This window comes from Lissotriton helveticus, chromosome 3_1 (assembly GCF_964261635.1).
Source record: "Lissotriton helveticus chromosome 3_1, aLisHel1.1, whole genome shotgun sequence".
Taxonomy (NCBI): Eukaryota; Metazoa; Chordata; class Amphibia; order Caudata; family Salamandridae; genus Lissotriton; species Lissotriton helveticus.
The window spans coordinates 355,054,943-356,208,375 of NC_136061.1; the positions used below are offsets into that span (position 1 = coordinate 355,054,943).

At 46.2% G+C, this 1,153,433-nt stretch overlaps 2 protein-coding genes and 2 long non-coding RNA genes across 9 annotated transcripts; 1 reads left to right on the top strand and 3 right to left on the bottom strand.

The window, feature by feature from the left end:
* Positions 1 to 19,890: 19,890 nt before the first annotated feature.
* On the top strand, positions 19,891 to 447,370 carry CORO6 (coronin 6). Of its 2 annotated transcripts, none has more exons than XM_078680034.1 (11): positions 19,891 to 20,289; positions 158,380 to 158,587; positions 286,710 to 286,832; positions 362,642 to 362,771; positions 394,012 to 394,193; positions 397,792 to 397,911; positions 406,065 to 406,169; positions 407,750 to 407,895; positions 425,553 to 425,610; positions 444,503 to 444,733; positions 446,437 to 447,370. In XM_078680034.1, exons 2-11 carry the CDS (start codon positions 158,390 to 158,392, stop codon positions 446,560 to 446,562), a joined length of 1,419 nt encoding a protein of 472 aa, XP_078536160.1. In that variant the 5' UTR covers positions 19,891 to 20,289; positions 158,380 to 158,389; the 3' UTR covers positions 446,563 to 447,370. The 2 variants fall into 2 exon arrangements, with proteins under 2 accessions (XP_078536160.1, XP_078536161.1); XM_078680035.1 differs by lacking the exon at positions 397,792 to 397,911 and adding an exon at positions 399,899 to 400,018 and having other exon boundaries at positions 20,024 to 20,289.
* Positions 96,208 to 97,963, bottom strand: LOC144824543 (uncharacterized). Its single transcript, XR_013609007.1, has 5 exons — positions 97,891 to 97,963; positions 97,501 to 97,577; positions 96,909 to 97,022; positions 96,723 to 96,818; positions 96,208 to 96,303 (listed from the first exon to the last, which is right to left on the bottom strand). It is a non-coding gene; the product is annotated as an uncharacterized LOC144824543 (long non-coding RNA).
* Positions 447,371 to 460,893: 13,523 nt separating the features above from the next.
* On the bottom strand, positions 460,894 to 467,392 carry LOC144822464 (uncharacterized). The gene is made up of 2 exons (XR_013608624.1): positions 464,690 to 467,392; positions 460,894 to 464,579 (listed from the first exon to the last, which is right to left on the bottom strand). It is a non-coding gene; the product is annotated as an uncharacterized LOC144822464 (long non-coding RNA).
* Positions 467,393 to 470,164: 2,772 nt separating this feature from the next.
* ANKRD13B (ankyrin repeat domain 13B) lies at positions 470,165 to 948,250 on the bottom strand. 5 transcript variants are annotated; one of them, XM_078680038.1, is made up of 15 exons: positions 947,445 to 948,250; positions 641,625 to 641,760; positions 628,778 to 628,902; positions 589,390 to 589,435; positions 586,137 to 586,280; positions 579,540 to 579,729; positions 578,436 to 578,502; positions 577,589 to 577,670; positions 575,671 to 575,735; positions 571,089 to 571,219; positions 549,249 to 549,406; positions 547,641 to 547,793; positions 543,817 to 543,977; positions 526,253 to 526,329; positions 470,165 to 473,506 (listed from the first exon to the last, which is right to left on the bottom strand). In XM_078680038.1, exons 1-15 carry the CDS (start codon positions 947,550 to 947,552, stop codon positions 473,302 to 473,304), a joined length of 1,848 nt encoding a protein of 615 aa, XP_078536164.1. In that variant the 5' UTR covers positions 947,553 to 948,250; the 3' UTR covers positions 470,165 to 473,301. The 5 variants fall into 5 exon arrangements, with proteins under 5 accessions (XP_078536164.1, XP_078536163.1, XP_078536162.1 ...); XM_078680037.1 differs by having other exon boundaries at positions 526,191 to 526,329; positions 947,445 to 947,690; XM_078680036.1 differs by having other exon boundaries at positions 526,176 to 526,329; positions 947,445 to 947,690.
* Positions 948,251 to 1,153,433: the final 205,183 nt, after the last annotated feature.

Consider the following 1,153,433-nt stretch of genomic DNA (forward strand, 5'->3'; position numbering starts at 1 on the left):
GGCATACCTAAGAAGAAGTTTCAGGAGGAAACGAAACATGTTGGTCTAAATGCCGCTTCTGCTTGAAATAAAAATCTGCAAGGCAAGTTCGTGTGCGACTCGTTGATCCCCTGAGGGGGATAATTGTTTGACATATGCATCGGCTTGGTTCTGCCGAAGAGAAACGCACAGCCAAGCTTGTAGCGCCACGCATCCCCGCAAGAACCATGTGGTGGGAACCGGCAACGGACTGAAGGGGAATGCGGTGCTCCCGGGGACTGGACTCCGGTAACTGGCCCTCTGTCAGCTTTCAAAGTCGGCTGACCGGGAGGGAACTCGCAGCAGCAACAAGCAGCAAAAAATAATACCCACTGGAGGGTTTCAAATATTGACATTCGCTGGAGAAACCACAGGGCCCATCAGGCACTTCGAACTGGGAGAGATTCCAAATTGGGCGGAGCCTCCGGAGTGAGGCGGTTAAAAAACATTGAAACTCACCTGTGGCAGACCTAGCGTCTATAATTGGAGAGGCATACCTAAGAAGAAGTTTCAGGAGGAAACGAAACATGTTGGTCTAAATGCCGCTTCTGCTTGAAATAAAAATCTGCAAGGCAAGTTCGTGTGCGACTCGTTGATCCCCTGAGGGGGATAATTGTTTGACATATGCATCGGCTTGGTTCTGCCGAAGAGAAACGCACAGCCAAGCTTGTAGCGCCACGCATCCCCGCAAGAACCATGTGGTGGGAACCGGCAACGGACTGAAGGGGAATGCGGTGCTCCCGGGGACTGGTCTCCGGTAACTGGCCCTCTGTCAGCTTTCAAAGTCGGCTGACCGGGAGGGAACTCGCAGCAGCAACAAGCAGCAAAAAATAATACCCACTGGAGGGTTTCAAATATTGACATTCGCTGGAGAAACCACAGGGCCCATCAGGCACTTCGAACTGGGAGAGATTCCAAATTGGGCGGAGCCTCCGGAGTGAGGCGGTTAAAAAACATTGAAACTCACCTGTGGCAGACCTAGCGTCTATAATTGGAGGGGCATACCTAAGAAGAAGTTTCAGGAGGAAACGAAACATGTTGGTCTAAATGCCGCTTCTGCTTGAAATAAAAATCTGCAAGGCAAGTTCGTGTGCGACTCGTTGATCCCCTGAGGGGGATAATTGTTTGACATATGCATCGGCTTGGTTCTGCCGAAGAGAAACGCACAGCCAAGCTTGTAGCGCCACGCATCCCCGCAAGAACCATGTGGTGGGAACCGGCAACGGACTGAAGGGGAATGCGGTGCTCCCGGGGACTGGACTCCGGTAACTGGCCCTCTGTCAGCTTTCAAAGTCGGCTGACCGGGAGGGAACTCGCAGCAGCAACAAGCAGCAAAAAATAATACCCACTGGAGGGTTTCAAATATTGACATTCGCTGGAGAAACCACAGGGCCCATCAGGCACTTCGAACTGGGAGAGATTCCAAATTGGGCGGAGCCTCCGGAGTGAGGCGGTTAAAAAACATTGAAACTCACCTGTGGCAGACCTAGCGTCTATAATTGGAGGGGCATACCTAAGAAGAAGTTTCAGGAGGAAACGAAACATGTTGGTCTAAATGCCGCTTCTGCTTGAAATAAAAATCTGCAAGGCAAGTTCGTGTGCGACTCGTTGATCCCCTGAGGGGGATCATTGTTTGACATATGCATCGGCTTGGTTCTGCCGAAGAGAAACGCACAGCCAAGCTTGTAGCGCCACGCATCCCCGCAAGAACCATGTGGTGGGAACCGGCAACGGACTGAAGGGGAATGCGGTGCTCCCGGGGACTGGACTCCGGTAACTGGCCCTCTGTCAGCTTTCAAAGTCGGCTGACCGGGAGGGAACTCGCAGCAGCAACAAGCAGCAAAAAATAATACCCACTGGAGGGTTTCAAATATTGACATTCGCTGGAGAAACCACAGGGCCCATCAGGCACTTCGAACTGGGAGAGATTCCAAATTGGGCGGAGCCTCCGGAGTGAGGCGGTTAAAAAACATTGAAACTCACCTGTGGCAGACCTAGCGTCTATAATTGGAGGGGCATACCTAAGAAGAAGTTTCAGGAGGAAACGAAACATGTTGGTCTAAATGCCGCTTCTGCTTGAAATAAAAATCTGCAAGGCAAGTTCGTGTGCGACTCGTTGATCCCCTGAGGGGGATAATTGTTTGACATATGCATCGGCTTGGTTCTGCCGAAGAGAAACGCACAGCCAAGCTTGTAGCGCCACGCATCCCCGCAAGAACCATGTGGTGGGAACCGGCAACGGACTGAAGGGGAATGCGGTGCTCCCGGGGACTGGACTCCGGTAACTGGCCCTCTGTCAGCTTTCAAAGTCGGCTGACCGGGAGGGAACTCGCAGCAGCAACAAGCAGCAAAAAATAATACCCACTGGAGGGTTTCAAATATTGACATTCGCTGGAGAAACCACAGGGCCCATCAGGCACTTCGAACTGGGAGAGATTCCAAATTGGGCGGAGCCTCCGGAGTGAGGCGGTTAAAAAACATTGAAACTCACCTGTGGCAGACCTAGCGTCTATAATTGGAGGGGCATACCTAAGAAGAAGTTTCAGGAGGAAACGAAACATGTTGGTCTAAATGCCGCTTCTGCTTGAAATAAAAATCTGCAAGGCAAGTTCGTGTGCGACTCGTTGATCCCCTGAGGGGGATAATTGTTTGACATATGCATCGGCTTGGTTCTGCCGAAGAGAAACGCACAGCCAAGCTTGTAGCGCCACGCATCCCCGCAAGAACCATGTGGTGGGAACCGGCAACGGACTGAAGGGGAATGCGGTGCTCCCGGGGACTGGACTCCGGTAACTGGCCCTCTGTCAGCTTTCAAAGTCGGCTGACCGGGAGGGAACTCGCAGCAGCAACAAGCAGCAAAAAATAATACCCACTGGAGGGTTTCAAATATTGACATTCGCTGGAGAAACCACAGGGCCCATCAGGCACTTCGAACTGGGAGAGATTCCAAATTGGGCGGAGCCTCCGGAGTGAGGCGGTTAAAAAACATTGAAACTCACCTGTGGCAGACCTAGCGTCTATAATTGGAGGGGCATACCTAAGAAGAAGTTTCAGGAGGAAACAAAACATGTTGGTCTAAATGCCGCTTCTGCTTGAAATAAAAATCTGCAAGGCAAGTTCGTGTGCGACTCGTTGATCCCCTGAGGGGGATAATTGTTTGACATATGCATCGGCTTGGTTCTGCCGAAGAGAAACGCACAGCCAAGCTTGTAGCGCCACGCATCCCCGCAAGAACCATGTGGTGGGAACCGGCAACGGACTGAAGGGGAATGCGGTGCTCCCAGGGACTGGACTCCGGTAACTGGCCCTCTGTCAGCTTTCAAAGTCGGCTGACCGGGAGGGAACTCGCAGCAGCAACAAGCAGCAAAAAATAATACCCACTGGAGGGTTTCAAATATTGACATTCGCTGGAGAAACCACAGGGCCATCAGGCACTTCGAACTGGGAGAGATTCCAAATTGGGCGGAGCCTCCGGAGTGAGGCGGTTAAAAAACATTGAAACTCACCTGTGGCAGACCTAGCGTCTATAATTGGAGGGGCATACCTAAGAAGAAGTTTCAGGAGGAAACGAAACATGTTGGTCTAAATGCCGCTTCTGCTTGAAATAAAAATCTGCAAGGCAAGTTCGTGTGCGACTCGTTGATCCCCTGAGGGGGATAATTGTTTGACATATGCATCGGCTTGGTTCTGCCGAAGAGAAACGCACAGCCAAGCTTGTAGCGCCACGCATCCCCGCAAGAACCATGTGGTGGGAACCGGCAACGGACTGAAGGGGAATGCGGTGCTCCCGGGGACTGGACTCCGGTAACTGGCCCTCTGTCAGCTTTCAAAGTCGGCTGACCGGGAGGGAACTCGCAGCAGCAACAAGCAGCAAAAAATAATACCCACTGGAGGGTTTCAAATATAGACATTCGCTGGAGAAACCACAGGGCCCATCAGGCACTTCGAACTGGGAGAGATTCCAAATTGGGCGGAGCCTCCGGAGTGAGGCGGTTAAAAAACATTGAAACTCACCTGTGGCAGACCTAGCGTCTATAATTGGAGGGGCATACCTAAGAAGAAGTTTCAGGAGGAAACGAAACATGTTGGTCTAAATGCCGCTTCTGCTTGAAATAAAAATCTGCAAGGCAAGTTCGTGTGCGACTCGTTGATCCCCTGAGGGGGATAATTGTTTGACATATGCATCGGCTTGGTTCTGCCGAAGAGAAACGCACAGCCAAGCTTGTAGCGCCACGCATCCCCGCAAGAACCATGTGGTGGGAACCGGCAACGGACTGAAGGGGAATGCGGTGCTCCCGGGGACTGGACTCCGGTAACTGGCCCTCTGTCAGCTTTCAAAGTCGGCTGACCGGGAGGGAACTCGCAGCAGCAACAAGCAGCAAAAAATAATACCCACTGGAGGGTTTCAAATATTGACATTCGCTGGAGAAACCACAGGGCCCATCAGGCACTTCGAACTGGGAGAGATTCCAAATTGGGCGGAGTCTCCGGAGTGAGGCGGTTAAAAAACATTGAAACTCACCTGTGGCAGACCTAGCGTCTATAATTGGAGGGGCATACCTAAGAAGAAGTTTCAGGAGGAAACGAAACATGTTGGTCTAAATGCCGCTTCTGCTTGAAATAAAAATCTGCAAGGCAAGTTCGTGTGCGACTCGTTGATCCCCTGAGGGGGATAATTGTTTGACATATGCATCGGCTTGGTTCTGCCGAAGAGAAACGCACAGCCAAGCTTGTAGCGCCACGCATCCCCGCAAGAACCATGTGGTGGGAACCGGCAACGGACTGAAGGGGAATGCGGTGCTCCCGGGGACTGGACTCCGGTAACTGGCCCTCTGTCAGCTTTCAAAGTCGGCTGACCGGGAGGGAACTCGCAGCAGCAACAAGCAGCAAAAAATAATACCCACTGGAGGGTTTCAAATATTGACATTCGCTGGAGAAAACACAGGGCCCATCAGGCACTTCGAACTGGGAGAGATTCCAAATTGGGCGGAGCCTCCGGAGTGAGGCGGTTAAAAAACATTGAAACTCACCTGTGGCAGACCTAGCGTCTATAATTGGAGGGGCATACCTAAGAAGAAGTTTCAGGAGGAAACGAAACATGTTGGTCTAAATGCCGCTTCTGCTTGAAATAAAAATCTGCAAGGCAAGTTCGTGTGCGACTCGTTGATCCCCTGAGGGGGATAATTGTTTGACATATGCATCGGCTTGGTTCTGCCGAAGTGAAACGCACAGCCAAGCTTGTAGCGCCACGCATCCCCGCAAGAACCATGTGGTGGGAACCGGCAACGGACTGAAGGGGAATGCGGTGCTTCCGGGGACTGGACTCCGGTAACTGGCCCTCTGTCAGCTTTCAAAGTCGGCTGACCGGGAGGGAACTCGCAGCAGCAACAAGCAGCAAAAAATAATACCCACTGGAGGGTTTCAAATATTGACATTCGCTGGAGAAACCACAGGGCCCATCAGGCACTTCGAACTGGGAGAGATTCCAAATTGGGCGGAGCCTCCGGAGTGAGGCGGTTAAAAAACATTGAAACTCACCTGTGGCAGACCTAGCGTCTATAATTGGAGGGGCATACCTAAGAAGAAGTTTCAGGAGGAAACGAAACATGTTGGTCTAAATGCCGCTTCTGCTTGAAATAAAAATCTGCAAGGCAAGTTCGTGTGCGACTCGTTGATCCCCTGAGGGGGATAATTGTTTGACATATGCATCGGCTTGGTTCTGCCGAAGAGAAACGCACAGCCAAGCTTGTAGCGCCACGCATCCCCGCAAGAACCATGTGGTGGGAACCGGCAACGGACTGAAGGGGAATGCGGTGCTCCCGGGGACTGGACTCCGGTAACTGGCCCTCTGTCAGCTTTCAAAGTCGGCTGACCGGGAGGGAACTCGCAGCAGCAACAAGCAGCAAAAAATAATACCCACTGGAGGGTTTCAAATATTGACATTCGCTGGAGAAACCACAGGGCCCATCAGGCACTTCGAACTGGGAGAGATTCCAAATTGGGCGGAGCCTCCGGAGTGAGGCGGTTAAAAAACATTGAAACTCACCTGTGGCAGACCTAGCGTCTATAATTGGAGGGGCATACCTAAGAAGAAGTTTCAGGAGGAAACGAAACATGTTGGTCTAAATGCCGCTTCTGCTTGAAATAAAAATCTGCAAGGCAAGTTCGTGTGCGACTCGTTGTTTGACATATGCATCGGCTTGGTTCTGCCGAAGAGAAACGCACAGCCAAGCTTGTAGCGCCACGCATCCCCGCAAGAACCATGTGGTGGGAACCGGCAACGGACTGAAGGGGAATGGGGTGCTCCCGGGGACTGGACTCCGGTAACTGGCCCTCTGTCAGCTTTCAAAGTCGGCTGACCGGGAGGGAACTCGCAGCAGCAACAAGCAGCAAAAAATAATACCCACTGGAGGGTTTCAAATATTGACATTCGCTGGAGAAACCACAGGGCCCATCAGGCACTTCGAACTGGGAGAGATTCCAAATTGGGCGGAGCCTCCGGAGTGAGGCGGTTAAAAAACATTGAAACTCACCTGTGGCAGACCTAGCGTCTATAATTGGAGGGGCATACCTAAGAAGAAGTTTCAGGAGGAAACGAAACATGTTGGTCTAAATGCCGCTTCTGCTTGAAATAAAAATCTGCAAGGCAAGTTCGTGTGCGACTCGTTGATCCCCTGAGGGGGATAATTGTTTGACATATGCATCGGCTTGGTTCTGCCGAAGAGAAACGCACAGCCAAGCTTGTAGCGCCACGCATCCCCGCAAGAACCATGTGGTGGGAACCGGCAACGGACTGAAGGGGAATGCGGTGCTCCCGGGGACTGGACTCCGGTAACTGGCCCTCTGTCAGCTTTCAAAGTCGGCTGACCGGGAGGGAACTCGCAGCAGCAACAAGCAGCAAAAAATAATACCCACTGGAGGGTTTCAAATATTGACATTCGCTGGAGAAACCACAGGGCCATCAGGCACTTCGAACTGGGAGAGATTCCAAATTGGGCGGAGCCTCCGGAGTGAGGCGGTTAAAAAACATTGAAACTCACCTGTGGCAGACCTAGCGTCTATAATTGGAGGGGCATACCTAAGAAGAAGTTTCAGGAGGAAACGAAACATGTTGGTCTAAATGCCGCTTCTGCTTGAAATAAAAATCTGCAAGGCAAGTTCGTGTGCGACTCGTTGATCCCCTGAGGGGGATAATTGTTTGACATATGCATCGGCTTGGTTCTGCCGAAGAGAAACGCACAGCCAAGCTTGTAGCGCCACGCATCCCCGCAAGAACCATGTGGTGGGAACCGGCAACGGACTGAAGGGGAATGCGGTGCTCCCGGGGACTGGACTCCGGTAACTGGCCCTCTGTCAGCTTTCAAAGTCGGCTGACCGGGAGGGAACTCGCAGCAGCAACAAGCAGCAAAAAATAATACCCACTGGAGGGTTTCAAATATAGACATTCGCTGGAGAAACCACAGGGCCCATCAGGCACTTCGAACTGGGAGAGATTCCAAATTGGGCGGAGCCTCCGGAGTGAGGCGGTTAAAAAACATTGAAACTCACCTGTGGCAGACCTAGCGTCTATAATTGGAGGGGCATACCTAAGAAGAAGTTTCAGGAGGAAACGAAACATGTTGGTCTAAATGCCGCTTCTGCTTGAAATAAAAATCTGCAAGGCAAGTTCGTGTGCGACTCGTTGATCCCCTGAGGGGGATAATTGTTTGACATATGCATCGGCTTGGTTCTGCCGAAGAGAAACGCACAGCCAAGCTTGTAGCGCCACGCATCCCCGCAAGAACCATGTGGTGGGAACCGGCAACGGACTGAAGGGGAATGCGGTGCTCCCGGGGACTGGACTCCGGTAACTGGCCCTCTGTCAGCTTTCAAAGTCGGCTGACCGGGAGGGAACTCGCAGCAGCAACAAGCAGCAAAAAATAATACCCACTGGAGGGTTTCAAATATTGACATTCGCTGGAGAAACCACAGGGCCATCAGGCACTTCGAACTGGGAGAGATTCCAAATTGGGCGGAGCCTCCGGAGTGAGGCGGCTAAAAAACATTGAAACTCACCTGTGGCAGACCTAGCGTCTATAATTGGAGGGGCATACCTAAGAAGAAGTTTCAGGAGGAAACGAAACATGTTGGTCTAAATGCCGCTTCTGCTTGAAATAAAAATCTGCAAGGCAAGTTCGTGTGCGACTCGTTGATCCCCTGAGGGGGATAATTGTTTGACATATGCATCGGCTTGGTTCTGCCGAAGAGAAACGCACAGCCAAGCTTGTAGCGCCACGCATCCCCGCAAGAACCATGTGGTGGGAACCGGCAACGGACTGAAGGGGAATGCGGTGCTCCCGGGGACTGGACTCCGGTAACTGGCCCTCTGTCAGCTTTCAAAGTCGGCTGACCGGGAGGGAACTCGCAGCAGCAACAAGCAGCAAAAAATAATACCCACTGGAGGGTTTCAAATATTGGCATTCGCTGGAGAAACCACAGGGCCCATCAGGCACTTCGAACTGGGAGAGATTCCAAATTGTGCGGAGCCTCCGGAGTGAGGCGGTTAAAAAACATTGAAACTCACCTGTGGCAGACCTAGCGTCTATAATTGGAGGGGCATACCTAAGAAGAAGTTTCAGGAGGAAACGAAACATGTTGGTCTAAATGCCGCTTCTGCTTGAAATAAAAATCTGCAAGGCAAGTTCGTGTGCGACTCGTTGATCCCCTGAGGGGGATAATTGTTTGACATATGCATCGGCTTGGTTCTGCCGAAGAGAAATGCACAGCCAAGCTTGTAGCGCCACGCATCCCCGCAAGAACCATGTGGTGGGAACCGGCAACGGACTGAAGGGGAATGCGGTGCTCCCGGGGACTGGACTCCGGTAACTGGCCCTCTTTCAGCTTTCAAAGTCGGCTGACCGGGAGGGAACTCGCAGCAGCAACAAGCAGCAAAAAATAATACCCACTGGAGGGTTTCAAATATTGACATTCGCTGGAGAAACCACAGGGCCCATCAGGCACTTCGAACTGGGAGAGATTCCAAATTGGGCGGAGCCTCCGGAGTGAGGCGGTTAAAAAACATTGAAACTCACCTGTGGCAGACCTAGCGTCTATAATTGGAGGGGCATACCTAAGAAGAAGTTTCAGGAGGAAACGAAACATGTTGGTCTAAATGCCGCTTCTGCTTGAAATAAAAATCTGCAAGGCAAGTTCGTGTGCGACTCGTTGATCCCCTGAGGGGGATAATTGTTTGACATATGCATCGGCTTGGTTCTGCCGAAGAGAAACGCACAGCCAAGCTTGTAGCGCCACGCATCCCCGCAAGAACCATGTGGTGGGAACCGGCAACGGACTGAAGGGGAATGCGGTGCTCCCGGGGACTGGACTCCGGTAACTGGCCCTCTGTCAGCTTTCAAAGTCGGCTGACCGGGAGGGAACTCGCAGCAGCAACAAGCAGCAAAAAATAATACCCACTGGAGGGTTTCAAATATTGACATTCGCTGGAGAAACCACAGGGCCCATCAGGCACTTCGAACTGGGAGAGATTCCAAATTGGGCGGAGCCTCCGGAGTGAGGCGGTTAAAAAACATTGAAACTCACCTGTGGCAGACCTAGCGTCTATAATTGGAGGGGCATACCTAAGAAGAAGTTTCAGGAGGAAACGAAACATGTTGGTCTAAATGCCGCTTCTGCTTGAAATAAAAATCTGCAAGGCAAGTTCGTGTGCGACTCGTTGATCCCCTGAGGGGGATAATTGTTTGACATATTTTGTCATTGATAGCATCCCAAGAAATGTAAGAGGCGGCAATCGCAAGCTTGCGTTACGCCGTCTGGAATCCAGATATATCATTCTGTTGAATTCCAAGATCCCCGCAGGGCTAAACGCAGATGAAGCCCTGAGTGTGCACATCTAAATAGCCTACCCCTACTGTACCTTAGTACCTTTTAACTAAGACCCAGATGGCGCCATCATTAAACGATTTCCAATTGCAGTCACATGTAATCCACACCCACTATCCACACCAAACACTTCATATCGTTAGTTAAGTCAATCCCGGTAAAATATGTGTTAATGGTTGAACCACAACACAGCAGGATCTGCCCAAAACTTAACAAATAGGGTGCGCACTAGCGCGGAATCTGTCGCTTATATAGGCTAACGTGAGTATGTGCCCTAAAAATAAGAACGTGAAAGTTAATAATCATACGCTTCACTTACCAGACACACGAGGAGGGACTGGGTAGGCTGTAACATGTTCTGACTCTGCCACCAGGCCAGCAAACCGATCTCCGGTGTTACCGAGCCCCTTTGTAGTTCTCCGCACACAAACCAATCACCGGCCTGGGCAGCGACACACACCCCCCCGTCAATCACGCCCAAGCGCTATGACGTAAACAAACTAATTTAACGTAGGGCGCAACATTGTATACCTTAACCAATGTGGTTAATTAAATCGTTTTAACACGGGATTTTGATGAAATAAAATAACGAAGTAACGTCAGCATATTGTTTAAACATGACGATAATGTTTAGTCAAACATGATTTTATGTATGATGTTTTGTATTAGTAATGTTGCATTCATGGTAGTGGTCACGTAGGCATGTGGGTGTAACTAGAATCACCATGGCGACACTAGAGCCAATTAGAAAATTACAATTATGACTCATGTGATTGTGCAACATGTGTATGTATATATAGCGCAGATTCAATGGGTCTGATGTTAGTGAGCAAGGCGGGAAGAGCCGCCGAAACGCGTCTGAGCAGAAGCTGATGTAAGAAATAAAACCCTTGAACTGAGATACACGGAGTCAGCGCCTCTTTTGATGATGAAAGTTTGGTTGGTGATAATATAGAGGGCTGGAGTCCTGGAAGCCCAACGCTGACCCTCCTCGTTCTGGCAGCACTGTGTCGTAAAGGACAATTCTATGGGAAGCTTTTGGAGAAAAAAGACACACAGTGCCCCCCTAAAGATCGAAATGCGAAGAGTCCCGAGGAACCTGTGAAAACATCTGAGACTGGCGACCTGGAGATCGACGATCGCTGGAGAGCAGTCGGGAATTTCTGGTAAGCCGTGACTCGATGCGAGTAACGGGAACGGGCGCAAGGCAAGGATCTAGTGGGAGAGTGAGCCCAAGTGTGGAGGGAACTCAAAACCACACGGGCTGTGTATCTGTACAAGCGTTAATATTGTTTACAAATTGATCAGCATGGCTGCTGAATGGGAAAAGGGAAGAGAGGAGGCTGCAAAAGACATATTTACTGACACAGACACGGGGAAAGGCGACAAGACCAAACAAAGTGCTCAAACCCAACCCAAAGAGAAAGATGAAACCAAAATACTTTTGAATGAGTTGGAAAAATTACGAAAAAAAGAAGTCGCAAAGTGGTGGGAAGTGAAATCCCTTTCTAGATACCTGGATGTGAACAGAATCCCCAGAGGGCTTAGAGTATTAGTAGCACCCACCTATGAGGACCCCGATCCGGCAATGCTGCAAATGTGGGCTGAAAATAGTGCAAAATCATCTGAAAATATGCTCAAAATACTGATCCAATTTGCAGCAAGTGACAGAGTGAAATTGATCACACGGATTGAGGATATATTAAAAGAACTAGACGCAAAAGAGAACAAGGAAGAAATTGCAGAAAGAATGAAAGAAATCCAAACAAGATTAGACAAACATGAAGCAGAAATCAAGGAAAGAAAAGCCATCAAATTTCAGAGGGACAGAAATGATTATTTAAACGGAAGGATCTATACGTTTGCGAGAAAATTTGATCAAATAAGGAAACAACCCCTACAAAACGCACAGGGTAATCAACCCGGGGCCCCTGAACAAAGTGAGAATGAGATAAGCTCAGAATATGACACAGATAATGACAGCAATCAAAGTGCACAAATGCTTGGACCAGCACCAACTCCGGCACAGGAATTTGCTTTTTTACGCCAACAGCGCCTCAGAACATTGCGTCCACGAAGGGCGTCAAATCAAGGAGAAGGGCCAGGCAGGAGCAATCAGAGCCAAAAACAAAAACAACAAGCAGGAGAAGAAAAGACAGGAGGTGGGGGACAACAAGCGCAAAAAGAAGAAAAACAAAAGAAAAAACAACAATACAGATACAACAGACGCCGATGATGGAGACAAACAAAGATAACACAGTCATAAACTTAACAAACATGGAGCTATCGAAGGAAGAATTAGAAATTTTATCATTAGGCTTGACTTTCTGCAGTAACACAAATTTTGATTACACCCAAACAAGGATTGATTTGTTCCTATATGTGAGAAAATTAAAACTGCAAAAATATTTCTACAACGTTAAAACGAGTACTGTGGCTGCAATGCCCAATAATGATATGACCGAAATGCTAAATGTGGAACATATGGACGCACTACAAGACCTTATAGATCTGGAAATGGAAATTGAAAATGGTACTGAAGAAATCACACCGAGTGGGGCGGCCCTTAATTCAGACATCAATATTTGGCAAACGGTGAAAACAGGTTTCAAGCCCAAATCAATATTTGTGCCAATAATGCCAAAAGATGGGTTGGATTTGTTCGCAGAGTATGTGATTAAAGACCTCAAAGAGCTTTCCATTATGAGTACTAAACTACGTTATAAACAAAATGAAGACCACACTAGAAAATACAATGCACTGATGGAGAAAATTAAAGCCAGGTCGGACATCGTGGTGAGATGGTCCGACAAAGGGGGAAACATAGTTCTCTGGCCGCTGGAAATGTATAACACTGAGGCACTGAGTCAACTACAGGACAGGGAGTGTTACATGAGAATCAGTCCTACGTACCTGGTAGGCATTCAAGAAAGGTACCATAACGAACTGTATAAATGGAGAGGCAAAGGCCTAATTAGTAAAAGTGAATTTGAATTCCTAAAGACTGATTACCCGGTCACAGCGCAACTATATCTGATCCCCAAGATACACAAGAATGAAAACATACCACCCGGAAGACCAATAATTTCGGCAATAGGGAGCCTATTCGAGAACACAAGTGTGTTCATTGATCATTTCCTTCAACCAGAGGTCAGAAAATTACCGGCGTACATTAAGGACACAGGAGACTTCCTGAGAAATATCTATGACATAAAGTGGAAAGAGAACTACATTTTTGTGACTCTTGATGTCCAAGCTCTTTACACCAGCATTAGGCATAAGGACGGTCTAAATGCCATAAAACATTTCTTGGGAAAAAGACCTATCAACCAATATGAACACACTAAAATGCTGCTGGAGATGTGTGAGTGGTGCCTTACGAATAACACATTTATATTCGACAAACTGTTTTACAAACAAATCCAAGGTTCGGCGATGGGCACTTGCTTCTCTCCCAGCTATGCGAATCTGCATATGGGCTGGTGGGAGGAGCAGGTGCTACAGAAACTATATGGACAAACAATGAACCACAATGTTGTTATCTATAAACGTTTCATTGATGACATCTTTATTTTGTGGGAGGGGAATGAGGAGAGTGCGAGGAGCTTCACTGAACAGTTGAATGAAAATTCATTGAATCTCAAACTTACCTGTAATGTGAACAAAGAAAGTATACAATTCCTGGATGTAGAATTGTTTATTATGAATGACACAATACAGACACGCACCTACAGAAAGCCCACTGCGGGCAATACAATCCTCCACGCTAACAGTTTCCACCCGACACCTCTAAAACAGTCTATCCCATACGCAGAATGTCTTAGGATGACTCGCAACTGCAGCACCAAGGAAGGGTTAGCTGAAGCAAAAACCAATCTCTTTACGAGATTAAAGCACAGAGGTTACACTGACAAAACATGCAAAACTGCGGAAGTAAAATGTAGCGCCAAAAACAGACGGGAGCTACTATTCCCTGATGTGGAAAAAACTGGACCCAAACAACAGGAAAGGCAACCCCCGAGGCTAATTACGGGTTACAATCGCCACCATGCCAACCTTCGAAAAATACTCAGAAGGCATTGGCCATTGATCCGTAATGACGCAATCATAGGTGATAAAGTGGGTGACAAACCACTGGTATCCTTCAGGAAGGCCCGATCAATGCGTCAACAATTGGTCAACAATGCCCCAGCCATCCAAAAACAGAAAAATTGGTTCCAGTCACAAAAGGGTTTCAAAAAATGTCCTAAATGTAAAGCCTGTACCCATGGGAAAAACACTACGAGTGTCACAGTACCCTTTCGCAAACAACCCTATGCCATCAGGCAACACTTCACATGCAAAACGGAATACGCCGTTTATGTGCTTGTATGTGAATGTGGTAAACAATATGTAGGGTCAACGATACACCAAGTGCATGTAAGAATCTTACAACACCTGAGAGCTATCACCAACAAGGACCCATCCTACCCAGTAGCGAGACATATCCATGAAATGCATGGAGGGGACGCAAAAGGTCTGACATATTTTGTCATTGATAGCATCCCAAGAAATGTAAGAGGCGGCAATCGCAAGCTTGCGTTACGCCGTCTGGAATCCAGATATATCATTCTGTTGAATTCCAAGATCCCCGCAGGGCTAAACGCAGATGAAGCCCTGAGTGTGCACATCTAAATAGCCTACCCCTACTGTACCTTAGTACCTTTTAACTAAGACCCAGATGGCGCCATCATTAAACGATTTCCAATTGCAGTCACATGTAATCCACACCCACTATCCACACCAAACACTTCATATCGTTAGTTAAGTCAATCCCGGTAAAATATGTGTTAATGGTTGAACCACAACACAGCAGGATCTGCCCAAAACTTAACAAATAGGGTGCGCACTAGCGCGGAATCTGTCGCTTATATAGGCTAACGTGAGTATGTGCCCTAAAAATGAGAACGTGAAAGTTAATAATCATACGCTTCACTTACCAGACACACGAGGAGGGACTGGGTAGGCTGTAACATGTTCTGACTCTGCCACCAGGCCAGCAAACCGATCTCCGGTGTTACCGAGCCCCTTTGTAGTTCTCCGCACACAAACCAATCACCGGCCTGGGCAGCGACACACACCCCCCCGTCAATCACGCCCAAGCGCTATGACGTAAACAAACTAATTTAACGTAGGGCGCAACATTGTATACCTTAACCAATGTGGTTAATTAAATCGTTTTAACACGGGATTTTGATGAAATAAAATAACGAAGTAACGTCAGCATATTGTTTAAACATGACGATAATGTTTAGTCAAACATGATTTTATGTATGATGTTTTGTATTAGTAATGTTGCATTCATGGTAGTGGTCACGTAGGCATGTGGGTGTAACTAGAATCACCATGGCGACACTAGAGCCAATTAGAAAATTACAATTATGACTCATGTGATTGTGCAACATGTGTATGTATATATAGCGCAGATTCAATGGGTCTGATGTTAGTGAGCAAGGCGGGAAGAGCCGCCGAAACGCGTCTGAGCAGAAGCTGATGTAAGAAATAAAACCCTTGAACTGAGATACACGGAGTCAGCGCCTCTTTTGATGATGAAAGTTTGGTTGGTGATAATATATATATATATATATATATATATATATATATATATATATATATATATATACGCTCGTTTTCCAGCTCCATGTGAAGCACTCTCAGGCGGGTGCTTGTATGCGGCGGTGGATTCCACAATTTATTATCGCTCCTTTTTCTTTTCTTTAAGGAAATTCAGCACTCGCTGGGGCGTTTGAAGAGCTTTATTTCTCCAGCAACAAGCAACAAACGCGTTTCAACAATCTGCCTTCTTCGGTGTTACTGACACACCGGAAGAGACCATGTTTAAAACCATTTCATTACGTGCAAAACAATTGAAAAGGGACAAGCGCTAATGCTCCAAAATGAGCGCCATTTTGTAATGTCTTATATACATACAATTTTCGTATCACGTCTCAATTCATCATGTATATATTTTATTTTTAACCACAATGTTGCACATTTTTGATAATCACAATCAATTATTGCAGTTGTCATTAATGTGTTGCTCCAAATTCATACTGTAACATATTACCTCAGCACTTGTAGCCGTGTATCGGCCCAAGCAAAAGTGTGACACAGTGGTATATTATTATCTTGCCACGGATCGGCTAAGGTCCCTTACTTTCAACATCTTGTTAACAATGAAGAAGGCAGATCGCCGAACCGCGTTTGTTGCTTGTTGCAGGCGATCTCAGTTGTTGAAATAAAAATTCTAAAGACTTCCCCGAGTGGAGTGCCATCATTCCTATGGACTTTGTGTGAAAATATTCAACGGGATACTGCCTTGATCCCGACGATGGCACCAGCACGATAGTGCTCCCACTGTGACGAGGCAAGTTGCGAGGGATATATATATATATATATATATACAAATATTATAATATGAACTTATGTATCTAAATATTTATTACTTTATTCCTACTGTAAAATAATAAACCTTTGACACTCCCCAATGCACTATCCTGTAGTTCACCCTATACCTCTCTCGATGTATCCTCAACCTCCACTCTCTAACTCATCCCAAACCTCATTCTACTACTATGATCTCCAAAATAACCATTTCTAGACTCCTACCTCCTCTATCCCTCGCTGGATCATCCCAAACCTCATTGTAATACTATGATCTCCTAAACAACCCTTCTAAATTCTTCCCTCACCTATCCCTCCTCTAACTAATTTTACTACTATGATCTCCCTAATCCATTTCTGGAGATTCTTCTCTCCCCCATCTCTCCTTATACTCATCCCAAACCTCATCTTACTGCTATGATCTCCCAATAAACACTTTCTAGACACTTTCCTCTTCTATCCCCTATTATCCTTTTCAATCCAACTAACAAACTCACATGTCTACCGCTCGAATTAACTATAAATTTCATTATACTTATCCACCACTAACCCTTTTTGGGTTCTAGAGTAGCATGCTACTCGCCGAAAAACGCATTGACACCTCATCAGAAGTAGTAAGCGCTCTATAAATTCAATTTCAATAAAAAAGCACAGAGTACTAAGAGAACCATCTATGACCACTACTCTACATTTCTTGTCTCGCAGGGAGCTGTGCCTTTTTTTTTACTCCCGTGGATCTTCCACTGAAAAACAAATCTGTATTTTCGTCCTTTTTTAGGTATTTGTCTGGTCTGAAATTAAGAAGTGCATATGTTATTGTTCTATTTGAGCTTATGATAATTTATTTTAACTGTATTTATAGTATAGTAATGTTATAATCTTGCCACTCTCTAGAGAGGAGCTTCAATTCTCGGGCCCATTCTACCAATGTGAGGATGGCAGAATGGCACTGAATGGCATCTTAAGCGCCAACAAGTGGGCAAGAAATAAATAAGGTGCGTGTATTGGGTACTTAATTGAACTGTCTGGAACTCGCCACTGGCTAATGAAATCTGGCCTTGATGCTAGGCTTTTTGCAATACATTGCAAAGCCTTCCTAAGACTAGTGTCACTGGAAAAGAAGAAATCCCCAAAAGTCCACAGACTTGGGTAGTGCAAAATGTAAACTGACCATTAGGTGCTTCCCGACTGAACGGCACTTGGCGTGATGTTTTTTGTCTGAGGCCTGGCAGCTGGCATTCAGTCCATTTATAGGACTACCCTTCCACACAAATGTTGGAAAATAAAGAAATGAGACACAGAGGAGAAAAGGTATGTGCTCAGGGTCACAAAATGTTGGTCAAGTGAGGAAGCTGATATCAGAACTCAGCTATCTTCGGTCATCAGTTTTATAAGACATTCACCTGCCGCAAAGCAACATCCCACTAAGGGCTTGAGTCGAGGGTAGACATGGGTAGGTGCAGTCTACCCAATATTTTCAGAGGGTAGACACCGTCTATGTTGGGCCCCACAGAAATATGCTGAACTCGCCCTGTTAATTAATTAATTAATTGTGGGTTTCTAAAGCGCTAGAATCAACTCCCGAAGGAGTATCTCTGCACTGTAGACCGCTGGGGAACCCGTCCTGGCTTTCCCTATGAGATGGTCCCTACTGGGTATCTCCAAGGTGAAACCAGGCATCCCCGGCGTATGTGGGGGGCCGTTGTGGAGATGAGGCAAGCTAATGCCCAGAGTTGCCAAGTGTGATCCCTGGTTAGAGTAGGCACCGAGGCGAGAATTATCGAGTCCGCTGACCCTGATCCTCGACCCTGCCGCGTCGGGAATAGAACCCTGGTCCCGGGCCGTCCTCTGCTTCCGGGTCTGCCGCCTCTAACCAGTGAGCCACACCACTATTTTCTGACACCGGTACACTTTCAGTTGCGCTTGCAGTTGTTCTGAGCAACAAGTGCAGGAGGGGAGGGGGGTTATAAAATGCAAACTGGGCCCATAACAAAGCCTGAAGTTCAGGGCCTAATAGGGCTGTGTTTGCTGTAGTGCCCTGGCCAGTAGCTGTTCTGAGCCTCACGCCTAGATACAATGGAGGGGAAACAAAGGCTCACATCTTATCACTTCACAGGTACTTAAGAGAGAAATGCTTTTGACTTTGTTCAGTCCCTGTATGTAAGAGATATATATGCATGCACTGTAAGAATGTCAGATGTGTTGGTCGCCCCTGTATTTATTCAGATAACAATTTAAATGCCACTGTTTTCTTTTCTTTCTTTCATAGAGCTTAACGACTACATTAGTGCTAAAGCGCTGTAAAAGAAATAAAACAAACTAGCGTTTTACATCACACGTACAGATTATACATTAACAATAAATCATATGTGTGTACATCAATATAAAGGGTGTGATACATAAGACAGTGAGGGTTACAAGGGGTGAGTGCAACATGTCCTTCCTACCTCACTGTGCTATATCAGAAGGATTACAATTTATGAACTGCAAGTTACAAAAGGACATCAGTCTTAAAAGCAGTAACCCACTTACCCATTTACATATAATAAAAATCTGTCATCTGCGTGTTACATAATGTACTTTTCAAAAGACATATTAACCCTCAATTCTACTTTGATTCAAAACTAGGACTGGGCAAAACATAGATCTCTTCATTAAATACATTCTTCTCCAAAGTTATTTTACCACTATCATTATTCCCTGAGATTTATCTGGCACACAAAGATCTCTGCAGCAGGTGTCTTATCCCTATAAGATATTTTAAACTACAGATAAAACAACCATTTAAGTAGAATAAATGTACTGCTGCATTTCACCTTTTTGTCAATTTCTTTATGGCAGGGTTAAAACAAAATAAATGTATACGTTGAGACCCAGATTGTGCGCCTGAGTTGTGTCAATATTTTGGCACAACCCCCAATACAAAATCGAATTTGTTTATTTTTGTAATGCACTTAACTGTACTCATGCTAGACCTGCTAAACATATGCAAGGTTTTATGATCTGATGTCACTTTCTGTAAGGTCATGGGTCGTGATGCCACTTCCTGTGATGCCACAAGTGATGTCATACGCAGTGAAGGCACTTCTTGTGATGTCAGCCACGGTGATGTCACACGCATTCTGCCTAACTTGCTGAGTCCCCCACTTCTTTTTTTGAGCCCTGATCCCACGGTTTGTTTTTCTTACAAGGTTTTGACCTTGGTGAATGTGGCTATCCTGCGCCTCGAGGAGCCACCACCAGGTCTGAAACCTACTTTGACTTGGCGGAGAAGCTTTTCAGGGTGTGCATTGGTCACTTCACTGATTCTCTCTGGACTGCAGGAAGCAGGTTCCCAACCAGAGCATCGGTTATGTTTTTCACTTCTGGTAAGCAGGAGTGCGTGCCCATAGCTTTTGGTTTCAATGACGTAGCCAAGGACCGCATGCCCTTCATCAATACAGGGGAAGTGCATTTGACCCACAGATGCCCGTTGTGTTTTATTTCTGCAGACAGGTTCCTGCGTGACACGGCTCTGCCGTATCTGTGCTGAAACGCCCTTCAGCGCCCGCACTGGAGCCCGTGAATAGCCCCTCGATGCTGCATTCCAGCTCGGCGCTCGCGCGGGCTGGGTGTCTCCAAGTTGGGCTCGGTTTTGCGCACATGCGATGACGGGAACGAAGCGTGTTCTGTGTGTCTCCGGCTCTCAGCTGTCGGCGCTTGAGTTATTTGGCCTGCAAAGTTGAAGGCAGCAGCTGTCACTGCAGCACAGCCTCCTCCACGGCTGTTGACACCGGTCCATTTCCGCCAGTGGAGCGGCGCAGAGCGTCTCCTGCAGCCGGGCAGAGCCAGCGCCGCCAGCCGAGCCAGGGAAGGCGCCACCGGACAGCCGAGCCGCGCCACCCCGAGGTGGGGGAGCCCCCCAGGAGGTAGCAGGACCGGAGCCGGCGCCGGGCCACCAGGGAACGAGGCCAGCAGACCCCACGGGAGGTGAGCACCGGGTCGTGATATGTCGGTGAGATAGCTCGGCGGGTTGAGCGCTCTTGATGAAGCGAGGTGTATGCAGATATAGGATCACATGGACAGGACTGGTTCTGCCTTTCATTTTACGTGAAGTCTGTACACGGAATACTATTGATTTGAGTAAAAATGACAGATACTTCGAAGGTATAACACCACTGCTGTAATAGACTGAAACAGACACCCGCCGATGCCTGTCCCCGCTCACCACACACGTGGCCCAGGAATCCGGCAAAGACACGGGGCGCTTTCCTATTATTTATTTTGGAATAACAATTGTTATGTAATCAGACAGGTATCCTTGTGTTTCAGCGAAAAACTTTCTCGACAGCAAATATAGGTACAGACAAGATGATTTTTATGTGGCCGCTATAAATCACTTCAACTAATTAGAATAATTGACTATTAGGGAGCTTGATCAGGGTGTGCCACCGCAGAAGGGAGATTAATAAAGGTTATACGGTAGGTGTCGACCCGCTCTGCATTCCTATACTGAGTTGTGCAGTTGCTATTTCTGCGGTGAGGCATTTCTGCCCCACCCCCCCTCCCAGGGTTACGAAGCGTCTGAATCGGAAAAAGGGGCGTGTTGGCGCTATATACAAACCTCAGGCTAAAACGCACAAAGAGATGAATGAATAAACGGACCTCTAGGTGGATGCATAGAAATGCCGCTGAGGGTGTGCGGGGCGGCCTCCCCCTGGTGCCCCCCCGCCCTTCCCTCGGTCACAGGACCCGCCGGCAGCATGGCATGATACTTCTATATTAGGAAGGTGACCTCGCCGTGTGACTCCGCGCCGGAGGGAGGGAGGCCTGTCTCCCTCTTTAGTTCCTGCAGAAATTTCAGTTTATAGACGTCATTTCTAGCTGGCCTCAGCCCGGGCCCCTTTGCGCCCCTTGCAGGTTCGAAGGGTGTAGAAAGCAATAATGGGGTACGCCCCTCGTTTCATAGCGAGATTGTATGTGGAATGTGTGTGTCATAGAAACGCTGAATTGACCATCATCCGGCGAGAACCTCCTGTGGAGAATTGAATGCTACAGAACCCCCAGCCTCCCTTTCAATGTGATATTATGATATCTGCCTCCTCAGCGTGGCCTCTCTACCTCTCCTTAGAGGCCCTTACTGCTCTGCCTCTTACTGTGATCTCTTCCTGTGGCACCCTTCACTTGTCTGATATCACCCTCTTTAATACTTAAGAGGCCCTCTCCCTCCTGTCTCACACCGTGACCTCTCACCCCTAAGCCACACACTCTATTCTTACACGGTATAATACACCCCTCTCCCTTCAGTTTCATCGTATGACTTCTTACTTCTTAACCCTTCTAATATCTCACTGTGTATTTACAATTTATTCCAAACCAACCCTCTTGTGTCAGGTTAGGGCGCCTTACTCTTGAGATGCCTACTCCAGCCTTACATTGTAGATTGTTTTTCCTGTGTTCAGCCTCTAGTTGTTGTGAATCCGAATGGTTTTTATCAGCGTTTTCCAATATTTCCCAAAATTTTAAAAATTAGTCATCAGTGTTAGCTCTTTTTCACCACGTAAAAAAACCTGGTGTTGTGTTCCGGTGCATAGGAAGAACTGTCTTTTTGTTTCCTTTCTTCTGGTGTTTATTTTCATGATTAATTCTTCCTTTCTTCTTTCCTGCTCCTATTCTTCTTCTTTATATTTTCCGTTACATTTGCTCTCCCAAGCAACTTCTCATTATTTCCCACACTTTCCTGCCTGTCTCATTTTCCAGAGCTTGAACACCTCTTTGCAGCAGTCCAGTTCTGCACTATATACAGGATGCACATGTATGGGGATATCTTTGCACCTATTAAGATTTGATTCTAGATAAAAGTTTATGTGGAAGTTTAATACACCTCCCTGCTGTGCTAATCAGATTTGCCAAAACGCTTTCACTTGCAGGAATAAATCATCTCGGCATTGGCCTCTTGAGTGCCCGTCTTGTTCTTTGTAGGTGCTGTTCTAATACAGCACAGAGATGAGTGAAGAAGAATGTGCTGCCAGAGAGCAGGACGCTCTGCAACTATTTAATGAAAGTAATCCTGACTGTATTACGAAGGAATTACTAGTATTCCAATCACAAATGATTTGGGGAGAAATCTGAACCTTTTGGAGAAATTAAAAAAGAGGGAAATATTGCCCTAGTGGGAGAGTGCATCTCTCAAACAATATGTCCAGGTGGGACGTGTCCCGAGAGGCTCGTGCATCATGATAACACCAACATATGAGAAGCCTCACCCAGATCTCCTTAAAGAATGGGCAGAACAAAATGCACAAAGTTCTATGGGAATGTCCCACATGCTGATAAAATATGCTGAAATAGAACGAGCTGAGGTTGTTGAGAAAATCAAAGAGCTCAATGTTAAACTAGACCAAGATAGCGGTCAAGAAAGAATAAAAAAATTCCAAGGAGAACTTGAAGAACGATCGTATAAGTATGAATTGAGAATTAAGGAAAGAAAAGCCACCATGTTTTTACGCGATCGCTTCGACTACCAGAGAGGGCAAATACACACATTTGCCAAACACTTTGATAATTTGTGACGTCAAGGATACAATACACTAATAAATTGTGCCAAGAACATTCTGGGAGTTAAATCCGCTCTGACACGGGATCCAAAGTTGAAGTGGATGACCCAACAAGAAAAGAAGGTGGAATGGTTGAATTCTCCACATCGGATGGGCTACGCTTTTTACAGGAAGATCAACTCAAGGAATTCAATACGGGAAGAGGGCGAGGAAGACCCAGAGGAGGCGGAAACAAAGGAGGGGTGTCTAAGGGTGAAGAAGGAACACGAGAAGACTCTGCAGAGAGGAGTACGCGCAATGAAAAGAAGAAGATCAAATAAATAATGACAATGCTACGGTCATAGATATAGTCTCTGTCGCTTTGACCAACAAAGACGTAACAACATTGGAGTTGGGACTCTCTTACTGCTGCAAAAATCGTTTTCATTACTCAAGTACCAGAATCAATGTGTATAAATTTACAAGAAAACTCAAATTAACCAAAGCACAATCAGCAGCTGGAATTATTTTTTAAAATTCTATAGTCAGCTCATTACCGTCTTATATTAGGGACACCGCTGACTTTTTAAAGCGAATCTATGATGTTTAGTGGCAGAGTGATAACCCTTGATGTCTCGTCCCTATACACAAGTATACACTACAAAGATGGATTAAGTGCAGTACAACATTTCTTAAGTATGAGACCTTTAGCAATTGCCATGCACAAGAATATGCTTCTAGAAATGATTGAATGGTGCCTTACTAATAACATCTTTATTTTTGGTAAACAATTGTACCAACAACATAGAGGGGCTGCCATGGGCATCTGCTTCGCCCCCAGCTATGCAAATCTTCACATGGGCTGGTGTGTGGAGCAGGTGCTCGCTGGAAAGGACATGGAACATTGGATGCAGCATACCACCTTGTGGCCGAGGTCTATAGATGACCTCTTTGTGTTGCGGCAGGGCACAGAGGGGTAGGTGAAACAGTTTGTGAGGGAGTTAAATGAAAATAACCTCAAATTCACTGCTACAATCAGTCCCACATCTGTAGATTGCCTGAATGTCAATATTTTAATTGGCAAAAATGGTTTGGAAATTACGATAATCAAAAAACCTATTGCAGGAAATACTATCCTCCATGCGAAAAGCTTTCATCCAGCAACCCTTATTAGAAGCATCCCCTTTGGGAAACTGTATAGAGCTAAAAGAACATGCAGTAGCCTAGAGTCCTTTGCCAAAACTGAAAAAGAAATTCTTGAGCGATTCAAACAAAGAGGGTACTCCAATCGTATCTTAAATGCTGCTTGCAAGAGAGCCAGAGAAGTGGATAGAGAAAAGTCGATTTCAATCCCTCTAGAACTAGTGTAAAGAAAAGAGAAACCATTCAGACACATAGGTTTGTAACTAGATACAACCAGGAATATCGGAAAGTGCAACAAGCCATATCTAAACACTGGCATCTTTTGAGGGAGGATCCTATTATTGACTCATTGGTTCCTAAGCGTCCAATGATAAGCTATAGGAAATATAAGTCGATGAGAGATCATTTGGTTAAGAGTGATTTTGACACTAGTACGAGACCTCAAACCTGGCTAACCCAATATGATGGCTTCAGAAAGTGCTTTAAGTGCAAAGTATGTAAAAATGGAGAGAATCATACGTTCATTGAGACGCCCTTTAAAAAAAAATTAAAGATACGGGGTAACCTTACATGCAAATCTAAATTTGTAGTATATATCCTCACATGTCCCTGCAGAAGAACATATGTGGGGAGCACCACATTGCCGGTTCATCAGAGGATATTACAACATATACATGCCATCATTCACAGGGACCGTAAGTTACCCTGTTATCCGTCACTTTGAAAAACAACATCAAGGTGATCCCTCAGTTTTGAAATACAGCTGTGTGGCACAAGTTGCAAAAAGAAAAAGAGGGGGCGACAGAGAGAAAGAACGGCACAAACTAGAAACTTGGTATATCCTAGAATTCGTTATTTTGGAACCCATGGCTCTCAGTATGGATGAAGAACTGTATACCTGTCCTCTCTAATTATTTCCATCAATGCTGATATAACTAGCATTTATTTCTGTGTCTATCCACTCTCATTAAGATATTCTTGAACTGTAATAGACTTGTGTTTCATATGTATCTCCTGTCTTAAAAACCTTATGGATGTGTGTTTTTATAGATGTTTTGTCTCATGGGCCTATGAGAAAACAATACATATAATCTTTAGATTTTAGAAAACAAACAAATCATTTTTGTGGTTGGCCGTGTGCAGTAGCCTATTACTTTGAATTCAAGTATTCTTACTTCATGAAATATTGAACACTTTATCTGTATTACTATTAATTTGGCTAATGAAGAGCTTCCTATCCTCCGTTTGATGGAGAATTTTTTATGGCACTTTGCACTTTATTGAAGTGATTAGAGGGGGGAAATGTGTAGATAGACATCAGGCACTTGCCTAGAAAATTGATTGCTCTTTTCAAACATGATGTGATGATGTGATGATAATGGGTATTACACTCCTGCAATTGTTTTCATGTTTTTACCTGCTTTTTATATGTACAATTCCTAATGAAATAATTTTTTATGGGGCTGACCATTGTTCATAATCTAAATATTTAGAAAGTTGCATTGTTTTAAACTTGAACTGAAATTTAAATGAATGGCCCATTGTAGATATACAGCAGGAGTTTCTTAATGTGCCATATATGTTCTTTTGTGTTTCATATTGAAAAAATGAATTACATGTCTTTGTAAGTGAGTATCATTCCTTTTGTTGGGATATTTTTGGCGTTTTCCTTGCCGGAGGAAGTATTACAAGCAGGTGCCTGAACCCGCACAGCACTCCCCCCTCTGCAAGCTGGACATCTATTCCAGCATTTTTGATGGAATATATATATATATATATATATATATATATATATATATATATATATATATATATATATATATATATATATATATATAATTGGTGCCTTGTCATCACTAACCAGTGTAACACTGTCCTGTTTTTTGTCTCCTTGATAGTTGATAAATGTGGCTGTACTGCCTGATCCAGGCATATTTCTGCTCGGCATAATCATGCCTATGGTATTTTGTGTTTATTTGAAAGCCACCACAAGGTGAGCTGAGAACTGATTTTGACCAATCTTGTTGGCCTTTGTTTATTTCAGAGCAGTATGGGGACTGTGCGAGAGTTGCCCAAGGCTCTTTACATTATTGTTCTATGCAGCAATCATTTTACTAGTTATTATCTGTCTTGGGGAAAAGAATGAGCACGGCTCAAAATGATTCCATTAAACAGGTCACTGTAGTTTGTACTGGTTATATTGTTAAGCACTAGGTGTACTTTCAGTATAGGTTCTAAGCTTCATTTTGACACAGTGGCAATCGGAATGAAAATTGAACTTGATGATTCGGGGTCTGTTTCATGAACGTGTTCTAATGCAGTATGCAGGCTCAGAAGGGGTCCATGCACCTATTTTTGCTCAAATTGTGCTGGCTACAGTACAAACTTGGAGACAGAGCAATGGCTGGCTCTTCATGTTTTTAAGCTGCAATGTCTGCAATCAATACACTAACTCATAGATTTTCTGAGTTAGTGTATTGATTGCAGACTGTACCATAGATTGTACCATAGGCAGCTCAGTTTCAGCAAAAACTGGCGCATGGAACTTTTCTGAGCCTGTTTTTTTGCTGAAGATGTTCATGAAATTATACTTGTCCTGCTGTATGAGTGGGTGACGCTTCTATTGGAAGTTTTTCAGACCACTGCCATATAAATCTCTGAACATCAGTGTTGGGTACAGTGCGGTACAGTACTCCAGATGAGGACGTTCATTCTAGAGGCAATGTGTTCAGTGATCTTTATTGCTACAAAGCTCTGTTCCGCTCTACGTGAAGGAGCATGTCTCTTCTCCTGGACTGAGACCCTGCTCATAGTTCAGCTGTCATTCTGCTGGTTACCATATAGCAATATGCAGTGAATAGGGAGCTGAATCCATATAGGGCGAGCCATGTGCCCAAAGTGAGGGCGGAAGAAGGTCCAGGACGACCTGAGACTTTGCAAATGAGCCTATTGATTGCTTTACCATGGCCCAAAAAGGGTCATAGTGGGAGCATCAGTCACAGAAAAGCGTTAGGGGTAGAGATTGCACTTTTACTGCTTTGATACTAGAGGGCACCGGAGCAGTAAAATTCAGCAAAATCCAATGAGTCTCAGTTTTAAGTGAAAAACAAATATTCCATTTGGTGGTGTTTTATCAGGTAAAATCAGTTTTAATGAAGACCGGAAACCCTAATTGTAAATTACAATTTACTCCAAACTCCAAATTTACTCCAAACTACCCCTCTCTTGTGGGGCATACTTTAGTCTTATATTGTATATTGCAACTTACTACAAACGATCCTTCTCTGCAGTGTCAGCAAGGGCAGCTCCTCCGTTAAGGCGGAGGAGCGTCTCCCCACTGCTTCAAAGCAGTGAAAAGTAAAAATAAATTGATAATAACAGCCATCCATTATTATCATGTTATTTTTTACTATTTTAGTTGCATCTCAGTGCATCCACGCTGATAGGGCGGGGTGGGGGGAGGCGGGAGGAGGAGTGGTGGCTGCAACTAAAGTGCGCATGAAGGTTTGGTTGCCCGTCTCGGCCAGCCAAACCATCATGCGCACTGTGCATGTTCTTCACAGGCTGTATTATACAGCTTTAGTGGAGAACATGCCCAGCCTCCAAGCCTCTGTCTGAGCGCAGAACTACGGTGCTCAGACCAATCACAATGCTGCTTAAGGCAGCATTGTGATTGGTTAAGGGATTCTGGGAGGCTGGGTGCTTCCTATTTAAGAAGACGCGGCAACTGCGACGGCAACCGCGACTTCCAGGTAAGTTTTCTTTTCTTTGTTTATTATTCTTTCCCTCCCCCCCAATCCACTCCCTGACTCCCTCCCCGCCCCCCCCCGGCCCGTTCGGCTGTAGCCGCTACTGAGTTTCAGTGTATGGTTGCTTACTCCTGAGTCCCCTCTAGTCTCTTACTCACGAGCACCAATCAGTCTCCTTTTAGTATGAGGTTGTGACCTCTTGCTTCATAGATCCCCACTCTCTCTTACGGGGAGATTCTTACTTCTGAGAGTCCTTATTTTCGCATATAATGAGCTCGTACTTTTCAGCACCAGTCACATGCTGTTGAGGTTGGGTGTCCATATATTGTTATGCATCGTAACATTTGTATAGTGGGTCATAGCCTGACAAAGCTCTGGAATGCTTCAGGGATGAGTGGTTGGTGGAGTGTGGGTTTATAGAGTTGTCTACGAGGGAAGAATTTGCTGTGGGTGAGGTCGGTGGAGTGCTCCATTGTGTGCAGTAAACTTGTTGCTTCACTTACCAAAAAGAGGTCAACAAAGAACAAAGAGGTCAGAGAGAGAGGACGAGACACTTAACATCTGCTAATCTCTTCAGTGTTTGTGGTTGGAATGCTAGGGTGTGGTTTAGAGAGTTTCCTTTGTTGGACGAATTTCTGGTGGGGAACTTCAAATATGCTGCTACTGTTTCTGCGCTAGAGCATGGTGTGTTAAGGAGAGATGGAAAAGAGGTGGGCAGTGTTTTGCGTACACTTCTAAATTCCAATGGATGGGCGAGTTGGTAGCTCCAAGCAGGTATTTGTTTGGTGGAATGAGGATCTGAAGTCTGGAAGAGGTGGGAAGAGTTATAAATCTTGCATGCTGTACAAAGGACTCCAGTCGTCATGTGATGTTGTAGCTGACTCTATGCCACTAATGCAGTACGGCATAGGGTGGGCCATTTGGAACCAGCCATTCTTTATAGCCTTTTCAAATATCGGGGACATCATGGATGGTTCTGATACTTGAAGTTAGCGAGTTCCAGAGCTTAGCATAGAGAAGGAAGAACGACCAATGTGCAACTTCTCGGAAGGCAGAGTAGCCCGAAGGGAGACCAGTCTGGAACAGAGTATATTTGTTTGGGTGGAGAAAGGTGGGATCAGTGCCGTGGATGGCCTGTGGGTGATGAAGAGTGCCTGAAAGAGCACAGGTAACCAGTGGATGATCCTTAAGGCATAGAGGCTGCAGCCATTTGGCAGCAAAATATGTCTTTGGAGTTAATAGAGCAATTCTCCATGTTATAGATTGTCGGTGTGGTGTAGACATGAAAGGATTGAGGTGATGGTGGCCTGGACCCTGCAAGAGAAGTCTAGACAAGGGAATGTGCAGCGTAGCGATTGCATAATGCAGAAGTAGCTTTTGATTAATTAATTTATTTGAGAATGGATTCCGGGATTACTCCCTCCTTACTCTTGTGAAGATGATTGTGAAGATGATTGTTTCAGTTGTCCTCATTTTGTTGTACCCTATGTCCACAGTTTGGTTTAAGATGCGCCATGTATGAAACGTTTACAAGATATCCCGTGGTCAGATTTTTTTAACACCGGTATGCCATCTCTACAGGCGCTGTCCTGAGGCTCCTCTTAGTCTCAGTTGAACAACTCATTTGTCTCTTTTCTCTTACGGACTGGTTCTGGATAATGTAAAATTTGCAAGTAACTATCCATGGCATATATACATTATTCTGGTCGTATGCTCAAAATATGAAAAGTGTTATTAAAAAGATTTAAACACTCTTGTGAAGATGATTGTTGATGGCCCTCCCTGCCGGATGGTGATCGGCTGATGCATTGCCCAGCTTCCAAATGTGAGAATCTCTGCTTTTTTGGAGTTGAGTTTGAGGAGGTTAACTCGCCCCCATGACTCCACTGCTTTGAGGCACTATTTTAGACCAGAGGGGCCAAGGTCTGCTGGGCTTTGGAGCTTGAGGATGATCTGAGTATCAACACCATGGCTAATCCAGGTGACATGAACTAATGTAATGTGTGCCAGGACAGGACTAAAGAAAAGTGAAGAAAGGATGAGACTTTAAGGGGTGTGGGTGTTAGAGTAGAAAGGAGCTTGGACCAGGAGCAAGGTGATGTTCGCTCTTTCAGAGCGGTCCAGCCCATGACGGTACCTTGAATAGCGAGAACCTCCATGCTCTGACATGTCATGACATGAGCTTGCACTCCCAAGTGTCCATCCCAGCTGATACCATGGCCTCTTGCTCCTGAACCTCCTCCTGTTTTACTCTCTGGCATCTTTTCTCTAATCATCTCTCTTCTTCCCCGCTCATGTTTTGATCTCTTACGTCTGCTCCCCCCTCTAGTCTCTTTTTGAGACCCTTTGCTCATAACACCCCCATCCAATGCTTACAGGGAGTTCCTTCAGTGTCTACAATGAGCTAGTGCTCATGAGTAGCCCCCCCCCCCCCCCAGATTCCTACTGGCACCCCTTACTGCTACGCCTCCTCCTTCCCGCTCATATGACCTTTTACACTTGAACCTTCTCCCCCTGACCTCAGATCACTATTACTCGTGAGCCCCCAACCCTCTCCAGTCTCACACTCTCACTTTTGACACCCACCCCACCCCGTGGCACGGCCATTAATGCAGTGCTTACTCAGTTTATGTAAACTCGTCCTACAGGAGTCACATGAAAGATCCCTCTGTAAGTGGTATCAGACCTTTTTTGGACAGCAGTGGATGCTCATCGCACTGATGTGGCTGTAATTCTGCACTACAGGATCTGCACACTAACTTTATAGATGCACTGAGAGAACTCGAGCACGACGAAATTACATTTTTTTTAGATTGGAGCATTTATTCTGGGAGGTATTTGATAACCCTTCCAGCAGACGAAATCTTGAATTGGAGATTAGCAGCTCTGGCATCCACTTTATGGCTCATCCTGAACGCACGTTGTGATCTTCGACAAGTCACATGATCCTGTCCTATCCCACTGCAGCCCCAAATAACTCATTCAGTAGTCAGTTGTATTATATGCCGTTCCGCTTTGCTTTCATAAGGCAGTTTATGCCGCTCTCCTCTACTGTATTTGTCTGAAGCATAAAAGTTGCACCAGATACATTTGCAGTGCTAGGGGCACAGACATGACAATTAACAATAACAATAACAGTGTGAGGGTTGCTAGGACACACGCTGGCTGTAATTCGCGCCGTCTTCCAGTGATGGGGTGGAAATGTTTTTGTGCTATTCCGAGGCGCCGAGTGGTCTGACCGCTAGGGAATTGGGCAGATTTCATAGCAGGCTAAAGCCTCTAGTCAGTTGTGTCAAGTGCATGGCCCTCGGCCAACTTTACTACCTTTTCGACCTATTAATCTTCCTAATTTGCCTTGGATCCACCTGCAGGACAAGAATAATTTTCTTTTGTTCATTTATAGTTTTAACAATAGTTTCCTTAGTATGCTGTCGTTTAAATAGCAGACCGAATAGCTTGCTCTCTTGAAATTTTGCACCGCCAAGTATGATTTATTTACATAGATTGCACTGGTGCGATTTCACAGAAGTTCACATTTTTACAAGTACGCTTGCATTATATACTTGTATCGTTATAGTGCAGTTACATTTGGAGTTTGGAATTTTGCACTGACATTTACGGGTTACCACATTGCAATTTTCACAAATATTTTCTGTTGCAGTTCTGAATTGACATCTATGGATTAGACATATTACCCATTTGAAAACTTTTATTGATATCTACGGCTGACCAGGTTGCATAGATGGCACTGAATTTGAGGTGCTGTCATTTTAGAACATTTGCAGAGAAAAGACTGGTAGAAAAGCCATTTTCACACTGAGCACTGTCCTCCCACGCATTACATCCTGCCCAGTCAGGGTTCAGAGCGACCTACAGTACCGAGACAGCATTAGTTGAGGTCTCGGAGGCAGTTCGAGAGTGCTTGGACGGGGGTGGCAGAGCGGTCCTGATTTTATTGGACCTCTCTGCCGCCTTCGACACGGTGCCTCATGCCCTACTTATCGCTAGATTGCGAGCCGTTGGCATCTCTGGGCTGGCCCTTGACTGGCTGTCATCGTTTTTGAGCGATAGAACTCAGCAGGTCTGGATGCCCCCTTACTCTTCGGCCCCGAAGAGACTGTCAACTGGAGTTCCGCAGGGTTCTACGTTAAGCCCTTTATTGTTTAACGTTTATATGACCCCCCTACTATATCTGGCGGAACAGCTGGGAGCCAAGATAACAGCTTACGCTGACGATACACAGCTGTTATTCACCTGGCCTAAGGGTGCGTCTGACCCATCAGCAGTCCAACATTGTCTGTCGGAAGTATTCAGGTGGCTTGCACAAGTTCAACTTAAGTGCAACGAAGATAAGTCCGAGATTTTATTCTTCGGCGCCTTCCCTGACAACTTCAAGGATCAGATTTGGCCCCCGGACCTGCCCTGTCCCAGTGCGACGGGAGGCCCAGCTAAGAACTTGGGGGTCTGGTTCAGTCAAGATTTGAAGTTTGCTGATCACATAAAAAAACTGACCGGTACCTGCTTTGGCACTCTGCGAGCCCTGAGGAAATTCTTCCCTCTTTTGCCCAGGGTAGCCAAGGAGGCTGTTCTTCGAGCCCTGATTTTATCTCGGCTCGATTATGCTAATGCCTTATTCTGTGGTCTACCCGCGTATCTGGTTCATCGGTTACAGGTGATTCAAAACGCTGCAGTACGCTTGCTCTTCTCTCTCCCTAGGAGGTCGAGTGTGCGGAGTCATCTACGAAGCTTGCACTGGCTACCTGTACCGCATCGAATCTTGTTTAAAATTCTTGTGTTGGCATTTAGAGCAGTCCATGGTCAGGGACCGTCGTATCTGCAGAAACGGTTCTCATTTTATACTCCCAACCGTGTCCTTCGATCGGCCAATCAATGCCTACTGGTCACTCCCAAATTCAAACATGCTCGGTTGGGAGGACAATCTATTTCAGTTAGGGCAGCCTCTGCTTGGAATGCTCTCCCCCTGTTCCTTAGAGCTGCGCCGACCATCACTGTTTTTAAGAAGGAACTCAAGACTCATCTGTTCAATGCCCCCCTCTAACAGCTTGTTCAGGCCCGGATCCCTCACTCTTGCTGTCCAATCACTCACCGCGCCAGGATACCCCGTGGTATTTGAGCGCGCTATAAAAGTTTTAATAAACATAAACACTTGATCAAATGCCATTTTGAATTTGTCAAATGATAGGGTATAAGGTGGTAAGAGTAACAAACTTTGGCATAGCCAATAGGTCTTGCTTTTGGAACCTTATAAGTATTTAGTTATGCAGCACAATATCCTTAGTGCAACAACATCAACTGTTGCATAGCTAAACACTTATAAGGTCCCAAAGGCGAGACCTATTGGCTATGCCAATCCTTGTTAATCTTTCCTATGCTGCAACCCAACATTAACTAGTCGTGTATTTTCTCCTCCAACAAGCCTTCACACTTGCAAGTAACACCCAACTTACACAAGGTTGTGACGTAAGACTCAATGGATTCCTGTGTCCTTTGCATACGTCTACCGAAATGGTAGTGCTCCAAGATCATAATCACTTTTGGTAGATAGTCCCTAAACCAATTTAGCCAATCATATCTCAAACTCATTAAGATTGTCTGTATCACTTCCACTTAGGTCAGGTAAATGTTCGAGAACCTCTTGACCTTCGGGTCCATAGCAGTGCAGCAACAAAGAAGTCTTTCTCCCAGCACTTAGTGAGACACTACACACAAATGCGTAATTCATAAAGACCATTTTACACATAGACCACCTAATGGGTGGTTTTCCTGGATTAGACAAAAAAAAGGGTGGGCGCATAACATTTTGCATCTTTAAGAGGAATACAGTAAATAGATACCAGAAGCAAAGCCCAGGACCTAAATATCACACCCTAGACAATAAACATACCCATCACCCCGGAGTGCAGTTCACACCCGAAAATGACCTAAAGAATTTCAGCTTACTGTCCTACCACTAAGAGACAAAAGAACATGCTTATTAACTAGGTATTTTTGAAGCTAAGTAATTATGAAAAATTAGCCACTCAAACATTAAGCAATTAAAAATGATTTAAAAGAAATGGTGCGCGCATCACCGTTGTAAATCCACCAGCAGACACGCAGTAAGAAAGATCACGTAATATCACCATTCACCATAGTTCATAAAAAAGACCAAAATGATATGCAGTAATACGCCTTGAAGAATCAGTTTACATTTCCCTGCATCCAGTCTGAGTACAGAGATGGCAGGGGGAAGAGGATAGACACCTAGCAAGATCAAAGGAAGAGAGAAAGTGGGAGGGGAAGAGGAGGTGCCGTGCAGAGAGAGGAAGAGTAGGTGCAAGAAGAGGCAACGATAGGCCGAGGTAGGCGCCGAAGTCGAGAACATGGACTAAGTAGGCAAGAGATATCTAGGAAGAGGAAAGTAGTAGCAGAAGGAGAACAGTCAGGCGGTGGAGGGATGCTGGGAGAGAGTAGTAGTAGATTTAAGGTGGGGACAGGTGGTAGAGAGCATGAAGCGGGAATGAAGCACAGATGAGAACACAGGAGAGGGCAGAAAGAAGGCAGGTAAGTTAGGGCTCAGAAACGGAAGGGGGTGTCAGTGGATGAGCCAGGAGGAGGTTGTGAGATGGGAGAGAGGGGGAGACAAGACAGGGAGAGTGAAGGAGAGAGGCAGGGAGTGACTTGTTGCTCACAAAGCTCAGAAAGACACTGATCCGCTCCTACCTGTGGTGGGGTAGGGGGAGGAGGAGGAACGTTGAAGGCGAGCAAGACGGAGAGGCGGAGGCGGAGCGTGGCGCGTGCGCTTGTGCGCGTAACCACACGCTCTATGCCTCACTAAAAGCTGTGGTCGAGCTTTTTGAAGCCCACTAACTAAAAGTCTTGCCAGAGCAGGGCATGCGCTGGCTCAGGCGAGACCTAATTAAAAAAGTGGAGGGGTTGGCAGGTTTCCCCCCAATTAAGAAAAATGTGAATTTATATTCTTTTTTAAAGGAAAAGAAAAATGAAAAAATGAAGGTTAGAGTAACGTTATATTTAGGTGAGAATTTCAGTGACAACGTAACATTTTAATTGTACCAAAATACTGAAATCCACCCGTTATAGTTAGCTCTTGCATCTCGTACTCAGGCTCTAAGGTAACTGTAACTTGCGCCCCTGCTAGCACAGATTTTTCATCAAGAATTTCAATTCAAATGTTGCAGTGATTTTATCAATGATGTCATAGAAGATATCATGAGTGATGTAATATGTGGGGTCATTAGCAGTGCATGGCAAAGGTGCAAGGTATAGTTACCTTAGGGCACAAGTTATTTTTACCTGAGCTAACTATAACTAGTGAATTTCAGTGGTTTTGTAAGTTTAATTGTTACGATGTCACTGACATTCTAACCTAACTGTAACAATACATTGACATTACATTAACGTTTGGTTTTCTGTGAATTTCTTGTGTTTTATAACATAAAAATAATATTTTGTTACCATACGTAACGACAACCCCAGTGCGTTCAAGCCCCCCCCCCACAGGCAGCCAACCTTCGGGCATGCACAGCAATGTTGGCCACAGGGCCTGGTCAACCCACCCTGTGGTAGCCAGCCCCACATCACACACAGCTTTTGGTCCTGGTCCGCCCTACTTCTAACCCCTGCAGATAGCCAACCCCACGCCGCGGCCATCCTTTGGCATGCATGGTGTAGGGTTGGCGGTCGGTCCGCAGGGACCCCATCCTTCGGGTATTTTCTTTTTAAAGGGTAGGAAGTGCATGGCCCCCCTCAATGGCACCTCCTCTTCCCCCCCACTTTCTCTCAATGAGCCACTTTGGGCCCAGGGGACCATATCCATCAGGGTCAAATGATATAATATTTGTAAAGTGGAGGTGACCTCTGCCTGAACCTGAAGGCCCCAGGGACCCATCTGCTGGGGTCTTTAAATGGAGGGGTCGCATGCCCTCCCTCCCTGAGCCAATAGATGGGAATCTTGTTCACAGCAGATCGATCAGGCACTATTGTCATGGATCCCCCTTCCATATACCATCTGGCTATCGGTGGCGAGGCATCTGGGGTTCTACTTCGACAACTCGAACTTAGCTACTATAAAAAAAAACTACTTTTAGTGCCTAAAAGCAGCTTGGAAAGTCTGGATCAAGGTCGGTAGATTGTTGAAGATCCCGAGATATAGCAGGTATACGCCTCTGTGGCGCTCGGCGCTTTTTACAGATATGTTCTATGGCGTAATAGGCAGGTATTGGGATCAATCTGGGATTATTAGGATGGCAGACTTGTATAATGCATCAGAATTCTTATGATGTTATTAGGTTATGATAGCCAAGCTGAACTGGATGCGACACAAATGAATTTCCTATTTATTTCAGTCGCAGTAGTCCGCTCGCTGATTGCAACTGCATGGAAAGATGCAGATCCCCCTAACTATCAGGCTTGATATAGTCGCCTCTTGGGTATTTATGTGCAAGAAACATCTTTGTATAAGTGTAAGGACCAACGGGCAAAGAGTAGGGTCAGCAAGATGTGGGCACCACTGACGGGGTGGCTTACGAGTAGGCGGAGATAAAGGGGCAGATTTTTCTCAAGGCATTATGGGACTGAGGGCCTTGGTATATGCTCTTTTTAAACTGTTTTAAACCAGCTCTTGAGGGGAAATGTAGCCCCGTCTTCCCTTGATTAAGTAATCTTGTATTTACTGTGATGATGTATGCTGCATCCTGTTTGTAGCTGTTTATCCTGTTAGACCTGTCAGAACCCATTACAAGCCGAATGATGGGAATCTAGAGTGTATTACGCTGTTGTCTTAACCTTTTCCTTTTAGCTATCTTCTGGTGCCTTTTTTATTGTTCAGCTGACCAATTAATGAATTGATGGTGTAATATTTACTATATATTCTCGAGTTCAGCTATGTATGCTATTTATTCTTTTTTTCTCTCTGGACAATACAAACATATTTTTTTTAAAGAAATCTGTGGGGTGAGAGAAAGGTCAGAGTCCAGCAGATCACCCAGGCTGTTGTTGACAGAGCCGGAGTTTGCTTGTGTTCACAGAGCGGGAGGTCACCGCCAAAGGCACCAGGTGCTTCTAGTGACGATTTACCTACAGGCGCTAGAATCTAGATGTTATTTAGTGACAATTTACTACAGGCAAGATTTCAGTTGTGCACCGGAATGCAAAGCAGACACGTGGTGCCTTCACTTCAGCCAAGTTTAAAAAACAGACTTGTAATAGATGTATCATATTCGCAGATGGGAGGCAGTGACTGTTAAATGGCAGTGGTGGCTCATTGGACCATGCATTCACTCCAGGGATCTGTGTTTGACCTCTCGATCACCGCTTCGTATCCCAGTGGGTCCAGAAAGGCTTTCATTCTTCTGAAGTCGCTAAAATGAGTGTCACTGAGCTGGGTTAATAGCGCCAAGAGGTTTCTCAGGGGTGAACGGCGCTGCACAGATACACTTGTAATCATAGAGCAGAGCAATATGACCCTCTAACTGTGATTGGTAGAGCGAAGGAATCACACTGTGCCAACGTGGATGTTACCCCGCAGTGCAGTTACGACGCGTCTTTTACAACGCAAGTCGTAACCACAACTTGCGCTGGAGGGCGCTCTAGGATAAGGAATAGTAGATTTACTATTCCAACACCTTCCCTACTGTACGTAGGCTGGTGTTGGAATAGTAAATTTAACTATTCCTAAGTCCAGCACCCCTACAGCGCAAGTCATGGTCACAACTTGCGTTGTAAAAGACGCGTTGTAAAGTACCGCGATGTAATACATCGCCTGGTAACAACGTACATCTTCCCGTGGGTGTAAAAGAATGATTTAGTACTGTTGAGGATGCTGTCTGTGTGGACTCCTGGTTGCCTGGTCTGAGAAATATTTGGACAGTACAGAATGATATTTTGAGGTTCAAAATAACAAGGGTCCGAAACTAACAGGATTTAACATCAATCTTACCATATCAAACGCAGCCACCAGACCCGACTTACTTCAACAAATTTCCTAAATTATTTGTTCAGCTGGTTTACTTGGTTTTAACCCCTTCGCTGCTAGGCCTTTTCCCCTCCTGTGCTAGGCCTTTTTTTGGCGTTTTGGAGTAGTGCGCGCTTAGGCCCTTGTAACTTTTTGACCACATAAGGTATCCGCGCCAAATTTGCGTCCTTTTCTTCCAACATCATGGGGATTCTAAAGGCGCCAAGGGTTTGTGGATTCCCTTGGAGGGGTCCCAGAAATTAACCAAAATATAGTGATTTTTTTGTTTTTTTCAGAAAAATGGGAAAAACGGGCTGCAAATGAAAGCCTCTGGGTTTTTCCCTGAAAATGTTATCACAAAAGGGTTTGTGGGGCTGAAATCTCCATTTTCTCAGCTTTCAGGGAATGACAGACTTTTGTCAGAGAACCGAAATTTTTCACTCAGTTTTGGCATTTTTCTGGGACATAGCCTATTTTTGCTATTTTTAGAGCTTTCCACCTCCTTCCAGTTAATGGTAGAAATGAGTTTGAAAGCAATAATGGATCCTGGAAAGCTTTACATTTTCGAAAAGTAGACAAAATTCTGAATTCAGAAAGGGGTCATTTGTCTAAATCCATGAAGGTTTCGTTATAGAAACTAACAGTTAAATATTGGAATATTTGAAATTTTGTTGAAAAAAACAGCCTTTTGTCTTAACGTTTTCACCTATAACTTTTTCTAATTTTGACAGCTCTTGGAAAGCAATATACCGTTACATTTGTTAGACCTTCCTGGTTGTGGGGACATATAGGACTTGTAGTTTCACCAAGAACCCGACGAACCCAGATCCAAAAACTGAGCAGCAACTTGCAATGGTATTTTTTCATTTACTGGGTATAGTGCACTTTGTCTTGGAAAATGTATACATGGAATAATCTGTATGAAAGACACCTATGTATTTCTGAATTGGGTACAAATTATAGAGTTCAGAAACAGTATATAATTGCACATTTTCAAAGTTGGGAATACTCATACTAGCATGAGAATTATTGGTCATTTTTCATAAAGATTTTTTTTTACACAATGTCTTTCATTGAAAGGGAGAAATGCATGAAAGCTCAATTGGTAATAACAGTTGATTTACAAATCTGAATTACCCCAAGTGTCCCGATAAAAACGGTACCTCACTTGTGTGGGTCGGCCTTGTGCCTGCGACAGGAAACGGCGCAAAATGCAACGTGGTCACACCTAAATTTAGCAGTTACAAATTGACCCTTTTTTGGCAAAGTGCCTACCTGTAGTTTTTGCACCCTAGCTCTGCCGGCACCTAGGAAAACCTAGCAAACCTATACATTTTTGAAAAGTAGACACCCAGGGGAATTCAGGATGGGGTGACTCGACTGCCTACCACCAGGTTTTGTTACCCAGAATCCCTTGCAAAGCTAAGATGTTGACAAAATAAACACATTTTCCTCACATTTCTGTGGTGGAAAGTTCTGGAATCTGCGTGGATCAACAAATTTCCACCCACCCAGCGTTCCCCCAGGTCTCCCGATAAAAACAGTACCTCACTTGTGTGGGTCGGCCTTGTGCCTGCGACAGGAAACGGCACAAAATGCAACGTGGTCGCACCTCAATTTCCCAGTGAAATTTTACGTTCTTTGGACAAAGAGACTACCTTTTGTTTTTGAGCCGTAGCTCTGCCAGCACCTAGGGAAACCTAGCAAACCTATACATTTTTGAAAACTAGACACCCAGGGGAATTCAGGATGGGGTGACTCGTCTGCCTATCCCCAGGTTTTGTTACCCAGAATCCCTTGCAAACATAAAAATGTGACCAAAAAAACACATTTTCCTCACATTTCTGTGGTGGAAAGTTCTGGAATTTGCGTGGATCAACAAATTTCCACCCACCCAGCGTGCCCCCAGGTCTCCCGAAAAAAATGGTACCTCACTTGCGTGGGTAGGCATAGTGGCTGCGACATGAAACAGCGCAAAACGCAGCATGGTCGCACCTCAATTTCCCAGTGAAATTTAGCACGATTCGGACAAAAAGACTACCTTTTGTTTTTGCGCCGTAGCTCTGCCAGCACCTAGGGAAACCTAGCAAACCTATACATTTTTGAAAACTAGACACCCAGGGCAATTCAGGATGGGGTGACTCGTCTGCCTACCCCCAGGTTTTGTTACCCAGAATCCCTTGCAAACATAATAATGTGACCAAAAAAACACATTTTCCTCACATTTCTGTGGTGGAAAGTTCTGGAATTTGCGTGGATCAACAAATTTCCACCCACCCAGCGTGCCCCCAGGTCTCCCGAAAAAAATGGTACCTCACTTGCGTGGGTAGGCATAGTGGCTGCGACATGAAACAGCGCAAAACGCAGCATGGTCGCACCTCAATTTCCCAGTGAAATTTAGCACGATTCGGACAAAAAGACTACCTTTTGTTTTTGCGCCGTAGCTCTGCCAGCACCTAGGGAAACCTAGCAAACCTATACATTTTTGAAAACTAGACACCCAGGGCAATTCAGGATGGGGTGACTCGTCTGCCTACCCCCAGGTTTTGTTACCCAGAATCCCTTGCAAACATAATAATGTGACCAAAAAAACACATTTTCCTCACATTTCTGTGGTGGAAAGTTGTGGAATCTGCGTGGATCAACAAATTTCCACCCACTCAGTGTGCCCCCAGGTCTCCCAAAAACAATGGTACCTCACTTGCGTGGGTAGGCATAGTGGCTGCGACATGAAACAGCGCAAAACGCAGCATGGTCGCACCTCAATTTCCCAGTGAAATTTAGCACGATTCGGACAAAAAGACTACCTTTTGTTTTTGCGCCGTAGCTCTGCCAGCACCTAGGGAAACCTAGCAAACCTATACATTTTTGAAAACTAGACACCCAGGGAAATTCAGGATGGGGTGACTCGTCTGCCTAACCCCAGGTTTTGTTACCCAGAATCCCTTGAAAGCATAAACATTTGACCAAAAAAACACATTTTCCTCACATTTCTGTGGTGGAAAGTTCTGGAATCTGCGTGGATCAACAAATTTCCACTCACCCAGCGTGCCCCCAGGTCTCCCGAGAAAAATGGTACCTCACTTGCGTGGGTAGGCAAAGTGGCTGCGACATGAAACAGCGCAAAACGCAGCATGGTCGCACCTCAATTTCCCAGTGAAATTTAGCACGATTCGGACAAAAAGACTACCTTTTGTTTTTGCGCCGTAGCTCTGCCAGCACCTAGGGAAACCTAGCAAACCTATACATTTTTGAAAACTAGACACCCAGGGCAATTCAGGACGGGGTGACTCGTCTGCCTACCCCCAGGTTTTATTACCCAGAATCCCTTGAAAACATAAACATTTGACCAAAAAAACACATTTTCCTCACATTTCTGTGGTGGAAAGTTCTGGAATCTGCGTGGATCAACAAATTTCCACTCACCCAGCGTGCCCCCAGGTCTCCCGAAAAAAATGGTACCTCACTTGCGTGGGTAGGCATAGTGGCTGCGACATGAAACAGCGCAAAACGCAGCATGGTCGCACCTCAATTTCCCAGTGAAATTTAGCACGATTCGGACAAAAAGACTACCTTTTGTTTTTGCGCCGTAGCTCTGCCAGCACCTAGGGAAACCTAGCAAACCTATACATTTTTGAAAACTAGACACCCAGGGCAATTCAGGATGGGGTGACTCGTCTGCCTACCCCCAGGTTTTGTTACCCAGAATCCCTTGAAAACATAAAAATGTGACCAAAAAACACATTTTCCTCACATTTCTGTGGTGGAAAGTTCTGGAATCTGCGTGGATCAACAAATTTCCACTCACCCAGCGTGCCCCCAGGTCTCCCAAAAAAAATGGTACTTCACTTGCGTGGGTAGGCATAGTGGCTGCGACATGAAACAGCGCAAAACGCAGCATGGTCGCACCTCAATTTCCCAGTGAAATTTAGCACGATTCGGACAAAAAGACTACCTTTTGTTTTTGCGCCGTAGCTCTGCCAGCACCTAGGGAAACCTAGCAAACCTATACATTTTTGAAAACTAGACACCCAGGGCAATTCAGGATGGGGTGACTCGTCTGCCTACCCCCAGGTTTTGTTACCCAGAATCCCTTGCAAACATAAAAATTTGACCCCAAAAAAATTTCCTCACATTTCTGTGGTGGAAAGTTCTGGAATCTGCGTGGATCAACAAATTTCCACTCACGCAGCGTGCCCCCAGGTCTCCCGAAAAAAATGGTACCTCACTTGTGTGGGTAGGCATAGTGGCTGCGACATGAAACAGCGCAAAACGCAGCATGGTCGCACCTCAATTTCCCAGTGAAATTTAGCACGATTCGGACAAAAAGACTACCTTTTGTTTTTGCGCCGTAGCTCTGCCAGCACCTAGGGAAACCTAGCAAACCTATACATTTTTGAAAACTAGACACCCAGGGCAATTCAGGATGGGGTGACTCGTCTGCCTACCCCCAGATTTTGTTACCCAGAATCCCTTGAAAACATAACAATTTGACCAAAAAAACACATTTTCCTCACATTTCTGTGGTGGAAAGTTCTGGAATCTGCGTGGATCAACAAATTTCCACTCACCCAGCGTGCCCCCAGGTCTCCCGAAAAAAATGGTACCTCACTTGCGTGGGTAGGCATAGTGGCTGCGACATGAAACAGCGCAAAATGCAGCATGGTCGCACCTCAATTTCCCAGTGAAATTTAGCACGATTCGGACAAAAAGACTACCTTTTGTTTTTGCGCCGTAGCTCTGCCAGCACCTAGGGAAACCTAGCAAACCTATACATTTTTGAAAACTAGACACCCAGGGCAATTCAGGATGGGGTGACTCGTCTGCCTACCCCCAGGTTTTGTTACCCAGAATCCCTTGAAAACATAAAAATTTGACCAAAAAAACACATTTTCCTCACATTTCTGTGGTGGAAAGTTCTGGAATCTGCGTGGATCAACAAATTTCTACCCACCCAGCGTGCCCCCAGGTCTCCCAAAAAAAATGGTACCTCACTTGCGTGGATAGACATAGTGGCTGCAACAGGAAACGGTTCAAATCGTACGGTGGTGAATTTACATTACCTTGTTGCAAAACTACCTTGATTTTGGGGGGGGGCATCTGAGTTTGTGGCCCGGGGCTCGGTGGTATTCTTTGCAAAGTAGCAAACCCAAACAGTTCTGAAAACTAGACACCCGGGAGAGTCCAGGGAGGTATGGCATGTGTGGGTCCCCCAATGTTTTCCTACCCAGAACTCTTTGCAAACCTTAAAAATAGGTAAAAATAGCACTTTTCCAAACATTTTGGCGTGGGATCGCCGTGCCGGCAAAAAAGTCCTACCACCCTGCGTTCCCCTTGTTCTCCCGAGTAAAAGGATACCTCACTTGTGTGGGCGCCCCAAAGCAGAACACGCCAAAAATGAATTTTGAAAAAAGTACTTTTTAGTCAGATTTAAGTTTTACAAACTAAGCACCCCAGCCTGAGTCACATGCCTTTGGCCCACCCACACAAGTGAGGTATCTTTTTACTCGGGAGAACAAGGGAAACGCTGGGTGGTAGGACATTTGTTCCGGCAGCGAGATCCCACCCAAAAAAGTATGGAAAAGTGGGTTTTTGGACCAAAATTTCAGGTTTGCAGGGGTTTCTGGGTAGGAAAACATTGGGGGACCCACGCATGCCATACCTCCCTGGACTCCCCCGGGTTTCTAGTTCTCAGAACTGTTTGGGTTTGGTAGTTTCCAAAGATGCCTGCCAAGCCCCGGGCCAAAAGCTCAGGTGACCCCCTCAAAAAATAAGATTATTTGGCTAAAGGTAATGTTTTGGTCTCCACAGTATGAATTGGGCCTTTTCCTAAAGCAGCCGCTATGCCTACCCACGCAAGTGAGGTACCATTTTTATCGGGAGACCTTGGGGAACGCTGGGTGGGAGGTAATTTGTGTGAGCCCAGTGATGCCACGCTTTCCCACACTAAAACGTGTGAAAAAACTGATTTTTTCCAAGCAAAAAATGAGGTTTGCAAGGGATTCTGGGAAAGGAACGTTGGAGGATCCATGCAAGCCATACCTCCTTGGAAGCCCCCGGGTGTCTACTTTTCAGAAATGTGTGGGATTGGTAGGTTTCCCTAGATGGCTGTCTCGCACGGGGCCAAAAACCCAGGTAACCCCTCTTGCAAAAGCTGGTGGACTTAACATTTTCACCATTGTGAAATTCACCAGCTTTTGCAAGAGGGGTTACCTGGGTTTCTGGCCCCGTGCGAGACAGCCATCTATGGAAACCTACCAAACCCACACATTTCTGAAAAGTAGACACCCGGGGGCTTCCAAGGAGGCATGGCTTGCGTGGATTCTCCAACGTTCCTTTACCCAGAATCCCTTGCAAACCTCAATTTTAGCAGAAAAAAATCATTTTTTTCACACGTTGTAGTCTGGGAAAGCGTGGCATCACTGGTCGCACACAAATTACCTCCCACCCAGCGTTCCCCCAGGTCTCCCGATAAAAACGGTACCTCACTTGCGTGGGTAGCCATAGTGGCTGCAACAGGAAAAGGTCCAAATCTAACGGTGGAGAATGTAAAATACCCTGAAGCAATATAACGTTGATTTTGGGGGGGGGCACCTGAGTTTTTGGCCCGGGGCTGGGTGGTATTCTTTGGAAAGTAGCAAACCCAAACAGTTCTGAAAACTAGACACCCGGGAGAGTCCAGGGAGGTATGGCATGTGTGGGTCCCCCAATGTTTTCCTACCCAGAACTCTTTGCAAACCTTAAAAATAGGTACAAATAGCACTTTTCCAAACTTTTTGGCGTGGGATCGCCGTGCCGGCAAAAAAGTCCTACCACCCTGCGTTCCCCTTGTTCTCCCGAGTAAAAGGATACCTCACTTGTGTGGGTGCCCCAAAGCAGAACACGCCAAAAATGAATTTTGAAAAAAGTATTTTTTAGTCAGATTTAAGTTTTACAAATTAAGCACCCCAGCCTGAGTCACATGCCTTTGGCCCACCCACACAAGTGAGGTATCATTTTACTCGGGAGAACAAGGGAAACGCTGGGTGGTAGGACATTTGTTCCGGCAGCGAGATCCCACCCAAAAAAGTATGGAAAAGTGGGTTTTTGGACCAAATTGTCAGGTTTGCAGGGGTTTCTGGGTAGGAAAACATTGGGGGACCCACGCATGCCATACCTCCCTGGACTCCCCCGGGTGTCTAGTTCTCAGAACTGTTTGGGTTTGGTAGTTTCCAAAGAGGCCTGCCAAGCCCCGGGCCAAAAGCTCAGCTGACCCCCTCAAAAAATAAGATTATTTGGCTAAAGGTAATGTTTTGGTCTCCACAGTATGAATTGGGCCTTTTCCTAAAGCAGCCGCTATGCCTACCCACGCAAGTGAGGTACCATTTTTATCGGGAGACCTTGGGGAACGCTGGGTGGGAGGTAATTTGTGTGAGCCCAGTGATGCCACGCTTTCCCACACTAAAACGTGTGAAAAAACTGATTTTTTCCAAGCAAAAAATGAGGTTTGCAAGGGATTCTGGGTAAAGGAACGTTGGAGGATCCACGCAAGCCATACCTCCTTGGAAGCCCCCGGGTGTCTACTTTTCAGAAATGTGTGGGATTGGTAGGTTTCCCTAGATGGCTGTCTCGCACGGGGCCAAAAACCCAGGTAACCCCTCTTGCAAAAGCTGGTGGACTTAACATTCTCTAATAAAAGAGAGAGGGACCCAAACCAAAGGGATAGGGTACCAACAAAGGACTTTATGTCAAGAATAAGATTCCCTTTGGGCAAATAGAATTTACGAACATCCACTTCTCAGTGACATAGAAGAAAGACAAATATTATGAACATAAACACAATTATAACTATGGCGACTGAAAAGCTAAGAGCAATGCATAAGGTTTAAAAACATAAGATAACAGTGAGTTCAAAGTAAGCACAATTTATTCATACATAAAATTAATAAAAATTACATAAAATCACAATAGATTTGGGAACACAGAAAATATAACAGGGGGATGAATCAAAGCATAAATTCATCTAGTCAAATTCATACACCTAAAACAAGGAAATACACAAAAAAAATCTTAAATACAATATCGATAGTATTATTCCCTTCAATTCAACGCGTTTCGACGGACATTTAGCCTATCGCCGTCTTCATCAGGAAATATAGTCTGTATTCCCAAGCAATCTGCAATAACATAAAATATGTCTTAGTACTAAGACCATGGCATAATTAAAACTATCCTGTACATTAACTCAAACCATAGTATCATTTGAAATAAACCCAGCAATTGCTCATAGTATCCTAGCAGCGTGTCCATAGTATTATGTACAGATTATCACATAAGTCAGTTATTAACACACAAAACACAAATTACAACAAAACATTTTTTCTACTTAAATGTAAGTATAAGCGACATAGTGTTGCTTTTTTAGCTATTTCACCAGTAGAACATAGATCTCGGTGGAATGCAATGTATATACATCATTTCATCTAACATTTTTGATTCAGAATGGTTCATCCTAGAGGATACCTGGTGGTATAAGCACCACAATATGTACACAAACCGGCTAACACCCGGGGCCAAAACCCTCTAATCATTTAGCTACCGAGAGTGCCCGTGCACCCACCTTATATATCAATCCCGTCACCTACGTGAGGTCATCAATAGCTCTTAGCACGGACTGTGTGTCCTCTATACGTAAGGCGGCAGGCAAATGACTCCGCAGCTGCAGAGAAAACGAGAAAGCGAAACCACAGTGTGGGTAATAGCGTCTAACTCCCTTTCTCTCGGTTGACCAAACAAGCCTGAACACAGTATCCTGACCCCTTGTCATCACTGTTCTAATATTGTGCGCAAGCAGACTTACATTCTAGGTAGTGGATTTGAAGCCAACTTCCAATGTAGATAGGTAGTGATAAGGCGGATAATCTATCTGTGGAGTGACATAAAGGACTGCTTGTAAATACAATCTAGTCTGTTTTGAATGTCAAATGTCAATTCATCTCCATCAATAATACTTACATAAAAAGTATTAAAAATCCAAAAGGCTCGCGGTACAAGTCTTGGATCACAGCTGGTTTAACCTTATTCATTTGGCTCCAGCACGGTTGTGTTACTAGAAAACGAGAGGTATAACTATTTACATTCAGTTCATCAGAGATACATGCATCCACGCTCCCTCTCGTCCAAAATGACTTACATGTTTCTTTAAATTGCAGCGCGCAAATATCGTCCCTGCACACCGACGTTAACGTGCCTCTCGTAGGGTAATGATAATACCTCAGAGAGCCTCTATAGGGAAAGATAAGAAGCTACACTTAATTTTCCATGTGCGCAAAACGGGGCAAGTGTCCCTATCTCCCACCGTGCAATAACATACCGTAAACCCAGGAGCTTCTGTCGTCCCGCGAGTAAGTCCGCTCGTCTCCGACTACAAACCAAATTGAGTGCGGACTGTTAGGTTTAAATACCTACAAGCGCGCCATTTCCAATAAAGGGAGTGGCGTTCTCTCTAAGTACGTCCCCGGCGGCATTCGTTTAAACATAAACATGAAGGGAGGACAACTGGTAGTCCTCCGATTCACCCATGACTACACTCAGCATGAACACAGAAATGGGTGTGCCTAGCACCATTGAACCGGCAGCGCGCTCAGCCGGCTCTGCATGGAAGGATCGGATTTATGCACAACAACAAATATAGTTGTGTCGAAACTAGTCTGATGAAAAAAAAAAAAAAAAAAGAATTTTTTACAAAATTTGAAGTACTTTAACCAAATTTAATGTACAAAGATATCCCTATTTTTTAAGTGAATTCAATCTCCTAATCAGATAGATGTCTTCCACACTACAGATGTGGCAATGTTACGAGTCCATGATGGAGAGGACATTCCTCTCACCATATCAATGAAACAACTGCGCTTCAGAAACCTGAACTCGGCAAGACTTGACATTATTCATTTGAGTCCTATATTACAGATAGGACCCCATCAGTTGTGCTTTTAGGTGGTCCAAATAATTTCTGTAAACAGTGGGGAGAAAATAGGGTTAAGGGTCAGCTCAATGTAATAAGTCAATCCACAAGGATTTGACAGTTAAGTGATACACATAGCTATTGCTAACAACCAAAAATAAATGAACATAAACATGAGGTTCTAAAAAGAGAGAAGGGACAAAGAGCCTATTTGCCACCAATAATAATACGCTCCCATTCCTCACGGGAATTAAGTCCCTGTCTCACTGTGTTTAAATAAGATAACAATAACATTTTCACCATTGTGAAATTCACCAGCTTTTGCAAGAGGGGTTACCTGGGTTTCTGGCCCCGTGCGAGACAGCCATCTATGGAAACCTACCAAACCCACACATTTCTGAAAAGTAGACACCCGGGGGCTTCCAAGGAGGCATGGCTTGCGTGGATCCTCCAACGTTCCTTTACCCAGAATCCCTTGCAAACCTCAATTTTAGCAGAAAAAAATCAATTTTTTCACACGTTGTAGTCTGGGAAAGCGTGGCATCACTGGTCTCACACAAATTACCTCCCACCCAGCGTTCCCCCAGGTCTCCCGATAAAAACGGTACCTCACTTGCGTGGGTAGCCATAGTGGCTGCAACAGGAAAAGGTCCAAATCTAACGGTGGAGAATATAAAATACCCTGAAGCAATATAACTTTGATTTTGGGGGCGGGGGCACCTGAGTTTTTGGCCCGGGGCTGGGTGGTATTCTTTGGAAAGTAGCAAACCCAAACAGTTCTGAAAACTAGACACCCGGGAGAGTCCAGGGAGGTATGGCATGTGTGGGTCCCCCAAAGTTTTCCTACCCAGAACTCCTTGCAAACCTTAAAAATAGGTAAAAATAGCACTTTTCCAAACTTTTTGGCGTGGGATCGCCATGCCGGCAAAAAAGTCCAACCACCCTGCGTTCCCCTTGTTCTCCCGAGTAAAAGGATACCACACCTCAACAGAGTAACTCAAAAGTCAAACATTCAAGCACGGCTATCTATTCCTCAAAGACACACACACATTGGCACGAGGGCGAGTGATGGTTCAGTAAATAAATTTTTATTAACAAGATATTTCAAAAAAATGAAATGCTCTGTCAATAAATAAATGCATAAAAACTGAACCAGTGACTCGCAACTCGTGAGCTGTAAAGCCACGACAAGGCACCAACCGTTTTACAGGCCATTCACGCACCTTTCATACCTGATACAAACCAGACCATTGACACCATCCGAATGGAAAAGCAACACATAACAACAATCACAATAAGGGGCACGGTACACCCTACTGCAGAAAGAGAAAAAAAACAATTATTACTGCACACCCATCTAATCCGCAAGCACACACACATACTGGTTGGATTTGGCACGAGGGTGAGTGATGATTCAGTACATACAATTGTATACGCAAGTAATTTCACAAAAATGAAATACACTGTGTATAATTGAAAGTATGATAAACTGAACCACGGACTCACAGCTCGTGAGCTGTAAAGCCACGTCAAGGCACCAACCTCTTTACAGGCCATTCATACACCTTTCGTACGCGTGACACATACAAAACATTCACACCGCCAGCCGCGGACCCATCACATTCCAACACTCACACCAGCAAACAGCGCCATTCAAGGGCCCATCACTTTCACACGCCCACATTTCGGACACTGCAACTACACAAAATGATGGACTGTGTGGAGTGTCACTCAACTAGCAGTGTGTGTAGTGACCAACAGAAAGTAACTACTCACACACCGCCTGCCGAGTGCCAGTCCACCCACACCACCATCCAAGCACCAGACCATGCACACCGCCAGCCAAACACCACTCAGCGCACACCGACAGCCAAGTACCACTCCACACACAACACCAGCCAAGCATCACTCCACGCACACCACCAGCCAAGCGCCACTCCACACACACCGCCAGCCAAGCACCACTCCGTGCACAGACAGCCAAGTACCACTCCATGCACACCACCAGCCAAGCGCCCCTCCACACACACCACCAGCCAAGCGCCACTCCACAAACACAACACCAGCCAAGCACCACTCCGTGCACAGACAGCCAAGTACCACTCCACGCACACCGTCCAGCCAAGCGCCACTCCACACACACAGCCAGCCAAGCACCACTCCACACACACCGCCAGCCAAGCACCACTCCGTGCACAGACAGCCAAGTACCACTCCATGCACACCACCAGCCAAGCACCCCTCCACACACACCACCAGCCAAGCGCCACTCCACAAACACAACACCAGCCAAGCACCACTCCGTGCACAGACAGCCAAGTACCACTCCACGCACACCGTCCAGCCAAGCGCCACTCCACACACACCGCCAGCCAAGCACCACTCCACACACACCGCCAGCCAAGCACCACTCCGTGCACAGACAGCCAAGTACCACTCCATGCACACCACCAGCCAAGCGCCCCTCCACACACACCACCAGTCAAGCACCACTCCACGAACACCACCAGCCAAAGACAAATCCAAACACAACATCAGGCAAGCAGCAAACCATGCACACAGTCAGACAATGGACACTACACTCAAACCAACATCATACTTTAGTTTTTTTTTTTAAATAAAAGAGAAACAAAAACAAATTGCAAATTGATACAAATCTGCTAACTCGACAACTAAATCTAAAAAGACTACACAAATACAAACTTTGAAACTGAACAATAACTATCACAGAATAAAGACCAACCAGTTCACTTTACCACTCATTGATACTCCCAAAAATTCTTTTGCGTGTGGTACAATCTAAAACAAGCAGGTACACACAGCCCGGGGTTTGAAGGGCAGTCGGGGCAGTACATGCGAACCTCCTTCCGCAAACCTCTTCGCCAACAGACTCTACATCTCCGACTGGGAAAGTCTTTTGAGGTTGTAGGAGGAATTGTATCAGGAAAGTGGCGATCTTTCAATCTGGCAACATCCTCCACCACTCCAACTCTAGGAACACTTGCCTGTTCCACTAAAACAAGGCTGCCTATTACAGACTCCTGAAACTTTACAAAAGTCAACTTTGACTGGGGACAAGATTTCTGGAACACAATAAAAGCATTAAAGGTTGCCAAGTGGAAAAGATGGATAGCCAACTTCTTGTACCAAATGTAAGCCTTACGAAGAGCAGCATACGGTTCCAACCTCTGATCAACTCTGTCAACACCACCCATGTACTTATTGTAGTCCAGTATGCACACAGGTTTGCGCACTTCTGCAACCTGACCCCAAACATTCCGCGGTTCAGTGCTTTCATCATGTATTGTAGTCAACATGTAGACATCTCTCCTGTCTGTAAACTTCACAGCTAGAAGCTCCTCACAACGCAAAGCACTGCACTGTCCCCGAGCAAGCTTTCGACAAACAAGTTCTTTTGGGAAACCTTTACGGTTTGAGCGGATTGTGCCACAAGCAACAGTGTCCACTTTGGCCAATTCCCTGAACAACCGCACACCAGTGTAGAAGTCATCGACATACAAATGATGGCCTTTGTTAAAAAATTCACGACCAAGTTCCCACACAATTTTCTCAGTCACTCCAAAAGTCGACGGACAACCAGGGGGGTTAATCCTGGATTCCTTACCAGTGTACACCCTGAAATTAGAGACATATCCAGTCTCACTGTCACACAGCATATACAGTTTGATTCCATAGCGTGCCCTCTTACTAGGAATGTATTGCCGAAATACCAAGCGGCCCTTGAACAACAGCAAAGACTCATCCACTGCAATTTCTTTCCCAGGATAAAAGATCTCAGAAAATCGATCAACCAAATGATCAATGACAGGCCGAATCTTGAAAAGACGGTCACAATCAGGGTGATCTCGTGGCAAAGCAAGACTATTGTCAACAAAATGCATCATCCGCAGCAGAAGCAAATACCTATCACGAGTCATGACTGCCAGAAATATAGCTGTTGCCATCAAGGGACTAGTAGACCAATATGAAGCCATTGATGGTTTCCTAAGCAAGCCCATCAAAAGAGTTAAACCCAAAAACTTTTTCATCTCCTCCAAATGGGTGGGAGTCCACCGGGTAGCTCTAGCGTGGGGCTTACGGCTGGCACTGTTCACCCTCAAAAAAATGTCAGCATACAAATTAGTCTGCTCTACAATCTCTGCCAAAAACTCATCATCCATAAACAACTTGAAAAAATCAATAGGCAAAAAGTTTTCAGTGTTCACCCTACACCCTGGAACAGCAGTAAATTCAGGCAATGCCGGCTGCACCATGCCTGGTGCAACCCAGAGGTCAGAGCTTTCATCGTCAAGTCTTGCAGCCGCAGGCCGCCGCCCAGCTAACTCTTGTCTCACAACACCAACTGGAAGTCTAGCAGCCCCAGGCTGCAGCCCAGATGTCTCTTGCCGCACAATTGGCACATCACTGTCCTCCGCAACCACAGGCACAACCATGTCCTCCAAAACTGTAAACACAGCAATGTCCTCCCCAACCACAGGCACATCATCCACACCAAAAGTAGCTTCATCAGCACTCAAAGTGTCTTCATCATCAGATGAAGCCATGTGTAGAGAAAACTCACTACCTGAATCTTCACCTCCCACCTCTGGCTCAGAATCAGAGTCAGACTCAGACCATGGTCAGAGGAAGAATCAAAAAGCATTCCAACAACTTGCTGAGCAGTAATCCGGCGGCTAGCCATTATCCTTACAAATAAAGGAGTCTGCACAAACAACTCAACAACCCCAACACTGCGCAAAGTAAGATAAAAATGTAAGACTTTTTCACCAAAAAATATATTTAGAAAAAATATACAATTCACTTACAAGACACAACTACACTCACCAGCACCTACTCTGCAAAGACACAGCAAATAGGCAACGAAATCCCACTAGAAAGAAGAAAAAAAAAACTTACATCTACAGAAGGACACATCAAAAACAAATGCAAAACATGTTTTACAATCACAACAAACAGCAACAACACATACTCGTATTACTACACACTTTGCAAAATAAACAATTACATTACAATTGAACAAAAAAAAGGTCTCTTACCAAACACATGCAACTACAGAAACAGCAGAACAACAGAACCACCAGTAACAGAACCGCACACTGCAACAATCTAAAGAGAAAAGAAAACAATACACATTAGAAGAAACAAAAACAACACACATTACAACAGGCTATGTCACAGGGTATGTCACAAATGGGGTGTCTGCCCCCAAGGGGGGAAGATTATAAATCATTATAAACGTGGGCCCCCTGGAAGCAACCCTACGGAGAGCAGAGAGGCCAAATAAAGACACGGCAGAACATACTGAAAACAAATGGGCCCAAGGAAGCAACCCTTGGCCAAGGGGTCGCTCCCTATAAAAAAAATAACCCTGGAGTCTAGTGGGCTTTTCTATTCCCCCCCAGAAAAGTCTACAAAAATATTAGGGCCACTAGGAAGTGACCCTTCCCCAAGGGGTCGCTTCCTTTTCAAATAAAAAACAAATCCCTGGAGACTAGTGGGCTTTTCTGCTCCCCCTGGGTGCAGATCGGCTGAAAAAACGGCCTATCTGCCCCAGGGGGGGCAGAAAAGTCTGAAAAATATTTTATCCCCCTAAGGAAGCGACCCTTGCCCAAGGGGTCGCTTCCTTTATAAATAACAAACAATCCCTGGTGTCTAGTGGGCTTTTCTGCCCCCCCTGGGTGCAGATCGGCCAAACAAAACGGCCGATCTGCCCCAGGGGGGGCAGAAAATTCTAAAACATTATTTGACCCCCTAAGGAAGCGACCCTTACCCAAGGGGTCGCTTCCTTTATCAATAACAAACAATCCCTGGTGTCTAGTGGGCTTTTCTGCCCCCCCTGGGTGCAGATCGGCCAAACAAAACGGCCAATCTGCCCCAGGGGGGGCAGAAAATTCTAAAACATTATTTGACCCCCTAAGGAAGCGACCCTTGCCCAAGGGGTCGCTTCCTTTATCAATAACAAACAATCCCTGGTGTCTAGTGGGCTTTTCTGCCCCCCCTGGGTGCAGATCGGCCAAACAAAACGGCCGATCTGCCCCAGGGGGGGCAGAAAAGTCTAAAACATTATTAGGCCCCCTAAGGAAGCGACCCTTGCCCAAGGGGTCGCTTCCTTTATCAATAACAACCAATCCCTGGTGTCTAGTGGGCTTTTCTGCCCCCCCTGGGTGCAGATCAGCCAAACAAAACGGCCGATCTGCCCCAGGGGGGGCAGAAAAGTCTAAAAAATGATGTGGCCCCCTAAGGAAGCGACCCTTGCGCAAGGGGTCGCTTCCTGCACAGATAAACATTGGCAAACACAATCCCTGGTGTCTAGTGGGCTTTTCTGCCCCCCCTGGGGGCAGATCGGCCAAACAAAACGGCCGATCTGCCCCAGGGGGGGCAGAAAAGTCTAAAAAATGATGTGGCCCCCAAAGGAAGCGACCCTTGCCCAAGGGGTCGCTTCCTGCACAGATAAACATTGGCAAACACAATCCCTGGTGTCTAGTGGGGCATTCCTGGTGCACGATCGCGACGCTGTGCGCGATCGTGCACCAGGAATGCCGTGCATTGGGACATCAGGGGAGAGGAAACACAGTTTCCTCCCCCCCGATGCCTCAAGGCACCGAAAAACGCCCCCCCCGCCCCACCGCAGCACCAAACACCGACCTTGTTCCTGGACGCGCTGGAAAGAAATGGCTTCCAGCGCGTCCAGCGCTTCCTGATGACGTCGGCGCGCGTCTTCCGCTGCCACCCCAGCTAAAATCCGCACGATCGATGCCCCAGGGGGGGAGCGCCAGCGCTCCCCCCCAGGGCTGTACTGATGACGGAGCGGTTCCGTCATCAGCACAGCCCAACCGATGCTGATGACGGAACCGCTCCGTCATCAGCATCGAAGGGGTTAAAGTGAAGCCTGTGCCTTGTCAATATCTCCATAAGTTGTTTACAAGCCTTTGTTTATGAATCTAGTGGCTGAAACACTGTAAACCGGATGTACTAAAATGATGTTTGAAAAAGGACTCAAAGAAGCACAGAAGTGGCAAACTGAATCACCATATGTGCCAAATCTGTAAAGGTGTGATGCCATTGCCGACACTGTAGTGCATTACGAAGCAGCATAGCTTTGAGATTTCTCTTATGCAAATGCACCACCATGTTACAATGGGAAATATTGCTGGAACTTACTCCCTCCTCCTAAATTGGATGCATAGGGATGGGTCCATTATCTCTCTGGGGTCATTGCTGGGCTAAATATGGTCACTGATGACAGATGCAAGTGACTAAGTGAGCTCTATAGAAGTTCCAGTGTGCAGGCAGCCTCAAGTGTGTGAGCCTCTAAGCGGGATGATCTGGGTTGAGGAGTCTGAAGAAGCTTGACTTCAGGGAGCGATACCAAGAACATCGAGTGGTGTGTGAAGCACCTTGAATGGTCAGTCCAAAACCAGAACTCTAAGCAACACAAGCACAACCACACCATCACACATCAAACAGTCACACCAATGCACACACTAATGTGCCATACACATCATCACTCATCACTCAAACTTCTTGGACTCCATCCCACAGCACCAACAGCTTGAAGCAGACTTCTTGAGTTTCTGCTGCAGAGGAATAAAAAGTAACCTTTTCTACGTCACCTACAGGTCCAGTGTCCCTGCTATGACAATGCTATACCCTACATAACAGAGCAACACCAACCTTCCCAAACGAGACAGATGCCGTGAACTGCATGTACGTGAACCATACATGCGCTCCGACCAGGGAAAGTCGTCGTTCTTTCTTCAAAGCTTCACCAACTCTTTCACCTACTGCACATAATGACCTTCAGTAGACTGGGCAACCTTACCACCCAGTCTACATAGCTGGTTACTAGCATTTATCATTTATCGTATTGTCTGTGAGCTCTGCATGCCACTTTTGCCTCAGTGTTGGATAAGGCTAGGTAAACCGATGATTGCCCATGTGTGCTGCTGGGGGTTAAGGAATAAGATGTCTTGAGCAAGCCTGGCTTGGAGAAAGATTATCTCCACAATCTGATCTTCTGAAACAGCCACTGAGATGGGAGGATGGCACAGGTTTGGTAGCAGAGATCCGGTGGTGCCTGAGTGCCAAGAACCTGCCAAAGGCACCTGGCCAGTAAAGCAGGCCGAATAAAAAGGGAGGGCTCTCTACAGAAGGCATGGCTGGTGAGTATTGTACTGTATTGTTTTGGCAAAAGCATGGTGCTTCCATACCTCTTTCGAGGGCCAAAACACTGGCGACATAGACGAGCACGTTTGTTACGCATGGGTAGGAGAAAGGAAGAGGTGAGTCTTTAGGATGTACTTGAACTTCAAAAGGTTTTTTAAAAGTCGGAGATGTGGCTGTAGGGCTTTCGAGAATGTTGATGATTCATATAAAGACTTACCTCCACATTTTGTGCATTCGGCCAGGCTGGTGGGGAGCTGATTCTGTGTGGGTGATTAGTCTTAAGCCATTTGCTTATGGGACGAAGCTGTAAGCCCTTGGAGAAAAAGCTGTGAAATGCAGCGCCTTGTCCCTTACGTACAGGATCTTGAATTTAGATGTCTCATCTATTGGAAGCAGTAGATGAGAAGATATTGTCCTGTACTTTCAGACCGAATGTTAAAAGTCTTGCATGATTCTAGAACGATTGAAATATGCAGAGAGCTATTTTTGTAAGACCAATGTATAGGACAATACAGTAATACAACCATGGTATGACCATAGCAAGCATCAGTACCATTGTCTGAGGGAGTCGAAGGAGGAGGAGGACACTCAGGCTGGCAGAGTTGGTGGCATACATATTTGGATACTGCATTTGGTTGTGGAGTGAAGGAAAGGGGGTGACGAACAGCAGCCCTAAGTCTCAAACGTTATGCACTGGCTTAAAGGTGCCTCTTTAAAGCTAGATTCAGGGAGGGGGGAGATGAATTATCTGTGGGCCCATAAGCAGGATCTGACTCAGCAGGTCCTGTTTGCCAACTATTTAACTATTCTATCCCGTGTTCCTTGCTTTAATTTCCTAAACATTTTGTAGCATCTGAAAACCGATGTTTGGCATGTAAAAAAACTGTACTTAAGTAAATGAATATATTCCCAATCATTTAATTCACTCGGCATTGGGGGAAGAACCTATCCTCTCAACTCTCCTTAATAACCCACCCCTCTCTCAGCGAAGCATCTCCTTTGAGATGAGTCAGGCAGCAGTACTCGACTGCACAGGCGCCAGTAGGGCCTGCGGCTCTCCAAAGAGCTCTGTCTGCTAATGCACTGGAGGCCCATCAGCCTACACTAGAAACGTCCCGTGGCCCTTTATGGCTCCTTTTGTCTTATGAGCCCTCAACTCCTCTCCCAAAGATGCCCCAGTCATCGGGAGACCCATAAGTGAAATAATGTTTTCCCTTACCGAGGCTCCCCGAAGCATTGACCCTCATAGTTTCTCTGGTGCCCGACCCCACTTAACACACCAGCTTCTGGGACAAGCCTGTGCAGATATCCTTGTACTCGGGGGATCTGGAAAAGTCGTCTGAAACTGATCAGTTTCAAGATGCTGGTTCCTTTTGTTTACCTGCTAACCTCAACTGGTCACCAAGAGCCGAGGGGTACTCTGGGTTATTGAAAGAAATGCTGACTGTTACCCCTCCAAAAGCCATATCTCCCAACGAAGTTATCTTTCATGGTTGCTCGACTTTCTGGACCGTTTGGCCACACTCAGAAGCAGAATCTAAATATATTGATCTACTCTGAACTCTTCCAGGCTCTCATGCTGGCTGTGGCTAGCACCTTGAGCGCTTTCCATCTATCCAGTGACCGAAAGTAAACAGTGTAGTAACCCGCAGCATCAACAGTGCTTACAACAGATGGAGGTCCATTTAGTGGTGTTTTAGCTCCTTAAAGTACCATTGGGTTATATTTGGCAATCCTATCTCTTTCCGCTATATGTATCAAGCTATTTAGCATTCGCAAAGGCCGAAATTCTGCGAATTTCGGCCTTTGCGAATGCTAAATAGACAAATGGAATGTATCAAACAAGTTTGATGCAAAATAAGGATTAGCAAAATTTGCTAATCCTTATTTTGCGATTGCACTTAAGGAATTGCAAATTTTGCGATTCCTTAAATGCAATGTATCAAACAAATAAAATGCAAAAAATGCCATTAAGGAGTAGCAAATTACCACCAACTTCTAGTTGGTGGTAATTTGCGAATTCTTATCAAAAATCTTTTTTGATAAAAACCAAAGGTGCCATATGACGCCCATACATGCCCTTAGGGCATGTATGTGCGCCATATGCCCCCAAATGTCTTTTACAGGGGTGCAGCAGGGTGTTCTTGAGACACCCCTGCACCCTTGGAAACATCCCTAATTTGCGATCAGCAAAGTGCTAATTGCAAATTGCACTTTCATTCCTATGGGCCTCCTGGCCCATGGAAATGAAGGGGTAATTTGCGATTGACAATTTGCTAATCTCAAATTAAGGAATGCTAAGGAATCGCTATTGGAAAGCGATTTTGTACATACATACCGTTTTGCATTTCCTAAATAGCGATTCCTTAAAATTCGCTATTTAGGACATGCAAAATGGTTTGTTGATACATATAGCGGTTAATCCTTAAATACCAACCATATCAAGCTGTCATTACTGTTTTTTAACTCTTTGCTTTTCTGTGGGTGTATTAAAGACGCAGTCCTTTTCAAAGAAGTACCTCTGATTGGCTAGTGATGTTTAGTATACATTACCATACTGATAACCGCCTCGTGCAGTGAACCTTGACTACTCGATGGCCTAAACCTGTGCGGCATCAGTTATACCTAGCGGTTGTGGTAATATAGGAAGTGGGTTTATGATACTCGCTACCTGCGTTTCATTTCAGTGCATTTTTCAAGCACTGACAGCGCATGCGTCTTCTGCAATATGTTCCAAGGGCCTTATGAGTAGAGGTCTGTAATGGCACCCTCCTTGAATCTATGGGTGTCTACTCTTTAGAAGTTCCTGATCTTAATTAGTGTTGCTTTTTGCTAAAGGCAAGAAAGGCCGATAAAGGAAGTGGTGAAATCTGAGTGACAGAGTTTGAAGTATGGGGATTCTGCAGTTTATCCCTTCCATCACCCTCTGATGTTTGTTAAGAATGTTTGCTGGAGACCACTGAGGACACAGCATGGTAATGCATGTTTAGGTCATTTCAGAGCCTGGTCAGAAGTTTTCAGGTATAAACATACAGAAACATTTCTGTACACAGCTGTTGTCTTTTGGTGGTTCTGGGATATGAAGGGCAGTTAAGTATTCTTGGCCAATGGAAATCTCCCCGCCTGGGTTTCTTCGTGGTGCCTGCGATTTGAAGTGCACAGTGCTGCTGGCTTTTCCAAAGTGCTTGACCGCACATGTGGGAAACTGTGAGCAAGTGACTCCAGGAATCTGGATCAGAAATATGATGAGGACCTTTTGTCCTCCCCAATCTATTTCCCGATAGTGCCTAATCCCTGCTGGTTTGCTCTAGGTTTCCAGGCGCTCATAAAAAGCGTGTGCACAAAAACACAGCGGTAGCATGTGAAAACATAGACTGAAAAAGTGTGGGATTAAAAAAAGACATACTCTCAAAAACCCGTAGTGCTACAATATCTATCTTATTTCGTCTCCCAACTTAACCCACTATCAAGCCCTTGCCCCCAAAGTGCTAGCATTGGAGAATTGTAAATCAATCGAGGCCCGCAATAGAAATGACATGAGTATGTCCGTATTTGGTATTTTAAGAAGGTTGGCATGTTGCAGGGAGATATTTATGTATTGTAGATATTTTTGCAGTACATGGTTTGAAGTTTGTGTTTTTGTAGTCTGTGACCTTCATTGTCATTGGGCCGATGATCCCAATTGAAACCCAAAAGGGAGTTTGCACCCACATAGATTCCAAATAGCCATAACATGTTTTACTTTTATCTACACAAATCTTTCAAATAAAGCCTGGCGGAATTTGTGTGGGGAAAGACTGCTACATTCTGGGTTTCACAGGTCGGAAGGGGGAAAATATGTCTATGTTACTGCTATCCAGAAGTGTGGAGCTCCGAGTGGGGAGATAGCACCACACACGGCGGGATTGAAATGTACTGGTGTGGTATTACCTTCCAAAATACTGGAGCACCCAGACTGAGGCCATCTTTGCTAGGCTAGGATATCGTTCATGTGTTCATCCATTTTCTTGCCACTTCTGCGTGCTTTTCTACAGAATAGGAATGTTTTGCTAATGAATGCACATGGGTTCAGACATACCATGACTGGCATGGCAATAGTCTGTGCACTAAAGGTAAGGTTCAGTACTTGACTTCGGGTACGGCATGAGGTGGGTTGTTCATTTTGAGGCATTTGCAAAGATTACTAAGGAAGAGAGGGAAGGAGTGTGTCTTATTGTACTGCATTGCATTGATATAGCGCTTTCCAACCTCTTGTGAGGCTGAAAGTGCTTTCTGGATCCTTGTGTAATGAGCCACGGCCTGTGTATCATGTATGTAGAACCTCATTGCCCTGGCGAGGTCATGTAGCGCTCCCATTTGGTTCTGGTTCCTGGGTGCTAGTTGAGTGTGTGATTGCAACAGGGTTGGTGGCAGTTTGACCTATGTGGAAACAGTTGTGTGCAGTGCTTATGGTTTGATTGAGTGGCTGGGCGTATAAGTGGGCGTGTTGTGAAGAGGGTGAGAATAGACGAGGGAGGGCCCCATTCTGCGGAAACCCCCCAAAATAGGACTACCCACGGGGTAATACTGGTCGTTCTCAAAGACACATGTCCCACACCAGAAAAAACACACAGCCCTGAGGAGGACCTTTTTTAAATCAATAGGCCCACCGAGAAGGTCGAAACGTGTTGGCATAGAGGAGTATGGTTTAAGGGCAGAAACACTTACCCATGGCTAAAGTTAGCCACAGGACGGTCACGAAGACCATTCACACCTCCCAGATTCTCAAACAAACTGAAAAACCAATGTGCCCCGACCACACAGGGCCTCATAGTATTTGTAGAACCACAAACTTAGAGGAAAACATTATACCCACAGTGATAAACATGTATCCTTTTCACTTTTTTGTTGGAGATTCTCAAAAAAAACACAAAAATACCCCTTTCTTGTAACAGCATTATGTGACTAAATACGTTGGACACTTATTTTTGTGGATATAAAAAGTATTGTGTAAAAACAGTCAATTAATGTATTGTAAAGTAATGTCAATTCGCTGAATGTTTAAGTCTTCATTTTGGTAAAAATTGTAATTTATGGGATTTTTCTTTACATTATCTGTAAATGTCTAGTATTTGTAAAACGCAAATAATTACCCGAGGGCGTCAATGCACTGGGGGCCGTCGGGAAGATTAAGTGAGCTATTGCCCACAATCACATAGTGCCCACACCATCAGTGCTTGCTTCGCCCATGCGCTCATTACACTTACATACCAAGGAAACCATGAGACATATTTGTGGGAAACCAGTGGTGCAGGTTTATTTGCGTACAACACAGGTACTGATAGGTGGGTCATCTTACAGGCGATCCAATGCAGCAGCCTCTCGCTGACCCGCATGCCCAAGGAGCCATCTTGCACGGCGAGTCGATGCTCTGACGGTGCAGTACATTATCACTTATTTCGTTAGACTCCCGCCCCCCCTGTCAGGGCGGGAGATGAGGCACACCCCCGGTCGGTTCAGGCCCCCCGACCGCCCGAAGGACTAACGGGGCGCCGACGCTGTTTCCTGGAACCCCCTCGGCTCCAGGTTCCTGGCTCGGGCACCCTACTGTGCCAGGCAGAGGTATTTAGACTGTATCCTTCTGCCGCAGAGGTACCCCTACTGTCCATCTGCTTCCAGATCGCCCTGTGACTCCGCCTGCAACATAAAACAAGATCATTAATGTATTAAAAAAACTGTGCCCGCCGCTCTGCAGCTGGGTCAGGGTTCAGGGTGGGTTCAGCGCAGAGCAGCCTCGGACTAGGCGCGGGAACTAAAGGCCGAGCTTAGCTGCTGGCCCGGTCATATAACCTTGGACACGCCTCCCCGACCCCAGGGGAGCCCTCCCCATTGGCTGTTGGCCGGGGGGGCGTCTCAGGGGGGGCGCGCTGCAGGCTACGCTCGCCAGACGTGTGGGACTAGGGCGCTGTCCCCCCATACTCCCCTTCGTGTCGTGGTGCCAGCGGCATAGTGCCCACACCATCAGTGCTTGCTTCGCCCATGCGCTCATTACACTTACATACCAAGGAAACCATGAGACATATTTGTGGGAAACCAGTGGTGCAGGTTTATTTGCGTACAACACAGGTACTGATAGGTGGGTCATCTTACAGGCGATCCAATGCAGCAGCCTCTCGCTGACCCGCATGCCCAAGGAGCCATCTTGCACGGCGAGTCGATGCTCTGACGGTGCAGTACATTATCACTTATTTCGTTAGACTCCCGCCCCCCCTGTCAGGGCGGGAGATGAGGCACACCCCCGGTCGGTTCAGGCCCCCCGACCGCCCGAAGGACTAACGGGGCGCCGACGCTGTTTCCTGGAACCCCCTCGGCTCCAGGTTCCTGGCTCGGGCACCCTACTGTGCCAGGCAGAGGTATTTAGACTGTATCCTTCTGCCGCAGAGGTACCCCTACTGTCCATCTGCTTCCAGATCGCCCTGTACTCCGCCACAGCTCTGGAGGAGGCCTCCGTCGATGACAGAGCCCCCCACCCACCTATCTGTTTCATGCACCTCTATCATCTTCCCCTTTTGTTTCATGCACCTCTATCCAGTCCCCTTTGCCACACCACTATGGAGTGGACACGCCCTTAGTTCCTTGGCCGCACCTCTACTGAGGATTGCGTAGACACGCCCTTAGTTACAGAAGCCGCACCTCATATGGGGATGCGTATGTACAGGTAGAACAGACACCTTTGTACACAGGGTGCTGTACTTGTTTGAGCCTCAAGTGCTTTATACATACTGGATACCCAGTTGTCGCATGGTAACGCCCCATCTGAACCTGCGTGCACTGGATTATGCTACAAGGGTAGGTCCCACTCACACGGGACTGGATACCACAACATTGCTCTCGCCACCTTGGGACCTGCATAACCCATAATTCACTGACTCAGGGCGCCCGCTTAATATGTACCTGGCCCAGGGCCCTCCACCTCTTGTGAATCCCGCAGTTTGAATTAAGCTGTTTGGCATTAGCTGTCAATCTCTACAAGAGGGGCCGCATGTCCTCGCTTGGTCCCTGCTTCTCTGTTGCATTCTGCATGTTATTTGCAAGATTTGCCGGATGCTAATGAAAGACCTGAATTGAGCTTCTCTGTTGCATTCTGCCTGTTATTTGCAAGATTTTATCGGATGCTAATGAAGACCGGTATTGATCCCAGGACCAAAAGGGATGGGTATGGTAGTCATAACGTTAATGCCTGCAGTGAAAAGCCATCATGTATCAACAGGTGACTGCTTAAATTCGTGTTTGTTATAGCTTTACTTGCAGCTCATCACTAGAATCCTTCTAACGTACCACCGTGGACTGTGAAGGATATGGGACTCCTGTACCTTGTGACCCTCGCCGTCACATGAACACTATGTATACTGCTGTGATTACCCACTTCGCAATGTATTGTACCTGTATAATGTGCATGTTACTAAAAGCGCTCTACCATCCTGAATGAGCAGAGTAGTGCTGTGATGAATGAATAGTGCTTTATCAAACGTATTTGGGTAAGTACAATGACAGAGAAAGACATCTGGCAATCTTCAGTGCCTGTACTTATATGTAGGATGAACCAGTCACGGCATGACTATCCTAAGTCACTGCCATTTGGCTGCAGTATTATCCTTGTACTTGTGTTTAGTACTCTTTTGTAACATGTAACCGTAATACGGGCACGGCATAGTAGTCATTATGACCATGGATTTCCAGCAATCCTCCTTCCCGTGTTATGCTGTAACGGTATCGTTGCTAGAGGCCTTCCAAGTGCCATGACCTCGCCTTCATGCTCCATCCTTCCCCTCAGGGAACTAAAGGGTGTTATTTCAAGATGTCATAGTAGTACACCTTCGTACTATCTGCTTGATGAACAAGCGTCGGCAGTTTTCGGCCAGTGCCTATTTGCCTTACTGTATCTGGTGCTGGAAAACCCGTGATATGTGACCAAGCAGGCGAAGGCATTATGGAAGTCACCCTGTGATCAGGATTAATTGCTTGCTGCTGAACGCAGTAGCCGAAACAATTATGACAGTGCATGTCCTAGCTAAACACTGCAAGGTCATTACCTGATGGCTATAGCAGATACACCTAACAGGTGGTGGTACTCCTATCCCTTGTAACCCTCGCCGTCTCATGTAAGCAGTCCCTGTGAAGTATTTGCCATTGTTTGCAATATTATCCTTGCACCTGTGCGTGGTACTCTTTTGTATTAGGCGTGATCTGAAAGAACAAAATGACTCGTTGTGCACACTTTGGTTTGTGCTCCACTGCCTCGCACGTTCCTCAAACTACCCCTGCTGTTTTCCCTTCGTCTGTTTCAAAGACCAACCATACATAAATTTGTGTCATTTACAATGCCCATTGCTCTAAATTTTGCAAAGGCGAGACCGTTGCATTGTAATGCGTGTTATCTCTTCTCATACTTGGAAGATATCAAATTTGTCACTGTTGGGTAAATCCCCCCTGATCCGCCATCCTTGCCTGAAGATGCTTCAACAGAAAGGATGGCAGTTAAAACCCTTTCCTTTCCCACGAGTGGTTTATGCTCCGGAAACTTGGGCGGGACTAAGGCAAGACATGATGATGTTTCATGACTGCTGTATTACTTGCAGCACACACCAAAACACATGGGAATGTGTTTATATAAACACAGCAAGTTAACTCATTGCACGAAATGGCAGAGAAATGCTGTAATTATGTTAACATTTCCTTTTCTTGCAATAGTTAACATTTACTTTTGTTGCAATAGATGCACCGTCTTACTGCCATACCAATAATTCAATCTCCCCTTGCCCAATTCCACGTGACCGCATGCAATGCAACTGTCCCTCCCTCTCTAGTTTTCCGTTGCATGCAACATTGTATAAAACATCTGACACCTGGCTTATGCTATACAGAACTGTAAAACCGCGGTTTATTTATCTCACTGTTCTATTTCCATGTTGCATTATAAGGTGCGCCAGTGTAGGTTTACTCTACATCAATTATCTATGTAGGTACGTTAAACAAGCTCGTGATTTGTTTTCTGTTGCTTCTGATTAAAATTTACCAATATACATATATAAGGCTGTCATTGCTGTAGATTGCAGAAATAATCACGATTTTAGAAACAACACGTTATGTATTGCCATTTTTCAGACAGGAAAACTTTGAACAAGAAACCCAAATTGTCAAAACAGCGACATTAATAGGCCTGTGGGTCTTAATTTACCTAATGACCAGTAGATTTCCTAATAGAAAGCAAAAGAGTTGACAGTGAACATAATTAGAATCTTACAATTCCTTCTCTGAGCCATTCTGCTGTAACCAGCATCCATGTGACACTAACCATAGCCCACGGGTGTAGCCAGGCCGGGGTTTCCGGTATCATTTTCCTTTGTCATGCAGCAATACTGGGTAAACATGGAGCACAAAACGCAGTTTTACCTGTACCCAGCATTCCTCTCTGTTTGCAATGCTCAGCTTTAAGCGATTAAATTGCATTCTGTGTGGCTCAGTGTGGGAAGAACATACGGGAACGAGTGCGTATGCTGCTAGAAACTTACCGATAAACACTCACGTATCACAGCTGTGTATCTTAAAATTCAATGTGTAATACTATAGACCTAATGCTTCATTTGGAACGTTTTAATTTACGTATACCATGTCTGCAAAGGCCCCAAAAACAGCTCAGAGACCACCCCGGTAGGCACGGGGAACCGAAACCACCGTATGAAACGATCATGCTCCCCAATTGGACCTGCGAAACACGCACGTTAAACTGCCCCCTGCCTCTGCGAGCACGCCCAAATTGCTGCGTCCCACTCTGCTTCTGGCGCACCCCTCATCCTGGAGGAGAAGCCAGAACTTAACACCTCGTTACTCCCTTTTAACAGCGGTAACAAACTCTGCGCTATCCCTTTGTTCATACATTGCTGTATGAACCCTGCAAAATAAACACATTCGCGTCATAGTGTACCCGCTGTTGCAGATCCGCGCAGGACACGATGCGGGAAGCCTTTGAATTAGAAATGCACATGCCTGAAATTGTTCGCTTCCTATGGACTCCCTTCCCGCCCCAACACAGATTTGCAACCCTACGTGATCCCCCGATCGGGTCCGTACCTGCCGTAAATCCGTTGTGGGGATGCCGGGTGAACTTAGCCCAGGCCTTTAATAATTATTATGTGCAATGTCCATCTTGTGAACCACTTTTAAATGTTACCAGACTAAAATCTAACCATCTTCACTCTATGGCCTGCTACTTTTGCCTGAGTCGGAGGCTGCTGAAATAACAACTCTGATTGGTAAAATTTCCGGTTGATAATCCTGCTTCCCTCCCAAATCGGCCCAATCGCAAATCGGGAAGAAATGTTCCCTAAGTGACATGAAAACTGCCCAGCTGTCGTGGTGTTTTAAATTGCTGCATTAAATAACATCCAGTAGTGAAGCCAGTTCCGAGACCCCATGGTGGGCCCAGTGATACGGGTTACTGACCTGTGACTAACAAAAGGACAGATTAATCCAGTCCTGCGAAACTAGCGTCGTAAGGTACACAAAGTCACGCCTAGCTCATGAACGTTCTCCCCTGGAGGGAGCAATGCAGCAGAGGGGCAGGGGACCTAGGGAAGGAAATGGGTAGAGAGCCTTACGGCAGAAGCTACCCCTGCTACCCTCACCGCTCCACTGACCACATCCTATCAGAAATGACCACCTTGCTCCATCTACGTGCTCATACTGTGTGCGCCTCCTCTAAACCAGTACAACTGTGTCCCGAAAACCTGTTCTTTCCCCAGTGCGGTCCAGAGGCGATATTCCAGGCCCACCCCCTTCAATGTCCGTATTAGAAGCCCCCTTGGAGTCGACATCATCCCCCTTCATTGCTGCCTACTGCCCTACGCACGTGATAAATGCCCCCTACTGCTGGCGATGCCAACTCCGAGGATTGGGGCACCGGAAGCACCCCGTCTCTGATTGATAATGGGAGCCTCCGAGCGCTTCAAAATAGCTCTAATTGTGTTATAGAAGTGCTCACGCCCTGCTGGCATTAAGTGAGCATGGCAGTAACCTTATTGAACCCATGTTTATTTCTGGAAATGACATTTGACATTACAAGCAGCATTCTATTCCTGTTGTATGTAATTCGTACTAGCGAATAGAATTCCACGTAAAAAACATACTTAATCTGGGACCGCTCCATTCCCTTTCCCACCCAGAAAGAGGAGTTAAGCCCGCCCTTGTTTGGTGGTAAATCACTGATCATCAAAGGAGCGAACTGCTAACGCTGACACATCGCACAGCCTATATGAATTCAACTTGCTCGCTTTCAGGAACCAGCCCCAAAGCGGATTCCAAGAACACACCACATTTACGCTCGCATGTCGGTGAAACTGCAAGGAGAACAAATTAAAAACTGTCTTCATAAATTGGGCTGCCATTGTTTACCAATTTTAAATAAAATAAAGTGGAACAAGGCACTCCAAAGCGACCTATACCGAGCACCACATGCATGCTGTGCAGCCCACAGCAGTATTAGCTTGCCCGCGCTCGCCGTCTGCTCTGTATCACAGTACGACTTAGGGCCTTAACCATTACTTAAGGCCTGACCCGACATCTATCAAGCCTCGCCCCATCGGGACACTGGCGAAGCGCGAGCTATAACCTATAAACCTAACTTTACGCTCCACCCGGCACTCTCAATTAGCGCCCTGTACCGAGAGCACGACGTGCATGTTGTGCAGCCCACCGCAGTATTAATTTTCTTAGTGCCATACGCTTGATATGAACAACCGTGCATTTACTTAGGGCCTGGGCAGACCTCTATCCTGCAACGCCTCCTTCATCTACAGTCCCCCCCCCAGTTTTTTAACAACGGAAGCAGTACCCGACCTGTTTTGAATACCTCCCAACTCGATCCCTGTATCCGGCGCACCACGTAAGCGAGTATTTCCAGTAACCGCCCCAAAACACCACAGCGAATTCTACCATTAACACAAAGCGGCCTCTTTCAGTCAATATTGTGTACAATTAGCAATTGCCGCCATCTGAATGGAACGCTGTGTGAAATTACTGTGTGTGTTCAATAGTGAATGTAACTCTCCTTGTTCACATATACCATATACCACATATACCAATGTTCTGCTTCGCAGGAGAGTGCCCCTCGACACTAATGCCAAATTGGAGGTCCGCAACCGCTTCCAGCCACGCAACTCTCTGCAGCCGCCACCTCTCCTGGAGCAACATGAAGACTCGCACTTCGAAGGCACCCTGAATCCCCCGGTGCTGAGCCGACCCGAGGCTTGCCCCGGGCTGGCGCTGCACATACAATGCCCTAGCAATTACCTACGTCGACTCTCCCCCCGCTCTGTGCCCCTCCAACGCCGCCCCCGCAAGCTGAACACAGGACCCCCGAACTAGCACTCACCGCAGACCCGACGAGGGAATACCCGACGCAAGACCCGCGATGCCGGCAAGCGCACGATGGGCACACGAGGAACATCAGCGCAGAGCAGCCTCGGACTAGGCGCGGGAAGCGCAGAGCAGCCTCGGACTAGGCGCGGGAACTAAAGGCCGAGCCTAGCTGCTGGCCCGGTCATATAACCTTGGACACGCCTCCCCCGACCCCAGGGGAGCCCTCCCCATTGGCTGTTGGCCGGGGGGGCGTCTCAGGGGGGGCGCGCTGCAGGCTACGCTCGCCAGACGTGTGGGACTAGGGCGCTGTCCCCCCATACTCCCCTTCGTGTCGTGGTGCCAGCGGCATTGTACTGGCCTGTTCTGCCACCGGCACTGGGATCGAACCATGAGCCCCCGCATTCCGGAGTCAGCCTCCCAAGCCGCTGCGCCACACCTCTTCCCATATCGGATGAATACACTGTGTGGACTGACTAAAAAAGATCCACAATAACGAGTTTGGGACATGTATTATTTGTTTACACTTGTTTTTGTTTGTCACATGTTTGCCAGTATGTCTTGCTATACATGTATATCATGTAAGCTTCAAAAGCATAGACGTGTGGGAGACACATGAAGAATATCATATGTAAATAACCAGCCAAAGTTGGCAAAAGAGGTACGGAACAATTACGTAGCCTATAAATTCGGATGTATGATGTTACAACGCATACTTTTACAACGCTTACCTTTACAACGCATTTTTTACAACGCAACATCCATTACAACGCACTCCATTACAACGCATGCCATTACAACAAATTTTTATAAACTACCTTTACAACGCATTCCATTACAACGCATACTACCTTTACAACGCATACCATTACAACGCATAACATTACACTGCATGTATGGTAAGTATTGAATAGTGTAGAGGTAAAAATTACTATTCTAACTCCAGGGAGTGCAACAGTAGGGTAAGTGTTGGATAGTGTAGGGGTAAAAATTACTATTCTAACTCCAGGGGGTGCAACAGTAGGGTAAGTGTTGGATGGTAATGTTATGCGTTGTAATGGTATGCGTTGTAATGACTGCGTTGTAATGGCATGCGTTGTAGTGGTATGCGTGGTAGTGTCATGCGTTGTAATGGTTGCGTGTAATGGCATGCGATGTAATGGATGTTGCGTTGTAAAAGTTTCGTTGTAATGGTAGTGCGTTGTAAAAGTTGCGTTGTAAAAGTTGCGTTGTAAAGGTTGTTTCCCTTTAAATTAACCTATCCGAGGAGGAACAGTTAATAAAAGATAAATAAAAAAATAGTAGCACCAAAGGACTTTTTAAAGGGGGGCGGGCCTCAAAAGCTTGGTGCTTTCCTCCCCCACAAAAAGACTGTGGGCTTGGGGGTAACGAGGAGTGGGTTGGGGGTGAGAGGAAGCAATAGGCAGTGGATCTGGGAGGTGAAAAGCAGCACATGAGGGAGAACAACACACGTGGGGGAGCTGAAAAAACATGAGTGAGAATGCAACACGGAGCGCATGGAAGGCAGGGACATTGGTGGGAGGAAGAAGCACACAAGAAGCACATGAGAGAGCTTGCAAAACGAGGCAGACAGCAACATGGAGTTCACATGTTGGGTATTTGGAGAGGAAATACACAGAAGGGACAAAGCCGGAAATCAAAAAGCAAAAAGAAGAAAGTGGTTCTCTAAAAGTGGGCAGTAGAAGGATAAAAGCCAGCTAATCTGAGAGATAGTAATGAGGCTATGCTGCAGGAATGGAAAAACAGATGATGGACAAGGTGGGACAAGAAAAGACATGGAATAAGAAGCAAACAAATGAGAGCGACAATAAAGCCATCCAGTGATAAGAAATTTCTGAGCTGTAAGCTCCTGCACCTTCTTAGTGAGCGCACAATATAGGTCTTTTGCAACCAGACAGCTTGTGCTGACTGGTAGGGTAGATCTAAAAAAAAGAAGCTCTATGCACAGCTTATTACATCACATCACCTCCCTCAGGATCTGCCAGTTGCACATGTATATTTGTGTCCCAGGATAGGCCTGAGCCAGCACTTCTGCTTTATGAAGGACAATTCTTGACTTTTAAAAAAGTCCTGCAGAGGCAGGAAGCATCCCAGGAAAAATAATACCTTGGTGTGAAAAATAGGGAAAAATGGGCAAGACCAGGAGCTAGAAGAGGTTACATTTTTAATCCCTCACCCTCATCCTGCAATGGTGTAGAAGGGCGGAAAGATAAAACGTGTACCAAAGTATGGTAGCAACATCTTACCCAGAGAAAAACAAAACAGACAGAGCAGTTATTGCCGAAGCAAAGGCAGAGGCGCATTGAACATGGACGTCAGTTAGGGTTGGTCTTGGGTCAGAATTGCTGCCCCTAGCTCGACCTTTGGCCCCCTAGGCACTGCCCTTGTTATTCCTAGTGTCAGGGAACACGAAGGTGGTGTCTGCAAAAGAAATTCAATCAACAGAAATAGAAGGCTGTTGAGAACTAAAGGCCTGGATATGGTGCCGGTTGGACTGCATTCCGTAGCCCTGTTGGAGGCGGTTGACCGTCGAAGGTCTCTTCGGAAGCAGTAGGTCTGCCGGACTCCGATGCATGCATTGTGTACTCCAACCAACTGCTGGAAAACCACTGACTCCAACACACTGCATTCTTAGAGCCGTACAGGGATCTCCGACCGCTGTCCAGATTACGATGTTTGTTTCTGACGACGCGACCGTGGTGGTCTGACCGGCTCCCTCGTGTCATCGGAAACGAAGGTAATGCATGGTGCACAAGGCAAGTCCCCACATCAGAGTCAAAGGGTTTGTGATGTCACTTCTGATGCTCTTAGCATTTATTGTGAATCAACACCAATTACAAAGAATATAAGGGAAAGCTGCAGCCCAATCAAGGGGTAGAAGAGCAAAACCAAACGTGACGAAATTAATGTAATGACAAAGATTCAAAGGAGAAAACAATGACACGAAAAAAGGCAATGCTAATGCTGGTACAGGTGAAATCCCACATGAGAAAATTATACAAATAATTGAATGTGGATTATAATACTGCTGGATGGTTTGCTGTGGCCAAAACCTTCTGCAGTCACTTCCTGTAGAGGTAAAGACAACAATTACTAATTCAGCTCAGAGGGCACAAATCAACCACCCATTTCCTTGAGAGGAACTGCAGGGATTTCAGGAGGATGCTATGAAACTAAGACTTAAGACATTTCTGAATCCAGTTGACTCACAGTCGTGAGCCGAATAAGACCATGAGTTCAATTTAGATTACATGTACTTTTAACCTATTTCAGGTTCAGAATTGTCTTGTGCCTTGTTTTCTCCAAGACACTACAATCGACACTGGCAGTGATAATTTAGTGTGCAAAATCAGGGAATCAGTTTAGTAAAGTCTGATAAACACTTTGCAAAATGTAGTCCTTAACCTGGGAGTAGTTCAACATATATGGCAGACTAGTTCACAGTTGAGCATTCTCTCCCCTTGTCAATCGTTCTGAGCATGGTCCTCCACTCTCGGTTACAAAATAAAATGACCATCTGCATTCTTGTCCAACTATCACCTTGAACTTTCAACTATGTGCATGCAGGGCCACGACTTCTCAGAGCCCGCCCGCAACCCTTTCACCCTTTCAATGGGTTACCAACATGCCATTGGTGACTGCTACTTCTCCAAAGCTACTACAACACTACGCGCCTCAACAACACAAAATGTGATTATGTCTAAGGGGACTGTGCCAGAGGCATCGCTGACCAAACAGGACTCTCATTTGGGACATACTGTGAAATGTAATGAAGCCCGCCTATTGGTCATAGTCTTCAATGTCTTCTTCACTTAAGTCTGAGAGAAAGATGCTTCTCTGTACTATCTGCCTAGGATCTGCTAATAATCTTGCAACAGCATCCCCTTCTTGAACATAATCCTTCCCAGGCCAAATAAAGGTGTTTAGGCGTTAGCTGTGTGACTTAAATGAGAGTGCCAGTTGAGTGACTTAATGAGAGTACTAGCTGCATGACTTAAATGAGAGTACTAGCTGTGTGACTTAAATGAGAGTACTAGCTGAGTGACTTAAGAGAGTGCTAGGTGTGTGACATAAATGAGAGTGCCAGTTGAGTGACTTAATGAGAGTACTAGCTGCATGACTTAAATGAGAGTACTTGCTGTGTGACTTAAATGAGAGTACTAGCTGAATGACTTAAGAGAGTGCTAGCTGTGTGACATAAATGAGAGTGCCAGCTGAGTGACTTAAAATGAGAGTTCTAGCTGAGGGAGTTAAATGAGAGTCCTAGCAGATTGAGAGTACTAGCAGAGTGACTTAAGTGAGAGTGCTAGCAGAGTGACTTAAGTGAGAGTGCTAGCACAGTGATTTAAATTAGAGTGCTAGCAGGGTGACTTAAGTGAGAGTGCTAGCAGAGTGACTTAAGTGAGAGTGCTAGCACAGTGATTTAAATTAGAGTGCTAGCAGGGTGACTTAAGTGAGAGTGCTAGCAGAGTGACTTAAGTGAGAGTGCTAGCACAGTGATTTAAATTAGAGTGCTAGCAGGGTGACTTAAATGAGGGTGTTTATCAAATATTTAGTATGAGCCATTCCAGTGTGCTCTCAAGAAGATTTGTAATCATATTCTCACTAATATGTGAGCACTGTGTAGCATGCGGAGTTTGAATACTTATAATGTTGCCCTAACTACTGTTGTTTGCTTGAATTCTAAGTTCAGTGACGGTATAAAGCAGGGACATAGAGCAAGCAGGTCAGCTGGGCTGTCTGCCCTACTGTCGAGATTAGGGTCCTGGCACTAATAGTCTTATTCCCTACACGCAATCATATGTCCATAGATGTTAATGTCCCTTTGTTGTGTGAGGCGATTCCCATAAATGACGCTTTACAAGGTTCTCCGTAGAGATTTTTATGTATGCTGCACGTAAACAGGAAACAGGTCGACCCAGCTCTACTGCATCAGCCCTCCACAGAAGGAATGCTGTACAGTGGAATCTTGCCCATGGAATCCATAATAACATTCCATGACTCCTGCCAAACATATAAGGAATTTGCAACCACAACACCCCCCCCCCTCTTTATAATCAAAAAATATTACAACATTGAGAAAGATTCAAAAAACAAAAAGGAAACTTAACTAACCATAATGCAACACAACATAACTACTACATAACATACTCCTTTAACCATCCAGGCAACACTCTATTCCTCTTAACTGTTAAGTAGTCAATCAGTCGGATTACTTAAATTCTTTTATTTAGTAATATAAATATATAAGAACAGGTAGTGCCAGGAAGCACAACCGAACAGATGTTCAGCCAGGCTCTAACTGCCTTCTTCACACTAGAACATAGATTACATACATACATTCTAAAGTTCTCATACACGAGCCTTAAAGCAATAAGGGGGAAAGGGGTTGGCCTAACGGCTAAGGCGCTCGACCTCGGACCTGGGGATCTGGGTTCGAGTCTCGGTAGCGACGCCAAAAAACCCCTGTGATTCTGGGCAAATCACTTAATCTCCCCGTGCCTATAATGAAAGTGTGTCCTCATGTAACGTAACTGGTGCTATGTAAAGCGCGCTGATAACTGATTCGGTTCGGTTCTAGTTCGCGCTATATAAAACTCTGCAAAAAAAAAAAAAATAACAATTAATTAATCAAGTACAATATAACACATCCCCCCTCCTTATAATAAAATAAACCTGTACAAGAAAGCAAAATGTTAACAAAAGAAATAAATAGATAAAATAAGAATACAAAAACAACTAATAAAACAGTAACATATTCCTTAAGCCAAACAGGCAAAATTCTTTTCCTCTTAATGCATTCAGCACCTTCAATGGAAGACTCTGTATTTCTGTCTGTACCAGTGTTACTAGCATTTTGACTCCTGTTTCTTTCCTCTCCATTACCTTGATCTGACAAAGATCTACCAACCTCCTTATCCACCGCAGAATTAATCACCATCCCTTCTCCTCCTCTTAATTGAGAAGGCAAACCACTATCACTACCACTACTTTGAGGCTGTGAACTCTGTTATTTTCCCAAAGCTAACTGGGACTGTAACTCACTATTTTCAAAATAATCCTCCACCCAATCGAAATCTCTTGATCTTTCACTCACAATCACTGCTTCACCATGATCTTGACATATATCAAAAGCAACATCCTTAAGATTCCAAATTTTTCCATCACTCAGCTTAACAGAGTTCCTAAAAACTTCAATCACTTGCTTTGCCAGATCAAACTTATTCTCACCTTTTTGGACTCTAAAAGGCTTCCTGATTCGAACCCAATCCCCGATTTTAACATGAGTATCTTTTGTATTATGACGATTATCATAGTAGTCCTTGCTTTTCAAATGGACCAATTCCAAATTCCTTTTCACTTCCTCAGGTGACCATTCTTGTACACTCCTCCTGAATAACCAACCTGGATTAAATTTACACCTGGGTAATCTACCTCTCATCATTACGAAAGATGACAAACCAGTACAATTATGCAAAGTGACTTTAAAAGACCACACCGCTTTCTGAATTTCTACTTTCCAATCCAATTTTTTGTTAATGGCTGCCTGCAAGATGCCTTTAATCACCCTATTAAACCGTTCTACTGTTCCGTTCCCACTTGGATTATATAAAGCCGTTGTTTTATGCTTAATTCCACACTTCACAAAGTATTCTTTAGCTGACTTCGATAAAAATTGCACTCCATTATCCGTCAAAATATTCACAGGTAACCCTTCCATCATAAAGATCTTATCCAAAAATTTCAGAACCGTTTGAGTATCAACCTTCTCTACAAACTTAACCACCGGCCATATAGTGAACAGATCGATAGCAACTAAACCATATTCCTTTACATCCCCAACTGGACCAAAAATATCTACAGCAATAGTCTCCCAAGGAAGACTTGGACTTAGAGATTCACTCATTCTCGGTCTCAACGTCCTCAGAGATTTATCAGCCGAATTACCAACCAAACAAGCTCTTACAAAAAATTCTATCTCTTTGTCAACTCTCGGCCACCAAAACAGACCCTTGACTGCCAACTTAGTTCTCACTATTCCAAAATGTCCCTCATGGCACATTTGTAAAATCCTTTCCCGTAACCCTACAGGAGGAATAATCCTGTCTCCTCTCATTAAAACTTCTTTTTCAAAGGATAATTCGGAACGTACTTCCCAAAATGGTCTTATATTGTTGGTAATAAATTTTTCTTTAGGCCATCCTTTACAAATATATTTAGAAACATCCAGTAATTCTCTATCCTTCTCATGCTCACTAGACCATTCTTCTTTGCTAATGGCAGGAACCCCAGAATCCTGTATCAAAGCCACACTGAAGTTCCCCCATGGGTCATCAACACACTCCTCTAAAGGGGGAGGTAATCTGGACAAACAGTCCGCCACTATATTGTCTCTTCCAGGTACAAAACTAATCTTGTAAATGTATTCCTTCATACGCATTGAAATCCTCGCCAATCTAGCTGATGCTGTTGCAGTTCCTTCTGTAGATAAAATGTGCACCAACAGCTTGTGATCCGTCCGGATGTTTACCATTTTTCCCCACACAAATGCACGAAAATGCTCTAGCACCCACGCGCATGCCAAAGCCTCCCTTTCTATTATTGGATATCTACTTTCAGCAGGTGACAAGGCTCTGGACGCAAACAAAATGATCCTTTCTTTCCCATCATCTCCTACTTGCGACAGTACCGCACCTAAACCTTTATCACTTGCGTCCGTAGTAAATAGGCAATCCAGATTGGGGTCAAAACTCTTCCATTTCTCCCAATAATTTGTGCATCAACCATTGAAAAACAGCCGCGGCTGATGCAAGCCCAAAACAACCGAACGGCGTGATAAAAGCCGTTAAATGCCTCGACTCTGGCTACAAAACCACCCGGTGATAGGTGGCAGAAATGTCTATTGTGGAGAACCAAGTTGCTCCTCTCAAAGAAGAAACCCTCTCATTAATCTTTGGTAACAGGAACCTTTCAATGACAATATTTTTATTGAGATGGCGCAAATCTATGCACAAACGAATTTTCTCGTTGGATTTCCTCGCGACTACTACTGGACTAATCCACTCTGATGAATCTACCTCTTCAATAACACCTTTAGCTAACTAGCCTTGTATTTCTTTCTTTACCTCATCCCTTATCAACATTGGAATAGGTCTGACCTTATGTACCTTGGGCTGCGCATCACTTTTGAGCATGATCCTATGCTCAAAACCTCTCAGCCTCCCCAACTTTTCTCCCACTACATTCGTAAACTTGTCTTTCACTATATCCTCTATTTTGCACCTTCTCTTTGCTGTTTGGGTCTAAGATGATATGTACATTTTTCTGGTCATGCCATCCTAATACAGATGGTCCGGTTTTGGCTGTGTATAACTTTCCCCTTGTCAATCTCCCTTTAAAAAGAAAAGTAAGCCATCTATACCCTAACAAACCTATTTTCTCGCCCGTGTAACTCACCGGGTTAACATCAGAGACATTTAATTTATCTCCAATTTTGTGCGCAAACTTCTTTTTCCAAATCTCCTCATTAATAATAGTGTATGGAGATCCAGAATCTGCATACACCTTCACTTTTATACCTCCCAAGGACAAATCACATATAGGTTTACCTTCCATTGCCTCGTCGGTGATATTAAGCATATAATTCCCCCTTACATTTTTCACACAAATTTCATCATCCTCGCCACTCTCATTTGCACTCAACTCCTCATTCCAAATACATTTTACATTGCTACGTCTACGGCACATTTTGCTAAAATGTCCCATTAATCCACACACGCCATATTTTTTTCTTAGAGCTGGACACATCTTGCTGTAAGCCATATGTTCTTTGCTGTCGCAGCGATAACACCTTCTTTCCTCTATACTCCTTTCCTTCCCCTGACTCTTGAATTGTTGGCTTGGCCCTTTACTTTGAAATTGTCTATATGAGTTTTTTGCCGTCCCTTGTATCTTGAAAACTGCCGATGATGCTTTCTCATATTCCTTTTCTGCATTCTTGACTAGATTGGCACATCTTCCTCATAATAGCAAGCACATCATCCAAGGGTGCGTCACCATTTACCCAAAGTCTGTCCTGTATTGGCGAGTTATCATTGTGCATGACCAGCTGGTCTCGAATGAGATCATCATGCAAACCACCGAATTTACAATCGATTGCCAACTTTTTAAAATCATCCAACCATTCATCAACCAACTCTTCTTTTCTTTGTTTTCTCTGAAAGAATTTATGTCTCACTACACCAATACAAACTTTTGGTGCGAAAAACCTGTCCATGTCTCCTATGGCATTATCAAACTCGTTCAAATCTGTATTAATTACCTTCTGCATGCGCGAGTAAGTCTTCAAACCTTTTGGTCCCAAAGAGTGTAACAATATTCTCTTTTTTTGTTCTGCTTTCATTTTCCCACTTTCATCAATAGCACAAATGTAATTAATGAAATATTCTTTCCATTCTACCCACTTTATATCTGGCTGTGAGCCTGTGGCCCAAAAAGGTTGTGGAGGGCTGATCGTGAAACTTTGTTGAGCTATTTCCTCCTCTGATATGGGTTCTAAGTTCTAACTGATCACCTCTTTCCATATAACACAATCAAATTCGTGGATGTCCAAATAACAAACACAAAGAAGAAAAAAATAAAAATAAATAACATCCAAATTGATCTCTAATAGTGCCCCGACAGTCTACCTGTTCTTCTCTAAGAATCCGTTTAATTTTTAAAATTAAATCCTCTTACGTTGTCTGCTCCGTGCCCCCCTTCGTGTGAAGCTCTTCCGATGCTTTAGTTGATAACCATAAAAAAAATGGCTGCCACGTAAGGTCACACTAAGTGACCCTGCGCACCGTTGTCATCGCGCACACTCCGCACTGCACGGTATTGAAGCTGATGTCAAGGCGTTCGATGCGATGACATGGAAAGTTCTAATGCCAGCAGGGAGACCGCGCTTCGAACTGTGCCGCTACTTGAAAGATGCAAGTTAAGGCGTCCTTCAACCGCAATGCTACAAGGTATATCCAAATCACCTTTCTCCTACCTTGTGCGCGATGGTGTCAGTTCTTACAGCATTCTGCCCCGCAAGCTCAGTCACGTAATGCTTGTATATAAATCCCTTTTTTTAGTCTTCTTCGAATTTCTGCAGCTTCATCCACGACGTGAAAACGCACAAAAAAAAAATAAAAATATCTCGAGCAGACTCTTTGTTTCTTCCGTTTCCTCCTCGTCGCCAATTGTTAAGTAATCAATCTGTCGGATTACTTAAATTCTTTTATTTAGTAATATAAATATATAAGAACAGGTAGTGCCAGGAAGCACAACCGCACAGATGTTCAGCCAGGCTCTAACTGCCTTCTTCACACTAGAACATAGATTACATAAATACTTTCTAAAGTTCTCATACACGCGCCTTAAAGCAACAACAATTAATTAATCAAGTACAATATAACATTAACATTGCCCAAAACTTTAGGCACCATCTCCATACCCTTGGATGCCTGAGCCACAGCCTCATCGACACCGTCCCCCTCCACGCCATAATCAACAACAGCATTCTCAACATTCACAACACCCTTCTCAACATTCACAATCCTTTCAACATCTACAACTTCCTCTCCTCTACCAACCAACCAATCGGTTTCAGGTGCTGATTGTACTCCACTCTGTTAAAAAATATCCTCTCCCATTCCGAATCACTATTTTTGTCCTCCTCTTGTCTTTTTTTAACGTCCTCCTCAGCACTTCGACCTGCTTCTACCGCCACATGTTTAAGATTCCACACATTTCCCTTCTTCAACCGAAGAGCCTTTTTCAACACCCTACCACCGCCTGAGGTGCAAAAACCTGGCTGTCTCCTTTGGGAACCCTCCTTGGTTTTCTCACCCGCACCCAATCACCAACCTCCACTCGATCTTCCTTTACGCCATGAACTTTGTCTTAGTGAGATTTCTTTTTCTCATGTGCATCATTCAACTTGCCCTTAACTGCCATGAGTGTCCAATGCTCCACCGCCCCATCCTTTAACCATGACTGAGGAAACTTGCACCTTGGTTTTCTTCCTCTCATTATTTCTATGGAGGTAGACTAGTGGAGTCATGAATGGTTACCGTATATGCCCAATCACCTTCTTCACTGCCAACCCCCAATCCTTCTGCTTGCTCACTGCATGTTGTACAGCTCCTTTCAACACTTAGTTAAACCTTTCCACAGTACCAGTACCACTAGTATTATATCAATCAATCAATCAGAGCATTTGTAGAGCGAGCTACTCACCTGTGAGGGTATCAAAGCGCTGGGGCGGGGGGTGATGCTGCTACTGCTCGAACCTGCCAGGTCTTGAGTAGTCTTCTGATGGTTAGCAGTGATGTAGTCCTGTGTTTCACACCAACCCTCTCAAAATAATTGTTTGCAGCATTAGAGGTAAATTGCAGTCCATTGTCACTCAAAACCACCGCACGCATGACTTCAGATACAAAGGTTTTGTAAAAAAACTACAATACCATGGTCGTCTCGTATTAATTCTTTATACAATCTCCACTACTGGCCACTTTGAAAAAAGATCTATCATCACCACAACTTACTTCTTTTAAATCCCCACTGGACCAACCAAATCCACCACAACACACTCCCATGGTTGTTCAGGAATTAAACCCTCAATCATTAGTGTCCTTAAGGTTTGTAACAACTTGTCTGCAGAAGAAAACATAGTGCACGTTCTTACGAACCTTTCCTCTGCTTTATCCTCTCCTGGCCACCAGAACACTCCCTTGACCACTGCTTTGGTTCTGGCCACATCGAAATGCCGTTCATGGCACAGTTCCACAATACTATTCCTTCAGGTGGCACAGTCTTGTCAACACTCAAAAGCACATCCTTGTTCACTGATAACTCCACTCTAACTTCCCAAATATGTATAAACATTTCTGTCGAATGTTCCTTTCTGGGCCAATCCATGTACAAATACTCCACAACAGACTATAACACCACATCCATCATTTGTTCCGCCCCCACTCCATTCTCTTGATTGCTGGTTCCCCTGAATCATGGACCAAAGCAATTTTGAAATGCCCCCACGGATCACCCACACATTCTTCCATTGGTACAGGCATTATCAATATGCAGTCTGACACCACATTCTCCCAGCCAGGTACATACACCTTTTTTTATACATAAGTTTTCATTCGCATAGAAAAATTTAGCTAATCTGACAGAAGCAGACACACTCCCTTCCACAGTCAACATCTTCATTAGAGGCCTATGATCGCTCCGGATGGTCACTGACTTGCCCCAGACAAAAGCACAAAAATGCTTTAATGCCCAATCACAAGCCAATGGCTGCTTCTCTATTATTGGATATTTCTCTTCTGCAGGTGATAGCAATTTGGACGCAAACAGGATAATTTTCTCTTTACCCATGGAGTCCCTGTGAGATAACACTGCTCCCAGTCCTTCATTACTGGCAGGGTCAAAACTGGTCAAAGCTGGTACCTTCGCCAAGTCATTCCTGACTTGACCAAACTCCGCTTCACATTGCATGTTCCATACAAATTTTACATTCTTTTTTATCAACATGCAGATATTGCATACTATACTCGCAAAATTTAGAATTAACTTTTCACAATATTCTGCCATTCCCAAGATTGACCTTAGCTCATCCTTGTTCCCCGGAGCAGAAGCACCAATGATGGCATTCACTAGCGCCAGCGTCGCCCCACTGCCTTTCAGCATGGCAAAAAAATGAAAAATAAAATGATAATAACGCAATGTTATTATCATTTTATTTTTCCATGCTGAGGCCGTTTTGTGGGGGGGGGGGCTGGGCAGTACAGGGGGAGGAGTGGTGGCACCCTCCTAAGTGCGCACCTTGCATGTTCTCCTCCTCGGCTGCATTATAGCCTGGGTGGAGAACATGCCCAGGCACCCATCCCCATCTGAGTGCCGAATCACAGCGCGAAGACCAATCACAACGCTGCGCTTCCTGCTTCTTGTTGCAACCTGAAGAAGACGGAGAGGATGGAAGAGAGGGGGCGGCCAGCCAGCCCGCCGGCCGATGTGTAATCTTTAAAAAAAAAGTTTAATCCCCCCTCACCCATTCCCCCTTCCTTTCCCTACTACTGCCTCCTGTGGTGAGTAGCCGCGACTGACTAGTGCTGGTTTAGGTCTCACTCCTTCCTCACTGATCACATGACCAAGATATGTCACCCTACTCTCCGCTAACCTACATTTTCTCAACTCTACAATCAAATGTACACTTTCCACAAAACTCAGAACTTTCCTCAACCTCTCATCATGTCTCTCCCTGTTGGCTGCAAACACCAAAATATCGTCCTGAAAGAACTTCACTCCCCACTCCTTTCCAAACAATCTATGCATCAGCATTTGAAATATAGCAGCTGCCGATGCAAGACCAAACGGCATCCGCTTAAATTGATAGCACCCAAACAGCGTGATGAATGCCTTGTGTTTCCTTGATTCAGGCGTGAGGACCGCCTGATCATGATGATACACTGTTGATCTATAGTGGAAAACCAAGCTGCCCCTTTAAGGGATGATACAATCTCATTGATCTTTGATAGGGGAACCGTTCAATACCAATATTGTTATTCACATGGCACAAGTCAATACAAAGGCTGATCTTGCCAATGCTCTAGTGCGCCACTCCTACTGGCGAAACTTATTCTGAGCTTTCAACCTCCTCAATTACATCTTTCTCAATCAGACTTTCCAACTCCTTTGCTACCTCTACTCTTATCATTATTGGAATCCAACTCACTTTGTGCACCTTTGAAGTGGCATTACTCTTGAGCACAATAATATGCTCAAACCCCTTCAATACCACAATGTGTTTTCTGCACACTTTCAGAAACTCAACCGCCATTGCCTTGACCATTACATTTCGATCATCCACAATTAAAACTTTATCCTCACTGTTTGGATCAAGAATAATATGTAGCTTCTTCTGGTTTACCCATCCCAAAACTGATGGTCCCTGTTTGGCAACATAAAGATTTCCCAGGGAGAGTCTATTCTTGAATGAGAAAGTTAACCACCTGAACCCCAACATATTGATTGTCTCGCCCATAAAAATTTCTGGATTAATATCCATAGGTGTCTAGTTCCATAGGTGTCTAGTACGATCCGACTTTGTTTGCAAATTCATCCTTCCATATCTCTTCATTCACAATTGTAATTGGTGATCCTGAATCCGCATACATTTTTATTGGGACCCCACCTATCAACATATCACACACCTGCTTGCTTTTAGCTGTGCCCTCGGTGATGTTAAGGACAACATTTCCATGTAAACTCCTGACACTGACCATTTTTAAATTGTCCTCCTCTGCATCACTACCCTCTGGACTGTCACCTTCCAAATCACAGTTCACGTTTTCCTTATGCAGACCTCTGAAAAATGTCCTGTTATTCCACAGTTACTACATTTTTCTCTTGCAGCAGGACAATGTTTACTAAATGCCAGATGATCCCTACTATCACAACGATAACACCTTCTATCATCCATCCGTTTCTCCTTTGAAGCATCCCTCTACCCTTTGCCTTGTGCTTGAAACATAGCTTTTTATAGACATTTTCTTGGTCCATGTCCGAATGTTTAAGCTCCATCGCGCATCTTCACGAAAGTTCTGCCTTACCCACAATTGCCAACACACCCTTGAGTAGCACATCACCATAAACCCACAATCGTTCTTGAACTGCAGTATTATTCATGTACATGACCAACTGATCTATTATAAGGTTGTCATGTTAATTTCCAAATTTACAGCCTATGGGACATTTTTTCAATTCTACCACATAATCGTCAGCAGACTCTCCTTTGTTTTGCTTCCATTGAAAACATTTATAGCGTATGATACCCATGCACACCTTTGGTATGAAAGAATTATTCAAATTTTTCAATGCTGCCTCAAAAACATGAATGTCCCCACTTATAATGGCGTTGGGCATGCTTGTGTAAGTTTTCGTCCCTACAGGCACTAATGAGTGTAATAGAATCTTCTTCGGTTGCTCTGCTTTCATTTTTCCAGCCTCATTCACAGCAGTTATATAGTTAACAAAATAATCCTTCCACTCAACCCATTTCATAGCTGGTTCAGCTCCTGAAGCCCAAAATTCTTGAGGTGGGCTAATGGTAAAATTCTGTTGAGCATGTTCTATACAGAATCTCCTTGTTCCAAAAATTAATGTCCCTTTAAGACTCAAAGTGCACCCACACCCCAGTCTCGTAATTGCCACAACCTCCATAGGGTACTAGAAACATGCTTACCTGTTTCCTGTTAAATGCAAAGCCAAATGGAATGAAAATCACTCCACGATATTCCACCAGTTTAAGTCCTGAAGTGCATTTCCCTCGGGGTACGTGTGCAAATATTGCATCCCTAGTGGCACGCAGCAAATGATTCAACTTCTTGTGTTGAAAGCAATGCTTCCAAAATGGCCACCACGCTAGGCCACGTTATGTGACCTGGTATCGTGACCAATGATGTTGGCCAAACAATTCCGCAGGACAGAACACCATTGACACTCGAAAAATATGGCCGGCCCGGCAGTTGATTTTTAACAGATGTTATGTTATGTTATGTTAATTGGTTCTTATATAGCGCTGGTTCACCATCAGGTCTCTTCGCGCTTCTAGAGGAGGAAATTACAACAGATAGTGCATGTGAGCTAGTGTGGGCAGGCTTATTTCGTGGTCAGTGCCTCCAAAAACAAAATAGTCTTAAGTTTTTTCCTAGACAAAAGGAGGACAGGTTCCTTGCGCAGATTTCCAGGTAGAATGTTCCAGAGCTGTGGAATCAAAGTGGAAAAGGCTATACCGCCTTTGCGGGCCGAGTGAAACCGGGGGATGACCAAATGGCAGGCTGCAGAGGAACGGAGAGTCCGAGCAGGAATATAGCTCATCAGGCGATCCTTGATATATGCTGGGGCCTGACCATAGATGGCCTTGTGGGCAATGCAAAGGCCCTTGAATGATGCTCACTGCCTGATAGGTAGCCAATGAAATTTGGAAAGCAGTGGGGAGGCATGAGTCCGTCTAGGTAGATCGAAAATGAGGCGCGCCGCATCGTTCTGCACAACCTGTAATCTTCTTATTAATTTCCAAGGGAGGCCGATGTAAAGGGCATTCCCATAGTCCAACCTGGACAATATTGTGGCAGAAACGATGACCTGGAGGGAGGTAGTAGTGAGGAGAGGGACAAGATTCCGCAAGCACCTCAATATCCCTGTACAGGTACCAACCACTGCCGACACTTGATTGTTCATAGAGAGGTTGGCGCCGATTTTGATGCCCAGACTTCTAACCACTGGGACTGGGGTAGGGATGACTCCTAATTCCCGCGGCCAAAACAGGTCTCACCAGGGGCTGTTGGTGTATGGGACAGCCAAGATTTCCGTCTTATCTGGATTTATTTTAAGTGAATTGTCAGTCATCCAGCTCGCTGTGAATGAAGGATGAATTACCCTCACATTAAGGCAATGCAGGGCTGCCCCGGGCCCTCCTAAGAGGGCGGCCCCACTTAGTGACACAGGATGGTACACTGTTAGCCTCCCAGTGTTGGGGGGATCCTCGAGGGTCCCCCAGGCCTACGTCACTTCTGGGCAGGAGAGGGCGGGGGGAGGTACTTATACCTCTCCCGCCAACTGAGCACCCTCTTTCTCTTGCTGCCCTGACGCTGTTTGGCCGAGGTCCCTCGTCGTCTACCGTGTTGTTGGTCGGGTCCAGGAGCTGCACCTCATGGTTAGTCCACTCCGCCCTCCCCCTCTCTCCTAAACATGCAGCGCGGCCACTGCCCGGTCTTTGCCTGGGTTGGTGTCCGCCAGGGAGGGGTGCAGCTCCCCGGTCCTTTGTTTAAGGGCCTAGTTAAGGCAGCAGTCAGAAAGCGATCGGGTTACTTTGAGAACCGATGTTGCGGTGAATCGGTGAACTCCGCCCCCCCTATATTACATAGGCATGCCATCCAGTGCATGTCCTTCGCCGCGGCTGCGGATCGCCAGGGGGGGTTTGGTACAGCTCCACAGGTCCATGTGTGGCATCCCCGGGCGTGGGTTGTGTCTCGTGTTGTGTCTCACGGGGTTCGAGGTCTCCTTTGCCCGGTACTACGCGCAGGGTTTCAAAACTGCTATGGGCTAGGGAGCTCTTTGCTTATGGTGGGGGCGGAGCTAGCTGGCAACGGAGATGGCTGCTTGATTCGTCGGCTCCTCCGTTTTCACCACTATTCATCAAATTATCCTGCCCTTGCTGATGCCAGACTGGTGCCAAACAACAGTTGAGCACCGTCGACTGCACTCGGAATGTGACCAGCGCCCTGGGTCCGAGATCGCTGCAGGGAACTGCCGGGGCGCTCTGGCTCGCGTGCACGACCGGAGCTGATACCAACTGTGCTCCCCGGCTTCATCGCTGCCGGCAGGGCCTGTGCGGAGCTTTGCGGCGTAGCGGAGCGCCTGGGGCCGCCTCTTGGCCAGCTGTGCGGCTCCGGAGTCACCCAGGTGGAAGTCGCGGACACGGAGGCGGATCGGCGGACTGTGGCTCCGGTTCGCCCGCTTCCCTGCCGCGGTGCAGCCCAGTGTGGGGAAGAGTGCAACTTTAGGCCCCGGCTCGAGCTCGGCCTAGGGTGCGGCGTTGCGAGTCTGTGGGGACCCGTAGAGACTCTGGTGCTCACCTGCCTACCGGACGGCACACGCCGGGACGGGGGGCTCCCATCTGACCGCTTGAGGACCCGGATTGGATCCGCTGCTGTGTTGGGCCGCCGCGACGTGCTGGGCCATGCTACCGCCTGAGGCAGCCATCTACGAGATCCCTACGAGAAGGCCTGCATCGCCACTGGCTGCGGGTTTCGCCGGACATTAGCCCTCAAGGTACCAGGGGTACTGCGGTGAGTTAACCCAGAGTCTAGCTATTTACACATCCAGGTGGGAAGCAACGTGCTACACCACCGGACTTGGGGATCTCAGGTTTATCAAAGCTCCGGCCTCAGCTAGGCCTTCGCTGCACCATAGTACGGAGGTGGGGGGGCGTGGGCCCCTGACATCTGTAGGCGACGCTGTGGCTTGCGGAAGGTTCGATGGCCTGACACTGGTGGCCCTGACGATCCCTGTAGACACCGCGAGGGTTGGGGAGTGCGGCGACCATCCCCACCTGGAGGCCCTTAAACCCTGAAACTGGGAATACTGCAAAGTGTGGAAGGTGCAGAGCTGGATATTGGTGAGGTACTGCGGGCGTAATAGTGGCTGCAGGAGAACGGTGTAACCCCACGGAGCGTTCGTGATCTTGATAGCCCTGCACAGCCGTGGTGGGGACTGCTGCCCTGGCTTGGGGCCTTACTCCGTGAGCACTGACGCGGACTGGCTGCGCCGTCTGTGGTGAATCGCAATTGAGGACCTCTGCTCACACATAGCTCGCAATTCACCGCACCCGCATACTGAATCTACCACCGGACACTGCATTGTGGCTAACTGAGACCTGCGGCACCTGGGGTTTGGCGAGTTGACACCTGCACTGCACGGGACACAATCCAGGCCCTCGAACTACTACGGTGGTGCTGACCGCGATGTGATACCTAGCCTGTTGTCCCCTGTGACCATCATGGGGCTCCCGGACAGAACACAACCGAAGCTCTCCTTCGATACCAACAGCAACAGAAAGTCCAGGGTCCCGGACCCACCCCTCCGTGACGCGGACAAGAGGACAGAGGAACAAGGTGGGGATGACGTCAACGATCCTGACATCCGTGGTATCCTCATGGCTATGGACAAGAATCTCCAAAGTGGAATCGCCTCCCTGGGTACGCAAATGGATGCCCTTACTTATCGGATGGACAGGATGGCAGAGCGACTTGATAAACACGGAGAGCGTATTGATATGTCAGAGAGTCGCATAGGGGAAGTAGAGGAGGCACAGACGACACTGGACTCGGAGCATAAGCAACTTGGCAAGGTACTCCAAATTCTACAAGATAAAGCCAAAGAATTAGAAGAGAGTTCTCATAGATGTAACATACGAATCACGGGTCTTACGTAGACCACCCAAACGGGCAACATGGAACTGTTCGTTGAAGCACTACTCCGACGGCTGCTTGGTGAGGATGCCTTCTCGGGCATGTTTGTTGTGGAGCACGCACAACGGACGCTCGGCCCGAGACCTAGACCTGGAGCGCCGCCTCGGCCCATAGTGGCTAAACTACTCAACTACAGGGACCGGGACACAGCACTACGGTTGGCACGCGAAAAACAACCGCTCAACTACGAGGGAAGCACTTTATCCATCATCCCGGATTTCACCGCCAAGGTCCAAGAAGCGAGGAAACAGTTTGTCCCCATGAAGAGGCAGCTATGTGACCTAGGAGTTGACTACGCGATGCTGTATCCTGCCAAGCTGAGGGTCAACAGGCAGGGCGAGTCCACCATCTTCACGGATCCTAAGGCCCTACAAAAAGCAATGAAAGGCTGGCGCAGGCGCACGACTGCTACGGAAGAAGATGGAGGCCTGAATGAAGCTGCTGGGGGGTCCATGGACGATCAGGACTAATGCAGATCACCGCGAAAGTGTAAGGTATTTGTATGATGTAACCGATAGACATGCTTGAGGCGACGCAGTACTGTGGCTGACGTTAGCTTAGCTCAAGATGGAACTGCCACGAGGATTGAGACACATGCAGAGCCCTTAGTTGGGTGTAGGGACTGAGGTGGATGGCACTCCTGCACAGACAGTTGCTCTTAGGGGGCATGCTGCTCTGGCTTTCTTCTTAACTGTATTGTGTACACTCGGATTGCACTAATAGCAGGGATTACAGATCTGATGTAAATGCAGTGGCATAACAACTAGTTTCCTGTCACATTAACTTTGTAAGGATAGGAGGTGGGACACACCCCACCTTGGAAGTGCAAAGGAAGGTCAGTTGCCGATTAGTGGATGACTGCATGCAAGTCCTGATGACATACACAGTTAATGACCACTGTTATTATTATCTTTGATTCCTTTTTAGGTTTTGCCTACGCAATGCGTACGAAGTACGCATGCGCTAGCAAAATCTAATGATATCTCTATGTGGGGTCGGGTATCCGCCCCCTCCTCCCATTGGCTAGCTCCATAAATGGAGGCTAGCCATTGGGAGAGGGCTCTGTCCGTCAATGCCGGACCAGATTCGGGGGCGTTCCCGAGAATTTTTCCAATTTGGTGACGTCAGCCTGTTCTCGGGAACACCCCCGAATCTGTTCTAGCATTGACGGCACCCCTTCCACGAGTCCTAGGCTGCATGTCAGGCCACCTCTTCCTGCGTCCCGCCGCCTCCGACCGTCCCGCCGCAGCGGGGCCCTGCAGCAGCCTCGGCCACCAGCACTACCATGGCGGGCGCTCTGCCAGGCTCCCGTGAGCTGCGGGAAACTTCGCCGCCCGCCTGCCTGAGCTAGAGACGGTCCGCCGCGCTGCCCGCGGCGACCCGGAAGTGACTAGCCGGCCGGCCAATCCTAGCGCGGCCGGCCGGAAGTGCCCGCCCCCCCCCCCCCCCCCCCCCCGCAGCCCGGGGGAAGAAGGAAGACGGCAGCAGAAGAAGTATGGCGGCCCACGCGGGGCTCCCGTGGCCTGCCTGGAGGGAGCCCCGGGAGAAGCGGAGGACGTTGCCGGTCTCCCATGCTGAAGAGGGAGACCGGAGAAGTGCTCGCAGCCCACCGCCTATGTCCGCCCTTTGTATGGGGTCGTCACAGTCCTCTTTTTCACATCCCCCTCCTCTACACTCCCCCCTCTCGTTTCTCCTCTTTATTCTTTTCCTCTCCCCTCTTTGCTTCCGTTATTCTTGCCATTTCTTTCCTTCCGCCTTCACATCCTTTCATCTCCTTCACATCCTATTTTCTCTCCTCGTCCTTCTCCCCCTGTCTACCCCCCCCCCCCTGTCCAAACAGGTTCTGCCAGGCTGGCTGGAGCTGGCATGGGAGGGTCAGTGGCTTGTGACCCTCCCTCTGCTTTTGTGCCCTTTAGCCCCGCCCCCGGTCTCAGCAGATATTGCCCGGCTCCGCGGCCTCCGTGGACTCCACTCTCTCACCCTCGCCATGAAGATGCTCGCCCTCCTGTGCCTCGTGGCGGTCGCTGGTCTGGCCTCGGCGGTGCCCATCTCATCGTGAGTACTTTTACAATCACTTGCTTCTGGGATGGAAAGGGTCAGGCAGCCCGCTCGCTACTGGTAGTAGTCATTGAGTGGGCACGTGGGCCTATAAGTGAAATGCACCATGGTGGACCTGGGCGGCTGCCCCAGGAGACACCTCTGCGAGCCCCTGCCGCCCTGCTCTGCTGGGCCCTGCTACTGCTCTGCGCCCCGGAGAGGTTCGCGCTGGTTTGTTCTTTCTCTCAATTTTTTTTATTTTGCTGTTGTACGTTGTAGTAAACCTTCTTTCTTCCTTCTTATTCCCTCTTTTTTCACCATTCTATCCTCCCCATCCTTGTATTTCCTTGCTTTCATATTTTCCTATCTTTTAATTGTTCATATCCCTCCTTTTCTTCCTTCATCGCCTCCCTCTTTACAGTCACTCTAATACTTCACTCTTTCCATCCTTATCTCTTTACTCATCCACTTTGTTCCTTCTCCTATGTCCGACGTCATCCAGCAAACGTAGGTATTGGCTCTCATCTGGAGAATGTGCTAGCCTGGAAATCACCCCGGGGACGCAAGAGGGGCGGGGGAGCAGCAGAACAAAACCTGTGATTTTGCTCATGTTCGCTTTTGCAGTAGGAAAGATGCTCTTTGCTTCAAACTGCCCCTTCCCTATTTCAGCCTGAAAAAGAATATGAATCTAAAAAATTTGACCTTTTCTATTTTCTTTTCTATCCCGCCCCCTCCCGCCCCCTGCTCCTTTCCCCGCCGGCACCAAGACACCAAGGTGACTTAAACTTGGTAGAGTTGGAGAAGGGAAACTACGTTTTAAATATTGTTTGCAGACAAATTCTGGTTTTATTGTCCCGATGTCTAATGTGGCAACCCCGAGCCCAGTGACACTCCTCCAGGGCCGGCGGCGGCGACCAGTGCCGAGTGCTCAGCTTAGTGCGTTTTAATGACAACGGAGCTGGTTAATGGCCGAGGGCGGCTAGTTAGTAACTTGTGGTATTTAATGGCGCTGGAATCGCTGAACGTGGATGGTCTGTGAATTAACAGGAAGGCCTGGTATGTGGATGAATATGGATTCGAGAATCATACGTTATAGGATTATTTAAGGCAGGGTCCTGCGTGAGAAGGGACATGAATGAGGGGGTGCATGCAATAAGGATTGTTTTGTGCAGTGCCACAGGGGCACCCTGGAGCCACTCCGGTTCACCATTACTAGAGGTATTCTGCACATGGCCTGGGGGGGTTGCCAATGTGTACGTGTCTTTGGCTTTTTAAAAAAAAAAAAATAAGATGACTATTTCTGTCTATTAGCAGGCATGTCTAGCCAAAAATAGTGCTGCAAACATTCCAATCCGCGATCCATTCCCGAATGTCTTCGTTTTAGAGGTTCCTGCTGAGAAGTATTATTAGCCTCCAAAGGCACGCTGTCTTGTAAGTGATCAGCTGTCGGATACATGCTTGCATGCTCGCTTTCTGAGATTTATAGATATAAAGGTATTTGTTTGAAATGTTAAGATTCATGATTCTCTCTCCCCTGCACAATGGCCTCTTTACTATCCTAACAGATTATGTTTTCGACGCCGAGACTCGACCCTGGCCCCCCAGCTCCATAATGTCCGTGTTCCCGTTCCTTCCCGCACCCCCCCCCCCCTCCCACCCCCCCCTCCCGGTGTCCGTGTCTCCGGCCGTCTGTCCCACCTCATTTACATTAGAACATCTTCAGTCCTGCTCTTTAATAACCAGCTCCCGCAACAACTCCCCGTGCCAAGTCCTCGCACACACTCTTTACATAAAACACCTCTCTGTTGCCTGCGTGTGCCTCCGTGTGCCCCTGTTGCCTGCTTGTACCTCCGTGTGCCCCTGTTGCCTGCTTGTGCCTCCGTGTGCCCCTGTTGCCTGCTTGTGCCTCCGTGTGCCCCTGTTGCCTGCTTGTGCCTCCGTGTGCCCCTGTTGCCTGCTTGTGCCTCCGTGTGCCCCTGTTGCCTGCTTGTGCCTCTGTGTGCCCCATTTTGCTTGCTTGTGCCCCTGTTGCCTGCTTGTGCCTCCGTTTTCGTGCCCCTGTTGCCTGCTTGTGCCTCCATGTGCCCCTGTTGCCTGCTTGTGCCTCCATGTGCCCCTGTTGCCTGCTTGTGCCTCCGTGTGCCCCTGTTGCCTGCTTGTGCCTCCGTGTGCCCCTGTTGCCTGCTTGTGCCTCCGTGTGCCCCTGTTGCCTGCTTGTGCCTCCGTGTGCCCCTGTTGCCTGCTTGTGCCTCCGTGTGCCCCTGTTGCCTGCTTGTGCTGTGTGGGTGTGTGTGGAGGGCTCTGTGTGGCTGTGTGTGTGGGGGGCTCTGTGTGGGTGGGTGTGGGGGGGCTTTGTGTGTGTCATTTGCGAGAGATAAAGCTACTGGCATTGTAAATAACAATGCCATTTATTTATGTTAAAAAAAAACATAAATAAAAATAATGTCAAGAGCAATGCCAATAGCTCTAACTTTAACAAAGGCAAAACCATTGCATTGTAAATGCTTGTTATTAACATGTTTGGCTGTGGGCACTTGCGAGGGCATACTTTTCTTTTTCTTTGTGGAGGCGGAGGGGTAGAGCAGGAAGGCCAAAGTACTGAACTGACATTACGATAGACTCACTGTGAGTGAGCTACCTGCGCCCCTGTGTGTTTACCACTTTTCCTTTAGTAGGAGTGTATTTTGGTTTTTTGTGATGATGTTTTTGATCTTGTTGCTTGGGGTGCTAATTGTTGGGGGTGGGAGGGAGGTGTGGGTGAATGGCTCTCAGGGACTGGGTGCTTTGGGGGGTAGGGAGTGGGACTGGTCAGATGCAAACAAGGGCAGGGATGTAGAAATATTGCATTGGTGAGGACAGAGGGGGAGATTGAACAGGGAGAGGGAGGGACAGTAAGGGTGGGAGTGCGGGTCACGGCCAGGTTGAGGGTAGGCATGCGTGGGTGGGGGGGCTGGGTATGGGCACGAGTTGTTTCATTTAAGTTATACATGCAATTGTTTGTAATTTGTTTCGTGTTTGATGGGACAGACAGTTTTATTGGCGGAAGCACAGGCATCCACACATTATGTTTTCACACAGTGGTTAGGGCACTTTTGCATATTCTATCACACTTCTTTACTCATGGCACAGCGCGCAAACACAGCTGAGATTAACCCTCCCAGTCCCCCACTCCTCACCAGGACTCCACAAACGCACGACACACTCTCCCTCACTTCGCTGACTTGGAATGTCCGTGGGCTTAACGACCACAGGAAGGTTCGGCGGGTGATACAATATCTCACGAGACACAATATTGATATTGCATTATTGCAAGAGACTCACCTTCGCCCTGACAGCCCGACACTACGATATAGGGGGTTACACAACCATGTCCATGCAGCAGGTTTTACGTCAAGTGCGAGGGGGGTACTTACATGGTTCAACCCGAGGTCCGCGCTGACCTTTACTCCCATTGACGCAGATTCAGACGGACGATACGCTATTACGAAGTGTACTGGTAGAGGTATGACCTTATACATCGTTAACACGTATGGTCCCAACTACGAATGTCCCTCATTCTATGAGCAGCTGGCCTGCAAAATCAGAACTTTAGGCGACGTCCTGGTCATGTGGGGTGGCGACCTCAATCTTGTAAGACACCCGGCTCTTGATAGGTCGATGGGTCCAGCAGGCGACCCTCTGCCTCCTCACGTGCTCTGGATACCGAGATGACTCGGATGGGCATACACGACGTGTGGCGCACTAAACACCCCGAGGCCGGGGGATACACGCATTATTCATCGCAATACGACATTCACACTCGTATCGATTATTGGCTAGTCTCTGAGAGTCTCCTTTCCAGCATACAGGCTTGCAGGATACTGCCACGTACATATTCTGATCATTCCCCGGTGCTGATCACTCTCAGTACCCCGGCGTGACGTCCTCCCCCTTTTATGTGGAGGCTCCCTCCTTACTCATTGCTGGACGATGCCTTTCGAGAAGAACTTGCCGTTGATATCGAGGACTTCTTTAGTAGGAACGAGGGCATGGTAGACTCCTTTCTCACGGTGTGGGAGTCCTTCAAGGCGTACGTTCGCGGGGTAATCATCTCCAAACATGCTGGTGTCCTCAAATCTATACGGGGGCGTCTGGCGCTCTTGGAGACCAAGCTGAGGGAACTCGAGGCACGACATTTGAGTGCGCCCAATACTGACGTGGCGCAGGAGCTAGCTAGAACGCTCAGAGAATATCATGAGGAGGCAGATGCAGAGGTGAAGCATCTCGGAAAATACGCCGTGGCCAGATCCTATGGCGAAGGCGAACGACCGGATATGATACAAGCCAGGATGGCCAAACAACACAGGCAGGCAACGACGCTCCCTGCCATTCAGTCACCTGACTCGGATGGAGAGCTGGATGAGTTCCAGATAGTGGCACGGTTTCGTGACTACTACGCTGCTCTTTATGCCTCAAGGGGGCAGATGTCGGAGGAGCGCATCGTGGATTATTTAGCCGATATACAGCTCCCCTGGCTCACAAACACTCACCGTGAGTTCCTAGCGCGTCCGTTTGAACGCAAGGAAATAGTTTGGGCACTGTCATCAATGAGAGCAGGCAGTGCGCCGGGTAGCGATGGCTTCCCGGCCTCTTTTTACAAGGCTTTTCCGGATCTGCTCATTCCCAGGCTCTTGCGGCTGGTAAAGGAAATTGCGGAGGTTGGACGGATGCCTCCTACAATGCGAGAAGCTGTCATAATAGCACTTCTCAAACCAGGCAAGCCCCCTGAGGACTGTGCCTCCTACCGTCCGTTATCGCTCATCAACGTAGATGCAAAAATGTTTGCGAAAATCATAGCCAACCGTATTAGTCCTTTAATACCGACACTGGTGGCCCCTGAGCAGGCGGGTTTTGTCCCAAATCGCACCTTGACCTATAACTTGCGCACGGTGTTTGCCGCATTCCAGCACACGCGACAGGACGTACCTGCAGTTGCGGTTTTCCTCGACATGGAAAAGGCGTTCGACTCGGTCGAATTGCCTTTTCTGCGGGCGGTACTATCTCGTATGGGCGTAGGAGAACTTTTTCTACAATTGTTAAACACCCTTTACAATACCCCAACAGCCGTGTCCGTGTAGGTGTGTTCACAACGGAGCCCTTCAATATCGGGCGTGGGACGAGACAAGGGTGTCCCCTCTCCCCCCTACTATACGCCTTAGTCGCAGAACCCCTTGCGTGCGCTTTGAGGAAATATCACGGACTTCGCGGCGTTCGCTTCCTGGGTTACAATCTGATAGTGTCTACGTACGAGGATGACACGCTCCTCTATGTGCGTGACCCTGAGGCCAACCTTGCGCGAGTACTGAGAGAAGTTGTACTCTTTGGCTCGCTCTCTGGCATTAGAGTGAACTGGAACAAAACGGTAATGTTTCCTCTTACTCCGGCCACGAAACGGATTGACTCGGAATACCCTATTCAATGGACCACAGACTCGGTCAGATACCTCAGCATACGGCTCCACACGGACGCGGAGGTGGTGCTGCGCGAAAATTATGGGGTAGCCATCACCAAACTCGAGGAAAATATAGAAAAATGGATCACCCTCCCCCTCTCAATTATGGGGCGCATATCGCTCCTGAAAATGATTGTGCTTCCCCGTTTTCTGTTCTTGTTCTGTAATATTCCTATGGTACTGTCCAGCGCGTTCTTCAAACAAATACACACGCTGATGTTGAAATTGGTATGGGCTGGAAAGCAGCCAAGAGTGGCGTGGAATATTCTTATAAGACCCTACGAAGATGGGGCCTCCAAGCTCCGGATCTTGAGATATACTACCGCGCCGCTCAGGGAGCACATGTGTACGGATGGATACATGGCCCTCCCAATACCCCACATATACTTATAGAAGGTATCGTTGCGGATCCTACCCCATTACCGGCACTCATGGCCAGACCCCGAGATAGACGCACTGGACTCCTAGACTCACTGAACACGGTTACGCACGCCTGGCACCATCTGAAAGATGCACAAGCTTGCCCGCTGCTGTATATGTCGGAGGCCAGACTGGAGTGGTGTACGTGGCTGGGACCCTGCACGGACAAAAGCGTCTTCTCATCGCTTGCGAAAATCAGTGTCAAAACTATGGGTGATCTATTCCTTGCCGGCACAGCCCGCACATGGGACGACGTGGTCACTGCAGACAGCCAAAACGTAACCCCACTAGCTAGATATCAGTTCCACCGGGTTCGATTGGCCCTCAGAGCATTACTGGGGGAAGACTTGGCAGAACCACCTTCGGTACTAGCATACCAATACGTGGTCACGGCTAAGACTCCTGCTCGCTTAATAGCGCGATTATATCATATCACCCTAGGTGAGAAAACTACACATTACGCTAAACCTAGATTGGAATGGCAAACAGACATTGGGACAGAGCTGACCGAGGATCATTGGAAATACTGTTGCGCTAACGTTAGGAGAGTCTCTCTTAACGGTCGTCACCGTCTCCTGCATTTTAAATTCCTAAACCGGGTGTATTATACACCTGAGCGACTGTTCCGATATGGGCTTCGTGACTCCCCAAACTGCGACAGATGCCCGGAACAAATGGCAAATTTTTTGCATCTGGCTTGGCTTTGCCCGAAGATCGCAGACTTCTGGCACGCAGTATATGAGGAGGTGAATAGGGTCACGGAATTGTTTTGAGAAAAAAACAGGTTAATCAGGCACACCCCAAGTATGACATCAATTCAACATTGGTCATTATATCTCATCAGTTGTAGAAACAAATGGAGTGCAATATAATTATTTCAATCACTAAGGAAATACTGTCCATTCTAAAATAACATTTGAGATACAAAAGTATGGATCCAGAAACAAATGTCGTTCTTCATATTCTTTATTTCATACACGTTAAAAGTTATTCCAGCTCACACCGCCGACACGTGTTTCGTCTCAACATGAGACTTTTTCAAGGCTGGAAGTATATAAAAAAACTACAATGAATATACATACAACAATAAGTTGTACCAAAACATAAAAACAACCTTATTTAAAAGGACGTACACAATCATTTTATAGAAAAAAACACAAAAGAAAAAACAATGTGCACGTCATATTGTAAATAGTACTAATTTAAGTCAGTAGACCACAAGTCATTGTAATTATGCTTTCATACATAGTAGTTCATCATCAATTTGAACAATGATCCAAACTGGGTAAATAGTGTAAGGCAGAACACTGAAACAGCTTAATTGTAATGCGCAATTTATCATTGCTAGTAAAGTTCACGGGACCAAAGCTGTAAAGACATAGTGCGATCCTATAGTACACTTGCTGTGAACCTGTTATAATGTTCTGCATAAACAACCCAACAAGAATACAACAAAAACATACCTAAAAGGTGTTGGTGTAGAGATCTTACTATTCCAGATCTTGCCTCAAAATATGGGATCAATATGCAATATAGATGTACGTACTAGATATAATTTCCTGAAAAAACAAAGGCATATGAATATCTAGAAACCACCCAAACACGATAAACGTCCGTGTAAATATACCCGTGGCATCCAAAACACATACCAAATAAGGATGAACAGATTAGAAGCACTCTTTGAAGTCCTAGTAATTAAACCGTAGGTAGTCTTGGAGCATGAATAACGGCCCCTGGTCTTATCAGACGTTGAGATGTGGTTCCTAAAGATATATAGAGTGAAAAATAGGAAAACCACATATTCTCCTAATTGTCATTTATCATACCATTCCTTACAATCTATTTTACACAGAGGGTGTATTGAATAGCACATGGGATCAAGCAATAGTGTACGCGAAAGACCTCACCTAAAGATAATTTTTAATTTTTGTATTTGCAAAGATATATATCTCTAACAGAGTGGCCAGTTTGACACATTCAATTAAAAATGCGGGATTTAGGGCTCAAGACATAAAAAACGACAATTAGGGTTAAACCATCTGGAATATGTCATATGCTAGGCTATTATAGAAAAAATATATACAGTTCTCATTGGTATAGAGTAATTTATATGATTCATCCGAATCAACAGTGCCACAACACTAGAAATGCATATTTCAATCATTGTAGAGATATATGCCATACACGTTTACACCTCATTAAAGTGGAGCGTTTTTATAATTATATTACATGCAGACTCACTTCATAAATAGAGAAGTGTTGCCACGTGGAGGTTGCGTTCAACAGTAAAAGAGGTAGTGAATGACCATGATACGTCACTGTAGGGAAAAGAATGCACATATGAAAAATGGGACGATAAATTGCATATTCTGTGTTATGACGAAAAAGGCATAGCTCGCAATAGTAATTTAGCAATGACTCAAGCGGATGGAGAAAAAACCCCATATGGCACACTATGTATAAATACCATATAATGACTGATACTGAGGTACTGCTCAATAAAGTCACGTACCGACCACGGTAAAAAGGAGTATTGCGTAATGACCCCAGTAGTTATAAACATGGGTCCTGGCCACGTACTCGAAACACCGATCTATCTGTCCGTGTCTAAGGGGAATGCGCAAGTCTTACCTCCGTGTTATAATAATAAGCGCGGGAACCTCCACTGCTACCGAGTAACCGGAGTGTTCCTTCGCGCTAATATTTAAAGGGAAGAGGGGAGTGGCTCCGTACCAGAAACCCGGTGACTGTCATCTGACCTACACGTACCTAATCAGTATCGTATAATGCTGGCGGCCATCTTAGGGTCACGGAATTGTGCTGAGTTGAGAGGGGGAAGAGGGCGGAGGAGGGGGACACACTATTTATGTACGAGATAACTTTCTTGTGTGATTTGTGCCTATGGGTGCTTATGATTTATGCCTTTTAAACACTGTTACGTGACACTGCGAACTGTATATGACTGTCAAGTTGTATCTTTGTTGCTTTACGACATGGGGCCGGACTTTCGGCCATTGTATGTTTATGTCTGAAAATGCCCCAAAAAATTGTTTAAAAAAAAAAAAAAGGTCTTTGCTTATGGTCCCTGGTTGGTGTTGGTTTTGTCTGCAGGCCCCCGGTTTCATGAGCGGTGGGGACAATTGCGCAGCATGTGGGTCACCCGCCACCTCCCTCCGGGGTCTTGCTGTAGCGTAAGGGATTCTGCGCGGTTTATAGACCCTTTGTGAGCCACCTCGTGTCTTGTCCAGGCTTAGTGCAAATGAAGTTGTGGTATCAAAGCCTCGCCCGAGACTTACTTCAGGGCGGAAGCAATCGCTGTGCGTGTGGGCTACAGAGCGAGGGCCGACTGTAAGGCCCCTGAGCCGGGAGCTGGTATCCGCATCTGAAACTGCCTGCGATCCTGGGTAGGTTGTGTGATCCCCTGTGCCTGGGTGGCGCTGGTGTGAATGGGTGGGCCGACCAGGCCCGGACTGGCCATTGCGGGCACCGGGCAATTCCCCGGTCGGCCGCAAGGGTGGGGGCCGTTTTTGTGACAGGCCGTTTTTGCAGCAAAGCTGCAAAATCGGCCCTGTAACAAATTCGGCGGAAAAGCGGCCCTGGTAAAGAGCTTGGTGGCATCCCCCCTCCCCCAGGGGGAGGAGGGGGGGGCGGCCGAGCACTCTGCCAGAGCCGGTTTTGGTTCCCAGTCCGGCCCTGGGGCCGACATGCATGTGGCCTAAATTGAGCTGCAGGCTATGCCGGTTGGTGTCCACTACCAGAAGCGTATATCGAGTCCCAGGTTAAACTTTGCTGCGGGATCCTGCCCACCCTTGCCAGTGCGGCCTGTGCTGAGGGCCCGTCTAGCGGAGGGGAATTTTAAGGGATTAAGGTGCTTATTTTGCTAAACCTTGTAAGTGAACTGAGCTGCGGCTCGGGGTTGGTTGGAGACGATCGGTCTAGTCCTGGGCACCGCTTGGCTTGTTTTGTCGCCTGGGTGGATGGGCGTTGGTGGAGTGCGCTCCGAACAGTTTTGTATTGACATGCTGGTTGCCGGCTCGCCCCTGCAGTTATACTAGTGATACTCCCTTTACTCGGACAGTCTGCTTACAGTGGTACCGGGGCTTACAAGGATTGTTGCAGGCACATATTACTGCGAAATTCATTTTCGAAATTTCAGTACCAAATGATACTTTTTTCCTATGTATAAATGTTGGGCTCAGTCGCGGTTGTCGGGAGGCTCCGCACGGGGTCTAACATTTTGGAGTGTAAGCGCCTTCCGCGGGCGGAGATAGTTCATTTATTCCAGAAAGGACGGAACAACTTGCACCAAGTCTCTGATCGGGTAAAGGATGTGAAAAGCGTGCCGGGAATGCGTTCCGCACTCGCGTTTTTCTTCTAAGAGGCAGGTTTCGGCTCCCTGATCACAAAAAGATGCCAGGGTTCAATTAATTTGATTATTGGGATCGACAGTGGCTTTGGCTGGTGCGTTTGCTGAGGGAACTTTTCCACTGTTAATTTGTGTGTTGGATGCAACCAAGGGGGCTCTCCGCTGGACCAATCATTGCAGCCCCGACTCATGTTCTCACGGTGACTCGTGGGGGGAGAGGTAGATTGGTTTTATTTCATGGCGGAGTGGACTTGGCTCGTCAGTAGTTGATGGGTGAGCACTGACATGGCGGCTCAGACTTTGTGTCACGGGTCAGTGTACTCGATTGCAGGAACTTACGGGCAGTAAGAACCCTAAGCATATATTCAGCTATCCTCAGGGGGTGTTTTGGGGTGCAGGCGCCTAGTTATCACAGCGCTTGGCTTTTACAAGGTACTGCCTCGTGCAGTGGGACTCGCTGGGTTTGCTCGATGGCAGCTTAGCCTCTTTCATAGCGCCATCAGTCAGGCTCATTGTCCCTGCTGTTAAGAACTGGTTCAGTTCTCCCACTAGGCTAATGCTGTGAGTAAGGCTGTAAGGAGCAGTATAATGCATAGGGGTAGCTGCAGTAATTATCTGTTTGTATGTGCCAGTCTCCTGCACCTAATTAGGCTGTTCAGACTGACTGTATAAGTATGACATTGGCTCAACGGGAGCGACCTCTAGTCATACCATACCCGGGACTTTGCCGACTAATGTGTCTCATACACGCATACTTGCTAATATCACACATGGGCACACTACTAGCGCCAAATGTTGGCGAGGTTGAATCGTGTTAGGTCTGAGGTTGTGACGCATTGTCCACTTCAGTGTTGATGCCGGGCCGCACTGTAGTATTCAAGGCGTCAGGTGTGTGCAGATTCTCCCTCCTTTGGTAGGAGAAGTGGGGGGCCCATGGCCAGGATGGGTCGCCAGCCTTCGGTAAGGGCTTATCCTTCACTGCCCTCCTTCCCCCACTTGGACCTGCACAGTGGACAGACTCAGTCTTCGGGTAGTGGTTTGTGGGTCTAAGATTCAGGGCACAGAGGCAGGCAGTCCGGTTCTTGTGTGCCATTAAATTATGCCTGCTGTAAAGAATGTGAGTCATGCAACCCATGAAGTGATCATAACATAAATAGGTCAGGGGGTTACTGCTTTCATAAGAGACTTCGTTTTGTTACTTGTAGTTTGTAAGTTAAAATACTAATAAGAAATAGTGAGCGGTTAACTGTCATCAAAGAACTGAAATGCAGAGCAGTATAGATTAGAGCGTATTGATTTTCCCCCCAGACTTTCAGAATCCTAAGGTTGTACAAACTGTGGATGGGGGTAGAAATAAATTCCAATTATTAGAGATAATACCTTACCATGGTCTTACGTTTTAAAGTCGGCGTTTGGCTTTTCCAGACCAATCCCCCCTAAACTTTACTGCCTACCAGAATGGATGACATATAAATTCCACCACTCTGGCTGATGTTACGTTTTCTGTATTTTGATTTACACATTATTAAGTAATGTGTGTGTAATGTACAGTGCTCCGACACCCTTCACTTGTATGAGTGACACTATAAACTGATTCGATGCATCGGAGTGAGAGTGGTTATGGTGACATAAGGGGTATTTGGTAGTGCGGGGAATTCGTCGAGCAGGTGGTCACGGGGGGAGCCCCAAAAACATTGTCGCACAGGGCATCACCCATGCTTTAGCTGGCCCTGCTGTTAGGGTTCACCTTTCGTTCCTGATGATGCTGGCCGTTGAGCGCGTTCCTTGTGGCACTGGTAGAGTGCAATGATCTTCTGTGTCCTTATTTAGCTTGCATGGAAGATGCCTGAGATCACTGGGAGTTTGTGCACAGCATACAGAGGTGATTGGCGACAGGGATAGTGTGCCGCCCCCACCCCGGCCTGTGGCAACCTCAGTTGGCAAGCTTCTTAACCATTCGGTAAGGACGGGGAACATGGAGAGCCAATGGTTTGGATCTTGCACAGCAGTACTATGGAACTACATTTACTTTTGACTGGCCTGAGTGCACACAACTGCCAACTAAGCTCATCACGATTTTCAAAGGATAAGGGGGTTACCTCTCTAGGGATAAGCATATGTTAAACTGTTGTGCTTAGTGAGGTTCCTTAAAGTGAAGCTGGTGTGGTATCTTTCCAAGGTTATCTTTTCTTTTTCATGTAGATCAGCATACGTGACACACAATTGGTTTTGCATACAGCAGGGGGGGCTACCTTTGTCGCTCCATCTAGTTAGTCATGGGATACGCACTTGTCAATTTTGTATCTTGTTTTCACCCACACGGTGAGAAAGTCAAGTCTGGAATCCCGTAAGTGCGGCATTGGCGCACCACTGTGATCTTCAGCATCAAGTTCACCTTAAATCTGCCTGGGTGGTTTTCTGGTGCAATAGGCACCGTCAGTTAATTGTCACCACCGGCGCCTCTGACAGTCTGCCACTAGGTGGCACTGTCTGGCTTGGAGAGAGGACCACTACAACAGACACCGAGTAAGTCAAGTCATTGTTGACTATTGCCTTCTGCCCAAGCCATTCCGTTGGCCTTGGGGGCCTGGATTGCCTCATTTGTCACACTTCGAGTTCGAGTTATATAGAGGCTTGTCAGTTCTGTCATTTCGATTGCCAAGTTTGCTGTGCCTCTAGGATAGAGGTTGAATGTCTCCTGACAAGTTTGGCTTGCAATTTTGGTTACATTGGGTTTGGTGATTACATTATCCTTTAACTTGCGGTCAGAGAAAGTAGATAAGCTGTTTGGTTATAGCAGTGCATGATCTGAGACACTTAGCAGTAAGCCAGCAAACATAAATCACATAGATAGTCTTCCGGAAGAAAAATGCAGAGGTGTCAGTTCTGTTTGGACAAATGCTCCGGTAGTAGGAGAGCTCCGTGGGTTAAGGTGTGCACGGCAAGGATCTGTGGCTCAGTAAATGTGACACACAATTGGTTTTACACACAGCAGGGGAGGGGCCCTTGCATTTCCTACCCATCCAGGTAGTCACGGGGTAGTAGATAACTGGTTGGATATAGCAGTGCAAGATCTGGAACAACAAGCAGTATAGCAGGCATACATGCATAGATCGTAATCCGGAAGTGAGATACAGATGTGCAAGTTCTGTTTGGATAATGCTACGTTAGTAAGAGCTCCGTAGGTTAAGGTGTGCACGGCAGGGACCTGGGGGTAACCAGTACGGATTTGCTTCCTGGGTTTGTAAAGTTGAGGTGATGGGCCAATTAGTGCGGCACCATGCATAAGCCAGATGTCACAGTTGTATTACTAGCGCATGTTGTGCATATTCAATATATCACCGTTTTGAATACTAGCACATGCCCTATGCACAGTTACTATTAGGTTCTGATTCCTCAACTCTGGCACAACACCACATATATGGTACTTTCAGGACACATGTACACGTTCCACCGACCCCAGTGAGAGGTAACCACACATCTTCAGGGGTGTGAATCATTAAGGGTCAAGAAGGGCGAGTAGGGGTTGCAACAAGACTCCTGCAGCAGGGAGTGCCGCCAGGCGGCAAGGAGTTGGTGAAAAATAGGACTGTAAGGTACCGCTGGGTGCCTGCTGCCTGGCCACTGCAGGGGTTTATGGTGATCTCAAAGGGCTTAGGAGGGTTCATGGCATAGTAAACCCGGGCTGATTCACATGCGCGGCATGGTGGGGGTGGTCCTTACCTCCTTTCACAGGAAAACTCCCTGTCCGGTCTATCTAACAATCATCTCAGTTGACTTCAAATTTACAGCCTCTCGTTTTGCCATCTGTGAATAGGTCAGCTACAAACATAAATAAAGCGATGCATGGGCCCACTTATGATATAGTACAGCATCTAGTTTACCGGTTCTATATGGGACCATCATTAGCAACAGCAGCTGCGCACATGGGTAGCAGTAAAGCTTCTTTTATTTCGCCCAGGGTTGGGGCTGGCAAGGTCATCATCTTGGCGGACAGAAACAGAATAAGCAAAGACATATCTGTGATTGTGCAATGTGCACTCAGCAGTAAAGCAAGCTAAGTTTCAGCAGAACCCTGGTATACTGTCGGGAATAAATGCAAGGTTATGGGCTACACATAAATAGGCCTTTCTGTCAGCGGGGGCGTAAGTGAGCCATTCCCAAGAGGGTGCAGTTTGCCTTGATAGTGCTGAAATGGAGGTGATGGAGCACTAATACGGACAACTACCAGAGCACAGTTTGCAGTCATAGTTGAGAGGGTACAGGGGCATTACTCATATGTTTACTCCATGTCCCCTGATCAAAAAGGATTGCATGTTACCAGTCGGTTCAGTTAAGCGAAGTGTCCTTGGGAGTTGTCAGCCAACATTGGGACTGCATTTTGGTGGTCAACCGGCTGGCAGGCCTTTTATATGTGGGGTTATAGCTCAAGTATGTCCAAGTAAGGGTTAGGAGGCCAGAAGCCAAACCAGGGATACACTTTCACTGGCCTGTAGAGCGGCAGAACTGATGAAGGCTTTTGGTTGCTGGTCAGCACAGCTGTCCAGAATGGGAAAGGACCTGTCCGTGCTTGATCTGAGGGAGGCCTTGGAATCAGCAGGGTGTAGGTAACTAGGTCTTTAGTGGGGGGGGGGGGGGCCGGGGTGATGATGGCCACACCCAGTGCTGTGGCGAAGTGACAGGGCAATCCAGAGGCTGGAAGGTACAGTAAGGGTACTCGCTGCAGGAGCACAGTAAGGGTGCAAAAGCCAAAAATCCCCAGGGAGGTCCTCACGTTGGACCCTGGAGGAGCAACGGCACCCCGTTAGTCCTTCGGGCGGTTGTGGACCTGAGCAACCAGGGGTTGCCTGCAACACTCCGCCCCCCTGAGCTGGGAGCACGTGAGTAAGGGGTGGACTTGCGGTCCGCCGGTGGGAGGGGCTATACCCTCCCCCAAATCGACAAACACCGGTTGGCGAGGGCCACCGGGTAGGTTGGCTCATCAGGTGGGCAGGCGGCGAGGGGCTGCCTGCCCTGGGATCGCCCGTAAGATAACCCACCATGTTGGCTTATTTGTTTTGCAAATAAACCTGCAGCAATTTTCTCCACTAAAAATGTGTTGTGTCTGATTATTTCTCTGAAGTATTGCTGTGGGAGGGATGGGGAGTGTTGCCGATATTGGAATTATGTAGGGCTGTCCCGGGCCCACGAAGGGGGCCCTCCTAAGTGGGCAGCCCCACTTAGTGCCACAGGATGGCACACTGTTAGCCTCCCAGTGTTGGGGGGAACCTCGAGGGTCCCCCAGGCCTACGTCACTTCCGGGCAGGAGAGGGCAGGCGGAGAGGTACTTATACCTCTCCCGCCCAATGAGCACCCTCTTTCTCTTGCTGCCCTGACGTTGTTTCCCTCCCCACTGCGTACCCTGCATACAGGCAGGTGGGGGTGTGTTTTACTAACTTATTATTTTGTGTTGCAGGCGGAGTTACAGGGCGATCCAGAGGCTGTAAGGTACAGTAAGGGTACCCTCTGCAGGAGCACAGTAAGGGTGCGAAAGCCAAAAAACCCCAGGGAGCTCCTCACGTTGGACCCCGGAGGAGCGACGGCGCCCCGTTAGTCCTTCGGGCGGTTGAGGACCTGAGCAACCGGGGGTTGCCTGCAACGCTCCGCCCCCCTGAGCTGGGAGGGCGTGAGTAAGGGGTGGACTGGCGGGCTGCCGGTGGGAGGGTCTATACACTCCCCCAAATCGACAAACACTGGTTGGCGAGGGTCACCAGGTAGGTTGGCTCATCAGGTGGGCATGTGGCGAGGGGCTGCCTGCCCTGGGATCACCCGTAAGATAACTCACCATGTTGGCATATTTGTTATGCAAATAAACCTGCAGCAATTTTCTCCACTAAAAATGTGTTGTGTCTGATTATTTCTCTGAAGTATTGCTGTGGGAGGGATGAAGAGTGTTGCCGATATATGCACTATGTACTTTAATTTTCCATCGCTGTTCACTCCGTGGCGTGCCTGGCACGGTATGAAATTGCCGATCTACAGCCCCTGTGATACCAAAGCGGCACTTCCCACAATGTCCTCCAGAGTTCTTCTGGTGGCACTGCACACGTGAGATTCTGCCACAGGTATAAACCAGATCATTGGCAATTGCTGTGTGAGGCGATTCCCATAAATGATGCTTCACAAGGATCTCTGTAGATATCTTTATTTATGCTCCATGCAAAGAGGACAGGTCGGCTCATCTCCACTGCCCATTGCACAAGGAATGCTGGACAGTGAAACCCTGCCCATGGAATTCATAATAACATTCCATGTCTCCTGCCAAACACATTTGCATAAAGAATATACAGCCACAACACCCTTACACTTAAAATGCGCCCTTGCTTTCAGCTGATCCCATAATTTTCGGAGTGGGAAACTAACAGCAGTTAACACCCTCTGCAGAGGGCATTAATAAAGCATGTTAGCCCACTATTCACAGCATTAACAGCAGTTAACACCCCTGGCAGAGGCTATTAACGTATGTTAATTGCTTAGCCTAAAATTATAGAACTGAGCCGAAGGCACATAATGAGGGAAAGGGCAATTCACAACTGTTAACTCCAAACAGCATGAATGCTGGACGCTTTTGACCACTTAAGATCACTGGCATTGACCTGGGTTACTTTGTATTTTTGCTCACTGTGTAATTACAACAAGCATTGAAAACGCAATAGGTTTTGGCTTTGATTAAGTTAAAGCCATTTGCTTTGCTAATGGTAATGTATAGCAAAGCAAATGGCTTTAACTTAATGAAAGGCGAGACCTATTGTGTAACCTAACACTATTGCTATTGCCCCTGAAACCCTGCCCCTACAATCCTGCTCCTGCCCCTGCAGTCCTGTCCCTGCCCCTGCAACCCTGTTATTACCCCTGCAATCCGGCCCCTACAATCCTGCTCCTGTCCCTGCCCCTGTAACCCTGTTATTACCCCTGCAATCCGGCCCCTACAATCCTGCCCCATGAAGCCCTGCAACCCTGCTATTGCCCAAAAAACCCCGCCCCTCTAACCCCCTGCATAGCGAGGGGCTTTATGGGGGCTGAGGGCCATATTTTTACTAAAGTAGAGAATGCAGCTCTCTCGTCTGGTGATCCAGGCCTGGGAGCCTTTTCAACACAGTAATAACACTACGAATAATAATACTCAGAATAATAATATTAATAGTGGTGTTACTAGTGTAATTATCACAAATAATAGTAACATTAATAACGCCTGTAATTAAAATAATAATAATAAAAACAATATATAACACATTATTATTGTGGTTATTACCAGTGTTAATGACAGCTGTAATATTAATAATGATTATTCAGAGTATGCCTAATAATAATATTTCATGAGAATGAAAATGACTACAATAATAATGGTAATAATTATTATTGTTATTAATGATGGTAATCGTTTGCATTGTTGCCCATACTCCTACTCTTACTAATAATAACAAAATAGGCTTTATTGTCTAGTTAGTCAGCATCATGTCATACTGATCATAATTATAATGATGATGACTGTGAGTTATTCCACAGGCAGAATTGTTTTTAGGTCTTAAACTTTAGTTGTTGTTTATCAGACTCAGTGATATTCATTATATCAACCTTGGAAGGATGAACAACTCAGCTGGCCTGGTCATGATCCAGATCTGAGATATGCATGTCTCTGGGGGGCGACCAGCTCACTGAGCTATCTTGTGGGGTGATCTGTGCGGGCGCCCAGCTTTCTGGGCTATCTTATGGGGTGATCTGGGTGGGCGCCCAGCTCGCTGGGCTATCATATGGGGTGATCGGGACAAGATGTTCCTGAAGTCCTGAGTAAACACCTATATTTTAGGCCGTAAGCTGGGAATTATATTGGTATTTCCTGGGGCGCCAAGGGAACATACTGTGGTGTGTAGACCCTCCGGTTCACCCACTTGAGCGAGACACAGGACCAGTTGTCATGGCTAGTTAGTGATAGGAACAGTGCAAGATTTTTTAAGCACTTTAGGCAAAATGCTATTCTGCCTCTGGGATGCTCCCCATATGCTGGGAAAAGATAGTTTTCAGCCCTTTGTTTTTACTTGGCACCACCATTACGTGGCTAAGCTCAGGAAGCCACCTGCACTTAGCCAATGGGAGCATGGCCTAAGTTAGCTGGCACTGTTGTTGGTACCCCCGACCCTCAATTGTGATAGAAGCTGTTTTTTTTGTTGCATATATACATAGCGCAAACTCGACCCGAAGGTATTGGAGCGCTTTACACAAGCACCGTATTTGCATTACACATTCAGGCACGGGGAGATTAAGTGATTTGCCTAGAATCACAGGACGTGGACGCGACCCCGAGGCTTGAACCCTGGTTTCCAGCACCAATGTCGGCATTCTAGCCGACGGACCACGTTCCCTCCAGACTCCTGTAGGGAGCCATTTGCCAGGTACTAAACTCTCACCTGTCCCTACAGCTTTGGTGGACTTTATTGGAGGCATTTACGTAGAAAAATGGATCGCTCCACCAAGTTTGTAGCCTTGAGGCAAAGGTGGGCCACAATTTCCCGGGTGCTGAGGGTGAAGGGAACGCCTCCAAAATTGGTTGGGAGTGTAGGGGAAGGACTTATTTCACAGGATAAAATATTTTTCCCTTGCGGGAAAGAAAATATTTTTGGAAAGCGTTCCTGCAGGCGGAGTTGTATATTACATGCAAATATGCTATCGTAATTACAGCTGGATCTGAACAAAATTGCGTTTACAGAAGTTTCCCAGAGCGCTCCGCAAACTGATTGGTGCAAATTTCTAGGTGTGCCCACGAGAGTCCTTCGAAACCTTTTTAAAATCAAAAACGCCAGAAATATGCACCAGGTCGAGTTAAGAAACCTGAGCCAGGGGTGGATTTACGCCCTTTTCGCTGACTCACATGCAATGCGGAATGTTTACACTGACAAGTAGTCGTGAAGCATGCCCCTGTCCCAACCGGGGTGCTTTCGAGGAGCTGCAGCCGTTTCCTCGCGCCGTCTGTATTGATTAAATCACCACTGATATCCCCTCTGGTCCGGCCCTAAACTGCGAGGTCAAGAGCGCAGTCACCGGAACCCTCCCAGAGATCAGGGTGCACTTCAAAGAGCGCTGGCTCTGATGAGTGATGGGTTTCTCCAATCACTTCCCCACACTCCTGCCTTTATTCAGCAATTAGTGTTCTTCACCTTTGACCTTGTGAAAGCCCGGGCAGACAGCAGTCTCTTCCTCGAAGACATTCCTAATACGCTGCAGCATTTGTGTATTTCATCGAAAGTCAAGTGTCTTCTGGGACTGCAAGCAAGGACCTGGGTTTCCTAAGAGGGGGCAGCAGAAGCAGCGGTGCCCACTGTCCAAGGGAAAAAGTCACCTTTGTACTGTCTGAGCCAGTTAGATGGTATTCACCCATTCGCCTTACTATGTGCAGGGGTTAACAAACGCGGTCCTGAAAGCGAAAGAGGACCACGCTGCAGCCGATCTCTTGTCTTTATGGGGCCATGTGTTTGAAACACATGGCCCCAGAAAGATAAGAAACCTTTCATGACGCGCGGGAGGCAGACGAGCCCGTCCAAGTGGGCAGTCTCAAAAAGAGAAAAGTATACGTCACAAAAAACTCTTTTCCAATAGCTGGCCACCGTTTAGCATAAACGGTGACACCAGCCAATGGGAAAGAGGGACGGGGCTTGAAGCCCTTTACTGAAAGTCCTCCAAAACCTTAAAACCTGACGCGCGAGCTGCGCATGTGTGCAGCAACGCTAGCCGAGACCTAAATACGGTCCAGCGATGTGTGGATCTGTCTTGGCCAACACCAACATTGTGAGTCCAGATAGTTTTGCTCAGCCACAGCTTGTTTGGGAAATAAAAGTATGAAAGCACAGTCCTTTACTGAAACATTCAACACTTTTTTTCCTGTCTATGGAGTCAATGAAGCCACCAGTATAGGGTAATTAGTTATGTAGTTTATGTAGAAAACGGCAAAGCAAATAACACTTCTTTAAACCTTTATCATATTTGTAGGTTGAGAGGAATGACGAAACACATTTTCATACATAGCAATTGCTTTAGGAGCTATGACACACAGTGTCGCATTAAGGATTATAGGGGCCCGGGGCACAACATTATTGGGGCCCCTGTTGAAGACAATTTTGAATGTATTACCCATCTTTTGCTAATTGAAGAACATATAATGTCCAAAATATGAAAGTATAGCTTTTGGAAAAGGTATCACACAAACACAGCTGAAATATGTCTTGCAGAGGGTCCCAAAAATCCTCAAGATGACAGCAGAGAAGGAGAGAGGCTGAGAAAAAGAAATAAACAGAGGTGAGATAGGGAAAGAGCGAGAAACATCTTTTTTTTCAGGGGGCCCAGAGCAATTGTACACTTTTCCCATGCCTTAAAACGTCTCTGATGGCGCATCTCATGAATTCCGCAACCTCAACATTAACCCATATTTTTCAAGGTTAGCTTAAAGTTGGTTTTCACAACCATGACATGTTATCATTCTATCAATGATCTTTGAAACATATCACCTAAAAAAGGTTGACAGAAGCATTTGTGGTTTTCCAGTATATTTTGAATTGTACTTATTTGTTCAATTCATTAAACTCATCACAATATGCTTATCATTACAACATACTATGGAGAAGGAGAAAGAAGGAAAAGTTAAAAAACTCAAAGAGTATGCTTAAAACTAAGGAAAAATCATTAAAAACAATTGTCCAAGCTGGAATCAAAGTGCTGGTGCGTGGAGATTGCTCCTGCATCGGGTGGCCCAGTTTGTGCATCTTTTTAGGTAGGCCCTGTGTCCGATAATGTTAACATTTATTTTGGTTACTAGCCATTTAAAACAACTTTATATTCCTTGTTTCGGTGCCAGGTACCTAGATTAGCTTATAGTCCCCGGGTCTTGATCTTTTTTTTTGTTTGTTCCCTTATGTACCTGGGATTTATAATGATTGTAATCCGAGGCAGGACTCTGAATATGTTGTGGTCACAGACTCATATTTTGTTTTAAGAAATGTTTAGTCATAGTCACTCTTGCTTGGTGGCTGAGTGGTTACATCTTGTGTCTTAATGGTTTGTGTCAGTGCAGCCTGGATTGCGTCTATGAATTTCCCTAGTCGGGTAACAGTTTGAGCTGTATTGGCGGAGAAACACAGGTCTGAAACTTCTCTGCATCATCCAGGGCAGTGAGACATGCAAATTGGGAGTACCAGGCAGTGCCGCTCTCTAGCTAACTTTGGGCAGCAACACAGCAGACGAAGCCAAGATTCACGGTGGTAACTACAAAGACGACAGGTCGGGCCCAGGATGGATTGTAGTCCACAATGGGCAGAGCGAGAAGTCTCATGTAGGCGATTCTTTCCTAGGACAGGACTGTCAAGGCTTGCTCAAAACAGGGCTGAGGTTTATCCCAGAATATAGGAGGCATCCTGTGTGGAAAGATTGGGTTGGTGGCGTAGAGATTCCAGGCCTCTTTCGGAGGATATTCTCTTGATCTGTGTGTTCACTGTCTTTTTCCAGGCTGTTGCCGGTATATCCAAATTGTGCAGATTTTTGGCTTCTATTTCGAGTAGACTTGTAGCTGCTACCAACTGGGCCTGTCATGGAGAGCCACCCTCTTCAAAGATTGTTTTGATTTGAGCTTTCAGTGAGAATGCATTGGCACACAAGGTACTAATGTAGTATTTTAATATGTCCCCTGAGCAAGTGATAGCCGGGCAGATGAGTCCCAGCTCCAGCCTTACTCTGGTTTTCCTGGCCAGTCATGGGATAGCTAGAACCTTCTTGTAGGCAGAAATTTGGAGGTTCATGAGGAGCTGGTCTTCCAGAATATATTGTTCAATAAATGTAGGAGTGCTACCTAACAAATTATTTTTTTATTTTTTATTGTTTTCTGAATGAACCTCAATAAATGATGATCATAAAGTAATATAGGATAACCACACATTAGTACCCACTTTTGCTTCTGTAAAACTAATATCAAAACTGCAGCTTTACCGTACCACCCCCTCCTCAACACCAGCATTGCAGAGCCATAAAGAGAGTTGTCTTCAATATCTTCAAAGGTGCGTCGAAGTCCACACATAACCCTATTTTTCTAATATTTTAAGTTAGAGGGGAAAACATTGAGAGGATAACATTGAGAGATGGCTGGGTCTCTTCTGGTTTAAATTCCTTTGTTATCACATTCTCTAGATACTGTTCATAGATTTAGATATTTATTATATTCTTTTCTCAATGTCTATGTTTCTGTCCATAGCAATAGAGAAACAATTTCCCTCATCAATATTATATACCTGGGCATTTAGGGTAATGTCCCATTTCACAATGGTGTCTCAGTGTGGTGGTGGTACTCCAAAGCGCTAGAATGGTTTGGTAGGACACCCCCAGGGTTATGCTAATATTATGCCACCTGCATGATGTGAGTGGATAAGTGGAATATGTCTCTTTACCCCGCAGTCTTTCTCCCCGCAGGGAATCACAACGCGGTCGTTACCACGACCGCGTTGTGATTCCGCATACCATTACTCCACAAGTCGGAACGGATGTTGGAATAGTATAATTTACTATTCCAACTCCAGTCAGTGAGGACACTAGGGAAGGTGTTGGATTTTAAATCCAACACCTCCCCGCCCCTCCGCAAGTCGTTGTTCCGACTTGCGGAGTAATGGTATGCGGAATCACAACGCGGTCGTGGTAAACTTTGTTTACCGGATAAGTGAGAGCATTGGGTAATCCTAGCAGGGTATATGAAGGGAACCTGGGGAGCGGGGTATGGAAGTGGTTTTTGATATCATCGAGGATAGAATCCCAGGATGAGGTTACCTTTGGGCAGTCCTAGAGGATGTGAGTGCACAATACTCGCTACGAGTCGGGTTACCCTTGTGGAGCCTAACGGGGTTAAATACCAGCAGTTGGCAATCTTCACCGCCGTTTCAATGCTAGATGCATTATATGCAGTGTGTCTTGCTCTGTAAAAGATATCATGGCAATCCTTTTAGGAAAACTGCTGTTCCAATTCTGTCTCCCAGCGCTGCTGGGCGGGCGATTTATTCTCAGCCTGTGCCTGCTGAAGCAAGGCGTACAGTTTAGTGACAAGGCATTTGTCCAACCTTTTGGCAGGAAGCCATTTTGTGTATGCCATTAGTGGCCTCTTGGCTTCGTCTCTTACTGATGGGTATAGGAGCCAGTGTCTGATCTGAAGATAACAGAACCTTTTATCCTCAGGGGTGAAATAGTCCCTTTTGAGAGTGTCAAAGGGAATGGGACCTGCCTGATTGGAAAAGTGCCCTGCTGCCTGGCAGACTGCTTCGCATCAGGCTCGAAAGGTGGGCCCCACTCTGGGTACAAAGGCTGGATTATTGAGCATCAAGAGAGAGGGAAAAGGGGTTAGATTCCCCTAAAGGTGCACAAGTCCCATACCTTCAGCAGGGAGCTCGTGACTGGGGATATGTAGAGGCTGGGCGCACAATGCGCGTGCTGAAGAAACGCCATGATTTTTTAACTCTGCTCTAGACCACTCAACCAGGTACCTAGCTGGGTTGCTTGATAATAATGAAGTAGGCATGGCACTCCAAGCCCCCCTCAGCTGGTGGGCGCCAGCTCGGTTCCCTAGGAGGATAGTCATCTTCAGGCCGCAGTGCAGCCCAACATAAACAGTGGGTAATGCCACCAGCGACCCAATTCGCCCTGCACTTGCTTCACTTGTTCACGATAGTTTAGGTTTTTCATTTTCTCAGGAGTCGAGGCCAGTTATACTCCCAGATATGGGATGGAGTCCGTTGTCCAGTGTAACGGATAGGCCTGCTTTAAAGAGGCAAGTGCGGCAGGCGGGACTAAGATATTAAGAGCTTGCGACTTGTTGAAGTTCATACGGAACCCCAATGCCTCCCTGTACTCCCTCAGCTCCTCCAAGAAATGGGGTAGAGTCTCTTGGGGATCATCTAGTATCAACAAAACTTTGTCTGCATATAGACTGATCAAGTGTCCATCCCCGCCAAAGGGAACTCCCCAAATTCCTGGGTGATCTCGCACTCTTTGTGCGAAAGGCTCCATATATAGTGCGAAGAAGAAGAGTGACAGGGGGCAACCCTGCTGCATGCCCCGGAATATCGGAAAAAGCTCGGACCCCCGCCCATTCACCCGCCCGAGGCGACTGGGGTCCCATAGTTGCTGAGGACCCAAGAGCAGAATTGCTCCCCCATGCCAAAGTGGGTCAACGTCGCCTCCAGGTAGGGCCGGTGAATGCTATCAAATGCCTTTTATGACCAAGAGCAACATAATTGCGCCCTCCATGCGGTTGACTTTGTCTATGATGTAGAGGAGTAGCTTTGTATTATCGGCACACTACCTCTGCGGGATAAAGCCAGCCTTATCAGGGGCTACAAGGCCCTGCATGAAGGGGTAGAGAGGGGCAGCCAAAATCCCAGTAAATAATTTCACGTCCACATTCAACAGTGAAATGGGCAATAATTTGCGCATAGTCTGCTGTCTTTTCCAGGCTTGCGGATGACTACAATGGTTGCCTCCTGCATCAAGGGTGGAAGGGTAGCCGCATTTGAGATGGATTTGAAGAGGCTCATTAGGACAGGAGCTAGTTCAGGGCCAAAGGTTTTATAAAAGCTTGATGAGAAGCCATTGGGGCCCAGGTTTCTTTCTGGATAGGATGGTTATGACCTCCTCTATGTGAATCAGACTGTCGAGAGAGGCTGCATGCGTGTCAGTCAGTCGGGTTGTAGTCACAGAATGGAGGTAGCGAGTCGTATTCTCGGGTGAAGGGACTGCTCCGAGTATAGGGTTTCGTGATAATCTCTGAACTGGGCTGCTATCAGAGTGTCCCCTTCAACCTCGAGGACTGCCTTTGGGCTCAGAGCTTGTTAGCCAGGAGCCTTCCGTATTAAATTTCCACCCACGTAGAAGGAATGTTTCAGTCGCAAGAGGCAATACATGGCCCTGTCTAAGTCCAACACCGCCAGCTGTTTCCTTGTGGCTTCTAGCTGGATCCAAATCCTCTGAGCCCCTGTACGGTGATGGATATGTTCCAGTTTGCGGACCTGTCCCTGAAGTTCTGCCCTCTTGGCCTTCCACAGCTTGTTCTCTGCCACATTGAGTGCTAGAAGCTCCCCCTGATAACTGCCTTCAGGGAATCCGAAAGAATGGACACAGGTGTGTTGTGGTATCTTTAAGAATAAGATAATCAGTGATAGCTCTTTGGATCTGTCTCACCACCTCTGGTCTCTGTAGCAGCGTCTCCCTAAGACTCCTTTGCCAGGGTGAGTCCCTCAGCAGGGGGGTTTGCAGCTCAAGAAGGAGCACAGAGTGGTCAATGAGGGATCTTAGTTCAATCTCCATCGACTAGAGCACCCACTGGAGTTCCTTGGAACCCAGGAAGTAATCCATGTGGGCATAAGATTTGTGCACATGTGAGTAGAAGTTGTAGTCGTGGGTATGAGGATGCAGTACCCTACACAAATCCAACAGACCCATCTCCCACAATTAGGCTATGCTCTTGTCCGTGAATGCCCCTGCGCCTCTCTCCCTGTGGGCTGAGTGATCCATATCGTTATTGAACACCAAGTTGAAGTCGCTCTCTATGAAGACTAATCAGTCCTGTGAGGTGAGGATATCCTTTATGGCCGTCCGAAGGAAATGTTCCTGGCCCTCGTTAGGGGCGTAAACGAGAGCCTAAGGTGACTGTCTGTGTGCCCAGCCATATGCTATATACCAGTAGACTTCCCTTGAGTTCCAACAGTTTGGTACCAATCAATCACTGGAATTTACAGGAAATCAACATGGCCAAACCTGCTGCCTTTCGGCCCATTGAGGAAAAACATTGGTGCGGGCAGGCCCTGGATTTTAGCCTGTGCCAATCCCCTGTGAGCAGATGGGTCTCCTGGAGAAGGCAGATGTCTGCCCCGGTACGCTTCAGATATGAGAGGACGGCTCGCCTCTTGACAGGATTGTTAAGTCCTTTCACATTCAGGGAGATCACTTTCAAGGAGTCACCTATCGTCTGAGGGTGAATGAGTGTCTAAGCTAGAGTCGCACACCCAGACCTATCGCACCCCACGCTGTAAGTTAGTGTGGAAGGAACCCTCTGGGTGTGGAAGCATCAACATGCACAGCATTAGAATCACAGGCTCTGGTACCCCTCTACAACCCCAACGTAAAACAGAACTAAAACAAAAAGTTGAGGAAAGAACAAGAAAGAGTCTCTGGAAGGGGCAAGACATCCGGCGATGCCAGTACCACTCCAGGAAGTAAACAAAAATTGAGGTCCGTGGTTGGCAAGTCATTTCAATGTAGGTCACCCCTCTCACTGCCCTGTCTAAAATGCACATTAACAGTGATAGTGGAGCTGCCCCAGCACCTCAAATGGCATCCTGCGGCGCTAAGTCCCTAGCAAGACCCTTCAGGCCCGCCTTCCTCTCTTGGGCAATCGTAGCTTGGTCAGGCCTCGTGAGACACTAGCCCCGAGATTCCCTCTGCCAACAGGACCGCTGATCGGCCCCAGTGCCTGGTGCCACATCGCCACGTGAGGGGCCCTCAGGGCCCTCGATCTGTAGCAAGTCACAGGCCTCTTTGATGGAGTGAAGTTGCTTAAGTTTCCGTTCCCAGGTGAAAATTAAGCAGAAGGATGACCCCAGCAGTATGCGATGTTATTATTTCAAAGAAAAGTTGTCACCAGGTGAAATTCCCATCTTTTCTGTAGCGTGATTGACGAGAGACCTTGGAACAATTGAAGCGGGTGGCCATGAAATTGCACTGGGTTGGTGTCCATGACCCTGGGAAGGACCCGTTTATTTAAGGTGAAAGCTGTTGACACACACCAGAATGTCCTGGGGCAGAGAATTTGCAGATCTAGGGAGACCAACTCAGTGGACCCTGTCTAGCCGGATATTTGATGTCTGCGTGTCTCCCAGGATCTGGGCAAAAAGGGCTGTGACATATTCCTCTATGTTCTCAGTCTCCGTCGCTCAATTCCTGTGCCAGCCGCTCTCTGCTATTCTCCCATCTTGTAGGGCCAGGCTTCGGCCCCCGATCTGGGGCCCGCAATGGCTTCAGCGCCGTCAATATTTGCGCAGTGCTAGCCCACGGCTCGAGCTGCCACAGGCCGTGAGGTGTGGCATCTCCCTCTGTTCTGGTGTCCAGGAGCCTCCGCCATTACAACTGGGTCCAGGGGACTCCCAGTGGGCTCCCTGGAGTCCGCCTCACCCTCGTATGCGTTCAGGTACTGAGGCAGCAGCGATTTAAGTCTGGAGTGGAGGGACCGTAGACACATACTCTCACTCCCCCATTTAGGCCACGCCCCCAACCATGGGTCTTTAGACCTTCCTATCTAATGATCTTTCTCTTATTCATAGGCAAAATGTTTGTGACCTACAACAGCCATAAATTCACAAGGCTCTCATTTATTAGGCTGCCTTGTCCAGCATCAATATGCTCCAGCTCTGCTGGTACCCAGCGTCAGGTTCTGGCTTAATGGATGTGGCCGCATCTCATCATTCTCTTCTGACCACTCTCTGAGCATGGTCCATCCGAACACAGAGCGCTTCTGTTATCCGGCATCCCAGACATCCAATGCCTCTCCAGACATCCAAACGTTCTCTGTGAAAGACACTCTCTTCCTGCAGGCCACTTCTAACTTGGAGCTCCCAGAGCCAATTCTCTTTCACCACAGCTGCTCCTTCCCACAACCAGGCTCTGTCCTCTTATGTGTCACAGTGTCTCTGCTACGAACCTGGACTTCTCACTGCTCGCAATGGATATCAATCCACTTCCCTACTCTCTACCTGTTGTCGGTAAAAAGTGAACTCTAGGATCAGGGCGGTGACCAGAATCGTCCTGGTTGTTTCTATTGTTCCCAGTTGGTGCTCATTCTGGGATGTTAGTTTTGCTATGAAAGGAAATTAGTTTATACAAATCTAATGGTATTTCATATTTTAGAACCATTGAGGACCCTATAAATAACAATAACACAGCAAGATTTAGCTTAGTGAAGTTGCTTTTGCAGGGGGAGCCTCAAATAAAGCATCTGGATGCTGATTTTAGGGGGATGTATGGGAGTCGGCATTAGAAACAGCACAATGCAAGTTATGCATTAAGACATCCCCTTTTAATTATGGACATTAGGGGACTTTTTACGATCTTGGCAGATGGGATACCCCTTAACAAACATGAAGGATATCCCGTCTGCCGTATCATAAGTTTCATAGGATATAATGGAATTGTAATACCGTGGACAGGATATGTGTTTTGTTTGTGACGGAATAACCCAGTCCGCCAAGATTGTAATCCGGCCCTAAGTCTTAATTGTAGTCTTCGACTCATCTCCTTCCTTAACCCTAACCAGGCTTTAAGTGTCATGTAGATCAGGTTTAGAGAGAACACTCTCCCTGGTCTCCATGTACTATTGCAGTTGTATGTCATGACTGGTAATGTAATTTAAGCTTGTCTTCTCTGGGAACAACATCACTAGTCTTTTTTCGTAAAAACAGTGGCTGTGCTACTTGCGGTATGGATGGTTAACTAACACATTTTATGGGCTCTCCTCAGTATGCTGTTTCAAAACTTCTGTATCCTTCCTTGCTCCTTTCCAGCTGATGCAAACTTCTTGTCCTGTGGAGATGATCTCCAGGCATGAAGCCAATTTCACAGTCATGCATACTGTCTGTGGGATGATAATACTCTGCCTCCTTAGAGCTAAAGATAGCTGCAAATTCACCACTTCAGCTCGTATCTGCACTGTTGACACTCACTGTTTACTTTCTTCCACATACCTCTAGGTCTTATGATTACAATGCAACATTCACTTTCCATTACATATATTTGAAAACATTCCAGTAAGTCTATTAATTATGCACATATCAATTAAATGGATAGAATGATTTGTTTGAAAAAAGCCTAGTAATTTATGCAGCCTAGTTTTGCCTTCAACAGCAGTGAAGTACTTTGCAGAGAACATTTGTGTTTGGAGAAGAAGCATCTCCAACATGAGGTGCTGCACATAGAAGAGTGTAGTATTCCAGGAATCCAGGAGACAGGAGAATAGGTTTAAGTGTGGTTTATTTGATGAAATCTACACAGCTCGTCATCTGCCAGCATCTTCAGTTTCTGCAGTTTCTCAAGTGTTGAATCATAACATTCCACCATGTACAAGATGTAGATGACATCACAAACTGAGTGCTGAGCAAGACCATCAATTTAAAGTGATACAGTACAATTAAAGTGACACGGTACAATTTAACAGAATATAGAATATAACATACATCCCTTTCTTCTAGAGGAAAGAAATAAATGAACAGAGAAAAGAGAAAATAAATAATTAAACAACAGTATAACAAAAGAGTCTTCTCTCACTCCATGTTTTGCGAAACAGCTACTCGCGAAACCTATGAGGTAAAATGATAGATCTAGTACTTTTTCTACAAGAAGAATTCATATTGTTGACATGCATATCACATTTCTGAGAAACAACAAGATTTTCTTTGACTTTTACAACTTTTGAAATGTTCCACCAACACCCTCCTCAACTTGAACAGCATTTCCACCAATCCTCATAATCTTAATAGGTTCACTGTACTTACTTCTTCCTTTCTTTGTATGTGTAGAGTTCTTTATTCTAATGAAATCCCCTACACACAAAGTGACCATTTTTGCATTTTTCTTTTGATTAAACCAACTTTTCTCCTTATCCTGCGCAACAGTAGAATTAGACGTGACTGTTTCTAAAACAGATTCAAGGTTAACTACAGGACAAGACCATTTCGACATCCAACTGGGTCTAAAACTGGTATTGGCTTTTCTCCCTCTTAAAACTTCAAAAGGGGAGACTTTTGTGGAAGAGTGAGGTGTTGTTCTATAAAACCATATCATACTTTCAAGGGAATCAAGAACACCATGCCTCCCCTCAACTGCCCACTTGATGCAATCACCCACAACACGATTCATCCTTTCAACAAGACCATTCGTTTGTGGATAATAAAGTGAACTCCTAAGATGTTTAATTCCACAAGACTTAAGAAACGATTGAAACTCAAAACTAACAAATTGAGTTCCATTGTCTGAGACAATTGATTCAGGAAACCCTTCTCTCAAGAATACTTCCTTGAGAAATTTGACTATAGTAGAAGTACTAACTTCCTTTACAACCTTGAACTCAGGCCACTTCGATGTATAGTCTTTTAAAACAATAATGAATCTCAAGTTCAACGGTAAAACTTCAAAAGGACCCATAATGTCAATCCCAACTTTAACCCAGGGACTGCTGGGACACTCAATGGGAGATAAATGTGGAACAACAATTTTGAGTGACTTTTCAGACACAGAGCACACTGTACAGTTCTCAACAAAAGTACGAATCTCATTGTCCATGCTTGGCCACCAAAAATCTTGTCGCACTCGACGTATAGTTAGAGAAATTCCCAAATGCCCCTCATGAGCCTCCCTCATGATAGTAGGTCTGAGACTATGAGGTGGAATAAGTTTGTCACATCTTACTAATAGACCATCCTCAATTGAAATTTCGGATTCAACCTTCCAATACGGTTGTAATACAGAGGATAGGGACTTCTCCTTGGGCCACCCATTCTTGACAAAATCGAACACATCTTGTAACACCTTGTCCCTTGACAAAGAGTCTCTCCAATCTTCCTCAGACCCTACAGCTAAGACAGGCACATCTATTGAAGCCACAAAACAATCTTCCTCATCTTCATCATTCAAATCATGAAATCCTGTACCTTCATTTACACCGTCACTCTGAGGAAAACGTGACAAAAAATCTGCACGTGTGTTTTTGCCACCAGAAATGTGCGTGATATCAAACTGATATTGAAGTAATTTAGTCACCATTCTTGTGATCCTAGGTGTACAACATTTGCTTGGACCAGCAGACAAAATAGACACCAATGGCTTGTGGTCAGTGATCAAATTAAAATGTCTACCCCAAACATAAGGTCGATATTTGTCAATAGCCCACACACAGGCTAGCAACTCTTTCTCTATAACAGAGTACTGAACTTCAGCACTCCTAAGTACCCTGGAAGCAAAAGCAATTGTAAATTCTCTTTCACCAGAACGTTGAGTGAGAATGGCTCCCAAACCCACTTTGCTCGCATCAACAGTTATATAACAAGGCAAGTCTGGGTGGAAAGGAGTAAGTGCATCACCCTTCTTTAAAATGTCTTTAACTTCCATAAAAGCACGATCACAATCGCCTGTCCATGAGAACTTCGTGGAAAATTTGAGTAAATTACTAATGGGTCTAACAATAGACGCATACCCAGGTACAAATTTCGAATAATATTCCAAAAGCCCCAATAAAGACTTAACTCCAGACCTGTCTTTTGGTACTGGTGCTTTCATAATGGCATCAATTAAACCTTGTCTAGGTTTGATCCCTTCAAATGACAGTAAATGACCTTGGGGCCCGATGTAGGTCGGTCGGTAACGGCCGAAAATCGGTATTTTCGGCCGTTACCGATCGGAATAGAGACAACGGGATGTAGGAGGCCGAAATCCGGCGAAATCGGCGATTTTACCGATTCGGAAAGTCACCGAGTCGGTAGAATTCCGAATCGGAAAAAAGTAGGAATCGGAAAAATCTCCGAATCGGTAGAATACCTAATCGGAGATTTTTCCGATTCCTACTATTTTCCGATTCGGAATTCTACCGACTCGGTGACTTTCCGAATCGGTAAAATCGCCGATTTGGTATAAATTCCGAATCGGTGAAAATCCGAATCGATGCGAAAAGCTGAAGATTGAGATGTAGGTAAGCACTGAAATACCGAATTTGCTTCAAATTCGGTATTTCAGAGTCGGAAATTACCATGGATTGGAATCAGGTGGTAACCAGGTGCAACCTATAAAAAAGGACCCAAAATGCAGTTCTACTTGCAACATGGCAGCTTTCTATGTCATAGCAAGACGGCTACAGCTACAGCAGGAAGGAGAGAGGGAATGGCAGAGAGAGGAGCAGGTCTATAGACAGCGGATCACCCTGTGCATGCTGACAGATCCAGAGATCCTACAGAGGTACAGGCTGGAGGCAGAGACCATCAGAGACCTCATTAGGGACCTCCAACCCCTGTTGCAGCACCCCACCCCAAGGGCACACGCAATCCCTGTGCAGGTGCAGGTGCTATGCTGCCTACACCTGCTGGCGTCTGGCAGCTATCAAAGTGTAGTTGCTGTGGCAGGAGGGGTGACCCAGAGCAGCCTGTCAAGGTTCTTCTACAAGTTCCTTGATGCCATGATCCAGAGGATGGACCACTACATTTCCTTCCCTTCCACCCATGCAGAACTGGCACAGACAAAAGCTGAATTCTATCAGATGGCAAGATTCCCCCACATCATTGGCTGCATAGATAGCACACACATTCCGATTTGCCCCCCTGCTGACACGGAATACGTATACCGCAATCGGAAGTCACGGCACACCATAAATGTGCAGGTGATATGCAATGCTAAGTGTGTCATCACTGACCTGGTTGCAAAGTTTCTGGGGAGTACCCACGACTCCTATATCTTCCAGAGTAGCGGCATTTATGCACGGCTGATGGCAGGGGAATTTGGTGAAGGATACCTCCTAGGTAAGACACAGTGTCAGACCCCCATAACCAAAATTGCAGTGTGAAGTACATGTATGCATGTGAGTAATGTTACCCCTTCTCCTTCTAGGCGACAGTGCATATGCCCTACGCTCGTTCATTCTCACCCCCTACCTCAACCCCTCAACACCCAGCCAAAGGAGGTACAACCGTGCCCACAAAAGCACGAGGAATGTAGTGGAAAGGACCTTTGGCATCTGGAAGAGCAGGTTCAGATGTCTGCACAAGAGCGGAGGTGCAAGGCAATATACCCCCATCACCTGCTGCAAGATTATTGCTGTCTGTGCAATGTTGCACAACCTTGCAGTCAGGAAAGGCACTGAGGTTGAGTTATCCGACTACGAGGACCCTGATGATGACAATGCTGTGCCACTACCACAACCTGCTGGACTCCCTGCACCAACTGACGGCAGATACAGGCGTCAGGAGATAACAGACAACTATTTCTGAGTGAGTACAGATGCACAAACAGGTCAATGTATGTTTTCAGAAATTAAATTTAATAATGTTGCATCAACGTTACTGCACTGATGTGCAACAAAAGAAAAGTTAAACAAGAAGGGGTAGAAATGTCCATTGTCCGGGTTGCCTCACCCGCACTGGCAGTCTTATTTTTTGCTGCGCTTAGCAGGCCCACTAGGATGAGCCTCACCCCCTTCTGAATGCCCTGCAGCCTCAGCTGAGCGCCTGCTGCTCCGGCGCGGCTCTGACACTGCGCTGGCCGGGCTGCTGCGGCTGCTGCTGTCCCCAGCCTCGCCCAGGACGGGATTCACTACGGTGTTGGAGATCAGTAGTGTCTCCATGGCGGTGGTAATACGGCCCATGCCCCTAGTGACCTCGGACATGTTCTGTGTGAGGCTGGCCTCCATGTTTGCCCCACGTTGGCATAGCTGGGCAGTCGCAGCTGCAAGGCGGTTGAGTGACCTGTTCTGTATTCGTGCATCCCTGCGACGACATAGCTCATGGTCATCCAATCTGTTGCAGAGCTGGGTGATGGCAGTGGTCATTCGGCCAATAGATGTAGCTATCTCCTTGTTGCTGTCAACAAAGGTCTTGAAGCCCTGTGTCATTTCACCCATCTGCAGGTTGTGCAGGCGCAACTGGCGATGGCAGGCCAGGATGGATTTTGCCTGCATCCTCTGTATCGTAACCATACTGGTCTCCAGCCCTGCGAAGACGCTGCCTCCCGGAGCTTGTATTGGGCTGCTGGTTGCACGTGGCCTCCGTGGATTTCTGCTGCCCTGCTGTGTGTGCTGGGGTGATGCTGGTGTCACAGGGTCTTGTGCAGGAGCCTGACCCGCTGCCCCTTCCATGATGACTAATGGAGCAACAATTCTCCTCCGGGCCGGGGATGTGGCAGGTGCAGGGTGGCTCTGTGGTGGTGTGTTCTCCGGGGAGAATAGCAATGTGGGCGACTGAGACAGAGACAGTCGGGGTGAATGTGGATTAGTGAGGGAATGTCCAGTGTCTTCCTCACTGCCCAGGGCACAGCTGTTGTCCTCCTCCTGTGCTGCTGCACTGGTGCTTGCCACCGCCACCGCACTGGCTGTTGGTGCTGGAGCTGGTGCTGGAGCTGGTGCTGGAGCTGATGCTGCTCCCCCGCCTGATGGTGCCCCTAGGTATAAAGAAGCATTTGTCAACTGGGTGCTAATGTGTTCCAGTCACTACTATTAAAGCATTGCACATCTCATTACAAACACGTTGATGCTGTATTACTGTTATTTTTCTTATGCTTCTGCTGTGGCATTTTTGGGTACTTTTGCTGACTACATTTAGCAAGATGCATTGCTCATGTCTGTTGCTAGCAGTACTGGCCTGGGGTTTGGCTGTGCATTGGGTCTATTGGGGAGGTGTCTGGTATGGTGTGTCAAGTTGCGCATGCTTCTTACCTGTAGCTGTAGCTCGGAATGAGCTATCCAGGTCCCCAATTCCCACGACACTGGCCCTCTCGATGGTGGTCGCCACTAGTTCCTCCAGCTGAGTGAGGGGTGGCGCACGGTTTGTTCCTCCTCCAGTGAGTCCAGCCTGCTTGTGCAGGTCAGCCAGTTTGCGCTTGGTCACGCCACGGATGTCGTAAAACCTCTTCTTGAGGTCGTCTAGGCTCCTGTGGGTGACACCAACGGCATTGACTTTCTTCCCGATGTCGATCCACAGCCTCCTCTTGGTGCTCTCCGGAACAGTGAGGGACAGCCTTCCATAAAGCTGCGTGTGCACCCTCACCACCTCCTCCACCAAAGTTTGCAGCTCCATGGTGCTGAATTTTGGATTCCTCTTACGCGCTGCCTTCTGGCTCTCAGTGCTGTTTGCCATGTCTCACAGGGATCCTGCTAACACTGCTGCTCACTGTGTTTGCTCAGCTCAGGCAGCTTTCCAGAAAGTTCTGATGAGTTGCACCTGCCTGGGTTGCCACTCCCTGTGGGGGAGGGTGCTTCCAGCTCATTGGCTGATGTGTTCAGTGTCACTCAACCTGCTCGACAAATCGGCATTTTCCGAATCGGTATTTTCCGATTCGGTAATTTCCGAATATGTTCGGTAAATACCGATTCGGTATGTATAATGCGTTCCTATTAGCCTTTCGGCCCATGGGGCGTATTTCTATTTCCGATTCGGCGTTTACCGAATCGGTTGGATCCGCATTTTTAATTACCGATTCGGACGTGTCCGACCCGGCCTATACCGAATCGGTACTTGGCGAATCGGTACGTATCGACTCTCGATACCGATTGCTACCGATTCGGTATTTTTCCGACTTATTTTTCCTACATATCATTTTCCGATTTTGAAATACCGAATCGGTACGGATCGGTATTTTAAAATCGGTAAATGCCTTTTACCTACATCGGGGCCCAAGGTACTCAATCTCACTGCAGCTAAATTTGCACTTTTCTGTCTTCAAAACAACACCACTCTTCTTAAAAATTCCCAAGACTCTCCTGATAATGTTATCATGTGTCATATTATCTTTGGCATAGATTAATACATCATCTTGAAAAACAAGAACACCCTCAACATTTTTCAATAAGTTCTGCATTACCCTCTGAAAAACAGAGGCTGCAGAGGCCAATCCAAAGGGCATCCTTTTGTAACGGAATGTACCAAGTGGTGAGACAAAAGCTGTTAAAGGTCGTGATTCATGATGAAGTTCTATTTGATGGTAGGCATTAGCTAAATCTAACTTCGAAAAGATCTTAGCACCTTTGATACTGGTAAAAAGATCTGTAATTTTGGGTAGAGGATGGGAGTCAACCCAGATCTCCTTGTTTAAGGATCTAAGATCCACACAAACTCTGAGTTTTCCATCTCTTTTTCGTGCGACCACAAGAGGGGACAACCATAGTGAAGATTCTGTGGGTTCTATGATTCCCTTTTCACAAAGCATGGTGATTTCTTTATTAAGGTCCTCCTTGATGCTAAAAGGAACACTTCTGAGTTTGTGCTTAACGGGAGTAGCACCATCTTTAATGATTATTTTGTGTTTGAAACCTGTGATCTTCCCTAGTTGATCATTAAACACAGAAGGAAATTCATTAACTCACCTTGTATTTTCCTCTTCACAAGAAACAAGTAAAACTTGCTCTTTCATCCCTGGTCTAAGTTGCATACCAAAAAGCCCTTGATGAAACCATCCTAAAATGTTAAGTCCCTCAACAGCTACATAGACTTTACCTCTGATTCTCCTACCCTTAAATTCTAAATAATCCTCGAAAAATCCTGACAGGGCAATTTTACGTTTTTGATAGGAAATGGGTTTTCTGTCAGGAGGAAAAAGAACTCTCTCACCCCATGTTTCACGAAACAACTCATTGGTAATTATGGTAATTCTAGCACCAGAATCCACTAAAAGATTAAGTTTCTTATCACCAACAAGAATTTCAACAATAGGGTCTATACAGGTGGAGGGATCACCAGTGAGAGGTATTGATGTGTCATCAGCCCCCACGTTGTCAGTAACAATAGAAATGGTTTCTGTGTCTGAGTCATCATCTGATTCTAAGACACAAGCTACAGTTTTCTTTTGAAATCTTTTCTTTAAACAAACAGTAGCATAATGTCCTATTTTTTTGCAATAATTGCATGTAGAATTTATGGCCGGACATTTCGAACCTTTGTTGTGAATAGAGCCTCCCCAACGCAAACACACATTGCTTGGTACAGACACACCATCTTTGAATTTTGTAGAAGAACTATCTTTGAGTTTGGGAGAAAAATTGTTAACAGTCTTAAAAGATCTATTTTTGTGTTTTTTTGAACTCCCAACAAAATTGACACTGTCTACTGGTTTATCTTCTAACTCTTTGAGAGAAATATACGAAGTTTCAATACTTTTTGCAATTTTGATAGTTTCATCAAGAGTAGGATTGTCCATTGTGAGTAACTTTTGTCTAGTTTGTTTGTCTTTACAATGACCAACAAACTGATCACGAATCAACTGTTCAGTAAAGTTTTCAAACAAACAGACAGAAGCTAATTTCCTAAGGGTGGAGAAATAAGAATCAACATCTTCACATTCGGACTGTTTCCTCATAAAGAATTTGTGCCTAAGTACAATTAAATTAGGCTTCTTATCAAACCTCAATTTAAGTTTAGTGATAGTGGTTTGATACTCATCAATAACTACATAATCTAAAGGAGGTTCAGGTAAGTGTTTGAAAATAGATCTGCCTTCAAAACCAAGAGAATGCAATAAAATAATTTTTTTTCGTTCAGGACGATACCTTGAAGCTCCAATAGCACCTAAGTAGGTTTCAAAAGCATCAAACCAAATATCCCATTTCACAGGAGGATCTCCTGGAGTATCAAGAAAAGCAGGAGGAGCGTTAATAGATTGTAACGTAGACATTTTGAAGGTAATGCAATGGGAACAATGAAAACTTGTAAAGTGAAAATAAATGAATAAATTAGAGAAATTACAAAATGATAGCAGAACAACAATTCTACTTTGAATAAAATGTCTTTTGAAGAGAGAAAAAGAGTTCTTCTCAAATGTATTTCTGTACTGCCCCACTGTAGAAGTAGATAGAAAATAAAATGATGTCACAGTCCTTTTCTGAATGAAAATAGTGGGAAAAGAACACTTAAAAAATTTGATGAAGAAAAAGAATCCGTTTTGGAGTGTTTGATTGTTCAGCAACAAGTGATTGTCAAAAGAAGAGGAGAATGTTCAAAACAGAGAACACCGTGGCAAGAACACGTTGCTAGGCGATGGAACTTCTTTGTGTTGTCAACAGGTTGCTAGGCGAGGAAAAGGAATGAATTCGCGTTCATCAGGTTGCTAGGAGATGAAATAAAATGGAGTCGGATCATTTTCCTTCCGAGTAGGTGACGTAGTAGCCTCGCGCGTGTGCTCATGCAAAGCATATGTTTGAATGTCAATAAAGGAGGAACGAGGCTGCCGCTCGAGAAGATCAAGGCTCGCTCACAAAGCGTTAATTCTCATGAGACAAAGAGACTTTAAAAGTAAACAAAGGTAAACGAGGGTACTGTTCGTGTTACAAAGCGCTTGCCAACATTCACTTAATTGTTTAAATAGAAAACGTGTATGGAAGTTCTCAGTGTTTAAATCATTAAAAATGAAAAAAAACACTTCCAAATGTTTCTACGCTGTGGGCATGTGCGCTAATGTAATGTCGTTGTAGGATAAATTAACTTCCTCGCTCTTGTCAGATAAGGATCTTGTCTCATAGAAAATAAAAGCGGTTCCAAATGCTTTTACGCTGTGAGTATATGCGCTGATGTAATGTTGTTTTAGAAACGATTAGTCTCTTCGCTCTTGACAGGTAAGAATCTTGCCTCATTGAAAATAAAAGCGGGTCCAAATGCTTTTACGCTGTGAGCATATGTGTTAATGAAATGTTGTTTTAGGAACGATTAGCTTCCTCACTCTTGCCAGGTAAGTATCATTAATCTTGCTCTTGTCAATAGACACAGCTTAATGAAGAAGATAAAGTCAAGTAGCAAAGCGCTGCAAGCTTATTGAAAGCAGAGATTAGAACAAATTTAAAAGAGTCACTTATCTGCAGCTGAGTGTCCGGAGCTGGAGTTGAGAATTCATCTTGAAGTAAAAATGATGAATGTTGAAGTAGGCAATGAGGTTCCTTTGAAAAGTTGAGAAGGGTAGATGGCAGATGGTTTGAAATAAGTTTGAGGGTGGTTGCGTGGCTTCAGCTGTGTAGAACCGCGTCGACAAAAATATGTAGTATTCCAGGAATCCAGGAGACAGGAGAATAGGTTTAAGTGTGGTTTATTTGATGAAATCTACACAGCTCGTCATCTGCCAGCATCTTCAGTTTCTGCAGTTTCTCAAGTGTTGAATCATCACATTCCACCATGTACAAGATGTAGATGACATCACAAACTGAGTGCTGAGCAAGACCATCAATTTAAAGTGATACAGTACAATTAAAGTGACACGGTACAATTTAACAGAATATAGAATATAACATAGAGTGAAGTGTGTGTGGGAGGTCCACATGGATTAGATTAGATGGGCCAGGATGTCATGAAATCACATAGGAGCAACAGTATTAGATTGCACATTGGTTAGTTGTTACATATTTTCAATAATTAATGTTGAAATTTGAGGACGTAAGAGATAAATTGTTTTATATAGAAACACCTTTTAGTGAAATTTTGAAGTTCTTCAAAGAATGTTAGCCAAAACATCATATCCTTTCTTACTTATGAGTATCAGTATTCACATTCTAGCCTGGTGGATCCCTGATTCCTTTCAGTTTTAATCTGTACCTGTTCCCTAACCCGGATCCGTGAGATCTCAGAGAGGCCCATGAAGCAGATGACGGCGGACACCTCCTGAGACAACGATCTCCCCGAGAGGAGTCTTAATCACCGAGTTTCCTCCACAAAGGAGCCGCGAGGACGAGTTGCTGCCCCGGAGCACAAAATGGCGTCCATCCATAACGCGCCCATAAGCGGCCCCAGCGGTTCTGGCGCCTTTGGATATCAGGTGGGATCACTATTGCATGGATCCTTGAGAGGCTGCCCCCCGCTGTGTGCCTGCGGACACCAGGACGGGTATAGTGACACTGTTATGCTAGGTGTATAAAGATATTGGAGCATCATCGTGTTGCCTGACCCTGCAATGTTTGCCACCCCGAGGCTTACATCACTCTTGATCTCCCTGGTCACCTGTTGCTTCTGCTAGAGGCAACATATCTCCTGTCTCAGAGCTCCTGAATCTAAGAAGAGGTTAGTCCATCTATGCACTGAATTGCGATATATTGTGATACCTTTGTTCCAAGATTCCACTAAACACTCTGCCTGACTTTGCCTGACCCTAAGATAGCCACCTTGTATCATAACCGTGCCATAAAGGACTTTTATGTGACTTAAATTATCACTCCACCTACAGAGAGTGAGCCAAAACGCCATAAAGCGAAAAGTCTTTTTCATTCTCCTCAGATGACAATTACGTCGCAGCTGGCCTAAAACAAACAAATCACCCACGACACTTTGCAGTGCTCCTGGCTTATCTACCTGTATCTACTCTTAACCCTGTCACTAGTATCTTTGACAACTGTAAAATCTCTGGTCTCTCTGATAGCTGCGCCTTTGGTCGCCTATTGACAAGACCCTGCAAACAGGATTCAGCCACCTATATCCATCCCCCTGGGTCCTCCATTACCTGACCTCAGCATGCCATCTCTGGTCAGCTCATCTGTGCAGTGAAGAATAGTATAAAGGTACACACTGGCACACTCCCAGCTTCGGCTTGCCCCAGGGAAAATCATGTCAGAAAAAGAGACTAAATCAGGGAATAAACATACCAAAGTGGAACTCCCACTACCTGACTCACCAATTAAGAGTAAAAATGAAAGTACCGGAATGATGGACAAAATACTCAAAAAACTGGAAATGGTCCCTGACCTAGCGAAATCTACCAAGCTTAACACAAATGTTATGTAGCAGGATTTATATTCCATCAAATCCAAACTCAGCTTCACCAATAATAGAATTCCGGAAGCGGAATGCAGCATTAGTACTTTGGAGGACAAATCCCATACCTCACTTAGGGCCAGATGTAGGTAGGCGTTTACCGGCCGGTAACGGCCGAAAACCGGTAAAATCGGCCGTTACCGACCGGAATCCAGGAAATGAGATGTAGGAGGCCTTTAATTACCGATTATTGAAAATCCGAGTCGGAAACATACCGACTCGGTAATAAAGACCCGGTAAAAATACCGTGTCGGAATTTACCGTATACATAAATACCGAGTTCGTATTTTCCGACTCGGAAAATAAGAAACGGTAATAATTGCCCATGGAGATGTAGGTAAGCCCAAAAATACCGAATCTGCAGAAAAACTGTATTTTTTAGTCGGTATTTACCATGGATTGAAAGCTGGTGGTAACCAAGGGAGGGCTATAAAAAGAGTCCCAAAATGCACCTCAGGACCCATGATGGCGGCTTTTTACATCATAGCAAGACGGCAGAGACTACAGGCAGCAGGAGAGAGAGAATGGCAAAGGGAGGAACAAGTGTACAGGCAGAGGATAACACTGTTCCAACTGACAGAGCCTGAAATACTGCAGAGGTACAGGCTACACCCAGACACCATCAAGCAATTGATCAGGGACCTACACCCACTCCTGGACCACCCAACACCCAGGGCCCATGCCATCCCACCTCATGTCCAGGTGCTATGTAGCTTACACCTGCTGGCCTCAGGGAGCTACCAGAGTGTGATAGCTGTAGTGGGTGGCGTGTCCCAGGGCTGCCTGTCCCGCTTCTTCAGGAGGTTTCTTGACGCCATGATGCAGAGGATGGGGCATTATATTTCATTCCCTGTTACACCGGCTGAATTAGCAAAAACCAAGACAGACTTTTATCAACTGGCACACTTCCCTCACGTGATAGGCTGCATCGATGGCACCCACGTCCCACTCTGTCCACCTGCAGCCACAGAGCACATATACAGGAATCGCAAATCGACGCACTCCATCAACGTCCAGGTCATATGTAATGCAGGGAACCTCATCACTGACATCGTAGCCAAGTTCCCCGGAAGTACCCATGATTCTTACATATTCCAGAATAGTGGAATATACACACGCCTACTTGCCGGAGAATTTGGAAATGGATACCTGCTAGGTAAATCACAATGACACACCCTGACACTCACATCAGATCTACGTCTCATGTACTTGCAATTAATGTCTATCTTTCTCCCCCTAGGCGACAGTGCATATGCCCTGCGGTCCTTTGTGCTCACTCCCTACCTCAACCCATCCACCAGGAGTGAAAGGCGATACAACGTGGCTCACAGATCCACACGAAACGTAGTTGAGCGCACATTTGGACTCCTTAAGAGCAGGTTTCGCTGCCTCCACAAGAGTGGAGGTGCACGGCAGTACACCCCAATCATCTGCTGCAAAATAATAGCGACCTGTGCAATGTTGCATAATCTCGCCACCAAGCAAGGCACTGAGGTGGAGCTCACATATCATGAGGACATTGATGACGACCCAGAGGTGGCAGAGCCCCAAGCTACAGTGGCAGCAGCAGCTACAGATGGGAGACTGAGACGGGAAGAGGTTACACAACAATATTTCTGAGTGAGTAAAGAGACACAGGCATGAATGTAACTTTGTGTAAGTAGTTTAATATTCACTACGCCACAGCATTGTTAGCTCACATTGGGCTCACTATATCAAACACTCCATGAGTGTGTTGTCACGGTTAACACCACCGTGACTACAGCCTTGGGTGGAGGGCAAAGTCATTGTTTGTGGCCACGGGCCACAGGGCGGGGCTGCTGTGGCTGTGAATCAATGTTCTCACTCTGGCCTGTCACACTTCCCCGACGCCTGCCACTCCTCCGTAAGTCATGCACAGGAGTGCTTGCACCACTCCTGCTGGTGGACCCCTCGCTTTCGGCAGCACAAGTGTCGCCTCCAGTGCCAGTCTGATGCGCGAGCACGAGCTCCATAGCAGAGGTCATCCTGGCCATACCTTCAGTTAAATTGTTCCAGCACTGCACTATGGCATCCTGCATCGTCACTGACCGTCTGCACAGCACAGTGGTAGCAGTGGCAAACCTGTTCAGGGCCTTGGTTTGCTGTCGCACATCCACACGGGCCTTGCGTCTCTCTAAATGGTCCCTGTCCAATTTGTCACACAGGACAGTCATGCACTGTGTAATATCAGATATTCCTGACGCCATGGATTGCATGCTTTCTGCCATTTCCCCTATGCCCTTGCCTACTGCTTCCAGTTTATTATTTGTTGTGCGTGCCTGCCTCTGAACCCCCATCATCGCTTTTGCCTGCAGGCGCTGCACCTTCACCATGGTGGCCTCCAGTCCGCAGAAGACACCCTGGACTTGACGCACATCCTCTACCTCCCGTGGCCGTCGCCCTCGGACACTGGCCCGCGTGACTCTGGGACTGGGCTGCTGCTCGGTGTTGCCTCTGTCCTGTGTGTCACCCTCCACCTCCTCCTCCGATGATGTTTGCAGTATTCTGCGAGGGGGCACATCATGGCTCCTTACTCTTCCCAGCACTGGGGATGGTGATGTGGGGGTGGGTGATTGTTCTGCCGCTCCTGTGTCCTGACTACCGAATAGGAGAGGGGATTGTGGATTTTCTGCAGTTGCCTCCTCAGGTATCGGGGCTGCCTGCTCTTGGTCCTTCCCTCCGTGAGATGTGCTAGGTCCGGCTCCTTCCCTCCTCTTCTCTCTGACCTCTGCTGTGCTGCGCTTTGACTCTCCTGTGGACAGACATGGACATTGTGTCAGTAATGTTGTTCACCTGTGTCATGAGATAAAATACACTTCTATTGCACTTTTGCCTGTCTCTCATTTGCCTATGCTAGTTGTCTGTTGCTCCCCTTGCTGCAATGCACGCTGACTGCTCTGAGGTATCTACACATGACTACATTTCCCAGGATGCATTGCAGGACATTAGTTAAACCTGTTGTGGAGTCTGATTTGTCCTGTGAGGGGAATAGGTAAATGGGTAAATGATAATGTTCTTGCATCTTACCTGGTTTCTTTGCTCCTCTTGCTGAGCTGTCAGCGTCTCCAATTCCGTGAATACATTCCTTCTCAAGGGTGGATGCCACCATCTCCTCGATGTCCGTGAGTCTGGGGGCTCTGTTTCTTCCTCCCCCTGTAGCAGCACTTTCCTTGCGCTGGGCAGCAAGTTTTTTCTTGGTGATTATGCGGATGTCATACCACCGTTTTTTAGGTCTTCAAGGTCACGGTGGGTGACACCAATGGCATTTACCTTGCCTTGTATGTCCAACCAGGTGCTGCGTTTGATTGATTCTGCAACATGCAGAGTTTGCTTTCCAAATATTTTGCCATAATGTCTGACAATCTCCGAAATTAGCACCTGCAGTTCCTCCTGGCTGAACTTCTGCTTCCTTTTGCGCTCTGCAGCATCTCTCTGTGCCTCCTGGCTCTCCATCTTGCAGTGTTGTTTGTCTCAGGAAAGGCTGCTCCACACTCTGTCCTCCTGCTCTCCTGACTGTTGGTTTCTGCACCTGCATGGGCGTGGCCTGTCCCAGGTACTGGGGTGTGGTGCTTGGATCTGATTGGTTAGTTCCCCTGTGGCTTTGGATTTGGGTGTGGTTGGAGTACCTGATTGGTTCACAGGCACACATGTTTGTCAGTTTCAAATCTTCGACGGATATTACCGACACGGTAAATACCGGGTCGGATTTTACCGACTCTGTATTTTCCGGGTCGGGAGTTGCCATTCATTCCTATGGGCCATGGCACCGGTGGATCAGTTTGGGTTTTTCCGTCTCGGATTTTACGGTGTAGGTATATTCCGAGTCGGTAAATACCGATTCCGATTACCGACAGATTCCGAGTCGGTATTTGTTACCGGTATTTTTACCTACATCTCATTTTCCTACTCGGTAATACCGAGTCGGTGTGAAACGGTATTTAAGAGGTGGTAAATATTTTATTACCTACATCTGGCCCTAAGAGACATCCCAAACCTACAAATAACTAAAGATACACTGAAGAAAGATGTCACTGAATTGGAGGATCGTAATCCGCAGAGGGAACCTCCGCATCTTTGGTCTACAGGAAGGTTCAGAAGATGCATCTTCCTCGTGCTTAGAGTTCCTAGAAAAATGGCTTCCCCAAACACCAGGCCTCTCCTTTAAAAAAGACTTTGAACTCGAAAGGGCTCATTGAGTTCCCTTCTTCAGATCTACGAACACCACCAGACAGATCGTATGCCGTCCCCTGTGATTCCAACATGCAATAATGATCCTCAATTATGTACTTAAAAACAATCATATCCTTTGGTGAGGACGGAAAATCTACGTTTCCCAGGACTACTCCAGACCTACATTAGAGACAAGGAAGGGCTTCCTAGCTCTCAGACCCAGTCTTAAGTCTTCAAACCTTCAATTCTCATTCATCGGTCCAGTGAAATTTAAAGTCATCACAACAGAAGAAACCATTCTTCACCAACCCAAAAGACCTACGGTCATTTCTAGATTAAAAGAGTTCTATCTCAATGGACACAGGACAAGTCCCACCATCTGCTCTTGCTTCCTCTGGAAACTCGTGATACAGGCCACTGCAGAGTTCCCTGCTCTGTATCCTTTTCTATCTTCATATCAGACTTCTATTGGTCTCGCTTATAGTCACCAGAGATTCCTCTATTACTGCATGATTATACTCTTGCTTCAATACTGATGTACCCTCTCACGGGCTGACACGATGCAAAGCATTTTCTCAGCAAAGATACACTACCAACTAACACCTGTCCCACAGACTCTCTGAGGCTCAAGAGAGCCTTAATCGCAAATCTTTACTCTAACAGCAACTCACTCACACTTCATACATTAACGTATACAAAATCATATATCATATCAAAACACAACTCATAACACATGCCACACAGCATAACATAAAATATAACATAACATATTTCATACCGTATCACACCACACGGAGAGGTGTGGCGCCGCGGCCAGGGCGACTGACGCTGGAATCTGGGGACCACTGTTCGATCCCCGGCTCCGGCGGCAGGTTAGCTCAGCACCATGTGACTCTGGGCAATAGCTCGCTTAATCTTCCCGACGGCCCCCAGCGCCTAGAGACCCTTACGGGTGATTGTGCGCTTTACAAATTTGGACTTTACTTTACTTTTACACCACACTATACCTTACCCTGTCAATAATTCTTCGTTGAAGTTCTTGTAATTCATTATGTGAAGTGTGATTCAATAGGATAGATGGGGCCCAAACTAGGATATATCCACCCAAGATGGGATATGATATCCGGTGTCCATTCACTGATGTTCTAGTGCTTTAGGTATGTACGTAGAGGGGTTTGTAGAGTACAATCCTTTCTGGGAAGCATCAGAGCTCTATACAAGGGTGAGGGCCCAAGAGTTTGATTCATATTGTTTGCAAGAGTTCCATAATGGGTTGGGTTATTGTATGGGTGTTATTGTTCTTTGAAGAGATGCATCTTCAGTTGTTTCCTTAATCCCCAGATGGTTTAGAGCCTTTTTGATGGTTTTGGGCATGCTGTTTTGGGGAGTTTAGATGTCGAAATTCTCCCCTTATAGTTTGTTTTTCTTGTACCTGCCATTCTCCATTTGTGTGACGTCCAGAGTTAACCAACTTCTTGGTCTGATACGAAGAGGTGTTGTTTCTGAGGGCCTTGTGGATTATGCAGTTAGTCTCAATGATTATCTGGGATTGAAGTTTAAACCAATGAGCTCCTTTGAATGTCATAGAATCGTAGTCGAATGTCTGACTTTATGCCATGTTCCCTGCCCCGATCACCATACATACTGCCTCTCAGTCCCAGCGTGTGCAAAGGCAGTATGAAGATACCAAACATTTTTATGTATTTATTTACTTGATTTTCTGAATATAATCAAAAACACAAAATACAATACAGTTGCATTTTCATTTTGGCTGGATACTGTGCAGCACAGCTTCTATTATACATAGTCTATGGCACACATTATTATCATGGTTATCATAATTACAGGGTTCGGAATTGATTAGTGAGTACACTTAAGGTTAACAATTCCAACCATGGGTTTGAAAAGCATGTATGCACGCCCTTCCGGACCATGCCCTTATAGCCAGCCGACCTGGTGTCTTCAACCATGCCTGCACTTTAATTACCCGTATTACCACCTTCTGGTTCCCCTGTCTCTTTTCCCGCCAAGTACTGCTGGTATAACCCTCAAAACACATTAGGGCGGTTCTGCGGGGGTAGTAACTCATTGTATGTGTCTGATTGTGTGTTACAATAGAGCATATCTTCAGCCCAATCGTCTATTAATGGTACTGGGCCTTTAGCCCAACGCATAGCTACTCTGCGTTTAGCTAGTAGTAAACCCATCGCTCCTAGTTTCCTCATACTTTTATCCACCGCCACATCGTAACCCAGCAGGGTGAGCAATGGGTTAGGCTCGAGAGTGAATCCTGTGATCTCACTTACAGATACCACACATTTACGTGCTGAATTCCATGGCCATTTGCTACTCTGACCTCCACCTTGTAGCTGGAGCTGTCATGTCAGTCTTTGACACCTTGAGTCGCGCCAGAGAGGCGTCAAATGTAAAGACTGAATTTCAAACTCAGATAGAATGTTTTCAAGGGGAAAGCAAAAGCTCCATTTCGTTTTATCACTTCCAAAGTGGCACCCATAATTGTCATTTGAGGGCAGGAAGATAGCCCCAGAGACGCCTTTTGAAAGACTGGGCAAAGTAAAAGCAGGGCTCGAGTTGGGGGTACACGCAGGTATACGGCTTGCCCCCACTCTTTTCACGGGGTGGACGCCGTCCCCTCTGCCAAGAAGCTGGGCCCCACTGAAATATGCTGAACGTGTCCCTGTGTGATTTTCAGACACCGGGACACGTTCAGCACGTGACGTCATGAGGTCATTTGCATATTGTCATTCCCCCCACTTCTTTTTGTAGGACTTGTGCCCTGAATAAAAGGGCTGGTGGTGTTGATTGGCCACGTATTTGCAAAAGGTTTGTTTGGTCCCACAGACCTCAGTGTTGGAGAGAAACTGCAAAAACTCAAGTAGAGGTCTTATCATGGGATAACCTGGCACTATGCCCATGTCCTTGCACTGTGTCTTCAGTTGTTGTCATGCAAAATGCGAGAGTCACAAGCCGCTGATGTTGACATAATCCGGTTTCGACAACGCCAGCGCTCTATTTCCTATACTCTATGTAATCATAGGACAGAAAAGGATATAACCTTTCACTGGGACGAATGAAAAGCTCTGTGCATCTTTCCTGGCTTTGCGTTACTATGGCACATGTTTTGAGAACACAATGCACACTGGGGTGATGCTAAAATAGAGATGTGATGGGACCAGAGAGGCATGGCCAGTTTATCATTCCACACATCCTACCTCAGGGGCATCTGTGGAGCACCAGAGGCCTCTCTGCCGTGGTCCTTTGGACAACCTGCGTTTGCATCGCACAGCTGAAGAGCTGAGGTTCAGGAGCCGCTGTGCGATAGTGGGGAGCCGGTAAGACAAACTCCAGAACTGGGGGTGAATCCTGGAGCCAGCTCTGGAGCCAGACGGGCCTACAGAGAAACTAGGAAATGTACCCACACTCCTGAGACTCTGGTAGAGTCTGGCACATCTCAGGCAGTGCCAACCCTGCCAAGTTGTACTTCGCACTGGGTGTTCAGGACCAATCAGACTGTGAGTCAGGTTTCTAATCAGGTCTGGGGTAGCTTATCCTTTCATCTTTCTGAAGCTGATAAAATGAGTTCTGTAATAAGAAAATCTAGCAGTAACCAACTAGAATCAATTGATTTTAAGGTGTGTGCTGTGTAATTAAATCCTATTATTGCATATTCTAGTAGCACAGTGTAGGTCAAACCAGCATTAAAAGCATGATCTCCAGAAGATATAAAGTGATATCCTAAATGTAAGAAAATTGAGGCTGTTTTTCAATACGTATTCAGTTCAATTCCAGCTAGTATGAGATATTTGTCCGAGTACTGTTTTTTATTTTGATGTTGCTGTTCCAAAGTGAAACGTTAAAATCAGTGACTGCTTATGACTTGAAGTTCCACATGTATTTGCCATATATAGGCAACTGGCCCTGCATTACCTTTTAAATAGTTTATGCTCCATCATGATGGCTGCATTTTATAAGATTTGATGTAATGGTAGTCCATTTTGCTTCTATTTTCTGTTGTTGGTATTTGAAAATATAAACTGCTGAACATGATATTCTTTAAACCATGACTCACATAAAAAGTACACTTTAAACTGAAATGAAACGATTTCTTACTGACTGTTGGTTGGTTCTTGTGTTGATGCATTTAATGTACAAACTGAGGGGATTTAAAATAAGGACTACAAGCAGAACAGGTTGCACATAGCGCATGCTCTTAGTGTTACATCTTTAAAATGTGCTTATCTGACCTGGAACTGTAGCGTGACACGAAGGAAAGGTTTAGCTCTATATTCTGTTTCGGCTGCAACACTTGCTCGGTTCTTGGGCATTGGCTCAAACACTGTATTAGAATATTGCTTTTATGAGAGTTCAAATAAATACAATGCAGTGGCTCAGGGCCCCTACTGGCTAGTGCAGGCCTTCAGCCTCAACATTCCTAGGTTTGTCTTTCTGGCTCTCCGTTTTTAATTTGGTATATTTTACCCTTAGTGGGTAGAAGGTTCTAATAGCTTTTCAGTCCCTCTGCCTCCAGCTACATTGGTTGTTAAATTCGCTCTATCCCGTTACAGGCTCTTGCATGGGACTCAAGTTTATAACTTTAGGAGAGGGCATTTAACAACCCTTATAGCCCTCAGAAGTGGGCTATAATGCTACATTAGGACATTGGACTGTTGGGTGTTGCACTGAAAAAATGTGAAGGCAGACGGGCCTTCAATGGCTGTGGTAGACCTTTTCCTCCAAAATCCCAATGTTTATGTTGTTTTTTCCCCCCATTAATTTAGAACCTTCTTCCTTCATTGAGTTGAGGGTTCTAAAAGTATATTGCCCTTTTGACTTGGGTTTTTGCAGTCATTAAATCCGCTATTCCTTGTAGCTCAGGCCTATAATTCAAGTAGAGTGCCATTGCCCATGGCCATAATTCTACAGTAGAACATTGAAATATTAGGAACTACAATAAAGGCAATGGAGTAGACATAGGTCAGTAATCCATTAATGGCTGGTATAGAACATCAGCTTCAACATTACTATACTACTATAATTTAGCATTCTTATGTTAAGACGTAATTCTTTGTCGCCTTTAATAACAGTGTTTTGTCCGTCACGCCGGTCCTAATGTTTACATGCACATGAATGTTGTTCTCTGACATTTTCTTTAATGTATATTGTTAAATGAATGAAAATAAGTTTATAAAGCTCTCGAATGCTGTGGCGTTTTGGCGCTGAAAGCAGTGACTCAGTGATGTTCTGCAAGTTAATGTAGCTCAATTAGGAGGGAACAACCAGGATTTAAGTAGTTTCCTGAAAAGCTACAAGTTAGGTTGCAGCCTCATAACAGTTGGCATCTTGTTCAACAGAGTGGCCGCACGGTCGGAGAAACTCCTGCCTCCCTATCTAACTCTGCAAAATTTGGGAATTTGAACAAGACCCATATTAGTTGATTTTAGGTTCCTCATAGGCGAGTGCCTTAGGAATAGTTTTTGAATATCAGCAGCTCCGCCACCATATAATGCCTTGTGGACCTGACAGAGGGCCTTAAACTCTACTCGTTGCTTAATAAGGAGCCAATGTAATGCTCTCATTCCAGCTGAGGTAGAATCGCCTTTGGGGATATTTAAAAGCAGGCCAGCGGCTGCATTTTGTAAAGACTGTAGTTTGGACAACTGAGCTTTGTCAATGCCCACAAAAAGTGCATTACAGTAGTCGATTCTAGACAGAATAAGAGCTACCACCACCGCTCTCCTGAGTCCCTAAGGAATAAAAATAAAAATCTTACGTAGGATCTTTAGTAAAAAAAAAAACAGGAGGACGTAAGGCGGTTTATCTGGCCTGCAAAATGTAATTGTCCAAGATTATTCCTAGATTCCTGACCTTAGATGTTGGACAGGGACACTCACCCGCCTCTGTTGGCCACCAAGTTTTCTCTGTATTAATCTTAAAAAAGTTTTGACTCGGGCGTGGCCAAGATGGCGTCGGAGTAGGACGCTTCTTCGGGTCTCTCCGGCGCCGATCCGAAAAAAGCTACTAACAGCGCGGTCCTGGTGTAGCTGCCCGGGTCCAGAGGGGTGGCGGAAGGGCCCCCAGCGCAGCGGAGTGCAGCGGTGCCGTCTGAGGAGCGGAGTGACCCTTGAACGTCCGCAGGGATACCTCGCCTCTGGGGCCTGTGAAGCACCGGCCTCGCGTAGTCGGGGAGCCGACGTGGTGACTTGCTGCGCTCGCGGCACTTGGGGAAGTGCCGCCTGTGTTTATTCAGCGCCTGCCGGAGGTGGGGGCAGGGGTCCTGCCGGCAGGGACACGAGCCTGGGCTTCAGAGCCCTGTTGCGGAGGACGGCGGGGACAGCAAGAAGGTGGAGGTGCCTCCGGCGGCCGGACAGTAGAGGTGCGGTGAGCACGCCACGGAGCGTCCAGAACCGGCAGACTACCGGCGGGCTGCGCAGACCGGGGCCACTGGAGGAGCGTGGTATCACGCGGGGCCCAGTGCTGATGTGAACAGGCGGTGCAGGGTCGGAGTAAGGGCCCGGCTGCGGTGCCGACCCGAGCGAGGGCTGTCGGCAGGGTGAGTGCCTCCCCAGGAGGGGGCGTGAGCGGCCGTGACACCTGGGGCAGCGGGACCTGGAGCTCTCTACAACTGCTTTGGCTTATAGGCGGGGGCTGGCTGGACGATTGCAGTTGCCACGTGGTGCCAGGGCGACCGGCGTCGTGATCCACGGCCTCGAGTGAGCAGTGCAGAACCGTTTGGATCACAGACCCCGTTAGGGGACCGGATTGCTGGGGCCGGACTGCTGCACCCTTGCCCCCTGGGTCCGCATCTCATCTGCATCTGACGCAGTTCCGGTTCAGTTACTTCCCGGAGGCCACGGCGTGGACAGCGCTACCCTTGGAGTGGACTGTGACTGCCTTGCCCTGAAGAGCCCTGCCTCCTGCTCGCACCTAGTTGGTGGTAGGGTCCCCTGACCCCCAGCATGTGGCTCGCCTGCTTCAGATCTGCCTTCCGGTGATCCCTGGATAGTGAGGGGGTTCCATTTGAGCTGCCTGGTAAGAAGCGTTGCGATCCTCGGGCTCCACGAGCTCCCATAGCGCCTGTATCCTGTCTGACTGGGGGGGTCTGTTCCCCCGGTCTGCGTGTCACCAGCCAAGATGACCACCGTGTCACGCAAGGGGGGTCGACAGGGTAAGGATGGAGCTTCCAAGTCCTCTCAGCAGCCGGCGTCCCCGGGGGCCAGTGGCTCGCAGAAGGTGTCGGATGACGAGGCGCCTGCTACTAAGGCCTTCATGTCTGAACTATTTGCATCCATTAAGGAGGATATTTCTGAGCTCAAGGCTCAGTTGGCCTCTGACCTGAGGGAAGTGCGCAGAGACGTGGACGGCATTGGCGAGAGAGTGGCGACCCTGGAGGACCATGATTTGAGCATGGCTAACGATGTGCACTTGCTGCAACAAGATATCATCCGCCTCACCGAACAGAATCTGGACCTACAGTTGCACACGGAGGACCTGGAAAACCGTTCCAGGAGGAACAACATCCGCATTCGGGCGGTGCCGTGGGATGGTGAGGCGGGAGACCTGCGTGGTTACGTCCGGGACTTGTTTTTACAGATCTTGGACGAGGAGGAGGTGAGGGAAATCGAGATGGATAGAGTACACAGAGTGGGTCTGCCTAGGCGAGGAAGGGGTCCCCCTCCTGACATCCTCGTCTGTGTTCATGATTTCCAAATCAAAGAACGCATTCTCCGCAAAGCCAGGGCCATCACGTCACTGCAATTCAGGGGCCATGCCCCTCAGCTGTTCCAGGACTTGGCAGCCTCCACGCTGCGGAAGAGAAGGGAGTTTCGCCCGGTGACTACCTTCTTGAGAGAACGTAACATCTCCTACTCATGGGGCCACCCCTTCAGGATCATCTTCCGATGGCAGAATCGGCTGGCACAGATTAATTCTCTTCAAGCAGCAAAAGACCTCTTGGGTCTACAGGATGTCCCTTCTTCACAGGAGGCGAGTGCTTCGCCATCTAGGAGACGCCACCGCTCGTCCTCATGGCATAGGGTTGGGGCTTCCCCAGACCGGCGGCGGCCGGATCGTGCCTCTGGTTTGCAGGAAAGGGCCGAAGCAGTGGCTTCGGTGGCCTCAGCCACTCTGGCGGATACGCAAGAAAGCTCTGGAGCGGCATGACCACCACGGATTTGATCTGACCAGGATCGGCGCTGGGGGGGCTTCGTTGCCTTGGTCTGGGTATGGATGTACTTTTTGGGAAGACACCTCAGACCATGGCCGCGGGGGTTGACCAACTGGCACCCCTGCTCCACTTCCAGTTAGGAAGGCCCCTCACGAACTTTGGACTACTGGACCTGATGAGTATTCTCTTTATCCTTTATGATTTCCACTTCTTTTGTTTGTTGTTTCTTTCTCTACGGGTAGGGTTGGGTGTTGGGGAGTTTGGGGGCTCGGGGTTGGGGGGGCTCTGTGACTTGTGCTATGCTTGGATTGCTTATCTACTGGGGTGGGGTGGGGATGGGGGTTGTTGGGGACGGTGGGGAGGGACCCGTGACGGAGGGCCGAAGGGGATGTTTGTTGTGTGTCTGCTGCTGAGTACGTACTTTACTGCTGGCACCTTAGTGCCACGTACGTTCTGGAAGCTACTGGTTGTCTGCTGCCTGATGGCGGGGCTGAATGCGGGGTGGGTGGCACTTGGCATGCTGAGAGCGATTTTTGGGTTTTCTTTCCGCTATGCCGCTTAGTGTAGGGACGTGGAATGTTAAGGGCTTGAATTCGCCACAGAAGCGGCAGAGAGTACTGAAGTATGTGATGGATCATCAACTTGATGTAGTTGGATTGCAAGAAACCCACTTGGCACGAAAGGATGAGGCGAGGCTTCGCCATAGGGCATACCCCATTGTTTACAGGTCCTCTGCTGTTACGAAGCATCGGGGGGTGGCGCTTCTGTTCAGGGCTACGTTGCATTTTCAGCCGGTGGAGGTCCGACATGACAAGGAGGGTCGATGGCTGATGGTTAAGGGGCACATTCAGGGCAGGTTGTGTACGTTTGTGGTAGTATATTTGCCCACTGCGGGTCAGAACAAGTATTTGCAAGAATTGCTGGAGAAGATTGGGGACTTTGCGGAGGGGCTCTTGCTCCTGTTGGGAGATTTTAACTTGGTGTGGGACAGGGACTTGGACAGCTCGGGGGGGCGTAGGGCGGACACAGGGGTCTTTTCGGATTCCACGCAGCAAGGGGTGGGGGAGTTGGGTCTAGTAGACGGATGGCGAATTTTCCACCCTGCCATGAAAGACTACACATTCTTTTCACATGTGCACCACTCCTACTCTCGCTTGGATCACATTTTTCTTAGCCGGTCCCTCAGAGGGAACATTTTAGATGCCGCCATTCTTCCGATTTCGGTATCGGACCACAGTCTCTTGGTGCTCACTCTCCGTTGGGCGCCACCCGACTCCGCGAGCCGGAAGTGGTACTTCCCGGCGTCAGTGGTCAGGGATGAGGTTTCCAATCAAGCCTTACGCCTGGCCATCCGTGAATTTTTCGAGTGCAATCCACCGTCGGATACTTCTCTGACGACTACATGGGACGCCTTTAAGGCGACGATCAGAGGGACGTGCTTGGGCCTCAACTCGCAACTTAACACCCTGCGTAGAAAGGAGCGGGACGCACTGGAAGCCGAGGTGCTTGAACTCGAGAGGGCTCATAAGCTCAATCCCTCGAGGGTGACCCTGCGTCCGCTTACGGCGGTTAGGGGCAAATTGAAGGCTCACTATGCAAATAGAGCCGAGCTTACTCTCTTGCGATTGGGGCGACATTCATACTCTAGTGGCAATAAGATTGGCAGACACTTGGCCCGGCAATTGCGGGACAAGAGGGAACGAGAATATATAGGAGGGATCAGAGACCCCGCAGGAGTTCTCCATCATCGAGACGGGGCGAAGGCGGACATATTTGGCCGCTTTTATGCCGATTTGTATACGGGCGAGGAGTTGGATGCGACGGCGCAGCGGGAGTTCCTGCAGCGCTTACCGCTCCCACAGGTCTCCAAGGCGTGGAACGATCTGTTAGAGGCTCCGATCTCGAGGGAGGAAGTCCTCTCCGCCATTAAAAACTTGAAATTACATAAAGCCCCCGGCCCGGATGGGTACACTGCTGTCTTCTATAAAACCTACGCAACTGAGGTGTGCGACTTTCTAGTTGCCCTCTTTAATGACATGGCTACGTCCGGAGTGAATACCGGGACTCTGGCGGAAGCGGTGATTACGGTCCTGCCGAAACCGGGGAAGGATCCTGAGCTCTGTCCCTCCTTCCGCCCCATAGCCTTGCTTAATATTGACGCGAAGCTGTATTCGGCGATACTAGCGAGCCGCCTCCAGGACTTGTTACCGGCGATTGTACATCCGGATCAATCCGGTTGTATCAAAGGCCGCCAAACGCACGACAATACGCGCAGGGTGATTCATCTCATTGAGAAGGCGAACAGGTTCCACATTCCGGCGGTATTGGTAGGCCTAGATGCGGAGAAGGCCTTCGACCGCGTGGACTGGAGCTTTCTATTCCACACGTTGCAGGCGTTTGGGTTCTCCGACCGGTTCATCACCATGGTGAGGGCTAATTTCTGTAGCCCGCGCTCGAGGGTGGCGGTGAACGGCCACCTATCGGCCTTCTTCCAGCACTCGCGAGGTACCAGACAAGGATGCCCCCTCTCTCCCTTATTGTTTGCGCTTAGCATTGAACCCTTGGCGATGGCGGTCCGGGAGCATGAGGGGGTGAAGGGCATTCCATTCACAGGGGAGCAGCACAAAATCTCTCTCTTTGCGGATGATGTTCTGCTATCAGTGGCTGACCCCGCTAACTCTCTCCCATGCGTGCGGGATCTTTTGCTGGAATTCGAGGGAGTGGCTGGCTTCAAGGTAAACTACGGCAAGTCTTATGTCCTGAATTTAACCTTATCACAAGCCGACGTTGCTCGGGTAGGCACTTCGACGCCGCTACCCTGGGCTTCGGGCTCGATACTTTACTTAGGAGTCCACCTCACCCCCACGGTGGGTGGCTTATTTGCAGCCAACTTCCCGCCCTTGGTGGCTAAGACGCGGGCCGAACTGGAGAAGTGGAAGCCCAAATTCCTGTCATGGTTGGGTAGGGTGCATGCCATTAAAATGGTCCTTCTCCCTAAATACTTGTATCTCTTTCAGGCCCTACCGATTCCACTGAGCACTTCATTTTTTGGACAGCTCAGAACATTGATCTTAAAATTTGTCTGGCAGGGAGGTAGGGCTCGGCTTTCGTTTGCACTCTTGCGACGGTTGCGGGCTGACGGAGGGGTCGGCCTCCCGGACCTACACCTCTATTATAAAGCTGCCCAACTAAGAGTCATGGTGGAATGGTCACAGCAATTTTCCGACAAACACTGGTTGCATATGGACCGGAGCGTGACTGGCCGGTCCATCTGGGATTTGGCCTGGAAGCCCAAGCGTGATCGACCGTTGAACGCGTACATTAGTACGCCCACAGGGACTACACTGAAAGTGTGGGACACCCTGGCGGGGGATGAGCGATGGACGACCTTCCCGTCTCCATTCACTCCATTGCATTTCAACCCGGCGTTCCAGCCGGCACTCGCCGAGGGTCCCTTTGATACTTGGAGGGAGGGAGGATGCCGCGCATTGCTCCATCTGTTCCATGGCTCTGATCCCCTGACTTTTGAGAATTGCATGCGGGATTACCATGTGCAGCCAACTGAAAAATACAGGCATATGCAACTGCTCCACTGGGCCACGTCACCAGGAGTTCGGGAGGCTGCCACGAGGCCTCTCTCCGAGTTTGAGGCCTTTCTGCTGAAAACATCTGCCATGAAGGGGGCCATCTCCTTTCTATACCAACTGTTGCTTCGTTCTGCCCTTTCTCCTAGACCGCGTTACATGGAACAGTGGGAGGAGATGGTGGGGAGGGACATCGCCGATGGAGAATGGTCGGCGTTGTGGAGGGACATGACGCAATTTAACCACTCAATTCTACTGAGGGAGGCTCATTTGAAGACTCTCACACAATGGTACATGGTCCCCGCCCGACTTCACCGTATTTACCCGGTAGTTTCGGATAGATGTTGGAGGGGCTGTGGCCTACTGGGGGACTTCCGCCACATCTGGTGGGATTGCCCGGTCATCAGACCCTTCTGGGACGAGATTCTATCCCATATTAAAGATATTTTGCAGTATCCCATTGATGACTCTTTGGCATCCGTGGTCCTGGGCCTGCGGGATCCTGGCCTTGAGCACCAGACGCGCGCAGACAAGAAGATTCTATGGCTCTGCCTCGGCGCTGCCAAGCTCACGCTGGCGGCCGCATGGAAGCGGAAAGAGGCACCGGCGATCTCACTTTGGCACGCTAGGCTGTGGAGGCTTCTGAGTCTTGAGAGAATGGCGGACATCTTCCTAGGCAACTACAAAAACTTTAAGCACACATGGGGCCCCCTGGTGTCCTTTCTCTCTACTGGTTTACCCTCGGCAGTTTGCCCGGCATCGCTGAGGACCCTACATCTGTTTCAGTTCTAAGTGTGTGTGATGGATGAATGAGGAATGGATGAGGCGCCGTCACGGGAGGGGGGGGGGTTGGGATGGGGGAAGTTAAGTTTGTGTTCCGCTATTGGGGCATATGTGCCGCTGGGACGAGGCTTAGTTTGATGGCTTTGTGACTCTGAACTTCTACCGGCTGGACTAGACGTATTCCCCAACTGGGGTTACATTCGAGACTACATCTTTTCTGCGGATGTTGGAGCCTGGCATCTACTCGCTTCTCTTGCACTGCATTATTGCCTCGTCTTGCATTATTGCTTTCCCACTGTATGGGACCATCTATGCACCCGATGCGGTGACTTTTGTTTACTGTTTTATCTCTGTGTTTTGCAAAATAAAAAAATTTTACAAAAAAAAAAAAAAAGTTTTGACTCATCCAGCTCATGATTTCGGTCAGACAGGAATGGAAGCTAACAGCAGTAGCTTCTGGATTTTTTGATACGGATATGATAAATTGGAAATCATCTGCATAGGAGACCAAGGTGAAACCATGCTTTCTAATGATTAATGCCAGAGGAGTAACATAGATGTTAAAGAGGGTGAGTGATAGGGCCGGGCCCTGCGGCACCCTGCAAGGAATATGAAAAGTGTCAGATTGCAAATGGTCCCAGACTATGCTCTGCTCTCTACAGGCTAGGAAGGAGGTGAGGAGGGCCAGGGCCATTCCCATAATCCCTAGAGCCTTCAGCCGCCATACTAACACAGTGTGATTCACGGTGTCAAATGCTGCCGATAGGTGTAAAAGGATGAGGATGGCCCGGGCCCCCCCTGTCAACCTGTCTGCGAATCCCTTCTCTAGCCATTATCAGCGCTGACTCGATAGAGTGGCAAGATCGAAAAACATGCTGACTAGGATCTAACAAATTATTAGATTTGAGGAATTGGATTAATTCCATATCCATCGATTTTTCCAAAATTTTGGCAGGTAATGGCAAGCAGTAGTTTTTAACCTCAGTCAGGTCCAGGGCAGGTTTTTTAAGGATCGGCCTAATACAAGCTTTTTTCCAGGCACATGGAAAGATCCCTGATTCCACTACTTTATTAAGGAGGGGAGTTAAATAGGTGCTGATTGTATCTGAAACTAGATGTAAAATGTCGGGGGGACAAGGATCATTGGGTGAGCCTGACTTAGTAGTTAGAAGGAGGTGATTTACCTTCTCCTGTGAGAAGCTTAGAAAACTCGTAAGTTGGCTCTGAGAGATATTCTCCTCCACGGGTGACTTACTAGATGTAGTTGCAGTACTTACTGTGAGGAGGAGATCATCATAAATAACTTGCACCTTCGTTTGAAAAAACTAGCTAACTTATTACAGAAGGCTTGGTCAGGCCTAAACTGATTGGACTAATAAATGTATATTTTTGCTTGTAAAATATGTAAGGTATGTGACCCCAGTAAACTGTGAACTGTTTTTTGATGTCAGTGTTCTTCTTGACTGTAGTATAGCAGTGCCTCTAATAATGATTGGACTTTATTCAACTGAATATGCAGAATTTAATCTTAAAGCTTGTTTCAGTCCCATTGAGGTTACAAATAATAAGTCTACCTCTTTTTGCAATTTTTTATGTACCTATCCTGCTAGAGCTACTTCACATTTGTTCCTTTTGCCTTGCTCCGTGATTTCAGGACACCAGGCTTCCAGTCCTCAACTTTTCTGTTGTATAGTATTGTTATCAGTTGTGTCTGTTCACTGGTTAGATAGAAGGCAACGAAGGCGACAGCTGACAGCACACATTAGGTTGTCAAATGAAGGCATGGAGCTGGAAACTTGCACAATCATTTAGTGTTTGCAGAACCCTCGTCTTCACCCCAAGGCAGGGATCTCTTTGCTGATAGTCAAATAAATAATTGATTTTCCCTCATGGTCGTATCTCGAAATACCCCCTCACTTGGCCCCACCGGCCCACCACTCTTACCTGCAGCGGCCCAAGTTTATCCATGGATGTGGCAGGTACAATTGCAGAAAAGTAAAAATGCATGTTAGTGCAGCCCTCTTTGCTTTCAATTTCTTTTTAGACGTAAACCCCCAGTGTGACTGTTTTCCCTGCACACTGTCGGATCACTATTTATTTTGCTTCTTTGGGTCCACGTGTATGGTAGACCCCGTTAAATAGGGCCCACCTCAGGATGCATGAAAGGCTGCAGCCCCTCTGGCCGATGGGCCTCCATTTTTGAGTCCATTGGAGTCAGTCGGGGTGCAAGGGCTGTATAACTCGAACTGAGCAGCCAACTAGAGCTGCCACCGCATTCCATTTCCAGAGAACACCACTTTTCTAGTTCTGTCCTTTTAATTGACATAATGTGTTCTGGTACTTGTATTCCTGGTTTGCTTACATTTGTTCTGATGGACTGACACACTCTCCATTGAGTAGTGTATGTGACATGCTTCTTTTGTTATTGTAACATTGTTTCCACCTCATAGACGGACGCTAAACCCTGAATCATGCTTTCAAAATGATTTTTAAAATACATGCCCTTTACAGGAAGGGGCTAAAGAACGGTGATGGATTAAACCCAGATCTTTTGACTGGGTGTGAGTGTTTGATTGGTTTGGATGCTCCGTCCATCACCACCCCCTTTTGTACCGCTTTTGGCCGCCATAAGTGTGGCAGGGTATGCTCAGACGTGAGTCCCTTGCTCACTTTGCCACTGGATTCAAGCAAGCCGGGCAGAAGACGGCTGTAATGCCAGAAACCGGTCCTCGGAAGCTTGTTTCCGGTCCAGGGAAGGCATGGCTTGGCAGTTCGGGCTGGACTGTTCCCATGAGGCACAGGGCCAGACTGATTTGCATATAGCCATGTCTGATCTGGGGTGGCAGAGTGGGCTAAAGAACGGTGATGGATTAAACCCAGATCTTTTGACTGGGTGTGAGTGTTTGATTGGTTCGGATGCTCCGTCCATCACCACCCCCTTTTGTACCGCTTTTGGTCACCACTTTGCCACTGGATTCAAGCAAGCCGGGCTGAAGACGGCTGTAATGCCAGAAACCGGTCCTTGGAAGCTTGTTTCCGGTCCAGGGAAGGCCTGGCTTGGCAGTTCGGGCTGGACTGCTCCCATGAGGCACAGGGTCAGACTGATTTGCATATAGCCATGTTTGATCTGGGGTGGCAGATTGGGCTAAAGAACGGTGATGGATTAAACCCAGATCTTTTGACTGGGTGTGAGTGTTTGATTGGTTCGGATGCTCCGTCCATCACCACCCCCTTTTGTACCGCTTTTGGCCACCATAAGTGTGGCAGGGTATGCTCAGACGTAAAGTCCCTTGCTCACTTTGCCACTGGATTCAAGCAAGCCGGGCTGAAGACGGCTGTAATGCCAGAAACCGGTCCTCGGAAGCTTGTTTCCTGTCCAGGGAAGGCATGGCTTGGCAGTTCGGGCTGGACTGTTCCCATGAGGCACAGGGCCAGACTGATTTGCATATAGCCATGTCTGATCTGGGGTGGCAGAGTGGGCTAAAGAACGGTGATGGATTAAACCCAGATCTTTTGACTGGGTGTGAGTGTTTGATTGGTTTGGATGCTCCGTCCATCACCACCCCCTTTTGTACCGCTTTTGGTCACCACTTTGCCACTGGATTCAAGCAAGCCGGGCTGAAGATGGCTGTAATGCCAGAAACCGGTCCTTGGAAGCTTGTTTCCGGTCCAGGGAAGGCATGGCTTGGCAGTTCGGGCTGGACTGTTCCCATGAGGCACAGGGTCAGACTGATTTGCATATAGCCATGTCTGATCTGGGGTGGCAGATTGGGCTAAAGAACGGTGATGGATTAAACCCAGATCTTTTGACTGGGTGTGAGTGTTTGATTGGTTCGGATGCTCCGTCCATCACCACCCCCTTTTGTACCGCTTTTGGCCGCCATAAGTGTGGCAGGGTATGCTCAGACGTGAGTCCCTTGCTCACTTTGCCACTGGATTCAAGCAAGCCGGGCTGAAGACGGCTGTAATGCCAGAAACCGGTCCTGGAAGCTTGTTTCCGGTCCAGGGAAGGCATGGCTTTACAGTTCGGGCTGGACTGTTCCCATGAGGCACAGGGTCAGACTGATTTGCATATAGCCATGTCTGATCTAGGGTGGCAGAGTGGGCTAAAGAACGGTGATGGATTAAACCCAGATCTTTTGACTGGGTGTGAGTGTTTGATTGGTTCGGATGCTCCGTCCATCACCACCCCCCTTTTGTACCGGTTTTGGCTGCCATAAGTGTGGCAGGGTATGCTCAGACGTAAAGTCCCTTGCTCACTTTGCCACTGGATTCAAGCAAGCCGGGCTGAAGACGGCTGTAATGCCAGAAACCGGTCCTCGGAAGCTTGTTTCCTGTCCAGGGAAGGCATGGCTTGGCAGTTCGGGCTGGACTGTTCCCATGAGGCACAGGGCCAGACTGATTTGCATATAGCCATGTCTGATCTGGGGTGGCAGAGTGGGCTAAAGAACGGTGATGGATTAAACCCAGATGTTTTGACTGGGTGTGAGTGTTTGATTGGTTCGGATGCTCCGTCCATCACCACCCCCTTTTGTACCGCTTTTGGTCACCACTTTGCCACTGGATTCAAGCAAGCCGGGCTGAAGACGGCTGTAATGCCAGAAACCGGTCCTTGGAAGCTTGTTTCCGGTCCAGGGAAGGTATGGCTTGGCAGTTCGGGCTGGACTGTTCCCATGAGGCACAGGGTCAGACTGATTTGCATATAGCCATGTCTGATCTGGGGTGGCAGATTGGGCTAAAGAACGGTGATGGATTAAACCCAGATCTTTTGACTGGGTGTGAGTGTTTGATTGGTTCGGATGCTCCGTCCATCACCACCCCCTTTTGTACTGCTTTTGGCCGCCATAAGTGTGGCAGGGTATGCTCAGACATGAGTCCCTTGCTCACTTTGCCACTGGATTCAAGCAAGCCGGGTTGAAGACGGCTGTAATGCCAGAAACCGGTCCTCGGAAGCTTGTTTCCGGTCCAGGGAAGGCATGGCTTGGCAGTTCAGGCTGGACTGTTCCCATGAGGCACAGGGTCAGACTGATTTGCATATAGCCATGTCTGATCTGGGGTGGCAGAGTGGGCTAAAGAACGGTGATGGATTAAACCCAGATCTTTTGACTGGGTGTGAGTGTTTGATTGGTTTCGGATGCTCCGTCCATCACCACCCCCTTTTGTACCGCTTTTGGCCGCCATAAGTGTGGCAGGGTATGCTCAGACATGAGTCCCTTGCTCACTTTGCCACTGGATTCAAGCAAGCCGGGCTGAAGACGGCTGCAATGCCAGAAACCGGTCCTCGGAAGCTTGTTTCCGGTCCAGGGAAGGCATGGCTTGGCAGTTCGGGCTGGACTGTTCCCATGAGGCACAGGGTCAGACTGATTTGCATATAGCCATGTCTGATCTGGGGTGGCAGAGTGGGCTAAAGAACGGTGATGGATTAAACCCAGATATTTTGACTGGGTGTGAGTGTTTGATTGGTTCGGATGCTCCGTCCATCACCACCGCCTTTTATACCGCTTTTGGCCGCCATAAGTGTGGCAGGGTATGCTCAGACGTGAGTCCCTTGCTCACTTTGCCACTGGATTCAAGCAAGCCGGGCTGAAGACGGCTGTAATGCCAGAAACCGGTCCTGGAAGCTTGTTTCCGGTCCAGGGAAGGCATGGCTTTACAGTTCGGGCTGGACTGTTCCCATGAGGCACAGGGTCAGACTGATTTGCATATAGCCATGTCTGATCTGGGGTGGCAGAGTGGGCTAAAGAACGGTGATGGATTAAACCCAGATCTTTTGACTGGGTGTGAGTGTTTGATTGGTTCGGATGCTCCGTCCATCACCACCCCCCTTTTGTACCGGTTTTGGCCGCCATAAGTGTGGCAGGGTATGCTCAGACGTAAAGTCCCTTGCTCACTTTGCCACTGGATTCAAGCAAGCCGGGCTGAAGACGGCTGTAATGCCAGAAACCAGTCCTCGGAAGCTTGTTTCCGGTCCAGGGAAGGCATGGCTTGGCAGTTCGGGCTGGACTGTTCCCATGAGGCACAGGGCCAGACTGATTTGCATATAGCCATGTCTGATCTGGGGTGGCAGAGTGGGCTAAAGAACGGTGATGGATTAAACCCAGATCTTTTGACTGGGTGTGAGTGTTTGATTGGTTCGGATGCTCCGTCCATCACCACCCCCTTTTGTACCGCTTTTGGCCGCCATAAGTGTGGCAGGGTATGCTCAGACATGAGTCCCTTGCTCACTTTGCCACTGGATTCAAGCAAGCCGGGTTGAAGACGGCTGTAATGCCAGAAACCAGTCCTCGGAAGCTTGTTTCCGGTCCAGGGAAGGCATGGCTTGGCAGTTCGGGCTGGACTGTTCCCATGAGGCACAGGGTCAGACTGATTTGCATATAGCCATGTCTGATCTGGGGTGGCAGAGTGGGCTAAAGAACGGTGATGGATTAAACCCAGATCTTTTGACTGGGTGTGAGTGTTTGATTGGTTCGGATGCTCCGTCCATCACCACCCCCTTTTGTACCGCTTTTGGCCGCCATAAGTGTGGCAGGGTATGCTCAGACGTGAGTCCCTTGCTCACTTTGCCACTGGATTCAAGCAAGCCGGGCTGAAGACGGCTGCAATGCCAGAAACCGGTCCTCGGAAACTTGTTTCCGGTCCAGGGAAGGCATGGCTTGGCAGTTCGGGCTGGACTGTTCCCATGAGGCACAGGGTCAGACTGATTTACATATAGCCATGTCTGATCTGGGGTGGCAGAGTGGGCTAAAGAACGGTGATGGATTAAACCCAGATATTTTGACTGGGTGTGAGTGTTTGATTGGTTCGGATGCTCCGTCCATCACCACCGCCTTTTATACCGCTTTTGGCCGCCATAAGTGTGGCAGGGTATGCTCAGACGTGAGTCCCTTGCTCACTTTGCCACTGGATTCAAGCAAGCCGGGCTGAAGACGGCTGTAATGCCAGAAACCGGTCCTGGAAGCTTGTTTCCGGTCCAGGGAAGGCATGGCTTTACAGTTCGGGCTGGACTGTTCCCATGAGGCACAGGGTCAGACTGATTTGCATATAGCCATGTCTGATCTGGGGTGGCAGAGTGGGCTAAAGAACGGTGATGGATTAAACCCAGATCTTTTGACTGGGTGTGAGTGTTTGATTGGTTCGGATGCTCCGTCCATCACCACCCCCTTTTGTACTGCTTTTGGCCGCCATAAGTGTGGCAGGGTATGCTCAGACGTGAGTCCCTTGCTCACTTTGCCACTGGATTCAAGCAAGCCGGGCTGAAGACGGCTGCAATGCCAGAAACCGGTCCTGGAAGCTTGTTTCCGGTCCAGGGAAGGCATGGCTTTACAGTTCGGGCTGGACTGTTCCCATGAGGCACAGGGTCAGACTGATTTGCATATAGCCATGTCTGATCTGGGGTGGCAGAGTGGGCTAAAGAACGGTGATGGATTAAACCCAGATCTTTTGACTGGGTGTGAGTGTTTGATTGGTTTGGATGCTCCGTCCATCACCACCCCCCTTTTGTACCGGTTTTGGCCGCCATAAGTGTGGCAGGGTATGCTCAGACGTAAAGTCCCTTGCTCACTTTGCCACTGGATTCAAGCAAGCCGGGCTGAAGACGGCTGTAATGCCAGAAACCGGTCCTCGGAAGCTTGTTTCCGGTCCAGGGAAGGCATGGCTTGGCAGTTCGGGCTGGACTGTTCCCATGAGGCACAGGGCCAGACTGATTTGCATATAGCCATGTCTGATCTGGGGTGGCAGAGTGGGCTAAAGAACGGTGATGGATTAAACCCAGATCTTTTGACTGGGTGTGAGTGTTTGATTGGTTCGGATGCTCCGTCCATCACCACCCCCTTTTGTACCGCTTTTGGCCGCCATAAGTGTGGCAGGGTATGCTCAGACATGAGTCCCTTGCTCACTTTGCCACTGGATTCAAGCAAGCCGGGTTGAAGACGGCTGTAATGCCAGAAACCAGTCCTCGGAAGCTTGTTTCCAGTCCAGGGAAGGCATGGCTTGGCAGTTCGGGCTGGACTGTTCCCATGAGGCACAGGGTCAGACTGATTTGCATATAGCCATGTCTGATCTGGGGTGGCAGAGTGGGCTAAAGAACGGTGATGGATTAAACCCAGATCTTTTGACTGGGTGTGAGTGTTTGATTGGTTCGGATGCTCCGTCCATCACCACCCCCTTTTGTACCGCTTTTGGCCGCCATAAGTGTGGCAGGGTATGCTCAGACGTGAGTCCCTTGCTCACTTTGCCACTGGATTCAAGCAAGCCGGGCTGAAGACGGCTGCAATGCCAGAAACCGGTCCTCGGAAGCTTGTTTCCGGTCCAGGGAAGGCATGGCTTGGCAGTTCGGGCTGGACTGTTCCCATGAGGCACAGGGTCAGACTGATTTGCATATAGCCATGTCTGATCTGGGGTGGCAGAGTGGGCTAAAGAACGGTGATGGATTAAACCCAGATATTTTGACTGGGTGTGAGTGTTTGATTGGTTCGGATGCTCCGTCCATCACCACCGCCTTTTATACCGCTTTTGGCCGCCATAAGTGTGGCAGGGTATGCTCAGACGTGAGTCCCTTGCTCACTTTGCCACTGGATTCAAGCAAGCCGGGCTGAAGACGGCTGTAATGCCAGAAACCGGTCCTGGAAGCTTGTTTCCGGTCCAGGGAAGGCATGGCTTTACAGTTCGGGCTGGACTGTTCCCATGAGGCACAGGGTCAGACTGATTTGCATATAGCCATGTCTGATCTGGGGTGGCAGAGTGGGCTAAAGAACGGTGATGGATTAAACCCAGATCTTTTGACTGGGTGTGAGTGTTTGATTGGTTCGGATGCTCCGTCCATCACCACCCCCCTTTTGTACCGGTTTTGGCCGCCATAAGTGTGGCAGGGTATGCTCAGACGTAAAGTCCCTTGCTCACTTTGCCACTGGATTCAAGCAAGCCGGGCTGAAGACGGCTGTAATGCCAGAAACCGGTCCTCGGAAGCTTGTTTCCTGTCCAGGGAAGGCATGGCTTGGCAGTTCGGGCTGGACTGTTCCCATGAGGCACAGGGCCAGACTGATTTGCATATAGCCATGTCTGATCTGGGGTGGCAGAGTGGGCTAAAGAACGGTGATGGATTAAACCCAGATCTTTTGACTGGGTGTGAGTGTTTGATTGGTTCGGATGCTCCGTCCATCACCACCCCCTTTTGTACCGCTTTTGGCCGCCATAAGTGTGGCAGGGTATGCTCAGATGTGAGTCCCTTGCTCACTTTGCCACTGGATTCAAGCAAGCCGGGCTGAAGACGGCTGTAATGCCAGAAACCGGTCCTCGGAAGCTTGTTTCCGGTCCAGGGAAGGCATGGCTTGGCAGCTCGGGCTGGACTGTTCCCATGAGGCACAGGGTCAGACTGATTTGCATATAGCCATGTCTGATCTGGGGTGGCAGAGTGGGCTAAAGAACGGTGATGGATTAAACCCAGATCTTTTGACTGGGTGTGAGTGTTTGATTGGTTTGGATGCTCCGTCCATCACCACCCCCTTTTGTACCGCTTTACAGGAAGGTGGCATAGCCCGGTGCATCTTCCACAGCGCAGGTAGACCCCCAACGTAGAAGACACCCCAGCCCAGCCTAAGAACTTTGTATATCTGTTGAACCTCAAGGGGCCTTATCAGATTTTTCTGGGGTGCCCAGGGACGTGGCAAGGGTGCCATGGCACCAAAGCAAGCTAGGAAAATGCCCCTGCAGTTGTATAATGAAATACAGTCATGGCATTGACGTGGGCCCGTCACACACAGGTGCTACTGTACCTGATGCGCAAATCGCCACTCCATACTGTGCCTGGCGGATGTATGACGTTACAACGCATGCTATTACCACGCATGCTGTTACAACGCAAGTATTACAACGAAAACCATTACAACGCATTACACTTGGGGGTGCTGGATAGTGAATAGTTTAATTTACTATTCCAACTCCAGTCACCGTGGACACTAGGGAAGGTGTTGGATAGTAAATTAAAACTATTCCCTATCCTAGAGCGCCCCCCAGTGTAATGCGTTGTAATGGTTTTCGTTGTAATACATGCGTTGTAACAGCACTGCGTGGTAAAAGTTGCGTTGTAAAGGTTGCATACCGTGCCTGGCACCACCGCACCCGTACTACCTTCCTACCCCTGGTAATTTTCATTTGCCATCAGCTCTGTGTTCGCCACACATGTTTACTAGGTATGCCACGCATGTCCTAGAACCGTCCTGGTGTTCCCGTTTATAAATGAATTAATAGTGCAACTCACAGACTACATGGTTCTGTCACAGGTGGGGCAGGACTGGAAACACAGCATCGTAGACCTAATGGCATCACCGTCCCCAGCCCCCACTCAGAGCTACACTTCCGCTCTCTTGTGGGCCACGTGACCTCGATCACCCATACTGTACCTCTAGGACCTCCCATTAGACCAGTGTCCTCCTGCAGCTGTTTTACGTGTTCCTTGTTAATGCCCCTGTCCCATCCATTTAGTATGGGTTTTGCAAATGTTAAGTCATGGAATGAGAAGACAGAATATGGGAGGTAAATTGCATGAGAATAGAGTGAGGAGGGATAACTGCTAAATCAGCCTGGAGAGGGAGATGTGAGGCATCCGTGGTGAACCAATAGCTGCTTGTTCTACTGTGTGTGCCTCATTAGATGCAACACAGGCATGTGTGTTCAGCACAGTCTCCATCTGTCAGAGGGAACAGAGACCCACCTCCACCTCCTGCCTCTGGGCTTGTTCTATCTGGAAGAATGTCATAACTCTAACGCTACAGGGCGTCTTTCACTTCATCCGATGAGACTCGGAAACAGGTGGTAATTTTGTCCTATGGTATAAAACAAGGTGCAGTATTGAAATGACTATGAGGCAATTTACCTCTAGGCAATTCTTGCTGCTTGTAATGAGGGCTCCACCTTTGGACGCTTCCTTTTGCGGGCATTGCCTCTAAGAATAGAAGTGTAATTCAGTCCAAGTGAACTTAACGGGTATTGAAAAGTCGTACTCTAGTCACTTTGTGCCTTTGTGAATTGTCCTCTAAAATTAGAAAGAAAGAGGAATATTCAAGGAGATGAACGTTCTGGGGCCCAATCACAGACATGTAAGAGTATGGGAAGGAGTACTACTGTAGCACTACTCTCCATAAATGCTTTTTTTAATCACCCTTTTATTTGTGTTTTTTTCCATCGAAGGCCCGAGTCTCAGTGTGAACATCGAGCCAGGTCTTTTTGTTCCATCGTTTTTAGGACCCTCTCCTACTGGACTTCCCCAGGTGAAACCAAGTCCAGTGTCCAAGCTCAATCTTGCCTTGCACCTCCCTGGTTGGTGGGAGAGAGAGTCCACCACTGCCTTTTAATTCTTTCTTTTTCATGAAAATTCTATGTTGTCCACCCTGTAAGTGAATTGCCATTCTCACTTCTTGCCTATACTTCTTGTTGTTGCAGAGCTACCATCATGAGCCGAAGGGTGGTTCGCCAGAGCAAGTTTCGGCACATTTTCGGACAGCCTTTAAAAGCTGACCAAATGTATGAAGATATTCGTGTGTCCAAGGTGACGTGGGACAGCTCCTTCTGCGCCGTCAACCCCAAATTTGTGGCCATCATTGTGGAGTCCAGTGGTGGAGGGGCATTCATGGTCCTACCTCTACACAAGGTGAGCCCAATGCTGCTTAGAGTCTTGCAATGGAGAGAGGACCGAGGTGACTGGAAGGTCTACTGCCACTCAATGTATTCAATTGTGTCTCAGCTGATCTGCTGTGCTGGAGTCACTCGGTGCTCTGTACCTCCCTTTTTTTGCTGTTTGAAAGGCTGTGGGTCTTGTTCGTAAACTGCGTTAGAGAGAGTATATGTGCTAATTGTAAAAAACATACGAATTCTATGCTTTGTTTATGTTGTGATATTCTCTGTACCCCTATTTGACTCCAAAGAGGTATTTTCTTACCAACAAATTGTGCTTGAGTCAAAGAAATGTATGTGAAAAGTCCGTTTTTACACGTCCAAGCAAGGCAGACTGGATCACACTGGAACTACACAAGGTCAAATATCCTTTGAAAGGCATATGAACTTTAAACAGAATCAAGGGGCCATATGAAGTTTGGTGGACAGTGTACCCCACACCAAAATTGGCGGAGTACTCTGTCTCGGCCCACCTTTCCTACTCTAAGTTGGTTAGACGTCATCTTTCCAAAATGGTGGTGTCCACACATGCTGCGCCGTCTGAAAGCTTACCCCAATGGTCAGACAGGTTAGGGCCGGTAGGAATAAGGGCTTCAGACCTCCCACCCTATATAGAGCAGATGATCTGATGTATTTTTTTGTGTCCGTCACTTTCAGGAAAACAGTGGAAAACAAAATTATTCATACAACTTGTTTTTTAAAAACAAAGATAATCTAAAAGATGACGGTCACACACAAAACATGCAGTGCCTTCAGAAGAACTGCAGTGATAGCAGTTCATCTGAAGGCACAGAGATCACTGATGGGCCAGTGGTGATCTCTGCAATGGTGGGTGGTAGCCTGACAAACTCTGAATCAATGCCAAAAGTTCCCATATATCTTCACCCCCAACAATAATTTGCCTCTGGCCACGGAGCCCTGTTCTTGACCACATCGAACCAGTATAAGAATGTCAAAAAGAGGGTTATCACACCAGTAAAACGTTATCATTCGGAAAGTAAGACTTAAAATATGGTTATTTTAAGCAATGAAAAGTGTAAAAAAAAAAAAGACAAAAAATGCTACTTTCTTACCTCTGTTACGGCGTTCTCAACTTTTTTCATTCTGAGCTAAGCTGCAACAAAATTACCACTGCTCCTAGTGTATTTGGGCATATAAAACTTGTGTAATAGCTACTCAGATAGTCCGTTAGAGGCTTCAAGATGGTACTGAATTTGCTCCTCTCATTCATTATGTTTTAAATGGTTATTTTAATGCCTATGATATTTTTTATTTTTTTATTTTTTAAATATTTCTTTTTATTAAAATGGAAAACATATAAACATAAAGAAACAATACAAGGCAGTACATTCACAAAGGTGTCACATCAATGCGAGGGATGATGACCTACAAATGCAATACAATCAGCAGAATCACGGGAGAGGCAGGGGAGAGCGGCTCCGGAACAGGAGAAATACTTAAATGGTTGCGGAGGAAACATCAGGTTGGGAGGGATGTAGTTCAGACTCTAGATCTGCGAGGGGGGGGAGCACATATCTCACCACGGTATGAGTTCCATTGGTTCCAGATCTTCCCCCATTTACGAGGTCTGCCACGGGCAACGTACACTGTCTTCTCTCTGAACATGCACCAATCCCTGTTTTGTTTCCATGCCAGAACCGTGGGCGGCCTCTGGGCGCCCCACAATTGGGCTATGTCTCTCTTGGCAATCATATTACCCAGGGTCACCCACCGAAGCTGCGCCACATCATAATCATTCGGCTCCCATACATTCAACAAGCACCGTCTAGCCTCAGGCATCGACATCACACCCATGACCTCATTCATAACCTCATGCACACGATTCCAGTAGCGCACCACCGCAGGACATTTCCAGATTATATGGGGAAAGGTACCCACGAGACCACATCCACGCCTACACAGCACATCCAGAGAAAATCCCATGTGCACCAGACGTGGACCAGTCACATAGACCCTGTGGAGAATTTTGAGTTGAACAAACCGAAGGCGCGCCGGGATTGCCACCTCCCTAGCGGAAGACACTGCCGCCTGCCAATCCTCGTCATCTAGCTCTAAGCCATCACTGGTCCAGACCTCTCGGAGGCGACATAGAAGGTCAACCCTGTTATTTATCAACTTTTTATATATTAGCGAAATCGTGCTGTCCGGGACATACCCGTCCAGTATTCGGTCTTCAAGCGGGGACGCCTCCGGAATATCCACACCCGATGGAAAAACAGATAATACCGCATGTCGAACTTGCGCGTAACGAAAAAATTCTGTAATATGCAGATCATACTCTACCTTCAGCTCCTCAAACGTCTTGACCCTACCTTTGGTCCACACATCATTCACCCTGCTGATACCAATTACGTCCCACTTATCGAATCCCTTCGTTTTCCATAGGGACCCCAGTCTCTCAGACGCATAAAGTGGGGTCGCTCGGGTCAATTTATCCGTCCAACCCAGGGCGGCTGTGGCGCGATACCATACCTGTACCGCTATCATGGTGGGGCCCGTGAGTGCCCTCCCAACGGATCTCGCGTACAGGGCCCTGTTGTAGTCTCCGCCGGGTAACAACCACTTATCCATCTCAAACGCAGGATTCGGCGTGGGACCATAAGTACAATGGTTAATCGCCCCCATCTGAGAGGCCCAGTAATAACGACGAATGTCAGGAAGTGCGATTCCGCCATCGTACCACGGGAGTGTCATCTTAGCAAGGGCAATACGGGGGACGTCCCCCCCATAACAATTGCCTCTGTAGACTTTCAACCTCCCGAAAATAGCTAGCAGGCACAGTGTCGAAAGTATTCTGCAACGCATATAAGAACCGGGGCAGCGACATCATCTTGAACAACGCCGCCCGTCCTAGAGGGGATAGAGGGAGCCTACGCCATGCAGCAACGTCAGACCTCAGGCGCTGAAGCGGGGGCAACAAATTACGTTCATAACGGAGTACGGGGTCCAAGGTGATGAAGATCCCCAAATACTTGAATCCCTCCCGCACCACCTGAATAGGACAGCCACGAGGCAAAAGGGGAGCGTCTCCCGAGAGAACATAGATACAAGACTTAGACCAGTTAATGACAAGACCGGAGTTTCTACGGAAGGAGTTCAAGACGTCGAAGAGAACTACCAATGACTTCCGAGGTGACGTGAGATACAACAGGATATCATTCGCATACAAGGACACACGATCTTCAAAGTCCGAAGTCCATCGAATGCCCTTCAGAGACGGCTCCCACCGCAGCCAGGCCGCCAGGGGTTCCAAGGCGAGAGCGAAAAGAAGCGGGGACAGGGGGCAGCCCTGGCGCGTCCCCCTGCCAAGGGCAAACGGAGCGGAAACTCGACCATTTACAACCACTTGAGCTAAAGGGTCAGTTTAGAGTAGCTTCACCCAGCTGATGAATACAGGGCCGAAACCGAACTTTGCGAGGGCCGCCCAAAGATATGGCCATTCCAGCGTATCAAACGCCATTGTGGCGTCCAAAGAAGCCAAAATGGCCGGCTCACGTAACGTCGCCGCCCTCGCGAGGGCGCCATGCAGGCGCCGGAGGTTCAATGCCGTATTGCGGTGTGGTATAAAGCCGGATTGATCAGGGTGCACCAAGTCGCCTATGACGGTTATTAAGCGGTTAGCAAGCAGTTTGGCCAGAATCTTAGGCTCGGCGTTTAAGAGAGATATGGGTCTATAAGAGGTGCAGCGGTCGCGCGGCTTCCCCTCCTTATGTATTACAACAATAGACGCCAGTCTTTGATCAGGGGGGAGGGAACCCGCTTCCAACGATTCCAAAAACATCGACCTAAGATGAGGGGCTATCGTATCCGGGCGAAGCTTGTAGAGCTCAATGGGGAGTCCATTCGGGCCCATGGCCTTTCCCGACCGAACCGAGCGGATAGCAATCGCCACCTCCTCGACAGTAGGTGTGGCATCGAGGAGCTCTCTTTCAGCGTCAGACAAACAGGGCAACACGATATCCCGCAAAAGCAGCCGAGAATCCTGCTCAGGTCTATCTGACACCGGGGAGTATGCCTATGATATTTAATAGATGCCTCTTCCAATCAGAGGCCAACTAGAGATAGATCTATACCAACTGTATACAAACGCAGCCTGTCACTAAGGGCAGAGGGGCCCTGCCCCCCACCATTTTACAGACATAAAGAGTGTCTATCAGGCTGAGTAACGGTCAGCCTGACAGATAGTCTTCATGTTGAGGTCAGGCACCCAGGCTCTATACATGTACTAAATGCGCAGGCGCCTGGATGCCTGAGTGGAACTTTGCAGGCTGACAATTTCACACGGCTGTGAGTGTGACATCCTCAGCCAAGGTCTTCCCCTTTATGATGAGGGAGCATGTCATTGATAGCCTCAGACCTAGGCAATACTAAGTGACACTCAAGCCTGGGCAGGCTGGGATCAGCAACTCTCATTGACCTTATGCCACTCTGTAACTAGTAAGGGTGTGCCACCTCCTATCATTGGCTGACCTTAGGAGGAGACAGTCTCAAACATCCAGGAATCTTGGAGGCTTCCCTTCCTCCACTCAAATTCACCTTAGCAGCCTAGTACATTTAAAAACAATATTTTAATGCCTACATGTGTGTGTGTGTGTGTATGTGTGAACATATGTGTATTAGCTCATGTGTGCTTGGAATGGGTGTATGCATGTGTATGTGCTTGTGAATGGTGGGTGTTTCTGTGTTTCTGTGCATGCTTGTGAATGTATGGGTGTGAGTAAGTGTGCCTGTAGGTGGGTTAGTGTGAATATGTATGTGTGTGCATGTGTGGCCTGCCTGCTCAAATTACCAGCTGCCACTGACTGTACGTCAATATATATTGTGTTTCCCTCAACTTCCATCTCGACAACCAACTAAACTCCAACACCACATCCCTCCTGGACAACCTCCACAACATTGGACTCCGCCAGATCGTGCCTGAACCAACGCACTCAGCCGGACACACCCTCGACCCCCTCTTCACAACAGGAAACTCCATCACTTTCAGCCACAGCACCGAACTCCCGTGGACAGACCATTGATGCGTCCACTTCTCCTTCAGAACACCCACCATCCACAGACCCCAGCACCTGCTCCCACGAAGAAACTGGACCAAAATCACCAATGACCAGCTCACCCCCTCACTCAACAACTCCACCCCAACCATCACGGAAGACGACAACCCCTACACTGCAGCCTGAACTCTGCACAGATGGATCTCCGACAGCGCCAACACCATAGCCCTCCTCAAGATGAACAACAACACACGCGCCAAGAAAGCCAGATGGTTTACCACCGAATTTTGAGAGTCCAGACGCACCTGTTGCTGCCTCGAAAAGACCAGGGGAACTCCAAATCAACAGAAGCCTACAACAACTTCAGAGCCGCCACCCACGCCCACCAGCTATCAAAGACAGAATCTCCACACACTCGCACAACAGCAAAGAACTCTTTAGCATCATCAAGGAGTTCGCCCAACCCACCAGCGAGTCTACAGACATGTCTCCCTCTCAAGAACTCTGCGACAAACTCAGCACCTTCTTCCACCACAAGATCAGAAACATTTACGACACCTTCGACGAAGACAGCCAATACACTGAACCCTCACCATCCACCCGACACCCTGCAGCCAACGATTGACAGCTGGACAGCCCCCACCACCAAAGACACGTTAAAGATGATGAAGTCAATCCACTCCAGGGCCCCCACGGACCCCTGCCCCCACCACATCTTCAACAGAGCCGGCAACACCATCGCATCCATGCTTTGCCACACCATTAAGCGCTCCCTCGCAAACGCCTCCTTCCACAATGACTGGAAGCAGGCCGAGATCAATCCCCTTCTGAAGAAACCCTCAGCGGACCCAACCGACCTCAAAAACTACAGACCCATCGCCCTGCTCCCGTTCCCAGCGATAGTCATTGAGAAAAGCCATCAACAGCCAACTCGCCACCTTTGTCGAAGAGCACAACATCCTCGACCCCTCCAAATCCGGCTTCAGAAAAAATCGCAGCACAGAAACTGCCCTCCTCGCCGCTACAGACGACGTCCCCTCCCTCCTGTACAGAGGAGAGACAGTAGCCCTCATCCTCCTCGACCTCTCAGCGACCTTCAACACAGTCTCTCACTGCACCCTAACACATAGATTTTATGACGCAGGGATCTGGGGCAAGGCTGGATCCACTCTTTTCTGTCCGGCAGAACGCAGCGGGTCAGACTCCCTCCTTTCGTCTCAGACCCTACACCAACCACCTGCGGAGTCCCCCAGGGATCCTCACTCAGCCCCATGCTGTTCAACACCTACATTGCTCTGCTCGCCCCCATCGTCAGAACACACAGACTCAACATTGTCTCATACGCAGACGACACCCAACTCATCCTCTCCCTATCCAACAAACCCAACGCAGCCAAGCACAACTTTCAAGAAGGCATGGAAGCAGTCGCTAAATCGATGAAAAGCAGCTGCATACAACTCAACACTAGCAAAACAGAAGTACTCATCATGGGCCCACACCTGATGCCTGGTACGACACCTGGGGGCATTCGGAAATCCGCCCACCCCCAGGGACCATGCACACAACCTCGGAATCATCCTGGACTCTAAACTCAAAATGGACCGCCAGATCAACTTCGTTGCATCTTCCTGCTTCCACACCCTCCGACTCCTATGCAAGACTTTCAAATTGATACCCCTCGGGCACAAAAAGACCATCACTCACGCCCTCGTCACCCGCAGACTTGACTACGGTAACGCACTCTACGCTGGAATAAACAAAAAACTCACCGCAATCTACAAAACATCCAGAACGCTGCAGCAAGACTGGTCCTCAACCTGCCAAGACACTGCCACATCTCACAGCACTTGCACACACTCCATTGGCCCCCCATCGAGGCTAGAATCACCGTCATGATTCTCACCCACACACACAAAGCCCTCCACAACACCGGACCTGCATACCTGAACAGCTGACTCGAATTCCACGCACCCCAAAGGACCCTACGATCAGCCCAGCTCTCCTACGTTGTGGTGCCCCACACCAGGAAGTCCAGACCGGGAGGCCGCACCTTCTCCTTCCTCCCAGCCAGAGACTGGAACACCCTACCACTCCACCTCAGACAGATTACATCACTCCCCATCTTCACCAAAAAACTCAAAACATGGCTCTTCGACAGACCTCCTTGATGGACTGGAACCTGCACCTCCCCACCTTCCCAGTGCCTTGAGACCCTCACGGGTGAGTGGTCGCGCTCAACAAACACATGATTGATTGATTGATTGATTGATTCTGGACACTACTCAAGGGTTTCAACATGGTCTGCCATAATTTGTGCCATTACTCTTCTGTTATTTGCCTACTTAGTGTGGGCTTCCATGTAAATTGCATATTTCATTGTTGTATCTGTGTGAATAGCTCCGTAGGGTAACTGTTGGAAGTAAAGAGTTTTTTGGAAAGGAGTTAGTTCTTGCACTTCTACCTCTCTATTAATCAGATATAGGGCCTTATATTCAAAGCTATTTTGCAGGCGCAAGGCCTCGGATTTGCAATATCTGTACCTTTGTAACCACAAATAGCTTTTGCATATGCATAAAACCCATATCAAAATACAGTAACTTATTACAGAATTACAAAATAGGTTTGTGACTGGATACCGAATCGCTAATTGAATGTTTCCAATTTGCGATTTCTTTTGGTATGTATCAATGGTTTGAGACCACAATTGCGATTGCAAATCATTGATAGGTTAATGACACGTCAAAGGAGGTGGTAACCCACACACAATTGGGAAGGAGGCCCCGTAGGAACCACTTCCCATTTGTCAATGCCGTTAAAACTTTTTTAAGAGTAGGCAGTGGTCCATGGGGCTACTCCTTACTCATTAAAAAAAAGTTTTTGAACCTTTTTTTTAAACGCATACTGCTTCCCTTTGAGGAAAACAGGATGCATAAAAAAGACTTTATTTTAAAGCAATCACAGACATCCATGTGATGGCAGCGATTCATAGAGGGTCACAGTTTATGATCTACCTCATGTACATGAATGATGTAGGTCGAATTCGCCCCCTACTAATCGGAATTTTGACAACCAACATGTTTGAACATATGTCATTTTGCAAAAAAACAATGCATTTGGTAACATTTCTGTGTTAATTGCTACTATTTGTACCCAATCCATTTTATGAACATTATGCATTATTAACAGTATGCAGACTAGTAATCTACACTTGGATTCATGTGTACACCTAAATGATGTTATTGCCTTTAAAATGATTTTCCCATGAACTTTTAAAGTGCGTCTTCTTGGCTTATACTAACAGCCTCTGCCAGGACTTAGCACGATCTTGTTCAAAATGGATGACTCATCCTGGTCGTTCTCAGTTTATTATTTCTGCTACAGAGTTTAGCTGTCCAAAATGTAAGTTTTTATAATAAAAGAACACATTCAAATCAATTGTTCTGGTAGGGAAAGCACTCTACTATTTATCAATAATTGTAGGTCTAATCAAAGTCCAACATATACTCAGTATGGTCAGTCTCAATCTCCAAAGACATCAAATGTATTCATATTCAGTAGATGCGTGCATAGGTAAATCACCCTAAGTTGGGTATCCCAAACTACATCACAACCAATGAACTTGAACACTTCCCCAAACTCGGTGTGTGGTACTGACACCTTGAACAGATTCTGTGTGAATGAAACATGTTGTTGGCTGAAGGATGGGTTTTGTTTGAAGAAAGGAACAATAAGGTTTTTGTAACTTGAAGCCATATATGTGTGGTGGACATTTTTCCCTGAGGATTCTGGACCACAACTATATGAACTGGCTGAGGAATATAACTTACGTACTACAATCATTTATGAATATTAGAGTCCTTTCCCAATCAGAAGAATTGATTTAAATCTGTTTTTTAATTGTATAAAAATAGGAGTTTTGGCCCGTTAAACTCGGAGGAAATAACACCTAATGTGTGATAATAAAGTGACACTTATTAGACAACTTCTGTTGAGAAGTAGAGTTTATATAAAGCAAGTCATGTTTGTTTATTTCCGAATGACACTGTTCACTTTAGCATGTGCTCACTGTGGTTTCATTTCTTCAAGGATTCTTTTGCCTGCTTGTAATATTGAATTCATTCACAAAAATTCACTGTTGTTTTGTATCTAGTTTGTTCTGACATCTCCGGTTGACATTAACATAGAAGGGGCTGAATCAATATTCATGTAGTGAGATAGTGCTTAGGTGGTAAGTTGCTCGTTGATTCAATGCTGACTTGCCGAGAAAGTATTTCTTTTGCTCACACCATGATAATTTTGCACTCTCCATTCTGTTCAATAGAAGATTTCCTATATAAACCCTCAAATTTGGGGGTGAGCCTGAACTCAGATGAGACCTTCCCTAAGTTACTAGGAATGCCGTCTGAATTCTTACTAATGTGCTGCTCATTTGGGACTTAGCATTTTGCGCTTGATTTATTGTTTTCCTGAACTGATGACCGTTATGGATGGCAATTGATTGTCTATTTTTGGATATCCCCATTGAGATGCATGTAGTTACTTTAAAAATCTGGCATGGATCCGGCCCTCCAGGACCGGTTTGGAGACCCCTGGTCTATGTAATCCATCACTTTCTGCATTTAATTATTCTGTGTAATATCCTTACATGTTTGTGATAAACCTTTATGAATTTTCTAATTTCCGTGCTAGTCTGTCCTTCATAATGTGACTGTATTTTTCCATATATCGATTTGCACTTTATCTCGGGACACATTGCCTCATGAAATTGAGATTTAAAACCATCCACGATTCACTGAACCATGGGTGTGCACTTGAGGCGTCTTTTGGGGTGTAAGATTTTATGGGTACACTGTGCCTACAATACATACAGGTTGGGTGGAGAGGTCGTGAATGATGATCGCTCTCTCGATGAAACCCAAAATAAAGTGGATGCTAACCTCAGCTCTCCTTGAATATTTCCTTCCACCCTCATGTGGGGTAGATGTGCTATATCAGGAGAACAACGGACATACTCATGGATGGTTCACTCGTGGTATAAATAAATCTTGTCACAACGTGGAAGATTGCCAGGAAATCGTTGTGTGAAGTGGAATCTGCTCATGCACCAGCCACTTAACAAGTGTTTAGTTTCTGAGCACGGGAAGGATGTCGGAGCCCAGAGGAGGAAGATTAAAGAAGTGAAACTGTAGAGGTCATCAAAAGAATTCTAGGAAAGTGATTGGAGACAAGGGATGCCAAACTACCTGCTCAGCATGTGCGCATTGAGAGCACGGTATGTCGTCCCGCTTGTCAGGGCTTAGACAGGGTGGATGAGCTTTTGCTCTATCTATCTGAAGGTTTGGTATTTAAGTGGGAAATTCATACTTTCAACACATGGTTAACTGGATATTGTTCCGCCTGTTATTATAGTCCTGCAACCCATATAGAGCTCTTTTAAAGTATCACCGTTCTGACCTATTCTGTCCTTTTTCCCCAGAGAAAAAATCCATTCACTTTTTAGTTTGAGCCTAGCGCAGCGCGCACGCGCTGCTCTATGGGAGGCTTCTTGTGAGCACTCCAAACTTCCCGAAACTTCTCCATGTGGGTGTGACTCCTCCACACATTTGATTGGCCTTTGTGTGTGGCTTTCAATAATGAAAGCACGCAAATGGCCAAAGGCAGGTGCATGTCCCACCACTTCTCCAAAGGTTCACTCCCACGGCGTTTTGCTCTCAGGAGCAAGCAACGGCGTGCAGGGTGGCAGCTGCATTTCTCCCTCGTCGTGGATCAGGTGACTAATTAAACACAGTACAGTCGCTTTCACTTTTGCAGCTGCGCTTGTTATGGCAAATTGCTTTTTTGTGTTAAAAGCACTCACTCGCCATGAGCTTGTTCTCATGGTGATTGCTTATGTTTAGTTTCGTTGGCCGTGATTTCTCTGCCCACCTCAAGTTAATAATGCTGTGGTGGAAAGAGTTAATTTCTTCTTCGTTCAAAATATAAATATGAGAGGAGCCTTTTTTCATACTGTGTAATTTACCTCACCATGTATATATAGCATTATTAACTGAGGTGGGCAGAGAAATCACGGCTTGTTTGCTGTTGGCTTTTTTTTGTGTTCCTCTGCTTAACATTCTGTGATTATGGGCAAATCACTGAGGCACGTGGATAGCCGATGCCGAGACTCGAACCCGGGTCCCCACTTCCATAGTCAGCAATGCTGTATGTTACATAAAATTTAGGTGCTCTGTCCAGAAAAGCATACGGTTTATACATGACTCTAAAACAATGCTTATGTAGTCCATGAGCCTTCTCTTTTTAACCTGCGGCATCAGTTATGTTGTATGAAGGAACCCAGATAAATACTTTTGCAGCTTGCACTAATGTTACTTCGTTTCATCATTTGAGTGCACGATAATACAACAGCTGCTAATTATAGAATGTAGGAACGGCAGGAGTTCGGTATTGGGTGCTGTAAAATCAGTTGTATCATTAACAAAGCAGATCGAGCTTCTTTCGCTCCCTTCTAGGCACTGATAATGCACATGTATGCTGCAGGATTACAAATGGCCACGAAAAAGGTAAAATGCACTAACCATCTATATAAAAGCACTTTTGCACTACTTAAAAAAAATATATAGCATTTTGCCATGCTGCCCACCTTTATCAAGGAACCAGCTTCAAGGTAGCCGCACAAAGAATACTATAGTGCTGTTGACTTGGAACGAGGCACTTGTATTTCTGTGTGTTAAAAAAAGTCTTGGAATGTGACCATACATGTTTCCTAAGGCAACCTTGTATTCCTGAATAAGACTGCATGACCCAATGTGTAGCAATTGTATAGCTCTTCATTCCCTTGTGGCATAGCACCCAGGATAATGTGCTGCATGACTAAACTCTTATAAGGGCCCAAAGGCGAGACCTGTTGGCTATGCCAATGCTTGTTTAAATTCTGCAAAAGCGTGGTCATGATACTTTAATAGAACTTTACATAAAATGATTTACTTTAATTATCAGTCAGGGGTCATTAGGGCAGCTGTAGAACACATTTGAAAGTATTTGCTTCTAATATTTACTGACCAATGTGTGCCCAAGTTTTGACAATTCTGGAAGTAGTCTACACACGCTAATGTTACATCATATTTTCTTCCAAACAGCCATAAGGGGCATGTGAAGTGGTGCTTTTTCTGTGGCCTCTTCTTTTGTGACTGGGAGGGTCTAACGTGATGTTTTGGGGGGGGGATGGCCCACCTGGCCCACCCACTAGAACTGGGCCTGTTTAAAAGTATGTACTGATAAGGGGAAAATCCTGCTTTAGGTGTCTCTTCTAATTTCTGTATCAGCCAGGACATTAAAATACCAGTCATGCTGGTTATAAAACCGTCCAGGTGACAACCTTTATTCTGACCTGTAGCATCCGCTGCTTTTCCAACACAAGGGACTCCACACAGCTCTACACTTGAACACCAGGTCTAACCTGTGTTGCTGCCTGCTGTTCTAGTATTCTAGTGGTAGATACCCAGTTAGGCTTTGCTAGTGTGTTTAGTCCAAACTTTGGTTACTCTAGTACTGGGACAGCAGTCAGCTTTGTCAGTGAAGCTCAGATGTGGCATCAGAGCATCCTCTCCTTCCTACTCCTGCACTGGCACTAATGAACAAGGCTACTTGTACACTCTAGGTCTGACCTCTGGCACCACTGGTTATTCCATTACTGGAGGCTAGACACACCTCTGCCGAACCATCACAGCCCTGATAGGCAGATACACACGCCTGCTATTCACACACACAGCTTTACCAGAATTAATAGCCCAGATCCATTTACTCAGCACTCTTGTTAGCCAACACTGAAGCTTACACACAGCCTTGTCAGTGCATCTGGAGTTATTCGCTGCAGGAACATCTTAAGGATTTTGGGGACCCTGGAAAAAACGTCTTTTGGGGGACCCTATTTGGAACAGCTTTGAATTTATGATCCAGTTTCAGCTTTTTCATGCCCTCTTTAGCCAGGCCACTGACAGTGCATAGGACACTGAACCACATTTTAAATGTGTTTACACATATTCAGAGATAGTTACGTGTGTTTTCCACATTGTAACCCAGAAGCAGCTCACTACCATTATTGAAAATAATTTCTGTGACAACCTCCCATTTGTCATACTTGAGGTTCTATTTTGATCTAATAAAACATGTTTTGTGGATGTTGCATGAAACACAACATTTCTCTGCAAAATGTCTGTAATAGACTCTCAAACATCTGCCACATTAAAAATAAATTACAAGTAAAGGGTATTTAAAACAATCTGTTTAAGAATTACTCAATGTCATTAGGGCAAGATTCTGGAGAACAGAGCTGGTTCTATCATGGGCCCCCTAAAGAACTGGGGCACAGGGCCAGGTCCTCTTTGACCATGCCTTAAAACGTCTTAAATCCGCTGCAATGCTATCACAATTGCATTCTTGACTGACTGCACTCTCTGCTCTTCCAGTGCTGGGTCCCACACAAAGCTCTGCTTGTGTACCCCAATCTCTGCCTGATGCACCATCGGTGCCCTTGTTCTGGGATCCACACACAGGTCTTCCAATGCACCTCATTCCAGCTGTGCATCAATCAGGATTTGTGTTCCACTGTAGATCCTCAGCAGTGCTGCCTTGCAGCACTGTTGATGCTCTGGTGTTGGGACAACGCATGTATGGGTGTGTCACCGCCAGACACACCACACAAACTCTCTATCAATGCATCTCATTTGTTATTTTCAGCCTGCTATCAGGGTCAGACTGGGACAGAAAAAAGGCCAGGGCACCAAAATAAAAGTGGCCCCACTAGCGAGTCAGATAGCTAAAAGCGTGGCCCACATTTGCAGACCAGGGCTTTTTTTAACCTGTAAAAATCCGCTGTACAGGTGCTTTGTAAGGTATGGTAGACTGCGTGCATTTGTGTTTGCTGCACGCAGTTTGTGATAATATCAGGGAAATCACGTGTCAAAAGTGGACCACAAGGCCATAAACAAGCTCACTAACAGGCAAAAGCTCTGAGACTCACCGTGTGAAATGCACCATGATCCTGGCCCACGGCAGCACCTTCGGTTTCACTACAGAGGCACCCCAGAACTCCTGCTCCCTCCAGTTTGCCCCTCCTCTCTCCTAGCTTGACTGATGGCAACACCACTCGATAAACAACAACCAACAGCTTGCTGTTGTCTATGAACTTTAGAGTCCCTGGTATTTCAGCTGTAGTGTGAGAAAAACCCAAGAGCAGCCGTCTGGGACCAATAACTGTATTTCTTGGCCCATCCCATAGGAGAAACAAATAATGGGATGGGGCTGCTTGACCCCGGGCCCCTCAGGGACTAGTCTTCCTGTGCCCTCAGAGGGAACAGTACATATATGCCTCCGAGGCATCATGCCATCAATTTGAATTCATCCCTCCCAAAGAAGTAGTTGCCACCCTCGCTTCATACTATATTTTGATCACAGGAAGCACTACAACCTGTTTAGAAAATCTGATATTTTTGTTTGTTTGTTTGTTTATTGATTTTCATAGTATAACAACCATAAGTACATCATTATTTTCACATGGTTACAGAATACAGTGTATTATGTGGATACAATGCAGCAGTGATAGCGAAACACAGACCATAGCTGAAACAAACAGTGCGTAGATTGATGTCATACAGAACGCCATTAGTCCTCTTTTCTAGTCATCATATGCGCAGGGAATGGACCCCAATTTTCACGTGGCCTTGATGTGCTGGGCAGTTTTTCAGCATAATATGTAAGTTGGTCACTGTAGCATCCTGCTACAATAAATACAGACACTTCTTGTTATATAACTCAGAGCTTTATTCACTGCTTCTTGCTCCTGCCCTGTCCCTACTCTAACTGCCCTCATCCTGTACTGACTCCTCCTCTTCCCCTCAGCCCACCTAGCTCCGCCCACCCCAGCTACTAGACTGTCGACTATATTACATCTCCCCCTTTCTTAACAAAATGAGCTTAATGTCTTCAGTGTTCGCAATTCTTTAATCCACCACACTGGTCGGCGGACAGTCGGTTCTTCAAACCTCAGTAGTGTCGAATCAGTGGTGGGCTTGGCTTTGGTCAGTCTTTCTGTTGTCTGGATCAGGGTATTCCTGACCACGTTGCGTTTGAACTGTTTACTCTCACCCTCCGCAGTCATCATGTTTCCTTCCGGTGGTGTAGCTACTGTTAGTTCAGATGCTCGATCTCTTTCATGAGTGAATAATGTTCTGGTCCTCTTCCGAGTACCCGCATCTGCTTTTACTTCCGTTTGTCTTGCCCGGTTGAGGGCAACACTGTCCTCCAATTCAGGGTCATGTATATCAGACAGTATGGTGCTATCTGATGAGACTGTCTTGGATTGATTCGATGACTCATTCACAGCCTCGGGTTGTCTGGCAGACTCGTGAGCTGTCTGTGCATAGGCATGTTTCTCTCTCATCTGATGATCACTCTCTACTGACGCGTCCGGTTTTCCTTGCGGAGTGACTGGCTGGTCCCTTCCCGTCCGGTGACCAGGGTCCACTGTCTGCGTTTTCCCTCGGTAGGTCCTTTGAGTCAGCCTCGCGGACCCCTTCAGGGGTGACGGTGTCTGATCTGTGTCCAGATATACTTGTGGCTGACATGACAGGTTGTCTTGTGGCATGACTGAGTGGTCAGAGTCCTTAGTGTGTGACATGTTGCTTTTGACGTGAAGGATGTCCTTTGGTTCCATGGTGCGTTTGGGTGGTTGACGCCATGCCTGTTGTCGGGACCATGACTCGGTCAATTCACGGGATTGAACAGACGAATCCTCTGGGTCAGAGAAGTCTCTTGTCGACTTCCAGGATCGGACAGACGTGCTCTCTGAACCAGAGGAGTTCCTGGCCATAAACGTGTTTTCTAGGTCAGAGAAGTCTTTTGTCGACTTCCAGGATCGAACGGACGCGCTCTCTGAATCAGAGGAGTTCCTGGCCATACTCCTTTTGAAGCGTTCCTTCGAGGGTGTATCGGGTGCTGGATGTCTGAAATAAGTGGGCCGTGATGCGTTGTTCGGTGACTCAGGGTTGTCTTTGAAACGATTCTCCGGGCGCCTTCGTCGACTTGTCTTTGGCATTGTTTCATCCGAGAAGTTGTTCAGCAACCACGTGCTTGTTCTTTGTGTTTGCTCTTGAGATTTTCCATCTTTGTCTTTCTCACATGTAAACGACGTTTTCTCAGTTTCTTCGTTGTCCCCGGTGTCATTGATGCATTGGTCTTTTCCTGTTCGTTGTTGGGGAGGGTCGGTTCGTCTTATGCGACCTATTTCTTCTTCCCACTTGTTTGGTGCTCGGATGCCCATGATGTGGGTGTGATGTGTTCTCCTGCTGGATGATGTTCCTTCAGACTCATCTTCACAACTTGACGAAGAGTGTTCCTGCGCCGACTTCCAGTTTTGACCATTTTGAGCTTTCCTTCTATAGTTTGTCTTCCTTACTCTCTTGTTGTGTAAGTTGCCATCTTGTCCAGGGGTGCGATCTGTCCCACTTGACGCTCCCTCCTCGTCATACTTTGAATGGCATCTTGAGGGTGACGAACTCCTTGAGGTTGTCCTTTGACTGATTGACTCGGAGTATTTCTTGTCACTGTGTCTCTCCCGTTGGCCAGACTTTGGATGATACCCTGAGAGTGAAGAACTCCTTGAGGTTGTCCTTTGACTAATTGACTCAGAGTACTCCTTGTCATTGTGTCTTTCCCGTTGTCTTTTCATTGGTCTGCCTTCCCTCTCTTTTTTTTTTGATTTGTCTGTTTTCCGAGTTTCATCTGTCCGGGCGACTTGATAATTTGCCTTCAGATTCGGGTCCCTTGATTTGTCTCTTGCCTTGACGTGCATTCCAATTTCAGCCTTCCTGATTATTTCTTCTAGCGACCACTTTCCTCGCAAGATCTTGAGCTTTGTGTCGGGGTTTGCGCAGCCTTCAATTATCCGGAGTCGAACTGCGTCCTCGTTCGTAAAGGTGTTGAAGTGGCAGCCTTGCACCAGGTTTTGCAACCGAGAGATGAAGGTTGGCAATGGTTCACCTGGTTCCTGCCGAGCTGTGTTGAAAGCGATGCGCTCTTGATCCACTTCCGCTTGTGCGGAGAGACCGGCACATAGCTTTTCTTGGAGTCTTTTATAGATTTCTGTGTCTTCTTTGGAAAATGTTTCGATTGGGCATCGGCCCTCTGGACCCACCAAATGGAGGAGCAACATTAGACATTTCCTCTCTCTTTGTTCACCATTGGCGTCCAGGAAGTCACCCAATGCCGCCAGCCATCGGTTCTGTTCAAGACACAGACTCCAGGTATCATACTGCATTCCTGGGGGTGGTGCTCTGAAGCAAGGGTTGCGTCGTTGTGCTACTTCTTCCTTCGCCATGAGAAGAGGGTTCTGATTGATTGTATTCAGGCGGGTTGCTCACTTGGCTTCTCGTAGTTGTTTTTAGCTAATCCTCTTTGGTCAAAGCCTTGGGTCTGGTCATCTGCTGGGGCGTTACTAATCCTTGCAACCACCACCGTATGCGCCAGTGACTAGAACTTGGATTTCCTGCGTTCCGAGATGTCCACTACCCAGCCGCACTGTGCCAGTCGCAGGGCTCCTTCTCCGCGGTGAGGCTAGTGCAAGTCCTTTAGTCACCTCCGTGTATGTTGTGCTTGTTTCCGGGACCGTCCTTCGCAGTCTTGCCTTCCTCTGAACCTCGTGCGGTTCTGTCCAGCAGCTCCTCCCCTTTACGCTCTTCGGTATGTGTTCACCATCACCTCTGGAGGTGCTCGTGCCGGTTCGCTGTTTCTCGCTAATGTGTGTTTATTTGCTTTTCCAGTGCTTGTTGGTTTCTACTCGCCACTGCTTGTTTGTTGGTTCTTGACAGTGCTTGTTTCCTTCGATTGGCCAATGCTTGTTTATATGTTCTTATCAAGGCTTGGTTGTTCTTCGCCAATGTTCGTTTGGTTTCTGCCAATGCTTGTTTGGTCTTCGCCAACGCTTGTTTGGTCTTCCGGTGTCAATGCTTGTTTGTTTGCCAGTGCTTGTTTTATTGCTATCACCAATGCTTGTTTTATTTCTATCGCCAAGCTTGTTTTATTTCTATCGCCAATGCTTGTTTGTTACCAATGCTTGTTTCCTTCTGCTGCACTTCTATCGCCAATGCTTGTTTTATTATGGGCGCCAATGCTTGTTGCTTGTCTTTATCAATGCTCGTTTCCAAGCTCTGCTTGCCTGACTTAAAGATGGCCGCCTGGATCTCTAACGGGATGGGAGCAAAACTGCCTGACTCTAAGATGGCCGCTGTAGTGGAAATCACGTTGCTGCCGAGATTTGGCTCTGTTTGCTGCTTCCACGCCGATGTTTACTCACCGGGCCGATGGCAGGCACACAGGACGCTCGCGGAGGCCAGGACCACTGCTCCTCATCGCAGCTGAGTCTCCAGGCGCTTCTTGGGGCACAGGTAGGACCGGGGTGGGCTCCCGTCCTCGGTGTCTTTTCTCTTCAGTCTTGTGCCAGTCCCTGGAGGAGGCAGGGCTTTGTCGAGGCCGCACACGCTTCTGGGCCGTCAGCACACACCGGTGAGGTCGGGGTAGGCTCCCGACTTCATTTCTTTCCACGCGTGCCGTGTCTCACGCATCGGGGGTAAGTGTCTGGTTTCAGCGCATGCCGGCGCTCTTTCCCCAGCACTTCTTCACGGCTTCCACAATGTCTCACACGCTCCTCAAATACCGGAGCAGCAGGGTAGGATCGGGGTAGGCTCCCGATCTCTGTCTCCGCAGCGCACCACTGATTGCATGCCCCGGGATAAGCTCCTGGTTTTGGCGCCACACAGCGCTTCCTTTCAAATCTTTCTTTAGCGCTCGACCACGCTTCTTCGCCACTGGCCGCTTCACTCTCGGCGGCGGTTTCACTTTCTTGGGCACTCGAGTTTCAGCGCTCACAGCGCTACCACGCTTCTGCTCCACACGGCGGACCAGCCGCGGAGCTGCACACACTCACCACGAGCCTCTGCAATCTCGGGGGCGGCGTGACTCGAGACACACATGTCGCGACGGCGACTTCTTCCACGTGCTCCACGGGACAGGACGTTTCTCTTTATTGATGCAGGGATTGCAGGTTGCAGCATCCCACCTTCGTCGCCAGTTGTAGCATCCTGCTACAATAAATACAGACACTTCTTGTTATATAACTCAGAGCTTTATTCACTGCTTCTTGCTCCTGCCCTGTCCCTACTCTAACTGCCCTCATCCCGTACTGACTCCTCCTCTTCCCCTCAGCCCACCTAGCTCCGCCCACCCCAGCTACTAGACTGTCAACTATATTACAGTCACAACAATATGTTATATCTTTCAATCAATGTTCATGCTCGGGTGCAGGTCTGCCACCCCAGTGAATGGAGACTCCACGTTTCGCTAAGAGTAAAGCTATGGCCACCAGTTTTCGAACGCACAGCTTTGATTTTGAGCACATTGCCTAATAAACATATTTTCATATTACGTTCTATCTGTAACTTTTTCCCAAAATTCATGCACCTTTGGACAACTCCATGCCAAATGCCTGAAGTCAGCATTTTCCTCTCCATATCTTATACAACAATGTGAGTCCCTCAGACCATATTTACGAAGTTGTGCAGGCGTATAATACACTTTGTGTATATATTTGTAATGAATAAGCCTGAGATTCCCATTGGCAGTCAGTTGACCCGTCAGCTTACAACACGCTAATCATTCATCCTCCGCTAATGACTGAGATAGAATACTATTCCATTTCTCCCTGGGGCTCATCTCAACATTCATCTCATCTGTCTTTGACATTCTATATAATCTAGTAACAAGTTTGACCCGTGTCTGTATTGTGTATATTAGTTGCAGTGCTCCTAATGCTGGGGGCTCCTCTGGAAAACAGGTGTACGCCCGCAAGGCCACTCGCAGTCTACCATATATGAACGTGGGCATGACAGAGCTCTCCTTGTCACCCGCTAAACGGGAGAGCTCAATAAATTTCCCTTCAGGGTATATATCTCCCATTGTGTGTATTCCTGCGTCCTGCATGACCCTTAGTGAGCCCGTATCGCCAGTCACAGATAGCGCCGTATGATGCACCAGCGGCATTGCCGGAGCATACAGCGGCAACTGTCGCGCCCTCGTCCCCAGCTCATTCCATGCATTTTCTGTACAGCCCACCGTATCTATTTCATCCTTTTCAAAGATGGTGGTGGTGTTAACAATCACTGCTTTGAGTGGTATTGTGTGTACCGCGCCAGCCTCTACCCTCACATGTGGCGTGTATTGTGGTGCATGTTGCCAGTAGTAGGCACACTGTGCTTGCGCACAAAGATAGTATAATTGTAAATCAGGTACTGTAAATCCACCCTTGGTATGGTATGGTATGGTAACGTTAGCACCTCTCATTTAACTCTCGGCTTTTTACCTCCCCAAGCTAGTGTAATTAATAAGGCGTGAAGTGTGGTAAAGAAATGCTGTGTTAACTTTATGGGAATATGTACAAATAAATATAAGAACTTAGGAAGTACGATCATTTTGATTAATGCTATTCTATCCGTGAACGTTAACGGTAGTTTGATCCATCTGGCTATTTGTTCTGTAAGTCGTGTGATTGCCATTCCATAGTTAGGCCGTATGATTACCTGTGGGTCTCTATGAATCCAAATACCTAAGTATTTTACTGGGTCTGTCCCCCATTCTAACGGATACCCCAAGTCCACTCGCGTCGTGCATTCCGCCAAGGAGAGTGCGACAGATTTATTCCAATTAATTCAGAGACCTGAGTGCCATTTAAAGCAAATATACTGTCGAATTATCCGCTCTAGATACACTGCAGGTTCGCGCACATATAGCACCATGTCATCTGCATACGTGGATACTGCAAGCGGACTCTGGTAGAAATGCAGCGCCGCTTGCGTATATTGTTGACGCAATATACAGGCCAATGGCTCCAGTACTACTGCAAATAATAAAGGCGATAGGGGGCAGCCCTGCCTCATATCGCGCCGGATTGTGAATGTATCAGATGTCTGCCCATTAACACACACACGTGCCACTAGATCCGTGTACAACAGCTTGGTCCAGTTTGTATAAATGTATGGCACCCCCATGCGATGCAACACCGCAAACATATACCTCCAGGACATAGAATCAAATGCCTTAGCGGCGTCAAGTAGGACCGCCGCAGCAGGCGATGTAGGTTTGAGGAGGTTGCAGTATCGCGAATAGCGTCCTCAGATTGTGTGCCGTGGATCTGGTAGGGATGAACCCTGACTGGTCAGGTAGCACCATAGCAGGAAGCAGTAACCACAGTCGATTCGCTAGGAACTTCGCTAAAATCTTTACATCCATATTCATAAGTGAAAGAGGTCTATAGGATTCGCAGCTATCCAGTGTCTTCCCCGGTTTCAATAGAGCAGTGATTAGCACTTCACGGAGTGTGTCCGGAAGTCGTTGCTGCTCATATGCCTCTTCGTAGATCTTGTGAAGGTAAGGCACCAGTAAGTCTATCTACTCCTTATAAAATTCTGCCAGCAGTCCATCTGTGCCTGTGGCCTTTCGATTGGGTAGTGCAGTTATAGCTTCCCAATTTCATCTACCGTTGGTGGGTGCATTAAAAAATCCTGCTGCCCTCACGACAACCATACCAAGGCTATGTCCTCTAAGTATTGTGCTATGTCGTCTTCTGTTGCTGTTTGCCTACTGTTATACATAGCTTGGTAGTATTGCACAAAGGAATTAAGAATGCCCGGAGTGTCACAGCTAACAGTGCCATCTGCTGCAATATTTTTCACTAAATGGTTATTAGTCCGTGGTTCAGCAATTCTGGTGGCTAAAGCTCTCCCAGGTCTGCCGCCCTGCCCATAATACCTGGCTGTCCACCGTCGCGACATGTGCCTCACCTCCTGATCTGCTAGGTCGTTATATTCAGTGATCTTCGCTGTAATCCTAGCTGGCGTGGTTTGATCCGGTGTGTTTTCATAGCTTTGTTCGAGGAGCACCTGCTCCCCTTCTAATTGCTTCATGGACCCCCTTAAAGATTTAAGCACTCCTGCCTGCAGCCCTATGCACACTCTGCGTATTGTCACCTTGAACGCCTCCCACATTGTGCCTAGACTTTGTACCGACCACACATTAGTAGTAAAATGGGAGACAGCCATGACAACGCGGACTTTACACCGCGCTGCCATTACGACGCTGCCATCACAATGCAAGTCGTTACAACGACTTGCGCTGGATGGTACTAGATACTAAGGAATAGTAGATTTACTATTCCAACACCTTCCCTACTGTTTCGTAGGCTGGAGTTGGAATAGTAAATCATACTATTCCGAAATCCAGCGCCTACAACGCAAGTCGTTGTAACGACTTGCGTTGTAATGGATGCGTCGTAATGGCAGCGCGGTGTAAAAGCCCGCGTTGTCATGACGTACATCCAGTAAAATAGTTTTCTATGGCTTCCCACACCCCCTCACAGAACACCTGATCTTTTAGTGCAGAAGATTGCAACCTCCATTGAAATTGTGGTGGTGTATGCGTGGGTATGACCATGGTAAGCAATACTGGAGAGTGATCTGACAATGTGTGAGGCAACTGTTTAACAGTGGTGGTCCACGAGTGCACATCACTTGTGGTCAGCCAGTAATCAAGGCGCGGCCACGACTGATGAATATATGAGTGGCATGTACCCTCCAGCACCTCTGGATGCCTCAACCTCCAAGTGTCTGACAAATACAGATCTTGCATGCCATCCCTAATAGCTTGTGCGGCCTTCTTTACTGTGTACTCTGCAGTGGATCTGTGGTCGAGCGAAGGGTCTAATACAACATTATAGTTGCCTCCGCAGATAATCGCAGCTGGCGGCAATCTATGTACTTTACTCCATAATGCTTCATAGAAACCAGGGTCATCTATATTAGGCCCATATATATTGACAATAGTCAACGATGTACCGCATAATTTTCCCTGTACCACTATATAGCGGCTGTGCTCATCTTCATCCACATGCAAACTTTCAAACTGAATATTTTTCTTGATTAAGATCATAATACCTCTCACATACGAGGAGTAGGAGGACATCAAACGTACCCCAGCCCATCTTGTGGCCACCGCTGCCGCTGTATGTCGAGTAAGGTGAGTTTCCTGCAATAATGCCACTTGGACATTATGATGGTCCATGTAGGCCAGCATCTGCTTTGTTTTCTTTGGGGTATTCAGACCTCTGACATTCCATGTTACCCACGTTGTTTTGCCATAACTAGTGTCCGCCATTTCCGTTTCTCAACGTCGTGTCTGCTACGTAACCGTCATCCTTTATGTTTATGCGCTTTTTCAGTACCCTTAGTATTCTCAACTTCATGCTTATGCCTATGAAACACACCCCAACAAAATGCCCCTCCCACTTCAGCTAAGGATACCCAAAATAAGTAACAAAAAATACACAATAAACCATCCTCCCTGCAGTAAGCAGCACTATGTTCACCCTTAACCATGAACTATGTGGGGTGTACCCACTCGGAGGTCGCCAGCTGCCCACCAACCCCCTAGATGTAGTAAGGCGGGGTCAGGGCATTTATAGTGATTTCTCCCAACCAGCATCAGAATAATATGCCAGAGAACAGCATCCACAGGCTTATCAGCATTTTCAACAGAGGAGTAGAACAATGAACATTAATTACTGGAAATCTTGATGTGAGCCCCAGTACTTTACCTTGGTTCCTAGTATTCACAACATTTCCATAACATTGGCTGGGCAATCATAGTTCAACTGTGTGACCTTAACAGCATACCCCAATCTTACATCCCGTATATGTTACCATCTATCAATCATCCGAGTGTCTGGTGCCCAGAATCCCACCAGCACCGAACATCAACAACACCCTCCTTTACAGTTTCATCTAGGGATAATCAACAATACCAGTATAAATGTGGTCTTCAACATAGATGCTCAATCTTAATTATCCGCTTCATCGCCAGCTGTTCTTGAAGACTCTTGGCGCTCCAGCTGCCGCACGAATTGCATAGCGTCTTTGGGAGATGTGAAGATCCTGGCTTTACCCCTGTTTTGTCTTCTAAGCCACGCTGGGTACATCATGGCATACTGTAGTTTCATCGTTTGCAGCTTTTTCTTTACCTGCTGGAACTCACGACGAGCCTGCTGCACCGCCTTCATGAAAACAGGGAACAGCGCAACTTCCACCCCTTGGTACACAGTGGTTCCCTTTTCCCTGGCCAGCCGTAGTACAGTATCCCTGTCCCGATAGTTTAGCAGTCTGGCTATTATAGGGCGTGGCGGCACTCCTGGGATTGGCTTAGGTGCAAGAGAGCGATGTGCTCTTTCCACAACAGGCATGTTCGAAAAATGCTCTGCTCCCAGCATGGTTTTAAGCATCTCCTCCATATACAACTCCATCTTGCCTGTATTGGTGGACTCCTGCACCCCCGTGATGCGAAGATTATTATGCCGGGATCTGGCTTCCAGGTCTTTGTTCTTTGCCTGGATCACCGCTAAAAGTTTTTCCATTTGAGTGCAGGATTTAGTGATGTTTTCAACCTTCTCCTCCATGTTAGAGATGCGCTGCTCCGCCTCAGTGATCTGCGAACTGTGCTTGTCAAGTTTTGCCGTCATATTATACATACGTAGGTTCAAGTTATCTATTTTACTATCAATGGAGTGGGGACTTTGCTGCATTGCAAGCATCATGCGTTCAAGTTTGCTACTGCTGCTAGTTTCCAGGTCAGTCTCTGTGTCCGAAGCAGCCCGTTGCTGCGATTTCGTTAGATCTTTGAATTCGAATGAATGCTTGGATTGTTGCTGCTTTTCCGATTTACCCATCGTTGCTCACTCTGATCGCAACATGGCTCGACACTACACCACAACTTCTTGGCTCCAGGGGGGTCTCCGCTGGTGATCAGTGCGTTACTCCCACAGTTGTTAGCAGTCCAAAGGGATCCGTTACTGGGTTATCTGGCTCGCAGTACCCACGTTATAATACAGCCGTACCACACCACTTATCCACAGTACGTTAATTTTACAGGCCAAGTCAACTCTTTAGGGGGTTGCAGCACACCATCACACTATTCAAGCCTTCCAGCGTCCCGCTCTGCATCAGGAGGGTAGGGTCCGCCTTGACTCTGCCAACAGCCGCCGTCGTTCGCGCCCCGATGGCCAAAGCGCCACTTTCAGCTGTAGAGTGACCAGGAATTCCACTCCGGAGGGGGAATCACTGCCGCCGACTCACTCAACCGGCGTCCACACCGGTCACAATTTCCAGAGGTGATGGGGCCCGCAGCGGGGCTATCAGCGTTTAGTATGTGATTCTCACGGTGTAACTGCTGCTTAGCTTCTGTCGCCCACTTTCACACTTTTACTGTAGTGGCGCACTATCAGCACTCACCAAAGAGGGTGATGATGCGGGCACAAAATGGCGGGCACGATCACTTCACTGATTCATCAGGTGGCAGCCCGACAGTGAGCCTCATTCATTACCAGTGCACAGTATCTTCTAGATGCGCGGTCAGCGTCTCTAGAGCTTACGCCGGCGGTGTCCCAGTCAACCAAGTCTGCTCCAAAGCCAGACTCTTTTATTAAAAAAAGGGGGAGTGCAGGCCGTCAGCACTTCCTCGCAACCAACGCACTCGTTAGCGGGACTGCAGGTGTGCGCATCCAGTCACTGTCAGCTGCATACGTGCTCAGTAGCTCATTGCTGTGCTTCTGTCTTACATCAGGGGGTACACGGCACGTTGTACCTTCGCCGCTGGTCCCACAGCCGTCTCGCTGCCGGTCCCGCTGTGTACTCCAAGCCCCACGCACTCAATACATTGCTTGCATCATATCGCTCACCTTCCTGGTATTTTGACAAGGCACCGCTGCCGCCCTTATCCGCCTGCAGCAGCCAGTTTCAGTGGTTTGTCTGCAGTTCCGCTCCTCGTTGCGGCCAGCGGTCACCACAGCGAGTCAGCAACCAGCAGGAACTGCCATTTTGGAGCCAGCCTGACAAGTCCTGAAAACAGGGCTTGAAATATCGCCAATCACTTACACGCTTACATCATCTTGATCAGCACAGGTAGGGGATCCAGAGTCGCAGTTTCTCGTCATTAGTTGATTTGGAGAAATGCAGGATATTATGCAGATTGTAGCCCCGACCAGCAGAGCTGCACTAACGTGCGGCCATTTTGCTTCGGGTTCACTAGCGCCCCCCGAAAATCAGAAACTTTGTTAGTTGGATCTGGAGCATTCAGATGTGTGGTAACACATCATGGCTAGGGCAAAAGATGTCTGTGACAATCTCAGAGCAAGATTCACCGGCCACTGGGACTTCAGAACGTTAAAAAGGTGTGCTTTTGTTTCACACCACTTTGTGATTGCTGCTTGACACAGACCAAAAATGCCTCAGGGAACTGAGGCCAGACATCTACCCTTAAGAGGGGTGACCAGACTGATTTACCTAGGATTGTACATCTGTTGCAATGAGATGAATAGAGGACGCAAGCCAACATAATAACGCAGAGAGCTGAACTAGAGCCGAGTCAAAGGTCGACTCTGACTCTAAGAGCCCATGCATGAGCTGAGGCTTGAAACTATTTGGCATGTAAATCATGCATCAAACAACATTTAAAGGTATGATAAAGTCTCATTAACATTTAAAAAGTGTATTTTTTCGCACATGGAAGCGTTTAACCTCAGAATATTTGAAAAAGCAGGTATTGAAAGAGTTTTTAAACATGCACTGAGAAACAATACTGCCCCTGCCCTGATGACAATGCTATTAGTGAACGAAGAGGCAAGTCAGTGGTCGAGCACCTATATGTGGCCTAGATTCTTGCTATGGATGAAGCAACATTATAGGCTATTAAATCAAGCAGAAAGATGTTTTTGTACAGTGCACATCCTTTGAAGTGTTCCGAAAATGAAAAAAAAACCTGTGAAATAATGTATTTGCATAGGATCACACAATTTGATCAAGGAGGGCAGCCAAGATGGATCTGAGACTTTCCAGTTTAACACTGCAATTCAGGGACTAGTGGGTAATTTCTTTCTGACATCAAAGGTTAATGCTTTGTCTTTAATTCTAGAAGAATGAAATTAGACCTTTAAGTAACTGGTAGAATCCAGATTTTAATTTTGTCAGTTTTACAGCTTTCATTTTGGCAGAGGTTGATTTGCCAGGATTCACAGGATGATGAGCCGAAGCTGGGATTCAATCCTGGCTCCTCATAATGCATGGTGGGCAGCAGTAGCCACTTCGCCACATCACCTCTGTAAAAGCTTGGATGGCTTTACAAAGAGGACCTCGAGCTGAGCCAGAGCCAAGCTTCTGGCTCAAGCCTGGCTCCAGCTTTCAATGGCTCGCCCCCCTCAAGAGACAAACATGCTAAAAACGATGAGATGTCCCTCAAAATTAGCTAAACAAATAGACCTAGAGAGCTAAGAAGTATTGCCTCAATCTTTGCGTCCATTGTTTGTTATGGGACATGCCAGATTCAAAGTGATGTGACTGCAGCCCCGCATCTCTAGATTTGCATTCCCATCCCAGGCATCAGAGAGGGATGTCCCAGGTGCCACTCGCTCACAGTCGTGTCTGCCAGTTTCCTTTTGTTTGATCTCAGAATGCTGGCACCTCTAATTGAGCCAGAGAACTGGGGAAGGGTTTCCTGCTTGCTTCCTCCATAGGGACAAAAAGACAATGGAGGCTATGAATCAGTCCACGACCAGAGGCGCAAAACAAAAAGTGTGTGGTGCCATGTGTATTCAAGCTGGAAAGACCGGTATGGGCTGGCATGTTTCTCATTCTCTTGTGTTACTGTCAATAGATTAGGTGGGATGACTTCTGCTGCACAACCCATACTTTTAGTAGAATCTTAACTTCATTTTCTTAATAGAAACCTTCATCTGAAAAGACAGCACATCTCCTGTTTCCTATTTACTCAAATATTAGTAAACCACAAAGGTCTCTGCATGGTCCCTAAAAGGCTGAGCCTGAAAAGCTGTGAGAAGAGGAGGTGGGTAAGGGGATGGGGCGGGGAGAAAACTTTCATTGAGGTGCTGCCCAACTTTACTTCCTCTTCCATGTGCCCTTGGACAACCCCTAGAGTGGGCTGTGGTGACGGAAGAACATGGGGCTCCGGAGACAGGCAGCTACTTCTTCTTGCCCCTACACCATGTTTCCCTGTCGTTACCTGGAGTGGGCGATAGGGCCAGCAGTAGAACAGCAGACTGGTAACGAAGTGAGGGATGTGGAATATAAGAGGGTGATTTTGTGCGCGTGTGTGGTGTCTGCAATTGGGGTGTGTGGGTGTGTGTGGGCATGTATTATAGTGGGCATGTATTACCCACCGGCTCGGTCCTCATAGCGTGGGTGAACTTTGTCAGAACCAGACAAACACCGTCTATGTGAGGACCGGTGCGTTGTGAGGACCCGTCCCCGTAGTGTGTTTAGGTACTTTTGAGCAAATGTATAAAAAACATAAGAGCGCAGTTTGAGTTGCCTCGGTCCGCTTTATAACCTAACCTACTTTCAAAGCGCGTGGAGTTAGAATAGTAATTACACACTTCATTACGGTTAATAGCCGGCCATCATAATACTAGCTATGTTATGTTGTGTGTGTGTGTGACTATAAGTATGTGAATGTGTGCATTTGTATATGTTGTGTAGGTGTGTGTGATAGGGTACTCTAGTAGGGTGCAAGCACAGACAGACAAACGGAGAAATGGGGGATACTGGGTCACATAGCATGGACTGGTACCTGGAGGTTAGAGGGGCACATGGTGGCAATCACTGGCATATGGTGGTGTCACAGCACATTGTGGCTTTTGCTTTGGACACCCATAGATATTGTGCAATGGATTGGCACAGAATAGGCACATACTGGCATTGACAGGCAGATGAAGGTACCTAAACACATGATGACTTAGGATGAAGTTTTATGATGCTATTTGGGGCTGTATGTCCGAATATCATTAACAATAATATCATCTGACAGAAACATTTTGTCCTAAATATTGGTTGCACAAAAATCGTCCCATTGGGTGTAGAATTTCTTTTATTAACTCCAGAAGGACGACATTTTTGTAAATGATTTTAGCACCCAACATTTGTGTAGGATGATATCATAATTCTCATATTCTGTTATGTCGCTGTCTGGACATATGATGGTACTGACTAGCATACAGTGGATAACACTGCACAGTGCAGCACTGACTGAGACATGATAGTGACTACAAGACGTGACTAACATGCATTTAGTTGGAGATCTCTGACTACATCATAAAATTGACTGTAAGTTAGTGCATCTGGGCGCAAGATGGTATTGCCTGGCATATGATGGAGATGCCTGGTGCATAGCTGCATTAGCTAGAGTATGTGAAATAGATAACACCATAGTGGCACTGAGAGTCATATGGGGACAACTGAACACAGAATGACATTCAATTCCATAAGAAGGATACCTGGATGCACCATAGTATTGACTGTCTAATGATGGAGTTACTTGGGCATAAGGTGCCATTAGCTGACGTGAGTGTAACTGGGACATCTGGCACATTATTTATTAATATTGTTGCGTATGACGGCGATAACTGGATATATGGTGACAGCGGCTGGCAGATGAATGGGGATACCTGGAAACACAATGATATTGATTGGTGGGGAGTGGATACCTGAACACCATCATCATCAAAAGTCTTTATTTCGTTTTTACAGTACCATAAAAGAAGTAAGCACATGAATCTTATATGACAATAAACAGGATAAAAGGTACTATAAAATACTCCCTATACAGACTCTTGGAAATTTAGGAAAAATGAATAAACATTGGCAAAACACTTGACACAAAAATATAAATACATAAGAGATGCAAAGCTAGACGAATTTCAGCATATAATGATTTGTCATATCAAAACAAAGCTAAAGTGCTAGTACCTGAACACATTATGGCCTTGTTTTGAATATATTGTGGATGTAAGGTGACAGCCTAAGGTACCAGACATGCTCCTACCATTGCTTGCTCGCCTAACAACAAAAAAAGTAATCAACATTAAATTAGATGAAAATAGACTGAGTCGTATGCACAGAATAAAGGGCCATACCAGGGAGAGGAGGAAAAGAGATGAAGAACTAACAGAAAGAAAGAGGGGAGTGGAAGATGCAGCAAGAAAGACACATTTTCCCTGATTGACCACTAAGGAAGCAACTGACTGGAGCCCCCAGATGAAGCCTGGGACAAGGAGGAGGAAGCTACCTCCTGGTGAACATCAGAGGGAGGAAGATGAAGAAGGCTTCTGTCCCCCGGGTGAAACCAAATTCCCAAGGGAAAAAGAGGTTTTACAGAGAACTTTGAAACCACAGATCCCATTGCAGCGGAGAACAAGAATCCGGAGAACTGGTCCAAAGAGAGGTGGTCCCCAGTCGCGCACTAGTGATGCGCATACTGTCACCTCGGTTCGGGGAGTGGAAGGGAACACTGGAACTCGGAGGGAGGGACAACTCAAGAGGTCTAAGAATGAGGATGTTAATTGATTGAATTTCCTTTCAATTTTACCTCCTCACTATTTCTCTGACCATTATTTACCTGTTTTTCCCCTCTTTTACCTTGTCTCTCTTTGTAGGAATAGGTGATTTGGACAATGGAGGTACTGTTTCGATAGGCCTGCAAGGGCCTACAATACATTTACCTACAAATAAAACCCTTAAAGTGGTGTGTGAACGAGGTGCGTGGTGTGTGAACGAGGTGCTTAAAAACACAACACCAATGATAGAGAAAGAGATAGAGAAGAACACAACGAGAGCATTGAGACCAGAGACAACTGTTTCTTTAGTTTGTCTTTATTCTTGATTCAGCCACCCCTAATATTTAGCTAATCTTTTTAAATTGTTGTTTATTGATTTTATTGCAGTTCGCATGATATACATCAACAAAAAGTTCAATAATCATGTTATCCAAACTACATGCACTTAGTTATCAGCAGAGTCAACATAACTGCCCCCATCTTCTGCCCCCAACTCACTCTCACCGTCATTTATTCTTGTTATGACCCTTCCTTCCAGATACATGAGACTTTTCAATCTCCATCTACTAATTATCTATACCCAGTACCTCCTGGTCTTGAAAATCTGCATGTATAAGGGATGCCAGGTCATCTTTCCAATCCCCAATAGCACAGCCTTAAGCACACGCAAAATGTAAATGACTGAACTGGGGGAAGTTGGGTGAATCTTCCCCCTTTTGAGAGTACCACAGCTTATGACTTGATCTGGTTAGATATTGTGTTACGGTCAGTGTACGTATCATTCACCCATTTGTGAGGATCTTTCTGATCCCCTCACATCTTTCACCCCAATCTAGCAACCCACCTCCTTAGGGCTCAAGGTGGCAATTCTTCATTCTTGGCTGAATCGCAGCTTCGGCTCACTGCCAAGAAACCCTCCCAGTTTGGTATCACTGCTAGTTCAGCAATCGTTCACTAATGTACATCAGTCAACCCCTGCGCATATGATGGTTGCATTCCTGCCTTTCCGTCCCCCTGATATGTTCCATTTTGCTATAGTAATTGCCAAGTCTATACAGTGATATTTAAGTTTAGCTGCCGTGGTTTGTTTTATAATGCCTTACAGCCACATGGTGGGTTCTGTGACTATTGTATTTCCAACAATATCTTCCACTGTCTTGCCCACTGCCGACCAGTAGGTCTGAATCTTCCCACAGGCCCAGACCATGTGGTAGAAATCCACATGGGGTTGTCTGCACCTAGGATAAATGTCTTTTTTTTTTGTCCTCATACGCCAAAGATATTCTCGAAGTTCGTTCAACCATTGCCATCCACTGATAGCAATTGTACCCCGGAGAGCTTACGAACCTCGAAGATCTTATTGGAAGCACTTTTTGTAGATACTCAACTGACATAATAATCAATTCAGTTCATCTAACTGACCACCATGGAACTGATCTTAGGGTACGTCAATCCACAAAAAGGCATAATCATTGGACCTTGTTCTTAAAGTTTATCCAGCCAGGAAATGCACGGTGTCCAGAAATGTTTTTTGCTCTTCCAATTTGTGCTATCTAATACCAGGGTGTACTTAATTGAATTAATCCAGTCTAAATATGTTGGTGCGGTATCTTTTATCCACCATTTACAGATTTATCTTCGAGCTAAGATAATTAAGTAGAACAACAATTTATTAACATCTCGAGAGAGTGATTCAAAGTTCAAGGAAATACCAAAAAATATAAGTAAAGTACTGACCTGTATGTTTAGCTTCAACATACTTCCCATACCTTCAGATACCGCACACCAGTAATTATGCAAGACCGGACATGTTAAAAACATATGAATATCATCTGCCTTTTCCATCTTACATTTTGGGCAGCAGGGAATACTGTTCTTCGAAAATTTAGCAAGCTTAGCAGGGGACCAATAGACTCTGTGAAGAGTAAAGAAGTGATTGCGTTTTAAATTGGCGGGAGAAACTGTAGTATGTAGTATGTCAAAAGATACTTGCCATGACTTCTCAAAATCGGCGTCTGAAACCTGTTCTCCCCACAGATGAGCTGGCAAGGTGAAGTCGCCGTCTTCTGCTTCTAAAATGGCCCAGTAAAGAATTGCTGTCTTAATCTTCCTGTTCTTCCCTTGAAGCAAATCTTCTAAGACGCTGGTTGTTCCTACTTGTGATCCTACCGCCTGGCTCCAGCTCCATATTTGAAAGTATTTAAAGTTAGATAAGCTATTTTTAGTCGCATTAGAAATCTCTTCCCAAGATATAATCGACCCTTCAGGCATTAACTGATCCCAGTACTTAATATCCGCGTCTGCCAGTGGCTTTGCGAGACTGTCTTTAGTCCACTCCGGAGAACCAGGAGAATCCCATATAGGAGACTTGGCTGTACAATATGTGAGTTTCAGGGCCCTCCTTACCTTAGCCCAAGTAAGAGCCGTCTCTCAGCATCTTCAATCGCACTTTTTTAAAGAAGCGTGGGTCCCCATATTTATATAGGAAACCACTAGATCCCCCTTGGATTCCTACCAGCATTTCCTTAAACATTATGCCTACTTCTGATCTGTCTGGGCAATTAAAAAGCAGAATCCCTGCTTTAAGTAGAAGAGCCCCTGCATAGATCTTCATATCCGGCGCGCACAAGCCACCTTTGCTTTTTTTCCTGCTCAATTTCCTACACGAAATCCTAATTCCCTTTGAAGCCCATACAAAGGAGTTAAATTTAGCTTGAATTTGTCTAAGCTTCGCTTCATTAAAGGCTAGGGGTATATTCTGAAACAGAAAAATCAATTTGGGGAGAAGCATCATCTTTATAATGTTCACTCTTCCAACTAGTGTAAGGGGAAGCAGAGACCAACCCTTTAATGACTCGGTGATTTCTTTATTCACTTTATCTAGATTTCTATCCGTTAATTTTGCGATATCCTGGGTGACTTGAACTCCTAGATATCTTATCTCGTGATTTGATATAGGGAGCTGAGCTTCCACATTCCAGAGCATACATTCTGTTTTAGTCTGGTTAATCTGATATCCAGAGAGCTGCCCAAACTGAATTGCTGCAGTGTATATTAACGGAATTGCCCGTACTGGATCTGATGTGTATATCATCATATTGTCCGCATATAATGACACTTTTTTTACCCAGTTCCTAAATTTAAAAGGCGCAATGCTCATATCTTGCCTGATCTTCTCGGCCAGGGACTCAATGTGTAAATTAAAAAGCATGGGAGAAAGAGGACATCCCTGTCTTGTCCCTCTCTTAATACAAATGGGTGCTGATAGATTCCCGTTAATCAATACTCTGGCTGTGGGGTGCTGGAATATTGAAGATATGGCTCTACAGAAATGTTTTCCCAAATTACACTTTTCCAGTACTCTACTCAGATAGACCCAATTAAGTCAGTCAAATGTGGAAACATCCTTTACAACGAAACTTTTACAACGCAGTGCTATTACAACGCAGGTTTTATAACAAAAACCATTACAACGCATTGCACTGGGGGGCGCTCTAGGATAGGGAATAGATTTAATTTACTATCCAACACCTTCCCTACTATCCACGGGGACTGGAGTTGGAATAGTAAATTAAACTATTCACTATCCAGCACCCCAAAGCGCTATGCGTTGTAACAGCATGCGCTGTAAAAACTGCGTTGTAACAGCATGCGTGGTAAAAGCATGCGTTGTAATGTCATACATCCAGTCAAATGCCTTGGCGGCATCGAGCGTGATAATAACCAAGGGCAATTTATATATAGATTCTGTATCTATAGCTCCCACTAATGCTTGGATCAGATTCTGAATAGGACGGCCTCTAACAAACCTGTTTTTTGATCCCCATGCACCAATTTATCCGCAACACCATTCAGTCTCTCTGCTAAATTCCCGGCGAAGATTTTGTAATCGAGATTCAGCAGAGAGACTGGCCTATAAGATTCGCATAGTGCCCTAGGTTGACGATTTAAGAATTAACGCCACAGTTGCCTCATTCCATGACGAGGGGATATTTCCTCCCTCGTCATAGATAGAGGAAAACAGTCTGCAGAGGATTGGAGCGAAGACTGGGGACAGAACTTTATGAATCTCTGCTGGCAGCCCATCAGGACCTGGAGCCTTACCCTTCTTTCTTGTATTAACTGCAGCAACTACTTCCCTCAGCTCTATCTTACCATCTAGATTTTTAGCTGCTTCATCCTTAATTCTCCGAACTGCATACTTCTCCAACCACGCTTGAATTGAGGCATCATGAGGAAACAGATCCTCACGATACACTTGTTCAAAGAGGTTAAAAAAAGCTTCTTCTATGTCAGAAGCGTTTTCTGTGATCTGGCCCGTAATATCTGACAGCACCTTTTTAATTTTATTCCTAGATTGATCTTCTTTTGTTTTCGAAGCCAACAGCTTCCCACTCGCTTCCCCATATTCGAAATGGGCCAGAGAGCTAGCTTGCCACCGCTTCCTGAGCCTAGCATCCAAAACTTCTTCCAATTGAGATTGACATAGTGCTAATTTTTGTATAAAAGATGATTCGGACTTATGTTTCTGAGCTAGTAGATCTTGTTCTAACCTGGCTATTTCTACTTCTATTTCAAATACTTTAGCACTAAATCTTTTTTGCCTCGTAGATTGAATAGCCAGGATCACCCCCCTCAAGAAGGCCTTATAAGCGTCCCAAACAACTTCAATTGGGGCGGTGCCTACATTCAGCTCAAAGAAGCTCTCTGACTCCTCTATCAATTTTTTTGTCACATCGTCCTCTAACATGATAGTTCGGTCCAAAGTCCACCTCTTCCTATGTTGCTGTCCCGAGAGCTTTAACACTAAAGAGACAGCAGAATGGTCTGAGAGGTGGCCACTTAGATGCTTAACCTCCTTGACCTTATCCTCGAGCTCCTCTGCAATTAGGAAAAAGCCTAGTCTTGATTTGTGGCCTAACCTCTTGTTATGAAATGTATACTCCTTTTTTGATCCCCATTTTTTTCTCCAGATATCTATCCATCCTAGCTGACGCATAGCGTCTACCAAAAAATTCTTCGTTTTGGAGTTGTACATAAAACTATCTCTGTATGTTCTATCCGTTTGGGGATCCAGGACCAGATTGAAGTCTCCCGCTAAAATTAGGGGATCCTTGAACTCTAGCAGCTCTTCCAACATTTCTCTAAGTGAGTGAGGGTCGTCTGAATTCGGGCCGTAGTACCCCGCAACAGTAAATTTATGGGAATGGAATTTGATCATAGCTATAGCCCATCTACCCCTTTTGTCGACTCTAGTTTTCTCAACTGCTATGACTTGGTTCGCTTTGACCAGGATAGCTACCCCTCTTATGGTTAGTTGCTGAGAGGTACAAACCACCTCTTGGATCCCTTTTTTCTTGCTACAGACTTCCCTCAACTCTTCCTCTGTGAGATGGGTTTCCTGGAGTATAAAGACCTGCTCTGGTGCATCTTTCAGATATTGAAAGATCCTCTCTCGTCTATGAACTACCCGTAAACCATTTATATTCCACGTTAAAACCTTTAACTATGTATCCTGGGTTAGCTTAGACGGTGCCATTTCTTCTTTCGAGATGGAAATTGTGATATAATGCAACAATTAGGCGAATCGGACATTTGTTTGTGTTTTTTTTCCCATATGCTCCCCACCCAGTGCATACCTTCCCCCCAACCCTCCCCTTTACCCTCCCTAGTGCTCCCCTGGAGAACCCCCTTCTTCTTCTTGGCCCTACTCTGGCCTTGAGGCTCCCCTCCTGACTTCAGATGACTATTTATATATTTATATAATATATAGTGTCTCTCTTATATATGATTTAATTTCCCTTCTCTTATCCACCTGTATACCTATATGACATCTACGCTTCAGCTGCAGGGAAAATAGAGTGAAAGAGTTATTTAGGCTCTCAGGAACTCCAAAACAAACTGATGTTTCAAACCACACCAGAATCCTGAGCAGAATCTGAGATTAGTTGGAGAAAATGTTCTGCTTCCTCCACTCTTTTGAATACTCTCATCTTATTTTTATGCATAATCTTTAAAGATGCCGGGAACTGCAACTGTGCCGTTGCGCCCTGCTGTCTAAATGGGTCAAGTAACTTCCCTAGCTCCCACTGTCTGAACGCCGTGATTGAGGAGACTTCTGATCTAATTTGAAAAGTGATCCCCTCTGCAGAAAGGGAATTGCTCATTAAAGCCCTGTTGAGAATCTCATCTTTCAGAGAGTTTGTTAGAAAATGAATCAGAATCTTTCTTGGCCTCGTTTTCTTTGGTTTTAATCTGTATGGGTCTCTGTGTACTCTCTGTATGTCTTTGATTATATCCTGCTCTGACATTTCAATTGCTGTGGCTTGTTTGATTAATTTAGCTACAAACTATGCAATGTTTTCCCCCTCTGCCCCTTCTGGTACTTTTAGCAAACGAAGATTATTTCTCCTTTGAGCATTTTCTATTGATTCCAGTTTTTCCTGGTATCCCTGCTCTCCTTGTCTAATATCGTCTATTTTATTTGTGTGTTGCAAGGTTAACTTTTTCAGGTCTGTGACTGTGGCTTCTAGGTCAGTCGTTCTAGCGGCTAATGTCTCAAATTTGTCCTCAAATTTTTCGCAATAGGTTTTAATTTCTTGTTGATTTTTCTGAGAGACCTTGAACCCATTCCTCATTTCTTGACTTAATGACTGCAGAATTAGCAACACCGACTGATCATTCGGGATCTTATCACCTTCATCTTCTTCCGATAATTCAACACCCATGCTATCCGGCATTAAATCTGGACAGACCTGGATCTTATTTTCCATGATTAACAGGGAGTCCTTGTTTTCCTTAGAAAATAAGTCTTCATCGCTAGCTGCTACTGAGCCACTTTGTGTACTAGGGAGGTTGTCACTTATCCCTGCGCTCTGCATATCCATTATGTCTTCCTGGACCACTAAGGGCTGATATCTGTTCAGGCTCAGAAAGCCTTCTAGGAAATTAGAGTCCGCGCTAGTAAGACCCTCGGTTAATGGTTTTAGCTCCAGAATAGGAGGTATTACCTTAAAGTACTGTTTGAGTGACGGAGGGGGCTTTATTTTATTTTTAACAACTTCAAGGGGTGAATTTTTTAAACCATCTTTCCTCTTCTTCGATTTTCCCCTAGCTTTAGTGGAGAGGGGTGGTTTATTTATGGAGAGCGGCACCTTATTTTTTGGGAGTGTTATATCCTTCTTCACCGGAGCTGAAAATTTTGAGCGTTGGGGAACCGCCGCGTCTTGCTTCCTGCTTCTTAAACAATATCTTAAACCGTGTGGACCTTGTAAATCACTTCTTAAATCAAGTGTTTCCTCTGTTGCTCCAGTCGGTGAAGTACTATCAAGCTGATTTTGTTTTTGACTCTCTACCCTGGTGAATTCTGGGGTTTGTAGTCCATATTTGTAATTTACCCCTCTGCCTCTACCTGCATGTGAGATTCTAGAAACTGCACTACGCCCTCTCCTGACCTCTACCGCGGCTCTAAACCATTGGGTCCCCCCGCCTTCCACACTAAAATCTTGAAGCCTCCTCACCTCTTTTTCTGCGTGCAGGGCTGGTGGACCCTCGCCGAGAATGGCGACCTCTGCCCCGGTGTTGCTGCCTGCTCCAGCCAGGTCCTCCTATCCACCAGGAACTTTCCCCGGGAGCTTGCCGAATCCAAGAAGAAACGAGAAACACAAAAAACTCCAATGAGTGTGTAACTTGACCTGGGGAGCGCCGCGGAGCCCCACGTACTGCCGGAGGCTGCCGAGGAACAGGCTGTCAGATCTTTCCCATGGGGGGCTTGGGGGGGGGCAGCCGACCGTAGGGAGGTCCCCACCCCCGGGCTGATTGGGAGGGGCTAGTGGGGGGGGGTTGCATCAGAGCACCGGCCTTGGGCTGTTTTTGGGCTGGTTTTGGGCTCCCTCGGTTCCTACTGGGGGAGCCCAGTTATATAGCCCTGTAGCCCCTCCTCCCGGCCACCATTTTAGGTTGAATGACCTGGTGGCCGGGAGCTCATTAGTTTTTGGAAATTTTATTGATTACTGTGAGATTTTTGTGGTGTTATTCGACATGTCTGGGGAGGATTATAGAGTTCTTGAGGCGATCCGCCTTCTCAGTGAGGCTGGACGCCTGGACCTGGTCCTAGGTGATGTGCCTGGCGCGGCGCGTCCTCGGCGACAGGCCTCGGCGCGTGTGGCAGCGGTGGTCGCGGCGTGTGTATCGCCGAAGAAGTCGCGGAGGGAGTCGGTGAGTGAGAGGGGCCGCCCGCGCTCTAGGAGAGCGGCCCCGGGTTCTGTGTCGCGTGAGGGGGTGGAGACAGTCGCGCTGCGCGAGGCGGCAATGGGGGATGTTGTGAGGCCGGCTCCCCTGGTCTCTGTGGGGCTGCCGGTGCGGTCGCTTTCGGTCCCCGCTGCCAGTGGCAAGCGGGCCGGTAAGCGCGGAGGCAGGAAGCGTTCGGCTTCTGCCTCCGTGTCGCATGACGCGGACATGCTGAGGGGGGAGTTGGCGGTTGACGCGCATGCGCACGTTGTTTTACCCGGGCCTCGCGCTGGCGGTGTGGATGTGTTGCCGGCTGTTGGGCCTAGTATACAGTTTATTGACCCGGTAGCTTTGGGGGCTCGGGGGGGGGGACTGGCGGTGACTCCTCTTATATGCGCAGGGGCTGGTGGTGATCGCTTCTCGACGCCAGTCCGTTTCTCTGGGGAGGTTGTACATGTCAGTGATGTGGGTGGTGATACAGTACAGACGGCTTTTGTGCCTTATAGCCCCCTGTTGTTTTCTCCCTCTGCTTCAACTCGGGGGGAGGTATTTTCTGTGCTCAGTGGTTCCGTGGGGGAGGGGGAGTGGGCACAAATGGAGAGGAGGGCAGGGGCAGGTTTGTTAGGTGAACGGTCTGTGTTGGGTGATGCACAGGAGGCTGGCGTGGGGCTTGTTGGGCCTTCTGGGGGTGGTGCTGCTGATGTTTATTTGCAGGTGAGTGGTGATGGGCAGGTGGGTGTTAGATCTTGGGAGGGTTTGGATGTTTTTCCTTCCTGGGCGGAGGGGATTCGTGACGCGGGCAGGGCTGCTCCTGTCCAGGGCACTGATATGCTGAGTGGTTTTGGGGGCACTTTGAGTTTTCCGGGTTTGCCTGTTGGGGGCAGATCGCTTGGGAGGTTGGAGCAGCCCCGCGCTGATATCCAGCAGACAGGGCAGGGTGGACTGGCATCGGGCCCTGCGTCTAAGATTGTTCAAGGGTTGCTGGACTGGAGTAGTGGAGATGAGGTGGTGGAGCCCTCCCCTCCTCGGGGGGGCTTACCGGTTCAATCTAAGGGGTTTGCTGCTAGGGAGGTTGGTAGGGTACAGTTTCAGGATTCTGGTTTTTGTATGGCTAGTGGTGTTGATAGCTTTGGCCGTTCTGGTAGTAAGGGTCCCGGCACATCAGTTCAGCCTTTTGCTTTGCAGGTCAGGGAGCGTCGTGGAGAGGCAGACTTGGTAGGGTGGAGTGCGGCCCAGTTGCACCGAGGAGAAGGGAGGGTGGAGCCTGGCGCGGCATACCCCGTACCGGCGAGGGACCCCGGCGCGGTCAACATAAGCAGGTCAGGCGCGACCTCGTTGGCCCCAACGTCTTCATTACAGGATCTCGGCGCGGTCAGCAGAAGCAGGTCGGGCGCGGCCTCGCTGGCCCCAACTTCTCTTTCTGCAGGTATCAGCGGGGTCGGCAGAAGCGGACCCGGCGCGTCCTCGCTGGCCCCATTGTCAGGCTCTTTGGATATCGGCGGGGTTGGCAGAAGCAGGACCGGCGCGTCCTCGCTGGCCCCACATGTTTCTTTTCATCAGCAAAGGGATTCATCGTTGGTTCAGTTGCACAAATCTGGTCAACGTTTGGGGGAGTACAGACGGGTCCAGTCGGCTCCCCCGCCTCAGATGTCAGTACGGGCTGGTAAGACCCGGGTTGGTTTCAGAAGCCCGTCAAAGGAGTTGGCCCCTCCGAGGTTGGAAGAATCTTTGGTTTTAGATTATGATGAGGAGAGCCCCGAGGAGGGCGAGATACCTGATAAGGGTGCAAGGGGGGGGCTTTTTCACGCTTCTGATGATGTTTTACAGGCACCGGTGGTGGTGCGTCCGAGAGCTACAGTTTCCAGACCAACTCGAGAGAGCGGCCCCGTGGTGAGGGTTCCTCGGTCAGGTGTTGAAGTTGAACAGATGGCATGGAGAGAGAGGCCGGCCCAACTGCCTTTACTGAATCCAGGTGAGCTTGCTGGGCCGCGGAACAAGCCTTTGATGGTTTCTGTTGGAACGGGGGGGGATCCTCCTTCAGAGGGCGTGGATTTTAAACTCCACAAGGGTCGTTATGTTAAGGATCAAGGAGTGGGTACGAGTGACGGGGGGGTGGGTTCTAAGGTGGATTCCGGGACTGTTACGGAGCCCATGGAGGTAGGTAAGGACCCCCCACACAGCAAGGAGCTTAAAATAAAGAAATTGCCTTACATGGGCGTCACAAAACCTTTGGGCGCTCATTTAATGCTGTCTACTAAGGAAAGGATTTGGAAAGGGGAGTACGTTGAATTATTGAAGCTTTTACACAGGGAGGTTAGGTCTAAGGAGGGGTCTAAGGAGGAAGAGTATGAGTTGGCCAAGCGCCCAAAGGTTCCTTTGACCATAGAAAACTGGACAGCGGCATTTCTTATATACGCTAGTGTGTATTGTGAGAAATTCCCTGAGCGCTGTGTGGCACTTTTTAAATATATGGACGTGATCAGGAAAGCGCAGATTACTGGTAGTGGTTATGCCTGGTCACAGTATGATGAGGAATTCCGGGCTCGGATGGCTTGGGATCCTGAGGCGAAATGGGGGGAGTTGGATAATGACTTGTGGCAACACACTATGGGTGCCTCGGCGGGTGGTAAGACAATTTTCACAGCTAGTGGGTATCCTTTGCCTTCACGGCCCTTTCAGGGTAGGCCCACTCGGGGAGGGGTGGGGGCAGCTGTGTCAGTACAATCAGCCAATGGGACATGTTGGGATTTTAACAGAGGATATTGCCCAAGAGACTATTGCAAATTTCGACACGAATGCTCCCAATGTGGTAAACCGCACCCACTGTCCAAGTGTTGGGGGCCTCGGGTTACAGGGGGTAGACAGTGGTCACAACAGGCAGCCAATGCCCCTGCTCCTGCACAGCAGCCTCAATCTTACAGGGGGGGGAAAAACACTTCTGGAACTGGGGCCAAAGGCTCATACGCCAGTTAATCCTTTTCACTTGGCTGTGGCTCTGAGGGGCTACGGGAATGTCGAGGCTGCTAAGTTGTTGTTAGATGGTTTTCAGGAAGGTTTTCGTTTGGGTTACACAGGGCCGCGGTTGCGGCGTTGGTCTAAGAATCTAATGTCGGCCAATGAACATCCAGAGGTGGTGCAAGACAAATTGGATAAGGAAGTGCGGGAGGGAAGGATGGCGGGTCCTTTTGCTGATTGGCCCTTGGAAAATCTTATTGTCTCCCCAATTGGTGTGGTGCCTAAGAAAGAGCCTGGGCAATTTCGTTTGATTCAACATTTGTCATGGCCGGAGGGCTCATCAGTTAACGATTTCATTGATGGTGAGGCTGCTTCAGTGTTTTATTCTTCAGTGGATGTGGCCATGGCCCTGGTTGTATCTGCCGGCACTGGTGCGGCAATGGCGAAATGTGACATCAAATCAGCATTCCGTTTGTTGCCTGTACATCCTGAAGATTGGGATCTTTTGGGGATTCAATTTCAAGGGAAGTGGTATGTGGATAAGGCGCTACCAATGGGTTGTTCCATATCCTGTGCGTTATTTGAGACCTTTAGCACATTTCTCCAATGGTTTTTCACCAACACGTCAGGACATCAGCTTGTGACTCACTACCTGGATGATTTCTTTTTTGTAGGTGCTCCCAATTCCTCAGTATGCCAGAATGCTTTGCGAACATTCCAAACTCTGATGGACTTTTTAGGTGTGCCGTTGGCACCGGAAAAGACAATGGGCCCCTGCGCGACCATGTCTTTTTTGGGAATCGAGATTGATTCTAATGTTATGGAGGCACGTTTACCTGTGGATAAAAAAGAAAAAATGTTGGACCTTTTACATGTTATGTTGAACAAGGCGAAGGTCACAGTGAAGGAAGTTCAGGTGCTGTTGGGCCATCTTAACTTTGCTTGTAGGGTGGTCAGGGCAGGTAGAACTTTTTGCAGGCGTTTGGGTAGAGCTCTGTCTGGTCAGTTTTTACCTCACCATCACGTTCGCTTGTCAGCAGGTGTTAAGGAGGATCTGCGGATGTGGGTAGCCTTTCTGCACTCTTTCAATGGCATTCCTCTGTACAGAGAAGAGAATTGGATTTGGGACGTCCAAATTTTTTCAGATGCGGCAGGCAGTGATGGTTTCGGTCTTTACTGGCAGGGCAGATGGTGTGCTGAACAGTGGCCTGCTGCGTGGAAGAACGGGGGCAGGAGTATTGCCTTCCTGGAGCTTTTCCCTGTGGTGGTGGCGTTGACTTTGTGGGGTCAGGAGCTTTCTCACAAAAAAGTGCTGTTTCGAATTGATAATAAGGCTGTAGTGGACATTATCAATCGGCAGTCGGCCAGGGATGCTCACATCTTGAAGCTCTTGCGAGTCTTTGTGTTGGGGTGCTTGACGTATGACATCAGTTTTAAGGCCTTACACATTCCTGGGGTGGACAATGACATTGCGGATGCTTTGTCTCGTTCACAGTGGGAGAGATTCCATGGGCTAGCCTCGGAGGCGGACAGGATGCCGACCCGCATGCCGGAACATCTGTGGACTGTAGGCGAGACAGGGTTTTGCAGCTGGTGGTAGGTTCGCTTGCAGTTTCTACTAGGACGGCGTATGAATTGGCCTGGAAAGAGTTTTTAGAATCTGGGGCCGGCTGGCGCGCTCCGGGCTGGAGACGATCTGAAGATGTGGTACAGTTCATTCTTCACTTGATAGACAGGGGGTTGACACGTGTGACGATTGCTGGAAAATTGGCTGGTATTGCGTTCATGGGCAAATTACTGTGGGGCTATTCTCCTTCTGCTGGGGAGGTGGGTAAGCGTATGCTAGAGGGTTGGAGTAGGGAGAGGGGTAGGGAACATATGGTTCGCCGACCTTTGTCCTGGCAGACGTTAGCCCGAGTTTTGCAGGTTTTGCCCTCTGTTTGTCTTAATGGGTTTGAGGTTTGTCTGTTTTCTACTCTTATGGTTTGGATGTTTTTTGGTGCGTTCAGAGTTTCTGAGTTATTGGGGTCGAAAGTTACGTTTGGGGTGGGGTGGGAGAATGTTCGATTTTTGGAAGCGGGGTTGCACATTTGGTTGGCTCGAGCAAAAACTGATCAACACAGCAAGGGGAGGGGCATCTGGCTGGAAGCTTCTTTCCCCCCTGAGACGTGTCCTTTGGGGTGGGCCAGGCGTCTGTGGGACTGTTCGGGGGCCGCTTTGGAGGGCCCTGTTTTTCGACATGTGGATGGTTCTAGGGTGACGGAGTACCAACTGCGCATGGTTTTGCGTAAAGCGCTGCGCTTCATGGGCTTGGATGAGACTCAGTATGGTACACATTCTTTCAGGATTGGGGCAGCTACAGAAGCACATAACAGGGGTTGGTCGCAGCAAGACATTATGTCTCTGGGGCGTTGGTCCTCCAACTGTTTTAGGCGCTATGTGCGTACTGATCCTGTTATGGCGCCTGCGGATGATAGTTTTTCTTGAGTTTGATGCTGCTTTTCTTTTTCAGGTTCAGTGGCCGGCCCCCGTTCTACTGTCATGACGATCTGGATAGTGGGACATTCCTTCATTAGGCGCGCGGAAGATCAAGCTATAAGAAGCTATTTTGGTTCCACACTTGGTTTTAATTCTCGTCTTTTTCATGTTGTATGGAAGGGGAAGGGAGGTATGATCTGGAGGGAGCTTATCCCGGCCTTGAATTCTTGGTTGGTGGGAGGTGTTTGTCCTGACGTGCTGCTCTTACACCTTGGGGAGAATGACCTTTGTGGGGTGAAAGGGGTGGTTTTATTAAGAGCAATGAAGAAGGATCTTTCTCTTATTCGTCAACAATGGGCGGGTTGCCATGTTTTATGGACAGAATTGGTCCCTAGAAGAACCTGGAGGGGTGCGATCAAGCCTAGGGCGATTGACAAGGCGCGAAGGAAGTTGAATCTGGAGGTTTCCCGTTTTTGTAGAGATCTGGGTTTTGGGCGGGTGTCCCATAAGGACATCCGTTATGACAATGTGGAATTCTTTCGCGGCGATGGTGTTCACTTATCTCGTATAGGGATGGATTTATATCTATTGGAATTGCGAGAGGTGCTCTCCAGGTGTTTGAAGATTCAACATTTCTTGGGTTGAGATTCTAGTTCCTTGGTTGGTCGGTTTTGGGGGGCAGAAAGAGAGGAGGGTAATTCCTTCCCCCTCTTTTCTGGGTGGCGGAAATTGGGCGTTCTTGGTCAGCAGGGACATGAAGCTTGTTGGGTTTTTGCTAAAGTTGGGCTATTGGCTGGAAAAGTTTAAAGAGTTGTTTCGCGGGGTGGTTACAAGGTTTTGGGTAATGTAAGTTGTTGGTGGGTAAGTTTTGCAATGTGATGTTTTGCCGTGGGTTGGGATGATATTTAAATGATTATCAGGTTTTGGTATTGTTTGAATTGTAATTATGTTGTGCTGGGTGGGGGCGGGGTTTGTGACGTGGTAGGGGCGGGCCTGACGTTTGGGGTTGTAAGGTAACATCTTATTTAGTGAGGACTAGTTTTGTGAGGCGGTTGCCAGGTTGGTATTTTTGTAAATATGCACCTGTTTCAATAAAAGCGGCCTTTTGCACACTTTCAAATTGTCTGGTGTCTGCTCACCCCCCCTCACCCCTCCCTCCCAAGGGGGGCTTGGGGGGGGGCAGCCGACCGTAGGGAGGTCCCCACCCCCGGGCTGATTGGGAGGGGCTAGTGGGGGGGGGTTGCATCAGAGCACCGGCCTTGGGCTGTTTTTGGGCTGGTTTTGGGCTCCCTCGGTTCCTACTGGGGGAGCCCAGTTATATAGCCCTGTAGCCCCTCCTCCCGGCCACCATTTTAGGTTGAATGACCTGGTGGCCGGGAGCTCATTAGTTTTTGGAAATTTTCCCTCCCTCCCTCCCTATTCTCAGTTAGGGTTTTTCTCTTACTTTCCCCGGGTCTTTTACTTATTCATTTATTTATTTATTTTCATTATTTATTTGTTTACCTTCCATAATTTTAGGGTCTTTTGTCGGAACAGGTGGATATGGGGTGACAAAACATGTTGTTCATTGTCGCTTGGAACAGGTGCCGTGCGGAAATTGGGCGTTCTTGGTCAGCAGGGACATGAAGCTTGTTGGGTTTTTGCTAAAGTTGGGCTATTGGCTGGAAAAGTTTAAAGAGTTGTTTCGCGGGGTGGTTACAAGGTTTTGGGTAATGTAAGTTGTTGGTGGGTAAGTTTTGCAATGTGATGTTTTGCCGTGGGTTGGGATGATATTTAAATGATTATCAGGTTTTGGTATTGTTTGAATTGTAATTATGTTGTGCTGGGTGGGGGCGGGGTTTGTGACGTGGTAGGGGCGGGCCTGACGTTTGGGGTTGTAAGGTAACATCTTATTTAGTGAGGACTAGTTTTGTGAGGCGGTTGCCAGGTTGGTATTTTTGTAAATATGCACCTGTTTCAATAAAAGCGGCCTTTTGCACACTTTCAAATTGTCTGGTGTCTGCTCACCCCCCCTCACCCCTCCCTCCCAATACCGTGCGGTGTACCAAACGCCATATCAAAACGGCGTTGCACCGGTAAAAATCCTCGTTTTTACAAAGCAAATGTCCGAATTGTTTTAAACATTATCCGTCGCTCGGGGAAATGTTCTGCCGCAGGACGCTGAGAGACGCTGCAAGAAATGCCGTCAGAGTCGCAGAGCCTCCCGACTAGCTACTGCTGCTAGCCGCCATGTTCTCCCGCCGCTGCCCCCTTAGGACAAATGTCTTACCCTCCTGGAAATATCCTGGTTACCCAGTGTGACGAATGGTATCTATGATATAGGGAGTTTTTCTGCGTGAATTTAAACCTTTGGTTCCTGCTGACTGTCTTACGGTAGCAAAGGGCAGAATTCCAAATCTTGTTCCAAAGTCTCCCTGTCCAGCTCCTGCTCCCACTTAGCTTAGGCATGGGAAAGGTCAGTGTAGAATGCTGGGGCACAGGTCAGATGCAATGCAATCAATGCATGTCTACAGTTCTCAAGTGTAAGAATTTGATCTAGCAATGGAGACCACTCCAGCTCAGGGTCTTTATTTAACCATGTACGTTGCACTGCCATCATCAATGCCATGTACGGTATAAATTTACCAGCAGCCATTCCAGTCTCTCCACTCCTCATTGCAAACCCGGCCAGTGTGCCACTCTGGTATTTTCACAAAAGCAGTCGTGCTTAACTAAGAGGCAATGTTTACAGTGTTTATGCAGCAAAAAATAGTAAAAAAGTGAAAACACAACACAAGAAAAATGTGTTCTGGTCAGTTCTTCCCCTTCCCTTGGATTTGGCTCCAAACTGTCTTGGGGGCCAAAAGGCAGGGCAGGCCTGATATCAGGTTCCTTTGTGTGTGCTACAGGCAGAGGTATTTGAAGTGTAATCAGGGCAAAGGACCACTCCTCCTCAGCCATCCTGTCAGGAAGTTCTACTCCCCATATCTGGAAGCAATACAAAAACCCCGACAGCAGAACTATTCACAGTCATCGGACCCAGGACACTGGCAGAAAGGGGTTAGGCCTGGCAAATGTTTTATTTTGTAATGTCATAATGGTTTAAACCACATTACAGGCTACAGTGGCAGGCCTGAAACATGTTTTACAATGTTACTTTACTGGGCGGCACAATGAGTGCTGCGGCTACTAGTTACATTTAATTTACAGGACTTAAGTACAGGTAGTACCATTTATTAGGGGCTTACAAGAAAATTAAAAGTGTCAGTTAGGTTTAGGCACAAGCACTTTAGCTCTGGTTAGCAGGGCTAAAGTGCACAATGTCCTAATGCCAGCAAAAATTGCTTCAGCAAGGTAAGGGAGTGAAATCAAAGATTTTGGAGGAATACCATGCCAAGAAATCAGGTCTAAAAGGTACTGCTCCAAAGTCCAACACTTTTCCATCCTGTTGTTTACATTGGATTGGTAATAGTAAATCTAAGCCCTCCAAAATCCAACACGTTTGTGGATTTTGCGTATGTTGGAGAGGGAATAATAAATGTAACCCCTCCAAAGTCCAATATTTGCCCTACTGCTGCACAGATTAGAGTCAAAATAGAATATCTAGTCACTTCAAAGTGTAACACTTTCCCCAATTTTGTTTAGCTTTGAGTGGGACTAGTAACAATAACCTCTCCAAAGTCCAACAGTTTCCCCACAGTTGCTTACATTGGAGTATAAAGGGTAAATCTGACTGCTCTAGAGTCCAACACTTTCCCTATTACTGCTTAGATTGGAGAAGCAATAGTAAATCTATCCCTTTCAAAGTACAACAATTTTCCTATTTTTGCTTAAGTTGGAGCAGAAATAGTAAATCTAACATCTACAATGCCCGACACTTTCCCTGATTTTGCTTCAGTTGGTGTGGGAATAGTAAATCTATTGAGGGGGTGCGCAAAATTTGCATAATTATGGGTAATTACACACAATCTGTCGATTAGCACTATATTTTGGCTTGAAATCTGCTCATGTTTTGTCATTTGCTTGCATTCAGCAAACTGTTAATATTTTACCACAAATGGCACGTAATTACGCAACTTGGCGGAATAGCCACATTTTGGAAATTTCGCATAACAAGCGTAATGAGAGTTTCCCAAAATTATGTAAAATACAGCAGGGAAATATAAATTTGATCCAGGCATACATCTAGCCGCTCCAAAGGCCAACACTTTCACTACTTTTGCTTAAACTGTAGTGAGAATAGTAAGTGAGATTTATGTTTTGTTAATATATGTTTGGTAGTTTTAATTTTTATGATATTGATAAGTATACATTGTTATGTTATTCATATGTTTAGTTCACATTATTAATTTAAACTGTTTTTTGTATTACATTTAATTTTTACATTAAATTTATTTATTTTTTACTTATATATGTGTTTGTTAATTTTTACTTTTAACGTATGGTTCATATTTTTAATATAATGTTTTTAAAAAAATGTGATTATTGTTTTTATATTTTTAGAATATATGTATATACTTATATAACTATATGCACTATATATATTTGTATATTCAAGTATGTGTTTACAGTACTTAAAGATATTTATTTGTAATTATAATTTTATGTTGTATTTTAATATGTTGAATAAAATACAATGATATATGTACGAATATTCCGATTTAATTTCCTTTTTTTTGTCTATATTCTTTTCCACAAAATCTTTTTTTTTTTTTTAAACTTTATTTGTCATTTTCAGAAGCATCGCACTTAGACCATCAGCCATGGAAAACATACACACCATCTTGCAGTACAAATTACTCAAATTGACAGCTCTCGGCTCAAAAAAACAAATGCAGAGTCCAAAAAGAATGGTGTCATCTTCAGCAATTGTACATATCCAACAAATAGCCCCAGAGTCTATAACATTTCCACCCGGCCCATACAAGCAGTGTACAGTAGCAGCGCAGTAGCAGCGCAGAAGGCGTAACATCAACATAGGTTAGCCCACTCCTTCTTTTCCACAAAATCTTTGACTCAATATTTTGGTAGTTTAAAAACAAAGCATGCAACACAATAATGTTGCCACAGTCTATTACTGTGAATATGTGAAAAATGATCACACTACTTTGCTCTGCAAGTGTGATAATTCCTCACATGCCATGATGTCAAAACTTACTAACAACAAAAAAGAGTAAAACGAAACAAAAACATAGTTCATATATAATGTTATGCAGATTTTTAGACCGCACTACCACCTGGGAGAATAACGTAGCGGTGAGCAGGTGTGAGTCTAGCCAAACCTAGGGCCTAGAGGGACTACTCGAAAAGCTAAGTCTTTAGCTTCTTGCGGAATTCAAGAAGTGAGGAGGATGCTCTTATGTGTAGCGGCAGGTCACTCATGCCTTAGAAGCGATGTAGGAGAAGGCCTGACTGTCGGATTTTGTTTTCTGTATATTTGAGATGTATGCAAATATGACTCTGGATGAGCAGAGGTATCTGGAAGGTTTATGAAAGCAGATTCATTATTTATCTATTTCCAGAGTTTTACCTTATGTAAAGCGCTCTGATACCTTCGGGTCTAGCCAGCGCTATATAAAACTCTTTAAATAAATAAAGCGCAAACATGACCTTGCAGGGTGTCGGAGCACTGTACATGTTGCAGACAGATTGTTAGATTAGGCCTGTTAATGCTTGCGTAGTGCCCTGTATAAATTAGCATTCGCTGCACCATTTTATGTTTAGACACCGTTTTAAAGACATTCAAAACTAATCTTTGCTATTTCTTTGAAATGCCCTTTGCTGAGTTTCATTTCTGCAATGAAGAACTGTTCATGCCAGTGAATAGTTTTCCCACTAGATAGAGGCCCTTACTCACTTGTCTGATAGCCTTATTGCAGTAACGGGTGCAAAGGCCTAGGACTGTGCTGGGTTTCGAGAGCAGAAGCCTTTTTTTTGTATTTTATTGTCCCGCTGCATTTGCTTGGAAAATTCTACTATGGGCGTGTTTTTAACTAATCATGAAATGTGCATAATGTATCTCTATGCGTGCTGATCGTCAGTTCCCTCTGTACCACTCCCAGAGACTGTGCAGACGGGGCTCCGCTCTGAGTGTATATGAATAAACAGTTATTGGTGTATATTCTCCACTGTCCCTCACTCTTCATTTGTTATGGAAGGCTGAGAGGTGGTCTACTCGTGACCCCAAGCGGGTCACTTCCTTCAAGATCATACCTAAAAGAGAAGATGTAGGAGGGACAGAGCAGGGTCCAAAAACCACAAATAAAGACAGATACAGTGTATCAAAATAATTTGGAGAATCATGTTCTTGTAGAGTCTACAAGGAAAAGATATATATTTATATTTTTTATTTTAAAAAGTTTTATATAGCGCTGGCTAGACCCGGAGGTATCAGAGCGCTTTACATGAGCATCAGATCATAGTTACAGGTTACATTGTTACAAAGGTTACACAGTTCTTAGAGCATTGCAACATAGTTACTTGCAAGGTCGAGACAAACAATACTCACAAATACGTAAGGGGAAAAGCAGGCAAGGTGTGAGATTCAGGGGAGGGAGGGTTGGAGCAGGGGAAGTAGGCAGATAATGAAGGCAGGAAAGAGGAGGGGAGGGTGAGAAACACAACATGGGGAGAGGAGGGGAAGGGTGACGGGGACACAAATCGGTAGACGAGTCAAGGCAACGTCCAAAGTGCAGTAAGCTGTGATCCCAGGGGAAGTGGTATCCCTTCCCTATCTCTATTGCAAGAGGCTCCCTTTACGCAGTGGACTCTCTCAGAGGGGTCTCTGAGACTCCAAGGCCTACATACTAGATCCTTCCCCAAAAAGGGGAGAGGGAGTGCTCTGGCAAGGGGTGCCATACCATACCACAAGTGTGAGTGGCTCCCTTGGCGCAGTGGACTCACTCAGCGGGTTCGCTGAGACTCAAGAGTATAAATATTGGATCGTTCTCCAACAAGGGGAGAAGGAGTGCTTAGTCAAAGGGCACAAAGGACAGGGGTAGGCAGAGTAGCAGGCAAGGGGAGAGATTCAGGGGAGAGAGGATAGGAGCTAGGGAAGAGACAATAAGGAGAGACGAAAAAAAGTCTGCCTAAAGACCGACTGGGCAGCTGACGACCAAGGAGGGAATCCACAGCCCATCTCCCCTATAGCTAAACCAAGTAGCTCCATCGGGCATCAGACAAAATAGTTCAGTCTCAATAAATTGAGAGAGGAGGGAGAGACATAAATAGAGGGAGGAAGCGGTAGGAGACGACAGGAGTCACAAAAGGATGCAACAATGTGGTTCAACAATATACCAGAAAAAGATCAACAAGTAAACATTATATCAAACAATCAGCAATACAATTAGGGGAGGAGAGAAAGGAGAGAGAAAGTAGTGGGGCATAGGGGAGGAGGGAAAGTGAGGATAAGGGAAGAGACAACCGTAGAGACTAAAGGAAATCTGTCTAAAGACCGACTGGGTAGGTGACGACCAAGGAGGGAATCCACGGCCCACCTCCCCTATAGCTAAACCAGGTAGCTCCATCGGGTATCAGACAAAATAGTTTGGTCTCAATACATTGAGAGAGGAGGGAAGGAGAGACATAAATAGAGGGAGGATGCGGGAGGAGACGACAGGAGAGACGAAAGGAAGTGCAACAATGTGGTTCAACAATACCAGAAAAAGAACAACAAGTATACATTAAATCAAACAGTCAGCAATACATTAGGGGAGGAGAGAAAGGAGAGATAAAGTAGTGGGGGGGTAGGGGAGGGGAGAGAGTGAGGATAAGGGAATAGACAACCGTAAAGATGAAAGGAAGTCTGTCTAAAGACCGACTGGGTAGGTGACGACCAAGGAGGGAATCCACGGCCCATCTCCCCTATAGCTAAACCAGGTAGCTCCATCGGGCATCAGACAAAAAAGATCAGTCTCAAGTGGCGAGGGAAGAGATTCACAGAAAAACAGGGTGGGGACAAAGGGCAAGGGCATGTGAGGGCAGAGGACAGAAGCTGGAAAGAGTAGGAGCGGAGAGGGGGAGGGTTGGGGGAGAGGGAAGGTAAGGTCAGGAGAGACGCGGGCGCGTTACACCGAAGTCCGGCTGGGTAGGTGATAGTCAAAGGAGGGAGCCCAAAGTCAATCTCCCCCATAGCTAGCGAGGTAGCTCCACAGGGCATCATACAAAGAGTATGCAGTTGGCTCCTCAATTCGTATGCCCCAAGTTCAACAGTAGAGCTCCAGTCTGCACTCATACACTACTCGCGGTCAGCACAATACCAGGGCATCAATATTGCATAGGGGGAAGGGCACGAGTCACGCAGTACAGCGCGCCTTGCAGACTGCTCATCACCCCACCTCCGTGCTCTTACAATGATGCCAGTGTCCCATCAAGAGCTCCTCTTCCAGTCGGCAGCTTCCAGGTGCAATCCCCACAGTCTCGCAGCACCTCAGCCTACCGTTTTTTTTGCATCCGACTGCGTGTCTCTTTGAGCCTTCCAATGCACACGCCATCCGCTAGTTGCTCGTGGGTCCGAGCAGTCGGCCTCTCAGTTTGTGCGCCCTAGCACCAGTGGCATCTCCCAGACTGCACGCCTTCACTGTTCGCGGTCTCCACACTTCCAGGGCCCCAGCATTGCATGGAGGGATGGGCGCAAAGCCAGTTGGTGCAGGAAGCCCCCAAGCCGTTATCGCCCTCTTTCATTCTGCTGCGGACTCGAGTGTGGGGCGCCTTCTTAGGGTCAGGCGCGGGGTCTTTTAGAGCTGAGAGTCCTTTGGAAGCCACAAGAATCACTGCCCCTGTGTACGTGTGCATAGTGGATGCCCTGATGATCATCAGTTGAGGTGTACAGCTCCCAGTAATTAGTGGAGCTGCCCCAGCGGATTCGCCCACGCTGCTCGCGGGACTCACGAGCATCGGCTGTGGTCATTAGCAGCAATTGCACTCTCGCTGTCCCCACGGCGGGGGAGATTGGACACCCGGTGCACCACAGACAGGATTGCGGGGATAGGGACAGTCCCCCCGTGATGCTGCCCCCTCCGTCGGTCACCGCCGCTAGTATCTGCTTGCGGCCGCCATTTTGTCTCTCTAGGCTCGGCTGCCTGGCAGCTGCCAGCAGCCCTCTACATTTCCAGACGGCAAAATAATGTTTACTTCCATTTTGAAGAAGGTAGAGGAGGGATTTGTCCTGTATTCAGACTGTAGTGAGTTCCATTCTCTAGGAGCTAGACCAGAGAAGGAGCGGTAGTACGGCATCTTCTTTTTGAACTTCTGTGGCTTTAACATTAGGGAGTTTGAGCTTCTTAAGGAGCGACTACTTCTGGAAAGTTCAAGTGTATTGATTTTGAGGTATGGTTGCCAGTGCCTTGAAAGTGTGGGTGAGGAGTTTAACTTGTGCTTGTTTGTGATGGGGAACAGTAGATCTCCTTTAGGTGTGGTGTGTTAAATACGAGGCTTGTGAGCTTCAGAGTGACCATGGTCATCGAGTTCTGAGTGATCTGCAGGCCTTCAGGTGGGATTTTTCTTCATCCTGACATAGAGGGTATTCCCGTAGTCCACTTTGCTTATAACATGGCCATGTGTGATGGTTTTCCAGGTGCTGATTGGGAGCCATTTAAAAATCTTCCATTGCACCTTCAGGGTATGGAAGTAAGAGGCGGTGACGGCATGAGTTGGGCGGACATATCGAGATTGCTGTTGATGATGATCCTGAGGTTCTTGCCATGGGTGTTGGTCCTAGCTCTGTTGCCCACCAGGTGGAGTCCCACAGTGAAATGCTGTCCCCCAAAATCCTGATTTCAGTCTTGTTGGTGTTCAGCTTTAGGCAGTTGATCTTCAGTCAGTGGGCGATTTCAGTCTTGCAGGCATGGAACTTGTCTTTGAGGGAGACAATGACCTGAGTGTCATCTGTGTAGAAGAGGACGTTGATGCCTGGAGAGTGGATGATGGTGGTTGAGGGATCATGTAAGCGTTGAAGAAGAATGGACTGGGAGGATCCTTGCGGAACTCTGCAGATGAGGTTGTGGATGTCCGCGGCTTACAGCGCGAAGCTAACTGACTGGGTCTTTCCAGACTGAAGGAGCAAAGACATCAGAGTGCATGTCCTTGCACTCCGATGTCATGTAAGCATTAGATTGAAAATGGGGAGGAAGACCATTTCAAATGCTGCAGGGAGGTCCAGAGGATGAGGGTCACCGTGTCTCCTCGGTCCAGAGTCATGCTTATGTCATTTATCGCGGCAATGCGGGTAGTATGCAATTTTTAGTCCCTATGAATTAGTACTGAGGGGCCTGACCACCTATGAATTATTTTAAATCTCTTTTTTGTGTATGCGCCCGTAATTTGGCTATGTGTTTTCTCTTTGAGGTATACTGTCAGTTAGCTGTCAATTATTATGATTTCATAAGTATAAAGATCTTGAGGCATCATTTCTTGGAAGTCAGGGTAAAACATCTCATGATGTCACTTTCTGTGTCGTCATTGTGTTAAAAAAGAGTGTGTGAGGTCACTTCTGCTACACCTGGCATTTTGGTGAATCAACGTTCATGGTGACCACCTCCTTCTAGGTCATTACTCACAATCTTATCACCTGGACTTTTGTGTGATAGCGAAATGTATTGTGGTTGTTGAAGTCTTGGGTTGAGGGTCTGGAAAGTTTCAGCGCTCCGTCCATCATCTCCCTGTGTTTGCTTTGTTGAAGTCTTGTTTCACTTTCATTGAACTCATTAGATTAACACACCATTGAAGTCAGTGATATGTAGGTGAAAAATTCAGGATTGGAGACAGCTTCTTTAATGGTGCTGAGTGAGGTAGTCCCCTGCAACCTGCCATGTAAGCACTGTGCACAGGAATCCTCTGGAAATGCTGAGGCTCAGGGAGTGAGACACTGTACATGGATAATCACTCGCCTTCCATTACTACGGGGTCTACAGGACTATAAAATTCAGTGCATTTCCTCCTGCACAGCCACACCTGAAACAGCAGTGTAGGTTTTGCGAGGTCTTGAGAAATGCCCACATATGCTAATTACAATTATATAGGGCGACAGCCCCAGTTTCTCCATATGAGGGCTTTGTTTTTTCTTATAAGTATATGCAATGTAAACCCTCTCCAATGGCCTTACCCTCTCCAAAATTAGGAGGTAAATCTGCTGATGTCTATGGTTGGGCAGAGGTGCATTAGAGATGTGGATGGGGCAAAGTTTCCAACCATGCCTGATTGTAGTTCAATGCTCTACTGGTATTTTGCATGTTTGGGTGGGGGGAGGAGGACACTTCCTTGCTGACTTGATGGTTATTTCTTGAATTTTATGTCTCTCATGAAGGCATTTATTTCATGGTCTACGTTGATGGCTTTTGATGACATTATTATTATTATGTATTACATTTGTCTGGGTCCAAAGGTTGAAAATCCCATGATGGACATTGGCTGTGCAGAGCTTCCTGCAATGACCCGGAAACCCACTATGTGCATAGGCTTCCAGCTCGTCTCGTGCACCCCATGTGGTATTGACTCTTTATTTGGGGCCCTTGTTAAAAGAGCAGGTATCCTGTGACATAAGGTTGCACCGTGTGAGTTGGCAGGTCTGTTTTCATCCTTCAGGGGTTGCTACAATGAGTGACTATGATCTGGGTAGAAATGACTCCCACTTTTTGCTGTAAGGGTAATTCGTTTTTGTTCGTGCGTTATGTGTCTAAATGATCATTTCCTAAAACTGTTCTCGCTTTCTCATGAAGTGTCACACCCTGAGCTGGTACACGTCAGTCTGGCTGGGGAAGGGAGACACTGGACGATGGAGGGGTGATAGTCGGAGGAGGGTCGGCTGAGGTAGTCTGCTGTGGTCATTTAATCTCGGGGCCTGATAGACAGCAGCAGTTGCGTTAGGATTTGTTTCATACAATAACCATGATCTCATAGTGCCAAACAATGGCCCTGAATCCAGGCCAAGGAAAGCGTTGCTACAGAGGTACATTTTTCCTTCTTGGTTTTCCTGTTTTGTCCATGCCAGGGTTTGATCTTCTGACCCCCTGCATGCTCATACAGTAGGTCCCTCTCACGCTACCCGGCCCATACTCACTGCAGCCCAGGAGCTCAGAGCTATGCATTGTTATTTGTCTTTGTTGCACCCGGCCATAGTCAAGTGGGACATCAGAGTGTTGTACATAAGTTATGCAACAGGCCTCACTCCTTTAGACATTCGGTTATCACTCGATAGCTGGGCTGCGAGGAGGAAGGAGTACTGCTGAGGCAACAGAACTGGTTTTGCTTTTTTCTGACAGGTTACGATCAAAATGCCGCGAGATACAGGCAGGCAGTGCCATAGTGTGCCTTGATGTGGTGTACGAAGGTGGTGTACATTGCTGTCTCTGAAGAGGCGGGGTAGAGATTCAGGATGGTAAGTAAGTACAAATGCAACTCTTACATCTCTCTGCTTCACTCCATGCTTAAGTACAGCAGCACGTTCACTGTGATGTATTTAGAACACTCTCCGAATTTTATGCACAGCACCCAAACTCACCCTTCAAACCAGACTCAGCCTACGAACCTCATGCACAGCACCTAAACTCCCTCTTCAAACCTGATGCACAACACTCAAACTCAACGTCCCAAATCTCATGTACAACACCCAATCTCGCGCTCCGAAACTCATGCACAACAATCGAATTCAGCCTTCGTACCTCATGCACAACACCCAGGGCTTTAAGTGGGGGGGCCTCGAAGGGGGCTCTAGGGGGCTCTATTTTCGGGCCTCAAAGGTAGGGTGACCAGACGTCCCGGTTTTTGTTTGGTGTTACTAGTGTGGGTAACCTGTCTTGATAGTGAAATTCTGCCAATTTCGTTTTTCACTATTGAAAGGCTATCTTGCCCATAGGATAACATAGGGAATGCTGTGTGACATGTTTACCTGCATATCTTCCCATAACGGCAAGATAGACATATGGAATCTGGTATCCCTGAACTCAGAATTTAATAACCACATCCTTTAGTGAAGATGGTTTTTAAATCTAAGTTTGGAAATAGCACTTTTAGAAAGTGGCTATTTTCCTGTTCGACCTTTCTGTGCGCCTCTGCCTGGTTGTGTATTGACTGTCTGGTTTGTGAGTGACAGGGGCTGGGGGCGGCTCCAGGAGGCTGGCTGAGTCAGCACAAGGCTGAATAGACCCATCTGCATGTAGAGTGGTAGGAGGAGTAGCACCTGGGTCTCAATAGGGCTGTGCCTGCCTGCCACAATGCTGGCTCCACCTCCTGCGGTGTGTCTGATGGCCCTGGCCCACACTCACAAAAGAAGAAGAGGTGCACTGGCAGAGTGCACCCAGAACTAGTTTAGATTGGGTCCAGGGCCCCTCACACAAGAAGAACAAAGACTTTTGGGGTATAAAAGTAGCACTTGAGCCAGAAAAAATAGAAAAGGAAACTTTATGATCATGAAGAAATCCGTACTGAGTGTCTGGGAGCTGACCTACAGTTGCTGGGATTGCTGAGGAAGGGACTGTCTGCTGTGTGCTGTGTCCCCCTAACTTGAAGAGGAGCTGTGCTGTGTGCTTTGCCCCTCTGAAGCCTGCATGTCTCCAAGGGCCTAAGAAGAGCTGGGAACTCAGGGATACAAAGGTTCTCCAGCACCCACCCTTCCAGCTGCTGTGTGGGTCTCTGTGCTGTGCCTTCGCAAAGCTGCCCCCCTGTGAAATCTGTCTCGGAGTGCTCATTGGCACACTGCTGGGGCATAAGGTCGTGAGGCCTGCTCTGCCTCAAATGTGATCTGTCCCAGGATCGAGTCCCTCGTGCTCTGTGTGTGCCGATTAACGCATCGCTGAGGAACTTTGGAGCGCCTGCCTTGTCCCCGAGCACTGTGTCCGCATTGACTCCACCGCCGCCCCCTGAGCTGTGTTGTGTGCCCAAGGCCGGGTTCGCCGCTCTGAGAAGGAGCCTTGAAAACACCGTAACAATATTCATCACCACCGGCCCGGGATCATCATTTCCGAGCCACGCTCGGATTGGTCACAGCAACGAGGATTTCCCCCAGCAACGCAGAGGTTCGTCAGGCGGAGCTATGTTGCGTCTGGAGAGGCGCAAGGCGTCCCCTAGCAACCGGGGCTCCCTCGCGCTCATCATCAAGGAACAGAGCTGCCTGAACCTGAGGCCGAGGCGCGTCCCACCGACAAAAGCGGCTTCACCGGAGATCAGCGTGGACCGCAGAGCCCCCTTCACATCCTAAGGTAACCAGTAACTGGAGTTTGCACAGGGGGGGATATGATCACACACGCTACCGGCGGGCCTGCCTTCTCTTTACAGGTTGCCCTGTTGCTACTTACGTGTCAGTGGCGTAAAAAAAACTTGAGGGGGCCCCCCTGCAAAGTACCTGGAGGGGGCCCCATCTGACCACACTCAGGAACTTGGGGAGCCCCGCATTGTGGAGGGTGCGGGGGGCCTTTGTTACACCACTGGGGGGAGATCCATATACAAGACTTCTTCTGGACTTTAGCCCAATAGCTGCCCTCGCTTTCCAGTTTATAATTCAGGTCACATCTGGTTGGCAGCCCTCGTAGTTGCTTATTGTCGCCTTCTCTATTTCTGGGGTCACCGTTAGCACCTCTCCTGCCATGCCCCTTTGTAGTGCTGCTTCCTGCCTACTTTGTTTGGTGGGTCAAACAAGTGTGTTTGCAGCAGTGCGCCGGGTCCTTCAGTCAGATTCCTGGCACGCCCCCGGATCACTGTTGTACCACTCACTGCTGATACCTGTACGGCTTGTTACATAAGGAATCTATTCCTTGTTATATGCCCAGTATTATCTGTGCAGCACATGCCCTCAATCCAACAGCCAGTCAGCTTTCCTCCCCTTGTAACACCAAGACAGGGGATGCTGTCTCTTGAAACAGAGCTGTGCAAAGGAGGTGGGCTCCAGTTCGCCATTGCTCTTCTGCTCCCATTCCCTTGTTCTCTAAAGACAGAGGGATTCTCTTTCTCACCTGATTTTTAGGCCTGTTGGCACTTTCCATACTGTGCACCTGTTGGCACTTTCCATCCTGTACATAAGTGCAGAGATTGAGGGATGGCATGGGCTTTCAGTGGATTCATGAGTCCGAAACTTGACAGCAATTCATGTTACAATTATTCCCATCACTTTGTTGGTTGTTGCAGCTGACTCCCTAAATGCAGCAGCTGCGCCCAGTTGTGGGTACCACGCTCAATCGTCATAGGAACTAAGCTATACCTCTCTGATGAGACCTAAGTACGTTCTGCTGACCCCATCCCTAGCTACACATTAGTTGTCCCAACTAATCATTTGTACTATAATAAGAAGGTGTTTTACGTTTGTGATATATGGGAAAATGCTACTTTGGGTGATTCTGTGACTGCGACTTCATGATTTTCTTAAGCACACAATGCTAGTTATCTTGATTTAGACCACGCCCCTACTCGGATAGGCAACACCCCTTTAAGAAATATGCCACGCCCCTTTTAGAGCCCCTCCCCCAGTTTCTTTCCCACTTAAAGCCCTGACAACACCCAAACTCACCCTCAGCACCTCATGCACAACACCCAAACTGCCCTCCACACCTCATGCACAACACTCAAACTCACCCTTCAAACCTCATGCACAACACCCAAACTCACTCTTCACACCTCATGCACAACACCCAAACTCAGCCTCCGAACCTCATGCATAACACTCAAACTCACCCTCCCCACCTCATGCACAACAGGCCCGGTTCTAGCGGGTGGGCCCACCCAAACATGAGCCTGGCCCACCCAAACAGGATCTTTGGCCCTCAGAAGTAAGGGCTGGAAGGCAGGCGTGCAACACACAGGTCGTGTGTCAGCCCGGCCGAGACAGCTTCCTGGGCGGCGCACACACAGACAGACAGTTTTAGAGATGATCGCAGCCCCGCACCCGAGTACTTCACAGGTCTTTAAAGACCATTAACATGTTAACAAGGCTTTGTTTATTTTTTCACCTCTTCAATCTCTGCATGGTGAAAGGCAACAAATCCTTTCTTTGACAATGGTAACCTTTGCCTACTGTCCTGCTGCATTGATATTTCTTTTTCTACGCAGCCAGGAGAAAATAAGTTTGTTTATTCCTGGTCACCTTTCCTAACCCCTTATCACATCAGGCTGTGACACAAAGTTTGACTAATGCAGTAGGTAAGAAAATATGTTACTACATTTTTTTCTTTTTAAAATCTGCACAGGCCCAGCAGGACACATACTTCGTGTGTGCTACATTTAAACAGTTTTTATCATTATCATAGCCAATGCAGGACAACAATAAGACAATACAAAATACCCAGATAACGCTGGTGATTAATGATCCTGCTGGAGAGCAATCATTTGTCTGTTAGTAGATTTTAAATGCAGTTGAACTGTATTTTATGTGGATAGCTCAGTGGGTTACTGCCTTTGTCACTGAGATCCTTGTGTTACTTGCAGTCCAGAAGTTACAATCGTATCATAGAACAGTGACCTATGAACTGTCATCGAAGAGCTGCCTATAAACATGAATGGTACAGTTAGAACTTTGCTTTTTTGTTTTGTGATACAGTTAGAACTTCTCCAGTCTTTCATTATTCTAATATTGCTAAAATGAGTATGTTTGGGCAGATATACATTTTTATCAGTAAAGCTGACCCCCATGGAATACTCTTTAAATCCTAAGGTTGTGTTTCCCCATACCAAACCCCGTTTTAAATATACTGCCCACCAGCATGGATGACATGTGATTCATATACCTTGTAATCCTCATTGGCTTATGTGACATTCCCTATAGTCTGATTTACATACTTGTATGATTCATTCTCTCTGTATAATGTGTGTGTGGTGTAAAGTACTGACACACACTACACTGATATGAGTAGCGCTATACAACAAATGAAATGCATATGAGAGAGGGGCTACGTAAAGATGAGGGGCACTGTTGGAGTTTGGCAGTGAGGGAATCCGAGGAGGAGGTAGTGGGAGGGTCTATGGAGCTATGAGGGGCACTGGTAGAGGGTGACAGTGAGGGAATCCGAGGAAGAGGTCATGGGGTGGAGGGGGAGCTAAGGATAGATGAGGGGCACTGGTGGAGGGTGGTAGTGAGGGAGTCAGACGAGGGGGCAGGGCTACAGCGAGATAAGGGGTACTGGTCTCCGAGGAGGAGGTCATGAGGGGGAGGGGCTATGGGGATATGAGGGGCACTTGTGGCATGAGGCAGTGAGGAAATCCGAGGAGGAGGTCAATAGGGGGGTCATGGAGAGATGAGGGGCACTGTTGGAAGGTGGTAGTAAAGGTATTTACGGAGAAAGAGGTATTGGTGTGGCGCCAAAAAAGACTTTAGCATCAGCGCTAAAGCCAGCCCTGTCATGGCCTTTCTGTTTTTGCTTATTTAATTGGCAGTCGGGTCATAAGGGCTACTGTTGAACATACATTAAAGTGTGTGCTAATTATATTTACTGCTATATTCAATGTTTTAAAGTTTGAAGGTGATTTCTCTAATGTTTTACCAGGAAAAATGAAAGTGGAGCCCGATGGTGCCTGATAGGGGGCTGGGGCCCAAGGTCAGCTGTGAGAAAAGGTGCACTGGAGTCGAGTAGTGGATATTCAAGCCTGTAAGTGAGTGCGTTGCAGAGTCTGGGGTCAGGTGGAGGTAGTAATGAAGAGGGATTCTTCATGAAGGCTCGCACAGAGAGAGCCCAAGAAGTGTCACTTGCCTGATTCTCTCACCTCAGAAACCTCCTCTTCCCATCAAAGGAACATTACATGGAAAAAACACTTTTTGAGAGTGATAACATTTAGAAAGAGATTTGGAAAAGAGTGCGCTTTACTGGGCCTTGTAAGACTAAGAAGATATAAAAACCTTTATTTTAACTTTGCTCTCCCCTGAGGCGGAAGCCGGGGGACCCTCTCTCTATCCCTGTTGTTTTTAAAACTTTTAAAATTCGTATTTTGCACTAAATTGTGGTTATTGTCCGTGCATAGGGCCATAACTTTGCAGATGTATTTTTAAATACATTGTTGGTGGCTAAATCCTGTGATTACCTTCTGGAAATCATCGCGCGCTGCATTGCGCGACTGCAGCTTCATTTACATCAGCGCTGCCCTTTCGGTCGCGGTCACGTGACTACTCCTGACTCACCCGCCATCTTGAGCAGGGAAGGGCTGCGCTCCAGTCTATCGAGCGCTCCCGCCCTCTGTGTGTACTTAAGGGGCGTTTTTCCTTTACTTCGGCAAAACCTTTATTTTAACTTTGCTCTCCCCTGAGGCGGAAGCCGGGGGACCCTCTCTCTATCCCTGTTGTTTTTAAAACTTTTAAAATTCGTATTTTGCACTAAATTGTGGTTATTGTCCGTGCATAGGGCCATAACTTTGCAGATGTATTTTTAAATACATTGTTGGTGGCTAAATCCTGTGATTACCTTCTGGAAATCATCGCGCGCTGCATTGCGCGACTGCAGCTTCATTTACATCAGCGCTGCCCTTTCGGTCGCGGTCACGTGACTACTCCTGACTCACCCGCCATCTTGAGCAGGGAAGGGCTGCGCTCCAGTCTATCGAGCGCTCCTCCCCTTCCCGCCCCTTTGATGCACAAAAGTAAAGGTACTCCCCGTCCGCGCAGCGGGCGGGCGCAGCGGGCGCGCCGGCGGCGCGCCAGAGGCAAGCCCGTCTGCGCCCGTCCGCGCCGGGACCGGGCCCAGGGCCATAACCCCTGTCCAAAATCTACCAGGGGATGTTATAACTTACGCCAGCCATTATCTACATGCCCTTCGTCCATTCAATATGCCCAATTGCCTAAAAATCAAATCTTCAGAGATCGATAAGGACACGGCAACTATTTGCCCTCATTGTCATCAAATAATTCCTCTAATATATCCCCAACAAAACAATGGTTCTCCAATCAAACAGGATGTAGGTGCTTTCAATTCCATAGCCCTTATAAATGCTCGCTCACTCGGCAAGCATAGGCAGGAAATATCTGATCTTATAACTGACTACTCTCTTGATATACTGTTTATCACCGAAACTTGGACAGATGATACTTCACAGCCAGATTTGGTCATCGCTGTGCCTCAGGGATTCAAAGCCTACTGTCAGGATAGGCCCAAACAAAGAGGGGGCGGGCTGGCTATAATTGCCAGAGACTCTTACCCCGTTAGAACGATCCCTATTCCTTCCACCTCCTGTGAGGCCATGCAATTTGCTATCAACATCTCCCCTCTGTTTAATTTCAAGGGTATATTAATATATCGTCCTCCGGGATCAAAAACGTCCTTCTTGTCTAATATAAATACCATGATGGAATCCGTAGCCACGGAAAGCAGTTTCACGGTTTTAGGTGACCTGAACTTTCACTTAGATCTAGATCACCTAGCCGATTCTGCCGCCCTTATCTCTGATTTAGGTAATCTAGGGCTAAAGCAACTTGTCACATCCTCCACTCATCAAGCAGGTCACATTTTAGACTCTATTTTCTCCAACTTAGGAGGACTGCGAATCACCAATATTCTGCCCATGCCTTGGACAGACCACTTTGCAATCTTTGCTAATATTCCCACCAACAATCATTGTAATAACAATCCTCAACCTGCACCTAAACTAACTTTTAAAGATTGGAAAAATTTAAATTTAGAAAACTTGAAGCTCATACTGGAACAAACTTGCCCAGTGCTCGCTTCAGACCCCAATCTGGCTCTCCAGCAACTATACGACTGGATTGGCCAGGCAACACATCAATCAGCCCCCTCCAAGGAGCATTCCAGTAATAGAGCTAAACCCACCGCACCTTGGTATAATGATAAATTAAGGACACAAAAACAGATAAACCGGAGCAAGGAAAGAACCTGGAGAAAAGACTACGATGCCAGTAGTAAGTCTGCCTACAAGGAATCCTTAGCACTATATAAAAACATGATAGCAGAAGCAAAAAGAGAATACTACAGTGACCAAATTGAAAACGCCAAGAACTCCAGCAAACAATTATTTTTAATTACCAAAGTTTTATCAGGCAACTCCCCTGACCTCACGCCCCCCCCGTCACAATCTCTATGCGACTCTCTTGCCTCCTTTTTCTACTCTAAAGTAGACGACATCTACCAAGTATTCTCCTCTAAATCACCTCCGGGCTTAATTTCATCCGCCACTTCCCCTCCAGCCAATGCCTTCCCTTGTTTCCAACCAGTCACCCAGGATCAAATAAAAAACACACTTCTGACCATCAAATCAGGTTCACCCCTGGACCCTTGTCCTCTATCTGTCCTCAGACCAGTCATGGATGTCATCATACCGACACTCACACAGGTCTGTAATTTAATACTGCAGTCGGGCAATTATCCGGATCCTCTCAAAAATACATTATTAAAACCTCTGTTAAAAAAACCCTCACTCGACAAAAGTGAGTTAAAAAACTACCGACCAATTGCTAGTCTACCTTTCATGGCAAAGACAATTGAGAAAATCATGAATACCCAGATTTCCGAGTTTATCGAAGAACACCAGCTTCTTGATAACACCCAGTTTGGGTTCCGAAAATATCACGGGACCGAGACAGCCTTGATCAAAGCCGCTGATGATATCAGGGTTATCAGGGACCAGGGTGGCACGGCCATACTTGTTCTGTTAGATTTATCAGCGGCTTTCGACACGGTCGACCACAACATCTTGGTCGACCGTGTCCAAGGACTTGGCATCTGCCATACTGCCAAAAGCCTAATAGCTTCTTTTCTTGACAAAAGAACGCAGGCTGTCATCCTGGGACCCTTCCAATCAACCCAACTCTCTGCCCCCTGTGGAGTTCCTCAAGGCTCATCCCTTAGTCCGACACTTTTTAACATCTACGTGTCGGACCTAGCTAAAACCATCAAAGCACATGGGATGAGCCTTACCTCGTACGCTGACGACACCCAACTAGTGTTGGCGATTAAAGGCGACGGAGAGCAAGTAGCTGAAAAATTTAAGAAAGGGCTCCTAGACATAGGAGATTGGATGGCGACAAATTGCTTAAAGCTGAACTCAGAAAAAACTGAGGTTCTCATCTTTGGTCCACTCTCCCCAGCCTGGTCCACCTGCTGGTGGCCAAAGACCTTCGGTACTCCTCCTACGCCGACCTTGAAGGTCAGGAATCTGGGAGTTACCTTCGATGATGGACTTAATTTCATGAATCATGCCAATAAAACAGCATCTGCAGCACACTTGAAGCTAAAAATGATCCCTGACTCTGCCATCAAGACCCTGGTTTCTGCCCTTGTCCTCTCGTCCTTGGATTACTGTAACGGGCTATTTCTCAATGCCCAAACCAGAGTAATTGCCAAACTTCAAACTATACAAAACGCAGCAGCTCGCCTCCTCACCGGCAAAACAAAGTTCGAACCCATTTCCAAAAACATAAAAGATCTTCATTGGCTGACTGTACAAAAGAGAATTCATTTCAAAGCACTCTGTATAGTTTTCAAATCAATTAATAATCAAGGACCTCATTTTCTAAGAGAACAACTTCAAAGCTACAAACCCACAAGAGCCCTACTATCAGCCACGCTCAGCCAATTGGTTGTCCCTCGTACCAAAACAGTCTCTTGGGGTGACCGACGCTTTTTGGTGGCTGCCCCCAGACTTTGGAACACCGTGCCTCTCAATATCAGACAAAGTGTCACACTGCTTCAGTTCCGCAAACTCTTGAAAACTTGGCTGTTCTCTCAGTAATCTCTTTCCATTTCGTCCTATCTGATTCCTTCACTCATGCCTCTATACTTCTTTTGTTAATAATGGTTTAGCACCTTGACGCCCAAGGGTATAAGCAGCGCTTTATAAATATTAAAAATAAATAAATAAATAAATAAAGGGGGGCCTGGAAGCAGGCCTGCCCAGAAATATATGCGACAAATCGAGCCCCAGTGGCCCACCCAAATGTACCCATGGCCCACCCAAATAAAAATTCCTGGAGCTGGGCCTGATGCACAACACCCAGACTCAGCCTCTGAACCTCATGCACAACACCCAAACTCACTCTTCGAACCTCATGCACAATACCCAAACTCAGCTTTGAACCTCATGCACAACACCCAAACTCACCCTTCGAACCTCGTGCACCACACCCAAACTCACCCTCCGCACCTCATGCCCAACACCCAAACTCACCCTCCGCACTTCATGCACAACACCCAACCTGCCCTCCGGACCTCATGCACAACAACCAAACTTAGCCTTTGAACCTCATGCACAACACCCAAACTCACCCTTCAAACTAGACTCAGCCTTCGTACCTCATGCACAACACCCAGACTCAGCCTCCGAACCTCATGCCCAACACCCAAACTCAACCTCTGAACCTCATGCACAAATCCCAAACTCACCCTCCAAACCTCATGCCCGACTCCCAAACTCACCAACCGAACCTCATGCACAACTCCCAAACTCACCCCCCAAACCTCCTGCACAACACCCAAACTCACCCTCAGCACCTCATGCACAACACCCAAACTGCCCTCCTCACCTCATGCACAACACCCAAACTCACCGTACAAACCTCATGCACAAGACCCAAACTCTCTCTTCGAACCTCATGCACAACACCCAAACTCACCGTCCAAACCTCATGCACAACACTCAGACTCAGCCTTCGAACCTCATGCACAACACCCAAACTCACTCTTCGAACCTCATGCACAACACCCAACTTCAGCCTCTGAACCTCATGCATAACACTCAAACGCACCCTCCGCACCTCATGCACAACACCCAGACTCAGCCTTTGAACCTCATGCACAACACCCAAACTCAGCCTCTGAACCTCATGCAATACACACAAATTCACCCTCCAAAGCACCTGCACAAAACCCAAACTGTCCTCCAAACCTCAGGCAGAACACCCAAACTCACTCTTCTGAACCTCATGCACAACTCACAAACTCACCATCCGAACCTCATGCACAACACACAAACTCACCCTCCGAACCTCATGCACAACACACAAACTCACCCTCCAAACCTCCTGCACAACCCACAAACTCACCCTCCAAACCTCATGCCCAACACCCAAACTCACCCTCCGCACCTCATGCACAACACCCAAACTGCCCTCCGAACCTCATGCACACCACCCAAACTCACCCTTCGAACCTCATGCACAACACCCAAACTCACCCTCCGCACCTCATAAACAACACCCTAACTGCCCTCGGGACCTCATGCGCAACACCCAAACTCACCCTTCAAACTAGACTCAGTCTTCAAACCTCATGCACAACACCCAGACTCAGCTTCTGAACCTCATGTACAACACCCAAACTCAGCCGCCGAACCTCATGTACAACTCCCAAACTCAGCCTCCGAACCTCATGCACAACTCCCAAACTCACCCTCCAAATCGCATGCCCGACACCCAAACTCACCCTGCGAACCTCATGCCAACACCCAGACTCACCCTCCAAACCTCCTGCACAACACCCAAACTCACTCTTCGAACCTCATAAACAACACCCAAACTGCCCTCCGGACCTCATGCGCAAACACCCAAACTCACCCTTCAAACTAGACTCAGCCTTTGAACCTCATGCACAACACCCAGACTCAGCTTCTGAACCTCATGCACAACACCCAACTCAGCCGCTGAACCTCATGTACAACTCCCAAACTCAGCCTCCGAACCTCATGCACAACTCCCAAACTCACCCGCCAAACCTCATGCACAACACCCAAACTCACCCTCAGCACCTCATGCACAACACTCAAACTGCCCTCCGTACCTCATGCACAACACCCAAACTCATCGTACAAACCTCATGCACAAGACCCAAACTCACTCTTCGAACCTCATGCACAACACCCAAACTCACCGTCCAAACCTCATCACAACACTCAGACTCAGCCTTTGAACCTCCTGTATAACACCCAAACTCACTCTTCGAACCTCATGCACAACACCCAAACTCAGCCTCCGAACCTCATGCATAACACTCAATCGCACCCTCCGCACCTCATGCACAACACCCAGACTCAGCCTTTGAACCTCATGCACAACACCTAAACTCAGCCTCCGAACCTCATGCACTACACACAAATTCACCCTCCAAACCACCTGCACAAAACCCAAACTGTACTCCGAACCTCAGGCAGAACACCCAAACTCACCCTCTGAACCTCATGCACAACTCACAAACTCACCATCCGAACCTCATGCACAACACACAAACTCACCCTCCGAACCTCATGCACAACACACAAACTCACCCTCCGAACCTCATGCACAACACACAAACTCACCCTCCAAACCTTCTACACAACACACAAACTCACCCTCCAAACCTCCTGCACAACACACAAACTCACCCTCCAAACCTCATGCCCAACACCCAAACTCACCCTCCGCACCTCATGCACAACACCCAAACTCACCCTTCGAACCTCATGCAAAACACCCAAACTCACCCTCCGCATCTCATAAACAACACCCAAACTGCCCTCAGGACCTCATGCGCAACACCCAAACTCACCCTTCAAACTAGACTCAGTCTTCGAACCTCATGCACAACACCCAGACTCAGCTTCTGAACCTCATGCACAACACCCAAACTCAGCCGCCAAATCTCATGTACAACTCCCAAACTCAGCCTCCGAACCTCATGCACAACTCCCAAACTCACCCTCGAAATCGCATGCCCGACACCCAAACTCACCCTGCGAACCTCATGCCAACACCCAGACTCACCCTCCATACCTCCTGCACAACACCCAAACTCACTCTTCGAACCGCATAAACAACACCCAAACTGCCCTCCGGACCTCATGCGCAACACCCAAACTCACCCTTCAAACTAGACTCAGCCTTCGAACCTCATGCACAACACCCAGACTCAGCTTCTGAACCTCATGCACAACACCCAAACTCAGCCGCTGAACCTCATGTACAACTCCCAAACTCAGCCTCCGAACCTCATGCACAACTCCCAAACTCACCCTCCAAACCTCATGCCCGACACCCAGATCCACCCTGCGAACCTCATGCCAACACACAGACTCACCCTTCGAACCTCCTGCATAACACCCAAAGTCACTCTTCGAACCTCATGCACAGCACCCAAACTCAGCCTCCGAACCACATGCACAACACAAACTCACCCTCCAAACCTCCTGCACAACACACAAACTCACCCTCCAAACCTCCTGCACAACAGACAAACTCACCCTCAAAACCTCATGCACAACACCCAAATTGCCCCCGAACCTCATGCACAAACCTAAGCTCTTTCCACCAGCGGTGGCCGGCTCAGGTAAGCGTGGTGAGGCGGGTCAGGGCACGGCAGGGGGGGGAAAACCAGAAGGTATTATTTATTTAATTAATTATACCTATTCCGTCATCTGTCGACCCCCCCTCCCCTCCCACCCTGCCTCACCACGTTTACCTGTGCTGGCTGCCGCTGCTTTCCACATTGGCCACATTATAACCCCAGATGCAGCCAACTGTTCACATCAGAAAGAGTATCCCCTTATTGGGCTACTCAAAAAGGCATCAGTGCCTCATCAAAAGTATGACGTGCTATTCAAAAATCTTCAGTATCTCCAGTGATAGGCCACAATACAGCCATCACAGGGTACTGACAGACCATAAGCAGGAGTTAGATGACTGTATGACTCCCTGTCACCAATGGTGCAGTGCTCTCGTCAGGCGTCTTCCTTTTAGCCGAGGAATGCTTTTTCTCGCGCCTCAGCAAGCCGGTCACTGTTATAGTAATGACCAGTAGTCGAGAAGGGAAGCCAACAGATGGTTATTGTAGAGTGCAAAGATTATATTGAGACTTGTTGGCCTCACAATGACCGGATTTGGGACAGAGGTCACCTGATCATAAAAGGTTGAGCTTCCTGTTATGGCTGTGAACCTTTGGGTGCTATTTGTTTAAGTCAATCCATCTCTATTCGGTCATATATGGCCATAAAAGACAAAAACAATACAGATAAATAACCCAATGACCATAAAACATAATAGCTGATACTCAACAAGATAAAAAATATAGCATATAAATCTTTAAACTAATTTACATATAAAGTGCATACTGCAGCTTTAAAATGTAAGCTAATCAAGAACAATAAACAGCCGTGGCCAGTGCAGGTAAGAGCGGGGGGTTGGAGGTGCGCGGGGTGGGGGTGTAAGTCAGCAGACGACAAGCAGGTGAAAAAAAGAAAGGAAAGAAAACCACTTACCTTGCGCTTGCCTCATCGCCGAGTCGACGATGCCGCGAGCGCAAAGTAACGTTTTTTTTTTTTGCTTGTCGACTTCTCCCCCTTCCTGCCTCCCCCCCTGCCGCACGGTCCCACCGCTCCTACCTGCACCAGCCGGGACTCACAATAAAACCAGCTGTCTAGATTTAAACATAAGATGGACACGTGGTGGAGAAGCTGTCAGAAGGAAGTTCTTGGATGATGATCATTGAGCAGAGAGGTTGTGAGCAAGAAAACCCAGAGAAGATGATCATAAGCAGGTAGACCATGAAAAGTAAAGTCAAAATATGGGGATCATCAGCCAGATAGGTTGTGAGGAGGAACGTGCAATAATGTTACATCTGTGACAAAACTCATGTCAAAATCTTAGCAAAAGTTTATGTGTTCAAGGGTTGAAGGAGCACTTCTTGTGCTGCAGGCCAACTTTTTCCAGGAGTATCATGCTCAGGAGCATGCTGAGTGTTCTCACTGCATAGACGGCTCTTGTGTCTTGGTGCTCATGGTCACCAGGACTGGTGTGCTACGAGTTTCCTGGAGCTTCAGACGGGAAAGGTGGCCAGTACTTGTTTTCTGGTTTGTTCAGTAGGGGAAGCCATGGTCAGCAGGATTGGCTGGAAGTTTCACGCTGTTAGTGGGCATGCATAAATTAACTATTTTACTATTTCCTGTTGTCACACAGTGTTTTCGCTGTGCAAAGTTCTGCTGCGACAAGATGGGTAAATTTTCTGCCTCGGATTTCAAAGAATGATAAGGGGTGTCCCCGTAGAGTTGGCAAGCTGTCTGGAAGACTGATTGTTCTTCAACAGATAGCCAGTTGATTGATAATTAGATAAATACTGTCAGGGTTCATAGTTTTATTGTATGAATTGCTGTAGTGCACAATATTTGTAGATCTTAGGCATGCCACAGAGAAATGTGGTAAAGTGGTGTTTGAAATGCGGTTGAGGAAGTGCGAATAGAGTGGAAAGTGGCTCCCTGAAGATCACAAGGCGTCTCTAGGGTGATTTCAGATGCCAAACCATACCTCCTGATTCCAAAATCAATTGTCTCTCCTTGAGTTGAGTGACTCCAGAGGCAGTGGGCTCTTTTCGGTCAAAGATGGGTGGGCTTGAGATTCTCTAAGGACCGGCACACCGAATGTGTGAATGAAGGAGTGTATGAGTTTTCTTGCAGTGTGCATTGTGATTTTAATCATGTCGAGGTACTTGGGAAATGTTTGAATTGAATTTAGTTCCAGATGAAAGATGCCTGTGTCATGGGCGCTGGAGATTACATTGGTCCACAGCAGTACGCGTTCTCATACAGCCAATCAATTTTTCTTAAAGCTGTTTGAGGCAGATGGGTGTGGAGTTCAGACTCAGGGCTCACTCCATCCCTCCCTTCTCAGCAGGCGTTGCTAACACTTCTGACATGTCTGTGAGAGTAGTAATTCTGATTATGTGAAGAAAGGAATGGGAAGAGTGGCATGTGTGAGCAAATTCGCCCTCCAGTACTGTATTTGTTTATTTTATGTTTCTGAAAGGAGTAATTGGCATCTGTAAGAGCTCCTCAGTCTCAGACTACACTTCCGTAAGCGGAGCGCCGGGCTAGCAGTCTAGTTGCTGGGCTCGACGTCACTTCCCTCCGCTTCAAAGGCGCGAGAGACCCGTGGGATCCGAGACTAATTCGGACCGGAGGCGGACCACTCATTTGCACAGAGTGAGTCTCCTTTCGCTTTCTTTTTAAAAACTATGGAGAATCCTTTTTTAAAAAACCTCTTTTAATTGATTGTATTGTGTATTGTGTTTTACTGTGGGGGCAGAGCTGTGTTCAATGCTTTGGGGCGCATAGAAGGCACAAACACTTCCGTAAGCGGAGCGCCGGGTCAGCAGTCTAGTTGCTGGGCCCGGCGTCACTTCCCTCCGCTTCAAAGGCGCGAGAGACCCGTGGGATCCGAGACTAATTCGGACCGGAGGCAGACCACTCATTTGCACAGAGTGAGTCTCCGGGTCGCTTTCTTTTTAAAAACTACGGAGAATCGGCATTTATGGCCATATGTGGGAGCAGCGACAGGGATTTGAGGGATCTGCCCGGGCTCACTGGGGAGACCATTTAGCCCTCGCGATCACTAATGAGCAGTGGTTTTACTGCTGTAACATTACGGCCAGAATCTCTGCTAGCGGCAGACTCAAGATTATTCATTACAGATTCTTGCAGCGAGGAAATTTAGATTCCAATTGTCGGATAACAATAGATGCGAGCGCTGTCATGCGGAAGGTGCTGGATTTCTCCATTTGTCTTGGGAGTGCCCTGCTGTCAGCGATTATTGGACGCAAGTACACGATGCCCTGGAGGCCATGGTGGGAGAACCTCTGGATGCTAACCCCCTGTTCATGTTGGTGGGGTATACATTGCCTGTGCCTAAGTCTTACAGAAAATTCCTTGATATTACTCTTTTGCTAGCTAAGAGAAGAGTGGCCTGTCGATGGGGACGGGGGAGAGCACCGAAATTCAAGGAATGGCTTAATGATGTAATTTATTGTCAGGAGCAGAATGCCATTTTTGCTGAAACACTGCCAATGTCTAGGAGACCTAAGGATATATGGGGGCCGTTGACCACCTATCTTATTTCTCAAGGTGCGGCAGATGGGGACTCAACGTGCGATGAGATGCCTGGCACTTGAGGTGGGGATCTGGCAATTGAATACTGTGCTAAAGTGTGCTATCTGCTATTGGACACCCTATTGCAGCTTGATGTCTCACTAACATGCTCAAATGTTTCCTTCCCTGCAGTATATTTCTCTATGATAATTGGCCATTCCTAATTGCCGCTGGTTGTAACTGTATGTTTTATGCACTGACCCACGTTACTTGTAATCATGACTGCCCTAATATGACTTACTGCTGTTGTGTCCCTATATTGACAACTGTTACCTGATTTACCTCTTGCTATTGAATTGCCTTATGTTATGCTTACTCATGCTCTTGATGAAACACATGCCGCGATACCCATGTATGATTGTTTTTTTTTTTTTTTTTACTGAAATACTGAAAAATAAAGTTTTTTTTAAAAAACTACGGAGAATCCTTTTTTAAAAAACAATTGATTGTATTGTGTATTGTGTTTTACTGTGGGGGCAGAGCTGTGTTCAATGCTCTGGGGCGCATAGAGGGCACAAACACTTCCGTAAGCGGAGCGTCGGGTCAGCAGTCTAGTTGCTGGGCCCGGCGTCACTTCCCTCCGCTTCAAAGGCGCGAGAGACCCGTGGGATCCGAGACTAATTCGGACCGGAGGCGAACCACTCATTTGCACAGAGTGAGTCTCCTGGTCGCTTTCTTTTTAAAACTGCGGAGAATCCTTTTTTTAAAAAACTCTTTTAATTGACTGTATTGTGTATTGTGTTTTACTGTGGGGGCAGAGCTGTGTTCAATGCTCTGGGGCGCATAGAGGGCACAAACACTTCCGTAAGCGGAGTGCCGGGTCAGCAGTCTAGTTGCTGGGCCCGACGTAATTTCCCTCCGCTTTAAAGGCGCGTAATGACGCAACCGCGCAGCGGCGCGCCAAAGGCGCGCCTAAGGCAAGCCCGTCCGCGCCCGATCGGGCCCAGGGGCCAGAACCCCTGCTTCTCCTACACCCGAGCAGCATCAGTATTCAAACACACAGCTTAAACAGCTTAATAAATCAAGTGGAACCTCCTGCTCCCATTCCTTTACCCCATAAAACCTCCTAGATCAATGCCCTCACTGTCTGCATAAATTTATCCCCTATAGCCTTGGGCCCTCCACCCCCTCAAAACATTTTAGACTGCTGTTGTTAAACTGTAGATCTCACACAAGACATACCACGGAAATATGGATGCTTCTTAAAGACGTAGACCCGTATGTACTATTTCTTACGGAAACTTGGTTAAACCCCTGCTCAGAACCAGTCATTGTACAATCGCTGCCTTATGGCTTCGTGATACAAAGGGCGGATCATCCTACAAATAGAGGGGGCGGGATTGCTATAATTCACAAGGAGCAATACACATGCCGTTTACTTGGGAATCCAGTTATGGATTGTGAGAATGCCCTCTTTAACCTAGAATTTACCCCCCTCCTCTCACTTACAGGCATCCTCATTTATCGCCCCCCGGGAGCACTAGGATCCTTCAAGGAGTCACTTCTTGAGTCAGTGGTTAACCTGGCAAGCCCAGCACCCAATTTTACGCTTCTTGGAGATTTTAATCTCCATCTCGAGGACCTTCAAGCAGCCCAGGCGGCTGATCTAACAAGAGACCTAGCAGCTCTCCAATTGACCCAAACAATTTTGCAGGCTACTCACATGAAAGGTCACCTTTTGGACCGAGTATTCTCCAGTTTAGAGGACCTAAAAGGGTCAGATCCCTACCCCTCTCCCATGGACAGATCATTTCTTGATTACCTGCTCATGGGCTCCTTCGACCTCCAAACCCACCACCCTCCCCACCTGGACTCAAGGACGCCCCTGGTCCAAGCTTCCTTTAGAAAAGTGGATTAAAGAATTAGAAAGGACCAAACCAAGCCCGGACCCCTGCCCAATCATAGCTAGTGAAGACTTTGCTAATTGGATACAGGATTCGCTTGATTCGGTCCTCCCTAAGACCAAAATAAGAAAAAACGGCGGACCTCATAACTCACCCTGGTTCTTCCCTAATCTGCGGCTATTAAAACAACAATGTAAAATTAAAGAAAGACAGTGGAGGAAACAGTTCCTACCCTCAAAAGAAGTTGAATACAGAATAGCGATCCGCAATTAGAAAGCAGAAGCTAAAAAGGCCCAGGCCTCCTACTATGAGGGCAGGATCCTATCAGCCGCCAACTCACCCAGAGAAACGTTTAATATCATTAACAAACTCTTGAAAACGCCCGTCCCTTGTATTGCAAGTTTTTTCACCACTAAGGTCCAATCAATTCTGGAATCCCTGCCTCCAACAGACAAAAAATGGGAAACTCCGACTAATCAGGATCCTATTATCCCTGAGTACATCTTAGAGACTTTCCCACCTTTGTCTCAGGAAACTCTGCTCACCCTGCTTTCCTCAGTCAAAAGCGGATCTCCTAATGATCCAGCACCTTTTAACATCCTGAAAACAAGCAGCAGCCACAATAGCTCCCAATTTAACAGATCTGATTAACGCCTCACTTACTTCAGGAACAGTCCCCACTAGCTGGAAAAGGGCCATGGTTAAGGCTCTACTTAAGAAGCACAACCTAGACCAAACTGAGCTAGGCAACTTTCGTCCTATATCTCCTCTGCCAGGAATAAGCAAAGTAGCAGAGAAATATGTTAATCATATCCTCTCGGGCTTCCTCGAAACACATCATTTGCTTCATTCATCCCAAACCGGGTTTCGACCTCGCCAGAGCACCGAGACGGCTCCTTTAGCAGTGGTTGAGGAAAGCAGAAAAATTCTGGACTCAGGAGGATCCACAGCTATTATCCTCCTAGACCTCAGTGCAGCGTTCGATACGGTGAGCCATAAGACCTTAATATACCGTCTGAGTAACATAGGAGTGAAAGGGATTGTACTTCAATGGCTCGCTCCTTCTTGGAAGGAAGATCCTTTCAGGTTTTTGAGGATAATATCCTTTCTAAACCCACCCCTTTGACAAGTGGGGTCCCCCAGGGCTCCTCTCTTAGTCCTACCCTTTTTAATGTTTATTTGTCCCCTCTTGCAGCTATTGTCGCCCCTTCCGGAATCAGCATAGTGACATACGCCGATGACACTCAATTGGTGGTCGCAGTTAAACAAGCGGATAATAATTTGAACGGTCTGTAGACCTGCCTTGAAAATATATCACACTGGATGAACCTGTCCCAGCTTAAGCTCAATGGTGATAAAACAGAGATCATGATACTGGGAAACCCCCTCAGCTTTAATCCCAGTCTCATGTGGCCACCCTGTATGGGTCCTTCACCAGCTCCTAAGACCGAGATGAAGAGTCTGGGTATTTGGCTGGACCAGGATCTGAATTTCAGGACGCAAGCCAGAAGAATCACTGCAACTTGTTTTGGCCTTCTTAAAATGGCACGTAAAATCCTTCCTCTTCTCCCTCCCCTGGCCAAAAAAGTTATGATTCAATCTCTTATACTCTCGAGGCTGGACTACGGGAACGCACTGTACCTAGGTTCCCCCGCCTCACTCATTTCTAAACTCCAAGTAGTCCAAAACAGTGCGGCAAGACTGCTGTCAGGACTACCAAACAGACAATCTGCAAAACCTACAATACGGTCCCTGCACTGGCTCCCAGTTCAAGAACGAATCAAATTCAAGGCCCTGTGCATCACCCATAAAACTTTGCAAGGGTCCGGCGCCCCTATTAACTCGGCCTTGATTCGCCCCTACAAGGCCAAGAGGGAACTCCGTTCAGATAAACTGTGTTTGGCAGACGTCCCCAGAATAGAAAAAACTAGATGTGGGGGACGGCTCTTTTCCTATAATGCTGCCAAACTCTGGAATTCGCTTCCATTGTACCTACGTACTATCCCCAGCCCCCAGCTCTTCCGAAAACAACGTAAGACTTTTCTGTTCGGCTGAGCCTCTGCTCCCTTCCGTGTTGGTTTGAGCGCTGGGATGCTTCCGGGTAGCCATGCGCTCTATAAATGCCTTTTCATTCATTCATTCATTCAGAATAGACTTACGGGAACTGCATTTGTGCTGACAGCGTGTGGTATCCTGTGTATTGTGGGTACCTCAGCAGAAAAGCAATGAAGAGGCATGAATATATGCACCCAGCAACTTGGCCATGGAGAGTGGTGTTTGTTCTGCTGCCCACATCTCTCGTTGGGTACTTTTTTTCTTCCCTAGATCCAGAGTTTTGATACTTTGAGCGAATTACTTGACTTGTGTGTGCAGGACGGCAGTCTCCACCCGGAGACCTCCCTACCCTAATCAAAGTCATTCCCCTTTAGTAATGGTCTTTCCAATCTGGTAGCAGTTCTTAGCCGGTCAACCTAGGGTGTGCTCTCGGTGGGTAAAACTAATCTAATGCACAGACCCGTTAGGAGGTCATATGTTCTCTGAAGGTGTGTGGAGAGGTATAACCCCCAAGCTGCGTTCAGTCCTGGGCCATGGAAGGAGTTTTCAGTGGTCTAGCGAAAAATAATGGGCCCTACTGTAAAAAATGGAGCTGGCCACCCAAAATTCTCCTAGGCTGGTTGTGTCATTGATTCCCTTAGGGGAGTTGGGACACTTTGCAGTGCAGGGGGTACATTGTGCCCATGAGGGCTTCCCTTCTCACTTTTTATTACCAGTATTGTTGGCATTGAGCCACTGAGCGGAAGAAGGAAGTGAAGCCCACAACTATCCTCTTGGTTTGGTGGGATAAGAAGCAGCAGTCGATCAAGAAGCAGGAATGTCCACCATCTAACGTAAGGTTAAGCAATTTGGAGTCTCAGAGCCCCATAGAGCTGAGGGAAATCTGGCAAGAGTTCTAAATTAAATATAACGAAAATTATGCTTTCTTCTGTGGATTCCAGGATCACTGAGGATCCCGATTCCAACTAGCCTCATGACATGAAAAAAAATCTTCAAAGGAAAAAAATCCTATCTATCAGTGCCTACCTGTGCTGAGCTACAACTCCAGGAAGCCATTGTGTCACAGACAAGTCAACTGAATCCATCAAGTCTTTGTGTTCTGACATTTGTTGAAAGTGCTGAGGATGATGTTAGCTGTCAGCCATTACCTTAAGCTCTATGGGAATCTTGCCCAAAGTGCGGAGGCTAACTTTTCGTGGTGGCCACTCACCTTATCTGCACCCATGAATGGAATCATATGGAACAAGATCTCAGGCACAATGCCCTTGCAATGAGAAGTCAATCGAAAACAGCACTCACATTCCCCTAGGTAACCAATGAGATTCCAAGAGCAGAAAGATCTTTCTTGAGTGAACTCTGAGGACTGTTCGATCTGTAGATCATTCGATTACCCGTTCGATGCTTATGGGAGACCATTTCCAGAAATCACACAAAAAGTCATGGTTTTCCTAAGGGCACCCCAGAACATCAGTAGTGTACACTTTACTGCCCTGGCCCCAACTTCAAAGACTTCAGCTAGAATGAATGAGGCAACGTCCTAACTGTGCACTGTCATACCTTGCTCTCAAATCAAGTGAAGCTCTTTCAGAGTGGCCTAAAAACAGAGTCCTAGTCAATCTCTTACTTTATTTAATTTCTGCCCCTTCTCCTTCAGTCTTACCACCAAACACTCGTACTCACCCTGGGGTTACAGTCTAATCCATTAAATTTGCACCATAATGCAATGAAATACATAAATGTCCATCAACTAAAAAGCATGGAATGTCACCAAATCAATGGCTAATAAGATGTGGACCCAGTGGCGTGGCTAGACCTTTTGCCGCCCGTGGAGGTCACTGCTTTTGCCGCCCGGCAGCGGTAAAAGTGGGGTGTGGCATTGGCAATTCCTGCGTTTGCCGCCCCGCGACGGCTGCAAGTAAGATGGAGGAGGCCGCCCCCTTTCCCCCCCCTTGCTACGCCACTGTGTGGACCTTGAAAATCTTTTAGTGGTGGGTTTATCTATCTTCTTTAGCCACATCCCACTCATCTTAAACTTTTGTGGCATGTGGTAGTATCAATTCTTCTCCTCTTCTTTAGTTAATTTTGTTCTATTAGTATCTCGATTAGTATTTTAATGCTTTGTATGCTAAGGTCTGAATGAGCAAAGGTGTAATAAAGCACGGTGGAATGTGGTTTTACTGGCATTTAAAAAGGCACAAACTAATTGAGGACATTGAGGAAATGCACATTATTGTGGCTTTCCTGACTCCATTGTACCCGTTGAAAACATACAATGAAGAGGCACAGCATACCACACCCACAGGCTGGATGCAAGTTTCATCTACAGGGATTTGCAGCATGTGATTTTGAGTTTTCTATTTTCATATTGACGGGTTTGTGGTGCATGGGACAGTTAGGAAAAAACAACAGAAAAAGAAAAAGTAAGAAAAAAATGTAATGTACACAAAGAGGCACTGGAATCTCCTGTAGAATGCTATTTTTGGCTCACAGTAGAGTAGTGCAGTTGAGGTTCACAGTGCATAAAATCATTCCAATAGACACTGAAACTCAAGAGAATATTGGCATTTAGGATATTTGCACCAATCGGCTTTGCATCTCACTGTTTGAATTAAATGTTTAACCAAACCTTCTTCTATGTCTTAGCTAGGCTGCAAACATTTTGCAGAGTCATTTGACTTGAAAATTTAGTGCAATAGATCCAATTAACCTAACAACATTTATGTAGCAAGTAATCACAAATATGGTTGTCTCTGTGAAGAGCCGGGATAGCCTTCAGGGTGATTTGTGCGGTATACAAATTAACATCACATAACATAAGATGAGTGTTACCTGAAAAATCTATTTAAGATAAATTCTGAGATTGTGTGTAGAAAGAAGAAGTTAGGATCCTGCCATGGAGCATTACGATGGGCATTCCATAGCCAGCAATCGATATAAATAAATAGTGACCTCCAAGATTCAACTGTCATAAACAGAATTTCTCCTGACCTTAACTTTTTCCAGCGCACAATACACAAAAATTGGAGGGTAATAATTCGTTGATCCTTGCCTGGCCGCCAAACCGTATAATTTCCCATTTAGCTGTGGATCTTCTGATACTGATGGGCTTAATAAAGTTGACGAGGTTGTCAAATTGAGGTTAGAATCCATTATTCTCCACCAGAATCTGAGTATCCTTTGTGTAAAAGTGGTAAAAAAGTGCATGCTTAGCAACAAAATCCATTGGGTTTTCATATAATTGTTAACATGTAAGGGGAGAGAACATTGAGGCACGTCACATGTAAGATCAACGGGTGGGGAAAATCATGGTTCTAGCTTTACACTTTTCTTCCCTCAGTCAAGAAGGAGGAGAACCATCTGAGCACGTTCCACCCACTTCATCCAACACCATCAAGATAGGAAAACTTGGTGTCCTAAACAACGGCCAAATACACATTTGTGAGAATGAGCCATTGGCCTGATTCACAGTGTAAAGAGGCTGCACTCTGGGTGTATGCCCCAAAGCTAGTGCTGTTTGGGACGATCGATTTTTAAAAGCCCTTTGGCAGTGAGTACCAAATCCAATTTCCATATATTTAATTGTTCTCTTAAGTTGGTCAGGAGGAGTTATGTTGATTAATATATAAGGCTTCCCGTTTTCTGTTTTTACTGATTTTTACACATAAACACAGACAGTAAATAGTGTGTTTTCTGTCTGTGTTTATTTTTAAAAGTGGAAAAAGACAGATAATTGGGCTTCTTTTGAGTGACTCGCTATGCTATCATTCCTATATTCCAGGCGTATAGCTGTGTAGATTGACAGCACAGGGAGTCTAAAAATAGGATTAGAGTTCCTTAAGTAGAATGAGATGTCCTTAAATAATTCTATGCCTAAACATTTGTGTTATAACACTAATATTTTCATTTGAATATATTGTTTTATTATCTTTGGCTTTGCAAAGCCTGGAACAAGATAGATGTGGCCATGCTTCAGACCCATCTGGATATGTTTCGGCCTACATTAAGTGCAAATGTATATTTGGCAGCCAGCGAATATACAGACTTGCTTAATGAAGCTTTTAAGGATACAGTACCTATTTGTAACAATTCAGGTAATCGCAAACTACCCTCCGCTCCTTGGTTTACAGAGGCACTGCGACAGGACAACCAAAAATGCTGTAGATTAGAAAGACGCTGGAGAGCACAATATGATAAACTAGAAAAAAGCAATTATAAAACCTTGCTGATTACAGAAAAAGGGACCTTTTTTACCAGGCAGATTGAGAGTGCTAAGAATTCGACTAAAGAATTGTTTGGGGTAGTAGAGAAGCTCACCTCGCTGCCTAATAAAAAGACCACAGAAAGCAATCAAAGCTTCTAGGATAATATTGCTAACACCTTTAGAAATAAAATTAATGATATCTATGACTCCTTTGAGGCCGCCCTCACACATGAGTTAGCTGAGGAAAGCCCTAATATTGATCATGGAAAAAATATGCTTCGGGGCTTCTCCCAAGTATCGAGTTAGTTAGTGGGAAAACTGATTAAGGAAATTAAATCTGGGTCCCCTTTGGACTCTGGTCCCCCCGCAGCCCCGCAGTACTGAGAGACATAGCTAAGGAGGTGAGTCCTCTTCTCACGGAGATTTTTAATACCATGTTCACCTCTGGAATTTTCTCTGCTTTATGGAAGAATGCGGCGATCCTTCCATTGATTAAAAAAAAAAAAAATCTGTACGCATCTAACCCTAGCAATTACTGTACTATCGCCAGGCTGCCTTTTCTGGCTAAGATGGTGGAGAAATCATGAATTAATAGCTCATTATGCCAAACAACATGATTTACTTGATTCCTCCCAATTCGACTTTCATCCAGAGCACAGTACGGACACTGCCTTGATCAAGGCTACCGAGGAGATTAGGACAGTGATGGATAGAGGTGGTGCCGCTGCCCTGATCCTCCTTGATCTGTCAGCAGCTTTTGATACTGTTGGTCATAATTTGCTGCAACTGCATTTGGAAAAATTAGGGGTTAGGGGCTTAGCACTGTCCTTGCTATCCTCTTTTCTGAAGGAAGAAGACAAACTGTCACCCTGGATCAGTATAAATTGACCACTTATGTTTTACCTTATGGGGTTCCACAGGGTTTGTCGCTTAGCCCATCCCTTTTTAATATCTATGTGTCGGAACTGGCACCTCTGATCCGGCATTTCGGCTTCAGTTTAACTTTGTATGCCAATGACACACAGATTGTGGTAGCTGCGTATAAAGACCAAGCTTCCACTGCCTTGCAATTTCAAAATTGTATGCTGGAAATTAACAGGTGGATGGGCAAGTATTGTCTTAAACTTAATTTGCAGAACACCAAAATAGTGATCTTTGGGAAGGCTTTTGGTGGCCTGTTGAGATGGGAGGATTGCCAAAACCAGTAGAAAAGGCAAAAAATCTCGTGGTACTGACTGATAACAAACTTGCATACTCTCAACAAACTAATGCTACTGTTTCTGCCACCTTTTATTTGATTAAAAAACTGATGAAAGGTTCTTCTTTATATCCCCATTGATTCTTGGAAGACGGTTGTCACTGCACTGGTGCTATCAAAAATAGATTACTGCAACTGACTATATAAGAATATGCAGAAACAACATCAGAAAAACCTACAGATGGTAAAAAATGCAGCTGCAAGACTCCTATTAAATCTGCCTAAGCAGTCAGTTTCTAAGGAAATCCGGAGACTTCACTGGGTTCCTGCAGCAAGTCCCGTCAAGTTTAGGACGCTATGCCTAGCCTATAAGGCCTAGAACAATACGGGATGGTGTTCTTAAAAAATATTTTCTCCTGGTATCATCCTGGCAGACAGTTACACTCTACTGGTGCCAGACTTATGAGGGTTCCCAGGAAACGCAGCTCTAGCTGGGGAGGGGGGGGGGGGGGGGGTCTGGGGGACAAGGGGCGAAGCATTGGTTACGGCACGGCCAAATTATGGAATACCCTTCCAATGCATATCAGGTCTGCGAGTTCACTAGCCTCATTTAGAAAGGGTGTTAAAACATGTTTATTCCAGAACTATGTTCCTGAGCTTAGATCTTCCTTTAGTTTTTAGCCCCAAGACACCTCCGGGTATTGTGCGCTCAATAAGTTATATTAACATAACATAACATAACAGCAATGTGCTAAAGCCAGAAAGGTGCCAAAGTATGTGTTGCATGTTTATCAGTTAAATAAGTGTGGAAATATACAAGTTACAACTTCATTTATTCACAAACCACGAAATAAATATGGATAAAACTGATAACGTGGCAAAAAATAAATATTTGTAACTACAGACGGAAATGTAAACAAAAAAAGATTGTGAACCCTAATTATATATGATTTGGGTTGGGTTCTAGCCTCAAGGGTGAGCACACCATGAAGGGATATGCGCACAATATGCAGTTGTATATCTGTATCATTTAAAATAATGCCAAGATGAAAGGTATAATCTTCATCACTGTGTTTAAACTAAGAAATTTGAAGGGACAGATAAATGCACTTCATAAAAAAAATATATATATATATATATATTATCAGATGAACAGGTTTATTTATTACGAGAAGTGAAACATATGTTCACATTATGTGAATAAATACATGAAATTACGTAATGTTGTAAATAGGATAAACAACAATTTGGATTTAATTTGGTAATATCGTAAAAAAAATTGTGGTGGCACAGTGTTTTTATTTTCTGCCTGTGTTATGCAGAAGTTGATTTGTGAGTAGAACTGCCTTTATGGTTAACACTTCCACATGCACGGACAGGAAAACAAAATGTGGTAAGAAAGCATGGCTTCTCCTTGTGATAAACATATTGCTGAGAGAGTCCCAGCATACATAGCTCCTGGTGGAGAGGCAATGCCAGAGCTACTGTCAAGGACTCAAGAAGTACTGTATCAGAAAACTGAGCACTGAGTTTTATACAAGGTGCCATGGGCGGAAAGCTCCTATTAGGTTATTGTTACTGTTCGAGAACTGTCTTCTGCATTAAGGAACTTTTTGAGGAAAATTAAGTGATCAACTCCTGGTAGATGCAAAGAATAGAAATGTCATGGGGACCATTGAGCCTCTGATGATCAGGTTTTGGAAAAGGCTAACAACATTACAAAAGCTTTAGCACAGATGATTGTTTGCGCCATGGGTATGCATGAGAAATGCAAAGTGTATGGTAAAAAAGCAAAAACAGTCAAAATTGTAGTTTGGCTGCTTGTTATTATTGTGGAGATTTCACACATTTAGAATGGTAGAAGGGATGGCCATCATTTGCTAAGGAATATAGCAGGAGAGGTAAACCAGGAAATTGAAACGTATGTGCAAAAGCATGAAGTAGGAGGATGGGGTGAGCAGTGTGAGGGTATGCAGCATATCATGTTATTGGTAGAAAGGAAGAAAGGCACAGTGAGTGTTTAAATGAGGTATGTAAAGAAGGTCTAGTGAAATCGTGGGTAAATGCTGCTCTTTGCTACAAAACTCAAACGTAAATGGGTGAGTGAACTTTGCTGTTTTAGTATTTTTATTTGTATATCAGGTATAAAATTAAGCTGATAAAAGAAAGTAGCAAGAAATCAAATATCCATTCTAAATCTTTCAGCTGAAATCTAGGTGCAAAGCCCAGGTCGCAAATCTGTTGGTGTAATGTTGACGCTGACTAGTGAATTTGCTTCATTTTAAGCCGTGGCTGACGTTTTAATCAGTCACACCTCAAAATGCACATTTATAGAAGGTCACAAATCCTCCTACTACATTAATAGTTATGAGGCAGAGTGCATTTTTGACTAGTGTGAAAGCCTGCAACTGCAGTGATGGAGACCTGCGAGGCACTGCAGACCTGCATCCCAGTATTTCCATCCCCCTAGTGCCATAATTTCTGTCACATACCGCTGATGCATTCCATCCCGACTCACAACGGAGAAGGGGTTACCTTGACATGCCCGCTTTTCTTTTCGGTTGATATCGGTGTAAATTGTTAGCTGGAAAATCGTTTTCAAAGCACAGAGTGGTAGGTTTGTACGTTGCAAAAAGCTATTTTTCAGTTGCAGAACCTGTGAGTTTGCGAATTGCAAACATTGTGACCGCATATTTTTTTCGTATGTTAGGCCCAAGGTACTTACTACAAGTTGAACATGAAGCATCTGAAAATAAAATAAAGGAGCAATTTCCAGAATTGATCATACACATCTTGGGAAGGTTACATTAATGTGAGAACAGCATCACATTGAAACAGGTTACTACTTTAGTTAATTACAGATTAAGATGGATGCTATTCACAGCATGGGAAAGACTGGATGAAATATTGTAAACATTCTGCAAGGAGAAAATTGCAGGATGAATACAACCATCAGAATGGCTTGTACAATTATAGTGATATGGAAAAGTAATGGGATTGTAAGGGCGTGTGCAGACCACAGGACACTTAGAGCCAAACCTCAATTTGATTGCAAACTGCTACAAAAGGTGTTGCCATGAAGTCAGTGCTGATTCATGTAGCGCTCCATTCAGAGATGTGCTGTTTGACGGCATATGTTACTGTGGATGGTTGCTTCCGTTTAAAAGGGATGCTGTTTGGCCTCTTTTTCAGATTTTATGTTTCAATTGTTTGTGAACCATATCTTTAGGAAAATTGCAAAAAATTATTGAAGGTGACTTTTTAAAGCCAAACAGTCATTTGAAAATGTTTGTTCTGTGCTGTACAATAATGTGCTGGGCACTTTAGAAAAATGAGTAAAATGGTCTTACCATTTTGGAGGTCATGATTAATTGAAGAATATTTAACGGAAGCAATTGAAACATATATGCAGCCAGTTCATATTGATATATGGGAGGTGTATTATCCCACAAATATTAATCACTTTGCTGATCAGATATTGCCATGTCGAAGGAAATCAAAAGAGAGCTGCATATGTGTGGGGATTCGTTCAGACGAAGTATTCAAGTATAGAGGCAATGTGTCATCCCTGAATTTCCAAACCTTTACTACTATATGCATGAATGTCTTCAGAGTTGGTATACGAATGTGTACTTAATACAATATTACGGTTGGTCAAGCGGAAAAACTTGCTGTGAACAAATCAGTGATTGAACAGGAAATGCTTCCATGTGTGTATGCTGTTGATTATTTTGCCAATAATTTTTTGGCATTTCTTTTGTGTTACTAATGGACCGCAAATGTTTAATGATGTAACCACCATGCACAGCACAAACAGAACAATGACTAGGATAGCCATTTAAGTTTGAAAATTCAGCAGTGTAATCATAAATCCAGTTATGCAGCATATTCAAAGTCTCAATATTTTCAGGCCTACCAACCTCAAAGTAAAGTGCTTGCATGACAAACAATAGTGGATAATAGCTGGTTGAAGTGTCGACAAGTTGTTTTTTTTGCAGAGTTTTATATAGCGCGACTTGACCCGAATCGGGTATCCGAGCGCCTTACATAGCACCAGTTACATTACATGAGGACTCACATTCATTTTGGTTAGGCACAGGGAGATTAAGTGATTTGCCCAGAATCACAGGATGTTCACCGTTATTGCCGAGACTCAAACCCAGTTCCCCAGATTCGAGGTCGACCGCTCTAACTGTTCAGCCAACTCCTCTCCCTAGTTAAGGCATCTTCCCTGTTTTGTCCTCATGGGACTTGGAAATGTCCAGGGACCAGAGCCAATGCCCTATTTTCACTGAACCAATTGCCTTCCTCCCACAGATGTTTCCCAGACCGCAGCACTGCCATTTGCAGCACCTACCCGAAGTTTATAAAAACCAAGAGTTATACAATGACACATAAACCTAATGTGCTAGATCTTATATAGTATTTCTGATGGCTCCACAGTGCCTCCATGGGCTGGGTTATCAATGCCCCAGGGTGGATACAATTCATTATGTACTACTAGTTTAACATTGCTGTCAGAGCTGAGGTCTGAGCCACCCCTCTTTGGTCTCCATGTGGTAACGTGCTGGTGGCTTAGCAGTTCTGTCAGGGCTGGACTGATTCCCTCCAGATTTTACTAGCGACTTAACGGATTGTTTGGAATGTTGCTATGTTCTAATTGAAGTGCTATAGAAACACGGGTTAACCCAATAAGTCGCTGGGACCTGGGTGAGTTAGTGATGCAGACAAAGTGGTCCCAGATACTAAAGCAAATAAACTAAAATAAAATAATATCTCAACTAAATTCAAGGAGAGTATCACAGCATTGTTTTTAATCACAACGTGTACAAAATATTCAATAAAACGCTGTTCATAAAATACATCAGAATTTAATCATAAATGGTGCCCCTAACAGAAGGGAAAGGGAGGGGTAGTGATGTGGAAGGTGAGGAAACTGTACAAGTGACAAAGCAGTGGTCAATTTGACCTCAGTGAAAAATTACTAACAATTAATTAACAAAGGGTAATGATCACAATTCATAAATCAATATACCGAACTCATGCCTATCAAAACAAATCCACAAATGATAAATGGGGAAGAAGGCTGAGGATGGAGAAAGTGTCGACGTTTCGACCCAAATTGATGCAGGCGTAGGATAAAACCTTGCTAGAGGGTCTTCATCAGGACAGGGATGCAGGAGGGGCAATAAATCTGCACAGAAAATTAATAATTTTATATTAATTACGGTCAAAATGATCCATATTACTCATAAAAAAGTACACTATTGCTGGTCGAGGAGGGAAACATTACCAGCGGGACACAAAGGTTGAGACCAAGGTAATGTGAGGAATACTTATATGGTGAAAATCACCAAATTTGAAGGACTGCAGGTTAAACAAAAGACATTGCATTGGAACGGTGCCATTCCCAAGTTGTAGACAACAACCGACAGAAATACTACCATAGTTACTTACATTAATGAGTGTGGTATAAGGCAGTAATTTCGAAGGATAAGGGAATGAACGGGTCCTGAAAAGATGACAAAATGGTGGCCCCATACAATTTGTTTGAAAAATGAGACAACATTCTCAAAACGTAAGATCAAAGATGAATTTGTTTAGAGTCACTAGATGGTGAATTTCGCAGAGTAAACAGCAACCAGATATGATGGATGTCCACCGTTCAATATATCTGTCAAGCACACTGGAGTATACCAGAAAAGAAAGGCGGAGAATGATTAGTGAGGGGGAATATACCAGGTTAGTAAAAAGAACCCTCACTCACCGACCTGGTCGGTGACATGCTTCATCACGGGGTTCCCACCGGGTAGACCGAATGTCTGCCCAGTGTGCTTCAATGCCTGATGTTACAGCGGAGCTGGTTTCTTGTGATTTTGAGCGGTGCTCAAAAGAAAAGTGGTTGAGTGAAGTTAAAAGAAAACAGCCAGTGTCTCGAAAAAACTTTATTCAGAGACTAGGCTGCCCTCATTAAAAAAGGTGTTGCGGACGTCAAAGTCTGAACCATTAGTGTCCTTGAGAGTTGGTCGACATGTTTCTGCTCAAAAAATGGCTTAGGTCAGCCGAGCTTTCATCAGGACCAGTGTGTACCCCTGGCGGTATACACGCACTAAGGTGTATCCTAACCTCGGGGTAGGTAAAATTAGTGTTCCAAAACTTACGGTTATGATGGACCGTCCTGGATTTTCCCAGCGTCCAACAACCCCTGTGAAGATAATTAAGGGAAAAAGAATAGGCATACAGCAACATCATGACCATGTAATATGATACATTCTAAGGAACATGTAAATAGATGCCTTAAGTGCTGTAGAAGGTTATCGTGTCATTCACCACCTTTAGATACCACAGAGTGAAATTCAATTGTCTATGGTGAGGATTTCTGTGCCCAATTACCAAAGTTCTTCGCATCAGAAAACAGTATGTTGAAGTGGCATGCACAGAAAACTCATTGTGCATGCAGTTATATAAAACACTTGCTTTAGTGGATGCTAGACTTGTATACAACAATATTATCTGGATACATAGTCGCTAGAAGGTGGTCTACCAAGTGGAGTGCCTGCAGTACCCTTGCCCGGTGCAGCCACCGTTGTAAGGAGAAAAAAGTATTACTCGTGAGGGACTTGCTTTAGAAGTAAATGCTTAATACATTCTTACGTGTCAGAGCGTTAAATCCCGCTCCCGTGGGCTCACGGCGGGGATATATTTCTTCACGCCAAGTGAAGAGCTGTAGTTGAATGGAAAATTAATCACACACAGAAGTATGTACATATATTCGTTAGACTTGAGTGACAAGTGCCTTATCAACTGCTGGGGAGAAAAAGCATGCCTGTTCTTAATCCTCTCATTTCGGGTGTTTAGCAAACCTAAACTGTAAAATTGAATATATATATAAAAGTATATTATGTATATATATATATATATATATATGTATATATATATATATATATTTTTTTTTTAGCTCAAAAAATTCGCAGCACTCAGGAATCAACAAAATGACTGATTTATTTAGCAAACTCCCACAATCAGTCTGTCACACCGACGCGTTTCGGGCATGCGCCCTTTCTTCGCATGCCCGAAACGCGTCGGTGTGACAGACTGATTGTGGGAGTTTGCTAAATAAATCAGTCATTTTGTTGATTCCTGAGTGCTGCGAATTTTTTGAGCTAAAAAAGAATTTGGATCTGCGGTTGATCCCTCGCATGCACCCGCTGTGGAGCGCTCCAGGTGTTACCGTCATTGTATACATATATATATATATATATATATATATGTATATATATATATATATATATATATATATATATATATATATATATATATATATATATATATATATATATATACCCCAGGTCGAGGTAGTCATGCGTGTAATGCTCTTAAGATGCTGGTGTCCCTCGTTTGATCTAATGTAAACGCGCGGCACGGTCAACCCGTGTAGTGGCGGTGTATCTGTGCGAGCTTGTTTGAAAGGCAGTGTGAAATAAAGTTGAGGGCGACCTGAAACCCAGTCCCGTACCCAATGTTTTAAGTGCTTCCAAAAGTTTACACGCGAAAGTCGCGGTGTATAGTGCGGCCATGGGCGGGAGAAAGGAAAGACAAGAGCATGATTAATGGGGAGTCCATAAAGCAAACCCTGCCTCTCGTTGTCCCAGATTTTTTAGCTTGAAATGGTGGCCATCTATGCAAGAATCTCAACTACGTTTTTTAATGCGGCATTTGCAGGTGAAGAGTTTCCGGCCAATCAGTAAATGGAAGGGTGCTAAGGAAATAGTGCACTCAAGGTGCTACGAGGCTCGCAGCAGGAGAAGCCAAAATCTTACAAAAAGGGAGGCCATTATATGTAGGGAACCGAAGGAAGTGAACACTTATCCTTCGTGAGGTGCCAGCAAATTAGAATTAAATAAGCCGCCAAGTACAAAACAGTCACGCGCACCTACAGGGCATAGGTTTTGGGAAAAGGCTAAACATGCTCGACAAACAATGCGGAACTTACTAGCTACTTGGCGGCTCTCCTCATGTTCACCTATGTCCGGCTGTGTCCATGGCCCGAATGTTGTCTGTTTCGGGAAAACACGGAAGTATTCAAGTTTTTGCTTAGTCATGTGACTAGTGCGTCATGAAGATCCCGAACGCGCGTCCTTAAAGGGGAATTGTCCTCTTTTGTGAATGCTTTATTAGCACAGGGTGCGAGAACAGGATTATTTTAAACGCAATTATCAGGCGGATTAAACGTTGGGGGGTTTTACTGAATAGGTAAAGCAGTCACAGCAGCACTGTTTGGTAATTTAACACAAAACTCTGTTCATATATGATGAACTCATTAGAGTTAACAATTCTAATGATTCATACCAGGGTAGGTGAAATAGGGGATATGCGCGGGGGTCAGAACCTGTTATCTGGACATATAGTTACAGAGGTTAAAAAGGAGTAACTAGTGGGGTTAGTACTAGCCATTAATTTCCTATCTTCTTAATGCTGAGCCCCACGGTATATTATCGTTTAGCCCATCTCGGTGTGTCCCCAAGCGGTAAATCCACTGTTGTTCTTTTTCAAAAAGACGGTCTTGTATATCTTCATGGTTTTCCAGTTGTTTTAACACCGTCCAGTGTACATCATCCGGGGTATGCTTCATCTGGATGTAGTGAGCTGTAAGTTGGTTGTGTTCCTCTGGCAGCGGATACTGCTACGATGTTCCCCGACCCGCTGCTTGACTTTCCTTGTGGTCATGCCCATCGAGCCACAGCGGCAAGTGATTAGATACACCACATTTTGGGAATTACAGTTAGTATGTTTTCGTTGGGTCCATATTTCTCCTTGTTTGAGTTGCAGAGATTTAGTTGCCGTAGTCAGGTGGCATACACTACATCCCCCGCATGGGAAATGTCCTAGGACGGGTGGGAGCCCCCATGCATTCAGGACTGTTTGATCATTAGAAGTTTTGAAATTGCTGGGCCGTGTATGCACCAGGGAATCCTTCAAACTTCGTGCCCGTTTGTAGGAAAATAAAGGTTTTTCCCACTCGTGGTTGTTACTGGTGAGGATTTTCCAATGCTTATTGATAGCCTGGCTGACCTGGTTAGAAATGGAATTAAAGGTAGTCACGCAGGTCAAAGGTATGTTATTCGTTGTTTCCTTGGGTACATCTTCCAATAAGGCGTCCCGATTTTGGTTCCTGGCTCTTTTCCTGCTTTATTCGAGGATCTTTCTTGGATAACCTATCAAAAACCCACTTTGAAAAACAACCTCTTGCATTTTACAAGTTTTCATCCGCGCCCACTCAGAGAAAATCTTCTGTTTGGGCAATATTTACGGTTGAAACGCAACTGCAGTGAGCTCTCAGATTTCAAGATCCAAGCACAAGAGTTGACAGGGAAACTCCAGGAAAGAGATAGAATTGCTGTTATGACCATGACTGGTAGGCCCCTGGGCATCATTCCTCCCTCTACACGAGACTTGGCCGCATATACCGCAAAAAACATGCCGACCGCCATCGACCCACCCTTTTTGATTGCTTCCTCTGGAAGGCCCATCGCTGCTGCTGTGGTGGCCGCCCCTATGCGGAATGAATGGGAGCTAAACTGCGTTGAATCCTTGCCCAGGTAGGCCAGCGCCTCCCTACACACCTGAGTGAACTGGTATCGCGTCATTAGTACCGGGGAACATCCTTTACAACGCAACTTTTACCACGCAATGCTTTTACAACGCAGGCTTTACAACGAAAGCCATTACAACGCATTGCACTGGGGGGCACTCTAGGATAGGGAATGGTTTAATTTACTATCCAACACCTTCCCTAGTGTACACGAGGACTGGAGTTGGAATAGTAAATTAAACTTTTCACTATCCAGCACCCCACAAAGCAATGCGTTGTAAAGGCTTGCGATGTAAAACTTGCGTTGTAACAGCATGCGTGGTAAAAGAATGCGTTGTAACAACGTACATCCATTAGTACCCCATCCCTGTGTACTAGAAGCCTGGTTGAGACCACCAAGGGGCGTCCCCTGAGGTAATACCTTGCCAATGCCACTGGACAGTATGCAGTGTCTTGCGCAGCGTGCAATTTCACCCATGCACCTTTCCCTAGCGAGTCTGTTTTTGACCTCCTGATCCTGAGGTGGATCGCCCCTACCTCCAGGAGGATATCCACCACGTCTAGCCCCCTTCACCTTTCTTTGACGTTGCTACCAGCTCTGAGATGCGCAAGGCCCCAGAAAAGGCCGTCACGTACGCGAGGCTGAATAGCTCTACCTCATACTGGGACCCGCAAACCTGCTGCAAGACCCCCAAAATCCTCCCCAGCCTCTCCACATTTATAGGTCACCTATTGTCCTATACACCCGGTACCATGCGTTCCCAACCCCTGATGGGCTTTCGTACCCTAAAGTCCTTGGTGGGATCCCTGACTCCGGCAAAGAAGGCAATGGTGGACAATTGCGGGCCAATAGCAACAACGATTTTCTCCCGTCCCTCTGACCCACCAGAAAACCCAGTACTCCTTTCGGGGTGAACCTCTCTGCTTCATCGCCTGCTCTAAACGCTGCTTTGTACACCCCCCAAGCCTTCTCCTACATATGTTTTCTCTTGGGTGCCAGCACTGCTGCAATTAGGTCTGTGGCAATGGGGCCCCAAACATCCACAACTCCTCTGGGAACTCTGCCATCACTTCGTCCGCATGTGGCCACCGTGCCCTGAACACTGTCAACTTAGATCGAGACAAAGCGTCAGCCACTGTATTATCCACACCCGGTACATATTTGGCAGAAAAATGCATGTTATGCAAGAGACATAGGAGAATAAGAGTCTTGAGCAACCGCAGCACCCAAATGCATTTCGCACATTGAATATTGATTGCCATGACCGCTGACATACTGTCTGACCAAAAAATGATCCTGGTGTTTGCTATTGATGCCCCTCAAATGTATAAGGCGACAATGATGGGAAACAATACTAGAAAGGTAACGTTGCGTGTGATCCCAGAGGCAATCCATTTACCTGGCCAATGCTGCAGGCACCATCTAAAGACCAACACTGCCCCAAATCCCATGCTGCCCACCGCATCTGTGTAGATGGCTATCTCCTTGCTGTTCTGTGCGCTGCCACAAAAGTGTTCCATTGAAATTATATAGGAATCCCTCCACGTCTCTAAGTCCTCTCTGACCTCTGCAGACAATCTCGTGTGGTGGTGCTTTGCCCGTAGGCCGGTCAAGTAGAAGTTTAATTGCCCTACCAAGACCTGCAACTGATGTAGCATAACCTTCTTGGCAGTTATACAGGTGTTAACTGCATTCCTGAACGCCCTCACCTTCTCCTGGGGCAACCTACACTCCTCTACCACCGAGTCTATCTCAATACCCAGGAAGCACAAACATGTTGAGGGGCCCTCTGTCTTGTCCTCAGCCAATGGAACCCCCAATGCCTGTGCCAGCTACCGAAAGCCCTGCAGCACCCTTCCACATGCCCGGTCACCTGGCGGACCCATGAACAGGAAATCATCTAGGTAATGCACCACATCGTCTGATGACACCAAATCCCTCACTGCCCATTCCAGGAATCTTCTGAATGTCTCAAACACTGAACAAGCTATGGAACACCCCATGGGCATGCACAAGTCAAGGAAGTTCTGACCCTCAAAAATGATCCCTAGCAAGTGAGTTTCCTTGGGGGAATGAGTAGAAGGCAGAAGGCCGCCTCTATGTCTGATTTGGCCATCATAGCCCCCCTGCCTAATCTCTGCAGTTTTGCAATGGCTTCATCAAAAGTGGCATATCGCACTGCGCATAGTGTCTGGTCTTATCCAATCTTTGCGGAAAACCCAGTGGGGTAAGAGAGGTTGTGACTCAAGCGGAATTTGCCTGGCTCTTTCTTTGGAACCAGCCACAGGGGCGAACAAACCAAGGATGCGCACGGTGGAGAACTAAAGAGACCCGCCAACCTACCCGCACGCACTTCCTCCATAATCTTGTCCCGGACCAACTCATGCTGTCGCAGAACTGACAATTGATTCTTGATTGGAACTGATGTAGGGGGTGCGTGGGAAGGAATGTGGAACCCGCCCTTGAAACCGTAGTACAGCATGTGTCCATCCTTGCTGTTTTTATATTTGCTGAAGAGATGCGTGAGAACGTGAAGGAAGATTGGGGAAGGAAGCTTCACAGTATTAATTGAGCTGTCGACTCTTAGGGGTTGTTTGCTCTCTCTGCTTCCCCTGCTTTTTAAAACACGTAAACTCTGGGTGGCCTTGCCCCCCTGCAGAAGGCACAAATATGTTTAAACTTACATGCTGCCCACTTGCTACATTCCTTCTTGTTGTATTGCCAGCAGGCCAGTTTTTTGTCTCCCAAGCTTCTGTTGAAACGAAAGGACTGAGCCGCCCTCCCCGTTACTTGAGATATATTGAACTCTGCGTGCCAAATATTGATCTCCCTCGTGTTCCATTCTATTTCAGGCCTGACCGCTTTCATCTGTCTAAACTTTGTCGTACTGCATCCACGCTGACCCTTGGAACTCGGAGGCCGCCCCATGTATGAGGGACATATAACCAAAGAATTGTAGGGCTAACAATGGTGATTTCTCAGTCACAATCGCCACATAAATGGAAAACCCTGTCAGCCAGTTCCTTAAGGACCACTCTACGCACATCGTTGTTGGCTTTGCTCGCTCTCCTTTCCTGCTGTGGGGCTACTTGGGACCACCCCTGCATTGATCAAGTCAAAAACGTTCACAAATTCTCCCTTGTGAATCCTTTCTCGTGTCTCCGCCGGTACGTGTGATGCAATTGCTGAAGGAGATGCCAGCACTAATGAGGTAGACCCAAATATAATTGGGGTCACTACAGGATGAGAGTGTACTACGCTTGCCCCCACCTTCGCCACTGTGGGAGAAGGATGCACTACTCCGGATCCCAACGTGGCCAGCGTCCCCCCGGCTGTGCCCACACTTGCACTGTCAACCCCCTTCCACTCCTGTCACCGCAACTGGTCCGGGTGGTGGTGTCACCGGCACTCCCACATCATTACCGTGCACTGGTGGGCGGCAGCGCTCCCTGCCGCTTACAACCCCCCTTGTGCTCCTGATGCTGTCACGGCCCGGGTAGAGGCGGCACATCCACCCCACAATCATTACAGGGGACTGATGGGCCGCAGCGTTCCCTGCCGCTTGTGTCACTGCTTGTACTCCCCCTAGCTGTGGTGAACACACAGATGCCGCTGTCGTTGAGCTCGCCATTATGCTCTGCCCCACCGCACCCACACTCATGTTAAGTACTGGCCCCTGCATCGCCTGGTCCGAGCTGCGAGAGGCCATGCCCTTAGCAATTGACTCACCCACCACTGTGGCTACTGATTCAGGCTGTGCGCTGGGCTTGTCCTGCTGCCCCTCCCTATGGCGAGCCGGGACCTTCCTCTTCCGTTTTGGTGCCCTATCGTCTTGCTGTTGCTCTGGCCCGCCTGCCAACTTCTGCAGCACTGCCACGCTGCTTTGCCGCCTTCCAAAGCTCGCTCAGGGCATGCAAATCCTCCTGCGTCGCCGACTACCCAGGGTTTGAGCCTGCGCGCTTTGGCACCATGTCTCATAAACCTACTACCCGGAAACAAAAGACATTACATGTTCAACACCTACTCTGTTCTGTGATTACCCTGCGAACTCTGTGCCATATACCTCCTAACCAAATAATTATTATTGCTATCCGAGCCAGCAAGCCCCAGACTGATTGTAAAATGATTGATCATGAGGGATCACACTCAAGCAACCCACTCCATTTGTCTCTGGCACTACACTGCTGTGCTCTAGTGAGAAGAAAGTGAGCAATTCTTTTTTTTAAACTGATGATGCTGAAGCATTCTTCAGCGTCCGGCAACCCAGGAACGCCACACAAAGGAGACAGAACATGGAGCTAGAGGACACCTACTGCTTCAACTAGTGCTGAAGGAAGATTGAGACCTAGTATTAACGGAGATAACTCCTAGGAAACCTGCCGGGAATACAACGGGTTGACTAGACCGCAACACCATTAACTTAGAAGTTCCCGAGGGATACTCTGGCAGGAAATCATAGGGGTGGTCTGCTGGTAAAAGCAACCAGAGGAATTACTTATCGCTGCATATTGCAGCACCTCTTTACCCTCAAAATTGCTGCCATGCCCCCAACATATTTTTAAAGATGATCCAGGCCACCATTACCGTGCCAATAAACACAGAAACCATACTCGCACCTCATACGGGTGCGGGCTCATTCCAGCGCGTTAATCCATTAATGTCCTATTAACTTTTTCAAAGTTTTAGCAGCGAATCACCATTGCTGCCGCCCCATATACGGGTGCGGCCCCCACATGTTGCAGCTGGCTCATCCATCAAATTAATGATCCCGGCAATGTTCCATTAACATTTTTTTATTTTTTTTTAAATTTAGCAGCGAGCCACCATTACCGCCTCCCTCGCATACGAGTGCCGTCCCCGCATATTGCGGCGGCTTCATTCCTCAAATTAGCTAATCCGGCAATGTTCTATTAAATTTTTTCAAAATTTTGCAGCGAGCCACCATTACCGCCACCCTCCCACACAGGTACAGCCCCCACATATTGCAGCGGCCTCAACACCCTGGGGCGCAGTCCTGATTATGTATATTACTAGAATATGTGATTTTACTACGAATTCCGTTGCAACGCATGCCTTTACCACGCATGCGTTACAACGGAATGCTTTTTCTTCGCATAGGCTTTTCCTCTAATCCTTTGTGGTGACGTCGTACGTCGTTAAGAGGAAACGGAAGATTCTTTCCGTTTCCTCTTAAAAGACGCCGTTTTCCTGCACAACTCGACGTTTTTTTAAGGTGAGTTTCTTTTTTGGGGTGGAGAACCCCCCAAACCCCCCTTTTTTTGTTACCCTTTACCACACATACCTTTACTACGTACCTCGTAGTAATGGTATGCGTGGTAAAGGCTTTCGTGGTAACCACGCATGCGTTGTAATGCATGCGTGGTTAACGTTTCTGTGGAAACGGCCGCGTTGTAGTGGGTGTTTCCCATATTACTACTAGCCTTCTTATACAGGTAACACAATGCAACGGACTATGCCAAGGCCCCCCACACCTACCGTGCCACACGCCGCCAGCCGCTGACCGGAAGCCTCGCTCCACGACGATGTGCCCATGCAGCTTGCCTTAGGTCCAAGGGGACAAAGAGGATGAAACCACTGGGGCGCAGCCTTAAATATCCAACCAGGTTTTCCTACTCATTACGATTATGTCACCTGACCCCTTCTTCATCCAGCCCCCTTCTTGGCCTCGAAGGAAGCTCAGTCTGGGGGCGCTACTAAGAGCACCCCTCCCCTAGGCACAGGGTGCGCCTGTTCAGTTCACTCCTTGTAGGGTGACCAACTGGCATGGGTGCAAATTCAGGACGGTGAGTGTAAAAATTCAGGACAAAGGGTCAAAATTCAGGACAAAAATTCAGGACAGGGGATCAAAATTCAGGACAAAACTTTGGGACAAAAGCACGTTTTACAGGCAGATCAGACGAGGTCGTGCAATAGTATATAAGTAATCCCATCTATATCCAAACATATTCATCCAGTTGCAAACCTATCTATCATGTATTCTTACATCCATCATTTCACTCATCCATCCCTCCATCCACACTTTCACTCATCCATCCACCCTTTCACCCTATCCATCCGTACACTCATCCATCCACTCTTCCACCCATCCATCCACTCATCCATCCAGCCATTTACCCTTTCACCCATCCAGCCATCTTTTCACTTACTCATCCATCCACCCAGTCACTCATCCTTCCACCCATTCACCTTTTCAGTCATCCATTCATTCTCCCTTTCCCTCTCCATCGACCCTTTCACTTAGCCATCCTTCCTTCCATCCATCCACCCATCCTTCTACTCATCCACTCATGAATCCATTCAGTGACCCTATCACTCATCCATCTACCCATTCAATCGCCAATCATCCACTTTTTCACTCATCCATCCATCCTTTCGCTCATTATCCTTCTATTCATCCTTTCATTTATCCATTCACCCTTTCAATAACCATTCAGCCATCCACCCATCCCTTCACTTGCTCACTCACTCACCTTTTCATATTAATAATGAGCTGAGCCTCTGTCTGCAGAGTTGCAGACAGAAGAGGCCTATCAAGAATTTCATCCTGCTGTAGTTCCCGAAGCAAGGGATGGGGTGGGCAGGGTTCACTATCCCCCTGTACATAGGCAGTCTGAAAAAGTGGAAGTCATGAATCATGCATGATGCACAGAGCCATGCTATGAGGTGACTGTGACATGGTGTTTTCCAGGGCTTTAAGCAGGATGAAAAAAGGGGGGGGGGTCCTCTCTAAAGGGGGCGTTTGATGTAATTAAGGGCATGGCTTAAAACACCTAAGAGAAAAATCTCTGCTTAGCATAGTGTTCCGCCCGACTGGTATTATGTTGTTTCTGTCATTGCATCCAGATATATAATACAGCAAGTATCATTACACCAACAACAAGCCAGGACTATTGGCTTTGGCAATGGTTGTTAGTTGCATAAAATGAAAATGCATCAACTATGGCTTCGTTGAATATAATATTGAAAGTGCACGTTTCTAAAATAATGAGACTGAAAGTACTCCAGCCCCTTTTTATTATCAACTTCTTTCACCAGCTTCTTTGAACAAACTGGTTTCTTACATAGCAGCACTGGCGTGTTTGCACATTTCTTCTGCCTGACAGAATGCACTGCCCTAAACTGTGGCAAGAAGAGGCCACCACATGATTTACCAGCCCAGACTGTTCCGTTGTCATTCTGTACGTGGCAATCAGCTACATACAGAATGACAATGGGCGGGTGAGGCTGCTCTTGTGCTCCAGGAGGAGTGCTCGGCGGCCATCAGGGAGAAGAGGCCTCTCACAGGGGAGCAGCGCTGGCCAAAATTACGGACAAAGGGCGTCCGTAAAAGAAATTACGGACGGTCCGTGAAATTTACGGATGGTTGGTCACCCTAACTCCTTGGTAGGTCAACAGTGCCCTCAGTGGGCTGCTCATATTTTGATTCTGGGCATACTCCATCTTATCCACTTAATACTCTTTAGTTGTTTAACAGTGACAAGAAGGTTGCTCTTCTCTCTCACCTGGGTAAATCCCATTTAATGACTTAACAGTGCCTCCAATGGACTGCGAAACCGTTGCTCCTAGTTTAGACTCAATTTAATTCTCCTTGGTGGTTTGTCACTGCCTACAATAGGCTGCTCATCTTTTGCTCCTGAACAATGCTTAATTTGAACCAGTGGTTTCCGGTGCTCAGCACTGGCACTTAATGACCAACACCAGAGCTTTTCATGATCACCAGTTAAAGAATCATTAATTTATGGTAGGCCTGGGGAGTTTAAAGGATTTGCCCAGTATCACAGGATGTTGAGCCGAAACCAAGGCTCGGACCTGGTTCCCCAGGTCAGAAGTCAGCAGCTCTGCCCATTATATCACTCTCTCCTGACTTTCATGGTTAGTAGTTGGTTCTGTTTTAGGCGTTGCCCACAGGAGAAATGGTCTGGTGCAAGCTTCCTCTTGACGGGAGCCCCGGTACTTAGTAGACTCCATGTAATCCCTTTAATACTCCTTGATGGTCTAACAGTGCCTCCAAGGACCGCTCATCTGTTCTAACTAGGTAGATCGTATCTAATACCCCTGGCGGCCTAACACTGACCAATAGGTTGCTTTTCTTTTGCTCTTCTGTAAATTCCATTTAAAACCCTTGTCTCTTGATTTTGATGTCTCCAAATGGCTTCTAACCTATTACACCTGGTTAGACTTAATTTAATATTCTTTTGTGGTTTAACTGTACTTTCATTGGACTGTTCATCTCATGTTACTGGGTCGACCTTATTTACTACCATTGGTGCTCTCACAGTGTCTAATTATGTTACCAAGCTGTCACTCCTGGGTACAACCCCCTTTAATACTCCTACTGTACATCAACAGCGGTACCAAATTGTAATACTGCCCATCCAGGCTAAAGTAAGTACTTATATGCATTCTTGCATCTATTTTCACACTTTTATGCAACACTCGTCTTTATCTATAGTGACATTCAATGCATGGTGCACCCACCACACATTTAAAACCTCATACACCGCACTTAACATATCCCACACAGAGCAACTTTACAACTATGCACTCTGAAGCACACTAAGGATCCAATGAATATTGGAGCTTTACATAAAGCCACAAGGGCTATGAAGCGCTATATAAATAATGTGGACCATTCATCAAAACGAGCTAGGTCTCACACCGGGTATGGAACGTGTTATATTAACAACCGTACAATACAATACAATTTTTAATGTTCACTTCTAACAACAAAATGAAAGGCGAAGCAGCCAATCGGATTTGTAGGAGCCTTAACCCGGGCAAAGAGGGTTGAGGGAACACTGCGGAAGCAATCTAAGTAAAAAATAGATTTGGTGAAGAATAACTCTGACGCTGCAAATGTGGAACTCATATGTATAGATCAATTCTGTTTCTTGATTTTTTTATAAACTTATACAGAGTCAGCTCCGATAATCCGGATGCAGGTGGGAACTAAAAGTGAGAAAGACAGCAACCAGGAGAGGGAGAAGACAAAGAAAGCAACACAGTGAAGGGGTGAAAGTAACCTTTAAACGCCCCAGAACTCGTATTTAAACACATTGCAATCTATGGAAGTCTTCTTCCTAAGGAAGTCTCCTGGCTTGTATTTTTGGGGTTTAGATTTTTTTATTTTTAGCTTTTTCAGTATTTAAGAATGTCAAGAATGGGCTAACACAAAGTACAGAGTGTATCACAAAATGGAGTATGTGCTGGTATAGTCAAATGCAACTACACATTGGGTAGTGGAGGTGCTGCTTTGTAAATGAGAAGTAAAGAATAGTGAGGTTGAAAAGGAAGATGCAGTAAGTGGCAGTGTGTTCAACATGTCATTGTGGTCTTATTGGGTACTTTTATTGAAGGTGCGAAGCCAAACGCAAAGGAAGAGGATGTGGCCTAACTGCCAGAGCTGCCGGCTTCGGAGCTGGGGGTTGAATCTCGGCGTCGGCTCCACATCCTGTGATTCTGGGCAAATCACTTAATCTCCCCGTGCCTACCAAAAAAGGAATGTGTCCTTGTGTAACGTAACTGGTGCTCAGGTAAAGTGCTCCAATACCTTTGGGTCGAATTCTCGCTATATAAAACTGCATAAATAAAAAAAAGAGTTGCTGTAGGTGAACAAATGTGTGAGATTGGAAGGGCATAGGATGACTCCCACTGCCTAGGAGATCACATTGAACTGGTGAAGTGATAGAAAGTTAATAATGGCGACTGACAGGTTTCTATGGAGGTAGTTCTTGTCTGAAGATGATTTTTGAAAGGTCATTCTAGTGAATTGTGAATGCCCGGGATTGAACCATGAACTTGAAATAACACAGCAACTAGTCTCCCTTACTTCGAGGTAAGAAACAGGACTGTGATTGGGCAGAAAGTTTAGATGACAAAAATACACCTAAATTCAACACACTGTGGAAGACTATGGCAGATTTCAAGCGAAGGTGGTCACATATGAGTTTCCCATAGAAAAGATTCTTTTTTAGAAAGGAGAATTTAAAATGTAGCGGAATGTAACTCAATAAACTTCTTAGGTATCAACCAGAAGACTGCAGTGGGTTTAGGCTGCTGTTATGTGGTTCGATGTCCATTCTGCCCTTTTAAGTAATTCAGTAATGCTTCATACATAATATTGGAAGACTTGCTATAGAGTTTAGTAATTTGGCATAAGCTGTGGAGAATTTAGAAACTCTAGGTGCATGATTTGTTAAATGTTTCAACAAAAATTAGAAAGCATCGGCTCTGCATTTAGTAGCTATTCTACAGAGGGTAATTAGCTCTACCCCAAAATTTGTTTCAAAAGCTAGTAAAGCTTGCCATGGGGTTTGTTAAGTCTTCTCACATAATCTGGAAGCTTTGCGTTAATTTGGCAGTCTTTATCAAGAAATCTAGTTAAGCTTAGTATAAAATGTATTACTATTTGCCATAAGCAAGGTATGCCCTAAGATTTTGTCAGATTTGTCACAGAATTTCAAAGCTTTCTCAGAGAATTTGGTAAACCTTGCCACAAAATGTTGTCACAGAAGTTGCCAAACCCTATCACTTTATTTGGTACTTGCAGCCCGTCCCGACGTTTTCCGGGTATGAAATAGAATGTGTGTAATGTGTGTATTTGGCAAGGGCAATTTATTTTAAAATCTCGAGGTAGAAAACATTTTTTGTTTCATTAGAATAGGGACGGAGAAGGGCCAGCTGCAGCACTGGTTGATGTTAGCAGGCGCGTGTAATTGGTGTAGTGATCCGCCGCCTGAGCCCGGTTACAGCCCTGGTTGATGTTAGCAGGCGCGTGTAATGTCGTTGAATGAGAGAGTTATCAGCCGCAGGTAAATCCGTTTAATGAGAGAGTTCAGTAACAGCGAGTAGGAGAGGCTGCAGTAATTGTCCCCGCAGACACGCTCATTTGCGTGTTCCCCCGATTGAGGCCAGATGCAGGCCTGTTTGATGTTAGCAGGCGAGTGTTCCCCAGCTTGAGGCCCAGCTGCAGCCCTGGTTGATGTTATCAGGTGCGTGTAATTAGTGTACTGAGCCGCCGCCTGAGCCCGGCTAGAGCCCTGGTTGATGGTAGCAGGCGCGTCTACTTTAGTTGAATGAGAGAGTTCAGTAACAGCGCGCAGGAGAGGCTGCATACTCGCGTTTGTCATGCCCCCAGCACACGGCCACAGCAGACGATCTTCTGATTAATGTACGACCCACATGGCATGAAGGGCGGAACGTAGCACATGCCCCCAGCGTTTCTCACACCCCCAGCGTGCCCCTTGATGCGGCGCAATTGAGCTCACATGGCATGAAGGCCGGACACACGCCCCCAGCGTTTCTCACGCCCCCAGCGTGCCCCTTGATGCTGCAAAGCAACGTAATTGGCGCTTGTATGTAAGACTCGCATGGCATGAAGGGCGGACACATGCCGCCAGCGTTTGTCACGCCCTCAGCGTTTGTCACGCCCCCAGCACACGCCCACAGCCCACGATGTGATGGCCGTACCACACGCCCCCAGCGTTAGTCACGCCCCCAGCCCACGCCCACAGCACAACGCAGACACGCCCACAAGGGACTACTTTGCTGGTACAGTTCTTTTACTTTTTAAATGTATATGGTGTCCTACGGTACAATTGTATGTCTTGCACTGTATGATTGTGATGAACACCACTGTTTCTTGAAAAGTTAATAAAAACAATGTAAAAAAAAATGTATATGGTGGCCGTCTGCATAGCCTATGTCCTTCTGCTGCAACTGCCCTTTCCAACGCTGTATTGGATGTTGTGATTGGTGCTGTGGTTACTGAGATTACCCGCCTCAAAGTTTTGGGCTCTCTCTTTATAATATTAGTATGGATTGTCTGTGACATAATTTTAGAAACAGTGTCACAGAAATGAAGAAACCTTGTGATTTAGTACAACTTGCTAAAACGTTAGCAAGATTTACCATTAAAATTAAGTTATGCCTTAAAAGTTTCTAAACCTTGTAACCGAGCTTCATATGGTGTCACATCATTTAGTTATTCTTGTCACATAATTTAATACAGTGTACCACATAATTTAGATTTCATACTACCAAGACTCATGAAATGCCATACTGGAATTTTTCCCTTGTTCTGTTTGGTGTGTACTATTACTGTGTGCTCTTATTCACAATGTTTCTTGTAGGTCAGTGTCATGCTCATGGAGCCTAGTCTTGCACTTTTATATAAAATAAAATAATAACCTCCTGCAGGCATGCGATATACATGTCTATGAGATCGAATTCTGGTTTACATGTGGCTTGCTGTCAATCTGAGTGGTGTAGGACATTATGCCACCCTGATGAACTTCCACCTGTCAAATTTAGAGATTACTACCGGATGAATGGTGATATCAGCCCCTTCAGGCGAACACCAATGACGTTAGCTGTTCTGAAGGCACTACAAACTTGTTGGGCCGCTTCTGTCTGTTATGTGGCCTTTCACCAATCTGTTTTGAATTTCAGAAACAAACTCTCAAACAGGGCCGGACTGGGAACCAAAACCGGCCCTGGCAAAGTGCTCGGCGGCCGGCCCCCCTCCCCACTCGGGGGTTAGAGGTGCCGCCGAGCACTTTGCTAGGGCCGATTTTCGGCCGATTTTGTTGCAGGGCCGATTTTGCAGCTATGCTGCAAAAACGGCCCTGTAACAAAATCGGCCCCCAGGGGCTCAAAACCGGCCCGTCCCTTGCGGCGCACCGGGGGATTGCCCGATGCCCGCTATGGCCAGTCCGGGCCTGCTCTCAAACCAGGAGTTTATTGCTGATAGATGAAACATTAATGATCCCTATAACCTGTGAGTCTTCTCCCAAGAGGTGGGGGTCATATTTTTTTTTCTCTCCATGACCACCAGGTTTTTCTTGGTGGGAACAGACAGAAAAAAAATCAGACCATCTGCTTTAAATAGGGCGGGTGGTCTGATGTCCTTAACTTGACAACCCCTTTTGTGTTGGGCAGTGAGAGTTAATTGCCTGATGGCAGAGCCAGTGGTTTGTATAATACAACCATGCATGCCTAAATCACGCATGCCTAAACAACGCAGTCTGAACCACAAACCCTGTCTTTACCATGCATGCCTTTGCAATTAATTTTGTTGTAAAGGCATGATTGCTGAAGGGATATGCGCGGTACATTGCACAACCCTGCCTCTTCACCCTGTGCCCTAATAACCAATCCCCTGACCTGCAATCTACCCACCGCAACCCTTATAACTACCCCACTCTTCACCTGAGCCTTAACACTCAGCCCCTGCCCAAAAAAGTACCTCGACCCAGCCCACCTGTCCTAAGCCCTAAAACTGACCCTTGACCCTGAAAACTGTGCTTATCCCTCCCCCGCCCTGACGGCTAAAACTCTGCCAAAAAACTACCCTGACTCCAGCCCCAACGCCCTGAGCCCTAAAACCTGGCCCAAGACCTGAAAACAACCCTGACTACCACCAGCCCTGAGCCCTATAACCGACATCCACCCTTGAAAACTACTCCCCCAAACCCGAACCCAGCCCCACTTACCTGGCCGTGTCCCCAAGCTTCCTGTTCCTCTCCCCGCCCATCCGCACATCTAAACCACTAACTTCCTGCATCGTAAAGGTCGTTTCCCGAGCCAGCGTGGGCAGCCCTGTTGGAAAACTGATGGTCGGTCACTCAGAACAGATTAGACAGACTGAGGGTTTGGATAACAGAATACTCTGTCAAATTTATAGTGGAGTACCCTGTCCGCCTAACTCTGAATCAGGCTCTTAGTCTTGTCACTTTTGTCAAAAAATGTAGTAAGCTTTGCCATTGAATGTGATAAGCTATATCAGGTTATCTGTTAAACGTTGCTAAATAATTTGGTTAACCTTTCGAGGCCCTATAATTTGGTGAAGTATTGGGTATGCCATGTGGGAGCTTGATCCACGGTTATGGAGCGATTGGTCTCCCCACGTTAACTGTTGTACTATTGTGGGTAAGACACCGGGAATATGCAGTTTAAACATGTCAAGACCTTGGAACCGATATACACATACCTGTGAACACAATTGATATGCGAATGCTACTGTTGAAATTGAGGACTGAGCACGTAGGGAGGGTGGGGGCAATCGTTTTTTTGTTAGGATGTTATAACTGTACCGAATATTGATTGCTTTGATGGACAGCCGTCTGCGCAACTGTACTCCTGATACAGGCGAGACCACTGAGAGAACTTGGTGCTGACATACCATTGGAGACTTATGGTAAAATCCTGGACCACTATGTAATGCATACAAGGACACTTACAGAAGCCTGTCATAGTTACGGATATCAGTCTGCACTGGATGTAAACATGCCATACTATATCATATGCTTGTATGTCGTAGTGCCTCTTTATGATGTATGGTTCATTGTTCTATAAAATCAATAAAAAAAATAATAATAATAATAATAATTTGGTGAAGTATGCCACAGAATGTTCTTTTATAGGGCACAGAATGTAGTGACTCTTGCCATAGACTTTGAAAATATCCATTGAAGTTGGTAATCCGTGCCATGGAATTTGGTGGAGGAAGCTACAGAATACAGCGCAGGCCTAAACCTAGAGCTTTGGTAGTATAGAGTGCATTAATAGTATTCACTTACACAGTATCATGTGTCGTGCAGCATCAATCAGAACACAAACACTGGCTCTGATGGGCCCCAGGCGCAAATAAAGGAGTAAAGGAGGCACATTTCACACAGTCATTGGCAAAGCAATAGGTCTGGCCTAGTAGAGCTAATGGCTTTGTCAACGTTTTATAGCCATGTTGTAAAGCAGTGTGGCTGCTGTGTATTATGGCTAAAAGTAACTTTAAAAAGTGCTATGACTCTGTTGTATCATAGTGCTGTTTTTTAATCCCCCCTACCCCAAGACAATACTGAGGGAGGGAGGACGGGAGACAACGACTTAGGTTCGGGGAGGAATAAAAACAAGCGCTGCGAGGTGGCAAGTGCTGACTGCATCATAGGACTTTTTTTTAATTACTTCCCTGAGGCAACATGAAGGGAGGTAAGATTGAGTGAGGGAGGGAGGGCAGGGGACAACATGGAGGGAGGCAACACAGAGGGAGGGAGAGGCTTGGGCAAGCAGATGCGCAATAGAGGGTGGGAAGAAGGGGTAGGGGTGAATAGACAGTCTGCAGAGGGTGGGAGACTCTGAGGGCAAGCTGATGAACTGAGACTGAGGGAGGAACACGAAGGGTGGATCAATAGACGAAGGCGAGTGCTTAAACAAAAATAAAAAAGTATCACTTGCAAAAATGAGCAGTGGAAGGGCACAAGTAATGCTTCCATGAATTTTGAAGGAACTCAGCCAAAAGTCAGAGCGGAAAACGGCAGTTGAGTCTATTGACTGTAACACCTTCCAGTCCTCCTTCCTGCAGAAGGTCAGGGACATCCTCTCTGAGATAGACAACACTCCTGTCAATCATAGCTCCCCACTCCTGCCCCAAGACACTTCCCCCTGTCAGCTGCTTACCACTTTTCTTAAATTTTACTTTGCTTCCCTAGCATCACTGATGAGTCACATCAAATCAGGTTCTCCCGCAGATCCCGTCCCCGTAGGTTCTTTTAAATGGCTCTTCCTGGTTTGGAAAGACAGATCATCACCATGCTAAACCACTTCTGGAGACCGGTACCTGCCATCTAACCTAAAGGAGGCTAGTGTCATACCCCTACTAAAGAAGCCAGGGGCAGACGCGGCCAACCCTAAAAACTATAGGCCTATCTCCCATCTACCCTTCCTGGCCAAAGTTTTGGAACAACATGTCCTCAAAACACTCTCATTTTTCCTGAAGGAATACCAGCTACTCCAGGGGTGCCAGGCCGGTTTTAGGGCCCATCACAGTACTAAGCTGGTAATGCTGTCAGTACTTGACGAGCTCAGAGTTATGTCTGACAGTAAAAAAAACAGCTCCCTGATTTTATTAGATCTATCAGCGGCATTCGATACTGTCAGCCATGCACAACTGCTGGCCAGACTCACTGCTCTGGGCATCCGTGGATTGGCATACCAATGGCTTGAATCCTTTTTATCAGGTCGGTCCCAGAGAATCCAGTTGGGTGAGCTGGTATCGGACAAGGGTATGCTTAGCTGTGGCGTCCCGCAAGGCTCGGCCCTGTCCCCACTTCTTTTTAATATATATTTGCAGCCGCTGGTAGAGGCTTTAGCCGACTTGGATTGTAGAATTTTTACCTATGCGGATGATACCCAACTCATCCTCAGTATTGACAATTCCCCCCATTCACAGGACTTAGCACCAAACATTCTCAGATTTACAGTGAGTTGGATGACAGCCAATTCACTGAAAATCAACCCGGACAAGCCAGAAGTCCTTGTTATCTCCACCAAAAGCTCCCCTTGGAACTATCATTTTTGGCCCCAAGAGCTAGGTTCCACCCCCCTACCTGTGCCAGTCGTGAAGAGCCTTGGTATAAAAGTAGATTCCGAGCTCTCCATTGCCAACCAGGTCACCTCTGTGGTTGGCACTTGCACAGGCCTGATACCGCAGCTGCGGAAACTTGTCCCCCTCCTTTCCACTACCTCACTTCAGATGATAGTGTCAGCCACTATCATCTCGAGGTTGCTCTATGGTAATGCCTTATATATTGGCCTTCCGCAGAAACTTACTAACAGACTGCAGGTGGGGCTGAATGATGCAGCCAGGCTGATTTTCAGGCTCCCTATAAGGTCTCATGCTACTCCACTGCTGTGCAAGTTGCATTGGCTCCCTATTAGGCAAAGAGCAAAATTCAAGGGCCTATGTATTACCCATAAAGCGATCTATGGCCAAACTCCAACCTATATTAAAGAACGCCTTGAGACCTATGTTCCAGGCCGTACACTGCGGTCCTCGTAGGTACAATACTGCATCAAAAGGGGGCAGAGCCTTCTCCGTCCTGGTCCCACAGCTATGGAACCAATTACCTGAAGACCTCCAAAAGGAACCCACTCTCCTCCTGTTTAGAAAGCAGCTCAAAACGCTCCTGTTCAGAGAGGCCCTAAATATGGTCTAGTTCCTGTTTCACACATTGTTCCTAACTCCATTTAGTAGCTCTGCCCACTCTCCTCTAAGCTCTAAGAGACCTGTCGGTGATTTGGCGCAATATAAATACCAGTTAACATTAACATTAGGGAAGGGACAAACACACTAAGAGGAAGGAAGCTTACGAAAGCTGACCAATAAGAAGTAAGCAATGAGAATGACAATGATGCCAACAAATGGTAAGCAATGGGTGGCTTCTAAACACCCTATAATATAACAAAAGGTCTCAAAAGAGTGGGTCCATGCCTTGTCTTAGGCGAGACCTAAAAGTGGCACTGCTGATTGTTTTGTTTTGTTACTATGGTGATCCCTGTTACCACGTGTGGGGAGCATAGAGACACAGATACACACCAGACATTTCTTGTTTAACTTTCGTTACTCCATTTAGGGTGGTTTCAGCCTTTTTCAGAAATAGTTTACATTCCCACCTTTCACTTGCCTACATCATGCGTGAATTATCAGCTGCCTTGGGCCTGGGTTTGGGGCAGGGGTGTCCTGATAGCAGGGTGACTAGAATTTAAAGCCAAAAACCGGGACATTTCACAAAAATCGAAGAAGGACTACAATTTTACTTCAAGCGAGCGCACAGAATGACAGCACTCCTCAGTAGAGAATTACAGATCAGGCAGTTAGAACATACATAAAATGCTATTTTTAAACCCAGCAGCTTGCCTGTTAATTAAATGTCTTTCTGGAAACAACTATTAACCATCCCTACTTTGTTAAACATAATCCCTCTCTAAAAACTGGGACATGAGCTCAATTTTCTGAACTCTGCCGGGACTGCTGGTGAAAAACCAGGACCGTCCTGGCAAATCCGGGATGCCTACTCAGGAAACCTTGCTGCATTTGAGAGAAGAGCAGCAGACACTCCCCACAAGAAATGCGCTTTTACAACAAGTCACAGAGTTGATGCTATCCGCTTTAATAGAGGACACACACTTCTGGGGGTGCCCAATTAAATTAGGGGAGATTTTGAAGGTTACGATTGGACCATGCGTTTCACAGAACACTGTGTGGCTCTCTGTACCGTAATGATTGATGGCATGGAAGATCAGGGTGCTTTAACGGAGCTGCGTCCTGTCGTCTATACACTGGCCTGGAAACTGGATAGGGAGCAGATAGCTGGGGGCCCTCATCTCTAGCCCTGCCCCTTCATATCACATGTCAGTGCATTGTGGGGTTTGCAGTCTGGTGTAGTTCAGTCGAACCCACTGGACTGTGAGGACTGAAAAACAATGATTTGTTAGAGGAAGGTTAGGGAGTGGAAATTATGTATCCTTCGGCCACATGCATCAACCTATTTAGGAAGTGCAAACGGTGCGAATCGGTAAATTCGGCCGTTTGCGCTTCCTAAATAAGTTTTTGGGATGCATGAAACAATTTTTGAAAATCCGCATTTTTTTGCAATTCCTAAAAATGCGAATGCATTTAAGGAATCGCATTTGTGCGATTCCTTAAATGCAATGCATGAATTTGTAAAAAAATGCGAATTTTGAAATAGGAAGTGCAATTAACACGAGGTTGACCCTCGTGGTAATTTGCGAAATTCTTTAAAAAAGCACAAAAATGCATTTTGGAAAGTGTCATGTTACACAGGACATGTGTGTGTGAAACTTGCACTAAAACAAACATTTCAAGGGTGCAGGGGGGGGTCCTTTGGACCCCCCTCAGCACCCTTGCAATGCATCAACAAAATGTCATTGGCAAAAAAAAAATTCACAAAAAGGCATTGATTCCTATGGGCTTCTAGGCCCATAGGAATCAATGTAATGCCATTCCTTAATTGCGATTCGCAATTAAGGAATCGCAATTTCCGAAAATTAAGAAATCCTAAAAATGCATAGGATTTTGCAATTCCTAAATTGCGATTCCTTAATGTTCGCAATTTAGGAATTGCAAAATCCTACAATGATGCATGTGTCCGCTTGTGTCTTGGAATCAGGCTTACAGTAAGTGATGGGTGGGACATGAACATCAATTTAACAAAATATCGGGGGTAGCGGAAGTGATATCACACATTTACACATACACACAATCTCTCACATAAACACACTCTCACCCACAAGCATGCATGCACACAATATACATTTGAAAGCATTTTATACTTACCTCAGCTGCCAGAGGGAGTCATAGTCCTGCTAATTCTACTCCGTTCTTTATTACACTATAGTGAATCATATAATATTAAATAACAAAATATATGATTCACTATTAGTGTAATAACAAAAAAGTACTAAAACAAGGAGACTGGAGCCTCAAACAACGTCCATAAGTACAAGTTTCCCCTGTCTTCCTGACACTGATTTTGCCAACTCTGAAGCCAGGGGTCGCAAAGGCAGTGACAGAGGTCACAAGGGGCAATTCAGCGGTCGCAACTACAACCCCTGGTGACCCCTAAATGACATCCATGGGGTTGGGTGAATTTAGCAACGCAGTGTTTGATGCTAGACTACTGTTTTGGTACAGCGGGGGTGCACCCGGTCCAGAAGGGGGTGCCTTGACCAATGTGGATGGATTGTGGCTCTGCTGGCAGAGGCAGAGGAAAGAAGAGGCAGGGAAGGGGCTGGGGAACATTTACTGTATAACTTTGTGCCAAGAGCGTTCACTGTCGTTCTGTAGCAGGAAAGGAAAGAGCTTCTTGGAATTGGAACACGTGACCTATGGCTACGTTCAGGTCTCTGCACGAGGTGTAATATTAGCTCACTCAGAGTTCTCTTTGTGGCTGGCTCGTGTTACCTACCCGATACACAGAATGGTCAATAACCCATTGAGCTGTGCCACTGAGTTTGGAAACAGTGACCTACAGAGTTACTTACTACACACACATGCCCTACACTGCACACCTTTGCAGTTTGTGCAGTCACACACTGAGCTTTCTGTCTAGGATTAGGACTTGTGGTCTCTCAATCAACCAATCAATCAAGCATTTGTAAAGTGCACTACGTACCCGCAAGGGTCTCAAGGTGCTGGGGGGGGGGGGGGGCAGGGGGGAGCTGCAACTGTTCGAAGAGCCAGGTCTTGAGATGTTTTCTGACGGTCAGGAGGTCTTTGGTCTGCCGTAGGCAGATAAGGAGGGTGTTCCATGTCATGGCGGCGAGGTGGGAGAATGATCTGCCACCTGTGGTCACTCTTTGGATACGGGGGATGGTGGCGAGGGCATGGTCTGCAGAGCTGGCGGGTGGAGATGTAGAGGCTGAGTCAGTTGTTGAGGTATGCTGGTCCGGTGTTGTGGAGTGCCTTGTGTGCGTGGGTGAGGAGTTTGAAGGTTATCCTCTTGTTGACAGGGAGCCGGTGCAGGTCTCTCAGGTGGGGTGTGATGTGGCTGTGGCAAGGGATGTCGAGGATCAGGCGCGCGGAGGTGTTCTGGATGTGTTGGAGCTGTCTTTGGAATTTGGCCGACGCTCCTGCATAGAGGGCGTTCCCGTAGTCCAGTCTACTGCTGACGAGGGCCTGGGTGACCGTCTTTCTTGTTTCAGTGGGGATCCACTTAAAGATCCTGCGGAGTGAGGTTCTGTGATTACCGAACCGGACTCCATTTTGTTTGAGTTGTTCCTGACGCCATTTTGTGATGCCCTCACGTAGGCCCTGGAGGTAACCAAACGAACAAAGTTGCATGGGCTTCGTTGTTCATGTACAAATTAACTAGGCCTTTTCCGACTTGCGAGTGACTGCAAGACGCTGACCCCGTAACCTGAAACTGACCCTTTTGCGAGGCCAATTTCTCTAGCTGATCGTTGTCTGAGATTGCCAATCACTGTTCAGGATATCGTTAACTTTAAGTTCCTTGCACATATCTTATCCTATTCAGCATCTGAATTGTTTCTTTCCTTACGACTTTTCATTACATGGGTAGTGCTTTCAATTATGGGTTTGTCCGGCTTGTGGAAATCGAATTTGGGATATTCCTAATAATTAACTTGTGGGTTGGTACAATGTAAATTGAGCTTTTTGCAATGTGATAATGTGTGGCAAAATGTATTTCATTTGTCAGTATTTGCCGCAGTGGGTGTGCATTCATAATGAGTAAAATGTGGATAAAAAGTGATGTCTTGCTCTACGAAAATTGAGCAGTCTCCTGAGTTGTACACCGTGTTGTATTGCTGGGATTACTGTTACTAGCTGCAGCTAATAAATTTGATCTCTGACGCCACCTAGAAGTATTCCGTGTCTCTGTATACCAAGACAGGGGAATCCGAAGACTTTCGGCGTGTCCCTGGCGCCGCTGGGTTCTGAAAACCCGGTTCTTCAGTTGGCACCCAGCGTGGGGCGACTTCAGCGGTACCGGTCCAAGCCCGAGGATCGTGAGGAGCCACGTGAAGAAATTCTGGAGGAAGGCCGCCACTTCATCGACCCCTGCATATCGACGTGGACGGAAGGTTTTTTCTGCGAGGCTTCCCGCTTTCCGACGGCTACGAAGGACTGCTGCCCTGACTGTCGCCCTGTCTTGGACCCTCGATTAATCCTTTGTAGAGCGAGACGATAGACGGTCTTCTGGTGGCGTGACAGATATTTTGGTTAAGTATAAGTGGGTCGCTCCTACAACTTTGTTTTGTTTCTTGGTTTTGATTCGGTTTTTGCAATATTCGAAGCCGAGGGGCTCGTATATTTACGAGTGTATCGATAGTTGATAACCCCTTGAAGTTTGAAGCTAGATTAGTGAGCTATAAGATGCCTGGTCTTAGCAAAATTAGGAAATGGTTTAGTTGTGGTTGCAACAGGGATTCCCGATTGGAGGATTCGTGTCCGATACCTCCGGTTGGAACTCCGACTTATGAGCTCTATTCAAAACACGAAGTGGGTCCTATCACTTATAATGAAGTGTGGGTCCGCTATACGAAGAAAGATGGTGTTTTACGATGGCCCCAACATGGTAGTTTTGAATTAAATATTTTAGATAATCTGGAAGTTGCGCTATTTAAGAAGAAAGCCCGGCCGGCGATGTTTGACTCTTTCTGCCTTTGGCGAAAGGAAGCCAAACAGCGAGAAATTAAGCAAGCAAAGAGAGATAGGAAAGATAAGAATATGTCAGAACTACAAGCTGCTAGGCAATTTAAGGAAGATGGAGAAGAGCGTGCGAGTGAAGTCTCAGATAGACAACGTTGCATGGCCATCGATAAATGTTATCCGGCCTTGCCACCTTCTCCTCCAAAAGTGAATGAAGACCCCGAAAAAGATCCTTTGATCTCTCATTTACTGAGATTGCCACCCCCTTATGTGCAGGGTGCTACTGCACCTCCATTACCCCCGGTTGTTGCACCCTTTGTTGTTCAGCCCCCTGCTGTTGTTCAACCACCCGTTGCTCCACAGATGGTTCTTCCTCCTACGGTGCAGCCCCCTCTAGGGCTGCCAGCTTTGCTACCAGCTTTGCCTCAAACTCCTTTGCCTTCCATTCCTGTATCTCCGACTCCCGCTATTCTTGTCCCTACACCTCTATTGCCTCAAAATATTTATTCTCCTGTCTTCATGTCTACTTCTTCTCCTTCTGCTCGAAAACGAATGACTGAGACTGTTGCTAATCTTTTGTCTCCATTGTTTGGGGCTCTGAATATGACCCCTGTTTCGGAACATAAGCAGAGTCGTAGTCAGTTTCCTGGTCCCGAAGAGCGGGCAGTGTTGGATCTTTTGGCTCGTAGATGGGTTTTAAATGCTTCTAGGTACGATCTGCAAGCGGTTATGGATGTTTTCTTTCAGTGGGATCCACCTAAGCAAAGGTATGTTTTTGATGTGATGTGTACTTTTCTTCGTCAGGAATGGGAAGGTAATGAGTTGGGTCCGATTCTGCAGGAAGTGCTTGATTTCCAGTCAGAATTTGCTAAAGGGACGATAGTGGAGTCTGATGTTGTAGACGCTGTAGAGACGATACTTGCTTTCAGATCTAGACTTCCGCCTCAGACATTGCAAGAACCTGATTCCTCTGTTAGGAGAAAAGTGAAGCAGTATCCTATGAGAGAGGTTCCCCCTGTATGGAGAGACGCAGTTGCGGCTGATGCCGCTCATAATATTGTGGCCGTAGAGGCTCATTTTCAGCGAGTTTGGGTACATGTTCCTTGGAAGAGAGCAGAGGTCTTGGCTCTTAAGCAGACCTTACCTGACCCCCCTAAGATTCCTGCTGGTTATTACAAGGAGTTGTCTCAGACAGTTGATGCGTGTATTCGGAATTTAGCTGACATAGATATGTTGATGGGTAATGTAGTTCCTCAACCTTTGTGGGCGAAGATCCGTCATGAGGATCATGCGCCAGAGTTAGGAGATACGTGGGTGAATATTACTGCTGCAGATGGTCGGCAGGTAGGAAGTGCCAAACCTGAATCCTTAGTTGCAGAATTACCTGGTAGGATTATTAATTTAATGAAAACTATGATGTCTTCTTTACGAGTGAATTGGGATAAGTTAGCAGCGTGCAAACAAAAGAAAGACGAGAGTGTGTCTGATTTCTTTACTAGGTTTGAGGAGACGTTTATCGATCGTAGTGGTCAGGACATGAGCACTGAAGGTGGTCAAAGGTTGTTCGTGGACAAATTTGTATTTAATTTGCTTCCCAAACTTTCTAATAAGTTAAAGGACTCTGAGAGTTCATGGGCTGTTTCTTCGTCGGCCCAGATATTGGCTACTGCACAATATTACGGGAATAGGGATAAAGATGAGAAGGATAAAGTAGAGAAGAAGAATAGAGACCTAAAGACGAAAGTTCTTTTGCAGCAAGCTTATCCGCCTCGTCCGAATCAGCCTCAGTTTCAGCAACCCCCACAGTTTCAGAGATTGTTACGGAAGCCCGAGTCTTACGCTCCGCGATTCTTTCCAGGACCTAATCAGTGTGCTTACTGCAGAGAGGAAGGTCATTTTAAGAATAGTTGTCCGGCTTTGCTACAGCGTGCGAATGGTGTATCTGGTCAAAGAGGTCGTGGTGGTTTCCAACAAGCTCCTAGGGGTAGGGGACGTGGTGTGTTTCCCCAGAATGAGCGTTCCTTTCCCCCTCAGAATTCTACGAATTATTTTGACAGACAGAATGTTCCGACTGTTCAGTCTGCCCAGTACTACGCTGATGACTATTGTGTCGAGAGTGAGAGTGCTGGTTATAATGACAGTTAGGACAGCCATGGACACAGTGAGGGAGTAGTGTCAGTTCCAGTAGACCAGAGTGGGCCTTATGTTGAAGTGATTACAATAGGTGTGGTAGAACCTTTTCTTTTGGATACTGGTGCGACGAAGAGTTCTATTATGCACTCTAAACTTCCTGGCGCACCTTTGTCTGGCTTGACCAATGTTTCAGTAGGATTTTCTGGCGCCCCAGTTCGTAATCCGGTTTCTAGTCCTTTGTCCCTTTCTATTGGTCCTTGTGAATTGGAAGCTCCCCTTATTCTAACGACTGGTTGTGGTGAGAATCTGTTGGGTTTGGACTTGCTGAAAAGATTGTATGTGACATTACATTGTTCTCCTTCGGGAGTACATCTTACAGTGGGTAAGAAAGTGATTTCTCCGATGTATTTGTCTAAAGATTGCCTTCCACTGGAATTGCGTTTGCTTCCTGATACACTTTGGGCTACAGGTCCCAATGATGTTGGCCTTTTGCAGATTCCACCGTATGTTGTTACCCGTAAGTCAAATGCTAGGCTACCTCGTATTCCGCAATATAAAATATCTAGTGATGGTGAGAGAGCTCTTTTAGCGATTATCTATGATCTGGTTGAGAAGGGTGTAGTTGAAGAAACGACAGGTAATGTGTGTAACAGTCCTGTTCTGCCTGTCCTTAAGCGTACTGATGCTTCTCAGCCACCTGTGTATCGGTTTGTGATCGACCTTCGAGAGGTCAACAAAATTGTCGTGCCACAGTTTCCTGTTGTCCCGGACATCACTGCTTTGTTGACTTTGATCCCTGCTTCAGCTGCTTGGTTTTCAGTTATCGACTTGAAGAATGCTTTCTTTAGTATTCCGATCGCTGAGGAAAGTAGAGATATTTTCGGCTTCTCTTTAGGAGGTCGAAGCTTCCGGTTTAAGCACGCACCTCAAGGTTATTGTGAAACTCCCTCCATCTATAGTCAAGCATTGAAAACTCAGCTTGATGATTTTGTATTGCCTTCTGGTGCTACTCTTATCCAGTATGTTGATGATCTGTTGGTTGCTGCTGATGACGAAGAGATTTGTAAAGAGGCTACTCTTTCTTTGTTACGACATTTGTCTGACCTTCATCATAAGGTGTCACCTTCAAAGTTACAGTATTGCTGCCAAGAAGTAACCTACTTAGGTCATCTCTTGTCGAAGGAGGGAAGACGATTGACCCCAGAGCGAATTCAAGTGATTGCCCAAATGAGTGTGCCATCCACACAGAGAGAAGTGCGTGCCTTTCTTAGGTATTACTTCGTATTGTAGACAGTGGATTCCAAATTTTTCCTTGTTAGCAAAGCCTCTGTTAGCGCTGACTCTTAAAGATACTCCGTATCCTCTCCCTTGGTCTGACGAATGTCAGAAAAGTTTTTCTGCATTACGTGATGCATTGTGTTCTGCTCCGGTGTTGGGTACCCCGGACTACAGTAAACCTTTTACACTGTATGTTCACGAGAGAGAAGGTTGTGCATTGTTGGTGTTGACGCAACAATTTGGAGACAAGCAGCGTCCATGCGTGTTTTTTTCAGCTACGTTAGATCCGGTAGCTAGGACGTTGCCGAGTTGTTTGAGAGCTACAGCGGCAGCGGCTGTTTCTATTCGACAGTCTGCTGGTTTGGTATTGGATAATACGCTGATTGTGATGGTCCTACATGCAGTGGATACCTTATTGAATAGGACAAAGACACAGCACCTTACTAGTGCACGTTTGTCAGGTTATGAGTTGACGCTTTTGGCTAGCCATGTGCACATTAAAAGATGCAATGTGTTGAATCCAGCTTCGCTGTTGCCGATTTCTGTAGAGACAGATGTTCAGGAACAGCATGATTGTTTTCTCCGGACAGAGGAGGAAACGAAGGCTAGAGTTGATTTAAAAGATACTCCTCTTTCGAATGTTGATGGTACCCTATGGGTAGATGGTTCGTGTTTTAAGCTTCCGAATGGAGAGACGACTGCAGCATATGCTGTCACAACTTTACATACAGTTATTGAAACAGCACGTATAGCACAGAATTCAGCACAGGCAGCAGAGTTAATAGCATTGACTAGAGCGTGTGTGTTGTCAGAAGGAAAGCGAGTGAATGTTTATACTGATAGCCAGTATGCGTTTGGTGTTGCCCATAGTTTTGGCCGTTTGTGGAGACAGAGAGGATTTCTTACTTCCCATGGTACGAAAACTCAGCATGGGCAATTAGTGAATGAACTTCTGGAATCGCTTACTCTCCCAAAACAGATTGCAATTGTGAAGTGTAGTGCACATAAGAAAGTTGTGGATGATGTGGGCCGAGGAAATGCATTTGCGGATGAAGTTGCGAAAGAAACGGCGAAAGATATCATGAGTCGAATGTATGTTGCGGGCCCTGCTAACTGGGTTATGGCTGGTGGAATGTGTGAAGACACAATAGAAAGTGTGAAGTTGATTCAGGCTGAAGCTATGGAAAAAGAAGTGAGTGTGTGGAGAGAAACTACGGGTATGTTGGATTCGACAGGTTGTTGGGTTGAGTTGTCGGAGCACCAGCGATGGTTGTTGCCTGATGCATATGTGCTCCCAGTGGTTACTATGGCTCATGAATGGCTCACATTAGTTCGAAGGAAATATGCAAGTTGTTGGCAGAATGCTGGAATGTCTAAATGTGCTGAGAATGTGGTGAAGCATTGTATGATTTGTCTGATGTATAATCCTGGAAAGGGAACTCCAAATCCAGCTGGTCATTTTGCCCCTCCAACGTATCCGTTTGAAGTGATACAGCTAGATAACATTCACATGGAGAGATGTAACAATTTGAAACAATTTGAAGTATGTCCTTGTGGTTGTTTGCGCCTTTTCCAGATGGATAGAGGCCTACCCCCTAAAGGATAATACTGCCTTGTCTACAAGGTTTTGCTCAAAGAGTACTTCCCTAGGTATGGTTTGCCGAGAATTGTATGGAGCGACAATGGGAGTGAATTTGTGGGTCAAATCATGAAGAAAGTGTGTGCGGGTTTGGGTATTAATCAGAAATTCCATGCTGCGAATCACCCCCAGTCCGCTGGACTTGTCGAGTGCTATAATGGCACTCTGAAACTGAAGTTAGCTAAAATACAAGCGAGCTCTGGTCTTACATGGCCAGATGCATTGCCGTTGGCCCTTTTGTCAACAAGGACGACACAACATTCTCGTGTGGGAAAGGCCTAAAAATGTTCAGTCACAATGAGTACCCTATGTTGGTGGATTACTTACATGGATGGATGGATGGATGGATGGGTTTTTATATAGTGCAATATCACCGCCAGGTCTCAAAGCGCTTTGCATTGGGAACCCGTCCTGGTTTTTCCCTGTGAGATAGCCCCTACTGGGTTCCCCAAGGTGAAAGCCAGGCATCCCGCCGCGGGGGGCCGTAGTGGAGATTAAGCAAGCTATTGCCCAGAGTTGCAGAGTGTGAACCTGTGATTTGAGTAGGCACCGAAGCAAGAATTACCGAGTCCGTGGACATTTTGGGCTCAAGACCCTGCCGCGTCGGGAATTGAACCCTGGTCCCGGGTCTGATCTCGGCTTCCGGGTCTGCCTCCTCTAACCAGTGAGCCACACTTCTCCACTGACTCGACTGCTAAATTACGTGTTCTCCACCAACAGGTCTATGACAGTTTGCCGACAGCGATTGCGGATCCAGGCCACACGATTCAACCTGGAGATTATATCCTCACGAAGAATTTTCAACGAACTAAGAACTTGGAACCGAGGTGGACTGGACCGCATTTAGTTTTGTTAGCAACTTGAACTTCTGTTAGAGTAGCTGGTAAAAAGAATTGGGTACATGGTACCCATTGTAAAAAGGTTCCGTTGCCCTTACCGTATGACAAGTGGGTGAGGGAAGGTATAGCTGATTCTGAATGTGAGAAAATTCCTAGATTCGTACCTTTTAGTGATGCGCATTTGATATGGACTCAGTCAGAACGTGCGGATGATGAAATTCTGCAAGCTGCTGTGCCGCCGCATCTAAGACTTGACACGACTAATCCGGAAACACTTTTTCAAGAGCAAACTGTGCCTGGCAAAGAGCGTTACAATCTGAGACCGAGAAAGGACAAATAAATGGACAAATAAAGTTTGAATTTTTTATGTTGTGAATTACACCTTGTCAGATAAAGAGACTTTTTTACTTTTTCTTTTTCGAGTCACCATCCGGACTCTGCTGCAGGGTCGCGGTACAGCCTTAAGGGGTGAGCCGCGAATTGACGAAAGGTCTGTGGTTCATGGTCGTTAGTACGATCTTGACGCACACTTAAGTGAAGAAGGTAATAGCTGTGAGCAGCACGTTAGAGGATGGAGTCTTTTAAATCTGATAAGGGTGTTAAGAGAATTGATTCTAAAGTAAAAATGTGTACATTGGTCCGTAGCAAATGTTTTTTGATAGTGTGTTTCTTGATGCTTTTAAATATTATATTGGCTTGTGTGGGTTGGATTGTCTATGTTACACAACAGACGCTTGCATCTACGCCCCAACCTACTCTTTCTTTTTCTACTGTTTCTCCGCATGAATTTCATACGTTGCCTGAACATGAACAGACACAAAGATCAGAATTTGTTAACAATTCATTTATACAAATGTTGCATCAGCATCAGCTAGTAGTAAATACCACGAATTGTTGGGTTTGTGGTCTTATGCCGCATACGACAGATAAGGGAATGCCATATCTAGTTTTGCCTTTTTCGCCTAATGGGTCAGTGTGAGCACTCCAAGCAATGTTTATTTATGCAAATGAAGCATCTCCTGTACGTTCCGTCAAAGATAATGCGAGTAATAATGCCTTGATACAGGGAATAGTAGATATGATCAGAGATATTGATGCGTATAATGCTATCCCTAAGGATGAGGTACTCGCATATATTGGTTGGAACAAGACCGGATATAGCATTAGCCTGACAGAGAAGGAGAGACAAAAAAGGTCTCCCCCTATTTGGATTGTACCCCGCCGAGGTCATTTTTGTCTGCAAGGTAATGGTCAGAATCCGAAAGCTCAGCTTGGTAAGAGTGTGTGTGTTCACACCTATGTTTATACATCCCAGAAATCTCCACCGTTCGTGCCAGCTAAAGGCACTTATTTTGTTTGCTACGACAGAGCTTATACATGGTTGCCTACTGATTTTTCAAGCACATGTTATGTGGCATTTTTGCTTCCCCCTACATACACCGCTGCTTTTAATTACCATAAGACAAGATATGGTAGAGGTGTTATCGATGCGAAAGATACTGTCGCACAAGAAGTTGGAGACTTCTTTAAGGGTTTTGTGCCCTTTTGGGGTCCTATGGCCAATAGTAGGAGTATTCGTCAGCTTGCGAGAGTGGTTGAGGCCACTATAAATGAGACTGCTGGTGCCCTTAGCAATATTACAGCTGAGCTTCAAGCGGATCTTCTTATGACGTTACAAAACCGTATTGTTTTAGATATCATACTTGCAGATAGAGGTGGGGTATGTAAATTGATCGGGTCTAGTTGCTGTGTTTTCATACCAGATAACGCCACGACAGTGTACCAAGCCATCTTGAAGTTACATAAGTCTGCTGAGTCTATACATGTAGAGGAAGGGAACTGGTCGTTGATAGGATGGTTTTGGGGACTGCTGTCCAGATGGGGATGGAAGATTCTGATGTTCCTTGGTATGGCTTTAGCTATCCTTTTCTCGTGTTGTCTATGCATCCAGTGTGGTCCCGCCATTTGTAGTCTTTGTGCTACGATCTGTGTGAGAAGACCCGTCCCGAGAGAAGCGAAGTATAATAAGATGATGTTACAGCAACACCTTGATGACCTGATGAGAATAGACATAGACCTGGATTCAGACTGATATGAGTTTAGGTTATTGCCTACGTAATGGCAAAAGGAGAGTCTGAGGTCCTGTGATTTCCGAACCGGACTCCATTTTGTTTGAGTTGTTCGTGACGCCATTTTGTGTTGCCGTCACGTAGGCCGTGGAGGTAACCGAACGAACAAAGTTGCATGGGCTTCGTTGTTCATGTACGCATTAACTAGGCCTTTTCCGACTTGCGAGTGAACTGCAAGACGCTGACCCCGTCACCTGAAACTGACCCTTTTGCGAGGCCAATTTCTCTAGCTGAACGTTGTCTGAGATTGCCAATCAATGTTCAGGATATCGTTAACTTTAAGTTCCTTGCACATATCTTATCCTATTCAGCATCTGAATTGTTTCTTTCCTTACGACTTTTCATTACATGGGTAGTGCTTTCAATTATGGGTTTGTCCGGCTTGTGGAAATCGAATTTGGGACATTCCTAATAGTTAACTTGTGGGTTGGTACAATGTAAATTGAGTTTTTTGCAATGTGATAATGTGTGGGAAAATGTATTTCATTCGTCAGTATTTGCTGCAGTGGGTGTGCATTCATAATGAGTAAAATGTGGATAAAAAGTGATGTCTTGCTCTACGAAAATTGAGCAGTCTCCTGAGTTGTACACCGTGTTGTATTGCTGGGATTACTGTTACTAGCTGCAGCTAATAATTTGATCTCTGACGCCACCTAGAAGTATTCCGTGTCTCTGTATACCAAGACAGGGAAATCCGAAGACTTTGGGCGTGTCCCTGGAGCCGCTGGGTTCTGAAAACCTGGTTCTTCAGGAGCATGACGAGGGTGTTGAAGCAGGAGGAGGAGACTGCGTTGACCTGCTTCGTCATGGAGAGGGTAGAGTCGAGGATGATTCCTAGGTTGCATGCGTGGTTGGTGGTTGTTGGAGGTGTTCCTAGTGCAGTCAGCCACCAGGAGTCGTCCCAGGCCGAGGAGGTGGAGCCGAGGATGAGGACCTCCATCTTGTCCGAGTTTAGCTTCAGTCGGCTGCTCCTCATCCAGTCGGCGACGGCCTTCATTCCTTCGTGGAGGTTGGTTTTGGCGGTATGGGAGTCCTTGTTGAGGGAGAGCATCAGTTGGGCTGAGGGATGAGCCTTGGGATACGCTGCAGATGATCTTGGTGGCTTCGGAGCGGAAGGGAGGGAGGCGAACGCTCTCGGTTCTGCCGAAGAGTAAGGAGGATGTCCAGTCTAGGGCTCTCTCTTGGATTCGCAACAATCTGCAGTAGGTATATTACCCAGCTAAGCTATCTCGCTGGGCCATTCTTCTACGCCTATTCGTTGTCCTTCTTCTCTTGCTATGTCTTCCTTGGCATGTTTTTTCTCTCCTTCCACGTTATATGTTCTCTATGAACAGTTACTCATGAGACTGCACATGCTGTGAAAGTATAGGTATGAGTTTCACGGGAGTGGTTCATTGCGTTCTTGTTAAGAGTAATACATAGTGCTGTAATGTGCGCAGGTCTAGAGAAGGAGAAGAACACAGGGGTCAGGCAGTACTTCATTCTGTATATCCTTATCTCGGTTCACATAAAACCATAAAAGATGCAACATAAAATTAGCATACAATTTTGTTTGGATATTAATGTGCAAAAATAGCAGCTTCTGGTGTGATAAATAACACATCATTAAATTAAGGGCTATCGTTGAAAAGACTAAATTTCATTTCCTCACACCAATAGAAACAGATATATAATTAGTTAAAACTAGACATAAACATAAACATTTCAAATTTGTTGTGTAGTGAGTAAAAGGAGTCAGTGCTCTCATAAGGCTCACATTAAACAAGAATCTGCTAACACTAAAAACAACCGTTTGAGATGTATTGGTTTCCAATATTCTTCCTGCCTCTAGGCAATGTCTAATATTCATATTTTATTTTTACAAATGGGTTTGATCCATTTGTTCCTTGGTTTTACATACGCTGGGCAAGAGAATAAGATATGTGAATCATTTTCCTTAGACATATTTTGACATAATTCACAATATTCTTTACTCTTTCTGTCTTGATTTGCGGCCCAGTTTAACGTATTCGTATTAGTTCGTAGCACTCCATATCTGAACTTCAAATCTAACGATTTGGCCAATTGTGGACGAACTTCCTCTAGAATAGACTCCAAACTGGCTACCTCCTTGAAAAGAAGGAACTAGGTTGTTAATGAACCGTTATCTGTGCCGTGAAACACATTATTTTGGATGTAAGCCCAGAATGTTGATTTTAGCAGTTCCCTAGATGTTCGTGTCAGCTGTGTCAGATGTTCCCAAAAATGGTGCAGGCCTAATTTCTCAAACCAGGAACAAACGTGTTTGAACCAGAGGATATTCTTGCTCTGGTCAATACTTACAATCTCCTCAAGACCGTCCTTATAGTCTAATAGTTCTTGAGTTAACCAGAGCCGCACCCAATATAATAGGGGTCTTAATATTGCGTGATAGTCAGTTTGCTTAACATTTAAATCCATGACAATCGGGATTAGGGGTGTTCGCACTGGTATGCTTAACAATCTTCTAAAAAATGTGTACTCTCCTGGTTCAAAACTCTTTTTACAATTAGGCCCCCATATTTCTGCCCTGTAAAGACAAGCTGATTGAGCTCTGTGTTTAAAGACCTCTAGGGCGGGAGACACTGCCTTCGAGATACTGGTCCCATGCATCTTTATTATAGGCAGTGTGTTTTGAAGCAGGGTAATTTTCTTTTTTTCTTTTTGTGGCTTCCAGGACAGCTGGGTATCCATAGTTATACCCAAATAGTTAAAGGATTGGACATAATCTAATTTTTGGTTGTTGATTGCAAGGTTCTTTTTAAAAGTATTGTGTGGGTTTATTTCCATATATTTCGTTTTGCTGGCATTTATTTTAAGGTCCTTAGTAGTGCAATATATATTAAAAAGAATCCAATAAGCGCTGTAGGCCTTTGGGGGTTTCTGACATTAGTATTGTATCGTCAACAAATACTGGCATCAAATTCCCCCCCACCCAACTTTGGCGAGTCATGGGTGCACCCAAGCAAGTAACTTGGGATATCGTTGACATATAAAGAAAATAGGGTGGGCGTGAGTACGCACCACTGGCACACACCCCTTTGACCATGATTGCATTAGTGAGTTCACCCCTCTGACCCCATCTCACTTTAGCGAAGTTGTCCTCATGTAACCTTATTATTTGAGCGAGTAATTCCTTAGGCAATCCCTGGGAGTTCAATGATTCCCAAAATAGGTTCCGTGGAATGAGATCGAAAGTGGCTCTGAGATCTACAAATGCGATATACAGGTGGGCCTTTTTTAAATTAATGTATTTCCTGCATAAGCAAATTAATCTAAAAACCTGATCAAATTTGCAAATTTGCTATTTAAATCCTGCCTGGAATTTGGAGAGCACACTATTCTCTTCAAGCCAACCATTTACTCTCATTAAAATATGCCTAGCGAAGATTTTTTGTAATATATCAATTAAACTTAATTTGAGGCGGTGGTTTCCTGTGCTGTGCACCGACATTTAAATGTTCAACACTAACTCTTGTGACAGTCTGCCACAAGGTGGCGCTGTCTGGCTAATTTAGAGATGGCCACAACAACAGGTAATTATTAATTCAATATACATTAAAAATGGCTATTACTTGCTGCCCAAGCCATTCTTATGGCTTTGGAGGCCTGAAATAGCCTGAACTGTTCCACTTCTAGGAATGCGATGGTTAGTGATTGTCTTGTTACAATCATTAACAGCATGGCAGGGCAATGTGTGGTGCAAGCTGCAGTGGCTTCCTTACTAAAGCATTGGCACTATTTTTTTTTTTTTTTTTACAAATTAAGCACTGGGGCCAGGACAGGGGCCATAATAGCACCAGGCTAGGAGGCTATGTTGCATTTGATGGTCTTGTCTTTGTCTGAAATTGTTTTCTACTTGCTAGACCTTCTTACGCCGGGGCACATATGATATGATGTGTGCAAATGTTGCACACAGCATGGATATGGATTTGCAACTCATTTCTTAACTGAAGTACAATAGTGTTCAAAAGTTGCCTAGGCTAAGAATCACGGTTTTCTGCAGACCAGAAATGACCTGCAGTTGCTATTTAAATGTGGAGTAGCGAATGTTCAGTATCCAATTTGTAAAACAGTCGCAATTGAGCCAAATCGCGAATCTGATGACAAAAGTGACTCTTCTGTGAGACACAATTCGGCAAGAATAAGATTACTTGAAACTTGTTGCACGTCGTTTTAATGAAGTTCAAAATGGAGCAGAATTGAGCATTGAGCTTTCTGAATGGGATTACGACTTGTGACCTCTAGGTGTGGAAACATTTCCGCAACATGTGCCAACATTTGCGCACATGATATAAAACTGGTCCTTGCTGTACAAATCTGTGTCAGTGAAGTTTTGGCTTTTTGTGAAAACGAGGGGTCTGTTAGGCCAGTGCCACAGCAAGGCCAGTAAGGCTGCTAAAGAGTTAATCTCACCTCTGAAATGCTTGGTAGTTTTTGGAGCAGTATGTGCGACGCACCATCGCCAGGCCGGTGTGCACGTTGTACCAGTAAGTAATTCAAAAGTGTAAAACACAATAGTCACGCGAGTTACATATTGCAGCGCCGCCATCCCAGGTGGAAAAGAAGCAACACAATCCCACTGATATCCACATCACACCTATAAGAATGTAAAGAAACCTAGATTGTCTTATTCTGTTTTCGACCAGCATGTAATGCACCATTATACGACAAGCATGCAGACTGGTGGGCTACTAAGTGAGAGAAAATACCCAACATTGTTGAAGACTTTCAAAACAGAGTGGGAAAAGTGTGTGCGCGTTTTTGTCTGTGTGTAGGTAAAAATTCATGTTGAAATCCGACAGGCATCTCACCATACCGAACTGAAAGTATCTGTACCCAACTATTTAGCAGAAATACATTTATTAGAAGCATGTAGCATTCTGCCCGTAGCTAAGCCCTTGAACTAGAGTTTTTGAAGCATTCATGCCCCAATAAACATACATCTGACAGAAAATCTCCATAATTCAACGTTTCTTTCCAGTACTCACTCAATCTTCAAGATAATAAACTGCAGCCATTTTGGGTCTACAGACTTCAAACCACCAGTTCTCATTTAGTAAATTATTGCTTCATTTTGTGGCTGTTTCCACCCCATCTTACCTACATGAGTGCTGCAGGAATCAGGCAATTCCTGATCGACCATTTCCTCTCCGCAACCTCAGTCATGGTCGAGTCAATTGGGGGACTCTTCCAACATGGAAGTGCCACATAGACCTACTTGTGCAATTGTACTCATCACACCATGTTCTTCTCAGTGACCCTCGACCTGCAATCGTAGAATTCTAGAATGATGGCTGCACATCGCCTTGAGCTACTTCCTAACTCAGTTATGGGTGGAGGCAATTGTCACAGCTCAAAGACCTAGTAAGACAGCCATTTATTGCCAGGTATGTATTTGAGAAGCCCATTAGGCCCAGGATGGAGTTTTGATGTTTTATGTATCCTAGTTTGATGTATTTGTCTTGTGTATGGTTCGATTGATGCGTGTGGGTATGTGTGGAACTAGTAGGACTTGAATTACTTCTATGTATATATTCTTGTTTGGGGCCTTTCGTAAATATTTAGGATGTATAGAAAGCAAAGTTGTAAATGTTATAAATAGCGTGATGAAACCTATGATTCAATAAAAGGAAATGATGTTTATATAATTCTGGTTTGGGACAATTGATGTTCACTTAATGAATGAGGTAACACCCATGTATTAAATTATTGCTAGGGAGAGGCAGGTATTGTGTTTATGTACTTGTTGTTTCCTCTCCCCCTCCCTGAATTCTGGTATTCAGGGACCCTCTTCTGTACAATTGGAGTTTGTCATATGTCAGACTTTTGACATACATCTACAAGTCCTTTCAGAGGGAGGCACAGTTCACTTGACAGACGTGTTATCAGACTGAAGCACGTCCCTTCATAAGACACAATCCTATTAAAATATTTTTTTAATGTTTTTCATGAACAGAGGAAACAGCAGGTCCTACATCTGGTTCCATTTAATGGCATTTGCCATGTTTACATCCGCTTCATTAAGAATAACGGCAAATGGGCTTAAAATCAAGTACTAAAATGCCCCAGCATGAGTGCAGGGTCCAGAAAAGGCGCTGGGCCTGACGTGAGGTTTGTATGGGCGGGCTGTCCTAGGATCAAACTGCTGCATATGCCCTCTGTGCGTGAGACCTCAGTGTTATAAAGCTCATTCATCGACCCGTTCTCTCATAACCTTTCCTTCTCCCCTACAGACCGGGCGCGTGGATAAGAATTACCCCATGGTCAGCGGGCACACGGCTCCGGTGCTCGACATCGACTGGTGCCCGCACAATGACAACGTCATCGCCAGCGCCTCGGACGACACGACAGTCATGGTAGGCGCTGCTACTGTGGTTCAAGGTTATGGCACTCTGTATGACTCTCTTTGCTGTTTGTGTCGCTTAGCTATGCTACATTATGTAATACGTTGTGCAATGTTTTGAATACTATGCCATGTTACGTTACTCTGTACTGTAGTTCAAGATAACACAACGTAACAACAGGCGCGAATATACACGACACGTTACACTTGAGAAAGGGGTGAGGGGCTTTGGCGCCATTAACCAACACGATGTTTATTGTTACCTAAGTCAATAGTACTCCTTTCATCGAACTTGATAAGATGAAAAAGTTTGAAAAGCTCCTAGAATTCGAATCTCTAAACATGTATGGGGTCAGACACAAATACTATGCAATTTGATGTCATTTTACGTTGCAATATGACGTAGAGCATTACGCTCTAACGTCACATCACGTCTTGATACTGGGCAGCGCTTGAGGAGAAGCGAAGGTTAATGTAAGCGTTCGAAAGAGGGAGGGCGACCCGAGTCTGCCAAGAAGGATGCTAGGTTTCCAGGCAGGATGTGCCTGAGTGGGCCTTTCGGCAGCAGGGGAAAGCCAGGCTATCTTTAGCACGAGGTGACGTGCCAGTGCTTGAGTCGGTCTCTCCGGGCATGAGACAACACTTTGTGCTAAATATACAAAGTAAGGGGATGGCGAAATGGCTAAGTGAGGGCTATGAATAGGCCCCGCTGTGCATGATGGGAGCGAGCGTGCAACCAATGGCATGGAAGCTGCTCTTCCCCGGGCCTCATGGGAACCAGAGCTGGCCACGAGACACGCATGCACGCAAAGGTGCACGCGAGCAGAAGGTCCTGAAAAAGAAAATGTATATAACCTGTCTCATCAGTGTGGCATGACAGCCAGGGGTGTAACCAAACTTGAGGACCTCCCCCTGCAAAGTACATTAAGGGGCCCCACACTCTGGACCCAGTCAGAAGTTCTCAGGCCAAGTGCACAGTGCAGGAGGGGGGCCCCTGGAGCACGCCCCCTCCCTTGTCACCGTGGGAGCTATTGTTACTCCACTGATGGCAGCATCAGTTTTAAAGAATTTCAAAGTGATGTTAACTTTGTAATTTTATTTGGAATATTAGCGGGCTTGGTTTATTGAAATTAGGCATGGGAATTTTTTTTATTATGGCAGAGTAATCTGAGTAATTTGATTATTTTACACATTATTCTTGGGATGCAAAACTTATCGTAATTATATGATTACGTCAATTTCAGTAATCAAGAGTAATTTGGGCCAAAATCCTATCGCAGGAGCCCTGGCACAGCAAATTAAGAGAGAGGGAGTGGGTGCTGGCTACTGCTGTTCGTTTCTTGTAGGGTTTAATAATATTTGCTTAGCACAAAATGTATTTTCGGGCCTATTTTGGACGCGAGGATGCATTTTGCCCCAAGAAAATTGTGCTAAATGCTTTATTACTCTTCTCACATAATTACGAGTAGTTTTGTGGTAATTACAAGTAATTACGCTGGAAAGAAATTATGCCAGGTACAGCCACCCCTTATTGAAGTATTCTTATGTTCCTCTCAGCAGTTATGGATACATTTATTTTCACTTTCTCTATTTCCATTCAATTTCAAGTTGCGTTTTATGAGAGACACAGGTGAAGCTCTGCTCTGAAGGCCTTGACAATCACATACACAACACACACGCATTTGAACTCAAGCACAACACAGATTCATGCAACTTAGACATAACTGAAATAAGAACGAAATTGAGATGTGAAGCAATATGGCCACTTGACAAAAGTTTATGTACAAAAAACAAGTTTTCGCTTTTACCGTTGGAAAATACTCAAATATAGTGGCTTCATAAAAGAGTGCTCCTCACTGGTTTTTATGAGATCATTAGGAGAGGAATATATTTTGTTATTGTCCTGAAGAAGGTAGTTTTATTCTACACAACCCACCGAAACGCATCAACGCTTTGTATTTGTTAAATTTGTGGAACATAGAATGACATTTTGATAAGAAATTAGTTTCTGTAATGTTGTGTTCTTATGTATTCTCACAAATTAACTTAATTTTATGACAAATGTGATTGTCTTAAGTGTTGTCTCTCCCATTTTTATATTGCATTTTTATAAGACTTTATGTCTATGTTTTTACATTGAATATTGTGCTTAATTGTAATAGATACAATAACAAACTGAATATTTTTATTACAAGTGGAGATACAAGTATTTTGGTATTCCGTGTAGTTCTCAGCTTTTTCAAGACTGAGGCCCACATGCATCAAGCATTTTTGTAGTCGCAAACGGTGCGATTCCTTAAAATCGGCCGTTTGCGAATGCAAAAGTGCTTTTTGGGATGCATGAAGCAATTTTAGAATTCGTAACATTTTTGCGAGTTCTAAAATTGCGGGTGCTTTTAAGAAGTCGCAGATGTGCGATTTCTTAAAAGCAATGCATCATTACTTTTAAAAGTGTAAATTCGCAATTAGGGTGCCAAATTTACCGAGTGGTTGAACCACTCGGTAAATTTGGAAAAAGTGTTTAAAATGCTGAAAATGTTTTTTTTTCAACATTCATGTTTCACACACACATGTCCTTAGGACATGTGTGTGTGAAACATGATGCGAAAAATACATTTCAGGGGTGCATGGGGGGGTCCTTTGGACCCCCCCCCTGCACCCATGAAATTTTCAAAGTGCCACTCGCAATTTGCTAATGCCTTCCCATTGACTCCTATGGGCCTTTTGGCCCATAGGAATCAATGGGAATTGCGAAAATTTACTTAAGAATTCGGTATTCATTTGGGATTCGGTAAAAATTGCGATTTTTACCGAATCACAAATGAATACCGAAAATAATGATGCATAGCATTTTGCACTTCTTAATTTGCGATTCCTTATTTTTCGCAAATTAGGAAGTGCAAAATGTAACAATGATGCATGTGGGCCTGAGTCACTGTTTGTGAACAGATTGCATGCTGAGCGGTTGATTTGAGTGATAAGTGAACCCCAAGGCAATTATAATTTTGACTGTTAAGGCAGGCATGGTAGCTCCCACAATAATAATATTTTGTAAAACCGTGACCAAAGAAACAAGCATTGACAAAGCCAAAAGACTGGCAACCATTGCAAACTAATTGGCTTCACCAATGTTTGTTTTCCCCCTAAAAATTACTTTACTTAGATTAACTTGTGACCTTAATGATCTAAGTAGAATTCTTGTCAATATTATCAATATAAAATACTCAGGAGAGTGTAATTGATATTTAAAGTTATGCAGTTATTTTCTTTTTTAAACAAAAGCAAATAGCATTGTGACAGTGGGTGTGATACAGTGTGCACACACAACCTTACAAGGATAGATGAGGTGAGAATAACAGAGGGATAGCAACTCAGGTGCTGCCGATCAGAGGGATCCACTGTCGGGCGCTTTGTTTTAACAAATTATTTACTTTTTATACGTGTTTTAATATTGGAACTCACTCATGATAAAAGCATAATGGCCTAAGTAGCATTTGATGTCTTAATCCAGCAACTGATGAGGCTGCAAGGGGACTGCAGGACGCAGGCATGTCTGTCACAATACTTCATCAGCCTTCTATCTATTCTCAGAAAGTTAAAGTGGAGAGGATGTAGTCTTACGGCTAGAGCAGTCGACCTCTAAGCTGGGGAACCGGATTCGAGTCTCGGCAACGACGCTCAACATCCTGTGATTCTGGGCAAATCACTTAATCTCCCTGTGCCTAACAAAAATGAATGTGTCCATCTGCAATGAAAGTGGTTATGTTAAGTGCTTTGATACTCGATTTCTCAGGTCTAGTTCGTGCTATATAAAACCGTGAAAAAAACCAAGCATTTGCAATGCAATTGGTATCCCCTTTGGGACCTTATATGTATTTAGCTATGCAGCACATTAGCCTGGGTGCAGAAACATCTACTGTACTTTAACATGGAGAAAAAGTAAGCACCAAACTGCGTGACACACCAGGTATGGGAACACATGGAGAGAAATATTGCCTTTCAGCTGGAAATGGTATAGACCAAAGCTCTGTTTTTAATATAAAATCAGGGCCTTCGGAGGTCATATCACTGAAAATACAAGATTTGAAAAAAATATTATTGTCTTCGGGTGCTCGTAGAAGACAATTTCTATGGGCTGGAATCTAGAGAATGCTAAAGTGATTCTGGTATTTTACTGACCTCTGCTGATCGTTTTCTAACAAGAAAGTTAGAGGCAGTTGCCAGAAAAATTCAAAAAAGAAAGTCCCTCAGCAGAAAGCAATTCTGATATTTTACTGACCTCTATTTGTCATTTTCTATCAAGACAGTTAAATAGAGACAGTTGAACTAGCAGAAAGCAATTCTTGTATTTTACTGACCTCTACGGTTTGTTTTCTATCAAGCCAGTTAAATAGAAAAAGTTGAACAGGAAAAAAGTCCCAGTAGAAGGACACAAGTCCTAGGGGCTGATCTCCAGAGCCCACAAAGTAAATACACATAGAAGTATATACTAAAGTTCATGCAAGAGGTCTCGAATGCTCGACCTAAAAAAGTGAGATGACAGACAAACTTGCCGAGCACTCCTTTAAAAAAAAATGTTTTTAGACTTATCTAGTAGTTTTAGCTACAATTTCCTTTCTGAAAAAAGCTGCAAACATTATTGCCTTATATCTGTATCTGCAGTTGTCCTGTAGCATTCAATCTAACACGATACACTTCAAATTGTTAAACAATATTGTTAAATGGTATTGGAACCAAATCATATTGAATCCAACAGGCATAGAAAATTGCAATCCTTGTAAACTCTGCCCATGAAAACACAGCATGGCATAAACCATACCTGCAGATCCTCTGAGCGTAATATGCTATTTATCACCATGGTTGAAAGAGGGAAGGGACAGCTTGAGTAACCTGGGGGTTCCTATCTCATGAGTCATGGCCACTGCCCACTCTCAACAACGGTAATGAAGTTCAAATTACACTCTGCATATCAAAGGTTACAGGACCGTTATAGTTAGGCTCATATTTTACACACACAAAACTCAGTTCAACAGTTATAGTTATCTCAAGTAACTATAACTCGTGCCCTAAGGTAACTATAACTGAAGACCTCACCATGCACTTCTAATTACCCCACATATTACATCACTCACAACATCTTCTATGACATCATCGATATCGCTGCAACATTTGCATTGAAATTATTGTTAAGAGAACTGTGCATAGCAGGGGCGCGAGTTATAGTTACCCTAGGGTAAGAGTTATAGTTACTTGATCATCCCGCCCAATTAGTAGAGGTGGCCACGCAGCCCCCCTTCCCTGAGTCAATTTTGGCCCTGGGGACCTTATCAGGGGCGGCTCCTCCATGTGGGTGGAGGGGCGTCACCCCACTGCTTTCTCGCAATGTGAAAAGCTGAAACATAAAATGGTATTATAAATACCATTTTATGTTTCTGCTTCATGCACTGTGAGATAGCAGAAGGGTTTGGTTGGGGGTGGGCGGTCCTGCTCTAGGACAGGGGAGGAGTGAGGACGCTGACTGTTTGGTTGGCCCCAGGGCCGACTAAACCAGTCATACACACTCTGCCTTTCACCATGTAGGCTGCATGCAGCCTACATGGAGAAAATGTCCTACCTATAGATGCCTGTGTGGTTGGCGTCTCAAACAATCACAATGCTTCTATTGCAGCGTTGTGATTGGTTTAGAGGAGGGGGAGGGAGGCTGCCTGCTTCATGTGAGGAGCAGGGAAGCAGAGACGGCGTGAGTCCGTACCGGCAAAGGTAAGGTAACTTTTTTTAATTATCCCCCTGCGCGACCCATTCCCCCTTGACCCCACGTCCCCTCACCCGTAAGTCATACCGGCTGCATCTGAATCATATCCCCCAGGACCAGTGCCAACAGAGGATGGGTGCCCTGTTGCCCACCCAGGGCACCCACCATATACTAGTTGGAGGTACTAGGGGAGACACAAGCCTCAAGCCGCTCCCCGCATCCTATGGGAGCCTTCATTGATCCCTTCTGCAGGGAGCAGCAAAAAATGTGGGCGGGAGCAACATTCAGATTTGTTTCCCTTCTCACATCACCATGGACAGGGAAACAGATCTTGAAGTCCTCTCCCAGCTGGCGGGAGCATTTTTAAAGCTCCCACCAGCTGGGGTGGACTTTGTGTTTGCTCTTGCCTGGCGGGAGCTTTGAAACTGCTCTTGCGAAGCAAGAGAAAACACTTGTTCACTGCCAGTGTGAGCAGAGAAACTACTATGTCCCGGGGGTGTACAGCCCGTGACATAGCAGGAGCCAGCCCTGGGCGATGGGCTTCCCATTATCTATAACTAAGGGCTTCCCATTATCTATAACTCTGTTATTTTCATTGATATAGGTGTGTACTGGAAAAAACAAAGGTTAGTGTAACGTTACAGTTAGGTGAAAATTTCAGTGACAACATAACATTTCAAAGTTTAAAAAAAACAGTGAAATTTACCAGTTATAGTTATCCCTAAAAATTGACACGCTATAGTTATCTCTAGTAGCTATAACTTATGCTCTAAACTAACTATATGTGGGGTAATGAGCAGTGCATAACTAGGATGCAAGTTACAATTAATTTAGGGCATGAGTTATAGTTACTAGAGTTAACAATAGCTTGTCAATTTCAGTATTTATTAAGCTTAAAACGTTCCGGTGTCACTAAAAGTTTCACCTAACTATAACATTACTTTAACCTTTGTTTTTTTCTGTGGATTTCTAAGGTTATTTTAATGTAAAGTAAGATATAATTACAATTCCTAAATATAAAGTCACTTTAACGTTTGCTTTTTTTCAGTGAATTGCTAGTTTTTTTGAAAGAAAAAGTTATATTTTAAAATGGTACGTAACACCAACTCCGCGCATATGGCTAAAGGACATGTGCAGCACAGAGTCAGGCCCTGCTTCCAATCCCTTGTCAGCAGCCAACCCCACACTGGGCCTATTGGCTTTCTCAAGGGTCGAGCATATTAGTATATATAAAGCAGATCTTTCATCCTTCTCCAAAAATCACCAATATTTTTAATTAAATGTATTTTTCAGTAATTGACACGATGCAATGTTAATTAATAGTGATTATTATAAAAATGTTGTTGAATGATTCTTTTAACATTTTCCATCCCATAAATCACAATCATAATAACAACCACAACAGGCACTTACACTCCAGCTTAAAAGCATAGAACTCCAGCGAAGAGTGTTTTTGAAAAAATATGGTAAGTTCTCCAGGGGTCATGGATTCAGTGACCCAGGAGACTTACTGTTTTTTTAAATTTTATTTGGGGGCTGCTGCACTCTCTGCACATCCCCCGCAACATTAAACAATGTTTGGTGGTGGTCCAGCTCCTTCCATGGACTTCACCAATCTAAATGAATACAATTAAATAGCCCTTGAAGGGCAATATGTCGGTATTCTTCAAGGATCAGGGAATAATAAGATGTATTAGTCATTTGTTTGATTTTGGATGTCCCAATGCCCACCTGGGACACCCCTTTTAATATATATTAGGGTTGGGACACACTATCTGCCTCCCTGAGCCTGGACATGCCCCAGAGACCTCATCCTCTAGGGTCTTACTCATTTATCAAAGGGAGGTGGCATGTGGCCCTCCACCCCAAGCCTCTATGGACCGCAGGGCTGTTTCCCTTTTCATCGAGGGGGGCACCTAGCCCCCCTTCCCGAGCCTCTACAGGCCCGAGGACCCCAACCCCTTGAGCCTTTTTATTTTCTAAGGTGGAGGAAAGTGCAGTCCAGCCCCCCTCCCCTGTCCCTTGGCCCCTTTTTTAGGGGAGGGAGCATGCAGCCTCCCTCACCAAGCCTTTACGATCCTGGGGACCCCATCCCCTGTGGCCTAATGTGGGAGACGTTGCCCACTCATACCACCCACAAGACACACCATTGGAGCCCGGGGGGAGACCCAGTGCCCCTGTGATACCGCTGACTTTTGTATGCACCCATCCTGGGTTCAGCAGGAGCTGAAATTGCATCCACCTCACGGGAGCCGGTATTTTTCACATCTTCCGCTGGGTGGTAGAAATCGGACTATAGTGCCGGCACTCTTGCAGGCAGGGAAAATGTGTACCTGTTGTGGGCTTCTTGGGACACCACAGGGAAGCCGGTTCTGGAGGATGAGGTCCCTGGGACCTCAAGAGGCTCGGGGAGGTGGGCTGCACTTCCACCTCCCCGTTAATGATTAAGCCAGTCCCCGGATGATGGGATCTTCTGGGGCCGTAATGAGCTCGGGGAGGGTGGCCGCTCCCCCTTCCGTTTCAATAGTTTTCCAGGCCTTAAGGGTGGTGTTGCCGGGGTTGTAATTGCCTCGGGGAGTGGGGGGGTTGCACGCTCAGCTCCTCTATGAATATTATGCCAGGCCTCGGTGGATGGGGTCCGGGGGCCGTAACAGCTCAGGGAGGGAGGCAGCGTGGGGGGGTACACACGGCTCCCTCCCCATCATGTATTTTTATTGACCTTCTGCTCTGTCCCACCCTGGGGGTTAATTTACTTAAAAAAATGTAATGGCTACAATTGTTTTCCTCCGGATTCTGCAGGAGCACCGCAGGATTGTGTAAAAAACAAACAAACAGGGGCTTTTGGGGGTGGGGGATCCCTCCCCTCTGCTCTCATAGTGTTCTGGTCCCTTGATATACCTCCATAAAAAAATTGTTGTTCCGAGATATTCATTTTTAATATGTGTTTTTGTATCATTAGAAAAGTAATTTAGCTTGGGTTGATATTGCAAATCCGGGCCAAATTTTTCTGGACGACATTTTTAAAAATGAGGGCTGTGTTGCAGTGATGATGTAATATTTCAGGAACCATGAGACCTATATACTTAATTTTGGTGACAAAACATAGGTTTTGGGGATCAAGTAGTCTTATAGAGACAACCCTTTCAAAACTTTCCAAAATGGCGGCTCTATAATGATGTGTTTTAGCCATCATATTGATAATTTATTTTAATATTGGTTTTGTTTCAGGTTTTCTGTTGATTCAAATTCGTAAACATGAGCGAAGCAGGTGGTATCAGAGTATGGTAGCTGAGTAGCTTACCTCCCGACAAAGTGTTGCTAACTACAAAATCTACTGCAACAAATAAAAATGAGTCATATGCAAATCTAATCGAAAGAAAAGCTAACATCAACTGCTGCTGGACAGAAGAGAGTTTGTAGTGCTGCAGAAATACGGCAAGACAAAGTTCTCAAAGGATTGAAACTGATGGGTGAAGAGGATCACATATTTTATCATTGTAACAATAAGTGCTTCAAGTTGTAAACAATGGAAAAAAGCATGGAAAATTATCAAAAAACAACAGAAACCAGTGAATTACAAGAATCCGAGTTTTCTGAGAAAGTGACGACAACCAAACCCAATGCCCATCCACTGAGAAGATCGATGGTTACCACTCATCTACCTCCAACAACTGATCCAAAAGCAGAGGATTTTCAAAATGTTATCTGTGGTTTAGCCAAAACAAGAGCTAAGGGATTAATGAAAGAACAGAGTACAGAGTATGTGAGTCTAAAAGGGCCAGCATGTTTTTTTTATCTGCAGCTAGTTTTTTCCAAGATGAAGTTTTCAGCCGAGTAGCCGATCTAAAGAGCAAGGTGGATGTATTTGCAGCAGATTTGTATGCCGACCCGAACTGCATGCGTGCATGCATTTGAGAATATGAGTGTACAATGAGCTCCCAGCAGCAACATAACCACCAGCCTTCAATTAAGTTAGTAATCTTTGAAAAAGCAAATGAAGTTTTAAAGCCACTCTTGAGTGCTGGCTATGGGTTCACACTCAGTGAGATCACAGCAGGGCGGACGGCATGGATAGTGGGCTGCGGGGCGGGAGGGTTGGGGGAGCGGGAGGAGGGGGAATGTAAATGTTTTGTTAAAAACTCACCTTATTGACGCCCCGTCGCTCCTCCGCATCAGGAATCAGAAAGCAGCCAGGCTCCTCTGACCAATCACAACTCTGCAATGCAGGGTTGTGACTGGTAAGCACCCTGGCTCCCCTGACCAATCAGAATGCTGCAATGCAGCATAGTGATTGGTCTGAGCTTCGTGGTTCGACGCTCAGCCAGGTACAGGAAGCCTGGGCATGTTCTCACGCTGGCTGTAATGTTGTCTTACATTTGTTTTACATAATTATTTATTATAAGCAAAGCAAAACTGTTACAAACTAAAGTTCTTGAGTTCATAAGAGAAGGCGAAGATGTCTTTGAAGATATAAGCGAAGAAGTGGAAGACAATCCCATGAATTGACAGGCTTATGCTGTATAAATGTACTGTCTTTTCCAAATCATGTTTTATGAATTACATCATGGCAAAAAGAAAACTCAGCTGCACATGATGACTGACCACGCAATCTATGACAAGTGCAAAAGTAGAGAACTAATCACTGCAATGAATAGGATTGGTGTATCAATGAGTAATAATCACATATTACAGAGCAGGAACTTGTTACCAGCTCATGCTGTAAAATCTAGTGAATCCTACAGCACACCACTTCCAAGTTACTTTATCAGGAAAGGATTTATAATTGCTGCTCATAATAATTTTAATCTTCTTTGCCTGGAACATTGAGCATACGTGATACTACCATGGTACTTTTTCAAGACGGTACCAATGAAGTAGCTGCTGGAAAACAAGCTGCATCAGCTGTGGGCATAAACAAGTGAAGCTGCAAACTTATAACCCAACTGCCTTGCCAACGTGTTCAAAATCACTACACGTCATCAACACGTCCGAGTCTACCAGAAAGTTTCCTTGCCAACGTGTTCAAAATCACTACAAGTGATCAACACGTTCCAGTCTACCAGACAGTTTCTAAGTGGCAGACGACATGGATCTTCTTCTACCTGACGCTGCGGTCTGCAAAGCTGACTTAACTGAATTTATCATATTGCTTATTCGGTGCGGACTGTAGGATGAAGAAAAGCCAGTTCCTCCGTGGGCTGGAATTCATGCTCTGATCTCCCAGAACACCGTCCCACTGAAAAAAGTTGGGTTTTTATCAGTAATAGCATCTCCAGTCACAAACTATGCAACAGGATACACAAGTCCAAAGTGTGCATGCTCAGCTTGAAGACCAGCCAATCCTGCCAATTGTCTGCGAAGAAGGTGTTTTCTGTTTTGTAGCTGACATTTGTAGGAGCAATCCAGTAGAGTTTGATGCACTTTATCCAATGATGGGCGATTTCCACATGACAAAAGTTCTGTTGCCATGTACAGGAAGTTATCTCAGTGGATGTGGCATAGACGATGCACTTATTGAGGCTGAAATCTCTAGAAGCAAAACTGCCCAGTCCGTCTTGAGCGGAACTCATTATGTTTGTTCATTACAAGGTATGCTCATCATATCTGAGGGTATAGAAACATTGCGTTGGAAAACTTTCTGGAACAAAAATGACAAATTAGGTTTTGCATATCTTATTTCAGAAGTGAACAAGGCACAGGATGCACTTCATTCAAAAGACTTAGTGCCAGATGTACGACCCTTTATTGTGGCCGCAAATGGGAGATCCACCCATTTGCAACCGCAAAAAAGGTTCCAGGCATGTACAAATGCTATTTTGCGAGTTACTGATTGGTAAAATAGCATTTGCGACTCTCACTATTAGAAAGGGGTGTCCCTTCGTAATAGCGAGTCACCGTGCCATGTACTGTTGTTTTGTGACCACATTTGCGGTCGCAAAACACTTGCACTTTACCACCTACTTCAAGTAGAGGACCCCTTCCCCTTTTTTAAATGCATCCTGTTTTCCTTGAAGGAAGACGTGCTGCATTTACAAAAAGAAAACTTTTTTATTGAAAAGCAGTCACAGACATGGTGGTCTGCTGACCTCAGCATGCCACCATCCCAATGGGGTCGCAAATTGCTCATAATGCAAAGCCAGACAATGTTCAATAAACTCAGTTCAAAATCAGAAAAACTGAAAACCAAGTTTGTAGAGTTTGTCAAACAATGTGAAGAAAACTTGAAACTTTGCAAATGTTTTACACATGATAGCTCTAGTGAAAAACGGTATGTGCTGATTGGGAAGGTGATTGAGAGCTGCACATGAAGACTGTGGAGTCACAGAATACTTTTCTTTCATGAATTTGATTTCATAAACTACCTGAGATATAGGTCCTGGTATTTCGAAACAGTGAAGAAGCTGGAGGTCGAAAACAATATCTCTATAGAAAATTAATCCAAAGACATTTTGTGGTGAAAGACAGAGATGGAAGGTTCAATGCTGTAGCTCCAGATATAAAACTAGAACAGGCGATCCAGAGATCACAAAAAAGTTCCAAGGGAATTGTTGGTCAGACACGTAAAAGGGAATATGTTGCTCAATGGCATCTAGTTTATCATGAAGTCCTTTCTATTTGCAATGTTTTCAGAAAGGTGACAAATGCAAAACTAATGGACCATCATGAAACTGTTCCTCACCATTAAGCTGTGGGAAAGAGAGGGAAATGTTTTAATAAACATTTTGACAGCTTTCTTCATTTCATGCAGCAGCAACAAAACCCCTTTAAAATGACTGAGCCCGTGTGACTATACAACTTCGTGACTAAACGATATGTGGATAACGATATAAAGATACGTCTACTGGATGTCCTAGAACATGGATCGAAACTATATGCAGAACTGAATGAGGAGAGATTTGTATTGAAAAAGAAAAAGCTATTTGACATAATCACTAAAGCTAGACTTCCACACTTTAATTGCCATAGTTAGAGTTTCTTCCAACTAGCCACTACAAAACAGGTTACAAAAAAACAACTTTTGCAAGCATGTATGACTGCAGCAAAAGAAAGGGGTGGATTTATCAAGGACATTCTGTTGCATGATCTTCTTCTAACAAACACATTATTTGATTGAGATCCTACAACCAAACCAGTGAAGTACAAACTCATATAAAACAATGGGCAACTATCCCCCCAACAGTCTGGCCTGACGTATTCGGAGAAATTCCCTCCCCGAAGCGTGAAATCAAAACCCTTGGAGTATGGCTCGAACCGGAGCTCACCATGAAGACGCAAGCGGCCAAAACTGCTGGCACCTGCTTTGGGCTCATGCGCACCACCCGTAAGATCCTCCCATTACTACCACCTGCCTCTAGGAAACTTCTTATCCAGGGGCTAGTATTGTCCCGTCTTGAATACAGCAATATGATCTACCTGGGTGCTCCAGAGGCCACCCTGACCAGACTACAGCGGACACAGAACGCTGCGGCCCGTCTGCTCACGAACCTTCCTTCGAGAGTGTCAGCAAAACCAGCCCTCAAGGCCTTGCACTGGCTCCCTGTTCGCCAAAGGGTGGAATTCAAAGCCATGTGTACAACTCACAAACTTATCAACGGATCTGGCCCTACTATCCTCAGCAGCCTGGTCACCCCCTACAAAGCATCCAGATCCCTCCGTTCAGACAGTGAGCACCTGGCCAACGTCCCCAAATTCAAAAGGACCCCCACCGGAGGCCGACGATTCTCGGTGCAAGCGGCCGTGAGATGGAATTCCCTCCCACGCACCCTCAGACTGGAAGCCAGCTACCTGACCTTTCGCAAAAAACTGAAAACGCACCTATTCCCGAAATAATCGTTCCTCCTTCCTCCCTCTCCTTACAGGATAAACAATCTCCTTACAGCGCGGGGATGCCCTTGGGTCACCAGGCGCTATACAAATCGCTAAAATAAAAAAATAAAATAAAAAATAAGAGCTCGAAAAAAACTTTCGCCTGAAGAATTTCAAATTCTTAGGTGTGCTCATTGAAAATTGATGTTGTTGTGGACTATATGTCACAATTGCAAATGGTCAATTTTTCATCCATGCAAAGCTTTGAAGAGGTCATACACAGATATCAAAGTCAGTGTGCACCTTGCAAGAACTGCACATTGTCTTTGACAGTTATCTTGAACTATCTGTCAAAGAACGTGAAAGAATCAGACAAATGTCTACAAGTGGAACAATTAACCTTACCTGAATCAAAAATTCGACACCTATACCTGTGCAACTTGATAAATTATGGTCATCCACATCGAACAAGATAAACTTGGAGATGTTAACTCATCAAAACATTGCTGAAGCTTCAGTAAACACTGAATTTCCAATTATTATAAGGGGAATGATTGTCAATAAGGAGTTGGTACCTGTAGAGATGTATTCAAAAGGTACGGGCCACAGTGTTCAAGAACTTAACAGCAAATTGGAGGAAGCTGACCTTCGTGATGTGCCACGTGTTGAATGAGCTGTTCAAAATGGTATCAATCGAGTCATTGTACTGTCAATGACACATATGCTATTATTGTTCCACTTAGATTTACTGCAAAATTTATATGTCAAGGATTGTCAGAGTTATGGATACGTTATGGAAAAGGTGAGAAAAGACACTTAATCCCACTTCATATTCTGTACAAGAAAATTGATCCAGAGATGCCCTGTGTTCTTATTGAGGCACATATTCTCACTGTGATGACGCTATGAGCAAAATTGGAACGAAGCTTGGAACATTAACTGACAAACCTGTGAAGTTTCTAAAAAGATTTGCTGAGACAGAAGAAGAATGTGACTTTAAAGACATAGAAAAATACATTATGGGTGTGTGGAAAACAAGTTCTGACTGTCAAACATTTGTCGATCTTTGTTACAGTGAGTTCAAGAGATCAGTCCCGCTAAGTGACCTTCCATCAATGTCATATTCTGTGCGTGGACACATTAAAAGAGTTTTCTACTTGATCAGAAGTTATGCAAATGTTTTTGATCACACATATATAGAGAAAGATCCGTGTGAATTTGGTTGTGAAGATACTGATGGGGTTCTAAACCTACAAAATTTCTAAAGCCTCTTCCCACAGAACTTACACGTATATGTACTTGCAAAGCCTGTGCTACAAAAAGATGCACCTGTAGATATGCTCTTTTCAAATATTAAACATTCTGCAAATGTACCACGAGCGATTGCATAAACAAATAAATGAAGTAAACTATGAAAATGTGTTAAAAACAGGAGTGATAAACATGTTTCTTTTCATATTCAGATCATAAACATTGGTGTATACATAAAGGAAAAAAATACTACTATTTTTTTCATTTCTATATATGTCTCTTCTTCCTCTATTATAGCCGTCATTTTAGAAAATGGTAAAAGGATTGTTATGAGGAGTTATTTCTTTGTCTCTATAAGTCTACTTGACAACCCCAAAGCCTATGTTTTGACAACAATAAGAGGTATATAGGTCTCATGGTTCCTGAAATATTACATCATAACTACAACACATTTGCCATTCTTACAAATGTCGTCCCCAAAAAATTTGGCCTGTATCAGCAATGTCTACCCAAGCTAAATTGATTCTCTAATGATCCAGAAAACAAATCAAAAATTGAAATCTCTGAACAACAGTTTTTTTACAAAGGTATATCAGGGGTCCGGTATATAAATATATGTGAAGGATTTCTCGTATTCTGCCCCAATGACAAAAAAAAGAAGATGCGGCACCCAGAAGAAGCACAAAAATGTATTGTGCACCAACAAAAGGGCGACACGTTTCGGCGTTAAGCAATTTCCTGTACCTCGATTGCCTATAGAAATACGCTGAACAGTTAAACGACATAGAAGAAATACTTCTTTAGTACGTACCACACTCCTTATTATTTGACATATTACCTACACATCAACCGAAATTTTAAATTTCAAATGATAAATTTCAGCATTACATAGTGTATTCGTTAGCTTCCAAAATTGCAGTTTTATAATTTAAGTCTCAATTGCAGTTAATAAAGTTTTCTGTACAAAACATCAATATAGTGGTCGGCTGTATTCGACTCATTTCACCATACGCTTCAATAGTGATCAAAGTGATAATCAGAATTGCAGTTATATGATTAAGTAACAAATGCAATTAATAAAGTTTTCTATTCAAAACATCGGAATTGCAGTCGGCGGAATTCGACTCATTTCACCATACCATTCAACCCGAATAACAAACAATAAAGTTTTGTTCAAGGTTCAGGCATTCTGGTAAACGAAGTTGAATACAATCCTCCATATTTACGAGACATCTTGCAAAAGGTGATGGTTGGATTAATGTACTTTACCAATCATTGTACCCTTTCTCGCAATTCATCTTGATACTGGCACGCCATATTATGACACAGAGCTTATGGGTGATGATTACAAATGTTTAAAGTGTGCGTCACCATAAAGCGGTGTTTATCACATGTGGTCTCTGCTTCGGCGGATTCCTATAATATCCTTGCAATTTAGGGCAAGTGCCCTTGGTCCAGATATCCTATGCCTTGACATATATTTTATCAATATAATGTGGATACTGTATTATGGTGTAATATGTATCTTGGTACATTCTATAGAATTCAGGACAGGAAATTTTAACTTATGTGAGGTGCAGACAGACAAATGGGAATGTGTTGGTCAAAACGTGTAAGGGCATGCTTGAAATGCTAATCAAGTATGCACAAATTGATTTGGATTCTACCAGGAAAGAATTGTGTGCCTTAAGAGCTGAACTTGAGAAAATTAAAACGGGCCCATTAGTAGTCGAATTTTTGAAAACACTGCCCAACAAATTAAAAGAATACGAGGACGCAGTAAAGACCAAAAAACAGCGCACATTTCTTAGAGAAAAGAGAGACTATGCTGAAGGGCGAATTCTTACATACATAGAGAAGGTAAAAAGAAGGCAGCACTCACCAATATTTTGAGTTTGCTTGTGTTCTGCTGAAGACTCGTTTTCTTTGTGAAGCTGTTTTTACACATCCCAGGGTCGTCGGCTCATTGAACTATGTCATCCGACCTCTGGTAGGATTTATATTTTTTGATTTTGGGTTTCCTATGCCTCTTCACTACACTCGGTTATTGTTTACTAATTGTTCGGGGGGCTTCGAGGCCAACTCAAGTCCAGGGATCACCACCCTCCGGGGCTTTACTTAAATATGCAGTCCCTGAAGCCTCGGTGGCCCTTGGCAGTGCCTTATTGGTTCTGAAATCACACAGGCAGTACTCATGGTGTTATAAAGTGATACACTCATAGAACCCTTGCAGTTGTAGAATTACGCAGGCTTCATTTATGTGATGGCCTGTTGGTTTATATTTGGTAGGTGTACCTCAAAATTACAAATGTTTTCCCTCATAAACTCCTATAAACAACCAATTTTGACAATAAATTACAAGTGTTGTCAGAAAAAGAAGACCCATACACACTTATTTATTGGTAAAATAAACAACCTTTATTAAAACAAAACAAATAAATGGAAACGCAACTTTATTCGAACAAACAACAGTATAACATGAAATAAGTGGGTGGGACTCCTCCGGAAGCAGTGTACAAAATGTGCAAGACAAAAAAGAAACACTGTCCAAGAGAAAAAGAAAGGTAGTCAGAATGAAAGGAAGATAGTGAGAAAGGGGTAGAGGGTGTGTGGGTGGAAGGGAGAAGGGAGGGAGAGTCAAAAGAACAGAGGGAAGAGGAGACAGAGCATCGGCTTACTACACCCAGCCCTCACTGTTTACCTCCCGTCACCCGTGTATCTAGGATGCTGGGGTCCACGAGAAAGAGTGCGGTCCAGCAAGTCCTTAAAATGAAACAGATATGAATGAGACCAGAGATTACATTATTATCTACGGCAACATCGCTTGCCTGCACCTGTGCACCCAGGCTGCTGCACGCCAGACCCATTCCCCACACTGTGCTAAATTGCAGCTCCTGCGCACCGAGGCTTCACTGCTCACCTGCCACCACCGGTGTGTCCAATGACGTGCCGGTGCAAGCTCTGACTCCGGGGTGCCTCTCTCGGTGGCACAGCAGGTCTACGGTCGGGGATGGTGTCTTGATACCACGATGGAAGGCGTCAGAATGCCCAGGGCATCGTCACGAGGTGAGCACCCGCTCCACCCATTTTGGAGCAAGCAACTCAGTGTCTGAAAAGGAAGAAATAATATAATGCTGGAAACGTCTTGAGGTAAATGTACGTTTATTTCAAGCTTAATGGAGAACACCAGTTGAGTGCATCCTTCCTTCTAGAAGTGCGATCTACCAACTGTTCATGGCAATCACGGTTCAAAGAGGAGTTGGAGTGCACGAGAATTCACAAGGTTAAATAGTAAAATGTTATGCCAACGTTTACATACAAAGGAACAGAGCGCATGCTAGAAGCATAATGTGCGCTTGTAATGCAGTGGCGCAAGCCTGTGTGCATGTACACTTAGTAATTAGCTCACTACAGTGTTCCAAAAGCCAACGCCACGTGTCTGTAGGGCAGCGGTGCCCGCTGGCTCAGGCCTACAGTACGGTCCAGCAGGTCCTTAAAAGGAGACAGAGATGTGACTGAATGAGGTCAAAGATCACATCATTACGCATGGCAACATCGCTTGTTCGCTCCTGCGCACCCATGCTGATGCACCCCATCCCTCCCACAGCACCACGCTCAATTGCAGCCCCTCTGCACCCAGGACCAACTGCTCACATGCAGTCATTGTTGCGTGTCCAAACACAACGGGCTACAGTGTTCACAATTCATGTGCAGTGTTGATTGCCAGGATGGTGTACACCTCATGGACCCCTTTCCAAACACAACGGCCAGTAGGGTTCATAATTCATATCCAGTGTTGATTGCCAAGATGGTGTACACCTCATGGATCCCTTTTTTTTATTGCAATTGCGCATTGTGATGTGCGAGGTGGATGAGGCCATATCACCTGAGGCAGTGTGGAAGAACTGGGACATGTGGTGTCGTCGTTATCCTATTTATAAGTACACAAAGTGGTCTGGGCTTGCGTACGCCAGGCCAGCGTAGGGTTGTGAATAATTATTCCGGGGGCCTGGGCGCTGTTCAGTTCCTGCCTTGTCAGGAAGTGTACTTATGTGTGTTTCTGTTGCAGTTTTGACGTCTCAGAATGCTCAATTTACATTAATTTAGCATGTACCGGGAGGGCGGCAACTATCGCTAATGAATGAATTAAAACAAATTTATAAAGGGCTACTAAGCCCAAAGGGCATCAAGGCGCCTAACCCAAGACTAGCTGGAACAAATATGCTCTATTACTGGTAGGCCTTGATGAAAAACCAAGTTTTTAGCGCTTTTTTAAAAAGGGACAGGGATGGTTGGGCTTTAATCTCCAATGGGAGTGAGTTCCACAACCTAGGGGCAACGATAGAGAATGCTCTGCTGCCCCAGCGTAACTTCCTAACCCGAGGAACCATCAACAGATTCATCTCCGATGATCTGAGGGTTCTGCTGGGCACATGTCGGGTTAGCAGAGGGCCAGGGGGCTTGGAGAATCAGCCGCGAGAGCTCTAAAGGCAGGCACAAGATCTTAAAAGAAATCCTCTGTTGTATAGGAAGCCAATGCAGGCTCTTTCTGGCCAATGTAGCGGAGAATGCATTGGGTAGGGCTAGAACAAAACGCGCGGCCGCGTTCTGGATAACCTGAAGGCGCTGAATGAGTCCCTTGTTGGAGTCTGCATAAAGAGCATTGCAGCAATCCAACCTGGAACCCACTAATGCAACCACTGTCTGCTTACGTGCTTGGGGAGAGAGATAGTGCACTATTCTTTTAAGAATCTTAATAACTCCCCAGCAAGTGGCCACTGTTCGATTGACCTGTAGAGTCATGGACAGAGATGTGTCAAATATAACGCCAAGGTTTCTGGCCGATTGGGAGGGAGATGGACACGTTCCCAAAGATGAAGGCCACCACTCACTAGACCAGATATCCTGGTCCTTGCCAAAGACCAGGATCTCAGTTTTATCGCCGTTCAACTTTAGGGAGTTTTGTATCATCCAGTCCGAGACTGTCTGCATACAGGTCCTAAAGTTGACGGCAGAAGTGGTAGCAGAATGGGCCAGGGACACCATGATTTGAGTGTCATCGGCGTATGACACAACCTCCATCCCCTGCGATTTTACTAGCCTGGCCAGGGGAGCCACATAGATGTTAAATAGGGTCAGACTCAAGGCCGACCCTGTGGCACCCATACTGCAAGGATGTAGCAGGGGAGAGGAACTCTCCGAGCATGACTCTCTGCCTCTTCAGATGTAAAAAAGAGTGCAGAAGGCTCAAGGCCGAGCCCGCAATCCCTGCCTCCCTCAAACGCGATGTTAGCGTAGAGGGAGACAGGGTATCAAACGCTGCTGTGAGTTCCAAAGTAACCTACACAAATAAAAAAAAAATAAAAAAAAAAATACATAAAAAAAAAAAAAACAAAAAAAAAAACAAAATAAAAAACAAAAAAAAAAAAAACAAAAAAATAAAAAAAAATCAAAAAAAAAAAAATCAAAACTAAAAAAAAAAAAAAATAAATAAAAAAAAAAAAAAATAAAAAAAAAAAAAAAAAAAACAAAAATAAAAAAAATAACAAAAAAAAAAAAAAAAAAAAAATAACAAACAATAAAAAAACAAAAAAAAAAACTAAACATAAAAATAAAAAAAAAAAAATCAAAAAAAAAAATAATAAAAAAAAAAAAAAAAACAAATACAAAAAAAAAAACTAAAAAAAAAAAAAAAAAAAAAAAAAAAAAAAAAAAAAAAAAACAAATAAAAACAAAATTAACAAAAAAAAACAAAACAAAAATAAAAATAAAAAAAAACAAAATAAAAAACAAAAAAATAAAAAAAAATAAAAAAAAAAAAAAAAAAAAAAAAACAAAAAAAACAAAAAAAAAAAAAATACAACCACAGTAGTTCCAAGGCAACATATATATCCTCAATCTTTTTATGAAAAAACTCGGAGATATTGTTGCACAGCTCCTGCGAGCCCACCACCGGATCAGGCATTTGGAGGGAACAAAGAGAGTCCACGATTTTGAAAAGTTCTCTGGACGAGGTTAACGAGGTAGTAAGGTTTGAAAAGAACTCCTGTTTTTCCTTGATTACACTGGCCTTATATTCCCTCAGCAGGCGCTTATGTGCATCTCTTTCTATGGGGTCCCATGCCTTCCTCCATCTTCTCTCCTGTCTTCTACACCTCTGTCTCAAAAGTCTCAACGGCTCTGAGAACCAGGGGGCAGAAGGTTTACGCCGTGCTGAGTATCGATAAGATGCAGGGGCTAGTTCGTCGACAGCTTTGGCGATGGAGTGTGCAAGTTCTTGGGCGGCTTCGTCAGCTTCTCTCAACAGAGAGTGATCACTGATCTTTATATATGGAGCAAGAGCTTCGTTGGTAATGTTCTTATAACACCTTTTTGGGCCTCTAGTTGCAGCCGTCAGAACCTGCGGCTCTGCCAGGCCAGATGCCAGTTCAAGAGGTACTGCCAAGTGGTCTGACCAGACTAAAGGCACCGGAAGACCAACTGAAAGTCTCGGGTCATTAGTGAAAACAGCATCTCAGATGTGACCCGCCCGATGAGTGGGACTATTAACCAATTGGGTACACCCACAAGCTCCGAGTGAGTCCACCAGCATAGCAGTGTCAGTGTCCCCCAGCTTATCCAGATGGAAATTCAAGTCCCCCAATATAGTTAGGTGGGGCTTGCCAAAATAAGGTTCAAGAATCCTCAGCAAATCACTGCTAAAATTGGCTCTCGGGCCGGGCGGCCGGTAGATAAGAATACCCGCAAAGGAGACCGAGGGAGCACATAGAATGGAAAAATACAATGCCTCAAAAGGATCAGAGGCCTCAGACAGAGCTTTAATAGTACAGGGCAGAGAGACTTTACATAAAATAGCTAGCCCCCCCCCTCTGCGTTTAAATCTATCCTGCCTCAACAGTTTAAAGCCCTCAGGAATAGCCAGAAGTAGATCATGGCCTGACGACTCAGAAGCCCACGTTTCCGTTACAAACATCCAATCAGGTTGTCTGTTCGACACGAACTCGTGGAAGGCAATATTATTTTTAACGAGAGACCTAGCATTGATCAAAAAACCCTTCCTGGAAGGAATGGCCCCAGGTAATGCTGGCAGGTTCTGAGAACTACTCACACGGGTAGCTGGTTGCAAAAGAGCCGATTTACAGGTGTGGCAAAAAGAAGAGTGTGACATACCCTCCGGAGAGAATCTATGCTGGCAAGGCAGAGAAGCTGGTTTAAGAGCCAATAACTCCCGGAAGGTATAACTACAGGTTACCTGTGAAAGATGACAAGGGGGTCCGGAGTCCAGCCCGTCCTCAGCACGGACGGGCGCAGACGGGCTGGACTCTGGCGTGACTCCGGCAGTGATCTGGCGTTCCCACTGCGCGAAACCGCTGCGCGTCAACATGACTTCCTTAAGAGGAGGTCGAGCGTCCTTGGGCGCTAGAGCGTGTACTACACGCCCGGCGTCCTTCCCTCACCTAAAATGGCCACCAAACTGCACAACTGCCGAGAGGCAGAAACAAAAGGACCCAGGACCCGCAAAACGCGGTGAATTAACAATTATAATGCAGGTATGAGGAGCGGCGGTTAAAAACAGGGGAAAGAGAAATAAAATAGCAACACAAATAAAAAACGAAGGATTTTTAAAACTGCTTGGAAATCAAGCAAATTGCCTCCCCTAAGCGAGCAATGCGGTGTGACCGCTCTGCTCAGGTCAGATGTTCAAAATCATTCGTCCAGCAAGACAGAGCCCTAAGCTTACCTTCCTTAAGAGGAGGTCGAGCGTCCTTGGGCGCTAGAGCGTGTACTACACGCCCGGCGTCCTTCCCTCACCTAAAATGGCCGCCAAACTGCACAACTGCAGAGAGGCAGAAACAAAAGGACCCAGGACCTGCAAAACGTGGTGAATTAACAATTATAATGCAGGTATGAGGAGCGGCGGTTAAAAACAGGGGAAAGAGAAATAAAAAAGCAACACAAATAAAAAACGAAGGATTTTTAAAACTGCTTGGAAATCAAGCAAATTGCCTCCCCTAAGCGAGCAATGCGGTGTGACCGCTCTGCTCAGGTCAGATGTACAAAATCATTCGTCCAGCATTTTGAGATGCTGTTCAAAAACATTGAATGGCCAACATCACATGTCGTTGTCAATCTTGTGGATATGCGTAGACACGCATGTCAGTGGTGTGCGGTATTATTGAAAGTGGTGCTATCGCGAAGAGCACACATGTGAATGTGCTCGGATGGAGGGAGGATCAGCAGTGAGGCTACGTCATACATAGTGATAACGCTCATTACATTAAAGCAATGCTTGTCAACCGTGAATCTGAAAGTCTCACATATGACACACTACTATACTGGTAAAGCCTGACAACAGAGAATACTGCAACACACATTTACACATTACTCGTTACTGTTAGTCACATGTGATCTAGGTTGTGCACTCTGCCTGTGGCTGATGATACCCCTTCGAGGCATCAATACCCAGGCTGAAAGCCATCACAATAATTTGCACACACACACACACCAGGGGCATCGTGTAACACACATTTGTTTTTTGATGTAACGTTTCAGATGCATTGCCATCACACGTGGAAGGCTAATGTACAGACCATGAATATTGATCAAGATCATCGTTGTATGTTGTGTGTAGTATAAGATATGTGTACACAGCAAAAAAAAAAAAAATCTCTCTAAGCAGAAGGGGTGTGTCTCATCAAACGCTGTAGAGAGAATGACTAAAATGGGTGGGGTCCTTCAACTGGTATAATGGGAAATGTTATGAACTAATCAAATGCTTTTTTTGTTAAGGTCACATGCCAATCGCGCATCGAGCGCGCAAGGAGTCCGCACCCAACGCGATTTAGAGAATATATATTTATCATAATATAAGTTTATTACAGTTAGAAATATATAAATGTTTAAAATATTTTAAATTATTGCTTGCTCTCATATACACTTTAAACTTATTTAGATATAGTTTTGAGACATAAAAAAAAATGAGGGAATGGCGTACCCAGCGTGACACTATACGTCTATGATGTAACACAGGGCCTGGCAGCGTGCACTCATCACATACGCAACGCGCAGTAGGTGCGACCCCATATATACATGACGTAATGCGTGGCTTGGTACTGCATACCTGTTGGATGCAAAAGTAGCAGCTGGCGGGCTACCTCATACGTATATGATGTTATGCGGGATTCGGTGCCACAAACCCATCGGTTATGAAATGCGCATCATTTACAAGTTTAGCAATATGGCGGATAGGATTCGTGTGGTGATGGAGCTTGGTACAGTACCGGTATAGGACTGCAGTTTTCTCAAAAAAAAAAAAAAAAGATATACAAATTTTTGGGGGGAAGATATAACACATTAACATAACATAATTTTTAAAGAAAAAAAAAGGATAATAGAGTTCCAAAATATTACAAAAACAAATAGAAAAAATAAAGGTTTTATAAATATTAAAATATGAAATTAACATTTAAAAAACCTTTGAAATTCACTGACAAAACCATAGGTATTACAAACGTTATAGTTAGGAATTAGCATTTAAAAAATCTTTGAAACTCACTAAAAAACCATAGGTTTCAGGAATGTTATAGTTAGTTGGGCATTTGACTCATATACAACCATAGAAATTCGCCTGTTATAGTTAGTTGAGTTAACTATAACTTGCGCGCCCGCAATGCACTGCTGATGATATCACATATTACACCACTCATGACTTGGTCAGTGACATCTCAAATGACATCAGTGATGACATCACTGTTGACATCATCCACGTGATAATCTGATGAACATACTGATGCTCTAATATAAACTTTGATACACCCACTCTAAAATACATACTACTATTTTTGAAACCATACATCCAACAATGCCAGATACTACATACCACCGACTATATCCTACGTCTATACACACATCCAGTCACTTATACATACAGTTACTCATCAATACAATACTTTAATATGCACACATGCACCTATACATACTTTCACACTCTACCACTCATCCATAGAGTTACTCACACACCTAGTCAGTCATGCAAAGAATGAAGCACATACCCATTTACTCATGTATACAGTTATACATACCAACTCAGTTATTTATACACACACCACATCACTTATTTATGCAGATGCTAACAAATACTTACTGTCTTATACAATCACTGATACAAGCAGACACTCATTTATACACCCACTCTTCAAATAACTATAGTCATTTATATACTCCAACACTCACATATATGGCTTTAAAACATATGTAGATACTCACACATATACAATTGACACATTCATGCACTCACCAACATACCCATACACACACTAACTCACCCATAGAGCCCTTCCCAGATGCACTTTTGAATCCATACAACCAGTGAATCACCCACTCAGGCATCTGTGCACAGTCACACACCCCCATACCCACCCATACAGACAATTAAGCACTCATACAGATACTCAGACAACAAATCAATAACCCATATACACAGTCATGTAGCTACTCACCAACCCATGCAGCCTTTTATTCACCAACTGAGAGACTAATACAGACTTTCACACAGTTTAGTCACTAACCCATGCATTCAGTAAAACAAGTTCAATTACTCACTTATACAGTCAGTCATGCACCAACTAAATAATCCATTCAGGCACTTGTAAATCCACTCATTCTTCAATACACCTTGGCATAGATATATATGAAAAATATTTAAACTTTACAGAAACACACATTCACTGGATGATGTCATCAGTGATGTCATTTGAGATGTCATCGGTGATGTCATCAGTGATGTCACTGACCATGTCATGAGCGACATAATATGTGACGTCAACAGCAATGCATTGCGGGCGCGCAAGTTCTAATTAGCTCAACTAACTATAATGGTTTTATATGAGTCAAATGTCCAACTAACTATAATATCCCTGAAACCTATGTGTTTTTAGTGAATTTCAAAGATTTTTTAAATGCTAATTCCTAACTATAACGTATACATATATATTCACTGAAAAAACCATAAGATTCACACATGTTATAGTTAGCTGGACATTTCACTCATACAAAACCTTTGAAATTCCCCCGCTATAGTTAGTTCAGCTAACTATAACTCGCGCGCCCGCAATGCACTGCTGATGACGTCACATATTACATCACTCATGACATGGTCAGTGACATCACTCATGACATCACTGATGACATCTCAAATGATATCACTGATGACATCTCAAATGATATCACTGATGACATCACTGATGACATCATCCTTGTGACAGAGTGGCAGACCTTCTCAGGTCCGCTCCACAGGATCCGAGTGATGAATATAAAGCCCACCTCCAAACGTCACAAACACTCTGACTTTGAGTTAACAGAGGATTTGAGCCATTAGGTGAGGGGAAAAGTAAAATAACAAACAGGGAAGGGAAGGAAGGGGACAGCTGGGAAGGGAGGTACCTGTAACGACAGAACACATAAAGGTAAGGCCACCTGTCATACAACACCGTAACATCTAAGGTATAGATAGGTAGTCTGAATACCTGTGAGGAAAAAGGCAAGTCTTTCCCACTGGTTGTTTTTTGGCTGTTCTCTTTGTAGACATATATGAACATGAAACCTATAAGGAACACACATAGATTAGACACATTGCATTTCCCATACACTAACACGCTTGTCGCCCAAACAGAACCCTCCTCTATACCTTGAACACAGCCTATGCCTGTAGAATACGGGATTCCGTGGAAGTTTCGCCACCATAAAAGAAAACCAACGAAATGAAATTGCACTAGGCAGCTGTGTACACGTCTCAATCCAGGACACGGTAGTGCGTGGGAAGCAATAACCACTGCACTCCGCTCCCTCGAGAAAAGCACCCTCTGAACACCAGGCAGTCCCCAGATACCAAGGAAAAGAGAGCAAAGTAAATAAGCAAGGGGCTTGGGAAGAAAGCGGAAATGTTCCAGTATGACACCACACACAATCCCAAGAGGACTGATCCTATGGCAACGCGCAGTTGCGACCACTACAGCGCTCCTTAAGTACTGAGCATACTGATTGTTCCATAAACCATAAGTAATCACACAAGCGCTTGCACTGGTTGCCTGAAGCTGCGACCACCTCAGTGCACCGCCTCCTTCAGGAGTATCACCCAGGTCGAAAGTAAACACAAGAAAGAAGACACGGCAACGTGTGGCTTCCTACCACTCCGCTCCGCTCCTCGGAATAGTCCCAAAGCAAAAGGCAACAAACGCAGCAGTTACTTCACTGCGCGCTCCTAGCAACAAACGGCAACGCGTGGAATCCCCACAGCGCTCCGCTTAATGACGGAGAAGACACCGGCGAGGGGCCGTTCCTACCTGACCAGCTGAACCACAGCAATCGTCCAGGACGAGCCCCTCCGCCAGCAGCAAGACGCGACTCCTTCCTCCAAAAACCGGATACCAGGAAACGGAATAACACGCAACAGGATGCGTGTCGCCCTGACTGATGTAGCCTCAGCTAGGGCATCTGGGTAATGTAGTTCTTACCCCGTATTGAGTCTGAAAAGGCATCCGTCTCGCGGTGCGCTACACTGCAGGCGCCCCGACGAGACCTGACAGTATGCCCTCCCCTCTAGCGCCTCCTAGGACCAGGGCGCAGAGGGAACCTCCTGTGGAAGGAACGGATAGCCGCTGGAGCGTGGATGTTGGACTCAGGCTCCCAGGAATCGTCCTCTGCTGAATACCCCTTCCACGACACCAGGTACCAAAGCACCCCTCTCCTGTACTTGGAGTCCTTGATGCTCCGCACGACATACTCGAAACCCCCATCACACAAAACTGGAGGAGGCGCCCTGCGCCTATCCGAGAACGCTGGCTTCAGCAGATTGCAGTGGAATACTGGGTGGATACGAAGCGACCCCGGCAGTTTCAGTCTGTACGCCACCGAGCTGAGTTTTTTTACCACCACATACGGCCCTATGTACTTAGGGTGAAAAATGCTGCGGAGTTTGAACCTGATGTTCCTGGTCGACAGCCACACCCTGTCACCCACTGCGTACGTTGGGCCTTGTCTTCGGTGTTGATCTTCGTATTTTTTGTATTCCTTCTTTGCCTTAATCAGATGGGATCTGATCTTCTTGTGCATTGTCTGGATCTTCTGCATCTGACTCAAAACCGAAGGTTGATCCGCTATACCACTAGGAAGGGTAAGCGGAAGGACCTTGGCATCGTACCCATACGTTGCACAGAACGGAGACACTCCCAAAGAACAATGCCAGGCGTTATTATAGGCTACCTCAGCCATCCATAATAACGAGACCCATGAGTCATGTGCGTCAGCAGCATAACACCGGAGATATTGTTTAAGGGTTTGGTTCAATCTCTCCGTTTGACCATCTGTTTGCGGATGGAAGCTGGTGGACAGAGAGGAACGGATACCCAGGGCCTGACACCAAAACCTCCAAAACCTGGCGATAAACTGCGGACCTCGGTCTGATACAATGACTTCGGGTATCCCATGTAGCCTGATGATGTTCGTCATCAGTAGCTGGGCTGTCTGTCCCGCTGTAGGCAAATTTACACAAGGGATGAAATGTCCTAGTTTGGAGAGGCTGTCTACCACCACTAGGATGGCGGTCATACCCTGATCCGGAGGTAGACCTGTTACAAAGTCTATGCTGATGTGTTGCCATGGTCTGTTGGGGGTAGGAAGCGGACACAACAACCCTTTCTTTTTTCCAGTCTCTGTTTTTGCCATAGCACAGACACTGCACGCTCTTATCCAATCAACGACGTCTTTTTTGATCGTGTCCCACCAAAAGTACCTTTGTAACAACTGGACCGTCTTACACACCCCTTGGTGTCCCACCAAGTGGGAATCGTGGCACCATCCAAAGGCAGTCTTTTTGAGCGCTTCACTTGGGAGGAACAGCTTAGCATTTTGGAAAGGGAGGCCTTTCTTAAGGGTACGTCCGCTCCCCTGTGTAGCCCACACGACCCATTCCCCTGGGGTCTTTGCTTTCCCAACTCGATCCAAGAACGTATCAGCCTGGACAACACACAACACCTTTCCGGGGTCTACGATGGGTTCCAACCTTGCAGTCTCTGTTGACACCCCCCTTTGTTGTTGTCGTGATAGGGTATCGGCTTTTCTGTTGTCAGCCCCAGGACGAAAAGTGATCACAAAATCGTATTCCGAAAAATAGAGCATCCACCTCATCTGTCTCTGTGTGAGGTTGCGAGCAGTCTTCATATACTGCAGATTTCGGTGGTCGGAATACACAGTAACAGGAAACGCAGCCCCCCACAGGTGCTGACGCCATTCCTGAAACGCCTTTTTGATGGCTAGCAGTTCTTTCTCAGCAATAGTGTAGTTCCTTTCTGCCATGCTGAGCTTTTTAGAAAGATATGCCACTGGATGTAACTGGCCCGTGAGGTGATTCCTTTGAGACAATATGGCCCCTACTGCGTCATCCGAAGCGTCGGCTTCAACGATGAAAGGATGTTCAGGTTTGGGGTGGGCCAAGATTGGAGCAGAAGTAAACGCGTCTTTCAGGGTCTGAAAGGCTCTGTCGGTGTCCTCTGTCCATCGAAAAGGAACCCCTTTTCGTAACGATCTAGACAGCGGAGCAGCCACCTGAGAGAACTGTGCTATGAATCGGCGGTAGTAATTAGAGAACCCTAAGAAGCTCTGTACCTCCTTTATGCTCGTTGGAATCGGCCAATCCTGCACTGCCTTTACTTTCCTGTCTGACATCTGTAAACCTTCATGACTCAACACCACTCCCAAGAACTCCACTTCAAGCACACTGAACTCGCACTTAGACAGTTTGCAGTATAACTTGTTCTCACCCAGTCTCTGCAAAACTTGGGACACATGGGCGTGATGTTGTATGGTGTTGTCCGAATAGATGAGGATATCGTCTATGTACACAACAGCACAGACATCCACGAATTCCTTCAAAACGTCGTTTAGGAAATACTGGAATGCCGCCGGGGCGTTGCACAGCCCAAACGGCATTACAGTATACTCATATAGTCCATAACGGGTTTTGAATGCGGTCTTCCACTCGTCGCCTTCTCTTACCCGGACCAGGTGATAGGCCCCCCTTAAATCAAGCCGTGTATATATTCGAGCATCCTTCACCTGATCCAGAAGTACGGTAATGAGGGGTAAGGGGTATCTATTCCTGACGGTGTTCTTGTTTAATACCCTATAATCGACACACGCTCTTAACTCGCCATTCGCTTTTTTAATGAAAAACATGGGGGAGGCCGCCGGGGATCTGGAGGGACGGATGAACCCGATATCCACATAGTGGTCGAGATACGCCTTCAAGTGAGCGGTCTCAGGAACCGAGAGGGCATACACACGACAAGAAGGCAAAGTGGCCCCATCCACTAAATCTATCCGGCAATCATAAGGCCGATGGGGAGGTAGTTGTTCTGCCATGCTTTCGCTGAACACCTCCGCATAAGCCTCATACTGCGAAGGCAAAACCACCAGTTTCTCCGCAGCAGTGGCAACCACCAAAGGCAGATAGGATACTGCTGCGGACGTCAAACATACGGGAACCAGATGCTCCCTGCATTCCTCGGATGCAAACCAGACCTCTTTGGACCTCCAATTGATAGTGGGATTGTGCAAGCTTAACCAGGGCATACCTAAAATGACCTCATATTGGGGAGCCTCGATGATATTCAATGTTACCTCTTCCCTGTGAGCACCACCCGGGATATCGACTGACAACACCAAAGAGTCGGTTTGTTCGGTGATCTTTCCTGACTTCAGCGGCTTTCCGTCCACTGCCAATACGTCCTCTGGGACGTCTCTCGGCACCCTCTCCAAGGCCAGTGCGGTTACCAATCCACTATCTATGAAGTTCCCCGTAGCTCCGGAATCTATCATGACCCTCACTTGGTGACTCTGACACTGGCTCTCTAAACACATGGGCAAGAGTATATGCGTTTCGGTTTCCAACAGGGACATGACCGTTAACGAAGGGATCTGATGATGGGGAGTACTGACATCTAGGGATGAGTCCGCCCTACCTCCCTTGTCCCCTGCCCCCAACGCCGTGACGGCCAACCGTTTGCTGCGGTTCCACACGCCACCGGTTTTGGGTTTGGTAGGGCAGTCCCTAACATAGTGGCCTTTTTTACCACAATAGAGGCAGAGGCCCAAGGCCCGCCTGTGTTCCTTTTCTTCTTTGGATAACGGGGCCTTGACTGCCCCTATCTCCATGGGTTCTGTACCAGATTCTGGAGCCGTAATTGCTCTCCGGGGGCTAACCCCAGACCCAAGAAACCCCCTATCCCATCTTCTCCTATCGCTACCTCTATCGCTCATTCTGCTGTCCAGACGTAGGGTCAAATTTATCATGTCTGTGCAGGTGGTGGGCTGGGGATCTATTTGGGCAATAACATCCTTGAGGCCATCCCTCAACCCCTGGTAGAATAGAGACATTCTTTTCTCTTCTGGCCAAGCAGTTTCTGCTATCAGCCGATTGAAGTCTGTCATATACGATATCAGATCTCTCTTACCCTGTCTCAATGTTAGCAACTCTCGATCTGCGCTGAAGGTTGTAGCCCGGCGATCGAACACTCGCTCGAATTCGGTCCTAAAGGCCGACCAATTGTTCAACATAGGGTCATCGTTACGCACCAATGGTACAGCCCAATTAGCCGCATCCCCAATCAAATATGAAATGGCAAAAGCCACTCTGGAGTGGTTGGTCGGAAAAGAGGCCGGTTTGCACGAAAAATGCATCATGATTTGTGTCAGGAATATTTGGGTCTTTGTCGGATCCCCTGAGTACCTCTCTGGGCTGGCAAGGGGTATTGGAGGAGGCACCGTAACCTGAATCTGTGAGGGAGAGGCATCAAAAGGGTTCCTACTCATTCTGTCCACCTTGTCTCTCAGGGCAGCGGCCTCAGTCTTGGAAGCAGCGAGTTCTTGCTGCACCAACACCAGTGCCTGAAGCACATCCTCTAAGGTAGCCATATAGTCCCCACTCGGATCGGGTGTAGCTATATTCGTGGGCGTGTTATTCTGTCAGGTCCGCTCCACAGGATCCGAGTGATGAATATAAAGCCCACCTCCAAACATCACAAACACTCTGACTTTGAGTTAACAGAGGATTTGAGCCATTAGGTGAGGGGAAAAGTAAAATAACAAACAGGGAAGGGAAGGAAGGGGACAGCTGGGAAGGGAGGTACCTGTAACGACAGAACACATAAAGGTAAGGCCACCTGTCGTACAACACCGTAACATCTAAGGTATAGATAGGTAGTCTGAATACCTGTGAGGAAAAAGGCAAGTCTTTCCCACTGGTTGTTTTTTGGCTGTTCTCTTTGTAGACATATATGAACATGAAACCTATAAGGAACACACATAGATTAGACACATTGCATTTCCCATACACTAACACGCTTGTCGCCCAAACAGAACCCTCCTCTATACCTTGAACACAGCCTATGCCTGTAGAATACGGGATTCCGTGGAAGTTTCGCCACCATAAAAGAAAACCAACGAAATGAAATTGCACTAGGCAGCTGTGTACACGTCTCAATCCAGGACACGGTAGTGCGTGGGAAGCAATAACCACTGCACTCCGCTCCCTCGAGAAAAGCACCCTCTGAACACCAGGCAGTCCCCAGATACCAAGGAAAAGAGAGCAAAGTAAATAAGCAAGGGGCTTGGGAAGAAAGCGGAAATGTTCCAGTATGACACCACACACAATCCCAAGAGGACTGATCCTATGGCAACGCGCAGTTGCGACCACTACAGCGCTCCTTAAGTACTGAGCATACTGATTGTTCCATAAACCATAAGTAATCACACAAGCGCTTGCACTGGTTGCCTGAAGCTGCGACCACCTCAGTGCACCGCCTCCTTCAGGAGTATCACCCAGGTCGAAAGTAAACACAAGAAAGAAGACACGGCAACGTGTGGCTTCCTACCACTCCGCTCCGCTCCTCGGAATAGTCCCAAAGCAAAAGGCAACAAACGCAGCAGTTACTTCACTGCGCGCTCCTAGCAACAAACGGCAACGCGTGGAATCCCCACAGCGCTCCGCTTAATGACGGAGAAGACACCGGCGAGGGGCCGTTCCTACCTGACCAGCTGAACCACAGCAATCGTCCAGGACGAGCCCCTCCGCCAGCAGCAAGACGCGACTCCTTCCTCCAAAAACCGGATACCAGGAAACGGAATAACACGCAACAGGATGCGTGTCGCCCTGACTGATGTAGCCTCAGCTAGGGCATCTGGGTAATGTAGTTCTTACCCCGTATTGAGTCTGAAAAGGCATCCGTCTCGCGGTGCGCTACACTGCAGGCGCCCCGACGAGACCTGACAGACCTGCTCTCAGCGTAATATAACCGTTGATACACACATTCAAAAGTGGAAACTGGTCAACCCAGAACAACTTAGATTACCTCAAGTAAGGTGGATAACAAGAGCACTCTTTCGTTATAGTCTTACACCAGTCCAAAACAAGCAGTAAATAAAGACACGTGCAAGTTTGAAATGTTTATTTTTAACTCCGTAATCTCATGCACGGTACCTTAGATAATACAAGCACACATATTATCAGAAACAAGGTTGTCAGCATTGTTACTATTCCATAAAATACAAAAGGAGAAATCATCTTATAATGCTAAAGGGAAAGAGATTTAAAATATACCTAGATTTCACACTCCCTACCTAGCAGGTTAGTTTATAACTACAGAAGGTCTCATATGATTACATGGGCGAACCCATACCTCTGGTACTCAGCAGTAGTGGATCGCATTGAGTTCTGCACAAACTGTCAGGATACGAATGTCCTCCAACTGTGGGTACTCATGCCTGCACAGTGCATTATTAAACGCACCAGTATAAGAGGCGGCCTCAGCTGCATATGTGCTGTGGCTCTAATGTGCGAGGATCATTCCGAATAACAGACACAGTCTCCAAGATAACCTTGTTGTTCCATGCTCTCACTATACACACTAAACTAGCGAGGCACTCTACAAATGTGGCATAACAAATTATTCTCATTTGAATCAAAATACTCAGCCTTCTCTAAACAATATTGCAAGTGCATGTCGTGTGCAAAGCAGAGCAGGAAAGCAAAAATGGCGTTTAAGCTTCTAATAAACCCATGCTAACTTAACACTGTGTGAGTGCAAGGCTCAGCCCACGACACCCTTCCTTGATTGAAGCACGTGATATAAACGTGGTCTAATTACGAACGCAGAGTCCAAGCCTGAAAAGCACAGTCAAGTTCATATTTGCAAAGAAAATGATTCGCTGTTTCATAGAAAGCAGTAACTAAATAATAAAGAATAGGAAGAAAAATCAAAGAGTCTTACTCCAACAGCGTATAAGCACAGTATGTACCAACAGCCTCCAAGAGGAAGTCATTGTTCTCATCTGAAAACATTTCAGCCATCAAATTCAATAGTGGGAATGAACATACATGTTCCTCAACGACCGGAGCCTCTATCACCATCGGAGGAAAACTCGGGTCATCTTCAAACTAACTGCGTGCCAAGAAGTCATGCGCCGCTGCAAAAACATTCCAACGTCCCATTATTCCATGTATCGCTGCTAAAGCCATAATCCCGCCGCCAGTACAGAGCAAGTCATTAACCACTAAGGGGCTCATCAGCTGGTCATAATCCGCGTTGGGAGACACCGTACTGTAGAGACACGAAACTAGGGCCCAGTCGAAATTGCAGCTCAGGCAATGGAAGACAGATTGAACGCATGTGAAAAGGAAAATCTAAATGATAATCCATAAACTGCACTCAATGTAGCCAGAGGCAGCGCTCCGTAATAAGTAAGCATTCGGTTGCTCACCAGCAACAACCGAGAAATATTGTCGTGTGCTCCAGGATGTGCAACCATATTTAAGTAAACAAATTAATAGAAGCACACCGGTAACTAATGCGAGTATTAAGGGGAATCCATCAACGATGCTGGAAAAAATCGAATGGAAAATTGCTGACAAGACACCAAATATAGTTTGAAAAGAAGTCACAATGCCACTGCTTATAACTTTAAAAAAGTAAAGTAACTCCGTAGTCAAGGACGCATTAAAGATAGTCTAAATTAACTCCCCAAAATACAAGGACAGGTCAGTATTTAATAATGCATGCTCTTCAATGCGTGTATTTGCCACGTGAAGGACAAATGTTTCTCTACCAGATGTAAGAGTGACCTCTTTTTGAGACAATAGCGCTCTTATACGGCTCATTTTGTTGACTCTGCTTTCAAGGTCGGAATCGATGGCCAGATAGAAACATCTAGCTTCCCATGCAGAGGAGTAAACACAACTTTTTATAGCAAACCACACGCTCAGTTACCGTAATCATGTAACCGATGCCTGCTAACGTTGCACAACAATCTACATTATTTCAAATTAAATAACTCACGTTTCCAGTAAACTGAACGTTGGTATGATAGCAGGTGTCGGAGTGCCTTTCAAAACTCAGGCCAAGTTAGGCGCATCTTGTTTACAAGAGCCATGCAATAGTATGTGTCTACAAATTAAGGAGTGATCTGGTGCTTTTGTGCAATCCTCGCCATTCGGATAGACTTCTTTTCCCTCCCTCATGCACCTATATGTAAATGATAATAACCAACCTTCATGGAGATAGGCGCTGCCTAAAGATCCATATCTGCCTATAGCATACTATTTCATGTAAACCTCAAACTTAAACAGGCTAAAAAGTAACGTTGTGATACTGTGGATAAGCCAAATATGGAGCGACACGTGAAGAACTTACACCCCAACAACCTTGCTCGAGCTGCAACACAGAGGTTGAAGGATAACCCACCTGCTACTGCACCAAACACATCCACTGCTGCAGCAGCATTTTCAGCAAGCACACCACACCCACAAATTAATCCTGATTTTGGTGAAGTTAAAATTCTATGCATTTATTGCAATAAACTTGTGTGTTATGGGAAACAGTCTATTGACCTGATAAAATGGAGGAAGCAGGAGCATCGCTGTCCTCGACATTAGTTTTTCTTTTCATTCTTTTGTTCCTCTTGGACACTTCCAAGCCCGCCATTATAGAAAAAAATTGCCCCTGAGAGCTAATTAAGAATAAAACAAACTTCTACTTTTTTTTTCCTTTTCCAACGCGTACGAGTACAATACGCGTACCACGCGGTTTTTAATTAAAAATTTTTTTTTTTAATTGCGCCTAAACATCCATGTGGGACCCCCTGAGCAGGCCTAGAGGATCAACATGTTTCTACCCTGCCCCTTTTCCTTATTTTTCAACTTTCTTTTACTGTTTTCTTGTGACTCGGTGCTACCGAGGCACAAGATGGCTGCCAACACTTCCTGGTTTGGAGTGTTGACAGACAGTTGACATCCAATCAGCATGCAGCTCGTGCTCGTAATTGTACGGATTTCGGTACGTGTTCTGTACTTCGTCTCTAGATATCGCTATGATTTTACTTTTAATTTTCTCAGGAACTACTGAACGGATTTACACCATTTAACAAACAGCACAATCTGCGAACCTAACTCTACCTCTCTGCCAGATTTGGTGTAATTCGGTTCAGCCGTTCGGGCTGTAGCCCTGGCTAAAAGTCCCTATGGAAAATTGCATGGGGAAAACAAGTTTTGGGACCCCCTTTTTTCTCGGCCCCCACTTGACAAATCACCCACAAACTTTCACGGAAGGAGCGGAGCTGAGCAAGCCATTTTCTTGGAGAAAGTTGCGAAGATTCGTCCACCAGCGCCAAAGTTATTCCAAATAGAATGTTGTGGATTTCCTATGGAAACTAGGTCCTAACTATAACTACCTACTGACGACCGCCGTCACCAGTGGATAGTTATAGTTAGGACCTAGTTACCATAGGAAATTCGCAACATTCTATTCCCAATAACTTTGGCGCCGATTGACGAATCTTTACGAAATTTTCAAAACTTATGGCCCGCTCCTATCTTGAAAGTTTTGGGGTGATTTATCAAGGGGCGGGGGGGAAAGGTGAGTCCCAAAATGTGTTTTCCCCATGCAATTTTCCATAGGAAACTTTAGACACGGCTACAGCCCGAACTGCTGAACGGAATTACACCAAATTTGGCAAAAAAGGTAGACTTTGGTTCAGAAGGAGCCCTTTTTTGTTAAATGGTGTAAATCCGTTCCATAGTTGCTGAGAAAATAAAAATGTTAAAAATGTATATATCTAGAGGCGCGCAGGATCTGCTCATCCTCCCGATCACTAGCTGCATGCTAATTGGCTGTCAACACTGCAAACCAGGAAGTGTTGGCAGCCATCTTGTGCCTCGGTAAAACCACGGAGGATCTGCGGATCTGTCAGCAAAAAAAAAAAGAAGCGCAGGCTCCAGAGGTTCATTAGTATTTCGCCCCCGGCTGCCCCAAGTCCCGGGGGCAATCTTTATATTGTAACGGGGGCCCAAAGGGGCCCTCCAGCCCCAGGGACCGCCACCCGCTGGGGCATTTCAAAAATATGTGTGGGGGGTTCACAGCCCCCCCGGGGCTTGTAAATTAAATAGGTGGGGGGCTCAAAGGCCCCCCAAACCCCCAGGGACCGCCACCTCTGGGGCTTTTTGAAAATATTTGTGGGGGGCTCATGGCCCCCCCGCAGCCCCGAGGACCTCCACCCCCTGGGGCTTGTTATTTAAAAAAATAAACAAACCTAACCTGTGGGGGGGCTCGGGCCCCCCCCACATGCCCTGGGGACCGCCACCTCCCTGGGGCACTAAGTATACAAATTGGGGGTCCGTTACGGACCCCTCAGCCCCGGGGACCACCACCTCCCCGGGGCTTTGCTAATGTTGGGAGGGGGCCTCGCGGCCCCCCTCCTGGAGCCCTGTCAGGCCCCCCAGGACCAGCTCCTGCAGTGTCCCGGGGTGCCCACCCCGGGACACTACAGTTTGCTATGGCAGGGTGGGAGCCTTGCGGCTCCCGGCCTTCCATAGCAAACTCTGCTTTGGTTTTTGGAAGAGAGAGCAGGAAACCTGCTCTCTCTTCCAACAATCAAAGCAGACTGCTTTTCCACACGGGGAGCTGCATCTTAGCAGCTCCCCGTGTGGAAAAGCAATGCTGGCTCCCGCAGGACGCAGGGAGCCGGCGGGACCATGGGGGGATTAGGGACCCCCCACGGTCCCCAACGGATAGGGCCGGACCCTGGCCCAGGAGGGGGGCCACGTGGGCCCCCCCCTCCATTATAACATTTAAAAAAATAAAAAACCACTGAAAGGCCGGCCTCGGGGATGGGGTCCCCGGGGCCATAAATGGCCTGAGGAGGGGTCCACACAGCCCCCCTTCAATAATTAAATAAAAAATTTAACAAGGCCATGCCCCGGGGGATGAAGTCCCCGGGGCCGATTATGGCCTCGGGAGGGGGGCCTCGTGACTCCCTTCCAATTTTTTAATAAAAATAAATAAAATAGGGGTCAGGCCCTGGGGGATGGGGTCCGATACAAAAGGAAAAGAAGGGGGGGGCACACAGTCCCCCTTCTGAAAAAATGAAATAAAAAAAAGACTGGCATCACGCCGGAGGCCCCGCCCCCTCCCTGCAGCACTCTGCAAATGTGCTCCCCTGGCGTGTTTGCAGATGGGGAACTAATTCCCCTTGAATACTGGGGGTCCCTGGGGGCTGACTAGCCCACCAGGAACCTCCAGTATGCGCCTGGGAGCTGCGTTGCAGAGAGGTGTTCAGAGGCCACACCCGTTTTTACACCTATCTGCAACTAAACTCTGTGGTGCTTAATGGAGGTACCTGGTAGGCTAGTTGCACCCCAGGGACCCTTAGGATTCAAGGGGACTTAATCCCCCAACTTAAAACATGCCACGGGCGCGTTTGCACAGAGGTGAAGGGAGGGGGCGGGCCTGAGGTGACATGTGTGCAAACACGCCCTGTGGCACGTTTTAAGTTGGAGGAATGTATTCCTCTACAATCCTGAGGTCCCCTGGGAGCCAACTAGCCCACCAGGTACCTCCAATGAGCGCCACAGAGCTGCGTTGCAGATTGTTGTCAAAAGGGTCGTGGCCTATGAACACCTCTCTGCAACACAGCTCCCTGGTGCATACTGGAGGTACCTGGTGGGCTAGTTGTCCCCCAGGGACCCTCAGAATTGAAGAGGAATTAATTCCTCAACTTAAAACATGCCACAGGGCGTGTTTGCATACATGTCACCTCAGGCCCTGCCCCCTTCCTTCACCACTGTGCAACCGCGCCCCCTGGAGAGTTGTAAGTTGGGGAATGAATTCCCTTTCAATACTGAGGGTCCCTGGGGGCCAACTAGCCCACCAAGAACCTCCAGTATGCGCCAGGGAGCTGCGTTGCAGAGAGGTGTTCATAGGCCACTCCCCTTTTTACACCTCTCTGCAACGCAGCTCTGTGGTGCTTACTGGAGGTACCTAGTGGGCTAGTTGGACCCTAGGGACACTCAGGATTTAAGGGGTCTTAATCGCCCAACTTAAAACGGCCACAGGGTGTGTTTACACAGTGGTGAAGGGAGGGGACTTGCCTGAGATGACGTGTGCAAACACGTCTTGTGGCAAGTTTTCAGTTAGGGAAATAATTCCCCTGCAATCCTGAGGGTCCCTGGGGGCTTACTAGCCCACCAGGTGCTTCCAGTAAGCGCCACTGCGCTGCGTTGCAGAGAGGTGGTCTAGATGTGCCCCTTTTTACACTTCTCTGCAACGCAGCTCTGTGGCGCTTACTGGAGTTACCTAGTGGGCTAGTTGGACCCTAGGGACACTCAGGATTCAAGGGGACTTAATTTCCCAACTTAAAACGGCCACAGGGCGTGTTTACACAGGGGTGAAGGGAGGGGACGGGGTGTGAGGTGACGTGTGCAAACACTCCCTGTGGCGCGTTTTAAGTTGGGGAAATAATTCCCCTTCAATCCTGAGGGCCCCTGGCGGCAACTAGCCCACCAGGTGCTTCCAGTGAGCGCCACTGCGCTGCGTTGCATAGAGGTGGTCTAGGCCGTTCCCCTTTTTACACCTCTCTGCAACGCAGCTCTGTGGCGCTTACTGGAGGTACCTAGTGGGCTAGTTGGACCCTAGGGACACTCGGGATTCAAGGGGACTTAATCTTCCAACTTAAAACTTCCACAGGGCATGTTTACACAGGGGTGAAGGGAGGGGACGGGGCTTGAGGTGACACGTGCAAACACGCTCTGTGGTGCATTATAAGTTAGGGAAATAATTCCCCTTCAATCCTGAGGTCCCCTGGGGGACAACTAGCCCACCAGGTACCTCCAATGAGCGCCACAGAGCTGTGTTGCAGATTGTTGTCAAAAGGGTTGTGGCCTATGAACACGTCTCTGCAACACAGCTCCCTGGTGGATACTGGAGGTACCTGGTGGGCTAGTTGGCCCCCAGGGACCCTCAGAATTGAAGAGGAAATAATTCCTCAACTTAAAACGTGCCACAGGGCGTGTTTGCATACATGTCACCTCAGGCCCTGCCCCCTTCCTTCACCACTGTGCAAACGCGCCCCCTGGCGAGTTGTAAGTTGGGAAATGAATTCCCCTTCAATACTGAGGGTCCCTGGGGGCCAACTAGGCCACCAAATACCTCCAGTATGCACCAGGGAGCTGCGTTGCAGAGAGGTGTTCAGAGGCCACTCCCCTTTTTACACCTCTCTGCAACGCAGCTCTGTGGCGCTTACTGGAGGTACCTAGTGGGCTAGTTGGACCCTAGGGACACTCAGGATTCAAAGGGTCTTAATCGGCCAACTTAAAACGGCCACAGGGCTTGTTTACACAGCGGTGAAGGGAGGGGACTTGCCTGAGATGATTTGTGCAAACACGTCCTGTGGCACGTTTTCAGTTAGGGAAATAATTCCCCTGCAATCCTGAGGGTCCCTTGGGGCTTACTAGCCCACCAGGTGCTTCCAGTAAGCGCCACTGCACTGCGTTGCAGAGAGGTGGTCTAGGTGTGCCCCTTTGTACACTTATCTGCAACGCAGCTCTGTGGCGCTTACTGCAGTTACCTAGTGGGCTAGTTGGACCCTAGGGACTCTCAGGATTCAAGGGGACTTAATTTCCCAACTTAAAACGGCCACAGGGCGTGTTTACACAGTGGTGAAGGGAGGGGACGGGGCCTGAGGTGACGTGTGCAAACACTCCCTGTGGCGCGTTTTAAGTTGGGGAAATAATTCCCCTTCAATCCTGAGGACCCCTGGGGGCAACTAGCCCACCAGGTGCTTCCAGTGAGCGCCACTGCGCTGAGTTGCATAGAAGTGGTCCAGGTGTGCCCCTTTTTACACCTCTCTTGCAACGCAGCTCTGTGGCGCTAACTGGAGATACCTGGTGGGCTAGATGGACCCAAGGGGTACTCAGGATTCAGGGGGACTTTATCCCCCAAATTAAAACGGCCACAGGGCTTGTTTGCACACGTCAGCTCAGGCCCCCTTCCCTTCACCAGTGTGCAAATGCGCCCTGTGGCGCATATTAAGAGGTAGTTTTAATCCGCCTGCCCTATTATGTACTAGGGTCTTACAGAGGAGGCCATGGTAATCACAGGGGTACCCCAAAGCATAGTGTTCCCTAGTGTATATGGATGTTTTCACTGTATTCTAAGTGTCTTTTAGCATAGCACTGGCTGTAGGACTGGTTAGTCAGAGGCAGTTACCACCAGTACCCATCTGAAAAAGTTGAGGGTACAGGATGATTTTGCAACAAGGCCTCTTTCTGCTTCTCTGTTTGTTCTTTCTGCATGTCTTGCTTCTTCATGTACTTTTCTTCGTCTTTGAGGACTTCTCTTGCTTCTTTCTGCATTCCTTTTTTTTCTTTCTGTGCGTTTTTTCTTCTTTCTTTATATGTCCTACCTCTGTAGGCATAGTTAGAAACTAGCAGTTAAAGAACCTTAGAAGTTCACCTAAAAAACCATAGATTTCAGGCACGTTATAGTTAGAAATTAGCATTTTTAAAACTTTTGAAATTCACTGAAAAAACCATAGGTTTCAGGCAAGTTATAGTTAGAAATTAGCATTTAATAAACCTTTGAAATTCACTGAAAAAACCATAGGTTTCAGGAACGTTATAGTTAGAATTTAGCGTTTAAAAAGCATTAGAAATTCACTGAAAAAACCATAGATTTCAGGGGCATTATCGTTAGTTGGACATTTCACTCGAACAAAACCATAGAAATTCCCCCATTATAGTTAGTTCAGCTAACTATAACTTGCGCGCCTGCAATGTACTGCTGTTGACGTCACATCTTACATCACTCATGACATGGTCAGTGGCATCACTCATGACATGGAGCCATGGCAGATAAATAAATATGAATGCACTTGGCCACTATGGTGATAATGGTAGTATTAATTGATTTGCATGGGCTGGACTGGGCGTAGCGGGCACTGGGGATTTTCCCCGGTGGGACACCAGGGTGGGGGCTGATTTCGGACCCTTGGGGCCTGTTTTGCAGCAGAGCTGTCATATTGGCCCCCTGTAACAAAATCAGCTGAAACTGGCCCTGCCAAAGAGCTCGGCTGCACCATCAAACAATATGATAAGGATGGAAATATGATATTATGGCTGAATAAAATGTCAGTGGAAGAGGCACTTCGGCAGCTACCAAAGACTACATTTTATGAAGTGATCACTAAGGAAAGATGCATTGATTCTCTTACAGAATTTGTAAAAAAATTTGATTAAATGGTTATAACAGGGATTATTATCTTAGTCACAATTCCTGTTTTTTTAAAGAATGGCCATCCAATTATTCCTGTATTATATTTACTTCCAAAAGGACACAAAAATCCAATCAATTTACCTGGCTAACCTAGCATCTCGGCCAGAGGAAGCTTTTCTCACTCTGGCCCACTTAGTCCCTCTGTGACTCTCTTAGTCTCATTGACTTGTACAGTCTCACTGATTCTCTCTCTGACCCACTCAGACCCACTCTGACCCACTTAGTCTTAATGGATTATGCAGTTTCACTCATTCCCACAGTGGCCCACTCAGTTCCACTCTGACCCACTCAGTCTCACTCTGACCAACTCAGTCTCACTGAATTAAGCAGTCTGACACATTCCTATCCTGACCCACTTAACCCCTCTCTGAACCACTCAGTCTCACTGACTTACACTGTATCTCTCATTCCTACTCTGACCCACTAAATCTCACTGTGACTGCTTAATCCCACTGATTTATGCAATTGCACTCATTTCTGCTTTGACACTGACACACTTTTTCCGATTCTAACCCATTCAATTTCACTCTCACTCATCCCCACTCTGTCTCACTGTCGTAAGCAGGCCCACTCAGTCCCACTCCAAACCATTCAGTCCCACTCTAACTAACTCAGTCTCACTCAAGTACGCAGTCTTATTCAACGCCACAATTAGTCTCACTGACTTATGCAGTCTCACGCAGTCTCACTGGGGCCCACTCGGTCCCACAGACTTACGCAGTCCCACTCAGTCTGACTCAGCCAATTTCACTGATGTTCACTCCAACTCCCTTGGTCTCGCTCATTCTCTGACTCAGTCTCACTCAGACTCACACATTCTCACACCCTGCAACACTTGGTTAGACTGTCATCCACCCTCGCTCACTCTCATTCATTCTCACTCACTCTGACTCACTTCTTCAGTGACCCTCTCACCCACAGATACACAAACAAGCTCACACATTCATATGCTCTCTCACAGACACCCACTTTCACCTATACCCACACCCAAGTCAAATATTTTTACTTACCTTGCTGCCTGCACAGGTCCCAGTTGGGCTCCAGCTCCTTTCTGCTTCTAGCGCTGTGAGGATGATACTGTAACATCGAACCTGAGGTTTCCGTCTCTACTCATTCGCCCCACTGTTTCCCAACTCTCTGACGATATCGGAAAGGGTGAGGTGACAGACTGATTGGCGTGTAGCCACGAACACTACAAGGCTCAAGCATGCATTGCCCATGGCAACCTTTGGGCATGATGCTTCAGCACGTCATAGACAGGAGCAGGGCCGGACTGGGAACCAAAACCGGCCCTGGCAAAGTGCTCGGCCAGACCCCCAGAGGGAGTTTGGGGGTGCGACCGAGCTCTTTGCCGGGGCCGGTTTTCGGCCGATTTTGTTACAGGGCCGATTTTGCAGCTATCTTCCAAAAACGGCACAGTAACAAAAACGGCCCCCAGGGTCCCAAAACCGGCCCCCACCCTTGTGACGCACCGGGGGATTGTCCGGTGCCCACAACGGCCAGTCCGGCCCTGGACAGGAGACACGAAAGTGTGCCAGGCCCCCTGGCCAGCACTGGGACTTTACCCAGCCCTGGATCATCTCTCTGAGTGGGCAGGCGCCTGTGCCAGCCATCAGACTGCATCACCAATTTTATTAGGCTGCTGCTGGGGACATTAAAAAAATAATAATAATAGAAATGGGCCAGAAAACAAGTTGCCTTAGCCCTGGAACTTTTAAGGGAGAACGGCCACTACCCTCAAAGATGTATGTTTGGCCTCACGGCCGGGCCAAAGACCATTTGCCCAAATCCCACTGAGCACGGTCGAAGGCTATGCCCAGTTGTGATGAGAAGGAGAGACACAGAGCCAAGCCTTCAGTCGGGCCCTGCACCCAATCCCTGCATGCCACCTTGAATTTTTTTTTTATTTTTTTTAGGCTTACCATATAATGCCATCAAAGCCAGCCTGGAACAAGCAAAAGCCGCGCACCAGGATCAAAGATTGATCCTGGAAATGTTCTTGCAGAATGGCGAAGAAAATTGATGCGTTGGGTGTTTTTAGCGAGGAGGGGGGCTGGGAGTTCTACTTCCCTTTCAAATGTGTATAGGATATTTTGCTCTCTGCTAGAGCAAGTATCACTGGGCAGAGTTCATTTAAAGGAACAGTAAGGTAGAGTTTGGTTCATCCTAGCCATGTAGATTGCTTTGGGGCCAATCGGTTCACTAAAGTTTAAAATAAATGGTATTTTATTACATTCTGATTCATCCTTAAGTACGTGCCAAGTTTCCTTAGCAGTTCCCTGCATCTTCCCCTTGAAACTGCCTCTCCCTGTCTTTCACCAGGGTTAGACCTGCCCATGTGTTCCAGCCTCATGATTGCGCCAGTTTTCAGCTGTCAGCAGAGCCGCTGATCGATAGGAGGCGCTGTGCGTCTGTAGAGTCTTCTCTGCAGGACATCTCTGGTGCTGAGCGAGTGCAATCAATGCACCACCTATATCTTGTAATTACAAATATGCTCCAGGCTAATCACTCTGGCTAAATAATGTATGGATTTTTACTTTATGAGTTGATCACAGTTGTCGCTCACTTGATGTGTAAATCTCGGTGGGGAAGGCGGGTAGTGGCCCCCGTGGAAGTGGCGGGGGTCCCCCTCGTCGGCCAGGGGGTGCGCGTGAAGGTGTTTGAACGGCTTATATTGGCGGACACATAATCGTCTTCTTGACGTTGATGTATGCTGGGACGTCGCAATATTTCAACAACGTGTGTCTGCATGGGCGCCGCAGACCTGAATCTGTCCTCACTGAGATGATACGTTTCTTACGTGCAGGGAGAGGCCGTGCTGTTCTTTTTAAATGAAGGCAGATGTGAGTGTGTGCCTTTGGTTTGCATACTTTGCGCCTTCTGCGGCCTCAGCTTTCATCATTATTTACCATTTATAGAACTGGACCTGGACTTGGATTCATGACTTAAAATCGTGTATTTCCACTGACGATGCATCTGTTGTGGCAAATCTAAACAGTGCACCATATTACTATGGGCCCACAGCCTCAGTTTTTTTTTAGTTTTAAATAGCACAAGCTTGGCCCAGGGGCATCAAGCTCTTTACATGAGAACAATACTTCGCACATTTGTATTTGTTTTTCTATTTTTTGCACCTGTTTGTATAGTGTAGGCAAAGTGTCTTCGGACTAGTTATATTTTACATTGTACCTTCCGTGCAAGCAAAGCGTGGATATTTGGTTTAAACTTTAAAGCGTGTTTGCAGTGCAATTGCACTGTTGCTACAGCGTAGTTATTGTATAATCTGAACTGTAGTTACAGTGCAATTGGATACACGGAGTGTCTGATGTGTAACATAGGTCTGGACTGAGCTCGCAGAGTTATACTCCGTGGAATTCCACAGAGTTACAGGAAAAACTCCACCATATTCCACGGAATACCGAGAGCAGTCGGAGTTACCGGCTCGTAGCGCCCGCAATCTGGTAGGAAAGGGCGTCCACTGGCATCTCTCAAGCTACCACCAGCAGAGAAGTGGTTCACAATCAATAAAGACATTTCAATGAATGTGTAGTGCAGATGCATACATCCTGTCGTGCAAGCAATCATTTGTAAGCGGTAACTGGCAATTAGTGTCACCGTGATTCACGATGATGAGAATGAATGCACGGCGCTACGCAAAGAGGGCGAACACCAAACACTTACAAATATATTAACAAATTCAAACCATGAGAAGGTGACTCACGTGCCAGAAAAGGAACAATCACATCCCAACAACATTACCCCAAAAACCTCTGAAAACGACATGACCTCGAAACAAAAACACACTAAACACTTTTGGGTCTCTCTTACCGTCATGTGCTTCTTCTGCCGGGAGCCAGACCACCGCTTCAGCTCCCCAGCACTTTGACCTACATCATGCCCCCGTGCCCTGCTTCTTCCTCGCCATCCGTAAAGTGGCCAGGCAAATAAGCAAGGCTTGTGGGCACTGCAATCCACTTCGATGGCCGTCTTCCGGTCCCACTGCCTGCCGGAACGACCTCTCTCTAGCACCATGGGATGCACCATGGACATGCCATCCAGAAGAATGGCCCGGGAAGCAAGCAGCGAATATGCCCAGTCTCTCTCTGCCCCCTTTCCGAGAGCAGATCCAGGTGAGGGAGCACATGTGCAAGGAGGGCAGCTACACCAGTCTCTATAGAGAAATGTATTTACATTTTACACCAGCCACAGCAGCTCAAACTCGGATGCCTTAAAAAAGCTGGAGCACTGTCAAGCGCCCTTTTCTTTCTGGTGCTGGCTCACCAGCCAGCAAGATCCACTTTCAGAGCACTCGCTCGAATTGGACAGGCACGCACAGCGGATCTTAGCGCTGCCGCGCAGCCTCCCACAACACTCCCCCTGACGCCATTACCGGCCACGAGAGAGGCCACGCCCCTTTTTAGGCCACGCCCATTGACCCCCCCACCCCCCCTCCGGCATAAAACATGTGCATCCACCGGAAGCGCAGCGGACGAGCGCAGCGGGAGCGCCGTTTGCGCGCCGAAGTCGCGCCTAAGGCAAGCCCGTCTGCACCCGTCCGCGCCAGACCGAGCCCAGAGCCCATGACCCCTGCATTTGCTCCATCCCCTCGGAGGTACACCCGGGAAACTCTCCTCCACTTAAGAGGTGCAACTGCCCCCTGTCACAGTACTATATCATTAAAGGAAGGACAGTCCTGCTGTGTACACTGCCCATACAAACTCTCTCCACGTCTCCCTCTGAAACCTCGTAGGCTTAGTATGGCTCTACTTAACTGTAGATCCCTCCCAAAACACCAAGTGGAAATCAACATGCTCTTACAGTCCTCAGAGATCGAGATTCTCTTTCTCACTGAGACGTGGCTTAACGCCAACTCGGATCCAGACATCATCCAAGCACTCCCCCCAGGCTACCTTATAAAACATCAGGATAGACCATCCGGGACCGGAGGAGGGATAGCAATCATTTATCATGATCACCTGTCCTGTATTCTTAAGGACAGCCCAATCCAGGACTGTGAAAACGTCCACTTCTCGATCCATTTACCACCAGATACAACCCTCTCAGGGATATTAGTCTATTGCCCCCCAGGACACCAACGACTTTTTTGCGACTCCCTAGTGGAAACCATCACTTCGCTGGCCTGCCTAACCCCCAATTTTACGGTTCTAGGAGACTTAAACCTCCACTTCGACGATCTAAGCAACAAAATAGCCGTAGTCTCAAGAACGACCTAGCCTCCTTCAGTCTTCACTTAAAAAGTTGCCATTCAACCCACACCCTGGGCCATATGCTAGACCCTATATTCACAAACCTCCCGAGGCTAGCAGTTAATACCCCTATCCCTGTCCCTTGGTCAGACCATTTCCTAATACCTTTTAATCTCAAGCTATCGGCAGAAATACCTGAGAGTCCCCCGGGGCAAGCACCATCTCGCCCCTGGCAGAAACTGGACACAGCTGCATGGGCCCAAACACTCGCCTCGACTCTGCCAACGTTGGACCCTGACCCATCTCGGGCAGACGCGCAACTACATGATTGGATAGATCAATCTCTGGATACTATCATTCCCGTCAAACCCCTCCCCAGTAAAAGAAGAAGCCTTAAATCTCCATGGTTCACCCAAGAACTACAACTGCTCAGGAAACAGTGTAAAAAACTGGAACGCCTCTGGAGAAGGAACTGGGCAACTGAAAGCAAAAACGCATACAGATCCGCGATAAAACACTATAAATCCTGTATAAAAAACGCCCAGGTAACCTTCTTCGAGAAAATAATACAGACAGCCTCAAATTCCTCAAAAGAAACTTATCGCATCGTGCGCCTCCTTACAAAAACCCCAGACCCGGTGCCCGTACCAGACCACTCTGGTACTAGATGCAATCAACTAGCGGAATTCTTCGCCACAAAAATTAGCAATATCTTGAAATCCCTCCCACCTTTCATCCCCGCTCAACCCCCTCATCACTTCTTCTCCTTGTGCAGAAGCCCCTTGCCTCCAAGTTTTCTCCCTGGTCACTACTGAACTCTTTCTGACTACCCTACAATCTGTGAAAAGTGGGGCTCCATCAGATCCTGCTCCTATGAGCAAATTAAAACTGGTCGCCGACATCATCGCCCCCTCTTTTACCCAACTGATCAACGACTCTCTGTCATTAGGCACTGTTCCAGATAATTGGAAAAAAGCGACAGTCAGGCCACTGCTAAAAAAACCTCACCTGGACCCTATGGATTTATCCAGCTTTAGACCCATCTCTCTCCTCCCGGCCATCGGAAAAATCGCCGAACGAATTGTTAACTCCCAACTGTCCCTTTTTTTAGAGACTAACAATCTTCTGCGCCAATCTCAGACAGGGTTTAGACCTGGACAGGCCACTGATACCGCACTTCTAGCCGTGGTCGAAGAGGCACGAACCATCATAGACGCAGGAGGATCAGTGGCAGTGATCCTCCTCGACTTAAGTGCCGCCTTCGACACTGTGGATCACTCCATTCTTATCCACCGGCTCAGTTCGGCAGGAGTGTCTGGTACTGCCCTGTCCTGGATCAAATCCTTCCTGGAAGGCAGAACCTTTCAGGTGTCCGACGGCCCTGTGTTGTCCAAGGCTCTTCCCTTACAGTGTGGGGTTCCCCAGGGCTCCTCCCTGAGCCCCACGCTTTTTAATATCTACATGTCCACCCTAGAGGACATCATTGCCCCATTCGGCATAAAAACAGTCATGTATGCCGATGACACCCAATTGGTGGTGTCTTTAAACCATTCAAGTAAAAGCCCGGACAACTTGGCAGATTGCCTAAATAACATCTACCACTGGATGTGTGAATCTCGCCTAAAATTAAACGGAGAGAAATCCGAAATCCTTCTGATAGGTAACCCACGCAAACTCCCCCCGTCCCTCTGTTGGCCACCATGCATGGGCTTACCCCCCACCCCCAAAGCAGAAGTCAAGAGCCTGGGTATCTGGCTGGACCAGGAGCTCAATTTTAAAGCCCAGGCTAGGAAAACCTCTGGCATCTGTTTCGGCCTCATCCAAAAAGCGCAAAAGATCAATCACCTACTCCCCTTCCAATCTAGGAAACTGCTTATTCAGGGTCTGGTGAACTCCAGATTAGACTATGGAAATGCCCTATACCTGGGAGCCCCTGCTTCAGTAATAAAAAAACTACAATACGCCCAAAACGCAGCCGCCAGACTCCTTACAGGAACCAAGTCCAGATGCTCGGCCAAACCGGCCCTTAAAAGTCTCCACTGGCTCCCGATCAAGGAAAGGGTCACTTTTAAGACCCTATGCATCACACATAAGTTAATGCACGGCAGAGGCCTGCCAATCTTGAAATCCCTCATCAAACCCTACCACCCGAACAGACAACTCAGGTCAGACTCTCTCTCCCTTGCCTGTATTCCAAGAATAAACAGAGCCCGATCGGGGGGGAGATTGTTTTCCTACAATGCCCCTAAATTGTGAAACTCTCTTCCACTGTCCATTCGAAGAGAACACAATTTACTCGCTTTCTGCAGGCAATTAAAAACTTGGCTCTTTCCATAAATGTCTACACCTTCCCCTCCCCCCTCTGGAACAATAGATTCCATGTCAGCGCTGGGACGCCCTAGGGTAGCTACGCGCTTTAGAAATCCGATTTCAATTCAATTCAATTCGAGCAGTAGAAGCATGTTGTGTGCGTCAACTTCACCCGAGTATGACTGATTTTGCAGCTGGGTTGAACTAGCATGTGCCCTTTTGCTTTATGGTTCCGCGCCGTTCTCTATGTCCTTACAACAATTCCAACTCAATTGAATTGAGTCACTAGCGCCGCTGGTGAACGCCGCTACGCGGCAGAGGTTTTGCAAAACCTCGCACTTCAAGCGGAGCGCGGAGTAGCAAAACTCTGTGAATTCCGCCCACGGAGCGGAGGTTACCGCTCAGTCTCAATAAATTCCCTCTTCTTCTGTGGAACTGCAGTGCGCTCACTAGCGATCCATTTGAAATAAGTCCCCAGGAAACCATTGTTTTAAATAATGCTTTATGAATGAATGAATGAATGAAAACCAACTTGTACTGCATGCAGCGAGAACAAGGAGTGAAAAAAATGAAAAATTCTTATTGTATAGTTGATTAAAACCAAAACCATGTTCCAATACATAAAATTAGTTGAACCGTCATGTTAAAACACCACCTTTTGTGTTCAGTACATTAAACTTTGGTTAGTTTCTATTTACAATATTATTGTTGTTAAAAGGCAGGGGAGGTCCGCTGAACGACGTTGTGACCAGTTTCATTGTGTCACTTCTTTCTTATAACAGATTATAATTTTTATCAAGTAGTAGATTAGTTGCAGGTCGTTTGAGTCCAGGCTTTTTAGTATAGCAGATCTGCAGGTGAAGATGCCTCTTTCATTAAACTGTCTCCTCAACAGATGATGGCGGTGAGAACCTAAGGCCGGGCAAATACATATTAGATGTATAAAGTCCTGTATGGGTGACGCACATTGGCTGCATGCTTTTGAACCCTGGTACTTCCAGCTGGGAAGGTCTGTATTGGAGGGAGCTTCCACCGTAGCTCTATAAACATGTTTTTTAGGTGAGGGAAGAAGGCAAGACCCAGTTATGCCGCAGGCTCATGGTTAGTGTAGGAATGTAATACCATCCAAGTAATAAGCTGGAATGAGGCCAGGGGTCATTTCTGGTGCCAGAGGTTAGCCGTCCTGGTTATTTGTAGCAAAGCTTCTAAATACTTTGCGTAGGCGGACTGAGGGTCACCTTGCAAGGCATCCCTGAGCGCCTTATTGATCTCAAGACCACGATTAAACCAAATTTTATACCAGGTTTTGATTGCCTCATACCTTCAGTATAGTTGTTGTTGGTGCAGCCCAAACTCTAATTGAACCTGGGCTGACAAGGAGTCATGTGGCAGAGAAAATACCCTTTTGTACACTCGTGTTTGAATGTTTTCCAGGATTGCTGAGTTGTTTCCATGGTGAACAACACTTCCATATGTAATGGTTGGAAGCAATTTTGCTTTGATGACTACCAATAATTGGGTAAAGAGTGGGCCTTTTAAGGTTTTTGATAAGCTACAAAATGCAAATATTAGAGTGTTGCCCTTTTTTTGTATGGCTTCGTTCTGCATTGAAAACGAGAACCTTCGATCCAGATATATCCCAAGATATTTGTAGCTGTTCACCACTTATTACCTCGCGTTGTTGATTGTGACCGTCGTTTGGTTATGCAAACTATGTGTTATGATCATGACCTTTATTTTTGTTGTTTTTATTTCCATCAAGTTTGTTTTAGCGTAGTTAGCTAACTTGTGAATTGCTCTTTGCAAGCCAATTCGCGTGTGGCTTAGGAGGCCGCGTAGGATAGGTGTGTTAGTGGCAGTGTGCCCAGCCGCCGTGGGTGCGAATTAACCCCATCTAGCCTTGGTGTTAAGTCGGCCATGAATAGGTTGAACAAGTGTGGGGCCAAGACACAGCCTTGCTTTGAACCCTCCTTGGTGTAGATCTTCCTGGTAAGCTTCTGGCCATCAGCGATTTTGACCTGCATCCAGGTATCAGTATAGAGATCCATTATTGGTTTCAAGATTGAATCTGGTAAACCCTGCTGCTTCAATTTGCCCCACAACGTGCGTATACTGACACAGTCAAACGCCGCCTTGAAATCCACAAAACATAGATGAAGTTTTTGTCGCTGTTGTAGGCCTTTATCAGCAATTAGCCCTAATGCTAGTGCGTTTGTGATTGTGCCTGTACCCCGCCGAAAGCCTAACTGGTTAATGTGGATTTTTTTGTTCGCGACGGACCAACTTGTCAGGTCTGCTAAGATCAAGGATGCGTAGTATTTGACCTCGGCGTCTATTAACGCGACCAGACAATAATTAGCGGGGTCTGTACGCTCTCCTCCTTTAAATATTGGATTAATTATTGTGCCTCTCCAGGTCTCCGGGATGCGACTTGATGTGCCTATCAGTTGAAACAGGCAATACATCTTTCTTGCCCAAAAGTTGGGATCTTGTTTATAAATTGCTTGGGGTACTCCATTCGGGCCTTTGCCCCATCGAGCCGGCTTTTTAATATTACTTGTGAAATTTATACTACAGAATAGGGAGGATGTGGCTGTAGTGTTTCCTCATTCTGCTGTATGCCATTCTCTGTTGTTTTAGTGATTATGGGGAACTTGTCCTTCTTAGTACTGTGCTTGTTTGGAGTCACCGAAGCTGTTTGCTCTCCCTTTAGAATGGTTACAGTGGAGTTTATCCCCCTCGTTTGCTACTGAAAATGTGATGATTAGGTGTTGTACCCAAGCAGGCTCTGTAACACAAGTCGCGTTTATGACTTTCGAAGTTCTGGTCAAGGATTTCACTTGGTCCCAAAAAGTCTGGCGTTTGATTTCTTTGCGTTGTATAGTAGCTTTGTACAAAAGGTATTATGTTGTGTTTTTTTGTCGTCCCAAATTTGTTTTTTGTATTTTTTCATTAATTGACGTACTTGCTCCCATGTGGTTGGTGATGGGCTTTGTTGCTGTGTCATCCTAAGTGCCCTTCATAGTTGTTTCCTTAAAGATAGGGCAGTTTGACTAAGGTGACTGTTGTAATTTGTCCTCTTATCAGTTTACTGTTTTGTAGATGCCCCTGATTGTGGAGGACTTGCCAGGAAAGTAGTCCATGTTTCAGTCGTCAAGTTTTTTTGTGACTCAAGGGTCGCCATCAGATCTTTTGCCCTTGAAGCTACATGCGGTAGTGTGTTGTTTGTCCATTGTAGTCATTTCAGGTTTATTGTCCATGTGGACCCCTCCACTGCTGGGGCTTCTATATGTCTTCGAAATGTCATTTTTAGTTCAATGTGCTGACCCGAGTGATCACTCTTGGTGGAGCATTTGATCAGGAAGATTTCTATTTACCCCAAGAGCGGGAGAGTTACTATTGTATAATCCAACACTGAGCTAGAGTGAGAGCCAATGTATGTACATGCATCGGGTCTATCTTGTTTTGTTCTACCATTTAGTACACGCAACCCTAGATGTTCGAGGTCTATTACGAGTTGCTGTCCTACATTGTCTGCTCATTTTGGAATGGGATAAGATTGTGTTTGTACTGCTCAGATTGCATTTGCTGCAGTGATGTTATCGTCTTCTTCTTGAGTATATAATAGATTTGATTAGAAGTCTCTCGTTAGAATGATTTCCCAGGTTGGTTGTTCAAACTGGAATTCTGCAATAGTGGCGATGAGATTTTTAAATAGTTTTTTAAAAATCTTTTGTTTCGGGTGTGCGTTCATGTTGATAAGAATGATGGTGCTGACCCCCCAGAGAGTGAGCCCCGCTCCATTTTTATAATTTGCATAGTGGATGTTGTTGTTAACAGCTGGACTGAAGACATGTTTAGTGCCTTTGAAATGTAGACGGCTAAGCCGCTTTTAGGTCTACCGTATTGCTGCGTTCATGTGGTGGAGGATCCTTCCTGGAACCTCCACTGGGGCTGTCAGCCATGTTTCTTGGAGGGCAATGATTTTGTAGTTATCCCAGTTCTGAGGAGGCCCTTTTCCCTGCAGGCTTCTCTTTGCTCCTGCTATGTTCCAGGACATGATTTTGATTGGGGGGCTCTGATGTGCATGGTGTAGTTGTGCGTCATTCTCCTTTCTGGTCGGGTCTGTTTAGACTTTGATATGGTGTTTTTTGGAACTTCTGTTGTTGTGGATTTATACCATCTGTGCCTTTTGCACCTCACAGGACCGAGGGGGCTGTGTTTATGCTTGGATTATTATTTGAGGGTGTAATTGATGATAGAAAAGGTGATGGATAACGTTGTTTCAAAGGCGTAGAGAGATATACCCCAATCTTCAAACTTTGTGGCCTCTTTTAAGATGCCTGACACCATTTCTTCTGTCTTCCAATTGCTAAGGTTTTTTCCTTTCTTGTGTTATTTGCTAGGCTGATGAATTCTATTGCCAATAAGTCTGTGGTTGTCAGATGTTTTAATGTTGGAATAACTGCCATGAGGCGCATGATGTTCCCTCTGTTTAAATAATCTTGTGGTCCTTGTGACGAATAGTGTGGTGTGAAAAATATCCTGTTTTTTAAGTTTGGTTTAGGCTCCTTTTTTGCAAGTGAGTAGTTGATACTTGCCTGAAGCTTTGATTTCTTACCAGTTGTTCTGGTTCATTTCAGTTCGCATTTTCACATTGCGATTTTATGTTTATCTGTATCTAGTCTGATTGGATGGTTGTTGGATCACTTAAGTTTGTGAAGCGCGAATCTGATTTGCAGGATGTAATGCGGGAGAATCTACAATGGATAGCTCATCACTTAATTCCACATCTTTTGTACTGTTTCCTATTGGCAAAAGGGTTAGCTGGTAAGACAATATTTTGGGAACTTGTTTCCTCACTCGGTGGTTCCTTGCCATTTGTTTTGTTTGTTTCAGGAGGATGATTTGCCTGTTTGCATCCACGAAGAATACTTGTTAATATTGTTGGTAGGTACCTTAGTTTTTCTAAAATGGGACAGCTAGCACAGTTAAGAGCTTGCACCTATGTACCTTTTGCATTTTTATTGATGAATGGTAATTGGCCCATCATAGAGTCAAGTTTGGTTTTCATACCGTAGATGTATTCCGCTATCACGTTCATTACATTGATTTGGATGTCAAGTTTATCTGACTGCATGTTAAGGGTACTGATTAAAGTTTGCAGTGCTTTAACTAGGTAAGCATGTAGATTTGAAAGAGCTACCAGGTTATTTTCTGATTCTTGTTTCAGCTCCATTAGGTGTTCGGTGATGTTATAATGCACCTGATGGTTCCACTCCATAGCATTACTGGGTAAGTAGCCAGTGCTGTTTTTGTCTTCTGCGTTATCCGTGTGGGTCCACTGTTCACTGATGAATTTGTTTTTGTCATGAGCTGTGATGGTTGGGGCAGAGGTTTTTTTTCCTGACTGCTCAGATGCTCTAGATATATCGATTATTGTTTGCTGTTTATCTATTAGTAACTGCGTCAATTTTTTCCATAGGTGACCCTCTGTTGGGCTCTTTTCAGATGGTCCCTTTCCTTTTACTAAATTGACATGTATTGACTTTGTAAACTGGGCCTTGGCTTCTTCCTCTGATTTCATCACTTTGTTGCTAGCTTTATTGTTATATATTTGTTCTATGTTATTGTTTATTTGATTTGCTGTGCTCAATTTTGCTTGTACTGGGGAACTTGAATGTTTCTACTGTTGTTAAATATTCTCCTGGTTGGGCCATTGATATATTACAAATTTGTTTCGGAGTTTTGGATGTTGTGCTTATAGCCTGCAGTATCTCCTTGTTGTTTTGTATTGATTGGGACTCCATCCAGGAGTCACTGAATTAATCTGTGTTATAGTTGTCCTCGTTTTTGTTGTTTTGCTTTGACTGTTATCTCGTTGTAGATTGATTTTTGGTTTTTTCTGCATCGCTGGTAGCGATCAATCTATTGCCGGGTCTTGCATCAATCCCGTACATTGAGTCCTGATTGGTATGCGAATGAACATGCGCTTGTGTTGGTTGCATCAAGCTACTTTGGCAAAGTGGTGTAGTAGCATCTTCTTCAGTGTTCGCAGTCCCCAGGGTGGCGTCTGTTCTCCTGCAATGCGTTAAAGTTTCATCCTTGGAATGTACTTCGTTTTTGTATGTACTTGTGCTTGGATGACTTGTCAATTGTACGATCCTTTAACCTCTTGTTCAGTACGTTCAATCACTTGAAGGGCTTCTTTATTCCTGGTAATGTGTGGGGCAACATTCGTGACTGTTGCCGTCGTCTTATGTGTCGCGTTATTTTTCTTGTCCTCCATCTGGGTAAAAGGTGATTTATATGGCGTCAGTAGTTTTAAGAGGCCAATTACCTTTACCGGCGTTGAGTAAATAGCTGCAGTTGGGTCCTTTAGGAAGGTACATTTCCCAGTTAGATTCTTTGAACCAAAAATGGAGTAGGTGGATGATATAAGTGCGGCTCCTTGATTTTGTGATGATTTTAGTGAACCGCCCTGGGGGATGCAGTTCCTTTGGAGTTTTGTTTAGGCTTACAATTTCGCTTTGTAGGTTGTGGTGGGTTCTTCCTTGGCTTGCCTGACCTGATTGCACTGCCTAGTATGGTGGTTTCCGGGTGGCAGTGATAGCCTTGACTATTAGACAGTGAGTTAGATGGTGAGTATCAACCCTTGCTGATTTGTCTGGTTTAACAATCTGTGCTTGTGGCGTCTCCTGCTTTGGGGGAAGGCTATCGCGTTCTGTCTAGGGGAAGTTTGACTGGCTCCGGGCGCTCTGGGATGGAGGAGAAGCTGTCAAGCTGGGCACATACGACAGGGCAGCAAGCCGCACCCCAACCTGGCGGAGCCGCTTCTGCCACCCCGCCTGGGCACACACTCAGCCGCTGCCTTCTTACGGCAGCAGCACTCACAGCCTGCTCCGGCTCCCGCCGACCGCCCACCGATCCCTCTGGCACAGCTTACCAGTTTCAGAATGCTGTTGCTGCTAGAATGTTGGCTGTTGATTGTTGATGTTGTTGGTATCACGGGGACCTGGTTGCTGGTTGCACCCCTCCCTGAATGCCGCTGCGATATGGGGTGGGTGCCTCCAAGGCTACTGCTCCTGTGGCTGGAGACGGTTGGTGGTGATGGATCTAAGAGGGCCTGAGTGAGCTGGGCGCTCTGGGAGGGCCGCTTCAACCGCTTCACCCAATCCCACACTTGGCTCACACATGGCGCTCACTAGACACGCCTCTCTCCTGTTGCCAAACAGTGCTCATCGTCCGGCTGGGCATAGGCACGCAATGTTTCCTCCAGTACCAGTGGTGTTTTGACCTCTCTCTCGCTGCATGGGGGGTTGGTGACACACAGAGGATACCCCCAGGATGCCCCCCGGGGTAGAGACAACAGGAGGCACTCAGTCGTGCACAGGAGCGTTTGGCCACGGCCCCACGGCCCGCGGGAGATTGGTCAGTCATTGGTCAATCTGCCAAACTGTCATCGGATGCTGTGTGCTGTGAGCAGCGGGGCAATCAGCTGGAGCCGGTACCACTAGCAGTTCGGCAAGCGATTTGGCAGCGTTTTTCAGCGTCCTCCTGCTCCTGCTTCTGCACCCACGCTGCTCCTGCTTGACTGCGACCTACGATCCAAGGAGAGTCCCTGTGCTGAGCTCAAAGTTACAGTGTGTTGTATGATCGTGTTGTCTATTCCTGCATGAAAAGCCAGATTTTCAACCTTTTTTTAACACTGAGATAGAGATAGCGTCCACTGCTCGAAGCTCCAAGGGCAGCTCATTCCATGCCGCTGGTCCTAGATAGGAGAGCCACCATTCCCCAGCTCTAGAGCGGCACATTCTGGGAAGCTAAGCAAGAAGGCTGTTAGCAGACTGCAAATTTCTTGTAGGGGAGTAGAAGCTGAGCCTTGTTCTGAGGTAACCCGCACCTGGCTGGTAGAGTGCCCCATGAACCAACACTAATACCTTATGCATGATTCTTTTCCTTATTGGGAGCCAGTGGAGGGCTCGTAGGTGCAGGGACATATGCGTTCATGCAGGTAGATTAAAAAGAAAGCGGGCTGCCGCGTTTAGACCACCTGAAGTCAGTCCAAGACAGAGGGCATTAGCATCGCCCAGTCCTAAGGTTACCAGTGCCTGGAGGACTGTTTTTCTTGCTGTGAATGAGAGGTACTGCAAGAACTTTTAATCAGTGCCTACCACTGATTAAATTTGTCGTTTGCAGGCCAGTAATTATCAAATTCGACACCCAAGTTCCTCGCTGTAACCCCCTGTGGGACTGGACAGAGGAATGTTTCAGGCCAAAAGTTCTTCCATGTTTCTGGGAAGTGTTACCGAAGAATAGAATTTCGGGTTTGCCTGCGTTACACTTTAGTTGGTGTATGGCCATCCAGTTGAATACCACTGTCAAGCAGGCTTTAATATACAGGATTCCCAGGTTCCAATGTCCACATTGGGTAGCTCTTGTATTATTTGTATAATTGATACTGAACGCTGGTGGCAGAGGTTATGGAAAACTGGTGAACTCACGAACAATTACTACAACACACCATTAGTGACCTGACATACAATGAAATTGAAAGGAGGAGTACTGAGCGGAATAGAGATAAGTGAGGTGTGAGGAGCAGTGGAGTTGAAAGAAGAGAGCTTCAGGACTCAGTGACTTGTGATTAGAGTATTGGGTGGCCCTCTCATAACCCATTAGGGTCACCCATGGTCTTTTTCGATGGTCTGCTCCTCCACCATTGTACAACATACATACATGCTTACAGGTGCAGCCAGCATACAGGAAATCTGCTCACACGCCAATCAAAGTCTGAAAGGGTTTATTAACAAAGGGAAAATGTTAAGTCACAGATTCGCAGAGTGTCCCCCTGGAAAACTGGGATGGAGAATGCTGGTCAAGCAACGGCTATGCATACATTTATAAAAGAGTACACTCGGATTCGCAATCGGGAAACATGATAGATTGAAATAAAAGGAGCACTCAGGTGTTTGTAGACGGAGATCATGAGAAAAAAAGAAGACAACTACAGAGTGGAACTAATATGTGAACATTTCATACTTTCAGTGACTGCATTTACAAATCTCCCTCAGTGTCCCACATGATGCCTCTATGTCTGCTACATTTACTATATTTCTCCCTTCTTTTCTTGAGGTACATTTTGTCATGTGTGAACAGTCATATTTATTTTATATAGCTTCATCCGTCCCTTTAGCAGAATGCCAGTAGTGAAACAAACAGAGAAAGGACAACATCAATGAATGGAGTAAAGTCCATCGGGAAGAAAGGGAGCATCACAAAACCCTTGAACATCAGTCTTTCCCTCTGGTGTAGATGTTGCTAGAGGACCTTTTCCAGGATAATCCCAGTGTATTCATATCTTTTTAACATATGGCATTGAAGATACAGATTGCTCTGCGCAGAAGGTAACTGCACTAGAGTTAGAGTATACAAATGTTAACAATACTAATGTAATCGTTTGCTATATTGACATTCCGCCATATAGTTAATTCAGTGTGCATTATGAAATGCTGGTGATAATCTCATTCCAGAATTGGGAGAATTGGAGACCCTTTGAACACCTGTGCCCGTCAATGCAGCGGGAATGCCACGTGCTAGAGTGTAATTTAATGTGCCCCCATTGAAGGAACCGAAGGTGGCACAATTTGTGCTGACTAAAGGCAGTAGAGTTCCGGTGACTGTGTGTAGGTGATACAAGTGTGCTGTGCCCTATTTACATTGCATGGCCTGTAGGTCTATTTTGAGAAGCTATCCCACTCCATCTCATCTCTTAGGAAATAACTACATGGCAGGTCTGCCTTGCATCAAATATGCTAGCATCTACTAGGCCGACATCTTTCATGCTATGGAGACTAGGGGCAGAATGCGCCCAAGAATAGATGAGGAGCTGCCTATGCCTAAATCTTCCCACGGGGCTGGTGACCATTCATGCTGCCCTACTTATTGCTTTTCATCCAACGTTTGAGGTGCAATGTGCCAACAAGTCTGAACCACTACATCATTCAGAATGGTCCAGAACTACACAAGGCCAACCGGTGGTACTGCAACACACTCCCATAAAAAGTAATAGTGGTAGGGATTTAAAATGAAACCTCAAAGGATATATTATTAAATTCAATTATTTAAAATAGTTAAAAGTATAAATAAATATACTTTAACTAAAAAAAATTGTAAAAATACATTATTGTTATATATTATTTTAAGTTAATTATATATGTAGAACAAAATAAAAAAATGCTACAACCCTATTAACGTACTTTTGAATTAAATCCTTAATTTATTTAAATATATACAGTTAAATAAAAAATATTTTTGGGAGTTTTACTTAAAACATAATTTCCCCGCTAAAGTAAAAAGAAAATATTTTTTTATTGCACAGTAAACATTATTAAAAATGATGCATAGAATTAATTACAATGAATAGGTGTATGGTTAAGACCACTGACCCATAGGGAGAGCACCATTTTGATTGCTAACAGCACTTAACAAATGTATATGAGATCTGGCAACCAAGAGGATTTCTATGATATTGCTTAACATGCTTTTTAGGCTCTGAAGCCATAGAGTTTTAGTACTGGGCAAGGTATGTGGCTAAAGCCTACTAAGCACAGGTGAAGAGGGTGATCAAAGGCATATACTCGTAGAGAAACCATAAGTCCACACCCAGCAACCTTTGCCTACTGAGCACAGAAACAGGTCCTGCCCTCAGTCTCTGTGTTAGCGGTCCGGGTGGTGGGGTCAGGGTGTGGTCAAACTTCACATCTTGTGCCCGATAATTGCTAGGCACAGCTGAAGGTTCTGCTCTGCTGGATCTGTGTGCGGGGCAATTGAAGTGGTGCACAACCACTTGCAGAATGAATCAATTACAAATGGCCAACGTCTAAATTAACAGGCTCTGTAAGAACAAGAATTGCCACAGGTTATGGCTGAAGATCACAACCAGAGACACCCTTGCATATGGCTAAATGGATAGCAGACAGGACAACTGGGTTTAGGGTATTGACAAATGTCCTGTCCGGTACTGGAATTCGTTGGTCATGCCTTGCAGGCTATTGCGGTACAGCGAGTTGCTGCAGAGGGTAGTTAAAGGCAAAGCATTTCACCCAGGCCCACTCAGCACGTCTTTCAGTCATACTCGTCAGGCACTATGGGCAGTGGCCAGACCAGACATTGCCAAAGTCCATGCCCCATGCAAAGAGTTCCTTGTACATGGAAGAATCCTCAACCCACCAGGACCGAGGGCGGGGAGACTGGGAGAAGGGTGTACATCTGCTGGGCAAGAATAAGAACTTTGGTGCTGAGCTATACTTAACATTAGTTCTCCTACAATTACCTCATCACCTCAGACAATTACCTCTCTCATTATTATCTTTTCCTACTATGACCTTGACAACTTACCTTCTCTTACATTACCTTGTCATCCTATATTTATCTTTAAACCTTTTCATCATTATGACCTATACGTGATCACTAATGCTTAAACCTATTCCTCACCAACAATCATATTTTAGTATTACTATAGTAGTAAGTACTTTATTTATTATTAATTTGGAATCGAATATATATGTACGATTATTCTAACCCTGTCACTACCCTTAGCAAATTTTAAATGTAATAAATATAATAATTGAATGTCATTTTATTTTGTTTATTTCCCTAAATTAAACAACTCTCAAAATAATTTTCTTTCTGAAGTCAAAATGCAATTTTTTACCAGTAAAATATTACATTATTTGTTATTGATTAAATTAAATTAAAATTGTTAAAGTGACACATATACTAATCCTAATACAAATGATAACCCACACCAATCGTAAGTCTTTAATTATTTATATTAAATTAAAATCATTCAAAGTATTTTAGGTAGTATGGTATGATAACTATAATGCTAAAAGAATCCCAAGCACAGATCATTATTTAATATATATATGGGCTAAAGTACCCTCCTACCATACATTACAAGGATATTGCAAGTCAAATATGAGTTTTATGGCATATGGAGGCATGTAGTGGCACAAGACCACACACCGAGTGCCTTTATAAGGTTATGGAACTCCGAGTAGATGTGCAATATCATTGAGTGGTATACAATTTGTTTGTGCTTTTTGGGGTGTTTCAGACTGAGGCCTTTCAATTCATGTCAGTAAGGAGTAGTTACTTTTCCTTTAAATAGGAGCATGCTTTTTGTGATGCAGTCTTTAATACAATCTGTACTGAGGTCTACGGTGAGGGTGAAGGCAGCGTTTCAGAAAAGAGTTTTGCACAATGGCGGCTCCTCCTATAAGGCGGAGGAGCGTCACCCCACTGATTCACAGCAGTAAAGTAAAGGAAACATAAAATTATAACTCACGTTATTATCATTTTATGTTTCCTTCTACTGCAGCTTTGCATTTGGGGTGGGGCTGCTCCTACGACAGAGGAGTAGGCGAGGAGTTGTTTGGCCCTCTTGGGCCAGTCAAATGTTCATGCGCACTTGGCATCTACTCCATGCAGGCTACATTACAGCCTGCGTGGAGAACATGCTCAGGCCCCCATTCCTTGGCTGAGCACCAATCCACGGCGCTCAAACCAATCACAACGCTGCATTGTAGCAATGTGATTGGCTATCGGGAGGCTGGGAACCGGGTGCTTGGAGCTGCTTCCTGCATCCTGCTGCGGGACCGGAGTCAGGAAGACGAGGTTGGGGGAGAGGCAGCGGACGGTCGGCCGTCACAGGTAAGGGTTTTTTTTAACTGTTTTCGTCCCCCCCTGCACTCCCATCCCCCTACCCACCAACCGGGTCTGGTAGCAGCCACTACTGGTTTTGTAAGAGGTCTTTTAGATGTTTTTCACTGTAAGCAATGCAGCGTCTGCAATCAATGTGGCTCTGAGTGAGGCATTTTCTGTTGTAATAGGCACAGCACTGAAGGACTCTTCATAAGGTATGTTTTCAGTCAGCTGCTTCGGAGATGACTTTCTGCTCCCACCCCTTCGGGCGTTCTTTTGATTTTCCAATACACACCGAGGCTTGCATTTGAATCAAAACAGGTTTTTCTTGTTTCTAAGGCCTGGTATATATTTTTACAGGTCAAGAAGAAACATCTGAATGGCACCATGTGTGTGCATAGTGAGGTCAGAGGTCGCCTACAATGAGTTATTATAAGCGACCTGTGACTTTTTTCTTTTTGCAAGCGTATACGCATCCTTAATAAAGATTTAAAGCATTTATATTTATAAGGATATTCCAAGATCCATAGCATTATATTAGGGATAAAGTACCCCCTCCCATATATGATAAGGATATTGCAAGTCACAGTGGGGTTCCAAAACGATATAGTAGAACGAGGCCGAAGACCGAGTTCCTTTATAAGGTTATGGAACTCGGAGGTGACTTGCAATATCTTTATTGTGCACACCGGGGGGTACTTTATCCTATATACTACATGATCACACCATCACCTTTCCCACAAACCATTTAAAACCTTGGTGCATAGCTCTTTCATATGAAAGAGCGAGCATGGTTGCAAACATGAAGAATAAAAATAAAACCTCTAGTGCAAAATTAGACACGTCAAAAACCAGTTAGATATTTGTTGCAAACAGTTATTTTAAACAGTTCACTGCAAGCCTTATAAAAACAAGCCGCATTATCTCAGAACGTGTAGAAAAATGCATGAAGGATTCTAGCTTCTCTCTATCGGAGAAGTGCAGAAAATAAACATATTATCCTCTCTGTTTTTTATTGTAAGCTATTGCAATAGAGGCGAAGAAAGAAAATCAATGTTCTGTTTGTTGCTTTAAACAGCTGTACAATTATGCTCCATGACCTGACCTGCCTTTCATCTGGGCTGCTGGCTCTGACAGCAGGTATTGTAACATCAGAACTCGACTGTAATAACTTAAAATAGTCATGTTCTGAGGGCTTTTTGTTTTATAATTGGTGACTTGGTGCATCACAAGACGCCAATTATAGAGAAGTTAGAGACTGCCATTTGTGCAAGGATTACAGAATCCCATATATTACATTGCATTAATTCAAATTATATCATTATGTTACATTAATTTTTACTTTGAAGGGATGTCATGGAAATGATCCAAGATATTAAACAATTCTGCTGTTCATTAATCATGATGCTCCCACCTCTGCTCAGCTCATGACTTAACACATGTCATAGATGAAATCACAAATTACATCATCAAATGTATGGCACCAGGCTTCACAAAACCAATAACCTTACATGACTGAATTGGCATTATAGTGTTTAGAATATAAATACATACCTAGAAAAAAAGAAAACAATATTTCAGAGATATTGTGATGCTTGCATGGGATTCCTTAATAGATTTTGAGCACATCTTAGAAAGGATAATGAACCATGGCAGACCTATATTTCTCTTGAAGACATTTCAGTACTGCTTCGGAGCAGAGTAGTAAAACGAAAAATATATGAAGATATTTAAGGCACAATCAATATCGATTTCTGCCTTTTAGTGGAATCATAAGTACACTTACAGACCTAATGCAATCATTTGCATGGCATAGGATTTCATTTTGGAACCACGTGTGGGCCATTCAAAGAAGTAAGAAAACAGCAACTTTCATTGTAGGGAACTGGCTTCAGATCTTCAGAATTATTTAATTGAGAACAAAGTATAGCACATTAGATGTATCAAAAACATTGTTTCATTATTTGATATGCATTATGGGCTGGTTGCTGATATGTTCTGCACATAGTTTAAGTGAATAGTATTACCTTTTTCACATACACTGCCACTTCTAGCCGATAAAAAAATACACACAGTCACTTAGAAAGTCCTCCCTGATACTCTCACTCACTCACATGCTCACGCATGTACTTATTCTATAACTCACTAATTCTTTTTTGTCACTCTTTCAATAACTTTTACACATACTCACCCACAAACAGACCCCCACATAAATATACAAATGCTTCTCACTTATCTACAGAACTGTGTTCATAACCACAAAGAGTCTAGTAATTAGGACATATTTAAAGCGCTGTATTGGGAATTATTTGTGAAATATTTTGTCAAATAAATCTACTCTTTATATTCATCAGTGTTGGAATCGATATTCAAAACATTCTGGTTTTGGCTGGATCCTCCCCCAAATGCTTCTCCAACCTAAGGATGGAACCCAAGACTCCCACAGAGATCCCAATTAGTCACTCTTCCTATAAGTTTATCACTTCCCACTTGTTTCAATGTATTCTCCTCAACTGCATATTAGTAGTCAAAAACCATGATCTTTTACATGCACCGAAACCAATGATCCTGATGAAAACGTGGTCCAATGAGGCATCTCAGCCTATCTTGGATCTACCTTTTTTTGCCATATTACTGCTTTGTGTGCCTTGATATAGGAGATACAATTGGGAGTGGAGCATTGGTGATCTACAGGAATTCTATTCCCAGCCTTGTGATTATGTGTGAACCCCTTCCAGACCTCATTGCTCAATTCCTCTTTATGGAACTCTAGTCCATCACCTACAATCCTTCTGGAATTCATACAGTTTACAATTTGCCAGATGACAACAACTTCTTTGTCGAACAGTGCTTAGATTCTATAACTTCTCAACTCATCTGTCAAACAATACAAATACAATAATCTGTTGAAAGTTATTCATAATTTTGTTCCTAATACTAAATCACATGTGTTCTGACCTACTGCATTATACTTTCGTCTAAACCAGCAGCAGTTTGCACTCATAATTATGCAGACTCGCTCCAAATTCACAATTCACATGGCTCCGACTGTGTATCTCTGCCTGTCTGTGCCAAGAGCTGAGCCTCCTAGCCCCCCCCCACATCCTGCTGCCTGTGCTCTGCGAACCCATTGGAATGCTCTTATCACACCAAGGTCACATCTGCTCTGCTCTGCATCTATTTTCCCTTTTCTAATTAACCCTTCCAGAACGGAATAAAAATTCACACACTGTTATTCTAAACCTTACCAGACCAGAGCTCTACAACCCTTTTTTATGATTGTGGACTGAAACACATCCACTCAAGAGGTCATGTTTAAAACTAACTAAACAACTCCTGCTCTCCACCCCCTTTTGAGGCCCGCTTTTGCCGTTCAAAAATGCATTTCACTCTCACAGTTTTCCAAGAGCTAAGAATTATGGGCTGCTAGCCAGCCTTCCAGCCTTTCTGGACCTCACCACCTTACAGACCTCAAGGCCAAAATCTGCCTCGCGCTCTGCGCTCCTCGTTCTGGAGCTGACAAAGCCAATAAGCCTTCCTAACTCCTTCTAACATGCAATAATTAACCCTATTTTAAAAAATACAGTTCTCTTTTTTTTCACTTCTTTCTAACTTTACACTCTTTTTACATTCTATTAATATACATTCTAATTACTGGTAATCAAATCCTTATTCTTTTCTTCATCTTCTACTGTTCACAAATTAAGGGGATGAAAGAAACCAAATTAAATAAGTTCCAAACACATTTTATTTTTTTCAAAAGGCCACAGTGTTTTTATTTCTCATTCTTTTCTTTTCTGAGAGCCAGGCACAACCATCTCAGGTAGCTCACAAGGACCAGACAATCTAACTCATGCAACAAGACGCACACACTTCATTCAAACAAACATTTACACAAACAAAAGGCAGCCCACAGACTGCTCTCAAACCAAACCAATTATAACCAAATCAAACATATTACATGAAATACATACCCCATGCTCTTAATCACTGCTCACATTGGCTCACCTAGCCATTAAAAGCAACTTTAAATGGGAACAACCTGCAAATTCCAAATGTACACATTTTCTCTTCTTTTAAAACTAAACTTTTGATCTGTCCATATTCTGGGCTATCCTCTCATCTGTCTTTGCTGAACCTCTTTCTGCCACAACCTTATGGAATCAAACATGCTCTGACAGCTGTGCCTAGCAAACAATCTCTCCTGCAAGTAATCTATCTTAGCTGCATCAAAAATATTAAACAAAATCGGGATAAATCCATATTCACATACATCTCAAAATTCAAAGAGTCTTCTACAAGAGCGGGTTGGCTCTCGGCCAATCTGACATCAGTTGAACTGCAGCAACACCCAAAACATCGCAACTTACTGAAACGCGGCATCTTGCACACTCAATCAAACACCACCAAACTCACTCAATCAGACACCGCCAAAGAACCCACACATACCCAGGCACAAAAGAACCAAGCAACTATCTCCACACACAACCACTTACAACCGCACACGCACACGCACGTTCTATGCATTGAGTCCCTGCCAAACACGTGTTACCATAATGGGACAAGGCCCGTCGACCAAGTCCTGGGGAACCTGGACCCTACCGCTGGCCGTACAGTACACTAACTGTTCTGAGGTTGGAGGACACATCCGCCACCCGGGCGGCACTACAGACCGTTGCGCACTTTACCCCGGAAGATCTGGGACTCTTCATCAAACCACTCACACTAGGGGTTTGGGTCCTTTCCCAGTATTCAACCGTGATGAGCCACACTCCAGTCTCAGTACCACCCGGTCGGATGCTCTTAAACAGACATCCACCCGAAACCCTCATCACCAATAGTCTGTCAGAGCGCCACTTGCACTCTGAGTTCCCCGGAGCACACTAGCCCCAGGAGCACACTAGCTCCTTTAACCACTGGGGACCCACTAGTCCCGGAGCACACTAGCTCCCTTAACCACTGGGGACACACTAGTCCCTGGAGCACCCGAGCTCCTTCAATCACCAGTCCGACCACTCACCTCCTGCTCGCAGAACCGACATCCACCGTTCTCCACCGCCGGCTGCTGGGACCAACACGGTCAGCTCCAAAGTCCCGCCTTCCGGACCCCGGCGCAGGATCATGAACCGGGACCTCTCCCGATTAGCAGGGTGGGGCAGCGCTGCGAGAACCAAGCACGGCATCAAAGTGGGTACCCAGACCCACCGTGCCGACCAGAGGGTCCCCGGCCTTCTGCTACCCACTTACGGGTGAGAAAGATCCTTATCGCGGAGTCCCTGTTCGGGCGCCATCTGATAAGCGTGGCTCAAATCCACCTGAGCGACTTACCTCACTCATCTATCATTCTCATATAAAAAGGCAGCCGAACAGTGGAGAAGAATTAGAAATATATTTATTAGGCCATAATATTCATCTGCAGATGGGCCCCGTCAGGTCTACACCCCAGGGAGTGCACCGAGAGGACTGACCCATCCCATCAGGACAATACATTATAACATAGCATGGCAGGGTAAAGACACGCCCAGACTGGAAAAGTACTGGGCTCAGCAGAGGGCGAACAATAGCCTCATACAAGAGGCATCTGCACCTGCAATAACAACATTTGGTTATCTCTGCCCAAGGCCACGGAGCCAGGCCTCGGCTTCTCCAGAGCATGGAAACATTTCTGCAAGAAAAATACCCAAGGCGAGAGATGCTGAAACCAGGGATTTTCTGATCATAAGGGATGGGGGAAAACTGTACCATTAGACATTGGAGCTGCAGAGCAAATGTCAGCATCAGAAGTCTCTCTGCCATAGACAAGCCTCTCTCTCGTATGAGAGAAGTTGAATCTTGCATATTACAAAAATAGCTCAGTGGGTTGCAGCGCATGAATAATAAGCTGTAACTGCATATTGGTTAGACACATTAGGCTAACATATTCATAACATCATTAGAACATTCTGCAACAGGAAAATTACTATCTATCAGTTGGAGATGTCATCCTACTCTGGGCCAGCCTTAATGATGAATCATCCTCACTATTTTCATCCTTATTGTACGAGAATGACTTGATCCAGCATTGCCTCATAGTCGCAAATGGGAAAAAAGTCATCCTGGATCTCATTATAGCAACAAAAGGATTGAGTACGAGTTGCCGATTAATCGCTGTAAACAATCATATTTACTTGTCCTTCACTAAAGCTAATAGCCAAGGACAACATAAGGAACAGAACATCTGGACTTACTGCTTCCTTTGGTACCTGTCTCTCTTCCTTTCCTGAAAATCATACATCACTAATAACTGCAATGAGACTATGACTGGGAGTGGTAATGACTTCACTCAGGGAGGAAAGAATTAAGAGTAAGAGTAAGAAGTCTGTTCTCGACACACCAAGACACTTAATGGTGAAAAAACGACTTCACATGATTGATCACTCTAGGTGCCAAATACATGAAACCATGAAAAGCAACATGTTTTGAAGCAAAATCCATAGCCATCAAATCGCCAATCAAATTATATGATAATCTACCAAGGAAAACATCAGTGTAGTTCCAGGCAAAACGTCTCTGCACCGTTTACAAGCTCAACCTCTCCTGCTGACCCTTTATTGCTATGTGTATAGTGAAGAAATTACTAAAGACTATGCAAATTTAGGGAGAGAAGAAGCACATCTCCCACTGCTGGCCAGCGTGATCACAGGCACCGCTCTCAACACCTGGCTAAGTGTCTGCGTTGCTCAGATGGCTTTGACTTTTCTTTGCTTACCATCAAACTCAGAGGGGTGTTTTTAGAGCTAATTGAAACACTAGACATAAAGAGCAGTAGCAGGACTATTGAATCCACTGTGGAACAAAGGATATCAATCTTTGGCCTCTTCTTTTACAAAATGAACACTATAACTTTCTGAAAAGGGATGTGGGCAAGCTTTTTAACAAGACCTTCCTAGTTGATGGTCTGTCCATAGGATGTTATTCAAAGTTCCTCATGTAAGATAAAGTAGAGCCTTTTCTTGTGATGTCAGTTCCTTTTTACATCATACCCAAAGGAGGTGATCTTGAGAGGAAGATGCATCACAGTGCAATTGTTCCACAAGGCATTTGTTCCCTTATTTTCCATTGCATTCTTCAACTTCATGCTGCTATTCCTTTCCAGATGTTTGTTTCAAACAGTTCAGATCTTCATTTGGATTCTACGCTTTAATTCTTGCTTGGCTCTTTTCTCCTTCCTGATGCCAAGTGGAGTTTGGTCCCTTACTGATTTCTTCAGTGTTCATCTTCATCATCAATCAAGAGATACAAGATTACCATGGAGGTTTTCTCCACTTTGTGTTTTTTTTTCTCAAAATGGTGACTCTCTTCAGGAGATGCTTGACTCCTTTCACACATACTACTCTGTGCAGGTTGGCACAGTGGCTACATTGACCTTTCCTCTGGCAATTAAGTAGAGGACTCAACAGACCTTGTCGGAGTTCAATCCATGGCACTGTCTTGAGGAGTTTAAGGATTGTTTTAAAATAAGTCAAGCGATGTCTTGCTTAAAAACAATCTGTGCTGACCTAAGTTAACTTAATAATTATTGCCCAGTCCCTGGTCTATCCTTTCTCAAGGTTGCATGAACAGCCAGTTAAACAACTTGTAAATGATAACTGTTACACTTGACATCTTTGGTGTGGTTTCCCCTGACTTTTTGCCTTTACCTCTGTATTTTTGATGCTGTGCTGGATTTTGTTTTTGGCTGGCTTAGATGCTTTGGGCACTTTGCTACTGCTGATCAGTGTCAAAGTGCAAGTGCTCCCTGTATAAATTGTTATTATGATTGATTCTCCCTGATTGGCATATTTGATTTATTGTCAGTCCCTAGTAGAGTGTACTGAGTGTGGCAGGGCTGGTAAATCAAATACTACTAGTAGGCCTGCAGCACTGATTGTGCCACATACACGAGTAGTCCTGAAACGGTAACTCAGACTTGCCACAGCGGTGTGTGTGCGCAGTCGTTAGTTGCCATGTCAACTTGGCAAGTGCAACCACTTGCCAGGCCCTAACCTTCCCTTTTCTTACATGTCAGTCACTCCTAAAGTAGGCTCAAGGTACCCGTGTGGGCAGGGCGCGATGTATGTGAAAGTTAGGACATGCCCTGATGTGTGTGGCATGTCCTGATAGTGAAATACTGCCAATTTCGTTTTTCTCAATTGTAAGGCTATCTGTCCCCATAGGAAAGCATGGGAGTACATTTATAACATCTTATAAATATAACTTATAACTTATAACTTACCATTGGGACCAGATAGGAAAAAAGTTTAGTATGCCTGAACTAAGAATCTAAAGATGCATCTTTTAGAAAAGGTAATTTTTACATTCTGAGTTTGAAAATACCACTTTTAGAAAGTGGCTATTTTCTTGTTCAACCACCCTGTGTGCCTCTGCCTGTTTGTGGGTTGACTGTCTGGTTTTGGAGTGACAGGGGCTGGGGAAGTGCAGTGGCTCCAGGAGTCTGGATGAGTCAGCACTAGGTTGAATAGGCCTGATCTGCATTTGGAGTGGGGGGAGGAGTAGCACCTGTACCTGAAGTGCCTGCCTTCCACAATGCTGGCTTCACCCCCCTGTGGTGTGTCTGGGACCAAAGCCCACACTAACAAAGGATGTTGTTGTGCACTGACAGAGTGCCCCCAGAACTCGTTTTAATTGGGCCCAGAACCCCTTGCACAAAGAGAACAAAGACATTATGGGGTATAAGCATCAGACCCAAAACCCCAGACCTTAGACTACTTCTAGAATCAAGAGGAGCCTTTGCTGAGGGGAAGAGCTGGAGAAATTAAGGAGAAGTACTGCCCTTGCTGTGTGTTGGGGGTTGGCCTGCAGTTTCTGTTTCTGCCAAAGAAGGGAGAAAGACGTTGCTGTGTGCTCTGTCCCCTGCTTGAGGAAAGTCTCCAAGGGCTTGAGTAAAGCTTGCCTCCTGTTTTGAAGTCTCAGGAACACAAAGACGTCACCCCAAGCTCCCATGAACTTCCTTGCTGGAAGTTCTGATCTGCCAGGAGTCCATGTGACTGTGTGTGGCCTCTGGAGGTTGTTTCTGCTGATGAGAGCTGGAAAGCAACGCAACATCAAGAAAAATTACGCATCGCTCTTCTAGCAATAGTTTTTAGGACGCAACGCCGTGGTGCAAGACGAATCTCGCTGCACCGCTGCTGCCGAAACTGACGCAGTGCCTGTCGCCGCTGCAAGAATTGACGCATCGATGGATCAAGGCTGAAGAAATTGACGCATCACCGCTCGAAGCTGACGCATCATTCGCCAATGCATCCCAGATTTCCACGCATCATCCTTGTGCGGCAAGTTTTCCCTGACGCATCACCCGCGGATAGGAGTCATCTCAGAATCGACATATCGCTTACCCCTGTGTCCAGCAGAACTGTCGCTTTGCATCCACGAAGGTCTCAGGAATCGACGCATCTCTTTGTTTTTGTTTTTTGACGCTTCCATTCGCTGTTTGGTATGGTGAATTTTGTCACAACGACAGGTACATTGTAAGAAATCACGCATCCATCGTTTTCTATGGACTCAGTTGGTTAAACCTTTTGAAAGTCATTTTACTTAATACTTGTATGTTGGATTTTTGTCATTTTGGTCTTCTTAAAGTTTAGATAAAGATACTTTATTTTTCTAAACCGGTGTGGTGTCCATTTGTGGTGTTATCACTGTGTTACTGTGAGTGTTGGCACAAATACTTTACATAATGCCTTTGGGATAAGCCTGTCTGTTCGTGCCAAGCTAACAAGGGGGTGAGCAGGGGTTATCTAGAGTGTGTATCACCCTTACCCTGACAATAAGCAAGGGTCCCTATTTGGACAAAGGTACCTCCCTCTGCCAACAAGAGACCCGCATTTCTAACAATAACTATTTCCTTGACTATTTCCAGATGTCCGAATGATTGATAACACACTGCAAAACCTAGACAATGGACACTCATGCTCACAGGTACTACTAGACATTTCAGTGGTGTTTGACACTGTCAAATATGATATTTTCATTCAAACATTAAAGGAAGGCATGTGTTGTGAATGCAAGATACTGAATTGGTTTCAATTCTAATCAAGCATAGCAGCTAATCAACATTGACAGCTGCAATGGTGGCTTCACTGAAGCACATATATCCCTGAATGCCTGGTGGCGATCTCTAAATGTTCCGCCAGTCCTCCGCTAGGGTACCTGGGGGCGATCTCTAAATGTTACGTCAGTCCTCCACTAGAAGTATGCAAAAACTGTAGTATACAAAAAGACATTTGCCATGTCTGTACTTGGTAGTCCCGTGGGCCGCCCACCAAGACCTTATGAGACCTTGACTTTTTGCATATTTTGCACCAGTCTTGCCTCTTTGAAGATTCTATCAACATCTTACACTCTAATATGGCCAATAATGAAAGTGCCAAATAATTGGAATTTACTCTTGGTAATTGGTTAACAGTGTCATATTCCATCTTGACAATGTCAGGGACAATGACGCACCCCTGTTGGCAGGCAGGAGGGTACCGGCTATCATGTTTGCCGATGATACCCTCCTGCTTTCCAAAATCCCCGATGGGGATCCAACGGATATTAGATGGGTTTGGCATTTTCTGCAGGCAACTTGGTCTGGAGATCAATACAGAGAAAACCAAATTCATGATATTCAACCAATCCTTTACAACTACGCCTGATCCAACACTGGGTTCTGCAAGGCTGGAAAGGGTAAAAACATTTCAGTATCTGGGGGTAACTCTACACGAGAATTTATCATGGGGCCCTCAGATAGCCAGATCCCGGTTAAAGCTGTCCCAGATGTCGGGGGCAATTTTGAAGGTCGCAAATACATCAACCTTTAAACCCATCAGTCCAGCTGTGGAGATGTATAAAACCCAAGCCAAAGCGGCCGCATCCTATGGCAGTGAGTTGTGGGGTCATAAAGCGGGGACAGAACTTATCAGAGTAGAAAACAACTTCCTCAGACGCCTTTTGGCCCTTCTCCAAGGCACACCCTTGCTACCCCTAAGATTAGATCTGGGGCTCCCTTCAATAGGGGACGATTTGGAACTAAAACCGCTGAGGTTCTGGCATAGGCAATGGACCACTGGCGAACTTGCATACTACAGGGAAGACCTCAAGCATGTAATGAATCTCAACCAGCGTGACAGAATCCCGTGGTTGGCCTTTATCAAGAGAGAACTACATCGTCTGGGACTCCCCGAGTTATGGGAGGTTCCTAAAAGAGGCTGTCAAAGGGTCCCTCGCAAAAGGCTGGTCGAAATTCTCAAGGAGAAAAGTCTAGTCTCTCTCGTGTGTGCACCCAATATCGGCACCCTGACTGAACAATTCCTGGATTCCAAAAATTCTTATTGTTTCGAAGGTTTTATGGACATTATATTTCCTATTTCTGCAAGGAAATTGTTCATTCAATGGAGGCTAGGCACCCTGCCCTTGAAAACCTTCACCTGCAAATGGACAATGCGGGACAATAACATTTGTCCTGGGTGCAATAACTATGATGAGGAAGAAATTCACGTTCTGTTTTTTTGCCCGGCCTACACTAGACCAAGGAAATACTGGCTAGTGCCATTGTGTAGGAATTTGGGTATAAGAAACTATTTGCATTCATATAGAATACTGAAGACAAGTACCCTGCCCCACATAGTCTTTGCAGTTGCTAAGTTTATAATGGCCATGTGGCAGATAAGCGGAAAAATGCCAAAAGACTGAAAAGCGATACGAACTGTAATGTAATCGTTCCTCATGTCCAGACTCTCCATGGAAATGAACCACCTATGAAATGTATTATGTCATGTTTTTATTGTATGCGGATTAGCTTTAAAATGTTTTACGTTTTTTATGAATCTTTTATGGTCTCAAATGGCCGAAATAAAGAATTTTTGGATTGGATTGGATTGGTAATTGACATAGGGCCTGATTTATAGTTTGGTTGTCTTTTACAAATGTAACGGATAGCCCGTCCATCTTATTACAAGTGGTTTATATCCTATGGCACTTGTAATGAGGCAGACGGTATATCAGTCACATTTGGGACGCAGTATCTGTGTGCCAAACTCTAAGCCAGACCCTCAGTCTCCACAAACACAATAACAACACACCAAGCGGTGCCATACATGTGCATTCATTTTATACTATGAATATCTCAGGAGGAATAAACCAGTTTTTCTTTAGATGTGTTTTAAAAACATGGAACTCAATTCATCTATCTGCTCATTCCCTTCTTTATCTGCTTTCAAAAGAAAACTGAAACCTTTTCTTTCTGATTACCACTTCTCTCCATTCTCTCCTCAGATATCTGCAGTTTATTGAAATCTCCTGAAGTTTCTTCTCGAATGTCACTGTATTTTACTTGGAGTGTAGTCTTGCTTTGTATTATGCATAAGATGCTCTCTGAGCTGATCATATATTTCTTGTACATAATAGTATGTACTGCTGTTGCTTCTAGCTGTCCACACTTATTAACATACTGTATGGTTTTTTTTAAACCAGCAATAGTAGGAATAATGATGATATTTGTCGCTGCTACCGTTAGAACTACACTTACCCTTACTTCCACTATATCCACTACAACATCTTATCGTAGTACTACTACTACTACTAATAATAATAATAATATTAATAATAAGAAGAAGTAGAATGTTGCCCATGTTTTACATGACATGTAACAAAGCGGATTGTATCTAGGTGCATAAAGAATAATTGTTATTGATATCCAGTGAAAATGTATTAATGTTATCAAACATTAGGTGGATAAATATCTGACATGGACATGAACCTGAGCCCTTCAAGTTACTCACAGATCCCTTCCGCAGGCGCAGAGTCTGCAGGATATTTAACCAGACTTCTTTCTTAAAGTCCCCAAAATACAACAGCATGACATAAAACACCTAAGTAGGGAGAAGGCTACCAATCCTCACAGCTAAACCTACTCTGCCGGATGAAGAATCCTGGGCTACATCAACTGTACTATTTACTTAATTAATCTGTTGTAGCCAAAGATTTGAGGGGTGATTTGTAAGATTCTTGATATTTTATGGGAATAACAAGCAGAAATGTTTTAGGGATATGAGTCATAGAGGCAACTCAGTATTTTCTCTAATGCTGTACGTTTGACCTTTTCTGATTGTCCTTACAGGTGTGGCAGATCCCTGATTATACACCAATAAGATCAATCACAGAACCTATTGTGACGCTAGAAGGACACTCCAAACGCGTGGGCATCGTCCTCTGGCACCCGACGGCCCGCAACATTCTACTCAGTGCAGGTATGGCACAACTTAAAGATGACGTATAAGGATAGTACATGAGGGCACATGGCTGAGTAATAAATCAAATATTTTTAGAACGCTATGAATGGAAAATTGTTGCATCAGAGTTCTTAATTGCTTTGCTAAGTAGCATTTCCTTACTCTGATATCCAGGGTCTTTCACATTCACAACTTTTGCCAGATGTTTACCAAGTATAAGGCTTGTTATGTTCTGTAACTGGTACCCAAAGAGTAATGCTTAGAGAATGTTTGCAAAGAAGCACATGTGGCTGTCTTGATGAGCCACAGATGCTGCTATACCTCTCCTCGAATAGACAGTGACAGCATTTGGAATGCTTTCCTCATTTCTCATAGCAGTAGGAGGTGCAAGATAATGCCTTGAAAGTGTTGGACCCATTATGGTGTGTCTGCTAGTACCTCCTCTGCAATAAGTGACAAAAACCTAAAAGATAAGCTAAACTTCCCAATAACAGCATATGTTATGTGTGTGAATGTTTCAGAAATATGACACCTTTCTGACATCCTCATTGTTGATGTTTCTTGCAACAGTTTGAAATGAAGCCTGGGAAAAGGTGAACACATTTCTAGTTTGATGTGGAAATCTTACAGTGATATTGATAGTGAAGTATGATTGGTGAAGGGGAGGAGAAAAGTTGGCCACATTCAAATTCGTCACTTCTTGAGTGAGCTCAGGCGGAGTACCTCTAAATCCTGCTATAATCCTTATCATCCAGGAGTGTACACCTAACATGAAGCCTCCATGCTTCTGCTTTGCAGGACCCAGCTGCACTAGTTGTGGTTCTGGCTGGATTGTCCCCCATGATGCGGCCTATCAGGTTCTGATGACTTCCGGGGAGTAGACCTCCCTGGCTGCACGGCAAGGGGTTGGGAAGCAGCATGCTCTGCTGTTCCCCGGTGTGGGCACCGAAGGAGCCAGCGCTGGTGCAGAAGTTGTCTCACTCAGCAGAGGCTGCCATAGAAATTTGAGAATGGTGGCCTGATACACACACATATGACCCAGTCCGCTGCATGAAGTAGAATGTAATAGAGCGTAACTCTCCAGAACCAGAATAGGTTGGTGCAGGCTTACCTGGACAGGCAACATGCGAAGGTGGCCCTACTGCAAGAATTGGATTTTGTGATGGCATGTCAGCATTGTTTGATGATTTTTTTTAACATGTACTAGCCCTTCAGTGCATTAAAGGATACGACATTCAAAATGAAGGTGGCAAATGCCATTAGGAAATACTTACAACTTACAAAAATTCATTGGACACCTACGCTACTCTATGGGAAGGCTTAGATTCTGTTATCAGATAGTAAAGCTGGCTGGCTCAGTTATGGTCCTGAGAGGTCATCTGAACATCTACAAAACAAGCTCAAGATGTTTAGCTTAAACTCGTTACAGCGGATAAAGTAGATCTGCAAATTGAACTAAACCTGACATTGGTATCAGCTCGAGATACTGTGGACAGGGAATCCAACTTGCTACATTGAGAGGCTAGGGCTAGACAATATGGAGAGAGGGAACACGCAAGCAAAACACTAGCCTGGCGGAGAGATCACTCCAAGAATAAGATCATATTGAATATAACAGACTAGGGCAGAGCACATAGACTCGCCGTCTATGAAATATTAGCGACATTTACTAGATACTATATGCATTTATACCAATTGAAGTGTCTTTGGCAACATTCAAATTGCAGAATACATGTAAGATATAGCCATGCCCTGCCAAGAGCAAACAGTCAGGCAACCTTTACACAAACTGATATCCCCTGTGGAAATACTCCTTCATCAAATGTATGACAAATGGTAAAGCAACTAGATCCGGTAGATTCACTACAGTATTCAATAAAGACTACACAGACCTGCAAACCCCACACCTGCCACATGTATACAATGAAGGTCTTGTAATGGGCAGACTCTCAGTTTATCCACACAGGCAAAGATCCCTTTTTTAACTAAGTCATGCCATCCCATGTCCCTCTTAAACATAAATAGTAAAATAGTTTCTATAGTAATTGTTAAGGACTTGTTGCATGTTATAAACATTTTTGTCCTCCCTGATCTGGCAGGATTCATCCCTGTAAGAGCTACTGCCCTAAATATTTGCCTGTTATTCACAATTATGTATCAGATAAACCCAAAATTGCCTGTGATAAGTGTTTCTAGATGCTGAAAAGGCATTTGATTAATTAGAATGGCCATTCATAATTATAGCTCTGCAAAGAATAGGCCTGTGTGCATACATACTTAAAAACATAGGACTGCTCTATGCATCTGTGCTGCTTGACTGTGCCAAGTCCACTGATGAAGCCTGTTCCTTGCGGACCTAGCACCTTCATTGTAATTAGGATCCCAGGCTTGCAATTCTGTCGTACTCCTCTTCCTGGTATTTTCCTTTTTCTCTTTTGTTCTGCACTCTCTCTGCTTCTTTGAATTTTATCTTCTTACTCTTGCTCTCTTTCTCTCACCCTCTGCGTTCCTGTCTCTTTTGACCTCTTTTCATCTCCTATTGCTCCTCCCACTCTTTTTTCCTGGGTATTTCTGACTCCTTTTTTCCCACTCCTCCTTCTCCTTTTCCACCCTCCCCCCTCAGCAGAATTCATGTCTCTTCTCCCATGCTGTGCACTCTCACCTGCTGCTCACCTAAGCCCCACCTCTGGAACTCCTGCCAGTCCACTTCCTAGGTAATGATGCTGGCGAACAAATGCATGCAATGGGTGTACCACTGGCAGACCGAAGGCAATCCCGTCTGTACCCTTCTGGGCCTTGACTGCACCCAGCTCTAGTAAGCCCTGATCGTCCACTCACTCACTGCACCTATAGACGCCACTCTTTTGTAGCAAGTCATTGTAACAACTTGCGTTGTAATGGAACGCGTTGTAACAATGTGTTTGTTGTAAAGCTCATGTTGTAAAGGAATGCATTGTAAACGCAAGCGTGGCCTATTCCGTCTGCAGACACCAGCAACAACGTGGAACTCATCTACCGACCTCCTCGACCGGAAACCAACTTCGGTGAACTCCATTGCAGAGCTCATGGCCCTCCTAGTACTCGCCTTCACCTCCTTCCCCCACGGTAACTTCAATTACCACCTGGAGGACCTCACCAACCCCAACACAAATTACCTTTGAGAGGACCTGTCCACTCTCAGACTCAGCCGGGGAGTGAACGACCCATCCACGCCTCCGGCAACCCATTTTCACTACCCTCAACAACATCATGGTAGACAAACCTACACCTCCCACTTGGACAGCTACGCCCCATTCATTCCAAATCAATCCCTCCCTATCACTGAACTGCGCCCGCCAAATCAACCAGCTGCAACTGGAAGAGGATCTCAAAAGAAACACGAATCTCAGAATTCTTAGCCCACCAACCCCAACATGACGATAACCTCTCATGATCCATCGCCAACTTTGAAGCCTAGATCACCTCCTGCACAGACATCTTGTCCTCACTCAAAGCCACCATTGCCAACAGGACCTGGTCACACGTAGGCTGATTCACAGAGGAACGCACAAACACCATTATAAACAACGCGAAAGCAGAGGGAGACAGTCCCACGACGACATGGATAAGCGCAACTACAATTCCTCAAGTTCTACATTCAGCAAATCATGTCCACCAAGACATCAGCACTCACAGAACGTAGGAAAACAGCTCCTACAGTGCCAAAGAAATCTTGGTCATTGCACAAGCCACAAACTCCACAACCATCACCCACTCACAGGCCCTCTGCACCCAGCTCTCCAACATCTTCGCAGCAATATCGGCAATATCTACAACAACTTTGAGCCCCAGCCAGGACCATCCACTCTTGCAGCTCTCCTAACCTTCAAGACGAGCACTCAGAAACCCACCATGACAAACTGGCACACCCTCACCACTATCGAAACTACTCTGGAGCTCATAGGCATTACTGTCCTCATCACAACTTCTCCAAAGGTTTGGCTCCTAACAGCTCAGCTCTAACCCCAGACTGAACGGTCACCTTTCTGTACTCCTGGAAGCATGCCACAATACCCCCCTTCTTAAGAAAACCTTCAGTTGACCCGAATACTCTGACAACTATCACGTAATTGCCGTGCTGTCCTACCCTGCAAAAGTGCTGGAAAAAACCATCAACAAGCTTCTAGCCAACCAATCAAATGACAACCAACTCCTCGACCCCACTCAATCTGGATTCTGGCCCAATCATAGCACCAAAAATGCAATCATCTGACTTATCATGGACCAAGGAGACACCGCAGACTTCATTCTACTTGACTTATCCGACGCCTTTGGCACAATCTCACACCCATCCTCATCTGATGCTGCCACAAAGCCAACATACAAGGACCTGAGCTCTTCTGGACCAGCTCCTTAATTACAAGCTGTACGCAGTCAGTCAAGCTAGGTCACCAACCTCATCTGCGGGCAAAAGTAAGGATCATCCCTTAGCCCTACCCGGTTCAACGCCTATATTTGTCCCACTTTCCAACATCATCTGGACCCATGGAATGTATATCTTCCCTGTCAGAAGGAGCCAGATGGATGAAGACCAGCTTTCTGAAACTTCATGTGGACAAAACAGAAGTGGCACTTTTTTTCAGCGGCTTGAAGAAAAAAATGAAGACTTGACTCTTTATATAGACCCCAGACCTGGTCTGTTCAGTCTCTGCTTAACAGCACCAGGATACCCTCCTGGGTGAGTCGTATGTTCTACAAATAATTATAACATAAAATAACATTTGCCATAGCAATGAAGCCCTTAGCATGCAAACTCAGGCAGCATCATCCACCAGGAAGTTGGTAACCTCCCTTTACCTTTAACAAAGGCTATAGGTGTAGTGGATTTTCAGGCAGAAAGAACAGTTTTGGTGCCTAAAGAGAGGAGGAGCTCTGAAGGTAAGGAGGGAGATGAGCCAAATTTCTATGCGGAGGTTGGCCTGCAAACCTAAGGTCATTGTTAGGAAGTCTATTTCTATTGGGACATTAGTAATTCGGTATAGTATGTCTTGATTTTTTGTCACTAGTGGGCATGTCATCTTAAAAGTAAAAAAACATATGTTGAATGTCCCCAAGGCCCTCCCCACATCGCCAGAATGTGAATGAGTCCCTCAGTCCAAGTTTGTGTAGTCTCGTTGGGGTCCAATACGTTTTGTGAATAGACCAGAAACTGAATTGTGCAAAGGAGACGTGATTTGACCTCAAAGAGGGAGATTCAGATCCTACGCCATGTCATTTTGTCCAAAGGGTGAGTACCCATTGCCTGAGAGTAGGGTTCCCATTTCCTGCTAGATCATTTCAAAGCTTGTTAGTTATATGTTTATATAGGTGGGAGGCACTGTGACCTCTACTTATGAGGGCTTCTAAAAGAACAGGAAGGTCTGGTGTTTGGGGCGGGGTGTTCAGTTTGTTTAATACGGTTTTGAGTTGTAGAAATTCAATATTAGGTAGGTCGAAGTTCTTTTGTTTGTGTAGTCCTAGGCTAAGAATGGTGTTTATTCCTTTTTGAGCCCATGTATCCCAATAAAGTGTTTTTGCATCTAGTTTAATGGAGCGGTTGTACCACAGGGAGGCTAAGGTTGAGGTCTGTATTTGATGGTCTAAGCATCTTTCTAGGAGGAGAAATGATATTGAAGTATCCATTATAATTTGACTTGAGTGTTCAAGAGGGAGTGTCAAGATGTCGTGGACTGTGAGAGTGGAGCTAAGGGGAATGGTGCAGTGAGGTTGGCTCTTAGGTATAGAGCACCGGAAGCATGCTGGATATGAAGTTAATCAGTGGGGCTATCATCATCTTCACTGTTCGAACACAGCCCCACCAGGTTATGTTTTTAGGTGACCATGTGGTAAGAAGTTCTTTAATTGGCTCAATGTTTTTTACTCATTAAGTGCGACGGAGTGTTTAAGATCGAGACAGAACCACATGCCCAGGTATTTGAATGCTGTCGGTTGCCACTTCAGGCAAAATTTGTCAATAGCATCAGCTGTGCAGTTTTCATTTAAAGGGAATATCTCTGTTTTGTCTATATTTAGGGAATAGCCCGTGTCCTGTGTATATCTGTTTATTTCATAATTGGCATGGCCAGCGGGGCATCTTCAGTAAACAGTAGTACATCATCTGCATAAGCGGCAACTATTGTCTGTCTGAAGCAAATTTGATACCTGGGATTCTTAGGTTGTTACTGAAGGTGGCAATGAGTGGTTGAATAACCAGAAGGAAGAGCAGGGAAGAGCGAGGGCACCCCTGGCAAGTATTCTGTGAGAAGTTGAAGGACTGGGAGAGGTGGTCTTTAACTCTCACCCTTGCTGTCGGGCCTGAGTAGAGGAGCATGGTCATGCGTATAAATTCCTCACCCAGATTGTATTTATGTAAAATGGAATGTAGAAAACGCTACAAGACCTTATCAAAGGCCTTTTCTGTGTCAAGGGCTAGTGCTGCAGTTGGGGAGAGAGAGATTTTCTCTTTCAAGGACTTGGCAGAAAGTCCTAATATTATCTGCCGCAAGTCTGCCTATGAGGAAACCTGTTTGTGAATTAGGGATAGGTTTTTGAATGACGATTCCAGTCTATGAGCCACAATTTTATCATATATCTTGTAATGGATGTTAATCAAGGAGATCGGCCTATAATATTTTACATTCAGGTAGTCTTACCCCTCCTTCGGTATCACTACAATGATCACTACTGTTGCTGAGCCTGTGATACTACACTTGTTGTTGTTGCATAGCTAATCTCCTTTGATTACGCCAATCCATTTTTGGGCTCTCCTACTCAGGATTTTACTATATCTGCATGCAGTTTGGAAAGGAGGGATGAGCCCTTTGAGTGTGTAACTTGGGGGCTTAGATTTTGGATACAGCATTCCAATTCCTTAAGGCGAGTGGAGATGGCCGTACTTTTAGTAGATGCAATATTTATCAGTATCTCCCTTAATGTGGCCTTAAGAGCATCCCAGCATGCTATATGTGAGGTAAAATTAGCAGCGTTTTCTATGAGAAAGTTTGTATTGGCCATCTTTATCTGGGCTTTAGTGTCGGGGTTGTCCAAGAGGTCATCGTTCAAACGTCAATGATGGGGTGGAGGTGTGGAATTATTAAGTGTTATTTGAATTGAGATACATGCCTGATCAGAGAATACTGTGGGCTCAATCTTTGGGGACTGAGCGTTGTGGAGTAGGGAGTTGCTTACCATGATATAGTCTATGTGTGTGAAAGAATGGCAATGAATAAAAGCTGTAGTCAATGCCTGTGGGATTATGGGGGCGCCAGATGCCTACAAGATTGTTAATTTTACAGGAGATTCTCATTTGTTTGTGCGCTTTGTTGCCTATAAATTTGTGGGCTGATATCCTGTCTAGATTGCCATCCATGCGGAGATTAAAGTCCCCTTCCAAAATAATGTCTATGTTGTCCAGGAGGACCAAGATCTGTTTGTCTAGGCCCTTCCAGAAGTCTGAGGCATTACGATTAGGTGTATAGATATTTACTATGAAGAATTCTAGATCCCTTTTTTTTTCATTTGGAGATGAGCCACCTTCCCGCTTGATCATGGGTGTGTGATACAATGGATATTTAGAGATTAGTGTTACTACCCCATTCTTTTTGTTTGGGGTCCGGGAAATGCCCACATTGGCAATACAGGGGCTATAGGATTTAGCGTCATCGGTGGATTTAAGTGGATCTCTAGTAGGAGAATGATATTGTCCTTCGGTTTATGACAGTAGTCTGCCACTACTGGTCATCCAGTATCGACTCACCGGATATGTAAGATAAGCTAAATATCTTATTTTTAACTAGATACCGTGGTATTGGTTTATCCATATGTTTGTTATACTTCCTAATATGGGCTGTGTCATAGCCACTACTATACGTTGAATATCCCCTATCTGACTCACCTTGCAATAGGTGTTCTCCATCTCAACTGCTCAAAGGAACTACTGCTATTGATGGAGTTATGACTTTTCATAACGTAACAGTCTCTACACGGTGATAATGTTCTGTACAATTTACACAGCCACACAGTACAACAGATTGACCACATGAAGGCATGTAAGTTCGGGATACTTCCTCTTTACGGATCCACTTAGAGCCTATATTATGAGAACATTGTGCTCTGTGGTCACCCTGAGGTATGGAAAGCTACGGCTGTAAGTGGACTATCACCTATCTGCCTTGCGATAAGAGCTCTCCTCTACTGCTCAAAGGAACTCCTACCATTGATGGAGTTATGTCTTTTCATAAGATAAACCACTTCTCCATGGTTAAAATGTACTGTACTACCTACACACTCACACAGTATAGGAGTATGACCAAATGAAGTCATATAAAATCCTGGCACTGCCACCTTACTGTGCTACTTAGAGACTGCAGTGTAAGAGCACTGTTCTCCTTGCTCTCTCTGAGGTTATCTAAGTCTCGCTACTGGTTAAAACAATAATATGCTTACTGGCCTATGCAGTGACTGTACTGTTTATGATACAAGATTTGATTTTTTATTGTTGATGAGTGTTATACATTTACCTGAGATTATATGTTAAGAGTACATACACAATTGTAACACTGTTCAATTGTTTTGCTTTACACTCCCAAATTAAAGAAGTTCAGCACTCCCTAGCAGGGGCATTCGGTAAGGCAAGAAAACACCCGGAAAGGGACTTCACCCTCACCAAATGAGGCACATCAAGAGACAGTTTCAGAATAAAGCATGGGGTTTTATTAGTGCAACACTCTCTAACAGAAAGGCATTCCCAGATTTCAAATGAAAACAACATGAAAATATATATATGTACCACAAGTTCAAATGCATGAGATAAAACACAAGCAGATAATAAAACACGCAAATAATGAGCACTTATAAATCAAATATTAATAATGCTGCAAACCATAAGCAGGTTATAATAAGGAAATACTCATAATTCAAATGCACAAGAGCAAATATAACAATAATTGGGCGTCCAATGCACGAAACAAGCACTGTCAAATGCAAGTAATGAAATACAAAAAATAATACTATCAAATAAAAGTCTCAAATATAAAGAGCATGTATACACAGAATGGAAGCATATACAATAATGAAATGAATGAAATGAAAATTGCACTTATATAGCGCGTAACTACCCGGAGGCCTCGCATATATATTCACAGAATACATCAGATGGTGCCAATGATCAAGAACCAATGAATACAAATACTTCACAGGTTGGTCACTCAGCACACAGACAAAAACATGCAGAAATAAATTTATATCCATACATATATCTCAATAGCAATGATCAGAGAAAATACCTCACGGGCTGCAATATCTTCATCTTAGCCTACACAATTCCAAATCACAGTCCTAGGGTCAAGAGACACCTCAAGCTGGGAAATGCAGCACTGATTAGACACGTTCATCTCTCAGGAGAAATCCGTCTTCCGAGCCAAGAAACTACAGTTTTATAATATTCTGAAGGCATGAGAAGACATCCTCTATAGCAGGGAAACTTACTGGTGCTGGCTGATATCCATGCAAGCTTTCCAAGGCAAAGGAGTTCTCATGTATTCTCCTGCGCTCCCATACGTTCCAGCACCTTTTCTTAGTTTTTTTATTTTTATTTTTATTTTTATTTTATTTTTTTATTGCAAGACATCGATTTGAAACAAATGCAACTGAAGATTCACACTGCGTCACGCCAACAACCCGGAGGCAGGCCGCTATCAATAAGGGCATACAAAAATCACAAAGAAAGCTAACCCGAGGCCGACATCCGACCGGGTTAATCATGCAGAAATAAACAGGAAATACAATAAAATCTGTTGCGTGTGCAGTGCGACTTCAGCGAGGGAACGGTCTTGCTTTTCTCACAGTGTCGCAGACAATTGAAAGATATAGAAGATCAGTGAGGCCGCCCCTAAAGAAGCAACGGTCAACTAACCGCTGCAGCAGCCTATGGGAAGGATATGTCTATCAGCACTGCTTTTCTTCCCAACAGGACCCCCCAACAAGCTAACCCAAAAAGAAACATCAAAACATAGGTGCAAGTACATATAAACAGCAGTCATACAGCACTTCAGGCCACAACAGAGTTGCGCGGTCTCGCCATGGAGCACTCAGATAGAAGGCAAGCCATAGTCTGGGCAGGCGTGCAATGGCAACGCATCTGTGCCCGTATATGCTGAGGGGCGTTTGGGGGAGGGGGGGGGGGGCAAGCAATAGGCCACATGAGGGCCAGCGGGAGGGAGACGCCAGGGACAAGAACAGGGTCAGTGGGGGCAGCAACTGCAGAGCGCGCTTCAGGGCAGGGCTTGTACTCGACAGCGCCACTACGCAGGACTTCAATCAGTAACCTACGCAGCGCACATCCTCAGCCCATATCATCTGAAACGCTCGTAGCACGTGATGTACCTGGGGTGTCTGAACTCGCGCGCGCCGCAGTCCACTGTACAAACGGGCCCCAGATGTCAGTGGGTTTGGAAGCGGAGGGCATGGTCTCCCAATAGTGTGTCAGTTGTGTGTGGCCATAAGTCACATCCCTAATCCAGCCCTCGAAAGAGGGGAGAGCCGATCTGCCCCAGTGCAGTGCGATCTGGCGTTTGGCGTATAGAAGGAGCAACGCATGCAATTTCCTGTCGCAGGGTGTAGTGTCTTTAACATACCCCAGCAGACCAAGCAGTGGGGACGGTGAGTCAGTTCTTTGTATGATGTGATTGATGGCAGTGAAGATCTCCGACCAGTATGTGCTCAATCGAGGGCAGCTCCAAGCCATATGAATAAAGGTCGCATCCACACCCCCACACCTCCAGCAAGAGGCGTCCTCACGGAGACCCATACGGTGTAGTAGTGTCGGAGTGCGGTAATACCGGTGTAGGAATTTGAAGTGGATAAGCCTCAACCTATAATTAGGGGATAGGGCTGTCAGTTGAGCACAGCAATATTCCCATGTGTCGTCCGGCAGCTGATTCTCTAGGTCAGCAGCCCAAGCGTGTTTGGCCACGGCCTCCGTCACCGGGGCCTGTTCCTGCATGCAGTTATACAGTCTAGACACCAGCTTTTTGGGGGAAGGTCGTGACAGCAAGTTTTGGAGAGCAGCCAGTGCGCGGGGTTCCTCCGGGAAGCTCGGTCCCATCTTCTTGCAAGATTCCCTAAGGGAATGATATAGCAACGTGTCAGCAAACGAGCAGGGCTGGCTGTCCCCATCAGCGGACATCTCAAAAAAAGTGCCTTCCGGATATAAGTCAGCGAATGTGAAAAGGCGATTGCCACGGATGGTGAGGACGCCACCCCTTGCTGTCAAACAAGGCAGCATCGGGTTACCTCTCAGGGGGACGGCTGGCGCATAAAGTAAGGAGAGACCGGCTCTCTTCTGGAGTTCGCGCCAGGACCAGCGGACCATTTCCACCGTGTCCACCTCCCGTGACGGGCATGTGACTTTGCCATATAGTGCTACTCGTAAAGGCAAGGGGGCGACCACTGCTAGTTCCACCGCAGTATGTGGCTGGTATGGGGTGGGGTAGGCCCAGAAATGCAGGAACTGAGCTTGCGCACAGAGGGAATAGAGCTTTAAGTCCGGGGCACCCAGACCTCCTTGACGGAGTGGAAGCGTGAGTAAGTCCCAGGAGACTCTGGCTTGACCGCCGGCCCACACCAACTTCAGCAGCAGGGAGCGCACACGAGCATGGAAGGGCGCTGTCATAGGCAGTGGTACGTTGACGAACAAATACAAGAATTTGGGGAGAACCACCATCTTAGCCAGTGCAATTCTCGCGACCAGAGACAGCGGCAGTTTGTTCCAGACCTCGACCTTCCCCTCCAACCAGTCTACCGCCCTCCCGAAATTCAGCGACCACAACTCCTGCACATCTCGGCTGATCCAGATACCCAAATATTTGACAGCCCCCGTCTCCCATCTGAGGGGGTAGTCAGGAGCAGGGCGAACAGTGCTCTCCGTCAGTGGGAACGCCACCGACTTTGTCCAGTTAATGGATATCCCCGCCAGGCCCTCAAATCGTACAAATTCACGGAGCATCGGACTCAGGTTATCTTTTGGATTAAGGACATATAGGGTGACATCATCCGCGTATAGCGAAATCAGTAAGCTTCTAGCACTAAACCCAATGCCCCTGGCGGTGTGATGTTGCCGTATGCGAGCCGCAAGCGGCTCCATCGCTATCGCGAAGAGTAGCGGCGATAGAGGACAACCTTGCCTAGTTCCTCTCGATACACGAAATGGTGGGGAGATGAGGCCATTAACGCTCACCCGGGCTCTGGGTGCCGTGTAAAGGAGCTTGATCAGGGTCATGAAGTTCTGGCTGAATCCCATCCGCCCTAGGACACTGAATAGGTAGGGCCATTCCAAGGAGTCGAAGGCCTTGGTGGCGTCAAGGAACACCACCGCCGCCTGTACAGATGGGTGTAAATAGTGAAGGACAGAGAAGATAGTCCTGAGATTATGCGATGTCGCGCGTCCAGGGATGAATCCCGATTGATCTGGAAGCGCAATCATAGGCAACATCGGTTGTAACCGATCCGCAATAACCTTCGCGTAAATTTTAGCATCCACGTTGATAAGAGACAGGGGTCTGTAGGAGTCTAACTGTTGTTCATCTTTATCCGGTTTGAGTAGTGTGATTATTAGAGCCTCACGCATGGAATCTGGAAGTGTATTCGACTCGAGCGCCTCGACAAAGACAGAGTGTAGTCTCGGCGCCAGTTCAGCTACATAGGTTTTATAGAAGGAGGTAGTCAGACCATCTGGGCCAGGGGCTTTATCAGCCGGCATGCTCTTAATCACCTGGGCAATGTCTTGTATCGTGACCGAGAGGTCCATGTACTGTCTGTGGTTATCGTTGAACCATACTAGTGCAATGGAGTCAAGAAAGTCGCACAGTGAAGGCGGTGCTGTGGGTTGCCTTGAGGTGTACAGAGTAGCATAGAAGTCTGCGAAGGCGCCTAACACTGCCTCTTGGCCCATCACTAAGTGTCCAGATGTATCATAAATAGTGTGTATGTAGTTCGAGTGTGTGCGAGGAGTAGTCAGCCTGGCAAGGGTCCTGCTTGGTCTATCCCCCTCTCCATATCTGCGCGCCTCAGCCTGTTTCCCCAGAAATTTCACCTCCCGCTCCGCTTCCTCATTAAAGGCCAGCAATGTGGTTTTTAGAGCGCCAGCAATCTCCAACGACGGATCAGAGCTAAAAGCAGCATCAAGATCTTTCAGTTCCCCCTCAAGTTTAGCCAGCGTGTCCCTAATGGAGCGTAGGACCCCTGCTTTTCGCGCTATACACTGACCCCTGATTACAGCTTTAAAGGCATCCCATACAATAGCCTCGGATGTGGCAGAACCAGAATTTTCTTCAAAATATGTAGTGATGTCCTCTCTAATCTCTTCTACAAACACTGGGTCTGTGAGCACGTGGGGGGGAAGGCGCCATTGGAACGCCCTGTGTACAGTGTCTGGGGGGCTCAATTCTAACATACACGGAGCATGGTCCGACAGAGATCTAGCCATAATATCAACATTCGACACCCATGTCGCAACTTCAGGAGATACCAACCAGAAGTCTAGCCGTGACCAGGCAGCTTTATGGCAGGTGTAGCAGGTCCCCACCTTGACTCCCGGATGCCTAGCTCTCCACACATCGGAAAGCAGACCTTCATTCATGACATCAAATATCGCTTGACGTGCTCTAGCATGCTGTGGTCTGCTCACACCCCTACGATCCATGTCATCATTCAATGCAATGTTGAAATCTCCCCCCAGCACAATCGTCTGGCAGTTCAGCAACTCAATCCTCGCCCAAACACTTCTAAAAAAATCAGGATCGTCCACATTGGGGCCATAGATTGCAGCCAGGACAATGGGTCGCCCCTGTAAAGACCCATGGAGTAAGACATACCTTCCCTCCACATCTCGTACCTGGGAGAACTCCCTCCAATCCAACCCTCTACGAATGAGTATGGCAACGCCCCTCGCATAACTGGAGTATATGGAGGAATAGATATGAGCCCATCTGGAATTTTTCAATCGGGCCGAGGGGATCACGTTTAAATGAGTTTCTTGTAGGAAGCAAATATCAACGTTGTGTCTGGACAACATGCCATGCAGTAACCGGGCCTTCTTGTAGTCCCCAAGGCCTCTAATGTTCCAAGTCCAGAGTTTGATACCCCCCATCAGAGTGCAGTCCAGCACAGCAATCTCCCCACACAACTCCGTCCCCGGAGGCTAGACAAGTGCTCAGGCACAACATCTGCAGACCAAGCGTGCAAAAATAGAGGCATTTGTAGTAGTACAGTGCACCAGATACGGACGAAAACTCTCAACTTGTGAAATCCCCCCTTCCACCCCCCTCCCTCAGCAACCCCCCAATTAGGTCGTGACATACCCCAGAAACTCGCACGCATAGCGTGGAAATACCCCAACATCAACAACAAAGGGAGGCACCCCATGAGGCGTGGTGCGCTCGGCAAACACCCCCGTATACTCGGGGTGGCTACAGTCAAACTTTAGCGTTCCTGAGCTCTAGCAGTTCCCCCAACTCCCGGTCCACAAAGTCCGCAAGCAATCAATGTCACATTGGAGGCATGGTGACGGCAGCAAAAGTCTGTGCACAAAAGTGACTCCAAGACTTACCCTCAAGGAGACAATGCGAGTGTAACAGACCTGTGTGCTGGGCGCTAACAGGCCCCCATCCTCGAGGCAAAGAGGAAAGGTGCAGCCATTCAGGGTAGGCTTTGTAGAGACCTCAGTCATTGTCACTGAGGGGATCCGAAGCTTCCTCAAGTCTTGGCGATTTTCTCCTGGCACGGTGGCAGTAGCAAAGTTCCGTGCACAAAAGTGACTCCAAGACTTACCCCCAATGAGACAACGCGGGTGTAACAGACCTGTGTACAAGGCGTGTTCAAGCTCCCAACCTCAAGGCAACGAGGACAGCTGCAGCCGCGCAGGGTGTGCGTAGCAGAGACCTCAGTCATTGTCACTAAGTGGGTCCGAAGCTTCCTCTAGTCTTGGCGATTTTCTCCTGGCTCCAGCACAAATGTGTTTGGCGAACTTGAGGGCTGATTTGGCGTCTGTGAAGAAGTGAGAAGTGTTGTCGTGTTGAACCTTTAATTTTGCCGGGTATAGGAGAGAGTAGGGCACGCCAGCTTGCAGCAGAATTTTCTTAGCGGGTAGGAATTCCTTGCGGGCCGCCTGCACCAGGGGGGTGAAATCCGGGTAAAAGGAGATGTGATTGCCCTGGTGCGTGATCTTACCCCTCTCTCTCGCCAAGCGCAGAACGACGTCTCTATCCTGGTAGTTGAGCAGTTTAGCCAGAATTGGACGCGGAGGGGCGCCCACCGGGGGCTTTTTTCCAAGGGATCTGTGCGCCCTTTCCACCGCGAAGACCGGGGATAGATCCGGATCGAACAGGTCATGTAGGAGGCACGACACGAACGATTCCATCTTCCCTGTGTTGGTTGTCTCCGGAATGCCTGTAATGCGGATGTTCGATCTTCTGGAGCGCGCTTCCAAATCGTCCGACTTCGCGCGCAAATTTTCAAGTTCCCGCTCCAGTGTAGTTATGTGCTGCTTGGCCTGCTGCTGAAATTCGCAACATTCAGTCTGCCTATTTTCAAGAGAGTCCAACCTCGTCTCGTGAGCGTCCACCTTCTTTTTCACTGAGTCGAGTTGCGCAGCCATGTTATCAAGCTTGGCATCAATGCTCTTCAAGCTGGTTCTCACCTCCATGATGAGGGCCCCAAAATCAATGTCCGGGGTAGCACCTTGCGATGACGATGCGCCAGTATCTGACTCCATTGACTTGTTTTTGGTCGGCTTTCTATTTTCAAAGCTTAGTTTCCCTTGCTTGGCGTCGTTTTTTCCCATCACCACAGTCCGATGAGGGCCACCCGCCACGCAGCGGGGAAGCACCTACCCTGCGTCCCAGCCAGCAAGTGCCTAGTTTGCTCGTTACTATCCCGGTGGGGCCAGGGCGCGCCAGGCGTGATGAAGTGAACGCGGTAGTGTGGGCCAGCCGCGGCAAATACAGTCACAGGCGTCCGGTGGGGTCACCAAACCACCGCGCGCCCAGCAGGTCTCTCCAGGCCCCAAAATGGCGGGCGCACGGAGCGCAATGGGGAATCCACCCGCTAGGTATATATACACGTGGCGCAGGGGCTCCAAGGGGGTCAGGGCCGCCGCTGTCGAGAGCCGCCGGGGGGTCCGGGTTCAGCCGTGCAGCGGGAGGAACTCCCAGGGTGGCCCGGCTCTCCGCAACCCCCGCTCACCTCCTTACCGGCTGCCGCCGCGGTGTAGGTGGAGCAGACGCGATTCCGTTTCTCCTCGCGGGGCCTCTCACTTGAAAGCTCCGTCTCTGTCGGACTCAGGATCCCTCCTCCACAGCGGCCAGTCCCTCAGAGGAGATCTTCGTCAGCCCCAGCCGGGGTGCAATAGTGAAGCGCCCCCGCTGGTAACAAGGCAGGCGCCAGCTCACCACGACGTCCAGGCAGGTTGTAGGGCCTCCGCAGCCGCGGCCCACAGTATAACGCGGCTCTCAGCGAGAATCGCTTCCGGTGGGGCGCAAGAGAAGCACAGCGGCCGCTGGAGACTTAGACCGTCACCGCTTCCAGGAGAAAACGCCTCCGCGTTCCAAACTCGGGCCGAGGGATCACCAGGGTGTACTTAGCGGAACCCGGGAGGGTCGGGGGTCTGCAGGCGCCAGGAACAGGATAGCTTTAAAGGATTAATTGAAGTAGCCGGCGGAGCTCACTCAGAGAGCGGCCATCTCGCTGCTCTGCTAGCCACGCCCCGCACCTTTTCTTAGTTGAGCTTGCGAAAGTAGAAGACATCTCCAAAAGGACAGAAACACCCTCAAAAAGGAAAACAATCTTAAACGTGAATAACTTAAATAACCATGAGTAACCTTGGGTCCTGCTTGTGTGTGCAGAGCTCAAACTAGACATGGTCAGAATTCAAGATGGAGTTAGAACACGTTAAAGCCAGTAGGTAAAACTCAATTTCTCAATGTATGACATAATGCACATTTGCGCACCACTGCCTACAGCACTATACTATGAGATAGGGAAGTACAATCCACACATTTCTCTCTCTCTCATGCTTTCAAAAGCACATTCCATATGTTCTATTTCTGGCAAGGCTAAGGCTGTCCTGTCCTACTCTGTGAAAAACTCCCGCTCTGAAGCTACAAGGAGGCACAAAATGAAATCACAAATCAAAATGCAAGTGCAGAGTGAAATAAAACACATAAAGTCAATTAAAACAATGGTAGTCCAAGGTCATCACATGGTCCCAATACATAGGAGTGCATGTAGAACTACACCAATACACTGCTAAAAGTTTGGACTAACTGGAGGGCCTAGTGGACACTCTATCCCGCCCATCTGACATATATCTAAACAATCCTTGCCACACAAAGGATCTCTCAAACTTAACCTGGAAGATGGTCCGCAATCCCTTACTGATTCACTCACATGTCAGCTGACCCCTCTCATCTCTTCAGTCGGATGTAACACCCTATTCATAGCACCCTCCTGAAACATGCCCACCCCAAACGCAGCTACATAAATACTGTATTGCAATATCTACCCTTGCACAGAACCAGGACTCAGTCAACCCCCTATTTACCCTCACTTCTCTTCATCTCCCATCCTCATGATAAAATCCCTATTGAGTGGAGTGGAGTGGAGTGGAGAAGTGTGGCTCACTGGTTAGAGGAGGCAGACCCTGAAGCAGAGGTCAGACCCGGGACCAGGGTTCAATTCCTGACACGGCAGGGTCTTGAGCCCAAATGTCCACTGACTCGATAATTCTCGCTTCGGTGCCTACTTGAATCACGGGTTCACACTCTGCAACTCTGGGCAATAGCTTGCTTAATCTCCACTATGGCCCCCCTGCGGCGGGATGCCTGGCTTTCACCTTGGGGATGCCCAGTACGGGTTATTTCACAGGGAAAAAGCCAGGATGGGTTCCCAAAGCAAGCGCCTTGAGACCTTGCGGTGATAAGGCGCTATATAAGAACATTTGACATTTGACATGACATTTGACATTGACCCTTTATCTAGAATCCTATTACCAAACTGCAGGGCTGGGAAACCACCTGGCCGGATTTGGGAACTAGCCAGCTCGTGCCCCAAATACCTCACATAGAACATGGGTGGAGGAATGTGTCCAGCATGCATTCCAGGGGTAGGGTGGTGGGAGGGCGGGGCTTGGTTGGGGTTTGCTGTTTTTGTTGCAGTCTCAACTGTAGTTTGTGTTCCTCTGCCTCTTCTTTTCTTCGCTATCTTCTCCACTTCCAGAGAGAGAGAGCACACAATTAATACAATTCCATAAACAAGGCTACTCTCAAATAGTCTCACTAACGTGCTTTGTACCTTGAGCCAGGTTAACCCAATTTCGATGTTTCTTCTCAACCAAGAAGAGATACTTCTTTCTCACTGGAAAACACAACTCCTACAACAACAAAACACTATCATGTTAGACCACCATTCGTACCAATTGGCTATAAATGTATTCACCAAACATATATTCTACATACCCTCTTCTATCATTCCCTCACAAGATGATAGATGGAGATGCCGGTAAGAATACAATGTATAATCCATTTGGTATTTGGTAACCCTGGGCGAAGTACTACGCTACGCTCGCGTAGTTTGCGAAGTTTGCGCTACTTCGCACTCACGAATTACACATAGCACAGTGCAAACATGCTTAGCGTAGCGGTCATTTTTTGCTTGCCCGAGCGTGGAAAATAAACCTCCCGGCAAGATTCTCAATGCGGGTCAGGTTTCTCATTGCGAGTGGTCGCGTATGCTCGTGTCTGCTCGTGATGAGAAACTACCAGTCCGCGTTGGGAAAGCTGCAGCTCGAGTAGAAATCTACTCGAGTGGCAGAAAACGACCGCTTGCACTGTGCAAGATGAGGTTTGCACTGATTGCACAGTGCGGACAAGCATCCGGCACTGTGCAATCAGTGCGAACAGCATTTTGCACAGTGCACTAGGCAGTTCGCGTAGCTACACGTAGCTCGCGTAGTGCAAAGTGCACTTCGCGTAGCTACGCGTAGCGCTACTATGCAAACTATGCCCAGGGTTAGTATTTGGTTATAATCCTGTGAGACTGCACCAATCCAAGTTGAGCAATCCTAAAGTCAGAGGGATTGTTCCAGTGTTATGAGAGCAAAGAAAACACTGCTGTTGCGAATATACTTTCACTGGATGCTTTGTCAAAGTAAAGGCTAAATGTTACATAACTACCCAGGTTATATCTGGACAAAAAACAAGAATACCAAATACTTCTTTGGAAAGTAATTAACAAATGAGAACCCAAAGTACCGGAGCAGAAAGATGACTTCCTTCCTTGCTCCTTAATAGACTGTTGTCTCAAACCTTGGATATTCCAAGACACCACCCGAGCCCGAGTAGCGCAGTGAAAGGAGAGGCTACTTTCCGCTCTCCTAGATGAGCCAACAACGACCTGCAGCATTGCAGGTATCCAAGTACCTTGTGAGCACAGACAGCCGTCTGCCGCGAGGAAAGGCCTTGCAGGATACAGAAGCCCAGACCACAGAAAAGGATCCCAGCTGATCACAGAACTCGAAATCCAGCCAGATCCATCAACAATGCTAGAATCCCAACAAGACAAGACGAGTGCAGTCGCACAGCCTAACGTCTGTCTTCTGCAGCATAAATTACGCATGCCACTCGGCGTGCGTCGTCAACTTAAATACGCCCCGTCTCTCCTTTCCATCTCTTGTATTCTGGGGCCTGTAGTCACTCCTCATCCTTCCGATAAGGATGGGTGAAGTAGGCACTTCCGATTCAGCTCCTGACATAGAGCATCACACTTGACCCGGATCAGGTGTGAGTGTTGGCATCAGGGTGCTCTTTTAATTTGAGATTTCATATCTAGTGGTGAATTTAAGAGGGTGCATTTCAGGACAAGTGAATGAGAGCATGGCTGAAGGGTGAAGTGTAGAGGTGGACTGAATGTAGTGAAGATGATTTGAGAAGAAGATGAGATCCTAATGACTTCCACCTAAAAGGTGAGAGTGATGATGAATGATCGGAGTCGAGTTGAGAAAATTAATTATTTAATTTATTTATTTATATAGTGCCTGAATCACCCCCGAAGGGGATCTCTGCACTTGTGGACAGGCGTTAAAGCGCTGGTGCTATATGAGGCGTCTAAAACAAGAAAGTTTTCAGGGATTTTCTAAAGTACAGATGATCCGGGCACTGCCTCAGTGGGATCCTATGGTATGCACTCATGGCTCCCCATATTAGTTTCATCCATGTCTGTTTTCGACTGTAACATACATTCAGCTCTGCCTGAGCACAAATGATTGAGTTAAAGTGTGTTGACAATGTGGGCAGATCATCCTGCAGATCTGCCTGGAGATAGCTTGCTATTACTCAGGATGCCTGGTTTCTCTGCAAAGCAATCAACATCCCATGGGCATCTGTGGTTTCATAGTTTGTGCTCTACTAAGGACCATCTACAAATTACAGACACTGCACTACAGGGGTCTGCCCTACCTCTTTGGGAATACACATTTCCTTGAACAGTTATTGCATGCTATTCCTCGCCTTTGTGAAAGCCTATGACGAGGCTCCCTTCTTTGGTTGAGAGGGGGGTATTCATTTTTTAACTTGAAATCCCTGGCTTGATTGCCCCTGGATTCCTGACAGTGCCCCCAGGTTTAGTTAAGCGCTTCTTCACTAGATTAGTGGCCATTAGATTGTACTTGTTCGGACAAAGAAACTCTGAAAGAGTGACGTTGACCAGTACCCCAAAAGCTTCAGTTTTTGCAGGAACTGGAACACGCCTAGGTCTCTGGTAGAATGCCTGCTGCTGTAATCTGCCCTAGAATAGGAGGGAGCTCTTGTGCCCAGTGAATGTGAAGGAACTGACCTCTGTCCAGGAAAACAAGAGTGATGAATAAAGCAATATAGGAGTGCTTACTCCACCGTCATCTAAAATCATGTGTAGGTCTTTGAGCTTCAAGGTGATCACCAACATGGCCAAACATTTGACAGGAAAGTATCAAGAATTGTATTTGTCTCCCCAAAGCAGCAGGGACGAATTATAGTCCCTTGATCCAATGGTTTGGATGCGAACAGCCACAGCTGTACTCAAGCAGTTTTAGTTCCTCTAGCACAACACCCATGTGAGTGGAATAATTCAACAAGTGCAGCACGAGATGCAGAAAGATCTAAGGGGCATATTAACAAGGGACAGGGAAAATTAACGCTAACGGCGCTTAGCGTTAATTTTGTTAACGCCCGCTATCGCTGGATAATATCGCCTGGTTATCTCGTTAACAATGCTAACCGACTAGGCGATAATAAATCCAGGGATAGCGGCCTTTTGGGAGGTTATCGCTGGTAATGCAGCAATAAAACTCCAAGGATAGGGATATCCTTGTTGATAGCCTATGGTGGACTTAGCCATGTAATCCACCTCCCATTGGATTACATGGCTAAATCTGAAAATTAGCAGACGTAAAAAAGCAGCATTAACCGCGGTTAGCGCTGATTTTTTGGTCTCTAACAGGGTTAGAGTGAAGCTTGTTAATAGGAGAAATATCGCTGGAACGCCCACTTTGCATCTCATTAGAGATGCAAAGGAAAGCGTAGTGAAAAAGGGTGCTAACATGCGATTTTGCATGTTAGCACCCGGTTGATGATAGGGCGATATTTTTATCTCCGCTTCTTTGGCTTTTAAAGCCAAAAAAGCAGAGATAAAGCCCTTGTTAATATGCCCCTAAATGCGGTTCATTAAGAAAATCGATGATATCACTAGCTACACCTGTGAGTTTCACCTTTTATCTCAACTTCGTGATTCTGGGCAAAGCATTTAATCTCCCAGTGCCTAAAAAAAGAAAATAGTAATTAACGTGTCTTTATGTAATGTAACTGGTTTTCAGGTAGCGCATTCCAATACCTTCAGGTCACATTTGCGCTATATTAAGCTACAAAAAAATAAAATGATGAATCTGAGATATGGTGTTGGATCTGCAGCCTTCACATATCCTTGACGCTAGTACCCGTCCGGGGCGGCCTCCCTCTCCGTATGCTCTGGCTGTGGGGCGTTTATTAAGATATTTAATCTCGTCTTGCGCAAATGATTGGTGTTCCGTTAATGTTTGCCTGATTTCGCCGAGTACGGCAGGACTCTGTGTATTCTCATATTCGTGTTCCAATGAGCTAAGCTTAGTCTCTAATTGTTGCAATTGCGCTCTAATGTCCCGCAGGATTCCTACAGTCGTGCTCATGCAGACTCCACGTATTGTGGCTTTAAATGCCTCCCATAAAATACCCGCATCTTCCGTGGATTGTACATTGAATTGAAAATATTCAATAATTGCCTTCTCTACGGTGTCTGCATAGACAGAGTCTGTTAGGGCCGTGGCATTGAATCTCCAGCTATAGGGTGGCGGATTGTAATGAGGGACTTGAAGGGACTTGTGGTCTGATAGAGTTTTGGGCATGTGTGCGACGCTTCGAGTCCACAATAGCCTTTCCTGTGAGCCTAGCCAATAGTCAATGCGTGACCAGCTGCCGTGCGCTGCTGATGTATGCGTTGCTTCACTTATGCCCAGGTTGCGTCCCCTCCATATGTCCTGGAGTCGCAATTCAAGCATTATATCCTGCAGTTTCGCTCGTCCTTTTTTATGCTGCTCAGTTGTAATGCCTGATCTATCCAGCCGATCATCTAAGGCAAGATTCATGTCACCGCCCCAGAGTAGTATCCGGTCTGTGTCTGCGTGTAAATGTTGCCAGATCTCGTGGAAGAAATTCGGCGCATCTATGTTGGGGCCGTAAGTGTTAACAATGGTCAGTCGCTGACCACGTATTGTCCCTTTGAGTATGACATATCGGCCGTGCGTGTCTAGTGTTGTTGTGTCAATTTTAAAATTTGTCCCTTTCTTCACCAATATTGAGACCCCCCTGGAGTAAGAAGAGTATTTAGAGCAATGAATATATTCCGCCCAGCGCCTACCCACCTGAGTGTGCGAGTGAGGAGCGGCGTGCGTCTCCTGTAACAGTACAATATCGATGTGCCATCTGTCTAGACATGTGAATATTTGTCGTATCCTCTTCGGATTAGTGTAACCCCTTATGTTCCACGTGAGAAAGTTCAACGTCTGTTTAGTCAGTGTATGCGTCACCATGAGGACTGAAAGCGTGATCTGTAGACGATCCCTGTCTGATCCAGTTGACAATTTCTCGTAAGGTACGAATTACAGTACATGTAGGCACAGAATATATAAAAGTTAGCATTTTTGGTTTGGATGTCAGCAATGCATCTCAAGCAGTTTGATCCATTAACTAAAACAGTTCCCCTTTTGACCCACCCCCCTCCCACAACAGCAGCCCAATCCTGCTGATGCCATACCCCAGTTAAACAACTGCATGGAACTTACGTGGGGATCACCCATGATGGGGGTCCGCCTGGACTGCACATCTCCATCCAAACAAATGGATGTGGACGGACTAAGCTGTCTAACAACAACTTGCGTATTATACTAGTATATACGGCTCTAGTAACCTTTAGTACATGACGTGCGAATCATCAAACAACATTACAGCTTGCAATGGCACCTATCCCAAACGGTTATAAAGGGCAATTCCCATGTGTCAGGTCCACCATGTTTTTACCAATGTTTGCCTGAGAAGTAGTGCCGCTAGTGTCCAGGCTAGTCACGACTATGGTAGCTGTATTACACCAATAGACATCAGGAAGGCCTCTTGCAAAGCTTGCATGTACATGCACAGTTCACCCCACTCATTTTCTGTACACACATCAAGGCCCAATGTCCATAAATGTTGGATGTTACCTCCCAGTACCTTCCCGGTTGATGCATTTGTGAGCTGTGTCATGGATAATTCTCGTCCGTAGCTATAGTTGCCTACCATGACAGGGCAGAGGTGACCAGATTCTCCTGCCCAGGAGTTGGCACTGCACATACTGTGTACACAAATAGTTTGACAGCATCAGGGACAGTGAAGCCACGTATGCGTTTGATGAGTGATAGTGTACATGGTAGACTTACCGCCTCCAAAGTGGTCACTGCAATATAGCACATGGTACTGGGTCCAGTCAGAGATACAGCACCTGGTGAACAGCAGCCTCTCGCGGCTGGCAGTCGCGGTGTCGCAGAGTCTCCACAAAAAGGCGTTCATTCCGCATCTTGTTCTTGATCTTGGCGTCTGCGCTCTTTACGGTGGTTGGCAATCTTTTTGATGAATTAATTTGCGGCTTTCGGTGTGGAGAGCATCGTCGATTGTCCATTCCAAGTGACCTTCAGACGTGCCGGATACAGCATGGCATACTCTATCTGTAGGTCGCGCAGCTTTGCCTTTGCGCTAGTATATTCTTTGCGGGCCTGTTGCACGGAGAGTGTGTAGTCGGGGTAGAACTCGAGCCGGTTGCTTTGGTAATTGTGATCCTTCTGCTCGCGCGCCATCCTCAATATGGCATCCCGATCTCGATAGTTTAAGATGCGGGCCACTATTGGTCTGGGCGGAGTGCCCGGTGGTGGATGTGGTACCAATGAGCGATGGGCCCTCTCTACTATAAATATTGGCGATAGCTTCTCTTTGCCGAACAAGGTGAGACAGAGTTCCTTCACATACGCTTCCATTTTGCCAATATTCGTAGATTCTGGCACGCCTGCGATTCGTATGTTATTACGGCGGGACCTGGCTCCCATATCCTCCGCCTTGGACTTGATCACTTCTAATATCTTTTCAAAGCCAGTACATTTGGACGTGCTGATGTGTGCTTCGTCTTCTACTGCCGAGATCCAGGTTTCAGCTTCGTCTAATCGCTCACCATGTTGGTCAACTTTCGCTGTCATAGAATCCATGCGGTTGGTAAGGTGGTCTAGCTTGCCATTGATGTCTTGGAGGCTTGTCTGGATGGCCTTCAGAATGGATTCCATACCTTGGGTCGGGGTGCTCTCCGCGTCTGTATCTGTATCCGAGTGGGAAGTGAGACCTCGGGTCGGTCTACGTTGTTCAAACGTGAGCTTCGGCTGTTGTTTATCCAGTTTCCCCATTTTGAGGCAGTGGGACTACGTTAGGTTCGCGAGTCAGTGATGTAGAACTGTCGGCTGCGCAACTAAGAGTGTTGCTTTACTGTCGTTCAGGGTGGGAATGTACGCTGACCCAGTACCTAGGTTGGGTTGTTGCTTCCTGATGGCAGTGAGTTGTCACCTTGCTCAAGTGCTACGTAACGGGACTGTCGACCATGCATTCAAGGGAGAGTAGGTAGAGGCAGTCATCTAGGATATGGCAGTTGCATTTGTTTTACTCACAGTGCTTTCTTCACCTCTAGTCGGTGTTGGTTGGGAGACACAGCATGATGTAGAACCAATAGCCTGACCTCTGGTAGACAGCCTTCCCAGCAGCGCTGACACTTCACACCGAATGGTACAGGAGTTTACGCTATTGATGCATTCAGTGGGGACCGTTGAGTTGCAGCACAGTGCATGTCGACATAAGATCACCTGCTCGATTCGCGAGGGCGCCCAAACAGTGCTTGGCAGCAACACACGCAGGAGTGGTTACCGCGCTGCTCAGTGCTAGAAGGGCATGGTGATTTATTTCCGATGTATCGGACGTTAATTGGTTCGCAGTCGAATCTTACATGAAGTGTGCTTCTGGCCAAGATCTATTGTCAATTGTCCTGAGGCATCTCCGCTATCAGCATCGTGATGATTCGAGGTCTGCACGGGTCGTTCCGGTGCTCCGTGTAAGGGCCACACGCCTTTTAGTGTTCGTCTGTCCCCTGCATACACCATGCACAGCGCTGTCCAACCGAAGCCTCTTGGCACCAGTCACCTCTCAGTCCGTGACAATCACGCAATGTATTTCATGGGCGCCGCCATCTTGTATCTTGATTTCGCGCCGCTCCCGTATTGCAGCCCTGTTCAAACCTACATTAGAGGCTTATAATGTTAAAGGCAAATATAAATGTCCTGATGATGGTCCCCATGACTAAGCAGTGGGACCGAAACGCCGTCGACTCATTGTACACCATATACAAATGCTTGATTTATATGTTATATGTAATGGTGTTTAACTGATATTTCTGTACACCCAATACTTTACAGAAATCGCTGCTTTTGCCTTGAAAAGCCCTGCTCTTTTCCTCTGTTTACCTTTTGTACTGATCTGACTGTGTTTGGGTACAGGCTTGTGCCCCACACTGGTGATTTGTTGAAGGTATTCCTGTGTATGAAAAATTTCAATTGAGTAAAAAATTGAAGACCTCTGTCCGGCTGGACATGTCGCCCCAAATATAGAACTGATTCAGTTTATATTCATTGCTTTGCATATAATTCTTTTGCATGGACCGTTGTTGTTTCACAAAAAAAAAACTGTTCAAACCTGCAGCGCATATTCAGACTGATTTAGCAGTGAAGCAGCAGATGATCCAGCGTCGGGTACAATCTAATTTGGAGCCCACGCTGTGTACCGGCTTGGTCTTTAGCGCCCTTTGGGATCGCTGATCATTCGGTCGTTCCTTACATGAGGGGCCGCCATCTTGTCGTGCCGTGAGTAAGGATACTTTCCTACTTTGCAAATATATGCCAGTTTCGCGGGTATACGCTATATAACTTCTCCGCAATATCAGCAGGTTTTGCTCTCGGGGCTGGGACGACACATTTGGGAGCTCCGACTATGCGACGTTCAGTGTTTACATACCAGATGAGTTGCGGGCGCCATCTTACCTAGTCTGTGCAGGCCCCCGCATAGATCTTCCAAGGCGATTTGTTCCTCGAATGTTATCAGGACTGCCACCAAATAGCTCCCGCTAGAGGCCCCGCACATACCGCTTGCAGATCATGGCTGGCAGTGGTGGTTTTGGTTGGTGTGAATGGGGTAAATCCCGTGATTCGAAGTCCGTCCGGCGGAGCTGCCTTTTCAGCCAGCCATCCCACAGTGCGCCCTCTAGCGCCCCCCTTGTGTGGTACTTAAAAGGTTGTGGACAACATGGCAGAGGTTGTTATAAGTATAGTTTCAGGGCTGTTCCCGGATCTCAAGACATAACACAGTGTCTTCATGGGAGGCCATCACCAACTCCTTCACAACCCCCTGAGTGTCTATCAGCTCCCATCGCAACCTCAGACTGCTGCACCTAGCCACCCATTGCACGAAAGTGTCAAAAATCTTTGCATCCGAATCGTGCAGCAAAAGAGTCAATGTAAGCAGGTTGTGATCAGGGTGAATAGTAGGAATTATAGAATGATCCTGTATGGAAGTCATCAGAACCCAGAAAACGAAAATACATTTAATGATACTGGTGCACCCTCTAGTAGAAAAACATCGAAATTAATGGGACAGATTCTGACTCATTAGACTCATTAAGACTCATAAAACTCACATGGTTTCATTTTGCAACAAGATCTAGCACACCCCCCTTTCCCCCCCTCACCGGCTCTCTCCCTTGTGCGACTGCTGAACATCATCTCCGACCACATGGCCACAACCGGTGTCCTCATAGGAATGGTTAAAGGTGCCAAATTTGATGTTGTCCACAGTGGCGGCTGGTGACATTTGAAATTGGTAGAGCGTAAAATTGGCGGTGGAGGGCACCTCGGCGAGCGAGCCGAAGGAACACCGCCTCCATAACTATATACTATTGTATACTGACAAATATAGTTTACAGCAAGCGGGTATTTGCACTGACTAGCGTCAGTTACTACAGTGGTTAATTTATTTGACCAAAGAGTTGTGGCACTCTTCATTACCAACCCTGATATGCACTAGTTTCTGCCAACATTTCTCTTTACAACAGTCTCATTTGGGCAGTGCACCAACCCTTGATTTCAGGGCATCTACTGCCACCAATATTAATCATCATTTCGCTTCCTATTGCTGTCAAAGTCTGTACCATCGCTAAAATGTCAACATTGCAAGAGAGGGCTAGTATGTCTAGGAATGAATAATGCCCCAGTCTTCCTTCCTTGCCACAGACTGAGAATTCCACTATAATTTTTCATTGCAGACACATTTTGCTTCGTGTTTCTTTACCACCACCACAAATCAGTTCCGTTCTTCATTACTGCCATCAAGCACTGCTCCATTCATTACTCTAACTAAATACTGTTTGACTGCGCATCGCTAAAGTCCAATATTGTGAGGTTTCTCATTGCCACATTAAAGACTGCCCCATCTCTCATATGACTGTCCGCAAGGCGATCTTTATTCCTCCTCCTACGACCATCAAAAACTGATGCATTCCTCACAAATCAGAACCACCAAATTCTCCTCCATTCTTCCTTATTGCTCGCCAACAACCTTCCCTTACTTCACATCACTCGCAATAAATAATAGTTCATTCGATTGCATCTATAGCATGATTCCCAGTCGCAGCCTGCATTAGGGGCGGGGGGATGGGGGGTGGAAATGGGGTTGTTGCGGCGAAGTGGATGGGGGGGGATGGGAGGTGGGATACTTAAATATTAACAAGCTTACCTTAGTTAATGGCTACCCGCTTTTCTTTCCTGACTGAGGCTCCAGACTTCCGACTCCCGCCGTCGCTGTATTTGAATTCCGATCTCTGGGCTGAGCTCGTCATCAGAAGGCGGCAGGCAGCCTCCCTCCCCTCCACAGCAGCCAGCACTGTGATTGGTTCGGCCGGATGCCCTACCCACGTCATTTCTCTCTGTATGCTGCAGCATACAGAGAGCAGTGAGAGTGGGAGGTGTTACTCGAGGGCAGGGGGGAGCGGCTTGCCCACTATTCTTAATACAGTTAATACTGTCTGTTTGGACAGCCTCTCAGGCTGCCCAAACAGACAGTATTAACAAAAGTGGTCATGCCACTCCCCCCTGCCCTCGAGTAACACCGCCCACACAGGAACTTCTGCTTTCTCGCCGTGCGAGAAGGCAAGGCAGAAACAAATGGTAGTTATTATAGTAATAATAACTACCTTTGTTTGCCTTCTCGCACGGCGAGAAAGCAGGGGAGGTGGTGCCCAAACGCCCCCATGGACGAGCCGCCACTGGTTGTCCACCAAAATAATAGAAACAACTACGGACACTTCCAGAGTTATGAATAGTTAGTGCTTTAGCTATAAAGTGTGACATCCTATCGAAGTAATAGATTGAGAGGGAAATAATTTATCATTATAAAAATGACTCAAAAACACCCTTTATCTGTTCCTGAAGCTAACTATAAGAGACTGTGTATTAAAGCGACCAGTAGATAAAACTCTGACATAACCAAAAGATGCTGCTAACCTATAGAGGTGATATAGGCATCCATTTGGTGTTCTGGAATAGCCCAAGTTTCCTGGAACGAATTAATATTACACTGCTTAGTAAAACGAACCCAGTACTCATTGACCATTTGGAACGTACAATATTCTGGGAAAGGAGTTCTACCGTCCCCCTAAAATCAGGTTCTACAAACCCCTGTTATATCCGCAACAGGACTCTTGACAGATGTGTAGATGTTAATAGACCTGTGGACAGGAGCACTACAGTGGACAGACAGTCACTGGAGTCATGCAATTCCAAGGGAGTTGAGCAAGAAACAAATGCAAGGGCATGAGTAGCATGCGGTGTATTTTTATGAGCTATTTATAAAAATAGCAAGTGGTATAACTTTAACCCGAGGTCGGCGTCTGCTCCCACGGTCAATAAAATCAAACAATTGGTGCAACAGAGCATGAATTCTAAAATGAATCGCCACGCAATCACCTTGAGTCATTTTGAGTGAGGAACTCACCTAAAAAACGCGCCTCAGCATGTTTATTTCATCAAACCTTATGGGTCTACCCCGCAAATTTGATTGTTTCCAAATCATTGTTTTATTTTTTAGCTAATCATAACTTCCCTTTGTGGCTAAGTCAAAGAGGGCACATCAACAAGCACCATAACATAGGTAGTAGCTTGAGGGGGAGCTTTACTTTGTTTGAAATATTAGTAGAAATATTACTATCTGGCACAAGATCCATACAGCAATTCAGAGGCCCATTTTGATTGTGTGGATTTTTTTGGGTTGGTGATGTTTGAAAGGATAATACATGTTTAATACCAGGATTAGTATCCATATGACCCTTGGTAGAGGATACTTCATGCCCTATATATTCCTTTGAAACCAGGTACCACAGTTTTGCCGCTTTTGGCAGTTTTGCTGTTTTTCATGTTAAACATTTGTGTTCAAGCCCCACTGATGCTACCAAGGGCCTCATTTAGATTATAGCAGGCAGCCCTCCTTCTGTCAAGGTTGTGGTAGTCATTTCTTCATCACCGTAGCTGTATTATCTCTTGCCATATTTTGAGATATCCGCCTGCCCTGAGGAGATCTCTGTACCTTCAGAGAAGCCGCCTTCACAGTGGCACAAATGTTTGACGAGCGAATTCCATGTTTCAGACATCCCCATATCATATATTTTTGTTTTTATTAAAAAACAAACTCCAAAATTGGGAATTTGGTTTTGATAATAATAAAAACCTAATGATCATGACACCCTTAAAGTTTTCTCCGAGAATGATGGGGTCATTTCGATTTTTTTGCTCTTTGGGAACACTAGGCGTTTCCCTAGCGGCCTGACCAGAAAAATGAATATATTATACCTTCTGCTCTAAATAGGGCAGAAGGTCTGATATGGTACACCGATGGCCGCAGCATTTGGTGTAGGCTTCCTGCTGGAGGTAACGAGTTTATTAGTGAATGAAATTGGTATAGTAGCCATACCCATCCCAACTATTATTTTAATCATACCTGGGCTGGGGTACCTGTGAATAAGATTATTTCCTTTAGCTTTACTCCAAGGTATTCTTAGATATCTGGATCACAGTTCTATCCAGCTGAAGCTTTATTAAGAACTCCCTCCAAATGCTACTGAGTCCGCCCTGGTAGCACTATCTTACGAAGTGGGGTGAGATTACTGATGATAAAGCATACCTCAAACTGTTTGTGAGGACTTTTCATCCAGTCTGATTGGATTAGACTATGAGCATACGGGATATGACAAATTGATCAAACTGATAGTACCTATATGGTTACACCACCGTACTGTAGTGTTTGTGTGCACCTTGCGAAGCACACCTGCTGTATGTTACCTCGAAACTCAATAAACAAAAAAAAATAGCTTGGAACAGTCAAGCTCAAAAAAGATGGAATGGAATGCACAGCAAGTAATTAGCAGTGTTTCAGATTAATTTTCTTCCATGTTGCCTGGGGCGCAGTCATATGAAGCCCTCTCTAACCATCTCTTATCGGCTCTTCTCCTCCCACCACTCCAGGAAGTGATAATCTGATCAATATTTGGAACGTGGGGACGGGCGAGGCGCTCATCACCCTGGACGACATGCACCCCGACCTCATCTACAACGTGTGCTGGAACCACAACGGGAGCCTCATCTGCACGACCTGCAAGGACAAGAAGATCCGGATCATCGACCCCAGGAAGCAGGAAGCGGTGGCTGTGAGTAACTGCAGCCGTCTCTGTCACTGTCGTCACTTCCTCTCCCGGTCACTGGCTGTTATTCCCCTCTCTCCTGTCACTGCCACGCTTTCTGGCTCTCTCTTATTAGCACTGGTAATCTTTCTTTGCTATCACCCCTTATGCCACTTTTGCGCATTAACTTCCTCTTTTTCTCACTGTCTCCCTCTCTCTGTCTGACATTCAACTATCCGCCAATATTAGACGTACCGGGGCAGATTTACGTTTCCTGGCGCATCCCTGCAAATCAGCAGGGATGCGCCAGGAAGGATGCATGGCGCAAGTTTACCCTTGCGCCACCACAGATGCTCCACATTTACAAAGTGGCACATCATGGCGCAAGGATAAACAGATGCGTGTCGCATCTGCCGCGTAAGGTTGGCGCAGTGCTGGAATTGTGTCGCGGGCGCAACACAACTCCAGTACTGTTCCAACCTGGCCTATCGTCAACATGGTGCGTCACACCTTAGGCCTGTTTCAAGCAGGCGCAAGGTTTTGACGCAGCGGCGTCGGAAAAGTGACTGAGTGAAATCTTGTAGGTTTCACTCAGGCACTTTTCCGAGGCATTCCTGCGCCGGAACACCCCCCTTGCGCCGGAACACCCACATGAAACCTGACGCAGGTTTCATGTGGCGCAGGGCTTTACAACTTTACCCATCTCCCTAGATGCGTCACGTTGTAAATAGGGCGCAACGTGGCCCATGGTTTACGCCACTGCTGCGTCACAGAAGTGACGCAATGGCGGTGCAAATGTGGCGCAGGGGGCTCGTAAATCTGCCACACCGTCTCTATCAAGGGTTCTTTCTCTTTGTCTCTCCCTCTTATTATCTTTGTCCCTTCCACACTTCCTGTTTCTGTCTGCGCCAGTCCCTCTATGCCGCTCACCCACTCTCTCTCCTCTTCCTCTTTAGCTGTCTTTCTCTCGGCAGCTCTCCCTTTCCACACAAACCTCTTAATCCCGTCTCACTTTCCGTCTCCCCTTTTCTTCCCCTTTCACCCCCATTCATGTTGCTGTTACCTTCTTTGTCTTGTCTTTTCTCTGTGTCTATGTTTTGTACCGTCACCCTGAATCCCTCTTACTCGGATACCTTCTGTTGCTGCCTCTGTCTAAGCAATCTCATCCTCTCTCTCTTCTCTCTCTTTATTTCTCTAGTCTTCTCCTTTCGTTCTGCTATGATCTCTCTGGTTGACTTTATCTTTCTATACCTTTCATATCTATGGCTTTCTCTTACATGCCTCGAGGCCCTCCCTAAAGGTGGGCGAACCAACAAATGAACAGGGAGAGCCGAGCCAGAGCCAGCCTTGGGTCGGGCTTGGCTTTAAGAGCCCAGGCACAAGTCGAGCTCTGGAAATATTTGCCATGTAAACAAAACATGATAAAGTCTCTACAACATTTTTTAAAAAGCCACATTTCTTTAATATGCAGCAGTGCTGACATTATTAAGTCACATTATAGATTCGTTGAGTGATAATGAAGAAAAAGGGGATTGATGATACAAACTATTTGCCTAAGATCAGAGTTTGGTTAAGCAGAGAAGCTGGAATTAATTCTAGGTGTTCTGGTTTCACTTTGTACAAATCAGCCAGTAAATGGGCATCTATTTGTCTATCTTTTTCACCTCAAAGGTTGATACTTTGTTTTTAACTTGTGCACAAGAGTAGATCGAGGGCGTCAGGCAGAAGCCACATGACATTTCGGCTGGTTTTGGGCTCAAGGTTCCAGGAGGACCGCGAGCTGAGCCAGAACCCAGCATCTGGCTCGACCTTTAAGTGGCTCACCCACCTCTAGCCTTCTCTTTGCATATCTACCATCTCTTTCTTTGTCTCGCACTTTCTCTTTCTTGACTTCACTCTGTTCTTTCTTTCCCTTCCTTTCTCTCCTCGTCTATTCTTTTACTCGCTGTTAGACATTGTATCTCTCTCTTGATTATTCCTCTTTCTTTCGGTCTCTGTCACTTTCTCTTTCTTTGTCTCTCTCCTACTTGGTCTTGTCTCAATTTTGTTTCGATATATAGAAAACCCATACATTGTGTATTGAATGCATGCTGTGCATGGTGAGCCAATGAACAGGTCTTGTTTGGAAATCAGAGCCTGTGTTAGGAAGGTGAAGCAGATATGACCTTGTTACTGCTTTTCATGAAGCTCTGCAAGGCCCATCGATCCAGGGGAGGAAGGCATGTCTATGATGTGAGTCCCATCTCTCTTTCGCCTTTCAGGCATCCATAGAAAGGAAACCATGTCTATACTTCCAGGCCCATTGATCTATCCCCTTCCAGGCATCTGCCCAAAAAGGACATGTCACCAAAGACCCATGAGGCATTCTCTCCCAGGAATCCATAGAAGAACGTCATTTCTCCAAAGGCCCTAGATTTGCCCCTCCCAGGCATCTGCACAAGGACATGCCATAATGCAAGGCACCTTCAGGTATCCCCTCTCAAGCATTCACAGCAAGAAACCATGTGCACAAAGCATGGCCCTTTGATGTATCCAGTCCCACTACCTAGCATTGCCCCATCACTCCATCGCCTTCAATACACCACGGAAGAGCATCATGACCGTATACCACACAGGTTGTGCCCCCCTGTATACATCCGCATGGCACAAAGGCACTGATGGCACTGTATGGACCCCTTTGATTCCTCTCTGCCAGGGATTACACTGAGGAGGAACCGCCATGAAAACCCTGGCGGAAAGGAAACTCTTAATGTGCTTGGTGGGACTGTGGCTGTCCCACCAGGCATATAGATGCCTCTACACTCCTGCAACAGTTCCCTGGCAGCTGCGACGGGGCTGTTGCAGTCCAACCACCTGAATCATAATAAGGCAGTCGGGAGACCACCACCACTGTGCACCGTGAGTCTGGCAGTCCGTTGACTCGTAATCGGGCCACAGTGCTCAATGTGCGTCAAAGTTACACTTCGGAAGGCTTCTGATGGGCCTTTGCACCATCTCTGCCACTTTGAGCACCCGTTTATGAGCAGGAACATCCTTTGGTTGGAGTTAGTTATTCTTACTTTAGATGCGGCTTCTGGCTCCTTTCCTCTGGTGGTGTCTCCCGCATGACACCACCACATAGACCGCTTCTCTTCCTCTGGAGTCAGCACTAGCATTGGCCTCCGGTACACTGCATCCCAACATCTAGTACCCAGTATTACCCCATCTATGGTGTAGGGTTCCCTTATTCTGCTGTAGAGACCAACATTACCAACTCCCAACATTATCCTCTCTTTGGTTTGTATATTTATGCTGAGACACATACCTCCCTCAAGACACACATGCACACACACTGGATCTCTCATCTTGAAAAGCCAGCTAATGTGACTCTCCTTAAGTTTTGTGGTTTTATTACCCAGAATCTATTTGCCTTCATGCCTATAGTTGTTGTCAGAGTAGGACTGCGGTAATCTGATCTGTCATTTCATCGCCATACCTCCAAAGTCAAGGAAATCGCATGATGGTCCTACGAGCCACTTCGGCTCTGGTGCTGTGTCACTGATCGCATACTAACGTGATATGTGTCTGTGTCTCTGTCTGTGTTTACCTGTTGTGGTGCCACTAATCTGCTAACCAATCGCATTAGGAGAAAGAGAGGCCACATGAAGGAGCTCGTCCGGTCAGGGCCGTCTTTATATCCGATGGCAAAATCTTCACCACCGGTTTCAGCAGGATGAGCGAACGCCAACTTGCTCTGTGGGATCCGGTATGACAAGGTGTTTTCTACGCTCTTATCTATTAATATTCATGGGTGTTGTGTATGTCAAAAGGTTCCACAAGCAGAGAACTTAAGGCGAAACCAGATGCCGCGTGCCATGTGCCTCCATCACTCCCTTCCAGTAATTCTATTCTTCCCAGCAGCCCAGGGCCCTCTTGATCTGTGATTGGTGGAACAGCCATCTTAAAGACCCCTGATGCCATGGGGGCGGCACAATCAAAATGCCAAAGGTCTACAACTGAGTGCAGTGCACATGCTGTGCACATCCCTCTGCCTGGTCTGCCAACAAAAAAACTGTTGGTTTGTTGCTTCACTTTTCATAAAGTTAAAAAAAACATAAATTTGAATCCTCAAAACATTACTGTGGTATTAAAATGTGCACCAGTGTAATCATAAAATAGTTACTCTTTCTTATCACAAATTCACCATTCAACCACTCCATGGCACAGCTTAATTAGTTGATGAACAAGAGGAAAAATCATACCCGCCATCTTGGTTTCCTCATAGCGTTGTCTGCTTGCGGATCCTTGCCACAGAGTTTAAGAATGCCCCTGTTGCATCGCCATGTCCAGGTAACAGGAAAAGGATATGTTTATCAAAGTCGATACTGAATGTAGGTGGTAAATTTGGGCAAGTGGTCCAGTGGAATGCATTGTTGACCTCAACAATCGGGTGTGATTCATACATCTGCAAACTGTTAACTTATCTCCTTTCCCAATCTTCAGTTTGTTGGGGTGGCTATTAAATTACCCCATGGGCAATCAGCTGAAACCCCTTAACCTTCCTCAAATTGTTCAATCTTCTTTTACAGAAATGGCTGGGAACATTGGTCTTCATATAACTCATTTGGGCCCCTGAATCTGGTGGCGATAGCAGAAGAGTGCACGAGTGTCCCTTTTGTAGGACGGCTCCCCTCACCTGCCAATAGGTGGCGTACTTCATCATAGAGTATCCTCCTTGCAATGTGAACCTGGTCAAAAACCTGGCTACAACCCCCCCCCCCCCCCCCCCCTCCTCCCCTCTGAGAGGCAGGAGCTCAGGGATGTTGTAATGTAGAATTAGAGGTATAATAAAACCTATAGATGAGCAGGGTGTGGTGAAGGGTGTGCAAGGTTTGGCGGGAAGTGTTTGTTAAATAAAACTAGCTCCGAGGACACCATAGACTTTATTGTGGCATCCCAGGGTTAGGAATTAGAGCAAAATCTACAGCAGGAGTGTATTAAACCTGTCATAGTACTGTGATGATCGACATGTTTCAGCTTAATACCTTCTGTGGAGATATGTCATCTAGGACAATGCATAGACATACACATTCATAAAAAGATATACTAGACCAGTGGTTGGAGTGGACATTGGTCTTCAGTCAGAGTCATGAGCTCAACAGGAGACATATTTTGCTCTGTTTTTCATTAGAAATACAGTCCCCTATTTTGAATTGTGAAATTATACAAATTGCTTTTAAAATGCTTAGGTAATTTTCCCATTTCAGTCCTCGTCCCACAACCAGAGCACACTCTCCAACACATGGCTCTAAACACTGCTGCACATGGTCACATTTATATAAATATCTTGTTACAAGGGCTTGACCTAGTTAGCCCTTCTGACTAAGGATGGGGTGATTTGCTGTTACATTTATGAGTATATTGTTCCTACATGTACATTGTAATCTACAGCATAATTGGAGGAAGGGCTTCTCCCCTGATCGATGTTGTGTCTTCATAGTCGCAGGTAGCACACCGGGCACCACGGAAAAAGAGGGGTGGGAGTCCATGCTACAATTCACTGGAGTGAGCCCCCCTGACCAATGGAATGCTGGGATTGACAGATGATAACATTAACACGCATGCATTCTGGACTTCCTGTGACCTGGGACGCGGTGCAGCACGTGGCCAATTCTGCCCCGGACGCCTGAGTGGGGCATCTCTGTGTTTTCCTCGTATTTTGTAACTGCAAATAACTCGTCTTCCTCCCCTAGGAGAAGTTTGCCCCCCACGACGGGATGCGGCCGATGAGGGCTATCTTCACCCGAGATGGAAACATCTTTACCACAGGCTTCAGTCGAATGAGTCAGAGGGAGCTGGGCCTCTGGGACCCGGTAAAAGGGCGGGGCACGGCAGGGGGTGTGCGCGCCATTGTCACCTTCAGGGCCCTGCAGTGTCAGCCCCCCAGAGGGCTCTGTTGTAGGATCTTGCTTGTTCTTGTTTTATGGATACATAATAAGTGCAAACCACACACTTCAAAATATAACATACAGTCAATCATACTATAATTTGATTATTACATTATTATCGCTGCAGTGAAGGATGTTGAAAGGATAGCAAGGAAACAGAACTAAACAATGTATTGAAACCATAAAACCTCTGTGGATAACACATATCAATTAGAACAGGGCAGCTCCTAAAATTCACCCCAGAGTCTATCAAATGTAGCAATTCCACCCAGGGAATGATGATACAGATTTTATTTCAAAGTTATTAGAACCATCACTTGACTTCATTAACTGTCCATTTGATTTCTATCTTTTCGATAACCTAGAATCAGTCTTTCACCAATCGGGCCCACTGTAGCTACTTTACGTCTTTACATGGGAGATCCAGGCGAATGGTGTTGGTACAACGCCCACAGTGTAAATGCTATGACCCGGTAAAATAGAGTTTACGGAAATGTTCCATATCATAATGACCCAATTTTAAATTTACTAAGGGGTGCCGGATGTTCCATAATCTTTTTTTGTCTTACACTTCTATATCTGTCCCTGTGGATGAAGATCTGTCCAAAATAGCTCTCAGTGTATCCCAGTGCCTGTCAATGGGGTGAACCACTGTCCCAACCACTCCTCATCCCCATCCAGTACTGATTACTGCCACTAATAATAAGGTCCTAACAATTCTCGTCTCTCCCAAGTACCTGTCACTAGGGTAAATGTCTGTCTCTTGACACTCCTTATCTCCACCAAGAGTGTAGCCTTGGGAGGGATATTCTTCTTTCTTTTTTTTTGCAGTTTCATATAGTGCGAACTTGACCCGAATGTACATGCGCGCTTTGCATGAGCACCAGCTACATTACAGATGGACACATTCAATACAAGCACACATTAATTTTTGGTAGGCAGATTATGTGATTTGCCCAGAATCACAGGATGTTGAGCCTCAGTTTCAAGGTCGCCAGCTTTGGTCGTTACGACACATCCTCTCCCCTATTATTTGTGATCCTTTCTCAATGGCTATCATTGAGGAGGCACTTCTGCTCCGTGCTTGTGTCTGGGGGCCATCATCTGTCCCAAACACACTTTATCAATATCACCTCTTGGTTTTCCCCGCTAGGGGTAAAGACGGATCCTGCACACTCCGTATCTTCTTCCAGTGCTTGCTACTCAGGATGAAACTCTGTTCCTGGCCTTACTCATGCTCTGCTAGTGTCAGTCACTGAGCTGTAAACTCTTGCTGCTTAGATCCCTCGCCAACACCTGGCAGTGGGGTATGAAGGCATATTCCTCACAATAGCATCGGAATATTACATAATACAATCATTTGAATAACAGAAACTTGAAAACATTTGCAATTATTGAAACTATTTTTTAAGGCTTCAAAACTGCCCTACCTTGGCTACAAACGCATAACGTTTTAATTTTGGTGCTGAACAATGAGGTTGGTAATTTGCACTGGAAGTGGAAATGCACTAAGATATTGGTGAAGTGCCAGTAGGTAAAAAACGAATGAATACCGTAGTTAAACATGTAGCAAACATTTGCAAAGCCAGTGCAGCAGTTTTTTTTCTAAGCAAGAGAGTTGGATTCTAGTGAGGCAACTTTATCTGTGTTGCAACCAGCTGTCTCAGAAATAAAGTCCTATACTCAAGTAACATCTAGGACTATAACAATATGGAAGCTGGGGTAGGAGCTCTATCCTAAACAGCCTGCATTGCCAGAGTTAAGCTGTAGCCTCAAAGAAAACCATTATAAAAGAGAGTCAGATGATGAAGTTTGCGTTGGAAGGTAACAACCTAAAGGACATACATTGCGCAATGTTGTGTAGTAGATACTTTTAGCAAAGGCAAAGTATTTTCGTTGCTTCCTTAGAAAAGACCAACTGTGTGCACCTTTTTTTTGTAAAGGAAACACAACATAAATGTGACATGTTATTGTGACAGCAAAGTGAACCAAATGGATGTGTGAGGACATCTTAAGAAGTGCACTGTTCCTTAATGATAGGGTACAGAATGCAAACAGCAAGTATTTTGTAAGCAACAAAGCCACAAATCAGCAATTATAAAGCTGTTATGTTATTGAAGTGGATGCATCAAAGAAAAACGCTATGTCTCAAGCTACATGTCACTTCTGAAGTCTAAAATAAGGACCACTTGATGGACCCATCACTAAAGCTTACTGGCAACAACGATGGGACAATGGAACCATCCTCAAAATGCCATGGTCTTTATGGTAGCCCATTTAAGCAACAGCAAAGCATGAAATACACATGGAAACAATGGGTATGGGGGCCTGACCCAAAGCCCACTTTCTCTCTGTACATATTTTTATTACATATTTTTGAAGGAATTATAAAATGAGATTGCCAAGATTCAAAAACTGAATAGCATTGGCAAAGACAAAAGTCTTGAGTGGAATGTGCTGATGTGTGCAGTGCAGGAAAGGCTGATTGAGAGGACCATAGTTGTAAAGTAGTCCCTCATGCAGTTCAGCATGAGCAATGGAGTGTAGGTAGAAGGACACATCCAAACAAAAATAACATTAAGTGACAAACATATAATCCTGTGGGCTGAGCCCAAACGTTATTGTCAAAGTCTCAAGCAAAGGGCCCAAAGAGGCTGATTGAAGTAAGTCAGTGGTTGAAAGGTGGAGACTCAAAGCCCACTATCCATATGTTGTTAGTAATATGTCTGACAGCTGTGCTATCAAAATTCAAACTAAAAAAGAAAAGGAGGAGCATTGTGGAAGGGAGTTTCTCCCTGTCATTCAAAGAAATGGCACATGAATAAAGAAAACACTGACCGCTCTCCTCCCAAAAATCACAAAACAGTAATTTACATTGCTACATTTTCATAATAATTTCATGATTAATGTAACAACACAAGAATGTCTATATACAATGTCCTTATTATGGTGCTGGCTTGATCTTTGCATGTTCTGGGGCAAAATACTTGTCCTGAATTGTAGTGAGCGGGTACGTCCAACCTTTTCTAAGGAGTTTCTCTCCCATATTCTTTCCCATAAACAATAGTGAAAAGAACAGGATGTAATAGAGCATTGAAGCACAACATTTCACATAAATATGCTAAAATGCCATAGGTTTGAAAGAAAATTAGTTAAATATTCAAATTCTGTCATGATGTGTCAAACCACCGAAACCTGATGCTCCCTGGGAGTTGACCCCATTTTCCAAATGTGCTATTTGTGCCCTCATATGTCAAAATTAACCTCCAATGTGCCGAGGTACACATTTTGCCATGCGGGCCCCATGTGCCAAGGGTGCCCCCAATGTGCCAAACCAGAAATGTGCCATTAATATTGTGCATGCCATAGGTGACCATTATTTAAAAAAATACCTCTGTATGCCAGGGTCTGAATTTGTCGTAGTTGCCACCCTCACATATGTCAGGTTGTACTCGGTTATGCCAGGAATCACTTCCAATGTGGTAGCACCAACATTTTGCCACAGGTGCGCCCATGCTAAGAATTTCTTCAAGTATGGCATAATTTTTCCATGAGCATCCAATACGTAATATGTACATCTAGTGTGCCAGTGAAAGTATTTTTACCATGGATGCTATTATGCCAAGAATTGATGCCAGTGTCTGTATTTTGCCACAGATGTCTGTAATGTTAAGAATTGCCTCCAGTATGGCAGTGCCAGTACTTTGCCAGGGGTGTTTCAAGAATTATTTTCACCATGCCAAGCCAATGACAGACTCACACGCACAACACCACATTATCAGTCATATTCATTCACACTCTCTAACAATCTCTTACACAAATTATTTCTTACTTGCTGTCCCTCTTAATCTCACCAACTCAATGTCGCTCACTTTGACTCACTCATACTTACTGACACTCAATATTACACACTCTCACTCGCTATCTACCTATGCCTGTCACTTTCACTCATTCACACATGCTTTCACATAGATACACAGGCTCACATATACACACACATGCTCCCAAATACACATGCTCTCTCACACACAAATACACTCTCACTTGCAGCCATGCGCACAACATTCATTCAAAGGCAGTTTTTTACTTACCTAAGCTGGCACCAAAGTCACGTTCCTCCTAATTGTGCACCAGTTTTTATTACACCAATAGTGAATCATATGTTAACACCCATTCAATATGGAAACGAAGCACTGTGTCTCCAAGAGTCCAGAGCCTATTCATCTGCTGACAATTACTCTGTGACATTACCTCCTCATGCATGGTGGCTAAATATGGACATAATGGTGCGTCCAATGACGTAATCTTGCTACATTATCTATTTCCATGCCCCATCACGAAGAGGTGCACTCAGCGATCAATAAAAGTATGCAAATCAATTGAGACTTCTGACAATGATGTCATGTACCCTGATGGTTGAGAGCTGGGTGTCTGTATGTAGGAATCATTCCCACAACTGGACAACATCCAGCTGCTCGATCAGAATCCCTGGTCGTTCGTCTGCCTAGCGGGCTGGCGCGGTGAAGTAGCAGCATAACCGACACTGCCCTAATGTAGAAAACAAGCAAGGTAAACAAATACATGCATAAATAAACGAATAAACATCGTACCAAAGGCCTACCAAACAAGTGAACGTCCATCCCTTACTACCACATCCAACAGGTCACTCTGCTGACAATGGCGCCACACCCTGTCTCCTGGTTGCAGTGCTGTGTGTTTGCATGGGTGGGAAGCGCTGGCTTGAGAACAGTGCATGATGGGAGTGAAGGTGGGTCACTGATGGTAAATTTATTGTAATGCAATTGACCTCTAAACTCAGTATATCATGATTAATAAAGACCATCAGTATGTATTTGCTCTAGTAATTCTCATTAAGGCTACCAGGTGACCGCATTTCAACAGAATACCATCAACATCCCAGGTGTATCAAAAACAAACTACTATAATAACCACAATGCAGGACTTCATACTTTTTTATGTGATGACAAAATAGGAGGTGACGTATACATAGTACATAAACTGTGTGAATCACATACACTGTCAGACTTGGAAAGCCTATGCATTATATTACACTAGTTTTATGCTTTTATTAGCCTAATAAAAGAGTTTCAGGACCTAGAGAGGGTAAAAGTAAGGCTAGTAAAAGAGAAGCATAACTCTAGACATTCACTGCAGTATTCAGCAGAAAAACCCATGTAATGAAATTACCATCCAGTGCGAATACAAGGGGGTATCATGTGTGGTATTGTGCTAGTTGTTATTTTCTCTCCTTTTGGCTTTTTAGGGCTGATATTGAATTTATGTTGAATGTGCAACAGGGTTCCTAATGTCAGAAGATGAATTGTTCTCTTCTTTGCTACATCTCATCGGAACCAGCTAATAACAAGAGTAAAGGCATAGTTTGTGGCTTATCAACCCAATTCTGTAATGCTTGCACAAAAGCTGCCACACTGACAAAAGCCATTCAAGGGAGAAGTCAGTGGGACAATTTGCAACGTTTCTTTCTATTGAACATTGAGGAGTAGTTGCCACATAAGAAAGGACTAAGTCACACCTTCTTGGACAAAAGCCTTTGTGAATAGCTAGTGAAAGAAAGGGGAATCACTGAAACCCTCACCAATCGTCTTCTGTATCTAATGATTTTAAATTAGTGCAAATCCGCTAGGATATTAGGACCGCTTGTTGACGGTGCCCTATGCTGTCTGTTGAATAGTAGACCTATCAGACACTGTACTCAAGTCTGCAAGTCAGAGAAAGCCAGTGCTTTAGGGTGGAGTGGGTGTCTGGTATGCAAAGGGTATGCAGTTACCTTGCTTTGCTTTTGTGCAGAGCAATCCCTTAACTTAGTATTCACTGCAGACACTAAAAGAGACTCAAGAATTCATTTGCTACTAACAGATGTCTTTGATGTGGGATCAGCACTGGTTTCTAAAATGCTACTGTTGTCCTTTTTTTTTCTTTTTGAGCATAGACTAACTTTGAAGAGCCTATCGCCCTGCAAGAAATGGATACCAGCAATGGCATCCTACTGCCATTCTATGATGCAGATTCCAATATAGTCTACTTGTGTGGAAAGGTAAAGCATGGCCATGACAAAGCAGTGCAGAAGTGCTTATAGGGAAATAATGCATCTGAAAAGAGAGCTTGAAATTCAAATATATGTATCTGTGTGCAATTGGGTGCACTTATAGGGAGGTTTCTTTCTATCAAAACTGTTTTTACAGTGGAAGTTTTGCATGGAGTTTGAAGCATATTGTTGGGCAAATCAGGTCAGATTGTCAGTATGCACAGGTTTTTGATAGGCAGTGAAAGATAATTCCGCCTTTATTCTGCCTGTGGAATGTAAATGTAAATGTATTGTATTTATATAGCGCACTTCTACCCGGAGGCCTCATAGCGCTGTGGAACCCATCCTGGCTTTCCTGTGAAATGTCCACTCCTGGGCACCCCCAAGGTGAAGCCAGGCATCCAAGTGCTGCTGGGGCTGTTGTGGAGATTAAGCAAGCTATTGCCCAGAGTCACAGAGTGGGACCCATGATTAGACTAGGCACCGAGGCGAGAATGATCAGGTCTGGTGAAATTGAGTCCAAGACCCGCTGAGGCGGGGAATTGAACCCTGGTCCCGGGCCAGACCTCTGCATCAGGGTCTGCCGCTCTAACCATTGAGCCACGCTTCTCCAATGAATAGAGGTCAGTGTATTAACCCCTTAATTGCTGCCGTCGGCCAACGGTCGTCACGGCCACTACCTCCCCAGTGCTGCGCACGACCGTTGGACGTCCATTCAGCACTAGTTCCAATGGACAGCGCAGCACTGGGGAGGTTTATTTACAAGCTCTAAAGGGGTTAATGAAGGCACATGAAGTACATCATAGGGAGAGAGGATCAAAAGACATGTAGGTGTGATAATTTACCATTTATTCTGTACATGCCATAGGTGATCATTATTTAAATTGAAATACAAGAGGTCAGTTTGTTGAAGCAAGGAGGAGAAATTGTGTGGGGGGCAGCACTTCAATTTGTGGTTTGAGGTTGGGCTGTTTTGTGTGTATCTAGAGAAGAGTTCACAGACAGTGGAGGGTGGAGAAAGGCTTGGAAGGATGATGGATACAAATCTGCATAGAGTGGAGGGAACATCAATGTGTGTAGGGGAGATATATCACTATAATCATAGAGGGAACGATTAGTGGGTGTATGATGTGGAGAAGCAGATGTGCGGAGGAGAGAGAGGTTGGTATGTCCATAGAGATGAACATCTCATTGTGTACATGGCGGAGGAGGTAGAGTGGAAGGAAGGTAACTGTTTTGAGGGGTTTCAGTGTGGGAAGAGAGGAAAGAGAAATGTGAGGCAGGAAGGTCAGTCTCTGGAGGAAGGAGGGGAATATGCATTTCAGAGCTACCATAGAACTAGAAGGAAACAGAAACAGGCATCTTGTATTTCAAAGGCAATGAACACTCACGTTTTCAGCATTTGTAGGGCTTTACACTGTTGAAAAAAGGTGGAGCACAAGACCTTGGAGGACATTCTCCATCGTAAGAGGGGGATGAGTGGTACAAATAAAGCTTGTCAATGGCAAATTAATTTATTTTTCAAAACTGGTCAATGATCTCTTGTCCTATCAGAAGCATCACACAAACATCTTGTCTTCTTTCCGCAGGGTGACAGCAGCATCCGGTATTTTGAGATCACAGATGAGGCGCCTTATGTGCATTATTTGAGCACATATAGCAGTAAGGAACCCCAAAGAGGGATGGGATTCATGCCAAAGCGGGGTCTGGATGTCAGCAAATGTGAGATTGCAAGGTCAGCCAGCCCATACTGTGAGAGCTTTGCAACACAATCCACATCAACAAGTTCTGCATATTTTAAGTGGTGCATAGAAGATACAAAACTAGGCCCACAGAAGAAATGAAGGTTTTTACACTTTTGGGATATTGCATTCTCTTTTATTTTAATATTGAAGGATACACTTAGGGCAGGCAAAAAAGTCAGCAGTGTAGTAGCAGGAAAATACACAGGAACACCCGTGGAACCTGTAGTTGTGGAATATGAGACCTTATTTGAAATAAATTATAGAAAATAACATCATCATCAAACTCAAAATTGACAGGTGGCCATGGCTTCTTGTCTACACTGTACAGCCTGACAGAGGCCCAACCTCCATTACCACACCTCTTCTGGGCCCTGGCCTTCTCTCGGTTCACATCCCATTGGAATATTCTCTTGCCATCATGACTGCCACTTCTGACGATTTCACAGCCAAAACTGACACCACCAAATAGCACGACTCTGCAACACAATCCGTGTAAGATTTTTTGGATGAGTCAACGCTCTGCCTCAATATGTTTGTTTTATGGAGTCTGCATTCCTCTAGGACTATGCGTTTATTAAAGAGTACACGCTCAGATTTTTACAGTTGTAGTAATCCTAACCCTAATATGGCAACATGTTATGTTATCTTAAAATTTTTCCAAAGCGCTCGAATACCCACAGGTGCCTTGACTCTGTTTGAGTGGCAGTCAGGTGAGGGTATTATGTGCTGTGAGTAATTATGCACCTAAGAATTGAAAAGCCAGGTTTTTATTAGCTTCCTGAAGCCCAACAGTGTTGGAGCTACCTTGATGTTTATAGGTAGACTGTTCCACAGGGCAGGGGCTTCGGTGGTAAAACAACTGCCTCCCCATTTTAGTCTCTTTTACCTGGAACAGAGCATTGTCATGGTATTTTTAGAGCAAAGTTCTCTATATGGAACATACCATAAAAGGGATTTTTTTAAATAACAAGGACCTACATCGTGCAGGGCTTTGAAAGTAAGGCATAATAATGCCTTAAATTTGATATGGTTTGCAACCGTCAGCCAATTCAATTCCTTAATGGCCGATGAAACTGGGTGGAATTTGGGCCGGTCGAAGACAAGCCTGGCAGTGGCATTCTGCATACTCTGAAGTTTCTTCATATGTTGTTTTCGAAGTTTGGCAAGAAGACCATTACAGTAGTCCAATTTCGATAAGATTAATAAAGAGACAGCAGTTTTTCTGGTGGTTAGAGGGATAAATGGAAGAATCTTTTTTAATGATCCTTAGGGTATTAAAGCTGGCTTAGACAACCAAGCTGATGTGTTCATTAAAACTTAAATTGTCGTCTATTATTACGCCCAGATTACATGCTTTTTGTACAGGAGTGGGAAGAGTTTCCATCTCTGTTGGCCAGCAAGTCGGGTTCCAAAAAGAGGGTTTATTGCCAAAGAGTATAACCTCAGTTTTCTCAGCATTTAGTTTGAGACAGTGCGTTTCCATCCAGCCACTGACTGCTCTCATACAGTTGTGGAACTGAGAGGAAGTTGCATCTGTGTTGTTCGAGGCTGCCACCACAATTTGGGTGTTGTCTGCATAAGACGTAGGGGAAAAACCAAAAGATATAATCAGAGGGGCTAGTTCTGAAACATAAACATTAAAAAGCAGAGGACTCAATGATGATCCCTGTGGAACCCCACAAGGGAATAAAACGGAATCAGAAGAAAAATTCTCCAACATAACTGAATGGTTTCTGTTAGTCAGGAAAGATTGGAGTAGAGCCAATGCTTTGTCGACAATACCCAATTTACTGAGACGGTTGACCAGAGTGACATGGTCAACCGTATCAAAGGCCGCTGACAAATCCAAAAGGATAAGTGCTACAGAGCCCCCTTTATCCAGGATGGTTCTTAGCTCATCTGTTGTTTTTATTGGAGCCATCTCGGTGCTGTGTTCGGCCCTAAAGCCGAACTGAGAAGGATCCAACAGATGATTATCCAGAATAATAAACTTTGATAGTTGTATGTTTATCAGTTTTTCCACCAGTTTGGTAACCTGGAGATGCGATGGTAATTAGCTGAGTTATCCGGGTCTAAGTTTGTCTTCTTTAAGAGCGGTAGGATGGAAGCCCTTTTCCAAAGATCAGGAAAGATACCTGTGCTGAACATCCCATTAAAGATGTCGGCTAAAGGTGTAGCATTGAGAACTGGAATTTGTTTTAATACCAAAGGAGGGCATGGGTCAAATGGTGATCCTGACTTAATGGAATTGTTTAGCTTTAGGACTTCATCCGAAGTGTTGACTGTGAATTGTTTAAGTTTGGCAGAACAACTGTTGTTATCTACATCAAGGGCATTTATGTAGCCTTTGCTAATCGGAAGGTCACTGGAGATAGAAAATTTGATATATATTAATTCCACTTTATGACAAAAATGTGAGGCAATTTCTTTACAAAAAGATTGACTGATGTTATTACTTTTAATCTCAGGGAGCTTAGTCAATTTATTCATGACCATGAAGAGTTCTTCAGCCCAATGTTTCGAAGCTTCTATTTGCTGAGTGAAAAAAGATGATTTGTTTTAGATAATGGCTACTTTGTAGTCGGCCAGGGTGTATTGTACAACCCACTGGCATCATAACTCATTTCACGTCCCTGTGAATTGCACTCTCATTTTCCAATGGAACTACTTAATGCATATTCTCTCCAACCTCCACATGATGACATCACAATCCAGAGACCATCTTAAATTACTTTAAAGCATGATGTGTGGAAGGGGGGTCTCCGTCTTCACACCACTCTTAATAACACTATTTGGATAAGAGGGATTTTGTTAGGTTTACAATCTAATGAATGTACAGTACATTGTCACAATGTAAGCCAAGTTTAAGCTTCAGTCTACATTGTATTGGATTAGACTATATTTCAGACCAAATGTTAAAATAAACAATTATGTTTCATTGATTTTATATTTCTCACTTACAAATGTTTAATATTTTCAGATTTCTATCATGACGCCCATTATATTCTTGTTGTTCATTTCTTTGTTATGATAACTTTTCTTCCCTAGAGGTATGTGATGTGCTTTTTCACCAACCAACAAGTGTTTCATCCTCTTGTGGTGCACAGACTTAAGGCTTTCTCAATGCTATTGGTAAATTTATGGGCATGAAAATTTAGGGTCACATGAAGCAAAAGTATCTTTATCCTCAATACGCTGATTTACCCAGGCACAACTTATTGGGTTTTGGTGAATCACTGTAAATCAGGGCGCACTGCACACCAGGAACAGATTTGTGTGATGTGCTATAGTGATATAGAGCATCAAGGAAGCGGATAATGTTAGGCATAGCCAAGAATTGAAAAGATGGAGAGCAATACTAGTATAGATAAAGGAAATAAGGGCTTGTGATTTTCAGAGAAGTTTCATAGTTGCATGAGGGGAAGGTAGAAAATTGCAGAAAGAGCTATATCAAATAGTGGGAACCATTTATGTTTCATAATTATAGAGGGAGAGTTTATATGTTACTCTTTCCTGAATCAAAGATTGAGGTAAATTGGGGAATGTTACTTTAGTATTTTCACAACTTTAATAGTCTGGGAATAAAAGAAACTTTGGCAAGGGAGGAGTGAGAAAAAAAGGTTGTCTGATTGTACGTGTTTGTTGCTGATGACTGATTTACCACATTGCTTATAGCCAGGCCCGGACTGGCCGTTGCAGGCACCGGGCAATCCCCCGGTCGGCCGCATGGGTGGGGGCCGGTTTTGGGCCCCAAGGGGCCGTTTTTGTAACAGGGCCGTTTTTTGCAGCATAGCTGCAAAAACGGCCCTGTAACAAAATCGAACGAAAACCGGCCCTGGCAAAGAGTGCGGTCGCACCCCCAGGGTAGAGGGGGGGCCGGCTGAGCACTTTGCCAGGGCCGATTTCGGTTCCCAGTCCGGCCCTGCTTATAGCGTTTGGTTGCTCCACATAATATTCAAGACAGTAGTGTTCCTGTATGGTGGTGCCTTCCGACTAAATATTCAAGCATTTATGGACTTACTACTATGTCTAGGCCCGGCCCCCAGAGGAAGAGTCAGCACAAGTCGTGCTGTACACACGGTCTCCATTACCATTTTTTCATTCTAGGTCCTGAAGAAAGCCCACTTAATACTGAATGTAATCTACATTCATTTGGCACATATGAATTTTACAAACGATTGATAACTTAATGCTTTTGTTTTGCTGTAATTGGAAATCCTTGGACACTAAAAAAGATTACACCTATTCTCCGACAGAAATGGCCCACATTTATCCTGAACTACTGCAGACATGCGTATGTATCTATCTATATAAGCAGAAATAATAGATGTAATATTTACAGTTGCTTGTTAGAAGTTAAACATATAGTCATATGACATAAATTTGATGACAAACAACAACTATGAAACCTAAAATAAATGTTTAGTGGGTGTTACATGAATCCACAACATTCTACAATATGCTGTGAACAGATATAATTGTATTACAGTTGGTAATAAAGGAAGTATATAACCAGGACATTTTCTAGATGAATAACCTGAAAAGTGACTAGCTTGTTAAACATTGGTGAAGCCATCTTATTTCCTTTCATATCACACACTGAAATGAAATTAAATTAAATAGGGATTTATAAAGCGCATGGCTGCCCTTGAGCGTCCCAGCGCTAATGACAAGGTAGTGGCAGAGGAGGAAAGATCAGGGAAAGAGACAAGTTTTTAGACCCTTGCGGAACGTGAGATGATTGGGTTCCGCTCGCAGGGTAAGGGGGAGAGAGTTCCACAGTTTGGGAGCGATGAAGGAGAAAAGACGACCTCCCGAGCGGGCCTTTTTGATCCTAGGTACATGTGCCAGATGGAGATGAGTGGAGCGCAGGTTTCTTTTAGTAACATGATGTCGGATGAAATGTTTGAGAATGGGTGGGCCGTTGTTATGCAGGATTTTATGGGTCAGACAGAGCGTTTTGAGGTTGACCCGCTCCTGCACCGGGAGCCAGTGGAGAAGCCTTAGGGCTGGTTTTGCCAAGCTCCTACGGGTGGTGCCTGTTAGCAGCCTGGCTGCCGAGTTCTGTACGCCCTGAAGTTTGGCAATTACTTTCTTTGGGGCGCTGAGATACAGGGCATTACCGTAGTCGAGTCTGGATATTAAAATACTCTGGATGATGAGTTTCCTAGTGTCTTGAGGAAGCAAAGGCAGGATTTTGCGAGTAGTCCTAAGGATACCGTAGCATGCTCCGGCAGATTTCCTAGCTTGGGTTGTGAACGTGAGGTCCTGGTCTAGCCATAAGCCCAGACTTTTAATAGAAGATTTAGGGGTCGGAGCTGGACCCATACAGGAAGGCCACAAAGAGTTTGGATTAAAGTGGGCTGGGTTACCTAGTACCATGATCTCCGTTTTCTTGCCGTTAAGCCTAAGGTGGGATCGGTCCATCCAGCGTGAGATGTCGCAAAGGCATGAATAGAGATTGTCGGGGGAGCAGTCATGTTGGTTAAGAGATACTACAAGCTGCGTGTCGTCCGCATACGTCACTAGCTTGAGTCCATGAGGGGACACAATTTCCTGGAGGGGTGATATGTAAGCATTAAAAAGGGTAGGGCTCAAAGAGGAGCCCTGGGGAACGCCACAGGGTAAGGGAGTGGAGTGAGATTTAGAGGATCCCTCCCAAATTTAAAAGGATCGGTTGTGGAGGAAGGATTCCAACCAGGCTAGAGCCGGCCCTGAGATACCTAATGCCCTTAGCCTATGGATCAGGATGTGATGGTTCACGGTGTCGAACGCCGCGCTTATATCCAGGAGGATCACTGCCACTGATCCTCCTGAGTCCAAGATTTTAGCCTTTCTTCAACGACACTGAACCATGAACCCCAAATTATGTTTTTCTCAATACGATTGCCTTAGTATTCTCTCAAATATGCTGTTAAAGTATAAAGGTGGTTATGGATATGATTACGATAAGTGACTAGAATTGTGTCTGTTTGTACGTATATGGGTTTTATGATTAGGTTCTATACTTCTGTATTTTTAAAAGTGGATGTTATGCTATAGGTATCTATTGTTTACTTTGTGACTCTATAGCTGATAAATAGTAAACCAGCCTTGGAATCCTCATCTGTTACTCTTGGAATAATCCTTATAACATATAATAAGGAATGGTCGTATAATGCCATTGCTATGGGTCGATTGGAGTCACACTTAGCTGGACCTTCCCGACTAACCTAAAAGGAAATGGATTCTGGATCTGCCTACATTCATATAAACACCACCCCTGGGAGTAAAGTGTAAATTGCTAAATGGCAATTTCCAGATCTAGGGGTTTATCTGTGCTAAACCTAGGAAATCCTATTAAAACGTTCACCCTTTCTGGCCCACAGTATTGGTACTATGTTTCACTCGGTGATACACATCAGAGCATACACATGGGTTTCTCCTTGGCCGCTTTTGAATAGACTTCCAAAAGCATATACTACAGTTGGTCGTACGATGCACATTCACAGGAGCGGCACCTCTGACACTCTTGGGCATACTGCTAGAACATTGAGTACAGCTAGTGCATAATGCCTATTCACATGAGTTGCTCCTCTGCCACTCCTGTGTGCAATTCGGGAACTTACACTGAAGTAATCGGAAGCATGCACCACCAAAGAGGGGTAATAATCAATGTGGTTTAAACTGGTTGTTAGAGACCACTCTAAAATGCTAAATATCTGCATGTGCCCTAACTGAAATTGACTAGGGCTGGGCGGTGAACTCCGCTCTGTTCGTAGAGTTTTTTGTTACTTCGCGTAGTTCCGCGTAGCAAAACTCAGCGAACTAGGCCGAGGCTTGCAATTGACCCAGTAGTACGTTAAAGTAACTGTATTAACTATATATTTACATTAATCTAGACAGTAGGCCACAAGACAATTCAAGTTCAGTTCATCAGAAACATGAATTTAATTCTTCAATCCAGTATTCAATAAATGCTCTTACAATTCAGAGTATTCATATAAATCCGTGTGGTATCTGCATAGTTTCATTATGTACAGTATAATACAGTGCTCTCAGTGCAGAAAGAGAGAAAGGTTTTGAGGGAATTAGGGGTGGTTGGGTCAGTGAGGGCCAGGGTAAAGGTTATGTGACATAAACACAATTCAATTATGTACAGTGAAGTGTACCTTTTAAAGATCGGACATTCGGAGCTGATTTCCTAAGTAGGTACACTCCAGGTTATTAATTACTAGTAAGCCACTTTTTGTAGACATGCACTGAATCATTTCTATGTTTTCAGGTGCTTTATTACACCATCCTATTCTGAGGAAGAACCCAGAATGAGGAACCAATAACCCTTATCTACCAGGGGTCGAACCGTAGACAACCATACAACCACCAAGCATAAACCATAGGATGTGAAGAAAACAATTTATTTGCCCATTGAGTAATGCATTAAAAAGGGAACTATAGACCTAAATTAGGCTGTAAAGGTCCCATTGTACATAATTGAATTGTGTTTATGTCACATCACATTTAATGTACTACTGATATGACCCAGGTCGGGTAGTTTTAAGGGCTCTCCCCGTTAAAACTTAACACATTTGCAATTGACCCAGACACTACCTTATACTTGTAGAAACATGGGTTAAGCTTTTTCTGCCATCATACTTGAGTAACTCAAAGCACTTCCCCCATAGGTCACCACGTACTCACATACTCTTTACCATGCATTGACCTGCTTTAATGCTTAGATGTCATACTTCACATAAGCCTCTTACCTAAATACAGTGATCAATCATGAAGAGAGCACAACTCTGGTTTCACGCATGACATGAAAGCATTCCCTTTTACCACACTTGACACTCTTCATAAATGCAACAACAATACAATCTTGTAGAATATTTAAGATGTTACTGCTTGTATAATCAGAGATTATTCTAAAAATTACAGAGATTTCAAGTTCTGTGTTGGATTTTCACAGTTTGCAGTGTTGTGAAATCTGTGTCATTGTAGTTAGAATCGTACTAGGGAAGTTCTGGTAGAAAATGCAAAAGAGTGAGTTATATGTTAAAAGCACAGGGAAGGGATCTGATAACCAAGCACTGTGGGTAGAGGTACTTGAATTCAATAGAGAGTGATAAACACTTTCTGAGTAGGGAAGTTGGATTTAGGCCTCTGAAGATTAAGATTTGAAATACTATTTTAATTTATTCTGGTAATAGTAAGTGTAGACTCAGAGACATAGTGATTAAATGCTAGGCATATACTGTCTTGTACTTTATTAAACAAAGTAAAATCATTTTAAGTGTGTTTTTAAGATTTGTTTATATATGGTACTGAGTGTCAAGGGTAGCACTGGAAAGGATTACAGCTGTTCTGTACAATAAGTTTTAGACCTGCTTATGTCTCAGATGTGTACATTTAGAAGGGTTTCTAGAGATCAGATTGTGTCTGCAGGCTTATGTGCAGGGGAATGCGATGAATAGGTAGAGAGCTAAGTGCAGGCAGAATGTTTGTGCAACAGCATTTATAAAGGAAGCTGGACTATATGGCAGCTCATTTGTTAAATTAGGTAAATACTGTGGCTGCTGATATTTTCAGTTTAGAGGGGTTAAGCCTAAACATTAAAAAATATATTAACTCTAAAAACAATACTTTTAACACTCGTTTATTGCATAGTAAAATATAAATTAAATCAAATGTCGTTCATACCAACTTTAATTAAAATATTTTTAAAACCTACATTTAGGTCAATAAATAGATTTTTTTTTAAATTGCCCTCAAAAAGGCTATGTAATTGATGTTAAATTTTACATTGCGAAAGATGTATACGGAAACATATATAATTAATGTATTGGATCGTTACAATGTTAAAGTAATAATTCATTAAATATCAATGTTTACTTTTTAGTTCTAGCAACAGTAATAAAACACACACGTAAGAATGTAAAAACTCAAAATACAACAATATACAAACAAAGTGAAAAATGTGTGCTTTACATTGAAATTTAGAGTTGTCTAAATAATTCAAAGAAAACGTGTGGGTGGTGAGATGTGAAAGTGCATGAATTAAAGGAGGTTCAGATTTATTATTCTAACTACAGGCAAAGAAACATTGAGGGAAGTGTATATATTTTGGAGGTAACATATTTACTATTCTATTTTCAGTCATACTTACACTGGGAAAAGTGCATACATCGTGAGGCGGTCAGAATTAAACACAGGTCTGTGCATAGTGTGCTCTTGCACAATTACGGGGGTGGAGTAAAACGTATTTGGTTGATGTTAGTGAGATTAAACCTTTAAGGATTGGTTGGTTACAGTGTTCACAAATGACCGTATATTCAGCATATTGATCAACAAGAGTTTACCCGTGGGAAGCAGATACATTAAATTGTTGCACAAAGACACCACCAAGCTAGTTTTATATCTGTACTGCACTTTCTTTCAGTGATCACAAAGCATATTGAGATTTCACTTCTTTTTTAAGTGTGTATTGTCCTCCCCTTCCTTATGCTCCACCCCAGGCGTTGGTCTGCGCAGTGGTGTATTGTAAGCAAGCCCAAAGAAGAATGTCACAACTTTGTGAGTGAGGGCAGTATTTTCTTACAGAGCATGTGCCACTTTTTCAACACTGATCGTTACTCCTCCTGATGTGTTAGTGCTAAATGATTGGGGAGACTGGAGTAGAGAGATTTGCCTATCACCCCTTCATAGTGTGTGAAACTACTTAATAGTAAGACAAATACTGGCAAGTAAAGGGGACATATTGGAACCACCGGATTACAAAATGTTATATACTAAGGAGTGGTTGGATTTAGGATCTCCGTGGCCCCTTACATTCTGTGATGTCATCTGGTTTATGCTAGAATTTCTGCAGAAGCAATTCACTTATAGCTCTTTCAGCCCTCTCACCTTGAAAGATACATAGAAGTTTTGGAAGCTACATAAGAGTTATTCTCCTCAGGGGGGGCACCTCAGTAATGGAACTTGACAAAGGGCCCCATGCTCTTTGAGTTCCTGCCCCACCTTGTCTATGGGATTGCAGAGACTCCTGTGGAGCTGTGACTGGGAATAGGACTCAAATCCCTGCAAAATATTGCATTACACTAATGCCACACTCTTGTATTGTGAAGACATCTGTCTTGTGCATGCTCCTATAAACTAAGTGCTTGTATACAACTCAAGCTACACAGCGGGGCATATTTTCATTCAGAGTATAGACTCCCCCAATACTGCAGAGATGGAGAATGATGTAGACTCCTTCAAAACAGCTTAGTCATAGCTGGCACCATGAAATAGCTTCTGCTGTTTGCTGTGCAGATTAACCCTAAATAATGGTGCCTGTGTGGGGTATGGGCACCCCACAACAGTGGTGACAAGCAGTTGAGGTCATACACAAGAATGGGTTTTGGACCAATAATGGGCAATGATGTAAAAGGAGAATGGACCTTGACTGGTCCATGGTATGGAAAGAGCATGGCCAGGATATGGGGATATCTTATAGTGGCAGAGCTGGAGCCAGAAGTGGGGAAGGTCTTGTAGCACTTATGCATTTAATGGATGATGCATTTTCACCTACTGAGCTATTTAACAACATCAACCATTGTTTGATTAGAGTCTGAATATGTAGAGATTGAGTAAGTGTTGTCCATTTTATATAAGGGCACTCACAGCAACATATTACATAGAAATTAGAGCATATTCCAAGGCACAGCCACTAAATATCTATCAGCATCTTTAAAGCAATGCAATAAATAGAGATACATTACTGAACTCTCACATATTAGAGAAGGAGTTTGCACATCTTATCAGTGAACAGCAAACCATTAGAGATAAGATATTTTCTCTCGGGGTAGACATTATTTTTCAGATGCTTAATTCAGACTTGATTAGCAGTTCTTTGCAGTAGAAAACGTTTCCATGACACAATACTTTTATTCTCTCTTCTAATTATTAGCTCTGATTATCATACCTCCTGGGCTTTTCTGATTCCCAATGCCTGTGTACCAAACAGGATTGAAAACTACTTGTCAATTTTGTTTAATTCTGAGTTTTGCCCAACCAGTGCCTGCCATATGTAATAACATGCACAACTATGGACAAGTACATGTGTCACAATGTACTCATGACTGCACTAACTACTCCTTCACTGATGTACAAGCTCACCTTTCCACTTTTTTACACTGATCAATGTAGCCTGGAATTTTCTTTTCATGAGCTTGGTAAATACATACTGCAGTACCCTACCCCATATTTTTTAGCATCAGGCCACACACAGTTTTAGCTGTTGATGCAAGCACTCGTGCTTAATATATGGGCCACTGCATTTCATGGATGGTAAAACTGTGCCATTGAAGGCCCACAACCCTCTAATTGCACTCGCCCCGCCCCCTAAAACAGACATAGGTTCTCCCTGCATTACTCTCCACAGACCTATTCATACAATGGCCAGCTGGCCTTGTCAATGCTTGTTCTTTGATTTCTAGTTGCCCTCTTTTTCATTTAATGCATATTTGCCTCAACACACTGGTTTAGAGATATATGCAAAAAGGTACAAGCAGCTGCAGTAGTTGAACAAGGCGTCTACTCCATGTCCTGTCGGAGAACCTACTGTAGGGTCTTGCCTGCGCTCTGAGTGACTGTTGTACTGAAAGTTCTCAAATGCAGAGTCCCATCCATTCAGAGGAAAGGAGGCATTGAACTTCAAATTTAAAGAAGACATGGGTACAAGAGGACCATGGAATAGTACACAACACATCTTCCATCAGTGAGAAAGTGACCTGTCGTGCCCCATGTTCCTTCTTCCTATGTGGAGGTCATCCTTAGAGGAGAAATGGAAAAAAGGCTAATGATCCATTGGAAGATGAAAACACATGGCCAATTCCCAAGTCCCCAATCCCACTATATATAACAACTTATTCAAATTATAGATCAGTTAACAGTCCAGAGTATATATCATCCAGGAGAAGAAGGCCTTTTGGAGATTACACCTTTCTAACCAGTGCAGTATTGGGTCAAGTCCACCTTCATTCTGAGGTGCCAGACAACCACTCATATGGGGAATTGAGGTATTTCATGTGTGGTGCAATTTGAAAGAATAAGGGCCTGATTTAGAGTTCGGTGGGTGGGTTACTCCATCATAAATGTGACAGATATTCTGTCCGCTGTAAGTCCCATAGTCTATATTGCACTCATAGTACAGTTAACGTGATATCTGTAACATTTGTGGCAGAGTAACTTGTCCATCAAACTCTAAATCAGGCCCTAAATTGAAACACACTCTGGGTTACAGCTGCCATGTTCCTGGCTTACACCAGAACATACAGCCACTGTCCTGCTGTGGAGACCCATCTTTTGAATTCCTCAATGGTCAGTGTGTGGGTGGGGCTAGACTGAAACAGGGAGTCCAGCAAGTCATTTTGGGGGGAATAGCTACATGTTAAGTCCCAGGGTTCAAAGATCCATGCTGCTCTTCCTCCTATCCAGTGGTCAACTTGTACTGACCTTCTTTGTAGAAGGTAGGGAAGAGGCAAGAGGCTAGCTACTGGGAGAGAGACTATTGTGTCTCTGTGAACTATTCCAGTCTGTTCAAAGTACCTGTGGTGGCCTACTACCACACCAATGCTTCCTCTTCCAGGACAATGAGGCCAAATGGCATGATAACAACAGAAAGAAAATATATCAATTCAGTGATCATTAATTGAGAGAATCTAATATCTACTGCATCAATAAAATCTATATTTACCAGTTTTGGTATGATTTCAATTGGTATGCCTCCATCTTGAGTAAGGAGAGGGCAAAGCTAAAACTACTGTTGTCCTGGTACCTGATAGACAGATCTTCAAGGGTCATGAACTTTGGTTGTTCTATGCTCAGGCAGCGAAGTTGAAGTCTGTGGACTTAATAAGGAACTCTAAGATACTGATTTGCTCTACAGTGGGGTACGTCAATGGAGCCCTCAATTAGATCAGGGTGAACCGAAATGCCATAAACCTAAAACACCTGAATTGTCCTGTAAGTCAAGCTCCATCAAAACAAACACTATTTCAAAGTTTAAAGATTTGATATGCAGGTAGCAGTTACCTATCTTTTGATGCCCTGCTGGCACAAAAGAGCATGAAAAGTGCATCTTGTTGGATCCCGCTTCCTTTGAAAGGCCACATTTGCATGATGGGACACGGTTGTTAACAGAAGCAGGGAATCACAAATGTAATGGTCCCCTTCCTAAACAAACATTAACAAGCATTTACAATGCAACGGTTTCGCCTTTGGAAAAGTTTGAGCTATTGGCATTGTGAATGACAAACTTTTTATTTATGTGTTGGTTTTGAAAACAGATAAATAAATGGCATTGTCATTTACAATGGCAATAGCTTAATCTCTCGCAAATGCGATTTGTATTGCAACTATTTCAGTTAGCATTTTGCAATACGATGAAAACTGCCTAAAGATAGATACAAAAAACAAGTCTTAGCTAGGAGGTAATACTCACCAGACAGAGACACCCGGCAAAAATGACTTCACTTAAACTATCATATGTACAGCACTAAACATTGCACATCCTTCGTTGAATAACTGTTTGTTTACTGCACTAAAGATTGAAGATTACTCTAGTGTTATTTCTATAGTGCTCACATGCTTCAGAGCAGAGAGGACTCTAGGAAAAACACTTGTAAACAAATAATCATCGTGGGGTGAATTATAGTCAGGCATTGTAGAATTACAGTTCGTTTTGGAGCATGTAAATGCTATAGACGGGAAATGGTTAAAGGTGCTGGTTCAGAATTTGTAGCTGTGGTTCTGTGCATTTGCAACGGGTGCATTTAGTCGCAAAGTTTCAAACTAGAAGACATGGAATTCATTCCTAGCCTAATAAACTGATCAAATTGTGTGATCCTGTGTAAATCATGTTTTGCCACTATGCTCTATTTCACTTTCGAGTTTGTGTTGGGCATGAAAATACATTATTTTTTTAGAGGGGCCGGGCAAAGCTCCCACTCAGCCTGAACAAGGCTGCATGTCTCTTTCACAATAACTCCTCACTGCTCCAATATCTACAATCTCAGCCTTTCACCGAAAGTGCAGCAGACTCGGGTGAAATGTCGGTCCGATTACAGCTAGACGCGCCCCCGCGTATTCTTCCTGTGGCCCAGTCCGCTGGCACACACTCTTATTATATAGCTCCTCACTAACTCTGTTGTGGGAATTAACAGGTGGGAGTGTAAGGAAGCAGCTGTATTTTAAATAACTAAACGGAATCTCCAGCGCTATAATACCGAAACTCAATTGCTTTTGGGAAAACGAAACACAGAATAAAATTTCTTTTAATGTAGCATTGTTACGGGACATCCACTAAATTGTCTCTGATTATTACAATTCGCTCTTCAATGGAAGGGCGTCACCGAAGTTAGGCCCAAGCAACGTTTTGTAAAGCGCTCGCCTATGAGAGGACGAGATGTAGCAATTTCGTTGAACTGAATATTGTTAAGCAGACTAAACAACTTAACTAAAGAAGACGAGTATTCATTCCACTCAGATCATGTTTGGACATGTAGGATTGTAAATAAGATTTGGGCATACGTGTCTATAAACGATATTTCAGCTATCAAGTGGAAATATTACTCATTTAACACTGGCACTCGTACAGCAATGCAAGGCATTGAAGATCATACAGACACACATAACGATCATGTGACGTTCACAAGTATATACACACACACACACGTATGTATGTTTGTAAATAATAACCATGGGGCCTCCAACGAGAACTACTGCATTATCAGAAACATGTCATGATTGGCACTGAAGACGAACACTTGACATCTCAATTCATCTGCCTCAAAATCAATCACAGTTAGTGAATCGTGTAGATATATTTGGAGTAAATACCGTATTTAATGTGACCTGGATTTAGATAATACGTTGATTCGCGAGGAGGCGCGCCTATGTTTCAGAAAACTTAAAAAACAGAAGGTGCCCCTCAATCCAAGCCAACGTTTTCAGAGCACAATGCTGCTTCCGCCGCCTACCTATCGCCTACGCAGTACCTGACAGAATAAATGCCTTCGATCAGTGTCCAGTGAACAAACATACCCCAAGAGGAGGAGGGGATCAGAGCACAGAGGCAACAGAGGAGAAGAGATCACAGGAGCGCAGATCAGGGCACAGAGGCAACAGAGGAGAAAAGATCAGAGCACAGAGGCAACAGAGGAGAAAAGATGAGAGCACAGAGGCAGCAGAGGAGAAGAGATCAGAGCACAGAGGCAACAGAGGGGAAGAGATGAGAGCACAGAGGCAGCAGAGGAGAAGAGATCAGAGCACAGAGGCAACAGAGAAGAGATCAGAGCACAGAGGCAACAGAGGAGAAGAGATCAGAGCACAGAGGCAACAGAGGAGAAGAGATCAGAGCACAGAGGCAACAGAGGAGAAGAGACGAGAGCACAGAGGCAACAGAGGAGAAGGGACGAGAGCACAGAGGCAACAGAGGAGAAGAGATGAGAGCACAGAGGCAACAGAGGAGACGAGGTCAGAGCACAGAAGCAACAGAGGAGTAGGGAGCAGAGATCAGAGGAGCATAGATCAGAGGAGCAGAGAACAGAGGGGCGCAGACCAGAGCCGCAGCCAGCAGACCAGCGCTGGGAGTCCAGATGAGGCGTTCAGAGCGCGGGGGTCGCCTCAGCCCTCAGCAGCAGCAGCGTCGGCTCAGCAGCAGCGGAGGGAAAGTTTTCCGAAGCGGCTGCAGGGGATCCAGAGCCACCAGACCCGGGGCTCGGGCTGGGATCCAGCCAGGAAGGGATCCGGCCGAGGATGCACCCGGGGACCCACCGCCCGCACTGCCTCCAGCCGAGCCCAGCCACCGACCCAGCCAGCAGCTCCCGGCGAGGGAGAGAGAGGGAGGGAGGAGGGAGGAGAGAGGAGAAGAGGCAGAGGGAGGGCCAGGGGGAGGAGGAAACACCGACATGGAGGGGGAGACGGGAGGGTGCGGGGGGCACAAGAGGTCAAAAATGCCATGGGAGACAGAGAGGAAGGAGGGAGCAGCGGGAGGAGAAAGGAGAAGGGACCGAGGGGACACACGGAGATAAAATCAGGAGCAAGAGAGGAGAAGAGGCAGAGGGAGGGCCAGGGGGAGGAGGAAACACGGACATGGAGGGGGAGAGGGAGGGGAGACGGGAGGGTGCGGGGGGCACAAGAGGGCAACAGTGCCATGCGAGACAGAAAGAGGAAGGAGTAGCAGCGGGAGAAGAAAGGAGAAGGGACCAAGGGGACACACGGGGATAAAATCAGGAGCGGGTGAGGGAAAGGGGAGGAGAAAGAGGCGGGGGAAAGAGAGCATTGAGAGGAAATGAGTCGGGACGAGGGGAGGGGGGGGAGAAGAGAGAGAGATACGTACTGAAGAGAAAGAAACATATGAGGCAGGTAATCAGTGGAGAAGACGCCTGAAGCAGGAGGGTGAAGAAGAGAGGAAACAGAAAGAGAACGGAGGAAGAAAAGGAAAGACAACAAGAACGGGGGGCGTGGCCGGGGGTCAGCGCAGGACGGACGGGGAGCAGCCACCCCCCGCCGCCGCCTGCAGCTCCAGACAGGGGCACGAGTCTGTGATGGGAAAGTCCGGGGGTTGCATAGTGTGGGGGGGGGGGGCGATCAGAACCATGGGCAGAACTGGGGAACTCCACAGTACGTGGGCAATGCTCTCGGGCAGAACTGGGGGCGTCCATCATGTGTATGCATTAGGGGTGCATAAATTATGAACTAGCACTCACCTGGGCTTCCTCCGGCGGCCGTGGTCGGCATGGAATAACAAAAACAAAGCCAGAAAAAAAAAACGAAACTCCGCCCACCGCCGCAATGATGTTCTTAAAGGGGCGGGATGAGTACAAATCCCCGGAACGCCCACGAATCTGGTCCGGCCATGACGGACAGATCTCTGTTCCAATGGCTAGCCTCCATTTATGGAGCTAGCCAATGGAACAGAGGGCGGGACTAAGCCCTACACTGTAGGGACATAAGATTTCTCCTGGGCGGAGCTAGGAGCTCCGACGCCAGGCGAAACCTAAAAACGGCTTCACCTCATTCAAAGGACTTGAGACAAAAATACACAAATTGTGGTGGTTGTCCTTGAAGATCCAACTTGCTGTGACGATGTGTGACTTGAAGGCTGAAACTTTGATGAGATCCACCAAATCAAGTGAATCTTTTGCATCTCCTTGAAAGATTTGAAAGTTCCCACAGATTGACTTTAAATTATTCTGACCAGTCCTACCTTCAGCGAATTAGGTGCTTCAGTAGTACTAGACTGTCTCAATACCTTTCTCCAGCTGTGCAAAGTTTTGTTGGTTTTGAACCCGAGCCCTAGGTCAGCACACCCTTTTCCACTGACAAAAGCCCTTCGTACAGGAGGAGGTACTTCAATGGGAACATACCATTAAGATGAGGTGAGAATGAGATATCAAATTCAATAGACAAAGTACTCAGAGAGGAAAAATATAATTCAAAATATAGAAAAATGCAAACAACAGGTTAGTTAAAGAAATCCTTATTTGCTAACTTCAGCAGTCCACTCTCTAGAGTAATTAGAAGCACCCTGAAATTGTCTCATTCTTGATATGTAGGACTGTACAAAATATAAATGACATAGCCACCTTGTACTTTTAATGATGATGTCCAATGTTTTACACAGATTCTTCAAATTGCACGAGCGGAAATGCGAGCCCATTGCCATGACGGTACCACGGAAGGTGAGCTATATGTGAAGGTGGTTGGAGAAAACTAAGGCTAATTTGATGTCACCAAAGTTATGGGAAGTTGTTGCCTTATACCATTATGTGAATGTTAACCCTGATTTCTATATCTACCACTGGGTTAGAACTGAGTTATCAGTAATGCTGTATATGAACACTGTCCATGAGACTTGACTTTCAGAGCAATAAACAGACTGTTCAATGTATACAAGTAACATTGTGTTAGAACTTTAATTGAACAAGTCATATTGCCCTTTAATAGTAAGCTGCAGGCCGAGCAGACTAATTTCTGATTTTTTATGTATTTGCTTTGGCCCTGCAAGCAACCATGATGCATGTGTCATGAAGTTAAGACCAGAGACAGATTGGCCTATTGGATTGGAAGATCTGATGGATCCAGTAGCGGGGGGCAGAGAATGAGGGTGGAGAGTGGGGGACAAAAAAAACATACCTGTTCCACCGGCCGCGTCTCTCCTCCGCTTCTTGAGTCCCAGAACCAGAAAACACCCAGGCTCCCCATAGCCAATCATAATGCTGCAATGTAGCATTGTGATTTGGCTCTGTGGCACTTTGCATTGCATTGGCGTACATGGGCTGCATGCCGCCCATGACAACCCTGCATTTGCCACCCACGGTGGGTGAATGGAAGAGTGGGGGGTGCTGGTGATTCCTGCCGCCCCTTGACGGCCGCGGGTAAGAGCGGGGGAGGTTACAGCCCCCAAAACGTGTGCTGCCCGGGGCGGACTGCCCCCCCCCCCTTGCTACGCAACTGGTGGATCAGCGCTCAGATGGGAAATGGGGGCTTGGGCATGTTCCCCTCCAGGCTGTGTAAAGCTGCCAGGTGGGGAACATGCAAAGTATGCATGACTGCAGTCATGGGCACTTGTAGTGTGCAAACCACTCCTCCCTTTGTGACTCCAGCACCGCCCCGTCCTAACCCAGCCCCAAAGAGCAGTGGGGCGACACTCCTCCACCTTAGCAGAGGATGGATCAGTTGATTTGAAAAGCCACCACTACTGGGGCAGGTTCAATCCCATGTCATGCCAGAACAAGAAGACATAGCTCTGCTGACTCTCAAAAAGCATTGACTCACTGCGAGTCTTTAGATTTTCTAATAATCTGGTCGACTTGTGTATACACCAGGGGCGGTGGGTGACATTTGATGGTGGTGGGGCGCAAAGTGATTTGCATACAGCACTGTAGCGAGCGAGCGCAGCGAGCGAGCCCGAACCCAAAAGCGGGGTTTGGGGGGGTTACCCCCCTAAGAACATTTTGAAAAAAAAGAAGAAAAATCATGCATTTTCAAGCAAATTTGAGAAAGCAGGAAGGTTAATAAAGCAATTGTGAAAGTGCAGTTATTACATTAATAGATGGCATAACATAGGTAGCTGCTTATTCAGTATAACCACAGAGCTTCATACATTCTGTCCTATTACGCTCAGGTGCGGAATTCAGACTATAAGACTTTCATGAAAATCTCAGCTTTAAGGCCATATATAGGCCAACAACTGATTTTTCTATTTTTTGTTTTAAATAGCGAACTAGACCAGAGACGTCGGATGTCAGAGCGCTTTACATGAGCACCAGTTTCGTTACATATAAAATGTCCTAAATAAAACATATAAAACATATAAAGCAATCAACGCCCAAAAAAAGTATCATTAACAAAGTCACAATTTATTATCTAAGGAGTCATGATATTGTTAGAACAAGGTTGAACGGCCTGTGAAAACACTGAAATATTTGGCCGCACAAATGAAATGGTCCATGTTAATTTCTTCTCCAGCTTTGGCAACCGCCTCTGACTAAGTCTCTTGATCCTATCTAAATGCCACACTTCAGACGTTGACTCTTAAGGACCACTTCATTTATTTATTTATTTATTTAGCGATTTATAGAGCGCCTGGTGACCCGGAGGCATCCCCGCGCTCTAGCATTTGTGGAGACCAGAGGGGAGAGGGGACTTTATTTTGGGAACAGCAGCGTTTTCAATTTTTTCCGGAAAAGGAGATGGCTGGGTTCCTGCCTCAGGGGGCGAGGAAGTGAGTTCCATCCTGAGGATGCTTTTACAGAAAAGCGTCTACCGCCGGTGCGTGCCTTCCTGTATCTGGGGACGTTGGCCAGACGCTCATTGTTCGAGCGTAGGGATCTGGGGGCCTTGTAGGGGGTAACCAGGTCTCTCAGGATAGCAGGGCCGAGACCGTTGAGAAGTTTGTGTGCGGTGCACAGGGTCTTGAATTCTACCCTTTGTCGTTTTGGAAGCTAGTGGAGGGCCTTGATCGCTGGTCTGGCTGAGACTCTGGAAGGGAGATTCATAAGGAGCCGGGCAGCTGCGTTTTGCGTACGCTGAAGTTTAGCCATAGTGGCTTCAGGAGCTCCTAGATAGACCGTGTTACTGTAGTCTAGCCGCGCAAGGATCAGGCCTTGGACCAAGAGTTTCCTAGATAGGGGCGGAAGTAGTGGGAGGATCCTGCGGATGGAGCGCATGAGACCAAAACAGGTGCCTGCTGTTTTGGTTGCTTGGGTTTTCAGAGACAGCTCGGGTTCCAGCCAGACTCCTAAGGTCTTAATTACTTGTTTCGGGGTGGGTACTTCCCCGAAGACGTCTGGCCAGACCGAAGAGGGGATGGTGGTCCATTGCTTGCCCAAAAGCATGACTTCTGTCTTTGATCCGTTTAGCTTGAGCGATGACTCGCACATCCAGTGGTGAATTTGTTGGAGGCAGTTCGGCAGATTGTCTGGGTGATTGTCCAGATGTGAGAGTGAGACGACCAATTGCGTGTCGTCCGCATAGCTCACTATCTTAATCCCGAAAGGGGCGACGACATCCTCGAGGGGGGCCATGTAGGCGTTGAATAAAGTGGGGCTTAGGGATGACCCCTGGGGGACTCCGCTCGCAAGGGGGAGGGAGGCAGAGTGGGAGTTGCCATCCCATACCTGGAACGAGCGCCCTGAAAGGAAGGATTCTATCCATGTGAGCGCCGAACCTGCGAGCCCTGCCACGGCCAGCCGATGGAGTAGGACACGGTGGTTAACCGTGTCGAAGGCTGCGCTGAGGTCCAGGAGGATCACTGCCACTGACCCTCCTGAATCCAGGATGCACCTTGCACTTCATGAGAATGATTATGTGCTTTAGGCATGATGGTTCACAAGAAATAGAACTGATGAGATGTCTTCCACCTTGATCAAGGCAACCGCAAAACCTGTCCTCTTTCACAGCTATTATTTCTTTTAGCTATCGACCAACGTCTACAATACATCAATAACCACCCAGATATTACTGCCTTTAACTATAAATCACACACTCTCAAAGTGGCAGCATATGTGGATGATATTTTATTTTGTTGTGCCTATGAAGCAAAATCTATTCTAGTCCTTCTAGACATTATCCAAGAACAGTTACTCTCTGAACAGAGATAAAACAGACATTTTCCACTTAACATGTTATGCCTCCAAGGCTTCATAAATAAGGTGTGCATCCACTAGCAACCTAAATTCATTAAGTGCTTGCGCATTTGGTTCTCCAGTGGCCTACTTAAGTCGGTAAGGTAGAAAGAGAAGATCCTATCCAATATTGAAGACCACTTGAAGTACTGGTCTCCAAAGTATATATCTTGGTGGGGGAGAATGGAAACTGAAAATTATAATCACACCAACTGTACTTTTCCTCTCCAAAATGATGCCGAACAGACATCTAATTTCTTTCCCAATCTGGATAAAAAGTGCTGTTCCTTTCTTTTGCATGGGAATAGAACAAGAATCTCAATAAAAAGCTCTGCTTCAGGGTAGAAGTCTAGAGGATATAGACTACCCAACTGGGACAACTGTAAGCCACCTTTCCTGATAAGGTGGGTCTCTCTACGGTTTTCTGAACCCTCAACTACCCACCCTATTTGGGTAGATATCAAGATGGACTTGATACTCCCGACTCCCATCATCCTCACTCTTAAAATGAGACCGCTCAGATCAGTTCAGACAATTCACATCCTACTTGATACAGTTACTGCTCTACTCGATACAGCTACTGCTCTACTCCAAACAGACAAAAAAATACCATTAACAAATCAAGCTTACAAGCATTCTTGCACAATAAGAGAATTAAAAATAATAAAATCATTTTATGGCGCTTCTGGATATAGAATGGCATTATGTTCATGAAAGATCTAGAAGTTTCAAAACACATCTCACCTTTGCAGAACTCCAAGCCAAAACATGCTCTCTCCAACATAGAATTCAACAACTTTCTGCCACTCAAAGAAATAATTCACCAGACAATTTGCTATGCAATAGGTCTCGCATTTACACAAGTTCAAGCTATTGGCATTGTAAATGGCAATGCTTTTTATTTATATTTTAAAAACCAAAACATAAATAAAAGGCATTGTCTTTTTCAATGCCAATAGCTCAAACTCGCATAAATGCAAGACCTAGTGCATTGCAAATGCTTGTTTTAAGTGCACTCACCCTTTGTGCATACTGCTCCTCCCGCTGTTTTACTAGGCCCATTTTGTTTACCCAGGATTCTTACGTCGGGGTGGGGGAGTAGATTTCTATCCTTTCAGCGTTAATAACTTAGCAACCAACAATCCAATAAATAAGTAGTGTTGTTGTCTTCATGTTAAAATGATGGTTGTTGGTTGAAATTCTGAATAATGCCACTTGTAGGTCAGGCTCAATTTGGACTTTTAGTTTTGCGCTGATTGAGGTGAAGATCTTGTCCCAGAAAGTACGAAGTATGTGGCTCAAGAGCATGACAGAACAGTCCCCTCGTTGATGCCCACATCAAAATCATAGAGCTGATGTTGCAAGCCGTGCAGGGTATAACAAGGTCCATTTGGAACAAAATGCCATTCTTTTAAAGTTCGCTCCTCGGATAGCTTTACGGGCCATAAGATTAGAACAACCCACAACAGCCTACGGTGAAATTAGAGCCAGTGCTGCAGCGTGACGCAAATAAAGATAAAGTACCTGGTACCAGCTGCCCAAACATAAGCTAAAGTCGAAATAATGTGATAATTTTGCCTTCTCGATGCATAAGCATTCCCTTCACTCTTATTCAACGTGATCCCAGGAGAGGCGCGCAGGCTACCGTTTCACCTGCTCACAGCCTCTACCCAAACAAGAAGAGGTCATACGACACGGGGTTGAAAATCAAGGAATATTGCTTCCCTTCACATGTACCTTGCATATCCTACCCGCCCCAGGAAACAGCGCACCCTTTGAAGCCACATAGCGGTTTGCAAGACAATTAAACTCAACCACATACAGAAACGTTTCCGTCATAACAAGGAACAGTTGTTCTGGGGAGAGAACGGTTCTCGACCCACCTTTACTTCATTTAAGTTTTGATGTTTACCTTCCGGCCTCCACCTCCATGCGTAAATAAATGGTTTACTCCGCCTCACGCTGGGAGCACCCATTAATGTAAACCAGCCTGAGTGGCACTAACCATGAGCAGCCTGAAGATTCCTGGGAGCAGCACCCGCCCTGCAGGGATAGCTTAGACTAGAGTCCGAGTCCCCGCTGCAGCCTTTGCGACCTCCGAGTGTTTGCACAACCACGTTTGATGCTTTGCACTGCTACCTCACGCTCCTACTGCTACATGGTTAAGGTGCGGGTCGGCGAGCTGTACATTTTGAAAAGTAGTCGACTCGCCACTACACCACATGTTTTGTCCCCTCACTCTACACCTGCGCGCTTACCTCAATTTACGTCAGGGCAATTTCCTCTCCCTCAGGTGCGAGTGTTACCGTCGTGACTCTGTTGCCTGGGGACAGTGGACCGTCGGACGTCTGCTGGCTGCTGCTACGACGACGACTCGAGCCGGCCGCTGCCCTACACTACAAAGAAACAGAAACTACTAGTAGTGAAACTAAAGAACGTCACGGCGCGCGTCCCGAATGGCCAATCACTGCATGGCTTCATGCTGAGTCACACAGTGACTGGCCATGATATGCAGGTAGCCAATCCTGGCGCTGCATGCAGCGCCAGGATTGGCTAGGGGGGCATACTGAGTACTCGCCCTGGTGCCCTATGTAAACCCCGGGCCCGGCTAAAGCAGCACCCCCGGTCCTCCCTCAGTTGTGGACCTTCACTGGTGTTTGGCGTGCATGCTCGGGCAAGTCACAGCCCTAACTTCCTCATGCGCACAGTGCTGCTGGTCTGCTTCAGACTGTCACTCAAGCTGCAGCAGACCAGCAGCCCCGCCCCCTGCACTCCGCATTTCATCATCGCCGTGTCAGGATTGAAGCGCTGCGCTGCGGCGCTTTATTATTGTTTGGGAATTTCTTCTAACTGTCTCAGTGTGCTTGCCACGGTGCGTCCAGGCTTAGTGGGGCTACGCCCCTACGCCCCAATGGACGCACCGCGGCTGGTATACACGGTATTATAACCTCATAAGGCTCATGCATTATTAAACATAAATACTTGATGGACTTGGCAGAGGCCTTAGGCACACAGAAGTATCTGGAATACCCAATCGCTCCCTGCAAGGTAAGGTGCTGACCTAAGATGAAGTCCAGATAATTGCTTGTAAAAATGTCTAGCTGTGGGGGTGTGGGTGGGTATATGAGAGAATGCGAGGGGTTGATCTGAGCCTACCCAGTTCCAAGATGGCAGTGTTTTCTGTGTGTTCCTAATCAATGCCCGATCTCAAATCTGCTATTTCTTCCGAGGATGTCCTGAGACCATTGGAATTGTAGAGGTAGTGGGGGAAGCTGTGTTTCCGGAAATGTGAGGGCTCTGACACTATTGATGGCAGGGACCTCTCTAGCCCCCATGTCCACCCAGTCCATAGAGATATCAGGAGGTGGTGGTGGCACCAGATAATGGGCCATCATTTGGAGTCGGTTTCAATGGCATCCTGGGAGTACAGATTTGTTTGGAGCCGCCAGGTGCAGAAAGGTTGAGGGGGTGGAGCCTGGAGCGCTGTGCAGTGACAATGGCATCCAGAGTGCTAAGTGGAGGGAACATTTCAACTGAGGAGACAGCGTTGTAACTCCTAAAATTATTAGTGCTGCAAGACCTGACCATTATTACAAATGCTGTTACATTTGTGCCAGAAAAGCACGAGGGCTTGTGATGTACAGAACATGTATGGAGTGGGAGAATAAAAAGGTAAGAAACAGACTTCAGATTTTAGAATGCGAAACAAAGGCTGTTCTGGATTTTCTATGGGTTAAGGCATGTGAGACAAAGGGAATCACGTTGTTGGACTCAAAAATGAGTGACTTGACAACCTGTGTAAGGTGACTCATTTGAGGGTTCTCATTCTCCAGAGATCCAAGTTAAGTCATTAATAAAGGAAATATGAAAAATAGTTGACGCTGTAACCGACACTCACATCTGTGGCAGCAAAATAACAGTGAGGAACACCTTTGGGCTGCCCAGTGGCCTCTCATTTCAATTCCGAACAATTCAGAAGGAGATGACGCGATGATGGTCATTTTGATGTCTGCAGAAAGAAGGGACAAAGTACTTGGGCTCCAGAATCGGGAGATACTTGAGCCATGCTTCTCCAGGAAGTCCCAGAAAGATAACACACAAGGTAGTTTGGTTTCTGTAAATTCCCACTGTCTTATCGGTTCACACAGATGGACTCATCCAAGAACGTTTTGGGAAAACGTATCTACTGATGTTACGTGGTGGATATTCATTACTCTGGGAATGTTGTGGTAGAGCCATTAACTATGGCCATACCACAACAGAGCTAGGGTGGAGGTAGTGTGGTGGGTGGAGGAGGGCATATGTTGCTCTGAGTACCACCAAGGTTTTAGTCGTCTTTGCTTTGTTTCTTTTCTTTCTCATCCACATTCTTTGAGGCCCATAGAGAGTTCTTAATATCATTGAATGGGTGCATGTCGGTCAATACTTCTATCATTTGAATGTGTATTAAGTTATTCCCTTTTTGAATTGGTAATGTGAGGGAGTTAGGTGTTCCTGACATCTGATATACTTTTCATGAGCAGATTTTGTTTGCTCTGTTTAATGAAAAGATTGAGACCGAATGAAACCTCTTGCTGTAATATTACAGAACCTACAATTACTTCTCCCACAGTACCACATATATAACTCTAATAATGTGCTCTAACGAAGAAAGAGAATTTGCGTATGAGATGGGAATTTAGTTCCTCCTACTCTTGTCACCGTTTCATACCCTAATTTTACTTTATTTTGGCTGAGGAATAGGAAGTTGGAGATGGGTCTGGAATTAGTCAGGATTTTAGGGTCTGCATCTTCTCTTTTAGGAGTGAAATGACAGTAACATGCTTCAGAGGGTCAGGCCTGCTCCAGATAAGAGGGAGACATGTATCAGGTTTTCTGGGCAGTTTTAGCATTTCATCGGTCTCAAGGGGCTTGAGAGAAATGAAAGTGGGTATGAGCTTAAGTAGTCCACTGATTTGGTAGGTGCATGGTTTGGATATGTTGGTGAGAGGATAATGGTTGTTGCCAAATTCGGGTTTGAATAACTCAAATTCGTTTTCACAGTGTTGTTGAGCGGCACATGACTTGACAATAGGAAAAGAAAGGCAGTATAATGCAGGGATCGATACAGCAACATGGGTAGCACACAACCTTGCTATGTATTCAGCGCCAGAAACCATGAGCACAAGGGAAATCTTGCTGTACCAACCAAATTGTATGACCACCTGTGGTATTCAAGTATTTACTGAGAATCTAAAGTCAAATGTAAAGAAATACCATCCTGTTGAAAGACCTAGACAACTCATAGGAATTTTAAAGAGATTTAAATCTGAGAGTGCAGCAGTACCTAATGGAATACTAAATGCTTTATTCAAAGATGTAGTCTACTGGGCACAATATTTGACCACAATATTCAACGATCTTTATCACTCAAATTGGTTACCTGAGTCTTAGAAAGGCAACGTCTTCCATCCTATTTTAAAAAAAATTGAAATTCTGTGTCACCTCTAAATTATAGGCTCATAGCATTAATCGATGTTGAGGCAAAATGCTAAGCATCCTGTCTTCTTCAACATTTAAAATTATGGGTAGAAGAAGAGAAACTAATACCAATAGTTCAGACAGGATTCAGAATAGGCATGGGGACATTAACACATTAAGCCTAGGAGATGGCGGACAAGCAACAAACAAAATTGCCTCAAAGAACGGCCTCAAAAAAGGATGTGTTTTGCCTCCAAGTCTATTTAATTTATATCTTGCAATTTAGTTGCCACTTAGATTCGGACAACAGCCATCTGCCAACCTTTGCTGCAGAGAATTTGGGTTGCTTTCCAATATGCGGACACTATCGTCCTATTGAGTAATACACTGATAGGCCTGCAATGGAGCACGGATGCTCTAAAAAACCATATGGTCAAGCAAGGGCTTGAGTTACATCTGAACAAAACCAAAGTGATTCAGTTGGTCAATTTTTTATTAAAAACTCACTCTTGGTTTTTGAAAGGGAAAAAAGCGGAGGAAGTGCGCTCATATAAATATCTGTGATTCATGGTGGACCAGCAAATGACCGGAAAACCCCATTTTGCAGCCATCCAGACTAAAGCACAATCGCTAACCTATGAATTAAAAACATTAAAACAGAAACTGAGCTGCCAGTGATAAATTCATCTACTACAGGTAATGGCAGCTCGGCTACTGCCATCGTTGTCTTATGGCACAGAAATTATGCAGGGGCAGGAAATAGCCACGCTGAACAAGAGCCGAAAGAAATCTACTGATCGGTACTCAATATCCAAAAGTCAGCGTCATCAGCCCAAGTTCGCATAGGTGTTTGGCTTCAAGCATGTCAATGCAAAAGTGCATTTATAAAATCGTGCTTGAGATTGCGAGCTTCTGAAAGGGGATCCATTAATAATTTATGCTGGCGGGAAATCGAGGAACAGCAAATCAGCAACATAAAAGGCTCTTGGGGAAGTCACTTAAAGCAGGCAATTAAGGATTTAGGTATTCAAGAAGCATGGGTAGCAAACATGGGAAATGCATAATTTAATCAAGTACTAAATGCCTCAACTCGAATTGCATCTACTCTAACAGATAAGAAGGCACTCGTGCAAAGGAGACATGCCTGGATAGTGATAAACTCTTATTCTAACTTACGCCTTCAGGGGTAGCTGGCAGAGCATTTTTTAATTAGCACTAAAGCATCTATCATGTTATTCTATTTTGGTAATATGGAGTCATAGGATTTTATTCCCTCTTGGAAAAATCTGTCACAGAATCTAACCTGCAGACTTTGTGGATACAAACAAGAGACTCTGGCCCACATCTTATGTATCTGTCCAGTACCCTTGACGCAAAGGAAACTCCTTTTGAAAGCACTTTTGAGGAACATGGGAATACGATCATGTAGGTGAGCTGTTATTATCTGGCTAAGTGGAATGTCAGTCCCCCTTGCTTGTAGGGGTGTAGAGTTTTTAATGCAATTATTAAAAGAAATGTCCAAAAAGAAGGAGCAAGGATAGACTTAGAACTGTACTTCTTAATTGCACAACGCATTGGCACTTTAAACAGCGATACTTTGTTTTATGAACATCTTGGCCCTTGAAAGCAGTTTCTCATGTTCAGTACATGGCGGATTGGGTTCTAAGGGCATTTAATGGTCGTAAGAACCGTTGGTGAAGAATTTTTACACTTTTTGAAGGTGCTTAACTAAGTTTAACAGTATGGAAGGGTAAATCAGCTAGACCGAAAATTCAACGTGAGCGGAAGGATGACATTGCCTAAAGATACAGCCCTAAACATTGTTTTTGTGAACCTTACCCTTCTGCTATATAAAGGAAGCATAGCATGGTGAACAACTGACTGCTATATCCACACATATGCCCCTTTTTTAAATTGTTAAATGTAAACATATTGTCTATATCTAAGTTTATGTGGGAGTATTTGTAAAGCGCACTGTTAATCCAAAGTTTCCTGGCGCTGACTGACCAGTAGCAACACAGTACAGCAAGCTTAGGGGCAGGAAAACAGCCATGTTTTCAGCTTTTTCCGAAACAGGAGAATGGATTCAATGCGTCTTAGATGAAGTGGCATTTTATTCCAACATTGCTGCTAGACCTGGAAGTATATAGATTAGGCATATTTGTGGTTTCTTACAGCTTGCTCTTTACTATTTCAGTTTATTTTTAATATGGATTGCTGCCTTGTGGAAAGAACAACCAGCGGCTATATTTATATTCTGCACCATTTTTAGATCCCGTTAAACGTAATTACAAAGTTGCTGGTTCTTAGAGGTATATGAAGAATCATAGGTTTTTCAAGTATTTATCCACAAATAATTTCTAACTCACTCGTGACCTGTGTATTTATAACAATGAAGAAGAAACAGCTGCTATAATCACGGTTCTGCCCTCTTTTTAGATCCCATTAAATGTAGTAAGAATGCTGCTTGGTCCCTGAGGTATTTGAAGGATTGTTGATGTTTTATCTATATTCTCATAAATTGTTCTCATGTCATTTCATAATTATGATTGTTTTATTTGTTCTTTTTGTACTTTGTAAAGGTTTTAAATAACCATATACAATAAAGTTCACAAGTGGCACGAGTTGCTTTTCAAAACATCAGGGTTAACTATCTCATGATAGATATTTAAGAACTCTTTTAATTTGTTAAGTGCCTCATTTATACATTTAGTGAGGTAGGCATTTTTGTCTCTTCTTTTTGTTCGGCGGTAGCCTTTGCTGTGTGGTTTGCAGCAATATTGTTCTTTTTGGCTTTCTAGGTTGTGGTTGTTGCCCTTCAGTTCGACAAGTTCTTTATTGAAACACATATTAAGTGCTTTCATGGTAACCCTAAATTTGATGACAAATCTACCTGAAGTAGGACGAAACCTGTTCATATCTCTAGATATGTGTGCATGTATGTGCACCACTCCTAAGTTCTCTCCTGGTTCATCCGCTGTCACATCTTGTATAGAACACTAGCCAAAAACAGCTGTTGCTTCTAATTGCTACTGTAATGCACCGTAGCATTGTATGTTATTTGTACTCAATTCACGACATAGCATGTTTATTGCTCTCCTTTTTTAAAGGTATTATCCATTTGACTTCTATATGTAGCGCATGTATTGTATGCTCCACTTTTTGTTTTTGTTGAAAAAAATTAAAAATACATTTTAATAAAATTAAGAATTTCTAGAGCACTTGATATCTTGATGTAAACAGCGTTCAGCAAGTAGATAGGGTTGGTTGAGTAAAATTCCAAGGATTTAACGTTGCTATACATTATGTGAAGCTTTTGTAATTTGAAGTGTCTATACTGGCTGACAGCAGTGTTGTAACATAAGTCCCCTAAGCCCCCGCAGTGTGGGGGAGCCATGAGCTCCAGGGGGCTCCCTCAGCACAGTTCCTTGGCCTGAGAGCTCCTGACTCAGTCCTACGGGGGCCCCCTCCATGTACTTTGCAGGGCGATCCTTCAAATTTTGGCTACTGGTTGTCGTGGTGTGTTAGATTTGTGGGTGATGGGTGTTTATGTAAGATTAGTCTAGCTGGTGGAGGTAAAATATCAGCCTGACCACATTTGTGGCAGTACCGCTAAATGAGAGGTTTTGGTGTTATACGTGATTAGATATATATAGGGCGTGTGGAGTACTGTGTGCTGGGATGCTATCTGTTGGAAGCCGAGAGTTGAATGTTTACAAGAGGTCTGTAGAAGGTATGAAATCAAGCCTATCTACCCATACGTTGAAACCACTCATGATCACAACGGTATTGCCTTCATTTGTAGTTGTGGTGTCCTTCCCAACTATGTATTCAGAAAATTAGGATAGTGTCCAGGTGAGAGATTTAGTACCAGTGTGATGAGAGAACAGTTGGGATAAACTAAAAGGATGTTAGCGACTAATAGGTAGCACCAGGAATGGCATTTCATGTTGGTTCAATGGCTTAGGGTACGACTATCCTTCCACCACGTTTGCCCTCTCTGTTCTGTAAAAAGATTTTTTGACCTAGGAGGAGAAGTTTATCCAGGGCGGTTGTAGTATTGTCAACACGCAATATCTTAGTACGGCTGACAGTGGAAAGTTGGGGTCAAACAAGACTTTCACTGCTCCCACTTGAAGACTCCACCACCGTGTTGTCCCATAAATATGCCAAATATTAAACTGACCCACATGTCTGTTCCCTAGAGGAACACTACAGGGGATCACAGATTCCCTCCTGCATGGTCACTGAACTAGGACCTTACTTCACAACTCTGTGTGTTATTCTGCCATTTAACTGGCAACCAATGTTCTGTAACTTTCTCAAATGATGGCAATTACACTTGGCTCCTCACAGGTGCCAACCAACATACCCAGATTACTGCAGTTTGCGGATGTTTGCACCTTCTATTTGCATCAAGAAACACCTGACGCACGTTGTGGATAGAAATTGCAGATATGTGCTGTTTGCATATGCAGGAATGGTAAAGAGCACCCACTATTTGAATGTTGATCCCCATTCCTGGTTAGAAGGTCACCAATTACTCACCCATTCATTTATGAACCTTGTAATATCGCAGCCACAGAATGAAGGCCAGTGCTTATCGGGCTATAAGCATTCTCTTCGATCATTTAGGATGTTTTTATACACTTTAAGGGGCCATAATCTCCACTGACTTCATATTCGAAATGTTGCTGGAGTGAGCTCTCTTCGTAATCTGTCTGCCCAGCTTTATGAAACGTTTGACGACCTAAGTAGACTGAACAGCTAGACTTGATAGGATTTGGCAACTTGGGTAAATAGAAGTATGGGTGTGCAAAGCTGGGAAGACTTTAGTCTCATGGCTTTACCCAATTACTTTTAAAATATGCAAACTTTACAAAGAGCAAAACTTGCAAAATTAAAAAGAGGGAAAAAAGAAGTAAGTTCAATGGGCAGGCGTAGTCATGAGGAAATGTTCCCACTGTGAGGAGCAGCAGGTACTTCTCCACTACTAGCAGCCATGCAGTGCAGTTCCCCACTACCTTTGTGTGGCTGGTAAGTAGCGGCTGCTTACCCACTACCACTAAGGGATACGTGCAGGACTGGGGGTAGCACGTGAACTGCTGTTGCTTGGCATCTGGAATAGAGAGCTGCATACCAGCCATTTCCATGCCATTGGTAGGCTCGTCCCTCGGGCATGGGATTTTCAACTACAGGAACTGGTTTGTTTTGTAGTTGAAGCCATGCACCAAATGGACCTCCTGCAAGCCAGCCAGCTTAACCCCTTCGATGCTCATGACGGAACGGTTCCGTCATGAGCGTCGGTTGAGCTGTGCTCATGACGGAACCGTTCCGTCATGAGCCCGTTGGCTCATTAGAACGTTCAGCACAGCGCAGGAATCTGCGCCGCGCTGAAGGTGTTAAATTCCACCTTGCGTATAGTTAGGCAATATTGGAAAATTTCACTCTCCTAGGCTGCAGGCAAAGTTTTCTGACTTTGCAGATCACATTTTTATGCAGTCCACCTCTAACGATATGTTTGCGAGCAGGGCGTGGGTCCATGGTCTGTGGGCCACTAAGTAGAGTTCCATGGTGAGGCATTCTTCCCAAAGACTACCACCTCAGTCTTCTTCATATTAATTTTGTGGCTATTGGATTTCATCCAGGTGGCTACTTATGCATGTGGTGAACTAGTCCCTGGTGTTGGGTATTTTGTCCGAGGCAGACAGTATAACTTTGTGTGTTTGGCAGAAGACCTGAAATGTTGAGGTCTTGGATACCAACATATGTAGTGTAAATATGTCTTATGTCCCCTAACGCCTGAATTTTTTGTTTTGCTTAATGTTAATATCTTAGAGCTCCATACCTTTTTTTTTATAGTCTATATATTGGTTTCTTCATACAAACATCTTGAACATCATATCATTACATATGTAACATCAGTCATGTATACCATATCATAAAATATTCAGCCCAGTCAATATAGATATGTATAGATTACAATATACCATATGCCCGTTTGGACCATTAATTTGCAGTTGTGGTTTCATTGAAATACAGCGTAAGTGGTGCCCATAAATTCTTGGGCTCAACGCCGCAGGCAAGTCCTCCACTTATATAGCTGGTCTCTACAATATGCCATGCCTACCAGCCATTGGTTGGATTTAGGTGTTGCTTTTTTCCCCCCAGCTTAGCGATACTCTCCTTTTCGCCAATCGCCAGGTTATCGCAACTAGTTTCTGGTTTGGAGGTTGTAAAGCATTAACAAGCGCCAGTAGTCAAAGATGTGGAGTGCAATGTACTGTCTCCATCATTATAGCAGAGACGGCCTGTGTTTCTTGTATCCAAAACAATTGTATCTTATCACAGTTCCAGGCCATGTGCATGAAATCTGCATCAGGTGTACCACATCTCTGGCATTGGGCGGACTCTATCAGTCTGAATTTCCGTTACTGTAATGGTGTGTAGTATAGTTGTTGTAGATATTTAAAGTTTATGATCCTTAAATTGCATTTAACCCTTAATATGCCCATGAGAGTGCATCAAAAAGCCCAGTCCTCTATTGACAGTGATACAGTCAGCACCGAATTCTATTTATCTAGCAGTTTAACCTGCGTGGAAAGGGTTTCTCTTTGTTCCGCAAAACATAACCTAGTTATCAGCCGTTTGCGTGAGCTGTTAGTGAGCACACTTTATAGAGTCCCTAGTGTAGGTGGTACGTCCAGAAATTGAGGATATAATGTTTTCAGAGCTTCCCCTAGTTGGTTGTATGTGAACTCTAGTAGTGGAGTGCTGTGGTGCATTGATAATATTGGGTCCAGCGATATAAACCTACCCTCTGGGATAGTGTCTCCCATTGTCACTAAACGTGCTTCTACAAATATAGTAAGTGATTTAGGTGCTTGCGTTACGGAGATAGCTGGATGGTGGAGTAGAGGCATCGCCACAGCATATAGAGGAAGCTTCCCTGCTCTCCTGCTCAGTTCCTGCCAGGCCTTTGTGGAACCAATTATTGTGTCTATTTCTTCGGGCCTCACATCTGGTGATATGGCCTTAAGCGGTATTGAACACACGTTGTCGCTATATGTGGCAGGTAGACTGGTGGGAAATTACAGTAATGAGTGAAATGTGCCTGCGCACATAAGTAAAGCAGGTGCATATGCAAGGCGTCAAATTCCCCCGGTTCATAGGGCTTGATGACTGTATCCCAGCTACACCGAGGCTGCTAACCCGCCAAGCAAGTGTTATTAAATGGGATCTCAGTATCTTGAAATAGGCCTTGGGCGGGGTTATAGGGATATTAATAAAAAGATACAGGAGGTGCAGCAATGTGACCATTTTAATCACTGCCACTCGGTCTGCCAGTGACAGAGGGAGTCTTATCCTTGTTTTCACCTGGTCTTCAAGTCTAGTTATTGCTTGGCCATAATCCTGTGTAATAACAACATCCGGATCTCTGTAGACCCATACTCCAAGATATCTGACTGGGTCCATGCTCCATTCAAGAGGGAAATCCAGTGTGTGTGTCTCATTGTATTGTGTGAGCGGAAATATGGTTTATTTGTCACAATTGATAGTGAGACCAGAGTACCTTTCATATTCAACATACTCCCATATGAGAGCGGCTAGCCTCTCGGCTGGGTCCTGAACGTATTGCACCATACCATCCGCATAGAGGGACATGAAAAGGTGGTGTCTGCGGAATGGCAGTGCTGCATCTGCGTGTTTTTGATGTATCATACATGCCAGAGGTTCTAGCGCCATAGCAAAAAGTATCCACAACAATGGGCATCCCTGCTGTGTTCCCCTGCAGATCTTCATCAATTCTGAGGTATGACCATTAAACCGCAGTCTAGCCACTGGGTCCATATAGAACAGTCATATCCATTGCAAGAAGGCTTTGGGTAGTCCAGCTTGATGCAGTACAGTGAACATTTACTTCCAATGGATAGAATCAAAGGCTTTAGCAGCATCTAGTAAAACAGCTGTTGCCTTCACCTTGGGGTCCAACTGATGAAGGACCACAAATAGTGCTCTTAGATTGTGTGTGGTTGAGCGGTCTGGCAAAAAAACTGATTGATCCAGCAGCACTAAAGCTGGGAGTAAAGGTTGTAGCCTAGTGCCAATATTTTTCGGTAATATTTTGGTGTCAATACTTAGCAACGATAGTGGTCTGTAAGAACCACATTGTGTGGGTGTCTTGCCCAACTTTAAGAGAGTTATTATGAGTGCTTCACGTACGGTTTGGGGCAACAACTGTTTCTAATACGCCTCTATATATACTGCACGTTGTTGCGGGCTAGTAGGTCCGCATAGTCTTCAAAGAATTCACTATGACTCCAGTCACTGCCCGATGCCTTACAATTTGTCAGAGCAGCTATAGCTTCCCGTACTTCATCTGGGGTAATGGGCTGCGCTGAGAATTCCCTCTGACCCCGGGAGAGCCATGCCATTGTTATTTCATCAAAGCATGTTGCATTTTCTGCTGCAGTCGCAGCACCCTGTGGGCTATATAGATGAGAGTAGTACTTCATAAACTGTACTATAATATCTGGAGTGTTGTGGTTCAACACCCCCTCTTGAGATTCTATTCCCACTATATAAGTCTGCGCCCGCTGTTCATTGATTTCAATGGTTAAACTACGGCCTGGTTGTCCATCCTCCCCATATGACCATGCCACCCAACTTCTGTACACCTCCTGTGCGGCAGTGTCATTATATTCAGCAACCTGTACTCTTATTTCTGCAAAAGTACTGGTTGAGGGGTTCACTTCATAGTGTCTCTCTAAGTCATTAAGCTTATTCTCAACTGTTGTCATCCTGGAGCAGAGAGCTTTTAGCACTCCCACCTGTGCTAGTGCTTTCGACTGAGCCTGTATTCTCAGCAAAATAGTGTATAATTGCCTGCCTTATGCTGGTTCTGACAACCAGGTCTAATAGAGAGGAGGCCTGAAGTCTCCAGTCTGTGGAGGGCAATGCGCGAGGATGCTGACCTCACAGCACAGGGGAATGATCTGACAATGTCTTGGGTAAATGGGATACATACTTGATCCATGTGTTGGTTTCTGTCATTACCAACCAATAGTCCAATCTTGATGATGTTTTATGGGCTGATGAAAGGTATATCCCCTCTCTAACAGATGGGTGTCCTATCCTTCACATACCAATCAAATTATGTACTTTATTATTTCCCGTATCACCTGAGCGATGTGTCTGCCTAGAGCTCCATACTTATCTATGACCTTATAGATTTGAGTTCCCTTTCTTTGGGTTCCCCTCACTATATTGTCCAATGCCTTCAAACAGTGGAGAATTCTTCCTAGTATTAAGGTTTCCAGAACAGGGGATAGAGTCTTTTCCTTTCGAGCTGCCAAGCACAGGAACTTGCTTCCAGTTAATATCACCACTGCCCCTACCCTGCCAGCCTTTCATAACAAGCTGAAAAGATGCCACTTCTAAGTCCCCCAGTCCGGGCTCTCTTACTTTTCAAGTCTTAGTGCCAGGAAACCTCTGGTAACAGGGCGCTTTATACATTCTGGTGATTTGCATTGCATTGTATTGTAGATCTCAAAATAGTCTTAGTGTTCCTGCACTAGGGATGAAAAATGGGAGGCAGACCTCTTGCTCTTATTCAGGGAGGCACTCATATAAAAATAAGGTTTATAAAAAAAACGGAATTCCCTACAAACTGCTGTCTTGGGGGTCTTCAGCTACAAGGGATGAGAGACTTTTTACTTCATGTAGTCTCGTTGAAGATGAGTTCTGGTCGAGTGGCTATGCTAAAACTTTGGAACTAAGGTATGGCCTGGGTTATAATTCTGGCATCCTCGCACGACCAAATTGTGCAGAACTATTCAAATTTCTCGATCCACTGTGGCTCAGTTTCTTTCTGCCCCAAAATTGAGTAACTCTAGAGATGATTCAGTTAATAGCTTATGCTGCACAAGAAGACTTGTTTGCACATTACAATGCCTAATGCATCTTCTCGCTCTGTTTCCCACAGTCCGATCTATTCCAGGATGACTTGTACCCAGACACTCCTGGCCCTGAGCCAGCCCTGGAGGCAGAAGAGTGGATTTCAGGAAAAGATGCAGACCCCATTCTGGTCTCGTTAAGGGATGGGTATGTTCCTGTTAAGAATAGGGAGCTTAAAGTCACCAAGAAAAACATATTGGACAACAAACCCCCAACAGCACCACGCCGCAGCTTCTCTTCCAGTGACGCCAACTTCAACGTAAGTTTTTCAATTTAAAACCTTCCTCTCTGCCCCGGTATCTCTGTTCTTACCTTTCTGTGGTCCATTGGGTATCCTCCAATCCCCAAAAATGAACTACAGAAGATGAGGCCACCACCATATTTCAACGAGTGTTTCAGTAAAAGTCACTTTTCACCTTCATGATAACTGTGACCATTGACACAAGAACGGTGCACCACAAACTAAGTCGTCTATGGATGCTTCGAGTTTTAGTACTACCCAACCTAATGGAACTGATTTTATTAATCTGTGATTGATAAAAGGCTGGGCGGATTCCAGGTCATGGTAGTCACATGCAGGTCTTGGTAGCATGTATTCCACCACACGAGCGTCCTTGTTGGTGTTACGTTCAGGTTTCTTCTCCAGGAGATGCTTCCCCATGTGTGTGTGTGTGTTTGTATTTTATATAGCGCCTTCTAGCCTGAGGTCTCGTAGCGCTGTATTCATACCGCTGTGGAACCCTTCCTGGCTTTCCTGTGAAGTGTCCACTCCTGGGCACCCCCAAGGTGAAGACAGGCATCCAAGCGCTGTTGGGGCCGTTGTGGAGATTAAGCAAGCTATTGCCCAGAGTCACAGAGTGGGACCCATGATTAGACTAGGCACCGAGGCGAGAATTATCAGGTCCAGGGAGAATGAGTCCAAGAGCCGCCGAGGAGGGAATTGAACCCTGGTCCCGGGCCAGACCTCTGCATCAGGGTCTGCCGCTCTAACCATTGAGCCACATGTAGGAGTGGTTAGAGCTGCTGTCTTCCAAACCCAAATTTAAGTTTTAACTTCTTAGGAGACCTGAAGCCGTTGCCTTCTATGTGCAACTGCAAGCAAGAATACTCCCTTAAAAGGGATGCAGAGTCTCCCTGCATGTAAGGACTAGGCTGGGTGTTTCCCTCATGGTAAAGCTAGTTAGTGCTGCAGAGGTCACAAAGCAATTCACGCAGATGAGCGTAGTATTGAATAACGCCTGCACCATAAATAGGGTAAACAAATTGACCTTGCATTGTGGACCCTGTCTGTATTAACCTAAAAAATAGTCTGCCCCAGCAGGTTGGTGTGAAGAGACTAAATACAGGATGAGACTCACATCTTTCTGTATCCTATAGGTACTGTTCAAGCCAGTAAGCGAAGTCGTGTTTAACATTACGTGTTCCGTGGATATTATGATAAAGAAAAAAAGTATAAACTAATCTCTTTTTTTAATCAATCAATGTTGCATTTTATTTCTAAGTATAATTATAGTGCACGTTGAAATATGAGCCGTCCAATGAAAAAAGGGTATAGAATGCCTCACCCAGGTGCATTCATAATCAGGAAAAGGTCGTTTATTAGGTTTTTGCTCAAAGCATACTTTCACCAACACTTTATATTTATACATAAAATGCAGAATTGGTTAACGTAATGGATCTGAGAATGTCTCTCTGAAAACATATTATTTGAAATAAAGTTCTATAAGATAGGCTTGGCAACGGGAGGTGTGTGCATCTATCTGGAGTTCTGCACTGAGAATAAGTTTCCACTCTTAAAACCCTTGGGTTACTGAGACAAGTGCTCACCCACACTACACATAAGGCCTGAGCCCTGCATAGGCCAGCTTTGCATTGTGGACTGTGGCACTTTAGAGTGTGAAGTACAGCAGGAAGAGGTGTTTGGAAGTAACGGATCCTTTTGGTTTTCTTTCCTGTCAATAGCAAAAGGTATCCTTGGAAGACTTGGTGGAGGAAATGCGAATGCTGCAGGTGACTGTGCGGGTCCAGGGGAAACGCATTTCAGAACTGGAGAACAAGCTTTCCCAACTCACCAATGGCACGGACTAGAGCAAAGACCTTTGTTCCCGCCATCCAAGAAGGCACTGCAGAAGCTTGATCAAGAACTCCCAACATCCAAGATGGCCTCCTGCAGAACAGAGTGGTGGAAATGAGGCTCATAGGATGTCCAAGTCAGGTTGCTCTCTCCTCAGCCCTTCATTCATGACAGCCAACCATAAAAATACATGCTTTGCCACCGTTCAAGGAGAGACTTCAGCGGTTCGCTCGGTCATGCAAAGTCCAACTCCATATGGGGTTTCCTTGATTCCATTGAGCTGCATTTGTTGCATAGAGCAACCTTCTGCTTTAGTACCCAGACCCAGGGGAAGTTCTGGATGGGCTGGTTTTGTTTCACAGGCGTGGCTGGGAAGACTCATTGTTTAGATGGTGTTGAGCTTACCCATATCGCTCAGTTATTCCTCAGGTGTGCTATGGGGGCAGAAGGAAAGCACGAACCATCAACGGACGCCTCCAGCCCACTGATGAGTGAGGAAGTCTTCTGTCCCTTCACTAACTACAAACTGACCCGCACTGTTTTCTCATACTAATGTGTTAAATGGAGAATGCTTGAGGCCTCAGGGGTAGGAATGAAATGTCTTTAATTTCTAAGCTAGGTAGACGTTAAATTGTCTAAAATGCATCAGCTGTGACAAGTCACAAAATCACCCTATGAGCTGAAAGACATTGCCCCTCTGTGCCCTCCAAATGTCTACCATATTTGAAATCCCCTCATACTGCTGTGGTAAGGTTTGAGGTATTTATTGAAATAATTTCTTTTAAGAAGAGATCATTTTTAATTTCAATAAAATTAGAAAATGGAACTTTTGGTGAGTGGTGCATGTGCAACACCTAGAGATGTCTTAAATATAATGCAAGAGCAAAGGTGACTTGTGAGCATCAATGGAGTATGTAAGAATAGTACAGTGTTGGAAAGTGGGTCATTGGTAGGGGTAAGTATGCACCTACCCACCAACGCAGTGTAAGGTCCAGTAAGGTCTCAATAAATTAGTCCCTTGCTCAACCCTTGGTAGTTGGCAGCGAGCACTCAGGCCTGACTTAGGATACAGGAGTGTAAGCATTCAAAAACACCAATATACCAAATAAGCAACACACCAAGAACAAAGAAAATTCCACACCAATGTATAACAATAGGTCAGATTTGTATGAACAATTAGACACCCAAACAATAAAAATCCAATGCAGAGGGCTGGAGATATAAATGTGTAAAGAATTAACATTTTCTTGTGCTTATAAGCTTATAGCTCTACCTGGAAACATCTGGTTGCGCTTGACCGGGACAAAATCAAATTTTAAGGCCGATCATGATGGAGCCCTGGCCAGATACATTAAGTGGGAGACCTCGGTTAAAACTTTACCTTCACTCTTAGGAACCTTTCCACAGCTTTTTCTTCCAATGTCGATCAACCCTCCACAGTAGGCCAGATTCGATGAGGGTTTGCCGGTTTGACTTTCTGCATTGGTGTGGGATTTTCTTTGTTCTTGGTGTGTTGCTTATTTGCAAGAGCCAAGGTGACTTGTGAGCATCAATGGAGTATGTAAGAATAGTACAGTGTTGGAAAGTGGGTTGCGTACGCGTGGGCGTCATAAGTAAGGAGCCGGGAGGTGCCCATGCCACCAAAGTCGAATTTGCATACAATTTACTTTTAAAGACAGTCTTCAAAGCAAGGCTGCCTTTTAAATGACGCGATACCAAAGGGAGAATCCCGTCCCAGGATGCTTGTTTCTGGTCCAGGGAAGACATGGCTTGGCAGTTCGGGCTGGACTGTTCCCATGAGGCACAGGGTCAGACTGATTTGCTTATGGCCATGTCTGAAGTGGGGTGGTGGAGTGAGCTTAAGAATGATGATGGATTAAACCCAGATCAGTTGACTGGGTGGGGTGAGTGTTTGATTTGCTCAAACGCTCCGTCTATCATCCCCCTTTGGTATCGCCTTTTAAACGACAGCAGGCACTCAGCAGTGGACACAAGCAAGTGCAGGAAATCTGTTGGGCCTCTAAACTTCCATGCTCTATATATGCTAAGGACTTATAGGGTCTGCCTATACCCATTGTGAGAATTCATATTTAAAGACAGGCTGTAAGGCTGGGCTGCCTTTAAAAGGACAGCAAGCACACAGCAGTGCACATATACAATTGCAGAAAATATGCCGGTGCCTCTAAACTTCCATGTCCTATAATCTACTAGGGACTCATAGGTAGATTGAATCTGCTCTGGCCCTAATATATACTAGGGACTTAGAGCGGTCTGTCATTGCCAATGGTAAGTGTACCCAATTACATGTACTTTGTTTAATCAGTGCACTGGCCCTGGGCTTGGTTAGGAGAGCCCAGGGCACAGTCAGAGTCAGTTACCATCAATACCAGCCAGCAGTAAATGGGAGTGAACAGGGCAAAAGGAGGAATTTCTAATATATAGTATAATACGTCAAGTAGGATTTACCAAATGTGTGCTGACATTGTATAAACCATATGCTATCTGAGTCCTACTGACTTCATTTTTCCAATGGCATTAAACAAAATCATTATTGCAAGACCAACATAATGACTAGAATACCCACTGTATTTCGAGGAGGGTCGCAGTATGGCACTGTCACCAAAATGTTTAACATGTCTATATTTCATCAAGGTGCACAACCGTATGCCAGGCTCTCTGACAAGCGAAGGGGTTTGGATGGCAACCGGCTGCTAAAGGTGGCAGGCACCCTATGTATAGGGTGGATGCCACCAGATAACTGGTGGCAGCCACCAGATTACAGCTATTGACAGACAACAGTTACCATGTGTTTCGAGGACAAGGGGATAGCCATCAAGTGCCAAGGATGGCCACTTGATTGGTTTGAGTGAATTGTAGTGGTAGTAGGGTTGCATTGGGGGGGTAAATAAGGATTTGTGATGTGTTACTTTGTTGCATTGTTTGTCACTGTATAATGTTGATGTGTATGTTAATCTCTTTCTAGATTCTGATTTTTTGTAGGTTAGGTGTCTCGAGTGGTATGCATCTGGATTTTTGTTTTTGTGAGTGTGAATCTGCCTGTGCTATGATCTAATGTGTTTTTTTTGTTATCATTGAGGTGCTTGTGACTGTGTCAAGCCAGGGCTGTGCCATTGTCTCTGGTTGATAAGCTATGTTTGTAGAGGTGGTCAGCATACACATTCCAGTTTCAAATGGCCGAGGCTGGGCATTAGAACTGTATGTGAACTGATTTCTGTCTGATGATCCAGGGGCTGTGTAGTTGTTTGCCTTTGGTTGTTTCTGATGGATGTCTGTTATTGAGTGCTTTACGTTGTGTGGGTGCAAACATGCGGAGTGCTGAGTGAAGAATATGTTATGATGTGCTCAACAGGGTGAGGAGATCTTGGACATTGCGTTGAGTAGGTGTCGTTTGTAGGGTATGTTTGTGGTGGCATCTTGGTGGTGGTTTGTCTAAGTATTTGGTTTTATGAGTTGCATAATAGGGTTTGGGTGTTCTGCTGAGGGGATGATCCATCCGTTGCGTAAAGATACATGTTTTGAATCCCATGAAAGCTATGTGATCTTATTTTGAAAGGATTTTGTTCCTCAGTTGTGTCAAGAGAACTGTGTAACTCTTCCCTCTGGTTTGCTTTTATTTAACCCGTTCGGTGGTGATGACGGCTCCCCGCCGTCATGAGTTACGGTGGGCGTGTGCTGATGACGGCCGGGAGCCGTCATGAGCACGTCCGTGATCGGAATGTGCCGCACAGGCACGGAATTCCGGCCGCAGCTAGGGGGTTAATATGGTTATGGTAACTCTGATCACTTGCCTTTATGTAAGTAAAGCAGAAGTATTTAAACAGTAGTCCAGGAGGAGTTCAGAGACTTTTTCTTTACAATTCACTGATTCAGCAAGTCCTGAATGGTACTCATTGGGCTACTGGGAAACAGTGCTTAATTTAAATATGAATAAGTGCCGGCACCCAGAGATCTGCTCAGAAGCTCGCGACCGGTGCAATTAAATGTCGGACCTAATACCAAAGCTGCATGGTCTTATTTCTAGCTCATACCTCTTTAGTCCAACACCTCTTTACTCCTGCCCTTTATCTTACTCTTGCAGGCTCCTGCTTTCTCCCTTCGTGACAGATTTTCCCACCTTATATTCCTCCTTCTTTTTGCTTTGTGTGTTTTTCTTGCGATTGTTAAATGTCTAATGCAAAAAAAATAAGCGCTGGTCCTCAAAAATGAGTGGCAGGGACTAGTGGCAGCCCCATTGATGGCCGAGGAGCTCCACCCCTGCTGCTAGTGCAGCAAAAGTGGTAAATAAAGTGGTAATAAAATGAATTACCATTTAATGTTTCACTGCTCACAGCCCAAGCAGTGTTTGGGGGTGGGGCATTGCTGCTCACTGGCAGCAGGGGAGTGGTGTTCACTCCACCAGTTTACACTACGCATGTCACTTTGGCCGGGTGTCATCCGACAGTCAGCCTGACATGGGTAATGTAAACCTCTCCACCTAGCTGTCTTAGACAGCTGGGTGGAGAGCAGTTGCAGACCCCCTGTTCCTGCTAGAGTGTAGAGGCAGCCCACTCCATCCTGGTGCTTCTCTCATGCTGCTCATCTGCAGCATTAGAGCAGTGTCAATATTTAGAGAGGGTTGGCTGAGGGTTCAGGAGGATTTGAGCTGACTGCCGAGGAAGCATGGGTAAGTATGCTTTATTTGTGGTCCACTGAAACTCGCATTACATTCAGCTTTAATTCCAGAGCTCTCAGTCACTGCCCGTTATAAAATCTGCTAATGAGGCATGATCGAGTGCTTTGGAATGTGAGCTTAAAGGCATTGTGATGTATCACACTGTCTGCCACTGGCTTTAGCACTCAGCCCAACGACCCTCCACTGTAGAGGGCCACCGCCAACCACTGGCAGAGACCCCTACCGGCAAACGCCTGCTCAAATTAGGCACTGCTGTGAACCAGAGCAAGCTTTGCGAGACCGGCAAGAATTGCACTATCTGGCAAATGTGAAAGAGCATTATCTCTGCTGTTGTTTGCATGCATGACTTTGCAGAGGGGTTTGCCAGGATTCCCAAGAAGAGTGCATGAGTGTATTCCAGACCATAGAGGATTCTGTTCCAGTGAGAGTTTGCAGTCAATTGTTAACCCCAGGCAATCCCTGGCAAAACCCTAAAACAAATATTTCTAATGCCAGTACTTCTAATATGAAAATATCTCAATGCCAGTCGTTCTAATAGCAATGCGTCTCAATAGGACCGAGGTTTACATGCACTGATGACTTTAGTAGAAGTTGAAAAATGTAGGACTCAGAAAGTTAAAGCAATAGAAGTAGGGAAAATAGCAGTAAGAAAAAGGTAATAAAAACACACAGGTTGGATGCAACCTACATGAGGAGCGTGACCCTTGTAACCCTCTCTCTACAGGTGAATGCAAGAACACAAAAATGACCTCAGTGTTCGGGAGACTCCATAAACCCTCTTCGTTGCCCCGCCCCCCCATTGGTCCACCTCCTCTCGACCCATGACGTGTTGAGTGTCTGCAGCAGTGTCATTCTACAGTCTATCAGTGGAGGGTCACAGGAGGCTAATTTTATTATAATGCAATTTATTTTCCATGTATTCTCTGTTTTTTACTCGCATGGAAATACATGTGCTGTTATCTACAAATTCCCATTTTCTATTCATACATCATGCATCTAAAACTATCTTGTGATTGGATGGATAAGGGGAAGGGTTTTTAAACCATATACCTTTGTACTAGAAGTTTTGCAAGCAGAGGGCAGGGTGAGGCTTGTCTGCTATTGCCTGGGCTTTGCTATATTTTACAGGCCTTACTTATCTAGTACACAGTTGACAAGTGTATTATGTGTATTAACCACATGCCTACAATAATGTCTTTTTTTACATACCCGTAAACAACAAACATTACTATTAGTCTACTAAGTGCTACTAATGTTATCAGCCTTGCGAAGAAGAAAGGCTGGGTTTAAACCTGTGACCTGTAGACTAAGCACAGATCTTATAATCAAGTGCCCCATATCCCCAAGGAGGATATGCGGAGAAGTCAAAGACTCTGCACAGTGAGTACTGAGGACACTGGGACTGGTGCAGCCTTGTGTCCAAGGGTAGTAGTGCAAGGCCAAAAGCTCTGCCTAGCCATAGAGGATAGCCATGAGTCAGTTGTAACACAGCGTGCTTCTATTTTTGAGGTATGAGTAGTTTTTCTCTGCTCCGTGGAACTATATGATAAGTCAACCCTCTTCCGTGTTAAAAGAATTGGCTCACTGAAGAGTCTTCACAGTCTTCTTCCAACAGTAAAACTTACTGCAGAGTATGGCCGTGTTTTTGGTTCCTCTGAAGCTTTGATAAATATCCATTCAGCATGACACTACTTGTGGAATCCCTTGGGAGGGGAGGTGCTGTCTTCATTATGGTTCTTTAAGTTCTTTATTCCTACTCTTCTCTTTATATCATATTTATCCTTTTGATGACCGAGAAAATAGTCAACCAAAAACGCTGCATCTTGTAACCAGTTTGGTCTCTGTCCAAAAAAGAGCCTTTGAAAGAGTAGGATGCTGATTCCCCATACGTTCAGCTCCAACGAGTGAGGAAGAAAACCTACACCCTTTAGGAAGGAATCTTGACTCTACTATCCTAGTATTTGTGTTTTGTGGGATAGGGCTTGTTGCTCCCTTTCCTTTTTTTACTTGTGGGCAGAAAGAGGGCATGACAACATTGATAACATTTATGCGTGATAAAAATATAATAATATTTTTACTTTAGGTGGGAATTTATTTTATAACGTAAACTTCAAATAAATATTTTTTTATTTAATATATCTAAATTAGTTAAAGATTATTTCATTTAAAGATAAATTCACAAATAAGTTAAAAGTGCTGTGGCATTTTTTGGTCTACTTTTACAACAACAAATGAAAAAGGACATACCACCCTTGTTTTTTTGGTCTAGCACTCTCATATATCATTTCTTTTAACAAGTAAATTCCAACACATATCATAATTACCCTAAATCATCATTTTGTATCCAGGCTGTTGGCCCTCTGAATTTGTGAATCAAAATACCTGTTTTCTAGATCCATGAATGATTACTGAATACTGTTGACAATGAGCTGAGTAGGGTTGCCACCTTCTGCTCTCTCCCTGATTACCAGCACCCAAACGTTATTGCTCTGCTGCCAACTTTCAATATCCTCTAGTTTCCACTTCCTTATTGCTTCTTATTTTTTACCTAACTTGTCCATCAGCCTTGATATAGCAACCTCCATTTCGAAAGTTCATTTCCTAACTTCTGTTATACAGGCAGACATCCTATTATTTGCTTCTGCAATCCTCTGATCGGATGCCTGAGTTTTCAGATTCTCTGTTTTAATTTGATAATGTGAATATAGGTCCTTCCACTTGTGTCACCCAGGTTGGGTTCTCCTGACATACAACTTATATTGAGAGAAGCTGCTGTTTTCCCAAGGGTTCCCATCTTTGCAACTGATATATTTAAAAAGGAGAGATTGACCTTTCCGAGTCATTAGATTCCCTGTCCTTTAGATTGTGAGAGAACGTTGTCCTCCTTGTGATCTCATGTTAATCTGGGTAGGACTTATGTCTGCACTAAGTATAACATCCTCGTTCTTTCCTGTCCTGATAACCTCATCCTTCCTCATCAGTTAAATGGCAGAGAATGAACCATTGTGAACCTGAGTGTCCTTGACCACCCTAACACCTGTATTTGAATCAACAGCCTCTCCAGATAAGCTAAAGATATGGCACTGTACAGTTTTCTTGCCCTGTGCCTCATTCCTTGATATACCAGCTGACCTTTTCGATATATAGTGGTTTTTTTTGGCAAGCACCAAGTTTCCAGATATTTCCTTTGATATCCCTCACTGGAACAGGTACATGTATTTTTAATTGCTTTTAATTGTAAGTCTCAGACCAGGAGATTTTATTTTCAGTTATGCTTAATGATGAATTAAGCAACCTAAATGTGTTTGCAGCTTGTGTCGATTTAGAGTTCACCCACCCCAATGCTCACCCCATCTGAATCCTTAGATATGTCTTCATCTTGGTAAAATCCTGCCCCCTGTTGTTCTGCTCACCCACCAGATGGCTGTTGAGCAGTCTTTTTTCTCCACTCCCAAAGGCTTCTCCAAAATCTATGGGCCTACTGTTGCAGCATTAACAGATCTCTCCACTTGTTCCTCCTGCTCAGACAGTAGCTGCCTCACTCGTTGCCCTATGTTTCAATGTGGAGGCTCCCTGTTTTGCCTGTGCTGCCCCTGCCACCAAGGAGCTATTCCAGGTTGTGCTGAGAAAGGGAAGTTTTGGAAGATCTCGCCCTTTCTTCTCCAGCCACAATCCATAGGACACCAATAAGACATGAAGTCCTAACCATTTTAGGTATCTCATCCTTTGGTGGCACCCCATTTGCAGAGCCAAAATCCCGGGCAGATGTTAAATCAATGTTCAAGAGAGCACTATTGCCATAGTCGCTATTCCACCAGGAACACTTCCAAGCAGTTCAGAACTGGGTCTTCTTGTTTGTCTTGGGTGTTTTTTTAAGCTATTGCCTCCTGAACCAACTCTGTATTTATATCTGGCTCTGGATGTTTGACCTGTGTTCCCACATTCGTTGACCCTGCTGACTGCCACCATACTGCCAGAAATGCAAGCAGACCCACCAACCTCTGTGAGCGGTGCCAATCTCTGCTGTAGACATCAAAACCAGGGCCAGGTGGAGGATAATGTATCAGCCCATTATTATTCTTGACATGCTCTAAAAGTTACTGCCATTTGTAATGCTTGTGGTGAAGCCAGTGGTAAAGAGGCTTATGCAAGTCAACCGATAGCCACATCTCAGCCGGCCACCATCTTTTTTTCACCCGCAGAGTTTAGTTTAAAATTGCAAAATTGGGATCAGTAAGGCTCTTCTACCATTCTCATTCTCTCCTACACTGCTTTTCATGTATATATGTGTGTTTGTGTGTGGCATTTGATAGCATGAAGCTGCCTAAAGGCTAGCGGAGCTCAGTACAGGATCAAAGGCAACAATAGAGTGAACGATTTTTGGGTATGTGGGTTCCACAAGTGGAAGTCGATTGCTACAGCTGGAAACCTCTAGCAAATGGAGAAATGTACTCCATCTTTTAGGCAGGCAGCATTCCTAGCACCTCTTTCAAACACTGCACAGAAATATTCAGGCTCAACCTGCAGGATGTATTTCTATAGGAAGGAAGAGGTCATGTAAAGATGTTGGGATGAAACTGGGCCACTGTTATGGAGCTGGTCAGCTGGCTTACTGCTTCCTGATGCTTTTTGTATGTAGTGAGTTGTACAGCTCTCTTTACCTGTAATGCTTTCTGAAACATTTGATGCTCTGCCTATGCCTGTTGTTTCCTATTCGACACATGGCTTGATCGTGGGGGGGCCTTCTTTCACTTTCTGGTTCAGATTTTCCATAATGTGGAATCTGAGATCACATTTTCGACATAAATATATAACTTCTAAACTAGAAGCACAAAGTAGTGTGGTTCACTCATGTTTATTTACAGAGCTTACTGTTATGAGATACTAGAGGTTGCATGTCCAGTAGAGGTTCATAGGTGGTCCTGGAAAAACCGAACTGCCATAGACTTGACTCACCCGCATTTTCAGGTGATTCGTGGTTCAATAAACCCTCAAACCTTTTCAAAGTTTGAGGTGTAAGAACCCCATCACTACTAATGTGGGTATGTAGTGCTTAGAGGCCTGGACTCACAATGCATGTTTAGGCAGGAGGAGTGCAGTTTCATGGATGTGTAACCTGGGGGTGCTGTAGTGAACATGCATGGGATCCTTGTGATTGACAGTGCATCCGCGTGACTGAGCACCTGTGTGGGTGTCTCTATGTGTGTCTCAAATGTGAACTGTCTTGGTGATTCTGTGAATACTGTGGGTGAGAAGACTGTTAAACAGGTTAGAGCTCAAAAGCTCGACTTTGTTCATGTCTCGCTAGGGGAAGGGGGTGGGGGTTGTGGTGATCCTGAGGTATGATCCTAATCAGGTATACACCCTCGAAGGACTCAGGTCTGGACAGGTTGACATAAATGTGTTTTAGAGACTCATACTGGCAGTGTCTCCTCAGCAGATTCCTGTTCTGATCCATCTCCAGCTTCATCCTTTTCTATTTCCAGTATTACTAAGGGTGTGGGTGTACCTTTTTATCCTCGACACACTGGGGACACAAATAAAATTAAGGGACTGCCAGGAGATAGTTTTTCCCTCTGCAAATATTCAGTTATGCATCCACAACACTTCCCATAGAGGATCCACTCCTGAAATGTTTACGCTCCAAAAGCTTCCCTTTCCGGAGTGCAGTAGTCCACAACAGCACCACACGTGGATTTGTGTGAGGAGGGGACCTCTCATGAAGCATGCCACTCTTGGGCGGATGAGAACCTTGGTCCTTAAATTCAATGGAACCCACAGATCTCAGACATGTATTTTAAAACCTGACAGCCTACTAGGAGTATTCTTTGTTGTGTTATTAAGATTACGAGTGCATGCTCCTTGGCCTTTTCTTCCTCCTTATTCCCTTGGTTTATGATGTCACACCAACCCATTTTCAGGCTTTTAGCCTTCCCAGAAAGAGTATGACCCAAGTACTAAGGGGCCCATTAGGATGTAGGGCGGATCTACATCCTAGCCTGCCCGCCACCCATTCCCCCCCCCCCCTGGCCATATTAGTATGGCGGGGGGACCGCGGCAGACGGGAAGACCGTCCACCGCTTTTCCGCCCGTCGACAAGTCGACCGGGCGGAAAAGGGTTTCATATGGTGGTCGTGTCTGCTATATCATATCAGGATGCAGGCGGGAGTGAGTCTTTCCAGGAGCCTTTCCGAGAGGGAGTCTTTCCGTGAGGGAGCAATGCCGCCACGGAAAGGCATGCGGTTTTTGAGTTTGGGGGACCGTTGCGGGCCCCCAGGATGTTGGGGGGTTGGGCGGGTACATGGGGGGTACCTATGGTACCCCCCTTCATGTGCATGCCCAACATGGCAGGCACCGCACGGTGCCTGCCACGTTGTGCATGCACATGCACGACATGCATTTTTGGCATTGGGGCGGGCGGTGACCGCCGCAATGTTAAAAATGCAGGATGCGTCCGCCAGTGTGGTGGGCACATCCTAATGTCACTCACGAGACCCCCGCACCTATGGCGGGTGGTCCCTTTTACCGTGAGATGGCGGGTGGACAAAGTCCGCCCGCCACCCTAATGATGCCCTAAGTGTCTCATAACATGGACTTATCTCTCTCTTTTCATAGAATTAGCCCAGCTTTAGCAAGCCTCTACAACACAGCAACTAAGGCGTCTTTATACTCTTCCTCATTCCACTCAAACACTAAAATTTCATCTTGGAAGTATAATATATCTTTCAGCTCCATAAACAAATTACGCTTCAAATGCTGAATTACAGATACCACAGATTCAAAACTAAAAAGCCAATCAATTGCATTGAAAAGTCACTCCCATGGGGATAGGGCTGTTTATGTGTTAGACTCTGGATAAATATGATGGTAAGCAGATATTACATAGAATATGTTGACAAATATTGCCCCTTGCAACATCAACAGCATTTAATTCAAACAATATTATATTTGACCAGGATTCTCAAATCCGTGCAGAATCTTAATCTGCTATGCTTTTTTTTAGTGATCACACTGTTGACAACGATCCCTAGATGTTACTGGTCATTTATTGTTTTCTTTGAACATGGTCATTATCTCAGTGAGGAGGAATTTCTCAACAAATTGATATGGTTCATATACTTCTTTAGCTATCCAGCTTTTTCCCAAGTAACTCTTCTACTGTTGCTCATTTAATCAATCCTCACTCACAACCAGTACTTGATTTGTCACAGCTGGTTTTAAAATCGTACTCAGGTCAAACTCCTATAGCCACACTGAAATGGTTCAATCAATGGCTTGTAAAGAGTGACTACACCCCATAAGGGTCTCAAGGTGCTGGAGGTTGGGGGAGAGCTATTGGTCCGTCAAAGGTGCTTTGGTTCAGTTGAAGAGCCAGGTCTTGAGGTCCTTCCTGAATTGAAGCAGTGATGGCGATTCCCTGAGGTGGAGAGGCAGGGTGTCCCTGGTCTTTGCTGCGAGGTAGGAGAAGGATCTTCCTCCATCTGTGGTCTTGCAGATACGTGGGACGGTAGCCAGGGCCATTTGGGTGGAGCAGAGGTCTCTTGTGGGTATGTGAAATGCGAGGTGGTGGTTGAGGTACGCAGGTCCTGTGTTGTGTAGGGCTTTGTAGGTGTGTCTGAAGAGCTTGAAGGCGATTCTTTTGTTGACTGGGAGCCAGTGGATATCTCTGAGTTGGCTGCAGTGATCTGGCTGGGGGGGGGGGGGGGGGTGTTGAGGATCCAGCTGCAGATATTTACTCCTTCATGAGGCGTCATAAAAAAAAAAAAGACCACAACATAGCGGGTGCTTGCCCTCTATCCTACTCTCCTGGGTTTCACAGCTGTTTTAAATTGAACTCCCTGGCCTACTGTGGTTTGGCATCCCTCTGTGGCTCTTAATTAAAACAATGGTACACTGTTCTATAAGGGTCAACATACCCTACAGGGCTTGAACAAAAATTAGAAACAACACCTTGCCCTGAGTAGACCCATCCCTCCCCACCCAATGCTTGGGCAAACACATATTCTGGCAGGTCATACCGTTCATCACATGAAATACCTTCCAAATCAGTGGCACCCTTTAAATGTTCTCCAAATATTAGACTGGTCCAGCAGGTCAATTTGAAATTATTTGTTCTAGGTCTATTCATCAGTTGTGTGGTTTTTCCAGTAGCAAATGGTTAATTTTTATCGAACATTTTTTTATTAGATTTCATGCAAAGCAGTACTGCAGTTTGTAGTTATAAAGAAGTTGTTCCACATTGGTCAAAGAAGTGCTTAAAAGTACAAATAACCAACCTGTAATGAATACAATAAGCCAATCTCCCTGAAAAAGAGCGAAACATTGAGAACTATAAATTAACCCCTTCGCTGCTGGCGGGATTCCCCCGCTGTGCTGGGGGCGGGGGCGCGTACAGCGCCCCCATGCTCATGACGAGGTCAGCTCGTCATGAGCCTCGGCGCTCCGGTGCTCATTACGCGCTGAGCTCGTCATGACCGCGCCGTTCCAATGGAACGTTCAGCACAGCAGGGGAATCAGCCCAGCGTGCGAGCGTTCCATCTAGCGGGCGCGGTCATGACGAGCTCAGCTCGTCATGAGCACCGGAGCGCCGTGGCTCATTACAAGCTGACCTCGTCATGAGCGCTCAAGAGGTTAAGGCCCAGAGTTACTGATACTTTGCACTTGGTTTGCGTTACAAAACTGTTGTAGTGGTATTTACTTTCCAATGCAAATTAGAATTTGCTTTTTAAAGTTGGCTACTTTGTGTCAAGAAGGAGATCCATGAATGGCACATGGGCATTTCCATGCAACCAACCATGGGTTTGTACACAAATCCATATCTACAAACAAAATTAGCCAAGGGTTTTCACCAAAACCTTACGCCTCCCCAAGGAAGGTACTACGAAGGAGAAATGTTCTTATTTCCTCATACTTTTCACACTTTGCAGTGTGCTGCATTGTACAGAACAAATATAAAGTTAGCAAAATAGTTAAGCAGCCAATGCTTGACGGAAGGCACAGACACTTGCACTATGGTGCTAAAACTTTATAAATAACTAAATAAATAAATAAGGGTGTGTGTGTTGACTCATCGCAGGCTGACCTGCACTAGCATGGGTAAGAGAGAAAAACAACTCCATATCTTACCAGATATAGCACTTTTTTCACTCTCCCTTTGACGCAAAGCAGCACAGCGAATTTGGTTGCTGCGCTGCTTCGCATCACGTTAGTAAACTTCTATTGAAACGACCAGTCAGTCAACTGTCATTAGAACATATTGATGGCATAAAAAGACCATAATAACAGGTGTGTATGCGATCTTGTGTAATCAGTTGGTGGTCCCACAAATAAGTACGAGACCTCTCCTCAGGATGGCGATACTCAGAAACTCTTCTGACCTCAAAGTTTGGAGGGTAACAACAAATACAAAGTCTGTAGTTTCAAATCAAACATGATGATTAAGACATGCTAATATGAGAATAATGGTGCTCCGTTAAATGAACTACTCCTCCAATAGGAATGATTTAGGGTGGAAGATACATAGTATCCACTATCCAAAAGCCGATTGTGCAATAAGCTGTGGTTGGTGTAAATTTTTCTTGCTCTGTGTTTCTTCTCATGCACATCCAGATTTAAGACCCTCCACTTCAAAATATCAGTCAAACTCCTACTGTGCCTTTGTCGGTTTGTTTTTATTTGTAGCCTTCAGCTTTTGAACGTAAGCAAACACAATGCCACTAAACCTGCTGTCCACTTCCATCGCCACAAAGAAGAAGAGCATCAATAATTCCTATTATGCATATCTTTTTTTTGCTTTTATGCTTACATTAAGAAATAATCCTTTGTGAAAACAAAAAGGTGACAACATCACACATGAAAACTTCAGATGGCTGATGCACATACAGTGTGTTCCCCTCTCATCCCTGTCATGATTGGCATTCAAGTGGATTTTTATAGATTTTGAAAAATGTTTATTTTGTAACCATGGGTGAATAAAAGTAAAGACTTTGTAAAAACATGAAACAGTACCTTTAAGACTTCTCTTTTTTTGTTTTATATATATATATTCTTTGTTTGCATTCACAGAAGTATGTGTTTCTTTAACAATAAATACATGAAAGATTCCATGTTTTAAAGTGTTAGTCCAGCCTTGTTCAAGTTTTCAAATGTGTTTCACAGCAGTCTCTCAATGCGCCTTGAGAGCACCGCATAGAATGTGCTATTCAAATGCTATCATTATCATCACCACCAATGGGTTTTGAGAATGGTTTTTTTTGTAAATGCTAACTTTTTTTTTGCTCTGGTGGGCTTCTTCAGGTTCCCTTATTGATTCAAGCGTCTAGTCTCTAGATGTAACTTCACTGCAGATGCCTAAACCTGGTCCCTCCTGAGTAGTCACATCCATCTAAATTCAGGTTAAATTAGGACAGAAAATAATTACATTTTAAAATCCAACTTCTTCATTTCATAGAAATCTAAGGAAGTCAAGCACAACTTTAACTGCAAATAAAAAATAGAATCATCATAAAACAAATTTTAATCTAAGCCTAAACTGATCATTTATATTATTCTTGACTGATAGGTAGTGTTAACAATGTTTTTATATTTTTGAAGCAGATGGATATGGTCTTTAAAAGTATTATAATGAAAACTTTCATTGTGCAATTTTTTTATTGGTATATTTATATTTTTTTTAAAACCTGTTCTTGCTTATGTCCAATAAATGAAAAAACTAAGACAAAAAACAAAATCACTGCGAAACAACTAAAAAATGGTAAAAGGAAGACTCAATGGGTAAAACAAAACCTAAAACCAGTGAGCTTTGGTCAAATTAGGCTGTTGGGCAGATTTGGATATGGAAGAGTCAAACAAATTTCTAATTTTTGTTGGTTCGTTCTGCATTCATTATGACAAACCCGAAGGGTACCAATAATGTGATCAGAACACTGAAATATTTTTATTTATTGGTGTAAGGAAACATGTTAGTTTTTAATTCCATGCAAAATGAAATAATATTGCCTTTTCTTAGGCATTCCAAATATGCTTGTGAAAGTCAAAATCTACAAAGTGTTACGGATTTTATGTGGGGTTTGTGGAATGTTGGCATCCATTGAGCTTTTAAACTTCTACCTCTGGCCTGTCCACATAAATTGTGTTTTACTTTACTTTTAACTGACATCATGGCACAGTCCCTTGACCTAGTGTGTCACATGCCATAAAAAATAATCAGAAAAACTGCAATCCATATTTATATCAGGAAATTGTTTTGAAAAGTCTTTAAGAGAGAATCTGTTAAAGAGAGATGCATTTATAATCTTTCAGATTAGGTATACTACATGATTGGTCTTTTTCTTCATCTGGAATGTGAGATGTCCAGCATACACCCTCATTCTCTATGCGCTTAATTCCTGCAACTACCATCCTGCAACTGGTACACAGTCAACATGTGTCCTTTATTCTTCGTCCTGTTATTGTTGCATCTGCATTTGTTCCGTATGGAGCTGTTTTTTCCAATTAAAAAGAGGGCTCTGCAACAACATCCTAAATGAGATTAGATTTCCAACGGTTGAGGACTTCTTGATGAGTGAGAAAATATTGACCGGACATTTAATAGGAAACCCATCCAAACTCCCTTTTGTACCTTAAACAAATATGGTTCTCAAGTGAAACAGGATTCTTCTAAAAAATATGTGAAAGCAAGAAGGGCACAGTTGCGCGTACTTAAGCTATAGCTATTTGTGTTTCAACTAGTTGATGGGCGAATGATGGTGTGATGTGTGATTGTTTATGTATTTAGTCAAACGTTTTATGGATGGTAAAATGGGCCCATTAGGCATACAAGTGATACACAAAATAACAGGCATAATAATAGTGTACTTATACTATGTAGCGAGTTATCTGCTTAGAAAAGGGAAGTCGTCTCCGTACTAAGCAAGACTGCAATTCTGATCTGTGAGGCTGCCGCAAGTGAATATCAGCAATTTCCCAGACCAACTGTGAAGCAAAAAAGGCTACCTTATTCATAAAGGGCAACTTAATTATGTCAAAGTTACTTATAAGAGCAGGGCCACACTTTTCCAATAATAAGGGTTGTGGCCACAGCCACTTTTTAGCAACCCTACGACCAAGGCGGCATTACTGGGATAAGAGCAGATGCGGCAGAAAACTAAATTATTTCCTTTAATTGCAGGACATAAATAAACTGTAGATGTTGATGATGTAGATTTAATTCCTCCAGCTCCCGCCTTAGTGAGGTCCCCCGAGAAATAGATTGAAAAACTGTCCCAGATATTTTAAAATATCAGTTTTCAGAGGAGAAACTATGGCTGAGCTAACATATTTGATACTCAAAACTATGAATACCACAAAGTCCGTGCACCAGGCTACGGCGGCTGTAAAAGAGATGTAATCCCAGGCCAGGAAAAGAGAGTTTGGATTTCCCCCTAGATCTCTTTAAGTTGAGCAAAAAGATGTTGAGCCAAAATATGTTAATGTAAGCAGTTTCACATAGGGTATATTGATGGAACCTTTTTTAACAGTGGAGGCTCGCTCTTGCCATTTTAGTGCTTGTAACTGTCCTCCTTGCGGTCTGTATTAATGCAGCTACAGGGGCTGGACTAAAACAATCAGCCAGATTCATGAAAGAAAAATCGGCTCGCAAAAATCTGGCCCTTTGCGAGCGCAATTTTTGCATTTGGGATTCATCATCCCAAATGCAAAAATCGCTATTTGCGAAATCGCATATTTGCGAGGAATTGCATTTAAGGAATCTCTATTTGAGATTCCTTATATGCAATTCATTAACCAAATTTAAATAGCGAATTCCCAATATTTGGTCGCTATTTACCACGAAGTCTGACTTCGTGGTAAATAGCGAAAAAATAGAAAAAAGCACTTTAGTACATTTTTCTCAATTGCATGTTACACACACACATGTCCTTTGGACATGTGTGTGCGCAACATCTGTGTAAATTTGCATTTCAGGGTTGCTACAGGGTGTCCTTTGGACACCCCTGGCACTCTTGAATTCGCATCCTTATTTGCGATTAGCTAATTGCTAATCGCAAATAAGGAATAACTCCCCATTCATTCCTATGGGCCTTTACGCCATCTTCTCTAATGCCTGGTATTTATTTGAAAATTAAAGAGTTTGCCAATTCAAAAATTCTGCAAATGGTGTCTTGCGGAATGGGAAAGAGGGCCACAAGACAATCAGCCCGGTACACTTGAATGGGTTATTCAACGGATCACTCGAAAGTCAGTACTAAGATCCAGAGAATGCACATGTTGACATGCGAGGGGAAGGCAAGGTTGATTCGCCTCATTGTGTGTTAAAACATCACACTCAGCTAGAAATGCCTTTATTATTATATATTGGATTGCTGTTTATTTTGTATTTTGATTATACTGTATGTTTTCGGGTTGCAATCTTTTCTTGAAATAAACTTCCTTTTAAACTAAAGAAATGCCTGGGACTTTTGTGTCATGTACTGCGAAGCATGATCATGATTTGCTTTCAATGCAAGACCAGTCCAGCTGGCACGAACATATAGAAAAGGCAAAATACGAATTCATTATTTTAACTTCTGTCTTTTAGAAAAGTTTAAAAAATGGCTATTGTTTTCTCCCCAAAAATGCACTGATGTTTACAGAGTACTGTAGCTGTCCCGAGCTTGTCCCTTCTGTTGCTTTAAGGAAAACAAAAAAAGACTTGTAGCTGGGAAACTGTTCACTAATAGCGTTAAATATATGGTATCGTTTTATCATGTTACCATTTCAGAACCTAAAACTTCTGATGTCACTTAAGTTCTGTGGGGAATTATACGTCTACCTGGCTCTAAAAAATCTTACACTTTGGACACCAGGAAGATCATGTTTTTTGTGCACTAGAGTTAAACGTCCAGGATCTGGGCAGGTGACCCACAGCATGACTATCGGACAGCACATTCGTCGATTTTCAGGGCACACAAGAGATCCGGTGGAATATCATGTAAAGGGGGCAGTTTATCACACAAATGCAGGTTAGCTGGCTAACGCCAAACAGTATTGTCCTAAACACATTTCTATCTGTAGACATCCTTAGAAGAAGAAAATCTCTTCCAGAACATGCTGCGCCTACTTAAACCTGAAACGCTGGTTGTTGTTTCTTAATAACGAGAAACGGATGCTGCGCTCCCCTGCCAGGTAGGATTGGTAAGGTGGGCACTCGGACAATAGCCGAGGGGCCGGTGTCCAAGTTCCTGCGTTGGGCTGGTTCTTTGGGCAGCCTTGGGGGGCCGATTTGGGCTATGACACACCAGACATCTGAACACATGCCACCAGCGGCCCATTGGGTCCCTGAGTAGCCTTTCTGGAGGCAGATGGACGTCCATTACCTCCCTTTTGTCAATGGGCAGAGGTGTCACTCCCTTTCTCTCGCTGGGCCGCCTAATTAATGTATGCATTTTGGGGAGGAGGGGCCAGATGCCTGAGCAGAAATGGGCTCACTTGTTACAGGTGTGTTTTTTTATCTAAGTAAACTTAAGAAAACAGCCTCTGTCAGAGATCCCCCCTTCTTTTTATAAAACTTCAGCGAAGCAGTGTTTTACAGAAAGTAGGTCATTTTTTTTAGCATGCCCGGGCCGATTTTTTATCCCAATCCAACCCCTGCTGCCAGTTGATGATACTAAAATATGTCAAGATGCATATGGATGTATTCTAGGATAACATTCATAAAAGAAGTTCAATTTGTTCAATACTTTGTTGTAACGCCAGGGCACTGGAGGTGTGTAGTAACAAGTGGCTGCCATCTTGGTAGTATAAAAGCACACACCTCCTGCCCGCCGCGGCCGCGACACGTAGCAGCAGCTGCTCCATCACACAACAAAAGATGATGGATGTAAAAAAGAAGTTCTATCATCTCTTATATGAACACGCTGCCACTTTTCAGGATGTAATATATGCACGGGTACAGCTGTGGGTTGAACCTAGGGAAGATCTGTCCCTAATCTAGAAACCCAACTGTCGTGATCGGTATACGGCAATACGTTGACAATGTTTGTCCAAATCCTGTAGCTAGTAGGACCATGGGGCAGCCTAAGATGTACTATGAAAGTGATAGTAGATCTGTCTGCGTGACAAATTGGTGTGGACTGTATGCATGTTATATGGGGGGCTACACATTTTTGATTGGATTTCAGTGAGAGATGCACCAACTCGTGCCATCATTGCCTGGAATACTACCCTATTCTCAGCCAGAGAGGTCAGTTTGTATTGGCACAACAAGTTTACCGGAAAGGTGTGGGTTTCAATAAAATGGGAGTGGGTATCCAAAATGCTAGATTAAAGGCACTAACATACAATTTTAGAAAGCTCAAATTACCAGAAAATCTACCACCAAAATGTGCTCTTCCTTCTACTGGAGAGCAACGGAAAGGCTTTCTGGACCTCATAAATGAAAGGCCATAAGGGTCTAAGGCCTACTTAATTTAATTAATGGGATTTCTATGTAAGACTGTGTCATCATGTGGCTGCTTCAGAGTGTTTAGGGATGTTACTGCATCATTAATATTGCAGATGGAACAGGGCGATTAATAAAAAGGGGGCACAAATGTTTTGTCCTTTTATTAAAATAATTGATGAGTAGCGCCTTCAGCTCTGCCATGGCTCTGCACACCTTGAAAGGATCATGGTTTTACTCTGCTCAATAAAGGCTCACTCAATCCATTGCAGCATGCCAATCTCTGCCCAATTCCCAATATCCCTTTCCTGCCTAAAGTAATTGTCAGATTAAGTATGTACTATTGCAAGGTCACCTGGAATGGCAGTGCTCTGCTTATACTATTAGATGCTCTAGGGGGCTGTGAGGAGCTCTGGATTAATGAGAGGTGGCTGGACTAATCCTGTGGGACCGGTTCATTGACTTTAACTCCTACAATCTCAGAGTGCTAATTGGACGATGGTCTTTTGCAAACTGTTTTTCTCCTTTCTCCCAAGATGTGTGAGTTGTGTCACACTATGTGGGTTTTTATATTTTTGAACGCCTCTTGTATGGGGCCCCAGGGCTCCTGTCATTTGGTGTTCCTGTTTACCATGAGTACATGTTGCTTCTGCATGATTTACTACCAATGTGTGACGCGTCTTTCCATACTTAGGCCAACTATAGTCAGCTCACCGTAAAACTATGACCTAGGTCACTTTTACCCCATTTCCAGGAATATAAGATAAAGGTTAACTGCTTCACCTGAAATAATAGAGGGGCATATTTACAAGAACCTCGTTAAAATTATCGCGGCGATAATAGGCTTGCTAATATGCGTTAGAGAATTCCAATACAAGCCCAGATTAGATGTCCTGCACAGCAAGCCCATTATCGCCGTTTTAGCGGCAGTTTCCTGCCGCTAAAACTGCGATAATTTTAACGAGGTTCTTGCTAATATGCCCCAGAGTTTTTAGCTGTGTACTACCATTCATTATTTGATTGCTACTCAGGAGTAGTATCTCTCATCTATTCAAAATATTATCCCAACGACTTCTAAAATGCAAAGTTTCCAGGATGCAAAGTTTAGGAGTTTATCATTGGACTCACCCTGCCCATATGGCACAAGTGGCTCAAGTGGTTGGATCCGCTTCCTATCTTAAGCTTTTCCTGTGAATCAGCTCTTTCCTCTATAAAACGGGTGCCCAGCATAGGTCCAGGTACATAACATATTTTCAGGATTGGCACCCAAAATAAATTTGTGAACAATCAATCTAAAGGGCACTTATTTATACAGGAAAGGGTTATTTTAAAAATCTAGTATAGATTCGCCCCTCCTGGACCTATGCTGGATACGTGGCACAGACTGGGATCAAGTTGGAATTCTGTGTTGACGTAAGTATAGTTATATCAACTTCAAAAGATTCATAATCAGGCAGCACACGTTGTACCTGGATGTCCATGGATAATTCATACGTGCCCTTTTCTCCACCGCCCGCACTGGCTCGGAGTGAGGTCTTGTATCACCTTGGAGGAACTAATTCTCACTGACAGCACACTATTTATAAAACCTCTGCAGAATTTAAAGAGATTGGATTCTTTCAATGAGCCAATGAGAATCTTATGCTCCTTGGATAGAGGTCTTATGGTGGTTCCTATGTGTACGTGCGTTAGAGCTGCTGGAGCAAGGGCTGCCTTCACTGTGGCTCTGGCATGGAGCAAAGTCCCAGGTGGTGTTCAAGGCATTAAGATTGATAGAGTTCCATCGCTATGTCAAGAACCATTTATTCTGATTAGCCCTGTTTTAAAAAAAACTTTTTTAGGGTGCTTGGATGCCTTTTAGTGCTTTAAATGTGCAATTGGAATGGAAGGGGTTAATTAAAAAAGAATGTGTAATGGTTGACACATCATCTACAGAGCTAAACAAAACGTAGGTGGCAATGTTTAGCCCCCCTCTGCAAGGGTAATCATCATAATTCATTGAAGGTCAAACTGTTGCATCTTATTAAGTGCTGAATGCAGTTCCACTACTTAGCTTGATTGTGAGAGAATAATTCTCTGGTGTTATACAGTTCCTTGAACAATTATTCTCACAGGTGTGACCATGGAGGGCATTGACTGTGACCAAATGGCAACATAAAAGACAGTGTGGTAAGGGTAGTACCACGTCTAAGTAGAAACTCATATTATCTGAGACTATCTTTTGGTCGCTGGGGTTGGCACCTCGGACAGTCCCATCAAATCAAAAAAGAACCACATTTAACGGTAGGGAAGGGATGAGGAGACGTAACAGTTTAGTCTTTAAACATAAGTTAAGGTAGGAAAACAAAATAAACTGCAGTCTCCTTTCTTTGAAACAAGGCATTCCTATAAAAGACATGGGGGATTGTTAAGGGGTGGTTTTTATGTTCTTTGTCTTTAATCAAGATTTCCTCACATTGAGGGCAACCGTAAGCACAATCTACAAGCAAGTAGTATAATGTATGTATGTATGTATGTATCGCATACTTTTATAGCGCAGACTGTCACCCAAAGGGTATCCTGGCGCTTTGACTCTACCTGACTATGCACAGTCACGGAAATTTACACCGCCCTTGGGAAAAGACCAATGACCCTTGCTAGTAAATGTGCACAGTCCCTTCAGCTTCCCTACTTTGGGCTGCTGCCAGATAATCTCTTGGGCAAGAAAAAAAAAAGTAGACAAAACGTTGATGCAAACTAAAGATCTCAATATAAAAAGCACTTGAAAAACTCAAACCCGAGAAGACTGATGTGAAAAGGGGTTCAAATAAAAAAGTAGATATGTAAAAGGTTCAGGCTTGCCTCATGGTGCAAAAGTACATTATAGAATGTCAGTCACGTCCCAGTTGATATTCCAGGAGATTAAAAAAAGGGAATGGATTATGGGCTGGATGGGCCATACTAGATGGAATGCTCCATGTGAATAAAGTAATATTTCTTGGCCAAAAATGTAAGATTATTTCCAATCAGAGCTGCAAGTGCACAAAACGTTTTAATTCGGGTGAGATAAGCTTGTTACCCCTATACATTTACAAATTCAACATGGTATAGTTTCAGATGGAATTGGGCAAGACATGACCACTTCAAAGTGCTCTCGGTCACTGTTAAGATTCATGCTATTGAGATTGGTGTCATCAGAATTCCAAAGGTAGCCTTTTCAGGGATGATCAGAAGGACTGCAACAACTTTCCAAGGAACCTGAGAAAGCAGCAAACAAATAAATAACTCAAGATGGTGATCACACTTGTTCAGCACAGTCTGGACTTCAAATCAAAATGTTAATTGATTTTCAGATTCTTTTGATGATTAAACACAATTCTGAAGCTTTTAAATATGAAATTTTGCAGATTGAGGTATTAGTTTTCAGCATGTTTATGTTTTCAGCATTTCTATGTTGAAACGTTTATCATAATGGGTAGCTATTTCACATTTTTTGAATTTCAATAAAAATGTACGAGTGAAGGGGTGATGTGTGGAGTAAGAGGATCGTTTTTCTTTATTACTGTTGATGATAATAGCACCATTTAATAAAGGTTTTTTCAGAGTTTCTTCTTTGAGAATCGATCCAATTCCGGAATTGTCGGTTCCTATGGTGTATCCAATCCATGTTGAATTGTCGGTTTCTATGGTGTATCTACTCCATGTTGAATTGTTAGTTTCAATGGTGTTTAAGTAATCCTACCGTAAAGCCTAATTTTGATGTTTCACTCTTAAATCTCTTTTGTGTCCTACCTGTTTAAGGTTTGTTTTGGTGACCCTCCGCTTCAAGGTTTGTTTTGAAGTCCCTCCTCTTGAATGTTTTATTAGGGTCCTAAGGTGTGTTTTGGTGTGCTAGAACTCCAAAGTGCCATCAGATGGGCCTGTCCCAAGATGGGTGTTATGGATTCTCGCAATTACTTTTTTGTGTCCTAGTTCTCAAAGGTATTGTTTGGTGCACCAATGCCTAAAATTCTTCTTTTCGGGCTCCTGCTCTCTAACCCGGTGTTTGGTATCCTTGCCTTCAAGTGCCCGAAGTCTTCTATTGGTACCCTACCCTTACCGCACAAGAATATATTTGGTATTGCTGCTCTTCAGAAACTCGCTTTCTGTCTCTAAATAGTAAGGTACTATGTACCACACCACCCATAAAATCCTGTGGTGAAATAATGTTATCAATAAATAAAAGCTTTTATGAAAGCCAATATTTTCCTCGCCGGCTCCAGCAATATAGCGCGCTTCTCGATGCAGGCCATGAGCCCATTATGCCAAAGCCAGCTCAGGGCAGTTTGAGTATCCTGATTGACTATAACAGGCGAGTGTCAGTGCACATTCAGAACATGTACCTGGCATATTTGAAGCTATTATCCTAAGTCATCCTATGGCTTGTGCTTGTCACTGAGCCAGAAATCATATTCTCTGATTGGTTTAAACAATCGTCAAATTATGCGCCAATGTATCAAGCAAACTTACACTGGTGTATTGCCATCCCATTGGAAAGTAATCAAGACCGGATACGCTTTCACAGCTCTGGATGACGGGTATGTGTAGAGACATAATGGTTGAAGACCTGTTTGCAGTGAAAAATGTACAAAATACACTCAAATGGGGTGCATAACATATACTATGTAGTGAGTGCAGAGTATACACTAGTGGTGGCCCAGCTTTCAGTGTATACCCTAGAGGTGACAGCAAGTAGTGAGAGAAGAGTATGTCCTATTGGTCGAAAGTAAATATGGCTAATAAAAACAGATGACACTGTGCTAGCTAGAAGCGAGTGCATTCCAATGGTAAGTCAGAGATCAGAGTATTCTCTGGTGGTCAGTGAAGCGTAAATCCAAATGGTAGCAGGTGCTGACTTCAGAGATTACCTTTTTGGGAGGTTATTGGTCATACCCGAATGGTGGTTGCATAGTATAGCCTAGTGCCAATTACAGAGAATATCCATGTAATAAGAGCAGGTATAGTCTGATAGTAAGTGCTGGATATAAACTAACAATGAGTGTTTCATGTACCTTACTCTTAGTTCTAGAGTACTCTAATCTAGTATGGGCATATTGTATTTGAGTACAGTGTACCCTAGTAAAAAGTGTAGGCCAGCGTACACTCCAGTAGTGTGGGCATATTACACCCTAGAACTAGGTACAGGGTTCATACTTTCATGATGAATTTAATCTAATGGTGAATACACCGCATAATATAGTGGCAAATGCGGGGTATAACATATAAATAAGAGAATGGTGTACCCTTTAAGTAAAAGGAGATTGTCCCCAGTGGTCACTCCAATGTATGCACTCGTGGTAAATGCAGGGTTTTCCCTAGTGGTAAAAAAAAAAAAGAGTATGGTGAGTTTAGCACACAGTCTAGTGGTGGGTACAGGGAACGGTAAAGGAGATTCTCCAGGATGGTGCTTGTAGAGTGGCGTCACTGCATTTGGTCTGCTCTTCGTCATTGGCCTGATCTTGTGATAATGTTTAGTTGTGAAAGTATCGACAGGAAGCCCTCTGTGACTCAGCTGCAGGAGATCCACATATTTGTTTTCAAATTCTCACTTACAGCAAGATGTTATCCAGTCTTTCTATAAAAAATTACTTAAAACAGATTTCATGCTTTTTACAACACTCAGCATCAGAACTAAGAGACAGCCATTAAACAGACCCCTTTTATGCTTCGTCTGCGGTTTTCGCAGCAGAGGGATGATTCACCGAGGTTTTGGGCACATTCAAGTCACCTTGCACGCCGCTCTACTGAACTCGGAGAATGAATAAACAATTTGTGCATTACATAGTAAATCAGGGTCCACCAACTATGTAGAGGAACACAACTGCTGTGAGCCACAATGGCACTGCCACACTAAAGTCAAAGTCGGACAAAGCTGTCTCACCATAAACAGAAAGCTGGTCTTCCCAAACACCAGCAGTGCCAATGAATGAATATATGCCTATAGTGTCAAGTGATACCAGAAGACAGTATATAGGAGCTACCATTTTACAGTGACAAAATCAGGCACAGGGTGCACAAGAGAGGTTCCTGAGATTGGCAACCTCTGAGTGGAAAAAGAGATACCTTATCTGTCCATATGTAGTGACACTCACCACGACTGGCTCATACCAAGATCACATAGGCCACATGGTGTTCAGCCACAATCTAATTGCCTAAATTAAATTTTTGGTGCTCAGTTCTCCCATGTATCAACATATAGTAAGGCGAATGATCAGATGGCTCTTGTGCAAGGAATGAGGCCTAAGTCCTCCATGTCCATGTGCTGAGATGTGGAAAGGGAGAGCTCACCCAGGATGCACTTCCACAACCTTCTTCTGCTATGATGAAGAGTGCATTATTATAGGAAACTGACTCCCAAATCTTGAAATGCGCTCAACTGGATTGATGTGTAGATTTGCTGAGCCTTCCTACTGGTTAGTCTTCCAATTGTTTCCATGCCTGGAGATTAGCCATACCCTGTGAGTGAGGTGTCAGTAAGTCCTGTGCCATGTTGAGCCATTGTAAACCCTTTGGAGCCCACTTCCTGGGCCCTTACTAGTCCAGTGGCCACACTCCTGGACTGCCCTTTAATGCTGGAAGTGATGGCGGGAATCCCCCATATGGTCCAGTTGGGTTGATCAAGTGCTATTTCTCAGTCAGGGAGATGTGAAGGATGTGCTGAAACTCCTCCTCTTCCTGTCGTTTCCTGCGCTCTGCCTCCTCCTGCTCCTTGGCAGAGAGCTCCATGGCCAAGCGTAGCTGCTCATCGTAAGAGACAAATAGCTGGCTGGTACCGTTGGGCAAGGGGCTGCGAGGCTGTGGGGGCAGTGGTGGTGTGTGCTGAGGTGTCCTGCAGACAAAAGGAACCACAAGTTAGCAAGTGGCAAAGCTTTCGGATGCACAATGCTGAGTCACAAGTCATCTATGCCCAACTCACAATCCTTGAAAATTACAACATGCAATTGATGCAAAACAATATTAGTTCAATAGTCAGACCCCCCAGGATATTGTGGCATGGATTAGCAGATTTAGTGGCACAAATAAGGAAATTTAGCAGCACAAATATGGAAATTTAGCAGCACTTTATTTTACTCATAATCATTCATTTTCAGCCTGAAATCAATGAAAACTGTTTTATCAGAGTATTCCACTTTGAAATAGGCATGTTTAGTAGGGCTAATAAATGCCAAAGACAGAAACTGATACAAAGTATCCCTCAAGAGCACTATTGAGCCAGTTCCTGCCTTCCCCAATAAGGACGGCTCTTGGGCTCCTTACGAGACCAGCCATCTTGAGGCCAAGCAATTGTCTCAGTGTGTTTCCGAAAAAAGGGGACAAACATAAAATTCGCACCACTAAAGCAGTTGCTAGGACACATAATTTAATTTCAAAATTGCGCTGTACTTTGCTGGCTTTGCGAGAGGGTCCCGGGGGGGTCGCAGTTCTGATACACCGTCGGGTGTCTTATACGCATGAGACGCAATGGATAGATACCCATGGCAGATTTGCTTTCATTAAGGGAATGGTGGGAGATGAGCCCATGGTGTTTGGCAGTGTGTATGCTCCACCCCCGCTGTTCGATATTTGGGTTGAAGTCCCAAGTGTGTTGACGGTAGTGGGCGGTGACTGGAATGACGCGATGAATGGGCGGTTGGAGCGCTGTAGGCCTGGAGGGGGTCTGGTTGCGGACACTCCTACTAAATTGAGCAGCTTGGTGCAGGGGATGGGTTGGATAGACGCATGGCGATACCAACATACTCATAGCCGTGAATTCACTTATGTCTCTGCAGTCCACAAATCCTTCTCTAGACTCGATTACCTGTTCATCCCTCAACCCTGGATTGGGAGGGTGGACTCTACGTCCATACTTCCGCGTGGCCTGTCGGATCATTCCCCGATAACAATGGACTTGCTCTTAGATAGGAGGCGGCAGCCTTTTCGATGGCGCCTTTCCACGTGGCATTTACAACAAGACGACTACCAGTCGCATATGAGAGAGGCCATAGCACACTACTGGGACGACAACGATAGGCCAGACACCGATGCCATGACCTTGTGGGAGGCCCTGAAACCTGTGCTCAGTGGCGTAGACATCGCTTGGTGTGCAGCGAACCGTAGGACCCGTAGGGTGGCCATTGAGGAGGCAGTGAATCAGGTTCGCAGCCTAGAGGCGGAGTGTGCTTCAGGGGGGAGTGTTGATGCGGTGGGGCAGCTGATCTGCCTTCAGCGGTCGTACACATCCTTATTACTAGATGAGGCCCGTCAGCTATGGCTGGCTACGCAGAGTAGGATATACCAATGGGGTGACAAATCCAGTACGATGTTGTATAGGCTCTGCCAAGGTGATTTCCAGGCACAGTCCCTGCCGGGACTCCGGGATGAGGCGGGAGACCCTGTGACTGCCCCTGAGGTCCTGGCCGCTACCTTTGCGCATTACTATGCGGCTCAGTACACCCCCCGGGAGGCACTCCCGGAAGAGGAGGTCGATAAATTCCTTGCGGACCTTCCACCCAGGGCACTTTCGGATGAAGGTCGTGCTCGGCTTGAACTCCCGCTGTCGGCGGAGGAGTTGGGAATGGCGCTGGGGGAACTGAATGCTGGTAAGGCCCCTGGGCCCAACGGCTTCCCGTGCGAATTTATGAAAATGTTTCATCTCCAGCTGGGGATGCGCTACAGGAAGGCGCTGGAGGCGGCCAGAGACTGTGGGTGCCTACCGGCGGACTGGCGACATGCGGAGGTTGTGGTTTTCTGTAAACCTGGGAGGCCCCCGGGACGCCCTGAATCATACCGACCGATCTCGCTACTTAATGTTGAGGCGAAAATCCTGGCGAAGGCCTTGGCTAATTGCCTCCTCCCCTATATCACAGACTTGGTCCACCCGGATCAGGCCGGGTTTATGCCCCACAGGGCGACAAGACACAACATCAGACGAGCGCAGTTAGTGGTGGAGGCGGCGCGGGCGGCGGGGATTCCAGCGGCACTTCTACTTGCCGATATTGATAGAGCTTTCGATTCGCTGAGCTGGACATATCTCCGAGCGCTCCTACTTCGCCTCAATTTGGGTCCGCATTTCCTGTCATATATACAGCTATTGTATACAGACCTGACGGCGTCTGTGAGAGTGGCGGGGGCAGTCTCCAGCCCCTTCCCTATAGGCCGCGGCACCCGGCAGGGTTGCCTCCTTTCACCTTATTTATTTGCCCTGGCCATGGAGCCGCTGGCGGCATGGGTGCGGATGGACGCACAGCTGCGCGGTGTTGAGTGAGAGGCGGGGCCGTCTGATAGAATCGCGCTCTATGCCGATGATGTTCTTTTCTTCCTAACGGACCTGAATAGATCAGGGCCCAGGGTCCTTGAAATAATGCGAATATTTGGCGAAGTGTCTGGTCTCCATTTGAATGTACAGAAATCGAAGCTGTGGGTGCTGGGGAGGCGTGGTGGCATGGGTTCCTGGGCATCGGCCCTACAAGAGGCAGCGGGTGGCATTAAGTACCTGGGCGTTTTCCTGACAGATGTGCCCGGAGTCTCCTGGTCACGCAATGTACTGCCTGTTTGGGACAAAATACGGTCTGATATGAAAATATGGTCTAGGATGCCTTTGAATATTTATGGCCGCTCGGCCATATTCAAGATGGTAGCTCTCCCCCGTATTTTATATCAATTACAAAACCATCCGTATCCTATCTCGCCGCAGTGGTTTCGGCAGGTAAACTCGGCGCTAAGCCAGTTCTTGTGGGCCGGGGGGGCGGCAAGAGTAGCGCTCCGCACCTGCTTCCTCTCTACCTATTGTGGGGGGCTGGCAGGGTCCGACGTCCTGTCTTACTACCAAGCATCGCATCTTTTGGTCCTCAACGAGTGGTGGTATGGGGACCGGGGTGACCCGGCCTATGCCCTGGAAAGATACCTGATGGATCCAGACACGCTACACACTATCTTGTACTCGGCAGCCATCAGAAAGAGGCTCCCGATGGTCACCCAGGTGGTCTTTAAGGTGTGGCGTGGAGCTCTCCGCCGCATGGGGTGGTGGAACACGCTGACAAGGGAAACCCCGCTATGGCACAATGGGAGGATTCCGGCACTGGTGTCCTTACGGGGATTCAGTGGCTGGGATGCGATTGGTATTTCGGCGCTGGGCCACGTCATGAATGGCACGACCCTTATGTCCTTTCAGGCACTACGAGAAGAATATGATATGCCCCATACTCAATTCTTCAGATATCTGCAGCTCCGACACGCCCTGTCCCCCGCATTGGCTGGCTTGGACTCTTTGCCAGAGTTCAGCCCTCTGGAGGCAAAGGTATTCATGGGGGGAATTAGAAACTAAGAAAATATCTAATATATATCAAACACTCGTTACTCACTGCTCCTCTTCCCTCGATAAGTTGCGGTCTGCATGGGAGGGAGATGTAGGAGGCCTGGAAGAGGAGGACTGGAGAGAAGCCCTGGAGGCCCCAAGGGGGGCAGCAATAGCAGTGCGCTTGCGCTTTATTCAATTTAAATACTTGCATAGGGCATTCTATACTAGGGAACGCCTGTGGCGGCGGGTCTGATAGCCTCCCCTGACTGCTTGCGGTGTGGCTGTTCAGTTGGCTCCTTTCCACATACGGTGTGGGCGTGTGCGGGGTTGCGGGGGTTCTGGACCGGTGTGTGGGATTGTCTGACAGAGGTGTTGGGCTGGGACCTCCCCCGCTCGTCGAAGCTGGGCCTTCTCCATGTCATGGAACAAGTGGGAGGAAATTTATATAAACGTCATCTGCTGCTGCTGGGCCTTACGGTGGCTAAAAGAGACATTGCTCGGGCTTGGAAGGACCCTAGGGCCCCCTTGGTGGAGGTGTGGAAGAGGGGCATGGACTTTAACATGGGGTTGGAACGCCCGGTATTTGAGGCCAGGGGCTGCCCCAGAAAACATTTTCAAATCTGGAAAAGATGGGCGGACTACAGAGGGCTGTTGCTGGACCCTCCGGCGCCACAAGACACTGATGCAGAACGTTTCCTTGTTGACTCTGGGTGAAACGATACACACATAGATACTGATTTCAATATGCTCTGTACCATGGACCATGTAGGCACTGTGCGGAGATGGGGATGGGCACCGGGCGGGGAGTTCTGAGGGGGGGAGCTTAGGGGCAGGGGGTTCGGGGTAAGGCAGTAATATCGAAATGTTGATTGAATAACTGGTCTGTGATGATAATGAGAGAGCGCAAACTGACTTAAATGTATGAGTACATCACACTTGCCAGTAGTAAGCACAAATCATGAGGAGAAATGCCATGAGTGCTAATAGTATCTGCAATTATATTCTAAATGTGTAGCTAATATAGAGATTTAAGTAGAAGTGGAACTAATACAGAAATGTGTGGCATTATATGATTTTAGTAGATGTGATTATTTCTGAATCCATGTCGTGTAGCTGTTAAAACATAAGATGGTATGCGGTTAAACGCAGAATGTGGTAGGCCTCAGGGCCAGAGCTGGAGCTAAAAGGGAAGGTGTTTCTTTTCACGACACAGATTGTATTAATGTTTTGGTCATCGCATTAAATGGGCCATGATTTATAGAGATGTTTACTGAATAATAGAATAAGAATATTAACATGCTAATTAATGAAGAAGTTGAATGCTATAGTCATAATGAGAAATATTGTAGGCCTGAAATGTTTTAACGTTGATTTATACGTACATGTCTGGGCTGAGAAATGTTGCAAGCCTTTTTAGAAGTCTATGAGAGTTGGGTTCTTGGCTGCAGATATCTGTCTGCACAGGAAAAGGGGGGATCCAATTATAAATGAATGAATAGAGGTCTGTTCAGTAGACGGCCCAGACATGGAGGAGGGTTCTGGAATGTTTGAGGGGTATCAGCGGGCCGGAGAAGAGTCTGAGAAGCAAGGTCAACTCTAACGTACGAGGCCCAATACAAAGCATCATGGAAAAACCCAGAAGCTACACCACGTGAGGGGCGTCTCGCAAGGGGCGTCTCAAATGTTGTTGACTGTTTTGTATTAGGGACAGCACCCCTGGGTGGAGTTAGAGCAGTTACCTGAGGACCCTTTAGAGAGCGGATGGGTAGGCAGAGAGGGGTCATGACTGGAGAACTATAGGTTTTCACCAAGAGACTTAGAGTGGGTGACTTCCCTTGGGGGTCATTCACTGCTGACACCTTTGTTAGGTTGGGACTTGGTTAAGTAGGGATACCATCTAGAGCAGGGTAGGGACAGCCTAACCTGTGCGTTTTCCTCCAACCTAAATGAAGGAGAGATATGCGTCTATGCTGATAGCTTTATTATTCTTAGAACTTGTGTTAGTGATTTCCGTTGCTCGTTTGAGGGCTTTCCGAGAGCACATGTATGTAATTGGACCTGTGTATCTCGTGAATCTCATTCTGAGATGCCTGTATTTGCAGCTTATTATATCTTTACAATAAACTTTTGAAAGCTAGAAGTTGTTTGTGATCTTTGGGAGCAGAGTCCTTTATTGGGTGAACTAATTTGGAAATAGGTGCACTTTCTTTCCTCACAGACAGGCAACAAAGGTTCAGTCGACCAGAACGAGGTTTGGATCAATAGATATAAGGTATCGATCAAAATCTCGCCCTTTCAGTTGGTAGCTATAGAGGATGGTTGCCTTCTTGAGGACGGTGACCTAGGCCAGGTTAGCTTACCCCAAGGCCCCTAGAGATCGATGATCGGAAGAACAGCCCGCTGAAGAAGATCCGGATGACGTGAGACAGAAAAAGCAGCAGTATCGGTCGAGAGTGAGTATAAAGGGTTATGCGTGTTAGATTGCGGTGTTTTGTATTGTATCTATGTTGTAATGTCTGGCGGAGTTGAATGTCTGTAGAGTGACTGTGGAACAGGTTGTGAGCGCGCGCAACCGGTGGAAATCTTAAGTTCAAGGAGAGCTTAAGTGGTTCGGGTGTATCGGACACCCAGAGTAATTGTCAACTAGTGTGAAGGGGGTCATGAGGTACCATTGATCACCCGAAGGACCGAGATAGGGGGACCGTAAGAGTGAGTGCGTGAGTAACGGACGCTGGTCGGAAGTTACTGTGTGTGTAAGCAACCTATCAGAGAGACGATAGACATTTCGTCAGTTGTGTTGACAATTACAGATAGACTGTGGACGTACAGTCGAGAGAAGTGACCGCTTGGTCGGAAGTAGTCATTTTTCGGTGTATGAATGGGACGCATGCATAACCGGGAGACGAGTTGAGAAAGGAGGGGTGCTGCTGCGAAGCGGACAAAAGTGACGTCAGAAAGTGTCGCGCAGTGATTGGCCGACCGGAGAAAGACCGCGCTGTGATAGGCCAGCTAGCAAAGACGTCAGACAGGGTCGCGACGTGATTGGCCGACCGGAGAAAGACCGCGCTGCGATAGGCCAAGCTAGCAAAGCCGCGACAGGATTGGTGGATTGTCATCAGGAAGTAAACAGAGTAGCGAGGCTGGATATTGTGCGCATAATTATGAAGTGTTTTAAATGGCTGAAAGCGGTGTTAAAAAAAGAGAAGCGGGGATCGTATGAAGGGGAAGAAGCCCCGCCGGAGGGTACGCCAGCTCGTTATATGGCAGTGAATGTTGGGCTGCATACGATCCTTTGGATATCAGAGTGGAGTAAGATTACTGAAGGAAATGAGGAACTGACGTTCCCGAAGTACGGGACGTTCAGATTAGAGGTGTTACATCGATTAAAATCAGTCATGACCTCAATGAGACCCTTGCCTAGACCAACCCAGTTTGAAGCTCTTGATGCATGGATTAGGGCAGCGCATGAAAAGAATATGAACAGACGACAAGAAAGGGTGAAACGATCGGTAAGGGCAGTACAGGATGCCAGGTGGGATGCGGATGCTAAAAGATGGAGAGTGCATAACATGGAAGTAAATAAACTGTACCCAGTGTTAGAGGCGCCAGTAAATAAAAGTCCCCTGGAAGAAGATGATGAGAGCGAAACAGAGGATAGCCTGATAAACAGATTATTGACAGACAGGCCACCCCCGTATAATAGAGCAGGGGGAGAGGTCGAGAATAGTGAAGGAGAAAAGGGGGGCAATGCAGGAGAGCATAGACCGCTTCCCAGTTCAGAGTGGGATCCTGAGGCAAAGAAAGAGCTGTCCCAGCCTAGTCAGGTGCAACAGGTAGTCGGGAGGTTTGTGGTACAAAGAGCGCCGGAAACGGAAAGCGCCACATCCTACCCATTACCAGATGCACTACAGGTACCTGTTACCATAGGTCCTATAATATCGATATATGACCAAGAGAGAGCAAGAGGGGAAGAACGGGTACGGAAGGACAGAGAAAGAGCAGAGAAGGCAAGGAGGAACGATACGATTAATTCCCCAAGTCAGATGCCGATACCCAGAGAGTGGAGCACCCCGATGCACACAGCAGGGGACCCAGGAGGAGATCCTGGGGGCCCTAGATGGCCAATGGATCTGAGGGGATCTGGACGAAAATCCTTTCAAGAGCTAAATGAGTACATGAAGCAGTGGGATGAGGCAGTGAAGGCTCAAAAGTGCATCATAGCTGCGGAAGCTGAAAGGGAAAGTCAGGACAGCCGAGCTCGGACTCACTGCGGGGCTGGGGAGAGCAGCCCGGAGTGGGACTGTAGAGAGAGAGAGAGTAGGGGAGTCACCCATTGGGCCCGGAGAGGAGATAGAATAGACCTGGAAAACGGGGGCCCCGGGAGTGGAGGGGTGGCGCGCCCAATACTCAGTGAAGGGGAGAGGAGAGCGCAAGAGTACAGAAACAGCTTTAAGTGTCCACACTGTGTGCCCGGCACCAGAGAACAGAATGGGAGTTGTGAGAGGTCGCACCATAGTCCCTGTGATGACGGGAATGAGCGCAGCCCAGGGAATATGGGGAACCAGGAAGGATCGTATCGGATACTGAGCGATACGAGGCAAAGGGAGAGTAGCGACCAGAGGGAAAATAACAGAGAGGCGCACGGTGAAAGGAGGGAAGAAGAAGAGAGTGGGCAGAGAAAGAGTGGGGGTAACAGGCCCGTGTTCCATCACCTTCCAAGATCGGATGGCCGAGCATGGGACCTGGAGAGATGGGAGCAAGGGAGGGCACCCATTAACTCTCCCGAGCCCAAACGTAGAGCTCGAAGTTGGGATGGTAGGGAGACCAGTGAGCCCCCTTCGAAAGACATATTGCGAGCTGAGATAAAAGCCAAGAGACTCGATGTCACCAGTTTAAGGTCAGACCTGGATGACATGGTAGATGGTACCCTGCCTTTGGAAAGAATGGAAATGTATGAACAGGATGAAATACTGTATATGGCAAAGGACATTACTCGAAAAGCGAGAGCAGTCCATGAGAAGTTAGTCGAACTAGCAGGCAAATATATGGTGGACTTGTCAAGAACCAAAGCATTACAGGGTAACCACAGGCTACATTATACAGATCGAGACCTAGATGAGAGGAGAACGATTGGGCTGAAAACACACATAAGGGAACTGATCGCTGGAATAAGGACATGGAGGGCACTAGATAAGTGGGAAGAGAGGTGGTCCAAGAAAGGGACCGGCAGGAGAAGCACGCTTGGTATGACACCAGGACAGCAGGGAATAGAAGCTTACCCTTTGCGTGAAGTTGCAAATGGGAACTATGTCCATGTCCCTTGGAGTAGGGGAGATTTAGCTGCTTTTACCACCTCCTTCCCCAAATTGCGGGAAAACCCTGTGGAGTGGTACAAGCAAGTCGAGAGGTTTGTAAAAATCTCAAAAGTCTTATGGATAGATCTGAACACGCTGTTTGACATTGTAGTACCAGGAGATCTGTGGACAGCATGCAAGGTTAGCGCTGAGTGGCCCACAACGGAGCCAGAGAGAGATGCTAAGACTAATGGGCCGTCCGAGATTGTGATGGCAAAATTCGAGAGGGTGATGACTTGGCTGAAAGAGAAAGTGCCAATGCAAGACATAGATTGGGTCAGAATAGACCGAACAAGACAGGAACCCAAAGAGACAGTTCACGAATATTACGAGAGATTGCTGAAGGCGTTTAAACAGTATAGCGGCTTGGATGTAATGGATCCAAAAGACATAGGGCAATTCGTGTCCAAGTTCGTCCTGGGACTGAGACCGGATATTAGTTTAATGATTCAGCAACACTCGATTTGTTGGCAAACTAAACCCCTAGATGAAATACTGAGATATGCCAGGTACTGCTGTGATGAGATAGACTCTAAGGCTAAGAAACTAAAAGAAAAGTTGATGGTGGTACAGATGCAGGCAGCAGGGAAGGGGGGACAACAGCAACAGCAGCAAGGAACAGGTACAGGAGGAAAGAAGCAGTACAGTCAGAACAAGGGCAATGAGGAGAGTTCCACCTTTAGACCCAGAATAGATATAGCTGCCTTGAAGAAAACGACTAGGTGCCACCAGTGCAACGAGGTGGGGCATTGGAAACGCGAGTGCCCCTACAATGTAGAAATAGGAGAGCAAGAGATAGAGGAAGAAGAGGTCCAAAGCGCGCCTACAAGAGGGGTAACGCCATACCAAGGAAAGGTGCTCAAAGGGGGGGGGGCTCCTCCCCGAGCCCAGTTCCCGCAACCACCTCGAGTAGGGACTATGGGTAAGACCTATAGACAAATGCCACTGTTTGTGGAAGGTGAAGAGTGCTATTATGTGGACCCATTAACCGGACAGAGAGTGGAAAGAGAAGACTGCACCCTCGGGGCAGCCTTGGAGGTGGACCAAAGGGGACCCTATGTGGAAGCAGAAGTAGCAGGGTGCCCTACGACATTTCTGGTGGACACAGGAGCCACTAGATCCACGATCAGATCAGCTGCAGTTCCAGACCTGCCCATGTCTGGAGAGACCATACAGGTGGTAGGGGTCGCAAACAGGAGAATAACCAGCCAATTGACAGAACCGGTACAGGTGAAAATAGGGAAGTACAGCGATGAGCACCAGTTTGTGGTTTGCGATTCAAGTCCTGTGTGTCTGCTAGGGAGAGACCTGTTGTGTAAATTGAATTGTACTATATATTGTACACCTCAGGGAGTGGAGGTATTGACCAATGATGATGACGCCGATTTCAAAGTTGCAAACTCAAGAATATGCGTGGAGCTGTACCCTACTTTAACAGTAGATGAGCTCCCCTGGGACTTGAGAGAGACAGTGGCACCAGAAGTATGGGATTTCACTGGGGAAGAGATTGGATTGGTCAAAGGGGTGGACCCAGTGAAAATTGTAGTGAAACCGCATGCTGAGTTCCCAAGAACACCCCAATATAAATTGACTCCAGAAACGATTGCAGGCATAAAACCCGTGATCGAGTCCATGATTAAACAGGGAATACTGAAAGAAATCGTGGGTAGTCCATGCAACTCCCCGATTATGGGTCTCCAGAAACCAAATGGGAAATTTCGGATAGTGCAGGACCTTCGAAAGATTAATAACATAGTCGTTTCGTGTTGTCCAGTGGTACCGAATCCATCAGTGATACTGTTTCAGATTCCATTCCAAGCTGAGTGGTTCACTGTGATCGATCTTTGTCAGGCTTTCTTTTCGATCCCTCTGGACGAAGAAAGCCATTTTCTTTTCGCATTTAAGCTGGAAAATCGCGTCCTAACATGGTGTCGTATCCCTCAGGGGTATACAGAGAGCCCATCGATCTTTAACCAGCTTTTGAAGAAAAATCTTGAAAGTCTAGTGCTGCCCCAGAAGTCAGTTCTGGTCCAGTACATAGACGACCTCCTTGTGGCGTCAGAAACAGAAGAAGCGTGCAGGGAGGACTCCATTGCTTTGTTAAATCACCTAGCTGCCAATGGGCACAAGGTGTCCCCGGGAAAATTGCAGTACTGCTTGACAGAGGTGCAGTACTTGGGACACAGAATAGAGAAAGGCAAACGAAAGGTGTCACCAGACAGGATAGAGGCGATCATGAAAATGAATGCGCCTAAAACACAGAGAGAGGTCAGGATGTTCCTAGGGATGGTGGGTTATTGCCGACAGTGGATCGTGAACTTTTCACTGAAAGCAAAGCCCTTGCAAAAACTGACGCACAAAGAGGTGAGTGATCCGGTACCATGGGACAAAGACTGTTTGATGGCGTTCTTACAGCTGCGAGAGGACCTGTGTCGTGCTCCGGCATTGGGAATGCCTGATTACAATAAACAATTTTTTCTTTACTGTTGTGAGAGAGAAGGGTGCGCGTTGTCTGTGTTAGTCCAAATCCATGGGAATGCCCGTAGACCAGTTGCTTATTTCTCGGCTACTCTAGACCCAGTAGCCGCAGCGTTGCCCGGATGTCTCAAATCCGTTGCTGCAACGGGTGTCAGCATTGAGAGATGTGAAAATATCGTCATGGGGCACCCGTTAGAGGTGTGCGTGCCCCATTCTGTTGAACTGTTGATGACCAGGACCAAAACACAGCATCTGACCAACAGCAGGCTCACGCGCTATGAGCAAGTTATTCTTGCTGCAGAGAATGTGACCCTCAAGAGATGCTCTGTTTTGAACCCTGCCACCTTGATGCCACTTCCAAATGATATCGAAGATGATGATGAATATACAGACCATGACTGTCTCGATGTGACTGAACTATGCACCAAACCCAGACCCGACATCGTAGATGAGCCACTGACTGACCCAGATGAAATTTTCTTTGTCGATGGCTCATGTGTAAGAGACGAAGTTGGGCAATTGAGAGCAGCTTATGCTGTTTGTACAATTACTGGAGTTGTGGAAGCTGGGTGCCTGGAAGGAGTACACTCCGCTCAGGTAGCCGAGATTATTGCCCTGACACGTGCTTGCTTGGCAAGCAATCAAATTCGAGTCACCATATACACCGACAGCCAATATGGGTATGGGGTAGTTCATGATTACGGGCAGTTATGGTCTCAAAGAGGCTTCATGACCTCTTCAGGCTCTCCCATTCGCAATGGAGAGTTTGTGCGCCTGTTGTTAGAGGCATTGCAATGCCCAGCAGGTATCGCAGTTGTAAAGTGCACCGCACATACCAGAAATGAGGACTTTGTTTCAAAAGGCAACAGATATGCAGATGAAGTTGCGCGGTATTGCGCGGAACAAGGTTACTCTTTCACAGAGGTGGAAGTGGGTGGAATAAATGTAAGAACTGAATTAGCCATGATACTGGAAACTGTTGATACTTGGGATGAACTGTCAACCATGCAAGAAAACGCTCCTGATTCTGAAAAAGAAACATGGGAAAAGGCAGGATGTGTAATGGGTGAGACCCATTTTTGGGTCTCAGCAGACGGCAGAGCAGTGTTGCCCAATGAGATGGTGAGTCCAATGGCTAGACTCATACATGGTCCCGTACACTTAGGGAGAGATGCTATGCTGAGAGTGTTTAGACAAACTTGGTACAATCCTAAGTTTCGAATAGCAGCAGAAGCAGTGTGCCAGCGTTGTGTGACCTGCCAGCAGCTGAACGTAGGGAAAAGAACACCAGTTGCACTAAGTCACATAGGAAGGTCTGGAGGTCCATTCAATCGAATGCAGATAGATTTCATTGAAATGCCAAGGTGCAACCGCCTCCGCTATGTCCTGGTGGTTGTTTGTGTGTTCTCCAGATGGGTTGAGGCATACCCTACACGTAGGTGCGACACCCTCACAGTGGCCAAGTTACTGCTTAGGGAAATCATTCCGCGCTTCGGGGTGCCGGCCTTTTTGGAATCAGATAGGGGAACACATTTTAACAGCGAGCTTGTGAAGATGGTTTGTGTAGCGCTAAATATTGACCAGAAGTTGCATTGCAGTTACCGACCAGAAGCCTCAGGAATTGTGGAGCAGATCAATGGCACGATCAAGGCCAGAATAGCCAAAGTTTGTTCCTCAACGACCCTGAGTTGGCCTGACGCCCTGCCATTGGTTCTCATGAGCCTTCGTAGTACCCCAGACAGAAGGACAGGGTTGTCACCACATGAGGTGTTAATGGGGAGAGCAATGAGGCTGCCATCCGTCCCAGCTACTGCACTGTTAAATATCACAGATGATATGATCCTGGACTATTGTAAGGGGCTGTCTGACGCCATTCGTTCTGTGTCCCTTCAGGTGCAGGCTGCCGAGGTTCCAGCGTGCCAGGGCCCGTGCCATGACCTGTACCCTGGGGACTGGGTCCTGGTGAAAAAACATGTGAGAAGAAGCTGCTTGGATATTCGTTGGCGTGGGCCCTTCCAGATCATCCTGATCACGAACACAGCTGTGAAGGTGGGAGGCCTGCCCAATTGGATCCACGCGTCACATACGCGAAGGGTTCCAGCACCTCTGGAAGAAACAGCTCCTCTCTCGGATAGACGTCCAGCAGAGGACCGAGAAGCCATAGAGGGGGCTAGCCAAGCTGTAGAGGTGCCAGCGGAAGCAGGGAACGAGTCTGACCAAGCTGAGGACGGTCAGTACAACAGCGAAACAGAAGACGCTACAGAAGGAGAAAGTAGCTGGGAGTACGAGTCAGACCCTGACAGGTCTGAGAGAGAGCGAGAACAGACAAGAAGGAGAAGGAGTAGAAGGGCACGTGGAGAAGCTAATTGGCCGCAAAGAAGGAGCTCTAGCCTGAGGTCAACTCCAGAGTTAACCCTTCCTCCGATATCCGAAGACTCAGACCCAGAAGAAGGTGCTCAGGGCGCTGAAGCACCGGACCGAAGAAGGTCAAGAAGAGTGCGTGTGCCTAACAGAAGATACTCCACTCCTGAGTGGACATATCTGGCGACAAATGTCTGTGAAACCGGAGACAGGGAGGATCCGAGCGGTGGTGGTGTCCAGTTCTGAGCCCATTATCACCGTGGAAATACGACTGTTGGTACCCGGTGTCGAACAAGAAGGGTCACTAACATTCATGCTCCCCAGACCTCCCCGCCTCAGCAAGTTAAAACACATGTTCCTTTCAGAATTGCAATTCCCCGACTTTGGTACAACGATAACAGCACATGAAGAGCACAATCTTCGCTTGGAAATATTGAACTATGCTATTGAAGCTGCAACAACAAATCTGATAGTAGACTGTTAAAGGACTTTGTAAATAGAGCAAGCAGAGAAAGAAGATTACCTAGCGCCCAGGAAGCAGAGAATTTTAGGGAATTTCCCTTGAGTTGATGGAGAAGGGCTAGGGTTGTCTTTATTGAACTGTTAAAGGACTTTTGCGAAGAAGGTTGTCAGCCTCCAGTTGTGTGGATTCGAAAGACAAAAGGATTAAAAGAGACTGTAAAGGAACGAGAGGAAAAGAACTTTTTGCTAAGATAAGAGAGAGCCATATTGTCTGACGAAATGGAGGCCGGCACCCAGAACCGCAGAGCTAAATGTATGATAGGTACACTAATAGTAGGAGTGATAATATTAATAGCTTTAGTGGTAACAATTTCTTATGTAAAGGGACATGAGGAAGAGGCAAAGGTAACTGATGTGAAATCTGTAGAAACGCTTACACCTACTGTTGCTGGTGAGAAAAGGGAAAACACTCAAGAGAAAGCGTTATTAGCTGCAGAAGCCCGCAGGTTACACGTAGATGAGTCCCAAGGAGACTTTAGGTCAAATGCTTATGCTAAACTCTTATATGAATACGTGGATGCCATGGAGGTTAAGGATTGCTATGTCTGCATGCAGTTGCCGGCATCTGTAGATGAGGGAATTCGATATCATCACCTCCCTTTGACATATGGCATTACATGTAGCTTATTGCTTAGTATATTTTATGAGAGAGATAGTTTTGAATACTATTTCTCTAATTATGATTCAGTGTTGCCAGAAGTCCCAAATTATAAGCAGATGAACAAATGGGATTACTGGAAGAGTGAAGACAGATTGGCCAAGTTCTTCATTCCTTGGATTACCTTAGATACTTCACATGCCCGTAGAAATAACCTGACATGTAAGGTGTCAGAAGTCGAGAAGAAGTTCATAGGGCAGGTGGATGATCGTTACAGGAGACAAAAGATTTTGAAAAAATCAGGACAATGGAAAACAGATTGGACCGAGGAAGAGAAGGCACACAAGAGAAAGGGTAGTAGTGGTCCAATAGCTTTAGATAAGACGCAGAGAGGAAAGCTATGTCTTCACCGAGCCAAAACGTATTATGAAAATGTATACGTGGGTGAAGTTGACTGTGAACATGCTTTCAATCTAGAGTACTATACTAAGGATTTCCTGAAGGGAATGCAAGTGATTCCAAATGTGTATTTTGTATGTGGAAGAAATGCTTACGTGAGACTACCTGACAACTGGTATGGATCATGTTACCTAGCAATTGTCTTCCCCAAAATATATCATGCACAAGACTTAGTGATCATTGAGGGCAAGACATCTTCGAGGGGAAGGAGAGATGTAGGAGATGCAGAAATGGTTGGAGATGTCTTTGGAGCTATGTTCCCTCTTTTGGGAGTAATCCTTAATGATGTTAAAATTAGACGACTGGCAACAGTTGTCGACAGGTTGTCTGCCAGCACTGCTCAGTCCTTAATGCTGGTAGAAGGAGAGATGCAATCGATAAGGGCTATGGTTCTTCAAAACCGTCTTGCGTTAGATGTCCTATTAGCAAAAGAGGGCGGAGTCTGTAAGGCTTTGAAGGTCCAGGAATGCTGCACTTACATTCCAGACAATTCGAAGCCCCTTGAGAAAGTTATTAGGAACATAACTAATATTCACAAGGAGATCGAAGACTTGAGTAGAGAAAATGTCTGGGAAAAGGTGGGCCACGGAATGAGTACAGTTGGAGGGTGGTTTTCCACCTTAGGCAAAAGCTTTGTTTGGTATATCCTAAAGCCTATCATCATAATATTGATCTGTGGGATTATATTGTGGGGATTGGTGAGGGTATTCAAATGGTACAGAGCAAGAAGGTCAGAAAGGGCCCAAAGAGAACAGCTGCAGAGATTGGCTGCCATACAAGATAATCAGTACCGGAGCCTGAGGGCTCTGGAAGCGCAGAGAATGCCAGCAATAACTGCAGTCTAAATGTTAGTGATGACCCCGAGAGGTCATCAAAGGGGGGAACTGAGAGAGCGCAAACTGACTTAAATGTATGAGTACATCACACTTGCCAGTAGTAAGCACAAATCATGAGGAGAAATGCCATGAGTGCTAATAGTATCTGCAATTATATTCTAAATGTGTAGCTAATATAGAGATTTAAGTAGAAGTGGAACTAATACAGAAATGTGTGGCATTATATGATTTTAGTAGATGTGATTATTTCTGAATCCATGTCGTGTAGCTGTTAAAACATAAGATGGTATGCGGTTAAACGCAGAATGTGGTAGGCCTCAGGGCCAGAGCTGGAGCTAAAAGGGAAGGTGTTTCTTTTCACGACACAGATTGTATTAATGTTTTGGTCATCGCATTAAATGGGCCATGATTTATAGAGATGTTTACTGAATAATAGAATAAGAATATTAACATGCTAATTAATGAAGAAGTTGAATGCTATAGTCATAATGAGAAATATTGTAGGCCTGAAATGTTTTAACGTTGATTTATACGTACATGTCTGGGCTGAGAAATGTTGCAAGCCTTTTTAGAAGTCTATGAGAGTTGGGTTCTTGGCTGCAGATATCTGTCTGCACAGGAAAAGGGGGGATCCAATTATAAATGAATGAATAGAGGTCTGTTCAGTAGACGGCCCAGACATGGAGGAGGGTTCTGGAATGTTTGAGGGGTATCAGCGGGCCGGAGAAGAGTCTGAGAAGCAAGGTCAACTCTAACGTACGAGGCCCAATACAAAGCATCATGGAAAAACCCAGAAGCTACACCACGTGAGGGGCGTCTCGCAAGGGGCGTCTCAAATGTTGTTGACTGTTTTGTATTAGGGACAGCACCCCTGGGTGGAGTTAGAGCAGTTACCTGAGGACCCTTTAGAGAGCGGATGGGTAGGCAGAGAGGGGTCATGACTGGAGAACTATAGGTTTTCACCAAGAGACTTAGAGTGGGTGACTTCCCTTGGGGGTCATTCACTGCTGACACCTTTGTTAGGTTGGGACTTGGTTAAGTAGGGATACCATCTAGAGCAGGGTAGGGACAGCCTAACCTGTGCGTTTTCCTCCAACCTAAATGAAGGAGAGATATGCGTCTATGCTGATAGCTTTATTATTCTTAGAACTTGTGTTAGTGATTTCCGTTGCTCGTTTGAGGGCTTTCCGAGAGCACATGTATGTAATTGGACCTGTGTATCTCGTGAATCTCATTCTGAGATGCCTGTATTTGCAGCTTATTATATCTTTACAATAAACTTTTGAAAGCTAGAAGTTGTTTGTGATCTTTGGGAGCAGAGTCCTTTATTGGGTGAACTAATTTGGAAATAGGTGCACTTTCTTTCCTCACAGACAGGCAACAAAGGTTCAGTCGACCAGAACGAGGTTTGGATCAATAGATATAAGGTATCGATCAAAATCTCGCCCTTTCAATAACTATATGCACACTGTCTTTCTGGCTTATAGAGAGCAGTGCCTTATTGTATTCTGTCAACAGCAAAACTCCAATAAAATGTTGTTCTGAAAATAAATAATTGCGCTGTACTTCAATGATGCCGAGTGCCAGAAATCACGGGCTCAAATTAAGCACCTGGGTAGACTATCCACCAGAAAGCACTTGAGCAAAGGTAAGGTAAGGTAAGTAGTGTATGAATACCAGTGGATGGACTATTTGAAAGCATTCCTCCCATCACCTTTTCTGCGTTTGTTTACTAAGTCTCTACCTCCATTATTTGCTAGGGAAAGGTGCAGTACCAGTGGTTGAAGTGTGTGATGCTGGACTTACTATTGTTTCAATCGTTTTTGCCTTATTTACTTTAAAAGTTCAATTGGAAAGGGCTTAGCTCTTTTTGTGGCCGAGTGCATGTCCCTCCCTCAGTCGAGGCAGAGAATTCAGCAGTCAGGCTACAGATCTCCAAGCACAAGATAAAAGAGGCGGAGCCCTCTGAAGCCTTTTGTAGTACATGAGTGGACCTACTGTAGTACCACTAAACGTACTACAAGAGGTGGTGTGGGAACAGGCCTAACGTGTGCACCAGTTGCTTCCTCCTCCTGGCCTACCAGACACCACCTACCCTCTCCCACACACCTCACCTCTAAAAAAAAAAGTCGCTCTACAAGATGCCACCAAAATAATGGCAAACTTGCCCCAACTGAACCTTCTTGCGGCAACAGTTTAGCACCCACAAGACTCAAGCGAGAACAACAGAGGATACGCCACACCACCAGAGTGGTGATGCCCTTGCAGCAGCAGAGATTAAGGTCAGAACCTGACAAAGGCAGGGACCACCAAGAGAGATTAAGGAAAAAGATGATTCATGATCGGGTCAAAGAACTGTATCTTTTTGTGTTTTTATGTGTTTTGCACAGCAGAATATGTTTTTATTGCCTGATTCAGTGCTCTAGTGCCAGAGTCAAACCTATTGGCTTTGACAAGGCTTGTTCATCGTAGCCTCCAAATTAAGATAACAAAAGGCTATTCATGTGTATACTCTCCTCCTCCCGTTGTGAGCCCGAAACACGGCACTAGTCTTTTCCCGGAGAGGTTGTCTTTTAGCAAGTTGTTCACATCACTTCCTACCAATCGAGTCTCCTGTAATGTTACATCACTTCCTGTTGTCCTAGCTCGAAGAGGACCCCTGAGAATGACTTAAACTAGTGGAGTAAGAAAGTCTGTCTAACTACAGCATTAAAAGACAGGGTCAAACTATTTGCTCCAATTTAAACACGCTTCCAAGCCTAGTCCAGGGGCGTAACAAACACCCCCGCAGCCCCCGCAGTGCGGGGGGGGGGGCAGTTTTCAGTAAATGAAGGGGGCCCCCTCAGCTCGGTGATAGATGTGAGAGAGAGACTTGCTTTGCTCTTAAAGCAAACCTCTCTCCCGCTAAAGCAGCCTGCTCTGAGCTGCTCCCGGTGACCCAGGACTGAAGAGAAACAAAGTATCAACCGACATTGTTTCTCTTTGGTCAGAGCCACAAGCCAGGCCGCAAAAAGGATGGGGTGGGGGACCCAGAGACAGCACTCTCCACAGAGCTCAGCTCCTCTGAGGCAGCACAGAGCTGACAGAAGCAGGAGAAGGATTGCAGCTCCCCTCCAGGAACAGGATCGGCTGAGACCCATTGGAAGGTAATCAATCATTTGCAATATATGGTTTTGCAATATAAGCATTTGCATATATACAAGTCATATATGGTTTGGGTTAGAATTGTTGTGAATTTGTGTTGTGTGGATTGGATCTGTGTAGTACAATAATGTGGCATGGTGTGCAGTGTAATTATGTGGATAGTAATTGTGTGGTAATGAGTGTACTGGAATTATGTGGAGTGGGATTGTGTGTCATGGAGTGGGATTGTGTGTCTTGGAGTGAGATTATCTGGAATGGTATTTTGTGTTGTGGAGTGGTATGTAGTGGAGTTGACTTATGTGGTGTGCTGTTAAATATTGTAGCATGATGTGGAATTTTGTGGTGTATATTGGATGTATGTTGTGTAATTGTGTTGTTGGTTTGAATTATGTAGTATGTTGTTGAATTATGTGGTGTGGAATGGAAATGTGTAGAGTTGAATTTGTGTAATGTGGAAGTGTACGCTGTTGAGTGAAAATTGTGTTGAGTGGTATTATGAGGCATGGTGTGAAGTGTAGTTATGTGGAATGTTGCTACGTGGCATAGATTGGATTTATGTGGAGTGCATTTATGCAATATGGAGTGAAGAATAATTATGTGGAGGTAAATTATGTAGTGCTGAGTGGTATTATGTGGAGTGTAATTATGTTGTGTGATAAATTGTGTGGGGATGAATTTTGAAATTGTGTGACGTGTGGAATTATGTAACATGGTGTGGTGTATAATTGTGCGAAGTGGTATTATGCAGCATGTTAGAGTTGTATTTTGTGGAAAGTAAATATGTCTTTTGCAGCTAAGTGTAAATATGTTGTGTGAACAGTGGCGGCTGCTGAGTTTTGACAGTGGGAGGGCATAAAAGTTGGGGGATGAGTGTTATATCGCGAGTGAGAAAACAAACAAGCCCAACTGAGAACATTTGGGATGAGAGGTAATAGAGAGATGGGAGGAAAGGATAGAGTGTTAAGGGGGCATTCTGCCGAGAGAAGGTGCGGGCACAGGAAGGAGGAGGTGTTAGAAGGAGGGGAATATAAAGGGGAGATAAAGATGGGAGAAAACACAAGTGTAATTAGGAGAGGGGTGAGCAAGAAGGGGGGAGTAGTGTAAAAAGGTTGAAGTATGTAATAGAAAGAGACCTGGTAGAGTGGGAAATTGGAAAAGGGTTAGGAAGGAGGGAGAAAGCAAGTGCATAAGATGTATGGAAGATTTGGTGGAGAGAGAGACAGGCAGGTCTAATGACCAGTCAGAGAGATAGGAGAATGGACAGCCGAGAAGAAGCAGAGAGATGGAGAGAAGATAGGGCAAATGTGTCAGAAAGAAGAGGAGTTATAGGCAAGTGAAGGAGCAGTGAAGAAATGAAATGAAATGAAAATAAAATTTATAGAGCGCTACAGTTGCCCTCAGGCGTCCAGGCGCTATGACTCTGAGATGCCCTCAAGAGAACAGGAAGCTTTAGGTTACTGAAAGAAAAAGGTTTTGAGTTGTTTTCGGAACCACGTTAGGTTTGGATTGCTTCTCATGTGGAGGGGGAGGGAGTTCCACAGTTTAGACACGTTGAAGGAGAAGGAGCGTCCCCCTGCTCTGGCTCTAGAGATTTTAGGGACTTTGGCCAGAAAAGCAGAGGAGGATCGAAGCACCTTGTTGGGCAGGTAGGGAGAGATGAGGGAGGAGTTCATTTCTGGGCCCATTTTCCAGAAAGCCTGGTGAGCAATGCACAGGGCTTTGAACTTTACTCTGCTCCTAACAGGCAGCCAGTGCAGCGCTCTTAGGCCAGCAGTTATTGAGGTCCTACGTGGGACTCCAAGTAGCGCACGTGCAGCACAATTTTGGGCGCGCTGAAGTTTCTGTAGGGTGTAGTCCGGTTCTCCAAGATACAGTGCGTTATTAAAATCCAGGCGGGATTGGACAAGGCCCTGTATAATTATCTGCCTGGCCTCAAACGGGAGAAGGGGGAGGATTTTTTTGATTACCCTGAGGAGGCCAAAACAGGTGGCCGCCACCTTCGTGGCCTGGGTATTGAAGCTCAACGACTTATCTAGCCATACCCCCAGACTTTTGATGTTGTCGCTGGGGGCAGGGGCCGCCCCCATGCTCACTGGCCATAGTAGCTCTAGAGTGGAGGGGGCCGCCGGGCCTAGGAGCATGAGCTCGGTCTTATCGTCGTTGAGCTTCAAGCATGAATCCATCATCCAGCTCCTCACTTCCTCCAGGCACGCCGATAGATTGGGCGGCGATTGGAGGCCGCTCTTCTGCACAAGGGAGACCACCAGCTGGGTGTCGTCCGCATATGAAATGATGTCAATACCATGCGGACGAACAATCCCAGCCAGCGGCCTCATGTACACATTGAAGAGCGTGGGGCTCAGAGACGAACCCTGGGGGACTCCACATCCCAGAGGCCTGCTCGATGAGACGGAAGTGCCGTCAAAGACCTGGAAGGTTCTATCTGATAGAAAGGATTTGATCCAAGCCAGGGCTTCTCCGGACACTCCTAGGTCGGCGAGACGGTTCATCAGAATAGTATGATGTACCGTGTCAAAGGCGGCACTCAGATCGAGGAGGATCACTGCCACTGATCCCCCTTGATCCAAGATCCGCCTCGCTTCCTCGGTCACGGCCAGTAGAGCAGTCTCCGTCCCGTGGTTTGGGCGGAAACCCGTCTGGGAAACGTCGAGGAGGTGGTTTTCCTCAAGAAACTTTGTTAAGATGGTATTAACATGTTTCTCCATGATTTTTGACGCCCATGGGAGCAGAGAGATCGGGCGGTAGTTTCTGGGGTTGGCTGGGTCAAGGGCAGGTTTTTTTAGCAAGGCCAGTACCATCGCCTGCTTCCATGTCATTGGTACCGTCCCACTGATGATGGAGGAGTTCAGTAACTCCATCAAAGTAGGAGAGATGGTCTTGCCAGCCAGCCTCAACGAGCCCGGGGGGGCCGGGTCACATGGTGAGCCGGACTTGATTTGCTGTGCTAAAGATTCCAGCGTTTCCAGGTTCAGCAGTGGAAAGGACTCTAGTTTATTATGAGAGAGAGTTACCATCTCCAAGGCTGAGTCGGAGTGTCGAGTGGATGATTCAGTAGCTGGATCAGGGAAGGAGAGGTAGATTTTATTAACTTTGTTAAAAAAGAAGTCAGCCAACTCATTGCATTTAGAGGGGGAGCTGCTATTCTCTCCGGCGGGCGGGGGTGGTTTTATCAGGGAGCTCACTATCTGGTATATTTCTTTCGGTTTGGATTTTGCCATTGTGATTTTGTCATTGTAATATGCTGCTTGTGAGGTTTTTATTGCTAATTTGTAGTCCCTGATCGCGTCCCTGTAGGTGGTTTTATCAGTAGGGTTATACGTCATGCGCCATTTCCTTTCTAGTCTCTTGCAGAACCGTTTTTTCTCTCTAAGGTCTTCTGTGTACCAAGGTGCAGATTTGGTATGTCTCTTTGACCCAGATGGATAAGAGGGAAGGACTTGATCGAGGGAGGCCGTGATCCAGTCGTTATATTTCTTATTGTTTACCATTGGGTCCTGGGAGAGTGAAGGACGAGTGGTGTTTAGAGCCTTGGTCCAGTCATCTACGGAGATTTTGGACCAGTTACGAGTTTTTCGAGATGTGAATAAAGATGGGGGGGGGTTTGCTTGTGGTCCAGGTGAAAGCTATCAAGAAGTGATCTGACCATGGTAGGCTGCTAATGGTGCCTTCTTTAAGTTGGTTGCAATTACTAAAGATGGGATCTAGGAGGTGACCTTTTTCATGTGTGGGAGAGGGGACTAGTTGTTCTAACTGGATGGCGGCTAAGCTTGACAACATCTCTCGTGCCATGTGTTCTGACAGGCAATCGAAGTGGACATTAAAATCTCCGAGTAGAGTAAAATTTGAGGGGGAGATAACCGATTGAGAGACCATCGACAGAAGAGAGGTATCAAATTGTCCGATGGGTCCCGGAGGGCGATAAATGAGAGTGCCAGAGAAGCTGGAATTAGCAGAGAACTCGATCACAAAGGGGAGACTTTCGCAATCCTCAATTCTCTCCGTCAAGCAGCGGCAGACATAGCTCTCTTTATGAATGATTGCAAGGCCCCCACCTCTGCCCTGCGGTCGGTCAGCCCGCGCTATCTGGTATCCCGGAATGATAGCCTGTGCCAGATCCGGCTGGGAGTCCTGGTTTAGCCAGGTCTCAGTAAGAAAGATTACATCAGGCGTGTGTTCATCTAGGAGCAAGGAAATTTCTAAACAGTGCTACACTAGAGATCTGCAGTTGAGCAGAAACATGAAGAGTGAGTGAAAGCTTGGAGAGCATGAGTGAGGTTGTAGCGGTAGAGAGTAGGGATGAGCGGGATGGAGAGAGTGGAGGCAGAGGGGGATGGGATTCAGCAGTTCTTGGTAAAGCACGATTGGCGGTTAGTCAAGAAGCAGATGAGCGGCCCCTCTTACTGAACCTCTGTGCATTACTAAATATTAACTGCCATTGTCTGGCACTGTGTGCCCTGCCAACTCTGGTACAGCACTGTGCACACGATCAGCCTCTATGCAGCTGTGTGCACACAGTCAACGTTTGTAAAAAATAGTGCCTCTGAGTTAGTTAATATCTGTACCAAGTTATGAAGCTCTTAAGTGTCTGTGTGTGTATCCCTGCATGTGCTGAGGTTGAAAGGGTGCAGCAAACACTGTGCCACTTCATCATGGTGGGGAATAAAGTCTAGATTTTACATTAAACAACTATATATTGTATTTCGATCACCAAAACCCTTCTATTTTGAGCACTCTAAGGATCACACATCAAAAAAGATTGGCCTTTAGTATGCTTCTGGCAGTGACGTACTGTATGTAAGAGGCACATTTTCACAATTGGACAGTTTACTGCCGGGAAGAGCAGGGAGTAACTGTTCGGAGTGATGGGTGGGGGTGGGCGGGGGGGATAAAGGAGGTGCTGTGCTTGGATAAATGACCCTAACACTATACTCACAGCCACGAAGGCTAGGTGTGGTAGACAACAAATCTCTCTTCTTTTAAAAAAGATTATATGAAGAACCACTTCTCAACAGTTTCCATTTGGCAACCATTTCACTCATGAGTAACTTTCACCATCAAACTATGTCCTGCGTACATTTGAATTCAGCATAGTTCTTAGGCCGGCTGATCATTAGTTTTCGCCTATGTCTTCGCCTACTGTCTGTAAAATGCTCCAGTGGACTAATGGCACCCAGTGTAGAGATCTGTGTGAAATCTGCAGACTACAGCTTCACATCTTGCAGTGCCTATTAAACGTTGCATCCTTCCAAGGTCAATTCAGAGTTAGTTAACAATAATATTACTATTAGAGCCTAAAGATGGAACAAATTGTGAAGTGTGCCTTTGTGACTGTACTATTTATTCCGCACATTGGTGCCCTGGCATGTAGGTTTGAACTCTATAAAAACCCTGACTAAATGAAATAAATAACAGTGTGATGAATCTGCCAGACGAGTCACAGAATCACAGTTGGCACAGCGTGCCCTGAATTCATTCCAGTGGATTGGACATTATCTAAATAGTATTCTATCCATTTATTTTGGCCTTTTAAACATCAATACAAAAATATTTTACTGGAAAAAGAGCTGGTATGGACGCGATGCTCTGAAATCTTTTAACTTTTAAAAATAATTAAACACAGTCGCGGTTCGCAATACTCGTGGGGGGGGTCAAGCGGGGGGGGGGGAGTTGAAAATTAAAATAAAAACGTACCCAATCGTGTCCGCACCGCCTCTGCTCCTGGGCCGGGGTCCAGCATTGGCGCTCTTCAACAGGAACAGCCACGTCACTGGCAACCCCTCTCAGCCAATACTGACGCTGCTTCAGCAGTGCCAGGATTGGCTTAGCAGGATTACTCGCTGCCCTGCCGCCCATTAGGAGACCTAGGGTTGCGGTGTTGATCAACCCTTACTCTCCTAATGTGCAGCCGCCAGCCCCAGCTAACACTAGTGCTCATGACTGGGCTGGTCGAAAAAATTCTCCGACCTAAACTCAACATGCGCACTTGTGCTGCTGCCTGCTGTGCGCTCCGCGCCACCCCCTGGTCAGTCAGCATGACGCCGGACCGCCCATCCCCTTCAGACTCTGAAGGGGGTGGACAGTCCAGCGTCATGCTAAATTGGGCACTTCAGAGCTGTGTTGTCGTTGTGTTGGAATCTTAGATCCCGGCTTCTCCATGCAGAGTGTCCGTTTTTGCACATCGATCCCCGCAGGGAGGCAGAGTTTATGCTGGGTCACAACATCACCCACTTCAGAGCTCCGGTGCCCATCTCAAGCCCCTAATGCTAGTCAGAAACCAGTTCTTCAGATGTCGCACTCGAAGAGGTTGACATCGAAGGGCTGCTGGTGCATGGTGTGCGCGCGCCTGCAACAAATCCTTGAGAGACCTAACTTTGTGGATACACTACGGAAATATGGCAAAATGTTGTGGCCCTAGAAAAGGGCCATTTATTACAGGGCTACCACACAGGCAGCTGCATAATGAAAATTACTGCATCGCGCTTAGGAGACCGGGGAAGCACCAGAAAACAGACGGCGGCCACATGGAAGTAATACTACACCAGCATTGATTAGCAGCACTGGTACTCGAGGAGGCGCGATGCCTGTTATGCGTGATTTCGCATTTCAGTGCGGTGATGCGGATCACCACACTGAAATGCGTTAGTCTAACACCAGATGCGTGGTACTTGGCAGGGCTGAATTAGGTGGCATGGATTTGGACAAACTGTGCATGCAAATGTCATGGGGTATAAAGTGGACGTTCTTTGTAAAAATAATATGGGCTGTTTCTTTACCTTCCGGTACATTTCTGAACAATTTGTTAAGTTAAATTGTATTGTTGCAATGTGCGCGCATGCAGGGAAGAAAGAGTGTCTGGCACACATGCAAAAAATCATCCTATGTCTCAGTCCTATGAATCAGCTTTCAAGAATCGACTCGACAACAACGCACATAACAGCAAGAAACTATTCAACATCGTCAAAGAATTCACCAACCCCACCGCAGCCTCAAACGACATCACTCCCTCCCAAGACCTCTGCGACTCGTTATCCTCCTTCTTCTACAACAAAATCGCCGACATACATAACAGCTTCGAAAACAGTTCCAACGAACAATCCTCTCCACCCCCTTCTGACCCTAAACCGCCCTCTAACAACCTCAGCACCTGGAACCCAATCACCACTGAAGACACCATCCGCCTCATGAATTCCATCCACTCTGGCTCGCCAACCGACCCATGTCCCCACCACATCTTCAACAAAGCAGACTCCATCATCGCACCCCATCTCCGTGATGTCATCAACTGCTCCTTCGACTCTGCTACCTTCCCAGAAAGCTGGAAACATGCCGAAGTCAGCGCCCTCCTGAAGAAACCCACAGCAGACCCATCCAAACTTAAAAACTACCGCCCTATATCCCTCCTCTCATTCCCGGCCAAAGTCATTGAGAAAGCCGTTAATAGCCAACTCGCCGCCTTCCTCGAATCCAACAATTCCCTCGATCCCTCACAGTCCGGATTTAGAGCCAAACACAGCACCGAGACCGCCCTCATCGCAGCAACATACGACATCCGTACACTACTGGACAACGGAGAAACAGTGGCCCTCATTCTACTCGACCTCTCCGCCGCCTTTGACACTGTCTGCCACAACACCCTCATACAACGACTCAGCAACATCGGCATAAAAGGAAAAGCCTTGGACTGGATCATCTCGTTCCTAGCTGGAAGAACTCAGAGAGTCCGACTTCCCCCTTTCAAATCAGAGGCCACCGAAGTCATCTGCGGTGTACCACAAGGTTCATCACTCAGTCCCACCCTCTTCAACGTTTACATGAGTCCACTCGCCTCCATCGCGCGTCAACACAACCTTAACATCATCTCCTACGCTGACGACACACAGTTGATCCTCTCCCTCACCAAAGACCCCAAGACCGCCAAAACCAATCTTCACGAAGGCATGAAAGAGGTAGCCGTATGGATGAAACACAGCCGCCTAAAACTTAACTCAGACAAAACGGAAGTGCTCATCCTAGGATCATCCCCCTCTGCCTGGGACGACTCATGGTGGCCCTCGGATCTGGGCTCAGCACCCATACCCACAGACCACGCACGCAACCTTGGCTTTATCCTCGACTCCTCACTCTCGATGACCAGACAAGTCAACGCCGTATCATCCTCCTGCTTCAACGTACTCCGTATGCTCAAAAAAATCTTCCACTGGATCCCCACCGAGACAAGAAAGACCGTCACCCACGCACTGGTTACGAGTCGACTAGACTACGGAAACACCCTCTACGCAGGAATGACAGCCAAATTACAGAAAAAACTCCAACGCATCCAAAACGCATCAGCGAGACTCATTTTGAACATCCCTCGCCAAGATCACATTACCGGACACCTGAAAGACCTCCACTGGCTTCCCGTCAACAAAAGAATTACATTCCGTCTCCTCACCCACGCACACAAGGCCCTCTACAAACTAGGGCCCGAATGCCTCAACACTCGTCTAACCTTCTACACACCCACCCGCCAACTAAGATCCTCCAGTCAAGGCCTCGCAGCAGTTCCGCGTATCCAAAGATCCACCATGGGAGGTAGATCCTTCTCCTACCTGGCAGCCAAGACCTGGAACTCTCTCCCCACTCACCTCCGCCTTACACAGAACCACATCTCCTTCAGAAAAGAACTTAAAACCTGGATATTTGATAAATAATGACCCCCCTCCCCAAGCGCCTTGAGACCCTATGGGTGAGTAGTTGCCCAATATAAATTCTTGAACTTGAACTTGAACTAGTACTAACTTCCACACTTCTAAACCGTAATTCCAATCCTAGAATGAGTTACCTGTTTGCTTTAAAATGACAGTTAGTAAAATAAGTAAGTGCTTGTATAAGTAGCAGAGGTTTTAAAGGGACTTGTTTTTGTGATTGTGAGGTATTGCTTTTCCCAGTTCACGGAAGGGATAAAAAACATCTCCAGATAATAATAGGGTTGACTGGATGGTGCGATAGCAGAATATTGATATGTGTGGATCTCGTGAGGACTGTGGGCAGCAAGTGCTTGATACTTTATTTGCATAAAAAATAATATATATTTTTTGTTATCCTCCATTAGTTATTAGTAAAGAAGGGGGAAGAGAAGCGCTCATCGACAGCATTCAGTTAGTTTTAGGGAGACAAAGAATGCTGTGGTCTGTGGTAAATGCCGCCCAGAAGGCATAGGTATATGTATCAGGATCAGAAGCTGCCATTGAAAGGAAGTGGAAATGCGCTTTATATGTTGCTGGTATTGATGGCTACTTTGCGGATTTAGACTTCGGTGGGCTGACAGTGGGTGGGGAAATGCTACGTTGTCACTGTAGATTTAATTACATGAATCACACATTCTCTCTGGTGTTTGTCCTTGGGGTACTTGTTGACTGGTGTTAGGCATAGGATCAGGTTTGCCTTTGACAGGAGATATGGTTTAGTGGGGAACATAGTGTAAACTAATGTTGGCTTGAAGAAACAAAAATTGGACCATTTCTACATTTAATATTATTGTGTGCATCATGCAGAGGATGAAAAGTAGCAGGAACGGATTTGATGCCGTAGAGGCTAGCAGGAAGAACTCTTTTGGCGTGGTCAGTTGAAGAAATTGTTTAACATGTTTTAAACTACTACAGTGGCATTGGGGAGGGCAGCAGTTGAAAGGCTCTTTCTTTACTGGTAGGCAGTGGTTAGATGGGGACCGGCCATCAGTCTTTCTGTCGGTGGTGGACAGAGGAGCAGTGGGCGGAAGTCACAGGTTCACAGTGACATCCTTGGGGTGGTTTTAAAGGCGAGCGGAAAAGCATGACTGGGGGTTTCGTAGGGGTGAGAGTATACTTAGTGGATGTTTTAGTAGCAGACATGAATTAAGTGGTCTGTGTTTGGAGGTGGTCAACTGAGGGGGCTTCGCTTGAAGGTGGGTCATCAAGTAGGAGGATGTGTTTGGTGGGCCGGCTGGAGGCAGTGTTATGTAACTTTGCTGGACGGCGCAGCAGCAGTATTTACTGATGTATGTAAATCGCCTGATGAAAGGGCAGATGTGACCAGTGTAGGAACCAGAATCCTATTTTATGGGTGGTGTGAGCCCCTGTAGTATGGCTGATCGCTGGCCTGAGAGTTCTTGACTGGCATGGAGAATGGGGGGCCCCCCTCCATGTACTTTTCAGGGGGGCCCCCTCAAGTTTCGTTACGCCACTGAGTCCAGGCCCCTAAACGAAAACTAATAGCATTTGTTTGCGTTGCAGTTTCTAAATGTTCGCAGTCACAAGAGCACACCCGGCTCCACCTAAGGGACGCGGGTATCTCACTGCAGTTAAAGTCACGTTTCAGACTCCAGTCTTGTGACTCAAGAGCAGACACCAGTGCATAATTTGTAAAAAACATAAATAAATAAGGGCCAGGGCCCTAATCAGAAGGCTGCTGCAGCTTGAACCAACCATTGCATTGCTCCGGATATCGCTGCCAATGACAGTTCGTATTTTTTTTTATCATATTTTCCAAATTTGCGGGCAGTTTTATAAAAATCGCAGCATTTTTACAAAACTACCGATTTCGCAATTACTTTGCAAATCACGAAATCCTGGAGGGTCTGAATAGTGCTTTACAATTGTAATGTACGATGGAACTAATATGAGAAAACATATATGGAATTATAGATGCCACCACTGAAAACAAGAAATATATGGTCCAATTAAATCAACACATTTAAATCATCCATTGAATTTCAAAGTGTTCCTCATAGATGTTGGAAACACATATGGAATTATAATTGACCCTCAAATAAACATTATGTGACCCCTATGTATCAAGGGAGAAACTACCACCAAAGAGGCATTGGAAAATTATACATAAATTAGGTGCACTTTCTGAACATAGAAACATGTAGACATATGATTCCATATTTGCACACTTTTTGATTAGTTTCAATTAATTGAATTCTCACAAACTGGCAATTTTTCAAAATCCTCTAAGTGCTCCACTCAAACATAAAACCTTACTCAAAAATGTTTCGTAAACTGTTATTTAGAGGCAATTTTCACAATTTTTTAAAATTCTAAACAGTGTTTCTCATATTTGAACAATTGTAGCACACAAGGGGTTGAGCCCACCTGGCACTGTAAAAACGTACCAGGTGAGGACTCGATGATGAAGCATGCCACAAAGAAATATGTGGGTGAGAGTCTGCTAAAGAAACAGGAGTTCTGTCCTCTGGATACCACGGCCCTTTTATTGTATTGAGTTTACCTCTCTTGTGATATTTGAGATATGAGGTGTTTAGCCTAGACCTGGGGTCGCCACCAAGTAGCTCTGGAGCTACTGGTGGCTCAACAGATCCCTGGAAGCGGTTTGTGAAATGGTAGCCCAGTCCAGTAGGTCATAGAGAGGGTCTATTGAAGGAGTTGGTGAAGCAAATTTTAGATCTCTTGAGTCGCAGACAACCAAACCAATGGCAGGTCTCCATGCTAACTGATAAAAACACTGTCTGGCAGCCTGTGGGAGTGGGACAGTCTACATCATGAACATCTATCTCTGCTTGCAGTGAAGCAAGGTCGCATAAAAACTAGTGATGTTGCAAATTCCGGTGTATCAAACATATTGTGTGAATGAACACTTGACCATCAAAGAATGACAGCAGGAGCAAGAGTACAGTTACTTGAGTGAATGGCTGCAGCGGTGGTCATTATGGGTAATTCTAAATGAGGTGTACAGAACTAGAATCTTATTGAACATGGCTAAATTGTAAAGGTTGGAGACCACTGACCTGAGAAGTGCTTCCATTACAATGCATGGGCAATGAATTGCCCATGCTCTGCAACAGAAGTGCATTGTACTTATTTTTCTGTTGAAACAGTGATGGTTCACCAACAAGGATGCAAGCACAATCTAGCACAGCTGTTATTCAAGATTTATTAATGAATGTCTGAGACTACCAAGTGTTATTAGGAAAGAGTAGTGGGAAGTGAACTACAAACAGAGCTGTATAGAACAATCTCCTACTTCAAGGATGCATTCAGAGCATGATGTAGTGTTAAATTGGGAGCAGTATGGGTGTGTTGCCATGACAACGGCTAAAGTCTGCAATGTAATCGGTTCCCATGGTCCATCTCTGCACCTTTGGGTGGGTCGATGCTGGAATAGAAAAGTTGCTGGCTGTATTCAGGACCATAGGTAGTATTTTATCCTGTTATGAATATAATTACTTCTGTCTCTCAGTAAGAGTAAAAGGAGTGGGTGAATACAAGAATGAGTTAGTGGATGGGCGAATGGATGGATGAGTGAGTGCATAGATGAGTGATTAATTAGACGAATGGATGAGTGCTTGAATGAGCAAATGAAGAACAATGGTGGGAGCAGAGAGGATCCTCCTTGTAATAGGGGAGTTCGAATACCTCAGCAAATGAATCCGCTGTAGAGGAGGGTTAGCGGTCTAGTGTTGGGACTGGCTGTGGATGACTGAAGGAGGAAAGCTGAAACTGAATTTAAAGGGGTGATCACTCAACAGAGGAGGTCGATGAGAAGGAAGGAGCAGAAGAGGAGTGTCTGGGGAAGGTGATGGAGAAATCTGCCATGGAGCAAAGTGAGGGAGAGCAGTACGCAGAGGAGCAGGAACATGATCCTAGAGGGGAGAAGGAGGTGGCCCAGCCGACTGAGGAAGCTGCAGGAAGACACCAGTGCTTCGGCAACCCAAAAGAGGGAGTCGCTGTGGAAGCGGAAGCTGCAACCCTAATCAGGGTAGTGGCTGCAGGCAAGTGGCTTGTATGTGGTTTTGAGGGTAGTTTGATTGGTGGGGAATAACTGAGGATAACAGAAGCCCCATGAGTGATGAGAACCGAGGGCCTGAGTGAATTAAAGCCACAGATAACCACCGAAGAGGTGGAGGTCTGACAACCACACATACTGACCAACATGGTGATGGTACCACCGGATGATATGGCTTTGGGGAGGAATTTAGAAACAGATCTTGCTTATTTTGTTTGCCCCGAGGTACACACCCTTTTGAGGAACTGGAGACCCAATGCCAGTTAAGTCAACTATAAAAGGAAGATGAGGGAATTAAGATAAAACATAAAAGATGTAGCTCACCCGGACAAGCCCTGCTACATAAAAACCTGATTTTGTTTTGTCTTCACTTTGAGATCAATAAACGACCTTAAAACTAGTCAAATAAGACTAGAGTGGTGTTTGTTGCCCATTTACAATGGTGCCAGAAGTGAGATACTTTTTTACTGAAAAACATTGTCACAGTCAGTTACCGTAGAGGACATGATTTAACAACTAGCAGAAGAGCAAGGACACCTACAGCTGGTAGAAAAACAGCAGACATAATCCGCTCTGCAGAACAGGGAGACTTTATTGACTGCGCTCAAAGATCAGGCCACCTTAATCACTAATAACCAACAGGTGCAAGACACTGTTACATTGTGCCTCACAGATGGTATCCTCAACACTTAGGTCCACCTTAATGTCCCCAGTACAGTCTTATAGAGCTACTAAGCTGGTGATGATCCAGATTTCTTTCTTATGAACTTTGGTGAGGATGTCGACCACCGCCACTGGGCCCACAGAATGCTGGGGAAATATGTGGCCCCTTTTCTGTTTGAGGCGTTGCAAACAGCCAATCAGGCTGCCAGTCACTCTGGAAATATCCCATACCCTGAAGTTAAAAAGGCCATATTGGAAAGGCTCGGATATGATGTGGAGTATTACTGGGGAAAGTTCAGGAAAGAAAAGTAGGCCCAATGGGACAATCCTGGGGTGTTATACTATTGCATTTAGGATCTAGGGAATAGGCTGTTACAACCTACTACATACACCATGGAAAAAGAGGTAAAAAAAGTACTTCTAAAACAATTTCTGGATGCCTTACCCTCTTGCACACGAGTGTGGATTTGACAACATCTGTATCCCACAGTTATCGTGGCCACTGAGTTAGCGTGTGCATACCACAGATCTCCTGAATTTAAAACGTATCTGTCCATGGGACAGGGCACCTCTCACTCTAAGATTAAACATTTACCAAAACCAGAGTTATGCCCCATAAACAAACAGCCAATGAATCCACTGGGGAATAGCTGCACTCAAGGTCCAATGTTTTAATTGAGCAGAGTGGGAAATTGCCCACAACAATACAGGGCCCTGAGCATATGAAAGTAGGGTGCAGTAGGGAGAATGTGCTATGCATTACAGAACCGTACAAAGTATATAGGAAATCTGTGGAAGTTAATGGTATTACAATTAAAGCATTGGCTGATTCTGGATGTAATTTTTCAATTCTACACCCGATTTGGGCAAACCCCCAAAAAAGAGACGAAAAGGCAGGTGGCCATAACATGTGTACACGGAGATAGAAAAATCTATCAGAGAACAACTGTATCCCTAGATATAGATGGGGCAGAAAGAAAAATAAAAGAAGGAATTATCCCTGACTTGGTGGGGAATATGATCCAGGGAACAGGCCATCCTAATGTTCATCATTGTATTGTATCCTATGGATCTAAAAGCAAGGAAACTGACTGGTTGAAGACCGCTCCATTCTAAAGTGCAGAAATTGAGACTGGTAAGAAGTGAGAGAGGAAGTAAAAGCAATATACAGAAGGAGATAAAGTTGTTTGCAAAAGGCCTTCACAGCAAACCAATAAATGTGCCTCTGTCTAGGGATGCCAGCTGGGAACACAGCTGGAGTTTCTGGACAGCCCAGAGGAAGGATAGCAACCTAGAATCCACCTGGAAACAAGCCAGCCATGAAGAGATAGACTAAGTAGGGCCTTACTTCATGAAGAGAGGTTGTATTAAGTAACATAACAGGATGAGAGCACAAAATGTAGTTAATAGTACCCCATCCATTTCATACCCAGGTATTGCATTTGGCCCATTGTCAGGTGGGAGAAAAAAATTATGAAAGAAGGAAAATGGAGGAATATCTGTTGGGAAGGTTTTTTGGGCCCGGGGCATAAGTGACATAAAGAAATTCTGCGCCTGCTGTGAGCAGTGTCAATTGATTAATTCATCGGGAGTCATCAAAGCCTCCCTCCAACCCCTATCTGTTATCGATGATCCATTTCATAGAGTAGGCATGGATCTGGTGGGGCTCTTATTACCATTAACGTGGGGACATCAATATGTATTAGTATTATTATTAGACTATGTGACCCGTTATCCTGAGGCCAAACCATTAATGAGCATGACCACCACTGTGATAGCCCAAGCCATGATCACTTTCTTGTCTGGGTTGACTTCCTAAAGAGCTTTTGACAGACCAGGGGCACCTTTTATGCCAAAACATAATGGCCCCCTTTATGTCAAAACTAATGGCTCATGTTTGTAAAGTATCATGGGTACAACAAATAAGGACGTCAGTATATGATCCCCAGACGAATGGTCTGGTAGAATTATATAACCCTACCATTAAGACTATATTGAGAAAGATGATTTACAAAACTGGGAAAGACTGAGATAATAAATTGGCACTGGTTCTTGATTCTGTTTGATGCCATACAGAGAAATCAACTGGTTTTTCCCCCACTGAATTGGTATTTGGACATCAGACTCTCAGATATGGCAGCAGACAATGTGGTGAGGAGACATACAAGTGTAGAGAGTTGCTAGAGTATGTGACAACCCTGAGAAAGAATGTCACTTCTTTCTGGAATCAAGTCCTAAAGAACTTGGGAAAAGCACAGGAACATTAGTGGTCTGCCTATGATAAGTGGTCTCGCCTACGGGAATTCAGACAAGGAGATCGAGTCCATGTTTAACTTCCATCTACTGATAACAAGTTAGTAGCTAAGTGGCAGGGCCCTTATACTGTTATGGAAAAATTATTTTGGTCATATACAGAGTAACTGTCACCCATAAACCTTGAGGGGGTTGGATTTACCATGTGAATTTATTAAAGGAATGGAAAGCATCAGAAGTAGTAACTCCACGAGAGACTGCCAACTCTTTGTGTTCTGGGATTTTGATCCATTATACATTTCTTTCAGTCAGGTTGGTGTACAAGAAGGGGTATCCTCAGTAAAGGTAGGCCAACCAATATGTCCAGACCAGGAAAAGGAACTGAGAACCCTTATTCAGAAATACTGTCCTTTATTCTCTAGAAATCCAGCGAGAACCGATCTGGTCCATCATGATATAATTATGAATAACACGCAGGTAGTAACATTTCACCCTTATCGGATCCCAGAAGTCAGGCGGGAAGTGGTAAAAAGAAAGGTTGAGGAGATGTTAAAAGAAGACAACACTGAGTGCCACAGAGCACCTGGTATTCCTCAATAGTATTGGTCCCCAAACCCGATGGAAGCCTGAGATTTTGTGTGGATTCTAGGAAGTTCAATAGTATCTCAACTTTTGATAGCTATCCCATGCCTCAGATTGATGAGTTATTAGACTATCTAGGGCCCGCTAAAGTTATGTCTACACTGGACTTAAGAAAGGGGTATTGGCAAATTCCCCTAACAAGGGAGGTCATGGAAAAGACAGTATTTGTGACTTCCTCTGAACTATATCAATTCAAAGTTCTTCCCTTTGACTTACACAGGGCTACCGCCACATTCCTGTGCTAAATGGGTGAAGTATTAAGACCACATTGCCAATATTTGCCTGCCTACTAGATGAAATTGTAATATTTAGCCCATTGTGGGAATTACATATGAAACACCTTAATCAGATATTTTCTGCCCTACACAAGTCAGCCCTTGGAAGAGTGTGCTAGCACTGATTCCATCCAACACGTGGGGCATATGATTCAATCCGGAGCCGTACGGCCCCAGGCAAATAAGGTTGGGGCAATTTGTTGAATTCCTCAACTTCAAACAAAATGAGACATTCGGTCTTTTCTGGGCTTGGTGGGGTATTATCTGAAATGCATTCCAAACTTCTCCACTCTGGCTAGTCCCTTAAAGGATATGCTCCGCTCTGGTCATCCTACCACACTGCCAGCCTGTTCAAAGGACCAAATACGCAGTTTTGAAATGTTTGAAAGAAATATTATGCTAGGAACCTTTATTACAATGCCCAGATTTCATAAAACCTTTTGTTGTACAAACTGAGGCTTCAGGATACGGAGTTGGGGCTGTTTTATCACAATGAGATAGCCGGATGAGGCTGAGGACTGACATCCAGTAGTGAATATTAGTAGAAAACTCTTGCCCCGGGAACTCCATTATTCAACCATTGGAAAATAATGTTTAACTATTAAATGGGCAGTTAAGGCTTTGCAATGTTATTTGTTGGGAATTTACTTTTTGCTGCTTACTGACCCTGCTCCCCTTGTTTGGGTGGCTCAGAATAAGGATTCCAATCCTCGTATTTTGAGATGGTTCTAAGGCCTTCAGCCTCTTTCCATCCTCAGTCTTTGCACTCATTTAGTTATCTAATGCACAAAATCATCTATTCATTCATCCATGCACTCACTCACCTATTCGTTTATCCATGCCCTCACTAATCCATCCATCACCTCCCATTTCCATTTTGTGTAGATGCACTTTTAATTTTAAAAATTCCGACCTATTGCTTTTGTCATTGCTTGTTCAATATAGGACTATGCCCATCCAAATAAGGTTTTACATTTCAGAGCCATACCATTAATGCTCCAATCATTTTAGGCTTACTTTTGTTCATTTGTTTTGCACTTCAATATAATTTTGAATTCAATACTTGTAGAATCCTCAATCCTTCATATGTGTTAAACCTTTTTCTATGTAAATATTTTTTCAGCATAAAGATAACTTTGTTTTTGTTATAGCATAGTTTGTGACGTAGGCATAAAATGCCCCTCCCCCTTCCAAGCAGAATGTAGTGAGGGGCAATATCTCAAAGATATTCATAAGTGCTGGCCTGAACTGGGAGTAGGGGTGGTTGCCCCCTGCATCACAGAGGTTGCTGGGGCAAGCGATACACCCATAAGCAAAATCTTTGCCACTTTGTAAACTGTTATAAGCAGGAGACCACCTTCATCCTTGCTCTGTTCATCTTCACTTGCTTTTCTGACAAGTGCCTTTTATTGGGGGGAATCCGTCATCCACAAAACTATTATCTCTTTTTTATTTATTTATTTTATTTTATTTTAAAGGTTTTATATAGCACTGGCTAGACCCGGAGGTATCAGAGCGCTTTACATGAGTATCAGACCATAGTTGCAGGTTACATCGTTACAAAGGTTTCACAGTTATTAGAGCTTGGCAAACATAGTTACATGTAAGGTCGAGACAAACAACAAGCATTTGCAATTTAATAGGTCCGCATTAATTAAGTTTGAGCTATTGGCATTGCTAAATATTGCAACACCAATTGCAACAAAAGTCTATAAATTGTAGACCAACAAAATGTGTATTTATTTTTGTAGCAATAGTGGCATGCTGCACTTTAGATGAATATGTTTAAAAGTAAAGTGCGCCATACTGCGATTGCTACAATAGTTAATTGTGGATGCATTAACAATTGGTGTGTGCACTGACGGCTGGTGGAGTTTGTACCTGGTGAAAGCGTGCACTGATGACTGGTGGTGTTTGTGCACGGTGAAAGCGTGCATTGACGACTGATGGTGTTTGTGCCTGGTGAAAGTGTGCACTGACGGTGTGTTTGTGTGTGTGTGGTTGTGTGTGTGTGGTTGTGTGTGTGGTTGTGTGTGCAGTTGTGTGTGTGGTTGTGTGTGCGGTTGTGTGTGCAGTTGTGTGTGCAGTTGTGTGTGGTTGTGTAGTTGTGTGGGGTTGTGTGTAGGGTTGTGCGTGCGTGTGTCCTCCCATTTGCTGCTTTAACAAAACTGTCTTCCTATTGGCTGCTCTGGTTACTAAACTTAGTGAGGAGAAATTCGAAGAGTTCGGGCTGGTCCCTTTTGAAAACAAGAGACAATGGGATGACCTTTCACACAGTAGCAGCAGGAGACTGCCATTAGCTGAAAGGGGAGCCAATAGCCTATGGCAATGCTTCAGCACAGAACACAATACCATGGACCAGCTATTGTTAATATGCGGGAAGCCAGAGTCCATTCACGATAAATTAAAGTAATAGTTGGGAAAGAGAATACAAAACAAAATCCTCCAACCATCATTCACGCAGGCCTCATTCTGCTGCCGCTACCGACAGCAAACATAAGCCGTCAATACTCAAGGCCCCCAATTTCGTGAGTTACAATTTTATTTATTTAGTGTATTTTTTATAAAGCCCGGACATTACCCGAAGGTGTCAGAGCACTGTAAATCGGAAGTCAACGAGGCAAAAATGCACCCCTCCCCCCATGAATTTATGTTCAAAATACTTTCTCAAAGTCTCCCTCTGGCCTGCTTTCACATAGTGCATGTGCGTTTTAGTGGTGTAAGAGACAGACCCTTCACTGTCGAGTCATCGCACTGCACCAAGCATCCCCCCACACACCCCATCCCTAGGTGCGGTACTAGCCACTTGGGGAGGATTAATGATCCCATCCATGGCAGTGAAGTCTACAGCTGTGTGTGGGGGTGTAATACTGTATTACACCACCACACACAGCTGTAGACTTCACTGCCATGCTAATACACGGGGTGTTTAATGATGCCCATTGCATTCAATGGGCAAGTCCTGATGATTGTCACTGTAGTGAAAGGTCAGCCCGAATTACTCACAGGAAGTGCGGTAATTAGCACCCGGCATCGAAGTGAATGGAGTGGGAACTCTGTCCCTGCCTGTCGGTGCATTGCGGGAAGAGGGGGATGGGGGGGGTTAATCTGTCAGGTCATTAGAGGAAGTACTTCAGGGTGTGATGGGGGTTGGGGGTGATGCAATCACTCTGGCGTAAACGGATTGCCTTTCCGGGTGTCTCACGGCGAGTCAGTGTTAATGTTGTGAAGGGTTGGGGGTGCGGGCTGGCAGGTGCGCTACTCAAGTCAGGACGGCGGTTCCTGCGTAAAAAGCATTGTGACCCGATGGGTTAGCCATGGACATGCGAGGCAGTGCAAGAGTCAAAGTGTCGGCCCCAGTGCCACTGCGCTTGCTGCACTCTTGACAGCACCTTCTCCGGCTCACACCTCACTCGATTTGTCAGGGCTGGGCGCATGCGCAGGGACTTACCTTACTAAAGGGTTTCAGGACGAGGTGGGCGCAGGATCAGGATTCCCTAAAGATGTCCAGGGCGCGCGCACACGAAGATCAGTCACTGGGGTGGGGTGGGGTGAACAGACAGGGAGCGCAGAGAGGGCCCATCCTCACCCTTCCAGGCACTCTGCTCATGGCAACTCCCAACATGCCAATTCACATGTCATTCAAAAGAAAGAACAAGTGCGTTCCAAACAGCAAAATACAAATTGGGCGGCACACTATGCTAAACAGATTTTTGGCTTAGGTGTTTTTTATGCCACAACCTTAATTACATTGGCTACACCCCTTTGAGAGACCCCCTAGTTTTTTCATCCCACTTAAAGCCCTGCAAGGGAGACACTTGGAACCCAGCCTGCTTCAGCTTCTAGCGTGTGCTCTGTGGTGGTCTTAAACACTTTCATGTGTCACATCTTTATTCGTGCGGTTATTAAAAACCATTGGAATTACAGAACAAGTGTGTTCGTATTACCATGGCGACCAACTCCTGAGTCATGCTGCGAGCTACGCATGGGCACTAGTGATGACTTTAAGAACTAATCCCATCTCCCCACCACCCGCCCGAAAGTGCCGTACCTCGGATGTAGGCGCACTTGCTCTCGTCCAGCTAGCTGCATGATGACCCGCCCATAGTGCCTCCGGGACGGGGTGCTCGCGGGTGCCCGGGTCAGAGCGGTCAGTGGCCGGCGTTGGCTGTTCAGGGAGGGACTCCACGTGGATGCTGCTCCCAGCTCCTCTGTGCGAGCTCCCGTGCCCGTGTTCAGTAAAAATTAAAACTTCCTGCCAGAGGCCGTGATGTCGGGATGTGCAGCCGTGAGCGTGCACATCCCGAAACCGGAAGTTCGGGTGCGTCACGCCTGTCGTCGGGCGGGACTTCCGTCTTCTATGGGAAGCCCGCGCCCACGAAGTGGCTGGCCCAGAGAAGCAGTACTGATGCAGGGCTCCCATGCCTGAGGGAGAGCCCCACGTTGGCGGCAGAAGTCAGGAGTGGCAGCTGAGGCCGCTGATGCGGTGAGTGGGGTGAGGTGGGCGTGGTGGGTTGGGGGGCAATGCGTGTGCGTGTATGTGTGCGCTTGTGTGTATGTGTGTGTGTGTGCGCGTGTGTGGGCCTGCGTGTCTGTGTGTGTGTGTGTGTGCGTGTTTGTGTGTGTGTTCAAGGAAGGGGGGGGCTGGCTGTGTGTGTGTGTGTGCACCGTTAGTGCATGCTCTCCAAGCGAAAGCAGGGGCTGTGTGTGTATATGGAAGTGCGTCTGCGCAAGCGTGACTCTTTAGAAGCGAGTCCACAGACATCAATCGGCGCCTGCCCCAGTCTGTACCACTTGGCAGGCAAGACGAGCACAATAGATCTCGCTGGCGACAGCGCTTTCGCGCTGCATCACCAGCGAGACCTAAAAAGGACATATACGTAAGGGAAAAAGCAGGCAAGGGGAGAGATTCAGGGAAGGGGGGGTCGGAGCAGGGGAAGTAGACAGAGAATGGAGGAGGGGAGAGTGAGAGACACAGCATGGAAAGAGGAGAGGAGGGTGACGGGGACACAATCACTCATCTTGCATCTGACCTTCCTCCAAAGTGGGTGTACACACTCAATGAAGAGTGCTTCTTTTTCAAAAACCTGGAGAAATACAATACTCTCTGATCCCTGAAAAGTTATATTGCTTACCTGGGATGGTATTACACAAAGTGCCCCAGGGGTTAAATGGGTGTGCTGACCTGGTTTCTGTGCCTATTGGGCACTTTGGTATTCCAGAAGGGCCACAGATGCTTGAGCTGACCCTTATGTTGTATAGGACACCCTGGTGCACACATAACGCCAGCACGTTCTTCAGGGTGCGCTCCCTAATTTGCATTGGGGTGGCCCGATCGAATAAAGAGAAGACTTTGTCTGTGGACCTTCAGTGTACCGTAGACGGGGTTTGCAGAGTCAAAGAGGCTGTCAGAAGGTGCACTGACTGTGCAACACAAAAAGGTGCAGAATCAGTGTGCTTCCCTGAGGTCTTCCCTTGAATAAGGGGGCAAGCGGATCCCTTAGCCCCTCTAGTCATTCCCCTGCACGCAGGCGCAGTCCCACACAGCACACATCTGTAGGAGACTCTCTATCCCGGTTCAAACAGTCTTTATTTCTAATAGTTTTCTTTGGTTTATGCCTTTAACATGACTACTCTATTTTTCTTCCCTTATTTCAATAGTAGGGATGTAGGAGCCTTCTCAATTTGTTTTGTAAGCTTTTTCTTTGTCAAACTCTCCTACTAAATCTTCATTTTTGTATGGGGAGCAGATGACTTACTTTAGCATCGATCTACGGTCTTTGGAGGTTTAGTCTTTGTAGTATTGTCATTGGTGGTAGCGGCTTAGTTGAGTGATTGTTGGAGGTTAAACATATTCATTAAGGTGGTGAGCACGGTGTAGGATCTAGTGATGTCTGATGCCATTCATGTCATTACCACGATGAGGATGTAAATTTTACTCTCAATGATGTTAAGATCTGGGACAATCTTGAGATTCGATTGTGTCTGCATTGCTAGGGTTAATCGGTATGGAAGTCCGGAATTTGGAGGCCTAATATTGTTTTGAGGAAGCACTATGTGTGGGAGAATGAGGATGGATTAATGGTAGAGGAGTCCTGGTTTTGGAAGCACGGTCATGTATATCAGATATAAGTAAATGAGTAGGAGAATGTATTGTTGCTAGGTAACAATGAGCTGTGTTGCTCAAATCTGAGCACTGGAGTCAGGAGGGCGATTGTGTTCTTTGGAGCATTGGTGGAGTGTGTGAAGGAGAGGTTCCCTATTATAATAGTTTTCTTCATGTTAAGGAAAATCTGAAAATATGTGTCAAGAATTCTCAGATCACGATTTTGTCATAAGTGAGGTGGCTATTCCAAACTTAAATTTGGTGACAAGTTGAAATATAAATATTTGTCCTTTATCTAGAGATGCTTTGTAATATTTATTATTTTGGTTCTTAGGCAAAGTTTTTAAAAAATACTTTAGCTGATTGTTACTTGGCTTCAGTTATTATTGATTTGATTGTTTCTTGACTTTAAGACAAAGATCCCAAAAACAAATGAAAATTGTTAAAGTATCTGCACACGGATACAGTCATGTTGAAAGGTGACGATACCCATAGAGAGCTGATTTTGATCATCTAATCATGGACAGGAGTTACCTAGACGGAGTCTCAGAAATAAAGACTCTGCAGCAGAGCGGTACACAACATAGAAAACTAGGGCGTGGCCTTGGATCTGTGAAGACATTGACCGGCATCAGCAAATCATCAAAGCGTGTGAGTAAGAGGTTGATTCATAACAGAAGAGCTTCTTGTTGAACGTTGGCTTTTTACTGGGGCTCAGACCTCAAAATCATCAGTGCAGTTTGGTCAACAGTACCTCATGGTTCACCATCAGTGGACATGGGAATTTGAAAACTATCAAGGTATTCATGAAAGAATTTGAAAAGTGTGATGCAGGACTACACGTTTTTATCACATCATCAGATTCATGCTGGTAAACATTCGTATTTCCCTCTTCAAATTTCCAAGGTTGAACAAAAAGTGAAGAAAAAAGTATTCAAGGAAATATCGGAATTATCCCATTAAACGTAATTCAGTGCAGTCAACAGTGCTAGTACTGCTCAATTCAATGTGCGGGAGTACGGAGAGGTCATTAATGCCATTGATTTAAAAAAGACCGCTATGATTTAAAGGACTGTTGGCTAAGACAGCCAATATAGCCAGAAGAAGTCCAGTTCTGTCCATATGGTTCTCCTTTAACAAGCAGTGGGGTTTCTGTACAGTTGGAGCCATTTGACAATGGCCTATGGTGCACCCAGCGAGCATGAGGCTATCGTAGTACATCCCAATTAATCATGCATTTGATTGCCTGCCTGTCACCCCTAGCTCTTCATTCCAACACAAATGCACTGTGTGGGCTGCTTTGCAGGATGCACATCTACTGTGTGTAGAATGCCTTGCACATGGTACGGCTAAGCTGTGATCATGGTAGCCTGGGCATTCCTTTCCACTCTTACCGCCTTGCACTGCAAGCATGTCTGCTATCTTACTTTGAATTTATTTCTCTTTTGATCTGCTGTTAGTTTGTGCCACTTTGCTTAGTTTCCCAAAGGCCTTCATTGTTAGTTTTTGTCAGCGGCTCATGTGTTATCCAGTGCCCGATGGGATAGGTGATTTCAAATCCTCCAATTCAGTTGGCCTGTTATTTTGTGAAAATGCTTTTGTTCCTTTTCTACAAGCCTGTATGATTACCTTGTTTCACTTTCATGTGTTTTATCCGATCTTTGCTGTTAGGTATTGTCTCTTTCTCTTGCCTTCCAAGGACAAAATTGAGAAAATATTGTGTCTCTCACAACAACAAGGCACAAGAAAGGAGGTGCTAGGAAAGTTGGCATTCAGTGGGTTATATGTGAATAATGGTGCACCTACTATCACTTTCGATAGGATTGGACTTTGGGACACGTCTATAGATGTTATTGGGATTGAACAGTCACAGATCTGTGTATTCATCCTTCCTCATCAGTTGGACTATAATACAGGGTAATTTTGAAGCTTCTATCGCATTGCATTTGAGTAGTCGGCCTATAATAACACTGTGAAGAGATGGATTTAAAAATACCAAAACAACTGGTATTTGAAGCACTGTACAAACACACATTTTTATGACAGTTTGCATTTTTTATGTTCCACAATTAGTAATCGAATCTCGGCATGCTTATAGAGACACAAAATGGGCTGAAATGACCAAAAAAATGCTACTTTAAGAGCCAAGTCACAAAAGGTAAAATAACACGAGTATATCAACACATGTAAATTACTCTTACATTTTGTATTAAATATACTACTTTTGGATAGTCACCAAATCCAAGTGTAAATTTACTACAAAATGTAGATTTACAGGTGACCCATCCCCTGAAACCAGAGAGTGGAGCCAAATTTTCAAGTTTAAAGTAACTATTAGTACGTTTTCACACATAGGCAGAGGTCCGTCACCAGGAAAAAGATCTCCCTATGGTAAAGTGTAAGGACATTTTAAAAAGTTCAATAAACAAAAATAAATTAAAAATAATTGTATAGTACATTTTTATTTAAATTATTTTTATATTTATTTTAAATGTAAAGCAAAATAAAAAAATGTTGCAGCACAATTAACTTATTTTCAAGTAAAATTAAACAATTTAAATATCTTAAATTATAATTATTTTTTGAAGTTATAATTTAAAAATCCCCACCAAAAGTAAATGATTTATATAATGCAGAAAAAAATACTGAACATTACCTGGTAGGGTCAAGAGAACCTTGACCCTACTAGGTAGGTCGCTCCTCCCCCCCCCCCGCTGCAGCTCCACCAGTGCTCTTGCCGTCTGGTCTGTGCCCACTGACCACTGCTGTCTCACTCCCCTCTTGTGTCCCTTTGTGTTTTTTGTGCTCTTAGTTCCTTTTGCCTCTTACCATTTTGTGTACTTGTGTCCCTTTTGCCACTTTGCGTCCCATGTGCCGTTGTATCCGTTTCGCCTTCCCCGTGCCCATTCCCCTTCCCCGCAGTTCTCGCCGCTGCTGCCTCTGCGGCCCCGCCCCCAAGCCCATTCCTGCCACTGCCACCCGCCTCCAGCCTCCCAGCTGCTCCTCCCTCCCACCCACCTTCTAATGGCGGCTGCTGCGCGGCCGCGTGCAGCGGGCGCGCCTAAGGCAAGCCCGTCTGCGCCCATCCGTGCCTGGACCGCGCCAGCGTCAGAACCCCTGGACCCCGCAATCGCCACAACACCAGACTCCACTACGACGCCAGCAGCCTGCATGCACTCAACGCCGGTCGAAACCACACCAGATTCCAGGCCGCCCCGAAAAGGACCCACAGACTCTTCTCCTGCCACACCTGCAGCTTCACCTGCGACAGAACCACCAAACCTCCAAGGACTGGACCCAACCACCTCTGCTGCATACTTCTCAACACCCGCTCTGCACGCAAACACGCCGCCGAGCTCTGGGATCTGCTCCACACCTCCGCCCAAGACGTGGCCTCCCTGACCGAGACCTGGTGGAACGACTCCTCGGCGCCCGACATCGCCATAGCCATCCCGGACAGCTACAAGATCACCCGCAGGGATCGCGCCAACGGAATCGGAGGAGGAATAGCCATCGTCCACAAGTCCACCCTCAAGGTTGCCACCCACGTGGACGACACCCTCAACACCGCTGAACACCTGCACTTCCGGATCCACACCGACCCCAACACCACCCTCAGAGGAACACTCATCTACAGACCCCCTGGACCCCAGGCTCAGTTCAGCGACTCCATCGCCGACCTCGCCAGCACCCACGCACTCGCCTCCATGGACTACATCCTCCTCAGGGACCTGAATTTGCACCTCGAGAACAACAACAACGCCAAGTCCGCCACCCTGATCGACAACCTCGGCCTCAGACAACTCGTCACCACTCCCACCCACGCTGCCGGCCACACGCTGGACCCCGTCTTCTCCACAGGCCCCCAGGTCGCCTTCGACCACTCCACCGAACTCCACTGGACCGACCACTGCTGCATCCACTTCACCTTCAAGAAACCAACCACGCACCACCGCACCTAACAGCTGCCTTGCCGCTGCTGGAGCAAAGTCACAGAAGACCAGCTGATCACCACCCTCGCCCAGAACCCACCCACCAACCCCACCAACCCAGGTGCCGCAGCCCGCAACCTCAGACAGTGGATCGACAACTACGCCAACACCCTCGCCCCGCTCAAGAAACCCTCAAACAGCCACACCAGCAAGAGAGCCACCTGGTTCACTGACGAGCTACAGACCTCCAAACCGCATGCCGGAAACTGGAGAAGATATGGCTCCACAAACGCACACCGGACAACCACGCAGCCCACAAGGACACAACCCGCAGACATCACCACCTCATCAGACTAGCCAAGAGATCCTCCTTCAAAGACCGCTTGGATAACAACGCACACAACAGCAAAGAGCTCTTCAGCATCGTTAAGGAACTCTCCAACCCCAGCGCCAACAACATCCCGCCCTCACAAGAACTATGCGACTCACTAGCCACCTTCTTCCACCGCAAGATCGGCGACATCCACGACAGCTTCAACACCACGACCGCCCCGACTACGCCAGACCCCAACCCCCTGTGAACACCACCAGCGTCAACCGCCTGACCACCTGGTCCAACGTCAACAACGACGAGACATGCAAGGTCATGAACTGCATCCACTCAGGATCTCCGTCAGACCTGTGCCCACACCACGTATTCAACAAAGCTGACGCAGCCATTGCACCCCAACTATGGAAGGTCATCAACATCTCCTTTGAAACAGCGACATTCCCGGAAAGCTGGAAGCACGCCGAAATCAACGCCCTCCTAAGGAAGCCCAAAATGGACCCAAGGGACCTCAAGAACTTCCGGCCCATATCCCTGCTCTCGTTCCCGGCAAAGGTCATCGAGAAAATCGTCAACCTGCAATTGACCCACCACCTGGAAGACAACAACATCTTGGACCCATCCCAGTCCGGATTCAAACGTAACCACAGCACTGAGATGGCCCTCATCGCCGCCACAGACGACATCAGGCGCCAACTAGACAACAGCGAAACATCAGACCTCATCCTCCTGGACCTGTCAGCCGCCTTCGACGCGGTCTGCCATCGCACCCTAAAGACACGCCTCCTAGAAGCCGGGATCCAAGAGAAGGCCCTTGACTGGACCACGTCCTTCCTCTCCGGCAGAACCCAGAGCGTCCGACTCCCACCCTTCCGATCCGAAGCAACAGACATCATCTGTGGTGCCCCCCAGGGCTCATCCCTCAGCCCGACGCTGTTCAACATCTACATGGCCCACCTCGCACAAGTGGCCCGCCATCACGACCTCAACATCATCTCCTACGCCGACACCCAGCTCATCCTCTCCCTCACCAAGGACCCACACACCGCCAAAACCAACCTCCACGAGGGAATGAAAGCCGTCACTCACTGGATGAGGAGCAGCCGTCTGAAGCTGAACTCGGACAAGACGGAGATCCTCATCCTCGGACCCACCCCCTCAGCCTGGAACGACTCCTAGTGGCCGACCACACTGGGAACAGCTCCAACACCCACCAACCATGCACGCAACCTAGGATTCATCCTCGACTCCTCCCTCTCCATGTCTAAACAGGTCAACGCCGTCTCCTCCTCCTGCTACAACACCCTCCGCATGCTGAAGAACGGTGACACAGGCCCTCATCAGCAGCAGACTGGACTACGGCAACGCACTCTACGCAGGAATTCCAGCCACACACCTACCACAACTACAGCGCATCCAAAACGTCTCCGCCCGACTGATCGTCAACGTCCCCCGCCGCAGCCACATCACCTCCCACCTGAGAAACCTACACTGGCTCCCCGTCGACAAGAGGATCACCTTAAAGCTCCTCACCCACGCACACAAAGCACTCCACAACGCCGGACCAGCCTACCTGAACAGCAGACTCAGCTTCCACACCTCCACCCGCCAGCTCCGCTCCGCCAGCCTCGCCCTCGCAACCTTCCCCCGCATCCAACGAATGACCTCCGGTGGCAGATCCTTCTCCTACCTCGCCGCCAAGACCTGGAACACCCTCCCTACCCACATACCGCAGACCCAAGACCTACTCGCCTTCAGAATACTCCTCAAGACCAGGCTCTTCGAACAGTAGCAGCACCCCTCGACTCCCCTCCCCTCAGCGCCTTGAGACCCTCGCGGGTAAGTAGCGCGCTTTACAAGTTCTATGATTGATGATTGATTGATTGATATAACACTACCAACTCTTAAACTTTTTTAAAATTAGATTTCTTTCCTTAATTGCAGACCTATTTCCTTTAAAAAAAAATGGGGCACATTTAAAAAAAGAAATTACTTTATTGAAATGCAAAATGAAAAGCAGGGTTGAGTAAAAAGAAAAGGCAAATTAAACGGCGTAATTGGGCACATGTTATGTAATTATTTACACTTCTTAACACTGTATTGGCATTGGTTACACCTCATTAGTTCCAGTTTAACACTAAAATATAGCAATAAGCAACACAATGGTGTCCAGTTAAGCTTTACAAAGGGCATTCCACTACGCAGAAACATGTGACACTGCACTTTTAGTGACTTTTGTACTGTTTGAGCTAGAGACATTATATTTTTGTTTAAATCTTAACATTATGTAGCAGATGGTGGATTATGTGGCAAATGCAGTAAAACTTAAATTATGTGAAAAATGTTGACACCGCACAGTCACTTGATTCCAGCGGCCCTGGCAATAGGCATTTCCTAACAGTGTTGTCAAAGTTTATGTCAGTAACATCACATAGGGGCTGTATAATGGTTTCCCAGTAGGGTGTCAGATGAATGGAACACTTGATCATGTGCAGAAAATCTGCACCTCCCACCCTGCATCTTGGGCAACTATCCAGTCTTGGTGGGTATATTGTACTGATAGAGCGTCATGTTATTCTGAAAATTGTAGGGGTGCATAATAATCACCGATAGTCAGCACCCGCATATCTAAAGGATTGTATTAACTTGTAGTCATTAGAAATGTAGTATTAATGCAACGTATATTATTGCGAATAGAAATGTAGTCATTTCATTTATGAAGACTAATGTAGTGTTTGTTTGAAATGTACTTTAAATGATGCATAATGAATTAGTTTGCGTATAAAGTGATGCATTAGATTTAAATGTGCACCATATTAAAGTCTGCACATGTAGGTATGCTCATTCATTTAGAAAATGAAATGTAGGGGGATATCATCAACGATCAGCGATAAATATCGCAGAGCGCGCTTAGTGCGATTTTGTTTAACGCCGGCTATCACCGGATTTGATCTCCGAGATATCGCATTATTTACAGCGCTTATCTCCACGGCGATGAAAAATCCGGCGATAGCGGTGAAATGCAGGTTTATCGCTGTCAATCCAGCGATAAACCTGCATCGATAGGGGAATCCTTGGTGATAGGGAGATGTGGATTTAGCCGTACAATCCACCTACCTTGTAAAAGATACTCAAGTCAGGATTTTCACAGACGTAAAATACCGGCGATAACCGCGGTTTTTAATATCGCTATATGTGTCCTGGGCGGGCTTGTAAATACTGCGAAGGACAGATAGCGATATTGTTAATGTTGTTTTTCTAGGGTACGCCTACTATGCATCTCATTAGAGATGCGATGCAAGGCGTAAGGAAAACCGGTGCTAAGAGAAGGAAACACGCGCTAGAGTTTCCTTGCTAATACTGCGATGCCATTATCGCCGCTTTTCAGCCGAAAACGGCCGCTAAAGGGGCAATTATAGGCTTGATAATATGCCCCGTAATGTTTTTTATGTTTATGAATGTAATACTATTAATCCGTGATTTAGATGTGTAAAGGCCTAATCACATATACGTTTAGGAGAAGGACTGTTTGTGATTTCTTATGTTAGCTGAATTTTCGTAGGCCTGACATGTATTTTACTTGGGAAGGCTCACATTCGAAGGTATCCAGCAGATTTGTGTGCGTACGAGGCTATACTGTTCACATGGTTCTTGTTGCAGGTGCAAGGACACACGTCTCGTTAGATGGAATAACCCATTGTTTTAGGAGTTAGGATGGTAAGAGAAGCCGTCATGGGAGTGTACATGAATGCAGATATATATGATACTTTCGGCTGAAAAGGTGCCTGGGACCCACGGACATCCAAACCGTTGCTGGACGAAGTCAGAGTTTCGATGGAAAAGTACGAGAAGAAGATGTCTCTGAAGGGGCATGTCAAGGGTGTGTGCTACTGTTTTGGGATTTTGTATTAGGGACAGTGCCCCAAGGGAAGAGAGGCAGAACTAGAGAGAGCTAGAGAATGAGATAACGGGAGAAGGCAGGTTAGGAGAAGGAGCATCTTAAAACAAGCTCAAGTGAGTGTACTTCTGAGGAAGTCCTCACAACTGACACCTTTTCTCATCCCTTGCCTGGGAATGATGCTATGTAGGGATGTTACTTTAGTGATAGCGTGGGGACAGACTAATCAATTTTCCCTTTAGGTTAATGAATAATCGGATAGAAGTTGGAGCAGTTATCGCATGCCTGATGCTCTTGGAGTTAACTCTCATTTTTATTCTGAGTCGAATGAGACTCTTGTGCAGGATTATGTTCGTATCAGTGCCCATTTACTTTCTTAACCTCATGCTGAGGTGCTTGTATGTTCAGTTATTTTCGGCTTTGTAATAAATCCCTTAACCTTCGATTCGGAGTCTGTGGTCCTTTGTATCTACATGATTGAACTGCTTAAATTATGTGGTAAATTGAGTTGCTCCCCTTTACACTTCTTAGCAGGTAAAAATCGGAGGATTCTTAAGATTGGAAAAGGTAAGATAAAAGATTAGATAAGAATCCGGTGTTATCAGTATGCAGTCTCGCCGGTCAGGGATGTAGAACATAGAAATTGCTAACTTGAAGCTAGCATTTCATTAGACTCACTGTACAAGCTCTATGCCATTCCCTGTCTTCGAGTAGTGGTGTATGGTCTCCGTCCCACATTTGTCATGCTGGCAGCGTAACTATAGGTTTGTCTTGTTTCAGTGCCAAGTATGCCAGGATAATAGCCTACGAGGTGTCCCCAATTCTAGCAGCACCTGTATGTGAGTGGTATGGGGCTTGTGGGAAGCATGTAACATTTTGTTGGGACTAAAGGGGTTAATAAGAGTGTTGTGGTGCAGGAGCCCCACCAAAAATTGGGCTGGCGTTCAGATGCATTATTCATCTGACCAGGACCAGGACCGCCATTCGTGGTATGATAGTTCTGGGTAGGAAAAATAGACTGTGGCCCCTCTTCCCAGGAGAAAACTTGCTGCGTGTCAGGAGAATTGATTTGCAGAAAAAAGGCCTGTTTTCGAGAAGGTTTATACCAAACAGAAATAAAGCCAACTGGCCGCCATCATATGGGCACCAGCCTGCACTTCACTTTTGTCAGAAGTGCTTCTGCTACACCAGAAAGCACTTCCATTAAAGTAAGCCTTGCTGACATGGCAGGGGTCTCCGAGTATGATGAGTATGCCCGGAGAGTGCAGGCAAGAGCCTCTATCGACTCGGCCAGTGAACACGCCACACACAAAACTTTAAATGATCTAAGTTTTGTAGTTATCAAATGAAGCTATTACACCATGTATTGGTATTCTTTTCATAGCCTTAGAAGGGTGAACTGCTAAGTGGGCCTTACCTTGTGACCTGTGGATCACAGCAGATGTCATGCAGGCATCAACGTCTGGAGCCATTCCTTCTCAGATATCTGACACCATCTAATGATACTGCTTCACAGTCTCTTGGGAATGCTGCAGGCATTGGGACCAGGTGCCATAGCCAGGGGCGTAGCTTAGTCAGTAAGATTGAGGTGGGTATGAGCTTCAGATTTTCCAACTATCACGCTGGCACATAATGTTAAAATACACCATATGACAAGCATGGTGCATGAAAGGGGCTAAAGGGGCAGTGCAAAGGGAGATGAATGTGGATTGATAGGGGGGCTAATCTACACTAATACAAACATATTTTCTAAAACAAACCACATGTTTTTGGAGACTTTCAAAACAGACGGGGAGAGCGTGTGTGTGATTTTTTTGTGTGTGTGCTGTAAAAAATTAGGGGTGAAATCCGACAGATACCTCACCATACACGAGTGAAAGCACCTGTACCCAACTATTAACCAGAACATACATTTATTAGGGGGGTGGTGTGTGCGGTAGACTGTGTGAACTGTATGCAGAATATACTTTCATTTACAAGAAATCTATGCCCTACAGCCAGGGGCAGTCTTTCTTCCATCTCAATGGAGCCTGCCTGCCTGTGATTCCCAGAATCGCCAGAGGCTGAGCTCTCTCCGTTCAGGCTGCAAACTATAGATTGCTTTACCCATAAATGGGCATTTAGCGTTCTGTCGCTCTCTTAAGATCGACTTCTTCCCAGCACACTGATGATGTCATTAGCGGTGGTTCCCCTCTCAAGGGGCAACCCCAGAGGGGTATGCTCCATATTTAGAAATCCCAACTGCAGAATATATACAGAACACAACATCAAAACAGGAGTTAAATAGAAATGTAAACACGCATTATTAGAGTCTTAAAAATAGTTCGAATTTTTAGTAACTCTCAGTTTTGGCAGAGGAAAGAACCGTGGCACTGGACCAAACAGTTTTCCCGGGATCACAGAGTAGATCAAGTGAGCCAGCCAGAATTAGACGTATGGCCCGGCTAGACACCCTCCAATAACATAAACAGCGAGAACACATCTCCAGTCTGAGAATCCCACAGAGACATGCTCGCCCTAAACCAGCGAGACTGCAAAGACCACCACCGTCACCCCCTGCCATAGTAAGAAATAGAAGGCAAACCTAAAACACATTGACCTCGTGCACTGTCGTCTGGTCCGGGGCCCGGCCTGCATGGCGCCTCTGCAGGCCTTACTAACCTTTCTCCTCTCCGGCTCTCGTGGGGCAGCGGGTGAGTTCCCGGTTTGCTATTGGTCAGAGCTTCCCAGATGGTCACCTACAGAGGAAAATGGCGGAGAATAGGTGAGGAAAAAGGAACGATGACGTCACTCTGGAACGCGTGCTGGTGCGCAGCTGCACTTGGTGGCCTTTCACACCCTGGCTGCTTTTACGCGAGCACTGACAGAGCACAAAGGGTGTAGAATTTAGCTTTAACTTTTTGTCTGCAGTACTTAAACTTTATTGAGTTGCAATACCGTCCCCCCCCCCCCCCGCCACGTAACAATAAATATGTGGCTCACTGGCTGGGTGCTATTGACGTGAAGTGAATATATCTTTAGCTTAACCTGAACTAAGGATTTTTAGTTACCACAAAAGCAAACATTTTCACCTCACATTACTATACACACTAATGCATATAATAGCGGTGACCCCACTTATACCTGGAGCCCCTTCTTTTAACCCTAATTGAAAACAAATGTTAATACTTTATCGGATTTGTGGAGCAGCGTTCACACCAACCAAACTTGCTGCACATGGGGAAGATAGCAGCGCAGGGCCATATTTACAATCGCCAAGCACTACAGACACACCTTTGCACCATTTGCGATCTGTTTGGAGAAATAAATATATTTCTCCAACATTGTGCTTGTCTCAAAAAGGCATTATTTGTTTTACATTGAGCCCCTTCTAACATTTTTAGTAGACAGGGCTTTCTGACGGAATCTCACATATGCAATTTCCCTTGATGCAAAGTGGCGCAAAGTGCTATTACCCTAAAAAAAAAAGGTTACTTTACCACCCCACCAAAAAATGGTGTTGGAAAGTAAATACACAGCTCAGCACAGATTGCCCCAGGGCCTGTGAGTTTTCCCTTCCCTGTGACGACGCCAACAAAAATAAAAAGAACTTACCTGCAGCGCGCTGCATTGCCGGTCGTCTGCTCCGCTCCTCACTCCACTGCAGGCACAGGTTCCCAGCCTCCCTGCAGCCAATCCTGAAGCTGCTCTCATGCGTGAGAGCAGCTTCAGGATAGGTTGGAGCGCCAAGGATTTGTGCTCCCAGGGAGACTGGAAGCCTGTGCTTTGCTGTCTCCAACCCAAGCTTCAGTGCGCATGACGGTTTGGTCGGCCTGAGATGCCTGGCCAAACCGCCGTGCGCACTGATAGCAGTGCCCGGGCACTCTCCGTCGATGCCTATCATCCCCCTAGCCTCACCCCCAAGACTCGGCCTGGAAACAAAATAAACGATAATAAACCTGTTTTTATTATCGTTTTATTTTTTTATTTTATTAACGCTGGTGGCAGGGGGAGGGCGGTAACGTGCCTCCGCCATATGCGAGGTGCAACCACTGTGCCCCTCTTCTTACAATTGTAAGGTATTCTCTGGTGTGAAGTGGTAGGTACAGCTAGTGGCCAACTGCTGGATAAGGGCCTCAGGATGATGTGGCCGATTTACCTACGCGGTGCACCTGGTGGGAGGCCGAACCAAGTCCACAGGCACAATCTCACCTGCTGCGCGAGAGACAAATGGCAGGAGATCAAGGGATACCCGCGAGGCTCTTATTAAGTCATGTGTTATTCAGCTCATTCAGTAGAGCTGGCTGGAAACCAGGTAAGCCACAACCCTGTCGCAGCAGCAAAGAGATTTACCAGACTCTGCAGGACACCTACTGCTGACAGAGCCGAGCACCGCGCGCATGTGCCGTCTGTCCATGAAGTCATCACTTCTATGACAATAAACCTTGGCAAAGCTAGTAGATTGGGCGCTGGATACCATCCTTTTGGCTTTTTTAATACTTGTTTTGTTTTGTCAAGGTTTTTGCTTAACTTTACTGCTGGGGAAACTGTCTTCTCATTCTAAAAAAAATGGCTAAAATAAAAAAAACATTTATCTCAAAATGCATGCATTGCCATAGTTGTTCCTGGGGCCGAAACAAAAAGTACTTTGTGTGTGGATGTGCTCCTTGTGAAAGGTCATAATGTTGTCATCACAATGAAGTTAGCCAATGGCTAAAGTGGGGCTCACCCGCTGCCCCTTGCTGTATGCGGAAATGGACAGAAGAAAACTTTGAGTGACAAAATAACAGACCAATGGACTAAGTGCGCGAGCTGGAAGCCCATATGCATAAGTATATTATGCCAAATTTTAGAAAAATCAAAAAGACTTGGCTAATGCCTGACCTAACAAAAAGCTGTGCTTTTGTAATGGGCCAGTAGTGTATGATACAGTCATTGTATCACAGGGGGCGCGAGGGGGTAGGGAGAGAGGAAAAAGAGGGCTGGCATTGTGCCCCAGCTTCCCAGGGGCCTGCTCTCCTTCAGCATTATTTATTTATAGATTGTTAATTGCAACACGCCTAACGTCTTTTTTAATATCAGGTTGTGTGGTGACACCACTAGATGGTGCCAGAAGCTAATTTTTCTCTTTCTCTGAAGTAGTGTTTTTTTAACCCTTAGAAAGAGGTACTGCTTATCACACCTGACCAAATCAGAAGAACCTGCCTGAGGGCCCGCATTAAGTTTTGACCCATTAGCTTCTGACAAGCCTGGCTGTGGTCCAGAATTGCTAGAGCTCTGTGGATAGTTCAGTGCTGTAAAGGTGTTTGCGGTGTTGCTACAGACATGGACACACTTGCTATACTTCAGTCTGGGATGTTTCTACATTGGTGTAGCATTGCACAGTGGAGGTATAACGCGTTTCTAAAAGCCTATATTTTGTCTAACAAATAATATTGAGTATTAATGATTTATATGTTAGATCCAATATGCAAACGATGAATTATAATGTTTACAGTTTAATTGAGTTAAATATGAGATTTAGAAGTGTGTTTATTAACATGATTTAGTTATTCACATATACACGATTTATTTATACACATTTTGGTGAAACCTACATTTTGGATAAAATGAATGCTGCAGCATCAGTCATTCACTCCTGCATTTACCCCCTCCCATCAGATTCCCCCGCACATCTTGTCACCCCACAGGCTCTGCAAGAGTAAATACAGATGATGTTATGCTTTTCTAATTGTTATTAGTACAAGGCTTATTAGCGAAGCTTGATACATCCAAAGTCTCAACCACTGCAGTTCCGTTGCTCAGCTCAGTCTTATTAATTTGTGAATCACCAATGTTAAATGTTGCATATTTTACTCGAACATCTCTGGATGTCAGTGAACAGAAAAGCAAGTTACTTTCTTAGAAATTAGATAGTGCTAACGTATAATGTGAATTATTCTGATTTGCTAATGACGCGATATATGGTACCATGCCATACAAAATATGTGGTGTTAGCTAATTTTCTATGCAATACTTGTGTGTAAGAATCCCTTGATTTTAGGGGTGAGCCAGATTATTCCTTCAGACATTTCTGTTCTTTTAGGGTTGCTGTTCAACCTTTTTATGATTTTGCTGCTCATTTGAGACTTAGAAAAATGTCTGAATTTTGCATTTTGAGCCTTCATGGCATTTATGCTGTATCACTAGATTTTGATATTTCTGTAATAAAACATTTTGAACTTTTCTCCTGATCTAGAACTCAGTTATTGAGTGGCCCCAGTTACTTACTTTTGATACTCTGCTAAGTGATGTCTGAGAGGGTGACTTTATATGCAACTATTTTCCGTGGGAGAACCGTCTGAGGTAACATTTTAGGGTTTACAATTTTTTGGGTGTCCTAAAATATTAGGGTATGGGTTTTGCTCCCACAGAGGTTAGGAGAGAGGTCCATTGTGAGAGCTGACTGTGGGTGTCTTACGACAAGGAAAACTGCTTGGCACAGTTCAGGGTAGAGAAACATTGTGAGCCACACATGGCTTTTCAATGAACCTCAACTCTGATGGGCTGTGCTCCCTCTTTCACACAGCTCTGTCAATGTTTTTATTCGTATTGTCTATATGGTGACCTTTGCTTGATACATGTTGTCGATATATGATGGATATAACAAATTAAACGATTGCTTCATACAACGAATAAGTATTTATGAAGCGAGTCATTTTCATTTAAAATATTCAAGTGCATCCACAATATGAACTTTGGTAACACTCCGGGCCAAGATGGGTTCCCCATGGAGCATTATAAATACTTTCTGGCCCAATTGATGCCTCCTCTTCTTGGACTCTACCAAGAGGCTGTTGGCAAGGCACATTTGACCCCTGAGCTTGATTTAGCGATTATAGTGGATCTCCCTAAGCCGGGTCGGCCTTTGGATTATCAATTCTGAGGTGAAAATAGTGTGAAGGTGTTAGTGAACTGGTTGCTTATGATCCTCCTACAGCTGGTGCATCCAGATCAGTGTGGGTTTATGCCCCATAGGGCACTGTCTTTGCAGAGTCCATATGGCACTTCCTCTGCTTTCTCAACTGGGGATCTTACGGCCCTTCTTCTGCTCAACTTTGGCAAGACTTTCAAGTCGATGGGTTGGGCCTTCTTGGAGGAAGTGCTGTTCAAGGTGGGGTGGGGTACTTGATTACGCGCATTTGTGCAGTTGCTGTACTCTAACCCTAAGGCTCAAGTGCAGGTCAGTTGTACCTTATTTGCCCCATTATCGATTGGTCGGACGCACGCCAGCAATGCCCACCTATCACCACTTTTGTTCACTCTTACGATTGAGCCAATGACAGTGTGGATTCACTGTGATGCTCAGGTGTGGGACTTTGAATGGGAGGTGACGATGGAAGACCGCATAGCACTCTACGCGGATGATGTGCCTCTTCTTATTTCGCCCCCATTGCTCACGATTCCTCCGGTGTTGCAGATTCTTGGTCTTTATGGGGATGCTTTAGGGCTTATTGTCAACTGGCCCAAACTGGTTTTGGTTCCCCTGTGGGTGCTGAGATTTGAGCCAGCGGTTTGAAGTGTGCAGACTGAGATTTTGGTACCTGGGCATGTATGTGATTTTGAAGCCTGGTCTCACCATGAGCTTGAATGCCCACCTTTGTTCTCCTGCTTAACATCAGACCCCAGTTGGAGGGCGAAGCTACCTCTTACTATCTAGGGATGCACCACGTTGTTTAACATGATCACCCTCCCCTGTCTGGTTTATGTCTTAAAAAAGGATCCCTTGTGCTTGCCGCAGGTTTGGTAGCGACAGCTACAGGCCAAAATCCGGGCCTTCTTGTGGCATGATCAATCTTCCGATATAGAGTATAGGAAATGTATTCAACCCCCATGGGATGGGGCTAGGTATGGCGGATGTGTGTCTTTATTATTGGGTGGCCCAACTGCTGGTGGTCAACAAGGTGGCCAGGATGGGTCCAAGCAAAATGGAGGGGCTACTGCATAGCACTCCTATTCCATCTTCCCTTCCTGATCCCACCAGGGTGGTTCTTGAGACTAAGCGTATGGCACTGCGGTGGGTTGGACGGCACTGGAAGGTTATTCAGGTGACCCCCCATTTGGGTTGCTAGGTGGTTGCAGCAGACAACCTCCCTAGAAGGGTTTGATGGGTGTGACAAGATTGATATTTCCAGGGTGGGGGCCATATGGCAGGGTGAATACCTTAGGTTTAAAGTATTTTATTGGTGTAATACACATAAACAAACATACAAAGCGTATGAGGTGTAAGGTCACCGCAGCTAGGGCCATGTTCTCGACATTGCATCTACAAAAGGATAGTCCGGCTGCAGACCAGTCCGCAGCGAGGCTAAGAGCATGGAACGTTGCTAAATTAGGACAACTTTCACCTCCCAAACTCCCCCCCCCAACCCCAACTCCCGGATCCCCCTTCCCCTCCCTCCCCCCCCTTCGTCCAGTGCACAGGTCTGATCCCCGTCTTCCACCCCGGGCACCGCCAGCCAAAGAGATTAATCTTGTGTCTGTTCAAGTGGCCGGTTCTGCAGGTGCCGTGAGCCTCAGGAGGCGGAGGTACTTGGTCAGGTGAGTTCCCTGAATTCAGTGACCAACAGGGACTGAAACGGCTGCCAGAGATCTTCAAATTGCTCTATATCCCCGCCACTGTGAGCGACAGATTCTCCATGCCCAGGATATGCCACAGTCGATGGAGCCAGCCCGTGATAGAGGGAGGTGTAGTAGTGCGCCAGAGTTGCAAAATTTTTGGACCGCTGAACCTAGAGCTATGGCTATCTGTCTGCCTCTGCGGGATTTGAGTGGGTACATCAATCTGTTCGGGAGCCCCAATAGGATGTACGCTGGGAAGCGCTGCAATTCAGTGTCGAAATGGGAGTCCACCTCATCCAGTACTTCCTTCCAATAAGATGCCAGCAGTGGACAATCCCATAGAATGTGTGTCAGTGTGCCCACTTGCTTGCATCCCCTCCAACAATCGCTATCCTTACTCCGGTCCATTTCATGCACCCGTTCTGGCGTATAGTACCAGTAGGTAGAGACCTTTGTCAGTGTTTCAGTGAGTCCCATGTGGTAAGCCGAGTGTCGTGCCCTGTAATGTATCTGCTCCCATTCTTTATGGCTCAACGTCCTGCATAGCTCCCGTTCCCACCGCTCCCTCCCCGGAGTATAAAAATGAGAAGAAGGTGGTTGTAGTAGTTTATAGAGGTCCGTGATTAATTTCGCATCAGTCTTGCGCGTCATAAGCCACCTTTCATACGGGAGTAGCTGCCTGTCGGCCGCGTCCCGCACCTGTGGGTGTAATGCCCTGTGGCGAACCTGCATGTAGCGGAGTCTTTCAGACTCTGGGAACGAGTGTTCCTGTCGAAACTGCGGAAAGGAAATGACCCCCTCCGGGCCATTCAAATGGCATAGGGCCCGACACCCCGCCGCTCGCCAGTGGGTAAAGGCTCCCCTCTCCATCCCCGGAGTAAAGTCCGGGTTGTCCACCAGTGGCGTAAGCGGGGACGGGAACGTGGTAAGGTTGTGAACGGTGTTGGTAGCGTCCCAGACCCGCAGGGGTACCCTGGTGACGAAAGAGGCGTATAAATTCGCAGGGCGATGAGGTCGGCGTAGGAACGGTACCTCCTGCAGGGGGCGGCCCGCCACCGCCTGGTCCTGGAAAAGCCAGTGCTTATCCGATTCCCACCTGCTCCACTCCACGAGATATCGCAATTGAGCCGCTTGAAAATATTTGCGAAGGTCCGGGATCCCAAGCCCCCCAGCCTCAGGAGCCAGCATAGAAAGCGTCCTACGCATCCTGGGCTTCCTGCCCTGCCAGATAAAACGCGAAAGATCTGCCTGTGTCTGTTGGATCCACCTAGTGGGGGGTTGAAGTGGTAAAGCCCTTAACAGGTACAGAACCTGGGGCAGGATCGTCATTTTAACCGCCGCTATTCTGCCCAACCAGGAAAGGGTGCCACGATTCCACCTCCCCAGCTCCTCTCGTATCTTCTTGCCTAGCGCGTTGTAGTTGGCCGTCACCATGGCCGGCAGGGTGGGAGCCAGCTGGATCCCCAAGTAGGGTACCAAATCCGATGACAAGAGCAATGGGAACATGTCTAGCAGGTAAGAACTATTGGCCGGTGCAAGGGTAACGTCCAGGGCTACCGATTTCCCCATGTTCATTCTAAAGCCCGCAACAGCAGCAAAGGAGTCCAGCTCCTCAATGCACGCCGGGAGAGCAGACCGGGGCTCATCCAACGACAAAATAATATCGTCCGCGTAGAGGCTTATGGTGTGAGTCTCACCCCCGTCGCCGCCTGGTTGGTACGTATCCGTTGGGCGAAGGGCTCCATATAGAGGGCGAAGAGCAGGGGTGAAAGTGGGCACCCCTGCCTAGTACCTCTCTCAATGGCGAAGCTCCGTGAATTGTAACCATTCACTCGTACCACTGCGGTCGGGAATTTATAACAGTTGAGGATCATGGATCAGAATTTCTCTCCTATACCCACCTTCATTAGAACTTGTTCTAGATAGGGCCAGTGGACTCGGTCAAACGCCTTTTCGGCGTCAACCGCTAGCATCATCCTCTCGCCAGGGATACGGGAGGCCTTCTGTAGTATTCTGGTATCCTGTTAATGCATTACATGTTATTTCCCTCTCTACCTCAGCTTATGGAATGTTGCAGCTATGATGCATTGTAGAATGTTGGGGCTCTGTGGACTGAGGAGTTCAGTTGGCATTGGGCTGAGCATCATGCTAGATGTTCCTGGTGGGGTGTTATTACCATCTTGACTACTTGACTACTAATAAACATCTCTTCATCATCTTCTGTGTGGACCTGATCACTACACCTTCTCTATGAGGTGGACAATCCTCTTGGTGTTATCCACCGTCTGCCACCCAGGGACAAACCCCGCCTGGTCTGGGTCTATCAGACCCGGTAGGTGAGGGGCCAATCGGGCCGCAAGGATCCTGGTGTACAGCTTAAGGTCGACATTCAAGTGAGAGATCGGTCTGTAGGAGCCGCAGTGCGATCGGTCCTTGGGAATGACCGTGAGAGAGGCCCTCAAAAGGTCAGGCGGGATGGCCCCCGGAGCGGCGAACGAGTTAAATAGGCAGGTGAGGTGCGGAGCCAGCGACGCGCAGAACGTTTTATAAAAGAGAGATGTATAGCCGTCCGGTCCCGGAGCCTTGCCATGCTTAAGTTTGGCGATGGCGGAGATCACCTCCTCAATTCGAATGTCCCTTTCCATGTGTCTCGCCTGCGGAGGGGTAATGGACGGGAGGGTGACCGAATCTAGATATGCTGATGTCGCGGCCCCATCCGGGGGGTTCCCGGTGTAGAGATCCGCATAGAACCTGCAAAAAGTTTCGGCAATATGGGCATCTTCCGTGACCATTGACACTGTAGGGTCAGAGATCTCCTTCACCATCTGACTCTGGTGCGCCACTCGGAGCCTGTTGGCCAGTAGCCGGCCACAGCGGTCCCCCCCAGTGTAGTAGGTATGGCGTAAACGAAGTGCAGCATATTCCGCTCGGTCCATGTCCAGGGCCGTTAGAAGTTTCCTCGCCTCCTTAAGCTGCTTCCAAATCCGGGGGGCTCGAGCTCGCGGACCCGTTGAGTGAGTTCCTCCCTCTTATCCTGTCGCTCTTTATTTTCGGCCGAGGAGATGGCCAAAAACTCTCCCCTGAGGACAGCCTTCAGAGCCGCCCACTGTGTCACCAGGGAAGTGTCGGGGTTATCATTGTGTGATAGATAATCCCGGATCGCATCTTCTATACGCTTAACCACCACTTTCTTGTGCAGTAGGGTATCTCTAAGACGCCAAACTCTGGGAGGGCAGGACACCGGCGGCAGACTGAGCGTGGCGATGACCGGGCATGGTCCGACAAGTATATCACTCCCATTTCGGATGAAGAGACCAGGGAACGTACCGGGGTTGTGACCAGAAGGTGGTCTAGCCTCGCGTATGTTTTGTGCGCGTGGGAGTAGTCAGAATATCCCCGATGAGCGGGGTGCATTCAACGCCAGAGATCGTGGAGGTCCACCTCCAACAATAGCGCCCGACTCCCGGCTGAGAACTCCCCGACCTGCGGGGAGCGTTGGGCGGATCTATCTAGGGCCGAGTCGAAGACCATGTTAAAATCTCCCCCAATAATAATGTGCCTATCTTGTGAGGCGGTAACGTCTACCATAGCTGAACGTAAGAAGCGGTCCTGCTGGTCATTAGGGCTGTACAAGGACCCAATCGTAAAAGTAACCCCCCCAACCCTAACTCTATAGACTGTAGTGTGTTTATCTAGGTACCTATATTGATACTCCTATTTCTGACCCTTGTCCGGTTATTAATTCACTAATGTCCGTACACCGGCACAGAAACCCGTTTTCAGATTAGGTCATAGCACATGCTGTCACATTAAGCAAGAACTATCACTCCAGCCCCCTAGAAAGCACAACGAGTTCTCAAAACAAATCAAACCTCCAGCAGACCTGGGAAATCCCCGCAGCCATTGTTTTGATTTCGCTCGAGAACTCCTGCAAAGAATGTAAGAACGACCAGTCCTTATGACATTCTTGCTGACGTCTTATGTCCATCCTTACGTCAAACACGGCACCTTTCAGGTATAAATATACCGATGCTGCCCTAAGCTAAGACACGGTGGTGACGAGCTTGGAGCAGCGCTACTTGCCGGAGAGCCCAGCTGATGCAGAAAAGCCCACGGACGCTGCCCCTCCCTTTTGACGCGCTGAGAACGACGCTGCCTTTTCTCCTGCCGAGAAATCCAGCCTCCGGCGTTTCCAGCCGCCCTCGCGGGTAACTGGGATATCGAGTCCTGAGACAGAGATACCAACCCTCCAGCCTTCTAAATCCCAGGTACTGAACTGACTAACCCCTTACAGAGAATTCTTGAGTCAGATCCTTGGCACAACGAACTTAACTTAAACTGCTACTTATTTACTCCCGCCCAAGTATTAGGCTTAGGTCAGGTACACCGGGGTAGGCGTAGTTAGAAGCACCAGTTGAGTACGATTAGTCAATGTATATATGTATGTATATCTTTTATCCATTTTAAGTATCATATGGCTAAGAAACCATATAAATGCTTTTACAGTATTATTTTATAATTCTGTTTTTACTGTATGCACTTTAATTAACTATAAGTATTGCAATAATAGCGATTCATTTCTCTTGTATGAGAAAAGAGACTGATCAATAAATAACATCTTTTTATTGAAGCACGCCCATCTCTTATTTCTCTACAAACTGGTGAAACTAAGAATGCACGTACTGACTGAGTAAAATAGTTGTCTTTTGTTTTCACACGACTCTAGAGATATACTCTTGATTAGGGGAGAGCAAAGTTGTCATGTTCTATGGTTGTCAGAAACTAAATCCCTTCTTGTCTATCCAGGGAGGTTAAACTCCTCCTTGCCTATTCGAGAAAGTTTCTAGTGAACTCTGAGCTAGCTGGCACACATAACTTTAAGTCTAACATCGTCAGTAGAAGACCTAGTTAACCACAGTCCTACGTCTATACTATTGAAGATATTATTCCAATGCGCAGAGCCTATTGGGATAATAGGAACTACACTACAAGACTAAGAGCCTGCCTTTGTGTTCTGCAGGTTTGTGAAGGACTTCTCCCCTGAAGTGTCGGGCCACTAGGATTGCCACCCCCGCTGTCTTAGTAGTGCTAGAGGAAAATAATTGTGCCAGGAATTTATGGGAGCGCAGCCTATGGGAGTCGCGGGCCAGCAAGTGGGTCTCTTGAAGTAGACAGATATCCGCGCGGGTGCTCTCTAGGAGAGACAACACCGCCCGCCTCTTGACCGGGTTGTTTAGGCCCCTGACATTGAGGGTTACCACCTTAAGAGTTGTAGGAGGCATGAGACATAGTGAAAGTGAAGGCGCAGAATCTCCACCAGAGTGGGGCGAGGTGCTTAAACGCCGCTGGAATGAGTAAAGCCTGCATGGTGCACTGGACGACCCACCCTCCCCTCCCGGTTCCCCACTCCCAACCAGAACTCCCTGCACCCCCCCCTTCAACCACCCCCCCTCAACCCAAATCCGAAACCACCCCAACTGCCCCCCTCCCCTCCATCCCGTCCCACCAACTGTTCCCAAAACCCCATTGTCCCAGTCCAGTCCTCAGTGGACAAGTCTGTGGAAAGTTACTTAAGTGGACGTCCAGCCACTATACACCCACCCGCCGCCCCCCCTCCCTCTGGACCCCCGAACCTGCATTGTTGAGGAAGCTGTGTCGATCTCCCCCCGGAGTTCTCTTAGGCCGTCAGTGCAATATCACTAGGTGCCGTGTCTCTGGCCATCTGCCGCACCGCGTTGTCCATTTCCGCTCGGATAGTGGGTGAGTCTGGTCGTGCGGAAGATGTAGAGGATCGCCGTTCAGGGACCGTCTGCCAGCCGTCTCTGTTAGTGCGTCTTCGGCGAGGAGTGGGCGCATCTTCGTCCGTCGCGGTGATTCCCAGCACTGCGCAGGTGTCTTGGAGGGAGCGAAGCTGGTGCAGAGTCCTGTTCCACCGGAAGATGAGGCGGAAAGGGTGGCCCCAGGAGTACTGCGTGTCGTGTTCTCTCAGCAAGTCTGTTGCTATTTTGAATGCTTTGCGTTTCTGGAGCGTGATTGCCGATAGATCCTGAAAGAGAGCCACCTGGTGCCCCCGGAAACGTAAGGATTGCTGTTTTCGCGCCTCGCGGAGGATCCGCTCCTTCAAAGGGAAGTCCGGCAGGAAGGCCAGGATATCGGGGGTGGTGCTGAGGCTCGGCATGCCAGGCCCACTCTATGTGCCCTGTCAATTCTGATGGGGAAATCATCCGATTCACCCAGTATCTCCCTGAACAGGTCTCTCAGGTACCCAGCAACGTCCTCACCCTCCTCTTTGGATGGAATTCCCCAGACCCGGATGTTGTTTCGTCGAGACCGGTTCTCGAGGTCTTCATTGTGCGCCTAAAGGTCAAGGTGTTGATCCCTTAATCGTATCATCTCCTGTTGCAGCTGCGCGATCTCCTCGTCCCGGGTGTGCCCTGCTTCCTCCACAGTAGCCACCCTCCCTCCAAGGCTATCGACCTCTCTTCGCACCTCCCGAACCTCTCCGGCCACTTCCTGCTTCAGCGCTTGGAAATCCTCCCTAAGTGAACTGAAAAGAGACTCCAGGAAGGATCTGGTGACTGGAGGCTCCCCCCCGTTCACCCCCTGGGAGCTGCTCGACGGGCCCGGGGAGTGCTGTCCCTTATCTTGTTTCGTGGGGCCTCTACTCAGCATTTCCGGCAATGTCCGCTCTCCTTTCTTGCCCCCTCTGTTGCCAGCCATTCTAGAAGCGGTGGCTTACCGCGCCGTTGGTCAGCCGCGATGATCAGTACAGTTCTGAGGCTACCACCGAACCGGGGGTTCGACCCCCTATGGAGCCCAGATCCGGCGCAACACTCCCAAGGGGCCCAGTGGTCCGCTCACCTCTGCTTCTGGGCCCTCTGTGCGCTCCTGGTTCCCAGACGTAGGGACGCGGTTGGCGCCAGCGCCAGGGCGGCCACAACAGGAGTCCGAGCGCACCCACGCCCCCCGCCATCTTTGCCGTTGCGATCGGCCATCCCTAGGCCAGTTGTGGAGGGGCTGAGGTCGCCCAGTGCCGCCGGTCCGGGCCCGATGCGTCCGCCCGGAGGCGTACCGGATGTTGAGCCCAGGGCCTGTCCGCCCTCTGTAGGCTTCCACGTCCCAGCTGTGTGCCCTCACTTACACCCCCTGCGGGGTTCGCTGCCTTCCCGCCACGGTCTGGGGCCGGGGCTGCTCTGCCGGTAGGCCCCGACCTCGGCCCTATATGTAGGCCCAGCGCTGGTTCCCGTGCTTGGGCCGGCCGTTCCTCGCCCTCAGCCGTCCGCTCCCCGTAGAGGCCACTGGGGCAAGCGGCAAGGGCACGTTCTTGCTGCAGGGCGATCCGCCCCGCCCCAGGCCTCGATCACCGCTCCCTGCTAAATCGCGGCCTCACCCGGTGCTTCCACCACCTTCAGCTGCTCTTTCGGAGCTCCGTCACTGCGAGTCAGGGGTCCCCAGGTGTGCCAGGCGATCCGGCCAGTGCTTCTACACCCCCGCCGGCGAACAGCCGCAGGCGGGGGGAGGTTCGCAGAGCTGGAGGCCCACTGCTAGGCCGCAGCCCCGGTCTTGCGTAGCGGCCCACGCCGAGGCCCTTGCTCCGGTTCCGCCGCTCCCGGACACCGGGTGCTCCAAACCGCTGGGCCGCGCTGGATAGCCGGGCAGGACTCGACCTCTGTTGCTGGGCGGGCCGCACCGCCCCAAGACGTTTCGGCTCGGTGCTTCGTCTCCAAGACCCACGCGCCTCGGTTCCCGGCTGTCTCACCGTGCCATCACCGCCTCCGGCCGCTCTTCCGAGGCCCCACCGCTGCAGCAACGGGGTCCGTCGGTGCTCCGGGCATTGTTGCTGGATGCTCCCCAACTTCCGATGCAGATCCCCAGCGGTTTGGGGGGAGATCTGCAGAGATTAGCGATTCAGGGGCCCAGGCTTACGGGAGCTCGCGGAGAGTGCGACCGCTTACCCCGCCATCTTGGCCACGCCCCCCAGGCTGAATACCTTAAATCTTATCCGGCTCTGCAGGAAGAGATTGGTTTCCATGGATTTCAGTTTTATAGATACCTGCAACTATGCCATGCTCTGGAGCAACACCGTGGCTTATTGGAGAACATTCCTGAAGGTAGCCCCCTTGAGTTCCAGACCCTTATGGGATGTATCATCGAGAAAGGAATTTCACGTATCTACTGATCCCTTATAATATGCTCCCCTGACCAGGGGCGGAGCTTCAGGAGAGGTGTTACACCCTCTAATAAATGTATTTTCTTGTAAATAGTTGGGGACAGGTGCTTTCAATCAGTTATGGTGAGGTGTATGTCAGATTTCATCTGGGATTTTTACATGCACACACAGACAAATAAATAAATACATATACTCTTTCTCTCCTCTGTTTAGAAGTTGTAATTTTTTTTGTTATTTCACAAAATATTGTGTTTGAAGTACCTCTAACAATCCACACTGCTCTCCATTTTCACTACTTCTTGAGCTCCCTCATGCCCTGCTTCTCATGTATGTATTTTGCCATGATATGCCAGAGTGATTGTTTAGAAAACCTGAAGCTCACCCCCCGTTTTACTGACCAAGATGGCCCCTGCCCCTGACTTGTTTGCACCCCTCCGGTCCCAGTGGGAACAATGGGAGGGGCCCCTGGAAGACTCAAGACTGGAGAAACGCGTGCATGGTGCCCAGAGTTCAGGTTATATCCAGAAGCTTTGGCTTAGATTGATTAATTATTTGCACATGACCTACAATACACCTGAGCGTCTTTGGCGCACAGGCACACTACAGTCGCAAAAGTGTTGGCACTGCTTTCGGACACCTGCACATTTTTATCATATGGTCTTTGACTGTCTGGTGATTGCGAGATACCAGGGCCAGATCACTGAGGCACTATCCAGAGTGGTGGGGGTTATTCAGAGTGGTGGGGGCCCTTTGACACCTCACCCATGCCCATTCTGTTGGGAGCCCTGGAACGGGTGTGTGATGACAGTGGAGGCAAGAACCTGGTGGGATTGGAGTGGCACTGCCAAAGACAGCTATTGCTAAAGGGTGGCGGCTGCCTTCTTCTCCTCCGCTAGATCCATGGAAACAGGAGATGGACTTGTGCTCAACTAAAGAGAGGACTGTATATGAGGCCATGGGATGCCCCAAAAACATACAAAGGTTGGTGTACTGTGGACTACTATGATGTATATGGGATTTACTGCCATACATAATAAGCCCTTCCAGTATTAGGCAGTTGTGCTGGGGGACGTAATGTGTTGTTTCTTGCTTCCAAAAACAATAAAAATCAGTTTATTTAAAAATAAGTATTCCAGTGCAATTAATGTTGCAGTAAAATATGAGATAGATATTACTGAATTGCATTAAATTTAACCTGCAGGCCTTGGTATGGGGACACGAAAGGCCAGATCTAAACAATACTTAGTTGCAGGTCTTCTATTGTAGTACTATTTATTTTGCACCTTACCTACTCCTTGCGAGGCATGAAAGCCCTTGTATCTCTCTAAACAACTAGGCCCCATCTGCTGCCCAACAGTCCTAATGGCTTACCTGCTCCGACTGTGCCAACCTCGCCAGACCTAAACCATTGCGATTGTTACCCTTACCAAGGGCCGTCTTAACAGCATTATAGGCCCCCGGGCAAACGGGAGACAGCCATGACAACGCGGGTTTGACACCCAGCTGCCATTACGACGCTGCCATCACAATGCAAGTCGTTACAACGACTTGCGCTGGAGGGCGCTCTTGGTAAAGGAATAGTTTTATTTTCTATTCCAACACCTTCCCTACTGTTACGTGGGCTGGAGTTGGATTAGAAAATTAAACTATTCCACAATCCAGCGCCTACAGCGCAAGTCGTTGTAACGACTTGCGTTGTAATGGATGCGTCGTAATGGCAGCGCGGGGTAAAGCCTGCGTTGTCATGACATACATCCGGGCAAAGCAGTGAACTGGGCCCTGCCTACACAAACACTCCCATGAATGAAAATGTTTAACCCCTTGTGTGCTCATTACGGAACAACGCCGTCATAAATCACGGGCGGCGTGTGCTCATGACGGTGTGGTTCTGTCATCCTGCTGCTGCTGCCGCCGCTCCGCCCACGCGGCACTAATTCCCTGCCTGTGCGGTTGAATTAATGAGCGGGCAGGGTCATGATGGAACAACGCCGTCATGAGCACACGCCGCCCGTGACTCATGACGGCCTGGTTCCATCATGAGCACCGCAGCGCCGCGCTCACCCCTTACCCCCCCGCGCCGCAGCGGAATTCGCGGCGCAGGGAAGGGGTTAACAGAAAATTAATGTTAAATTCTGGTCTGCATACAGCCCCTACACTTGTGGGCCCCCAAGCAACTACCCAGCGTTCCCATGTGTTAAGATGGCACTACCCTTAACCTCTCTCCCCTGCCGTCCATTCAACATGTGGGCAAAATATATCCTGTGTGTCTTTTACCAAAAGCTCTGTTCCATCGAAGAGGGCTTACACATTTATCGTCCAATGGGATATCTGTCTAGAGCTCAGGCCACGTTTATGACATCACAATCGATGTGGGCAAAGACTGGAACTTCTCACTTAGGTACTGCATGTAAAGGGGGCATATTTTAAAGACTGGAACAATTCTTGCTCCTGGCTACTGTTTCTATGCTGACATGCTTTAAAGACTGAATGACTTCCAGCTCTTAACTACTGCATGTGTGGAAAAACATTTTTAAGACTGGCACATTTCGAATGCTGTAGAAATGGGGACATATTTTAAGGAGTAGAAGAGCTACCACTCTTAGTCACTCACTGCCTTTGGCAGAGGAACTCCCCCCTTAAGCAGGGAAAGCATGGGCCGGCCCCAGGCCCGGTGGGACAGCAGACTGGGTCAGTGAGTAAGTATAATTACTGCGTAATGAACCCGCTCTGTCTGTTATTGATAAGCAGAGCCACTGGAATTGTGCAGCACGGTTGGATCAAATTATTTGTCAGAGTTGACTAAATTATGCAGCTGGCAGATTATGCGGTACATAGTATTATTATCTAATTATATGGTCTAATTATGATAGTATTACTTCACGATTTTGACATTTTGACTTGTTAATATTGTCTGGGCAAAGGATTCACCTACTTAGAACTTTTTTGTGGTTCAAATGCTTAGGCTGGGGTCCCCGGCTTCCAGTAATGGCTCAGTAGGGGGGTCCCAGGATTCCAATAACGATTCTGGGGCGTCCTCGGGTTCCAGTAATGATTAAGTGGGGGTCTAATGAAGTCAAAAGGTTAAGAACTACTGCCTTGGAGGTATAGCCAAAGTAAAGGTGTTTTCATTTTCTGCCTAATGCTTCTATGGGGACATGCTTTAAAGAGAGAAACTGTTCCTACCCTTAGCTACTACAGCTATGGCAAAAGGTTTTTCACTGCATACTGGGAATAACTTTCAGAACACTAAATGTTCATGTTTTTTTAGGTTGTTTTTTTTTTTAGCTCTGGTGGACCTCTGCTACAAAACACATATTAATTACGAAGTTATACATGTTAACCTGGTTGCCTCTTTTTAAGCTCAAAGGAATAGACAAGGGTTCGAAGGGTTTGAGTGGCCGCTGTTCTAATATGGCATTATTGCTAGCTTGGGGTCGGTTCCATGCAGTACCCAGCAGAGGGCGGTGCAGGCTACCTGGTCATATTCGCTGCCGGCCTCCAGCAGGCTTTGTTGGATGGCGAACTGCAGGAGATCCTCCTCCTCCTCCCGGCTGCTGTCCCGGTGGTTGCCCACCACGCTGTACCCACGCGGGGCTTCGAACAAGGCCGGGTCTATCTCACACCCTCGACAGGAAGCTGTAAAGACACAGAGGCAGGCACAGCAATCACGACAGGTAATTCCATCAGGGCACAAGTCCTAAAAAAAGAAGTGGTGGAACTAACCTAGTTAGGCAGAATTCAAGTGACATCACGGTCGCAACATCACGGTGAGCAATATCCCGGCCCAGGGCATCACGGAGCATGACATCATAGAAAGTGGCATCACAGGCCACGACTTTACAAGAAGCGGCATCACAAGAAGTGACATCTGAACTAAAGCCCTCACATATATGTTTAGCAGGTCTATCATGTGTACGTTTGGCCGCATTGCGAGGATAACAGCACAGTGAGCTATGGAAGATATGTGACTTCTACACCTTGCAATCCCCCAGTTTATGTAACATATCCTGTACATTCATTTACAAACATAATTTTTGGGACATGTAATATGCACGTGTTGATGTAAAGCGCATTTGAATGAATAGGGCTATACGAGAAAAAAATGGTACCTAAATTATTTCAACACCCCCTCAAGGGAAGTAGGCTCTATATAAATGCAATTGCTTTGTGTAAATACTGGGAAAGACCAACACATTGGATATTCTTACAGTGCATGCATATCTCCTAAACAGGGACTGAACAAAGTGAAAAGCTGCCTCTCTTAAGTAAGTGTGAAGAGCTAACAAGGTGTGAGCCTTTGTTTCCCCTTCGCTTCATTTGCATCATGTGTGAGGCTCCTGACTGCGCCCAGCCAAGAGACTGGAACAAAAGGAGATGCAATGACCCCTCAGATTCCGCCTTTGTTATCGGCCCAGCAGGAGTCTGAAACAAGAAAGCCCCCTCTGCACCTGCCCGTTGTTGCTTGTTGCAGAAGGAAAGCAGACAAAGTGCAGGTGCTGCTGAAAGTGTCGGACGAGTTCAGCACATTATTCAGTGGGGCTCAAATTCTTGGCAGGGTGGGCAGCATTCACCCTGTGTAAGGAGTGGGTGGACGCCGTCCACCCGCGTGTGCCCCCAACTAATGCCCTGCATTCCATAGAGTACACCGGAAGTTCATGAATGTTTGGCTTTGCCTTGCATTGAGGGCCTCTTACTGTAGAGCGGAGTGTGCAGCAGGCTCTGTCTTGGCCTCCCCAGCAGCCAGTGTCACTGCCCTCCATTCATAAGTCCATTCACTCATCCATCCATCCATCCACCCACCCATCCACCCATTCATTCACACACTCACTTTCCTCTCTGTTCATTCATTAAGAGTGTCAGCTATCCCTCAGTCAGTCCACACAACTACCTTCCATACATCTGCCAATCCATCTCTTCAAAAACTCACCTTCCAGATATTTGTCCAATTGTTCTTTCAGTGCACCCCAGTGGGGTCATGATGCAAAGTGCACTGAAATGTCCTCTAATGCTAAAGCTCGCCCTACCCTCCGCCCCCATTCTCACTCCATTTTCATGTCTACACCGTCCCCCGATGATTGCTGGGCAAGTTGTGCAGAACCTCCTTTACTCTTCCAATCTCGCTTCAAAACATAGCCACAGAAGGACAGAGGAATTGTGTGCCTGCAGTCTACAAACATCTGCTGCTTTGTCTTGTGACACAAAGTACTTGATTTTGCGGGTCTGTGTGAGTCTAGAGAGAGTAGAGTTGTTCGCCTGTGTGGCTGCAGGGTGAGTCTTGTGCCTCAATGCTGGGTGAGCACTGTGCCTGTGTGAGTTCAGGGAGTACGGTGTGCCTATTGAGTAGAAGAAAATGTGCCTGTGTGTGTGTACGGTGAGGAGAGTGACTGTGTGGCTGCTGGGCGAGCACTGGGCCTGTGTGAGTGCAAGTGGAGGAGTGTGACTGTGTGGCTGCAGGGTGAGTCTTGTGCCGGAGTGCTGGGCGTGGGAGTGTACGGTGAAGAGTCTGACTGTGTCAGTGGAGAGTCAGACTTGTGCCTGTGTGTAAGCAGGATGAGGGAAGTTCTTGTGTGAGTGCAGGGTTGCCCGAGTCAGTGAGAGTGTGCTTGTTTGCATGCAGAGTTATAGGTGTGCCAGTGTGCGTGCCAAGGGTTATGTGTATCTGAGTGCGTGCAGGGTGATGGCGCTCCGGAGTGAAAGGTGTGTGTAGATTTAAATGGTGTGCCTGTGAGTGAGCTGAGCCTGTGTACATGCAGGTTGAGTCTTGTGGCACTGCATGTTCAGGGTGAGTTTTGTGACACCGCACGTGCAGGGTGAGTCTTGTGCCTCTGAGCATGCAGTGTGAGTCTTGCACCTCTGCACATCCAGGGTGAGTTTTTTGTCTCTGAACGTGCAGGGTGAGTCTTGTGCCTCTGCGCGTGCAGGGTGAGTCTTGTGCCTCTGCGCGTGCAGGGTGAGTGTTGTGCCTCTGAGCGTGCAGGGTGAGTCTTGTGCCTCTGCGCATGCAGTGTGAGTATTGTGCCTCTGCACATGAAGGGTGATCCTTGTGCCAGAAACCTTCACGGGAGTGTACTGAACAACTTTTAACAATTTTTTTTTATTTTTTTAGCCAGAATCCTTCGCGGAAGTGTACTCAACAACTTCCCATAGTTTCATGCCGATGGGATGAATGGTGTAGTAATGCATAAAGGACAAACTTACATACTTTGGTATTTATATATATAGATAGCTCATTAGCCATGCTAATGGTATTTTTGATATGCATTTGTTTTCCAATTGTGGCACGAATACTGCATTTTAGGACATGATAGTTTGAATAAATATTCTAAACATCCTTCATGTTTTTTATTTTATTGTTGACGAGTACGAATGAGTGAGCAAAAGGGTGTGTCCTGTTATCGCGATCCCTAAACGGGTCAAAAGTGTTCAGTTCTGGGGTGCCAAATCACTTGTTTCTCTGGTAAGGGTAGGAGGGCAAGTGAGGCACTATAACTAGTCTGACTCAGGCTCACAGGTACTGAGGTGGTATGGTGACTAAGTCCTAACATGCCTATGTTATATGGTTCCAAGCATAGTTCTGTTTTTGAGCTGAATCCCTACAACAGAGTGGGATGCCCTCAATGGGCCAGTTTCAGGTCTACAACAGATCTTTAGGAAGTGTCCAGCAGGCAACTCTGTCAAGAGGCCGGAGTGGGGCCAGGTATTTTATGGATGTAAATCATGGGAATGACATGGAAATAGGCACAGAACTTAAGTGGAACTAGACTCAATGGTGGCCAAAACGACCAGCTTTTCTGCATATTGACTTGCCAATGCAGGTGTGCACCACCTTTTATCATCATAGAAGGACAACATGAGTTGTTAATAAAAATATAGATAGCGTTATGTGATATTGCCTACTTTATGACAACAAATAAGCACCAACAGTCGCCTCAAGTTCTTCTCACTTCATTGTGATCAGAATATGTCAACCATCTTGGACTATGAGCCAAAAGACACAATACACTAAAGAACTTCACTGCACCTCAAACAGTATGACTGTCAAGACTCACAATATACATTGTTTAAGGAGAAGAAGAGACCACATGCCGAAGACGAAGAGTTGAATATCAGGAAAGTCGGTGAAAATCTACTAAAAGAGTAAACACACTTCAAAGAAGCCTAAATTCATTTGGTCAGATGACATTAGTGGGTTTGTGGAGGAAAGTAGTAAAATACAGATGCAAATCACACCACACAACACAAGAGTTGAGAACTTTACAGGTGAAATAAGTCAGCGCTGGTAATTATGTGGATACATACTCATAGAGCTGGAACTGCTGACGCTGGAGGAGTCGCTGCTGGGGGATGGTGCCTCGCTGCCCGGACTCTGACGCACCGAACTCACGCGCTCTTCACAACCATTCAGGTTCCCAAAAGTGATGCGGGCATTCAGGATGTGGAAGATTGGAATTTCTGTTTGAAAACATATACTTAGATATTATATGATGCACTGATGAAACCCCTAGTCCAAATAAGGTGATAATATGGCTCAGTAAGGGATAACAGTGAGTCCTGACGGGCACCTGTGAGAGAACCTATAGACCAGTCCAGGGGGATATAAAAGGGTTCCTCACAAGAGTAGCAGGGCACTGGGAGTGGATCTGAAGTATAAACCTCTCAACATAGGGTATGTAACATACATTACCCACTTTTGTACAGAACTGCTTCTGTCACTTACCTGATCTCTTGCTGCTCCTGGGTAACTTGATTTGCAGACTGTTGTTTGCTACCTTTGAATTTTCCCACCGGGTGTGAGTGTATTCAATTCCTGTGTACTTTTCCCAGTCCCTGAGGCGGGTGCTACACTGTCGCAGGGCCAGAGCATTGCCTGTCTCTGTATTCACTTTATTCCCTGGCCCACTGCCTCACTCCCATTGCTTGATTCTCCTGGTCCCACTGGTGTGTGTCTATGCCTTAGTGTGAAGAGATTTGCTGTCCCAGTGTTAGTGTATTTCCTGTCCCAGTGGCAGTGTATGTCCTGTTCCAATTTGAGTGAATGTTCTGTACATTTTGATGTATTCCATGTCCTGCTGTCATAGATGGTGTTATCTTTGTCAACTGGCCCTATCCTATGCCTTGGTTAGTTATATGCCTGAGAGTGAACAGGGAGCTGAGCACAGTCCCAAAAACAGAAATCCTCTATAGGCGCTGATAAAGAAGTTTGAGGTAAACAACTAAGGAAATCAGGGGAGAGAATTGAGCAAGAGTGGGTAGGTATTTTGTCTGGTACTTTCTCTACAACCCTCCTGCTGTCCTGGCTTGCTCTGCCGCTGCTGGCTGATAATAGGGGCAGTAACTGAGACATAGTTGACATTAAGCAACTACTGCAAATACGTAGGGATGTGTTTGGGGAGGGATAAGATGGTTCCACATACAATGCATCAAATGTAACCTACAAATAACCACAAAAATCACTCACAGTGGATAATGGATTGGCTGCCATTACGGAAACTTTTTTCCCCATTGTGGAAGTTTAGTGTCAAAGAAAAAGCAGGATATCTTAGTGCTTTATCCCTTGGAGCAAAATGTGACACCTTGGCCACATTGCTTCTTTTCTCTATGCCTTGGTTCCCTTGCATACTCTAATTTGAAATTCTTGGAAATAGGGTCATGGCCATTATGAAGTGTTTTATAAACAGCAGGACATGTGCATTTACTCTCTTGTTTTTTGGCAAAAGGGGTTGGGGATTATTTTAGAAATTGGTAATCTTTCACCTTCAGAACTTGAATAACTTCTATGCCCATTGAGTATCAACCGACCAGATCCAGATATCCATCAAACCCCTAAGGAATCATGCTTTGCTATTTTTCCAGAGACAGCCATACCGAGAACCTTTAGACAATTTCACACACATATTGGTCACAAACCTATTTTAACAGGAAAGCCCGGAGGTAGTCTGAGTGTGATGAAATCTCGCAGTTTTGCAAACAGTGCATTGCTGATGGCCATGAGGTCAATGATGGGGGCGACTTGTTCTGCCAGGGATAAAGGGTGGTCCTCACAGAGCCAGAGCTTTGCCTTGAACCTGCACAGGGGGAGATTAAGAAGGGAAATGAAATGAACCTGGGTGATTAAAACACCATCACATTTTATTGCCATTGACCTGCTTTACCTTCAAAATATAATTGAACAAGGAAAGGATAGAAGTGATCCACCATAAAATAATCAGAATCACACAAAACATAACCATATAATGTTCCAAAGTCTTTAGAAATCGTACGTTTGGAAATTTCAAGGGTAGCTGCATCACCCACCATCTTCAAATGATAGACCAGTTGAGTTCATACCTACACAAAAACAAGCATTGGCATAGCCAATAGGTCTTGCGTTTGGGACCTTATAAGTGTTTAGCCATGCAACAGTTGGTGGTGTTGCACCAAGGATATTCTGCTGCATAACTAAATACTTATAGGGTCCTAAAAGCGAGACCTATTGGCTATGCCAATGCTTGTTGGCTTTTTGTTGTTGTTTTGTTTAAGTTGCCAGATCTACAATAGTTGGACATGGTTTTTTGTTAATAGTTCTTTGCATCAAATGAACTTGTTTTCATTGCTCTGAATGTTGTTTCCATTCTGGTTGTAGAAAGCAGTCATTCCCGGGGGCGTTGGGGCTGCCTAGCTGTGTACATGCGCCAAACTTTGCAAATGAGAAAAAACCTGGTGCAGGCGTAATTTACAAGTGTGGAGTGAGTGAGCCGCAAGGAGCATGGCTCACTCAAGCACCAACAAGAAGGAGCCAAGAGGGATTTTGAAGGGTATAAGGGATCGCCCTCCACTCTAGACAATCAATCAACAACAAGATCCCTATACCTGGGGTGATTATTAAATTACACAGACATGAGTACACATTACTCAGGTTGTATTCTTTTTTTACACATACCGAGGTAAACCCCTGCTATCTTGCGCAGTGCGGTTTCACTCCTCTAATGTCTGATAATCCCCACACATTATATTGTTCCACACAATTAATAAAATACTGCAGTCTCAATTCAAAAAATGTCCGGCAGTGATGTTCAACGGATGTCTGCTTTCTAAACTGAAAGAACATCTATCCACACTTCACCACATGTGTACAATCTTACAGAGGAAAAAATGTGTGGTGGAAAGGAAGGCACCTCACGGGCGAACACCCTCGGGGATGTTGGCTGATGTTACCAACTCAATGCCCCTTTCTCATCATCGGTTGCCTTCCAATCCGGAAAAAAAAAAAAAAAAAAGAATAGGTACAACACATAAACTGAAATACGTGTAAAGGTGCAACATAGAGAGTATCGACGTTAACTCAAAAAGGACAGAGTGACATAAAATCAACAGCCACACCCACTCAATCACTTTATTCTTCGTTTCAGTGTGAGCTGAAGAGTTAAAACAAAGGATGGTAGCTTAGTATCGCCTACCAGTGCCTGATACCGACATGTTTCACTGCCCCATTGTTTTCGGCAGATTCATCAGGGTATTGAACACTCGGTCACTGCACCAATGTTTTGAACATCCTTTCTGGACACTGTTGAATTGAGACAAAAATAAAAACCAGAGACATGCCCAGTAGTCAATATCAATTCATCGGTTTCCACACCGGGGTAATGGTTGAAAAAATATGATTATACAATTATAATTATAATTACCCCTGACCAGCATGGACAACTCATACCGGCTGGCCAAATCACGCTTTGATTCGTTTAAAAACGATTGAAGTAGCAATCTGTAGGGAATGTAAAAGAGACATTCTAAAGCTGTCAGGCCCAGGACCCCAACAGTGAACCTCAACGTCATCTTCTATCGTCTTAGGGCAAGAGAGCTGTGACTACCCTACTCGCGCATTCAGACAACCTGGGAAATAGCACGTGTCAACTTGGAGCATAACCAACTCCCAACTTTTATAGTAAACACGTGCACAACACACAATGTCAAACCTTAGACACCCACAGTGGACATCGGTGTCAGCTTCAAACGTCTTAGGACAGGAGAGTTATTACACCCCTACTCACGCATTTAAAGAAATTCGAGATGGCGCGTGTCGGCTGAGAACATGCAACACTCCCAAGTTTTATGCTACACACATGTGCACCAATATCGATTTTGATCATTACCAGGGTGTATGGGCCATAGTAACACATTTAGGCAAAAATACGGGGGCAGTGTAACCCCTCGCCCACACATAACATAATGCCTAAAACACCATTATAGGTATACGGGGAACCGCACCACTAAAGCACAGTATACATCATTATGACTACTTCCCCCTCGCTACATAATAGCGTATGGCTCTCACTGGCTGCTCGGTACTGAGGCTAAAAACCTCCAAAGGCTACCTACTCGCACCCACTCCTCACCGTACGGTTGGAAACCAGGGCGGTGTCTCATCCCAGGAACACGTAACTCACTCCGGCGTTTGTTTTTCAAACCCGGCGAGGTCCGGTCAGCTGATCTGGCGCGCATGCGCACATGCTGGCGCTCCAAAGGGGAACGGTGGCGCCATATTGGAACGGCACAAGCCCAGAGTCTGATGCTAGAATTCAGTTGGTGGCCTGTCGTGCACAGCCTCCCAAAAGCCGGGGATTAATTTTACTCAGTCGCTATATTGACTGGCATGTTTATACATGTTAGCAATCTATTATAATTTAGAAACAATTGTTTACTTTATTAATTTATTTCTTGCATAGGATGCCTCAAAAAGGTTCTCTGGGGAACCCGTAGGTGGTCATAGTGGCACAACCATATACTTGCACGCAGATATAGTTTTATATTTGTACACTAGCATGTTAAACTATATCAATACCACATCTCCAGGATAGCACTGATTAAATCCGCATCCGCGGTCGAACCTGGCGCTAGGCACATCACACACAACTCATCAAGCATCTGATCAAAAAATTGGGATCTGTAGAAATACTGTGCCAAGTGACACAAGTGTCCCCCCTGGATGTTTCTCCAAGCCCATGAAGGCATATCTATTAGCCAATCATTTTGGATTTTAGATGTTTTAACTGATCCAGTGAGGGGTATCATGGAGGACAGTTACGATGGTATCCTACTGTATATCAAGGCCCCTCGACATAAACAAGTGCCGTGCCGGTGTATCCCTGGCAGGGCAAACTCAAACGGCAGCAAGAGTGACCGTTGTTCACCAAGAAGCACTTACAAAAAAAGGGGAAACCGATTACAGATAGCTCACCCTTGAGTGTCTATTTCACCCGGTTCCACTCCAGGATTTCATTCAGGCCTACACAGTCGCTGCGTTCGCTGTATATCCATCTGGCTTCTTTACTCAGCAGCGCTGTTTCCATGTTCTGTGGATTGCCTTTTATTACTTCCAACACAGTCCACGTAAAATCATGTTTTTCTTTGTGGCAATGTTGTACCAGCTTCGTAGTTAGTTTACCCGCCTTGATGGTACTCAGGTGTTCCTGAATGCGCACCTTGATTTTTCGTGTCGTAAGACCGAAGTATTGAAGGCCACAGCAGCACAGCAGTCTATATACCACGTGCGTGGTGTTGCAGTTGCTAAAATGGTTCAAAAACCAGACTCTTCCTGTACTCAAAGTCACACTATTGCTTTTTCTAGTGAGAGAACACACCGAACATGTCCCACAGGGAAAATGTCCTTTGGGCAAAGTGGACAGGTCTCTTTTGTGTGGTGCAGGGGTGCGAGTGTGGACTAGTTTGTCTTTCAAGTTGGTTGCTCTCTTAAAAGCAAACCTTGGCGGTGGCATCCGGAAATCTTTGGTAGATAGTAGGTCCCAGTGTTTTCTAATAGACTGCCTGATTTTTGTAGCCATAGGGTCGAATGTCATAACCACCGGAATGCAGTCTCTTTTTTCTTTCCTTGTGTGTTCCAGTAGGGCACTCCTGGGTGTGTTAAGCGCCCTTTTCCTAGCATTCTTCACGACTCTGCTCGGATAATTACGTTGCACGAGTTTTTTAGTGAGTTCTTGTGATTGCTCCAAGAAACCACTCGTACTGGAGCAGTTCCTCCTGTACCTCAAAAATTGGCCCACAGGAAGGTTGTCACGAAGGGCTCTGGGATGATACGAATTGTACAGTAGGAGTGAATTCCTGTCGGTTGCCTTTTGATGTACTCTGGTGCTCAGGCCACCCTCCAGTCCGACCTCAATGTCAAGGTCCAAATAGACAGCACTGGTGCGACTGTAGGTCCACGTGAATTTGAGGCTCTCATCTTGCTGATTGAGCCATTCCAGAAACTCACCAAGGGATTCTTCAGTGCCCGCCCAGATGCAGAGCACATCGTCTATATAACGCTTCCAGAGGCAAATGTGTCGCTGGAAGGGGTTGGTATCAGGATAGACGATGTGCTCCTCAAATCTACCCACTGAAGGCTGGTGGTGTGTGTGCCTGGTGGAAGAGTGCACTGATGGCTGGTGGTGTGTGGGCCTGGTGGAAGAGTGCACTGACGGCTGGTGGTGTGTGTGCCTGGTGAAAGCATGCACCGACGGCTGGTGGTGTGTGTGCCTGGTATTAGCATGCACTGATGGCTGGTGGTGTGTGCCTGGTGGAAGCGAGCACTGACGGCTGGTAGTGTGTGACAGCTGGTAGTGTGTGTGCCTGGTGAAAGTGTGCACTGACGGCTGGTGGTGTGTGTGCCTAGTGGAAGCGTGTACTGACGGCTGGTGGTGTGTGTGCCTGGTGGAAGCGTGCACTGATGGCTGGTGGTGTGTGTTCCTGGTGAAAGCGTGCACTGAAGGCTGGTGGTGTGTACCTGTTGGAAGCATGCACCGACAGCTGGTAGTGTGTGACTGCTGGTAGTGCGTGTGCCTGGTGAAAGTGTGCACTGACGGCTGGTGGTGTGTGTGCCTGGTTGAAGAGTTCACTGATGGCTAGTGGTGTGTGTGCCTGGTGGAATTGTGCACTGACGGCTGGTCGTGTGTGTGCCCGGTGACAGCGTGCACTGACGGCTGGTGGTGTGTGTGCCCGGTGAAAGCGTGCACTGACGGCTGGTGGTGTGTGTGCCTGGTGAAAGCATGCACTGAGGGCTGGTGGTGTGTGTGCTTTGTGGAAGCGTGCAATGACGGCTGGTGGTATGTGCCTGCTGGAAGCCTGAACTGACGGCTGGTCGGTTGTGACGGCTGCTGTTGTGTGTGCCTGGTGTGTGTGCCTGGTGGAAGCATGCTCTGATGGCTGGTGGTGTGTGTGCCTGGTGGAAGCGTGCACTGATGGCTGGTGGTGTGTGTGCCTGGTGGAAGCGTACACTGACGGCTGGTTGTGTGTGTGCTAATGGAAGCATGCACTGAAGGCTGATGGTGTGTGTGCCTGGTGAAAGCGTGCACTGACGGCTGGTGGTGTGTGTGCCAAGTGTGCACTGACAGCTGGTGGTGTGTGTGCCTGGTGGAAGCGTGCACAGATGGCTGGTGGTGTGTGTGCTTGGTGGAAGCGTGCACCAACAGCTGGTGGTGTTTGTGCCTGGTAAAAGCGTGCACCGATGGCTGGTGGTGTGTGTGTGCCTGGTAATAGCGTGCACTGATGGCTGATGGTGTGTGCCTGGTGGAAGCGAGCACCGACGGCTGGTAGTGTGTGATGGCTGGTGGTGTGTGTGCCTGGTGGAAGTGTGCACTGACAGCTGGTGGTGTGTGTGCCTGGTGGAAGCGTGCACTGATGGCTGGTGGTGTGTGTGCCTGGTGGAAGAGTGCACTGATGGCTGGTGGTGTGTGGGCCTGGTGGAAGCGTGCACTGACGGCTGGTGGTGTGTGTGCCTGGTGAAAGCATGCACCGACGGCTGGTGGTGTGTGTGCCCGGTGAAAGCATGCACCGACGGCTGGTGGTGTGTGTGCCTGGTGAAAGTGTGCACTGACGGCTAGTGGTGTGTGTGCCTGGTGGAAGCAGGAGCATTCAGAGTGATAGAAGACACAAATGAAACTGACTAAGAGGAGGGGGAGAAGGGAGGGGGAGTGCGAGCAGAGAAGAATGATTCAGAGCTAGGAGACACAAATGAAGCTGACCAGGAGGGAGGGGGAAAAGGGAGGGGGTAGTGCAAGCAGAGGAGCCTGATTACAGCAATAAAAACTCAGATGGCATCTGTGCACGTGCACAAACTCGTGAACACAAGCTGTAGGCCAGCAAAAGCCTCTGGCGGCACTTTTAAAAGCCACTTACTAAATGTCTCGAAGAGACAGCGCATGCGGTGTCTCAGGCGAGACCTAAAAACCTTCATACCGTCAGCGCAGCATTGATAAAACAAAAAGACAAGCTTGTTGCAGAAAGCAAGTTGGAAATGTGTGACGCCACAGGAAATACATGGTTTTAAAAGAAAAGGCTGAATAATAGAAACATTTAATTTTTACAGAAATACGTTAAGGGAGTGGGGCAAAGTTTTCTTATGCTGATGATGTTGCTAAATGCACAGGTTTGCTGAGTACCATAGCTACCAAGTCTTGATTCCATTTCATGCCTTTTTTCCACCAACCAACACTTTATCTCAATGTTGTAGATCCTTTCTCATCCCTACTTCATCCCTTCTTCACTGCTTTCTATTTTTCTCTTCGTTCCCCTTTTTCTACCGTTCCATCCCTTGTTCTGGATATCAGTCTGGTGCTAAAAAAATATGTTCCAGTGCTAAATAAAATGCCAACGCTTGCCACCTGCAATCACCAGTAGAAATTAAATACTGGTAGAAAAGAAACGGAGGGAGCCATATGCACAATAATACAGGATTCCTCATTGTGAAGAACCATGTTATATGAGTAACTGTGGCTGGCACACTGGGATCCCTCTAAACCAGCTGCAGTTCCCCATTCGACTCACCTTTATAAAAATCCAAGCCGTGTTACTGCTAATAGGTACTGCAACCCACCGGGTGCAGACGTGCGTCAGTAAAGAGTGTACTGACAAGGCTGAGTGCATTCCCTTACTACGCTCAAAATGTTCATTTATTTGCCCTTTTTATAAAACAGAACTCAGCCCCTGAAGGTGTAAATGCACGTTGCAAATAACAACTTTAGAGACTGGGTCTTCATACATTTTAAGGTGTGGAAACCAAAGGGAAGGGAGAAGAAGAAACACAGGTGTATGATAAAACATGGCAATCAACATTTCTTTAAAGCCAAACTGAGGAAAGGAGAGGAGATGAGTGGGGGGATGGAGTGAAATAGAGAGGCGGAAACAAGAGCATTATGGGATATTGGACTACAAGAACAGCTCTAGGTTTAAAAACATTCTTTCAAGTTTTCCGGAAGAGGAGTCATTTTTCATGGCATTTTATAGCTAGACAGAAATTTACTAACAAGCTCTACCCAGTCTTTAATACCTAGGGCCTTATTTATGAAGGCCTTGCGCCGCCGGTGCGCCACTTTTAAAATGGGAAAAAGTGACGCACCGGCGGCGCAAGGCCTTCATAAATAAGGCCCCTAATTTATTTGACAGACCTGCTACATTCCAGAAAAGACTGCCATGTGTGATTGAGTAGGGCAAATATTACTAGGTTGACAACATAATGACTAATTCCCTTATGTACATGCACAATGCTGCACTTATAATTATAATTTGTGAGATTAATTGTTCTACGAAAAATCATGAATTGAATTTCAATGGAGAATCCATTGAGAAGTTAGACTCTTTTATATCCCCTGGGTGCCAGCAGTCTAAATTGGAGAAATGGGATGCTCATCTAAAAAAAATATGCTAGTGACACGTCACCATCCTTTATTTGCGCTTAATGATAAGTTAACAAGTAACACGCATAACCATTATTTGCAGTTATGCACAAATTATCATATGCATTATTTTACATTTAGATTTAGAGAAACAAGTGATTTATGTGTTTTTAATTTATTAAAGTTAGAATATGTGCATCCTAAAATTGACATGAGTGGGCCTAGGTGCCTGACTCCATATTAAAGTGAACGCTGCATTTCTGATTGATGTGCATAACTCTCTTTCTGTTTTGGGTATCGGAGTCATCATGTTCTTGTTAAAAATGTTATTCTGTGTTAGCTTATAGTTGAAGGTAGTAGTGTAGAAATTAACAGGTTTGGACGATGATCTGAGCACCTTCACGGGATGAGAGACAGAGGAGGTGAATACTTCTTTTTTTTTAAACTTATTTTTATTAAAACCGCTTCCACAGCATCAGGGACCAAGGACATACATATGCAGTTTAGGATCTTATAAGCTATACATACAGTCAGTGATGTCCACATATCGTATCATGTTTACATACAATCTCACTATTTCATTAGCAGTACTACTCATCCATTATAACAGTGTAAGTTCAGTTTATATTCTTATATTATAAGACCAATCAATATCCTAAGTAACAAATGAACAACAATAATCATCACAACCAGAGATCTAGAGTCCCTCCTCCAATTCAACCTGTACACCCCTCCCCCACCCTCATGACAGCGACAGATAGGTCAGGTGGCACAACATGGCTAACCTAAGTAGAGAACTGGTGGTGCACTCATAGCTTGTACATGACTCATGCGTTCAAGGTGTGGGAGGGAGCATGGAACAGTGGCGCTTCAGGACGTATTGGAGTGGGCCTGGTGCTCTGCGTGCCATGCGCGCTCTCAGTCTCACTCTGCGAATACTCCTTTATGAGATATTGTGAAGGCTGTGATGATAGAAGAATCTGGCAATCTGCCAAGTACATCAGGAACACTGCTTCTGAATAGTTCTTACTCAGTGAGAACCTGTAGAATGGTATCTCTTTGACATATTTTCGTGTTTACCTGTGTGAACTGAGTTAGTCAGAAGACTTGCCCTTGTCCACTTTTGCAGGAGAACATCCTCTCTCTCCTTTGAGACCCAAAGCTCCTAATATGTTTGTTTATAGACTTACATCCTAGAGCAAGTGAATTTCTCCTTTTCTCGATTGGAACCTTCATTTGGTTCTCTGTGAGATTCTGTGCCCGCTGAGACCTGCTGCTTATGACTTCCCCGACTTTAAGTTCCACTTTAGATTAGCTTAGGGTATTTCCCTTAAGGGGAACTGACTCTTCATGTGCCTTTAAATAATTGAACTTTGTATTGCCTATTTGACTTGCCTGGCTGATTTACGCTATGCTGTAACCCGGTGATTATTGATATAGTATTGAACTAACTGATTTAAAATTTTAACTTTACTAACTTGTTAATAAACCTTTATGGTTTGTAAATGTACTGATTTCTGTCTTTACTGTGGAGCAAAATATGCTCCACTGCAATTGAATTGTTCAAATAGATCACTGTAAGCCTCAGAAAGGGATTACGATCCATCTGATTAAGTGCAGTGTGGTCTGGAGACTGCACATATCAATCAATCAATCATACCATTTGTATAGCGCGCTACTCACCCGGAAGGGTCTCAAGGCGCTTTGGGGAGGGGTCCGCTACTGCTCGAACAGCCAGGTCTTGAGTTGTTTCCTGAAGGCGAGATGATCTTGTGTCAGCCGGAGGTGGATGGGGAGGGAGTTCCATGTCTTGGCTGCCAGGTAGGAGAAGGATCTTCCTCCGGCGGTGGCTCTTCGGATGCGTGGTACGGCGGCGAGGGCGAGGCTTGTAGAACGTAGCTGACGGGTGGGCGTGTAGAAGGTCAGGCGGTCGTGAGGTACTTGGGGCCCAGGTCGTGGAGAGACTTGTGTGCGTGGGTAAGGAGCCTGAACGTGATCCTTTTGCTGATGGGGAGCCAGTGCAGGTCCCTCGGGTGGCCGGAGATGTGGCTGCGTCGGGGGATGTCCAGGATGAGTCGGGCGGAGGCGTTTTGTATGCGCTGGAGTCTTTTCTGTAGTTTGGCTGTGGTTCCCGCATAGAGGGTGTTCCCGTAGTCCAGTCGGCTGGTGACGAGGGCCTGGGTGACCGTCTTTCTGGTTTCGGTCGGGATCCATCGGAAGATCTTTCGGAGCATACGCAGGGTGTTGAAACACGATGAGGAGACGGCGTTGACTTGTCTGGTCATCGAGAGGGAAGAGTCCAGGATGAAGCCCAGGTTGCGTGCGTGATCGGTTGGCTTGGGAGCGGTGCCCAGGGCAGGGGGCCACCAGGAGTCGTCCCAGGCGGAGGGCGATGGTCCCAGGATGGGGACTTCCGTCTTGTCTGAGTTCAGTTTCAGGCGGCTGTTCTTCATCCATTCGGCGACGTTTTTCATCCCTTCGTGCAGGCTCGTTCTGGCGGTGGCGGGGTCTCTGGTGAGGGAGAGGATCAGTTGGGTGTCGTCGGCGTAGGAGATGATGTTGAGGTTGTGCTGATGTGCGATGGATGCAAGTGGTCTCATGTAGACGTTGAAGAGGGTGGGGCTGAGTGATGATCCTTGTGGTACGCCGCAGATGACTTCGGTGGCCTCGGATCGGAACGGGGGGAGGCGGACTCTCTGTGTTAATCCGGCGAGGAACGAGATAATCCACTCCAGTGCCTTCTCTTGGATCCCGATGTTGTTGACGTGTTGGACTAGAGTGCGGTGGCAGACGGTGTCGAACGCTGCAGAGAGGTCCAGGAGGATGAGGGCTGCTGTTTCCCCGTTGTCGAGCAGGGTTCTGATGTCGTCGGTGGCTGCGATGAGGGCGGTCTCGGTGCTGTGGTTGGCTCGGAAACCAGACTGCGAGGGGTCGAGGGATCCGTTCGTCTCGAGGAAGGCTGCAAGCTGTCTGTTGACGGTCTTCTCGATGACTTTGGCAGGAAAAGGGAGGAGCGAGATGGGGCGGAAGTTCTTGAGGTCGGTGGGGTCCGCTGTTGGTTTCTTCAGTAGGGCGTTGAGCTCGGCATGCTTCCAGCTCTCCGGGAAGGTGGCGGTGTTGAAGGAGGTGTTGATGACGTCCCGGAGTTGGGGTGCGATGATGGAGTCGGCCTTGTTGAAGATGTGGTGGGGGCAGGGGTCGGTTGGAGATCCGGAGTGGATGGTGTTCATCGTGCGGGCTGTGTCTTCGGTGGTCACCGTGGTCCAGGTGCGGAGGGTGGCGGTGGGGGCGTTGGTTCGACGGTTGGGTGCGTGGGTGGGGTGTCAAAGCTGTTGTGGATGTCGGCGATCTTGCGGTGGAAGAACGAGGCGAGAGAGTCGCAGAGATCCTGTGAAGGAGTGATGTCGTTGTTGCCGTTGCTGGGGTTGGAGAACTCCTTGACGATGCTGAAGAGCTCCTTGCTGTCGTGGGCGTTGTTGTCCAATCGTTCTTTCAGTGATTTCTTCTTGGTTGTGCGGATGAGCTGGTGGTGCTTGCGGGTGGCGTTTTTGAGGGCGGTCATGTTGTCTGTGGTCTGGTCGAGGAGCCAGGCTTTCTCGAGGGTGCGGCAGTTCTTCTTGGAATCCTTGAGTTCTTCGGTGAACCAGGAGGCCTTCTTGCTTCTGGGTCTGCTAGGAGGGTTCTTCAGTGGTGCCAGGTCGTCGCGCAGGTGGTCAGCCACTGCGTGAAGTTGCGGGCTGATTCGTTGGGGTCCGTTGTGCTGGCGGGTGGGTTCTGGCTGAGGGAGGTGGTGAGCTGGTCGGCGGTGATCTTGCTCCAACTCCTGTGAGGAACCTGTTGCGGGTGGCGGTTGGTCGTGGTTCTTCTGAAGCTGAAGTGGACGCAGCTGTGGTCGGTCCAGTGAAGTCCGGTGGAGTGGCTGAAGGTGATGTGCTTGCTGGATGAGAAGACGGGGTCAAGCGTGTGGCCAGCATAGTGGGTGGGGGTGTTGACCAGTTGCTTGAGTCCGAGGTTGGCGAGGTTGTCCAGCAGGGTGGCGGTGTTGCGGTCCTTGTTGTTCTCCAGGTGGAAGTTGAGGTCACCTAGGAGGATGTAGTCAGCGGAGCGGAGGGCGTGCGGGCTGATGAAGTCTGTGATGTCGTCGCTGAATTGTGTACGTGGTCCAGGGGGCCTGTAGACGAGGGTGCCTCTGAGGGTCGTCTATGGGTCGGTGTGTATCTGGAAGTGGAGATACTCGGCGGCGTGAAGGTGTCGTTGGAGTCGGTTGTGATGCGGATGGTGTTCTTGTGTACGATGGCGATGCCTCCTCCAGTCTGGTTGACGCGGTCTCTCCGGATGATCTTGTATCCGTTTGGGATGGCGATGGCGGGCGCTGAGGAGGCGTTCATCCAGGTTTCCGTGAGGAAGGCGACGTCCGGTGAGGTTGTGTCGAGCAGGTCCCAAAGTTCGATGGCGTGTCTGTGGATGGAGCGGGTGTTGAGCAGGATGCACTTGAGGTGGCTGTTGTTGGTGCTAGGCTTGGTGGCTGCGGTGCAGGTCCGGAGGCAGGTGAACTTGCAGGCTTGACAGGTGAAGGGTCCGTGGGTGCGTCTCGGGGTCGCTCGGTGGCAGGCTCTTGGTCGGTCGGGTTTGAGTGCGATGAGGGTGACGGCGTCGTAGGTCCGTCGGGGGCCAGGGGTCCTGGTGCTGGGCGCGGTCCAGGCGCGGACGGGCGCAGACGGGCTTGCCTTTGTCGCGCCTTCGGCGCACAATCGGCGCGCCCGCTGCGCGTCAACGCTGCGCGTGCGTGGGGGCGTCATAAGAAGGGAGCCGGGAGGGAGGGTCCGCTGGGTGGCGGGAGAGTGGGAGCTAATCGGCTGGCGGGGGGGGCGGGGCCGCAGGGAGGCAGCGGCGGGAAAATCGAGTGCGGGCTGGCGGGCGGCTCAGCGGCGGCTGGGGCGCCTGTAGGAAGATGCGGTCGGCGTAGGAGAAGTCAGCGGCAAACCAGGTAGCAGGAGGCAGGAGGAGCGTGGGCGACCAGGCCTATGAAGGCGCACCTAGTTTACACAGTGCAAATACCATCCTTATCGTCCTGCTCTATCAATGCTACTCTGGAATTTTGGCAGTGATACAACAGCCTTCACACAGGCTTTCCTAACAAATCAATCTCCAAACACCAGGGGGACTAGAACCATGCTACTTGTCTTCTGTTTAGTTGGAATCACTTTGATCATATTTCACCTCTACTGCAATCCCTCCACTGTTCCCAGTAAAAGAAAGATCAAATTTCAAATCCATATACTTCAATCATAAAGCTCTGCATGCTCAGTCTCCACCTACAAGCAAGGATAATGTCAGCAGCTCACAACCTATTGTCTATGAGCAGTGCCACAGTAAGATGTTTAAAGGTAGAATCCTTCATGTGCAAATATCTTCCGTAAGGAACGCCTACCCACTGCATCACAAACTGAAATCAGACTTCTTAAGATTCCAAAGACTGCTAAAAATGTATTTAGATATGGTTATAGTTAACTTTGCCTGCACCTGCCTTATCTGTGTGTGGCTTCGGATCTGGTAGTTAGACACCCAAAATCCGCTAATGAAATCTTCTGCAATCAACTCCATCACTATAATCTCTTTCCAGGATTAAATTATTTGTGTCGGAAATTAGGTTATTCACTTGGGAGATGGTGACCCTCACCGACTTAATAAACACAATCTGGTCTGGCCAGAGCACAGTACTTGGAGAATCTCTGCTCAACCCCTGGTAGCTATGCCACAAGCAGAGGCAAATCCCCAAAGAAGTGTGCATTAAATTCAAGCAGTATCAGCAATTTCAAAGTCAAGCAAAACACAGAACACAGAAATTCCCTAAGCAATTTAGAAAAAACAAAATGAGTATTAAAATCATAAAAATTGGATAGGATGATCTGTTCTTTTCAAGTTTTAAGATAAAAGTGGTTAAAAATGTTGAAGCACCATTGAAAAAACAAGTTTTCTGTTGACCAGGACCTATGCATGATTTGAGGCTGTGCGCAGTAGAGTGGGTCATGGCGGTCAAACACTTTACCTTCTGACTTAGTTTCTGAAATAAAAGCCAGAATCCTTCAGGTAGGCATGAAGCAAGGCCAATGCTGACAAGAGTTCCTTGATGTCAGATGCATTGTTGTTGAGCTATCTCTGAAGCCATTAATTTGGCACCAATGTCACAAAGTGGGACAAAGCTGGAGCTCCTAGTGACTGAGCTTACTTCACGTAGCAGATCGTTTTCCCCCTCACCTTGGACCACAGTTTTACCTTCATACTTAGTCACATTTTTGGTTCGCAAAATCCTCCAACAAAGCAAGACTGGAAGCTCTAATTGGGAAGAGCTCTACAAGGCCAGATACCTTCAAGGAAAGGTCCCAGGGAAATGTATGCAAGGTACTCCTGGCACCTAGCATACATTTATATATGGGTGGTGCAAATACATACTGCAGCCCGCATTTGACATTTAACTGCCATGCCATTGTGCATTTTCTGTGCCATCTCCCATGGCTGTAGAAGAAAGTTAAATAGAGCAATGAATTGAAACCAATTTTGCCAATACCATTTTTGGGCCAGGGGGTCCTGAATAACAGTGTCAGGGGGCATAGATTCCTATTGCCAACAAAACATAGGTAGAGAAAAAGGCAAACAATCTGTGGTGACCATGCAGAAAAGACAAATTTGCTAAAATTGGTTATCAGGTCACATGGTTACTGGTTCTCCTTGATACCTGTCTCATCTGCCGGTGCACCACCTAACCATTGTAACTGATCCTAAAGAGCTCCTACACCGTTGGGGGTTAGTAATACTTTACAAGAACATGAATAAATAAATAAATGATATTTTGCCACCAAAATCAAATAACATTATAGATTCCACCAACGCTCTTCCCTTGTCTTGGAGACACCCTACTTAAAGTCAAAGCCTTGTGTAAAACTCTTCTTAGGTAACACTTGTAGAGTCTGGTTGACAAATCTTAATGACATCAACACAATCCTACATTTTTTCGTCTACAAAGGAAAGGTGCAGTTATCTTTAAACAAGTTAAATCATAAATCTACATAAACGCTAAAGAGTACTGCATTTACTCTCAAACTACAAACCTATTTCTATGCTGTATTTACTCCATAAAGATATGGAATGCATTATAAAATGTCAGCAAACACATTCCCTAGAAGAAAGCGCAAACATTGTACTGTATTTACCACAATGCTAAGGGACGAACTGTGTTGTGATGTGAGGCGGTGTGGTCCCATTCCCCTTCTGTTTAACAAGGCTCTCTTGAGCCAGTGAGCTTACGGGCTTTTGAAGATGCACCTGTGCGCCAGTGAGAGGTACTGAGACCTTGAAGAATTGGGGCAGCTTCCTCAGCAACCACTGTTGTGATCAGTTTTTTTTAATCTCTACTGATGAAAGAAAAAAATCAAGAAACATGTCTAGAAATTTACATTACTATCTGCACCAACTCTGGTGAAAAATTACAGCTAATCTTCAAGTAAGCGCAAACATTCTACTGCATTTACCACAATGCTAAGGGCAAACTATGGTGTGATGTGAGGCAGTGTGCTCCCATTCAACACATGCCCTCCCTTACAAGAATTACCTCTAGTAAGTCAGACCACAAGGACCTCCATAAGCTAAGAATGACCTTGTGTATGCCATGGCCAGCGGAATACTCGCAAGCATAACACACAATCACCCACACACACACTTGCTCACTCACACTCGTTCACTCATTCTAACTCACTCATATTCACACTCCCTCACCCTCACTCTCTCATTCTAACTCATATGTCCACCCACTCACTGAAATGCAGTCACAGACACTTACTCTCACTGTCTCTTACACTCTCACTTTCACTCGTTGATTCTCATGATCACCCTTTTTCACACACTCACAAAGGCTTACTCTCACACTTTCACTCTTTCTCCCCCACTGCCCCTCACTTACTCATTCTAATTCACTCATACTCACTCACCCCTTTCAATCACTCCTCCGCCTTCCTCTCTCACTCACTGATTGTGACACATTTTCACACACTATCTTTCATTCTCAGTTACAATAACTCACAAGCACAGGTACTCTCACTGGTTCTAATTCACTCTCACTAATTCTCACTCAATCTCATTCAAGCGCAATCACACACACAATACTGCTCTCAAACACTCACTCTCACACACTCACTCTTATTGATTCTCACTTCCCCTCTCACACACACACACACTCACTGTCTTTCTTACTCTAATGCACACTCACAGACACTCAAACACTAACTCACTCTCACTCGTTCATACTTTCACTGCCAAAGGCTACTCTACCAACCCTATCAGGCAACACATTAGAGGACACTCGTCGCTTTAATACATGGATAATAGTGACCAGTAACGAATGAGTTCCTATAAAGCAAGCTACAAACCAACAGACAGTTAAAACTTCAGCACCCTGGTATACGACTACACTAGCAGTACTCCACCTCCAGTGTAAACCACTAGAACGAAGATGGAGAAAAGCATACAGAGCAGAAGAACTGAACCTCTTCGGATTAAGTAGAAAAAAATATCACTCACAACTCAAGCTTGCAAAAAAGGAGTATTTCTCTAATAGAATCTTAAAGGCTCATAATGATCAAAAAATTATCCTGTCAGTGGTAAAATCCCTTACTGCCCCAAAAGTGCTAGTTAAGGATATTCCACCATCAGATATGCTATGTGATCAAATCTTGGTCTTCCTCGATGAGCAAATTTGTAACATTCAAAAAGAATGTAATACTCTACACACACAGTCGATAGATTTAAAACCCAACCCCACTTTTACTGGACTGTCTTTCCAGGCCTTTGAGTACGTCTCTTTGGAACAGTCACGCCAAACTGTCATGGCCTGTAAATCAGGATCCTCTTTTGACGCATGACCCCCTGCGGTTCTCCATAAGATGATAGACATTGTTAATCCAGTAATAAACAATATAGTTAATTCATCCCTAACTACAGCTACAATCCCCGCAGAATGGAAACAAGCAGCTCTCTAACCACTACAAAAAACCCAGAACTTAGATCCCTCTACTCTTTCCAATCTTCGCCTTATATCACTACTAGCCGTTCTTGGCAAAATTACCGAAAGACCGGTTAATAGACAGCTCACTGACTTCCTGGAGAAAGCCAAGATACTACACCCCAGCCAATCTGGTTTTCATACCAAACACTCAACTGAGTCTGCATTGTTGGAAATCCTACACACACTGAAATTAACTCTAAACAAGGGAAAAATGTGGTACTGATCCTACTGGATCTGTCTGCCGCGTTTGATACCATCTCGCATGACACCCTTCTATCAAGAATCAAACAAAGCAGTAGATCCTCAACCGCTCTGGCCTGGCTAAAATCCTTCCTTACCAACTGTAGACAAACAGTGACCCTAGGACATTTCCTCTCAACCAAAAGCCCGATTACCTCAGGCTCCCCACAGGGCTCCTCTCTCAGCCTGCTCTTATTTAATATTAATATGGCTCCACTGATCTTGTTTAATATCCTCCTTCAATATTGATACAACCTCATACGCGTATGATACACAACTTATCCTGGCTCTGGATAAAGATACTACCAAAACAGAGCTTCATTTTCAGCAATGTATGACAGAGATCATCCACTGGATGAGACTAAACAATCTTAAATGTAACACAGATAAAATCAAGATACTATTGATAGGGAAAGAGAATCCCATCGACTCGATCCTATGGTGACCAGAAGACGCACCTGCCCCACCTAACACAGTTGAAATTGCCAAGAATCTGGGAGTAAAATTTTACGCTTCTCTTTCATTTCGTCCACAAGCTCTTGCAGTGGTAGGAATGTGCTTCAACCTTATAAAAACCCTGAACAAGTTATTCGACTATATTCCCTACTCTGAAAAGAAGACAGTGGCAGTATCACTGGTCCTTTCTAGATTAGATTATCGCAATAGCCTTTTTGCAGGAACAAATAAACTAGTAGTAAAAAAAAGCTACAAATTGTACAGACGGTAGCGGCTTGCTTGGTGCTGAAAATGCCTTGTCGATCATCGACCGCCTCAGTTTTTATTACTCTGCATTGGCTGCCCAACCAAAAAAAAAGAGTAATTAAGATCTTGACAATCACCTTTAGAGCCTTTAGAGACTCTGGTCCCAAATACCTGGCAGCTAAATGTACTCATTACATCATGGCTAGGACTCTCAGATCTTCCACATCGACCTTTCATAAGCCTCCCACCTTTAGATACAAAACCAAAGGAGGGACGTTACTTGAGGTCTTAGGAACAAAAGCATGGAACCTCATGACCACACATCTTAGGGCAATAGAATCAGCGTCCCTATTCAGAAAAGTACTGAAACCCTGGATATTTGGGGTCACAGATGCATTCTGTTCCTCACTTGTATAAACAGGATAATTTCTCATACCTACCCTTCACCTTTGCCTCTTCCGCATAGCGCCAGGATGCTCCCTCCGGAGTGACAGCTGGCCTTTACAAATATTTAAATCAAATCTTTTTCTCACCCCTGGCAATCAATTTTTCATACTCAACCTATCTCGCTCACACTCACCACCTGTTACTCACTCCCTCTACCTCTCACTAACTCAACTCATTCAAACTCACTTTCACTCACCCTTAGGGGCATATTTACAACGAAGTGGAGGAGCGCAACGTTAGCCTTCTTGGCTTAACACTGCAATCTGCCCCTTCAGAAACGCAGGGCTGCACCATATTTACAACAATATGGTGCAGCCCTGATTTCCCCCTGCACTGGCGCTAAATGTAGCAGCCTGGCGCTAACGCAGGCACCCTTGCACCATAGTGCAAGGGTGTTTGCGTTGAGGGGAAGATTTTTTATGTGCAGGAATGTCTTGCTTCCTGCACATAAACAATCTTTACATGGCATTTTGTAACTTTTGTGTGTGCTGCTTAATGCAGCACACATAAAAGTTACAAAACGTAATTTGTTGTTTGGATTGTTTATGTGCAGGAAGGGAGACCTTCGTGCACATAAGCAACCAATGGCCTTTTGCTGTTCTATGTGTGCTGAACAACACAGCACACAATAATACAGCAATAATACATCATAATACAGTAATACAGCAAAGACGAGGAGACATAATGCATGTCTCCTCGTTTCACCTGTTTAAGACCAGGTTTTTCCTGGTCTTTATTTTAGTGCTGTCTCCTCTTTACGCCACCCTTGTAAATAGGGGGCAGCGTCAATGGGTGTTGCGATAGAACGCCCACCACAACACCCACTGCACACCTCTTTCACGCTAAGTACAGCGTGAAAAGGTGCCTTATTTACAAGGCAGCGTTAAGCCACGTTAAGTGGCTTAACGCTGCCTTGTAAATAAGGCAATGCTCCTATTGCCAACACAACGTCATTAAAAGCAACATTGTGGCGACAGGGGCTTGTAAATATGCCCCTTAGTTTCATAAACTCACTCACAAACACACTCACTTATACTCTCACTCTCTCACCTCTTTTCATTCATTCTCACCAACAAATGCACAGAATAACACTTTGGAGTTTTTTTTGTTGCTTACCCTGCCTCTGCTGATTACTCCAGCATGCAGGCATCCAACACTGGAAATGGGATCAAGGAAGGCATGATTCAAACAAGGAGCCAGACAAAGCCACAGAGGCCTGAGGAAGATCCACCTCAAGTCCTCTCTGAGCTTCTGCCGGTGCTCACATCCATGCCCCATCAGAAGCTAGGGCTGGGGTTTCCACCCCTGCTGCTCTGGGTAGATTCTCGTTGGTCTCAAGAATGCACTGCTGTGTGCCCTAACAGCACTTTTTTTTATCAGATATAGGATACTTCCTGAGGCATGTGCAGTGTGTCTCCCAAATAAAATAGGTTGTACCTGTGTGAGGGCACAGTAGGTAAAGTATGTTCCTCACACATGTGTAATTTTAAACACCCACCAATAGAGTGTTGTGCTCTTAAATAACACCCTGTAGATGGACCGTGACTCAACCCACTCCTCCTTTTGCTCCTGTCATCAGAGCCTGGAGAGGCCTTGAGGGCTGACATGCTTACTGGAGGGATTCATGGACACACACAAGTTGTGTTTTCATGGATACTACTAAATTGAATAAAGAGCCGTGTGGACAGAGACAAGGGGCAGTATGTATAGGCTCACATGTGGCAGGGCTGAGCCATGACGCCCTTGTTGATGAGTCTGGATTGTTTGAAAAATCCTTTACAAAGTCGTAACAAAATTCTGAAGACCTCATTATGACACAAACTGCTATTTAAAATTGGATTCTGGTGCTTTTAAGATGGAGCAAATACTTTGTAAAGCAACCAGGTGACAGTTCTGAATACACGCTGCTCGTTTCCTACTGTTCTCATTCCTTGCACAACCCATACACACATTCTCACCATACATTCGAAGCTATATTGAAAATTCTTATTCCCACACTCCTCAGCACAAAACACCACTTTCCCAGCATTCTGCCATTCACTTCCACACACCATACAAGCGCTTCTGGGTACAGTATATGGGCTAAAGTGCAAATGCCTAGGTGATAATTTGGAGCCCACTCATCAGGCCAGCATTTCCCAGGTTTTAAACGATGATGCAATGCTAGCTCGAGAAGTAATAGATGTAGGTCCCTGCTCCACCTTTTGTACACAACACAATGTACCAGTTATACCTACCATTTCATAGCCCTTGTAGAGATCCGGCAATTGGGAATGACAGAGAAGCTTGAACATTTGCTGTCAGTGGCTACCCAATCACACATTGGCACAAACACAAATAACGAGGCACAACCCAAGACAAGTAAGTATTTTGTTCAGGCGTACAGCCCTAATTGAAAAAAAATACTATCAGAAAGACAAGACAGAAAGTGGATGAATTCCCTACAGAATGGCACACATTTGTGCTCAGGAGAAGGTGCTAAAACACTTCTCTTGTTGATGCTGTGAGCATCTGCACACATCACCTACTGCGAAAAACACACCCAGTCACATTTTTAACTCTTAGAAAACTCTTAGGTTCAGTCATACTAGCAGAAATATGCATGCAATAGTTCCTGGTAATGTTAATTTGACAAAGACTAGCGCATTCTGCATTTAACCATACATCTATGTACTAAGAAGAGGTCAGTGCATGTTTAGAGGCTTGGACAGATCCTTTAGACATACTTAAGTGACTGACTCCTTTGATCTAGATACCAATGAAAATGTCTATCAGGGAATACGTTTACTTCTTAAGATGCAGAAGATGAACTAAGCTCTATGACTGACAAAATAGCATCTCATTTGAAATAATTTCCTCCAAACAGCATGTAGTATGCTATTTAAGGTGAACGTGGTCCCACTTTGAAGAGAGAAACTGATTCATTCTGATGTTCAGAAAAGGAGCCTGAGACAGAAGGACATTGCCAGAGCGAGCCAGGCTCCTTGGCAGACTCTTTCTCGTTAAGCTCTTCGGCCTATTCTATAGTGTTAATAGTAGCATCATTCACCTTCGTCGCCATTTGTTGAATGCAGAATCAATGGTGACACTATGTAGGTTCAGCGAGAGAGAGCAGCACAGCACTGAGTAGATAGGATAAACGTTCCTGCAGGCTTTCCAGAATATAGGTTGGCCAATGTCAGGATTAATTCTCAGCCTGGCCCAGCCATACTCTAGAAAAAACAGTTTATTGTGTGAGATGAACAACGTGATGGGCTCATGGGAGGACATACCGGCATGGCTCTTCTAGAAGAAGCCTACATTTTAAGCCATGGTTTCTTAAAAATATTATAACTATGGCCATCCCAAAAAAGTAGGGCCTGGGAGGAGTACACCGATGAGGAGAAATATACATTAACTTAGTACTTCTTTTGTTGGTCAAACACACACATACATCTGTCAAACACCCTTGTGTGGTATTGAAAGCTACCAAGTGTGTACATTTAGATTGGTTCAATGAGAGACATCTCAGCCCATAGCCAATCCTTCCTTGGACTTGCCTGGTGATGCACAACTTTTATTGGCCATGGAAAGGAAATGGAATGAGACAATATAATCTTATCGTCAGTGTGGTCCAATTTACAATGATGATACAGCGTAGTGGACCTTATAACTCACTTCTGTGTCTTGGTTGTGAGCTCCATCGGCCGACCCATATCCCTATTTCCCAGGTCAAAGTCGGGGTCAAAGTACTCTTCGGGTGTGATGGCTGTGGGGTTGGTATCTGTGAGCGTCTGGGTGATAAGAGTCTAAACAGATAAAGGACAGCGGTCAACAGCCAACACTTTTGAAGAGAGCTTATAACAATCAATGCAAATTGGTAAATATCTACTCCATTCTATTCAGTGACAAAAGAATTAATATTATAAGATAATTATGAACATAGAAAAGTCATAGAATACTTGCCCGTCTAGATAGAAATAATATTCAGATAGAGAAGTGTTGGAAGCTTAAGATGTTTCACCTTCTGAGGATTTCAAATAATAAAAATGCCCTCACCATGATCACACACCCACCATACACAGAGTTCACCTACGTAAGTCACCCGCGGATCAAGACACAGAACGAAGAATATATACTTTGTAACTGCACTGATTCAATAGTTTCAAAATAAGGTAAAAATCTCAAGGGATGCCACTTTACACGTGGTGTTGTCAGCCAAAGCCGGCCCTCTCTCAGAGATGTTCAACAATCACTGTGGTGTGTTCTTCTGATTAGGACTCGTCAGTATGCTGCAGTGGAAGGAGTCGTAAATCCAGGAGACATTCAATGTTCCGAAATGATATCTATTTAGTAAGGATTTTCACCCCAGAATGAAAACAGTAGCAGGTGGCCTCAGAACACACATTCAAAATGAGTAACACCCAATGTTAAACGTTAACGGGATGCTTTCTCTTAATGATTAGTTTTTGCTTGGAATCTTTGAAAGTAAAAGTGGGTCTTGCCCAGTGGAACTCTTCAGAATGTTGGCAGGGACGTCAATTCACCAAATGCCTGGGGTAGGGGAAGTGACATCACAAAACCGACCGCAACGACATCACATGAAGGGACATCATTGGACCTTTGTCCTGAAGCAAATCCTTGGAAATTAATTCACCAGAATGCACAACCTTGAAATAAGTGCAGTGTCTATTTTTTTATAAAATAAAAAGGCCTACAATTCCCAAGCACACCTGTTGTATGCTCTGGCATTCATCATCACTGCTCTACTGTTCGTCATCATGCTAGAGTGCCCGATGTATTTGCTACAGAAAATGACTGCTTTCCTTGCCCCTGTCTCCCTCTTTTATCTCTCCCCGTCTCTCATTTCAAATCTCTCTTTCCCTCGTCAAATTACTCTGTTACGTATTTCTCTTCAGTCCTTCACATCTCTCTTGTCTTGTTCTGTCACTGCCTTCTCTCTTGTGTCATCTCTTATATCACAACTCTCCCCGGCCCATCTCTTTCTCTCTATTGACATCTTTTTTTCCTGTTTATCCATGTTGTCATCTGCCTACTCTCCCTTTCTATATCATTTGACTCTATTGCACCTGTATCCCTCTCGCATCTATCCCTTTTTTTACCTGTCTCCTCCATTAGCCATCTCGTTGCCACCTGCCAGTCTCTTTATCATCTCTGGTATGTCTCCTCTGCTCTCTCAGCAAAATGTCCCATCAATCTCTTACTTTTTACTCTCACCTCTTTTTTGTCTTTCCCATATATCTTTCATGTGGCCTACTTTCCGACTAGCCTAATGAAACTTGAAGGGGGCTCCCTGCAAACTAGACGAAGGGCCCCCTCCTCCGGACTCAGTCAGGAGCAGTCACACCAGGCTACCGTGCTGAGGCCCCCCCTGGCGCTCGGGGGTCCCGCACCGCAGGGGCTGTGGGGACTTTTGCTACGCCACTGTACCTTCCCACTCCCCTTTCTCAGCTGTCTGTTTATAACCCGTCTGCTTCTCTTTCTACACACATACCTGTCACCTGTCTATCCCCCTTTGTCTGTCTTTCAGCTGTCTCTAACCTGTCTGCTTCTTTAACGCCTCTCTCTAAAATATCTTCACTTTTCTCTCATCAGTCTATTATCTGTTTTCCACCTGTCTATCCTCCTGAAGCCTCTCAGATGTCTCTCCAGAGTCGGTCTCTTTATCATGTGTCTCTTTCTCTCTTCTGTCGCCCTGACTCGCTCTGAACTGTCTCGCACCAGCCAGCTTGTTTATCACACCTCTTACACTGGCCGCCTTCCACTCTCACCTGTCTTGCCCTCTCACTTGCTTTCTCCTTTCATTTTCCTGTCTCCTTCCTTCGCTAACCTCTCACCTTCTGTAATGCATATCTCTCTCACAGCTGTTTTCCATGTCTCCCAGCTCTGTATTCTCTTTCTCTCTCATATACGTGCACACACACTGCATCTATTACATTTCTCTGTAGTGTCCTCTTTTTTATCTTCCATTCTTTCAGCTTTCCCTGGGCTCTATGTCTTGCCTCTTCTATGTTTCCCTTTCCCTCCAGGGGCAGCTAGAGACATCGAAACACCTTTTTCCAAGTGTGTTATTTTTTGTGTTTTTTTATAGTTTGTTTTCATGCCTTTATGCACCAGTTGCAGCTAATCTTGCAGCACCTCACAAAAGAGCCACACGTTACACATGTTTAATATAGTAGCATTTTATACTGAATGTGCTGCTATACACAGTTACGTCCCCTCGAGGCGACAGAGAGTAAACAAAGCTCAGAGAGTCCCGTGTCATTTCTATTCCTTGCACTGCCTTGGCTACCTTTGATGCTGGGGGTCCTAACGGCAGTGGCAGGGGTCCCAAGGGACAAGCATGAAGTCACAACTGCGACCCCTGGCGACCCCTAAATGACGTCCATTAATGTTGGCTTCTGCTATGATTACGTACGGTAATCCCCATTACTCTTAGTCCTACTGGTCCTCGACCCAGTCATCACTCATGAAGTATGACTGGGTCGAGGACGAGGGACGTAGAGGTAATGCTATGATTACGTACGGTAATCCCCATTACTCTTAGTCATACTCGTCCTCGACCCAGTCATCACTCATGAAGTATGACTGGGTCGAGGACGAGGGACGTAGAGGTAATGCTATGATTACGTACGGTAATCCCCATTACTCTTAGTCCTACTCGTACTCGACCCAGTCATACTTCATGAGTGATGACTGGGTCGAGGACGAGGGACGTAGAGGTAATAGCTGTGTCTTGAGTCTGGGGTGGAAATCTTACCCAAATGAAGTGTAAGGTACGCAGGCAATAATGAGAATTGTTTGTCTCCAGGTCACTATTCATGTGGCATCGCCACGTTTCTTACCAACACAATTTTTTTTACTGTAGGCTCATAGTTTAACTGGATCAAAAACGAATTGTCCGCATAAAGGTTTTTTTCGATTGAAGTGGTTGAAGAGGCTCGGGGACTAAGGGTTTAGTCCTGTGGGTAGCCACGGGTCATCATTATAAGGTGCCCAGTCCATTGTTTTCTTTATAGAGACACACACCCACACACACACACACACGTGCTTCACTTACTTAGGCAGTATGGAAACAATACAAAACTTGCAGGAAAACCACAGGACATAAGCAATTGAAAATGTTTCCACAGAGTGAGAAGTTTGAGGTTACTATAAAATACCAACTCTAAATATATCTATGAGATAGCCTATAAGATGGGGCACTCCAAAACATGTTGGAACCTACACCGCTGAGCTCTACAAACTACCTTCAGCAATTCATCAGCAGAAAAGTAGGGTGCAGGCCCATTTATTGATCACTTTCTAAATGTTCCAAGCTGATCACAAATCAGAGCCTGATCTCACGTGCTTCAGAAATCTCTGACCCTATGATTGTTAAGTCTTCTTATGCATCTGTCTGTATGTGTGCAGTGCTCCTTTGAGTTCATTGATCAATAAGAGGATTTAAAGCCTCTGCCTATTACTGTGGAAGGTATCTATGTATGGCTTTCACTGAGCGCCACTAAAGTGAATACCAGATTCTAAAACTGATTACTCACTACAATCACATAACAACAGTGGGGCTCAAAAGGTGTTACCCTCTATTGATACATCATAAAGGAATCCCAGGTTGCTTTGAGAATGCTCTGAGAGCCTTTCAAAGCAGGATTAACTCTCTGCTCAGATGAAGAGTGCAGAGTACAGCTTTGGGATGGGAGGAAAATGGAAAACACAGACGGTGGTGGGCGAATGGCAGCTCATTGCTTTACTTCTGCCCCTGTGTAGTAGGTGAAAACAGGGGCATAATGATTGGCGACCCACATGTAACATAAAATCATAGATAGGTAAAAAGTGAACAACAGGAATGTTTTTTTATCTCAGGGTTTTTAGTGACACCGCAGTCAACTCGAACTTTGCTCTTATGATGCATCCAGACATTCTCAGTGAAAAAAACATACTGATAGTCATAGTCACCAATCTATAATTCTATATATACAGTCAAGTAAACCGTTTATGTTTGTTTGTGTGTGACGACAGTAGGAAATGATTGAGTGGAGTTTCTGAAAAACTTGTGAATATTTCTTTACTTAACATCATTGCCATTGGATTGTTTGTCTATGTTTTTGTTTCTGTATGTCTATCTGTTGCTGTAGATCGCACATCTGCCTGTGTGACCAGTTTGGCTATATATCTCTGAAAATGTTCTTTACGTTTCTCACTGGTCCAAGAATGATTCTATAAAGCATTATTTACTTACCCCATTGTTAGGCCCAACGTGCTGCTCAGCAATTCCCAGAAAGGACTGGAGAGGTGTTTTACTGCCTGCATAAAAAACAGGAAACCACAATGTCTGTCAAAGCGGGAAGCAGCGTTTCAGTTAACTTATTGGAAGAGGAACCAACTTGAAGTCAAAATATTTCCACGCTTTAAGATATCAGATTGACTTCCATAATTTAATTTTTTGTAAACGATTAGTAAGCAATCTTAAATGGAAGATAGAGTGGGAAATGGGATTTGTAAGACTGTCAGTCCTGACGTGTAATAGGGGTAACTCTTATACACAAAAAAACGGTCTATGAGATCGCACTTCTAAGGTTCTATAGCTGGAAGTAACATTAAACACATACGGCCTGATTCATCAACGGGCCGTTTTGCAAGCCCCTAATAGCGATTCATAGCGAATCGCTATTGAGGACTCGCAAAACGGTATTCATGTAGGAATCGCTAAATAAATAGCGATTCCTACACATTCCTTATTTGCGAGTAACAATTTGCTACTCGCAAATAAGGAATAACTCCCCATTCATTCCTATGGGCCAAAAGGCCCATAGGAATGAATGGGGAGTATCCCTTATTTGCGAGTAGCAATTTGCTACTCGCAAATAAGATAGCGATTTTAAGGGTGCCAGGGGTGTCCAAAGGACACCCTGTAGCACCCCTTAAATGCACATTTGAACAGGTGTTGCGCACACACATGTCCAAAGGACATGTGTGTGTGTGTAACATGCAAAAGAAAAAAATGCACTAAAGTGCTTTTTACACTATTTTCGCAATTTACCACCAAGTCAGACTTGGTGGTAAATTGAGACCAAATATTGCGATTTCGCTATTTCTAATTGGTTGATGAATTGCATTTAAGGAATCTCTATTAGAGATTCCTTAAATCCAATGCCTCGCAAATATGCGATTTCGGTAATAGTGATTTTTGCATTTGGGATGATGAATCCCAAATGCAAAAATCGCACTCGCAAAGGGCCAGATTCTCAGAATCTGGCCCTTTGCGAGCGCAAATCAGCTTGATGAATCAGGCTGCAAGTAGTCTATGGCGAAATCACTCCAATGACCGATGCTAAATGTAGTGACGGACCACTAAAATTTTACTCAGTCGTGGTACCAGCCAGAAACACAAAGTCTCTCGGCTGAGCAGGGCCCCCTAAAGGATGCAACCCCTCTTAACGTCAGGGCCCTGCATTGTGTTTCTGATCTAGGGAAGCCACTGACTTCTAGGCTATTGTTTTCAGAATTTTTATTGTTCTATTTCTGGCCGTCAAAATACCCAAAATAACTTTATGTGAAACCTGGAATTAAGCAGTGAGATGCCGGCCTGATGGTAAAGACAGAATAAAACATATAAAGGGAAAATAAAGAGAAAAAAAATGAATGTGGGTCAAAGCGAGGATCTGGGCAGAAAGGAGCTCCTCGGTGAAAGTGATTGTGTGAAGCAGAGTTGTTAGTAGAGCTTCCCCCAATCACAATGTAGCTATGAAACATCTCTATCTGTAAACGTGTACAATGGTTTCTGGTAGAAAAATTTCTTAAGGGGAGACATGTGCTCCAGTGTTGGTTTGACCAACTTAGGTCAAGGAAGGATAAATCCAGTCCAGCTTTTCGGTCTATCCACATAAGATATATTTAAGTATAATTATTTAAATGTAAATAATGTACACACTAAGTGGTTCTCATACCAATCTGCCCATATTAAATACCCTCACTCTTGTGCTGAAGCACCAGATCTAAATTATAATCTGGGTTTAATAGTTTGGCCAACTGGTGCTATCTTTTGGGAAACATGTTTCTTTCACTATGTTTCTACCTTATATGGAAACATGGATAATAGCTAGAAACTAGTGAATCTCTGTAGTGAACAATTATACATACCCGCTGCTTATATTTACCTTTGCTTTTCCCTTTGTGCTGGTCTGAAAGGTGCTCTGTCCGCGTTCTGGTCACTAACTCTACGTTGGAAGCGCTATAGACCTGTGCCAAGGGAAATAGTGGTTATTGTCAGGCGCAGTAACATTAACTTCGATTTCACTTGGAAGCTCTGCCCAGATAAAGACCAAACAGTATGGAAAGGAAAGTGCCACCTAAACATGGCTTGCTTACCAGGAGGTCTCCACTATCAACCCCAACATGCATAGATCCGATATTCACACGTTGGCCTACTTCCAATTCACCATACAACCCTTTGTGGTACTACACAGCCACCGATTAGCCTGCTGGTCCGCATCACCCAAAGGCTGCCTGAGCAGTGCACAACACATTCTAAGCTGGGGACTTACGTTCCTTCTTTTAAAACCCAAGCATCCCGCTGGGACGGCTCCCTGTGGGCTAAGCCCAATTCAATTCTGAATGATGCCTGGAGCAGTGGTGCTTCCTTCAACAGGTTGCCAACTCTCATGCAAAGAGTGATTAACCTATCTGATTGATGCAACACCCTCCAAAAGGCAAGGACTTAACTGGTGTCGCCCCATGGCCATGATGGTGTGCTCCAACTACTTAGAGCAATGTGATGGTCACATGTTGGCTAGTGCTGGAGTAGCTACATCCTTGTGGGTTGTGTGTCCAAGTACAGCCCTCTATGCCTGTAGGAGTGCCTCTAGTATCCTGTAGTGTTCTACTGCCCCAGCCATCTTACAGTGCCAGGTGGTCTTGGTACAACCTGACACTGACATTAAACATGTTAGCTGGCCTCACCTTTGGTGGTCAAGGCCTGGACCAATGATGGTGAGAGAGCCTTACCTTGGCCTCATAGCCGTTCACAGTCTCTGTTCGTTCACTTCTCCAGCCCAGTATACCAGATTTGTTTCTGCCACAGAAAATCAATGAATAAAACAAAGAATGAAATGGGCCTTGGCCCTCTCAAAAATCACTAATTTCCCACAGCACTAGCTCACACACATCTATAGAGTTTCAGCCATCAAATATTATAGTTGTGTACACTTCTATACAGTATACGTTTTTTACACTTCTACACAGTATGATTTACTCTGTACATTACTGACATGTTACCATTTTATGGAGTTTCACTCATTCCTGTTACACTCTAACGTTGTTATTGGTGGATGAACATACTTGAATTAAACTAAACCCCTGATAATAAATCCACATTCCATTCCATTGGTAGGAGCTTGTCTGTATCACTACATATGATAACCAATCATATGCAAACCAGCATTAGCCTGGCTTGTGAAGGGAGAGTCCAGCCCATCTCCTTGTGACTCACCTCTGGACATACCCACATGACATGAAGTACCTCCTTTACACAGCACAAAAGCAATAAGTGGAAATTGTGAATCCATCTGAATCATTTATAATTATTCTGAGCACATTCCATCACTTTTAGTTTTCTCCAACATATTGTCACTAACTTGAGTCATACTCTTTAGTTAACTGTCCCTCAGTCCTCTCTTCAACAATCAAATACTGGTATACTACCTGAATATTGTGTGAGAAATATTAATGTGCCAAAATTGTGCAGCCTAAATACTGAGAACCAATACATGGTGAAGGTAAGTAAATATTTACAGAATTTGACTCCACTTATATGTATCTTGTCAATTATATATATAGAAATATCTTCAAGATTTGAGGATGTGGAGTTAAGAATAGTAAATCTATTCTGGTCTATGTATTCTTACTTTCTCGATATTTTGGTCCTCGATATTTAGGCTACAATATTTAGACGCACTGATAGTACCCATGCGATAGTCTTGCATACCACCTATACTCTTCCAGAGCCAATCATTCCACCCAGTACTAGGCTCCTAGGCACCTAGGGATACACAGCTTATCTCATTCCCAGTTTTTCTCATTAAAGGCTTGTGTGTCGAGGTCTTCCTGTACCTTTCGAAGGCGATGTTCTTGGTGTCGAGCTGGGTGGTGACTACGGGTGCGGTGAGGCGGCTCATGGCCTGCTCCTCAGAGGGCTGCACAGCAGCCAGAAGGACCTCCCGGTCCTGAGACACCAGCGTCAGTGTTTCAGAATAGACCACTCTGCGGTCATGATCGATCTCCATCACCACTGCACATGTGTCTGTGGGGGAAACAGAAAGACATTAAGATGAACAGCTTGGCCAACCTTGTGTTCTTTGCTTTAACCAATCATCATGCCTCCCTCCTTGAGGACACTTTACGCAAACCTGTGCACATCATTCACTTTCCAGAGTTTTTACACGTCCCACCAATGAGGTGGTCTGTCTCAATCTTTAGGACAGGACCTGTGATTAAGCTATAACCACTTGAATTGTCTGTAAGACTGAGGCACCGGAAGGTTAAATGATAAGCAGTAAAAGCTTGACACCATGCGGCATTCCGGTGTTCAGATCGTTATGCCGTAACAACCACAGCTTTGATGTGTAAATGTTATTTTACACCAATCTTGCCTACTCAAGACAATTTTGCACAACCTGAACTCATTTTGTCCAGTGCCCTATCATGGCTGCCTTTGAGCGCTCACCAAAGGGTTGTACATCTACTTTGGTTTTGCAAGCTGCTTTTAAGGTTTAAAACATGGCAAAGCACACCAGGGTTTACTTTGTCTGACAATTCAGTTTTTGTTTAACGCTCAAAGAGGTGGTAATATCTAGGAAACAGCCCTGTGGATGTGTAACAATGCCTTTTTAGAATGATGCATGGATAATGGCATCAGGTAAGAATCCCCAGGCACATCTAGTTTGCTAGTTCTTCTGCCAACCGAAGCAGTGCAGTAACTGACCTGCCACCTATCACGGTGAGGAGCCGATATCACACAGTAGCAGTGAAGATGAGTTGGAAGCCCCGGCTGGACGGGGCTTCCAGCTGTATTTGGAGGCTCTGAAGAGCCGATATCCATTAAGAGATGTGAAACACACCAGGACATTGACAGTGAATTTTTTTTTTTTTAAGTTTGTAGGTCTGCCGTAGTAAAAGGAATGGAACTCAAAGGACAATATTTTTCCAAGCAATATCTAGGACACAATATTTATGTCAGAAGAATTTCTGAGTAGGAAATTCAGACAAACAACTGCTTGCCTACCTCTACCTCAAGCTTTCTTCCTCACTATGTCTGGTTACTTCCATGTGTCACCGTCAACCCTTGGTATCTATTTGTGCCAGCTGCTAATGAAAAGAGTTTTGTAGCGCTGATAACCCTCTCTGTGCAGAACAAGTTGTACAAAGGTGCCTTTGCTTGATTCTATTTCGGGTGCTCACTTCTCTGCTGTATTCGAACTCTGGAGCTATCTCAATGTGTCGGTCGTATCTGCCCTCTCATCTCTTCCGCAGGATGCTGACATTAAATCCTGGCAATCTCTTCCTATCCTTTCTGATACTGACACTGCACCATCTATCTAACGCTCCTCTGCACTGTTGGTTTCCCTTCACGATTTCTCAAAAGCAGTCTCCAGAACTGGACACGAGTCTGTTACAGTGGTAAAACAACTTGCTTTTTTTGCGTGATACACTTCTCAAGAACCCCTATACATTTTCAGGCCCTTCTCATCTCCATCTCAAACAGTTCTCAAATACCTAGGTGCTTGTGCAAAATAATCCAAAGATCACTTGTCGGTTTCCAGTAGCCGCTCATCTGTCTTGTGGGATCATAACTTAAACCCATGTGTGCACGGGTTGACAACCTGAGCAAATCTTTGTGGTTGCCTGATGGGCCCATCGTTGAATGGAAAGGATGAACAGGATGTCCTGAAACTAACAGATGATTGTGTGGGTGGATTTTGCCCCCTTCATAAGTAGGTGCCCCCTTGAGTGTATCCTACTTTAGGGACAGGATGTATAAGGTTAGCTTGCATGCCCGACATCCGGCCATGGAAGTGATTGTCCGTGGACCAGTGGGTGCACAGTGAACACTGCACAGGTCCAGCTCCACTGGCAATTGTCAAGCTCTATTTAATCTTGATCCCTTTTTAGAACACTAGTCCTTGCTCACAAAGCACTGCAGGACACCAGTGCAGGCAATGTCAGGGAAAGTATTCTAGAGTATGCTCCTTCTAGAAGTCTCGTTCTTCTACCGGATGGTTGGCTAAGATCCCCAAGATTCATCGAGTGAGAATTGGAGGCAGGATTTTCTCCTTTCTTGGGTAGGTTGCCTGAAATAAACTTACCTTGGAGTTACGTACAACAGCTGAGGCATCAATGTTCAAGAAAAAAACTAAAAATTAATGTTTCAACTGAAATAGTGTCACTGTTTGCCCGTGCAGATAGCGTGAAGCCAGCGCCGTGACACTCAGCTAAGAATTTGTGCGCTTTATAAATCTCTGTATCTCTGTATAATATCATATCAGCGCACAGTGATGGGAAAAAGTCAAACTTAGCTGTTTCCACTTTAGTACAAGGCAACAGAAAGCATCAATCATAGACATAAGAGCAATAATATAGAACACAATTAATTAATAGGGGATATCAAAGGCATGAAAAACAGCTTGACAAGGATGGAATTTAAGTAGAGGTTTTTCCTGTATGTGAGGTTAAGACAGCAAGAGTTAGACATGACAGGGCATTTCAGAATATAGGTGCAGTGACCGGCAGTGAGCACAAAACACATGATGTAAGGACCAGGAGAATCCTGAAGGATGCAGCACAGAGACAAACTCAAACACAGGCCATCCCAATCCGACGGGCTCAATCAGACATAAACACATATGTTGTGATGCTCTGCCAGTGCATTATAGATGACCTTATACAAATAACACACAGGATAGGCAAACTCTTGGGTGCGGCACAGTGGAAGGAAGCAGCTGTATAAATGAGCTTGAGCACTCCTGCTGTGCAGCTCATGAATTATACCGCCATTGCCCATATCACAAGAGAAGGCACAAAAGAAAGTCCCAAAGGTGACAAAACAAGATGAGAAAACATAAAAACATAAAAAGGGCGTCCCTTAAATGCTGCGAATCAGCAGGGATGAGAACTTTATTGGTCTTTTGTCTCACTCCTTCACCCCGGAGGCTGGCATAGTGCTGGTTCTACATAGTTTCCTTTAGCGAAACTGATGAATCCAATTGCAGAATATTTGCAGGAGGTGTGGATATGCGAGGTGGATCTATACATCTGAAGTCAGCAATATAATAATACAGCACGTAGCTTATATATACACTGGTGAACAGCAGCCGTCCAAAGCAGTCATGAGTGGTAAATACATTTGAAATCATCATCACTACTACAGTAAGGCATGTAAAGGGTGTACGCATTTGAAGCCACCAGGGGTTCGGTCACAGGGCATGTGAAGGGTGCCCCTAAGGGTGGCCAGCAGCAATCGTGGCAACAGTAAAGAAATGGCACCAGAGAGCCAGATATGGAAAATACTGGAGGGTAATAAAGGTGTCCACCTCAGACGTTTTGTGGATAATAATATGATATACTATTTATAGTGTTCATGAAGCTAAAAGATATATTCAGTTTCAAGACGTTTTAGGTCATAAGGCCATCCACCGGTAGCTGTGACTTTAGAGCATCAGTGTATTTTAATTGTACAGTAATTGCATTGATATAGTGCTTGATAACCCTGATGAGGAGCTGAAGAACATCAGAGGAGAGGTGGCATAGTATACCACAGGGTCTGCCTCCGTGAATTGCATCGTGAGCTATCTGGGAAACATTCTGGTGAGGCGCACGAGTGACCAGAGTGGGGCTCTTATCTTGTTGAAGGTCGCCACACCTAGGAGTGTGATGGTGGGAAGGAAAGTGAGAGCTAGAACACAGTGCAATTTACAGCAAGTCATTGTTTTACCTGATTGAACTACTCTCTACTACAGTATCCACATACGAGCAACTGAGGAGCAGCCCACATCATGCACTGAACGCAACGAGTCGTGCAGGTGCTCTCCATAGGCTCTTGGAATAAGATGCACTTATGACTTCCTTCACATGCGCTCCACTGTCATTGGTCGCTGTTGCTGCTGCAATGGCCTCCGGTGCCCCCCACCTCTCACCAGGGCTTGCTTGCTCAGTTCTGAGGCGTTCTGTGGCCTTCAGTGATGCTCCGAGAGGGGTCAAGGCATGGGGAATAAGCTCTTTGCACCCGCTCCAGCTCCCGGGATGCCGCTGGTAAATAACAGTGCTGGCGTTGAGCTGTCAGCACTTCTGGAGTTTTGACTCACCTTACCCTCGCCCTTGTGGAGGAAGAGGACATTGAGCATCATGTCCACGGCGCAGCTGTCAAAGGGAGAACACTGTCCTGGGCACACGTAATGAGGATATAGCAATGGTAGAAATGTCTCGTAATGTACCAATTACTGTGGTCGACACCAGTGTATTGTTCAAAAGTACTTAATAATGCAACAATGACAAACAACCAGCCCAGTGGTAAAGAGCAGTGCGGAGTGCAGTGGTGAGGAGAGGAGTAGAACGAGCTCCAAAGCATGGAGGATTTACTGCAGTAAAGAAAGGAAAAAGGGAAGATGAGAAGGCCATTAAAAGTGACCACTGAGTGCTCACCGGGGAAGAAGGCGGCGCTTGGGGTGGCTTGCGACCTCCTTCCTCACAGGGGTGTTCCTGTGGCCATTGGAGTAATGGAAGCCACTAGGGGGGATAGGCGGCGAGCTGAGTGAGAACGAGATGCCTCTGGAAATTGTAATGAGGAGCACACTAATGAGGGTCTCCGGGCACGGTTGTCAATGCTGAAAGGTTTGCTCATTGAATATTAGGTTACACTTCTTTAGTCTAAAACCAAATCATTTAGAATACAGCAATAACCATAAGAAAGCTACACTTGGGAGAAGTTTAATAAAAGAATGGTGTAACAAAGGTCAAAAGCACCTAGAAGGATGTTATTACAAGTTTGGTCTTTTAACCAGCTCTCTCCAATCTCAACCTTTTTCTCAAAGATTTCAATTCATCAAGAAATCTCAAACACAGTCCACCCACCTACTCCAACAGCCATACTAATAAAGGTACTCTGGACTTATTTAATATTGCACCAAGTGATAACATATCACCTGACCACAATCTTTCAATCACTCCTGATTAACCATTGGAGGGTCCGTTTAATCAGGTTCTTCAGAGAATCCTCCTTCTTAAATTCCTGTAGAAAACAGCTCTGAACTCTAGGCCACATTCTGAAGGAGTGTTCTTTGTATCTGAATATCCTGACAAAGGCGAATGTCAGACTACCATACAAAAACACTGTGATTTCTCCAGTTGTAGAGGATTTGATATACGCACAGTCACTCGACTTAGTTGTCAAGAAGCATCTACGAGCACTGGATCTCCCCTTCATGTAAGGGGTTTCCTCTACCAGGAGAGTGCATACATGATCTTTAAGTATGTAATTTCAGAAACTCAGTCCATAGTAGTCCATTCCGGACCAGGCGGGAAAGTGGTAAATGTATCTGCTTTATCACAACCAGAGTCTTGGGACAGAGATGCTAATTACCTGGGACATGGCTCCCCGGTGTGCCTAATGGATGTATGTCCCCTGACAAAGCCCCATCCTCTTTATAGCCATAACCTAATGATTCTTTCTTGGAACACGACGGGGTTTTTCACAGATGAACAGAAGGTTGCCTCATTATTAAAATAAGAGGCAGCCATACTTTGCCTCCAGGAGCCATGGGAAACGGGCAATTTCCAGAAGGAAAACCATTCTCTTTTTAGTTGTTCCACAAGAGTCCATGAAAGTGGAGGGATCGCTTGTTTACAGGTTTTCACTGAATTACACAATTTTTAATCATTCAAGTGATATATATCTCCGTTATGATTCCATCAGGTCCACTCCAGTACATGACAGTTCTTGGTTACTGTTTAATGTGTACACCCCCCTGTGTTTGATTTATAACACTTATAATCTTTGAATGTATTTTATGATAACTGAGAAGAAACAAGTTGATCATATTTTAATTGCTGGTAATTTTAACACTGAGCTGTCAAACCATACATTAAAAACATATAGGAACGTTCAAATGGAGGAAGTATGGAATGTCCCCCTGCTTTTGTTTCCATAGAATAGCTCGCAGACAAGCATGGGGTTATGATTCTTGAACAACTGAGGGAACTGGGTTATATGATCATCATTGGTCGAATGGACTGTCTTCCCTGAAGGGCCTACAAGAAACATGCTGTGTTGGTTTGACTATTCTCAGTTTCCTGTGGAGAGAGGATGTTAAGGTTGCCCTGAGTGCACAAATATCAAGCAAGAGAGAGCACTGGCTCCACTGTCACCTAGACCAAGTGCTTCCTTAAAGGAAACAACAAATGAGTATATCCTTCATAACAGTGTAGGGAACCAAGGAAAAAAGTAGATGCAGAGTAGGGAGGACGAATCAGAGAGAGAGACAGAGACAGCGAGAGGAAGAGAGAGAGAGAGAGAGAGACAGCGAGAAGAAGAGAGAGAGAGAGAGAGAGAGAGAGCAGGAAAAATAGTGACTGAGAGAATGGAAGAATCTTTGATCAGAAGTAAGGGAAGCGGGAAGGAACAGTGTGAGGCAGGGAGCACAGACAAAGACTACCCACCTTGTCCCCGGAAGATGAAGCTGCGGCTCCCCCGCTGCCAGGCCATGTGGTCAAATCCTAGCAGAGTTGTGTCCACTCGGAGGTTCTGGCCACGTTTCCACACTCTATAAGTGTCACTCGGACAGATCTTGGAAACCAAGGGTACTGTTGAGAATGAAACATAAAAAAAGAGAGTTGAAGGCGCAGCCTGCATGCTTTTACTAGGTGAGGGCGGGTTAGAGAGGGAGCGGTGTCGGAAATTTAAGAGGCGTTTAAGAGCCTTAGGCTGTAATAATTATTAATAACAATAATAAGAATAGTAATTGGTGAAGTTACATTCCACACTTTACAAATTGTCTTGACTCAAGGTGGTTATAAGGGTTGTTAATAGGTTTTTTGCACAGAGGTATTTGACTGTCTATGTTAAAGGGGGTTCACAGTGGTGCAGGTGATGTGAGTTGATACTCAGGTACATGGTCGGTCTGGTGAAACAGCGTGTTGCGTACCTTCATAATGAGATGCAATAGAAGGTTTCGTACTGATAGGGTGAGTTCAGACTGAGGTGCAGAAAATGGTGATGTAAGAGGATCTGAGGGCTCGTCCTAATCTTTGAACAACACAACAATATCAAAGTTCACAGTCTGTGTGTTCCCAACTGACCATTTATTTTTTATTCATAAAGTTTTATATAGCGCGAACAAGATCCCGAAGGATATCAGAGCGCTTTACAATAGGATGGAAGGGAGGACATAAATGCAATAACGAACATCGAGTGGGAAAAGGAAAGTAATACAATAAACAAGTGTAAGGTGGCAACAAAGGGGGGTAATAATAAGCAGTAAAGAGGAGCCCTATCAAATGGAGGACTCATGGTAGCCAGGACAATGACACAGAGCAAAGTGGGCCTAGCTCTCTTAAGGTAAGAATTTGCTAATTTTTTAGCTTCCAATTTGAACGCCGTCGTCGAGGACAGTCTGCGTACTTCTGGCAGAAGAGAGTTCCATATCCTTGGGGCAGCACCGGAGAAGGCCCGGTGATAAGATCTGGTGGCGTGTCCCGGTTCTGAGATGAAAATTTGGCCCTTTAACATTTTCTTGACACTCCCGTGTAACTGTGTGAAGCAGTCAGTCAGGAGAGTAATGTGTAAGTAGAGCCAGAAAACTGTGGAGTTTATTTACACACATACACCAAAATATGACTGTCCAGCCAGGATTCTTCTACCTACTGCTGTTGAGGTTTTGTAGTTCTTAGTCAAATCTGGGGAAGGGGCGGGATATTTGTGTAAACTATATTATGCATTATAATTAAGTAATATTCTGACTATGACACACTGACACCACACTGTCCTAGTACGAGGATTTCCTTGTCAGTGTGTCTCCTTGTCCCAGTTTAGGGATCATCCTTTGCCACTGAGTCCCTGCTCCAATGTCTGTGCCGGTGCATCTCTATCTCAGCGTATCCGAGGCCCAGTATTCATGTGTCACTAGCCCACTGCTGGTGCACACTGGACCCAGAGTCAGTGTGTTCCAATCTCACTGTGTCTCTGTCTGTGTCTACTTACCCAAGCGCCTGCTGCTTCTTCTGCCTGCGCCAGAGTCAGAGTTTCCCTGTGTGAGTAATTTTCTATTCTAGTGTTAGTGTGTTCCTGTCCCAGAGTTAGTGGGTTCCTGTCCCAGATTTAGTGTGTTCCTGTCCCAGATTTAGTGTGTTTCTGTCCCAGATTTAGTGTGTTACCGTCCCAGAGTTAGTGTGTTCCTGTCCCAGAGTTAGTGTGTTCCTGTCCCAGATTTAGTGTTTTCCTGTCCCAGAGTTAGTGTGTTCCTGTCCCAGATTTAGTGTGTTGCCGTCCCAGAGTTAGTGTGTTCCTGTCCCAGAGTTAGTGTGTTCCTGTCCCAGATTTAGTGTTTTCCTGTCCCAGATTTAGTGTGTTCCTGCCCCAGAGTTAGTGTGTTCCTGTCCCAGAGTTAGTGTGTTCCTGCCCCAGAGTTAGTGTGTTCCTGCACCAGAGTTAGAGTGTTCCGGTCCCAGAGTTAGAGTGTTCCTGTCCCAGAGTTAGTGTGTTCCTGTCCCAGAGTTAGAGTGTTCCTGTCCCAGAGTTAGTGTGTTCCTGTCCCAGAGTTAGTGTGTTCCTGCACCAGAGTTAGAGTGTTCCTGTCCCAGAGTTAGTGTGTTCCCGTCCCAGTGTTTGTGTGCTCCTGGTTCAGTGTCAGGGTCCCTGTCTGCTTGTGCACACTGTCAGTGTCTGTGTCCTTTTAGCCCAGTGTCAGTGACCAACTCTCCAGGGTCAGGATGTCCCTGTCTCCCTACTCTAGTGTGCGTGCGGGTAAACAACCTTTACAACGCAACTTTTACATCGTAGAGCCTTTACAACGCAAACTATTACAACGCATTGCTCTGGGGGGCGCTCTAGGATAGGGAATAGGTTAATTTACTATCCAATAACCTTCCCTAGTGTCCACGGGGACTGGAGTTGGAATAGTAAATTAAACTATTCACTATCCAGCACCCCAAAGCACTATGCGTTGTAATGGACTGCGTTGTAATACTTACGTTGTAAAGGCATGCGATGTAAAAGCATGCGTTGTAGTGTCATACATCCGTGCGTGCGTGTTCCCATCCCAGACTGAGTGTGCCCGTGTATAAGTGTCAGTCTCCGTGTCTCGTTTCAGGTATTTCTCATCCAAATGTGAGCACCTCCCCTCCCCAGATTAAACATGTCCGAGGTCCTACCAGAGGTTTTGACAGTGGTGATGTAGCAACGGGTACGCGTGGTGTATAGTCAGGATGCAGGGCAGAGTGCTGCTGGTGTAGCAGGCTATGCAGTTGTTGTAGGTGCAGAGGCTGGTGGTGCTCCAGTCGGTGTCGGTGGGGTAGGTCCAGGCTGAAGTGCAGACTGCTGCTGTGATAGGATTAGGAGCGGGTCTAGTATCGTAATATTGAGGTGTAGGATTGGTGGGTTGCCAGTAAATGCATATGATGTCATTTCAGACTTGGTTGATGAGAACTGGTGGCAAACGGGGATGGGGTCCAAGTCATACATGACTGACGTGAGGCGGCTGGTGGATAGTAGAGCTACAAAGATGAGTAAGTTGTGACTGAGGTAGAAGTGCAGGGTGGGTGAGTTCGGGTTTAGGTGGAGGGGACTGCTGGTGCAGCAGTATGTACATGTGACATGGTTTTAGGTGGAGGTTCAGAGGAACAAGTAAAGCAGGCTACCTCTGACCTGGGTCTGTGCAAAAGGGGACCCCATGTTTGGATCTTCCTGCTCACTTACCCCAGCTGGTGAACTCCCACTTCATTTCAACATAAAAGTCTTGTGCCTGTTAGGGAAAGAAGAACATGAATTCCTTAGTCTATGCTCAGTGATTCAATATACATTAAATATTGGTCTTCACTGACACCAAATGCAAAGTGAGAATTCATTTTTCTTATTGAGAGTCCAGGATGCGATTCCACCTCACAAACTAGTAAGAAACTTCCATTACCTTTCAGGGCATTTAGGAATCCACAATCAAACCTACAGACGCACACGTCACCATCACGCACCAGACGCCATCTGAGGTACCAACACGCACCCACCGTCAGGATGGACATGAGACTTCGTGTGAGGATTAACTATAATCACCGCTCTGAACAATGGACATTAGACTATCCAACACAACAGCACCCTACCACACCCAACCCTATTAGGGAACATGAGAGTATCATTCGGTTTCAACACACTACAACATCCATCCTTCATGATGAATGTGGGCCAATGAGGCTACAGCATCCTAATGCACGTAAGCCTCATAACAGGAAACTAAGTGTCAGGAATATTGAAGTAAAATGTATTACTTACCTGTCTTCAACTGGGTTATGAGTTGCGTGACAAGTGCTGAAAAAATAGACACTGGGATTTTGGCAGAGACAGCGTGTGTGCTATATCAGCGGCATGGAAGGCGCGGTCTTCGTTCGGAGAATGTGCAGAAGAATAGTGTTTCCTGCAAAGAGAATGCACACTAGGAGATTCTGGAACTGAGTGACCAGTTCCTCTCCTTTCTGCCCATGCTCAAGTCAGAGGGATCTCTATAAAGGAGCTTTCAAGAAGGCCCCTTTCTCACCTGTCTATCCGGCCCAGTCTGAACATCTGTATTGATGAACCCCTGCATTTACAGTCCTTCCATCAATCTTCTCCCTGTCCAGTTCATGTCCTGGTTTTCTTTTTCATGCAGTTCTACCGCTCTGCAATTTTTAATTTTCCTGCTCTGTTCAGTTACATTTTCAGTCAACACTCTTCTAAAATACTTTTTTCTTACTCTCCTGAAGTATTTACCTACTGAGGCAAGTCAAGTAACTTCAAGCATTGCCAGTACTCCCTTTGGATCCAGACTGTTGAGACCAATCTACAGACATCTTTCCAAGCCAGGATCCTCATCTTTTCAGCATCAGTCACTCAACAACAGCTGGAAGCTCGTGCTTAGGACTGTCACCTGTCTAAGGTGAAAGCTGCTGTACCACATCTGTCTTCTTCGTGACGCTGTGACTACAACATCTTGAAGCACCCAACCCTCATAATGAACATGGGACTATCAGAGGTGACAGTATCCTGATGCACCTGTGCCTCATATGGAACATTGGACTAACTTAGGCTACAACACCCAATGCACTCAAATGAACATGAAATTATATATGGTTACAATACACTGACACATCCAACTTTCATTATGAAGATGAGAACACCTGGACTACAATAACTTCACCATCCAATGATCCTAATGAACATGAGATTAACTTAGGCTCCAACACTCTTACATAACCAACCAGTATAATGAACTTGAGAACATCTGAGGCCAAAACATCATAACACATCCAACCATCAAAATGAACATGAGAACATCTGAGGCCAAAACATCATAACACATCCAACCATCAAAATGAACATGAGAACATCTGAGGCTAAAATGCCCCAACTCATCCATACATTAAAATTAACATGAGAACATGTGAGGTCAAAACACCCTAACACATCCAACCATCAAAATGAACATGAGAACATCTGAGGCCTTAACACCCCAACACTTCCAACCAACATAATGAATATTGGACTAACTTAGGCTACAACACTCAATGCACTCAGCCCTCATAATGAACATGAAATGATCTGTGGTTAAAATACACTGACACGCCCAACTCTCATTATGAAGATGAGAACACCTGAACTACAATAACTTCACCAACCAATGCGTATAAAGAACATGAGATAAACTTAGGCTACAATACCCTTCAGTATCCAACCCTCACAATGAACATGAATTATCGGAGGCTACAATTACACTAATACGCCCTACTTTTGTAATGAAGATGAGAATGCCTGAACTCCAATGCCCTACAGCTGACCCTCCCTCCCACAGACAGAGTAAGCTCGTCCCTGCCTTCCTAACGATGTGACCACCTGGGCTTGCCCCGAAGCGGTCGCTCCCCCACGCTCCATCTCTCCCTGCCTGACCGTGTGCCTCATTTCTGCCTGCTTTCCTGCTGCCTGGACCCGTGACCGCGCGCATTGACATAGCGCTTGGTATCGTAGCATTGCACTGAGATAATAGCGCCCATTTGCGCAGCGTTGCCGATTGAAAACTTACATAGCCTGCATATTAAAACTGAAAGCGCATCTGCTAATTAATTAATGTGCACATTAGCGCTTCATTGCTGAGAATCAAATTGTGCATTTATTCATTGCCGGTCCTCGGCTGTGCCCCGTTTAGATTTTCTGCCTAAGTAGCCATTTTGTTGTTGTTTTGTCCACCCCTGACCCGTGTCTCCTCCCCGCTCCCGCCTCCCAGCTGACCCTCCCTCGCCCCCGCCCCCTCCACCATCCATTTATGACAGTTGCATTGTCGCGCAGCGTCCACGCGCAGCGGTCGCGCCCCAGTTGCGCCGAAGGTGCGCCAAAGGTAAGCCCGTCTGCGCCCGTCCGCGCCTGGACCGCGCCCAGCGCCTTTTCCCCTGGTCCCCGCCACACCCAACCCACTAAACTCACTTATGATGCCGCAACTCTCCTCGCCCTCAACCCCGGACGCACACCACAATGCAGCGAAGCCACCCCAGGACGCACCCACGGCCCATTCGCCTGCCTCTCCTGCAAGTTCAACTGCTTCAGAACCCTCACCAAATCAACTTCCTCCATACACAACTCCGACTCTAACCGCCTGAAGTGCATCCTGCTCAACACCCGCTCGGTCCACAAACACGCTACCGAACTCTGGGACCTACTCGACACTGCGTCACCGGACATCGCCTTCCTTACAGAAACATGGATGAACACATCATCAGCACCTGACATCGCCATAGCCATACTGGACGACTACAAGATTATCCGCAAAGACCGCTCCAACCAAACAGGAGGAGGCATCGCCATCATCCATAGGAACACCATCAAAATCACGACCAGCTCCGACGACAATCTTGCAACCGCCGAACACCTCCACTTTCAGATCCACACCGACCCTAGGACCACACTTAGAGGCACCCTCATCTACAGGCCTCCAGGAACCCGCACTCAATTCAGCGATGACTTCACCGACTTCATCAGCCCACATGCCCTCACCTCCGAGAACTACATTCTGTTGGGAGACCTCAACTTCCACCTTGAAAACAAACACGACAGCAACACCTCCACCCTTCTGGATAACCTGGCCAATCTCGGACTCAGACAACTTGTTGACACCCCCACTCATGTAGCCGGACACACGCTCGACCCTATCTTCACCTCCAGCAAGCACATTTCCTTCGACCGCACCACAGCTCTCCATTGGACGGACCACAGCTGTGTTCACTTCAGCTACAAAACCACCCTGAACCACAACCGCCCACAACCCATTCCTCGGAGAAACTGGAACAAAATCACCTCCGACCAACTCCTCTCATCACTCAACCAAAATCCTCCCACCCTTTCATTGGACCCAAACCAAGCGGCCACCGATCTCAAGCAATGGATCACCCACAGTGCTGACGAATTAGCACCCCTGAAAAAGCACCAGATCAAACCAGCCAGCAAAAAGACTTCCTGGTTCAATGATGATCTTAAAAAATCCAAGAAACTATGCCGCACCCTGGAGAAAACTTGGAGAAAAAACCCAACCACTGACAACATGGCCACCCTCAAGGCAGCCACCCGTAACCACCACCAACTGATTCGATCCGCCAAGAAATCAGCATTCAAGGATCGTCTCGACAACAACACCCACAACAGCAAGGAACTTTTCAACATCGTCAAAGAATTCACCAACCCCACCGCAGCATCTAACGACATCACCCCCTCGCAAGACCTCTGCGACGCATTATCCTCCTTCTTCTACAACAAAATCGCCGACATCCACAACAGTTTCGAGAACACTCCCAACGATCTACCCTCCCCACTCCCCTCAGATCCCACTCCGCCAACTAATTACCTTAGCGCCTGGAACACAATCACCACTGAAGACACCATCCGCCTAATGAACTCAATCCATTCTGGCTCACCAACCGACCCCTGCCCCCACCACATCTTCAACAAAGCTGACACCATCATCGCACCCCATCTTCGTGATGTCATCAACTGCTCGTTCAACTCTGCTACCTTTCCAGAAAGTTGGAAACACGCCGAACTCAGCGCCCTCTTGAAGAAACCCACAGCAGACCCCTCTGAACTTAAAAACTACCGACCCAGATCCCTCCTCCCTTTCCCCGCCAAAGTCATTGAGAAAGCCGTCAACAGCCAGCTCGCCGCCTTCCTTGAATCCAACAACTCCCTCGATCCATCTCAATCTGGATTTCGAGCCAAACACAGCACCGAAACCGCCCTCATTGCAGCGACAGACGACATCCGAACACTACTGGACAACGGAGAAACTGCGGCCCTCATTCTACTCGACCTCTCCGCCGCTTTCGACACGGTCTGCCACAGCACCCTTTTACAACGCCTCAGCAACATCGGCATACAAGGAAAAGCCCTGGACTGGATCATCTCGTTCCTCGCCGGGAGAACTCAAAGAGTCCGACTTCCCCCATTCAACTCAGAAGCCACAGAAGTCATCTGTGGAGTACCACAAGGATCATCACTCAGTCCCACCCTCTTCAACGTCTACATGAGCCCACTCGCATCCATCGCGCGCCAACACAACCTCAATATCATCTCTTACGCCGACGACACCCAATTAATACTTTCCCTCACCAAAGACCCGAACACCGCCAAAACAAATCTTCACGAAGGCATGAAAGAAGTAGCCGAATGGATGAAACAGAGCCGCCTAAAACTCAACTCAGACAAAACTGAAGTGCTCATCCTAGGATCCTCACCCTCGGCCTGGGACGACTCTTGGTGGCCTTCCGCTCTGGGCTCAGCACCCACACCCACTGACCACGCACGTAACCTTGGCTTCATCCTAGACTCCTCTCTCTCGATGTCCAGACAAGTTAACGCAGTCTCATCTTCCTGCTTCAACGTACTTCGCATCCTCAAAAAGATCTTCCGCTGGATCCCCCTCGAAACAAGAAAGACTGTGACCCACGCTCTGGTCACGAGTCGATTGGATTATGGTAACACACTATACGCCGGAATCACAGCAAAACTACAGAAAAAACTCCAACGCATCCAAAACTCATCAGCAAGACTCATATTGGACATCCCTCGCCGAGACCACATCTCCGGACACCTAAAGGACCTCCACTGGCTTCCCGTAAACAAAAGAATTACGTTTCGTCTTCTCACCCACGCACACAAGGCCCTCTACAACCTAGGACCCGAATGCCTCAACTCTCGACTATCCTTCTACAAACCCACCCGCCAACTAAGATCGTCCAATCAAGCCCTCGCATCAGTCCCGCGCATCCGAAAATCCACCATGGGTGGCAGATCCTTCTCCTTCCTGGCTGCCAAGACCTGGAATTCACTCCCCTCTCACCTCCGCCTTACTCAAAACCACTTCTCCTTCAGAAAAGAACTTAAAACCTGGCTATTCGACAAATAATGAACACCCTCCCCAAGCGCCTTGAGACCCTCTGGGTGAGTAGTGCGCTATATAAATGTTAGAACTTGAACTTGAACTACACCACCTAATATTCACAATGAACATGAGATTAACTTGTATTACAACAACCAATGCCACTCAACACTCATAATGAACAAGAGGGTACCTAAACTACAATAATTTCACCATCCCATGCTCATACCGAACATGAGATTAACTTATGCTACAGCAACCAATGCCACTCAACACTCATAATGAATATGAAACTGTCTCTGGCAACAACACCCCAACACATCCAACCATCAAAATGAACATGAGAACTTTTCAGGCTAAAACACGTCAGCACATTCAACCCTCATAATGAACATGAAATTATCTGAAGCTACAATCCACTAAAACACCGAACTGGCGTAATGAACATGAGAATACGTGAACTACAACACCCTACACCACCCAATGTCATAATGAACACATTGGGCTACAATACCCAATGTCACTCAACCTGAATAATGAGCATGAAACTGTTTTAGGCTACAACACCCCAACACATCTAACCCTCGTAATGAACATGAGAATATCTGAGGCCATAACACCCTAACATTTCCGACCCTCATAATGAACATGAGAATACCTGAACTGCAATACAATACACCAACTAATGTTCCTAATAATACACATGAGATTAATTCACCAACCAGACCTTCGATGTCTCCTAACAAGGATGATACTCTTTGAGTCTGCGATACACAACCCATGTAATGTACATAACACCAGATTTGTACCTACACTGTCGCACATGCATTATGTATTATGTGTTAGCCACTGTCAGCACAGCTCAACCCGTATATTGTATTTGGGGCTCTATAAGAGGAAACAACAGTCAAACCTCACAATGTGGATAATACTCTAAGGTTACTACACCCAACATATTTTGTGTCATTTGATGCAATCGCCAAGCAACCATGATGCGCATTGGAGAACTTCGACATTCGAGCTTTGCTCATGATGATACAAGATTACATCTGACACCTCAATACCCAACTTTTAAGATGTACAGGGGACACCAACTTGGCTCAAGGACCTAACTTGATGTGCATGACACTGCATCTGATGATATAGGCTCGGCCCTCAAGATGTACATTAGAAACTAAATGAGGATAAAGCACCAAACTCCATGCGACAAAACCAAAGTTCTCCTCTTCAGAAGACCCCCCCTCACTATGGGATGACTTCTGATGGTTCCCCACCCTCAGATCAGCACCCGCCTCCTCCACCCATGCCCCCAACCTCAGAATCATCCTCAACGGCAAGCTCACCATGAGACAACAGTTCAACTTGGTTGCCCCCACCTGTCTAAACACCCTCTGAATGCTCTGCAAAGTCTTCAGATGGATCCCAAATGACACCAGAAGTACAGTCTCTCAAGCCCTCACCACACTTGACTACGGGAATACCTCTACGCCGGAACCACCACCCTCCTCCTCAAGCACCTCCAAACAATCCATAATGCTGCAGCAAGACTCATCCTGGCTCCCTGTCAAGAAGAGATGCCACCTCTAGGTGCTCACACACTCCTACAAAGCCCTCCACGACACAGGACCAGAATACCAGAAAAACGCCTGACCTTCCACCAACCCACTAGACACTTGAGTCTGTCTCCCTGGCCCTCGCCACCATCCTCCACATCCATCGTACCCAAGCCGGAGGACAATCCTTCTCCTACCTCGAAGTCAAAGCCTGGACTGACCTCCCTTTCCACCTCCGGGCCTCTACCTCCTATGCCGAATTCTGCAGTGGACTCAAGATCTGGCTGTTCAAGTAGCTCCATCTCATGCAGCATCTGGATACCCCTCGGGTGATTATCATGCTTTAGAAGAACTTATTGATCGATTGGGTAATGGTCTGTCAGTACAGCTCAACCCTTATAATGTATTTGAGGCTCTATATTAGGAAACAACAGTCAAACCTCACAATGTGGATAATACTCTGAGGTTACTACACCCAACATATTTTGTGCCTAGTATTGCCATCGCCAAGCAATCATGCTCTGCATGGGAGATCTTCGAAATTTGAGTATTACCATGACGATACAAGATTACATCTGACACTACAATACCCAACTTTCAAGTTGTACAGGGGACACCATCTAAGGCTCAAGGACCTAACTTGATGTGCAAGACACTGCATCTGATGATATAGGCTCTGTTATCAAGATGAACATTAGAAATGAGGATGAAGCGTTGAACTCCATGTGACAATAGAACACCCACCCTTCTTAATGGCCATGAGCTCTCACCTGAAGCTATCCTTACAATGTACTGGCTGTTCTAGCAGAACATGCACAGGGTCAGTGTTACTACAGGGCAATGAAAGGCAGCAGCAACAGACCACCACTTAGTGACACAGACTTGCAATAAAAAAAGCAAAACCTACCATTAGTGGCAGACAAACAGTTTTTGGCTTGAAATTCTCCTGTAAAAACATTTCTGTGAGGAATGGTCCAATAAATACGTTTTGTTGCATGAAAACTTCACCTGTAGGTAAGGTTGGGTGAAGTACAGAAATTTCACAATTTGTGGAGGGCAGAGATTAAGTACTTTGCACAACTCAGTTTGCTGCGTTATAATTTCACATATTCCTCTTCAGAACCCTACTGTCATTACTAATGAGAGTCTCAGACACTTGAAGAATACCGGCGCTACACTGTCATTAAACTAAGGAGTCTTTGTGAACGGCACGCTTTCGCTTGAGCAGTTGTGAATTTGTTTATTTGGATAGCATGGATCATTAACAAAAATTGCATGGGATCAATCATCTTGCATTATGCCACTGATAACATGTGGTCTCTCTATGCCTCTAGGGCGACAAGCCTTTCTTGCTCCACTTTGGTTAGAAAGAAGTGATTCAGGGCCATGTTTAGAGTTTAGCGGTACAAAAGGGGGTGGTGATGGACGGAGCATCTGAACCAATCAAACACTCACACCCAGTCAAAAGATCTGGGTTTAATCCATCACCGTTCTTTAGCCCACTCTGCCACCCCAATTCAGACATGGCCATATGCAAATCAGTCTGACCCTGTGCCTCATGGGAACAGTCCAGCCCGAACTGCCAAGCCATGCCTTCCCTGGACCGGAAACAAGCTTCCTAGGACCGGTTTCTGGCATTTCAGCCGTCTTCAGCCAGGCTTGCTTGAATCCAGTGGCAAAGTGAGCATGGGACTCATGTCTGAGCATACCCTGCCAACTTATGGCGAACAAAGCGGTACAAAAGGGGGTGGTGATGGACGGAGCATCTGAACCAATCAAACACTCACACCCAGTCAAAAGATCTGGGTTTAATCCATCACCTTCTTTAGCCCACTCTGCCACCCCAGTTCAGACATGGCCATATTTAATCAGTCTGACACTGTGCCTCATGGGAACAGTCCAGCCCGAACTGCCAAGCCATGCCCAGACGTGGGTCCCGTGCTCGCTAAGCCACTGGAGTCAAGCTATCCTGGCTGAAGACGGCTGATAGCCAGAAACCAGTCCTAGGAGGCTTGATTCCGGTCCAGGGAAGACATGGCTTGGCAGTTCGGGCTGCACTGTTCCCATGAGGCACAGGGTCAGACTGATTTGCATATGGCCATGTCTGAACTGGGGTGGTGGAGTGAGCTAAAGAATGGTGATGGATTAAACCCAGATCAGTTGACGGGGTGAGTGTTTGATTTTCTCAAACGCGCCGTCCATCATCCCCTTTGGTATCGCATGTTTAGAGTTTGGCGGAGGGGCTTCTCTGTCACAAACGTGTTGGTTGTCCCATCTGCTGTATTACAAGTGCTGTAGGAAACGATACATTTGTAATATGGTGGACGGGATATCTATCATGAGTAGCCCCTTCGCCGAACTCTAAATCTGGCCCTCAGTAAGCTGAGCTAACCATGCATATCTGCAATGATCTGAAGGTCACAGATTCAAATGTTAGCAAGGCAAACTCCGACTTCCATCATTCTGAGGTTGGTAAATAGAGTACCATTACATTGGATAATAACAATATCTATTACTTACAGCGTTTAGAAGCAGCAGATGTGCAGTATGCAGTGCTACATAAAAGACAGTAGGTCACACTAATGCAAGATCTACTGACTTTGTAATCTTTGTCAAATTTTTCTAGCCATGTTGTTCAACTTTTTGTGCAAAAAGAATACTATATTATAATATAACATATAATAATGTAATATGTATATTAGATGTAATATAATATTAGTATATGAACACTGTTGTATGGTATGGTCTGTCATTGTATAGTATGGTATGGTGTGGAATACTCTGTCATTGTATAGTATGGTATGGTATGATGTGGTAAGGTATGGCCTGTCATTTTGTGATATGATATAGTATGATATCGCAAAGTGTGGTCTGTCATTATATAGAATGAGATGGGATGGGATGGAATGGAATGGGATGGAATGGCCTCTCATTATATAGTACGGTATGGTAGGGTATGATATGGTATGGTACGGTATGGCATGATACAGTATGGAGTGTCATTGTATAGTATGGTATGGCCTCTCATTTTATGGTATGGTATGGCATGTCATTGTATAGTATGGTATGGCCTCTTATTGGCTGGTATGGTATAGTATGGTATGGTATGGAATGGTATGGAATGTTATGGTCTGTCATTGTATATTATGGTATGGTCATTTTTGTTAGAATGTACACATTAAGCTACAAGAAAAAGAAAAGAGTAATAGGAGCGGCCAAACAAATAAATGCTTTTCAAAATAATGTTACTTTCATGCTAGAACTTTCTATACAACCCGTAATTGTGCAAACATAAACCAATTTAAAGCACAGAATGTTTTTTGCATAAATCCTTTTAATCATGCCCAAGACATCCTATAAATACTAAAACATGAACCAAAAAAAGCACTTTGCTACAAATTAAACGAGTGATTACTTAATAGCAATAGCGTGAAGCCATTAATGTATTTTGAAATCATGTAAAAAGCGATGCTTTTAACAGAAAAAACACAACCTGTGGCCTGCTGGTGTTGTTATGCTGAACATAAGAATAGATGGGGAAAGGATAAAAACTAAAAGGGAAGGAAATAAACAGCAAAAGCGTTTGCATGGAGGAAAATCCAGAGCCCGACAACCCATACGGTCTTACGAAATGCTGCAAATGGAAGAAAAAAATCAGTTGAGACAAAAGCAGCAACTAAAGGGTACCGCTCGTAATTGCTTGTGGGCGGACTTTGTGAGCTGTTTGTCCGTGGTTGGAATCACCCCTGTGGGAGCAGCAGGAGATCGTGTGAGCGGCGGCGGCAGGAACAGCGGGACTGCGAGTCCCAGGAACTCTGGCGGCTCGGCCATCTGCCGCACCTGGAGACTCTTCCCTCTAGACCCCGCTCCCTCCCGGGTCTTCAAAACCGCGACTCGCGGCCCCCGCTTCGCGGGAGCCGCTCATAGTTGCTTGTGGGCGGACTTTGTGAGATGTTTGTCCGTGGTTGGAATCACCCCTGTGGGAGCAGCAGGAGATCGTGTGAGCGGCGGCGGCAGGAACAGCGGGACTGCGAGTCCCAGGAACTCTCGCGGCTCGGCCATCTGCCGCACCTGGAGACTCTTCCCTCTAGACCCCGCCTCCCTCCCGGGTCTTCAAAACCGCGACTCGCGGCCCCCGCTTCGCGGGAGCCGCTCGTAGTTGCTTGTGGGCGGACGTTGTGAGCTGTTTGTCCGTGGTTGGAATCACCCCTGTGGGAGCAGCAGGAGATCGTGTGAGCGGCGGCGGCAGGAACAGCGGGACTGCGAATCCCAGGAACTCTCGCGGCTCGGCCATCTGCTGCACCTGGAGACTCTTCCCTCTAGACCCCGCCTCCCTCCCGGGTCTTCAAAACCGCAACTCGCGGCCCCCGCTTCGCGGGAGCCGCTCGTAGTTGCTTGTGGGCGGACTTTGTGAGCTGTTTGTCCGTGGTTGGAATCACCCCTGTGGGAGCAGCAGGAGATCGTGTGAGCGGCGGCGGCAGGACCAGCGGGACTGCGGGTCCCAGGAACTCTCACGGCTCGGCCATCTGCCGCACCTGGAGACTCTTCCCTCTAGACCCCCCCTCCCTCCCGGGTCTTCAAAACCGCGACTCGCAGCCCCCGCTTCGCGGGAGCCGCTCGTAGTTGCTTGTGGGCGGACTTTGTGAGCTGTTTGTCTGTGGTGGGAATCACCCCTGTGGGAGCAGCAGGAGATTGTGTGAGCGGCGGCGGCAGGAACAGCGGGACTGCGAGTCCCAGGAACTCTCGCGGCTCGGCCATCTGCCGTACCTGGAGACTCTTCCCTCTAGACCCCACCTCCTTCCCGGGTGTCCCGTCCCACTAGTGGCTATAATTTCAGTACGAGGCAGCCGCATCGCGGGACGCGCGCGGGCGGGCGCCGGGCTAAGCCCGGGCAAAGGGCGGGCCGTTTGAGGCCGTTAGAGAACGGTAGAGACCGGGCCGGGCAACCCCCCTAACGCCCTGTTTCCCCGTCTATGAACATTCTCTAGTCGGTTGCCCTGAGGCAGGACGCTACATTATGGCCACCAGGGAAACAAGAAGCAAGGCTGCTTCTGTGGTCTCAGGTACTTTGGACAAATTTCTCCTTAAAGCAAATTCTGTGACTAACAAGGGTCCTTCTGTGCTTGACAAACTAACTGAGGAGGGTGTAGAAAATTCCTGTTTATCCTCGCCAGGTTTATCAACAAACACTAGCACACCGCTATTGCTTGATGCCACCCATTTATCCCTATTGGACAGTATTGACCTAACAATTGAGTCTGTTTTAAAACAGTTAAGGACACCGTTATCCTCGCAAAGGGACAGAGATACATCACGCATTATTAGTGATGTAGAGCTCTCCCCTGTTGCTGAGTTTGTACTGCCCGGGGACCAGTGTGAGGCTGACAATCTGTCAGAGCGTACGGGTGGTACAGAGGATCCTGTAATGAAAAGGAAAAGATCTAGATAGCCCAAAGGTGCTAAAAGGGCTCAAATTGATCCCGTAATGCCCACTTTGGAGGTAAATCCGGGTGCACCTGAGACTTTAAACATGGGAAAGGACAGGGTAATGTTAAGTGTTCCATTTATCGCATCCACACCTGTCCTCACTGAGCCATTTGTTTTTGGAGGGGCTACCCCTGACACCACAGAACACCTTATTGCCTCACTCACTGCTGTCCTCAAAAGCCTTTTGAATCCTCTTTTCCTCAAACTGGATTCTATAGAATCGAGATTGATAGCGATTAAAAGATTAAGTATGGGAAATGGAGCTCAGTCTGGGATAGGAGCTAGCTTTGATGGCACACATGGGGGCGGTGCTGGAGTCTTCCATCCTCCTCCAGTCACCACGGTTCATGCTTCATTATTTCCTATAACTTCTACTGGGGAAAATAGCAACAACAGCACAGTATCTGTGCCTAAAACCGCACCTGTACCACTCCCGAGGTCAGTGCCACCGATACCACCTCCTAGGAGGTCGAAGCAATCAGCTCCGGCCAGTCTACCCACCCTGGAGAGACCACCAAATGCGCTAGCGCACACCACAAACCAGCAGGACAGTCCCATAACCAGGCGAAAGGCAGTTAACTTGCCCCCTTAGGCGGCGGGTTATACTGTGATATTGATGGGGGTTCCAGAGCTGGCTAGCGGCATAATGGAGTCTTATGATTCTCTACGCAATAAGGTAACTAGTTGGTTAAACATCCAAAGGCCTCTACCATCCAACCTAAAAGGAGATGTTCTCATGGTTAGAAGGGTCCCATGGGTTGGGTACACTGTTAAGAAAAGTGCGGGGGATTGTATAATTGTCAGTTTTAAGAGCCCTCAGGTAGTTGCTTATATCTGCAATTGGCTTGGCAACACTGGTAATACACTCTAATAAAAGAGAGAGGGACCCAAACCTAAAGGGATAGGGTACCAACAAACGACTTTATGTCAAGAAAATTTCCCTTTAGGCAAATCAATTTAACGAACATCAACTTCTCAATAACGTAGAAGAATAACATATATTTTCAACAAAAAACACAATTACAACCATTGGAGACTTGGAGACTAAGAGCAATGCAAAGGTTTTAAAAACATGAGATAACAGTGATTTCAAAATAAGCACAGTTTATTCATTATAAAAATACATAAAAACACAATAAATTTGGGAACACAGAAAATATTGCACAGGGGTGAATCTAAACGCAAATAATCCTACTCAAATTCATACACCTAACACCAGGAAATATACAGAAAGTCTCAAATCAAAGGTTAATAGTATTATTCCCTCCAATTCAACGCGTTTCGACGGACATTTAGCCTATCGCCGTCTTCATCAGGAAAAATAAAGTCTGTATTCCCAAGTAATCTGTAATCACATAAAAAATGTCTTAGTGCTTTCACCATGGCATAGTTAAAATTAACCTGTACATTAAATCAAAACACAGTATCACTTAAAATAAACCCCGCTCTTGCTCAGAATGACACAGCCTTTCCATAGTATTCCAACACAAATTATCAGACAGATCAAGTTTTTACACACAGAAGGTTAGCTTTTTACACACAAATCATAATTTACACACAGACAGTTATTGCAACCATATTTCTTTTTACTTGAATGTATACATCTACATATTAATAACATACTATTTTCAACATAATAGTTATGAGATTCACTTCAATGATACAAGAACCTGGATGAAATGCAGTCTGGATGTAGCATTTCATATTCTATTTATCCTTATTCAGCATGGTTCATTCTGAAGGGTACCAAGTGGTCTGATAACCACATCTTATACTGGTTATGGACTCACAGCTATCCCTTTTTCTCATCAAAAGTACAGCGAGAATACCCGGACACCCACCTTGCGGGCTCTACTATGTTGGAGAAACTGGTAGAGAGGTAAGGACTAGGCTCCAGGAACATAGGTCCGCGATAAAAACAAAGAAACTAACTGCCCCGATTGTTTCTCACTTTTTGGAAAAACAACATGGAGAAAATGAATTCAGATGGTTCATACTGGAGAGAGTGAAGGTAGGAAAAAGAGGTGGGAACCTGGTTAATACCCGTAAGAAAAGAGAACAGTGGTATATATCGTTGCTTAATACAGTTAGACAAGGACTGAACTCCCGTGAGGAATGGGAACGTATTATTGGTGACAAATAGGGTGTTTGCCTTATATTTACTCTCTCGTGTCAGTAGTGACTTACTGTATTACCGGATTGATGAACGTTTGAGGATTCATCTATCACACAGAGCTTATTGCCTAATCCACTAGCGTCTATTAGCTCACCTATCACATAGAGCTTGCCGCTAAAATGACCATCTGTTATTAGGAGATATTGAATATATCCTTTATAAACAGAAATGATGGGGCTCTATCTGCAACATAGGACGGTAATTATTAAATGCCTTGGTCGGGCGAGTTTACGTTTTTCAACTACTGTTTTATCAGGGTTAGAGTGAGAGTCATGATTATTCCAATATGTACTCGAGATATTGTTAGAAATAAAATATGGTGTGGTGGATTTTCCACCAACTTAGGTGATTTAGTAAATAGACAGAGAATCTGTAGCATACTTAATATTAAAATATCGGCGATTCTTCGTGGAAGTAGCCGTAATAGAATTCAATAAAGCTGTTTGTGCACTGTGAGGTGTGCTTTTCTCTTTTTTCTATGTCTATGCTGAGTGTAGTTCAGCGAGGAACGGAGTACTCTCAGTGGCCCGTCCTCTAATCTCAAACAGATTGCTCTGGGGGAGGGTTTCAAAGCGAACACCACACCCTCCTGGATTTGGCGCGCTTTTAGGTATTTAATCAAACAGCTTTGGAGTCAATAGGTGTGCAGCCGGATTCGAGCGGAGGGACTCGCGGTTTGTCAGTGGCTCCAGCAAACAAGGTATGTTCATGCCAGGTTAGAGATAGGGATATTAGACGGGGGTGGCGTTAATTTGTTACTGAATGTAGCCCCTTATCTTCCCCCACAGAGGCTCGTAGAGGAATTTTCATTACCCTACAAGAGCAAGGAAACGTCGGTTCTTAGTGACGCGATCTTCGCGCTGTTAAGTAAGTGATCTCCGATATTGGGGCTAATGGAGGTAGCTTTAATAGAATATATTTCCAGAAGAGGTCGAACCTTCGTTTTTCGTTTTTCGTTTTCAGCAATAAACCGGTCGTGAGCCCTGACCGCCGTGACACACTAGCTGATATTCAAAACAGTACCGCGAGTACTCTGGTTTTTACTACAGTAGATGTGAGTATATGGAAGCAAGAAGAGGCGTCATTAAGACAATTTTGTAACAAAAGGGTTTATTAGAACTGCCTTATAATGCGTTTTTCGTGTTATCCACAGAGATTTTTTCGCCGAATTAATACCTGCTTCAAACTTCAAAGGGTCTTTGAAACTCGGACTTTAAATGTAAGTTTGGTTGCGCGTGCGCTACTGTATCTCAGAAGGGTAGGGTCACAGTGCTCTCTCACTATTAGATGTCTGAGATCTATGTAATCGGATGAAGTGATCTATATTGTGACACAATTTCTGTCTTCCCCTATTTAGTTGCGGAGTTATATCTCTCTGCAGCTCTACGGAGAGAGGGCATAATGTCCATGTAAACAGCAACTGTCCGCCACACGAGGGTGACGTACCTAAGATATAAGGTGGGTGTCCGGGTATTCTCGCTGTACTTTTGATGAGAAAAAGGGATAGCTGTGAGTCCATAACCAGTATAAGATGTGGTTATCAGACCACTTGGTACCCTTCAGAATGAACCATGCTGAATAAGGATAAATAGAATATGAAATGCTACATCCAGACTGCATTTCATCCAGGTTCTTGTATCATTGAAGTGAATCTCATAACTATTATGTTGAAAATAGTATGTTATTAATATGTAGATGTATACATTCAAGTAAAAAGAAATATGGTTGCAATAACTGTCTGTGTGTAAATTATGATTTGTGTGTAAAAAGCTAACCTTCTGTGTGTAAAAACTTGATCTGTCTGATAATTTGTGTTGGAATACTATGGAAAGGCTGTGTCATTCTGAGCAAGAGCGGGGTTTATTTTAAGTGATACTGTGTTTTGATTTAATGTACAGGTTAATTTTAACTATGCCATGGTGAAAGCACTAAGACATTTTTTATGTGATTACAGATTACTTGGGAATACAGACTTTATTTTTCCTGATGAAGACGGCGATAGGCTAAATGTCCGTCGAAACGCGTTGAATTGGAGGGAATAATACTATTAACCTTTGATTTGAGACTTTCTGTATATTTCCTGGTGTTAGGTGTATGAATTTGAGTAGGATTATTTGCGTTTAGATTCACCCCTGTGCAATATTTTCTGTGTTCCCAAATTTATTGTGTTTTTATGTATTTTTATCAATATTTTTATAATGAATAAACTGTGCTTATTTTGAAATCACTGTTATCTCATGTTTTTAAAACCTTTGCATTGCTCTTAGTCTCCAAGTCTCCAATGGTTGTAATTGTGTTTTTTGTTTAAAATATATGTTATTCTTCTACGTTATTGAGAAGTTGATGTTCGTTAAATTGATTTGCCTAAAGGGAAATTTTCTTGACATAAACACTGGTAATACATCCATCGAATTGGTCCCTCTCTCATATTTTTATCCTAATCAGCACAATCTTCCTATGAGGAGGGACGACGGCTGGACACGGGTGGGTTTCGCTGTGGACGGGTCTAGATATAGGCCCAGGCACAACGCTTACCCTGCCAATTTAAATTATGCACATCCAAACAGATTCACTTGCCTTGATGAAGTAGACTGACTCCGAAGGGGTCCTTCCCCACAATCTCACCAATACATCGTAAGTGAATCTGGAGGAAAGGGGGCGGGAATTGGAGAGACTAATACCACTAATAGAGATTTGAATTCACCCCAAGGTGGTGATTTGATTTCTCCTAGCCTTAGGGGCCATGCAGCCACCTTACCTCTGACCCAATTGGGCAGCACTCTACCACCCCAAGCCCTGCGTGTCCCTAACATAACACCCACTGCTCAACTTATTAAGGAAACGCAAGAACAGTGGTCCGTACTTCCATCTACGGACACTGCTCCTGAAACAACCGAGGGGACGTTACCAAAATGCACTATTGAAACCTTGAAGGTACACTCCTAGAATGTGGCAGGTATTGCAAACAAAATATACACAGCAGACTGGGAACTCTTAGTAGGCACCAGTGATATCTGTCTCTTCCAGGAGACGTGGGCCAGGGAACCATTGAGTAGAGTGGGTTACGCAGTATTTGAAATTCAGGCTAGGTGGAGTGGTAAGGGGAGACCTTCGGGGGGTTTGGCGATTTGGGTAGCTAGTCACATTGGGTGTACTGCGGAGAACGTATCCACGTCCTCGCAGGACATCCAGTGTGTACTTCTCAAGTGGCCCAACGCTGTAACATTGGCAATCATTAATGTATATTCCCACCCAGTCAGTGTAGCCAAGGAATCGCCTACCCTGGAAGACCTTTCGTCTTTCTTGGGTCAACTGCCAAGTGACCATAAGATAGTGATAGGTGGAGATTTTAATTGCCACTTTGAACCTCTGGAAGGCCTAAAGGAGGGTGCGATTACCACTGAAGACGATTATTGGGGCGTTCCACCACGCTCTTCTCCTCACACCAAATCGTGGTCTCCACTTGCGAAGCAAATAATGTCCCTCACCCTAAGCTATGCAATAAGGGCTTGTAATGGTCGCACCCCGTCAGACAGCCCTTCATTGTGTACCTTCAACAGGAAGGATCATGAATCGAGGCTGGATTATATTTTTGTTGACATTGGCCTATGGTCTAAGGTCCAAGACTTTAGAGTTACTCCCAGAACAGATAGCGACCATAATGCACTTTTATTAGATCTGAAACACCCTGCTCCTGCTGCTGAGTCACTATCTACCAACCCTAGTGATGACCCGGGAAACCTGACTCTTAGTTCTAATAGGCGTAGGGTAAAATGGGGGAAAATAATCAGTGCAGAAAAAAATATAAGTACAATTTTTGAAATAGCACTCCCGAAGCTTATAGAAGTAGACGAACTAATTAATCAGCCTAGATCCCCAGATTTTAATGATAAACTAGGACATATCCATGCAATCCTAGTGGGTTCACTAGCCGAGGTTTTTTACCCAGTGGCAGCTCCACGACGCAAACAAACCCGAACCTCAACATGGTACAGCTCTTCCTGTAAAAAGGTTAAGACAAAGTTAATTGCCTCAATTAAAGCAGGTTCGGACAAGGGTACGGTCGCTAAACTTAGGCGCGAGTATAAGGAAGCCATGGCTCTGGCAAAGAAGGAGTGGGACTGGAACCGCTGGCAAGACCTCTCCTCTGCACTAGAAACCAGGGACTCGAAAAAATTCTGGTCCCTGGTAAATAATGGCTTAGGTGAGGTTAAAGCCGCAGTGGAACCCAACATTGCACCTTCGGCCTGGGAAGCCCACTATGGCAAATTGTACCAAGACACTAATCAGTCTGCCTATGAAGTGGTTCCTGATGATACAACTATCCCCGCAGCTGGTTTGGAATTTATTCTTGGTGAGGTGCTTAGTGCAGTAGAGAGACTGGCAATGGGGAAGGCCCCGGGTTTGGATAGATTGCCCGGTGACCTTTTTAGACAATTTCCTGAGATCTGGGGCCCGTACATCCTTATTCTCTTTAATGCTATCTTGGGAGGCATGGAGATCCCCTGTACTTGGCTGGGAGCAGAGATAGTGCCAATTTACAAAAAAGGTTCCCCCCTTCTCCCAGCCAACTACAGGCCGATCAGCCTCATAGATGTTCCCCAAAAACTCTTCTCTCGTCTCCTCCTGGACCATCTTCTTGACTGGATGGGGGCCAATGAAATCTTGAGTCCCCTCCAGGCTGGCTTCAGAAAAAACACGTCCACCATGGACCAGATCTTCCGCCTCATCCTCTTATACTGGAAAACGGTGAGGATTGAGGGGGGGAGGCTATACATGGTGTTCGTGGATCTGAGGTCAGCCTTTGACTTGGTCCCACGTAAAAAATTATGGGAGGTCCTAAAGGAGCTGGGTGTTCCAACACACCTGTTGCACGCCATAATTAGGCTTCATGACGGCAACTACGCGCAGGTCAGATGCGGGAGGGACGGAGTGCTGTCATCAAGGTTTCCTGTTCATAGAGGGGTAAGACAGGGTTGCGTCTTGGCGCCGACCCTGTTTTGCCTCTTTGTCAACAGCGTTATATCACACCTCGACAATATCAAAGATAATGACGCCCCCCTTTTGGCAGGCAGGAGGGTGCCAGCTATTATGTTTGCTGACGACACCCTCCTGCTTTCCAAAACCCCAATGGGGATTCAAAGGATTTTAGATGGATTTGATCTTTTCTGCAGACAACATGGTCTAGAGATCAACACAGGGAAGACCAAGTTCATGATCTTTAACCCATCCCCAAAAATTAGACCCAATCCCACCCTGGGTACAGTTAGCTTGGAAAGGGTTACAACCTTTCAGTATCTGGGGGTAACACTACATGAGAATCTATCTTGGGACCCCCAAATAGTAAGATCTCGGCTAAAGCTGTCCCAACTTTCTGGTGCAATTCTGAAGGTTGTAAATACTTCAACCTTCAAACCCATAAGTCCGGCACTAGAAATGTACAAAACGCAAGCCAAAGCGGCCGCATCTTATGGCAGTGAGCTATGGGGTTACAGAGCAGGTCTTGACCTTGCCAGAGTGGAAAATAATTTTCTTAGACGGCTTCTGGCCCTCCCCCATGGCACACCTCTTTTTCCCTTAAGATTGGACGTGGGTTTACCCTCCATTGCCGCGGAGCTGGAGTCAAAGCCATTAAGATTCTGGCATAGGCTCTGGTTCACTAGCGAGCTTGCACACTATAGGTGATAAAGATCAATTCAAAATGGTCAGGCGATTTCAGTTGATGTTTCCTAAGTTAAATTTGCCCGGCGTAAAAACGCCTCTAATACCATACGAAGTTATTCAATAAAGAGGCAGGCGCTGGAGACAGGAAGACAGGAAACAAGTTTTATTCCGACGGAGTAGAACACATCAGATCGGACAACAAGGTATCGTCTCGAGGTGCTCTCCCAGCCTCTTTGAGACCTGGTCTTTTATACACTTGTTTAAGACATGTGAACGTTATTTATTACAACAAGGGCATTGTGAAGTATGAGAACGACATCCCCGGCACCCCCCCAGTTCCGGCCCATTCCAACACATGACAACAGTAGAGGCCCTTTCCCCTCATATGATTGGGAGGGGGCTATCACGCAGCTGAGTGTTCTGCCGATTCCTACGGAATGTGTGCGCCTGATCGAATCTCAGGGGGTGGGGAGGTCATGATCAATAGTGGCTCCTTTCAGGAGAGGCGAGTGCATACAGTAGTGGGCAATAAACTGTATCCTCAGGCTAAAGGATGACCAGCGGTTCGTACAGGCACTCGGGCTCAGAGGAAGGGGTCATCAAAGGAGGGGTATTCATGGACGGAAAGGAGGTGTAGGTCAGGCGCGGGATGTGATTCCCTGAGACAGAGTCATGGGAGGGGAGGGTTCATGACTTGTGCATGTGAGTGCGGGGGCAGCCAGGGTGCGCGGGGAAGGCTTGCAAGGTTCAGGGAAGTGTGCTGACGGGCGATCGTGAACAGGGAGACCATGGTACCTAAAATGGCTGTCGTGTATGCTCATACGTGAGTCTGCAAGATGGCGTAGATGATGTTCAGTACACGAACTAAAATTCCACAGTCCTCCCTTTAACATGTCTCGCCAGCTTGTCAGTTCGGATCAATCCCCATGAGACCACGCACCTCTATCTCGTATAGGGGACTCATGTGCTCAGTTTTAAAGTTCAAAGTCTTTGGGCACATACAGTTGGAAATGAGTGCACATAAAGGTGGTAAACATTGAATACCTAAGCAACACCCACACAGTATCATGATTGGTATCAATATAAACGTAAACAATCTCCATCCCCAGTCCTTCAAAGTGTCCCAGAACCAGCCTCCAAGCGACCATCCTTCCTGCTCCTGGTGAACCTCCGAGGACAGTCTGTGGAGGTGTTCGATTGCTTTGTAGACTGAAGGTGAGTTATCTGGCACGTAGGTGCAACAGCTGGAGCCGATGATGCGGCATGCACCTCCACGGTCGGCCAGAACCACATCTAGAACAAGGCGGTTTTGAAGAGCCACCAGGCGGACTGCCTGAAGCTCAGCTGTGTTGTTAGCAAGGATGCCAGCGGTGATGTTAATTGTTGTTTCTACTGCCTGAGTCAGGTGTCGGATAGCGCGGCTATTTGCCATTGGTCCCCACAGAGGAACAAGTCCCTTTGCTGCATCCAGGAACTGTGCTCCGGTGGAGTCGGCTTGTTCAACATCTCCGGCGCGCTTTTGCCGGTGGTGGTAGGCTGAAGCCACATACGTGGGGGGAAGAATGAAGGCGATGTAGCACGTACCCCTCCAGCCTTTTGGGAGCCAGGTGTAAGCTTTGGTGCCACAAACAAAGTACATATTCGGGGAAGCAACAAAGGAGGGGGGGTCAGCTGAGACCAATGTTTTGGTGATGCGGCAAGAACTGTGACCCACCAGCTGCGTTCCTTGTCCTTCGAGGCATACGAGTCCTGTGACATTGATGACAGACAGGGCCACGGTCAGGGTGGCAGCCGTTTGTTTCCGCAGGTGGGAGAAGGTGGGTCTGGCTGGATTGTGGAGCACTTGCATTTCGACCCTTTCTTTGACAGGGATGTTCGTAAGGAAGGTTGAACCTGAAATTGCAGGACAAAAGGGAGCAGACGTCTTTCCTGTTTTGTTCAGCCAGAACCCATAGTAGAAGTGTGACACTGTTTGACCAGAAGCGGCGTTGTCCTTGTGGCTTTCCTGCATGAGGATCAACCAGGCGAGGCAGGAGCCGTGAACTGAGAAAGGAGAAGGGATGAAGGGGATGGAGTGTCCGGTAGCATGTGGGAGCAACCCACATATCCAGCAGTTCGTGGCATTTGCAGCAAGGTTGTGCTGGTGCAACAGTTGTACGAAGGAATTGTTCCAGAACTCCTTACGCCTTTCTCGGAGCTGAGGTGAAAGGGTGATCAGGTGGTGCTCTTTCATGGTGGTTGGCTGGACAGTGGTTGGCAACATCTGGTGAGCGGGTGTGCTTTCCTCCAAGATCCAGAGGAAGTCATGAGGAGGAGGCAAAAGAGGAAGACAATGAAGAAAGCGATTGTCTTTGATTTGTGCAAATTATCAGTCTTTGGGTTCCTGTAGCGGGTATTTCCTGTTGCTTCCGACGTCTTCTTATCTGGCGCTTCCATCATCTTCTTATCTGGCGCTTCCATCATCTTCATCTTCAAGGTGCTCGGTAGTGGGCAGAACCACAGACTTTGTTTAGCTTCTCTCCGGGTAACCCTTGGTTGCTTCGGGTCACCGTTCTGAGATTTTTAACTTAGTCAGTGGCCTACTTAGCCGAAGCTCCCTCCTTTCGACGCAGGAAATACCCTTCTCGGGAAGGCACAGTGGGATCAGAGTGTTTTGCAAGTTCAAGTGCCTCGGTATCAGGATAGCAGTTCAGTGATGGTCGGTCTTTGTTCAGGAGCTCTTCTTGGGTGCTGACGTTGTCTGTCGTGGCCAGGGTCGAGGAAACCTTCTTGCAGTGGTGTGCGTGCAGCCAGTTCTTCTTCCCCTCCACTCGAAGAGCCGTCCGAGTGGTGATCAGTACTTGCCAGGGGCCCGTCCACCGGGGTTCCAGACTCTTCGCTCGTTGAAAGTTCCGGATTAGGACGTAGTCTCCCGGTTGGATATCGTGACCGGGACCCCTGGAAGCATCGGGGATGGCCTGCTGCACCTGTTGATGAATAACAGACAACGTTTTAGTTAATTTGTATAAATAATCTGACAGCAGGACGTCGGGGACGTCGTGAATGGAGGTCGGTTTGGGGGCAGTCCAGAGGTTCATAGGCCGCCCAAACACAACTTCGTAGGGGGTCAAGTGGTGCTTAGTGGGAGTGGAGCGCATCGATAGTAATGCCAGTGGAAGGGCATCTGGCCACTTAAGTCCTGTGGTGGCCACTATTTTTGACAGTTTCAGTTTCAGTGTAGCTTTGTGTCGTTCAACCAGGCCAGCGGATTGGGGGTGGAAGACTGCATGGAACCTCTGTTTTACCCCCAACCCCTTCAGGATTAATTGGATAACTTCAGCTATGAAGTGGGGGCCATTGTTGCTCCATAAAATTCGACAAAGGCCGTAGCGAGGGAAAAACTCCTTCAGTAGTACTTTGGCAGTAGTCATGGCAGTGTTATCTCGGGTCGGATAGGCTTCCACCCATTTGCTGAAGGCACATACAATGACTAATACGTACTTCAAGCCTTGGCACCTCTCTAATTGGATGTAATCCATCTGGAGGACCTCAAAGGGGTGGTCGGGGATCCCAAACCCTCCCCGGGGTACCACAGTTCCTTTCCCGGGGTTGTGTTGTAGGCAGATAAGGCACTGCTGGACTAGGCGTTTGGCCGAGTCGGGGATCTTGTTGTTGTGCCAGACTTTGGAAATGAGTTCAATCATGGGGGCAGAGCCTATGTGTGCAGGGGAGTGTGCCATTGTCAGTATGGGGATCAAATATGCATCAGGCAGCAACCATTTGTTCGTGTCTTTTGTCCGCCAGCAGCCTTCATCGTCCCTTAGACCCACCCGCTCCCACTCAGTCAGTTCGTGTGGTGTGCTGGCCGATTGGATGTCCCTGATCGTTTCCCTAGCGTCGGTCCATTTTTCTGCTTGTGACCTGGTCACATACATGCGTGTCGTTGTCCTATTCTCAGCTGTGGTTCGGGCAGTGATGTCGGCTAGTGCGTTTCCCTGTCCAACTAAATCTGTCACTTTCTTGTGTGCCTGGCATTTGATCACTGCTAATTGTTTGGGGAGAAGAACTGCTTCAATCAGGGCGGAGACTAAATCTCCGTGAAGGATGGGCGTACCGTGGGACGTCAGGAATCCCCTTTCCCTCCACCGGAGCCCAAAATGATGAACCACCCCGAAGGCGTACTGGCTGTCCGTGTAAATGTTTGCCGTGGTTCCTGCCGCTATGATACATGCTCGTGTGAGGGCAATTAGTTCTGCTGCCTGTGCGGATCGTTGTGTGATGCGAGCTGTTTCAACTACTGTTCGAGCTGTCGTCACCGCATAGGCAGCAGAAGTGGTGCCGTCTGGGAGTTTGATACAAGAGCCATCTACCCATAGTTCTGGATCAGGATCTGTAAAAGCAATGTCTCGGAGGTCAATTCTACTCCTAGTCTGTTCGTCCGTGAGGGTCACACAGTCGTGTATAGGGGGCACATCGGGGTCATTTTCGGGCAAAGGTAACAGTGTAGCAGGATTCAATGTCGTGCATCTCTTCAGGGTGATGTGGGGTGCAAGTAGAGTCAATTCATACCCTGTCAGTCGTGCACTAGTCAGGTGTTGAGTCTTGGTCTGGTTCAAAAGGGTGTCAACTGCATGGGGTACTAATACCGTGAGAGAGTTCGAAAGCACAATTCCCTCACTCTGGCGGATAGAGACAGCAGCAGCGGCTACTGCTCGAAGGCAGGCAGGTAGAGCTCTGGCGACTGGATCAAGAGTGGCAGAGAAGTAGGCACAAGGGCGTTGTTTGGCGCCGATGGGCTGAGTTAGAACAGACAATGCGCATCCCTCCCTTTCGTGAGTGAAGAGGGAGAAGGGCTTGGAGTAATCTGGTGTTCCTAGAACGGGTGCCGAGCAAAGGGCATCCCGCAACTCCTTAAAGGATGCTTGGCATTCGGGAGTCCAAGGGAGTAGTAGTAGTAGTAGTAGTAGTATACTTGTAAAGCGCACAGCTGCCCCAGCAACGGGGCGTCCCGGCGCTGTATAACTCTGGGGAACCCGTCCTGGCTTTCCCTGTGGGATGGTCCCTTGCTGGGAGTCCCCAAGGTGGAGCCAGGCATCCCCAGAATTGGTGGGGCCGTTGTGGAGATTAGGCAAGCTAATGCCCAGAGTTGCCGAGTGGAACCCCTGATTAGAGTAAGCACCGAAGCGAGAATTATCAAGTCCGCTGACCAAGGTCCACGACCCTGCCGCGTCGGGAATTGAACCCTGGTCCCAGGCTGACTTCTGCTCTCAGGCCTGCCGCCTCTAACCAGTGAGCCACACTACTCCCACACTAGTGGGAACGGAACATCTTTGGCCAACAGGGAAAGTAGGGGTTTTATAATGAGACTGAAATTTAGTAACCATTGTCGGCAGAAAGAAGTAAGGCCCACTAATGAACGGACTTGTTTCTGTGTTTTTGGAATGGGGGTGTCTAGGATGGTTTGGATTCGGTCGGGCGTAAGTTTCCTCCCTTCTTTGGACAGGAGATGGCCTAGGTATGTTACTTGGGGCTGGCAGAACTGCAGTTTCTTTTTGGAGACTTTGTGGCCATTCTCCGCAAGAAAGTGCAAGAGTTGGATAGTGGCTGTGATTGCAAGTGGAGTGGTGTCGGCCGCCAAAAGGATATCATCAACATATTGGATCAACACCACTCCATCTGGTAGCTGGACGGCGTCCAGCTGTCTTTTGAGGGCCTGGCTGTAAATGCTGGGACTTTCAGTGTAGCCCTGGGGAGCTCTACAAAATCGGTATGAACGGTTTTTTAAAGTGAAGCCGAAGAGATAACGGCTGTCTGGATGGATGGGGATAGAGAAAAATGCATTTTTAAGATCAATAACGGTGAAGGTGGTGGCAGTGGACGGGATGAGAGTCAGAATGGTGGCGATGTCTGAGACTACGGGGTACTGTGGCACCACCACTTTGTTGACTTCTCGCAGGTCGATGATGAAGCGGTACGCTTTCTCATCTCCCTCACCTTGCTTCTTAACAATGGGTAGGATAGGGCTATTGCAGACATTACTAACCACTTCCTCTACCACTCCTGCTTCTTCCAAGGACTGAATAATCGCTACCAATGCCTTCTCGCCTTCGGGCGATATCCGGTACTGTGGGAGTTTCGGGAGTATTGCATCTGGTCGAACAGTTATGTGTACAGGATCGATCATCATTCGTCCTACATCCGAGTCGTTTCTGGCCCATATGTACAGGGGTAGGGTATCGAGCAAGGATAGGTCAGCATCTGCTATGGTGTACATATGTCGTGCGGGGTAGGGTCTGGACATGCTCGGGTTGTCGTACAGGATGACTCGGACTCCATCCGGGGAACACCTAATAGTAGCGCGGAAATGTTTCAGTAAATCAATACCCATAATGGCGTCAGGGGAGTTGGAGGAGAGCAGAAACGTGGTGTCAGTGGGATTGTTTCCTAGGTCAAAGGAGATAGGTACAGACAGGGGATTAGTGGAGGGCGTTCCATCGAAACCTATCGAGGTAATGTGTGAGCCAGACAAGGGTGCCCTTGGAATCAGTCGTTTTGATAATACACTACGTGTCGCTCCAGTGTCTACCAAAAATGGAGACTTTGTACCCAGGACCTTAGCAGTGACGTAAGGATCTTGCTGGTCAACACAGAGCACGACTGGATCCCTCCCTTGCCCCTGGCAGTCCTATGCAGAGTCGTGAGCATTGTTGCAGTCGGACTGTTGACACTGATTCTGTCGGGGGCGGTCAAATGTGTTTGGTCTGCCAGGTCGGTCATTGGTGGTGTCGCGGGTCTGCCCTCGCCTCTGCCCTCCAGTTTTGGGGCCATTTGCCATGTCCCTTGTCTCTTTATTTTTAATCAGTTCTCGAAGGGCCGGGCATTGGGACTTCCAATGTCCAAATTCTTTGCAAAATGCACACTGGTTCTCATCGAGGTCGGTTCGTGGAGCACCAGGTGTGGGGTTGCGGTCTCTAGGAGGCGAATTCCTAGGGGCATTCGACTGGTAGTTTCCCCTATACCGTTCCCTTCCTCTAGTCACTTCATGTAATTGAGCAATCATCACTCGTTCCTTTAAGTCCTTTTTCTTTTTCTCATTCGCCCTCTCGTTCTCGTTCTTTTGGTGTTCATAATACTGAGCCATCTGAAGGATAGCTGCAGGTTTGGAGGCTCCCCAACTACTCTCACTCGTCTGTAACTTTTGGGAGACCTCTTGCGATAGCCCCTTTACGTAGTTTTGCACGAATAGGTGTTGTCCGGTTGCGGTGGTCATGTCTTGGCCACTGTAGTCGGAGAAAACCGTCTCAAATCGGGAGAAGTATTCTGATACGTCCTCCTGAGGTTTCTGGCGGCAAGCCGTGACTACCGACCAGTCTACCTTCTTTTCTGGGATCAACGTCTTTAGCTTCTGCACTATTTTGTCGGGGAGTTCCAGTATGTCTTTTACAGGTTTCTTTCCGGGCTCTCGCTGCCCATCTAGTTCAGTGAGTTGTTTCCAGGTGTGTCCGAACAGATCTGTGTGGTCGGCATTCCGGATTTGCTTCCACACATCAGCCGGTAGACACAACCCGAAAAACAAATCAATGTCCGATAGGGTCATTATGGTTGAGCCAAAGGCTGTGCCTAGTTCGGTATCAAATGCTGTAGGGTTCTTTCTTAAATCGGGCAGGGTTTGCCTGAAAGTTAAAATATCTTGCCGATCCCATGGTTGGTAAACCCAGTTGTACACAACCCTCCCTTTTGCATCTGTGTGGTTGATATCATCGTTTGTTCCCTGACCTCTTGGGGGAACCCAGTAGGGGGCGGCTTCTCTGATAGGCATCATAGTGTTGGCTGCTTCTAATGAGGGCTCAATCGTCTCAAGGACTGTGATCTTGACCTCTGGTTTCTGTTCCGCGAGGTGGCGGAAAACCTCAAGCGTTTGCATGAAGAGGTCCGCCACATCGCTTTCAGTCCCATCTCCAACATCGACCCTTCTATATAGAGCCGTTAGTTTAGCAGGACCCTTATTCTGGTACCTATCCTCATAGGCGTTCAGGGTGTGGTAGCTGAACCGTAAAATGAAATGCCGTCTGTGACTACCGGCATGTGAATTGTGCATATTCATCGCATACTCTTCGCTCTCCTTCCGTTCTACCAGGGTCTTTGCTATCTGGTCGATTCCATACCGCTCATCTTTGCTCAACCTATTTGGTCTGGCTGTTAGCTGTTTGCCAGTCGCGAGTTCATCTGGTGTTGTTACCAATGCGGCCGGTGCGAAGGCCGTAAGAGCCGGGGCACTAGCGCTAGAGTCACCCACGCCTGCACTTTGAACTGGTGAGTGTTGTGCTAGAGGTTGGCAGGGAGCATATGGAGGAGGCATGTAGATAATTGGAGGACCGAGCAGTAACTCGTCATTTGCCCGCTGTTTGGAGGGCATCTCCGGGTAGAGCGTAGGGGTGGTCCTGACAGGGCATTGGCCTGCCAGTCCTGATTCTTGTGTTTGTTTAACTTCCTCTCTTCTTCTTATTTCTTCATCTAGTTCTTTTGCGGCCAGATGGGCTGCTTTTCGTAATTCTTTCACTGTTTTTGCTTCTTCTCTTTTCCTTCGCTGTTCTGCTTCTTTGCGCCACATGCCAATACTATCGAGCATAGTGGGCGTTACCTTATTTATTTTTACAGCTGCTTCTAGTGTTTTTATTTTATTTTCATCAAAAGAACCTATCAGTGGCCACTGACTTTCAGGATCCTTTTTTGTATATTTATGCCATAACTTACTATAAGCTATAGCGACTAGTCCTTGCTTAGTAAACATGTCCTTATTAGGGGTGCCTTCCAGTGGAGCTGGATGGTTCATCTCTAATAAGCGGTCCGGGTTGACCCAACTATTAACCAATGGGGAGAAGATAGGCATGACGGATTACAATGGGGGGCAAAAGCCTGCACTACCTATCTTTTCACTACTTGCAAAGACTGGACAGAATATTCTATTCTACGCTGTTTGCAAATAGAGAATACCTCCAGAAAGAACCAATTCCAAACAGTCAATGTTTGGACAAACAATCAATCAATGAGGAACGAAATAGGCACGACGTGTTAAAGGTTTGCGTTACCTACCCTTCACTATCTGCAAAGGGAGAGAGAATATTCCTATTCTTCCCCGTTTGCAGGCAGAGAAGATCCTTAAGAGAACCAACTTCGAACAATTCAATGCTCGATTCAAACAATCAATCAATGGGGAGAAAAAATAGGCACGGCAGATTACAATGGGGGACAAAAGTCCGCGTTACCTATCCTTCACTATCTGCAAAGACTAAACAGAGTATGGCGACTCTGTGCTTGTTTGCAAATAGAGAATCTCTCAGAAACAGTCAATAAGTAATACTAGTATTTTCAAACAATCAATCAATCAATTTCGCAATTTGTCGTGTGTCACGACCTTACCCGGACCGCATGGACAGTTTCTCGTCTTCCGCTTCCAGCGCCCGATCGTCCTCTACTCTTTGTTGCTATCGCGGCACTCCTGGTGGTTCCCGGTCAGGACCGTAGATCACTCGGGAGAGGTCTGCTCGGAATCAGTGAAGTTCAGATGATCGGCTGTCAGACGAGGGTCTATTGGACAGGAGCTCTCCCGATCGTTGCAGTCGTTCACTCTGTCGTCGGGACCTCTCCCACTGGATCCACGTGTCGCTGATGGGCCCCGCGTTTGGGACGCCAATTGATAAAGATCAATTCAAAATGGTCAGGCGATTTCAGTTGATGTTTCCTAAGTTAAATTTGCCCGGCGTAAAAACGCCTCTAATACCATACGAAGTTATTCAATAAAGAGGCAGGCGCTGGAGACAGGAAGACAGGAAACAAGTTTTATTCCGACGGAGTAGAACACATCAGATCGGACAACAAGGTATCGTCTCGAGGTGCTCTCCCAGCCTCTTTGAGACCTGGTCTTTTATACACTGGTTTAAGACATGTGAACGTTCTTTATTACAACAAGGGCATTGTGAAGTATGAGAACGACATCCCCGGCACCCCCCCAGTTCCGGCCCATTCCAACACATGACAACAGTAGAGGCCCTTTCCCCTCATATGATTGGGAGGGGGCTATCACGCAGCTGAGTGTTCTGCCGATTCCTACGGAATGTGTGCGCCTGATCGAATCTCAGGGGGTGGGGAGGTCATGATCAATAGTGGCTCCTTTCAGGAGAGGCGAGTGCATACAGTAGTGGGCAATAAACTGTATCCTCAGGCTAAAGGATGACCAGCGGTTCGTACAGGCACTCGGGCTCAGAGGAAGGCGTCATCAAAGGAGGGGTATTTATGGACGGAAAGGAGGTGTTGGTCAGGCGCGGGATGTGATTCCCTGAGACAGAGTCATGGGAGGGGAGGGTTCATGACTTGTGCATGTGAGTGCGGGGGCAGCCAGGGTGCGCGGGGAAGGCTTGCAAGGTTCAGGGAAGTGTGCTGACGGGCGATCGTGAACAGGGAGACCATGGTACCTAAAATGGCTGTCGTGTATGCTCATACGTGAGTCTGCAAGATGGCGTAGATGATGTTCAGTACACAAACTAAAATTCCACATAGGTGTGACCTTACCCACGTAATGGACCTGAACCAACGAGACAGAATCCCTTGGCTAGCTTTTGTCAAGAAAGAACTGTACCGTCTAAAATTGTCTGAGCTATGGGAGGATCCAGAACAAGGCTGCCAAAGGCTTTCTCGCAAACGATTAGTCCAAATCCACAAGGAGAAAAGCCTTGATATCCTCTTGACCCCATCTAACAACGGCACCCTAACTAATCGTTTCTTGCAATCCAAAAATTCTTACGAATTTGAAGGTTTTATGGATATTATCTTCCCAATCTTAGCCAGGAAATTATTCATACAGTGGAGGCTGGGCACCCTGCTCATTAAAACCTACACCTGCAAATGGCTACAGCGGGAAGATAAACCCTGTCCAGGCTGTAATACCCATGATGAGGAAGAATCTCATCTCTTCTTCTTCTGCCCTGCATACCACAGACCAAGGAAAAATTGGCTGGCCCCCCTATGCAGGAACCTGGGTTTTAGGTGCCATCTGCAGGCATACAGAGTATTAAAAACCAGTACTCTGCCCCATATAGTTTTTGCAGTGCCGAAATTTATTATGGCTATGTGGCAGATTAGGAAAAAACTGCTAAATGCACAAATGCCGTAAATATGAAATTGTTATTTCTAACTATGAACTGTTTTTTCCAATCATGAGATGTCTCTCCTACTTATGAACTGTTCTCTCTAATCTCATCATGTTCGAAATAACCCGGTAATCATTTTTGTGTATGTGTTTTTATAACGGTAATATCTTTTTAACACGATGTTTGTATGTAATATGAAATGCATCTTTTATGGTCTAAAAGACCAAAATAAAGAATTTTTGGATTGGATTGGTACCCAAAAAAAGTACGCAGTACTTGGGCAATGCTCCAGGGAAAGGGAAGAGACACATGAACGAAAGTGAAGCCAAAGTAATACTTGTATTCGCTGCCCAAAAAGGACTCAGCAAATTAGATTGACAATGAAGCCAATGAATGGAAAGCAATGGGTGAGCTTTAAGTCCTCTGTATGTATACAAAAAGTCTAGCAAGTGACTGAACATGGTGAGACCTAACAAGTTATTATGATCCTGAAGCCTTCTTGAACAAACCTGAGAAGGAAGGAATATTGTTAAAAAAGAATTACCGGCAACTCACCCCTCAGCGGCAGTTTGTGACCCAGGTAAGGTGGTAAGAACAGCCAGCAGGCTAAGATACATCAATCACCCCTACAGCTGTCACAGAGAGTGATGAGTGAACCAACTGCAAGGACTGAAGAAAGGCTGTCTGAAACAGGGGTCCGTGAAGGACACTTTGTTCTATTTGGCTGAATGCAGCTGAGCTTCAAATGGCTCTCCAAGATGAAATCACAAGCCATATAAAATGAGTTTTCCTTTCTCTCTTCTTTTCTATTTTCTAGATATGAGTGAGAAAGAAGCCGGCAGAATAAGATGTAGGAACTGAGAGAAAAGAACTGTGGGAGTTAAATACAGAATGTAATCCAATGAGTAGATCAAAGTTACAGACAAATAAAAGCTCCTTTGACCATTAGCATCATTGTTGAAATAAAACCTCATACTACAGAGCATCAGTGTTTTCCATAACAAAGTAAAAATGCAGGCACAGAGAAGCACACACAACCATCAACTCCCACCAAAACTGTATGCCACAAAGAGAGAGTAGTGGCCCAAACACAAATACTCATGTTGTTTGTTAGTAGCCGGTTGGTAGCAAGGCCCCAATACTGCAGGTGATCGATAGACAGAATTATCAAGCAATTAACACAATAACAACTATTAATCTACGCATAGGAAATCCAGTTCACATGAAAAAAAGAAACCAACTAGACTGACAACGCAAAAATAAGGAAACCCTGAACGAAGATACTTTAAAAACTTCGTTTCCAAAGTGCCTAAAAAATGTAATGGTGTACAATGATGTATTTTAACAACTCAAATCATGGCTTTTGGTGATTTTGCATAGGACAAAGATTGAGTCAATAGTAGACCACTGTCGAAAGTGGAAAAAATTATTTGATCATTTCGAGTTTTGATGGTAGTCATGTCATCCACCTGAGAGTTTACAATGCATAGAGGTGGCCAACATTGCCACAGAGGGGCATCGGCTGCTGCATCAGGATATGCCTCGGGTCAAACTGTGGCTGCAATTCCATCATGTCCATGCAGCAATGTGGAATTGTCGGTCTTCATATGTGGGTACAAATAATGTACCCCTAACGAGTGATCTGTGACAAGTGTCTCTAACATGCAGGGAGGTTTCCAGCGGTTTATGACGCTATACGCCGTTCTGTGCACGCTCAACATGACTTAAGGCAGTTTAGAATGGGCACTCTTAAAAATGGTACTGAACAAGCAGCTTGTATCTGACACCTTTTTCTGTTGGCATCCACACCATCCATGTTGTTCCCGTTGGTGGAACGGGTTGGAACTCCACCATGGGGAAGGCTGCCTTACTGTGGTCTCTTAATAGGTCAGAGTAATAAAAAAAGAACAGACAGCACTCTGTTGTAACTGCTATGCAACAATGGCCAGACTTCTAGTAGAATCCTCAGGTTTAAGTGAGTAAGAAATCACAGATTTTCCACAAAAAGAAATCGTGCAACAGAGCCTGTTCGGGTATCGCACCGAAAATCTGGATCTCTTTGGCGATGGAAGTCCATCTGGTTCCGTCAACTGGCCCCTTCAAAATAGAAGTGAAACCATTTTTGATGAACAAATGTTTGGCTTAGATCATACCATGTATCGATTGATCTTACCCTTGTATATTCTCATTTGTTGATCATGACAACTAGTCTACTATCTTTTGGGAGTCCTGCCCCTCAATTTGTTATTTTTCTCTGATTGTATTTATATTGTATTTGCGATTATTCCTGTCTCTTTACCTGTGTCTTACTCCTCCCCCCTGTAAAGCGATCTGATACCCTCACGGGTCAAAAAAACAAAGAAGTTCCCACCACCACAGAACTGCAGGACGGAACTCTTCTATTCTCTCCTGGTCACCGCCTGGTGCAGGATATTCTAGAATGGAAGACATTGACTTCAGTGTTTCAAACGACCTCATCAGAATCAACTCACAACACGTCCCTCTTCTACCAACAACAAGGAACATAACGAAGATAAATGTGAAGATTACAATGGGGGACAAAAGTGTGAAGAAAATTAAACACTGATTAAAAAACAACTTGACAGGAATAATAACAAAACTATGCAAGAGACAATGGTAATATTTAGGTTACTCTAAGTGCCACCACAAGTCCTATTTCTTCAGTCCAAACACAAAAGATTCTAGTGCAGACAAAGGGCCCTATTATGATGGCGCCCCTGCGTAAGAGGGACCGTCCGCATGGGCAGCGGCGGTCCCTCCACAGCAATTAGGATGTGACCGCCACCCTGGCGGTCACATCCTGTATTTTTTACATTGCGGCGGGTGCTGCTTAAAGCAGCACCCGCCGCAATGTAAAAAATGAAAGCAGTGCATTTGCATGCACACAGCGGCAGGCACCGCGCGGTGCCTGCCGCTTCGTGCACGCAAAGGCAGGGGGGTGGTACCATAGGTACCCCCCATGTGCACCCCCCCTTTACCCAGGGGGCCCGCTACGGGCCCCCGAGGTGAAGATCCACATGCTTTTCCTCAGCAGAGAATCCGCCGCGGAAAAGCATGTTTGCACAGCCATCCTAATATGTCTGGCGGTGTCTGAGAGACACCGCCACCATATTAGGCCTTTTCCGCCGCGGTTGTAAGCCAACCGCGGCGGAAAAGCGGCGGACAGAAACCAGGACCCACCAGCCATCCTAATGTGGCGGTGGGTCTTTGGTGGGTCCGCAGAGGATTTTCCGCATCCTCCGGGCCGGCGGTGGCTTCCGCCGGCCCGGAGGATGCGGAAAATCCTCCATCGTAATGTGCCCCAAAGTCTTTTGTCCATCAGATTTCTTTTTTGTTTCTCTCATGACGAGCATTACATAGATCATCCTTTGTCCTACGTAGATAGGCCTGTCCCATGAGTCACTCAAAGTATCCTCAGATGGACCCACACTACTCTTGGCCTTCACCAACCATGACATGTTTTCTTTCTTCCCCTAGTTCCACAACCACCACACTTCTCTTAACTCCCGTTATTTTATACTAAGGACCCATGTATCTCTTCAAAAACCTCTGTGAGAGGAATCAAACTGTTTCTTGCACCTCTCTTAATGCTATTTTATTGTCTCATTTATTTCAGTCGATCATGAGCGAATGACTTTACTTTTAAGGCATCAGAATGTTCTCGCAGCACCTTCGACTCTTCTTCAGGACTATCACCTACAACCTGTAACCTGCAGAGGCCATATGCAGCTTTGTTCTTAGAACTCGTCAAATATTGAACTTAACCATCCAACTCTTTGACTCCCTTTATCTAGCAGCTAATCCTTGGTGTGGCAGATTAACTACATGTATAAGAAAATGACTTGTGATCACTTCTGACAACAAAAGGCATTCCCCATAAATAAAACGTTATGTGGTGCACTGCCCTCTACTTTCTCCTCACTGTAGCGTTGTGAGATTATGTGCAGTAGGACCCTTGTGGTCCTTGGCGGACTCCTTACACTATTACGTAATCAGTTGGGGTGTGTCTGGGTGTGTCTGAATTAACCCTTTAGTGCACAATTGGGAGCAGGGCTGGAATCAGTCATCGGCTTTCGTCTGCCCCGTGGAGGTCTCAAGTCACAGGCGACCCTGCAGACCTTCATTAGAATGTAAGTTGTCTCCCAAAGAGGAGTTCTTACAAACACACTCTCAAACACACACAAAGTCACATACGATATCAGCGTAGTCGTGCTGATCAAGACAACAACTTCATAAGTCCAAGAGCATTTGACAGTATGCCACTTGTAATGATATATAAGATCTAATGGTCAAGATCTGCCACCAATTCCGACTACTGCACTGAGGTTCCTCCTCGTGGGAATCGCAAACCATAGGGAAAGAAGGTTACTAAATCACATCATGGATGCTCTCCTGAGGTCATGTGGATTTGGCAGTTAAGGTGGTAACCATTGAACTTTTTCTGAAAATGCAATGAGGCCACACCATCTTCTTTTGATCAGTGTTTGGTGGAGCACAAGCAAGGTGCTTTCATAGAGGGCGGTAAATGCAAGCAACAAGATCAGGGGGTCTGCGCATTTAATACAAGATGGCGTTTTTATATACGTGACAGTCACTGCTGGGCATGCCACCAATGGAACTGTACTCCTTTGGTTTCCGAAGCAAGCACTAGGCATTGAAAAATAAACATACAAGTTTTTTCCAATCTGTTTGATAAAGCATCCTTTACCAGCTGCACTTAGTTGTAAGGGTTCTGTAGTGACTATTGTTCATGCATGAGGCACTAAGCCTGTAACCAGTATACTAGGGTGCTCCAAAATAAATCTGATTGGTGCTCAAATGCTTGACACTCTACCATAAGCGATGCAAAGCCATTTAGAAGCAGTATGCTCAAATCATTCTCGGAAAATAGTTTAATACCACCCCCTACAGGGAAATTGAATTCTAAAAAACCTGGTCTCTAAGTTCAACGTACAAATAGACCAGTCAAACTTGTTTGCAAAAGAGTAAACACATTATGTAAACCATCTCTCTTGAAGTGTGGGGTAAAAAACTAACTAGGTGTATGCACATGCAGGCTTGGGAAAGCCCCTTTTCTGTTTCCTTTTACTTTTGTTGCGTTGTTATACCAACAAATGTGTTTAGGAGTCATCCTCGCTCCCCGAAGCAGCTGATGACACTTTACCACTACAGCACTGTCTTAGAACTTGGCGGACGGGTTACTCTGTCACAAACTTGAGAGGTGCATTTTATGCTATGGTATTTGTGGTGTGGAGGTGTCAACTGTAGATGGAGAAAGAACAATAAAGAGGGCATTCAAAGGTTATTCTGGCAGAACTGTTTTCTGTTTTGAATAAAACACCATATTGAGACTGGCCTTAAATACCTTAGCGACACTATAAAGCTATCACCGTGTTTGCTCTGGCACAAAATCTGGACCACTATGGAATGCCAATTTAATAGAGAACTCATCACGGACTGTATGAACCTGGATGCTGCACCCAAAATCAAATGGTTACGACACGTCCGGCTGATGTTCTCTAAAATTGGACATCCTGAATACTATGATGACCCAGAGTCCCTAGAACATCTGTCTAGGCCAGCGCTCAAAAAACTTTTAATTACACACCTGGAAAGTGTCAGATGGGACACCGAGAAACTCAAAAATACCACCCTGAGTTACCAAAAAATTACCCCTAATGAAGGTTTACAATTGTACCTCAGGATTGAAACTGCACCTTATCCTCGTATGCTTCTTACTAGGCTGCGGTTAGGCACTTTCTTCCGTATGGTCACTCTTCCAAAACAAAACGATTGGATTTCGCCGGATCTAATTTGCCCATGCGATGATCATTCATCACAAAGTAATATTCACATTATGTTCTTCTGTAATCTGTATTCTGCCCCAAGGAAATTGTTCCTCTTACCATTGCTTAAACGCTGGGGCATAAGAACATGTAAAGATGCATATCTGAAGTTACTCTTGCTTGATGAGGTGTATGTCATCTTTGTTGTTTCTCGCTTTTTAACGTCAGTGATGAAATACAGAAACTCTATGATGTGAACCTTACATGTTTAAATTTTATTAGCCGCTTTAACACGAGGCTGCCGGCCATATTTTCATCATTGACTTTTTACAAATGGAAAATTGTTTTATAGTCTCTTTATAAATTTCTCGATGGGGAAAACTTTTTAAATTTGTTGTATAAAATGTATTTGTATGCTTTTATGATTTCTCCAGATAAATCGAATAAAGCTAAATTTGATTTGATTTGAATAAAACACTGTCCAATACCCCTATTGCATTAGTGAGGGGATGCTTTTGAACATCACCGCAGCTCGAAAATGTATTCTAGCACAACTGTATGGCACTTGTAATAGCACTGATGGGATATCCATCATGATCATTAAAGACTACCAATCTGCCAAACTCTAAATCAGGCCCTTAAAGCAACACAGCCAACTACTGGCAGCAATGGTCACAAATAAGCATTGACAAAACTAGAACATATACAATATATTAGCACAGTCTGGTGGTCACAGTGCTCATGCAATCAGTTGGCCGGTGTCAGGGCCGAACTGGGCACTGAAACCAGCCCTGGCAAACTGCTCGGCCGGGCACCCTGGGTGTGGAGGGGGGTGCGGCCAAGCTGTTTGTTCGAGCCGGTTTCGCCGATATTGTTACAGGGGGCCGATATTGCAGGCCCCCTGTAACAAAAACGGCCCCCCAAAAAGGCAAAACGGGCCCTCAATGCTAGCGGCCCACCGGGGAAATGCCCGGTGTCCGCTACGGCCAGTCCAGCCCTGGCCGGTGTTTGCAAAAGTCATAAAATGCATGCGCCTGTCACTTGTAGAATCTAAATGCAAAAATGCACTTAAAAAGAAAAGGCTTTTTTCCAAGGGTCCTCTGCAGACACACAATACAAATAATTGTATTATGAGCTCTGAATAAGGGCACACAGTATGTTTTCTACCAGGCCTGAAGCAGACCAAGCTTGGACATGCATGAACCAGGGTCAGACTGGCGCAGTGTCCGATGGGCCGCTTTGACAGATCAGAGTGTGGGCTGGTTTTTTAGATATTTTTGGACAGCTTTTCAGACAGGTGTGCTGATTTTTATTGTTGATTTCCCTGATATTTCACTTTTTTACTATAAGCTTCGCTATTGTGGGCCGCTTTTATTTTGGTGGTCAAGCCTTTTTTTGTCCCAGTCCATCCCTGGCATGAACTCAAATATCCACAACTACTCTCCTTTCATGAGCCAAATTATATATTTTTTTATCGTGAAGCAAACGCACAACAAACACTTTACTTGTTTCGCACAAGCTGCCAAGAGTTGCACGTACAACACACACATGACTCATTAGAAGAACTCTGGAGTCGCCAAATCACAGAGATAAACAAGATAAACACACAGAGAAACACAAACCTCAATCTCAGATCCAAAAACATGAGAAGCAACTGAAATGTATCATTCTTGGATCCCTACAGCTAATGATCCTCACACAATTCACAAAGAATGCCCAAAAGGTGTACCCCTATACATAGGTTTGACCCCTCCGAATACTACATCCGAACTTCAGGCACGGAGGAGGGACCAGGCAGGGAAGTGAATGGACTGGAGGAGAGAAGACAAGATAGAAGGACAAGAGACAAAGTGTCCTTGACTGCGGAAGGGAGCAGGTGCTGCACTCACCTTGCGAAGCTTTTCAAGGAGGATCGGGATACCAGCCAGCCTCTTGAGCACCCTCTGAAAGTCACGGTGCCGCAACACCAAACGGACCAGCTCCAGGTCCCGTGTGCTGACTGCCTCTTGGAGCACTGCCAGGAAAACAAGCAAGTAACTGAAGAGACATGGCCACTTGGACACAAAACCATATTTATACATTGTCCACATAGCACACATAGCCTGGAACTATTCGTGCCCTCATCAGTAACCTAGGGCCTTTGAAGACCTTTAAACTATCCCAATGTGTACGGAGTCGTTTCAATAATAATTCAGTGCTTATTAAGTCTCTATGTTCAGTGTCTTAGGTAAGGCATGTTTCTAATGTTTTAAACTCATGTATCCAGTTTGTCATTGTTGCACCAGCTCCATTGTGCTTATCGTTGGAAGCGAGAGCGCTCAAGCCTATAAGGCAATCATTTTTACCCTAGTTAAGATTACTTTAGGATATCAAAACCTGATGTTTTCCATTTCATTGGTGTGTGCAGCATGTACTTCCACATAGCACTAAATGTGAATCCTCCCTTGTCCTGATGAAGACCCTAACCTGAAGAGCTACAGGGGTCGAAACTTCGGCAATTTATCAGCTTGGGACTGCTTTTCAATATCCAATACTCTTGACAACACATGGACATTTTCATTTTATGTTACTATATATGTGTAAGGCTTTTTCTGGACAGACAAAGCAGTGGCTAAGCTTTCTGTGGAGTAGCAGGTGCAGTGGCACCGGGGTTCAGAGACCTGAGCAAGGCCCACTGAGCCCTGATTATTAGTGTATTTTATAATACATCCAGCAGCCATGGGGCTCATTTCCTTCCTTGCACCCGTGTCCTTGACACACTGGCAGAGTTACTGAGGAAAGCTCTATAATTTGTAAATTAGTTCTTCCTTCTATCATTGTTCCACTTACTCACAACTCACATGACCCGCATTGACACACCTTAACACACAGCACTGATTGTTTATTTTGCATTTCTTGATTATGTATCAATTATAGACATCTAATTTGACTGTGAGTTTCTCAATGTAATTGATTTATATGTAGATGGCGGATATGACTGTAGTATCCTGAATTATTCTGATTAGTTCTATTAACTCAGTAGAACCATTGTTGTATTTACTGCCTTTCTATCCTGTAGCCTCATTAGTGATTCTATTGTTATCCTAATGAGTGTAAGAGTGTGAGTTCATGCCATATTAAGAAAGGTGGTGGTTCTTATGAGTTCATGGAAATGGAGAACCCACAGCAATGTTCTGACCCTTCACTGTTTAGACAACTTTGGGGGGAATTTGCAAAGGACGTTTAGGGGCGCTGTTTGTGTTTGATTATTTTGAAATGCTGTAGAACGTGCTAATTATGGTAAAGATTTGGGAGCTTTGACAATTGAACTGTGAATCTCTGTGGGGCTAAATCAGTACTAGCATCATTGATTGTGTTACTGCTGTGTGATGCATGTAAATTATACTAAAATATCCTCTTCCACTCCCTCATTAGGAATTTGTGACCCGGACTTTGCCTAGATTCAATACCGTCTTGCCATTTCGATTGGTAATGTTGTTGGCGCTATTGCTGTGTGATAGCGAAGTGCCTTGGGAGGACATATTCCCAAGGAATATAAGCTTGTGCCCCTGGTTTATACTAAAGCCCAGCTCCAATCCTGAGTGACCATGAATATCCATATATAACAATATATCACAACAGAAGAGTGACTCAAAGAGCAGACTGTAGGCAATTGCTCTGAAGAAGACTAGAAGAGAAAAAGGAAACCAAAGGCTCCTACGAAACGTTTTAAATGTGCATAAGGGATAATAAGCCCGTCATCTTTGCACATTGTTATTCTAAAATAACTATTTCACCATTAACAAAGGCTTAAACATTTATTTATTTTTTGGGTTTTTTTTTGTAACTTGATACATCCTAAATGATGATGTATGACATTTGTTGCTTAAATACTCAATGAGTTGACATCTTCTCGAACCTAAGAAACAAAGCACTTCCATAATGTTTGTTTAAATAACCTGCATTCAGCCTGATGTTGTTGATGCTACAGCACAATTAAATGTATGCCTTTTTTTGCAGGTTTTATCAAAGGTCTGTGAAATCCACACAAGATCACCGGGGTAGAACCGTGAGTTGTACCTCATTGTAGTGTTCCACAGGTTAGGGTGCGCCTTAGTGTGCGCATACCGCCGTAGAACTTGATATAGGTCCTGATGAATGCTTTGCTAACAGCACTTATAAGCAGAAACATGTTGACCGCTTCTTAATAACACTTAATAATCGGATGCTGCCAATTACTTTACAGAATTAGTTTACATCTGTCTCACGCTTTTAATGGTATTTGGCCAGCCTTAAATAAAATAGTGGATGGGTTAGTGCCAAACACCTTTTAACCATCACCTTTTTCTCACTTCACTACCTACGCACACACGCTTTTGAACATCCTGTTCCGCTGTACCACAGGCGTGGAAGCACACCAGGGAAGCATTCCGCTTCTCTGGTGGAACCCTATGATGAAGCATGTCACTGACCAGGTTGGTGAGTGAGGGTTCTTTTAAACACATTGGTTATGCCTTTGGTTTCCTTTTTCTCTTCTAGTCTTCTTCAGAGCAATTGCCTACAGTCTGCTCTTTGAGTCACTCTTCTGTTGTTATATATTGATTTACAGGGGGTATAAGAGTGCCTTTCTCCCTCTCTCTCTTTTTGTTGTAAGGGCATTAATATTCATATGCAGGATTATTTTCCTGCAGGCGAAAAGTGAAAATATTCAGAGGACATATGCAATCGTTGATAGTGAAACCCTATAGAAACTAGCACCTAACCCGCTATCACCAAATTTGTATGAATAGTGGGAAATGTCCCAGAAATGTGTGCACACATTATAATCAGCCACTGTCCCGGTGCAGTCCAGACAACTGGACTGTCGTCTCTTTCCTGACCTTGGAAAGAGTCGGCATCGCGTTCCTGCTCCCACGCTTAACTTGGTGTGGAACTGTTCATTGTATTCACTTTGGTCCACCTTAATTGAGTGAGACCAGAAGATTTTTCTTATGTGAATGTATCTTGTAAGTCTGATATAGACCCCTACGATACAGCATCCTTTTATTAAATTCAAACTATATATAGGGTGATCCGGTTGTCTTCTCTACAGCAACACCTTTATGCTGTTTATATTCTATCTCTACGGACAGCTTGATTCCATATACTAAGGAGCGCCTCACATATTCCCTGAAGAAGTCCAATTTCTTTGGATGAAACGCGTTGGCTGATCTACTTGAACAGGTTTCTTTGATAAGTCTAATTACATTTTTATTAAATAAAAAGGATGATGTAAAGAACAACCTTGGACATAGATTTCATAATTGTGTGCAATAGTTCATAACAAGGTGCACCGTTCGCTCTGCTTAGTTCATATTCAGAGGACATCACTAGAAATCTTATCCCTGAAATGGGTTCTTGATTATGACATCTCAGGACAACATATGGGGAAATAAGCATGTGGCTTTGAATATGACATCATAAGAATAAATTACATGAACAAGTGACCCTTGAGTGGCGTGACCTGCCTCATTTTTACTAAAGTTTCTTCTCCCCATAAAATATATGATTGCAGTGCCATGCATGCATTTAAAAACACAGCACAATTTGGAGGGTTATCAGTAATTCTCTTCTTACTCGGAGTGGGCTTTGATCACTAAATAGGTTCCATACACAGTTTTTTCAAAAACAACACAGTGTCAATAGCTCACGTAAATATGTAGTTATAGTAGCTAGTTTTTCATAAGGCACCTCAAGCTACACCATGTGTAAGAGCTGTAACAGGTCTTACTGAGGTTATGTGATGTCCAGCACAATGTGATGCCTTCTTTGAATGGTACAACCATAACGTTGCATTAAAAATACCATTTCAGTATGGCATGCTAAAGCTTTTGGAAATACAAGCAGTAGCGAAGTCAATACTTCGAATTTCAGCTCACAATTCTACAAGCATTAGTAAAGTTGCTGTTTTTTTAATCTCTCCCACGTTACTTCTCCTTCTTCCCTCTTTTTTACCCCCCTTGGGTGTAAGGGAAGTGAGGTGTATTCCCGAACATCCCTTTCACCTATTTATAAAATTAGTGTATTTCCCCTTCCCTGTTCTTTTTAGGTCGAGGACTGTCGCACTGGTAGCAGTGGGCGGAGCTCGAGATTTAATGTTTCTTAGAGGGGGCTTGGAACCCGCCCCTCTTCTCCATTGGCTGGCCTAGTAAATGCTGGCCAGCCATTGGAGGAGAGGGGCATCACTCGGTTCAAGCCCCGTCTTTTTCGGATTCGGGGGCGTTTTTTTAAGCTTCTTTCTTGTTTTCTTTCTCTCCTCTTCCCATTGGCTGGAATTTTACCTTCCAGCCAATGGGAAGAGGAGAGAACGAAAACCACGCCCCCGAATCTGCAAAAAGATGCTGGTTTCTCCGAGGCATTCCTGCCTCGCCTCGGAGTAACGTGGTCGTGTGGAGCGCTCCTCTCGAAGTAATTTCTGCCCTCTGTTCTCTCGTTTTTCTTGCCCTCTGTTCTCTTGTCTCGTTTTTCTTGCCCTCTGTTCTCTCGTTTTTCTTGCCATCTGTTCACTCGTTTTTCTTGCCCTATGCTCTCTCATTTTTCTTGCCCTCTGTTGTCTCGTTTTTTTTGCCCTCTGTTCACTTGTTTTTCTTGCCCTATGCTCTCTCGTTTTTCTTGCCCTCTGTTCACTCGTTTTTCTTGCCCTCTGCTTTCTCGTTTTTAGTATTGGCGGGAGTCGCCAAAGTCCAACAGTCGCGGAGCCCCCCCCACCTATCTCCTCCCTCCCTCCACCCCGGGCGGGGATTTAAAGACATAACGCGGGGGCATCGTGGGGACCGTTACCGATTTCAGGTCCTGTGGGTTTGATATGTATTAGGAAAAGGGCGGTGCACCGGGACCCGTCCTGGGCCTTGTCGAGGCTTAGGAATAACTTGGTCCTGGAGCGAGGGTGCTCGTGTGTGGCGTCGACCGAGCATGCTGGAGCCCCGACACTTTGACCCCCGCCCCCCTGCTGATAATATTGGGCTGTTCGCAGGGCATGCGGCACCCTCGTGGCGCACAAGATGGGGCGGACATAACCCCCCCTCACCACCCCTTCCGATAATATTGGGCTGTTCGTACCGATGTCGGGTCCTGTTGGTTTGATATGTATTAGGAAACGGGCGGTGCACCGGGACCCGTCCTGGGCCTTGTCGAGGCTTAGGAATAACTTGGTCCTTGAGTGAGGGTGCTCGTGTGTGGCGTTGGCCGAGCATGCTGGAGCCACGACACTTTGACCCCCCGCCCCCTCTGCTGATAATATTGGGCTGTTCGCAGGGCCCGCGGCACCCTCGTGGCGCACACGATGGGGCGGACATAACACCCCCCACCCACTACCCCTTCCCCTCCCGCCCCCTCTGGAAACACCAGCGATGACGCCGGACACTGTGGGCTCGCAAAGTGCGACCTCGCTGGCCGGAGGAACAGAGCGGTGGCTACCACTCGACCCCGCTGGTGAATACCCTACCACCACCCTGTGTGGAAGGCAGAGAGGGTGGGGGTGTGGGCAGAGACTCGCGGGCGTTGCGTACGGCGTTCTTTGCCCCCCCAGGTATAGGACTGTGTCCCAAGGTGGGTGGCCACGAGGGGTGAGGCAGCCTGGTACAGGGTTGTTTAGTTGCGGGTAAGACTGCAAAGGGTCCGGTTCGCAGGACCCTCCCGGAGACACGGGTGGTCCAAGTTGCAGTCATGTTGCAGGCCGCAGAGCAGGGTGTCGGTGTGGGGCTCTGTGTGTGTGTGTGTGTGTGGGGCTCTGTGTGTGTGTGTGTGTGTGTGTGAGGCTCTGTGTGTGTGTGGGGGGCTCTGTGTGTGTGTGGGGCTCTGTGTGTGTGGGGGGCGCTGGGTGTGTGGGGGGCTCTGTGTGTGTGGGGGGGACTCTGTGTATGTGTGGGGGGCTGTGTGTATGTGGGGCTGTGTGTGTGTGGGGGGGGCTCTGTGTGTGTGGGGGGGCTCTGTGTGTGTGGGGGGGGCTCTGTGTGTGGGGCTCTGTGTGTGAGTGTGTGTGGAGCTCTGTGTGTGTGTGACTCTGTGTGTGGCTCTGTGTTTGTGTGTGTGTGTCTCTGTGTGTGTGTGGGTGGCTCTGTATGTGGGTGTCGGTGTAAATGCAATAGGTCATGCATTTGCGAGCGATTAAGCTATTGGCATTGTGAATGACAATGCCATTTATTTAACGTTTAAGCTATTGGCAATGTAAATGACAATGCCATTTATTTATGATTTAAAAAAAAAAAAGTCATGGGCAATGCCAATAGCTCTACCTTTAATAATGCCGCAACCATTGCATTGTAAATGCTTGTTTTATTATGGGGGCCCTTTCTATATCTCCCTTCAGCCTCTTAACCCTTTACATACCCAGCCTCTATATCCCTATGTATCCTTCTTCGTTTTTTACTTCAATTTTAAAATATGTCCTCTAGATGAGATTCTCTATGTTGTCCACAGTTTTTTTTTTAAACGGTAGTTTTTTACAACTTTTTAAGGAACTTAATGTCCCCTCGTCTTAAACTGCTCTAGGTTTTTTCTATTATTTCCCACAAACTATATTCTATTCTCTTGTTTTTTTCTCTAAATAGGTTTTCGCTACTTACTTTCTCAGCAATCTGCTCCTGTTACTTGATTTTTTTTTTTATTGAATTTACAGCTACGGAAGAGAGCGTCATTAATTGGCCTAGTGGTCTCTGACTGCAAACCGGAGCATCAGTCACTGTCAGGTTCCATCGACCCATTGTATGACCCTCTCAGCTTCGACTGACCGCTGTTTCTCGAAATGCTGTCGGCCCATGGGTCACGTGCTGCAACAAGAGCCTGCAACGGGGACCTAAAAGGCATGATCTGAAGAAATCCATATGTGCCAACTAGATTCCATCAACATCCGGCCAGGCGCTGCCTAACTTGTGTTGTTAATAAGGCCACCAGCTACCTGGGGGGTCTGGTAGAGGCAAGCACGTCTGAACCTTCCTTATCCTTACTGGACAGACAGGGTTGGGGCGAGGCACACACCGAAATGCTCACAATAATATTCCTTTTAACAGTCTCGCCTTTTCCCTCTTTCGTTGCTGCTCTACATTGCACTCAGTACTTGTTTCACGAGGTTGGCCACTCGATTGCCTTTATGAAAAATGTAATTCACGTAAAATACAAAATAGCACATTTATAATTTTCTATCGGTAAAGTCAGATTGTGGGTGATGTTGCCTCATTAATTTGTTTTCTCAGTTGTCACATTTCTTAGCAGGCAGTGTTCATGTGGTGATGGTCTTATTTTGGTGGCACGATAGATTATAAGTAACAGCACTGTGATATAGTTCAGTCTTTTTGTGGAACCATCCTGTTGAGGGTTGTGTTGTGTGCACACTTACATGATGTCGTTTGTTCTGATGCTTGATTACTTCCTCCAAAAAGCGTCTGTGGTCTTGCAATGGGTATAAAACGGCTTCACAAATGTCACTACTTGATAACGTTTGTATAGCAACAACTTTGAATAATCCTCACTTCTAGGTGCGTATTTTTAATAATGCTGAACATGAATTAATTATGTCAAGTGAAGCACATAAGAATTGTTGGTACAATGACCGATGGAAGTCTGTCGTCAATAGTGGTGTCCAAAGTTGGCCCAGGGCAGACTTTGAGCATACATACTTTATTTTACATAGGATTGTAAAAAGGAGACATTTACATAGTCAATTCCTCTTCGGGAAATCTGGCCACTCTGGACCCACATTGGACGCCCTTGGCCTGCAAATGTTTCTGTTGTAAGAATATGCAAGAAAAGCCACTGACTGGCGTCCAGGGGAAATGGGAGGTTCTCCCACATCTTTATCAAGTAGGGGCCAGTAGGACCGAGATTTACTCTCCTGTCAAACTACCTGCTCTGTGACTTACTCTTCCTCAGCCCTGCTGGTCTTTCAAAGACAGCTCTTGGTTTCCCTACAGGACAGTCTGCATTTGAGCATGAAATGTGTAGAGTGGCATGGGATGGAACCTAAAGAGTGAAATTATTTATTTATTATCATTAGCAAATCTTTATTTCGGCTGTAAGCCATAAAAGAGCAATAAAACATAGCATAAACATTAAAATCAAACAAGCATGCGCCAAAAAAGCAATAACACCTGCCTCGATCAAACATGCATCATAAAATATTGGATAAAAATTGATGTAGCCAAAACATTTCAGAAACTCAGTAAAAAGAGTCACAAAGGTGAACAAAAGCAGTCTTGGTCAGTGAATTCTCATGCTGCTGGGTGCATAGAGGAAAAAAAAGTTTATAACGGCACCCTATGCTTTAATAAAGTACAGATACGGTTATGAGTTACAAAGTCTCAAGTGCTAGTGCATGAGGGGGAGCAGAGACACTGGGAGCACCCTGTGCCGTTGTGATATCAGGACCCGCATTAAGCTTGGACTTCATGCGCCTAGTTCTCTCCAACATCAGACGGTAACGGGAGACAGCAAAAACAATGCTTTGACTTGTGTCCTATCTTAAAATACGAAGAGCCTCACATGTTTTCTAACCCCACCTCTTTACAATGTTACAAATCAATGTCCATTCAGGAGCATATATATACACACTCACACGTTAAAAAATAATTCTTGTGTCCTCAATGTCACTCTCAACAGGCACATGTGCAAGGCATGGAGCTGAAAAGGGCCTTTGTATTGGCTTGTGCAGTTTCTGCTAATCTCAGCAGTGTTAAAGTAGCCTGAGAAGGGCTTGGTACCTACCCACCCTGCCACTCATATCTAAGTGAAAACAAGCATTTGCAATGCAATAGGTCTCGCATTATTAAAGTTTGAGCTATTGGCATTGCTAAATAATGCAACACCAATAGCTTTTTTTGCAGTTGGTGTTGCAATATTTAGCAATGCCAATAGCTCAAACTTAATTAACCCAAGACCTATTGCATTGTAAATGCTTGTTTATGTCTGGCATTACCAAGGCTTACATGCCAGTCCTTCACAAAAAGTGCATTAGGGAAACGGGGTAGGAGCAGCTACCTTAAAAAGGGAGGTCACTACAGCATTATTTTCGAGGGCTTTGTGCCAAGGGACCGGGAATTCCAGATGCCATAGTCAGCAGCTGCTCCATCATCAAGTAAACCATCTCCCCCCACTCTATGAGGTGCGGGAAGCCAAAGGTGGATGATCCAGACCTATTTCTAGCAGGTGTTCTGCCAGGGCACTTTTAGAGGATTTTCAATTACTACCTACCTATAAATGAGGCCCACGGTCTCACAAACCTGCAAACTTTTAAGAAGGGAAGCTTGTTTTGACTGTATCGGCAGTCAGACTTTTCATATTTAGAATGGTCAATGAGATTTCTGTCCCAACTTCCATCAGAGCTTACCCATGTGCACAATCTCCACCTTTGTCTTGTTTCAGAATCCACTGATGATACAGGCTTCAGATACAGAACTGAGTGCTCCCTCGAGCTTGCCATGGACAATGCATAAACGTGCCTCTCATTCTGAACACTGAGTTACAACAGGCCATGCCTTCTCACAGCACTCTAGTGGAACCAAGCGCATATGAACAATGAGGCTGATAGCAGAGTCCAGTAGATAAACCAAGAAGTATCAAGGCCTTTTCTTGACTCTCAGAAGCTCATGGTCACCTGCTGGGTGAGCAAGTAGAAAGCTTATCCACAATCTCCAATCGGCTCCTACATTCCTGAACCAAACCACATAGTTAAACTCTCATGTGATGCTGACAGATCTACCCGATGATTGGTCCTTCATGAAAAGTCATCCACCAATCCGGTAAAGTTGACTCATTACCAGGACCACTAGACGTTTCTGAAAGAAATTTTTTAAACATTACTCTGCTCAAAGGCAGACCCTATGCACAGGTTAACTGTTGACCTTTCAGTAGCAGATTGCTGCATTCAGGTGTTAAACTCTTACTTATATGAAGCAACTTTCCCCAAGCCAGGATCGATTGGATACAAAATAATGAAATAATACTATAACAGACAGTGTCACATTATGTTGCATAATCTGGCTTTTGTAGACACATAATTTTGTGAAGACAGCTACAAACTGGCCCTCTACTGTCATACAATGTCAGTGGGCCTGACTTCTCTTAACCACATTACACCTAGACCTTATGCTACGAAGACATGTGTTCCTTGTATACAGCTCTCAAAATGAGGCTGACAATCGTCTCCATGAGAGTGATAGAAGGGACGTGGTTTGGAGCAGGCTCCATTGAGCGTACAAGGAGGACCTTTTCAAGAAGGCAACACATCCCATCAGTGTATGCATATGCTGAAGGAGTTTGGTCATCAAATAACTGTTATTCACAATACAGTAAAACATTCCCAGATTAGTATAGCTAGAAGATGGGTACTTACTCGAAGCCTTTATTTCCTGATAGTCATTCCAGATAGTGGATAAATATTACTGCATCCTTGTTTCAGTCACATCATCAGTAATCAACACCCATCTGTGTGTGAAGCATTTCTCTCAAGATGACAGCAGGGCGAAGTACCAAAGAGAAATACTGCATTCGTTCCCTTCACCTGTATATAGAATCGGATTCTCTAAACCGAGAGATCCTTTCTAATCATTACAAGTAACCTGGCTCATTTTGAGTTTAGTTGGAAATGGAGAATCCTAGACCACAATCATGAAGCATCTGACAGTGCCTAGCGGAAGCCATGAACATGAGGAGGGTTGGCACAACTAGCCAAGTGTATGCCTTTATGCTTGACAGCAGTGCACCGACTTAGCATAGAAGCAGAGTGAACTCTATGAGGGATATAAAGTATAAAAGGAGGCTATAGGAGAAGCAGTTTGGTTATCCCTGCTGAACGTGAAGGCCCGTTACTGGGAGATGTTATCTGACCCTTCAGATTCTAATGAAGCAGCCTGTAAAAGCCTCAGTGTTTGAGGAGATTTGCACCACTTATGTATACAGGCAGCAGATGTGTTCCCAGTAAAAAGAGATGTCAGTTTCTTCAAACCACTTGCAGGCATCACTTCCTAGTACAGAAGGAAGAACTGGAGTACTTTCTGTAATGTGTTAAAGAGCTGAGGCGGGTTACACTGGTGGACACGGAGGAAGGAAGAAGTCTTAACAGAACTTTATTTAGGCCATTTGGGGAGGAGGGCATTTACCTCAAGAAATCTTTTGTTGACTCCGGCAGGACAGCCTGCTATGCTTAGGAGGCACTGCTGGGGAGACAAGGTACTTATTCTGAAATTCAGAGGGGTCTGTTCACGACCTGCATTTTGTAGTATGTTAAGTAGTAATACAGGAGTAGTACCCACTTACTACAAAATGCTATTCACAAACCGATGCACCACCGTCACTCCTATCTTTCCTATGTGGAGCTCAATGCCAAGTGGAGGAGATCTCCACCCATAAGCCTACGTTTTAGTTTTAATGTGGGAACAAGGGAGATTGGCAGGAAAATGGGGAATATTATTTACAAAATGGGAGGGGTTTAGGGAAAGTAAGGAGAGGTTTAGGGAGGAACAGCTTTTGTGAAACATTCTCGGCACTGTCTGACATTTTTCTACCTGCAACGCTTAAATAAACAATACAGCATATGCAGACTGTGAAATGTCACAGGCAGAAACACCAAGGAGAAGAGGTCTGCGGCGCACCCTCGTATACAAAAAAAAGAGACACAGGAGCCAAACACCATCGAAAGTGAAAAAGGCAGACTGGGAAAGCTTGCATTCAATAATAGCAGTGCACGATCTGCTCAAATAAAGCTGACACTACTCTTCCAAATAAAAACGGAAGAACTGCACAGCAAAAACAAACAAGAATGAAACTAACCGGACTCCGGAGGTTTGGGGGGAGGTGGGGCCTTGCTGCTCCGGGGTTTTTCACTGCTCAGTGCGATGCCTCGCTCCTACCTCAGACGCAGCTTCCCCCTGACGGTCTCGGACCTGTCCCCAGTGGCCGGCTGTGGAATTGCAGCCCCTGCGCCAGCAGCAGCACGATTTCGGAGCCAGGAAGGGAGCACGCCCACGCTGACAATCTGCGCGTTCACAGACCACAATCTGCGCGTGGCCCGGTCTGTACTCCCTTGCAAGCCGTCACGGTGACAATACATTTTGCTGGTGGGAGCGCTTCGCGCTCCAACACCAGCGAGCCCTAAAAAGGCTACTACCTAGCTGTCCAGCCGTTGTGTTATGAGCAGTGAAGCTAAAACCTGCCTTTTATAGCCTCTGTGGTTCATAGCAGTAATGGTGGGCTAGCACCTGTCCACCTGCTGTGGACCACAGAAGTGAAAGGGGGCCAGCACCTACCTGTCCAGCCTCTGCAAATCCAATCAGTGATAGCAGGCTAGCACCTACATGTCCACGCGCTGCGGATCCCAGCAGTGAACGGGGCCAGCATCTACCTGTCCAGCCATTGAGAATCCCAGCAGTGAATGTCAGGCTGGCATCTACCTGTCCAGCCACTGCAGATCGGATCAGTGAAAGGGGGCTAACACCTAGCTGTCCAACTGCTGTGGATCCCAGCAGTGAATGGGGGTACTAGCACCTACCTCTCCACCCGCTGCGGATCCCCATAGTGAAAGGGGGTTAGCACATACCTGTCCAGCAACTGCAGATCCAATCAGTGATGGGGGCTAGCACCTACCTGTCCAGCTGCTGGGGATTCCAGCAGTAAATGGTGGGCCAGCACCAACTGTCCAGCCACTGCATTTTCCAACAGTGAACGTGGGCTAGCACCTACCTGTCCACCCACTGCGGATCCCAGCAGTGAAAGGGGGCTAGCACCTACCTGTCCAGCCACTGCGGTTCTCCCTGTTGACATCAGCGCCATGCTTGAGGAGGACCCTGGCACACTCGAGGTGCCCAAGGGTGGTGGCAAGGTGCAGGGGTGTGCGTCCACGTGGGTCTAGCAGATCAATTTCTACCTGCAGGGAAAGAGAACAGAGAACCATTGTGAAAAGACCGCTTCCTGTCCGCAGATTCTACAGAGCATGAAAATGCACCCTAGCTAATCCAACACATTGCAGAACTACTAAACTTCCCTTTCTAGAAGCAGCTCTTTTCAAGCATGCTTTTGCCATTTCACAGCAGCAAATCTATCAACAAGCATTTACAATGCAACGGTCTCGCCTTTGCAAAAGTTAGAGCTATTGGCATTGTAAATGACATTTTATTTTTGTGTTGGTTTTGAAAACAGATCAAAAAATAGGATTGTCATTTACAATGCCAATAGCTTAATCTCTCGCAAATGTGAGACCTATTGCATTTGCACCCACACACACACACACACAGACACACACATACATAGATGTGGTGGAAGTGGTGGTGGTGGATCTGGTGGATGTGGTGGTGGATGTGGTGGATGTGGGTGGTTGGATGTGGGGGTGTTGGATGTGGTGGTGTTGGATGTGGTGCTGGATGTGGTGGTGGTGGATGTGGTGGTGGAGGATGTGGTGGATGTGGTGGTGGAGGTGGATGTGGTGGTGGATGTGGTGGTGGTGGATGTGGTGGTGGTGCATGTGGTGGTGGATATGGTGGTGGATGTGGTGGTGGATGTGGTGGTGTAGGATGTGATGGATGTGGTGGTGGAGGTGGATGTGGTGAATGTGGTGGATGTGGCGGTGGTGGTGGGTGTGGTGGTGATGGTGGATGTTGTGGTGATCGTGGATGTGGTGCTGGATGTGGTGGTTGATGTGGTGGTGGATGTAGTGGCGGATGTGGTGGCGGATGTGGTGGCGGATGTGGTGGTGGATGTGGTGGTAGTGGATGTGGTGGTGGTGGTGGTGGGTGTGGTGGAGGTGGATGCGGTGGTGGATGTGGTGGTGGATGTGGTGGTGGCGGTGGATGTGGTGGTGGATGTGGTGGTGGTGGATGTGTTGGTGGTGGATGTGGTGGTGGATGTGGTGGTGGATGTGGTGGTGGATGTGGTGGTGGATGTGGTGGAGGATGTGGTGGAGGATGTGGTGGTAGATGTGGTGGTAGATGTGGCGGCAGATGTGGCGGCGGATGTGGTGGCGGATGTGGCGGCGGATGTGGTGGTGAATGTTGTGGCGGATGTGGTGGTGGATGTGGTGGATGTGGTGGATGTGGTGGTGGAATGTGGTGGTGGTGGTGGATGTGGTGGTGGTGGTGGATGTGGTGGTGGTGGATGTGGTGGTGGATGTGGTGGATGTGGTGGTGGTGGATGTGGTGGTGGTGGATGTGGTGGTGGTGGATGTGGTGGTGGATGTGGTGGTGGTGGAAGTGGTGGTGGATGTGGTGGTGGATGTGGTGGTGGTGGATGTGGTGGTGGTGGTGGATGTGCTGGTGGAGGATGTGGTGGTGGATGTGGTGGTGGTGAATGTGGTGGTGGAGAATGTGGTGGAGGTGTATGTGGTGGTGGATATGTTGGTGGATGTGGTGGATGTGGCAGTGGTGGTGGATGTGGTGGAGGTGGATGTGGTGGTGGATGTTGTGGTGTTGGATGTGGTGGTGGCGGATATGGTGGTGGATGTGGTGATGGATATGGCGGCGGATGTGGCGTTGGATGTGCTGGTGAATGTGCTGGTGGATGTGGTGGTGGAATGTGGTGGTGGTGGTGGTGGATGTGGTAGATGTGGTGGTGGATGTGGTGGTGATGGTGGATGTGGTGATGGATGTGGTGGTGGTGATGTGGTGGTGAATGTGGTGGTGGATGTGGTGGTGGATGTTGTGGTGTTGGATGTGGTGGCGGATATGGTGGTGGATGTGGTGGTGGATATGGCGGCGGATGTGGCGGTGGATGTGCTGGTGAATGTGCTGGTGGATGTGGTGGTGGAATGTGGTGGTGGTGGTGGATGTGGTAGATGTGGTGGTGGATGTGGTGATGATGGTGGATGTGGTGGTGGATGTGGTGGTGGTGATGTGGTGGTGAATGTGGTGGTGGTAGCGGATGTGGTGGTGGATGTGGTGGTGGAATGTGGTGGTGGTGGTGGATATGGTGGTGGTGGTGGAGGTGGTGGTGGATGTGGTGGTGGTGGTGGATGTGATGGTGGTGGTGGATGTGGTGGTGGTGGATGTGGTGGTGAAGGATGTGGTGGTGGATGTGGTGGTGGGGGTGAATGTGGTGATGTGGTGGTGGATGTGGTGGTGGAGGATGTGGTGGATGTGGTGGTGGATGTGGTGGTGGTGGTGGATGTGGTGGTGGTGGATGTGGTGCATGTGGTGGTGGATATGGTGGTGGATGTGGTGGTGGATGTGGTGGTGGATGTGGTGGTGTAGGATGTGGTGGTGGAGGTGGAGGTGGATGTGGTGGATGTGGTGGATGTGGCGGTGGTGGTGGATGTGGTGGTGGAATGTGGTGGTGGTGGATGTGGTGGTGGTGGTGGATGTGGCGGCGGATGTGGCGGTGGATGTGGTGGTGGGTGTGGTGGTGATCGTGGATGTGGTGGTGGATGTAGTGGCGGATGTGGTGGCGGATGTGGTGGTGGATGTGGTGGTAGTGGATATGGTGGTGGTGGTGGGTGTGGTGGTGGAGGATGTGGTGGTGGATGTGTTGGTGGTGGATGTGGTGGTGGGTGTGGTGGTGGGTGTGGTGGTGGAGGATGTGGTGGAGGATATGGTGGTAGATGTGGCGGCAGATGTGGCGACGGATGTGGTGGCGGATGTGGCGGCGGATGTGGTGGTTGATGTGGCAGCGGATGTGGTGGTGGATGTGGTGGTGGATGTGGTGGATGTGGTGGTGGAATGTGGTGGTGGTGGTGGATGTGGTGGTGGTGGATGTGGTGGTGGTGGATGTGGTGGAGGATGTGGTGGTGGATGTCGTGGTGGTGGAAGTGGTGGTGGATGTGGTGGTGGTGGATGTGGTGGTGAATGTGGTGGTGGAGGATGCGGTGGTGGATGTGGTGGTGGTGGATGTGGTGGTGGAGAATGTGGTGGAGGTGTATGTGGTGGTGTATGTGGTGGATGTGGCGGTGGTGGTGATGAAGCAAAGCTTTGCATATTTTGCGGCTTGCCGAAATCAAGAACCTCATTTATGTGTAATAAGGTAACCCGTGTATGTTTTACTAACGTTTATATTTAGCTTAAGTAAAGTTCCCGAAGCTTGCCTATGTGTATTTCTAATGAATTAATCCGTGTCCTTTTAAAAATGGCCGTCGCTTGTATTTTAGTTACTGCGCATGCGTCAGCCACACTCACGTGTCCTGACGCGTCTGCAGAAGTGGAGGGAAAGTTATGCGCATGCGTAATTCATAGCTGTGCTTATCATGTGGTACAGCTCGTGCCACTGCTCTTGTGTCCGTCTCAATGTAGCTAACATTTAAATGCATAAATTTATTTCTTGATGATGAGTTAAAAGTACAAACCCTGTGATGTGTTTTCCTAATGACATTATTATGTATTAATTTGTTTTCGCTTACTTTTCATGTACCGCGGGAAATGGGGGTCTGAGTGAGAGGAGAGCCATATTGGAGGTCCCTTCTGCGCCTGTGCGACATTCGGCAGCACGAGGGACCTTGGCTGATGGAACATAGCCAGCTGGCAGTGATGGGCGAGATGCTCCTGAGAAAGTCACCTCTGCCCTGCGAGAACAGCGAATGTGGCTCCTTATGTGATACATTGTAATGTTGCGCTACTGTTAGCTCATGGGAACCCCAAATCTGCTAGGCGGTACCCAAATATGTTAATGAAGGCTTCAATTCGCGTATTATGATTGGTGTGTTACCCAAACCCTACCTTAGGACCAATCGAAATTGAGGGATTCTGACACTTTGCAACATTGGGGGGTGGTACACTGTCCCCAAACTGTATATCTACCCTGGGTTCACCTAGTGAACTGTCCGACTTGTCTGGTTTAGCTGACCTGTCACTGACCCAACGCACTCAATAGGTGACTGAAGATACAGAGCGCTGCGGAGCACTCTGTCCAAATTTGACTATAGACTAAGGTTCTACTGAACCTTAAAGTGCTGGCAAGGCACTTAGCTGGGAGTTCGCTGACCCAATCGGGGTCTTGATCGATAGCTGCAGAGCGGGTGGAGCGCAGGCGTTGCTTCCGAACTGTGGGTTCCGGTCCTATCCTGAAGAGGGTCCTGTCCTGAGGGTTTGCCGTCCTGTCCTGAGGGTCCTGTCCTGATTCCTTTTTCCGAGGGTATCCTGTCCTGTCCTGGGTGTCCATTCTGCACCTGCTGTCCTTTGAGGGGTATCCTTCCTTGAGGGTTTCCTGTCCTTAACTGACCCGTGGCCAGGGTTTGGTTTCCACACCTTTTCTAGGTAAATATTACTCTGAACCTCTTGAAATTCTTGCACCTTCTGAATTTCTAACTTTTGCTTAAATAAAGTTCAACATTGCATATGTTATATTTCCATGCCTTTCCGCAACTATTGAACAGTCATTTATAATTTTGCAAAGTTATTCCTATGTCTTCTCATTTGTTAGAAATCATATTTTGCATAGCAGTGTGTCATTTTCTGATATGGTCTAGAACTTCGTTGCCTAGGTTGTTCAAAGGCCCCTTCACCTTAAGTGAAGCGTGTTATTCATTATAAGCTCTTCTATAGTCACACACACTTAGTCTATCCCTGTCTAGATAATACTGACTTATATAGTATTTTCTCGTTACATTTTATTTAGTACCTTGATGATTACTCTGTCATTATTTCTTTCTGCCTATGTGATTTACGTTATCTTGGTTATTGATTGCCTTATTTTACTGTACCTCATGCAAGAAAATATTGAATTTAGATAAACATTTTAAAACTTCCAGTTGTCCGTGGTCATTTAAACAGTATTTGAATGGTATTGGTGGGGTTGGTATTTTGCTGCTTTTCCTTTACAGCTAGCTCCCTGATTCATTGTGGTCATTAGGCACCCGCATCGGTGGATGGTAAGTCGGGTGCACCGAAATTTGGTAGCAGGGAACACACACACACACCAACTTGATAGAGCTCGTGAAGTCACCTGATCGATGTATATGGTGGTTTGAAAAGTATATGGGCCCTGAAGCCGGAAACGGCGAAAACTGTTGGTCGGGTGGCCTCGCGCGCTCTATCAGTTTTCTGGTAGCTAGAGGATGGTTAGGGACTAGCTAAAGGTTAGGCAGGATTAGTTGGACTAGTTAAGTCGGAAGCTGCTATTATATTAATGCTGCTAAAAGAGCGGCTGTTCTGAGGGAACTGATCACTCTCTTGTGAATACGCTGCTGAAATTCATGAATTACTGTATTGCCATTATTCTTGTTCTTATATTGTTATATGTACTAATCCATGCAATTGTCAATCGTTTAGTTAAGTGTTGTCCGAACTCCCCGGGGAATTGAAAGGGCAAGTGGTGAATAGAATCCATTGTCCTGAGGTCACAGGTTCGAGGAAAGTTAGGTGCAGGTTAGGATAACCGGGAAGCACTAACTAGGGTTTTCTGAATACATGTGTGAATAAATGACAGTAACGGGGTTCATTGGCAAAATTCCCATAGTGGCGTAACCTAGTAAGGGTCACATCGGAAGAGTAGCAGGTTCCTCGGAGCTAGCGTGAAAGCAGAGGGGTCCGCTGAGAAACCTTAAACTCGGAACATATCCCGGAAAGAAGTGGATGAGTTTAGGGGAATAACAGGTTCATCGATGCTAGAGTGAAGGGTAGGCGGAAGAGATCTGCCCGCAGCGAGTGAAAAGTAAATGGAAGTAGTTTACTTGCAGCAATAGAATTTTTCTCTGTCTAGACACTTGAGCACTGTGGCGAATGTGTATTTGTTGTAAAATAACCAAGCACTGAGCACTTTAAAAGAAAGAAAGTTTCCGTTACCTTGTGAAGGGAGGGAGTCAGTCGCGAAGCGCCTCTGACGTCACTCTGTGCCGCGCTGGGATTGGTAGACGCAGCGGGCGGGTAGCGGAGCTGAAATTGTAAAGGAGGGGTGAGCGCCGGAGCGTGGGAACTGTCTCACGAAGGGGCCGCGCACCCATTGGCGGAGCTTATTTTGTGTCGCGCACCCATTGGTTGCACGAATTTTCTGAAGCGCGTTCTGATTGGAGGTAGTTTGTAAACAAAGTTAGCGCAGAAGTCGTATGTGGCACTCGCGGACTACAGAGACGCGACCTGATCCAAGGCATCTAGGGTTTGAAAGGGATCAGTGGAAGGCTAACAGATACGATATTATGTACGGAACCAAGAGAAAAATGTCCCTTGTAAGTAAGGTGAAAAATTATTTTAAAACGGACAAACCGATTAAATCTAGGGAAGGTGTTCTTGTCCCAGCACCCAATACTCCCGCCTCATTCATGATGTTTGACCGAGGGTACAATACCTGTGTGTGGCTGGAGAATTGGGTGAAGTATACAAAGGATGACGGAGTATTGGCGTTTCCGTTAGATGGTACTTTCAATGGTAGGATCTTATTTAATTTAAGAACCCGAATGAATGAGCTGCATCCCAGACCAAGACTAACGCAGTATGAGGCATTAGAGGAATGGGAGATTGAGGCTTTTGAAAGAGAAAGACCCCGAATGGACAAGGGTTTGACCAAGTGGTACCCCAGGCAGAAACAGGAGTCCAGGGATAAAAGGATGAAACAGTGGAGACAAAGCATGATTGTTGAGGGTCTGTTTCCCATGATGCCGGCATGTCATAACATTGGAACGGGTGAGAAAAGTACTGAAAAATGTAAGCATTGGGGGGCCCTGGGGGATTCAGATGATGAACTAATAGATGACATCTGTACCAGAAGTCCGCCACCTTACAATGAGGGAACCCGACCTTCCAGTGTAGGAGATGTTCCCCGACGCCACTTCCTAAAGGAAGAAGACAGGTCCCTGGGACTGGGAGGGGGTGGTCAAGTATTACCCTATCCTGAGAAACCCGAACTGGCGGAAACAAGGGATATATATCCCAAAGTGCCCGCAAGTCAGGAAGAAAAATATCCACGTACGAAAACTTTTTTCCCCAGACCCTTGTATGAAAGCGAAGAGAAACCTTCGAATTCGGGACTGCCTTTTGTTCAACCTCCATATGGGGAAGAGCGCAGGTCCTTTAATACTGGAACTTTATTCCCGAAACCAAATTATGGGGGAGGACCAAGTGAAACGCATCCTACTGCCCCGAGTTTTACTCCTCCATTGAACCCCCAAATATTACATGACACAACTTTAAGAAGGGTACTAGTGGAAAAGGAGCAAGAGGCTCTAGCTAGACAAAGAACAGAAATAATTCAGAAAATTTCTCAGATAAATACCAGTCCTGAGGCATTGACTATTCCAGTAACTATTGGACCGGTGGTCCCGTTATACGGAAATGGTCAGGGAAATCCGATTACTCCAGTTATGACCCCAGTCATGGCAACCCCGAGACAGGAACCAATCATCATAGATGATCAGTCCAGTGAATGCGAGTCTGAAGTTGCGTTTTTGGAATTGCCAAACAAACAGACTGTAAAGGGAACACAGCAGAGGTATAACCCTTTTAATACAAAAGAAATTAAATTAGAGACAGCAACCGGTACTAGGAATGTCTCTCTGGTAACTCCGGATGAAATTGAGAGTTGGAGTCGTGAATTAGAGAAGCAGACTCCGCAAACAAAGCCTTTAGACCTCTATAAGCTGAGGGTTGAAATAGAAGAATTAATGGCAGGAAATGTGGGGTTGGATCGATTGAATACCTACTCTGAGGAAGAATTGTCGTTCATATGTAAAAGCTTTACAAGGAACACCAGAGTGCTCCACGAAAAACTGACCGAAACAGCAGTTAGTATGGGGGTAGATATCTCAAAATCCAAGCCCTTACAGAAACCGTACAGAGCAGACTTCTCAGACAAAGATATAGAACACCTGAATGTGGCAGGGAAGAAGTTGCAGATTAAAGAATTAATGGGAGTACTGCAGAAATGGGGAGATGTGGAAAGATGGAGAAGCAAGTGGGCGAAAAAGAGGGAAGAGGTTCGCTCCCGACAAGTGACTCCCGAGTTTGCTTTAAGAGAGGTAGAAAAACCTGAGCAGTTATGCCCCATGCGCGAAGTTCCAGGGGGGAAATATGTGCATGTCCCCTGGTCTAGGCAGGATATTGTGTCCTTCACGAACGATTTTCCAAAATTAAGAGAGAAACCAGTTGACTGGTACCGGCAGGTGGAGAGGTTCGTGAAGGTACAGAAATGTCTGTGGAAAGACCTGGATGGGTTTTTCGACATTGTGGTTCCAGTAGATTTATGGACCCAGTGTAAAATAAACATAGATTGGCCCAGTGAAGAGTATCCCAGAAACAAGGAAACAGGGGAGCCATCAAAGGAAGTCATGCGAAAATATGAGCAGGTAATTCAGCACTTGAAAGAAAAGGTGCCCGCTAAGGAAACTGATTGGACAAAAATAGATAGAACAACACAGGAAAGGGACGAGACAGTGCACTCTTTTTATGAGAGGTTATTGCAGGTATTTAAAACATACAGTGGTATTGACAACATCGACCTGAAGGATATGACGCACTTTATTTACAGGTTTGTAAATGGTTTAAGACCTGAAATTTGTCAGTGGATAAAAGACAATAAAATCTGTTGGCATACTAAGAAAATGGATGAGGTCCTGCGGTACGCTAAGTACTGCGAGGACGAGATGGCAGAAAAGAAAAAGGCCCTTAAGGAGAAGGTTATGTGGGCTCAGGTGAAGCTCGCAGAACAACAGGAAAAACAATTGAGTAACATGGTTAAAAATGCTGAGAACAAAAGTCCTGGGGGAGGGGGTGGAGGAAAGCCCCGGCCCAAATTTAGCAGGGAAGAGGCTATGAAAAAATTTCCCTGCCATCAGTGCGGCGAAATTGGACACTGGCGAAACGAGTGTCCCCAATTAGTCGATGTTAATGAGAAAACTCCTGATTTAATTCCACAGACGCAGAAAGAAAGACCAAGAAAGACTCAACCCCAGGTAAAAACAGTTCAGGTGCCTCGAGCACCCAAACAGGTATACAGGGGAAGACAGGCAGAAAATGAAGAGATAGAGGTTTGGGAAAGCGGGGAGAACAGAAATACAGCAACTTCGCAGTATCTGCTGAATGATACCTTCCTTTGTAATGATCAGGACTGACGGGGCCTGAGAGGGGAGGACGAGGAGTGCGTACTTGGCGCTTCCTTGCCGGTAGACCAGTCTGGACCATATATTGAAGGAAAGGTTGACGGAAATGATGTCACCTTTCTGTTGGACACTGGCGCTACCCGTTCTACTGTAAGAACAGTGGACGTTCCAAACCTACCCCTCTCGGGAGAAAATATCCAAGTAGTAGGTGTATCTAATCAATTGATTAGTACTCCTGTTACCGAACCAATGGAGATTTCAATTGGAAATTTTAAACAGATGCATAGATTTGTCGTCTGTGACACCAGTCCAGTAAATTTACTGGGACGTGATTTGCTGTGCAAAATGAACTGTACCATCTTTTGCACACCAAAAGGTGTTGAAATACAGACCCCAGATGAAGACGGCATTTATAAATTATTGTTGCTTAGACCTGACTCAGAAATTAAAAGATTGACCCTGCAGGACTTGCCCCAAGAACTACAGGAAGCCGTAAAGCCAGAGGTGTGGGATTTCACTGGAAAGGATGTGGGGTTGATGAAAGATGTGGACCCCATACAAATAGCCATCAAGGACAATGCAGTATATCCTAACACTAGGCCCTACCGAATGAATGCTGAAGTGAAAGCAGGTGTCACTCTGGAAATACAAAAACTATTGGAAGGAAACATCATACAGGAAGTGATGAGCAGCCCATGCAACTCACCGATTATGGGCATCAAAAAGCCTAGTGGCAAGTATAGGGTAGTGCAGGACCTGAGAAAGGTTAACAAAATTGTAGTTCCTTGCTGCCCTATTGTCCCGAACCCTGCAGTAATTCTGTACCAGATTCCTTGGGATGCTGAGTGGTTCACTGTGATTGATTTGTGTCATGCATTCTTTTCGATACCCCTGCACCCCGACAGCAAATTTCTTTTCTCATTTGCTTTCGAGGGTCACGTGTATTGTTGGAACAGGGTCCCTCAAGGGTATACAGAGAGTCCCTCTATCTTTAATCAGATCTTGAAAAAATGTCTAGAGACTTTGATCTTACCTGGGAACTCTGTATTAGTGCAGTACATAGACGACCTTCTATTGGCGTCTAAAAGTCACAGGGACTGTGTAGTTGACACCATTGCCCTCCTAAATCACCTGTGTGAGAAAGGGCATAAAGTGGCCCCTGACAAACTACAGTTCTGTGCAAAATCAGTGAAATATCTAGGACACCAGATAGAAAAGGGTGTCAGAAAAGTCACTTCAGAAAGAGTGAGAATAATTCAAAAAATGCAGTTGCCCCGTACTCAAAAAGATGTCAGAATGTTCCTGGGTGTATTAGGGTACTGCAGGCAGTGGATTCTAGGATTTGCAGCCTTAGCCAGGCCCTTGATAAAAATGACCACGAGAGGAATGCCAGATGTTGTACAGTGGGACGATGAAAGTCTAATGGCTTTCACAAGATTGAAAAACTGTCTGTGTACAGCCCCTGCGTTGGGAATGCCAGATTATTCCAAAGAGTTTGCACTATTCTGTGACACTCGCGATAATTGCGCATTGTCAGTCCTGACTCAAGAACATGGCACGACCAGGAGGCCTGTGGCCTATTTCTCTGCCACACTGGACCCAGTAGCCGCTGGGTTACCAGGCTGTCTGAAAGCAGTAGCTGCTACCTGTGCAAGTTTGGAGCAGAGTGAGTCCATTGTCATGGGACATCCTGTGACCGTGTATGTTTCACATGGAGTGGTAATCCTATTGACCAGAACTAAAACACAGTATCTCACCCCTAGTCGGCTGACTAAATACGAGAGGATTCTTGTGGGTGCAGCAAATGTGAGCATTGTTAGGTGCGGTATTCTGAACCCTGCCACCTTACTCCCCGACCCCTTGGAAATGGAAGGTGGGGATGATGATGAACATGATTGTATTGATCTGACAGAGTTCAGTACCAAGCCACGCCCAGACATAAAAGAAGTACCATTGCCTGAGCATGATAAAGAACTATTTGTGGATGGTTCCTGCCTAAGACATGAATTAGGAGGCTTGAGTGCTGCTTATGCAGTAGTGTCTTTCACAAAAATTGAACAAGCAGGTTACCTATATAACATCAAGTCTGCACAAGTAGCCGAATTGATAGCCATGATAATGGCTTGCAAAATTGGGAAGGACTTACGCATAACAGTGTATACTGACAGTCAGTACTGTTATGGCGTTGTGCATGACTTTGGCCAATTATGGTTGCAGAGGGAATTCATGACTTCCTCAGGTACTCCCATTCGGAATGCAAAAGTTGTTCATGACCTTTTAGAGGCCATCCAGTTGCCCAAAGAACTGGCAGTGGTAAAATGTACTGCTCATCAAAGGAGCATGGACAGAGTATCAATGGGAAACGATTATGCTGATCGAGTGGCTCAATGGTGTGCCAAAGATCGGTATATTGTAAATCCAAAACGAGGGGGGCCAGGAACCAGCTGCCAGCTTCAGGTGTTTGAGGAAGTGCCTACATGGGATGAGGTGAGAGAGTGGCAGGAGTCGGCTCCTTGGCAAGAAAGAGAGAAATGGAAGGAGGATGGCTGTAGACCGAGACGTGTGGATGGTGTGATTTTGGGCCCAACTGGTATGCCTGTGTTACCCCGACACTTGCTTGGCACAATGGCAAGATTAATACATGAAGGATCACACATTGGTAGGGATGCCATGATTCTGGTATTTCAACAGACTTGGTACAGCAAGAAGTTCAGGAAGGTAGCAGAGTCCCTCTGCCAGAGGTGCCTGTCATGTCAACAGATGAACCCAGGCAAAAGGACAATGGTTGAGCTGAGCAAGATTGGGAGATCAGGGGGTCCCTTTATAAAGATACAGATTGATTTCATCACCATGCCCCGTTGTGAAGGGAAACGATATGTCCTTGTCATTGTTTGCGTATTTTCAAAATGGGTAGAAGCGTACCCTACACCTCAAAGTGACGCACTGACAGTAGCGAAGTGTTTACTAAAAGAACTGATACCTAGGTTCGGAATACCATGCATTATTGAATCAGATAAGGGTGGACATTTCAAGAATGACATACTGGCTGAACTTTGTAAGGCCTTTGGAATAAGGCAGAAACTCCATTGTGCATACCACCCAGAGGCTTCTGGAATAGTGGAACAAGTAAATGGAACTATCAAAAACAGACTAGCAAAACTGACAGATGCTACTGGCATGACCTGGGTGAAGGCCCTGCCCCTGGTCCTGATGGGACTGAGAAGTGTTCCAGACCACAAGACAGGCCTAAGTCCCCATGAAATCATTATGGGAAGAGTGATGAGACAAGCATGGGTGCCAGGAAGCAAACTGTTGAGTATTACTGATGATTTGGTGCTTGAATACTGCAGAAGATTGGGTGACCAAGTGCGTTCTATCTCTCGCCAGATTGGAGACGACGGCATCCTTAATCCAACGACTCCTCTCCACAACTTGGTTCCAGGAGACTGGGTCAAAATAAAGAAGCACACTCGATCAAGCTGTCTGGCACCAAGGTGGGGAAAGAAACGCCAAGTAATCCTGGTGACAACCACTGCAGTGAAAGTCGCAGGTGTTCCCCAGTGGATCCACGCTGGACACACCCAGAAGGTATTGCCAGACAAAGGATTTGAAGAACCAGGGCAACCAGCAGAGGACCCTGAAGGAGTCCGACCTGAAGCAACTGACAACGAGCAGCCCAGCACCAGTCAGGGTGCAAGAACAGCAGACGTTGGCCCAGGAGTAGTTGACTACGAACTGCCAAGAATCCAGCCTGCTGAAGAGGTCCAGGAAACTGAGCCAGGAGTAGCTGAAGACGAGCTGCCAAGCATATGGCCAGAAGAATGGATACCGATGATTGATCTGACCGAAGATCCTATCAGAACAAGAGAACGACTTAGTGAAGGTAGAGAGTGGACTAGTCAGGAAAAGCAAGGCACAGGCGAAGAACCTCAGCCACTTGAGATTCAAATCAAAACTGAGGAAGGAGAAAGTCAGACAGGGACAGAGCACGTGATTGATACAGATCAAGTGAATAAGACTGAACAAGTACCCGATACTGAACAAGTGCAGGATACAGAGCAAGTGTTTGATACTCCTCCGCTAACTCCTGATGTGGATAAGGGACAGACTAGACATAGAGTAATAGTTCGAGCAGAAGAAAATCAAGAGATCGAAGTGCTTGAACAGGATCAGATAGGGTTAAAAGAACGGGTTCAGGAAACAGAAACAGAAACAGAGACAATCGAAAGCCAAAAACAAAATATTCCTGAACAAGGCCAGATTAGCAACCAGGCAGAAGAATTTGATGCTAGCCCTGGAACTAGTCAGATAAGGGAAGTAGGAGAAGAAAGTGGAGAAGAATTACCACAAGATAAAGAGAACAAGAGAAGAAGAAAAGAAAGTGAAGTCCAAGTACCGACTAAGAGACTAAAGAAAAGAAACAACCTTGAGCCTAGGTTTGTAAAAAGACTGAGACTAAGGATAAAGACAGTGGAAGAAAAACGTGCAGAAGCAAGAAGAAGTGCTCGAATAGCAGAGCAAGAAGAAGACTCTTCCAAAAGAAGGAGTGAGCGAATAAAAAGACAAAACAAAAAGTACAAATCTCCTGAATGGACACTGGTTTTGGAAGAACTTGAAGATCTTGATATAACTGACGTGAGCGACGGAGAACCTGTCCCAGAGTACTCAGCTGAAGAGGAAGACGAGCCACCGTGAATTTGCACAAAGTAAGCTAGTTGTGTAAAAAGTAAAAAAAGAGGGGTGAGAACACTCCTACTGAGCTAAAATGTCTGATTCAACAGTGAATGGTAGACCTAGTTGCAGCCGTTTTAAGACGTGTTGCAAGGTGTGTATATGTAGTGTAGTAGTGCTGATAGTTATCTGGATAGGATTAACAATTTTCATTCCCTTTGCTGTAAGTAAAGATACTAACATTGTCCCTACTGAAGTTGTAAATACTGACAATGAGGAGCTGACAACACAGAGTGTAGAAAGACATGAGAGAGCATTGAGACAAACTAAACGAGACTTAGAAGCATCAGATGAGAAAGGACTACATTATCATGGAATGAAAAACAGGACACATTTGAATGTTTTCGCAAACTTGTTAATACATTATGTAGAGACTATGGAAATTGAAGATTGCTATGTCTGCATGAAGCTACCTACTTCGGTGGCTGAAGGCGTGACATACCATCATCTGCCATTAACATATGGAATTTCCTGTAGCATTTTAGCTAGTTTATTTTACAAAAGGGGACCGTTACAGTATTATTACTCTAACAATGACGTGATCTTTTCTGAACTTCCTATACGTGGGAACTTGAATCCTGTACATACCAAAACTGACACCATAAGATATATGGGAGACTACTTTCTGACTATAGGGAACATTGACATAGCAGACGCACACAGAGATAACTTGACTTGTTCTTTGCGTGAGCAGGAAAAGATGTTCCTGAACATGGCAGAGAAAAGGAGAATTAAAATTCAGAAGAAGGCTAATGACGAAAGTCAGAAAAAGCCAAAGTGGGCAGAGAACATGGAAGGCACCTCATCTGGTGGAGCGGGTCCTGCTCTGTTGCTGGATTTTGAAAAGAAAGGCAAGCTATGTCTTCACCGCGAGAAGACTAGCTATTATAATAATGTTTTCATTGGTTCCAGTGAATGCGAACATAATTACAAGGTAATTGGAGGTTGGGGTTTCAAAAATGGGTCAGAGCCTGTGTTTCCTGGAATTTATTATATTTGTGGGGACAAGGCTTATTTCAAATTGCCGGATCACTGGTATGGGAGCTGCTACTTTGGCATTGTTTTCCCGAAAATATACCATGTGAATGGAAAAGCTGGAAGCAATGAAGATACTAATGGCTTAGTGCGTAGTAAAAGAGAAAGTATAGGTGAAATTATGGGTAGTATTTTCAGTGCACTGATACCTGGAGTGGGAGTGGTTCTGAACACTCACCGAATTTGCAAATTGTCTACTATAGTAGATGTGCTGTCTACTGAAACAGCTCATGGATTTCTGCTGGTCAATACCGAAATGGTTGCGATCAGATCAATGGTTTTACAAAATCGACTTGCTCTTGACACCTTATTAGCGAAAGAGGGCGGAGTCTGCCGGATGTTGAAGGCGCAACATTGTTGCACTTATATTCCGGATAAAAGTGTACAGATCAAAAGATATGTGAAAAACATTACTAATTTGGCAAAGGAACTCAAACCACTCGAGGTTGATAGTGCCTGGAAGAGACTGGTAGATGGTCTCTCAAATGTAGGTCATTGGCTTGCTAGCATAGGTAAAAGCTTATTATTCAAAATTCTGATGCCAATTGGTATTATAGGTCTTATTATACTTTCCATTTTCTTATGCTGTAAATACCGCAAGCGCACCAAAAAGCACGAGGTAAATGCAAGAGGAGTGAAACGAAGTGTGGATGAGATTGAATTAGAGGAAGTGAATGATCAGATATACAAAAAGGTGAAAACTTCTCACCCTGCTAAAACTGAAAGAGAAAAGTTAGAGCGGTTGCTGGAAGAAATAGAACTTTATAAAGTGTGAAAGAAAGTTGGCATCTGGTTCCAGTATAATTTGTGATGATAGTAGATATCATCAAAGAGGGGATTGATGAAGCAAAGCTTTGCATATTTTGCGGCTTGCCGAAATCAAGAACCTCATTTATGTGTAATAAGGTAACCCGTGTATGTTTTACTAACGTTTATATTTAGCTTAAGTAAAGTTCCCGAAGCTTGCCTATGTGTATTTCTAATGAATTAATCCGTGTCCTTTTAAAAATGGCCGTCGCTTGTATTTTAGTTACTGCGCATGCGTCAGCCACACTCACGTGTCCTGACGCGTCTGCAGAAGTGGAGGGAAAGTTATGCGCATGCGTAATTCATAGCTGTGCTTATCATGTGGTACAGCTCGTGCCACTGCTCTTGTGTCCGTCTCAATGTAGCTAACATTTAAATGCATAAATTTATTTCTTGATGATGAGTTAAAAGTACAAACCCTGTGATGTGTTTTCCTAATGACATTATTATGTATTAATTTGTTTTCGCTTACTTTTCATGTACCGCGGGAAATGGGGGTCTGAGTGAGAGGAGAGCCATATTGGAGGTCCCTTCTGCGCCTGTGCGACATTCGGCAGCACGAGGGACCTTGGCTGATGGAACATAGCCAGCTGGCAGTGATGGGCGAGATGCTCCTGAGAAAGTCACCTCTGCCCTGCGAGAACAGCGAATGTGGCTCCTTATGTGATACATTGTAATGTTGCGCTACTGTTAGCTCATGGGAACCCCAAATCTGCTAGGCGGTACCCAAATATGTTAATGAAGGCTTCAATTCGCGTATTATGATTGGTGTGTTACCCAAACCCTACCTTAGGACCAATCGAAATTGAGGGATTCTGACACTTTGCAACATTGGGGGGTGGTACACTGTCCCCAAACTGTATATCTACCCTGGGTTCACCTAGTGAACTGTCCGACTTGTCTGGTTTAGCTGACCTGTCACTGACCCAACGCACTCAATAGGTGACTGAAGATACAGAGCGCTGCGGAGCACTCTGTCCAAATTTGACTATAGACTAAGGTTCTACTGAACCTTAAAGTGCTGGCAAGGCACTTAGCTGGGAGTTCGCTGACCCAATCGGGGTCTTGATCGATAGCTGCAGAGCGGGTGGAGCGCAGGCGTTGCTTCCGAACTGTGGGTTCCGGTCCTATCCTGAAGAGGGTCCTGTCCTGAGGGTTTGCCGTCCTGTCCTGAGGGTCCTGTCCTGATTCCTTTTTCCGAGGGTATCCTGTCCTGTCCTGGGTGTCCATTCTGCACCTGCTGTCCTTTGAGGGGTATCCTTCCTTGAGGGTTTCCTGTCCTTAACTGACCCGTGGCCAGGGTTTGGTTTCCACACCTTTTCTAGGTAAATATTACTCTGAACCTCTTGAAATTCTTGCACCTTCTGAATTTCTAACTTTTGCTTAAATAAAGTTCAACATTGCATATGTTATATTTCCATGCCTTTCCGCAACTATTGAACAGTCATTTATAATTTTGCAAAGTTATTCCTATGTCTTCTCATTTGTTAGAAATCATATTTTGCATAGCAGTGTGTCATTTTCTGATATGGTCTAGAACTTCGTTGCCTAGGTTGTTCAAAGGCCCCTTCACCTTAAGTGAAGCGTGTTATTCATTATAAGCTCTTCTATAGTCACACACACTTAGTCTATCCCTGTCTAGATAATACTGACTTATATAGTATTTTCTCGTTACATTTTATTTAGTACCTTGATGATTACTCTGTCATTATTTCTTTCTGCCTATGTGATTTACGTTATCTTGGTTATTGATTGCCTTATTTTACTGTACCTCATGCAAGAAAATATTGAATTTAGATAAACATTTTAAAACTTCCAGTTGTCCGTGGTCATTTAAACAGTATTTGAATGGTATTGGTGGGGTTGGTATTTTGCTGCTTTTCCTTTACAGCTAGCTCCCTGATTCATTGTGGTCATTAGGCACCCGCATCGGTGGATGGTAAGTCGGGTGCACCGAAATTTGGTAGCAGGGAACACACACACACACCAACTTGATAGAGCTCGTGAAGTCACCTGATCGATGTATATGGTGGTTTGAAAAGTATATGGGCCCTGAAGCCGGAAACGGCGAAAACTGTTGGTCGGGTGGCCTCGCGCGCTCTATCAGTGGTGGATGTGGCGGTGGTGGATGTGGTGGTGGATGTTGTGGTGTTGGATGTGGTGGTGGCGGATATGGTGGTGGATGTGGTGGTGGATATGGCGGCGGATGTGGCGTTGGATGTGCTGGTGAATGTGCTGGTGGATGTGGTGGTGGAATGTGGTGGTGGTGGTGGTGGATGTGGTAGATGTGGTGGTGGATGTGGTGGTGATGGTGGATGTGGTGATGGATGTTGGGGTGTTGGATGTGGTGGTGGATGTTGTGGTGTTGGATGTGGTGGTGGCGGGTATGGTGGTGGATGTGGTGGTGGATATGGCGGCGGATGTGGCGGTGGATGTGCTGGTGAATGTGCTGGTGGATGTGGTGGTGGAATGTAGTGGTGGTGGTGGATGTGGTAGATGTGGTGGTGGATGTGGTGGTGATGGTGAATGTGGTGGTGGATGTGGTGGTGAATGTGGTGGTGGTGGCGGATGTGGCGGTGGATGTGGCGGCGGATGTGGCGGTGGATGTGGTGGTGGAATGTGGTGGTGGTGGTGGATGTGGTGGTGGTGGCGGATGCGGCGGCGGATGTGGCGGTGGATTTGGTGGTGGATGTGGTGGTGGTGGATGTGGTGGTGGTGGTGGAGGTGGTGGTGGATGTGGTGGTGGTGGTGGATGTGATGGTGGTGGGGGATGTGGTGGTGGTGGATGTGGTGGTGGAGGATGTGGTGGTGATGGTGGATGTGGTGGTGGTGGTGAATGTGGTGATGATAGTGGATGTGGTGGTGGTTGGTGGTGAGGAACGTGGTGGTGGATGTAGGGGTGGATGTGGTGACAACAGGAGATGCTCCCAAAATGGTGGGGCGCACACGTTTTTCCCCAACTCAAAAGCCATCAACCTGGATTCGACACGCTAATAAACTAAAGTTTACGTGGTTACACTATAGCCATTCACTGAACAAATATGATACAGATTAATACTTCTTCTGAATATAGTTAAAGACGTACATGTCAGTTTGTTGAACACCTCGCTAAGAGAACTGCAACGTGTTTTAAAAAAGCACTTTAAAACGCAATGGCACATCCAATTTGAATCAACTCTAATGGACGGGTTGTTTTGTTTGCAGCAAGTTTCTTCAGCTTGAAGAAGGGATGGGGATTAGCACATTTATTTACTACAGCAGTTGTACTTAAAGTATCAGAGAGAGCAACAATACATTAAAGAAATGAGAAACTGAATCCGACAGACTATCGAATTAAGTTACAGTGCATGGAAATGCATATTATTATTACACTATGGTGGCCACTGAACATCAGTATTTAATATTTAACATTAATATTCTATTGCCTGACCACGAGGACAGAATACTTAAATACCTAAAGGGAAGTCAGGCCCTAGCGTTGGGGATGCAGTTGTTGCCGAGCTGCAGGAGAAACATTCCAAAAGAGCAGCGCCATCTTAAGAGCAGTTACCAAAGCAGGGGGAGGGGTGCACAGTCACCCTTGACGGTTTCCATGGCCCTCCTAACTGCAGGTCGGCGAATTGCGATGTGAGGTCACTGCTGTTATGCAACAGCGCAATTGTAACCGATATTTAACTGAGAAAAATGTGTATTGACCGGAACATATTTATTTTGTACAGTAGGTATCGAACTCCACGTTCTATTCTCGCAGAGCAAGTAATTCAGTGGTATTTATCACTACCAATAAATTCCGACTCGTATGTTGCTGCCATTGGTCTCTAAGCCCCGTCCTTTTGCGATTGGGGGGGGGGGCGTGTTTTGGACTGAGGATGTCACACGGTTCGATCCCCGGCTCCGGCGGCAGGTTAGCCCAGCACCATGTGACTCTGGGCAATAGCTCGCTTAATCTTCCCGATGGCCCCCAGCGCCTAGAGACCCTTACGGGTGATTGTGCGCTTTACAAATGTGGACTTTACTTTTTACTTTTACATAGAAAGAAACGCAAAAAAAATGCCCCCCAATCCGAAAAAGACGGGGCTTAGATCGACATTGAGACCTCATCTCCAATGTCTGGCCAGCATTTAGGAGGCCAGCCAATGGAGAAGAGGGGAGGGGGTAGCCTCGCTACTAAGAGACATTAAGTCTCCCTGGCGAGACTGCGCATGCGCAGCCTACGCCAGCCTCGACCTAAAAAAGGATTGTTGAGGTCTAGATCTTTCCTCACATCGGTGATTTGTTACAGGCCTTCTTGCTGAGAACACAGCACATTCCCAGTGGCCTATGCAGTGGGACTGCTCTCAAGCTGAAGAGACAGAGGAAACATCACAGAGGCAGAACATGGCACCTGAGAGGATGAAAAGGCCGAGCATTTAAAATCCAATGGACTAGCATCTAGTGCACCTTGACCTCAGGAGTGAGGTCTGACAGTGGGACTGCATGTTGCATCACTCACGGTACACTCACATGGGCACTTTTACCACTCACAGCGCAGAGGGTTAATGCGCCTGCTACAAAGAACGTATACCATGCAGATCACAGAACTTAATGTGAGTAAACTATGAGTAGCGCTATAAAAAAATTAAATGTCTGTCAGAAAGGTGCAATAGAGAGATGAGGTGCATTGTTGGTGAGTGGTAGTGAGGGAATTCATGGAGGAGGAAATGGGGGTGTTGGAGCTAAAAAAGACAATTGCACCGTGTGCGAACAGTGCTGGGCCAGCCCTGGCTGGGAGTGTTAGACCCAACCCCCCTACTGAAGTTCGGGTCTAGTTATGCCCCTGACTGCAGGAGGGGCCTTGAGCGACCATCCTGCTTTTTGTTTCTGCCCTCAGGCCAGCGTGCATGCGGATACATTTTGTAGTAGAGGTCGGGTGGCACTCTGCAAAGCCCGCCTGTTGACTTGTAATGTGGACTCACAGCCCGCACTCTGAAGTGCAGCGCACTTATTTCTTCATCAGGTGGAGCCATGCTGGTACACCACGTGGCACCTCCCACCGCGCGCACCGCCCGGGTTGCACTTCCACTCCAGTAGGCAGAACTGGTCTGGTGGGGGCAGCCACATTCTGCTGAATAATTCAGCACCCCTTCACTCCGCGCTGCCAGCTGCCGCTCAAGGCCTCCCCAGGCCACAGGCCTCGTTTCCCTGCTCGAAATGCTTTTAAATTCCAGCACTGGGGCGCTTGACCCCAGCGCCCCCTCCCCATTCTCCTTGTCCTCAGGTGGGCGGTAGACTCCGACGTAAAGGCCAGGCCCGAGTCCACGCTGCGCTCGTCTCTGGTGAATAATGTATGGCCTGGTCTGCTTTGATGGGGGACGCCCGTGGCGCCCCTGCTCTCGCGCGCGTTTTATTTTTAGACGTGCAGTAACAAGTGAATTGCTTAATTTGCACGTTGCTACTATCAGAACAAAGCCTGGTTTCTCTATCCTGACAGCTGAAGCATAACGTGCAATGCGATAGAGGAGTGGGTGGGGCGCCTGTCACAGGTATGTCTGTGCAATCTATAGTTTATTGGTTTCAATCCAAGCGGGGCAGCTCGGCCTATCATTCTCCGTGTGTATTTCTAAAAAGTAGTACCACTGCCAGGGTGATGTCAGTGCTATGAACGTTGAAATAGATGCAGCCAAAATTTAGATGTAATGTGCAACATAAAATAAATATGACACTGGCCGATGAAGCCAGAAAATAGGACTTAACTTTTGTTTTCATTGGTTCGACACAAAAGGAACAAGACTAGACAAAGTCCATAGGCTTCGCTTGTGTACAGTGCAAGGTTTTGGGTCACAGGGTTGGCCTCGTTGGGTCAATAGAGCGTTTACACCCATCGATGCTTAGGCCCAGGGCATCTAAGCTGAACCCAGGGCACAAGTCCTGTAAAAAGAAGTGGGGGGGGGGGCTTACAATATGCAAATGGCCTCATGACGTCACGTGCTGAACGTGTCCCGGTGTCTGAAAATGACACCGGGACACGTTCAGCATATTTCAGTGGGAACCAGCTTCGTGGCAGGGGGAACGGCGTCCACCCTGTGAAAAGAGTGGGGGGGAGTCGGACGCCGTGTACCTGCGTGTACCCCTGACTGGAGCCCTGGCTGAACCTGCCTGATAGTGAAGTGCTTTTCAAGCTCAAACGTTTGTTTGAAACACACCGGCCTGGCTGGATAAATAGGAAGAAATGTGCCAGTTTTCTCATGATGAATAAGGGTGAAATAAGAAATAAGCATAAGTGTGGGTCGCAGGATAGCTAAGGGTGAAGGGTGTGCAAGTACTAAGATGTGCAAGTGCCTGCTCCGGTGCCCACCCATGCCATCCCGCTCCGCCCAGAGACGTTTTAAGGCAGAGGCAATTGCCCAGGGCCTCTATCTTCCAAGGCCCCCCTGCGAAAGTGATTTTTTTTCTTTATGTGACCTCTATCTATTGCATTTCTGCCCCTAAATCTCTATTCCTACCCCTCACTCTGTCTCTCTGCCCAGTGCCATCTTAAGGATTTGTGCAAGACATATTTCAGCTGTTTGTGCATGATACTGTTAAAGTATAACTTATAATTTAGTATTGTTTGGCATCACGGAGGATTCAATTATCAGGAAATGGCTCATAAAGTTAAAATGGGTTCTATACAGGGCCTCCAAAATGGGTTTTACCCAGGGCACCCAAAACCCTTAAAATGACACTGTCTGCGCCCAGGCCACTGCTCGGACTGGCAGCTGCACAGGCAGCCTGTGACCGCCAGAGGCCGGGCATAGCAGAGGAGAAAGGACATGGAGAGAGAGAGAGAGGATGAGCACAAGAGGGCAGTGTGGATAATGAGAGTGACAGAAGGCAGAGAAGAAGATGAGAAGGGAGGGAGGGAATGGCTGAGGTGAGAGAAAGACAGATGAAAGGAATACATGTAAGCTTTAAGGATAACTGGCAAAAAAGAGGAGCATGTGGAATAAAAGAGGGCGAGCAGGAGTGTGCGGGGCAGAGAATGGAAATGAGGTATAAAGAATGTGTTGTGTGAAGAAGATATTGAAAAAATAGTCACAGACCAAAGATTGAGGAAAGGGAAAAAAGAAGGAAAATGAGCTGGCGAGAGACTGAGAGACTGGAAGAAATATAAACAGGGAGTGGCAAAGGTAAAATGATAGTGACAGAACTCCAGAGTGTAAGGATAATCACAGGCAGATTCGGACAGGGGCAGGCAGGAGGGGAAAGCATTACATTCGTGAATCAGTGACTAATGTAACATTAGGATTACCATCTCGCACCGTGTTTTCAGCTGAAATCATAATGAGTGCGTGAGCAAACGAACCCCCTCAGTGATAGCATGCCTGTAAGCCGCCAGTGCAGAGGAAGTGTGCGATCATTGGGTAACCGCAAATCTCAAGAGAATTACCAGCAATTATCGCCAGTAGCACAGCACACCTTGGAAAAAAGGCAGAATTTACTGGCAGCTCCCAGGTTAGAGCTGTTTATTCCTCATTTTTTCAGAAAACCCTCTCAGTACCGCACTAATGCTTTCAGTAATGCTATTCCCACTGGAGGACCTTATTGTTTATTTACGTGAATGATCTACACGAGGGCTCAAGGCCACAATTCCCACAGTGCATCAGATTCTCAAATAAAATGCCAGGACCGGATACATGGTAGCCCGCTGACATGGGGTGTGACGGGAACCTGGATCATCAGGCTCATGATCCCTGACCACTGGAAGGGTTCACTCCTCACTGAAACACTTTCCCATTCACTGGTAGGTATCAGAGTAATATACCAGTGCTCAATGATAAATACAAATTTTAATTTAGCATTTTTAAAGCGTGACTTATCACCCCTAAGGGTATCCAGGCGCTGGGGGTCAGTCGGGAAGATAAAGTGAGCTATTGCCCAGAGTGACATGATGCTGAGCTGTCACGGGTGCTCGAACCTTGAGCCCCACTCTCCGAAGTCAGCCGCCCTGGCCACTGTGCCACACTTTGATAATGCCTTGGAGGCCGGGGCGCAACTAGAGCCAAATTTTGGGGGGGGAAGGGCTAACAAAAAATTCCGGGAAGGGGGGAGTGGAGATGCAGGGGCTCTAGAAGGGGTGACAAAGCAACAAAGCCTTATTTACAAGTGAATGGTTTTTTAAAGACCTGTGAATTACTCCGGTGCGGTTTTGTGTGTGTGCCCACGAAGCTGTCTCAGCCCCAGCTGCCACACACGAGGAGGATCCCAATGACCGTTGCACACCTGCTTGGAGGCCTACATAGTCACTATTAGATTTATCGATGTAACACTTCATCACTACGTATGATAGAGCTTTCTCAGGAGCAGCCCCCAGAACCTGGAACTCACTCCCTCCAAACATTAGGAAAATTCCAAATACGGCAACATTTAAGAGGGAAGCTAAGATCTTCCTAATGAATAAGTTCCTACCATAGACAAGACAGTTCATCAATAGCACCTTGACATAGATGTTACCAAACAGAACAGCAATGTAAGTAAAGAGAAAGTCACCAGCGATACTGGGGAGAACTACTGACGGTACTAGACCACGCCTGATTCAGGAAGGGAGATTGCATAGGGAAAATACATTCCAGAACTATTTGGTACTGGAAGTCCCAGTACTCCTTGATACCAAGCTGTATCCTAAACTTACCTCATATGTCTGTATATATTTATGTTAACATATTTATGTTAACAATTATGGCTGTATACTTACCTACCTCATATCACTGTAAAACGTTCTACTATACAAGATGTTATCTCAAACCTACCTCATGTAATGTGAAGCGCTCTGATACCCAAGGGTCACGTATGCGCTATACAAAACTCTTTAAATAAATACATAAAAATAAATTGTACTAATACTTTTAGGGCTGGCGTTAGCCATGACCTTTTGAATTTACTAAAAATATATAGGAGATTTCAGCCAGGTTTATTGGTATGTTACTTACATTTGTCTTCTATCCACCACAGCATACAAGAGGCAGTGGGTCAGCTTACTTCAGCCATTGGCTGACTTCACGGCAACTGACAGCAGTCTTCCCTTCCACAAGGGGTGCATCCACATACAAAGTCATTCTCTTTCGTGCCAGGTAGTACTACGGCAATGTATCTTTTGAAGACTAAAGATAGTATTGCTTTTAGGTAGTGCATTTTTTTAGATTCATGAGGGCCCAACAGGTTCCCCAACAGAATGCCAGACCTATTTGCTTTGCCATTGCTTGTTTAAGTTTCTGTATTCAGGTGTTCCACACCATGAGCAGTTACATTTGGAGAATAAGACAATCATCACAAATCACACAGTAGAGTATGTTCTAATGTATATCTTTCCAGTGGAATGTATAGAAGTTGTCCTCAGAAGAGCTCTCTTGTCTCTTCCATCCAAACATCTATCCATTCATCCTTCCATCCACCCACTGATATCCAACAGTTCACCTTTACATTCTGTCATCCAATTATTCTTTTATCCATCATTCAGTCTTTCACCATTCCATCTGCCCGTCCATCAACCCACCTATACCCATATCCAACCCGAGCCATCCATCTCCAAACCTATGCATCCACCCATCCCTCCTGTCAGTCATCCATCCCTCTATACAAACTTTCACTCAACCATCCATTCTCTCATCATCCATCCATCTACCGTTTCACTCAACCATCAATTGATTCATCCTTTCACTCATTCATTCATCCATCCACCATCCATTTCACTCATTCCACTTGCATGGTCTGGCACTTATTTAAGTGATGTAGAGTATGATTGTCTAGTGTGACATGCTGCCCTCTGTGTGCCCTTTGGGGAAGTACAGGTGGCGGGAATACGCTGTGCAAGTGCACACTGGTGTGTTTGCGGGGTTCTCTGTCATCACGTTGCTTCCGGATTGGTGGTAAGTCTCTGGATTCCTCGCGTGACCATTGCTTGGTTATTATCTATTTCCTTCCATGATGGCGCCTGTTAGAGTCACCATGTCACATTTATTTGTAAGGACACTTCACATTGGCCCTGCTGCGCCTCCTGCCTTCTAGCAGTGCGTTTATTAGTGTATTACAGCCTAATGCACATTGGCTCTTTCATTTACTGAGGCCCACAGGACCGCTCACGTCTTTTAAAACTAGGATTGAAAAACACCTAAAGTCACCCGGCGAGCGCGAGCGCGAGCAGCGTCATAGATCTTCTCCTCCAACGAGACACGGAAACTGCAGCGTCGGCGCGCCTCGTGGGCAATCCATGCCGAGGCGTCGATGCAGTGATGTCCCATCACACCCCGGCTCCCGGGCCCATCACTCATCGCAGACACGTCTCCAGGCGTGCAATCGATGCCGCTGCTCTGTCTCTGGAGCCGGGGCTGTCCGCCAGGGTCCCAGGACCCTCGTTTCAGCAGCCTACAGTGTCAACCGCGCATGCGTGAAGATGGAAAGGCACCCGGGGACTAGAGGAACAAGCACTGGCGTTGCCAATAGGTCTCGCAGTAGGAAAGTTGGAGTAATTACAATTGCAAATAACAATGCCTTTTATTTTTGTTTTCATTTTAAAAACATAAAGGGCTTTGTCATTTACAAAACCAATAGCTCCAACTTTCCTACTGCGAGACCTATTGGCAAAGAGTGCAACCGAGGTTACTGAATGTTATTCACAATTTGAGTTTATAATTGATATGTATGTTTCCTTAATTGTGCAACACTTGTTTATGAAGGGCATCATGCGCAACTACATATATTAGTTCTGTTACATATGTATTTGTTTAGGAGACCCAATTGTCTAATAACAAGGAGTTACTGTTTAAACTTATCAACTATTGCTTTACAGACGTTTAAATTTATGTAAGTAAAACGTGATCAACATTTCTAATCTTGTCTGGTAACCCTACTATGGTAAACAAAAATCCTAATATCGTCCCCATGCCTTACATACGCACGTATCAAGAGTAGCTCGTGCTGTATTATCCCTAATGAAAGTAAATAGCATTTGTAAAGTGAAAGTTAAGAACAGGCTACTAAGAGAGCAATGCTTCTTGCTAAATGAATGTGTCTATGTTAACTCTGGGATTACAAAAGATCACGATAACATGTTTGTCACTTGAAGTATGTGTTGTTGTGGTATACGGTGTCCAAATGTCAAACATGAGGGTTTCTGTTCAAGGCACGGTGAAAGTCTGGCCTTACTATGGGACTGTGCACTTTTTTGCATAGCAAACTTCGTGAGCAAGAGAAAGAGCGACCTTTTTGACGTTTTATATTTTGATGTAGCTGTTGTTTCAGAGCGTTGGGAATCAGGGGTCGCATGCATCTCTGGGACCAGTGAGGCCAGCAGGAAATGCACTGAGTTTTGTGTACTTGTTAGTTATGTTTATTGTTTCTGCTCAAGATCGCAAACTGTCGGGAGACTTCCGGCTTTGCCACCCAGGACAGGCGGGATGTACACAAGTGTGAAGAGGTGTCAGTGTCACTGGCTGTAACTCAACTATCGGCACAAACAAACTTGGTAGTGCGTAACCTAGAAGCCGTGGGAGCTTCGAGTCAACAACCGGATGAGGCATAGAACACAACACCATCTGTGGCCAGCTCAGTGAGGAGAGCTGCAAACTGCCATACCAGGGACGGTAAATACACACCAGATATCATACCATGGACTGTACCCAATCAGAAGGAGATGCCATATGAGGGTGAATGCAGGCAGAGGATACACAGGAAGGGGGGAGAATCCGGAAGAAAGAGTCGAGAGAAGAGAGACGGGGAATGGGGTAGACGTGGTATGGGGAAGAAAGAGGCTAAAGGAAGGAACGGCATTAGAGTGCATAGAAAAAAAAGTACGGCCGGCCAGCCATGATTAATTAGGGGAGGAGAAGCCGCAGAGCGCACGCTGGGCGAAGCCCTTTGATGTGCTGTGCGGCCGTAAATGCAATTAGGAGGAAGGGAGGCTGATGCGGCAGCCTGTGGTTCGACTGCATGTCTCCTGGTGCACAGATTACTAGCCCTGTTGCATAGTCTGCACGACCACTGAAAGTAAAGAGAGGAAAGGAGAGAGAGAGAGAGAGAAAGAATGAGAGCGAAAGAATGAGAAAGAGAGAAAGAGAGGGAGAGAGAGAGAAAGAGGGAGAGAGAAAGAGATGGAGAGAAAGGGAGAGAGAAAGAGAGGGAGAGAGAACGAGAGAGAGAAAGAAAGAGAGAGAAACAAAGAGAGAAACAAAGAGAGAGAAAGAAAGAGAGAAAGAGAGAGAGAGAAAGAGAGAGAAACAAAGAGAGAGAAAGAAAGAGAGAGAAAGAGAGAGAGAGAAAGAGAGAGAAAGAAAGAGAGAGAGAAACAAAGAGAGAAACAAAGAGAGAGAAAGAAAGAGAGAGAAAGAGAGAGAGAGAAAGAGAGAGAAAGAGAGAGAAAGAGAGAAAGAAAGAAAGGAGAAAGAGAAAGAGAGAAAGAAAGAGAGAAAGTGAAAGAAAGAAGGAAACAAAGAGAAAGAGAAAGAGAGAAAGAGAAAGAGAAAGAGAGAAAGAGAAAGACAAAGAGAAAGAGAAAGAGAAAGAGAAAGAGAGAAAGAGAAAGAGAGAGAGAGAGACTAGCCCTCTGCAGGTACATAAACAGCCCAGGCCTGCAAAGAGCAGTAACAGGCAAATGGCTAGCCATCACCCATGGGTTATTAAGGCAGGCAGCAGCAATCTATCAGGACAACACTAGGGCATACATATTGTGTCAAGCATGGAAACGATGCATTGCAAGGGCACAGGCTTAAGGTGCTGCAGAGACCTACATGGCTAACGTGTTGAGAAATGGTTGTGCACGAGGTCAAGGCCGATGATAACACGCCAAATCTGCATGCGTCGCAAGCCTCTCCCTTTACAGCGTCCAGTGTCACGTGCTATCGGGGATTCACCAGATTGGTTGAATTATGCGGCCATCTGTGAAAGTACGGCCGGCAGGACAACACTAGGGCATACATCTTGTGTCAAGCATGGAAACGATGCATTGCAAGGGCACAGGCTTACGGTGCTGCAGAGACCTACATGGCTAACATGTTGAGAAATGGTTGTGCACGAGGTCAAGGCCCATGATAACACGCCAAATCTGCATGCGTCGCAAGCCTCTCCCTTTACAGCGCCCAGTGTCACGTGCTATCGAGGATTCACCAGATTGGTTGAATTATGCGGCCATCTGTGAAAGTACGGCCGGCCGGCCAGCCATGATTAATTAGGGGAGGAGAAGCGTGTTAGGGGAGGAGAAGCCGCAGAGCGCACGCTGGGCGAAGCCCTTTGATGTGCTGTGCGGCCGTGAATGCGCGTGCTTGTTTGGTCACGTGATTCACGTGAACTTAATGAAAACCGCAGCGCAAGAAGCCCTTGGTTTCACGAGCGTTTTGAGGACATGAATTCTCGCTCCGCTCAATGCGCTTGCGCGCATTGATAGGTCGCGAGACCTAAAAAGGACCATCCGCCCTGGGCCTAGAGCCAGGAGAACCGAAGTGGGGGCCCTGAAGGGGGGATGGCCCTTGCGCAGGTGCCAGAGGCTGTCCATTCTGAAATCCAATAGTCTTCTGAGAGGTCATTAGCGGGGGCGAAAGCAGGAGCTGATCGCTGCACAAATGGTCTGGGAGCTTTTGACTCTGACAGGTGAGGTAATAGTGTCGCCTACTTCACTCCCTGGTGTCCTTTCAAAATGGCAGCATGAGCATGTGTTCTTAAAGACACAGTGTCACACACATCTCAAAAGGACAGGTCTTAAGATGGGATCCAGGAGTGGCCACCCAGACGTTTTGGGACCGCAACCGCAATCGGCTCAGTTCTTCTGGCCTCTGCTTTCCGGAGTCCCAAGACGCTCCTTATCAGTTATCACCCACCTCAAAAAAGGTTTTATAGGTGGAAGGTGTGAGCAGCTTGTGATCCGGAAGGTTGCGCGGCTAGAACAACTGTGTTCACTATTACAAGACTATGAAACCTTCCCTCTATCGTTAAACAACACGCATAGCCCTCTTCTGCACCTTGTGGTTTCACTGCTATAATTTGTATTTTCCTTTTTTACAAAGTGTTGTAAAGTGCTCCGATACCTTCGGGTCTGGCTAGCGCTATATAAAACTCCTTAATAAATAAATAAATCTCTGAAAAGACAGTGTGGGAAGCCTTTGACCCATGAACAGTGTGAGGTGATTGGACGATGTATCAGACAGTGTGAGGCGCTTGTGATCAGTGGACAGTGTGAGGTGCTTGTGATCAGTGGAGTGTGTGAGGTGCTTGTGATCAGTGAACAAGGAGCTTGTGATCAGGGAACAGACCGGGGAGCTTGTGATCAGTGGACAGTGTGAGGAGCTTGTGATCAGTGGAGAGTGTGAGGTGCTTGTGATCAGTGAACAAGGAGCTTGTGATCAGGGAACAGACCGGGGAGCTTGTGGACAGTGTGAGGAGCTTGTGATCAGTGAACAGGCAGTGTGCGGCGCTTGTGATCAGTGAACAGGCAGTGTGAGGAGCTTGTGATCAGTGGACAGTGCGAGGAGCTTGTGATTAGTGAACAGGCAGTGTGAGGAGCTTGTGATCAGTGGACAGGGTGAGGAGCTTGTGGACAGTGGACAGTGTGAGGAGCTTGTGATCATGGAACAGACAGTGCGGGGAGCTTGTGATCAGTGGACAGTGTGAGGAGCTAGTGATCAGTGAACAGGCAGTGCAAGGAGCTTGTGATCAGTGGACAGGCAGTGTGAGGAGCTTGTGATCAGTGAACAGGCAGTGTGAGGAGCTTGTGATCAGTGGACAGTGTGCGGAGCTTGTGATCAGTGGACAGTGCGAGGAGCTTGTGATCATTGTCAGACAGTGTGAGGAGCTTGTGATCAGTTGGCAGTGTGAGGAGCTTGTGATCAGTGGACAGTGTGAGGAGCCCGGTCTGGTGGCCCACTGGACTAATGCATCCACTGCAGGGGCCTGTGTTCGACCTCATGGTCACAGGTTCAAACCCTGGCGGGTCCTCTCAGGCGTTTATCCATCTGAGGTTGATAAAACGAGTACTATTGAGTTAGGTAACAATGAACATCTGTTATTCACCGCCAAGAGACCTATGGGTGAACGTGCACTTTACAAATACACATGTTATGTTATGTTATGTTATGAGGAGCTTGTGAACAGTGGACAGTGTGAGGAGCTTGTGATCAGTGGACAGTGTGAGGAGCTTATGATCAGTTTGTGATCAGTGGACAGACAGTGAGAGGAGCTTGTGATCAGTGGACAGTGTCAGGAGCTTGTGATCAGTGTCAGACAGTGCTAGGAGCTTGTGATCAGTTGGCAGTGTGAGGAGCTTGTGATCAGTGGACAGTGTCAGGAGCTTGTGATCAGTGTCAGACAGTGCTAGGAGCTTGTGATCAGTTGGCAGTGTGAGGAGCTTGTGATCAGTGGACAGTGTCAGGAGCTTGTGATCAGTGTCAGACAGTGCTAGGAGCTTGTGATCAGTTGGCAGTGTGAGGAGCTTGTGATCAGCTTGTGATCAGTGTGAGACAGTGCTAGGAGCTTGTGATCAGTTGGCAGTGAGAGGAGCTTGTGATCAGCTTGTGATCAGTGGACAGACAGTGCGAGGAGCTTGTGATCAGTGGACAGTGTGAGGAGCTTGTGATCAGTGGGGAGCATGAGGAGCTTGTGATCAGTGTATAGCGTGAGGAGCTTGTGATCAGTGGACAGCGTGAGGAGCTTGTGATCAGTGGACAGCGCGAGGAGCTTGTGACCAGTGGACAGTGTGAGGAGCTTGTGATCAGTGCACAGACTGTTTGAGGAGCTTGTGATCAGTGGAAAGACTGTGTGAGGAGGTTGTGATAAGTGCACAGACAGTGCAAGGAGCTTGTGATCACTGCACAGACTGTGTGAAGAGGTTGTGACCAGTGCACAGACAGTGTGAGGAGGTTGTGGTCCACGAACAACCAGTGTGAGGAGCTTGCGATGCACAAACAGACAGCGTGAGAAGACTGGGTTACATATCAGACCGTTTGTGGAGCTTGCGATCAATGAACACAGATACTGTGAGGAGCTTGTGACCTATAGTGTCAGCCAGTGTGAGGTGCTTGTGACCCATGATCAGTGTGAGGAGACGGGATCACATATCAGGCCAGGTGTGCAATGCCCATAGGGCTAAAACGGCTTCAGCCCCCGTTGTGTGTCTCAGCCGAGTCTTATCTCTGGCATGCCCGAGTTTTTCACAGGTCTTTAAAGACCGTTTACATATTTACATACCTTTGTTAAATGGTTAACAAGGCTTACTTTTTTTTCTGGTCCCAGTACCCGCTGGGCCCCCAGTCTGCCTAGTCCATACATTTGTATTTTATATTTACTGCCATAGTGTGAGAATACATTCATGAAAAAGAATATAAAGTCAGGTTGCCAAAAGAAAAATGCCATCCATGTGTTGTTTAAAGAGCCTGCAAAGACCTCGTCTTGACACTAAAAAGGGTTATACATGAAAAAAGTATGCATTCAGTTGTAATGTGACTTTTCTGTCTTTAAACCCTTTAATTATCAGTCATAGATCATTCAGGCAGGACTTGACCACAGTAAAAGTGCTTTCTATTTATATTTGCTGTTTGAAGTATGCACAGATAAGTGCTGAAAATATGGCTTTATTTGACTGGTTTTTTTTTTGTACCATCTGGGACATCACCTCCACCCTCGATCTCTGATTAATGGCATAATAGCAATAGTTTAACTTATAGCTGAAACCCTATGCCGCCGTCAATAACATGCTGAGTAACTTTAAGTGACTGGGAATGCACCCTGCATTCCCAGACACCTCATTTTCGCCGTTCACTTTCACGCTCACCCTGCACTCACAGCGATCACGATGCGCACATACTGATCACCATGCACTCACACCATTCACCCGCTCACCCAGCACTCACAGTGATCACTCTGCACTCACAATGCACTTGTCCTGTTCACTCTGTACCTCATCCTGCAGTCACACAAGCACACTACTCACCCTGCACTCATGTGACACTCTACTCATCTGTCCCCCTCACTGCTCAATCTGCAATCTCACTCAAACAAGCTCATCACTAACCATGCGTTCATTTGTCGCACTTACATATGGTCACCTCACTCACCCTGCAGTCACTCCTCTTACCCTTCTCTCACACTGTTGCATCGCTCACCAGGCACTCCTGCCACCCTCACAGCGCAGAGGTTTAATGTGCCTGCTACAAAGAATGTATATCATGCAGATCACAGTGCTGAGTGTGAGTAAACTATGAGTAGCGCTATAAAAAATGAAATGTTTGTCAGAAAAGTGCTATAGAGAGATGAGGTGCATTGTTGGTGAGTGGTAGTGAGGGAATTCATGAAGGAGGAAATTGGGGAGGGGGCACCAAAAAAGACTGTTGCACCATGTTCAACCAGTGCTAGCGCCAGCCCTAGCTGGGATTGTTAGCCCCCCGTAGTTCAGGTCTAGTTGCGCCCCTGCTTGTGGTCGAAAAAAAGACAGTGAGTAGTATGGAGCGCATGATCAATTGCGTGAGAAGCTTTAGAACATTAACCATCCACAGACAATGTGAAGAGCTTAGGCAGATGTATAGAGTGTTTACAGACACACTACAGCGTAGCGTGAGGAGCGAAGGATACATGGACAGACAGTGTGAGGAGCATGGGCGGAGCCAGTTTGAGGGTTTGGTACTCATGGACAGAAAACAGGAGGAGTCTGGTGCAACCCTTGGAGTCCATTAACAGCCAGAGTGAAGAGCTTCGGCAGATGCTGAGGCAGAGTGAGAAATTTTGGTACATGAACCAACAATGTAAGGAGCTTGAGAACATGAGCAGCCAATGTGAAGGGTTGCTGCATGTGGAAAGGTAGACTTAGAAGCTGGGAGGATCCTGACATATAAGGAAGGAGAGTGTCAGAACCTCAAGGTCCTCAGACAGAAAATGAGAGAAGCTCGATGAGAACCCTAGAGGATCCTGACATACATGAACAGAGAGTGTCAGAACCTCAAGGCCCACGGGGAGAAAATGAGAGAAGCTCCATGAGAACCCTAGCGCATAAGGACAAAGAGTGTGAGAAGCTAAAGTCACGTGGACTGATAGTGCGAGGATGTTGATGAAGAGCCTGGGACGCACGGAGAATGAATGTTGAAACTTGACAGAACACGTGAGGAGCACAGACTCATGGGCAGATAGAGTGAGACCGATTGTGTCTAATGTTCAGACCACCTAAGCAGCTGGAACACATACAAAGGATGCAAAAGGTCTGGGATAGAGGGACAGACAGTGTAATTTGCTAAACACAGAGGGTAGTGCGGTGTGAGGAGACTGGAACTGATGGACAGATAGTATGTGTTAGAACTACAGGGATACACAATACAAAGAGCCTGGGGCTGATGAGGCTTAAAGTCACGCAATATTTGCAGCGTTGGGCCACATGGGCAGATAAGCAGAATGAAAGTACGTTGGGGAATATCAGTACACTCTGTGAGGAGACAGGATCACGAGGAGCTTGACCTGGGCCAGTGCAACAACTTTTGTTACGATAGTTACAGTGAGTTTTCAGTCCACCCCAATTTGCTGTCCATCATGTATCCTGCACCCCTCGCCAATCACATGCTGCCTTACACTTCACAATACAAGGACTAATGATGCCACTGGACTTGTTTCGAAATACATTTGTAATAAACTAATTAATTGTTGGCCCATTGTAATCAAATGATTGAATAGATATAGGACAACATATTTTCCATGGAGCCTCACAATGAATCCTCACAATGAATGAAACTGTATGCAGTCGGAGGGAGGGATGTCCGCAGAGCTCCACGCCTCTGCCTAGGCTCCCGTGAGATCCTCGACCCATGGCCCCGCCTCCGTAATGGCGAATGCAGTTTCTGGAGAATGCCGAGACGCCGATACTGCCGCCGTCGATACCGGGAGCCAAGCGGGAAAGGAGAAGGTTTAATGCGGCGCTGAGCGGAGCAGAGCAGAGGAATTCTACCGGGCGTTAGAATGCGCCGTGAGAGATGACCTCATCGCTCCAGTAGCTGTTTTTGACCCGCCAGCCAGCCAGACAGGGGCTCGGGAAAGCTCAATCCTTGCAGGACACGCCGCTTTTCTGTGTAGCGACCGCTCATCTGTTCCTTCCCGAGGTGAGCAAGTGCACATCTTTAATAGCGGGCCAGTCAAGGAGTCTTATATCGGTCTGCTGTAACTGCATCTCTTTAGGCTGTGGGGAGTACGGTCAAGTGCAGGGCAGCTACGGAGGAGTAACTGCATTGAAGTGCATTGCATTGAAGTAATTGTACACAAAAAAAAAATTAGCTGGGGGTTCCTGAATTCACTGGAATATTAAAAAACTTTTCTCTATCAAAAAAAAGGATAAAAGATATGGGGAGTTTACTTCTAAAAAAAAAAAAAAGGAAGAAAAAAAATGGGCAAACTTTTGAAAGATGATGATACGGTAAAACTCAGCAAAGTGGAAGCAGCGGCCCGTCAGAGAGCTAAGACTCGCCTCGCCCTAGCTCTTGCTAAAAAAGCTGCACGAAAAGCGGCTTGTGGGGAAAAAAATAAAGATACTAATAAGGAGAGGGGGTGCCTTATAACAGATGATACAACACCTGAATCCTCAGATAACGAGTCGCCCTCCTCCTCTACTTCCCTACAGCACAACGAACAGCAAGAAGCGGCAGAGGAGGGAGATAAGATGAATGATGTTATTTCAGCAGATGTACTTGCACAGCCACAAGCGGAAGTAGAAATCCATCCTCTAACTCTTAATCCCACCCCGGCTCAGGCAATAACAGCGCCTCAGGTGGTAGAGGAGAGGGGAAACAGTGGGACGGGAGCAAAGGAGATGAGAGATTTTCCACTGTTTACGAAAAGAACTACTCCGAAATCTCCCCTCTCTAATTCTTCACAGCCCCTGCTGGTCTCTCGTACTCCGGATCCCCTAGCCTCGAATGTGTTATCTAAGGGCCCTGACTTGACTGCATCTCCATCCCCATCTCAAACTCAGTCTTCTTCAATAATTGTAACAAATGAAGTGGTTCAAGAAGGGGGGTGTATGCAAGACAAGACTCCCGGGAACGAAGAAACTCTAGGACTTGATTCTAGTCTCATCGACAAGGAAGCAAGATCTGAGGTAAAATTCCAGCTGGATATTCGCGAGATGCTCAATTTAATCCTCGATGAGATCCGTGAAATTAAAAACAATCAGCGAACGGAACTTGCTGCTATTCATGCTAGAATAGATAAGCTGGAGGAATTAACATTGGCGCTCCCCAATAGGGTCTTGGAAGCGGAATCAAGGATAGCAGTCCTTGAAGATCAGATGAATCTGGTTTCAGGAGAGACTAAAGAGGCCACAAAAAAGAGGATTTCTATGGAGAACAAACTCGAGGAATTGGAAAACCACTCCCGTCGATCTAACCTGAGGATCGTAGGGGTTCCTGAAGGAATGGAAGGATCCGATACAGTGCAATGGGTTAACTCTTTTATACAGAAGGCAGTTCTGCCAGACTTTGAAGGAGACTTGACAATAACAAGAGCCCACAGAGTACCAGCTCAGCGCTTTGCGAACTCTCCATTTCCTAGAACTATTTTATTACATTTTGCGGATTTTAGAATCAAGGAACATATACTCTCCAAAGCATATCAACAACGCCAGTTTCCTGTTTCTGAAACCACAAAATGCAGGATTTTCTCGGATATGACAGCAACTGCGGCTAAAAGAAGGAAGGAGTTTGTAAAGTTGCTGCAGGTATTCAAGGCTAATGGTGCCCAGGCCTCGATTGCACAGCAATCAAAACTGAAGGTTCTCGTTAAGGGAAATTTTTTTCTATTTACTGATTTAGAAGAGGCTCAGACCCTTCTAAATGAAATATCAACAAAGGCCTAGACTTAGTGGTCCAGCTATATTGGATGTTGAATTCGAGGAATCCATGTTACAATCCAGAGCTATAATTAGGAAAGGGGAAAAAAAAAAATGAGAGTTTGGAAATATCCAGGCGGGGGCTCTTGGGTTCAGGGTCGCACCAGGGTCACACCGGGGTGTAACAAGAAGACACCCGAAGTAGAAGTGAGGGAGGGATGTGGGCAGCGTGGACAGGAAGGGGGGTCCCGCATCCATGGGGGGGTTCTGGTGGGGGTGTGAATGCAGTAAAAAAAATACAAGAGAAGTAGGTTTTCTATTCTTAATATTGGTTGGTACAGAAGAGGTTTAGTACTTCATAGCCTTATCAATGACAATTGACTTATGTAATATCCTGTCCATTAACGCGAACAGAAATATGGAGCACTTTTGAAATGGGCAATTGCTTTTAAACCCCATGTGGTCTTCCTCCAGGAGACGCACTTGAAATCAAACTCCCCAAAGTTGTTTCTTCCTAGATATTTTTCCTATGGTTTTTCTTCCTCTGCGGGTGTTGCCCAGAGGGGTGTTGCTATTTATTTTGCAAGAAATGTACCCTGGGAGATTCTACAAACGCAAAGAGACTCTAAAGGGAGATGGCTTTGGGTGGCAGTAAAATTGTTGGGAAAGATATTCAATTTTGTCAACTATTATGGCCCAATTTTTGATGACACCTCAGCCCTGACTGAAATTAGTGAAAAACTAAGGGGTATTGCAGGGCAAATTATAGTAGGAGGTGATTTTAATTATATTCAAGATTTAAAGAAGGACATCTCGAATAAGAACAAGAAACAACTAAAACCAAAGACTAAAAGGGTATTAGAGGTTTTTGTATCAGAATATCAATTGCGTGACTCCTGGCGCTCCCTAAATCCCAACCTAGAATCTTATACGTGCTATTCTAATAGGTTCCATACAGCCTCTAGGATAGATTTCTTTTTATCCTCAAGATCGCTCCACATCTCTAACGCATTGATAGGCTGCAATCCATTTAGAGATCATGGCAGGATTGAGGTTGAATTAATATTAGAGGGCACGACAGGGGAGCGACCTAGGTGGCAGCTGGATCGCACCCTTCTACAGAATACGACTTGGGTTGAGGGTTTCAAAGATTGGATAAGGGAATTTTTTTGGGAAAACAGGGACTCTGCAGAGCCTTTCGCAGTATGGGGGGCATTCAAAGCAGCAGCCCGGGGACAGACTATAGCATTCTCTTGCAATAAAGCTAAGGTTCGCAAAAGAAAAATATCTGCCCTTCAGCATGCTGCAGAGAATCAGTATACTTTGAAACTGAACCAAAAACCAAAACAACTGGGAACAAGCTAAAGCATTGCTTAGGGACTTCTTCATCTTGGAAGAGATAAATAGCTCAAAAGCCTTCCAACAAAAGCTATATGAAGATAGTCAACTCATGGGTAAGCTGCTGGCAAATTCGATCAGGAAAAAACAAGAATCCTCCATCATTTTAAAAATTCAAGATCCATCAGGTCGAATAGATACTAGAAGTGAGGGAATTGGGAAAATATTCCTTGATCACTATGAGAGAATTTACTCTACGGATATTCAAGTAGAGGAAATATTGATCAGGGAATATTTTGACAACTTAAATATTCCCAAAATTTCCAAATCTAGATCTAATCAAATAGGCTGTGATATAAGTCATCTGGAAATTCAGAACAGTATAAAAGCCACAGCGGGAGCAAAGGCTTCAGGGATTGACGGATTCCCTGTCGAATTCTACATGGTTTTTTTGAAGGAGTTAGAGGATCCCTTGAAACATTTATTTAATTATATTAGATTAGGTGGTATCATTCCCTCTGAGTTTAAAGAATCCGCAATTATTAGTTTTGTAAAGAAAGGAAAGAACCCGGAAGACGTAAATTCCTATAGACCAATTAGTCTATTAAATTCTGACTATAAGGTTTTTATGAAAATCTGGGCACAAAGATTCGTGTTGGCCGCCCAGGAGGTGATACATCATGATCAAACGGGTTTTATAGCCGGACGCTACATGGCTGCCAACACAGAATATTTATTACAGGCACTAGATTATTTTAATATTAATTTAATTTCTGCATGCATTCTTATGATTGATGCAGAAAAAGCATTTGATTTAGTTAACTGGTCAACGTTATTTTGTTCCTTGAGTTATTTTGGATTCCCCGCTCCTATTATTAATATGCTACAAAATATTTACGAGGGAGCATCAGCCCAGGTGATAATAAATGCTAAACAAGCAGGGAAGATTAAAATAAATCGAGGCACTAGGCAAGGTTGCCCTCTATCCCCCCTGCTATTCACCTTTTTTATCGAACCCCTGGTAATAAAAATAAGAAATAATGATGCAATATCTTCCCCAATGGTTGGAATGTCGAAGTTAAAACTATTTGCCGACGACATTATCCTCTACATGGCTCCTGATAAAGAAAATATTTTACACCTTATGAAAGAGCTTAAGGAATATGAGAAGATAGGGGGCTATAAAATCAACGAAAAAAACCAGAAGTTCTTATTTTAAATTCGAATTTAGACTTTCTTCCGCCAGATCTTCAGTCTCAAGCAGAAAAGGGGGACCCAATAAGGTATCTAGGGATTTATGTGACCAGAGACTACCAAGAACTTTTTCAATTGAATTATATAAAAACAAGAGATAAAATCAAGAGCCTTTTAGAACAATGGGATATACTCCCCTTATCTTTGATTGGCAGAGTGGCTTTGATAAAGATGAATATACTACCTCTGCTTTTATTTTTGTTTAGTAACATCCCAATTAAAGTTAATTTGGCCTTTTTTAATGAATTAGATTCCATGATAAGAAGATTCATTTGGAACAAAAAGGCCAATAGAGTCAAACTCGCGGTAATACAACTTCCTGTTAATCAAGGCGGACTGGCTCTTCCCCATTTTTATACATATTACGAGGCAGCTTTTTTCGATATAATGGCAGGATTATTAAAGGCTAGTTTTTAGAGATCGATCAAGAATTGGCTAATGTGCTTCAAGACGGAGAACATGGCGGCCGCAGGCTAGTGCGGTGCGCGCGCTAGATGCCTGAGCTCCCGTAGCACGGAGGACAGCTCCTCTCAGACCCTAAACTGAGACCTAAACCGAGACCGAGACCGAGACTGGCTACTCGCAGGGATCCGCTTTTTCTGCTCACACCCCCTACCTGAATCAGCGAGGTGAATTGAGGCCGCCAGACTTGGAGTTGGAGTAGCGGCGCGAGGTCAGGACTGCCGGCGCGATTCCCCCTCGCTCGGACGGCTCCGCCTTGGGTGTGTTTTGTCCTGCCTTCCGGCTTCACAGTGTTCGATCGGAATACCGGCGCGAGGTCAGGACTGCTGGCTTCATTCCCCCACGCCAGACCGGCTTCACCTCGGATGTGTCTCGCCCTGCCCTCCGGCAGCCCTCCGCCCTCTCGGTGTCCGTGGAGCAGAGCAGCCGTGGAGCTTCGCCGGGGTCGCTCGGCGCGAGGTCTGCTCAGAGGCAGTTTGGCTGCGCGGGCTCTGGAGGTGCGGAGGTTCAGCTGCTACAGAAGCAGTCTGAACCCAACAGCATTAGCCAGGCGCAAATAAGAGCTGGAGGCATAGCAATCAGCAATAACGACAGTAAGGAGCCTTTGGTGGGGGCTGTCTCTTTGCACTCAGAGGGTTTGAGCAAAGCGAGTCCTGAGAGAGGCAAGGGAATCTCATTAGGGGAGGCAAGTAACCTTAACTGTGTAATTAAAAACCTAAAAGAGATAAAAAGGGTTAGCCAGTCACTACTTCATCTACCAGAACCCCCTGTTCTAGACTCAGTGTCAGTGTCACATAAAGTGGCAGTAATTGAGCCCTCTGTTCCTGCTTCTGCCTCGCTTTCCATCCCTGCTTTAAGCGAGCCTTTAAACGCGCCTATGCCATTCAGCTTCTCAGCTCTATCAAAAGAGAAAATAAGCCAGAAATCTAAACCGATAGCTACAAGGACGAAAGCTAAAGGGAAAGGAAACAAAAAAACTAGTAAAAACAGCCAAGGGGGGGTTAAGGCCCCGGTCCCATCGAACAATGTTGTGAAAACAACCCCTTCTTTACGCTCTTTTTTTAAAGTCCTGCCTCAAGTCCTAGATTTAAGCCCAGTCAATAATCAGGACGAGAGCCCTGGCACTAATCTGAGTACTAATATCCTTCTGGTGAATCAGCACAGTACCAATACTGATCAGCCTACTGTAGCTCCCATCAAACCTGTAATCCCACTTTCAGAAATGGCAGACTCACTCCCCCCCCCACCACTGTCCGCTCCATCACAGTTGGTAGTGGTAAATACCCTGTACGATGAAGGAGAGGCCCAAATTTTGACATCAACAGGCCCCTCAAAAGGTCCAGAGGAGAGAGAAGAGGAAGAGGGGGATAGTAACACAACACATAATACCACCGAGACTGCATTGGTCGCTCTGGCGGCGTCAATCGCATCAATGAGAGAAGAAATTCGTAATGATTTTTTGGTTTCCAAATCAAACCAAACCGACATTCGCTCTTCCTGCGAAGCCTTAGAGAGGAAAGTAGATGGTCTGTGTGAAAGAACGGAGGCGTTAGAGAGCACAGTGGGAGCAGTAAAAGCCAATCTTGAAGCAGCTGAGTCAAAGATTCACAACTTACGCAAGGAGGGGGACGCGTTGAAAGAAAGAATGGAATCCTTAGAAAATTTCTCACGTAGAAATAACCTGCGTCTTCTCAAAATTCCGGAGGGGAAAGAAGGGGGGACATTAAGACCTTCGTTGTAAATCTACTGAAGGAAGCTTTGGATCTCGAAGAAACAACTGAAGCGTTGGAGAAAGACATCCAGAGGATCCACCGTGACCCGTTTCGTCTCAATGCAGGCAGGTCTAAACCTCGGAAAATTCTCGTTAACTTCATGACTTACGCCTTAAAGGAGAAAATACTCAACACTGCGCTCAAACTTAAAACTACAAAATGCTCTGAATTCCCTTTTGAGATCCGCTCTGACTTATCCAAGTCTACGCTTGACAGGCAGTGGGAGCTGGGACAGAAGATGGACAAATTCAGAACGGCTGGTGCAACAGTCCAAATGAGGTTCCCGGCCTTTCTGCACATCATGTACAATAATAAGATGCATAACGTCAGAACACCACTCGAGGCAGATGAGCTTCTGGAGTCCATCCAGAACCATTTTCAGGGCAAATGTTGAATGACTAAGATCCTCCCGCCCATTCAGCTTACTTACTCTATAGGCTGAATAACGAAGTTTTCAAGAAGGCATCTTGCGAGTTACTGGAAACCCTCAGGAAACTTGGGACAAAAAAAAAAAAGAGGGGGAAAAGTGCAGAGGGCAAATTAAGAAAAAAAAGTAGAAAAGCTGGGAGGAACAGGGGGAGGAACAAGGGAAGAAGGAAAACATGAAGTGATAAAAAAAAAAAAGGGAGGAAATTAAAAGGAGTAAGAGGGGAAAAAAGAAAAAAAAAAGAGAGGGGAGAGAAGAAAAAGAGAGGGAAAAAAAAGAGAATATAAAAGGGAAGGAAAAGGAAAAAAAAATAAACTCACACTTTCTGGGGAACGTAAATAAATAAATCAATAGGGTGATGGTGATGGTGAAAGCACAGGATAAAACACTGTTTTTTCTCTCTAGTTATTTTTAAGGAGTGTAATCCGTGTCGAGGGAAGGAGGGCATAGATTGGCGCGAACCGGCTCAACAACTGGCCGGAGTAAGTAGGGACGGGTTCTCCAAAGGGGGGGGGGGGGTGGGGGGACACAAAAGCATAAAAACTTAAAATTATCCTCAGAAGCTTGGCCCTTCAAAACAGACTTTTCTTTTTTACAGTCCAACTGCCTTAGATAAAATAACTAAAAGCAACAAAGTAAAAAATATCAAACTGTGTGGCATGGAAGTGAATATTGGGAAGGAACAATGACATCGGTACATTTCCTATCTTGGAACGTGAATGGTCTGCGCGTACAAGGGAGAAGAGAACGCATTTTACAATATTTGCGCGATTCCCCGGCGCAGATCATCATTATCCAAGAATCACATCTCTTAAAAAACGAGGCAGACTCAATACTAAAAAAACAAAAATGGATAGACGTATTCTTAAGTACCGACCACAACGCAAATATAAGAGGTATTCTCTTAATCTGCAAAAAATCAGCAAATGTGCAGATTCTTGAATTTAGGGAAGATAACAGTGGAAGATGGCTCATAGTCAACCTCTCTATACATGGACAGAGGTATAATTTAGCTGGATATTATGGTCCTAATACAGACGATCCATCCTTCTTGGAAATAATAAGGAACAACCTAATAACCACTTCGGACCCCATAATTTGGACAGGGGACTTTAACGTTATTCTAAACCCGAAATTAGACAAAACCACCAATATTAGTAGGCATAGCTGTCAACCCCCTTCAAAATCTAGACAATCTCTTAAAGGGATCATGGAGGATTTAGGTCTGGCAGATATATGGAGAGAAAGAGCTGGCACTAAACCGGGGGTATCGTATAAGAACCTAAAATACAAACACACATCACGAATAGATTTAGCCCTGTTTAGCTACTGTCTCCAAAATTCCACATCTAACATTAAGTATATACCCTCTCACCTATCCGATCATTCAGCTCTGTCGTTCATCTTAAAACTTCAAGCTCAAAAAAATCACCCCTCTTGGTCATTTGATCGAACTATTTTATTGGACCCGGAGGAAGTGACACACCTCAACTCCGAAGCTAGGATGTTTTTAGATATCAACCTGTATTCGACCTCTCTTGCTTTGGTCTGGGAAACTCTTAAGGCATACCTGAGAGGTTGCATTACCAACAGAGCTTCCTTTATGAGGAAAAACTATCTATTAAAAATCCAGAACCTTGAACAGGAGTTGGAGACAATCGAACAAAGGCTTGGGGGTACAACCGGGTCACTAAAAGATCAAAAAAATATGTCAGACCTCAGAAATCAGATGGAAGATATCTTACAAGAAAGGGTCTCAAAGAGATGGGAGGCGAGTAAATTATCCAGCTTCGAATTCGGAGAAACCGCGGGTAGGATTTTAGCCTGGAGGATTAAAGCAGACCAAGCTAAGAATTTCATAAGAGGGATTATGGTTGAGGGGGAAAATGAGCCCAGGTCATCAGATGTAGGAATTAGTACTGCCTTCACGCAGTTCTTTGCGGAAATATACAGGGAAGACATCACAGATGACCAACAGGCAAGGAATACATGGCTAGATCAGATATCTCTTCTACACTTCTCGCAAACACAAAGCGAGGCAATAGAAATGGACATCTCTGAGGTAGAAGTTAGGAAGGCCGTTTCTGCACTAAAACATGGCAAAGCTACAGGCCCTGATGGACTCCCTGGAGAATTGTATAGAGCCTTGGCTGATACAATTGTCCCTTCCTTAACGGCCCTCTTCAACGGTATCCTGAAGGACGGCAACGACCCCCCTCGATCATGGAGCGAGGCTACTATAGTCTTGATTCCAAAACCTGGGAAAGATCCAACACTATGTGGGTCTTACCGTCCCATATCATTATTGAATAATGATTACAAGATATTCGCCTCCATCTTGGCAGCTAGATTGGGCTCAGTAGTGGGGGAAATAATCCATCAAGACCAGAAGGGATTTATTAAAGGGCGTCAGCTTTCTGACTTAACATACGACCTAGTGGGTGCAATCGACATCGCCTCAGCTTTTTCTATCTCGCTGGCAACCCTCACTTTAGACGCGGCTAAAGCTTTCGACAGGGTAAACTGGTCCTACTTAAATGTTGTTTTAAGGAAGGTCAACTTAGGGGAGAAATTCTGTCGAACAATAAAGCTCCTATATAAATCACCAACAGCACGGCTTCTAATAAATGGTACACTGTCTGAATCACTCGGGATCTTTAGAGGTACAAGACAGGGCTGCCCGCTTTCCCCCCTCCTCTTCAACCTATATATAGAACCGTTTGCGGAAGTTCTTAGACGAGAAGATTCTATTCCATCTTTTAGGTTCGGGGAGTGGGAAAAGCGAGTAGCTCTGTATGCAGATGACATTTTGGTCTTTACCTCAGACCCGGAGATCGCACTCCCAGTAGTGATTAAGAGAGCCGAAGAGTTTGGCCGTATCTCGGGCTATGAGATAAACTCAACCAAAACTGACATCATGGCATGGAACATCCCTGACTTACGGTTAAATGTATCTAACTCAATGAGATATTTGGGAATTCGGATAGTGCAAGATATCGCCCAAATTGCCCAAGTTAATCTTGAGAGAATTCTCAATGAAATCAAAAAATCACTAAAATCTTGGTCTAATCTTCCACTGACTATCCTAGGTAGAGTGAGGCTGATAAAGATGTCAATCCTTCCCAAGTTTACCTTCTTATTTAACACGATCCCTCTCGCATTTGATAAAACAGCATTAGAGAAATGCCAGAGAGAGCTTAATTCTTTCGTGTGGGGATACAAGTCAGCAAGAATATCATGGAAAAAGCTGAGGAGGAGGAGGGAAAAGGGAGGTCTATCCCTGCCTGATCTGCAATACTATGCGTGGGCATTCCAACTATCCCATTCGAAAATGCTCTTAAAAGTGCCATCCAATGCATCAATAGGCCTTATGTTTAAGGCAATGCTGATCGGTGCTGGATTACCAACTAACGGCTACATGTTTAAGTTTGGAGAACAGAAATATTTTAAGAAAGTTAAATTAAAAATTCTTATGTCCCAAGCGAAGTTATGGTCACATATAAGGAGGAACCTGGGTTTGTCATACTACTCCAACCTCGCACCCATTTGGGAATCTCCAGGGCTGCCTTCTTGCTGGGACGACAGGCTTTCTATACCGTTGAGAGCAGGAGGGATACTAACATGGGGAGAAGTGTTGACAGGAGAATCACTGAGGCCCTGGGAGGAGTTGCGGGAGCAGTGGGGGATAGAGCTCTCGAGGTTTAAGTTTTTACAATTAGATAGTTGGGTTAAGGCATGAAACAGGTCTGGGGTAACACTAGGGAAGCATAGTATCACTGAAGAGAAATTGGTAACGAAACCAGCAGGGGGTAAAGAGGTCTCGCAGTGGTACTGGTGCCTGCTAGAAGAGATAGATGGAGATTTCATCCTCCCGGAACAACTATGGGGCTCAGATCTGGGTACTCAGAGCATCGAAACCTGGCAGAATTCCTGCACCTTACTATATAAATGCGTCAAACCTGCATGGCTAAGGCGTAATCACTTCTTCACAATTCATCGAGCATATTTTACACCGTTAAAACTATCCAAATTTATCCCAGGCAAAAAATGTAACAAATGTGGCCATACCGCAGCCTCAGATATTCACATGTTCAAGGAATGCCCCAACATATCACAGTTTTGGAATGAAGTTAAAGTAACCCTGGACTCCATCCTTAACACTTCGATCTCTATCTCACTTTCCTTGATTATATTTGGATGGGACAACAATATAAAGGGTCACGCAAGGACATTTCTGTTCTACGCCATACTGCTTGCAAGAAGAGAGATATGCAAGGTCTGGATTGAAAATCTAGCACCAACACACGCAAACTGGCTGTCGTCTCTCTACGCAACCTCTAAAACAGATATGAGGAGATCAGGTGGCGAAAGTAGTCGTATTTTTTGGAACGTTTTGGTCCGCTGGAGACAATAACCGGGGTTTTTTTTTTTGTTTTTTTTTTCCCCCCGGTCCTATGATTATGCCTTGAAACTCCAGAACTAGGCCCCCCCAGTTGGCTCCGAATGGCTAGTTCAATTGAATAAAACGTCAAGTTTGGAGTCTTTTCCCACGATACTCTTCGGGCCATCTCTTGCCGGTCCCCACCAATTGTAGTAATGGTGAAAATGTTCAGTACTCTTGTGATCACACTAAGGGGCCGATTAGGATGGCGGACGGACTTGCGTCCGTCCGCCACCCCTGAGTAGGAGGGACCGTCCGCATGGGCAGCGGCGGTCCCTCCATGGCAATTAGGATGTGACCGCCAGGGTGGCGGTCACATCCTCTATTTTTAACATTGCGGCGGGTGCAGCTTCAAGCTGCACCCGCCGCAATGTTAAAAATGCATGTGTTGCATTTACATGCACAAAGCGGCAGGCACCGCACGGTGCCTGCTGCTTTGTGTACGCAAATGCAGGGGGGTACCATAGGTACCCCCCATGTGCACCCCCCACCCCCCATTCACCCAGGGGGCCCGCAACGGGCCCCCAAAGTGAATGTCCGTATGCTTTTCCATGGCGGAAAAGCCGCCGTGGAAAAGCATATTTACACCAACATCATAATATGGCGGACGGTGTCTCATAGACACCGCCTGCCATGTTATAGCTTTTCCGCCGCGGTCGGAAGCCGACCGCGGCGGAAAAGCGGCGAACGGAATTCCAGACCCACCAGCCATCCTAATTTGGCGGTGGATCTTTGGAGTCTCCGCTGCGGTTTTTCCGCATCCTCCAGGCCGGCGGACACTTCCGCCGGCCCGGAGGATGCGGAAAAACCGCCATCCTAATCGGCCCCTTAGTGCTAAAGTGCAACAATATGTAAAAATATGTGTGGATGTGTGCAATGTGTAAGAATGATAATGGGGCCATGTTTCAGTATCCAAAACATCTTATTTTATCAGAACAATGGCATACAAATGAATTAATCTACTCGATGAAGCTAATGTTTCAACCCTATGTATAGTTACAGGGTCATCATCTGGAGAGTACAGTTGGAGCATCTATGCATATATAACAGATCCAACAGGTAGGCCTCAAAGGGCCCAAATTGAAAGCATTGAGACCTTTCTGAATTAATGCAGTGGCATGTATGTGCATCAATTGAGGCAGAGAAGTGTTCTCAGGTCAAAAATGGAGTGGAAATCAAGAAAGTGTATACTACTTCCAGGTATGGAATTAATGCACAAATTGAAACAGTTCTTTATGGTCACATCTTTTAGAACTCTGATAAGGTAGGCAGAAACGTGCCTGACTTCTCCTGGTCTTCTGTTACTGCTATCTATTTGATTCTTTTGAGGCATTCCTGACTTGAAGTGCCAGATTAATTTCTTGACCTTGTAGCACCCGGGTGTTTACCTTTTGCAGACAGTTGCAGTCTTCCAACCTAAATTAAAGAGGGTTTTGGTGGCTTCTTCCCACCTTCGTCGGAAAAGATTGATCTCTGTCTTAGCACTGTTCAGTTGGAACCATTTAGAATTCAGCCAAATAAAAGACCCCTGGCGATCCATGGTCAGAAACTGTCAGAGGTTGCGAGGGCCAGCAGTGCCGGGTGTCCTTCTTCGACCCAAGATACAGGATCATTCTGGAAACGCAGAAGGCTAATTTTGGTTCCATGTTTGGGTCAAAAACAACGCTTGATCTAGAACAGACAAGACTGTTGATCCAAAAATGCCTTTATTTATGCAATGGCCAGTGTTTCTAGGATTTGACCGAAGAATGGAAGGTCTGTAATAGAGCCATGATTACTCGACTCTGACAGTACAAGGTCTTGTTTTTATTAGGAGTGGAGTGAACAAGCCATCCTTGAGAGTGCCTAAAACATCAAATACTCTCAATTTTCCCATAAATGTCAGTCTTTGATTTATGGCGACAACATTGCATTATTTGCCTTCAACTTGTCAATACTTGGTTTGCAGCCTCATAAAATAGCTTGAATATCAACAAACAAAAATCTCTCTCAATTCTGAAAACCCCCTCAGTTTGTCCCAAAAAACGACCTTTTAATTTAAGTATATATAAGCTATTGCTGCCCTAAGATTCATCATGACAGCCCACGTACTGCCTCGAATGCCCCAGCTAGTAGTGCCATCTTAAACTATGGACAGCTTTGGTTGTTAGGGTCAGTGTGAAAGCACATGCACAGTGTAAAAATGCACGTATATGGTCTCAGGCCTTCTGTATTACCAGGGACAGATTCGTGTTCCTAGGTGCTGCCTTACAGCCCATGTGCTGTTTAAAAAAAACCTAGCTCACCTTAACAAAATCCTACAGGACCATCATCATGCACTGAACAGGTTCAGCCTCATAACATGCACATTCTCTAAACCCCACTGACAGTGTGAAAAGCCCCAGCCCCACTGCAATGATAATAAAGAAGATGCTCCTAGCTCAATGCCTCTTTGCATCTTCAGACTGCCATGGTTAGGGTATCGGATGCCAGGAACGGTGTTTAGTGGCCAGTTGTAGGCAAGCACCTCATGTAATGTCTCTAATGTCGCAATATTGCCATCTTGTGCTAGGGGCAGCCGAAGAGGCTGCAGGCACACACTGTTCTTAGAAGGCAATTTACAGCCTCCAAATGCACTGCCATCATATACTTTGTTAAATACATTCAGCCCCACAGCCCAAGTGACATTAAGCCCCACAGCCCATGAGCAGTTTCAAACTGCACATGTACCATCTCAAAGGCTCTGCTGGTACCTTCATATGCCACAGCCTGCTACTGAGGATCAGTTTTCAGTAAATGTACAGCCTCATAGGGCCCCCGTAGAGTTAAATGCTGCAGTACCACCATCCGGTACCAGGAACAGCTTCCGGTGCTCAGATTTAGCCCGGTGCTCCTTCACAGGCTCAAAATGACTCTGTAAGGCCACTATAAAGTGGCAGGAAGAGCACTTGATGCACAGGTGCATCTTCATGGTCCATGCACTCTCTTATTTGCCGTATTACACACCTATACCTATCACTATTTTGCAAGGAAGGACCTCAGAACACACAAGCAGTGTACACACCCAAGGTCTGCCATGATACCTTAGGAATACATTCAGATACCTTGGCTGAGCGTCATAACCCCAGGGGTGTAGCATAGGTCCCTGCAGCACCAGTGGCACAAGGGGCCTCCAAATCTTCATGAGCCATCCCATGAGGGTGCCCCTCATTTGGCCCAAGGCCAATGAATATCTGTAGGATATGAGTGACGCTTGGACCTCTCTTCACATTCTCTAGGGGGGCCCATCTTTTTGTGTTGCGCCTCTGCATAGCTTCAGCATTATTTTTTAGCTGTGCTTACCAATTGTGCATGCACTCACAAAATGAAGCAACTGCTTTTTTCTGTTTTTAGTTACCAATCCAAGCTGGATCAGTAACTAAAAAGGAACAAAAAGGTGAAAAAAAGCATACAAAAAAAAATTAAGCAGGCTCACAGGGGTGGAACAAACCCAAGAACAGGAAGGAAAGCCCACACAACTACTGTATAAGAAGTAAACAAATGAGAGTGACAGTGGAACCAATCAATGGTAAGCAATGGGTGGCCGCCAAGCCCACTGAATGATAACAATATGCCTTGCTTGACAGCACATACGTTGCCTTCGGTGAAACAGGAAAAACAGTGCTCCAAGGACTGGCAAATCCCTGGCACTGTTCAAGGGACTCTGCCTCAGTTCCAGGCTCACCCACACTAACAATTTGTTTGTATCAGCAGCAGCTTGAAGGCTAACCAAGCTGCACACCTATGTTGAGTTTATTAATATGAGGACACAGTTGATTTAATTGCACATGCTTTGGGTTGTTCAAGAGACCTGACACGTTTTCTATGAAGCTTTCACTTAACCTCTTAACTTAATTTCATTTACACAATTAAATTCTCAAGTATCGTTTGTTCGTTAATTAACCTTCCGTTGCCTATAATCAGATATCTTGCTACAATATTACACATACCTTTCCCAAAAGGGACATTTTAGGGCCATATGTAGGTAATCTACATTTACCGATTCTAAAATACCGAATTTTACCGTTTTGGTATTTTAGAATCGGTAAATGCTATGTAGGAAAAAATTTGGTAAATTTTACAGAATCTGTAAAATTCGGTAATTACCGATTCGGTTTTTACCGATTCGGTAATTCCCATTCATTCCTATGGGCCTGGAAGCCCATAGGAATGAATGAGAATTACCGATTCGGTAAATACCGAATCAGTAATAGGGGGAAGACTTACAAGGGTGGCAGGGTGTCACATTGACACCCTGTTGCACCCCTGAATAGTGCATGGGTGCAAATGTGGCACACATACATGCCCTAAGAGCATGTATGTCTGCCACATGGCACTTTTGGAAAAGCACAAATTTGCTTTTTCAAAGGTTTTCGATATTTACCACCAACTTGTAGTTGGTGGTAAATACCGAATCCTTAAATAAAAAATGCACTCACTTGAGTGCTCACTACATTAAGGATTCGGTAATTTACCGAATCGGTATTTAAGAATTCGGTAAGTTACTGATTCCTCAAAATTACAGTTCGGTAAATTACCGAATCCTTAAACATGCCTCCTACATCTCAAATGCCCAATACCGGTCGGTAACGGCCGAAATTTGGTAATTTCGGCCGTTACAGACCGGTATTGGGCTACCTACATCTGGCCCTAAATATCTTTGAGTCAAATATAAGCAGTAGGTAAAGGTTGATTGATTTATTTCATCCTCTTTTTCTGCTTCCCTAATATTATTATATGGAAACAAATCAGTAGCATCTTTTCCTTTAAATTCGGTCACTGTGTATTGCTGAAAGCAACAAACAGAAATGCTCAATGTGTTTCTATACAAAACAAATCCACTCTGTTTCCGCGCATGAAGACACTGCATGCTGCATAACATGACATTTCTCATCTTTACTTTCAAAGGACCTACAGTTCATTTTAAGTACAATTTAAGCCATATTGATTACAACACAAATGAACAGAGAGAGCTCGCCTAGCATGCGCCACTCTGCACTACGGGGGTCTGCCTCATGCATGTTAATATGAAGGTTAGAGCGGAGACATCTACAGTCCATCGCTCTTGCAATACTGAATTTAAACTCAATAAATGGAAGCAATTATAAACTTTATTGCAGCATGCTCAGGTCAGTGGTATCAGTTACTCCTCATCTTACTGGAAAATCAAAAGTATGTGGGAAACCAAGACGCAGAGACTCGTCTGAACCAGGGACCGGCGGGGAGGGAAGGAATACCTCTGAACTGCATGTTTCACTGTTAGAGCTCTTTACCCTAGTTAAATACACCAGGTCTCTTTGGTCACATCACTATACTATGAGGTGAGACTGTTACTGTCTTCTGTGAGTGCAAGCTGTCCTTCCTGGTGACTTCTTGGATATGGCATTTTCTCACCCATAGGCTCTCTTTCGAGGTCCTCCTGAAATATTTTCAGGTGAGAGTTCTGAAATGAGTTGTTGGTGTGTTGAAGGGTATCTATGAGTGCAGGTTGTACTCCACTAAACTATCATTCTGAAATTATATTTGTTTGGAATTATATGTGAAGTGAGTCTCAGCATATAGAAAAATGTATGCCCTAATTAAGATCAGACTTCTTAGGACTGGTGTGATTGCTGTCTGCAAGACCTGTTGTTATCAATTCCTTCCAACTATATATAGAGTGGGCTTTAGCTCCATCAAAGGGACTAATACTCTGCACTTCAAGCTATTGGTTGTTTGATGTGTCATTCCACTTCCTATGGAGCGCATACAGTGCCATGTATGAGGAACTATTTTACATCTCAAAACTACTCACTCTGAATCATAAAAAACATAAATTCTTTATCTTATTGATTCATTGTAAACAAAAAACAATCTCTTTGTTTTGTGATTTCATTGAGGGAAGCTTTTTATTAATGTTTCAGTACTTAAAACGAATGCAAGCCAGCTCTATTGGTTTTGCCGGTGTTTATTTTGGAAGCTAAACTCATGTAACTGACGAGGTTGTTGTGCTTTCTTGTAACAAATCTGTTGTTTAGTAAACCTACCATGACATTTCTCTAGGTCTTCATAGAGACACATTTCTGTCACTCATTGATTGTCATAAAATACAACCGGACGTATGATGCCCTCTGTGGCTTTTGTCACTCTTTTCCACAAATATTTTTGAGTGTGCCTTTAAATCTTGACCAGTGCTATCTAGATTTTTATGGACAGCATCCCAGAATTTGGTATTTTGAACTTATGAGAACTCGCTGATTTGGCACATAGCCAAGAAAAGTATTTTCTTATTTTTATTCCTAATTTGAATACTGTAAATGCAGGTCAAAAGATTATGTCTCTTCTCATTGGAATGTATCAGGAATACACAGTGTATGTACTCTGACCCGTAACAGACATGATATGTGTTCCTATTTATAAAAACAATAGTATCCCCTGTGTATATAATGATCCCTCAAACCGTATATAAATAGCGGATGAAGGTTTAAACACATGTACCTTCCTTTCTACATCACTTCCCGAGAAGTACATGATTAAGTCTTTGCTATTTTAACGTCTACTTTCCTTCAGGATTTTACCTTAGAACCAAACCACCGAATGTGAGCCCAGATTTAGATGCACCTACCATTATTTTGTGTTGTTCTAGCATAACCCAACCTTCCAGAGAGCTATTGACCCGTGGCCTCGCATGGGCTCAGTACAAGGCGCCACACTGCCACATTTTGTAAATAAATAACTATGCTAATTAAGTCCTGCTAAATCTTTATACCTCAGCAGGTTTAATGTCAGACTAGATAAATGTCAATCTCTGGCTATGCTCATACATTATCTATGACAGTACATGCATAAATCAGGAATACCTTTATATAATGCAATACCTCGCTGACAGAAGCATTTGTGAGTGCTTCCGAAAGGCTCAGTATAAATCAATCTTTTGTCCAGGAGAGATGGATTCCATTCGGAGTTGCTGTTGTTTGAGCTCACTGTGGTTATGGGCACTTTTTTCTTTTTCACTTGTGCATTTGCACTGTTTTTTTTTTTACATTTCTTAGGAATAAGGAGTAAACATTAAGATATATCCTCAAAAATACATTGTAACTGACAGGGATTGCCACACGCACAAATGACTACTGAACAATTCACACTTCAATATGTTACTGTCGGTGCCTATAGTAATGTAACGTCTCTACAATCACTGGGATTTGGAAATGCCTGCACTATGTTCATGTTGATCTACCTGCCAGCTGTGCAGGAGTTGCAAATGTTTAAATGCTATGGTACTCCTGACTTATGTTATTTCCTAAATGTGATTGTAGGGCTGTGGCGCAGACTGTATCAAGAAAACCAAATATAATTTGTTATTAAAAAGAAAAATACATTGTAATCAAAAGCTGGCCCAGCTTTCCCTGTCACCCCGACCCACGCCTTCTCTCAATGCGCATTCTTTTTAGTGCAAAGAATGGATTCTTCAGTAAAGGAGGGTCCTGCCGAACCCCTCTCCATCACCCGGATTCAGGTTGCCATTGTGCCTTGTTATCAGCGAGCCCATCTTAGACCACACTGGTCTTAGATGTGACAGTATTTCTGCAATTCAGAGGCTGCATAAATGAGGGGGAGATCGTATGACACTGGAGTTGGCTCTACCACCCCCTTCCTATGACATGGCCTCTTTCTTTGATGTCCCCCAAAACTGTTAGCACCGCTAACAAATCAAGACAACAACTCGTTTTTGAAAAGGACGAGGAGAAGCTCTGGCGAGAAAACCCTCTCTCACACCCTCCTGAATTTTATGGGGTTACCCTAGCAGAACTGCAGGGGGTATCGGCCATGCAATGCCCCACAAAACCCGGGGGACTGAAAAGGAGGTGCAGCTGCGTGGTTTGGTTTCATGTGCAGATCAGGTGCTTGAATGAATTGAGTGAGTATGGTTCTCAAAACCTTTCTTGAGCACCATCATTAGAAAGAGACGACCTCTCGCCATCAGAAGGCCAGCGCGAGGCAGGTTTCGGCTCTTTTGCTTCTAGTCCTTCATCTGCTCTAGGCTCTGCAGCCAGGCATTTTTAAATGCCTCGGTGTATGATGGGCAACGCAGGCAAGCGTCGTTCATTCAAGATGGCTGAAGGCACGTGGAAGAGCATGGTTATATGTGAAAGCATAACTAGATGGACAACACACTAAAGTAATGACGGAGAGAAAGAGAGCAATGACTAATGGATCTGCCATTTCATCAGTGTCCATTCATCTTTCTGCACAACAAACACAGATCCCATATTCACATGGAGAAAAGGAGAGGGTGGGATTTTCTTACTTTGCCGCCTGAAGCGCGATGAGAAAGAGCACATACTGATGTGGTACTCAAGGTCCCGCTGAATGTTCCAAAACTGCTGATTCACTTGGTAGACAAGTGAAATTGGGCCCCTTAAATCTACACTAGTTCATGTACTCCTAATCACGGGTTTATGACTTAAAGGCAACCACAAAAGTTTCCAAGAAGTAGCAAATTTGGAAAGCTGGGCTAGTCACATCTTTCTAGGGATACTGCTGGAAAAGTCATTTGACTTCTTTGTACAGGAAGATATCACCAAGTCGAATAGGATGCGCAGTACCGTCCCGCTCTGATGAAAGACAGGCTGCTGTACAGCACCCCATTTAGTCTTTTTTTAGGTCTCGCCTTTACCATTCCGAAGGAATGGGAAATGGCGAGAATTCAAGTGCTCGAACTGATTGTCAAACCACCGCTTTTTTTCGTGGCGTTTTCTTCAAGTGCACATGGTCACAGGCATGCGCTTTTGGCCCATACACTTTCATGGCCATCTGTTCCTCAATGTCCCTCCCACCCTTCATTTGATCTTGCCGCGAGTTCAGGCTAATGGCCCTCCCCCCCCCCCCCAGCACAGAGCGCACATCGCGGCCGCACAGCACATCAAAGGGCTTCTCCCAGCGTGTGCTGTGCGGCTTCTCCTCCCCTAATTATGTGGCCGGCCGTACTTGTGTTTCCCGGCCGCTTCCCGGCCGCTCTTGTATTTAATTAGCAGCAGCAGCATTTCTCCTGCGCCAGGCCACATCAAAGGCTCTGTGCCACTTTCACCCACACAGCAACACTTACAGACACGCAACGCCACTCACACCCACGCAAGCCCACTATCATCCACGCAACACCCCACTCACACACGCAACGACACTCACACACGCAACGCCACTCACACACGCAACGCCACTCACCCACGCAACGCCACTCACACACGCAACGCCACTCACACACGCAACGCCACTCACACACGCAACGCCACTCACACACGCAACCCCACTCACCCATGCAACGCCACTCACCCACGCAACGCCACTCACCCACGCACCCACGCAACACCACTCATCCACGCAACGCCACTCACACACGCAACGCCACTCACACATTGTGGGTGCAGATTGTGGGTGCAGATTGTGGGTGCAGATTGTGGGTGCAGATTGTGGGTGCAGATTCAGGGTGCAGATTGTGGGTGCAGATTCAGGGTGCAGATTCAGGGTGCAGATTCAGGGTGCAGATTGTGGGTGCAGATTCAGATTGCAGATTCAGAGTGCAGATTCAGAGTGCAGATTCAGAGTGCAGATTCAGAGAAAACTCAGCAGCACCACCACCATTGCAATGCAATAGGTCTCGTTTTAACGCAAATTTAAGCTATAGGCCTTGTAAATGACAAAGCCTTTTATTTATGTTCCAAAAACCAGAACGCAAAAATAAAGGGCATTATCATTTACAATGCTAATAGTTCAGACTCGCGTTATTGCGAGACCTATTGCATTTCCAAGGCTTGTTCCTTTATAGAGACATAGGTTATACGCATGGAAAAGCCCTTCCCCTTCTTTATTTCAGGCCTTGCAGGAGCAAATATTCCACAATTTTCAATGGTCGGAAACCAGTTTATGAATGACCACAAAGTGATGTATTTGTGCTCATTCACAAACTTTCAGGGTTGACCGTACCATCTCACACCACACCTCGTGACCTTTCTGTTAAAAATCCTGAGGCTGGAAACCTCAAACACTTGCGGCTTTTGCACCATATAGAACCTGCCTGCTGCTCCAATACACAGCCATGACTCCTCACTCCGCCATTGTGCAGCGCCTGCTCAGTTGACTTTTATGGCGTATTCTTCTTGGCAACATTAACCTCCTCTAATAATCCTACTGAGTATAAGTATTTGGTATTCGTTCCCTTGCACTTCCAAGGCCACATTACAGAAATTTCATAAAGCTCAGTAAACACGTGCTTTCTTTGTTTAAAAAGGAGCATTTGCACCACAGCAAGCACAGCAAAAACCGATTTAAAGCTATTTGTGATGTTTGTATGCAATAAGAGGAAAATAACTATTCTCTACTTTTCTAATGTGAAAAATAAAAAAAAAGTGCAGGCAAAACAATTTAGTTCTGTTGTTCTTACCGAAGTAGAAATCGGTTTTGTTCTATTTGTTTCGAAACGATTATGCGTGGGCTACGAATTCTTTTTGAGAATCTCCTGTGTTACATTTGGTTCCAGAATCGAGTTCCTCCGTTACTGCACTTTTGCGACTCGCAGTGTCAACGCTGTGAATCGCAACATTAAAGTAATGGCTGAGAGGCGCCCCGCTTAAGGGAATGCGTTCAATTGTGATCATCGCAAATTAAATGCAATCGCGTATAACCAGTGAGGTATGTATAGTGCCCAAAAGTATCCAGATGGCAGAGCACTGAAAAGACACCTCTGGTCGGGTCTGTGGGTAACAGAAAACACTGTCTATGAGGGGCAGCTTCTACTGTGCGAATGACAGCTGGAGGCATTGGGCATAAGGGCAGAGACGACAACGGCTTGATGGACCACTCAAAGCTCCAGCGCCTTCCCCAAAAGGTCTACCTTTCGTGGCACTGCACCACAATGCTGCTACATTGTGAATGTCAAGATGAAGGTCTGCTGTGCCTTGTGGGCCTCCATCTCTGCATTTACAGATTGTAAATGTATTGTAATTGCATATATGTAGCTCTTACTACCCCTGACAAGGCGTCAAAGCGCTTTTTTGGCAGTTGACACACAACTCCAGAACCCATAAAGGATTATTGGTGAATTCTTATAGTATTGTGAAAATATGAAAGTAATTTGAATGGTGGATATGTTAGTCAGTTATTTTGCTTGAGAAGTATAGTGGAGGGATAGAGAAGGGAAAAAGGTTTGCATTTATATAGTGTTTGCTACCCCTGGTGGGGTATTACCGGGCTTATTTGGCGAGTAGCACGCGACTCTGGAAGATGGTCCCCGGATATTTGATAAGGGATCCCAACTCAGGAGGAAGAAGGATTTCTGCAAATCTTTCAGCTCAGCCTCCTCTCCAGTATGGTCGCATTGCAAATGCTGCGTTTATAAACACAGCACAGTGATGCAACCTTAGCAACAATAGATCTAGCCGCTAGCTTCTGTATGAACCATTTCACCTCAGATTCACAGTAAGCAACAATTGACAAAGCCAGTAGGTCTTGCCTTTTGGCTTTGCAAATGCAAACCTATTGGGTTTGCCAAAACATTTTGTTGATGCATTTCAACATTTGCAACATGCAAATAAAATCCTAGTTACTGATGCTGAATGGCTGAACAGCACTGGCAAAAAATACCCCACAATGATGAATATGCACGCATATATTATATTCCAACCTACATATGTGGCACAATGCTACCGCTGCCTAGTGTCATGATGTATGCATGTGTGCACATGCAACATGATGCAGATGCCATTTGCCAGCTTTTTATGTACTGTTCCAAGATGGCAGGAGTAAATTTTGGAGCTGTGAATAAAAATAATAATATATCAATTAACTTTGTGCCAAGTGCAATATTAACAAGCAATGTCAAAGCCAAAAAGTCGGGAGTCTGCTGCCAACCTTTTGACTTTGTCAGTGATAGCTGCGCTTTGTCTTTGTTTTTGCAAAACGTTGTTGTTTAGGAAGTGGCTGGCCCTTAAATATACAAAAACATTGGGTAAATACATTGGGGAATAGCAAACATATTTTTGTCTCAAAAACACGCATTACCATAGTAGTCCCTAGGACCTAAAGGAACGACTTTATGAATGTATATGCTCCTTGTGAAAGGGAAACATACTGTCACTCACAGTTTAGTTAGGCCAGTAACTGAAGTGGAGTGAACTCATGCTGTATGCTGCTGTGGAAAGAAAGAAAATGTGAATGACACAATAACAGACCAATGGATGAAGAGGCCTGTCTGGAAGTCCCCATATTACATATCATTTTAGTAAAATCAAAAAGTCTTGGACTAACACCAGACCTAACAAGCATTTGCAATGCAATAGGTCTCGCATTAGTAAAGTTTGAGCTATTGGTATTGTAAATGACACATTTTTTATTTATGTGTTGGTTTTGAAAATAGCAAAATTAATAGCTTTGTCATGTACAATGCCAATAGTTATAACTTTCGCAAATGTGACACCTATAGCATTTGTAATGCAATATGTGTTGTATTTACGTGACTTAGATGTAATGATATTACAAATAACAATGGCTTTTATTTTATTTTATTCTTAAATAAAAGTTATTGTAATATATAATGGCAATAGCTTAAACTTTTGTAAATAACTTTTGTGAAGATTATGTTCAGTGTATTTTATTGTGACGAAAATCCAAGAACAGAAGTGAAATATTAACATCTTTTTGTGACATTTGTAATAAAGCTTGAAACATTGAGAGAACATATTTGAACTAGTTGTTGTTGAATGGTTGCACAGATTGATGCTGCGGTGGCGCTGAGTGATGTTGTGGTGGCAACGAGTGATGCTGAGGTAACGCATAGTGATGTTGTGGTGCCCCTGAGTGATGCTGTGGTGGTGCTGAGTGATTCTGTGGTGATGCGATAGATAGAGTGAGGGCGATAGATAGATATACAGATAAATAGAGTGAGGGCGATCGATAGATAGAGTGATGGCGATAGATAGAGTGAGTGCGATAGATAGACAGATAGAGTGAGTGAGGGCGATAGAGTGAGGGCGATAGATAGAGTGAGGGCGATAGATAGATAGATAAATAGAGTGAGGGCGATAGATAGATATAGTGAGGCGATAGATAGATAGCTAGTGAGATAGAGTAAGAGCGATAGATAGAGTGAGGGCAATAGATAGCTAGAGTGAGGGCGATAGATAGATAGAGAGATAGAGTGAGGGCGATAGATAGATAGAGAGATAGAGTAAGGGCGATAGATAGATAGTGAGGGCTATAGATACATAGATAGAGAGTGAGGGCGATAGATAAATAGAGTGAGGGTGATAGATAAATAGATAGATAGAGTGAGGGTGATAGATAAATAGATAGATAGAGTGAGGGCGATAGATAGATAGATAGATAGATAGCGATAGATAAATCGATAGATAGATAGAGCGAGGGCGATAGATAGAGTGAGGGCGATAGATAGACAGATAGAGTGAGAACGATAGATAGAGTTAGGGTGATAGATAGATAGATAGATAGATGGATAGATAGATAGATAGAGTGAGGGTGATAGCTAGCTAGATAGAGTGAGGGCGATAGATAGATAGATAGATAGATAGATAGATAGATAGATAGATAGATAGATAGATAGATAGATAGAGGGCGATAGACAGATAGATAGATAGATAGAGGGTGATAGACAGATAGATAGATAGATAGATAGAGTGAGTGCAATAGTTAGATAGAGTGAGGGCGATAGACAGATAGAGTGAGGGCGGTAGATAGAGAGATAGATAGATAGATAGATAGATAGATAGATAGATAGACAGACAGATAGACAGATAGACAGATAGACAGATAGACAGATAGACAGATAGACAGATAGACAGATAGACAGATAGACAGATAGACAGATAGATAGATAGATAGATAGATAGATAGATAGATAGATAGATAGATAGATAGATAGATAGATAGATAGATAGATAGACAGATAGAAAGATAAAATGAGGGAGATAGATAGATAGACAGATAGATAGACAGATAGAGTGAGGACGATAGATAGGGTGAGGGCGATAGATAGATAGGTAGATGGATAGATAAGATAGAGTGAGGGCGATAGATAGAGTGAGGGCGATAGATAGATAGATAGATAGATAGATAGATAGATGTGTGTGTGGTTGTGGTTGTGTGTGGTTGTGTGTGTGGTTGTGTGTGTGGTGTGTTTGGGGTTGTGTGTGTGTAGTGTTTGGGGTTGTGTGTGTGGTTGTGGGGTTTTGTGTGTGGTTGTGGGGTTGTGTGTGTGGTTGTGTGGTTGTGTGCTTGCTTGTGTGTGTGCTTGTGGTTGTGTGTGTGTGGTTTGTGTGTGTGTGGTTGTATGTGTGGGGGGTGTGTGTGTGTGTGGTGTTGTGTGTGTGGGGGTGTGTGTGTGGGGCGTTGTGTGTGTGGGGGGTTGTGTGTGGGGTTGTGTGTGGGGTTGTGTGTGTGTGTGTGTAGAGTTGTGTGGGGTTGTGTGTGTGTCTGGGGTTGTGTGTGTGGGGGGTTTGTGTGTGGGGTTGTGTTTGGGGGGTTTGTGTGTGTGGGGGTGTTGTGTGTGTGGGGGGGTTGTGTATGGGGTTGTGTGTGGGGGGTTGTGTGTGGGGTTGTGTCTGTGTGTGTGGTTGTGTGTGTGTGGGGTTGTGCATGTGGGGGTTTGTGTGTTTGGTGGGGTTGTGTGTGTGGGGGTGTGTGTGGGGGGGGTTGTGTGTGGAGTTGTGTGTGTGTGGCGTTGTGTGTGGGGGGGGGTTGTGTGTGTGAGTGGAGTTGTGTGGGATTGTGTGTGTCTGGGGTTGTGTGTGTGTGGGGGGTTGTGTGTGGGGGGGTTGTGTGTATGGGGACGTTGTGTGTGGGTGTGTGTGTGTGCATGCGGGTTTGTGTGTGGGGGGGTTGTGTGTGTGGGGTTGTGTGTTTGTGGTTGTGTGTGTTTGGTTATGTGTGTGTGTGGCAGAGTTAATTACACTCTTTCACACGCTCAAATTCCTCAATTGATAGTTCTGTAGAAAGATGAAAATACATTCTTAGAAAAAGCCACATTATCCGGAGTAACCTATGAGCAAATCTCGTTTCCAAATACACAAATAAAAAGCAAATCGAGAGTGAAACTATTTAAAGTCGTACAAACAGTTCTGTGACAATTAAGGGAACAAGGGGCAAGGATGTGAGCATTGGTTAAAGGCCAGATCTACCGAATTTGGAACTGGGAGACCCTGTTCGAGTTTCGGCGTCGGCTCATCATCATCTGATTGTGGGCAAATCACTAAACTGCCCGAGCCTCAAACAAAAGGATGTGTCCTTGTGTCATGTAACTGGTGCTTGTGTGAAGCGCTCGAATACCTTCGGGTCGAATTTGCTTTACATAAAACTGCAAAAAAACAGGCCAAACTATTTCTTTGTTTAAATCCCAAAATGAGGGGAGAGAGAGCATGTGTATTTGTGTGTGTGTGAGATTAGTTGGTGGAAAAATACACTAAGCCAGAATGTTCTACATTCCTTGCGATGTTTCATGGAACATTGCCAAAAGATGATGTCACTTCCTTGAAAGTTACAGCAGTTTCATTGCTATCATTCTATTTGTCCTGCCTCATACATTTCTAGGCCCGCTTCTGAGATTGCCCTTTAAGGGCTGTGGCATGGGTGACCAGCCTGCCGTTTCTGCTAGTGCCGGGCCTCACATTGCATCACATATTCGGCCAAAACCGCAGTGTAATTAAATGAAGCATGTTCTACTCATGGAGTTCGCACAGATCACTGCAAGGCCTTCTCTGGTATGTGATGCCGGATCAGCGCGGGAGATGTGTGCCATAGCTTCCAATGAGTTTCACAATTCACTGTAAACACATGTTAACGAAATGTGAGCATACTTCGCAATGAGGGCACTGGTGTACCTTTGCAGTGACGATGGCCACATCTGCTCTGCACTACGCTGTGGCCATATCTCAAAATAAAGGATGCTCACATTTCCAGACTTGGAGCCTGATGTACCAAACATGTTTCCCCAAAATACAGGCTTCGCGGGAGCTGTGCATCTATAATAGGCCTGCGTGGCTGCAGGCAGAATACAATTAGCCGTGCACTGTGCAGTTGAAATCCCGGGGGCGGGGGCACTCTAATTACCGGGCCCGTGTGCACGGGCACCAGAGCTGCTAACGAACCCTACGAGGGGCTCCAGTTCCGAGGCGCTAATGAGGCCACTGTGTGCAGAGAGTGGCACTCCAGGACGGCCACTGTGCAGACATCCTCGGGGGCGCACAGTGCGACACACGGCGGGAAAAATGGTTTGGGGCAAGGACCAGGCGCTATAGGGCTTCAAAAGCAAACAGAATATGGATAATTGTGACAAAAAGTGACGTAGTGCTACTTGGGTAAAAGCGTCAGGGGGTCCAAAGGGTACACGGACCAGAAGAATAAGGCACATAAGTAGAAAAAAAAAAACATGAGCCAGGGAGCATAGCAGAGGGGAACAGAGAATGGCGGTCATGGAGCATGGAGAGTAGGCGCTATAAAGACCAGGAAGTAAAGTGGGGTCCACAGGTGCGAAGCAGCATAGGAACAATCGGAGCAGAGGGTGGGGCAGGGGAGCCAGTCCGCATAGGCAGAAGGAAACAAAAGGACAAAGAGGAAAGGCGACCTGAGATCATGGGACCCAAGCAGCGGGGGGACGAAGGACGGCGACTGCTTTAAGGTGTAGGGCACAATTACAAATAGGCAGATGCTTCCGGAAGCATAGGATTAATGGACACAAGCGCACAGAGGGAAAGGCATCGGGGACAAGGAAACACAGGAGGCACCGTGACATGCTGGCTGGAATAACAACAAGCAAAACAAGTTAAACAGGTTTTAAAAGGAGACACGGCCTCCGGCCGTGAAACTGAAAGTACGGCCGGGCGGCCGTGAATAATTAGGTGGTGACAAATGCGCTGGGAGGGCTGCCTTTGATGTGGTAATGCGAGGCAGGCAGGCAGGCGGCTGGTGGCATTGTGCACGCGCTTTTTAGGGCTTGCGCTTGCGCAATGACCTAAAAAGCACATGCACTCAAAGGAATCGCCAGTGGAATCGCCAGTGGTGGATAAACACTGGATAAGCCCCTATAGAGCTTCCAGCTGTGCACATGTGCACAGCAGGCGAGCCCTAAAAAGGAGTGCTCTGGCAGAAATTGCTGCTGCTGAGCCCTGCAAAAAAGGGTAAATGTTTTTTGAAAAAAAGGATTCAATTGGGCAGGGTGGGAAACCATTAGTTGAGTGGGCGTGAATGGGAGAAAAGCAAATACACCAGGGGTGGTATTACCGGAGTGCCCCAGGGGCGCAAAGGGTGTTTGCACCTGCTTTGCACGCCCCAGGGCACTTTGGTATTAGAGAAGGGGCCGCAGGGGCGTGGCTTAGCGCCCGATGCGGATGGAGGTCCCGGGGTAGAGCTCCGTCTACACCGGAGTTTTGTGGCGGTCCTACTCTTCCCAGAAGGAAATGGTGCACATTGAACGACGTCGGAACGCCCCGTCTCCCCACTAACCTGTCTACCGCTTCCAGGCTCCCTCAGCCTCGCACAGCAGCTCCCGTTTTCCTTCGGTCGCGGCTTTCCTTCAGCCGCGGCCGCCATTTTGTCATTTCAGACGGCGCTCGTCTGAGGAGCGAGTCTGCGACGGTGACAGCCTCCTGACATCAGCGCTTCACCGAAAATGCCGCATTTCAACGGGAAATAAGGACAAATCATCAGAACCCTCACAGGTGATTCTACTCTTTTTTCTTGGAACCGTTTTTTCGTCTATTTTTTCTCGGAGTCTTGCCTTCTCACTAGCATTGGCTTGGCAGCCATTTTAGGCTCCCTGCTCCCTCAGCTGTGAGTCGCCTATATAGCAACTTGACTTTCCTCAGTTTTACAGCCACAATTCATTGACTCCTTCGAATATTTGTTGCATTTGGCGCTTGCTCCTCCTACTATTGACTGTTGTGTATCCCTAACGATTGCAGTGCTCACCAGCCCGCACTTTATTGCTGAAACTTTATCTTAAGTGCTCTCATGGCGGAGGGCCCTGGTAAAAACCCTAAACGGAATCTCATCAAGAATTCAAAGCTTTTCACTGCATTGGCTAATTTGGACGCTTCTGGAGAGTCCTCCACTGGTGAACCATCTCTTACCATGGATGCACCCCCGCAACCAGGGTCGAAAAATGCCATCAAGAGACTGAAACAGCATCCGCCCTCTCCCCCAAAGCCTACCTCAGCTATTTCTATAGAATTACTCCTCGAGGAAATAAGAGCACTGCGCCCATTCATGGAGGAGACAAATTCCAAATTGCAAACCTTGACTGACAATTGGTCCCTAATGGATACTAGGGTCTCCAAGGTGGAAAAATCAGTCTCATCCTTCCAGGAAGCTACTACCAAAGTTGTCCACATGGAAACGCAAGTCTCGTCACTCCAGAAGCAGGTGGAGGACCTTGAAAACAGAAATAGGCGCAATAACCTACGCCTTTACGGCCTGAAGGAAGGTTGCGAGGGGAACAACGCCATTGCCTTCTTTACATCCTTCCTGCCCAAACTTCTTCACCTTCCTGAAGGCACTTCTCTTAACATTCAACGAGCACATAGGCTAGGTCGAGCGCCTTCCACCATCTCTCCTACGACAAAGCCTAGAGGTGTTATTATGTATTTTCTTGAATACACAGATTTGCTGAAGGTTCTATTAGCGGCTAAAGCTATACCTCACATCAAATGGTCGGACTCCACTTTATTCTTCGCCCAAGATTATGCCAAGGCTACTGCTTCACGCCGCAAAGCATTTCTCGACATGAGACCAGAACTGCGTTCCATTGGAGCCAGATATGGACTTTTCCATCCCTGCTTATTCAAAGTCACACATAACAACAAGACTATGACTTTTGAGGATCCTCTCCGACTTCGAAGTTTTCTGAATTCCTGTGGTACAGCTGACATGGAGTTTTCTGGCCCTTCCTCTTCATTTCCACCTTGACTCTCGTTGTTGATATTTTTGGATTACCTTACAACTTATGGTTTTTGGGGCCAGATGTAGGTAAAATTATTTTACCACCTCTTAAATACCGAATCATACCGATTCGGTATTTAAGAAGTGGTAAAATATAAGTACCGAGATGTAGGTAAATACAGATGTGCATTTACCGAATCGGTAAAATTCGGTATTTACCGATTCGGTAAATACCGACCGGTAAATGCCCATTCATTCCTATGGGCTTTGAAGCCCATAGGAATGATTGGGCATTTACCGGTCGGTATTTACCGAATCGGTAAATACCGAATTTCACAAGGGTGCAGGGGGTGTCACTTTGACACCCTCTAGCACCCCCAAAACGGGTTCAGGTGCCATGTGGCAGGCATACCTGCCCTAAGGGCAGGTCTGCCTGTCATATGGCATAGGTGTGCATGCACACATGTGCATGCACACCTGAATCGGTATTTTACCATCAACTTGTATTTGATGGTAAAATACCGATTTTGTAGGGCTTGTGGGACTCAGAAGAGTCCCACCTACATCTCGATTTTACCGATTCTGTAAATATACCGGTCGGTAAATTTACCGACCGGTATATTTACAGATTCGGTAAAATTACCGAAATGGCCTGTTTTCAGGCACCTACATCTCAAAAGCCAAATACCGGTCGGTAACGGCCGAATTCGGCCGTTACTGACAGGTATTTGGCTACCTACATCTGGCCCCTAGTTCTTAATATATTATGATGTTCTTTTTTTTTCCACAGGTTCCTAAGCTATCGCATACCTTTCATGTTCATTGCCTGTGTTGGTTCGTTCTCGTTACTTAAATGTTTAATCTTGTCTTTTCCTTGATCCCTTTTCCTTATACACCTGGAAATACGTTGTTCACCTGGTTCTAATATTATTGTTTTCCTTTTGCAGAACACCTCCCTATATTCCGTCACGTCTCTCCGGTTGGACGTCTTGTAGCCCCGTCTACCTACCTACCGTTGGTTGGTCTTCCCCCCCTCCTCTCATCTCCGTTTTTCTCCTTGTGTTCAGTCCTCTGAACGTATCCACTTCCCAAGATCCCTTGTAAGTATCGACCTATTTTTTCTCCCTCTTCCATTGTTGACATGCTTCCTATTGTTTTATGTGTTCTTGTCTTGATTTTTACATGGCGACAGTTTCATCCTTTAACATCGCTCTCTTACAAACCACTCTTCTTCTTATTTTTGATCCTAATATTCCACTCTCTTATTGTTATTCTACATCCCCTCCCTTTTTCTAGTTTTATTTTACAGCCCTATGCTACACCCTCTTTACTCTTGTGTAACTTTCTATGGTTCTTTCCAAATTATCTTCTTTTTCCGACATTTATGGCCTACTTCTCTTCTTGCCTTATATTCTTTTCTGCTCAGCTGACTTTTATCCTCTCATCACGATTTTCTTTTCATTTCCCAGCGCCCCTCTTCTCCATTGTCCTCTTTCACTCTCTTCTATCTGTCCTTCTTTTTTTCAGGCTTTCTTTTTCTTTTTTCTCACACTCCTCCTCTCTCGATGTATCTGAGGCTTTTTTCCATTTCGTATTTGCACTCCCTCTCTCTAATTATTCTTAATGTCAGTACGCATTGTTTCTTGGAACGTTAAAGGTTTAAACTCACCTATCAAGAGACAAAAGATCCTTTCCCATTTAGCTAAACTGAATGTAGATATAGCCTTTCTTCAAGAAACCCATTTATCTGATAATGACGCTGCTAAGCTTCAAAGAGGTTGGGTGGGAAAGGTTTTTTCAGCTCCCGGGGATGGCAAAAGAAATGGTGTTGTTTTGCTAGTCCGAAAGTCCTTTTCTCACTCTGTATTGCATTCTGAATCTGATCCCGATGGCAGATGGTTACATGTCAAACTTTCCTCTAAGGGTGTCCCTTTATCCTTGCTTAATGTTTATGCCCCCACAGGTGGAAACCCTACTTTTTGGAATGCGTTTGCCTCTCGCATTACTCAATCCATTGAAGACAACTTTATTCTAGCAGGTGATTGCAACCTGCCGTTGGATCCCTTCTTAGACAGAAACTCCAAAGTTTTTTTTGTCCCTAATAAATCCCATAAGCTATTTACACATGTCATTTCTCAGCACAAACTAGTAGACGCCTGGCGACTCTGCAACCCAACCAGCAAAGAATTTACATTCTACTCCCCTGTTCACCAATCCCAGTCACGTATTGATTATATTTTTCTCTCTCACCATCTATCCCAATCCCTCACCCAAGCTGACATAGGCCCCATTGTGTTTTCGGATCATGCCCCGGTTCTGATTAACATTGACATCTTACCCAAATCCACTGGTCCCAAACGGTGGCGTTTCAATAATACCCTCCTTCTTGATCCCAAATTTACGTCCTCCTTTATTGAGTTCACCACCGAATTTTTTGTTATAAATGACACCCCTACCTTAGCTACCCACACTATATGGGACGCTTATAAAGCTGCAGCTAGAGACTTTATCCTCAGACATGTTGCTACAAAGCGTAGCCTTGCCCGTAAACGTACCAGGGATCTTTTATCTCAGATCAAAGCTCTGGAACATGCCTTTTACACCTCTCACACCCAGGAAAGTTTGACAGCTCTTGTTAATGCGAAAATGAATTATAACAAACAGTCCACTGATGATGCATCATTGTACTTACTGAAATCCAGCTCGAAATTTTATGGTGGGAAGAATAAGGCGGGGAAAGTTCTCGCTAACTATTTGAAGGTTAAACAAAATAAGCTGAATATTGAATCTGTTTTTGATGCTAATTTAGTTCTGCAACACAAAGATGCGGATATTTTAGAGGAATTTTCCCGTTTTTACTCCACACTTTACTCTTCTGGCACGCAACCTTCTGAGCACTCTCTTTCCACTTTCTTCACAAGCATTCAACCTCCCTCTAACTTTCCCGTTGACCTCACCTCCCTTGAAACTCCCCTCACCGTTCGTGAATTGCACACAGCGCTTCAATCTCTTAAGAAAGACAAAGCCCCAGGTCCTGATGGTTTCACTGTCGAATTTTATCAGCATTTTGCTACCCTTCTGCTACCCAAATTATTTCACCTTTTGGAGTCTTTTAAAACTAACGGAGCCTCTTCAGGCACTTTTTCTGACGCTTATATTTGTATTATACCAAAAGAGGGAAAAGACACTCAACACTGTAAAAATTACAGACCGATATCATTGGTTAACATTGACTACAAGATATATGCCAAATCTTTAGCCATCAGATTAGACTCCTTTCTCCCAGAACTCCTAGGCCCTGAGCAATCTGGATTTGTTAAAGGACGCTTCATATCAGACAACACTAGACTCCTTTTTAACGTATTATCTAAATCATCACGCTTCAGTAATTCCCTAGCCGCAATTGCTCTTGACGCCGAGAAGGCGTTTGATAGAGTAGAGTGGTCATTCCTATTCTCCGCATTAAAATGGTTTGGGTTTGGCCCTAATTTTATTTCCCTCATCTCCTTTCTTTACGCAAACCCTAGAGCAGCGGTCTGTGCTAATGGTTTAATCTCCTCCTTTTTCAACCTTGGCAGAGGAGTACGACAGGGATGTCCCCTATCCCCCTTTCTTTTCAACCTTGCTCTTGAACCTTTCCTATCTAGATTACGTCAAAATCCAAACATTCACGGCTTCCCTCTATCCCACTCGCAAATCAAGTTAGCTGCCTATGCTGATGACATTTTACTTTTCATTTCAAACCCATCGGTTTCCATCCCAGCTTTTCTTGCTGAAGTCAATGTATATTCTCACCTTTCCGGTTATAAATTGAACAACGACAAATGCGAAATTCTACCCCTCACCAAATTCACCTTTAAACCTGATTTTGTGGCTTCTAATTTCAAATGGAGCCCATCCCATATAAAATACCTCGGTTTACATATTGCCCCTTCTGTCTCGGATACTATCTCCTTATGTCTTACTAAATGCATTCAGAAGTTATCCGAACTCACCTCCAGGTGGCATCCCTTATACCTTTCCTGGTGGGGCCGACTTGACACTATTAAGATGATGCTCTCCCCAATTGTCCTTTACACCATCTCGAATATTCCCGTTTCCATTCCTGCCAAATTTTTTGCCAAAATCAACACCACCTTATCCTCCTTTTTATGGTCTGGGAAAAAAACGCGCATGTCCTTATCCAGATTGCGCCTCCCCAAAGTGGAAGGCGGGGTTAATTTCCCAAATTTTCCTGCTTATCATAAAGCCTTCCTTCTAAAACAGGCCGCTATCTGGCTTAAAGATCCTATCGAACCCCTTCCCCTTTGGGCTAACCTTGAGCACCTTTCTCTCTCTCCCTTCTCCTTTGCCGAGTATCTCTCCTTTTCTCGCAAACCCCAATTTGTATCCACTCCAATCCACAAATACACCGCGAAACTACTTTTAGCCATCACCCCACCTCCTCCCTCTTCTATCGCTGACCTTCTCACTTCTACGATTTGGTATAATAGCAGTATTCTTATCAAATTCAAGCCCTTCTACTGGAAATCCTGGAGGCAACGTGGTTTAATATGGGTTTCCCAACTTTTTACTGGTTCTGTCTTCACTCCGTTCCCTATTCTAAGCCGAACTTTCTCTCTCCCATCCTCTTTTGCCCACAAATATATATTACTCAAGACTGCGGTCACGTCCGCATACGATTCCCTTTCTCATTCTCCTCCAATTACGAATTCTACTTCACTGGCTTCCTCTTTACACTCTCAATTGCGCTCCAACCCCTCAGCGTCTTCCATTTATCATTCCTTCCACAACCCTCCATTACCCCGGCCCAAAACTACGGTGGAGGCGCAATGGGAATCTGAACTCGAAGTCTCTTGGCCTACCACTTTATGGGATAAAATTTGGATTAAGCTTCGCAAGTCCTCCAGAGCTGCTTCTCTTACACAAACACTTTTCTTTCTTTACAATCGACTCCTTTACACGCCTTCTCTTCTTCACAAAAGGTTCCCTACAACTCCAGACCTTTGTTGGTCTTGCTCCGCCCCCAATGCCACGCTTTTTCACATGCTCTTCCTCTGCCCTCACACGAAAGCATTCTGGATCAAAGTATGGGATCAAATCAATTCTATCTTTCACACCTCTATCCCTTTCTCTATCACTGACATATTCCTCGGTTCACTGTCCTCTTCCTGGACTAAAGTTGAAATGAATGTTCATATTATTGATTTGCTATTAGCTGTTGCATTTCAACAGATTACTGTTAACTGGAAGAATTCTGAGGGTATTACGTTTAAAGCTTGGTGGTTCAATGTATGTTTTAATCATAGATTAGATACTGCATTTATTTATCCAATCACCCTGGCCCCGAAAAGACATGCGTTGTGGCTTCCTGTTACCCTTTACTTGGATGTATGCGCCAAACGCTCATCTCACCTTCCCCCATCGCAGCAAGAGGTCTCGAAACCCCCATGAATTGCCTTTTGTTCCCTCTTTTTCTTTAATACTTATCTTTTCGCTTGTATTTGCACTGTCTCCTGAAGTACAAAGCCTCATCAAGTGTACAACTTTCATCCCAAGCCTCATTTACTATTTTTTGATTACCCTTTTCCTCTTTTTCCCCTTCACGTTTTATTTTGATGTAACTTAATAATGTTATCCTAGCTTATTATTCCTATCGCCAATGTTGTATTGCCTATTATTTTTTGTAATGACCATTCTGCTTACCCTAATAAAAATTATTTGAACTTAAAAAAAAAGAGAAGGGGCCGCAGACGCTTGTGCGTCCCCTTGTGTAATACCGATAGCTCTGGCACACAAAGTGCCAGCGATATCATCAGAGGGTGTTCCCTCATTTGCATGAGGGTGGGACCCCATGCAAATGAGGGAGTCCCTTTGCCTCTGCGCCCACCTTGTATTACAGACGTGGGTGCAGAGGCAAAGAAGCTGTCAGGAAGCGCACTGACAATGAGCCACCTAAAAGGTGGCACACGGTCAATGCAACCCCTCCCCCTGGTGGCAGCACTCTGAAGGAGGGAAGGAGGTCCCATGGTCCCCTGCGAAATCCTCTTGCAAGTGAGTGCAGTCACACACTGCACCCGCCTTCAAGGGGATCTCTAATCCCATCTAAAAGTGCAGGCGGGTTACTGCCTACACTGTAAAACACGGAATCGCTTGAAAGCAGCCGCTCCGTTTTTCACCTGAATGCGCTGTCCTGGGAGCAGCGCATTCAATATAATGCAGCACATTTTCCTGGTTAGCGATGGGTGCACCTTTTGAAAGGTGCACCCAGCGCTAACCAGGAAAATGCACCACATACCGCAATACAACCCCAGAGAGGTAAGAGAAACAGTGAACACTGTAGGAGGTGAATTAAATAAATTTTGAAAATGACTAATAAAGCCAAGTGGGAGGGCAGAAGCAATGGATAGGTGGTGGGGATATAAGATGGAAAGTAGCATATGAGGGAGAGAGAAAGAAAACACATGCACTACTATGGAGTGCTAAAGACAAAATAAAAAAGTATCCTTTTGACTGGGAGTAGGAGAAGTCATCCAGTCAAAAGCTATGCCCCAGGGGAGGGACAACTACAAGAAGAGTAATGATAGGCATTAAATAAATAGCACCCAAACAAGATTGACAAGCAAGCCAATCAATGATAAGCAATGGGGACTTGTGGGGCTGCGACTACAGAGACGTCTGCCTCCCAGGATTTTTGGGGTGCTGGTGCTATCCAGAGACTGCATGGAGGTTTTAGGCTGGGGGCCGGTTTTGCAGCAGTGCTGCATTATCGGCTCACAGTAACAAAAGCAGCAGTGTTTCACACTTGGTCTGCTTTTGTTTTACAATCTGGCTCTGATAGTCGACATTTTGTCATGGTGACACAGTGGCTGGTACCTAGGCAGGAAAATCTTTTGTCTCCACTCCACCCTCCTGTCCCTATTTTAAGGCAATGGGGTTTTTATTTTCTGTAATGTGTCCCCCATGGAGGGGGGAAGGAGGGGAGAAGGGGTTGGTTGGTTTTATTGTAGATAGGTGGGCAGGGGAAACTAAGTGTTTAGGTTGTCACTCGATTCAGGTGCACAGGCGGTTGGCTGAGAAGGTGCCATGATTTACAGAAGCTTTTTTTTGTCAGCTGCAGTTCAGGCTGAAAGGGGAACAGGTAGGCAAATTCACACCTGGATGACAAGAAATTCAAGGTTAGGTAGGAAGCTGAATGAGGTTCAAAGATTAATTGAGGTTGGATAAGGGATGGGTTTTTGGAGGTCCCACTTACAGTTGATCAGCTCTGATGGAGGTATATTATTCAAGTTTTTTGTTGTTATGGGGTGGGTAGGGGTATTTTAGGGGCGGGGTAGTTTATCATAGGTGATTAAAGGTGTATAGTGAGGTTATAGTTTTGTAAGACAAATGCCCAGGTTATGTTGTAAGGTGCACCTGTTTCAATTAAGCAGCCTTTTTCACACAAACCTGTTGTCAGTGTCTGTGCTGCTCCCCTCTTTCCCCATGAGCTGACCCAAGCCCACTGTACGCTTTGGTATTGTCCACAATAGATCTTCGACAACAGACGCCCTTAGGTGAAACCCGAAAACATTTAAGCAGAGACCTATTTTGTAAAGTGACCACAAGGCACACGGGTAAACAGTAATTCTCTGCCCATTGACAGGAAGATATTGCATTCTCTTCCAGGAAGACACTGATCTGCTGGTGATGCACTTTTTTGTTTTGCTTTGCTTTGTTGCCACTTTTGCAATGTCCTCTACAAGCGCTGCAACGAATAATAAATTGTTATTGGCAAGGCCGCTCATCTTTGCGCCTTGATGGGTGCCTTGTACCCAGACTAGGAGGCATAATTCACTGAACGTGTCTCCAGATAGATGCTAGTTGTGACTCTAATGGGATATAATACATCAAGCCATGCTAATTTCCTCCCTCGGTCCTAGGGAGCAGTTTTTATAGTTCAGCTTTATGTTGTACTTTGTGAGTTTGTAGAGCACATTTCTACTCTTAGCATGGGAATCTGGCGCAGTTTGTGGTTCTGCCATACTGCTCAACCAGAGTCAAATTGACCGGTAGCTATTGTGTTTGATTAGGTTTCATGCTATTTAGAGGTGACTTGTAGTGGATAGGGGTTAGATTAGAGTACTGTATTGTGTGTGTTGAGTGCGTTACTGGTGGGCGTGGTGTTGTTATTGGATATATTCTTACTGCGTCCCTTCACCACTCCCCCTTCAATGAACTTTACAAGACACGAAAAAGAACAAGCCAATTGAAATAAAGTATATAGGCTAAGCAGACTCCTGGAGTCACAATAGCTCTGTGACAAATGTGCATATTTATGTATTCATAACTGCATAACTCCTTTGTCAGTCATTTTTTGAAGCTACAGTAGTGGCGGCTGGTGACTTTTGAAAGTGGTGAGGCGCAAGTGCTGGCGATGAGTTTGAGTGATGAAGCATGTGAAACAAGTGAGCTACATTATCATAAAGGACGTTCATAGGTGTTCCCATCTTAGAAATTTGGAAAAATAGATGGCCAAATGGGACATTTAAAGAAACAATTGTTAAAGCATTTGGTTTAAAATGGTACGGTTTATAAGACAATTCTTAAAGTGTCCCCTGCAAATATTTAAACACTTGAGATAGGGCGCCCAGGTCTTGTGTCACTAAATATTTTCATTATGTCTATTGTCTCAATCAGGATGGGGCTCTCTTAATGTGATGTAACTCTTTCACACACTCATATAAAACTACACCTTGTTGTCATATGAGATGTATGATTGCATGGAAGTCAGTTTGATGCATATCAACATTCATGTCCCAATTCAAACACCAAGGGGCCTATGTACAAGCCCCTATCGCCACCACAATGTCACTTTTACCAACATTGCGGTTGCGATAGGGGCTTAGCCTTCTTTACAAGGCAGCGTTAAGCCACTTAATGTGGCTTACCGCTGTCTTGTAAATAAAGCCCCCGTTCATGCTATGGTTAGCCTGAAAGGGGTGGGCGGTGGGTGTTGCAGTGGGCGTTCCACCACAACACACATTGATTTTGATGCTACCCCCTATGTACAAGGGTGGCATACATAGGAGGCTGCGCCAAAATTAAAGAGCAGGGAATACCTGATCTTAAGTTGGCAAAACGAGGACAAATGCATTATTTCTCCTCGTTTTTCCTTTTTCCATGTGTGCTGCACAACATGTGTGCTGCCTTATGCAGCACACATGGAAAAAGCAAAATGTTATGTATTGTTTATGTACAGGAAGTTTCCCCTTCCTGTACATAAACAATCTTTAAAAAAAATGCAATTTTGTCACTTTCATGTGTGCTGCATTAAGCAGCACACATACAAGTGACAAAATGGCATATCAGGAATGTTTGTGTGCAGGAAGGGACACCTTCCTACACATAAACAATCTTCCCCTGCATGCAGACACCCATGTACTATAGTGCAAGGGTGCCTGCGTTGTCGCTACACTGCTAAGTGTAGCACCATCGCAGGGGGAAATGCAAGGCTGCACCATATTGTTGTAAATATGGTTCAGCCTTGCATTTCAGAAGTGGCGGAGGGAGGCGTTAAGCCAGGAAGGCTAATGCCTCTCTCTGCCACTTCCTTGTAAATATCCCCACAAGTATCTTCATGAGTCAGGGATATGAAATAAGGCCACTGCGAAATGGAAGGATTTATATTAAATTGTGCGCATTGGCCGCAGATGGGTAGCTCTAAATTCCATTTCAACACATTAGGTGCACAGATTTACTCACTGTGTAAGACTGTGCAAATGGAGAGAAAATCCCTTTGGGCTGTGCTGCCTAAAGGGGTATTAAAAAAACAGGAGTACAGTTCGCAATAGCACGTAAACGATTTGAAGCCTTACCATTCCATCAACCAAATGCTTACAGCAAGTTGTAGCATGAAACAACTGTTTGAAAATCGTGCTCTAGTTGGAGGTCAATCAGCTCTCTGTCCTCTTTGGATTGGATTGATGGGGCCATGAAGGCCGTGGCCAACCCGTGGAAGTCTAGTTGTATTGAGAGACCTAGAGCGCCACACACCGAGTATACAAATGTAGCACGCATGCTCTCACAAAAGGCTGTATGTAACCCAACCGGCATATAATGTTGTCAAGCTTTTTCCCCCCTCGGGCGACCTATACTGTACTCCTGTATACTGTACCTTGTATATAAAACTCTTTCTCAAGAAAATTCACTTGAAATAAAAAAAAAAGAAAAAAAAAAAAGAAAATCGTGCTCTACTGCAATGATTTCAGTCCACTGCTTTCATTTCACAATTGGGCATTCTGGGAGTTGGAGACCACCTGTGCTTGAAATGAAACAGATAGACAAATCAACCTGTTCAGAGGGCTCTGTAAAACGAAAGCCCGGGCTGGTAAGAAGTGAGCAGGGGTTCTTGTGTGAATTATAAAATGCTTAGGCTTCAAAGACAGGCTGCATTTTTTCCCTCTATCCGGTGACTCGCTGACCTTTCCTGTGTGCGAGCAGTGAAATGAAAAGGTTTTTTTCTGGTTTTCATTTTGCTAGAGTGATAAAACTCCAGTACAGAGAGACCTCATAAGCTGCAGTGTGTGTCCGTGTAACAACGAAACCACAAAGTAAACAGATCCACAAATAGCCGTCTGTACATTCAGGCTGGCCTGTGCTGCTGTTATTGTGGGCACAGATCATGAATTGGGGCACATTGGAATGTTTCAGGACTAAGAGAGTTTGAGAACAAAGGGCCAGATGTATGAAGCTCAAATGGGTTCGCAAACGCCGAATGAGCAAAATGGTATGTATGTAGCAAATTTCAGTGCAAAATAAGGAATCGCAAATTTGCGATTCCTTATTTTGCAATTGCATTTAAGGAATCGCAAAATTTGCGATTCCTTAAATGCAATGTATGATGCAAAAAAAATTGCTAATTGTCCCTAAGGAATCGCAAATTACCACCAACTTCAGGTTGGTGGTAATTTTCGAATTTCTTGAAAAATGCCAATTTTTGCATTTTTCTAAGTGCCATGTGATGCACATACATGTGTATGTGCACCACATGTGCACCCATGCTTATTTCTGGGGTGCAACAGGGTGTCCTTTGGACACCCCTGCACCCTTGAAATTATTCTCAATTTGCGATTCGCAAATTGCGAATCGCAAATTGAGAATAATTTCACATTCATTCCTATGGGCCTCCTGGCCCATAGAAATAAATGGGAAATTATTCCTTAATTGCGATTAGCAATTTGCTAATCGCAATTAAGGGATTTTAAGAAATCGCTAAAAAATAGCGAATTTCTACATACATACCATTTTGCAATTCTCAAATAGCGTTTCCTTAAAAATCGCTATTTGAGAATCGCAAAAGTGTATCTTGATACATCTGGCCCAAAATGTATACATATCATATTATGAGTAGACTGGGCATGTTTAGAAGCACGAAACTGGAGGCACCACGAATACTGATCCTAAACAGTGGTGCACTACTGACTAGTGCTAGGGAGCACACCTGCCCTGCTTAGCAGTGCCCGACAGTGTGCTCTTGGGACACAGTAGCTCCAGTTACCAGTACTGAAACACTTTGCATGTGGTCATTTACAATCTTCATCTGCAAGATACATGAAAATTCTAGGTGTGGTTCATTGAACTCTTTACGGTCAAGACATGCATCACTTCATTGGTCGTGAGAATGAAGTTACCAACACAAATGTCGGTTACTTTTCTTAAGTAAGGTAAGGTTCTTGACTGATTCACATTTCTCCTTTAAATCCAGTGCCTCGTACAACCTCCACGGCCATCATGTACATTCCCTCAGAAATGAAGTACCAAATTCGCCTGGGCTGAATTTTGAGTTTCCCAAAGTAAGACGGTTCTATCTTATACCACTTTATCCTACACTCAATCAAAATGTAGCTCCTTGAGACCTCCGAGGAATATGTGCAGTGACACAAAACATCTAACACATTGCCCCGTTGCTCAGATTACAGGAGTCAATCTAAAAATGACTAGGGTTCAAATGAGGAATAATATACCTATATCAGTGGCGGAGCTAATAGAGGAGGCAGGGTTGCCACCAACCCCTCCCCCAGCTCATTTTTATGCTCCTGAACTGCCCCTTGCCTGGCACCACATGAGTTTTGGATACCTGCATGCATTTTACATCTGAAATGCAAACATTTCGTTTACAGAAGCAGCTGCCATGTTCCAACCAAGAACACCTGGTAACTGTGATTTGCAAATTAAATATTTGCATTTCAAGTACAAAATGCATCTCAATTCACTGCTGAGCTGACTTGCAAAACTAGACAACATGAAATCTAACAGCCAGGTGCTGGCCGACCTGCGTCTACGTGCTTAGAACATTTCACTTTTTCCTTTTGTACACACACATTTGTCGGACTCAATTGAAAGGTAGCCACTTTATGGGAGGACGGGGGAGGGAGGTGTTTGTGTAGCTAGTACTGTCGTTTGGAAATAAAAAATATTCTTACCTCAACGATCTTCATTGAAATCTTTTACGCCCTAGGATCGAAGCACTGAAAATACACCCGTCCCTCACTGCATGGCTATAATGGAGTGCATGCAGGGCCAATTTAACTACCGCGTCCCCTCCCCGCCAATCCAAGCACTGCTCTCATGCTGTCTGTAATAGTAAGCAGCATAAGAGCGGAGCCAGAATTGGCTGGGACAGGCGAACACTGTGCTCAATCCTAGCCCGATAGGACTGTGTCAGCTCCCTGACAGTGCAGACTGTGGAAGCTTGAACTGCGCATGTCAGGCTGGCCGCAGCAAACTGTCGGCCAATGTACAGTTCATATACACAGCCTCAGCTGTCACCTGTCAATCATGCCTACTGCCAGGAGAAAGAGCTCTTTGGTAGCCTCGCCCCCATTACGGAAGCAATGAATGTCGTGTGATATGGATGAAGTATTTTAATTTAGATTTTATTTTTTAAAATAAAGAGTCAGGAACATAGTGGCACGCAATGGGGACAACTCCTATGGGGTAACCGCCCTTGAGCTACAACGCTTGAAAAAACGACCATACTGTTATGGTTTCTGCCAACTATATATTTCTGTATTTAAAATATTGCACCAGGTTGTGCCAATAATATGAAACAATTACTCACACTATTAGGTTCCAAGTCCAGATTGTTACCTTGCCAGCAATGCACCATTGCACCAATGCACCACCTCTGCCACGGATTCCCTGACCACTACCTTTTGACAGTGCCGCTTAAGTCTCACCATGTCAGATCCATTCAATTAGTTATATAGCACCGCTCATGCTAGTGTAGGGTGGCACTTTGCATCACACACACATTACACAGAGACAATCCTTCATACATGTGTAAATCAATGTATAGCAAATGTTACATACGCCAGAGGACTACAAGGTGTTGGAGTGACATGTTATCCATACTGGTAGACAGAATAGTTAAAGAGTGGTTGGTCTGGAGAAACACAAACTCAAAATTGAAAACTGAATATTTTAATAATAAGAATCGATTTCTACTCAAATGAACCCTTTCTGCAACATTAATCTATGCTCTAATCTAAACTTTGCAGTGTGCATGAAGTTCTCTAATGAGAGTTCTATATTCGCTGTTCAATCTATATTAGGATTTTAACTTACAAACAGCAAGTAACAAAATATGTCTCTTAGAAAAGCAGTAACCCACTGACCTATTTACATTATATGCACTGTGTGATCTGCATGGTACACGTTCTTTGCAGGAGGCACATTAACCCTCTGTGCTAATTTATGATCGGTCAAAACCAAAACTATACCAATCTCTCTCCAGGAAGAACATTAATCACAGTAGCTATCTTGCCATTTTGATTGTTGCCTGCAAATTGCTGGAGGCCAGGAATGCGGCAGCAGATGCTTTTAAAACCAAAATAAACACAGAGCCCTCTGAAGTCAGCACCCGGTGTGGTGGCACCAGTCGCACAGCCCTAGAGCTGGCCCTGCCTGCATATATAGCTGACCCCCAAGTCAAGTGCATAACTGGCTGTGTTTTCTGCATCACCACTGACCAGTTACACCACTGAAGAGCATATCAGTCCCTTACCTCTTGCCTTTTAAGTGCACCCAGATATGCACCAGATGCTGGAGTTTAGAGTCCTACAGTATGGTGCTCTAGGGCCAAGGACAGTAGCAGGACAGTTTTCCTTTGGGCAGTGGGTATCAAAAAAGTATGTCCATCGCAATTTATATTGGATTGTAGAAACTGATACAATGGGTTGTAGGGCAAAAATTAATAAATGCCCTCATAGTGTTATTCCTTTTATAAGGATAAACAGACAGTAATTCATACAGAACTAACATACACTGTCTCCTGTATTTACCATTAGGTTCTGCTATGCAAACCCCCTTTCCACTAACTCTCATGATGTTCGCAGTATCTCTATCAGTTATTTGCAATGGAACTACTTTAGTGGTGGGCTAACACAACCACTTCCCAATCAAATACCTGTAAAGGTGATGATCAACAAAGGGACGGAGACAAAGCCCTGAGGCTGTGTTACTGATGGACCCAAATTGGGCACAAAGTACATCTCTTTAAAGCTTGACTCTCAGGGTATTTTACATTATTGTATTGCAACATTTATAGAACCCTTTCTACCCTTACATGGGGCACTGAAGCACTTGCCTACAAGGGAAGCATGCTACACCATATAGGTTGTTTGGTTGGAAGTGTGTGGTATTTGTTTCGATACTGTGTGGGAAGTGTTTCCATGTTGTGTGTGAGGACCGCCGAGGTGCAGTTATCATGTTATTGAATGCAGCTGTTATTAATGTGATGGATGAAAAAGTGCGGGCGTGCAGTTTTTGATTTTCAGTAAGCTGGCAGCATTGAGCAGCGCTGCAGCTTCCTTTTAGATATGTCTTACATCAATAGTCAATTTAGTTGGTTACTATACTGTGTTGTCCATTCTGAGATATTTGTTTTAAAGTTTATGGTACTGAGCAGGCATAAGTAAAATGAAGAATCTGTAGAGAGATCTGCCGGAATGGACTTTGCTAATATCATCCGAAATCTGAATATCACCGGGAAATGCCAGGAAGAGATAATGGTATGTTGATAGTCAGGACCTGCAGTATAGGGCTAAATTAGAGTCCTCAGTTGGCCTTTGGTATGTGGCAGACCTAATTCTGTGCCAGTTCGGTTGGTGATGGGTGGTTTATTGCTGTGTACTGGCGCAGTACTTGACCAATAGCAGTTTTGTCTTATGTGAGTGTAAGAGTGTCAGGAAACAGCCTTTACAACAAGGTTTGTACCACGTTGTGCCTTTACTTCGCATTTTTTACCACGCATGTTTTTACAACGTGTATGCCTTTACAACGCATGCCTTTACCACGCATTTAAGGTAAGTTCAGGGGTGTGGGGGTGTCTCCCCACAAATACAGTGTCTATATATATTAATATATATATAAACAATGCGTGGTAAAGGCATACGTTGTAAAAACATATGCGTTCTAAAAAAATGGGGGTTAAAAAGGCATGCGTGGTATTTCCCTGCATGGAATTGTTAAGCAGCCTGTACGAACTATGATCAACTGTCTTACTGCTAAGTGTTATACTATTACTTTTAGTGCTGGTTATATATTGTATTGCAATTGCATTATAAAGCACTTACTACCCCTGACATGCTTTATTGTGCTTTTAAGTTGGACTGCACGCTGCTCCAGGTCCAGGATTAAGTGTATATTTGAAGGTATTGTAAGTAAGGCAGACCAGTTAAAGTCTTACTTAGGAAGGTGGTGTGGGTCAGAGACTCAGAACTCTGCAAAGCGTATGGCCATGACTGATCTATGTCCAGAAATGTATTTTATGTTTACCAAGAAAAAAATCACACATGGTTTAACAGTAAACATAAAGTTATAAACGAAAACAATGTACTCCCACCCTAGTTAGAAAATTGTGTTAAAAAGGTTTCTCCGTGTACAAAAAATGCAAAGCCCAACCCTAAGGTGTTTGTCATAGAGTTCACAATGTAAACCCCTATTCTATTGCATTGACAGAGTTTACCCATATAATAATCTCATTCTATTGTACCAGTAAATGAACACAATGTTACAACCCTCTGTGCCATTAGGCACAGTTAAAACCATGCCAAGACAGGTCTTCCTAATGTGTTTGACTTCTTCTTTTTAGTAACAATGTCTCTATGAGGTATGAGCAGTGCAGCTCATGTAAACATGGGCTAAAACCATTATTGCCCAATCAAATACCAGTAAAGAAGAATATCCACAAAGGGGAAGGCAGAAAGCCCTGAGGCTACCTTACTACCATACAATGCGCATCAAGTACACACCTTTAGCCCTTCACCCGAGAAGTAGCAAGGCAGAGCATTCCGAAGACTAACTCTTGGAGGGTTGTGGGCTAGACACTCAGAACTCCACAGAATACACAAGAACACTTAATAAGTCAATATCCAGCCAGTGATTTTACTTTTAAAATGAAAAGGTACTCTCATTTACACACAACTGAATAATTATCATAAAATAACAAATGCATAATTGAAAACCAGACCTCTGGAGCCCCTTTTAAACTACAGATCTGTATAAAATGGCTACTTAAAGCTGACCAATGTTAGGCCTTTCATGTGATGTTTGCCATTGAATTTATAGCGTAAAATATTCCTTTTGTTTTTATAAAAGTTTACAGTGGAAAACCCCTCCTTTCTGCATTTGTCAGAGTTCACATGTAATAGAGATGTGAAAATGTAAAACCTCTTCACAATGGAAAATCCCTAACTATTGTATTTGTCACAGAGTCCACAAGGTATTCTATCAGAATATTGAATTTTAATTATTGTCATAGGAAAATATTCTAGCCAGAATATTCACTACCACTATATTGTGATGGTGTATAAAAGTAACTAATAACCTAATAACTTATTATTGTTAACACCAAGATATATTTATCCCCCCCCGCCCAGGATTTACTTCGTGGAATCGGGGAGAGAGCGGCAATATTTTGCTGGTTGAGGCGATGCTGGGAGACGTTTGCTGCCATGTGTCCCGTGGTGAAAAGCGGGCGAACTCACTTGCTGGTGTATGCTGGGGCATTATCGTATGCCCGGACCGGTCACTGTACCAGAGTCCGCAAGATGGAGAACGTCAGCTTTTACAAACAGCGGGAAGTGTACGGAGGACTTGCTAGCGTGGGAACTTCAACTACCAGAAAGCAACAGCAAACACTGCAACTGAGGTGGCAAGAGCAGTGCCTCTAAATCGGAACGACCAAGCTCCAATGGGGGTTTTTTAGGCAGTGAACAGCCCACGCAAAATACAACGCAAAAAACATAATGCTGGCAATGATTAAGGCCAACGCCGAAACGCGTCTGCCAGGTGTTTTTAATTGTTTGGGCCCTCCAACTTGGCAGCAATAAATCTTACCTGGTAAAGCCTCAATGCATGTGTCGGACCCTTCTTTTGGGAAGAGGCGGGGACTGGTGGTATATATATATATATATATATATATATTCAAGCTCCGTTTGCCCCCAGGCAGAGAAGCGCTCAAAAGAAGACTTGTTGCGTGTGGCGTTTATTCAGGTACAGAAAGCTCAGCTCCCCATCACGAACACAGCCAGGAAGCCGATTGTAGCCTGACGCGTTTCAGAGCACGAAGCTCCTTCCTCAGAGGCTCGTATATATGTATATAATAAACTGCAGACTGCCCTTTATAGAAAGCCGAAGCCAGGGAACAGTATACTCCACGCTGACAGCAGCCATCTCACCCAGTCTCGTGCGAAGTATATCATATGGTGAACTACTGAGGCTTAAAAGGAACTGCTCCCTTGATATTGACTTCATGGCAGCAGCAAAGGAGAGCGTGCAGAGGTTCCGCATGAGAGGGTATGATCAAGACATGCTAGATAGAACCTTTAAGAAAGTGGCCAGGATTCCTAGGCAACAACTTTTTGTTTGCAATCAAAAAAGAAAAGAAGACTCTGAAAATGCGAACAAATTCAGGATGATTACAACATTCTCAGATGGGGCTAATGCACTGAGGGGCATGCTTTCGAGAAGTTGGCATATCCTACGCACTGATCCAGTGATCGGATGTGACGTTCCTGAAAGGCCGCTCATTACCTTTCGAAAATCAAGATCCATAAAAGATATGGTAGTACACAGCCATCTAGCACCAATTAAAACGACTGTACAGGGCACCCTTAAGGACATGGCAGGGTTTTTTCCTTGTGGAAAGTGCCGTGCATGCGAAAATAGCCGGAGGGTTCTCTCTTATCCAATTCCAGGCCTAGCCCAACCAAAAAAGATTAAGCAATTCATCACCTGTACAACACCTTATGTGGTGTATTGTCTTGTATGTCCCTGTGGCCTGAAGTACATAGGGAGTACGATTAATAGTGTGAAGATGCGAGTGTTGGAACACCAACGGGCCATAATGAATAAGGATGTATCTTATCCTGTGGCCAGGCACTTCGCTCAGGTACACCACAGCAATCGGGAGTTACTCCAATACTTCGGACTGGACCATGTACCATCTAATCCCAGAGGGGGGGATAGATTGACACGTCTGCGCAGACTAGAGTCGCGCCACATAATAGACATGCAGACTAAACAGCCGGGTGGGCTGAACAGAGGAACTTATAGTACACCTAGGAAGATAACTATGCGACAGGTTGGTGCTATTCGGAGTCAAAAGTCTGCAAGGAAGATTCTATGAAATAAGAACATTAATCCTTGTAGAGATATACTGTTATGGTAATCAATCTTTTCTCTTGCTTTCTTCTCCTCTTTTGTATGAGAATCTCTTTACATTGATTTTATATAATCTTTTCTGCTTATTCCTCTCTTCCTTTTTCACACCCATCCACATATTGGCAGTTAAAATCATTGCAATGTTGGACTGTGGCCATCTTGACCAGTAGATAGAACTAGGCTTAGCAGCCGACTTACCGAGATGGATTAAAAGGTGGAGTTTGGGGTCAAATGTGAATTCATAAAAGCCGATTCACGGCTAAATTGTGAGAGTTGAATTTGTTATAATTGATTGGACTAAATCATGAGATTGAATTTGTTATATTTGATTGAAATTGTGTCACATGGGTGTTGTATCTTACACTGCGATCATGTTAACGTTACATTAGTCGGTGACGTGCCGATACACGGCTAGATTACATCATATACCACCGACTGGGGACAAAGTTATCAATTGAGAAATGACACAAGTGCTTTGCACATAGAATCTGAAATGTCCCCCGTGTAACGGATGGATGATCGCACTGTTTTATTGGGTGTTCTAATTTCTGTAAATAAATTGTAAATATCTGCAATTGGGGCAACAGTGATGCCGGTGACATGCTGATACACAGCGAGATTAAACACAGTTAGACCGGCAAAAGTATAATGTAGAGGAAATGACACATTGGAAATGTGTAACTGTTTGAAGAAAATAACCCACTTAGCTGCCCATTAGGATGTGAAACTAATTGTCCATCACTCCTTTTCATCAACAGGAAGTGAGGTATATATAATGTGTCGGAAAGACATGTAATTGTAAACACTGACGAAGGACTTTTAGGTCTGAAACGCGTCTGTTTCTTGTCCGTAGCCGAATAAAAACTGCTGCTACATAACCCCCGTGAGTGCGTTATCGTTTTTTGGCAAAGAAGAACGATTGGAGCCGTCATTGTAACGCGTCAGTACCGACGCGCAATGGCACCCGCCCGGGAGTGCCTCGGGATTTTGGTACACCTATGAGCTGGAGATATATATATATATATATATATATATATATATATATCAACGCTCCACTCGCACCAGCCTGTTGCACTCCAAGGCGGGTGCCTGCCAGTCGGGGGTGCACCCGACAACAATATCCGCTCCGACAGTCCCTCCCCGCAATGCGCGGGAAATAGGAAGCAGCACTCCAAATAGATTTTCACAATGTTTTTAATCTCAACAAAGCGCTTTCGGCACTCGGCCTTCCTCAGTAATGAGACGGTGAGACTTTCCCGCCAGCATTCATTTAAACGTTACGTTGCGTGTATACACATAAACATAGACATCAAGAGAGGACTGCATTGAATGTTGATTCTTGTATATGAACACAAGTCGCAATTTGCGTTAAAAAAGTTTTTTGTATATACAGAAAATAACCCATTCAAAGATGGCGGACGCCGTTTTATGTTGCAGTCCTCTCTTGATGTCTATGTTTATGTGTATACACGCAACGTAACGTTTAAATGAATGCTGGCGGGAAAGTCTCACCGTCTCATTACTGAGGAAGGCCGAGTGCCGAAAGCGCTTTGTTGAGATTAAAAACATTGTGAAAATCTATTTGGAGTGCTGCTTCCTATTTCCCGCGCATTGCGGGGAGGGACTGTCGGAGCGGATATATATATATATATATATTTTTTGTTTTTGTTTTAATTTATTCTTTTTTTCTTAGCAAATAGTCCCCCAAGGGAACAGTTGGAGCACTCACGGACTCTAATCTCAAATGTATTACTCTGATGAAGCGTTTCAGCAATCAGCCTTATTCATGTTAGTTCCTTTGAAAAATTTCAAAAAACACACTATTAGCTACCAGTTAATTGATTTCACATGATGTTTCATAAACAACAACGGAGGACTCACAGCACTCCCTTCGAATGGCTTGTTGTTTTTCCGCCATTACAGCGTGTACCTTTCAACATAGTAGTGCCCAATTCTTTCTTTGCACCTTAGTAGGCATGTCAGCTCTCATTGAGTATGAAGCCACTATATTTATCAACCATATCAGATAGTTCATTATTGTCCTCTGGTAAGTGCATCATTTTCAAAGTATTAATTTTGCACTCAATATTCTGAAATACAGCAATTCAAATGTAAATTCACTTTTAACTTTATTTGCCAAAGTACTAGCACAATGTAACAGAGATGTCACAATGGTAAAACCATTCTATTGTATTGTCAGAGAGCAAACAATGTAAAACCATTTCTTAATGTATTTTCCACAGGGTTACACCTTTCAAACCCATTTCCTATTTGCACAGGGATCTGTGTTAACAACGTTTCTATCACTTATGACCCATAGAACTTAATAAACAAGCTAGCACAACTGATGCCCAATCAAATGTATGAATTTAAACCAATCATCAATTATAAGGTCATAACTCTTATCCAGTAGGCCAAATCAGGTTCTCCCCACAACCTGCACTCCCCCAGTATGTTTAAGCAAGCCACTGAGATTCTGGGTCCTAGTCTTACCTACATTTTTAACTCCTGTTCATACAGGGTGTGTTTCCTCTATTTGGAAAAAGGCATCTATTTTGCCACTGCTGAAAAAACCTAGCCTTGATCCCACTGAACCGAATAATTACAGGCCCATTTGACGTATTTCTCTCCCAGCTAAACTGGTGGAAAAAGTTATGAATTAACAGCTAACTCTCTATCTGTACAATAACAACTGCCTAGATTAAACCCAGTTTGGTTTCAGGGCAGAACACAGTACCAAATGTGCCCTAATTAAAACCACAGACGAGATTAGAGCAGTCTTGGATGTAGGAGGCGCTGCTGCTCTGATCCTGCTCAAACTGTCGGCAGCCTTCGACATGGTCGATCATAATTTGCTACTTAATCGTCTGAATTCCATAGGCATTTCTGACAAAGCTCTTACACTGGTGTCTTTCTTTCTGTCCGGGAGAATACAATTGGTTGCCTTGGGTAGCTATCATCCTCCTCCCTATGTCCTTCCATGTGGGGTCCCACAGGGCTCTTCTTTGAGTCACACTCTTAAATATCTATGTGTCTGAATCTGCGGTACTTATCAGATCCTACGGTTTGGCATTAACATCTTATGCAGATGATACACAATTGTCTTGTCTGTTTTTAAAAACAATCTGCGACCAATGCAAAGATTTAGGGAGTGTATGCTGGCAGTCAGTTCCTGGATGAGATCACAGTGTCTCAGATTAAACTAAGGAAAAACTGAAATAGTCATCTTTGGTAATTTCTCTCCAAGTTGGGCATAGAGCTGGTGGCCAGATAAATTGGGGACTGCACACATCCCAGCCACCAAGGCCAAGAACCTCGGCCTGATTATAGATAAATACTGCATTTTGAGGCACAAGTTAACACTGACTCTTCATCTAGCTTCTTCTAATTTAAGGTACCTTTTATCCCTATGGACAGCAAGAAAACAGCAGTTACTTCACTAGTCCTGGCCAAACCAGACTACTGCAATGGGCTCTATCTGAGAAGCTTCCATGCAAGTTGCAAATAATTCAGAATACTGCCGCTAGGCTCTTGTTAGGAATTCCCAAATTTCAATCAGTCATAAACACCTGCAAAAGCTGCATTGCCTCCCAGCTAAAAGACGTATTATCTTTAAGACCCTTTGCTTACCTATAGAGCACTTCATGGCCCTGGTCCTCAGTTCCTGAGACGCCTGCTACATTGGTATGTCCCTAAAGGACATCTTCGCTCAGAAGGAGCAAAACTGATATCAACTCCCAGATTCTACAAAACTAGCTGGGGTGGCAGGAGCTTCTTGGTGGCAGCCATTAAACTCTGGAACAATCTCCCCTTTCCCATTAGAACACTTCCCACCCTGTCTGCTTTTAGAACGGCCCTGAAAACTTGGTTGTTTAATAAATAGAAGCCCTTGCTTACTCTGGACCACCAGCGCCAAAACACCTGCTGGTATTCGTGCGCTTAACACATTTATTAACATAACATAACATAACAAATGTCCATAAACAAAATGATCAACAAAATGGCAGATATCACTCTAGGTTCATCTTAAAATTATACCCAAATTGTGCCATTAGCCCCTGACCTCAGGGTAGAAAGGGAGAGCAAACCTTACTCAGCGAGTCGGTGTGAACATCACAAAGCACACAACAACACTTACTAAATCTAAGTCCACCTAGAGCTTTTATTTTTTTAAAGAAAAATTATTTTAATTCGCACACTACTAAATAGAAGGAAAAAAATTACAACTCTGCATAATGAATACCACGCCTCTCTACTCCCTCATGAACACGTGATCTGTGTAAGAATGTGTCACAGTGGTTAGCTATATAAATTCCCCTTTTTACGGTGTTTGTCTCAGACTTCTTTAAAACCCCTTTCTGTTGCATTTGTCATTCAGGTCACAATGCAAAACCCCTTCTTATTGCATTTGTCAGAGTTCACAATATAAAAGCCCCTTCGTACAAGCACTGCCAGTGGGATACACTATGTAGAAACCCTTCCTGATGTATTTATCACAGGCGTGCAATAACAATGTCACCATCAGTTATGAGCAGTGGAACTACTTCACAGGCAGACTAACACAACTGCTGCCCAATCAAAAGCTGATTAAGAAAATAAACAAAGGTGTGGAGCAAAGGCCCTCATCTATTCTCTTTTTGATTTTATTGTGTGATAACATGAGCTGTGGCAACATCTAAAGCTGGTTTAGCCAGATCTAAAACTCAAGAAACCAAGTAAACCCAAAACTAGATAAACCAGCAGCACCATCAGCAAGGATAAGGCTTTGAGCAGATCAGTGGGGCCCAAGACCCCGGATGAGAATTATTCTTTCTGACCTAACTGCAGTTTGAGAGATATCAAGGCACACAGGTGCAGAATGCGAAGACACACTTTTATTGAAAGGACAAAGGACCGTGAATACACGAAGAGCCACAGTAATACACGTTCAGAAAGGCACAGTAAAGACGCAAAGCAGCTGTAAGACCCAAAACCTAGGGAGAAGCTGGGGACCAATAAGAATCTGTGGTTAGAGTAGGCAGAAACCAGGGCAGAATAGATTGACCTTTAAGTTCTCATCTGATTACAAATTCTGTTTGTCTGCTCTAGAGTCTGCTTTCTGTCAGTGGCTGGCTCTGGCCGTGCCCTGCCATGTCCTCTCGCAAAAAAGGGGAACTCTGGGGGCAGGAGGGTGCTTTTTCCAACAACCTCTGCTTAAATCCGAAGCTGTTTACAGAAAGCAGAGTTATTTTGGTAAGTGGCAGACTGCCAGCTGGCTGACTGAGGTCTAAATCTGGCATTACTCCGCCTGCTCTTGCCCAAGGGTAAGTGAGTTTCAAGCACTCTACACCCCTTTCCTTTTCACCTAAAGAATCTCAGCACATCTTTCCTTGAGGGCAGGTATTGGGGTAATTGGGAGGCCTTCCATTTGCAAAGGTGTGGAGCGGGTTTACCTGACATTACACTTCTCTGTTCCCAGCCCTAATTAGCCCCTCCTTGTTGGGATCCAAATTTAGCATCACTGGGTGAAGTAAATATTATTTTGTTGCAACGCAGAGATGATGGATGGAATGCTTGTCAAAGCCTCAGGTCACTGAGAGTGGCATCTCCCCTCCCCCCCTCCCACGTGCTACTCCAGCCAGGCATTGGCCACATTCATTGCAGAACTGGTCCTGCTGAATTAAAAACAAGTCTGAACTGTCAGACATGTTGCCTCTAAACCCATACACAAACAATCACAGACTGGTTTTGCCCTAATTGGGCCTCCTCGGTGAGGAGCAGTTTGGTCCTGTAGCGCAGCAAGCGTGCCACCCACTTCGCTACCACTTGAAAATACCCACTGCACTTATCTCTAGTATACACACAAATCTGATGGGGTGGGGGGGCATTCCAATCCCTGTTTCTGCTCAAAATGCTAGACGAAGACCAATCATATGCAGATCATACTGGTCCTTTTCTCATAGGCAGGGTCCAATGAATAAACACTAATAACTCGGAGAGCCTTGTGTGCATCAATCAATCAATCAAGCAAGGGTTTGTAAAGCGCGCATGCTCACCCTTGAGGGTCTCAAGGCGCTAGGGGGGAGGGGGGCAGCACCGGATCAGTCGAAGAGCCAGGTCTTGAGGTCCTTCCTGAATGTGTGCAGGGTCGGGGTTGCTTCTGATGTTCACCGGGAGGTCGTTCCAGATCTTGGCTGCGATGTAGGAGAAGGGTCTCCTGCCTGTTCTGTTTCTGCAGATGCAGGGGACCTCTGCCAGGGCGAGGTAGGTAGAGTGGAGGTTCCTCTTGGGTATGTGGAAGGATACACTCTTGTTGAGGTATTTGGGTCTGATGTTGTTGAGGGATTTGTAGGCGTGCATCCACCCCTCACCCTTGTGTTTCATTGTGGAAAGCTCTCATTGTATTAGAGAAGTAAAGTACGCAGTCCACAACCTTTCACCATCAGTAAATCCACTCAAGCGCTTACATGTAACTTTTCAGGTAGCGCTTCATCCTGGTATCAGTACAGGAAACGCATACTGCCCTGGAGCGGACTGCAGGAGTACCTCAAAGGGCTATGTTCAGAAACAGGAGCGGTTCCTTCATCACCAGAGCACGTTAAAGCAGTCACTGTGCACCAGGGACTCTCTCCTTTGCATAAGGTTTATATCACGAAGCTGCACATCCGCCTCCGGCCTGGCCTTGTACTAATAGTGCCCAGGGTGCTCCCCGAGGCGAACTTGTCTGCCTCCTGACTTCAACAGCATAAGACACGTGATTACAGCCCAGGGGCTGAGCAGGAGGCACTGTTTCCAAACCATCGCCTTTATCGACTGTAATGTGTCTCAACTCCTGAATATCTCACTTATGCTAGTATCACTCCACTCCTTAGTGCAATCTCACCTCCTGATGCTGGTATCACTCCGCTCCTTAGGGCAAATTCACCTCTTGATGCTGGTATCACTCCGCTCCTTAGAGCAAGCTTCCCTCCTGATGCTAGTATCACTCCGCTCCTTAGACCAAGCTCACCTCCTGATGCTGGTATCACTCCGCTCCTTAGAGCAATCAAACCTCCTGATGCTAGTATCACTCCGCTCCTAAGAGCAATCTCACCTCCTGATGCTGGTATCACTCCGCTCCTTAGATCAAGCTCACCTCCCGATGCTAGTATCACTCCGCTCCTTAGAGCAAGCTCACCTCCTGATGCTAGTATCACTCCGCTCCTTAGAGCAATCTCACCTCCTGATGCTAGTATCACTCCGCTCCTTAAAGCAATCTCACCTCCTGATGCTAGTATCACTCCAATCTCACCTCCAGATGCTAGTTTCACTCTGCTCCTTAGTGCCACCGATCTCACCTCCCGATGCTAGTATCACTCCACTCCTTAGTGCAATCTCAGACCCTGATGCTGGTATCACTCCGCTCCTTAGGGCAAATTCACCTCTTGATGCTGGTATCACTCCGCTCCTTAGAGCAAGCTTCCCTCCTGATGCTAGTATCACTCCGCTCCTTAGAGCAATCTCACCGCCTGATGCTAGTATCACTCCGCTCCTTAGACCAAGCTCACCTCCTGATGCTGGTATCACTCCGCTCCTTAGAGCAATCAAACCTCCTGATGCTAGTATCACTCCGCTCCTAAGAGCAATCTCACCTCCTGATGCTGGTATCACTCAGCTCCTTAGATCAAGCTCACCTCCCGATGCTAGTATCACTCCGCTCCTTAGAGCAAGCTCACCTCCTGATGCTAGTATCACTCCGCTCCTTAGAGCAATCTCACCTCCTGATGCTAGTATCACTCCGCTCCTTAAAGCAATCTCACCTCCTGATGCTAGTATCACTCCAATCTCACCTCCAGATGCTAGTTTCACTCCGCTCCTTAGTGCCACCGATCTCACCTCCCGATGCTAGTATCACTCCGCTGCTTAGAGCAATCTAAGATTTAGATTCAACAAGTTCCTCCACTTATTGATTTTGATTTGAATATTATACAATGCATGCTCACCTCAGAGAGACCTCTTGGTGCTAAAGAACACGGAAACACGAAAGTAAAAACGAGTTAAACTTAGAATAAGGTGGAATAATTTAATGGATAAGTATGTTTTGAGCACTTTCCTGAAACTTGGGTATGATTAACTAGCTTTGATCTGCAAGGGGAGCTAGTTCAAAAGTTGTGGTTCAAGAAGGCTAAGTGACCCTCAACCGGGGTGGTATTCATTAATCTTGGGAACTAAAAGTAAGAGTAATGTCATATTTTACTTTCTCTTTTGCAATTTAGAGTTGTTTGGCACATTCCATGAACGCAGAAATTCTGAATGTGTGCCTCTTTCCTGTCTCAGAACCTCCCTTCTCTCCTCATTCCTGTAGATCTAACTTCTGCTTTACTTAATGCTTGTCTTCCTACCCTACCTGAAATAGATCTTTAAACCATGCATAGGAGCACAACACGTTTAACACTCTGTCAACCAGGCACTACTTTACAGTGTACAGTTGTCCGGCCCCTTTCAGAGGGCTATGGGGCATGGAGGGGTTACTGGGCCCAACCGTGGTGGTTGAGGCTTTTTACTCCTGAAGTCCCAGTGCACAACCTACTTGATCCTGCTCAACTGGGCCGAGTACCCCTTCTTGACCTAACTCTCAGTGGTAGATGTGGTAGAGCAGTCAAGCCTCCTTGAGGGTGGGGGGGGGGGGCGGGAGGGGGTGGAGAACAGTGGGTTGTAGGGGTGGACTTAGATACAGGTTAGTAAACAAGACTCATAACTCAAAGTGCAAATAGTACAAACAATAGATCAATGTCAAGCCAACCACTTGCTTTTATGAGAAAAAGGGGATTTCATTTCTAACTCCACACATGCAAAGCAATATGACATTCAGAAGCAACAACGTAATCGTCCTTGATGTTGGGGTTCTAGTAGTTGTCAGGTAGATTCCTGTCCCACTTTCCTTCATGTAACGTATACAGGGTTATCCCCCATTCAGTGGTGGCCCATGAGGGAATGCAAACTAGTAGTTCATTTTTGACACTTCAGGATTTCAGTCAAAAGTGTTGATAGGGCTGCAGCATCTTTAGCAGTGAATCTCCATGGGGCCCCAAAGGCCTGGTGTCAGTCTTGCCCGCTCCAGCAGTGTGACAGTGTTTAGCAGTGCAGTGAGGGCCCTCTCTTTGGGCGCTCTTAATTCCAGATCCTGTATGGTGAAGTAAGGCTGCTCGCGATGGACCCGGCAGCACCCAGTAGTTCAGACTCTTCATATCGAGCAATGCTCCGGTCCAGTTCCATTGATTAAAGCTACTCCTGCTCAGTATGCACAAAAGGTACGCTGTGCTTTTCCTAGAAAAAGGGGTGAAGGGAGGTTCTCAGGCTCTCAACTACAACCCTGGCGAGGGTGTGACGTCTTCAGCGATGTCCTACGATTCTCGGGGAAACAGTCAAGTGCAGTTGCTGGGCTAGACCTGCTGGTTACATCAGTAATCCTTTCACCCGAGCCATGACTTGAACAGTTGGCTACAGTGATACCGGCAGCCCCTTCTGGAATACGGGGTTACTGTGCTGCTTACCATCAGGTGCAGAGGCTTCGGTGCGATCATCCTACATACGGCAAACAAAAGTCTTATGCTCCGGCCCAATTAAGTAACTGTGGCCCCTCTGGCATACAGGGGTCCCCGCAACAAAGTCATGTTGGCTCGGCATCCCCCACACAGCGCTCAATACTTCTCACAGTCTACGGTGGCCATATCCAGGCATACAGGAGTCGCCGAAAACGGTCTTGCACACAGGCAAAAGCTGACTCCTCACACCTCACACCGGGAGTCCTCATGGTAGAGCTCCTCACTGCACCTTGCTCTCTCCAACGCTCTCCTCTTCCTCACAGGGCACACTGGTCTTGGCAAGCAGGCAGGGGCTGTGCTGCAGGCTCCGTGCCAGGTGGTCTTGATTTCCCTGGGTGATATTGCCTCACCCAACAGGGAGACAAGCAGGGCTTGGCCCCCAGTCCTGGTCACAGGCAGAAGTCTTACAGAGCTTCCCCTTCTCGCACAGCCCGTGAGATGCTTGGCAGATGATGAATCTTTGGGGACTCAACTGCCGCTTCTTATAGTCCTTTTTCAGACACCAAATATGATATACGGTCTGGGTCTTTGAACTTTTATTTTGGGCACTTCTCCTATTCATTTTCCTTCGTAAAAGAGGTCTGCCACAGCAGATACGACTCTTAAGCGGATTGTCCACAACAAATTTCACAGGAGTAACCAGAAGATACACCTGGATGTCAGTCATAGTGATATGTGCATCAAAGGGATAATCCCAGACCCCAGTCCTCTCTTATCAGCCCCATTTCCCTTCCTGAGATGTGTCCAGGACCCTTCCTTGTGATCTATCAGTGAATCAAAGAGCAGTCTTTTGAGATGTAAAATGAGTCTCTCTCTTCTCTCCATTTTGTCCCCATCCAGCTCACAGGAATTTAGGAGTACACAAATATGTCTGGGGGAATTCTTATCCTCCTCATGTCTTCACTAGGCAGGCCTGAGCTTCCCAAAATGGAGCCCAGGGTTCTCCATACAATGTATAATTGCAGGCACACTTACTCAGTGTACAATCGCAGCACACTTTGGGTCCAACACTGTTACTTCTATGCATTGTACCCGTACATGTACACACACACTCAGTACACACTCAAACTGCTCCCACTGTTCAGCACTGACGTTTTTCTATATTCAACCAGGGTGTGCTGTTTAAAAACACACACTCTACCAAGAAACACACTCACTATGTGCATTATTATTATTATTATTATTATATAAAATGTATACCGCGCTCAGTAACCCGGGGGCATCCCGGCGCTGTAGACAACAGAAAGCAACACTCAACTCAGTCGCTACACCGGAAACAGATGGGTCTTCAAGAGTTTCCTAAAAAACAAGATGTTGGGCTCTGAACGAATCTTAAAGGGCAAAGAGTTCCACAGTGCCGCCACTTGCACTGAGAAGCGGCGGCCCCCAGAGCGAGCTCTTTTTACTCTGGCTGACTGTAGAAAATGTCTTTGGTCCGAACGCAGTGGGCGAGTGGGCTTGTAGGGGCGTGCCATATAGGATCTTATGGGCTGTGCATAACGCTTTAAATTTCACCCGCTCCTTAACCGGGAGCCAGTGAAGCGTTTTCAGAGCCGGGGCAGCTGAGTGTCTTCTCGGGACCTCCATCAGCACTCTGGCAGCTGCATTCTGCACATGTTGAAGAGTTTTAAACGTCGCTTCGGGAGCGCCGAGAAATAGTGCATTCCCGTAATCAAGCCTTGACAAGATTAGACCACGGATAAGGAGCTTCCTAGAAGAGTTAGGGAGCAGTGGTAGAACCTTGCGCGCTGACCGCAACAAACCAAAACACACCCCGCGGTCTTCCTGGCATGGGTCCTAAAGGACAGATCTTCCTCCAACCAAACTCCCAGGGTCTTAATCTCCTTCTTGGGAGATGGTGGGTCACCCAGAGACCGGGGCCAACAGCTAGCAATAAGTGTGGGACTGGATTTGCCCATCAGCATCAGCTCTGTTTTTTCACCATTAAGTTTAAGGGCAGAATGGGACATCCAACGATGGACATTAGCGAGGCAGTCATGAAAGACTTCGGGTTGTTCCACCAGCTGGGTAAGGCCTACCACAAGCTGAGTATCATCAGCATAGCTGATGACTCTCACTCCTGAGGGGGAAACCACTCTTTCAAGAGGAGTCATGTAAATATTAAATAAGGTAGGGCTCAAAGATGAGCCCTGAGGGACTCCGCATTGAAGAGGGAACAAGGACGACTGCTCTGCCCCTTCCCAGACCTGATAGAAACGATTGGAGAGGAAGGATTCAAGCCATTTTAAGGCCATCCCTGTCACACCCACCCCTGACAGACGTTGGAGGAGCACCTGATGGCTTACGGTGTCAAAGGCAGCACTCAAGTCCAGGAGGATCACTGCCACTGACCCCCCTGAATCAAGAATGCTCCTTGCTTCCTCCACCACTGCCAATAAGGCTGTGTCTGTTCCTTGACCAGGGCGAAAGCCCGTCTGGGAGTCCCCCAACAAGTGGTGGGACTCTAGATGGTGAGAGAGCTGGCGGTTGACCAACTTTTCAGCGACTTTTGAGAAGCCGGGCAGAAGTGATATAGGCCTGTAGTTGGCCAAATTTGAGGAGTCTAATCCAGGTTTCTTCAATAAAGCTTTGACAACTGCATTCTGCACAACACTTCACTCTTCATATACTATACATCAAGCAAGGACACATAAACCCAGCACATGCTGTCCCTGTGCACACGCTGCACAGCACTACAGTTCTCATGTACTGTATGCCTCTCAAGTATACATGTACTAGCTGCACAGTACTGCTCCATCCTTGCACTATACACTTTCCAGACAGACATACAACTAACATAGAGTCACCACTCCTGTGCAATGAAGCACTCCACATCTACCTGATGTGGGCCAGGAGTGAGCTAAGCACATAGCAGCGGGACTTTTAAAAAGTTCACTGAGTCTGTAGGACTCATTCCAGTGACATAGGGAAAAAAGGCCTTGTTCACTACTACTGATCACTACACGGTATGCTGCAACCACCGCCCTTGTGCTTAACTCTTGGTGAATTCAGTAGCCTTCCACCGCTATGGGGGTTGCACTTTGTGCATCCCTCCCAGTCCAACAAGACTGCAATCCGTGAGACAGCCCTATGTCATGGCACACATGCATGATCCGTGTTCACCCATGACAAATAAAAATCAGCATTAGGGATCTATACAACAGTCCAGTTGGGCACTCAGGGCAGGGATTCATGTCTCCTACCAGGCACAGGATTCTTTCTTCCCAAGAACAGTGCTATCTTTGACGTCACACAGTGGGGCAGAAAGGGCTATATAAACTTTACAATACAATACAGTCCTACAAGAGAGCAGAAAGATCCTCTCTGCAACAAGGTCAGACTGGGAACTCAAAGCAGCCCTGGTAATTTTGTCGGACCAGCCTCTGGGGGACTGTGAAGCACTCCTGATTTTGTTACTCGGGGCAGATATTGCAGCACAATTAAAAAAAAGTCCTTCACTAACAAAACCATCCCCCACACTGCCTAACCGGACTCCACCCTTCCGGCCTACCGGGGAAATGCTCGATGCACAGTACAGCCGGTCCAGCCCTGCTCTGCTCTGCAAGGACAGACCTGAGCTGCAGTGTCCATCAGACTCAATTAACACACTTTGCTGGCGGGAGGCAACTTTCAGATAGGCTGAATTTTGAGTTGTCTAGAACTGGAGTTGTCTGTTTTGCAGGTTACATTTTTGGATCCAAGACCTCTTCCTAAAGGTGAAAGCTGAGTTAATATGGGGAGAGTGGGAAGGTACCAGGCAGAGAAGATCAAAATGAAAGTTAGCTTGTGGAGACATATATGAAAGCTGTATTTTGTAAGGTTCACAGATCAGAAAGTTGGGCTAAGAATAAACAAGTAGCAATTCCATGCCATGCTGCTGTCCTCGCTGTAGCACAGAGGCATGGTATGCTTCTGTGCATCCCATTGTCTAGTATGGGAGGATGTCCTAAAAAAGCAGAAGGATACCACCTCGGGTACCCTAGAAAGTGCATGTGTCTTTCGGATCCAATAAAAAATATTAGGCTTGCATGGAGAATTGAAGCCAGAAGTTTAACACAGGGTAAACCTATGATTCATTCTTGTGGTGTCAGGGCAGCAGCCCACCAAGGGACTAATCTCTCATCTGCGCATGTGTAGGGTGTCAGAGTGTCTAGGGTTTGAGCCAATACCCAACTAATCTCACATGATGTTTGCTAAATTAACTTTGGGGGCCTCCAGAGCATGAGAGGTGCTTGGCCGTGTACCTTTGCTTGAAATGTTGGCCTCCTTCGGTACAGAAGAAATAGGTGAAATCTGGGCCTCTAAAGATTTTGTATTTTCTGCTCAGGTTGCAAGCCACTTCGCCAACTCGTATTCTTATCCGTTTGGCTTCATTTTACTCATTCGACACCACCTCTGCCTTGCAGATGTTGCCATAAGCAATATTATACTTTTTTGATCTCCCCATTTTGGTGTACGTGGAGACAGCACCCTTCTTCCCCTGTGGGTAGACAGCTGCTGTGTATCTGCCTATATGTTTTAATCCACTTACCCCCAAAACAGACTGCCTGTAAAACAGACCATCCCAGTGGATCCCAGCTTCTTTCAAATGTTTCTTTCCCCTTTCTTCCTCCCTTTGCTTGCCTGTCTCTCACATCGCCTCCTCCTCCATCACACAGCTAGCACTGTGCCCTTAGACAAGAGGAGCATATCTCTCTGGTAACCTCTACATCACACCGAAAGGCTTCACAAATAAGATACCAGCAAATACAGCACTGCCAACCACACACTCCATCACAGAACAGGGCATGCAGCACAACGTGAATGTCACAATACAATCCTGCTAATCACTGCACTTCAGAGCTCTCTCCTCTGGCCACTTCTGCTTCTGCTCGGATTGCTTGACTCGTCCCTGGCAGATACTTCCTCTTCTGTTTCCTGCTAGGTGGCACCCTCATCTTCTTAACCATACTTACCATCATTTTAAAAGAGCAAAGCGTGAGATGAAAAAAAAAAAAGAATTGGGAGAATGTATTTCTCCCACTGATTTTCTGCTGAAGCAGTGACAATCTTATGGGGGGGAGGACAGCCAAAATAAATCCTTTGTTTGCTTCGAAAAGCGGGAGTCTCCCGCCTGAATCGGGTCCCAGTGGCATGTATGCTCAATAGTATTTCACAAGGGTCCTATATTAAGTGCCTTTTTTATTTAAACTGTAAACATTCATTGTTTGTGAAACACCCTTCTACTCAGCTGATATTCAGCCCCACTTTCCATTGCCAGATATGTTTGTGAGGCCAAAGGCAGTAGTGGCCCATCTCCTGCCAAAGTGACGAGGCGGGACGGAGGAGGGAGGGGGGCAGGAGGGAGGGGAGGTCCGGTGCCAAAGAAATAAAACTAAAGAAATTTATTTGATTTGATTTAAAACTAAAGAAAACGTACCTGAACGCTTCCATCGTCGTCCATTGCATCGCGCTCTTCCTTCTTCTGGGCACGGGCTCCCAGAATGCATTGTGAACAATCATGATGCTGCATGAGAGCAGCCTCGGGATTGGACTGAGAGCTGACAACCTGCGCTCCCAGGCTGACTGGGAGCCTGTGCCTGCTCTCTCCAGCCTCAGCAACGCAGCTGGGGCTGGAGAGAGCTTCACTGTGCATTAGAGTTTGGCCGGCCTGTGACCGCTGGCCAAACCCTCATGCACAGTTAAGGGCATGCACTACCACTCCCCCACCAGTAGTGTCATCCCCCTGGTACCACCAACCAACACTCGTCAGAGTCCTTGGGGCGGGTCCAGGGGATTAAAATAAAACGATGATAAAACGGGTTTAAAATCTGCTTCATTATCGTTTTATTTGAGAGTGGTGAGGGGGCGGCGCTCCTCCGCCCTAATGGAGGGGCCGCCACTGGCCAAAGGCCTGGTGATAGACATAGTTTGCTTAGAAGTAAAGGCTGTAGCATGAATCTTGTAAGCTGGACATCAATGATCAATCTTGTGGCTCACTGTGGGATTGGAGACAAACGTCAGTGTCGCTGTGAAGTGACGGAACTGAAAATGGTGGCATTTAAAGGTGACGTGTTGCCATTGACCAGACAAACAGGGCTGCACAGAGAAGGCGGGAAAGGAAAGACAGAGTGAACTCCAAGGAGGGAAGTGTATAATGCTATAAGCAGCCTGCCTCGCACTGACGCATTTAAAATTAGACAGCACGTCCCGTCAGGTCTATTAATATTAACCTGTGCAGATCACACTCCGAGCTACAAGCAGGAGGTGTTGGGAAACCTAATCAACAGCACATATATTAGAAGAAAGACTGCAGGATCATGGGGCGCTGAAGGCAACCTCAAAGGCGCTTGCGAGAGAGCGCTTCTTGGAGGCAAAGAACAGCAGGGGGTGAGGAAGTGCAAATGAAGTGCAGTGAAAGTGAAATTGGAATACCTTATTCTCTGCCTTTGGAAAATGAATTCTAATAAAGCAAGCTACATCCTGCCAGACTCTGCAAACGGCGGTAGAATGTCTCATGGGGACCAAGGGTTCCACTGACTGTACTGAATCAGATCTTCTACCTTATCTGGAGGGGACTGTGGTTCATCTCAGACTTTCTTTTCAAATATTAGGCCCTATGCCGATGGAAACACCACACTGCCTCTGTGCCAAAGATTGCCCGTTTGGCTAGGTCATACTGGGCAAACAGAAGGGGATGCAATCCTTCTTGGTGTACCGAGGACTGTATCCGGTCCAGAAGAGGAAATAACCCACTCTACTGTGCCAAATTCTTCATTACACAGTTCAGAGGGAATCTAAAGGCTATGTATGCTCTGTACAGGCAGCTCCATGCTCCCTCCTTTCCTCTCTCTCCTGCTCCATAGGTCTCACCGATGCACTATCCTCTCTGGTCCCATCACAGAACTTTGAAGAGACCTTAACGCAAATCAAGCAGTACATGCAGAACATGACATTCTCTTCATATATGTACCGTGCTTCCCTCTTACAGTTCTGTTCTTCCATTTCACATTACCTTTACCCCTATTCTTTTCTCCCTCAGTGTTTCAAGAGGCATATTTGCTAAGCAAATAACCAATCATGTAACAAAATACAGCCCCAGTATAACCCAAACAAAGCCTCTCTGCCCCTACCAGCACTCTAGTCTTTCTCAGACACCTTGTACCATCCCACATTACTCCTCAAGTCACCATTTCAGAGCACTGAGATAACAATATTCTTTCTTATTGGTTTACAAGACCCCAGAAGAGGGAGGGTGGCAAGATCTGGTGTTGGTATGAAAATATATGCATTGATCCGTGACTATGTTTCTGTGGAGACCCTGTGCACACTTGTACTGCTCCTTTTGTGTTGTAAACAATATATATTCTTTCTTGCAGAGTCCACTCTGAACACACAGATACATGTAATCTCTATTTCCTTATCCTTGTGCTGGTCCCTCCCATAACAACCTGGCTGTCTGTATATTAACATTGACAATGGGTATCCCATCGCTGCAGTGGTACCCATCGACTAGCGAGTACTGTCCCTGACCACCATCTATTCCAAGAACACAGCGACCATTCAAAACTATTGTCAACAGGGGAATGCAGGGCTATAGGAAACGTGAGGCGTGGGAAAGCTCTGGCCCCACTGGTTGGGTTTTGCATGCATCTGTATGAATTAGTATTGCTGTGCATGAAGCATATATGCCTCTTAAAAGGCAGCTCTTTTTCTCTTGGTCCTCCGGTCAGATGGTCTTAATCCCTCAGATTTACCGCATCTTTGCTGCCAAGCGGCTCCTTACAAACAGGGCCTGCCTGTAAAGTTGACCGGCTGGAAATGTGACATTTCAAGATTGTGTGTAGGGTCCAGGGGGAGATAGCAGACACTAAGGTGGCTCTGCCCAATGAATAATATATAAAAAGGATAAGTGCTGGGTTCCAAAGTATTGCTAAGAAGCCCACTGCCAGACTATGGTCTAGCTGTCACAGCTATGTGCTGCAATTAGAAAGTTAATTCATCAGGGCGAGAACCTTGCCGATGGCTCCAGTTTACCCACCATGCTGAAATACGTTTTGTTTGTAGGGCTGTCAAGGTTTTGTAAGTTCCTTGGATCTCAAGATACCTTATTCCCAGGCAACATGTGGGATACGTATTCCCTTTTTGGGAATCCAGGGCATTCCCTCGCTGGTACTGTCAATTCCCAAGATTCCCCTTGTGTTCTAGGTGTCTACGCATACCTGTGCAGGTAATCCTAAATATTTATGTGGAGGCCATGGATCTCGTGGTTCAGGGAGATCCTGATTTCTTTTAGGTATGAGAGAAAGGACAGCGGGGGGTACACAGTCACCCTATGTCCCCCTGTGTCCCAAGTCATAGTGCTAATTGACCTTTTGTTGTAGGAAGTCTCCCTTTTCTTTACAGACCCCATCTATCTTTATCCTATTCTGACCCCAGGGTCGCTGTGTCCCATTCGGTTTCGCCATAGCGCTTTGAAGGGGCCTAATGTTGGGATAAGGGCTACACTGACAAACTGCATCACCCGACACTAGGTTGCTTCCTTCTTCCTTCTCCAGTACTCTCACTTCCATTGTTTTTGTGGCCTGTTTCTCTCACATGCCCATCCTCACATAACTGTTCTGTATCTTGGCAGCTCTTTGAAGCAATCCAAGTCCGGCATGATGGGTTACACAAAAATCCAACATGCCACGCCTACATTGCACACCAAACGCCGAGGCTGAGGGTGAGACTGCTAGGTAGCCTTGCAAAAGCTCAACCTGAAGGCCAGTCCCTCAATTACCCGGGTAAGGGGTTAACACTTGAAGTCCCAGAAGCAAGGGTCAGATTGTAAGAGTGCCGGGGTAGGGAAACAGCCCTTGAAATCCTGAGACCGGGGACTAGGCTAGTGCTGCAAAGGCCTTTAGTAAGATCTCACCCTGACAGTACACACATATAGAGATAACACAGCAAATTCTAGCTCCAACACACGATTTCATACCAGAACACAGTAGCTCCTGACTCCAGAGAGAAATGCTGAGTGTTTACAGAAATGGTGGCAGGCTCCACAACCTGGAGGCGGACCTCAGCCATTCATTTACAAGCTGGAGATTGGAGAAATTGATAGGAAGGCTAATGGGGATTGGTAGGAGGAATTTTTCTAAATAGTGTTTGTCCTTGATTGATAGCATTCTCTGGAGCATTGTCTACTTTTGCAGATAGAATATGTGAGGAACAGCGCCACCAATCTGCCTCTTCCTCTCTTCTTTGTGAACTACCCCGCCCACGTGGTCCCCTCCCTTGATCAGGTGTCTACCTGAGGCGCCTCCAAACTGTCCAAGTGCATCATAAATGCTATCCAGGCAACCAATATGATATAACCCCAATTTCTGTCCTTGCCTTTCTCCTAATCCGTGCTTCCCTCTCGGGCCCTTGCTTTACCCGTCCCCCTACAGGGAGCAAAATAGTCACTGTACAAGAAAACAACACTACGTCCTTGATGTCCAGAATTGAGACAGCCACAGGAGCGTCAGAAGCGTGTTCAAATCAGCCATTGATATTCCAGTTGGCTAAATGTGGTCCTTCTTTTTGTACCCCCATAACCCAGCCTCTGGCTAATCCCCGAGTTGTCCTATCCCCAGAACTCTTCCCCTCTGCACCTCCAGTTCCATTTTCTTCACCATCACTATATCCTTGCCCGGTTGCACGTTGGTCCCTCATTCAAGCCCTCTCTCTGTTTAGTCCTGCAACTCTGGCCTATTCCCCCACCCAGGTTTCACCACAAACATTCTCCTTTCCCCCCTACTGACCAACTCTGCCTCTTCCAGCCAACACGCTTTTCCCCTTTTACTTTCTGACTTAACCTCCCATGCCTATCCACACCACGTGAACCTATTCTGCCAGACCTAGCGTCACTATCTTCCCCGCTCACTTCCCTACTGACTACATTTGCCTCCACCGATAGGCATCATATGTCCCTCGAACCATGTACTAAATGTCCTCCACTTTACCTGGGACAGAACTCTTCCCACGTTCTCCCCTAAGCATTTGCCCTCTCCATAGCCCTCCCCAACTATTATCCAGTTCTCCACTCCTTCTGAGCTCCTCTCTCATTCCTCCACCCTCTCTGTTTCTGCCATTTCATCACCTAAGCCATATTCTTCTGTGACACCAAATATGTCCTGCTTGCCATGAGTTCCAACACACCCACTCCGCCAAATCAACGTGATCATCTCTAGCTCCACCAATATGACTCTGTTTCATAACTACTTTGCATAATTCCTCCAACCCACCTTTAATCATGTTGCAGCCTCTTAATCCTGCCTTCACAGTTTACTCTACCTTACATGATAGCACTTATGCATTGTACCACATTCATCAAACCCCACTATGATCTCTTCATCTCCCTCACCACCTATTTCTCCATGCCTGCCATCATACCAGTACACCCAATGCCCTTCCACCCTCTCCATGCTGCTACTGCTTACCAGTCACACTCCAATGTCCACTACCTCTCCTGCAGCCTGACACCCTCCCTTATACCGCATTATCCAGTTCATCTAACCTTCTCTCCCTTCAAACACAAAGCCCCCACCAACTCTCCCTCTGCCTTCCACTACTGTACTCCACCTCCACTGCCCTGCCTGCACCAATCTCCCAGGCACATTAACAGTGCTAATTCCTCATTTACCCAGATCAGACTAATTTGTCCAGGGTCAGAAAGCACATAAAAACCTGGTTATGTATTCACTATGAAGTTTGTCCACCTACTAGCTCAGTCCAGCAGAACTAATAGGTATTCTAATTTGGCCAGGGTAGATTAGTTATCAAACTTTTTCTGGTCCTACTCAAACTTAATAATTAGATCCATCTAAAAGTTATCTACTGAATTTTCAGTTATTGGGCCTATTTGGAGTAATAATTATTTGCTGCTTTTGGCTGAGTCCATGATGGTTGATAGGGTGAAATGTTTAGTACCGGACGCGTCTCTGCAATCACATGATCTATAAATACAAACATAATTCAACCACACTTACCTTATTATTAAGGATGTATAAGGATGTATAAAACACACGGTTGCCCTAAGGCTTCCCAGTGCTAAGTGGTCAGATACTGAGCAGGGGACCTTCAGTCCCACTCAAGCTAAATTCGACCAATCCCTCTTCTACCCTCAGACTCCACCTTGAACTTGGCTTCTTCACCATTCCTTAATATCATATCACCATACACCCTGCCCTCCTCCACTAACCCTGGATGGTACCTATGAAGCTGACTCCCTGCTATGACACCACTATATTTCTGATGTCCTCTCACACCATCTATGCCCTTTGAAGCCTACCCTCCCATCCCACCCTCACACAACAAACGGTCTCCCCTTCTTTGTCACTGACCCCCTTCCTTCTCACCAAACAGAGTACCAGATTATGATGACCGCCTCCCTCCAAGTTGTTACGAATACAATTCTGGACCTTCCTGTCATAAGAGAACACATCATGGATGCTATAGTCTTGTTTTGCTTTCGTTGAACTAAATAGACTGAAAAAGTTCAGTGCTGGAGAAGGTGTCTGAAAAGAACAGGGCGGGCACTGATACCAGATAGGGAGCTGAGGTTAAGTCGTATAAAGATGAACTTATAATGATAAGAATTATCAAAATAACTCACATGAACCAGACAATAGATTAGATCAGTAATATACAACGCTCAGAACAAACACATACACACACATCAGACACGGATTTAAGTTCATATTACCACATATACTGCAAAACTGAGTTTAGAGGAAGGATGCAATGCCCAAAGCCCAACTCCAGAGCACTCCTCGGTGGAACTACCTGTAGCATGTTGAAGAACATTATACACTGCTGGGACAGCAGGGCATTTACAAATCTACAAAGCCAACCACACACACAGGATCTGGTGTCGTTTTTTTTTCTAATATTCATTTTTATTGAGTTTTAACAAAAAGGAAGGAAAGTAAAAACAATAGAAAGGTTCAAGTAGCAGGCACCAGATACTCGTTCGTGTTACATATGAAATACTTTTTCAGGTTACTAGCAATATCATTGTGATGGGTCATCCCATGCCCTTCCCCTACTCACCCTATGTGAACCCCCCCCAAGAGTAACGAATCAGATCAGACAATTCCCCACATATTATTTCAAAGTTCGGTTTGAACACAACTGCCTGCCCCAGTTCCATCCATGCTATGTCATCAGCATGTATTTCTTCCCATTGGTTTACTTTTTAGGTGGAGCTGTGTTAGCAGTGCGAAGCACTGCATCAGCGAAGCATCTATTGTTGCCGACTTGCCGGGAATTTGAGACAGAGTGTGGGCACACGCAGGGCCGTCGGCGATTTCATGGCGTGTGCGCGCACGTACAGCCCTGCGCCGTGCACATCTCCTATCCCACATTCCCAGCAAGTGAATAACACATACACACACACAGCCACACTCACGCATGCAACAGTCACACTCACGCATGCACACACACACACACATACGCGCAGGCACACACACGCAGGCACACACACACACGCGCGCGCGCGGAGGGAGGGAGGAGTCTGCGTCTATGGGAGTCTGCTCCTGCACGGGCCCCCGCGGGGCCTCCCTATCACCTGCTTCCGATAACCGCTCCTCACCGCTGCTGTTGGGGACAATCATTTCTGGAGCGCCAGGTCCTCGGCTCCAGATGGGTGGGCGGGCGGGGGCGATGCGGCCAGGGGCTCCCGAGCAGGGACAGGCTAACAACTTCCAGCGGTGCACGGGCGGGGCGGGACGGCGGCTGCGCAGGATTCGTAGCCCCTGCCCTTCGGCCGCCTACGGGGCTCTGCCCTGCTAGCGCGCCATTGGCTGAGCGCCCCTCAGCGCTGGCTCGTCCCCAGAGCTCCCTGCTGTGCCATTTGCTACCTCTTGTATTTTGTTTGCTCACAATTGTCACTTTTGCCTCATGTAACATAACGTTTGCTTTTGTAATTTATTCACTTACTCCTCGCTTGTCTGTCATCTCTGCTGTGCTGCTGCGTTCCTCTGCGCCTGACAGAAGACAGGAAGCAGTACTGTTGTGTCGCTACTGCTTCCGGGGGGAATTTGTTGTCCTTAGCTGCCCGTGTTTACAGGCAGGGGGATCTAGCCAGTGTGAGTGCTGCCGGCCTCGGAGATGCGGGGACTCTCCGGCCCACGGGCCCTGCTGCTACCCCGCAGCCCAGGCCTCCTTCTGCTTCTCTGCTACCACCTCTGCCTGGGCTCTGGCAGCACCACTACAAGACCACCCGTAAGGACAGGGGTGGGCAGGGCACCGGGTAAACAAAGGGATGGCCACAGCTGTAGTGCATTGGAGTAGGGCATGTGGGTTATTAAGAAACTTGTCCTATTCCCGCACCCCGTCAGTGTTACAGCGGCATTAATTGTGGTGCATGTACGACTTTAGAAAGTGGCTGCCAGTGGCTTCATCACTGTATAACTTATGTACTGCTTCACCCTTCTGTCAAAGCCACTAAGCGCTCCTTTGCATGGTTGACCGCAAGTATGCAGTTAACTTCCTGTGACTGTAGCTGGGAATAACATTGATGAGCCGGCTGGCTGTTTTGAGTTCTTTAAAAAACCTCTGATCTGAACCGCGTAATTCAGTGACTTTCTATGGGGTTTTGGCGACTTCTTCTAATCTTAGGAGGCAATCAGTCGCTATAAATGCTGTGGATCTGTGCTCTCAAATCCAAGAGGTCCAACCGGCTTACTTTCTTGAATAGGAGTTTAAACGCATCGTCAGGGTTAGTAAACACTCTAAATGTAATTACAATAAAAAACATTCTTCCATTACATCCGACGTTTCCATATTCTTAAACACCCCACAACTACTGGGTTTGTCCTGAGATTCCCCAGCCTACAGAGGCGTGTATAACACTCTTTCACATGACGTTCTGTGCCCTTTGTTAGTTGTTAGACTGATATTGACATGACATTTGACATAATACCTCAATAATGGAATGATTAATGAAACACAAAGGTTACTGTTTAGCAAGGAATACCAAGCCTGCTTCACAGTCCTTCTAAATTGTCAGCAATGCATCCCCTTGTCCAAGTTATACAAACATATTATAAAACCGTTCTCCTCCAGGTACTTTGTGTAAATATGTCCTCGGTTAGATGCAAATTTTTATATACCCCCCTTGTCCATTGACTTCCCAGTGTGGAGGACACTTCCCCTTTATTTATTATTCATGCATGCGCAACCACATAACATAATACATTTCATCCTCCTCTTTAACAAGTGCTGCTAATATCTATCTATTTTTTTTTACTAAACTACAAATCTTTCTGGATGCAAAAGGTATATCTGGACATTCATCATGTATTTTTGCTTTCTTGCCTCTTCCTGTTTTGTTGGAAATATTGTGAATTAGATATTTGTAAAGGCCAAGATGTCAGCCTCTCACTGAAAGGTGTGAACTCTAGCACTGCCACGCTCACGAATGCCTTACAGTTCAACCACACACACAACCACACACACAACACCACACACACAAATACAACCACAAACACAACCACACACAACACACATACCACATAAACCACACACACAAACACACACACAACTACACTGAAAACCAAACCGTCAGTGCACACTTTCACCACGCAGACACCATCACTCATCAGTACACGCTTTCACCACACACAAACACCACTGGCTATCAGTGCACGCTTTCACCGGACACAGACACCACCAGCCGTCACTGCACGCTTCCACCAGGCACACACCATCAGCCATAGTACACACTTTCACCAGGCACGCACACACCACCAGCCGTCACTGCACGCTTTCACCAGGCATACACACACCACCAGCCGTCAGTGCACAATTTCACCATTCACACACACACCACCAGACGTCAGTGCACGCTTCTAACTATCGCCCTCACTCTATCTATTGCCCCAACTCTATCTATCTATCTATCTATCTATCTATCTATCGCCCTCCCTCTATCTATCGCATCACCACAGCATCACTCAGCACCACCAAAGCATCACTCAGGGGCACCACAACATCACCATGCTCTACCACAGCATCACTGAACGCCACAGCATCACTCATCGCCACCACATCACTCACCGCCACCACAGCATCAATCTGTACAACCATTCAACAACAACTGGTTCAAATATGTTCTCTCAATGTTTCAAGCTTTATTACAAATGTCACAAAAAGAAGTTAATATTTCACTTCTGTTCTTGTATTTTCGTCACAATAAATTACACTGAACATAATCTTCACAAAAGTTTAAGCTATTGCCATTATAAATTACAATAACTTTTAAGTATTAATTATTTAAAAAAAATAAAAGCCATTGTTATTTGTAATATCAATACATCTAAGCCATGTAAATACAACACATATTGCATTACAAATGCTATAGGTGTCACATTTGCGAAAGTTAAAACTATTGGCATTGTAAATGACAAAGCTATTAATTTCGCTATTTTCAAAACCAACACATAAATAAAAAACGTGTCATTTACAATACCAATAGCTCAAACTTTCCTAATGCGAGACCTATTGCATTGCAAATGCTTGTTTGTCAATGTCGCGGACTATTCCAATTCTGTTCCACGGTCCCCTCCCTTGTGTGCTATATTAGGGGGGGGTGTGTTCAGGGCTCCTGTCACTCCTTTGCCCCTGATTCTCCTGGTGTCTGTTTTGGCCCCAGGAGGTCTTGTCCCCGAGGGTCTGAGATGCCCTGTATCATTTCATCCCTCGTTATCAGATCTTCCATCAGTTTGTCATCCTGCCTTACCAGTCTCATATGTGCCTCTCTGCAGCCGCCCATTCTAGTAGGCGCCTCCGGCAGGAGATCTAGGACTCGCTAAGTGTACTGCTATTCATTTCTTAGCTAGTAGTGTGCCTAGTTTTTTAAAAAGTCCCTTCATGCGTTTTCCTTTTTTCCCCTGGGGAGGATATTGATGATGTAACATTTAAGTGTTGTGGCGCTACCCAAGCTTTGAGTATTTGCCTACTGTACGTGCCACCACTTTCCAGAAAGCTTGTACCACTGACAGTGCAGTATGATATGCAGGAAGTCTGCTGCACTCTGTCCACAGCTCGCTGGTATGGTTGGGTAGATTTTGTGTAATTTTGCTGGGTCTAGTATGTTGTGTGAACGTAATTGTGTTGTATAAGTTTGAATCTCGCGTTGCTAGAGACCGTCCGTACACATCCACATACCTCCCACTATTCTCTATCCGTGACTTCTCCCTCCAATGTGCCATGTAGTTTGAATTGTTAGTGTTGGGCTGGTTTGTCTGCTAGTAGCACCGGGTGCAGTAGAGAGATTAGAGGTCTCTGTGGTAAATTCTACGGCTCACTCGCTCCAACCAACGTTTGAAACACTTTCTAATTGGACTACCCACAGCAAACAAATGGCAAAACACACCATTAAGGAAAACATGCAAGGCTGTAAGATGAACAATGCTAAGGCAACCTGCCCAAAACCAGCCACACTATTTGTGAATGAAAATTGAAATTGACTCCCTGGTAGATGTGAAAGAGCCAGTAATTGACAAATGCTGCCCTATGCAAAAACTGAGTAACATAATATAACAATTTACCATTTGACTGATCAGACCCTCCCCGCCTCCATCTTTTTGTATCCATTTCACTGTGCTCATTAAAAGCAGTAAACAAAGGCCTGGGCACCCTGGAAAAGTTAATGGTGCAACAGACACAAATTGCACTGGTTTAAAACGGCCTGCTTAATCGCAGCTCACACATATTAAAGAACCCCCTTCTTTTCTCCAAGTTCCATCATACATTACCCTCCTCGCACCTTCACAGCATGAATTAAAAACTTGAGTTTACATCTTCACTCTGACCTTGGCCTGAACTCCCTTGTCTGGGTCCCTAACCAAGGTCCCAATACTAATGGGGTCTTACTTGATACACCCTCAGGAGCACCTTCCTGTTGCTGTGGGTTGTATTCAATGCTAAACTCAGGCGCGGTTCGTCCATTGGGGCGTGGGGGCGTAGCCCCCCCTGCCCGACGCCGCCCGCAGCTCCCTCATGACAATCATGTCAATGAATCAGCATGACGTCAGACCGCCGGGCGGGCATCATGTTGATTCATTGACATGATTGTACGGACGGCAACACAAGTACGCATGCGTGGGGACGGAGGGTGAATTTTTACCCGTGCCCACGCATGCGCACTTGTGTTTTGGCGGCGTTGCGCATGCCCATCAGGAGCCCTAATGGGCGTGCTGCGGGCGAGAGGGTACCTGTGCCCCTGGCGCCAGGATTGGCCAGGGGCGCTGTGAGCCTGTGACGTGTGCGGGACCGGCAGCAAGGTAAGAGTGTGTGTTTTTCGGTGTTCCAGTAAACTAGCTTGCACAAATGACTTGAGATAGTTCAGTGTGTTAATGATGTATGGATGCAGGATGGGTGGGTGGATTGATGGGTGGATGCATGAATGATGTATGGATGGATGCATGCATGAATGATGTATGGATGATGCATGCATGATGGGTGGATGCAACTGTCCTGTACTTTACTGACTGTGCCGATTGAGGTCTCAGTCCAGCCTCGATCGTAGGAGGCAAGTACAAAACGCGGCGGCCATCTTAGGGAGGGATCTCCCATGGTTGCTGAGCAGGGTGCAGTCTAGTTCAGAAGCGCAAGGCACTCGGCGCTAGTATTTAACCAGGGATTATCATTGCTCGCGAGACACGCTGACTCTCCTGAGGCGGAAGCCGGGAGACATACACTGACACTGCTCACTCACAACTGCTCTGAAGCTCGTTTAAATTTTTTTTTTATTTCTTATGTTATTGTATTATTTTAGCCTTGGAGGCATTTTTAAACTGTCCTGTACTTTACTGACTGTGCCGATTGAGGTCTCAGTCCAGCCTCGATCCTAGGAGGCAAGTACAAAACGTGGCGGCCATCTTAGGGAGGGATCTCCCATGGTTGCTGAGCAGGGTGCAGTCTAGTTCAGAAGCGCAAGGCACTCGGCGCTAGTATTTAATTATACGTAGTCTCTCCGCGCAGCGGACGCGCTTTGCGGATGCGCCAAAGGAGCGCCTAAGGAAAGCCAGTCTGTGCCAGTCCGGGCCAGACCGGGACCAGGGGCCACGATGCTTTCCTCCACAAGACAGGTTAGACCGGCGATTATATATAGCCGTAATGAGTTGTTGGATCTGAAACCTCCTGTGCCCACTAATTGTATTATATTGGGTGGTCACTCTTGTGCCCCCAAATTGTGCACTGGATGTAGATTTAATCTCCTCCCCGATTTAGCACATGGCACGGAGGGCTGCGCTGATAAATACCGTCTGGCTTTACTTAACTGTCGCTCCCTACCTAAACATGCGACTGAGCTCGCTATGTTGGTGGAGGAACGAGATTTAGACGTACTCTTCCTCACAGAAACTTGGACAAACGACTGTTCTCAACCGGATATTGTTCGGGCGTTACCTCCCAATTACGCCATACATAGAGTAGACCGTCTTCGCGATCGGGGGGTGGGATTGCTATTATCTATAGAAACATCTTCGGATGTCGATCTGAAAATCTTTCCATCTCTGGGGCTGAAAGCATCAAATTTGCCATCTCCTTTTCTCCCATTAACACCTTTTCGGGAATTCTGCTTTATAGACCTCCTGGCCCATATGGTCAATTCTGTGAAGATCTTGCCTGCATAGCTAGTAATTACTCTACCATCCACCCTAATTTTACCATCTTGGGAGATTTCAACAGCCATGCAGAGGAAGTTGATGCACCTGCCTCTATTAAATTGAGCACCGGTCTTGAAGTTCTCCACTTGAAACAACTAGTCACGGACCCAACACACTCAGCAGGACACACTATTGATCATTGCTATACCAATGTCGAGTTCCTGAGTTATGATAATGCGATCAGGATCCCGTGGTCCGATCACTTGTTAATATTGTTCTCTATGCCCTCGCAGAACCTACCTGAACCTGCTAAACGCATAAAAAAATTCTGTCGGATCTGGTCTAAACTACCTATTGACACTTGGGATGCCAAACTGAAGAACACACGACCCGAAATCCCCTCTGACCCTTTACAAGCTGATAGGTCCCTCAATCTGTGGCTGGAAACCTCTCTGAATCATGCCCTTCCAACGACAGAATTATCTCATAGAAGTGGCAAGAATAAGAAAGCCTGGTACACGCCTGACCTGAAAGTACTAAAACTTGCATGCAAGCGACAGGAAAGACAGTGGAGAAAGCATTACTCTGAAAGTGACAAGGCCAAATACAAACTTGCCCTGAAAAAGTATAAGGATGAGATTAAAATCACCCAATCCAATTACTATCAGACTAAGATTGGTATGGCTGCTAATTCCCCAAGAGAAATCTTTAACATTTTTAAAGATTTGGTCACTATTCCTGCTCCACCCGAAGATTCAGGATTAGCCCAGGTACGTTGTGAGGAATTGGCCAAATTCTTCCTCAATAAAGTAGACACTATATACTCATCCTTCCAGATCCTGCCCACTGGACCCCCCTTGGTCCTCCATAACGACCTAACTCCACTCAATGAGTTTTGTCCGATAGACCTCCTCACAACTCAGTGTCTTCTAAAGAACCTAAAATCAGGCTCCCCGAATGACCCCGCACCCCCCACAATTCTTAATCTGGTATCTGATACGGTGGCCCCAGTCATCCAGGAGGTGATCAATGCCTCTCTGACTTTAGGCCAGGTACCATTAACCTGGAAGCAGGCTAGAGTCAAGGCCCTGTTAAAAAAAAACAATCTTAACCCTGAGGATTGGGCCAACTACCGCCCTATCTCTCTTCTGCCCACTGTAAGTAAACTGACTGAGAAGTATGTCAATTCTTTATTGGCTACCTTCTTGGAGGATAATAATCTTCTCCATACTACGCAGACAGGGTTTAGGAGAAATCAAGGCACTGAAACTGCATTGATCACAGTGACTGAGGAAGCAAGGAAGATCGTTGACAGTGGGAATCATGCGGCCATATTATTATTAGATCTCAGCGCGGCCTTTGATACCGTGAACCACTCCATTCTACTTCATAGGCTGGAGGAAGTTGGTGTCTCAGGCCACGCTCTACAGTGGCTGCACTCCTTTCTGTCTTTCAGGACCTTTGTAGTCTTTGAAAACGATGTATCCTCTTCCCAAATGTGTCTTAACTGCGGTGTACCCCAGGGCTCATCCCTCAGCCCTACCTTATTTAATATCTATATGAGGCCTTTGGCTGAGGTGGTGCTTCCCTGGGGAGTACAACTTGTTACATACGCTGATGACACGCAATTGATCATCTCATTATCTACCCAGGAGGCTCCTTTTGAGAGACTTTCCAGCTGTCTCAATAAAGTTCGGGAATGGATGGATGAATCCTTCCTGAAACTAAACGGGTCAAAAACGGAGGTGATGATGTTGGGTTATAAGGCTCCAACTACAGTGGAGGGCTGGTGGCCAGACAAGCTGGGTCAACCTCCCAAGCCGAAGTCCCAAATTAAGAGCCTTGGGGTATGGATGGACCCTGCTCTTAATTTCTCAGTCCACGCCCGTAAGGTAGCTGCTACATGCTACGCACTTATTAGGCTGCTGAGAAAGATTATCACTCTTCTTCCCTTTGAAGCCAGAAGAATATTAGTACAGGCGTTGATTTTATCACGCCTGGATTACTCCAATGCGGTGTATCTAGGCTCCCCCCAAGGTACAATCAAGATACTGCAGACTGTTCAGAATTGTGCAGCACGCACGCTTCTGAACATACCGCGCAGGACATCGGCCAAACCTGCACTCCGTCAACTGCACTGGCTTCCAGTGCAGCAGAGAATTGAATTTAAAACCCTGGTTACGGTCCACAAAGTAATCCACAAAAAAGCCCTGTTACTCATACAGTCACTATTTTGTCCCTACCTCCCGAAGCGGGAACTAAGATCCTCTAATAAGAATCTCCTCGCAATTCCAAAAACTAGGAAAGTGCGTATGGGGGGCAGACGTTTCTCCCTTAAGGCATCCAGACTCTGGAACAATCTTCCACTCTATCTTAGAATGGAAAGTAACCATCTTAGTTTCAGGAAGTCACTGAAAACTCTCCTGTTTGTTTGATTCTGTTGAGTGAGCGTTGTCTTAAGCGCTGGGATGCCTTTGGGTAGCCATGCGCGGTACAAATACGTAATCATTCATTCATCATTCATGCATGATGGATGGATGGGTGGATGCATGAATGAATGATGTATGGATGCAGGGTGGGTGGATGGATGGGTGGATGCATGAATGATGTAGGGATGGATGCATGCATGATGGGGGGATGGGTGGATGCATGAATGAATGATGTATGGATGCAGGGTGGGTGGGTGGATGGATGGGTGGATGCATGAATGATGTATGGATGTATGGATGGATGCATGGATGCATGCATGATGGGTGGATGCATGATGGATGGATGGGTGGATGGATGGATGGGTGGGTGCATGAATGAATGATGTATGGATGCAGGATGGGTGGATGCATGATGGATGGATGGATGGGTGGATGGATGGATGGGTGGGTGCATGAATGAATGATGTATGGATGCAGGATGGGTGGGTGGATGTATGGGTGGATGTATGAATGATGTATGCATGAATGAATGATGTATGGATGCAGGATGGGTGGATGCATGATGGATGGATGGATGGGTGGATGGATGGATGGGTGGGTGCATGAATGAATGATGTATGGATGCAGGATGGGTGGGTGGATGTATGAATGATGTATGCATGAATGAATGATGTATGGATGCAGGGTGGGTGGGTGGATAGATGGGTGGATGCATGAATGATGTATGGATGGATGCAAGGTGGTTCGGGCTCGCTCGCTGCGCTCGATCGCTGCGGTGCAATATGCAAATTAGTTTACGCCTCTCCACTTTCAAATATCACCAGCCGTCCCTGGCTAAACTAGACTTCACCAATATTCAATGGGCTAGCTCGGACAGACACCAATAAAACATGAAATGTGGTTGCAAGGCTTGCCTCAGCACCCAACTATAGAGTCCAGGTTCATCCCACACTCTACAGCTCCCACTGGCTTCTCTCAAAGCCCGAGAAGCCAAGTCACCATCCTGTGCATAGTGGAGAGGTGTGGTGCAGCGGCCAGGGCAGCTGACTTCGGAGCACAGGGTTCATGGTTTGATCCTGGGCTCCGGCGGCAGCTTAGCTCGGCACCATGTGACTCTGGGCAATAGCTCACTTAATTTCCACGACGGCCCCCAGCTCCTTGAGACCCCTACCTAAGGGTGAGTAGTTTGCGCTTTACAAATACGGATTTAAATTTACATATGATACAAATGCATCAACGGCAAAGCCTCAAAGCACCTCCAAGACAAAATGTCCAGCTTGTCCGGGCTCTTCTTCTCGGACAGGCACCTAAGCCTAGGCGCCTACCCAGTATTTGACCACATTGGAAGCGTGTCAAACATTACTTAATACAGATCCTGGAATAGCCACCCTAAATGACCTCAGAAAAAAAATCAAAAGATCATCCTGATCCCAAAAGCCTTATTCCGCCCACCGCCCTCCCGGCCTCTCATAATCCTTCCTACCTGCCTGCACTATCCGTGTGTAAGCCTCTCTATCACTAGAACCAAGCCACATGGCAGTGTTCACCCCCACGAAATATTGGGCCTTCTTAATGGACAGGAAGAGGGTGCTGGGCCTTGTAACAAGTTACTCTGATCCCTACTCAGGGAGCTGGTAGTTTTCCTGCATCAAATTTCCACGTGTAGGTGGGATTGGAAACAGGTTTTTTATTCAGCTTACTATAGTGGTTCTTTAAATAGAACAGTGGTTCCGTCAGAGCCTGTGACGTATTCAGAAAGGGAGGATAGAGCAGCGTTTGCTTAATATTAACACATTGTTAATACGTAAACACTGTGGCAAAGGCTCCTGCCGCTCACACGCCAACAAAAAGACATTTTCCACGTGTAATATAGTCAAATGAAAAAGCAAACAATCCTTTTGTGATCCATGAATGAGGCTGGATAACTGGTTTTAACGCAAACAGGACTGTGTGGTAACAAGAAACATTGTAGATGAAAGGTCTGTGTTGATCCTCTGCACTCCCCGCGAGGGCGGCAAACGGCGAATGGGGCAAACAGGGGAAGGGGAACATTATTCTCTCTCTTGTGCTCATTGAATAGGGCAGTGTTGTAATGATGCCCCCCCCTTGCAGAATGTGATGAGGGTACCCCTAGACTCCCATATCTCACAGATATCATTAGACTGTAGACTGAGTTGGGGCACTCGGACGCGGGCACCCCTACGCAACAGCGACTGCGGTGGCCGACATTACACCCCTCACCCAGGACTGTCTCTGATTGTTGCCTCAGATGTGAAGCAGTGTCATTATCTTCATACTCTGGAAAGGGACGTTTGGCTTGTGGCCAGACTAGGGGCACACATAGGCCCAAATGGTAGCGGTAGCATGGCCATGGAAGACAAGAGCCACACAGAAAACCTTTTCCCAGACCTGCCGTTATAAGGTAGCATTAGTTAATGCTTTTGCTCATAGTTGTCCGGTGATTGCTGTTTGTGTCAAGGGTTTGCCAGGCTTTGAGTCAAGTTAAGGATCCTGTGAAGAGGCCACTGCACATATCCTGCTTTCCTTACTCAAACCATTAAATACCAGTGCCCCAAACTTCTCTTTCCCCATTATGAGGTTTAGGTTTTTCAGATGCTTCTATAGCGATTTCCAAATTAAACCAACTACATATTTCATATACATTTTAGAAAAGCCTACACTTTTTCATCATGTGTGCAATGACTCTGAAACCTATTGAAGCAGCAGTTATACTTGCTGATTCAATCATCGCCTGCTCTTTCCACCTAATCATGGCCCCTTCTGGCTTCCAAACTAAAAGAATTGAAAACATACAACATTCACACAGCCTTCCACTTTTAATTCCTCCCAATACCAATTAGTCACATATTTGTTCTGCAGGCCATATTTTCACTTTCCAGTTTCCCCAACTCTTTTAATGAGGCCATGAAGAGTTGTACTTATTTTCTGTTCATAGTTTGATATGGCGCCTTTCCATCTGGTCACAAGGTGAGTCTAATGGTAATTTCCTCAGTACAGTAAGTATACATGACCACATCGTCCCCGCCCTAATTGCATTCCACTTCCCCCTCTTGCTGGCTTGAACACAGCGTCGGATTGGTAACGCGGGCATTCGGGCAATGCCCGAGGGGCCGGTGTTCGAGTTCCTGCTGTGGCCTGCTTTTTTGAGCAGTCTGGGGGCCGATTTGGGCGCTGTCTCTTTTGTTCAAACAGCCAGCGGCCCAGTGGGTGTCTGAGTGGCCTTTCTATAGGCAGATGGGCGCTCGTTACCTCCTGTTTAGCAACAGGCAGAGGTATCACTCGCTTTGTCTCGCTGGCCGGCCCATTAGCTTGTGCACATACTGAGCGGCGGCAAGGGGTCTGAGGAGAAGTGGCCTCACTTGTTTCCAGGTGTTTCAGCAGTGTAAACTACCGTGTGCAGTTTTTTACCCCCGCTTTTTTTATATAAGATTACGCCGAAGCAGTCATTTGAGGAAAGGCATTATGCAAATGTGGGCCGATTTTCAATCCCAATCCAACCCTGCCTGAACATCGTCAAAACCAGCTGCAACATATAAAAAAAACATCATGACCGACAATCCTACACCCTTGCCTATCTGGCTGAAAAGCTCACCATCTATGGTGGCCTTCGGTACACCCACAGCCAGGACACTGTAAAACTAGAGACAAAGAAGGGCAAAAAAATGTAAAACAAAGCAACAGCCTTCTCCACCAAGAGTCTGGAACAGGGCCGGATTGGCCGTAGAAGGCATTGGGTGTTTCACCAGGAGGCATGCAGGGTGGGGCAGATTTTGCAGCAGTGGGGGGCGTTTTTTTTAACTGAGGCCGGTTTTGCAACGGTGCTACTATATCGGGCCCCTGTAACAAAAACAGCAGGGGGGATGGTCCGTAAACATTGTCAAGGTTGCTATTAGTTCCTGGTCTGGAACGACACCTTTATATCAATCGGGAGTGCCCCAACACTGCTCCAACATAGAGGGAGATTTTTGCACTATACAAATACCACATACATACATACTTACTAGTGTCATGTCATATAAGAGCTGCGTGCGGACGACTAATTCATTTAGTGGCCACTAAGTGGGAAGGATTGTTAAAAATGTGAATTTCTACAACAGTTTTATGAAATATTGTTGCTAGGATACATGGCCAAAAGCCAGGAGAAATCATTAACAGAGAGAAGCAGAGTTGAGACTTGGAATGCTGATGTACTGACCTTTCTAATGAGGTTTTACTTTCCACCACTGTAAGGCATGTTACTTAAATCACTGATTGCTGTGAGAGGTCTCTCACAGTCCGTATATTTGATTCCTGGGATCCAGAAGATAGGGATGCCGCTACATCACCATTTTAATTTCAGGCACGCGCAGACTTCCGTGGGCACTGGATGGCCCGATCCTGGAAGTGCATCATTTGTGCCATTGGTTGCAGGCGGTTTGGTGCCAACACTTACTTTTGAGGGACATGGCTTATTGTCCATTGTCAAACTATGAACCAGAGCAAAAAAGATAAAGACAGAAAAGCGATTAAGGAATAGGAAGATGAGAACTGTGACGTGGATGGAAAATAACCAGCAAGAGTGAGGAAAAAGAGGCCAGAAGTAAAGTGGTGGAAGAAAGAGGCACTCAGTGGAATCAGGACTGGGCATGCTTGGTAGCGGGCAATTGTGGCATTTGGCACCTCTGTCAGTGAGCTAATGAGTAAACATTGGGCCGCTGTACTTAAGGGTTTTTTAACCAATTGAGACCCACCTCCTAGAAGATTTTGGTCAGTATGAGAGCTTCACCTCTCTCATGATATATACTACTATAGCAAATATAGGCCCAGGAGGTAAATAGTCAGCCTAGTCAATGGACTCGATTCCCAGTTTAGTGGAAAATCATCACCATAGAAATATGTATCAACAAACATCAATGCAATCTGTGAATATAAACAGGTCATGTTAATTGCATTGTAGTTGCATGAATACAGCGCTTTGTACTTTTTTTGACCAGTTACCAAGTGGTTTTGGAGGGCTGGAAGCCCTGCAGGCTGTGCTTGTTAGGTCGAGCCTGGGCAGCTCATGCGCTGCTCTGCGAGGCATGCTGTATTTGACTATGGACTTGAAGCTCAGCCCACTATCCGCCCATATTTTTCATTGGCTTGTGTCGTTGCCCCTTGTAAATGCTGGCTTTTGATTCGTTAATAGGCTTGTTAGTCCCTCTTTAGTACCGCCTTCTTTTCATTTGTAACCTCCCATGAGGACTCGCCCTTTTACTTCTATAGTTACACAATAGGTCCTATTTAGTCTGAGAGCACTATTTTCTTTCATGAATTTCTCCGGCAGCAGGCACGACATGCTTTCCTGCAACATTCAGAATGCCATGCGTTTTTTCACCTTCGAAACAGCCCGGTACAATGGCGGCCGCTTCTTTGAAATGAAATGGGTCTCACATTTACAGAAGTTTGAGCTATAGGCATTGTAAATGACAATTACTTTTATGTATGTGTTAATTATCAAAACGATAAATTAAAGGCATTGTCATTTACAATGCCAATAGCTTAAACTCTCTCAAATGCGAGACTTCTTGCATTGCAAAAGCTTGGTTGGAAGGGTGTTGGTTTGTAGAGTGGCTTATATTGGAAGTGATATAGTGTCATGCATGATGACTACAGTGATGTCTCATCATGTCCCATTTATCTGCGGTTAAGCGCTTAGAGGCATGGTGTGAAAAATAGAAAAGCTATGTTTGGGTGGAAGGTGCAGGTGTAGCCTATGGCAAGAGTCCAACTATGTGGAAATGAAGCAATCATTAATAATCTCATACATCCACAATACTATTTTTTTTAAAGTGCAGCTTCTAACACGTGGTCTCGCGCAAAGGCAAACATAAGTGATGGTGCACAGAAATGTTATATATGTACAGTTTGCTTTAAACTCAATTGCTGAAGAAAAGTTATTTGGTTAAAACTAGACAGCATCCTGGAGTGGACACAACGCCATAGTATTAGACCACAAAAGATCAGAGAGGAAAAAGCAGTGAGCTGTAAGATATCTCTGTGGTTCAAGAAACTACTGCAGAAATGTATGTGCATCCGTCAGGTCGCAGATATAGGATCAGGTGCGCAACACCCATTGGGCTCACGGGGCTTCAGCCCCCCCCCCCCCCCGTCATGTGTGTCAGCCCGGGCGAAGACAGCTTCGCGGGCTGGCGAGCATCTAATTGCAGCCGCATCCGAGTACTTAACAGGTCTTTAAAAGACCATTTAGTTGTAAATGAGGCTTTTAATTGTAAATGAGGCATTTGTTGTGTGTTCACCCCTTCTTACAGCCACTCTGAGTAAGGAAGAATTAGCCCCCCGAAATATTTTTCAGCCCCCCCCCCCCCCGAAATTTGGCTCTAGTTGCCCTCCTGTACAGGATTACATCCTTCTAAAGTCAATAAGCAACTAGGATAGGGTAAGTGAATAGCTAAATTTTTGTTTACAGCTGTACAAAGTTGAAAGATTGGTTGTGAGCAGAATGTGCAAATGTTATTGTTATCACGACTGACAGTAGCACAGCGAAGAGCGAATACCCTCAGGGTGTCATTTACAATGGATTGGCTTAGGTGGCAAGTCTTTTTGCTGCGTTCCCCTACGCCAATTTGAAAGGGCAGGACTGCTCCATATTTACAAGATATTGTGCATTCCTGTCCTTTCAGCCAGCTCACAATTTGGTGCCTAGCGCCAACACACGCATCCTTGCACCATGGCGCAACATTGCCTGCCTTGTTGGCAGGATTGTGTTTTGCAGGAAGGGTCGCCTTTCTGCACAAAAAACAATACATAGAGCTTATTCCTCTTTCTATGTGTGCGGCAGTATTTCTCCTCGTTACGCCTCTGTGTACAGCTCTGACGCACTCCCAGATTTACAGATCCTTGTAAATCTGGGATTTAGAGATCCTTGTAAAAATGTAAATGTAAATGTATAGTATTTATATAGCGCACTTCTACCCGGAGGCCCTCGTAGCGCTGTATTCATACCGCTGTGGAACCCATCCTGGCTTTCCTGTGAAATGTCCACTCCTGGGCACCCCCGAGGTGAAGCCAGGCATCCAAGCGCTGCTGGGGCCGTTGTGGAGATTAAGCAAGCTATTGCCCAGAGTCACAGAGTGGGACCCATGGTTAGACTAGGCACAAGGCGAGAATGATCAGGTCCGGGGACATTGAGTCCAAGAGCCGCTGAGGCAGGAATTGAACCCTGATCCCGGGCCAGACCTCTGCTTCAGGGTCTGCCGCTCTAACCATTGAGCCACACTTCTCTTGTAAATCTGGGCTTTACAGATCCTTGTAAATCTGATATTTACAGATCCTTGTAAATCTGGGAATATGTCAAAACCCATGCGTGTTGCGTGGGAAAACCCACTGCACCACCCAAAAAATTTCCCCCCTGACGCAATGTAAGACAACGCAGCGACTTGTGCTGCGTTGCCTTACATCATATCTAGGAGGCCATGAAAAGCCACAAAGTAGCTATGGGTGGCTTCATAGGTATAGGCCCCCCCCCGAAGGTTTTTGGTTTTCAGGTTTTCATGACAGTGTTGATCGAAAAGAAGCCAGAGCTGGCGGCATCCCTGGTATATTATCAGCATAAGATTTTGAAGGCGCACGCAACTCATGGTGGTTCTGCTTGGTTAGACTATGATAGGGACTTTAGATGGGAAAAGGTACAGGATCCTGATATGGGGTGGGACCAGGTTGAGGTCAATGTTTGGCTGGAAAGCGTGAATGGGGGCAAGTCTGGGGGGTTTCAACCAGCTAGGCAGCCCTTTCGGACTTCGCAGGGGGGGGGCCGGTGAGAAAAGAGGAAACTGTTGGGCCTTTAACAGGAAGACATGCACTTGGCCCTCAGATAAGTGCAAGTTCAAGCATGTGTGCTCCTATTGTGGGCATCCCTCCCACCCAGAGTTCAAGTGCATTAAAAAATCCAAAGAAAAGGGAGGAGGGGGTAAGGACATCAAGCCCCCGCAGCCTTGAATTGCCCACTCCCGTGGACATTGGGAGACTGATTTATTGGCTGAATCAGTATCCTGACCGGTCAGCAGCCGAGTTATTGTACCTAGGTTTTTCTGAGGGTTTTCGCATCCCAGCGCAGGACGTTCCACCTGTTGACTATTGCAATAATCTACTTTCAGCACGGGCCCAGCCAGCAGTGGTCAAATCCAAAATTGACAAGGAACTGGGGTTGGGGCGGGTAGCGGGCCCTTTTTTTTTTTACTCCTCCCCTGCCTGGTTATGTGTGTTCTCCTTTAGGGGTGGTCCCCAAGAAGGACCCTGGTCAGTTTAGGATGATACATAATCTGTCGGCGCCCAGAGGGGCCTCAGTGAACGATGCAATTGACCCTGCCTTGTGTTCAGTGAATTATGCCTCATTTGATGCCGCTCTACAGAAATTGAGGGACCTGGGCCCAGGAGCCATCATGGCAAAAACAGACATAGAATCTGCCTTTTGCCTTTTGCCGGTGCACCCGGAGGACTATCACCTGTTAGGTTTCCAGTTGAATGGCAAGTTCTATTATGACCGGTGTATGCCTATGGGGTGTGCAGTATCTTGCCGATATTTTGAGACTTTTAGCTCAATGCTTCACTGGCTATTTTCTTATAGGTCTGGCTACAAAGGGGTCGTGCATTACTTGGATGACTTTATGGTGATGGGGCCAGCGGCTTCCGCAGATTGTGATCATGCCTTGGAGCAGTTGGTGGCCATGTTTCATGAATTCAAGATACCCCTGGCCCCTGGTAAGACGGTTGGCCCGGCGACATGTATGTCATTCTTGGGCATAGAGATTGACTCTGTGGCAGGCGAGTGTAGGTTGCCCCTTGATAAGGTTCAGGCTTTTTCTAGGGCCATTGAGGCGGCATTGTCTTCTACTAAGGTGACTTTACATCAGTTACAGGTACTGGTTGGCCAGCTGAATTTCGCCCTGAGAATCATTCCTATGGGGCGCCCTTTCTCGAGGTCAATTGCAAGAGCTATGGTAGGCCTGTCCCAGAAGCACCACAGGGTGCGCCTCAGGGCGGAGGTGAAAAATGACTTGAAAGTGTGGCTGAGTTTCCTGGCAGACTTTAACGGTTCTGTTATCTGGCCGGCACCGGCGGTGTCTAGCAAGGAGTTGGGATTGTTCACAGATGCGGCTGGGAGCATTGGTTTTGGGGCAATCTTGGGCTCGCGTTGGTGTGGGGCCGAATGGCCACGTGAGTGGCATGAGAGTGGTCTGACTAGGAACGTTGCATTTTTAGAATTGTTCCCGATCTTGGTAGCAGTGAGCATTTGGGCAGAGCACTTCAGGAACAGATGGGTGATCTTTTGGTCTGATAACATGGCTGTGGTGGAAGCTATTAACAGGCAGGGGGCTACGTGTGCACACGTGTTGAGATTGTTGAAGCGGCTGGTGTTGGAGTGTCTGAAATTGAATTTGACGTTCAGGGCTGCACACATTCCGGGCGTTGATAATCACGCTGCTGATGCTTTGTCTCGTTCCAAGTTACAGGTGTTCAGGAAGTTCCACCCGGGAGCGGAGGACGAGATGACAGTGTTTCCCCCATCACTGTGGAGGATTGGAGCCCCGCTCTAGCGGGGCTGGTAGGTGCCTCACTGAGTGACCGCACTCGGGTTGGGTATCAACAGTGTTTTTTGACTTACAGGTGCCTGGTTCAGGAGGCGGGCAATACAAACTGGTTCTCTGATCAGGCCATGTATTCTTTCTTGCAGCAAATCAGGGATCAGGGCAGGTCTCTCTCTTATGCTAGGGCTCATATTTCAGCAGTGGGGTTCTTTGCTAGATTGGCGGGTTCACACGATCCTGGGTCATCCTTTGTAGTTAAGAAGGCTTTATCAGGTTGGGCTAGGCTGGAGGGGCCCAAGCGGGATTGCAGACGCCCTTTAGATGTGAGGATTTTGGGGGATATCCTGGGGGTATTACCTTTGCTCTGCACCTCAGCATATGAGGGCAGGCTCTTTGCAGCGGTGTTTTCCCTGGCATTTTATGGCGCCTTCCGCCTGGGAGAGATTGTGGGGTCTTCTCGTAGCAATCAGGATGGTGGGATCCAGTTTAGGGACACAAGAATTGAGCACGGTGACCTGGTAGTGATCCTTACGAAATCCAAGACTGACCAGGCGGGTAAGGGGGCGGTGATTCACCTGCACCCCGCTCTGGGAGCCCCGGTATGCCCAGTGGCCTGCATGCAGGAGTACCTAGCCCTGCGCCCTAGTGGGGGGGAGACAGCCTTGTTCATCCATGAGAATGGGGAGTGCGTATCGCAGTTTCAATTCAAGGCAGTGTTGCAGAGGGCCTTAACACGTCTGGGTTTGGGGGGCGCTGGTTACTCTTCCCACTCCTTCAGAATAGGGGCAGCAACTTTGGCGGCAGGAGCGGGGTTGTCATCTGTGGCTGTTAAGAAGGTGGGCCGCTGGTCGTCCGATTGTTTCAAGTGTTACATTCGCCCTGAATTACTTTGACAAGCAGTTTTGTCCACGATTTTGCTAACTTTTTCTATTTCCTTTCTGATTAGTATGCCGGGAATGGTGGTGTGGGTGTTGGGTCACTCATTTGTGCGATGGGCGGCTGAACATCTGCAACGGCGCCGTCTGATGAAGCCATCGAGTTTGGTCGGGGCTGAATTTCTATGGCATGGTGTGGGAGGAATGCGCATTCGGTATCTGCGGCGGCTGGTGGAGGAGATTAAAGAACGCGAGGGACAGAAGTCTCCGGACCTAATCATAATCCATCTGGGCGGCAAAGACATGGTGGACCGCGGACGCTTGGCAGTCAAAGAGGCGCTCCTCGCAGAATTTTCTTGGCTGGGTCACACCTTCCCACAGGCCAGGATTGCATGGTCATGTATGATTCCGAGGAAATGGTGGGGCAAGGACATCAGGGCTAGAGTTTTGAACGTATCGGTAAGACGTCTGAATGGTGAGTTGGCGAAGTTGTGCTCAGCGAGGGGCCGCTTGCTGCACTTACCCCATAAGATGATTTCTGGCCCAGCGATGTTTCACCAGGATGGAGTACACTTGTCGGACATTGGCATGGACACATGGATTAATGGCATCTGGTCTTTTGTGCTGCATTTACTGGAAGGGGGGAAGGGCGCCGGACCTATGGCCCCTAGTCGCCCTTGTGGCGGAAAAGAGACATTGGAACACTGATCTTGATAGATGGCATAGACGGGAGTCCACCTTTGAGCACTCCCTTAGGCCAGCACTGAGGGGAGAGAGGGTAAGCTCTTCACAGGGGGATGGAGACCACCGGTTGGGGAGGCTAGGGCGACAGATACGAGCCTCCTGGGTCCCTGGTCAACCTGGTGGAGGAGTGGTGGTTCCCTGGAAATGGCGGACAAGGTTACGAGGGCTGGGGACCATCACTCTATGTCGCAGGTGGGTTGCACCTCGCGTGGGCATCGCTTCCTGGGGAGAGCCTAGCCAGAGGGCCCCTTGGTGCTGGGGGGATAATGTCATTCTGTGTGATTATTGAAATGATAATGTACAGTTTTTAATTTGGTGTGCTGATTTGCAAGTTTTAATAATTCTAATAATGATACTTCGTCATGTTTATGTTGTGTGAATATTAAACATGGCCGTTTGACACCCACCTAAATCTCAAGTTTAATTATTGGGTGGGTGATGGGAGGGTGTGGAGCATGCTGGGGGATCCGGTCCCTAATAGGATCAGGTGCGCAACACCCATTGGGCTCACGGGGCTTCAGCCCCCCCCCCGTCATGTGTGTCAGCCCGGGCGAAGACAGCTTCGCGGGCTGGCGAGCATCTAATTGCAGCCGCATCCGAGTACTTAACAGGTCTTTAAAAGACCATTTAGTTGTAAATGAGGCTTTTAATTGTAAATGAGGCATTTGTTGTGTGTTCACCCCTTCTTACAGCCACTCTGAGTAAGGAAGAATTAGCCCCCCGAAATATTTTTCAGCCCCCCCCCCCGAAATTTGGCTCTAGTTGCCCTCCTGTACAGGATTACATCCTTCTAAAGTCAATAAGCAACTAGGATAGGGTAAGTGAATAGCTAAATTTTTGTTTACAGCTGTACAAAGTTGAAAGATTGGTTGTGAGCAGAATGTGCAAATGTTATTGTTATCACGACTGACAGTAGCACAGCGAAGAGCGAATACCCTCAGGGTGTCATTTACAATGGATTGGCTTAGGTGGCAAGTCTTTTTGCTGCGTTCCCCTACGCCAATTTGAAAGGGCAGGACTGCTCCATATTTACAAGATATTGTGCATTCCTGTCCTTTCAGCCAGCTCACAATTTGGTGCCTAGCGCCAACACACGCATCCTTGCACAATGGCGCAACATTGCCTGCCTTGTTGGCAGGATTGTGTTTTGCAGGAAGGGTCGCCTTTCTGCACAAAAAACAATACATAGAGCTTATTCCTCTTTCTATGTGTGCGGCAGTATTTCTCCTCGTTACGCCTCTGTGTACAGCTCTGACGCACTCCCAGATTTACAGATCCTTGTAAATCTGGGATTTAGAGATCCTTGTAAAAATGTAAATGTAAATGTATAGTATTTATATAGCGCACTTCTACCCGGAGGCCCTCGTAGCGCTGTATTCATACCGCTGTGGAACCCATCCTGGCTTTCCTGTGAAATGTCCACTCCTGGGCACCCCCGAGGTGAAGCCAGGCATCCAAGCGCTGCTGGGGTCGTTGTGGAGATTAAGCAAGCTATTGCCCAGAGTCACAGAGTGGGACCCATGGTTAGACTAGGCACAAGGCGAGAATGATCAGGTCCGGGGACATTGAGTCCAAGAGCCGCTGAGGCAGGAATTGAACCCTGATCCCGGGCCAGACCTCTGCTTCAGGGTCTGCCGCTCTAACCATTGAGCCACACTTCTCTTGTAAATCTGGGATTTACAGATCCTTGTAAATCTGATATTTACAGATCCTTGTAAATCTGGGAATATGTCAAAACCCATGCGTGTTGCGTGGGAAAACCCACTGCACCACCCAAAAAATGTCCCCCCTGACGCAGTGTAAGACAACGCAGCGACTTGTGCTGCGTTGCCTTACATCATATCTAGGAGGCCTTGAAAAGCCACAAAGTAGCTATGGGTGGCTTCATAGGTATAGGTCTGCACTCTGCGCCGCCGGAATGTCATAGAAAGTGACGCACAAGGGGACTGATCACTAGTGCTTCAGGTTCTAATTATTTACTGCACCAGTTAAGATCAGATACCCCTGGTTCGGTCTTCAGTGGGTGGGATTGCAAGCTAGGCCCTTTAAAATGAGGTCTAATAATCGGCTTCTCGTGTTTTCTGCACTGAACTCCACACGTCCTGGTATTTATCTGCCCTTTTCCCTGGTTATATTCTGGCAGGTCTGAACTGCCAAAATGTATCGGGGGAGCATTGAGCTGTCAGATTTCATCGGCTCGGGGACGATGAAATCCGAGAAACTCAGGACTCCCTCATCCGTGCAAATAGGGTTTGCATCGGTGGGGGGGGGTGAAGAGGAGCTCGTCATCAAATATTAAACACGCCGTCCAGGGTGATGTGGGAACTATACTGCCCTATTAAACACCATGTAAACTGGGAGCACGTGAGCTTTCATACACAGCTAATTAAAGATTCAGATATTGGCTCGGCGAAAAACAAAAAATCAGTACATTTTGAAAAAGTCAGCAAGACACATTCAAAAACGTGAGAGGAGGCTGGGCCATTCCGGGACGAGCTCGGTGGGAGCAGATATGCAAACAATGCAGCCTACATTGCATGCAAGCAGGAAAAGCAGGCTGGCGCGAGGCAGGCGCGCCCTCGGCCAAGAGCAGCCTAAAACACCAAGAGCCGCGCATGCAAATGAAAGGCCAGGAAGGCAATGCCTGCCAGCCTCTCGTCCGACGGAAGGCCGCGGGAACAGAGACTGGGCAGCAGGGCCGTTTCTAGGAATTTTGACACCCTAGGCAAGAATTGAAAAATGCCGCCCCCTCCCTTTTAGTACCATCACTCTCTCCCCCTGTCATCCAGGCTAGAAGAATAAATGCATTAGATATAAAAGAAGGTATACTACCATACTATTTAGGCTTTAATTTACATCCGTATAACGCAGAGAAGGTATACTACCATACTATTTAGGCTTTAATTTACATCCGTATAACGCAGAGAAGGTATACTACCATACTATTTAGGCTTTAATTTACATCCGTATAACGCAGAGCTGCCAAGGAAATAATTCCAGCTCTGTAAAACCTGCTGTTACATAAAACGTCATAAACGTGGCCAATGCCGCGAGTGACACCTTCAGCTATTAGTCTGTTCTGCCACTGCCTGATGCATTCGGTAACTTGCGCTATGGTTTTTACCCGTGTAAACGTGGACTATGAATCTACAACCAGAAAGTGCCCCCCCCCCCCCCCCCCGAAAGGTAATGATTGGATGAAGGTGTCACGCCTGGCGCGATGCCACTAATCCCAGTATGGCAAATGCAACACTTAAGTGCCTCAATCCACGGGTTGTTCTACCAAGAGCCGATTCATTAGTACATTGGTTGTTGCAGTTATTTCAGACTTCACAGCAAAAGTGATTTTTGCTGCATTTTAGAGCAGTAACGAGGCAGTAACAGCCCTCAGACAATAAACAAAGGCTATTGTAAATAGAAATAACGCTTCGATTGACGTTATTTTTGTCGTCCCGTTAAATCTGCAATCGACCAGTTTACAGAAAGTATTTCCAAACGTCATGTATATTTAGCTACGTATTTATGTCAAAATATTCTATCGCCTAATATTCTGTACCATGGTGATTGGGATGTCCTTCCCCTGTACTAAGTGTGTTGATCCTAAGAACTGACTTTTATGCTGCATGGCATTTTTGAAAGTTCAAATAATTAATGTATGACATTGGCATGTTAGTTGTGGGTTGTAACAGCACATCCGCTTAAATTCTGTATTTAAAACAGGATGTTGCTGACTGAGCAGAAATGCCTCCGCGATCCGCATTTCCTAACAAAAGTCCAAAACGTTGATAAAAAAAACTATTGTTCTATGGTTTTAATTGAGTCCTGGCGAGTGAGCTGCATTTTGAATTCTGAAAGTGTTTAAAAAAAAACTTTAAATAGCTTGAAGGGTCAATGCACATGTTGCAGAAGGATATGAAGAAGAGCTTCCCTTCAGACTGCAAGAGGTCGTAGGTTTTAAGCCTAGTTTGGTCACATTAACTCAACCTTTCATCCTCTCAGGCTTGATGAAATGAGTACTAGTAACCTCGGCTTTAACTCATCCATTTCAGCTCAGCAGCTCCATTTTATGAAGGGTGAGCAAAGAAACGTGGTAGGGCAACCCCTCCGTGCTCCCGCCCTCACCACCCGCGCACTATGCCCGCCACCACACCACAGCAAAAGGATATCTGTGAAAAAATCAGCTATTCATACAAACAGGGACGGACTGGCCATAGAGGCAACTAGGAATTTTCCGGTGGGCCGGAAGTATGGGGACCGGTGGGGAGCATTTTTGGTACAGATGGCTGGTTTTGCAACATTGCTGTATATCGACCCCCTGTACCAAAAGTAGCAGCAGTGTTTCCCACCAGCACCCCTACCCTCCCCCACACCTCGCCAAGTCAGACTTAATTGCCAGGGCAAGTTTGTGTTCCTAGTCCGGCCCTGCCTTCAAAATAAACATCTGTGATCTGCACATGTGCATGTTCTGCGCTACTTTATGCCACTAGACAAAGCTCCAATTTCTCTCTCTAACAGGGTCATTGCTCACAAACGTTTTCTTGACATTTGTATTGCTGCTAGAAGAGAAGGTGTTTTTAAATGGTAAGTTAGGTCAGCGCCAAGTGCAGCCGCACCAGACGCACAGCCCTACAGCGGGCCCCTCTGCGGTGCTTCAGTTTCAGGAGTACTCCAACTACTGTAAGGTACTGATGACGAGCTAGGGGATCCCGGTGGCCAGCACCTCTGCAATATCTCTGCCTACAATTCTTGCTAGTGCAACTTAAACCCCACAAAATGGGAAATAATGGTGTGGAACCTTTGTTTACAGCAGGTATCCTGCACGGAATTCCCAGTTTAATGGGGTTTAATGCAGACGTTTACCACCTGCCCTGAGCTGGTTGAGAGGGCTCAAGTGCGAGGCAGGGGTCTAGGCTCATGGGGGCCCTGGGTAGGGAGCGTAGGTGGGGGGCCCCCGGAAGAGGGGATCCTGGCAGGGCGGAGTGCGGAGGCCAGTGAAGAGGGGGGGGGGGGGTCAGGGTGTTTGGAAGTGGAACAGAGGCGGAGGCCGCCAAATCCCTGCCAGGGGCCGCCATGCAAATATGTATCCATCCTCAGAGGATTATTATATTAATGATATATATTGGCGTGGTGGCCCTGTGATTTGGTGGCCCTGTGCAGGTGCACAGCTTGCACATGCCTAAGGCCGCCCCTGCAGGGGTGGAGAAAGAGTCGGGGTGGGAGGAGGAACGAAAGGGAAGATGCCAGCATTAAACGCTCTTCCTGCTGTGACTGAGGGTCGAGCAGGGGGAGGGAAATGGAGCCCTTTCCATAAGCGATTATAGTGGCAGGTTTGAGGTCCACTGTTCCTGCACCTGGAAAATACTATTGTGGGACAACGCCACGGTGTGATTGAGACTAGAGGAATTCCATACAGGAATTCTGCTGCACTTTAATCATAATCCCGAGGCCTAGGTCATCGCTGGTCAGTTTGTCCCTCTGCATCGGTAGCTGTGGTCGGAATGACGTCGGCGCCTCGGTAGGATGGAAGCAGCCATTCTGGTTTGGGGGAAGTTCCAGGTTATGAGAGGCATTTCAGTATTTACCCTCTCCCAATCCAGTGGTGTAACAATAGACCATGCATCCCCAATGGTGCGGGGCCCCTGAGCTCGGAGGGGAGGGGGGGGGGGCACCTCCGGTACTGCCCTTGGGTGGTGGGCCCCTGGCTTGAGAGCGCCTGATTGGGTCCGGAGCAGGGTGGCCCCCTCCCTGTACTTTGCAGGGGGGGACTCCATGTACCTTGCAGAGGGACCCCCTCACATTTTGTTGAGCCACAGCCCCCATCTCGAGGAGGGATTGACTGCAAAGTTAATATCTACAACTAACATGTCGCACACACGTGCCCTCGGCAGCATGGCCATTGGGTGTCGAAAGTCCCTGGTGATCGCTTCTCACCAGGGTCTCAGTAGCGCCCATGCCGCTTGTGAAGCGGCCTCAGTGCGCAGCACCGTCCACCCCCGTGCTGCACCAGGCTTGATCCCACAGAGGGGCAGTGGATGGAAGGCAAAGTCAGTGCACAACCTAGAGGGGGCAAGGGAAAAGGACCCCTCACTAGTGCTCTCGAGTTTCAAGGAGCGCATGCGCATTAACAGAATTTGCCCGTCTGACGTCATCCGCTGCACAGTCCATGCAACATGGCCAGATGTCAGAACAGATGTCAGCTGTACCTCGGACACGAAGGAGAAGAAGAAAGGGCATTCCCCAATATTCCTGGGAACCTGGCAACATATGTATTGATAACTGAGGGTTGGTTTTAAGTTATTCATATCAGAGCTCTATGAAGTAATCACAATCAATACCAAATATTGCAATGTCGTATTATGGTACAGCATAAAATGAAGTACCTGCATTAGCAGAATTCTTCATACTTTTGACTCAAAATGTTTACCGGCCTCCTTGTAAATCAAATTGCAAGCCGCATGAGGGGACAAGCAGTTTACTTAAGTATGTCCATAGTACATCAGATTAAATCTTGAATGCATAAATGCGACAAAATCTCTAGGATGTATAGTCAATAGTGGTGAAAGGTAATATGTTCTGTCTCGCTCACGTCCTGGGATAGTGTGTAAATGCGCCTGCATGTCTACTGTCTCGCGCACATCTCCATGGCCCTTCCCTAGCTGCGACGGTGTTCCTACGCACCACTTATTAATCTGTGCAGTGTTCCTTGCAGAGTTGCTTTCGGTGCCTAATGAACACAACTGTGCACATGCAGACACATGCACTAACCCCATACATAGTTTTGGAAGGAATGAGGGAGAAGGAGACAGTCCAGCACACAGCTGTTCCACGTCTACACTGGGAGACCCCAACACTGGTCCTTGCAGCTGAACCCACCACAAGACTCCGCGAAGCGCAGCCTCGAGTGACGTCATCCGTCCTCCAGAGGCCGAGCGCTCAATGGTCACGACAGCTTCATCCCCTGGAGCAGCGGATCTTTCAAAGATCCACTGACACGTGTCCAGCTGAAGACACTTCATCTGTCACCACGATCCCCCAGGCGTCCAGAGGCGAAGAAGGGTCCGTCACGACCTGCCCCAGCTCTCCTCGTTTCGAGAAAGGCCACAGAGTAACACGCGGAGGATGGAGTGGGAATACCAATGGCGCTAACATGACAAACCCTACAGCACTTACAGCTTAGCATCTTCTTCTGATGTTGGCCAAATAGAGTCACATTCACTCTACCCCAACAGGACCCGTTAGACAAACCTCCCAGCACTCACAGGTGCCCACCTCGCGACCACCGTCATGTACTTGATGGCTCCTCAACAGCACATCTTTCTCCTGTCAGATTACAGCAGAAACATGCAGAACAAATGAGCAGAAATACACCACACAGCATTGCATCAAAGCCAGATGATTTGCAATCATTGATGCTCCACAGCAGAGTCACCTCAGACGAGCAATCAACAAGGGGCAGCCTGTGGAAAGAATTGAAAGGAAAAGTCCTCTTTACGCTATAAAAGATCAGGTACCTCTGAGTTCTCCAATCAACCACCGCAAACCATAATAAACAGCACGTTGGACAGACCAGACTTCACTGACTGCCCGCGCAGCCTTAAAATGACCATGACACTAGTCATGGGGAAACCCCACAGCCAAATAAAAAGGGGACCCAAACTTTAAAAGCGCTACAAGCATTACACAAGGTAGAAATGCACCCTGCAAATGCACATATTACGATAACAGTGACGGTTCCAACCTGAGTGGCTGAGTTTTCTGCATGAAAATAAACATCAGCTTATAAAGCGCAATACTAAGGTCAGCCAGTCCCTTACCACGACACATTTTAGCAGATAAAGGAACGAAGCGCAGGAAGATAAGCGATTCACAAGGATCACACAGTGTGTTAAAACAGTCGTGATAGGTGTAAGACACAATTGCAACCAATGCCACCATTGGGGGATTGTTAAGTCAAACATCTCTGTAAGAGGACAATGACGAGAATGAGAACCGATCTATAATGGAGAAACCCAAGTGTGCAAAATAGTAAACGCATATTTTAAAAGAACCCATGCAAATCCTGCAGAGTGTATGCAATTATTGCGCTTGTCCTGATCCAGTTCACCCCTAATCGTGTGTAGGAATGATTCAATTGTGCATACACAGCAGACTTTCACAGTTCTACTGAGTAGGGTAGTGGAATCTGCATAATGTTATAAATATTGGCGCATAGCAAACTAGTGTAAAGGTAGATGTTTTTTGTACATCTATAATTATGCAGTACAGGATATACTGATGCCTAGTACATTGTTTATTTAGACGCAATAATAATCTTTAATTGCACAGTCAACATTTCCGCAACCAGTCCATCCTTCACTCTAAATGCCCCCAGTGCTAGGGTGATACCAAGGGTTCCACACACCGGAGTCCAGGTTTATCCCGCCTACAATGAGGAAAGCCCCCTGCTGTGCAAGCAAAGCAGGCCCAAAGTGAATACATGGTCTGGATGCCCTGTAAGAAGCCATCACCGGTTCACAAGCTGGGCTTTGGGACCTAACTCCTGGGCTATACAAAGGTCTCTGCACAACTAGCCTCATGTTTATTCCTGCCTTGCATGTGTTAAGTTCCTTTCTGTGAAAGAGGACCCAGAGAGAAGCAGTGGTCTGGATCCTTAGGTGAGGTCATCAAGAGAACTGTGTCACGTGGTCAGACGCCCTTTTCCCCAACTCGTGGAACTCGACCAAGGAATACTGGACCACTCCCAAAGCCTTGAGACCACACTAAAATATCCAAGTAAACAGATGACCTATATAATCTGAGGGAGTGGGCCAGTACACCCTCATCACATCTACGTCCTCCTCGTCCCAGTCCTAGCTCCTGTGGACTGGGATGAGGAGGAATTTTAAGTTACACTTCTTACGTGAAATTCCTAAAATGATGCCATATTTAAGCACACATTTCATATTGAAATATAGTGCTAAATGACAGATTTGCATTTTGTGTTATTATGAGTAATTTTCCCTAAATGCTCTGCAATTACACAGTAGCATATCACATGAATGAATATATGACGTTGCGGGGGGCGTGGCTAAGCGCCCGTGACGGATGGCCGCAGCGGGGTGAGGCTCCGTCTACATCGGGGGAATTCAGCGGTTCCAGCCCTTCTCTATCGAAATGCTTACCTGCAAACGATAGCGGAACCCTTCCGGCGCCTGAATAACCACACGCTGTGCACTAACTCCTCATCCCTGCACGGCGGCCTCCGTTTTGCTTCGGTCGCGGCTCTACCACTGCCGCGACCGCCATCTTGATGCCTCAGCCGGCGCTTGTCTCAGGAGCGCGCCTGACACGTCGTCATCTGTAAAAACATGCACAGCTCACGGCAATATCCCATAATTGCAGGAAATGACGGCGCTTCATGAATACATGGCCAGGTGACCTTCTTTTTCTTCTGGAATCATTTTATTTAATTTTTATTCGATTTCCAGCAATCTCCTCAGCTTTGGTGGCCATTTTGCACTTTCTACTGCTTTGTTCATCTGCCACCTCTGCTATTCACTTCATATTGATCGGAATGCAACCATTTCTTCTCAATTGCTCCTGACTTGTGTTGGATTTCACTCCACCTCCTCCTTTCACTGACTTTGCTGGGTTTTTCTCATTCTTGCGCTGTATATCTGCTCTACCCATTATTGGAGATTTCCTTTCATTGTCGCTTCCATGGCGGAGGGTCCAGGCAAGACCCCTAAACGCAACTTCGTTAAAAACTCAAAGCTATTCACTGCGTTGGCTCAATTAGAAGCCTCTGCAGGCTCCTCCAGTTGCGACTCTTCTCTCAACATGGACGCCCTCCCCCTGCCCGGAGCGAAAACCACTCCTAAGAGGGTGAAACATAATCCTCCGTCGCCCCCAAAATCACCGACAGCTATTTCCATGGAACTCCTTCTTGAGGAAATACGAGCACTGCGCCCATTTATGGAGGAGACCAACTCAAAGCTGCAAGTTCTAACTGACAATTGGTCGTTAATGGATACCAGGGTCTCTCATGTGGAAAAGACTGTGTCCTCTCTCCAGGAAGCCGCTACCAAATCAGTACATATGGATGTGAGGCTCTCCACTCTCCAGAAGCAGGTGGAAGACCTTGAAAACAGGAATAGGCGCAATAACCTGCGTCTTTACGGCCTGAAGGAAGGTTGCGAGGGGAATGATGCCATTGCCTTCTTCAAATCCTTCTTGCCCAAGCTCCTCCATCTTCCTGAAGGTACTTCTCTTAACATTCAACGCGCACATAGGCTTGGTAGAGCTCCTTCCAATACTTCTCCTGCGACAAAGCCAAGAGGCGTCATAATGTACTTTCTTGAGTATACTGATCTGCTGAAGGTTCTTTTTGCGGCTAAAGCAATACCTCACTTGAAATGGTCGGATTCCACCTTGTTTATTGCTCAGGATTACGCCAAAGCTACTGCCTCTCGTCGCAAAGAATTTCTTGACATGAGACCAGAACTGCGGTCCATTGGTGCTAAATATGGACTTTTTCACCCTTGTTTATTCAAAGTTACTTATAACAACAAGACAATGACTTTTGAAGATCCTCTCCGACTACGCAGCTTCCTCAATTCCTGCGGTCCAGCTGATATGGAATTCTCTGGCCCTTCTTCTTCCTTTCCGCCATGACTCTGTTGCTAACATTTCCGGCCTTTCCTGCTGTTTATGATATTTTGTTGTTCCTCTAACGTTATGATATTTCTTCCACAGGTTCCCCAGTTATTACATGACCTTGTCGGTCTCAGTTTGTGCTGGCTTATTCTTGTTCTCCAGTTGTTTAATCTACCGCTTTTCTTCTGTTATTTAGTCGTTTGCTTGTTCTAATCTCACTGTTTTCTTTTTCTCACAGATCATCTCATTGTGTGCCGTCGTGTCTCTCCGATGGGACGTCCCGTGACCCCGTTTGCTTGTCCTCCGTTGGTTGGCCTTTCCCCCCTCCTCTCGTCTCTCGTCTCCACTCCTTCCCTTCTGTTTCCTGCTCTTGAACATCCATCCCCCATCACTTTTTGTAAGTACTACCCCATGTTTTTCTTATCGCAGTTTTTTCTCTCATGCTCTCCCCTTTTAGTACTTCTCTGCCTGTTTTCTTCTGTATACTTTCCTACCTTCATTCCTTTTTTCACTTTTTTCCTTCTCGAATTTTTTGAGGCTTACCTTCACTTTTGCTCTGCGCTCTCCCCTTTCATATCTTCTTAATGTCAGTTCGTATTGTCTCTTGGAACGTTAAAGGTTTACATTCGCCCATTAAGAGGCAAAAGATACTTTCTCATTTAGCTAAATTAAATGTTGACATTGCCTTTTTACAGGAAACCCACTTAACTGACAGTGAGGCTGCTAAACTCCAAAGAGGTTGGGTGGGTACGGTTTTTTCTGCCCCTGGTGATGGCAAAAGAAATGGTGTTGTTTTGTTAATTCGTAAATCTTTTACTCATTCAGTGTTACAATCTGACTTTGACCCTGAGGGCAGGTGGTTATTTGTCAAATTATCCTCTAAAGGTGTCCCTTTCTCTTTGCTTAATGTATATGCCCCCACAGGTGGGGATCCAATTTTTTGGAAAGCGTTTGCTTCCCGTATCACCGATTGCATAGATGACAATTTCATTTTAGCAGGTGACTGTAACCTACCATTGGACCCCTTTTTGGATAGGCGCTCCAAATCTTCATTTGTTCCTAATAAATCCCATAAACTTTTTGCCCACGCCATTTCCCAGCACAAATTAATTGATGCGTGGCGACTTTGTCATCCAACCGACAAAGAGTTTACATTCTACTCCCCGGTTCATCACTCCCAATCCCGTATTGATTATATATTTCTTTCCCACCATATCTCCCAATCCCTTACCCAAGCGGAGATTGGTCCCATAGTTTTCTCTGATCACGCTCCTGTCCTGGTCAACATTGATTTTCTACCGAAATCCAGTGGTCCTAAAAGATGGCGCTTCAACAATACCCTCCTCACTGATCCCAAATTTACCACCTCCTTTATTGAATTCACCAATGAATTTTTTGTTATTAATGAGACCCCATCCATGCCTGCTCACACTGTCTGGGACGCTTTCAAAGCAGCTGCCAGAGATTTTATCCTCAGACATGTTGCGGCAAAACGTAAAATTGCTCGTCAACGCACTAATGATCTTCTGTCTCAGATTAAACTCCTAGAGCACTCCTACTATACCTCTCATACTCAGGAGACTCTGACAGCTCTCATCACTGCAAAAATGAATTATAATAAACAATCCACTGATGATGCTTCCCTGTACCTACTGAAATCCAGTTCAAAATTTTATGGTGGGAAAAATAAGGCGGGGAAAATTCTCGCCAATTATTTGAAAGTCAAACAAAATAAGTTAAATGTGGAGTCTGTTTTTGATATCAATTCAGTACTGCAACATAAAGATGCTGACATCCTGGAGGTATTTTCTCACTTCTACTCTGCACTTTATTCTTCTGGTACTCAACCCTCTGCTCACTCTATTTCCACTTTCTTATCCAGCATACACCCTCCTTCCACCTTTCCTGTTGATTTGACCTCCCTTGAAGCTCCCCTTACCATTCCCGAACTCCGCACTGCACTTCATTCACTTAAAAAGGATAAGGCTCCCGGCCCAGATGGCTTCACCGTCGAATTTTACCAACACTTTGCAAACCTTCTTCTACCCAAATTATTCCACCTTCTTGACTCCTTCAAGACTAGCGATGCCTCCTCAGGTACTTTTTTTTTTCGGATGCTTACATATGCATCATACCGAAGGAGGGCAAGGATCATCAACATTGCAAGAACCATAGACCGATTTCCCTTGTCAACATTGATTATAAAATATATGCTAAATCTTTGGCCATTAGACTTGATCCTTTTCTCCCAGATCTCCTTGGTCCTGAACAATCGGGTTTTGTTAAGGGTCGTTTTATCTCCGACAACACCAGGCTCCTTTTTAATGTCTTATCTAAATCCCCACGATTCAATGGTTCCTTAGCTGCTATTGCCCTGGACGCCGAGAAGGTGTTTGATAGGGTAGAATGGTCATTTCTTTTCTCCGTGTTAAAATGGTTTGGATTTGGCCCTAACTTCATTTCCCTTATTTCCCTCCTTTATGCAAACCCTAGAGCAGCGGTATGTGCCAATGGTCTCATTTCTTCATTTTTCCGTCTCGGTAGAGGCGTTCGACAAGGCTGTCCTCTCTCCCCATTTCTTTTTAATCTTGCCCTGGAACCTTTCTTATCCAGAATACGTCAAAATCCGAACATTCATGGCTTCCCTCTTGCTCAATCGCAAGTTAAACTAGCTGCCTATGCAGATGATATTTTACTCTTTCTTTCGAATCCGTCGGTTTCCATCCCCGCTTTCCTCGCTGAAGTCCACACTTATTCCCATCTCTCCGGTTATAAGCTCAATAGCGATAAGTGCGAAATCCTGCCTCTCACCAAATTCACCTTTAAACCCGATTTTGCTGCATCCACTTTCACTTGGAGTCCGGCTCATATCAAGTATCTCGGTTTGTACATTACTCCTTCTGTCCCAGATACTATTTCATTATGCCTTACTAAATGCTCTCAAAAATTGTCTGACCTTACTTCTAGATGGCACCCCCTATACCTTTCTTGGTGGGGACGTCTCGACACTATTAAGATGATGCTGTCCCCAATTATCCTCTACACCATTTCTAATTTACCGATTTCCATCCCTGCCAAATTTTTCACTAAAATAAATTCCATACTCTCTGTATTTTTATGGTCTGGTAAGAAACCGCGTATGTCCTTATCGCGTCTCCGCCTCCCCAAATCGGAGGGTGGGGTTAATTTCCCAACTTTTCCTGCTTACCATAAAGCTTTCCTCCTGAAACAGGCAGCCGTTTGGCTTACAGACCCTGCTGACCCCCTTCCTCTATGGGCTGAACTTGAACGCCTTTCTCTTTCTCCTTTTACCTTTGCTGAGTACTTATCCTTCTCGCGCAAGCCCCAATTCCTGTCCAGTCCAATTCATAAACATACCGCGAAACTACTTTTAGCCATGACTCCGGCCCCTCCCTCCTCTATTACAGAACTTCTCGCCACCACGATTTGGTATAATAATAGCATTCTTATCAAATTGAAACCCTTTTACTGGAAAACTTGGCGGCAGCGTGGTTTAATCTGGGTCTCCCAACTTTTCACTGGATCTGCCTTCACCCCTTTTCCAACTCTTCGTCAACTCTTCTCTCTCCCTGCCTCCTTTGTTCATAAATACACCCTACTCAAAAACGCAGTTATGTCTGCCTATGACTCTCTCTCTAACTCTAATTCGACTACACCCTCTATCACTCCCGTCTCTTCTCTACACACTCAACTACGCTCTAACCCATCAGCATCCTCCATATACCATTCCTTTTACGATCCTCCATCACCTAGGCCTAAATCCAACATTGAGGAGCAATGGGAATCTGATCTTGATGTCTCGTGGCCCACATCCCTGTGGGACAAAATATGGACCAAACTACGCAAATCCTCCAGGGCAGCCTCTCTCACGCAAACCCTTTTTTTCCTCTACAACCGCCTTCTTTACACGCCATCTCTCCTCCACAAACGTTTTCCCCTGACCTTAGACCTCTGCTGGTATTGCTCTAACCCCAATGCCACACTTTTTCATATGCTTTTCACATGTCCTCCCACGCATGCTTTCTGGACTAAAGTCTGGAATCAAATTAACTCTATCTTCCATACCTCCATCCCCTTTTCTATCACTGACATTTTCCTTGGTTCACTTTCCTCTTCTTGGATTGATGTTGATGCAAATGTTCATATTGTTGATTAATTATTGGCTGTTGCGTTCCAGCAAATTACTGTTAATTGGAAAGACTCCAAGGGCATTACTTTTAAAGCTTGGTGGTTTAATGTATGTTACAACCACAGACTAGATACTGCATTTGTTTACCCCACCTCCCTGGCTCCGAAAAGGCTTGCATTATGGCTCCCCGTTACCCTTTACCTAGATGCATGTGCCCAGCGCTCCGTTCACCTATCCCCAGTTCCCCATGAAGTAGTGTGGCTCACTGGTTAGAGGCGGCAGACCCGAGAGCAGAGGACGGCCCGGGACCAGGGTTCGATTCCCGGCGCGGCAGGTTTCTGGACCAGGGTCAGCGGACTCGATAATTCTCTCGCCTCGGTGCCCACTCTGATCAGCGTTCACACTGGGCAACTCTGGGCATTAGCTTGCCTCATCTTCACTAACGGCCCCACCAGACCGCCGGGGATGCCTGGTCTCACCCTGGAGATACCCATTAAGGGACCATCTCTCAGGGAAGCCAGGAAGGGTTTCGCAGCGGTCGAAGCGCCTTGGGACCCTACGGGTAAGTAGTGCGGTATATAAATGCCTATACATACACATACAACAAGAAGTTTCGAAACCCCCTTGAATAACCTTTTGTTCCTTCTTATTCATTAATGATTATTTATCTGCATATTTGTGCACCGCCTCTAATGTTATGTAGATTCAATGATTGTACTTTTTAAAGTTTTAGCCTCATTGTTATCTCCCTGTATTTTTTATCCTCCCTCTCCTCCCTTTCTTTTTTGTCCCTCCCCTCATTTTATTTCATCACACTTCTTATAATGCTCTCAGTTAATATTCATGCTATTCTTATTGTTTTCTCTTTGTATATTATGTTGCCATTATTCAATTATTTTAATAAATTTTTCTTTGAACTAAAAGAATATATGACGTTGCAACGCATGCGTTTACAACGCATGCTTTTACAACGCAGTCAGTACAACGACCGTGTTATTACCACCGCGCACCATTACAACGCAAGTCATAACAATGACTGGCTGTGGCGAGGCGCCTGCGTATGGAATAGTATAAATTACTATTCCAACTCCAGTCTGTACAACCGTAGGGAAGGTGTTGGATTGAAAATCCAACACCTAAAGCCCCCAACAGCAAGTCGTTGTAATGACTTGTGTTGTAATGGTATGCGTGGTAACAACACAGTCGCTGTACTGACTGCGTTGAAATGGCACCGCGTTGTACAGACAGTGTGAATATTGCACACTCCTATATACCCGAGGGTGGTTTGATGGCAGTTGAGACTCACTCACCCAGTCCCGGTTTATCAATGTACTCTTGTACTTGCGCTGCAAAGTAAACTAGAAGCGCCTCCGAAAAAGCCAGGACTGCATGAGCTACCCCACCAGCAAAGAACCGGGCCAGGCTGGAACTCTCCTAGTCTCCCTCCTCCTCCCTCACTCTAAACCCTACAGTCCATGTCGCCGACACCTGTAGTGTAAGCCTTCGACATGCAGCAGAACGAGGATCTCATACAGCGCAGGGAGGTCCCTACGGATAGACCCATGAACTAGTATCCAGGATGGAAATTGACTTCGGGAAGCTGCTGCTTCAGGCCATCTGGGGCTCTGAGGATTAATTAAAATGAACGAAATGCTCTCAAGGTACCTTGTTCCATAATTACTGTATTGAAGAGGTTTATAATTAAAATAGAAACTGAAAAATAGGAAAAGGTGTAAGTGGAATGAGCGTGCAGTTAGCAGAAGCTTGCATCTTTTGTGTGGGTGCCTAGCACCAGGACAGATGCAATATTCAAGGATCCTGGGTTGCAGATGATGGAGCAGGGGAGAAACAAAAATGTTTGTACCCCCTACAATGTTGTCCCCTCATAACTATAATAATATTAATTGTGTGAAGCATGTAAACTAATCAACAAAGTACACAATGACTTAGACACTAAACGCGGGAAAAACTAACTGCTATTTGTGAAAACCTTACTTACTAATGAAATATGGGTCTAACTAATTTAGAGCTGTAATAACGAGAATAAGCGCATGTATTTGTGCTTGTAGTAGAAATCTTATTGTGGCAAAAGAATGCAGATGGTAAGAAAAAACGCATATATGTTGCTTCGCTAGGTAACACCAAACAGGGGAAAAATTAGAAGGTGGGAGGTAAACAGAAGGGTTTATTTGCTATATCTAATTTCTGTTATGTTTGTTTTCAAAGTAGTTCCCATTTTGGCCTGAGAGGCCTGGTCTGAAAAGTGCTGTTGAAACGCAACTGGTGGAGATAAAAAATTAAAGATGGCCCCCACGCATGCATAAAGAGAGAATGCAGTCACGTGTGAATGGCCTATGCCCGGAGCAAGAGATGTCAAGGCCAGCCTGGCCTACAGACAAGAGTTGTGCCAAAGTTGTCCGGATTTAAAAGCCTGGGAAAATATGAACATTGAAAACTGAATGCGAGAAACTGATACAAAAGGATATACAAGTACATATGAGAAAATTTGGTTAGCTCATGGGAAACTGTGGAATGATTTTCACTTTTACAAACTGGTTTGAGCCAGGAGGACATGAGGTGATCATCGCCACCCCTCCAATGGACCAATGAGAGATGAGTGAAACCCCTAAAAGTTTAAATTTTAGAATTACTTAGTTAGTGAAAGGGTATAAAATGGCTTCTGAAAATGATCTTGGTGTGGCCTTTTATTTTGCACCACGACATGCTGTCGCTATGGTTCAAGAGACTTTGAACATTTTGGGACTTTAAACTTTTGATGGGAAAGAGAAACGAGATTTGTTGCGGAGATACTAAGTCGGGAGGGAGACATCGAGGAGGTTAGAAAAGACAGTCAGCGTGGGAACCTATTCTATGTTCTACTGTTCTATCATCGCCCTATGGCCAAGGGGTAATGAGTTCCTTTTATTTTACTTTGCTTAAAATGTTTTAATAAATGCTTAGAATGTAATTCTTTAATAAAACTTTAGAAATATAGAATTTCTCTTAATGATTGAGATACTATTTTATAATATATAAACTCGAGTCTGTGATTATTAAAATTGAGTCATGCTGATAAAATGTTGAAGTTGTGGGAATAATGTGATTGAGCTGGACTTAATCGCCATCAACTGATTCCTACTAGTTGGTCCATCAACCAAATAGTGGAGAACCTTGATACTATTCTCTATGACTTTGGAGTGTCTAGAAACGCTAATTTATATAATGTATAAAGTTACATAAGAATTTGTAATAAGGTAACCCCGCATATCTTGCAGCTCGTCTACTTATCACTGATTCAGTGTAATCTGAAGGGTGTGTGTATGTGTGACTCACGGTGTTATGGGCCCCACCAATGAATACAAATAAGATGTTCCTGAATTGGTGATATAAGTGAAGGGTTTTAGGATATAATCGCTGCATCACAGAAATCTCAGATCTTGGAGAATTACTTCAAGGAAATTCAATTATGATTTGCAAAGTTTCTTCACCCGTGAATGTATCTCTGCAGGTGGTAAATCCACCTGAAAAGGGTAACCTGGTCCTTCTCAATGATAATAGACATTTCAAGGAGCTTTGTGCATATTTTGGGAAGTGCTGGAAGCATTTTAGGAATATGTGTTCACTTCATGAATCCTTATATGCATTTAGGTGATGTATTTATCCGCTATAGGAAGGGCTGTATCGAGTTGAGGGAACTATGCACCATATTCAAACAGCTTCTAGACCCCGTGATAATAAAATTGGGCTAGACTCACGCACACACTCACGCACTTTGGAATAAAAGTGACAAGGTTGTGCGTGAGTCTAGCCCAATTTTACTATCACGGGGTCTAAATTGTCTGTTTGTTCTTCACACTTTTATCTTCACTGGACACAAATTTCAAATTTTTTTCACTTGAGAAAGTTATCAATGATGATAAAAACGTGGGCAAGCTGGTGAGAACCTACCAGTAGCTCCTCTGGTGGTGCGCACGTGAAATACTTTCTCTTTTCTCTACACATTCGTTTATAACACACATCAACTTATATAGAGGGGGTGTGGTGTTGTGAGTGAACTGGCCACTGTTTTGTGTTTTTTGTAATTGAATTGTATTGTTTTAAACAAGTGGGCACGAGGGATTACGCCAGACTGTGCTAATGAATAGCTGGCTGTGGGATAAGATAAGAATATCTTCCACATAGTGTTCCTGCAGTTAATAAAAGTATTGAGAAAGTGCCTCTGATTTCCAGATTTTTTGTATGAATATGGTTTACAGGGGGCAAGAAGTGGAAAGTGGGTATACATCAGTTGAATAATCCACAGTTAACTAGGAATAAGGGAAAACAATCCTACTAAAGCCACCAAACGCAGGTTCACTAATCCAGAGCACCCATCACACTGCAGGCAGCGTCATGAACCGTTTTAGAAGCATTTACAAAAACATGGAATGAACCCAGATGTGTGCAGATCTTTGGTAAAGGTGGAAAAGTATGGCAGAAGTCAATGCAAGTCCACATTTTACTTTGGATGTTACTAGAGCTCAGCACCATCTAGGGTAGATGAGAGAGGAATATGCAGAGTCCACATTGCAGTGTGTGGTGTTTCTAGTAAGGAAGGCTGAAAATGACTCCAAAGACTGGAGTGAGCTAGCCCTTGACATTCAGTCATCTACAGGGCATGCAGCATTGCTGCTAAGTCTTCTGGCTCAGCATCACCTTGGAGCATGTCACCCTCAATAATTACAATCCCAGCACTCAATAAAAAACAGGACATAAGGGTTCACGAGCACCATTGGTCAGTATGAAAGAAACTCTCGGAGGAATTTTCCAGGACCTGATTCAGCACAGGAATCGAGGCATTCTATAGGATCCTTGTCATTAGATTTGTGCTTCATTCCATTACTATGTGCAAGAGATCTCAAGCAACAACGGGGTTCTAGAAGGTCAAATGTAGCAGGTAATCTATCAATCACCAAAGCAAAGGTATGATGAAAATACGGGTAGAGCAAGCTCACGGTTTTTGTGGAATTTAGCTGCAGTGTGATTGACTTCAAATTAACCAGAGTACTGTTGAAGTACCAGAAGCCACACACTGTACATGTATGGTGGCAAGGTGTGTGTTTGTACATAGTACACCTTGGTTAAATATAGAAAAGCGTCAATGCTGAACAGTGTGCAGTGTGAGTGTGTGTACTGAATGCATGTTTATATGTAAGGTTACAATGCATGGAGGTACTAGTGCTGAACAGTGTGTTGTGAAAGTACAAATAGTAAGTGTGCCTGCAATAGTACATTACATGGAGGACACTGGGTTTCATTTTGGGAAGCCCAGACCTACCTGGTGAAGACATGAGGAGGCGAGTGGCTCCTCCAGACAGATTTGTGTATTGTTGCATTCCTGTGAGCTGGGTGTGGACAAACATTGGAGGGGAAAAGGAAGAGACTCCCTTTACACTTCAAAAGACTGCTCTTTAATTCAGTGATAGATCGCATCTTAGGAATGGAGATAAGGCTCATAAGGGAATCATAATACGTAGGGCTGGGGGGTCTGGGGTTAATCTTTTGATGTGCATAGCACTGTGGCTGACATCCAGATGTGAACTCTGGTCACTCCCATCAATTGGGTTGTGGGACTATCAGCATTGAGTCGTGCCTGCTGTGACAGACATCAAACTTTAAAAACTCAGACCCTAAATTACATTTTGGTGTCTGGAAATGGACTATAAGAAGGGAGGTTGAGACTACAAAATGTGTGATCTGCCAAGTAACAAGACAGGTTGCAAGACTTCTTCCTGTGACCAGGACTGGAGGCAAAGACCTGGTAGTCTCCATGCTGGGATGAGGGGACATCCCCCAGGACACCAAGATTACCTGTCTTGGAGACTGGAGAAGCAGCGCCCGCCTGCTAGCCAAGACCAGTGTGCTCTGTGAGGAAGAGGAGGCTGCTGGAGATTGACCCAAGAGTTAAGCGCAGTAGGGCCCTGGGAAAACCCATACCACTATGCTGCGGTGAGCCTCTATTTCAGAAGGGGCCACCGGTAAAGTTATTACTGCTGCATTGCTGGGACCGCTGACTGAATCGGTGTGAGCATTGCTACAAGAAAGTTGGTGCCTGTGTTTTCTTAGTACGGCTGCAACCCCATTTGCCCGGAGGGGCTGCTGGTACCAATGTGCCAAAGGATTCGGGTCGTTACCCGAAAGAGAGACTGAAGCTACGCTCCACAGGTTGGACACGCTGAAGGAACTGCACCTGACTGGCTAGAGGGCTGCTGAAGATGATGTGGATGATTTCGAACACTCAATGGGCTCCAGTTGGGAACAAAGAAAGGATACCCCCCCCCCCACCCCCACTCCCAGATAAAGTCAACTTACAGCATATTCACAAGCTAGGAGCTGCTCCGACAACTGAGAAGGACTCTGGCAGTGCCGCTCAGGAGTGAGCCTGCACCGCCGGGTGTTGCAGCATGGGCTGCGAGCCGCCTGACTTCTCCAAACTGAGCAGAATTCACGGGTTCTTGCTCCGAAGTCACCTGCTGCTCTGCCAAATCCCTCCATGCTGCGAGAGCAGGTAAGATGTGAACAGGACTATTTGGAGACTCGCTGCTTATGGTGCTACAGCACCATAGACACTTTTGACTAAAGTCCTGAAGAGTCAAAGGAGAACTGTTGAGTATGGTTTAATAGTGTGCATCGCCTAGATGCCGCCACCAGTGAATGGGGAATAACTCCAAACAAGTTACATGAAGGAGGGTTGGACAGGGATTTCCCTGACAACTACTAGATACCCGACCTAGGAGGGATTGTTTTGTTGCTTTTGAATATCGTATACCTTTGCATGTGTAGAGTTAGAAATAAAATACTTCTTTTTCATATTAAAGAAAGTATTTGACAGGATATTAATTTAGTGTTCGTACTGTTTGCACTTTCAGTCAGGAGTCCTTTCACTGACATGTATCCGCATCGCCCACCGACGGAGCTTTGACTGCTCGACCACAGCTACCACTGAGAGTCACATCTACAAAAATGACCCTCTAAATCAATCCTTAAGATTTGTCACTGAATCAGTTATTTCACTCAGGATGCACACTGAACAGGTTCAAACTGGGGGTTTCATATAGTTTTTCAAAATCTATTTTATAGTCTGTGGAATGAAAGGAGCTATAAAAATATTGCTGGAGGTAAGTATTTGGGTTGGAAGTTATAATCTTCACATGAATTATTAGCCGCTCTCAGTATTTCATTCAGTCAACCTGAAGCAGTCCCCTCATTTTAGATTGGTGAGTGAAGAGTAGGGAAGTAGACATCACTTAGGTCAAGGAAGCAATATTCCTTTACACGTTCCAAGCTTTTCTGGCCAATTAAAATAGTCAGTTTGCATTAAACTGTATAGAAACATGGCATATTTTTCAGCGTTATTTGGTGGCTTTTTTCACAAACGTGCATAAAAAGACACACAATGATAAGGGTCGGTGTCGAACTCGGCTCTCTCGGCGGAGTTTGCAGAGTTTTGCAACTCCGCACTCCGCTTGGAGTTCAGCAAAAAACCTTCACCACCTGCCGGCAGAGCGGAGTGTACCGGCATGCTCGGTGTTTGGGGATTCGGGAGCTGCCAGTGCCTAGCTAAATAGGCTGCACTACTTTGAAACTGCTAGGCTGTGGGAAGAGAAAATGCCCCACTGTATGCATGCTCTTGAAATCAGTATTCACAACAAGTGCAGGAATCCAACGTGCCCTCCGGCCTCGTTGGAATTGTGTGCAACAATAACTGGGTGGCCATAGAACATAACATACCATTGAACTGAAAATACCTGGCACAGGATAGATCAGAGGAAGATTTGCCCAGAGACCACCAGAGGCACACGCGATGTGACTTGTTTAGGCTGGGTGTTTTCATTCACTTCATTTATCCTATTGGTGACTTCTTCTAGTCAATTGAGTAAAGTTGGAGAGACTTTGGTGAACCTTTGCCTGCGGAAGTTGTATTTTGATTATGCATGTAGATTTGCTCAGTGGACTAGATCACTGTACCTGACTCCCTGGCTCGCTGTCTATAAATACAGTAATTTACACCACAGTTGTCAAGCCATTGAGACTATAAGCTAGAGCGTCTGTTTCATGACTACAATAGAAAAAGAAAAAAGAGTTAAATAGTAGCAAGGACAGCTAAAACAAATGGCATGGGGAGGCCATTTTATGTGAGGGTAAGTTCCCTCAGTTGCCAACGAAAAGAGGTGCAGATGTGTTTATTTGACTGGTTAAAATTATCCAGCCAATGTGCACAGTCTAGCTGCTACCCTGATGCTTCCCGCGCTGTCACCGCCGAGCTCGTTGGTGGCCGGGTGGTAGGCAGCTCTTTGTGCTCTGCAGTCGTGTCGGCCCACTCTGGATTTTCCAAATACCATTCCATGGCCCACATGGGAATCCGCCTGTCGCCGCTGTGCATGAGTGTGTTAGCAGTACTGCTAGCTTTGGGCGTTCTCTACCACCTATATGCCGGTTTCCTGGGTGGCCAACTATGCGCTCTCCTGCCGACCACGGAAGGCTGAGTGATGGCAGTAGCCTTTGTTCATGTGTGCACGTGTGATAGAAAGATATGCCCTTGAGTCCCTCAAGCTACTGTTTGGCTGTGGCCACATTACGATTCCCTACCACAAGATTCCACCTTTATTTATTCAATAAGTTGATGCAAATAACGCCTCTACTAACTAACCATCTTTCCTTCCTTGGGAAATCTCTGCAGTTTTACTGGCATATCCTCCTTAGGTCGCTGCCGAGCACTACTCCGCCTGCTCACGGAACACCACAGAATTTGACGGAGTTTTTGGTAACTATGCGGAATATCGCAGAGTGAAACTCCGTGAGCTCCGCTCAGGCTTAAGCAACACTCAATCAATTCCCACCCACTGCTAATAACTGTAGTTATATAGCATCAAATAACTGAGGGCCTCTAGGAGCTGCCATGTGTACCCAGGGCTCTCATCCCCTCTTGGCCCCTAGATCCTGTCAACCAATCAGAGACCAGTATAAGAGCGAGCCTCTCACTAAGCTTATATGCGTCCTGAATACTTTAGAGATCACCATGCGGCCCATTCTCACAAGGGTGTGGTTACTGCTGCACAGGGAAAGACAGGCACATTAGTGAGGGGAGGGTGGGGGATGGGTCGTTATTTCCCAGGCCCCTCGATTTTTTAGGTTCCTGTGCTTGTGCTACACCATTTATTTATAGATTATAAAACAGGCCTGTCCTATTTAGTAATAAAAAGACACCTAACTCGTCTAATACCAGCAGAAGGAACCAGATCCTGGAGCTCCTGTGTTTTCTCTTTCCCTGAATGGTATTTTAAGAAACTTTTAAACAGGTCTTTGTTTTTAAGGGCGCCACATGAGTTTGTAGACCCAGGCCTACCAAAATCTCTGAGATGCCTGTAGAGAGATTGAGAAAGGGCTGGTGCTTGCAAATAATTTCTATAGCAATCCAACTGAACACAAAAAAAATGAATGAGGCAGTCCCACCTAAAATGTGATCAAAGACACAAGACTTTGCGGCTAGCGCTCACCCCACAGAGCTATCTTACAAGCCGCTCGAAAGCACTGCAGTCCTTATCTGCCATTTAATTCACTATGTCTCCGAGTCCACTTAGTGCCCCAGCCTGAAATTGCATTAATGAGTAAACAAATACAGTATCTGATGATTGGATTCTCTGGCACAGCAAGTTAATGGGGTTTTAATGTGAAACAGGCAGCGTTGGAGAAGAGAGGTCGTTTCAGAATTGCTTCTTGAGTTGCCTGCACAGGACAACAACGAAAAAAACCTGTCTGTCCGCGAATTCCATTTATTACTGGATTGATTTCTGCACCTTGGCTCGCCCTTCTTCTGGCTTTTACCTCCTTTGCACTGCAAATACCGTTCCTGGCGAGATTCCGTTTTCAATCCGTTTTGGGCCTTCAGACGAGGACTGGTCTATCTAAAAGGGTTGTGTGATTTCAACAGACTGGTGACTTTGAAAGGCAGATACGGTTGGGGCGAAGGCATTAATCAATCAATCAAGAATTTGTAGAGCGCACTACTTACCCGCTAGGGTCTCAAGGACAAGGCTAGACTGGCCATAGCGGGCACCGGACAATCCCCCGGTGCGCTGCACGGGTGGGGGCCGGTTTTGCCCCCCTGGGGGCCGTTTTTGTTACAGGGCCGCTTCTGCAGCATAGCTGCAAAATCGGCCCTGTACCAAAGTCGGCCAAAAACCGGCCCCGGCAAACAGCTCGGCGGCACGTCCAACCCCCCCATCCCACCCTGGAGTGGGGGGGAGGGGCTGCAGCTAGTGGTCGAAGAGCCAGGTCTTGAGCAGTCTTCTGAAGGCCGGGAGGTCTGTGGTCTGACGTAGAAGGAGGGGGAGGGCGTTCTAAGACTTGGGGGTGCGGCGGGAGAAGGATCTGCCCCCGGAAGTGGTTCTGTGAATGTGCGGGACGGTGGCCAGGGACAGGCATTCACGTGCTAGGTATGCCCAGGCATTCAGCAGAAACCTGATAAGTGACTATCTCTTCCTCGCTCTCAACCTTTCAGAGATGAGCCTGACAAGTGGCTGACTCATCTCTACACCCACCAGCCTTTCCATTGCATTCCCTGCTTCATACTGGCTTTTAAAGATCTGCCATGCACCTGGCACTCGACAGGCTGCCTATCACAGCCACTCCTTCAGAGATAAGCCGGGCATGTAACTGATCATGCCTTGCCACTTACAGACATTCTAGAGCCAGTAAACTGGCTGACGGACACAAGGCATTTATATTGTGTACTCAAAGGGCTTCTTGGCGCTGGGGACTGAGAGAAGAGTGACATTAGAAATGGTGAGTATTGATCAGGTGTGTAAAGCTGGTGGGATTGGTACAAGAGCGGATCTGAGTTGGCAGATTCTTTCAGACAGGATCAGGAGGACTGACAGATACCACGTGCCCTTAGAGTTGAGTCTGAAAGAGGGTACAGAGACAGAGTCTGAGAGGGGTACAGAGACAAAGAACCCAGAGGAGCTACTTAGTGGCAGTTGTGTTTACACCAACCAACCGGTCCTTGATGCAAGGTAGGTTGGAAATAATTATTTTATGCAAAGAGAGCCAATGCAAAGATCCTATGACCTCTGGCACATATCCTCGCCTTTTGAAGCTCCATACCATTCTTATCGATGCATTCTGTACCATCTGAGGCCTGTGCAGAAAAGCCTTAGGGAGGCCAGCACAGAGAACACTGGTGTCATCATAAGGATCATTGACAGCTGACTCACAACCAAGGCCCTATCATGAAGCGGCAATCATGATCCACAGCAGGTATAAACAACTCTTAGCAAGGCTACTAATCTACGCTGAAATTCCATACTGGAAGCGAGAAATGTGCCGATAATTTTCGATGTTGTCAAACAAAGCAAATTTATAGAACACTTATTGTTGGTGTTTGGAAGGGATGCAAGATTGGAGAAAGAGAAATTAGTTTTTCTTCTCTTCCGTTTAATATAGGAAGCAAGACAATAACCTCAAACAATGAAGAACCTCTCAGGGCGAAACTAACTCTGTCGGTATTTGCACTATTCAGGTGGCGGAAATTGCCCTGCATACATGCTTCGATGGGATTGGTGTCACTACAACGCATGCTTTTACCACGCATGCCTTTACAACGCGGTTTTTACCACGCAGTCCATTACAACGCATAATGCTTTTAGGCGCTGGATAGTGAATTATTTAATTTACTATTCCAACTCCAGTCCCCGTGGATAGCAGGGAAGGTGTTGGATAGTATATTAAATACATTCCCTATCCTAGAGCGCCCCCCAGCGCATTGCGTTGTAATGGTTTGCGTGGTAAAAGTTGCGATGTAATGGTAGTGCGTTGTAAAAAATTAGTTGTAACCGTGCTACACCGCTTCGATGGTGTGAAGACAGGACCGAGGAGATCACAAATCATGTTAGGCCCCTGAAAGCCTATGTGTAGCTTGGGGCTTTCAGCATAAAACTGGAATTCTACAGCACACCAAAGAATGATGGATTAAAGGGGGCAGATGTTGTTACCGGTGGGTTACACTGGGAAGCCCTGAGGAATACCACAGGTCATGCTTACCATACCACTTAGGAAGAGGTTGAGCTGTGAATACAGTGAAACCAATACCTCGGCAAAAGGTCAGCATTTATGTTAGCGGATAGTCCACGAATGCAAATATCATGGTCCACAGTGCCAGATGTAACAGACTAAGCTACCTTGAGTAGAACGGTTTGATTGTCATCACCAACTTTAAAGTGTTGCCCTAGAATCTGAATAATGTAGATTTCTTAGGGCGTAAAAGGGCTTTATGTACTGGTTTCTAAGGAACAGAAGAGGGTGTCCGAAGGTTGGATGATGGTCTCTGAAAGTCCAGTTAAGGGCCAGCATGTGTTCAATAGGTGCCTTTTTAAGTCTTTGATGGCTGGCTGGAAGAATGTTAGCTGGGGTAATTCAAGACAATCTTTTTTTTTTGCTTGAGGACCTCATGTAAGTATCAGACGGCATGCATTCAGTCTCTGGGGCCTGATTGGCAGCGCTTACGGAACAGCTGATGGTAGAACAGTCCAAGGGCCTATGAGAGCATGCTCGTGGTTTCTAAGGGCTTGCTGGTTGCGTTGGACACATCAAGTGTCTTTAAGAACATAACTGAGAAGATGTTATCTCAAAGTAGGCTGAAGGGCAGTTTGGTGTGTTTTAAAGCCAAATGGAGATGTCTAAGGGGCAGGCCGACACCCAGCTGGTAGTCTCAAGTGCCAGCTATGGGTTTCTAAGCGTAGTCTAGGGCGTCTTCGGGGAGTCTGAGGTTGTCTAGTGGGTGCTGGAGTCTCTGAAGGTCTGCTGGGAACGTGTGATGGCAGGGTGTGAGTATCTAAGAGACATCTTGTGGCTACTGATTAGATATAAGTGTTTAAATGCCTGGCAGCCGTCCAATTGGGGCAGATATATATCAATTGGGTTATCAGAATGTAGAATGGGGGTCTTTGAGTGCCTGCAGTCAGTGTCTGGATGATTGCTGAGTTTCTCAGTTTATGATGTGCCTATGACTAGCTACGGGTGGCTGAATGTTGATTGAGGATTGACTGATGTATCTGATGACAAACTATGGTGTCCGAAGGCTCTCATATCCTTAAGGACTCTGAGAGATTATTGAGCATCTTTAAGTGCCGGTCCAGCGAGGCTGGCAGTAGGTCAATGACGTTTCAGAGTTGTTTGGGGTATCTGAAGGGAGGTGAAGGGCAGCTAGCACATGGCCGAGGCAGCGGGGTCTCCAACCTTTTCTGTGCTGAGAGCTACTTATGTTCAATGAAACGCATTCAGAGCTACTAATATTATTAGAGATGTATAATTTCAATTTGTTTATATGTATAATAATTCAAGCAAGCAAAAGCTTTCTATTTTAATAAGCTGGGCTGCGCACAGGTGAGAAATGCAGAGGTAGCTGTGAAGCTACAGTAGCCTACATAGTATGGCATGCGTAGGGCCAGTTGGAAGTCCCTGATAGGTGGCAAAGTGCCTCTGATGGAGAGTTGACAGTCTCTGAAAGCTCATTGGAGGTAACTGAGAGCCAGTTGAAGTTTCTCAATCTCAATGAGAGGAATCTGTCAGTGATTAAGGACCAGCTGGTGGGCTCTGAAACAGGGCCATTACAAGAAAACAGGCACGTTTTCCCCAGGCCTAGTGCCTCTAATGACCCCATATCTGCGATTATATTCCAAATTCATGAGGGCAGCAAGACTATACGGACCTGGTTATGTGCTGGCATGGAATAGTCTATACAAATAAATATTGTGTAAAATGTAAAATTAGACTGTACTGAACTCACAGCTCTTTCAGTTTCACTTACACACACTGCTTGTGTGGAAGCCACGCTACCTGAAAGCGATATAACTACTTATCAGAGGTATATTTGTGATTTTTGGCCCAGTAAGGGGCACCAAATCATAAGCAAACTACAAAAAAAATGTTTTTTCATGCAAGATGGAGAGCAACCCAGGGGCAAAGCATTGTTTTGCCTGGATCACTGAGCATTCTCGCTCTGATCTCTGTATTATAATGTGATTTGTCTCATTGACGGATGACGATATTTGTGGCTCTGTAGAATCATACAGTCAGATCATTTTAGCAGGTAGATGTCCAGGAAACTCCTTGGTAATGTTACCTGTCAGTCCATTGAAAATCCTGTGTATTTAGCACCATTACACACTCAAACTATGCCCCCGCCCCACACACACACACCCCATGCAGCAGTCTGTAGATCGCATTAAAGCTTATTAGGCATTGGCAGATGAGCATGGTTGTAGCAGCAGCTTTCAAGCAGGCAGCAGTTTAGTTGGTGCTGAAGTGATAGTGGTACATAAATGTCAGTGCTTTAATTATTTTATTATTTTATTTTAAGGATGCCCTATTAATGTAAAGTAGTATGTCTGTTTAGTTGCTTTTCATAGATTTTTTTTCAATAGCACTCCTTACATTTCTCCCAGTCTTTTATAATGATGCGGATTAGAAAGTAGTACCCATGGATTACGGAAAACACTGTGAGCGGCTACTTTAGTGGAACCGTATTAGAAAGAATATGAAAGAGAAGGGCGAGATATATATTTCGACCCAGGCTTGTGTATTTTGGAAACGCGTGCTGAAAGATAAAATAGAGTAACAAGCACCAGTTGCAATGCAGCCAATGACACCAATGATGAGACAGACCATAGAACCTTAAAGCAAACTGCAATGGTGCTCAGAGCAGCCTTTGAAAATGTTCACCAGAGTAAGTGAGATTAACAACACAACAAAAGTTTTACAAAATCGATTCAATAGCCTCAAAAACATCTGACAAGGCCTGCATTTTTACAACGTGCATATGATTGTGCTGTTTGAAGAGATCTGATAGTGGATTCTGGTAGTGGTGAGAAAACTCTTATTGGTAACTTTACAAAAAAAGAATAAAGTGTGTTTTTTAATTAATATTAAGGTCATTTGATTATTCTCAGTGTGGAAGGATATTGAACACTTTTTGTTAGCTTTTATTTGATTTTTATGAATCTATACAGTTGTGTCAACGACAAGTACAATATAAATATAATTATAAACACAATTCCAGTGGTCCATGAAACAAAATCCCCGCATAGTGATGAAGCTGAAACTGGACTATAGATAATGCTATTTACTATAATATGACCAAAGCTTTTTTCAAACAAACTAACTGACAGACTCTGAAGGGAACATTATATTCTACCATCTTTAAATTAATATAAATTGCTTATAAATATGCAATTTGCTGCTAGATTTGAACCAACTCCTTCTAAACGGGCCCAACAGCACCAGAACATTTATATACTTAGCCCCTCCCCAGAAACGCTCCCGACAATGTCGGCTGCACCCCTGATCTAGTTGGTGCTTCTACAAATAGGGGTGAAACTAGCCTTTCAAGATGTACGCAAATACCTTTTCACATAGGGCGGGTGGATGAATGAAGATATCACTTGGGTAAGGATATATGCATGTTTATAAGAAATTCAGCGAAAATGGGGGGTGTGGAGGTGAAATTGGTGGGCTTAAGAATAGTTAGCAGCTCTACAACTCTACAACAGGCTTCTCACTAGCCAGGGAGAAACCAAAAGTAAAACCCTGCAGAGCACAATGCTCTTGTCTTTGTGGTATATCCATTATTACCAGCTAGGCTTTGTCTTATAGCTTTAATTTCAATCAAAAGAAGAGGTCAAGGTCATTGATGAGTTATTGAAAAATCTACAGGATCGAAGCTAGGAAATTTGTACTAATCTGATTAACATTCCTGAATGATTGGCTGCGTCTTCGGTGGTTTCAGATCAATACTCTTTTTGGCAGATTGAAGCCCAGCCTAATAGTATCTAAGCTGGTTGGCTTAAGGAACGTTGTCCTCTATTATTTATAGTGCTTTATTCATGAAGCCTCTAATCTGCATTTCACGTGTTACATTTGTTTGATCTACAGTGAATCACACAGGGTCTAATGAGTTATATTTCTTCGTTACCTGACAGAATGAATTTTCTCCATCAGCTCACCCATTATAGATATCTAAATCAATCTCTCTGCCAGGAAGTAGAAGGAGGCTCATAAAATGCCAAGCTGAGGGGTGAAAAGATCAGGGCGAGAGATCAAAGACCACTCTCTCACTCGAAAGGTATGTGGCAGAGTGGGTGAGCACCCTAATATGAAAAAAGAAACATGTCACAACATATACATGGTGCACCATTTGTCAGTGGCAGCTGAGTATATTTTACAAAAATGGTATTTAACACATAATCTATCACATTGGCCTATTTAAGAGGGATGAACTCAGCCCATGATCTCCCAGAGAGTGGACCAGTAAGGCAGCGAATGGATTGTCAGGGTTATGCCGCATTAGATTTAAATCACCTAGGATAATAAAGGCAGTGAACTAGAATGAAATTGCAAGATGTTGTTAATAAATTGTTAGAGGACAGAGTTGTGCCTAGCATGTGACTGTTTTAGCTCTTCCAGACCAACTAGAGGTGCACCAGTCTTGTAAGTGACTATTCCATATAACTTCCATAGAATTCTGAAATGTGACAGGCTTCATAACACTTTCATGACTTACAGAAGTGAGCTGGACATACAATGATCTTGTTTCAGAATTGAAGCACTGGACATGAGAATGGATTACTCCTCCGAAATTTCTGACATTTCAGAGATGTTATGTTATTTTATGTTATGTTACAGGGATTTGTAAAGTGTGACTAATCACCCAAGGGTATCCAGGTGCTGGATCAGGTGTGAGGGTCTCCACAGTGTTAGTTGAAGAGCCAGGTCTTCAGCTTCTTGCGGTGTTCAGGAAATGAGGAGGAAGTCCTTAGGTGTAGAGGAAGATCGCCCCATGTTTTGGGTGTGATGTATGAGAAGGCTAGCTATCCGGTTCTGCTTCTGGGGTTGTGGGGTGTGGGCAAGAGAATAAGAGGCAGAGTGAAGGTATCACATGGGCTAGTGGAAGAGAAGGCGGGAGTCGAGGTATGCTGGTCCAATGATGTGTAGTGTCTTGTATGCATATATGAGGATTTTGAATTAGCGGCGTTTGTTTATCAGCAGCCAGTGGAGATCTTGGAGATGAGGTGTGATGTGGGTGCACCGGGGTGGTCTAGGAGGAGTCTTGCAGTGGTGTTATGGATGGGCTGAAGATGGTGGAGGAGGTGGTTGGGTATTCCGGCATAGAGTGCGGTGCCATAATCAAATTTGCTGGTTATTAGGGCTTGAGTGACAGTATGTCTGGTGCTCTTGGGAATCCTTCAGGAGATTTTCTTGAGGATGCATAGCATGTGGAAGCAGGAAGAGCTAACTGTGTTCACCTAAGCAGCCATGTTGAGTTTGTCATCTAATATGATCCCCAGGTTGTGTGTGTGGTTGGTGGGCGATGGAGCAGACTGAGCACTGACGGACACCAGGTGGTGTCATGGGGAGAGTTTTTGTTCCCGAAGATCAGCATGTCTGTCTTATCTGTGTTGAGTTTCAAGCAGTTGTCTCTTAATCATTCTGCTACCTCGAACATGCATTCAGTGAAGTTGGATCTGGTTGTGGGGGATTTGTCTGACATAGAGAGGATGAGTTGGATGTCATCGGCATAGGAGGTGATGAAGGGGGCGTGGCTAAGCGCGCAATGGCGACGGACATGCCTGGGTAGAGCTCCGAGAGAGACTCCCCTGCCACAGGCCATTTATCCGTAGTTTATGCCCGCCACACCTTGCTACTGCTGTCGAGTGCCTATCGAGATCTTCCCTGCTGACTGCCGGAGTTTGGGGCGGCTGACTTGCTCGGGGCCGCTCTGGAGGCGACGAGCGCTCCCTGCCTAAACCGACCCACGCTGCGTAGCGGCGTGGGGAGCTGGGCGAGGCCGGGGATCCAGCCGGCCCTCTGGGCCCACCGGAGCGAACTGCTGTTTTGTGCCCCCTGGCAGCGGCTGGGCACCGTGAGACCTGCCCCTCTGTCTTCCCCGAGTGAGCCGCTTCTGAGGTTGGTGCGGCGGAACGGACCGGCCCTGCTGGACTGTACTTCCCCAGTGCCCGGGTCTGTGTGGATGTGCCCCCCCCCCCCCCCCTCGCTGCAGCAACCAAGTGGTGCGACCGAAGGCTTCTCTGAGGGCTCCATCGGGGTGCGTTCCGGGCTGCCCGGGTCCCGGCCCACCATCGACGGACCCGGGGACCGGTGGCCCCTGATGCCGGCTTAAGTGCCCAACTGAGCCCGGGGATGCGGCCTACTTTGCGAGCCCAGAGCTGAAGGTGCCAGTCGATTGCAGGCGGCGTACTGGGGGAACACGGTGAGAAGCACCTAATCAGCCCCTCTGCCCCCACGGACCTGATAGTACTGGGGTGCAGAGCTGGACACCTGGGACATTCGACGCAGTGAGGAGAGACTGTCCGGGACTGGGGGTGAGGCCTGCGCGCTGGAACTGGCGCCGGCGTGGGACACTGGGAACGAGTGAGGCCGGCGCGGCACTGACTGGTGACCCTACGTGGTGGCGGAGGTGGCGAGCAGCGGACACTGGCAACTCGGAGGCGTGTAGGTCGAAACTGAGCAAGACAAGAGGGCTGGTGAGTCGCGGTGCTTCCCCCCTCCCCCCCATTGATCTACAGAGACTGCGAGGACTTGTTGGGCCCTTGTTGAGACCAGCACGGGGAGGGGGCTGAGGGCTTGGGCTACCCGGAAGACACCTGGAGGTTTGGCCTGCTGCGGAGGTACCCCTGGCGGCGTGCCGCTGGCCCTGATTTGTCCTGGCGACTGGACCCTACCTTGTCGCGCCGTTGCGTGGGGGTAGCAACGGACCTTGCCCGCGTCTTGCCCTGCCCATGGTGCTTGCTCACGCGCGCAGCGTGCTATCATAGCTACAGGCTGCTTGAGTGGGACAGTGGTATTCACGAGACCATCGGGGGATCTATGTGGCACTGAGGGTGTGCCTGTCTTGACTGTTTGGGCCTGCTCTGCCCCTTCCCCCCCTTCCATCGAACCCTGCGCCACTTGTGCCGCAGTGGGTCTCTTTACATTGCTCGACCAGCTGGCCACGTCGTGACTGCTCATGTCGGGGGGACCTAAAACAAGAGCTGTGACAGGCAACACGCAGGTGAAGGGAAAAATGGCGAAGCAGGTGGAGACGGATCACACTGCCTCCAAGCTGGACACAATGCTGGCGGCCATGGAGCGGCTTGAGGAATCGATGCAACAAACCCGCGCATCTCTGGAGTCTAAAATTGATAGCGTGGCTATAGACATGACGCACCTCCGTGCAGACCATAAAAAACTATCTGAGAGGACGACGGCGCTGGAGACCACGGTAACGGACCTGGCGCCCAAAGTATCCCAGATGGATAAGCATGTACAGAATCTCCTCAACAGGGTGGATTTCCTGGAGGATCGAGCGGAAGACGCGGAAGGGCGGGCAAGACGGAACAACATCCGCATCGTGGGTTTGCCGGAACGGTGGGAGCCCAGGGAGGCGCCGGAACACGTGGAGAGGTGGATCAGGGACATTCTCCCGGAGGGTACCCTCTCGCAACACTTTGTGATAGAGCGCGCTCACCGCGTGCCCTCTAAACCCCCCCTGAGGGCTCCAATCCTCGGCCCATGCTCATCCGAGTGCTGAACTACAGAGATCGGGACACTGTCCTGCGGGAGGTCAGGAAGTTAGGGGAGGTCAGGGTGGACAACGCCACGATTATGTTCTTCCCGGACTATACAATTCAGGTGCAGCGGCAGCGGCACTCTTTTCTGGACGTCAAGCAGCGACTCCGCCGCATGGCACTCAAGTACTCCCTATTATTCCCTGCCCGCCTGCGAGTTGTAGCTCAGGATAAAACGTACTTCTTCAATACCCCGGAGGCTGCTGAGACCTGGCTGGACTCTGGAGTTGTCCCGGATCCGGGTGGCCCACCCATGAGATCCCGTCGTGGAGGAGGTGCTCGGCGTCGCAGGCGCAGGCGACACTCGACGGCGCGCTCGGTGCATCCTGAGGCGAACATTGGCCCTACCCCTGAGCACCGCAATGAGGAGCAGCAGGAAGCTATCCGTAGAGTGGCGGAAATTAGCGGTTCGCAACCGGACGCCCTGGCCGAGGGTGCCAGTCCTAGTGCTGTGGGGAGTGATGATGAATCTATATATGGCCTGCCGGACTCACAGGTGTCAGTTGAACTCCCGGATGTCACACCACAGACAGCTGACTTACTGAATTGATACTGTTACAGGTTCACTGGCAGCTACAACAAGGAGAACGACGCTTTCCTGCGACTTAAGTGCCCCTGCACTTATTGTAGTCTGGAATGACTCTGATGTTGACTTGATAGACACGGGGTGGAAGCCTGGCTTCGGACATACTGGCCTTGTTTGCTGGACAGACTGTTGGCCCATGAGTACTAAGGGCCCCGTTTCTTGAGGGTCTCAACGGGGGATGTGGTTGTGCTGCCCCGTGGTGGTACGTCTTCACATGCGACCTGTCTGCTGCGGCTGCGGGATCATTGCCGCCTTATTGATGCCTGGAGCAGTGCACCTCTATAGACGCTGGGCTGTGTGATATTGGACGCCTGTGGCATGGGTGGAGAGCCCATGACAGTACTGTATGTATCATTAGTGCCTTTAAAATTTGTGCTTAGTGAACCCCCCTTCTTTCTCATAGAATTCACGAACAGTTAGTGCTCATTAGAGCGTTTGGACGACGGCATGGTTTGCAGTCGACCTTTTGGCATTGTTATTATGTTTTTTGATGTTACAGGTCTGGTGCAATGTTCCCCTCCCCCTAATGTGTGCGGGAGAGCTGATGCGATTCACTGGGTACAGTGTGTGATGTTCTGTGTCGATCTGCAATGGTGGGTCATAGTTTGTGGTGCGGCGGGTGGGTGGGGGCGCTGGGTGGAGGGGAAGAAATGTAGTAATGGCGGTGGTTAAATTTTGCACTTGGAATGTACGCGGTATGCACACCCCCTCACGTCGCTATCAGGTGTACTCGTACCTCAAGCGGCACCAGGTGCAGATAGCGCTATTGCAAGAGACACACCTGACGGAATCGGAGACACATACACTGCGCCGACGCTGGAGGGGGCAAATATATGCTACAGGTTATTCGGCCTTCGCGCGTGGGGCTCTCATATGGATTCGCCCGGGGGTCCCTTTTGACATGACACATAGCAACATTGATAAAGATGGCAGATATGTTTTCCTTCAGGGCAACCTAGACGGCCAGCACATTGCCCTGGCATCTATTTACGCTCCCAATGTTGACCACGGGCGCTTCCTCACACACTTATCGGCGGCGATTGCGACATGGCCAGGGGTACCGCTTCTACTGGGGGGCGACTATAATTGTGTCCTGGATGTTGTGTTGGATAGATCTACTCCTCCTTTGGCGCATGCGACAATACACGGTACGGCGCGCACGTTTGCTGACTGGGCGACACAATGGGACCTCACTGACGCTTGGCGCAGCCGCAACCCTAACACACGGACTTACTCGTACTACTCGGGCGCTCATGCGTTACATGTTAGGCTCGATAGGTTTATGCTGACCAGTGACCTCTTGCCCTTAGTCACTGACTCCCACTACCTGGGTCGCACTCATTCGGACCACAACCCACACACGCTTGACTTTGCCTGGGTGCGCCCGCACCCACCGGTGCCCACGTGGCGCCTCCAGCCGGATATCTTGCTGGATGCTCCCTTTCGGGAACTGCTCTCGAATCGTGTCTTGCAGTACTTTGAGGACAACACTGATACCGCCTCCACCCCGCAGGTTGAATGGGATGCATTCAAGGTGGTGGTGAGGGGGCATTGCCTGGGAGCACAGGCCGGATTGCGACGTCAGGTGGAAAGGGAACTGACGCATTTGGAGACGTCACTGCTGTCGGGTGAACGGGAGGCAGTGGGAGGGGACGACTCGAACTTGCTGGATGCTCGCGGTAAACACACGCAACTCCTTGAGAGACTGAAAAACTTGAATTATGCAGCACACTCTGCGCGCGTGCATCATGCTGGTGATAAAGCTGGCAAGCTTCTGTCCTGGCTGGTCAGGAGAGACGCCCAAGCGTTGCCGGTGATGTCGATCCGCACTACACAGGGCGAGGTGGTCTACACTCAGAGGGCCATCCACGAGGCATTCTCGAGCCACTACAGATCCTTGTATTGCACTCGCCTGAGGGTCACCACAGTGGAGATTGCTGAGTATTTATCAGGCGTCCTTTTGCCGGCGGCCACTAATGCGCAGAGTGAGGAATTGGGTGCGCCGTTCACTGCAGAAGAAATCCGAGCTGTAATATACTCCCTTTCGAATGGCAAGTCCCCCGGGCCTGATGGTCTACCGGCGGAGTTTTATAAGGCGTATTCCACCATTCTCATTCCCGAACTGTTGCGGGTGTATGGGGCGGCGGTACGGGATGCAGTACTCCCTTCGTCTCTCAACGAAGCCAATGTGATCTCCCTCTTGAAACCAGGCAAGGATGCATTGAATATGGGGTCGTACAGGCCACTTGCCCTCCTTAATACGGACTATAAAATTCTGGCATCAGCGTTGGCCCAGAGGCTGGCACCACTGGTCCCGACCCTAGTGCACGCGGACCAAAACGGGTTTGTCCCTACCCGCAGCACGTCTTACAATATTAGACGGCTGTTTAGAGTACAGAATCTGGCGGTGACCCAGTGGCCCCATTCGGGGTGCGTGATCCTTGATCTTGAAAAGGCGTTCGATTCCGTGGAGTGGCCCTACCTAGCGCTGGTACTGGAGAAATTTGGGCTGGGCGCAGCCTACCTCCGCCTGGTGGAACTCCTTTATTCTGCACCAGTGGTGCGGGTTCGAACGAGCAAGCTTTTCTCAGATCGGATTCGTGTCCGCAGGGGCACGAGGCAGGGATGTCCCCTCTCCCCCCTGATTTTTGCACTCATGATGGAGCCACTGGCGGCGCAATTGCGCGCTTCTGGTGAGAATTGGGGGATCCCATTGATGGATGGGATGCATTCGGTGTCGCTTTATGCCGATGATCTATTGCTCTATGTCAGGGACCTAACCTGCTTCCCCCGAGCGCTCACGGACATTTTCAGCAGCTTTGGTGAAATGTCGGGGTTGCGCGTCAATTGGGCAAAGTCGGGGGTGTACTCTTTTGCAGCAGATGTACCGGAGTGCGACGTCATGGTAATGGGCGAGCGGCTCCTCTGGTACCCCACAGTGTTCCGTTATCTAGGAGTTCATGTGTACCGCAACCCCGCGGACCTCCTGGAAGGCAACCTTACGAGAGCGATTTCTTCGATTACGGCGCAGGTCTCCTTCTGGAATACTCTCCCGCTGAGTGTGCCCAGCCGTATTGCCCTGGCGAAAGCGGTTGTTTTGCCTCGGCTACTGTACTATTATGCAAACCTGCCGGTATATGTGCCGGTTCGCACCTTTCGCGAGCTAGAGACTATACACAGGCGACTGATTTGGAACAAAGGTCGCCCCAGGGTAGCTTTAAAAACCCTCTATGCCGCGACAGATAGTGGCGGGCTGTCGGTTCCCAATCACGAGTTGTATTACCTGGCAGCACAGCTGCAATGGGTAGCCTACTGGCTGAGTGGGCGCAACTTGTGCGATACGGCCACGATGACGACTATCCTGACGGTCCCGCAGGTGCATGCGTTGTTTCATCCTTTGGCTAAGCCGCCTGTTCAGACCCCACTCCACCTTGAGGTGGCGAGAAGGTGCTTCTTGAGAAGCCTGAAACTCACTGCTGCGGTGACACCCTACGCGCCTAACCTGCCATTGCTGGGCACGCCTTGGGGTTCCGAGATGCTTGCGGCGCCTCTGCTGGACAGCTGGGGAGCGGCAGATTTAGAGAGCTTGGGCGATCTATTCGAGGAGGGTGCGTTGCTCCCTTTCGAGGCACTGACAGTTAGCACTGGACTGCCGGCAGGACAGTTCCTGACATATGCGAAGCTGCTACACACACTGACGAACGCCTGGGGACCGCTGACGGAGGAACCACCAACACACCTACTCATTCAATACATACACGTGATGGGACATGGCTCTCACCTTGTACATTGGATTGCCCAGGCGTTGCACACGCACACTCAATTCTCCCCTCAGCGCCTACGTGACAAATGGGTGGCTGATAGAGGACGGGACTGGACAGACAAGGAGTGGGCGGGGGTGCTAGCCGGAGCTCTACATGTCCCACGTAATGCGCGCTTCAGGATCATACAGTACTATGTGATCCATCGAGCGTACCTGTCCCCGGACAAAATTAATCGCTACTTTGGACTCACCACGACGGGATGCCCTAAATGTGGTCTAGTGGACGCGCAGTTCCTGCATGTCCTCTGGTCCTGCACTCTACTACAGCCATATTGGACTGCAGTGTCGTCTGTCTTGGCGGGGGCGACGGGAGGTACCTTACCACACACATGGGAAGCTTGCCTGCTGGGGCTGTTTAAAAGGACGAAGCAGACTAAAGTCCAAGCGAGATTTTGGGATCTGGGACTGATAACGGCGAAACGTCTCATTACCAGGCGTTGGAAGCATGGTCTGCCCCCCCAGGCGGTGCAGTGGCGTCGCTCACTGGATGCTTGGGCGAGTGCTGAGAGTGTGGCATTGCACCGGGAGGAGACGGCAGGTCTCCGGATGTACCCTATTGCGCTGGAGTGGGATGGTGTCCTGGTGGCCTACCACCGGCAGTGCCTGCGGAATGGTATTGAATGAGTGTTTACATCATATTCACCTGTGACGCATCCAATGCTCCTCTTGCTCCCAGTCTCCCCCCCCCCTCCTCTTTCTCCCTCCTCCCTGCCCCCCCCTTCTCCGCGGCGCTTCCCTCGCACCCCGCTGCACGGGTGCTGACTCCTACGAATATTACATTTCTGTTGTTATGACACATTTGAATGACACTCCTCACCGCACCGCCAGCTCCACACACACACCCATGACTGATGACAGACACCACCTGGTTTATGGTTTCCTATGTATCTGGAATTGTTTTGTATAGTTACTAGTTTACTAATGCAATTTTGAAATGTGTAATATGTTGCCAATGTCAATGCTAGCTCTGTTTCTCCGGTCATGGTATGCTTTGAGCGCTATACGAAACGAGTCTAAGGTATGCTGACACAATGCAGCAGTTCCTTTACGCCGCTACTGGGCACTGTCATTACTGGACGTAAATGTAATACACAACAGCTATTGCATTCCCACTTTGTTATGCGGTCTACCTGTGCACCGCTATAGTTTGCTCCTTACCGCCATGCTTCTGTGTGGGGGGGGGATGATCCGCATACTCTGGGACTTCATGACTTAAGTGACAGCGTCTTTCACTAGCTATGCTTGCATATGTGTACTGTTGTATAATGACAAAATATAATAAACATATTCAAACAAAAAATAGGAGGTGATGAAGATGACGTGGAATCTGATGATCGCCATGAGTGCTGTCATGTAAATGTTGAACAGGAAGGGGCTGAGGGATAATCATTGAGGGACTCCACAGATCAGGTCCTTGGACTTAAATGTTTTGGGGCAGGCGGGGGAGTCAGACTCGCTGAGATCTCTTTGTGAGGAAGGAGAATATCCATTTGAGGGCTGAGCCTTGGATGCCTATCTCATGTAATCTTTTGATGAGTTTGGTGTGCGACACGGTGTCGCATGCTGCCGAGGAGCCAGCAGTATGAGAGCGGCTATTTCTACTCAGTCTAGGACAGAGGTCTTCAAACTTTTTTGCTCCGAGCCCCCCTAAAAAAAAAATTTTAAGTCAGGCCCCCCCCTTCAAAACTTTACGGCAATGATTGGGTGAGCGGGAGGGAAAAGGCTGAGTGCAGGGTGCATGGCTTATGAGATCATTTCAGAAGTACTTTGACTATTGCTCATGAACCACACTAAGAGCCTGATTGTGACTTTTGGCGTTGCGGCACCGGGTCCGTCCTACCAAAGCCGTGGTCAGGCTGCCCGGCAGATCACAAGTGTAACTCGTACCTGGTGAGCTTTTATTTTGATGTTCCAACGGGGTGCCCTGAGAATGGGCACCGCAATAGTAACGCCAAAAACAGTTCCTGCACGGCATGGAATGAAAAGTTCATGCTGTGCAGGAACCAGGATGCATGCATACAGGGAGCACATGTTGTGACCCCCTGCATGCACCCCAGGGTGCAGAGGCACAGGGGGGCCTGTAGAGCCCTCTTTGTTACCTCTCCACCAGGGTTTTCATGGAGGAGGAACCGCCATTAAAACCATGGCAGAGTGGAAACTCTTGATATGTTCGGCGGGACTGCGGCGGTCCCGCCAAGTATATTGATGCCTCCTAACTGCTGCACCACTGCCAGGGAATGGGAGTTCTCTAGGGGCTGTCGCGGGGCAATGACAGTCTGACTGCCCTAACCGTAATACGGCGGTCGGGAGACCATTGCCGCAGTGCCACCAAGAGTCCCGCCAGATGCTTAATTCGCCCCTAAATTGCTTATTTTGGGTGCTAAACTGGTACTAATGCAGTATAATACTTCCCCTGACAGTGTTACCATGAGTAGAAATGACAAAAAAATGTTGTTTAGCTAACCACAAAATGTACTGGAATACGCTGCATAATTTACCTTTTCTTGCATAATTGAGTTAACAGAGCTGCATAAATTGGTCCTCTCTTGCCAAATAATTCCAGTGGCCCGGCAAAGATTTTTTTATTGTAGAGTGAACATAATGGTGTTGTCAGCTGAGTTCTGGACTAATGGAGATACTTATAAAAAAAATTGCACTAGGTGCAGTGTGATTACTTTAGTAAAAACAATATTTTGTAGGAACGTGTTGTTATCTCGAACACTGCATCATTTTGCAGCATCCTATGCTAGACTGTGTAATGCCAGGTTAAAATAATAACATATCCACAGTGCTTTCTGTCACAGGCTGAGACCTCGCAGCACTATCAGTAGAAAAGTCACTGTTCCTTAAAGTTCCAGCTAGGGTTCAATAATGTGTTGCTCAGGTTTCAGACTCACAGACGTCTGCAGTGACGGTATTTGCTAACTACAAAATACTTAGACTATTTTCTTATTAGCCAACTTCTTGAAACTTGGTGACCTCTCTTCAGGGCACTCCGAATCTTTTTATAGTCCCAGTTTAAAGGGCTGTGTGTAAATAAAGACAGCCTGGAAATGCGGCAAATGAACAAGGCCGCAGTTCCAGGCCATCTTCATTTGCATGTAATTGCAGGGGGATTCGCGCCCCCCTTAGAAACCATTCACGGACCCCCAGGGGGGCGCGCCCCACAGTTTGAAGACCTCTGGTCTAGGAGGATGCAGGCCTCACCTGTGGTAGCGATAAGTGCCGTCTCAGAGCTGTGATTGCTGAAGAATCTGGATTGGGAGTGCTGAGAAGATTGTGGAGACCCAGGCGGTTGGTGAGTTGCTGGGTGATTACTTTCTCTATCACCGTTGCTGGGTATGCTAGTAGGGAGATAGGCCTAAAGTTGCTTAGTTTGCTGTGGTCAGCTGACGTTTTTTTAGGAGGTCTTGACTGTAGCATGCTTCTACTCCTCTGGGAAGTAGCAGACTTGATGGAGGAGTTTGTGATGCCAGTGAGGAATTTGCTGATCACGGGTCCTCCAAGGTTGTTGATATGGTGTGGACATTGGTCTGTGGGGGCCCCGCAGTGAATGGTCTTCATGATTGAGGTGGTGTCTTCCTCAGTTAGTGTTCTCCACTTGGTTAGGTGTCTGTCAGATTGGTGGTGTGCAGTTTTCTGATGATGTCCTCTGGGTTTGTTTGCTTTTCAAAGTTATTATAAATCTTCTCGATTTTGTTGATAAAGTAATTTGAAAGGTTTTTGCAGAGTTCCTGGGAGGAGGTGATGGAGCTGGTTGAGGCGTCAGGGGTGGTGAATTCCTAGATGATGGCAAAAATCTCTTTGCAGCTGTTGAAACTGGCCTCTGTCCTATTGGGAGGGGCTCTTCTCTTGGTAACTCTCAGGACATGGTGGTAGTGCCTGAGGGCAGCCTTGGAGGTTGATCTGGCGTCAGTGTCATGGTTGGTGCTCCACTTCCTTTCTAACTGTTTACAGAATCTTTTGGAGTCTCAGAGTTCTTCCAAGTACGAAGATGTGCTGCTGTTGGTTCTGTGATGTTTATGAGTTTTGATGGGTGCGAGAACATTGGTGCCATTGTAGATCCATTGGTTGAAATTGGAGATGTCATTGGCTAGGTTGTTGGTGGTGTTGGTTTGGTTACCTCTGAGATGGTAGTGCAAGTTCGATTCCGTAATTCTGCTCCAGTTCCGGTTGGGTTGGTAGGTGTTGGTGGGAGCTTTGGCTTGAGTTGTTGAAATATTGAAACGGATAACGTAGTGGTAGGTCCATGTGAGAGGAAATGCGGATAAGTAGCTCCTGTAGTTGCTGGAGGCAAAAATCACATCTAAAGTGTGTCCTTCATTGTGAGTATGCTGCGTTGTTAGTAGGGTCCTTGACAAGATGGGAAAGTCCTATGTTGTATCAACTCTCGAGGAGGTTGTGAAGCAGTTGTCTGAATGGTCTTCCAAGTGGAAACTGAAGTCGCCGAGAAGAAGTCCTTGGACTTGATGGTGAGGAGTGTGATGAAGTCTGGGATAATGTGGTTTGTGAGTTAGGGTGTCCTTCACAGTGGTGTTGTTGTTTGCTTTCAGGTTGAAGTGCAGGTGTTCTATGAAAGGGGTGTCCAAGCCATTGGTGGTTGTGCATTTGAGGGTGGCTTTGTAGATGATGGTTGGACCTGTGCCGCATTTATGCAGGTGACTCTGGTGTGCAATTTTGCATCCTCCTGGGACGGCCACAGTGTTGTTGGGAGCTGAGGTGGAGTTTATCCAGGTTTCCGTTAGGAAGAGGAGGTCCGGTGCGCTCTTGTTGAAGAGATCCTAAATTTTGATGGCATTGCACACCACAGGCCTCCCTTTGGGATTTCTTGTTTTTGTCTAACTTAATAGTGGTTTCCTGGCATCAGAAGCCTGAATTGTCGAACTGGGGTTTGTACCAAAAACTGCAAGTTCCTGATATAAGGAATATTTTTCTTTCTTTTTGATAAATTCCGTGATAGATGCCCAGTGAGTAATTTTTCTCCAGGTGAGAACTGTTCATTGGAACTTTCTTGCGAAGGCTGGATTTGTCTTCTTATTTTCCATTGAACTTGGGGTGTAAAATTGCAACTGAAAACTGAATATGCTGATAAACAAAATTGTATGTATAATATTGAAGTTTGCCAACCTTTGGGAGTAATTTGAAACCAGTGATAATCATTTTTTTCATCATTCTGTATACTTGTTATGTTTGGACCAAATTTATGGAAAACCAATGACCAGCAACTGGTGTTGAATTCTGAGATATTGAGTCTGGCGTGAATTTAATATCTTTAATTGTTCATCAGAGTATGTTCACCTGAATGTAAGGCTCAACATATTTTATCTTGTAGGAAATATAGCCAAAGACAAGTATCATCAGCAGTAATGCGTTCTTGAATGTAAAATATCCAGGTGATGTATATACGTAATGAGGTCCATTTCTAAAGATCCACATTATGTGAGCCAAAGGGCTAATCGCCTTCCCCTTTATATTTCTAGGAGAAGGCATTCTAGAACCAAGGGGTAACACTGAGACCTCCCAGTCTGTCTTAGCAAGAAGCAACCAAGACCCAGTGTGTGTATTCTTTCTCTCTCCCCCATTGGTGTGGTCGCACCTATCTGTGTATACTAGGCCCGGGGTGGCGCCTAGAGACGGCAGTGGCCTGGCACCTCGCTGTATCCATAGTTAAGCCTCGTCAGGGGTTGTAATCGCTATATAAATGCAATTAACCCTGCGGGGCACGTGCTGCTCTAAAGCGAAATACCGCAGAGGCACGAGCGCAGCGTGAAGGATGAACTCCCGGCGCGTGGCTAAGAAAAGGACAATCGATGAAGCCACACAGCCTAATGATGGGGTGATTAAATTGGTCTGGGACAAGCCCATAAAAATGCAGCGGGATCGATTTGCTGCACCCTCGGCGCGCGAGGTGCGCGGCAAGGATGGGGTTGAGGAGCAAGGGACAGGTTTGTTTATTTCAGTAAGACAAGTGATGCATATTTATAAAGCGGGAACCTCGATACGCCACAGCCATGCAGCCTACATAAAACAGGAATGCAAAGGAGACAAAAGAGGCTTCTCAGATAAGAGTCACGACCACTGCACGATAAATCATGTCTTTTTAAACATATCCACAGGGCCAAATACGGTATGAGCAGTGGAGGCTAAACAATTAATTTCAGGCAGCATCATAATGACTCAAAGCACTACGGTATAGCTGTAGTGGGGATCTCTGCGTCATCTACAACACGAAGAAGACTCCTTATGACTACATTAAGACTAGCGCCATGAAAAGAAACCCAGCAAGCTATAACAAGCATTTGCAATGCAATAGGTCTCGCATTATTAAAGTTTGAGCTATTGGCATTGCTAATAATAATGCAACACGATTAGCTCAAACTTTAATAATACGAGACTATTGCATTGCAAATGCTTGTTGCTATGGTCCACAAGAGGCTTTGGCCTTCAGACAACGAATAGCTGTATGCGAAGCCTAAAAACAGAGATAGAAGTATCAGCTGCGAAATCTTTGCAGCATGAAGACACAAATAAGGTACCATTGGGTAACGTGGCAGCTTCAGAAATCTATGTCCTACCTGCAGGTCACCGGCTAGTTACCCAGAGACTGACTTCGTTTTTCATACTCCCAAGATCTATAAATTATGTACTAGTCAACGGGATAGTAGCAGCAACTAATATTTAAAGAACCATGCAAGCACGAAACATCGGACAATGGCAGCCAACATAATATAAACTAGATACAAAGATAAACAAGGTGATGAATGAATGGCCGAGAGATGGATGGACGGAATAAAGTGATATATGACAGGATGCAGTAGGGTGATGGGTGGTTGAATGTAGGGAGGCGATGGATGAATGGGTGCCTGGCGGATAGATGAAACAAGTGGACGAATGCAATAAGATGGGTGGATGAGTGGGGATGGAATAAAGTGATATATGAATTGATACGATATGGTGATGGATAGATGAATGGAGCTGGCTATGAACAAAATGGGTGTCTGATGGATAGATGAAATGTGATGATGTGTGGACGAATGGAATAAGATAAATGTGTAAGTGGGTGTTTGGGTTGGAGGAAGGAAGGGTGGGTGGATGGGGATGTATGTGTGGGTGAACAGGTAGATGGATGGATGGATGGGGTGGATGGATGGGTAGATGTGCGGAAGGGTGGGTGGATGAATGAATGATGGGTGGATAGATGGACAGGTGGGCGAGTGCGTGGGAGAGTGTATGGATGGGTGTATGGATGGGTGAATGGATGGAAGGATGGACAGATGGGTGGACGGGTGGGCGGATGAATGGATGGTGTGTGGATGGATGGATGGATGGACAGGTGAACGGATGGATGATGGATGGGTGGATAGATGGATGGATGAATGGAGCAAGTGTCTGTCGCTCACCATGAGCTGGGTGAATGTTCTCTTACCTTGTACTCGAGAGCCGCCTCCTCCAGGGGCACCGCCTTGTGGGACCGGTGCTCCTTGGCCTCTCTGTGCACCACACAGATGGGCGTCCCCTCCTTCCTACAGAAGTGCCGCAGCTTCTCGCGGTGCCGGCCGCACTCCCCCTCCACCCGCAGTTGCGCCGCCTGCTGGCAGAAGTCCTTGGCGATCTGCACAATGTTGGCCAGCTGCCGTTTGGAGCTTAGAGCACCCTTGAGCACATTAATGTCCTCAGAAGATAAGTCTAGCCGTAAAATCCTGCTGAAATCTTGAAATACGGACCCGATCACCAGCCCAGAACACTGTATTAATACAAATCTATGGTGAACCTAAAATTTTGCCCGCCTGCTCGAGAAATGCAAAACTGACAGAGATGGGCACAGGGCCTAGTTAGGCCGGAAACGAGGCTGAGCTCTGTGTTGCAGTGGTGAATCAAAGGGGAGCACAGGGGAGGCTCGAAGACACCTCCACTGCAACTGGGACCAAGATCGTTGAGGTATGAGGGCGAGTCCCGGAGAGTTGTCCCCCCCTTCTCCAGTGTGGCGTGGAAAGTGTCGGCCGGCATCAGGACAGATCCCGGCCGGGGGGAGGTCCTGCTGAGGAGGATCGGCTGAGGCGGAGTGGCTGCGGCCTGGCTGAGGCTTTCGATGTCCCCGGTTGATCAGCATCGGGTCGGGCCCGGTGCAGATATCCAGACCCCCACTAGTGACTTGGGGGCCGGGCATGGAGGCAGCGCAAGTATAGAGGCGGAGAGGTGGCTTCCACTGACAACGGCATGAGCGAGCCCTCGTGAGGCTTGGAGAGTGACCTTGTCGTGGGACTGCCTCTGCCAAGCCGGTAAGCCTTTTTTGCTGAGTCCTGCCCGCCAGCAAATTGAAACACACATGCCTGCAGCGGGGCCGGGCATGGCAAGGAACGCTACAGTTGAGTTCCTTGCAATCTGCGTCTGTGGTGCACCAGCTGAGCTGCCGTGGACTGGAGTCGGATTGTCTACCTGAATGTGCTGCAAAATTGATATCCTCCCTCCTCCTCCAGTCTATGTGCAGAAGAGGGAAAGAGGCAGCAGGGAACACTGTGTGACCCGGGCAGCTCGTCGTGGTGCCTCCGCAGGCGCCGACGCTCGGCCCCAACTCCCCGCTGCCCTGCTCCTCTTCACCCTGGGTCTCCGAGTAGGGGATCTCCGCCACTCCTTCCTCCTCTCCACCGGCCTCCTCCTCCCCCGGGGGCGCCTCACCGCTACACGCACGAGTAAAAAAAAAAAAAACGAAACTTAAAGGCTAACAAAGTCACGTGAACTGTTCACAAGGCGCACGTCGTGATCTAATTCTGCAATGCTGTCTACGGTAAAAGCTCACGCGCGCAACCAAATCCCATTGTACAATGCTGCGCGTGGCCATCTCTTGTCTCCACTCGTTGTCGGCTGAGCCGATGACTATAGTCTCGCGGCGATAACGCGCTTCGCGCTTTTGCCAGGGCGAGACCTAAAAAACGATATGCTTTTACACCGGTGATAGTCAGCAAGGCATGAATCAACCAGGTTCGTGTGAGAAAGGTGTATTTTTGCAAATGGCCCACGGTATGCACTCCTTCCGAGTTTGAGCTAGTGCCCTATGAACAGAAGCAAAGATTGTCTGGACTGAATTCCAGGCAAGAATATTGTCCACAGAGAGGAAAGAAGAATAGAAGCAGCCATATGTGAATGGAAAAAGGCTGTCATATCTTTCTTATATTACCAGTAAAAAGTAAGCATCAAGAGGAAAACGAAAATACAAGGTTCATGTTGTGAGACTAAAAGTCCTAACTCTGAGTACCCTATAGTGACGCTACAATTTCCCCTGCAAGTTTACCAAATTAATACCCCAAATTGTGGGCTCTGTTTCCCAGATTTACAACAGGGTAACAGCCCTGACCTCCACATAGAAACTGTGGTCTTCTGTGAGCTGAGAGTATTCAAGTGATCCCCGTTCTCAGGAAAGTACCATTGCCTATCTGGCTGTATGGTGATTACTTGCTTGGGGCAGATACTTGTTTGAGGCACAGTGTGGAAAACAAGATCATAGGGTGATGTCTACCCGCTGCACCACTACAATCAAGAAAGCCCCAGAAGCTATGATTTACCCCCTCCTTCAAGAGAAGGTCTAAAGCATGGTGGTAGTTATGTGCGAACAGAATCACTTTATAGGGAGGATGGCGTGCATGTGTCACGAGCATGTGTGTTTGCTCACGTGTAGCTTGTTGGCCCATCCCCAACAGGGGCATAAAACAGCCTCCTGAAGCAGCACTCTCCGTTCCAAAGTCAACAGGACCTCTGACCTCCTGGCCAAAGTCTCGCTCTCTGCCCCAGCAGCTCCGCTGTAGCGTCACCTGCCGTTGCCCCCAAACCTCTTCCAGGAAGGTGTTCAAGGCCCTCCTCCACCCGCAGGCTCCTTCCTGCCTCTCATCCCTGGTGGTCCAGTGGGAGAGCCTTGCTCTTCTGCTGGTTCTGCTATTGGTCTGTATTGTGTTGTGCACGTTTTTAGGTCGAGCCTAGTGCAGTGCGCAGGCTCTGCTCTAGGAACACGACCTCTTGGAATCGCTCTGGACTTTTCACACGCTCATGCATGTATTTAAAAAAAAAAAAAATTCTATTGGTCTTTGCGTGCGAAGACAGAACGCAATTGGGCAAAGGCGGGTGCATGTCCCACTTTCCCAGGAAATGTCATCATCATCATCATCATTTTAACTTTATTTCGGTTTTTTTATGAACCATAAAAGTACATCAAGAAGAAAAAAATACATTTATAACAATCAACTAATACACAGTTACATCCCATTTTATATATATACAGTAAATCCGTTAGCATGTGGTATCTAGAGTGACGATTAAAATACTGAAACAATAAATACACAGGTTAAAAGATTTAAAACACGATAGAAATCTAGATTTTGGTAGGACAGGCAATCTACCTCCATTGGAGTGCCTTGCTACTACCAAATCATTCTCCGTCTGATTAACCACATTGAAAACAAGAATTTAACTATAGCAGTAACTATTAATGCATTAGTATCAGTTTTTAATATTCTAAAAAACTCTATATGGTTCCTAATTCCTAGATTCACACATAGCTGTATAATCCATTTCTTCCTGCTAACAGAATAAGCAGGACAGAACAAAACCACGTGCATTAGGGATTCATTTGGATCATCACAACCTGGGCAAGGACGAACTAGACCAGTTTTCCATTTATCGGTGTAGGAGTGGAGGGGTAGTGTTCCATACCTAAACTGTAAATACAGTTTTTTTGCTAGGACCGGTTCTATGATGTCTAGTTCCCTCTCAAAGCTGTATACATTCTTAAAATCCAAAAAGCTGTCGGTGAGACTAGAGGCCCCTGCCGATCGAAGGACTTCTTGTAAGTTGTAATATTTTATAGAATCTGCCAGGGTTCTCTTTGAGATGGATTGGCATGCGACCTCCGGATTGGACCAGAGATTCTCCATGCCAATCCTGGATGCCTGCCCCCTTATAAAAGATAACCACTTTATCCTCCCTGCACCCGGGCGTGCCATCACAATCTTCAGTTCTTCTCTATAGCACTCAAGCTCCGCGACACTCCACAATCTACGCCAGTAGAGGAGTGGGCGTGAGGCAATTGTTTCTGCAATTGGCCTTAGGTTTAAATCCAGCCTTAGTGGAATTAGTGGTGTATTCTTTGGTAGGGAGAGAAGCTGTCTGATGAAGTTATTCTCAGTTATGCTAATCTCACTCGCTGGGCGGTGCCCCCAGAGTTCCGCCCCATAAAGGGTGGAAGATCTGGTTTGTACCTTGTATATTTCCATCGGTACGCTGACTATTTTGTGGACACACGATTTCTGTACTTTGAGAATCCCCCCCGTGGACTGAGAAAGGGTTAGGTTAGCCTTAATCATTTGATTTTCCCAACTCATTTTATCATTTAGGGTCAGACCTAAGTAGGTGAAATTATTTACCCTTTCCAGGGGTCGTCCATCCATTTTCGGGCGTGGGCAATTAATTGCGCTGGCATTAAATACCATGTACTTTGTTTTATCTATATTAATCACCAAATTCCTGTTCCTACAGAATTCGGTGAATTGGTCTAACACCCGCTGCATCCCCATTGATGTTTTTGAGAGCAGCAGGGTGTCGTCCGCAAACATAAGTGCAGGAAATTTACCACCAGCTAAATTGGGAGCGTCAATATTATGGACGCTAGTTAGGTCATCAACAAGGCCGTTTAGAAAAAGGGAAAATAAAGTAGGGGCAAGTACGCATCCCTGCCTAACTCCCTTCTCAATTGGAAAAGCTCTTGCCAGCTGGCCATATTTGCCATAGCGTACCTTCGCATAGGTTCCTTCGTGGAGTCTCTTAAATTGATGACACAAGTAAGGTGGAATCCCCATTGCTGTTAATATGCTCCACAATTGATTCCTGTCCACCATATCAAAAGCGGATTTGAGGTCCACGAATGTCAGGTAGAGACTACCCCCTTCCAAGACCACGTGCTTCCAGTAAAGTACCTGGAGCCGTAGTAATTGGTCGATGGTGGATGTTTTAGCTCGGAACCCTGCTTGCAGGTGGGAGAGGATGTTGTTCTCAGTAATCCAATCTTGCAAGCGTTGCAAAAGCAGTTTGGCATAGATTTTTTGAGTGACGTCAATTAGGCTGATTGGCCTATAGTTTGACGGGGCCAACGGAGAGCCCTTTTTGTAAATCGGGATGATTTCGGCCCCCAGCCAGGTACTTGGAACATCTTGGCCGTCGAGAATAGCATTAAATAGGACGGTCAGATAAGGGACCCAGATCTTCGGCTCATCTCTGAAAAGATCACCTGGGATCTTGTCCAGCCCTGGGGCCTTGTTACATTTTCATGCTTGTACCGCAAGTGTAACTTCCGACATGGTAAATGGGGGAGGGAGACATCCAGTGCCAATCTCAGTGACGTGGTTAGTAAAGCTTTGTGCTGGGAAACAGAACTAGAGTAAAGATCGCTGAAGTAGGCACACCAAGCTTCCTCAGCAATGTTGGGGTCAATCTTTGCCTTACCCTCTGGCTTCCCAGTATGGACCAGATTCCAAAAAGTTCTTGCATCTTTTATAATTAATGCCTGTTTAATAGCATCCCATTTCTCTGTTTCCCATTCAGATTTTGCGTTGGAAAGGAGATTCTTATAGGTATTCCTTGCAGCCATGATGGTTGCTCTATGGCCTATTTTGAGGGCGGAAATTAAGGTGGTCTTCGCCCTCCTGCAAGACTGATTATACCAGGGATTGGTGGTACATGCCTGTCGGTTGGACTGGTTTGTTGGTTTAAAAATACTAACCACCAAGGCCAGCATTAGTTCTTTATGAATATTTAAGAATTTAGCGTTTTTATCAAGATTTTGGGCACTTTCGTGCAATGTTATTAAGCGCTCAAACTGGGGAATGACACTTTTATACAATAGGGCCAGGTTATCTGACGAGGACTTAATAGAAGCCCAACTAATTCTTTTACCACCCTGTAGGATCCTCATGTTACTGGAAACCATATCATCCTCTCGATACTCCCCATCGGGAAGTGGCAAATCCAAGTCTGCTACCAGGGGATTGTGGTCACTTTCAGAACGGTCAAGTACATAGAATTCTCGGATCAAATGCCATAAGGACATGCTAACCATGAGATAATCTATTATTGATGAATGGCCCATTCCATTGTAGGTATTCCTTCCTGGGCTGTCCCCCGGAAAGCGACCATTACAAGATCTAAGCGAGAATGTATATGTCAATGAAGTGAGCTGCATGGCCATGGATGTCCAAGATTTAGTTTGATAGACATTTGGGGGTGGAATCCGGCAGGCATCATCCTCATCTGTTGTTATTTGAAAAAAAAAAAACAAGTGGCTCATAATGACAATTAAAATCTCCCCCTATTAACACCTTGATCTCGCTTGAGAAGCTGTTTAATAGTGCAATTAAATACTCTAAAGTCTGTGAGGCCCCATCCCCTGAAACAGGGCGTAGGTAGATGTTAATAATCGCTATTTTGGGTGTGTTTGGGCGGGTTAGGAGGATACATAATATATCACAGGTATTGGTGTTGATCCTTTTAATCGAGAACCCAAGATGAACACCCACCCATATAGTCAGGCCACCAGATGGTCTACCTCTAGGTCCCTTAGTTGCGAGCTCAGCGTAAGTAACAAAGCCCATTCTGTGTTGAGTAATCATGGCCCATGTCTCTTGGAATATACAGATGCCATGGTTGTCCACCAGGTTGCACCACTCCATACTATCTAACTTTCCAGCCAGGCCCGCCACATTCCATGATATTAATAATAGATTTTTATTTTTGCGAGGCTGTTGGGCAGTTAACTGAATAGGGGGTATGGCATATTCTACAGTTGGATCTCCCACTTCAGAACTCGTCTGTACCATAGGGATATCATGGTTAGTTGTGATGCTGGTGACCTCATGTATACTAGCGGGAGGGATGCCAGGTTGGAGGGGTATAATTGGGAACCTTGTCCTAGTCAGGGTATCCTCCCCTACTAGCCCCCCACCACCAACACTTGGATCATTTGCAAGGGGGGTGGCCAAAACGGGAAGTCAATCGCACCCTTCGAGACTGGAAAGGGCACCATATCTGTTAGAGGTTTCCAGTGGGGTAAAAGGGATCAGGTGTTCCATGTTCCTACTCCCATGCAGGTGCTCTGGCGCCCCAAGGGGCATACTACGGCCACTGGCAGGGACTGTGTTCCACCCTAGATTGTTTCTAGTTAACGGGGGCCTTTGGAAAAGACTCACATAGCTATTATGGGAGGGCATGTGAATGTTCCTTATACGATGTAAGTCAGGTAGCCCCCCGGAAAAAAGGGCGGGGGTCACATACGACCTCGGATAAAAGTAGGTTAAATCGTGTGGGACTATAGCAGTATTCTGATTCCCAGAGAGGCCAGTTAGTATACACCTAACTGCCTCTGGGTTCCTAAAATTGATAACAACTATGTCTCCCTCGATGTTTTTTTCCCTGTTACCCAACCAGGGCAGACGCCTGACATGGACTATCTCCCCATCGATGTAATATGGGAGTGGTCTATTTTGTCCTAGCCAGTGGAGAATCTTATTCTTTAGTTGAGGATGGCCCTCCTTTCTGCCTACCTCTAATGGAGGGACCCCTGTGAGTACAACTACAAAAGGTAGCGACTCAGGGGGTAATTCAACATTAGGACCATATAGTTTGTCATTAGAGGGTTGGCTCAACCTCCCCCTGCCCTGTTGTTGGCTCCTAGTACTGGGATTTACACCACCCTTCTGGGATTCTCTTGTAGACTGGGCTGTAGATTTTACCACTGTTTGCACAGGAGCCTGTACCTGTTGGGGAGCCAGATTTTTCAGGTGGGTGTTATTTAGAGGCTTAGTGGTTACAGTGTTAGCCTTGGCAGAACTCTTGGGGAGATCCACAGAGCTCGGTTTGTTACTATCAGGGGGTTTAGTGGCTCCCTTGTTCCCACTATTGGAGCCGTTTGGGGCCGGCGGGATAGGAGCAGAGGCAGTTGGAATCTGGGGTACAGTTGTCGGCACAATAATAGACCCTGGGGAGGTCATAGGAATACTTGACCTGTCAGCAACCAATGCCTCCAGATTGCCCAGTCGGTGCTCCACCCTTTTTAAGATATCCAGAATCGGGAGCATAAAGGACCTGAGTAACTGCTCGACAGTATTCCGCTCGATGTCAGCAGGAGGAGTAATAACTAAACTAGGAGCGGAAACAACCCAAATTCCCCCCCCCTTGGTTGTTATCAGGGAGTGTAAGGTTTGGGTCTGGAGTTGGTAATACTATTGGCACTGTATCAGTAGGTACTGTAATTTTAGATGAAATTGCACCAATTGTCTTAGATTTTAATGACTTACCAAACTCGGTATGACTAAGCTTGCCCCTTTGAGGAGCACCTAGCCCCCTCCTCTTTTTAGTGGGTGGTGGACCAGGGGCTTTACACATAGTAGGAGGTCTGCCTAACCTTTTGGACGACTCCTTTGGTAAAGGACAAGATGCATTTTCTACATTGAGGCCAGGACTGGGAACTCCTAGAAGCAAAGCATTAGGTGGAGAAACAATCGATAAAGAGACCATAGGCGGTGGAGTAGTTCTAAGCAATAGGGGAAATCTGTCCAAGGACAACGGATCTTCATAGGCAATGTCCATGGCGGTGTCCGACATAAGGGGTGGTGATGCCAGATCAATTAATGGTCTATTTTTCCCAGGAAATGTATCCGCCCATGGCTTACGGTTTGCAGTTACGAGCAGCAGGGGGAATGTGCCATCTGTTTTGTGTCCGATTTCACACGAGCACGCGTGCACCACTCGTGGGATGCTGCAACTGCTTTCACTTCATGGTCGCTTTCACTTTTGCCGCCACGCAGCCGGGGAGGTATCCAAGACCACACTAACTGGTAATAACACCTTTTATCTCCAGGCAGAAAAGTGAGCCTTAAGGTTGCAGAGCTCAGTGGTCAGCGGAAGAGCAACCACCCACCCCGTCACACAAGAGTTTTACGCTCCCGCCTTTCAACATCACTTCCCTCGCACAACCAAACCCTTGCAGAAGAAGGCAGGCAGGCAGGGGTACCCTACTCCGAAAGACAGCAGACTACAGAAACCTTTGCTCTTCCAATGAGGGACTATTACCACATGTAACAGCACCCTATCTCTGAGCACGTAACCCTGACAGGAGCAGGCGAGTGCAGGCGGAACACCACCCCTGTCCCCCTTTACCACCGCCACACCCGCACGGTAGGAACAATAGCACTGCTCTAGAACAGAAGACAGCTGGTACTCGGCTGACAGTACCCACGCAAGAACCTGCATGATCGGACAACAGCACTAAGGGTAATACCCCCTCATCAGCGTGCAGGTGGGAGAAGCCATAAACCCACATCCTCTGCCACCCTCCCGCGACTGGATCCGGATCTAGTCAGATTAATTTTGAGAAAATTGATCGCAGTTTATTGCTGGCCATTAGGGTACTGGTGCAGTGTTAACCTGCTGTTGGTGCCTGAATTAAGTGCCGCATGAGACACTATATAGGATGCAGGTCTCGCCATTCACCTACACATCGTGTTTGTTGCCTGTCTGTACCTAAAGGTCCTCCACCCTAGTGAGTCTCCTACAATTAACAGAGAGGTGTGTTTACTGTTTTACCTGATCCTTTGGGTCACACAGTCCCTCAGCTTGCAGGATACTGGTGAAATTCACTTTCCACTCACTTCCAGCACACCGACAGCCTCGAGCTCACTATGACATGACTAGATGACGTATCAGGACTTCGTGCACCACACCAAACTATTCCCATAGAAGTTATTTCCTACAAACACACACCTTGCAACCAAAGCTGCAACCGCCTGCAGTCACTCCTGACAGGGCCTCCCTGGTTACAGTGATGCATTGTACAAGTCCGATATAACATAATAAAGACATAACATAGCACCTATGACACAATTCAATTTGTGGCACACCTTACATAAATGACTGTGTAATATCATTATGGGGGTGCTCCAGAAGCAGAGGGCTTGGGCGAGGTCAGCCCGGCTTCAAGCAGCGATTATTCCATTAAGTCCAGACCGCAGGCCCATCTGAGCCATCAGGCCTCAGTGTGTGATTCCATGACTGTCTGCGAGGATGGGGGGAGGGGCTGCATTAGCACTCGGTATGTGATTCGATGAGGGGACCTTTCAGGTCACTTGTCTGCATTACAGTAATGGCTGCTAAGCCTGGCTGGGTGTGTTGGTAGCTGAGGCCCCCCGACCTACAAACACAACTTACAATACAATATCAGGACAATAGAAAACTGAGGACTTTTTTTATTGTAAATACTTTTTTGAAATATGGTAATTCAGTTGTACATAAAGCCTTCTTGGTCATATATAAGGTAACAGAATGCTTCTGAAATTTTTTTATTATAACTTTTCAGCATGCTGCACAGCAGCCACACTTCTCTACAGCGTAGCTTAAAGACATTGGCAAAGTCATTAGCTCTGTCTAAACACTTATAAGGTCCCAAAGGTGAGACCTGTTGGCCATTTCAATGCTTGTTCTGTCTTGCTGCTATTGTGCCTCTGTACTTTTATTTGTGATCTGCTATTGTTGTTTTGTTATTTCCTGTTCTGTTTTTGTTAGTTTCTGTTCTGTGTAGTCATTTTATGCCTGTTATTCTGTCCGGTTTCCTTTCCCACTGCTGCTGCCTCCACAGCCCCTCCCCCAGCCAGTTCCCGCTCCCGCCTCCCAACTGCGCCTCCAACCCTCCTTCCCTTTTTAATGGCGGCCGATACGTGGACGGGCACAGCAGGCGCACCGCTGGTGCGCCAAAGCCGCACCAAAGGCAAGCCTGTCTGTGACCCAACTGCGACCAGCGCCAGAGACCCTAGATCTCCAACCACCCACTGCTACTACTCAGCTGCCCTCCTCAGACTCACCCCTGAAGGAACAACACTTGCCAGGTGTACACGCCAAACACCACCCACGGCCAGTTCTCCTGACACCACTGCTGCCAAACCTTCACCACCCTCCACGACCCACGCCGGACGCCAACACCACCGAAGCCCTGAAGTGCATCCTCCTCAACGTGCGCTCCCTGCACAGACATGCTGTAGAAATCTGGGACCTCCTTGACACCCTCTCGCCAGATATTACCTTCTTCACAGAAACATGGACCAACGCCTCCTCCGCCCCTGACATCGCCACCGCCATCCCTGATGGATACAAGATCCAGAGGAAGGACCGCCCCAACCGCCCAGGAGGAGGAGTCGATATCGCACACAAGAGCTTCGCCCGACTCTCCACCTCCAGTACACGCAACTCCCCCTCCCTCACTACCACAGAACACCTTCACTTCCAGATCCAGCCCAGCCCTAGAACTACGCTTCATCGCACTCTCACCTACAGACCCCCCGGGTCCGCACATCGTTCACCACTATCATCGCTGACCTCATTGCACCCCACGCCCTTGCCTCCATGGACTACATACTCATCAGAGACCTGAACTTCCACCACGACATCCTCAGCAACCCCAACTCCACTGCCCTCCTGGGCATCCTCGCCAACATTGGACTGAAACAGCTGGTCACCAACCCTATCCACAAGACAGGACACACCCTCGACCCCATCTTTGCAGGAGGGAACAACATCTGCTACAGCCACACCATGCAGCCCCTTTGGACAGCCCACTACTGCGTAGACTTCTCTGCAACACTGGCACCGCTCACAAACCCACTCCACGCCTACTGCGAAGAAACTGGGGCAAAGTCACAGAGGAGCACCGCAACTCTACCCTCATCCACGCCCCTGCATTGACCAGCGCCAACTCCGCTACACCGTTGAATCACCAACTGCGCAGACAAGCTTGCCCCCCTCCACACCCCTGACAGACAAAGCTCCTTGAAGATCACCTGGTTCACCACCGACCTCCAAGAAGCCAGATACTCCTGCAGACATCTTGAAGAATGACGGAGAAGCAGCAGAACCACTGAAGAACTGACCACCTACAAGTACGCCATGACATAATACCACCAACTCATAAGATCCACTAAGAGGACCTTCATCAAGAACAAAATCCTCACCAATTCCAGCAACTCAAAAGAACTCTTCAGCATCATCCAGCAATTCACCAACCCCCTAGCAAAGCCACAGATCTCACACCCTCCCAGGACCTCTGCAACAAGCTCAGCTCCTACTTCCACCTGAAAATCAAGGCCCTCTACGACAACTTTAGAGAACAGATTCCAGAAACCACCCTTCCCTCCAGCACCGACAGCCAGTCCACCATCACCACCTGGACCCCGGTCACCACCGAAGACACCATCATGCTGATGAAGAGCAGTCACTCAGAAGCCCCCATGGACCCCTGCCCACTGCACATCTTCCACAGAGCCGCCGCCGCCATAGCGCCCAAGCTACAACACACCGTCAACGCCTCCTTTGGAAACCGGCACTTACCCCGATGACTGGAAATGCACAGAAGTCAAGCCCCGACGGACCTGAAGAACTACCGACCCATCTCTCTCCTTCCCTTCACAGCCAAAGTCACCGAGAAGATCGTCAACGCCCAGCCGACAAATTTCATCAAAGAGAATGCCATCCTTGACCAAGGCCACACCACAGCCCATACCCTCTCCGCAGCCTTCAAGACTGTATCCCACCGCACTCTCTCAGCCAGACTTCATGACGCCGGCATACAGGGAACTTTCCACGATTGGCTCTGCTCCTTCCTCGCCGGCAGAACTCAAAGGATCAGACTCCCGCCCTTCCTCTTCGAACCCAAAGAGATCCAATTACTGAGTACCCCAAGGATCATCGCTCAGTCCCACGCCTTCCAACATCTACATAGCCCCCCTCGCCACCATCATCAGACAGCATAGTATCCTACGCCGACGACACCCAGCTCATCCTCTCCCTCACGAAGGGCCCCGAAACCACCAGACTCAGCTTTGAGGAAGGAATGAAAGAAGTTGCGGCTTGGATGAGCAGCAGCTGTCTGAACCTCAACTCAGAGAAGATAGAAGTCCTCGTCCTTGGACCTACCCCCTCAGCTTGGGACAACACCTGGTGGCCCGCCACCCTCGGTCACCCCCACGGACCACGTTTGAAACTTGCCATCATATTCGACTCCTCCCTCACCATGACCCGCCAGATCAACGCCGTCACCGCCATCTGCTTCAACACCCTCTGCATCCTCCGCAAGACATTCAAGTGGATCACCCCTCCGAAGCCCGAAAGACTGCCACCCACGCACTCATAACAAGCAGACTGGACTACGGAAATGCCCTCTACACTGAAATCAACAAATCACTGCTCTGCAAACTCCAGACCATCCATATCTCAGCGGCCAGACTCGTCCTCAGCATCCCACAACATGAGCACATCACCAAACACCTACGAGACCTCCACTGACTCCCTGAAGAGAAGAGAGTAACCTTCAAGCTACTAACCCACGCCTACAAATCCCTCCACAACACCGCACCCAAATACCTTAACAAAAGAGTCTCCTTCCACATACCCAAAGAAACCTCCACTCCCCCGACCTCGCCCTAGCAGAAACCTCGCGTATCCGCAGAACCAGAGCAGGTGGAAGAGCCTTCTCCTACATGCAGCCAAAGCCTGGAACAAGCTCCCAGTTAACCTCAAACGCTTGCCTACTCTGCACACCTTCAGGAAGAGCCTCAAGACTTGGCTTTCCTGCTGACTCAGAACTGTACCCCTCCTCCCCCAGCGCCTTGAGACCCTCACGGGAGAGTAGCATGCTTTAAACTCCCTGATTGATTGATTGATTGAAAGTCAATGACAACCATGATTTACCCATATATGGAAATATTATCTTTATCTGCAAACTTCCTCAGTCATTAGTGGGTGAAAAACACAAAACTTCGCACCAACACAGCCCTGTCCATTTTGCCCAAGATCATCTTGAACATGATTAACAATGCCCAAGAACCACAACTTTTGAAATTAAAAGAAGCTCTGCGATGATTGATGCTCTGATACTCCCATAATTCCTGCCTCCTCCTTCGTACTGGTTTAGTTATACAACCTGGATGCCTCCATTGTGCTCCTTCAATATTTATCCTGCATGTTATACCTTTCTGGTTTCACACCACACACTCCTGACGGTGTGGCAGGGTATGCTCAGACGTGAGTCCCTTGCTCACTTTGCCACTGGATTCAAGCAAGCCGGGCTGAAAACGGCTGGAATGCCAGAAACCGGTCCTCGGAACCTTGTTTCCGGTCCAGGGAAGGCATGGCTTGGCAGTTCGGGCTGGACTGTTCCCATGAGGCACAGGGTCAGACTGATTTGCATATAGCCATGTCTGAACTGGGGTGGCAGAGTGGGCTAAAGAACGGTGATGGATCAAACCCAGATCTTTTGACTGGGTGTGAGTGTTTGATTGGTTCAGATGCTCCGTCCATCACCCAACCCCTTTTGTACCGGTGAAGAGCATCCAGCACAACATCTCAAGTCCCCCGCTACATCCCAATCCCACATCTCTCTCACACCATCTTGAGCCTGCTCTCTGCTTCAAACCCACTTGCAGTCCGATGTTCCCCTCAGAATGCTTGCTGACAGCAGAGGATTCCTCCTTAATTTAGAAATCAACCTTTGGCTTCACTGGATAATTGTTGTATGACTCCTACTTCTTTAGAGAAGTCCTCTAAATCCATACGATGGTAAGGAGTTTCCCTCGAATGGATTTAGAGGACTCCTTTTGGCAAGGGGTGGAAAACAGTAGAGGCACTTCCCCCACTGTCTTCAATGAATCTGGAATGTATTGGTACTTCACTTTAGCTGTTGCACTCACTTGAAAATTTCTTCAGGCTTATAGTTTTCCTCCCTTAAAGATTCTCCATCTTTGTCTTTGCTTTAACTTCTGCAAGGATCGCCTCCACTCCCACTCCTGTAAGACTAGCCTGGAACCTCTACTCTTGGGCACCCCAGGGAATTTGCTGTAAATCATTGTGAAGGGGGGGTTCTGATCCACCAAAATTAGGGTCAGAATTCTGTGGGATTGAAATTCAAAAATCAATAAGGGCTTGGGAGGAATGCTTAAAATTAGTCTACACACAAGCAGGCTGGGGGTACTTGTGTTCCCTTCTGGAGAGTACTCACCTGGTATTTCAGAATGGACTGTTCCCACGAGGAGCAGGGCTAGTTCTTATTTGCATAAGACAGGTCTCTGTTTAGAGTGGTACAGCAGGGGATTACAATGGGCTGGAATGCTACTGCGGGGCACAATGATTTAGCAGGATCGTAACAGAATGGAAATTTACCCTGACGAAAGGCAGTGTCCCCAAATGCTTTGGGATTTAGTTAATTCATGATAAATGTGACTCACGTCATAAAAAGTGTGATTATTGAACTTGGAAATTGTGCTATCAGCATGAAGAGTCAATAAAACACTTTATACAAGTGCATACAATTTACTGAAGTTCTTGACACTTCAAGGTGTGCCCAGTGGGGACGCTGATCTAATTGTAGACAGCGCATTCTTTCATATTGTGTCATTTATGCCCCAGATCAGCGGGCTACATCCACTGGCACCCCACACCAGATCAAATTGAATACTTCTTTGAATGAAGGTTTATGTACCAGAGAGTGCCACAATCCACAGACTCAAGTCAATGCTGCCAGAGCCATTACCCATGTTTTAGATTATATTCAATTATTAATCCCATCTACTTTGATGTGTTTGATGCAACGCCCTAAGTGACCAATGGAATGCCCAGATGTTTGCTCCTTGCTTGCTGTGCTTCAGGATCCAAGCTGTGCCTCATCAAGTCTGAAACGGGTCTGGGGTTTGTTTTTTCCTTCTGCAGGAGGCATCACACTGTCTTCTGTGATGATCTGTTCCCATGGGGAGCTGGGTTTATTCTGATCTGCAAAATGAGGGCCTCTGTCTAGAATGGCACAGTAGGTGAAAACAATGGGTTGTTGGAATGTTACACAGAGTGAATATCAGTGGTATAGACAATTTCAAAGCATATCTCCCATCAACGTTTGTATGGTTTTGTATAATAGAGAGAGCAGGATTGTCAAAAGGATAGGAAATTGATATTTCACCACCTAAGTGGGCATATGATAAAACACAGCATTTACCTATAGAGATAGCAGGAGTTCCAAATAATAAAGATTATCAAAGAAAGCACACTAGTGGCAGGTAAGAGGTGGTAGCTTGCATGAAAACATCTCCTGACACAGTAAACCCTAGGTAAAACTGTGAATCACATAAATTCCCTACAAGCTCCATCTTTCCTGATAAAACTTTATAAATAAAATAAATACAAAACATATGGATTTTATGACACTTCTTGTGAGTAGGGAGGATCCAGACCCAGTCACATAAGATCCATTCCTTAAATCTCTAGGTCTCTCCTCACCTTCTCACTCTATCCTTCAATAAATGACAGGCTCTATTTCTCTTTCTTCCCTGTCCTTCCATTCATCACAGTCCCTAGCTCTCCCCGCCCCATCATCCTTAACAGGGCTTGTTCCTCCGCTCCTTCTCGCCCTGCTCCCCATTCCCGTTCATAACAAATTCTTTTTGCCCCATCTCTCGTTTCATTACATGCTCCCAATCACTCTTTTTATACTCTTTTCCCTGCTGTAGGAAGGTGGATATCTGACTATGGTTACCCCCAACCTTTTTGCCTGGTGTTTAGCTGGTTTTTGACATAGTTGGCCTGGGATCCTGCTATTCAGGGCCCCAGGCTAATTGCTCTCTCCTTAACATGGACTCCATGTACCTTAGGTACATACACAATTGGAATTGGCTCACCTTATTGGCCCCTGTAACAGTGTACCCAGGTACCCAGGGCATAGGTGCTTCCAAGGCCTACCAGGGGCTGCAGCATGTATTATGCCACCCCTGGCCTGGCCTCCATATTTTGACACAACTGGCTGATCACTCAGCTGGGGTAAGTCGGTGTAACCACCCCTTACGTAGGTGTAGTATGCCTATACCTAACCTAAAATGGACACATATGTTCCTATCAGTCACTCCTATGGAAGGCCTCATCAATCCTGGAGGCAGAGTGCTTGGGAATATGTGAGATAGTGCTCTGGCATGAGCTGAGCCTGTCTGCAGCTTTCGGAACCATGTCCTTTAGCTGTTTCATGATACTGCCATACCATATACTCTTAAGTGCATTATGAACCTCGCGGTTAAATGCTATCTTGGGTTTGGCTTTATCAAAACATGTCGAGTAAGGTGTCATACGAATTGGAATACTACCCCCTCGCCAGTTCTGGCGACGGGGGTAGCATTCCACCCTTCTAGAGGGACACGACATGTACCTAGCCTGAACCCCGGTTAAAGGTAAACAGAGCCTCAGCATCACAAAATGGATGCTGCCACCACAGACACAAGTCTGACCTCCTGCTGCTGGGAGTCCTTCCAGCGAGGGCAGCTTGGACAAAGGGTTTCCTGCCTGGGGAGGTGCTAGCACCACCCCAGACAGGATTTTGTGTATTGGGTAGGACAGGGCTGAATAGAATCAGACATGCCTGGGGCACACAAGGTGTCCCTGTGCATAGGCCAGTTCAAACCGGTGCTGGGGCTTTCCAGCCCCAGTCCTGGCGCGAAACTGGACAAAGGAAAGGGGGTGTAACCACCCCCCTTCCTGGTTCCACCCAGAGGAGGGACCTAGTAGGTGATCCGGCCCCCCAGATTCGAATAAGAGTGGGAGCTGTGTCCTGAGACTTCAGATCATCCTGAATCAACTTGAAATACAGAAGAAGACTGGACTTCGACATTCTGCTGCACAGAAGACGGAAGAGAATCTCCCTTGTGGCCAAGGAGTGACCACCCTGTGAACACAGGCACCAACCAGCAACTCGACGTCTGCTTTGCCGCCGCCTCCCGCCGGAGCCGGAGCCCAGAGCCTGACAAGACCCAGACTCCCAGACTTCTCACCGCCCGATCCACAGTCCCTGCAAAGAAGGGACCCGTGGAGGCACCGAGAGACGTGGGACCGGACCTCTTGGAAGACCCCCGAAACGCTGACTGCGCAGCATCAGAGGCACCCTCGATGCTGTGCTTTGGGGTTTGAGAAGCCCCAACCTCGAGCAGCCCTTGCACCGAAGATCAGCCCCCCAGCATCTCCACGATCTGCGTGGGGCCCTTTTGCACTGTGCCACTTGACGCGCCATCCCGTCCACTTGCCACGTGGCTAGCGGCCATCTTGGCGACGAAACCTTCAACTTACACTGCGGGTCTGGTTGCTCCAGACTTGCCCTCGCTCCTGTAAAAGGGAGCACCTGCTCTGACCTTGCTGGTCCGAGTAACAAGCCTTTTTTGATTCCTGCGTGGCTTGCATTAGCCAAGGCCTGTTTGCTTCAATCAAGTTGCCGACACCGCCAACAGCGAGAAGCCTGCGTGGGACAGCTCGTGATCGACTCCTGGACGTCTTCAACCCCTCGTGTCCACGTGGCTGCAGAGAGAAGCTACACCTCGACGCCTGTTTGCACCCGACATCGCCTGGTTCCACTCTGGTTCCACGGTAGTCACTGGCTAGTGACTTTGAACATTGTCCCCTCTGCTTTCAGGTCTTCACCTCTTCAGATCCACCCTTGGATCCACCGGAACTCTTCACATCGAGCCGCCTGCAGCATCTTCAGCTCCAAGCACCATCGAGCTGCGTGACGAAACCCGACACTACTTCGACCCTGTGCACCCGCTTCCTGTGGGTCAGGTAACTCAGCAACGCCGGTGTTCCCACACTGGTATACACCTCTAGTGTCTGTGTCTAAAGTTTCATCCTTCTAGGTCACTCGGAAGGTTCCTTAATAACTAACTTTGTAACTTTTACGCACCATTGACATTGCATTGGTAAAGCGTGCACTTTCCGCACTGCACCCGAGTCCCGCGGGCCTTTCCCGACTTCTTCACTGCTAGTCCCGAACAGCTCCAGCGATTCCCCAGGCCCTAGGCCTCTTCACTTTCCCCATAGTGGTTCTTATACCACTATTTTAGTATATGGTTTAGGGGGCCCCTAGGGCTCATCCATAATTATGCAACTTTTGTGTATTTAAACTGTGTTTTGTTTTAACGCATTTGCTTCTGTGCTCACAAAGAGTATCAGGGTTATTTGTAGAAATAAATCTATATATATTTTCAATATATATCTGTGTGGTGTCCTTTCATTTGGTATTCAAGGGATTGTGTATGGTAAAACAGCTTGCTTCACATGCCTTTACAGAGTTTAGCCTAAGACTGCTTAGTCCATGCTACCCCTAGGATAGCTTGTCTATAAGGTTGACTTTACAACCTGCACCATAAGGGTTGCTTGGCATGGTACAAGGCGATCACTAGAACTAGTGAGCATCATATACCAGGCCAACTTCTCACACCTGCCACAAACTCATCACTCACCACCAGCTCTCTGTCTCTCCTTTCACCCTTCTGTCCTTTTATCACAAGTCCTCCTCTCACCATATATCACATTCCCTCTGACTCTTTTGGGATGACAAACCATACGGCTCTGTGAGACTGGATGGCCTGACTGGGAAAGGTGGGGGGCAGGACACCCTCTCCTTCTAACATATCCTACCTGGCATGGATCAACATATCCTACCTGGCATGGATGGCATTGGTCAAATAGTGAGGGCAGGAACCTCTATCCAACTCAGTTAGAGCCGACTCATGGAGATCACACACACATGGCCGTCTTAACAGCATTATAGGCCCACGGGCAAAGCAGTGCGCTGGGCCCAGCCTACACAACCATTCACGGGAATAAAAATGTTTAACAGAAAATGGGTGTTAAATTCTGGTCTGCATCGGGCCCCAATGCTCGTCAAGACCCCGGGCAACTGCCCAACGTGCCCATGCATGAAGACAGTACTGTACACAAGCGTCCTTATTATTGCCAAAGTGATATACAAGTCCATCTGCCAGTCAAGTTACAATTACCCCTCCCAATTTCATGCCATTTATGTTTTTTTACTCATTTTCATCTATATTTACTATTTATCCATATTTTTTCTCATCTTACAGGTATGTATCCATATTTCTTTTTTGGTCAGTGAAAAAATGAAGGTGCAACTACTTGGTTTCCGCATTGGTTTAACGGATAATTGTACGCTGAGTGCACAGTTGCCTTATCAAATAAAACAAAACCCTTTCTAAAAACATTAGCATTTTTGCTCTAGACCATATGCAGCTATTTGAACTTTATTAGGAAACCATATCCTTGTTTAATTACCTATGCTATCCACATGCATAGCTATTAGCCAGGCAGTCATGGGTGACAGCATGGAGAGGCACTACAAACACGATCTAATTCTCTATATATCTGTAACCTGGTTCCCGGCTCCTATTCCACTCTTTCTGTTAGGCGCCTTGATGCCCACCGGGCTAAGTTTGCACCGTACAAGATTGAAAAAAAAACCTCCCAAAAAATATATAGACTAAGAACATAATACCAGAGTTGTGAGCAATGTGATTTTTCAATCACTTACATGGAGCACTTGATGGTGCTACGGACTTAGGGCCATAGGTGTTTATATCTCAGACCGTCCACCCTATTTAAAGCAGACGGTGTAATTTACTTTTTTTTAAAGTTGGTACCATCAGTAAAAGCCTGGAAGCCCAACCACCCCCCCCCCCCCCCCCCCCCAAAAAAAAGTACAAGCACTGTAAAGGCCAATTAGGTCTCCTTTTGGGACATATTGGTTAGCCAATGGTTTTAGCTATGTTATACAGCATTCATGATGGGGATAACCATCACTAAGGATTTGGGTGAGGGAAGCATCACAGAGGGTGCAGATGGGGGATGCAACATAAAGGTGCAGGTTGAAGTAAGCAATAGAGAAGGTGTAGGGGGGAAGAAGTAAGAAGGAGCGGGAAGACGCAACAGGTCAGAGAGAGCAGAGTGGGGCAGGCGGGGGAGAAGCACACAGGCTTGGAAGCAACATGGGCAGAGAAGGACGAGAGCAACAAGTAGAATGTGGGAAGAAGCATGTAGGCAACAAAGAGCAACACGGAGTTCATGGGGAGAGAAGTACAAAAGGGAGACAGTTGGAAAATGTATGTACTCACATGGAGTTCTTAACCCAAAAGAAAACAGTAGTGTTTGGAAAGGAAGCAGTGGTAGGACACAAGTAATGTGTTCATGCTCCAGGGGAGGTACAAGCACAAGAAGAGAAAGGAAAACCCACACAAACTAATGAATAAAAAGCAAGCAAATGTGAGTGACAGTATGGCCAGCCAATAGTAAGCAATAGGCGGGGTTTAAGCCCAATATAAGTTTATAACGGGTATTTTCGACAACAGACAGCTTGCACTGTCTGGTAGTGAAGACCTAGAATTGGTCACCCTGGAAAAACTTCCAGGGTGTCAGAGTCATGAATTCTTTGTTTTACAGAAACAAACTGCAACCTTGGGAGTCTGTATCTGTAAAACAAAAAAGTGTGCTTGATGGCCGCATTGAACATGGTGGCTGCGCAGGAAACATACTATGCCTTCAGAGGAGCAGCCATGGCAGGGTCTACTCTGATAGCACAAAGATCTCAACCATGGCAGCGGAAATCTGTAAACACTGCCAATCTCAAAATTAGGTCCTCAGCATTTATCATATCAAGACGACATATGAATTATACTGAAAGCGTGTCTGGACCACCCTCAGTCCGGAGAGTAAATGAAGAAAATCAGTGAATTCTTGACCAACAGCTATTCAAAAGCAGATGCTGACAAAATGGAAGGTATTCTGTAAGGTTGATGGGACAATCCAGCATTCCATAAAACTTGAATCCTCCCATTTAAGGCAAAGTTGCTCCCAGTGGTATACAAGTGTATGACCAAGGAATCGCGCTAGACTCTGCGATGTTCCTCCAAGCCCCACCACAGATGCTAAAGCCAGATCTTCATATTTCAGAGCGTCTTACTAAAAAGATGGATACCGTCGCCATCAGTCTAATAAAGAGCCATTATAATCAAGGATGCTATCAATTCCGTGCTAGAGTACTACGGCACCCTCTGGAGCAGGTTCCTGAGAAATGAATGCTAAATGGCTGCTTGTACTTAATGATGGCACTCTAAGACTCCGGAGGCATCCAAAACTTAAAAAACAATGCGGTCTCCAGAGAGTGATAGTCAAAAGAAGAGGCAATGTTGCATCACTCCAGATAACCCCCAAATGGTCCTTCACTGATTTGGATCTGAAAAATCAAGGCACAGATCCCAAGTCAGAAGCATCAGTTGTTACGTTGGCCGGTGTGAGGCAGATTTACCATCACTGTCTGTCCTTTATGTGTCTGCACAAGGTAGCACCAGTGTAACTGCTGGAAAATTGTATTCCCTGCGAAGCAACTCTGGCTCTTCAGTTACCTGATGTCCATATGTTCAGAATCCTTGAAGGTAAAGGTCCAAAGTGAAGGTCCAATAGGTCTTGATCGAAGCCAGATTTCAGGATAGCCGCGTGAGATAAAAGTACAAACGAGGAATGACAATAAAATGTATGTACATATTCAGTACTTATCAAAAAAAATCTGTGGTGGATACAGCCCTCTTGGAGCCATGTTGGATGCCCGAATATAAACTAATAACCATAGGAGGCAACACCCCCCTATGTTCAGGAGACAAAAGTTGGAATAATGTAGATCCTCGGGCAGTCCTTCCCTTCCACCTGCAGATGTTCGTGTTCCATGGCTCTGATATGCGGCCTGACATCAACACCAGGAGATCCAAAAGAGGTCCTGGGTTCTGTCAAAGCGCATTCAGTGAGTCACTCATTCACCGTGTCCTCCATTCACCTCAGGCTCCCTGTCTACTTCTTGCCTTTTCATTGAGGGCTCGCTGTCTCATCTGCTCTTCACGTCCCTTCATTTATTAAAGCCTCTCTGAGACCCCCCAGCTTGTCTGTGCCCAAGATCATGCCGCGAGCCACTTGGGCTTTTACGTACAGAGTTGAAAGGATGCTCAGCTCCAAACACAGGCTCATCTCCACTAAAGATGGATGCCCCTGTGTTCCATAACCGCACCGGGTGTCTGCTTCAAATAGAGAGCTTGGAATCAACTGCTGCTGAGGGTGAAGGAGCCCTTTCAACAGGAAACAAATTACTCTCAACTGAAACGCACAACCAGCTTCAGGGCTCCTGGATGATCTCTAACCCAGCACTTCCAAGGATGAGGATACAGTGCACTGACACCCTGCAAGGCACACTCAGTGTACACAGGCAGACAGCGGCTTTTAGTGACTTCCAATTTTCCATCCAGTTCTAAGAAGTCATTTAATTTCCAATATAATGACATTTTATACGGGTGAAGACAATAGGGTAAACTAAAATCTAAAATGTGCTCACCGAACGGCAACACTGATAATTCTTACATTTTTCTGCGCTAATCCCGAAAGTTCTTCAAGTATTAAGGGAAATACTACAGTCCTTTCTAAACTCTAGAGCAAGCATAATTCAACTACTTCATGCATCAGCGCAACAGACACAGCCCACTCGACCCCCTCCACCTAGGAAAACACCCAGAACGACTATTGCTGAGCCCTCGGATTTCATCGCTGTCGTCTGTCCTTCTTTATGGTCATCTCTGGTGGTAATGCTACCTTTTCACCACTCTTCCCTTCCTTGGTATCTGCTGCACAAGGCTTGCCTGATTGCACACACACTGTGAGGACCACTCCTTCTCTGTTTCTTTATATTCCTTCCACCGCCTTGATCCATCCTCATTTTGTTCACCTTGAATTCTCAGACCAGATGTTTACTGATGACATCCCAATGTTCTCCTGTTCTGTCTTCACTTCCCATACTGCAGTCCAAGGCTGCAGCCTGCCTCTCAGCCATCAAGCACCGGTTGGCCCTCCACTATTCACGCTTAATTTGGAAAAAGTGAAATCTATTCCCCCCCTCATCAAACTACTGCTGCAGCACTACATCTGGCAACCTCCTCTGTACAGCCACAAGTCCCTCACCTCTTCCCATCAGGCTTGACATCTTGGAATGCCTTGAGACCCTTGCGGGTGAGTAGTGCGCTATACAAGTATCAATTTACATTTAATGCAATCTGGCCTCTGCCTCACCTCCAGTGCTTTGACTGCCCTCGCCAAACTCCTTAACATTAGCAGGAACTGGAAGAACACAATAGTCAACTGCACCAAGACCCTGTCATTGACTCATTGTACAGCTGTAGCAGCCTCCTCGTCCGCCTCTCTCAGCACTGATCCACCCCCAAGTATAAAGCCATCAACTTTTTTACATGCCCAGCTTTCAACCTGCTGCAGGCCAGCACATCTCATTGCTTTGCTGAAAAGCAGGACGGCTGTCCACACATAGCAGAGTGTGCTTCAGTCCTATCACTCTGCTATGGAAGTTAATTCCTAACCTCTCATTTTCCTGCCTTACCAACATAATCAGCCTTCATGCTCCATCCAATAACTTCCCCCAGTAATGTATCACCCATGCAATCACCCCATGTTTCAATGTATCTCACTGTACCTACGTGCATTTGGATCCATCCAGCTGTTCAGAACAGTCAGGTCCACATCTTCCCCATGGACTCTGCTGTCTCCAAACCTCCTGAGCTGCATTGAGCTGAACGTCATCTTAGAAGCCTGCCCTCATGACACTTTCACTGGGACCCTATGAAATGTTTTTAAGTGCCTGCCACTCACCAAACCTCCACTGCCCTCTTTATCCTTACCCAAACTTGTTTATGCAACCACCAACCAATCCAGTCCTTATGTACCACCTTGAGTACATTGTATAGCATTTCCTGTAGAAATGCTGGCCCTGCAATTAAACACAAATGCCAATTTCGCAGACATGGCTTTAAAATCCTAACTCCCCAAAATGCCTTTGCCCACCTAATTTTGGTGGGTGGAGGTTTCTCAGGATGGCAGGGGCAATGTCCTCTATCATCCCAGTGGAGTATCCTCCTCCCACCAAACTCAAAATCGGCCTCATTGATTTGCAAACTTAATTTTCAGTTACTGCCTTGTTCACTTAGTTTCCAAATTCTCCTTTCTAGGCATTGTTTCTAGACCTTTTGTGCATTCAATTGCAGGTCCTTGCTTAGTATCCCCAATTCCCAGACAATATACTTCTCCATTCAATCCACACACATTCCAGACAGAGCTTAGCAGTCAGCATAGGTTCCGTTTGTAGACAAAGGCATGTCCAAAGAGAGAGCATGAAGACAGATGAAGGCTAGTGAGGGCAAAACCAAGGATAAAGGAGCACAGAGTTGGTTTTAGTAATCTAGAAAAAATGAGCAGTCAAATGTTTCTGGAAACCAATGTTAAAATGTAATGTTCAAATAGTGGGAATGGTGTAGGTCAGGGGTACATAGTGTACTGGGGTGGAGAAGTGGATATGAAGATGAACTCTGCTTTGGGGTGGCTTGTCTCCTTTCTAAAGGACCATTCGTTTCAAGTCTTTTCGGCCAATGTAAAATCTAAATCACAGGCTTTGACCTCTGGAGTTCCACAAGGTTCTATTCTGAGCCCCTTCATTTTTAACATCTATGTCCGCCCTATGGTGGACTTAATAGAGAGCTGTGGACCCATTTTTCATATGCCAATGATACTCAGATCATCTTCTATCTTTCAACGGCACAGAGCGACGACCCGTCCTTGCTGCACCTAGGCACGATGAAAATGTTGTCATGGATGAATCAAACTTCACTCAAACTTAATGGTGACAAAACGGAGGTCATTGTTCTGGTTAGTAACACCTCTCCCTGAGGTCCGAAACATTAGCCAGAATCTTTAGGGACTCTGCCAATTCCACCTACCAAGGTGAAAAATCTAGGCTCTCTTATTGATGACAAACTCTCTATGAAGCCACAGGTGGCTAAGGTAACTGTTTTGTGGTCCTTAAATGCCTGAAAAGATTGTCTGATTAATCCCCTTAGCAGTTCAAAGGACTGTAATTCAGGCTGTAGTCATATCTAGACTGGATTATGGTAATGTCCTCTGTCTATCATTTGCAAATTGTTCAAAATGCTGCTGCTAGCTTGCTTTCTCGCTTGCCCAAGTATGCTGCAGTCTGTCCTTTATTCCAGGAACTACACTGGCTGAAGGTTTCCAAATGTACTGAGTTCAAAGCATTGTGTTATATGTTTAAGGCCAAATTTGGCCTGGCACCATGCTACATCCAGGAACTGGTAGTTTCTTATCAGCCTACTAGGTTTTTGAGATCCTCGTAGCACGCTTCATTCACTGCACCATGGTTTCGTTTAACCCATACGAAAGGCCGCCCCATTGCCTACCTGAGTCCAAAGCTGTGGAACTCTTTACTGTTCGCTCTTAACTGTAAGTCATTTCTCACCTTTTGCAAAAACCTTAAAAGGTGGTTATTCTAGGTCACTGCTCTGGGATATTCAATCTGCGCTTGCCTTATGGCTGGAAACCCTTCAGAGTAAATGTACGTATTATAAGTAGCTAATATTATTTAATAAAGCACTTCTGCTGAGGTGACTTCTCTTCCAGGGAGGTGAGCCTGGGTGCTAAGGGAGGTCAGCTTCAAGACAAGCGAAAGAGGTGTGGAAATAAATGGGCTCACTGGCTTGCAAGACATGGGTATCAACAGGTGGACTAACTTCAACCCACAACACTCAGATACTGAAAGGACTTTAAGAAGAGTAACCCAAGGACTGGTCAGGCAAGCCTGGAACACGTCTATATCTATAGGAGCTACCACACTGTCTTCTGAGTTTAACTCTGTTCCTCCCAATAGGTCTCTGCCACCTCTCCGTATACCAATCTATGCAGGTCTGCAAAGCGTTACTGGAAATCAGTAGGATGGCTTGATAGAATTGCTGTTGCTATGGCAATACGTTGAAATGGCATAAAAATAGCGGAAGAATGAAACAATACATGCACTTTAAGCTCAGCGAACAAGCATGAAGTTGTCAAAGTGAATAATTCAGTGGTGGTTAAATAGTGGATATTGTCATCACTCAATTCAAAAGCACGCCTTTTTGTCAACCTTTAAAAGGTAAAAGGCTGAGTTGGTCACATCATGCGTGGATTAGGGCATATGATCTACATTTTGGTCATGTTTGAATTGTTTGTTGGGAGCGAACTGGCAATAGCTAGAAGGAAAGGCCAAGATAGTAGGGGGACTCATACTGAAGGATGATGAGGGTAAGATGGGGTTGTTATTCAAACAATCAATCAGTAGATTTATAAAGTGCAGCTAAGCACCCATGAGGATAACCAGGCGCTGGGGGTTGCGCTGTTTCAGGTAGGCTCAGGGGAACAGCGAGGTCTTGAGTTTCTTTCGGAATTAAAAAAGAGAGGTGGCGGTCTAGAGTCACAGAGGGAGGTCGTTCCAGGTTTTCACAGCGATGTAGGAGAAAGAACATCCTCCACAGTTGGTTCTGCGAATCCGGGAGGTGAGAGCTGAGGGAGAGAGAAGCGGAACGCAGGAGTCTGGAGGGCTGGTGAAAAGTTCAGGCGGTGGTTGATGTATGCTGGTCCTTGGTTGTGCAGTGCCTTGTATGTGTGGATCATCAACTTGAATTGGCATCTCTTCTGTATGGCATGCCAGGGAGTTTTCTGAGGTGAGGGGTGATGTGGGTCCATTTGGAGAGGACTAAGATCAGTCTTGCCACAGAGTTCTGTATGGTTTGGGACCTATTCAGGAGGTGAGTGGTGAATCCTACATTGAGTGCATTGTCGTATGGCCTGATTACGAGTTTGTGATCCTCCTGTTGGCCTGCCACTGCTATGCTGACAGGAGAACCGACAAGCCGTAGTGCACCTGCCTGCGAATTACAAGTGTAATCCAGGGTGGGAAATGCTGCGTCCATTTCTCGCCATTGGTCTGTTAGGCTTATAGGAGAACCTAACATGCAAACCGCCGCTATTAGATTGCAGACTGCACGTTCCTGCATGGTGTGGCATATATCATTTCCTGCATGCACCCCCAGACCCAGGAGCGGCAGGTGGCCCTGTGGGGCCCCCTTCGTTACCTCTCTGCCACCCTTTTCATGGCAGGCTCACTGCCATGAAATGGGTGGTAGACCTGCAACTCGTAATATGCTAGGCAGTGTCACAGCGGTACCACCAGCATATTACTGCTCCTGACGACTGTGCCACAGCCGCTGGATTCTGGATCCTTGTGGACGTGGCGGTCCTGTGGTTTTACAACTGCCACATTCAGAATACTGCGGGTGGACCCTTTGTGGTGGCGGTAGTCAGACCGCCACTGCGGGTACTTCAGGCCTGTGGACCACTGTGGACCACCATACTCGTAATCAGGCCCGTAGTCTAGTCGGCTGATGACTAGGGCCTGAGTGACGGTACATCTGGTGTTGATGGGGCGCCATTTGAAGATCTTTCGAAGCATGTGAAATGTGAGAAAACAGGCGAAGAAGACTGCATTGATCTGGAATTCCATGGTTAGTTTGCTGTCCATGATTATGCTGAGGTTTCTAGCATAGTTGGTGGGTTTAGGTGAGGGTCTTAGCTCTGATGCCACCAGGAGTCGTTCCAAGGGGTGGTGTTGTTGGTGAAGATCAGGACTTCCATTTTGTCCATGTTGAGTTTCAGGCAGTTGTTTTGCATCCAGTCGGCGATGCTCATCATACACCTCTGGAAGTTGGCTCTTGTAGTTGTAGGATCTTCTGAGAGCGAGCATATAAGTATCGTCTACATAAGATGTGCTATTTAGTCTGTGAAATCTGATGATGTTGTCCAGTGGGGTCAGGTAAGTGTTGAACAGTGTGGGGCTGAAGGGCGAGTCTTGAGGGATGCTGCAGATGATGTCTTTGGGTTCGGAGGTGAACTGAGGTAAGTGGACTCTCTGGGTTCTTCCGGTGAAGAAGAAGGCCATTTCTCTTCAAGGCATTTCCATGAATGCTGATGTGATGTAGACTCTTGATCAGGGTATGGAACAGTTTTGAGAGCTGCTCAGAGGTCGAGGAGGATCAGAGCCACCATTTCTCACCAGTCAAGGAGGGTTCTGATGTCATCTGTAGCTGCGATCAGCACAATTTCGGTGCTGTGGTTGGTGCGGAATCCAAATTGGGAGGAGTCTAGAAGGTGGTTCTTTTCCAGGTGCTCAGTGAATTTGGCGGTTGATGGCCTTTTCCAGGACGTTGGCTTAGAAGGGGAGCAGGGAGATAGGACAGTAGTTTTTCAAGTCTCTGGGGTTATCGGAATGTTTCTTGAGTAGGGACTTGACTTCTGCATTTTTCCATTCTCTGGGAAGGTGGCTGTGGCAAGCAAAATGTTGAAGAGGTTGGTGAGCTCACTGCTGATGCTGTTGCTTCCGAGGTTGAAAATGTGGTGTGGGCAAGGGTCAGTGGGGGCTCCTGAGTGGACAGAGATCAGGATGGCATTGGTGTCCTGGGGGTGAGCTGGTCCCAAGTGGTAAGTCAGTGGTCTGGGTTGGTTTCTGTGAGTGTGTGGTGGCAGAGGAAGTTTAAAGGCTTGGGCTCGGGTTCGAAGTTCTTGTAGATGGTGGAGATCTTGTGGAAGAAGTCAGCCAGTGTGCACAAAGTTCTTGGGAGAAGCTGATATTTTCGATGGCCAATGGTTTTGAGAATTCTCTGATGATGTTAAAGAGTTCTTTGCTGTGGTTGGCACTGACTTGGATGCGGTTTGCAAGGGTGTTCTTTGTCGTATCTCTCAGTAGTTGGTGGTAGTGGTTGAGGGCTGTCTTGAAGGTGGTCTGTCTGCGATCTCCTTGCTGGTGCCCCATTTTCCACCCTGTTGCTTGCAATAGCTTTTCGTCGTTCTTCGTTCTTTGGTGTACCCTCTGGCCTGTTTGGTTTTCTATTGATTGTCATGACAACAACAGCGCAACTGGGTCATCCTCGAGGCTCACATAAAGTACCTTTTTGTCCAGCAGAGGGGACCAGAACTTACCTGTGGTGAGGCAGAGTGAGCCCGAGTGATTCTACATGAAGAAGATCTACCTCTCTAAATGTATCCTTCCATTATTGTCATTAAGTGGGCAGGTGTTGGCCAGGGATCTCGTATCAAAGCACTTAAGAATGACATCATAAGCTCTAGAGGCTGAGATCACATCCACTGAACAGCACACAGGCAGAGTGAATGAAGAGAGCGGTGCTAGAAGCAACTCCAGGCTAGGTGCCAATGGGATGCCCAAGGGTGGCTGAATGGATTGTATATATCTATATTAAGGCAATTCAGTGCTGGATTAAAGAGAACAATGGAAGAAATAGAATGATCCTGCTCATTGTTTTATTCTATGCACAGCAGCCTGAATAATGGCATGCAGGGTAAAATGCACCAGTGAAATGTGTAAAGTGAGGTTGTGCAAGATAGATCTAAGTTCTCAGCTGGCAAGGGATGGCATATTTTTTACTATGGGGTTTTACACTTTTTTAATGTATGAATTTTGCATTTTATACAGTACGCTCCTCCTCGGGGCATCTGTGAGTAAATGTTTAACCACCACCATCACTTCTGCAAAATCAGCAGTAACAGAACCGACCATGAGGCTTAATTCTAACTAGCGAAGATGAGAAATGTAAGTAGAGTGGGTCCATGTAGTACTGGACCTTATTGATCGGAAAGAGATGGAGAAAGAGTATCTGATCACATAAGGTTCCCAGTGGGAGAGGAAATGGAAACGGTAGTGAAGGAAGAAATGGAAACCTACGGATAGAGCAATCAGGAGCAGGATCTGGAGAAGATGAACAGACAAAAGAGCCTGGAAGGACCAGAGGATGATGAGAATCTTCGTAGACCTCGAGTGCAGTTTAGATATAAGTGGAAAAGATAGTTTTGAGTCTTTTTCTGGAGATCACCTAGGTCTTTGAGTCTTTTTCTGGAGATCACCTAGGTCTCTAAAGTTCTTATTTGGTCTCGGGCGGAGCTCCCAATTGAAGCCGCCGCTTTGGAAACGACTTTGGATGTGACTTTACAGGAGTAGAATATTTTGTCTCAGAAAACAGTTCCTGAGGAAGGAGATGGCCCTGGGATTTCTATTGGCCACTGAGAAGCTGGCAATTGAACATAGTTATTTTGTGTCTGCGTATGCATGCCTTTGTAGGTAATGCACGCCACTTTAAAATGTATTCTGGCTGCTAGTGGGAGCCAGTGCAGGTCATTCATCACAGGGGTGATGTGACATATATTTGTGTCAGACATTAGTCTAGTAGCAGAGTGGATGGTCGCATTAATGGCAGATAATGAAGCTGAGGGGATTCTGGCGAGGATAGAATTTCCATAGTTCATTTTTCAGAGTACCAAGGTCTTCGCTATGTGATGAGAAGGCATTTAGCTGCAGGAACAGATGACTGACACAATATCGTAAACAAAAATACTGCGTGGACAGAATATTGTGTCAAAAATATCGAGGACCAAAATATTGAAGGTAAGTGCAAATAGGTAAGTAAAGATTTACTATTCTTAACTCCACATAACACACCTTGAAGATACAAATATATTGTCAAGGTACATATGTTATATAGTGAAACTTTGCTTACGTACAAAATCTTACATTCACAATACTTTTGTCTTCGATATTCTTGACAACAATATTTTGTCCCACAATATTTTTGTTTCCGATATTCTGTCTAACCACCGCAGGAACAGTTTCAGCTGTTTGGCTGCATGAAGGGTGGGGCTGGCTTCGGATGACCCTTGCTCAATGCAAGTAGCGAGGTGCACCTGGTCTCTCAGCCATGGGCGAAGCAGCTTTTGGAGTCTGTTTTGTACACATGCAAATACACAAACTTCCAATCTGTGTTATGCACGAGCAGTTCTAACTATTTTAACTGTGTAGTGAAGGACTTCACTCTAGACGTCCACTATAGCAACGGGCTTATAATACGCCCCTCGTCACTGTCCAAAGAGAGCTGCAGCCACTGGAGAGTGACCTACACACCTGCACTCTGCACTGCTGGGGGTAATATGTCCTAATGTTAAGGAGAAGGTCATCCCTGGCCCATTTTAATGCTCATGCGCCAAAATGTGACGCTCATGCACCAAAAGGAAGTTGCACTGAACTGTCTTGGAGGACCCAGAATTCCTTTCCTCCTTCATTTTCGAGAGGTGGGTCGCATGCTGCTCTTTTCTCAGCTGGTGCCAGTCCAGGGTGGATATTGAAAACCACACTTCTTTAATCAAGACGTGAGAGCTAGCAGACCCTGAACTAGGAAGTCAGCTCACCCAGAATCCTGCATCATCATGGGTAACTGAGCTCTGGCTCAGGCCGCCTTCCACAAACATTGATGCCACTCACACTGAGCTTTCACTCTACTATTTGAGAAACTTCCTTCAAAGAGGATGGGGAGCAGACTCATCTTTATGAAATGTAATTGTCATATTTCTGTGCATTTATTGTTTCTACTATTTCAAAGTGTTTTACTTCTGCAAAATCTGGGTCTGTTCGTTGAAATGAATGTGGCTCCGCAAGTCCTGATTCTTGTCTCCTCTCGAATGTAATCACCACCACAAATCCATGAGTGCCACACACCCTGCCAGGGACACTGGAAGGAAGTCACATCACAGATTTGATCACTTACCCTATTTACTGCGGGGGGAATAGGGCAAAGGTAAAGGGTGGAAACTACCGAGAGTAAATAGGGATCTGAGAGCCCTGCTTACTTTCTCTTCTTGTTGCTTCACTCATAGCATTGGTGACCAGGCGCAGCAAGGACTGTGCTAGGCGCACTAAGTGGCAAAGGGTAGCAATTGCTACCACTAGCTACTCCTAATGTTAAACTCTGGCAGAGAACAGGCGAGCCACAAGGGTAAGGTGAAAATGCTGTCCTTCTTCAGAGACATTTTGGAAAAGATTCGGGATTCAGCTACGGAAATGTTGTCTAAAGTCAAACAGCGCAAGACTGTGGCCCCAGGGCAGGGTGTACCCCAGCTCTCAGCTCACTGCTGTGCACCACACTCCTAAAACCGCTCAACCCTCTGTCGCAGCGGAGAAGGCCCACCTTAGCTTCCCACCACCCCTTCACCAGGTGCCCGGTGGGGTATGCCAGGCCCTGGTGCAGCACCTTGCAGTTCATCGGCCTCTTTTGGCTCGATGGACCGGCCTTCAGCAGAGTGTCCCTGAAGTCACCCTTCATGCAAAGCGGATGTTAGCTCAGGCACCGAAGCGTCTCTCCTTCCGCCCCGTAAGCAAACACGCCCCCGGGCGGGCCCATTGGGCACCGCACACAGGGCCCGAGAAGAAACCGCGGCCTGGAGTCAGTCAAACAGGATTTGCGTAGCTCGGGTTGTCAGTTATATTGATCTGCGCCTGGAAAGGAATTAGGGAACAACGGAAATTAGACGCCGAGTCTCAAACACTGGGAACAGTTTACGGTCTCGCGAGCAAACAGATGCCATCTCATATTACAAGGTTCACAGGCAATGAATCCTCTATCGCACCTTTGTGGTTTCCGATACCGAGGCCGTGACGTCTGCGCGTTACTCAGTGTGTGCCGCGGCGCTGACCTGCACTGCCGTGTTTGTGGGGGTGAATTTATACCCGTCACTTCCAAAAACAGCCCCTTAATAGTCCCAAAGAAGCCCAGCTGATGCATGAGAGGACAGGTGCGCTCACCGGCCACCCTGTAAACAAGAGAGGGCAGGTGTCCTCACCGACCTCCCTGTAAACATTAGAGGGCAGGTGCATGCACCGACCACCCTGTAAACAAGAGAGGGCAGGTGTCCTCACCGACCTCCCTGTAAACATTAGAGGGCAGGTGCACCCACCGAACTCCCTGTAAACATTTGAGGGCAGGTGCACTAACCGACCTCCCTGTAAACGTTAGAGGGCAGGTGCAGTCACCGACCTCCCTGTAAACATTAGAGGGCAGGTGCAGTCACCGACCTCCCTGTAAACATTAGAGGGCAGGTGCACCCACCGAACTCCCTGTAAACATTAGAGGGCAGGTGCACCCACCGAACTCCCTGTAAACATTTGAGGGCAGGTGCAGTCACTGACCTCCCTGTAAACATTAGCAGGCAGGTGCAGTCACCGACCTCCCTGTAAACATTAGAGGGCAGGTGCACTCACCGACCTCCCTGTAAACATTAGAGGGCAGGTGCAGTCACCGACCTCCCTGTAAACATTAGAGGGCAGGTGCAGTCACCCACCTCCCTGTAAACATTAGCAGGCAGGTGCACTCACCGACCTCCCTGTAAACATTAGAGAGCAGGTGAAGTCACCGACCTCCCAGTAAACATTAGCAGGCAGGTGCACTCACCGACCTCCCTGTAAACATTAGAGGGCAGGTGCACTCACCGACCTCCCTGTAAACATTAGAGGGCAGGTGCACTCACCGACCTCCCTGTAAACATTAGCGGGCAGTTGCCTCTCACCGAACTCTCTATAAACATTAGAGTGCAGGTGTACTCACTGACCTCCCTGTATACATTTTAGGGTAGGCGCGCTCACCAACCTCCCTCACCGACCTCCCTGTAAACATTAGAGGGCAGGTGCACTCACTGACCTCCCTCACCGACCTCCCTGTAAACATTCGAGGGCAGGTGCACTCACCGACCGCCCTATGAAGATTAGGACTGGACTGTTCCCATGGGGCAACAGGGTCAGAGCTGATTTGCATATCGCCATTGTCTAACCCAGGGTGGTGTGGAGTGCAAAAAAACGATGGATTTGGGCCCAGATCTTTTGACTGGGGGAGTGTGTGACATTGATCCACATTCAGTCCATCACTTGTTGTTTTTGCAATTGCCGCCCTAAGTGTGCTGGGGATGCCCAGACGTGGGTCCCAGGCACTCCACACCACTTGGAGTCAAGCTAGCCGGGCTGAAGAGAGGTGTTACCTCGAAACCGGTCCGGTCCTCGGATGCTTGATTCCGTTCTGGGAAGGACATGGCTTTTGTAGTTCGGACTGGACTGTTCCCATGGGGCAACAGGGTCAGAGCTGATTTGCATATCGCCATTGTCTAACCCAGGGTGGTGTGGAGTGCAAAAAAACGATGGATTTGGGCCCAGATCTTTTGACTGGGGGAGTGTGTGACATTGATCCACATTCAGTCCATCACTTGTTGTTTTTGCAATTGCCGCCCTAAGTGTGCTGGGGATGCCCAGACGTGGGTCCCAGGCACTCCACACCACTTGGAGTCAAGCTAGCCGGGCTGAAGAGAGGTGTTACCTCGAAACCGGTCCGGTCCTCGGATGCTTGATTCCGTTCTGGGAAGGACATGGCTTTTGTAGTTCGGACTGGACTGTTCCCATGGGGCAACAGGGTCAGAGCTGATTTGCATATCGCCATTGTCTAACCCAGGGTGGTGTGGAGTGCAAAAAAACGATGGATTTGGGCCCAGATCTTTTGACTGGGGGAGTGTGTGACATTGATCCACATTCAGTCATCACTTGTTGTTTTTGCAATTGCCGCCCTAAGTGTGCTGGGGATGCCCAGACGTGGGTCCCAGGCACTCCACACCACTTGGAGTCAAGCTAGCCGGGCTGAAGAGAGGTGTTACCTCGAAACCGGTCCGGTCCTCGGATGCTTGATTCCGTTCTGGGAAGGACATGGCTTTTGTAGTTCGGACTGGACTGTTCCCATGGGGCAACAGGGTCAGAGCTGATTTGCATATCGCCATTGTCTAACCCAGGGTGGTGTGGAGTGCAAAAAAACGATGGATTTGGGCCCAGATCTTTTGACTGGGGGAGTGTGTGACATTGATCCACATTCAGTCCATCACTTGTTGTTTTTGCAATTGCCGCCCTAAGTGTGCTGGGGATGCCCAGACGTGGGTCCCAGGCACTCCACACCACTTGGAGTCAAGCTAGCCGGGCTGAAGAGAGGTGTTACCTCGAAACCGGTCCGGTCCTCGGATGCTTGATTCCGTTCTGGGAAGGACATGGCTTTTGTAGTTCGGACTGGACTGTTCCCATGGGGCAACAGGGTCAGAGCTGATTTGCATATCGCCATTGTCTAACCCAGGGTGGTGTGGAGTGCAAAAAAACGATGGATTTGGGCCCAGATCTTTTGACTGGGGGAGTGTGTGACATTGATCCACATTCAGTCCATCACTTGTTGTTTTTGCTATGAAGATTAGAGGGCAGGTGCACTCACCGACCTCCCTGTAAACATTAGAGGGCAGGTGCACTCACCGACCTCCCAGTAAACATTAGAGGGCAGGTGCACTCACCGACCTCACTATGAACATTAGAGAGCAGGTGCACTCACCGACCTCCCTATGAACATTAGAGAGCAGGTGCACTCACCGACCTCCATGTAAACATTAGAGGGCAGGTGCAATCACCGAGCTCCCTATAAACATTAGAGGGCAGGTGCACTCACCGACCTCCCTATGAACATTAGAGGGCAGGTGCACTCACCGACCTCCCTGTAAACATTATAGGGCAGGTTACTCACCGACCTCCCTATGAACATTAGAGGGCAGGTGCACTCACCGACCGCCCTGTAAACATTAGAGGGCAGGTACACATACCGGCCACCCTGTAAACAAGAGAGGGCAGGTGCAGTCACAAACCTCCCTATAAACATTAGAGGGCAGGTGCATGCACCGACCACCCTGTAAACAAGAGAGGGCAGGTGCAGTCACAAACCTCCCTATAAACATTAGAGGGCAGGTGCACTCACCGACCTCCCTGTCAGCATTAGAGGGCAGGGGCACTCACCGACCTCCCTGTAAACATTAGAGGGCAGGTGCACTCACCGACCTCCCTATGAACATTAGAGGGCAGGTGCACTCACCGACCTCCCTGTGAACATTAGAGGGCAGGTGCACTCACCGACCTCCCTATAAATATTAGAGGGCAGGTGCACTTACCGGCCTCCCTATAAACATTAGAGGGCAGGTGCACTCACCGACCTCCCTGTAAACATTAGAGGGCAGGTGCAGTCACCGACCTCCCTAGGATGTATGACATTACAACGCAAGCTTTTACATCGCATGCTTTTACAACACGGTTTTTACAACGCATACCATTACAACGCATAGTGCTTTGGGGCGCTGGATAGTGAATAGTTTAATTTACTATTCCAACTCCAGTCCCCGTGGATAGTAGGGAAGGTGTTGGACAGTAAATTAATCCTATTCCCTATCCTAGAGTGCCCCCCCAGCGCAATGCATTGTAATGGTTTGCGTTGTAAAAGTTGCGTCGTAAAGGCACTGCGTGGTAGAAGTTGCGTTGTAAAGGATGTTTCCCACCTCCCTATGAACATTAGAGGGCAGGTGCACTCACCGACCTCCCTGTGAACATTAGAGGGCAGGTGCACTCACCGACCTCCCTGTGAACATTAGAGGGCAGGTGCACTCACCGACCTCCCTGTGAACATTAGAGGGCAGGTGCACTCACCGACCTCCCTATAAATATTAGATGGCAGGTGCACTTACCGGCCTCCCTATAAACATTAGAGGGCAGGTGCACTCACCGACCTCCCTGTAAACATTAGAGGGCAGGTGCACTCACCGACCTCCCTGTAACGGTTCTAGTCTAGAATGAGGCAGAAGAGGCCAAGAGCTGGGGGGCGTGGCCTCCAGTGGTGCAGAATGTGCAACGGCTCTGGGGCCCAGAGGACTGAGGGGCCCACCGAAGCCTGATTATTGGTGTATTTTATAATTCTTTTAACAACCACGGCGGGCATTTCCTTCCCGCACTAAGGCCCATGACACAAGGCTAAGGCCAACCCCCAGGGCCGGACTGGCTACCGGGCAGTTGTGTACCCCATTCCTGAATGTTCCTTCTCTGCCCAGGAATGGCTGTCACAAAACATAGGTGGTGTTGGGTTTTCCTGGGATCAGGAAAAGGTCAAATGGCCAATCTGGATAAAAACTCGTCTTAGGTGGAGACAAAGACCAAAGTGAAAAGCTGCGCAATGACCACTGCAGACCATCGGAAACCTGAGCAGCTCAGTCACCGAAGAAGAGCGCGGTACAGAAGTCCAAGAGCACTGTCACTCCAGGCCGGACTAGGGCACCGCCTTGCGTGCAGGTTTACCAAAATCAAACCTACCCCCACTGAAAGTTTGAGCAACTTCAACAGCACCACTAACCTCCACTCCTCAGGTCAGAGCACGTCACCCATAGCCTCAGACCCCTCACCTGCTGCCAGAGGAGAGCCACAGCTCATTAAGAACGGGAAACGGCCACTACAACGAGGCCGTTTCAACGAAAACTTTAACCACGCATGCATTACAACGCATGCGTGGTTACAACGACAGCCTTTACCACAAATACTTTTACTACGAGATACGTAGTAAAGGCATGTGTGGTAAAGGGTACATATAAAAAAGGGGGTTGGGGGGGGGGCTTCCCCCCCCCAAAAAAAACACTTACCTTTAGACGTGATGTGCAGGCAATCGGCATCGCAGAGGAAGGAAACGGCCGTTTTTATTTTTTTATTTTTGACATCACCACGCTAAAATACGTGGAATAAGATAGGCGTGTAAATAGCATTCCGTTGTAACGCATGCGTGGTAAAGGCATGCGTTACAACGGAGTTCGTTGAAAAAACATACAACCATTAAGAACAGCCTGCAAGACGACAAAGCACTTCATGCAAACACCCACGTACCTGGCACTGCAGCTAACGGCCCTGAGAGAACAAAGACACTCCAAAGACAAAGACAACCACAAGCTAGAAACCCGTAAATTCACAAAACACTGAAGCATTGCTCCAATTTCAGCTCAGGTGCAGTGCCAAGAGCCTGGAACAACATTCCACCAGTGCTCAGAAAAGCCGCATTGTGCTCCACGTTCATTCAAGGAAGGGATGAAACAAACCTTATATCTGTGACTCAGACCTCACCCTCCAGCCTCACAGACACTCTGGACCTTTTACTACTCTTCAGGTAAATAATACCCTAACTTCCGAAGGACACCAAAAAACAGTCTGAAATGATAAAACACCCGAACCATTATAATTATTTGGTAATCCATGTGTTCAAGTACTGTCGCGAAATGTAAATCAATCTGACGTCAGCAATGACATGGTCATTCCCTCATCGTACTAGAGATGGAGCCGGTTTCTTTCCACCTCCCAGATACAGCGTGGAAGGAGAAAAGACTCGACAAGCAAGAAGTTAGGCACAGGAGCAAGGAGACAAGGCTAGACAACCAAGAAGTAAGGCACAGGAGGAAGGAGACAAGGCTAGACAACCAAGAAGTAAGGAACAGGAGCAAGGAGACAAGGCTAGACAACCAAGAAGTAAGGCACAGGAGCAAGGAGACAAGGCTAGACAAGCAAGATGTAAGGCACGGGAACAAGGAGACAAGGCTAGACAACCAAGAAGTAAGGAACAGGAGCAAGGAGACAAGGCTAGACAACCAAGAAGTAAGGCACAGGAGCAAGGAGACAAGGCTAGACAAGCAAGATGTAAGGCACGGGAACAAGGAGACAAGGCTAGACAACCAAGAAGTAAGGAACAGGAGCAAGGAGACAAGGCTAGACAAGCAAGAAGTAAGGCACAGGAGCAAGGAGACAAGGCTAGACAAGCAAGAAGTAAGGCACAGGAGCAAGGAGACAAGGCTAGACAACCAAGAAGTAAGGCACAGGAGGAAGGAGACAAGGCTAGACAACCAAGAAGTAAGGAACAGGAGCAAGGAGACAAGGCTAGACAACCAAGAAGTAAGGCACGGGAGCAAGGAGACAAGGCTAGACAAGCAAGATGTAAGGCACGGGAACAAGGAGACAAGGCTAGACAACCAAGAAGTAAGGAACAGGAGCAAGGAGACAAGGCTAGACAACCAAGAATTAAGGCACAGGAGCAAGGAGACAAGGCTAGACAACCAAGAAGTAAGGAACAGGAGCAAGGAGACAAGGCTAGACAACCAAGAATTAAGGCACAGGAGCAAGGAGACAAGGCTAGACAACCAAGAATTAAGGCACAGGAGCAAGGAGACAAGGCTAGACAACCAAGATGTAAGGCACAGGAGCAAAGAGACAAGGCTAGACAACCAAGATGTAAGGCACAGGAGCAAAGAGACAAGGCTAGACAAGCAAGAAAACAAGGCATGGGGACAAGAAGACAAGAACAAGACAGATATGGAGACAAAGGCATAGGGACAATCAGGCACAGACAAGGCAAAGAAGAACACACGGGCAAAGGGGACAAGGACACACAGATAGGACAACTTGGGAAACTAATGCACGGGGACAAAGAGACATAGGCAAGGCAAACAGGTAAAGGCAGCTACTGGTGCTAGTATACACCGGCTAGACAAACATGAAGTAAGGTACAGGGACAAGGATACGTAGACATGGAGGCACAGAAGGGAAACAAAAAAACACTAACACAGGATGAGGTAGATATAGATACGGGACATGGAGATTCAGACAAGACAAACATGGAAGCACAATAACACAGGTACAACGGTGCAGACACAGGGACAAACGGACAAAAACAGACAAGGATATAAAGGCATGGCGACAGGAAGACACAGGCAAAGAGAAAGACAGGAGGGTAGAAAATAGAAATACCAGCAAGGAAATTGAGTAAAAGACACATGGACAGAAGACAGCCAAAGAAACAGAGGTACGGACATGGGACGGAGAGACTAAGACACAGAGGCAAAGAAATACAGTGGCACAGATAAATTAGAGTAACAGGTGTGAGGAGGAAAGAGACTAAGAGCAGGAATAGGACAGGATGGAGACTGTGGGGTAGTCACAGGGACATGTAGGATACAGAATCCAGGACAGTGACACACAAGCTCAAAAGATGCAGGCAAGGACACAAAACAAGGAGTCACAGAGGGGGACAAAGAAAATAGAAGGACGCAAATAAGGGGACAAAGCAATAAAGACAAGGAAACTCAGACTGTAGGGTGGCGGAGAACAGAGGCAGAGTATGGTCATAAAAGAACAAGAAAGCACAGCGACTAGATATAGAAGGCTCATACACTGGATCAGAGGGCAACAAAACAAGGAGACACAATCATAGGGATGAGGTTCTGCAACAAGCGGAGACACAGGTCTGGGTAAAGGAGAATAGGATAGGCACATAAATAGAAGGCACAGACAGGGAGGCAGCAAACACGGTCGGGGCTTAAACCTTACGGAAAAGGGCGCAAGTCGGGGGTAAGGGTTAGGGAAAGAAGACAATGGGATTTGGGACACAGAAACAGGAAAAACTGACCCAGGAAGAATGGAATATAAACATTTGGACATTGGAGCTAGACAAATGTGAATAAAACGCAGAGAGATGAGGCCACAGGAAAGCAGATTCAAGCCCCACAGACCAGGGATAAAAACACACGCACAATAGGACACAGACCTGGAGACAGAGAAACGGAGAGGGGTTCAAACAAGACATCAGTATGAAGGAACGTAGCTTTGCCATCTGGAAGAAACCTGGTGTGGCACTTCTGGCTGGACTGTTCCTTATTAGTGCAGGACTATGGCTGATTTGCACGTGGCTGACATCTATTTAAGGTAGCAGAAGGGCAAAAAATAATGGACTGGAATACAGCCTGATCATTCACCAGTGGCTGAGATTATTTCACACATTCCTTCTATCACTTTGTTATTTGTTGCAGTAGACACCTTGAATGGGATGGGCATGGCCAGGCATGGGTCTTGTGCTCGCTGTTCCACAACACTCAAGCAGGACCGCACTGCTGAGGCCTAAGTGGGATGAAAACAGCCTATTAAAGTAGGACGAAGGTTGATGTGCCCATGACTGCTCTGTCAAGAGTAGCACGATGGGCAAAAAAACAATGGACTGGAATGCTGCTGCGAGCCATCACCAGTGGCTGAGATTCATTCAAGCATTCCTTTCCTTCGTATGTTGCAGTGTATTCATATTCACGACACCAGAAACTGAACCATTTGAAACCACCCACTGTAAAACCTCTACTAAGGAAGGACACAGGCGCCCACTTGAGCAGCGCACAAAATCAATGAGAGTACCATGGATCTAAGGTCATGGCATGTGCCGCATTGCCATTACACTGCTCTGTTTATTTTTTGCAATAAAAAAAAGAAATCAATCAATCAACGAGGGTACTATTACGGAACACGAAGACACTGAAACCAACACCACTTCTCAATGACAATGTCAGTGACGTAACATACAGATCTCATCTTTGCTTATTGGTTGGTGGTAAAAATCAGGACCAGTGCCCAATAGAGACTTCTGTAGTGGCAGCCCATAACCGTAAATGAGACGAGATAGAGAACACAAAGTACAAAAGCAGGAATAAATGACAACTAACGCCGACCTAAACAGTAGATACATGAAACAAACTCGAGGCTTAAGGGGAAAAAAGCTCACAAGATCAAAAAGCACAGTTAAACTAAGTGTACAAATGCACAGACATGGGGTGAATGTAAGGCTGAGGGTTACAAGACATATCCTGCATGGGAGGTGTCTTTGGTTTGCATCAACTCATCACTACACTTACTAATTCCAAACAGCACCAAGTGCTTTTTGAAAATGGTTTCTATTGTGCTGTTTGAATAGTTTGTAACATATCTGTTAGACCTGGCATCTTTTGGCAGGTTTTCCCCTATCTTTTTGCTTCTGATCTCCTGTTTTTTACTGTATGCTGAATTTCCTTTTTGCTGGCTTTGGGACTCTGGGCACTTTACCACTGCTGACGAGTGCTAAAGTGCAAGCGCTCTATGTCTAAAATGTAATGGTCATTGGTTTCTTATTGATTGTCCACTTTTAATTTACTAGTAAGTCCGTAGTACAGTGCACCAAGGTTGGCCATGGCCTGTAAACCAAATGCTGTTACTGGGCCTACCTGCAAACACAACAATGATGGACAGAATGTGGATCAATGTCACACATTCACCCCAGTCCAAAGATCTGGGCCCAAATCCATCGTTTTTCCACTCCACACCACCCTGGGTTAGACAATGGCAAAATGCAAATCAGCGCTGACCCTGTGCCCCATGGGAACAGTCCAGTCCGAACTACAAAAGCCATGTCCTTCCCAGAACGGAAACAAGCATCCGAGGACCGGCCCGGTTTCGAGGTAACACCTCTCATCAGCCCGGCTAGCTTGATTCCAGTGGTGTGGAGTGCCTGGGACTCACGTCTGAGCATCCCCAGTACACTTAGAGCGATACCTGCAAACACAACAATGATGGACAGAATGTGGATCAATGTCACACATTCACCCCAGTCCAAAGATCTGGGCCCAAATCCATCGTTTTTCCACTCCACACCACCCTGGGTTAGACAATGGCAAAATGCAAATCAGCGCTGACCCTGTGCCCCATGGGAACAGTCCAGTCCGAACTACAAAAGCCATGTCCTTCCCAGAACGGAAACAAGCATCCGAGGACCGGCCCGGTTTCGAGGTAACACCTCTCATCAGCCCGGCTAGCTTGATTCCAGTGGTGTGGAGTGCCTGGGACTCACGTCTGAGCATCCCCAGTACACTTAGAGCGATACCTGCAAACACAACAATGATGGATAGAATGTGGATCAATGTCACACATTGACCCCAGTCCAAAGATCTGGGCCCAAATCCATCGTTTTTCCACTCCACACCACCCTGGGTTAGACAATGGCGATATGCAAATCAGCGCTGACCCTGTGCCCCATGGGAACAGTCCAGTCCGAACTACAAAAGCCATGTCCTTCCCAGAACGGAAACAAGCATCCGAGGACCGGCCCGGTTTCGAGGTAACACCTCTCATCAGCCCGGCTAGCTTGATTCCAGTGGTGTGGAGTGCCTGGGACTCACGTCTGAGCATCCCCAGTACACTTAGAGCGATACCTGCAAACACAACAATGATGGACAGAATGTGGATCAATGTCACACATTCACCCCAGTCCAAAGATCTGGGCCCAAATCCATCGTTTTTCCACTCCACACCACCCTGGGTTAGACAATGGCGATATGCAAATCAGCGCTGACCCTGTGCCCCATGGGAACAGTCCAGTCCGAACTACATGGCTTTTGCAGTTCGGACTGGACTGTTCCCATGGGGCACAGGGTCAGCGCTGATTTGCATATCGCCATTGTCTAACCCAGGGTGGTGTGGAGTGGAAAAACGATGGATTTGGGCCCAGATCTTTGGACTGGGGTGAATGTGTGACATTGATCCACATTCTGTCCATCATTGTTGTGTTTGCAGTTACTGGGCCTACAGCACTGATTGTGCCACCCATAAGCGTAGCCCTGCAAACACGTCTCAGGCCTGCCACTGCAGAGCCTGTTTGTGCAGCTGTAAACTGCCATTTCGAACTAGCAAGTGCACCCATTTGCCAGGCCCAAACCTTACCCTTTTATTACATTTAAGGCACCCTTAAGGTAGGGCCTTTGTAGCCCCATGGACAGGGTGCAGTGTATTTAAAGGTAGAGAAAATGAGAGGGGGCCCCTCACGCCAAGGGAACACAGAACTACAAATCAGTAGAATAAAAGACTCCCCTTAGGATCAAGATGGCACACTGTGGATACAATCAATCACTCACGACATACAACTGTTGACTTCACTCCCCCTCACCCCTCCCCCCGGCGTGCAGTTGAGGTTGTATAGATTACATATAGATACCCAACTTCTTATCATAATCTAATAATGCATCCAAAAAACCATATCATTCAAAACAATCTATGAATTAAAAACAATTCCTTTCCAAAGCCCTCAATGGCATTGGCGCAACAGGATGCAATCAAACAAAAAATATATGGTACAAAGCAATAATCAAATGGGAGACCCTGAAAAAACAGTGTTGTGACATCTGTTAGTGGTACTGATCTGTTATTTCCTAACCAACAAGAGTCCTACTGGAATGAATGTTTTTTCATCTAGAATCCCTCGCTATGGTCAGATTCAACACAGGACTACGCTGACACGTTTAGTTGGACTAAACCAAATCTCGGCCACCTTCTTCAGGACACATATTTGGCTCTGAACCTCCCTCAGATTAGGAATGACAGTTAATTTCATATCATGGGTCAGGGTCAAGACTTATTTGCATATGGTTGGGTCCAAACTGGGGTGGCGTAGTGAGCAAAAAAACAATGGATTTAACCCAGATCTCTTGACTGGCGGTGACAGGTTGATTAAATCAGCAATCCGTCCATCATTTGTTGCTGCAGCACTTTGAGAAAGTTGGCATTTTCTTACTTAACCATTCTGTGCCTCTGCCTGTCCCTAGAATACATATCTGGGTTGGATGACAGTTAGACTTTGTGAATTCACTCTAGACAATCACACACAAAGGGAGCTGAGGTGTGCCCTGCATATCCTGATGGCTCATCACCGGCTGATGAGCCTTCCTGAGCTAGAGTGGTAGGAGGAGCGGACACTTGCACTTGAATAGGGCTGTGCCTGTCCCCACAGAAAAAAAGTCACCACCCCCTGTAGTCTGGACCCAGGGCAAGGAAAAGCAGGATCTTGGGCACTATAAAGACCTTTCTTTGAAGTCTCCCTATTTCAAAGGCTAAAATGGGTATAAGTACTGGACCCCTGACACCATACACTCAGAACACTTCTAGACTGAGGACATTCTGCCACGAAGAACAGCAGTTGTGTTACCAGGAGGGACTGCCACTATGCTGTTTGCTTTGCAGTGTTGGCCTGCTGCCTGCTGCTTATGTCCTGGGAGTGAGAGGACTGGACTTTGATCTCTAAATCCTGCTTTCTAAAGTTTCTCCAAGGGCTTGGGTTAAGCTAGGCTCCTTGAGTTAAGTGTGCCTCCTGTTGGAAGTCTCAGTGCCATCAAAGACTTCACCTGTAGCACCTGGGCTCCTCTGCTGAGAGCGCTACTTGCCAAGTGGTGCCAGATGGAGTTCCTGGTCCTTGAAAGTGAGTTTCAGTGCTACCAGAAGAACCCAACGTCGATCGACTTCAAAACCAACACTGTCTGCAACTTTGATGCCGTGCCGCAGCGTGCTCAAAAGCTGTGGTCCCCGCTCGGCTCAACGCCCATCTTTGATTTCCGACACCTACAAGGTACTGTACCAGGGCCCGTGTGGCTCCCGATGCCGGCATTTGCTCTATTGGGGTAGGTCTGAATTTGTGGAGTCGTCGATGTCAAGCATGACCAGATAGCCCAATAGGAGCTATTGTTTTCTTAAAAGCTATACTTGATTTAACCTTTTAAAATTCTTATCTTGACTTTTGTATGTTAGATTTTTGTTGTTTTGGTATTGCTTTACTCAGATAAATATTGGCTATTTTTCTAAACGGGTGTGGAGAACTTTTGTGGTATTTTCTTTGTGTTACTTTGTGCACATACTTTACACATTGCCTATAGGGATAAGCCTGACTGCTCTTGCCCAGCTACCAAGGGGGTGAGCAGGGGTTATTCTTAGTGTGTAACTTACTTACCCGGACTAGAGTGAGGGCCTCTACTTGGACAGGGTGTAAACCACTGCCAACTAGATTCCCTATTCTAACAATATCACAGAAATATTTCAAGAGAAGGAGACATATACATAGATAGGTGATGTGCTCGGGCACCCATAAAACATTGTGAGCAACTTAATGCCAACAGACAATGACTGGAGTTAGGGCACCTGAACAAGGTGTGAAGAGCTTGATTCTGATGAAGAGGGATGCTCAAGTATCTATGGGTATTAGCAAAGCATGAACCGAGCTGTAGGGAAATAAGGCTGAATAAGGATGTGAATCTTGAGTTATGACTTAGGGTCATTTACAATAAAGCAGTATAGACGTGGGTGGTGAATCTCCACAAGTGCAGGTGTAGTTTTCTCTATAATGATATGGGCGTTCAGGTCCCTATGTATGTATGTATAGGTACTTTTAGAATGCATAGAGAGGTACACAGACCACAATGTAATGTACTTGAGGCCCATGGCCCTACAACATGACAAGCCTGAGGCACATGTCCATACTAAAGCACTTGGAGGTAATGGACAGGCAGTGTGATGAGCTAAAGGCCCACGAATAGACAGTGTGATGTAGGTAAGGCCCATGTGCAGGCATTGTGATGAGCTTAAGGCCCACGGGTAGACAGTGTGGTGAACTTAAGGCCCATGGACAAATAGTGATGAACTTAAAGACCACGGATAGGCGGTGTGATGAATGTAAGGCCTATGGATAGACAGTATGATGAGTTTTATGCAGGCTGACAGTTTTCCAGCCTTCGAGCAGATGGCCAGTCTGAAGACTCTCAGCTCAGGAACTTCAATCTACCCTGAAGTTCAATTCGAAATGGATGGGCACCGATGCCCTCAAGCACAACGCCGATAAGAATGAGCTGGTTATTTTCAATCACAGGACAGACCTCTGGACCAATACCTTCTCTTCACCAGAGCTCGGTGCCCATCCTGTTCCAGAGGCCTCTGCCAAGAGCCTGGGCATCTTGGTAGACAATCAACTGTCCATGATCCCCCAGATCAAGGCAGTCATGACAAAGTGCTTTGGCCGATTGAAATCCATTAGGAAGGTTGCTCCTCTTCTTTCACCCGAGGATCTGAAAGCAGCTATTGCAGAGGTAACTGTGTCCCACTTGGATTATGCAAACTCCCTGTATTTGAGTCTCCCGGCAACTTCTTTACACAAATTATAAATCATTCAGAGTACAACACAAAAGATAATCAGTAAATTGCATAGACATGCACATATCTAAGAAAGGACTGCTTTCTCTTATTTGTAACATTGACACTAAAAAAGGACTGCTTTCTCCTCTACAAACCTGGCGACCATCTTTGAAGACTGCCCTGATCTTTAATCACAATTATAAGCCTATGCCCACTATCTCTGCTCTTTATCCCATTTACTGTCATCTCACAACCAGCTCCCTTATATCTCCTCCTGTCATTCTCCTCCTTTTCACCCCATTTTCTTTTCTTTTCTTTAACCTCACTATACCCCCCTTAAACCAGTTATCCTCACTATATGCTATTTCATACTATTTTATTCTCACTTAGCTTACTTCTTCTCTACCTCCTTTATGCCTGCACTTTATAACTTTCTAATAATATACATTTTTTTTTTTTTTTTTTTTTAATCTAATTTTATTTATTCTGATTTGTGATTTCTTTACTGTACATTCCAACTGGCTTTGTATACTTTCCATTTGTAATTTCTTTATCTACTGATTGTGTATTAAGTTATGTCCCTCTTCCTCATGGCATTTTATTTTCTTCATATAGTTGTTATCTATTTGTCATACATTTCAACTTTAATTTTAATTCTTCTAGTTTAGACTGCCTATGTCATTGTGCCATCCTTCACTTTGCACTTTATCCTTATGTATAATCTGTTGTTATATATTCTGCTTTAGTGTATATTTGATGTTCCTTTTACATTTTGTTACATTGTTTATTTTGAAGCTCCTCCGTTTAACTCACCCTCATGTCATATCACTGTATTCTGCTTCAAGTTCTCGTTTGAATTAATCTCTATGATTTATTTCCACCTCCCGTCTGCGCTTCTTTGACCAGTACGATCCAATCTGCTATCCATCCCCTTTCTCCCCCTCTTCTCCAAACAGTGCCTCCACTCTCTCTTCCACCCTCAATTTCAACCCCTCCCATCTCTAAACTCGGCCCAAACTCTTGGTCCATCATCTACCCCCCGCCCCATCTCTCCAAACATGGTAAGAAGAATTTCAAACATAAAATGCTCTGTCTACACCCAGAAACCTTATTTGCAGATCACCATAACAACCTTAATTCCTCACATCTGTACTCCTGAGGCTCAGCCGGGAGGTTTTACTGTATTTTCTTAAAAATTGTGTGTGATTTTAAAACTGCGCACTTCCCCTCACCTGCATAGCAGTTTGGGCACTTACTCTTACCTCTTGACTCCCAGGCAGTCGATTTCAACACCGCCACGGGATAGAAAAACGCCATTCCCGACAGCAGCGAGCGAGCCTGCAATCAGGCCACGCCCACTTCTTGAGGCCACACCCAATCTGTGCTTAAATATGTGCAACACCCGTACGCGCAGCGGACGGGCGCAGCGGGCGCGCCGTCAGCGCGCCGAAGGCGCGCCAAAGGCAAGCCCGTCTGGGCCCGTCTGGGCCCAGACGGACCCAGGCCCAGAAATGCTGCCGGAAACCCCACTCGCGCGCATGGTATACACTGGAGACATGCTCCGCGCACTTCAACCGAGAACAATCTTGGCCTGTCACCATACGCATACCGAAGGTAAACCTTTCTACTACTGTATGCGCTGCGCTCCACCCCCTACCGCATCTACAAAACCCGGACTTAAGATTGGCCTTCTTAACTGCCGTTCCCTCCCCAAACATGCAATTGAAACAAACTTGCTAATTCTAGACCATGACTTTGATTTGCTCTTTCTTACGGAAACGTGGCTATCAGACAGCACCGACTCGGACATCGTCGTGGCCCTGCCTCCAGGGTACTTCTGTCAAGCACTTCATAGACCCAAAGGGAGGGGAGGGGGGGTAGCCATAATTTTTAAGGATCATCTCACCTGTAGAACCACTGATGCTCAAATCGAGGACTGCGAAAGCTGCCAATTCTCCATTCAATTCTCCCCAGCCCACTCCCTGTCGGGCTTACTGATCTACCGCCCCCCGGGCCCCCCGGGAAAATTCCTTAACGCCCTTATTGAATCAGTCGCACAACTAGCATCCTCTGTCAGCAATGTTCTCATTTTAGGCGATCTTAACTTACATTTGAAAGACCCTACAGATCGGATAGCCGTTGACCTTCTCCAAGACCTGTCGTCACTCAATATCCGACTGGTAAACAATGAACCCACCCATGAGAAGGGACACTTATTGGATCCCGTCCTCACCAATGCCACAGCCATCACTACTAAGCCTCCCCTGATCCTCCCTTGGACAGACCACTTTCTTGTCCCAATCTCTTGGGAAACACCCCTCACCAACCCTCAAACCCCTAAAATTCAGACCACTGACAGACGGTGGCACAAACTTGCACCTGAGGAATGGGCCGCCGTTCTAGCAGAGTCCACTCCCGAGCTCTCCAGCGATCCAGCTATGGCTGACGAGCAGGTCACTGAATGGATCACCTCCTCTCTTGATGCACTCATCCCTAAAACCTCCTCTCTCAAACACCCCAAAAGAGTAGCCTCGGCTCCATGGTACACACCAGAGCTTAAAGCCCTGCGTCAAGAGTGTAAGAGAACGGAACGATCCTGGAGGAAAGTCAAATCAGAAACAAATAAAGAGATCTATTCTGCTTCTCTCCTTAATTACAAAACCACCATCCGTAAAACCAAAATCGTGTTTTTTCAGGAGCGAATAGAGAAAGCAGTATGCTCCAGCAAGGAATCCTATGCTATCCTAAAAGACCTTCTGAAAACCCCAGCACCCGGACCCAAACATCCCACTGACCCTACAACTGACCAGACCAAATGCCAACAATTGGCGGATTTCTTTCACGGGAAAATCCTAAAAATCCTCGAGGCTATTCCCTCCGCAATTCTGGGTGAGGAACACGATCTCCCGCAACCGTCAACACCCTGCCGTCTTTCTTCATGGGGCCAAGTCACGACTGAAGAAGTAGAAGACACGTTAACATCCATAAAAAGCGGCTCTCCTAAGGATCCCGCCCCACTCCGAATTCTCAAAAAGGTAGCCTCCACGATCATCCCCCCCGTGACTCACCTGATTAACACCTCACTCCAAAAGGGAGTCGTACCCCCAAGCTGGAAGGCGGCGGTCGTGAAAGCTTTGTTAAAAAAACCCTCCCTCGACCCCGAAAACCTGGCAAACTATAGGCCCATCTCCCTACTCCCAGGAATCAGCAAGATTGCTGAAAAACTGGTGAATAGAAAACTTTCCCAGTTCCTGGAGGGCAATAACATACTAAAAAGCTCCCAGACGGGCTTTCGCCCAGGGCAGGGCACAGACATCGCCCTCCTAGCAGCGGTTGAAGAGGCCAGAACGCTATTGGACGGAGGAGGATCAGTGGCAGTGATCCTCCTCGACCTAAGCGCGGCCTTCGACACCGTCGACCACCGACTCCTTATCAAAAGACTCAAGGGAGCCGGTGTAGAGGGCTCCGCCTTAGCCTGGCTTACATCTTTCCTGGCTCAAAGGACCTACCAAATCTGGGAGAACAACGCCCGCTCCTCCGAAATTCCCCTCCAATGTGGCGTGCCTCAGGGCTCCTCCCTGAGCCCCACTTTATTTAATATCTATATGTCCACATTGGAGGAGGTCATCATTCCATTCGGAGTGAGTGTCGTCAGTTATGCTGACGACACACAACTGGTTGTGTCACTATCCCACCCCAAACAACAACCAGCAGATCTATTTAATTGCCTTGTGGAGGTCCATCACTGGATGAACACCTCTGCCCTAAAATTAAATGGGTCAAAAACGGAGGTTCTGCTCCTGGGCCCAAAAGGACTCACACTGTCCCCAAACATCTGGCCAGCCTGTCTGGGCCCTCCTCCAGAACCCAGAGAGGAAGTAAAGAGCCTGGGAGTGTGGCTTGACACCGACCTCTCGTTCAACGTGCAGGCAAAGAAAGTGGCCGGGACCTGCTTTGGTCTTTTGAAGTCATTGAGGAAAGTCCTGCCCATCCTGCCCCCCAACTCCCAAAAGTTGCTTATTCAAGGCCTAATAATCTCGAGGCTTGACTATAGCAACGTGATATACCTGGGCGCCCCAGAGATGACCCTGAATAAACTTCAAAGAATTCAGAATACCGCGGCCCGTATCCTCACGAATACCCCTGCCAGAGCGTCGGCCAAACCGGCCTTAAAACTCCTCCACTGGCTCCCCATAAGAGAGCGGGTCAAATTCAAGGCCCTGTGTCTGGCCCACAAACTACGACGAAATCAAGGCCCCCCTGCTCTCAAGAAATTCATCGCCCCTTACAAATCCTCAAGACCTCTCCGTTCTGACACCGAAAACCTCATTGTTGCCCCCAAATTCAAGAGAGCTCGATCGGGAGGAAGGCGTTTCTCAGTCCAGACTGCACGACTTTGGAACGCTCTCCCCCGAGCCCTGCGTCTCGAACCTCAATACCTCCGGTTTAGGAAACAGCTCAAAACCCACCTCTTCCCACAGTGAATCACTCCTGGCCCTTATCTTGTTCCTTGTTCCGCCCTCCCCGTCCTCTTCCTTGTCCCTCCTTCCCTCTCCCCCTCCCTTGGTCCACTGTACTCAGGAGATAAGATTTTTTAGCGCTGGGATACCTCCGGGTGACTACGCGCTCTACAAAATAAATAAATAAATAAATAAATAAATAAATAAATAAATATCTCTACTGCCTAAATGAAGCTTCACTGGTTTCCTGTTAAACAGAGAGCTTTTTTAAAACAGCTTGTATTATTTATAAATCCATCCATGCCCAAGCTCCAGCCTTTGTAGCAAGCAGAATTAAGAAGAATGTTCCTTCTTGACCTCTCAGACCCTCTGTTTCCGACCAGTTGGGGATACCTCAGTTCAAGTGACAGAAAGCAGAGGGCAGGAGCTTCTCTGTCCCGGCACCATCTTATGGACATCTTCATCTTCCTTGATCAGGCTGAAACGTCACTTCCTGAGGTTCAGAAAGCTTTTGAAGCCCCAGCTATTTAGGCACGCTTTTGTTTAGCCAGAGACTTCTCTCCTATCCTTCCTGGCTGTCACAGCACCAATAAACGCTTGGGTGCACGTGCACGATATGTTTTGCAAACATAACATAACATAACAATATAGCATGAACAAACTGTGTAGTTAACTTGTAGCTCTTGGAGAGTGTGAAGACTGTTAAGCACAATGACAGTTTGCATGTTTGGTGTGCATGGCCGGATAGTATGACGAGCTTGAAGTATGTACAGAATATCGGACGTGGTTGGGCAGATATACGTGTACATAGTTGTGACGAGCTTGGGGCACACCGACAGACTGTGGAGTTTGGGGCACACGATCAGTCTAAAGAGTCCACTCTCACATTGAGGACTGTAGACTCCATAGCTCTTACTTGGTCACCTTTTTACTGCCATACTGGCAATGGGGCCAGAGTTATTTCAGCTTGCAATAAGGGCTGTATAAAAAGTATATTCAGCTACATCCCTTACCACCTTGTCATTCTCCACAGCACAGTGACGTCACAAGGTATCCATAGCATCAAATTAAATGAATAAATATACTTTACAATTAGAGGACCTAACCATTCCAGTATTTTAGTTTGTTGTCAGTAAGGTGGATCTCTTCTGCTGCCAAGGAGATTTTAAGACTGCAATGATTCTTTAAGCGGTGGCGGTGATGGTGGGTGGTCTTTTCCTTCGAGATCACAAACCTCAACTATGAGGGAGTCAATGGGTTTTCAAAGAATAATGGGTTGGTTTTCTCCTGTATGCCAGGTGCTAGGAATACACGCGACAATCCAACCCAGCATTTGACTCTCCAAGAGAGAGCGGGAGCCTATCAGCATTCATGTATTCCGGATTGGCTGACACATAACGTTTTAACCTAGCAAATTTATTGACTGACAGACAGCTGCTACCCAACTCCCCTGAACAGAGAATATAAACCGCTCTTCATCAAACCCACTCACCGTGAGTTTATATCTGCAATTGTTCAGGGACGACTCCACACCCACCTTAATTGAGGTGACAGAACAGTCCTTGAGATACATTAGGAATCCCAATGACTGCCAGGCTGTGCAGAGGTTCCGCAAACAGCGAAGCTCTATTCTCAGATCCAGAGATCACGAGTCTTGAGCTCTGCAGTGTCAATTACATACCCACTAGGTCTGGGACTACTGAATGTTTTTGGGTTTAAAGCTAAAGGAGGAATTGGTATTGAACCCAGGACAATAGTCCCCTTGTCACTAACAGTGTTGGGACTATAACTCCATGATCATACATTTGTAGTAGTTTCTAATTGTAACAGGGGAAAGGAAAGACCCCTGTCAGCATGCCTTGTTGACATCTTGGAACTCTGAACAGAATCAGAACGGGCCTGCAGTTCACAGAAAGAGCCCAACCACAAAATAATATTTTGTAATGTCTCTAGAAATGTGAAGCTACCTGAATTCCTATCTTGCTCAGTTTTACTCCACTTTGATGTTAATATGTTTATTTAAGTATAATTTCTTGTTAATACCCATAACTGGTTCTGCATACTTGAGCCGGTCTGGTGGCTCAGTGGACTAATGCAGCCACTGCAGAGCCCTGTGTTCAACCTCATGGTCACAGGTGCAACCCCCTGTGGGTCCACTCAGCCATTCATCCATTTGAGGTTGATAAAATAAGTACCATTGAGTTGGGTAACAATAAACATCTGTTATTCAGTGCCTTGAGACCCATGGGTGATAAGTGTGCTTTACAAATACATGTGTTATGTTATATATAGAATAATTAATCATATTGTAGCTGACTCAACCTTCACGTCACCTAGCGTTAGCTCGGCCCTTACTGTAATCCCACCTGGACAGCTTGGTGAGGTTTTGAAGCCCTACTGTCCTTGTCAGAGCAGGTTTCTAGTTTCCTGATCTACAGAGGACAAATGTAGCATTAAAAAAGTCCTGACTCAAGTTTGCACCACTTGCAGTTCCCAAGTCTATCCAAAGCAGACTTAATTTCACAATGTGGATGAACTATGCTACGCAACAAAACGTATGCAAAGTTTTCCAAACACTCAACCAACTATGATGTTAGTCCAATTGAAAACTTTTAAATGTATAACTAAGGCATATCACACCGTTATATTTGGTCATAGTTGTCTAATGCATAAGCTAGCCGTACAGAAACATTCTTAAATGAGCATAAGTCTAGGACCTGGGGACTGCAGTAGTTCGATAAAGTTAAAGACTGTGATTGCACCTACAAGGTGTTAGCCTCGTGCTCACGTCAAACTTTGATGCTTCTGTTTATTCACAGCCAGGCACTGTGCCTAGACGTGGGTCCCTTGCTCCCTTTGCCACTGGATTCAAGCTAGCCTGGCTGATGAAGGGTGTTACCCAGAAACTGGTCCCAGAATGCTTGTTTCTGGTTGAGGGAAGACCTGGCTTGGCAGTTTGGGCTGGACTGTTGTTCCCATGAGGCACAGGGTCAAGACTGATTTGCATACAGCTGTGTCTAAACTGGAGTGGCAAAGTGAGCTAAAGAACTATGAAGGATTCAACCCAGATCTGTGACTGGGGGTGAGTGTCTGAAAAGTTTCAGCGCGCCGTCCATCATCTCCTTGTGTTTACTGTGCCCACCTCTGCCTGCATACTTGGAGGTGCTAAACTAAAGAATCCTTTCATACTGAGCTAACCCACCACCTCAATGACACAGGCTCAAGCCACTGCAGACATGGAGAGATAATGCAGTGGGGCTTGGGTACATATCTATGCGAAGCACAGATTTTTGATGTAATTGTTTTTTAAGCCACGCCCTTAATCGCATGGACTACTTAAAGCCCTGGCTCCGCCCCTTCCGTGCAGAGCTTACAGCACCCGTCAATCTGCTGCTACCCTAATGCACGAGGTATGAAGCCGCCCTGCTTCAAAGGGAGAGTCATGTCAGGCTCATTGAAGCAAATTACACATCATTAGATGTGGCAGAAGGCGCGCGCCGCACGACAGTATGGGCCGCGCCCGCCTATCAGATGAAGGGCCGCAGTGGAGCAGCAGGCGGCGGGCCTGGCCTCCGCTTCCAGTAAAGCTGAGCCCCCGGCCCCCCCTCCCACTGCCAGGGAGTGGAGTGTGGAAAAGGAAGATGCGCAGACACCAAGACACCAAAACAACGCGCCCGCGGCCCCTCGGTAATGCTCTTTCCTAGACGCACTTATTGGAAATGATTCAGCAGCAGGGCCCGGCGGGGCCATCTGTTCTTGGAAGAGCTCCTCTCCGGCTCTACCTTCCCTTCCAAGGCATCCCCGCTCAGCCCCCACCCTCCTGGGAGATCATAAACTGATTCAAAACCCTTCAAGAAATAATCCACCCGAAAAAACTCCTCCTCGGGAGGCACGCCAGAAACCATATGGCATTCTCGTCCAAATAAAATCAGATTACATTCAACCATGGTCCTACCAAAAAAAACACCTTTAGAATACCTGTCAATTCAGTTTACTACCAAAATATCGAGTTTGAAATTTGTACCACAAAATTGTTGCCTCAATATTCATCACAAAAATATTGTGAAGGTAAGTAAATATAGGTGTGCCTACACACACACACGCCCACGCGATGTAACTTTAATAGTAATACATTTAAATTTACTGATATACAGTGGCCTTCACGAAATTTTACGCCAATATTTTTGCAGCAAATATTTTCTGCTCGTTATATTGACTGTCACGTCGCAATAGTCTCTCCCAAAGCCGACCCTTGCGCCATTAACGCCGGGGCAGAAAGAAGTATTCTGCCGCCCTCGCTGGGGCCGGGGAATAAACTGAGGCCGCAGCCCCCCTTCACAGGTCCGTCCCTAAGTGGCGTCATCATGGCTGCCACTTGCCCCTCAGCACATATCACCGCGCCTCCCCAGCGCGTCTGCATCACCCACAACGTAACTTCCTCAGACTGGTTCAAGTTGTTTGCTGGGAAGGGGATGTTGATAATTGATGTGTAAAGGCAGGGGGTGAGAGATAGAGGGAAGGTCAAGGTAGGGCTGACAGGGTGCTAAAAACAGCACCTGCAGCACATTAAAGCATTAGAAGCACTTTACATTGATTTACTGGGGCGAAAGGAGAGGGGCATTGCTTTTACCAGGACCTTTATGCAGGCAGGTTTCACCCCTATGTAGATTGGCACATGGGCCCGGGACCAGCTTACCCATGCCAAAAGCTGGCCCCGAACCCCCCACCTAAACTCCCTGCAGCTTGGCTTTCATCCAACTCCCTTCCACCTCTCAGCCAGAGACAACCCTCATTCTGAATCTCCCTGTCAATGTGTAGATCCACCTCCTCTCTTTCTACTCCCTGAGAAACCGTGTGTTGTTTTCGAAGCTCTTATTGACTCTCAGCTTGGATTTTCTCTCCCCCCCCCCATTCTTTTATCCCGTTGTTTTAATACACAGCTGAACTTGGCTAGATGATTGCCTATGAGGATTATGCTGCTCACAATCTATCAAACTTCTGCCTGTCTTATCACAGGAAAGCCCTCCGTCGCCATTTTCTGTATATTTAGTTTGAATATAAATTTAATTTTAATAACATAAGACTTCCCAGGCTTGAAAGCTGAATCGTTTTGATGGGTCATTCCTTCGCAGATCCACCTAGGCACAAGAAACACAGGACCTCTGTAACACGAGGCATTTACCTGTTTAATGCTACCCAACTCCTTCAACTCACTGAGCAAGCTGGCATTGCTACAGAATGTTTTGAGATTCATACTCGATGTTTTCAGAGGTTCGCACAGGACTTTAAGAGAGGCGCGTCCTGCTGGGTCCTAGACCCCAGTATTTAAAAACGGACTTAAAAACCTGTCCCTTTGGGATTTATATCCACATGCTTAACTTTACAGGTACAACACTGAACAATTTCTCAACTATAACTATAAAGAGTCTTTAGGTAATCCAGGTTAGTGATGCCTTCTCTGTTTACATTTCACATGTTTTACTTCAACTTGCCCTTCCTTCCCAAGAGTATCTGCTTCACTAAGATGTCGTGTTCTAGTTTTTTCTTGTATCATAAGGCCCTTGTACAGTGCACACTGTGAACTGAGTGATGGCTAAGGCCCGAATTTACTAAACTTTCACACAACGCAGCAAGGGCACTTTCTGCACTGTGTTGCGTGAAACAGAGAGAACAGAAATGTGGCATACTTACAAAGATATGGCGCACTTCTGCGCTTCCCTTTCGCTGGCGCACTTGGGGCAGCCTAGCACCAACTCAGACACCCATGCGCCACAACGCCAGAGTGACTGCATTGAGATCAAAATATTTGATGTGCTGGAAACTGTTCTTGGAGGATTATTCCTCGTTGTATCTGTGCTGCAGAATGCATCACACATGCAAAGAGGAAGTAATGAGGAGAAATAAAGATATTTTTCCTCGTTATGCCAGCCTCATGCAGGCTCATCATTTTGCAGCAAACCCAGATTTAAAGAGTTTAGCAAATTAGGGTGGATGGGTGGGTGGATGGGTGGATGCATGGTAACACCCATGCTTCACCCTTTGAATGCCTTTCCAATGCAAAGTAAAGCAAAGCATAGCCCTGCCATGCATTACTTTTTTTATTTTACGAAGTCACACAAATCAGGCTTACATAGCTTAGTAAATCCTAACATACGTTTTGCAAAAATGTAACTCAAAAAAGTGACGCAATCCTGATGCAAAATATTAGTAAGTCTAGGCCCTGTTTCTGGTGAGTTCAGGGTATGTACGGGTCTCTATGAGAGGGCACAATTGAGAGCCCCAGAGAGGTGTCTGAAGGCTCTGAGGATTTCTAGCAGTGCTATTCAGCGTCATTAAGGTGTTCAGACTCCATGCTCATCCAAACCTTGGACTCTCCTTAGAGGGCACAGAGCGATGGTGAAATGTGGAAATTGTAATTGTGGACAGTGAAGGAAGGTACACAGCTGTCGGAATATGGACAGCATGAAAGGAAAACAATACAGGGTACTTACAGGTAAGTGGGTGGGTTGTATGTATGGGAAAACGTTTAAAGGAATTATGTGCAGGAGAGAGTGAAAAGATGGTGCTGGACAGGTACGAATGATGTGAGATATGCAGATGGAACATTTCAGAAGACGTGTTGAGAAAAAAGGTGTTTGTATCTAACAGATTTAGAGATGGCAGAGGAAAGTGTTTGAAGAGGAGAACAAGAGTGATTGAGGCAATCAAAATACGAGTACCCCTCACATCGACGTTAGTAATGTTTAATTTTCAGTCTCACATTTTCAGAAATTAAAAATGTTCAGTTTTAATCATTAACAACAAACCATCGTTATTATTAATTTGATACTGCTGAAAAGTATTGGTAAAGCCAATAGGTCTGACTGGTCAGTTGGCTCACCATGTCAGGCACAGAATTTTAGCTCACATAAGCCACATCTTTAATCAGATAGACCTTGCCTCTTCAAAAGGATTCTGGATATACTTCTTCGGTTTCACCCTTCATAAAGACCTCTAACCTTTTACAACCAACCTAAAGCACTGGGTTAGCATGTGACTATACTAAATGGAAACCCTTCTAATTCTGCATGCATAGAATGTGAATGCTGATACCCCAGCTGTATATTTTTTGGGCATCTTTATTGTATATTCCTCTCTCCTTTAAAATTGGTCAAACAGGGATGAAAGAACATCTCTGTGTGGTGCCACCTTGAAGAGATACATTGTGATTAAGGTCGAACTTAGGTGTGAGGGATTTGTAGGGCTTACAAGTGGCCACATCAGGAACCAAATCTCTGACCAATCCAGACTTATTTTGCTGTGATTAAGTGACACTCAGAAGGCCTCCTGAGCAGCTGGTGACATGACAACTCACTTGCAATGCAATCCTAAGCTCCACTAGATGAACTGGAGCAGTGGCTAGTCCCACTTTCTGTTTGGAGAACTATACTGACAAACCAGACATGCAGAAGAGCTCACGGTGAGGTTTTTCTCTCCTATGCTTGACAATCACACTTCCTTCCCCTTCGAATATTGTGATCTTCTTGATGGGAACTGGTGATCAAAGTCAGACCTGCCAACTCCCACTGTGCCACTGTGTCATGCGGTGATGGCTCTTTTCACACGGTCACCCGATGAGGAGCAGATATCACACAATTATCTCATAGCCCCTGCAGAGAGCAGATTTTCAACTAATTGTTTGGAGGTTAAGCTATCTGAGACAGCCTCAAAAACTTTGTTTTTGGCTTTTGGGAGGGGTAAAGGCTTGTTGTTAGAGAGGGGCTGTGGATTTAAAAGTGTTTCACACCGTGCTCAGCACTAAGCCCTGCCCCGTCATGACTGCCCCTCCTCCTCACATGGCGAAAATAAATTCATAAGTTGTCATGTCTGCAAAGTGTTGACCAGCATCATGTGCCTGGCCTTTTCCCCATGCATCATGCTAACAAAAAACACTTCGGCTAAAGGCAATCAGGCGTAACTTAGGCCATGATGATAATGACTATGGAGTGAAGCCTATAGTCCGAATTCAGATACATTTTTTGAATCAGAAGACAAAGTTGACGATTTCACATAGAAAATGGAAGTAGTTGGCATTGGTACCCACTGTTAAAGAAAAAACCTGACGAAGGCTCTGCCCAAATGCATTGGTAGATGACCATCTTGGATGGATTTTATGATATCATCTTGCTTCCAACTCTTGTATCTACATATCAAATTGTATTGAGTGCTTAATAATTGACAACTATATTCTAAGTACGGTTGCAGTTTAAAGTAGGGTCTCATGTTGTGTATCATTCGGTGGTTAGATTCTTTTAGGTATAATCAGGCTTTGATCCAACTTTGTTTATATACTGTTTTATCTTATGTAAATAACTGTTTTGTATATCAAATGCTTTGAAAATGAATTTAATAAGATATAAAAATAATAAATCAAAAATATATTTTTCATAATTGGGTCTGTGTATTTCGATTGTAATATAGGCAGCCAGGTTGTGAGTTTCAGCTACAAAAAATATACAGCACTGAACCCGGTGCAGCTTGTTTTCCAATACTGGTGGTTCTAATTCAAACATGTTCAGTCTCAAGATTTCAGTCTTAGAAACTGCTTGCACCACATCCTCCAGAATACCGTCTAATTTCAGGGCCGAGCCACCCTCTCGACTCTAAGAACCTACTTTATAAATATTGGAAAATCTTGACTACCATCTGCTCCTCTTCCCTTTCCATCCTTGGGCACTTTTGCCACCTTTGATCCACTGAAATCTAGGTAAATATGTATGTCATGTAAATAAGCTCCACACAAACTGTTTGTAGTATCACAAAACTAATCCTGTAACCACCCCGCCAACAACTATTCTTATTTAGTGTTGTTAATACCATGTAAATCACTTGTGGTAAAAAGGCTCTGAATAATCAATGCATACAAATATATAGATACAGATACAAAATTGTACACAACTTCCTCTTTGTTCTTCATCATGCAAACTAACTAAATACCAGTCATTGTGAATACGGCATTCATTAACCATCAACTCAAGTAGCCATTGCAGCAAGGAAGATGGTGCTCTTCTCCATACACGCTTTGACTACCACGAAATTACAGATGTTTGGAATATGTTTTTAGGTTTCGTAAAAGAGGGAACTTAAATACCTCTGCCAGATATTAGCCCTCTCCCAATTATTATTTACAAATCGCTTATCATGTCTAGTCTTTCTAACTCTAACTTGAATATCTTATTGTTATCCTCAGTAGGGCAAGTTAAAATATAGACACAATCTTAAAACTAGACAAGAAAATATCAATGTCCAGTGGTTGAGTTATCTGCACCTTGAGAAAACAATTAATAATACGACAACTTTGCAGAAAATACAGTGCCTTGAGGATAGACTTTTTGGAAAATATTTGGATAAACACATCACTGACCTAGTTTAGGACACCCCCGCGCCGCACGGCCACCAGCTGCTGCGTTTGCCTCCCCGCCTGCCTGCCTCTCTGCTCCGGCCGCCGCCGCGTGACCACGCCCCCTGCCATCGAGCGGCGTGGTCTGTGCTCGCTATCCTGCCTTGTACCACTGTTTTTGTTTGAATTGTAAATTGTTGTAAATTGTAAATTTGTCCCCCCCTATTGCCTGTTTGCCTGGTTTTCCTTGGTTGCCCCCGTCTCATCCCTCCCCGCTCCCCGCCACCGCCGCTAACCCCGCCCCTTTTTTCATTCTGTACCCTCCCCGCTCCCGCCTCCCAGCTGCTCCGCCCTCCCTCGCACTTGGCCATATATGGCGACCGTGCGAACGCTCAGCGGTCACGCGCAGCGGGTGCGCCGATTGTGCGCCGAAGGCGCGCCAAAGGTAAGCCCATCTGCGCCCGTCCGCGACCGGACCGCGCCCAGCGCCAGGACCCCTGGCCCCCGCAGACTCCAGCCCACCCGCCGGACGTACGACGCCGCCACCCTCAGCGCACTCAACACCAACAGAACCCCGGGATGCTACCGAGCCACCCCGAGACGAACCCACGGACCCTTCAGCTGTCACACCTGCAAGTTCTCCTGCAACCGGACCTGCCCCACTCCAGCGCCCGCCAAGCCGAACTCCAGCAGCAACCACCTCAAGTGCATCCTGCTCAACACCCGCTCCGTCCACAGACACACCATCGAACTATGGAACCTCCTCGACACCACAGATCCTGACGTCGCCTTCCTCACGGAAACCTGGATGAACGACTCCTCAGCACCCGACATCGCCATCGCCATTCCGGAGGGCTACAAGATCACCCGAAGAGACCGCGGCAACCAGACTGGAGGAGGCATCGCCATCATCCACAGGGACACCATCCGCATCACGACCAACACCGACGACACCCTGAAAACCGCAGAACACCTGCACTTCCAGATCCACACGGACCCAAAAACCACCCTCAGAGGCACCCTCATCTACCGACCCCCGGGACCACGCACACAATTCAGCGAAGACATCGCCGACTTCATCTGCCCGCATGCCCTCCCCTCCGCTGACTACATCCTCCTGGGGGACATCAACTTCCACCTGGAGAACAACAACGACCGCAACACCACCACCCTGCTCGACAACCTCGCCAACCTCGGACTCAAGCAACTGGTGACCACCCCCACCCACCTCGCCGGACACACACTCGACGCCGTCTTCTCATCCAGCAAGGACATCATCTTCAGCCACGCCACCGGACTCCACTGGACGGACCACAGCTGCGTCCACTTCAGCTTCAGAAGGACCACGATCCACCACCACCAGCAACAGGTTGCTCGAAGAAACTGGAACAAGATCACGGCAGACCAGCTCGCCGCTTCCCTGAGCCAGCACCCCCCCGCCAGCTCAGCGAACCCCAGCCAGGCCGCCGATAACCTCATGAAGTGGATCAGCAACTGCGCAGACGACCTCGCCCCACTGAGGACCCCACCCAGCAGACCCGGCAGCAAGAAGGCCCCATGGTTCACTGACGAACTCAAGAGCTCCAAAAAGAACTGCCGAGCCCTCGAGAAAGCCTGGAGAAGGGAACCAACACCGGACAACATGACCACCCTCAAGCTCGCTACCCAGAAGCACCATCAACTGATCCACGCCACCAAGAAAACAGCATTCAAGGACCGATTGGACAACAACGCACACAACTGCAAGGAACTCTTCAACATCATGAAAGAGCTCTCCAACCCCAACGCCGGAAACAACGACATCACCCCTTCACAAGACCTCTGCAACTCCCTCGCCTCCTACTTCCACAACAAGATCGCTGACATACACAACAGCTTCAGCCCACGAACAACGCTCCCCACGACCGCACCAACGCCCCCCACCACCACCCTCAGCGCCTGGACCCAGATCAACACAGAAGACACCATCTGCACGATGAACTCTATCCACTCCGGATCTCCGACTGACCCCTGCCCCCACCACGTCTTCAACAAGGCCGACGCCATCATCGCACCCCACCTGCGGGACATCATCAACACCTCCTTCGACACAGCCACCTTCCCTGAGAGCTGGAAGCACGCCGAACTCAGCGCACTACTAAAGAAACCAACAGCGGACCCCACCGAACTCAAGAATTACCGCCCCATCTCGCTCCTCCCGTTCCCAGCCAAAGTCATCGAGAAGACCGTCAACAAACAGCTGGCCGCCTTCCTCGAGACGAATGGATCCCTCGACCCCTCACAGTCAGGCTTCCGAGCCAACCACAGCACCGAGACCGCCCTCATCGCTGCCACAGATGACATCCGAACCCTGCTGGACAACGGTGAAACAGCGGCCCTCATCCTCCTAGACCTCTCCGCGGCGTTCGACACTGTTTGCCACCGCACCCTAGTGCAGCGCCTCAGCGACATCGGAATCCAGGAGAAGGCTCTGGATTGGATCATCTCCTTCCTCGCAGGAAGGACACAGAGAGTCCGCCTACCACCGTTCAGATCGGCAGCCACGGAAGTCATCTGCGGCGTTCCTCAAGGCTCCTCGCTCAGCCCCACCCTCTTCAACGTCTACATGAGCCCCCTGGCGGCCATCGCACGCCAGCACAACCTCAACATCATCTCCTACGCCGACGACACCCAGCTGATCCTCTCCCTGACCAACGACCCCGCCGCCGCCAGAACCAACCTCCACGAAGGGATGAAAGAGGTAGCCGAGTGGATGTCGACCAGCCGCCTGAAACTGAACTCAGACAAGACGGAAGTTCTCATCCTGGGCTCCTCGCCCTCCGCCTGGGACGACTCCTGGTGGCCCCCCGCCTTGGGCACCGCACCCAAACCGACAGACCACGCACGCAACCTGGGCTTCATCCTGGACTCCTCCCTCTCCATGACCAGACAAGTCAACGCCGTCTCCGCATCCTGTTTCAACATCCTGCGCATGCTACGAAAGATTTTCCGGTGGATCCCCACCGAGACCAGGAAGACGGTCACCCAGGCCCTCGTCACCAGCCGACTGGACTACGGCAACGCCCTTTACGCCGGAACCACCGCCAAGCTCCAGAAAAGACTCCAGCGGATCCAGAACGCATCAGCCAGACTCATCCTCGACATCCCCCGACGCAGCCACATCTCCGGACACCTGAGAGACCTGCACTGGCTTCCCGTCAACAAAAGAATCACCTTCCGTCTCCTCACCCACGCACACAAAGCCCTACACGACCAAGGCCCGAGCTACCTCAACAACCGCCTCAACTTCTACATTCCCAAACGCCACCTCCGATCGACCAACCACGCCCTTGCCGCCGTCCCCCGCATCCGAAGAGCGACAACAGGAGGAAGGTCCTTCTCCTACCTGGCCGCCAAGACCTGGAACACCCTCCCTACCGACCCCCGCATGACCCAAGATCACCTCTCCTTCAGGAAGAAACTCAAGACCTGGCTGTTCGAGCAGTAGCGCCCCCCCCCCCCAGCGCCCTGAGACCGTCTGGGTGAGTAGTGCGCTATATAAATGCCATGATTGATTGATTGATTGACTGAGACCAGCTCTTCATTGTAACCAGCTGTGGAACTTAACTCATTAGAGGAAAACGTAATAAACTTTCCATATGAACAACCAAGATGTCCGCCTTGTAAGAGAGACATGTTCCTCTAACCTCAACATATAACACTAACAAACATCACTGCCACTGCCCTATAGTTTCACCTATTGAGAGTTTCCTAATCACCATGTCACATTACGTTTGATGCATTAGGAAGTTTGTTGTGCTGAAGTCCGCGGAGACAACAGGTATGTTTATTAGCAGCTCCAGAATACAGCAGCCACTGATGTAGAGCCCTCATTGGAACAGCTCTAACTGCAGTCCAGTGGAACGTTTCCCCATACCGTCTCTTTTTTTAACAGACAACATAATCCATATTTGCATAAAATAGGATAAACAGTACTTGCATCAAATAAATCAAAAACAAAATAAAAATAAAAATTACTATCACCAATCAAACCTTAATCACCAAACCCTGCTATGCAACACTATGAACTTATTTCAGTTTCCATAGCAAGAACTTCTCCAGAGCAGACCTGCGTTGGGTTAATTAAAAGAGTCAATGGTTCCCCACCGATGTCTTAATCTTCTGGTGGAGCCCGGCTGCCACAAATGGGAGTGCGCTGAACGTTCACCTTCAGTTGATGTTCTAGGTACCTCAAGTTAATTCCACCACCTTACCGCCATTCCATCCTCCCCTCTCCTTGGCGCCTTCTGTATAATGGACTCAGCTATACTAGCCGGTTCCACGCTTCTCCCAGAATCACAGCTCAGATGTCCTGTCTTACACATCCAATTGCTAGAAGGCCCTTCTTCCCATGGTAATAGAGAACATGGCACACGCAGGCACTCTCCACCCCCTGCCTGGAGGTCTCTCCATTGATTCTTCGTTGTAAGCCGGTGATTTGCTTGACTGCAGGGGCAGAGGCCTTTCATTTTGGGAAGGTGCAACTTCAAATATCTTTGCGGTGCAAAGTACAATTCTCCAAAGTGCACATCCCATGCGATAGTGGAAGACACATCTTCAATGCGGTACAGCAATGTGTACCACTGCAGCCAAGGCAGAGTCAGGCATGTCTCTGCAGCCAAGGCAGAGTCAAGCATGTATCTGCAGCCCTGTCAGAGTCAGACACGCAACTGCAACCGGGGCAGACAGAAGTGTACCACCAAAACCATGACAGTCAGTTGCATTACTACAGCCATCACTGTATTGGTTCACTGACAGAATATCGACCTCAAAAATATAGATGAAAAAAATATTGAGGTAAAAATATAGAATGCAAAAATATCGACTCCCTATACTTAAACAGGTAAGTACAAAAATATCGATGTCAAAAATATAGTTGTACAAAATATTGATTTTATATACATATATATATATATATATATATATAAAAAATAAAAATATTAAATATATTATGTCATTTTTTTAATTTAATATACATTTTAACAAATATAACAAATAAACGTAATTTAAAAAAGTTAAACACACATAATATATATAACTTTACTTTAAAACAATTAATAAACTATTAATGTTAATTTATTTGATAATTTTTAAATTATATAACAATTTACAAATATATATATATATATATATATACACCAATAACAGAAAATCTAATAAAAAACATCTTTTTATACATTAAAACATTAAACTATTTAAATATCATTAAACTTAAATTTCCCACTACAGTCAGTGCAACAGTAGGGAAAGAGTTGGATAGCAGAGGGTTAAAATGTACAATTCCCACTCCAGCGAATTCAACCGTAAGGAAAGTGTTGGATAGCGAAGGGGTAAAATTTACTATTACCACTCCAATGAGTGCAATAGTAGGGAACGTGTTGCATAGCAAAGGGGTAAAAATTACTATCCCCACTTCAGTGAGTGTAACAATAGAGAAAGTGTTGGACAGCGAAGGGGTAAAAATTACTAATCCCACTCCAATAAGTGTAACAGCAGGGATAGTGTTGGATTGTGGAGGGGTAACAATTATTATTCCCACTCCAGTGAGTTCAAAAGTAAAAACAAACAAAATATTAACAATAACATTTCTAAAAAAATAAACCTAAATAAAGAAAACATATATAAATATGTTACAATTGTAAATACAAATATCTTTAATATTAAAATTTAAAAACATATTATAATGTTAAATACAGAGGACAAATACCTACAAATATTATATTAAATAAACAAAAAAATATTTTTCAAACAAATATCTATAATTAGAAAATATTTAGAAACAAAAACATTAAATATTACATACATTTAGTTTTTTATTTCCTACCCTATAACACCACACAATTCACAACCCACATCTAAATTTAAAAAATATACTTTCATAATTAACATAATTATTTACCAATTAAAGAAATATTATTCATTAAATGAAAAATTTGAACAAATAAAAATTATTTAACTTCCCACACTTTACCGCTATAATCCTCACAACTAAAATGAATTACAGAATTAAAACTTATTTTCAATTAAAAAAACTAATAGTATTTAACAACTAATTATAAAGTAAGTAAAATTAATTTACTCCTCATCCTTTTCCCCTATAAAAGTAAAACCCACACACAAAAAAGAAACAATCATCCTAGTTAAATATAAATTACTTAATTAAGATTAATGAGCAAATAGTCATTAATTAAACATAAATTACTTCACACACTTAACACCTATAAACAACATCACTGGGCCATTGTAAAGTCAGGTGTATTACTACAGCCATTGTAGAGTCAGCGACATCACTGGACCATGGTAGAGTCTGGTGTATCACTGCAGCTTTTGTAGCATTAAAAGCACCACTCCAATCCACACAACTGTGGCTGCGTCAAGTGCATCACTGTAGCTATGTCAGAGACAGGTGCATCACTGCAGTACGGGTACGGACCAACCCCGGACATAGTGTGCGTAGCGGGCTACGAGGAGGTCCACGGAGTTGAGAAAAAACTCTGTGGAATTCCGTCCCTGGGCTGCCCTCCTCTTCTTCTTTGCCGTCTCGGTAATCCTTGTGAGAACTGCGCATTGCGAGCGCTCGCGCCCGAGCATTTCTTACAAGAAATGCGCATGCTTGGACACGCACGCAGTTTTCACAAGGATTACCGATAGAGCGAAGAAGAGGAGGAGGGCAGCTGAGTACGTCGCATGCCAGGTAAGTGGTTTTAAATACATTTTTTAATAATGTTTAATTACTTTTTATAATGGGGGTGGAGTGGGGGGTGGCCAACTCCGCTCCGCTGGGGAGTGTGCAGAGATTTGCCCTCTCCACGCTCTCTGTGGAACGCGGAGAAGGCAAATCTCCGCACACTCCTTGGGAGTAGCGGAGGTCTCCACCCGGGGTTATTACGGACATGGCAGACCAAGAAGCATCAGTGCAGGCACTACAGGGTCAGCTGGATCATTGAAGCCATGCAGGGTCAAGTGCATCACTACAATCCACACAACCGTGGCGAAGTCCGGTGCATCAGTGTAGCTATGTCAGAGACAGATGCATCATTGCAATACTTTTATAAAAATCTGTTGAAGCGCCTTTGGAAACCTTGCTAAATTACATAGATTAGTATAGGGCTGGACTGTCATTAGTGCGTCGTCAAGGCACTATTGGAGTTCAGGTTTCTGCATGCTGGGAGTATTAAGAGTTCTTAGCGGACCAAAGTCGGTTTCCTGATTGTTTGAGCTGGACCATCAGGTGTGGTCGCAGAATATCGCTGTCAGAATATCGTCTGACACACATATTGTGTCCTCAAATTCGTTTACAATAATGTCGCATTATTTAAGTTAATAGAAATTCTACAGCCAATGGGACAATATCTTTTCTAAATGATATTTAGGACATACTTTTTACGTCAGGCCGTATTTACCACTACAACATTCTTACGCACAATTGATTATCAGTGCTATGGGTCGGTTAATATGCTGTTTTCATGTGTATGTTTGGTGATACATGTGTTGTAAGGGTTAGTATTGTTGGTGTGTGCAGCTGTACATCTTTGCTAAATTTTCAGTACAGCAGTGCGACCCATGAGCAGGAATCAAGGGCACTCACATCCACAAGAGCGTGAGGACTGATCTACTACCTGCTGCAACTCAGTGACTGCCCCTGTGCTCCTGGTCCTCAGTCTAAGCGCACACTGAAGACTTCTGATTTTAGGCAATTCCTAAAATGAAGGTAGGTCGATTCCAACCTTAGGCATGGGGTCAGTGCATGACAGAGGAGAGCACTGCACAGCAGAGACAGGTATCACTGCAGCGTTGTAGAGGGAGGTACCAATGCAGCATGGAAGAGGTTGTGTCACTGCACCATGGCAGAAAATGGTATCACTGCAGCACTGCAGAGGGAGGTGCCAACGCAGCATGAGAGAGCCAGGTATCACTGCAGCATGGAAGAGGTATGTGTCACTGCACCATGGCAGAAAATGGTATCACTGCAGCACTGCAGAGGGAGGTACCAATGCAGCGTGGACAAGGCAGGTATCAATGCATCATCGAAGGGGCAGATGTCGCGGCTCCGTGGTAGGGGATGGGCATCACTTTGGGATGATAGAGGCAGGAGTCCTTACAAAATGTCACTGACAGGCAATACTGCATGGTCATAGAGGGCAGTGACGCTGCACGGTGACAAAGAAGGGTCTCACTGCAGCACGGTCAAGGCGAGAATCAGCTGAGCATGAGGGATGCAGGTATAAATCCAGCACTGCAGGGGCAGCTTTGCTGCACCATGGCACAGACAAGTATAATTGCAGCACGGTCAAGGATGCTATCAATGCAGCCTGAGGGACACGGGTGTCACAGCAGAGTGGCAGAGACAGGTATCAATGCAGCATGGCAGAGACAGGTATGACTGCAGCCTGGCAGAGACAGGTATCACTGCAGCATGGCAGAGACAGGTATCAATGCAGCCTGGCAGAGACAGGTATCACTGCAGCATGGCAGAGACAGGTATCACTGCAGCATGGCAGAGACAGGTACCACTGCAGCATGGCAGAGACATGTATCAATGCAGCCTGGCAGAGACAGGTATCACTGCAGCATGGCAGAGACAGGTATCACTGCAGCATGGCAGAGACAGGTACCACTGCAGCATGGCAGAGACATGTATCAATGCAGCCTGGCAGAGACCGGTATCATTGCAGCATGGCAGAGACAGGTATCAAAGCAGCATGGCAGAGACAGGTATCAATGCAGCATGGCAGAGACAGGTATCAATGCAGCATGGCAGAGACAGGTATCAATGCAGCATGGCAGAGACAGGTATCAATGCAGCATGGCAGAGACAGGTATCAATGCAGCATGGCAGAGACAGGTATCAATGCAGCATGGCAGAGACAGGTATCACTGCAGCATGGCAGAGACATGTATCAATGCAGCCTGGCAGAGACAGGTATCATTGCAGCATGGCAGAGACAGGTATCAAAGCAGCATGGCAGAGACAGGTATCAATGCAGCATGGCAGAGACAGGTATCAATGCAGCATGGCAGAGACAGGTATCACTGCAGCATGGCAGAGACAGGTATCAAAGCAGCATGGCAGAGACAGGTATCAATGCAGCATGGCAGAGACAGGTATCACTGCAGCATGGCAGAGACATGTATCAATGCAGCCTGGCAGAGACCGGTATCATTGCAGCATGGCAGAGACAGGTATCAAAGCAGCATGGCAGAGACAGGTATCATTGCAGCATGGCAGAGACAGGTATCAAAGCAGCATGGCAGAGACAGGTATCAATGCAGCATGGCAGAGACAGGTATCAATGCAGCATGGCAGAGACAGGTATCACTGCAGCATGGCAGAGACAGGTATCAAAGCAGCATGGCAGAGACAGGTATCAATGCAGCATGGCAGAGACAGGTATCAATGCAGCATGGCAGAGACAGGTATCACTGCAGCATGGCAGAGAGAGGTATCAATGCAGCATGGTAGAGACAGGTATCACTGAAGCATGGCAGAGACGGGTATCAATGCAGCATGGCAGAGACAGGTATCAATGCAGCATGGCAGAGACAGGTATCAATGCAGCATGGCAGAGACAGGTATCACTGCAGCATGGCAGAGACATGTATCAATGCAGCCTGGCAGAGACCGGTATCATTGCAGCATGGCAGAGACAGGTATCAAAGCAGCATGGCAGAGACAGGTATCATTGCAGCATGGCAGAGACAGGTATCAAAGCAGCATGGCAGAGACAGGTATCAATGCAGCATGGCAGAGACAGATATCAATGCAGCATGGCAGAGGCAGGTATCACTGCAGCATGGCAGAGACAGGTATCAATGCAGCATGGCAGAGACAGTTATCACTGCAGCATGGCAGAGACGGGTATCAATGCAGCCTGGCAGAGACAGGTATCACTGCAGCATGGCAGAGACAGGTATCAATGCAGCCTGGCAGAGACAGGTATCACTGCAGCATGGCAGAGACGGGTATCAATGCAGCATGGCAGAGACAGGTATCAATGCAGCATGGCAGAGACAGGTATCAATGCAGCCTGGCAGAGACAGGTATGACTGCAGCATGGCAGAGACGGGTATCAATGCAGCATGGCAGAGACAGGTATCACTGCAGCATGGCAGAGACAGGTATCAATGCAGCCTGGCAGAGACAGGTATGACTGCAGCCTGGCAGAGACAGGTATCACTGCAGCATGGCAGAGACGGGTATCAATGCAGCATGGCAGAGACAGGTATCAATGCAGCATGGCAGAGACAGGTATCACTGCAGCATGGCAGAGACGGGTATCAATGCAGCATGGCAGAGACAGGTATCAATGCAGCATGGCAGAGACAGGTATCAATGCAGCATGGCAGAGACAGGTATCAATGCAGCCTGGCAGAGACAGGTATGACTGCAGCATGAGAGAGGCAGGTATCACTGCAGCATGAGAGAGGCAGGTATCACTGTAGCATGAGAGAGGCAGGTATCACTGCAGCATGAGAGAGGCAGGTATCACTGCAGCATGAGAGAGGCAGGTATCTCTGCAGCATGAGAGAGGCAGGTATCACTGCAGCATGAGAGAGGTGGGTATCACTGCAGCATGACAGAGACGGATATCACTGCAGCTTGAGAGAGGTGGGTATCACTGCCGCATGGCAGAGACAGGTATCACTGCAGCATGGCAGAGACAGGTATCACTGTAGCATGAGAGAGGCAGGACTCACTGCAGCATGAGAGAGAGAGGTATCACTACAGCATTAGAGAGGCAGATATCACTGCAGCATGAGAGAGGCAGGTATCACTGCAGCATGAGAGAGGCAGGTATCACTGCAGTATGAGAGAGACAGGTATCACTGCAGCATGAGAGAGGCAGGTATCACTGCAGCGTGCAAGAGGCAGGTATCACTGCAGAGTGCTAGAGGCTGGTATCACTGCAGCGTGAGAGAGGCAGGTATCACTGCAGCGTGAGAAAGGCAGGTATCACTGCAGCGTGAGAGAGGCAGGTATCACTGCAGCGTGCTAGAGGCAGGTATCACTGCAGCGTGCAAGAGGCAGGTATCACTGCAGGGTGAGAGAGACAGGTATCACTGCAGCATGAGAGAGGCAGGTATCACTGCAGCATGAGAGAGACATGTATTATGGCAGCATAAGAGAGACAGGTATCAATGCAGCATGAGAGAGGCAGGTATCACTGCAGCATGAGAGAGACAGGTATCACTGCAGCATGAGAGAGGCAGGTATCACTGCAGCATGAGAGAAGCAGGTATCACTGCAGCAAAAGAGAGACATGTATCACTGCAGCATGAGAGAGACGGGTATCACTGCAGCATGAGAGAGACAGGTATGACTGCAGCATGAGAGAGGCGGGTATCACTGCAGCATGAGAGAGGCAGGTATCACTGCAGCATGAGAGAGACAGGTATCACTGCAGCATGAGAGAGGCAGGTATAACTGCAGCATAAGAGAGGCAGGTATCACTGCAGCATGAGAGAGGCGGGTATCACTGCAGCATGACAGAGACATGTATCACTGCAGCATGAGAGAGACGGATATCACTGCAGCTTGAGAGAGACGGGTATCACTGCCGCATGGCAGAGACAGGTATCACTGCAGCATGGCAGAGACAGGTATCACTGTAGCATGAGAGAGGCAGGACTCACTGCAGCATGAGAGAGAGAGGTATCACTACAGCATTAGAGAGGCAGATATCAGTGCAGCAGAAGAGAGGCAGGTATCACTGCAGCATGAGAGAGGCAGGTATCACTGCAGCATGAGAGAGACAGGTATGACTGAAGCATAAGAGAGGCAGGTATCACTGCAGCATGAGAGAGGCGGGTATCACTGCAGCATGAGAGAGGCAGGTATCACTGCAGTATGAGAGAGACAGGTATCACTGCAGCATGAGAGAGGCAGGTATCACTGCAGCATGAGAGAGGCAGGTATCACTGCAGCATGAGAGAGGCGGGTATCACTGCAGCATGACAGAGACATGTATCACTGCAGCATGAGAGAGACGGGTATCACTGCAGCATGAAAGAGACCGGTATCACTGCCGCATAGCAGAGACAGATATCACTGCAGCATGAGAGAGGCAGATATCACTGCAGCATGAGAGAGGCAGGTATCCCTGCAGCATGAGAGAGACAGGTATCACAGCAGCATGAGAGAGACAGGTATCACTGCAGCATGAGAGAGGCATGTATCACTGCAGCATGCAAGAAGCAGGTATCACTGCAGCATGAGAGAGGCAGGTATCACTGCAGCATGAGAGAGGCAGGTATCACTGCAGCATGAGAGAGACAGGTATCACTGCAGCATGAGAGAGGCAGGTATCACTGCAGCATGAGAGAGGCAGGTATCACTGCAGCATGAGAGAGGCAGGTATCACTGCAGCATGAGAGAAGCAGGTATCACTGCAGCAAAAGAGAGACATGTATCACTGCAGCATGAGAGAGACGGGTATCACTGCAGCATGAGAGAGACAGGTATGATTGCAGCATGAGAGAGGCAGGTATCACTGCAGCATGAGAGAGACAGGTATGACTGCAGCATGAGAGAGGCATGTATCACTGCAGCATGAGAGAGACAGGTATCACTGCAGCATGAGAGAGGCATGTATCACTGCAGCATGAGAGAGACAGATATCACTGCAGCATGAGAGAGGCAGGTATCACTGCAGCATGAGAGAGACGGGTATGACTGCAGCATGAGAGAGGCACGTATCACTGCAGCATGAGAGAGACAGGTATGACTGCAGCATGAGAGAGACGGGTATCACTGCAGCATGAGAGAGGCATGTATCACTGCAGCATGAGAGAGACAGGTATCACTGCAGCATGAGAGAGGCAGGTATCACTGCAGCATGAGAGAGACATGTATTATGGCAGCATAAGAGAGACAGGTATCAATGCAGCATGGCAGAGACAGGTATCACTGCAGAATGACAGAGACAGGTATCACTGCAGCATGAGAGAGACGGGTATGACTGCAGCATGAGAGAGACAGGTATCACTGCAGCATGAGAGAGGCAGATATCACTGCAGCATGAGAGAGGCAGGTATCACTGCAGCATGAGAGAGACGGGTATGACTGCAGCATGAGAGAGGCACGTATCACTGCAGCATGAGAGAGACAGGTATGACTGCAGCATGAGAGAGACGGGTATCACTGCAGCATGAGAGAGGCATGTATCACTGCAGCATGAGAGAGACAGGTATCACTGCAGCATGAGAGAGGCAGGTATCACTGCAGCATGAGAGAGACATGTATTATGGCAGCATAAGAGAGACAGGTATCAATGCAGCATGAGAGAGGCAGGTATCACTGCAGCATGAGAGAGGCAGATATCACTGCAGCATGAGAGAGGCGGGTATCACTGCAGCATGAGAGAGACGGGTATCAATGCAGCATGAGAGAGGCAGGTATCACTGCAGCATGAGAGAGGCAGGTATCACTGCAGCATGAGAGAGGCAGGTATCACTGCAGCATGAGAGAGGCAGGTATGACTGAAGCATAAGAGAAGCAGGTATCACTGCAGCATGAGAGAGGCAGGTATCACTGCAGCATGAGAGAGACGGGTATCACTGCAGCATGAGAGAGACAGGTATCACTGCAGCATGAGAGAGGCATGTATCACTGCAGCATGAGAGAGGCATGTATCACTGCAGCATGGCAGAGACAGGTATCACTGCAGCCTGGCAGAGACAGGTATCACTGCAGCATGAGAGAGGCAGGTATCACTGCCGCATGAGAGAGGCAGATATCACTGCAGCATGAGAGAGGCAGGTATCACTGCAGCAAAAGAGAGACATGTATCACTGCAGCATGAGAGAGACGGGTATCACTGCAGCATGAGAGAGACAGGTATGACTGCAGCATGAGAGAGGCAGGTATGACTGCAGCATGAGAGAGACAGGTATCACTGCAGCATGAGAGAGACAGGTATCACTGCAGCATGAGAGATGCAGGTATCACTGCAGCATGAGAGAGACAGGTATGACTGCAGCATGAGAGAGGCAGGTATCACTGCAGCATGAGAGAGCCAGGTATGACTGCAGCATGAGAGAGGCGGGTATCACTGCAGCATGAGAGAGGCAGGTATCACTGCAGCATGAGAGAGGCAGGTATTACTGCAGCATGAGAGAGGCGGGTATCACTGCAGCATGACAGAGACATGTATCACTGCAGCATGAGAGAGACGAGTATCACTGCAGCATGAGAGAGACGGGTATCACTGGCGCATGGCAGAGACAGGTATCACTGCAGCATGAGAAAACCAGGTATCACTGCAGCATGAGAGAGACAGGTATCACTGAAGCATGAGAGAGGCAGGTATCACTGCAGCATGAGAGAAGCAGATATCACTACAGCAAAAGAGTGACATGTATCACTGCAGCATGAGAGAGACAGGTATCACTGCAGCATGAGAGAGACAGGTATGACTGCAGCATGAGAGAGGCAGGTATCACTGCAGCGTGAGAGAGGCGGGTATCACTGCAGCATGAGAGAGGCAGGTATCACTGCAGTATGAGAGAGACAGGTATCACTGCAGCATGAGAGAAGCAGGTATCACTGCAGCATGAGAGAGGCAGGTATCACTGCAGCATGAGAGAAGCAGGTATCACTGCAGCAAAAGAGAGACATGTATCACTGCAGCATGAGAGAGACAAGTACCACTGCAGCATGAGAGAGACAGGTATCACTGCAGCATGAGAGAGGCATGTATCACTGCAGCATGAGAGAGGCATGTATCACTGCAGCATGCAAGAAGCAGGTATCACTGCAGCATGAGAGAGGCAGATATCACTGCAGCATGAGAGAGACAGGTATCACTGCAGCATGAGAGAGGCAGGTATCACTGCAGCATGAGAGAAGCAGGTATCACTGCAGCAAAAGAGAGACATGTATCACTACAGCATGAGAGAGACGGGTATCACTGCAGCATGAGAGAGACAGGTATGACTGCAGCATGAGAGAGGCAGGTATCACTGCAGCATGAGAGAGACAGGTATCACTGCAGCATGAGAGAAGCAGGTATCACTGCAGCAAAGGAGAGACATGTATCACTGCAGCATGAGAGAGACGGGTATCACTGCAGCATGAGAGAGACAGGTATGACTGCAGCATGAGAGAAGCAGGTATCACTGCAGCAAAAGAGAGACATGTATCACTGCAGCATGAGAGAGACGGGTATCACTGCAGCATGAGAGAGACAGGTATGACTGCAGCATGAGAGAGGCAGGTATCACTGCAGCATGAGAGAGGCGGGTATCACTGCAGCATGAGAGAGGCAGGTATCACTGCAGTATGAGAGAGACAGGTATCACTGCAGCATGAGAGAAGCAGGTATCACTGCAGGATGAGAGAGGCAGGTATCACTGCAGCATGAGAGAAGCAGGTATCACTGCAGCAAAAGAGAGACATGTATCACTGCAGCATGAGAGAGACAAGTATCACTGCAGCATGAGAGAGACAGGTATCACTGCAGCATGAGAGAGGCATGTATCACTGCAGCATGAGAGAGGCATGTATCACTGCAGCATGCAAGAAGCAGGTATCACTGCAGCATGAGAGAGACAGGTATCACTGCAGCATGAGAGAGACAGGTATCACTGCAGCATGAGAGAGGCAGGTATCACTGCAGCATGAGAGAAGCAGGTGTCACTGCAGCAAAAGAGAAACATGTATCACTACAGCATGAGAGAGACGGGTATCACTGCAGCATGAGAGAGACAGGTATGACTGCAGCATGAGAGAGGCAGGTATCACTGCATCATGAGAGAGACAGGTATGACGGCAGCATGAGAGAGGCGGCTATCACTGCAGCATGAGAGAGGCAGGTATCACTGCAGCATGAGAGAGACAGGTATCACTGCAGCATGAGAGCGGCAGGTATCACTGCAGCATGAGAGAAGCAGGTATCACTGCAGCAAAAGAGAGACATGTATCACTGCAGCATGAGAGAGACGGGTATCACTGCAGCATGAGAGCGATAGGTATGACTGCAGCATGAGAGAGGCAGGTATCACTGCAGCATGAGAGAGACAGGTATGACTGCAGCATGAGAGAGACGGGTATCACTGCAGCATGAGAGAGGCATGTATCACTGCAGCATGAGAGAGGCATGTATCACTGCAGCATGAGAGAGACAGGTATCACTGCAGCATGAGAGAGGCAGGTATCACTGCAGCATGAGAGAGACATGTATTACTGCAGCATGAGAGAGACAGGTATCACTGCAGCATGAGACAGGCAGGTATCACTGCAGCATGAGAGAGACATGTATCACTGCAGCACGAGAGAGACGGGTATCACTGCAGCATGAGAGAGACATGTATTACTGCAGCATGAGAGAGACAGGTATCAATGCAGCATGAGAGAGGCAGGTATCACTGCAGCATGAGAGAGGCAGGTATCACTGCAGCATGAGAGAAGCAGGTATCACTGCAGCAAAAGAGAGACATGTATCACTGCAGCATGAGAGAGACGGGTATCACTGCAGCATGAGAGAGACAGGTATGATTGCAGCATGAGAGAGGCACGTATCACTGCAGCATGAGAGAGACAGGTATGACTGCAGCATGAGAGAGACGGGTATCACTGCAGCATGAGAGAGGCAGGTATCACTGCAGCATGAGAGAGGCATGTATCACTGTAGCATGAGAGAGGCAGACATCACTGCAGCATGAGAGAGGCAGGTATCACTGCAGCATGAGAGAAGCAGGTATCACTGCAGCAAAAGAGAGACATGTATCACTGCAGCATGAGAGAGACGGGTATCACTGCAGCATGAGAGAGACGGGTATCACTGCAGCATGAGAGAGGCAGGTATCACTGCAGCATGAGAGAGGCAGGTATCACTGCAGCATGAGAGAAGCAGGTATCACTGCAGCAAAAGAGAGACATGTATCACTGCAGCATGAGATAGACGGGTATCACTGCAGCATGAGAGAGACAGGTATGACTGCAGCATGAGAGAGGCGGGTATCACTGCAGCATGAGAGAGACAGGTATCACTGCAGCATGAGAGAGGCGGGTATCACTGCAGCATGAGAGACAGGTATGACTGCAGCATGAGAGAGACGGGTATCACTGCAGCATGAGAGAGGCATGTATCACTGCAGCATGAGAGAGACAGGTATCACTGCAGCATGAGAGAGGCAGGTATCACTGCAGCATGAGAGAGACATGTATTATGGCAGCATAAGAGAGACAGGTATCAATGCAGCATGAGAGAGGCAGGTATCACTGCAGCATGAGAGAGGCAGGTATCACTGCAGCATGAGAGAGGCGGGTATCACTGCAGCATGAGAGAGACGGGTATCAATGCAGCATGAGAGAGGCAGGTATCACTGCAGCCTGAGAGAGGCAGGTATCACTGCAGCATGAGAGAGGCAGGTATCACTGCAGCATGAGAGAAGCAGGTATCACTGCAGCAAAAGAGAGACATGTATCACTGCAGCATGAGAGAGACAGGTATGATTGCAGCATGAGAGAGGCATGTATCACTGCAGCCTGAGAGAGGCAGGTATCACTGCAGCATGAGAGAGGCAGGTATCACTGCAGCATGAGAGAAGCAGGTATCACTGCAGCAAAAGAGAGACATGTATCACTGCAGCATGAGAGAGACGGGTATGATTGCAGCATGAGAGAGGCATGTATCACTGCAGCATGAGAGAGGCAGGTATCACTGCAGCATGAGAGAGGCAGGTATCACTGCAGCGTGCAAGAGGCAGGTATCACTGCAGCATGAGAGAGGCAGGTATCACTGCAGCAAAAGAGAGACATGTATCACTGCAGCATGAGAGAGACAGGTATGATTGCAGCATGAGAGAGGCATGTATCACTGCAGCCTGAGAGAGGCAGGTATCACTGCAGCATGAGAGAAGCAGGTATCACTGCAGCAAAAGAGAGACATGTATCACTGCAGCATGAGAGAGGCAGGTATCACTGCAGCATGAGAGAGGCAGGTATCACTGCAGCATGAGAGAGGCATGTATCACTGCAGCATGAGAGAGGCAGGTATCACTGCAGCACGAGAGAAGCTGTATCACTGCAGCACGAGAGAAGCTGTATCATTGCAGCAGATCAGGGGAAGCTGTCACTCCACCATGGCTGATGATGGTATCGTGTGGCAGAACAGTTATCAATGCAGCCAGAGGCAGGTATCAATGCAGCCGGACATAACATGTGTCACTGCACCATAGCAGACGCAAGCCTCACTGCCAGAATGCTGGTGTGGGCATGAGTGAAGCAAGGCAGGGGAGAGCAGCAAGGAAGCGTGCAAAGGCAGGTACCGCTGCAGTGTAACAGAAGCAGCCATCAATGCCGAACTGCAGGGGGCGCCACAGCAAGGGCACGTTGCTGTCCTCTCGCCCATCTCTCATTCCCCTAGAAGAGTTGCATTGTGTCCTGCCATGTTACAAAGGAAAGAAATTACAGCGCTCCCAAAATCCCTGAAAAGGTCATCTCGCCCGGCTCCCTGTGGCCAGATGTGTGTATATACAGAGCCCATGGAGCCCTCTGGCTCTGCGGCTACATTTATCTGTATACACGTGACTACCTTTCAGCTCCATGGACATTCTATACACACAAATCTAGAATGTATCTCACAAAATACGTCTGGGGGGAGGGGTGTTTTTCAGCACCATGGACAGAGAACAATCACAAATCTCATAGCGGAGGTGGTATCATGGTAAGAGAGCGGAGGGGAGGAGAGGGGAGGAGGGCAGGGAAGGGAGGAGATGTCACTTCCGATTGGCTGCAACAAGGTGGCCTCTCTCTATGACTTTCAAGCAATCTCTTTATTATCATTTGAGTGCGTATTTGTAGAGCGCCCTCCATCCACAGGGGGTCTGGTCTCCTGGTGTTATTGACAAATCATGGAGGTTTATTGTTATCCAATTCAATGATACTCATTTTTTTCGACCTCTGAAGGATGAATGACTGAGTAGAACTTCCAGGATTCGAACTTGGGTCCACAAATGAAGCGCAGATTCCTGGAGTGTAAACATTCCAGAGCCCCGGCTCAGTGGATTAATGCAAAGTGAGGGACTGTGTTTCAGGCCTGTAAAATAGAGTGTAGATGCACATTTCTACTATATATCTAAACAGGTATGTTTGTGTTGTCTTCTCAATTTAAAGTTAGATTATTTTGACAAATCTAATCCGTGTGAAAGCTGGCATATCGATATGTTTTTCAAGACTACGGGCAGAGCATTTGCACCAATCTCTTCTATCTAACTAGCCAGGAGTATTAGTTAATGGTGGTTCAGCACTCACTGTGTTAGTAAAATTAAATATGCCTCATATGAGTTCGGCACTCATCTCATTTCATTTGCAACAGTAATTTTCAGGAAAACGTTGTCCAACGGCGTGCTTTTAAGAAGAAAATGAATAAAGAATAAATGAATAAATGAATACAGACATCTCTTCATCTGTTAATTTCACATTATGTGTTATGTTTTCATGAAAATTACTGTTGCAAATAAAATTAGATGAGCGCCGAATTTATATGAGACATATTTAATTTACATAACACGGTGAGTGCTGAACCACCATTAACTGGTGTACATTTTGGAATTCGTTTTCAATTTGAAGTAGAGAGGGGCTGTACTGTAGGTTCGGTGCACCACAAGAGAACTCCTAATCTTTGCCCAATACATTTTGACAAGTGCGGTACCTTATTGCCTCAATCCCTCTGTTTATATTAGTTTTCTGTAAAACAGGAGCATAGTTTGCACCGTCCACTGCCCATTTGCGAAACATATGTATATTCAAGGCCACTAGCACTTCCATTTCCACATTCCTAATAGCTTGCCATCTCGAAATATTACTGTACATCAAAATCCACAACGCTGACTGACACGATCAAGTGTGAGGAAGTCTAAATGGTTACTGCAAGAACAATGTAAACAACAAGAGAACTCGAATAATGCACAAATGCCACTGTAATCTGGGCCTGCTCTGGTAATATGCAACCACAGGTGTAATCTGGGCCTGCTCTGGTAATATGCAACCACAGGTGTAATCTGGGCCTGCTCTGGTAATATGCAACCACAGGTGTAATCTGGACCTGCTCTGGTAATGCGCAGGCACAGGTGTAATCAGGGCCTGCTCTGGTACTATGCAAGTAGAGGTGTTATTTGGACCTGCTCTGGTAATATGAAAGTACAATGTAATCTGGACCCGCCCTGGTAATATGCAAGCACAGGTGTAATCTAGGCCTGCTTTGGTAATATGCAAGTACAGGTGTAATTTGGACCCGCTCTGGTAATATGCAAGTACAGGTGTAATCTGGGCGTGCTCTGATAATGTGCAAGTACAGGTGTAATCTGGACCTGCTCTGGTAATATACAAATACAGGTGTAATCTGGGCCTGCTCTGATAATGCGCAAGTACAGGTGTAATCTGGACCTGCTCTAGTGATGTGCAAGTACAGGTGTACTCTAAACCTTCTCTGGTGATGCGCAAGTACAGGTATAATCTGGTCGTGCTCTGATAATGCGCAAGTACAGGTGTAATCTGGACCTGCTCTGGTAATGCTCCAGTACAGGTGTAATCGGGGCCTGCTCTGATAATGCACAAGTACAGGTGTAATCTGGACCTGCTCTAGTGATTTGCAAATACAGGTGTAATCTGGACCTGCTCTAGTGATGTGTAAATACGGGTGTAATCTGGACCCGCTCCAGTAATATGCAAGTACAGGAGTAATCTGGGCCTGCTCTGGTAATATGCAAGTAGAGGTGTAATCTGGGCCTGCTCTGATAATGCGCAACTACAGGTGTAATCTGGGCCTGCTCTGGTAATATACAAGCACAGGTGTAATCTGGACCCGCTCTGGTACCATGGAAGTACAGGTGTTATCTGGACCTGCTCTGGTGATGCGCAAGTACAGGTGTAATCAGGGCCTGCTCTGGTGATGCGCAAGTACAGGTGTAATCTGGACCTGCTCTAGTGATGTGCAAATACAGGTGTAATCTGGACCTGCTCTAGTGATGTGTAAATACGGGTGTAATCTGGACCCGCTCCAGTAATATGCAAGTACAGGAGTAATCTGGGCCTGCTCTGGTAATATGCAAGTAGAGGTGTAATCTGGGCCTGCTCTGATAATGTGCAAGTACAGGTGTAATCTGGACCTGCTCTAGTGATGTGCAAGTACAGGTGTAATCTGGACCTGCTCTGGTGATGCGCAAGTACAGGTGTAATCTGGTCGTGCTCTGATAATGCTCCAGTACAGGTGTAATCTGGACCTGCTCTGGTAATGCTCCAGTACAGGTGTAATCTGGGCCTGCTCGGATAATGCACAAGTACAGGTGTAATCTGGACCTGCTCTAGTGATGTGCAAATACAGGTGTAATCTGGACCTGCTCTAGTGATGTGTAAATACGGGTGTAATCTGGACCCGCTCCAGTAATATGCAAGTACAGGAGTAATCTGGGCCTGCTCTGGTAATATGCAAGTAGAGGTGTAATCTGGGCCTGCTCTGATAATGCGCAACTACAGGTGTAATCTGGGCCTGCTCTGGTAATATACAAACACAGGTGTAATCTGGACCCGCTCTGGTACCATGGCAGTACAGGTGTTATCTGGACCTGCTCTGGTGATGCGCAAGTACAGGTGTAATCTGGGCCTGCTCTGATAATGCGCAAGTACAGGTGTAATCTGGACCTGCTCTGGTGATGCGCAAGTACAGGTGTAATCTGGGCCTGCTCTGATAATGCGCAAGTACAGGTGTAATCAGGGCCTGCTCTGGTGATGCGCATGTACAGGTGCAATCTGGACCTGCTCTGGTGATGCGCAAGTACAGGTGTAATCTGGACCTGTTCTGGTAATATGCGAGTTCAGGTGTAATCTGGACTTGCTCTGGTAATGCTCAAGTACAGGTGTAATCTGGACCTGCTCTGGTGATGTGCAAGTACAGGTGTAATCTGGACCTGCTCTGGTGATGCGCAAGTACAGGTGTAATCTGGACCAGCTCTGGTGATGCGCAAGTACAGGTGCAATCTGGACCTGCTCTGGTGATGCGCAAGTACAGGTGCAATCTGGGGATGCTCTGGTGATGCGCATGTACAGGTGTAATCTGGGCGTGCTCTGATAATGTGCAAGTAAGGTGTAATCTGGAACTGCTCTGGTGATGCGCAAGTACAGGTGTAATCTGGACCAGCTCTGGTGATGCGCAAGTACAGGTGCAATCTGGACCTGCTCTGGTAATGCTCAAATAAAGGTGTAATCTGGACCTGCTCTGGTAATGCGCAAGTACAGGTGCAATCTGGACCTGCTCTGGTAATGCTCAAATACAGGTGTAATCTGGACCTGCTCTGGTGATGTGCATGTACAGGTGCAATCTGGACCTGCTCTGGTAATGCTCAAGTACAGGTGTAATCTGGACCTGCTCTGGTGATGCGCAAGTACAGGTGTAATCTGGACCAGCTCTGGTGATGCGCAAGTACAGGTGCAATCTGGACCAGCTCTGGTGATGCGCAAGTACAGGTGCAATCTGGGGCTGCTCTGGTGATGCGCATGTACAGGTGTAATCTGGGCGTGCTCTGATAATGTGCAAGTACAGGTGTAATCTGGAACTGCTCTGGTGATGCGCAAGTACAGGTGTAATCTGGGCGTGCTCTGATAATGTGCAAGTACAGGTGTAATCTGGAACTGCTCTGGTGATGCGCAAGTACAGGTGCAATCTGGGGCTGCTCTGGTGATGCGCATGTACAGGTGTAATCTGGGCGTGCTCTGATAATGTGCAAGTACAGGTGTAATCTGGGCCTGCTCTGGTGATGCGCAAGTACAGGTGTAATCTGGACCAGCTCTGGTGATGCGCAAGTACAGGTGCAATCTAGACCTGCTCTGATAATGCTCAAATACAGGTGTAATCTGGACCTGCTCTGGTAATGCGCAAGTACAGGTGTAATCTGGGCGTGCTCTGATAATGTGCAAGTACAGGTGTAATCTGGGCCTGCTCTGGTGATGCGCAAGTACAGGTGTAATCTGGACCAGCTCTGGTGATGCGCAAGTACAGGTGCAATCTGGACCTGCTCTGATAATGTGCAAGTACAGGTGTAATCTGGACCTGCTCTGGTAATATGCAAGTACAGGTGTAATCTGGGTCTGCTCTGTTAATGCGCAAGTACAGATGTAATCTGGGTCTGCTCTGGTGATGTGCAAGTGCCATCTTTATATGGGCCTGTTCTGGTATACGCAAGAGCCAGCGTCATCTGGGCCTGTTCTGGTAATACAGGGGTGCCGAGATCACAGAACAGCGCTAGCCTCCTCCATGTATGGACAGTGTGACAAAGGCATCACAAGCGGAACGCACATTGAAATTACGCAATTTACTTGAAAAAGAAAGAGCTCAGCAAAAGCATAGAATGAAATCGCCAGCCATTCTTCCTACGGCGGATTTATTTGCAGTTGTTTAAAAGTTCCAGACAATCAGTACCTTTAAGATCATCAGCGGCGCCGGACTGGCCACATAACTCAAGGGCATTTCCCCAGAGAGGGGGGCGAGGTATTGGAGGTCGTTATTGAGGGCCCAGGGCGCTGCTGCCTTTCAAAAACCCTCTCTAGCTCTCTGGGACTTATTGCAGCAGGCACAGAGGGGCATAAAGGGCAGTAGGGGAAGCACTGCAACTGAGGTGTCTGTGCAAGTTTCACACATGATGCATAGCATTCTGTAAGATGTGAATGTACCATATATTATAGGCCTGTCCTTGTGGCATTGATAACTTCTTTTCAGGAGGTCACCTCCCTTCAAAGTGTCAATGCGCCCTTCTGAAGTGTGAGAGCTTTTTGTGGTACCAGGAGACTTCAAGGAAGTAATTAATAATAACAGCTTTCTGGCTTCTGAGCTGGGGATTATTCGATTATACATCAAATGTATTTCCCCATCCCAGCAGCTTACTGCAGTGTCTCCAAATCCTTGTCTTACTCTGGAATTAACAGTTGATGTTTCTCACAGCAAATCCCTCGGCAGTGAACATGTTTTAAACTTCCAAGTCAAGCACAAGGTCACTGGGAAAACAACCCATGTACCTGCTGGACATTTCAGGCGGAGGGATGAATGCAGCACCTATAATGAGAGCGCCTTTTCCTTCTCACATACAAACAACCATTGGGGCTGATTTTTTTTCTCCACTAGAGGAAGCACTTGGTACTAGTTGGGCGTCTTTGTGTGTATGTTGCCCCAGCAGTGATGAAGCACCATATTTGGCTACACAGTAGAGAAGATGAAAACAGATGAAAACCAATGGCTGAAAAGGGCAGACCCAAATCGCACTCTCTCCATGTCATTCTTACTGTACTTTTTTTAGGTCTTCCCTAGGCAGCGCTTGAGCTGTCTCTTGGAGACATGCTGCATTCAGGAAATGAGCATTCAACGTGCACAGCGCTTCTGGTTGGTTAGTTAGCCACCCTTTCTAAATTCCATTACTCTGGTTGGTCAGTACTGTTCATCTGTCCTGCTTTGTGTTATCGGTTCCCTCCCAGAGGACATTACCCATTGTTTTTTTTGGTTGGCCATCTCTGGCCATCTGTTGCCTCCTCGCTTGCACCCCCTCCCTCCCGTCATTGCTTCTGTCCTTCCTGAACTGCTGTTGACCATAATGCATTGTATTTTGTTTACTTTACAGACCGTAACGCATTGTATTTGTTGTTCGATCCGACATGCCCTCCTCCCCTGCACAACACTGCTTGCTGTCTGGTAGGTGCACTTGAAGCACTAAATATGTTAGGGAACGCTTCAGAGCTCGTGTCTTTAGGTTCCCCTTCGGTGTCTTATTAAATGTAATTACACCTTGCACAGGTATTCTTGGCTTTGTCAGTGTTTACATTTTCCTGTGGTTGAACATTAAAAGGCATGCGGCGGGCCTCTCTGGGGGCCATTCTTACCAGTCTCTGGTATGTGCAGTTCTGCAGCAGGAGCGCCATCCCTTGGCTTGTAGGTGGTAGTCTATCTTTGCAATAGTAATTCTTGTCGGTGACGTGTTCTGAAGTAGTGATTGTGAGGCATAAGAGGACACGTGACAGTAGGTCTGTGAGTGATGCACAATCAACAAAATATTATAACTGAGGAGAGTATAGAATGTTTTTCTTATCATGCTCCTAATCTTTTGTGGTGATTCCTGTATGTTTTTTTTTTTACAAAATGTCCAAGTTGCATTTGTACAGTGAGCCCTTCGGTTGTCAAGAAGCTGGAGTGCTTTCCGTTGGCATGTGGCATGCTGCTTCGTACACTTTGCACCATTTTGATTCCCTGCTGCATTCAGATAGCAAGCATTTGGAATGCAATTGGTCTCGCATTACTGAAAGTTTGATCTACTGGCTTTGCAAATAATAATGTTTGTTAGATTTTTTTTGGAGAAGTGTGGCTCACTGGTTAGAGGAGGCAGACCTGGAAGCAGAGGTCAGCCCGGGACCAGGGTTCAATTCCTGCCTCGGCGGGGTCTTGAGTCCTAAAATGTCCATGGACTCGACAATTCTCGCTCCGGTGCCTACTCGATTCACGGGGTCACACTCTGCGACTCTGGGCAATAGCTTGCTTAATCTCCACAATGGCCCCTCGTGGCGGGATGCCTGGCTTTCACCTTGTGGATACCCTGCCGGGGTTATCTCACAGGGGAATACCAGGACGGGTTCCCTAAGCAAGCGCTTAGAAACCGCTCGGTGATTTGCGCTATATAAATTCCTGTACATACATACACATACATACAAACAATATCCCAGCAGTCGCATAAGGAAGGGTGCAGTGCCTTAGGTGGCTACAGGGACACCTAGTAACAGCCTGTGGTACTGCACACTTTTCTTGTTTCTTTATTTTACTACTTAAGCTGCTGCTGGGATATTTTTGAACAAAAAAAAGAAACTAATAAATATTATAATTTGCAGCTCAAACTTTCAGTAATGTGAGACCTATTGCATTGAAAATGCCTGTTAAAGAATTAATGACATGAGGCCTGCAGAATACCTAAGCCTGTCTGTAGCCTGACCTAAGAAACGGATGTTGTAACTCACCTGGTGGTTTGGCGGATGCCCCAGCAGCTCGCTTTCTAGCGGAGGACCGCCCTCCATATTTAGTGATCCCTTCCTGCCTGGAGGGAGTCTCTGTCTACAGTGCATCCAGCAGTGTGGCCAATGCACTGAAGGTAGAGCTGAGTGCTGGGTGGGTGACATATTTGTTTGGCCCATCCTGGCATTTTTTTTTGGGGTTTCTGAAACCTCTACTGCAGGGGTTTGTTTCCAACAAACAAATTATCAATGACCCTGGTGCAAAGAAGCTTTTCTCTCCGCACGTTGGAATGCATTTTCCTGTGTGTAACTGGAGAGTTTACAATGGAAGCTAATGACAGGAAAAAAGTGTGTTGGAAACCCGGTCCTAAATACAGTGTTCTTTCCAGTGCTCAGTATCTGAGAGCTCTGTGGTGAACAGACAGTCAGTGAGTTGTTTCCTCAACACGGCCAGCTAAAGGCCCCACCATCAGAAACCTGGTGATTGCAACAGGGGAAATGCAGATTTGTCAGCACAGACAAATGGTGGGTTTATGGCAGTTCGCCTGTTTCAAGACAACTTGAATGATCCCCATTGTTAGGAGTAGTGTTGCTACTGCTAGGTTGAATGGGAGATAAAAACTGTAAATGTTATGCTATGTTGTTATAGTAATAAATACATGTTTAGCGCACATACACTTAAAGGTTTCACCATTCTATCTATGTTCGAAGTGTCCTTGATTGAAGTATAACCCTATACCTTTGTGGAAAGAAGCCAGATCTATAAGGGGTTGAGAAATGTCATCTGAGATCAAATAGTTCAAAGAGACAGGGACACAAAATCAAAAACTTTGCCTACCGTGGCATGATCTTCTGAATTTGAGTTTGTAGAAGGTGAACTGAAGGAGATCTCAGAACTGGGTTATAAGGACGCAAATGCTTACGAATAAACATGGTAGAGCGACTACAGATGGAAAGAAGGATGAAACATAAAACTTAAAAACTAATGTGGTCCAGTAAGGGGGAGCCAATGAAGAGAAGCAAGAAGAGGAAGAGCATGGGGACGTGAATGGCGTGCAGTACCGAATGAGCTGCGTAGCACTGTATAAATTGGAGTCGTTGAATCAAGTACTTGGGAAGAAGCTAGTATAATAAGTGCTCATACTCGAGCCTAGCATGAATGCTGGCTGATATTGCTAAGTGTTTGCCACGGGTTGTTCAAGGTTCTTCCCTTCCTCATAAGGTGCAACTACAGGTGCAGCAGAAAATAACCAGTGTAACTTGGGGTGCTACAAGTAACTCTGAGTTAAAATGGACTCTGAAGTTACCACATTGTAAAGAGACAGGGGAGCGAGCATGAAGATAGACCGTGCTAACAATTGTGTGGCTGAACTCAAAGAGCCAGCCTCTGCACTGTTACAAAGTGACGCCCCAGTGGATGAGGCAGAAAAGATCATTTCTTTACATAATGTCTTGCTGGGCATTGTGTTTCATGTATTTTCATGGTTTTCACTTTTTAAATGGAATTTCCTGACATCTTTTGCTTCATCAAAGCTCATTGGGGTAAGAAAGGAAATGGTTTGGACATTGTTGTGTGAAAAGACATCAGCAGACAGGATCATTCATAAATGGAGCTCAGAGTGTGGAAGGTGCAACCAGATCTTGGCTCATCTGCTTTGCACACATATAATCTTATGAAAACAACGTACTTCCTGCAGTTTAGGCGCTCTAATGTGAATCAAGGTGCATTTAGTAGTAGTAGATACCCTAAGCACATCAATTATTAATGATTGCGAATCCTCGCAAATTACCATCATTAAATTATTCAAAGTACCCTGGCTTCAACCTGATTACATGCAGTCTCCATTTCCTATAATTTGGGTTCTTGGTTTTATGGTATATATTTTTTTTTAACATTTCCATCTTATCCATATTTATGTTTTGACCATTGCATTGATATTTATCTATATTTATGAATTGGCCATCCTATTGGTATTTATCCGTATTTATTCTGTGTTTTGAGAATAAATGTAGCCGTAAAATCGTATGTCTCCACATTGGGGAGAGGATGTGGCCTAATGGCTTGGACAATCGCCCCAAATGTGGGGAACCAGGTTCAAGTCTCTGCAACGATGCACAACAGCCTGTCATTCTGGGCAAATCACGTACTCTCCTAACAAAAATGAACGTCTCCTTGTGTAATGCAACAGGTGCTCAAGTAAAACGCTCCGATACATAATACCTGTGGGTCAAGTTCTTGCTATATAAAACTCTTATTTTTTTTACATGTAATTTATAATAATGTACTCATACTTCGATGCCTGTCATGTTTTAGCTAAATAAAGTAGCCAAATATAACAAAACACTACATCCGCAGGCAAATGCTAGCATTATGCTACAAATATATGTTAACATATGCCTGTATTTAAGGAAATCTCAACAAGTTGTTGACTCTCCATGCTGTCTATCTGCTTAGCTGTTGACTTTGAATTAATGAAAAACAGCATGTAAGGTGCCTCATAAGAAGCCCAATTTCCTGTATTTTTCCACATTGTTTCTGCCTATATTTTCTCTGTAAAAGTCTGTAAAAACGGAAAACTGGGAGCCTTAACTATAAATGGTAAACTCGTCCAAGGCTGGTATTCCCTTCCCATAAACATATTCTCTATTTCTATTTTACGTTCTTCCCTTTTCCTTTTGTGCTTCCTGGATGCATTAGACTTCTCTTCACTGCAGTCACATTTATCTTGAAATCTTCCAGCACGCAGCAGCTCTCTGCGGTGCTTTGGGGACAGTCAGCGCCCGGCCTCTGTGCCAGACGGTGGTGATAATTGCATATTGTGTTTGTGATTTTATTTTAGGTCGAGCCCACCAAACAGTATAGCCGTCTGGTTGCAAAAGACGTACTATGGCCATTTAGGTAATCTTTGTATCCAATCTAGGAAGCCCTGATCTATTTCAGGGGAATTTGTATCAGTTTCAAACAGCTTTATAAGAACTGGAGGAGAAGCAGAGCCTTTTTAGGGGGAGCCTAACAGCCCATGCAAGCTCTCAGGTCTTCACCTTGCTGATGCCTGCAGTAGGAATAAAACAAACATTGAAAAAGAAACGTTGGGGCCTCTGACTGAGGCCCTGACCCGTCCAAGCGACCTGCAGGCTGGGGAGCAGCGAATAAGAGACCTACGTCTGTCTTGTTTTCGTCTGTCAGATTCCTTCTGACAGTGGTGAGTTTTTGGATACCGAGGCAGTAGCCTCATTACTCCACATTTGTTTCAAATTTTTTAGTCGCTGTTTAGGTTGTCTTATTGATGTGTGACGCTTTGTCACAGTTGAGGTTGTATCACATAGTCAGCTCAGTGATGGGCCGCGGGTAGCGGTCAATTGAGTTTGCATAATTGTCAGCATGTTTCCTCAGAGAGTCTAGTCTTTGTCTATCAAGTACCTTCTGGTAGTGTTGAGTTTTGGGTACCCGCCGCGGCGATTATGCCATCAGACAGTAAAAGGGTTTTGGATGCTTGCCGAGGCGATTATGCCGTCAGGCAGCGGTGAGTTTTGCGTACCTGCCGGCGTTTGCCTTCAGGCAGTGATGAGTTTTTGGATGCTGCGTTGCTGTTTCAGTTTCGCAAGGTTAGCGCTTCAATGGGACGCGGGTAGCGGTCAAATGGATTTGTAGAGATGTCTGCGAGTTTCCTGATCAGTGGGTTTTCCTTTTGATCTAATCCTTTGTAGAATGTCCTGTTGAGTTTGAGGAGATTGTCGTCCAACATCTCAATGCCTAGGTCTCTGTGGAGGTCTGCTGTTCGTGTGAACATAGGTGCACCTGCTGCAATCCGAAAGGCCTTGCTTTGTAGTCTCTGTAGGTCTTTCCGAAGTTGCTGGCGGCAGCCACTCCAAACTGGTGAAGCGTATGTCATAATTGGACGAATTATTGCGGTGATAGCTCGCACCTTGCTCTGCATGGGCATAGACTTGGTCTTCAGGAGTGGATATAATGCAGCCAGTTTGGTTGCTGCTTTCTGGCAGGTCTTCTCTATGTGGTTTCTCCAGCTGAGTTTAGAGTCCAGAGTCACCCCCAGGTAGGAGCTTGTGTTTTCCCATTTGATCTTGTCCCCGTTGAGGAGGATCTGTGGATGTTTCCTGTTCAGCTTCCTGGTAAATAATGTTGCTGTGGTTTTGCTTGTGTTCAGGGTGATCTGCCAGTCGCTGTACCATTCGAAGAGTCTGCAGAGCGATGTCTCAAGGTACTTAGCCACTTCTTTGTCACTGAAGGATTGGGAGATGACTGCAACATCATCTGCGTAAAGGGCAAGATCAGTCTTCTTTAGGTCAGTGGGGATGTTGTTTGTGAATATGTTGAAGAGGAATGGTCCTAGGATTGATCCCTGAGGCACTCCAGCAAGAATTGGGCGTGGTGATGAGCATTCTTCTCGCACAGCCACGTGAAAGGTCAGTTTTGACAAGTAGCTAGACAACAGTTTGACCAGGTAGCTTGGAAACTTGAGCACAAGAATTGGTGATTCAGTGGTAGAATTCTCGCCTGCCACGCGGGAGGCCCGGGTTCGTTTCCCGGCCAATGCATCCGAAAAAGAGACCTCTGCTTCCCAGCCTTTTTAATACGCAGGCCCGGGCAAGCCGGTTTGGACCGGCCTGCCCGATGTTGATCGGACGCGTGAACCGGAAGCACTTGTAAGTGCTTTCGGTTCACGCATGTACAGCCAATCGTGTGGGGAGCTCTGGGGAGACAGGGTGCACACATCACCTTTGTGTGCGGTGTGCCATGCCCCCCCGGGTGCGGGGCCCGGCACGACCGCCATACTGGCAGCCTGCCCGTGCTGTGGCTGCCTTGCAATTATTCCTCTGATTTGCTTGCTTCTCTCTCTGATTTGGCTTTACCCTTCCCAGCTTGTCCATTTAGTGTTTGTCCCTCCCCTAGAGCCCAGGCTTGTTACCATGTCTCTGATTTACTTACTTCTATCCTTCCTATACTCACTTTTAGGGAACTTCCTTTTTCCTTTTGGCTTAACATTGCATCAGAGAGCATGTGTTTTCCAGCTCTCTTGCTCTTGTTCTTCGGATCACCAAATACCCACCCCCAAGCCACTGTCTCCCTGCTGCAAGCTATGTATATTGTGCGTCTTCCCCTTGCCAAACTCCCCCAGGCTACTTGTTTCTTTATCTCTCATGTACTTCTCCCACTCACTCCGTGTTACTTCTCCATCCTTTGTTGCTTTTCACTCCTCACTCTAAGTTGTTTCCATTCCACCCGGTCCATGTTACTTCCCACCCCAGCTCACTCTTGCTTTTCCCCACCTGCAAAAAGCACTTTTGCACTACTTCAATTCATATTTTTTTTTATTTACCCATCCATCTCGGATTGATAAAGTAAAAAATGGTGTCTGTGCCAATTCGTAGGTTTGCAAGCGTGGTGACGCATGCATACGCCATAATATGGCATGGAAAGTAGTGTCCTTATGCCTTTTTAATTTTTTAATTTATTTGTTTTTTATTTTGTCCATGCTGCACAGCAACTTGCCAATGCCGTACAAAAAGGCATTAGCAAAGCCAATAGGTCCCAAAGGCGAGCCCTATTTGCTTTGCTAAGGATTGTTGAAAATGCTGTTTGTTTGTCTCCTCGGTCTCCAGTAAAAGATTCACATGTCTCATTTTCCTGTCTCCATCTTGTACTCTTCCTCCTTCTCGCCTGCTCTCTCTCACCCCCTGTCCTGTTTCCCCATTAACTGCCTTGCACTGTCATTCCCTGTCTTGTACCTTCTTCCCTTTCCCGATTCACCCTTATCTACGACCAGTTCCTCTCTCGCTTTTCTTCTGCCCTCCAATCATAAGGATAAAACAACACATCATGGAACTTGGCATCGATTGAATCAACGAGCGGCCTCCTTATTTTGCTTCTTTGTGTGAGTCAATGTTGTCTACCAACTTCCTTGGCACATGTATTGCCACCTGTGTGTGCCCTCTGGGAGGGGTAGGTGTCTCTTATTGGACGCAGGTGTTAACCCTCAGTGTTCGGTGTGTTTGTTTTGCTGCACAGGCCACGTACAATCAATAGTAACAAATGACATAGGCATGCACACGGGTACACATCTCATGCTTTGCCTCAGCCGTTGCCTGTCACAACACACCAGTCTAATGTGGACCAGTTCCCGCAGACGCCTGACTGGGTCACATCCAACAATTCACTGGACTGGTTCCAAGCCCCGCTCTCGCCTAAAACGGCGGCAAATGAAAGACTTGGGTGAGACACAGAGGAGGCTCAGTAGTCGCCCGAGGCCTCAGGTTCTTCTGAGAATTGCTGTTTCTTCAAACACCCAAAATACCTCCCGCCCCCTCCAGTGCTCACTGGGAATCGCACGTCCCTTTCCCGCAAATGTACTTCTAGAGCTAGATAATTAATCTCTCAAAATCCATGTGTAAGCAATGGGATGCCAGTGTGCAAAGAGGAGGGCAGCCACCAAGCGTCTACCCATGTACAAGAAGGCCAAGTGTAAACAAGAAGCAACCAAGGCACAACTGACCAAAGAGCACATGTAATGCTGCTGGACCAAGCAATACACAGGCCATCTCAATGTAAATGAGAAGTCAGATCTTGGGTAACCAATGCTTAACTTACCATTGAATAAATAAGGCCTGGGCACAGGGGAAACAGTTGCACAACCAACCCCAGTGTAAACAAATCACCAAGGCTTGCACAATCATCACAATAGCAAGCCAAGTATAGGTGTAAGTTCCTTCTTTGGGGTAACAACGTAAAGTAACTGCCAAACATGTAAGCATGAAATAAGGCTTATTGCAACAAATACACATACCACCCAAGTAAAAACTAGAAAATATGCCAGTGGAAACCAAAGCACAAACAACATACATGCAAAGTGATTGATAGTGTCGAGGAAGCAACCTATAATGACATTAATAAGCTAGACCAAAGATAACAAGTGCAAGTGAAAACAAGAGAGTATACCAGCAGGATAACCTGTGAACGCACCATAAGCCCCTATTTAATCAAGAAGTTAATGCCAGGCTAGCCAGTGCAAAACTAATAGAGAGTAAACAAGAAGTCATAACTATGGCAACAATCACATGTATTTAAGAAGATGTATTTAAGAAGATGAGACAGAAGCGACAAATTTTATTATTTTGAGTTTTATGTAGCACTAGATAGACCCGAAGGTATCAGAGCACTTTACTTGTTATGTGATAATGTTTACTAGAGATACACGAGGGGATTCATAAGAGTCATAGTTGAACAATACAACATTAAGTGGTTATAAAGTCACAGGTATAACACAAGGACGCATTGAGGAATGGCATCAGGGACAGAATAGGTGACTGAGTCATGTGTCCATCTTGTAGGAACTAGTCAAAGAGGGACACGCAGAGCAGCTTGTGCGCGTGTTGAAGTAGTAGTTGAGTAGAAATGTAAGGTACGCTGAATATCGTCTATGAAAAAACAGCAAGAATACAACAGACAGACAACTTCAAAGCATGCAGCAAGTGCATTCTGACATGGATTGTGTTAACAATCCCCCCAAAACACTTTTAAAAACAAAAATGTTTTTAAAACATTTTGTTAGCCTTAAAGCACCTGCTATCATGCCCAATCTCCTATTCTCACTAATAATTGTCTTAGCCTCCTTAGTCTTACTGAGACTGTCATGTCCTATTAGTCTTCTGGAAACATCATATTCCCTCAACATTACTTATTCCTACTTTCATCAGGAATGCTAATGTTTGTCCTTTTGTGTTCCCTCTGATCTGCTCCTGAAAGACAAGACTGATCTGAATCCTGATCATCTGCTGGCTGGTAACAGTCCTTAATTGCTCATCAACCCAATTGTAAACTAGTAGTTGAGACTGAAGCAAGCATTTCTCAAGCTACTGAAGTGTAAACAGGATACTAGACCTAAGGCAGCATATCCAAACATGTACAGGAATCTTAGACTGGGAAAACTCTATTCAAATATAAAAAAGAATCTGAAATTGGAGAAAACTTTATGATAAAAACTAAAGGGTAAATAAGAAGCTGGGGCTGAAGCAACCACTGCACAACCAATCTGATGTAAACAAAAATCTCAGCTAACCTACCTGCTCTAGTTCAAATCTAATCAAACGCATAGGCAAATGCAACCATCATTCAATGAACAGAAGAGTGACTCAGGGCATTTCTCCAGCTTTAACCTGCGATAGCACAATGCCGTGACCAATGCAGTTGCAGGCACGGGACGGCTGTGTGATCTTCTACTTCCGAGGTGATGGGGCCCTCCCTAGGCCAAAGCATATATGTCCTGTATATCAAGCAGTGGTAGGCTTGGCCTCCGCAGTCTTGAGTTGGTCGACGGTAGGTGCAGTCACGGGTGGGCTGACGGTAGCTGTGCAATTTCAGTCCTCATCTGGGCCGACATTAGTAACACACTTTCATCCCTCATTCGGGCCTATTGCAAACACTTAGTTGCAGCCCTCATCCGGGCCTGCAGCAAACACGCTGTTTCATCCCCAACTTGGCCCAGGAGCCAGTGCTTGAAATGGGTACGTACTGTCCGCAGTGAGTGCCTGCACTTCTGTAATTTGAAAGGGAGAGTGCCCGCACTTCTCAGCACCACTGCAATACATTTAATGGGAGAGTACCGGCACTTCTTAGCAGCAGACAGGTATTGTAAACAGTAAGTACCTGCACTTCTACATTTCCATTTAAAACACTGCCAATAGCAATCTCGAAGTTGCAGCCTCACCTGTAACGATGAGGAGCCCAGTGCAACAGTGGCCACTATGGAACCACGAAGAGAGACCTGGCTGCAGGCCCAGGCACCGGTTATCTCTCGAGCAGTCCCATCTTCAGGGATGCCCCACAGCCCCCGGGGACGCGCCTGGCCTCGCTCCTCTTGGACAGTCTCTCCTTATGTAACCGAGAAATCTCCTACACTCTCTCAGTAAGCAGGCAGGTTTCTAGGCACATAAGGGAAGAACCAGCTTGTTCAGTAGTAAAGGTGGGCTTTAGGTGAAGTCTCCCCATCTATTGGAGACTGGCCGTCATACAGACACCAGTACTGGTTGCACTTCAAGAACTCTGGAGATGCACGTAGAAGCAACACTTTACACAGGTGGGCAAGTAGGCCGTAGTGGCACAGATGAAAAGGTCTGGTTACATTACTGACTTGTCTTACCATGATATGCTGCCACCACCGCTCGACGCACTGTACCCATGACAGGGACAGTAGTCCACGGTCAGCGGTGTGGGAATGATGGGTGCCCCGCTCCCCTCTACATCCAGGTCCAGAATCTCACAGTCGGAGACTGGCCTAGGCCTCCTCACACACGCTTAGATTACCACAGGCCCATAACAAACAGCTTCAAGATACCAGATATACACGCAGGGCAACACGCTTGTATATCATGCAAGGGGCGATCCTAATACCATGTGGAAACCAGAGATCAGGCCTGAGATAGAAGCAACCATCACAATCAGTACAAGTGGAAATAAGAAGGTGGGATAAGGGTAAGAGAACACATTCAGTCAAAATAAAACAAGAATCTTGACTCCTACACACAAACACACAATGAACCCAAAATTAATTAAGCAACATCTGTGAAATAATCGAAGTGCAGAAAAGAAGCTAAACCTGAGACAATCAACAATGCGAAATAAAAGTAGTTGACACTGAAGTAACCATTTCTCAACCCGTCTGCAACTAGGACCGGAGAAAACATGGCACAGTCAACCTAAAAAAGCAACACGCTAGACTGGACAACTAATGAATGATGAACCGAAGTTTAAATACCAGGGCGTCAATCTGGCAACCAGTGCTCAACCAACATAGCCCAGGCTGGGAACAACCAATTCACCCTCAGCCCAAGTCAAATCAAGGAGTTGCTACTGGGACAAGACCCACTGAGGATGTGAACAGCGAACACAGCAGCTCTTGCTCTCTTTACCTGCAATCACTGCTGGGCAGGCACAGGTGGCACGAGGGCTCCAGGTACTCCCATGGCACCTAGAAAAGAATAACCCAGGCCTCCTGGGAGCCTGCTGCTTCCTGGGGCTCGTCAGAGGCTGCTGTGCCACAATGGAGCAGGGAACTGCACATGAGGCCAAGTGAGCAATGCTCTCTTTATTCGAAGCAGGCGGTCCTGGTGGGAGGCTCGAGCATGGACTGAGAAAAGATCTTTGATAAGATCATGTGGCACTTCACAGCCTCTTTTGCGGCTCTCTTCGGGAGCGCTGGGTATGGTGTTGCCAGTCGTGGGACCGACAGGGCCACTGAGGCTGAGGGAAGCAGAAGTGGACCATTACACCCTATGACATCAACATGTTTACGTCTCAGAAGTTTAGTTCTAATTTTAGTGCCATGGCTAGAGTCATGAATACCAATATGATAATACTAGGTGGGGAGAGTGGTAGAGATAGGAATGCGAAATCAAAGGAAGAGAGGTTTAATGAAGAGAACAAAAGAGAGGGTGGGACAAGACTAGATGAAATAGAAACAGTGAGAGAGAGAGAGAGAGAGAGAGAGAGAGAGAGAGAGAGAGAGAGAGGGGGGGGGAGAGAGAGAGAGAGAGAGAGAGAGAGAGAGAGAGAGAGAGAGAGAGAAGGGACGAATGGTATAAACAGTACGAGGAGATCCAACATTTCGTTTTTCAGTTGCCAATAAAATAAGATTTCTAATAAAAAATAACAGTTGAAATATGATAATGTGAAACCACTGCATGGATGGTCACCACATTTTAATGGCACCGTGTCCTTTCAATTTCAGAAAGCCTTCTCTTGGTTTGGTGAATATCGGTTTAGCCATTTTGGAGACATGAGGCAAAATGTGACTTCCCAGTTCACTTGTCAAAGTGGTTATATTTTTCAAAAACTTTGCAAACGACCATCTTTGCTTGCTCCCACAAAAGGACACCAGTGTATACACAGCCCCCCGTATGAGCACTGGAAACTCAAAAGTGAGTTCCACCCAATGCTCACAAACACTGGGAGGAAAACAAAAGAAGACAATTAGAAAACAATAAAAAGCAGCAAAGTGGGGGAGATGATAGTCTGTGATTCACAAGTAGGAGGGTAAACCTGCCCACTTATGAATATATTTTCCCACAGCCTGTTTCATAGGCCTGTGTGAGAATAGGGAGGCTATACACAGCCAGTCTGCCTTGTCCAAGGGTGATGGGGAGTTAATTTACTACCTCCCTGGTCTTGCCTATAGGCTGTGGAGGCGGTATTATCTTTTTATTTGATAAACCAATTTTATTATGTTTCCATCTAGAGAAAAAAAGGACAATGTGACACACAGTTGTCACTTCCGGTATGATTACAGTTGGCAAATGCAAAACAGTGGTAAGAAATAAATACATTAAATCATTACAATGTAATAATGACCTTGGCACCGCAGGCCCTATACCATAATCCGACTCTATAGGTCTAGCCATTTTTCCCATATGCAGCCATGTTTACAGGGGCAGTCCCTAGCCTCTAAAGATAAAGAGGCCGTTCCTGCATGGCGCACCAATCTTACCCTCTGCGCCACTGGGAGAGCATGGAGGCGCAGCGGACTTCCATAGGGCTGCAATATCCCTTTTTGCTACCATAAGAGATGATCCCAGAACTGTTCGTTAGCCCTCGCACCATCCAGTCCTCGAGGACCCCCGGCAAACGTGTGAGGGGGGAAAGGGGAACCTCCCATCCCAATACCCCAGAAAGTTCAGCCACCACCCCTGGATGACCGGGCACAACCATATCGTGTGTTAAAGATCAGTGGGAGCCTCGAGAGCCAGGGTCAGGAATCAGCCCCGCTCGGTGAAGCACTTTGTTCTGCAGTTCAATGAGAGGATTGATATTGGAGTCATGCGGACCTCTTAAAAAGCCGGACACCACTGATAGTTGCCGAACAGTAGTATCTAAATCGGGGCCACAGAGGCTGGATCCAAACTAAATTCCACTTCCATTAAATATATCAAAAATGAGATTAATCACATAGCCATTGGTTATCCTGAACATTTGGAAGAATACGTTGTCATGTGCAAGAATTGAACAAATACTCACTTCGCATTGGTTGCCACCCTTATTCACGATTTCTGACTTAAAATGTCTAATATTCATCCCCCACTATTGCTTTGCTTATTGGGAGGGGTTGAGTTAAAGAAAGAGGCATCAATCCTACTGCCATCCCCCAAAAAATCCCTGCCCCCCCCCACTGCTTGTAAGAGCTTTACACATGAAACTAAAGCCCAGTATCAAACAGGCGCCCAGATAAAGAATGTCATTTTTTTCTAACAGAATATGAGTGCATAAAGACCACATAAAGACCACTGTCCTTGTCTGCCAACTTTATTTATTTGTTTTCATGAAGAAATTTACATAGCATAGAAATTGATTTTATTTATTGCTAGTTCTTTAGATGAACTTTCTTTGAAGCCCTGTGTTGGAACCAGCACTTTCTGGTTGGCTGAAGGGATGCTCCCATCAAGTGCCAGTGATTACACTCACTGTATAACCTGTGCTCACCCTTGGTTAGCTTGGCACTGAGCAGTCAGGCTTTCCTCGGAGACAATGTGTAAAGCAAAGGTGCAGCAGTCACTTGTGATTAATAAACTGAGCATCATAAAAGTGACTTCACACAGGATGTATGTACATAAAGTTTATATTCAACACACATATTCAATCATTGGAACATGAACATCATATACTTCCGGGCATAAAAACATTTTGAAATCTTACTAGCAGTACTGGTCCCATTCATATTGTTATGATGTCAGTAGTAAGCACAGTGCGGACAGTTTCTAATCCAGGAGTGCGAGAGAGAGAGGAAGAGAGAGAAGAAGAGGGAGAAGAAGAGAGAGGAGAGAGAAGAAGAAAGAAGAGAGAGGAGAGAGAAGAAGAGAGAAGAGAGAGAGAGAGAAGAAGAGAGAGTGAAGAAGAGTGAAGAAGAGAGAGTGAAAGAGAGTGAAAGAGAGAGAGAAAGAGAGAGAGAGAAAGAGAGAGAGAAAGAGAAAGAGAAAGAGAAAGAGAGAGAGAGAGAGAGAAAGAGAGAGAGTGAGGGAGAAGAGCTGTCCACCCCAGGCCCACCCAAGCAATCCTGATAATACAATCCCATACTGTTATATGGTACACCGTGGGTCACAGAGATATCACAGCTATGTAGATACATGAAAAGAGAACACTTTTTAGTGACACTGAGGACCGAAGCCACGCGGGTAAACCCAATGTCAAATGTATTGTGCTTTTTGCATGAAATCAAGATATAAAGCAGCACCGTTGACCAGTGCCGTGAATCACAGACGGTCCACCCACTATCATTCCCACTCACACACTTACTCAACACTGCTATACAGTGCAACAGGTATCAGCCCAGTCTGTACGGAACACTTGCACACATATTCACTCAGCACCCTAATGCGCTGCTACTGGTACCGAGTAGGTCAATGGATAACACTTTGCAGACACCTTAGTCCCAGCCTCCCTTCACCCTTTGGTTCACCCTAATTGTCCTATACCCCTGGACGGAAGATTACCAGCTCCACCGACTGGAAATTAGTACACACGCAGACAAAATCACACTTAGGCTGGGTCCTCGGGAAGCAGGTGGGGATATGTGGCAGGTTTTAATCAGGAGGTAGACGTAGAGAAGGAGAATTTAGCAGACACTAGGGAATTCCCCCACAGGTCTCAAAACACAATGGAGTCACGCAGTCTCTTGACCTGCTTCCAAATGGTCTTGAAGTGTTCCTTTCCCAGTCAATCTCTATCACTACTACCTGACACCAAGGTGTCTTCTAGAGGGGCCAGGTATGGAGATGTCAGTTTTTCCGCGGCAAAGAGGGTCAAAAGGGAGCCACCGATGAATCGGGAGTAACACAGGGAGCCTCTCTGTATAAGGAGGCACCCAGACAGCCGCGGTCGGTAGGGGAGTACCTGCCGGGGCGGTGACGTGGGGAGGGGAAGGGTGGGGGTTAGTAATGTATGGATAATGGAGGTTTGCAGGTAAGTAAACATTTAAATAAATCAAACGAATTTCGTTGCGCGCACTGCATTGCATTTGGGGATGCAGGGCGCGCAACGAAATTCGTTTGATTTATTTAAATGTTTATTTACCTGCAAACCTCCATTATCCATACATTACTAACCCCCACCCTGCCCCTCCCCCTCCACATGTCACTGCCGGCAGGTATTCCCCTACCGACTGCGGCTGAACCCAGAGTGGTATATAATAATCAGGGTTGTGCCCTGGCAATTTGGGCACAGCCTCTGGTACGAATTGGTTTGGATCAGACCAGACACTTCAGCTCTCCAACACGAAGAGTTGAAAATTCTGTACCTCTCTGGAAATGAGGCACAATGACCGGTGCATGTTGAGGTGGGTTGTACCAGGCAATTTCGGTCACACACAATAAAGCGTTGAAAATTCTGAACTTCCCTGAAAATGAGACACAACGTCCAGTGCACGATGATACAGGGTGCACTAGACCAGTCCGTTCACACACACAGGCACAAGTTCAGTAGAGCCACATGAGGTAGAAGGAGGCACTACTATGAGTACATCCCTACCTCCGAGGATCACACCCTGTGAATTGGACACCACTCGCAATAAGCATGCAGTCGGCATGGCGCACGAGAGAGATGCGGCATGATCGACAAAACGGGCCATGAGATGTTCCGCAATTAGTGAATGTGCTTACCACCAACTAGATGCTTATGAGTGTCAGGGTCCCTGCAGTACAGACACCACACACCTTAGATGTGGGCAAGATTTCTGGGGCTCTACACTAGATAATCCAGTTTCCAGACACACGTCTTAATTCCACGCTCACACCGCACTACCCAATGGGGTTCTTTTGCAGATGATGGCACTTGAGCGAGAACCACTCTCCAGATGTCACAGGTAAATGGTGTAGGTCCCTCGTGGGAGATGTTTAATGTCCCTGAGATCTGCAGAAGAACAGGAGCCATGCTGATGGCCACTTATTTTTTGTTTGTTTTATATAGGGCAAACTAGACCCCAAGAGATCAGGTAATAGAGCGCTTTACATGAGCACCAGTTTTGTTACAGATGGACACATTCATTTTTGCTAGGCACTGGGAGATTAAGTGATTTGCCCACAATCACAAGATGTTGAGCGTCGTGGCCGAGACTCAAACCTGGTTCCCCAGATTTGTGGTCGACTGCTCTAGCCATAAGGCTACATCCTCTCCCCTTGGAGAGCAAACTTCAGGGCACCACACTTCAGGACGTCTTCAGCCCAGGTCAGTCATTATTCAGCCAATATTCAGAAAGGGCAGGAGGTCCCCTTCACGGGCAGTAATCCTCCATGTGCACGACAGAATCCTCTGGCAATGTGCACAATGCAGTCAGGGTTCTCTGGTCTCATGACCTCACCCTTTGCTGAAGAATGGCACCCTCAGTTATACTGTAGTGTGTCTTTGAAGTTAGGCAGACCCTCCAGGATTTCGCGATTTCGCGATTTGCCGCGAAATCGTCACTTTCTTAAAAATGCCGCGATTTTTACAAAAGTGCCCGCGAAATCGGCACTCTTGTAGAAATCGCGGCATTTTTACTAAAGCCGCTATATCCTGGGGGGTCTGATTGCAATCACTTCTCAAGTGCTGGGTTTCTCAGCCCTCTGTTCAGTCGCAGGAGCATATGAATGGATGGCTGGTCGGAGGTGGGGGCGGAGAGGCAGAGAGGGAAGATTGGCAGGCCTCTCGACTTAATCCTATTTATGGAAGTTTCAGTTGTCTGCAAGTAAACAGGCATCCTTTTATACGCCGTCCGATTTGGGAAGCCAAGGTGTTAATGGCATTCCGTATTGTGATTTGTATGCAAATGCTTCTCATAACTAACAAATGTCAAACCTGGCGCTCCTGTTTCTAAACTCCTGGCCTGGCAGCCATGTGGCGGCCCTGCTCAGGCCTCCAGGTTCCTCCGGCTCCTCAGCACAAATTAAAAGTTAATGCTTTGAGGCAAAGTGTGGTGTGGGGCATTTAATTACCTCCTGAGTTTGTCAATTGCCAGTTGGAAATCGTCTTGCAGCATTCATTGCTTTATTAAAGCAGCAGAGCTAACTACCTGTTTTGCGGATTGAAACTATGAGACAAAATAAACAAAGATAAGACGCCTTCAAAATTCATCATAGATTATTGTATTTTATAATACCCCTTATTATCAACAACTCGACTAAATTTTCTGTCAACTCGCCCTATGAGCAGGGCCGGGCTGAAAAATAAAATCTCTCTGGTCATTTTTTATTTTAAAAAAAAAAGCTGAACTCTGTAGGCGGCCTCACCCAAAGCGTGGCATGAGTACTGTGCACTGTGCACGACGCCTCGTTAAGGTAGTAAGCGCTATATCTATCCAATTACAATACACTACCATGGCTCCTGCCCTCCCCTCAGTGATGGCTCCTGTCCCCCCATGTGATGGCTCCAGTCCACCCCCCGCCTGTGATGGCTCCTGTCCCCCAATGTTGTGGCTCCAGTCCACCCCCGCCTGTGATGGCTCGTGTCCCCCCCTGTGGTGGATCCTGTCTCCGCCCTGGGTGGCTTCTGTCCCAGTCTTGGAACGGCCCCTGCAGCGAGGGTGAAGTTCTTGATGGGCCTCTTCTCAAAAGGGCTCAGCTCAAAATTAATTTGGAAAGGTGGGCGAGTAAGTAAGTGAAGGGATGGGTGAATGGCTGGATGAATTAGTGAAAGGGTGAATGGATGAATGAAAGATTGAAAACAATGGATAATGAGAGAGGATGGATGGATTGATGAGTGAGGGGAAGGATGGAAAGAAAATGTAAATAGCTGGATGAATGGGTGGAAGGGTAGCTGGATGACGGCTGAGGGGAAAGATGAATGAGGGGATGGCTGGATGGGTGAGGGGAAGGATGGATGATGGATGAAAGGAAGGATGGATGAGGGGAAGGATGGATGGATGAGGGGAATGTTGGATGGATAAGGGGAATGATGGATGAGCGGATGGATGGATGGATGAGGGGATGGATGGATGAGGGGAAGGATGGATGAGGGGAAGGATGGATGGATGAAGGGATGGATGGATGAGGGGAAGGATGGATGGATAAGGGGATGGATTGATAGATGAGGGGATGGATGGATGGATGAAGGGATGGATGGATGAGGGGATGGATGGATGGATGAGGGGATGGATGGAGGGGAAGGATGGATGGGTGGGTGAAAGGATGGATGGATGATGAGGGGAAGGATGGATGATGAGGGGAAGGATGGATGGATGGATGATGAGGGGAAGGATGGATGGATGGATGGATGATGAGGGGGTGGGTGAAAGGATGGATGATGAGGGGAAGGATGGATGGATGATGAGGGGGTGGGTGAAAGGATGGATGGATGGATGATGAGGGAATGGATGGATGATGAGGGGGTGGGTGAAAGGATGGATGGATGATGAGGGGAAGGATGGATGGATGATGAGGGGAAGGATGGATGGATGATGAGTGGGTGGGTAGAAGGATGGACGGATGGATGGATGGATGATGAGGGAAAAGGATGGATGGATGATGAGGGAAAAGGATGGATGGATGATGAGGGAAGGATGGATGGATGATGAGGGGAAGGACGGATGCATGGATGGATGATAGGTGGGTGAAAGGATGGATGGATGAAGAGTGGGTGGGTGAAAGGATGGATGGAAGGAAGGATGGCTAAGTGAAAGGGTCAATGGAGAGAGAAAGGGAGGATGGATGGATGACTAAAAGAGTGGATGGGTGGAAGGATTAGTAAGTGAAAGGATGGCTGGATTGGTGAAAGGGTAAATGGCTGAATGGATGAGTGAATGGATGGATGGGATGATGAGTGGATGGATAGGTGTACAGATGGATAGGGTGAAAGGGTGGATGGATGGATAATGGAGGATGAGTGAAAGGATGGATGAGGGGATGATGAAGGGATGGATGAGTGAAATGATAGATGGAAGGATACATGATGGATAGGTTTGCAAATGGTTGAATATGTTTGGAAATGGCTGGGCTTACTTATATACTATTGGGCGACCTCTGATGTGTCTGTAAAACGTACCTATTGTCCTGAAGTTTTGTCCTGAATTTTGACCTCCTGTCCTGAATTCGTGTCCTGAATTTTGACCCTTTGTCCTGAATTTTTACTCTCACCGTCCTGAATTTGCACCAATGCCAGTTGGTCACCCTATACCATGCACCTATGTTGCTGCTTGCAACTACTGTGATTTTATCAGCCTGGCTGTTGATGATTTAAAAGTCCTTATACCTTTGGCTTTTGTTCGATTCGGCAGCTGGTTATCTGTATTTGTTATAGACACCTGTTTATTAAGACGCTGCAGCCTCGAGGCCTATCACTAAGGTCATTCAGTGCCCCTTTCTGAGATGGCTTCAAGGTCAAGGAGCATGTGATGTCATTTTCGCTGTCCCTAACTATAATCAAGAGTGTTTCTATGGAGGAATGCTTACATTAGTATACATACATAGCTTCATGTTGTTAAATAACAAAAAAAACGAAGATATCTGTGTTTGTTGTAGGAAAAATGGCCAAATAAAATGCCGCAAAATTGCCGCTAAATTTCCATATTTGTGCCGCTAAATTTCCATTTTTGTGCCGCTAAATTTCCTACTCCATGCCGCTATATCCTGGGGGGTCTGGTTAGGGGTAGTTTAAGGGGTTTTCCTTTGAACCACAGATGTCTCCTCATAAACTGTAGGCCTGTCTTCCATGGGGCTGTGGAATACAGTGCATAATCTTTAGTGAGGCTATGATCTGGTCCCGAGAGGCTAAGTGTCAAAACTTCTTTATCCAATCTATCCCACCAAGTCCTCAAATAGTCTTGTCGTTCTAGTGGTAGGCCCATGGTTTATGACAGTCACTGGGGAATGTACAGATGCGCTCCTCCAACCCCTGGTGTCCACCGAGGCCAGGCGTGATGGCACACAAGACTCGTAGAGCATAGAAATGTCCAAATTCTATAAGTGCCATTTCTAAGCGAGTTATGCCCCAAAAAACGTTTACATTGGAAAGGATTTGGCATGGCAAATCCATTGATAGGAAACATCCGGAGGCTGCTCCACTGTAATCCACTATTGTAAGCTTGAAGTAATGCCAACCACATCCTCATACTAACCTATGGGAAGAGCAAGCCTCAAAGGGAGTGAAAACACACACCGGTATTCCTCAATACCTGGGCGCATGTGCACTAGTTCACACACAAGCCTGCAATGGCAGGTTGGACACATAATCCCCAGCACCAGGTGCAAGTGCACCCGCCCAAATCTGCAGCGGCAGACTGGACATGGGTTTAAGTAAACAGGTGTCAGTGCACATGAATCAGTCTGTGATGGCAGGCAGCATATGCAATCCCAGCACCATCTGTGTGGGTGCGCACCTACGGTGGCCTGCAATGTCAGGCGCTCATGAGTTTAATCTCAATAGATGCTCGTGCGCACACACCGGTCGGCAATGACAGGCCGGGCACATGGACTTACCCAGGCCCAAGCACCTGAGGTGCGCGCACACCACCCTGCCCGGACCCGCCGGACAGGGGTTGCCCTCTTAAGGCTGCGATTTCAAACATCCGGCCTGTGATGATCGGCCTGACCCTGATGTGAGACACCGGGGATGCAGGTATGCCCTCACTGGCCTACAATGGCAGGCCGCCACCTATCGAGAATGCCATAGATGCCAGGCCATATCCTCAAGCCTTCAATCTTAGATGGTACACATATTTGAAACACCATGAGGGCCGGTGTGCACACCCACAGGTATAAGTGCGCCCTCCCCTGTCTGCTTATGGCAGAACGGCCAATGTGTAAGAACATCGGGTCAGCCCCTCTTCCTATCCTGTTTTGGCAGGAGCACGCACGTCCCCACTGCCTTGACATTGAGGACATGCCCAAAGCCCTGAGACCACACAAGAGAATCTGCAACACCCCAGGTGGAGAGCCAAACTCCCCCCCCCCGACCCCCAGCTGAAGAGCCAAACTCCAAGGCAGGGGGAGCTCCATGTGGGGTGTTCCTCACTACATGGGCAGGAAACATTCCTATGTACCAACCCGGCCTTCAGCCTCCACACCCCCCGCACCCATAAGGGACGCCCCACAGGCGCCATTGTACCCCTGCAATGACAGGCCCTATACATGGTTGACATGCTATACGGTGGGTGGCACACTCACTGCTACGTCCCACTACTAGCCAGTGCCGTACCTGCCCCGGTATGTGGTGTATCTAATTACAAGGCACATGGATGTACAGTACCTAAACCCATCACGTATGCACCGCCTACCTAATGCAAGCGAAGCGGCCTCACGCACATTCCCTCTGCAGTACAGGGGGTGGTGCCCAGATGCCTAAAGTTATGGTGAGTGAGTTGGCAAAGACTTGGACAAAAAAGTTAAACGTATTGGGGTAAATTCCCCTAAGAAGGGCCACATACAACACCCAGCTATCCAGGTTCTGTCATGTAGTAGGCAAAGCAGGGGCCCTGGACATTCAATTAACTGATGGTGGCAAGGTCAAACGGCAAGACCCAAGTTCTAGCGGTGATGGCAAAGAGGTAACATCAGTAGTCAGGAAGTAAAGGCTTGCCGAAACAGAGGTAATAATGACTACAAAAAAAGAAAAATGCTAGGTCAATTTTTGTAATGAGTACACACAGAAACAACGCAATATGTGAGAGTTAAAACTAGAGGCTGTCAGGCCCCCTGTTCAAAATCATGGATTTCATTAAAAAGATGACATCAAATAAAGATAGTCATACTATTCTGACGAGGCTTCTCAAGGGAGAGAAAAGAGGTATACTTTATATCTCATCACCTGTAGATGGGAAAGAAACCTAACGAGGCATTCACATTGATGGGAAGGCACTGCCCTGTGATTTTAGGGTGAAGTGTACAAAAGCCCTGTTGTGGTTGAAAATCCTGTAATTAGCAAAATTACAGCGTTTGTGACAGTGAAAGTGCTTTTTACAATATACAAAACTCTTTAAAGAGCCAGAAATTTCCTTCTGACAAAAGAGCTTTTGTTACCTTTTTCAAATCACAAATAGGAGGATGCATGAAAGGTGTGTCTACCTCTAAATAAATAGTCAGAAAAGTATGTATCAATGGTTTGTGATCTTAATTGTCTTTGCAAACCATTGTGCAATTAACCACCTGATTTGCAAATAGAAACGTGTCTCTGTGGACATAATCTTCAGAATCGTGTCAGTGGCCCTGGAAAATCCAACAATGGTCCACAGGACCACTCTGATGTATTCCCAAATGGGTTCATGCCCCTTTAATGGACTCAGTTGTTTTTTTTACAAAAATCTCTCCGGTTTGGGAATGCAAATGCAGGGATGGAAGTCTGCTGTCCCTTGCAGGGCTCAACCGCTAAATTCACAGCCAATCACACGAGGCCACATATTGCAAACTGTCTTATTCATATTCATTGGGCACGTTATTTTGCAACCCCCTGCAAAAGAACAATTTGTGAAACAACCTGAAAGAGCATAGGTTGTCTTATGAATTGTTTTGGGTACACAAATCACATTGTTGTGCAATTTGCACATTCCTCGTTTGCAAATGAGGATGGTACCTGTGACCCTCGGTTATTTATCAGAACCCAAAACATAGGGGGGTTGGGGAAAATAATGTCCTAAGATTTTTGCCTTTTAGTGCAGTTCCTCCCTAACATTCGCCCACTTCTTTTCATTGTGGCCTTTCTCCCTGAATCACCCAAAACCTCACACCAACCCACATAAAATAACAAAGCCTAGTGAATAGAAAAATATGCTTCATCAATACAGCGTCATCTGGCAACCCTTGCTCGGGTTCCAGGTAACATCCCAATTAATCTTCAACATCTACCAATCCCAACTTCTCCTGCTCTGCACACTGCCATGGCTCACTGTGAGTGACAGTGCTGAGTGACAGTCTGCAGAGCAGACGTCCGCAGGCCAGCAGCAGTACTTGCGCATGAGGAATGTAGGGCTGCAACTAGCCCGAGCATGCGCGCTGGCAGGAAGTCCCCAGATGCTCATACGGAATAGGGGGCCAGGGGAGGAGGGGTGGTGCTCTAGCCGGCCCCGTGGTAGGAAAGGCGCCAGGGCGAGGAGTCAGTGTGCCCCCCCTAACCGCCAGGATTGGTTGGTCAATCGCGCCGAAGGCCTGGCAATCCATTATTGGATGCCGCGCCGCGCGTAGGTGGCACACTGGCTCAGACTCAGCACTGCATGGCCAATCACTGTGTGACTTCAGCATGTGAAGCCATGCAGTGATTGGCCATTCTGTAATTCTGGACGTGCACGCCGTGACGTTGTCCTGGGCTGGAGTTGCACTTGCTTGCTGCCTGCTGTACTTGGAGTCGTTGCCACTCGCAGTCGCCATGTGCACACACACAGGTAGCAGGCGGCAGCAGCAGCAGCAGACGTCCGTCCGTCCGGTCCACAGTCCGAGTCCGACACTACCTGCACTTCATTGACTCGAATGTGAGTAGAGAGACAGAGGCTCGAGGAAATCATTTGATGTGATATGACATGAGGGGGGAGGCCGCGGAGCGGCGGATGGGCCCTGCCTTAATCTTTCTTTCATTATGTCGGACCCCTGACCGTCGAAGAAGGGGAGAGGGAGCGAGTCTTAAGTAAAGTTATACCACACACTACACAGTGGGGCAGAGTCACATGGCACAGAGGGGGGTGGCCGGGTGGGTAGGAACTTCCGTTTGTCCTGGCCGCCGTCGTAGCCGGTACACTTCGATAGTCCTGGCCGGTAGTACTAGCCTGAGCCCAGCAGCGGTGCGTCCATAGGGGCGTAGGGGCGTAGCCCCACTAAGCCTGGACGCACCTGACGAGCAGCATACACAAATTGAATCATTGAATTTTATTAGCGCAGCGCTCCTTCAATCCGGGTTGCGGGACACACCCGATTGAATAGGGAGTGCGCAGGGGGTGGGGCTGGCTGGTCTGCTGAGTGACAGTCTGCAGAGCAGACGTCCGCAGGCCAGCAGCAGTACTTGCGCATGAGGAATGTAGGGCTGCAACTAGCCCGAGCATGCGCGCTGGCAGGAAGTCCCCAGATGCTCATACGGAATAGGGGGCCAGGGGAGGAGGGGTGGTGCTCTAGCCGGCCCCGTGGTAGGAAAGGCGCCAGGGCGAGGAGTCAGTGTGCCCCCCCTAACCGCCAGGATTGGTTGGTCAATCGCGCCGAAGGCCTGGCAATCCATTATTGGATGCCGCGCCGCGCGTAGGTGGCACACTGGCTCAGACTCAGCACTGCATGGCCAATCACTGTGTGACTTCAGCATGTGAAGCCATGCAGTGATTGGCCATTCTGTAATTCTGGACGTGCACGCCGTGACGTTGTCCTGGGCTGGAGTTGCACTTGCTTGCTGCCTGCTGTACTTGGAGTCGTTGCCACTCGCAGTCGCCATGTGCACACACACAGGTAGCAGGCGGCAGCAGCAGCAGCAGACGTCCGTCCGTCCGGTCCACAGTCCGAGTCCGACACTACCTGCACTTCATTGACTCGAATGTGAGTAGAGAGACAGAGGCTCGAGGAAATCATTTGATGTGATATGACATGAGGGGGGAGGCCGCGGAGCGGCGGATGGGCCCTGCCTTAATCTTTCTTTCATTATGTCGGACCCCTGACCGTCGAAGAAGGGGAGAGGGAGCGTGTCTTAAGTAAAGTTATACCACACACTACACAGTGGGGCAGAGTCACATGGCACAGAGGGGGGTGGCCGGGTGGGTAGGAACTTCCGTTTGTCCTGGCCGCCGTCGTAGCCGGTACACTTCGATAGTCCTGGCCGGTACTACTAGCCTGAGCCTCATTTCACAGGCAGGGGCAGAGGGAGACTTCTTCTTTCCGATAGGCTGGGGGGGGCTGCTTGGACTGTGGCTAGAGATCAGATGAGGCAGAGGCAGAAGTAGGCAGGCTGCAGGCACTGTCAAAGGCAAAAACAATCACATTTCGCTATATTAAATAATTGAATTTTGCGGTGCGTGCATGTTGCTTTTAGATTTTACGTGTTGTAATCACCTGAATATTAACGCGGGACTGCAGGCTTTTACCGGGCATATTAAACTTTTAGAGCATCAAATCCTACCTGATCAACCTTCCAGCCAGCCAGTAATGACAGCGCGGGAAACCTTGCTGTGGGCTGTCGACTAAATGCGAGTGCGACACAAAGCAAAATAAAAATCCCACAGCGAGGCAAAACGTCTGTCCTCTCTGTGAAGGGGCTTAAAAACTCTCCATCGCGTGTTTTAATGTGTACTGTACATCAGTAAAAATGAATTGAGCAACTGCTTTCGGAGGCCAACCGTCATTAGTGTTGTGAAGTCAAGTCAACTTAATATAAAATGTATTGTACAGTAAGCAAATCACTGGCACTGCAGGCGAAGGCCTGTCCAACTGTTTGGAGAGTTGTCGTGCAATCTGTGCTGGGGGGGCAGTAAATTATCAATAACCCTGCCTACAAACAATATGTCAATGCAAAAGCAGTGACTTAGCATACGAGCGTGGAGCGCCTGCGGGGCTGGGGCAGAGAGACTAGTCACTGGTTAGAGAAAAAATGAAACTGAAGGTCGGTGGGGTCGGGGAGAGCTAGTCACTCATTCGGCAGAATAATCTGTGCATGCCTAACAAAGGAAAATACTTCTTTAGTTCCGATGCAGCCTTCCCTCCAGGTAGTAGGTACGCTGTATCCTTGGAGTGAAAGGCAGCGCTACTGCTACTGCCTCGCATGTTATCACGGTGGAGAACGGAGGTACACTACTTTAACAATGCAGCCCCTGCCTGCATGTATTTTCTGAAATGTGGGTTGGTCCAAACATCAGGCGAGCAACAAGGCAGATGAGGGGCAAAACTATTTTGAAACTGGAGCGTGCCACGAGCAGTCAGCTCTATGTCCTTTGTCTGCTCAGGTTTTTTCTTGTTATGGGGGTGGGGGCTACAGGGGGTGAGAGTTTATTATGTAGAGCTACAGGGTGAAGTAGGAATGTGTTGGGGGGAACTACGTGGCTGGTTTATATCTATGCAGGAGAGGCGTAGCCATCATGACTGCATGGTGCAGGGGTTATGGTGATAGATTACAGGATGCAAGTGTTTAGGGTGTTGGGTTTATAACATTTTGGTTAGAAGAAAGAGTTTGTAGGATACAGGTCCGTAGTGCAGAAGGGGTACACGGGTGTGAGATACAGAGGGCAGGCAGTGTGGGGATTTTTGGTGCAGGGTGAATAGGTATTGGGCTCATCAGTAGTGGGAGGAAGCAGGGCCTGATTTAGACTTTTAGAGGCCTTATGCACTTAAAAGATTTTGGTGCCCCATATAGATCTAATTCAAAATATAAACAATAATAAACCTTAAAATGAAATGTTATTTTTTTCGAAATGAAGCAATACTTACAGTAAGATTGAAAGTAATGTTAATTTTTGTATACTTTCACTTTATAGGCTCAGCTGCTTCGTTTGCAGTATTGCACCATATGGTGCTTGGTAAATCCGGCAATGAAAAATGTCTGTGGTGCCCTCCCCTTCCCTTGATGCCCTAAGCACATGCTTATTTTGCTTAATGGTTAATCCAGTCCTGGGATGGGGTATGGGGAATAGAACTGCGTTGTATGTGGGGGGTGAAAGGGCATTGCCTTGGAATGTGAGGAGTGATCGTTTTCTTTCTGTTGCACCTGTTACTCGATGTCGATGCTGTTGAGACTTTTGGACTGTTTGCATTCATAATTCGTAAGATGACGCGATGTGCTCTACTGATAAAGTTAGACTACTTTGGAGCCTGCACTATCTATACCATCAGCTAATAGAAATTATAGTGAGCGTTGAATCAGACGTATAAAACGGGGCTGGTTAAAACCATGCTAGGACCAAAAAATATTTGGGCTGGCGTCCTTACCACCAAGCGTACTGTTGTATAGAGCATTGCCGGCGATGCTGTTGTCCCCACTATTAGCATCTATACAGTTCCCCACTTGGTTATATATGTTCATGCCCTCGGGCTTGGCTTTTGCAGTAATGCAGAAGATGCCTGACTCATGAAACAGAGTACATCAGATGGATGGAGTCATCTCTCACTTCATGTGTTTGAACGGATTCTACTAGAGGTCGGCCTTTTTTTTAATATCGTAAGTATTTGTAAAGCGCATGTTCTGTTCACCCGTAGGTATCTTGGCGCTGAATAACAGATGCTTTTTGTTATCCGATGGTACTCATTTTATCGACCTCAGATGGATGAAAGGCTGCGTGGACCGATGGGGATTCGAACCTGTGCCCATGCGGTTGCACACAGGCCCATGCAATGGACACATTAGTTCACTGAGCCACCAGACCTTACTAGCCAGTCACCAGACCCGGCTAATCCGTTGTCATGTTTAGACAGGAAGTGACGCTGTAGTTCACAAGCAGGGCTGTGTCTACAATGACAGTGCAGATAATAGATTGATTCAGTTCTCTACATAGGCACCTTCATTCTCAAATGTCACGAAACTATGATGAGCACTACCTTCACCAAATTAGATATTTCGATGGTAATCCAAGGTTTATCTCAGGGAAGCTGTATACAGTAAGGCAATTAATGTGGGCCTGCTGAGCAGCTAGTAAAAACGCAAGTCCTATGAAATAACGCTGCAGTTGGTATCATTGCATCCAGTGAGGTATGTAAACACCCATCCAGGAAGAATATTGCTTTCTAATCTGAGGGTGCTCGCAATTCATACTAGTATGCCAGTTCACTAGTCATGTGTGGTGCAGCACCTACTTATATTAATTCTGATATATACCTATACACACCTGCTAAAAGTTTTAGTTGTAAACCGGACTTCGATAGAAAACAGGCCTGGACACAAAAATAGAAGTGGCCTCCATTATAGAATTATTGAAACTAAAAAAAATGGCCCGTGTTTGCAAATGTGGGCATGTTTGAATACGTATAAGTGTTTTCTTCAAGGTATGGAAAATTGCATGGATTTGGGCTTACTGCAGGCACAATTTGTTTTAATATTAGGGAAATCAATAGTACAGCTGGGCCAGTAGACCCTAAAATAGGCCCATAGACAGCCAATAAAATGGCCCACACACTGACCTGTCAGAACACCCGGTCGGACATTGCCTGATTGCTCTATTGGCCAGTCTGGCCCTGCTTCACACCAATAACACAAAATAAAATAAAATAAAATATAACATATTTGAACAACTGTGACAATATGAAATAATGTTTCACACCGAATGCAAAAATATTAAAATAAATAAATTAGATGGCATTTAGGTATTTATTTTCAGCATTTCGGAATATTTTGAGAGAAGATATTGATATTTGCAAGGCCCCTGTCTCTGTTAGTTGCCCCTGCTCAGGCGCTCTTGGTGGCATATTTTCAAGCCCCTATCACCACATGAACGTCACTGTTTATGGCGTTCCTGTGGCGATAAACCCTTCCCCTCATTTACAAGGCAGAGTTAAGCCATTTAACATGACTTAACGCTGCATTGTTAATAAGGCCCCCTTTCACGCTACACTTTGAAAGGGGTGTGCAATGGGTGTGGCGTGCAAATAGGAGGCAACAATAAAATTAAGACTATATTAAGATGTACAAATTTTTTGCTGAGCATCTCTCGTTTTTTCAGCTGGATGTTAAAAATGCTTTAGAACTTCCGTTTGACGAAGATATGTACTGTATGAATTTAGTCTTTCAATAATTATAGAGAGGACAATGCAACAGTCAAGTTTTATTGGTCTCTTTATTTGATTCTCAAGCCACAAGCTCTCCATATAGGTATCTGCAATTTAAATGTACCACTCCCACCTACAAGCAGAGGGGAAAATTGGCTGCTCTAAAGTACCAGGAGAGGTGTTTATTAAATGGCTTATTCTGTATTAAAGGGGCTTACATTTCAGCAGACAAAAATGGGCGCCCCCTCGCTGGCTCCTCGTCAATTGTTGGTTTGAGAAATCTGCCACTCCCTATCTCCCCCTTCCTGTTTCTATAGTATTGCGCAACTTGGGTTTTGGGATAGGTACAGATACATGCTCTGCCTATGCAGGGCAATATAGCTGGCCAATTAATGGGTGAGGCATCACTTGAGGAAGCTGCCTGGCCTACCTTTCTCTACGCACGAGGGTTTTTTTGAGAGTCCTGTTTGACTTGCTCTGCAAATATGATTATTTCGTGGGTGGCACTCAGAGACTGATAGGCCCAAGCATGGGGATTGGGAATACATGTGGCTGCACATTACAGCATTGAAGGAGGAGGGAAAATGAGTCTGAATCACCCCATGAAGGGTGAGTGGCATATGCCCATTCATGTGTTCATTATTGGGTCAGTACATTATTACGACCCTGGAGTTAATTACATTGATTTGGAAACTATTAAAATGAAAGGTGCAATATAAATGCTCTGGGTCGAACATGCATGAATTATAGTATTTAACTTTTTCAATTAATTTTAAGATGGCCGCCTTGTAATTTATTTTGACGAAGTTCATTCCCATCTGTCTTCAGTGTTTGATGTGAGAAGCAAATGGTTGATGAAATGAATTGATATTATTGGGTTTCAGGGATATGGTTTCAAAGAAAGCAAGATTAAGGCAGACAGGCATGCAACAGAGTACTCTATATGCACGAGGCATGTATAGGGGAGGAGAGGGTTCAAATATTTGAATAAATAATTTAACAGCAATGGCTACTGCATGGTAACATGTGCACCTTACCTTTTGTTACTTGCAGTTTCTAAGTTAAAATCCTAACATACAACAGCGAGCTATTAACTGTCATCTAAGAGCTGGATGCAAACTGAATTCAGCACGTGAGCATAATAGGACAGAATGTATGAAGCTCTGAGGTTATACTGAATAAGCAGCTACCTATGTTATTCCATCTATTAATGTAATAACTGCACTTTCACAATTGCTTTATTAACCTTCCTGCTTTCTCAAATTTGCTTGAAAATGCACGATTTTTCTTCTTCTTTTTCAAAATTTTCTTGGGGGGGGTAATCCCCCCTAACCCCCCTTTTGGGGTTCGGGCTCGCTCGCTGCGCTCGCTCGCTACGGTGCTGTATGCAAATCACTTTGCGCCCCACCACTTTAAAATCTCACCCACCGCCCCTGCAGCAGCACCCCTGGTACCACCAGCCTGCCTCGTGCCAAAGGCATCTTCAGTAAGAAAACCCCTCCATAGGTCTCATCCAGGAACACAAGAGGCACGAGCAAGGAGGCATGTCCTCTCTCTGCCCTCTCCAAGGCTCTGGCCCTGCCTCGCCCCCTCACTTGGACCAAAACCGCATACATGTCCCTGGACCCAACTTTTCAGGGAATACCTTAAGCGGCTCACCCGCCTGGTGCCACAGAGCCACGGAACTCTGATCCATGACATACAAACCCTGCACGGAGCCACGGACATCCAACCCACCTCTACCGTTAACCTTATTGCATGAATGCTGCGCCAGCAGATGCTGGGCGTGACGCACGCACCACATTAATATAAAAGATGCGCGTGGCTGGGACAGCTGCGAGGTGCCCAGAACTGAGAGAGATGCGCTCTGTCTCTCTTAAAAAGAGCGGGCGCTGAGGGGAATCCCCGGGCGCAAGAGCGTGTCGTGTTCGATGCTAACACCGTGTTATGGATGGCTTGCGGCCGCCGCTCTGTACTGAGCCGGAGATGCGGTGCTGGGCGACGGATGCGCTTCTCCGAGCCAGCCCGGAGGACGCCGCTGCCATCCTCCGTGGTACACGAGCCTCTGTGCCGCTGCAGTGGGATGTGCCAGCCTCAGCTCCGGGTGGGTGGTTTAATGCAGCCAGGGCTTGGGTGATACTGTCGCGGCTCCTTGTCTGCGGGACACCCCATGTACACCCTGACTTGTGGGCGGTCAATAGTCGGGGCTGGCTTCTTTGCGTGCGGGTTTGGCCCCGCTGTTCGTGTGTGCATCTACATGCAGGGTGCTCACCAGTGTGAATCTGTACTGAGCCTCACTGGAGGCCTCACAGAGCGACACATAATGATGAAATGCTAGGCAGTCTCAACGTGCCTTTCGTGGTGTGTGTTTCTGTCTGTGCACCTGGTGATGGCTGTGTACTTTGTCTGTGTGGGTAATGTGCTGTATAGAGGTGATGGCAACGTACCATCATCTGTGTAGAGTTGGCAACACAGATCTGTAGTGCTCAAATGTCCAATATGGATGTGTGTGTGGGTGTGTGGTATGTGTGTATATATATATATATATATATATATATATACATATATATATATATATATATGTATATTCAGAATGTCTCAAATCCAATATAGAAGTACAGTGGCACTACAAACAGTGAATTCCAAAGGTGGATTTGTTGCAAGGCACAACCTGTCCTAGGGTTTCGGTTGCTAACTCGCAACCCTATTCACGACCATATGGATATATCTTTCATTTTCTTTTTGTCTGCGCGTTCCCCTGTAAGCCGATGAACCATGGAGCCACCAGGATCTTGTACCCACCAGTACGACCAGAAGGTGCTGCTGGTTGGGAAGTCAAAGATGCCTCCTGTTTTGTCCAGAAGGAGTCATCTCCTTTTCCGCAAGTGCCCCATTTTGTACTTTTCCCGTGTGGTCTCGAAGTTAGACACTACCAGGGGACTAAAATGTGTGCCTCACCAGAGCCGTAAACTGCTGCCAGCTGAGGGTGGGAGAGGAGACCGTAAGTGCCCACATGTGCTTTGACCAGGCACAAATAATCTCTTTTGCCTGGTTATCAGTAGACCTGGGAGTAATTTTATTATGCTGGAGTAATCAGAGTAATTTTGGGAATTCCGTGTTACTCTTTGATGCGGAAATACTGATAATAAAGCAACTGAGCACGCGCGTGTAATTAAGAGTAATTTGGTGGAAAACATCTTACTACTAGGGCACTATTAGAAAGCGTCACTGCCTGCATACTTCAACACAATCTTGTGGAATTTCTATTGATTCCATGTGATTACACTACATGAAATTACACAAATTACACTCACCCTTAGTTATAGGGGGTGGTTATGTGGTACTCTATCAAGTATTGATTTGGGGAGAGGGGTTGGCCTAACGGCTAGGGCGCTCGACCTCGGACCTGGGGATCTGGGTTCGAGTCTCGGTAACGACACCAAAAACATCCTGTGATTCTGGGCAAATCACTTAATCTCCCCGTGCCTAAAAATGAATCCGTGTCCTCATGTAACGTAACTGGTGCTATGTAAAGCGCTCTGATACCTGATTCAGTTCGGGTCTAGTTCGCGCTATATAAAACTCTGGAAATTCCATCTAGTTGCATATAACTGAAGAGTCCCCTGCCCCCTGTCTCATAGTGTCTGGTAATCTGGTTGTAATGTATAGTCGAAATTTATGTTCAAGGGAGTCAGCCTTCAGTATATATTTCCACTTTAGGGCGAGCCTATGGGCATACATCTGTCTTCCCTAGTGAACTGCAGTACTCTAATTTCAAACTGTTTTCAGATGTCTTGCTTTGGACTAGAATACACACCGCTGGTAGTCGGACCCTCACTTACCAGTTTAGAAAAGAGCCTGAAAAAAAATCTCTCTTTTTTCTGAGGAGCCAGCCATTTAAACATAGACCATCTCAGATTCAATGTACTGGTATGGGAAGTATGAGGCTCCTACAGTCAATCTGCATGGCCCTGATGAGTGCCTTCCCAGATGTGGAACCATATGCTGCCTACTGCCATTGCCCAGCTTTGACAAGCTAGACAAAGATCTTCAATTGGATTGTGCACCAAATGTTTGACTGCTTTTATTGTCTACAGAGCAGAAGCATTTCAAGGAAAAAAGGCCATCACCATACTTCACAGATTTAGCCTACAATCCATCCTGGGACCATGAGGCTACACCAGGTACCCTACCAATCACTGAAGCTGGAACACCAACCAGATTGGCCCAAATAACCACAAGGGCAGTGAGCAGCCATGATTAGTGCCCCTGCTTTCCAAGCTTGCTCATACTGCACCAATCACTCGGTAGCTCTCCTCATTCCCTCTTAATACAAAAAAGTGGCCCGGCGCCTCATCAACCCTTTCCCACACCTAAGCACTATGAGAATAAGCTATGACCTTCTTGGTTTGACCTCCACTGGGCAAAGTTGGTATCTAGCAACTGGTGCCTCATCTACTGGATCCATATATTTGTGGACAGCGGGCATCGTGTTTAGAGTATAGCAAGGTCTCTTGCTTCCCGCTGGCCCTTGTCTAGGCTGTGCAGCAGCAGAGGCAAAGAAGCCCTTTGGCACAAGAAAAACCTGACTCTTAGGACCCAGAAGTGATCTAAAGTTCACCACCCAGACTCTCCCTCATCCTATCCGAGGCCAGGTTCATGGCACGCGAAGGTAGTTTGAAAATTCTGTCCTGCTAATACCAGTTTTTAATACATAGGTTGTTTTAGATATCTGGTGTCCTTTAATTTCACTGTGTAGTACCACTAGAATTGTGGGGCACATTCTGGCCAGTAGAAAAACCATAAACTATCATTAAGAGCAGAGATATACTCATTTTTATTGTCAAGTGCTCCTACCAGAGAACCAGTACATACAAGATACAAGCAACCGTGAAGTAATCAGTAGAAAGAAAAATCAAAATGAGATCAAATCACCTCTTATCTTGCAGCTGGTGGTGGTGGCTAAAGACAATTACCAAGGACTCAAGAACTTGACTTGATTGCTCCAGATACCCGGGGATCCAGCAGAAGGGTTTCCATATGTAGAAAACTACCAAATCAGTACTTGTGCCTGTGCGCTATAGTAACATAAACTTTTTTATGCAGTCTCTGAATTAAACATTCCTATGGTCTGTGGAAGGGGCAAGGTCTCGGGGCGTCTCAATCACTCCAGTTCTCCTCTTCCTACCACTCTGGTCTCTTTGTTAGATGTCTACGCTCTTTGTCTGCTCATACCTTTCTAAAACCCTCAATCTGCACGTCTCACACGTCATCTCCTTCCTCTTCTGCACCCTCTTTTCACCCTCTCCCGAACACACATCCTTGCATCTCCCTCACCTCACCGTTCCCCATCCACACACAATATGCCCACTCACCTGTAACCTCTGCATTTTCACACGCTTGTGCATATAATCACATTTACAGGTGGCGCACCTGACCACTGCTCTGTGCGCTCTGTAAAGAGGCCAAGGATTGGATGAGTATGCACTCTGAAACCCTCTATGATCCACTGACAGACACTGTGAAACATTTGCACTGCGTTCAGCCTGAACGCCACAACTCTAAATTGTGGCCCACCCACAACCTGAACTCACACAGCTACATAGGAACAACTCCTTTGCCATTAGGCACTATACATGAATGCTGTGCTGCATAAAAATGTACAGAAACACACCATCCTGGAAAAAAGCAAATACTCTAGGGAATGCAAGGGTAAATAAAATGTGAAATGTAAACAGGAACAACATGGCTGTTCCCAGGCTGAGTGGACAGAGTCTGTTTTTGCTGGCTGTGGCTGTCACAAGTGGTGGGGCTCAAGGGGGAGAGGAGGACGTTTTTAGGCGGGGCCCGGCCCCACCAGGGCTGCCATTCCCAGGGCAAGTCAACAAGGCCTTGGGTGGCCTGTGAGCTGTTGCTAATGTTACCAAGTAGCATGACAAGAGACCTCCTTTAGCTCTCTGGCATCCGTATGCATTTTATGCAAGTGGCAACCTATCACACGTTCAGGGAGACAGGACACATTTTGTTTAGTGTCAAGGACTTATTTTACTGAGGGCTTCAATAGGGTTGTCAACCACCGACATTATGCATATCTATGCATCCCAAAAAGAATTTAGGCCCCATTACCACCTTGAGAGGGTGTCCCAATATTGGAGTCCATGATAGAGAGGGCTCAGCCAGCACATCAACAAAGAATGAAGTATACAACTGAAAAGGAACTGCTAGGAAGTGCCCTGTAGATGGGACCAGAGGTCGTCAACATAGACTGCAAGAGGAGCAGTGGACCTTTCGTGCACAAGGCTCCCTAGAACCAGCATATATTGGCACAACTTCTCTGAGTGCAGCGGGTTGACAGAAGAACGTCTCTGAAGCACAGCGGGTTGATAGAACGTCTCTGAAGCACAGCGGGTTGATAGAACTTCTCTGAAGCACAGAGGGTTGACAAAACTTCTCTAAAGCACAGCAAGTTGAGAGAACTTCTCTGAAACACAGCATGTTGGCAGCACTTCTCTGACAGCAAGTTGACAACATTTTTCTAAAGCATAGCGAGTTGACAGAACTTCTCTAAAGCACAGAAGGTAGACAGAACCTCTCTGAAGCACAGCAAGATGACAGAACTTCTCTGAAGCACAGAAAGTTGACAGAACTCTCTAAAGCACAGCAAGTTGACAGCACTTCTCTGAAAACACAGCAAGTTGACAGAATTTGTCTAAAGCATAGCGAGTTGACAGAACTTCTCTGAAGCACAGCAAGTTGACAGAACTTCTCTAAAACACAGAGGGTTGACAGAACTTCTCTAAAGCACAGAAGGTTGACAGAACCTCTCTGAAGCACAGCAAGTTGACAGAACTTCTCTAAAGCACAGAAGGTTGACAGAACCTCTCTGAAGCACAGCAAGTTGACAGAACTTCTCTAAAGCACAGAAGGTTGACAGAACCTCTCTGAAGCACAGCAAGTTGACAGAACTTCCCTGAAGCACAGCAAGTTGACAGAACTTCCCTGAAGCACAGCAAGTTGACAGAACTTCCCTGAAGCACAGCGGGTAGCCAGAACTCTGAAGCACAACAAGTTGACAAAACGTTTCTGGAGCACAGCAAGTTGGAAGAACTTCTTTGAAACAAGGTAGGGGTAGGTTGTAAAAGCTCCCTTTGGTCACAACTAGTGATTATTGCAACTATCATGGGCATAATGAGTTGTAATTAGCTGGTGAAGGCCTTCCATCTTTTTGAAACAAAATGGGCTGTTTCAACTAGTCCGTCCACCATGAGTTGCAAGAATGAATGTTTAGGTGTAAGGATTTCCTTTGGGGATAATGAGCTCCCAGAACCTGCAAGGGAACTGTTCTCCGTATTTTGAAGCTCCCATTTCCTAATGCATAAAGGTTACGGCTGAACCCATTATGTGGCTACTTGGACTACCAGAATTCTCCTAACATCTTCATTTCCTGTTTAATCTCGGACGCACGGTGAATCAGTAGAGAGGCGCTTGCATTTTGTAGGTAAATGTAAATGTACAGGAATTTATATAGCGCAAAATCACCGAGCGGTTTCTAAGCGCTTGCTTAGGGAACCCGTCCTGGTATTCCCCTGTGAGATAACCCTGGCAGGGTATCCGCAAGGTGAAAGCCAGGCATCCCGCCGCGAGGGGCCGTTGTGGAGATTAAGCAAGCTATTGCCCAGAGTCGCAGAGTGTGAACCCGTGAATCGAGTAGGCACCGGAGCGAGAATTGTCAAGTCCATGGACATTTTAGGACTCAGGACCCCACCGAGCCGGGAATTGAACCCTGGTCCCGGGCTGACCTCTGCTCACAGGTCTGCCTCCTCTAACCAGTGAGCCACACTTCTCCACTTTAGGTAGTATGTATGGGTGGGTGCAGGTACAGACTATTGTGTGCTGAATATTGAGTTACAAGATTATTGACACCAAAATACCGAGGATCAACATATCGACAGGTACGTATATATAGGTAAGTATAGATTTTCTATACTTTACTCACATAGATGTACCTTGATGATTTATATAACTTTAAGGTACGTAGATGTGGAATTATGAATAGTAAATCCATACTTACCTATATGCACTTTCCTCTTCAATATTGTGATCATGATTTTCCTGTAACACAATATTCAGTGCATGATATTCCAGACTACAAACGTATGTATGTTGAGATATGTAATTAGTGCAGGCTGGGATGCAACTCATTTTCATAGGAATGGCACCTTAACCTATGCCTCAGCATAGACTTGCAGGGTTCAATAAATCTAAAAGCAGCACACATCACCCAAAGCAAAGATCTGATGTGTACAATACGCCGTAAGCAAGCATTACCCAGTGCGGCAAAATATAAAGACAAGAAATAAATACTTTATAAGCACACTTGGAGGCTGCTGTATAAAACATGAGCAAACATTTAACCATTAACAGAGTCTCTATTGATTCTGAGAAAGTAAACATTGATCTACGCTTGCAAATACATGGGTGGTATTTTGTATTTGCATTCTAATAGTCTGCCATTTGTATTAAAGAAGGCCCTCCATTTAAAGCATTTATATACATCCTTTGTGGTTTTCATAGCCTTTACCAGTATTCAATAATATTTTGGCACACAAACATTCGGCAGCTAACACGCACTTTGCCAAATTCGCAAAACTTGGTAAAGAAATTCTGAAATTCAGCTGGGGGGTGACATGTGCTTCTCAATCTTAGCTCCAGTACGGCATAATTTGTCCATGGCTTCTCAGTACTGCCTGGACCCATGCTTGCTAAATTTGCATGACATGTAGGATCTTATTCACAAAGAACTCCGAAATTCAATTTCACGTGTTTCTTTTGTGTTTGAACTAGATGTCCCACTTTTAAGAGATTCACAAACCAGCACCAGTCCTCAGTGGTGGCTGGTATCAGGGCAGAGGGGCGGCATCGCCAACTCAGTGCTCTTCTGCTGCACTGCACAGGCTCCCAGACTCCCCTGCGGCCAATCCTGACGCTACTCTCATGCATGAGAGCAGTGTCAGGATTGGTCTGAGTGCCCCTAATTTGCACCCCCAGAGAGACTGGGAGCCCGTGCTTTGCTGTCTCCAACCCAGCAAGCCTGCTGATCAAACCAACATGCACACTGACAGCCGTGCCCAACACTCCCCCTCCAGACTGTCATCGTCTGGCCCCGCCTCAAGACACATTTGTGTTAAAAATAAAACTATTAAAAACCTGTGTTATTATTAGGCCTGGAGAGTCAATTCAGTTCCGCTCGTGGAATTTTCGGAATTTGGGTAATTTTGCTTTCCGCGGAAAAAGCGGAATTGCCAACAATTCCGCGATCCGCGGCTTCACGGAATTTTTTTGCTTATTCGCGCTTTCAAAATGTGTGTTTGCGTGATATTTCTCCCCGAGCGCGCAAACAGAGTTCGCAAACATGAAAAAAGCATCATGAACCGGCAGAACAAGCAATTCCGTGGGTTCGCTGAACTTTTGCATGCTCGCAGAGATTTTTTACCATTTCCCAGAGCTTTGCGTAACGCGACTACGCAAATTCCGCCCACCCCTAGTTATTATCATTTTATTTTTCGAGTTTTCCACTGCTGGCAGGGAGGGGAAATCTCATATAGTCAGAGGTTTCCAATTTAGAGAATGTTCTCATGTGGAATTCCACCAAGTGGAACATTCTGCATGAGTCAATGGTCTTGAGATGTGCCTTTGAACATCTCACCATTTCCAGGGAAAATATTGTCACTGTGGTGAACGCCATCGCCAACATCCCCGCCCCCATGAAATCTGGAGATGTCCCCCTGGCTTTCCCACCCTAAAGAGGCTTCTAGTACTTAATGGCTTTCACATGAGCAGTGTTTCAGAGTGCATAACTACCTACAACATGTCTGCAAATATGTGCAAACTCATACTTCTGTGGGTCCTTGCTGCAGTTTGAAAAATCCACCTTTTGCATCCAAGTACCCACATCCTGCTACTGCTTCAAGTCACCTAACTCAAGGATTCCCCATTTGTGAGTGCAAATTACAAATCAACGTGTGATAATGAGACCCTCAGCGAATAGCTGAACTTGGATCTCGATGGAAGGTGGTTGGTTTTGAGAAAATGGAAAAAATGGTTTATCTGACAGTTTCAGAGAAAAGGCAGGATGGATTTGCCCAACACTTGCGAGACCTTTGGAAATTATACTTTCTAGAAGTGGTGCTAATGGGATCAGCTGCTTTCAGAAACAAAAGTAGAAATGGTGTGCCTGGTTAAGAACGTTTTCTCTTTGCTGCAAATGTTCTCCTCCACCCACAAAACGTAAATGTTCTGATATTTTACAGAAATGGTGGATGATTCACGTGGACACAAGAGGCCAGATCCCAAAACATTTTTGACTGATGTTATTTCATGATTTTGATGGTAGGTTAAGCAGTGCTTGCTCCAACACCCTTTATCTCTGTATAAAGAAAACAGGATTTTGGGGGTGGTAATATGTGACAAGAACGTTTTTTGCAAATTTTTTGTGTGACATTTGGTTGTGGTGGTAATTTGTTCAGTTGTTTTCACTTGTTTATGTGCTGTTATGTTTTGTTGTGCGACATCATTCCAATGTGGCTTTCATGTGTTTTATTGTACTCTGTTTTGACTGTTTTGTAATGATGTGCCCAGTTATGCTTTGATTGTGTTGTTATTTTGCTTTGTGTATGTTATTGCTGTATGTTCAGTTGTTTACTTTAGATATGTCAACAAATGCTGCTACATTTAAAGCCAAAAGCAGCTTGTACTTTGAAACTTCCTATAACAAGCAGCCATTAATCACTGGCTAAAGTGGTAATCTAGTGCTGCTCCAACTAGTCAACGATTTAAGACACAAGTCAACTGTGGCAGAGGCAGAGTCTAAGGTAGTTCTCCCAGTACTTGCTTTATGTGACACGCCACCGTAGACTTACCATTCACAGCGCTCACTTTATATGATATAATCCCAGAAGAGTAGGATTTTGTGTCACTGTACCAAATGTGTGACCCTAGTGCGACACGTTTCATTTCATTCACACAAATACTTTAATGAGGGGTCCCTAGGCACTTTGTCAGAAGAGTTTCAAAGGAAGTGATGTTGGAAAAGGGAATTTCCATCTTTGGTTACAGACAGGTCTATGAATGCAACAGTGTATTTTATTGTAATTAAACATTTACTAAAACCCCACATAAGCTCAAATGCTTTAAAGGAAGAACAATGACATGAAGAAACAAAGGGGAACTACAGACAAAAACCCTACAGTGAAAATTTGATCTGCCTATACATATGAAAAAACACAGTTCAGAGTCATACAGCATCAAGTAGTAGACAAAGACCAGATTACAAAAAATCGGCCTAAGAAACCCAAGAAATGCAGTGTTTTTATTTTTTGATGGAACTCTAAAATCAGCTATGCAATCTTAACTCCCCTGTCCAAGTCCTGCTGATGACATCACACTGCCAAAGCACCGTCACTGACATCACCTTAGTGCCAAGAAATGGGTTCACATCTATAACGGTCCAGCAACCAACTTCCCTACCATAAAGGGGCAACAATGGAGGAATCCCAGTTGGAGATGGAATGTCCACAAATGGTTCCGTCATGAGTGATATCCTGACCAATACATTTGTGGGTGGGGGTTTCATGTCGCAAAGTTATCTTACAAGTGCTCGCACTGTGAATGGTAGACGCGCTCTATTCAGTTATATGCACATTGTAGTACTTGTTTGTTGTAGTGGAACGGAATAAAAATAATTTTCAAAAACAAAAACTGCTCGCACTGCTACACTAACATTAGTGGAAACTGCACAAGGTCACACAACAAATGTTAGTCTATTCACGTAGTTAGGTTGGGTTACTTATTTGGAAAGAGAATTGCAAAAACCATAGAGTTGCCTCAAAGAAGGGAGATGGAAAAGAAAGACCCAGAGCTTGAAAAAGAGGGGAGAAAAGTCAGCTGGGGCATAGGAAGCCTTGAGGATGAAGTGACCCTCCCCAAAATACTAATATCACACCCAAGAAAGTGAAAATGAGCTTTGACTAGCTGGTCTTAGGTGGCAGGCTAGGACAGAAGCAGCTGGCGAGATATTGGTGAGGGGAAGTGGGAATAAAAATGTAAGAGGAAAGCAGCAAAGATTGGTATAGGTAGCACATTTAGAGGTGATATCAGGAGATCCTTCAATGGCAACCCTGAAGGCGTCCCGCACTGAGGCAAACATGAGAGCATCTTCTTGCATGCGGAAATTCACACTATGTCAGCTTCTGGGCCTTGTGCAAAGATTCTGAGGGGAAAGACTGGGACCAAGGGGGAATAATGATTAAATTACTACTGAGCCAATCAATCGTTGCCTGGGATTTGACCAAGAAAATGAGTAGAAGATCCTAACTACACAAATTACAGCTACCCTGCATGTCACTTTACAATGCAAAATACATATTATACAATAGCCTAGACTGGCATTTGCATACATGGGCAAAACAAAATGTCAGTGAAGGTCATTAGTTCGTAATTGACCTATCACTCAAACACCTAAAATTTCAATGCAGACAAATTACAATTTAAGGGCCTTCCATTGTAAAGGAGTGCAGTGAAAGGCGTCTGCTGCAGCTCTCACAGATCTCTGATTCATTGACAAACAAACATGCACAGCTCTTGTCTTCTTCAGCAAACTTAGCAAACTTAGCTGAGGAAGAGAAGACGTGTGTAAAGTTGCTTGTTGAAGAATATTAGGCCCTATGAAAGGATTAGTTTTGCGACATACTTCTAAAGTGTGTTTTCCACTTTTTAGTCAAACATTCATTCAGCCTTGCCCTAGGCATTTCAAAGAGGACTTTAACCGCATGCGGGCTTTTCCCGCGGTATGCGGCATTTTAAAAATTACTGCGTTACATGACGAGCTCAGCTCGTCATCAGCACACGGCAGTTAACGCTGATGACGAGCTGAGCTCGTCATCAGCATGCAAGGGGTTAATGTTGCCTTTTTGGCTCAAAACGTTCCATCTTGAAAACGTTCAAATGTTGGGAAATGTGATTATATAATTTACTTAGGATGCAGAAGAGATACTTTTCATACCCCCCCCCGCCCCCCAACATATTCCTCAGTCCCCTTAGGAGCTGTGTCTCTGCAGGCTGCTCCCAGAGTCATTCTGAGGTGCTTCTAACTGCCTCTACTGTCACTACAATGATTCTACCACTGCACAGGACCTTTACAGCGAACTACTTTTAAATGAACCACATTTTTAAATAATGCAATGTTCCACATCCACACCACTGTATGGGCTGCATAAGTACAACGACCCTGACTCTAAGCATAGCCTTCCCTTTCTTCCTAACACTTACCCCACCTTTTATTTTATCACTAAGGATAATCATAACACGTACAACATACACTCAGCATCAGAATAAACCTAACCTTCGCATTACCGTAAGCCTAACCCTAAAACTGATATTAACGCTAGATATAACCCTAATCTTAACCTTATTGCATATGCTACACATATGCTGCCTCTAGCCTAATCCTAAAGTTAAAGTTTGTATCTCCCCCAAGGATTAAGTCTTGTAGAATATAATCTGATGCTCATGTAAAGCGCTTTATCGCCCTTGGGCCAAGTTTGCGCTGTATAAAAACTGCAAAACAAAAACTAAGCTTAGCCCTACATTTTACCCTAAATCTCAACCCTATCCCTAAACTTAAACCTAACCCTCATTCTATCACTAACCACAACCCTTACCGTACCCCTAACCTAAAGCTTCAATACTACACTGCAAACTCCCTCCAATCCGCCCCCTAGCTCTAATAATAAATCCACTCTTAAACCTTACCCTATATCTACCTAGTATGACCTCAACCCTACCTAACTCTGAGACTTACAGTGTGAATGTAGCCACCTCTTAGTAGTATACATAGATGTTGTGAATTGTACCCAGTGGCGTCTGTCGATGTAGTTGTGTCTACATAATGGTCAGGCCGACTGGAATCATGCTGAAATGTTTTCCCTATAGTTATTGATTGCTGCATTTCTCATATAATTCATCTGCTGCATAATTTGCTGATTTTAACAGGTTCCGACAGATTAAAATGTACTAAAAACGCGGCAGGGTGTGTTGCTGAACACAGGGAGGCCTGTTGCAAATGCAGACTCGTCCCCTTTCTGTTACTTATTGCTGTATTTTGGGGTTAACCTGGTATTGAGGTGACACTTTTGCACAGAGGTGAAACTTTTGCACAGATATGTAAAAATGGCAAAATAAGGAAGTAATACTATCACAACATGTGTGTAGTATTTCATAGCATAATTTGCCTTTCCCTGCCGCATTATTTAGTCAACCATGCCGCACAAATTGGTCCTCTCTGGCGTATAATTCCAGTGGCCCTGATAATGGTAGGAGCCCGACCCTCTTCAATGTCTACATGAGCCCCCTCGCAGCCATCGCACGCCAACACAACCTCAACATCATCTCCTACGCCGACGACACCCAGCTGATCCTCTCCCTCACCAACGATCCCACCACCGCCAGAGCCAACCTCCTCGAAGGGATGAAAGACGTCGCCGACTGGATGAGAAACAGCCGTCTTAAACTGAACTCAGACAAGACGGAAGTCCTCATCCTGGGATCATCACCCTCCGCCTGGGACGACTCCTGGTGGCCCCCGGCCCTGGGCACCGCTCCCAAACCTACAGACCACGCACGCAACCTGGGCTTCATCCTGGACTCCTCCCTGTCATTGACCAAACAAGTCAACGCCGTTTCTTCCTCGTGCTTCAACACCCTGCGCATGCTCCGTAAGATCTTCAGATGGATCCCCACTGAAACCAGGAAGACCGTCACACAGGCACTCGTCACCAGCTGACTGGACTACGGGAACGCCCTCTACGCCGGAACTACAGGTAAACTCCAGAGAAGACTCCAGCGAATCCAGAACGCCTCCGCACGACTCATCCTGGACATCCCCCGACACAGCCACATCACCGGACACCTGAGAGAACTGCACTGGCTCCCCGTCAGCAAGAGAATCACGTTCAGACTCCTCACCCACGCACACAAGGCCCTACACGACCTGGGACCCAAGTACCTCAACGACCGAATGACCTTCTACACGCCCACGCGCCAGCTACGATCTACCAGCCACGCACTCGCCACCGTACCTCGCATCCGCAGAACCACCGCCGGAGGAAGATCCTTCTCCTACCTGGCAGCCAAGACCTGGAACTCCCTCCCCACTCACCTTCGACGTACCCAAGACCATCTCTCCTTCAGGAAGCAACTCAAGACCTGGCTGTTCGAGCAGTAACACACCCCTTTCCCCCAGCGCCTTGAGACCCTCCTGGGTGAGAAGCGAGCTATATAAATGCTGTGATTGATTGATTGATGTGAATTTGATGTAATGGGGTTGTACTGTGAACGGCCATTAGATCCCTAAGCACCTTTCCTTAAGAAGTGGTTTTGTGAAAACCCTGTAGCTCCTTAGCCAACATAGATATCGTAAAACCCCATCTCCACGCGCACATCCTACATTAGGTGAGTGCGCCCGGAAGACAAGTCCGAGCGCAGCAGACTGCGGCACTATGCAGAGGCTGCAGGCTGCAGCACCCTCTGAACTGTCTCTCGGTGCAGATAAAGAGGTGATCTCTCCATCCGGAGGAGAGATAAGAGCCCCTCTGACATGGCGGCCATTACAGCACAGCTCAAACCTTTTAATCCCCCTGCCGTCCCCGAGCCCAGCGGAGGCAGATAATAAAGTATTTATACCATAGAGGACCCTGGCCGCTGGGGGCGGGCTCGCGGCAGCGAGGGGATGCCGCGCAGGGCGCGAGGAGGCAGGGGCGGGGCAAGGAGCGTGTCCAGGTCCTAAGCCTCAGGCCGCTAACCATCACAACACGTGTCCATTCAGCAACACAAGAAGACAAAAAACATATGTTCGTTGTTACTGTTGTTTGAACTTCTCTCACCATTTCATAGATTGATGGCAGGGGCGCTATGCAGGCTCCTGTGGTGTAAGGGAGTCCCACCCCTCAACCCCTGCCCCACCGGAAAAAAAAAACACTTCCAGCGTGCCCCATTTAGCCCAAAGTCAATTAATGTTTGTGAGACATGTGAGATTCAGGAGCCCCTCATCACATTCTGCAGGGGTTCCATCGTTTAGTGTTACCTCACTGATTGCAATGAACAACGTTTCGTTTTGAAAACACATTTTAGTCAGTTTATTGTGACGAAAGACACTATTTTTACAGACGTGTGTGATGCAGGTACAGTCTTGCGCCCTCTGGCGTTGGGGTCCCGCTATTCAGCGCTGAGGTACTCACCCGAGACACGCCCTGCAACCAACCAGCACCCGGCTGTCGCCACATGCCAACGAGGGAGCAGCCCCCTCACCGCCTGCCTGGCGGCGATCTGTCCCTCACACACATTCAGAGACCCCAACACTGACAATGATACCTGAGAAGCAAGGATCTCACGGACACTGTCTCTGCACCACCCACCCTAGCTGTGCACCCAGCACTACACCGAACACCCACACACCAGCTGAGCACCCAGCCTCTCATACAGGCAGAACTACACCAGACACCCACACACCAGCTGAGCACCCACCCCAGCTGTGCACCCAGCACTACACCAGACACCCACACACCAGCTGTGCACCCAACCTCTCCTTCAATCCGTTCTACACTAGAGACCCACCCATCCCAGCTGTTCATCCGGCGTCTCTTTCAAACTGCTCTAAGCTAGACACACACGACCCCAGCTGTGGACCCAGCTTCTCACTGGCTCTACACCGAACACACACATACATACACACACACACCAGGTCAGCTGTGAGTCAAACAGCCTGCTGTACACCAGACACCCACTCCCTCCAGCGGTTCACCCAGCGTGTCAGACTGTTCTATGTCAGACCCCCGCCCTTCCATCCCAGCTGTGCACCAGCGTGTCAGGCAGCCTGTCGCCCACGTGCAGCAGGTGTGCACCGAGTCCCAACACTGCCCGCTCTGCCTCAGCCACACGCCGGCTCTGAGCGGGATATGAGTCCAAACAAAGAAGCCTCAATCTGACACCCACTCACCTGAGCTATGCAGAGCACCTCTAAACCTCACCCCTCCCTCCCACACTCAGCAGCGGTGCGCACACCCTGCCGCCCGGAGCAGGGCTGCGCTGGTTGATCACGGAGTGCTGGTGTTTGCGGAGGGCCGCACAGAGGCCAGCTGCACATGGACACACACGTCTGCACACAGCACCCACACTGACCGTCTCTGTGAGTCACTCCACAGACTGCTGCTGCACACCCAGGCCCTCCGACCAACTCTGTACCAGGCAAGTACCCCCTCAAGATGCACGCAGCCGCGCACAAGCAGGCTCCCACCAGACACCCGCGCACCCCTGCTTTGCACCGAGCCATCATTCCCGCCAGTGCCACACCCGCACAAACCCACCAGAGGCACCGAGCCGCACGCGAGAGCTGCTCTTAGGTGTACATCCACACACCACAGCTCGGCAGCCAGGCCCTCATAGAGAGCTTTATACACCAAATCCCACCTCAAATTACAAGCGTCATCCTAGTGTGTTTTTTGTGTTTCTGAGTGACTGCCATCTATTGCTATATTATACCTCTTCTTGTATCTCGTTTTCTTCTTTAATATGTACATTTGTAACATTCTGCTCATGTAAAGTACTTGGTTCTATTGTGAAGCGCTCTGACGCCTTTGGGTAAAGTTATCGCTATATAAAATGCATAAATAAATAAATAAACTTAGATGTGTGGCCGGTCCTTAGTACCGGGCGGATCTACGCCCCCTGCGCACGTGCGCCCCGAAGGGCTCTCTCTGCGCCCACGCATCCGTGCCCATGCCAGACCGAACCGGACCGCCAGCACCGCACCTGGGACTGGTCTCAGCCACTCAGACAGACCAGCTCCACGGCAGCCCCCCCCGCCCCCCCAGCCCGCTGTGCACAGTGTCTCAGACACCCCAGCTCTAGGCCCACACCCTGCCAGGCAGCAGCGCGCACAGGTCCTTGTGCACACCAGCAAATCCCTTCCACACTTCTCACTCTGCGCCCCGCTTCTCATATGGAGTATTTCTACAGCAGACCCCCTCCCGGCCCACACACTCCCCCCGCCAACCCGTGAACCCAGTCTCTCATCTAGCCAGAGCTACAGCAGACACCCACCCGTGAACCCAGTCTCTCATCTAGCCAGAGCTACAGCAGACACCCACCCGTGAACCTAGTCTCTCATCTAGCCAGAGCTACAGCAGACACCCACCCGTGAACCTAGTCTTTCATCTAGCCAGACCTACAGAAGACGTCCCCTGAACCTAGTCTTTCATCTAGCCAGACCTACAGAAGACGTCCCCTGAACCTAGTCTTTCATCTAGCCAGACCTACAGAAGACGTCCCCTGAACCTAGTCTTTCATCTAGCCAGACCTACAGAAGACGTCCCCTGAACCTAGTCTTTCATCTAGGCACATCTACAGCAAACACACCCACCCGTGAATCTAGTCTCTCTAGCCAAATCTACAGCAAACACACTAACACCGTGAATCTAACCTCTCTTCTAGCCAGACCTACAGAAAACAACCTCTGAACATAGTCTTTCATCTAGGCACATCTACAACAGACACACAGCTACCAGGGAACCGAGGCTCTCATCTGGCCAGGTCCACAGCAGACACACACGCACCCATGAGCTTAGTCTCTGATCTAGCCAGATATACAGCAGACACACATCTACCCATGAACCCAGTCTCACATCTAGCCGGGCACGCCCACCCGGGGAAGCCAGTCTCTCATCTAGCCAGGTCCACAGCAGACACACACGCACACATGAGCTTAGTTTCTGATCTAGCCAGATCTTCAGCAGACACACACACGCACCCATGAGCTTAGTTTCTGATCTAGCCAGATCTTCAGCAGACACCCGCCCATCAGGCAACCCAGTCTCACATCTAGCCGGGCACGCCCACCCGGGGAAGCCAGTCTCTCATCTAGCCCGGTCTACGGCAGACGCTCAGCCCCGGGGTACCTAGTCCCTCACCCAGAACAGCTCTAACACCAGTCAGCCTGCTCTGTGTGACTATCCAGCACCCCGTGTACCCAGCCCAGATGTGCAACAAGACATGTCTTTGGAACCGCTGCAGCCTCTGCCTCACCCAGTTCGTGCCTTTGATTCCCACGTCCTCACCGCCACCCATGGGCACGGAAGCACCGTCAATGTATTCACCCCTTGACTTTATTCTCAGGGCTCTGCCCCCCCCCCTCCTCCTGCCCATACCTTCACATCTATGCCGTTTACACCTGTGCTCTCCACACACCACGCCTCAACCCTCACCCTAGTTTTCCTTATACCCTCTGATCCCTTTACCCCCACACCCTCACCCCCTCCAGATTTGCTTTCACTCACCCTCCCAAGTATCCCCCCCCCCCCTATGCCTCATGGCCGCGCCCCGCCCTCCCCCCGCGCGCACCCACCTGCCGCGCGCTGAGCTCCTTCTCCAGCTCCAGGGGTCGGTTCCTCCAGACCAGGTGATGCAGCGGGAACCTGCTGCTGTCCGGAGCCTGCCCGGAGCCCAGCATCATCCCTGGAACATGCCGGGCCCGCCTCCTCCGGCCCCGGAGACAACCATCCGACTGACGGGGAGCGCGGGGGGCGCTGCGGGGAGGAGGGGACCGGAGGCCGGCGACGGAGGCTGCAGGGGACGGGAGGGGAGACGGAAGGCAGAGAGAGAGAGGGCGGAGAGCTGGGAGCGAGTGCTGAGCTGCAGGTTGGACAGCAGTGGGTAGATCTGAGTGAGACTGCCGGGGACGGGAGGGCTGAGGGAGGAGGGAGACTGGATGGAGGGAGCTGGGAGTGAGAGTGCAGGGAGGTGGGAGGTTACAGGGCAGAGGAGCGCGCAGGACGAGAAGCGCCGAGAGGGAGCCTACCGGAGCAGGGAGCTACGGACTGGGAGGACGGGTGAGAGCGAAAGGGAGTAGGGAGGTGGGAGTCTGCAGAGAGAGGGAAACTGCAAGGTGATGGAAGAGGCGACCTCACGGGTGACGGGTGGGTGCAGGCTGCACGAGGGACGGGGCAGCCCTGAGAGGGAGAGGGAGAGAGGTGACAGACGGGAGCAGAAGGAGAGACCGGGAGGAGAGCTGGGAAGAGGCCGCCGTGGGGAACGGAGGGAGGAGGCAAGCTCCAGGGACGGCACGGCGGGGGTTTGTGAGCAAGGATAGTTTCAGAGTAGGGGCGTAGCCACCTACAGTGCAGCAGGTGTAGTGGCACCAGGCCCGAGGTATGCTAGCGGCCACCTCACTAGAGTTAGGGGCTGTGTCTTTACTACCAAAACAGGGCGTGGGATCCAATCTGATTGCTTGCATAGGGATGGCTACGTCACGGATGCAGACTTCACGAGGGAGTGAGAGTCATTGGAGAGAGAGACTGTATAAGAGGGGGAGGGTGGGCTGCAGAGTGCATGCTTCTACTTAGTGTGGGTAACACTATACCGTTCACGAGAAAGTGTCACTCATAATCGTTGCATGTCACTCATAATTACCATGACATGAAAATGTCACACATAAGCAATCTGAAACCTTGGCAGCTATGAACAAGTGAACACGAGGTGGAGAGGTGACAGAAGAGAGGGCATCAGAAGGGGAGGAGACCTCAGAGGGAGACTACAAAGAGGAAGGAGGGTAATGGCACAAGGAGGGGGTTCGGGGGGGTGGAGGGGCGTGAGAATTGAGAGGGAGACCGCAGGTAAAGAAAGAAGAAAGGCAGGAGAGGAATAAACTGGAGACAGCAGGTTAAAGAACAAGACAGGAGGGAGGCTGCAGATGAAGGAGGGGGCGAGGAGGAGGAGTGCATGATAGAATGAAGATCAGAGAGGGAGAGGGGGCGCTGGGGCTGTGGCACTGCAAGTGAGAGAGACTGGCATGGAAAAAGCGTGTACGAGGTAACAGGAGGAGCAGGGAGACTTCAGGGACGGCGCAAGCGTGAAGGTATACTCCAGGGTAGGGAGACCAACTGGCACAAAGGCGAATCTGGATAGTTTATAAGGGTGGAAGGGGGGAGACGAGTGGTATTTACAGAGGGGGGCTCAGCCTCTATACTTGCAAGTATATAACAAAACTGGAGCCCTTCTCAGAGATGTGGGCCAATTCTACTAACAAACACAAGGCTTTTTGTTGAATAACCCTCAGCCACCAGGTTTACCCCTTGGTGGAATGCGTCATTGTTAAAAGGTGGTTCTGACACTAGGGGGCACCCGGATTTTTTGCTTTTTGAGCACCTAATTGTTGAGCTTTTACTGTGGGGGAGCCTCTTAAGTTGGGACTCACCCACAGTGAACTCAAGATGTAAGAGACTGCATGAGGATTTTACTGATGTCCCCCTGGCTTGACAAGGCCACTGCGCAGCAGTTGGAGTAAGGGACACCGGGCTGGTTACAGGCAGACACATGTGTACATGCGAGGGCACACGTGTAGGGACTGCGCAGGGGAGTTTCCTAGCGTGTGCTGTCCGGGAGCAGGTACAAGATGAAGGGTATAGCAGGACTTGTGCAGAATTGGGTGGTGACATGGAATAGGCTTTATACACTGGGAAGGGACATGCCAGGGAAAGTCAGTGTGTTTTACTGTGTTTCACTTCATTATTCCCCTAAGGGGATGTGGAGGCCATGTGCTAGGTTACCTTTCATAAGGCCTACAGATTCCAGACACACACTAAAGTCCACTGTAGTGGATGTGAAAAGGAGTATTCTGCAGAGTCCAAAGTCATATTTGTACTGCTTTTGGGTCATCCAGAAATGTCACATATCTCGGAGTCAGTCATAACCAGGGCCAGGCTGAGGGCTGACCTCAGCTGGATGGATTGATAACCTTTCTTCCACAAGCTAAGACCTCCTCTCCATGAAGAGAAGATGGGTGGGGCTACAGGCTCATCCATCAGCAGCTATCACTGGGTGCCAGGCAACAGGCAGCACCAAGGAGGGAAGGCAGCAAGGGGGTATTGGGTTTTGTTTCAGAGACCATGTGACCAGAGACCCTGGACGACGCCATTTTGCACAAACCTAGAGGGCGGACAGGAAGGAGGGAGCAGGGGCAGGGAAGTGATGTGTCGCTGTTTGATAGGACAAAAAGAGACTTCCTGCCAGCCCCCAACTCAACTTTTAAAAAGTGCTTGCACAGGAAGAGAAGCTCTCTCTGGGTGTGGTCTGCCGAGGTGGAAGGTGCTGGAGCCAGGCAATGGGCAGTTGGAAGGAGGAACCCCCTGACTTCCCCCAGGGCTCTAACAGCACCAGAAGAAGAGCTCAGGACCGGTGCTCAGAAGCAGGGGCCTCTGCGCAGGAGCGAGAGAGGTCCAGGAGGAGAGCCAGGCGAAAGGCTGGCGCAGGGAGCCAGTGAATACCACTCCCTGCAGAATGCACACTCTTGGAGACCTGGAGGGCAAAGGAGAGTGCTCCCAGTGGCTGGGGGGTGCCACCAGGAGCAAGAAGACGTGAAAATGGAGCAGATCGTACCTCCAGGGGCTGAGATGTGGCACCTGGAAGGTAGGTGACCTTTGACCCCTAAGAAGACCGACGACGAAGCGCGTGGGACTCCGCCGCTGCCCTCAGAGATGCCCCCGGGGTGGGTCAGGTCCCAGGGGCTGCCCCCGGAGGCAGCAAAGTCAGGGTGCCCCTGTGAAGTTGCCCCAGAAGGGGGCCAGGAGCCCACCCTAGTCCTCGGTGATGTGGAAGAAGGGGGACGGAGGAGCACCGTCGCACCCCGTGAAAATGCGCCCAGGGGCCCAGGACCCAATCCCCGGGCCCCAAAGAAGTAAAGTTGGGGGAGCGCCGTCGCGACCCCCTGTGAAGAGGTGCCCGCCGAAGCCAGGGAGCGCCATTGCACTCCCGTGAAGATGTGGGAGGCGGGGGTGCAAGGAGCCCACTCTGGCCCCCGGCGACCAAGTGAAGACGGGGAGCGCATGCGCGCTCCCCATGAAGAGAGGAGGTGAGGGCCCGGGACCCGTCCCCCGAAAAGGAAGAGAAGTCGGGGTGAGGTGCGCCCCGTGAAGATGAGGTGGGGCCCGGGACCCCATCCCCGGGCCCCGATGTGAAGACGGGCATGGGGGGAGTGCTGTCACACTCCCCCGAAGAACGGACTAGCCAGCGGGAAGCTCCGTGTCTGCCTGCCAGAGCGGGCAGACCAGAATGACTGTGTCGGCTCCCGCGACTGAACTCTAGGGTGCTCACCGCAAAGGGAGCCGGCAGGTGCAGCCAGGGGTGGGCTCCCCAGGCTGCCCTCCACCAAAGAAGGCAGGTGGGGTCCCGGGTGGGACCGGGACCCCAGAAGCAGTGCTGGGGCATCACGGGGCCCTGTGGGACCGGGCCCCCGAAGATCCGCCGATCGGCCAGGAGTTGGCCCCCGAGCCGTTACGCTTACCTTGGGTTCCGGGTGGGACCGGGCCCCCAACGAGGCCTGAATATGCAGCAAAGCTGCCATCAGTTTAGCACGGCTCTCCCCAGCACAGAGGGAGAGCCGCTCATCAAGTATTCACGAAAAGGAGCTGAAGCGCCCCATAATGCCTTGCAAGGCATGGGGAAAATATAGTTTTGGTGCTTGTGGTGGCCCCAGGAGAACAGGGTCACTGCCAAATTTGTGCAAAGGTGCAGGGGGAGCTGCTTGAGAAGAGCAGTCTCCCCAGCACGAAACTGGACGTCCCTCCTTAAGTCACATGGGGGCTTGAAAGAATAACCCCTCAAGAGCTCAGCCACCCTTTAACACCTTCTAGGCTGGAACCTTTGTTCTACAGCTGAGGGTGTTTTGGGAAGTGCATTAAAGTGTGAAGGGCTGAGCTGGGGATATCTGGAGAAGGGCACCCTCTGGAGATGAAGTGGTGTAATTGCAACAGAAATGCATTTACTAATGGATATTTCTTTTAGAGGTACTGAAGGCAACATGTGTAATGTGAAGAACTGGTGTAAGGTGATGTCATAAGCAAAGTGGGATTATGTTGCCACACATTCCTGCTAGGGTGTCTGGTTGTATATGTGTAATCCTATGATTTCATCAGTGATGCTTTCAGGGGCTGTAATTGCAATGCATTCAAATGATCCACAAATGTGCTGAGTTCTGTCATTCTAAAGTGTGCTTAAAGATGTATTCTTGCTGCTGCACTTAGGTGAAGACCCCCGACTGCTAGCCCTTAAAATATAGAGGTGAATACTTTATGGTCAGAAGGAGGTGCTCAGTCAGGGTTATGGTCTCAGTCAGGGTTACGTGTCACCAAGGCAGGTGTACCCATTTTTTATGCTTGTTGAGGTAATGGGGTGGGTCGCCACTGGGATGGCGCCAGTGAGCAGGGCCCACGCCCCGGGTTATGTTCATCTAATTGCAATGGGGGCAAGATGATGTGCATACATGGGAGTGGTGGTACTAAACCCCACCCCCCACGGGAGGAGTGGGGGGTGGGGTTTGTCACAAAGTAATTCCAACAGCTTATGTATATTTGTAAATTGTTGCATAGTATTGAGTAGTGTGTGTGTTTAATAAATGTACTCTTACTTTTATAAAGCAAAGTACAGACTGGACAATCAATTATTGAGTGTTATTTCTGCGCACCTGCACATGGCGATTACTAGCCCACACCACCTCCCTTGAGTAAGCCTCAGTCTGCTCTGCAGCGCTACCCTCTGAAAGTCAGGCGCTACAACTGGGTGTTTGGTTCCCAGTGAAGGACAAATGTAGTCATGTTATTTGTGCAGCCCTCACAGATGCTGCCTCCTTTTCCAACAGTCATCATTAGGCTCTTCCTGATTAACTGCAGAACCATGGGTGCCGCTACCTGTGACTTACACAGGAGCACTGTATTGTAGCAGGGTTTCTGTTCTCCCACAGAACTGTGCACAGAGGATTGGAACCTCAGCGAATTAGGGTGACCCAAAACTCACCTTAGTACCCAACGAACCCCTTACCGAGCTAGCTACAGTGTCTCATTGGTCATAACAAACTCCCAATGTTTAGACAAACCAGAACATGAGCTTACAATACCTCAGGTTACGTGGAACACATGAGCACTCTTTCGTTATACAATCATTACAAACCAGGACATGGAGTAAAGAAGAACACGTGAGCATTTGAAATGTTTATTTACTAATGTCGTCTTCTCAGGCGCAGTATCTTAGATAATACAAGTAAACATATTATCAGAAGCAAAGTTACCAGCATAGTTACTAGTCCATAGAATGCAAATGGTGACAGCATGCTAACATGCTGTAATGAATAAGAGTTAACAACACTTATTTCTCACCCTCCCTAACACACATATTATATTAATAGCTAAGAAGGTCTCTTTGGGTTGAATTAAGGCGGGCCCATACCTCAGTGTCCTAGCATGAAGGGATCACATCAGCATACACCAGCTCTCTCTGCATGCGAACAGCATCAAGTGTGTTTTTGTGCCTCAAGCAAAGCAATATAAAAACCCGCCTCAAGCCCAAAGTTGGCAGAAGCTGCACTTATGTTATGTCTATGAAGGCGCGAAGATCAGACCTCATAACAATTCTGTATCGTGTTGTTCCTGAAGCTTCAGCACTCTCTGTACAGACATAGTTTATTAAGCAAAGCTGATATCAGAGTAATAACATATTATTCTCATGTAAACCACAACGAACTACTAGGTTGAAAGCTAAATCAACAATTAAGTGTCGTGTGCAGAAGCAGGAAAAGGAAAAATGGCGTTTAAACATTTAATGAGCCTATGCTAACTTAACACATTATAAAGATATACATTAGCTATATGACACCCCCCCATGATCCGAGGACGGATAAGATAAGATAAGATAAGGGCAACTTGATGAAAGCAGAGTTCAAGAACTGTGAGCCATGAATGTACTGTAAAAAAAATATTGAATATTTTTATCAAGCCAATAGGACTGGGAAATGAATCAGTGCACTAAAAAATCGCAAAATATGTAAGCCGAAAGTCAAATGGCCGGAAATAAACCATGGGAAAGTTTTTAGGACAAGACCGTATAAGCAAAATATGCAGCAACAGCCTCCAGCATGAAATCACCGTCTTCATCCGAAAACAGTTCAGCCATCCAATTCAAAAGTGGAAAGGAACATACGTGTTCCTCAAGTATTGGAGCCTCTATTACCATCAGAGGACAACCCGGTGGGTTCTCAAGAAAGCTCAGTTCCAAGAAATCCTGCGCTGCTGCGAATAAGTCCCAGGGACCCATTAGTCCATGCACCGCTGCTAAGGCCATAATCTTTTCGTCAGAACAAACCAACTCGTGAGTAGTGATAGGACTCATCAGCTGATTAAAATCCACGTCAGGAGAAACCGGTCCGCAGAGACACAAATCAATGGCCCAATCAAAATCACAGCTCAGGCAGTGAAATACAGGCTGGACACAGGTGAAGTAGGAAAATCGGAACGATAATCCATATGCCGTGCTCAAAATCGCCAACGGCAGTGTGCCAAAATATTCAAGCATCCGGTTGCGAAACATAGGCAACAGGGGCTGGGCGGGTTCTTCCACATGTTGGGCATCCATATTTAAGGAAGCAAAGAACAATTAGGACGCCTGCCGCTAGTGCCAGTAAAACCGGGAATCCACCAAACAGACTCGAAAAGATGGAATGAAAGAAACTAGGGATCACTCCAAATATTTTTTCAAATGAAGTCACAAGGCCGCTGCTAACTGTTTTGAAAAAATGCGCCAGCCCAGTTGTGGAGGACGCGTTAAAGATAGAATGTATCATTTCGCCAAAATGCAACGGTAAATCAGTATTTAAAAGGGCCTGAACCTCCGTCCGGGTGTTAGCTATGTGAAGTACGAAAGTTTCCCGAGCCGAACTCAAGGCCACTTCTTTCTGGGACAATAGAGCCCTCAGTCTGCTCATGCCGTTGAACTGCGCTTTCAAGGTTGGGATGCGTGGCCAAATGGAAACCTCCCTATTTTCATGTGTGGGTGGGTACAGGACATTTCTGCAGCAAACGACACGCTCAGTTACGGTTACTACATAAGCTACACCTTTAATTAACCCGCAACAATCTTCATTATTTAAAAGTAAATAACTTCCGTTCCCCAATAAGGTAAAAGTCGGGGTGATCGCTGGGACAGGAGTTCCTTTCAAAACACATGCTAAGTTCGGTCTGTCCTGGTTGCAAGAACCGTGTAATTGTATGTGCCTACACATTAACGAGTGGTCTGGAGTTTCTGTACATTCCTCCCCATTCAGATAAACTTCTTGGCCGTCTTTCAAACATCTATAAGTGACAGGAAGGGACCATACTTCATGGAGAAATGTACTACCTAAAGGCTCATATCGACCTATGGCCACATATTTCATACAATTTGTAAATTTATACAAAGCAAAAGGTAAAGTTATCAAACCGTGGATAAGCCACGTTGCAGCGGAGGCTTCTGCCACAGAAAAAGGTAAGGACTCTAATCTCTCAATATGTAACATAGAAAAAGAAGCATCTCGCATAGAAAGCAAGCGCTGCTTGTCAGTTAAATTAAAGGGTGCAAAGAGAGAAGAAACATTCATGTAGGTCCATGGCACCTTGCCAGATTTAAGCGTTTGAAGGGTCCACGCAAATTGCATGATAGAACGTAATTGATTCTGACCATGGTACAACACAGAAACTTCATCATGCACAATATCCACCACAGAAGACACAATGTTATCTAAAGTGTAAATGCGGGAAGAAAGCGTGTTAATACTATTGTCAACTACAGCAAGCACTTTCTCTAGATTTGCTTGATCTATAGCTCTAAGTCGTGTCGCTGCCTCAATCTGTGAGGTCTTCCAGATTTCATTGTAAATAGCATATATCCATCTTTTTGATCTACCACTAGCCGGGCCTTTTATGAAATCATTTAAATCAACATCATCATTCAGCTTCGCAAGATGTAATTTAACTGCAGACAATTTAGAATGTTTCAGCCAACTCTGACACAATTTACCCACAGAGTAAGTTGTGACAGAATGTTCAGTTTCAAAACGTGGATCAGGTCTGACCTGTGTAAAGCCATCAGACAAACCCAGAAAACGGTGCTGGCATGAATCAGCACTCCTGTGCCACACCAGCCAACCTTTAGGGTCTATACTGGAAATGTTAAAGGATGAATTCGGCAATAGGGTCTGTAAGTCCCTAATCGAAAACTGAGTATAATTACTCCAGCCAGAATATTCTTCTAACTCCGGAATAATAGGAAAATTTAGTTTTTTAGAAGTAGCCAATCCAAAGCACGTTGTCTGTGAAATAGTGGAATTCAAAAACAACATTTGGTTCGGGATGAGACATGCACGGTGCAAAGCCTCAGTGCCTTGTACCTGCCAGATTTTCGAACCCCAAACTGATTTTAGGTCAATAGCCTCCTTCCATAATTCATAGCCGCCAACAGCCAGTTGATCTAGAAAGGACTTCGAATACAATAATTTAGTATCGGTAAGTCTAACCTTGGACATAGGCTTCTGTGTCATTTTGAAATAAAAGGACTCGGGATTAGACTGATTGAAGTCAGTAAAATAAGTGTACTTTTTCAAAAAAGTACTAGAACTGCCTTGTTTAGGAGCTGGGCAATGTTCCCATTGTGTATAATTTACAGTATTCCTTCTGGATGTTGTTTTATGCAAGAAGTGATTGCCAAAATGTTGAAAGCAAAACAAATCACCATAATTAGCAGATTCTAAGTATAAATCCTCAGCATCAAAGGCAGCATAGTATTTCAAATCAGAAAACAAAGACTCTACGGCCTGAACATCCCAATCATCAGAACGTCTGTTTTGTTTCACCACATCCCCCATATTAACTCTAAGCACATTAGGGACATTAACAACCTCAGTAGGCCCATGAATTTGAAATCTAACGGCATCCCACACTATCCCATCAAGGACAGGCCACGCAGTGATGTTAACAAAAGCCAAGTCTCTTCTCAGTCTGTGTGCAGAATGCGATGAGGACAGGGGGGCCAAAGTTCCAATGAGATGTCGAATGCATGTTCTTTCCTCGACATAGTGTCCATTTACCAAGCGGAAGAAATAAAACACAAACCCAATTGACATAAAAAGGTAAATCGAAAAAAGCACCAGCCAAATGTATGTCCAAGGGGGAATTAAAAAATGTTTTTTAAATAAGCTGGCATAAACTGCAAAACGTGAGGCTTTCTTCGAGCCATTGGAAACAGTGTCAAAAGAAAATCTGGATTCTGTGGCCAATCGCGCTTGCAAGTCAGGCATGGACAAGTCAGTGGGGTAAGTATAGTCTAATTCATCATGGTCTGTACCGGGCAAAGTACTTAATAAAGGACTGGAAATTGCAGGTAATTCGATGGCCACCTCAGGTTCTCGATTAGAAGCAGTGGGCAAAACTGAATTTCTCACAATGGAAGGACAGGAAACAGCCGGTGTCATGCTAAGAAGAATCGGCCACTCTGTGTATCTTGACATTGTCAATTGAGATAAACCTGTTTTCCTTACGACCAGGAAGTGGTGGTAAAATGACTGTTCTTGTGCCCTTCACTCCAAGTACTGGAACCGGAGCTCGATAGGAAGGACCAAACTCTTTCTTGTTATCGATCTTCTCCCGAACCAGGTCTCCAACTTGGGGTAGCCAGCCGACTACCGGGATCTGCAACGCAACATCCAACGTGGAGGGCAAATGTTCCTTCGCAAGACTGTCTCTGGTCTTTTGTAGATTCTGTAAAACATTGCAATGTTCATCTGCGTCAAAGGAAGTGGCGCGAACCACACAGTCTAGACCGTCAAGGTCAGGGACGTACATTTTGATGCCAAAGAGCATTTCGTATGGGGTCCGCCCACCCAGAGACCTTCTAGGGAGATTATTAAGAGCACGCTGCACGCCATAGAGGTGGGCTAGCCAGTTTCTGCCAGTGCCTATAACTCGAGCTGTCAAAGATTGCTTTAAATCACGGTTCATTCGCTCCACTACACTGTTACCCTCAGGTCTGTAGGGAGACTAAAACTTGACTTGGACCCCCATCGAATTCATGGCATCCTTATACGCCTTAGAGGCGAAAGCAGGACCCTGATCCGAATGGAAGGTACCACAGGCAAAAATCCCTACAAAGATGCGCAAATCTCTAATGACAGTCCGTGAATCAGCGCTGCGATGGGGCCAGACCCACACAAAGCGTGTGCATGAATCAACTGCAACTAAGATGTACTTATAAGCAGTATCAGATGAAAAAGGACCGCAGTGATCTAAATAAACACAACCTAGTGGTTTATTAGAAATGTACAACTGTGTCTGTGGCGGACGCGCAGCAGTCGAAGGTTTAATCTGCTGGCAAATGTCACAAAGAAGGACATAATCACGCGTCTGTTTGTACAGTCCCCGCCACCAGAAACATTGTTGTAATTGAGTTACAGTGGCTGAGACGCCCGCATGCGCAGACGCCACACCTTCATGAGCTGCTGTAATCAAGTCAGCCCTGCGATCCGAGTTGGGAATCAAGCGTTCTCCAACTTCAGGAATTGTCACAAAAGGAACCTTTTCGGGACTTAAGTGGTATGTGTACTTCGAAGGGAACCCCGTAGGATGTTTACTTCCCTTCTCAGTGGCAGCAATTGCCGCCAAGATGTCACTATCAATCTTACTTTTGGACCTAGTAACTGCTGCAACTAAGTATGTAGACACCGCTAATTTCGCTGCTTCATCAGCAAGCGAGTTACCGACAGCGTGAACTCCTAGACGCTGATGGCCGAGAGCATGAATTACAAAAACAAGCGGCAATCGAGCTTTAAGCTCTGCCACTCGAACCCAGATCATCTTGTGTTTTATTGTGCTACCCTTGGAATCACGAAAATCATTCTGAATCCAAAAGAACAAATTTTCATTGTAAGACTGGACACAGTAGAAAGAATCACTTACAATAAGAGTAGTAACACTAGGATCTGCATACTACAACGCTAGTAAGAGAGCACGAAGCTCTGCCAATTGTGCGGTTCAATCACCCAGTGGCAACGTGTGCACTTCCCTGGAGATGAACTCATCGTTCAACATAGCACCGACCACAATGGCGCATGCGGAAACGTAGGCATGTTTAGAGCCATGCGCAACCTGCGCCGAACCATCAGTGTAAATGATACAATGGAAGTTCTCCAAAGGTCGCAGAGCCAGAGGAGCAGGATGAACAAACTCATACTGCAAGTACTCTTGCGACCGCAACGAGGCGTCAAAAATAAACGTGACATCTGTGGACGTCAAGGACGCAGCCCACTGAATCCACCGAGGGTGCAAAGCTTTAGAATTAGGTACACTGGCTTTCGTGACTGCCTCCAAATGAGGACAGGGTGTAACAACCAACATGCGTTTCCCCTGTGACAGAGCTCGTTCTTTAAGAATAGCCATCTGCACAGCTGTTAAAACCTTTTCCACAGTGGGAAACCGCATTTCAGCCGAAGTGTACAAGTGTGACTTGCAAGCAATAGGTACTGTGTCTCCTTCATTAAAAGTGAGGTACGTGAAACCCACCGTCCCCGGAATTATTCTTATCACCAGGTTGGTGTGGTTATCACGAGTTAGTAAGAATTTAGAAGCGAGCAGATCAGCCTGCAAGGACTGCAAGATGGCTGAGTGCTCAGGCAGCCAGCATGATTTAGAAAAAGTAGGTTGTATCAATGCATACAAAGGCTTGATACGCTGGGCATATTCCGGAATGTATGTCCTTCCGAAATTTAAAAAGCCCAGTAAAGACTGTAATTTTTTCAGAGTTGTTGGAGCGCGCAACTGGGCGCATTTCTCCAAGAAGTGAGGAGCCAAACCTCTACCTTCATTGTTGAGCTCATAGCCCAGGAACAACACTGTGTACTCAGCAATGTGCGATTTTGCAAAGTTAAATTTGTAACCCATATCTGCAAAGGTACAAATAATCGAATTTACACGACACAGATGCTCCCAAATTTCGTCGTCTGTGAGATATATGTCATCCACGTACGAGCAAGCATCTGGGTCGATTCTCTCCAAAAGAGAGACAATGCGTGCGGTAAAAATACCAGGACTATTCTTATAGCCCATTGGGAGACGCCGGAATTGTTTTTGGACCCCAGCGCACGTAAAACTGGTCCATTGGGAGCTTAAGCCATCCAAACTATGGGCATAAAAACCGTTGGAAATGTCAAGCGTTGTTTTAAAACGCTTACGCACAAGACTATCCACCAGGGCAGAGCCGTGAGTATTCTGTACTGCACAGTTACGGCAATGCGAGTTTAAATGCCGGTAATCCAATACCAAACGATATGATCCGTCAGGTTTGGTCACAGTAAAAAGAGGATTATTCATCGGTGACACACACGTTTCAATCACTCCCTGATATTCCAATTGTTCAAGGATTTCCGCGACGGAAGATTTCGCTTCACGCCGAAGGGGATATTGAGGTTGAGGCTGCGGCTGAGACCGCAACGGAATTTCATGGCAAGGAGACAATTTATCCCAACCACATTGGTTACGGTACAGAGCCGGTGCGAGAGCCTGAGCCCACTCTTCTGCAAAATGCTGCGCATGCTCTTTCGAGACAGTGTTCGCGAAACTGGGGAGGATTACCTCCTCCCCTCGCGGCGCCGCGAGCACAAAAGGTGGGGGCCAGTCAGCCTCCGAAAGCAAAATATCATACGTAGAAGACAGATTTTCCCAAAATACCCCTTTAACGGTACGCCGTATGTCACCTTCAATTAACAGGACAATTTCATGAAGTCTTTCAGGGGGAGCAAGTCTCGTATCTGCTGTTTCAATTACAACGTAGACATCAGTCGCTGTCACCCTCAGTAGTGGACGCAGCGCCTTTCTCACTATGGTAATCTCCGCCGCGCTGTCCAGCAAGGTCAGAGCCCACGTCAGATTCCGAAGCCGCGTTCTCACTATCTGTGGCATATCGATGCGCTGTTAAGGCTGCAACTTTCTTTTTTGCAAACTGCGGTCTCCTTGGCGTAGAATCCTCCTGCTTCCCTGCGCCTTCTGTCTGGCGGGGCTGGCCACGTCCTTGTTGGCCACCACGTCCCCTCCCGCCTCCTCCTCCACCGGTCTTCGGGGCCGATGAGTCCTGAAAGGAACGAGGAGAGCGTTGATCAGAAACCTGAAATCGATCAGGTGATTTAATCATCGCGCGGTCGCGCAAATCATAAACTTTCTCAGCCGGCGCAGGATAAGAATCCTGAGTCTGCTGTTGTTGCTTCCCCTGTTTCTGTTTCTGAGGCCAATTCTGTTTTTTGGACCTGGGTTGTACATCTGCCGCAGCAGATTGCACTTGTGGTTGTTTCTTCTCCATAACTGCGAAGTACTTCAAACCCTTACTTGTGCGACCGATTGTTTTATAAGCGGCCACCACAATCTTCGCCAACTGGCGGGGCTTTTCGCATCGGGTAACGCAGCCAAAGCATTAAACACCTGGAAGTTCACCGCATCTCCTTTGATGTTGGAGAGTATGAGATCACATACAATCTCAAAAGAACCACACAGGCGCATACCCAACTCAACCGCTGCCTCTGGACCGTGATCATCCTGAACACGTTTTATGATCGTAGGCAGTACAGCCATAGATGAGGTGCCGAAACACCTCGCATAAACAGCTGCAAAAGTTTTACCCCAACTCTCACAGTCAACGAGCTCGGGAGTTATATCCTTTGGTAAAGTAATCGTCAACATTCTATGTTTATCAGCAGGAGTAGAATTCGGAAACACGGCTTCCAGTTGGTCAAATTTCTCGGCCAGCCAAAAAGGAAAATCATCTTTATTATCGGGGCGTTGACCAAAAACCGAATTGACCATAACCGGATTGAGCCACCACGTTCCGTTTGAACGGCCGGACCCCCCGGGGGACCTCCCGGGAGATGTCGACCAATGTATTGCACTAATGCACGAATCACGGCAATCGAGACTACGTGTAGTCTACGAATATCCACTAGTGGACAAGCGCCGTGATTCGGGTGCGGGGTGAAGCCACCCAATGCAGGCCAATTTGCACCTGGAATGGATAGTGGACCCAACCTCGCAGCGGACAAAGAGTGGGGTAGGGCGCCATCAAACCAAACGCGATGCTGCCAATGATCAATAGGTATTTCCAGTGCCCTGTACGGTGTGTACTCAGCCGGTACAGGGGATGGAGTGTAGTGGAGGAACACTTGAGAAGTCGCGTCCACCTCCGGAAATGTGACCCACGAGTAAAACAGCTCGAAAGGGTACGCCGGATCTGCACACACCACCAAAATCACAGCCATGCCTTCCAAAGGGACTTGGTAAGTTTGTAAATGGTTGCGCACCGCAATGCGACTATGCTGCGCAATGGCCACAGCCATGATATCACCGGAACTACTGAATAACAAAGAAAACTTTGTAGCACAACTGGGTAGTAATTCAAGGAAACCGTTTTAGATAGAATCAAGCTTGAAAAGACCTATTTCAAAAATAGGTAGGTTTCACCGACACCACCGTTTTCCGGAAACGATAGTGAAGGGGTTAAGGATTGAACGATATACTACTCGAGTGTCATGATATAAGACCACCAACGTATGGGCGCCATGTAGCAGGGTTTCTGTTCTCCCACAGAACTGTGCACAGAGGATTGGAACCTCAGCGAATTAGGGTGACCCAAAACTCACCTTAGTACCCAACGAACCCCTTACCGAGCTAGCTACAGTGTCTCATTGGTCATAACAAACTCCCAATGTTTAGACAAACCAGAACATGAGCTTACAATACCTCAGGTTACGTGGAACACATGAGCACTCTTTCGTTATACAATCATTACATGGAGTAAAGAAGAACACGTGAGCATTTGAAATGTTTATTTACTAATGTCGTCTTCTCAGGCGCAGTATCTTAGATAATACAAGTAAACATATTATCAGAAGCAAAGTTACCAGCATAGTTACTAGTCCATAGAATGCAAATGGTGACAGCATGCTAACATGCTGTAATGAATAAGAGTTAACAACACTTATTTCTCACCCTCCCTAACACACATATTATATTAATAGCTAAGAAGGTCTCTTTGGGTTGAATTAAGGCGGGCCCATACCTCAGTGTCCTAGCATGAAGGGATCACATCAGCATACACCAGCTCTCTCTGCATGCGAACAGCATCAAGTGTGTTTTTGTGCCTCAAGCAAAGCAATATGAAAACCCGCCTCAAGCCCAAAGTTGGCAGAGGCTGCACTTATGTTATGTCTATGAAGGCGCGAAGATCAGACCTCATAACAATTCTGTATCGTGTTGTTCCTGAAGCTTCAGCACTCTCTGTACAGACATAGTTTATTAAGCAAAGCTGATATCAGAGTAATAACACATTATTCTCATGTAAACCACAACGAACTACTAGGTTGAAAGCTAAATCAACAATTAAGTGTCGTGTGCAGAAGCAGGAAAAGGAAAAATGGCGTTTAAACATTTAATGAGCCTATGCTAACTTAACACATTATAAAGATATACATTAGCTATATGACAGTATAGTCTACACAAAATGACGGGGACAAGAGTTGGAGATGGTATGATCAAAACGGAGAGGAACAATGGAAAGTGTGTTTGGATTTATTGATCCTACTTTCTAAATGGTCTCTATGTTTCAAGCCACCCTTCCCTGTGGCTTTTGTCAGGACCAAGGAATACACTCCTTGAGACCACTCCTAGTTCAAACTTATTAGAAAATGCAAAGTGTTGCGACTTTACATCTACTTGGTGTTATGTCCTGTGTTATATATAAAAAGCAACACTATTGCTTCATAGGTCCTGTGGTGGCAAGACAAGCCTGTAGTCATAGTTGCATTATGGTCTCGTCTGGTCTAATGATCTGAGATCGCATCACCGGTGCCTGGACAGTGAGTGTAAAAAGGGCAACAGGTCAAAATTCAGGACAAAAGTTAATTTTTGCGTACACATTATCTAAGCTAGATGGCTTCCCGGATTACAAGGCTTATGTAGAAGGATTTATGTTCTATGACTTATGAGTAAGGAGCAAGCATTCACATACAGCTGAACCTATTTAAAGATGAAAAAAGCTACCAACATGTAACCCACAGACAAAATTTGACTGCTGGCATCAGGGCGAGCTGTCACAATTCTAGCCTTGTGCCATAAATAATAATGCCCAAAGTAGGGCTCTGTTGCTAAACGTAGACTTAGAGTTGATAGGGAGCAACACTGCTAGAGTGTGGAACAGAGATAGAAATTATGTGGAGAAAGGATGAGAGAGAGAGAGACATATACACAAAGCGAGAAAAGAAGGTTGGAATGGTTTGAATGAACAGTGAGACAAGAGAAAAGAAAGCAAGAGTCAGCCAGCTGAGAGAGAAAACGAACAGATGGTGTAAGAGAGAAAAGAAGATCAGAGAGGAAGATAGGTCAGAGAAAGGAGGAAAAAAGAGATACAGAAAGATGCTCAGAGTAACAGAGACAAGTACAGGGTGCATACAAAATGTGAGGTACTGGGAACGGAGAGAAAGAATATGGGGTAGAAAGGCAGAGATGAATAGCAAGGGTAGGAGAAAGGAGGGAGCAGATGGAGTAAAGGGAAAGTGAGAGAGGAAGAGGTTGAAAAGGCAGTGAGTAGAGGTATTATGTGAGGATTACGTTAGTCAATCCCAATAGTATACTTTGCTAAGGGAGATGAGAGGGATAGTGCATGTTGCTAATATCCAATGCAGAACTCTTTTTGAGGGTCATGCACAGAGGGCGAAGTGGACAGGATTTACTGGGAACAAAGGCCTAGATGTAGGTAAATCAGATTTACCGATTCATAAATACCGAATTTTACCGATTCGGTATTCATGAATCGGTAAATCTGATGTAGGTAAACAAATACCAAATCGGTAGGATTCGGTATTTACCGATTCGGTAATTACCGATTCAGTATTTGCCATTGATTCCTATGGGCCTTGAAGCCCATATGAATCAATGGCAGATACCGATTCGGTAAAATTACCGATTCTGTAAATCAAAGGTCCCCTACATTACAAAACCCAAATACCGGTCGGTAACCAACCGTTATTTGGTCTCCTACATCTGGCCCCAAGTTTTCAAGCTTCCTTAATTTTACCAAAACAGATCCCATACTTTCTGTAAAAAAAAAAGCACTCCCATGAAAAGTTAATGCTGATCTTGAGTTGCCTCAGGCTGAAAAGGAAAGAGGGGGTCTCCAATACTGTGAAGTGAGTGGAGGGACAGACTGCTAAACAAGAAACACATCTTCTCTCCAGGGCACCCGTTACCTGAAAGAAATGTAAATATGTACAATTAATCAATAAGAGAATCTAAAATCTGCTGGGAGCCTATCTTATACAGGGTGCAATAAATTTGTAGATCGAGCCTACCAGACAGTAAAGAACTTACTGGGGTTACAGCCCGTCCATTGCTTATCATTGGTTGGCTTTATTGTGAGTCTCATTTCCTGGCTCTTATTGGCTTTCCTGATCCCAGATTGTCCACCTTGTGTTTCCCCTGCCCTGGAGTATAACTTCCTTACCATCTCTCTCACCGATTAGAATCTACCCTTCCACAGACCACTTTAAGGGAACAGTATCACTTTTTGGGTAAGCACTCCACGAGAGTACATGTATTTTCAAGATCTTTCCTACTGGCCCTCAAATGCTTCCCCTAAATGCCCACCCATGTGGTTTGTGTTGGTCTCTCGTGTACTTCTCACCCGCACACCCCTTGCACATTTTCTATTGCAAAGGCCACATAATTAAGTAGGAATAGGAAGACACATGGAAAGGGGAGTCCCAGGGTTAAGGTCGACATGAGTAGAGAGATAGCTTAAGAAGTGGAGCACTGCAGCCTTGATACCCTCGGGTGACTGCTGCGCTATATAATATCAAAAATCAAAATCATAATCAATCAGGGTAGCAGGACATAAACAAAAAAGTGAGTGCCAACAGAGAAAGGGAGATGGAAGAGTGCAGGGTAAAGGTGAAGAACGAGCGAGTCTGCAAGAGGAGACTAAAGGAATAGTGAGACACCACAGAATGCCTTGCACGAAAGGGGAGTGGATAAATGGAGGGTGTGAGGACCGTAGGGGATCGGGATTAAAGGACAGTGAGCAGGTAGGCAAAAGATAGCTGAGTAGGGGGAGATTTCAGAGTATGAAGCCATCAGGAAAAGTTTAAATCAAGACAAACATTAAGAGGAAGGCTGGAGAAGATATGAGACATTGTTAACAGAGACAAGGAGTCTCCTAGAGAAGAGGATTATGATGGATTTTACATGGGGATGAAGGAGATTGGGGGATGGAGCTGTAGGACTGCAGTTGGGATGAGATTCTTGCGGAAGGAGTCAAAAAGATGTGGAATACTGCCTGCCAATAGGAGGGCTCCAGGTGGAGAAGAAACAGCGGTTGCACCAGGAGTTGATGTGCTACACTTAATAAGTAGTGCAGAGAGGATGGAGACTACGATGTACAGAGGAACACAAGGGGCGTGGCTACGGAGCCGATGTGGCTGGCAGTGTGAGCTGAGAGCTCCGCGCCAACCCCATCAATTATCCTTCTGGGGCTGCTGTTTTCGGCCAAAAAGTCACCTGCTGGCGTGGCACGCACTCCTAGGGATCTCGGTGTCACTTGCAGGCGGGAGTGACTTCGCCACCGAGGACAGGGGACAGATCTGCGGCGGGACCCTGGTCGCTCACAATGGCGCTTGGTCTGGCCGAAATGAAAGGAGCTGCAGGAAGAGAGGCGGAGGCTTGGTGCGGCGGCGGAATGGGTGATCCGACCACCGCTGCCGCTTGCTGAGCGTTGGGGACTTCTGGCAAGGAGCAGGACTGGTGCGGCAGAGGCGGTGCCGGGGCGGCGGAGGCCGTAGAGAGAAGCTGAGTCTTTCCCACCCCCCCTTTCTGACCCTCGCTTCCCAGTGACGTGCGGAGTGCTGGGGGGGCACCTGAGCAAGAGAGGGTGTCATTGTGGGGGCCCCGCTGCGGGGACTGTCTGGGGGTTTATTGAAGAAGATTTCCCACGCCTGAGACTGCGGGCTGAGCGGGGCACGACTGATTGCGGCCGCCATTTTGTGCATCAGGGGAGCAGCGCCACGGATCGGGTTCCTGCCAGGGTAGTCCTCACCTGTGTTGGCGGTTAGATTGCGGGGGGGGAAGACCCCTGCGGCCTTGGCTTCTGAGAGGCTGAGCAGTGCATCAGCGAATCACGCAGGAGCCCACCATCGGTGGATCAGGGCTAGAGGAACTGACCAGGTCTCTACTGAAGTGGCAGGAGACTGTGGTGAAGTGGCAGGAATGGACACTCTGAGGCAGAAGGAGGGTTGTCTGGAGCTGGCACTGGATCTACCTGCCGCTGGTGGCGAGGTGGGAGTGACTTCTACCATTGGAGGCTTAGGGGGATCAGCATCTGATTGCAGGTCCGTAGAGATCCACTCCCAGTGCGGCGCCAGGACAGGGAACGGAGGCTATTAGCTGCGGGTTCCGGCCAGGGCGCGGAGAATGGGGTTCCTGGACCACTACATACAACCAGGTGAGGTGGCGGACGTGTTGGGTACTCTGCGCCAGTATTGCGCATGCAGCAGGAATGGTTGCAACCACTGCTACTACACTCAGTGTTGAGGAGTGTGCCTGGAGGTGGGTCCACTAGGAGGACCAGGTGACTGGTTGGGCACGCGCTGGATGGAGTCGAGGCTGGCAGAAGGAACCTGGGAGAGCACCCTGAGAGTGTTGGGGGCCGTGGGATGTCTGGTTTCTACTGAGAGGCGGGGGCAGATGCCACGCAGTGAGGAACCTTGGCCGCTTTCACCGGCGGGAGCTGGAAATTGTTGGAGAGCTGGTGGCGATACATGGTGGCCAACGTGCCTGGGGAACGGGCGACCATGGGGAAGCCGCGGGGCAAGCAGGGGGGTGCGCCTCCAGAGCAAGAAGAGGAGACGTTCGGAGGACGGAGGTGTTGGAATCACGACCTGAGGGGATGGCGCAGCAGCAAGTAGAAATGATACTCAAGGCCATTGTGGATACTAGAAGTACCCTTCAACAGGACATAGTGCAGGTGTCAGTAGGGCTGGGCCTTCTCCGTGCGGGTCATACAAACTTAGCGGACCGAGTGAAGCAAACCGAGGCCACTCTGGATATATTGGTTCCAGCAAACAAGGCACTTGGGGCATGATGGTGGATGTGCATCGTCGCTTACAAACCCTGGAAAATAGAGCTGAGGAGGCTGAAGGGAGGAACAGGAGGAACAACATACAGGTGGTTGGACTGCATGAAGGAGTGGAAGGGACCGATATGGCAACATATTTGGAGGCCTGGTTGAAGTCCAAAGTAGCCCCGGAGGGACTGTCCCCTTTCTTCAACTTGGAAAGAGCAAATAGGGTGCCGGCACGACCGCTGAATCCTGGGAGGCCACCCAGACCTGTGGTGGCACGCATGCTTCATTACAAAGACAGAGATCTGCTGTTGAATAGAGCGCGCACTGTAGGTCCGTTCAAGGTGGATAACAGTAATGTGACGCTGTTTCCCAACTATACCTTTGATGTGCGGCGACAGCGGTCCTCCTTCTTGGAGGTCAAGAAATCACTTAGCACGGAAGGTTTGCAATACTCCTTGATGTTTCTGGCACGATTAAGAGTGGCCATGGACGGTGAAACCTTTTTCTTCAGCACCCCTGAGGAAGTATGGGATTGGCTGGAGTCCTACAAGGTGGGACGCGGAAAAGCTGGTCGAAGCCGGGGGGATCCGCCACGGCTTCGGTCCCAGAGACCAACGACGTCTCAGAGGGAGAAAGAAAGAACAGCGGCGCTCAAGGCAGTGACGGAGATATCTCAAGAGCAAGATCCAGACTCGAGGGGAGCGACTGACTCTGAGAAGGGACAGCATCGGAGGAATCGGACTCGGCGAGTGTCGCTTTGCCTCATGTCACGCCAGGAACTGTAGATGAGTTGGTCGATGCGTTGCACAGTAAGACATTCTCCAGGATTGGGCGGCGCTACTGTGTACTTTCACACCCCTTTGGTTTTCTTGATGATGTGGAATGGAGGGTGATGGTGGCGGGATAGTGTGGGAGTGCCTTGGGGTGAGGGCCCCCCACCAATTCGGAGTACCGTAGCAGTAGCTGTAGTGTAACGGGGAATGGGGCTATGGTGTGAGGCGGTGGTATCATTTTAATTCAGAGGCTTCTGGCCCCTGGGCACCGCCCTGTTATTGTAGTCAGAGTTCCCCGGTAGCTACCAAGGAAGTAGCTTAGTGGAGAATTTGGATGGGTGCTGTTTTGTTAGGACCTGTTCTGGGGAGGGGTAGTTGGGGAAGGTTGTGTGAGTGGTTTGGGTTGTAGGGGTTACCGGTGTTTCAATAGTGAAGATGCAGAGGTACCAGGAAGTGGAGGACCACTATGGGGACCCCACTTGATATTAAGTGCCTGACATGGAATGTGAGAGGGATGCAAACAATGCGGAAGCGCACAAGGTCCATGCCTATCTGGTACGGAGGGGGGTACATATAGCCTTCCTGCAGGAGACCCACATTGATAGAGCAGAGAGCAGCGTGTTACAGCGAAGGTGGCGGGGGCAGGTCTATTGTACAACATACTCAGCATTTGCTTGGGGTGCTCTGATATGGGTTCGGGCAGGGGTGCCCTTCCAGATGACTTGCCAGTTTGCTGACCCAGAAGAAAGGTTCATAGTGGTGGGGGGGGGCGACAGAATGGCTTAGATGTAACACTATGTAGTATATACGCCCCTAATGTGGACGGATGTTCTTTTTTACCTTCCTGTCAGGGAAGCTGGCGTCCTATTTGACTATCCCTGTGATATTGGGAGGAGATTTCAATTCCATAGTTGATCTTGATATAGATAGGTTGCATCCCCCATTGCCGGAGGCCCCGGTACATAGAATATCTTAGACAAGAAGAGAATGGCAGGATAGATGGGGATTGGTAGATACCTGGCGAATACAACATCTTCAGTATCATGACTATTCTTTCTTCTCTGCATTGCATGACCTGCATGTGCGCTTGGATGCCATATTGTGCATGAACAATATCAGATCGCAACCCACTACTCCTAACAATTAGGTGTGTTCAGGAGAGACCTGCAATCCCGATGTGGCGACTAAGACCGGAGACGCTAGAGGATGCTCTTTTCCTTGGGGATATAGAAACGAGCATTGAGCAATATTTTGCTGAGAACGAGGGAACAGCATCTGGATTAGCAACAGAATGGGATGCTATTAAGGTGGTGGTGAGGGGAGTGTGTATTGCCAAACAGGCGGGAATGAGGAAGACGTTGCTCCGGGAGGTGGAAGCGGCAGAAACACGGTTGCGAGGGGCGGAGAAAGAACGGCCTGAGCATCTGGAAGTGCAGGATGAATTGGTGGGGACAAGGGAGGAGGTGGCGAGTCAAATGGAAAAGCTGCGTTGCCATGATTATAGGGCTTTTCTGACATGGGCGCACGCAGAACGTGACAAAGCAAGTACACTGCTGGCCTGGCTAGCTAATCCGACACCCCGGGGCACACCTATACTGGCGCTGAACTCTCCGCTGGGACTTTCGGCCTTTACCCAGATGGATTAACGACCCGTTCCTAGAATATTATGAAGGGTTGTATAGGAGTTGCGCCGGGGGCCCAGATCATGTACTGGAGGAGTTTTTGGCCAGTATACAACTGCCCCGGCTAGAGGAGGAACAAGCGAAGCTGCTAGGGAAGGACATCACGCTGGGAGAAGTACGGAGTGCCATTAAGCACATGGCTCGTAATAAGTTACTGGGTTCGGATGGCCTCCCAGTTGAATTTTATTTAACCTACATTGATATACTAGCTCCAAAATTGGTGAGGATTTATAAAGAGGCCCGGACGGTGGGGAGGCTCCCAACTTCTACGAGGGAGGCTGTTGTTGTCCCACATCCGAAACCGGGAAGGGATGCAATGGATAGGTAGGCGTACCGCCCATTATCCATGCTGACGTCCGACTATAAGATATTAAGCAGAATTCTGGCAACTTAGCTCCTGCCCCATATGGTACACTTAGTTCATAGGGATCAGACGGGTTTTATTCCAACCCGGAACACAGCCGTTAATATACGGTGCCTCCTCCGCATATTGGATGCAGATCATGGTGACACTCCCAGTGCCGCAGTACTCTCGGTGGATGCAGAAAATGCTTTTGATAGCCTGGAGTGGCCGTATCTGTACCACGCTATGCGCACATTTGGCCTTGGGAAGGCCTTTGTGCGGTGGACAGGACTATTGTATCGAGATGCGACAGCTAGGGTGTGGACAGGGTTGACTGTATCCTCCCCCTGTGCAGTAGGTCGAGGAACGCGACAGGGCTGCCCGCTGTCACTGCTGTTGTTTGCGTTGGCTATTGAACCGTTGGCTGTACAGGCTAGGCTGGGGTGCCAATATCAGGGCCTGACCCTGCGTGGTACGAAACAATATATATCCCTGTATGCTGATGATCTACAAATTTTCTTGGCCAACACGGGGGTGGCACTGGAAGGAGCGACACAACTACTGCGGGTGTTCAGAGAAATGTCAGGACTGGGGGTTAACTGGGAGAAGACGTGTCTCTTTCCGGTGGTTCCAATGGCGGGAGGCCCTGATCGAGTAGTGGGAATTCGGTGGGAACCAACATGTCTAGCCTATCTTGGGACCAAGATTCATCATAACCCTGCAGATCTGCTGAAAGGGAACGTGGGAAGGCCCTTACGTGGGCTGCGAGGGAACCTGACTTTTTGGTGTTGTGCCGCTCTCGGTTGCCGGGAGGGTGGCGCTCCTGAAGATGGTTGGCGCTCCCCCGCCTGCGGTATTATTTTCGGACATTGCCGATTTGGATACCGGGGCAATCTTTAGGAAGCTTAGGTCAATGGTTTGCGGCTTCTTATCGGGAAATGGCAGGAAACGGGTGGCATTGTCAAGTCAAGTCAAGTCCTAAAATTTGTATAGCGCACTACATACCCAGAGGGTTTCAAGGCGCTGAGGAAGGGGAGGAGGATTATTTGTCAAATTGTCTACCATGATGAGATCCAGAGTGGATGGGGGACTAGCGGTACCGGATTTCGAACTTTATTACCTGGCGGCTCAGCTGCAGTGGTACACACAAGCGGTGGCTCGAGAATTTCGGGGCCCAGAGGGTCAAGAGGGTCGGTGGATCTTAATGCATGTACTTTCATTTACAGTGTTACAACAACCCTTGCACCTTGGGTTGCTCACTGTTGAAGAGCGGACATTAAGACAGTGTTGGACTCGGAGCCATCACAGAGTCAACGTTAGTCGCCCATATGCGCCGGAGATTCCCCATGGCATGTGCACTGCCCTCCCACACGGGGAGATTGGTCGGCACTAGCAGACTGGGAAACGGTGGGGCTCCAGGTCATGGGGGATTTGCATGAAGTTGGGGTGCTACTACCTTTTCAGAAGCTACAGGAAAGGTATGATTTGCCGCAAGGGGACTATTTGCTGTATGCAGCCCGGGTGCGGCCATACAGCACAACTGGAAGGAAGGGCTCTCAGAGCCCCAAACTTCTATGACGTGTCAATACATGGTGATGGCTGCTGGGAAGTTTAAGGCGATTACACGTCTTTACAGGTGCTTGAGCACGGAAGGCCTGAGCCCATTGACAAAATTACGAGGAAAATGGGAGGAGGATTTTTGGAAGGAAATACCGGAAGCAAAGTGAGCTCAATTGATCCGAAGGGCCTGGAAGAGCACAAGGAATGCTAGGTTTCAATTAATACACTACTTTATATTGCATAGGGCTAATCTAACCCCAGCCAGAATCATCCGATACTTCCGAATGGATACCACCCAGTGCCCGCGCTGCGGCCTAGACGGGGCAGAGTTACCTCATATGCTGTGGTCTTGTGGACAATTGGGAACATACTGGAAGGAAGTAGTCAAACTGCGGCATTACAGAGCGCCGTATAGACATTGAAATGGGCACCTGTATATTACATTGGTTCCCACACACCCCTAAGATGAAGATCACAAACACATTTCTGGACCTCGGCTTACTGCTGGCTAAAAGAGAGATTACGGCCCAATGGAAGCCATGACGGGGGCCAACGATAGGGAAGAGGAAATTGGAGTTACTTAAATGGGCCAAAAGTGAGAGTACAGTTAAATTGCAGCAGGCTAAACGTACTAATAATGAGAAGGCGCTGGAGGCAGCCAGAGCGTGGGAAGCATTAGTGATAGCACTTCAGATACCTGACACTTATTCAGAGGTGGGCCCTGCTGAGGAGACTCCAGAGGGTTCCTCTTGATTGGACCTGGAGTAGGGAAGGTGGTAGGGGCCTGGTCAGGTGGTGAGTGCATGTGATAACGTGAAACGCATGGTGATGGGCAGGTATGGTCCCCAAAATATCCCGAAACGAGATTTGACATACCTGATGTTCATATTGGATTCTGAGATTGGAAGATTGGGCACACCGGAAGCAGAGGGAGGGAATGGGAGTTTGATTGGATTAGCCTATTGTTCATGTTCTGACTTCCATTGTTGAAAAGTAGACTTAACAATATAGAAAATGTGCTCCTATTGAAATAGGTATATGTGCGATTGGACGATTATTGAGAATTGCCTTATATAGTAACAGCCGTTTAAAGGAGACATGATTCATCTTGTGAATTTATGGGAGCACAGACATTGATGTTATGATGTTAAGGTATAATGTTACTTATTGATGTATGATTGATATGTATGGCTTTATAAAACAATAAAAACAGATTAAAAAAAAATGTACAGAGGAACACCACCATAGCATTATTCTCAGAGCGACTCCGCTCGCCCGTAAACCAACCAGTCCTTAGATAAGGTTCTATAGGGCTCAGTGTTATATTCGATATTGGTACCCTAATATAGGTCCAGGGAACATTGTACACTTTCCCTACATCAGCTCCCGTCATTTTATATGAACGACCCTTATAAGGACATAACTCAAAATACGGAAAGACTGCCTTGTATGGACATAATGCCTTATGAGGTCTGCAGGCAGCCTTTTATGGACTAAACCTTTCACTTAGTTCATGACGAGGGTGGGTTCTGCCAGATCGATACTGCTAAGACGTCATCCTTAGCACTTATGAATAATTAATGAGTACACTCTCCAGGAGGTACACTTCACCTCTCCCATCGATGCATAAGGTTTAATCCCCAAATGTCATCTTCATACTGAACAATGGGTAACACACGTGCATAGACTGTATAAATACAGCACCTCTTGCTTTCAGGAATCAGGAGGGACCCGAGACTTCAAGGCCGACACACTGACCAGAGACGCTGAGGCTCCGGCATGACATCGCTCCAGCTGACAGTGGTCTAACCATCCCTTGCGGGATGTCCAACTCGAGACCAGGACGGAGTCCCACACTCTCACTACTCAGGTATGGGTGTTGTGCTAAATCCTAGCGGGATTCTTGGCTCTTAGATTCTAGGTGTTAGGCTCATTAGCTCATTCGCACCTACCCACATGCTAGGTACACTAAGGTACGACTAGACAGGCATCTTAGGAGTACGCACTTTATTTTATAAATGCCTTCTATATATATGTATAGGTTTGTGACCATTGCAAAATGGTAGAATAATACTATTTCTTCTTATTCACTGTACTGCTGGCTAGATATCTCTGTTACTGTGTTACAGTCATAACAGCGCACTTAGTCCACATGAGAAGAACTGCTGTACAATAAATTCTTATTGTAAACACGTTCAACTGTTTCTTCTCTGTATCTTTCTGAGAGTAAAAACAAGCAAGCACGAATGACTGGGTGAAAAGTAATATATTGTTTCCATGAGTCTGAGGTTATTGTGTTCTAAAGTTGCACACACTAATCTCTCTGATAACAGGAGATTCTAGTGGCATTGCGAGCTAGCTAATACGAACCATAGGCTAATATATGCAGCAGGGTGTACACAGTGTCTGTCTGCCACCAGACCCACAGTATATGTTATCTGTAATCGTCGTAGGTCCTGCACGACAGGGTACTTTTTGGGACTAAACTACACCAGATTGCAAATGTTAAATGTGCAGACCAGTACAGAATCTCGTTGGATGAAACTTTCTGTCTGCCAACGTATTGCAGATACCGGGGACAGGTTATTACACCTAGTAATGGTACTGTCAGAGGATACACCGGGAGGGAGATGAATCCGAGAAACTCTTAGCCAGAATTCCTAATAGGAAACACACCCGCCAATGATAACACACTTGATAATACCCGTGGGCATTGATGCTACGTTCAGAGCGAATAATAGCACAGGTGTTTCAGCATCATCTCCAGCTAGTACACACTGTGGACCCACAGGTGGACACACAACAATACACTCCCTTCTTTGAGGGACTGGACATCCCCAGTCATAGCCCTTGGGCAAAAGCAGTGCCGAGGCTATGCTAGACCTGGAAGAGCTTCGGACAGCCGTGTAGGCGCTCCCACTGTTAAGGGCACAGAGGGAGACAGCCTTTCTACAGAGTTATATCAGACTTTCTCCACCACTCTGACTCAGATACAACTGGAAGTGTACTTGGAGGTTTACGATGAAGGTATTCTCCCACAGACCATGAGAGATGGAGAAATATGTATGCTCCTGAAACCGGTCCTCGGTAGCTTGTTTCCGGTCCAGGGAAGACATGGCTTGGCAGTTCGGGCTGGACTGTTCCCATGAGGCACAGGGTCAGACTGATTTGCATATAGCCATGTCTGAACTGGGGTGGCAGAGTGGGCTAAAGAACGGTGATGGATTAAACCCAGATCTTTTGACTGGGTGTGAGTGTTTGATTGATTCAGATGCTCCGTCCATCACCACCCCCTTTTGTACCGCTTTTGGCCGCCATAAGTGTGGCAGGGTATGCTCAGACGTGAGTCCCTTGCTCACTTTGCCACTGGATTCAAGCAAGCTGGGCTGAAGACGGCTGGAATGCCAGAAACCGGTCCTCGGAAGCTTGTTTCCGGTCCAGGGAAGACATGGCTTGGCAGTTCGGGCTGGACTGTTCCCATGAGGCACAGGGTCAGACTTATTTGCATATAGCCATGTCTGAACTGGGGTGGCAGAGTGGGCTAAAGAACGGTAATGGATTAAACCCAGATCTCTTGACTGGGTGTGAGTGTTTGATTGATTCAGATGCTCCGTCCATCACCACCCCCTTTTGTACCGCTTTTGGCCGCCATAAGTGTGGCAGGGTATGCTCAGACGTGAGTCCCTTGCTCACTTTGCCACTGGATTCAAGCAAGCCGGGCTGAAGACGGCTGGAATGCCAGAAACCGGTCCTCGGAAGCTTGTTTCCGGTCCAGGGAAGATATGGCTTGGCAGTTCGGGCTGGACTGTTCCCATGAGGCACAGGGTCAGACTGATTTGCATATAGCCATGTCTGAACTGGGGTGGCAGAGTGGGCTAAAGAACGGTGATGGATTAAACCCAGATCTTTTGACTGGGTGTGAGTGTTTGATTGAATCAGATGCTCCGTCCATCACCACCCCCTTTTGTACCGCTTTTGGCCGCCATAAGTGTGGCAGGGTATGCTCAGACGTGAGTCCCTTGCTCACTTTGCCACTGGATTCAAGCTATCCGGGCTGAAGACGGCTGGAATGCCAGAAACCGGTCCTCGGAAGCTTGTTTCCGGTCCAGGGAAGACATGGCTTGGCAGTTCGGGCTGGACTGTTCCCATGAGGCACAGGGTCAGACTGATTTGCATATTGCCATGTCTGAACTGGGGTGGCAGAGTGGGCTGAAGAACGGTGATGGATTAAACCCAGATCTTTGGACTGGGTGTGAGTGTTTGATTGATTCAGATGCTCCGTCCATCACCACCCCCTTTTGTACCGCTTTTGGCCGCCATAAGTGTGGCAGGGTATGCTCAGACGTGAGTCCCTTGCTCACTTTGCCACTGGATTCAAGCAAGCCGGGCTGAAGACGGCTGGAATGCCAGAAACCGGTCCTCGGAAGCTTGTTTCCGGTCCAGGGAAGACATGGCTTGGCAGTTCGGGCTGGACTGTTCCCATGAGGCACAGGGTCAGACTGATTTGCATATAGCCATGTCTGAACTCGGGTGGCAGAGTGGGCTAAAGAACGGTGATGGATTAAACCCAGATCTTTTGACTGGGTGTGAGTGTTTGATTGATTCAGATGCTCCGTCCATCACCACCCCCTTTTGTACTGCTTTTGGCCGCCATAAGTGTGGCAGGGTATGCTCAGACGTGAGTCCCTTGCTCACTTTGCCACTGGATTCAAGCAAGCCGGGCTGAAGACGGCTGGAATGCCAGAAACCGGTCCTCGGAAGCTTGTTTCCGGTCCAGGGAAGACATGGCTTGGCAGTTCGGGCTGGACTGTTCCCATGAGGCACAGGGTCAGACTGATTTGCATATAGCCATGTCTGAACTGAGGTGGCAGAGTGGGCTAAAGAACAGCGATGGATTAAACCCAGATCTTTTGACTGGGTGTGAGTGTTTGATTGATTCAGATGCTCGTCCATCACCACCCCCTTTTGTACCGCTTTTGGCCGCCATAAGTGTGGCAGGGTATGCTCAGACGTGAGTCCCTTGCTCACTTTGCCACTGGATTCAAGCAAGCCGGGCTGAAGACGGCTGGAATGCCAGAAACCGGTCCTCGGAAGCTTGTTTCCGGTCCAGGGAAGACATGGCTTGGCAGTTCGGGCTGGACTGTTCCCATGAGGCACAGGGTCAGACTGATTTGCATATAGCCATGTCTGAACTGGGGTGGCAGAGTGGGCTAAAGAACGGTGATGGATTAAACCCAGATCTTTTGACTGGGTGTGAGTGTTTGATTGATTCAGATGCTCCGTCCATCACCACCCCCTTTTGTACCGCTTTTGGCCGCCATAAGTGTGGCAGGGTATGCTCAGATATGAGTCCCTTGCTCACTTTGCCACTGGATTCAAGCAAGCCGGGCTGAAGACGGCTGGAATGCCAGAAACCGGTCCTCGGAAGCTTGTTTCTGGTCCAGGGAAGACATGGCTTAGCAGTTCGGGCTGGACTGTTCCCATGAGGCACAGGGTCAGACTGATTTGCATATAGCCATGTCTGAACTGGGGTGGCAGAGTGGACTAAAGAACGGTGATGGATTAAACCCAGATCTTTTGACTGGGTGTGAGCGTTTGATTGATTCAGATGCTCCGTCCATCACCACCCCCTTTTGTACCGCCTGAAACCAGGGGGGCAGAAGGCTGACCTGGCCTCATACAGACCCCTCACAATGATCGACTCAGACTTGAAAGTTCTTTGTAAACTGCTGGCCACCCGGTTGACTGCAGACATGCCACACCTGGTACATGATGACCAGTGTGGTTTTTAAGCATGGGCGTAAAATCCGTTCTGCTCGCGGATTTTGTGGATTTTCGGCAAATTCGCAATCCGCGAACTTGCCGAAAATTCGGAAATCCGTGCGAAGCGGATTTTTTGCTTGGTCGCACTTGCCAACTAGAATACTATACAATTTCGCGGGAGTAAACACTTGCGAACACGTAGATGCGGCGGGCAGCGACAATCTCGCAATTGCGAGATTGCAAAATTTGCAATTTCGCACAAGAAATCCACCAGCAGGCAGCATAAACCTTGAAAATTATGATTTTTATCAGAATAACTCCTCAGGTTGACATTTGCCTGCACTTTTTTTTTGCAAGGAGTCCATTTTGGGGGGGGGGGTGGGAGGAAGGAAGTGCCCCACAGTGTCCAATGTGTTGTTCCTGTCCAGCAGGCTCCTCCCAGTGCTTTCTTCATGTGCTGGTCACTTTGATTTGGATCTTGACCTGGAAGGATTACATTTTGTGGATGCTGCTGGATATTTGGATTTTTGCAAAACTGAAAGCACTCAGCAGGTGTTCAGAGTTCAGTTGCCTACTTGCAACTATTCTATGACCCTGCTCTGACCCTCACAGCAGGCTCAGAGAATAGCTACAAGTATGCCACAAAGGTCCTGCTAAAAAAAATTAGACTGCAACAGAAAACAATTACAGATAAGGAAGCAGGTGCCAGCCTGGAAGTTCAAATTCAGTGACACATTAATCAGCCCCTAATTCATTCATGTCAGTTGAGGCAGGGCAGGTGTGCTTTTCCCCCCATAATCTACAGTGATGAAACAGAGGGTGGCATGGGTGAGCCAGAGGGTGGCATGGGTGAGCCAGAGGGTGGCAGTGGTGAAACAGAGGGTGGCAGTGGTGAAACAGAGGGTGCTGTGTTGAACCAGACGTAGAAACAACATGGTCGCGACCGTTGCTACCCGACAAGTAAGTTCGCGTTTGCGAACTGGTAAAAAACCCTTGCGAAATGGCAGAAACACTTGCGAACACAAAAAAAAAAGGAATCCGCAAAATTCGCGAGAGTTCGCGGATTTTGCAGATTGCGAATCCGTAAATACGCAATTTCACGGATTGCCAATTCGCAAAATCCGCCCATGCTTAGTGGTTTTATACCGGGACGTAATACTGGGCTGAAGCTCAGACAGCTATTCCATATCCTACACGAGTCTCAACACCAGGAAGTGGAAATGGGGCTGGTCACCATTGACTTGGAGAAAGTGTTTGACATAGTGGACTGGGGCTACCTGCTCGAGGTACTGCGGGTCATGGGCTTCAGGCCCCGTTTCAGTAGAAGGGTGTGTCTGCTCTATACTAAGCTGAGGGTCCATGTCCGGGTGGGGCGACACTGCTCGGATGTATGGATATTGGGTTGTGGGACTTGACAGGGCTGTCCTCTTTTTCCACTCCTGTTCACATTGGCAATGGAAACATTAGTGATTAGGGTGAGCAGCGAACTTCAGGGCTGGAGCATACATTCCGGTGACACCCACTACATCATATCGCTCTTTGTAGACGACGCACTGTTCTATTTCTCCTTCTCACACACTGCCGTCCCAGTATTGCTGAGGTTATTGGAAGATTTTGGAAAGATGTCAGGCCTCAGGCTCAATCGGGCTAAGTCTCTAATATTCCCACTCGTTTTGTTGGTCGGGACCCCTTCAGACCAATTACCTGATATACACCTGCATTGGGAGGCATACCATTTCAGATACTTAGGGATTTAGGTTGCAAATACCGACGACCAACAACTCTGTTTCAATATTGAGAGGGTAGTGGAGTGGGTGAAATCCTCTGTGCTTTTTTGGAATATACTCCCCCTTTCAATAAATAATGGACCGCTTGTCCATTGCAAAGATGGTGTTACTCCCAAGATGTCTTTATGTGTTACAGAACAAACCTTGCCCTATTCCTGCATAGGTTTTTGGCAATTGGACTTGACTCTCACTTCCCTTCTGTGGGCAGGGAAACGTAGCAGAGTGGCCTTGTCGACAATTACATGATTGTAGGAGGATGGGGGCCTAGAGGCCCAGGGATTCAACTTATACTATTATGCGGCCAGATGGCCAAGCCCAGAAGATAACTGGGAAAAAAGCCTGCTAGTGGGAACGATTCCAAATGGACACCTACTATAATTATCACCTGAGTTTTCCACAGGGGTGAGATGCAAGTTTCGAAGCAAGGTCCCAACTTGCCTCACCCACCAAGAATACCCAACAATATTAAAGCCGGAAATGGTGAGATGGGGTAAGAGGGTAAAACAAGGAAGAGAAAATACACACGTCCATGGGGCACTCAGGGATGAATGGTAAGTCAGGATCTTTGGATGTGATTCTTGTATGTAAAGAAAAGAATATATGTGTTAGTCTATGTGTATGGTTTGGATATAATACCACGCAATCCTGTTATAAACATATTCACAGTCAGTTAGTAACTACCTGTTAAATTCCCCTCTTCCACTTATTATATAGTGGTGGTAGATGCAGGATCAGGTTCCCATCTACGGAAGTAAGAGAGGAAAATTTGGTGTTTACGTAATCATAGCAGAGTGCCTATATATGAAATTATATAGTACGGAATCAGTTAAAGCCCAGAACAGATATTCATACTAAAAGGAAAACAAAAGAAACAATATATTCCCAAATGGAAATGTTTCTAGAAGTTAAACCAGGAATATACACAAACATGTGCAGGGCTAAAAAAAATAGGGATTAGTTCCCTAACTTCAGGAATATCTAATCCTTTGTTTGTTTTTTATAAAGCTTTCTAGAAATTCACAAAAGGAAACAGAATCCCTAAGCCATGGAGAAGTATATCAGATAAGTAAAGCACTTAGTATATCTTGTGCAGTGCGTGTTACTGACTATTTGGTAAGCATTGGTTCTTCAGAAGTTTTCTTATTTTTTCTTTTTCCACAGCAATTTAGAGATGTAGCCCGGCGTCACAGCAGAAGACAGGCGAAATGAAAATGGAAACGAAGAGGGAAGATGAGCCACCGCACTGCAGCCTGACGAAGAAACACCGACCGTGACGTGAGGTGACCAGGAAGCAACAGGTAAGTGAAATGGCAGGGCAGAAGACACACACTTGTTGACTAGAACGTGAAGTGCTCTTCCACCTGAGCTAGCCGTCTTTATGCTGGGTTTGCTCCACCTCATCTGCATACACGATCAGGTGGAGACCAAGCCTGACAGTACACCCTGCCCAGGATTCCCTCAACATATTTGGGTTTCCCAGGATATCATCCATGGAACCAACGCAACAATTTAGGGGCATGGACATGTCCAGCACATTCCCATATCTGGTCCTCCGGACCATACCCCTTCCAATCGACCAAAAATTGCAATCTACGTCTCATTTTATGAGAATCCACAATAGCTTCCACTTCATATTCGGCCTAATTATCAACCACTACAGGTGGGGGTTGGACAGATAATCTCATCCCTGACACCACTGGCTTCAATAAAGAAACATGGAAAAACAGGGGGATTCTTAGAGTGGAAGGAAGTTACAATTTAATGGCTAGGGGATGAATCAATTTTATGATTTTATATGGATCAATTAAACAGGGCTCGGACTTGCGTGTTCCTTTCACTGCAATGTTATGTGTGGACAACCACACTTGGTCCCAAATCACATAATCAGAGGATGGTCAACAATGGGGATCCACATTTCCCTTGTACACAACCATAGCTTTATCCAAATTAATCTGAGCTGTCTTTTGTGTATCATGTATATGATCAACGAATTCCAGAGCAGCAGGAGTAGCTGTAAAAACAGGAGGAGGTAAAAGCAAAAAACAAGGATGGAAACCAAAAGACCAATAGAAGAATGCATCCCATTGTTGAAAGCAAATTCAGCTGCTCATAAGAAGATGTCCCACTCTGAAGAGAAGTGTAACAATTGGCACCATAACTATTGCTCAAGACATTGGTTCACTCTCTCCGTCTGACCATCTGTCTTAGGATGATGGCCAGATGAAAGACGAACATCAATCTGTAACAAGGAACTCAACCCCCACCAAAACTTACATACAGACTGGGGACCCCAATCCAGTACAATCACAGAAGACAGGCCAAGCAATCTCACTATGTGTAAGAATACAGTGGCTAAGTCTTTAGCTGTATGCAAAGGTTTCAATGAAATGAAGTGAGACATCTTAGTTAACATGTCTACTACGACCAGAATTACTGTAAATCCTTGGGTGAGTTTTGGTAGTTCCCTGATAAAGTCCATGGAAATAAAATGCCATTGTTGGACTCGGCCCTTTTGGAAGGTTCACCCCTAAACTTGTTTGCTTTTAAATGGGACCTGATGTTAGTTGTTTTGGGCTTCTGCGCACTTTAGCACTGTGTCCCAGTGTAAAGTGTGTGCGCAGTCTGAGTGCACGTGGTGAGATTGGCCTGCCCTCCCATAGGAATGCATGGGGGAGATGTGTGTCCATGGTAGTTGCTGATGTGAGAGGAGTGCAGGGGCGAGTTTGGTATGTGCGAACTCGTGAGATTAAATGCTGCGCGATGGTGTGCGCAGATTTAATGTGACTAGTATAGAAGTGCCACTTTTAGAAGTTAGCATGTCTGTGTGCAGTAAATGTGAATTGACTGTCTGGCTTGTGAGTGACAGGGGCTGGCTGGTGTGCCTGGCTCCATGAGTCAGGATGGGTCTGCCTGGTGGTGAATGGGGAGATCTGCATGTAGATGGGAGAGAGGAGTTGCACCTGGGACCTGAATGGGGCTGGGCCTTCCCTCCACAATGCTGGCTCACCCCCTGTGGTGCGTCTGATGTCCCTAGCCTGTCCTGTGAATAGGGAGAGGGCTGAGCACAAAAAAGTGCTCCAGAACCAATTGAACCTGGTTTTCCCCTTGCCGTGCACCCTTGAGACAAAGGGAATTTGTGTATAAAAAGGGGCTGTGACCCCATGTGAAAGGTTCTCTGTTCCTGACTTGAGGGGGGCCTGCTGCTGCTCGCCTGGAGGACCGCCACTGGGTACTAGTGGAGGAGTGTGGCTCAATGGTTAGAGCGGCAGACCCTGATGCAGAGTTCTGGCCAGGGACCAGGGTTCGATTCCCGCCTCGGCGGGGTCTCGGGCTCAATTTCCTCGGACCTGTTAATTCTCGCCTCGGTGCCTATTCTAATCACGGGACCCACGCTGCAACTCTGGGCATTAGCTTGCTTAACCTCCACACCGGCCCCAACAGCGCTAAGGATGCCTGGCTTCACCCTGGGGGTGCCCAGGAGTGGACACTTCACAGGGAAAGCCAGGAGGGGTTCCACAGCGGTATGAGTATCAGCACCAGGAAGCCGAATAGGCGACACCGCAAGGTGACCGTCTGGTGACAGTGCGCTCTAAAAGTACCATGACATTTACATTTACCATGACATTTACTGCCTCCCTGCTGGAGGGCCCTGTAAGCTGGCCCCTGGGCCCAGCCTTTGCCCCACCTGCATTCTTATAGGGACTTTCCCTGGACTTTGGGCTGTAGCGCCTGGGAGAGCTTTATTCTTCACCGGCTAAAACTTCGCTTGACCTTGGTACTGGAAGTGCTGGATTGCTGCACCAGGAAGACTGCTGGGGGGCCTGCAGCATGAAGCTGCACCGTGTAAGGTTCCCCTAGTTGGCGAGGGAGTCGAGCGGGAGCCCACCCCGCATTTGCGGTGACTTTTTACTTTGGAGTTACAGAGCGGGTGCCCACCCCGCACATCTGCCGCTTTTATATCCCTAGTGGGTGCCTACCCCTCCAGGGACGTTGAGCCATTTATTTTGATATCCCTAGCGGGTGCCCACCCCACCAGGGACCTTGTGCATGGAAAAGAATGGGAGCCTACCCTGTGTTGCGGCTTACAGCGTCCAGTAGTAACGTTGAGGGCCGCCGCACCGCCCGCGGTGACCCAGAAGTAAAAGGGGGGCAAACAGGAAGCGGACGGGAGCCCACCCCGCGATCCTGTAAACAGAGGAAGGCCGCAAGGACAGAGGAGGCATCGGCACCCGGGGCCCCTGAGAGCGACGGACAGCCCCGCGATGCCCATAGAAGAGCGGAGAGTAACTGGAGGTGCGGGCGGGGCTCCGGTGTCAAAGAAGAGCCCCGCGTGCCGGCCAAGTCCCTGGAGCCTCGGAGGCTCAATGGGAAAGGCACCGTCATCCTAGAGGAAGCGGAGGGGGTACGAGGCACATTGCCAGTGCCTGCCCCCACAGCGGTGAGAGAGGAGACGGCTTCCTGAGCAGGGCTCCTGTGTGTGGTGAGAGCCCTGCAGGTTCCAGAGGAGAGGACCCATCCAGAGAGCAGCAAGAGGAGTCCCACGAAACGTGGTGAGTGGGGCTCCATGTTATGGTGGTTAGGGGTGTTTCGGGGCACATTTTCGGTGTCCGCCCCCATGACCAAGCCTCGGGCACTGCGGGAGCAGTGCACATTTTCCTTCCCGCTGCCCCGCTTGACAGTGGGCAGCGGCAGCGCCTTGGGGGCAGATTTTGTTGAAGAAACCCCGGTAGTGGTCCAAGAGGCACCAGGTGTGCCCAACATCCTTTGCACAAATTTCCCCAGCTGTCCTGCGAGGGCGCAGACAGCTGCAACTTTGGGGGACCCTTGATTTTCTGCTAGAGTCCCAGAGAGGGGCTCAGAGGGCACGCTGGTGCCCATGCTCGTTTTTCAGCTGCCCAGCAAGTAGTGGGCAGCTGCCACGTTTAGGCTTGTTCTCTTGCACAACTTTGCTTTGGCTGCCTAGGCAGCGCGCCCTGAATATTTGAACAGAGGGCATTTGAGCCCCATGGGAGGCCAGTTGGCCTGGGGTCAGTAACTTTTGTGGTTCTTGCGCAAGGTGATTGGTGTTTATGTTGATAATTGCCTAATGTGATTTATGCGTAATGTGCAATGCCTTCATGCCTGTGATACCTCTAACTGTGTTTTTATGATCAAGAGGTTGTTTTACCTAGTATGGTTTATGCTAGTCAGTTTATGTTTCACTGCGTGATCTATGCCTAGGGTGATTAGTATTGTGTAGTGTGTTCCTACCTTTTACCAGTGGTTACTGGTTGTGTTCTACAATTATTATTTTGTGCTACAATTATTCTAGATGCTACATCTACTATTCCTACTAAGTGCTGATTCAATTTCTGACAGTGGCCCACGTGGCCCTGTCATGTGTAAATAATCCCATGTAAATACTGCTCAGTGCCAGTTGGCACAGTGTATATGTGTGATTATGATCTAATGTGTTTTATGGTAATACAAAGGCTATTTTGATATATAACCTTGTGTGGAGTTCCTTTTCGTGGTGTGCCTATTGTGTTGCTGCTGTGTGTGTGTGTTGCGCAAAAGCTTTACACATTGCCTCCGGGATAAGCCTTACTGCTCATTCCAAGCTACCAAGGGGGTGAGCAGGGGTTATCTTGGCGTGTAACTCCCTTGCCCTGACTAGAGTGGTGGTTTCTGCCTGGCTTTGGCGCAAGCCTTATCCAACCAGAAATCCCATTTCTAACAGCCATGGGCTATGGGGTGTTGGCATTGGAGGTAATAGACCAGATGGAGCTCTTACTTTGAGAATATATATGGCATCTTTGAATGTACGGTTTCATATCATCAGCCATGGTGTGCCACCAAAAGGACCTTTTACGAATGTCTAAGGATATCTCATAGCCCGGATGCCCAGTTAGCATGTGTGTGTGACACCATTCTAAAGATTGTTGTTGGAAAGATGTTGTGGGAATGACAAAAACCCCTGAATATAAAGAAGGTTTTGAATTTTCACACGGTTATGTTCCTGTTCCTGTTCTAGATCTTCAATGTCTTTATAGTTTTGAGCCTGTAACACCTAAACATAAGGCCCCCCAAGATACGTTCTCTGGCTATAATAGGAAGATGATCAATAGTAGTTTCCACCCCTTTCATCGCCAATTCGAGACAAGGCACCTGCCTTCTCCTGTTTGGTACCTGCTTGGAATTGTTTCACAAAATCAAAATCGCTGAAATTGTGGGTCCAGCGTAAATGTCTCATGGACAGAGCGTGGGCTGCCTTAAGAAATTGTAAGTTCCTATGATCTGTACGGATGGCCATTGTATGTAGACCACCCAATAAATACTGGTGCCATTCATCAAAGGCTCGCTTTATTGAAGGAGCTCTCTATTTCCTACATAGTAATTTTGTTCTGCGGGATTCAATTTATGAGAATAAAAGGCAACAGGATCCAAATATCCTTGTTCCTTATCTCTTTGGGACAAACCTTCCCCAATAAATGACAGCATGAGATGCATCAGCCTCAAATATGAAGGGTTGGGATTAAGGGTGGATAGTGGTCTTCTCTCCGCTGGCGAAATTGGCAGGGTTTTTAAGTTCAGCAAAGCTCCACTAGCCATTGCGTAACGGAGTTCGCCACCCACAGCCCATTATCCACCACCAGTTTTTGCTCCCCTTCCCCAACATGGCTGCGTGTTTGTTATCTCCTTTAGCGGTCTAGTAGCTATTATCAACGTTCTATACCTCCCTCTACCATGGTGCACTGCTGGCTTGCCTCGTATGAATCCTGTGATTGCATGAGCATGCGCACATAGAAAGAAAATCAAACAGAGCTGAAGGGGTGGTGAGAGCCCAGATACCAGCAACAGGATGAGGTGGTCTCGATGTTGCTATAAAGAGGGCACAGGAGGGGAGCCAGGGCTAGCGGCACCCCCTGTGCGTGTTCACACGCAGCCAGCCCAGCTAGCTTTCGCTGCATGCTCTTTGGCAGAGCCTTCTTTCTGGTGGTGCTGCAGGAACATAGGGGGAGAGTGGCAGGAGCTGGAGATGGCTGGAGATGGCAAGTGCGGGTCCAGCAGGAGAGGTTTCTCAATGCTGCATATTCAGACACCTACAGTGGTACGGTATGGCCCCTGCCTCTGCAAGGCCCGAGACAGATTCTGCCCTCAGGAAACCATATAAGTATCTGCTTCCATGTCGGACCTCTAAAGGTAAGTGCAGGTACACTCTTTTTGGACCTGACGTTAGAGCGATAAGGTGTCTGTCGTGCTAATGTTAGAACACCACAGCTATATGGCAGAAACTTTTTTCCGCCCACTCACGGAACTCGGTGGAATCCCACTGAGTTTTTCAGTAACCCTTCAGAATTCTGAGGAGTGAAACTCCACGAGCTCTGCCCAGCCCTAGTTGGGATGAATTAGGATGCTTCAATATGGGGAAGCGACAAAAGCTCCTTTCAATTTCGTAAATGCTTCTTCAGCAGCAGAAGTCCAACAGAAGTTAACCCCCTTTTAAACAGTTTAGTAATGGGAGATGCGAAGACTGCGAAGTTATCTATGAAACGCCTATAAAAATTGGCAAATTCCAAAAAGGTCTATACTTCTTTCACTGAATGAGGAGACTGCCTGCCAGCGTGTTATTGCAGTTATTCTTTGAGTGTTCATACTCACCCCATCTTGGGATAACATAAATCCCAGAAAAGGTGACTTTTGACGTGTTGCATTCATGTTATCCAATTTTACATATAGTTGGTTGTCTCTCAATCTTTAAAGAACAGCCCTCACATGTCCAATATACTCTGCTGTAGTAGAGGAGTACACTAGAATGTCAACTATATTTGCTATAGCACATATGGGGAAACATCACTTACAACGCAACTTTTACCACGCAGTGCCTTTACATCGCAACCATTACAACGCAAACCATTACAACGCATTGCGCTGGGGGGCGCTCTAGGATAGGGAATAGGTTAATATACTATCCAATAACCTTCCCTAGTGTCCACGGGGACTGGAGTTGGAATAGTAAATTAAACTATTCACTATCCAGCGCCCAAAAGCACTATGCGTTGTAATGGTATGTGTTGTAAAAACCGCGTTGTAAAAGCATGCGATGTAAAACATGCGTTGTAATGTCGTACATCCGCACATATGTCCTGAAGAAAAATGACAGGAGGATACCCATGAACCCAGTTGAGACCTGGGTAGATAATATGTTTAGCAAACAACGTCTTAACAGGTAATACTTGAAGACACATTTCTTTCAAGAAAGCATGCACTTAAAAGTTGCAAAAAGAAGGAAATACGGTGACACTAATAGTTATGGCAATTAAATGCAAAAATTAGTCTGTATTGAGCAGAGATAACAAGAATAAAGAAGGACAATATGACAACACTCAGTTACATTGAATGTATATGTAACCTGTACAGACTGGTGCACATTAGTGCTCTTGAAAAATGAAGTAAAAGGCACAAGTGAAAAAATGTATACAGCGAAAACGGAGCAGGAAAAAAATGATTTTCAATATATTCAGGGGACTTTTGGTGACTCCTATATTTTAGTACACAGTTAAGAGTACAATTAGTTTTGTTGAACCAAGGTAGATTGTAGAACAATCTACCTAGTTAATCTATGAAGTCCACATAATTATAAAGTAAAGGGTCATTGCATTCTACTAATTGAATGGACCAAGTGGCAGCAGTTCTGCCTTGATATGACTAAACAAAGGCTACCTAAGTTTGTTCGGTAGGGAAGCAAGAAGCCTTGCACATGAAATTCAATTGACACTGGTTTATGAATGTATCAAATTTAGACGGATCTCCCATAAACCGTTCAGGAGGAGCTAAAAGTATAGCGGAAAGAGTGGTTACATGAAACACAGGATGACTAGTACTAGAAGCGGAAGGAGTCAGGAAAAACAAATTACCAGTCACCCTCTTATTGACCCCTGCTGTTGTAGCAGGAATAGAGCCTTGCTGTTAAGTGGACCCTAAATACAAAGGCTTGAGTTTCTTTGTGCAGATTCCCTCTCATATGGGCTAAATCCGCCAAGGTTATCTGGTGTTCTTTCATCTAGCCTGGACAGAAAGTATATCTGGACTTAGTGTTCTGTAATTCTCACCTGAGGTTGCCACAGGGGCGAGAGGCAAGTGTCGAGGCAAGGTCCCAACTTTCCTCACCCACCAAGAAAACCCAACAATGTTAAAGTCAGAACTGATGAGATGGGGGAAGAGAGGAAACAAGGAAGAGCAAAGACACGTACATGGGGCACTCAGGGATGAATGGTAAGCTTCAGGATCTTTCTATGTGATTCCTGCATGTAAAGAAAAGAATATACGAGTTAGTGTATGTGTATGGTTTGGATATACTACCACACATCCCTGTTATAAACGTGTTCACAGTCAGTGAGAAACCTCTTGTTAAATGACCTATTTTCCACTGATGATATAGTAGTGGTGGTTGATCATCCATGGAAGTAAAAGAGGAAAATACGTGTTTATGTAATAAGAGCAGTGTACTTATATATGAAATATAAATAACACATGAACTAACCTATAATGGTGATGTAGTATGGAATCTGTGAAAGCCCAAACCAAAAAAAAACAATATATTCCCAAATGGAAATGTTCCTAGAAGTTAAACCAGAAATATACACAAAAATATCTAGGATGAAAAATAGGGATTAGTTCCTTAACTTCAGGAAACACTAATCCTTTGTTTGTTTTTTATATAGCTTTCTGGAAATGCACAAAAGGAAATGGAATCCCCAAGTGTCATGGAGAAGTACATCCGATAAGAAAAGCACACAGTATATCTTTCACAGTGAGCGTTACTGACCTGTTGGTAAGCGTTGATTCTTTAGAAGTTTTGTTATTTTTTCTTTTCCACAGAAATTCAGAGGTTTAGCCAGGTGTCACCACAGAAGACAGGCGAAACGAAAATGGGAATGAAGAGGGAAGATGATTTACCATACTGCAGCTCAACAAAGGAATGCTGACAGCGATGTGAGGTGACCCGGAAGCAACAGGTAAATGAAAGGGCAGGGCGGAAGACACACGTGCATCGACTAGAAAGCGTAGCGCTCTTCCACCTGTGTCCGCCGTCGAGTTTGCTCTGCCCTGTCTGCACACACGATTGGGCGTGGATTAAGCCTGCCACCTACCAGAACTTTTGATAGAGGATGCTGGTATCCCTCTAGACGACTGACATATAATTAGACACACTGCCGTTATTGAAGAGGGTCCCTTACCACAAAGAACTACTTATATGGATACTCAAGCCCATACGACAATGGTGGACATGTTCTACCGGGCGTGTGTGAGGGTGTTTGTAAACTTGTATCCAGGGAAGACCTTCATATCATTAGAGGAGGCTTGTGCCACATTCACATTGGGACCCAGTCACTTCCTGCACCATGCCGTAAAAACCGACACTGCTTGGGCAACTTGGCCTACCTACCCCACTGCCCCTCTAGGTATACTATTAATCTGCGGCTCTGGACGCCACTTGATCATGGTTCTATATAAGGCCATGAGATCTGACTCCCTGGACCCCTCCTCTGTTCACGGGAGGCTTGGGACATAGACTTGGAAACTCCACTGGAGGAAGGGAATTGGACCTGTATTAACAGCCTTTCGCACTCCTCCTCTTGCAATTCCCACTTCAAGCTGATCCACTATAATTTTTTTACACAGGACTTACCTCACCCCTTGAGGCTAGAAACGAATCTCCCTCACCCAGTCGGACAGTTGTCCTCGTTGCGGTAATAGTGATGCAGGCTTCATACATCTCAAATGGTTATGCCCAGAGGTCCAACGCTTCTGGACTCTGGTGGTCGCTGACTTGAAAAGGACGTGCGCCTATCCCTTCAGCTGACTCCGCAATCCTGCCTACTGGGCAATGCTAAGTGCCAGAAAGGCAAGAAGCTGGAGTACACATTTTTACAATTAGCACTGGTTCCGGCCCGACACAGAATAGCCATCACACAGATGGGCCTGAGATCACCCGACTTCAACCGTTGGCACAAAGACATTCAGGAATGGGCAAACTTTGTAGGTGAGATGACGAACTACATGACGATCTTGCAACTTGGAGGGACCTCTGTGGCACCTTACCATGAGAAGATGAGGGGGTTGTAGATACACACGCAGGGGGGAATGGTGAAACACCATAAAGTTCAGTACCTTATGTTGTGGCAGAGTGTGGGGGTTGCACGTACCACGTTTGGGTTCCTGCACAGTGTTTGCCTGTCATTTGACTGTTCCAGGGTTGATTAGAATCTTACTTGATGTGCTATATTCCTTGCACCCCGATTTCTGCTGTTTATATGTTTTTTTAAAAAAACGGAAAATAATGATTTAAAAAAAAAGAATTTGGGTGATCCTCACCAGCAACTCCTGTGTTGGATGGTATCTCCATGAGATCTTTAATTTTGAACCGACTGTATAGTTGTTGTGCAGTAGCTGAGCTTTCTCAATTTCTGAAAATTTTTGGGGCTCTTTTCTATTTCTAAAGTTGTGTGTATTGAGGGCTACCAATCAATTTATTTTTGATCCCTGACTATCACAAGGTTAAAAACAATGTGGATTGTCTTGAATATTGGGTTATAGTTGTTCAATGTGTTTATATGGCAATATAACACCTCTATGGTGGTAAGTCTTCTTCAGGACCATCTGGACCCTCTCACCGCTCTTTTCTTTGACAACACTATCTTATTGTGCAAGGAGAGGAAATAAATGTAAATTATTTAACATGTTCCTTCCTGCCTATTTCGTCTTATTCAATGATTTCTGCAAGTGAAATGTTATAACGGGAAACAACCTTTACAACGCAACTTTTACAACGCACTACCATTACAACAAAACTTTTACAACGCAACATCCATTACATCGCATGCCATTACAACGCAGCCATTACAACGCATGACACTACAACGCACACCACTACAACGCATGTCATTACAACACAGCAATTACAACGCATACCATTACAACGCATACCATCACAATGCATAGTACCCTTAGACTATCCAACACTTACCCTACTGTTGCACCTCCTGGAGTTAGAATAGTAATTTTTACCCCTACACTATCCAACACTTACCCTACTGTTGCACCCCCTGGAGTTAGAATAGTAATTTTTACCCCTACACTATCCAATACTTACCATACTTGCAATGTAATGTTATGTGTTGTAATGGTATGCGTTGTAAAGGTAGTATGTGTTGTAATGGAATGCGTTGTAAAGGTAGTTTTTAAAAATTCGTTGTAATGGCATGCGTTGTAATGGAATGCGTTGTAATGGATGTTGCATTGTAAAAAATGCGTTGTAAAGGTATGCGTTGTAAAAGTATGCGTTGTAACGTTATACATCCGTTATAACATAGCGCATTCAATATTAAGTAAAACATATTCTTGTGTTTTTTGAACTCGCAAAAAAGTAGTCCCCTCTTACATATCTAACCACAAGCACACTCACATATTTGTGTTCGCCCAATGGCTACATATAGAGTACTCGTTTCTGTGACATAGTGCAATCACCAAACCTCTAATAAGATCTGAACTCATGTTTGAGAGAAAATCCAATAGAAATCTTCCCCCAGGGAAGTCTATTGTATCATACACGGTTTCTATTCTAGAACCTTTAGCACAGTTTGTAGATTTCACCCAGCAACCATTAGTCAATAGAATGACACCATTCATAAAAGATACAAAAGAAACCCCATACCTCATCAAGGAGCTATAATACAACTAAAATATCCAGAAATTGCTCACAATTGATGTGGAGTTGTTGTATATACACACATTCCACAGAAAGCTAGCCTTAATGTTATTAAGATGTTGCTTTAGAATTCAAGAATGGCATTACCAAAATACCATACACTTTGTAATTGCACTATCAAGGATGGTGTTCACAAATAATTATTTTCCGTTTGAATAAGAATTCTTTCAACAGAGAAGGGGCACCGGGCTGGATTGTTCATATAAACCTAATATGGCCAATCTATATGCAAACAATGTTGAAAGAATCAAAATATTTAATGAGAACAATCTTTTTGCCCTGAAAGTTCAAAATGTGGCATCACTACTTAGATGATGTTGTAGCAATATAGGAAGGCTTTGAGAGAGCAGCAGATACATTCTACCAATGACCCACCCACACTCTCGCGCTGTTAGCGCTCTAGCAGATCACTTCAGGCAGGGCATTTAAGGCGGCGAGGAGCTGCGGCAGCTTGCGGAAGGGAGGGACGGTGGCAGAGTCTCCCCGACCCGCTTGTGCTATCTGCTGTGACTGTGACAGCGCTCCGCGCTCCCCACTAGCCGGTACCTGTTTGTGTGCTCCTGCTCTCAGCTGTATTTTAAATTTGCTATTTTTAACTTGTGATTGATACATTTTAAAAACTATTGCACACTCACCGCTAAGACTGCGCTGACTTCCTGGGCCTGTGCTCGATTCTTCCCCTGCCCCGCCCCGTTCCGACACGGCAACCAGTGCCGCTTGAGCGGAGGGCGGGACAGGAAGAGCCAGTGACCCCACCCACACTCTCGCGCTGTTAGCGCTCTAGCAGATCACTTCAGGCAGGGCATTTAAGCCCTCTCGTCGCCCAAGCGCGCAGCGGTTGCGCGCAGGGGGCGCCTTAGTCGCGCCTAAGACGAGCCAGAGAGGAGCCCGTCTGTGCCCGTCCATGACCGAACGGGGCCAGGGGCCATGAACCCTACTTCTGTTACCTCAACCTGCAGAGTAGTGGACAGACTAAGGTATTCACCTAGTGACTTACGCAACCTGTGGCACCCACCTCCTAATGGCTGCGCGCAGAATGCCGGCCCATGTCCCGGGGGCCCGTTTTCCTGCAAGCATTGTCACTTTCAGTCATATCCTGGTCCCCCCCTTGTAGAAACTCCAACCCCTGAGGACTTCAGCCCCTTGCCCCCCAGGGGTAACAGCATACTATGTAATGTTAGATCTCTCCCGAAGCATCATTCGGAGGTTTGGGACTTAATACACTCAACCCGCCCCGACTACTGCTTCTGCACCGAGACCTGGCTTAAACCCCACCTGGTCCCTGCCATCACCTTGGGGGTCCCTTCGGGGTATAAGATTCTTAGGCTAGACCGCCCTGTTAAAACCGGCGGTGGGGTCGCGGTAATCTACAAAGACACTCTTACGGTCACTCTTCTTGACCAATGCTGGACTAACGACATTGAGATTCTGGTTTTTAAAATTGGTTCCTCGCCCCTAGCTTACTGGAAGGGAGCATTGGTGTACCGCCCTCCGGGTCCCTACACTGAGGCCTCGACCATCCTCCTGGAGACACTAGCTCCCCATATCAGATCAGGGACCAATTTTGTACTCCTAGGGGACTTCAATGTCCACAGCGAACTATCTGACAACGCTGAAGCTCGCAACCTGCTGACTGATCTATCTGCCCTAGGCTTTAAACAGTGCAACCGGGGTCCGACTCATCAGGCCGGTCATACCCTCGATATAATTCTATCTAACTCTCACTCCCTGACCTGTTACCCCCCAACACAGGTGGAATGGACCGACCACTTTATAATCAACTTCTCCCTCCCCACTCTCTCGGAGGAACGCCCCCACCCTGTCCCCCTGCCGCTATGGCGCAGGCAGTGGCATAAGGTGTCCGCTGATACTTTTAGAACGGCCTTTACACCTCCTGACTTTCTCCCCTCAGACTCCCCCAATTTGGCCTTGTCCAAATTCAATAATGCCTTGAGTACGGCGGTCAACCTTATCGCCCCCCTAAGACGCTGCAATCAGCGCTCGGACCGCAAGCAAGAACCATGGTACTCGGACTTACTGCGTGCGGAGAAAAGGGCCTGCAGAAAGTTGGAGAAATCCTGGAGATTATCGCGCAGCACTGTCGATAGAGACAGGTATAGCTCAGCAATGAGACTCTATCATAAAAACATCAGAGCTGCCCGTAAGTCCCACATTATCTCCCAACTCTCTGGGGCCGGCAACGACCCCAAAATGCTGTACCAGGTGCTCTGCACATTCACCAAGCCTGTCGCTTGCGACAGTGCAGAAGTGCTGACCCAAAAACTGTGCGATGACACGGCCGGTTTTTTTTCGGATAAAATTGATGTTATTTACCGAAATATCTCCCATTCAAGCCCATCCACGGATGAAAATGACCCCTCTTCCAGTCTCCAGCCCGGAACAGCCTGCGCTGCTCCAGCCACACTATCATTCATCCCCGAGATAACCTTAGACCAGGTCAACTCCCTGATTGGGACCATTAAGTCAGGTAGCCCAGTAGATCCTGTACCTGCCCGTGTCATGCACCTCATTGGGAGTGTCCTCAGCCCCTGCATTCGGACGGTGATCAATCGCTCCCTGTCTGAGGGACTGGTCCCCCGGGTGTGGAAGGAGGCCATGGTCAAGCCTATCAGAAAAAACACCGCCATCCCCTGGTCAGATATGACCAATCTGAGGCCAATCTCCCTTCTGCCGTTCATCGGCAAACTGACGGAGAAGCACGTCAATCATCATCTTTCCACCTTCATTGAGCAGACCGGCAGCCTAGACCATTCTCAGTCCGGGTTCAGGCCTAGGCATAGTACCGAGACTGCCCTCCTCTCCGTCACGGATGCCATCGCCTGTCCCTGGACAGAGGGCTGTCTGTGGTGTTGGTGCTGTTGGACTTGTCCGCAGCATTCGACACCATATCCCACGCCATTCTCCTTACCAGATTAAAGGAGATAGGCATTGACAGATCTGCCTTGGCGTGGTTCACCAGCTTTCTCTCAGAGCGCACCCAGAAGGTGAATATGGGCTCCTTTAGCTCCACCTCAGCCAATATCATCAGAGGAGTCCCGCAGGGCTCTTGTCTTAGCCCTACGTTGTTTAACGTATATGTCTCCTCTCTGGCCAACATGACGAGGTCCTTTGGGTTTATGCCTATCTCCTACGCTGACGACACGCAGCTGCTGTTTACTTTTAAGACCTTTACCCCGGAGATAAGACAAGCTTTCTCCAACGGCATGACTGCAATCGCCAGCTGGATGGCCAAGAACTTTCTACAGTGCAATGTGGGAAAGTCTGAGGTCATGTTATTTGGGGAGGCGAGAATCCTCTGGACCCCAGATTGGTGGCCTTCCAGCCTGGGTCAGGCCCCGCTCCCTAAACAGGTAGTAAAAAACCTGGGGGTTCGTCTAGACCATGACCTTACCCTTTTTCATCATGCCAGCACCACTGCAGGGTCCTGCTTCCATATTATTGGCCTCCTTCGGAAGGTGTTTCCCCTTCTACCTGACGACACTCGGAAGACCCTGGTCCAGGCCCTCGTTTTGAGCCGCCTGGACTATTGTAATGGCCTACTCTTAGCTGCCAATGAAGGAGTGCTCAATAAACTGCAGGTGGTGCAGAACACCGCGGCACGGCTGGTGACCAACACCCCCCCCAGAACGCCATCCCTCCCCCTCCTCAAGGCCCTTCACTGGCTTCCCATCCGGAAACGGGTGGAATTCAAGATTTGCTGTGTGATACACAAGAGTTTACACAATCTGGGACCCCATTATTTGGCGGATAAATTTGTTTATCACCGTCCATCCCGCATCCTGAGGTCCACCAACCAACTGTTACTTCAGGTTCCCAGACATTACAAGACCAGACAGGGAGGCCGCGCCCTCTCCATCATGGGCCCACGTCTATGGAACAACCTCCCCCTCTCCCTTAGAGAATGCCCGAGTCACTCAGCTTTCAGGAAATGCCTAAAGACAGCACTATTCTAGGAGGAGTCCTCTCGACCTGTTCACCTCACAGCTCCGCGCGGAGATACACCTTCGGGTGTGATGCCGGCGCGTAACAAGCCTATAAATAAATAAATAAATAAATAAATGAAGAATTAATAAAGACCCACATCTTCATTTCAAATTGACAAAGATTAAAGAAAAATTGAGATTTTTGGATTTACAGCTGACACCCAAAGATGACAAGATACATTCAGAAGTATTTTCAAAATCTACAGATAAGAATGTATTTTTGAATTCTGAATCAGCATCCCGAATCCCATTATGATATATCCCCATTAGGACAATTCCCGCAGATTGGCAGTCATTGCTTTTATATAACCTAATATAATAGGCAAGCAAATGCACTAACTAAAAAACTGCAAGAGTATAATTGTCCGCATAAACTGACTAAAAGGACAGAGAAATTGGCAAGATATAATAACAGGAATCTCAATATATTCAACAGTGCTACAAATACCAGAAAGATATGTAACTACCTTCTCAACCCTTTTAGCTAGTACAAAGAAATAGTTAATAAACATTGGTACACTCTTAACATAGGCCCCATAGAATTAGAGAGGCTACAGTACAAGAAGAGAACAGGTCATAGATACTTGGCCAAGACCACCGAAATATAACACAAAGAGAATGATTTAAAGTTTGGCAGGCAGGGTACTTGTGGTAACCTGCCTTTCTTCTCTCCGATTACATCATGGAGCATTATGTATTGGAGGTTCCACGTTGACTGTCTCTGGCACTTAGACCTGATCTGGGGTACCCTTAACATCTTCTCCCGGTGGGGTTTTGCTATACATACTTGTACCTTTGACAACATACTGAGTAAAACTGCTAGATAAACTACAAGATGTCACAAGTTCCTGCACTACTTACCTGCCAACTTAAATGACTACACTGGTGACGAGATTTAACGGACCTAGCAATACAAAACTGATCTATTCTTCATGGACTTGGAGGGTAAGAGAGAGGAACCTACTCTTTATAACTTAGAAAAGGGGTGCTGCTTTTGTATTTATGACCCCACCAGTGACTTTCAAATTGGCACCCCTATGCTAAATATGCAGCCTTGCAAAAAGAGAAGAACTGCTTGTGGGAGTGATATTTGTTGCCAGGAGGCTACAATATCATCACCCAATACTCTAAAAGGTTATATTTGTGCTAAGATGGTGAACTGAAATATTTTCCTGCGAGAGACTTTCTAGTAACGAGGACAACGCAGGTAGGATGTAGTTCAAGATGATTTATTGAAGTAAGTTACATATATAGGAGTTGTAGAGAAGAAGCCCCGCCAGGAGCAGCCTACCTCCTGCTCAGCCCATTCTCAACCGTCCTCTTCACCTCTCAGGCACCCAACATTCCAATACACATCATCACTCCAACATTCCACAGCACATTCACACTGGCTGAGCAGGAGGTGAAAATGGCAGAACTTTAACATGAACAGGATACAACAGACTCCCAGTCAGAAAGGTGCCCACGAGTGAAGGCCCAGTGGGAAGTGGTTTCACTGAGAGATTTTTATCTGGAGGAACTCTGCTCAATATGGAACTTCTGTGTCCCAGTCACAATGTTGTGTGATCAATGAGAGGGTTTTTTAAAAGAAAAAAATCTGCTTCCGCCACAATGCTGTGTGATAAGATCCATAAGAAGTCAATGACAGTGCTTCGTACAATTTCAGAACACTGTTTGATAAGATTCCAGAGAAATGGTTATAGATTGTTTGTTTTGCAGTGCTTTTTGTTTGCTTCAGTTGTCCACTTCTGGCAGTACACTATCTCATGGACCTTGCACTCGAAGAGCACCTTGTTGTGGCAGGCGGCAGTGTGTCATTTCAAGTATACCATGGGTCAAGTTGACTCTTTGCTGGGCCTCTGCATTTACAAAGCGCCTGCTTGCCTTGTCTATATGCGTGATCTCTATTATTTCCTCCCCAAGTGCTGGATGTCCTATTGTGTCTCGGAAGAGATGCGAGCAGGAAGTGTGCTCTGTGTCATCATGTCTTCCTCACACACAAATCCTCACGCAGTATTTGTGGTCTACGCAGAGCGTATCTTTGACCAGGGTGTTGTGGCTACGTTAGAGCTTTATTTCATGCATGTTACCAAATGAAAATACAAAAGTAAACAATTCTGCTATTTGCTTTTACTTTCTCTCGTTGATACCTGTTCAAGTTAGGATGTTGGCTACTGTTTATTTTCCACTGGTGATGTTTGACTTTTGCCAAGCTGCTATAGAACTTACCGGATACCACTCTACATTCATCAGAAGTAGCTGAGTACCACTGACTTCCCTGTGCTTCTAATGAAATATTTTTCTGGGGATGGTTTAATGACGAGTCAATCAAATTATATCAGGACATCACCCTTGGTATGAAGAAGCTGCCAGCAAATACATTTGTATTTCTGTTTTATCAGTGCTTCTAATGTGTACGGTGATTTAAAAGTATGTGTGTTACCATTTTTTTTACTATTGCACAGTTTCAATTCCAATGTCGTTAGCAAACATATGATAATGTTAAAGCACATTTCCTTTTCTTTTCTTCTGATTGAAATTTAAGCATTTCATAATTGTTCATATAGCTAGAGTTTGCTATGTTCTGGAATTTTTCTATACACTGCTTCTAACAATGTCAATTTGGTTAGTGTTTGCTGCAGCTATGGTCTACAGTATTGTCCTCTATTGAATTCTTTCCCGAATTACACTTCATGCAAGTTTTTGCAGTATTTTAATTTCCCCTTTTTGTCAAGTTTTAGATTGGATGTTTCTTCCTTATGATATCCGGATAGTTGAGTATAGTATTGATAGAGCGCGCAGGTCACCCAACCAACAGATTTACCATACACGTATCGGGCCCATATATTTCAATTCACCATTTTATTAATCGGGTGACCTTACACTCTACTACCAGTAACCCAGTTTCTTCCTATATATTTCTATTGTACCCGACTTACCAATCCACCGTCACGGGTACCTAATGACCACGATGAATCAGGGAGCTAGCTGTGAAAGAAAGGCAGATACCAAAATACTCATATCATTTATATTTTATTTGTACTTTATAATAACCACAAACTCAAGAAGTTTTGAAAACCTTTATCTAGGATTCGTCAAGCTCAGAAAACAAGAGATTTACAATGAGCAAACAATCGATAACCAGAATTACAAAGAGCACGTATCCATAAAGGAAGTAAATAAAACCAACCATTTGAATCTAAAGGGAGGTAAGAACAGGGAACATGCTAGGCAGCAGTTTCAGAATTTGAACTTAGTATGGAGAGACTAAAAGACGGGGAAGAATAAAGAGCATACTAGAATGTCACAGTGAAACATTTCCCCATAAAGAGGAACTATGGATAAAATGCAAATAGACCATACTAATAAACTGGTACAATTACTTGAATCAACTAAACGATGAGTAAGGACAAGGAACATCTGTGTCTCATGAACTGAAAAGGAATTTACTAAGGATGGGTAAGAAAATGGAACATGCTAGAATAACGACAAATATTGTATGCGCTTTCAATCAGTGGGTTTGCGAAAAGGCATGGAAAATCAATATATGCAAAGATATGTCTTTATTGAAGCAAAATACAGGAAATAGAAAGGTGCAGTATAGAGTTTCAGTCCTAAATTTACCTAGAATGGTGTGAAGACCAACCCTGGCCACAGGTCAGTTAAGAACAGAAGGGACCCCAAAGGAAACCCGTCATCAGCAGGACAGCAGGTGCAGAATGGACACCCCAGGACAGGACAGGAAACCCAGATTAGGATCAGGACAGGACCACCAAGGCACGACCAGCACCCACAGTTCGGAAGCAACGCCTGCGCTCCACCCTCTCTGCGACTATCAGCCAGAACCCCGATTGGGTTATCGATTTCCCCAGCAAAGTGCTCCGCCAGCACTTAAGGTTTAAAACCTCTAGAGTCTATGGAAATTACGGACAGAGTGCTCCGCAGCCCTCTGTATCAAGTCACCTATTGAGTGCGTTGGGTCAGTGACAGGTCAGCTATTCGGACAAGTCGGACAATTTCTCTAGCTAAACCTAGGCTAGTTATACTGTTTTCGGGTCAGTGTACCACCCCCCAAATGTTGCAAGTGTCAGAATCCCCAATTTCGATTGGTCCCCAAGTAGGATAGGTCAACACACCAATCACATTTCAATTCTACAAGCTTCTATTTACATATTCTGGGACCGCCTATTATGTAATATAAATTACAAATGTATCATTTGCAGAACAGTTCAACTTCTTTGCTAGGTGAGGGTGTATCTTCCCAGGCACATCTTGGCTGGGACCTCTTGTTGGCACCGCTTCAATGTCACCGGCAGAAGACTGTCATGCGCAGTAAGGTCACTCAATATGGATTCACGAGTGTCTCGCAGACCCTCAAGACCGCAGTACATGAAAAGTAAGCGAAAACAAATTAAAACACAGAAATAAATGAATACACTGTATACCAGGAATATCTACTCTATACCCCTTATTTTATAATATCTATAGCGTTAGGGTAAATGCGTGAATGTGACCGACGCATACGCAGAAGAAAATCCCGCCAAGCAGCGGCCATTTTTAGTAGCAAGCGTTATTACTGTTTAGTACACATAGGCAAGCGTCTCTGGGACACTCCTGTGTAGTGTAAAAGTGCAATATTAGTAAGACAAACAGGTTGGATTATTTTGTTACATATTACTCGAGGTTCATGAGTTCAAGCAAGTCACGTAATATGCGAATCCTTGCTCCATCAGTATCACATGATTAGAAGTGCCTGTATTGGGGGTATTTGCACCCTATGTCATGGTAAAAAGTGCAGAGTGTGTGTGGCAACATAATTAATTTCATTCTCCCTGAGTGGTTGAGAAGTTGCTTAGGTTGTGTTGAACATTGCTCAGAGGGTTGTGTTGAACCCTGTTGTGTGTGATTCTTAGTGGTTGAGAAGTTGCTTGGGTTGTGTTGAACTCTGTTCCCTGGGTTGTGTTGAACCCTGTTCCATGTGATTCTCCCTTCGTGGTTGAGAAGTTACTTGGGTTGTGTTGAACTCTGTTCCAAGGGTTTTGTTGTACTCTGTTGTGTGTGATTCTCAGTGGTTGAGAAGTTGCTTTGGTTGTGTTGAACTCTGTTCCCTGGGTTGTGTTGAACCCTGTTCCATGTGATTCTTCCTCAGTGGTTCAGATTTACTTGGGCAGGGTTGAGACTCGTTTGTGTGTTGTAATGAACCCTGTTCCGAGTGATTCTGCCTTTGTGGCTGAGGAGATTCTAATGTTGTGTTGAACCCTGTTCCGTGAGGTTCTCCATCAGTGGTTGAGAAGTTACTTGGGTTGTGTTGAACCCTGTTCTTCTGTGGATTGTTCTGTGTGATTTTCCCCAAGTAGTTGACACGCTATTTGGGTACTGTTGAATCCTCTTCCATGGGTTGTGTTGAACCATGGTCTGTATTATTCTCCCTTGGTGGTTGAGAAGTGCTTGGGTGGTGTTGAACTCTGTTCTGGGTTATTCTCAGTTGTTGAGAAGAACAAGGGTTGTGTTTCTGAGTCTAGCTTCTACTTATCAGTTTTAAGATGGCAAAATCTTGTGTAATCTCTAACATTTCGCACTGTGGTAGTGATGTATAGTGCCTGCAACTACTTCATTACATCATATAAATGAGATGTCTGTTTGGGTGAAAATACTATTGCGGTAACACAATAACAACATGGGCAACACTAATGCAAGGAGTAGCGTTTAATGAGGCCATCGCTAAATTGAACTCTAAAATGTTCTGCTGGTTTTTTCACTAAGCGGACTATTTGGGATATTTTCGAATTTGGGAAATGCCTTTCTTTTATTGTTATTTTATTTTGCTGCTCACAGCGGAAGTGCCATAAAGAGTGGGGCTACTATACATACACTATCAACTTCATCTCCTTGCCCTAAAGACTCATCCTTGTTCTTTGATCAACCCTTGGTCATTTTGGATTCTGGAGGGAAAACATCAGTCATCCTTTGTCACTCGTCTCTGCTGCATGATCCAACCTTAGAAGTTAAAAAGCTTAGGGAAGAAAGTAAATTGCGTCACGTAATTGCAAAATATTTGTTGCTAGACTGACGGCAGACTCCACAATTTTTGTTCCTTTTGTTTGGTAGTGTTTTAACATGGTGTATTTTTTGCTGCTTGACCTGGAGTTTGGAGTATGGGGTGCAGAAAGGCCCATATTGATAATGGATAAATTATGTAAGAGAAATTGACATTTTTTGATGGTGGAAGCCTGGGTTTATTTATTTATTTTATTTAAGAAATTTTCTATAGTGCTGGCCATACCCAGGGGTATCGGAGCGCTTTACAGTAGGTGCATAACATATAATCATCAGATACAAAATAGAGGAGTGACATATCAACAGCCGAGCGTCAAAATAAAGAGCAACACATTTGTATTGCAGGACATTTTTGGCTTCGAGGTTCTTCTGAGTCTTAGGGTAGGACCAGAGATCGATGTTTGCTGTCTGTCCCAAGCTATCCACTTCCTAGGGAGCGGTTGAGGAACAGGGTTTTGAGTTGGATTTGAATTCTACAAAGGAAGGAATGGTTCTGATGTGAGGGGGAATGGAGTTCCAAATTTTGATAGCGCTTCCAGTGAAAGATTGACTGCAGTTTTTTTTCTTCTAGTTTTAGGTGGGATGAGTAGGAGAGAGTTTGAGCTTCTCAGGTTTCTGGATTGGCCGGCTTTTATGAGTTTTTTCTCCAGGTATTCGGGTTTGCCGGTGTGAAGGGCTTTCTGGGTTAGGAAGGCTGTTCTGAAGCTAATCCGCGTTTCGACTGGAAGCCACTTAAGTTCCTTGAGTGCAGGGGAGATATGATCAAATTTCTTGATACCGGTGATCATTCTGGATGCCCCATGTAACGTTGTTTTGATGGGAGCCAGATGTGATTTAGGAATTCCTGCTAGGACTGCGTTTTCATAGTCCAGTCTTGACAGTACCCCTGTTTGAGATCATTGGTTGGAATGTGGGGTTTTATTTTGTTCAGTAGTCTGAGGTTAAGCAATGCACTTTTGTCCGACTTCTTAATGTGTCTCAACATGTTCAGTTTTGGGTCTAGGGTGATGCCTAGAGATTTGACAGAGTCTGCTAGAGTGAGATTCCCGTTGAGCATATCGAAAGCCTTTAACCATTCGGCGATTTGGGGGTATTCAAGTAAGAGCGAATATTTATTGATCAAATAAATGTACATATATACAAGTTTCAGCTTTTTTTCACAAACCCTACATAATGTGTGATAGATACAGATAACATTAGCGAAAAATAAGTATGGATAAATAGATGACAATGTGAAAAAAGAGTAATGCCATAAAACCGGGATCCCTAATATTCATACATATGCTTTAGATTCACTAAATGGTGGTTGCCCACAAGGCAATCAAAGAAGGGGTATGAAGAACAAAAATAACATGGCTGGGGCACCGTCCTCCTCCAATACACACTTTCAGAATTGCATAGAAAGGATTGCACAAATATAAAGCCAAAATGTTCCTAGCCCACCCATGGGCCTTCTATTTACTAACTAACAGAAAAAGAGCGCCTGTAGAAAAGAAAATGAACTTAAAAAATGTCCCAAACACAAACAGCCCATGGTTCAAGTCCCTCTGCAAAATACCTTTTAAAAGTTGCAGAAAAACACATTATTCATCCATCTCACACAATTACCGAGACTCAGACACACAATGGTGGGCAAACACATGAAAAAGAAAGTGACAGAGTACAAAGAAAAATAGTCTCTGTGGTCCTGGACTTTCCAACCAAGCCACCAACAATCCCCTAGAGACAAATAAATACCGTACGTTTGTCATAAATTCAAGGCCATCTACAAGCCTTTAAATAGCAAAACATATCTCTATCATATTAGTATTGAGACTGTTAAAAATACATTACAAAATACAGCAGAATAGGCCCCAAAGAGTAAAACACCACAGTATAATGACTACTTTGGACACAAAATTCGCAAAAACACAAGGTAAAGTAAAAAAATATTTAGAAACCCTTGAAACTCAGCCTCAGAGACCCCAAAGGGTCACAAAACCCAAGCCACAAAAAGCCTCAAGAATCCCAGTCCCTCCTTTTAGGGCTCAGAATCGCTCAATTACCGATACAAAACCCCTAACCTCAAGACCCACTAGAACAGAAGCAGCCATGTCCGACAACGAAGCAGCCATTCTAGCCTCTTCGTACAACACAGCCCCCTTTGACTCCCCTAAATCCAAAATCCAAGTGATCACAGGTCTCTGAAAAGACCTTCCCTGCACAAACCCCCCGAGACCGCCCGTCCTTACCACCATATCTAGGGCGCCCAAAGAAAAGACCGCCAGCAACAAAGAGCTTTTCACCAACTGCTTACTGATCAACTGCAGGTCGGCTTCCTTACATGAAACTGAACTAGCAGAGGCCATCCTCTCGCATGACATTGACATTGCGTTCCTCACAGAGACCTGGCTCAATGAGCTATCCCCACCATGCATAGACATGCTTGTACCCCCGGGCTTGTCCCTCATCAACAAAGACAGGAAAGACCAGGAGGGGGAGGGGTTGCTATCATCCATAAGGACAACATGGTCATCACGGCAACAAACTCATACGACTACAACACATTTTAATATCTCTCAACCAGCATCAAGATCAAAGATAGTGGTTCTTTACTTTGTCACCTTCTCTATCATCCTCCAGGTAAAACCGCTGCATTGGAGAACAACTATCCTACCTGATAGCTCAGAGTGCACGCGGTGATACTAATAATCTAATTCTTGGCGACCTGAACCATCGATGGAATGAGACTAACAACCCTCTAATCCATTCGCTATCCAGTCTCCTCTGTGATAACAATTTAATCCAGTGCTGCACAGAGGAGACGCACTACAAAGGAGCCACATTGGATGCCATCATTGCTCAAAAAACACAATCACTATCAACCACATACTCCCCGTCAACTGGTCCGACCACCACATGATCCTATTTCATATCAACCAACCCACGCTCCCCCAATCACCTCCGTAAGACCCCCCCCCCCCCAAATGGCTGAGAAACTTCTCTCAGGTTCCCTTGGGAATCCTCGAAGAACAGATAAGCTCACTTCTCCCGAACACCAATGACCACCTCCGCACAAACTACCTCACTGATTTTTACAATGCAAAGCTATTGCCCTTGCTTGACAAAATAGCTCCTCTAAAGCTCAAAAAGAGCATAGCCATCCCATCCAGAACATGGTTCAACTCCAACCTCAACTCCGAAAGGAGGAAACTAAGAGCCAAAGAAAGAAAGTGGAGAAACAACCCTACCTCCATCCTCCGCGATCAACTCAAATCAGCCCGTAGGAAGTAAAACAACCACATCAAAAACAAGAAATCCAGCTGCTTTCGCTTGGCACTGGATAGTGCCAAAAACACACCTAAGGAGCTCTATAGCATCATCAGACAACAAACCTCCAAGCCCGTGTCCTCCTCTGTACAGGCGTCCAAAGAACTTTGTGACAACTTCGCCTATTTCTTCAACGACAAGATCACAAAAATCGGTCAAGTCATCCCCATGTTGAAAAAACCCGGCCTAGATATGACAGATCTGAACAACTTTAGACCTGTGTCGAACTTTCCCCTGCTCTCAAAAACACTATAAAGATGCGTACTACATCAACTAACACAGCACCTGGACAACATCAACCTCCTGGACCCCCACCAGTCTGGTTTCAGAAAAAGCTGTAGCACAGAAACCGTGATTCTCAACATCATGGACGATATGCATGGATCACTAGACTCTGACCAATGCTGCCTCCTTATTCTCCTTGACCTCTCGGCAGCATTTGATACTGTTGATCACAAACTCCTCATAAGGGCTCTCCAAGAAAGAGCTGGTCTTGGTGAGGTAGTCCTCAAATGGTTCTCCTCCTTTCTTCACAATCGCACACAAAAAATAAAAATAAAAAACTTCACTTCTGAACTCCATTAAGTCAACAAGGGCGTCCCTCAAGGCTCGGTGCTCTCACCGCAACTCTTTAACATCTACATGGAACCTCTCTCCAAACTACTCAGAATAGCCAACATTCGCTTCCACCTCTATGCTGATGATACTCAGATCTATCTGGAAACTATCTCTCTCAAAGACATTGAAAGACAAAATGATGTCTTGAAAGATGTCCAACACTGGTTGACGAGCAACCACTGGAAACTAAATCCGACAAGACTGGGACACTCCTCATCTCGAACAAGGGCTGACCAGTTCTCGATTTCGGAGGAACTAAAGCAACGAGCTGCTGTTGGATGGGAACATCGCAGGGATTTGTGCTTGACGTCATCGCTTTGAACTCGCGTAAACTCAAGGATTGTCTATGAAGGGAAGAAGCAGTTCTTCCAGGCAAGTATGAATACTGATTTACTTTACTACTGATTGTAGAAATATTGCCGGGAAGGACGTTTGAAAATTACATTTACATTCCTTGGTTGACAACGCTTTGTAAATGTGCCATCTTGAAATCTTTCAGTTTCACTTCTGGTGAAATCCCTCCTCCTTGGCACAATGGCGCTCCGGTACCTGGTTCTTCTCGCCCTTCCTTCCTTCCGCTATGCTTTCCCATTCCTCCTAGTCCTCCAGCTCCTGTCCTTCATTACTGATCCATCCTCCTCTTTTCCAGACTCTGCTGTTCTTTACCCCTTCTGTTTTTCCTCTCTTATTCTCCCCTCACTTACTTCACCAGATTCGTGCCTCACTTCCAATTGCATAAACCGGGGGCAAACAGCATTTCAGACAGGTTGTTGTTCTGAAGGGCAGCTCCCTTAGTGTTGCTTCACTGTAGGGTTTAATACTTTCTATCATCAAGTCTGATTTAACTTAATGAAGAACGTGGTAAATCGATTATATTACCTATTTTAAAAAAAAAGTATTTAAGAGAAATATATTTTAGGATCCGAGTCACTGTGACTCCGTCCGCTTGTGGAACTCTGTAGAATCGCACAGAGTTTTCTGGTAACTCTGCAGAATTCTGCTGCGTTAAACTCCGCAAACTCTGCCCAGGCCTATTATTAACCCTCTTACCTGTTAATCTGCACAGCTGTTGTCCTGGCAGTCATGAGTGATAGCATCTAGAATCACTCAGAAAGCAACCTAATTTCCATTTTTATCCACATTTAAAAATAAATACAGACAGGAAAGTAAATGTTTTGATGCCTGTATTTAGCTTTATAAATCAGCAAAAATGGAAAATAGGGAACCTTAACGATTATTAATTATTGGATGCCATTGTTTTCGGCCTTTTGCCGGGAGCATTGATTATTATGGCCTTCTAGGAGCCCCCATTATTCTTGTTCATTGTTTTGTTTTCTTAATATATTTTTTGATTATATTTATTTTAGCTTGTAACTTATTTGACTAGTCTGCAGTACATGGCTGTTGTTTTTAATTAATGTAATCAATTTGCACCTAGTGGGGGTCCCATTGTCCCTGGAGGTACACTAGGATGTTTTGTTTATTAATTTAATAATGTTTTCTTTGCCTCCCCACTCTTCTTCCATAGGGGCTCTATGGGTCCTGGTGGGACAACATTTTATTGTCGTTTTATAGATTTGTGCCTGCCCCAGATGACTTTCACTAGGCGGGGCAATAGATATTTTTTTTAATCATTTAATTAATTTGTACCTTTCCCTGACACCCAAAAGGACCTGTGGGCCCTGAAGGGCCACCAGTCTGGCTGCCTAGTTTGTTGATGCCTTATGTGTGGCATTTTTTTGTTTTCTGTCTGCCTACTAGTGACATTCTACGGAGTTAGATTCTACTGTCAAAAATGTGACCAGAAACCTTCTTAAATGTAAATCAGACAACATTGAGATTCTCATTATGAAGAGCCAGGATCTAGAACTGAAATGCTAATTAAGGCCCACTGAGATGAAGGATCCTCTGTCCCCTAATAAATATGTAAAGAGCCTTGGTGTCCTTATTGAAGGTGAGCTTTCAACGAGACCCCAACTTGGGACTTGCTTCATATTGCTCCTCGGGATCAGGAACATTTCTAAGTTCTTCATCTCAAAGGCTCTCATCCCAGTTGTAATTGCCTTGCTCATATCCAGGCTTCATTACTCTAACTCCCTTTCAGTGGGTTTCTCCAAGACTCTCCTTCATAGGCTCCAAATCGTCCAAAACCATGTAGACTGCTTAACATTCTGACCGTCAAAATACTGCCACATTAACACTCTATTGAAGGATCTCCACTGGCTTTACGTGGAACAAAAGGACTGGATTTAAAATAAGGTGCATCATCTTTAAAACTCTATAAGTCAAAAGTCATGCCTTCAGTACGTCCCGTCTTTGGAAATACTCTCCCAACAGGCAATTGCGTTCCTCTTGTAAGACTCTTTTGTCGGTACTTGAGTTAAAAAAAAGAGAATAGGAGGTGCCAGTTTTTCAATCATTGCCCCGTGTCTGGAACTTATTTCCTCTAAAGATTTGACTGGCTTCAAGATACAATAAATGTAGACAATCACTAAATATTTGGCTTTTCCACTAAGTATATAATTAGTGTCTCATTCAGCAGTCAGTGATTAGTCCTCCTTCAACTTCGCGCCATGAAACTGATTGGTGTACACAGGCTCAATAATCCTGGTAACATAACATTACAAATGTATGACATTTTGAGTGAAGCTTTTTTTTGATTCAATGATAGACCAGTATTTCGGTACCTCTCAGAGAGTTTTCTGCTATTGCATCCTGATGTATCTCACAACAATGAACATTTACTATGTACAAGCCAGAACTATTGGTGCTGTCAATGCTTGTTAGCAGTATCAACCAAATGAGTAATAACATCCTTACTATTGGTAACCTGCCACTACTCTAAAATCATGCCAGTGAACTAATTCATACAACTACTTGACTTGTCATGTAGTTCACTTACTTTTTGAAAGCACAGAGCCAGGCAACTGCCCTCACTACAACATGGCAGTCAATCGGTGCAAGTGTTTGCTCTAAGCACAATAGCACCTGGAGTTTCTGGCATGGTGCTGGTTTCTGACAGTTGAGTACAATTGCCACACTATATTAACTACAACTCGCTTTCCTCATGCACTCGTTATACCCTTGCATATTGTATATAACTAATAGCATGTGAAATTATAACAGTCATAATAAGACTTAAAGTAACTGAAGTGACAACATTTCTCAGAATAAAGTGAATAGTAGAGTGGCGAGTTATAGTTAAGTAGTAGTGTGGCAGTTGATTCGAGAGAGAAGAATGTGTATGGAAGTGCATGCCGTATATTAAATTGAAGGTTGTGCATACATTATAAATGTAAGTTCTAACCAGCTGTGAGTAAATTTTAAATTTAAGTTATAGTTATACATTTGTCATTTCTTTAGATTGTATAGTTTAAGTTGGGGTTGTATAGAAAGGATTAATAATGTTTCCTAACTATAACACGGCTTTAACCTTTGTTTTTTCATAAAATGTAAATGATTTTTATTTTTTAATAAAAATGTGTTTCAAATCATAGCACTGAGTGTTATTTAATTGATTGTTGTTAAGTGCAGTGTCGTAGAGTATAGTAATAGATGGTGTCGTACAGTGACAAAGTCTATTGTTGTGAAGTGGTATAGAGTGGATTAAAATGGAGATGAGTAGAGTGGAGTGGCATTGCTTTTAGTGGAGTAAACTGTTACATAGTGAAGTGGTGTGGTGTGTCATATAGTGGAGTGGAGTATTATAGAGTGTAGTGCCATGTTGTACAGTAGAGTACAATATCATACAGTACAGTTGAGTGTCATACAGTGGAGTATCATCGACTGTAGTGTTGTGGAGTTGAGTGTTGTTAGGTGGCATAGATTTGAACAGAGTGCTGTACAGTGCAGTGAAGGGGCATACAGTGTAGTACAGTGTCATACCCTGGCATAGAGTGTTTTAGAGTGTTGTATAGTGCAGGTTTATAGAGTACAGTAGAGTGGAGTGGCATACATTGGAGAGGTGTACAGTGGGCTAATCTGTTGAACAGTGTAGTTTAGTGGAGCAGCATAGCGTAGAGTGGACCAAAGTGTCATATAGTGGATTGGAGTCTCATATAGTACAGTGTTGTGCTGAGTAGTATATTGTAATGGCCTACCATATAGTGGAGTAAAGAGTTATAGAGTGGAGTAGTGTGTCATACAGTAGAGTGGTATGCCATGTTTTAGAGTGTATGAAACTGTCGTAGAGTGGTGTACAGTGTAATGGCATAGAGTCAGGTTCAGTGTTTTGCAGTGAAGTGAGATAGAATAGACTAAAGTGTTGTACAGTGTACTGCAGTTGAGTGGCATATGTTGTTGTAGAGAGTAGTGGCATACAGTGCATTGAGTGGAGCGGTGTGTAGTGGAGGGGCATACCATGGAATAGTGTAGAGTGGAGTGACGTAGAGTGGAGTAACGTCCAATAGAATAGCATACAGCGGAGCCGCGTGGAGTGGAGTAGCATAGAGTGGAGTGGAGTAGAGTAGAGTGCCATTGGTTAGATTGGCATGCAAAGGAGTGGGGTAGAGTGGAATAGTATTTAGTGGAGTGGGGACTAGGATACAGTGGAGTGCCATAAAGTGGAATAGCATATAGTGGAGTTGGATACAGTGTAATAGCATAGATACGAGTGGTGCACATTACACTGCTGTAGAGTCAAATAGCATACAGTGGAGTAGCGTACAGTCGAGTAGCGTACACTGTAGTGGCATACAGTAGAGTAGGGTAGAGTGAAATAGCATACAGCGGAGTGGCATAGAGTGGAGTTGCATTCAGTGCAATAGGAAAGAGTAGATTGGTTTAGATTGGAGTAGTGTACAGTGGAATGGTGAAAACTGGAGTAGTGTACAGTGGATTAGCGTAGAGTGGTGTAGCATACAGTGGAATGTCATAAAGTGGAGTGTACAGGGGAGTGGTGTAGAGGTGAGTGGCATAGAGTGGAGCGGAGTAGGGTGGTGAGGCGTACAGTGGAATAGTGAACACTGGAGTGGCGTAGAGTGGAGTGGAATAGAGCAGAGTAGCATACAGTAGACTAGTAAAATGAAATTGCATATAGTGGTGCAGAGTACAGTGGAGGGTGCATACAGTGAAGAGGTGTATACTGGATTGGAATGCACTAGAATGGCATAGATTGGAATACAGTGGCGGCTGGTGACATTTGAAAGTGGCGAGGCGTAAATACTGCACTGTGGGGAACGAGCGTCTGTTTTCATTTTTCTTGACAGATAATAGCATACCTGACTTATTAAAAGCCTCTACATTCAATAAGCCCAATATGCATTAATTATGTAGCGCCATAGGAGGAGGAATGTCATCAGACAAGAACTACTAGAGCAAAGCCTGGTAAGTAGTGTTGTGGGGATAACCAGAAGCTCCTGAACGATGGAATACTTCGTGCTTAGAGAGAAACCCATACATTGTCATTCCCAAATCATCAGAAGCCATGCAATAATCCGTCTTGGATGTGCAACTCTTTGGACAACGTAAATCAGTACACAAAACACAACAGATTCCTTAGAGTTTGTCTGCTAAGGCAGGTTGGTGGGTTGGGCGCCTGCTGCACAGCTCTCTATGCAACGTGCGCCAAACTGGAAGCACATTCAAGGTGCTTTACGAAGAGTTCCTCTGCTAAAGCTAGTTGGTTGGTTGGGCGCCTGCTGCACAGCTCTCTATGCAACGCGCGCCAAACTGGAAGCACATTCAAGGTGCTTTACGAAGAGTGTATCTGCTAAGGCAGGTTGGTGGGTTGAGCGCCTGTGCAATGTGAACCAACGGACCGGCACAGTGATTCTTAGTTGGCAGCCAACGCTTGTTGACCTAAAACAGATTTCACGGATTAAAGGACCAAAAAGACGACCAGTGAAAAAAAGCACATTGCTGCCTGCAGGTTCTACCTAAAAACAAACCACAATTTTGAGCAGAGACAAAGCGGTTGGCCCGCTGTTAGTCGGGACAGTTTGTTTAAGATGCCTCTATCTTTCCTCTGTAGGAGCAACATATTATCTGCAGCTTGCATACTAAGCACTCGTTCACTTTAAGTAGAGGTGAGAAACCAACCATCAGTTTTCCTCTTCTCTGCATAGGTTGAAGTTTCCTTTGGGGACTAGGGGAATCTACTCAGTGTGCCCCACCCCCAGAAATGTGGGTCATTCATAAAATGATGTCCAAGGCAGGAGTCCCCAAGGACTCAGGACCCGAAGGTTCTTCGGACTCTTCTATATGAGAAAGACTGCTAGATGCCAGTCGCGGCCGGCATTACGGGCGGGTGGGCGGGGTTGGAAATGGGGTTGTCGCGCCACGGAGGGGATGGGGGGAGGCGGGATAAATAAAATAAAAGTAAAACCTACCTTCCCGCTTTTGCTTAAGTCCCGAGACTCCCGACTCCCGCCGTCCTGCCTCTTGAATTCCTAGGGTGTTCGTCATCAGGAAGGCTGCAGGCAGCCTCCCTCCCCTCCACCTCAGCATTGTGATTGGTGAGGCCGCACCCCACCCGGGTAATTTTCTCTATGTATGCTGTAGCATACATAGAGAACAGGGAGAGTGGGTGGTGTTGCCTCAGGCTGCCCAAACAGTCAGTATGAACAACAGTGGGCAAGCCACTCCCCCCTGCCCTCGAGCAGGACCTCCCACCCCCAACCAGGAACTTCTGCTTTCTCGCCATGCGAGAAGGCAGAAACAAATGGTAGTTATTACCATTTATGTTTCTGCCTTCTCGCACTGCGAGAAACCAGGGGGGCGGCACCCAAACGCCCCTATAGAAGAGCCGCCACTGTTGGAATAGCATACAGTGGAGTGGCCTAGAGTATGCAGTGGTGTAAAGTGGAGTGGGGTACAGGAAAGTAGCGTACTGTGAAACAGCGTACATTGCAGAGGGGTAGAGTCAAATAGCGTAGACTTGAGTGGCATAGAGTGTAGTTGTGTGCAGTAAAATATTGGATAGTGGCAGCAGCGGCCGGCATGACTCATTTGTAGGGGGGTGGGCAGGGGGGGTGGGGCTTCAGGGGGGTTGTGAATGCAGGAGGGAAGGGGAACAATCAGTTACCTTGCTGCTGCCCAGTCCTGCGTTGCTGATCCTGCTCTCCTGCTTCGATTTCAGGAACAGGAAGCAGGCAGCCAGGCTCCCTCTCCTAAGGCAATCACAACGCTGCAATTGCAGCGTTGTGCTTGGTCTGACCGCTGTGTTTTTGAATATGTAAAATATAGGTCTTAACTGTATGAGATAATTCACTCTTTCCAATCTTTATTTCGACCATTTGGTCATAAAAGATGCACAATACAAAAAGAAAACACATGTAACTTCATCAAAACAAATAAAACATTTGATACATATATAAAACGCTCCTGTACAGGGTTAAACGCCGTTGGCAAAGATAACATTTCTAAACACTACCCAACATTTTTAAAATGCGATTACGCGTGTACCAGACATTAATAAAAAACTTTGAGAGCGCAAAAACTGTTGGGCCAGTGACATCTGATTTTAAAATCCTGTACATCGGTGCATATTCCCTGCCACCCATATTCCTTATCAACGGAAGGAGCCAATACTTTCTTGCTGCCTTGTAGGCTGGGCAGAAGAAGACCACATGCAGATCATTTTCTTCCTTGTCCGCACATACAGGACAGTACTTTGTGTGGGACGCCGATGACCACGAGTTTGTAAAGGACCTAAAGGGCAATGTGCCATACCTCCACTGGAGGAATAGCTTTCTGGCAAGTATAGGATAGATAGGATCCAGTGCCTTCTCAAACCTATAGAGATCCTTGCTCTGCATGAACACTGATGATAGAGACCCGTCTGGCTGGGTAGCTTTGGCCGATGCCAATTTGCGTTCGTGGTACAAATTCGACAGGGACCTCTTGGAGATGTTAGGTGCTGCCGTCGCCGGCTCAGTCCATAGATCAGGGAGGCCCAATTCCATACAAATAGTTTGGATATTTTTAACCCAGGGAATACTAAGCGCCTTAGGGTGGTTCAGTAGTTTGGCCAGTTCCGCCCTATAGTCTGCGAGATCAACACTACTCCATAGCCTGCACCAAAAGGCTATGGGTCTCAGGCTTATCTCGTCAGCTAATGGTCGTAACCCTAAGTCAAGCCTCAATGGAAGAAGCGGGGTACTCGGGGGGAGAGCGGCTACCTGTCTTATGAACTTATTTTCTGTTACTGACAGGCTGCGGCAAGGCCTATGACCCCACAGTTCAGCCCCGTACATAATCGCTCCTCTAGCCTGGGCCTTGTAAATCTGGATTAGAGCTCCCAATGGGCGGTACGTCGAGCCAGTCATTATCCGGGCAATACCCCCAGTGGTTTGTATAAGTTTGAGGTTTGCCCTACTCTGATGGGATCCCCAGGTCATAGTTTCATTAAGGGTCACACCTAGGTATTCGAAGGTGGCTACTCGCTCAAGCCGCACTGCCCCCAGTAATGGATTCGGTCGCAGTTTCGCGTTCGGGTTCAAAACCATGAATTTGGTTTTTGCTGCATTTATTTCTAGCCCTCTGACATTACAGAAGGCCATGAAGGAGTCGAGTATCCTTTGAATGCCCATAGGGGTTTTAGATAGCAACAGGGTATCGTCCGCAAACATAATTGCGGGCACCCTGCTGCCATTTAGTTTGGGGGCGTCCGTATAATCGGTGGCATTGAGATGGGCGACTACCCCGTTGACAAAAAGGCAAAACAGGGTCGGCGCCAGCACACAGCCCTGTCTTACCCCTCGGCCAACGGGGAATCTATCGGTCAGTTCCCCCGACCTCCCGCACCTCACACGCGCATAGTTACTGTAATGCAGCCTCTGTAAGATTGACAGGATGTCTGCGGGGACGTCCATCTCTGCCAAGACGCTCCAGAGTTTCCCCCTGGGAACCAGGTCGAAGGCGGCCCGTAAGTCCACAAAAATTGTGTACAAACTGCCGCCGTCGAACTTTGCTGTCTTCCAATAGATTAAATTTAATCTAAAAACCTGGTCCACTGTGGATACCCCCTTCCTAAACCCCGCCTGATACGGACTGAGGGCTCCCACCTCCTCCATCCAATCCTGGAGCCTGTTCAGCAAAACCCTACCGAACAGCTTCTGCGGTACGTCTAATAGACTAATCGGCCTGTAGTTGGCTGGGAGGAGAGGGGAGCCCTTTTTGAAAATGGGGACCACCTCTGCCCCCAGCCAAGTACTAGGGATTTCCATCCCACCAAGAACACTGTTAAAAAGGGCGGCGAGGTAGGGCGCCCAGACAGTGGGCTCCTGTTTAAACAGGTCCCCCGGTAGACAGTCCAGTCCCGGCGCCTTCCCGGAAGCTAGGCCAGAGATAGCAGCAGTGACCTCGCCCAGCGTTATCGGCTCCCCTTGGTAGCCCAGCGTGTCCACCTCAGTAGCAGCAGGAAGTTCTCCCGGCTCAGAGCTATATAGAGATTGAAAATGAGCCTGCCAGACCCCAGGTGCTATATTAGGCTCTAGTGCCGAATGTAGATTTCCTGACCCCCCGTTCACTATCCTCCAAAACAAACGTTGATTTTGGAGGGCTAAAGCCTTTGTGAGTTCCTCCCACTGGTTTTCCTCCCATTCTACTTTGGCCTGGGCAAGAAGTTTTTTATAGGCTCGCCTGCTTTGTTTGAGACGTTCCCCACCTGTCCCCTCCTTAATTACACCAAGAAGTTTTGATTTAGCCCGTCTACATGCTTGATTATACCACAATACTTTGCCTTTGGGCATCTCCCTTGACTTCCGTGGTCTGCTGGAAAGATGTAGTGCCGCGATTTTTATAAGGTCCTCATGGGCTTTATACAGATTAGTCTGGGAGCCTATGTTGTTTACCTCAATGTCAAAGCTCCCCATGGTTTCTAAAATAGGAATAATCTCAGCATAGAGCAAGGGGAGTTTATCTTTAGATGTAACCAGGTGCTCCCACCTGATTCTTCTCCTGCTGTTATCCAGGAGAAGCGCGGGTTTATTCCCTCCCACTATAGGCACTAGAGCTTGAGGGCCTGGATGAACCAGGTCAAGCTCAAGGGCGTTGTGATCGCTCTCGATCCTTTCCATCACTCTAAAATCCCGAATTGTAGACCACCTCACCAATTGGGCCAAAACAGTCCAAACGAGACTCTCTCCCCCTTCTATTGTAAGTGGTTTTGCTCGGTATATCGGATTTCATTCGCCCATTACAGGCTCTGATTCCGAACCTTAGGGTAAGAGCAGTAATTTGTAGTGCTAGTGGGGTCCAAGCTTTCGCGGGCGGTGCTTCCACCGCGGGAACTGCCCACCTAGCATCTTCTTCCAATGAAAGCCCTTCCAAAAGGCCGGGTAGTGGCTCGAAGTGAGAGTTAAAGTCCCCACCCAACACATAGTATGAATCATTCGGTAGTTCAGATAAAAAGTTCGAAAGTTCATCAATGGTTGGTGATTCCTTTGCCATTCCCATCGGCCTGGAGTAAATGTTGACCAACACAAGTTTAGCTTTGTTTGGCCAAAGTAATGAGACCACAAGGATATCTTCGGAATTAAACGGCCACCTTGTGGCCACACAGCCCAAATGGGAAGCGACCCATGTCGTGAGCCCCCTTGACGGGCGACCTTTACCTTCCCACCTTGCTGGTATGGAGAAGGATGCATAACCTTGGTGCCCGTAGTCCTCCCTGGCCCAGGTTTCCTGGAACATGCAAACATCACCTGTCTCAATGTAGTTTACCCAATCTGGCTCGCCCAGTTTGTTGGCCAGACCCGCAATGTTCCAGCATATCAGCTTCAGATGTTCAGGGGCTTCGTTTGCCAAACCAGCCACTTCCATCGGGAGGCCTGGAGCAGGGGCAGCAATAGGGGCAAATGGCTCAGAGAGACTAGGCAAGACGTTATCCACAAGCAAAAGGACCCGGTCACTTCCCTCAGCTGTATCTGCATTGACAACAGGTAGATAGAAAGGTCCACAAATGCCATTATCAGGAGCCACTAGATCATCCGATAAGCCAGAGATTAAACCAGTAACCACACTGGAAGATTCTGAAAGTCCGCAGGAGCCGTTATCCCGGGTTGCTGGCTTATGTACAGCAAGTCAATCAACCCCGTCCAGACCACTCAAGCAATTAAAACGATTAAAATGGAAATAAGGTGTGTCTGGCGGTTGGAAATGAGGGCGTTGTATATGGTCCTTATGCCTACGTCTGCGATCCACCCTTGTCCATTCATCGTGCAATGGGACCTTGTGCATGCGCATGGGGGGGAAGAAGAAAGATACTGGAAGGGTCTGGATGGTGGAGTCCAGTGATCTATTTACTCCTTCACAGATGTGCAGCACGGTGCCCGGATCTTTAAAAGTTACCAGAATACAGTCCCCTATTATGGTTTTTCTGGTCTTCCCTAGCCATGGGACCCTTCTATCCATGATAATCTCGTTGTTAAAATGAGATGGTAAGGGTCGGTTCCAATTGAGCCATTTAATCACCTTTTTCTTGAGGGATGGATAATCTTCATTTTCCCCTGATCTTAGATGGGGGGCACCAGCTAAGACTACTGTTAGGCTATTGGCTTCTGGCGGAAGGTCAGGCCTCCGTGCTCTTGGGGCTGGCCAGACCGGAGAATGAGGAGTGGCTTTACCATTATCCTGGCAGCTTTCCTTAGACTCTACCTGGGATCGTTGAGGGGGGTAGTCTACTAGTCGTGGTAGACCATTAGTTTGGCTATTGTACTGTGCCTGGGATGGAATAGCCATAAGTGGCTGAGGGGGGGGGGGCAGATGGCACACTCTGGGCTGGGGCTTTGTTGGCAGTTGTTGGAACTCCTGCTTCCAAAGGGACCCCTGCAAAAGGATGGATTCCCACAAGCTTAGTTTGTTTACTAACTATGGTATTCAGGGTAGTAAGAGATGTTTCTAATACGGTGAGCCTAATCTCCACTTTTTTCAAACTATCGCTAATGGGCTGCAAGAGGGAGCGGAATAAAATTTCGATGCTCCCTATAGATGTAGATAGAGGGATTTTAATCGATGTATTGGCCTCTAGATCCTTATTGGTAGCAGCTGTAATGGGATTTTGGTCCTTTGGAGGAGGAATAGTGGGGGCGATCTCAACAGCCTTCCCCGGTAAGAGTGGATTCGTATGTTTTTTGCCAAAATCAAGATGAGATAGTTTAGGTTTCCCCCATCCCCCTGTTGATTTCCTACTACGTTTGCTAGGCGGAGGCCTATGTACCTCAACCACGACATTAGATTTTGACTTACTCTTTTTAGCCAATTGCATAGGGGGGGTTTGGGTTACCAGGTTAACAGATTGTATTGAAGGTGCTGGGTCTGGATACTTTCCTGGCTCTGTCCCTGAGGTACAGGGGTTTTCCCTAAGTAAGAGAGGAAAATCCTCAAGGGTCGGGGGGTTTGGGCTGATAAGAAGCATACCTTCCTCTTGGGAGATAGGGTAGGGGTTGATCTCAGTCAGAGATCTATTTTTCATAGATTCTATGGAGCGTCTACGCTCCGCCCTACGCTTTTCTAGTGATGTTTCTTTACCCCCCTCTCCCTTGGCAGATTTGAAATAGTTATCCAGAGTCCCTGTACCGGGAGCTCCCTCCCTTGATGGGGTTTCACATGGTGATGGCGAGGGCATTACTCTGTGTATGTTTGAAACTGGGCTAAAGGGAATGGGCCCGGCCCGGCCTCTTTCGGCCCCGGACGGCCACAGACGGTCCCGCCCTTGTCCCGGGCTTCTCCCGGCGCTCTCCCGCGCGCTCCCGCGCTACTAGATACCCAACTGAAAATATACTGGTGGAGATGGGCGGGGTGGGGCTGGGCGGGGCGGTCAGGGAGAGCGGGCCAGCTGGAATCGGCCTATGCAACCCGGGACTCCTGGGAAACCGAGTCCGGGTTGCTGCTCGCAGCCCTGTCACACACTCACCGCCCAGAACAGTTGCAGCCTCTGAGAGCCCCCTCCTGCGACGCGGGACCCGCGGAGCGGGTTCCGCTAGCTGTGGTGATAAGGTCCGAAACGAGGTCCGTGGGCAGCAGCAGCAAAGTTCCTGGCGTCCTGGAGGGTCCCAAGGTAGTTTAAAATCACCGCGCTATTTGAGGCGGGTGGGGCTGGGCGGGGCGGTCAGGGAGAGCGGGCCAGCTGGAATCGGCCTATGCAACCCGGGACTCCTGGGAAACCGAGTCCGGGTTGCCGAGATAATTAAGTGGGCTCTCCTACCAAGATTGTTCCTACAGCTAATTAGACTTAGCTATAGACCTTTACCTACAGTGGTCTGACCACTGTGACACAGCGCTCAGCCAGGGGTTGGAGGGGTGGGCATGTTCTCCATGCAGGCTGTATATAGCCTGCATGGAGAACATGGTATGTGCACATGACTGGTTTGGGTGGCATAGAGAGCAGTGGCGTAGATAGGAGTGGTGTTGAGTGGATTGGCATACAGCGGAGTGGTGTAGTCTGGAATAATCTTGAGTCTTCTGGCGTACAGTGTAGTGATGTAGAGTGGAGTAAAAAAGTAGAGTAGAGTGGAGTGGCTCAGAGGGAAGTGTCATAAAGTGGAATTGCGTAAAGTATTGTAGCATAGAGAGTAGAGACATGGAGTGGCACAGAATGTGCAAAGTATAATAGAGTTCAGTGGATTATCAGAGTGGAGCTGTATATAGTGGAGTGACTACACTGTAATAGCACACAGTTCAGTGGTGTACACTAAAGTGGCATACAGTGGAGTGGCATAGAGTGGAACAGTGTTTAGTATAGTTTCGTAGAGTGGAATTGCATTCAGTGGAATAGCCTACAGGAGAGTGTCACAGACTGGAGTGTCATAGAATGGAGAGTAATATCATGTATTAGCGTACAGGGGAATGGTGTAGAGTGGAGTGGCATATAGTGGAGTGGAGTAGAGTAGAATGGTGTAGAATGTAATACCATAGAGAGGAGTGGCATAAAGTGAAGTGGTGCAGAGTGGAGCATGGTAATTGAAACACGTATCGTGAAAGCGTATGATCGAATGTAGCTGCAATGTGTCAGGAATAGACATCATGAGGTGTAAATGGTAATTTCTGGAAAGATGTGTGCATAGTGTAAGTAGTGTTAAAGTTATACTTTTAAAAAAACATAGTTATATATTGTATTGCTGTATACTGCAGTACAGGTGGGTGAGAAGTCAGTATGTGATTGGCTAATGGCTGTGTTTACCAAAGTTAAAAGGCAGCCATGTAGTTTTAACACAGTTTGGCTACATTCTGCGTTTCGCTGCGTTGTGGGTTATGGTCTTAGATATCATACATAGTTTTATTGTTTTTCACTACCTAATACAAATTCATTAAAGTGGTACAAAATAGAGAAATGCAGTCATAAATTTCTATATATTATTGAAGCAATTTAAGGCAAATGTCCTATTTTTTAAAATTGCGCAGTCATTTGTAGGTATTACCACAGTACTCTGTAAACTTTTTTTTGCATATTCAAATATGGTAAAACTAGGAACGAGAAAATACATCATAGTTAAATAGTATATATTTGTGTGTATATTTATATTTATATTTATGTATATACATGTATGTAAACAGTGTATTTTAAATGTTTTATTTTTTTTTCATTTATTTTGAGTACCACAGTACTCCATACATTTCAAACAACAAAAATTTTACAGAAACCTACAAATATTTTCCTATACCTATTACCACTTCACAACAGGGTAATAGGTAGGGGGGAATATTAAAATTAATATTTACCTATACCTGAGGGGGTAACGCAGAACACAGCCAAAGTGCACCTAAAAACAACATGGATGCCTTCAACTTTTGTAAAGGCAGTCATTAGCCAAACACATAAGGACTTGTCATCACTATGCACCATGGTGTGGTATACAATATACAATATAATAGCGTAGAGATTAGTAGCGTAGAGAGGAGTGATGCCGGGTGTAGTGGCATACAGTGGAGTGGTGTAGTCTGGAAAAATGTTGAGTCTACTGGCGTACAGTTTAGTGATGTAGAGTGGAGTGACAAAGTAGAGCAGAGTAGAGTGGCTTAGATTTAAGTGTCATCCAGTGGAATAGCGTAGAGTATAATAGTATAGGGTGTGGTGACATTGAGTGGCATAGAATGTGCACAGTATAATAGAGTTCAGTGCAGTAGCGTTCAGTGGATTATCAGAGTGGAGCTGCGTATAGTAGAGTGGCATACACTGTAATAGCATACAGATCAGTGGTGTACACTGAAGTGGTGTATAGTGGAGTGGCATAGAGTGGAACAGTGTATAGTATAGTGTCCTAGAGTGGAATTGCATACGGTGAATAGCGTAAAGGAGAGTGGCATGGACTGGAGTGTCATAGAATGGTGAGGAATATAATGTTTTAGCGGACAGTGGAGTGGTGTAGGGAGGACTGGCACATAGTGGAGTTGAGTAGAGTAGAATGGTGTAGAATGCAATACCATAGAGAGGAGTGGGATAAAGTGAAGTGGCGTAGAGTGGAGCATTGTAATTGAAACACGTTTCGTGAAAGTGTGTGAATGGATGTAGATGTAATGTGTCAGGAATTAACATTATGAAGTGTAAATGGTAATTTTTGGAAAAATGTGTGCATAGTGTAAGTAGTGTTAAAGTTATACATTTTAAAAAACACAGGACCAGATGTACAACCCTTTTTTGCTGTCCCAAAGGGGATTTCGGCCCCTTTGCGACCAGAAAAAAGGTCAGCCCAATGTACTAACCCTTTTTGTGAGCCGCTAATCAATTCACGACTCATAAAATAGGGTTAGCGACTCGCTATTAGGAATGGGCATGCTAAGGGCGTCCCTTCCTAATAGCGAGTCCATAACTTATGAATATGCAACTGCTGTCACAAAACACTTGCAGTTTACCATTCTTCTCAGAAGGGTGGTAAAAAACTCGCAAACTGGAAGGGGTCTCCAGAAAACCCTTCCCCTTTGGGAATGGATGCAAAAATATTTTTTAAGAGCAGGCAGTGGTCCCAGGGACCACTGCCTGCCCTTAAAAAATGAAACTCAAAAGTTTATTTTTAAATGCATCCCATTTTTCTTGAAGGTTGCATTTAAAAAAAACTGCTTTATTGACAAAGCAGTCCCAGACATGGTGGTCAGCTGACCCCAGTAGGCCACCATCCCTGGGAGTCCCAGCCATTACCAATGGGGTCGCAAATTGTCTCATAAATATTCATGAGCCATGCAATTTGTGACCCCTAGGGAATCGCAAACAGTATCTGAGACACTGTTGTACATTAGATTTTGTGACTCGCAAATTGCTATTCGCAATTTGTAGCGATTTGTGAGTTGCGAAATCCAGTGGTCGTACAACTGGCCCATAGTTATATATTGCACTGCTGTATACTGCATTACATGCGGGTGAGAAGTTAGTATGTGAAGGCAGCCATGTAGTTTTAGAACGGTTTGGCTGCATTCTTCATTTTGCTGTATTGTGGGTTATGGTCTTAGATATAGTACATAGTTGTATTGTTGTTCACTACCTATTGCCACTTTATTAAAGTGGTACAAAATAGAGAAATGTATTTATAAATATAATATTTCTATATTTTATTAAAGCAGTTTAGGGAAAACTGCATATTTTTCAAAAAAATGCGCAGTAATTTGTAGGTATTACCACAGTACTCTGTAGACTTTTTTTCTGCATATTCAAATATGGTAAAACTAGAAACTAGAAAATACACTATAGTAATATATTAAATATTTGTGTGTATAGCTATATATTTTTGTATGTATATATATATATATGTAGATATATGTACGTATATAGTGTATATGAAATATTTTAACATTTTTGTATTTATTTTGAGCACCACGGTACTCCGTACATAAAAACCTTTTTATATAGAAACGTATACATATTTTCCTATACCTAGTACCACTTCAACAAAGGGGTAATATGTAGGGGAGAATATTAAACCTAATACTTACCTATAGCTGAAGGCGTAACGCAGAACACAGCCAATGTGCAGAACACAGCCAATGTGCACCTAAAAACAACATGGCTACCTTCAACTTTTGTAAAGGCAGTCATTAGCCAATCACATAAGGACTTGTCATCGATATGTACCATGGTACTTCTGCGAAATAGCACAAAATGTTGCGTAAGTACAGGGACAGCAGATATCACTAATTTTAAATGCCTCCTGCCTTTAAAAATAGTTACCCTACTTACCTGAGCCAATCAAAAGGATCATCTGTGCACAATAATGTGTAATCTTGCCAAATTTCATTCAAATACTTCGAGCTGCTTTTGCACCACACTTGAGTACAAAGTCTATGGGAAATGCATTGGTGCCCAAAAACATTTTGGGACCTCCCTGTTTTCCTTACATCCCCTTTACCAATCTCTGCAAAACGTTGCATACTCTGCCAATGTAGAAAGAGGAATAGGTCTGAATAGTTTTGGGGAGATTCGTCAAACGGACGCAAAGGTATTAGCAACCAAAATTCTGAGGGATTCCTATACCTGAAAATCCTAACGGTAACTACAGAGTGGCGATAATCCATAAATAAAATATATACATATATTTTCACTGAAAAAGCATTGCCGTTTAAAAAACCAAGGAAATTCGGCGGTTACACATAACCTGTAGAAGTATAACTTGCACTGCTATGGATTTCAGATGTCATCAGTGATGCAATATGTGAGATTATAAGCTGTACATCACAGCAGTACAAGTTGTATTTATGTAAGTTACTTATAACTGCAGAATTTCCCTGGTTTTACGTTTTATTAAATGGTAGCGCTTTTCAGTGAATTTCTAAGGTATTCTGAATGCAAGTTACAATCTTACTACCTTCCTCGCATATAACTGTACTTTAACCTCTGTTTCTTTAGTGAATTTTTATGTTTTTCTTAATGTAAAGAAATATGTCATTATGATACATCTGCGGCCAACCACTAGCCATGGATAGCCTTTGGGCATATGTGGCCTTGGGGGAGTTGGCCACCCGGACTAGTCAAGTCAAGTCAAAGAATCCTATTTAGAGCACATGTCACCGATAGGTCTCAAGGCGCTAGCGGAAGATTCCACTGACTGGGGTCATATCTAGTTCTGTTTAGAACAGCCATGTTTTCAATTCCTTGCAGAATCGCGGATTATCTGAGATGAATGAAAGATGGAACGGCAGCTTATTCCAGAGATGAGGGGCAAGAAAAGAAAAAGATCGACCTCCATTTCGTGCAGTGCGGACTCGTAGTGCGGCAAGAAGAAACTTAGAACTGGACCTCAAGGTTCTTACAGGCTGGTGTCTTTTGAGTTTTTTTACTAAATAGCCTGGGCCAGTGCCATAGATACTTCTATGTATTAGGCATAAGATTTTAAAATGCCCTCTTTTCATGACTGCAAGCCGGTGGAGGAGCCTTAAACTAGGGCATGAGTGGGACCTGGGAGGTAGATCTAGAATCCGTCTGTCCGCAATATTCTACAAGATCTGCAGCTCGGAGAAAAAATCTTTATTTATAGAGGCCAATAAAGCATTTCCATAATCCGTGAGGCTTACAATTAAGCCCTGCACCAGTGGCTTCCTGATTTCAATTGGTAGCCATTTAAATATTTTACGTAGCTTCCGCAAGATACCACAGCAGGTGCCCAGTACACGGTTAACATTTTTTTTATGGAAAGCTTGTTGTCGATTGTTATTCCAAGGTTGCAGACTGTTTGTTTTGGAGACGGGCATGAACCCAATGCCTGAGGCTACCAACTGCTAGACCAAACAGAATGATCTCGGTTTTACTGCCATTTAGCTGTAATTTATTTTGGCCCATCCAGCTGTTAATGTGGGTCAGACAGTTTTTGAACCGGATCATTGTGTCTGTATGGGCAGGACTAAATGTGATCAGCGGCTCAGAGAAGACCCTGAGGAACTCCAATGCTTACTGGCCTGCTGCATGCGGCCAGAGAGCCTAGATGCACAGTAGTGGAGCGGTCCTTTAGATAGTTTTTAAACCAGTCCAGGGCCTTCCCTCGGACCCCATCTCCCAGAGCCGTTGTACCAAAATGTCACGGGAGATGTTGTCGAAGGCGGCTGACAGGTCCAAGAGAACCACCAGGCCAAACCATCGACGTGCACTGCCCGTGGCTGTACTCAACAATTGTGTGGGCAGTGGGCACAGAAGTGAGTTGTCAGTTGGCTGATATATATATAATTTTTTTTTTAAAGATTTGTTTTTGTCCCGCTGGTCTCTGTGAGGGTCCTATGGGAGTTCCATTGGACCACATCGGGGGGCTGTGCTGGCTCCTGTGAGAACCAAGCAGAACCACACCGAAACACAAAGGCCTAGGAAGTGAGGTCATCCCTACCCTGGCCCCTTATGTGGTCTTTTTAGTTTGTTTTTCAGGACTGGAGGACTTGATCCCTGAGTCCTAAAATGGTGGGTGCATAGCACTTTTCTTCATGTTGCGGCTGCCAATCACATCACGCTTTCTTGCTGATGTCTCACGGGCCTGAACAATCAGATTGCCTGTTTTGATAGTTATTTCAGCTGGAGACCCACTGCAACATTTATCTATACGTGTATCTGTACATTTTAAACCTCAAATTCTCTAAAACGGCTGAACATAATTACATCAAATCAGAAAAAGCACGCTTAATGGATAAATATTTAGCATTCTGCTAAATTTGGCATAATTCTTTTCAGCTGATTTTTCTGTGCCTGTAACTAATTTTTCCTATGGAAAAAGCATTGGGAGAAAAGTGTTTTGGTACCCCCTCTTTTTCTCGTCCTGCTTTACCAATCACCCTGAAACTTTCCAGGAAGCAGATACGATGAATGAACACTGTTTTTTTTCTTTTTCTTTCTGTGAATAAGGAGAAAGAATCACAGAAAAGGATCCCATATACAATATTGGAAAGTTGGGAAACATTGCCTTAAGGGACACATTCTGTCATAGGTCCAAAGAACTGGATCACAACTGTTGAGAAAGGCTGGTGGAGCCTATGGGGCAATTTTGATAATATTTTTCTAGGTAAGGAATTCAGTCAATCACATTAGCGTGCTGCTTGCTTTAAAATAGACAAGAAGAAGATGACAAGTGATTGATCATTCCTGCCAGCTTGAGGAAGGACTCTGGGTCAGGAAAGCTGGCCCTCAGAAGCCCTTTAGGAAGATAAGGCTTTCAGGACATCTTTGCGGGAAGGACCAGCAAACCCACCTGGAATTGGATTTCTGGCTGTGATTATGATTGGAGTGGTGGAGACACCTTTGTTACCACTTAAAATCCTGATCTGCTGCATCAGGAGCAGTCCTTTAAAGTGTGGGTTCATTTTGAGCACCAGAATTCTTTTAATAAAATAGTTGGTTTTGAAGATCTCAACATTTGCTTTAATTGGACTTTGAAAACCAAAATGCCTTCTTCTACAATTGTATGGAACTGTGTTTTTAAAGTAAAGCACTTTAAACAGTGCATGCATAGCTACCCCACAGTGCTTATTTTTGGAAATCACGACCAGTTTATTGGTTGGTAATTTTTTTAAATTGCAAAACTGCCCTTCATTCAAAAAGCACCCTGTATTAATTGGGAAGCTGGGTAGCTCAGTTGGTCTAATTCTTCTAGAGCACTGTGTGAAACTAGCTCTGATGCAGGCAAACACCGTTTCTCTGAAACATCCTCATCTACCCCTTAATAGCACAGATGTGAGATGGAAGGCTACATCAGAGATGGAAGGCTCAATGGTGGTTGCTATTAGACTGGAGTGGTAGGGCGGGGCGGTGGGATGGGAATGAAGAAAAAAAAACACTACCTGGTCAGGCGGCCACCATCTCTCCTCAGTCCTCTTCCTTCTTCCGGTCTCCGACGGCAGCAGGAAGCACCCAGGCCACTCTAAGCCAATCACATCACTGCAATGTAGTGTTGTGATTTGTCTGAGCACCGTGGTTTGACACTCAGACGGGGACTGCGAGGCTTTGCATGTTCCTCACCAGGCTGTGTAATGTAGCCTGGTGTGGAACAAGCAAAGTGCGCATGACTGTATAATGGGCACTTAAGGAGTGCAACCTACTCCTCCTCCTAATCTGGCCATTCCCACCCCACCTTGAGAGCCACTGACTTCCATAGGAGAAATAAAATGAAAATAACAATATGTTATAATCATTTTATTTTTTATTATGAGCAGTGGGGTGACGATTCTCGGCCTTAGCGGAGGAGCCGCCACTGGGATGGCTACATCAGAGAATGCATATTATAGATCATAGTACCCATATTTGTATTCATGAAAGAAGACACATTACTAATTAGAAGTACTGCTGTCAAGTTAAATATTATTCTGTCAAAACTTCTCCGAAAAGATATAAAAGAATCATTATCAAGCAAATGTGAACGAAAGTTGATTAGCTTTTGTCAAATACTTGTTCCAAAAAGTAACTCTCAACCGTGACCAACGTTAACAGGCTGATTTATATTTTGGCGAGGAAAGGGTAAGTCCGTTAACGTAATTTGGTAAATTACTCCATTGCCCTGAGGGAGTGCGCAACTGTCAAATTTAGAAATGACTGTCAATTTTTGAAGCTTTGGCAAGAACCGCCATCCGAGTGCTTCCTGACAATGTTTTTTCAAGTTGGATGCACAGCTCCGTCAACATGATAGAATCATCTGTCAGACTTATTTATTTTTATTTTTTTTCAAAAAGAAAAGCCAGAATGGTGATTTTCTTTTTGAAACTAAAAAAACAAATGCCCCTCGCCATGGAAGTTATCTCTCATTGCAATGGGGGCATTTGACAGTTTTCACTGCCACTCACTGTAAGGGTATATATAGACATAGGGGGCAACCTCCAACTGCGATTACTCCATCAGGGCACCGGAGGGGTGTAACCATGGCAGAGAGATAGTAGTCTCCACATTTAAATCGGGCGGATGGATCGCTGTGTTTGGCGGTTAGGACACTCCATCATTGTAGCAACGGAAAATCCTTACCACCAACATGCATTACTATTATTGAAGGAGTAGGCCATGTTGTGCTTTACAGATATTGTGACTTGAGGCACCTCTACACTCTGTCCCAGAAGCAGCCATGCACTTTGTTGATCTGGCCTGAATCAAAACCGTACATTTCAAGATCAGCCCAAACATGCTAAGGAGATGACTGGGTTTGTAGATCTACTCAGCAACTGAAACTTTGTAACCTTACAAGGCTATCACTTTGCATTCTGTTGGTCTCTTCAAAAATATTTTCACTGTTATCTCAACATCTAAAGAATGCAATTGGTTCCCTTGATCTGAAAAGGATAAGGGCATAAATGAGGTCAAATAATCTCTTCCAGTTAAAAGATATTTTAGAAATAAAATCCCCATCCCAAATCTCAGTACTTTCGATTCTCAAAGATCCTCAAGTATTGAGAATGACAACTCAGACAACCTAATTGGTACAATGTATTAACTTTTCTCTACTAGGGAGTATGGTTTTAATCTTAAATGTTTCCTCTATTTCCTCTAATGGTTTAAAAGTCGTAGACTGCAAATATTTCAATATCACTGGGAAATCCCATGATGAAGTCCGGTCTCTTACCTTTGGTCTTAGTAAAGCAAATCATTTCAATAGATGGCAATTCAATTCTCTAACGATGAGACCACTTTCCAAGGCTATGTAAAGGTCCTACTCCCTTTCTTTTGTAGGTTTAGAGTAGGTAAGGCAAAACCAAGATCAAAACCTTCATTTAAAAACTGAAAAATGTGACCTGGAGGACAATGAATGGGAGATACAACATTAGACAACATTGTTTACAAAAACACGCATAGTGATGTTTTGTTTTTTCAAAACATTTTATTTCTTTGCAAACAATCTCACAATTAAACAAGTCCAAAAAAGGTGTACTTCCATGGCAGACAAGGGAATCATTAAGATAGAAAGAGACATAGGAAATCGTAATAAAATATGTGCAGAGCGAGACTGGTACGGTGATACCCACTGTAAGAACTTTGCATACATAATTGTTATGGCGCACTAGGACAAGGACAGTCACACCATATGCCCAACTCATCACTTACTCCTTAATCAAGCCCGCTATTGACTCTCAACACAGGCCCACCCCAATTTAGGATATTGTAGTATCACTTTGCTGCCCTTGAGGCGTGGCCAGGTTATCAGGGATCCCAGTCGGTCCCTCTTCCACCAAAATCCTGCCCTGAGGGTCCAGTGTAGGGTAGGCCTCACTTAGAGAGGCTGGAGAATGCAGGAACTGTGTCCTCGTCCAGGGTTGAGTGGGAGGCCCTCAAAGTAGTAGTACGGGGGCATTGTATCTCCATTAAACTGGGTATACGCACCCAACTGCATACCAACATCAAGCGGCAGGAAGGGGTACTGGATGGTTTGTCCTCGGATTTGGAAGCAACAAACACAGGTATGGCGCAGTTGTTAGAGAAAAAAGAGAAATTGTGTACTGTGGTGAAACATCTGAAGCAGTAGAATTACAAAGCTGATATTGCACGGGCCCATGCCCATATAGTAAAACCTGCCTTGACCCATGTGTTCAGGCCTCCCTGGTTCCCCCGGGATTTGCAAATACTGTGCAGTCATCAAGAGGAGTTCAGAAGTATAGGGGACCCTCGTATGCATCCTCTGCAGCACCCTACTCCAGACGTGTCTCACTGTCCTAATAAGTATATTCTCACAGCGTACTATCGACGCAAGGTTGGTTACAACAAAAACTGGGTCACGCTCTCCATGACCCAAGGTGTCCCAAAGATAAGAGCACCATCAGGTCACACACTGTAGCTGCGCACCCAAGTAAGAAAGTTCAAGATTCCCCTCATCCATAGAAAGTTGCAGCTTCTGCAGGGCCACTCGACATCTACAGGAGCCCCAGTAAAGAGTCACAGTGTTGTGTGTCTGCCAGAAGTCTATGAGCCCCCATTGCCCTATCTAATTGCGGAAAACCACCCTTAATTTATGTGGGGGGTAAGATCTGTCTAGGTGATGGTCCACCACGCAGTTGAAACCCCCCACAATAACCTTCGGGTAAGGCGATGCAGTTGTCATTAGGGGCTACAGGGTTGTATGACATTACAACGCATACTTTTACAACGCATGTCTTTACAACGCAGTTTTTACATCGCAACATCCTTTACATCGCATGATTTTACAACCCATGTCACTACAACGCATTTTTAGAAATGGGGTGCTTACATTTTTTTTAAACTTACCTTATCGGGTGCCTCTGCTCCTGGTCGGGTCCCGTTTCCTGGAACAGGAAGCATACATCCTCCCTCCCCTCCGCAAAACCAATCACAACGCTGCAATGGCAGCTTTGCGATTGGTGCGGTAAGCACCCAGCCGGGCGCCTGTAGGGAAGCCATTTTCTCTATGTAGGCTGCATGCAGCCTATGTAGAGTGCACATGACTGGTTTGGTCGGCCCCAAAGGGCTGACCAAACAATTAAGGCCCATATCAGTGGGCAAGTCACTCCTCCCCGACCCGCCCACCTGCCCACCCCCAACCAGGCATACCCTGCCTTCTGCTTTCTCACAGAGCAAGAAGCAGAAATATAAAATGGTATTTAAACTACCATTTTATGTTTCTACTTCTCGCACTGCGAGAAATCAGTGAGGCAAACCTCCTCCGCCCACATGGAGGAGCCGTGCCTGAATTATAGATGGGTAGAAAGTGAATAACATATATAGTTTTCACCTTGGAGGTCAGGGTGACATCTTAAACCACTTGAGCTTTGCTTTTGTCTTTTTGATGTCACTCAGAATCTGTCAGTGAAAAACATTTCTGTTGTGCACTGTTTCCCAGGCATACTTCTATATGTATTGTGGCGATTTAATAGCACTTCACCCCCTTGAATGAAGCCCAAATGTACTTTCAAGGAAGTTAAATGACTCCTGTTTATCATGGTTAGAGTGTGGGTTCACTATGTGGCTCGTATTTAGAATGTTGGTTGTGGTGTCTGAGAATTAAAGGTGTGCATCAGTCATGTTTCAGTTGTCCTGTAGAACCACTTGTGCCAGAAGGTGCTGTAGAAAGTGAGTGATATTCAGCATCTCAGGTTATATATACGTAGCATTCGATTTTGCAAGATGTGGCTAACAAGCAATGTGTTGAGGAAGAGATAGATATTTATCCGTTTTCACAATTTTACAATGTTGCCAATTATGCTTTTTCAAGCATGTAGAGAATTACAGAGCTTTTATGTCTGCATGGAGAAAACCTCCTTTAAATGCAAACGTTTCTGAATATTTTGGAATTGAAATGCCTCTGTTGATGGAAGATCCAGAGTTTACAGTAAAAGAGTTGGAGCTACGGATTTTTGGGGGAAAAATAAATTGCCTTGAGAGAGATGTATCTGCAATTGGCAGCCAATGCTGAACTTGCAGGGTGGGAATTATGTGGTCACATAGGCAGAAGGGTAGACAATGTTTGCTGCTGAATTTTGGATTTGTTGCAGCCTGTAGAATAGGCTGTAATTCAACGTCCATTGGTTTAGTCCAGGCATGACTGCACTAGTCCGAGTCAGGCTTGTAGTCTGTGATCTCATTTTTCATGAGGAAAATACAGACGGCCAGATTCATGAAACGAAAATCGGCTCGCAAAGGGCCAGGATCTGAGAATCTGGCCCTTTGCGAGCGCAATTATTGCATTTGGGATTCATCATCCCAAATGCAATAATCGCTATTATAGAATTCGCTATTGTGCGAGGAATTGCATTTAAGGAATCTCTATTTGAGATTCCTTAAATGCAATTCATCAACCAATTTTAAATTGCGAATTCACAATATTTGGCCGCTATTTACCACGAAGTCTGACTTCGTGGTAAATAGCGAAAAAATAGATTAAAGCACTTTATTGCATTTTTTTCTTTTGCATGTTACACACACACATGTCCTTTGGACATGTGTGTGCGCAACACCTGTGTAAATGTTCATTTCATGGGTGCTACATGGTGTCCTTTGGACACCCCTGGCACCCTTGAAATCGCATCCTTATTTGCGATTAGCAAATTGCTAATCGCAAATAAGGAATAACTCCCCATTCATTCCAAACCAGTCATGTGCACATAAGGAATGTGTAGGAATCGCAATTTATTTAGCAATTCCTACATGAATCCCGTTTTGCAAGTCCTTAATAGCGATTCCTTATGAATCGCTATTAAAGACTCGCAAAACGGCCCTTTCATGAATCTAGCTGAGAGTACAGAGAATGCAGAGTGATATTCTCCTGGTATAGAAGGAGCCTTTGTTCACTTGGTTAACCTGCAGTTGGAGAGGCAGGTTAGACAAGTCAATGATCACAACCACATTCAGCTTAGGGATGGCAACAGAGGATGTGAGGAGGAGGATTTGAAAGATTTTTTTTAGGGGGCACCGATCTCTTGATGAGCCAGCATTAATATTGGAATTCCTTAGTTTGATTGGGTCATTAATGAGGGTGAGGTTGTAGTGATTGATCCTAGGTTGTGGTTCAGTGTGAAGTATTGAGCAGTCAATTGTGTCACAAAATGGACACAGCATTATTTGATTTTGTGATGCAGTGGTTGGCTACAAAATTGCTAAATGTCTGCATGTGTGTGATGGTGGAGGAAGTGCAGTCAGTATTCTGTGGTGATCCTAAAGAGTGTTTAGTTTGGCATGTGGCTTCTTAGATGTGATGGGAAAAGTTATATCTCGTTGCTTTCTAGATAGCTGTTTTACAAATTCTAAAGAGGCACTGTTCACTTTGTGTCCTTTCTTCCAGCATCTTGCTATATTCATTTTTCAGTAGCTTTACATCTGTGTTAACCAGACTGCCCTCCGGTGATGTTGCTGCAGAGTTGGAGATGGATAAAGTGTCAAAGGCAAGACAGATCTATCAAGCGGCACTGCTGAACAATCATCAAGTGGTACATTGCTAAAGAAGCAGAAATCTCAGGCTGAAATACATGAAGGTCCTATTCTGTACCACTGGCTGACCAGCAACGAACAAACCCCTATCGGGTAAACAACACCACTGCCACTGGCAAGGTGTCCTCTGTCTAGTATGTGGCCTTAACCCGTTACTTAGACCTACTGGGAACATATTCACCATCAAGGTCACGCCAGGCGGCTCGCTCCCAAGACGCCGACCCTACTGTAGGCTAACAAACTCCTCACATGTTTAGCCTCACTGGAAAGATACGTAACTTTCAAACCCCATGGGAACCTAATTGTAAGTCCATGACCTCTCAACTATGCCTGCCAACTGCGTTCTGGTGTTGGCTTAAAACACTGTGTCGAGGATCTCCTCATGTTTGACACTTGTACACGACGTCCCCCTGTGCCTGGCCTTCGATGGACCCTATGACGCTTGTAACAAGTCGCCTATACAACTGTATATACAAGTTGTGCAACTAGAGGAACTTACTTCCTGGCATGTGACACTGCCATGGGAATCCCTACTTTAGTACCTGAAAACAACTAAATAGGTACTGTCTAGGTGAAAGCTTATCCGAGCTCCTAGCCACGGACCCTTCACTGTGTGTCAACCCCTTTTGTTGAATATTAGCTGTAAAATTGCCTGCCCACTTCCGGATCCTTCACGTAGAACTAGCCAAACCAATCGCTTACATGGCCAGATATGTGCCAACATGTGTCCCATGAATTAACAAGTTAGAGGCTTACTGTCTCAGCCTGATCCAAAGTGGAGGCAAAGCTGAGAGTTTTTAGTGGGATCATACTGGAGGAGGTATGTGTGTGGCTAATGCAGGCCCAAATGCTGTGAAACCTGATAATGCATCCCCATAGTGCCAATGGGCCAGGGTAAAGGAGACTGGCAATGCTGTGGTACAACTATGTGATTGTCTCAGCGCGGGCGAGGATACAATAGTTAATGTGTGGCTTATGCAGGCCCAACTAATCTGCAGGGCTATCCAGCTTGTTCAGGTGATGTGCTGAATGTTGTCTGGTGAATATCCGCTATGCCAATTGCCTCCCTGTAATGTACAAAAGAAGCACTACACTTACAACAGTCAATGCTGCTTAGTTGCCCAAGATAAAGAAGCCACAGTTAAAGCTTTCTTGCCTAGCCAACCACGAACTAGTCACCCCCTTTCAGAGCTACACGGGTAAAACTGTTGAGTGACATTTCTATTATTTCAGTGCACGAAGAGTGACATTGAAAGACTAAGAAAGACACTTTAACACACAACAACTACCACTAGCCCATCTTCTGGCTTAGTCCATGCCTCATAGTTGCCACAAATTTCATACAACGGCCAAGGCAGGTGTAGTGTTGAGTTTTGCTACTAAGTCGTTGATAAAACGCGAGACTGGAATGACCCTAGCACAATGGTGAGTGACAATAGAATCACATCTAGACTCGTAAAGAGAAAATTCCTGTTATTGCACAGGAACTACCTGTTCTGGTCAGATTCAACAGTAGAACACTGAAGTAATCCATCCATGGAGCGTGACCCAGACCCCAGCTCACTGCCCCTTCCCCAGTGTGCCTCACCCTTATACCTGTAGATCCTTCAGGTGGCCCCACAAGTGGGTCGTGCGGTTCCACAGCGCGGTTCCTGCATGTGAGACAATAAACATCGATTAGCAGCCCTGCCCCCCCTCACATACACCTTTGTGTTCTCTGCAATCAGGCAGGGGCAGGCAATGCCCCCCACGCTGCCCAGGTCAAGCCTGTTTATCTGTTATGAAAACTGGTTTGTCCCTATTACATCCTAGTGCGGAGTACGGAGGGACCAACCCTAGCGTGGCGACAGGGCAGGAGTATATCATGTTGTTACTAATGTAGAAAAGACCTTACATCCTCCCAAATTAAATACTCTAGCTCTGGGAGTGCCCTCACAGTATATCCACCGTTATCGAGTCTGCCAAGTAGAAGGGAATCCTTCTAGGCGCTGAATAGCAGTAGTATCTTGATGCCCAACACAAAAGTACTCGACAATCGTCCTCCGAGGATGAACGGCTGGGAAGGTCCACCGGGAGAAACCTGTTTCTGTGGTGTCAGATTCAGACCCCTAAGGTGGATCAAGTCCCCTGTGCCACCAAACCCGGCTTCAGGATTTGACCCTACTGTGAAGCGCACAGACCCCTTCGAGAAAGGTCCGTGCAAAATGGGGTTAATTAAAATGGAGTGCATGTTTGTCAGCAGCAGCGTGATGCTCACTGCCCCCTTCGCGCTAATACCTATCAACCTGTAGTTGGTTCAGGTGGCCCCCGTGCGAGTAGGGCTGTTCTCCAGCGCTGATCCTGCAGGAGACATAAAAACATCCATAAGCAGCCCTGCCCCCCCCCTCACAAAACCAAATATGTTCTCTACTAACCAGCAGGGGCCAACAGTGTCCCCCATGCTACCAAAATCCAACCCGAATGTCCGGTACGAGAACTAGTTTGTCCAAATAAATACTTGGAGGGAGTGAGGAGGGACAAACCCTTGACTAGCGCAGGGCTATTGTTTATGCGCGTCAATAAACCGAGTTAACAGGAGGTGTGCTAGGACAGGGAAAGACCCTAGCACTAACATGTTTAGATAGCATGGTATATAACTCGTCCCCTACCACTTACCCAGGGACACAACCTCGTCCAAGGCCTACGAGCAGTCTTCAACATAAATTTCCCTAAATAATTTGATCCTTCTCAGAAGAGAAGTAAAGCCCCATAAAAGGAGAGTTCTACTCACCTAGGCTATGTGTGGCTCCTCCCAGTGGATAATGGATAAAGTGTCAGCTAAAGACAGCTGAAAATTCCTACTACCTATTAGGCTGGTGCCGTCCAGCCTCCCACCGTCCAGGGACGTGTTACGAGAGACGGCGTGTTTTACAATGGAATGGAGAAATATTCAAATGCTAAGTCGCTAATGATCAATGCATGTTCCCATAACCACCTCCTTCTCCCAGGCCTACCAAATAGACCTCAACGTTCTGCTCTCTCAAAGACACTTCCAATTGTCATGCCCTCTATTACCTGAGAGAAGACCTATTCTTAATGCAAGTTCTATTCTCCTTGGCTATGGAAGTGTCCTCCCAATGTGTTCTTGATGTAAGAGAGTCTGCTATTTACGAAGAAATATCCTTCTTCCTGTGGTTGGCACTCTATTGAATATGCACACTTCACTTATCTCTTGTAACCCGATGCTTGCTACCTCTAGTTGATGAGTGTCCTCCATTCTTTGCAAGATATACCTAAACTTGTACTTTGGAATCAGTAACTTGCACACGTGTCCCCTTTCCTCTTGTAATGCACTTCTTTTAATGATTGCGCACGCTTGACACTTTGCGTCATGTAACTTGGCGTTTGCTTGTAATGTGCTCACCTATGGTACTCCCATGTATCAGTGCTGTTCCTATTGTTAAGCGCTCTAAAATGTACAGGTTGCTACCTCTTGTATAGATAACTCACGAGGAAGCTTGCTACATGGAACTTGACGTATGCTTTTACAATGTATTCACTAATGTCCATGTATAAGTTCTGTTTCCATTGTGAAGCCACTGACACCCACGGGAAAAGTCGGCTCTATCTGAAGAGATAAGCGAGTGTGTACATGAATTACAACTGCAGCGGTATGCGGAGCGTCATAGCAAGACTCGACCCCGTTTCCGCCGCAGCAGTCAACCGCTTTACGCATTAAGGCCCCAAATCGCCGATGCGCTCTAAGCTCCGCTAATGCTCCACCCGAAATGCACCGGAGAGCGCCCTTAAAGGATGGCAGCAGAGTCTGGAAGTCCTTCCGCCTTACCCTCCGATGACAGACCCGACTAAAGCTTCCGTCGCATAGAGATATGACGACTCGCCCCAGAAGAATGGGTAAAGCAGCAAGGCACCGGAAAAAGACCATGGCTTATGGAGAAAGCACTCATAAAATCCCATATGCCCTAAAAACAATAACCTCGCGCTCACTCCTTAAATCCCATATCAACCCACACAAACCCCTGCCACCGCGTGTCCACGTGCCTGAACAAACCTGCCAGGCAAGAGAAGGCCTATGTGTCTGAGCGCATGCTGGCGCCGTCCCCATTACATGTGGCACAGGTACATTTCAATGATGGTGTCCCCTGTCTTTGAACTGGCGCCGGAAAGTAGTAATGTTCTGCTGGTCGGGGTGGGCCTAATGCGTACATGAAAAGAAAATAGGCCCTAACAAAAGAGTGCTGAACGCCGAAAACAAAATGTTTTCCTTCTTAAGAATTTCTACCACACAGGATCCGCCGTATTCCAAGCACACACGTGTTGTGCACAGCAAATGTTACAGCCATGAGACCTGCAAACCAACAGCAAAAAGAAGCAACTCCGCAAGTCTGCAGCCAGCAGCACTTGCACACACAATTCCATAAATAGAACCGACATGCATGTCCAAGCAAAGAATCTGAAAAGGACGTACCATGGGCCCCATATCCCACAAGCGCCGGACATCTCGCAGGAAACTCCCCATAAAATAAAATAAAAAAATTAAAAAATGGCCGCACGGGGCGCCATTACCGATCTGCATCGGACATCATACAGCTAGTACCCCAAAAATGGCCACACGCGTACGCTATTACCCACTTGCGCCGGGCAATAACCTCTACATCACCCACAATCCGGCGCCTCGACAGACCAACCTATCGTACTGCACGAGTGCACCAGTCAACGTGCCCCCACTACCCCCGGTCCAGCACCCCAGCTCGACCCTGGGAGACTGGGAGACTGTTGGCCCACGGTTGTCACACCTACAATGCACCGCTTGCTACCTCCTGTACTTTGTAGGCTCACGATTGTCACATTTGCTTCAATAATGCAACGTCTGCTCTAGTATTAGCTCACCCGAATTGTTCCCATGCATCAGTTCTGTTTCCAATGTGAAGCGCTCCGACCCCCTCGGGCAAAGATGCGCCATACAAAACGCATAAATAAACAAATAAACTGTGCCCATCCAAACCCGACACAGCCCGACTGCCTGGAACCTCGGAAGGTTGCCGCCAAACTTGCCAAGACACTACTTCAAAGGAGAAGTGGAATCAGCGCCCGAAGCAACAACGCGAAGCCAGGGCCATCCAACAGGGATAAGTGACCCAAGGATCTCACCCCGCCTACGCTCCTCCCGCACGGGTCAATGAACACGGCTACTGCACAACGCTGGCAAAGGACCGCATCCAAGGCAAAGACAGCCGGAGGTGATCGAACCTAGGAACAGAGCCACCCTGTGGCGACAAACCTCACTGCACTCGCCAAGGAACTGCCCTGCCACAATGCATATATCGCTACAAAACAACATTCGCCTCCCCGTCTCGTCGTGCGGCAAAACTGGTAGTCAGGGTGCGCCGTGACTCCCCCGCCCGCTTAACGACAAGCTATCTTGACCGCTGCCCCTCTGCCCGTGACGCTTTGCCCTCCAAACATCCGCGCATACCTTGGCGACGCGGGCAGACCCAAAGCAATGCTACCGGCTGACCTACAACAGTGGGCCAAAGTAGGCGCCCCCACATGCAGCCAGGCATCTCAGAACGTGAGCATTCGCAACAACAAGTCCTCGCACAGGCCGAGGCAGTGTCTCTGCAGAAACTCAGGCAAGGGGAAGCGGACACGACCGGCGGCAAAGACATCAGCAACCCCATGCTCCCTTGCTAGAAAGCGCCGACACCCTCCTTAAATATCCGACTCACCGAAAGGCAAACCCGGCGGAAAGCACCCGACGATAGCCCAGGGCCTCTGGACGGGCCACCAGAGGTCACATGAAACGACGTCAGGGTGAGAAAAAGGCAACGGGCAGTCACCCGCTCTGTGTCCAGCCGGGGAGGGCGAGGGTCAGCGCGAGGCAGCGACCAGCGAACAAAGAGGGCGCTTGACCCTCGCCCCCAGGGCTAAACAGTCACCCCTCCCCCCAAGACACAGGAAATGACATCAAGGGGGGGATCAATGATCCCCCCAACCACTAGACCGCTCAGGGCTGTGCCATCCTATGGCACTAAGGGTGGCCGCCCTCGTAGGTGGCCACCCTTGGTGTCCCGGGGCAGCCAATCACAGTGCGAGGTTGGCTGATCTAAACCATCGGTAGGGACATAGGAGACACCGTAGCTTGGATGTAAGAAGGGGCAAATCCGTATCTAGCTCCAAACATGTAACATAAGGCTTGCATTTTATACATTTGTCAACCTTGAGCCAATGTAATTTGCGAAGTAAGGGAGTGACAGAAGCATGTCTAGGCAGCTGGAACAGAAGGCGGGCGGCCGCATTTTGGATAATCTGAAAGCGATGAACCAAGGATTGATCAGCGCCCAGATGCAGTACTTTCCCATAGTCCAATCTCGACATTACCAATGCCTGTAGCACTGTTCTCTGGGCACTAAGAGGAATCAGCCAGAGGGTTTTCTTAAGCCATTTGAGAGTGGAGTAGTAAAAGGCTGTGAGCTTAGAGACCTGCAGCTCAAGAGAAAGATTCTTATCAATGATGACGCCCTTATTCACTGGCACAGGTTAAGGCCCCAGTGTCACGGGCCAGTGTCGTAATACCCCAAAGTTCAGAATTGTTTCCCAGAATCAGAAATTCGGTTTTAGTGATGTTAAGTTTTAGTGCGTTTCTGTTCATCCATAGGGCGATATTAGACAGGCCTTGCCTGAGTGGGGAAAGATCTTGATTATGAGCATCAGATAGTGAAAAAATAATCTGGGAGTCATCCACGTACGAAAATACGGTGAGGCCATACTCTTCAATCACTTCAATCAAGGGGTGAAGCTAAATGTTAAAAAACAGGGGACTCAATATAGATCCCTGTGGAACCACTGAGGTCAGTGTTAGGGTGGTAGATGTATTGTTTGCAGATGAGACCTGGAATGTCGATCTTTCAAAAAGGACGATAGCCACCTCAAGGCAATGCCAACAATGCCTGATGCCTCCAATCTCTCCAGAAGAATGGAGTGTGAGACTGTATTGAAAACTTTATCAACAAGCATTGGAAATGCAATAGGTCTCGCAATAGAATAGTTAGACATTTTTCTTTTTGCAAATGGAAGAGTGGCGTTGCGTGGATGAGTAGCGTTGCGTGGATGAGTGGCGTTGCGTGGATGAGTGGCGTGTGTGAGTGGTGTTGCGTGTGTGAGTGGCGTTGCGTGTGTGAGTGGCGTTGCGTATGTGAGTGGCGTAGCGTGTGTGAGTGGCGTTGCGTGTGTGAGTGGCGTTGCGTGTGTGAGTGGTGTTGCGTGTGTGAGTGGCGTTGCGTGTGTGAGTGGTGTTGGAATGCAATAAGTATCGCATTAGAAAAGTTGTAGTTATTGGTCTTGTAAATGACATATTTTTTTTTTTTTTGCGATGTTAAAATTGCTATATTGATGGCTTTGTCATTTACAATGCCAATAGTTATAACTTTTGCAAATGTGACACCTATAGCATTTGGAATGCAACATGTTTAGTATTTACGTGACTTATATGGCAGCTCTGGTCGTTATGCTACATCTCTAGATAGTTTTATCTTCCGCAAATGTGACACCTATTGTAACACAATATGTGTTGTGAGGGTGAGTGAGGGTGAGGGGATGAGGGTGAGGTGTTGAGGGTGAGGGGTTGAGGGTGAGTGAGGGTGAGGGTGAGTGAGGGTGAGGTGTTGAGGGTGAGGCGTTGAGGGTGAGTGAGGGTGAGGCTGAGGTGTTGAGGGTGAGTGAGGGTGAGGAGTTGAGGGTGAGTGAGGGTGAGGGTGAGTGAGTGTGAGGGGTTGTGGGTGAGTGAGGGTGAGGATGAGTGAGGGTGAGGGGTTGAGGGTGAGTGAGGGTGAGGGTGAGTGAGGGTGAGGCTGAGGGGTTGAGGGTAAGTGAGGGTGAGTGAAGGTGAGGCTGAGGGGTTGAGGGTAAGTGAGGGTGAGTGAGAGTGAGGGTGAGTGAGGGGTTGAGGGTGAACGGTTGAGGGTGAGTGAGGGTGAGGGTGAGGTGTTGAGGGTGAGTGAGGGTGAGGGGTTGAGAGTGAGTGAGGGTGAGGCGTTGAGGGTGAGTGAGGGTGAGGGTGAGTGTGGGTGAGGGTGAGTGAGGGTGAGTGAGGGTGAGTGAGGGTGAGGGTGAGTGAGGGTGAGTGAGGGTGAGGGGTTGAGGGTGAGTGAGGATGAGGGGTTGAGGGTGAGTGAGGGTGAGGGGTTGAGGCTGAGTGAGGGTGAGGGTGATTGAGGGTAAGGGGTTGAGGCTGATTGAGGGTGAGGGTGAGGGGTTGAGGGTGAGTGAGGGTGAGGTGTTGAGGGTGAGTGAGGGTGAGGGTGAGTGTGGGTGAGGGTGAGTGAGGGTGAGGGTGAGTGAGGGTGAGTGAGGGTGAGTGAGTGTGAGTGAGGGTGGGGGTGAGTGAGGGTGAGTGAGTGTGAGTGAGGGTGAGTGAGGGTGAGGGTGAGTGAGGGTGAGTGAGGGCGAGGGTGAGTGAGGGTGAGTGAGGGTGAGGCTGAGGGGATGAGGGTGAGTGAGGGTGAGGGGTTGAGGGAGGGTGAGGGTGAGTGAGGGTGAGGGTGAGGTGTTGAGGGTGAGTGAGGGTGAGGAGTTGAGGGTGAGTGAGGGTGAGGGTGAGTGAGTGTGAGGGGTTGAGGGTGAGTGAGGGTGAGGGTGAGTGAGGGTGAGGGGTTGAGGGTGAGTGAGGGTGAGGGTGAGTGAGGGTGAGGCTGAGGGGTTGAGGGTAAGTGAGGGTGAGTGAGGGTGAGGCAGAGGGGTTGAGGGTAAGTGAGGGTGAGTGAGAGTGAGGGTGAGTGAGGGGTTGAGGGTGAACGGTTGAGGGTGAGTGAGGGTGAGGGTGAGGTGTTGAGGGTGAGTGAGGGTGAGGGGTTGAGAGTGAGTGAGGTTGAGGCATTGAGGGTGAGTGAGGGTGAGGGTGAGTGTGGGTGAGGGTGAGTGAGGGTGAGTGAGGGTGAGTGAGGGTGAGGGTGAGTGAGGGTGAGTGATTGCGAGTAGCAAAAAAATCGTATGGAGCCAGGGGCGTAGCGCAGGCTCCTGCAGGGGGAGGCTGGGACAGGCTGGGGTACCCCTTGAACTCAATTTCTACGACTATCCCTGAGTTGTGAGAAACTGGTGAGGGGGGGGGATTCGGAAGGACGGGGTGACATCATGTAGATTTACACCATGGCATCGTACTCCACAGCAAGCGAACGTCTCCCACAAACGGCAACATAGCGCGGCACAAAAACTCGGACTCTTTCCCCTGAGGGAAACGCGCACAGGCCTGCAGAACGGCTTATTTCCACCCTGTCAGAAATGGCACCTCAGCATGTGCCTTCCCTCGTCACTGAACAGGGCATATTGAACAGGGTCGAGGGCTGGAGGGCTGGCAGCTCGTCCTGTTCTCTTCCGTGAATGTCTAGCTGATTTGTCTTGCCAATAAAATATTATTTAACCGGGAGATGGAAACGTGCAGAGAAATGGATAGAGAGTGAGCGGAGACAAATGGAGGCGGGGGCTGGGGAGAGCGAGGGTAGGGAAACAGACAATAGGAAAAAGTAGAAAGAGGAAACATGCAGCAATGGAGAGAACACATCAGAAGAGCAGCTGTAAAATGGGATTGCGAGAGGGAAAATGAAAGGACATGTGGGACAGAGGAGAAGAGCACGAGGTGACCCAACAGGAGTAGATGGGTACTGGGGAGACATGACAGAAGTTAGAGATTAAATAGGTGCGACGGGGGTAAGAGGGCTGAGATATAGGGGTGCTTAGAGCGACGGAGATGCAGGGAAGGAGAGTGACGGTCACAGAAGGGGAGAGGTGTATAGAGATGGCGGGAGGCGGACGAGGAAAATGGTTAGAGAAGGAAAGATGAAGGAAGCACGAGGGAGAAAAGGAAGACGTAAGAGGGTGAAAATGCGTAGAAAACAGAAAAGATTAATAGGTGGGGGAGAGGGCTAGCGAGGGGAGAGCAACAGAATAGACGATCGTGATTAGAGGGTGAAAGGAAGAGAGATGAGAGATCGTGGGACGGAGGTGAAGAGAGAGATATTCGTATAACGTGTAAGAGGAGATAGCTGGAGTGATAGATGAGTTGAGATGAGGATGAGGGACATCGAGAGGTAGGCGATTAAATGGAAACGTATTGAAAGGAGATGGGCAGTTGGAGGAAATTAACAAACAAGACGGAGGGCATTGCTGTGGGGAGGGGGTGGAGGAGAAATGCACACGGCGGGCAGGGGAGGGGGCGGAGCGGGGAGAGCGGCATGTGGGTGTGAAGAAGCCGGGGCCTTTGAAGTGAAGCTAAGCTTCACTTCAAAAGGTGTCGGGAGGAATGCGGCTGAGGGAACAGACGGCGATTGCGGCTGAGGGAACTGATGTGCACGCGCTTTTAAGCTCAATGCACATGCGCATTGAGCTTAAAAGTCACGGGCACTGCAAGGAATCGCCACGATTCCTTGCTTCTTAGTTAAAGGTTGTTTAAGCCGCAATAGGCTCGCAAGCTCGATGCGCATGCGCATCGACAGGCGAGACCTAATAAGTGTTCAATTTCTAAGACTTTATAATATTGTAATGTACTTCCTTTTTGATTCTTGAGCTAACTTAGCTTGACTTCAGGCTTTAGCAGAGCATTGCACTCTTTAAAGTTTGCCAGCCTGCTGTTTTCCTTTCCTCTGCAGGTGTGTATTGAGTTCCTCGTTAGGTAGAGAAAGGTTTTATTGTTATGTATTAGACTGATAGTGAGGCCTAAGAAGAGAAAGCTGGCAGCTGATGTGGAGCAATGACGGGGAAAGAAGCCTCTTATACCCAGCATGCTAGAAAGATACAACTCTCAAGAACAAGCAGATGTGTACCTAACTGTGTGAGGATCGGAATTTAGGGAGTTTACTGGCTCCCGGCAAATGCCTCCACGGTATTGGTTATGGACTGAGGGAGCGAGAAACCGATGTTCTTGAACCTTTGATTGTGCTTTGAATTAGTGTTCTATAGTTATTTAGATCAGACCTTGCTCCGACTTAGAAGAGAGCAGACCTCTCTTTTTCAGGGTTTCCCTAAGTAAAACGCTTCATGCTAGACACTCTTTCATTTCCTCTGAACGTCTACTGCTGTTCATAAAATGCAGACACCATATTTCCTTCCTCTCTAGAAACCCCCCAACTTTCTTTCATCTCTTAATTTAGACAGATTGAGCTTCTTTTTGAATGCATACATTGGATATTTTGCATTTACATATTGATTGTTTCTATTTTGTGTTTCATAGTACTTAAATTACAGAATACTTGAGCTTCTAATATTCTAGTTGTATTGATATATTTTCCTAACCACTGCCAACTTTGCTGATTGATGATTTCACTAATATTTGGAAAATAAATCTTTACAGTTGAATACTATACTCTCTGTAAATATTGGGACGCCACATTGGTTTCTTTGTATTTCAAATGCATTTTCGATATTAGCTCCCTCTCAGTGCTTCAAGTCGACAACCAAAGATCCATACAACCAGTGGGGATTCTGTTTGATGATTTTACCGAGATTGAGATTCAAATATCCCGCTCCATTAGAGACTTCTTTGTAAGATAAAAATCAACAATTACTGCTTATACTGAGAACAATGCTAAAAAGCACAGATCATAGATATGTCCAAATGGGAGTGCAATAACTGTAATTCCTTCAGGGAATTTCATTTAACCTACTTGGCAGTGGCATTCTGGATATGGTCGACAGACAGCTCTAGGTCAAATAATCTCCTTACTTGTCCATATCTACAAAGGTGCCTTTAAATAAAACATAAATGGATAAGTAGCGTACTATTGACAGGATGCTTTAACCTTTATGCTTAGAATTTAATAGACTTGATGAACCTTTCTGTCTCACCACCAACAGCAGTGACCATATACACAGGGATATGAGGTGCAGTGGTCTAAGCAAGGAAAGGGGAATGGGATTATAAAGAAAAAGATACATGAATCCACCACTCTAACACACCATTTCTGTATGTCAATGATGTCTGCAGGCTGTGGCGCAGCTAGGCCTTAGGCCGCCCATAGCAGCCTAATTGAAGAGCGAGGGGTGGTGTGCTGGTAATGCTTTTTACGGCCACAGATAAGAGGGGGAGGGGGACCGGCCATTGCCCCCAAAACCTGTGCCCGCTGTCTGTAGGGTGTCATGGGAGCTGCAAGACAAAGCGATATCTTAAGTAAAATGCCATTAAGTTTCTGAGCTCAAATGTAATAGTGAATAAATTAACCATAACAACATCTATGTAACCAAATCTCTGTACTTTCCTATCAAACTAGTTTTTGTGTAAAACTAGACATTCAAGGAATATATATATGACTGACTGAGTTATTTATAAAGCGCACTATTACCGAGGCGTCTTGGCGCTGAGTAACGTACAGGGACTGCCGCTGACAGGTTCAGGGATGAGTGAAGAGCTAGGTTTTTATTTCTTTTCTAAAAAGCGACCTGCTGGGCTGAAGTCTCAAATGTACCGGAAGAGACTTCCATAACTTAGCCTTTCCCTCCCCACCTTGCTTTTTTGATATTTGGGAGAGGTACCAATCCAGAAGTAGAAGATCTTAGGAGGCGCGACGGTATATAGTGAGGGAACAAGGATTGCACATCCTTCGTCCCTCCTCCAAATAGGGCTTTATGTACCAGGCAAAGCGCCTTAAACTCAACCCGGCGTCTCACTGGGAGCCTGTGAAGTCGCTTTATGCTAACCGAGATGGGATGGTGGTTGAGTAGCTTGAGCAGTACTCACGCTGCCGCATTTTGGATTGATTGGAGCTTGGAAAATTGGTCTGCACCTGCTCCGAAATAAAGTGCATTGCAATAGTCTATTCTCAATAAGACCAAGGCTCCTACCACCGTTTCCCTCAGAGAGAAAGGGATGAACGGGAGGATCTTCCTGAGGACCTTTTCAACGTAAAGAAACAGGCTGATGAAACTTGATTAATCTGCGGTGCCAGGGTTAAATCTTTATCGATCAGAAAGCCTAGTTTCCATGCCTTATTCACCGGCGCCGGGCAGCTCCCGGCTACAGATGGCCACCATAATTAGCTCCAGACCGGTGATTTATGTCCAAACTCAACCACCTCTGTTTTTTCTGCATTCAGTTTTAAAAAGTTGGAGATCTTCCAGGACATTAATGCGGAGAGACATTTACAAAACCGGCAGCTGTTATGTCCACGGTTTGTGCTACCGACACCACCAGCTGTGTGTCATCCGCATATGACAAACATGAAACCAAAGCTTTTTATGAGTCTGGCCAGAGGGGCAACGTATATATTAAATAAAGTGGGGTATAAGGCTGAGCCCTGGGGAACTCCACCAGGGAGGGTAAACTCCTCAGACTGAAGGCCAACCCAGCGAATCACTTGTTCCCTGGATGACAGAAAAGAGGTAAGCATAGCTAGTGCTTTACCACTGATGACAATATCCTGCAGCATTTGAACTAGTACTGCATGGTTTACGGTATCGAAGGCTGCTGTCAGATCTAGCAGGGCGGCCTTTCCACCACCGTCCATCACCTTGCGGATCTCCTCTGTTGCCATATTCAAGGCTGACTCAGTAGAATGCAGAGATCTAAAACCGTGTTGGGTAGAGTCAAGGATGTTATTTAGCTCCAAATATGCTGTTGATTCAGAGTTCATGGCCTTCTCCAGAATTTTAGCGGGTAGAGGTAGGCAGGAGATCGGGCGGTAGTTTTTCTCCTCTAGGGGATACAGTTTTTTTTTTTTTTAAAAGAGGACGGATACAGGCTTTTTTCTAGGTCAGCGGAAAGATCCCTGAGTTTATAATCTGATTTAGTAATGGAGACAAGGAAACGCTAAACTCCTCTGGGACCAACTGTAGAATATGTGGGGGCAGGGATCTAAAGGGGGCCCGATTTGGTTTGCAGCAGAAGGTCCGCCACTTTTTCTTCTCCCAAATCTCAAAATTGCGCTTAGCTACAGTGAGAGACCTTATCCTCCTGTATCTACAAATAGTTACTCCCAGCCACCTCGGCTGTTTTCAATAGTTGATTATATACGGTCTGGACCTTGTTTTGAAAAAAGCCGGCCAATTTGTCCACAAACTTTTGATCAGGAGTAAACGTGGTGTCACGTGTACACCTCTTCAGAACAGAGACCGTTTAAAATAATACTTTTGAGGAGTTTGTGGCCTCCTGAATTTTGGCAGTGAAATAATCTGTTTTGGCATGTTTTATAGCAGTCTTAGATACTCTAAGGCAGCACAGTAATATTTCCTTTGTGCCACATTATATTCGGATCTCCAAATGTGTTCCTTTTGCCTGCATTTGATCTTAACTAGTTTCAATTCCGCCGAATACCAGGGAGACTAAAATAGCTTTCTTCGGGAGTGCTTCATCACTTCCGGTGCTAGCTTATTTGCTGCACTAATTTCCAATAGCGAGACTTGACCACAGAAGATCTATTCTTGCGACAACCCTTGGTTGCAGCCAGGTTAATGGTAAAATGGACGGCTGAGTGGCCAGACCAGGGTAAGGGACACACAGTCTTTACTTCTAAAGCATTGTGGTTGGTGAAAATGCCATCTAGTGTATGGCCTGCTTGATGTGTTGGCTTACTGACAATCTGATTCAGCCCAAAACTAGCTCGCTTACCTATTAGGCTGGATTTATCATGATTGTTAGTGGTTTCCAGATGAAAGTTAAAGTCACCTAGTACCGTGAAGGAGTTGGTATCTAGGCATGATTCCAGATAAGTCTAGAGGGAGGTGATGAAGGAGGATCTGGGACCTGGAGGTCTATAGACAAGTAGACCCGGGAAGAGTTCTTGGTTGTTATATTTTACACTAAATGACATTGCCTCAGCCTCCAATGTAGGTTCTGGTGTAATTCTCACAGTGTAGTGGGATCGATAAATTATGGCAATTCCACCACTATTCCACCACTATTTGCCCCAGTTCTGTCAGAGTTTGCAACAAAATAACCAGCCGGAATTGCAGCGTTCCAGTCTGGTTAATTTGTTTCATTTATCCAGGTTTCAGTAAGAAAAACAAGGTCTAGATTTTCTGCTTGTATCAGGCATTCTCGGTGGGATTTGTGCTTGATCATAGACCTACTGTTAAGTAAAATGCAGCTGATAGCTCTAGGGGTCCTAATAAAACAATCAGAAATTAAATCGGCTGGTTGGAGGTCCTTGCTGTCTCGAGAAGAGTTGTTGACCCTATTATTGACTGGCTTGTTTCCACCCAGGTCCTTGATCCTATAAGTTGTGGATTGAATCAGAGCCATCCAGCCGCAGATGTTGCAATGCCTGTGGCAGGGAAATTAATTCTCCAACAGTAGTTTATGAAGCGAGCATTCACCAGAATTATAGCTCAAGAGTTCACTGCGCGAATAGGCATACCTCGAGAAACTTGCAGGGGTCCTGGCGCTGGTCGCGTTCCAATGGCGTTGACGGGCGCAGACGGGCTTGCCTTTGGCGTGCCGGCTGCACGGTCGCAGCATCTGGGTTAAATAGGAAGTGCTGGTGGACCGAGGGTAAAAAAACAAGAGCGTTGACCACCAGGCGGGTCCGCTCTTCAGGGGGGGGCACCACAGTCAGCGTCAGAACAATCCTTAAGGTGAGACTAAGCAGTAGGATTCTAGATTAGCAAATATTAAAATCAAAAATAAAATGGTGATATTTTAAAAGCAGTTCAGGCATACAAGATTCTGTCCCCCCAGCACACCGTCAGCGCTATTCCCCAAGCACATACCAAACGCACGGTTGCAGCATCTGGGTTAAATAGGAAGTGCTGGAGGAGCGAGCGTAAGAAAACTAGAGCGCTGACCACCCGGCGGGACCGTTCTTACGGGCGGGCACCGCATCAGAGTCAGAACAATCTTTAAAGTGAGACTAAGCAGTAGGATTCTAGATTACCAAATATTAAAATCAAAAATAAAATGGTGATATTTTTAAAGCAGTTCAGGCACACAAAATATGATGTCCCCAGCGCACTGTCAGCGCTATTCATAAGAGCAGCGCAAGTATGTAGCAACTGGAGCCTATTCACTACTTCAACTGAGCTTTATGTAGCTGGCATTGTTGTATGCCATTGTTAAATTAGGAAGCAATTATTGCAGTCATTGTGGCATTGTGGAAAATGTGGTGCTTTTACTCCAGAGAGGGCTGTTCTGATTTCATATAATATGGCTAAAGAGAAGTGTAGAAATCTGTTCTGCATGATGAATGCATTTGGTGATGTATCAAACCTAAGAGAGGGTATGCTTCTCTTAACAACCCAACCTCAAGAGGATGGGGAAGGGTGTCAAATTTGGGACTGTGTTTCAAACAGTTTTTATGACTGTTTTTCAAACAGTTCCTGTGTTAATGAGCCACATTCAAAACTTGAATGAAGAGCCAGACCTACAATGGTGCAACAAATGATATCACAGCCATGCCACTGCAGTCACAAGCATCAGTGTGGCCGGAAACCCTATCGTGAAAAGCATTTAAACAGGTACTGACAGTGCGCCTGAACTGTGATAGCTACTAAACAAGATACACTATTTTGCTTCTTTCAGCCATATACACAAACATACTGTGAAACATAGGTTACCAAGAATTGTTTTAGGGTTTGATAGCTTCTTTGTCCTCTGTTACAATCTAATCTAAGAAAAAGACACAGATCCCTAACTGACACTAGGTGGTATGCTTCATCATATGGGTCATGTCTGCACTGGAATGAGCGATTGCTGATGAGCTCATACTGAGCTCTGTGACAGCTATGTACAGATAGTTTCCTAATTCTCCTCTATAAGGGGTGCTCTCTACTTTAGGTGTGCTAACTTATCAACAAGTGGGTTCCCAAGATGATCAACACCTCCTACCGGAGGTGGAACAAAATCTTAGAGACCAGCTGGGCGAACGCCCTCAACATCTCCAACCCTGCTATCGCCACCAACCTCCAACAGGGTGTGACAAACATCAACACCTGGATCACCAATTTTGCAGACAACATTGTCTCTATCATCAGCAACATCCAGAGAAAATCCTCCAAAAAGGGCAGCAGGTACACCCAAGAACTCAGAACAGCGAAACAAGACAGCAGACAGGTTGAGAGTATTTGGCACACCAGCAAGGACACCTCTGACAGGACAGTCTTCAAGACCTCCCTCAACCTCTACCACCGCCTGCTGAGGGCAACAAAGAAGACAGCCCGTGCCGCACACTTTGAAACAAGCGGCAACAACACCAAAGAACTTCTCAACATGGTTAAGCATTCTCCAACCCGGCTGCAAGTAACAACAACATCACACACTCACAAGAGCTGTGCAGCATCCTCGCCCACTTCTTCCACGACAAGATCGTAACCATATACAGAAACTTTGAACTGCAACCCAAACCTATGGACATCCCCAACACCACCATAACCAACAAAAACCACACACTGACCACCCAGGACACCACCTCCACCATGAAATCCATCCACTCTGTAGCTCCCATAAACCCATGACCGCACCACATCTTCAACCTTGGAAACCAAAGGATTGTCCAGAAACTCACCACCCTACTCAAACCTCTATCATCACCACAACATTTCCTGACACCGGGAAACACATCGAAGTCAGACCACTACTCAAAAACCATCCACCGACCCTTGCAAACTCAAAAACTACCGCCCAGTCTCCCTGCTCCCTTTCACAGCAAAGGCACTGGAAAAGATCATCAAGAATTAAGCCTGGGCAGTAAACTCCACTCCGCTCATGGAGTTTGCAGTGTTTTCTGCACTCTGCGTATGCGGAGTTCCAAAAAAACTCCGCTGCGCATAGTGGAGTTTTTTTATTCACTCGCGCTCGTCAACATCAAATTGGCTAGTAAGGAATATCCACCTCCTTGTGAGACTTTTCCGTGTTCACGATCGTCAATGTCTAATTAGCGAGCACGAGTGTGGAAAATCAACCTCCTGGCGGATTCCTCAATGCGGGTGGTCAGATTTCTCATTGCGAGTGGTCGCGTATACTCGTGACCGCTCGTGTTGAGAAAACGTCCGTTCACGATGAGAAAGATGCTGCTCGAGTAAAAAATCTACTCGAGTGGTAGAAAGGAAGCCGCGCCCGCTTGCGCTGTGCATGGTGCCGTTCGCGATGATTGCACAGTGCTGACAAACATCCCGCGCTGAAAATCACCACGAACAGAATGTATCCAACGCACTCCGCAGCTTACGGAGGTCCACGTAGCGCAGCTGAGTTTTTTTTGCACTCTGCAAACTCCACCCAGCTTATCAAGAATCAAATCATGATACACCTGGACCAGAACCAGCTACTCAAGGACTCCCAATCCGGAATCCCCAGCAATCACAGCACCAAAACCACCCTAGTTGTAGCCACTGATGACATCCAAACGCTCCTCAACTGAGGAGAAACAGCGGCTTTGATACTCCTCAACCTCTCTGCAACCTTCGACACAGTATCCCACCACACACTGATCGAAAGACTCCACCACATTGGCATCCAAGGGGCACGCTCAGATGGATCACCTCCTTCCTCACCGGAAGAACCCAGAGGATTCACCTCAAACATGTCACCTCTGAACCCAAGGAGATCTCCTGCAGTGTCCCCCAGGGTTCATCCCTAATTCCCACACTCTTCAATGCATTTATTACCGCGCTGGCCAACATCGTCCGATACCACAGTCTCAACATAATTTCCTATGCAGACATCACCCAACTCATCCTCTCACTTACCGACGACTCCGCCACAACTTCTCTGATGGACCAATTAGGATAAGCGGACATAAAGCCATTTTTTTACTGTCTGTCACTGCCAGGTCAACCCTGGCAGAGAGGTACAGTAAAATGGTAATAATGCTCCCCTTGACATGCAAGTTGACTCTCATGGCGAGGGGAGCATTACATTTTTTATTTTGAAAAAGAAAATTCAAAAACAAAACTGTTTGGTGCAGAGCTGTGCCAGCATTACAGACGAACATGTTTTTTTTTATTTTTTTTTATTTTTTTGGTTAAAAACTTTTATTGAGCAATCAAATAAGAAGTACAGAGATGGGCCTACAACCGCACGGGCTGGCCGCTAATAGCAACGAACAACATATGAAGCAAACGATCACTGCCGTGGCCAGGCACGAATCATATATCAATTATTGCTCAAAGAATAAGACAGGACATAACAATTTTCTATATTAAACATGAAAAACAACAAACTCTAAACAAGGCTAATGCACAGTAACCAAGTCAGCCCAGAGGGGGGAGGGGAAAGCCACTAATCAGGAAGACAAAAACAAATCAATGGGTCTCGGCAAGGCCGGGGGGGGGGACAGCGGGGAGGACAGGAAAATCCTAAAACAGCATGAAAAATTTCGGGAATGTCAGCCTAGGGAGACAGGGTAACATCGGAAGCGTCAACCAAGGGAGGGGTACAAATTTCTCCACGATACGCATTCCACTGACCCCAAACCTTCGTCCACACCCTAGGTCTGCCCCTAGCCACATAGACGGTCTTCTCTCGGAACATGGACCAGTCCATGTTATCCTCCCACATCGAGACGTCGGGGGGCCTGGATGCGCCCCAGAGTTGCGCAATGTCCCGTTTCGCGATCATATACCCCAAGGTCGCCCATCTGGTCTGGGCCACAGAATAGTCTGTGGGTTCCCACACGTTCAACAGGCATCGTCGGGCCTCAGGCCGCAGGGTAACACCAGTCACAACAGTCATCACCGCAAGCACATCACTCCAGTAGGCTGCTACCACCGGGCACTCCCAAAGAATATGCAGAAATGTAGCACTCATCCCACAACCACGCTTGCACAAGCCATCTGGGGAAAAACCCATTACAACCAGACGCGGACCAGTTACATATACCCGGTGGAGGATCTTAAGTTGAACCAAACGAAGACGGGCGGGGATGGCGACCTCTTTCGGAGAAGAGAGTGCCGATTGCCAATCCTCGTCATCCAAGTCCAATCCGTCACCGACCCACACTTCCCTAAGTCGGACCAATAAGTCCGCACGATTATTAATCAGTTTTTTGTAAATAAGGGAGATAGTGCTATCGGGCAGGTGTCCATCCAGTATGCGATCCTCAAGGGGGGAGGACTCGGGCAGGGTCACATCAGGAGTCAGAACCGAGGCCAGGGCATGCCGGACTTGCAGATACCGAAAAAACTCTCTGTCACTCAAGTCATATTCTGCCTTAAGGGCCTGGAAAGACTTCACTCTACCCTTCACACAGACATCACCCACTTTACATATCCCAATCATATCCCAGCGGTCGAAGCCCTTAGTAGACCAGAGACACCCCAAACGTTCAGAAGCATAAAGCGGAGTCGCCATTGTCAGTCGATTCTCCCATCCCAAACTCACATTCGCGGCGCGCCACACATTGACTGCGATCCTGGACGGGCCCGTAAGATGGCGCCCGGCCGATCTGGAATAAAGCGCTCTATTAAAGTCCCCTCCCAGCAGCTGGAATCTATCCATCTCAAAGGCCGGATCCCGACCAGGGGAATACATCGCATGGTTGATGGCAGACAGCTGGGCAGCCCACTAATATCTCTTGATGTCGGGGAGCGCCATGCCCCCGTCATACCAAGGGATGGTAAGTTTCGCAAGGGCAATACGTGGACGCCCATCCCAGATTAGTTGCCTTTGAAGACTCTCGATCTCCCGAAAATAGGTGGCGGGAACGTCGTCATAAGAATTTTGAAGCGCGTATAGGAACCGCGGCAAAGACATCATTTTAAAAAGGGCAGCCCTGCCCAGAGGAGACAAGGGTAGCTTACGCCAACGGGCCACATCCAGTCGCAATCTAAGAAGCGGGGGGAGGAGATTACGCTCGAACCGGAGTGAGGAGTCCAGCGTAATAAAGATCCCCAAATACTTGAAGCCAGACTGGACAACCTGGATAGGAAATCTGTCCGGTAATGGGGGCAAAACACCCGAAAGAACATACACACAGGACTTAGCCCAATTAATAACTAGACCCGAGTTAGCACCAAACGAAGTAAGAACGTCAAATAAGACATTTAAAGATTTACGCGGGGAGGTAAGATACAAAAGAATGTCATCTGCGTAAACCGAGACGCGGTCTTCAAAATCCGTTGACCAACGGATCCCTTTAAGTGAAGGTTCCCATCGAAGCCACGCAGCCAACGGTTCCAGGGCAAGCGCGAAATGCAACGGAGCAACGGAGGGGTCCCCCTCCCAAGACAGAAGGGGACAGAAACCCGACCGTTTACCACTACCTGTGCCAAGGGTTCTGCGTATAACAACTTCACCCAACCAATAAACTCAGGTCCAAAACCAAATTTCTCAAGAGCTGCCCAAAGATAGGGCCACTCTACCGTGTCAAAGGCCATCGAGGCGTCTAGCGAAGCCAAAATGGCCGGCTCCGTCAGAAGCCCCGCCCTCGCAACAGCTCCGTGGAGACGACGTAGGTTAAGAGCCGTGTTGCGATGCGGGATAAATCCGGATTGATCCGGATGAACCAAGCCACTAATGACCGTCAAGAGACGGGTAGCCAGGAGCTTAGCCAGGACCTTGGGTTCAACATTCAACAGGGAAATGGGCCTATAAGACGAACAAAGGTCCCGCGGTTTACCGTCTTTGGGAATAACCACTATCGTAGCCAGACGCTGATCATATGGAAGAATACCCCGCTCCCGGGATTCCAAAAACATGGTACGAAGATAGGGCGCCACCCTGTCAGGACGTAGCTTGTACAATTCAATTGGTAACCCATTCGGGCCCAAAGCCTTGCCCGAACGGAGTGAGCGAATGGCAGTCGCTATCTCGTCCGTAGTAAAAGGGGACTCCAAAGAAACTCGGTCTAAATCGGAAACACTGGGCAGAGCTATATCACGTAACAAAAGACGAGAGTCATCAACATCCCGTTCAGACACAGGGGTATAAACCACACGAAAATAATCCGCAAAACATTCAACTATTCCAACCGGGTCCGTCACTCTCACACCATTCGAAGTCTGAATCACAGGCACCACACGATTCGCCCTCTCCTTCTTATCCAACCATGCCAGTAATTTACCCGCTTTGTCCCCTACATCATACAAACGACCCTGTTGCTCCCGGAACATCAATTTAGCCGCATCTGTGACCAAAGACTTATAAGCAAATTGTTTCAGACCCAGGGCGTGGAGCTTATCAGAGGTAACATCCGATTCTAGGTCAGCCTCTATCTCAGCAATCTCCCTCTCAAGGTCCACCACCTCCCGATTCCTCGCCTTTTTGGATTCAGCAATAAGGGAGAGGGCCTGCGCGCGAATCACTGTCTTAAAGGCCTCCCACAGGGATACAGCAGAGGAGACGGACCCCTCGTTGTCTAAAAAATAATTGTCCAAAGACTTAATCAAGAGGCTGCGGGTCTCAGGGGAGGTAAGGTACCATGGGTTGATAGGAGCCACCCGGCCCGCCGCCTCCACCCCCATCTCAAAACAAAGCCAGAGCGGAGAGTGATCGGAGATGCCCCGGGGGAGGTGTCTAATCTCACGAACCGCCGGCGACTGCGCCGCGGGCATCAGGAAATAATCCAGTCTAGACAGACTCCCATGGGCCCCAGAGTGGAAAGTGTATTGAAGCTGAGTAGGATGCATAAGCCTCCAGCAATCCACCAAGCCAAACGTATCCAGAAACCCACCCAGCCACTGTTGGGCCAGAGGAGTGTCCCTAGGGGGGTGACGATCGTGTAGACCGGAGAACACAGAGTTAAAGTCACCTGCAATAAAGAGAGTACTATCAGGGAGGTTCAACAAGACACGGCCCAAATCGGAAAAGGTAGAGGTCTGTAGACTGGGGGGCACATAAACGGCAAACAAAGAAAGGGTCCGACCCTCATAGCGACCCACGAGGACAGCATAACGCCCTCGATCATCAAGGATCACATCATCAATAGCTAGGGGGAGGGAAGCCCGAACAAGGATGCCCACTCCCCTGGAGCCCGTGGTAAACCCCGAATGTGCGGCGAGGCGATAGCCCCACCTATTCATTGCACGACATGTATTGATCCCCCAGACCATTAACATTCCACGAAATAAACCTCAACCCGCTACCCCCCATCCCACACCGCAACGCCGAAACCCCTCTCCAATGAGCATGACATCAAAAACATCATTAGCAAGATAGAATCGCCTTGAGAACACAACACACAAACATCAAACTTCCCATCCACCCACCCCCCAACAATCAAGGAAACACCCCCCACCCTGCACCCCTGCAAGAAGCTAAAAAGCCACCCCAACATGCAGTGTGCCTGTCGCCCAGAAACCCCCATTCTACAAAAAGACCCCGGAGGAGGAAAGGCTATGGCCCACCCGCCACCCCGAGCAAGACAAATAACGAGGAGAACACACAAACAGTAGAGGCACTTAGGCATAGAATCCCAGAAGAAGTTACTCTATACAAGGACCCGGGCATAGACAAACTGTTCAGCTCTCTACACCACCCTCAGCACCACCCGGGTGGGCGGCGGACTCAGTCGCAGGAGGTCGGTCCGGCAGAGAGTCCAGCCAGTCATTCACAGAATCAGGCCGATCAAAGAAAAAGGTTCGGTCATTGTACTCAACCCGCAGCCTGGTCGGAAAAAGCATAGCGTAGCGCAATCCCATGTCCCGGAGACACTTCTTGACTCCACGGAAGCCCATACGCTGTTTCTGGACCTGTTGAGAAAAGTCCGGATAAAAGTTCACAGTGGCATTCTCAAAGGCCACCGGGCCCTTCACACATGATGCCTGCAGGATAGCGTCCCGATCCCTATAGTGGAAGAGTTTCGCAACAATAGGCCTCGGCGGGGCGCCTGGCTTACCCTGGCCTCCCGGAACACGATGGGCACGCTCCACTGCGAAGAATTTACTCAGGCCAGACGGAGAGAGGTAGTTCTGGATCAAGTCCTCGACCAGGAGATCAACAGAGTGCGGTTCTGGATTCTCCGGAACGCCAACCACACGCACATTACAGCGACGTGCCCTGTTCTCAAAGTCCTCCAAGCGCCGGGTCATGAAATCGTTCACCCTACGGAGATTACCAATCTCCGTCTGTATCTCCGAGACGTCTGCCGTGAGGCTGGATGACTTGAGATCCAATGACTTCACCTTCTCATTGGTTTTAGATAGGTCGGCCCGAATCAAGTTCACATCAATGGCCACGGTGTCGATTTTGTGGGCCAAGGCTTCATATTGTTGGCCTATCGTCTCCTTCATACCAGAAATGGCGCCCATGATGTCCCGCAGGGACGGCTCCGTCGACGCATCCACAATGTGGTCAACCGCACTTGGGCCAGGCAGGGCAGCTCCGGGGGACCCCTTCGAATGGGTGTAACGGTCCATAACGTTAGACTAGACCAGGCCCCCACATAGGGGCGTCTTGGTCTTCCGTGTCTCTCGGTCCCCTCTGCCCGCCATGTCGGAAACTGCGTCACCAGGAGACTCACTCGACCCGATGGAAATGGCCACAGGAAAGTAGGGCGTCGGGACCAAAAAGCAGCCGTAAGGGTACCACTAGGATAGGACCAGCCAGAAAGGAGAATAAACCAGCCAAAGGCCCGACAGCCGTCTCGTGAGCCGGGCCCAGCCCAGGCCAGACTCCCCTGCCAGATGTCTCAATCTGAGGCGGAATCGAAACCGAAACTTAAGAGGGGGACCCACAAGTCCAATCCCCCTGCCGCTGTTGTTCAACTCGGAGACGGCCACAGAGCCTCACCCAGTCCCGGGCGCACCTCAAGGGCGGACCCCGAAAGTTCAAATCGCCGTATCTTCGGCGCCCCGGGTCCAAATCAAATTCCAAAAAGCCCAGGAAGATCAGCCCAGCGTCCTCTACACAAATCCTCGTGAAGAGTCAGGATATGTTCAGGATATCATGCCGGGAGTGGCGGGGGTCCGGCGAGCGCTGTGCTCACGCGGCCATCACGGATGCCCGCCAAGCTCCTCACGAACATGTTTTTTAATAACTTAAGTGCCACGGATTTTTTCCATTGCTGAGCCATTTTTTGATGAAAGGAGCAGGTTGCACTTAAGCCTTCATAACATTTTTTTCACAAAAGATTTCCAAGCCAAATTTCTGCCTTTTTTGCACATGTTAGGGAAAAGATATCTCAGGCTTTGAGGGTTACCCTGGAGGGAGGTGTGAAAATAGGCAAAATCTAGCACATTAATTTCTAGAAACACATAGGATAACAGTGCTGTGCAAAAAAGTGTGTGTTTTATTTACAAATGGCATAAAAAGCATTTCTGTGTGAAGATCGCTCTCGCCCCTCGTTTCAGAAACCAGCAGAGTAAAAAAATATTCCACCACAGGTTTTAAGTGGTGTTCAACATTTCCTACTTTTGTGGTTACTACCTACTTGCAAACAGTGTGGAAAAGAGATGTGAAAACCTAGGTAACCCCAGAAAACTGCATTTCTGAAAACTAGATACATTTCTGAATTCTGCATGGGATCATTTGTATAGATTACTAAACGTTTCCCTTAAGTAACAAATAATTGAACTACAAATGATGAAAATAAGTAGGGAAAAAGAGAAATAGATGACAAGATTTTCATGTGTGTGTGTTTGGACTGACACCTGATCTACAACTATAATACGTCATATGCACCAGAGTTTTCCAATCACACATATATAGTTTTTGACAGTTGTCCAGAAACACATGATACCCAGAGCCATCAACCAAACCAAGACTTATGCTTTGTTATGTTAATCAAACTTATACAGCGCACGTTTCTTGGCGCTATTAGTGACAATAATGGAGCCTGGATAAAAGCTACTTTACAAACTGGGGTAAGTGGAAGGCCTGCCTGAATAACCAGGTTTTTAGCTCCTTCCTGAGCCTCATACAATTATTCACGAGGCGAAGATCAAGGGGTAGAGAATTCCGACGTGTAGGGGCAAGTATAGACAACCTAATGCCACCCATCTGTAGTGACCAGGGCCAGGGGGCACTAGGACCCTGCACCCGCATGCTAGGAGGGACAGGAACCAGACACCATTTCCGGTCAGGGAGTGGGGAGGGATTCCAAAACAGCGAGGGCACGAGTAAGGATGTGCATGTGAGCGCAACAATGAGACAAAGAATAAAGAACAGATTGTAAGAATCCATACCTTTTCTGCGTGAATTCTGTAGACACAACAACTGGCGACGAAGGTGGGGTAAGGAGTCACCACCAGAAGCGCGTGCCTTGTCCATGACGTCCAAACGGAGCTAGGAGCCCACCCTAGTCCACTGATCAACCAGACGTGAAATTGCGACGTCGGGAATGTACCCGACTACAGAAGACGAAACCAGGAGCCTACCCTGGTCCATCGGGCCTCAAAGAAAGAAGACGCAAAATCAGGAGCCCATCCTGATCGTGAGATAATAAACGGAGCCAGGAGCCGATCCTGGTCCGTGTACGAGCGCCTATAGCGACATCAGGAGCCCACCCTGGCCGCATCAAGAAAAGTGAGGTGAAGGGAAAGCAAAAAATGCACCCGACTGTGGAGAAAGTTGCCTGCCGACTGAAAGAGAACCCCGAGCCTCCCGCGTGGAGATTTGAGCTGAAATCTCGTGAGAACTCGGCGGCCATCTTGGAGACAGACAGGACAGACAATGGAGAGCTGAAGAAGACCCGGCGGCCATCTTAGAGTCAGGCCATTCAACAGATAGCAAATCTCGCCCCTAAAGAAGTCCTGGCGGCCATCTTAGAGTCAGGCAGGACAGCCAATGAGAGGCAATAACAAAAATCCATAGAAAAGAAGAAAAAGGTGGAAATAAAAGGAAATTGCAACACAAAGAGGAAACAAAGAACAAAGTACAACAGAAGAAGACGGACACACAAAGGAAAGAAGGAATAACAACAAAATGACTGACGCAAGTGACAACAATAGTGCGCAAGCAATATTTCACAGACCACTACCATTCAGCCTATCGGAACCACAGACAGGCATCAGGTGGGAAAGATGGATCAGGCAATTCGAAAGGTACATGCGCGCCACTGATATCGCAGAAGCAAAACAAGTGGATCTATTTCTAAATTTCATTGTGGATGAAGTGGATAACCTGCTAATAACATTTCCCGCAGAGGGAAGAGCTACATACAAGCGACTGATAAAGTGCCTCACTGACAAATTTGACCCACAAAGAAACATCGACTTCGAAAGGTACACCGTCAACACCGCATGTCAAAGAGCAGAGGAGTCCCTCGACGACTTCGCAAGAAGACTGCAAAAACTGGTCATGTACTGTGAGTTCGAGAAGTTTGACAATGAACAAGCAATACGACTGCGCATCATTGAAGGCTGTCAGTCAGTCGAGTCCCGGGCAAGAATTCTGAAAGAGCCGTCCTCACTAGAGAAAATACAGACCATGGCTCGAGCGAAAGCCAGAGCAACGATGAATGCCAAACAGATGGAACTCGGAAAGGAAAGAAGAGTGGAGCAAGCGAACCGTCTAACTGGGAACTGCAAAAGGAGGGATGCCACACCGCCACCACCAAGAAGGAGTATACACAAATGATATCCCAACTGGTATAATTCGAAGACAATTAGAAATGATATGTATGCAACATTATCAGAAGGAAGTGAGGAGACTCTTTCTTTGGTTCTTACATGTGCTCATGGCATCATTTTATGGGAATATAACGAAAAAGGGAGGAAAACAAAGTCATTGGCAGTTGTGACAGCACTGCACTTTAAGCAATAAAAACAATGGATGCCAACCCAAATTGTACTTGGTGCTAGGTGTACGTGGGTGAAGAACACAGTAGCGGCGCAAGTGGCAATGTGGTCAGCGAGGAAGCGCCTATGATCGCGTGATCATAGGCGCTTCAATACAAGTGATTCACGAACGTACAAACAGAAATGTATTCGTCAAGTCACCTGAAATCATTTTTCGTTGTCTAATCACTGTATACATCTCTACACCAGTCACTTTGCGCCGTCCTCGCTAGTTTCCGCATGTTGGCGCGTGCCCAGCAATGGGCCACAAATGCAGGAAATGCAACAGGGAAAATCATTTTGCAAGTGCCTGCATGAGTGGTCAATTTAAAAGTGAATGAGGACGATCGGCTAGACGACGAACGATGCCTAGCAGGTATGCAAGACACATGGAAACAACAAATCGCAGTTTCTCCGCTGAATCAGAAGCAGCAGCCGCGCCAGAAGTGGTGGAACGGCTATTTCTGATGTTGGATGCCCCAGTGGAAGATCAAATGCCAGACCACATCAATCTCGTAGAGAAATATCAGATCAAGAAGACAGCGACAGTGGACATTGAAGTAGGGAGACACGATACACGTTTCGTGCTAGGTAGTGGGGCTACATGAAACATCATGTGCATGTCAGAGTATCAGAAGATGAAAGTGAAGCCACCACTATCACTGTCCACTGTCAATTTATTCACCTTGGGCTCGAGGAAACCAGCAGTAAGCATGGGGAAGTTTACAGAGACATTGACTTACAAAGAAAGATCAAGCACAGAGGAAATACATGTCCTACGAGGAGACCTTCCAGCACCCTGCCTGCTAGGCAACGTCACAGCGCAGGTGATGGGTTTCCTAGCAATGATATACAGCATGTCAGAAAGACGGAACATCTGCGAGAACATCAGGCCATAGTACAAGGGCTAGGAAAACTAAAAGAAAGACAAATAACTTTGCATATCAATGATGCGATAAAACCTGTGTCCCAACATCCCCGACAAGTGCTCATACATTTGCAACCACAGGTGGAGGAAGAAATACAAAGCCTGCTGACCCAGGACATCATAGAGCCAGCAGACAGGCCGACCCCACTGGGTGTCGCCAATAGTGGCAGCACCAAAAAAGAACACCTCAAAGATTTGCATATGTGTGGACATGAGAGTACCCAACACAGCAATTGAGAGGGAAAGACACCCTGGACCTCACCTTAATGACATGATTAGCTGTTTCACGGGCGCATGCCGGTTTTCAAAACTAGACCTGTGCAAAGGATATCATCAGTTGGAGCACAACCCTCAATCACGGTACATCACCACGTTCTCAACACACATGGGCCTGTTTCGTTACACACGACTCAGTTTTGGCATATCATTGGCAGCAGAGATATTCCAAGAAATTATACGGCAAGTAATAAGGCCGGTAAAAACAGTGTGAACTACAGTGACGACATCCTAGTAGTCGTTCAGATGACGAACACGACAAGGCCTTACGTGAAGTCTGCAGACAGATGGAGCACAGAGGACTAACTCTACCTGAAGACAAGTGCGAACTGGGGAGGAATGAACTGGTATTTTTTGGGCACTTCTTCTCAAGGAATGTAATGAGGCCAGACCCCAGCAAGGTGGAAACATCGGAAAAGGCAAGTCCTCCAACAGACGTCGCAGAAGTAAGGTCATTTCTGGGTCTTGCCAGCTACTGTGCTCGGTACATAAAAGACTTTGCCACAGTGAGCACACCGCGGAGGGACCTAACAAAGAAGGGTCAAAAATGTCATCTGAACACAAGAATGCAATTGGGCATCTGAGGGCCTCAGACATGCCGTGGTGGCTGAGGATCATCTTGTATACTTTGACCCATTGCTAACAGAGCAACCCATTGCCCAGAGCTAACAGTGGACGCCAGCCCGGTAGGATTAGGAGCAATCGTAGCACAACACATGCCGAGTAGAGATTCCCCCAAGGAAAATTGTTGCGTATGCCAGCAAAAACTTGTCCGACATAGAAAGGGCATACTCCCAGCCGGAGAAGGAAAACCTTGCAGTGGTATAGGCGTGTGAACACTACCCCATGTTCATCTACGGAAAACCATTTACCATCATACCAGACCATTAGGCCTTAGTGACAATATACGGCAATCCAAACGCAAAGATACCGCACCGCATTCAACAATGGACTATGACTTCAAGAACGGGCACAAGCCAGGAAAGGAACACAAACCGGCTGATTACATGTCACGGCACCCCTTACCGCATGCCCAAGAAAGCTCATCAATGGCTAAGGAATACCTCAATTTTGTGCTAAAACAGAACACCCCTGCACTAATCACACTAACACAGCTAGAACAAAAAACAGCAAGGGACGCCACGACGCAGGCAGCCAAATTGATGACACGACAGAAAAGATGGAAATACATCAACAACAACAGCGCCTTGGGAGAACGAGTTAACAAGGAAGAAATGCTAGCATTCAAAAAGATAAATGAAGAACTATCAGAAACTGAACAAGCATTTACAATGCAATGGTTTTGCCTGTGTTAAAGTTAGAGCTATTGGCATTGCTCTTGACATTATTTTTATTTATGTTTTTTTTAACATAAATAAATGGCATTGTCATTTACAATGCCACTAGCTTTATCTCTCGCAAATGACACACACAGAGCCCCCCCCACACACACACCCACACAGAGCCCCCCACACACACAGCCACACAGAGCCCCCCACACACACAGCCACACAAAGCCCCCCACACACACAGCCACACAAAGCTCCCCACACACACAGCCACATAGAGCCCTCCACACACCCACACAGAGCCTTCCACACAGCACAAGCAGGCAACAGGGGCACACGGAGGCACAAGCAGGCAACAGGGGCACACGGAGGCACAAGCAGGCAACAGGGGCACACGGAGGCACAAGCAGGCAACAGGGGCACACGGAGGCACAAGCAGGCAACAGGGGCACACGGAGGCACACGCAGGCAACAGGGGCACACGGAGGCACAAGCAGGCAACAGGGGCACACAGAGGCACAAGCAGGCAACAGGGGCACGAAAACTGAGGCACAAGCAGGCAACAGGGGCACGAAAACTGAGGCACAAGCAGGCGACAGGGGCACACAGAGGCACAAGCAGGCAACAGGGGCACACGGAGGCACAAGCAGGCAACAGGGGCACACGGAGGCACAAGCAGGCAACAGGGGCACATGGAGGCACAAGCAGGCAACAGGGGCACACAGAGGCACAAGCAGGCAACAGGGGCACACGGAGGCACAAGCAGGCAACATGGTCATGAAAACAAGCACAAGCAGGCAAAAGGGTCACAAGCATGAATTGTAATTTAGACGGGGCTGAAGTGGAGAACGGTCAGTAGGGAAGTAGTGCGGCTGGTGCAGTGGTACCAGGCCGAAAGGTGAGAGGGGCTGTCTGCACCCCAGTTTGGACAGTTTCCACTACCTAACAGGGATTGGTGGGAGGGGGGCGTACTTCTTGCTTGCTTGCTTTAGGGCTGTTACTTCGGGGATGCAGGGCACGCTGCTGCCTGCTGCCGCCGGGACACAACAACAGGCAGGGAGAGGACAGGCTAGTAGAGGGCAGGGAGGGGACAGGCTGGGAGAGGGCAGGCTGGGAGAGGGCAGGGAGGGGACAGGCTGGGAGAGGGCAGGCTGGGAGAGGGCAGGGAGGGGACAGTCTGGGAGAGGGCAGGTTGGGAGAGGGCAGGTTGGGAGAGGGCAGGTTGGGAGAGGGCAGGTTGGGAGAGGGCAGGTTGGGAGAGGGCAGGCTGGAAGTGGACAGGCTGGAAGTGGAAAGGCTGGGAGAGGACAGGCTGGGAAAGGGCAGGCTGGAAGTGGACAGCTGGGAGAGGACAGGCTGGGAAAGGGCAGGGAGGGGACAGGCTGCTTATATTGATTTTCTGCCACTTCGGTGACCTGCAGATCCACCCGAAGTGTGGCCCCTTGCAGAATTGCGTTAGTTAGAGCCACAAGGCTGAAGAGAGAAAAAAAAAGGAGGGGGTTGGTTGCGGGGCTTAAGCTGTGTGCTGCTGGGCGCCGAACCCCCTGCCTGACGTGCTGGGGGGGGGGGGATATGCAGGGAGGGAGAGAGATCGATAGATACATTTATCTGCTTAAACTGCCTTTTTATATATGTTTTACTATAATAATGCCAACATTTTCACAATCTCTTTCTCACTCGATCTTGTTCATCTGCGTGCTTCATGGTTGCCATGCCTCACAGGTGTACCCCATAGTTAGTCTATTATGTATTATTAAATGATTACTGGGACACTGCTCGGACGCCCGGATGAGTTATCAAGGGAAGTAGCATAGACAGTGAGGTCAACAGAGCATTGGCAGGTTTAATAAAACAGACCTTTTTGCCGAATGCTGCATACTGTTTAATCTTGTCATGTAAAACAAGGTGAGAGTGTGGTGAAAGGGAAGAGTGAGTGACGGGATGAGAGTATGAGCAGAAGAGAGAGAGTCAGTGAGGAAGGAGAGTGTGGTGAAAGGGAAGAGTGAGTGACGGGATGAGAGTATGAGCAGAAGAGAGAGTCAGTGAGAGAAGGAGAGTGTGGTGAAAGGGAAGAGTGAGTGACGGGATGAGAGTATGAGCAGAAGAGAGAGAGGCAGTGAGAGAAGGAGAGTGTGGTGAAAGGGAAGAGTGAGTGACGGGATGAGAGTATGAGCAGAAGAGAGAGAGTCAGTGAGAGAAGGAGAGTGTGGTGAAAGGGAAGAGTGAGTGACGGGCTGCCGAAGATCACACGCGGTCCCTCGCCTCATGATTGGTTTCCCTGTGGCTCACATTACCCAGAGCAGGGCTGCTCCCCAGTGTGAGGGATCGTGGATTGCAGTGGTGCTGGGGGTGGGCGTCTGTGGGGCCCCTCCCCGTCTGCTGCCCCCCCTCCCTGAAGTGTATGCATCTCAGCTGGAGCCGCAGCTTGTCAAACTTCACTCCCCCTCCCTCCTGCACCCCCGCCCCAGGCCCTCTCAGCTGGCTCTCGACCCCTTCCCGCCCCTGAGGTGCTACTTGTACACACTCACGGGAGCCAGAAAACCCTCCTCTCAGTTCTCCATTTATTTGTATTTTTTCAGTTTTATATAGCGCGAACTCCGCGGTATTAGAGCGCTCTGTGCATGTGCCTACACAAGGCCAGTGTTTGTTTTAAAGGTAACGGGGAAATTAAATGATGTGCCCAGAATCACGGGCTGTAGAGCCGGCGCCGAGACTCAAGCCTGGCTGGCTCCACAGTTCTCAATAGCTCTATCGTAATGCCTCATCTTCTCCAGTTTTGTTCCCGATATTGGTGATAATTCTGGCTTTCAGGATGAGTGCAGATGTGCTACCGTGTGCTTTGTCTGTGACCCGCCCCGCGGCCACCGATCTAAAAACAGAAAGTGCAACACCGGGTCAAGGTACTGCCTGAAAAAACATCTTTAATACTAGTATAAGCATCAGAACATTTAGAGAGCATGATTTGTAACTCGAGAAGAATGCGTTGCTCACCAAACCGCTTAGCACGCTGGGACTTGTAGTTCAGTATGACAAAAGTAGACCAATGACGTGAAGGTGGAGAAAAAAATAAATCGAGGACATGGCTGGATTAGCTGTTGGCGACTGAACCGGCCTAACTTCAAAGCTTTGCCTAAAATTATATTTGGACACGGACAGCGGGAGGGGGAGGCGGGAACGGACAGCGGGAGGGACGGGAACGGACAGCGGGAGGGGGGTAACGGACAGCGGAGGGGGGGTAACGGACAGCGGAGGGGGGGCAACGGACAGTGGAGGGGGGGCAACGGACAGCGGAGGGGGGGCAACGGACAGCGGGAGGCGGGGCAACGGACAGCTGGAGGCGGGGCAACGGACAGCTGGAGGGGGGCAACAGACAGCTGGAGGGGGGCAACAGACAGCGGGAGGGGGGCAACAGACAGCGGGAGGGGGGGCAACAGACAGCGGGAGGGGGGGCAACAGACAGCGGGAGGGGGGGCAACAGACAGCGGGAGGGGGGCAACAGACAGCGGGAGGGGGGCAACAGACAGCGGGAGGGCGGGCGGGAACCTAACGCTCTGCGCTGAAAACCACATTTCGTGCAAGCAGAGGCTGCCTTCCATTTCCCTCTCCCCTGCATCTGCCCTGCTTCCCCCGGGGCTCGCTGCGTAACAAACTTGAATGCCTCTGCTATTCAATGAAAGGCATGCTTGTCAGCTAAAGGGAGTTAAAATCCTCCAGCGAACGGAAAGAATAGAAGGTAATGTAACGATTTCAGTTACATCCAACAGTGCTCGCCTCGGAAGCAAAAAAGCACAACACCACGAAGGCATCCCTTAAAGACACGAAATTCCAATGGCAGCAGCCCTGCAGCTTGGTTTGACCTTCATGCCCTTTCCCGCAGATCGGTCCGGCTCGCCGAGCTCCTCATGCCGCCATGTTGGGGTCAGGCAGCGTATTCTTGAACCCTCCCCAAGTCTCCCTCAGGCCGTTATTGCTGCCGCCAATGAGACCACCAGGCTCCGGGATGTTTCCTAAATGTGAAACCGGGGTCCCAGAGCGGCCAGACCCCCTGGGTCCGCAAAAGAGAAATCAACACGGCAGGCGCCGCCGGGTGCCGCGTGAGACAGGAGCAGGAAGGCAGGTGCCGGCAATGCCGGACCAGATTCGGGGGCGTTCCCGGCTTTTGGCTGACGTAGCGTGACGTAGCCAAAAGCCAAAAATTCTCGGGAACGCCCCCGAATCTGGTCCGGCATTGACGGACAAGCCCGTCTTCCAATGGCTAGCCTCCATTTATGGAGCTAGCCAATGAAAGACGGGGGCCGTTCCTGTCTCCCCTACTATACTCATTAGGTTTTCGCCCGCGCGAAAAAGCTGCGCAGAGCGCAGCTTTCGCCAGGCAAAACCTAAAAAGGAATAATAATGAGGGGAACAAGGATAGTCATGCCAAGTGCACTAAGTCGGCAGACTGTAAACCTGGCTCATGAATCCCACAGAGGAATGGTAGCAACAAAAAAGATGCTTCAGGAAAAGGTATGGTTCCCTGGGCTAGATAGACTGGTGGAAAACACCATCTTAAATTGCCACACATGCCTAATAGAACGACCAGCGAAACCGGAACAGCTACAGATGTCGGAGCTTCCAGAGGCAGTGTGGACAACGTTGGCAGCAGACTTCTATGGGCCACTGGACACTGGAAACTACTTGCTCGTGGTCATTGATGAATACTCCAGATTCCCCATAGTGCGACATGTCTCGTCAACATCAGCGACTGTGACGTTGCCAGTACTGGATGACATATTTGCAGTCTGGGATTCCCCACAGACCTTAAAAACAGACAATGGTCCTCCCTTCTCAGGTGAGGAATTTTGCAAGTTCATGGACTAATTAAGCATTCACCACTGGAAAATAACGCCTCTGTGGCCACAAGCGAATGGCATGGTGGAGAGGTTCATGGGGAACATACAGAAGGCAGTCCAAAGAGCAAATATTGCGCAGATGTCCATAGGACAAGCACTCTGTCAAATACTAAGAGACTATCGAAACACCCCACGGGACGATGTTCAGCTGAATTAGTGCTGGGAAGGACAAGTAGAATGAGACTACTGCAACTAGAGGCAACATTGCCACTGGAGCACAACAGTATCGCTGTCAGAGACCAGGAGGTGAAGGGAAAGATGAAAACATATGCAGATGCTAGGAGACATGCCACTCTGTTGCACCTTTAGCAAGGGGACTCAGTGGTGGTGCATCAGTGGCAAATGAGAAAATCGAACAGTGCATTTTCAAGTGAACCACTAATGATAACAAGCGTCAAGGGGTCAATGATTACAGCTGCATCTGGCCCATAACGAATAACCAAGAATAAGTCTCACTTCAAGGGACTAAAGACCATGGATGGAAACGGGGAGGACACAGCAGCAGAGAACAGTGACATACATGAAAGAGAGGAAGTTATGGACGAGAATGGAAGAAGGACATATAACGGTGAGAGACAAGAAGAGGGATCACAGAAGGGAACGTAACGAACATGTCCGAAAAGAGTGAGCAAAAGGCCAGCAAGACTGATCGAAGAAATGTAATGATGGGAATAAGGACAATGATGGATTATCTCCCTCTTTTTCTTTCTCTCTCTGTCTCCCTCTCCTCTCATCATTTTCTTTCAACAGAAGGGGGAGATGTAGTGACCAGGGTCAGGGGGCACTAGGACACTGCACCCGCACGCTGGGAGGGACAGGAACTGGATACCACTTCCGGTCAGGGAGTGGGGAGGGATTCCAAAACAGCGAGGGCACGAGTAAGGATGTGCATGTGAGCACAGCAAGAATAAAGAACAGATAGTAAGAATCCTTACCTGTCTCTGGGTGAATTCTGTAGACACGACACCATCCTTATCTTATTAAATTTAAATAATCAATAAATTGGATGAGGAAGAGCATACTATCTGACCAGTAGCATAGTTCTTGACTCTAGTTTGATGGCCCAGGCAAAAAACTGCCTGAAAGGTGATACAACTTGTTTTGAACACAATCCTCCGAGAGCCAATGAAAGTCCATTAAAAGAGAAGTATTACGACAATTCCTAGACTGATAAAAAATATGCCTGGCTGCCTGATTCTTAATAATCTGAAGTCTGCACACTTGATTTTTAGAAATGCCCAGAAATAGTGAATTGGCATCCAGGCAGGATGTAATTAAGGCCATAACCACTATGATTACAGCATCTTGTGGCAGTCATCATGCTATCATTTTGATGTTCCTGAGCATAAGAAACGAAGTAGAAATAACTGATTCAATCTGGAATTTCAAGGAGAGCTCATTGGCTATAATACCACCCAAGTTTAGTGCAGAATTGTTTGGAGAAAATTAGTTTCATAGTGTACTGACCATGCTTCACTTCATAGAAAATATCTAATGAAATAAAAATGTAATTTAGGAAGTGATACACTTTTGAAACGTACCCAGGATTCTACGTTTAGAGAGATGGGTTTTCGGTTCCACTCAAAACTACCAATAGCAGGTTATTCTGAGGGTGTGTTTAACCCCCAAAATGAGTTTTTGTCCACAGTTACCTACATTTAGAAGCCAAACATATAGAAAAATTCCAATGATATTAACATTTTGTGTTCCCACATTGTATCCACGTGTGGGTTGGTCTATTGAATGTGATAGGAAATGCTCAAAGATTTAGCCAGGTGAAGAGAGGAAGTTCTGCTTGAATAATATAGACTTGTGTGGTCGTTGTAGAAAACAAGAAAAGAATTAAAAAAATATGGATTTGTATGAATATCGTGTTGAAAATATTGTTCATAACAAATATTGAGGAACCGAATTTAGACAGTAAAGATATTTTGTATGCACATAATATTGTTTTTTGTGTAACACCCCCCCCCCCCGCCCCAGACACAGCTGAGGAGTTGTGCCTTCTTGAAGAGGATCTTACCCCAGACGAGGTCCAGGCACCGATTAGTAGTCTCCCCTTTTATAAAATGCCGGCCCTGATGGATACATGCCGACATTTTATCAAGCTTACGTCTCTCTCTTGAATGATCCTTTGGTGAAGTTATTCAATTATTTTATGGTTCCCGGAGTAGTAACAGACACCATGTTGAAATCCCATATTACTCTGCTCTTAAAGCCCGACAAACCTGCCACTCAATGCTCCTCCTATAGACCTATCATAGCATTGCTAAATTGTGACATGAAACTGTTTGCTTCAATTCTCGTGGCCTTCCTACATCATGCCTGGCCTTATCACACCAACCCAATCTGGCTTCATCCACAGCCAAACGATAATACATGATTGTCAGGATGGCCTTAATGGAGGTGGCTCAATGGCGGAAGCTCTCTATAAATGCCAAAAAGGTGTTTGACAGGGTCGACTGGAGTTACCTCTCCAGCATTTGGGATACGTAGGATCCGGCTAGGGCCCAAGATGAAAGCTTTTATTCACGCCAATTTCCAATAAGCCTACTGCCAAATTAAAAATCAACTCCTCCTTTTCTCCAACAATCAGGCTTACCCGGGGCACACGACAAGGATGCCCCTTATTTCCCCCTGATCTTTGCCCTCATGATGGAGTCTTTATTGGCCAAAATGCAATCCAACCTCACAATACATGGTGTGACAGTCAATGGCAGACAGTATAAGTTGGCTCTTTTTGCTGGTGACATCCTCTGCTTTATTACTGACCCTGACACTACTATTCTAGCAGTGATGAGGGAATTGAACTCTTTCTTCCAAGCATCAGGTTTCAAGATCAACTTCTTAAAATCATGGGGCATGGGAGTGGCAGACCCCCTGAACGGCCTCTTGGACCCTGTTATGGGCAGCGGTTTCCAGTGGGAAACATCAGCCATTACCTACCTGGGGATTCGACTCCCACCCCCTACAAAAGATATGTACACTAGTAACATCACCTCTCTCCTCACTTCCCTTTTCAAGGACCGCTACCAATGGGGAAATCTGGAGATCTCTTGGTTTGGTAGGCTGAACAGATTGAAAATGAACTTCATTCCCTGTCTCCTGTATGTCTTACAGACTCTCTCTCCAGTCTTCTCTCAGTCGACTTGCCTGCAGATTCACGCTAAAATGCTCAACTTTGTTTGGTAAGGCAAGTCCCTGAGAGTAGCAAAACAGGACCCAGGAGTTCACGCAGGAACGCTGGCTTACAGTTTGAATGGAATGCTCAGCGCAAGGGCTTCAGTATCTCAGTACAAGAGACAAGACAAACGGCTGAGTCACGGGGTTAAGCAGTCCCCCTTAAGCATCACTCCTTACCTGGGACTTGCTTGACTCTAAAATGGCGCCCAGACTCAATTTCTTCAATGTCCCCATGAGTGGCCTATTGAGGACTTTTCAGGCTTCTGTCCTCCACCCCTCTTCAGTCTATGGCTACCAAACCACATTCATTCTCATTTCCTGCCATCCTCGCCAGCTTCTATCTCCCGGCTTTGAATTCTAGACTTTTGATCACCTCCTGTTCCTCACTCTATTCTGGCAGAGCCTGAAACGCATACATGGCCGACTCCCGGTGAAGCTGCTCTGACAGTTATAGGGGAGATTGGCTCAGGCACACCGCTATGGCCATCACCTACCCAACCGAACTTCGGACATTTGTCTCGTTTTCTTCCCCGCTGATGTCTCCTTCCTCTGGATTACCAGCTTTCACTGGTCTTTCTGATCCTTATTTTTGTGTTTGTTAAATTACTCCTGTACTGTATATCTATTCAATCTGTTACTATTGTTGAACGTTTGCAACTTGTAGCACTCTGTTTTCCTCATGTAAAGCGTTCTGATACCTCCGGGTCTAGACAGTGCCTTAATCCACTCTTTCTGACCTGCCTGACCTTATGATGGCGACTATCCACGGACTCCTCTTCAGATTCACTCCCGCAAAGAGAGCTGTTGCCAGGAACGAGCCTTTATTCACAATTATGCAGACTTTGGACCTGTCCCCTTCATTCTAAAACTATTTTACAACGCATTACACCATTATCCCTAAAGTTACCACCATGGTGTGTGCCCTTTACCAAAGCACTCCTTTCTCCCAGCATTTATCCCCTGGAGTCTCAGAGACCCCTCTGAGAGAGTCCACAGCGTCAAGGGAGCCACACACAGCAGTGGTGTGGGAATGGCGCCCCTTGCCAAAGCACTCCCTCTCCCCTTTTTGGGGAAGGATCCAGTATTTATGCCCGGGAGTCTCAGAGACCCCTCTGAGAGAGTCCACAGCGTAAAGGGAGCTACACACAGCAGAGGTGTGGGAATGACACCATTTCGGCTGGGATCACAGCACTCCAGATGTCGGACACTGTTTTTTCCTCGTCTCCAGGTTGCGTTTCCTTCCCCACCCCACCTCTTTCCCTCTTTTCATTCTTTGTCTACCTACCATGCTCCTTTCCTCTCTCCCCTAAATCTCTCCCCTTGCCTGCTTTTTCCCCAATGTATATGATTTTAACTCATGTAACTACTCTCCAGCAACTTGTAACTATGCTCTGTAACTGTGTAACTTGTAACTATGTGACTGGTAACTATGCTCTGAAAAAATTGCTCGCCCTCATGTAAAGCACTCTGATACCTCCAGGTCTAGCCAGCGCTATATAAAACTTTTCAAATAAATAAATAAAATAAATAAATGCCCTGCCTCATGTGGGTCTTAAAGACTCTCCCTCTAGTCTTCTCTCAGTCGACTTGCCTGCAGATTCATGCTAAAATGCTCAACTTTGTTTAGTAAGGCAAGTCCCTGAGAGTAGCAAAGGCATCCCTGAGCAGACCTGTAGAAGAGGGTGGCCTGTGTTTCCCAGATGTCTCAACCTACATTTTAGCTGCACCACTACAACCCTCCCTAGACCTGAACTATGACCCTGACAGCAAACCCTGGATCCAGGTGGAGCGAGCTTTCTCCCTCCCACATCTGTCAGGGCATTTTATGGCTTTCAATGTCGGCTTGGACTGAGGATCTCTTCCTACTGCCTTTGGCATCTACACTGTTAGCTTACTGGGGAAGGTCCGACACTGTAGGGCATTTCGGACCTATCCATTCCATCTTACCCCTTGACAACTGACCCTTCAGCGAGATGACACACCTATTGAGTCCCTCTACCTTAGTACACTCACCATAGAGGTATATTGTGATTGTATTAAAATATTCTACAGCTGATCCCCCCCCCAAAACATGCATATGAATTACAATGGGAAAGGGAAGTAGATATTAAGATGACACATGGGGAGTCATATGGCAGAGAGCAGCTAAATCCACAATGTGCATTTGTTACAAAGAGAAAGCCTATAAGATACTAACTCATTGGTACCTCATGCCCGTCAGACTTCCAAAGATGTTCGGGGGCTCTGACCTATGTTGGAAAGTGTGTGGCGAACGAGGCACATTCTTGAACACTAGGTGGTCCTGCCCACAGATCCATACTGTTTGGGTTGAGTTTAACATAAAACGCAGGCTATTACGACTGTCTTGCTACCACTCGATCTACTCAAGATCCTCCTAGGGGACCCAGGGTCAGACAGACCTTTTCCTGCATCAACCCCAGAGGTTCGCTAGTTTTACCATTTGTTGTTGGTGGCATTCTTGTGTGGCCAAGATGTGGAGATAGCCTCCATGTAGAGGGGGAAGATTTGGTCATTCTCCACTTTGGAATAATTAACTGCCATTATACGAGATTGAGTAGCCAAGTTCGATGTCATAAGGCGCCCCTTTACTACTTACATATGGCATCTACAATGGGTAGAAGGGCTCCACATGACAATTTTGAGAACTTTGAGGGCATCCGACATTCACATAATGTCTCCATCAGACACCAAAGGGTGCTCTTTGGCAACTGACCTTCCAACTGGTTGACTATGATTTATTGAGGTTGTGTGAGAGGTATGGAGATTTTCTATGTAATCTCTGAGTGAGATTGTGTTTCGACTGTACCAATTTCCTTGGGCGGGGGGGCATGAGCTGCGCCTTCCATTTTATGTTCTTCACACTGCTTCATTTGAAAATGTACAGTCATGTTCTTTTCTTGAAAGTACAAAATAAAATAGAAATACACACACACATATATATATATATATATATATATATATATATATATATATATATATATATATATATATATATATATATATATATATATATATATATATTACCTACTGGCGGTCGCCAGTAGGTATATATAGTTAGGATTTTTTCTCTGTGGGATTTTTGAAAATTCTATGTCTAATAACTTTGGCGTTTGTGGACGGAATTGGCTGAAATTTTCAGGAAAATTGAACATTTTGTTTCTGAGCAGCCCCTGAAAATTTGGGGGGGGTTCGTCAAGGGGGGGCCGAGAAAAAAGGGGGGTCCCAAAACGCGTTTTTCCCATGTTAATTTCCATAGGGCGGTTGGACTCACTTTTAGCTCGAACGGCTGAATGGATTTGCACGAAACTTGGCAAAATTGTAGGGACTGGTAGCCCGATGTGCCTTTGCTAGGTCTCAATATATGTGCTCCAGTGGATTTTGAGAAATTAACGTTCAAAAAAAGATATATATCTGTGACAGCTCTCCGGGCAGCGCTCTGCTTCGCGTACTTTTCGCGTTACGGAGCTTTGCGAAGCGAAGCTGATTGGCTCTCCGGTGTCTGTAAACATTCCAAACAGTCCGTAGCGGCCGCCATCTTGTCTCTCGGTAGGATCGAGAGACAAGAGGAGGCCAAAGCGAAGGGGCAAATGACCATAAGGGGGCATAGTAGATCCCCCCTGACCCCCTAGGTTTGATGTGGAGGTTTTAAAAGGGCCCCGCGGGGCAAAAAAAAAAAAATCGAACGGGTGAATGGATTTGCATGAAACTTGGCAAAATTGTAGGGACCGGTAGCCCGATGTGACTTTGCTGGGTCTCAATATATGTGCTGCAGTGGATTTTGAGAAATTAACGTTAAAAAAAAGATATATATCTGTGACAGCGTCCCGGGTAGCGATCCGGGTCGCGTACTTTTCGCGTTACGGAGCTTTGCGAAGTGAAGCTGATTGGCTCTCCGGTGTCTGTAAACATTCCAAACAGTACGGAGCGGCCGCCATCTTGTCTCTCGGTAGGATCGAGAGACAAGAGGAGGCCAAAGCGAAGGGGCAAATGACCATAAGGGGGCATAGTAGATCCTCCCTGACCCCATAGGTTTGATGTGAAGGCTTTAAAAGGGCTCCGCGGGGCAAAAAAAAAAAAAAATAACGTTTTTTTTGGTGGGGTGCGCCCGGTTAGCGTAACGGGAAGCGGACTGGGGAGCGTACTACAAGGAAACAAGAATGATTGACTTTTAACTTATTGTATGTTTATAGACTTTTTTTTAACTTTTTTTTCTGCTGAGTGACGTCTTGGCCTATCTCCACGGGATGCAGTCCCTACCATCTCGGCGTTTAAGCCCAGGGGGACCGGTAGTGTGGGAGAGATAAGGTCTGTTAACGTTCGATTCGAAGGAAATCAGGAAGTGTTGAAAAAAATTGTCTGCGCCATCTTGCCTTTTTTCAAATGCCACACTTTTGTCGTGCACGGCAGCCATTTTAGATGCCTTGACCAGACCCACTCTCTGCACGCTGTTGATCCTTAGCATGGCTCCCCACCCTCGCAAGCATCTCCCTCAGGCACTGGTCACCCCCGCTCTCTGTCTTATGCATGGGCAATAAACCTCCCCCCATCTGCGCTGTTCTTCCCTGAGAATCACACTCTGTGCCCGCCCGACACCTCCCTTTCGCCCTATTCACTACCGCACCCTCTGACACTCCTCTTCCTCTGTGTCCGATTGTCCAGGCCGGTCCCAGGCTATCAGGTAGCCCTGCAGATGTACTTTATGGCCCCAGCTGTAAAGAATCACCCCTCTTCAAAGGAGTTACAGTAGATCAAGGCCCCCACCCGATGAGATCCGTTACACCACACGCGTTCCTACTATCTGAAAACCATCCTGTATTGTGATTGGGGAGGGGACCGAGCCTGAAGCGGAAGATTCCAGGGATGCCTCTTTGTACATCAAAGTTTTTACAATTATGTGTCACATTAAAAATATATAGCACTCCAACAAAGTAGTAGGATTATAAAACTTTAATAACTTATAAATATAAACAACGCAACAAAAACAGTAAAAACATTTAAATATTTTTAGGAAAAAAGGAACAATGGTCAGTAGCGGTCGGTTGTGCGAATAGTCCCAAGGCAGCACAACGTCCTGAGTTCTGGACGGCACCCAGGTGATGTTGCCTGGGTGCCGCACTGGTTTTGGGAATCCTACAATGCTGCTCCGAATAACGGCGTGGGGCGTCCCGGGGGGTGGCTCGTCAGTAGCGGTCTGTTGTGCGAATAGTCCCAAGGCAGCAGAACGCGCTGAGATGTGGATGGCACCCAGGTGATGTCAAGTAAGTTGCCGCACTGGTTTTGTTATCCCACAATGCTGCTCCGAATAACGGCGTGGGGCGCCCCGGGGGGGGGGTGAGGCGGCGTGAACGGGCCTCCCCAGGTGGAGGCTCGTCTGCTGTAGTGGGGCGCCCCTTTACCGTTTCAGTTGCCATTCCGCCCGCTTTTGGTACACTGTGTCAAAATCCGCCATTCAGCTGAGTTGCGCCCACTCTTGCGGTGCAGCGATAGGCGGCTGCCACAGGACTCTCAAAATGGCGGCAGGCTCTTTCCTTTTTGGGCCTGGTCCACTGAAATGGCCCTGGGACACCTTGGAAATCGGACGCTTGTCTGCTAGGTCTTGGACCCCATTCTCGAAAGCGTCCCCTCAGCCTTGAGGATTCTACAAAAGTCTTGGGGGCCCCCGACTCCTGCAGGCTTCCGGTGGGGAGCGGCTGCCATGATTGCTCGCGGAATGACCACGACAGAGCCACGAGATGGTGGTGCTCTCATGCTGACGCCAGCTTCAGTCTGAAACATCCAGAAACAAGGTGGGGCTTTCATCGTTTGGGGAAAAAAAAAAGTTTTCATCCAATGAAAAGTGTTATTTTTAGGTCATATGATCAAGCCTTCCATCATTAGGAAACCAAAAGTGAAATGAACCAATGAAAAGTTTTATAAAGAAGTCACATGACCTGTTATGCGGCATAGGGTATAAAAAAGCATAGAAAATCCGTTGGCACGTGAGGCGGCGTCAGTAGCGGACCGATGTGCGAATAGGCCGAAGGCAGCACAACGCGCCAAGATCCGGATGGCACCGAGGTGGTGTCTAGCAAGTTGCCGCACTGGTGTGGCCATCCTACAATGCTGAAAGTCGGCGTGGGGCGCCCCGTTGGCCTGTGAGTTCGCGTCAGTAGCGGACCGATGTGCGAATAGGCCGAAGGCAGCACAACGCGCCAAGATCCGGATGGCACCGAGGTGGTGTCTAGCAAGTTGCCGCACTGGTGTGGCCATCCTACAATGATGAAAGTCGGCGTGGGGCGCCCCGTTGGCCTGTGAGTTCGCGCCAGTAGCGGACCGATGTGCGAATAGGCCGAAGGCAGCACAACGCGCCAAGATCCGGATGGCACCGAGGTGGTGTCTAGCAAGTTGCCGCACTGGTGTGGCCATCCTACAATGCTGAAAGTCGGCGTGGGGCGCACCGTTGGCCTGTGAGATGGCGTCAGTAGCGGACCGATGTGCGAATAGGCCGAAGGCAGCGCAACGCGCCAAGATCCGGATGGCAACGAGGTGGTGTCTAGCAAGTTGCCGCACTGGTGTGGCCATCCTACAATGCTGAAAGTCGGCGTGGGGCGCACCGTTGGCCTGTGAGATGGCGTCAGTAGCGGACCGATGTGCGAATAGGGCCAAAGGCAGCGCAACGCGCCAAGATCCGGATGGCAACGAGGTGGTGTCTAGCAAGTTGCCGCACTGGTGTGGCCATCCTACAATGCTGAAAGTCGGCGTGGGGCGCACCGTTGGCCTGTGAGATGGCGTCAGTAGCGGACCGATGTGCGAATAGGCCGAAGGCAGCACAAGGCGCCAAGATCCGGATGGCACCGAGGTGGTGTCATAGTTGAGAGTTCTGAGCAGCGCTTGTAACACTGTCTGAAGCTTATTTGCACCTGCTGCAGCTTCACTATTGCCCTGGTGTGGCCTAAGATCGCCCATGACATAGGCGGCCGCCTCCCGGGGTCCGGCGGAACTTTGTCCTACATTCTCCTAAATGAGATTTAGATTGATAGAGGCATGTCCTTTACTGATTTATGGCCAGTTTTCAAAACTAACATTCTATGATGTATAATTTTCTGGACGATTGAGCCAAATCAGAGATGAAGACTTGGGCAAGCAGAGAGATATAAGATTGCCCTTGGTATGTACCTGACTGCACACAGTTGTAGTGCACTCCAGACGAGCTAGGTTGGAACTTGTGAATAAGTTGCATACCTTTTAAGGACTGACTTTAAGATTAAAAGTTATCTTGAGGGCGATTTAAACAAAGGTCAATCCTGTCACTCTGTAGCAATAACACACTGATGGCTGTTTGAAATTTGCCCTGTTTGTAGAGTCACCCCATATTTTCACTTTCTGTAGATGAACCTGTTTTTGTTGGCAACAGGACTTTGCACACTGTCCTCCTGCTAACCAGTGCTAAAGTGCTTGTGCGCGAATAGGCCGAAGGCAGCACAACAATATTTTCGGAATGGAAGACACCACAAGGCGCTGAGATTCGGTTGGCACCGAGGTGGTGTCTAGCAAGTTGCCGCACTGGTGTGGCCATCCTACAATCCTACTCCGAATAACGGCGTGGGGTGCCCAAAGGGGGGGGGGAGGCGGCGTGAACGGGCCTTCCCAGGTGGAGGCTCGTCTGCTGTAGTGGGGCGCCCCTTTACCGTTTCAGTTGCCATTCAGCTGAGTTTCGGCCGCTCTTGATGCTACAGCGACAGGCGGCTGCAACAGGACTCTCAAAATGGCGGCCTGTTCTTTGGATTTGGGCCTGGTCCACTAAAATGGCCCTGGGACACCTTAGAACTCGGACGCTCGAATTTTTTTTCCTTTCCTCTACATGCAAAAAAGGTAAATGCCCGGTACGTTACCTGCCTCATCTGCCACGATGTACTCTCTAGAGGAACCGAAAAAAAATATAGTTATGGTAACTATACCATGCATCGTCATATGGAGAGGTGGCACCGATTAATTATAGTGCTGCACAAAAGAGAGATTTGGAGGAGAACCCCCGACCTGCCAGTACATTCACCAAAGAAGTGGCACTGACAGCATCAGAGGCAAGGAAAACGGTCCCAAATATTTAGAAGAACTTTGGAAAGATTAAAATGACATGTTTAGATTGTGGCAAATTAATTTCATGTGGACAGATGAGTGTTACTCTAATAAATACAGCATATGAACATCATCATAGTCGATGGTTGGTAGAGACATTTTGACTATATCCTTGACCTGCCCGTCCTCGCCCAAAATGGCGCCGGAATAAATGGGACTCGTAACTCCTTGTTGTGTACTGGTTGCTGAACCTTAAAATCACGAGATTCGTATGCAGTTTTGAAGCACATGGCGGGCGGGGACGAGAATTGATTGAATATTTCGACATCCCTATTGATATTAAGTTCTGATGTGTTATTGATTACTGTACTATTGAAAGTTCGAATTAACGTCACCCATGGTAATTGCCCGCAAATGTATATCTAGATAATTTTACTGTAACTGGCTCTGTCGTATTTTAATTATAAAATGTACGTCCACCGATTCCGCAACTGTTAGACACCTTAGTTCTTGCAACCTAATGGCCCGCCCGTTACGTTACTCTACAGTGTAAATGTCTACTCATCATATACGATTACAGTTTGCTCTGTGGCCGGCCCACGTGGTTATAGGCCCGTATTTGTATACTGACATTTTCACAATAAAGGTTTTTAAAAGAAAACATGGTAGTAGTATTTACATTGGTAAAGTTTTTAATAATAGTCACTGTTTTAGAATCATTAAAAGGCAAGTGAAATAAAGCAGTCCAATTACATGAAGGGTAAAAGGTATAATACGCAGGAACGCAGTAAAGATAAATGGTCAAGGGCTGTTGTGTTTCTACTTCTGCAACATAAAGTGATCGATAAGAATCTGATATTCAGGCGTATCGGCGACTAAGACAGCAGGCCGAGCCTCTTTTGCTCAACGGCTCCGTCATGGGACGAAGAAACGCCCTTTTTCTCGAAAAAGGAATATATTTTACTTGCAGGACAGTTGTAAATTTTCCGGGAAAGTACATTAGCGTGGAACATTATAACATATGTTTAAGAAAAAATAATGTTCGAAAGTAATAAAAAGCGTAATTTTTAGGTCATATGACCAAGCCTTTCATCATTAGAATAAGAAAAGTAAAATAAACCAATGAAAAGTTTTATTAACAAGTCACATGACCTGTTATGCTTACGTTACGCGCTGCGCGCCGCGCCTCAGATCGCTTCCGGGAAGCTGCGCTTCGCGCACCGGAGCACTTCCGGATGCGCTAACGCGGCGCGTCATATGACGCATTACGCGACAACGCAGGTCCAGAATATAGTCAAAATGTCTCCACCAACCAGCGGTCGGAACACAACCCCTTTCAGCAGGCTAAATAGTTCTGTTAAATGACAACAGAAGGGACGGGCAACAAGAACCATCAGTCAAAGAGGGGAGGGCAAGTTTTTCTCTACCGGGTCACGTTGGGGCGCTACCGGAACTGATCGAATTGGTAGTCTACAGTGTTTTTGGATGTTTCAAACTGAAGCTGCCGTTAGCATGAGAGCACCACCATTTCGTAGCTCCGTCGTGGCCATTCCACGAGCAATCATGCTAGCCGCTCCCCACCAGAAGCCTGCGGGAGTCGGGGGCCCCCAAGACTTTTGTAGAATCTTCAAGGCTGAGGGGACGCTTTCGAGAATGGAGCCCAAGCTCTAGCAGACAAGCGTCCGAGTTCCAAGGTGTCGCAGGCCCATTTTAGTGGACCACGCCCAAATCTGAAGAGCCGCCCGCCATTTTGAGAGTCCTGTGGCAGCCGCCTATCGCTGCACCGCAAGAGCGGGAGCAACTCAAGTACATGGTGAGCGAGACGCTGTAGTCGAAAGAGCGGGCGGTAAACAGCTGAATAGCGGAAGAGGCACAGTGTAGCAAAAGCGGGCGGAATGGCAACTGAAACGGTAAAGGGGCGCCCCACTACAGCGTGTCTTTAGGTGAAACGGATTGTGGGATAAGGTCAAGAATGGAAGAGTCACCAAAAGGCAAAAAGTTCCGCTTGACCCCGGGAGCCGGCTACCTATGTCGGGGGGCGATCTCAGGCCACACCAGGGCAACACGACTTGCAGAGGGGGCCGGAGCCAAGCGCCCCCTCCGAGTCCGCGCCATGACACCGTCCCTCGGGGGCCTCCGTCAAGCGGTTCAGGGTGGCACCGCATCACATTGTTTTCAAATGCAGTCACGTCCTCAAACAGCCCCCACTTACATTGAGAATAGTGAAGCTGTAGCAAGTGCAAATAGGCTTCAGACAGTGTTACAAGCACTCCTCAAAACTTTGAATTATCAGAGTGCATGAGTTTCATGCTCGATCGATTGAGCTAGCCGGATCGGGCAACAAAAAGTATAAAATAGTTATGTAAATAGTTATTTAATAAAATGTTTTACCCTGTTACTTTGCTGGTGTGTTGTATATATTTGTAATATTTGCATAGAGTTTATCGTTATTTTGGGCGGGGTGGGTGGCGGAGCCGAGCTGTCTTGCAGCCATCATGGTGTGGAGTTCAGTTCATCTCACTAGTTTCGTATTTCTCATGAGGGGTTGTTCCTAATGTTTCTATTTTAGCGAGGTCAAAAAGAGATTCCATTAGTGGCCTACTGATTTTGCTCGATTCCTTTTGTTTTTTAACACGATTTTTCGCTATCTGCAAAGACTAAACAGAGTATTGCGACTCTGTGCTTGTTTGTAAATAGAGAATGAACCAAAGATAACCAATTCTAAAACAGTAAATGCTTGGATAACAATCAATCAAATGGAGAGAGAAGCAGGCACGACGGATTACAACGGGGGCAAAGGCCTGCGTTAACTACCCTTCACTATCTGCAAAGAGAGAGTACTCCTAATAGAAATGAGGGGGGGGGCAGCATTCAAAGCAGATCAGTGTGCATAAACACGAAAATGTTTTTTCTTACCACGTACTTGACATTCGACAGCTTATGATATTTGCTATTAAAAAAACATTGAAATTCACTGAAAAAACCATAGGTTATACACCATATATAGTTAGGAATTAGCATTTACAAAACCTTGAAAATTCACTGAAAAAACCATAGGTTATAGACCATATATAGTTAGGAATTAGCATTTAAAAAACCTTATTTTACTCACACAAAACCATTGAAATTCCATATATAGTTAGTAGTACTAACTATATATCGCGCACCCGCAATCCACTGCTGATCATGTCACATATTACATCATTCATGACATGGTCAGTGACATCACTGATGACATCACTGATGACATCTCAAATGACATCACTGATGACATCTCATTTGACATCAATGATCACATCACTGATGATATCATTCATGTGACAATACAATGCATCTCCTCACACTTTAATATAACCTCTGTTACACCCAGTGTTAAATACAGAGTATAATTTTTGAAACCTTTGACACACCAATACTAGTTACTAGATACGCACTCACTAATTCCTACGTCTACACACACATTCACTCATTCACCCATACAATCATTCATACATACAATCACTCATCTTTACAACACTATCATATGCACTCATACATCTATACAGACACTCACAATCTGCCACTCATCCATGGAGTTACTCACACACCTAGTCAGTCCTGTAAAGAATCAATCACACTTCCATTTTCTCATCTTTACAGTTAAACACAGAACACCTTACATTTTCAAACATATACTAGACACATACTTACTCTCTTATACAATCACTGATACAAGTACACATTAATCTGCACAGAGTCACACACCTCCCAGCCAGCCACACACACACTCAGTCTCCCATACAAATACTTGGGCAATCAATCAATAACCCATATAGTTACTCATATAGCTACTGATCAACACATGCAGCAGTTTACAGAACAACAGACATAATGATGCACAAATTAAGACAGTTTAGTCACTAACCCATGCACTCAGTGAGACATATTTAATCACTCACTCATACAGTCAGTCATGCACCTACTAAATCCTTCATCCAGACACTTATACATCCACTCATTCTTCAATATGTAAGACATATTTAAACTTTACAGAAACATAAAATTACTGGATTTTTTTTCCAGTGATGTCATCAGTGATGTCATCAGTGATGTCACTGACAATGTCATGAATGATGTAATATGTGACATGATCAGCAGTGGATTGCGGGTGCGCGATATATAGTTAGTATTACTAACTATATATGGAATTTCAATGGTTTTGTGTGAGTAAAATAAGGTTTTTTAAATGCTAATTCCTAACTATATATGGTCTATAACCTATGGTTTTTTCAGTGAATTTTCAAGGTTTTGTAAATGCTAATTCCTAACTATATATGGTGTATAACCTATGGTTTTTTCAGTGAATATATATATATATATATATCTCGCACTCGTCCCACACGGACCAGCGTACCCCCGTGCCACCAGGTACCACCGGTCCAGAAAACAAAAGTTGACCCAGGCTGAGGTGAATAAATATTTATTTAAATTCGAAAATCGCCACCAGCATAACGTTTCGGCCTTCTCAGAGGCCTTGATTACATGACGTTAAGGGAGGGACACAAACTTTTTAAAGTGCAAGTGCAGCGAATAGTGAAACACGATTGGTGGTTTCGAAATACAGAGTAATAGACATAGTAAACAGAATTTATGTCAATACATGAGCCGTATTAACAATAGAAAAAACACACCGACATTATGTTAAGGGAATAATCGATTTCATAATAAAAAATCATTCATAAAAGACCCTTAAAAAATTGGCGGAAACAAACATGGTGATCATAAGACAAAAACAGTACTGTACAATGTCACAAACTCTGTAATAAAGTTTCACTGTGTTTCCGCTATTTAATAGATGTCATGGTGATGCCTATGTAAAAACAATAGGGATAAAACCCAAGTGGGTGAAATTACATGCTCACATCTATTTTGTACTAGACACAAGACTATGAACTATTTAGACTCTCGTAGTAACCAAGGGGCTTGAATCCCCGCTTTCCCACCAACTCATGTAAATAAAAATAAACTAAAACAAGAGAAGAAGGTGTAAGTGTGTGAAGTGTAAACACATAAACTTAGAGTGTTATAATAAGAGACCCCTATGGTGGTCAACCTAGGGTACACTTTCATGATGTAATGAACTAAACTTGAGAACCACGGGTCAAATGCAACAGTTGGCCAGCTGGAATTTACAGTTAATTAGAATGGCTCAACTATGCTAATGCTAATCGCTGGAAGCCTTATAAACATGGTCCTGTCATAAAATAACCTCGGCTTTAAAGCAGGATACAGTTCGATTGTGCACTTGCCGCTGAGATTGTGGCAACCTGGTAGAGGGCACTTCAAGGCAAAATCTTGATTATAGATGTGTATAAAAATCAACACTGGTGTTAAGGCCCATGGGAGACTTAGGGGCCGATTAGGATGGCGGACGGACTTGCGTCCGTCCGCCACCCCAGAGGTGGAGGGACCGTCCGCAGGGGCAGCGGCGGTCCCTCCGTGCAAATTAGGATGTGACCGCCACCCTGGCGGTCACATCCTGTATGTTTTAACATTGCGGCGGGTGCTGCTTGAAGCAGCACCCGCCGCAATGTTAAAACTGAATGTGTTACATTTACATGCACGAAGCGGCAGGCACCGCGCGGTGCCTGCCGCTTTGTGCATGTAAATGTTGGGGGGTACCATAGGTACCCCTCATGTGCACTCCCCACCCCCCGACACCCTGGGGGCCCGCAACGGGCCCCCAAAAGCCAAAGTCCACATGCTTTTCCACGGCGGAAAAGCCGCCGCGGAAAAGCATGTGTTCGTGCAATTCCTAATTTGGCTGACGGTGTCTTGCAGACACGTCACCAAATAGCCCTCCTCACACCGCGGATCAGCGGCGGACGGACCTGCCGTCCGCCGCTGGTCCAACCGCACTCCCACCGCCATCCTGATCTGGCGGTGGGTCTTCTATTTCACTGCGGCGGATAATTCGCATACTCCGGGCCGGCGGTGGCTTCCGCCGGCCCGGAGTATGCGGATTATCCGCAATCATAATGAGGCCCTTAGTGTCCAGATCAAGGATATATTTAGTCTCTAGGGCCCGCAACTTTGCCTCCCGGTTACCACCTCTGCGTAAGGGTGGGATCGCGTCAATGGCAAAATATTTTAAAAGCTGACTTTGTTTGCTGTAATGTTCCTTAAAATGACGTGCCACAGGGTAAGAAGGGTCCTCAGTGTTGATTGCCCTGATGTGCTGGAGTATCCTTGTGTGCACCTGCAACTTGGAGCTACCCACATATTGCAGGGCACACGGACACTCCAGCACATAAACTGCATACTCCGTTTTGCACGTGATATATGTATATATATATATATATCAAGCCTGTAATGGACAATGCTGTGAATACAGTCCATACTTACATGGAGCTACGCCCCTACTTCATTGGCGTTTCCTTATCCAGGACAGACGGAAGTGCGAGGAAGGGGGAGAGGAGTGTGAAAGTCATCACCTGAACCCTGAACAAGCGCCACGGCTCCCACCAGTCGACATGGCACACCGGCTGCGGACTGAACAAAGAAATTGAGCCGGTAATTGGTATCGCTGCCGGCATGCACATAATACTTCATGCTGGGAAATGCAGTTTACTACCCAAGGCAGAGGCGACTCCATGCCGTGTTTGTCAGGCAACCCACACTACTTTAGAAGGTGGGACGGACAATTGGGAACTGTAAGCAAGAAGAGACACAACTCGACCAGGGGGGCATTTGAAAAAGGAAAAACCCCCGAAACGCGTCATGCCCATGGTCTGATGAGAAAATAAAAGGTGGATGTTTCACAAGCCCCGTGTGCTGCCTGTTTCTTTCTGCTGGAGGAGACGTCTTGGGCAATATATATATATATATAAACATTCAAAGAGCAGCAGCTTCTCTAACGCGTTTCAGCCCCAAGACCAAAAGTTAGGTGACCACAGTTGTTACATATGAACTCCAACTTCAACTTCAAAATGACTGTAATCGATTGCTTTATAAGACAATCATAAAAGTACATGTTAACAATGCAATCATTTAAAAACTGTAAAAATGTAAAAATATATACAAACATTTTTTGAGGATCATCATACAAAAAAGATCATATTATACTCCATGATTACAATACAATTGTTTCCCTGTGGCTAAGTACTTTTTTAAAAAACATACATATCCTCCAGGCCCTGTGGATATCATCCAGGATCTGCAGCGCGAGAAAAGCTGGACGACATTGTCTCAGACCCAACTCTCGCAGAATCGGGACAATCCAAACTTTCCTCAAATTACTATAAAATCTGCAGAATGAAAAACATGTATTGTCGATTGATCTGAACAATTGTCACACGGACATGGACCTAGAGTTCGCGACCAATCATTCATACACGGGAAACTCACGAGCCTGTGATAAATGTTACATCTAAAACGAGTTAATAAAAATCTTTCATAGCCACCAGGTACAAACAATAAATACAACTGGATGTTAAAAGAAGATAAAATCAATTGATTATGCTGAACGGAAGGTTTTGTACTCTCAGTAACCAGTCTTATAGTGTCCAAAAGAATCAGACCCTGTTTTTTTAATTCCTTTCTGGTATGAACTCACATAGTTTTGTCTCAGAGTCCTTCATTGCCCAGCATGCACCAAAACTAAGAATCAATGCTTGAAATTAAATACAGTGCACGTAGATATTCACAGTTCAATGCACCCAGCACTGCTGCCTCAAATATAAAAATGTCCACTTCAAAGCGCTTCACTGTTAATGTTGCAGGGGCTGCCGCAATTCTTAATGTCTCTCTCAGCACCCGTCCCCCATCACACTTTTAACCCTATTACGTAGCTTCAATGTTCACCTTATGTGAGTCCTCTTATCTATGAACACAATTGTGCCCTCAATGGGCATTTGTCATTCTAACTACCGGTGTCTTCATTTTTCCAAGTCACGTAATAGGGTTAAAATTGTGATATACAGGTACAATCAGACTAAAGTGGTGAAGGCATTTGTGTTGAATTATTGATGGCCCATGCTGAGATCGAATGAGTAGTTTGAATTGTAAAAAACTATTAATCTGAGTTTAGGTACCACAGATCTGGTCATATACAGCGTCCATGCTTGATGGGAAAGTGTGGCATAGAAGCCAAATGACTGTTTTTCTCCATGTTACAAGATGGTGCTATACTATGGGCAGTAATGGAGTACCTACTCTATGTTTATGTTGTGTAATTGACATAAAAGCGATTGGTTTTGTAGCAGCCGCCGACATTGACGGAGGCACAACGCCGAAACGTGCTTGTTTATAGTGTGCGAATAAATCCATATTGAGGATTTAACCTCTATCGCGAGTGCTGGTCTATCCCGCAAGGAAGTTGGAGCTAGAACAACATATAGCTCATGGTTATAGTCTCTGTGCAATTCAATACTATCTAAACACACGTCCTATTAGCCTTTACCAACACTCAGGGATGCTTAGAGAAAACTGCAGACTATCTCTAACGAACAACCATGTCATGTTTGGAGGGGAGACATATAGGCAGTTACAAGGCACATCGATGGGCACCTGCTTCGCCCCCAGCTATACTAATTTGTATATGGGCTAGTGGGAGGAGCAGGTGCTCAAAGTCAAACATGCTAAAGAATGGGATACCAACATCATAACCTGGACCCGGTTCATAGATTACCTATTTGTGATCTGGGGCGGGTCCTGGGAAACAGCGAAGAGGTTTACACAAGACATCAATGCCAATAACCTTAACTTGAAATTTACAGAAAATATCAGTAAGACATCAGTGGCATTTTTGGACTTGGAGGTATATGTTGAACAAGGAGAGATCCATACTAGAACATTCAGGAAACCAACAGCAGGAAATACATTCCTCCATGCTATGAGCTTTCATCCTCAGAAGCTCAAAATGAGTATTCATTATGCTGAGCATCTGAGGATTAAATGCAACTGTAGTGAGGCCCAGGCACTAACAGCAGCACAGAACTCTCTGACTGAGAGATTTGTCAAGAGAGGCTACAACCCTGTCATCTTAGACCAAGCAAGAATGAAAGTTACCTCAATTGACAGACAGACGCTATTGAAACCTGATGTTGAGAAGGTCAAGGAGAAGAAGTCAAGCACAGGGAATCAAATAAGGATTATAACTGGGTACAGTGCCTACCAGTCTAGAGTGAGAGACAGTCTGTGTAGGCACTGGCACCTAATACAAAGAGACCCACTTCTTAATGAAATGGTGTCCCGTAAGCTCATGATCACCTTCCACAGAGCAAAATCGATGAGAGGCGATCTGGTAGTCAACAGTCCGGAAGTTAGCAAAACAGAAAGTTGGTTTAAAAGTGTCCCATGTTTTCATATGTGTTTTAAATGTAAGGTTTGCAAAATCGGTTGTAATGAAAAACAAGTGATGTCACCATTATTGTGCAGCCCATCGAAAATCAGATGTTTTCTGAATTGTAGAAGCGAATACGTAGTTTACATCTTGCAATGTACATGCCCAAAAATGTATGTTGGCAGCACAATCCATATGGTTCATATTCGCATTCTACAACATTAATGGGCTGTCAATAATAACGACAAGAACTATGTGGTAGCACGTCACCTCAATGAAGTACACAAAGGGAATTTAAATGACCTGTCCTATTTTGCTGTTGATCAAGTTCCAACCTCAAAAGAGGAGACGACATAGAGGGCAGACTTCGTCAACTGGAATCGTAGTACATTATGTTGTTTAATACAAAGACACTAAATGGATTAAAAGTTTAGAAAGACCTGTATGTCCATGTATGTTAAATCAGTTATCCATTTTCAGATTTTAACTTTTTTAAATGCGGGGGGCAAGACTATATTGTGTGAACACAGACCAGCAGTAGTGTGAGCTATACAAATGGGGGAAAAGATTTGAATATTGATACTGTTTAGTCTGACTAGATTAAATCAACAATTGTACCCCATGGAATGGAGCTGGAAGTGAGGATGGATGTTTGAAATTAGGAGAGAAAGGTGCTGCCTAATTTGGGAACAGAAAAAGAAATAAGGTTTTTTGAATGTATAACTGTGGTTTATAGAGAAGTACATAAAGAAATAATTGGTCTTTTAGTATATATCTCAGGTACTGTGATGCACTAGCACCTTAATATGGAAAGTAAGTTGTACTGTTCATGAACGCCGGTACTACAGGATAGGAAATGCACTTGCACCAAAGACTGGAATATTGGTGTTCATGTGATTGGACCGAACTTAAAACCACTTTTTAGGCATCAATAATTACTTAACTCTAAACTTTCCCCCCAGATCCTGGTATGTTCAGTTTGGAAAAAAAACAAATTGCCCCTAGGAGGCAAAGGGAGGCTGTACATTCTCAATAGATCAACAGCGGCACCTCGCTGCACCCTGAGGGTTAAAGACTTGGACCTTTACAAGTTGATAATGTTTCCCATTATTTTACTGTGTTGTATAGTAATTGGTTGAGGTATTGGGTATTTCCCCTTTTGTTGTCTAAACTGGTAATAAGAAGACGTAGTAGAAGGTACAGCACCTCATGATTTTTTAATGAAAATGTGATGTAATCAGCTCATGCTGTATCTGTAGATAGAATGATATGTACAATACTATTGTGAAGTGTTTCTGATGTGAGGCTTTTAACATTGGATTTCAGGCACGAGTCTATCATTCTGTGTGTGTGTAAATACATACATAAATAATCATAGAGTAATCATGAAAGACAACGTATTGACGCATATGCACTTAATAACCCAATCATATAAATAGATAACAATGAAATCTTAATTGTTAAATACATATATATTTATTCATAATGAAATTGATTAAAAACTTATTGCCAAAACCTACTAAGCACACCACTGTAAATGCACTAATAACATAAGTGATTTTAAGTGTTTTTGATGTGCTGGCATGAGAGTCTGTCTTCCAGATCCTTTGTAAAACTTCCGGTCATGTGATTGGGTCACCCTCCTGTTTTTAATTTAATGCGTGCAAAATATGGAGTGATCACTGTGTGATCAAGGCAGTTGTTGCCAACACGCGTCGCAGCGAAATAATGGAATAAAATATTTTATTGCCATAATCTCCCCGTGTCGGTGTCAGCTTTCGAATGGGAAGGAGTCGGATGTGGTGTTCAAGTGTGTTGAAGTGCAATGAGGGTAAATCGGAGGTTCTCCTCTACGGCCCTTTTCCTCCGTTCTTTAAAGAGAGTCTGTGGCCCCCAGAGTACCCCCAGCCTTTGTCATCTGGCAATCCTGCTAAAAATCTGGGGATCTGGTTTGAGGAAGATCTTAGATTTACTGCTCAAATAAAGCGACTGGCAGGGGTATGCTTCGGTATCCTAAAATCTCTCAGGAAATTCTTTCCTCTGCTACCCCGATCTGCCAGGGAAATGGTCACTCGGGCACTTATCTTGTCCCGTATTGACTACGCCAATGGCCTGTACGTTGGACTCCCGGGTTACCAGTCAAAGAAACTGCAAGTAATTCAGAATGCGGCGGCCAGGGTTCTGTTGCAAATCCCTGGGCGCACTAGCATGAAGCAGCACCTACGAGACCTGCACTGTCTGCCTGTTGTCCACTGGATCCAGTTTAAGGCCCTTATGCTGGCTCACAGAGCCTTGCATGGTCTCGGCCCGGTTTACCTCCAGAGGCGCTTTTCCATCTACACGCCTTATAGAAACCTCCGCTCTACCACTTTGCGCCTGACCACCGTTCTCCGCTTTCGCAGGGTTCGGCTAGGGGGTAGCTCCCTCTCTGTTAAGGCCGCAGAGGCCTGGAATTCTTTCCCTCTGGAGCTGCGCAACATCCAAGACACCACGTTATTCAAGAAACAGCTGAAGACCTTCCTTTTTAACCAACCCATATAAATCTGCTGCTCGCTGTTATGGTTCACCTCCGCGCCGGGACACTCCTGAGTATCTGTGCGCCATATAAATGTCTAACAACATAACATAACATAACATAACATAACATATATATATATATATATATATGTTCCACCAATGACCCCTCCGGTCCAAGAAGGCACACAGCACTCTCCCCACCTCCGGTTTGCATGCCTTTCTGTCACACGCGATTACATCCTTCTTCATATTGTTTCCATGTCGACGCGTTTCAAGGCGGGAACGCCTCTTCATCAGGACTCTGCATAGGAAAAGAGAAGAGAAGGTCTCACCACTCCATTCATTGCACGTTTTTATTCAATGAACAACGCCCTAAGTGGGTGTGGCAACATCATAACTACCAGCGGCATGCTGGTCTTTGAGGTCCCATGAGTGGTGAGTACTATATTGTCCATTTAGTAGGTTCTTGTTTTCCTATATTTGTTTTGCAGCTTTTGTGATTCCTATAGTAGGATAGAAGTTCTGTGTCGCATGCTTGATCACCCCAGGAGAGTGCGCCTGGCAGACAGGAAACGTTCCTCTCATCGGCTTCTCCGCGCTCCGCTGCTGTTTCAGCAAGAAGGGGTCATTGGTGGAACATTGTTGCGCGGCTGTCCCTAGCCGCGGAGAAGAGCACCGTCTTCGTTTCTGGCTGAAACAGCAGCGGAGCGTGGAGAAGCCGATGAGAGGAACGTTTCCTTTCTGCCAGGTGCACTCTCCTGGGGTGATCAAGCATGCGACACAGAACTTCTATCCTACTATAGGAAAAACAAAAGCTGCGAAACAAATATAGGAAAACAAGAACCTACTAAATGGACAATATAGTACTCACCACTCATGGGACTTCAAAGACCAGCATGCAGCTGGTAGTTATGATGTTGCCACACCCACTTAGAGCGTTGTTCATTGAATAAAAACGTGCAATGAATGGAGTGGTGAGACCTTCTCTTCTCTTTTCCTATGCAGAGTCCTGATGAAGAGGCGTTCCCGCCTTGAAACGCGTCGACATGGAAACAATATGAAGAAGGATGTAATCGCGTGTGACAGAAAGGCATGCAAACCGGAGGTGGGGAGAATGCTGTGTGCCTTCCTGGACCAGAGGGTCATTGGTGGAACATATATATATATATATATATATATATATATATATATATATATATATATATTACCTACTGGCGATAGCCAGTAGGTATATATAGTTAGGATTTTTTTCCTATGGGATTTTTGAAAATTCTATGTCGAATAACTTTGGCGTTTGAGGACAGAATTGGCTGAAATTGTCAGGAAAATGGAACATTTTGTTTGTGAGCAGCCCCTGAAAATTTGGGGGGGTTTCGTCAAGGGGGGGCCGAGAAAAAAGGGGGTCCCAAAACGTGTTTTTCCCATGCAATTTTCCATAGGGCGGTTGGCCTCACTTTTAGCCTGAACGGCTGAATGGATTTACACCAAACTTGGCAAAATTGTAGGGACTGGTAGCCCGATGTGCCTTTGCTATGTCTCAAGATATAGGCTCCAGTGGTTTTTACGAAAATTAACTTTGAAAAATATATATTGGGCTACATTGGGCTATATATATGTTGGAGCCCAAATGTTGCCCAATGTAGCCCAATGTAGCCCAAAGATGGCCACCAGAGACAAAAAAAAACAAATGTAGCCCAAATATCAGCCAGATGTAGCCCAACTATAGCCCAATGACAGAATGTCCCAGAGTGTTCTAAAGAACAACTAGAGTGCTAACAGTCCTACTTATTACAAAGGTATGGCACACCTGAAGCCATCTTGATTGGAATAAAGTGGTAACTCTTAAAACATATAATTTAAAAAGGAACAAAATGAGGGGGTTCATTTTGCCATAGAAAGTATGATTAGCGAATATATGACGAAATCCCGCATACCCTCAGTCCGCAAAAAAAATCCCGCATGTACTATTAGGCCGCAAATTAAAATAACGAAAACTTTTAGAACGACAATGCCTTTAGCATACACTAAACAACTAAACTACCCTAAACCCTAAAACACTACCCCCAGCATGACCCTACACTACACAAACAGTACAACACTACCCTAAACCCTAAAACACTACCCCCAGCATGACCCTACACTACGCAAACACTACAACACTACCCAAAACCCTAAAACACTACACCCCAGCATGACCCTACACTACGCAAACACTACAACACTACCCTAAACCCTAAAACACTACCCCCAGCATGACCCTACACTACACAAACACTACAACACTACCCTAAACCCTAAAACACTACCCCCAGCATGACCCTACACTACGCAAACACTACAACACAACCCTAAACCCTAAAACACTACCCCCAGCATGACCCTACACTACGCAAACACTACAACACTACCCTAAACCATAAAACACTACCCCCAGCATGACCCTACACTACGCAAACACTACAACACTACCCAAAACCCTAAAACACTACACCCAGCATGACCCTACACTACGCAAACACTACAACACTACCCTAAACCCTAAAACACTACCCCCAGCATGACCCTACACTACGCAAACACTACAACACTACCCAAAACCCTAAAACACTACACCCCAGCATGACCCTACACTACGCAAACACTACAACACTACCCTAAACCCTAAAACACTACCCCCAGCATGACCCTACACTACGCAAACACTACAAAACTACCCTAAACCCTAAAACACTACCCCCAGCATGACCCTACACTACGCAAACACTACAACACTACCCTAAACCCTAAAACACTACCCCCAGAATGACCCTACACTACGCAAACACTACAACACTACCCAAAACCCTAAAACACTACCCCCAGCATGACCCTACACTACGCAAACACTACAACACTACCCAAAACCCTAAAACACTACCCCCCAGCATGACCCTACACTACGCAAACACTACAACACTACCCAAAACCCTAAAACACTACCCCCAGCATGACCCTACACTACGCAAACACTACAACACTACCCAAAACCCTAAAACACTACCCCCAGCATGACCCTACACTACGCAAACACTACAACACTACCCAAAACCCTAAAACACTACACCCCAGCATGACCCTACACTACGCAAACACTACAACACTACCCAAAACCCTAAAACACTACACCCCAGCATGACCCTACACTACGCAAACACTACAACACTACCCAAAACCCTAAAACACTACCCCCAGCATGACCCTACACTACGCAAACACTACAACACTACCCAAAACCCTAAAACACTACCCCCAGCATGACCCTACACTACGCAAACACTACAACACTACCCTAAACCCTAAAACACTACACCCCAGCATGACCCTACACTACGCAAACACTACAACACTACCCAAAACCCTAAAACACTACCCCCAGCATGACCCTACACTACGCAAACACTACAACACTATCCTAAACCCTAAAACACTACGCCCAGCATGACCCTACACTACGCAAACACTACAACGCTACCCTAAACCCTAAAACACTAGCCCCAGCATGACCCTACACTACGCAAACACTACAACACAACCCTAAACCCTAAAACACTACCCCCAGCATGACCCTACACTACGCAAACACTACAACACTACCCTAAACCCTAAAACACTACCCCCAGCATGACCCTACACTACGCAAACACTACAACACAACCCTAAACCCTAAAACACTACCCCCAGCATGACCCTACACTAAACAACCACCACAACTCTACACTACACTAACACAACACTACACTACACAACACTACACTACACTACACAATCACTAACCCACGAAAAAATTAACACACACCCACTTACCTCTCTTGTCATCGTGGTTTTCACAACGCAAATGCATTTACTATACATGCCTTTAAAACGTAATTCTTTGTAAAGGCATGCGCGATAAATGCACATGCGTTTTGAAAAAATGTGGGATAATGGTATGCGAGGTCAATGACCTTGCGGGATAATGGTATGCGGACTGAAAGTCTGCGGAATAAAAAATGCGGGAAAATGGCTGCAAACCATGATTAGCAGCAGACTTCCCTGGTGAGCACTAGCTTTACTACAGTGATCTAATGAGCAACTAGAGTGCTAACATTCAGAATTTATGGCAAATGTGTGACACATCTGAATGCCTTCTTGATAGAACCAAAGTAAACAAGCATTGAAAATGCAATAGATCTCGCCCTCGTTTAAGTTAAAGCCATTCTGTTTGTAATGAGGTGGCTTTTTAGCTTTGCTTTTATTAGTGTTTTTAAACCTTTCATGTAAATAACATGCATATGTATGCATATATGTATATGTATGCATGCATTTATATTTATATAGATATGCAGATTATATATGTTTGTATATGTATATTACCTACTGACGATAGCCAGTGGGTATATATAGTTAGGATTTTTTCTCTATGGGATTTCTGAAAATTCTATGTCTAATAACTTTGGCGTTTGTAGACGGAATTGGCTGAAATTTTCAGGAAAATGGCACATTTTGTTTCTGAGCAGCCACTGTAAATTTGGGGGGGTTTCGTCAAGGGGGGGCCGAGAAAAAAGGGGGGTCCCAAAACGCGTTTTTCCCATTCATTTTTCCATAGGGCGGTTGGACTCACTTTTAGCTCGATCGGCTGAATAGATTTACATGAAACTTGGCAAAATTGTAGATATGGTTTGCCCGACGTGCCTTTGCTATGTCTCAATATATGTGCTCCAGTGGATTTTGAGAAATTAACGTTTAAAAAAATATATATATCTGTGACAGCGCTCCGGTAAGCGCCCCGGTTCGCGTACCTGACGCGTAACGGAACTTCGCGAAGCGAAGCTGATTGGCTCTCCGGTGTCTGTCAACATTCTAAACAGTCCGGAGCGGCCGCTATCTTGTCTCTCGGTACGATCGAGAGACAAGATGTGGTGAAAAACGAAGGGGGAAATTAAGGAAAGGGGACAAGGTAGACCACTCCTGACCCCCTAGGATTGATGAGGGGGATATTAAAATGCCCCGCGGGGCAAAAAATAATTTTTTTTTTTTTTTTGCGATTTTACGCCGTAGAGGCGCGTCCCGGTAGGCGAACCGGGCAGCTCACCGGGCAGCTCACCGGGCAGGTAACCGGGCAGCTAACCGGCAGCGTAGCTGTCAACATTATAAACAGTCCGGAGCGGCCGCCATCTTGTCTCTCGGTAGGTTCGAGAGACAAGATGTGGTGAAAAAAGAAGGGGGAAATGAAGGAAAGGGGGCAAGGTAAACCCCTCCTGACCCCCTAGGATTGATGAGGGGGATATTAAAGTCCCCCGCGATTTTTCGCGGTAAAGGCGCTTCCCGGTACGCGAACCGGGCAGCTAACTGGCAGCGTAACGGGAGTCCGCCATCTTGTGTTTTTGGAGCGTCCGGTTCGCGTACCGGGTAGCGTCCCGGTAAGCGTAACAAGGGGAAAACCAAGAGAAACAGTAAAAAAAAATTAAGGGAATAGATTTCCAGCAAACTTGGCAAAATTGTAGGGACTGTTTGTTTGATGTGCCTTTGCAAGGCCTCAAGATATGTGCACGTGTGGATTTTGTCTAATTAAGGTTAAAAAAAAATATATATCTGTAAGCGTGCTCCGGCACGCTTACGTTACGGGTTTTGTTTGCGCTGCAGAGCCAATACGTCACGGTTATGCGACGCGTCATGAGGCGTCTCACGTGGCTACGTGATACGTCACGTAATAAAGAATTTATTTTACAGCTATAGATATTAGCTTTTAAAAAACCAATGAAATTCACTGAAAAAACCATAGGTTATAGACCATATATAGTTAGGAATTTGCATTTACAAAACCTTGAAAATTCACTGAAAAAACCATAGGTTAGAGACCATATATAGTTAGCTGGACATTTTATTGACATAAAACCAATGAAATTCCATATATAGTTAGTTGCACTAACTATATATCGCGCACCCGCAATCCACTGCTGATGATGTCACATATTACATCATTCATGACATGGTCAGTGACATCACTGATGACATCACTGATGACATCTCAAATGACATCACTGATGACATCACTGATGACATCTCAAATGACATCACTGATGACATCATGACACACCAATACCAGTTACTACATACGCACTCACTGATTCCTACGTCTACACACACATTCACTCATTCACCCATACAATCACTCATACATACAGTCACTCATTATTACAACACTATCATATGCACTCATACACCTAGTCAGTCCTGTGAAGAATCAATCACACTTCGATTTCCTCATCTATACAGTTAAACACAGAACACCATACTTTTCACACATATACTAACACATACTTACTCTCTTATACAATCACTGATACAAGTACACATTGATATGCACAGAGTCACACACCTCCCAGCCAGCCACACACACACTCAGTCTTCCATACATCCACTCATTCTTCAATATGTAAAACATATTTAAACTTTACAAAAACACACAGACACTAGATGATGTCATCAGTGATGTCATTTGAGATGTCATCAGTGATGTCATCAGTGATGTCATTTGAGATGTCATCAGTGATGTCATCAGTGATGTCACTGACCATGTCATGAATGATGTAATATGTGACATCATCAGCAGTGGATTGCGGGTGCGCGATATATAGTTAGTGCAACTAACTATATATGGAATTTCATTGGTTTTATGTCAATAAAATGTCCAGCTAACTATATATGGTCTCTAACCTATGGTTTTTTCAGTGAATTTTCAAGGTTTTGTAAATGCAAATTCCTAAACTATATATGGTCTATAACCTATGGTTTTTTCAGTGAATATATATATATATATATATATATATATATATATATATATATATATATATATTTCGAACAGGGTTCCCCGCATGGGGAGATGTGGAGTCGCAAGGAAACAAACTCGTTCAAATCCAAATAGCGTGAGGAATTTCTTTTTATTCCATCAATCCAGGGGGTTTGTCAAAAACAAAACTACCAACGCGTTTCGACAGCGTCCGCTGCCTTGATCACGGTTAGTTTGTGCATATGAGCTCACAGTTTTTAAGAAAATGAAACAGTAATGGTTACACCCAATTGGGCGTGTTCGAAACATTTTACAGGTCACATGGGGTATCGTCATAACAGTTAGAATTCTGGATGTTGTAGTATCACATCTGATAAATTAACCAACCATTTTATATCACAATTATTTCACAGTGGCAATTTTTTGCTGAATCATTTCACCAATTACTATTGTGTGATATGGTAGGACCTTAAAAGTTCGAAATTAACTTTTACTCGTTTCGAGGAGTACCGCCCTCCAGTGGGCAGAATTAACAAGTTTGTGTTAAGTTCCAATGGGGATCTTTTACATTGGTGAGCCGAATCATATCTAAGGTGAGAATGAGTGAAGGGGTAAAAAAAAAACACCAATGGTGCAGGGACAATTAAAATTTCATGAATATGTCAAGTAGGATGATGCAAGGGAGGATGTTTCAGTCTTTAGTTCGTGTTAATTTTCAGAGGTGTATGTATAGTTCTTCCGATTGGTTTAATCCATGCGGAGTCATAGTTCTGAAGTTCAAGATGTGTCTTGACTCTTTGCGTCTTAGGAGTTTTTCATTGTGACCGCCCCTTTCGGATAGACTCATTGTTTCCAGAACCCAAAAGCGTAGTTGTTTCCAATCGCTGTTATGTTTTGCTTCCATGTGTTTAGCCACGGCATTGCCTCTATCCTTATGTACTGTGGCACGTACATGTTCAAGAATGCGCTTTTTTAGTTCGCAGATGGTACTGCCAATATACCTCAATTTGCACGGGCACTCAATCATGTATATGGTATATTTGCTATTACATGTTATGCATTCCTTGATTTGCCAGATCTTGTTATTTGGCATGGTTATTTCGGTTGTAGGTTTAGCAATGTCGCACACTTTGCAATTGTAGCATTTTATGAAGCCCTTTGTTTTTAACCATGATTTCTTTTTGGCAGTTTTTTGAAAATGACTATGGATCAGTTGGTCCTGTAGATTTCTGGCCCTTCTGTATGTTATCACGGGGTGTTTGCCAATTTTTGTGCCTATGGTTGGGTCCAATTGTAGGATTTTCCAGTTTTTTCTCAAGATTTGATTTATTTGTTTTGATTCCTTGCTGTAGTCCAAAATTTGCCTGATAGGTTCATTAGTTGTGGTGCATGGAGTTTCTTTCTTTTTTAGGCAGTCAGCTCTTGTTGTTTGATTTGCCCTTTCCCAGCATTTGTGTACCACATGTTGGTTATATTTCCTCTTTTGGAAGCGTTTTATTGTGTTTTTACTCTGTTTGTTCCATTCAGATTCCTCGCTGCAGATTCTTCTTAGGCGAAGAAATTCCCCGTAGGGGATGCTTGATATCAGGGATTCTTGATGGAAGCTGGTTGCTTCCAAGGTTGCATTAGTTGCAGTACATTTCCGATGGAGTGTTGTTTCTACATGATTGTTGTTTATATACACTTCTGTATCAAGGAAGACCGCTCTATTTTCTGTGATAGTGTGGGTGAATTTTATACTTGGCGTGCTGTTGTTCAATATCTGAAAATATTCCAAGAATTTGTCTCCATGCACCACAACTAATGTGTGCGACATTGCTAAACCTACAACCGAAATAACCATGCCAAATAACAAGATCTGGCAAATCAAGGAATGCATAACATGTAATAGCAAATATACCATATACATGATTGAGTGCCCGTGCAAATTGAGGTATATTGGCAGTACCATCTGCGAACTAAAAAAGCGCATTCTTGAACATGTACGTGCCACAGTACATAAGGATAGAGGCAATGCCATGGCTAAACACATGGAAGCAAAACATAACAGCGATTGGAAACAACTACGCTTTTGGGGTCTGGAAACAATGAGTCTATCCGAAAGGGGCGGTCACAATGAAAAACTCCTAAGACGCAAAGAGTCAAGACACATCTTGAACTTCAGAACTATGACTCCGCATGGATTAAACCAATCGGAAGAACTATACATACACCTCTGAAAATTAACACGAACTAAAGACTGAAACATCCTCCCTTGCATCATCCTACTTGACATATTCATGAAATTTTAATTGTCCCTGCACCATTGGTGTTTTTTTTTTTTTTTACCCCTTCACTCATTCTCACCTTAGATATGATTCGGCTCACCAATGTAAAAGATCCCCATTGGAACTTAACACAAACTTGTTAATTCTGCCCACTGGAGGGCGGTACTCTTTGAAACGAGTAAAAGTTAATTTCGAACTTTTAAGGTCCTACCATATCACACAATAGTAATTGGTGAAATGATTCAGCAAAAAATTGCCACTGTGAAATAATTGTGATATAAAATGGTTGGTTAATTTATCAGATGTGATACTACAACATCCAGAATTCTAACTGTTATGACGATACCCCATGTGACCTGTAAAATGTTTTGAACACGCCCAATTGGGTGTAACCATTACTGTTTCATTTTCTTAAAACCTGTGATCTCATATGCACAAACTAACCGTGATCAAGGCAGCGGACGCTGTCGAAACGCGTTGGTAGTTTTGTTTTTGACAAACCCCCTGGATTGATGGAATAAAAAGAAATTCCTCACGCTATTTGGATTTGAACGAGTTTGTTTCCTTGCGACTCCACATCTCCCGATGCGGGGAACCCTGTTCGAAATTGTTAGCAGTTTGGCTCAACTGCAGGAACGACGCGGCCAAAAAGCAAGCAGCGCCTATCGGGAGAGGAGGGGAGCCATACGGTAGATATATATATATATATATATATATATATATATATATATATATATATATATATATATATATATATATATATATATATATATATATATATATATATATATATATATATATATATATTTTACCTAATCTGGGTGCTTTCATATCGAATGAATACCTGAATAATCATGCCGATACCGTCATTTTGTCACCACTTTATTCACTTTATATTATTCTATTTTTCTTTCTTTATTTCATTGTTTACCCAGATTGCACCACGGTTAGGTGATTTGATTTTTACATCTAAGGATGTAATTGGATGTTAAAACAGCCAACCTTGGCATTGTAGTTCCATTGTGATAACTCCATTTGAAATTGTCCAGCAGTTAAGTATGTAATACGTGCAATGCATGAAGTTGAAATCCAATCTGCAATATATGATTGATTTCCATTTTTCACATTTCCCTTGGGATTCATAAATAATGTATTTGCGGTTTTGCTATTTATTTGAATCAACCTTTGGGGATAATGTAAGATACATTTACATATTTTCAGTTTTCGAGAAACTCGTTTCATTCATGTAATGGCATTTAATATTACCACTATTTCTAGTGACTTGTACATGCCACTAGATGCCATTGATCAACTGCATGGGTGTATATACATTCGGCTTTTGGTCATTGTCCTGCATATTTGGGCATATATCCCATTTGGGCTGCTATTAATTTATTTATCTTTGTGTTAAAATGTAATTGTTGCTTTTGCGATAAATTGCATTTTGAAGTGATATAATATGATTTTTATGTTGAAATCGGCAATATGCAGTATGTCTTCCATGTCTAGTATGACGTCACAGCATTTAACCGACTTCCGTGTTACACTATGGTAATTTGACATATATAATATGTTTATATCATTTTATTAAATATTGTTTTTAAATTAATGTAACATATTAGCTACTTTATTAATTTCAGTTGTTAGTGTAATTATTTTTTTAAAATTTGTTTTCTATAGTTTGTATTTTTTACATATATTTTTTTCACATTTCACTAGAAATTTAGAATTTAGTAGTGGGTTGTTGGGCTTATAAGGAAATAGGGTGGGTAGTTATTTAAATGATAAATTATTATTTTGTCTTTTAAATACATTTTTATGCTAATTAAATATTTCATTAATTATGTAGTCTTGAATTGATGAATTATTTTAATTATTTAAGTGTAGTTTGTGATTTCTAATATTTATTTTATTTACTAATTTCTAATTTAGCAGTGTTTTGTTGGATTTGTTGGGGAATTGGGCGGAAGTTACTTAAATTATAAATATTGTGCTATTTGTTGTATTTACTTGATTGCCAATTTATTGTTTGGTGTCCCTATTAATAACCCTTACAAAATGCATTTTCTTTGTATTACTGATTTAAATTGTATTTGTTTTCTTTGATTCCTGTTTCAATGTTAAAATTGTTATATGTTTAACTTATTTTAAAATGTATATTGTAATTACTCATTTCTAATGTAGTAGTGACTTGTTGGGTTTGAGGGAGAATAGAGCGGAAGTCACTTAAATTATAAATGCTGGGTTATTTGTTGTATTTTAATTAATTGTTAATTTATTGATAGGTGTACCTATTAAAAACCCTTGCTAAATACAATTTATATTCGTGATTGATTTTAATTGTATTTGTTTTGTTTAATTGCTATTTTATTGTTAGTACTGTTTTATTTTAAACTAATTTTAAAATGGTTTTGGGTTGGTGTTTTTCTCTCTATAGAGACAGGGAATTGTATTTAAATGCATTTTGTATTTTTAACTTGTTAAATTCTGTTTATTAGTATTTTGCAATTATATTTAATTGTAATATTGATCAAATATATTTTTTTCTTCTTGAATATGTTTTCATAATTGTATGTTGTTAGCTATTTAAAAAAACCCAGTATTAATTGGAATTAGAATGGTATATCTAACCCTTCCTATCCATATGCTTTTGCTTATGTTGGAGTGGGAATGTTAAATCTAACCCTTCTAAAGCCCAACACTTTCTGTGCTTTTGCTTACCTTAGTGTGTCAATACTAAATTGAACTCCTGCAAAGTCCAGCTCTTTCCCTGTGTTTACTTAGGTTGCAGTAACTCTAAACTCTACAAAATCGAAAACTTTTCCTACTTTTGCTTCAATTTTAGCTAGGATAGTCCTTTGAAGTCTAGCACTTTTTCTACTGTTGTATATATTTTTTTTTTTGGGGTTAAAAACTTTTATTGAGCAATCAAATAAAAATTACAAAGATGGGCCTACAACCACACGGGCTGGCCGCTAATAGCAAGGCACAACATAAGAAGCAAACGATCACTTCCGTGGCCAGGCACAAATCAGATACCAAGTATTGCTCAAAACATAGGACAGGACATTACAATTTTCTGTATTAAACATAAAAAACAACGAACTCTAAACAAGGCGAATGCACATTAGTCAAGGTCAGCCCAGAAGGCGGAGGGGTAAGCACTAATCAGGAAGACGAAAGCACAATCAATGGGACTCGGCAAGGCTGGGGGGGGGACAGCGGGGAGAACAGGAAAATCCTAGAACAGCATGAAAAATTTCGGGAATGCCAGCCTAGGGAGATAGGGTAATATCGGGAGTGTCAACCAAGGGAGGGGTACAGATGTCTCCACGATATTCGTTCCACTGACCCCAAATCTTCGTCCACGCCCTGGGTCTGCCCCTAGCCACATAGACGGTCTTCTCTCGGAACATGGACCAGTCCATGTTATCCTCCCACACCGAGACGTCGGGAGGTCTGGACGCGCCCCAGAGCTGCGCAATGTCCCGCTTCGCGACCATGTATCCCAAGGTCGCCCATCTGGTCTGGGCCACAGAATAGTCAGTAGGTTCCCACACATTCAACAGGCATGGTCGGGCCTCAGGCCGCAGGGCAATACCAGTCACGACAGTCATCACCGCAAGCACATCAATCCAGTAGGCTGCTACCACTGGGCACTCCCAAAGAATATGCAGAAATGTAGCACTCATCCCACAACCACGTTTGCATAAGCCATCCGGGGAAAAACCCATTGCTACCAGACGCGGACCAGTTACATACACCCGGTGGAGGATCTTAAGTTGAACCAAACGAAGACGGGCGGGGATGGCGACCTCTTTCGGAGAAGAGAGTGCCGACTGCCAATCCTCGTCATCCAAGTCCAACCCGTCACCGACCCAAACCTCCCTAAGTCGGACCAGTAGGTCAGCGCGATTAATAATCAGTTTCTTATAAATCAGGGAGATAGTGCTATCGGGCAGGTGTCCATCCAGTATGCGATCCTCAAGGGGGGAGGACTTGGGTAGGGTCACATCAGGAGTCAGAACTGAGGCCAGAGCGTGCCGGACCTGCAGATATCGAAAAAACTCTCTATCACTCAAGTCATATTCGGTCTTAAGGGCCTGGAAAGACTTCACTCTACCCTTCACACAGACATCACCCACTTTACATATCCCAATCATATCCCAGCGGTCAAAGCCCTTAGTAGACCAGAGACATCCCAAACGTTCGGAAGCATAGAGCGGAGTCGCCATTGTCAGTCGGTTCTCCCATCCCAAGCTCACATTCGCGGCGCGCCACACATTGACTGCGATCCTGAACGGGCCCGTAAGATGGCGCCCAGCCGATCTGGAGTAAAGCGCTCTATTAAAATCTCCTCCCGGCAGCTGGAATCTATCCATCTCAAAGGCCGGATCTCGACCCGGGGAATACATTGCGTGGTTAATGGCAGACAGCTGGGTAGCCCAATAATATCTCTTGATATCGGGGAGCGCCATGCCCCCGTCGTACCAAGGGATAGTAAGTTTCGCAAGGGCGATACGGGGACGCCCGTCCCAGATCAGTTGCCTTTGAAGACTCTCGATCTCTCGGAAATAGGTAGCGGGAACGTCGTCAAAAGAATTTTGAAGTGCGTATAGGAATCGTGGCAAAGATATCATTTTAAAAAGGGCAGCCCTGCCCAGAGGAGACAGGGGTAGTTTACGCCAGCGGGCCACATCCAGTCGAAGTCTAAGAAGCGGGGGGAGGAGATTACGCTCGAACCGGAGGGAAGAGTCCAGCGTAATAAAGATCCCCAAATACTTGAAGCCAGACTGGACAACCTGGATAGGAAATCTGTCCGGTAATGGGGGCAAAACACCCGAGAGAACATACACACAGGACTTAGCCCAATTAATAACCAGACCTGAGTTAGCACCAAACGAAGTAAGAACGTCAAATAAGACATTTAAAGATTTACGCGGGGAAGTAAGATACAGAAGAATGTCATCCGCGTAAAGCGAGACGCGGTCTTCAAAATCCGGTGACCAACGGATCCCTTTGAGTGAAGGTTCCCATCGAAGCCACGCAGCTAACGGTTCCAGGGCAAGCGCGAAAAGCAACGGAGACAAGGGGCATCCCTGACGGGTCCCTCTACCAAGGCAGAAGGGGACAGAAACCCGACGTTTACCACTACCTGTGCCAAGGGTTCAGCGTATAACAATTTCACCCAACCAATAAACTCAGGTCCGAAACCAAATTTCTCAAGAGCTGCCCAAAGATAGGGCCACTCTACCGTATCAAAGGCCATCGAGGCGTCTAGCGAAGCCAAAATGGCCGGCTCCGTCAGAAGCCCCGCCCTCGTAACCGCTCCGTGGAGACGACGTAGGTTAAGAGCCGTGTTGCGATGCGGGATAAATCCGGATTGATCCGGATGAACCAAGCCACCAATGACCGTCAAAAGGCGGGTAGCCAGAAGCTTAGCCAGAACCTTGGGTTCAACATTCAACAGGGAAATGGGCCTATAAGACGAACAAAGGTCCCGAGGTTTACCTTCTTTGGGAATAACAACAATCGTAGCCAGACGCTGATCATACGGGAGAATACCCCGCTCCCGGGATTCCAAAAACATGGTGCGAAGATAGGGCGCCACCTTATCAGGACGTAGCTTGTACAATTCAATTGGCAATCCATTCGGGCCCAAAGCTTTGCCCGAACGGAGTGAGCGAATAGCCGTCGCTATCTCGTCCGTAGTGAAAGGGGACTCCAAAGAGACTCGGTCTAAATCGGAAACACTGGGCAGAGCAATATCACGCAATAAAAGGCGAGAGTCATCAACATCCCGTTCGGACACAGGGGAATAAACCACACGAAAATAGTCCGCAAAACATTCAACTATTCCAACCGGGTCGGTCACTCTCACACCATTCAAAGTCTGAATCACAGGCACCACGCGATTCGCCCTCTCCTTCTTATCCAACCATGCCAGCAATTTACCCGCTTTGTCCCCCACATCATACAAACGACCCTGTTGCTCTCGAAACATCAGTTTAGCCGCATCTGTAACCAAAGACCTATAAGCAAATTGTTTCAGACCCAGGGCGTGGAGTTTACCAGGTGTAACATCCGACTCCAGGTCAGCCTCTATCTCAGCAATCTCCCTCTCAAGGTCCACCACCTCCTGATTCCTCGCCTTTTTAGATTCAGCAATAAGGGAAAGGGCCTGCCCGCGAATCACTGTCTTAAAGGCCTCCCACAGGGATACCGCAGAGGAGACGGACCCCTCGTTGTCCAGAAAATAGTTGTCCAAAGACTTAATCAAGAGACCGCGGGTCTCGGGGGAGGTGAGGTACCATGGGTTGATAGGAGCCACCCGGCCCGCCGCCTCCACCCCCACCTCGAAACAAAGCCAGAGTGGTGAATGATCAGAGATGCCCCTGGGGAGGTGTCTAATCTCGCGAACCGCCGGCGACTGCGCCGCAGGCATCAGGAAATAATCCAGTCTAGACAAACTCCCATGGGCCCCAGAATGGAAAGTGTATTGAAGCTGAGTAGGATGCATAAGCCTCCAGCAATCCACCAAGCCAAACGTATCCAGAAACCCACCCAGCCACTGTTGGGCCGAAGGAGTGTCCCTAGGGGGGTGACGATCGCGTAGACCGGAGAACACAGAATTAAAGTCCCCTGCTATGAAAAGAATACTATCAGGGAGGTTCAACAACACCCTGCCCAAATCGGAAAAGGTAGAGGTCTGTAGACCGGGGGGCACATAAACGGCAAACAAGGAAAGGGTCCGACCCTCATAGCGTCCCACGAGGACGGCGTAACGCCCCCGATCATCAAGGATCACATCATCAATAGCCAGGGGGAGGGAGGCCCGAACAAGGATACCCACCCCCCTGGAACCCGTGGTAAACCCCGAATGTGCGGCGAGGCGATAGCCCCACCTATTCATTGCACGACATGTATTGCCCACCAAATGAGTATCCTGTAGAAAAGCAATATCCGGAGACAAACGTCGTAGACATCGCAACACCACACCCCGCTTAATACGATCCCCCAGACCATTGACATTCCACGAAATAAACCTCAACCCGCTACCCCCCACCCCACACAGCAACGCCGAAACCCCCCCCAATGAGCATGACATCAAAAACATCAGTAGCAAGATAGAATCGCCTTGATAAAACAAAACACAAACATCAAACTTCCCATCCACCCACCCCCCAACAATCAAGGAAACACCCCCCACCCTGCACCCCTGCAAGAAGCTAAAAAGCCACCCCAACATGCAGTGTGCCTGTCGCCCAAGAACCCCCATTCTACAAAAAGACCCCGGAGGAGGAAAGGCCCTGGCCCACCCGCCACCCCAATCAAGACAAGTAACGAGGAGAACACACAGACAGTAGAGGTACTTAGGCATAAAATCCCAGAAGAAGTTACTCTACACGAAGACCCGGGCATAGACGAGTAGTTCAGCTCTCTACACCACCCTCAGCACCACCCGGGTGGTCGGCGGGCTCAGTCGCAGGAGGTCGGTCCGGCAGAGAGTCCAGCCAGTCATTCACAGAATCAGGCCGATCAAAGAAAAAGGTTCGGTCATTGTACTCAACCCGCAGACTGGTCGGAAAAAGCATAGCATAGCGCAATCCCATGTCCCGGAGGCGCTTATTGACTCCACGGAAGCCCATACGCTGTTTCTGCACCTGTTGAGAAAAGTCCGGGTAAAAGTTCACCGTGGCATTCTCAAAGGCCACCGGGCCCTTCACGCGCGATGCCTGCAGGATAGCGTCCCGATCCCTATAGTGGAAGAGTTTCGCAACAATAGGCCTCGGCGGGGCGCCCGGCTTACCCTGGCCTCCCGGAACACGATGGGCACGTTCCACCGCGAAGAATTTACTCAACCCAGACGGAGAGAGGTAGTTCTGGATCAGGTCCTCGACCAGGAGATCAACAGAGTGCGGGTCTGGATTCTCCGGAACGCCAACCACACGCACATTACAGCGACGTGCCCTGTTCTCAAAGTCCTCCAAGCGCCGGGTCATGAAATCGTTCACCCTACGGAGATTGCCAATCTCCGTCTGTATCTCCGAGACGTCTGCCGTGAGGCTGGATGACTTGAGATCCAATGACTTCACCTTCTCATTGGTTTTAGACAGGTCGGCCCGAATCAAGTTCACATCAATGGCCACGGTGTCGATTTTGTGGGCCAAAGCTTCATACTGTTGGCCTATTGTTTCCTTCATGCCAGAAATGGCGCCCATGACGTCCTGCAAGGATGGCTCCGTTGACTCGTCCACAGTGTGGTCAACCGCACTTGGGCCAGGCAGGGCGGCTCCAGGGGACCCCTTCGAATGGGTGTAACGGTCCATAACATTAGACTGGACCGGGCCCCCACGCAGGGGCGTCTTGGTCTTTCGTGTCTCTCGGTCCCCTCTGCCCGCCATGTCAGAAACCGCGTCACCAGGAGACTCACTCGACCCGATGGAAATGGCCGCAGGAAAGTAGGGCGTCGGGACCAAAAAGCAGCGGCGAGGGTACCACTAGGAGTGAACCAGCCTGGAAAGAGAATAAGCTAGCCAAAGGCCCGACAGCCGTCTCGTGCGCCGGACCCAGCAAGGCCAGACTCCCCTGCCAGATGTCTCAGTCTGAGGCAGAATCGAAACCAAAACTCAAGAGGGGGACCCACAAGTCCAATCCCCCTGCCGCTGTTGTTCAACTCCAAGACGGCCACAGTGCCGCACCCAGTCCCGGGCGCACCTCAAGGGCGGACCCCGAAAGTTCGAGTCGTCGTATCTTCGGCGCCCCGGGTCCAAATCAAATTCCAAAAATCCCAGGAAGATCAGCCCAGCGTCCTCTACACAAATCCTCGTGAAGAATCAGGATATGTTCAGGATATCATGCCGGGAGTGGCGGGGGTCCGGAGAGCGCTGTGCTCACGCGGCCATCACGGATGCCCGCCAAGCTCCTCCTTCCTACTGTTGTATATTGTTTATTGTTGTTAGTTCTTTTTCTGTTATGTTTATTTATAAGGTTTGAAAATTCTACTACTCTTGGAAGACTAGTATTAAAAACGTTTTTTCCACTTACTTGCACCAGAAGCTATATTTCACTCCATCAGCCTTGAATGGGGAAACAAAAGCAAACGTATATAATCCAAAAAGTAATCACATATAATTAAAAATTACACATACATATGTATAAAAAGTCACGATGAAACAATTCAAATTATTCAATTGGTTGTTTCACATCCGATTAAAAACATCAAAGAGAGACACAATATGAGACATATATTTGTCATTCGTAACGGTTAATTTGAAAGAATCAAAGTATTGACATTATTTCATTGTTTGCCTACAAAGTGAATCCTAAAATAGACTAGCGTCAAGACTGGTGGAGCAATATATATCTTCTGAGTGCTCTGGTGCAAGTAAGTTGGAAAAAAGTTTTTAATACTAGTCTTCGAAGAGTAGTATAATTTTCAAACTGTGTATGGTACCTTGACTCTTGGCATAGAGGGGTCGCTCTTGTGTTTTTTACATGTTTATTTATAACCCAGTTTTTTTTAGGTTGCTCTCCTATGTGCATCCCAGCCAGATAAATTAAAAGCTTTTGTTTGGCTGAATATATTTATACCAACATTGAAAAGTGTGTATTTGAGAAGAAAATGTGTGTATTTTCAGAACTCATAAGATGATGTTTGGAAAAAATGGTTGAATTTCCAAAATACGTTTGAACTTGATATCTGGAAGATAAATCATGTGGTGAGGAAACATTACTAATATTATTACTATTACTATGGCTGCTAAGTATTACTTATGTAAAGGCATTCCAAACTTACAAAATCTATTTTACAATATTGTTGGCATACCTGCCTGATACACAGAGGTGATCATTGTTGGTAATCTTGCATAGTATGGCCACCAATATATTCTTGTCTGATGTGGTCACTATTATAACACTAACAACACTAGTAGCTCGGGATGCTTTTCATTGAGCATAAGTGGTTCTTGTTACTGAACCCATTGGAAACCCCTGCTATACATGTTGATATTCCAATATAATTAGCTTTTTGATAATATTCTGTTCCACAATATTTTTGACTAAATATTTAGCAATATTTGACTTGATATTTTTGTAGACCATGTTTTTGACACAATATTCTGGCATGTCGATTCAGATGTTCTTGATATTCTGTCACACAACCATGGTGGCTGGCTGATGTATTTGTACCCCGAGTCTTCCAGCGCTGTAAGAAACCTACCAACCTTTATATTTTGTAAAACTACACATAGGGGAAAGTGCATGGTGGGGTGGCATTCAATGCTCCCACTATGTATTCCTGCCAAGAACAACCTGTAAGTATCAAACTCTGGATAAAATCACAGATTTCCCGTATATATTTGTGAGACAAAGAAACACCTGCCACCTAGTGATCCCACACAACAAATAAGGATGTGTTGGTGGGCTATCACCAAGGACTGGAAAAACTGGATCACTCCACGTGGACCATCAATATTGTTACTTTGAGTTAAAATAATTCTTAGGATGTGAGTAGCTGCAGTATTTGGGTCTAGGGCCAGGTGTCACACAGGAAAACATGCCAACCCAAGAAATTTTGAAAATCAGATACCTGCTTATGTGGATACCACTACTTTTCCTTACTCAGAATAAACCAAGACGAACCATAAATCTGAATACTTCGGTCGTTCCCATGGAAACCAAGGTAATTGGGTGTTTTACATATAGATTTGACAATTACATGACCTTCTGGAAAAGAATTTGATTTGATTCATTGAAAGCACATCAACGTAGAGTTCTCTGGAGTTTCTAGCTTTCAGAATACCCAGAGATGGTAGGGTTCCTTCCATACTGGACGACCCCGGGATCCAAACACTGCAACCTTGCCCCATGGAAAAATATATAATTGAGTATTTTTAGGCATAGTTTTCAAATTCCCGTGGCATACTGGGTAAAAAAAATATGCTGAGATCTACACAAACCTCTTCTGGATTTCCCTGGGTCTCCACTTTTCAGAAAGAGCCAGATATGGTAGTGATCCCTGGGTACTAGCCGACCCAAGAATTTGAATACTGCAGCCAACCTCATGCAGAGAGAGGAAGTGTGAGGAAGAGGTAATTTAGGGCCTGCTTTAGAATATGGTGGACAAGTTGCATGGCATTCTGGATAATAAAGGGTGCCGGGATTCACACGAGCCACACCACCCTTGGTTCCACTCAGTAGCGGCCTGTATAGGGCGTGCTGCTGGGTGGTGACGAGAGGCAGGGGTGGGGCAGGGTAGGGGGTAGTAAACACCAGAATATGGATGAATGCAGGTAAGTAGATATTTAAATCAATAAAGCGAATTTCGTTGCGCGCCCTGCATCGCCATGAGGGTGGGTGATTGTGTCGAATGGACCAATGGAAACATGAAGACGTTCTGAACACTAGATTAGTAGTTGGTAGGCTGTTAGCATTAAACTCATGTCCTGGCTTAGGATGCACGTCCAGGTCATTGGTGGCAGAGCAGTATTTAAGACTATTCATGCTATACATCCTTTGTCTCGCAACGTGCTTACATGTTGTGATGGCTCACTGCTTTCACACTAGTTCACACTCATTATCTGTCCTTCGCATTTCTTGTTTTCTTCCCTTGTGTAAGATCTTCCTTTCCTTTCTATCTGGTGCTTACATTGTTCGTCCCCTTTCTCGCTTGCTTCCTAGATCCATCTGGTAGGTTTGCAGTGGCGTCCTGGCCTTCGTTGCAGGTCTGTTTAAGGCTCAGTGAAGCAACATCCATTATGAAACCAGTAAGCCCCTCAAAACAGTAATCTATAGTATGCACTCACCCTGGGTGTATTCATTCTCTGCTTACCTGTTGTTCTCTGCCTCTCCTACAGACTATACCATGACCTCGTGTCCATCCAAAATTGAGGTAGTGTTGTGCCACCCCATGACTGATATAATTCCATTCCTGCACCATCTCTCTCTCTCTCTCTTTCTCTCTAGTGCTCCCTCTGTGTGGGAGCACTAAAAACATCTTGCTTATGTGCAGAAGGGTTCATAGAATTTCAACCAGTCTACACCTCTGGAACCTGAAAAGCAGCCAGTTCTGGAAACAGGATTAATGACCCCCAAATGGTGGGGAGAAACCTCCCAGCACATCAGAGCCATTAATATTTTTATTTTCCAACAACATTCTCCTGCTTTGGAAGTTTGTTAATCAAAAACAAAAATCTTTGCTGTGCTGGTGCATTGTACATGGTGCTTACAAAGTAAATCTTCAATGCCTCTAGTGGAGACGCCATGGCAGGAGCTCTGCTGAAGGTACAGAGATCTCCAGCTGCCTGGTTAAGCTCCCTAAATAAGGTGTATTTACTCCACTATGAAACAGGAGTACATCACCTTGCTGGCCTAGTGTAATAAAGTGCAGCTCACCATACTTTAACTAAGTCCTTACATTGTTTGAGCAATTGCATCTAGACAGTCTTTGTTGTTCTACATTAGCGCATTCACTGACCTTGTAAACATTGAACAGTAAATGATTTTCATTTAAATTGTGTGAAATATTTTAGCTTCTTTAACTGTTGTTTTTTTAGACTTCAAAGTTTTAGTCACATAATATTTTTAGCGTGTATTGGCAAATCAAAAAGTAATTATATTACCATTTGCCCTTTACTATATGTTTCATAAACTCCATTTCTGTCAGGAACCTAGCTAATGTGGGACAAAATGTTTGCTCCCCACACATACAGAAACTCATCTTAACCTCCCTTCCTGAGAGCACTTTCCCCCTACTGAACTTATCCCTCACACAGGGAGTTGTACCCTCAGCCTTTAAAGAAGCAGTGGTCATTCCGCTCCCAAAAATAACAGGTGCTAAACCCCATAAGTTAGATAACTATAGACCCATATCTCTGCTTCATCTTCCTGCTAAAATTCTAGAGGCACGTGTAGCCAAACATCTCTGCTTCCTCATAGAAGAAACCGATTTCCTGGACTCCCACCAGGTAGGCTTTCTGCCTTCTCAATCCACCAAACCAATCATCCTATCCGTAGTGGACGGCCTAAAAGAAAAGGCTGACAAGGGATGCACTTAAGCACTGATCCTGTTGGATCTATTTGCAGCGTTCAATACCGTTGATCATGGGATCTTAATGGATCAAATTGCTGCAGCAGGTCTCAGGGGGTAAAGCCTTAAATTGGATGAAATCTTTTTTAAAAGACCCATAGTTCTGCTATTGTTAGTATGAATTGTGGGGTACCCCAGGGTTCCTCCCTGTCTCCCCATCTCTTCAACCTTCACATACGCCCTCTGATACATTATCTACAACACAAAAGGTTAAAATCTATCATTATGTGGATGATATGCAGTTGATTTTTACAATTCATGAGACATCTGACTCCAAGGAGTTCCTCCAGAATACCATGCTGTTGGCCAGAGACTGGATGAACAGCAACAAGCTAAAACATAACTCTGACAAAACAGAGATTGTAATTCCCAATCATAAACTAACTATTGGACCCCTGCTCACTGGCCAATGGAGCTTGGCTCCGCACCCATTCCTAAGAGTACGATAACAAGTCTTGGCATCCAAAGCAATGTGTACCTATCCATTAAACCTCATATAAGCTCGGTTATGTCCTACTGCTTTCTCCAACTCAGGAAGTTTAGGAAAATTGGAAGACTTTACAGTAGAGAGGCTAGTACCTAAATCATTATCGCCTTGATCTGTCTAGAAATGATTATGCTAATGCTATCTATCTAGGTCTCCCGATTAATCAAAATTACCGATTACAGATGATACAAAACCAAGCTGCCAGAATCATCTATCAACAACCTAGGCACTGCCACATAAAGCCACTGACAGCAGTCTATTTTTAAAACAGGATGCAATATCTTTAAAGTGAACCACAGCAAAGGTCCCAAATACCTATCCACAAGGATCTATATATACTCCCCGAAGCGCAATCTTAGATCTGCGCAAATTAATTTATTGAAGGTCTCGAGTTTTAGACGTAAAAAGACAGGAGGGTCACGTTTTTCCACACTAGGACCCCAATTTTTTAACTCAAGATGTGTTTCAGGAAAAAGCTGAAAACATGACTTTTCACCCAAGCATATAGTTAGGTATGGACTCATATATTGGTGGCTTCTCAACTCAAGTGCCAAGAGACCTGTCGGTGTACATGCGCTATATAAATACCCCCTAACATAATAACATCTACTGTGGACTGAGGCCTGAAGGGCTAGCCGCTCTATTCTCCCATGTCGTAGAGGGTGAGCCTTTCACTCATGCTGAAGATCTTTATCCCGCTACGGGCGGGCACTTGCAGCACAATCATGCTGCCAGCCTAAAAAACGACGTGGAAGTCTCCCGCTCTGCAGCGGTGACTTGTGCTTTGCGGTTGCCCGATCGGGCTTTTCTGTCATGCCTCACTATGCAAACATGCACCGTGCTGCCGTCGGCAGTTAATTACCTTGATTAGAAATGCTACAGGCTTCCCCTAATCACAGGTGCGTTTCTATGAGAGCCTCTTTTACCGATCGTTGTGCATAGCCCAATTGGGCTCCTTTTTGGTAGGACTGGGCTACGCACGACATATTCAACCCTGAAATCACGCCAGAGCTCATTTTGCTTGGGGTTTCTTCGGACAAGAGACCTGTCTACGCCTGAGGTGACTTAAATAGTGATCTCGTCTTGGAGTGTGCACAAACTCCTTTGAGTTTTTTGTACGCTTGGCTCTCCCTTACGCCCTGTGGGCTGCAAGAATATTTATACAGCTTTTGCTGAGGAGCTAGGTACTTGGGTGTGTGTGCTGTGGTTTGACTCCCCCCTTACTCCTCTTCGGCCCATTACATTTATAGTTCTGCTCTGCCATGGAGGACTGGGTCAGCTATGAACATGATAACCTGTATGAAGAGGAAGTTACTACCCCTTCCTTGGAAGATAATATTGTGGAGGCGCTGGATGCTACTGTCCAGGAGTCCATGAATAAGGCCGTGGGAAGGCAGTCTTTGGGACTGTGCAGCAAGCGCTGGCTGCCGCGTTGAAGCCGATAACTAAACAACTAGAGCAGTTTGCCTAACGTCACAGCTTTACTAACCCGGTTGAACCAGCTCAGGACTCCACAGGTGGACAACAGTCCAAGTCTTGGCCCCATGCTGACCCTCTCTCTTCTTTGTCTTCTTCTGGTAAGACCAAACGTCCTGACACTGATACGGACACAGACAATGATACCACAGGAACTGACACCCCTGATGAGGCTCCCCCGAAAAAGAAAGCAAGGAAAACTAAGCATGTGGAGCAAGACCTATCCCAAACGATGTCTACTCCATTCACCTTCAACGCTGCAGACATAGTCCACCCTACGTCTTCATACTGGGCTCCTGCGCCTGAAGTAGCAGCGTACTTGCATGATACCCTCCAGCGGAGTTTTGACAAGGCGGTGCGCAATAGGATACGGTCTGCATGCCCCAGGCCTGATATTCCGGACAAGGTTGCGGAGACCCAGACATAGACGCAAGCCTACTTACCTTCCTCAAGAAGTTTGCTAATGACCCAAAGAAAGGTATTGATCAGGCCTGACAAGGCTGCCAGGACAAACTCCTGGATGTAACAGGCCCTCTCGCCAAGATTCTAGAAATGGCCCTGGGGGTGCAAAGCTCGGTAGACCCGGATGTACTGGCAGGGTGGACCCAGCGGGCCATATGCCTACTTGGTAACGCGAATTGCACCTTATCTACAGAACGACGCAAGTCACTCCTCATGCGAATGGACACCAACCTCACTGAATTGGCGGCAGCGGAACCGGGACCCCTGGCTAAGGGCAATCTCATCGGAGAATGCTTTGTCAAGGCTGTCGCCACGTACGTGGGCACATTCACCAAACTGGATAAGGCCCAGTCTGGCATCAAACATGTCTTTCAGGCTGGCCTTTTTCGATGGGCCGGGCGAGGCAGAGGACGCTTTCCAGGCCGTCAGTTCTCCCAAGGTCCTCAACGAGGAGACTACGGAAGGGGCCGCGGAGAGTGGGATTCCACTTGCAGAGGAACCTTCTACCCCACCAGACAACGCTTCAACCAGAGGCGTTTCCACAGAGGTGGCCACCGGGGAGGCTTCCAAGCCCCAGACTCTGCAGGTAAGTGCCACAGACAGTTTTCTAATACCTATGGGGGAGTCGCACTCAGTTTTTCTATCACAACTGGTTTCGAAATTCTCACGATGCGTGGATTTTGCAGACAATTCAAGGGTTCCACTTAGATTTCTATCAGACTCCCTATCAGGACAAAAGACACAGACAGCTTTCTTTTTCCCAACTAGAATGCGATTTTATCGATTCCAAAATAGAAGAATTGCTGCAGAAACACGCAATAGCGTATTGCAACGAGGGCCCTCGCGGCTTTTGCAGCAATATTTTCTTAGTGCAGAAGAAGGGCGGAGGTCATAGGTTAGTTTTGAATTTGAAGGAGTTCAATCAGTTTATGACTTACAAGCACTTCAAGATGGAGCGCATCCATCTTTTGGCAGATCTTCTCAAAGAAGGAAACTGGATGGTCCGGCTGGACCTGAAGGACGCCCATCTGTCAATACCTATCTTTCTTCCTCACAACCGTTTCCTCCAATTTTAATGGTGGAACCGGTGGTTCGAGTACTTGGTCCTTCCTTTCGGGCTCTCCTCAAGACCATTGTGCTTCCCAAAGGTGATGAAACCGGTGATAGCTCACCTACGGGAACAGGGTATTCACATGATAGTTTATCTAGAAGACATACTCATCATGGCGCAATCTCAACACTAGCTGTTCAGCATTTACAACTGACCATAGCTACTTTGCAAAACCTAGGGTTCGTGATCAACGGAGCCAAATCAGCTCTTGCTCCCTCGTAAACTATGGACTTTCTAGGATTCGTGATAGATTCTCGGTCGACACAATTGAGTCTTCCCCTCTCAAAACTGAAGACCATCAGGAAAGACGTCACTGTGCTGTTATCCAAACGGACAGTCTCACTCAGAGTACTTGCTAGGATCGTGGGTCTTCTGGCAGCATCCATACAAGCAATCTTTCCGGGCCCTCTACATTATCGGGCTCTTCAAAGGTTAAAGATACAACACCTTCAGAAGGGTCTTTCTTACACGAACGTCGTTCCCCTCTCTCAGGAAGCAAGGGAAGAGATACAGTGGTGGGTATGCCACATGGAGGCGTGGAACGGCAGGGCCATTTTCAGCTCTCAGCCAGAGGTAGTTATAGAATCCGACACCAGCCGCTGGGCCTGGGGCACGTGTTGCGGAGATATCTCCACAGGCAACTGCGTAAACTCAATCTTCACATCAACTGCCTGGAACTCTTAGCGGGATCGTTCGTGATCCGGACACCGTCACCCAGACGACTCTCATGTTGCATCCTGCTTCGGATGGACAACATCTTGGCGGTGAGGTACATCAACAAATTGGGAGGCACGAGGTCCTCTCTGCTTGCAGAAAAAGGCGAAGGACTTTTGGCATTACTGCCTAAATCACCATATATCGGTGATTACCAAATATATCCCTGGGCAGTCAAACATAGTAGCGGATTGGAATTTCCGGCACCTCAAGGATTACAGCGATGGTCCAATGGTTGCAAGAGATACGGTGCAGTTGCGAAATCAACCTTTTTGTGTCCAGACTGAATCGACAGTTGAAGACGTTCTTTAGCTGGAGACCGGATCCGTTAGCCCTGGCGACGGATGCGTTTTCGCAAGACTGGTCCAAGGGCCTGAATTATGCCTTTCCCCCGTTCATATTGATTTTCAGGGTGACCACCCAAGTGTCTCACCACCTGGCGGAAGTGATTTTGGTAACCCCCATGTGGAAGTCACAGCCTTGGTTCCCAATATTATTGTAGAAGAAATGCGACTCCCCCTGGATGATTCCATCATTCTCGACGATGCTCCAGGGCCCTCACAGAGAATTGCAACCGATGATGCTAGCGGGTCAGTTGTCTCTGATGGCCTGGAGACTTTCAGGCAAAGATGGCAAATGCCGGGACTTTCGGACGCAGCTGCGTCTTTCACCAACCAAGCCTGGGCCCTTTCTACCAGAAAACAATATTCTTCAGCCTGGAAGGGCTGGGTTTGTCGGTGTGTGGAACAACACATGGATCCCGTGGGGGCTGAGTTATCCCATGGTGTAAATTTTCTGTCTGAAAAAGCATCAGAGGGTCTGGCATACCGTTCAGTTAACAATTTTAGCCCCGCCATTTCAGCAGGCCATTCCCAGGTAGACGGCAAGCCAGTAGGTATGCATCGGTAATTTGCAAATTATTAAAAGGTATTAAGGTAGCGAATCCACCTTAACCAAAGTATTCCTCGCTGTGGGATGTTTCTCAAGTTCTTTCCTTATTTGACTACTGGCCACATAATGACATGTTGACATGGAAACAACTATGCCTATCTGCCTGTCGGCGGCACCCTGACGTGAAAGCTCTGGATCTTACAGGTAGAGTATTTACTCCGGAAGGAGTTTCCTTTAACATTACAGCCAGAACTGAAACTTTGTCAAGAAGTGTTGAGTATCATGCTTTTCCTGGTAATGCAAAGCTCTGTGTAGTTCAACGTCTAAAGGCTTATGAAGAGGGTACTAGACCTATACAACCTTTTGGTGTGGTCCAATTGTTAATTGCATTGCAGAAACCTTATAAGCCAGTGTATGCGGCTACTATAGCCAGATGGTTACAATCTGTCATGCAAGAAGCAGGTATTGATACCCAAGTGTATCGAGCGCATTCTGTGCGTGGAGCTATGGCCTCCAAAACATTTATGTTGGGTTCTACTGTTCAATATATCATGCGTTCTGCTGACTGGTCTTCTGAATCGACTTTTAAACAGTTTTACTATAAACCGGTGGGTGATATAGCTTCAGTTCTATTTGATAAGTGTTAAACTAGCATAAATGAAGCCTCCAGTCCTGTAATAGAATAAAAAATTAGCTAGCATTCGCGCCAAGAATTTTCAATTCTATTAAGGACACGGAGGCGAGGATTATCCCACCCGATTATATTACAGAAAATGTAATGTTTACCCACCCATATGTATTTATATTCTGTCTAAGTAGAAGTTACGTTTTTTTCCTGTGTTTCATTACATCCAGGTTCTGAGAAGAAGATGGAATAAGAGCACTTCTGGTAAAGAAGATGTCACTTTCCTGTTGGTTCAGTTCTTTCACGTTGGAGGATGTTATTTGGACTAAAGTTATTGTTTTTGGACTTTTGCTGTTGGAACAAAGAAAGAGGAGGATTTCCGGTTATGGTGGCTCTTATAGGGTAATTCAGGAAGTGATGTGCAATATATGCATCATGGGAAATGTAGTTTATTTACATAATAAAACGTTTTCCATTGGGTGCTGTGAGTGGCAATAAATAGAAAGAGAAAGCATAATCCTCGCCTCCGTGTCATTAATAGAATTGAAAATTCTTGGCGCGAATTCTAGCTAATTTTTTATTCTATGTAGATATAAAGATGAGACTATTTAAAAAGATGAATGACATGCTGTGGCTATTTGTTTGTCTTGTTAGCTTCCTGTTAATTGTGGAGCCAAATGTATAAAATTGGCCCTATCCCTCCAAGAAACCATTTTCTTGATAACTGATTTTGCACCTTTTTGGTCAGTTTCATTTTTTCCATAGCTCTTGAACAAATGATCTCTTTTTCTTCATGTTCTTTTAAAATTTAAGTTTTACATGAATGTAGTGTGGACAGGGCAACATTTTTACTTTTTACTGTCTTGTTGGATTTTTTTCTGAGTTAATTGTGTGGACTTTTCTTGAGGTTTGTCTCGTTGCTAATGCCAAGCGACTGAAGATGAGAAGAGGTTACCCTCATTGAAACCCTACTCACCTCTATTGACTGGATTGGGAATCATTGCTTAACATGTTGGTTCATCATATTCATCCATTACGCGGCCCCATCCACCAAACTGGAAACCACCAGCAAAGTGCCCTATTGTTTTATTAAGCTAAACAGTCAAATATTGCATGACTTATCATCAATTATACAGCTCTATTGAAAATACTGACCATACACGTGCCCGGGCAGTGTAGATCAATTATATGTAGACATGGTTTTTTTGCAAAAGCAAGATCTTTGCACCCAACTAGATTGTCTTCTAAAAACACTGAATGTACTATTTTGACATTTAAGTTGATACTCACTGCGCAATGTTCAAAGATGCATAAATAGTGGTAGAAGAACACGTGCAGCATTCAGTCCTTTTCTTTGCCCGGCCTTACTCCAGAAGCCATGAGCAGATGCAAACAGCATCATTCCTCCTGAATTAACAATAACATCTACTCTTTTGTACTTTCATTTGTCAGACAGGAGTGTTGAGAGAGGAACACCCTCACGACAAAAAAGACACACATCATGGAGAAAGCTGAAGGATCTTCATGAGTGAACAAGCGGGTACACACATCAAGGAGAAAGCTGAAGGATCTTCATGAGTGAACAAGCGGGTACACACATCAAGGAGAAAGCTGAAGGATCTTCATGAGTGAACAAGCGGGTTTCTAAGGTGTCCTTTAGTCATGATAACAGAACATACACAGCCATGTCACCAATTGTATTCAATCTGTTTGTGCAGCCAGAAATACACCTGATTGGCATGCAGAGATCTCTGCCAATAAACTAGAGGGTACAGAATTACTACCCTGAGAATTATAAAACTGATTACATTGGAAGAAACCTAACCCATGTAGTGTGTAGACACAAACATGACTGGCTCTGTATCACCTAAAATAAAAATAAAAAATTCCTATAGTACATTATTATAAAATGCGCCGATGTCAAAAACAGTGAAAATAATTCTAACAAAATTGCCTCCAATAATAAGCAGGATCCATTAAATGTATCTAAAATATCAAACCTCGGAGTCCAGCCCCTTTCGTTCATTACTCCTAAAAAGTATATTGCAGAAACAGTTAGTGCAGCTGAACACAAAGCTAAGTAAAAGCAGGGAATAGCTTGCTTCCCATCATGCACCACTACTTTGCAAGCATGTGTAATCTAGACTTGGCTTCCAAAATGCCCCAGTAGCAGCCAGGCCCAAATCATAGACGAACCCCTAAAGAGTGCCCACAGGTTCTCTCTCATACTTTTTACACCTTTATCCTAAAAAGACCACCAGAAGCCAGGTGAACATTTGAGCTGTTCTGCATTACCCATAGGGTAACTCACCAGTGACAGCCAAGCTACCTCTCAGGCAACTGCAATAATAGTTCCCAAGGTCGGAAATCCTACTAGCAAAACAACAATGCCCATCTCAGCAGTCCCACTGTGGTATGAAGCTTCAGTTGTCTTGTAGCGTTGTCACAAAATGAAATAACACGACAGCACTGTTGGGCCTCTGTCTCGAGCACCTGCTCGAGACAGTGTGTTCTAGGGGTTCTGGAATGGTGGGTGATTACTAAAAGGAAGACACTACCAAGGTAGGTAGGAGAACAGTTTATTCGGTCTAGCGCTCTTCAGATCCCGGCAGCAGCTGCCTTGCCACAGACACCCATTCCACAATGGAATCCCACAATCTCAACACGAGCTCCCATAACATTCCAGCCAGAACCCAACACACCCCCTTCCTTCATAACACTAAAACAAAGGAATAAAAACAGTAATAAAATATGAGAACAAAATATGAAGGAAAAATAAGACAGAGAAATTACAAGATAAAACATTACAGCATATATGGCAGAGAAAAATAGTATGATAAGGCATTACAACATTTTATAATCTTGAAATTTGGAGGGAACAAACTTCAATCTCGTGGATGCACATCTTGCAGGAACACAACTAGAAAGAACCCGTTCTCTTTCATGGGTACAACCACAGGGGAGGAGTGAACACCAAATTTCTTGTTGACATAGCCCAGCATGGACTCAGGTAGTTGCCGAAACAGCACTTTTGTTCCAAACTTTTCCATTCTCCAACACCACAACATGATCTCTGACCGCAGACACTCTCTTGGGAGAAGAAAAACAAGAATCACCCTAGCGAACAAAACCAGGCCTCTTGATTCTTACACAATCACCCACCTTCACAAATAAGGCACTACGAACTCCAGGCCTAGTATCATACTTGAGTGGCAGCTCTGATATCAACCACATCAGACAACTTCTCCATGTCTACCACTCTCCTGGACATCCACTTCTTGTTCAATTTAGACCCTGCAACTCTCCCCCTTAGTAAGGTAAAGGGAGCTATCACAGTGTTAACATGTGGGGTAGTCCTCACAGCCCACAGCATGTCGCTGACAGCTACAGCCAATGCAAACCATTCACCAAAGCCAAATGCAGGTGCTCCTTAATCAAGCATTTGAAATGCTCAACTAAACAGTTGCTACGGGGTGGTAAAGAGATGTAAGAATGTGTTTCACACCAATGACTTTCAAAAAGTCTTGCGTTTCACTGGAAACCAACTGGGTTCCGTTATCCGACACCAATTCCTCAGGAAAACCCTCCCTAATTAAAACATCCTGAAGAAAATTGATGATGGACAGAGAGTTCACATTGTCCACAAATCGGACCTCAGGCTATTTGGACATGTAGTCAATAAGGACCAAGGCATATTTGGGTGGACTACCAATGAGCCCGAAAGGACCCGCAATGTCAAAAGCTAATTTAGACCAGGGAATAGTCTTAAACACTACTGGTTCAACAGGGGAAGGACGAGTCACTTGGAATTTGTCACTAGTAACACAAACGCAACAGGCACGAACATAGTGCTCAACATCTTTATCTAACGCAGGCCACCAAAAATCCTAACTAACCCTGCGTTTCATCGCCCGAATTCCAGGATGACCTTTGTGGGCCAAATCCAAAATTCTTTTGCGCACAGACATAAGAACCACGAACAAACCCCCTCTCCTCAATACACCATCAACCACAGATAACTCCTCACTAACTCTCTTGTAAGGAACCAACTCAGAGGGGCAATCTTTGTCGCTGGGCCACACCCCAACTAAAAGGTTGATGACCTTCATAACCACAGCATCCTCAGAGGTACCATCCAGCCACTCTTGTTAAGAAAGAGCACCACCAACTGTTTTCTCTTAAGGACCAACCGCACAAACCATTTCCAAATCGTCAACCGTTAACACATCCTCATAACATGAAAGGGGTAATCAGGACAAGCAATCACCAACATGATTCTTAGCACCAGCCACATACTCAAGGCGATAGCGAAACTCATGCAACCTGTACTGCCATTTGGAAATGCGAGGTGTTGTTCTGCCACCACTTTTAGTGGTAAAAAGATCAATTAAGGGCTTATGATCTGTCCTCAAAGTAAATTCATTACCCCACAAAAAATTCTTGAAGTGTTGGACATCCCACCACATGGCTAAAGCTTCCTGTTCGATGGTCAAATAGGGATTTTGGAAAAAGGGGGTGGTGATGGACAGAGTTTCTGAATGATGCAGAATACTCTTAACAAGTCAAGAGATCATGGTTTTAATCCATCACCGTTGTTTAGCTCAATGCACCATCCCAGCTCAGAACCTGGCTATATGCAAATTAGTCTGTTCCTGTCCCAGTGCATGATGGGAACAGGGCAAACCAAACTACCAAGCCAATTCTTATACTGGGAAGGAAACAAGCTTCCGGGGACCGGTTTCTGGCATCACAGCCTTCGTCGGCCCGGCTTGCTTGAATCCTGATGGTGCAATGAGCAAGGGACTCACGTCTGAGCATACCCTCCCACACATAGTGTGGATGAAAGCGATTTTGGAAAAAGGGGGTGGTGATGGCAGAGTTTCTGAATGATGCAGAATACTCTTACCAAGTCAAGAGATCATGGTTTTAATCCATCCCCGTTTTTTAGCTCAATGCACCATCCCAGCTCAGAACCTGGCTATATGCAAATTAGTCTGTTCCTGTCCCAGTGCATGATGGGAACAGGGCAAACCAAACTACCAAGCCAATTCTTATACTGGGAAGGAAACAAGCTTCCGGGGACCGGTTTCTGGCATCACAGCCTTCGTCGGCCCGGCTTGCTTGAATCCTGATGGTGCAATGAGCAAGAGACTCACGTCTGAGCATACCCTCCCACACATAGTGTGGATGAAAGCGATTTTGGAAAAAGGGGGTGGTGATGGACAGAGTTTCTGAATGATGCAGAATACTCTTACCAAGTCAAGAGATCATGGTTTTAATCCATCACCGTTTTTTAGCTCAATGCACCATCCCAGCTCAGAACCTGGCTATATGCAAATTAGTCTGTTCCTGTCCCAGTGCATGATGGGAACAGGGCAAACCAAACTACCAAGCCAATTCTTATACTGGGAAGGAAACAAGCTTCCGGGGACCGGTTTCTGGCATCACAGCCTTCGTCGGCCCGGCTTGCTTGAATCCTGATGGTGCAATGAGCAAGGGACTCACGTCTGAGCATACCCTCCCACACATAGTGTGGATGAAAGCGATTTTGGAAAAAGGGGGTGGTGATGGACAGAGTTTCTGAATGATGCAGAATACTCTTACCAAGTCAAGAGATCATGGTTTTAATCCATCACCGTTTTTTAGCTTAATGCACCATCCCAGCTCAGAACCTGGCTATATGCAAATTAGTCTGTTCCTGTCCCAGTGCATGATGGGAACAGGACAAAACAAACTACCAAGCCAATTCTTATACTGGGAAGGAAACAAGCTTCCGGGGACCGGTTTCTGGCATCACAGCCTTCGTCGGCCCGGCTTGCTTGAATCCTGATGGTGCAATGAGCAAGGACTCACGTCTGAGCATACTCTCCCACACATAGTGTGGATGAAAGCGATTTTGGAAAAAGGGGGTGGTGATGGACAGAGTTTCTGAATGATGCAGAATACTCTTACCAAGTCAAGAGATCATGGTTTTAATCCATCACCGTTTTTTAGCTCAATGCACCATCCCAGCTCAGAACCTGGCTATATGCAAATTAGTCTGTTCCTGTCCCAGTGCATGATGGGAACAGGGCAAACCAAACTACCAAGCCAATTCTTATACTGGGAAGGAAACAAGCTTCCGGGGACCGGTTTCTGGCATCACAGCCTTCGTCGGCCCGGCTTGCTTGAATCCTGATGGTGCAATGAGCAAGGGACTCACGTCTGAGCATACCCTCCCACACATAGTGTGGATGGAAGCGATTTTGGAAAAAGGGGGTGGTGATGGACAGAGTTTCTGAATGATGCAGAATACTCTTACCAAGTCAAGAGATCATGGTTTTAATCCATCACCGTTTTTTAGCTCAATGCACCATCCCAGCTCAGAACCTGCCTATATGCAAATTAGTCTGTTCCTGTCCCAGTGCATGATGGGAACAGGGCAAACCAAACTACCAAGCCAATTCTTATACTGGGAAGGAAACAAGCTTCCGGGGACCGGTTTCTGGCATCACAGCCTTCGTCGGCCCGGCTTGCTTGAATCCTGATGGTGCAATGAGCAAGGGACTCACGTCTGAGCATACCCTCCCACACATAGTGTGGATGAAAGCGATTTTGGAAAAAGGGGGTGGTGATGGACAGAGTTTCTGAATGATGCAGAATACTCTTACCAAGTCAAGAGATCATGGTTTTAATCCATCACCGTTTTTTAGCTCAATGCACCATCCCAGCTCAGAACCTGGCTATATGCAAATTAGTCTGTTCCTGTCCCAGTGCATGATGGGAACAGGGCAAACAAAACTACCAAGCCAATTCTTATACTGGGAAGGAAACAAGCTTCCGGGGACCGGTTTCTGACATCACAGCCTTCGTCGGCCCGGCTTGCTTGAATACTCACGTCTGAGCATACCCTCCCACACATAGTGTGGATGAAAGCGATTTTGGAAAAAGGGAGTGGTGATGGACAGAGTTTCTGAATGATGCAGAATACTCTTACCAAGTCAAGAGATCATGGTTTTAATCCATCACCGTTTTTTAGCTCAATGCACCATCCCAGCTCAGAACCTGGCTATATGCAAATTAGTCTGTTCCTGTCCCAGTGCATGATGGGAACAGGGCAAACCAAACTACCAAGCCAATTCTTATACTGGGAAGGAAACAAGCTTCCGGGGACCGGTTTCTGGCATCACAGCCTTCGTCAGCCCGGCTTGCTTGAATCCTGATGGTGCAATGAGCAAGGGACTCACGTCTGAGCATACCCTCCCACACATAGTGTGGATGAAAGCGATTTTGGAAAAAGGGGGTGGTGATGGACAGAGTTTCTGAATGATGCAGAATAATCTTACCAAGTCAAGAGATCATGGTTTTAATCCATCACCGTTTTTTAGCTCAATGCACCATCCCAGCTCAGAACCTGGCTATATGCAAATTAGTCTGTTCCTGTCCCAGTGCATGATGGGAACAGGGCAAACCAAACTACCAAGCCAATTCTTATACTGGGAAGGAAACAAGCTTCCGGGGACCGGTTTCTGGCATCACAGCCTTCGTCGGCCCGGCTTGCTTGAATCCTGATGGTGCAATGAGCAAGGGACTCACGTCTGAGCATACCCTTCCACACATAGTGTGGATGAAAGCGATTTTGGAAAAAGGGGGTGGTGATGGACAGAGTTTCTGAATGATGCAAATACTCTTACCAAGTCAAGAGATCATGGTTTTATTCCATCACCGTTTTTTAGCTCAATGCACCATCCCAGCTCAGAACCTGGCTATATGCAAATTAGTCTGTTTCTGTCCCAGTGCATGATGGGAACAGGGCAAACCAAACTACCAAGCCAATTCTTATACTGGGAAGGAAACAAGCTTCCGGGGACCGGTTTCTGGCATCACAGCCTTCGTCGGCCCGGCTTGCTTGAATCCTGATGGTGCAATGAGCAAGGGACTCACGTCTGAGCATACCCTCCCACACATAGTGTGGATAAAAGCGATTTTGGAAAAAGGGGGTGGTGATGGACTTTCTGAATGATGCAGAATACTCTTACCAAGTCAAGAGATCATGGTTTTAATCCATCGCCGTTTTTTAGCTCAATGCACCATCCCAGCTCAGAACCTGGCTATATGCAAATTAGTCTGTTCCTGTCCCAGTGCATGATGGGAACAGGGCAAAACAAACTACCAAGCCAATTCTTATACTGGGAAGGAAACAAGCTTCCGGGGACCGGTTTCTGGCATCACAGCCTTCGTCGGCCCGGCTTGCTTGAATCCTGATGGTGCAATGAGCAAGGGACTCACGTCTGAGCATACCCTCCCACACATAGTGTGGATGAAAGCGATTTTGGAAAAAGGGGGTGGTGATGGACAGAGTTTCTGAATGATGCAGAATACTCTTACCAAGTCAAGAGATCATGGTTTTAATCCATCACCGTTTTTTAGCTCAATGCACCATCCCAGCTCAGAACCTGGCTATATGCAAATTAGTCTGTTCCTGTCCCAGTGCATGATGGGAACAGGGCAAACCAAACTACCAAGCCAATTCTTATACTGGGAAGGAAACAAGCTTCCAGGGACCGGTTTCTGGCATCACAGCCTTCGTCGGCCCGGCTTGCTTGAATCCTGATGGTGCAATGAGCAAGGGACTCACGTCTGAGCATACCCTCCCACACATAGTGTGGATGAAAGCGATTTTGGAAAAAGGGGGTGGTGATGGACAGAGTTTCTGAATGATGCAGAATACTCTTACCAAGTCAAGAGATCATGGTTTTAATCCATCACCGTTTTTTAGCTCAATGCACCATCCCAGCTCAGAACCTGGCTATATGCAAATTAGTCTGTTCCTGTCCCAGTGCATGATGGGAACAGGGCAAACCAAACTACCAAGCCAATTCTTATACTGGGAAGGAAACAAGCTTCCGGGGACCGGTTTCTGGCATCACAGCCTTCGTCGGCCCGGCTTGCTTGAATCCTGATGGTGCAATGAGCAAGGGACTCACGTCTGAGCATACCCTCCCACACATAGTGTGGATGAAAGCGATTTTGGAAAAAGGGGGTGGTGATGGACAGAGTTTCTGAATGATGCAGAATACTCTTACCAAGTCAAGAGATCATGGTTTTAATCCATCACCGTTTTTTAGCTCAATGCACCATCCCAGCTCAGAACCTGGCTATATGCAAATTAGTCTGTTCCTGTCCCAGTGCATGATGGGAACAGGGCAAACCAAACTACCAAGCCAATTCTTATACTGGGAAGGAAACAAGCTTCCGGGGACTGGTTTCTGGCATCACAGCCTTCGTCGGCCCGGCTTGCTTGAATCCTGATGGTGCAATGAGCAAGGGACTCACGTCTGAGCATACCCTCCCACACATAGTGTGGATGAAAGCGATTTTGGAAAAAGGGGGTGGTGATGGACAGAGTTTCTGAATGATGCAGAATACTCTTACCAAGTCAAGAGATCATGGTTTTAATCCATCACCGTTTTTTAGCTCAATGCACCATCCCAGCTCAGAACCTGGCTATATGCAAATTAGTCTGTTCCTGTCCCAGTGCATGATGGGAACAGGGCAAACCAAACTACCAAGCCAATTCTTATACTGGGAAGGAAACAAGCTTCCGGGGACCGGTTTCTGGCATCACAGCCTTCGTCGGCCCGGCTTGCTTGAATCCTGATGGTGCAATGAGCAAGGGACTCACGTCTGAGCATACCCTCCAACACATAGTGTGGATGAAAGCGATGGTCAAATAGGTTCTTTCAGCTCCCCTTAATGTTCGTGAAGCAAAAGCTATTGTTTCTTCATGACCATCACCTCTTTTTTGCATAAGAACTGCTCCTAAACCAACATTGCTCGCATCAGTAGATACGATACATCGATCATTAATGTCGAAGAGTTTAAGAGGACCAGAGTGAACAATTTCTTGTTTGATTGACTCAAAGTTGTTATTACAGTCATCATCCCACAAATATTTAACAAATTACGCATGGAAGCAGTTTTGCCAGAAAAATTGGTAACAAATTTGGAGTAGTACTCCACCAACCCCAAATAAGAACGAAGTTGATCTTTGTTCATAGGTGTAGGTGCACTCGGAATGGCTTCAATGATCTTCAACTTGGGTTCAACCCCCCTTTGAGAAATATGATGACCATGGTAGTCAACACCCTCTTGGAGGAATTTACATTTGTCGACTCTCAACGTTAAACCGCTAGATCTAACTATGCTTAAAACATTCTTGAGTCTCTCGTCGTGTTCAACCTCAGATTACCCATATATCAGAATGTCATCCTGAAAAAACACAACTCCAGCAATGTCCTTGAACAAGTTGTTCATCAATCGTTGGAACCCTGCTGAAGCCTAGGCAAGCCCGAAAGGCATGCGTAAATAACGATAAGCCCCCTCTGGTGTGACAAAAGAAGTGAAGTGTCTAGATTCCTTGCACAGCTCAATCTGATGGTAGGCTGAGGAAACATCTAGGGAGGTAAAAAACTTAGCTCCACCCAGCGTAGCCAACATCTCACTGATGTTAGGTAGAAGTTGACGATCAACCCAGATGTTGGCATTGAGGTCCCTCAAGTCCACACACATCCTCAGAGATTTGTCGGATTTGCGTGCTAAAACAATGGGAGCCCACCATTCAGAACCTTCAATAGGTTCAATAACTTCCGCTGCACACAATCGTTCCAACTCACGCTTGAGTTCAATCCGGAGACTCAAAGATACTTAACGCACTTTATGAGCAACAGCCCTAGCATCAGCTTTGAGTACGATGCGATGTTGAAAACCCTTAAGTTTACCAAGCTCACTTTTAAACACTTCAGGATAAATATGCACCCACTTGTCATTAGCTAACTGAGCAAAAGTGGGGGCACTGGAAGAATCAGGAGAAAGCGCATCGTAAAACTGAATTAGTGCACTGCGGGACACCACCATATCGGTATGATTGGGATCCAGTATAATGTTGAGAGCTCCTTGCTCCTCCCACCCCAAAAGTTTTGCTGCATCTTCTACTACAAAGACAGTTCCCGCGGTTTGCTTGACACCAAAAACTAGATGAGCCTCAAACTTACCAAATACTTCAACTCTTTTCCCACCATAAGCAAAGATGTTGATGTTGGACTGTTGCAACCGGAGACCCTCAAGTTTGCTAAAATTCTTCACACTGATGAGGGTAAAAGGAGAACCAGAATGTGCAAGAAAAGTAAAGCTAGATCCATTTACACCAATTTTGCATGAAGGAGATTTCCTTCTCAAAGACCCACCCAAAGAAGATAGTTCCACAACACCATCAGCATGCGACAAAGAGGGAGACAACATTAACAATTCATAATTCTCATCTTCAGAATCCGCCGGGTCTTCTGCAATAGCCTTTACTACCTGTGAGTAACTTTTCTTGACTACAACAGCCTTACACATTCGAGAATAACGATCTTTCTTACCACATTTATAATAAGTTTGATTCAAAGCAAAACAGAATTAGACATTTTTTAAATGGGATTTGCTCTCGCAACGGAAGCACATGACTTCACTTTGCTCATTTTTAGACGGTTTGGACAGATGAGTAGCTGGACGCACAACATTGGTGTTGGACCCCTTGAGTGATTTGGATATAGGTTTGGCATTCAACAATTTGACTTCACTAGATGAAACAGTACTGCTCATTTCCTTTACACAAAATTGAGAGTGTTCAATACTCTTCGCCAGTGTGAGTGCAGTCTCTAAATTTGGATCATCAGAGGATAGTAACTTTTCTTGAATTTTTTTGTCAGACAATCTTTCAATCAACTGGTTACGAATGATTTCATCCCTAAACTCCCTGTATTGGCAGATAACCGCTTAAGTTCTAAGGGCAGCGACAAAATCATCAATAGACTAACAGAGAGTTTGATCACGTTGAAGGAATTTGTGGGGCTCAAGAACAACATTTCTTTTGGGACTGACTCTTTTGTCTAAAGTTTTGACAATACATGCATAGTCATTGAATAAAAGGGAATCACTATCGTCACCACCATTTACATGAGTGCTTACCATCTCTAAAGCTAAAGTTTTCAAAATGTCCTACCCTCAGTGTCCAAGTTGTAAATTAACAATGCTTTATTTTTTAAGAAGTGAAAGTTTCTCTGTCTATAGCCTCCAAATACAGAGAGGTGGTGTGCCTGCAGATTGCAATATGGGTGAAGGCGCTAGAACTTGATCCATGAGCACACGTGGGTGAGTTGCTGCCCAGCACTAATTGCCCAAATAAGTCCTAAAAATATAAACCAACTTGAAAACAATACAATTTGTAAGTATAAAAGAAATAATCATTTACCAAAGGTGTGCGCATCACCGAATGCGCAGGCTAAAAGCAAGGTAGCAAGCTGATGATACCAAATGGTGTGCGCATCACTGAATGCACAAACGGATTCAGGAACCAAGTATTTCACAAGCGAGTGGTGTGCGCAGCACCGGATGCACAGCATGGGAGCTCAAACGTTGCCCAACAGCAGAAAACGGTGCTCACATGCATGTAGATGGCTGCAATGAAGAAAAATGCCCAATCCAAAATGGCCGACAGCACGTCAGACGTCTTTGTGAGTGTCTGACGTTGGCGGTCCAGTGGCAGGACGCCTCCCGCCCTCCAGGATATTTAAGCAGGGCTGACTATCACTCTGTGTACTAGTTTACTCTCCCCTGAGGCGGAAAGCCGGGAGTTCTACTCTCTTTCCTTTGTGGTGATACAAGCGGTAACTTTTAAAAATTGTAAATATTTTAATAGTAGCGCTTTTAATTGTCACTGCATGACCGCGCTCTCGTGTGCAAGATTCGCGTTGCACCGAGGCACACTCATCTCACCTTTTTCCTCCCGGCGTGGCCGATTAGGGGCTGACAACGCGGGGAAAGGCGCCATCTTGGAGGGAGGAAGGGTTGGCGGTCCAGTGGCAGGACGCCTACCGCCCTCCTCTGTAGAGTATAAAATAATGAGGCCATTCCGTCCGCGCAGCGGGCGGGCGCAGCGGGCGCGCCGGCGGCGCGCCAAAGGCAAGCCCGTATGCGCCCGTCCGCGCCGGACACGGGCCTAGGGCCACCATCCCTGGCCCGATCACAGGCGCTCGCCGTCCATTCTACTCGCACTCAGTGCTAACCGACCTTCGCCCACAAACTAAGGAAGGATGCACTAGATATAGCCCAGACCTTATAGCGTCCATGACTGCATTAGACTGCAAGCATTGTCAGGCGTCCATTCCCCTACTGAATAAAACGGTGGAAAGTGATAACCCTAAACACACAACTCAAAATTTTATAATTGCCCTCATTAATGTGCGTTCTCTAGCTAAACATAGGCAAGAAACGGCCGATGTACTTACAGACAGGAACATTGACATAATGTTCCTGACAGAGACTTGGTTGGATAAAGCATCTGACCCAGATCTCGTGATAGCCGTTCCAAAAGGATTTAAATCTTACAGGCTGGACAGAACTGGCAAAAGAGGAGGTGGGATTGCCATAATTGCTCGTGATATTTTTAAAATTCGTACCACAGCAATTCCTTCTACGACATGTGAAGCAATTCAATTTGATATTTATTTGTCCCCCTCCTATAACTTTAGAGGCGTACTAATATATAGACGACCAGAAATTCGGTCGGGATTTCTTACAGAAATCGCAACTATTCTAGAAGCGTCCGCCACTGATAAATCCATAACACTGCTAGGAGACTTCAATTTCCATTTGGACTGTAGTGAGGATAAAGACACTATGTCTCTGCAATCAGAAATGGAGGTTTTCGGTCTATCACAATTGGTGAAAGGACCCACCCATAATGCAGAACACACCCTAGATGGAATATTTACCAACTTAGAGAACCTGCTAGTGACCGACGTCCTGCCTATGACTTGGACTGACCACCACCTGGCCACGATACAAATTAGCAAAACATCTATCGCTACAACACCACCCCCAAACGAGAATTGTTTAAGGTATGGAAAGACATTAATACTCCCAGCCTTAAGGAAGCATTAGATATATCAAAACCTACACTGTCTAATGACCCAGAAATTGCTACTGAACAATACCACGCATGGTTGGACCAGGCAGCTAATAAATTAGTACCAGTAAAAAGGATATCTAAGAATAGAAGTTCCCCTTCAGCACCATGGTATACCGAGGAGCTTAAAAACTCAAACAGCAATGCAGAAATAAAGAAAGACATTGGAGGAAACATTATGATAATGAAAATAGAAAGACGTACAAAGAACTTTTAACCCAATATAAACTCTTGATCACAGAAACCAAAAAAAGATACTACACGGAGCAAATTGAAAGTGCAAAAAATTCAAACAAAAAGCTCTATGAAATAACTAAACAGCTGGCGGGATGTGTTTCAGACCTGAACCCCCCCTGCTCACAAAACTTCTGTGACTCATTGGCATCCTTCTTTTTCACCAAGGTGAATGACATTTTTTCAGCATTCAACCTTGGTGATAATCAAAGCACGGAAAAGATAACAGTTCCATTCATAAGCAACAATTTATCTTTCTTTGCAGAAGTCACAGAAAACCAAATCCAGGACATTATTAAAAGCATTAAGTCTGGATCGGCTTTAGCTCCATGTCCCCTGAACACCCTCCGTCCATTAATGGATACTGTGGTCCCAGTCATAACACAAATATGCAACTTAATGTTTCGTACAGGCATCTTTCCTAACCACTTAAAAAAGACCTTACTAAAACCTCTCTTGAAAAAACCCGGCCTAGATAAAACTGAATTGAAAAACTATAGGCCCATAGCTAATCTACCGTTCCTTGCCAAAATAGTTGAGAAAGCCATGAACACTCAACTTACGGAATTCATCGAGCAATACCATCTGCTCGATGAAACACAATTTGGATTCCGCAAGTTTCATGGAACTGAAACAGCGCTCATTAAAGCAGCGGATGATATCCGATTAATCAGAGACCAAGGTGGTGCTGCACTACTGGTGCTTCTAGATTTATTGGCCGCCTTCGACACGGTAGACCATAAGATCTTAGTCGACCGTGTCGAAAGGATGGGCGTGCAAGGCCTAGCAAAAAATCTATTAGCATCTTTTCTGGCGGAGAGAACCCAGGCAGTTATCCTGGATCAATTTGAATCTGCTGAGCTATCACTGCCATGTGGGGTACCTCAAGGTTCATCCCTTAGTCCGACACTTTTCAATATCTATGTGTCGGACCTAGCAAAAACCATCAAAGCGCATGGGATGAACCTTACCTCATATGCAGATGATACCCAGTTGATTCTGGCTGTCAGAAATGATGGGGAAATGGTAGCGGAGAGTTTCAAAACAGGCATGCTGGCGATAGGACAATGGATGTCAGCAAACTGTTTGAAGCTAAACTCCGATAAAACTGAGGTGGTCACTTTTGGCCATCTCAGTCCTAATTGGTCCCCAATGTGGTGGCCATCATCTTTCGGAGCCTTGCCCAAACCTGCCACGAAAGTGAGAAATCTGGGCGTCATCTTTGATGACAATCTAAACTTCATGGCTCATGCCAATCAGACGGCCGCTACAGCATTCTACAAACTGCGTCTGGTCAGGAAGATCCTGCCTTTTCTCCCCAAAAATGTAGGCAAGACATTGGTTAGCGCTCTTGTCCTATCAGCATTCGACTACTGCAATGGCTTGTTTGCCAATGCCCAAGTCAGGGTTATTAAGAAAATGCACACAATCCAGAATGCAGCAGCCAGACTTCTTTCAGACATTCCCAAATTTAAGCCCATAGCTGGAACTTTAAGAAGTTTTTATTGGCTCCCTGTTAGGAACAGAATTAAATTTAAAACACTGTGCATTGTCTACAAATCGCTACATCATCAAGCACCCCAATTTTTCAGAGACCATCTTGTTCCATACGCTCCCTCTCGGACACTCCGCTCAGCAAAACAGAACGATTTGGTAGTGCCACGGACTAAGCTGGTCAACTGGGGAGACAGACGGTTCCTGGTTGCCGCCCCAAAATTATGGAATACTCTCCCGCAATCCATAAGATCCAGCCCAAACCTTATGTCCTTCAGAAAGAAACTGAAAACATGGTTATTTAACCTCTAAAAATGTTATCGAACCACACAGGAGAGCAAACAAATGTACAGCGCCATGACGCCTGCGGGCAATTGTTCGCGCTTAACAAATGTTAAAAATAAATAAATAAATAAATAAATAAGACGTGCGGTGCGCAGATGCAGGAATAAGTCACAGCAGGCAACAGTGCACGAACTCTCACAGCGCCGCAAGGATGCCAACTGTTAACGAAACGGTGGAGCGAGGAAGCTTTACAGCGGATAGCTTCACATCCCAAAATTGGTAATAGGGAAACGGGGAAACGGCACTCACGTGCTGATGGTCAGAGCAGAGCAAGGAGAGGAGGATCCAGACAGCAAAGGCAAACCAGGAAGGATCCGCAACAGGAGGAATCCACACAAATCCATGGGAAAGAGGAAACAACGTGGAACAACCTCCAGGAGCATCACAGGAGGGAAAAGAAGGCGCCAGACCAACTCGACCCCACTGAAAGTAAGACACTACCAAGGTAGGTATTAGAACAGTTTATTCGGTCTAGCGCACTTCAGATCCCGGCAGCAACTGCCTTGCCACAGACACCCATTCCACAATGGAATCCCACAATACCAACACGAGCTCCCACAACATTCCAGCCAGAACCCAACAATTACGGTTGGCTGAAGGAGGAAGTAAACTGAGGCTGTGTTGCTCGTGCCGGTTTAATATAAGAAGTTTCCTATCTTACCTTTGGAGTCACTTCTTTTCAGTGGCGATGAGTTGCTGCCAGCAGGAGTCTCACACTTGTGCTGTATTCTGTTTCCGGAGCCTCCTCTGCCTTTTATTTCCGGATGATGAACTGCCTGCTCAGCTCCTGCTCCATCGAGGTGAGGTCTTGCCCAGCCGCGGTGCGTCCATTGGGGCTTAGGTGCGTAGCCCCACCAGCCACATGGACCCACCGTCGGCGTCATTGCATTGCGCATTAAGCATTAATTTAGCAGCAATCCCCCCTAATAATTTAAACTGTAATCATCTGCCTGACCGCCAGGACACACCCGGCGATTTCGGAGTGGCAGGGGGGTGGCCTCAGACTGCTGCAGCTTGAGTGACAGTCACTCAGTCCATGACCACACCCTCAGGCTGCAGCAGACCAGTCCAGACCGTAGTGTGCAAGTGCAAGTTGGTGTAAAACTTGCCCGAGCATGCGCACAGTTGAACGTTCCCTTACACAGCGTGACCAGAGGGTGCTGGTTTACCCGGCCGCAGCCCCCGGGGTTTACAGAGGGCGACGGGGGGAGCAGCAAATATGCCCCCCTAGCCAATCCTGGCGCTGCATGCAGCGCCAGGATTGGCTGGTCCACTGCGCAGCATCGATCATTGGATGCCGCGCGTGGGGGTGACACACACTGCCTCAGCTGCACTGTTATGGCCAATCACTATGAGACTTCATGTGAAGCCATGCAGTGATTGGCCATTATCGCCGGGATGCGTTCGCTGGCTGCTGTGAGCAGAGACCGTGTCCCGTCCGTGTCACCGACCGTGACTGACTCCCCTGGCCTTGAGGCGCCTCACCGACTGAAGGTTTGTGATTGTGACTGTCTTGTGCTGTAAATTACTTGCTGGAAGATGGGATGTGTGTGGGGCTGATTTTAAGAGACAATTGTAAAAAGAATGGGTATTTTTTCTTCGTCTCAGATGTATGGGTTGACTTCTGTAGGGGATATTATTGAGTGTCGGTTCCGGTTAGGAAGAGATGGGTGAAAAGAGGATGTGACAGGGAAGTCAGAGGTAATATTTATTCTGTTTAGCACCCTGTGCACTTTATTTGCATATTTACCGTGCACGTGTGTACACCACATCGTTCGTTCGGTATTAGCACATGCAGGATGCAAGCCCCTTACGTAGATAGTCCGCTGCCAGGGAAATGCTGTTCCAAAGTAATTTGAGATTGAAAATTGTGCGCATCATAAATGTTTCCGATTTCTAAACTGTATTATTGACCAGTTGTCACAATCTCCACTTTAATCGCCTGAGCGATGCATTTGTCATCTGAAGAGTTGGTGTGTGAGGAAAAACGTCCAGCGCGCATGACCTGGGTTCGACACGAGTTTCACAAGTCAGTGCAAAAGTGAGACATGGCGTTAAAACAATGTACCATGTGGGCTTAAATATCGGACAGCCTTCTGCTGTTGTGGCTGAGGGCGCAGTACCGAAACACTCCGCCATTCAAAGTTTCACGTCGGTTTTCCGAGATTAAAATTCCGCTGCTAAAATTTTGAATTGAAAAATGCAACCCCAGTCACTAATAATTTGGAGGGCCGCTGCAGGATTATAACGTGCGAGCAACGCATGCTTAATGGGCCCTGAACAGTGACTGGAGAGCTGCAGTTAAACTTTTTTTAAAAAGAGCCGCATGTATGCACTTGTAAATAGCGATTTTCTGTTATCGTGTTCAGATCTCTGTGGGGTAGTTTTCCAGTTTAGTAGTTGATACGGAGTTCTACCGGTTGATCATGAATCACAATTCTTGTCTGTCTGTCATCCGTATTTCAATCCCCCACTCTCCAGACTGCCTCGTTTCATTAAACACCGTTGCTGATATACTTGTGTCATGCCATTCTAAAATGGTCGACTCATTCCCTGCACCTGAGGCCATTGCGTCAAACTGTACCTGGCCTATGGATGTCTTTGTTCGTAATGTGTGTATTTGTTCTATTTTCCTGAAGTCTAGTGAGAGTCAGTGTTTCTCTTCCTCTACTGTGTCTTTGATGGCAGGGCTTCTTTGGTGTACTGGTTGTTGCCATCCTATAATGCTGATGTCAGGAGTTGCTCCGTGTTTTTGGAGCATCTCTGACTAATTGAAGGCTTGCATGTGCCTCCTGCAGTGCAACTTCTTTCATCGAGGGTCCAATATGGCCAGAAGGCAGAACTTGATCTAGAATGGACTGTAATGTACTAGGCTGCTGACTGTACATCGTTAACTTTGCGCCACGGTATATGTTATGGAATGTGTTGCTTTGAAATGGGCATCCCTGTGTTATCTACTGTGGTTGATCTTTTTGACTATGGTGCTGAATATACTGCAATGTCTAAGGTTAGGTAAAGGAAAATCCAAGAACAGAAGTGAAATATTAACATCTTTTGGTGACATTTGTAATATAGCTTGAAACATTGAGAGAACATATTTGAACCAGTTGTAGAATGGTTGCACAGATTGATGCTGTGGTGGCACTTGAGTCTTGGTTACCTGGTAGCGCCTTAGTTTGCAGCTCTGCAGCATTACCCAGGCCAGGAGTAAACGCCTCAGCACCCAGGCCAGGAGTAAATGCCCCAGCTCATCTGCTGCAGCTTTGGCAGACTTGTCAGACCGCATGAAATTTATATGTAAATAATTAAGGGAGAGGTGCTTTGGTGGAGCCCCTTCACTCGTTTTTTGGTCCAGTCTACAATTACAATACATAAATACAGATTTCTAAGTATGCTTTCACCAAATTAGCTTGTTGTTTTCACAAGGTTTAAAACACCTGAGCCCTGTAAATGGTTTGAAATAAAGGAGATGAAAGAAGTTAATTTGTTCGTTGTGTTTTGCTCGGCCCATCACTAAATATGTTTTCCATGCGCTCTGCACCCTTAATTATCACACTGAATGAGTTGCTATTTTCATCATGTGGCTGAACCTGTAATCTGTGTGTAGCAAAGGGGTGGGTGCTATGCTGTTGGAAACCTTGCTGAAGCTGATAAGCTGGAGAGTACTTTTAATGCCAATATCGGAGTCTGTAATAGGACGGAATGTATAAAGCTCTGTGGTTATACTGAATAAGCAGCTACCTATGTTATGCCATCTATTACTGTAATAACTGCACTTTCACAATTGCTTTATTAACCTTCCTGCTTTCTCAAATTTGCTTAAAAATGCATGATTTTTCTTCTTTTTTTCCAAAATTTTCTGGGGGGGGAGGGCGGGTAACCCCCCAAACGCCTCTTTTGGGGTTCGGGCTGGCACGCTGCGCTCGCTCGCTACGGTGCTGTATGCAAATCACTTTGCGCCCCACCACTTTCAAATGTCACCCACCGTCCCTGGTCTTGTCACTAATTTGTGCACCCGATTCCACATTGGACAGCCCCACAATTTCCTTTGGCACTGGTGTTTGTTTTTACTTGCGAGCCTCTATCGTGAGTATCCTCTGCTACAACGGCCATTTGGCAGTGTCTGACTTGCCTGACTTTCAATTATGGCACGCATGCATGTCACGCACGTCTGCTGCGGACATTTTAAATCCAGACATTTTATGACCAGCTCTGCCAGTAATACACACACTTCAATTTAAAACATGTATCACTCGTGTGTCACTCTAGAGGCAATCGGTGGCTCACACACCAATTTTAACTTACTTCAGTGATACACACACTTGTATAAAAACGTGTTTCTTCTATAACAAAGGGATAATACTAAACATTGGCTCTTCAGTGTGCCAAATTTACGCCACTTATATTTAATCTATGTTTATTTTGTGCTCATATCAACATGCAACAATCCATAATTCCACCTGCTCCTTTTATTCCCAACCCAGTATCCCCAGAAACGGATTGGGAAAGATGGAAGGAAGGCTTTGAAGCATACCTAGATGCTCTTGACGGTGATTCTTTTACACATAAAAAGAATTGTGCAATTTTAAGACACTGTTTGGCCTCAGAAGGTCGAAACATTCTCAAACACATTCCTAAGGTGGTTGTTTTAATAACTGAAGGTGAAGGTGATGGTGTTGAGGATGAATATGCTACAGCCATCAAGTCCTTGGACACAAGATTTAAAGCTTGCAAAAAACGTTTCGTTAGAGAGACATCAATTTTACAACAGAGCACAGTTGCCAGGTGAATCAGCAGCTACTTATGTTGGTGCACTACGAATGTCTCCTTTCATTTTGCTGAAGGACGCGTACCCTCTTCCAAAATATTGAGAAAGTGGATGGGAGAGTTTAAACTACCTGAGCAAAAAATAAAGGAGGTAGTCAGAAAAAGGGTTGAAGCTCAGGACAAATATATCCAATCTGCGGCCACAGAGAGTATGCATTGGTGACCGAGTGAGAGTAAAATATTCCAGAATTCATCTCAAGGGAGAGTCTAAATTCTCTGATCTCAAGACTGTTGTGAAAATCAATAAAGGTGCTGTAAAATTAGATGATGGCAGATGGTGGAACAAGAGTAAGATCTCGGTTCCTAAGTCTCGTCATATCATTGGGTCTGGAGGAGATAGGTTCCAAGGTTCTCCGGCTCATAGGTTCATCGTGCACCTTCTTCTAGAATTTCTAAATTGCCTTCAAAATTCCAAGTGTCATGCATTGATTTTCTTTACATTTCCATGCTTCGATGTTGAAAATTTGTAGAGTATTTTGTCATGCTGAAGTTTTCTTATGTGATTACATTGTAATGTTACAATAATGATTTGTGCCTTGACACGGTTACGTTATCAATGTACATTTTGTTTTAATTTTGTAATTCTTTACTCCATTTGTTCCATTGCTGTTTTTAATTTCTGTCAACCATGTTTATTTTTGCGAATGTTAACTTTTATTGTTGTTTCTATATTTTTGTCATTGTATGGAAGGAAGATGTGTTGGGTCTCTGTCTCGAGCACCTGCTCGAGACAGTGTTCAAGGGGTTCTGAGCAGGCCCGGACTGGCCGTTGTGGGCACCGGGCAATCCTCCGGTCGGCCCCAAGGGTGGGGGCCGGTTTTGGGCCCTGGGGGCCGTTTTTGTTGCAGAGCCGGTTTTGCAACATAGCTGCAAAATCGGCCCTGTAACAAAATCGGCTGAAAAGCGGCCCTGGCAAAGCGCTCGCCCCCCTCCCGCCCGAGGGGCGGGGGGGCCGGCCAAGCACTTTGCCAGGGCCGGTTTTGGTTCCCAGTCCGGCCCTGGTTCTGAAATGGTGGGTCATTATGGTTGGTAGAGGGAGGAAGGAGACGGAGACTGTGTTGCTGCTGCCGGTTTATTAAAAGAAGTTTCCTATCTTACCTTTGGAGTCACGTCTTTTCATGCCTCCTCCCAGGTGCATCCTGCTGCAATACCTTTCAGCCACAAAAATTGAAATTCAACTAATTAATTTTGTATGCCCCAAAAGGAATTTGACCAGTTATAGCTTGCATTCATCCGAAAAAAACACTCATAAAGCCACTCCGGTTAAATCAAATTCAACCCACCAATGCCCGAGGTGCCCCAAATCCCACCTGCAGCTGCCACCTCCAATGTATGCAGCCAATCTCACAGGACACAGCACTCTATCATGAAGCAAGCGCCTTCCTCTAATTACACTTCAAATTGCATTGCCGACATCCTCGCTCCTGCCAGGGAAGAGGCGAATGAGCTAATTAACGCTACTCAGCACAGAGGAGTTAATTAGTAGGGGCAAGCCCTGCTCCCTCAACAGATGTTAATGGCGGATGCTTGAAAGCCCGGCTTGATTAGCTTCACCCCGCGTGCCGGGGCTAAACAGGGCGCTCGTCGCATTGATGAAGCACGTGGTAACTCTCGGCATGGATTCAGGGACTTTAAATGTACGAAACTGTGCAATGAAAGAAGTTTCATTACGACAAAGCCAAGAAGTCTTAGCACCAGAAACGACGCATCAACACAGGGATTTTGTCAAGAGATGTTCTCAGTGGGAGACAACACTCCATCTCTCCACGCCATGCCTTGTGCCTGAATGTGAGAATGGAATTAGGACTGAAGGCCCTTAGGTGACGTGCACTTTCCCAATATGTGTGTCTGGCTATGCCAGTCTTTGCGAATATCCTCCTTGACTGAGGCCGAGATGCTGTGAGCGACCAGGGCTGGGCGTCCATCGGCCAGACCCGCACACTGTGAACATGAGCTGTGCAGAGGTGCATGCCAGGAGCAGCACCTAGGGTAACCTGATAAACACATGCTCGGAAATGCGTTTTTCCCTTAAGTGAATCAATTAAGGAGGAATGTGAACACCTGCATGGTTCTGCCTGAAACCTATATGTAGCCCAGCTCGTCTGATGATCACCAGATCCTTGTCTAACTAAATTAACTCTGGAATTAGTCCCTTTGTTTATTGGCCGAGATTAAAATGATTACATGCATTGGCTGGCAAATAAGCATTGGTTTTGCCAATTAGTCAGGTTTCCTTTTGTCTTGCCTAAAATATTAAAAAGCCTGATGCATTAAACAAATAAAATAAATAAAACTAGCTTTCTTTACATAAATCATGCATAAAATAAATATTTTAATGTGTGATGATTCAGTGTACTTTCAAGATGGAAATTAGTCTCCTATTCATTGCAATGTAAGCACTCCACAGGAGCAGGAATGATGCACCAAACAGACAGTAGCAATGGGTAAGAAGAAATACTCTTCTTGGCAAAGTCAAAATCTGCTACATGTATAATGTAAAGAGTTAAGGCTTGATGATAAAGAGTTTGGGTCATCATTCCTCTGCCATGACGTAACTGATCTGTCTGCCAGGCAGGAGCTTGTCTGCTGTATTTATGGTTTTGGCAGACAGACTGCCAACTGTCAAGACGGAGGTTGATCCGTTGTCTGTACTTTACTCCTCCATTGTCAGTTCCCTCATTCTCCATTGTCAGACACAACTCCGTCAACGTTGGTATGGTGGACATCTGCCCCCCACATTTAGAGTTGTCCGCTGTTCGAGTGGGATAGAGGGACTTTTATAACAGAGGACAGCAATGGCAGATGGAGTTTCCAAAGGTGGATGTGTCTGTCAACGCTGACAGATGCAACCATCAACACACACCTGATGAGAGTTTACTCACCAACATGGCTTGCAGTTATCACTACAAAAGACACTCCTCACACCACACAAACCATTTGCCACTCAGAACACGAAGCACCAGCAGCTGAGTTTCTTCCAAAAAAAGGTATTAATAGTTCTGGAAGAAGATAATCCAGATTCTCACAAAACGACCGAACTGTGATGGTGGACAAGATAAACAGGGTTTCACCAAGTTGTTTGGAGCACAGGTCCAAACAACAACCATGAGCCAGAAAAGGAAAACAAGGGCCAGAATCCTGGATAGGTTGAATGTTTTCTCTAAAACCAACTGCGCCAGGTAGACATCCACAGCTGGCGAAGCAACCTGCGTGACAGACTCGGGGCTTGATGTAGGTAATTGCAAATTACCGATTCGAAAATACCGAATTTTACCGATTCGGTATTTTCGAATCGGTAATTGCAATGTAGATAAAAATTCGGTAAAAATTACTGAATCGTTAAAATTCGGTAATTCCCAAATCAGTATTTACTGATTCGGTAATTGCCATTCATTCCTATGGGCCTGGAGGCCCATAGGAATGAATGTCAATTACCGAATCGGTAAATACCGATTCGGTAAAATAGGGAAAAAGACAAGGGTGGCAGGGTGGCACTTTGACACCCTGTTGCACCCCTGATTAGTGCTGGTGTGCACATGTGGCACACATACATGCCCTAAGGGCATGTATGTCTGTCACAATGCACAGGTGTAAATGCACATATTTGCATTTACATAGGAATTCGTTATTTACCACCAACTATTAGTTGGTGGTAAATAATGAATCCTTTGATCCCAGAAGCACTGTTTGAAGTGCTTCCTACATTTCATTTACCGATTCGGTAAATACCGAATCGTTAAATGATGATTCGGTAAATACTGAATCGGTAAATACCGATTCGTTATTTACCGAATCGGTATAATAGCCTCCTGCATAGGAAAAGGCTTTTACCGGTCGGTAACGGCCGATTTTGGCCGTTACCGACCAGTAAAAGCCTACCTACATCTGGCCCTCAATTTCTTACCTTCCAGGTCACACCATCATTACCAAGCAACTGGTGGTGGGTCTCCCAGGCCCTTCATCCTCTTGTCCTCCTGGAAGGAGAAGGTGTTGTCCGTTCGCCATACTGAAGGCATTGTAGGAATTGAAGATGGAGTGAAGGTTGATAAGTAAAAACAGCAGCTCTCTCCCACTGACAAACTGACCCTTTCAGCATTCTGTCATCCCAAATCATAGTACTGACAGCCTCTTCACACAAGTATGCTATCCAATGTTTGTCACAACAAGCAATATTTCCTACGTAAACACAATCTACCATGTCCTCACTGTCACCCAATGTTCCTTAACACATCTCATATTGGAAACACATTTAAACAGGTGTGACCTTACATTTGGATCATCAGTCACACCCTCCCTTATGTAAGGGCAACATCTATCAAGTTATCCATCACACTGTAATGTGACGGGTAACTCTCTGGAAGCACTACAATGCCAAATCAAAAACATGCAGTTGTAGAAGTCTGAACAGATGGCTCCTTGTCACCAGGACAAACTGTTCCAGTTCAGGATTCTGATTTAACATATCACTGCATTCTGGGAGTTTATTTATATTATGTTTTTTTGCCTCATAAACTTACATACATGATTCTACAGATATGTAAAAGTAAAGTCAGGATTAAAAGATGTTGTCACAGTGACTTTGAACCATCTCTCATCTTGTGGTACAGTTGCCCCTAGTGTTGGTTATCGATGGTTTACTCTTTTTGCTCAGTAAAAATTCCTGGTGCTATTCCAGTGCTTATAAAGCATTGGGTTTTTATTTCCTTTGTTCATTTCTATCTTCAAGTTTTTCCTTCCTCTGCTCCCTTCCCTGTTTACTGAATTTTGCTCTTACAGGTAACCTTTATTATTTCCCCCACCGCCCTGTCTATCTCTATTTCTCAGCACTCAAACTCCTCTTTCCAGCAGTCCATTTCCACCACAAATCCAGGATGCACAAGGATGGGGATATGTTTGCATCTCATTAAAGTTTGATTGCAGCAGGCGTAAGGTTAATGGTAACCATTTACTAACCTTCCCGCTCCTCTATTCTTCAGGCAAATGACAAATATCAACCGAAGGAATGTCCCCTACCAAGGAGCAGATTTACAAGCCCCTTCCGCCACTTTTGCGTCATTTTTAACATGGGAAAAATGACTTAAAAGTAGTGCAAGGGCCTGTAAATCTGCCCCTAAGTACTTAAGATAAAATTCATTAGGTGCTCGCTGTTGTGTAATTGCACGCCAATGTCACAATGATGTGTTCTTTGTACAGAGATACTGAAAATAGTGTGGTCTACTTTATATACTGTTAGTGTCTGAGCTGACCCTACTTCCTGTCCAAACTGGTCACAAGGGGAGAAGTCTACAAAGGAATACATGTGCATACTGTTAGCTATAGGTTCTTTGGTGATAGCAAACTTTGCTGCTCTATAAAGAAGCAGCTGAGGTGGTAAAGAAACCTCATGGCTTGCATGGTGCCTTGGCTGGGTCCCAGTGCAATCCACACTGTGAAATTTATATCTATATTGTTTAGCCATACTTATGGAACCTAGTGTATATTTGAAAGCCAAGCATTGATTTTTATCAGGCATATGGGGTTTTATTTATTTGAAATCAGTGTAGGTGCTGTAGGCATGCGTGAGCGATGCCCGAACCATTTTACTTTTGTATTCTGTGCAGTTTTACTAGTCTGTTGCATTTTTGATCTTGGAGAAAGAACAAACACTGTTAAAAATGTCTACATTGGGGGCGTGGCTTGCAGCCGGAGAAAATGGCCGCAGCCTAGGGAAGCTCTGAGCTTCAAATCCGGGCCTAATTATTCCGCATACTGATCCGTCACTAAATCTTCCCTGAAACACGCGGGGAAGGCAAGCGGAAGACACCTGGCAGTGTCCGGGATTCCACCGGTGAAAATCAGAGCGTCCATCAGGCTGTGACGGCGAGAGACGTCAGACGGCCTCTGGCGACTGGAAAGCCGGGGCCTCGAGTGGTGCCGAAGGCCGGTGAGAGAGTCTGGGAGACGGGTGAGCAGAGGTACGGTGGTGGTGCTGGGAGTGGCGCGGGCCCCTCCCCCCGCCCTCGGGTTCACACCCCAGCCCTGAACGGAATGCACAGTTGAGCCAGGGTAACGGAGCCCACACAGTCTGCAGGCGTCTCAGCAGAGCGGCGAGACACACGGACGAGAACTTAGCGCCGGGACGGCGGTGAGGGCGCTGCACTAGCCGCCATCTTGGGCGCATGCGAGTGGGAGTGCTGGACCTGGGCCTAACCCCAGCAGTGGCCGACAGGACCTATAGGGAACAGACAACGCAATTGCAATCCCGGGAAGTGGCGATAGCAGAGCCTCCCTTGAGTGAGTACTGAGAGACCAGGCAAGGTTGAGGGATAACCGTTGTGGCACTCTGGGCCCCCGCGCCAGGGGAGCAATCTGGAGCAACGACTGGGTGAACCGGGCTGTGACAACCACCAGAACCAGGAGGGTTTCATAGCGCTTGCGGGCAGCCCCAAAGACACAGCTCTAAGACTGGAAGACCACGATTGATTCGCCCCAGCCAACGGAGTGGGGCCACGTGCGTTGGGTGAGGGGCCCGAGGGTCCCTCATCGCGGAGGGCAGACACACTGCCGAAGACGATCTTCTTCTCCCGAATGTGAAGGATTGCAACTGGGGTCTCGGAAAGATAGTTTTACAGGGGCTGCCCCTCACAACACTGTGCGGTGGGTGCGGCTTGGGGCCCTGGACCGGGCTTTGGGTACGGGCCTCAGGAAGGAGTGGGTCGACCGATAAACTGAGTGTCGAGAGTAGTGACGGCCGGGCCCCCTTCCACCTGCTTGACTGAGAGGACCTGGCCTTTCTAACATAGCCGCACCGCCCTGCCTCTCATGATATACTACATGCAAGCCTTGCTATATACGACTCGCCTCTCATAAGCAGCATAATGAGCAATAGAACAGGGCGTGGGGCTAACCAGGTTAAACTGGACAAATTTGCGTTCACAAAATCGCAAGGGGATGCCCCTGACAAAGAGGCCCCATCGACGACGGGAGCGACTGGTGGCACTTCGCAGGAAGTTACCTTACAGGACATCATGACCACCCTCAATAAAGTGGACGCTAGGATCGGGACTCTTGCAATTTATATGGCACTGATCCGAGCTGACTTTAACAAGATGTCCACTAAAGTATCCGCAGTGGAAACAACGACGGCCACCCTGGCTTCCGATACCTCCACTCTCAAACAACAGGTGAGACAGCTGGAGGGAGACAACAAGCTCCTGATGGCCCGCCTTGAGGATCAGGAAGGGCGATCGAGACGGAATAACATCCGCCTTATTGGCGTCCCGGAGGCGACAGGAAGCCAGGCCCTCGATCTATTTGTGGAGAAGTTGGTGACTACCCATCTACAGCCGAAGGGGCTGTCTAATTTCTTTTCGGTGGAGCGTGCCCACCGGGTCCCAAGCAGCAGACCCAGACCGGGAGCCCCTCCGCGTCCGATCCTGCCGCACATATTTAACTTCAGGGATTGTGATGCAATCCTTCAGGCAGCTCGACAGGCCCCTCCAATCCGCATTGATAACGCTGCAATCACGATCTTTCCAGATTACACGGCGGCGGTCACAAAGCAGCGACGTGGGTTTTTTGAGGTAAAAAAGGAGCTCTGAGAACGAGAAATGAAGTACTCTATGTTGTACCCAGCTAAACTAAGAGTGGAATCAGAGGGTAAGACATGGTTCTTCTCCACGCCTGAGGAGGCACAGGAATGGCTGGATGGATGGCGCAAGGCGGGGAGATCGGGCCGCGGTGACCGCCGAGGTATACGCCAAGATGAACATCAGGGTGCAATGGAGCAGGAATGAGTAATCCCTTCCTGGCAGAGTCGGAAGAATCATCCTTGTCTATGGCGGCGGGCGGGACTGGCTGCCGGACTCTTGCCTCCTGGTAATGGCATCCGATGGTGGTGAGGCGGAATATTGTTGGGGGACTTTTATTTGTTGCTTGCAGGTACTTTGTATGTTGGGTGATGTAAATGACCCACTGTGAGGTTATTGGGACGCTTCATACAGAACTTCTCCACACTACTACTTAATGTATACCCTACTGGAGGGCTTTAGATTGATAAAGTTTTTGAGGCATTGGCCTGAGGTGAAGCAGGGGCACAGTTCTCTTCCCCCCACAAGTTGAAGTATTGGGATGGGCACTAAGCGCTCTGCTAAGTTGGGGAGCAGGGAGGCAGGGAGGGGGGTGGGTAGGGCAATATGGGTTTCGAGTATTGTTTTTGCTGTATTGTTTTTGTTTTCAGGACAAGGTGTGATGAGGTATGGGCAGCTCAAAACTTTAAAGACAGGCGACATAGGGATCTCAAGGTGCTATTACTACACTCATGGCAACAGACACTACATTACTTGGCACGGGGGTGGATAGAGTGGACCCTCCAAGATCCTTAGCGGCTCACCTGACGCTGATCACTTGGAATGTACATGGCCTGGGGGATAAAATTAAAAGAGGACTGGTGCTGCAATATTTGCGGCGTAAGGCACCAGCGGTAGCACTGCTGCAGGAGACGCACCTGGTGGGTACAACATGTAAGGCGATGAACCGATGGGGGTACAAATTGGCAGTACACTCTGAGTTCACCACAGGCTCACGAGGGGTAGGAATTTTGGTTCGCAAGCAGTTCCACTAGTAATACATCAGTCCTGGACAGATGATCAGGGGCGCTTTGCAGCACTGACATGCCAGTGGGAAGGGAAACGCTTTAATATTGTGTCGGTGTATATTCCTCCGGCCCTCCAGACTCTGGCCTTCCCGGTGCTTAGTGCATTTTTATTGAGGTTGCCCGAGGGTGAATTGATTCTGGGCGGCGACTTTAACTCAATCGTTGATGGTACTAGGGACTGCTACCCAAGTAGAGCGAACGGAGGTGGGGGTTCTTAGCTGAGGGGGTTCTTGGATGCGCTGGGTCTCTCTGATGCCTGGACATACAGGAATCCGGATGTGAGGAGTTACACCTTTCAGTCAGGGGTACACAATAGCCTCTCCCGCATTGCTTATTTTTTCCTTGCAGCTGGTGGGTTGGCCCATATACAGGAGGTGCAGATACATCCATGTGGGATCTCGGACCACTCCCTAGTCTCCCTGGCCTACACAATACACACCGAGGCGAGGAAGTGTGTCTTCCCCATCTTCCCGGGCTATTTTCAGATCCCTAAGATCCACAAGGACATTGTTACAGCAACAAAACAATATTTTGTAGCTGATTTAGCTGAGGCACAAGCCAGACATGAGGAAGGTCCCACGTCACAAACAGCACAGAGTCTACGAATAGCACAGAGCACACTTAACGAATATCAACGCAACCAGGTTAAAATGCGGTCACAGAGCACACGACATACCATATATGAGGTGGGGGATAAGGCGGGCAAACTCTTGGTGTGGCTGGATAAGAAAGAACGGGCTCAGAACACAATAGCGCAACTGCACACTCACACCGGGGAGGTGGTGACCGCACCAAAACATATAGTAGAGGTATTGGCAGACTACTTTACACAGGTGTATACCTCGAATTCTAGCATGACCACAGAAGAGGCACAAACATACATCAAAGATATAAAAATGCCTACCCTGTCTGAGGAGGCGGCTTTAACACTAGAGGCTGACATTACACTAGACGAATTGCAGACGGCTATCCAGGCCCTCCAGTCGAGAAAAGCGGTAGGACCCAGCGTAGGACCCAATAGAACTTTACAAACGCACTTCAGACCTGATGGCCCCACATCTCCTACACATGTATAAGACTAGCCTGGAGGAGAGGGTTACCCCGGGATCAGCGGTTGGCCACCATTATTGCAATACCGAAACCTGGCAAACCCCCGGATGAATGCGTCTCTTACCGCCTGATCTCCCTAATAAATGCCAAAGCCAAGATCCTGGCGAAAATACTAGCAGCCCGCCTCACACCACATCTTGAAACCCTGATTCATCCGGATCAGTTCGGTTTTATGCCCAAACGGAGTACTGCGCTTAATCTTAGACGGGTGCAGGCGGTACTGTCGCGTATGCCTCTCCTCCAAGAGCCTGCAGTGGTTCTCTCCCTTGACGCACGTATGGCCTTTGATATGGTCGAGTGGCCTTATCTCTTCGCAGTCCTCAGGCATTTGGGCTTCGGCCCCAAGTTCAGAGCCAGGATCCGGCCTTTGTACGCGCGCCCGATGGCACACGTAGTGGCGAATGGCCACATCTCAAGAGACTTTCAGCTTGGAAGAGGCACGCACCAGGGTTGCCCCCTATCTCCATTGCTATTTGCATTGGCTCTGGAACCGTTGGCGGCCTGGATCCGGTGGGACCCTATTTTTCTAGGCCTGCATTGGATGGAAGACTGGAAGGATCGTATCTCCCTTTACGCAGGCGACGTGCTGTTATTCCTGACTTCGCCAAGACGCTCCATATTGTTACTTTTAAATATCTGTGAAATTTTTGGCCGTGCGTCGGAATACACCATCAACTGGTCTAAATCGGAATTATTTATATTGAAGGGCCCATCCCCATTACTTCCAGCGGAGTGTCCACTCGCGGTTAGGGAAGACTCTTTCAAATACCTGGGTATCTGGGTGACACCTGCACTGGATGACTTTTTTTCTAAAAACTTAGTCCCTATAATCGAGAGATTTAGGCGGGATGTGCACCATTGGCGGGGTCTGCCTTTGACCCTCCTGGGCAAAGCGACCCTATTTAAAATGATGACTCTTCTCCGATTCCTTTATGTGTTAGAAAATACCCCATTTTGGGTCCCAACTAAATATTTTAAGAATTTGGATGCAATGGTCCCGGGTCTCCTGTGGTGTAATAAACCCGCACGTGTATCTAAAGTTAAACTGAATCGCAGCTGGTATGACGGCGGTAGAGCCCTCCCGGATGTTCAGCTTTACTACTGGGCAACCCAATTGAAAATAATTAATCAGTGGTTACATACTCCTCACACAGAACCGGCGTTTCAGGCGGATAGGTACGAGCTGGGTGAGGCGGGAGTTTTAGCTGCACTTTACGATAAAAAGCGCTCCACTTCACTTATAGGACCAATGGCACATACAATCAGTATCTGGTACGCGGCACAGACCCATTTAATATGTACTGATGTTATTACCTAAATGACCCCCTGTGGTTGGCGCGGCGCCTGGGCAAACTCCACAACAGCAGAGGCTTAAGGGCATGGGATCTCATTGGCATATCCTCAGTGGGAGACTTATGGAAGAAAGGTGAAGTCATACCCTTTGCGCAGTTACAGACCCAATACGACATGGCACCTACTGAGAAATTCCGGTAAATGCAGATTAAGCATGCCCTTGCATCGGTGGCCCCCAGGGCACGGAGATACCTGAAGCCACTCCCCTAGAGGGCAGATTGCTCACAGAGCACATGCCCAAGAAGGCGAAGTCATTTACCTAACGTAAATTGGTTAATAATACCCCGGACCCCACACTAAAATTAAAACTCAAATGGACCGCTGACATAGGAGACTTTGACGAGGCGGACTGGCAGACAGCATTAGCCTCACCACGAGAAGTCGCCATACCCTCCAGACTACGACTGGTACAATTGAAATTATTGCATCGCGTATACTACACGAGGGACACACTGTGCAAAATAGGGTGGGCGGCACACCATTTCTGTCTGCGGGGATGCGGTGAAGTAGGAACATTCTATCACACTATATGGCACTGCCCCAAGATTGCAGGGTACTGGATTAAAATCATGAGAACCATTTCACAGGTAGTTGAGGGGACACTCCTCCCGGAGCCCAGGTGTTGTCTTCTGAACCTATGGAAGCCAAATGACCTCTCACACCCCGCTCAGGATTGGACGACACTGGGTATGATGTACGCCAAACGTAATATAGCGAGATGCTGGGGGGCGGAGAGGGTGCCGTCACTGAGGGATTGGTGCTTAGACCTAGATGCAGCTATGATGGTGGAGAGGGTGGTTTATTTGCACCAGGGATGTCCCCGGAAATGGGAGAAAGTCTGGGGGGCCTGGAACAAATATAGGGGTAATTTGTGTGAACTGCCTACAATGGATGTGGGTAGTGACTCGGAGAAATGATGAAAGGGCGGGACGGATCGGAACAGTGCAATGCATGTGTTATACACCCTGCTGATGGTTTTATACTGAGACTTATTGTTGATCTGGAATGATAATTAACTTTTACATCCAATGTCTGTATCCTTCGATTGCCGAATGTCCTGTATCATTTTCAATAAAAAAAAACTTACAAAAAAAAATGTCTACATTAATTATGCTATGGTTTATATTGGCGATGTTGCTAACTAGCAGGCCTTTTTCTAGCACCATAGTTTCCAAGCTCATTTTGACATCGAGACCGTAGCAGTGAAAGTTGAAATAGGTTTTCCTGATGCTGTAACATGAACACATTCTGCTTCAGGTTGCTGACTCAAAATGGGTCCATGCACCATTTTTTGCTCTAATTGTGCTGTCTGCAGCATGTACTAGGAAACACAGAGCAGTAGCTTTCCCTTTATTCTGAATGGCGTTGTCTGCAGCTCACATAAACAGTGGCAGATGGTGACATTTGAAAGTGGTGAGGTGTAAAACAATTGTCGCACTACACTGCGGGTAGCGAGCGTAGCGAGCGAGCCTGAATCACCTCCGAGTGTTCAGGGGTTACTCCCCCGAGAAAATTTTGAAAAGAGAGCGGGCAAATGGTGCATTTTCACACAAAGAAATCCCATCTTGTGAACTCCACTCAACAGTGTGCAGCTTTTGTTTGTGCAGCAGGTGCAGTGGCACCAGGGCCCAGAGGGGTCAACCAAATCCTTAATATTATTGCATTGTACACTTCAGAAAGCAGTATTAAGGCGCAGTCCTTCTGTCTCAGCATCCCAGGCGCATTCTCTCACACGTGCACCACTCGCCTCACATCTCAGAGCCATCTTCTTTTAAACACCCCAGACACCCCCACGCTCATTCCAGGAAGCCCACTCACAGATGGCCCTTCTGGTGGGCCTCTCTCAGGATTGTGAAAGAACAAAAAAGCTTTAGCTCTGGCCACTACAAGTAGTGCTTCTGCAACAGACACTTCCATCCCCATGAGTCTTATTACAGATAATGGACTAGGCCTTCTAACCAGGCTGA

Excerpts from the sequence above, each read along its gene's own strand:
- ANKRD13B (XM_078680036.1), bottom strand. The coding sequence starts at position 947,552 with ATGATGCTGGGCTCCGGGCAGGCTCCGGACAGCAGCAGGTTCCCGCTG. Across the intron at positions 578,503-579,539 it reads AAGAACATCGCCTTCGAAAG|AAACAAATCTGGTATACTGG; the intron begins GTACAGGAAGAC and ends TTTCTGTGGCAG. Across the intron at positions 547,794-549,248 it reads GGGCTTTCCTGTTAAAATAG|AAATTCCAATCTTCCACATC; the intron begins GTTTGTGACCAA and ends GTTTTCAAACAG.
- CORO6 (XM_078680034.1), top strand. The coding sequence starts at position 158,390 with ATGAGCCGAAGGGTGGTTCGCCAGAGCAAGTTTCGGCACATTTTCGGA. Across the intron at positions 394,194-397,791 it reads GGAAGCAGGAAGCGGTGGCT|GAGAAAGAGAGGCCACATGA; the intron begins GTGAGTAACTGC and ends CAATCGCATTAG. Across the intron at positions 444,734-446,436 it reads CCAGTGACGCCAACTTCAAC|CAAAAGGTATCCTTGGAAGA; the intron begins GTAAGTTTTTCA and ends TCCTGTCAATAG.